Source organism: Typopeltis vanoorti, chromosome 11 (assembly GCF_054136105.1).
Source record: "Typopeltis vanoorti isolate ZY-2024b chromosome 11, IOZ_Tvanoo_1.0, whole genome shotgun sequence".
Taxonomy (NCBI): Eukaryota; Metazoa; Arthropoda; class Arachnida; order Uropygi; family Thelyphonidae; genus Typopeltis; species Typopeltis vanoorti.
In genome coordinates this window covers 36309013-37462445 of record NC_143559.1, presented here as the reverse complement: position 1 = coordinate 37462445, position 1153433 = coordinate 36309013, and the positions used below count along the sequence as shown (strand labels likewise).

General features: G+C 35.6%; 2 protein-coding genes across 6 annotated transcripts; one reads left to right on the top strand and one right to left on the bottom strand.

Moving 5' to 3' along the window:
- The first annotated feature begins 35520 nt into the window (after window positions 1-35520).
- On the top strand, window positions 35521-237244 carry LOC150101446 (mitogen-activated protein kinase kinase kinase 11-like). Of its 2 annotated transcripts, XM_090400188.1 has the most exons (9): window positions 35521-36474; window positions 64208-64388; window positions 84479-84627; window positions 95841-96016; window positions 133583-133826; window positions 168172-168300; window positions 188527-188715; window positions 194444-194710; window positions 235363-237244. In XM_090400188.1, the coding sequence occupies exons 1-9, from the start codon at window positions 35763-35765 to the stop codon at window positions 236646-236648; spliced, it is 3333 nt and encodes a 1110-aa protein (XP_090256314.1). In that variant the 5' UTR covers window positions 35521-35762; the 3' UTR covers window positions 236649-237244. The 2 variants fall into 2 exon arrangements, with proteins under 2 accessions (XP_090256314.1, XP_090256315.1); XM_090400189.1 differs by lacking the exon at window positions 168172-168300.
- A 70741-nt stretch (window positions 237245-307985) lies between these two features.
- Window positions 307986-1151997, bottom strand: shtd (anaphase promoting complex subunit 1). Of its 4 annotated transcripts, XM_090401047.1 has the most exons (51): window positions 1151935-1151997; window positions 1132095-1132314; window positions 1126571-1126720; window positions 1100674-1100746; window positions 1073355-1073384; window positions 1066705-1066799; window positions 1030720-1030799; window positions 1028425-1028653; window positions 1010535-1010794; window positions 1004380-1004562; window positions 967562-967660; window positions 957966-958122; window positions 922135-922290; window positions 914237-914374; window positions 902196-902256; window positions 892546-892811; window positions 871461-871658; window positions 856056-856126; window positions 838421-838512; window positions 821363-821511; window positions 804682-804757; window positions 782420-782527; window positions 771502-771624; window positions 757966-758105; window positions 743018-743124; window positions 730605-730682; window positions 724061-724150; window positions 701509-701620; window positions 676770-676916; window positions 661984-662033; window positions 627778-628054; window positions 611240-611326; window positions 597682-597812; window positions 581682-581760; window positions 569880-569954; window positions 557941-558005; window positions 550462-550552; window positions 540386-540496; window positions 540161-540306; window positions 508890-508976; window positions 493031-493148; window positions 474898-474975; window positions 447408-447475; window positions 422578-422653; window positions 414769-414831; window positions 389358-389444; window positions 374023-374118; window positions 349986-350178; window positions 329985-330116; window positions 311473-311568; window positions 307986-309369 (listed from the first exon to the last, which is right to left on the bottom strand). In XM_090401047.1, exons 2-50 carry the CDS (start codon window positions 1132269-1132271, stop codon window positions 311477-311479), a joined length of 5847 nt encoding a protein of 1948 aa, XP_090257173.1. In that variant the 5' UTR covers window positions 1132272-1132314; window positions 1151935-1151997; the 3' UTR covers window positions 307986-309369; window positions 311473-311476. The 4 variants fall into 4 exon arrangements, with proteins under 4 accessions (XP_090257173.1, XP_090257172.1, XP_090257175.1 ...); XM_090401046.1 differs by having other exon boundaries at window positions 307986-311568; XM_090401049.1 differs by lacking the exon at window positions 676770-676916 and having other exon boundaries at window positions 307986-311568.
- Window positions 1151998-1153433: the final 1436 nt, after the last annotated feature.

Sequence of the window (1153433 nt, the reverse complement as noted above, 5' to 3'; positions counted from 1 at the left end):
ATGTACCAACTATGCTTCCAAGGTTCCCTTGGCATTTTACTAACAAATGTTCCTTAGTGTCTATTAGCTGCAATTAAATCTGTTTCTTTTTCACAACAAATGAATTCTAGCAATTTCATGTACCAACTATGCTTCACAGGTTCCCTTTGCATTTTACTAGAAATTTTCCTTAGTGTCCATTTTTCTCCTTATCTGTTACAGAAATACTGCATTTGCTGGCCCAGTTGGTTGAGTGGTTAATGTACTCACTCTCATATCAATAAGCTACAGGTTCTGAGACCACTATCCTGATTATTGGAGGCTTGAAGTTCCACATTTGAAAGTTTGAAATTTCAGTGGTTTGAAGATACGAAGATATTTGCCAAATTTTAAGTTTAATGACCACATGATGTGAAGAATCATAAAATACTTTATTCTTATTATACTTATATCTCTACTGGCTTTGTGTGCCTACAGGTATGTATGAGTTTACTTTCTTACAAAAGAAAGTTAACTAGAAAAAGGTAAGCATATCACAATCAGTAATGACTATAACAGTTCATCCCTTTGGTTTCCAGAGCAGGATTTCCAGAATATATAGAAAAAATATAAAATTAAAATATATATTATTATCATCATTATTATCTGAGACTTCCAGGGAGTCGAGGATGACTCATCAAGGGAGACCATATATTCACTTAAAAACCAGCTGTCATACCTTCCTTTAAACTCATTCACACTAGATACACTCACGTACTCACTGCAAGAGAAAAATCTAGCTCTCACCCCCTTTCTTTACTTTGCACACAAACAGAAATATATTATATATATATAGAGAGAGAGAGATTAGAACTTTGCATTTGAGAATGACAAAAAATATATATACTGTATATATATATATATATATATATATATATAAAATTAAAAAAAAATTAAATTTGCCTTCCATTGCTTTCCTGCTAAATGATTATTTTGCCTCTGTGTCACTGAACACATTTCCATTTTGACATTTATTGGTAACAGGTAACTAAAATGAAAACAAAAGCAGTCTGGAGGAAAATTTTAAAAACAGTCAATTCATCAAAATACATTGCAGTACATTATGATATTAAAATGTTTATTAACTATTGTAATATTTGTATCAGGTAATATTTTTCAAATCATAATACAAACTTCAAAAAGCAGGTGCAAAATGTTAAATACAAGTATTGCTGCTTTCAATGTTGATATATACTTAGCTAGAGCATTGGACAAAAGTGAAGAGCCTGGCAATCTTCACTCCTCCCCCCGTCCCCAGGGCAAGCTTTGAAACTTCTTGCATCAACTCATTGGATGCTGACCAGCACTGTCTCTTACGTTTACATATTTGAAAGAATGCAAACAAATGGAGTTGTATTCTTTTTTGAATAACATCAAGGAGATGCTATCCATTTTGATCCCACCATGTGGGGAACCTGTTCATGATGGTGGAACTTCCATTTATTTGGCCTATTATATTCCTCTGTTTTGATATTTCCAGTATTTTTTGTGCACTGCTTGGCAAGATGGATGGTACTAGATGATCCAGCCAGGATCAACACGTGGCAAATTTGTAAGAGATATTGATGTTAAATTTAATTCTCCTTTCTCCATTGTTCAGAGACAGGATCTAAGTCCTGTATATCAGTATTCTGTACAGATACCCTTGCATTCTACCTCTCAGCATAGATTCCTGTTATCCAAGCAAGCATGACTATATCTTGAACTCTGCTCTCCTTTGAGCAGTGGCGCACTCAGGATTTAATCTTGGAGGGGGCCGAACGCTCAGGATTTAACCTTTGGGGGGTGCCAAGTTGAGTAGACGTTTTGCGAATACACACTACACATCGCATACGACCTATAACTGAGCATCTGCAGTGATCGCTAATTCATAAGTAGCACACAACATAAATAAAAAAAACGAATTTTAATTAGGAAAAGATTTTTGGAAATTTTTCTAGTGTTTTTTCCTTTTCTTTGGGGGATGCCCCTTGCCCCCCCCCCTCTGGGTGCACCACTGCCTTTGAGTATGAATTCTTCATCCTCAAATTTATATGGTTCCTCACAAGGTCCCAGTTGAATTCACAAACCATTGAAACAATTAACATAGAACACAACAAAAAAAAAAAAAAAAAACAGACTCGCCATCATTTTTAAACATTTATTATACCAATGAACATACAGTTTGTAAAATGGCATTCTTCTTTATCCAGAAGGCTTGGGCAGGGTCTTCAAGAGTGGAGGAAAAATCTTTCAGGAAATATCCTAGAGAAAAATCTAAAACATTTAGAGTAACTTCTTGATACATTATTTTCACAAGCAGTAATCTCAGAATGAGATGTTTTTGATACTTCCAATGTGCTGATTTACTCTGAATTGAAACATTGAGAGGTGACTACCAGAATAATCCTGATATAAAAGAATGTTAATCTTATATACCAAACAGAAATATCAGATTGAATTCCAACATCCATAAAAGCAGGTTATCTAAAGTGCCCTGTAAGGATAAATATTCTTTATCCTTTTTGATGCTTCAAGTGCTGAAAATATGGCCATGCTTAAGCTGCCTGTCATGTCATGCTCTTTAATACTCAGCATGGCAGTAAAGAGCATAAGCCTGTATGCATAAAACATCTAAATGGCAAACATCCAGCATACTCTTCAGCATGTCAGAGGTAGAAGGATGAAAAGGTTTCATAAGATGAACGTTCCTCTTATGAAACTGGAGGTGATGTATACCACAACATGTAGTGGAAAGTTCTCTGTATACTGAGAAAGCAATGATAAAGTGAAGGGACATTTGTATATCTGTCCTACCTTCTCACAATTTGGTTTGCTTCTCAATACAACCTTATTATAGAAAGTCCACCAAAATGATTGCATTTATGATTGAATTACATGAATTTAATATAATTTTTGTTCTGGGTATTTATCAGAATTTTATGAGTGAATATATTTCTCGCGCTAGTGTAGCTCAGTGGATGTGGCGTTTGCACACCACTGCGCTTGGCCGCACGAAGGAAGACTTCGTTTCGAGTATAGTCGGCGACTAGAGGAAATTTTTCTAAGCCTTTTTTCTACCGGTTCCCGAGTTAGTCGATCTCTAGCACGGGCAGGCAGGTTTTTCCTCCCGGAAACTCGGGTTTTTCGTTCTGTAAACTCAAGAAAATCGACCGTAGAACCCACATTATTTCAGACATTAAATATATTGTGTTAGGGTTAGGGACCACGAGATGGCCGCACATTTGAGCCGTCTCTCTTCACTGCGTACCGCTTAATTAGTGATAGCTTTGGGCCATCTGTCTCTGATTGGGTACCAGTGGAGATTGAACTGCCCACTCAGTCTCCAAAAGTTAGATAGGGCTAAATAGCCTCGCCTACTCCGGTATACGGGAATAAAAAGGCGTTAGCTGATTTTTTTTTTTTTTTAACTCTGCTTTGCTTACTTGGGAAAAGGATTAAAACCAGGTATAATATAAAATTTCTTGGTGTCTTTAAAGTATAATACACCCAAGATAAAAAAAAAAAAACTTTCTACATCTTTCTCTCATCCAGAGATTTTTATTAATAAGATCAAACACCTTTTGCCTACTTGTATACAGTGCCATATCGAGGGCGTGGCGAAAGAGGCGCCCGCCGCGGGCGTAACTAGATTTGGGGCCCAAAATGTAAAAAATAAAAATAAATAAATAGATATAAAAGTCTGATAATTTATATTGTATTTTTAAATTTCGGCAATACGTCGCTTTAGACATGTAAATTCTGTGACACAGCGGAATTCCGCTACATTTGGTAACACTGATGAGTTCTAATTCGTCTCGAGTTAGATGGCAAGGACAGCGCCTAATATCATAACTTGAACCGAATTTTTGTCTCAAGTAAATTGTTGCGTCGCACCATTAACTATTAATGAATGTATTTTCCCATTTTATGATTTTGTAAAATGTTGTATCACCAAATTCCCGTCTAATCCTAAACATTTGTATAGATAATCGAATACATTCTTCCGTTATCCTCCTAATGCGTATATCTGCCCATCCCATGTTTATTACCTTCCATATTATAATTTTAATCCCTTTATGACCTTCGATATCATTCCATCTACCTGAATCCCTCGTTTCATGACCCACCCACAAAAATTATTCGACAGACCTTATTTACACCCATCAAACCCAGGATTCGATGAAAATCACGATCTTCCCACCCTCAATATTTCCATTCGTCTCTACTTTTTGCAGATAAAAGAATTTCAAAAATGTAATTATTATTAGTCTTGTTGTAATTCATAAGATCAGTTGTGTTGTTGCTGTGTCGTAATTAGTATTAGATATTTTCGCTCTTTTGTGGAACAAAACATACGGGAAAAGATAGATAATTTTGTTTATATACAACATACTGACATACTGAGTAAGTACTAAATAATTATATTAATAAAAACACAAATTTAAAATAAAAAATAAAACCTTCCGGTGCACAGTTTAAAACACTAAGACAACAGAAGATTGAAAATATAAAGAAAAATATAACTCTAATTGATATTTTTATCAAAAAATCATCTACACCTCTAGTTCATTCATGCTTAACAACTGAATTAAATGTGCCTTCTACAAGTAGCCATGTTTCATGTGAAATTGAAACAGAAGAGAAAAGTACAATTGAACATCAAAACCAGGAAATCGAGAAGCAATGTATTAATGATAATTATATGGTGGATGTTAAATTAGAAAATATTGATAATGCAAAAATAGATTTTAATGATCCACAATATGGCACATAACCAATAGTAACATACAAATATTTGTTCAACATGGACCCGAGTCGTGCAATAATATAAGTGTTTATCCTGATACAGAAAATCGGCATTCTGATAAAAAATGGTTTGTAAAAACCATGTCAAATCAAGCGGAGAACAAGTACTCAGAAATTGGTTGATATATTGCAAGCGAAAAGATGCACTGTTCTGTTTTCCATGTATTCTTTTTGGGAAAAATAATGTATAGACAACCTGCGGGGTTTCGAGACTGGCAGCATTTGAATCGTATGTTACCACATCATGAAATTTCATTATATCATAAAAAAATTACGTCGAATGGATAATTTTCGAATCAAAAATTAAGAAAGGTGGTTTTATTGACGATCAATTACAAAAAGCAATTTTAAAAGAAAAAGAAAAGTGGAGGCATATTTTAAAAGTTATTTTGGATGCCTTCTGCACTGCGTAAAAAATAATGACGCTTTGAGAAGAACTTGTGAAAAAATTGTCATCCCGAATGTGGAAAATTTTTGAACACGATAGAATTAATTAGTCATTACGATCCTATTATTGCGAAACATATTGAAAGTCATTAGAAAAATCAAGTTAATTATTTCTCTCCTAATACAAAATGATATAATTAATATAGTTGCTTCTAAAATTAGACAGCATATTATTTGAAATATTCAAAAAGCAAAATATTTTTCTATTTTGTTTGATAGCACACCTGACACTTCTCACCAGGAACATATAACTCAAATTTTGCGCTATGTTGACATTGATCCTAACATGAATAAATGTAGCTGAAACCTTCATGGATTTTATTGTGACACATGAAAAAACCGGCAAAGCACTTGTGAATGACATCGAAAAAAAGTTAATATCAGACGGATTAAATATTAGAAATATAAGAAGACAGTTATATGATAATGGAGCGAATATGGCAGGTAAATACAAGGGGTACAAGCCAGGATATTACGTTTAAACAATATGGCGAGGTTTGTTCCATGCACTGCTCACAGCCTTAATTTAATAGGCGTTCATGCTGCACAAACATCTGTTCAAATGAAATCATGTTTTGGAACAATTCAACAGTCGTTTAACGTTTTTGAAATTCTACTAGTCGATGGGATCTTTTAAATGAAAAATTATCTGTTCGTCTTAAAGGTTTAAGCGACACGAGGTCAGCGAAAGCTACCGTGGTAAAAGCCTTACGAAATCAAATGCCTTCAATAATACAGCTTCTTAATGAAATGTGTGATGGACAAAGACAAGTTACAGTAGACTCCATAACAAATGCTCGAATGTTGCTAAAATTATTAACAAAATTTAATTTTGTTGCACTATTAATATTTTGGGATACAATATTAGGAAAGATAAAGTAAATTTACTTTTACAAGAAAAAAAAACCACAGTCGAAAATGCTGCGAAAATGATAAAAGCTCTAAAAAAAATGAAATTCAACAGTACCGAAATGATTTTTTTCGATTCGCTTCACAATTCGGCAAAAAGTTGAGCCGAAACAATAAATATTAAAACTTACATTCCAGAAAAGAGACGGCGCAAAATAAAAAATATGCCTGGTGAGAAAGCTACTGATGATTCGTTTGCCATGAATGAAACTGAATTACTGAAAAAAGAAATGTGTGAAGTATTCGATCTAATACTCAAACAACTCAATGATAGATTTACTGCTTTACAAGAGGTCATAAAGGACTTCAGTTTTTTAAATGGACACGATTTAAAAATTATGCAGCTAGATGATCTCAAACGATGCGCAGCTGACCTGGCATTGAAATATAATAGCGACTTAGATGTTCCAGAATTTGTATGTGAAATTGAGAGTTTCAAATATCAAGCCGTGGAAGTTTTTGAAAATTTAGGCGATATGGACGCTTTACAAATCTTGCAAAAAAATTACGAACTCTCATTACAAATCACGTATCCAAATTTAGACATAGCATTAAGGATTTTCATAACAATGCTTGTAACAGCAGCTTCCTGCGAACGTTCGTTTAGCAAATTGAAAATTGTAAAATCGTACCTTCGTTCTTCTATTGGACAAGAGAGATTGACAATCATGTCTATTATATCAATTGAAAAAGATATTGCAAAAACATTAAATTATGACTGTATAATAGATGTGTTTGCAAATGCAAAAGCTAGAAAAATTTCTTTATAAAATATGCTGAACTTATTTATGTTTTCATTATATTATTTTATGTTATACCTATGTCGTGTATCTCTTTAATCTATTTGTCATTGAATATGAATAAAAATTTGTTCTTATTTAATAGATTATTTATTTATACAAATACATAATTGGATTTATAGGCAACTCATTTTGATGGGGTTAATAGTAAGTATTTATTATTACTTATTTATTTATTTATTATATTTTATTAATTTTACTATATGGTAGTAAAATATAACTTGTTACATTTAAATTTTTCAAACTTTTTGTCATTTTTGGGTTAGGTGGCGCAAGTTAGACACTTGCTACAGTCGCTTCATACCCTCGTTACGGCACTGCTTGTATATGAGATATATATATATATATATATATATGACTTCTGCATTACTTCAACCTTGATATCTCTCCAGGGTCTGGCTCCCACTGATGTGCTTTTGTGCAGAAGTGGTCCCTTTCCTTGAGGTATGAGAGGCTCTGCTTGGGATAGGTTTTTGCCTGTCTCTGAGTGGGGTCACCACAGAGATTATGGCTCTGTCTGGTGGTGGAATGAGCCTGCCGCTGGGTAGAGCCCAAGATGAGAAGTTCTTGGTGACGGGGTGGGCCTTTCACTGAGTGGAACAACGTTGAGTTAGACGGTCCTTCGATCACTCATAGAGAGAGTGGTCTGGGGGATCGTCTAATTTTTAGAGAGGTCTTTACTTGAACACACCTCAATAAAGGTCGAAATCGGTCTCGGTAGTGATCCATCCCATTATGCAGTGCATTATTCACGCCCAAAAAGGGGGGGGGGGTGTTTTGCATTATGGGATGCATATTAAGGTAAATGATATGAAGTCATTAGCCTCTATATACAAGTAGCTGAGACATGAATATATTTCACGCGCAAAACTATGTTTTGCTTACTTGGGAAAAGGATTAAAAACCAAGCACAATATAAAATTTCTTGGTATTTTTAACATACACACACACACACACACACACACACACACACACACACGCGCGCGCGAAAACAGATGTTTCCATATATCAGTTCTATTTCCATAAACTAGCAAAAATATTCAAAGAATATAACATCAAAGTTGTATTTACTTCCTTTATCAATATGAGATCACTATTTCGATCCAAAAAACTTCGACATAGCATACTTCAATATCGGAATGTATATTGGCTATGGTGTAATTGCCGGCCATTTGATTATGGAGAGACAGAGAAATAACTTGAACAACGTATTGAAGAACACGTTCGAGATACTGAATACCATAGGAGTGAAGCCTCAGCTTTATCATCACATGTGCTCTCTTCAGCTGACCTGCAAGACTCTTCTCAAATAAGGCATCAAGTGTTCTGAGATCAATCGTAATTATTGCACCTTTGCTAAACTCTGGAAGCCATTCGAAATGGCGTTATATCCTAAACGTCTAAATATTAACCCAAGTATCAACTTGTTTGAATACATCCTAGCATGGGCGGATATCGGACCTACGGCCGGCAGGGCCCCGTGTGCTATGTGGAAAAAGTAAAAGATCTACAAGAACGATATAGATATTTCGCATTTTGAATTGGAACAGTTTCTATGATATTTAAAAGAGACAGTTAATTTAGTAAAATAAAGAGCCAACAGGCTTCAGTTTGGATATGCAAAATTATATATAAGTAAAGTGGATATTAGATCCAGCATTATTTCAAAGCCGAATGTAGAAACAATGAAAGTTTCGTAAGAATAAATTGACCAGAGAGCTTATGGGAATACACTCACCGGCATTCAAGAGTTGCCTTAGCATGGACTACTTAGAAAACATAAACGCTACCCAAGCGTCGCTTTCTGTTAGTCCATTTTGAATCAACCATTTCGAAACAGCTGTCAGAACCTGTGAAACCTTATCAAAATGGACTAATAGAAAGCGAATATATAGACTCTTGGGCAGCGTTTACCTTTTCTAAGTAATCCGTGCTAAGGCAACTCGTAAATGCAGGTGAGTGTATTCCCATAAGCTCTCTGGTGAACTTATTTTTAAGAAACTTTCACGCGCTTACGTGAAGCCTTTTGGCTCGTTATTTTAGTAAATACTTTTCGCACCGACCGAGAGTTCGCTTAAGAAAAATACACCTATCTAAGTTCTTTAGTACTGAGCGAGAGTTTTTGGTCTCTTAAGTTTTCTGCCTGGTCTCTGAGGAGAACCAATCAGTTCGAAACAGATGTCAGCCCGTGAAACCTTATCAAGATGGACTAACAGAAAGCGAATATATAGACGCTTGGACAGTGTTTATGTTTTCTATGTAGTCCTCGCTAAGGTAACTCGTGAATGCCAGTGAGTGTTTTCCCGTAATCTCTCTGGTCAACTTATTTTTACGAAACTTTCATAGTTTCTACATTCGGCTTTGAAATAATGCTGGATCCAATATCCACTTATATAATTTTGCATCGCCAAACTGAAGCGTTTTGATTATTATTTTATTTATTTATTTTTATTTATTTTTTGTTAAATTTATTGCAAGCTTCATGTTCTAGTACCAAATTTTGACAATCACATGTGTAACCTAAGAGCAACAGCTCATCCAGGTTATGATATGCATAAAGTTACAAAACGTAACGGAATGCATTATCATTATATACACATATGTACATTCATATAATATACATATTACAAATTATTATAATATAATAACATAATAAAATCACAGGAAACATGCTAATATGTACAGAGAAAGTTGCATAGCATTAATTAAGAATAAAGTAGTTAAATATCATTTAAATTTTTTATATTTTACACTTGAAACAGTAGCTTTTTGATACCAATATGCAAAACCAATCATTTTGAACAGAGCTTCCTCATTTCTGTGTGAAAATAAATATTCTTTCATTCGCGTTTTGTATTTGTTTGGGTTAGTTTCATTTCTTATTGTTAAAGGTAGTGTGTTGAATATTTTTGGCGCTAAATAAGTATGTTTGTGTATTGCTTCTTTATTTGCTTTGGGAACTGTTTATTAGGCCCTTATGTCTAGTAAGGAAAGTATCTTTTTACGTAATCGCTGTCGTTATGAATACCCTATAGGCATATAAATATCTAAGGGATAGCATGTTTAGTATAGTGTATTTATTACACATTGTGGTATCCTTGTATTTGTTTATTATTATTATTATTACATTTCACCTCCAGGGAGTCCAAAGACTCATCGAGGGAGAGCATCTACTCCACAACTCTCCGTCTTCACCAACTACATTCATCATCTACACTAACGCCATTTACCGCCGACCACCACCAGTATTTTCACAGACAATCACATATATCCATGCCTACGGCGGGATTCGAGCCCGGAACCTTTTCGCTGAAGAGCGGATACGCTGACTACTCGGCCAACCAGGCCGGTTTCTAGTTAAGATTTGAATTACTTTATTGTGAGTCGTCACTAAAGGTTTCAGCGTAGTGCGATAGATTCCTCCTCAACTTAATATACCATATTGTAATGTACTTTGAGTCCAGGCAGAATTTGATATTTTTAGCATATTTAAATTTAAGAATCTATTTAGGTGGTAAGTATGTTTAACATAATCCTTACTTTATTTACGATATCGGTAATATGCAGTTTACAACTTAAATTTCTTTCAATTTTTAATCCCAAGTTATTACATTCACTCTTTCTATTTCCTCACAGTTGCAATTTGAATTTGTTCAGCAATTCCAATCACGCAAAATTAATTGTGCAGTGAAGTTCATTTTGCAAGTTGTATTTCGCAAATTAAAATCTACATATTTAGATTTTGAGACATTCAGACTGAGTTTATTTGACTGGAACCAATTTGTTACTTTTAAAAGATCAGCATTCACTATGGTTTGCATTGGTTCGGCTCTGTCCGTAGAGAAAATTAGTACTGTATCATTTGCAAAAGTATTTATTTTACTGTTTAGTTTAAGATTTCAGAAGTCATTGATATAAATATTAAATAAAATTGGTCCTAAGACAGATTCTAGTGGTACATGGCAGTCTACTGTTGTGGAGCTACTATAGCTGTTGCTTATTTTTACAATTTGTGATCTGGCATTTAAATAATTTCTGAACCAGTTTAGGGCAGTATCTCGTAGTCCTATGGTTTCTAATTTTTTTATTAAAATTTCATGTGATACAGTGTCAAAAGCTTTGTATATATCTAAAAATACTGCTAATGTTAGTTTATGTTCATCTAGGAAGATATAAACAGTGTGAAGTTCAATAACTCATGTTTTGTGCTAAACTTTTGCCTGAACCCAAATTGATTCTTTGAAAAGTTATTTTTGTCCAAAAATTTCATGAGTCTAATTTTTACCAATTTCTCTAATATTTTCGAAACGACCGGTAGGAGGGAGATCAGTCTGTAATTGTTCAAGTTACTTTTGTTTCCATTTTTGTAAATAGATTCAACTACGACTTTCTTAAAATCCAATGGAAACGTGCCTGTCATCAGTGATAAGTAATAAATGTACATTAGGGATTCCATAATGTACATTTGACATTATTTCACAATGCTAGTATTAATACCATCGTGTCCTGAAGTTTTGTTTGTTTTTAGGCTAGCTATACCACTTTTGCTTTTGTTTTTAGAAGTGGGGAAAAGATACATGGAATTATCAATTATTGGAAGTGCAATTCTGAAGGGTGCTTTTAGCATTTTTCAGAATGCTTTCACTGACCGTGGCAAAGTGACTTGAATTTTTGAACTAATCCTATGTCTCCAATTTCTCTATTCCTATCGATTTCTTTGTATGGGGAGGGTTTGTTTGTGTATATCTTTGCCGATTAATTTATTCACAAACTTCCATTGTTTTCTCGGGTTTTCTTGGTATTTTAGGAAGTCATTTCTGTAGTATTGTTTTTATTTTCTTTTAATTTATGGTGTAATAGATTTCTATAGTACTTGAAACTGTGTTCATAATATTGGTTGTGCGGGTATTTTGTAAACTTTTTATACACTTTATCTCTAATTTTTATGTAGCATCCGATTTCCAGGGCTTCTTTCCTTTCATTTTGTCTATTATTTTAATTTTAATTGAGTCTCGTAGTTTATTGTTTAATATCGCAATAAATTTATTATACGAAATATCAATATTTGTTTCCGTCGTTATCTCCTTCCAAGAGACAGTGCTCAAGTTACGCTTCAATACAACGGAGTCAATTGTTGTGAAGAGTATGTTTTCGGTTGTACTATCTCTGTGCTGTACTTGCAAATGCATTTTGATACCAATTGCAAAGTTATCCGCGTGAGGTTGGCGCAGAACTGCTGCTTGGATTTTGTTTCCACTTAAAGTACTCCAATACATGATCTAGGCACGTTTTACCACCATTGAATCTCTTGGGGGACATTAATATATTGTTCGAGTCCATACATGGCAAGTAAATCTAGATAATCTTGAGAGGAGCCGCTGTCCCTCAGCAAGTCAATATTCATATCCCCAATTATGAGAACATTGTCACTACTGATCTCATCTAGACTACACTCGAGTTCTTGTATAAAGTTGGACTGTGTAGCAATGCGACCTATATACAGCCATTATATATATATATATATATATATATAATTAACCGTTTTATTAACAGATATGGAATTTTGAATAAAGATAATTACACCACCAGATTTGTTATAATTTCTACATTGATAATAATTTTTTAAATTCGCTTAAATGGTGCAAATCGATTTCTTCGTCTTTAACCAGGATTTCTGTTAATATCAGAACACCTAGCCGATAGTTTAAATTGTCTAGTAGTAATTCTATGTGTTCTAATTTATCTCGAATACTTCTTATATTTATATGCAAAATATTCAAAGCATTTACAGTGTCTGAGGATAAAAAGTTTCTTAATTCTATTGAAACATGACATATTACACATTTATGAAAAGTGACATCACAGTTGTTTTTGTCATCTGTCGTTCTTCGCGAGTCAGTTATTACTCTCGCTGTTTTCTCGGAGTTCACACAAATCTTCTTCGCATCTGATTCGCCATATTTTACATGTATGATCTCTTATGAAGAGTTTGCCCTGTTTGACCCAGAGATATTTGTAGTGGACTTCTTCACATTTCTTACTTTGCGCCTTATTTTAGTAAATAATTTACGCACCGACCGAGAGTTCGCTTACGAAAAATACACCTCTCCGACATTTCAAGTTCTTTAGTACTGAACGAGAGTTTTTGCTCTCTTAAGATTGCGAGGAGTGAGTGGATAGTTTGGCCCTGAGAGAGTAATTTGAGTCTCTATGGATTAGCATCTTCCGACGTGCCCTCTTTTGGGACCGTGTAGGTGGGTGCTTTTCCCTGGAATATGAGCGGTTCACCTCTGGTAGGGTGAGCCTGTCATTGGAACCACCGCCGAGTTGGACGATCCTTCGGTCACTCGTTGGAAGTGGGCTGGGGGATCGCCTAATTTTTAGAGGTGCATTACTTAAACATTGCCTGGTCTTTAAGGAGAACCAACCAGTTCGAAACAGCTGTCAGGCCAGTGAAACATTATCAAAATAGATTAACAGAAAGCGAATATATATAGATGCTTGGACAGCGTTTATGTTTTCTAAGTAATCCGTGCTAAGGCAACTCGTGAATGCTGAAGAGTGTATTCCCGTAAGCTCAAGCTCTCTGGTCAAGTTATTTTTACGAAACTTTCATATTTCTACATTCGGCTTTAAAATAATGCTGGATCTTATATTCACTTTATTTATATAAAGTCAAGTTCAATACTGCCACACAAGTCTACCAGGCTGCAAGAGAAATGTCATCTTTTTCAAACGTAGAAAAAATATGGGGGCACTGTCCCAAAAATCTTTTATTTTGTCCCTGCATCCTAGCCTTCATTAGCTAAACACACTCACACGAATGCGTAAAAACACACAACACATCAAACAACACAACATGCAATTAGAAATATTTTAAAATAACCAGTGGTGCACCCAGGGGGGGGGGGGCCAAGGGGCCTTGCCCGCCAAAGAAAAAGGAATTTTTTCCCTTTAAAATAACCAGTGGCGCATCCAGGGGGGAGCAAGGGACCCTTCCCCCCAAAGAAAAAGGAAAAAAAAAACTAGTAGAAAATTTTCCAAAAATCTTTTTCTAAATAAAATTTTTTTTTATTTTTTTTATTTATGTTGTATCGTGTCTTTTATTTCTATACTACTTATACATTAGCAGCGATCATTGCAGATACTCAGTCATAGGTCATATGCGATGCGTAGTGCGTATTCTTAAATCGTCTACTCAACTCGCCCCTCTCCCCTCAAGATTAAACCCTGAGTGCGCTACTGAAAATAACAGTCTCTTCTATAACTACATAGTACTGGTCACCTTTGTTAGTCTTTATTATTTTGTTTACTAGTTTGCATGTGTAAACAGGGGCAGCTCGTGCATAGCAATGCGGAACTGCAGCACCCCCAGTTTTTCTCAATATATAAATATATTTATTAATTTATTTATATTTGCTTGTAATATTTAATTTTATCATCAACAATTCTATACAATTCTCTTATTTTGTATAAAAATAATAAAAATCCATCTTGTAGCACTTAGGAGAGCTGAGGACGCTAGCAGCACTGTGTTTACCACAGTGTCATATTGAAAGAGTGCAAATACAACTCAAAAGATAATGGCAATGCTGAAACGAACGTTCACATGTCATGATAAGGGTGTCATTTTGTCTCTTTACAAGACCTTGATAAGACCTCACTTGGACTATTGTACACAGGTCTGGTCTCCTGGTTTCCGTTGTGATTCTGATATATTGGAGAGAGTACAAAGGAGAGTGTTAAAAATGATAACAGAATTGTGGAATACTGATTATGAAGGCAGACTGAGAATTTGTAGACTGCAGACACTAGGAGCAAAAAAGTGACAGAGGGATGGAATGATTGAGACTTACAAACTCCTGAAAGGCTCATACAGGATTTCAATTGATGGAATTTTTCAATTCATGGATGTAGAGAAAGGACAAGAGGGCATCCTTGGAAGCTGAGAATGAAGGCTGCTAAGAAGGGGGGTAGGGTTAGATTTTTCTCTGAGTGGGTGGTGAGTGACTGGAATCGATTGCTATTGGATGTTGGAGTGCAATAAGTGAATGAATTCAAGAATAAATATGATAGCTGGTGTGTTTAGTATGTGGCCTCCCTCGATGAGTCTCTGACTCCCTGGAGGTCTGTCTTAATAATAATAATAATAACCCGCAATACTCCCTTGATTCCAACACTTCTCTTACACCTTGTGCTACTTAGTCGACTAAAGTTCACCTGGGGTTCTACCTTTTACACCATGTGATCACTCTCTAACTTACTTTTTAGGTTGCCTGGACCCATCATTACCTGCATTCCCTCAAAACATTCGAGTTTCCCTGGATTTGCACTTTCGAACTCTCACTGAATACCACTTTTTCAAGGCTCATGACATCAAATCCATTTAAACGTAAGTCATCGACCATATATAACTCTTTTCTTCCATCAAACTTGCTCCACAAATTCCACACCATTACTCCTGCACAATTTGAGCACTGACTCAATCGCGATCATAGCTCTCCGTCTCAGTTCACCTCTATCATACTGTAGTAACAGACTCACAACTTTTACTTTTTCACTCTTCTCTTTCGCATGCACCAACTCTTTCATATCTTCTCGAATACCATACTTGTTACCTGCTAATTCATTTGTACCAGTCAAAATAAACACCGCTTTTACCTTAACTATCTGCATCCTCACAATTTCAATGACATCCTTAATATTATCTTCAAGAAAACACGATTTCGTCACACACTTTCCTCAAGGACTCCTTGTGTTAATGAATTACCATGCACATGAAATAAAGACCATCCGATCTATATTTCATGTTTGCGCTTTTCGATGCTAAGCTTTCTCTCTCCTTTCTTTCATTTCTGTGTTGTCCCATCCGCCAGGCGTTTCTCCAGCCTCTTAATCTCATGTTTCCTATGTCTATGAAAAACCGCACGTAAGTGCGCTATCCTTTCCATTACCATTTGATCGTTATCTTTAATTGTACAGTCGCTCACACCACTTGCAACACTATCTATGCCAATCGCATTATCGTGTATTTCATCTTTCAATTCACTGCTCATTCTTCTTACTTTCTTCACACTCATTCCATTCGCTCACGAAATACTTTCGATTTCCCACTTTCATTCTTTTTCAAAAAAACATTTTGCGAAGGCCACACATTTCACGCAAGACACGTTAAAATCCCGCCATTGTTTTTCGCATAGGCACCAAGACGCATAATACAGTGTATAATAAAATATAAAACTCGTATATCAAACCTTCAAAAATCCTAAAATTACACACACGCACACTATCCTGACAGTTAATCACACAAACACGTATATATATAGTGATGCAAAAATAATGACTTAATTGTCAATAAAAACTTCCAAAAATAACATACATTTCTGTACCAATATTTACAACCTTCACTACCTTCCACCCACTCGCGGTGAAAAATATATTAATAAAAATGAAACTAAAATTATTATAATAAATTATTACAACTACTGTACTGCTATTACAAATACTATTAATGTTGCTGATCGTATGCATATTTATTTATCTAAAATGCATTCTGTACTGCATGTTTGTATTAACATAAAATATAAGATGTGAATTGTATAAATGTAAATAGTCTGTGTGATATCACATTATTGAACTTTTTTAAAAAATGTAAAATGTAACATTTAATGATATTATCTATTTTGTGTAACTGTAAACTATAATAGCACACCATTAATGCTATTGTGTAAATAAATAGGATATTCACTGGAGTCTGAATGAATCACTTTAAGAAATTATAATATTGTTGTCTAAATTTCATAGAGTATGCATGTGCTCTTATTTGCAAGGTAATAAAGTGTGAAAATATGTGGGAATCTCCATGGAGTCAGATGACTCATCTCGGGAGACCCGTTATTCACAGAAAACCTATCATACCTCTGCTTAAGCTTTTTCACTGAGCAAGCACTCAAAAACACCCCTGGCAACTACTCAGTCATTACTGTCCAAGCAAGAAATCCTGTCATAACACCCTTGGAACCACACTCTTACTCAATTTCTTAGGATAACTCCTCGTTCTCTCTCTCTCTTCATGCAATGTACTGAAACAAGTCTTCACTATTAATCTTATGAAACCCATTTAATATTTTATATGCTTTTATCATATCTCGTCTTCTTCACCTATGAGCTCGTGTTTGAACTCCATAGACTTTCATCTTTTCTCATAGGGAGCTTTTTGCTCGTCCCTGGATCTTCTCCTCCACTTCTGCATCACCAAGGAACCAGGGTGTCTAGATTCCTGCGCAATAATCCAGATTTTGTCTTATTAAAGCGTTGTATAGGAGTACAATAACAACTCTATTCCTGCTTTTTATTCTGTTCTTCAACAACTCAATAATCTATATTGCTGTTTTGGCCACCTTTGCTATATACCCGTTTTCTAGCTATATAAATTCCATTTCTTTTTCTCCCTGTGATCATTCCTCCTCTTCCCCAATCTATTTTGCTATAATTCAAATCTAGTATTCAATAGCTGCACAGATATGTTTCCTATATGATTAACAGCTGTTTAGAGTTTGGGAAAAGCTAAGGAGGCATTGCTTGTGATGTGTTTATGCAGGAAGAGGCTTGATGTCAGTGTCAATAAGATGGGATCTCTCTTGCAAGTAGAGAGATCCCATCTTATTTAGAGATTTGTTTGTTTGAGGATAGTTCTGATAGAAAAATTGTCATTTTTTTGTGAAAAGGGAGAAATGGGTTTGGCCAGCATTAATATTGACGATGTAATCTGAATCCCTTTGGAGGATGGCTTGGAGATCAGGATTGAGAAAGGTCAAGGTTGATATTCTGTAACTTGAGGTGATTTTGTGTTGTGTGAGGTTTGTCAAATGGATGAGAGGAGTGCAATGTACTGTCATCTGTGAAACTGTCTATTGGGTTGGTGGGCAAATGAAGGTCGTTGTTATACCGAAGAAAAAGGGTTAGTGAAAGAAGAGAACCTTGGGTAACCTCAGTGTTAATTGAATAGTGAGAGGATAAGGAACCATGCATCATAATCACACATAGCATCTTTCTGACTGGACTCTGTTTGGTCAGATAGATGTTAATCCATTTGCAGAAGTCAACATACTAAATGATGAAATTTGCTTACTAGGTTTTTGTGTTAAACTCAATTGACCACTATCTCTCAGCAGAAAGCCTCAAATGAATTGTTCTCCACATCCCTGTCGTCCAGATTTATATCTACTATTATGTGTTTCAATTTTCCAATCTGGTAAAACTCACCTTTTTTTCTGTCTTCTCTGAAAATACTTTATTCATAGCATGCTATCCCCATGTCTATATGATACGCAGTCAACTGTCTTCCCTAATGCCTATAACCTTTGACCAATTTGAGCTACCTAGTGCCAAAAATATCCTCTGACTTATTCTGAATACCACTGGCATTATCATACATAAACTGCTATACCTTTTTCATCTTATAACCTCATTAACATCTTTCACTGATTAGCACAACAAAGTTAAGCACCCAGAGCGCTACATTTAAGATTATGTGATCACTCTCCATAATAATAACATCTTTGTTGACTTGACCCCCTTTGCTGAATCTGCACTTATAGAACTCTCACTGACCAATGCTTTCCTAAAACACCTAACTGAAATCCATTAAAATGAACCATCCGTATTGTATCAGTACTTCCATCCATCAAACTCACTGCACATTTCACAAACATCACGCCAATATTCTGGCAACTGCATACGGACTTATTTCTAAAATTTCTAAAATTTCCACCGTCTCAGCTCACTTCTATCGTACTGTAGCGAAAGAGTCACAACTTTTATTTTCTTAGTTGTTATTTGCTTGTATTAGAACACTTTTACATCTTCTCGCATGCCACACTTGTTATCTGCTCGCTCTTTCGTACAAATCAGAATAATCATCTACACCGTTCACTCCTTGCATCTTTATGGCATAACCAGGGCCGGAAGTGGGCATGCAGAGCATGCGGGCGCCGCTACGAAGGGGGAGCCGCCACCAGGGAACGGTTCATAAGTTCATTTTTAAGAAACAAAATTTTATCATAAAAACAAAAAATTCTTAGAAGGATCAATATTAAAATAAATAAGGCCGGATACACCGAATAAAAAAAAAATGTGTATTGCTGCCTCTTTGATCAGCCGACGGTTTACAATTTTGCAGCGAGAGCAGGCTAAACTTGCCTGCAGAATGGTGTGTCTACTGCAGTCTATCTAAAGTGAAACGGTGAACGGTTTTTATGCGCAGAAACGAATTTTCGTACAAAATATTTGTTGTTAGCCATTCATATGGTACGCATCTCAGTAAGCTACTGACAGTAGCGCAGTGCGGACTATTATTTCGTCTCTGTGTCGTGTTGTGTAATAATTTCTTGTGGGTATAAAATAGAAATGGAATCAAAAATTAAAAAAAAAGTTATCCGGTGCACAAAATCGTAAGCGTCATGATGCGAAAGAAGCAGTTATTAAGAAACAAACTGGGGCTATTAATAAATGTTTTAAAATATTCTGATGCAGATAACTCGATACATCAGAAATCAGAGTTGAAGAACCGTGCATATCATCCAGTTTTCATGAAAGTACTATTGCAACTATTGAACAAGATAACAAGACGCATGATTTAAGTGAAAAACAGATTTAGTTGTAGTTGACCACGAAACTAGCACATTGTTAATCTCTGTAAATTTAGAAGATCCAGGTGAATGGGGAAATATTGATGAAAAATTACGAGTTGTTTTTATTGAAATGGGGCCTGTTCAAAAGAAAAATATAATATATCCCAGAGATACATATGGTCGTAAATTTGGCGATATTATAATGTTTGACACGTATTATAATAGAAAAATGGAAAACGGTGAGCTCATGCTAAGAACATGGCAACATTTATTCCGAAATTTTAAATTCTGTTTTTTGCTTTTGTTGCAAACTTTTTGCACCTACTGAATCAAGTAGTCTTGTAGAAGGTTATAACGATTGGAGAAATGTAAGTACAACTTTGCATAGACATGAGACTAGTTTAACTCACATGAAAAATTTCTTAAAATGGAAGGAACTTGATAAAAATTTAATAATCAAAACTACTATTGATTGCCAGACTCAAAGCATGTATAAAATGGAAAAGAAACATTGGACGAGTGTTTTAGAACGCTTGATTGAAATTATAAAATTCCTTGGTAGCCAAAATTTAGCTTTTAGCGGATCATCTGATAAATTATATGAAATGAATAAAGGCAATTTTTTAAAAATTAGTCGAACTGTTTGCGAAGTTTGATCCCGTTATGGAAAACTCATGTTGAAAGGGCCCTACATCGAAATAATAGAGTGAACTATTTGAGTAAAGACAGTCAAAATGAAATATTGGAAACTTTGAGTAACGCAATCAGGGATACAATTTTATTATCAATTCGAAAATCTAAATATTATTTCATAATTTTAGACTGCACACCTGATGCAAGTAAAATAGAACAAATGACCATTATTATTCGCTTTATTTCCTGTGACAATGGAATTGTCAAGATCAGGAAAAACGTTTTAGGTTTTGTAGATATATCAGATTCCACAGGACGTGGTTTATGTGCAACAATAATGAAACAACTGGAAAAATGGAACATTCCCATTGAAGACATGCGAGGTCAAGGGTATGACAATGTGGCAAATATGAAAGGGGAAAAAATATGGGCTCTAAAATTTCCTTTTGAACAAAAATCCTCGAGCATTTTACGTGCCATGTGCTGCTCAAACTCTAAATTTAATCATTAATGATGCAGCCAAAGTGAATGCAGATACAATTAGTTTCTTTGCAATTATTCAAGAAATATACAATTTCTTTTCATTCTCTTACAAACGTTGGGCAATCCTTTTAAAGTTCGTAAAAATTTTAACATTGAAACAGCCATCAGAAACACGATGGGAAAGTAAATTAATGCAATCCGCCCTCTACGATATCAGTTAGGAGAAATTTACGATGCACTTTTTGAAATTTTAAATAATGAAAATTTTAATAAAGAAACTCAGCATGAAGCACAAACATTATGTGCTAAAATAAAGGACTACAAATTTATTTGCTCTCTTATAACTGGGCATGATTTACTTAACAGAATAAACCCTGTGAGTAAAATGCTTCAAGACAAAAATATGAACATTACACTTGCTTTATAATCTATCGAAATTTTAAAAATATTCTTACAAGAGTATCGATCAGATACAAATTTTAAAGAAGTTCTAAAAACGGCCGATTTGACTACGCGAATCATGACGAAACGCCACAATCGCCAGAAAATAAATTTAGAGTGAATGTGTTTTATACACTTCTAGACGTTGCAACGTTAATAGAACGGTTTGAACAACTAAAAATATATTATGATAATTTCAATTTCTTGTATAGATTACTACAAATTAATAACGAAAATTTACAAAAAAATTGTGACGATTTAGAGATTCTCTTGAAGGACGGCGACAATAAAGATGTAAATGCAATAGAACTATATGACGAGTTATGTGCTTTCCGGGATATTTTTCGGAAGGATAATTTAAATATTCAAAACCTTTTCGATATTCTTAATTTTATTTTGTCCAATAATTTATCTTTCCCTAACTTTTCAATTGCTTTAAGAATACTATTAACCTTACCTGTTAGTGTAGCGAGCGGTGAAAGTTCCTTTTCCAAGTTGAAATTGATTAAAACCTACTTAAGAACAAGTATGTCACAAAATAGGCATGTTAGTTTGGCGTTAATAGCTATTGAAAATGATATATGTGCGGAATTAGACGTTAAGAACATTATTTCTAATTTTGTGAATATTAAATCAAAAACCCTAAAATTTTAATTAAAAAAAATTTCAAATATATTTATGTGATTTAATTTATTTTCTGTTATTCTCTAAAGATGTAATTTTTTGAATCCTTATGAAATGTTCTAATTATTTCTGAATTCTTTTCTTATTTTCTCATCTATCTTGAGTTTCTTTCATTTTCCTAAAAGATAGTTCCACTTATAAAAATTATTAAAAAATTTTTCAAGTTACTAAGAAATCATTAACTTGTAAAATGAAAGAATTTTTAAACTTTAGTTCAAATAAATTTTAACTTTAATTAAAATTCATTTTAATTTTGTTAGTGATTCGGGTCGGTGAGAAGGCTATAATTCCTGCATCATTATATTCAACGATTAAAGTGAAGTGGCTTTGTCAAAATTTGCTTTAATTTTTAAGAATTTTTTGAATATTCGGGTTTTTAATGATTATCCTGCCTAGTCAACACCCCCGGCTCGTTACATTTAGCGAACCAACGTGTGACTGATCTTTCAAAATTTATTTAAGAAATTTCAAATAATTTTAATTTTTATTATCGTAGAAGAACCACACACGCCCGGATCGTTACAGGGGAGCTTAGATAGAAATTGCATAGGCGACAAAGGCCCTAGCGCCGGTTCTGGGCATAACTACTATCCTTATTCTTGGCTCCAGTAAAACACGATTAGTTACACACTCCCAAACACTCCTATCATTGAATTACCTTGAAATATTTTATCCTTATTCTGCCTTTTACTCTATCATATTCTGTTTTCCCTCTCCGCTTGCATCATCCGTTTCTTTTACTTCGGTCATTACATCCATATGCCCATTCAAAATCGTAGCCATCTGAAATTATAGCAGAACGATGGTTAATCAAGCACTTCCATTTCCCCTGTGTGTGTAACTCATGAAACGGTTTTGCACTATTACAGTGTTAAAGCAGATACTCTCATTACACACAGACAGAGCATGGAAGACTTCCATTTAGCTCTCAGTATTTATTTATTCACTGTACAGAATGCTATAGCAGTATTTCATTTCTCTCTCTCTCTCTCTCTCTCACACACACACGCGCACACACACACACACACACACACACACACACACACACACACACACACACACACACACACACACACACACACACACACACACACACACACACACACACACACACACACACACACACACACACACACACACACACACACACACACACACACACACACACAAACCGGACACTTTTATTCTTTGTTCATAGAAAAGCGCTAACTTACTGCGTCCTAAGAAAAATGCAGAAGTCTTGTACTTGCTATGAGCAAACAGCCACCAGCCACCTCACCTCATCAATTCATTTCATTTGTATAAAGGTAAATGTTCAGAATCTAAAAAAAATTACTTTCATAATTAGAAGTGGCCGTTTTGCAGACATTCTACTTAATAATCAGTTCTGTTGCTACTTGATTTAAGAAAAGTATTTGAACTATTCAGATTTAAAATATTATTGCGTGATATCCCATTATTTTCTTCAAAAATTGATAGATTCATCATGAATTATTCTGTTTGCCTTACTTTTATTTCAAAGATGATATGTTTCCTTACGGCGTATCACTCTTTTAAAATGAAGTAGAAAAAACATTCTAGGTTTCAGGTTTGAGAAAACTGACCATGGAAGTATTTAGTGAATAAGGGATAGAAAAAGAAATGCAAGCTCGAAAAACTCCGTTTTAATTTGGACAGTTTTTCACTATATATGAAGAATCTAATGTTTAAAATTTGACAAGCTGCTTGCATTAAATCTCTTGAAAATGCTTTTCAAACATAATAGGCAACTGACAATACTGAACTCAGAACAGAAGCAAAAGCTGATCGAGATGTACTCCTAATGAGTATAGGCATCGAATTTCTAGTATTTGGCTTGCAAATTATTAGCATAACTATTCATACCATGGTAAACGTCAACATTAAGAACAGTTATAATACGAGGCAGTCTGAAATAACTGAGACCATTGAAGAAGCCGAATGTTCCTTAATACTTTTCAGAGCGCCTAAAAAGAAGAAATAATCATTTTGAATCCTTTAAAGATCCTATAAGAAATAGATACGAATGGTTTCGAAAAACAGCTTGCAAAATTAATTTTTTGGCTGAATAATTGTTTTTAACAACGACACTAAAAATAAATACAACGTAAAGCACAATGAACGGTAAATATATAAGTTCCTCTGCAGCTACCTGTAATATTTCTCTTCTATAATGCTTGACAACCAAAAGACAGAGGTTCAGTTAAGCCTACTAGAGAACCTTTTTTTATGCTTATTTCTAGTTAATCCACTTTTCAAATATGTTGATTTTGAGGGTTGCTTGTAAGAGAAATCCACCAAAGTAGGGTGAGAAAATGGCCTCAGTTGTACACTTGCTCAGAGCCGATGTCTTTCAAATACTCGGTAATCATGAGCCTCAGCTATCGTTGTTGGCTGAGGGATAAATTTCGCTGTATCCTGATTTCAAAAGTTGGAGCGCTAGAAAAGTTCTGCTTGTTCTTCATATCATTGATATTTCCAAGGAGTCCAAGGACTCATCGTAAGGGCACTTTACTCTACTCCACTACGCAATCCCATTGACTCCTCTACTACTATTCATCTGCATCTATACTCAACAATAATACCGACATCTACACAATCTACTCTCCATCACCACCTACAACAGTATATATTGTTAGTAAATTGCGTGTATTTTCTGGGCCGATTTGCCTATATGAGGGATGTAAAACCCCATATTATGGCAGAGCAACCCTGCCACTTCCCTGTGTGATTGGCTAACTCACCTTCAATTGAAAAAGCCCATATAAAGATTTCTCTCGTAGCGACGATAATCGAATTCAGGTCTTTTCCACTCGGATGGCCTAACATTCCGCTGTTCTTCCAATTGCGCTACGTAGGCTTTCATTGTGATGTTCAAATCTTTAAAAGGGACTTAAACAAGATATAAAAAAACTGAAAATGGAAGATCGTCAGAAAATCAAAATTGCAACATGGAATCTGAGAACAATGAATAGATGTGAAAAATTAAAAAATATCAAACGAGAAATCGACAAAGGAAAAATTGATATAGGACTGCATGAGGTTAGATGGGTAGGAATGGGTGATTTTTATAGTGACGAAGTAAGAATAATTTACTCAGGTGGAGATAAAAAAAAGAAAAGAAATTGCAATATTTTTAATAAAAGAACAGCAAAGAGCATAATTAAGCATAATAAAGTGCCCTCACGATGAGCATAATTAGCATAAAATGTCTGAATGACAGGATTATGGTTGTAAAATTGAAGGCTGAAACGGTAGACATAACAATATTGCAGGTATATATATACCAACAAGCGACCATTCAGATGAGGAAGTAGAAGAAGTGCACGAACAAATATGAGAAATAATTAAGGAAGAAAAACGTAAAGACTATGTGCCTGTGTAGCTCACCAGCCTGTGTAGCTCAGTGGATGTGGCGTTTGCACACCACCGCGCTAGGCCGCACGAAGGAAGTCTTGGTTTCGAGTCTAGTCGGCGACTAGAGGAAATTTTCCTAAGCCTTTTTTCGACCGGTTCCCGGGCAAGCAGGTTTTTCCTCCCGGAAACTCGGGTTTTTCGTTCTGTAAACTCAAGAAAATCGACCGTATAACCCACATTATTTCAGACATTAAATATATTGTGTTAGGGTTAGAGACCACGAGATGGCGGCACATTTGAGCCGTCTCTCTTCACTGCGTACCGCTTAATTAGTGATAGCCTTGGGCCATCTGTCTCTGATTGGGTACCAGTGGAGATTGAACTGCCCACTCAGTCTCCAAAAGTTAGATAGGGCTAAATGGCCTCGCCTACTCCCGTATATACGGGAATAAAAAGGCGTTAGCTGATTTTTTTTTTTTTATGTGATTACAATGAGAGACTGGAATGGAGTTGTGGCAGAAGAACAGAAAGGGAATGTAGTGGGAAGACATGGATTAGGAAATAGAAATGAGAGGAGAAAGGTTAGTGGAATTTTGTAAAGAAAATGAGCTAATAATTACGAATACTTGGTTTAAAAAACCTTAGAGAAGACTATATACATGGGAAAAAAACCAGGAGATACAGACAGGTACCAAATTGATTACATTATAGTAAAGCAAAGATATAAGAGTAGTGTAAAAAATGCATGCATGTATCCTGGAGCCGACATTTATTCTGACCATAACCTACTATTTATAGAAATAAATGTGAAACTAAAGAGAATAAAAGAAATCTATGAAAAATAAAAAAAATGTAACTTAGAGAAACTGAAAAAGTCCAAGGAATTTGAAAACAGATAGGAGAAAGAATTAGAGAAAACAGATTGGAGAAGAATTAGAGAAAACAAATAATACTAAGATTTTAGGTCCAGAAAAGAAATGGGAGCAAATCAAAGAGAAAATAAAGAAGATTGCTGAAGAAGAAATTGGATATGTAAAGGCTAAAAGAATAAAAAAAAAAACACGGAGAATTAATGGGATGATTTCTATAATGGAAGAAAGAAGAAAATTGGAAAATAACGACATCCAAGAGAGGAAAATGCAATAGAGAACCTTGAATGACAAATTGAGAAGGGAAGCAAAAAGAAAGGGAAAATTGGCTTAAAAAACAATGTGATGAAATGGAACATCATGACAGAGAGGGAAGATGCGATCTTGTATACGAAAAAGCACGAAGTATGAACCAAAAGAGAATGAGAATTCGAGCTAGAGGTATAGAAAATCAGAATGGAGAAATTATAATGGAAGAAGATAAAATTCTAGGGAGATGGAAATAATACATTGAAGATCTATACGACAAAGAAAATAGACCACATGAGCTGCCTCTAGATATAAAAAAGTAAATGAAGGTAATTTAGGTCCAGAGATTTTCAAGACAGAAGTAGAGATGGTCATAAAAGAACAGAAACGTGGAAAAGGCAGAAGGAATAATGGAATATCTGCAGAATTCCTAAAACGACTTGAAAAGAAAGGAATTGAAGAAACAACTAAATTCATAAATGAAATTTATAACAAAGGAGAATTACAAAAAGATTTTATGACCTTAATTATATCTATACAAAAGAAAAGTAATGCAATGAAATGCAAGGATTTTAGAACAATAAGCCTCATTTCCAATAGGCTCTACCATAGATGGCAACACTCTCGGGAAGATTTTTTTCTAAGTTGGAATATCTGTTTGGTACATCTGTCATAAGCATCCATGTGAAATTACAAGTCATTCTATCAAGTAGTTTTCTTTTTAAAGCTGTCTAAAACAAACGTGTTGTCTGTATTCCTTGAAATGAATAAAATTGAGTATCGTGCGGTTATAAAATTCTTTGTAAATGAAAGTTTAACGCCAAACGAAATTCATTCGAAATTGATAAACGTTTGGGGGAGACACTCCTCCTTCGTTTTCGACAAAAGAGAAATGGACTGCCGAGTTTAAACGTGGCCGTACCAGCAATAAAGATAATCCACGTGAAGGATGCAAAAAAAAGTGTAACACCACCAGAAATCACTGATCAAGTGCACGACGTGGTATTGGATGATCGGCGAGTCAAAGTGTGTGAAATTGCTGAGACCATAGTGATTTCAAAAGAAGGTATAGGATATAATTTGCACAAAGAATTGCAAATGAAAGTTTTGTACAAGATGGGTGTAGCATTTGCTCACAGCAGATCAAAAACGCACCGGCATGAAAATCTCTGAACAGTGATTGGAGCATTTTAACAAGAATAAAACTGATTTTGTGGGCGATTTATTACTATGGATGATACCCGAATTCACCATTACACACCAGAAGCAAAACAACAGTCAAAACAGTGGACTTAAGCTGGTTGTTCAGCGTCAAAGAAGACAAAGTCGGTTCTATCAGCAGGAAAGGTCATGGCATGTGTTTTGGGATGCAAAAAACATTTTGTTTATTAATTATCTTGAAATGGGTAAAAGAATAACCGGGGAATATTATTCCAATCTTTTAACCAGACGATACGAAAAAATTCAGGTGAAAAGACCCGGTTTGCAGAAGAAAAAAGTATCTTTCATCATGACAATGACCTGCCCACAATGGTGTTTTGGCAATGGGAAAATTAAGGGATCTGCCCTATGAATTGTTGGAACATCCACCCTATTCCTCAGATTTGGCTCCCTATGACTTCTATCTCTTACCAAAACTAAAACCCTTTCTAGTTGGTCAGCGTGTTTCTTCGAATCATTAGGTGATTGCTGCTGTAGAGGGGGGGGGGGGTTTGCAGATCTTACTGAGAACCACTATATGGACGGGAAAATGGCGCGAGAGCATAGATAGAATAAATGTATTAGTCTTAAGGAAGATTATGTTGAAAAATAAAAGTAATTTTAAAATTATAAATTCGTTTAAATTTACATTCGTTTTTCAGTCTTAAATTAATTTAAGAATTAAATTTTAAACAGTCAATTCCATCTGCTTTATAGAATCAAAATGGAGAAAAACATACTAATAGAATAAGGATAGAAGAAATTCTACAGAATTTTTAAAAGATCTCTATGCAACTAAGTGCCAAATTTCAGAACCTATAATTCCAAAACCAAGCAATACACCAGATGTACTTCCAGAAGAAACAGAACATGCCCTTAAGAAAATGAGTGAAGGTAAAGCCTCAGGACTTGATCATGTTAAGGCTAAATAAATACAACAAGGAGGATCAATTATTTTCAAAGCCTTGACTGCCAGATTTACGTGGTACTTCAAAGAAAGAAAGATTCCAGAGGAATGGAAGACCTCAAAAACCATACTTCTATTCAAAAAAGGGAACAAGGAAGACAAAAAACTATCGTCCAAACTGTCTACTCTCTCAGATATATAAAATCGTGAACAGAGTAATACTGAACAGAATCCAAAACACTCTAGAAGACAACTCCAGTTGAGAGCAAGCAGGATTCAGAAGTGGCTTCTCCACAATAGACCATATCCAGGTCATTTCACAACTAAGAGAAAAATGCAGAGAATACCGAATCCCTCAATGTTTCCTCTTTATCGATATTAAAAAAGCATTTGATTCCATAGAACGCAATGCAGTCATCAATGCCTTTCTAGAAATAAATGTGGACGTCACTTTCATCCACATGATAAAAGAAATTAACAAAAATCAGACCACACAAATAACCCTATTTGATCAACCTATAAATATAGATATAAAGAGAGGGGCCCACCAAGGCGATGTGATCTCTCCAAATCTGATTACCAGCACTTCAGAATACATTCGAAAAAAATAGACCTAAACGGAGGAATAAGCATAGATGGTGAAAAACTACAAATCCTTATGTTTGCCGATGATACTGATATCCCGACACCCAAAAGACCTAGAAGAAATAGGTGAAAAAATATACACAAACAGCAGTAAGATAGGCATAGAAATGAATCTAGAAAAAACAAATGGATCAAAAACATCTTGACAAGTGTCAGTCTCCTATGTATTGATAACAGCCCTATAGAACAAGTGACTCCTACAATTACTTAGGATAAACAATAAAAATGAATAACGATTTATCTGAAGAACTAGCAAAAAGAAATAAAGCTTCATGGCTATCATTCAATAGACTAAAAGAAACACTTAATGATCCAAATCTTGACATCTCTGCAAAGGCAAAACTATTTAATAGTGACATTCTTCCATCACTCACATATGGATCAGGAACATGGAACACGACAAGAAAAAAAGAAGATACTCTCAAAATAACTCAGCATGCAATAGAACACAGGATTTGTAACATCAGCAAAATGGAACATGTTAGAAACAGGGAACTAAGAAAGAGATCAGGCATCAAAGATGTGGTAACTGCAGTATATGAAAGCAAGATGAGATTGGCAGGTCACATAGCCAGACTCAGGGATAACAGATGGACACATAGAATAATAAATTAGCAAACAAGAATAAAAAGAAAAGCAGGAAGACCACCTACAAGATGGGAAGATCCACTAGTGAAATCTACGGGTATAACATGAAGAGAGAGGCTCAAGGTTGAGATCGTTGGAGGATCTTTGTGACCTGCACTCATGGAGAAATTCCGAGTGAAACACAGGTCTCAAGGTAATCAAGTTAAATCCGGGCAGAATCTTAATACGGAGAATGCCATATAAGATGGAGGAATTTTTTGGAGAAGGTCAGTTTAGTTTCAGGAAGGGTAATGGAACAAGATATGCGATTGGTCTGTTAAGAATAATAAGGGAAAGAAGTTTAGAAGTAAATAAAGAAGTTAATATCTGTTATATAGATTTTGAAAAAGCTTTTGATTTTGTAAAATGGGATAAGATGATGGAAGTAATGGAAAAGGTTGGTATAGATTGGAAAGATAGGACACTAATTATTTCAGTATATATTCAGCCGGCCTGGTTGGACGAGTGGTTAGCATATCCACTCTCAAGCCTAAAGGTTGCGGGTTCGAATCCCTCCATGGATGTTTGTGATTGTCAGTGAAAATAACAGTGGTCAGCAGATGGCGTTATTATTTTCACGTCAAGAAAAATAACAGTGGACAGAAATGAGTCTTAGGACTCCCTGGAGGTGTCAAATAATAATAATAATAATAATAATAATAATAATATATGGGACAAACTGTTATGGTAAGAGATATATATGGTACTACAGAACCAGATACCATTGGACGAGGAGTAAGACAAGGCTGTGCTTTGTCACCAGTTTTGTTCAATATGTATTCCGAAGCAATGTTAAAAGGAGCATTGGAGAATGCAGAAGAAGGAATAAAGATAAGAGGTAGACAGATATTTGAAACAAGATACGCAGATGGCTAGGCATCATTATCAAACACCCAGGAAGGACTACAACATCAGCTGAACAGACTACTGGAATCCTGTATCCATTATGGAACGAAATTTAACATAAGCTAAACAAAAGTAATGAAAATAACAAGGAATGAGACAACTATGGATGCAAGAATTAATGGAGAAAATTGAATCAAGTAAGGACATTTAAATATGACTTTATGTAGTAAGTGTAAAGTTATGCACTTTGGCGTGATTAGAGTTCCAGCGGCATATTATTAGCGGAGTTATGCCACAAGAAACTGAAGAGGCAAGGGATCTTGGTGTATTGGTGAATAAGAATTTAAAGTTCAAAGGTCACATAGCAAAAGTTGCAAATACAATTCAGAGAAGAATTGCTATGTTGAAGCAAACCTTGTCATGTAAGGACAAGGAAGTAATTTTGACTCTTTATAAGGCTCTGATAAGGCCACACTTGGATTACTGTGCGCAGATTCGGTCTCCCGGGTTCCAAGGGGATAAAGAAGCTGTGGAAAGGGTGCAAAGAAGAGTTACAAATATTATATCCGGATTATGAGAATTGGATTATGAGGACAGATTGCGAGTATGTGGATTACAGATTCTGGTTAACAGGAGAAAGAGGGGTGATATGATAGAGGTCTATAAACTTTTGAATGGGTGTTTAGCATTTCAACTGATGAAATTTTTCGTTATATGGAAGGTGGGGAGAGAACACGGGGGGGCATCCATGGAAGTTAAATGTATTTGCAGTCAAGAAAGGGGTAAGAGTTAGATTTTTCTCCCAGCGAGAGCAGTGAGTGATTGGAATAATTTGCCCTTATGGGTAGTGAGTGCATCTAGTGTGAATGAATTCAATGGTAGGTATGATAGCTGGGTTGGGTAATTTACAGCCTCCTTCAATGAGTCCTTGATTCCCTGGAGGTCTCAGATAATAATAATAATAATAATAATAATAATAATAATAATAATAATAATAATAATAATAATAATAATAATAATAATGATAATAATAATAATAAAATAATAATAATAAAAAAATCAGCTAACGCCTTTTCATTCCCGTATACGGGAGTAGGCGAGGCCATTTAGCCCTATCTAACTTTTGGAGACTGAGTGGGCAGTTCAATCTCCACTGGTCCCAATCAGAGATAGATTAAGCGGTACACAGTGAAGAGAGACGGCTCAAATGTGCCGCCATGTCGTGGTCCCTAACCCTAACACAATATATTTAATGTCTGAAATAATGTGGGTTCTACGTTCGATTTTCTTGAGTTTACGGGACGAAAAACCCGAGTTTCCGGGAGGAAAAAACTCGCTTGCCCGTGCCAGAGATCGACTAACTCGGGAACCGGTCAAAAAAAGGCTTAGAAAAATTTCCTCTAGTCGCCGACTAGACTCGAAACCAAGTCTTCCTTCGTGCGGCCAAGCGCCGTGGTGTGCAAACGCCACATCCACTGAGCTACACGGGCTCTCTAATAATAATAATAACAATAAAAAAAAAATAATAATAATATTATTATTATTATTATTATTATTATTGTTATTATTATTAAGAAGAAGAAGGCTTTCATTCTTGTGAAATAAAAGCTGTTAACATAGTTAAAATCATGAAATTTTAATGACTGCATCAATTAACAAGAAATGAGTTATATTCTCGAATACTTGTTCATTCTCTGTTCCCAATGGAAGTAAGCAGTAACCTTTTATTCTAATTTTTGACATTTCACCACAGATAGTCTCAATCTGTGGCAGAGTTCCTGAAGTGAATTATAGAGAGAAAAGTCCCTTATAGTCGAAGTTCTTCTCTCTAAATCTTGGCTTCAAATGAGATGATGAGTTGATAATATTTTTTAATAGTATTTATTTGTATGCTATAATAGGTCATGTTATGTGTTGTTGTTTTTGTTGTTGCTGCTCCCAGACAAAAACATACCCTGTTAGGGTTAGATACCAAGAGATGGCAGCACTTGATTGACCGTCTCTTCATCGGTTATGCCTTATAATGAGCCATAGGCTTGTTCCTGCTATTTTTGATTGGCTACCGGTGGAGAGCGCACTGTTCACTCAATTTCCAAAAGTTAGAAAGAGCTAAAATGGCCTTTCATACTCCCTAAGGGAATAAAAGACTTTAGCTGATTTTTTATTTGTATGTAATAATATAAATTTGGTATTTAATTATGCTTAACTGCATAATTAAATACCAAACTTTCGTTTAAGATAAAGAAAAAAAAAACTCTACTGAACTGCATGAAAGATTGACAGCTCTGAAACTGGCCATAAGAAGAAGAAGAAGAAGAGTGGTAATTGGGGCATAGGAAAAGGTTCTTCCAGTCGGTGACTACAGTCAATTATATAATGGCTTTTCTTTTGTAGACCTAATGTTAGGAGATTTCTGACTCTGTTACCTAGGCTGCTTAACAATTCATAAATAAAATACAACAGGGCCTTGATTAGTATGTTATATTCGACGTTTTGAAGATGCCAGCTTCTGCAAGTGTCAAGGTATGATTATTATTATTATTATTATTATTATTATTATTTGTGACACCTCCAAGGAGTCCGAAGACTCATCGCGGGAGGATACATATCGTACAACTCACCGTCTCCACCACTACACCGAACCTTTACTACCAATCAGCAACATTAGCGCCTTCTACTGGCCGCTACCACCACCACAGATAGTATTTTTTTGTCTCTGTAAATTTGTCTGTAAATAAATGTCTGTGTTCTGGAGGGCCGATTTTTCTGTATACGGGATGAAAAACCCGAGTGTTAGGGATAAAAAAAACCTGCCACCTCCGTAGCAGAGTTTTTTGATCGGCTAACTCACCTTCGATTGAAAACGCCCATATAAAGATTCCTTCCGTCATGACGAGAATCGAACTTAGGCCTTTTTCCAATCGAAAGGCGCATCGTACTGTCGTTCTTCCAATAGCTCTAACGGAGGATTAATTTATTTTATTATACAAAGGATTCAATAAAATTCGATTTTAAAGATGCAGAATTAGTTATGACTCAGAATTCGAGATGCTATCTCTACAGAAAATAGTTACCCGTTCTGATCCGCTTATTATAATACCCTTTTTAAGCTTTATTTATTTATTTAAATAGCACCACTGAGAAATAGTCAATTTTACTAGCCACACATCGTCTCGATTATTAGTGCTATCTATAGATAGCAGATTGCTTCTTAAACGTTTGCAAAATGTTTCACGATTGGCTTAGTTTCGTTTGAAATAGCAGAATAAGTGGAGGTACCAGCGCACAATATTGATAATTCCAATGATATATAATAATAAACACTCTGGCTTATAGAAAGGTTGCGGAGCGTTTGTGTAATTATTATTATTATTATTATTATTATTATTTTAACGGTGTCTCCATGGAGTCAAAAGACTCATCGCGGGAGACCCGACATTGACACACTAACCATTATTTACACAATACCTGTCATACCTCTCCTTAAATTCATTCACAGTTGAAGCATTTACAACCAGTTCTGGCAAAGCATTCCACCCATTCACAACCCTCCAAGTAAAAAATCTAGTCCTAACACCCTTGTTAACCACACTCTTACACAATCTCCAGGGATGGCCCCTCGTTCTCTCACATCCTGCATTGGTCTTAAGAATATCATCAGTATCAATCCTGTAAAATTCCTTTAACAATTTAAATACCTCTATCATATCTCCTCTCCTATGTCTATCAGCTAGTTTTTGGAGCCCACAGATCATCAATCTATCCTCATAGGGAACATCCCACAGACTTGCAACAATCTTTGTAACCCGCCTCTGAATCCTCTCTACCACTTCCGCATCACCAAGAAATCCTGGCGACCAGATCTATTACTATTATTACTATTATTACGGGCAACTCCAGGGAGTCATTGGACTCATCGAGGGAGACCCCAAATCATATTCATCACAACTATTTGACATTCATACAGTATCTATCATACCTCGCCTTAAACTCATTCGCTGTCACAGCATCCACCACAGACTCTGGGAGCGCATTCCACTCATTCACTACTCTAAAAATAAAGAACCCAGCTCTAACACCTTTACTAACCACACTTTTTCCCAGTTTCCATGGATGTCCCCTAGATCTGTGCACAATAGTCCAAATGCGGCCTTATTAATGCCTTATAGAGTGGAATAATAACTTCCCTATCCCTGCTTGTTAGTGTGTTCCTCAACAACCATGTAATTTGATGTGATGTTTTGGCAATCTTAGCAATATGCCCTTTAAACTTAAGTTCTCGGTCCACAATAACTCCCAAGTCTCTTGTCTCATCAACTTCCTGCAGTTCAGTTCCGTTAATATAGTAAACAGCATGCGATGTCATCCTCCCGTTATACTGTTTTGTGTAATATACAAGCTGCCTTGCAGCTTGTTACGGGCTAACTGCCGTAACAAGCTGTATACGGCTAATTGCTTCGAGAATTCGTACAGGATAATTTAGAAAAATAACCAGACAAAACTTAAAGAAATTTAAGTTTTGTACTTTACCATTGTTAATTGATTGTACGTACTTATTATAATAAAATGTGGAATATGTTTCCGTTTCTTTTTAATAATATTATTTTTGTTTTCACGAGAACAGGTGTTTGATTATGCGACATCTTTCGGTCGGAGATAAAAACTGAAAAAAAAAAAAAGTCAGCGTTTGTTGAAATAATATAAACGGTTCTTGAATTAGGTGACACCTGCTATTCCTAAAACAGCCGTCTCTGAGAGATTTGAAATCATGCAATTAAAAATAATTTTTGTTGCGAGTATCGTACCAAAAGTGTAAAGCCCATTTCTGAACCAATCGAAGGTCTCGTCACACCTAAGCAGAAGGTTTGTGCCTAATATGGCGGAGTGTAGTTGTTTAGGGGCTATTTGGGTACTATGTTATGCGTGTGTATGGTGTTTATTGAGGGTGTATATTTGTATATAAGCAACCCAAGCTGCCCCCTTCTGCTCATTCTTTGGTATTTATTGATGTATACTCATTTCTTCGCGATCATTCCTCTATTGTAATGATTTATTGAATATTCGGATAGGTTTAGGCCTAACAGTATGTAAATGAGCTGCATTCATCGAAGTAGCCTCCAGGCTCCTTCAAGAGACTGGTATAGGAGGGCCCCTTACCGGTTCAGAATTAAATACGAGGGGCTTACGTCCTAGCCGAATTTATTGACGGATGCCTAGTATTATTATATTGTCCATGGAACCAATTCAGGTCCCTCTGCGAGGCGAGAATGGCCGTGAAGACAGAAATAGGTTTTGGACAGCTATCTATGACTATGAAGCGGCAGGTGAAGATGAACTGTCATTACGACGTGGTGAACAGGTGGAAGTGCTATCCAAAGACGCAAAAATATCTGGCGATGAGGGCTGGTGGACAGGAAAGATTAACGAGAAAGTTGGAATTTTCCCGAGTAATTTTGTAACACAACAAGATGTTAATAATGTGGAACCGGTAGGAAATGATGGTAGGCCATTTGAAATTAACTTCTGTGAATTAGAACTTGAGGAGGTTATAGGTGTAGGAGGATTTGGAAAAGTATATCGGGGCTTTTGGAGGGAGCAGGAGGTTGCAGTTAAAGCTGCCAGACAAGATCCCGACGAGGACATCAGTGTAACTACGGAGAATGTGAGGCAAGAAGCGAAACTTTTCTGGTTGTTAAATCATCCGAACATTGTTACCTTAAAAGGTGTGTGTTTGGAAGAACCAAATTTGTGCTTAGTAATGGAATACGCGCGTGGAGGACCACTGAATAGGGTTCTGAGTGGTAGAAAAATTTTACCGGATGTACTAGTTGACTGGGCTATCCAGATTGCTCGTGGCATGTTTTACTTACATTCAGAAGCACCAATTTCTTTGATACACAGAGATCTCAAGTCAAGTAATGGTAAGCGTCATTAATCCAAAATAAGATGACTTGGAATTTTATATAAAAATATAATTTTACCATGAATTGGTTATACTTTTTAAACGTATTGTTTCAACGTATTGCTACTTAAACAAACAAAAAAAAAAATAGACATATTTGAGGATTCATATAGTCCTACAGAAATAAATAAATAAACAGTTCATTTGAGTAGAATCAAATTATTTTATCGTGGAATCATATATTATTGTATGAGTTTTGGGTTTTCCAAGCTTATTGATATATCATTACATTATGGTTTCAATATGCTAAAACAGCTTTACTCTTATGGTAATGATAGTCTTTCATTTGTCAATATAAGAACGTCATTGTTCTTATTTCTTAGATGCAAGCATAAAAACAATGAGTTTGTTGTAGATTTTCATCAGTATAGCGAAACAGTAGTAGAAATATAGTGTGTAGAATATGGCAGGTAATTTTAGAATTGTTTATGTAATAGTTTCTAGCCATATAATATTGTAGATGGTTACTGCATTTATTATAATTCTTGCAAAAAATTATTCATCATTGTGCTTATCATAACTGCATATATGTTCATAATAATCAATAGTAACTCTGAACCTTATAAGTATTTACAAGATTTTTGGTATTTTCTTGGCTGACAAGAATTGCATCCTTAATTTATATCAAATGCTGACATCATTCAGAACTAGAGTGCACTGGGAAGGGGAGATGAGGACAGGTGAGTCAATAGGAGCTATATGAGGAATTGAGTAAACTGGATGTGAATAAGGCTGTATGACTTGATATACTACTAGGTGTTTTGAGGGAATGTTCCAGGGAGTTTACAATAGCATTGATGTACCTTTTTAATATGAGTCTTAGATTGGGCCAAGTTCCAAAGAAGTAGACTGGGCTGAATTGTTCCCCCTTCAGTATGGGAGGCTTTAAATTATAGGCCAATCTGTACATCTGGAGTTGTTTTTAAATTGTTAGAGAGGTTAGTTAGGACTAAAATTCAGAATTGGGTTGATAATTGGAACATTCATCTTTGATGGACAGCATGGGTCTGTTAAAGGAAGATTGTGTTTTTGCCATGTACTTATAACAAGATTAAAATGCATTGGACATGAGAGATACATATACAGTGGTATATTTACTTTTTTAAAAGGGGCTTAAATAACTTAAATAGGATAAGCTGGTGATTAAATTGCAATGGATGGAATTGGATTGTAGATTATTGCACTAGATAGGAGATTGGTTGTCTGATAGGTATTGGTATATGTTGTTAATGGGGCATTATATCAAGCAATACTTAGTCTTTATTTGAGTTGTAAGTCAGCAGTTAGAATTGAAAGAAGTACAGGAAGATGGTTTAATGTTAAATCTGGTGTCAGACAAGGATGTACATTATTCCCTCTCTTATTCATTATCTATATGGATCACATTATGAAGGAAAGTGGTATTAAACATGATATTAAAATTGGAGATGTTAATCTCAGCTCTTTGCTTTATGTGGATGATGTTATACTTCTAAATAAATCTGCTACAAGTCTGCAATATTCCCTGACTAAATCGAATAACTGTTGTAATAGATATTTTATGAAGGTCAGCATTAAGAAGACAGACAATGAAAATGGGCAGAAACATTGAAAATATCAACTGCATTGTGAATGGAGAACTAATAGAACAAGTAAAACATTTCAGCTACTTAGGCATGATTTTTAGTGAAGATGGTAAGTTAAATATGGAAATAGACAACAGAATCAACAAAGCTGGTATGGTAGGAAGTCAGCTGAATAAATTTATATGGAATAGAGAGAAATTAGCCAAAACATTAAATTAGCTGTATACAAGGCAGCGCTTAAACCAATTTTAATTTATGAATCTGAGAGCTGGGTTAGAAGTAAAACACTTGACCAAAGACTAGGGACCGCAGATATGAGAGTCCTGAAAAAGATTAGAGGCGTGAACAGATGGCATCAATGGCAATATCATATTAAAAACGAGGATATTAGGAAAGAGCTTGACATTATCAGCATCCAGGAATGTGTTAGCTGAGCTGATCTCACTTAAACAGAATGGGAGAGGGAAGATTAGCAAAACAAGTGTTCTTTGCCAGGTTGGCGGGAAAAAGACCCAGAGGATGACCAAAATATAGGTGGATTGATACAATAAAAAGTGCTTTAGAAGATGGAAGTATAAGATCTGATAATGTTGGAGTCTTGACAGGGCACAGATTGATTTGGAGGAAAATTGTAGATAGGAAGTTAGTAATGATGTAAATTTTTCATGTAGTACTGTCGTATCCGCTCACCAGCCAAAAGGCTGCGTGTTTGAATCCCGCCATGGGCATGGATGTTCGTTTTGTCTGTGGAAATACTAGTGGCTGTCGATAGTGTTGGTGTAGTTGCGGTCAGTTCGTGGATTGAGTGGTTGAGACAGTTGTAGAGTAGGTGCCCTCCCTCGATGAGTCTTTGGACTCCCTGGAGGTGTCAAATAATAATAATTATAATAATAATATCCTGTGTACCCCTTGAGGGTAAATATCAGGAATTTGATGATGACGAAGCGAGAAATTAGCCAAAACACAAAGTAGCAGTATATATGACACTGTTTTAACTAGTTTAAGTTAAGCATTTGAGAGTTGGGTTAGAAACACTTGATCAAAGATTAGAGACCATGAATATGGTCTCTAATCTTTGATCAAGTTTGAGAAAGGTTGGGAAGGGGGATGGGCAGATCGCATCAGTAGCTGAATTATATTAGGAAGGAACTTTATGTTGTTTTTACTTAAGAATGCATGAGCAGGGATAATATAAGGTTGTATAGGCTTTAAACAGAATGGGAGAAGAAAGGTTAATGAAAACAGGTGTTTGATTCTGAGATGGTAGGAAAAAAAGAACCAGAGGGAATAATCAGAATGATCTAGGTGAATTGATCATCAGAAGTGCCTTAGAAGACTGAAATTATATATACAATATGGAATGCTGACAAGTAATAGACTAATTTTGGTTAAATTGTTGATAGATTAGTAATAATATAAATCATATAGTCATAATAGCCTGTACACCTCCTTGAGGGTACATATCAAGAAAATGATGACTTAAGGATGTTAAGCAGCTGCATGATATTCAGTGAGTAACAAGAAAGTTCTACCTAGAGAGCACCAGATATTTTCGTATGATAAAATAGTCAAAATTTTGTATCAGTTTATTTATTTTTTTTTGGGGGGGGGGGAGAGTATATCTTTGAAATTTGGAATAGATATATAGCTCTAAACAAACAATCTTTCTAATCCTATATGAACTTCTTTTCTTATTGATTTCCCTTCTTCCCCACAGTGCTTTATCGATTCAGAGTCAAAATTAGATAAATGGAAAGATACAGACCTGCGCTTAACCCTGTAAGGAACATGGAGAATAGACCATAGATTCTGGCTCAGTGTCTAATTCTCACTTTCATCGATGGACCATGCTATTAGGCGTCCATCTAGAATAAAAAAATGGCAGTGGACTGCCAGTTGTGGTGTTATCTGAATAAATTGCATTCTGTATAGCCTCAAACAAAACAACCCCAAACAAAAATGATGGTACAGTATAATGAAATGTCATGCCAGCTAGTGTGTTGCCTGGTTAAACAAGGTCTCTGCTATTTTTATGAAGGAACTATGATGAAAAGAGAAAAGTGAGTTACTTGATCAAACCAGGCTTCTTCAGAATTGATAATGCCATCAGCATAAGAAATATCAACAAAAAAAGAAGTGGAACTAGCTGAATGAGTGCAGTTATTGTCAATATTTGTTACAGAAATGATAAAGGCTAAAACAGATAAGATACTGATAAATAATAATAAGTATGAGAAGTTATATTTAGTCAGTTTTGTTCAGGAAAAGGATGTAGTAGCTATTATTCAGCACAAAGATAATCATTTTGAATCTGAGACAGTTTAAGCATGATGTGGATAAATTTGAAAATTTGAAGTTGGACATTTAGACTTATTTGTGCCTATGGTCCTAGGAAAGGTTCTAAGTATAGAAGAAATATTAATTTTTTGAGTTGAGAGAGAGACTGGTGTTATAAAAATGTTGGTTCTTGTTAGAGATCTAAACAGCAGAGCAGGAAATGAATTCTAGATAGACATTATTATTATTATTACGGGTATCTCCATGGAGTCAGTAGACTCATCGCGGGAGACCCAAACTATCAAAACCACATCAATCATATCTCTTCTTGGATTCATTTACAGATAAAGAACTCACGATTGAGTCAGGCAATGCATTTCACTCATTCACCACCCTTCAGGTGAAAAACTTCGTTCTCTCACCCTTTTAACCACACTTTTCTTTAATTTCCAGGGATGACCTCTTGTTCTCCCATCACTATCACGCAGCTGAAATATTTTCCTGCATCAATCTTATAAAAACCTTTTAGTAATTTAAATGTTTCTATCATATCCCCCTCTTCTCCACCTATCAACCAACCTCTGCAATCCACAAGCTCTCAATCTATCAATGTAGGGAGCATTTTTTACATCACTCACCAACTTAGTCACTCTCCTCTGAACTCTCCCCCACAACCTCCTCATCTCCAAGGAATCCAGGTGACCAGACCTGAGCACAGTAATCCAAATGTGGAAGTATCAATGCTTTATAAAGGAGAATAATAACCTCTTTATGATATTATGAGAAAATTTTGAATGAAGAACAGAGCTTATAATAACGGTAATGGCCTGAATTTTTGTCAAAGATGTCGCTATAGACACCATATTGTAAATTAAGGTGCAGAAATTCACTTTTCCGTACACAAAATGTTGAAGAATTCTTCAGTTGAGGATGTGAGTTAGTCACTACAAATATGTCATCATTTTCCTTTTAGGCTCACTGGCCTGTCATGGCCAAGTAGCTTAGTTTGCTTAGATACTGCTTATGATAGGGTAGTTAATCCTTTCTGAATGTTGTGGAATATGGCTGTAAATTGCATGTGTTCTTCTGGACAGTTAATCTGTTTTGCAGGACGAAAAACCAGAGTTTCCAGGGGCAAAAACCTTCGACCTCCATATGGTACCATCTAACTCGCTTTCAGTTGAATAGCCCTAAAGTTTCTTTGTGGTAAATTGGATTAGAACTCGGTCACTTTTCAAGAAATGCTTCATCTGTACTGACAGCTACATAGGTTCATCGCACACCATGCTTGAAATAAAAATGTACAGAAATTTACTATAGTAGAAAATTCTACACCTTGTGAGTGTTATATGTGGGGATGTAATGGTTGGGAAAATAGAAATTTGTTGACGTCTGGAAATTATAGTTGTTGAATACCTCATGACAAACACTGTTCCAGAGAAAAGTAGATAAAATGAAAGAGAAGCAGGTTCAGTGTGTTTGCAGTTGGACTGAAAAGAGATATTGGGCAGCTTACTCTTCTCTTAACAGGCCAGAGTAGAGGAATGATGAATGACAGTTCATTGGAGCATTATCCATTGAAGTACTTGAAACAGTGTGCATATGGAATGAAGGAGTGATTATCTATTAAGCAATAATTCTAAATAGAGAATTGCTGTTATCTGCTGTATCCTTCTTAGGAAAAGTTAAAGGAACTTATAAAATATAAGAAATGTCTTATTTACTTTGTTATTGTTGATATTTTCACATTAGTTCAGGATATAGGGCATAGGAAAGGTTATTGTTAAATAGCTTAGAAATGGTAGGAAGAGTACTCTCAGTAGAATCAGAGAAGATAAAGGTGACAAAAAAAAAAGTGAAGTTTAAAGTTATTCTGGATGTGGAGTAAATACTTTGAAAGATGCATTAGAGTGATTGAACAGTAGTCATCAACAACAACCATGGGTCCAATGCCTGTAGGTGTCTGATGCCATCTTGATATGATTCTTCCATTGCATTCTATTTTGTGCAAGATGACTCAGTTTGTGTTTAGAATTTCTGCAGCATTTGACAATGTCATCGCCCCATTCTCTGTTTGGTCTTCCTTTTTTTGTTGTTTCCTTCCATCATCCCAAACAGCAGCATTTTTATTTTCCTCTCATCGTTCATTTTACATATATGGCCAAAGAGACATAGTTTCCTTTTGATTATTTTCTGGATCAGGTTTTCTTTTGGTTGTATTTGTCTGTAGATTTTCTCATTGTTCACTTTCTGAATCCAGCTTATTCTCAAGATCTTTCTATAGCACTTCCTCTCAAATGCAAATATCCTCCTTTCAGATTCTCTCAGGAGTACCCAGGCCTTTCATCCATAGAGAACGCTTTATGCTGTATGGATGCGATATGGATATATCTTTATAGCTCGGCTCTTCCATATTTTATCCATGGCTTTTAAAATAGTTGTTGCTCTGGCTATTCTGATTTTTATCTCTTTTTTTGGGGTCCAAGTTATGCATCATGTGGCATCCAAGATATGTGAAGTTCCACATTTTCCAGTTGAAATCCTATGGTAACTCTGTTCAGTAACTCCTGTTGTCATTGTTTTAGTTTTTTATAAAAGTTGACATTTAGTCCATATCTTTTTCCTTCTGTGTATAGTGTTTGCAATGTCCTTTCCAGCCTTGCTGTATCTTCTTCAATCAGGACGATGTCGTCTGCAAAGCAGAGGTAGTTTATTCTCATGCCATTTATTGAAATGCCTCCACCTTCTTCTTTAATCTTATCTAGTGTTCTTTCTAGATGTGTGATGAAGATGATTGGTGATATTGGGTCCCCTTGTCTTGTGCCTTGACTAGTGACAAACCAATCTCCAGTCGCACCTGCTATCCTAATTTTTGCTTGTGCTTGGCTGTTTATATCTTTCAGCAGGCAGATCAATTTATTGACCACACCATAGGATTCCAAGACAGCCCATCTTATATTTTGGTCAATATTATCAGATGATTTTTGGAAGTCCACGAAACAGCAGTATATCTTTTTTGTTCTTTCTTTGAGCTTTCTCTGCTATTAGTCTTAGTGCAAGTATTTGTTGCATACTTCGATCTTTTTGAAATCTGGCTTGCTCATCAGGAATATGTGCCTCCATATGATCCTTCAGGTGTTCTGTTAGTATTTTCATCAGCACTTTGCCAAGATGACTCATTAATGCAATAGTTCTGTAATTGGTGCATTCTAAAGCACTGCCTTTCTTATGAAGAACAACCAAGACCGATTTTTTCCACTCTTCGGAGGCATACCCTGATCTCCGATCTCCATATTTCATTACATAGCAAATACTTGCATTTTTTTTACAACTGATTCTCCCCCATATTTTAGCATCTCGCCTATTATGTTGTCATCTCCAGGACTCTTATTGTTCTTGATGTTTTATTGTCTTATTCACCTCCTCTTCCAAGGTGTCATTTTCAAAAGATCTCTGCTGGTGGTGCTTTTAGTTCTTGGATTACTTCTGTTGCAGTATTATTCAGTTGATTTTTATATAGTTCGCTGCAATATCTTGTCCATCTGTATATGATTTTGGTCTTGTCCATCAATACTTTACCATCTTCATCTTTGACTGCTACTGATCTTGTTTGCCACTTCCTATTGACATTTCTTATAAGTTTGTAGACCTCTCTAGTTTTGCGTTCTCCATAGCTGTTCAATGTCTTTGCACTGGTCCTCCAACCATTTGGCTTTATCAGATCTTGCTACTTTCCGTACTTCATTGCATTTTTGACACTATAACTCATCTGCTGCCTTTGAATTATCTCTTAAGTTTCAGTTCTCTTGTACCAATTTTAGGGTTTCCTGAGTTATCCATTTCTTGTTAATCTTTTCTCTTTCAGGAATTGCCTTCCTCTACTGCTTTTTTAAGCACTGTAGTCAGTCGTTCTGCTCTTGTATTTATATTTTGTTTTTCATTTGGGGTCTTAAGCTTAGTTTCCAATATGTTCTGATATGCTGTTCTTAGCCTGTCTTCATTTAGTTTTGAGATGTCTCTAGCTTTTTGGAACTTTCCTTTGTACTTCTGTTTCAGTTTTATTCTTATATTCGCAATCGCTAAGCTGTAGTACGAATCAATATCAGCTCCTTGGAGTGATCTGCTGAGTATTAATATCAGGTCAATCATATTCCTGTGTTTGCCATCAAAGGAGTGCCATGTCCATTTACGACAATCTTTTTGTTGAAATTTGGTACTGTAAATCATCAGGTTGTTATTCGTGACAAATTCCAGAAGCATCTCTCCACGTTGATTTCGTTCTCCATATCCAAATTTTTCCATAACCTTTTTCCCATTCTGTGTTATTTTTGCCAATCTTTGCATTCCAGTCTCCTCCAATGACGAGTATATATCCTGTTTTGGCATCTCATCAATTTCTAGTTGTAGATCCCTGTAAAATCTTCCAATGTTTCACTTACACTCTCTGCAGTGGGCGCATGTATTTGAATACTCGTGATATTAAATGGTTGGGCACTGAATCTTGCAACCATTATTCTTTCATTAACTGGTTTGTATCCTATCATTGCCTGACAGGCCTTGTTACTTAGCAGGAAACCTATGCCTGCTTCATGCTTACTTTCATTTCCTGACCAGAGAACTCTTCCACCATTTGATTCTCCTGACAATGTCCATATCATTTCTGAAATACCCAATATATCACATCTGTATTTCTTCTTGAAGCAACTGCAATTTTCCAGTTACCCAGAGTGTACAGACATTCCATGTACCAATTGATAGTTTGAGTTTTTTGTCTTTGTTTTTAGTAACTGATTTTTTGATCCAACCTTGATTACTCAATTGAGGATGTGGACCTTGTTTGACTGGGCAATGTCTGAGCTGGCATGAGTCTTTTCTCTTATTCTTTGGCATCAGATTTCAATCGTGCTTGCTTTTTACTGTCAGCACATCGACACTTATCTGACAAACCCTTAGTCTTCCTTGAAGAGCTTGGGAGAGATGCAAGAAGGAGCATATAGATTTAAGCTTAGGGCAGTCTGAGCTCGCCTTGATGCAGTACCTTCATTGGACTTCTGTGGCATTTTATAGAGTTACTGGGGTTGTCATTAACCCACCACATCCTGTTAGTATTTCAGCTTCTTGCCCGGGACTGCTTATTGGCTATTTGCAGCTGGCCACCATCTCTAGTGGCCATTCCCTGATCCGCAACCTGGGGACCCGTCCGGTAGCATGTAGCTTTGCCTCTGGTGGGGAAAGACCCCAGACCCCAGAACAGTAGTAGTAGTAGAAAAATATTCAAGAGGAATGAAAAACTCTGGACAACATGAAATGTTTTTAGGGAGATTTTAGGTGCACTACCCCAAACATGTGACAGTGTTCTAAGCATGGATGGATGGATTTGGAATTTGTACAGGGTTAGTTGCTGGATGGGTGAAAAAATGCCTAGTTTTTTAGAGGCAGAGGGAGCTGTTGGTGTGATGTGATATGTTTATACCAGAGAGGCAAATGTCAATCCAGAGAAAGATCTGATTCTGTTTGGTGATTTTTGTATTACTGAAAGTAAGAGTAGACAAGCTGTGAGATCCATTTTGTGAGATAAAAAGACAAGACTGCATTTGGAAAGCAATCTGGTTATCTTTCCCCCCATTGAAAGATGATATTTAAGGGTACTGGTTGCAGAACTCTTGAAACTTGATGTTTAAGTTGGGCAAATATCAGTAAAGGTCAATATAGCAGGTTAGTAGAAGAGATATTTGCATTAAGTCATTGTTTATAGCAAACACTTTCTTACCTTATTCTTCTTGGAAAAGTTGAAAGCATATAAAATATAAGAAATGTCTTATTTACTTTGTTATTGTTGATAGTGATATCTTATACTGGTTCAGGATATACAGGGATACTTCTAAAATACAAAGTGATTACCATTTTAAGTAGGTTAAAAATTAGGCAGTGATAGAACAGTAGTAGTAATTGTGGGAAAATATTCAAGAAGAATGGAATTAATTCAGGAACCAGAACCTTCTTAAACAGCCATAAGGCAGTTTCTGCAGGCAGGCTGCTAGATAATACATGGACTGAACCTGATGGTAACACATGTGGAATCTTTTAAATTAACTGACAAATAATCCTGTTAGTCCATTAAGTTGCACTTGGATGGAGTGTGAGTATAGCAGTATATAAGGAGCAATGTTGATGCCACACACACATTGGAGTTGGGTGCATACCCTGTATGGGAGTTAAGAGCACAAGTCCTCCTCAAGCTGCATGTCCCTGTTCTGTAAGTTTCCTGTACCAACCCCATCATGAAAGATAACAAATACTAGTGTCACTGCGGATATAAATAAATCTCTCCAAAAAAAAAATCACAAAAATATGAAGAATAGAACAAAAAGAAGTTACAACCCCCTAACCCCCCCCCCAAAATCTAACACCAGCATTTCAGACAGTAAAAACACTTTTTTGGCACTTAGAGCTCCAGATGTTCACCAGGGGACATTTGGCATTATAAGTGCATGATATTTGCTTAGTTTCTTGCTAACGAGTTGGTAGATATAAGGAAGACTGAAATGGGTTCAAGTAATTTTGATAAGACTGGATTGCTATGGATCTTACTTTACTGGAACATGCATTGTTAGTCGAGCTTTACTGTCAACGATGTGGTAATACTAATGCTGCATTTTGAGAATTCTGGCATTTGAACGATAGGAGAAAAGGTCCAGTGACAATAAATCTTAGAAAAATAATTTTACGATTTGAAAATAACGGATCTTTAGCAGTGAGGCCAGGATGAGGGTGCAAACGGATTATCCTCAACAAATTCACAAAGTTGTATCTGCTGTCATGGAACGAAGAATGAATAAAGCACAAGAGTTCCATGTTCTAGAGTGTACTTGCACCAAGTTTGGTTGAATTTTGTTGGATATGATACTTTTTTTGCTATAGGGCTCTGAACACCTTTAATTGTGGCCACCTTGTATATAAGGACATCTGACAAAAAAAAATATACTGGTGATCAGAATTAAAGTCTCTGTTTCAGGCCTTGTGGAGTAACATCCAGTTATCAAAATTCTGCTAAACTTTCCAGGAATATATTTTGTGTCATGCAGAAGTTATATTTGAGGGGTGCTATATGATGTGCTGCATGTAGATGTAGTAATTTTTCTGTGTAAGTAGGAGAAAAGCTACACAAGTAAATAACATTTTTATTCACTTCTATTATGCATTCATGGGCTGTACTGTTTCATATGTTGTCCTTCCTGATATATCACTAACTGCTTCCTTTGTGTGTTCAGCAGAAGAACACAACTGTCAGGAATGATGTTGTATTATGCTGTCTTTCAGTCCTGGCAAGTTATCGTGTTAATCCTGATAAATCATGTGTTTGAGAAATCCCAGAGCCAAAAGTCACAAAGGGTCAGATCAGATGAAAGAGGGTGCCGTGCATAGGGAAATGCACAGCTGATCACTCTGACTTATGGAAAAATGTTCTCAAAGAACCTCCTCTACAGATTGACTGATATGTGGGGAGTTCCCATTCTGCATGAAAATGACTGAATTCATGCACAGGCTCTTCTGCAGCTGTGGCACAATAAAATTGTTTATCATATCAGGTTACCTCTCAGCAGCAACTGAGCTGGTCACAGGACCTGACTGGTAAATATCTTCAAAGAAAGATGGTCCAGTGATAAATAAAGCTCTAAACCCACATTGGGTGAATGAAGAGAAATTTGTTGGATTGCATGTGTGTTTTGTGTAGCCGGATACCCAGCAATTGTGGGTATTCACAGCTCCATTCAGATAAAATTGAGCCTCATCTCCCTACAAAATCATACACGGCCATACAGCATCCAACTCCACTTGAGCAAGGAATGTTAAAACTAATGTCAGTTGACTTTTAAAGTCCTGTGGGTAACACAGAAGTTATCTTGAATGGGTAGAAATGTAGAATCTTCCATAGAATTTTCCAGACATTGTGTAATGCATATCCATATGTCTTGATACAGCACATGCACTGCAGGTACCAATACTGTTATTCATTGCTTGCTCCACAATGACACTAGCAACTTCATTGACTTGTGAGCTGACTTTGGCATTTGTTAAGGTGACAAAATTTGCAGAGTGGAGGAACAACATTGCAGTTGTTTGGTATAGTACAGCTTCACAACAAAGCACGTCGGGGCAGGGTAAGTGTACCATCACCATAGACAGTAATAACAACCAGAATGAAGGGAAAAATCCTGTCCATCTTTTTAAATACTCTGGTCACCTGCCGAGTTGCATGATTTGCAAATTCCATACATTTGGTGTTTTCATTGACCCTGGTTGTAAAATTTTAACTATTTTTTTCTCAGATATCATTTCTGCATGATGCACAAGTATTCCTGCAAAATTTTGCATAATTTGGATCACTAGATGGCACTTCAAAAGGCCTTAAATAAGACTACTTTAATTTTGATCACTTTGTGTGTGTGTGTGTGTGTGTGTGTGTGTGTGTGTGTGTGTGTGTGTGTGTGTGTAAAGGACATAATTGGCATTACTGAGACAAAGAGGACAAAAAGAGGTGAGAAGATTCAACACTAAACATGAAATTAACTTCTTGATTAAAAAGCAGCTTCAAGTAGTGATGTGGTCTCACTTTAAAATGAGGAAATGGACAACAAAACTTATTTCTGCCTATGGTACCACAGAATGTTCTTCGAAGGAAGAAGTGGAAGAATTTTTCGAGTCACTAGAACAGGCAGGTGACAAAGAAAATGGAAAAATAGTCCTTGTTGGTGATCTAAACAGCAGAAGTGAAAGTGAATGCCATCATGTATATTATTATTATTATTATTATTAAAACAAGACCTCATGGAGTCAAAGACTCATCTAGGAGGTCCTTTTATCTCACACACATCTCATCATACCGGGTCTTAAACACATTCAAACTCCTTGCAGACACCACACTCTCGGGCAAGGCATTCCAATCATTCACAACTCTGCACGAAAAAAAGCTGCCTCTTTATACAGTTTCCAGGTATGACCTCTGGTTCTCCCCTGATTTCCCACTATTCTATGTAGAACTTCTCCACCATTGATCCTATAACAATCCCTCACCAATTTGTAGGTCTCTATCATATCTCCCCTCTTCCTTCTCTCCACTAGACTCTGCAAATTACATCTTTTCAATCTTTCCTCATACTCGACATTCCAGAGGTCAGAAACTACCTTAGTCAGTCGCCTTTGCACCCTTTCCAACATCTCTTCATCCTTCTGAAAACCAGGTGACCAAATCTGGGCACAATAGTCCATGTGTGGCCTAATCAAAGCCTTATACAATGGAACAAGAATCTCCCTACTTCTACACGTCAGTGTCTTCCTCATCATTCCCAGAAGTCTTTGTGTTGTCTTCACAATTTTGGCGATGTGTCCCCTAAATTTTAGATCCTTATCCACTATCACTCCCAGATCTCTTATTTCCTCTACTTCCAACAATATATTCTCACCAAGCATAAATTCTGCATCCCATCTTTGTTTTCCAAATTTTAAAACCTTACATTTTGCAACATTGAACTCGCATCCCCATTTGCTTGCCCAATCACTCAATTTATTCAAGTCTTCTTGCAAGGCCACAACATCTTCACTACTCATTATGGTTCGTCCCAACTTTGCATCATCTGCAAACAACTGAATATCTCCATCCAAATCTTCGCCAATATCATTAATATACAAGTTAAATAGTAATGGCCCTAAAACAGATCCCTGAGGCACTCCACTAGTGACTTTCCTTTTCCTGGATATTGCACCCCCATACACAACTTGTTGATACCTATCAGATAGCCAGTCTCCAATCCAATGCACTAATCTAATATCCAACCCCATCTGCTCTAGTTTGACTGTCAACTTATCATGAGGTACTCTATCAAAAGCTTTTGCAAAATCCAAGTATATTACTGTGTATCCTTCTCCTCTGTCCAAGGAAGCAGTCACTTTATTGTAATGAGTAAGTAGATTACTAAAACACGACCTCCCTTTAGCAAATCCATGCTGTCCATCAAAGATTATACCATTGTTGTCAACCCAACTCTGGATCCTAGTTCTCACAAGCTTCTCCAACAACTTAACCACAACACCTGACACAGAGATAGGCCTATAGTTTGATGCTCGAGTTCGATCACCTCCTTTATGAAGTGGCACAATCTTGCCCTCCTTCCACTCTTTAGGGACTTGACCAAGTGCAAGACTCATATTAAAAAAATATGTCAAGGCAGGTGTCAACACTCTGGCACATTCCTTCAGAATACGCGGTGATATATTATCAAGTCCCACAGCCTTATTTACATCTAGTTTACTCAACTCCCCAAACACCTCTTGCTCACTTACAGTCAGTATCTCCTCCCCATCATCAACTGCTCTTAATCTCTCCATGAAGTCACATTCACAAGATTGAAAGATCTTTATGAACTGCATGGGAACATGTATATGGGAACAATTTTTGGGGAAAAAAAAATTGTAAAGCTAATAATAATGGTAAGTACCTTATTTTGACGTGTTTAAGATACCACCAAATATAAGACTAACCCAAAATTAAGAAATCAATATTTTACACATCTCCACTGTCTAATCATACACTCATATATGATGAGCGTATGATTAGACAGTGGCATCACATTTGGCATCACACGATGCCAAACTGTTTCTCTGAAGTTTTATTTCCATGTTCTTTTGCATAATTGATGACTTTTAACTTGAATTTTGAAGAATATGACAATCATTTTTTTTATATTTGGACATTTTTATGGGCTAGTGCTCAAAATATTGTTAATGCATTAACTTACTCCGCCAATGAGTTACAGACGTATGAATGCTTTCAGAGTTCCGATTGGTTTATTCAGAATCAGTCATTAATGACGTCATTCGACAGCGTTAACAAAGGCTAGTGATTGGCGGAAGCCTGTTCGCAGAGACAAGGTACTGGCAGTTTCGCCATGGCAACTGCGGGTCTCTCAACCGGTTCCCCCCCCTCCTGTGTATAAGACGACCTCCAATTTTTGGTCTAAAAATTTTAGAAAAAAGTATCTTTTTATGCATAGAAAAAGTATGGTATTTGCTGGATTTCTTCTCAGGATATGGGCCAGTCATTACTAACACCATTTTCCTGCAAGATGTGCCCAAGTTCACATGGAGAAGACAGGAAATATGAAAAGCCTTGTTGATTTCATCATTGTTGATAGTAATATCTTCATGCTGTTCAAGATAAAAGTGTTCAGAGGATTTGAAACTGGAAGTGATCATTACTTAGTGCTAAACAGGATAAAAATGGATATTGCATTCAAAAGAATAGTAAGTATGTAAGAAAGTTTTAAAAAGAATTAGTTGAGCAGCTTTTACAGGTAAGCTGTAGACTCAACTATACAAACATCATTGAAAAAAAACTTTTGAAGTAGTGTGAAAACAAGAACCAAACCTTGGAGTCTCAGTAGCAAACTATGAAGAAGACATTGATTCAGCTAGGGAAGTATATGATGAAGTTGTTTCAAAGATAGAAAAATATGAATCCCATGGTAGACACAATAAGTTCACAAACAGTTCTGGAAAAGAAGAAACCACACCAAAAGTTCCTAGCAAATAAGTCATTGGATGCCCTAAAAGAATTCAGAAAAAATGTAAGAGAGCTAATTAACTAAACAAATGTTGAAAAGACTGGTAAGAATATAGAAAATATCATGAAGATGGCAAAATGTTCTGCAGGCTATTTGTAAAAGGAATCAATGATGCTAGAAGTGACAAAAAACTGAAGATAAGGGTATCCTAGATGTCTTTTTTTATTATTATTATATTGATCACGTACATGAGAGGTTGAAGGACCTATAGGCACATCAGTGATGTGTGTCAGGTGCAGATGGGGATTGAGATAGTTTTTTTTTTTTTTTGGAAGAGTTGCAGGTTGTTGTTTTGGGATACTTCTTTAGGAAGTCTATTCCAGAGGACAGGTGGATGGAATGAGAGGTTGAATAAAAGCAGGTTCGGTGTGTTTGCAGTTGCAATGCTTGTATTAACAGGTGCAACATAAAGTGGAGGAATGACGGTTGCTTATTCACTGGACCAGTGACCGTGGAAGTAACTGTAGAATGCAGTACTGAAACACTGCATCTGTGAGAAATGAAGTGAGTCTGCAAGGGATCATCTGTGAGCCTAATTGCACATCTCTGGATGGCATCAAGACATTAAGGGAAGTTTTAGGTGCATCACCCCAAACATGTGAGCAGTATTCTAAACATGGATGGATTTGGGATATGTGTATAATGAATTGCTGGTTGGTGTCAAGTAGGCTTGAACAAGAGAATACTAAGTTTCTTAGATGCTGAGGAGGCTGTTGATGTGATGTATTTAGGCCAGGAAGGACTGGACGTAAATGTTGGTCCAAACAAAGAGATCCGATTTTGTCTAGTGATTTGTGTATTACTGAGGGTAAGGGTAGGTGAGCTGGGATCTCTTTTGCACAAGAAAGTGCAGGACTGTGTTTTGGTGGAATTGGACATATCAAGGATGTCCTCACTTCCATTGGAGAATAGTATGTAGATTAATGTTTAAGGCACTAGTTGTAGATGATCTTGTAGCCTGGGATGTCAGAGTACTGCATGGTGTATCAAATGAGTAGGATGAGTGGAAAGTACTATCATCTGCAAAGCTGTGGATGGGATTAATGGTTAATTTGAGGAGATCATTTATGTACAGGAGAAAGAGAATAGTAAGAGGTCAGAGCCTTGAAGCAGTGGGACCCATGGACTCATGAAGAGTGGGACTCATGACTCATAGACAACTACCAAAGAGAAAGCTGGCTACCCAATCAGAAGATGGTAGGGAGACAGACCAAAGGATGGCAATTTATTTAGTAGCCCTTGATGCCATTGTCAAAAGCTTTGGAAATGTCATGGGTGACAGCAGAAACCTTTCCATGGTATGTGTGTCCAGTTATGAGTGATGTAACCTACAAGGTTGCTGTGAATCTTGAATGGCATAATCTGTACATGTGGTCACTGATTAATTCATGGGCCTATAAGCATTGGTTATTGATAACGTTCTCCATTATTTTGGAGAGGACAGAGGTAATAGCAGTTGGTCTGAAGTCATTACTTTGAAAAACTGTTAAATGAAACAAGTAATGGCAAAATCATACTAGAACATTTTAAAGATGAGTACATATCAATACTCGAGGTAGAAAAAGCCATCAAAACCAAAAAAATGTGGAAAAGCTGCTGGAGTAGATGATATTCAATTAGAAATGCTTAAATGTGGAAGTATAAAAGTTTCGTAGTTGCTACACTGCATAATTTAGATGGCTTAGTCAGAAGGTCAAATTCCTGATGAATGGAGTAGAGCTCTCATAGTATCCATCTATAAAAAAAGGGAATAAAGCTGAATGTGAGAATTACAGAGGAATTTCTCTACTAAGTGTTCCAGGTAAGATTTATTCAAGCATACTTGAAAAGAGGTTGAGAATGATTGTGGAAGACAAGCTTTGAGAACAACAAGGGAGATTCAGGACAAATAGAAGTTGTCAGGATCAGATTTTCACTTCATGATAAATAACTTTAATTATTTTTTATCATTTTTCATCTCTGTAATGAGATTGTTTTACGCTGAGCATTAAGTAATGCGCAAGAGTTCAATTCCAAATTGGTGCAGAAATTTTAACTCTTTCTTTTAGAATCCTGAAATTTATTGACTCAAGTACTAATTAAAAATTATGTACATTTAATGAAACAAAAACATTTATATACATTTTAAATAAAATTACATAAAATAACTACAAAAATAACTGGATTGGAGGGCCTACTGAAATAAGTCTACACTTTAGATATCTCCTTATCTTAAAAGAATACAATCATTCATTCACTCTGACTCTTTCTACAACCGGTTTGTTCAACATATACTTATGTCTACCAGACTAAGCACCTTGTTCACTCAACAACAAAATGTTCATCAGTCAGTTTTCTTGTTAGGCCCTTTCCTGAAAACATAGAACTACCTCTTCACTTCCATGGGATCCTTTTTTTTAAATTTCTTATTTGGCATAAGATGTTTTCAATCATTTCTCCTGTTTTAAAATAATTTTATCTCTCGCAGTTCAATTTGATGCACAAATTATCAATTTTTTCTACCAGAGAAAGTTGGTTTCTTCTACTAATTCATAAACAACATATCTAAGTAGAGCTGTTCATGTTAAGCCACTTTACACTTTCAGATTTTACTAATTCTGATGGTTTTCTAATAGAATAATAAAATAGATCTGGCATCCTTAAGACAGAAGGATGGAAATTTATTCCAGAATAAATAAAAATAAAAAATAAAAAATTAGTTTTCATGGAAAAACAACTTGTGCAATCATTCCTGAAATTGCACTTGTAAGCTGCATTTCAAAATATCAACTAGATGCAATGGGTAACTGTTCATGATGCATTATTATTATTATTTTGCTTCTAGTTTCATTGATAAATTGTAGTTAATTATATGTATAGTAATGAATCAACCTGGATAGTCTATTACAATGGTAAAAAGTACTTTGAATAGCATCAATATTATGTAAAATTGCCAGCAGAGATGATCCATGCACACAGGCTACTGTATAAAGAAGGGGACAGGGAAAAGAAAACACAAAGGGTTCCAAACTGAGTGCACCGCTGCTGGATTTTCATGTTACCATTATACCAGTCCAAATCCCACTAACCAATGTGGATTGAAGTGCCTTCTGCTCTATAGTTTACAGCTATAGTCAGTTTAACAACTAGCTCGCAAAATTCTTGAAAATTTAACATAAGTATGAGTACTCCAGTAGACCACTGGCTCCATCACAACAAACTGAGCTACAAAGGCTCTGATTATGTGTACAGGCATGTTTATGCAATTTTTGAATATTTATTTTATAATATAATCTGTTGGAAGTATCATTTGTTAATTTTTTTTTCTTTCTTTCTGTGAAATGAGGCAAAAATGATTCCAAAGAGCCTGTGCAGGTTTAGAAACATTCCTAGGAACCTGAGCTAATATGCGAAAGAAAAAAAAGGTTCCTTAATGATGTACAAGCATTTTGAGACCATTTTTTGTGAATTTCATTTTTGAAGGTTGCGCATCTGTGATGTAGGTGGGCTGAGGGTTAGATAATCTGGAATCCCTTCTGTAGAGAGTGTCACAGAACTTTTTCCATGAACTTTGTGCCTCTGTGGGTGCAATTAACTGAATGATAGGACATCTTCCTTCTCTCTACCAGACTCTGCAATTTACATCTTCTCAATCTTTCCTCATACTCAACATTCCAGAGGTCAGAAACTACCTTTGGATCCTTTCCAACATCTCTTCATCCTTCTGAAAACCCTGTGACCAAATCTGGGCACAATAGTCCATGTGTGGCATAATCAAAGCCTTATACAGTGGAACAAGAATCTTCCTACTTCTACACGTCAGTGTCCTCTGCATCATTCCCAGAAGTCTTTGTGTTGTCTTCACAATTTTGGCGATGTGTCTCCTAAATTTTAGATCCTTATCCACTATCACCCCCAAATCTCTTATTTTCTTTACCTCCAACAATATATTCTCACCAAGCATAAATTCTGCATCCCATCTTTGTTTTCCAAATTTTAAAACCTTACATTTTGCAACATTGAACTCGCATCCCCATTTGCTTGCCCAATCACTCAATTTATTCAAGTCTTCTGGCAAGGCCACAACATCTTCACTGCTCTTTATGGTTCGTCCCAACTTTGCATCATCTGCAAACAACTGAATATCTCCATCCAAATCTTTGCCAATATCATTAATATACAAGTTAAACAGTAATGGCCCTAAAACAGACCCCTGAGGCACTCCACCAGTGACTTTCCTTTTCCTGGATATTGCACCCCCATACACAACTTGTTGATACCTATAAGATAGCTAGTCTCCAATCCAATGCACTAATCTAATATCCAACCCCATCTGCTCTAGCTTGACTGTCAGCTTATCTGAGGTACTCTATCAAAAGCTTTTGCAAAATCCAAGTATATTATTGTGTATCCTTCTCCTCTGTCCAAGGAAGCAGTCACTTTATTGTAATAAGTAAGTAGATTACTAAAACATGACCTCCCTTTAGCAAATCCATGCTGTCCATTAAAGATTATACCATTGTTGTCAACCCGACTCTGGATTCTAGTTCTCACAAGCTTCTCCAACAACTTAACCACAACACCTGACACAGAGATAGGCCTATAGTTTGATGCTCGAGTTCGATCACCTCCTTTATGAAGTGGCACAATCTTGCCCTCCTTCCACTCTTTAGGAACTTGACCAAGTGCAAGACTCATATTAAAAAAATATGTCAAGGCAGGTGTCAACTCTCTGGCACATTCCTTCAGAATACGCGGTGATATATTATCAAGTCCCACAGCCTTATTTACATCTAGTTTACTCAACTCCCCAAACACCTCTTGTTCACTTACAGTCAGTCTCTCCTCCCCATCATCAACTGCTCTCAATCTCTCCATGAAGTCACATTCACAAGATTGAAAGATCTTTATGAACTGCTCATTAAGTATCTCCACCACACATTCTGCAACAGCTGTCTTTATACCATTTTCTCCAATCAATGTCATCCTTCCATAATCATTCTTTCTTTTGCTAGCTACATATCGAAAGAACTCTTTAGGATTCTTTTTGGCTTCATTAGCTAACTGCTGTTCATACCTCTCTTTAGCTACTCTCACCAACCAAGTAACCATCCTTGCCTGGTCTTTGTAGACCTCATGAAATTGGTTACTTCTACTTCTCTTATGCTGCCTCCACAATGCCCTTTTTCTCTGTATCGCATGCTTAATCTTTTTATTCATCCATCTCACACCTACCTTATTTAACCTTCTCACCCTTGGAATACATTTAGACATTGCATCTACTAAATAGTTTTTGAAAATCCCCCAAGCTGCATTGATCTCTTTTCCAGCTAACTCCTCATTCCATGCTGCACCCACAAGCTGTCTCCTGAGCTCTTCATAATCACCCTCCTTGTAGTTCCACATATACCCTTTTTTCGCAGAGGTCCTTGCACTGCTGGAAACCACCGAGGTAATCACCTCATGGTCACTCTCACCAATTGGTGGATGATTTGACACCTCATTTATAATTACATCCTCTGAGATGACCAAATCCAAGACCCTTAATCCTCGTGTACCCTCTGTTACATACTGTCTGAGGTAGTTATCCCTCAAAAACCCAAGAAACTCATTTTCTTTACTTCCAGTTGCTATCTCTTCATTCCAGTCTATATTGCCATAATTAAAATCACCCATAATGATCACCCTTTTCTTATTTGCTTGGCTTATTTGACTATACATTTCACTATCACCACCATCCACATTACCAGGTCTATAACAACATCCCACCAAGTATTTGATTATATTCACCGCTATCTCATGCCATACTGCCTCAAAACCACTGGCCCTATTTCCCTCTTGCATCTCTACCTTGTATGGACATAACTCTTTCTCTATCATCAATAGCACTTCCCCCTCCCTTTTTACCCTTTCTATCCTCACGAAACATATCATACCTTTCCATCTCTATTCCTGTCAGGATGTCGTCCTCATCTAACCATGTCTCACTTATTCCGACAATCTTTGGGTGAACAGACACAATTAGTGCAACCATTTCATCTGCCTTGTTTCTTATACTTCTAGCATTGGTATACAAAAACAACAGCTTATTTCTGGATCTACGGCTAGTTCCACTGATACCACTCACTCGATGTGATCTTTCCATACTGGACTGGGGCCATTTCCTTTTCTGCTTTTTCATTTTAGAACCCTTTTCAATTCCATCTGTTTCTTCTTGATCCCTGGTCATCTCATTTCTTTCCTGCCTACACATGCTCTCACCTCCTCTTGGAGCATCCACCTTTCTCACGTTGTGTACCCCTGTCCACCCTGAGTCCCCCTGTTTCCCTGCTCCTCTTGCACACCCATTCTCTCATTTTCTATACTCATACCACTCACTTCCCCATTCATATCCACTTCTTCAATCTCTCCTGTCTTACTCTCCTGCTCTTCCACATCACTCCCCTCTCGATTTGATTCGTTCTCTCTATTCACTTCTCTACCTTCCAGCAGCAGTCTCTCCAAGTGACTCACACCATAACCACTCAAATGCAGTCCATCACTCCCATACAGTTCACTTCGTCCCTCAAACTCATTCCGCGCATTAACAAACTGTACTCCTATCTCCTCACACATTTCAGCCAGAATATCATTCATAATCCTTGCTCTCTGCCTCATTTCACCACAATCATACCTAGGCAACACACTGACTACCCTTCCTGTCACACTATTCTCTTTTATCTTTCCAAGCAGCCTCCTGATATTCATTCTGACATGCTCTTTGTTCTCTCAAATCATTTGTACCAATTAATACTATTAACTCTTTTGCTCGCTCCCGCCTCATATTCAATGCCTCAATCACTCTACTCATTTTACCACCTGGAAAACATACCTTGTGCATTTTATCCTCTAGCACACCTTTAATAATGGAGTCGCCATACAATGCTGATTTTCAATATACAATGATTTTCACTTTTAGCATTGTGTAAAGTTTTGGGGAATAATTCAGGTTTATATATATATATATACACCCCCTTATGATCTCCTATAGCTTAGTTACATATTTTCCAAATATTTTATTAATTCTGATTAATGTTATGAATATCTGGTGCTTTGTTAGAAGATAATTAATTTAGCACCTATTCAAATTCATCTTGTAATATAGTTTGGCCAATTTCTTTCTCATTGAGCGTTGTTTTATCTTCTGTGGCCTTGTTGTCTAGATCTTTTATTTTATAGTTCTTCTAAGTACTTCATCCATCTTTCAGAAATTTCTTCCTCATCTATAAACATGCTCCCATGTTTATTTTTGATAATTGTGCTTCTTGTTTTGTTTTGCTTGCTAATTCCTTTTATAATGCTATATGCTTTATTGATTCTCCCAGTCTTGGTTTAATCTTCTAGTTCTTTGCACTTCTCTATATACCTTTTTTTTTTTTTTGTTTTTTACATTTCCGTTTATCTTATTTTTTAGTTGTTTTCCTTACTATATTTTCCTTACTTTCTTCATATGGAGAAGTTTTATATTTTCTTCTTTCATCTTTTAGATTTGGAATATTTTGGATGATTCAAGGCTTTTTTGTTGACTTGTTTTTTTTACTCCTATGCAGTCATTGGCAGCCTTGATTGTATCCTTAAAACAGGTCTACTTTCCTTCTGTGTTTTTCTTTTCACTCTCCAATTTTAATGTTTTTAATGCTTCTGACAGCTTTTTGAATTACAAATTGGATTTCAATAAAAAAACAAAAACAAATTGTAGTCACTGTCTGCATCAGCTCCAAGGAAACTTTGCATGATTTTTAAATTATTTTTCATCATAATATAATCTGTTTGATACCTTCTTCTATCCCCTGGCATTTTCCAAGTATACCTTCTTTGTTTTGATACCTCAAACCAGGTGTTGGTAATTATCGGCTTAAATTGGTCAAAGAATTCAAGAAGCCTATTGCCTCTCTCATTTTAGCATCCATGTTTTTCCACCTCTACTGTGTTTTGCTTCTCTGATGACCACATTCCAGTTGACCATGACAATGAGTTTTATCAAATACTCAATATCTGTATATACTTTTTCAACTTCATCACTGTAGTCATGTACGCTTGTATTATTTGTTAGTTTTTGCTTCATTTTACCATTATGTCTGCTGCTATATTTTTGTGATATAAACAGAGATAAAAGCCCTTATTGCAGATATTTCGACTAGAAATTAATGGGGCATCATCATTTCATCAACATAATTTCATTAACAAAATAGAAACAGTTCAACTATGACTGGAGGTAATTCTTCTTGAAGGCATTTGAAGAGTGTCAGCCAGAGGTACACTGATAAATAAGAACTGGATGTCAAAACTGACCAGGACGTCTGTAGTCTGAAGGGTTAGGTTTTTTTATTTTTGTCAGAAATTCTGATGAATATTATAGAGGCTTGTGTGTGGTCTGTATGGAAGCTTAAAAGATGAGCTAGGAGTTTGGCTAGGTGATAGGTATGTATGTATGTGTTGGGGGGGAGATGTCAATGCAGTCACCTGTGGATGTGAGATGGACTTCTTTATGGATTTTTGGCAGGCCATAGAAATGTGGGGATCTTCCAAAAAGCATCTTCAGTTTTGTGATAGTATCTTCATCCCAACTTATCACTGTGGGTATGGAATTAAGTTAGTTGATTTGACTATTGATAGGGTTCTGAGTAATCTCCTGGTAACTGGTTTGATCTTGTAATAAAACTGAAAATTTTCTGTTGTACTTAGTGGTGTCTATTAATTACTACAGCTTTTTCTTTGTCTGCTTTAGTGATTGTGAGCTGGTTACTTCTCAAGGATTTAAGGCCTTGATTTCAGCTGCAGATAAGTTTGGCTCTGAGTAGTATTGCGTAGCATATACTTGGAGTTTATTAGCATCACTTGAGAGGATGGTCAAGGAACTTAACCACTCTCTCAAGTGATGAGAGGGTGATTAAGTTCCTTGCAAATGTTATGCAGAAAATCCAGGTGTGGAATTTTTTTTAGGCACTGTGGCATAATCATGTCCTTTGGCAAGTACTGGAGTTTTTGCAAGAGTGAGGAATGGCCAGATTATGTGGCCAACCTAACTGTTTGTTGCCAGGTTGACCTTGGTTGGTTTTTGCAATCGAGAGTACATCTGTTTATATTGTAAGATCATTGGAGAGATATGCCTAAAACCAAGCTGAAGAGGGCTGTGTTTAAGATCAAAGATATTTTTTCTTGAAGAAGAGAGAGATGTTGAGTGTGAGATCACATTTGGTGGCTCGTAGTCGATTGTGTACAAATGCACGACTAGAGTTTACGTAAATACGATGAGTACCTAGAGATTTAGTAATTTCTTTAAATTTAGCGAAGTTGGGAATTATCTTTGAGTTGTGGCATTGTTTTAAAAAGGAAATTGTTCATAGCTTATCTTGTTGAACTGAAAGTTTGCTGACATTACTGGTCTTCGTGGTCATTTCTTCCCTGTGAAAGACAATCAAAAGAGTTTTAATGGAACTTTTGACATAGGCACATGTATTTGCAAGAGTAAAGAAGGCACTCTGGCACATGGCTCAGCTCTATAAATAGGATTACTGTTTCTTGTTCTAGCTTCACCTTGTGATTATGCTGATGCACTGATAATGGCCTGTTAATTTCTGGCCAAAATATTTGCAATAATAAAAAAAAATTATTCTTTAACCTTGTGAACACGTCTAATAATCTATACCACATCATACATTCCATTAAAAACTCATGCTGTTATATTTTATTAATATATTGAGGACTATTGCAACTCCTCCTTTTTTTGCTATCCTGAATAAATGATTCTGTAGTCACATTCCAAAAGTCTCCAGTTCCACTCCATCTAAGTCACTAATTCCTAGTATGGCTATTTTTAATATATTCATTTCTGTTTCTAGATTTTTAACTTTCCAATCTGTAAGGTTGTCAAATTATATGTTCTAAATGAGTGCAAGAGGATTTTGCTGGTTTATGACCTGGGAAGCTTTGTTCCTTCTCCTGCTTTTCACAAGTATTAAGTCAATGTGTGATTTATTATCTCTGAGAATTTCCATTCATATTGCTATCTTACCAGGGAAAATTAGAACAAGGTAGTATCCCATTGCCTTCCTTGTCCAGTACTAACTTTCTAAAGAGATTCAGTGTGCTGACTCTTTCTCATTCTTTATGGCTCTGCCTATGATGATATTCTTCACACAGTTGTCACTTACAATCTTCCATTGATCTGGATGAATCTTGTTACTGCTCCAACATCTAGCTGGCTGCATCTTATTTAATGGCAGTTACATCTCACATTCCTATCATTGGAAATATGTGGATTTTTATAGAGATAATCATGCCACTGGATATTATTATTATCTGAGACCTCCAGGGAGTCAAGGACTCGTATCTCACCACTTCCTGTTGTTAGATGCCATTTCATTGTCCATGATTGCTTATTAACAGGTTTTCCTGTTTATTCACAGCTAACCTTTGTATCCAGAGGCCATTCCCTGTAAGCAACATGGGGATGCGCTTGGCAGCATATGACCCAAGTATAACAGACGAAATATTGAAACAATTAAACCCATTGTTTAATTATTTCTCTGTGCTATATTTATTCCATTTAAATTAATTATGACTTTAAAGCACTTGATCAAGTTTGGCATAAAGGTTTATTAAGTACTTGAACCATAATACTACTAGTAATCAGCAGTGATATTAGAAATCTTGATTAGTTACTCTTCGTATGACTAAAACATTTGAACAAGTTTTGCAGAAAATAATTAAGCCATCTTATCATGACTCCCAACTTCTACAAATAGGTTGCCAAGTTACATTCCATGTAAGTTGGCAACATGGAATGTGTACCCAAAAATTACACGTTTCATGGGGAAGTGGATGGATCTTGTCAACAAATTCATTCTTGAGTCGCACAAGTCTGTTGTTTTTTCTACTCTTCATTTTAGGTAGCTAAAATGTTCTCTGTTTGACTGGAAATCAAGTGAACAGTTTTGCTAAAGTATGCTACATTACTTTTTTCTCACATTTGGCAAAATGCAGATAACTGAAATCAGTAAAACTTTCCGAATATCAACTTGTACAACTTATCAGTATTTTATAGGCTTATTGAAATGATAATCTTAAGTTCAGATCTCTTGGATTTATTTCAGTATGCTAGCAAGCATTGTCACTCAAGTTAATTAAGGAAATCTCTTTATTTTATCCGTAGGATTACTTTGTGTAACATTTTTCAGTTTCAAAGTTGTTAAAATAGATTAAATAAATCTACTAGTGCCTTTTTATTTTACCCTCTCTCTCTCTCTCTCTCTCTCTCTCTCTCTCTCTCTGTGTGTGTATCTATGGAATAGATGAGGCTGTTTTAGCCTTACTTTTTAGAGACTGAGGTGGCAATTCAGTAGCCAGTGACAGATAGCTTGACAATGACTGTCACTAATTACAGCATGTGAAAAGATGGCAGACATGTGCCATCATCTTGAGGTCCCCTAACAGAACCCAAGAAAATTGACCATGGAATTTGCACTATTTCAGACTGTTATTGTGTTTGAATATAATCTAAAATTTCCTGGTTCTCCAGGAATATTTCTATAATCCCTTTTGGACTGGATGACTGTATCAGTCAGTTTTCAGTTGTTTGTCGGTATGCAGATGTAAGGAGCTGCATCTATCTTCTCCTTCTGCAGTAGTACATTAAGAAATGGTAGTCATTGTTTTCCATAATTTTAGGATGAATAACATGCTTTTATTGATAAAGATTAAATTAATGTTGGGAGTTTTATGTTCTTGTAAACAACATAAAGTAAGTTCATATTTCAAAGATTAATGAAATAATTTTTTGAAAGTTTATTTTTCACTTGGTTAGAGTATAATAAATTTAGTTTAATCCATTATCCAAGTGTGAGCAAACAAAGTTTGCGCCTGAAAGTATCTTCAGGACTGGGGTAAGGTGGTACAACACACCAGGGCAACTCGTTGCAAAAGTGGAGCAAGCTACCAACACTCCTGTCTCAGTATCTCCTATAATGCAAAACACGTCTCCTTGCAGATATGTCTAATGTTATGCATTAAAGGAAGGGCCACACCCAGACTAGTTTCGACCTTTATTGAGGTCTCTTCAGTGGGAGCCAGGCCCAAGTTGAGATACCAGGCAGAAGCATTAGCAGGTCATCTCTACCTATAGGAGTTGCCAAATGGTGTGCCACCCTTTTTTAATAAATTACTGGATAACTAAATTTGAAATAATTTTTTTTTTTTTTTTCATTTGCAGTTTTACTTAGTGAACCCATAGAAAATGGTGAACTTCAGTACAAAACATTAAAGATAACAGACTTTGGTTTAGCAAGAGAGGTGTATAAAACAACTCGTATGTCAGCAGCTGGAACTTATGCATGGATGGCTCCAGAAGTCATAAAATCTTCAACCTTTTCCAAATCCAGTGATGTATGGAGGTAAGTTTTTATTATATATCTCCAACATTATAAAAATAACAATTTTGAATGTTAGTCTTTTAAATGTTATTTTTAATTGATGTTCTGAAAGCACAAAGAAACCCATTCTCATTTTGGATTTAAAAAAGTGCAAAATTATTCATTCCTTTAAATGTGTATTTCTATCTCTCACAATGGTATGTACAGGATCTTATGATAGTACTACATGAAAAGTTACATCGTTATTAATTTCCTGTCAACAATTTTCCTCCACATTAGCCTGTTATCTGTCAACATTCCAATATTATCAGATCTCATATTTCTGTCTTCTATGGCACTTTTTACTGCATGGATGGCTTTTACTGTATCAGTCCACCTATATCTCTATATTCCTCTGGGTCTTTTTCCTGCCATCCTGGCAATAGCAGTTGTTTAGCTCATCTCTCCTCTCCTATTCTGTTTAAGTGGTCATACCAGATTAGCTCTGCTAACACATTGCTGAATGCTAGCAATGTCAAGTTTTCTTAGCCTTATTTTTGATATGATACTGCCATTGATGCTGCCTGTTCAGTCCCCCTAATCTTTCTCAGGACTCTCATATCTGTGGTCTCCAGTCTGAACAAGAGTTTTATTTCTGACCCAGCTCTCAGATTTGTTAAGTTAAAATTGGTTTGAACACCATCTTGTATACATCTAGTTTAGTATTTTGACTAATCTCTCTTTATTATTTCATATAAATTTCTTTAGTTGACTTCAAACCATACTTTGGAAATAGGCAGCTTTGCTAATTCTGCTGTCTATTTCCAAATTTAATTTGGAAGTTAATTTGTTATATAGGTTCACCATTCAGGATGCAGTTGATGTTCTCAATGTTTCTGCCTGTTTTCATCGTCTTTTTAATGCTGATTTTCAGACCAGACCAGATTTATTACACCTGCAGACTTGTCCTGGATTTATTAGAAGTATAACATCATCTGCATAAAGTAAAGAGCTGAGACCAACATCTTCAATCTTGATATCAATGGCGATAATGTGTACCTTTGTCGCACACCTGATTTACATCAGACCATCTTCCTCTACCTCCTTCATTTTTAACTGTTGATTTACAACTCAAATAGAGACTATATATATTGCTTGATATAATGTCCCATTTACACCATATAACTGGAGTGTTTTGAACAGCTTTACTCTTGGAACTTACAAAACTTAAATACAGATTCTTTTTATATTCCCATGATTTTCTACTATTTATTTGTCTTAAATGAAAATCTGATCCTGATAACCTCTGTTTGGCCTGAATTCAGCTTGTTCTTCTCCAAGCTTCTCCACCACAATTTTTCTTAGCTGTTTCTCAAGAATGCTTGCATAAATCTTACCAGGAACACTCAGTAGAGAAATTCTTTTGTAATTCTCACATTCAGCTTTATTCTCTTTTTTATAGATGGGTTCTATGAGCACACTACTCCAGTCATCTGGAATCTGACCTTTTGACTAGGCCTTCTGACAGTGTATCCACTGTAAAACTTTTTACCTTCATATTTTAGCATTTCTGGTCGAATATCATCTGCTCTACCTTTCTGCATTTCAGGTTTGTGATAGCTTTTTTTTTTTCTATTTCAAGTTCAGATATATATTCCAGATAGCATTCCTTTTGAGTGTCTTCTACCACCATGCTGTCACTGTTTATTTCATTTAGCAATTTTTCAAAGTAATTACTCCATACATCAAGAATATCTTTATCCTCAGTTTTCATGCCCTCTTTATTATCTCTAATTCCTTTTACAGTGCTCTTTCCTCCATTGAATATTTTACAACCTTCCTGATATTTCATCCATGTTCTTACCAAAGTCCTCCCATGACTTTTGTTTAGCCAATTTTACATAATGCTTTACTTCCTTACATTTTTCTCTGTATTCCCTAAGAGCACAAGGTGACTTACTTGCCAGAAACTTTCATTATGCTTTCTTCTTTTCCTTGTCTGCCTCTTTAACTTCCTGAGTCTACCATAGAGCTCTGATTTTTTTCTATCCTTGCAGATTACCTCACCATCACATGCCTCTCTGGCTGAATCAATCAGTTTTTTTTTAGGGTCTGCCACTGAATCTCCAAGGTTTGGTTCTTGTTTTCAAATTCTTTCATTTTTTCTTCAATAATGATTGTGTATTTGAGTCTACAGTTTATCTCGGAAAGCTGCTCAACTTTGATTAGTTCTTTCTTACACTCTTCTTTGCAATATGAAATTGAGTTTTATCCTGCTCAAAACTAAATAGTGATCACCTCTTATTTCAAATTCTCTGTATACTCTTGTGTCTTGAACCAGTGGGGGAAACATCACTGTTGACAATAACATAGTCAGTGAGACTTTTCTTATTACTTACATCTTCTCTCCATGTGAATTTGTGCACATTTTTATGTTGGAACATGGTCCTGAGCAGAAATCTAGCAGGTACTTGCCATTATTATTAGCTTTGCTCTTTTCTCCAAATTTTCCCCAAATATTCTTATATGTCTGGTAATTATTTCCTCCTCTGCTGTTTAGATTTTCAACAAGGATCAACTTTCCCTTTTTTGTTGTGTCAGCTACCTTCTCTAATGTGTTGAAAAATTTTTCCATTTTTTTATTAGAACTTTCTGTTTGACCATAAGCACAAATAAGTCTCATTGTCCAGTTCCTCATTCTGATATTAGCTCACATCACTACTTGATATTGCCTGCCATTCAAGAAGATTATCCTCATATTTAGCGTTTAACATTATAGCTACTCTTCTTTTCCGTGATTGTTATTCCCTGAATATAACATCTTATTTGTTGCTTAGAAAGATTGCACTTGTTTTTGTCTTCTTTGTTTCAGTAACACCTATTATGTCAATCTGGTACTTATTCAATTCTGCTAGTTTCATTTCTTTTCCGTTGATGCTTCGTATGTTGATCTTGATCAACAATCTTGATCTCTGCTGAATTTGAGTTGGAGTTTGGGTTTGTTCCAGTAGCCGACTTTTTGCTGTTTGCCCTGGTTCCCTGACAAAAACAACGGGGGCCTTGTTTAACCAGACGATGCCCCAACTAGCATAAGATTCCATCATGTTGTATCATCATTTTGAGTTATGGTTTACGTCCATAAGAATACAATTTGATCTGCTAAATCCCAAATTTTTAGCCCGTCCTCCTTCCTTCTGTATCCAGGTAGATATCCAACAGGGTACACCACGAGAAGATGAGGATTAGACATCAGGTCAAATGCCCTAGTTGGTTCTCCACATTCTCCAAAAACCTATGTGGAGGTCTCTTCCCAGTTATCGAACCTTGATGCTTAAGCATCCTATCTGAATCCATCTGTCTTAGCATAATATAAAGTCAGTAGCTTGTGTATATAATAAATATTCTCAAGATTACACGTTACTGCACGCATATTGAGATTCCATTGTAATCATGCACCCTAACTGTATGTTATTCCTAGTGTTATTTGAACTACTGTACTGATGACGTCCAAAGATACTTGGGATGAAATATTTATGAATTAAATAGTCATTACTGTGGTTAGTATGTGTGTTTTTTAGTGATATTCTCAAGATATAATGAAGTGGCAGCTGAGTTGGATAAAGGGAATGGCTACACAATAATATTGCTCAAAGGCATTTCACAGAATACCATATTAAACTCAATTATGCAAATTAGAACACCCAGTTATGGATAATACAAAACTGGTTATTTGTGGATACAAGAATGGCTGATAGACAGATACCAAAAAGTAGAATATGGAGGAGCAGAATCCAGAAATAAACAGGTAACTAATAATGTGGAACAAGACTGTGTTAGGACCACTACTGTTTAATTTGCAGAAATATTCAGTTCTTTGCTGAAAAGTTAGGTAGGATAATAGTTAATGAAGGCAATGAGTGAATGCAGAATGATATAGACTTTCAGCATGGGCAAGAGGTAATGAATGTCAATTTAATGTGGAGAAATGTAAAGATGCATTTTGAGATAAATAGGTAACAAGCAGTGTTCCACATTGATGGAGCTGTACTCCTGGAAATAATGAGGCAATGGATTTGGTAGTGGAGAGAGAGAGAGAGAGAGAGGGGGGAAAGTTTAGAGGGCATATTGCTCTCTAAACTCCAAGGTAGCTCATAGGATTACTTGGCTATTGAAGAATACTAAAGCAGATATAAGGACATTATCATTCCTCTTTATAAGGTCTTGATACAAGTATGTCCGGATTACTCTGGTCAGGTCTGTTTACGTGGATTTCTAGGGAATGAAGTGGTGAAGAGGATCCAGAAGTTAGTGGCCTGTGGAATGTTCCCTGTGAGGATAGATTGAGGGTTTGAGTTGTAAAAGTTATGATTAGTAGATGAAAAAGAGGGGATATAATAGAAACATTTAAATTAAAGGATTTTATAGGATTTCTTCTTCTTGAGTATTCTGCAATTGAGTAGGTTCTTCTCTTAGTAGCAAAAACTTTTCTTCCACTCTTCTGTTCTGAGCCTCTCTTTCAAGGTTGTGTACCTGTCTCCATTCAGCATGTCATCTAGCATTATTTTCCATACTCCTCCTCTGGGTCTTTTTTCGTCTATTTTTCCTTCAATGGCATCTCTAATGATTCCATTCCTTCTCAAAATATGTCCGATCTAGTTTCCCTTTCTTCTTCTTATCCTCCTTAACAGACTTCTTTCTTCTTCTACTCTTTTTAAGACCTCTTCATTAGTTATTTTATCTGTCCATTTGATTTTTTCCATCCTTTTCCAAATCCACATCTCAAAGCATAGCTGAAATGTTTTACTTGTTCCACAGGTTCTCCGTTCACAACGCAGTTGACATTTTAAACAATTCTGTCTATTTTCATTGTCTTCGTATTTTTATTGCTGACCTTCATACCATATCTATTACAACAGTTATTCAATTTAGTCAAGGAATCCTGCAGACTTGTAGCGGATTTATTTAGAAGTATAACATCGTCCGCATAAAGCAAACAGCTGACATTAACATCTCCAATTTTGATATCATGTTTAATGCCACTTTCTTTCATAATGTGATCCATAAAGAAAATGAATAACAGAGGGGATAATATACATCCCTGTCTCACACCAGATTTAACATTAAACCATCTTCCTGTACTTCCTTCAATTCTAACTGCTGACTTACAACTCAAATAAAGATTAAGTATTGTTTGATTATAATGCCACATTGACACCACATAACTGTAAAGTATTGAATAGCTTCTCACTTGGCACCTTGTCATATGCCTTTTCCAAATCGACAAAACTTAAATATAGTCTTTGTTATATTCCCATGCTTTCTCAACTATTTGTCGTAAAGTGAAGATCTGATCCTGACAGCCCTCTCTTTGGCCTGAATCCAGCTTGTTCTTCACCAAGCTTTTCTTCCACAATTCTTCTCAACCGTTTCTCAATTATACTTGCATAAAACTTGCCAGGAATACTCAGTAGGGAAACACCTCTGTAATTCTCACATTCAGTTTTATTTCCCTTTTTATATATGGGTACTATGAGAGCTCTACTCCAATCATCGGGAATTCATCCCTCTGTCCTGGCTTTCTGAACTCTGCAGTGCAGCCACTGTAAGACTTTTATACCACCATACTTCAGCATTTCCACATTTCAAGCCTTTGATGGTTGTTTCTACTTCAAGTATGGATATGTATTCCTGACTGTATGGCTGTAGAGTTTTTTTACCACTCTGCTATCACTTTTTGTTTCATTTAGCAATTTTTCGAAGTAATTACTCCATACTTCAAGGATATCTTTTTCTCCCATTTTCATGTCACCTTCATCATCTCTAACTCCTTTTACAGCACTCTTTCCTCCATTTCTAAGCTTCTTCAACAACCTCCAGAATATCTTACCACCTTCTTGATATTTATTTTCTATGTTTTTGCCAAAGTCCTCCCATGACTTTTGTTTAGCTAGTTTTATACAGTGTTTCGCTTTCTTACATTTGTCTCTGTATTCTCTAAGAGCACAAGATGACTTATTTGCCAGGAACATTTGATATGCTTTCTTCATTTCCTTCATTGCCTCTTTAACTTCCTGTGTCCACCATGGAGTTCTGATTTTTCTATCCTTGCAGACAACCTCACCACATGCCTCTCTGGCTGAATCAATCAGGATTTTCTTCTAGGTTTGCCACTGAATCTCCAAGGTTTGGTTCCTGTTCTCAAACTCTTTCATTTTCTCTTCAATAATCTTTGTGTATTTTAGTCTACAGTTCACATCTGAGAGCTGCTCAACTTTTATTCTCTTTAAAATTTTCTTATATGTTATTCTTTTCAATATGAAATTCAATTTTATCCTGCTCAAGACTAAATAGAGATCACTTCCAATTTCAAATCCTCTGTACACGCTGGTGTCCTCCTGCACCAGGGAGAAAACATCACTATCAACAATAACTTAGTCAATGAGACTTTTCTTATTCCTTGCCTCTTCTCTCCATGTGAATGTGTGCACATTTTTATGTTGGAACATGGTGTTAGTAATAACCAGTCTATGTCCTGAGCAGAAATCCAACAGGTATTTGACATTATTATTTGCTTTGTTCTTTTCTCCAAATTTTCCCAAAATATTTTTGTATGTCTGACAATCATTTCCTACTCTGCTATTTAGATCCCCAACAACGACGAACTTTTCGTTTTTCATTGTGTCAGTTGCTTTTTCTAAAGCCTCAAAAAAATCCTCCACTTCCTTAGTAGAACCCTCTGTGGGACCATAGGCACAAATAAGTCTCATTGTCCAGTTCCCCATTCTCATATTTGCCCAAATTACTCTACTTGAGACTGACCGCCATTCAAGAAGATTAGCCTTTATTTTGTGTTGAATACTATGGCTACTTCTTCTTTTCCTTGATTGTCATTGCCTGAATATAACATTTTGTATTTATTGCTCAGAAAGATCTCGCAAGTTTTTGTCTTTTCAGTTTCAATCACCCCTATTATGTTGATCTGGTACTTATCTAATTCCTCAGCTAGCTCCATTTCTTTGCCATTCAGACTTCTTACGTTGATATTACCGATCTTTAACTCTGGTGATGTTGAGTTGGGGTGTGTTTTCAGATTTGTTCCAGTAGCTGACTTTTTGCTGTTCGCCCTGGTTCCCTGGCAAAAACAACGGGGGCCTTGTTTAACTGGGCGACGCCCCAGCCAGCATGAAATTTTGTCATGTTGTACCATCATTTTGTATTTTGGTTTAAGTCAATAAGAATACGGTTTGGTCGGCTAAATCCCAAATGTTATCCATTTTACTTCTGAATAAATTCTTTAGAGAGAGAGAAAAAGTAAATGTTGGGATGCTGTCTTAACTTCATGCACACCATATAATCAGTTCCTCCAAAATGGCTATTTGAAAAAAAAAAAGATACTAAAGAAACTTATTTTTTGATGAACCATCTTGTGATATCCCAGAAATTAATTAAAAAGCACAGTATCTATACTATACATTGGCACTACATCAAGAAAAATAGCCAAAATATTAAAGGCAATCAACATTAGAACAGCTTTCAAACCATTCAACACTTTACGAAGCTTTCTACATTTCCCTTGAAGTCAGTTTCATTTTATAAACATCAGGGTGTGTATACAAGATTCTTTGTTCTTGTGGAGAGATGAATGTAGGTCAGACTGGTAGAAGTTTCAAAATCTGCAACAAAGCATATATAGGTGATGTTGAAAACAAAGGGGGGGGGGGAAGTAGACTCATACTGCACATCCTCAAAGAGCATCACATGGCAAGTTGTTAAGCATCCTGCATGCCCTACTTAGAAGAGAAATAGGCAGGTTGTACAAAGGGTCATTTGCTCAAAAGGCACACTAAATTGAATTCAAGGAATGATCCTTCACTACATTTGGAAGTCATTAATTAATGTGTGTAACATTCAGGACTTTCATATGCCAGCAGTCACATACAGAGTTTACACAACAATGTGGAGATTGCATATAACATGCGTAATGAGACTCATGATTAAATTATCATTCCAGGCTTTTCAATTTATAGATATATGTTGCTTTGGAAAACAGAAAACATTAATTTTTTTTGTCAGTTTTTATTTATGTTAAGCAACCTCCTGAAGACTGTTAGACATATATGTCTAGGAAATATATTTACTATAAATAAAAATGTGTACTAGTTAAAACCTGGTTATTTATTATGCAAGCAAATCTACTCGTAGTGAATTGCATTTTGTAAGTTATGTTAGTAACCACAAAAATTAGAATTGTTAAAGTAGTAGTATTTCCTATGTGGATGTGAAAACTGAGAAGAGCAGAAAGTAAATTGATTCATTTGAATTATGGATGTGGGACACTATTAAGAATCTCATGGACTGCAAGAATCATTGTAAGCAGAAGTTAATGTACTCTGGGTATATTATGTGAGTAGACAAATCTTTGGAAAAGGAATTATATTGGGAAAGATTGAGGACATGAGAAGGAAAGGACACAGCAAAAGAGTTGGATGGACAACATAAAGGAACTTATCAACATTAATTTGTCTGTTGAAAAATGAGGCAAAAGACTGAGTGAGGTAGAGTTCTGTGTTCATAAGATTACAAAAGTTGGAAATGACTAGATGGCACATAATATAATAATAACATATAGTTTGATTCTGTTCTTTGTTGAATTTTTGTGGTTTATTTCCATTTCTTCTCTTGTGAACTGTCGTTTGTGGTAAATTTATGTTATTGAAAGAGCTCTGTTGTTAAATAAAAATCTATTGAATATATCTAAAGTTGTTGCATGTTTGAAGTTTTGACCTATTTTTGACTTTTTTTTAGTCATATAATTTTGTTTTGTCTAAATTTGCCATGACAAGCTTATTTGCTAAGTCAATAAGGAATTAATATTTGATGAAATATTTCATCAATAAATAATGAAAACAAATTATTCTTGTTTTGATTCTTTACTCAAGCATGAGCAAATTCAAGTTTGCATGTGAAGTATCATTGGATCTAGGCTACAGGTGTGTGTGTGTATATATTATTATTATTTCGTGACATCTCCAAGGATCGTCCAAAGACTCATCATCAAGGGAAGGCGCCCTCTACATCTCTCCATGATCTACACCAACACCATCTACTGCTCACCACCATTAGTATTTTTTGTTTGTAAATTGCATGTGTCCTAAAGACCAATTTGTCTGTATGCGGAATGAAAAACCTGAGTTTTTGGGACATAAAAACCCTGCTACCTCCATATGAGATCAGCTAACTTGCCTTCAATTGAAATATTCCATATAAAAATTCTTCTCAGATCAAGTGTTGATCAATTTTATATTTAAAATTGATCAACACTTGATCTGCAACCAAATATTATTATTATTATACTAATTTATGATCAAGAAAATACCTTCATGATGAAAGATTCTTCTCATCATGACGAGAATCGAACTTAGGCCTTTTCCAATCAAAGGGCACAACATACCATCGTTCTTCCAGTTGCACTGTGGAGGCACTTATAGACATTTGATTTCATACTAAATTCTCAGTATCTCATAATGCATGGTATCCTTTTAGATGTGTGTATTGCTATGCAGTATCAGACGGGTTACCATCCAAACCAGTTTCCATCTTCATTTTAGTTCTCATTATTGGAGTAGACTAATAGAGATGTAGAGCTAAATTGATAGTCATATTTCCATATACAAGTAACAAAATGCTTTTTTTTTTTAATTTATTTTTTCCCACCCATAAAAAGTTGTAAACCTATAGTATTTAATGGTATTGTTAGTCGGCTAAGTTTTTTCCCATTTTTGTTGATTTTAATAATTTTGTATTCTTTTTTTTTTTTCCCCCTAGTCTAAACTCATTTTCAGGTTATCTTGGAAGTAAAGAAATATACTACAGGCCATACCGCTTCTGAAGGTAACAGGATATTAGTTCGCTGTTACTATGGCAACAGTGAAGCACGTCGTGTTTGTAACTAAACACATGCATAGAAAATCCCATAATGCCGTCAGTGCCCAAATCACACCGTTCTGTGTATAACATTACATTATGATTGCTAATGTGAAATTGCACGGCCAAGATGATTCCATACGACTGTGTGCATTTTGGATTTTCTGGAATTAACTGATAGGATGTAACAAAGCAGATGTCATAGTTTATTATAAACTGGCTTAAGATAAGCAGTGATTGTTCACGTTATGAAATGAACTTCACTCGTCACAACGCACATTTCATTAATTTAATGAGGAAGCCCCTCAACACTACTCAGGCTGTGGGTAGTATCATCAGATTGTGCATCTTCACTAAATAAAGATTCAGAGCTGTCATCTACCGTGAAACACACACATTTTCCACCACCTCATCTACTATTTCATTAAGTGCCCAGAATTTATCTTCTTCTTTAATAACATGGGTTATGCAACTTTTCCATGTGCACTCAGTAATTTTTTGAAATCCTTCCATGACCAGTCTTTCAACATCTGAAATTTTAAAAGTTGTATTTTTAGCTGCAACATGCCCCTTAATTTGTGCCCAGATGAGTTCTGTGGGGTTCAGTTCATTACAATGGTATGGTGGAAGACGAGTAACTGCATATCCTTTCTGTTCACCAATACTGTCAAAGCGATATTTTTGAAACTAACTCTTGGCATTTGCCACTAAGTTCAATAGTTCTGTTTTTCGCCATGTCATAAGTAAAACTATTCCTTTTTCCTTCAGCCACTTCTGAATGTCCTTTTTCCTTCAGCCACTTCTGATGTCCTTTTTGCTTGTAGCCTGAGATGAAACATTTTCCAGTCAAACAGAATTGTAAGGCACATTGTCCATTAATAATGCTGTTAGGCTCAATGTTTGGCAAAAACATGTTCGTAAACCAATGTTCATAGTGCTTTTCATCCATTTCCTTATGATAATTGCCTTGTGATTTCTGTGTATGTAAAATTTCAAGGGGCCCCCTGGTACAAATCCATCTTTGCTGCCAGCATATGTTATGATTATATGAGACCTCTTTCCACTTGGTGCTTTCAGGCCTGTTGTTAAGCCCAACAAAAATGCTTGACAAGCACTTTTTACTGTCATGTCCTGGAAAACTTTAGTACAGTTTTGACTGGCATTCACCCAAGTTTCGTCTGTATAATAAATTTTTCGTCCCTCGACGATATTTCCAATGCAAATAGTGGTGATGCCATAAAATTATATCTTCCCTTTCAAGTAATGCCGATGATTGCTTTCTTATGGCATAAACAAAACCAAGGTCCTTTAACAACCGTAAGTTGTTGTTAATGAAATATGAGGGAAATCTTTATCATTGTTTGCAGCAGTCATTACTTTATATATCGTAGGAATTTCATTCTTTTGGAAGATATCGTGCACTTTCTGAAGAATTGCTGACAACGTAAAGTCGTCGTTTCACCAAGCGTGTGTGTGTGTGGTCCTACATTGTTAGGCCTCTTCTTCCCTGGCATACACAGTTGTCACGTCATGGTCAGTTCCTTCTTCATGCAGTATACTGCTGTTTGCTTCATGATGTTGCCCACTGTTTCATTAGTATTTCTCATTCATAAACATTTAGTACGATGTGCTTTTCAGAGCTTCTCAGAGATTTACCTTTAGGGTGTCTTACTAATTTAGGACTACTGCTAGTGGAAATACAAGAGCCAACACCACCAGTCATCTCCGCCATGTTTAGGGTAAAGTAGTCAGTTGTCGGAGACCACATGATAATTGCATTTTCCAAAAATAAGTTCCCTGTAACAATTTAATGGTATGAAAATATAATTCTAGCATTGGCAAGTAAGGAAGTAGTAAAATAATTATTTACAAAGTACCACATTATGTGATAACATAAAAAATTTAAGGAACCATTTTATGTAGCATAAGCCTATAGTACGAATTGTAAGAAAAGCTGGAAATGTATTCTGCTTATTCTGCTACTTCCAATATAACCTGAAAAAGAGTATAGAACTCTGCTCTAGAGATTAAACATAGAACTTTTGTTTTTTTGAAAATATAATTCTAGCATTGGCAAGTAAGGAAGTAGTAAAATAATTATTTACAAAGTACCACATTATGTGATAACATAAAAAATTTAAGGAACCATTTTATGTAGCATAAGCCTATAGTATGAATGGTAAGAAAAGCTGGAAATGTATTCTGCTACTTCCAAGATAACCTGAAAAAGAGTATAGAAACTCTGCTCTAGAGATTAAACATGGAACTTTTTTTTTCAAGCCACTTCAGGCCTCCAAATGAACAAAGCAGTGGTCTCATAACAGGCAGTGAAATTCATCTACCACGTAGATGGACATGCACATCCATGCCCACAACAGGATTTGAACCTGCAGCCTGTTAGTTGGAGAGCGTATATGCTAACCACTCAACCAACCAGGCTGGCATATAGCATTACCATATTGTTGAAACTCTGTATGAAAGTTACTTTCTGAAACTGGGAACTTTGACTTTGAACAGATACTAATGATCTTTTTATCATTATTCAATGTCAGAAGGTTGTAGAAATTGAGCAGAAAGCTTAGAAGAACCTTCTGGCATTGAATAATAATGAATAAACTATAGAGATAAAATTGTTTGAAAAATAAGGTATTTATGTGAAAACACTTGTATTTGCGATAAGCATCTCATATCATCTTGAGAGTGAACATACAACAGTCAGACTGTTATATGAACAGTTTTAGATTGTTTCTTCATATAACAGTATAACTGTTATACGAAAGCATACCTTGAAAAGTATGTTCTTTTTACTGCTCTGTGCCCAGTAAAATAATACAAGTAAAACATGAAGGAACAGTTTAAAGGTTCAGGTTAACAAGAATACAACCTTCTGGCATTGAATATTGATAAAAAAGATTATTAGTATCTGTTCAAAGTCATTAGTTCCCAAAATTTTGAGTTGTTTAAATCATCATTGCAGTTCGAATTAGGTTCTCCCTACCTCTAGCTTGTGGATATTCTAGCTGATGGTCCCCAGGACTGGTAGAAGAGAATGGAATGAACTACAAACAAGTGCCTGATCACTGATCCAACTATCAACCCTCCAGGATTCAATCTACCTTGATGCTGCTGTGCCTACTTATTACATCAGTGAGAAATTTCACAATGTCGCCCTTTTATGCAAATGGCACTGTGCCGACTATGCATCATATTACAGCATACACACTCCTTCCTTGGAGGCCTTAGGAATTTGCACTCGTATAGTGCCATCGATTGTAAACTGAATTGTGTGTATATAGTTTTGCTCATTGATTTCTTGTATTTTTTTACCAGTACACTAAATAAACAAAATATTCAGAGATACCTCTTGGAGTTTAATGTTCTGGTTATTAACGCTATTTAATTGTACACCCACTCCTACACTGCTGTAATACTTCTTTTTTTTATAACATTAGGGCACCAAATTAGGATTTCAGATTTTTGTCCATTATAGTTTGAATTGTTTCATTTACTCATTGTAAGCTATAACATGCTGTTTTGTGCTCTGATATGCTGGTTTGAAATCCAGCAAAATATAAGCCAGTTAATATTCATCTTTTCTTATAAAATAATTCATTTGTTGTTGTTAATACTGTTAAAATAAGTTATGATTAGAGATCTTGTTGATTTGGTAGAAGGTAACCTTTAAGTTTTGTTGGTGAAGTGACCTTGCTATTTTATGTGAGAATCACTGCTCTTGGTTATGTGATATGTTGTTGTTGTGTGGGGTTCCCTCCAATTTTCCTCATCCATCCCTTATGACCGGTTGAGAAGTCCCTCATTGCCCTGCAATGAGGGACTTCTAAGTATGCATTTTTGACTGTCGATCAGTGTTTGTTCATGGGGACGGTTTGCCTGTTCTGAGGGACAAAAAACCTGAGTTTCCAAGTGAAAAAAAACCCTCCGTATATGAGACCAACTAAATCACCTTCAGTTGAAAGAGACCAGATAAAAGTTCCTTACATCATAGATGGGAATCGACCCCAGGTCTTTCCAACTAAAGGGCTTTGTCTGTACCAACTGAGCTATGGAGGATATGTGATATGATAATATGATATGATCTGATACAGGTATATGATAGCATTCATAGAGAAGGCCTTTTGAAAGAATTAAATGAACTTGGAATACTTCTTAATAAAATAAATTTTATCAAAATTGCACCACTGACAGCCGAAATATGATAATGACTAATGGAATTAGATCTAAACTGTTTGCTATTAAGATGGGATTGAGGTGAGGAGATGCCCTTTCACCCCTCCTATTTAATTTAGCTTTAGAAAAATGTATTAGAGAACTTGGAAATGATAACATGAGTAGAATAATATTAGGATTATGCAGATGATATCTGTCTTGTTGGAGAAAATGCAGAATACATTAGGTAACATTCAGAAAACTCAAAATTTTTCTCAAAAAATAGGGTAGCAAATCAATCAAGGGAAAATGCCCACTTTACTACCATCTATTCATTAGACATCATCAGATGTTGTATGTCACAGTGACGCATCACACCAGTCCTTGCAAAGTGGTCCTGTTATATGTATCTTCAGCTCTGAAGATCAGACACTCCATCCATCTCATTGAGGGTCTATCCTTTCTCTTTTCCAGGAACTTTACCTTCTGTTTCTGTTTTCAGAAGTCATCCTTCCATCCTGTCAAAGTGTCCAAAGTATTTCAGCTTTTTTTGCTAGTATCCTAAGGAGCATTAAAGTTCTACTGATCCTTTCTAGTATCCATCCATTTGTCTACCTTTCAGTTTGATATCCTGAACAGGCTTCTCTAACACCTCATCTCAAAATTGGCTATCCTTTTCTTATCAGACATCTTTAGATTTCAAGTCTCTATCCATCCATATGTTCACTGGGCATCCACAGATGCCACATGGTCGCTCCGATGCTTGGTGATGTGCCACACCAGGCCTCGCCATATAGTCCTGTTGTATGCTTTTCTGGTGGCTTCAACTCTCTGAAGACTAGTCACTTCACACATGCTATGGTTCTACTAAAGAAGTGGAGTAATGTTTGTGCATTAGAGATGGCAACTGACAAAAAAAAAATAAAGGCAAATATGGTTCTTGTTTGGTGATCTGAACTGCAAAGTGATATGAGCAAACATCAAAATGGGAAAATTGGACAAAGATGTATTTATGTTCTAATTCTATGGTCTGCTTCCTAAGCAGAAGGAAGTTCTACTAAGAAGAATTTTTTTTAGTCATAAAGAAGGCAGCTGACATAAAGAAAGAAAAAAGCTGGTTCTTATTAGAGATCTAAATAGCAGAGTTGGAAATGAATATAGACTAATTGAGACATGTTGGGAAAATCCTAAGTACCAGCTGAATTTTTGTTCAGGCTATGGACTAGTTATCACTGACTTGTTCCACCATAAAGATGTGCACAGATTTACCAAGACAAGTTATAAGGAATGAGAAAAGTCTCATTGGCTGTGTTATTTTGGATAGCAGTATGTTCACAAAATTTCAGATCCTTATCTGCCATCACCCCCCAGATCTTTCATCTCCTCCACCTCCTCTAAAATATTCCCACCAAATATATACTCTGCATCCCATCTTTGCTTCCCAAATTTTAAACCTTATACTTTGCAACATTAAACTGACACCACACTCGCCCATTCAGAGTCTATTCAGGTACTCTTGCAAAGCTACGACATCTGTTCTACTTCTCATATTCTACTGCTGTCCACCCAGTTCTGAATTGTTGTCCTCACTAGCTTCTCCAACACCTTGACCACAATTTCAGACAAGCAGATTGGCCTATAATTCAAAGTCTTAGTTTTATCACAAGGATGGAATACTTTAATGAACTGCTCATTAAACACCTCTACTATATCCTCCTCAGTGTTTATCATTCTCCCATTATCACTGATCAGCATCATCCTCCCATAATCATTCTTCCTTCTACTTGTCACATATTGAATAAACTCCCTAGGATTTCTTTGAGCATCATTAGCTGACTGCTGCACATACTGCACTTTTGCTACCCTTACTAAGTGAGTCACCTTTTTGCTTGCCTTTTGTACCCTTTATGTAACTGATTATCTCCACTTATTTTGTGCTGCCTCCACAGTGCCTTTTTCTTTCAGATTCCATGCTTCACCTCTTCAGTCATCCATTTTACACCTATCTTATTTAATCTCCTGATCTTTGGAATATGCTCAGTCATTGCCTCTGCCAGATACTTCCAGAGTAGAGACCAAGCAGCATTGATTTCCTTCTCATGCAATTCCTCATTCCATGATATCGGTGCAAGCCATCACCTGCCTTATAGTTCCACATTAACTCTTTTTTACAGAAGTCCTGATCACTTCATGGTCACTTTCACCAACTGGAAGAAGATGTGACACTTCATTTAAAATGGTATCTTCTGATGAGATAAAAAGAATAGATGATATTCAGCTAGAAATGCTTAAATATAAAGATAAGGTATAAAAGTTCTACAGTGACTGCACTGTATAATTCAGACAGCATAGTTAGGTCAGTCCAGATGATTGAAGTAGAGTTGTCATATACCCATCTATAAAGAGAGTAATAAAACTGAATGTCAGAATTACAGAGGAATTTCCTAACAGTTCCAGGTAAGGTTTATGCAAGCAAACTTGAAAAGAGACTAAGAAAAACTCTCGAAGAGATGCTCGGAGAAGAACCAACTGGATTCAAGCCAGACAGATTGTCACAATCCAATTTTCATTTTAAGTCAGCTGAGAAATCATTGGAATATAACAAGTATGTGTAATTTTGTAATCTGGAAAAAGATATACAACAAGTTTCCAAGAGAAAAGCTGTTCAGATGTAAGACAAGAGTGTACATTATCTCCACTGATATTCATTACTTATGTGGGTCATGTTATGCAGGAAAGTGGTGTTAAAACTGATATCAAAATTGGAGACATTAATCTTAGCTCTTCAAAATGTTTTTGTCATCTGCATAAAGTAAAATCCAGAAGTTTTCAGGACTCCTGAACTAAATTGACTAACTGCTATAATCAAATATGGCATGAAGATTAGCAATATATTCCCAAATGGAAATAGGTAGTAACAAAGAAAACTTCACCTGCATTCTGATGACCTGTAGCATAATTTTACAAGCATTTTAGCACATAGCTAAATAGTATGGGAGCAAAAACTTTGTTTATACAAGGAATTTAACCAGCTAGCCTTCTTTAAAAGATATAGGGATACTGGAATTATTCCCACTAATTAAGTTTAAAATAAAATTTCACTTATCTAGAGTTCTTTGTATAGATGCACTATCTTTGCTTTAATTCGAGTAAAGATTGCTGGCATGTGTTAAACTATCTGCTATTGTCTCCAAACTGAACTCTTGTCGATTCTCAGTCCTGAACTTTGGAGCATTCTCTAAGATATTTTGGTTCAATCTGCCTCTAAAAAAGTTCTAAAAATAAAGGATAAACATATCAAGAAATATAACTGTCTTCAGAGATGTTTTTCTCAGCTGCAGAGTCAGCCTATTCAAGTTGTTGTGACCCTTTTATTAAAAAGACTCAATGAACAGCTGGCCTCAGCCACAACTTTGCAATAGCACTACATCTAGTTCCATCCTTAAACTTGCAGATGCTGCATATAGAATGCAGCATCTGCAACTTACTTTTTATGTTACTTACTAATGTTCTTAGCAACCTACCATTGCTAAGAACATTAGGTTTGATGTAACATCCTATTACACAAATACAATAGCATAATGCAGTCTATGTGCCAGTAGGCACAGAAAGACTTGATGATGATGACAATAGCATAATGATCACAAGAGCTGAAGGACAATGCTATTGTGGTCATCAATGCCAGTGATTATAATTGGAAACTTAATGTATTGCTCAGTGACTGCATCACTTGTAAACAACTGGATTATGATCCCACCAATTCTCATAAGAAAATATTAAAAAAAAAGAGCTTCTAAAACCGCATCTTCATCTCCTGAAATAGTTTAAAAAAAAAAACTTGCTGTTTATCCCCCCTTCTCCCGATGTACAGCTTGCCTAAAATTCATAAATCTAGTAACTTACCTCTGCCCCATAGTGGATGCAGTTGACTCCCCCTGCTCTCTTGTAAGTTAGCCAAACAATTAACTAAATCTTTAATCATACTTACTAGTCATACTTCATCTTATATTAAAAATCTTGTTGCTTAGGCTTCAGTGGAGATGGGATGGTTTTTGGAACTATTTCTTTCAGTATCATTGGTTGCAATTGTGGTCTCCACTACATAGGACAGACTGGCAGCATATCTTGTGAGATATGCTGATCGCAATACTTCAAGAACGTTGAGAATGAAAGAAAGCACAAATCAAAGCTGGCAGCACATATAACGGAAACAAAAGCACCAAATAGAATGACAGTAAACTGAAATTTACCACATGTAGTGTAGCCGTTTTTACTCAAGAGTTCAAAGAATCAGCTGAAATGATGAAACATCCTATACAGTGTAACAAAAAAGGAAAAGGGATGAGTTTACATCAAGTCTGGTCATACTTAATCCATCATGTTTCTACCAGTAGTATACAGCAATCCACGAACCAGCAGGCTAATGTAATAGCGAATGCACGCTTTCCATTGTTTAAACGTTTTCAAATATTTTTCACTAGAGATGTTAACTGTTAGTACTTGCTTTCTAGTTTTTAGTTTATTCATGTTATTTCCTGATGAAGTGAAACAAAGTATTTCACAAAAAAAGTAGTTCTAAAAATTATTATTTGAGACCTCCATTGAGCTAAGCACTCATCAAAGGAGGCTATAAATCACCCAAGCCATCTGGCTGTCATATCTTCCCTTAAATTCATTCACAATAGATACACTCACTACCACTAAAGGCAAACTATTCCTCTAACTCACTGCTCCTTGAGTTGGGCATTGGGAATGCTATCTCAAAAGAGAAAAATCACTAGTGGTGTGCTGCAGGGGTCAGTTTTGGGACCATTGTTATTTAATTTGCATATTAGTGATATTGGGATAGGTTTAACTGGTGGTATACAACTGTTTTGCATCATCTGCAAACAGTTGTATACCACCAGTTAAACCTATCCCAATATCATTAAAACGCAAATCGAGCAGATTTTGTGGCCTTACAGGAGGACTTGAATAGATTATAAGTGGGCAACAGTATGGAACTGTCAATTCAATGTTGTCAAGTGTAAGGTTCTGAAATTTGGTAGGCAACAACAGGCTGCAAAGTGGCAGGGAAATTTTGGAGAAAGCAGTGAGGAGATGAGAGATCCTGGAGTGGTAGTGTCAAGGATCTGAAGTTCTGAGGTCACACACAAGTTGTGAAGACATAAGATTAGATTATGGCAGTGATGCAGAGGACCTTGACTTGTAGAAATTGTATAAGGCCTCATATGGATTATTGTCACAGATTTGGTCCCCTGATTTTCATGGTTATGGGGATATGTTGGAAAGGGTCCAGACCAAGATCATAACTGGTCTTTGGGATGTAGGATATGAGCAGAGCCGGCGCTAGGGTCTTTGTTGCCCGCATGTTGTAACAGCCGGCTGATCAAAGAGGCTGCAATATACAATTTTTAAAAATTTTTATTCGGTGTATCTGGCCTTATTTATTTTAAGATTGATCATTCTAAGAATTTTTTGTTTTCATGATAAAAATTTTGTTAAAAATGAACTTGTGAATGGTACCCCGGTGGCAGCGTCTCCTTCGTAGCGCCGTCCGCTTCCACTGGCCTTGGATATGAGGACAGATCACTCGAATGCAGTTTGCAATAGGAGGAAGAGAGGGGATATGATTGAGACATTTAAGTTGGTAAAGGGTTGTTACTAGGTTAATGTGGAAGAAATTTTTCGTTGAATGGAGTAGAACAAGGGGACATGCCTGGAAGTTGTATAAGGACTGTGTTAGCAGGAACATAATGAGTAGGTTCTTTGTATGTTGATCAGTGGAATGCATTGCCTGACATTGTATTGAATGCAGATACATTGAATGAGTTTTAAGCATGGTTTGATGGGCTTGGTGAGTAACAGTGTTTGCCTCCCATGAAGAGTCTTTTGACTCCATGAAGGTCTGGTGTTAACAATAATTATAATAAAGAACAATTTGTCCAGTATAAAAGTTTTTATGTAATTATATATTGGTGTGCTACATTATTTGTGTATAATTATTTTATTTATTTATTTTTTAATCTCTTCAATTCAAGCTATGGGGTATTGTTATGGGAGCTGCTAACAGGAGAAACACCATATAAAGGTATTGATGCACTGGCTGTAGCATATGGAGTGGCAGTGAATAAACTTACTCTTCCTATCCCGTCCACTTGTCCTGCACCTTTTTCTTGTTTAATGGAAGGTAAGCAACCTTAATTTGTTTTAGAGATTATCATTAATGTATTTTTCATTTTTCACTCATAGTTGACTCCTATTTTTCAACACTTAAGGATTCTTTGACAGACTTCAGGGTTCTTAGCTCTTATATTTATGGTGCAGTAAACTCTCGATTTAACGGACTATTAGGGACTAAGGGTTGTCTGTAAAATCGAAAGGCCATTAAATAGCAAATCTTAAGAATAGTATTGAAAATAAAACACTTTCAGTGGTACAGGATTAATATATTTTAATGAGAACATTTTTATGTAGATACCATTTTACTGAGGATTGGGCTTGAAAAAAAACATCAAGTTTCAGTTGCTTTCCACTTTTACACTGTTTATTAATAATTAATGATTGAAATTGCCAAAAATGTTCTTAATAAGCAATCGCCTCTGGATCTGAAGATGTGCCTATGAACGAGATGATGTCGTCCATGTGTTCTCTAACCACCGATAGTTTCGTCCAGCTGGAACCGCTTCTTCTTCCTCGTTGTCAATCTCCTGATCGCCCCATAGAACATCTTCAGCAATCTCTTCCTGGCTGAGAATTTGGCAGCCTGGGTTGCCCTTATCAATGTCTAGTCATTCATTCTCACTAACATTATCACAATCTCGCATCAAAGTTTCACGGAAATCAGAGGTTTCAAAAACCTCTGAAATCGTATTCTGGTTCACTCCTGTTCAGTAACTTGGTCCAGCCGTTAGCCAATGTTGTAGTCTATCTCCTTCCAAGTGGCAGCAAAATTAAAGATGGTGGATGTTGTATGTACACAAATTTTGAAGTGTCCTGGCTCCTCTTGTATCTTCTTTGGGATCGTTTTAATACTCCAAGACAACCATAACCTCTTCAAGGAACTTCTTATACAACCTCTTGCAGGCAGCAATGACTCCCTGGTCTATAGGCTGTATTATAAAAGTGGTGTTTGGAGGAAGGAAGATGCATTTTATTCTTCCATTCCTACTAATCAAATTTTCAGCATTAGGATGTCCTGATGCATTATCAAAAATTAAAACAGCTTTTACATCTTCAGGAGAGATTTTCAGGACCTCTTCTTGGTAGTTTCAATCATTTAAGGTATGAAGTGATTGAAAAACCTGTCGGAAAAAATGTCACTTGTAAACCAGGCATTCCTTGAGCTGGAATAGATGACAGACAACTGGAGTTGCTCCAGTCTTGAAAATAGTTCAGACACAAACCTGTTTTCCTACACTTGGATAAAGGATTAAACCAAGTATATAATTCAGTGGTTCTTAACCGGTGTTCCAGAACACTTGTGTTCTGCCGATAAAAGATGTTACGTGACACAGTTCTGAGTGTAATTGGCTGCTCTGAATAAAAATAGAGAGAATTATTTCTGTTATAACAGAACAATTAACTGTAATGGAAGAAAAGATTTCAAGTTACTTTCTTCCTTAAATACACACAATTATGACTGGATACGAAATCCATTTGGCACAGTTAATACATAGAGTTGTGAATTTTTGTTACAAGAAGAAGAACAATTAGTTACCTTGTCAACGGATCGTACTCTAAAAATGAAAATTCTCTGAAATAACTCCTGAGGAATTTTGGATTTTTGTCCAAGCCGAATACTCAGCTCTCTCCACAACAGCAGCGAAAATCTTGTTACAGTTTTTCAACATCATACTTGTGTGAGCTCGGTTTCTCAATATTAACCTATAAAAACTAAAAAGCGTGAAAGAATTGCTAATATAGACAAAGAGATGAGGGTAGCTATATCACACATTAGATCTGATATTGCTGAAATCTGCAAAAGTCAACAATCTCAAGCATTGCATTAAAATAAGTTCCATTTTTATAAAAGGCAAGTCCATGCATATTTTTATTGTTAGTTTTATGACCCTAATGCTTTTGCTGTTCCCCAAATTTTTATTATAATCAAAAGTGTTTGAAAAGGTTAAGAACCACTGATATAATTTCTTGGTATCTTTAATTTATAGTATAACTGAGTGGAAAAACTTCCAACAACTTTCACTAGAAATCCAGAGTATTTTAATAATAAGGTGTGACACCTTTTGGCTACTCGTATATGAAAATATGACTTCTGCTTTACTTCAACCTTAGTATCACCTCTGGGTCTGGTTCCCACTGATGAGGCCTCAATAAAGGTGGAAGCTGGTCTTGGTAGTGACCTCTCCCAAAATGCATAGCATTATTGGATACAAAAGCAAGTGATGTGAATTCTTAGCTTCTTTCTACGAGTTGTCCCAGTCCAGAAAATAGTTCATTTGGCTTCGCTATGTAGATGATGTATTCACTATTTGGCCACATGGCTCTGATGCACTCCTCTCCTTCCTAACACACTGAAACAACCAACACCCCAGAATCAAATTCACCCTGGAAGAAGAAATAAACAACTGCATTCCTTTCTTAGACACACTAGTCGCCCGCCAACCTGATGGAACCTTGGTTTTCTCAGTATATAGAAAACCCACCCATACAGGCAGATACATTCACCAACAATCCCCCCCCCCTCACAAAAATTTGGAGTCATTAAGACACTACACAACAGGGCCAAACTTATCTGCTCTAATGACAATGCCCTAACCACAGAACTAAACCACATTCTCAACACTTTCTCAGCCAATGGCTACCCCCCCCCCCCCCCAAAAAAAAAAAATCCAAAAAATATTGAAACCAGTAAACCACAACAACCCCCCTCCTCCTCACAACAAGGATTACTATAATTCCATCACCATACCCTATATCCGAGGCACCTCGGAAAAAATCACAAAAATTCTAAAAAAACATAACTTAGTTTCTTGTTACAAACCATATAAAAAATTGGCATCCCTTATCTGCTCAACTAAAGACCAACCTCCCCCCCCCCTAGACCTACCTGGTGTATACTAGGTCCCTTGCAGCTGTAAGCTGTCCTACTTTGGCCAAACAGGCAGGACAGCAAATATCAGAATTTCAGAACACAAGGACTACATCCGGTTTCACCATACAGCCACTCTGGTCTTGCTGACCATGCGCTGGATACCTGCCATAGAATACGGTGGAAGAAAGCCAGGATAATACACCGTAGCAAATACAGATATGAAAGACTTTTCCTAGAATCAGCTTCAGCCCTAGGAAACGATCCAAACCTCAACAAATTTGGCTGCATGAGACTTCCTCAAATTTGGGAAACCTACATCAGAAGACCTCCAGCCCAATCGCCCAAGAATACCGACATTGCCCGCTAGAGGGCACCATCAGGACTTTAGGAGAAATAACAGCTTCATACTTCTTCCTCGCTTATTGTGGTGCTGTGCCTACGTGCACGTGTCTTGTACTTAAGTTCTTGAAAATGGCAACGCGACGTTGCCGAAATATAGAAATATATTAAAATTTATTTTAATGTATCTCCTAGTATGTTGTAATTTCCTTAAATAATATAGTGAAAATGCATAACCAACGTCTAAGCCTTTCCACAAGAATTATGATTATCCACGGAGATGTTACCGCACTTAAGCACGCCATTACGGTAAATTGAAGTTGAAGCTATCAAGACAACTGAATCATCTCACATTCCTGAAGCACTGCTGGGATAACCAGGTAATCCCTAACTGTGTGAAATTCAAACACCGTTTCTCTTCGCAAAAGGCACTTCGTATTTACAACCGTGCCAGCCAAGCCTTACTTGGAGAACAAATTGCTGCCACTTGCCGTTTCCTGAATGAAGCTAACTCAGCTATACAGGCACTAGAAGATGCTTTCAAACACCTTAAGCCACGAAATTTGGTCGATTTTATATGACATCTCGTGCACTGCAGCAGAGAAAGAATTCAAAAAAGTACGAGATCGACACATTAAAAAGTTTGAAAAATGAAAAAAGGACACGATCTCGAAACCGCAACTTCCTACCGAAACAGTAGTTAACCTGTCGTCACTTAGTGTGAAACCTGAAGCACTCGACGCGAAGGCCATTGCGCCCAGAAGAATACCTACTGAAGATATCATGATACAGATTGAACGCGGGATTCGACACCTTCCAAGCCACGTCGCCAACGATATTAGACTGGATGTAGCTTGTGTTCTGACCAAAGCTAAACCACCTAAAACCAACATGCCCAGTAAAGAAATTAAATCACTACTAGAATTAAAGAAAAACAAGAAAATAATAATCACCAAAGCTGACAAAGGGATTGCATAGTATTGCTGAACCAAAAAGATTACACAGGTAAGCTGAAATCTCTATTGTTAGATCGGGACACTTACCTCCCTATCGAGTACAACCCCACCAACTCGCAAATTAGAAAACTCCACAGGCTCCTTAAGAAGGTCACTTCTTGGCCTGTGGAAATCACCAACAAATTAAAACCATATAACTCCATACCCTCCCATATTTATGGACTTCCAAAAATTCACAAGGAAAATGTGCCGTTACGTCCCATAGTGGATGGCATTGATTTCCCCCACATACAAACTAGCTAAACATTTGGCCAAATCTCTCTCTCACTATACTGGCAACACACCTTCATACATAAAAAAAACTCAGCCCACTTCAAAGCCAGCATAGAAAACCTTACACTCAAACACACTGACATAATGGTCAGTTTTGATGTCTCCTCCTTATTCACGAATGTCCCACTCAAAGAATCCTTAGAGCTAATCCAAGCTAAATTTCCTCCAGATATCAGCCCTATTTCAGTTCACAATGAACTCAGGCTATTTTGTTTGGCAAGGAAAATTCTACAAACAAATAGAGGGGACAGCCATGGGTTCTCCACTCTCCCCACCCTTGGCCAACTTTTATATGGAGACGTTTGAAGAGAAAGTCTTAACCTCTGCCCCACAAAAACCAATCATTTGGCTTCACTATGTAGGTGATGTATTCGCTATTTGGCCACATGGCTCCGATTCACTCCCCTCCTTCCTAACACACTTAAACAACCAACACCCCAGAATCAAATTCACCCTGGAAGAAGAAAAAAACAACTGCATTCCTTTCTTAGATACACTAGTCACCTGCCAACCTGATGGAACCTTGGTTTTCTCAGTATATAGAAAACCCACCCATACAGGCAGATACATTCACCAACAATCCCCCCCCCCCTCACAACAATTTGGAGTCATTAAGACACTACACAACAGGGCCAAACTTATCTGCTCTAACGACAATGCCCTAACTACAGAACTAAACCACATTCTCAACACTTTCTCAGCCAATGGCTACCCCCCCCCCAAAAAATATTGAAACCAGTAAACCACAACCACCCCCCCTTCCCCTCACAACAAGGATTACTCTAAATCCATCACCATACCCTATATCCGAGGCACCTCGGAAAAAATCACAAAAATCCTAAAAAAACATAACTTCTTGTTACAAACCATATAAAAAATTGGCATCCCTTATCCGCTCTACTAAAGACCCCCCCCCCTTACCTACCTGGTGTATACCAGGTCCCTTGCAGCTGTAAGCTGTCCTACTTTGGCCAAACAGGTAGGACAGCAAATATCAGAATTTCAGAACACAAGGACTACATCCGGTTTCACCAATACAGCTACTCTGGTCTTGCTGACCATGCGCTGGATACCTGCCATAGAATACAGTGGAAGAAAGCCAGGATAATACACCGTAGCAAATACAGATATGAAAGACCTTTCCTAGAATCAGCTTCAGCCCTAAGAAACGATCCAAACCTCAACAAATTTGGCTGCATGAGACTTCCTCAAATTTGGGAAACCTACATCAGAAGACCTCCAGCCCAATCGCCCAAGAATACCAACATTGCCCGCTAGAGGGCACCATCAGGACTTTAGGAGAAATAACAGCTTCATACTTCCTCACTTATTGTGGTGCTGTGCCTACGTGCACGTGTCTTGTACTTAAGTTCTTGAAAATGGCAACGTGACGTTGCCAAAATATAGAAATATATTAAAATTTATTTTAATGTTTATCCTAGTACGTTGTAATTTCCTTAAATAATATAGTGAAAAAAAAATAATAAAAAATCACAAAGCTTTGTGAATATATCAGTTATTGTTTAATTAGTCTTTGTACTGATGATGCCCGTAATACTCAGGAAAAAATTCTACTAATAAAGAATCTTTTACGTGAGTTAATTCCGTTATTATAATAGTAAGTGATGTGTCAACTCACGGTAATTCCTTACTGAAACTTAAATTGATTTGCATTCCTCTTGAAAATATTTTAGTATGGTTCTGTCACTGCTTGTTTCGTTTAACAGTCTTTCAAAGTAATTACTCTTGACATCTAGGATATCTTTATCTTCAGTTTTCATTACCTTTATCATCTTTGATTCCTTTCACATTTCTCTTTCCTTCATTTCTGAGCTTTTTCAATAGCCTGCGAAACATTTTGCCACCTTCCTGATATTTATTCTCTACAGTCTTACCAAAGTCTTCCCATGACTTTTGTTTAGCTACTTCTACACATAGCTTCTCTCCCTGCATTTTTTTGTTCAGCATTCTTTTAGAACATCTGCTGACTTATTTGCTATTTATAGGAACTTTTGGTATGCTATTTTCTTGTCAGGACTGCTTCTTTAACAACTTGTGTTCACTTTGGTGTTTGTATTTTTCTGTCCTTGATCAGTGTCTTCTTCAGAGTTTGCTACTGAGACTTCAATAAAGTTTGTATAGTTGAGTCTACACTTGTTGGAAGTTTTTTTTCTCCACTTGGTTAGACTATAATGAATTTAGTTTAATCCTTTATCCAAGTGTAAGCAAACAAAGTTTGCACCTGAAGTATCTTCAGGACTGCAGAACTCGTATAGGTAAATATGACTTCTCCATTGCTTCTACATTATTATCACCACCTCTGGGTCTGGCTCCCACTGAAAAGACCTCAATAAAGGTCGAAACTGGTTTGTGTAGTGGCCCTTCCCTTAATGCATAGCATTATACATCTCCACAAGGAGATGTGCTTTGCATTATGAGAGATACTAAGAGGAGTGATGAGAGCTTAGTCCACCTTTACCACGAGTTGCCTCAGTCCTAAAGATACTTCAGGTGCAAACTTTGTTTGCTTACACTCGGATAAAGGATTAAATTAAATTGATTATGAGTCTACACTTGCTTATATACTTCAAATGGAGTATGATTAAGTAAAATAGAATATAATTAAATAATTGTGAATTAATTTTCACCAATCAAGATTTATTTACAGATGTAAATTATTTACGATCAAATCGACGATTTTAAGGGAACATGTGCAGGACATATTTAAATTACTTTTCCAGCTTACATGTGTTACAAAAATTACATAGAATTTTATTCAAAAACTTGAATGTATTTCGTCCAACATTACATGGACATCATCGGGAAGGCAGTCAGTTAACTACATTCAAGACATCAATCACAACAGTGAGTCATAAAGTACTATTGTTTATATGGATAGTTCATGGTGTCTAGATTCATTGTTGGAGACCCATACTAACAATTAATACAATACTATCATACATCTCCTTAAACATATTTACTGTTTGCTACTTCTGGCAAACCATTCCACTCATTCACCACTCTCCAACAAGTAAACCTAGTCTGCACACCCTTACTAACCACGGTTAGACAACTTCCAAATGTGACTCCTTTGTTCCCCCCCTTACTCCCCATGTAGTGTCAATATTATGGAATCTTTAGTAACTTATAAGTTTCTATCATATCCCATCACCTCTGCCTGTCAGCTAAACTTGCAACCCACACAACTTCCATCTATCTTCATAGGGAACATTTCACAGACCTGTCACCAGCTTGATCACTTTTCTCTAAATCCTCTCCACCTGATCCCCAAGAAACGCATGTGACCAAATCTGTGCACAGTAGTTAACACGTGGTAGAATCATAGCCTTATAAAGAGGGATAATAACTTCCCTTATCCCTAATATGCTTCAACATCCAAGTAATCCTCTTAGCTATTTTGGCAACTCTTACAATATATATCGTCTAAATTTCAAATCTCTATCCACCATTACCCCCAGATCCCTGTCTTCATCAGTTTCTTGTAAACTAATACCATCAATATGATATGAAGCATGTAATCTTTTCATCCTGAAGTACATCACCTTACGTTTTACAACTGTTATCCTTTGCTCACGCTGCCAATTTATTTCATTTCAGCTGTGCTGTAAGTTATCTGCATCATCAGTAAACAACTGGATACCCCCCCCCCCCAATCAAATCTTCTGCTGTATCATCAGTGTACAAAGAAGACTCCCCCCCCCTGCTGCTATCTATGCCATCAGCCACATATCCATTCCCATTTGCTCCAACATATGTAATAGTTTTCCATGCAGCAGTATTGTCAGATGCCTTTGTATAGTCCAGCAGTATCATAGTGTAGTCATTTTCTTTACCTATTTCTGCTGTCATCATATTATAAAATGTGAATAAATTGCTGGGGTGAGACTTACCTTTTACAAAGTATCATATTCCTATCCACCCAGTCCTGAATTTTACTTTTAAGCAACTTTTCCAGTGCTTTAACCACCACTCCAGATATACTAATTGGTCTGTAATTTGCTACTTCTGTCTTGGAGCCACCTTTATGTAATGGAACTATCTTGCCTCTTTCCACTCCCTTGGAACTGAGACATAGATTAAACAACTTTGTCAGAGGCATAGCCAGTTCACTTACGCATTCTTGTAGCACATGAGCAGACATACCATCTAGGGCCGTTGCTATATTCACATTGATATTTTTCAATATACTGAGTACCTCCAGTTCATCTACTTCAGTTCTCACTGATGTGAGAATTGAAGTAGATGAACTGGAACACATCAACTCCTTGCAAAGTGATCACTTTGACTGAACTATTTCTTCTGCTTCTGTCACTTTCCTACCATAAGCACTGAGTAAAGTAATCGTTCCATTACATAAAGGTATCTCCAAGACAGAAGTAGCAAATTACAGACCAATTTTTGTTACTTGCTGCATAACAAAAAAAACTTTTGGATTTGCTTTGGCCTGCTTGGCTAATTTCCTCTCAAAATCTGATTTAGTTGTCTTTACTATGCTAGTTACCCTTCTTGCTTGTGCAGCTCCTGCTTTGTATTGTTACTCATCCACTTAATCCTTACTTGGTTTATTTGCCTAGGTATGTACTCTGATACTGCCTAACTTAAACAATCCTTGACTCCTTCCTAGGCTCTAATAACATTCATATCATGTAGTTTCTTATGCCAGTCATAGTTTTGTAGTTCCACATAAACCCTTTCTTGACTGAAATTTCTACATGTTGATCAACCTCCTGGAACAAGACTCCATTGTCACTTTCCTTGATTGGAGGAAGGGGTTGCTAATGCAGTTATGGATAAATCATCTGATGCTATTCCCAGATCCAACACTCTGAAATCCTTGGTCCATGCCATCACGTGCTGTTTCAGGTAATTAATTATCCCTTGGTATCTGTATAAATTCCATTTTCATTTTGCCACGTGATCTTTCTTCCTTCTAGTCTATATCCCCATAGTTGAAGTCTTCATGATAATTGCTTGGCTTGCACTCATTGTGCTAATTTGCTGATGCATGTTGTTCACATCTTCTTCTAGACCCCCCCCCCCAGGTTTAGAGTGGCAACCAACAATATATATTTTTCCTGTTGGCCTCTATCTCACACTAGACTTACTTGAACGAACATTTCTCTCAGATCAACAATATTCCTTAACTTCTGTTTTTGCTGGTTGAAATTCTTCAGCTATCATTATTAATACCCCTTCCTCCTGCCCTATTTCCTATCTTAAAATACAATATCTGTATCACTGTAATCACATCATTCACTGACAAGCAGGTTTTGCTGATGCCAATAATTTTGGACCAAGTCGAACTGACTAATGCCAAAATCTCCTCTCCTTCAGAGGAGACATTAGTCATCTTTAGGAGAAGTGCAAAAAAGCATTGAACATCCTCTGTCCTCTGCTGAGTGGGATGCTGATTGATGTTCCTTGCTCTGCATTGGTAACACTTGTATGTTCAAAGACTAATTATGGGTCTGAGGTTTACATTTCTGCAAGGGAGAGCACACTCCAGTGGTTGAACCTGGTCTGTCATCAAGACATCAGATTAGCTACCTGTTCTTTTTTAACATCACCCATTCAAAGCCTTTATGTTGAATCAAATGAACCCTCTCTATCAATTGGACGAAAATGTAATCTCTTAATTATGCCCTAAAAAATGTCCCATCTAGATCACCCTACACAGACTAGTCCCTTTTCTCTACGTTGGAAGTCCTGTGTCACACACACCAGACTGCCATCTGTCCTTGTGGTATGTGCATTTAAAGAGGTTATAGACGTTATTAGCATGAGTGTTGACACCTCCTGCACACAATCTGATACCTGTGTATCAGATTTTGTTTGAATTAACTAGTACACACTGTGCTTTCTCCTGTGGATTCATTGTGACAAAGGGGTGGAATGAAGATCTGAAAAAAAAAAAAATAAAAAAATTGAACTTCAAAACTTGGTATTCAGAAACACTTAATGAGTTTTCCTGTATTATGGGATAACCCCAGTACTTTTACACCACCTGGTTAACTTTTTATTTTGCATAAAAGTTTTAAATATAATTTAAAACTTACTTTAAATTATTTTGTGATACATCCATATGTTGGATAGTGTATTTTTGATTTTGTTGCCTATTGAAATTAAAAAGCTTCTTTCCTGATGGGAAGCTGTACCAGAAACTGCAAAAATTTAAAGGAACAACTAATAAATTGAGTTGAAGTGAAGAAATATCTGCAATTTAAGAAATATTTCTTAAATTGTGGATGAATGAAAAGAATATTAAATAAAAGAATGAAACAAGGGTTAAGTTGTTAATATTTTATATAAATTACAAACTAAATGTAATATTCTAAAATCAAAAGTAAGGGATAGTAAAAAAAGTATTCTGTTGTTTTTATGATAAATATCAGAATAAGTTATGAATTGCATGTTTTTTTTTTAACAATACATTTAATATATATTTTGTGTGTGTGTGTGTTATTTTTGAAATGCTAACATTTTAAGTTAAAATGTTAGCATTGCCAAACTGATTTTGTGTGCATCTTAATTTTCATGTATGTGATAAGAATTTTGCATTTTGTTTCAGTTTCATGTAACAGTGCAGAATATACAGTTAATTATGAGAAAACCAGAATTAATTCTGATACTTATATAATTTGGTTCATAATTCTGAAGTTAGTGCATTAAAAAATAAATTCTCCCTTTATTTATGTTTAGCTTGCTGGAATCCAGATCCTCATGGTCGTCCTAATTTTGTAGATATATTAAAGGAATTAGAAGATATTTCACAATCTCCATTTATGAATACCCCTCAAGAATCATTTCATACCTTGCAGGAAGATTGGAAACATGAAATCGCAGAAATGTTTCATGAATTACGTTGTAAAGAAAAGGTATGTAAAACCTCATAGATGATTCCTCTCTTACAGACTCACTTCAGCCTTTCACAGGTGCAGTGTTTCAGCACTATGTCTATTCTGCTGGTACTTCCATGTTCACTGCTCCAGTGAATTAGCAACCATAATTTTTCCACATTCTGTTGCTCCTGTTACAAGAGCTGCAGCTGCTCAGCACTCCTTTAAAGTGCAACTGCAATCTAGCGAATCTGCTTCTATTCATCCTCTTTTATATCTCCCACCTCTGTTCTGTGCAATAGCTTTCCTCAAGAAGTATTCCCTACAATCTGTAACTCTTCAAAAAAATACATCAATAAATTCTTTCTCAGTCCTCATGTGCACCACACACATCACTGATGTGCCTATAGGTCCCTCAGTTTCTCGTGCATGGGATCTATATATATTGTTACATGTATTTCTTTTGTGTTCTTTGTATTATCTTTTGTACAGTGCATGTGAGGTATCTGAGTTCTTGTTCTGTAATTATCCTTAAATTGTACTTATTTAGTAGTAATGGAAACACTACTTATACCTCTCCTTGTATGCCTATTCAGTGCTTAATCTCCTTTGTGCTCTGTGGCCATCACTTAGATTGATCACTTGTGTGAATTAGATTAACAAGGGGGATTGCCTTTGGCTACAGTCAATTCCCTTGTTACAAATATCTAGAGTTATCTCCTTGTTAGGTTCTGGAAAATTTATTTGTTATTGCTGTGCCATCCAGAACCCTTAGATTAGAAAAACTTCTTAATCAAGGAGTTAACTCTCAGACAGACACACGGTTAATCGTTCTATTAAAATAGAACGATTAACCGTGTGTCGTTCTATTAAAATACTTAGTTCAAATTAGCTGAATTTCCTGTACCAACTCTAGTTTGCAGTCGTGGTCTCCATTAAACAATTAAATTCCATTCAGGTTCTAATTAATAAGTGGTGCATTGGATTAATTTATCAGGCAACTAGTTAGGTAAAATTACAAAGGTTCATTTATTAAATTCATGCAATACATGTTCACCAAATGTACACTCAGCTAAGATAATCACTTTCTTAAGTTACAGAACTTAATATAACAAACTATAATTTATATAGCTGAATCTTGTCATAAGACAATGCTATCAAATCAATTGATTGTCTCTTTTGTATTCTTTGATCTACAATTCCTTCCAGGCATTAATTCAATTAACTTCGCTGTTTGTTGAGTATGTTATAGTATAACTACGATTATACTATAACATACTCAACATGATCGACATTTACAATACATTAGACTATGTTCCTGGAGCTGTAACACTTTGCTATTAGACTAAATGCTAAAGTCCTGCCTCTTACATAATATGAGCTCTAATGAATATTCCTGTTCACTATTATACAATAATTCTATCTCTTCCACAACAAAAGAGACTAAGGTTTGTACATTACCAGATCTTTAAGACTTCTTGAGGTCTGTCCCTCAATCTTCAATTCCCTTTACAGCTTACTTATTCTTTATCCTGACAGTCATCTCACCTGGGCCTGGTTTGGAGCTCGCTATTGTGATTTATCCTCTCTGATTGTGGACGAGAAACAGCTCTGCTTAAGTTGGTCCACATGGTCTAGCATGATGGTCAACTTGCATAGATTTCCTTTGTATGCTGACGCAATGCCCACACCTGGCTCGCTGCTTTGCCACTGCAAAGCACTTATCACCGTTGAGACATCGTTCCATTGGCCAGGTTCACCTACACATCTCTGGGAACAACTCGAGCTGGGGTCCCTTGAGTGACGGGTACCAATGCTGAACAGGAGAGCACGAGGAAGAACTGGAATCCAAGAGAAAAAAGTACCTCGAACTGGGGGAGCCAAGCCTTTTAATATTGCACCTTTAGTGGCACCCCTTCTGCATCACACCTTTTTGCCCATCACCATTCTCCTGCACATGGTTCTGTTCTTCTCTCTTAGCATCTTCCGGGAAGCTCGTGCGCGCGCGTACTGTGCTCCGTGCATACGTGACTGCCGTAGGCTCTGCTTCTAATCAGAGTGTCTCGCTCGCATACCTTGAACTCATAATTTTACATGCTAACATATATTTCACAAATTATTCTTCCCTTATGTGGTATTTTTTTCTTGACTATTATGTATATTAACTATTACACTTTTTTTTATAATGTTAGTCAAGTTGCTTTTAATTTATCGTCCTACATGTTTCGCCAATTTTTCTATCGGCATCTTCAGGGAATACAAAATTAGTAAGCTATATGAAGGTAACAGACTAGGTTATAATTGATGGTTCTAATTCATCCAAAAGTGCGAGGTAACAGCTGTTAACAAGATAGCGTTCAGAAGGAATTGAAAATACAGGCCAGCAGATATTTAGATTCAGAGGAACTTAAGTTTTATTGTGACAGTCGTAGGAAAATTAATAGTATATTCCGAAAAAGGAATCGTTGAATTATTAAGTTTTAATGTGGAATTATTATGTGGATAAATAAAAGGGAAATATTGCTATATGCATTTTAAATGGAGTATTGGAGGAAACACTAATTGAAAGATTTATAGTAGATTCCGAAAAGGAAATCGTAGAACTGCAAGTTTTTTTTATTGGAAGAGTTAAGACTGTCAATAAGCATTTAGTGAATAAAAGAAGAATTTGTTATTTACGTTCAAAAGGAATGTTCGAGAAAACTCTGATTAGGAAGTTTCATCTGTATTAAGGGCGCCGGATCTGACTATTATTTCTACTGAAGAAAAGAGACAGAATTAAGTTCAGAAGAATTAATGTGTGCTACATAAGTGATGAGAAAGAATCCTGTAAAAATGAAGAATAAAGTCATATGTCTTTGGAGAAGGGCCTTGACAGAGAGAGAAACTGGCTATGAACATTTTTTCATTTTGAAAACAAAGTGTTTAGTCTTAAGTGTAAGTTTATTTTAAAAAGGCCTTGGATCCAATTAATTTGTAGTTAGTTATGTAATATTGTTTGAAGTGTATGTATATTGTTTTGTTTTATTAAATGTGTTTATTTTGTATTTGGTCTTGAGTCATTGATTATTTGGATTCTGAAAGAAAGAGTTAAGATCATTGCACCAAATGGAGTGAACCCTTGTGTATATAATAATATATAGGTACACTCGGAAATAAAAAAAATAATTGTTAGAAACAGAGATCATCTCTATGGTGGTAGGATTAATATTAAGATAATATCTATGAATATCCTGGAATATAAAATTCCCCACCGATTATTAACAATGGCTTGTATCGCACAATACTAATTTTTGTATGAATTAGAAATCAGTTATAACCTAGTCTGTTACCTTCATATAGCTTACTAATTGTGTACTCCCTGAAGATGCTGATAGAAAAATTGGCGAAACATGTAGGACGATAAATTAAAAGCAACTTGACTAACATTATAAAAAAAGTGTAATAGTTAATTATTCTTCCCTTGTTAAAACATGCAAAGATAGGTAATATTCCTTTACATAGAATCATTCGATGTCAAGATACAATATCTTTAAGGCTTTCCAGTAATAGGTAATATTCCTTTACATAGAATCATTTAATGTCAAGATACAATATCTTTTAAGGCTTTCCAGTAATTTACAATTCTCCTTATATACAAGTATATCCTTGTTGGTGTGTTAAAGCTTGTTAAATCCCACATGAAATATTTCTTAGTGAAATTGGGATTCAAACCCACAGTCTCCAGCCAAGAGACTGTGGGTTTGAATCCCACGTAGGCATGGATGTTTGTGATTGTCGTTCCACCTTCATACATTCACTCTTCTTCTCTTCTGTTGCATCAGACTTATGACTGGTAGCTCAGCAGCATTTGCTTCCAATCTTTTCTTCTGTTTGCTTTCCTCTTTATTTCATAGTATGTTTTTAGTCCAGTGCTTTGTTTTATTTGATCAAAGTATCTTTTCCTTTGTCTTCCTTTTTTTCTTTTTCCTTTGATTTTGCTTTCCATTATTCTTCTCGTCAGACTTTCATGTAAGATATGTCCAAACCATCTGTCTCTTCTTGTTATTAATGTCTTTATCCGTGTTTTGGGTTCATTTACTTCCTTAAGCACTTCTTCATTAGATTTTTTGTCTGTCCATTTTATCTTTTGCATTCGTCTCCAACACCACATTTCAAATGCCTCCAGTTTTCTAATATCTCCTGTTCTCATTGTCCATGTTTCGCTACCATAAAGTGCTATACCCCATACATAAGTTTTTAGAAGTTCCTTAGTTGTAGATGTAGTTTCCTTTTAATACCTTTTCCATTTTATTGAATTGATGTTTTGGTATGGCTATTCTTTTCTTTGTCTTCTTTTGATCTTCCTTCCTCATTTATTGTACTCCCTAGGTATTTGTAATTCTTTACTTGTTTTTATCTCTTTCCCATTTAATTTAATTTTCTTTATGATCTTTGGTTTCTTGCTTGCCAGTAGGATTTTGGTTTTTTTAACATTTATTTTCATGTGGTATTTGTTAAATATTTCATTTGTTGTTTTGATTAACTTTTTTAATCTTCTGCTGTTTGCTATGAATGCAATATCATCTGCAAATCTGAGGCAAAATATCTCCTCTCCACCAATCTTTATGCCGCTGCTTATCTTTTCTTAAACTTCTCTGATGGCATTTTCAATATATCTGTTGAAGAGCAAGAGTGATAATATGCACCCTTGTCTTCCCCACATCTAATATGTACGGTTTCTTCTTTATTATTTGTTCTTATGTATCCCATTTGTCTTACATATATGTTTGATCACTCTTCTATCATTATGGTCAATGTGACTTTTCTTCATAATATTCCACATCATCTTCCAATTAACTTTGTCAAATGCTTTTTCTAAATCCATGAAGCATATATATGTTTTTTGGTTCAGCTCCATTCTTTTTTCGATAATAGTTTTCAGGCTTAGTATTGCTTCTCTTGTTCCCTTTCTTTTCCTGAGTCCATATCGGTCTTCCTCTAGTTGTGAATTTGTTCTTTTATATATTCGGTTTTGTATTATTTTTAATAGGATTTTACTAATGTGCGTAATTAGGACTATTGTTCCGTGTTGGTTACATTGCAGAGCGTTTGCTTTCTTGGGGATTGGTATTATCAGGGATTTTGTGAAGTCTTCTGGGAGATCTCCATTTTCATATATTTTAGCTATTAGTTCAAATATGTAATTTTTTGTTTCCTCATCCAGATTTTGAAGGGCTTCACTGAGGATGTTATCGATTCCTGAGCTTTTCTTATGGCTTAAATCTTGAAATGCTTTTTCACACTTTTCTTTTATTATTGATAGTCCACTATTGTCTTCAACTTCTGTTATTTTCTTCCTGTTCTCCTTGATACAAATGTTCAAGATATTTTTTCCATTCTTGTAACATTTCTTCAGAATAAATAATTAGTTTGCCATTCTCATCTATTAAGGCATTACTTTGTGTGGCCTTTTTCAGTTTGTTGCTGATTTTTGTTATTTGGTTATAAGCTGTTTCTAGATTTCCTTTATTAAACAGTTCTTCTGTTTTCTTACATTTTTCATGGAGGTATTCTTCTTTTGCTTGCTTACATTTTCTTGTTATCAGATTTTTTAATTTCTTGTATTTTTCTTTGTGTTCTACTTTTTCTATATTCTTGTATAGCCTCCTTTCCTCCATTAAATCTAATATTTCTTCAGTTATCCACGGTTTCTTATATTTTGCTTTTCACTTCCTAGTATTTTGTTACTAGCTTTTAGGATATTATCTTTTATTTGATTCCACTTATCATTATTATTTGTATTTTCCTTTGCATTTCCTTGTGTTATTTTTTTGGTGGTTTCCTGAAATTGTCTTTTGATGTTTTCATTTTTTAGTCTCAATATGTTGATCTTTGTGTGTTGTTGTTTTTTTTGGTTGTTTTTTGAATTTCAATTGTGTTTTCATTAATACAAGGTTGTAGTCACAATCAACATCTGCTCCTGGGAAGGCTTTACTAAATTTGACTTGGTTTTTAATTCTTGCTTTAACCATTATATAATCACTTTGGTATCTATTTGTGTCTCCAGGCACCTTCCAGGTGTATCTTCTTCTTTTGTGTGTTTGGAATATTGCGTTTGTGATTATTAATTCAGTCTGTTTGCAGAAATCTACTAGATGTTGTCCTCTGTCGTTTCTCTGTCCTAAGCCAAATTTTCCTACAGTATTATTCTCCTTTCCTTCTCCTACGATTGCATTCAGTCTCCCATTATTATTGTGTTGTCTCTTTGTTTAAATTGTTCCATATATCTTCAATTTGCTCATACATTTCAGCTATGTATGATATAGGCATATAGACCATTATAATGTTCAGGTTTACTAGGTAAGATTGGATGCTAATTGCCATGATTCTGTCACTGTGTTTGATTGTTATGGTTTTGTTTTTTTTTGCCTAAGTGTTTCTTGAGTATTATTGCTACCCCTGCTTTTCCTCTCTCTTTTCCTAAGAATATTATCCTGTAGTCGTTGCTTCAGAAATCACCTTGATCTTGCCATCTTGTTTCACATATTCCCAGTATGTCTATATTAAGCCTCTTCATTTCCTTTTTAATGTTTTCAAGTTTCCTATTTCCAATAGAGTTTTCACATTATATGTTCCTATGTTTGTATAATTTTTCTGCTGCTTTCTGTCTGTATCAGGGTTTCGCTGGTTTACGATCTGAGAAGCCTGATTTCTTCCCCTGCCGGGCATGACTCCTCTCGCCGATCTCATTTTGATTGTTTCTAGTTTCCATGCTGCTTTTTTGCTTTTTCTAGGGATATTAATGTGGTAGTTTCCCCTTGCTTTCCACATCGCAGTGTTACAACCCTTAGTCCTATAAATTGGTCTGGCTTGTAAGTTTCTGGTTATGAGCCTTTCCAACATTAATTGTTTTCAGCCTCAGGCTAGTACTGGTAGTTACTGCTACCGCCCACTACTAGGGTTTGTATCAGAGTTTCCCTCTCCTAGGTATCTCTCTTAGTCTGGCTCCTACCCCCACGAAGACCTGTCCAGCTTGGGTGGCCCTTCTGGTAGTTGTACTACCGTTGGCATAGCTCTTTGGGTTGTCGAAGCACGCAAGCCTCACCACCACATCAAGGTGGAGATACCTTTGGGGGAATACATTCATTCATACAGGTGAATAAACACTCTCCCAAGATGGACTAGGTCACCATGGGAGAGTAGACCCAACCCTCCTGCAATGGGAGGCCTTTACCCCTGCAGTGATGAAAGTTACAGGCTCTTGAAAATAAAATAAAAAATAAATAAAAATACACACCCAATTCTCCATTTACACAGTAGATTGGTTCCAGAAAACACCTTGTAAATGAAAACCATGTAAAAAAGAATACAGTACATATGAAAAAATAGAAGATTGGTTCCAGATGTGAAAACCCGATATGAATGATATCAAACAAAACATATGAAAATCATTGAATAAAACTCTCTTTACTTTTAATGGAATATTTTTTATTTCATCATCATCAAATTCCTGACATATACCCTCAACGGGTGTAAAGCATATGATAGTACTACATGAAAAACTTACATCATTACTAACTTCCTATCTACAATTTTCCTCCAAATCAGTTTGTTACTTGTCAAGATGCCAACATTATGAGATCTTATATTTCTATCATCTAAGGCAGCGCTTCCCAAACTGTGGGCTGCGGCCCCCAAGGGGGGCAGTTAGTTTTGTTGAGGGGGCCATGAAATAATGAAAACAAATTTAAAATGCTTTAAGACTAAGTGTGCCATGTCAAATGTGTATGTAAGATGCTAAAAATGTAATATTTGCATTTGATTTTTGCGAATATTCGCTGTGTATGTTTTGTATTGAATATAAATACAATAAATATTATAATAATATGTTTGTATTACGATATTTTTTTCGATGGGGGCCATGAAATATTTTAATTTTTCCAAGGGGGGGGGCCTTTACATAAGTTTGGGAAGCACTGATCTAAGGCACTTTGTACCGTATCAATTTACCCATATCTTGGTCTTCCCTGGGTTGTTTTCCTGCCAACCTGGCAGAGAACACTTGTTTTGCTAATCTTTCCTCGCCCATTTTGTTTAAGTGACCATACCACCTGAGATTAGGACTGCTAATGCATTCCTGTATGCTGACAATGTCAAGTTCTTTCCTAATATCCTTGTTTTTAATATGATATTGCCATTGATGCCATCTGTTCATGCCTCTAATCTTTCTCAGGACTCTTATCTGTGGTCTCTAGTCTTTGGTCAAGTGTTTTACTTCTGACCCAGCTCTCAGATCCATAAGTTAAAACTGGTTTGAACACTTTCTTGTATACAGCTAATTTAGTGTTCTGACTAATTTCTCTCTTATTCCATATGAATTTATTCAATTGACTTCCTACCATACCAGCTTTATTGATTCTGTTGTCTATTTCCATATTTAATTTACCATCTTCACTAAAAATCATGCCTAAGCAGCTGAAAAGTTTTACTTGTTCCACAGGTTCTCCGTTCAAAACACAGTTGACATTTTCAACAATTCTACCTATTTTCATTGTCTTTGTCTTTTTATTGCTGACCTTCATATCATATCTATTACAACAGTTATTCAATTTAGTCAAGGAATTCTGCAGGCTTGTAGCAGATTTATTTAGAAGTATAACATCGTCCGCATAAAGCAAAGAGCTGACATTAACATCTCCAATTCTGATATCATGTTTAATACCACTTTCCTTCATAATGTGATCCATATAGATAATGAATAACAGAGGGGATAATGTACATCCCTGTCTCACACCAGATTTAACACTAAACCATCTTCCTGTACTTCCTTCAATTCTAACTGCTGACTTGCAACTCAAATAAAGACAAGGTATTGTTGATATAATGCCCCATTGACACCATTTAACTGTAGCGTATTAAATTGCTTCTCTCTTGGCACCTTGTCATATGCCTTTTCAGATCTACAAAACTTAAATACAGATCTTTGTTATATTCCCATGCTTTCTCAACTATTTGTCGTAAAGTGAAGATCTGATCCTGACAGCCTCTATTTGGCCTGAATCCAGCTTGTTCTTTCACAATTCTTTTTAATTTTAAATACTTATTTAAAGTATATACATATATATCTTTCTTAAATAAAATAGTGTGTCGCTAAAAAAAACAAATTCAAAAAGGCCCAAATACACCTGCACATATGGTTATTAGTTAAATTTTATTCGCTGTCACTTTCTGACAGTAGCTGCATTCTTTTGTGTGAGACTGGAATTAAATCACTTCCATCACTTGAAACACTGTCCTTCCTGTTTATACTGCAATGGTGAAACTTTTTCTTCAATAAAAGGAACTAAATTAGCACTAATTTCCAGTAATCCTGAAGGTTGATTTTTTTTTTTTTTTTTTTATTACCACAAACTCTGTAATTAATCGTTGAGATCCTGTTTTGACTAGATCTTTGTATAATTCTTCATATTACACCATACATGACTTCAGTTCACATTTAAACTGTTCAGCTTGTTCCGTATTTGGATCATGTGTAAGAAAATTACTTTGCCATTTGAAGCCCTTCTTTAATTAATCCTGCAGTGAGTGGAATCTCCATCATCACCACTTTTTTTCTTTTTCATCGAAATTCTCAAGGACATCTTCTATTATTTCCTCATCACTAACAGCCTTGTCAACCATCAATTCTTCAATATCTGCAGAGGAAAAATCATCAAATCCTTCTCCACCAACTGCATGTGCTAATCTGATGATATTGGGATATTTAGTTGTATGCAAAGATACAGGGTTTTTCTTTTTCATACATTCGGCCAAGTAGCTTTCCAGCATGCATTTAAAGTTGATGGTTTCAATTTTGATAACGCCAACTTAGCAAGTTTGATGTAATCTAAAATATAAAATTTCTTCCACACATCAATAACTCTCAGTAAATTATCCTTATCTAGTTTATCAAAAATGTATTGGAATGTTCTTTTCTTATCTTATGTAGTTAGTTTTGAAGGTAGCGATCACACCCTGGCCTAGTGGTTGTATTAAGTGGCAGAAAACAAAATTCCACATTCGGGTTTTCCAAAACAGGATGGCCAGGTGCATTGTCTATAATCAATTAAACTCTAAAGTCCCGATTTTTTTCATCAAATAGCATTTAGCTTCTGGAACAAAATGATGGAACCATTCATTAAAAATTTATTTTTTAACCCAACCTTTTTTGTTTGCACTTCCAGTGCACTGGTAACATGTTAAAATCTGTACCTTTCATTGCCTGCAGTCATAGGGATTGATTAATGAGTAATGGTTTTTATAGATGATCTCCTGAAGCATTGCTACAAAATAATAGTCACATGATCCTTAGCTGCTTAAAAGCCACAACACTTTTTTGTGAATTCGCTATATAAGTTCTACTTTGCATTTTTTTTCCCCAAAAAACGCCAGTCTCATCTAAGTTCCAAACTTGATCAGGAGTGTAGCCACCATGTTCAATAATTTTGGACAGTTTTGAAAGAAATTCCCTAACTGCTGGCTCATCTGCAGATGCGGCTTCTACTTTTTTCACATTAAAACGCAAGCATCTTTTGAGAAATTTTGTAAGCCAACCTCTGCTTTGCAGAAAAATCACAATTGTTGTTTGATTTTTGTGAATTCGCTATATAAGTTCTACTTTGCATTTTTTCTCCCAAAAAATGCCAGTCTCATCTAAGTTCCAAACTTGATAGGAGTGTAGCCACCATGTTCAATAATTTTGGACAGTTTTGAAAGAAATTCCCTAACTGCTGGCTCATCTGCAGATGCGGCTTCTACTTTTTTCACATTAAAACGCAAGCATCTTTTGAGAAATTTTGTAAGCCAACCTCTGCTTTGCAGAAAAATCACAATTGTTGTTTGATGTTGTCGGTTCCTTTTCCTGAATCTGTTTGTACAACCATAATGTTTTCTGTTTGACATTTCCATCTAAAGGTATTCCTTTTTGTGAACAATCTTCTATCCACATCACTAGGGCCTTTTCCATCATCACTTTTATAATGTCTCTCATATACAATGATGACTTTGCACCTAACCATCTGTTCAATGAAAAACAGATTTTCTAATGCCCTCTTCATTTTTCTTCATTATGGTAGCTTCGTTCAATCCAAAATATTTCTCTAAGGATATTGAACCTTCTCCAGCTGCTAAACGATCTGAAATTTGGATCTTACTTTCTAAAGAAATAGCTTTTCTTTTCTTCTGTCTGACTGAATTATCTGACATCATGATTAATGGAATAATGTTACAAAAATATCTGAAAAGAATCAATAATTTATTTTACTAATTTAATACGATGGGTACAAAACTTCAAAATTATACATACCTGTATAACTCTATTGCGCGAACAAAACACAAGACGTGTAAACATTTTGAATTGTAAAAAGAAATTATTGTTTAGCAAACAGCTTAACTCCTTCCAAGCAGCTTTATGTAGGCAGTCCTCCCATAATGGACCAACTTCGAGGAATCAGCATAGCACCCTTCTGCTTCCAGGAACCAACGGCAAGTGAATATAACGGAACATCTGTGGGCTTAACTTTGGGGAATCGTAATTACAAAAATTGATTTTTTCGTTGTCGCTACAATTGTCTACATTCTGTAGCGTAGAGTAATCCCTGATATTTAAAACATTGAGGGGGTTCCCCAAAATTCAAGTACATATGTACTGTTCTAGGAAATTATAATTATAATTATAATTGAAAATACCCTTTTTAACAGAACTGAATTTGAACAAAAATTTTAAAAATAAGTGCCATTTGAAACTGTCTAAAATCAAAATATACCATATAAAAGTAGAATTGCTTCTGTTTTCTAAACCATGTTATTTCAAAATCGTGTAAAAAGAGAATTAGCTGTATATATATTATATAAAATACAGTAATCTATTGTTCTTTTACTCGCATCAGGAAGGCAATTTGCCATTCTGATTGTTGAAGGATTGGATAATTGAAGTACAATTATATGGTGCTATTCCAGAAGTCTGTTGACATGCAGTGGTCAGTTAATTGAAAGATCATTGTTTTAAAAGCCAGATAAATGCTAGATTACTGTAATAATAAAGAAATGAAACAAAATAGTAATTATTCCACTGTAATGAATCTGAGCAGGTTTTATTTATATAGTATAGGAATGTCCATGTTTGTGTTATTTGCAAGATTAAGATAGTGATGAAATATGGTAGCTAAGAACACCATAACCATGTTACTCATCATCATTGACAGCCATTTTCTGTCTACTGCTAGACAAAGGCCTTTCCTAATGTCCTCCATTTTTCTGTATTATCTTGAGTTTTTCTATGCTTTTCTATCTTCAGGGGCTCATTTCTAGTGACCATGGAAGTGGTGAATCCACGGTACTTGATCTGGAATATGCCTTACTTCACATAATGTTCATCTCTCATATTATCTGTAGACTGGGCTCTCCTCTTATTTCTTTCTCCTTTTCTTTTTGTCTTGCTCCTTTGCATCAATGCTGTTAGATCATTCCAGGACTAGGGTATATCTTTCCTGTCTTGCTGAGTCTTCCTGCTCTCCCAGGTATTTGTCTTACCTAAGTAGGCTGCTTTTCTACAAAGCTTTTTCAACAAGGAAGGATTAGACCCCCCCCTCAAGTGATGAATTATAGGCATAGAAAATTAATGTCATTACTCAGTTGAAATCCTGTGGGGAGTATTAATATTGGTAGGGATGTCTGAAATTAATTTTGAGAAAATGGTAATTCTAAAAATGTGTTTTACTGTGGTTAATAGTATTAACCTGTTTTAGAATTGGCACTTTAGAACTATAAACCTCCCCTTTATCTATATTTAATTAGCTGAAATCCAAAACCTAGTATTTGCCCTACTTTGCAGTAATATTTCAGTAATGCTTCTGATAACCATATTCATACATAAAGTGTGTATTTTCCTACATGGTTTTGAAGAATTTATTACTAGGTAATGATTAAAAAAAAAAAAAAAAAAATAGATCTGTTAAACTTGAGGCTAGCATAAATATGGATAATTATTTCTATCATGAACTGCCTTAACCCGAATTAAACTTCCAAGGTATGCATTACCATAATTCTAAGTCCCCTCACATGAGTCCACACAATTCATCAGCAGCAGTTCATTGCTGGAAAAGTCATTGTGGCAAATATTCTTTGCAGGCAAAAATTTTTTTCCAGAAAATTCATTATGGAGAAAATTCTTCACAAGAAAATTGAAATTGTATTGTGATGCTACACATATATGAAAAATGAATGCAAAACAAGAAGTATTTTAGAACATATCGTTTCTGTATTATTTATTTAATTAGATTTCATTTAACCTTTTTATAATATTCTGTATAAAATGAAGTTAATATTTTGTATTTTACTGATCACTGAATTCCCTGATTTCTATTTATTTCTTAAAATATCAGTCATTCTTTTTTTCTGACTTGGTTATTGTAGATAGAATATATTAATATTTTACAAAAGTGTAATAGGGCGGTTAGGGAGTAAGAGCATAAAATTTAAGAATGTTTATTTTTGTAACCTTTCACTATTTTTCTGTGGACTTAAGACACTTTTCCAGATGCGATTTATTATTATTATTTTTTTTTTTTAATTTTATTAATTTTTTTGAGGTGCTTTCAATTATAGGATACTGTTTATTTTGGAACTGACTCCATTTTTTTTTCCTGCATAATAAAGAGATTTTAAAGGCTGTTATTGTTTTACAAAGATATTTTGAGACTGTGCACTTTTGAGTTGACGGTGAAATTACATAAATCTTTTCATGGTGTAAATCACATTAAGTAAAAATTCTCATGAAACACTAATCTTCACCTTATTCTCCAATAGTAGTATTTTATGAAACAAATAAATTTTAAAATTGATATTTGATAATATTTGTCTTCTTAACTGGAAAAAATAAAAAAATTAAAATATATATGCGCTCTGAAAGTGAAATACACCTAAACCTCTTTTTACGCGATAGATACGTTCCTAAAAATTACGCGTAAATAGAATTCATGTAAAAAGAAAACTACTGACTCCATAGAAAAAGTGAAGATTGGTTCCAAACCTGAAATATAAGCGAAATAATGAAAAAAACAAACAAACATTAAATTTGTTAGGATCATAAGATTTTTATTTACATTTCATGGAGAACATTTCATATAATGAATTTTAATAACTTAAAAAAAACATATTCATTTCAATTGTTTGCTAAGGATTCTATAAAAAAATTATGTTATTCGCTATCAGTTTCTGACAATAAACGCGAAAGCTTTTGTTTTCGTGAGATTGTAATATCACTAGAACTACTTGATATGATATTATCGACATCGACTTCCGCATCAACTTGTAGAATTTTTCTTTGAACTCAGTTATTAATTATTTCGTGATATAATTCTCTGTATGAAGACATTATTAACAACTTACGCTCACGTGAAAACTTCCCAGCACGTTCTTCATTTGGATAATGTCGGGCAATATAATTGCATAAATTACTGGCCAGTTTAAGACCTTCTTTAATTATATCAGCAATAAAAGTAGGATTATCTTGATCATTATCATTAACTTCTTCGCTTTCAGGAGTCTCGGAAACAGTCTCCACCATTTCGTCTTCGCTAAGAGATTTAACAATTCTTCGATATCTGCCAACATAAAATCATCGAATCCTTCTCTGCCAATTTCACATGCCAAACTTATTATATTGGGGAATTCTGCAGTATGGTTGAAGGGAACAGGAGCATTCTCTTTAACACATGCATGCCAAATAGCTTTCCAGCATGCTTTCATAGTTTCTGGTCTCAATTCAGATAACGATAACCGAACCTGATCAATACAATCCATAATTGAAAATTTTTTCCACTGACATAACTGACAGTGTTTCATCATCATTTAGCTTGTTCAAAACGTACTGAAATGTTCGTCTGACATAATGTTTTAAAAGTCGCAATTATACGCTGATCTAGAGGTTGTAGCAGTTATATGGTATTGGGTGGCAGAAAAAAAAATTGCACATTTGGGTGTTCTATGGCAAGATGACCAGGTGCATTATCAAGAATCAAAAGCACTTTAAATTCGAGACCCTTGTCATTCAAATAGCGTCTAACTTCTGGCACAAAATGTGTATGGAACCACTCAGTGAAAATATCAAAACACCCAAGCTTTTTTGTTGGCCATCCAATGAACTGGCAATTTTTGAAAATCTACGCCTTTCATTGGCCATGGTCTTAATGATCGATTTATGAGCAGTGGTTTTAACATCCGATCTCCTAAAACGTTCGAACAAAATAGGAATGTTATGCAATCCTTTGCTGCTTTGAACCCACCAACATTTTTTACATTTTTGATAAGTAAGTTATGTTTGGCATTTTTTTTTAGAAAAGGCCGGTTTCATCCATATTCCAAACTTGTTCACGAGTGTAACCTCCATCTTTAATTGTTTTAGCAAGTTTTTGTGGAAATAATTTAGCAACTGTTTCATCAGCAGAAGCCGTTTCACCTTTAATTTTTATATTATGAAGAGCATGTCTTTTAATAAACTTAGCCAGCCAACCATTGCTTGCATGAAATTCATATTTTTTCTTCGATTGAGATGAAGTATCTGGCTGCAGTTTTTTAATCTGTTCATTTTATGAACAGATTAAAAAAGATAATGTACAAAATTTTTTTTTGTACATTATCTTCTATCCACATCACTAAAGCTTTTTTGGCCTTTTCTAGAACAACATCTCTTGTTGATAATTTCGCGCTCGATTTTGTACCAGAACATACCGCTTTTCTAATAGTCTCTCATTTTTCTTTATAGATTTGACAGTTGATTCACGGACTCCAAAATGCTTACCCACAGCCGTTGCACCTTCCCCAGTTTGAAGACGATCTAAAATTTGAATTTTTATATCCAAGGAAACGGCTTTTTTTTGGCAACATCATGTGAGGGCTGGATTAAAATCTTCGGTTAATGAAATGAAAGTTTGAAAATTACATATAGCTTACTATTTATTATTTCTTAATTTTATAACGCGATTAAAAAATGCAAATACAAAAATTGCAGTAACTGTGTTGTCTACTCAAAAACACCAAATTCATACCGCTAAGAACTGCTTTTTTATGCGCAGTCAGTTATGTATTGTAATTCGGGGAATTCCCAATAAATGAAATTCGTAATTCGGCTAAGGCTCCCAAAGTGAAGAATTTCACTTTGGGAGCCTTAGCCATGATTAAAATATTAATATCCCATCTACAGAGTCTAGTGTCTAAATAAGAAGAAAAAAATAATAATATTTTAAGAAATAAACAAAAATTAGGGAACTCTCCAATCAGTAAAACACAAAACATTAATTTCTCTTTATACAAATAAAAATATTATAAAAAAAGTTAATCTAATTAAATAATACAGAAAGAAACTATATTTTCTAAAATATTTCTTCTCTGGCATTCATTTTTCATATGTGTATCATTTAAATGTTATTTCAGTTTTCTCATGAAGAATTTTCACACAATGAAATGTCGGAGAAAAAATTTCCATGAAACCTTGTCACACAACAACCAAAGCTATTCACTAGTATCCACAGCAGAATGTGCCTTCCTCAGACTGTAGGCCTTAAGTCTGATAATTTTCATTCTCTTTTATCAGGGTGCATTTTAGTTTTATGCTAAATCTTTGATGATGTATCTGTGAGAGATGAAATATAATAAACATTAAACTGTTTATATTAATATGCTGTGTTGTGCATCATCAAGTTTCTGATATCCACCCTCAAGGGGTGTTCAAGTTATTATGATAGCACTGCATTATTAAGTTTATATTATTATTAATCTCTTATCAGCAATTTAACTCCAAATTAATATATTACTTATTAGCATTCCGATATTCTCATATCTAACATTTTCATTCTTCTAAGGCATCTCTGATTGAATCAATCCATGTAGACCTTGGTCATCCTCTGGGTCTCTTTTCTGCCATCTTCTCATCAAACACCTGTTTTGCTAACCTTTCTTCACCCATTCTATCATTTTATAGAATCTCATGAAGAGCATCTGTTCTGATCACAAACATACTACCACGTCTGGGGTAGTCAACGTGTGGAGAACTGCAGTCTGGTATCTCGATGCGAAATATGCTACAAAGACACATGCGACCGCATCCGGGGCAGCTGATACGTCGAGAGTTGCAGTCTGGAATCTCAATGAGAAATATGCTACGAGGACTCTCAACATACTTCAGCTAAACATCAATGGCTATCAAAAAAAGATGGAAGAGCTTAAGAACATTTTATACAAAAATAACATCCACATTGCATGCTTACAAGAAATGAAACAAAATCAAAGGCTATTCAACATTAAGGAAAGAACAGATCAGATCATTCTGGCAGAGGTCTACACTGTTATGCTATACTCTTACAGATCAAACACATTATATATAAGGAAATCATATCAACTACAAACAGCAATATAAATAAACGCAGAGGCTCAAGCAGTGAAGATATTGGGTGCTTAAGGGTCAAAGCTGTATAACTGAGAGGAGACCTCCACATAGCCTTTAAAGGAATGTGGAGAACCGACCAGGGCTTCTGACCTAATGTCCAATCCTCACCTTCTCATGGTGCACCCTGTTAGGTATCTACTTGGATACTGAACGAACGAGGATGAGCTTGCAATTTGGGATTTAGCCGACCAAATTGTATTCTTATTGGTTAAACCAAAATAAAAAATGATGGTACAACATGACAAAATTTCATGCCAGCTGGGACGTCGCCCGGTTAAACAAGGCCCCCATTGTTTTCGCCAGGGAACCAGGGCGAACAGCGAAAAGTCAGCTACTGGAACAAATCTGAAAACAAACCCCAACTCAACATCACCAGAGATAAAGATCGGTACTATCAACGTAAGAAGCTTGAATGGCAAAGAAATGGAGCTACCTGAGGAATTAGATAAGTACCAGATCGACATAATAGGGGTGATTGAAACTGAAAAGACAAAAACTTGCGAGATCTTTCTGAGCAATAAATACAAAATGTTATATTCAGGCAATGACAATCAAGGAAAAGAAGAAGTAGCCATAGTATTCAACACAAAATACGAGGCTAATCTTCTTGAATGGCAGTCAGTCTCAAGTAGAGTAATTTGGGAAAATATGAGAATGGGGAACTGGACAATGAGACTTATTTGTGCCTATGGTCCCACAGAGGGTTCTACTAAGGTAGAAGTGGAGGAATTTTTTGAGGCTCTAGAGAAAGCTACTGACACAATGAAAAAGGAAAAGTTGGTCCTTGTTGGGGATCTAAATAGCAGAGTAGGAAGTGATTGTCAGACATACAAAAATATTTTGGGAAAATTTGGAGAAAAGAGCAAAGCTAATAATAATGGCAAATACCTGTTGGTTTTCTGCTCAGGATATGGACTTATTATTATTAACACCATGTTCCAACATAAAAATGTGCACAAATTCACATGGAGAGAAGAGGCAACGAATAAGAAAAGTCTCATTGACTATGTTATTGTTGATAGTGATGTTTTCTCCCTGGTGCAGGACACCAGAGTGTACAGAGGATTTGAAATTGGAAGCGATCACTATTTAGTCTTGAGCAGGATAAAATTGAATTTCATATTGAAAAGAATAAGATGTAAGAAGGTTTTAAAGCGAATAAAAGTTGAGCAGCTCTCAGATGTGAACTGTAGACTAAAATACACAAAGATTATTGAAGAAAAAATGAAAGAGTTTGAGAACAGGAATCAAACCTTGGAGATTCAGTGGCAAACTCTGAAGAAAACATTGATTGATTCTGCCAGAGAGGTATGTGGTGAGGTTGTCTGCAAGGATAAAAAAATCACAACTCCCTGGTGGACACACAGGAAGTTAAAGAGGCAGTGAAGGAAAAGAAGAAAGCATATCAACAGTTCCTGTCAGATAAGTCAGCTTTTGCTCTTAGAGAATATAGAGACAAATGCAAGAATGCTAAACACTGTGTAAAACTAGCTAAACAAAAGTCATGGGAGGACTTTGGCAAGAATATAGAAAATAAATATCAAGAAGGTAGCAAAATATTCTGGAGGTTGTTGAAGAAGCTTAGGAATGGAGGAAAGAGTGCTGTAAAAGGAGTTAGAGATGATAAAGGTGACATGAAAACAGGAGAAAAAGATATCCTTGAAGTATGGAGTAATTACTTTGAAAAACTGCTAAATGAAACAAGCAGTGATTACAGCACAGTGGTAAAAAATACTACCCAGGCATGCAGTCAGGATACATATCCATACTTGAAGTAGAAAAAGCCATCAAAGGCTTGAAATGTGGAAAGGCAGCAGGAGTAGGTGATATTCGACCAGAAATGCTAAAGTATGGTGGTATAACAGTCTTACATTGGCTGCACTGCATAGTTCAGAAAGCCTGGACAGAGGGACGAATTCCCGATGATTGGAGTAGAGCTCTCATAGTACCCATATATAAAAAAGGGAAATAAAACTGAATGTGAGAATTACAGAGGTATTTCCCTACTGAGTGTTCCTGGCAAGATCTATGCAAGTATACTTGAGAAACGGTTGAGAAGAATTGTGGAAGAAAAGCTTGGTGAAGAACAAGCCAGATTCAGGCCAAATAGAGGCTGTCAGGATCAGATCTTCACTTTACGACAAATAGTCGAGAAAGCATGGAATATAACAAACATCTGTATTTAAGTTTTGTCGATTTGGAAAAGGCATACGACAAGGTGCCAAGAGAGAAGCTATTCAATACGCTGCAGTTATATGGTGTGAATGGGGCATTATATCAAGCAGTACTTAGTCTTTATTTGAGTTGTAAGTCAGCAGTTAGAATTGAAGGAAGTACAGGAAGATGGTTTAATGTTAAATCTGGTGTGAGACAATGATGTACATTATCCCCTCTGTTATTCATTATCTTTATGGATCACACATTATGAAGGAAAGTGGTATTAAACATGATATCAAAATTGGAGATGTTAATGTCAGCTCTTTGCTTTAAGCAGATGATGTTATACTTCTAAATAAATCTGCTACAAGTCTGCAAGATTCTCTGACTAAATTGAATAGCTGTTGTAATAGATATGGTATGAAGGTCAGCAATAAAAAGACAAAGACAATGAAAATAGGCAGAATCATTGAAAATGTCAACTGTGTTTTGAATGGAGAACCTGTGGAACATGTAAAACATTTCAGCTACTTAGGCACGATTTTTACTGAAGATGGTAAATTAAATATAGAAATAGACAACAGAATCAGCAAAGCTGGTATGGTGGGAAGTCAATTGAATAAATTCATATGGAATAAGAGAGAAATTAGTCGGAACACTAAATTAGCTGTATGCAAGACAGTGTTCAAACCAGTTTTAACTTATGGATCTGAGAGCTGGGTCAGAAGTAAAACACTTGACCAAAGACTAGAGACCGCAGATATGAGAGTCCTGAGAAAGATTAGAGGCGTGAACAGATGGCATCAATGGCAATATCATATTAAAAACGAGGATATTAGGAAAGAACTTGACATTATCAGTATCCACGAATGCGTTAGCAGAGCTAATCTCAGGTGGTATGGTCACTTGAACAGAATGAGTGAAGAAAGATTAGCAAAACAAATGTTCTCTGCCAGGTTGGCAGCAAAACGACCCAGGGGAAGACCAAGATATAGGTGGATTGATACGGTACAAAGTGCCTTAGACGATAGAAATATAAGATCTGATAATGTTGGAGCCTTGACAAGTAACAGACTGATTTGGAGGAAAATTGTAGATAGGAAGTTAGTAATGATGTAATTTTTTTCATGTAGTACTATCATATCCTGTACGCCCCTTGAGGGTACATGGCTGGAATTTGATGATGATGATGATGAAACACATTATTACAATGGTCAGTGCATATCACCAAGATAACACAGATATAGATACAGAACTACTTAAGCAATTAAGTCAAACAATGTCGGATACAAAGATCCTTTTAAGAGATCTAAATACCAAAAGCCCAACTTGGGGCTCCCCATAACTAGATAGGAAAGGAGTACAAATAGAAGACATAATTGATTATCTAAACCTTGAGGTCTTAAACAACAATCAAAATATATGTCTTTAAAAAACAACAGGCACTGAATCATCATTAGATATCACAGCAGTAGATTATGAAACTGCGAGTCTTACCCAGTGGAAAATACTAAAGACTGCCATCAGTGATCGTAGACCTATTATCACAACCATTAATTTGCAGTTAGACCAAAAACCACAGACAAAGAGATCTTGGAACTTCAGAAAAGCAAATTAGCTTAAATTCACCAACTCTTAGAAACATTGCACTGGCACACCCACTAGTAAAGAACTTGATCAGCAACCACTAGAATTAATTAACAACATACAGAGAGCTGCAAAAAAATTCAATTCCCAGAGGACTCAGGAAAAACGAGTGGGTTCCATTTTGGAAAGATCATAATATCAATGCTATGATCACCGAAAGAGATATCATCAACAAACAGTTAAAATAATACAGAAGACAGCGGAAAGAAGTTAATAGAATTAACTCAAAACATAGAAGATGAAATTTCTAACTGAAAACAAAGAAAGTGGGAAGAATTCTGCAATAGACTAGATCCAAGAAAACTCACAACACTGTAATATCATCAGATTATTAAATAATGCAATACTTCCAGCTACCGATTACTCTTCGAACACAGTCTCCTCAGGAATTAATACAGCAGCAGGAACAAACAAACAGATGGCAAATATACTAGCCAAATATTACTCTAATGTTAGCAACTGCAATACACCAAAGAAGACGACAAATATTCTTGGATCTCACAGCTGCGTTCGATCTCGTTTGGAGACAAAAGTTAATAAAAATTGCATATGATATTGGAATAAGGGGAAATGCATTAATTTGGATTTCAGATTTCATGAAAGGAAGAAAAATGAAAGTAAAAGTTAATGGAATTTATTTCAATGTGCATCGAACTTGGGCTGGAGGCTCACAAGTTTCTGTTTTAAGCCCACTCCTATTTCTCATCTATATGAAAAATATCCATCCTCACATAATAAATGACACAAAAATAGCATGCTATGCAGATGATATAGCAATCTGGCACACAAGCAGTAATCTTCAGCAATCTGAAAAAGTCTTAAATAATTCAATAAAAGGCTTAGAAAGACAGGCAAAGGAACTTAAATTACAGATAAAACCTAGAAAAAACAAAACTTAGCATCTTCCCACTGATAGAAAATATAGACACTACAACCCCCAAAATCAAAATATTTAATACCAAAATAGAAAAAACAGTCTCCAAAATACTTAGGCCTAACCTTTGATACTGAACTAAGATTTACAGCTCATAATACAAATATATCTAATAAAGCTCTTAAAAAGCTTATTCTGTATTTGTGTTTTTTATTTTGTATATACTGGCAGAAACTTAATCTTCCATGCCATAGCATCTTTGATTCGTCAATACAGATATTTTTATCTGGTACGTAGTTTTGGCACATAATATTATTAAAATGATTCAATATTGGTCTTACCCTTGTATAGTCTGTCAGAAGATGGTATTGAGTTATCAGCTAAGTGAAAATGACACAATAACAACTGGAATCTATTTAGACTCATGTGATTGCCAAAACATTATATTATAAAGTGGATTTCTACTCCAGTAATGATGCTCTATTGTTGGAAAAGAACAAGGGCCCATTTGTAATAAAAGTCCAATAAAAACTTTCATTTCTACGATGTTGATGTCCTTCCATTGTGATGCCCTGTGAGATTTTCTTACTCGTGGAAGTTTTGCAATTTGTTGCTCAGCATATAAATTAGTTTGTTCGACCAGTAATACAAGAAACTCTTCTGAAAAAAATATGTCCACCAACATTTGTACTGTAAAATCTGTTGTGTCCAATTTCAAACCAACGTTCTCTTGGAAAATAAATTGTTCAGGATCTTGTTGTATTTCGGTCCACAAATTATCGTTCGTGTTTGATGTTGTTGCTTGGGAAGTATCAGGATTAGCTTCAGGCTCAGAGACGACTTGATCTTTGCTGTCCTCACTTGAATCCTCAGAAGGTTCATAACCGCTACTGTCGTATCCATCCTCGGCAAAAATCTTGTCAAATTCCGACTCACTTAGATTAGCATAGTACTCAAGTTCTTCTTGAGTCGGTGGTATTTTCTTATCCATATTGTGGAGTTATAAATATAATAATAATAATTATAAAACAAAATACTCAAAGAAGTAAATGTAACGTACTCGACTAAGTTTGATTCACTACTGACGAATTTACACACATATCGCTAACTCTGCTTTAGTGAAACAACGACAAGTCGACGCTTGTCTGAGTACAAATTAACTCGTAGTTGGATACTGAGAAGAACTTTCTGTTACACATGCCAACTACAAGATAACTTGTAAGACCTTTTTTCCAAAAAAACACATTCTGTATGTTTTTTTGGTGATTATTATGCATTATAATTAGGATTTTGAATAATATGATATGATTAAATCAAATTGGCTTCTGAGACCCCAATCCTGAAAATTGCCGTGGCAGTCAACGTGCTAAACATTCACATGGGTATTTGTAAATATTTCATCTTGTGTATTGTAAGGTATCATCAGCATTAGTTAAAACTATTTGGCCAAAATGATAAATTAATTATGATACAATTTAACTGTTTCTTGTTGTTTAATTTGTTTGTTTAATGGCTTCTGATTCCTGTTTGAGCAGTCTTTTGGAAGAATAAATCCAGGAGAGGAAGTAGATCTACACAGGACTCCCATACCATACCTTACATCAAAGGCTTCTCTGAACGAGTTGCAAAGATTATAAAAAAAATACCAACTTATCACTACCTTCAAGCCTATTAATCAAATTCATAATCTATTACTCTCCAAAAGACAAATACTCAGCAATGATGTTACCTGAATATACCAAGTCCCATGTTTATGCAATCTATTATATTATGGACAAACAGGAACATCAGGCTACAAACATATTTCTAAACATTAAGACCATATCCGGCTCATCAAATTGCAGAAATCAGGTTTGGCTCTGCATGGAATTAAAAATGCAGATCATAGGATCCATTGGGAAAACACAACTTTTACATATATCTAAGTACAGATATGAAAGGCTATTGAAAGAAAGTACCAAAGCTCTGCTTGATAGACCAAACCTTAATTGTAATGATTGCTTTATGATCCAGAAAGTTTGGGAAATTGTTATACTCAATTGTGTGTAAAATAGATTATATCATAATACTTAATCATTTCAGCCCAATAGTTTTAACAAATGTGGAACTACTTGTACAGAGGGATTCAAATTTGGCACATGCTGTACTGTTTTATTGTTCAAATTACTTACTTGCACTCACTGATATCTTATGATACCTAAGATGAAATATTTGTAAAATAAATATTATATTTTACTGTGCCACACATGTGAATGTTTAATTAATTTACAAAACTAAGATAAAGTTCTAACTGGTTAGTACTACAGTTATCTGTAAATGTGACAATCTAATTGCTGAAATGGAAATCTTTTCATGTGTAGATTGATGACCAAGCTGGTTGTCATTTTTCCTTAAGTGGTCTGGAACCTAATGTGTGTCATGACTGAAGTATGCCTATACTTGACTAGTAGTTTTTATTCTGTGACAAGTATTCTCCTGCCCTGATTGTGCTGGTTTGAAATCTGGTGAAATATCAGCAAATTAATAAACAATAATTTATTTTGTTGTGTGATGTTGATTCTATACTGTGAAAAGTTAAATAATACCAACACTTACATGTCAGTTACTTTATATGGGAAAGGCTATCACATATAAAGCATGTCAAGCTAGATCTCTTTAAAAGATACCAGAATGTTATCATTAATAACTGTGTAAAATTAAAACAATTTTCACCCAGCTAAAACCTATTTGCATATGCACTTCTAACATCTCTTTGTATTTTCGTTTCTTTATTAGAGTACGTATTTAAGTATGATCCAAATTGATCCAGTCTTTTCTATATCCTTCTACCTAAATTTTATCTCTTTCTCCTTAATATATAACCTGGGTTGAAGATACTTGTTGTTGATAGACACTTCTCAAAAAAAAAAGTTTCTGAAGAGGAAATAACTCTAGGGATAGTTCCCCTTCAGAAACTGGCAAATTTATATTTTAACTGCACCAGCCAGCTTCTTATAACAAGAATATAATTCAAGCTCAGGGAAATATTCAGGTTTTAGGCATATACGTTAATCTAGAATTCACACGCGAGTATATAGATCTCAGTACCTTGCAGTCTTGACCTAAGATCTAATCTCTATTATATAATTTTCTAAACTCTTTCCCGCTATTTGGTTCGAATTTTTATAAGTGGTAGGTTGACACCGCGAATTCAGACAAGACTCAGATTCAAATAACAAAACATCTTTATTAATACTAAAAGACAGGTACATTAAATCTTGTATCAAATTATCAAATCTTCTGAGTTTCTAGCTAAGTTAATGTCTTATGCTTATCTATACAAACTGTTCAATACTAATCTGACTTTCTCACATAAACTGACATGCAAAATCATGTAATACAATGGATAATTTAAACAATGTTACACACAAGTCAAGTTCCTTCATTCACATTTACTTTAAATAGATATTTCTGAAATCATTTCTCTCTTAGTTAAGTTTACTCAATTAACAAAGGGTTTTCACTATTTCAATCATATATACGTTAGAGATTTATGATATACAATTCTTTGTCTAATAGAATTGGCTGTATTGATTACTCTATCCTGTCAAAGTTCTCTAAAATGTCCTCAGTCTTGCTTTATCAAGACACAAATTCTCATTCAAACAATCTCAAGATATAAAACAAAAGAATCTCTACTTTACCAAGTCCCTCCGAAGGTCTATTAGCTGCCGCGTGTTGTTCGGGTCATCCTTCGTCTTGTGGCTGAGTTGTTCCGTTCTCTGCTACCGGACACAAATCAAGACATGGCTGTTGCTACAAGCTTTCTTTACGCCCTCTTTTCTGTATTGTTTTTCGTGCAATCCACAGTTTACATCGCCCTTAGGTTGATCCCCTTGCTTTCCCTCCTTGCTATTAGGTGTTGTTTTCGAGGAAAAGTGCTTATGTCAGCCTTCAGCGTTATGACAGGCACTTGCGGCTTAGAAGTGACCATTGATCCTATTAGTCAGTTCTTACCTAGCGACTTAGATTTTATGATAGTTTGATAATACATAAATTAAGCCATTATTCCTTTACATGAAATGCTAATCTGACATTATTCTTGGTTTTTTTTAGCTTTCCGTTTTACAATAAATAAATTCCAATATTTTACACATTCTGATATAAACTTTCACATACAATAATTTAGGTGTTTCTCATCTTCTACTCGTAAGCAGGTATTATGCAAATTTCTTTGTTATTGTATAAAGCTTACATATTAGATCTTGAATGAATAACTTGTCAAGAAGTTCTCCATTCAGTATCTAACAAAAGTCCCCTCTTTAATGAAAAAAAAAATTTTTTTATTAAGAAAATTTTTTTAGAACAGATGTCCCCTTTTCATTTTCTTCGCTTTTCTCAGTTTTCTGGGATTTGACCTTTCCATTCTGCTTGATGTGAGCATAATTAATAAGCAGTATACTCTCACTTGTTACACTTACTTCTCTGTCTGCAATATCTTCATCTGGGTGTCCCTTTTCTTCTGCATGGTCTAATTTGTCAGGGTCTTCTAGAGCCAATGTTGAAGCGGCATTGCTCTGTCCTACAGTTGAGGACTCTGTATGTGCACTGTTTCCCTTGGTTGTTCTGTGCTTTCTCCCTCAGGTGTTTTCCATGCAAGTTATTATCCCCCTTTTTCTGTGTTATCGGTCCCTTTTCAACCTCTATAGTCTTTATTCTACCTTTCAAACAAGCCTCCCTGCTAGCATAATTACAGGAAAAACTGTACTTAGACAGGAAGGCATTTCCAAGGATTAATCCTAAGTATGGTGAGGAACTTTTTGGCAATATTAGAAAGTTGTGCCAGACACATGCCAAATGCTGGTAGATTGATCTTTAGTCTCGCAGACCTCTTAGCTCGGGTGACTGAGGATGATATTCCCAGTAGTTTGATGGGTTTCCTTAAAATTTTTATCCTCTGTTCCATATAAGGTTCTAAGTCCCCAAAGCAAGATCTTGATATGATTGAGGCCTGTGAGCCAGTATCAATTAGTGCTCTAAGTTTTCTTCTGCATACCCTTCAACTGTCATTTCAAGGTTGTCTTTGACTTCTTCTTTCTTTCTCTCCCTCTCTTGCTTACTGCAAAAATGAGATTCAGCTTCAGCGAAGTTTCCATTTGTCTTGCCTTGTCTGCTGAAACAATTTCTGGCAATGTGCCCCAGTTTACTGCATTTGTAACATCTTGGGGGTTCACAAAGATAACCCCTAGCATTCTCTCTGTCCAAGGACATAGGAGGGTTGCTTTTGCACTGGGTAGATAGTTCCGACAGTCTTTCCATTATAGAGTCCAAGCAGTGGTTCTTGCATCTTTTCAAATTCCTTTTTAATCAGGATGGTGGTCCTTTCATCCTGGGAGTGGGAGCTTTCTGTGTTGTTCCCTGACTGTAGTCAGTAAAGAACCATATCGAGGCATTCCATTACTGGCTGTTGCATTCTCTCAACCTCCTGTTTAATCATGGAATGGATTTCGCTTTGATCGGGAATTCCTGTTGTGATCTCACAAACTGACTTACTCTACTCTCCTTACTCTGTTTTTGTGCTTTCTGTTTCTCACTCTTTTCCTTATCTCCCTTTGTAGTGCTTATGTCTCTACCATTATCTTTTTCTTCCTTAATTACCCTGATATGCACAGAAGCAGTTGCGGGACTAATGTCTCCTAGCAACTGTTCTCATTCTGTTATGGCCTTTTAGCATTAAGCTAAATTGGATATGCCTTTTCCAAAGGCTGTTTCTCTCAACTCCTGTCTCAGGCCTATTCGGAAGTGTTGGAAGACTGCCCAGTCTAAGTGGCGTTTATCTTCACTGGGGGACGTCAAAGGTATTTGAGAGAGTGAGTAGTCTATTGTAAAATTCAGATACCTTCTCTCTATTCCCTTGTATCATCTTTTGCAGCTTCCAAAGATTTGGCCCTATGTTTTTCACTCTGGAAAATTGTGAGATTAATATCTCTTTAAATTTCCTGTAGTCACGAGTTTCTTTTAGGATTGGTGATGACTGTGAAGTAAGTCTTGGCCTTCCCTACCAACTTGCTGCGTAATAGCACAAGAAGCTGGAAGTCAGACCATCTGCCCATTCTTCTTAGTTCTTCTACAAAGTCTAGAAACGTTACTACGTTATTAGTCTCTTCCCCTGAGAACTGTGGAATTACTTGCTGGGGATTTATCATTCGGAAGAATTTCGACTCGTCCATTTCAGAACTGGTCGGGTGAGCCATACCTGCTATCTGCTTACAATTTATCAAATTTAACCCTTTTCCAAAATCTTTCAATTCTAACACTTGTCTGATTACCTGATTCAAGTTCAAAACCACTTATGATAATTAAGTATTTATTCAGTTAAATTGGGCCTTAATCGGATCCTGTCGACTTCTGCGCCATTGTAATGTCTCTTTGTATTTTCGTTTCTGTATTAGAGTACCTATTTTAGTATGATCCAAATTGATCCAGTCTTCTCTATATCCTTCTACCTAAATTTTATATCTTTCTCCTTAATATATAACCTGGGTTGACCCCTAGGGATATTTCCTCTTCAGAAACTGGCAAATTTATATTTTAACTGCGCCAGCCAGCTTCCTATAACAAGAATATAATTCAGGCTCAGGGAAATATTCCTAGGTTTTAGGCATATATGTTAATCTAAATTCACACGCGAGTATATAGATCTCGATTCCTTGCAGTTGTGACCTAAGATCTAATCTCTATTATATAATTTTCTAAACTCTTTCCCGCTATTTGGTTCGGATTTTATAAGTGGTAGGTTGACACCTCGAATTCAGGCAAGACTCAGTTTCAAGTAACAAAACATGTTTATTAATGCTAAAAAAAACAGGTACACAAAATCTTGTATTAAATTATCAAAACTTCTGCATTGCTAGCAAAGTGAATGTCTTATGCTTATCTATACAAACTGTTCAATACTAATCTGACCTTCTCATATAAACTGACATGCAAAATCATGTAATACAAATGGATAATTTAAACAATGTTACATTCAAGTTAAGTTTCTTCATTCACATTTTTACTTTAGATAGACACTTCTCAAATCATTTCTCTTAGTTAAGTTTACTTTGTTAACAAAGGGTTTCACTAATCTAATCATATACATGTTAGAGATTTATGATATACAATTCTTTGTCTAATAGAATTGGCTGCATTAGTTACTCTATCCAGTGGACTGGCATGAGTTCTGCGAGACTGTTCAGAGAGTGGCTGAGGATCACTCAAAATTTGCCAAGGTGGTCGCCGATCTCTGATAGGAGATGGTACTCAATAAGAAGAAAAACCCATCTCTCAGATCCATAAGTTGAAATCGGTTTGAACACTGTCTTGTCTGCTGATGGATTTTGGTAGTTTAACTGCTTTTTCTCATTTTCCTTATAAATTGATTCAGCTAATTCTACACAGTACCAGCTTTGCTTATTCTGTTTATTTTCCTACAGAATTTGTCATCTTCACTAACAGTTGTGCATAATAACTGAAAGATTCCAAGGTTCTCTGTTAAAAATACAGTTTGCTTTTCATGTTACTGTTTGTTTGCATAATTTGCGTTTTTAGTTATTTCAATTTTTTTTTTTTTTCATTGTTTTCATTTAACACCTTTTTACATTTATTTTACCATGTGTACTTCTTAAACCATTGTTGGGGCATAAAATAGATCTAGATTTTTATGCCAAATTTGTTACAACAGTTACTCAGTTTAGTTCAATAAAGTGTTGAAAACTTGTACTGGATTAATTTAAGAGTATTATATTGTTTCCATAAAGACTGATTTGAATATCTCTGATTTTTATATCAAGTTTAATGCCACTTCATTATGTGATCCATATAGATGATGAATAACAGTGGAGATAGGGTATACTCTTATCTTACTCCTGATTTTACATTAAACAAACTTCCTATACTTCAATTCTGTCAACCTACAAGTTCTGTGTATAATACAGAACAGTGTACATCATATAATTGCAACATTCTGACAGCATTTTTCTTGGCATCTTATGTGCCTTTTTTCCAGATATACAAGCATAGATCATGTGTATATTCTTATGATTTCTAGACTGTCTCAAAGCAAAAATCTGATCCTGACAACGCTTATTTGGCTGGCATCCTTCTTGTTCTTCTCAGCCTCTTTTCATATATCATTGTATACACCTTAGGTGTAATACTGATTATAGAGATTGATCTGTAATTTCATGTTCAGTTTAATTTTATAGATGGGAACTATGGAAGCTCTGCTCTAGTTATCTAGAATGACTTTCTGAATTATGTAACATAGTATGGCCACTTATATACTGCCATATGTTTAAGTACTGATTGAATATCATCTGCTTTTCCTCACTTCACTTTTCTGATAGTTTTTTCTTCTTTTTCTCAAGTAAAGATTTTTTATTTTTCTATGCTTTTCTTCCCATATTCTTGGCTCTACTTCTCAGAGTATTTTTTTACTGTTCTTAATCATACACTCAACAGATGAACATCCAATTGGAAAAATGTCATCCTTCTTCATGCAGAAATGATTGGAAGGGTTGGCAGGATCTCCAAAATCTGCAAAGAAATTGCCTTCAGGAGATCCTTATTGAAGCAGCTACAGTAGCACAATCAGAAAAAACTACATGCAGCTTCAATTGGGGAATAACAGTTAGTTACCCCTCACAAAAGCTTAAATTTTTCTAGAGGTGTAATATCAGAGTGGGACCTGCTTGATGTCCCCAATAAAGAGATATGTTCTGAACTCAAGGACCAAGGAGTGTCAGCCATAAGAAGAATCCTAATACATAGGGATGTACATGTGGTTCCCACCAGAAGCATTATCCTTACCCTCAGCAAACCACCAACAATATCTGGCAATACTGAATATCTGAATTGTTCCAGTACGGCTCTATATCCTAAACTCCTTATGGCTTTAAATGTCAAAAATATGATCATTCTCAAACTGCCTGTTGTGGCTCTGCCATCTCTGCCCATTGTGGCAGTAAAGAACATGAGAATAAAGACTGTAAGAGCAAAACACCAAAATGCTCCAACCGTGAGAAAGACCACCCTGCTCCTGAATATGCCAAAGGTGGAAGGAAGAAAAGGAGATACAAAAGTTAAAAACAAATATCAGGAGGTGAAGAGGCAGTATACTACAATAGTAGCAACATCTGCTAAACCCTCTTATGCTGAGATGGCTGTAAAGAAAGTGTCAATAGAGATTCAAATCCATATGTCCAACCCACCTTCTCACAACTACAACATCCCTGAAAGATTGCTTGCTATCTCCTTTGAAATGTAAATGAAAGAGAAAAATTATTATGGACTTAATATACGCCCACAGATACGAGACCCTTCGACACTTCTGCGAATGTCAACAGGAGGAGGATCCATTCCGATAATAGGGTAATCAATCTGTATTGTGGGATGAGTTGTTTATTATTACATGTCGGAAAATTAACTTCGCTTTTATGATCATTGTAGTTTTTAAAGTGGTAACTATTTTGCTTGTATGACAGTTGGAAAATTTTACCTATGAAGCACGTGATTTCGCGTGTTGGCGACCAATTTGTACATCCTTCATTTCTTTCTTCCCTTCAGCATGATTCGACTATTCTTGGCACAAAGCCAAGTGAAGCTCTAGCAAGTGTGGGTGTACTATACTCATGAAGACATGCCAGTAATGGTCCTACTACAGGCAAATCCTCTTATTAAAAGAAGTGATGGAACATGCACCACAGAGGATTAAAGACATGCCTCCAGACCCTTTATTCGATAGCATGGATACCTCTGCTTCCCCACTTCAGGAAGATTTACAGTTAATATACTGAGTGCCATAGAGGGAACAGAATTTGACAATGTCAGGGGTATTTTTTTCAGAAAAAGGAATGATGGATATTGACCTTCCACAATTTTCAAAAAAGAAAAAAAAAAAAAATTCAAGACTAATGAAAACATAACCTCTTAACATACGAAACCAGATGATACCACCAAAAAGAAATAATGGTAAGATTCCTACAATGGAATTGCCATAGATTCCCACAAAACATGGACAACATCAAGACTCTCTTGCAGAAGTAGTATTATTATTATTATCAGCAACTCCAAGGAGCCCTTAGACTCATCGAGGGAGGCCCAACATCATGTCAAGAACAACTATTCAACATTCACACAGTATCTATCATACTTCACCTTGAACTCATTTACGGTTATGGTACCCACAACAGACTCTGGCAGCTTATTCCACTCATTCACCACTCTCCAAGTAAAAAACCTAGCTCTAATACCCTTGCTAACCACACTCTTACCAAGCTTCCATGGATGGCTCCTAGTCCTCCCTCTACCAGTCCTATTCTCAAAAATATCTTCTGAATTAATCTTATAGAAACCCTTCAGTAATTTGAATGTCTCGATCATATCGCTCCTTTTCCGCCTATCGACTAATTTCTGCAGCCCACAAATCTTCAACCTGTTCTCATAAGGTTCATTCCATAGTCCTGCTATCATCTTGGTCACTCATCTCTGGATCCTCTCCACCTCCTCCCCATCAAGAAGAAACCCTGGCGCCCATATCTGGGCACAATAGTCTAGATGGGGTCTTATCAAGGCTCGATACAGAGGAACAATAACCTGTTTGTCTCTACTCGTTAAAGTGTTTTTCAGCAACCAAGCGATTAGGTGAACTGATTTTGCTACTTTTGCAATGTGTCCCCTAAACTTCAACTCCCTATCCGCCAACACTCCCAAATCCCTGGCCTTGTCAATCTCCTGGAGTACAGTTCCACCAATGTGATATACTGCTGCTAATCTTTTCACCCCAAAGTGCAAAACCTTACATTTTTCCACATGAAATTGATATTCATTCTCCTTAGCCCAGTCCTCCAAACTATCCAAATCATCCTGTAAAATTTTGACATCCTGAGCATTCACTATTGCTCTACCCAACTTTGCATCATCTGCAAACAAATGCACAGTTCCTCTCAGATCCTTTCCTATATTGTTAATGAACAAATTAAACAGTAGTGGTCCAAGAACAGAACCCTGCGGCACACCACTAGTCACAGGCCGTCTTTTGGACTCTACTCCTGAATAAACCACTCTCTGATATCTCTCCGTCAACCACCCTCCTATCCATTTCACCAACCCTATATTCATTCTCATATGCTGCAGTTTACTGATTAGAATTCCATGTGGTATCCTATCAAAGGCTTTAGCAAGGTCCAGTAGAATCACTGTAAACCCGTTATCCTTATCCAGTTCAGCTGTCACTGTGTGATAGAACGTGAACAAGTTACTGAGGCATGATCTATCCTTCGCAAAACCATGCTGTCCCCCATACAGTATCCCATTTTCATCTATCCAATCTTGTATTTTCCTCTTGACTGTTTATTACATGACCTTGACAACAATTCCTGATATGCTGATCGGCCGGTAATTTACAGCACCAGTCTTGGAACCTCCTTTATGCAGTCTAACTATTTTCCCCTCTTTCCACCCCCTTGGCACTAACCCAGACCCGATACTCAAATTAAACAAAATGGTCAAGGACACAGACAATTCTTTAGCTGCTTCTCGTACAACACGAGCTGGTATACCATCCAATCCCGCAGATGAATTGACATTGAGGTTTTGTAATAGACTATTCACTTCCCCCTTCATTCACCATAATTCCTGTATAAGCTGTTGGTTCTTCCATTTCTGCAATGTCACCACCTGGATGATATACTCTTGCAAAGTGCTCGCTCAGTAATTCTACTATATCAACTGATTTAGTTGCCTCCCTACCATCGGCATTCTTTAAAATATGTCTGCCATATACATTTTTTCTTTTACTTGCAACATATCGAAAAAACTGTTTGGGATTCTCTTTAGCCTGCATAGCTAATGTTCTTTCATAACCTGCATAGCTAATGTTCTTTAGCCTGCATAGCTAATGTTCTTTCATAATAATGTGGTAAGAAAAGCAAAAGCTTGAGCTGCTTTTGCTTTTCTTACCACACTCGTTACCCTTCTGGCCTGGGCTTTATACCGTTCATGTGCCTGCAGGTCACCTTTCTCCTTAAATTCCCCCCACAGTTGTTTCTTTTTTTTTGCAGCTCAAGCTTAATGGTGTTATTCATCCATTTCATCCCTACTTGATTTATTATTCGGACTCTAGTTATACATTCAACCATTGCCTCCTGCAAACACTTCTTAACTGCCTCCCATGTACTATCAACATCCAGCTCTTGCAGTTTTACATGCCATGGCACTGAACCAATCAAACTCCTAAGCTTGTCATACTTACCAGCCCGATAATTCCACATGTACCCTGTCTTAATTGTAAATTCCACACCTTTAGCCACCTTCCAAGTCAAGACTGTGTGATCACTCTCACCAATTGGTGGCAACATGGTCATATTCGTTACAACCAAATTCTCAGATGCAATTACTAGGTCAAGCACTGACCCCTAGTATTTTCCATTACATGCTCTCATAGATAGTCATCCCTTAATAACCACATAAAATCCAATTCCTTCCTCCCATGGGTCCTCCCCTTCCAATCAATGTTACCATAGTTGAAATCTCCCATAATAATTACCCTCTTTCCACTTATTTCTTCTATTTGCTTATGCATACTATCTCCACCATCTATTCATCACCTGGTCTATAGCAGCACCCAATTGTATATTTTGTTCTGCTAACCTCAGTCTCGCACCAAATAGCCTCAAATGTGCTATTTTCTCTATCCCGCAGTTCCACTTGTATTCTCCTTGGCTGTAGCTCATCAGCTATCATCAATAACACTCCTCCTCCCACTAGCTATATCTTCTGTCAGCCATATTTCACTAATGCCAATAACCTGTGGTCTGGAAGTGCCATCCAATGCCAGAAATTCTTCCTTCTTATTCCTAATACTCCTAGTATTAGTATACATGAATTGCAGAAGCCCGTTAGTCCCATCCCTACTTTGATGCCTTACACTAACTATCCCATTCTGATTTGTTGTCCTTCTTACCCGCTCGGGCATATTATACTCATTCATACACTCAACAGCCTCCATAAGGTCTGCATATCTACTCCCTCCCCCCTTTAATAAATCTAGTTTCCCTGATTCTGCACATCCACTTCATTCAACAACACTTTTTCAAGTCTTCTTACACCGAATCCATTCAAGTGCAAACCATCCATCTTATATAAATCTTTTCACCCATTGAACTCGCTCCACACGTCCACAAATTCCACACCACTCATTCTGCATAACATGTGCATAAAGTCATTTGCAATTATTGCCCTCCTTCTAAACTCTTCACTGTCATACCACAGCAACAGACGAACCATCCTAACTCTCTCACTCTTCTCTTTTGCTACCTCAAACAATTCCTTCAGGTCCTCTATCATAGCCATTTTATCTCCTTTCAAATCATTCGTACCTGCCACCACTATCATTTCTTTCACCCTTTGCTTTTTTTCCCTAATTGACTCACTTACGTCCTTAATGGTCGCACCAGGTTGGTACGATTTTGTCAAACTGCCATCTATCACACCTCGTACTAAAGAATCTCCATACAGCACTCGCTCCTTCATTTTGTTTACGTTCACAATCATACTCGTTTTTCTTATAATACTTTTGCCGTTTATTGGCTGGTACACTCGGTAGATATTTGTGCATATGCTCCAGCTGCCGCTTTGCCCTATGTATCGGTCTGGTCTGTTCAATCGTGCAAGCAGAAATATATTGTATAAAACGATATTCTTCTGCTTGCAGGAGGCATACCTGAAGCTGAATGATGCTCTGGCTCTCCATAATGTTATCATTCTTAATGATATAAGACAAAGGCATCTTGACATCTTCAAAGCACAAATTACAACAGTAGTAAAACACAAAGCACTCAATGGTATTGTCATAGAAACAATTGTAGCTAAAAATAGAACTAATGTCCTATAAAGGCATCCTCTAGAGGCTAGAAAAAAATGAAGTTAATTCACTATGATCTTAATTAAATGCGATCTTAGAATGACTTTCTCCTAGTTCTTGCAAATTAATACAGCCATACTTATTTGAGGATAGGAAGTCTTTCATAGCTGATGCTGATCCTAAAAAGTTTCATTAAATTTTTAAATGGACTATTTAAAAATAGTTTGATAGATATTTTAGAATTGGCATCAGCTACAAAATGCTCTGCTAACCTCAGTGGCTGTTGATCTTGGAGACGGTCATTCTAAGACCATGTATATATTTAGGTTGACGTTTCTGAATTAATTTCAAATTTATCATTCCTAAATGTGCCAGGTATTGTTCCTACACCAATCTGATTGAGTGTCGTGGTTATCATTGTAATTTCTGCATCTGAAGAATCTAGTATGAAATCCAGCAAAATATTAGCTTTACTCAATTATTAGATCTTTTTATAAAGTGAAGCTTCTCATTAATTTAGATGTATTAATTTAGACTTAGTTGTTGTGGTTAGTCATAAATGCTTCATGGTTTAAACATCAAATGTTATTTTTTAACATTATATTTTTATTTTGAATACCAGCTACTGAAAGTTTTATCATTATATTGCACCCATCATTCTGGTATAGGAATCAGAATGGTGTGAATACAATATTCATTGGAAGTTCAATATGTTGGCAGGAAAAAAAATTTAAAAAGCAGATTCTTTTACAGCAACAATAACAGAAAAATCACTTACTTGTTGGAACAAAACACCTTGTCCTGTTGTGATGTTCTTCCATGAATTTTTTCTTTTACTTTAAATTCATTTTATTGTTAAATACATTATTATTTATGATATCTGTTTTTGTTAATTACAAAAAATTAAATGTTTTAACAACTGTATAAGATTTCTTATAAAAATTATTAGTATGAAATAACCAAATTATTTGTAGGGGTGAGCACTGAAACTTGAAGTGCGGTTTTCTCAGCGATTGCTACAATCTAGATGTGGTTGCTGTTGCAACAATGCAGAACGTCACACAATTACTATCATAAAGTGATAATTTTTCTCAGTTGGATCAATAGTGAATCACTTATACAGTGATTCTTTTCTCCAGACATCACTTCATTTGATTTGGAAGCATGACGATTCCTCTTTTGTCCCACTGATGGCAGTAAGTCTTAATGGAGTGAAAAAAGGAATCAGCTGATTATTAATTGCATTGATGTGCAGTGAAGAAATTGCTTCCTGTTATGGCAGCATTAGAATAACCAGTGATTCTCATAATGAAATAGCCATGAATAAAACTTTGCAAGTTTTTCTTTAAGGTGCATTTAACTTTTATCTTTCAATTTGTGATAATGTTGTGAAGTATAGTCCCTGTAAAGTGCCTGTATATTAGATTTTCATACCTTGCTATTAGCATTTTTTCCTACTTGCTATTGGCATATGAAAGACTGAAACTCTGATTGGATGATTTAGCATAGTTAATATTGGTTTATTACATTTTTTTAATGACAATTTATTTTTTGCTCATTAAAGCTTTGTTTGATTAGGAATTACGCTGTAGAGAGGAGGAATTAACAAAAGCTCTTCTGCAGCAAAAAATTCAAGAGGAATTTTTAAGAAAGCGAGAGCAAGAACTTGCAGAGCGTGAAATAGATTTGTTAGAGAGAGAACTGAATATTATGATTCTTCAACAGCAACAGGGGCGTCCCACACCTAAGAAACGTAAAGGAAAATTCAAAAAAAGCAGGTTAAAGCTTTTAAAATGCGGTGGACAGATAAGTATGCCCTCAGGTATGATTTTCTTTTATTTCTCTCTTCCTAATTCATAATTAAAAAGTTAGCACTTAAAATGTTCCACTAGAAGAAAATTTTGCAGTTTAAAAAATACATACAAAAAAAAAAAAATAATTGTTTGCAAGATCTTATTTGAAATTTTATAAATGAAGTGAAATTTGAAGTAGATTATTCCAGATACCTATAGAACCTGTCATTCAATTCATTTCTTGCATCTGCTTTTAAATTTGGCTGTAAAATATTTCTTGCCAAATTAGAAATTCTACCTTATTATATGTAGTCCATTACCTTGATGGACCTGTGATTTCAGTCAGGATTTCTCCATGACTGCATGTTGTCAAGAGTCTAGCTATTCCTGTCTTGGGCCTTTCTTCTCCATTTTCTTCCAACTTTCTTAATCATTGGGTCTTTCCACCTTAAGGCTGGTCTTCCAGGTTTCCTTTTTGGTATTTCTCAGATACCAATTTATGTCCTAGGCATAGTTTTGGGGTTTTAAATGATTTCAGTTGCCCACCACTCTATTTTGTGGAGGCCTGAGGTGGTTTGAATGAATAGTCACGTTTGGTCTCTATAGCAGGAATTCCCACTCTTAATCCTGCCCACCGTGCTGATTTTAGTAGTATTAGCAAAAAATGGTATCAAACATGTCTGAATTTAGAAATGGGCAAAATCAGTGCAATTACTGACTAATCCCTAACATAGGAATTAGCCAGTAATTATTGTAATATTAAGTTCAGTGGCTTTGTACTGAATAGATAAATCCTCTGTTTATTTTGTACAAATTTTCGAAGTTATTATGTTATGCCACTTAGTGGCTTGAGTATTTAAAAGATCTGTACCATTCCATTTTTAGAGGTATCCCTCTTTTTTTTTTATATTCAAAAATTTTATGTTTGGGCTTTCAGAATCTGAGTAGCTTTCACTGTAGCACTCTATTTTGTGGATTGCTATAGTGAAATAGTGCATTATGAATTGCTATAGTGAATTTCCTTATGCATAGCATTGTAACTATGTGGCTTTGGTGTTAAGACTTTTCAGTACTTTCTATTAGACAAGCTTAGGTGTTGAACATTATTCATAACTGGTATTACAATATCAAAGCAACTAAATTATTAAAAAGTTGTTTATTAACTGGCTTATATTTCATTGGATTTCAAACTATCATCTTCAAATCACATTACATGTTACAGTTAACACGCTGTAATGAGTAAGTGAAACAATTCAAATTATAAATTATAAAACGGTCACTACACAGACTGGTTTCAACCTTTGAGGTCTCATCAGTGGGGTCTCCAGACTGGGTACTGGTCTGGAGACCCCACTGATGAGCCTCTGCTACTAATGGCTCAGTTAAGTAAGTTTGAGCGCGGTTAGTAGTTGGAAGGGGGCCAATCGTTCGATGCTGTCGGCACACTCTCCCTCGATGAGTCTTTGGACTCCCTGGAGGTGTCAAAATAATAATAATAATAATAATAATAATAATAATTACACACCCCTGAAAGGATGTGCGCTTTACATTATGGGATACTAAGGCAATTGAAGTGAAGTCATTAGCCTCTATATACAAGTAGCCCAGTTGTGAAGGTACTTCACATGCATACTTTGTGTGCTTATATTTGGATAAAGGATGAAACCAAAAATATAATTTCTTGGCATCTTTAATTTATAGTATAACCAAGGGAAAAAACTTTTAACTGTTACAATCCTTATTTGGCCTGAGTTTCTGTTTCATAATTTTTCTTAGCATCTCTTCAACTATGCTTGCATAAATCTTACTGTAACTCACTGGGGAAAATTGTAATTCTCAAATTCAATCTAATTTCCCTTTTTACAAATGGGTTCTACTACTGTGAGAACTTCACTGCAGTTATCCTGAATTTGACCTTCTTACCAAACCTTCCAAATTATGCAGTATAGCCACCATAAAACTTTTATATTTACATCTTTGAGCATTTCTGATTGAACATCATTTATTCATCTGAACTTCATATTTTAGATTCCTGATATGTTTTTCTACCCCAAGTATACATGAGTACTCATGACTGCATTCCTCTTGAATATTTTCTGTTGATGTTCTCTCACTGATATTGCATTCAACAGTCTTCAGACTAATTACTTTAGGCATCCACAATATCCTTACCTTCATTTATATGTTGTCTTTATCATATTCATTTCTTTTATATGCTTTCCTTCATTACTAAGCTTTCTTATAATAACCTTCAGAACATTTTGCCTTACATTTTTTCCTGTCTTCCTCTCCTGACTGTTTAACTACTTTTATGCATAACTTAACTTTCTTATGTTTTTCCCTGGATTCTCAAAGGGTACCTGATGATGATTTGATATGAACTTGCAGTATGAGTTCATTTCAAGATCTGTTGCTTTAACTTTTCAAATCCACAGTTGTGAATTTTCTATCCTGGCAGATTTACTTTTCTGGCTAAAATAGTTCTCTCAGATTTTGAAAATGAGTATTTGGTTTTTGCTTTTGAACTGTCTCACTTGCTTTCCAGTAATATTTGCATATTGCAGTCTACAGTTCACCCCAGAAAGCTGCTAGACTGTTTTTTTTTTTTTTTTTTAAATAATTTTAATCCTTAACAAAACTAAATGCTGATCACTTCTTACATAAAATCCTCTCACTATATTTTTTTATGTGAATCCTTATGTGGGTTGTAATGTACAATACATTATAACCCATATAAGGTTGTAATGTATTGCACATTAGTACCATTGCTGGATAAAGGTTAGCAATCTGGAAAATCCTGCTCTAGAGGCTGCATGCGAACATTTCAAGCTATTTGGAGTTCCAATAAGCAGAGTGCCGACTAGCAGTTAGTCAGCACTAAACTGAGTTTTAATCTTATAGCCTGAAGAGTGGAGATACTGTTCACTCTACCAAGAGTACTCTTTTGTATACACCTCTTGTACTCTTGATAAATCTAAAGATATCACTACCAACAATAATATAATTGATAACAACTGCATAATCAATGACTTTTCTATGTCTCGTTTTTCTCATTTTTTCTCATGTTTGTAAATTGTGACATGGAATTAGTAATGATTAATATATGTCCTTGATAGAAATCTTTACGTATTAGTCAGTATTATTAGCCTTACTCTATTCTTCACATTTTCATAAAATATTTTTATGAATCTATGATTCATTTCTTAATCTGCTATTTAGGTTCAACAAATTAAATTTTTGTTTTTTCTTTATTTCATCAGCTAATGATTCAAATTCATCTACTTCTCTTTTATGAAAATTCTCTGTGGGACCATAGACAAAAACCTCATCTCTTTATCACATTGTCATTAATTTCCTAGTCAAATTTCTCATTTTGAAATTGCCTGCCACTGAAGAATTTTATCATGTTTGGTGATGAACACTAAGCTACTCTATCTTTTTCTTTTAGTATACTTTTTCTTTATTTATTCCCTTTTATTTTTTCTATATATCAGTGGTGTTCACTAATTTTTACCCAAGATTTATTTCTCCAATAAATATCCATCCACGATCGACTTTGTTTACTAAAAAATTATTTATTGGTTTATTTATTTTAATTAGAATTTTTAATTGAGAGGGAGACTGCTAAGAAGTTTAAGAAGTCAAATTACCCTTTAAATAAACAGTTTTTCACAATATTCACATGGCTTGGGTAGGCCAGACTTCTTTATTAACCTAAGTGACGACAATACTTTTATGGTGGTAGTATTAATAATAAAAAGTAATAAACACAAAATCTGTATTGTTTTTAATGGAGTCTTGAAATTTGCATTGCTTGTTCAATACAGCAATTAGTCTGCAGTCTGTTTTATAATTTAGTATGCAGTTACTCAGATCATTTCGTAAACGTGAATCCAAGTGTTTGTCTGTCAAAGTGGTTCGGTACTTTGTCTTAATTATATACATTTGTGAAAATGATTTTTCTCACAAATACGTTGAACCAAAGCAAGCATGCATACAAATTTTCTGCACCTTTTCTTAAATTGGGATACTTGTTTTCTTCTTTATGGTGTGTGTGTGTGTGTGTGTGTGTGTGTGTGTGTGTGTGTAAATTAATTGTTTTATGAACATATAAATTTATTTACATAATAAACATATACTGTACTTTGCTAATAGACAAACGGAAAGCTATGACTACTAGTAACAAATAATTGGTGCATATGCACCTTGTCTTTTTCATAAATGTTGAATAGTTTGAGTGGAATAAGGTATACAACACCTATTATATAGGTACATGAATTATGAATCGATCAAAAATGTATTCATTCAAACAAAATTATTTTTTAGAATTTATGTACTTTTTGGTAACGTTATTAGAATGTGGGCAGCAGCAGCATCTTGCTTTCAATTGTACTACAAATTTTTAACAAAGTGCATCCTTGATGGTTGCTGTCTTGAGAGTAATATATGAATATATTGTTGGCTATTGATTAAAGATCTTTACACAGTCAACATTATACACATCACTGTATATACGAATGTAATGCCATTCAAAGTAAACTGTAATGTCAACTTTCACCTTTGTTTTTCTACTGATGTAAAAACAGACTTAATTTAAAATCCCGTTTTCTTCTTGCATGCAAGTCTAGTCTCAATGATCTGTAAAAAAAGCTTTACACACTTATGCATGTAACCTGCTTATAAATTCTTTGCATATTGAAGAATTACAGGATTTATAGTTTCTCTTCTTGCTATTATTGATTTCTTATGAAATCAGCTTTAAGTGAAAAGCTTAATAAACTTCACTCAGTTTATCTCCACTTTTCTGTGAATCATGATTTCATGTGGAACATTTATATTATTACCCGAGACCTCTAGGGAGTCGAGGGCTCATCAAGGGAGGCCATAGATCACTCGCACCATTATACCTTCTAAATTCGTTCACACCAGGTGCATTCACTCACTGCTCTATGAGAGAAAAATCTAGCTCTTACCCCTTTCTTAACTGTGCACTTCCGTGGATGTTCCCTTTGTTCTCTCTCCACTTTCCATGTAACAAATTTCAGCTGTAAATAAGATCCTTGCAGACGTTTATAGACCTTTATAATCTTTCCTCATACATTTGCACCCTTTCCATAGCTGCTTTAACCCCTCCGAACCTAAGAGACCACCATTTAATCCATCAACTACACAGAACTGCTTCTGCTATCATCTACACACAAAGCCATCTATTTATTGCCCACCATCACCACTAGTATGTTATCCAAGTCAATAGTTTATATTCCAATCGCATATTTTCCAGTTTATACAACAGCCTTTCATATGGTATTCTTTCAAATGCCTTAGCAAATGTCCAAGAGTATTATAGCGTATCCATTCCCTTTATTTAACTCAGCTGTAACTTTATTATGAAATGTGAGTTCTGTTCTATTTTACTATTCTTTGCAAAGTATAGCTTGTCTGTCAATCCATTTCTGTATGCTAGTTCTTACCATTTTCTCTAATATTTTCATCATCACTCTAGAGAGACTCTTGTTGAACTTTTTTGTCACTTGGTTATAAATTAAATTAAAGATGCCAAGAAATTATATTCTTGTTTAATCCTTTATCCAAGTGTAAGCAAACAAAGTTGCATGTGTAATATCTTCACAACTAGGATACTTGTATATAGCTAGTAACTTCTGAATAATATAAGCATGTAAACACAAGAAAGATATTTAATTAACCAAATATGTCACAAGTATTTTTAAAACATCAAGCTAGTAACTTCACATTAATTGCCTTAGTATCCCATAATGTAAAGTACGTCCCTGAAAGGTCATTAAAGAGATTTCACTCTTGTATATGGGAAATATATAACTTCTACATTACTTTCACCTTGGTATCTCTTCTGGGTCTGGCTTCCATTGATGAGACTTCAATAAAGGTCAAGACTGGTCTGGGTAGTGTGCATTATGCATGGGTCACTACCCAGACCAGTCTTGACCTTTATTGAAGTCTCATGAATTGGAGCCTGAAAAAATGTATGCTTTACATTATTATTACGTAACACCTCCAGGGAGTCCAAAGACTCATCGAGGGAGGGCACCTACTCTACAGCTCTGTCTCCACCAACAATGAACGGCAACTACACCACCACCACCAGCCACCGCTAGTATTGTTACAGACAATCACAAACATCCATGCCCACAGCAATTATGGGATACTAAGGCAATTAGAAAAAATTAAAGACAGAAACTTAAACGTATGTGAAATAAATTTATCTGTAAAATTTTTGTTTACTTATTATAGGCCTCCTCAGTACATTGATAATGGAACATAATATAGATAATATATATATATTATATATATATATACATAATAGATAAAATAGAACATAATAACCACTTCCCTGTTTATTAAGGCCTAAAGTGGCTTGAAAAGTTCCATGTTTTTTCTCTAGAGCTGGATTTCCATACTATGTAAAAAAAAAATAAATGAAATACAAATATATAAATGGAAAAAATCTTTAACTTACCCATGGCACAAAATGTACTAAAACTTTGCAGATAACCTTTTGTGAGCAGGAGCAACATTAAAAATAATTTGAAGAAAATGGCAATGCCCTAGCATTTTGTGCCTTCATTTTGGATTTTGGTTTAAGCCAGTAATAATACAATTTGATTGGCTATTTCTCAGATTGCTAACCTATCCTCATTCATTCAGATAGATGCCTACTAATTGGGTGCACCACAAGAAGGTGAGGATTGGGTTAGAAGCCCTGTTATTGATGGTGAAGGTGATGTGGAGGTCACCTCCAAATTATCCAGCTTTGACCTTTAAGCACCCTTAAAATTAAATCTGATATTAAATCTGATATAAAATTAAATTTGATATCAAAATTGGAGATGTTAATGTCAGCTCTTTGCTTTATGCGGATGATGTTATACTTCTAAATAAATCCGCTACAAGTCTGCAAGATTCTCTGACTAAATTGAATAGCTGTTGTAATAGATATGGTATGAAGGTCAGCAATAAAAAGACAAAGACAATGAAAATAGGCAGAATCATTGAAAATGTCAACTGTGTTGTGAATGGAGAACCTGTGGAACAAGTAAAACATTTTAGCTACTTAGGCACAATTTTTACTGAAGATGGTAAACTAAATATAGAAATAGACAACAGAATCAGCAAAGCTGGTATCGTGGGAAGTCAATTGAATAAATTCATATGGAATAAGAAAGAAATTAGTCGGAACACTAAATTAGCTGTATACAAAACTGTGTTCAAACCAATTTTAACTTATGGATCTGAGAGCTGGGTCAGAAGTAAAACACTTGACCAAAGACTAGAGACCGCAGATATGAGAGTCCTGAGAAAGATTAGAGGCGTGAACAGATGGCATCAATGGCAATATCATATTAAAAATGAGGATATTAGGAAAGAACTTGACATTGTCAGCATCCAGGAATGCGTTAGCAGAGCTAATCTCAGATGGTATGGTCACTTAAATAGAATGGGAGAGGAAAGATTAGCAAAACAAGTGTTCTCTGCCAGGTTGGCAGGAAAACGACCCAGAGGAAGACCAAGATATAGGTGGATTGATACGGTACAAAGTGCCTTAGACGATAGAAATATAAGATCTGATAATGTTGGAGTCTTGACAAGTAACAGACTGATTTGGAGGAAAATTGTAGATAGGAAGTTAGTAATGATGTAATTTTTTCATGTAGTACTGTCATATCCTGTACACCCCTTGAGGGTACATGGCAGGAATTTGATGATGATGATGATGATGATAAAATTAAATCTAAACTAAGTAATAGAATGGAAACAGAAATGTTAAGTGCGTTATCTGTAAAATTTGGCTTGATATGTCATAACAAATGCTGCAGTGCTTATAAATTACCAAAAAAAGACTGAAAGCTATTGGAACACTTGCATCTTGTGCAAAAACAATGATGACAGCCAAACCTTAACCATACATACAGAGCCTTGACCTTCATCAGTACATTGTGAATACTAGATAACAAGGTAAGTTTATTTAAAAATCAATTTTTGAAACTATTTTTATAGTTTTAATTTAGACTTGCATATTTCATATGAATATTATATTTATATAACATTATTAATGCTTATTTCTCCTAGCTGTAATTTCAATATTAAAATAACAAAATATAGCTGATTAGAACTTTTAGTTCAAAATAACAAATCTGAGTAGCAACTCTGGTGTTGCCCACTTAATGTTTTTCTTCATCATCATCATCATCATCAAATTCCTGACATGTATCCTCAAGGGGTGTACAGGATATGATAGTACTACATGAAAAATTTACATCATTACTAACTTCCTATCTACAATTTTCCTCCAAATCAGTCTGTTACTTGTCAAGACTCCAACATTACCAGATCTTATGTTTCTATTGTCTAAGGCACTTTGTACGGAACCAATCCACCTATATCTAGGTCTTCCTCTGGGTCATTTTCCTGCCAACCTGGCAGAGAACACTTGCTTTGCTAATCTTTCCTTGCCCATTCTGTTTAAGTGACCATACCACCTGAGATTAGCTCTGCTAACGCATTCCTGGATGCTGACAATGTCAAGTTCTTTCCTAATATCCTCGTTTTTAATATGATATTGCCATTGATGCCATCTGTTCACGTCCCTAATCTTTCTCAGGACTCATATATGCGGTCTCTAGTCTTTGGTCAAGTGTTTTGCTTCTGACCCAGCTCTCAGATCCATAAGTTGAAACTGGTTTGAACACTGTCTTGTATACAGCTAATTTAGTGTTCCGACTAATTTCTCTCTTATTCCATATGAATTTATTCAATTGACTTCCTACCATACCAGCTTTGTTGATTCTGTTGTCTATTTCCATATTTAATTTACCATCTTCACTAAAAATCATGCCTAAGTAGCTGAAATGTTTTACTTGTTCCACAGGTTCTCCATTCACAGTGCAGTTGACATTTTCAACGATTCTGCCTATTTTCATTGTCTTTGTCTTTTTATTGCTGACCTTCATACCATATCTATTACAACAGTTATTCAGTTTAGTCAGAGAATCTTGCAAACTTGTAGCAGATTTATTTAGAAGTATAACATCATCCGCATAAAGCAAAGAGCTGACATTAACATCTCCAATTTTGATATCATGTTTAATACCACTTTCCTTCATAATGTGATCCATATAGATAATGAATAACAGAGGGGATAATGTACATCCTTGTCTCACACCAGATATAGCATTAAACCATCTTCCTGTACTTCCTTCAATTCTAACTGCTGACTTACAAATATAGACTAAGTATTGCTTGATATAATGCCCCATTGACACCATATAACTTTAGCGTATTGAATACCTTCTCTCTTGGCACCTTGTCATATGCCTTTTCTAGATCGACAAAACTTAAATACAGATCTCTGTTATATTCCCATGCATTCTCGACTATTTGTTGTAAAGTGAAGATCTGATCCTGACAGCCTCTATTTGGCCTGAATCTAGCTTGTTCTTCACCAAGCTTTTCTTCCACAATTCTTCTCAACCGTTTCTCAAGTATACTTGCATAGATCTTGCCGGGAACACTCAGTATGGAAATATCTCTGTAATTCTCGCATTCAGTTTTATTTCCCTTTTAATATATGGGTGCTATTAGAGCTCTACTCCAATCATCGGGAATTTGTCCCTCTGTCCAGGCTTTCTGAACTATGCAGTTCAGCCACTGTAAGACTTTTATACCACCATACTTCAGCATTTCTGGTCGAATATCCTCTACTCCTGCTGCCTTTCCACATTTCAAGTCTTTGATGGCTTTTTCTACTTCAAGTATGGATATGTATTTCTGACTGTATGCACAGTGGCAAAAAACACTAGACAAGTGTTTTTTGCCACTGTTCTATCACTGCTTGTTTCATTTAGCAATTTTTCGAAGTAATTACTCCATACTTCAAGGATATCTTTTTCATGTCACCTTTATGATCTCTAACTCCTTTTACGGCACTCTTATCTCCATTTTTAAGCTTCTTCAACAACTTATAGAATATCTTACCACCTTCTTGATATTTATTTTCCAAAGTCCTCCCATGACTTTTGTTTAGCTAGTTTTACACAGTGTTTCGCTTTCTTACATTTCTCTCTGTATTCTCTAAGAGCAAAAGCTGACTTATTTGGCAGGAACTTTTGATATGCTTTCTTCTTTTCCTTCACTGCCTCTTTAACTTCCAGTGTCCACCATGAAGTTCTGATTTTTCTATCCTTGCAGACAACTTCACCATGCCTCTCTGGCTGAATCAATCAGTGTTTTCCTCAAGGCTTGCCACTGAATCCCCAAGGTTTGGTTCCTGTTCTCAAACTATTCCATTTTTTTTCAATAATCTTTGTGTATTTTAGTCTACGGTTCATATCTGAGAGCTGCTCAACTTTTATTCGCTTTAAAACCTTCTTACATCTCATTCTTTTCAATATGAAATTCAATTTTATCCTGCTCAAGACTAAATAGTGATCACTTCCAATTTCAAATCCTCTGAAATCCCAGAGTGTGTCCTGGTGCAGGACACACTCTGGTGTCCTGCACCAGGGAGAAAACATCACTATCAACAATAACATAGTCAATGAGACTTTTCTTATTCCTTGCCTCTTCTCTCCATGTGAATTTGTGTACATTTTTATGTTGGAACATGGTGTTAGTAATAACCAGTCCATGTCCTGAGCAGAAATCCAACAGGTATTTGCCATTATTATTAGCATTGCTCCTTTCTCCAAATTTTCCCAAAATCTTTTTGTATTTCTGACAATCATTTCCTACTCTGCTATTTAGATCCCCAACAAGGACCAACTTTTCCTTTTTCATTGTGTCAGTTGCTTTTTCTAGAGCCTCAAATTCCTCCATGGTGTTAGTAATAACCAGTCCATGTCCTGAGCAGAAATCCAACAGGTATTTGCCATTATTATTAGCATTGCTCCTTTCTCCATATTTTCCCAAAATCTTTTTGTATTTCTGACAATCATTTCCTACTCTGCTATTTAGATCCCCAACAAGGACCAACTTTTCCTTTTTCATTGTGTCAGTTGCTTTTTCTAGAGCCTCAAAAAATTCCTCCACTTCTACCTTAGTAGAACCTTCTGTGGGATCATAGGCACAAATAAGCCGCATTGTCCAGTTCCCCATTCTGATATTTGCCCAAATCACTCTACTTGACACTGCCTACCATTCAAGAAGATGAGCCTCGTATTTTGTGTTGAATACTATGGCTACTCCTTCTTTTCCTTGATTGCATTTCCTGAATCTGAGCAATAAATACAAGATGTTATAAAGATCTCGCAAGTTTTTGTCTTTTCAGTTTCAATCACCCCTATTATGTCGATCTGGTACTTATCTAATTCTTCAGCTAGCTCCATTTCTTTGCCATTCAGGCTTCTTATGTTGATAGTACCAATCTTTAACTCTGTGATGTTGAGTTGGGGTGTGCTTTCAGATTTGTTCCAGTAGTTGACTTTTTGCTGTTCGCCCTGGTTCCCTGCCGAAAACAACGGGGGCCTTGTTTAACTGGGCAATGCCCCAGCCGGCATGAAAGTTTGTCGTGTTGTACCATCATTTTGTATATTAGTTTAAGGCAATAAGAATACAGTTTGGTTAGCTAAATCCCAAATTGACAGCCTCTCCTCGTTCGTTAAGTATCCAGGTAGATATCCAACAGGGTGATATTGAGTTGGGGTGTGTTTTAGGGTTTGTTCTAGTAGCTGACTTTTCGCTGTTCACCCATGTTCCCTGGTGAAAACAACATGGGGCCTTATTTAATCAGGTGACACCCCAGCCTGCATGAAATTTTGTCATGTACCATCCTTTTGTATTTTGGTTTAAGCCAATAAGAATACAATTTGGTCAACTAAATCCCAGATTGCCAGCCCATCATCGTTCGTTCAGTACCCAGGTAGATACCCAACAGGGTGCACCACAAGAAGTTGAGGATTGGACATTAGGTCAGAAGCCCTGGTCGGTTCTCCGCATTCCTTTAAAGGCTATGTGGAGGTCTCCTCTCAGTTATACAGCTTTGACCTATAAGCACCCTAATGTTTTTCTTATATTCAGTTAATAGAACAATTAAACTGCTAATCAGGAAGTAAATACTTAAATATGTTTATTTCATTTGAATTTGCATAGAAATGAAATGTTGCCCATTCTTTATATTTTATAGATTTTTAAATTGAAATGCTTAAAGAATTTTTTTAAATAATAGATCTAATATAAAATAATTATTTATTACCATCTTCTATAATTATTTTTTGACCATTAAAAATATTCTGCAGATTGATGCAATAAAACAATAAATATATTATAAATTTTTTGTGATTTTTCTAAGAAAAATTGTCTGACATTGGTATAAATGAAAAATGGTCACCCTAGTTAAGTTAAAAGTATGATCTTTCTTTACGTCAATCACTTCTAAATGCTCCCTTACACCTGTTAATTTCAGTGCCATTGTTAAATTCTCAATATTTTATTGTTTTATCTATTTAAATCTTGTTAGTCTATGCCTTTGTAAGATTTTACGTTTCTCTTATTGAAACTTATCTTCACTTTTACTATGCTTCTGACTTATCGTCAGTTACATTACCTTTATCTTGTCGCCGCAAATAGTAAGCCTCACATGTGCAAGACGTCAAGAACAAAGAAAGTGCCTTGGGCTGGAGCCAGTGTCTCTTTGTCTGATTTACTGGTGTTTATTCTAAATTAAATTTTGGAAAATTTGTTTGATAGTCAGCTGAGCTACTAAAATTCTAGGATAAGAGGAGTGTCTCTTTCTGATGAATAGAACTCAGTATGACACACAGCTCCTTCCTTTCCAACTTATCTTATGAGTAGTGCATTGGACTTTGAGATCAGGCAATTACTTTGACAAGAAAACAATTTATTCATCACTAAGCAACAAATACACAAATGACACAAATTAATTTGACTAAAATCCAATATGTACGCTATATCTAACAACTCAATATAAGTTTTATGTTCATTTCTCACAATCATCTGAATCTTAGCAGGACTACTTGACTAGAATTTTACCCCCCCCCCTTTTCTTAACTTCACATATAATCAAATCGTCAACATATAAAAATTCAGGTTTAAGGAACGGCTACAACAAAATTCACAAGTAGATCCACTGTATGATTCAACTAGGCTTTCTCAATACAGTAAATTAATTCAGTTGTTTGCTGAAGGCCTAAAGTCCTGCAACTCTGATTTTAAAACAATTCCATCAATTGAAACCACCGTCACAATCTAAGTTTCTCTCTGACTAAATAATGGAAAGTTCTTACTTTTCATGAAGTGTGGTCCTCTATAGCTGATTATCTCTTCTTGTTCCCGTTAGACCTCATCACGGTACCTGAACATCCTTTTCGTAATTTCCAAAATTTCTTCTTGTTATTGGTGACCAATTTAATTCCTATGGCTTGGAAGGTTCGCATCTGGTTCATCCTAATACAATGTGCTTTAGTTGCATCATTCTTCGTGTCCTTGCTTTGTGAATATAGGTCTCAATAGGATAACTATTCATCACCTACGATTCTAGTGAAGCTCAGCTGCCATTAACGAGCATCGTACTTTATTCTATGCTCCTTGGCTTACATCCTTGGTACCGTCATGAGTCCAAACTGTCTTCGAAACTCCACTCTGGAACGTACTCACTCCCAGGAGCAGACTAAACCAAGCAAGCAAGTAAGTAAGTAAGTCCGTCTCGATGCTGCAAACTCCTATTTATATGGTTCCAATGACCTTTGTTTTTCTTACGTCGTAGTTCCCTGGGTACCCTGATGTTCTGCACCCGTCACCTTCATCGATCGGTGCATTTAGATGGGAAACCCCTGTGTAATGTTGACCTTTGCGTTTGCAGTGGCCTCAGGTCATGACTTAATCCCTTAATCTGTCTGGAATTTTAGTTGACTAGAGGTATACTTAGACACAATTTACCTTATATGTAATTTCCTTTGTTCTTACACAAAACTTTTGATATTACAATATTCAATAATTCAAAGAAAATATTATTTCCATTTCAATTAACACCAAGTTTTTCTATTAATACACGTATTTTAGTGGTATTTTAGTATTTTAGTTAATACACGTATATTCTATTAATTAAGTATTTTAGTGGGACTTAGCATAAGCATACTTGTAAAATCTGAATAAAAGGTATTTTATTACAAAAACTCCCTTTATTCAAGATTTTACACACCTGAACTATAAGTTGTGTATAAGGATTCATTACTTTGAACACCTTTTCCTGTTTTTCCTTATATTCTCATGATTTCTCAACTCATTTATAAGGTAAAAACATAATCTTGCCATTTTCCTCCATGACCTAAACTCTACTTGTTCCTCACCGGTTCCCCCCTCAAACAGGAAATCTTTCCTGGAACATTCATTAGAAAATTCTTCCATAATTATCACATTATTTTTATGTCCTTTTTTTTCTTATTTTGTACATTTGAGTTTTTTTTTTTCCCTCCACTTTCTTTGGAATTTGACCAAGCCTTTTAAATAATGCAGTATAGATTGCTTAAAACTTTTTGAGCACCTATTAAAAGGTTGTAAACCATTTATATATTTCAGTACTGCTTGTAAGATATAGTTATATTATCTGGTTCCTCTCTTCTAGAAACCAAACACTTAAAGCCACTTCATTGCTGTAGTCAACAGGATGATAGCATTATACAAGATGATGAAAATCATTTGCCAGAGGTTTAATCTCATCAAGGGCTTTTGTACAATCTTCATAGCTGAAGGTTAGCCAATTTCATGTATGAGATTGGCAGGGTTTTTCATTCTGCAAAAGGAATGCCAGTCAGAACACTCAGTGATAAGGCATGATGTTTGTTATACAACCTTAGTTGCTTTAGCCATAATTCCCAAATCACTGGCAATCATTTATCACCTAATGATATTAACAAATGTTCATGCTTACAGTGTAATGCAAGCCAAAGACTCCATATTAAAATACTTCAGGTTGAATATCATCTGGCTATCTTTCAGGATTCTGATGCTTTTTTCTGTCTCAATTTGAAATCTTCATTCTTCATAAAGATTTTCTTTCGCTGTTCTATTACTTGTTACCACATTTAATGATTTTACAAAGTAACTATCCCAGATGTCCACATTATCCTTATTTTCAGTGTTTATCATACTATATCATTTGATCAGTGTGTGTGTGTATTCTTAACACACATGTTAAGAATATATATATTCTTAACATGTGTGTGTGTGTGTATATATATATATATATGTGTGTGTGTGTGTGTGTGTGTGTGTGTGTGTGTGTGTGTGTGTGTGTGTGTGTGTGTGTGTGTATATATATGTTAAGAATACCAAGCAATTTTTAAACCTGGTTTTACTCCATGGTATAATAAATGTTAAGAATACCAAGCAATTTTTAAACCTGGTTTTACTCCATAAATGATGGAGTAAAACCAGGTTTAAAAATTGCTTGGTATTCTTAACATTTATTATACCCAAGGTAAAATACTTTCTATATATATATATATATCTTTTATGCTCAGAAATGCAGAAAATGGATTATAAAAGGAATTGCCCTTTTATAATCCACTTTCTGCATTTCTGAGCTTTGTAATGTTTTGCAGTCAAAACATTTTGCTACCTTTTGTCAACTTGGTAGAATGTTTCTATATTCTTTCTAAAATTGTGTGATGATGACTTGTTTTAGCTACTTTTGCACAAAACTTATATTTTTTGTCTATTTCCTATAACTATAGCTAACTCACTAGCCAGGAACTTTATACATGATTTCTTTTTTTTTTTTTTTTAATTTGTGTTCACTGTATATTTCTTATAATAAATTTAGTTTAATCCTTTATCCAAGTGTGAGCAAACAAAGTTTGCACCTGAAAATATCTTCATGACTGAGGTAAGGTAGTACAACACTGAGCATCTCGCAGCACAGGTGGATCAAGCTCTTATCTCCCATAATGCACAGCACATCTCCTTTTTATATTTTCATATTTTCAGGACCGAGGTAACTGAAGATATTTTCAGGTACAAACTTTGTGTGCTCACACTTGGATAAAGGATTAAACTAAATTTATTATAGTCTAACCAAGTGAAAAATAAACTTTCAACATCTTTCTCTAAATCCAGAGTAATTTAATAATAAAGAGTCACACCTTTTGGCAACTCCTATAGGTAAGGATGACCTCTTCTGGGCCTGGCTCCCACTGACGAGACTTCAGTAAAGGTCGAAACTGTTATGGGTAGTGTCCCCCTCCCCTTAATGCATAGCAGTATACATCTCCACAAGGAGATGTGCTGTGCATTATGGGAGATACTGAGACTAGGAGTTGAGAGCTTGATCCACCTTTGCTGCGAGTTGCCATGTTGTACTACCTTACCTCGGTCCTGAAGATATTTTCAGGCACAAACTTTGTTTGCACACACTTGGATAAAGGATTAAACTAAATTTATTATAGTCTAACCAAGTGAAAAATAAACTTTCAACATGTATATTTCTTACTTTTGTACACAATATGCTGCCTTGGCCAGAGTCATTAAACCGAAGCACCGAAGGCTGCAGCTTAGAACATTGGAGAAAAAGTTAAGAATTATACATACTTGGGAGAAAATGTTATAGTGAAGATGGAATTGACAGGGATATAATGCAATGATTGAAAAAAGCAAATATTGCTTTCAGAAAATAAAATAATATATGGAAATCATCTACATATAAGAAAAACAAAAAAAAAAAAATTCACTGTGATCAGGGATGTGGAAACTGACCAAAAAAAAAAAAAAAAAATGGGAAGCTAAATTAAATAGTTTTCAAACAAAATATCTTCATAAAACATTAAAAATATTTTGGCCTTAATGTGTAACCAACAATTACTCATATAAACTAACTGATCAAAAAAAAGGTATCACCAGTGAAATAAAAACACAAATAAAATGATGGAAAAGAATAGAGAGTAAAGAGATTCCAAAAATAGCTTTGATATGCATTCTGGAAGTAAAAAGGAAAAGGGGAAGGCCTGTATTATAACTTGGCAGAGAATGACAGAAAAGGAGAGAATAGCTGGTTTCCAGAGAGAAGCAGAATTAGTGGCACAAGGCAGAGGTATCTGGAAGAAATGGATCTCAGCATGTACCATGAGGCATGAAGAGGTAAGTCAGTCACACCATGAAAAGAAAAATCGAAGTCATGGATGTTATCCCTTTTGGCACTTAATGATGCTGAAGGATACAAAATGGCTGGTTGTAAGTTTTTCTGAAGTGCAGGAAACTTGGATGGGATTGTGGGCTGAGTTTCCCAGAAGAGAACTGACATTTGTAGTATATTTGGAGAGGAAGCATATTAGAAAAAAGGTCGAGTGTTGGCAAGACCATATGTGTTGTCTTGTATTCTGTTAGGATGGTGAACTGTGTATGATGAACTCCTTAATATGTAAAAAATATATATATATATAATTATCAAATAAAGAGCCATATGCTTCATTTTGTCAATTAAAATAAATACAAATAGGGAATATTAAAGATCCAATCTTATTTCAAAGCTGAATATATATAGAAACTCTGAAGGTTTCAAAAATTTGACCAGATTTCCAGAATCAAACCACTTAGTGAAATTTTTAAGTAGTGAAAACTAAGGCATTCAAGTTGCCTTAGTTTTCACTACTTAAAAGACCAGGGGTGTGTGTGTATGCACACATACACCCAGGCATCTGTATATTTTGCACTTTTATTAGTGCATTTGGTGAAGGTTTCAGAGGTCCGACAACTGTTTCAAACTGGTTGGTTCTCATCAGAAACCAATTCATTAGAAATAGCTGTCAAGCTGGTGAAATCTATATCAAATGCACTAATAAAAGATGACTGAACAGATGCCTGCACAACACAAGTAGTGCTGAGGATTGTGTTCTCATAAGCTCGTTGGTCAAATTTTTGAAACTTTCGGTTTCTACATATCTTTGAAATGAGGTTGGATCTTTAATATCTCCCTGTTTCTGTTTATAAATTGTTTACAATTTTATTTAGCAAATATCTAGCATTTATTTAGATTATATTTAGGTAATAGAATAAGTAAGACATAAAAATGTGGTAACATTTTAGAAATATTACATCACCAAAATGAAGCTGTATGGCTCTTTCTTTAGTAATAGATAATTCGACTGATCCCAGAGGTAATCCAACCAGGGCAACTTGTTGCAAAGGTGGAGATAGTATGTTGTTATAATTTCTCTATTTTATTATTAGTTATTGTTAATCTCTTACTGTGTCTAATTTATAAATTAAATTTTATCATAGGTATGTATGTATAGGAAAAAACATAGTATATATAGGTTTCGGTACTATCTGTGGTTTAAGGTGTCCGTGGGGTATCTTGGAACGTATCCCCTGCGGATAAGGGGGGACTACTATAGTTTTAACATCATAACAGAGCCAAGCAGGACAGCTTCCAAGACTACTGTGCTTCATTCCCATGATTGGATTATTGTTTTCGGTCTTTCAGTTCAAACATATGTACCGAATGTATCACCAAAGTAATCCTCACTGGCATGGAAACATACATTCTCCACACTTCTCCGAATTACTGCCTCTTATCTAAACCCTGGTTCTCCAAAAGATGTGCCAAGGCTGTACAAGTGAAAAATCAAGCGTACCACAGTTTGGCATTATATGGTTCATATGAAGAACTCCATCCACCTTCAATGCTTATACTGAAGCCTGAAACAGATGCAAGAAAGCTATCAATGCTTTTAAAGCAAGAATTTGAACTGGCAAAAAGCAAGAAACTTGCAGCCTGCCCAAATGGCAGCCATGCCTTTTGGTCTCTTGCTAAAGCAATTGGTCGTAACTTTTACCCTACACTATTCCTACTCTTATCATACCATCTGGCTCTATTGCATCATCACCCACAGAAAAAGCTAATCTTCTGGTTTCATACGTTGCCTCCAATGCACACAACTGACAATGGCAAATGCTCCCTCCCAGTCATTCCAACTGCCCAACATACGAGGGTGGTCTGAAAAGTTCTCGGCCTAACAATGAAAAAAACGAATTTATAATTTCAAAGTTATTTTTATTTTTCAACATAATCTCCCTTAAGACAAAGACATTTATTCCAGCGATGCTCCAGTAACATTATCCCATCCCTGTAGTGGTTCTCAGTAATATCTGCAAAATACCCCTCTACAGCTGCAATCATCTCTTGATTCGAAGAAAAACAGTCACCAGCAAGGAAGAGTTTTAGTTTGGAAGGAGAGAAGTCAGAGGGAGCCAAATCTGGGGAATAGGGTGGATGTTCCAAATTCATAGTGCAGATTCCTTAATATTCCCATTGCCAAAACATCTTTGTGGACAGGTGCATTGTCCTGATGAAAGATGATTTTTTCATTTGCAAACTGGGTCTTTTCTCACGAATTATTTCATCTAGTCTGGTTAAAAGATTGGAATAATATTCTCCGGTTATTGTTTTACCCTTTTCAAGATAATTAATAAACAAAATGCCTTTAGCATCCCAAAACACCGATGCCATAACCTTTAATGCTGATTCGAAGCGACTTTGGCGCTGAACAACCAGCTTCTGTCCACTGTTTTGACTGCTGTTTGGATTCTGGTGTGTAATGGTGAATCCAAGTCTCATCCATAGTAATAAATCAACGCACAAAATCAGTTTTATTCTTGTTAAAACGCTCCAAGCAGTGTTCAAAAATTTTCATGTGAGTGCATTTTTGATCTGCTGTGAGCAACCGTGGCACCCATCTTGTGCAAAGCTTTTTCATTTGCAATTCTTCATGCAAAATATATCCTACACGTTCTTTTGAAATGTCTGTAGTCTTAACAATTTTACACACTTTCACTTGCTGGTCGTCCAATACCATATCGTGCACTTCATCAGTGATTTCTGGTGTTGTTACACTTTTTGGATGGATGTCCTTCACGTGGATCATTTTCAAGGCTAGTACGGCCATGTTTAAACTTGGCAGCCCATTTCTTAATTGTCAAAAATAAAGGAGAAGAGTGCCCATAAACTTTTATGAACTTCGAATGAATTTCTTTTGCTGTTAAATCTTCTTTTACAAAGAATTTTATAACCACACAATCATCATAGTTTATTCACAATGTGATACAATGTGAAAAGGGTAAAGAGATTTATATTAAAAATTAAATATTGCAAATTATTATTTTCCAAGTCTCTCTATCTTGAGCTAACTGGTAGATGTCAGATGGAGTTTTACAGTTCAGCCTACTGATGATTTCACATATATATTGCAAAAATTGTTTGCATGGTGTCTTCCTTTACTGATATTGCCATCTTCTGGTTTGTACAGGATGAGGGATTCCAAAAAGGGTGAGACTTCAAGATGTCTGAGTTGATGCCCAAGCCATCTGAGTTGTAGTTTATTGACTATATTGATAAGTGGTTCTTGCTTAGCCAGATTTAGCACAGCAGAGTTAGTGACACGGTTCCTCTAAGTGTATCCAAGGATCAGTCGGAGACATGTGGTTCCAAAAGAGTTAATTAGATCTGTATTTTTTTGGTGCTTATTGTCTAAGTTTGAGAACCATACAAGAAAATGGATCTGCTTGTTGCATGATATAGTCTTCATTTTGTCTTTAATGATATTAATGATGATTTCCAGATGGGGCAGAGTTTGTTATGGAAGACTAGAGCCAGCTGTTTAGTTTTCTAATATCATTTTCTGTATTGCTAATGTATGATCCAGGGTATTGAAAGTCCTTCACTCTTTCTAAGGGTTTATTTTTGATATGAAGAATAAAGTTTTCACAACCTATTGAGAAAACTTTGGACCAATTTTGAATCTGCAGACCAATAAGTTTAGCCTGTACCTCTAGTAGACTCAGTTTTTGTGCATCTGTTGGTTCTGTATCAGTAAGTACAACATCGTCAGCAAAGCTAAGATCAGTTATTTGCATGGCGTGGGTGGATGTTCTGATGTTAAAACCAAGATCTTCTGTGTTGATGGTCCGGAAGATGTAGTCCAAGCATACTAAAAACAAATAAGGTGCTAGTACATCACCTTGCAGGACTCCTGTTGTCACTGGAAAGGATTCGGATGTTTCTGTTTAAAGATTACTGTAGCATTGTAATCTTTATAAGGCGCTGAGATTGCTTGTATGAACTTTGAGGGTAGACCATAGAAGCTGAGTATTATAAACATTGCTTCTCTATTAATGGAGTCAAAGGCTTTTTTGAAGTCTATCATCATCATCAAATTCCTGATTTATACCCTCAAGGGGTGTACACAATATGATAGTACCACACGAACAATTTACACCATTACTAACTTCCTATCTACAATTTTCCTCCAAATCAGTCTTTTACCTCAAGACTCCTACATTATCAGGTCTTATATTTCTGTCTTCTAAGGCACTTTTTACTGTATCAATCCACCTACATCTTGGTCTTTCTCTGGGTCTTTTTACTGCCAACCTGGTAGAAAACATTTGTTTTGCTAATCTTTCCTCTCCCATTCTGCTTAAGTGACCATACCACCTGAGATTAGCTCTGCTAATGCATTCCTGGATGATGACAATATAAAGTTCATTCCTAATATCCTCATTTTTAATATGATATTGCCATTGATGCCATCTGTTCATGCCTCTAATCTTTCTCAGGACTCTTATCTGTGGTCTCTAGTCTTTGGTCAAATGTTTTACTTCTGACCCAGCTTTCAGATCCATAAGTTAAAACTGGTTTGAACACTTTCTTGTATACAGCTAACTTAGTGTTCTGACTAATTTCTCTCTTATTCTATATGAATTTATTCAATTGACTTCCTACCATACCAGCTTTGTTGATTCTGTTGTCTATTTCCATATTTAATTTACCATCTTCACTAAAAATCGTGCCTAAGTAGCTGAAAAATGATTTACTTGTTCTATAGGTTCTCCATTCACAATGCAGTTGATATTTTCAATGTTTCGGCCTATTTTCATTGTCTTGGTCTTTTTATTGCTGACCTTCATACCATATCTATTGCAACAGTTATTCAATTTAGTCAGGGAATCTTGCAGACTTGTAGTGGATTTTTTAGAAGTACAATATAACATCATCTGCATAAAGCAAAGAGCTGAGATTAACACCACCTCCAACTTTGATATCAGGTTTAATATCACTTTCCTTCATAATGTGATCCATATAGATAATGAATAACAGAGGGGATAATGTACATCCTTGTCTCACACCAGATTTAACATTAAACCATCTTCCTGTACTTCCTTCAATTCTAACTGCTGACTTACAACTCAAATAAAGAGTAAGTATTGCTTGATATAATGTCCCATTAACACCATATAACTGTAGCTTTTTGAATAGCTTCTCTCTTGGCACCTTGTCATATGCTTTTTCGAGATCTACAAGACTTAAATACAGATCTTTGTTATATTCCTATGATTTCTCAACTATCTGTCGTAAAGTGAAGATCTGATACTGGCAGCCTCTATTTGGCCTAAATCCAGCTTGTTCTTCACCATGCTTCTCTTCTTGAATCTTTCTCAACTGTTTCTGAAGTACACTTGCATGTATCTTACCAGGAATATTCAGTAATGAAATACCTCTGTAATTCTCACATTCAGTTTTATTTCCCTTTTTATATACAGGTACTATGAGAGCTCTACTCCAATCATTGGGAATTCGTCCCTCTGTCCAGGCATTCTGAACTATGCAGTGCAGCCACTGTAAGACTTTTATACCACCATACTTGTGAATCTGTGCACATTTTTATGTTGGAACATGGTGTTAGTAATAACAAGTCCATGTCCTTAGCAGAAATCCAACAGGTATTTGCCATTATTATTAGCTTTGCTCTCTTCTCCAAATTTTCCCAAAATATTTTTGTATGCCTGACAATCCCTTCCTACTCTGATATTTAGATCTTCCAACAAGGACCAACTTTTTTCTTTTTCATTGTGTCAGTTGCTTTTTCTAGAGCCTCAAAAAATTCCTCCACTTCTACCTTAGTAAAATCTTCTGTGGGACCATAGGCAGAAATGAGTTTTCATTGTCCATTTCTCCATTCTCATATTTGCCTACTTGAGACTGCCTGCCATTGAAGAAGATTAGCCTCATATTTAGTGTTGAATACTATGGCTCCTCATTCTTTTCCTTGATTGTCATTGCCTGAATATAACATTTTGTATTTACTGCTCAGAAAGATCTCACCGGTTTTTGTCTTTTTTGTTTGTCACCCCTATTATGTCGATCTGGTACTTATCTAATTCCTCAGCTAGCTCCATTTCTTTGCCATTCAGGCTTCTTATAGTACCGATCTTTAACTCTGGTGATGTTGAGTTGGAGTGTGTTTTCAGATTTTTTCCAGTAGCTGACTTTTCGCTGTTCACCCTTTTTCCCTGGCGAAAACAATGGGGGCCTTGTTTAACCGGGCAACTTGCCAGCCGGCATGAAATTTTGTCATGTTGTACCATCATTTGAAAATTTTTGTTTAAACCAATAAGAATACAACTTCGTCGGCTAAATCCCAAATTGCCAGCCCATCCTTGTTCGTTCAGTATCCAGGTAGATACCTAACAGGGTGCACCACAAGAAGGTGAGGATTAGACATTAGGTCGGTCATAAGCTCTGGTCAGTTCTACGCATTCCTTTGAAGGCTATGTGGAGGTCTCCTGTCAGATATAGCTTCAACCCTTTGACATCCCGTTTTTGAAGTCTATAAAGGTTAAAATGAGTAAGTTTTTATCATGTGAACCTTCTATGATTCTTTTGATGCAATGTATCTTTTCTGTTGTACATCGTTTTTTTTAGAAATCAGCTTGGCTTTTTCTTAAAAGTGGTGTTAAGTAAGGTTCTATTTTATTGAATATCATCCTATTGTAGATTTTAACTGTGGTTGATAGCAAAGTAATACCTCTGTAGTTATCCATTCTATTAAGACTGCCCTTTTTAGTTATAGGGACAATAAGGCCTTGTTTTCATTGTTGAGGTATTATTCCAGTGTTTAAAGCTTGATTTATTATGGCAAGGAGATTGGAATATGTATTATACCCAGCATTTTTGAAAGTTTCTGCTCTAATTCCATCAATCCCTGGGGTCTTTCCTGCTTTGGTTTGATCTATTGCTATGTTTAGTTCCTTTTCAGTGAAGTCTTCAAAATTTATTGGTAGAGCAGTGGTTAGATGCAGGTCCACTAGCTGGCTTGAATGTTGGCAATTATCAACACTGAGTAATTCTTGAAAGTAGTTTCTCCATTCTTTCATCAAGTTCAAATTTATTGATAGCTGTCTACCTTTTTTTTCATGTGTGACAATATTTCCACTTCTTTTTGTTTTATGGTGACAGATATAATTTATCATTTGAAAAGTGTTTCTAGTATCCCCAGTTTTAATATAATTTTCAAGTTCCTCTCAGTATTTATTTAATTTTCTTTGTCTCTGATCATTAGTTTATTGACCTTGTTATTTAAAATGTCTAGTTTATCTTTATTTATTTCATTCCTGTTTAAGTAGTAGAATTTCCTTGCTTTATTTCTTTCATCTATATATTTTTCAATTTCTGGGTAATCCATTTTTTTTTTTGGAGTTTTTTTGTTTCTGTTTCCAAGAATTTTGTTGGATGCTGTGTTTATTTCTTCAGTGATACTCTTACACTTTTAATTAACTGAATCTATAAGAATGTTTTTCATATTGTCTTCTAATGTGCTGTGGAAAGATGCTGCAATTTGTGGATTATTTATTGTTGTTTATTTCTTAACGGTATATATTAGAACACAGAAAAATAAGTAAATAATTAATTTATTAACTTATTGCTGATATTTTGCTGGTGATATAACCAGCATCTTCAGAGCACAAAACACAGTTTGTCACAATTTGCGAGACTATAACAATACGGTGTAATCAATGGACTAGTTAAACAAAATTGTAGCAGCAACACAAACCGGTACTAGTTTTTTCTTAAGATGACTATCTCCCAGATTTTAGGCAAATTTATACAGCCGTATTTGTTGAGATTTGGAGTGTTGTGTTTCAGGGCTTCTGTTGCCTCTAAGAACAATCTCTCCAACTTGTAAGAGCTTCTGTGCAGTACTTTTGTGTTCTTCCAGTTGATCCTGTGTGCAGGGGTATCCAGAGCATGCTCTGCTAGGCCCGACTTGCCATAGTGATAATGCCGGACGTATCTTTTGTGCTCGCTGATGCGGATGTTCACAGTTCTTCCTGTTTGACCGTAGTAGGCTTGATTACATGAGCAGGGTACTTTGTAGACTCCTGGATGTGATAAAGAGGGAATGCTGTCCTTGGGTGAGAGGATAAGAGTTGCTAATTTGCCACACGGTCTGAATGTGGTGCGTAGTTCATGTTTATTAAGAATTCTTGCAATCTTTTCGGATGTGCCTTTAATGTATGAGATGGTGACTGTTTTGTTGTAGTTCTCTGTGGTGGATAGTGGGAGGGGTTTCTTAGGGGCATTTAGTATTTTGTTTATCTTATGGGGATTATAGCCATTGGCCAAGAAGGTGTAGCGTAAGTGAGCCAGTTCGGCAGCAAGAGCATTGTCATTGAAACAGATTGCTCTCGCTCTGTGGGTTAGCATTTTTAAAATGCCATATTGTTGAGAAGTGTGATTGTTTGTGTAAATATCTCCCTGTATGTGTGGGTTTTCTAAAAACTGAAAATGATAAGGAACCATCTGGGAAGACGTGTTATTAGCTTCCAGTTCCATTGTAAAGTGGATTTTTGGATGTTGGCTATTTAAATGCGCTAAGAATGTTTCCAGTGTCTCTAGGCCATGTGGACAAATAGCAAGCACATCGTCAACATAGCATAGCCAAAGTGTTGGTTTGAGAGTGGCTGTATTGATTGCTAGTTTTTCTAGGTGTTCTATGTAAAATTTGGCTGGGGGGGGAGGAGCCATGGCTGTCCCATCTATTTGTTTGTATATTTTTCCTTTCCATGTGAAATATCCTGCATGTATTGTGAATTTGAATAGTTCAAATATATCAGGGGGGGAAGTGTGACTTCAATAGATTGAGGGTTTCTATTAGTGGTACATTTGTGAATAGTGAGGTGATATCAAAGCTTACTATTAAGTCTGAGCTTTTTAGGGTATGGTGTTGTAAGATGCTTTTTAGGTGGGCTGAATTTTTGACATGGGAGGGAGAATTGTTTGTGAGAGCGGCTAGTAGCTTAGCTAAATGACTAGCCAGTTTGTATGTGGGACTGTTTATACTGTCCAAAATTGGGCGTAAGGGTGTACCTTGTTTGTGAATTTTTGGTGCTCCATAAATCCTAGGTGTTTTAACATGGAAGGGCCTGAGTTTGTTTACTGTGTCTTTGGGCCAGGAAGTGACTTTTTTCAATAATTTACGTGCCTTATTCTTTTGTGTGTTGGTGGGATTGTGATCTATAATTTTGTATGTTGACTGATCTTGTAACAGAGTGTGCATTTTGTTTTCATATTCTGTTGTGTCCATCACCACGGTTGCATTCCCTTTGTCTGCTTTTGTTATGATAATCTGGCTATTATTCTGTAGCTCTTTTATAGCAGTGATTTCCTTATGCAGGATATTATTTTTGGGAGGCTTAGACTCAATTAGGATGCTGGCCACATCTAAATGTATGTTGTTGGTGGCAGGTCGTATATTCCCCGTTCGATGGACGACATTATTTCGACTTTTGGAACTTGCTTGGGAGTCACGGCAAAATTGTGCCCTCGACTTAAAGCACTAGTGGCTTCTTTGCTTAAGGTGAGTGACGATAAATTCACGACAACGAGGTCTTGTCGTAATTGCGGTCATTGATAGTGTTGCGTTGTTGGAGATTTTCAAACTTATTTTGGGGCTGGTTTTTGACTATGTTGAATTCTTTTTTAGCCGTTGCGTCGGTGATGTTATCCAGGATCTCCCATAGTTCCGTATTCAGAATATTATATAATGATTCATGTAGTGCGTTGATGGTTGAATTTGATTTCGCTAATTCCAGACGAGTAGCGTTAATCTGTTCACGTAATAGTGCTACACTCGCTCGTTTGTAAATGCGTTGGGCTTTAGCCGAGTGGAACTTGTTTTTGATTTTAACAGTTTGGTATTAAATTGGTATCTTGGCATCTCTTTAAGAAGGCTAACCTGTTCAGTTGCCACGCCAATTTTAATATATATATACCGTTAAGAAATAAACAACATGTACGATGAACACTTAAGTCTGTCCATTCGTTGTGGGTTATTTAGTTTGTCCCAGTTGTATTGTTTCTTTTTAGGCCTGTTATTTTTAGAGGCTTTTAGTGAAAGTTTAATGTAGGCACTGATTATTCTGTGGTCAGAGTTTAGTTCAACCATATTATATGCTTGACAGTTCTTGATCGATCTGATCCACTTTCCATTAATTAGGATGTGATCTATTTGGGAATGAGAACCATTTGAATGTTCCCAGGTCCATAGTCTTCCTTTTGGTTGTGTAAATTTGGTTTGGGTGATTACCATGTTATGGCTATTGCAAAAGTTCATAAGAGAATGTCCGTTGTTATTTGTGGTTTCACGATAAGTATATCTACCCACATTTTTAGTAGTACTAGCAATGTCTTTACCAATTTGGGCATTAAAATCACCACCAATGAGTGTGACATTGTGAACTGGGATGTTCATGACAGTTTCAGTAAGATCTTTATAATAGGTGTCTTTGTCTTCTAGTGGAGCACATTCTGTTGGAGCATATACGTGGATATTATTGTCAGTTTTGGGTTGGTACTCATGGTTATGCCCATCCACCACCCTCCAAGTGAAAATGTACTCCTGAACCCTCGCCTCTTGTTATCTCCCTTCTTGCCATGAAATGAAAAAAAAAGTCTTCAGTGTCATTCCTATAAAACTCCTTTAATAACTTATATGCGTCTATCATATGTCCGCCTTTTCACCTATCAGCCAGTATCTGAAGTCCTCAGGCCATCAATCATTTCTCATAGGGCATTCCGTAGTCTTGCCACAATCTTTGTCACTTGCTGTGTATAGTAGTCTGCATCTGGACTACTGTACACAGTAGTCAAATGTGGTCTTATTAAAGCCTTTTATACGGATCCAATAAATCACAAAGGGTGGCTAATGGATACAATGGATTATGCATTAGAGTTCTATGTGCAACTTGTCAAATGCCTTTGGTGATATTGCAAAGTCTAGCAATATCACCAAGTAACCATTTCCATTAGCCAATTCAATTGTCACTTGATTACAAAAAAGTAAAAGCAAATTACTAAAGCAAGCCTACCCTTCACGAAACCATGTTTTCTCTTGGCTATCATATTGGAGTATCATATTCCTATCCACACAGTCCTGAATTCTGCCTTTCACCAATTTCTTCAACACCTTTTTATAGCAATTATAGGCTGATTGGCCTATAATTTGTTATTCCTGTCTTGGAGCCTTCTTTATTTTGCCCTTCTTCCATTCCACTGGTATCTTCCCAGTACTGAGGATTAAATCAAATAGCTTGGTCAGAGGAGCTGAACATTCTCATAATATGTAGGCCAATATGCCATCTAATACCATGGCTGTATTCACACCGAGGTTCTGCAATATTTTAAGCACTCCATTTATTAAACCTCTATTTTCCCATCAGCCAATGTCATATGTGGCATTGCAACATCACCACCTAGATGGTATACCCCTGCAAAATGCTCACCCAATATTCAATTATTTGGTTTGCTTCTGTTACCTTCCTACATCAGCACTTTTTGAAGTCATGCTTCCATAGTCATTCTTCCATTTACTTGCCACACAGCAAAACAACTCTCTATGACTTCTTTCGGCCTCATCTTTTCTTCTTCTTTTTTTTTTTTTTAATGTTGAGCCAATACACGAGAGGTTGGTCAATCAACTTATAGTACATTAGTACCATATATGAGGGTATATGGGTAGTGGGTTGGGAAAGGGGAAACTTGTTTACGTTTATTGAATAATTCATGCTATTTCAAATGAACATTTCCCATGACAAAAACGTCTATGTGAAAGTGAGGGAAGTGGTAAGATTTGGGTCATTTATCAGTCTAATTGCTCTCCTCTGTATTGACAAGCATTTTGAGGGAGCTTTTAGGAGCTCCACTCCAAATGTGAGAGCAGTATTCGATAGCTGGGTGGATTTGTGATTTGTATAAGGTGAACAGCTGCTTAGAGGTGAGGTAACGTCTTGAGTGAAAAAGAAATCCTAGTTTTTTGGAATCTGAGGATGCAATGGTTGTGATGTGTTTATACCAGGAGAGGCCTAATGTCAGGGTAATTTCAAGAAGAGAAATCTCATCTTGTCTAAAAATTCAAGTGTTATCAAAAATAATACCGGGGGAAAATGGTTCTTTTTTGTGAGGAAAAGACAGAAGTGGGTTTTACTAGCATTGAAGTTGACGAGGTTATCTGAGCCCCATTGGAGGATGGCTTGGAGGTCACAATTGAGGGCAGTGGTGGTTGATGTTCTGTAGGTTGAAGTGAGTTGTGTAGAGTAAGGTTGTCAAATGAAAGGGAGAAGTGCAATATACTGTCATCTGCAAAACTGTGTATTGGGTTGGAGATTAACTGAAGTAGGTCATTGATATACAAAAGGAAGCGGGTTGGTGAGAGAACAGAACCTTGTGGAACCCCAGCATTAGTTGGATGGTGAGAGGATAGGGAACCATCTACCATAACACATAGTGTGCATCCAGACAGAAAGCTGGCAATCAAACTGCAAAAGTCCTGAGACAGTCCAAATGATAGGAGTTTGCTTAGTAAGCCTTTGTGTCAGACCCAGTCAAAAGCTTTAGAGATATCATGTGGTATCTTTAGCGATACAACTTGAGATTCACCAAATTTCTCCATGGCATTTGTCCATGAAATCCATACTGGTGGTCACTTAATAGCCAAGTGCCTTCAAAGTAGTGTAGGAGCTGAAAATTGATGGTTTTTTCCACTTTAGGGACTGAGGTGAGTGAGATAGGGTAGTAGTTAGATGGCAGTGATTTGTCACCCTTCTTAGGGATGGGTTGCATATAAACCAATGTCCAGGCTTGGAATGTATACCAGTGGAGTAAGAGTATGTACAGGCAGCATAGGACAGGATGCAGTTCTTGTGCACAGGCCTTCAGGACAATTAGAAGAATGTCATCAGGGCCAGGAGAATTTTTTGTGTCTAATTTAGACAATGGTTTCTGATCTCTTTCTGGCAAGAGGATATATGGGACATTGTGTTGAGGCTGGTCTGAAAAGTTCTTGGCCATAGATGGCAACACTATTGGCAAGATTGTTTTTTTTTTTTTCTAAGTTGGTACATCTGTCATAGGCATCCATGTGAAATTGCAAGTCATTCTATCAAGTAGCTTGTTTTATACAGCTGTCTGAAGCAAAAGTGTTGTCTGCATCTCTTGAAATGGATAAACTTGAGACTCGTGCGGAAATCTAATCTCATCTTCTCAAAAAAATGTTTTGAGCTACTTAGAGCAGAAAAAGTCAACCTAAACATTATATGGATACAAGAACATAGATGGAGAACTGACAATCATGAAATGAATGAAACATCATCAGCTGACAAAAAATGGAGATTTATTTATAACTCAGCAAACAATGATGGTACTGGAGGGGTTGGAATAATGCTCAAGAAGGAACTAGCAGAAAAAGTAACACAAATTGAAAAAGTGTCTGAAAGAATTCCATGGATCTCTCGCGATGAGCTGTCTGAGTCCACGGAGATGCCAGTATAATAATATTATTTTGGGCCCAGATAGGCTGTTGATTTATTTATGTTTAGATTTTAAGATGAGTTTCTGTTGTTGAAGTTAAATTTAGAAAGTATATATTTCTAATTATTTGTATCTTAAAGTTATTAAGCTGTTTATTTTTGCATATGGAAGTGTGAGGATCAGTTTGCATTATTATTGTATAAGTTAAGATTGAATTTTAAAATCAGAAGAGAATTGTAGCAGTATACATATTTAGGATCTCACTTGTATGCCTAGATTTCAGTATAGAAACCTGATACTACTTGCATCATTTTTCTACAGTTGGCACAATTGATTACAGGATTCAATAACTAAACCAAACTTGTTTACAAACTTGCTTTATTGTTCTAGTTGTGTTGTTCATATACTTTCTTTTGATGTATCCTTTTTATCAGATGCACCAAATTCTGCTCAAGCTGATTATTAAGTAAATTTACAGAAGTTCATATCCAAATGGTGCAGTGACTTTTAAATTCAGTTATTTTTTAGAATTCAGGGAGTTATTGACTCAAGGCCAAATTTAAAAAAAAAAAAAACTATTTAATACTATACTAAATGAAGCTATATAGATGGTAAATATAATGAATAACTATAAAAATTATTTGGATCCAAGACTTGACTTTTGAGATCTTTAGCTTTTGAGGATGAATTCTTTCTCTCATTGACTCATTCTGTTACTGGTTTGATTAACATATACTTAATCTGTCTACTAGACCGAACATTTTTTGATTTCCTATGAAATCAATAAATGTTCTTTATCAGTTATTTTCCCAAAATGTAAAACTTTTTTTTTTTGTCTCCTTGACTTCCATGGGACTATGCAGTGTTTCCTTATTTAGCATATATCATTCCATTCATCCTCACTCTCTCACAGAGTATAAATATTGTCTTACCTCAGGCTATTATAAGAAACAAGAATTCATAATAATCGCAAGAATCGCACCGGCCTGGTTGGTCGAGTGGTTTCCTTATCTGCTCTCCAGTCAAAAGGCTGCTGGTTCAAATTCTGCCATGGGCATGGATGTTTGTGATTGTCTGTGAAAGTGGTGGTGGTGGTCATGGTAATGGGTGGTAGATGTCATTGGTGTAGTTGCGGTTCATTGTAGTTCATGGATTGAGTTAGTGGTGAAGACAGAGTTGTAGAGTAGATGCCCTCCCTCGATGAGTCTTTGGACTCCCTAGAGGTGTCATGTAATAATAATAATTCTTTTTCAGATAAAATTTTTTTTTCTACTAATTTATAAAGAAAAGTGTATCAAAGTAGAGCTCTTCATTAATGCCATTTTGCAGTTTCAGATTTCTCAATTCCATCACTTGTTTTGAGAAAATAATTTATCGCTGATGTTCTTGACAGAAAAAAAACTTTTTCCTCATAGTATTTCTTCAAACGTAAATGGAATTATATCTCCTTTTATTACTATTCACTGGTTGACAAGATCAGTTTTTCTTTAACATACAGCAGCAATTGTAAAAAATTCATAATTTTAAATTATGATTATTTCTACAGCATAGTCTAGAGTCTCATAAATACGAAAGTTTTTTGCTAGTACAACCTTTAAAAGAAAGTATTTATACAGTTAAAGATAACCCTTATTCTCAATGGATTATTAGTCATTCTACATTAATAGTGGTTTTATACAATAAATTTTTAACTTAATAATTGTTAATCATCTTACAAAAATAATCGCTCTGATAGGACTCTGAAAAATAAAATAAAAATGATTGTGAATAATGTGAAAAACCTTTATTAGGGCTGTTCAGCTGCAGGTGTATATACAGTAAAAATTAATAGACATAATCTTTATACATAGCTTTACATAATCTTTATATAGCCTGAGTTACTTTGGCTGTAATAAGCTATTCATTTGTGGATTTAAAATGTTTTTTCTTGATTTAAAGAAAAACAAGTATATTTATTGTTCTTGTAGAATAGATGTGAAACATAAGAATTCATGTAGGCAGTTGATCATTATTTTAGTAGGGTGCTTGCTCGAAAGAGTACTCACATTTACTGACAATCAGTAAATTTGGAGGGGAAAGAGAAGGAATGAATAACTAACATACTGCACACTACCTTTTAAATGCTTAAAAGTTCCAGATATATACTTAAGCTCTAATAGCAGCATATTTGGCAACATTACTTAGATTAATCTGCTGTTTGAATATATTGGATATATTCAATATATTCATTCAACAGATATATTGTTTATTGCTGCCACAATAATATGCATATAAGTCAGGATTGGCATTTACACCACCAGTGAAAAGCATAAAGTACTTTGACAACTTACAAAAATGGCTTACATACAATTCACCAACAGTATTCACAGATTTAATGCAAAATGATATTGTTTAACCCAGTGTAATAAAAACCAGGGTCTCATCTTAAACCAGCTTTGTCAGCATATTATCAAAACCCTATGTATGAAAGAAGTTATATTGCATATCACAACGACACATCTGGCATCTTGATATATTCAACATCTGATTTATGTTCATCCAATGTATAACAGTTTTTAATTTAGAAATCTCTCTATACTTTTTTTTAATTTAATCTTTTATTTAATATTTAATCTGAAGATATACATAAAAAGATGTATGAAACTATTAATTAAATAAATATTTATTTTTCTAATAAGTTACATAGTGCTTGCTAGACAAAATAATCAAGTTATGTTATTACTTTTAAGGATCAGTGCTTTGTTAAGATATGATTGTAGCATTCCCGAGGATGACCATTTCTTACTGACTAAAATACCTAATAGTGTAATTAAAGTAAAAGGAAGCTCATGCAACTCTGACAAAAAGGAAACAGACAGTACTTAACTCAGCCTGATTGACTGAATGGGTAGCCTCTCCAACAAGAACCATAAATTCAATCCTTCTGTGAGCAGTGTGAATATTTTCAGGTAGTAGATCAATTCCATTGCTTCCTGTGAGACCATCACAACCCTACTCACTAGGAGGTCTGAAGTAGCTTGAAAGAGTTCCAAATTTGGTTTGCAACTTTATATCAGTGGAATTTGCATAAGAAAGGAGAAGGGACACTTGATGGTGATTTATTTTCTGACTTTGTAAAATATTTTAAATATTGGTTCATTCTGAGAGGAATTATATAATCATATAGCAGTAATTGGAGAACAACATTAACAGTGATGATGTTAGCAAAGAATTGACGTTATCATTATTCAAGAATGTATAAGCAACTAAGATTGGAATGATCAAAATTGAGAAATGAAAGTTTAGCAAAAACAGGCATTCAAAACAAAAATGACAGAAAAAAAGAAGAGGGAATGCTAGGATATAACTGGATTGATGTATTTCAGTGTTTTTAGAGAATAGAAATATAAGAGCTGACTATTTTAGAGACTTAACAAATAAAATTATTGACATGAAACTAATAATGAAATTGTAGTTGTGTTGGACTATTATACTATTCTATATATTCCTTTCAGGGTACATGTCAGGAGGTGAATCAGTAATGATTTGTGTTCTAAGGACAATATGTATAATATTGGTATTTTCAAAAATATTTAGTACTCCTTTAAGAAATTTAATTTTTTTTAAATTTCATACTGTACGTTATTTATAATAATCAAGTGATATAGATTGTCAGTAATTCTTTGTTCAAATAATTGTAATGTTTCTGCTGTATGGGCCTTGATCCCTGAGAAAACAGTCTGATGATTATCTTATGGTTTCATTAGATTTTCGTCACAATATTACAGTCCAATCATCACCCACAATCCGGCCAGAAATCAAGGGTTTGCGTATGCCCTCTAGTCCTGAAAGCCCTCCAGCCTCTCCCAATCTACCTCGCCTCAGAGCCTATGCATGTAAGTAACTTTTTTTTTTTTTTCCACATCTTTTCCCCATCCCATCCAAATTACATGTAGGGCTGGAACGGACTTAACAAGATTTTCTTTTATTTAGCCAAATAATGGCCAATAAACTGCATTTAAAAATATTAAGACATATGGATTAGATCTCTTAAGTAGAAAATCTGTTATATTACATATTAATAAAACTGATTTCTCATCTTAATTTATTCTCACTTAAATTTCTTACATTTTGTGAAGATAAATTTTGGTAGGTATTTGTTAGGTTAACAGATGGAGGATACTGCACATAATTCAAATTAATGGCATGTTTTATTTGAATAAGGTTTTGTATTCTCAATACTAAAATTCACTAGTTTATTGTTATGATATTTAACTTAATGTTGTTTTAAGCAGTTCATTTGAATAGTCATAGAACATTTTTAAAAGAATTTGTTTAGGGTGATCCATTATAGTATACTTAATTTCTAATGATAATGCAAAGTAATCAAACAGCATGGGAGTGAGCAATAAAAATGCATTAAGGAAATAAGTTTTTTTAATTAAATTGCTTTGTTAAAGGTGTAAAATATGTAGATGAGGAGTAACAAAAAAAAAAAAAAAAATCTGTATTATTAAGGAATATATTACAATCTCTGACAGTCATCCCTGTTCCCAGCCATGATGAAGAAAAGCCAATCTCATAATATACTATCATTAATGAAGATAGCTGTACTTTTTTTTTTTTCATGACTACTCTGATTACATATACTATATACTTAAAAGCAAAAGAAACATTTGAAAAGGTATAATTAAAATATATTATTTTTCTAAAGTTAAATATTCAAATGCTTAATAAGCAGGATGGTCATACTCTCAAATCTGAATGTTATATTTAATTACAAACAAACACAGGAATAATCCATATAAAGTAAATAAAAAATAAAGCATTGCATTTGAGGAAGGGGTTTGGAAGTATTTATATCATAATAATTTTGTGATATGTATGATACTATGATACCCTAAGCAAGAACAGGTCTTGTTTTAGCAATCTGCTTGTATTTTATGATAGGATGAAAAATGTGTTGGATGAGGGAGATTCATGTACTGTGATTTTCTTGGACTTTGCTAAGGCATTTATTAGTTTACTATGTGACAAATTGATGTATGAGCTGCAGAAAATGGGATTAAATAATATTCTGGTTAGATGGATTGAAGATTGGCTTTCTGAATGATACCAGCAAGTCATGTATGATTGAGCAGTGTCTCAGAAAAGGAATATGACCAGTGGCATGCCTCAGAGTTCTGTTCTTTCTCTCCCCACCTACTGCTTAACCTATTTGTTAATGATATTTCATATGGATTTAGTGTGTATCTTCAAATGTTTGCTGATGATGCAAAGTTAGATAGAATTATCTGGAGTATTGCTGATGTTAATTCTCTACAGGAAGATTTGAATAGCTTGGAAAAATGAATGAGGTTGTTTTAATACTAATAAATGGGAAAGACATGCTTTAGGAGGATGAGATTCAGGATCTTCAGGTGATAGTAGACAGTGGTTAGATAGTATTAGTTTTAATACTAATAAATGTCAGCGTTGTGCTTCAGGAGTTGAATGAGATTTGGAAACTTCAGGTGATAGTAGACCATGGACTAAAGTTCCAAGGGCATATTGCAAGTGTTGCATTTGCAAAAACTGTACATTGTGTTGCTGCTATGATAAGAAGAACATTGACATCTAGAGAGAGAGAGAGAGATGAATGCAGGGTGCCTCTGTAAGGACATTAATCAGACCATACACAAAATATCGTGTTCAACTTTGACCACTTAGTTTTCATTGTAATGTGGAAACATGGAGAAGATCCAGAACAAATGACTAAAGTGATATTGGGACTCAGGAGGGTTGTGCAGAATTTGGTAGATAGGAGAAAAATAGGTAATATGACAGACCTTCAAGTTAAAGTATTTTATCAGAGTAATACAGAAAGGATTATAAAAAAAGAGTGGAGTATAAGATGAGAAGAATGAGATGCCATCTCTTGAAGTCCTGTTTATAAAGGTGTGAAGAGTAGTTTTTTACACGGAGAGTGGTTAGTGAGTGAAACCCATTACTGAAATGCCTAAATGCAGGATCTGTACCAATAAAGCTTCAATATAAAAATTTATAAATTGTTTTTATAAAATTCATTTAGCTTTGATGGTAACACCCAGCAGTTGGAAAACCTGAATGTATATGAAGAAACTTTATAGATTTTTCTCAACCAAAGATGACACATGTTGAGCAAATCAGGAGGTGCAGGATTCTTTCCTATTGGAAACTTGGATTAGTTTTTCATCCCACAAGACAGAAATTTACCTTTGTTTTCCACTTTTAACTTATTATAAAAATGAGTTAACTTAAGAATTAAAAGAGATTCAGTGAGAGACAAAGTAAATTCCAAATTAATGTTTTTATTTAGAAACAAATATTAGTTTAAATTTAGGTATTGCATGGTTATAACTGTGTATAAAAATGTTTGTTTTGCAAGCACTATATAATTCTGCATTATAACTAAAATTTATATTCTAAAAAGGAAAGTGCCCACAAACTTCATTGGACCTAATCACACAAGATTTCTTATTCTCTTCTCTTAAAGATCAGAGGATTCGACAAAAACACTAATAATGCCAGTTCACTTCAAACATATCAAGGACAGTTTATTCCTCTCTCAACAGTGAGCTATTGAAACATAATTAACTCACCTGTTTTTCTTTGAAAATAAAAAAAATAATTTGTATGCAATTTTTGAATAAAATATTTCTTTTTCATGTCTTCTTGAAATGCGTGTTGGTTTGGGAGAAACTATATAATTCTTATCACTTTTATCTACATCGTAACTTAGTTTCCATTATGACACTTCTATTTTAATTTAAACTTCCTTTCCTTTAAACTACATTTCTTCTCCTAACCTTCCAATTTTCAGAACATACTCTGTTCTAATCAACAGCTGTTCTGTTTGCTCTCTCATTATATCAACTTCCACTTTGGAAATACAAACTTTGTGCAAGTGCACTATTGGTTGATGTAATATATACCAAGACAAAATTAAAATCATTACTTATTGCTGTAAACAAGACTACAGTTAACATGAAAATTTCGTTGGAAAGTTCAGTATTTTCTTCAAGTTTTTTGCATTACATAATTAAAACTAAATTCCAGTTGATACCTTTTTACTAATAAGTATCGCAGTTAAACAGTTTGAGACAGGTCGTAACTATGCAAAAGTTTCTTTTATACAAAATCTTAGTAAAGAAATTTTTATTATAAGTAATGCATTATCATTATACATTTAGGAAATACTTACATATGTAATAAAATTAAATGCTATCCTTTCCTTTTTTGGCCTTTGCTAAAAATTAATAAAAAATAAAAATGCAAGATAATCTGATATTATTAAATAGCAGATAACTTGCAACAGACTAAGGCTACGATTAACTGCCCTATCAGAAAATATGGTTTATATGGAGCAGGTTAATTAGCCCAGACAGACCATTGAGTCTGACACATTAAGGGGATGCTTTAAGACGCATTTGCTATGATTAATAGCAAATGATGTTATGGTCTAACACAATCATATATGTTAGCTGGAGTATCCTCTAGTTATACAATTCCCCATATGGTGAACAGTGAAAAGTAACCTATTATAATTCAACAGAATTGAAAATAGGCATCATCTGCATAAGAATCAAATCAGTGGAAAAAAGGATGATGCTAACAGAGAAATAACAGAAATGCTATATTGACATCGTTGGTGATAATGAGACTAAAATGGTTTCTTTATGGCACTGGAGATCAAGGGAAGGAAGGAGTAGCTTTATTATTTAATACTACCTGGAGCTCACTAGCTAGATAGTGACCAGCAATATGAATTCTGCCATTCTTGATCTGCAGCATATCTCCTAGCCATCATCACCTACCTTTGGATGTAAGCCATGGAAATGTTTTGAGAAACTCATGTAATTACTCACAACATTCCTCATTTGCATAGGGTAGGAGGCCGACCATTGTGTGGTCTGCCTTCTACTCTGTGGAGTAGCTATATTATTTGCTCAGTTGCATAGGGTACAAGGTAAACCACATGATGATCTATCTGCCTTGTACCCTATGCAATTGTATTACCGGAGTCCTTTCTGATTGTTCACTTGTGTTGCAGCAGATAGCTTCTTGTTCTTGGATTTCTCCACCAATGCCATAGTGTCCCATCATTCTGTATTTTCCTTTGATCTCCTCTTCCTATACTTAATGATCTTCTCCTACCAACCTCAAGTTCTATCCTTTCCTCTCCTGTCAAATGGAGTAGTACACTCCTTTCCTCTCCATTTGACATACTTTGTAGTGCACAGTTTCCAGGCTTTAAGATCCTCTAGCCAATAGCTTAAACTCTGATCTCCTTTCCATTCTTTAGTAGGGCAGGGATAATCTCATGAACTTCATTGCTACAAAACAGTCATGTCTTTTCTTGTGCAAGAAAGATCTTACCTCACTTGCCTTACTTTTGATAATACTTCAAACACTGAGCATATTTCTCTTCTAAACTTGATTTCCCTAATCTTTCATGGTGCACATGCATGCATTGTATCTGTAGCCTATTCAGCCTCCAAAATTGTAGGTTACCATTTCTACCCAGGACACTATTTTTCACCTGTATAACTTAACTCTATATAAATTCCAAATCTTCCCAACCTCGAAATTCAACTTTCACATTTGGAGTAGTGGTGTACCAACAACTCCTTGAAACGTCTCCATAGTAGCCAGAAGAGAGCTGTCAGGTTAATCAGTGATCCCTGTTTCTGCTTTGGGCTTCTGTATTCATTTTCATGGGCATCATTTAAGTGAATAGTAAGTGGATGCTGACAAACAGAACCTTATCAACATCAACTTATTATTCATTTTCAAACCTACTGAACGAATTTCTCTTCCTCATCTTTCATTCTATTTACTTTTGTTCTCTGGAACTTCTTCTCTCATGACGTGTTCTCCAAAAGACTACACGGCATCTAGCTATTAGAAATACATCAGCAGATTCCTACTTTCTCTTTAACTTTTTGCTTGCTCATGCACAGTATTAGTATTTAAGTTTAGAAACTTTCTGTGTGTGGGAGCATTGCTCCCACGTGAGATAAGCAAGATAAATTCTAAACTGGAGCCAGTTTTATGTAGAATGATGTCGACAATTGCAGAATGGGAAATTGGACAAAAACTTATTTGTGCCTCTAGTCCCCCAGATGGTTTTAGTTAGGAAGAAAGGAATAGAAGAAGAGAGGAAATCAGGTTTTTTATTGGAGGTACAGTGTGTTAGGAAATGAAGGACAAAGTGATGATAATTTTACATACATGGTGAATTTCTGCTAATTACATTTTCCAGCATAAAAATGTTTATAAATTTCCAGGATGAAAACACAAAATAAAAGGGTGCTTGAAGTTTATTATTGACAGTGGTGACTTCTTTTGTATCTTGGACCTATATGAAGTCATCACTGCCAGTAATAATAATAGCAATAATAATAAATAAGGAAGTAATTAACAAGAATTGAGTAAAATAAATGAGTATCCCACTGAAAAGAAAAATGTGTACTAATTAAATTTTTTTAAGTTTTCAGAAGAATTAAAGTTGAACAACTACACCCTCAAGAGGGTATACCTCTAGTATACCCTGTAAAATTAGTTCTAGACTTCTTTCCATTTCTCATTTTCATTTCAGGTTTGTTCACAACAATTAATTAAGGATAATGTCATCTTCATAAAGTAGTGAGCTATGTGTAATGTCTTGAACAACTACACCCTGTTAAACTTGGGTTCCAATTTTATTTTAATATTTGCATTCATATATATATATATATATATATCTTTATATTTATCTTCTCTTCTGACTTACCCCCTTAAGTAATTTCTTAATCTAACATCAGTGAGTCATGTCTTAACTATCAATCTAGGCCGATGAGCAATTTTACAAGATGTGCATGTGGGCTATGAAGACAAAGGAAATGTCTTTAATTGGTGCCAATTCCTTTGTTTCAATTCTGGTACTGGTTCTTTTTTAATTTTCGGAAAAATTTATATTTATACTGCGCCACCCTAAAATGTATTTGATGAATATATATTCATGGAACCAAAGTCTAGATCAGCATACTGTCTCGTAATTCTTAAACACTTAGCAGAGTATTCTCAATTAATCTCACTGTTAGGATTTATGTCGCAGTCGTAGCCCCCTATTTTATGTTAGTTATTCTTACCTCCCGCCTTGGTTAGAACTTTATATGAACGGTTCAGTAAAATGAAAATCAGGCAAGTCTTCATATTCATTTCAAAAGAAATTAACATTTAATTCACTGAATAGACATAATACATGTTATAAGAAATTTTTGCTGACATAAAATTAATCTTGATAATATTGGGAAGTGAGTAGTTTCACTTATGATTGCTAAATCTCCTTTAACATATTAGATCATAATTTCATACCATTAATTCTAACAAAGATCTAACTCTCATCTATATATGACATCATTAAAGGCTATTCTTTCTATATTTCAGATACATTAACAAATATCTTCACACTATTATTCCAATTAAAATATAGAGTTCCCAAGTTTTATCAGCATAATTCCTAAAGTTCTTTCAATGAGGGCTCATTCCTGAGTTGAAGATTTTACCTATCTCTAATTATTGTCCCCTACACAGTTTTACATAACAAATAAGAGTCTACATTACCAGTAGTTGGGGACACACTAGGTCTTCATGTGTATCCCTACAGCACCTTCAATTTCCAGATTACTTTCCAGATTTACCTCGGCTTTTCTACACATCAGTTGAATTCGGACACGACACATCGCTGACGGGGGAAGCAATTCTGGCTCCCCTCTCGCTCATCAATCAGCTGGGCATGGGTCTTCGATCTCTGGCGTGATCTGGAACTTGACCGTTTTGTGAAGGGTCATTCCATAGCCTAGAACTGTCCATTGATACTGCCGCTTGCTGCGATGACCTCATGATGGACTTCTCCGCCGATGACACACTACCCTTGTACCAGAGGTGTACAAGGGTACACCTCTGGTAATAACAATATTACCAGAGATGTACCCTTGAGGGTGTAGTTGTTAGATACTAATCCAACACAATTAAGACTTTTTCTTATTTCTGATCATCAGATATCTTGCTCATTTGTTATATGTGTCAGGTCTTGGATTCAATCATCTCTCACACTTGAGTACTAACTGCAAGAATGCACCTGCATCTTGTGCTAGAGTCTTCACCCCCCCCCCCCTTAATTAACACTCTATCTCAGTTTTTGATCAACAGTTTCATTTCTAACCTTGATCTGCATGTTAAAATTAGTTTGAACATTATCTTGATGATTTGGCTCTGTTTCCATATAAATTTATTCAGTTGACTTCCCACAATACTAGCCTTATTCTCTTATCAGTTTCCATGTTTAATTCAGTTTCCCTTTTTTTTGTCATCTTCACTAAAAATTTTGCTTTATAACTTAAATGTGAATTTGTTCTAACAGGTTTGCTACTGTCAATACAATAAATAATTTCTGTTTCTTACCTATAACTGTAAAAATAGTTCTAGACTGAATTTCATTTCTCATTTTCATTTTAGGTCTGTCACAACAGTTAATTAAAGATTAATTAAATATTAATTTAATTAAAGTTAATTAAATCTTTATAAAGTAGTAATGTCTATGTGTAATGTCTTCTGTTTCAACATCAGGTTTAATCCCACTTTTCTTAACAACATAGATCACATGCTAATGACCTGGTTGGCTTAGTAGATAGTAGCTCTTCTTTCCAACTAACGTGCCATGTGAGTTCTCCTATAACTTATATCTTGAACATCTTCAGGTGATAGATGATTTCTGTTGTCTGGTTAGAGACCACCTTTATTTTGAAGAATAGACATAGCTTTAAAAAAGTACTGTGTTTGGTCTCTAGAACAAGGTTCATGGATTATTTGATCTTAGTCCATACAAGTCTAAATGCAATAGTTTTACAACTTTTCATAGGTGATAGTCATATTAAACACACAAGCACACACACAAATTATAAATAATTGTGGTGATAACTTATAGCCCTTCCTTACAACTTTAATATCAAACCATCTTACTATATACATCCTTCAGTTCTCACTGATGATTTGTAACTTAAATATAAGTTATATATTGCTCTGTATAATATTTCATTTGTATAATTTGAAAATTTAGTATTTAGTACCTAGGAGAAAATTGGGAAGTTAATTACTAGGTACCTTATATGTATTTTTTACAAAATAAACACAACTGTAATAGATGGAATGAAAATATAGAATCAAAATTGTAAACATTTTTTGGGGTAAAGTTTGAAAACCAGACTGCTTTTCAAATGTTTTTGATTTTGCTACTTAGTCTAAACCAGCGCTTCCCAAACTGTGGGCCGCGGCCCCCTTGGGGGCCGTAGGTTTCATTGAGGGGGGGGGGGGAGCGTGAAATAATGAAAACAAATTTAAAATGTTTTAAGACTAAGTAGATTTTTTTTATTTTAAAAGAAACGTATTTAACTTTTATTATTTATTATTTCTTTTTTGTTATTTTTTATATTTTAATGGAAATATTCACATATTGGTGTTGGTTCACAAACTTTGCTTCCTGCGTATTTTGGTGCTTAATGAATATTAGTAAATATTGCTTATTCATATGTTTCATTTCAAAGCAGTGGTTAATTGTATTTACTTCGAATGCTCTCCAGGGAAGCTCCAAATCTTCCTGTCCCTTTCATCACGCGTTCGTAATCAGGGACTGTTGATATTGACTTTATATACATATCAAAACTTGTTTTATGTTATCACTGTCATCCGAGCTAGTTTTTTGTTACCAATAAAAGTTTCGCATATACTTCACACATGAAAAAAAGCTTAAACAAGTTCATGTGAGGAGATAGTAACTTGCTTGCAGTGGTAAACAACATGCCCTCCCTAACAGCCACTATACTGCAGAGGTAATAAAAACAAGTAATTTTATTATGCCAGTGAATAAGGTATGAGGAGTCTGTGTAATATATTTCTCAACAAATAGTGTAATTAGAGACAACTGGGATAAAAACACACTAATTAACGAATAACATGTCCCCTCATACAGAAACTATGCTGTATAGACTGAAACAAAACCATATGTTGCATGGGCAAACACAATATCTAACTAAAAACTATTGTTATTAATTAGATGTGTGTGAGTTCGATTTCCCAAGGCAGCAATAAAATTCAACCGGACGTGTTAAAATTCGTAAAAGTGTTAAAACTAAGTAATATATATATATATATATATATATATATATATATATATATATATATATAATGAATGTTATGGCAGTTTCACATATGGAATTCGGTTGAAGAGAGTTAGCATTTCAACTCAATTGTCAGCTATGCTTTTATCTTTCAGTTGCACGATCTTTTGTTAATACCGCACCAATCATATGCACGTTTTAATAACCTGCCTTTGCTGTCTGTTTCGCGTTAGACTTAATTACCTTAAAGGGAGAAAAGTCACAAAAGAGAAAAATGTTCCTGGTCCGGGGATTCCCTTATTCAGTAATATTTACTAATTTCATATCAGTCTGTGGTGTGCCAGTATCGGTAAGTGGTGATATTATTTGATCTATTCTACGTTAAAAAATTTAATCCTGAGATGGATAAGTGACTGATAAAAAAATAAAAAAATATAAAAAAATTCCCGCGAACAATCAGAAGAAGCAGAAACAGACTAAAAAAAAAAGGACAGTATTTCATATTTTACCAGAACAGCCCGCATCGTCTTCAGAACCAAACGGTAAGAGGCAAAAAATGTAATATATGCATTTGATTTTTGCAATATTCGCTGTGTATGTTTTGTATCGAATATAAATACAATAAATATCATAATAATATATCTCTCTATTACGATTTTTTTCAAGGGGGGGGGGACTGTGAAATATTTTAATTTTTGCAAAGGGGGCCCTGACATCCAGAAGTTTGGGAAGCACTGGTCTAAACCACCAAAGATAACATTGATATACTCAGCTAGGAAAGATATGGAGTTGTCTGCAAGGATTTAAAAAAAAAAAAAATAATAAATAAATATAAAAACTCCATTGGTGGACATGGAAGTTTAAAGACCAGTCCACAAACAGAAGAAATATGGAATGTTCCACTTGTAAGTCAGTATGCACTCTTAGAGAATCTAAACAAAAAATCTGTATCAAAACTGTTAAAGAAAATCATGGGATGATTTGTGCATCTTATAAAGAAGATAAATGCCATGAGGAGTGTGAAATATTTTGAAAATTAATAAGAAAGCTTAAATATGAAGAGAAAGATGCAGGACAGAAATCCCTGAAGCATATGTCAAAAAAATTAATAAATAAATACATAAATAAAACATGAAACATAAATGGTGGAAGACTTATTCATAGACCAGGATATAAGTGGGTAAATTCAACTAGAAGTACAGTAGCCCCCCCCCGTATCTGCGGTTTCGGTATCCGTGGTTTCACTTATCCACGGTTCTAAAAAAACGTGCGAAATGGGTGAGCGCCACAAGGTTGAAACATGCATATGCGCAGGTTGAAATTGTCGAAACATGCTTGTTTTGCTAGGTGCGTGGACTTAAACGTGTGTTTGTTAATGTTTAGTTTTACTCGAATTGTCGAAGAAAGCAGTCAGTTTTCTGTCATTGCAATTAAAAATTGCATTTAAATTCAGGCAAATAAATTTTGAAAATTTTTCCAAGGCCAAAGAGAAGACATGAAGTGCTCAATCTTCTTCTTCTGCAGCTTCTCCCACTTAAGTGGGGTCACTGTTGATGATGAATCTCCTCCACATCCTCCTGTCTTGGGCTGTCACCACATCCAAGTTCTTCATCCTCAAGTCCTCTTCTACCAGCTCCCTCCATCTCTTCTTTGGCTGCCCACACTTCCTCCTTCCTTGCACATCCATCTGCATGACCCTTCTTCCCACATATTCGTCCTCCCTCCTCATCACATGACCAAATCATCTCAACCTTGCCTCCTGTATCTTCGCTCCTAAGTTTGTAACTTTCACTGTTCCCCCCTCACATAGTCATTTCTCAGACGATCCTTTCTGGTCACACCGCACATCCACCTGAGCATTCTCATCTCTGCTACTTCCATCCCGCTGATGTTATTTTTCCTCAGGGCCACAGTTTCTGTAGCATACGTCATAGCTGGCCTCACTACTGTCCTATAGATTTTGCTTTTCAGCTTGATCGGCACCCTCTTATCGCATAACACTCCAGCCATTTCCCTCCAGTTCCTCCAACCTGCTTGTATCCTGCATCCCACTTCCTTCTCAGCGCCTCCATCTTCTTCCACTGTTGAACCTAAGTATCTAAAGTCCCTCACCTTCCTGATGACATTTCCTTCCAGTTCCAGGTCTGTCTCCTGGCTGCTGCCCACTGTGCAACACATATACTCTGTCTTACTTCTGCTCAGTCTCATACCTCTCTCTTCCAGTACTTTTCTCCATCTTTCCAGTTTAGTTCCCGCTTCTTCTTCTTCTTCAGTAATAGTGAAAAATCAAAGATTACCAATATGATGGAAGTAGGAAAAAAGTCAATTGCAACCGTCGCCAAGATCTATAATAAAGACGAATCTTCGATATGTGAAGTGTTGTAGAACAAAGAAAAAATTCGTGCCAGTCTTCCCATTGCGCCCAAATCTGCAAAAGTTGCGGATACAGTGCATGATAAGGCATTACTCAGGGTAGAGAAAGCTTTGAATTTGTGGGTGGAAGACATGACAATAAAAAGGATTCCTATTGATGGTAACACGTTACAATAAAAAGCATTGATCCTATATGAAGACATGTGGCCGCAAGACGAAACAGAAGAGGAAGAAAAATCATTTACAGCAAGCAAGCAAAGGCTGGTTGCATAGAATCAAAACTAGGTTTAATCTAAAACACATCAAAATTATGGGAGAATCTGCATCGGCAGCTTTCTCATCTGCCGATTGAAAATTATTGCAGAGAAAGGTTATCATCCTAAGCAAGTTTTTAATTGTGATGAAACCGGCCTCGTTTGGAAGAAAATGCCCCAACAGATCTACATCCATAAAATTGTGAAGCACCAGACTTTAAAGCATTTAAGGACAGATTGACACTGGTATTTAGTGGCAACACAGCTGGTCATATAATTAAACCTGGCCTTGTTTACCGAGCACAGAATCCATGTGCAGAAAACAAAAGTTGTCTGCCTGTTTTTTGGCAATCAAATCTGAATGCATGGGCCATGGCCATGTTATTTACGGAATGGTTCCATCGATGTTTTATTCCAGAGGTGAAAAAATACTTGGAGAAGGACGGATCCATTTAAAGTTTTATTGATAATAGTCAACGCTCCTGAGTCACTAGTCACTGAAGATGAAAATGTTCAAGTAGTTTTCTTCCCACCCCTAACACGACCTCATTACTTCAGCTTCTCGATCAAGGCATCATTAGATGCTTCAAAGCCTCATATGCTTTGCAGGTTTTCAATATGATTCGTGCAATGGTTGAGGATTCTGCTGATGTTGGAGTCATGGAATGCTGGAAATCATTCACAATTGCGTCTGCAATTGTATTCATCAAGAGAGCAATGGACGAATTGAAACCAGAAACTGTAACTGCATACTGGAAGAATTTGTGGAGTGATGCCATTCATAATTCCCAAGATGCCCCTGATATTAACTCACAGATAACAATGATAATTAACACAGCACGGAAAAGAGGTGGAGAGGGATTTGACGATATGACAGAAGAAGAATTGAATGATTACATGGATATCGTGAGGTGCTCACTAACGAGGAGTTGAAAGATCTTGCTAAATCTTCTGCAGAAGAAGATAACGATTAGGATGAAAGTGAACAAGATCCATAGTGTGGACACTCGAAAAATTTGCCACGATATTTCGAACGGCTCAAACGTTAAAGGAACAGATAATGGATTATGATTCAATGATGGAGCGCAGCATAAAAGTTACTCGCACAATAACATAAGCTTTGGAACCTTTGTAGAACCTGTTTACTGAATTGAAGAGACAAAAACGGGCAGCTTCCAATAACAATGTTTTTTTAAAAAAGTCGACAAAGCTTCCACATCATTTGCTTAGTAGGCAAACAAGCGGCTGACTGCCAAAGATTCGGAAGATAAATATGTAGCTGAACACAAGGTGTTCTGATCTCAGTTGATTCCTCCTAATAAGAATAAAAATGCTAAGATTTTCTTAACAATTACATTTTCATTAGCATCTTTTCTCATTTCATTCTACATAATTATTATATGGGTTAAATTTTATTTGTCTAAAGACGAAGTTTTATTGAATGAGGCAATTTTTTTGGTTTGCCACTTCACCCGCACTACTCAGGGATGCTTTTTACCGCATTTGGGCATATATTCCATTGCTCCTCATAGATTTTAAAGATGTAAAAATTATTTCATGATAATTTTAAATAAATATATAGTATTATTATCGAGGAGCAATGGAATGTGTGCCCAAATGCAGTAGATAGCATCCCTGGATAGTACGGGTGAAGAAATTACCTCATTTAATAAAAAAAAAACTTATTATTATTTATTTAGCCATACAATTTAGTATATACATTATATATTAAACTACATAACATATTCACTAAAGAACCCTACAGTCCTAGTGCGTGAGACTAAATCAATTTAATAATAATTTCTTGCTTCAATTTTGCTATATATGTGCAAAAATCTGGGGCTCACTCTCACTAGTGGTTTGCTACTTTCCGTGGAAGACAATGTGGCCTACTGTATTTTGTAATACCAAAATTTTTTTACTTATTGCAGCTTACCTTAGTCTAAGCAGCACAAGTAGCCATACATAAACAAATTACTTAAAAACAACTTACTTTCCTTACCTTTCAGAGTTACTTAGTTAAATCATATATGTACAGATTATACAGAACATGATAATATATAAACTGTATCAAAATAATATCTATAAAAGTTTTAGAAACAATCATAGTTGAATAGACTGTGATTCTTTTCAAAACTTTGGAAAAGAAAACTTATGAACTGTAGACTCAAAGAAAAACGAGAATTTGAAAACAACTACGAAACTCTGGAGACTCATTGGAAGACCAAAGACATCATTCAGGAAAGCAAAAGTGAAGTTTCCTGCAACAATAGAAAAATCAGAAATTTATGGGGATTTAGAAAAACTAAAGGAATCAGTTATTAAAAAGAAAGTATATCACAGGTAAGTCAGCATGTACAAATAGTTAAAGAGAAGTGATGGGAAAACATCATCATCAAATTCCTGCTATGTACCCTCAAGGGGTGTACAGGTGTATAGTACTACATGAAAAAAATTACATCATTATTAATTTCCTATCTACAATTTTCCTCCAAATCAGTCTGTTACTTGTCAAGACTCCAACATTATCAGATCTTATATTTCTATCGTCTAAGGCACTTTGTACCGTATCAATCCGCCTATATCTTGGTCTTCCTCTGGGTCGTTTTCCTGCCAACCTGGCAGAGAACACTTGTTTTGCTAATCTTTCCTCGCCCATTCTGTTTAAGTGACCATTCCACCTGATATTAGCTCTGCTAACGCATTCCTGGATGCTGACAATGTCAAGTTCTTTCCTAATATTCTCGTTTTTAATATGATATTACCATTGATGCCATCTGTTCACACCTCTTTCTCAGGACTCTCATATCTAGTCTTTGGTCAAGTGTTTTACTTCTGACCCAGCTCTCAGATCCATAAGTTAAAACTGGTTTGAACACTGTCTTGATATACAGCTAATTTAGTGTTCTGACTAATTTCTCTCTTATTCCATATGAATTTATTCAATTGATTTCCTACCATACCAGCTTTGCTGATTCTGTTGCCTATTTCTATATTTAATTTACCATCTTCAGTAAAAATCGTTCCTAAGTAGCTGAAATGTTTTACTTGTTCCACAGGTTCTCCATTCACAACCCAGTTGACATTTTCAACGATTCTGCCTATTTTCATTGTCTTTGTCTTTCTATTGCTGACCCTCATACCATATCTATTACAACAGTTATTCAATTTAGTCAAGGAATCTTGCAGACCAGTAGTGGATTTATTGATAAGTATAACATCGTCTGCATAAAGCAAAGAGCTGACATTAATATCTCCAATTTTGATATCATGTTTAATACCACTTTCCTTCATAATGTGATCCATATAGATAATGAATAACAGAGGGGATAATGTACATCCTTGTCTCACACCAGATTTAACATTAAACCATCTTCCTGTACTTCCTTCAAATCTAACTGCTGACTTACAACTCAAATAAAGACTAAGTATTGCTTGATATAATTCCCCATTGACACCATATAACTGCAGCGTATTGAATAGCTTCTCTCTTGGCACCTTGTCATATGCCTTTTCCAAATCGACAAAACTTAAATACAGATCTTTGTTATATTCCATGCTTTCTCGACTATTTGTTGTAAAGTGAAGATCTGATCCTGACAACCTCTATTTGGCCTGAATCCAACTTGTTCTTCACCAAGCTTTTCTTCCACAATTCTTCTCAACCGTTTCTCAAGTACTTGCATAGATCTTCCCGGGAATACTCAGTAGGGAAATATCTCTGTAATTCTCGCATGCAGTTTTATTCCCCTTTTTATATATGGGTACTATGAGAGCTCTGCTCCAATCATCGGGAATTCGTCCCTCTGTCCAGGCTTTCTGAACTATGCAGTGTAGCCACTGTAAGACTCTCACACCACCATACTTCAGCATTTCTGGTTGAATATCATCTACTCCTGCCTGCCTTTCCACATTTCAAGCCTTTGATGGCTGTTTCTACTTCAAGTATGAATATGTATTCCTGACTGCATGCCTGGTCAGTGTTTTTTTACCACTATGCTGTCATCACTGCTTGTTTCATTTAGAAGTTTTTCAAAGTAATTACTCCATACTTCAAGGATATCTTTTTCTCCCGTTTTCATGTCACCTTTATCATCTCTAACTCCTTTTACAGCACTCTTTCCTCCATTCCTAAGCTTCTTCAACAACCTCCAGAATATTTTGCCACCTTTATATTTATTTTCTATATTCTTGCCAGAGTCCTCCCATGACTTTTGTTTAGCTAGTTTTACACACTGTTTAGCATTCTTGCATTTGTCTCTATATTCTCTAAGAGCACAAGCTGACTTATCTGACAGGAACTTTTGATATGCTTTTTTCTTTTCCTTCACTGCCTCTTTAACTTCCTGTGTCCATCAGAGAGTTCTGATTTTTTTATCCTTACAGACAACCTCACCACATGCCTCTCTGGCAGAATCAATTAATGTTTTCTTCAGAGTTTGCCACTGAATCTCCAAGGTTTCATTCCTGTTCTCAAACTCTTTCATTTTTTCTTCAATAATCTTTGTGTATTTTAGTCTACATTTCACATCTGAGAGCTGCTTAACTTTTATTCGCTTTAAAACTTTCTTACATGTTATTCTTTTCAATATGAAATTCAATTTTATCTTGCTCAAGACTAGATAGTGATCACTTCCAATTTCAAATCCTCTGTACAATCTGGTGTCCTGCACCAGGGAGAAAACATCACTATCAACAATAACATAGTCAATGAGACTTTTCTTATTCCTAGCCTCTTCTCTCCATGTGAATTTGTGCACATTTTTATGTTGGAACATGGTGTTAGTAATAACCAGTCCATGTCCTGAACAGAAATCCAACAGATATTTGCCATTATTATTAGCTTTGCTCTTTTCTCCAAATTTTCCCAAAATATTTTTGTATGTCTCGCAATCAATTCCTACTCTGCTATTTAGATCCCCAACAAGGACCAATTTTTCATTGTGTCAGTTCCTTTTTCTAAAGCTTCAAAAAATTACTCCACTTCTACCTTAGTAGAACCTTTTGTGGGACCATAGGAACAAATAAGTCTCATTGTCCTGTTCCCCATTCTCATATTTGCCCACATTACTCTACTTGAGACTGACTGCCATTCAAGAAGATTAGCCTCGTATTTTGTGTTGAATACTATGGCTACTCCTTCTTTTCCTAGATTGTCATTGCCTGAATATAACATTTTGTATTTATTGCTCAGAAAGATCTCACCAGTTTTGGTCTTTTTTGTTTCAGTCACCCCTATTATGTCGATCTGGTACTTATCTAATTCCTCAGGTAGCTCCATTTCTTTGCCATTCATGCTTCTTACGTTGATAGTACCGATCTTTAACTCTGGTGATGTTGAGTTGGTGTTTGTTTTCAGATTTGTTCCAGTAGCTGACTTTTCGCTGTTCGCCCGGGTTCCCTGGCGAAAACAACGGGGGCCTTGTTTAACCGGGCGACGCCCCAGCTGTCATGAAATTTTGTCATGGTGTACCATCATTTTTTATTTTGGTTTAACCAATAAGAATACAATTTGGTTGGCTAAATCCCAAATTGCCAGCCCATCCTCGTTCATTCAGTATCCAAGTAGATACCCAACAGGGTGCACCACAAGAAGGTGAGGATTGGACATTAGGTCAGAAGCCCTGGTCGGTTCTCTGCATTCCTTTAAAGGCTATGTGGAGGTCTCCTCTCAGTTATACAGATTTGACCCTTAAGCACCCGATGGGAAAACTTTGGTAAGAATATAGGTTTTTATCAGAAAGGTGGCAAAATGTTCTTGGAAGCTATTGAAAAATATTAGAAATGGGGGGAAAGAACACCATAAAAGGAACCAGTTGATAAAAGGGTGACATGAAAACTGATTTTTTATGGTTCTCTGCTTCTTTAGCTCCATTTCTTGTTGATGTTTCTAATCATCATATACTTCTCTTGTTCTGTATTCATCATAGTATTTATTGGTATCCTTGCACTGTTCCTCTAGCCATTTTGATTTGTATCTTCTAACTGCTTTCTTCACTTCATTGGATTTTGCTCTATACCGTTCCATTTTCACAGAGATCTCTCTCTCTCCTAACCTTTAATGCTCATTTTTTTCTTGAATTATCTTTAATGTCTCCTATGAGATTCACCTCTTCTTTGGTTTTTCTGTCTCTGGGACTGTTTGTTCCACTTCTCCCTTGATTGTAGATATCACTTTGTTGTTTCTATCCTCCAGTTCCTTTTTCCATTGATATTGGAAATCACTAAGCTATGATTCCATTCTATGTCTGCTTCTTGAAATTAATATTGCTGAACTGATGTGGCCCATCTGTTGCTTATGAGTATTATGCCCGGTATATTCTTCATTGTCATCAGGTAACCACCATGTCCACTTCCTGCAACACAGAACTCCAGCAAAAGGAATTTTGCTGGAATTTTGTGTTGCAAATTACCATGTCATGCTTCAAGGCAAATTCTAGCATTCTTTCTCCTCTTGCATTGTTTTCTCCATATCCATATTTGCCCATTATTCTTCCCCACCATTTATTTTCTTTCCTGTCTTTGCAGTCTCCTCCAATTAGTGTATCTTTCTTTGGTATTGATTTCAAGATTATTTCCAGGTTGTTATAGAATAACTGTTTCTTCTTCAGTACTTCCTGTAGTTGGTGAATAAACCTGGATCACTGTGATGTTAAATGGCCTTGTTGCAAATTTTGATATTATTTTTCTTCTTTCATTTAGTGGTTTATATCCTAATAATGCTTCTCGTTCTCTTTTCCTGAGAAGAAATCCAATTCCTGCCTCATGTTTTATACAATTGCCAGACCCGATAATTCTTCCACCTCACATCTTCCCTGAATCTGTTCAGTTCATCTCCAATAATCCAAGGATGTCAGATCAGTATCACTCCATCTCCTTGCAAAGTAAGTGTAGATCCCCAGGAGTCCATAAAATATGGACATTCCATGTTCTTACTGATATCCATACCTAGTTCTATACCTCTTTCAGTAGCCGACTTGTTGATTCAACCTTGATCAGTCAGTTGGATACGCAGACATTGTTTATGTGGGTGATGTCTGAGGCATCATGTTATACTTTTTTGTGCATTTCCATATTGCAATTGCAAAATGCAATTTTCAGTTGCATTTTGTTTTTACAGCCAACCTTAATGGTTCTTTCAGCCACTCCTAACATGGGGAACAGATGTGGTTTGGAGCTGCCCACTGTGGATCAGACACTGCTATTGCCTGTTGGTCCATGGAAGGTATTTCATTTCTCTCCTGCCACTCATATCTGGGAATGTGCTTGCTAGGAATTTCAATAACCCCTAAAGGTGCTTGAGAAGACATATCAGGAATTTGATGATGGTGTATGTATATTCTTACTGTACATATGTTGTATAATTAAACCTGTAGAGCATTCATGACTAAACATACACATGTAACCACAGTAATTTAAAAAAAATCTTATTACTGTGGTTATGTGTGTAAATTTAGTTAGTTACTGTACATAGTGTTAAAGGAAGCAAAGTTCTTGTAACATACAGATCAGTTTCAGATTTTATTTTATTTATTTTTTAATGTTTAGCTGATCTGCTCATTTTTTCCTTTTGTTATTATTAAATGACACCTCCAAGGAGTCCTAAGACTCACCGAGGGAGGTACCTACTCCATCTATGCCTCCACCTCTCAATCCGCAAACCGCATCATCTACACCAATATCATCTACTGCCCACCTCCACTAGTATTTTCACAGACAGTGGTTAGCGTATCTGCTCTCCAGCCAAAAGACTAGAGAGCAACTATGTTAACCACTCGGTCAACCAACACTAACAACTTGGCCTTTTTTGTGATTAACTTTCACTGTTTTTTACTTTAACAATTTGTGGAACTATATATATGAATTCATAGAGACCACATTTGAAATCTGCCTCAGCTGTACATCATATATAGCTTTCTCACACTACCAGAAATCTGGGGGCGTCATTATGAGACTGGCAGACCAACAATTAATATCTCCTTTCTCACATTCAGGTTAACAGTCTGTGCATCCATGTATATCTCAGAGTATTCAATGCACACTAAATGTAGCAGTACAATGCACAACTCAGAAGATAATATGGTTATCAAAAAAACTAGCTATTTCCTTCCACTTCACTTATTGTGACATTATTATATTATCCTTTTTGACTAAATGGTTATCAAAATTGTTATGTATTTTGAGAGATTGATTATTATGTTTGTCTTAGGAAAGGACAGATATCATTTAAAATAAAGCTGAAGAGTATATGCATATAATTTCTAAAATAAATCCAGAATACTAACTAGGTTTATCTTTTCATTGTTCTCCTAAATAGTACCTGTGGATGGTGTTAAAGGTAAGACCTGGGGACCAAGTACAGTACATCAGAAGGAACGAGGCCACTCTAGAAGACTTCTTATTGATGGCAACAAGAGGTGGTCTAAAAGTGCTCCAAATCTCGAAAAACCCCAGAGGGCTTATCCATTTGGGGGAATGTCAAATTTTGGAGCTTTACAAGAATTTGGTAGGTGTTTTTTTGTTAAGTAACTCATCTTCATTCCAACCACTCCTTTAAATTATTTAAAATAATTTGGTTAAATTATTTTAAATAATTTTAAGTTATTTATTAAAAAATTACTTTATTAAAAAAATGCTTTTTTTTTAATAAAGTGAAAAATTTTTTATCTTAAAAAAAGTCTAGTGATTTACGTTTTTAAACATGGTTAGAAATTATCTACCATTAGCAATTAAAATTCTATAATACTAGTGGTGGTTTCTGATCTTGAGAAATGGGGCCAAGGAATGAACATGTGTAACCATTCTAAGTTAACTTCCTTAGTGGTGACTGTCTCAAATCATAGGAGTCACCACTAATTTGATATCTCTAAAGGTGCATTCATGGAAGCAGTGAATTGTAAATCAGAGGAATACAGTGAATTATGGTTCATCTGAAAAGCTTGGGGGAAACTGTATTCTTCAGATAGTTGATACCAGAGGCCTATAGTATGTTGCTTTCCTGCAATTCACAACCACATGCCAAAGTGGTGCCATTGTGTATTGAATATATGAACTTTATTAGTACAAATACTACTGCACTTGGTCAGTTAAAGTATTTTGATAGTAAAAACAAGCAACATAAAAATATATCTATCAGCATAAAGGTAAAAATATAAAAAAAAAAACAATGTTTTTTTAAAACAATGTGGGATTTAATATCCCCTTAATTTAAATAATAAAAAAAAAAAAAAATAATTCACCTCACGATTAAGTAGTTAAATAAATAAATCTAGCATTTGGGGAAAATTATTATTATTATTATTATTTTTTTTTTTCACTAATCTTATATTCAGTGTAGTATGGCTGTGACAAAATATATGATATTTCTCCCATCAGTTTCTGCTAAGCTGACATAAATTAATGTATCATCATAATGTTCGTCTATAGTTAGATTTAAAAAAAAAAATACAAACTGTCATTTTCTAATATTTGATTAAGAAATATATTTAATCTTCTTTTATGAATGCTTGTCAACTCCATAAATTAAGTTTCACAAATACAGCAAAATTTATTCTTATATAATAATGTAACTATGCTCGCTGATGTGAGATGGACATTTAAAAAAAAAAATAGTAAGTACAAGTAGCATGCTGTTTAGCATGCTACTTGTACTTATCCATGGTGGCATTGTTAATTTTTCCATTAAACGTGAAAGAAAGAGAAGAGAATTTCCAAATTGTTTGCATGTTGTTTAATAATATTTCTAAAATAATATATTTTTTTTAAAAAAATGTTCTAAAGCCTTTTAAGGACCTTTATTTAAAAACAAAATAAAATGGCTTCTTGATTATCATAAATATGCATGACCTTACATTTATACAGCAAAAATGATATACAGCAGTCTCCCTCCCTTATCTGCATGGATATTTCAAGACACTCCACGGATACCCGAAACTGAAGATAGTACAAAACCCTATATATACTGTGTTTTTCCTATATAATATACATACCAGTGATAAAGTTTAATTTTTAAAGTAGACACAGTAAGAGATTAACAATGACTAATAATAGAATAATTATAACAACATACTGTAATAAATGTTACCTGAATGGAATCTTAGCAACCTCAGCATATGATTTTTATTATTTATTTATTTTATGAAGTCAAGAACTTTCACCTTTTCATTTAAAAGGAAGCACCTTATGACTTCTCTTTGACATATCCGAATTGCCAGCATCATTACTCTTTCGCTTTGGGGCCATTGTTAAGTAAAATAAGGATCACTTGAACAAAAGCATTGTGATACTGTGACAGTCGATCTGATAACCGAGACCTACTCAGAATGGTGCACAATTTAAAACTTAATTGTTTATTTCTGGAAGTTTCCATTTAATATTTTTGGACTGGGGTTGACCACAATAACTGAAACTGCAGGTGGTGAACCCCGCCTACAATATAAGTTATTTTGTTTTTCTGCAACTGGTTAAAAATTTAATTTTCAATTTCATAGCATTTCTGTTAATTTTCCCAAAATTACAAAGTACTGAAACTATGAAATGTGCTTTAGGATGCCTTTAGTAGTATATTTCACAAAACCATGTTGCTCCTTATAAAGTATCATATTGCTGTCCACCCAGTCCTGAATTATAATTTTTACCAATTTCTCCAAAACCTTAACCACCACTCCAGATATATTGATTGGTCTATAATTTGCAACCTCAGTCTTGGAGCCTCCCTTGTGCAGTGGAATTATTTTCCCCTCTTTCCACTCCATTGGTACCTTACCAGAACTGAGACTTAAATTAAACAGCCTGGTTAGAGGAGGTGCTAATTCTCTTGCACATTCTTGTAACACATGGGCTGATATAGCATCTAACCAGGCAGTGTTAGCATTAAGGTTGTGTAATATATTAAGCACCTCTATTTCGTCTATCTCTAGACTCTCATCAGTCAATGACACATTTGACACTGCACTATCACAACCAAGATGGTACACTTTCGCAAAATGATCACTAAGCAACTCAACTATTTGATTTGTTTCTGTAATTTCCCTACCATCAACACTTTTTAAAGTAATCTTTCCATGGTTATTCTTCCTTTTACTTGCCACACAGCGAAAAAAATCCTTAGGGTTTCTTTTGGATTCATCAGCTAGCTTCCTCTCATAATTAGCTTTGGCTTTCCTTACCATACAGGTTACTCTCTTTGCCTGTACCTTGTACTGCTCATGGGAATGCTCATCACCTATTCTTTATACTTCCTCCACAACCTTTTCTTTATATGCAACTCCTGCTTAATAATATTATTCATCCATCTTACTCCTACTTGATTTCTCCTTCTGACTCTGGGAATACAATCTGATGCAGCTTTCTTTAAGTACTCCTTGACAATCTCCTATGCACCATCAACATCTCTCCCCTTCAAATTCTCATGCCATAGCACTGCTGAAAGCTGACTTCTCAGCTTGTCATAATCACCAGCCTTGTAATTCTACATATACCCCTTCTTAGCAGAATATTCAGCACATCTTACAATCTCCCAGGTTAAGACCACATGATTGCTTTCCCCAAGTGGAGACAGTGTAACTAAATTACTTATTGATATGTTCTCCGATGTTATGACCAGATCTAACACTCTAGAATTTCTTGTCCCTTCCATTATATGCTGTCTCAGGTAGTTATCACTTAACTGTATAAACTCCATTTCCTTTGTTCCTTGTGACCATTCCTTCTCCCAATCTATGTCCCCAAAGTTAGAATCCCCCATAATAATCACTCGACCTTCACTCATCGTGCTAATTTGTCAACACATACTATCTACATTCTCCCTTATACCCCTTGGATTATAGCAACAACCTATTACATATTTCGCCTTGTTGATCTTACACCAAACAGCCTCGAATAAACTGACCTCTACATAGCTGTCACCTTGAGGCACTTCTACCTTTTTTGGATTTAACACTTCGTCTATCATTAGTAAAACCCTTCCCCCATTCTGTCATCTCTGTCCTGCCTGAAAATACTCTACCCCTTACATTCAATCCCTATAACTATATCATTCTTAGTTAACCAAGTCTCACTAATTCCTATAATTTTTGGCCAAGTTGTACTAAGTAATGACAAAAATTCTTCACACTTATTCCGAATACTTCAAGCATTAGTATAATAAACTGCAATACTCCCTCCCATAATATAAATCCTACCAAATAAAAGATTTGAAACAGTATTCTAGGTGTCAAGGTTTCAATCAAGGAACCCTGTTATGGAATTGGGAGAAAAAAAAACATGGTCATTGTAAATTTCAATAACAATGTAGTGCTGGTATACCACATCAGGTAATGAATCAATTACCACCTAGAACATTTCATGAACATCTGTACTACAGTGAGATTTAAATATTCATTTAGTTGTAAACAGTGATATAATTATGAATTGAAGTCAGAGTGGGTAAGCATACAGCAGAAACATTTAAAATCCCCCAAGATACTCCATCCAAAACACCCATTGACAAAGTCACGTATGCTTTTTATCTGCAGAACTTTAAAGATTCTGTGATTTCCATTACTACTATGCTATATAGTTGAATGCCTTCATATAGCCATCAAGAATATATTTTCAAGAAAACTCGTTTGAACACTCCCTCTTTCTTCATTACACCTCCAGTCTCCTCCTTCTACTGAATTTGTTATATTCTCATATCTCTGAAATAGAGGCTTTGAAAGGTTGTGTTACCTATCAGATAATGAATTGGAATGTGTAGTATGCAGTTGGTTAAACAAGCAGCCCAAGGAATTGTTCCAGCAAGTCATCTACAGCTTTGTGAATCAGTGAGATATATTATTATTATTATATGACACCTCCAGGAAGTCCAGACTCATCGAGCAAGGGCACCTACTTTACAACTCTGTCTCCACCACTCAATCCACCTACTACAATGAACCACAACTACCATTATCTACATCAACAGCATCTACTGCCCACTATCCACCACTAGTATTTTCACAGACAATCGCAAACATCCATGCCACGGTGGAATTTGAACCCCCAGCCTTTTGGCTGGAGAGTGGTTATACTAACCAATCAGCCAACTAGGCCGGCTTTGCTCTCAGCTCATACTAATTTTGTGACTAGATTGTGTAAAGCGTCTGTAATAAACAATTCTTTCTTTTAAGGTTACATTGTGGTCATCATTCATAGCGAAGAATTTATGGAGACAGTAACACTTGATGTTTCAACCTCTGTATTGAGGTCATCATCAGGAAAACATACATATGCACAGGACACAAGCTATATGACACTATACAAAAGTAAGATAAAGCTAAATGTTTTATTAATCGTTTACCTCTGGTGAAAAAAAAAAAATTAAATAAAAATATTACTAAATAAAATATTCAAAAATATAAATTAATTCACAAAATAAAATAAACTTTTTATATAAATCAGTATAATTAAGTATTTTCCTGGTGATGACCTCGATACAGAGGTCGAAACATAGTGTTATTTTCTTAATTATAAGTAATTACTCCAACACATGCTTTTGTCTCCATAAATTCTTCACTATAAATCTATTAAACAAGTTTTGTGTAAAATTTGAAGCCAGCTTAAAATGCCTTTGCCAAAACATTTTTTATTTGACATACTATGCTCATTTAAGAATATACAAGTGAAAGATAAATCCTTATTAATTTTATTATTATTGTATTTTCTGGCATGCTGGACATTTGTATGGCATCACTCCTATGCAAATTCATACCACTGAAAAAGAGTGTTTGCATTGTTTTGTGATTTCCAAATGTCATGCTAGGTGGAGAAATGTCACTGAACATTAAACTAAGGTTAGTAGCTCAATGTGTACTAAGAAATTGCATGCAGAAGCATTAAGAAACTAACTTATAACATTAATAATAGGACAAATGTCTTAGCAAGGCAAACCGGCCTTGAGAACTCAACACTACAGGACATAGGATACACTGGGGCGCAGGGCTGACCACCTTATCCTGTGAATGGTTTGAGGTCCGATGATTAATAAATCCTCGACACCGCAAGGTAAAAGAGGGTAAAAAAGATGAGATGTCTTAGCAAGATTGGTGGTTATAGTGGAAAGAACAAAATTTATTTGTTCACAACAACACTGTGTTAAATATACTTTTCTATTTACCCTTGAACATATGTTCCTTTGAAAGAGTTTATGAAAGTATGCTTAAAGCAAATAATGTAAATCTATATATATCAACATGCATATTTTTCAATTTTAGGCTCAGAAGAATGGCAGGAGGGAATTGGTTCACCGCGTCACTGCACTTTATATAATGGCACAGGAACACCCGGAGACTCAGGTAGCTTGAAACGATCCACACCTAGACTTCTGGAAATGGTAGCTTATAATATAGGAGCCATGCTAGCTAGTATTGCTGCAGGTTTTGATATTAGAGTTGCAACACAGTCATTAGTGCATCCCCGTCTTACTTCAGCATGGGCTGAAGAAGAAGAGGAGGAGAGAAAATGGTGGTATCGTGAACCAGGTAATTCATGTTTTCTTCTGTTTGTCTTCTTTCAGAGTTATATTTCTTTATTTTTATTAAGAAATATTATAATGATATAATATATATATATATATATATATATATATATATAATATAAAAATAAAAATAATGCTTATAGTAAAAGCTTAATAACTAATACTACAGTTCTAATTATTACCAAGGATTCAAAAATATAAACTTATTCACTTGGAGTTGAAAAATGTAGCCTTACTAAACTATTAATTCTGATCTCTGAAATTAAACATCTTCACCAGTCCTAGTATGTGAAACTGGATTGTGTTAAATAATTATACATTGATTTTACTGTTTGCTGTTTAGAGTTGAGCTGCCTTGAAGAATCATAATTCAGCATGATACAAAATTGAAATTAATATTTGAATGAATAAATAAAAACATAAAGTAAAAAAACAAAATTGTTTTTTTTGTAATTATGTTTTATATTAATTTTGTTGATTTAAAAAAAAAATTTAAAAAATCACATCTCTCTCTCTCTCTCTCTCTCTCTCTCTCACACACACACACACACACACACACACACACACACACACACACACACACACACACACACACACACACACACACACACACACACACACATTTAAGTCTTATTTACTGGGATTAAGGTGTTTTCTGATAACTGGTAATCAGTGAATTGTGTAAACAAGAAAATCTTAGAAATTTTCTTTCCTGTTTTTAATATATGAGTAATTTTGAGAGTGTCAGGGATTTACGATATGCTAAATGGTTCTAATATTCATTATCTGAACCTTTCCAAATGCCAACATACTAGGAAGAGTCTGAAATTTGTTTGTTTCATTGTTTTAGCCATCAAGCCCATCTAATGTCTGATCATTCAGAAAACTCCTTCTGCATGGAACTAAAATGGTCACATCATTTATATTATTCACAGAACATGTTCTTAAGGTTCTTTTCATCATCTCTTTCTTTCAGCCTGCTGCAAGTTTCTATATAGATCATAATTAATGTGTGTAATTTAAGAGATAAGGAAAAATGGATTCGTTTGGGGAAAGTGAGTCATTTGTGGCTAGAGCAGATTTTCTTCATGGTAAGTGAAAGTGTTATTACTAATGAACAAGTGGAATGCATTTGCTTTTGGTGAATTGGAAAATAGTTATAATAGGCATTATATGAGCTAGAGTATGCCTCCCATGATTATTCTTTTATGATAATAACGGATATTGCTTAATGGATTAACCTAGATAAACTGAAGACCTCTGCATAACCTGTAAAGGATATGTATTCATTTTGATAAAATTTTGGACACTGCTACTGTGTTAAGAATAATTACTTCCTATTAAGGTCATCATTTGGAGTATCCAGACAGCACACATTACGATTCAAACAGTATGCCAAAGTGACACACATTTGATCATCCAAATATTATATTAAGGCTAAGATCCTGAAATACTATAGTTCTAATTATTATTATTATTATAATAACTAAATGGATTAATATCATTACAGTACAGAATAATAAAGCTGCTCTTTTGTGAACAATGAGACAATACTGGCTTTATATACACTGCAATGTCAGAACACAAAATACTAACAGCAAAACACTTATATCACTATGCAGCTATGCTAAAATATTATTTTGATGCCAATTACAGGATAATCAGAAATATATGCCATATAACAAAACCTCAGACAACTAATTATATCACATATAAATACAATAATTACTATGGAAAGGCCACTCGATGCTTCTACATCTCAGATACTAAATAAATTACCTTTTGAATACAGGAACCTTACAGTAGCCTGAAAAGGGATCTAAGGACATACTATGAATGAGAAATATGCACCCTACATGCCGTACAGGCTTAATGAAACACAGTATGTTAATTCAGGCCTTTCCAGTTCAGTGAATCATCATGACATTCCAAATTATCGTGTGTGTGAGAATGAACTTCTTATCCTATGGCTGTGGTGAATATTAGACCTCGCAAGCATCAGCCTACTTCCAATGAAATCAATAAACAATAACTAACCGGTGTCATCCTCAGATAAGCTTAATAAAAACTTCGAGAATGCAAGCAAGTGGAGGCAGAAAATAGAAAAAAAATCTATTTAATACAACTACAGCATTTAAATACATTAAAGCAAAAATTGTAAATTGTAAAAATATATATATATAATTTATTATTATATAATTACTCTAGAGGTGCTTAATGGTCAAAGCTGTATAACTGAGAGGAGACCTCCACGTAGCCTTTAAAGGAATGCAGAGAACTGACCAGGGCTTCTGACCTAATGTCCAATCCTCACCTTCTCATGTTGCATCCTGTTGGGTATCTACCTGGATACAGAATGAACGAGGATGGGCTGGCAATTTGGGATTTAGCCGACCAAATTGTATTCCTATTGGTTAAACCCAAATACAAAATGATGGTACAACATGACAAAATTTCATGCCGGCTGGGGCGTCGCCCAGTTAAACAAGGCCCGCGTTGTTTTTGCCAGGGATCCAGGGTGAACTGCGAAAAGTCAGCTACGGGAACAAATCTGAAAACACACCCCAACTCAACATCACCAGAGTTAAAGATCGGCACTATCTACATTAGAAGCCTGAATAGCAAAGAAATGGAGCTGAGGAATTAGATAAGTACCAGATCGACATAATAGGGGTGACAAACAAAAAAGACAAACTGGTGAGATCTTTCTGAGCAATAAATACAAAATGTTATATTCAGGCAATGACAATCAAGGAAAAGAAGGAGTAGCCATAGTATTCAACACAAAATACGAGGCTCATCTTCTTGAATGGCAGGCAGTGTCAAGTAGAGTGATTTGGGCAAATATCAGAATGGGGAACTGGACAATGAGACTTATTTGTGCCTATGGTCCCACAGAAGGTTCTACTAAGGTAGAAGTGGAGGAATTTTTTGAGGCTCTAGAGGAAGCTACTGACACAATGAAAAAGGAAAAGTTGGTCCTTGTTGGAGATCTAAATAGCAGAGTAGGAAGTGATTGTCAGACATACAAAAATGTTTTGGGAAAATTTGGAGAAAAGAGCAAAGCTAATAATAATGGCAAATACCTGTTGAATTTCTGCTCAGGACATGGACTGATTATTACTAACACCATGTTCCAACATAAAAATGTGCACACATTCACATGGAGAGAAGAGGCAAGGAATAAGAAAAGTCTCATTGACTATGTTATTGTTTATAGTGATGTTTTCTCCCTGGTGCAGGACACCAGAGTGTACAGAGGATTTGAAATTGGAAGTGATCACTGATTAGTCTTGATCAGGATAAAATTGAATTTCATATTGAAAAGAATGACATGTAAGAAAGTTTTAAAGCGAATAAAAGTTGAGCAGCTCTCAGATGTGTGAACTGTAGACTAAAATACACAAAGATTATTGTAGGGAAAATGAAAGATTTTGAGAACAGGAACCAAACCTTGGAGATTCAGTGGCAAGCCTTGAAGAAAACCCTGATTGATTCAGCTAGAGAGACATGTGGTGAAGTTGTCTGCAAGGATAGAAAAATTAGAACTGCATGGTGGACACAGGAAGTTAAAGAGGCAGTGAAGGAAAAGATGAAAGCATATCAAAAGTTCCTAGTAAATAAGTCAGCTTGTGCTCTTAGAGAATACAGAGACAAATGTAAGAAAGTTAAACAGTGTGTAAAACTAGCTAAACAAAAGTCATGGGAGGACTTTGGCAAGAACATAGAAAATAAATATCAAGAAGGTGGCAAAATATTCTGGAGGTTGTTGAATGGAAGAAAGAGTGCTGTAAAAGAAGTTAGAGATGATAAAGGTGAAATGAAAACGGAAGAAAAAGATATCCTTGAAGTATGGAGTAATTACTTTGAAATTTTGCTAAATGAAACAAGCAGTGATGACAGCACAGTGGTAAAAAAAAAAAACACTGACCAGGCATGCAGTCACGAATACATATCCATACTTGAAGTAGAAAAAGCCATCAAAGGCTTGAATTGTGGAAAGGCAGCAGGAGTAGATGATATTCAACCAGAAATGCTGAAGTATGGTGGTATAAAAGTCTTACAGTGGGTGCACTGCATAGTTCAGAATGCCTGGACAGCGGGACGAATTCCCAATGATTGGAGTAGAGCTCTCATAGTACTTGTATATATAAAGGGAAATAAAACTGAATGTGAGAATTACAGAGGTGTGTTCCTGGTAAGATATATGCAAGTATACTTGAGAAACGGTTGAGAAGAATTGTGGAAGAAAAGCTTGGTGAAGAACAAGCTGGATTCAGGTCAAATAGAGGCTGACAGGATCGGATCAGATCTTCACTTTACGACAAATAATGGAGAAATCATGGGAATATAACAAAGATCTGTATTTAAGTTTTGTAGATCTGAAAAGGCATATGACAAGGTGCCAAGAGAGAAGCAATTTAATATGCTACAGTTAAATGGTGTCAATGGGGCATTATATCAAACAATACTTAGTCTATATTTGAGTTGTAAGTCAGCAGTTAGAATTGAAGGAAGTACAGGAAGATGGTTTAATATTAAATCTGGTGTGAGACAAGGATGTACATTATCCCCTCTGTTATTCATTATCTATATGGATCACATTATGAAGGAAAGTGGTATTAAACATGATATCAAAATTGGAGATGTTGATGTCAGCTGTTTGCTTTATGTGGACGATGTTATACTTCTAAATAAATCTGCTACAAGTCTGCAAGATTCTCTGACTAAATTGAATAACTGTTGTAATAGATATGGTATGAAGGTCAGCAATCAAAAGACAAAGACAATGAAAATAGGCAGAATCATTGAAAATGTCAACTGTGTTGTGAATGGAGAACCTGTGGAACAAGTAAAACATTTCAGCTACTTAGGCACGATTTTTAGTGAAGATGGTAAATTAAATATGGAAATAGACAACAGAATCAACATAGCTGGTATGGTAGGAAGTCAATTGAATAAATTCATATGGAATAAGAGAGAAATTAGTCATAACACTAAATTAGCTGTATACAAGACAGTGTTCAAACCAGTTTTAACTTATGGATCTGAGAGCTGGGCCAGAAGTAAAACACTTGACCAAAGACTAGAGACCTCAGATATGAGAGTCCTGAGAAAGAGGTGTGAACAGATGTCATGAATGGCAATATCATATTAAAAACGAGAATATTAGGAAAGAACTTGACATTGTCAGCATCCAGGAATGCATTAGCAGAGCTAATCTCAGGTGGTATGGTCACTTAAACAGAATGGAAAGATTAGCAAAACAAGTGTTCTCTGCCAAGTTGTCAAGAAAACGACCCAGAGGAAGACCAAGATATAGGTCGATTAATATGGTAAAAAGCGCCTTAGACAATAGAAATATAAGATCTGGTAATGTTGGAGTCTTGACCAGTAACAGACTGATTTGGAGGAAAATTGTAGATAGGAAGTTAGCAATGATGTAAATTTTTCATGTAGTACTATCATATCCTGTACACCCCTTGAGGGTACATGGCAGGAATTTGATGATGATGATAATTACTCTAAAATTACTGTTAAAAAAAATTTAAATGGCATTGTGAAAAAGTGAAATGAATGCATTCATCAATCCTATTGTATGTTATCAGAAAATTAACTAATAATGTAAATTGTAAATTAACTGTAAAATAAACTGTAAATTGGACAAAAAAGTATTGTTATTATTATTAAAACTTGATTGATTAATAAAAAAAAAATTAAATAGGCACCTCTTTGGAGTCCTAAGACTAAATATCATGGACAACCCAAACTGTCAATCCAATATCTATGATATCTTTCCTTGAAACCATTAACAGACAAATCACTTACAACTGACCCAGGCAACCTATTCCATTCCTTCTCCATTCTCTAAATCAAGGAGGCAAACAGCAGGCCTGTGGGCTGCATGTGCGGCACGTAACGTGATTATGTGTGGCCCACAACAGGATAAAAACTATATTAAATTATATGTGTATTATCAATTTAGCTATTAGTTTCGACCACAGATTTTCTGATTGATATGTTCATTGTTATATTCACTAGTTATATTCATTATTTCTGATTCGGAAACAATTTATATTTTCAACACAGAATCAAAATTGCTTTAAAATGATTCTCAATTTATAAAATCTACTGCTTCTCTGTGTGAGTTGTAGTAGTGGGAGTGGTAGATTTCTATGTGCTCCAGAGTAACGCATCATTGAAAGTCACTTTATTGTACAATGAAACCTGTGGAGAATTCATGACCAAACAAAGACATGAAATAACCACAGTAATAAGTCTTAATAGGTAAATATTTCATCTTAAGTATCTTAGTACATCGTCAGTTTAGTTAATTCAATACTAGGAATAACATACAGTTAGGGCGCATGATTACAAGTATTGTTATTCCTAGTATTGTTTGAATTAACTGTACTGACGATGTCATAAGATACTTAGGATGAAATATTTAGTTATTAAAACTTATTACGTGTGTTTGTTCAGTCATTGAAAGTCACTTGCTCTGCTCTGATTACAGTGATCAGTTTCGAGACTCAGTTTCGCAGTTAACAGTGTTATTGTTGCAGTTTGTGTACTATGAGTAAGAAACGTAAGATCTCTGAAGAAAACAGGTCATTTGGGCAGCATGACATTATTCAATTGCAGTTGTGTGATCTTCAAAGTGACCCCTTTTTTCAGTCAGGGGTGGAGATAGGCCTTGACTTTTGAAAACTGCTACCAAGGGAAAAATATCCTGCATTGAGTGATTTCAGCTTGAGAATTGCATCTATGTTTGGAAGCACATACATATTTTCTCAACTATGAGGGCAGTTAAATCATCACAAAGAAGCCAACTGACTGATGACCACCTTCAGGATTTGTTACGAATATCGTCATCATCGTTGAAAATAGACTTTGTTGAACTTGTTGCTGCACGTGAACGCTCAGTGTTCTCATTAAGTTGTGTTACATGTAAAAAAAAAAAAAAAAAAAAAAAAAAAAAAAAAAACAGAAATATGTAATTAAATTTAATTTAACAACATATTTAAATCAATCAAGTATTTTATATTGTTCTCCCAGTAGTAAAATTATTTAACAAATATAGTAATTCAATACATATAACTATTGCCTTGAAAAAGTGCAAAGTTAATTTTTATTTAAGTTCTGTCTAAAAGTGTGCAGCCCGTACCCTACTACTCATCATATATTGGCCCTCATATAGAATGAAGTTGGCCACACCTGCTCTAAATGAAAAATCTAGTCCTCGTGCACTTCCTAACCACTCTACCTAACTTCCAGGGTAGTTCTTTGCTCCCTCTAGCCAAGTGCTGAAGCATTTCCCCTGCATCAATCCTATAAAATCCTTTAAGTAACTTAAACGTTTATATCATATCTCTCTTTTTCACCAACCACTTTTGCAATCCACAAACCCTCAATCTATCTTTGCAGGAGCATTCCACAGACCACTCATCATCTTGGTTACTTGCCTATGAATCTTCTCCACTGCTTTCTCATCCCTAAGGAAATCAGGTGACCAGACCTGAGCACAGTAATCTAGATGTGGTCATATCAAGTTATGAAAAGGAATAATAATTTCCTTATCTCTGTTTGTTAGTGTGTTCTTCAATAAGCAAGTAATCCTGTGAGCTATCTTAGCAATGTGCCCTCAACTCTATCAACTACTACCTGCCAAATCCCTGGCTTCTTCAGTTTCCTGGAGTACAGCTCCCTCAATCTGGTACACAGCCTGTAATCTTTGTATCTCAAAATGCATAACATTACACTTTTCCATATTGAATTGACATCCATTTTGTTTGGCCCATACTGTCAGGCTATTCAAATCATCTTACAAGCTCTCTACATCACCTTGATTAACTATTATCCTGCCCAACTTTGTATTGTCAGCAAACTGAATATCACCCTTCAAATTATTTCTTATATCATTTATGTTCAAATTAAACAGCAGCTGTCCAAGCAGATAGCTCTGTGGCACACCATAGTTACCTGCCTTCTCCTAGATTCTTCTCCTTCATATACTACTTTTTGGTATCTGTCCATGACACACTCTTTTATCCATCTCTCCAGTTTCATGTCTATCCTCATTTGTTGCAGTTTGCTTAATAGAGTTCCATGTGGTATCCTGTCAAATGACTTTCCAAAATCCAGCAGTATTCATGTAGTCATTTCCAACTCATCTGTCACCCTATTATAAAAAGTTAATACATTTTAGCATGTTATCTATCCTTCACAATGCCACACTACCCCAGAGTATCATATTCTTATCCATCCATTACTGATTGGTCTATAATGGGTACCACAGACCTAGATCCTCCTTTATGCAAAGAATTATTTTGCCCTCCTTCCACTCTTGTGTTACTTGAATAGAGCTGAGACTTAAATTAAACAGCCTAGTCAAAGCCATCTCCAGTTCCCCTGCACATTCTCTTAAAATGCAAGCCAATATATCATCCAATCTCACAGTTGTATTTGCATTCAGATTCTGCAATATCCTAAGTACCTCTAATTCATCAAACTCTGTTCACCTCTTCCATAGCAATATCTTCACTTAGATGATATACACCTTTGCAAAATGGGCACTCTGTAGCTCAACAATTTCGTCTGCTTCTCTACTAACTAACTCTTAGAAGGTTGAAATTTCAGGAAATTAAAGTAATATTTCGTAACATGGTAGTAGTCTTTATAATTTTGTCAAAATTAATGCTTATCATTGGGTTGCTTAATGGTCAAAGCCAAATAACTGGGTGGAGAACTCCTCATCGACTTTAAGGAATGTTGAGAACTGACTGGGGCTTCTGAACTAATGTCCAGTACTCACCTTCATGTGGTGCACCTGATTAGTAGGCATCCTCTGGGTACTGAATAAACAAGGATGGGCTGACAATGTGGGACTTCTCTGATCAAATTGCATTCTCTACTAGCTTAAACCATAAATACATATGATGGTACAACATGATGAAATTTTATGCCAGCTGGAGCATCGCATGAATAAACAAAGCTTCTGCTGTTTTTGTCAGAGAACCAAGGCGAACAATGAAAAGTCAGCTACTGGAACAAACTTCGACCCAACATCAGAAGAACTGAAGATATGAACCATCAATATAAGCAGTATTGATGAGAAGGAAATCAAACTGGCAGAAAAACTGGAGAAGTACCACATGGACATAATTGACATTACCCAGACAAAGAAGACAAAAACAGGTGAGATTTTACTAAATAATAAATTTAAGATGTTATATTCAGGCAATAACGTTGCTGATTTTAATACCAAGACTCTGTAGATTTATTTGGGAAGATAATATCATCTGCATAAGCTGAGTTTAATATTCATGATGTTGATATCAAGTTGAATGTCACTTTTCTTCATAATGCAATCCATATACAAGATGAATAATGGTTGGGATAGTGTGCACCCTTTTCTTATATCTGATTTTACATCACACCATCTTCTTATCTCTTGGAATTCTAACTGCTGACTTAAAACTTAAGTTTAGACACATTTCTTTATATAGCAACCCGTCTTTCATATACCACTGTGTTTTTATCAGCTTTTCTCTTGATGCTTTGTCATGTGCCTTTTCCAGAACTACAAAACTTAAAAGATTTTTGTTATATGTTCATTATTTCTTGACTGTTTGTCTTAAAGTAAAACTGATTCAATCAGTTCTTATTTGTTCTCTCTCTCTCTCTCAACATTTTTCTTTCATCATTTTTCTCAACCCCTTTTTGTGCTTACTTGCATAAATCTTAGAAGTTTCAGTAGGGAAATTCTTCTTTGTTTTTTACATCCAGTTTAATTTCATCTTTAATGATGGGTACTATAAGAGCTATTAAATTTTTTGCACAATGTCATGTTTATGTAAATGATGTGTTTTTGTATGTGACATATGACAGTAAACATATCAAATGTCATGCTTATGTTCCATCTTCTCTTGATACTTTCTCTCTATTGTCTTGAAACTTTCCTCTTAGCATTGAAATTCTGTTATAACGGGAAATGGCTTTTCAAATTCATACTGCATGAACTCCGAGATCGTTATTGTTGATAATATTTTGTAATTTGTTCCTTTGTTATTTTCAAAAATTGTGAATAACTTCTTTAACCACCAACTTTGAAACAGTGTGATACTAACATAGCTTCAAGGTTAGGAATTACTGCCTTATAAAATGTATAACTTAGTTTTGTTTCTTTAAAAATTACATAATTACAATAATACAAAGTTCAGATCCAGATATGTTTGGAAAATTATTCATACTCTGTACTTAGATTATTGTGACTCTGCACCCAAGAGGTTCAACATTCTTGATACCATAATATTGTCATCTTACATTTCACTTGTGCATAAGCTGCAGTCAGTCATAATTTGCTGAAATTGAGGAATTAGGGTTTACTGCTGAAGGATAAAAAATATTGTTTACACTAAATGGTAAAATATCACTGTGAACTAAAAATCATTATTAAACAAAAAAAAAAAAAAAAAAGTACCTTATCACTTAGCCATACTTTCAGCAGGTTTTCTCTAGGCAGTCATCAACAATAGGCATAACAAAGAATTACATTATTAAAGAACTTAAGCAAAGTGAATTAAATGATATCAAGAATGTTTCATTAAGATTGTATAAATTACATATTATTAATCTAGAATTAAATCTAATCCATGCTGCATATTCAACATCCTTCATTGTCAAAACTGTTCATCCAAAGGTAATTTCTTTATGTAGGGTGTTTTAAATTAAAGTATCTCTATTCAGAGTAATTTGGAGAGAGAGAGAGAGAGAACCAATAGACAAAATATCCTCAAACTTGGTAGGTCTTCTAACCATATCATGGGGAAGAGATTCTGAGAATTAAAAATATATATAAATTGGTATAGTTAAAAATATCGTTAGGGTAAATATGGTGCTTTAAGCAAAAAAAAAAAATAGTGAATTTTGTATCCCACATGAGTCTTCATAAAATATTGCAGTTCTATCCATATAAACTCAGTCACAGCAAGAGTTGCATACAGACGGTGCCAGCATCTGAGAAATGTTTGTGTTGACATTTCTGTCATGCATGGATGTGGACGAGAACGGGCCTTGGAATCACTCCTGTGGAGTGATTAAGGGCATGTTTGTGGAACAGTAAACATTCAAAACTGCTGCATTAGTTTAGAGAAGTCCCATGCATTTCAACAAGTTCCTTTATATTCACTAAAGTCATGGTATGGATAAGATTTATCGCCAAGTTTGTTATGGGGTTGTTTTTCTTTTAAGAAATCTGTTGAACTGGACCTATGGCCTGCATGGTCATAACTGCATATCAGGACATATTGAGCAGTTTCATCACTCCACAAATGCAGCAGGATACCTGAACACAACAGTGTTGATGGAACATCTTCCTAGATGTTCCATCAACATTTCACAGAAGATTGAGTAATCAGTTGATCTTTTTCTATGAAATGGCCACAGCTTATCTAGACTTTTGCCCCCTATGACTTTTGGCTTTGGGATTACTTCAAAGCATGGTGTATCAGAGCAAATTTCTTCACCTGGCAGATTTGAAAGACAAAATCGCACGTCATGTGTGAAACCTTTCGACACATCATTTGCATTCTGCTATAGACAATGCTCTATGGCAGTATCAGCTATTGATCCTGCATGTTGACTCCTAAACTAATTTTTTTTTTTTAATGTCAAAATCTCTTCTCTCCACGAATTGCTCTGAATAGGAAAACAGTAATTTGAAACATCCTGTATCCGCCCCCCCCTCTCGCTCATACCTTACCTTACCTATCCTCTTCGCTCCATGTGGAGCATAGGGCCTCAAAGATTCATAATGCAGTTGATATTTTCAACGATTCTACCTATTTTCATTGTCTTTGTCTTTTTATTGCTGAATTTCATACCATATCTATTACAACAGTTATTCAGTTTAGTCAGAGAATCTTGCAAACTTGTAGCAGATTTATTTAGAAGTATAACATCGTCCGCATAAAGCAAAGAGCTGACATTAACATCTCCAATTCTGATATCATGTTTAATATCACTTTCCTCCATAATGTGATCCATATAGATAATGAATAACAGAGGGGATAATGTACATCCTTGTCTCACACCAGATTTAACATTAAACCATCTTACTGTACTTCCTTCAATTCTAACTGCTGACTTGCAACTCAAATAAAGACTAAGTTTTGCTTTATATAATGACCTATTGACACCATATAACTGTAGCGTATTGAATAGCTTATTAGGACTGGTGTCGAGGCTAGATGGTGAAAGAATGTACTGTCGGAGAGCTCCTGTAAGATTTGTGGTTTTTGTTGAATTATTAATATTTTGTTAGATTTAATTGTGTAATTTTAGTATATTATTGTAGTTTTATTCGTGTAGTTAGTGTACTAAAGTGTTTTATAACATAATCTATGTCGGGAAGTCGCTGCTAGAGGGATTCGTAGTGTGTAGTGTTCGTGAACGCTCCAGATAAGATAAGCGTTATTTTCAGTTATCGTTGATAAATTTACTTTAATATTGCATAGTTTTGTTTGCCTTGCGTATCTTAGTGCGTCTGTTTGTGTGTTTGGTGTTTATAATTTGATAAAATTCGTTACTAGTAAGTATGGCTCCAGTACGAAGAAAAATTGTGGCCAGTAATGATGGTTCGTCATCTTCTTTCAAGAACGGTAATGTAAAGGAGATGATTCAGTGTACTATCTGCGAAACGTATGCTTTGCGGAGTGCGGTCAGAGTGTGGTTAGATGATAATAAAGGAGTGAATGTGTGTAGAAAATGTAGGGAGGATGAGGAATTGAAGTGTATTTCGGATTGTGAGTGTGATATTTTTGTCAAACTTCAGAATGAAGAAAATAGGGATATGACAAGAAACGGCGAGGTTGTACCAGAGAATTGTGAGAGTGTGAATGTAGAAAGTGTCAATGATAGTATTAATGATTTTACAGAGAATAAAAAAGATGAGATAGATGCAACGAGTGAGATCGCATTGTTGAATGGTATGATGCAAAGGGCAAAACAGCAGCTAGAGCGTATGAGCAAAAGTCGACTGAATGAACCAACCAATAATAAAAAGTGCGACAGGAAAAATAGGCGTATGAGTGTGAACATGAACAAAATGAAGGATAGAGTGCTGTATAGAGACTCGTTAGTACGAGGTTTGTTAGTAGAGGATTTGACAAAATCGTACCAACCTGGTGCAACCATAAAGGATGTAACTGAGTCCATTAGAGAGCAAAAGGAAAGGGTGAAAGAAATGATTGTTGTGGCAGGTACGAATGATTTGAAAGGAGATAAAATGGAAATGATAGAAGACCTGAATGAATTGTTTGAGGTGGCAAAAGAAAAGAGTGAGAGTTAGAATGATTAGTCTTTTGCCACGGTATGACAGTGAAGTGTTTAAAAGGAGGGCCATAATTGCGAATGACTTTATGCGTGGGTTATGTATGACGAGTGGTGTGGAATTTGTGGATGTGTGGAGTGAGTTCGATGGGCGAAAGGATCTATATAAGATGGATGGCTTGCACTTGAATGGTTACGGTGTAATGAGACTTGAGAAAGTGTTGCTGAATGTAATGGATATGCAAATTCAGGAAAACTAGATTTATTAAGGGGGGGGGTAGATATACAGTCCTTAGGGAGGCAGTTGAATGTATGAATGAATATAATATGCCCGAGCGAATAAGGACAACAAATCAGAGTGGGATAGTTAATATAAGGCATCAAGGTAGGGTTGGGGCTAATGGGGGTCTTAAATTCATATACACTAATGCTAGGAGTAGTAGGAACAAGAAGGAAGAGTTTTTTGCCATGGTTGGCACTTCCAGACCACAGGTTATTGGTATTGGTGAATCATGGCTGACTGTAGATTATATAGCTAGTGGGATTGAATGTGATGGGTATAATGTGTTCGGGAATGACGGAAAATAAAATGGGGGGGAGGAGTATTGTTGATGATAGCTGATGAGCTACAGCCAAGGAAAATAGAAGTTGAATTGCAGGATAGAGAAAAGAGCACATTTGAGGCCATTTGGTGTGAGATTGTGGCTCGCAGAACTACATATACAATTGGGTGCTGCTATAGACCAGGTGATGGAAAAGATGGTGGTGACAGTATGCACAAGCAAATAGAAGAAATGAGTGGAAGGAGGGTAATTGTTATGGGAGATTTCCACTAGGGTCGCATTGATTGGAGTGAGGAAAGGACACACGGGAGGAAGGAATTGAATTTATGCGGTTATTAAGGGATAACTATCTGCGACAGCATGTAATGGAAAATACTAGGGGTCAGAGAGTGCTTGACCTAGTAATTTCATCTCAGGATTTGGCTGTAACAAATATGACCACATTGCCACCAATTGGTGAGAGTGATCATAGGGTCTTGACTTGGGAGGTGGCTAAAGGTGTGGAATTTTCAATTAAGACAGGGTACATGTGGAATTATCGGGCTGGAAAGTATGACAAGCTTAGGAGTTTGATTGGTTCAGTGCCATGGCATGTACAACTGCAAGGACTAGAAGTTGATAGTGCATGGGAGGCAGTTAAGAAGTGTTTGCATGAAGCATTGGCTGACTGTATACCTAGAGTACGAATAATAAATCAAGTAGGGGTGTTAAATGGATGAATAACACCATTAAGCTTGAGCTGCAAAAAAAGAAATGACTATGGAGGGAATTTAAGGAGAAAGGTGACTGGCAGGCACATGAACGGTATAAAGCGCAGGCCAGAAGGGCCAGAAAGCAAAAAAGATTACGAAAGAACATTAGCCATGCAGGCTAAAGAGAATCCTAAACAGTTTTTTAGATATGTAGCAAGTAAAAGGAAAAATGTACATGGCAGAATGATTTTAAAGAATGCCGATAGTAGGGAGGTAACTGAATCAGTTGATATAGCTGAGTTACTGAGTGAGCACTTTGCAAGCATATATCATCCAGGTGGTGGCATTGCAGAAACGAATAAACCAGTAGATTATACGGGAATTGTGGTGAATGAAGTGGAGGTGAGTAGTCTATTGCATAACCTCAATGTCAGTACATCTGTGGGATTGGATGGTATACCAGCTCGTGTCGTACGAGAAGCAGCTAAAGAATTGTCAGTACCCTAGACCATTTTGTTTAATTTGAGTCTCGGGTCTGGGTTAGTCCCGAGGGGGTGGAAAGAGGGGAAAATAGTTCCACTGCATAAAGGTGGTTCCAAGACTGCTGTTGTAAATTACCGACCGATTAGCATATCAGGAATCATTGTCAAGGTCTTAGAGAAATTAGTCAAGAAAAGAATACAGGATTGGATAAATGAAAATGGGATATTGTATGGGGGACAACATGGTTTTGTGAAGGGTAGATCATGCCTCAATAACTTGCTCAAGTTTTATAACACAGTGACGGCTGAACTGGATAGGGGTAATGGGTTTACAGTGATACTACTGGACCTTGCCAAGGCCTTTGGCAGGATACCACATGGAACCCTAATCAGTAAACTGGAGCAGATGGGGATAGATATAGGGTTGGTGAGATGGAGAGGAGGGTGGTTGAAGGAGAGATACCAGAGAATGGTTTATGCAGGAGTGGAGTCTAAAAGACGGCTTGTGACTAGTGGTGTGCCACAGGGCTCTGTTCTTGGACCACTGCTTTTCAATTTGTTCATCAATGATATAGGAAAGGATTTGAGAGGAAGTGTTCACTTGTTTGCTGATGATGCAAAGTTGGGTAGAGCAATTGTGAGTGCACAGGATGTCAAAATTTTACAGGATGATTTGGATAGTTTGGAGGACTGGGCTAGGAAAAATGGATGTCAATTTAATGTGGCAGTGTAAGGTTATGCACTTTGGGGTGAAAAGAATAGCAGCAGTATATCGCATTGGTGGAACCGTACTCCAGGAGATTGATGAGGCCAGGGATTTGGGAGTGTTGGTGGATAGGGAATTGAAGTTTAGGGGGCACATTGCAAAAGTGACTAAATCAGCTCATCAAATCACTTGGCTTCTGAAAAATACTTTAACATGCAGAGACAAACAAGTTGTTGTTCCTCTGTATCGAGCCTTGATAAGACCCCATCTGGACTACTGTGCCCAGTTATGGGCACCAGGGTTTCTTCGTGATGGGGAGGAAGTGGAGAGGATCCAGAGACGAGTGACCAAGATGATAGAAGGTCTGTGGAATGAACCTTATGAGAATAGGTTGAAGATTTGTGGGTTGCAGAGATTGGACGACAGGTGAAGGAGGGGTGATATGATTGAAACATTCAAATTACTGAAGGGTTTCTATAAGATTGATCCAGAAGATATTTTTGAAAATATGACTGGCGGTGGGAGGACTAGGGGCCAAGCATGGAAGCTGGGCAAGAGCGTGGTTGACAAGGGAGTTAGAGCTAGGTTTTTTACTTGGAGAGTGGTGAATGAGTGGAATAAGCTTCCAGAGTCTGTTGTGAGTGCTACGACTGTGAATGAGTTCAAGGCGGGGGTATGATAGATACTGTGTCAATGTCGAATAGTTGTTCTTGACATGATGTTAGGGCCTCCCTCAATGAGTCTGTCGACTCCTTGGAGTTGCCCGGAACAATAATAATAATAATAAATAATAGCTTATCTCTTGGCACCTTGTCATATGCCTTTTCCAGATCGACAAAACTTGAATACAGAGATTATATTCCCATGCTTTCTCGACTATTTGTCGTAAAGTGAAGATCTGATCCTGACAGCTTGTATTTGCCCTGAATCCAGCTTGTTCTTCACCATGCTTCCCTTTCACAATCCTTCTCAACCGTTTCTCAAGTATACTTGCATATATCTTACCAGGAATATTCAGTAATGAAATACCTCTGTAATTCTCACATTGTTTTATTTCCCTTTTTTATATATGGGTACTATGAGAGCTCTACTCCAATTATCTGGAATTCGTCCCTCTGTCCAAGCCTTCTGAACTATGCATTCCAGCCACTGTAAGACTTTTATACCACCATACTTCAGCATTTCTGGTCGAATATCATCTACTCCTGCTGCCTTTCCAGATTTCAAGCCTTTGATGGCTTTTTCTACTTCAAGTATGGATATGTGTTCCTGACTGTAGGCCTGTTGAGTGTTTTTTACCACTGTGCAATCACTGCTTGTTTCATTTAGCAATTTTTCGAAATAATTACTCCATTCTTCAAGGATATCTTTTTCTCCCTTTTTCATGTCACCTTTATCATCTCTAACTCCTTTTACAGCACTCTTTCCTCCATTTCTAAGCTTCTTCAACTACCTCCAGAATATCTTACCACCTTCTTGATATTTATTTTTTTCTATGTTCTTGCCCAAAAACAAAAACTAGCTAAACAAAAGTCCTCCCATGACTTTTGTTTAGCTTGCTTACATTTGTCTCTGTATTCTCTAAGAGCACAAGCTGATTTATTTGCCTGGAACTTTTGATATGCTTTATTCTTTTCCTTCACTGCTTCTTTAACTTCCTATGTCCACCATGGAGTTCTGATTTTCTATCCTTGCAGATAACCTCACCACATGCCTCTCTAGCTGAATCAATCAGGGTTTTCTTCAAGGTTTGCCACTGAATCTCCAAGGTTTGTTTCTTGTTGTCAAACTCTTTCATTTTTTCTTCAATAATCTTTGTGTATTTTAGCAGTAGCTGGTAAATTCTCGGGATAATGGTTGTTAGCAGCATTCGACATCAGAAGTCTCAAAGGATTGCCTGCTTTCCTGCTTGCTGAAGAAGGTGCATATGCATGTAGCAATGTAATAATAAAATTAGTTTAATCCTTTATCCAAGTGTGAGCAAACAAAGTTTGCACCCAAAAGTATCTTCAGGACTGGGGTAAAGTGGTACAACACCAGGGCAACTCGTTGCAAAGGTGGAGCAAGCTACCAAAACTCCTATCTCAGTATCTCCTATAATGCAAAACACATCTTGCGGATATGTCTAATGTTATGCATTAAGGGAAGGGCCTCTACCCAGACTAGTTTCGACCTTTATTGAGGTCTCTTCAGTGGGAGCCAGGCCCAAGTAGAGCTACCAGGCAGAAGCATTAGCAAGTCATCTCTACCTATAGGTGTTGGTAGCTTGCTCCACCTTTTGCAACGAGTTGCCCTGGTGTTGTACCACTTTACCCCAGTCCTGAAGATACTTTCAGGAGCAAACTTTGTTTGCTCACACTTGGATAAAGGATTAAACTAATTTTATTATACTCTAACCAAGTGAAAAATAAACTTTCAATAAACTTTCAGCATGGAGCAATGCTTTTGTGATTTCTATTCTGTAATCTAGATATGTTATGGTAGACAAACATTTCTTTTTGTGCAGGAGGAAACTGTTCCAAATAACAAAATCCATTATATGTCCAAACACTTTTTTGTAATATTTTTTATGCTGTTTCCTCATTACAGAGTAGAATGATAGCTGCTGATCGCTCCTTTCGACTCCACCCATAGTGTTGTTGTATTCACACACAACATTGGGTTTTTCTTTTGTGAAATGATGCTTCTCCATGGATTTTATTGATGGATTGTGCAGGGAAGACAGCAGAAAAACATCTTTTTTTTGTCTTTCTAATGTAGCGCAAAGACTTTTCTTGCTGATAAGCTTGGATTTCCCCCTTCGATAGTTTTCCTGATGCCAGATCTGGAGGCATATCTTGCCTTTTTTTTGCATTTACAGTACCATAACTATCTGGAAGATGCTGTAAAAGCAAATCAGCAAGTTCAGGACACGTAGTAATTATCCATTGTAATGCAATAACCTTTTCCCAGTAAAGGGTCTAGTAACTGCATTACTCCACACATTGACAAGGGGAGATCCGAATATTTATCATGCTCGATTACAGTCTGCTTTCCCGTATAAAGTTTGAAATCCCAAAGATATCCACTTTCGGATTCACAAAGCATACAGAATTTTAACTTCATAGTTTGCTTTCTTTTGGGGAATATACTGCTTACATTTCAGTCTACCTTTGAATGGCATAAGACTTTCATCGATACTCAAGTCTCTCTCTCAGGAATGTATAGTGATCTACATTTCTGATGGATTTTCATCAGAAATTCATAAATTTTGTTGAGGACTGGGCAAGGATGCGTTGCCTGATCATATTGCTCATTATTCTGAAAATGCAAATACTTCATGATGAGACTGAATTGTTTTTCAGTCATAACATCACAAAACATTGGCGTGTTCAGAATCCAGTCTGTAGACCAATATATTTCGTGTGTGGTCTTTTTCACGATGCCTTTTACAATCAAGAGTGTTATAAATATAAGGAGCATATTGATATCTCTTGGGCTCCAAAGTTTACTGCGAGAATGCGGACTGTATTAAACTTGCTGATGTTGTTGGCAAGCATAAAGGTTAGTCTGTTCCACTATGAAGGAAAGAATATAATCATCTAAAAATAGATGGAACGAGCCTGAAATGTTGCTGGAGTCAAAGTCTTCAGTAATTCCTGGCTTCCCTATGAATGGAAACCATGGACAAGCTGGTGTACATTCAGTGGCGATCACCCATTTTCTGCACGAAGACATATCTAAACTACAGGCAGAATCGCTATCTTCAGAGCTAGAAAGATTTCTCTCATCGGTAGAACAAGAACTGCTCGAAAGGCGAAGGCTCCAACTTTTCTTCATCTCACGAATTTTTCTTTTCTTATCCTGAATGTTACTGCTGCTGCTGCTCTTGCTTGCCATCTCACAAATGAATTGTGTATTGGGTATACTTTCTAATGTTCCTTTCTGCCCAGTAATAAGCTGTAAGCTAACGGAGATTACTGACCCCTTCCCCTACTGGGAACCAGATCAAAAGAATGTGCCCGGCAAGCAGCACGCTAAAGTGCCTCATGCAATAACTGAATATTTTACAGGCAGAAATTCCATGTTTTGTTTTTCTATCTTTCTGATTGATTAGCAGACATTCGAAACATATTCTGATATTGCATTTGTAGGATGACAGTGTTTTTAAATATTAATTTCCACTATTACCCAATATCATATAACTTCCTGATTTATAATAATGAGGAAATGTCTTCTTCTTCCTAACATGGAATTTAGGCCATGTGGCCTGTTCCGGTCTCATGCCATCTCTTTCTTGGTCTTTCGATTCTTCTTTTTCCACTTATTTTGTATCTGTATAATATTTTTGGTAGTCTGCTGTTGTCCATTCGATTTAAATGTTCTAGCCATTTTTGTTTATACTGTCTTATGTAGTAATTAATTGGTTTTATTTTCAGGGATTGTAAGATTTCTTCATTAGTTTTGTGGTCTCAGTTGGTATATCCAGCTGTTTTTCTGTGGAACTTCATTTCTGCTGTTTGAATTCGTTTTTCATCTTTCCTTTTCATGGTCCATGTTTCGCTTCCGTATAGTAGAGTTGGTTTTGACAAGACATTATATAGTCTAATTCTAGTGTGTTTTTGTACCAGGGATGGCTTAAATATATTATTTATTATGCCATTTACTTTGACAAAGTTTGATATTTTAGTGTCTATGTCTTTTCTTCTTCGTATGATAGATCACATCCCAAGTATCTGAAAGTGTTTATTTGTTCTAGTATTTTATTATCTATCACTATTTTACTTCTTATTGGGTTTTCTCCTTTGAATGCCATTATTTTTGTTTTTTCTTTGGATATTGTCATATTATATTGCTTTGAGATATCATTTAATGATTTTAATGATCTTTGTAAGTCATCTTCTGATGTAGCTAATACTATTTGATCATCTGCAAATAGTAGTGTATCTATCTTCATTTGCGGGGTCATTTGTATACCAAATGGGTTATGCTGTTCCTAGATTGTTAATATTTCATTTATACTATATATATTGAAAAGCAGAGGTGAGAGGGTACATCCTTGTTGTACTCCTCTTGATATATCTTTCCATTCTGAGGTGTGTTCTAATTTAACTGCTATTTTATTTCCTGTATATATTTCTTGAATAGATTGTAAAAGTTGGTTTGGTATGTTTAAATCGGTTAATATTATAAACAGTTTTTGTCTACAGAATTTTGTCAAAGGCTTTTTCATAATCAATAAACGCCACGTGTGTTTCTTTTTAAAATTCTCTTCTCTTTTCTATTAATAATTTTAAAGTAAAAATTGGATCTATGCAGGATCGGCCTTTTCGGAAACCATTTTGTTCTTCTAGTAATTTGTTTTTTACAGTGCTGCTTAGTTTATATCCTGTATTCAGCAGGCTAATTCCCCTATAATTATTGCAATTGTCTTTATTTCCTTTTTTATAGATTGGGATAACTAGTGCTTTTTTCCAAGAGTTAGGGGTTTTCCAGACATCCAAACCATATTAAAAAATTTCATAAGTCTTTCATTAAATTTTTCACCTGCATTTCTGTATAGCTCTATATTTATATTGTCTTCTCATGGCGTTTTCCTATTTTTCATCTTCTTTATTATATTTTTCAGTTCTAACATTATGATATTTTCTATTGGGTCATTCTTTGTCTTATAAAATTTTAATTCATTGTTCTCATCTGTCAAGAGATTTTGGAAATAGGTCACCCATTTTTCTAAATCTATTGTTTGTATTTTTATGTTTTCTTTTATTTCTTTATTCATGTATTTTATTACTTTATAGGTTTTGGGTTGTGGCTTAAATAAATCCTTTTCTAGTTCTGTTACGAAATTGTTCCATCTTTCTCTGTTTTTTCCTTACTTCTCGTTTTGCAATTGCACTAGTTCTTTTATACTCTATTTCTGCTTCTATTGTTTTGGAATTTAGCCATTTCTGGTAACTGTCCTTTTTTGGTTTTTATTATATTTTCTATTTCTTTGTTCCAGTCTCGTAGTCCTCTTTTTCTAATCCATTTGTGCTTTATTCCTAAGGTTTCTTGCTGCTTTTGTGAGAATTTGTTTCAAATTTTCCCATTCATCTTCTATGTCACTTGATTCATGTGTGATTTCTGTTTTTAAGTTTGTGCATTTTTGATATTGTAGTCTAACTTGAGGATCCTGTAATGAAGAAATTTTGTAGCTCGGCTGGTAAGAATTTTCAATTCTATGTGTTTTTAGCCACTTTGGTTTAAAACGAATTTTTGCTGATACCATATAATGATCAGAGCTAATTCAAAGCCTCGATATGCTCTTTCTAAAATTAACTCCGCTAATTTAAAATTTGTGATAACGTAGTCAATTACTGATTTGTATCCTCTGGCTGACCAAGTATATTTATGTATTTCCTTGAGTTTAAACATTGAATTCATTATTCTCATGTTATTATAAATGACAAAATCGCGCAATCTGCGACCATTTTGATTACACGTATCTTCACCAAATTTACCAATGTTTGTTTTGTATTTTTTGTTTTCCTATTCTGGCATTTAAGTCTCCTGCTAGCAGTAAATAGTCAGTTTTGTTTGTTTTACCTATGGCATTCTGTAATTCTTTATAAAATATATTACTGTCTTCTTCTTTTCCCTCTTCTTGTGCATATGCACCAATTATTGTTATGTGGCCTCTTAATGTCTTGAGTCTAATTTCTATTAGTCTTTCATTCAAATAGTTGTAATATACAATATTGTTCTTTAGGGATTTATGTACCATAATCATTCTACCTGCTTTTGCTCTTTCTTCTTTTTTTATCCCACTGTAGATTTGTATATAGTTGTTTGTTTCTTTTGTACCTTTTTGTTTTTTCTTTGTTTCTGTTACTATACATATCTTTATGTTAGCTTGGTTGAGTTGTTTATCAAGTTCTTCTTCTTTGTGTGCAATGCTTCTCACATTCCATGTTGCAATCTTCATTATATGTTCCTTTTTCCAATTTCGTTTACCGTTTCCTGGGTTGTGGTCTTTTCCCTGACAGTCCGTCCGGCTTTTCTTTGCATGAAACTTGAAAGTATTTTGAATTTCCCCAGGGCAGGTTACTAACCTGTCGCTGGGTAAGTCCAGTGGTAGGGCTGCTACCTAACATCTCTGGACAGGCAGATCTAACAGCATTTACTCTGTTAGGGTGTTAAGTTTATACCGCCCATATTCGGTCGCCAGTGCCTCGTTTGTACTTTTAGAACAGGATGGACCACGGGAAGGTGAGGTTGACATTTGAGTGGGAGAAGCTATGTATTGCGCTTCACCACCCCTTCCACCCCAAAGTAATATGTATATTTTCTTATTTATAATTTGCTAATTTATAATAATTGAAATGTATTTTCTGTGTCGAAAAATTAAACGCTATGGAAAACTAATGGAAAAATAACGAATTAAATAAAAACTGTACCTATGTTTCATAACAGTTTTCGGGTGTGTGTGGTATTGTTGCAGCGGGAGGTGTGGGTGTAAAACTATCGAAGTCAAAATAAAGTTCAATTCTATTGTGAAAATATGAAATTTCACATTTGATGCATGCACATATACATATTTTGTATCAGAGAATATACGCAAAGGTATCGCTTACTTTAAAATTGGAGCAAAATATATAAACTAGCAGAAAATATATACATACATTTAAATAATAACCATTTTATTTCATTTTGGAAAGACCAATTATACAGAGAAACCAACAAGGTGAAAGTGCAAAAGAAAAGTAGATTACGATATTTTGAAAAAACTTAGTGATATGATTAAAGAATTGCATATTATTCTCTATAAAGCAAAGTTGTTGAAGAATAATAAAATAAGAAGCATATTATTCTCTATAAAGCAAAGTCGTTGAAGAATAATTCACAGATTTCCAGAAAGGAGTCTGTGAATTATTCTTCGAAATATGATTTTGAACAAAGATAACATAATCAAGAATGTCGGCAGCTGGGTTTTTTTTTTTAAATAATATTTCATGTAATTATCTTGAATTTATTTTTTCGAAAACAAAGAAAATGTTCTTTGCTTCAAAGAAAATTAGCATAAAAACATTAAACATTGGTTCTCCAAGGTTATGCAATATTTAAGTGAAGAAAGTATGCAAGGATTTATATTTTGACCTGGAATTATAAATGTACAATAAAAAGAGAAAATAAAAATAATTTCTATATTTTTAGTCTCTCTAATATAACTAAGAGTTCAGTTCCTAGCATAAAACAAGGAACTGCGTTCCTTGTTATAGAGAACTGAGACTCAGCTTCACATGATAATCTGTTTAAGTGTTCTCTACAATGTGAAATATTATCGCACCTTCTAATTTGGCTGTTCAAAGTAGAACAGCCAAATTGCACTTCTTATCCATGTTCTTTCAACAGGTGTATTGAATTGTATCCAGATTTAGCTGGACGTATATATATGTCCTGGCTGGTTGGAGGGTTAATGCATGTAGAGAATCAACTAGAGCTTCTGACTTCTTGGCTGGTACTTGCCTTCTTGTGACACATCCTGTTATTAGTTATTACCCTGTACTGGCTTAAACCAAAAACAAAATATACAGCATGATGATATGTAATGCTGGCTAAGATGCTACTAGATTAAACAAAGTCCTTGCTATGAATGTAAAGTCAGCTACAGGAACAACTCAATATCAGCAGAATTGAAGATGGACACAATCAATGTAAGAAGCATTCGCAAAGAAAAACTAGCAGAGGAAATGGCGAAGTACTGTGTTGACATAATTCATGTTATTGAATTGAAGAAGACCGAAACAGGTGAGATTCTGCTAAATGATACCTATATGACGTTGTATTCAAACAGTAGTGATCAGGGAAACGAAGGAATGCCTATAGCATTAAACATGAAAAAAAAAAAAATATTGAACAGAAGGAAGCTTCAAATAATGTAGTGGACATGTATCAGAATGGAGAGCTGGAAAATTAAATTTATTTGTTCTTATGTCCCACAGATGGTTTGCTAAGGAAGAAATGGAGGAATATTTTGAGTTATTAGAGAAGGCAGCTGAACAGCAAAGTAGGAAACAAATACCAGGCATAGGAAAGGAAAATTTGAAGAAAACAACAAATCTTAACAATAATAATGGGAGGTACTGGATTTCTGTTCCAGATGTGAACTATTCGTTATTAACACCATGTTCCGATATAAAGATTATGGATTTTTAAAGACACGATAAGTATGAATATTCAGTTTTGTGGACTTTATCGTTTATAGTGATATTTTACTTGTTCATGATACGGCAGTATACAGAAGATTTGAAATAGGAAGAGGTCACTTAGTTTTGAGTAGGATAAATACATTGAAAAGAAAACTATGTAAAAAAGTTTTAAAAAGGATCAAAGATCAGCAACTTTTAAGGGCAAACTCAGAGTCAAATATGCAAATGTTATTCAAGAAAAAATGAACAAGTTTGAAAACAAAAACTAAACCTTGAAGCAACATTTTGTATAATCTAGAGAATCGTGTGTGCAATGCATGATATCTTCCGTGAGCAGCATTTGAGTTGACCTGGGCAACCCTTAGCCAGGTGGTACAGTGATTTTCGAAAAAGTGTATAACATACTTTACATTTATAAGCTCCCAGAATTATATAAAAAAAATAAATGAGATTGCACATTTTTATTCATCTCAATAAAATTTCATCTTCAATTAGTCACCAAAATACCTTAAAATTTCTTGCGACTTCACATTTCTTGAGGGGATCGTGATCATCGTGCACTAAACTTTGTAATGTATGCTTTCACATCTTGGTATGGTCAAACTTGAAAATTTTAAAAGTCACCCACTATTAATCTTCTGCTTCATTAATACTATAATAAGAAAATCACATTTTGTTGGTATATCATCTTTAATTGTAAGCGGGGAGACTGATTCTTGTGCACAATAATGCAGTGATTGTGCATTCACATATGACGGTGGTCTGAAAAGTTCTCGGCCTAACAATGAAAAAACAAATTTATAATTTCAAAAATTATTTTTATTTGTCAACATAATCACCCTTAAGACGAATACATTTATTCCAGCAATGCTCCAGCTCCATTATCCCATCCCTGTAGTGGTTCTCAGTAAGATCTGCAAAATATCCCTCTACAGCTACAGTCACCTCTTCATTTGAAGAAAAACGCTGACCAGTGAAGAAGAGTTCTAGTTTTTGGAAGAGATAGAAGTCAGAGAGAGCTAATCTGGGGAATATGGTGGATACTCCAACAATTCATAATGCAGATCCCTTAATTTTCCCATTCCCGAAACAAATTTGTGGGCAGCTGCATTGTCCTGAATGAAAGATGATTTTTTTTTTTCTTCTGCAAACAGAGTCTTTTCTCACGAATTTTTTCGTCTTGTCTGGTTAAAAGATCGGAATAATATTCCCCAGTTATTGTTTAGCCTTTTCAAGATAATTAATAAACAAAATGCTTTTAGCATCCCAAAACACTGATGCCATGACCTTTCCTGCTGATGGAGACAACTGTCTTCTTTGGCGCTGAACAACTAGCATCTGTGCACTGTTTTGACTGCTGTTTGGATTCTGGTGTATAATGGTGAATCCAAGTCTCATCCATAGTAATAAATCGATGCACAATATCAGTTTTATTCTTGTTAAAACATTCCAAGCGCTGTTCAGAGATTTTCATGCGAGGGCGTTTTTAATCTGCTGTGAGCAAGCGCGTCACCCATCTTGCGCATAGCTTTTTCATTTGCAATTCTTCATACAAAATATATCCCACATGTTCTTTGGAAATGCCTATAGTCTCAGCAATTTCACTCACTTTGACTCACCGGTCATCCAATACCATATCATGCATTTGATCAATGATTTCTGGTGTTGTTACACATTTTGGACATCCTTCACATGGATCATCTTCAAGGCTGGTACGGCCACATTTAAACTTGGCAGCCCATTTCTTAATTGTCGAAAACGAAGGAGAAGAGCACCCATAAACTTTTATGAACTTCCAATGAATTTCTTTTGTCGTTAAACCTTCTTTTACAAAGAATTTTATAACCATATGATACTCAATTTTATCCATTTCAAGGGATACGGACAACACTTTGCTTCAGACAGCTGCATAAAACAAACTACTTCATAGAATGACTTGAATTTCGTATGGATGCTTATAACCGATGTACCAACTTAAAAAAAAAAAAAAAATCTCGCGATAGTGTTGCCATCTATGGTCGAGGGCGAGAACTTTTCAGACCACCCTCATAACTTAGAGAGAACATTGCCTGGCAAGCTTAAAGTAAGCACCACAGAAAATGTACATTGCTTTAGTCAGCCATTTAGCACATTATGAAGTTGTTTGTGAGAATAGAAAAAAAAATTCAACTTTCTGGGTGTTCTATTTTTTAAAGTTTAAAGTTACTTAACTGTGTAACATTCTATGTTAAATTTAACAGATACACACAGGAAGAATAAATGAGTTGTTTAACTACTGTACTGGCCATGACATGTTTACAAATCATTAAATACATTGAATGTTTCTATGGCTAATAAACTACCACAAGCTACTACCTTAATATTTCTCTAAACCATTCAATTTGTCACCAAAGTGAAACATTGTTTTAATGATTGTGTGCATAAATAAATACAACTAAATGTTTACATTCAGGCCCACTAGCAGGAAAGTAAACACAGACTGAAAATGAAAAGCAGGATCCTACAATCCTAATGGATAAATTAAAGCTGCCAAGAAATAATATTCTTGGTTTCATCCAAGTGTAAGCAAACAAAGTTTGCATGTGAAGTTACTTCACGGCTGGGCTACTTTTGTATAGATTGCTTTAGTATCCCATAGTGCAAAGCACATATCCTTTAATTTATCCATTAGGATTGTAGGATCCTGCTTTTCATTTTCAGTCTGTGTTTACTTTATTTACAGTTTTGACCTTTATTGAGGTCTTGTCAGTGGGAGACAGACCCAGAGGTAATACTAAGGCAGAAGCAATGGAGAGGTCATATTTACCTATACGAGTTGCCAACCGGTGTACCACCTTATTATTAAATTACTCTGGATTTAGAGAAAGACGTTGGAAGTTTATTTTCCACTTGGTTAGACTATAATAAATTTAGTTTAACCCTTTACTCAAGTGCAAAAGCAGTCAATGGCAGTTCTATCAGTAGACCTTACTCAATCATTTGATAATGTCTGGCATCCCTTTCTGTTCCACGTCCTCCAGCAAATTGGTGTTGGTAAAAAAGCTGCCTATTCAATGGAGCCTATGCCAATTTATCTACTTGCCTCCTAGTTAATGGGTTCTTGTCAGACCTGGTTAAAAATTCATAAAGGAGTCAAGCAAGGTTGCTCTCTTAGTCCACTTCTCTTTGCACTGGTTCTTGAACCTTACTTACAGGAAGTTAACAATATATGTGCTGTGCAAGAAATAAGAGTTCTTTGAAAATACCATATTAGCATATGCTAATACCTTATTTATGATGATGTAGTGGGCACTTTGAAGGATAATGATTCCATATAGATCTTTTTTAGTATTTTGGAAAAATTGAGCAAGATCAGTGGATTAACTACTAATGCAGACAAGACAAAATTAAAAGTTTTTGGAAAGTGGGATCTTGGAAGCATTCCTTTTGGACTAACCCCTAAGAGAGAACTCCCTCATTATACTTGAAATTCCCTTCCCCACTTACCCAATATTACCAGTTCAAGAACTTATATACAAGAACTTTGAAACCTTAGAAGACTGAAAAACAGGGCAACTTTCCTTTTCTTCTAAAGCCATAGTACTCAAAACCATAATCTTTTCAGCTCAGTTGTACATAATAAATATTACAGACATCACAGAAGCTGAAGAAAAGTGATTATATAGTAAACCTGTGGAATTTTTTTTATCCAGCCAATACAAAGAAGTTAAAAAGGAATTTCTTCAACTATCAAGGATGCATGGAGGATTTGGGCTTCCAGTCTTAAAATTCTGCTATTTAAGCAATACAGCTTCAAAAATATATTCAGACTAATCACAAATGTACAGACTTCCTCCTGTCCTACCTGGGTTTTCATCTTCCCCTGTTTGGAGTAAATGATTATAAAGGTCCAAAAGCTGAGATTGTTCCTGAATACTACAACACTCTGAGCTCAATTCAAGACTGCTACAATACTCTGACCTTGGCATTCTTTTCTAAAAAAAAAAAAAAGAGTAAAATTTGGTATAAAGAAATCTTTAATCTCTTTTGGTACAAACTTCCACAGTTGGGTACTGACAACAACAACAGTACTTGGTTTTATAAATTGTTGAAGTTCCAAGGATACCTAACAGGAGGAATCTTGCTTAGAGAATTGCATATGACCACCTTCCAGTCAATACCATCAAATGGAGGTACTTTAACATTGAAGATCCAATATGTGAAATCTGTTACCGATTGGAAACAGTAGAACATGCATTCTACAGCTGCCCTTTGTATTTGGAACAGATTATGTAATGTGTTGGGCATTTCACTATTTACAACAGAACAGGTTCTTTTTTTTTACCCACTGGCAATGGGAAGAGAATTTTGATTTTTATAATTAATGAATTAAAATACTATTTATGGAAGGTGATGAAGTTGAAAGTTTATTTTTCGCTTGGTTAGACTATAATAAATTTAGTTTAATCCTTTATCCAAGTGTGAGCAAACAAAGTTTGCACCTGAAAGTATCTTCAGGACTGGGGTAAGGTAGTGCAACTTGTTGCAAAGGTGGAGCAAGCTTAAATCACTCGTATCTCAGTATCTCCAATAATGCAAAACACATCTCCTTGCGGATATGTATATTGTTATGCATTAAGGGAAGGGCCACTACCCAGACTAGTTTTGACCTTTATTGAGGTCTCTTCAGTGGGAGCCAGGCCTAGATGTGGAGATACCAGGCAGAGCAAACTTTGTTTGCGCACACTTGGATAAAGGATTAAATTAAATTTATTATAGTTTAACCAGTGAAAAATAAACTTTTAACGTCTTTCTCTAAATCCAGAGTAATTAAAAAGGTGGCACACCTTTTGGCAACTCCTATAGGTAGGGATGACCTTGCTATTGCTGTGATGTAAGCTTGCTCCACCTTTGCAACGAGTTTCCCGGTGTTGTACTACCTTACCCCAGTCCTAAAGATACTTTCAGGTGCAAACTTTGTTTGCTCACACTTGGATAAAGGATTAAACTAAATTTATTATATTATATCATTTATGGAAGGTTAGAAAGAAACATGGATTTGAAAATCAGCAATATGCATCCAAATGCTTTGATATTGTATTGTGGAAATTTATTGTCATATGATTTTTGTATTTAGAAGCATTCTAGAAAATATCAAATTTTTGGGTAGGTTGTTTAGGCCACCTACATTATGCAAGATTCACTAGGGGGAGATAAAATTCTGTCTATTTTTATTGAGAGGTTTTTTAAATGGTTCCATCCTCATAGTTCAATGTGGTCTTATGGTTATTAGCAGGGATGACTCTAAACAATCCCAGGCAGAGAAGGCCAACTCTAGGTGATTAACTCATAAGGCTAACCACCTGGTATCAGTCATCTTTGCACTTAAGTTTAAATTGGTCTTTTGGTCGTTCATCTATACGAGATTGGTGAAAAGGAAAACTGATAGCCTTTGGCTATATGATGATATAAAAGAGCTGAGGCCTTTTGTTTCTCTCTCATACTATCTATCTCTGTCATTTCTTTCTCCTAATACTATCAGGTTCACTTGGATCCCTATACTTACTACTCTAGGTCTATGATGAGCACCCCTTTACTTTTTGTCCTCAATAAAGGTCAAAACCTGTCTGGGTAGTGACCCTTTCCATAATACATAGCATTATACATCTTTTAAGGATATGTACTTTGCATTATGGGATACTGTAAAAACTAGTAAAATTTGTTTATATTCAGTCCTTATTAATTAATTAGATTATTAATTAAATTTCTTATTACGATTGTTTTATTTAAATCTCATTAAATCTTATTGCATCTTATTAAATCTCCTTTTAAAATCCTACCGGCTGCGCCATTGTAAAATTTCTGATATTTTTAATTTATTATATTAAATCTTATTAAATCTTTATCAAATTCAGTTCTTATCAAATCCTTAAATCTTGTTGTCTGCTGCGCCTTTGTAAAATTCTACGTTATCTCATTTTAACTTTTATCTTAGGGCCGCAAGTATTATAGATCACGTGTGCAAAAATCTTCAGAACAAAGAAAGTGCCTCGGGCTGAAACCAGTCTCTTTGTCTGATCTACTGGTGTTTTTCTAAACTGAATTTTGGAAAATTTATTTGATTTCTAGCTGCGCCACCAAAATTCGTGGATAGGAGATCAATTTCCCTCCGAAGTAAAACATGCGGAACTTTCCTCTGTTATCTATCACTAAATTTAGCAATGTATACTTTCTTATCTGCAGTCGTGGCAATCTACTTTAGGACACACAGATTCGAATTAATGAGTAGTGCATTGGAAATAGAAATCAGGCAAGTTATTTAAATATGAAAACGATTTATTTATCATCAAAGAATCAAAGAAATGTACAAAAGGTCAATACTAAATTCCAAGTAAATTAGCTTCTATGCTTTAATTAACAACTCATAACTATGTTTACATTTACTCCCTCAATGTAAACAATTCTAGTAAAACCACGTGTCTATATTTTTACCCTTGGTAACACTTAGTTATACTCAGATCATTATCATAAATATTTGCAGGCTTAGATAATAGCTACAATATTAAACACACGATGTTTAAACCTTAGATTTAAACTAGGCTTTCTCTCACATATAACAAAACAATTCAAACATTAGCATATGGCCTAAAGTCCTCGAGTATCATACAATTCCCTTAAATAAAACACCGTCACAATCTTGTCTCTAGCTAAGACAGTGGAAAGCTTACTTTGTACAGATGTCTGGTCTTTTCTGAAGGATCCCTGAAATCGCTTCCTTCTATTAATGTCCGACTTTAGCACTGCACTCGGGTACCTTCTCCGGGATTTGTGAGATCCCCTCGGAACGTCAGGAATTTGGTGGCATGAAAATCTGGTATCTAATTTCTTCTAAGACAACTTAACTTAGTTGTCTCTCTTCTGGCATCTACCGTCTGGAATGCAGGTCTCCAGTGGCGATTACAAATCATCTTCCACAATGCTTAGCAAAACTCCGTTACCATAGCATACATCATGGCTCGACCCTCGCTGACCTCGTCGCCTCTCGCTTGTCCACAAGAACATAACTCCGGAACCGACTCTAGAACACCCCCGTGTCTACGTAGCAACCCTCTATTTATCTGGTTCCGATGACCTTGGGTTCACTTACGTTGTAGTCCCATGGGTATTATGATGTTCTGCACCTGCCACCATTTTCGGTTGTTGCATTAAGGCAGGAAACACCCTTGCAATGTTGACCTTCACGTTTGGAGTGGCCTCAGGTCATGACTTAATCCCTTAATCTGTCTGGAATTTTAGTTGACTAGAGGTATGCTTTGACACAATTTACCTCATATGTAATTTCTTTTTCTCACACAAGATTTTTGATTTCACAATATTCAATAACTTTCAAAAAATTTATTTTTTCCAAGTTAATTATAACATCAAGTTTTCCTATTAATATACAAGTATTTTTAGTGGAACTTCACATACTTGTAAAATTTGTATTAAAGGTATTTTATTACAAAATACCTTTTGTTTAAGATTTTACAATACTAAGGCAAGTGATGTGAAGTCATTATCCTCTATATACGAGTTACCCAGTCCTGAAGTTACTTCAGGTGCAAACTTTGCTTACACTTGGATAAAAGATTAAACAAAAATAAAATTTTTTGGCATCTTTATTTTATGTATTCTACAGTATTCATAACAGTACTTTCCCTTTGCTTTTGTAACATTAAAATGATTGTTTCATCTTAGTGATTGTAGAGCTCTAATTTCTGCTAAAGAAGTGTTTGACTGGAAACACTGCAGCAGCAGCGATAACTCGATGGTCAGCGTTATTTCATTCCTATTTGCAACGATAGGAATATATATATATATATATATATATGTGTGTGTGTGTGTGTGTGTGTGTGTGTGTGTGTGTGAACAATTTTTTCTAGTGTAGAAAAATGGATACATTTTTAATTGGACGTAAGCGGGCATCTGACAACTGTCATGCGTCGACGTCAACAAATTCAGGTTCACAGAATATCACTCCAAAAGTAAAATCAAGGAAGTATGCAGCAGAATATTTAGATTTCAGTTTTACAAAGACTGAAGTAATTGATGAAGAAAGACCACTATGTGTTATTTGTTTGAAAATTTTAGCAGCTGATAGCATGAAACCGAATAAACTTAAAAGACATTCGGAAACACTTCATAAGGAGTATGTTAACAAACCTCGAGAGGTCTTTGCTGCCAAACTGAAATGTTTTGAAAAGCTAAAATCTAGCATTAAAAAAGTTCTGTCTGTAAATGAAAAAGCTTTACTAGCTTTTTACAAAGTTGCATATAAAATAGCTAGGTGAAAAAAGCCCCACACTATTGGAGAAGATCTAATTCTGCCAGCTGAGATTGATATTGTGGAAACTATGCTTGGAGAAAGTTTTATTAAACAACTACAGTGCATTCCTCTGTCAAATGATACCGTTGCTCGATGAATTGGTGATATATGTGAAGATATGCAGCAACAACTTTTGTCAAGTTTTGTGAACAATTATTCTCAATTCAGCTTGATGAGGCAACAGATAGCAACAAGGACTTTTCATTTAATTGCTTATGTTCGTTTTGCGATGGATTATCAGCAATTGAAGAGTTATTGTTTTCTAAGCCAATAGAAGAGCCACCACTGAATTGTTCAAAATATTGAACGATTGGAATTTGTACTGAATTGAAATTTGTACTGATAGTGCTTGAGTTATGTCTGGAACGTTAAAGTTTACAAGCCCTTGTGAGGGAAAATCCCCACAATGTATTTGGACACATTGTATGATTCATAGAAAAACTCTTGCTGCAAAGGAAACGAGTCTTGGTCTAAACATTGTGTTAACAACGGTTATAACCGTGGTGAATTATATGAAAATGAGACCCTTAAAATCAAGACTGTTTTCTGAACTTTTCAAAGACATGGTTGGAGCAAAACATTCAACATTACTATTTTACTGTGAGACAACTTGGTTATTACAGGGAAAATGTTTACAACGTGTTTACGAATTAAGAGACAAAATAGCAATCTTCTTGGAAGAGGAAAATCAGCAAGAAGCAGAGAAGTTTAGAGACCACTTACTTTTGATGAAATTGAGCTACTCGGCAGACATATTCGAGAAACTAAAAATATTAAACTTGCAACTCCAAAAAAGAAATACATATATCTTAGAGATGAGTGATAAAGGTAATACTTTTTTTAAAAAAAAAAAAAAAAAAAAAAAAAAAAAAAACTAGTTATGGTACAAAAAGGTAAAGCAACAAAAAATTAATATTTGCAAATATGGATGAATTTATCAAAACCTACAAAGCAGAAAAGAGCAACACATCAAAGTTTTATTTGCAACTATTGAAAATCGTTTGACATTGTTAACGAAGAATTTTAGAAACTATTTCATAACTGATGACAACATAATGGCAATGTACTAGTGGGTTAGAAACCCATTTCAAATTATCCCTGAAGGTGTCTCAATTGAAGAAGAGGAACAATTTATAGACTTCACATCATGCGCCGAAATCAAAAGACAGTTTGCATCTAAATCACCATTTGAATTTTGGGCTGGTGTTGATGAATTTCCTGCACTAAAGTCAAGAGCTTTTCGTGCACTTTTGCCATTATCAACAACTTATCTTTGTGAAATCGGGTTTTCTGCAGTGGCTGCATACATATTCAAGGCTTACCTTTCCTAATTGGGTTATGGGGGCAACAGCTGCAAGAGGAAACTACCAGGTCATGATCCTCTGCCACCAAGTTCTGGTGGGATTCCCAAACTTGTCCACCCAAGCTTTTGGATATAATCTATCCAGTGAGTCCTTGGCCTCCCAGCCTCTGGCTTGGCAAAGAGGGCCTGCAGAGGGAGCCTCTCTTGTGGCATTCTGACCAGGTGCCCGTACCAATGTAAATGTGATCTCTCAACACGGAGAAGCAGCGGTTGAGTATCAAGGGTTTCCTGAATTGCAGAGCTTCTGAATCTGTTGTTTTGTCAGCCCTGCAACCCCTCAAAGGAACCTCATTTCAGCCGCTTGCATTAGTTTCCGCATTCTTTCGGTCATTACCCAACTCTCATGACCATAGGTGAGGATGGGGACATAGACTGTATTGAAGACAGCCAGCTTTCTTTGCCTTCTAGCTTAACTCCTGCTTCAATACTACCGAACGGCCAAGCTCCCACAATATTGAGCTTGCTAAGCCAATTCGAGTATCTAGCTCTACGTCCCATTTTCCATCATTCGTGAATATGGACCCAAGGTATTTAAACTTCTCCACCTGCCTCATTGGGACTCCACTTACATGTAGAGTGGTGCACTGGGATGGTATGTCTTGAGACCATAAATGTTTCAGTTTTGGCCACACTGATCTTCATTCCGGTGCCTGCACAAACAGCTACAAACCTATCCAGGGTCTGCTGGAGGTCATCTGTGGAAGAGCTAAGCAGAACTAGGTCATCTGCAAAAAGCAGACGTCCAATGCTACATCTTCCAATTCTGACACACTCTGACTTGATTGATAGGCACACAGCCGAGGCAGTGTGCCTATCAATCAAGTCCATAAATATTATGAAAAGGAGGGGTGACAGATCACACCCTTGGCGGAGGCCAACGGAGACTGTGAAAGGTTCAGACTTTGTGCTGTTTACCCTGACACAAAACTCTGGGCTTTCATACAGAGACTTGATGGCAGCTAATAGTTGGCCGTCAACTCCATACCCCTGTACTACTTGCCAAAGCATATCCCGAGGAACCTGGTCATATGCCTTCTCCAAGTCCACAAAACGTGTAGACATTCTTGGCATATTCCCAAGATTTCTCAAAAACTTGCCTTAAAGTGAAGATTTGGTCAGTTGTGCTTCTACCAGGACGAAAGCCACATTGTTCTTCCTGGAACTTTGACTCAACTATGCTCCTGCACCATCTTTTCCAAGCACCTAGCATACACTTTCCCAGGTAGGCTGAGCAGAGAGATGCCATGATAGTTACTGCAATCCTTCTGGTCTCCCTTCTTGAAGACTGGTATTATTATGCCTGTCTGCCATTGCTTTGGTGCTAGCCCAGATATCCAAGCAGCCTGACACACTCAAGTCAGCCAGAGAACACCGTCTCGATTTAAGGCTTTTAGCATTTTGGTCCAAATTTCATCATCGCCAGCAGCCTTGCCCGATTTTAGCGATTTTATTGCTAAATGGACCTCTTCTTCTGTGAGACTAGTCATTGCCCCGATCTGCACCTCTTGGATGTCCACAACTGCTGGGCCACCCGGGTAAAGAAGACTCTCAAAGTATTCCCTCCATCTGTGGAGGATATCCTTCTCGGTTGTTAAAAGTGCACCATCAGAGGCTTAATTGCCTTTGCTGTGCACGATTTCCTCCCTTGAAGGTAGTGGATGGTCTGCCAGAATACTTTGTTTGCATTTGCATAGGATGACTCTAATCTTTCTCCAAAGGATTCCCAAGCCTTCTGCTTTGCTGTCTTTACTGCCTCAGCAGCAGCTTTTTGTGCCTCAGCATACCGCAAACGCATCTCAGGTGACCTGACCCTAAGCCATGTTAGGTAGGACTCCTTTTTTGCCCAGACAGTTTTTTGGACTTCTTGGTTCCACCAAGGTGTCCTTTTCTCACTGCCCGTTGCCATGCCGAGCCGCTTTCTGCCACAGCAGGAGAGTGCAGAGGCAGTGACAGCTGTTCTGAACGGCTTCCACTCCTCCTCAACATCTGCAGTATGCTTGGGAATCTCTTTGAACCCCTGGAGGAAATGTCATCTGCAAAATTCTTCCTCACAGCCTCATTTTCCAATTCCTCCCATTTCACGCGGCATAGCTGCTTAGGCCTACGAGCGTTGAAGGTAGCATATGGTTTCTGAAGCCATAGAGTGCACACAACAAAGTGGTGGTCAGTTGACAGTTCTTCCCCCTCTTCTCACATGGACGTTCAACACTGAGTAAAATAGGTCTGCTGATACTATAAAGAAGTCAATCAGAGACATTTGTTCTAGTGTATCCCTGTACCAGGTATACTTATGGCTTCTCGGTGCTCGAAGAAGGTATTCATTATGGACAAGCTGTTAGTACATTATACAAGTCCCATAATTTCAACCCATTTGCGTTAAGGTCAGGGGCGCCATTCCTCCCATCCACACCCCTCCATGTTTGGTCATCTGTTCCAACATGTACATTGAAGTCACCCATTAGCAGGACTGATTCCATGTCTGCCACTCTGTCAAAAGCAGCATCCACTTCCTCTAGGAAGGCAGAGTATTCTGAATCCAGATTAGGTGCATAGGCCTGCACCACAGCCAAATCATGGTTTTTCATCTGAAGCCGTAACACACATACCCGTCCCCCCAATGGGATCCACTCAGCAACACAGTCTGACAGCTGTGGGCTTGTGAGTATCCCCACACCCACCTGAGCAGACATTGTTGTGCTCACACCAGAGTAGTAGAGCTTCCACCCCTTATCCAGATAGACAGTTCCAGAGCCTCTCCTCTTGGTCGAAGAAAGCCCGGCTAAGTCTAGCCGGTAGCGCTTGGCTTCCTCGACCAGTTCCAACTCCTTTCCAATCAGAGAGATGATGTTCCAGTTGCCTAAAGCCATAGGCTGGTGCCGTTGTCCTTGCCATTTCAGTCCTTTTGCAGAACCATTTCTTTGCGCTGCCCCTAAACACCTCCCCAAATGGGTAGCGGACCCATTGATGGAGTTTCCTCTAGCAGAGTGCTGAGGAGTGGTGTCTAAGGGAAACTGTGACATTTTTCGAACCGGTTCCTCTGCCTAAAACCCGAACGCGTCCCTTGGTAACCCGCGCGACGGACGATGTGGAATGAACATTTTTTTGATGGCCTGATCATGTTACAGTGTTTGATAATGTCCTGTTAGCACAAGACGAAATGACACAGCAAAAAAAGAAAAGATGCCCCTCGAATAATCTAATAGCATTAGTGGAAGGAGCAAGAAGAGAAGAAAGAAAGAAGAAAGGGAGGAAGAGGAGGGACCAGTCTACAGATAATATAACAGATGTATATTACATGAAGTAAGGCATGGTCCAGCATCAGGTACCTCAGGTTTGCCACACCCGTACTCACGGTGTGGCAAACGAGTACGGTGGCTACATTAAAAACAAAATATAGATCTCAGTTAAATATAGAAAGAGAAATAAGAGTGTCAATTTCCAATATATCTCTATCATTTGAAAAGCTTTGCTCTGCAACACAGGCTCAAGGAAGCCATTAATTTATAGATTCATTGTTATGGTTTAGTTTTAATTAGTTGCTCAGTATTATTATTATTACGTGACACCTCCAGGGAATTCAAAGACTCATCGAGGGAGGGCAGCTACTCACAACTCCCTATCTCCAACTACAATAAACCCCAGTTATACCAACACCATCTACCACCACCACTAGTATTTTCATAGACAATCACAAACATCCATGCCCACGGCAGGATTCGAATGCTCAGCCTTTTGGCTGGAGAGCGGACATTTTGCAATATTGACATGTTCCTATAAGTGTAACTAGTTTATTCAACACAGTGGATTTTATATACATTTTATTTTATTTTCAGAGTGTATTTTGTTTTTATTTTTATATTGTTTTTGTGTCAATAAATAGTTTTATTAAATGCTTTTGTTTCAATAAAGTAGTTTTCAGTTTTTTCCTTTGATTTCCACTTTCTTTGTGTCCTCCCCCCTTTAGGTATTTCTTGCACCCCATAGGTTGAGAATCACTGCCATAAGGATATGTGCTTTGCATTATGGGATACTATGGCAATTGATGTGAAGTCATTAGCCTCTACAAGTAGCCCAGCCATTAAGTAACTTCCCGTGCAACCTTTGTTTGCTTACACTTGGATAAAGGGTGAAACCAAGAATATAATTTCTTGGCATCTTTAATTTATGGTGTAACCAAGTGAAAAAACTTTCAGCAGTCCTAATAGATGTAGTGAGGGAATCCTGCTGAAGATCTCCAGATAATGGTCTTCCGGATTTTTGATAATGTGAAGGAGCTGATTTTGTTCAGATTTGGCAAATGTTGTGGCAGATCCTAAAAATAATCTCTGATTTATTTCTGTTCCTATAGAAAAGGGAAGTTTTATTCCATTGGATGTAGTAATTAGTAATAGACAGTTTTTTCAACAGATCATTACATATGGGCTTTGCATTATGGGATACTAAGGCAATTGATCTGAAGTCATTAGCTTCTACATACAATTCTTCCTGTGTGTCCAAAATGCAAAAGTCTGCAGGTACAACAATTCTATAGGCCACAGGATGGTCACTCTCCACTACTAATAATGTAGTGTATCTTTTGGTGAGAAGAAAAAGGTAGCTAATTTTTGGTATGGCTTGAAGAAGGTCTGTATATCATATTTATCATGACTTTTTAGTATAAGTGAAATTTTTTCTGACATGCCCTGGATGTAGGAAATAGCAGTGGATTTTTTGTGTTCTAGATTTTTTTTGGTTGGGGGCAGAGAGAGAGCTTTTGATTTTATGAAAGGTAAAGCCATTGTCTAAAAAAGGTGTCGTGGATTTAATTGAGTTCAGTGGAGACGAGCACGGATAGAACACCTGGTGGTTCTAGCTCGATTTGCTAGAACTGTACGTTCCCTACCTTTCATACTCAGTCTGCCTTTGCCTTCCTGCTAGTGCCTGTGTGCATATGCTTAATTGTGTCCTTGGTGTTCCTTGGTGAAATATTGTCATAGTAATTTATCGGTTAAACAAATTTAATTGTCTCTAGATGTTTGCTTAATTAAATTTCAATGTGAGTGATATTCAGCATCTTGGTATTCATAATTAGTATTCAAAATTTAGGATTGGTAAACTCACTGTATAGATTTACAATTTCCATGAATGTGATTCACATAAGCAAGAAACCAACAACATGCATTAGCAAATCAATAATAACATATGGATTTAGCAGTCAGGGTGCAAATAAAACAGGTAATTGAATCAAACTGCTGATTGAGAGTTCTGGAGGGAAATTACAGTGAAGAGCTTGTATCCAGAAGTGTAATTACTCTCGAGGCAACCCACATAGGACCTGACTGAACCCAAAAGGCAACACAACAAAAAAATTAATAAGTAAATAAAAATAAATGAATTTTAATATAACAGATAAAAATAAGAAAAATAAATTTTAATTAGATATAAAAAACATTTAAATAAAATGTTATATATAATAGCATAAGTGATCAGTGTTTTCATAATACTGATTTAAAACTAACTCCTATTAATTCTTAAATTCTCATTGCAGATTTGAATCATTGCTTACTAAATGCTTGCAGAATTAGGTAGAATATGAATACTGGCAGGCTTTGAAAGGTTTTTACTTGAACTTTGAAAGGAAAATTATATTGTTCCATTTAGCAAATTCACATAATTTGGTAAATGGAATGATTTAGTTGTTTCTTTAAAAGAGAAATATAAACAATGTCAAATTATTAAATAGACCAGTTTGAAAGAATGTTATGTTGTTGTTGTTGACATTCAGTTGGTAACGAAATGCTACATTGAATCATCAGTATTCCTGAAATTGGTATTCAGTATTTAATGCAGAAATTTGTAAAATTCAAACTGTTGCCACTCTAGATGGACTAACGTCTTCTAGTGAAAAGTTGAAATAATAATAAATCAGTATTCATTAATTTTTCAGACGTATATTTTAAGTGTATGATATATGAGTAAATATGTAGAAATCATCACTCATATCTTTCTTTAATTTCTGTTTTAGGTTCACCATTTTGTCTTGGCTCAGACTATGAGTTTTCTTCTGTGTCAGGATATCCTCATAATACTTACCATGGTCAGACAAGGCATTACAGGCCAGGATTAAATTTTGAGTTTGGACCTCCTCTTCGGTTCACTGACTCACCACAGCATAATCCAAGCATAGGTTCTGGAGGGTCATACACACCTCATGCCCAGAGTCCATGTCGTAAGTCATCCAGCACAAGTAATGAGAGTGATCATGGTGTTACCAGCTCAAGCTCAGGGATTGGAACAACAACTACTACTACTGTTGGAATTCCACCTGGAGACAGACTGTCTTTCTTAGAATTTTCTAGACAAGACAGTTATCCTCCTGCTCCTCCTCCTCCACCACCACATTATCCTGAATATGTCCGGCCACCAGAAATGTCGTATCACTATTACCAAGAATATAGGGGTTCTGGAGTTGAGACAATGTACTATATTGAACGAATTTATCAGGACTATGCAAGACCTGATGTATATCATATAGAAAGGATTTATCCCGATTATGTATGCCACCAAGAAGGAGTTCATGCTTATGATAACCCTAGCTCCACAGTGTCATCGACAAATGTTTCTACATTAAGTTCATCTCAGCCACGAACTCCACAGAGAATTGTGTATACCCATCATCGCACCCCTTCCAATGTGTCTAGCAATTCAAATGCATCATCCAGTGTGAATCCCACATTCCACATGGAGGACCATGATCATATTGATCCAGAACGTCTACCTCTTCCTCCTCCACCCCCTCCTCCTCCTCCTCCCCCTCCTCCACCACCACCTATTGCATTAAGCTATCTTCCTGCATATTGCTCTCCTTTATCCACATCATTACCAGGAACTCCACGTAGACAATGCAGTCAAGATTCTACTCCTAATCACTGTGCTTCAGAAGTTAGTAATTATAGATCCCCACTTATTTCAAAGCTGAAAGTAGTGGCAATAGAACAGACTTCTCCAAAAGGACGAGGAGTGCTGTTAAACTCTACTGGTACTTCCACAAATCCTACATCACCTGATAGTATTTCAAATTCCACAGATGAAGATACTTGTGCATCTCATGTGAAATTTAATATATCTGCTAACCATGAAATAGTAGGCACTGTTAACAAAGCTGCAGGTACAGATGATGAAAAAACATTATTAGATATACCAGCAGAGGGCCAGTCGCAAGATGGTACTGTTCCACTGACTGCCATTATGAAACTTAGTATTAGTGACCAGTCAGCAGTTAGAGGTCTAGAAAGAGAATTCCTATCATAGCATTACTAATCTTAATAGGATTTTTAACAATGGATTCTCTTGTTGCATGTGTAATTTAGCCATTGACAGTTGTGGTAGGCACAATTTTGCAAACAACAGATCCTGCTCATCATTACTTGCACTGTATGTGCTTTGGATGGTAGTCTACTTGAATGGTGCACATTGCAGATTACTTACTTAACTGCAAAAAAAAAAAAAAAGAAAAAAAAGAAAAAAAATGAAAAAAAGAAAAGAAGAAAAAAAGGGGAAAAAAAAAGAAAGAAGAAAAACAGTCTATCTTTACCTCAGTTTATCAGTAATAAATACATCATACAACAATGCAAAACCTGCTCTTCTTCATCCTGAGGGGTTTCAAAAAATATCAAAGGTTAGTGAGAGCAGTGTGATGGGGGAGTGTGGTAAAACTTAATGAAAAGAATATTTTTGAATTTTTATTTTATTTTTAGTTTTTTGGTTTATTTTATGAGTAATGCAACGGCAGCTTTTAATCATAACTTGTATCTGTTCAAACAAATTTGGTATAGATTTATGTGCATAAAAATGTTATGTTTGTGGTAATTTTTATTATTTTTATTATTTTTTAATAGTTGACCACTTTATTCTCTTAATGGACTTATACTCTTCTTAAAACTATTTTTTATTTATAGTTGTGCATAATATAACTGCACATATTAATGCAATTTGACTGCACATAAAATTTAATAGAATAAAATTAAAAATATTGAATCAGAAAATTTGGAGAGATTAAACTTACAATATATATATATACACACACACACACATAATATTAAATATTTGGGAGATTAGAAACTCCTTATGCATGAAATTCTCAAAAGTTTCAAAAGTTGGTGAATAGAATCTCAGGCTGCCTAAGTGATATAAGTGCAAATTATTTCTAAAGGGTGTTCTGTGATAATAATGTAGATGAAGATCAAAGTAAAAGTAATTTAGCTTGACCCAGTGAGAAAAATACAAGTTTGCTTGTTCCTATTTTCTACCACTCATCTATCAAAAAAAAATCTTTTCATGTTCATGTGAATTTTAGGTGTATAAGCTTGATATTGGGCCACAGTTCTTATGGAAAACAAAATATCTTAAGGATTTTATTTCATTCATTAAGTTAGAATTTTGGTTTTCAGGCATCTAAACTATATTATGGGTTACTCCATCATCCACAGTATGCTCACCAATAACTTTGTGTTTTGAAGTAGCTTACCTTGTTTGTTGCTGAACTTTATTATTATTAAGAGGGAGTCAGGGACTCATTGAGGGAGACTACATACTACACACCAGCTATCATACTTATTCTTGATTTCATTCACACTGCTTGCACATAACACATCCAATGGCAATCCATTCCAATCATACACCACATATGAGAGAAAAATATAGCCCTCACCCCCTTCTTCATAGAATTCATTCTCAGCTTCCAAGGATACCCTCTTGTCTCCTTTTCCCACCCTCCATAAAATTAAAAATTCCATCTGTTGAAATTCTGTATAACCCTTTCAGAAGTTTGTAAGTCTCAGTCATATAACCCCCTCTTTCTCCTGTTTGCTAGTGTTTACAGCCTGCAAATTCTCAGTCTATCTTCATAATCTGTATTCACAATCCTGATAGCATTTTAACACTCTCCTTTACACGCTCTCTCCACTGTATCAGAATCACAACAGAGACCAGACCTGCACACAGTAGTCCAAGTGAAGTCTTATCAAGACCATATAAAGAGATAAAATGACATCCTTATCTTTACATGTTAAAGTTTGTTTCAGCATTGCAGTTATCTTTTGAGTTGTATTTGCAACTATGGTACATGGCCCATGAACTTCAACTTGCTACCTACCAAAACTCCAAGATGCCCAGCCTGATCAGTTTCTTCTAGCATAATCACATCAAAGTGCATGACTTTAGATTTACTGACATTGAACTGACATCCATTTTCCCATGCCCAATTCCAATTCCAGCCTATTCAAATCATTCTGCAAGTACTGCATCAGCAGCATTCCTGATTATGACAATCCATTTCATTTCTTCTGTTTGTTCTTTATTTTATTTTTATAAGTTTAAATAAAAGTAAATTTGATCATGACAACAGCTTTCTTTAAGTGACAGTACCCAGTTAATTGTGACTTCCCTAGTAGCTTGTTGGGAGGGTATCAATTCACTATGGCTCTAGGTTAGATCATTTGGCTAGCACTGCTCTGGACAACATATAATTACACTTAAGGCATACTGCTTGTTTTTACATGTTAAATATATTTGCCATCCTATACTGTAGCATTATTTGACAATATCAAGGAAATTATCTTTCCCCTGTATTTAAAAATGAGTACCTGTATTAGAGAAGCAGTTTATTTAACTCCACCTCTAATAAGGTGCTTTTTTATGAAGAGTGTGCAGTGCTATATTCAGAATTCTTTCAATTTTCATTAGATAGTTTCATGTAGTTATATTATTGATCATACGACTAAGTAAAATTGGCAGGTGCTAAATCCTGTTCACAAATTTTCCAAAAATAGAAAAATGTTGTTTTCTACTACTTATTTTTAGTTTTTCTTATTGTTAGCTCTCACCTTCTTCATGGTATAAAAGTAAAATGCACAGAATGGGACAATTCCAGAACCATTTGAAATAAAATGTTGGAAATGTTTTTTTCACATTGAAAAGAAATGTTCCCCAAGGCATTGTGGTCATATAAAATATACTGCAAATGCTAAACATTAATTATGCATTTGATTTGGCACTCATCAACTGTTGTTTTTCTTCTCTCTATCTCTTGGTTTTTTAATTATCAGATATTTTGTGACAGACAAATCAGCAAAGATTATAATTATACTCTTTTGCTCTTTTTAATTGCATTTTCATATTTCTTTCATTAAATACAGAAATTGGAATATCTCTCTAATTTTATTAATCTATAACTTGCATATTTATGCATTACTCATACTGTTGCTAAAACAGACTATCAAAAAGTTCCAACAGAAATCCCTTTGAACAATGCTATTTAAAAAAAAAAAAAATCACTAGCATGTAATAAGCTGTTCTTACTGTATTTTCTACAAGTTTGCTAAGCAAGAGTCAACTATATCACATTTGAATTGTATGTATGGACGAGTGATCACAACTTAAATTTTATGAGCTGTGCAGCATAAAATTCTTACCTATAAAATTTGCAATGAACCATCACCCTTATAATTATAAATAAAATAAAATAAAAATTAATTTTGGCATATATATTAATTTTAAATTGTAAGTTTAGTATGTAAGTTTATTATAAATTCTAAAATGGCACATTATCTTGTAGATCTTGTTGATCACATAATGAGTGAGCTTTAATGAGTATTTTGTTTTCTTTAAGAACCAATTCCAAGTGGCTGCAATTGCTGTATTTTTAGTTACCCAGCTTCACAAAAGAATTTAAAAATATTGGAATATTTACCCATTTCGTCTTAAGAATTTTATAATAGATTTCTATGTTTCAGTTGGTCACAAGCTTCATTCTAGTGCTGGCTTATTACCTAAAGATTAGACATTGTTGGATCTGTCCTGCAGTGTTAATTGTTAAAGTGGGATTATTAAATTGTCCCAATATCACTCATGTAAATACATCATTGTTTCTGTATTTGAAGACTTCATCTAAAAATTCTATTTATTACTTTAGCAATTTAATGTAGTGCATCTGAAATGCTGCATCAAGTGCTTTCTGTGTATAATGATACTAAAAGATCACCTTAAACTTCATTTGCTCCATCTGCATTTTCCTAAAATTGAGAAAATAAGAGAAAAGATAAGGTTAGTGAATGAGTGCATTTTTTGTATAAAGGTATTCCAAAATAAAAGTTGTATCTCTGCATGCATAATTACATGCAGACTTAATAGTTAAATTATAAAACATCCCCTTCATGAATTGAGATGCCAGTTTTTAATTTCAGTTAAGTCAGATAAGTATTTATTGTTTTGTTTCAATAAAAATATGTATACAGTAGCTATTTTAATGCTTGGGCTATCTGTTTTTTTCTACTTTTTTGTGAAAGTTCTGATTATCTTTTTTGATTAACTTTACATCATTGGGTGACTTTTTTATACTTATTAAGAATGAATTTCAAAGTTGAATAATAATAAAAAAAAATTTCCATCGAAGTCATATGAATGTAGTAACTGAAGTTAGAATCTTGATAAAATTTGATATAGACAATAATAGACAAAAATCTCTCCATTTTTCTCATCAGTACTGTTGGAACTTTTCTCTCCTTTATTATATAATATAATATATAATAAATGTTGGAAGTATCCATATATACACTCTTAGTGTACATGTCATGGAACTGGTCATTGTATTTATAGCAGCATTCTTATATTGTGTTATGTCAGAATGTAAACAGAAAATATCTGACTGAACTAATGGACATATAGAAAATACTATTACTTTATTATTATTATTTTATTTTTTTATGTGAATTTCATCCATTGAAAGATTAAAAAACATATATTAGTACTACAGGTGGACTAAGGGTTAACTTGGAAACCCTTGCTCTAGAAGCAATATACTATTTTTTTTTTCTCCCTTCAATCCAATCCTCTTTAGTCATCCAGTATAATATGCATGATGACTAAAACAGTGGTATGTGATATTTTAGAGTAACAAACAAAATCAAGAGACAAGAATTATTTGGTTTTGCTACCAAGCATTTATAGCTGTTTCAGTAATTTACACTAGGACTGAAGCTTTGCACCTAACATTTACTGGAATGAGGTTGAGAGGGGAAGGGATGCATTTCTCTTTGGACTCACCAAAACAATCCCCTTCTTACAGAATAAGCATCTGTCATGTTTGCTTATATAAGAAACAACTCAACACTACTTTCAGTAATAACTGAAAGAGATGTTGATTTGGTACATATAGGTTGTGATACATGCTGTATACTATAACTAATATGGTGAGATCTATAATATAATAATATTATCTCTGTAAGAATTAATGTAACAATGAAAGATGGGTGCAGAGCATCAACAAATGCACATGAGTTGGGTTGTTTGGAATTGCAGCTAAAGCTGTGAGGCCAGTGTATGATGTCTGTTAGTTGTGTGTGTGTGTTCTGGCCACTTTTTCTGTTTTGCTGGATGCAAATCCTGAGTTTCTATGAGGAAACACTGTGCCACCTCTATATCAGACTGGCTTCAGTTGAAAATAACAGTACTTCACATTCTAGTTGGGATTACAAACCAAGATGTGTTGTTACTGTTACCAACTGAGCTATATTGACTTTCAATGGTACACAGTTCAAATAAGCAATGATTGTTTATTGCAACCTGATATTATTTATAGCACGGGTGGCCAAACTTTTAGACGTTGGGGGCTACTTACCCAGTGAAAATATCTCTGCGGGCGACTATAGATGCGATCGAAAATTGTGGAATATGTTCAAGATTTTTAAAAGTTTATAAGGCAATAAATATAACAAAAAAAAAATACAAAAAAAAATAAATAAAATTATACAAACAAAATTGAATATTTTAATTACTAATTATATGAAGAACTAAAGGCATCAATTCGGCTACATGAACTTATTTAAGTTGAGAGATATTACATCCCTTCATAGCCGAATAAGAAACTCGAAGAGTTTCATGCCGAATATAGAAACTATATAAAGTTCGGCGAGTCCAAGCGTAAGCAAATACCTGGATAGTGCAACACCTAACCCATTTGGTAGTGCAACACTGAGGCAATTCATAGTAAGGCTTCAAATTGAAGCCTTTGGCTCTTCATATAATTAGTAATTTATTAGGACACCTTCTTGGCAATTCCTATAGTAGGGTATGTAAGTTCTGTTCGCTACAAACTTGGTATTATCTAGGTCTACCTACTCACTGATGAGACCTCAATAAAGGTTGAAACCTGTCTGGGTAGTAGTGACCTTCTCTCATAATGTTTAAAAGTAATACAGCTCCTAGGAGCTGGGTTTCACATTATGGGTAAATACCAAGAATAGTGAACGGAGCTTGCTCCACCCTTACTATGAGTTGCCTTAGTGTTGCACTACCAAATGGGTTAGGTGTTGCATTATCCAGGTATTTGCTTACGCTTGGACTCTCCGAACTTTATATAGTTTCTATATTCGGCATGAAACTCTTTGGGTTTCTTATTTGGCTATGAAACAATATGGGATGTAATATCCCTTAAAAAAAAATTTAATATTTTAATTTAATTGGACGATACCTGACATTGCATAGATGCCGCTAAGCAATCATAATCTGGATCATACGAACTAAAAGAAATTCGTAAACACAATTCCAGATGTTGATCACTTAGTTGCGATCGATGCTTTGTCTTAATAGCATTCATACATGAGAATGCCAATTCGCACAAATAAGTTGATCCAAAAAATGCGTTAAAATAAGCGGCGATTCTCCAAATATTTGGATATTTACTTTTGGGGATCAACTTCCAAAAACTATTATTTTAAGCAATTGATTTGAGGTGGATATTGCATTTCATGTTTATAATTTCTTCTTCCAAATCTACTCTATTTGTGTCGAGAAATTCATTCAATTTTGAAGCTGTATTCTCAACATTAATATTTTCATTGAAGGGATATGATAAAAATGTAGCAATATCATCGAGCTTACTGATTCCTACAAATCTTACTTCAAATTTGCCAAATTTTAAAAATTTGGCCGACCCTTGACTGGTCGGCCAAATTTTTAAAATGTTTCAATTCGCACCGCTTTAATTGTACTTCAAGCATGTTTAATTTTTCCTTGAATGATTTTGAAGAGCTTATTATATCAATGAGTGTTTTATTTTTTTCCTGTAATTCTAAGTTTAGGTTATTTAGTTTTTCTGTAATGTCACAGAAAAAGGTAAGGTCAAGTAGCCATTCTTTATCATTTAATTCTGGATGTGAATCATCTCTGTTTTTCAAAAACGAATTTATTTCTGGAAGAAGTTCTCTGAATCTTGCTTAAAAATGTGGCATAGCTTAACCATCTTACGTCAGTATGTAACAATAATTCACTACGCTCACTCTTGCATTCTTTTAGCAAAGCCCGAAATTGATGACGCAGCAAGCTATTTGATCTTATTGAATTAACAATTTTGAAAGCAACATTCATAACATGATTGAATTTCAGTACTTTTGAACACAAGGCCTGCTGATGGATGATGCAATGATAGTCCACAAAACTTGGTATATCTTCATCGTTTTTACAAAGAGTGACGAAACTGCTTTTATTACCTACCATTACAGGCGCTCTGTCCATAGTTATTGAATTGGAAAACTTGTACGTACAATGTAATTCTTAAATAAATCGTAGATATATTGACCTCTTGTTCATCCTTGAATTGGAATAATGGTTAATAATTCTTCTGTGGTCGACATATCCTCAAAAACTATTCAAATAAAAATACATAATTGTGCAGTACCAGCGTAATCAGTAGATTCGTCAAACTGTAGTGAGAAAAAATTGCACTGGTTTATGTTTTCATGCAGAATCTCTTCAAGGTTCCGTCTGGTTTCTTCTGCTCAACACATGATTGTGTTTCGTGATAATGACATGTTGTTAATAGCAGTTATTTCTGATTTATTCTTAAAATTTTGAAATAATATTTCACCAACTTTGATGAAGGCTCCCTTCCATAATTCTCCATCTTGAAACGGCTTATTATGTTTAATTAAAATTTCAGCAACTTTGAATTACGCAATTATAGCAGCCTTTGCCCCTGTATTGTACTTGACGAAAATATTTTGTTGTGCTGTCAGTAGTGTCTTCATTTGATGCACCTTTGCTTTTCTTAAGGCAGTGCCCTGTGGATCATCTCTTCGTAGTTTTTATGAACAGTTCAATAGTGTCTTTCAACTTTTGCTTTTTTCAGTAAAGCCACATTCGCGTTGCAAATTATACATACGCATTTGTCTTTCATCATAATAAAGAAAAAATCTTCTTCCCATTCTTTATGATAGTGATGAGTTTTTATTTTTTTTTCACACTTGTTCTTAGCTCACTCATTGTTATCCTTAATTGTTTTTTTTATTTTTTAACAATACTAATTGCATTCACTTGCTTAATTTAAAATAATACACACTAAAGATTGATAAACGGAAAATGATTTCATGGGATTACTCGTTACTAAAATACTGGATAATCGGGACACTTTGGCTGCTAGAGTCTTGATCAAGAACAATACACAGATGGACTGTCAACTGCCAGTGTACATGTCATCAAACGTGTTACCATTGGGCACGTTCAGAACCGTCAAGTGAACATTTCTGGATGAAGCGAATCACGTGACTGCTGTAAAACGATGGCTTTGTTGTTAACCGCTAAATTATAAACTTTACATCAGATTAGAAATAAATTAGTTTGACAATTTTTTTTATCAATTAATAATTTTGATTATCATTTATCTATTCATTTTCAATCTATTTATTCGTTTAATTTGCTACATTTGTTAAGAAACGAATAAGTCGCTACATTCAGGTGCCTTGCGGTCGACGTCTTGGCCACCTGATTTATAGGTATATTACAATGACACTACCTTAAACCATTATTTCATAATACATTTTTTTAAATGTATAAAACTAAATTTATTTGTTTTGTAATTTAACAAAGTATTTTTTATAGACATATCATACAGAACACCACAAATCATGATAGTGCAGAAAGAGTAACACGTTAGGAAAAAAAAAGGATGGTTATAGTGTGAAATTAATGAACAAATTCACTACAATTAAAACCATTTAATTTACTGCCAATATTTTGGTCTAGGGTCATTCTCAAGTGACATAGTCTGAAATGAATAAATGACAGTAAATCCTGCATAATGTTATACTTTCAACAGAACATTAATAGTGCCATTAAAATAGCATTAAACTGGATCATTTATTATTGACATAGTACTTGAACTGTAACATTATGTGTATGGCTTATTGTTATTATTATTTCGATAACTTCCATGGAGTCAATAGAATCATCATAGGAGGCCCACTCAACCAGCAGCATGTCTGTCATAATAAACTTTGAATTTATTTACACTTCCTGCATTCACAATACACTCTGGCAATGCATTCACTCACCAACAATTCTCCACATAAAAAAGCTACTCCTCACACCCTTCTTCACTACATCTTTATACAACTTCCAGAGATGGCTTCTCGTTCTTACCATCTTAGCATTCCACTCTTTTTATAATTCCTTCTGTATTAATCTGGTAGAATTTCTTAACTAATTTGAAGGTCTCTATCATATCTCCTCTTTTCCTCCTAACCACCAAACTTTGTAATCCATGTCCCTAAATGCTCTTCGTAACCAAGACTCCAGAGTCCTGATATCACTTCGGTCATTCATCTTTGGACCCTCTATAGTGTTTCCACATCACAATGAAAACCAAGTGAAAAACCAAATCTGAACACAGTAGTCCATGTGTGGTCAGACTAATGGTTATATAGAGACACCACCACCACATTATCCCTACATGCCACTGTACTTTTTATCATAGCAGCAACATGATGTGCAGCCTTTGCAACACTTGCAATGTGCTCTTGGAACTCATGTCCACTGTCTATCATCATCATCCCAAATCTCATCCGCTTCTTGAAGTACAGTTACCAATACAGGATGTAGTCTTATATCTGTACCCCAAAGTGTAACACCTTGCATTTATTAAGATTAAAACTATAACTGTACTCATCTATCCAAGCTCTGGTCTGTTCAAACCTTCCTGTAGAGAATTATATCAGCAATACTCCTGGTAATTCTCCCTAACTTTGCATCATCAGCACATGCATTAGAAGATCCCTAGTCAATCCACATGAAATATCATTAACAAATAAGTTAAGAAGTAGGGATCCAAGAACAGAACCCTAAGGGACATCACTCACCTCCCTTTTCTGAGATATTGTCCCATCATACACAACTTCCTGGTACCTTTCAGATAGCCAATCTTCAATCCATCTAACCAGTCTGTTATCTAATCCCAACTTCAGAAGCTTATACACCAATCTATCAAATACCTTTGCAAAGTCTAAGAAAATCACTGTATATGAATCATCCTTATCCAACACATTCATCAATTTACAAAATGTAAGCAGATTACTGAAGCAAGACCTGCCCTTCACAAACCCATGCTTGCCATCATAGAGAATCTTATGTCCATCAACCCAATCCTGTATCCCATTCCCAATATCTCATGATCATTCTCACCAATGGGTGGCAGCATTAATACCTCATTCACAACCACATCCTGTGAGGATATCACTAAATCTAACACTGATAAACTATCGCACTGCTTTATATAGTTATTCACACAGAAACCCAACAAATTCTATCTTCTTGTTAACATACACTATCCCTTCTTTCTAATCCATATTCCTGTAATTAAAATTTCCCATTAGTATCATCTTCCCTTTACTTGCCCAACTAATTTGTCTAAACAGTTCACAATCAATGCTTTCCACATTCCCTGGCCAATAAAAGCATCCTTTAGATGTACTATTCTATTGATCTGAACTTCACATCAAATGGCTTCACATGTACTACTGTTTTCCCTCTTCCACTCTTGAAGGGCACAGTTCCTCTGCTATCATTAAAAATACTCTTCATCTTCCTATCCTTTTGGAAAAATCTATATCCTACCATTTCTAGTCCTGCCAGTATTATCATCCTCAGTTAACCAAGTTTCATTTATATTAGTTATCATCTTACTTCATTTCAAAACTAATTCTTACCAAGTTGGCTATTAGTTTCCTTGAGAATGATATCAGATACTAGACTGAAATGTTATTAGAAAATTGAAATTTATGTAAAATTTAGTCAGGTAAGATAAAAATCATATATTAATTTCATATTAAGTCTTCTCCTTACATCCCATTGAACCAGTGGAAGCAGACAGGTTTGCATTGCTACATGAAAACTTTTTAATATCCAAAAGTTTTAATTCTGGAAATTAAAGCTACAGTAAAAAAAAAGAATTCTTTTACATTCACTTTCTCAGAATCTATAAGCTAGTCTAATCTGTTTCAAATGTCTTATTATATGTTCTTTATTTTATTTACTGAATTACCTATCATATTATGGATATTAACTGTCTTAATAATACTTCTGTTTTTGTTTCTGTCGAAATTTAGCACTGCACATAAGATGTATCCCAGAAACAATAAAAAAAAGTATGATTGCAAAATTAATTCCCTCATGCAAGATTAAACTTGTATGTATATCTATTAGCATTTGTGCAAACATACTTAAAAAATCAACGATATAGCCTATTTTGAAAGCCAAACGGCTATTTTTCTGGCATCCTTAATAATAATTAAGGGGGTACAAATCCCTTGTTGTTCATCTGCCAGTAAGCAAAACTCTAAGATCGAGAACTACTAATCTATACCGAAAAACTATCGGCGAATCCAAGTGTAAATGACCACTTGGTAGTACAACACCAGTGTGTTTGTATATTATAACATATTATAATATTATATTATATTATATTATAATAACATATTATATTATAACATATTAAAATTTATGTTATAATATACAAACATGCCTTTATGGCATTCGTATTGTAAAGGTATGCAAGTTCTTTTCGCTTAAACCCTTGTGATCTTCCAGGTCTACCTACTCACTGATGAGACCTCAAAAAAAGGTTGAAACCGGTCTGGGTAGTGACCTCTCCTCATAATGTAATTACAGTATTACATCCCTTAGGGGCTGTGTTTTTACATTATGAGAAAATATCAAGGATAGTGAGGGAGCTTGCTCCACCTTTGCTTCGAGTTGCCTTGGTGTTGTACTACCAAGTGGTCATTTACACTTGGATTCGCCGATGGTTTTTCTGTATATATGAAACTCATAGATTCCTAGTTCTCGATCTTAGAGTTTTGCTTACTGGCAGTTGAACAACAAGGGATTTGTACCCCCTTAATTATGATATAGCCTATTTATTTGAATATACTTTATTAGTGGATGGCTCTGAAGAGAGGGATGAACATTGACAGCAAGGATGAAAGGATTCCTAAAATGATATCAAAATGAGGTAATGATGTTGATTAGGGGAAACAGGATGTATACTTGTACTTTATTGCTGGTGAATTTGTGCTTTCACATTTGCACAGTTGGTCATCTCTCTGCCCTTGTAACATCAAAAGCAATTTTAAAATGCTTCAGAAATTTGTCTCAAATTATGGTTTAATACTTGCTGCATAGCACACATAATTCGCTTGGCATTTGATCTGGTAGCTTCAGAAGTATTATTATTTCCACTATTTGGAAACAGTTAGTGATAGATAGGGAAGCTGTAATCTTGCCAAATGGATAAAAATGTTCTGACAGCGCATCAAATAATTGTATCAGCTAAAAGATGTGATGAGCTGGATTTGAATCAGTCCAAATTCAAGTGTGTTAACAGCATTGACTCGGATTAATAATAGCTGATTCATTTATCTCTTTCTGGTTGAGGAACACTTGCTTTTTAAATGATTAACATGATGAAAGCATTTTGTCTTTCGGGTTCAGATTATACCACTTGATGTTCTTTTTTATTTTGACAATGAATGACAAAATTAACATATCTGTAATTTGGGTGTTCTGCCACTTCAGTATGGAAGAAAACAGATTATTGTGAAGTGTTACCCATTTTTATTTTGATACACAGTATGCTTACAATAATTCAATCTATCAAACTTCCATTTTGGAAGATTAATCTCTTAACTAATTAATTTTCTGAGAAGCTGACCAAAAATACTTCATTTTATTTTTATTTTTTTTATTATGTTTTAATGATGCTTATTTCAAAAAACAAATTTCTGTTAGTAAATTATACTCCTTTTTTTTTTTTATATATATTTATAAATGAATAATTTCTTTACAAGAAATTAGTCCCTGTTCCCAGGAATGCAGAAATAACTTCCATTGCATACAAAAATAAAATCAGATTTATTTTTTATTTTAGAAGTAACACTTTCATTATGGATTGTGTGGGGTCATGGTGTCACACACAGAACACAACGTCATGCTTTGGAAGAACCAGCATCTGAAAAATGACAGGACATAAGCCCAAAATAAGTTGCAGACTGGTTTCAGGAAAGATCTATTAGTTCCATTTTAAAATCACTGGGCTTCTTTGATTAGCTTGATTTTCTATGTGGAATGTTTAAATTCCATACATAGCTTCCTCCAAGAGATGGAAAAATATTTTCTTGTAATATTTCACTCCCCTCTCTCTTTTTATTGAATATGTTGATAGTCTTGTCAATATGATTAATCTCCCTCCTCCAATTGTGTCATAATCAGCACGAAAGAGAAAGAATTCTCTTCTTATATTGACAGTCCTTCATTTGTGATGAACTGTTAAAAGTAGTCACATCACATTTATCTTTCTATTTCATTACCTTACCTTGCTGGAATGCTGTTCTTTCACCTCTTTTTAATTTTTTTTTTATTTTTAGCTCTGGGGTCATTTCTTTTCTTGTTTGCTTGATTATACCATATGTGTGTATGATTGATACTCTATCAAGCTAGCTGGGGAGATGTAACAAAATGTCAGTCAAGCAATGTCCCTATCCTAATAAAGGTTTCATCAGTCATGCAATTTGTTGAAGATACAGGAAAGTCCTTATGTTCTTTCTCTAGAGGAGTTTTTTTTTTTTTTTTGCATTTTTTAGTAGACCAAACATACCTGACTTTGATTCATGTAGCATAATAAAACTTTATTCCAAATTTAGCTCTCTTTAATTGCACCTAACCAAAAAAAAAAAAGCATGAGAAATAGATCAATGATCATGATCTAGGTTGTACAGTGATTTGAATTTAGGTGTATATATATATCATCATCATCAGCCATTATCGATCCACTGCTGGATGAAGGCCTTTCCAAGATTACTCCAACACTCTCTGTCCATGTCACTCCTGCATATCTGATGATATCATCAATTCACTGTGATTTCGGTCGGGGTCGTTTTTCCTCTCGTGGAATCCAGTCCAATACTTCTTTTGTTCATCACTGATCTTGTCTTCGGGCAATATGCCAGCCCATTGCCACTTCTGATGTTTCACTCTTCCTATGATGTCAGAGACTTTGGTTTGATTTCTTATCCATGTATTCCTTTTGTGATTTAATCTTGTGATGCCAAGCATACTTCTTTCCATACTAAATTGTGTTGTTCTTAATATTTGAATTTCCTTTGCATTCAGTGTCTATGTTTCACAGCCATATGTCAGTATAGGAAGAATACACTGGTTAAAAACCTTTCTCTTTAGGCACAATGGTAGTTGGCTTTTGAATATTGAATGTAATTTTCCAAATGCTTTCCACCCAAGCATCGTACGCCTTTTAATTTCATCCATGATATTTTGTTCCATTGATATATGTTGTCCTAAGTATATGTAATGATCTACTTGCTTAATTTCCTCATTATTGATTTTTATTATTTCTGGTTGGACATAACTTGGGTCTTCTTTAGGTTTATCTTTATGCCTGCTGTTCTGCTAGCAATTTGGAGCTCATGGATAAGAGTCTGTAATTCATATGCAGTTGAAGTAAAGATAACTGTCATCTGCAAAGCATAAATGGCTTAAATATCTTCCATTTATCTTCAGACCTTTCCCTTCCCAATCAAGAAGTTTGAATATTTCTTCTAGGCACGCTGTGAATAATTTTGGAGATATTGTGTCACTCTGTCTTATACCTTTCTGTATTCCCACAGTAGAGATGTTTCCATTGAAATGAATTGCTGCTGTGGCATTGGTGTATGCTGATTTGATGGTTCTGATATAGGGCTCCTCCACTTGTTGGTTTTGTAATGCTTTAAGTATTGCACAAGTTTTAAGTGAATCAAAGGCTTTCTCATAGTCAATAAAACCAAGACATAGTGGTAATTGATATTCATTACACCATTCAATAATCTGCTGTACAACTTGAATATGGTCCATTGTACTAAAGCCTGCCTGTTCTTTTGGTTGTGCTAGGTCCAGAGTCGCACAAAGTCTATTAGCTAAGACTTTTGTAAACACTTTGTAGACCACTGATAGTAGACTGATAGGTCGGGAGTTCATCAAGTCTTCTATCTTACCTTTTTTATGTATCAGAATTAGGGTAGCCTTCTTCCATATTGTTGGTACATCATTTTTCTTCAGGCATAAAGTAAATAGTTTTACTAAGAGTTCATAGATTATTTCTCCACCTGTTTTTAGAAATTCAGCTATAACTCCATCCTCACCTGTAGCTTTCCCATTTTGGAAGCTTTGGATGCTCTGCATAACTTCTTCTGGTAGAATCTGTGGTACTGGTATAATATTGAGTAGAATTCTTCAATTCTTTTTGCTATTGCGTATCTATCTCTGGTGATGGTCCTGTCTTGTAGTTTGACTGCAACCATCTGTTTGGCTCTTTTGAGACTATGGTTGTTTTCAATTGTTTGTTGTATGAATTTACAATTGAATTTTCTTATTTCTTCTGTGATACATTTTCTGATTGTTTTGCACAATTCTGTGTATTCAATTTTATTCTGTAGGTTAATTGATTGTTTCATTTCTCTTCGTTTCTTCATAAGCTGTTTTGTTTCTTCAGAGATTTTGTCTTGTTTCTGTTCTGTGGTACCAGCTATTTCAAGTGAGCATTGTAGAAGGTTTTGGATTTAATGTCATTACTTTCTGATATATCAGCATTGTCATCTATAATAAGATGTTTAAATCTATTGTTTAGTTCGTGTTGGTATATATCTTTTTTTAATGTTGAGTTTGTGTACATCTATGTTTTGCTTAGATTTTCTAAACATTATTCTTCTTTTTTTCTTTTTGGCAGTTTATTTGAATCTTACTGCATACCATACGATGGTCACTTCCAATGTTGAAGGTGTTTATAACAGAGCAGTCTTGAAAGATGTTTTTCTTATTGCTGAGGATAAAGTCAATTTCACGTTTTTCCATTTGGACTTTTCCATCCACTTTCTATGTGTTTTTTTCTTGAAGAAGGAATTCATGATATACAGGTTTTCTTTTTCTTCAAATTCTATTAACCTTGCTCCTCTGTCATCTCTTATGCTATATCCAAAATTTCCCATTGAGCTTACGTTGGAATGTTGAATACCAATTCTAGCATTAAAGTCTTCCATCACAATTCTGAAATGATGTTTTCCTTTATTGTAATGCTGGGATATATCATGATAGAAGGCATCAATTTCTTCGTCGGTATGACTTATTGTTGGTGCATAGACTTGGACTATCTTAAGAGTGTATCTTTTCAAGATTTCAACAATACTTGCTATTCGATCAGATACATTGTCAAATTCTATTATGTTGTTCTTCAGTTTTTTGTTAATCAAGAATCCAACTCCACCGATTCTTTCTTTATCTTGACCTTTATAATATAATATGTCTCCATTTTTTAGTCGAAGAATTTCTTCACCATTACGCCTGACTTCACACAGTCCAAGAATGTCCCATTTTAGTCACTTTAGCTCTTCACTTAGTTCAGTTAACCATGCTTCAATGTTCAGAGTCATACAGTTTAATGTTCCAAGCTCTAGTTTCCAATGGCAGCATGATCTGGTTACCCGGGGATTCTTAGCATCTCCTTCATGTTTAACTTCCTGCTGCTATAGGTAGTAACAATCTGGCCTCCGGGGAATAAGGGCCATTTTATTTCTGTCGGATTCATCTTAGAAGGTTAGGCCATTAATTCACCATGCTGGCCAAGTGTGGGTTGGTGAATGGCAATATTTTCACATGGGATCGCCAGTCCCAGAACCACTGGTCCATGGCTCTTTATTCAATATATTCAGAGCTGCCCTGATATCCAAGATGGTAGTCAGGGTTTTCCCCCATCCACCACCTAGGGGGGATGCGCTCTGAAAAATGCAAACACCTCTTCAAGAGCCTGAAAAGGTTTAGTGAAGTTCAGTTTCGAAAGAATGAGATATCTATGGGCGGGGATGGTGGTTGGGGGTTTGCATCCAGTAGAGCTAGTAATTAGGTTTGCGTCTTTGGAGCATCGTTATTGCTAATAAAGACCCTACGTTATTGCAAATCAACTGACATCACAAAAATAAATAAATAAATTGAAAAAGTGCAATGAATTTCCATTCAAGATACTAAAAGAGTTCGTGTGGTTTACTACAAAAGGAAATCTTGGAGGGGGGGGGGTGCCTGGGTTTATTACATCATGCCACATGTGGATATAACTTTTTCAGATTCAATTTCTGAAATGCTAGAATCAGAACATTCATCCTCTGAAATGCTCAAATGATAGTCATCTTTAGATAAAAGTTATTCATCACTATCAAAGGTTCAGTTTAGAAAATAACTATCACCATTAACTTTCTCTACACAAATACTGTAGTAGTTTCACACCCGTGCATCATGCCATTTCCCTAGTAAGAATCTAATTTCCATCTTAAGCCATGCTCAGAATGTAGAATAAGTGAATGGGGGGGGGGGGGATGCCATATGAGTATTTTTGTTTAAATTCTTAAAATTAGAATAGATACATGAATAAAGGGGAAAATTTTTTTTTATCTTATGGGCAAACCCAATTATATCTGAGCAAATGTGTTGTTAAGAGGTTAATCCCCCATCTAGCCATGGTCGATACATGAAATGCATTGACCAACTTATACTTTACATCCATATTATTTCAGTAGTATTTCAATAATTAATGTCTTGATGGAAAGACAGTAAGGAAATGATATACATTAAAAGAAATATTCCCTGAAAAAGTTTTGTTATAAAATCTTAAAAATTAAAACTTCTTTTGTCCTGTAAACTATTTCCAAACAAAATATTTCTAGGTACAATGAGTACTTTTTCATTTCCCAAAGGGAATAGATATTATCACTCTTTTAGACCTGACTATTTACATGTTGGTAGGCAATTAGTCTCCGTTTCTTATCAAGGGTACATCTCTAATCCTGAATTAATGGTATTCATTCATATACCTCAAGTAATTTCTACAGTTAATTTTGCAGTTTTAAGAAAATGGAAAATTGTAAGGCATCTTGCAACTGCTGAATGAACTACTAATCAACCAAGGAATCGTCTTTGGTTGGTGGGTTGGTTTGTAGGTAGGTCGGTAGGTAGGTAACGCATCCAGAAAGATTCTGCCTTCCATCAACCAGATACATTGTACACCTTCAGTTTCTTCAAAATAATAAAGTGTGTTATTTTTTCCCCTCAAGTTACTGTCCCGATTTGTAAATGTCTTTATGTCCATCATCAGATAAGAATTTAATTTTTTTTCCATAGTCTTGGAAACCTTGTTCTAGATACCACACATGGAACTTTTTCAAGATACTGCAGGCCTCCAATAAGTGGGACAGTGACTGAAGACAAATCACAAACATCCATGTTCACAGCAGGATTCAAACGTGCGGCCAGTTGGGTGAAGAGTGGATATGCTAACCACTTAGCCAACTAGGTCAGCATGCTTTAATCTGTTTGAAAAAGTTAAATCCAAAATGTACAGTTTTACTTATAATGCTGGCACGACTATAAAAGCAAAAGGAGATAAAAAAGAAGAGAAAGCTTTGATGAAACAAAGTCAGCAGAAGCAGCATACCCAAAATTTCAAGCACTTGTTAACATTGGCAGAAATTAACTGCACAAAATAATTAATGGTAAAGTTATGTTGATGCTGAAAAAAAAAAAAAGCTTCCAGGAGATTGTCTTAGAGGTTTTTATTTTTAGATATAAATCCCATGCATGAAAGATTATAAGCCTATCACATATTATCTATCAATTTTTTACAGTGATTCTAATCTGGAAACTCTGCCTTAGAGGATTTTTTTCAAGCCATTTCATTCTCTCTCTCTCTCTCTCTCTCTCTATATATATATATATATATATTATGAGACACTATTTATGCATATAAATGTAGCTCAGTGGAAGTGCTGTGTGCGGTTCATGACACTAGACCACCTGAATAAAGCAAGTTCTATTCCAGTTGCCAACTAGAGAAACTTTTGCCGGCCTGGTTGGCTGAGTGGTTAGTGTATCCACTCTCTCCAGCTGAAAGGCTGTGGGTTCAAATTCCGCCGTGAGCTTGGATGTTTGTGATTGTCTCTGAAAATACTAGTGGTGGTGGTAGGCAGTAGATGTGGTTCATTGTAGTTGGTGGACTTGAGTTGTGGAGACAGAGAGTTGTAGAGCAAGTGCCCTCCCTCGATGAGTCCATGGAGGTGTCATCTATTAATAATAATAATAATAATAATAAAGATCATTTCCAGCTTTGGTTGGCTGAGTGATAATATCAGTTCTATACTGGCCATGAGTTAAAATCCTACTGTTGCGTGGATGTTTGCCGAAAGTCTTTAAGATAGATTCCTTCTTTTAAGGTTACGTGGTGGTCAGCATTCATAGTGAAGAATTTATGGAGACAACACCTGTTAGAAAAATTACTTTACTTAACATTAAGAAAGTAACATTCAACATTTCGACCTCTGTATTTTGATGTCATCATCAGTAAAAACATACATCTTTATAGGATATAAGCTACATGACAATACACTACACAAAAGTAAGATAAATCTAAATGTTTGTTAATCATTTATCCTAGCTTGATCTCTGGTGGAAAATAATAATAATAAATAATTAATTATATAAAAAAAATAGAACTACATTAAACAATTTCTAAAGTCCTCTCGTATTAAGATTTTCTTCTGTTTGGGGTTGTTCTAGATGTTATACTGGTTGAAGATGGGTCCTCAAAAATTCTTGGAATAAATAATCAATCATTCTTGTTCAGATTTGGATGATGTTTCAGCATTTCACAGGCTTCTTTGAATTTTCTTTCAAACCGGGTTTTGGTGCAGTGTAGGGACTTGGTGCCTTTCCAATAGGATAGATGATTTTCATTGTCTTGTATGAATCTACCACCCTTGCTTATTAGATACTTGATACTTGATCACTCACAATAATAAATGTACAAGAGTAACTTGTTTTTTTATGGGCAAGAGTCACGTTTAAAAAAAAAAAAACTCCCTTTTTTCCCTGCTACATCAGGAACTAATTATGTGAATGATTTGAGTGGTTTGTTTTGAGATTTTTGTTGTTTGTTTTTCCAATTAGTATTTCATACTTTGAGTGTGTTCATCTTCCTGAAAGTTATTTTTGGTGGTTCTGATTTGTAAAATTATAAATGTTCCCAAAGCACTATAAGTTCTGGGAAGCTCAGTTCATTACAATATATTTTTCCCCAAAGAACTGATTTTAGAAATTGTGAGTTCTGTAAATCCTGAAAATGTCAGGCATTTCAGCAGTGTGGTCCTTCCATCAGGAGGGAGTGAGAAATGTCAAATTATGCTTAAATGTTGTTGGTATAGGAGAGAACACTTATCTATTCCAATGACAATGCTCTTACCACTGAACTTACTTGCATCACACTTTCTTAGCCAATGGCTATAATTCCCATAGAATAGAAATAAGAATACTATATGATCCATCCATTGCCTATTAACAAGACTACAGCAAAACCGTCATCATTCCATACATTCAAGACACCTTTGAAAGATATCTGGAGTGCTTAATAAATATCAGCTATGCGCCACATTTAAACTATATGTTAAATTGACAACTCTCATCCATTCACCTAAGGACAAATTCTCTTCTTTATCACATTCAGGAGTATGAAGTGCCCTGTTCTTGTGACCCTGCTTACTATGGATTGACAGGAATAACTAGTTGGCATCCACCTCAGAAGACATAAAAAATACATTTGGCATTATTGTTATGGAAAGTCTGGTCTAGCAGACCATACTTTAAAGCTGCTGTTGATTCCAAAAACACGCTCTCTGACTTATAATAACTACACAGAAGTCATAAGTCAGAGAATGTTTTTTGTATCAGCAGCAGCTTTTAAACATAGTCCAAACCTTAACAGTATGGCTCTGTATCAATTTACCTAAAATATGGGAGATAGTCATTTTAAGATCTAATTAATACTTTTCTCTCTATCCAACAATAGATGGTGCCAATTAAGACTTTAGTTCCTTGTGTTGTCAGTTAGTTTTTTTTAAATATTCCCACTGTTATACTAAATCGTTGTTTCGTGTACCGTGGCAAACTGGTCTTGTGTTCTGAAGATACTGGATGTATGAAGCTGATATTTTGCTGGTATTTCATAATTATCAGCTAATAAGTTAATAAATATTAACTATTTTCTTATGATTCTGTGTTGAATCAATACTGTTCAATTAACTAAAATGCTTTGATTTGTTTTTACATCATTTCAGTTGTGTGTGTGTGTGTCATCTTTGTTTGCTATTATCTTGCCAAGGAATTTGAATGTAACCAATGTTAATCAATGAGACCAGGCATTATTGTTAAAAATGCATGAAAATTGCAAGTTAAAGACAGAACTAAATTTTTTTATCAAAACTTGGTTTTACAGTTACTCTGTTTAGTGGTATTTCAAGCACAGCTTTTGAAAATTTGAAAGTGCTTCAATCTGGTAGTTTCATTTGTTTACACAAAATTTTTCTTTCAGTTAATTTGATTAAAAGAAGAAAAAATGTGTAACTGATGGCATCAGTCACAAATTTTGATTCAGTTCACCTAGCCTTAATGTCTGGGTTCAAAAATGTGTATTTCATTTTATGGATATATAAACTTTTCAGCTGATGAGACTTCAGTTAGTGTTTTATTCTGTTTTTGTATTCCTATTGATATTTTATTGGAAGGTCTCATTGTAATATATATAAATTTTTGTTTCATTTTATACGATTCATGGGTTTTCAGGAAAAGAGGGTTAAACTAATGTGATGGAATTAAATTAAAGCAAATAAATACTCATTAAATATTCAAGAAACATGCAAACCCATTTTAAGTTAGTTGTGAACATCATTATTTAACATCCTTGTTTTAATTTTTTAAGATTAAATTTTAATTTGCTTCTAGTTGATCTAATTTATAGATTTATATAAAAATATTACATGCATATTTCTTCTCTGTTTAGGAAAGCATCCTGAGAAAATATTTAAAAATCCAGTTACAGATTTGGAGCAAATCCATTATTAAAGTTAATAGTTTCAGAATTATTAAAACACTTAAGGAATAGAACAACGTAGTTAAGGATATAAATTAAAGAAAACTTTAATAAATATTTTCCGATATTTCGGCAATGTCACGTTGCCATCTTCTAAAGGAACTTGCAAAAAAAGCATGTGCACGTAGGCACTACAAACACAGTAACTGGGAATGAAGAGATGAAGCTATTGTTCTCCTAAAAGTCCTGATGGTGCCCTCTAGCGGGCTAAGTAGGTGTTCTTGGCCGTTGAGCTGAAGGTCTGCTGATGTAAGCCTCCCAAATTTGGGGCAGTCGCATACAACCAAATTTGTTGAGGTTTGGAGAATTTCTTAGGGCTGAGGCTGATTCCATAAACAGTCTTTCGTATTTATATTTGCTACAGTGTATTACTGTAGCTTTCTTCCACTGTATTCTGTGGCGTGTATTCAGAGCATGGTCCGCAAGACCAGAATGGCTGTGCTTGTGAAACCGGATGTAGTCCTTGTGTTCTGAAATTCTGATATTCGCTGTCCTGCCTGTTTGGCCAAAGTAAGACAGATTACAACTGCAAGGGACCTGGTATACACCAGGTAAGTCTAGGGGAAGTGGTTGGTCTTTAGTGGAGCGGATAAGGGATGCCAATTTTCTGTAAGGTTTGTAACAGGAGGTCAGGTCATGCTTTTTTAAGATTTTGGTAATCTTTTCCGAGGTGCCTCGGACGTAGGGAATGGTGATGGATTTAGAGTAATCCTTGTTGTGTGTGTGTGTGTGGGGGGGGGTCTGTGGTTTGTAGGTTCTAATATTTTTTTGGACTTTTTTGCGGGGGTAGCCATTGGCTGAGAAAGTGTTGAGGATGTGATTTAGTTCAGTGTTTAGGGCCAAGTCGTTTGAACAGATTAGTTTAGCCCTGTTGTATAGTGTTTTCACTACTCCATATTGTTGTGTGTGGGGGGGTGTGGGATTGTTGGTGAATGTATCTGCCTGTATGGGTGGGTTTTCTGTAAACTGAGAAAACCAAGGTTCCATTAGGCTGGCGGGTGACTAGTGTGTCTAGGAAAGGGAGGCTGTTTTTTTCCTCTTTTTCCAGGGTGAATTTGATTCTGGGGTGTTGGTTGTTTAAGTGTGTTAAGAAGGAGAGAAGTTTTTCAGAGCCATGTGGCCAAATAGTGAACGCATCATCAATGTAGCGAAGCCATATGGTTGATTTTTGTGGGGCAGAGGCTAAGGCTTTTTCTTCAAAGGTCTCCATAAAGAAATTGGCCAAGGGTGGGGAGAGTGGTGAACCCATGGCTGTCCCCTCTATTTGTTTGTAGAATTTTCCTTGCCAAACGAAATAGCCTGAGTCTTCTGGTTTTGCAGACCATGCTCTGGATACATGCCACAGAATACGGTGGAAGAAAGCTACAGTAATACACCGTAGCAAATACAAATACGAAAGACTGTTTATGGAATCAGCCTCAGCCCTAAGAAATTCTCCAAACCTCAACAAATTTGGTTGTATGCGACTGCCCCAAATTTGGGAGGCTTACATCAGCAGACCTTCAGCCCAATGGCCAAGAACACCTACTTAGCCAGCTAGAGGGCACCATCAGGACTTTTAGGAGAACAATAGCTTCATCTCTTCATTCCCAGTTACTGTGTTTGTAGTGCCTACGTGCACGTGCTTTTTTTGTAAGTTCCTTTAGAAGATGCCAATGTGACATTGCCGAAATATCGGAAAATATTTATTAAAGTTTTCTTTAATTTATATCCTTAACTACGTTGTTCTATTCCTTAAGTGTTTTAATAATGCATAACCAACGTATAAGCCTGTCTGTGAGTTTCAGAATTACTGGAACTGCTAACTTAAATAATAGATAGTAACTCAACTAATATAATAGCATTTGGGTATTTTATTTTGCATTAAATTATATTAACTTATGTTGGGCCTAATATTAAATATTTTTATGATAATTTTTTTTTTTTTTTTTTTTTTTTGAGTCTCCGTATCTCAGGCGGTATCAACAATGCCCTTTGGTTGCAAAGACATGGGTTAGAATCCTGTTTGGGATACAAGGAACCTTTATCAGTTGTTTTTCAGCTGAAGAGGAATTAGCTGGTCTGATATAGAGGTAATAGGGTTTTTTTTTCATCCCATAAAACTGACAAACTGGCCAGAACACACACAAGTTCCAGACATGCAGATAGGATTAGCAACCTTATAAGTAACATCAGATGTCAAAGAAGCAAAATTATTTGACTATGGCAGGCTACTGAGCCTAACATGAATAATGGAAGATGGGATGGGTTTATTACTTTTCATTTTTTCAATTAATGTTCTTTAATTTTTAACATTTGCTGATTGTTGCCATATGCTAGAAATAATAAACACTGGTACAAAAAAAAATTGTGAAGAACGAATACTTTCATATTTTTGTGTGATAGCTATAATGTGCCAATTCCTTGAAAATCTATATATATATATTATACATGTTATTTATTTATTATTATTATTTAAATGACTGAATTCAGCATTGCACAAATCAGTAAGGTTTTAATATTATTAACTTAATGAAATTAAAACAGAAGACACCACATACAAAATACTATGTATTTTTTATTTTTATTATCATGTTTAGAATGCAGGAAACAACTGCTTTTCATCTGATTCTAAGTTAGCCGGTCTCGTAGATAGGTGGCAGACATTTTCTACTATGACCCTTCAAAGCTCAGGTTCGCAAAATGAGCCTGAGCTTCCAAAGTTCCCTTATCTGATAGGGTTGTGAAAGCCAAGTTTAGTTGGCTGAGATTATAGTCCTTAATCCATAAAAAGAAGCAAAATATAGCTACCTGGCAAAGTTAACTTTCATTATAACAAATCCATAGGAACTATAGCAAGATGCTCTAGTGCATTTCTTTTACCTGAAAGAGTTTGGTCTCAGTTTTTTAATGATTATGATGGTAATGTTATAGCTGCACTTGCTATGGTGAGAGTTGACTACATTACTACTAATAAAAATAATAAGCTATTATTTTGTGGTCTTATCCATTATAATTTCACTATGGTAACTAACTCTCATAGTTCAATTCACTAAAAATAAGAGCAAAAATATATGTGCTTAGAAAAATGCAAATTGGAAAATTACATGGCAGTTGTTTTTATTATTTATTTATTATTATTTTTTTTTTATGAATATTCCATTCACAAAAGGTTTAAACCTGTAGTACAATATCATGGGTGGGCTAAAGACCAAATATAACTTTTTCAAGCCACTTCCAATACATTGGATGGTAGTCTCATTAGCACACCCACTCTCCACTAAAGACACCAAGACTGTCTTTAGTGGAGAGTGGGTGTGCTAATTAGCAAACTACTTGGCCAACTAAGCAAGTTTTTCCCATCTGCATTTTTCTAAGCCCATATAGTTTTGCTCTTACTTTTAGTGAACATTTGCATTTTAATCCCCCCCCCCTCAAATATTAGTTCATTTTCCTTGCTTTGTCAAGCATTATACTAAAAATTTAAAATTTGTTCTTTTATGTGGTGTGCATGGTGACAAAACTGGCTTTCTCTTCTGTTTAATCCTCCCATAAATAGAGAACTTGCTGTCTCTCACATATTCTTAAGATTTGTTAATTTGAAATACATGTCTTCACTAATAATCATTTCTTCAGTTGAAAATATGCTAACCATTTCCAAGAAGCTTTTAAATCCTCTCAGAAGTCACCTTTAAGTCCTGTTATAATCAAATGTAAAAACCCCTAGGTTCTTTTTGTGTTGGGGAAAGCATCATTTCCTAGTTACTTTACTCACCAATCTTCAGCAAAAAGATGTTATGGTATGTATGTTTAATGGAGAAGTGAACCAAGGCAGACAAAGCAATGGTTTTAATATCTAAAGAAAATGTGCTTAAGCTTAAAAGTCTTAAAACATACCACCAAATAATAAAAAGCATGAACTAAAAGACTGAATTTCTAGCTATTTTTTAACTTATGTACTATCATCCAGCTTCAGATAAATGTAGAGTATACTCCATATTCTGTAATTTCAGTGTATATATGTTAGTGTAAATAGTTGCCTACTTGGTGAGAAAGCATGTATATAATTAAGCAAAATAACATGTTTAATAACATAATTTTGAAGCATTTATAGATCACTTAATGAGATTTGCAAATTCACGTTTATTTATTTTTTTAATATTGCTTTCTGACAGTTGTGTATATACATTTTTTTTTTAATGGGAGACACCACCAATGAAGGTTAGCAAACCTATAGTACATTAGTACCATGGAAATGCTAATAATTTTATTTTATTTTTTATATGTTTATTTATTTTTTACATAATCTGTGAACCTGCTCTAGAAACCAAACAGAACTTTTCCAAACCAGTTCAGACCTCCAGTAAGTGAAATAACAGCGAAATTCATATCCCACCAATATATAACTCTAAGTACCACAATAACTTCTATCCTATTTAAAGATCATCACCACAAAATCATGCCCAGAGTATGATTAGACCACAGCCTGTTGGGGGGAGAGTGAGTACATTAACCACTCTGCTAACCCAGGATGACAACTGTAATGCAAGTTGGATGACTGATTTGGAAAGGTCTGCACATCTTAAGTCAAAATAACAAAAGTTATTTTTATTTATTTGTATGAGGTTCCTCCACCAAGACTGGTTTGAACCCTCCTAAAGAGGGATTAATATGTATTTGATGACCGTAGATCCCTTTGCTCATGGGCCAGTTTGCCTGTTCTAAGGGGGATGAAAAACTAAAGTTTCTGAGTGAAAAAAAAATCTTTTGCCTCCATATGAGACTGGCTAACTTACCTTTAGTTGAAAGAGACCAAATAAAGGTTCCTCACGTCATGGATGGGAATCGAACCCAGGTCTTTCTGACTAAAGGGCTTCCTCTTTACTGAATGAGCTATGGAGGCTCTATTACGAAAGTAATATCTTCCATTTAAAAAATAAACAAACATGGAACAACCCCCCCCCCCATAACAATTGGAAGAATGAATGATGTAGTTGTTTTTGTTTATTTTTTAATGTGAATCTCACCCACAAAATGTAGATGAACTAGTTTATTACATTAGTACACTGAGAGTCTTGAATTGTTAGTTTGGGAAAGCCTGAGCTCAAATCTCATCATAATGTGAGGAACATTTAAAAGGGGAAATGTTTGAAATGGGGGAGTTTGCTGGTCTTTTGAGGTACTAAAAGGCTGGTTCTTCATGAAAATTTGGGTTTTCATTCCTGCAAACAAGTCCAAGAACTTGTTTCATATGACCCTGATTAATGTCATGACAAGGTGGTTTATACTATTTGATGCTGTCAAAGCATATATTCATGGGTCAGTTTGTGATAAGTTGAGTTTGCAGGAGGAAAGCCCTATTATTTTATGAGATGAGCTGACTCACCTTCACACGAGAAGCTTTTTAAAGATTGAGTCCTATGGAATTCAAAACCAAGCCTTCTGAATTGCATTGAAAAAAATTGCATAACTGAACTACAGTTCACAATTTTTGATAATCTGTTCTCAGTCATCTGTTTTCAAAAAATTAAAAGTAATATCAGAAAAATGGCTGCAGCTATGGTGTTTCACAAAGCTGGAATTTGCAGTATGATTGCTGTTCTTATTATCCCACCCTCCATGGAGTCTGCAGACTCATCATGGAGAACTTTAAAATCCTTAATACTCCCTGCATTCACAACTTGTTCTGGTAATGTGCTTTATTCACTCACAATGCTCCAAGTAAAAAGTCTACTCATCACACACCCTTCTTCGACACTCTCTTACATAACTTCCAGGGGTGGGTTCTTGTCCCACCTTCTATGTAATCTGAATCTCTCTCTCTTCCTCCTATCCACACTGAACTCTGCAGATTATTTCCTTCAACCTCTCTCCCAACATTCCAGAGGCCGGATATTGTCTTAGTCACTCATCTCTGCAGCATACCCAATGTTTCCGCATCACACTGAAAACTAGATGACCAAATCTGATCATAGTAGTCTAATTGTGGTCTGACCAGTCCTTTGTACAGTTGCGAAGACACCTCCTTAAACTTACATGTCAGAGTGCTTCTTATCATAGCAGCAGTATGATGTACATTCTTTGCAATGTTTGCAATATGCCCTATAAACTTCGGGCCACTGTCTGCTATCACTGCAGATCTTGAATCTCGTCCATACCCTACAGCACAGTTTCATCAATGTAGTGCACAGCCTTATATCTCTGCACTCTAAAATACCACACATTGCACTTAAATGTTAAAACTATAACTGCACTCATTTGCCCAAGCTAAAAGTATATTCAAATCTTCCTGAATAGAGCACTGCTGATAATAAATTATCAGCAGTGCTCCTTATAATTCTTCCTAACTCTGCATCATCAGCAAACACTCGAAGATCTCCATTCAATTCATATGAAATGTCATTAACAAATAAGTTAAACAGCAGAGGCCCAAGAACAGAATTCTGGGACACACCACAGGTGACTATCTTTTTTTTTTCAGACACTGTTCTATCATATACAACTTGTCATGGGGTAATCTAATTATTTTGCAAAGTCCACGAATATCACTGTATATGAATCTCTCTTATCTAACATGGCTATTCTATCATAAAGAAGCCTATGTCCATCAACCCAAACCTGTATTCTACTCCTAACCAATCTCTCTAATACCTTGATTACAACTCTAGATATACAGATTGGTTTATGTTCTGTCCTAGAACAATGCTTGGTGGAGATTTTGTCTTCTTTCCACTCCTTAGACACCTTACCCACTGTAAGACTTTCATTAAATAACCAAGTGAAGGGCTTGGCTAATTGTTGTGCACATTCTTTAAAAATACATGGGGATATGTCATCCATTCCCACAGCCTGATTAACATCTAACCCAATCAACATTTGACATACCTCTGATTCTTTCACTTCCAGTTCTCCTAATACTTCTCTCCCTTCTACTTGGTGTGCAGTATGATGTATACAGATGAAGTGCTTATTAAATAATTCCACTATATCCTTTTAAATGGCCACTCTGCTAATAACTATCTATCAGCAATCTGCCATAATTATTCTTCCTCTTTCCAGACTAGCTAAGGATTAAATTATGAACAAGTTATGATTAACTCATAACTTGTTCATTGCTGCAGTGCATTTTTGCAATCTAGGAGTTTCTGATGAAATATCACATTCTTATCAACTCCCTATAACTTATCTGATCCCATATTGAAATATGCATTAAGAAGAGAATTATCTTGACAATATGGATGCCATGGAAGTAAATGCGTCATTCCTAAAAGAATGGTTAGGCATGCAAACAGAAAGAGTAAGTGAGAGAGATTATTTTTAAAGTTTTTGCATCTAACATAGTCTGGCATAAATATTACATCTAGTCTCCAAAAAAAATGTTCTTTTTTGTTCAAAACATTACTTCTCTCCCGAATTTGGGAGAAGTATATTGTTCTCACATTTGAAGTGGTGCACGTAAACTTCTCTAATCTAAGAATTCTTAATATACAGAAGAGGGTAATCCACTTTGATAGGTGACTGTTTTCTCTCGCATTCCTACTAGTCACTCTCTCTCTCTCACAGATGCTCTTTTCCTGCATTATGTGTTTTTATAGGCATTGTTCCACCAAACTGGCCACTACCATTCCTCTAATCGTGTAAGAATACAAGCAGCCACTGATGAACATTCATACACAGTGCAACTCCAAATATATTAAACCAACTTCTTATTTTCCTTCATTCTGACTACCTCTGTTCTTTAAAAACATCCCTCCCCATACATGTTTTCCCAGTGAATACAACCCCCAGCTTTTCATACTCATTAATAGATCATTTCTTTCTCCTTAACCACATCTTGTGACCTCTGTTCACAAGAGAGGTCATGAGATCTATAACTGCAAAATCTATAAATTACTGAAAGATATTCTTGACTGCATTCCTCCTTGATATCTTCTACTACTATCCTGCTTATTCATGTAATAATTTCAGAAACTTCAGACATATCAGCTTTTTTTTTTATCTCTAAGCTTTTCAAAAGCCTTTTAGAATATTTCAGCACTTTTGTGATATTAATATTCTGTATTCTTACAGAATATTGTCATATGTTTTGTTTATTTACTTTTACACAGTTTCACTTTATTATAATTTTCTCTGTATTTTCTAAGGCCACATGTTGATTTAGTTATCAGAAATGTTTGATATTAGTTCTTTTCGAAGAGTGCTTCTTAACTTCTTGGGTCTAATGGAGTTCTGATTTTTCTATTCTCAATTCTGTTGTGTTTGATATATTATCTCAAGAGATTACTTTTTGCTGTTCACCCTGTTATTTGACTGGGGACTTGTCTGACCATGCAATGTCCCAAATCTTGACATCTGGTTTACCATCGGATTGTGATGTAAGCCTACGCAGAATATGATTTGCTTGGCAAAGTCCTAGAATGCCAGCTCATCCATTCAGGTGGATATGTGATAATGATCCATCACTAGGTGAAGATCAGACAGTAGTCAGAAGCTTTGGTCATTTTTTTGCATTCCATTCTTTACAGGATGTGGAAATCTCTTCTCACTTACTTAACTTGCACTTTTAAGTAATCCTCCTCTAAGTAACCTTTTATATGTAATAGTTAATTTTATCAGTTTAATATCAGTTATTTTTTTATAATTCTCATGAATCATGAAAAGTAGTATTTCTTAATTTTAATATTTTAGTTATCATGCATCATAAGTAAATAATCAAATATATAATCTAATCCAAGTAGAGAATATTGATATATATATTTTTACTGACCACTGTTGATCCCAAGTTAGCATCAAAATTTTACTTGTATTTCAATTAATTGAAAATTTAAGTTGCTGAGAGCTGTTGACAACTTGGAGATGGATCTTTAGCATCTAGAGAATCTCCCTTCCCATCCTCAAGCCTGCTAACGTTTAAATAATCATTCAAACTGCTTTTTTTTTTTAGAAAAGGCTTTATTATTATTATTATCAGACAGATATATATATATATATATATTTTTTTTTTCCTCTATTCTGTCAGTTGTTTATTTTCATAAGCCTCTTTGCAGGAATAAAAAAAACCTCCAGTTTCTGGGAGGAAAAACTATTTATCCATTGAAGACTAGCTAACTTAACTCTGCCGTCAAACCACTTAGCCATAGAAACATCAAAAATAATTAATTAAACATGTATATTATCTAAAAATGTTTTATTGTTAATCTCAACCAAGTGGAAAGATTGGGTTCCCAATACAAGAATTAATGGCATGCATGTTAACATTTAGTTTGCTATTGTCTGCTACATGGAACAAGTGTGTTGTGATGAAATAATGTTACTCTGTTGTCTGCTTCTAATATACTATTAAGAAACAGACAACAGAGTAACATTATTAACATTCTGTAGTACTTACCACATCCAAATTATTGAGAAGAATGCCATGCAATACCACTTGAAATATATATATATATATATATATATATATATATCAAGATTTGCTGTATACTATAAAGCAGGGGTGTCAACTAATGTTTGCATAAGATCTACATTGTCCATACAGATATACCTGCAATCTACCTTTTTCGAAATTGGAGTATAAGATATAAGATTTCTAATTTATGTTTAGACAAAGAAAAAATTATCGTAATATTATTTGTTATTTTTACAATATATTATAATTATTGTAATATTAATTAATTATAATGCTTAAAAGAATATTGCAGTTTTTTAACCACACTGATTAAAATAAACATTTCATTTTGAACTTCTTGATGAACCAGCATTACTTATTCTATACTGCAACGTGTTCACAATTTTTGCGTAATTTGGTGTGTAATTAGTCAATGCATTTCTCAAACATGACTCCAAATGCTCGAATGTTAATGTGGTATGATATTTTGACTTAATAATGTTCATTTGTGAAATGCAGATTTGCACAAGTATGTCGAACCAAAACAAGCATAAATATTCTCTGCACATTTTCTTAAGTTGGGATACTTTCATTCCGGTAAATATTTCCAAAATCTCTCTTCATGTACCCTTGCTTTGACCTAAACATCATTTCTTATTGTTATTATTTCTTCTTCTAGCATAACAATATGCATATCAAAAATAGAGGAAGGTTTTCTGCTATTATTTCTGGCTTTACGTTGGTATCAAATGGGAAAACTCATGAAAATTACATTCTCAAGTTTCTTGAAATCCTGAAAGCAGTCGTCAAATTCTGCAATTACTTTCCGAATTTCACCAATATATTTATTTCCATTGAAATTAGCAAAAGCAGAACTACTTAATTGTGCGGTCATATTCGGAAAATTACATAAATTGTTATTTTCAAGCTTCACTATCAGTTGATTCAATTTTTCTTTAAAAGCATTGATGGAACTAATCATATCAAAAATTGTTTTTCCGGGATCCTTAAGTTCTAGATTTAATTCATTTAATTTACTGGTTATGTCGGTCAAAAAAGCTAAATCCAATAGCCACATATCATCTTTTAACTATTCATATTCGTCGCCCCTATCGGAAGAAATTGTTTAATTTTTTCAATTAAATCCCTAAATCTTTGAAAAAATTTGCCCCTACTTAACTACCTGACATCAGTATGCATAAGCAGCTCAAAAGGTCCATCATTATCACTTTTTTCCATTTGCAACTTAAAAAAAGGCGCCTTTGCAGAGTTTTTGCCCGAATTGAATTGGAAATCTTGGAAGCTATGTTCATAATTTCTTTCATATTTCAAACTTTTGCACACAGCACTTGTTGATGTATAATACAATGATACTATAAGAAATGAGGAAAATCTTCATCATGCCTACATAGTGTGATAAAACTGTTGATTTGGGCGATGTCAACTGCATCAGTAGATTTGCCCAACTGAAAAAGGCCTGACAATCCTTAATATCCTGCATTAGTTGCTCTTTTAGATCCGAATTTATTTCTTCTACTCATTTTACAACTGTATTTCGTTGATAACAGCAACTATTTCTGATTTATTTTCAAAATTACAAAACAATGATTCAGCTGCTACAAGAAATGCTTTATTAAAAATTGCACCATCACTAAAGGGTTTCTTATGTTTGGCAAGAATATGGCTCACTCTTAATGATGCAGTTGTTGCTGTCTCTGAGTTCGATATTATTTTAATGAAACATAACTGTTGTGATGACAAATTTTTCTTGAATTTTGACTTTTCATAAATTACTGTTACGTGGATATGCCATTTCATAACTGCTGTGCACCGATTTAAAGTGTTGTTCCAAGTTCTCTTTTTTCGGCAGAGAAACACTTCCATTGCAAATCAAACAACAACATTTGTCTTTGATCATAATAAAGAAATAATCGCATTCCTACTCTTGATGATAATGATACGTCTTTGCTTTTTTCATAGTAGTCATGATGGTAGAATTTTAAATTGTATTAAAACACTTTAAACTTAAAATTTTAAACTTGTAGTAGAGCACTAGCACTAAACAAACAACCGAGTTTATAATACTGCTATCGTTTATACATAGAGCTTCACATGGTATGTTTGTACAGTGCATAAAAGCGAACAAAAACCCAAAGTGGACGTGTCCATGAGGGCGCATATATTTCCAAGTACACTCTACAACAAAAGTCTTATAGCGGGAAATTTAAATATTTTTAACTAATATTTGTAATTTTTCTATTAAAATATTTGAAATAAAAATCAATTTAATATAATTGAATTATAAACTGGAATTATTGTACAAAAATATTTATTTTAAGTTTTTAATTAACGTAAATTTTAAATAGAACCATAATATATAGATTATTATTTGATAAATAGGTTAACATTATTTATTTGCTTTATCATATTCGGACTCATCTATATATTATTTTGAAAATTGAGACAAAATAAATTTGCGATCTACCCATAGATCGCATTTGACATTATTGACACCCCTGCTATAAAGGAATAAAAAAACTGTCTGGTTCCTATCTGAAGAGCATGTCTAGATAACCTTGTTCTTTTTCTAAAGTACATTGAATTTTTGTTCCAGAAGGGGGGGGGGGGGCATATTACAAATACATCACTTTTGTACCATAAGAAAAGGACATTTGAAAAGAAAAAGACTACCGATCTTTTCTTTCCAGCTCCTCTCTTTACCATTCTGCATATAAACTGTAACACTTAGCTGAAAGCTGTGACATCATAATTTCAAATAGCTGAATTTTTAAAATTCCTAATTGCATGCTCATTTGTAGTGTCACCAGAAGTCTAATATAATATAGTACCTACATTTGCCATACAGATCCACTCATGTAACAGTTAATTTATTTATTTATTCATATGGAGTTTCCTCCCTTTTCTTCCCTATCCCTATTGGGGCAAGTTGATCCCCCTCATGGGGGGTTAAGTATTTATGACTGTAGATCCGTGTGTTCAGAGGCCGGTTTTCCTCTTGCGGGATGAAAAACCCCAGATAAACTGGGGAGAAAACCCTGCTGTCCACGCCCAAGACAGGCTAACTTGGCTATGGCTGAGGAAGATCCTTAAGCTCCTCACGTCGGCAACGGGAATCAAACCCAGGACACTCCTTCCCCAGGCATATGGTTACGAAGCGCATAGCCACTAGGCTAACTGTATGGACTAACAGTTAATAAATTGTTACTTATGAAGAAGTGTTGGGTGTCAACATAAGTGTATTAAATTAGTTCATTTCATGAGTTTTTCTTTCCACATTTTAAAAGTTAGGTGATGTTGACTGTCACTTTAAATATTCAGTGAGTTTTTAAAATATCATGCTCAAAAGGTGGCAAATACCATATTTAACTATAGCATAATTTTTCATCCTGGATGTAAATTAATAATTTTGGTTAATAAATAAGCTGGTCTGGATGACCAAGTGGTTAGCATATCAGCTCTCCAACCAACAGACCGCAGGTTAGGCTCCAGATGTATTTCATTGCCCAGTTTGAAACCACTTTAGGCCGCCAATAATCACTAGGATTATTGGAGGCCTAAAGTGGCTTGAAAAAGTTCAATTTTTGATCTCTAGAGCAGGAGTAGCTGAATTATGTTAAAAATATTAAAAAAAGCCTTCGTCCATCCACATAGGTTTACAACTTTTCATGGATAGGAATTATACAAAAGGATGAATAAAAACAACAGTTCAGTATGTTTAAGAATATAGAATTGGATTAAGGGGTGGGGAGAAATAAAAATATTTAAGTGCTTGAGAATACAAATTTGGATTCAAAGAAATAAGCAACACGTATGTTAAAAGAAATAATCACTTAATTATATATTTATTTCATTCATGGATTTTCTCTTACAATTTTTCTTATTGTCTTATTACTACATGAGTTTAATATGATAGTGTAAGGTGTGTTTAATGAAAAACGGAAATTTAACTGAAGTTATGGTTACTTAAAGCAAATTTTTATAAATAATTATGAAAAATGAAACAATGTTAATTTCCTCTTTGGAATTCAAACAGGGAAGACTTTTGAAAAATATATTTAATTGGATTGTATTAACTTAATAATAGTTAATGTTTTTTTGTAATGAACATGCATTTAAAAGTTTGAATTGAAAATTATCTTGGTTGATTTGGTCCTAGTATTATTTTTAATTATTAATATCACTGTGACATTGTATATATTTATGTTCTTATTGAGAATTATTACTTATATATTTGAATGGTGAAAATGAAATACATGGTTTATAAAAATGCAATAAAAATGAATATAATCATACTCTGGACATTTTATTGTCTGGTGAATATTTAATTTTTAAGTAAATTATTAAAACTGGCATCTCCCAAGATAGGGATGTATAATTTAAATTTAAAAAAAAAATGCCTTTATGCCTTAAAATAGCCATAAATCATTTGTATGCTAATTTCCATAACGGATTTGTTTTCTGTGTTGTAATAAGTACGTAATTGTATTGAGTTTGGATATTTATTCATTTTTACTATTATACCGTTTTTAGGTTTGTTTCTTGCGTACCTTTTAAGTTATTTAGATTTTATAATGGATAGTATATACATATGTATGATTTGTATTATCAAGGCAGGTTTTTGATTTAGTGAATTATGCTGGAGCATACAAAGTTCACTATTTTAATAAAATTAAGTTATAGTTTTTTATATCACATTGTCTTTTGTGGTCCATATTAAAAATGAAGCTTTTGTCTAATGTTTTCCATAAATATATTTATATGTGAATGTTTACCAGCAAGTTTCTGCTTGCATCATCAGAGTTACTCAAATTGTTTTACTATAGACTATAGGATTTCAAAGTGACAGAAGCACAGTAGATATACTTCCATTATGTCAATGAATAAATCACAATCAACCATGCAGGTCATGTTGTTCATAATACTATCATTACTTTTCAAGCAACGATGTGCTGTACAAAAAAAAAAAAAAAAATCAACTATTCATTTATACAAGAAACTGACTTGTAGGATGTGCATTTGTGTTTAATGATTTGGTCCAGACTTAAGTGCACATTATGATTTAGGATTAATCATTGATTAACTTTTTTTAAACAACTTGACATTTATAATGTGTTGTGTGCAGCAAAACAGCAGTATTTTACACCTTCCAGTTTGTCTCAAATTTTAAAAACTTTGTTTATAAAATGTGGATAGTTCCTTGTTCTGTTCTTATATATAGCTGCTACTGCCCATATGCATAATGGCTATTCTTGAAGGTTGTATTATATGATAGCTTGTTTAGTAGAAACATTGTAGTAGTACCAGTTGTGAATACTATTTGAAAAAATGATACGTGTCAAAATCAACATTTATAATGTGATTTTGACACGCATTAATGATGGATTCTGCTTTGGGGTGGTTGTAGTTCAACTTGGTAGGGAAATATCTCTCTGTAGTATGTGCTTTTTATACACAGTGAAGTCTGTTGTTAGTAGCTAACAACAGACAACATTACAACTCCTGGTTCTTCAAGAAGAACCAGGAGTTGTAATCATATTTCTCTTAATTCCATTTTATTTATGGTTGGGTTTTCTTTTGTTAGGAAAGGCCAGGAATTTGGTATGTGCATGTACATGCCTGTCTTGTAGATCTCAAAATTTTCCATAAATAAATTTACCATTACAAAGCCATCAAATTAATCGCAGAAAATGTAAACAAAATAGTTTCCCCATATCTGCAAATTTTGTTAGTATTCATATTTCCTCTTTTCAATGCAGTATGAATATTTTTGCTTAGTCTGTTTGCCAAGATTAGTGATGCTTATCTCAGGAGAAGAAAAAAAAAATGTTTTCAAGATTAGGAAACTTGAACATTTTCATTTAATTTAAAAAAAAAAAAAAAAAACTTCTGCAACACTTAATGTGCGGAAGTGTTTAAGTTTCCCAATCTCATGTCTGATCATTGGTTTGCTTTCCACAACCCTGGTTCTGTAATATACCAGTGTGCTTTATCTTAAATGACAATTCAGTGAATTGCTGACTTTGTAGAAAAAAGTAATGTAATATTTTGATTTGTTTAGAAAATGCAGTGTTCCCAATTACGGTCTGAAGAAACCTGCCACAGTATAAAAGAGATCCTTTGTGCAAGGTGTAATTATATCTAATACTATTTAAATTTATGATTTTTACATATGAATTACAATATTATCCTCAATACTCAACCGCTGCTTCTCCATGTTTGAGAGATCACAGTTACGTTGGTACGGGCACCTGGTCAGAATGCCACAAGAGAGGCTCCCTCAGCAGGCCCTCTCTGCCAAGCCAGAGGGTGGAGGGCCAAGGACTCGCTGGATAGATTATATCCAAAACCTTGGGTGGACACGGTTGGGAATCCCACCAGAACACCTGAGCTTGGTGGCAGAGGATTGTGACCATTGGAAGTTCCTCTTGCAGCTGTTGCCCCCACAACCCAATTAGGAAAGGTGGGCCTTGAAGATGTATGTATTACAATATTACTAAGTAACATATAAATAGACATGAGATATCATTGAATTAATTTTAAAAAATCAGTATGTGTGTGTGTTGAATACCAAAAATAGAACATTACAAGTAGAGTAAATCAGAGAATCTGTATTACATAAAAAATGCTTGAAAACGTTTTTGTTTATATATAGCTAGTAATTTATTTATTTATTTTGTATTGTTTTGTTTGAGAACACTCAGTTTTTAAAAGTTTACTGCAGAAGTTTTACTGTACATTCTGCTACTTACTGTGAAAAAAGGAAGATGAGACATTTTAAATTACATGTGAAAGAATATAAGTGGGACTGCTTGTGCATAAAAATTATTTTATTTCTTTATTATATATATTTTTATTTTTTTGCAGTTACAAAATGAAATTTCCCAATATAAGATTTTCAAAACTGCACTTAAAAGGCAGTATATGAATTTATGTAAGCACACTCAGTTAATTTTTCAAAAAAAAAAAAAAAAATCAAGAGTCAAAGATGCAGTGCGATTTTGCTCTGTAATGGCAGTATTTCTATGCATAACCATTTTCAGTGTTTGAAACGTAATTAACAGATTGAAAATGTCACATTTAGATACCACTATAGCGGAAAATTATTATTGCAATATATAATAGCAGCATTGGTGAACCTGTCAAAATCATTAATATGAATTTTTTTTTTTTTTTTTTTTTTTTTTTCCTGCTTGTAACCTGGAAGGGAATATTTTGGCATGCTAGTATGCTTATAGTTGACAGCATATCAAACAAAACTTTGCAGTGCAAGAATATCAGATTTCTATCAGTAATGCTATTTAGCCAATATGGGAATTTTGGCATCCACTTTGGTTGACTGCCTGTGACTGTCTTTCTCCCTCTGTGCTTGAATCATTAAATGAAAGTCTGTTGTTATCCTCTATCCATCTTTCCCCTAAAAACTTGTTTAAAAAGATTTTGACTGTATTACTTAGCTTTTGTCAAGGATCTTTTTTCTTTATAAAGTAACCCTTTAAAATGCTAATGTATCATTTCATTTTCCTTCAATTCCACGGTATACTTGTGCCATAAGGAATGCTTGGAAGTAGCATTGTGTATTGCTACCTAAGAGCATAACCTGTTGTTATCGAAAGGTATGTCATTAGGTGGTCTCTAACAAAACTTTTCTCTTACATATGTAGAGAGAGAGTGTATGTGCAACTAGCTCTTAGTTGGTGTGGGGAACTGAAATAATTGTAAAGAAATAATAATTCAGAACAGTATACATGGTGTAGTGGCACTCAGCTAATGTTGTTGAGAAGCAGAACTTGTCATAGTAGCTTGTCACATCAAGTTTCATTTAAGAAGTGATCACCCTTTATATAAGAGCGTTTCACTTGACATTGAGTTAAATTGTCTTGTACAGAAATGACAGTTTTTCTCCAAGAACCTGGAGTTTTCATCCTGCACAACAGACAAACCAGAGAGTACACTTAATTAACAGACAATACAATGGCCTTATAGCCTTCATTGCTTCAGCCATAATTCCAATCATCCCTTATCCTTTGAGAGCTCAGTTTTGCTTGTGGTTCATCATCACTGATATAAAACCTAAGCAAAATTATTAGCCAATATAGTAGTTCTTCTTTATCCAAGAAGTTATCAAATTCCTTACTTAAACTGCAGGGGGTGGGAGTGTTTGCAGAAAAAGATGAAAAGCTGCCTATTGAAAATTATGGTATTCATTGTGTTTTATCAAAATAAAACAAGTGGACAAATCAGTTTAATCACTGAAACAAAATGTGGAATATCCAGATGGGGCAAAAGACAGTCTGATGGTACATAGACTTGCACAATATTGAAAAACTGTTTTATCCTCATTGATTTAAATATTATTAAACTATAGATATGATGAATATTGAACAACAGTGATATTTTTATTCAGATATTAGAATATCAACACTTAAGAGACATAAGGTGATATAGAATTAGTAATTAATTACCAGAGCAGTCGACACCACATCATATACATCTTTTACATATTTTTTTTTATCAAAGTTACTAAATGTGAATGGCCTGAAGGGAATTTACAAATATGCTTTTGGGGTCTTTCAAACCCAAGTGATATATTCTCTTATAGACCTTAAGAGGCATTAACTGCACCAGTTGAAAATGCTATTTCAAAAAGTAATTCTTCTGGCAAAATCCAGAATTAATCAGAAAGTGGACTCAAGCATACCAGAATGTTGAATGCAGTGTAAGATTGTTTAATGGCCATTATCGTCCAAGGAAATACAACTGTATATAATATTGCATCATGAACGTATGCTTATTTGCAGAATATTCAGTGAGATAACATTTGGAGTATATCTATTTTACTTTGTCACTTTGAAATTGTGTAGCATGATTATTTATAATCACAGCAACGTAATTCCTGATAAAACAAGCAGCTCAGCTAGTTCAAACATACATTGATATAGGTAATTTGTGAAAAACTCAGAAAAAAAGCTGCATTTTTATATTATCCTCTCCCCATACACACAGCTGAAATGTGTTTCTAAGATTGTCTTGACCATTTTTAATATTATACAATTAGCATTTGGCGAGTTTTATTCTCAGGTGTTTAAAAGTATAACAAAACTAACCTGAATTGTACATTTTCAAAGCAATAACATTCCTACTACATAATGCCTATGGCAGTAGGGAGTACAGTTTTTATGCACATGAATACACACACAAAACACATGGCAGTATTTAGAAACTTTTTTTTTTTTTTTTTTTTTTTTTTGTATGGTATTTTTGTGATATTTTTGAATGTATATTCTATAATTAGTAGTGCTTTCTAAAATTTCCCAAGGAAAAAAGAACATTCCAATGTCTGTGATTTGTTTTAATTTATCTTGAATCTGTTATGAAGGCAGTAACATCTGTCATCTGTGATTTTTATTATTTTTTTTTCTTTAATATGTTACAAAAGCACCTCTTATGTGAATGTACTTAAAAGATTGTGCTTATACTGAGCATGTACCTTTTGACACACTCATGCTTACATACATACATACATACATACATAAATAAATTTATATATATATATCAGCATGCATTTGTATATTTTGACTTTGACTATGCACTTGCCCTTACAGAGCTTGCACTTCCAGCCATTTTATCATTGAGCGTGACTTAATGCTGGGAGAATTTGCAATTTGTAATGGACCAGCTATATATAAAGAATTGCAGTGTATTCGTGTTCAATGTAAATAATCATGTTCAGTCACTGTAATAAATTGTGTAGATCAAGATTGGAGAGATGTTATGCTTTACTTTTCAGATATTATTTTTCACAGCGGGCTAAAGGTTCAGAATGACTTAAGTATTTAAAACTGTGCATTTGGTTGTAAAATAGATGATTGTGATGTAAAATTACAGGTTTTATTTCTGCTTATGAAAGTTATTTTTATTTTTCCATGGTCAGTCTTCCCATGTGGTTTAATTTATATTTTCAGTAATTGCTTTTGTAAACATACATATTGTTAACAGACTAACAAACTTTCACAGTCTAAAAAATATATATATATAAATATATATATATATATAAATTTCTACAGAAATGTTACTTTTATAGCTTTCCAGCAAGCTGTCACTTGTTTAATTTTATTCATAAAATTGCAAGAAAAGAAACATGTAATATATATATAAATGTAATCTATTTCTAAATAAAGTATCCAACTGCTATTCTGTCTACAGTGTTTTAGTGCTTAATGGCAGGTGTTGATTATTTTTATTATTCATTACACTATAATACTATACCATTTTTAAAGATTATTCTGAATTATTTTACTGGTTAGTATTTTAATATTTCTGTATTTTCTAAACTGCTAAAAGAAATACAGTATTTGTCATTAGAGCTACTTGTTTTTTTGTTGATCATGTATCCTCCTCTTTGACAATAAGCTGAACATGCACCCCCTCACCCATCAACATATAGTATCATTAAAACACTAACCAGCAGAGCCTATAACCTTTGTTCCAATGGGGCCCCTCACATCATCATCAAATTCCTGGTATATGCCCTCAAGGGGTGTACAGGATATGATAGTACTACATGAAAAATTTACATCATTACTAACTTCCTATCTACAATTTTCATCAATCATTCTTTTACCTGTAAAGACTCCTCATTATCAGATCTTATATTTCTATCTTCTAAGGCACTTTTTACTCCAGATCAATCCACCAATATCTTGGTCTTCCTCTGAGTCGTTTTCCTGCCAACCTGGCAGAGAACACTTGATTTGCTAATCTTTCCTCTCCCATTCTGTTTTAAGTGTTCATACCACCTGAGATTAGCTTTGCTAATGCATTCCTGGATGCTGACAATGTCAAGTTCTTTGCTAATATCCTCGTTTTTAATATGATATTGCCATTGATGCCATCTATTCATGCTCCTAATCTTTCTCAGGACTCTGTCTGCAGTCTCTAGGCTTTGTTCAAATGTTTTGCTTCTGACTCAGCTCTCATATCCATAAGTTGAAATTGGTTTGAACACTGTCTTGTATACAGCTAATTTAGTGTTTTGGCTAATTTCTCTCTTATTCCATATAAATTTATTCAGTTGACTTCCTACCATACCAGCTTTGTTGATTCTGTTGTCTATTTCCATATTTAATTTACCATCTTCACTAAAAATCGTGCCTAAGTAGCTGAAATGTTTTACTTGTTCTATAGGTTCTCCATTCACAATGCACTTGGTATTTTCAATGTTTCTGCCTATTTAAACTGAATAACTATTACAATAGTTATTCAATTTAGTCAGGAAATCTTGCAGACTTGTAGCAGATTTATTTAGAAGTATAACACATCTGCTTAAAGCAAAGAGCTTAGATTAATATCTCCAATTTTGATATCAAGTTTAATACCACTTTCCTTCATAATGTGATCCATATAGATAATGAATAACAGAAGAGATGATGTACATCCTTGTCTGACACCAGGTTTAACATTAAACCCCACCTTCCTGTACTTTATTTCATTTCTAACTGCTGACTTACAACTCAAATAAAGACTAAGTATTGCTTGTTATAATGCCCCACTGACACCATTTATACACAACTCTTATAACTGTAGCATTTTGAATAGCTTTTCTCTCTTGGCACCTTGTCATATGCCTTTTCCAGATCTACAAAACTTAAATACAGATCTTTGTTATATTCCCATGGTTTCTCAACTATCTGTCCAACAATGGGGCCTCTCTTGCAGTCTTAATCATATACACCCTGCCATCTTATCTAATGGCTATACCCCCAGTATCCAAAAAATAATCTTTCTGTTCCCCAATCCTCTACTTTCTCTTCAGAAAGATTTTAGTCTTTAGTAATTCTATCATCATTCCCCCCCCCCCCTCATATCCAAGGTACTTCAGAAATACAACAGCTTTCAAGGTCCATTTGATACCAACCACCTTTATCCACTCCACTGAGGACCAAATCCTTCCTCTCTGTTTCTGATGTATATAGAGTTGCTTCTTCCTACAAATTGACCCACTATGGACAGACAGGAAGATCGGTCACCATTTGCATGGAAGAATATAAAAAAAATACATTGCAGTCATATGATCATTCCAGCCTTGTGGACCATGCTTTGGATATGGCTCATAGAATCGGTCGAAGAAAGACTGTTTTTAGAATCTATAATTGCTCTCAAAATATGGAGATTCCATCCTAGGTTGTAAACTGGAAACTTGAACCAATATACAAGTCTTATATTGCACTGCCTGATAATGTTTCAGTGGCTGAGATGAAATACTGGAAGAATTTAATATTATTTTTAATCCTTTCTCAATGTTTTTTCACTCTATTAAGATTCTAACAAGAGTTTTTCTCTCAGCCTTAACAAGATACTGCTGACTTTTACATAAAAGTTAGAGCTGCATGAGACAAATACTTATATTTTGTGTAAAGGCTGACAGAAAAATTCATGTTAGACGCTTGAACACTGCAGCTACAAAGGTGGTGGTGTTTTACTCTATAAAAATTCTCCCTTGAATATTTTAGATTAGAACAATGGAAAATACAGCAAGTACATCATCCAGAGTATAATGTAATGGTAGTTTGCATGTACAGTTAAATCAGTGATTCAGAAACAACCAGAGTCATTATCTTGTTACTTATGTGGGGTGTTTGTGTGTATGAAAAAGAAAATTGACTTTGGTTTCATTTTGTACCAGAAATTCCTGTTAACGTATGTGAAACCATCACATTGGAGGAAGTGAGTGAATGTATGTTGGGGTTTTAAGTGATGTTGTTGGACTGACTTAATTGTTATCTTTATTAACTGGTACTGGTTACGGTGTTTCATTAGTAGAACATTGCATATTATGTTACTTTACATATCTAATGTATGTTTACACATAAGTCACATGAAAATTATAAAGACTAGTACAAAAATGTGCAAATAGGAAATAAAGGCTAATGTAGTTATTATTCATTCAACTTCAAATCTCCATGAAGATAGTTTATTTCAAAACACATATAAAAGAAAACATTTGATTAATGATTTAAAAATATTTCCTCCATTGGTATCTAGATCCTAATCGTTTAAAGAAAGCATTCTTGTAGGTGGCTAAGAAGTGTAAGAGCAAACATTCACCACCAATTCCTTGTTCTTATATGCATTTCTCTTTGTTGACTAATTCAGCAAATACATGAAATTTAATGGTGTAGAAGTGTTGTTTAAATGGTTTGGAGTTAGTTTCTTTCCATGGGATTCTACTGATGTGCATATGTTAGGCCAAAATGCAGAAAAAACAATTTGAATAAGTCAGTTGATTTTAGAACATGAACAACACTGAATTTTGCTTCATGACATTTGCTCTTTTTTCTGTTTAAGTAGTAAGTCACATAATCTTCCTAACTTGAGTTTCTCATATATCACATATCACAACATATGCATAAAAAAATAATGTACTTGAATATATTGTGCAGATGGTGGTTTTGCCCATTTGGTTGAGAATTAATTGAACAGAACAAGAATGCTAGTCATGTGTTTCTCAGTGAATTCAAGAAACAGATAGTGGTATGAAATAAAATTGCACTAATTCTCTTTCTAGTTTTCTTTTTAACAAAAATTACATGAGAGGCAGATAGTAGTTGAAAACAATAGATCAGTGAAGTGTGTTGGGTCTGCTCAGTTTCAAATCTATGAGTCTATAAACAAACTTGATACTGCTGTCTGACATTTTGCACCTAACCTTTAAGGGACATGTTTCTGCAATTAAGTAAATTCAACTAATATCGTTTTTGAAATCATCAATTCAAATAATTTATTTCTACTATTATTCAAGGACTCTTCAAGGAAGGCTGTAGGTCATTCACACTGGATGCACTCTCATAGTTCTGTGAGAGAAAAATCTAGCTTATCCTTTTCTTAACTACACACAAACTAACTTCAATTTGTCCTCTCCACTCTCCATATAATGATAGATTTCATCAACTGAGATCCTATAATATCCACTCAGAAGTTTATAGGCCTCTATCACATCACTTCATGTACCAATATCTGTAGCCCACATACTCTATCATCATAATCTCAATATCTTTGTAATTCGTTCTTGCAGCTTTTTTTATCCCCTCAGAAACCAGGACACCAAATCTGCATATCATGTCAGTATTCATTTCCACATCTCAAGTTATCTTCTGAATTGTATTATAATGTGACCCTTGAAGTGCAGTTTTTTCCCTGTCCATCATAACTTTGCACTTACTAACATTGAATTGAAAGCTATTGTCATTTGCCCAACATCCCAGTTTATTCAAATCAATCTGCAAACACTATATATCAGTAGCATTCCTGATTGCCCTGCCTATCTTATCAGCAAACAATCAAACATCTGTAAGGTCTTTCCCAATATCAGTAATGTATAGATTGGACAAAAATAATCCAAGGACTGATTTGTGGGGCACATCACTGGCTGCCGTAAATTTGGTAGATTCACACTCACTTATCATAGTGAATAGTTTATATTCCAGTCCCATGTTTTCCAGTTTATGCAACAGCCTTTCATGTGATATTCTATCAGATGCCTTAAAAAGTCTAACAGTATGGTGGTGTATCCATTCCCTTTATCCAACTCAGTTGTAACATTATAAAATATGAGCAAATTGCTAAAACATGACCTCCCTTTAGAAAGCCCATGCTGTTCTTTGCAAAGCATAACTTGTCTATCAACCCTATATGCTACTTCTTACTGATCTCTCTAAAATCTTCACCACCAGGTATATTGATAGGTTGGTAGACAAATTGGTTTTTGCACCATCCTTGTACAAAAGAACTATCATGGTGATTGATAAATCTTGGAAAGGTGAGTACTCATTATTTGAATATCTGCTTTTGACACTACCTTATCTTGGAAAGGTGAGTACTCATTATTTGAATATCTGCTTTTGACACTACCTTATCTGCATTCACTTAAGTTATTCTTCCACACTCTTTTTCTTTTACTTGCAGCATAGCAATAAATTATTTTGGTTACCTGCACAGCCAATATCTTTCCACACAATGCTCATTACTTTAACTTTTCTAACCTTTGCTTTATATATTTTATGACTCCTCTCACTCTCGTGAGATTCCTTCCCTATCACCTTGGTTGAACATTCATGCTCCCATCCTATTTGAGCTCTAGACTGATTTAAGCACCTTGACAAAACCCATGTATTGCCGATTCAATTGGACTAAACTAGATAATATTCTCCTGAATTTGTTGTAATTTCTAGCTTTGTAGTTCAGCATATAACTTATCCTAATTGGAACATCCATAGAGTTAGTCACTTTCCAGGAGAGTATGGCCTGATCACTGTCACCAACTAGTGGCAAAACATTCATATTCTTAACTGACATCCCTTCTGATGTTATGAGCAAATCTAACACTCTTTGACTGCAGCTCCTTCTTTGTCCTAAATTCTCCTTCATTCTTATCATGATCTTTCTCTTCTACCCCATCAACGTGGACAGTTTATTGCCCACAATGATGCTATTTTATTGTCATTACTATTCCTGCTTTCATGTGTTTCTACTCTAACTGGACACAAATCATCAGTAATCCCCCCCCCCCTTCTATCTCCTGTCATTCCTAAAAATACTATAGCCTTTATACTCAATTCCAGATACTACATCTGACTGATAGCACTGATTCCAATAATCTTAAACAAAACACAATGGCAATGAACTCTACTACTTTGTTTCTGATGCTCCTGGCATTTTCATATACTTCTATGGTTTCTTGGCTCAACTTTCTCTTTTCCATTGACAGATACACTCAAAGAGTCTGAACTCAAAGCATAAATTTCAACCCATTCACATCATTATCATATTTGCATACCATAGCTGAACTTTAATTGTCACTGTTCCACCCATGATGATCTAGTTTCCCTAACTCTCTGCATTAGGTCTTAAACCAATTAATTTCTCCTGGCTCTTGATGCTTCTTCATTCACCTGCAGGTGATTCCTCTTTTCTAACATCAAACTCATTCCATACATCCAAAGTCTCGCATCCATTTCTTCCACTTAGCTTGAGCATGTGTGATTTAGGTCTAACAGAAAGATTGTGTTTGGATTTGAACAGTTTATTTTTTGTGTAATCATATTATGTTGAAAGAAAGCAGAGTAAATAACAAGGAAATTGGCGTATATTGTTGGAATGTGTGCATATGTTCATATATTTCATATGCATATTTTTATATAATATTTAAACAACTTTCTAGAATAATTCATATGCTTGGTTGATGTAGTATATATATTTGGACTCTTAATAATTAAGTATGTGCCTTGTAATCTGTAATAAATAGGTAACAGGTACTCTAGCTTGGGGAGAGAGGGAGATTAATTTGGCTGTTAAAAGGTTATGGAATAGTTATGAGAGTAACTTTAAATGAGTAATTAAAATTGCTTTGCATAAAGGAGTTTAATTCCCTCTTTATTTCTAGATATGATGAAAATGACAAGATGGCTGATAAATGTTACAGTGTGCATTATATTATAAATTTCAAATACTGGCATAGACAAAGTTCAAACAAAATTGCTTTATTCTAAAGCAAAACATGGATTTAATTGCATATACACGATTCCATGTGCATTTGGATGCACTTGCTGGAGTTGAGATGGAATCACTGTGCAGGAATGTCAGTTTTTTCCACATTTTCTTGAAATCATTGCAGTACAACATCTCACAATGAGAGACTCCGATCTCTTCTGTAGTGTTGCATATCCATCAATTTTTCTTTCTGCCAGAGATCCAAGTCCATAGAGGAAAGAGCTCCAGACCATTTTGTCTCAGCCAACATTTTCACAGTTGGAATGATGCACTTGTCATTAGGAACTCCCAAGTGCTGTATCCTAAGTCATAAGCTGCCTTTTGTTCACTTACTCTTCTGTGAAAACAAATACAGTGCAGGTTGATTGATAAATTATTATCTAACACCTCCACGGAGTCTAAAGACTCATCGAGGGAGGACGCCCTATTTCACAGCTCTGTCTCTACCACTCAATCCACCAACTACAACAAACCACAACTACCATCATCATCATCACTAGTATTTTCCAGGCAATCGCAAACATCCATGCCCATGGCGGGCTTCGAACCCGCAGGCTTTTGGCTGGAGAGCAGATATGCTGATCACTCGGCCAATTGGCCAGCGATTTTTATATTATAAATAAGAGTAATATATTTCATCCACCATGATCTTTGTTGATTTTATTTATTTTTATACCGCCCTTTGATTCCTTGCTGCTAACACCTTGATCTTCCTGTTTGCTTTTTAGGCTGAGGTGGCACACTCACATTGCTGCTAGCTGATAAATATCGTCTACAATTGACTTTCAATAGTGATTTTTTTTTTTATCATTAACAGATTAATGTGTTGTACTTGACATTATGTATATCATCATCAACAGCAACCATGGGTCTAATGCCCGTAGGTGTTTGCTGCCATTTTTTGATATGATTCTTCCATTGCATTCTATTTTGTGCAAGATGACTCAGTTTGTGTATAGAGTTTCTGTACCATTTGATGATGTTATCACCCCATTCTCTTTGGTTTTGCTCTTTCCTTCTATTATTCCACACAGCAATGTTTTTAGTTTTCTCTCATCATTCATTCTACATATATGGCCAAATAGATGTAGTTTCCTTTTGATTATTTTCTGGATCAGGTTTTCTTTTGGTTGTAGTCGTCGTAGATTTCCTCATTGTTCATTTTCTGTATCCAGCTTATTCTCAAGATCTTTCTATAGCACATTCTCTCAAATGCCATTATCCTCCTTTCAGATTCTCAGGCCTCGCAATCATAGATCATGCTACTGAAGATACAGGTTTCTACAATGTGCAGTTTAGTTTGCATATTTATAGCTCGGCTCTTCCATATTTTGTCCATGGCTTTTAAAATAGTTGTTGCTCTGGCTATTCTAATTTTTCTCTCTTTTTTGGGGTCCAAGTCATGCATCATGTGGCATCCAAGATATGTGAAGTGTTCCACATTTTCCAGTTGAAATCTGTCAGTAACTCCTGTTGTCCGAATATCATTGTTTTAGTTTTTTCAAAGTTGACATTTAGTCCATATCTTTTTCCTTCTGTGTATAGTGTTTGCAATGTCTTTTCCAGCCTTGCTGCATCTTCTTCAATCAGGACGACGTCATCTGCAAAGCAGAGGTACTTTATTCTCATGCCATTTATTGAAATGCCTCCACCTTCTTTAATCTTATTTTAATAGATATATGTGGATATCTTTATTTTTCAAGAGCATGACATTGCTGATTTGAATAGTTTCCTTATCTCTTTCTCAATTCCCGCCAAAATAAAAATTCGCTCTAGAAGTTGAAAATGAAGTCAAACTACTCTTTCTAATATGTCCTTATCTAAAAAATATCTTAGAATGGTTTCTCATAGTTCAAATACTCACAACGCAAGTTCTCTCCATTATTAATTCCTCACAAAAAAAAATAATAATTACGCTTCTACTCAATAGATATTCAAAGAAATCCATCCAAGAAACATTTCAGCTCTACACCTCGACAATTTCTCTTCGAGCACTGCAAAGGTTGTTTCAATCCCTTACATTAGGTGACAATTTTGATCCAAAGACTAATCTCCTCAACATCATAGTGGCATTCGAAGCTATTCTGACCATATGTAGTTTTTACTTTCCCAAAGACAGTGAGCCCTTCAACCATCCAGGCTTCCAAAGAATTCGTTATTCACGTGGCCTTCCTTACGTATGTCAGACGCGTAGAAGTTTTGAGATTAAAAAAAAAATCAGCTAACGCCTTTTTATTCCCGTATACGGGAGTAGGCGAGGCCATTTAGCCCTATCTAACTTTTGGAGACTGAGTGGGCAGTTCAATCTCTACTGGTACCCAATCAGAGACAGATGGCCCAAAGCTATCACTAATTAAGCGGTACGCAGTGAAGAGAGACGGCTCAAATGTGCCGCCATCTCGTGGTCCCTAACACAATATATTTAATGTCTGAAATAATGTGGGTTCTACGGTCGATTTTCTTGAGTTTACAGGACGAAAAACCCGAGTTTCCGGGAGGAAAAACCTGCTTGCCCGTGCCAGAGATCGACTAACTCGGGAACCGGTCGAAAAAAGGCTTAGAAAAATTTCCTCTAGTCGCCGACTAGACTCGAAACCAAGTCTTCCTTCGTGCGGCCAAGCGCGGCGGTGTGCAAACGCCACATCCGCCGAGCTACACAGGTTTTGAGATTAAAAAAAAATCTTGGCGATGTGGCTCAAAATAAACAAGAATGATAACATTTATCACGCCGTGTATTGGAACAAGACCATTACAAGTGACGGGGAAGAAAAGAATCCACCCGTATTCATTTTTTCACGTTGCTCAAGAAGGCTGATTCTAAGTGATATCTGGAAGTCTAATTAGATCGAATCATATTCATCTCCAAATACTTTTTACAAAAAATTGTCTCCACGTGTTCATTACATTATATCTTGTATTTACCATTCTTTTTTTTTTTAATTTGTGGCAAAACCGGTTACTTTATTCTTACTTTGATGCATTTTAATCATTGCAATTAAATTAACCAATTTTTCGCTATTTAGCACTAATAGTGGCAATCATTGCACCATCTATAGGAACTTTTCCTAGTTTATTGGTTCAAGTAGGCAAATAGTTTTGCTTCATGTTAAGTGTCTTAACTTCATATTTAGGGAGGGTGGTGGTGTGTATATGTTGATGGGGAACAGCCCTCATGAACCACCATTTTTGGTGGAAAACTACTTTTTCTCTACTTCTCTGGAATCTTTTCTTACTGTCCTGTCTTCCAGACTACCCTGCCTCTGTGTATGCCATGCAATGCGACCAATGCTGTGTTAAGATGACAGTCCTAGATGGCCTGGCCAGATCATTTATTGTTGACCTTTGTAAACCTATTGCAGAAAAGCGTCCTACCCATGGTCTGGTTCTCATGGCTTGCGTTGGCTGGTATAATATCCGGGGTAACACCCTGATGTTTCATTTTCGAGATTATTTGTTGCTTTCCGAATAGTATAATGTAATATGGCTCTAACCAAACAAAAAGTCTTTTGATCATGAATCCTTCTTCCCCAAATTTCACAAGATGCTACTTAATTAGATACCATAGGTACATCGTATGACAACAAAATAAGAAACACATCTATGCAGCCTAGAATTTGGTTTTGCATCAACAGAAAAATGGTCCTGTTTGACTAAAGGAACTTTTATTACGTGGTACCTCTAAGGAGTCCAAGAACTCATTTGCAGTCAACTGTTAAACAAGGAGCATGCATGCATTATCCATCCATTGTATAAATTATTTTACAAAGATTTTATTATGCCTTTTCTTGGATGGTTTCCGAATTCGTCGATTTGTAGCGGACAAAACGCGGATAATAAATATATTGTCTGAAATATAGTATGGGTTATACGATCGATTTTATTAAGTTCACGGGACGAAAAAACCGCTTGCCTTTGATTAACTCGGGAACTAGTCGAAGAAAGTATAAAAATGGAATATACTGTTCCTTTACTCTACCTTTGGAACATAATGTGTTGCTTATATTCAAAGCAACTATGTGAAAGCTTTACAACAGCTACCTGTCTCGAATCTTTGATATTGAGGGAACGAAAAGAGAAACAGCAGTTCAGCCTTTCTTTAAATGAACAACACCCATTCAATAAGGAGAAACCAAAATGAGCTCTTTTACTATTCCATTCCATTGCTGTATGGCATAAAGATTTCCATTATGAGATGATAAAATGTCTTTCACGATCTTCAATAAATCTCTTTCTGATTGTACAATAGAATTTACAAGTTTCCGTATTCACGACATGTCAATTATCATTGTTTTCCACAAACCAGGAAAGATCCAATACAAACGACCGATTTCCAATGACTAGATATCTTTATAAGATATTGGAGTAAGTGCCGGACTGCGTTTGTATTTACAAAGCTACGATCTTCTTTCCTACGATCTTTTTTGGTTACTTTAAAAACGTCTAATAGACGCCTTCCTGAAAAAGAAATAAAAAATCTGGTTTCACCGTTCTTTGAGATGGAAATAAGATTATAACAGCCTGGAAATACGGCATGTTAAAAGATCTCAATGATCTACATCTTTTGGGGAATCTTCCTATTTTTATCAAATATTTTCTCTCTATTGAACCTTCCATCCCTGAGAGAAAAATCATATTTCCTAAGAAGAGGATACCCCCAGGCTCTGTCCTATTTCTAGCACTCTGCTGTGAAACTCATTTATCGAAAAACTTCTTCCCACAGTAGACAATGCTTAATAAATGTACATGCCTTCACAATACGTGTTATATGATAATTATTGAAATAAACTTCATACAATAATAATAAATAGGGTATGTGCACACGTCTGCTGAAAATGCACTCTACACCCAGACACATTAACCCATAATACTTTTGTGACCATAGTATATAATATATATGAACAAGTATATTCTGGTAAATTGGTCCACAGCTTGATCAGGGCCAATCTAGAACAATAAAAACAAAGAATGGCATGAGGTCCTGCTGGGGCCGTTCCCCAGGATTACATGGAGAACGGTTCCAGCAAGAAAGCATCGATTCCAACTGTCAAGTTTTGTGGAGGCTTAGTATTGGATGTGGCTTGATCCATTAGTGCACGTACTCAAAACCATGATGTTTGATGGCTATCTGGACAACTTTATGCTTCTAACGCTATGGATGAACTTCGGAAGTGACCCTTGTATGTATCGACCGATGCTCCATACCGTACTGCATTGCGTGTCCGAGACTGGTTTTCACAAAATACCAAAGTGTTGGACTCAGTGGTGTAGCTAGAACTTTTTAGTGTGTATGGAGAGGGGCGGCAAACTCGAGTTTGCCGCCCCTCTCAATACACACTAAAAATACTACAAAAAGTCAAAACGACGTATATAGGGAAATAAATTAATACGCTATATTTATTTTTGAAGCAAAACTTTAATTTCAACATTCTAAAATGTTTCTTCTTTTCTGTTAGCAAAATCATCGATGACATTGGCGAAGTCTATTTCATAGTATATTTAATACTAATGTAGGTAATTCTTAATCAATTTTATTTAGAAAAACTCCTCACAACTAGCAATTGTGAGGAAAATTCGCAGCAGTATTACAATATTTGCAACTAAGTTCTCGAGACGAGACTATTTTAGAATTAACTGTAAAAAGTTCAAAAAGGTTCAAAATGCCGCCTGCCTCCCTCTAGCTACGCCACCGGTTGGACTGGCCGGCACGGAGTTCAGACCTCGACTCCAGCGAACATCTTTGGGACAAATTGGAGCGCCAAATCCAGACCACAGCGGCATTATCAGCGTTCCTTTGCGCGAGGAAAGGAATATCCCTGTTGCGACGTATCAGAAATTGTTTGAAAGCATGTCCCGAAGGATAGTTGCTGTCATTCAGTCAATGGTGGTCCTAATCGGTACTAGAAATGTAATTAAAATTAATTTTTTTGGCAACTACGGTGTCTGTAATGCTTTTGTGAACACAGTATAGTATATATGAAAATATATTCTGGTAAATTGGTCCACGAGTTGATCAGGGCAAATCTAGAATAATAAAAACAAAATGAAAAAAAAAAAAAATATATATATATAGCAATAATTTGCGTCGTTTATTTGGGCAATCAATAACCTCGACCACATGGAGCGTAAGAAAATCATGCTGTCTCCCTTCAAACATTCAGCACTGATGATGCAATGCCGATGAAACGAGGCTAATTCTATCGAAGTCACACTGTATTATAAACAGCATGTTTCTAACATGGCGAACCATCCTCGTTGTTTGGATCAATGAATTGTGTGAGTATTATGCTACCCAGAGCCTCCATAGCTCAATCGTTATGCCCTAGGTTCGATTCCTGTCAGTGATATGCAGTGGCGGCTCGTGGCTTGAAATCGTGGAGATGCTGCAACTTTCGAAGTATACATATTGGGTAATTATGGTAAAATATAAAAAAAAAAATGTGTATACATATTTTGCCATAATTATGATATAAAATATAATTATGGTAAAAATTTTAAAAAAATTCAAAATTATTAAAAATAAAATATATTCTTTTGTTTCATGAAAAAATATTGTTTATTATCGATAAAATTATTATATTTTAGTATAATTCAAAATTACTTTAAAATAATTTACAATTTTTGTACATTACAATTAAATCCTTCAATTGTTTTAAAAGCCAACTACCTTATCATCGACACGGTTGCAAGAATAAGAAACCACGACACTGTAAAAGGTAGAAGAGGAGGATTAAGAAAGAAAAGAAAGTTATGCTACTAAAATGTCAGGTAAACGAAATCCGTTTGTTATTGAGAAAAAAAAAAAAGGCCTCGAGGCTTTAAAGGGAATAGAACGGAGAGTTTACCAGTTAAGTACCATGCTAACTAATATGCGTGAATGCCATCTGAACTGTTTCAAAATTGGTATGTGTTGGGACATAGAATTACAAAATAAATCATTAATTATATACAATTGATAAAGAGTTCAGTGCAAAAGTTAACCATCTGCAAGACATATAGTTTATTATTATTATTCGTGACATCTCCAAGGAGTCCGAAGACGGGAGGACACCTACTGTACAACTCTCCGTCGCCACTACTACACATGTCCAATAGGTGGCGAGGAATAAGCAACGAGAGGATTCAAAATTATTTTCAATGATGGATATGACAGACACGGTTGTAGTAAAAAATGATCTCCCATTCGATGTGAATAACATCCGAAACGAGAAAGTCCGAATCCATTGAGGATAATCTTCAATACTGTAATGAAGCTTGAGACTTTGTAGCAAAACATCAGAACAAGAAATAACTATGACACTACTATGTCACTCATTAAACTAGTGCTTACCCACGACGCAAAAAAAAAATTATTTCTGGATTACAACTCCATTCCATACAGGAAGTGCTATATCTGCACCAAAAACCTGTACTGATTTTGTTCCGTTGCAGTCAATAAAAAACACAACCAGTGTGCTCGTTCAAGTCCTAGAATGTTATTAACTGCTAAGAAATGTATGTGTTTAATATAATACTGATAAAAATTAAATTATTTTTATGGCAGTTTTTTTTTTTTTTTTTTGTACTTTTAAATAAGTCACTTGTTTATAAGTGTAATTTCGCAAATCAGTGGGTTAAAGGGCACCATTATCATTTCTTTGACATGTTCATTGCCAATCACGCGATGCGAGTTCTCACCAAACCGCTGATCACACGTTATCGCGTGGACGTCGCTAACTAAATAAAAAAAATTTGGCCACCACACGAAATTCCAATTTTCAGCTTGGCAATGAACGATACGCGTGATGCGAGCCCTCACCAAACGGCCGATCATGCGTTATCGCGTGGACGTCGCTAACTAAATAAAAAAAATTTGGCCACCACACGAAATTCCAATTTTCAGCTTGGCAATGAAAGTGTTAAAACATACTCCTAAAGCACTTGTTGATATCTAAAATATTTAGTGTTTCAGTGAAGTACGAAGGTGGTCTGAAAAGTTCTCGGCCTAACAATGAAAAAAACCGATTTATAACTTCAAAATTCCTATTTTTCAGCATAAGCTCCCATAGGACTACTACATTTATTCCAGCGCCATTATCCCGCCCCTGTAGTGGTTCTCAGCAGTACCGTCGATAGGGTGTAGCATAGAAGCAGCCTGCCTCACGGCGCGGCTTAATAAGGGCGCTCGATCAGCCATATTGCTGTTTTTCCAAGCTTACACTGATTAAAAATTATTTGCGAACAGCAATGACCCAAGAAAGATTGGTTGGTCTAGCAACTATATCGACAGAGGCGGACATAGCTCATAATTGAAATTCAGAAGAGTTTAAAAACAGTTTTATTGTGCGATATTCACGTACAGCAAACATTTAATTAATATTATCATGTAATCGTTTTGCATTAATGTTTCTCTCGTAATATAAACAAAATAGCATTGGGAGATTTTCTTATAATCCATCAGGGGCGATATTTAACTGTTTGCCTCAGGGCGCGATCTAATCTCGCGACGGCTCTAGTTCTTAGTAAGACCTGCAAAATACCCCTCTACATTTGCAATCACATCTTGATTCGAAGAAAAACGCTGACCTACGAGAAAGAATTTTAGTTTTGGGAAGAGATAGCAGTCAGAGGAAGCCAAATCTAGGGAATAGGGTGGATGTTCCAACAATTCATAGTGCAGATAATTTAATTTTCCCATTGCCAAAACAACTTTGTGGGCAAGTGCATTGCCCTGATGAAAGTTTTTTTTTTTTTTTTCTTCTTCTGTAAACCGGATTCTCACGATTTTTTTTCGTCTAGTCTGGTTAAAAGATCGGAATATTCCCTGGTTATTGTTTTACCCTTTTCAAGATAATTAATAAACAAAATGTCTTTAGCATCCCAAAACACTTATGCCCTGACCTTTCCTGCAAATGGAACCGACTTCTGTCTACCGTTTGGATTCTGGTGTGTAATGGTGAATCCAAGTCTCATCCATAGTAATAAATCGATGCATAAAATCAGTTTTATTCTTGTTAAAAACGCTCCAAGCACTGTTCAGAGATTTTCATGCGAGTGCGTTTTTGATCTGCTGTGAGCAAGCACGGCACCAGCACCATCTTGCGCAAAGATGGTGCTGGTGCCGTGCGTTTTTCATTTGCAATTCTTCATGCACTTGATCAATGATTTCTGGTGTTGTTACACTTTTTTGGACTTCCTTCACCTGGATCATCTTCAAGGCTAGTATGGCCACATTTAAAGTTGGCAGCCCATTTTTTAATTGTCGAAAACGAAGGAGAAGAGTGCCCATAAACTTTTATGAACTTCAAATGAATTTCTTTTGGCGTTAAACCTTCTTCTACAAAGTATTTTATAACTGCACGATACTCAATTTTATCTATTTCAAGGGATACAGACAGCTGTATAAAACAAACTGCTTAATAGAATGACATGCTATTTCACATATACCAACTTAGAAAAAAAAAAATCTTGCTGATAGTGTTGCCACCTATGGTCGAGAACTTTTCAGACCACCGTCAAACTCTGAAGAAGACATTGGTTGATTCAGCTAGGGAGATATGTGGTGAAATTGTCTTCAAGGATAGAAAAATAAGAAAACCATGGTGGATGCAAGAAGTTAAAGAAGCAGTTCTGGAAAAGAAGAAATCATACCAAAAGTTCCTATCAAATAAGTCAGCAGATGCTCTAATATACAGAGAAAAATGTAAAATAGCTAAGCTAAGCTTGTAAAAGTATCTAAACAAGTCTTGGTTGATTACTAATTTTAATATAGAGAAATTTATATTTTTAGACTGCGCCACTCTATAACTAGATTAGTCTATTGGAATATAGTGGAACCAACCAATAACTAATTTTTTTATAGTAACTTTATTTCTTATACAGGCCGAGTTTATCTCTTAATTTTAAGGCTCCTGTTAGGTCCGATAATTTTATGAACGGTGCAATAAACAAGATTCAGGCAAACACAAATTTAAAATCAATAAAACAAAACATTTAATTCAGGGTCATATAATTATCTTAGCATACAGGTCACATCTTATAGATTCAATCTATGATCACTCTGCTGTCAAACTTACAGCTTTCACAACATTGAATTAACTTCTAATAGAGTTCAATATCACAAAACCTGTTGGATTTCTGCTCAGGACATGGACTGGTTATTACTAACACCATGTTCCAACATAAAAATGTGCACAAATTCACATGGAGAGAAGAGACAAGAAGAAAAATCTCATTGACTATGTTATTGTTGATAGTGATGTTTTCTCCCTGGTGCAGGACACCAGATTGTACAGAGGATTTGAAATTGGAAGTGATCACTATTTAGTCTTGAGCAGGATAAAATTGAATTTCATATTGAAAAGAATTGTTCCCAAACTTAAAAATTTGGCTCAGTGGGAAAAAATTTTCTTCAAACGAGGATGTCATCAAGGCTGTCAATGACTATTTTGCACAATTTGACAAATTCTACTTTTTTAGATGGGATGAGAAAATTGGAAACTCACTGGATCTAATGTTTAGACTTCAATGGAGACTATGTTGAGATAGTGTATTTGTCTACAGTATCTCTATCAAGTCTGGCGATCATCTAGCAGAGTTGTTTTTGGAGTTGGCTGGATTGTGATCAAGTTCTTAGTAAGGGGATCTGTTATGCAGCAAAAGGGATATATTCTTTTTGTATTTTGCAGTGCTGTTGGAAGCTTTTCCACTTGGTTATACCATAAATTAAAGATGCCAAGAAATTATATACAGTACTTGGTTTAATCCTGTATTTAAGTGTAAGCAAACAAATTTGCACCTGATGTAACTTCAAGACTGGGTAACTCGTATAAGGTGCAAATGTTGTTTGCTTACACTTGGATAAAGGATTAAACCAAGAATATAATTTCAATACATCTTTAATTTATAGTGGAAAAATTTCCAACATCTCTTCCTAATCGAGAGTATTTTAGTAATAAGGTGTGACACCTTTCTGGTTACTTGTATATGGAAGATGTCTTCTGCATTACTTCAATCCAGGTATCACACTCCTGGCTCTGGCTGCCACTGAAAACCTTAAAACTGTTGGAATTTATAACTCTTGGAACATTAATGGTTTTCCTGTTCATATCCAAGATGGGCTTGACAAACCCATTACAGCATCAGAAGAGTTACCACTACCTATAAAGAATGCCAGACAAGAAAATATCGTGAATTTGTAGACACAATACCATCCTCATTCCAAAACCTAATAGAGATCGCATCTTAATCAGCAGCTGGAGACCTATTTCTCTATCTAATACTGACTACAAGATATTTTTCTGCATTATCAATAACAGGCTCAAAGTGGAAATGAGATACATAATTAAAAGCACAGGTGTATCAAGTTGCAGGCCGAGCAGAAGAATTTAATCTATTTCTGCTCTGTGATCTAAATCACTTAGTTATGTGAAAAAGCAGTCATTGGCAGTGTTATCAGTAGACATTATTCAAGCATTTGATAATTTTCACATCCTCCAGCAAATTGGTGTAGGTAAAAAAGCTGCTATCCATTATCAAAGAAGCCTATGTCAACTACCTGCTTCCTAGTTAATGTGTTCCTGTCAGACCCAATCAAAATTTGAAAAGGAGTCAATCAAGGTTGTAGTTTTAGTCGACTGCTTTTTGCATTGGTTAAGGAACCTTTCTTACAGGAAGTCGACAATAAACATGCTGTGCAAGGAATAACAGTTCCTTCAACTATGAAGGAAAATAAGGTATTAGCATATGCTGATGATGTAGTGAACACTCTGAAGGATAATGATTCCATAAATATCTTCTTTTGGTATTTTGGAAAACTTCAGTAAGATCAGTGTATTAACTACTAATGCAGACAATATAAAATTAAAAATTTTTGGAAAGTGTGATCTTGGAGTAGTGGCACACCCAGAGGGGAGGGGGGAAGGCACCCCCCCTCCTCCTCTCTGGGTGAACCACTATATTCATCTATACGAGATTGGTAAAAAAGGAAAATTGATAGCCTTTGGAACTATAGTAAATTCATGTCTTTTTTGAGTGAACAAGAATTTTACCATCAATTAAGGGGAATCCTGAGATGTTTACTACCAATGGTACGGTATGTAACATATGGTAGTACTGTACCATACGTTATATGGTACAGTAGCTGGACTTTGCTTAGCAACTATAATGCTGAATTTGCAATTTAACCATTCCTTGTGTTTGTTAAATAAACAGCAGAGAGAGAGAGAGAGAGAGAGAGAGAGAGATCACTTGGCAACCATTAAAACTGCATATGATAGTTGAGGATGAGGTAATATTATCTTGATGATTAGGGATGCAACGAATGCTAAATGTAAGTTCGAGTTTGCAGCTCGAAGCTGATTACAGAAGAGTGATAAACGTTCAGATAGATATAGCAGTTTATGTATACTAATTCTAGAAGTATTCAGATTAAGTGCAAGGAATTTTTGACATTAGTTAGTACAGCTTGGCCAAAAATTATTGTAATTAGTGATATGATCATAAGGATAGAATGTAAGGGATACAGTATTTTTAGGAAGGACAGAAAGCACAGAATAGTGGTGGGATTTTGCTGAAGAATTGAAGCAAAACTGAAGTGCCTCAAGAGAACAGGCATGCAGAGGGCAGTTCATTTCAGGCTATTTGGTGTGAGATAGGGCTCAACAGGATGAAATATATACTTGGTTGCTTCTATAACATAGGAGTTATAGCAGCAATCAATTTGCATGAGTGCAGGTTGAGTAATTATTATCAGGAATTCTAACTAGAGGACATAGTCTGGGAGAAGGAATGGACACAAGGAAGGAAGTAAATGGAGTTCATACATTTGTTAATAGATGATTACTGATCTGAGATAGCATGTTATAAAAGGAACAAGAGGATCAAGATCTGGTCATAGCATCGGAGGACATATCAATAACCAATTTAGTCACATTGTCTCTACTCAAAGAAAGCAATCATGTGCATGACTTGTACAAAGAGCAGAATTTTCTGGATATATGTGGAATTACAAAGCTGGTGATTATGACAAGCTGAGAAGTCAGCTTTCAGAAGTTCCATGGTGTGAGAATTTGGAGAGGAAAGATGTCAAGGAGTGTTCGAGGAGAGCAGTATCGGATTGTATAATCAGAGCCAGGAGGATAAATCAGGTAGGAATTGCAGATAAAGAAAAGGTTGTGGAGGGAGTATAAAGAAAAAGGTGAATACCCATGAGCAGTACAAGGTAGGCAAAGAAAGTCAACACTAATTATGAGAGTAGGCTAGCTGATGAGTCTAAAAGAAATCCTAAGTTCCTTCACTATGTGGAATAACTATGAAAGGATAACTTTCAAAAGTGTTGAAGATAGGAAAGTAACAGAAACAAATGAAACAGTTGAATTACTAAGTGATCATTTTGCAAAGGTGTACCATCTTAGTTGTAATATTGCAATGCCAGATGTGTCACTGGCATTGCAATATTACAATGATGAGAGACTAGAGATGGAAGAAATACAGGTGTTTAGTATATTGCAGTCTTAATGCAAACATTGCCATAGGATTAGATGGCATATTGGCCCATGTGTTACGAGAATGTGCAGGAGAATTAATACCTACTCTGATCAAGCAGTTTAATTTAAGCCTCAGTTCTGCTAAGGTTCCAATAGAGCGGAAAATAATCCCACTATATAAAGTAAGCTCCAAGGCAGAAGTGGCAAATTGTAGACCAATTTGCCACTCAGTATATCAAGAGTGGTGGTTAAGGTTTTGGAGAAGTTGATAAATATCAGAATTCAGGCCTGGGTAGAGAGAAATATGATACTGTACAAGAGGCAACATGGTTTTGTGAGGGGGGGGGGTCTTGTCTTAGTAATTTATTTACTTTGTATAATAAAGTAACAATGCAGTTGGATAAAGGAAATGCCTACTTGATGATACTGCTGGACTCTATAAAGGCATTTGACAGGATTCTCACATGGAACTCGGTTGCATAAATTAAAGCAAATGGAAATGGATCTGAAGCTGGTAATTTGGATTAGAGGTTGATGAACCGATATCAAAGAGTAGTTTGATATCGGTTCAACAGAGGACCAAACTGAGGCTCAGTTTGGTCCTCTGTTGTTTAATTTGTACATTAATGATATTGGAAATAATTTGACAGGAAATATTCAATTGTTTTCTGATCATTCAAAACTGGTAAGAGCCATAGTCAATGAAGGTGATCTAGAGATCTTGCAGGATGACTTAAACATGCACTTTGGGAGGATGAGATCACATGCTGTGTACACTATTGATGGAAATGATAAGGCGAGGGACTTGGGGGGTAATTGTGGACAGAGAAATGAAGTTTAGAGAGCATATTACAAGTGGCCAAAACAACACATATCACATGGTTGTTGAAGGACACACTGACAAGAAGGAATAGGGAAGTTACTGTTTCACTTTATAAGGCTTTAATAAGGCCACATCTGGATGATTGCATACAGATTTGGTCATCTGGATTCCTCGGCGATGATCGAGAGGCAAGTGACAAAGATTGTGGCAGTTCTGTGGAATGCTATTATGAGAGCAGATTGAAGGTCTGTGGGCTCCAAAAACTAGCTGATAATATATTATATTATATTAGAAAGTATTGTGGTCTGTCCATCAGTTAAATCATTGATGCTTCAAAACCTACATCCCTATTCTCCTGGCCAACTCCTTTATTTGTGCAATGGTTTTCTTGCACTGTTTGTCTGCAGTGGTTCATAATTTTTTATCCTGGACAGAAGGCATGCACAACCTTGGGCCACAAATTCTTCCAACAAGCATTTCGGACTTCTCTTCCAGCATGTTTTCTTTGGAAGAGATTGTGAAGTCCTTCAAAAATTGAATAATGTCGAGGCTATTGTCTCTGTCCATGGCCTCAAGAATTTGGTCCATACATCTATTATAGGTGGCATTGATTATCACATGGTTAAATTGCCAGACAAAGGAGTTAGTGTTTGGGGAGGGGATAAGAAAGACCACTATGTCTTCTTTTGTATAATTTTGGCATCACTTCCTGGGTGTTGTCCAACATGAGGAAGACTTTAAATTGAAGCCTCTTTTTCTCCAGGTATTCCTTGATTTCAGGGATAAACAGTCATAGAACTAGCTCAGTAAGATTCTTCAGGTTTTGTCAACCTGATCTTGTGCTGTCTTGAATTCAACCTTCTTTTGTTTGATGACTATATGGGTGGGTTGAGGCATCTCTTCCAAAATAACGCCATCTCATCGACATCAAAAACCTTTTCAGGTTTATATCCCTTCTCCTTGATGAGTTTCTTGAGCTGTACAGGGTAGGCTGTAGCAGCTTTGTGATCAGCTGAAACAAACTCATTTGTAATCTTTACATTACAGTGAATAATGGCTCTTAAATTTCTGGAACCAGCCTTTGCTAGCCATGAAAGTAGTTTCTGTAGTACTGCTGGTAAGATTGGGGGGGGGGAGGGTCTGCAGCATAAATCTGTTATAAAGAATGAGCCTTAGCAGAAAAAACACCAATGTTCACAGAATGTTGTTACATTCTAGTGGAATCTGAGCAGATATGCTGTCTCGAAGACAACAAAATATAATACTAGGAGCTCTGATTTTAAACTGTCAGTATAAACAAGCACAAAATCAAATTAGCTGCAAAAAGAGCTACTGATAGGATGTATAAATACCATGGCGGTAAAGCATTTAGTTGTGGTGTCCGTGATATGTTAACTACCTCAATATGGAGCGAGTCCATAGTGATTTTTCTCTTCGATTCAATCTAAGGGAGGATAGCAAGTAAGTCACATATCTTTCAGGGATGTTGCAGTTGTGACCAGGCAGGAATGACATGTGTCAACATTTCTAAAGATACTTTCTTTATAGTTGCCTTCTTTGCATAAGAGGGTTTAGCAGATGTTGTTGCTACTGTTGAGATATAACTGCCTCTTTGCCTCCAGATGGGAGATGCATTGCTCTGTTTTTATTTTTTTGAATCGACTTTTCCACCTTCCACATGCTTGGGAGTACACTAGGTGGTCCACTTGGAGTATTTTGTGTTTTGCTCTTATAGACTTCGTTCTCATGATCTTTACTGCCAACAAGGTACAGATGTAAGAGCCATGACAGGAAGTTTGAGAATGACCATATTTCTGATATTTAAAGCAGCACAAAAAGTTTGGGATATAGAACCTTATTGGACAGCTGAGATATCCTGCTTTGACAGATGTTGGTGGCTTTAGTGTACTGAAGGTAAGGATGATGTTCCTGGCAGGAACTAGGTGCCCACTACTACATATGAGGATTCTTCTTATGAGTGTCACTCCTTGGTCCTTGAGTTCAGAGCAGATCTCCTCATTGAGAAAACCAAGGAGGTCCCACTCTGAAATTATGCCTCTAGCTTAAAGGTTTTGTGAGGGATAATCATAACTGGTATTATCCCAATAAATGTTGCATGAAGTAATTTTTCTGATCGTGCAACTGTTGCCACTTCAATAAGAATATTTCTTGAATGCAATTTCTTTACAGATTTTGGAGATCCTACTAACCCAACCCTTTTGGGTAAAGAAGGGCGACATTTTTCCAAGTGGACATTACCCTGCTGAATGCAAAATTAAAAAAAGTGGTGTGTTTGTTGCAGCATCGGAAGTTTTTTTTTCTTATTTTGATTTTCTGTTAATGTTTCTATGGAGCTGCTTAAAGGCTCCTGATAGACAAGAGGACGAAAAATTATTCATATTTGAAGGGAGTTTAATTCAGCATCAGAGCTCTCCACTCACCAAAGAGCCATGCATGAATAACCATTGTGCTCATGAGTGTAATGCCAGTGTTACTCCAGACACCATACCAGCAGCACAGCAAGTCTTGGGACCTGTCCCCAGATCAGGAAGAAAACTTACTGCAATACTCTTAACCCTTGCAGGAAAGCCTACTTGCTGTCTGATCCTAGATGGGCCATCCATCTTGCCAAAGTAGTGCAAGACCACCAGGATCTCACTTTCTGGGTGTCCACAGTTTTTATTAAATAGCAAACATGGCAATAAGGTATTAGATCCCAGTGATGAGGTTGTCTAGAAAATAAGATAGTAAAAAAAGATTCAGGGTAAGTGAAGTGAAGAATATGGAAAGAAAAGCATGGTAAAAGAACAAGAATAAAAATACCCTGTTAATAATGGAGGAAATCTCCCACTGATGGTATTTCACATGGAGGGGTGAGAAATTCCAAGGCCTATGGCATGATGAATGTCATGTGGGTAAGTGGTTAGAAGAAAGAAAGGAATTTTTTGAAGACATGAATGTTGTAATAATTGGAGCAAAGTGTATGGAGAAGACTATTCCAAAGAACTGAGGTGTAGAAAATGAACGTAGGATAAGAAGTTGTTCTGACGAGTTTGGAGCTGAACTATTGACTGGCATAATTCTTGTGATCAAAAGAAATATAAAAAACGAAGGCAAACTCATGTAGAAAAACTTATTTAAAGGAAACGTTTTGCCTGAGTGTCATAGGCATCGTCAGTACAGGATCACAGAACAGCAATTAATAACAGATAATTTCTGAAAAAGTGCCACCTAAGTAGCTAATGCGAAATAGCTAAATAAGTTCAATAATTTTTTTTTTTAAATTCTGTTTCCTAACTTTACTGTGTGTGTATTATATATATATATATGATGTTATACTCTGACTCTCTCCAGACGCAAGCAGAATTATACACCAGAGAATTGGGAAGCCTCCCAAAGAGTTACAAACTATCTGGCTGGAGTCTATGGAAAAGATATTAAAGGAGTACCATATTTACTCAAATATAACTCGCCCCTGTGTATATCTCGCACTCCTGATTTTACTTTACAAAAAAAAAAAAAAAAAGAAATTAAAGTTTCACATAAAGTTTGCACATGATAAAAGTTTAAAACTTTAAGAAATAGTGAATGTTGTTATGACAATTTTCAGATATTTTGGAATTCAGTTGAAGAGAATGAGCATTTCAACTCAACAATCATCGGCTTGCCTTTGTTGTTGAGTCATGCAATCTTTTATTAACACCGCACCAATCATTATGCATAGAGATGGAAGCAACCAGTAGAGGAAATGTAGAAGTAACAGCATTGACTTCTCGATCTTGGATTGCACAGGGGTGGATTAAGCTTAAGAGACCATCACTATTGTGCAACTGACTTTTGTGAGTTTGAGACATGATTTGGCCAGAAATAATTAAATTACAGAAGCATTGTTGCTAAAAGATTCATTCAAATATATTATGTGATGAAGGTGAGTGGCCATTCGCATAAATAATATTGATAATTAATATTTAATGCATTCATTTTATAAATAATGCAAGCAATTATAAATTATAATGAATACTGAGGATTTAATTATAAACTTCCTTTCCTCCTCTACTTCCTCTAGTACAAATAGTGTGCAGCCTCCCATTGGTGGATCCCAAATTTTAAGTCCTTATTACATTTAGTTGCATTAACCCCCTTATGCATAAGAGCCTCATATGAGGACACACATATTTTCCCTCATAATAATTATTCATTCATAATTTAGTGCTACTGTATGCATGTAGTCCTCATCTGGGGAGACCAAAGTGTTCTTAGAAACCACACCAGATGGCAGGAGTTTCAACAGAGTTACAGGAATATCAATCTCTCTGCAGTGCATGGTGGTATCAAGGAGGAAGTGAAAAGCTGCTGTTTTGTTGATTTGAATTTGGGGATTTTATGAGTCTTCTGGAAAGGTTAGTATGGTTTTATATTGTTATACTTTGTTGATAAAGTGTGAATATTTAATTTGTTCATGTTTATTACCATATTCATAAAACAAACTTGAAAACAACCTGTCCTCACATGAGGACAATATGTTTAGGTTAGAAAGTTCTTGTACAATATTTTTATAATTTTATTTTTGCAACATAAACGAATAGTAAGTGTGTTATTGGCATTATCATCATCTACAGATGGATAACCAAAAGCCAGGTCCATCAGGCATAAAAAAGGTCTATTACCACAAGAGACTTACTGAAGAGGAGATTGAAAAACTGTTGGAGGAATCTCAAGATGGTTTGGAGCTGAGTGATTCTGATGATCCTACATACCAGCAGCCACAAAATGATCCTACAGAGAGTGACAGTTCAAGTGAAGACAGTGATGTTCAGTGTCCTTCCCCTGTTGGTCAGACTCACAACATTCAAAGTCCAGCTAATGTGCAAAATACAGCTGTTGCTGGTCATATGCCATTGCAGAGACAACCAGTGTGGTTTAGTGAGAAAGATAATCTCTTTGCTGGTATTGAACCACAGTTTAGAGGAAAGCACCAAGTAAGTAATCACAGAGAGAGCCCTGTAGATTATTTTTCACAGCTGTTTCTGGATGAAATTGTGAAACAAACTAATCTGTATGCATGTCGTAAAGGAAATGATAATTTAGCACTTACTGTGACTGAATTCAAAATTTACCTTGGAATTGTACTTTTCATGACATACATAAAATACCCACGTGTAAGGCAGTATTGGTGTTCTGAACATGGATGTTATAGCTGATGCTATGTCAGTGAACAGATGGGAGGACATAAGGCAATATTTGCATTTTGTTGATTCAGACACAACACCTACCAACAATAAAGACAAACCAAATGTTTCATGAAAATGAAACATTTGGTTTGTCTTTATTGCTGCAAATGTTTCATGAAACATTCCATGCTGCTGTCAGTCCAGAAGAATTTCAGAGTGTAGATGAGATGGTGATTCCATTCAAGGGGCATTCACAACTCTAACAGTACTTACCCAGGAAACCAAAAAAGTGGGGTTTCAAAATGTGGGTGAGGGCAGGCATTTCAGACTATATATACTGTTTTGATCCTTATGTAGATGCAGATCCTGGAAGACAAAATTCAGACTCATTCAGTGCAAGTGAAAATGTAGTACTTAGGCTTTGTCAAAAACTCTGGTAAAAACTTAAAGGTATATGCAGACAACTCCTAATTAAGAAACTAAAGGAAGATGATATTTATTATGTGAATACATGCAGAAGAAATTGACTTCAAGGTGCTGACAAGAAACCGAAAAGGATTTGCAGAAGATGGAACGAGGAAATATGTCAGTTACTATGTCCTCTGATGGTATTACTTGTATGTCAGGGGTTCAGCCAGAAAGAAAAAGAGTATGTTAAAATTCCACTACCTCGCAGCATAGCTGTTTATAACAAACATATGGGTGGAGTGGACCTTATGGACTCTCTTTTGGCTTTGTATCGAAATGATACTAGGAACAAAAGATGGTATATGAGAATTTTATACCATATGTTGAACGTACTTGTTTGTAATGCACGAATCATTTGGAAATGGGAAGAAAAAGAAAATTGGATTTGTTGGAATTCAAATCAAGAGTGGCAACTGCTTTGATATATCAAAGTTTAGCTCAGCTAGGTCCAAAGAAACGAGGACGCCCTTAAAGTCAGACACCACCAGCACTAAAGAAACACAAAACTCATTCTCTGCCACATCAGAAACATTTTGACGGTGGTGGAAATTTCCCAAAGAAGACAACAGGTGCTAATGCCAATCGTTGCAGAGATGCACACAACAGTAAAACAAGATACATCTGTGGTAGATGTGAGGTTCCAATCTGTCCAGAATGTTTTCAGTTTTTCCATACAAAATGAAGCAAAGAGAATAAGACTGTTCTCAATTTACATGGCTCTACTGCAAATTCTAATTGTTCTACTTTTTTTTGTGTTCTAAGTAATCCAAATTTTGATCATTCATGAAGTGTTTTAGCAAAATATAAATTGTTTATAATCTGTTTTGTCACACTTGTAATTTCTTTCAATGAAAATAAATTCCTTAGTCTAAGTCATTTCCATAGAAATATGTCTGTAGTCTGTTGGTGTTAGTGCATGATGTCCTCAGATGAGGACATCGTTTTTAACATATACAGGACACAAATTTAGCAAAATTAATGAATTCATGGTAATGCTGTAAGATTAAATGGTACTGTATCATGCCATTATATTTTTTTATAAATGAATATAAAATTCATGAATGAGAGAGTTAAACTGATATCCCCATTCAACTAACCATGTGTTCAGCTTATTTACATCCTCCTGAAGAGCTATCACATCAGTACTATTACTAATAACCCTTCCAAGTTACACATTATCTGCAAAGAACTGAATATATCACTGCAATCCAGTGACCATATCATTGACAAAGGTTTAAAAAGCAAAAGTCTCGGTCCCCGTGGAATGCCACTTATGACCTTCCTTGATATAGCTAATCCATACACAATGCTCAGGGAGCAGTTCCAATCCAATTCATTAACCTGATATCTGACCCCACATGTTATGACTTAAATATCAACTAATCAAGTGGCACCTTATCAAATGCTTTTGCAAAATATAAAAAAAAAAAAAATGGCAGTAATATGTCTTTCAACTGTCGTTATCACTTTATTATAAAAGGCAAGCAAATTACTGAAACAAGAGTGCCCTTTAACAAATTCATGCCGACTTTCACAGTTACTCTGTCCAATTTTGTACACAAGTTCTCATTAATTTCTCCAAAATCTTAACAACTACAGAATACACTGGTCTATAGTTTGACAACTTCATTTTACCACCACTATCTTACTCTCCTTCCACTCACTGGACATTTTCTCAGTAGCTAGACTTCCATCCAAGAGCCAAGTCCTTAGCACATTACCTTACATCACACAGCTGATCATTAAATAGCCCCACTATATCATCTGCACAGGTCACTTTATCCCATTTTTTATCTAATAGGGTCATTCAACCACAGTAATTTCTCTTCCTACTGGCCACATTTAGAGGGGAAAAAATAAATTACTCCTCTATTTTCAGTTTTTAGACAACTCTAGTTGTATAAAAAAAAAAGGTCATGATATTTTAAAATTTTTATTTTGTTGTGATATGCCAGAAACAATGTCAATGCTCTCAAACTGTGCCTGATTTCCTATACAGGATTTCTCCCAATCTTTATAATCATCTATTTCCATGTCATTCCATTAGAAAGTACCTAACTCAATATAACATAATTTTAATATGTTGGGATATATATTTTAATCGTAAATCAATAAGAAAATTTCAACATCAGAGAAATCATGGAATTGTTAGTGTGTGGTCATCTGCAACCAAAAAAGAATGATTTGGCTGGCTAAAGTATTTTTCTTCACAGTACAGAACAATTACCAGAAACATCCGATAACTATTTTTTTTTACATCATGCAGCCATAAGGAGGCAAGGAAAGTTATCATGTGACTTACTGCAGTAATTTTAAACAAAATTAATTTTTTTCAATTTTATTTTGTAGACTATCAGCATATGTATACAGATGTTCTATAGTGTTTTTCTTTAATTAAATGAATGTAAACTAAAATTTTCCTCTTTCTAAGCTGGTTTCTTTTGTTAGAGTAAAATATATTGTAAGAAAAGCACATTAAGTTTACATGTAGCAGTAATGTTTAACTAAGTGAATTTAGTAGGGGATTCACCAGGGGCGTGCCAGTAGTGTCCGGCGCCTGTGTGTAAAACTTTAGTTGGCACCCCAATCTCCCCGCCTCCAATAAAAAAATCACTTTAAAAAAAAGATTTTTTTCTTTTAAAGTATTTCCTCCTCTTTGGCATCTTTACTATCCTGGGATTCACTTGATTGTTAGGCATGTCTATCCAAAATAAATATAATAGTTTAATGTTTAGATGGATTCAAAATACATATTTATTTCACTGAAAGTGTGAAATTTTAATCCTTTCAAGTAAAATACAATGAGGAAAACACGTCATGCCAGCTCCATCTCTCACTACATAACTGAAGTGGAAACTGAAAGTATGATTGGAGTATACATGAGTGAAAGAATACTGTAAATTGGAAAACAGCTGGAAGAGATTTATAGAGATCTGGAAGAATTTTTGGAACAAGTCAGTGGAAAGTTCCATTTAATAAAGAAAGAAAGACATTTAAAAGTTTTTAGCTACTATGTTACAAAGGTTACTAGAATAACTTGTATGAAAGAATTAAAGGACCTTTATAACTTGAATGTGTGTGAAGTTTTTCGTATAAGAGGAGGAATATTTATCAGATATTAAATGTTCCATTAGAACAGGAACAATTAAGTGGCTGTTTCCAGAAATTAAATATGGCAAGTTGATTTTTAAAATGAATGATTATTTTTCCTTGGAAATCGTTTATACAGGAGAAGGGAAAAAAAAGTTATGCATCTTGAAAAAGAAAGCAGGAAGAAAGAATTTATGTGACTTTTCTAGAAGGTATTGGAGGAGGAATGCAGAAATACAGACATATCCCACCACACAACACATTAGGTTCCAGGCCACTGTTGTATAGTGATTCATTGTCTACTCCCTACCACCACCCACACAGATGCATGAATAACATGTTTAAGCATACAATATGTGCATAAATAACTGTCATAAATAAATGCTTTATTTACACATCAGTTATGCAAACAAAAAATTTAGAATAATTTTTGCTAAGTAAGAAATGAAAAATTTCAAAACATCGAATAGTAGATTGTCCTTTCTCTACAGATATATTGGTGTAAAATATGCTTCACCACTAAATTTAATAATTTTAATCTTAGTATTCAATGAATCTTCTTTTCAATGGAAACAATAATTTTTAATTTCCATTATTAATAAAATAAAATAATAGTTATAAACAGTTTAAAATTTACAGTGAAACATGGCAACAAATTTTTTAATAATCTGAGTTCATGAAAACTGCACATTAGTTGATTCAGGGCAATGTCATATTGCTAAAACCGCCCTACGAATGAGCACTGGTCATAATCAAAAAATCACTATATGAGCGGAGCGTCGTAAAGAGAGATGTCATAAGGTAGGGCCTTACTGTATTCGAAATTGAGGATTTCATTATCCAAGTCTGAACATTGTATCTCTGACTATGAATAGGAAATGTACAGTTATTATCAAGGTGTAAGACAAAAGTAGTTTTCAGGTGAGAACTTCCAAATATTTAGCAATAGCTATTGGTAACTTTCATTAAAGAAATTAAAATGACTGGTCTCACCTATTTTCACAGTAGTATAAAGAACTGTCTACTTTAGAATGTTATAATTGTTTTCTGAATTAAAGAGATCACTATGGTCAGCTTTTATTAGAAGTAACAAAAAAAAAAAAAAAAAAGCCAATATTTACGATTCAACAAATTTAAAGTTATCACTGGATTAAAAAAGCTAGCACACTTTGTGCTCAGATAAGATGGGCTATTTATTTTTTTAAGGTTATAAGATGAGTTTATGTTGTTATAAATTTAGAATGTTGTATATTTCTTTTTATTTATGTATCTTAAAATTATTAAACTGTTTTCTTTTTTAGTATATAGAAGTGTGAAGACAATTTTTGTAATTGTTGAGCAAGAACAATTGATTTTTACAAATAAGAGAAAAGTATTGTAGCAATATACATATATCTAGTATCAAACGCTAGATTTCAGTACAGAAATTTTGCTACCACTTGCAGCTGATAGAACAACTATCACAGTCAAGAGATAAATACACATATGTGTATATAAATACAAAAGCCTTTGCAATTTCATATCAGCTACAGAGTCTTGTGATAACTTCCATGCTAGATTACTACAATGAACATCATTACAAAGATTGATTGCAGTTAGTGACTAGAAGAACTTTTTCTAGGTCCTTATTCAGCTGGGTTTGTAGGTTAGTCAATCTTTAGCAGAGGTAAGTCAGTTTCCCCAGGAAATTTTTTATTATTATTATTCAGGCCTCCATGGAGTCAAGAGACTCATCGTGGGAGGGCCTTCCTAGGAAACACAAATTTATTTATTTTTTTAACCATGTAACATAAATGGACTGTAGAACACACAATATCAGTTATGTTAAGAACACAAGAAAATGGCAGCTGTCTGTCATACACTTGTCCCTCATTAGTATATAAACTATTGGCAGAAATGAATGAACTACAGAATAATGTGTGAGAGAGTAGTTGCCTATCTATTACAAAAGTTAGTGATTAAAGAGTTTCATCTCCTATCTTTTGGAGGAATGGAACAACATTAGAGGATTTTTTAAAAAATCTTCATCATCATAATCCTCAAATTCCTGACATGTACCCTCAGCTCAAAAGGTATACAAGATATGATAGTACTACATGAAAAACTTACTTCATTACTAACTTCCTATCTATAATTTTCCTCCAAATCAATCTGTTACCTGTCAAAACTCCAACATTATGAGATCTTATATTTCTGTCTTCTAAGATACTCTTTACTGTATCAATCCACTTACATCTTGGTCTTCCTCTGGGTCTTTTTCCTGTCAACCTGGCAGAGAACACTTGTTTTGCTATTCATTCCTCTGTTTAAGTGACCATACCCCCTGAGATTAGTTGCACTTTTATGCTTTTCCCTTTCTGCAAACACATTCCTGGATGCTAACAATGTCAAGTTCTTTCCTAATATCCTCATTCTTAATATGATATTGCCACTGATGCCATCTGTTCGTGCCCCTAATCTTTCTCAGGACTCTCATATCTATGGTCTCTAGTCTTTGGTCAAGTGTTTTATTTCTAACCCAGCTCTAAGATCCATATGTTAAAATGGGTTTGAACACTGTCTTGTATACAGCTGATTTAATGTTTTGACTAATTTCTGTCTTATTCCATATAAATGTATTCAGTTGACTTCCTACCATACTGGCTTTGTTTATTCTATTGTCTATTTCTATATTTAATTTACCATCTTCAGTAAAAATTGTGCCTAAGTAGCTGAAATGTTTTACTTGTTCTATAGGTTCTCCATTCACAATGCAGTTGATATTTTCAATGCTTCTGCCTATTTTCATTGTATTTGTCTTGTTATTGCTGATCTTCATGCCAAATCTATTAAAATTTATTATTATTATTACAATCTATTACAGTTATTCAATTTAATCAGGGAATCTTGCAGATTTGTACTGGATTTATTTAAAAGTACAACATATCTGCATAAAGTAAAGGGTTGAGATTAACATCTCCAATTTTGATATCAGGTTAAATACTACTATCCTTCATAATGTGATCCATATAGATAATGAATAACAGAGGGGGGATAATGTACATCCTTGCCTGACACCATATTCAGCATCAAACCATCTTCCTGTACTTCCTTCAATTCTAATTGCGGAGTTAAAAAAAATCTTATAACCTTTTAATAAGAGAAACATGTTTATGTTTTGGGAATAAGATATAAAAAAAAAATTCTGCATCATTCTATGCTATCACACACCACTATAAGAGGAGTAAATGAAGATTACACACTATTTCAGTTATTTTCTATATCTGCTATCATTTTGAAACAAAATGGCATAATTTCCAATATGACAGTTTTGTTTTAACATCGAAACTAGCTATGCATGAGTAATTAAAGTGTTGCAGTTGCAAAAAGTGTAATGGGATTAACTAATTTATTTTCTAGTCTTATAGAAAATTTTTATTCTGATAGATTCAAACTATATTTTTATAAATAAAGATTGAGGTCCTAATCTCTTAATATAATCCAAAACACTTTTTTCATTTTTAATGGAGATACTATTATAGGTAAGAAGGTAATTATTTACATCATATGTGCATACAAGTTAAAAAAAAATATATCTTTAACTCTTTATAAATCTATTCGTTTGTTATAACAATTTCACATTTTGTTCATTATTGGCACATTTTTAAAAATATTAATCAGACATTTTATACTTCTCATTATCATCAAAAGACAGAAAAATTAAAAAGATTTGAATTAAAGTATTACTGTTTATATGATTTTTAACTAAAATGGCAAAAACTGCTGTTGAAGTTTAAAGTTATAAACAACTTGTAATTACAGAAAATAAGGGACAGGAAGGGGAAGGAGGATGACGACATTATGGAAATTCACCAGATTATGAGAGCGTAGATAAAATAGCCATTAGAGATGACACAGGCATATTCAGGTATCTCAACTGCAGATATAGACTTGGAAGACTAAATGTACCTATACAAATATAAAATTTAATTTTTAAATGTCTACAATTAAATACATTTCAAATATTAACATACAAGTTAGATTCCAAAAGTTTCTGGCTTGACATACAAAATTTGGGCCAATTTTAAAACGGTGTGCATGAAGATAGCACTATTTATGAGAAGGTTAGTGTACCAGTTTCAACTCTCTACATGTGTCATTCAGTTGGAGGCACTTGTTTGACTAACATGTAGTGTGCTATGTGGATGTAATATTAAAAATTGAGTACTGCACTGTGATAAAATTTTTCACACAAGAAAGGCTTTTTCCAAGTGCCATATTCCACTAAGAAGAAATGGGCTAAACAGTTTTGCCTAAGAAGAGAGAGCATCGAAGATGATCCTCGTGATGATTAGCCTGTGAAAGTGATGACTGAGGAAAATGTCTCTCTTGTTGAGGAGGAACTGCTCAATGACAGATGGCTAAAGCTCAAAGAAATCTCAGCAAGTTGGGCATTTTATAACAACCGTCTTTCACATTATTCATGAGAAGCTTCACATGATGAAGGTCAGTGCCCTGACTTCTCTCTTCACTTCCGAAGGAGCATTGTGTGACCTGTTCCTGCAAGATTTTAGAGCTTTGCCAAGAGAATCAGAAAGAAGTGCTAGAATCCATTGTCACTGGGGATGAAACCATGGTCCTTTATTATGATCCTTTTTCCAAAAGGGAATGAAGTGCAAACCAGGCAAAGAACTGCCGAGAAAAGCCAAGGTCACTCAGAAGATTATGGCAACAATCTTTGGGGATTGCCAGGGAATTCTCTTGATTGACTTCAAGGAAATGAATACCAACATGAATGCAGAATATTATGTTTCACTCCTGCACGACACCATAAAGGAGAAGAGATGAGGAATGCTGAGTCATGGTGTTTGCCTGCTTCAACAATGCTCCAGTCCATATAGCTATTGTTGCAAAGGCTGCAGTGAAGGGATGTGGCTTCCAGCAGCAGTCCTCTTCTCGAAACTGAAGTAAACTCTTTCATCAGTTTCTCACTATTTATACCTCTTATCATCGAATCATATAATACTATCTCTTTTCTCCCAGTTTCTTGCACTTTTATGCTTTTCCCTTTCATTCTTCATTTCATTACTTAACATTTCAAGAAATGTTAATTCAAAGATGTGAAAAGTGTGTTGAAGTAAAGGGAGATTATGTTGAAAAGTGACATGGCTGTTTTCTATCACCTGTAAATGTTAGTCAGGCTGAAACTTATGGAACCACTCTCATAAGCTTAATATGTCAATAAACTACAGTTATAAAACAACAGACATTAGGGTCATTCATTTGGAATAATAATATGTGTGTGCTTACCAAACATCTGCAGATATGCTGTAAGTGACCTCCTTAGCTATACTAAGTTTTTCATTTGGTTATAAAGTATATCATATTTGACAATAAATCATTCTTACCCAAGAGTACAACACTTGCATATCAATTGTCTTTGCCTTAGTATCCCATCATGCAAAATGCACTTACTGTTTGCTTACATTTGGATAATTTTTGTGTTCTATATCCATGTTCAAATTTCCATAGATGTTTCTATGATTCATGTTAAACGTTTCTGGAACAAAAAATTATGTAGAAACTGGAATACAAATAAATAATTTACAAACTAATGTTTTTCCAGCTGAAGTTGGCATTATCATAAGCATAAGATAAAGAATAAGATGATCTCAAGAACAAAGATAGGGTACCCTGTTACAGTTGACTGCATTCTGCAGAACTTGAGCCACTTCCAAAAACAGTCTAAAATACCTGAAACGGCCTTCCTCCAAGGCATATTGTGCTAGTCCTATTTTCTGGTTGTCTGTACCAGATGTATTTTTTATGTTTGTTTATTTTTCTGACCAAGGTTATTCCCATCCTGTCTGTCTGAAGTTCCACACTGACCGGATGCTGTTGACACCTGGGAAGGAGAGAACGATCATTCAACAGTTGAAATATTCCTTCCACTCTAGTCACTCTTCATACTGCCAGTGTTTATTAAAGTTATCCTTCTGCTTGCTATATAGTAAAAGAACTCTTTGGAATTCCCTTTGGTCTACTTGGTTGATGTTTACTCAATGATTTTGTTTTCATCACCATGGTAGTAATTTTTCTTGAGTGTGTTCTAAGGTATTCTTCCATAATAATTTATTCCTTTTCTCTCCACACAGCAATTTAAGAATGCTGAGATTTTCTTTGGCTTACTTGGCTTTATTTCTCTCATAAACTGATTTGGCTTTCCTCACCTCACTTTTCTTGCACATACTTTATATTGCTCATAGGCCTGCTTTCTCCTTATATATCCTCAATGATATTTTCTTCTTTTGCAGCTCCTGCTCAATAATACTAGTCATTTAATTCCCACCTCATTTAATCTTCTAACTCTAGGTATGTTATTAGATACTGCTTTCCTTAAATACTCCTAACCCACTTCCCATATATTACTAAAATCCTTCCCTTTTAATTTCTTAAGTTATGGTACTGCTTGAAGCTGCCTCCCAAGATTGCCATAATCATTGGCTGGTAACTCCATATGTAGACTTAGTTGATAATTCCATTGGTCTCACCATTCCTCAGGTCAAGACAACACAGTTACTCTTAGTTTTGAGACAAAGTGGCTATAAACAAATTCTCTGATGCTAGTACTCCCAAATATCTCCCATCACATGCTATTTCAATTAAATCTCTCTCTCTTTCAATAGCCACATAAAATATATTTCCTTCAATAGTTGTGCACATTTTGCTAATGTGGCAACGTATGTTTAGCCAGCAAAGGTTGGTCGATTGGTAGAGCCTCTGCTACTAATAGCTTGGAAAAAGTTAAGCAAGTTTGAGTGCAGTTAGTAGTTGGAAGGAGTTCAATCGTTCAATGCTGTTGGCACACTCTCCCTTGATGAGTCTTTGGACTTCCTGGAGGTGTCATATAATAATAATAATATACTTTTTTGCTCCACCCTCCCACATTTCATTTTGTCCTACTGACTTTTGTCTCACACTTCAAATGTACTGCTTTACTCAAACCTACCTTCTTGCTGCTCCCATCCCCAAGTCCAGTTTTTTCTCTACTTTTGAATCTTCTTGAAGCCTATCTCAATGAGATTTGATACCTGAGAAACTGCATTCAGAATTCTATGATGTTACTATCTCACATTCACCTCAAGAGATCTTGCACACATGCCAACTTACATCCTTCCTAATTTTAATTTCCCTGATTTTTGCACATCCATTCTCACACAAAACAAAATTTTTTCGAGACAGCATTTCTCTAAATTCATTCATATGCAATCTGTCAGGTATATCTTTTGCCCATAAAATTCACTAACATCTAAAAACTTTATGCTATTCTTCTACACTTTCTTCAAATCTAGCAGTATCAGGGTATAGCCATTTCCTTTATCCAATTCTGCTGCCACTTTGTTATAAAATGTGAATAAATTACTACGACAGGACCTACCCATTACAAACCTGCTGCCCACTATACAGGGATCATATCCCTATCCACCCAGTACTGGATTTTACCTTTAACCCACTTTTCCAATACTTTAACAACCGTTCCTGATATATTAATTGGTCTGTAGTTTGCTACCTCTGTCTTGAAGCTGTCTGAACATTTATCCTCTTTGCACTTCCCATGGAACCTTGACAGAGCAAAGACTTAGGTTGACCAACTTCACCATAGGCAATGCCAATTCTCTTGCACATTCACTTAGTACATGGGTTGCCATGCCCATTCAGTCCCACTGCCATATTCACATTGATATTTTTCAATATTCTGAACACCTCCTGTTCATCTACTTCAATTTTGACATGAATCTCTGTCACATCAGCAACTGCAAAATCTTCACTTAGCAACTTAACTATATCTTTTGCCTCTGTCACCTTCCCAAACCACTTGACTCCAAAAACCATTTAAATGTAATGCATCAGGCATATATAAGTCCTTTCATCCATCAAATTCACTCCATACATCTATAAACTGCACACCATTCCTCCTGAACAATCTTCCCACTGACTTATTAACAATCATGGCCCTTCTCAACTCTGTCTTATCATACAAATTTTTTTTACTATTTTTTACCATACCACTTGCCAGCCACTTATCCAAATGCTCTAGCTTAAAATTTGTCATATGCAAGCTGTACATAAGTATGCTACTTCACTCATGAAAGCTACTATGCTATTCTTGTCCCTCTCTCTCTTTTAACTTCCATATCACTTTTCTTTATTCCATCTTTTACTTCTGTCATTGATATTTCATTCAAATTCACTTATTTCTGTATTATTTCTTTGTTCTGCATTTTTGTACTTTTCACAACCATTCATCACACTGTTATCTCCCTTTTCACATGCACACATCTAAAATTCTAATGTAATTTCTCACCATTTGTGCTACTCACCGACAATTCATTCATTTTGATAGAATAGCAAATACATTACCAACTCACACTACATATTTGTTTTGGTGCTAACAGTTTTGCATTATAATAACATACACAAAATAAGCTTATAAATAAATACTGCACACTGAATGAAGCCTATATAAAAAATTAAATTTAATATGAATTATGCAATATCACTAATTTAAAACCAAATTATAACCATTCTTTCTAGAGATACATGGCAAGCCAGCTTTTCTTGATGCAGTACCCTTTTTTTTAAACTTCATTTTAATATATCATGTTAATAGATAACAAAATATTTCAGAGCTTTAAAACTTAAAATACCACTTGGAAAATACAACAATCATGCAACTATTATGCAGTAAAGGAAGATTTTGCACCAATATGAACCATGAATTCTGAGAGCTTATGCATCCAATTAAAATGCATGGTGAAGGAGATCAAGCTCCAGCCAACTGAAAGTTTGTTGTGAGTGAATGCTGAAAAATCATATCTTTCTTCAGTCTCTTCAAGTTTGATATATATATTGCATATCCTCTGTACTTGGTTTTTCTTAAAGACCTCTTTAAAAATTTTAATTTTCTTTTGAGGAACAAGCTTTCCTGAAACCCGCTTGTTCCTCAGGAACAAACAGGTTTCAGGAAAGGTAAGGGTACCAAGGATCAGATCCTTTGCCTTAGACAGATCATAGAAAAGTATAAAAAATTTAGAATCCCTGTAGTAATGCATTTCAAAGACTACTCTAAAGCTTTGTGAGAAATAATGAAAATAATGGGTTTTCCTCAACTTATTATCAGGTTAACAGCTAACTTGTAGAGTGAGCAAGAAGCCAAGGTAAGAACAGGTGTTGAATTAACTGACTGACTTCAAGCTGGAAAGAGATAGGCAAGGATGCCTACTTTCTCACCTGTTTAGTATATATGCTGAGGACAGGTGGTACATTGATAAGTAATCTGAGGTATGCTGATGATACAGTACTCCTTTCTAATGACTTGGAAGAACTAGGACAAATCCTTGACAAAGTTAATGAAATCAGTAAGAACAGAGGACTTTAGCTCAATCCTAGCAAGACAAAGATTATGGGTCTCAAAGGAAATACAAACAGGGAAGCTCCTGAGAAACAAGTGTACCTTAATGGAGAAAGAATTCAAGAAGTCATCAAGTTCAAGTACCTGGGATCGATTATTAATGTGACAAATTCAGGGAGATGTCAGAAAAGAAGATTAGGAATGGCTAAAACAACAGTCAGAGACTTGTTTAAAATCTATAAGGATAGATATATCTCCTCAGGAACAAAGCTGAAGATTCTGGATCCAATCCAGCTGTGTTTCCAACAGGTTCTTATGGATGTGAGACTTGGAACCTAAAGAAGTCTGATAGGAAAAGGATAGCTGCTATTGGGATGAAATGTTACAGAAATCTGTTGAGGACATCATATACTGAAAGGTGGACAAACGGGTGGGTGACAAAGGATTGGTAAAACTTTAAGGCTCCATATTGACAAAAGAAAGTTGAAATACTTTGGACACATTGAAAGGATGGAAGGAGGATTTCTCTGAACAGTAATAGAAGATAAAGTTCCTAGAAAAAGAGGAAGAGGTAGACCATCAATGATATGGATGGTGTGACTGGTCTTCAGCAGTCTGAAGACCAGTCACACCACTTTACACTTCAGTAAAGTGTTGTCCACTTTACTGAAGCCTCCAGTAAAGTAGACAACAGAACCACTGGCACATCACTGAGTGACCATATGGTATCTGCTGATGTCCAATTAACAGATGGATAAACTAAATTTTCAACTGCGAAATACCACAGGTGTTCTAGGTTTTCTAGCCTCTGACTGGCTCTTTTGATCTGACAACTTTTCCTACTAAAGTTGTCAGATCAAAAGAGCCAGTAAGATATACATGGTTATAATCAGAAGATCTTATATTTTAATTAATTCAATATTCCACATACAGCAAGGTGTTGCAAGCTCACTAATTTCAGTTTCTTAGCATAAATATAGTTTGCTTTGCTTGGATATCAGAAATCATAATAATGACTTTCCTGATACGTACTCTCAAGGGGTACTCAGGCTGCTATAACAGCACTAAATGATAAAGTTTACACTATTATTAATCTCCAATCAAACAGTTTCCCTTCAAATTAAGTCTAGTACCTGTCAGCACTCCAATATTGTTATATTTAACATTTTGTTCTTCTAAGGCACTTCAGACTGAATCAATCCACCCACATCTTGGCATCAAACACTTGTTTTACTAACCTTTCTTCTCCCATATTCTGCTCACACATTCCTGAATGTGATTAACATAAAGTTCCTCTAATATTTTCATTTTTAATATGATTCTGCTACTGCTGCCATTTGTTCACTCCTCTAATTATTCTCAGAACTCTCACATCTGTGGCCTCTAATCTTTAATCAAGTGCTTTATTTCTACCTCAACTCATTTATCATTTATTTATTTCATATCGTTTATTTCTATCCACAATTTAAAACTAGTTTGAACACTGTCTTGTATACTACTAGTTTTGCATTTTGGCTAATTTCTCTCTTATTCCATATAAATTTATTTAACTGGCTCCCAACCATACCAGCTTTGCTTATTCTCTTGTCTATTTCCAAATTTAAGTTGCTATCTTCACTAAAAACTGTGCCTAAATAACCAAAATATTTTACTTGTTCTATAGGTTCTTCATTGAGAAGCACCTGCAGTTTCCTATGTTCCTATTCTATTTTCATAGTGTAAAAATAATCATAATTTATAATTATGAATCTTTTTGCAATTGTTTATGTTAGTATATTATTAATTTTGCTTTCATAACATATATGATTGGCATTTGCGATGTGGAGATTATTGATTTGTAAAAATGAAATGTAAAGCTAAGTTTATGTAAAGAAATGTACTTATTAGATTCTGACAATTTGTAATAATTTCAATCTTCTTTATTGAGGTTCACAATTGCCAAGTGTTGAGATAGATATCTTTAGTTCTTTATACAGGCCTTCTCTTTAAACTAACGACGATTAATGGGTGACTGACGGCTGACAGAGAGAGTGTTCGGTATCTGGGAAATGAGGAAAACAAGTAGAGAGAGACAATGAAAACTAGAGAACAGTAATCAGAGAATTTTGTTCTTAGGAAGTTTTTAAGAAAACATGACAGTTAGGAGAATATTAATGAAAGATTCCGAAAAGGAATCGTAGCACTGTGAATCTTTAAACTGGAAGCGTTGAGACTGTCAACAAGTGTTTAGTGAATAAAAGAAGACACTGGAAGTTGACATGTTCTAATTCAATGTTCGAGGAAATGCTGAATGAAAAGTTTTGTCTTCTGTCATAAGGCTGATAAATCTATTCGTTTTTATAGGAAAAAGTGGCACAATGAATGAAATCTGTAACTGTAAAGTGACTTAACATGAAGAACTCTATTTCAGATATGTTATTTATGAAAAGTAGAAGAAACTGGTTTTTCTCTGGTAAAGAATTGGTAATTTTGCATCATACTAAATTGTGAGAGGTAAGAATATTTAGACTTTAGTGAGACAGGAGGAATATTATTGTATGCTATATAAGGAAGATAAAAAAGGATCCCATAGAAAAGAAGAAGAAAATTTTATATTTTTGGAAAGGGTTTTTCCTACCTAACAAAGAAACTAACTCTGATGAACATTTTATTGTTGCGAAAACAAGGTGTTCAGTCTGGTAGACAAGATTAAGTATATGTTAAACAACCCAGTAACAGAATGAGTCAGAGAATAATTGATTTTAATCTTTTTTAGATAAGAAAATCTCTAAAGCGTATACTTATTTTAGAAAGTCTTAGATCCAGTTATTTTTGTAGTTATTTATTTTATTTTATTTAAAATGTATATAATGTTTTAGTTTCATTAAATGTGTGTATTTTTTATTTGGTACTTGAGTCAAAAATTTTCTGGATTCTAAAAAGAAATAAAGTTAAAAGTAATTGCACCAATCGGAATGAGCGCTTGTGTAATTACTTAACATTCGGTGTAAAACAATCTCTTTACAGAGATATGATAGCATAAATAGTGCAGATGAGTAAATGATAAAATAAATAACATCAGCCTTGGTCTTTTTATTGCTAATTTTCATGCCAAATTTGTTACAGCAGTTATTCAATTTAGTTAGAGAATCCTACAAATATGCAATGGATGTGTTTAGGAGTACATCATCATCTCAATAAAACAACGAAATGTATTGCTCTGTATAATGTTCCATTTACTCCACTTTTAAAAACATATGCCTTTTCCAGATCTCCAAAACTTCAGTACAAATCCTTGTACTTAATTTTAAAAATTTGGCCAGAACTCAGCTTGTTTTTGTCCAAGTTTCTCATCTCAAGTGTGCTTATTCAGCTTAATTTCATTTTTTATAGATGGGAACTATGAGAGCTGCACTCCAATCACCTGAAATTTGGCCTTCTGACCAGACACTCTGAATTATACAGTGTAGCCACTGCAAAACTTTTATACCTCCATATTTGGGCATTTTTGATGGAACATCATCTGCTCCAGCTAGCTTCCACATTCCAAGTTTTTTAAGGTTTTTTCTAATCTCAAGTACTGATATATGTAGTCCTGCTTGCATTCCTGTTAAAATTTTTCTACTACTGTTTTCTGTCACTACTTGTTTCTTTTAAGTTTTTTGAAGTAATTACTCCAGATGTCTAGGATATCCTTGTAATTTAAAACATGAAGAAACTCTTTTCTCCATTTGTAAGCTTTTTCAATAGCCTCCAAAACATTTTGCCACATTCCTCATATTTATCTTCTATATTCTTACTGAAGTCTTCTCATGGCTTTTGTTAAGCTACTTTTATACATACCTTAGCTCCGTTACATTTTCCTCTGTATTCTTTTATTGCATCTATTGACATATTTCTTAGGAAATTTCAGTATGCTTTCTTCTTGTCCAGAAATGCTTCTTTAACATTTTATGTCCACCGTGGTATTGTTATTTTTCTATCCTTGCTGACAACTTCTCCACATCCTTCCCTAGATGAATCAATCAATGTTTTCTTCAGTGTTTGCCACTGAGATCCAAAGTTTGGTTCATTATTTATCTCACACCAATCCTAATAGGTTACTCTCACAGTACCACTCTACAGTTTTAATTTTCCTGACTGGCTACACACTGACCTCCTCTCATCCACAATCTTTCCAACCTCACACTGCAGTTCTCACTGAGACCAAATGCAGACATCTGCAGCAAACAGCTTTCTCCTACTTTTTTCACATTTATCTCATATATCCATATACTCAAGTCCTTTCTTTCTGAACATTCTAGCTATGATGCTAGAATGTTCAGATATTAGTGATATTGTTATATATATTTGATGGTATTTTGTTTATTTTTGATTGTGTTGCTACGTGGTATTGTTTAGTCAACTACTGTTAAGTGATATACTTTCTGAAATGTTTTTCGTTATGGCCAATGCATATGAGAAAAATGGCGACCAAGACATCAATGTTGTCTGATATGAATGTGTGGGATTTAGTGCAATGCAGCATGTGCTTAATTTATTCCCCTAAGAGTGAATGGTTTGTGGTATGAGAGTGAGAATGGAGAAAATATTAGTCGCAAATGTTTTGTAAGCAAGAATAAGAAATGCGAGTCATGAAAGAATGAAGTGGTTGATAATAGGGATATAAGATAGGATTATGAAGGTGTTGTGGAGAATGTAGTGGAAGCAGTGAATGATAGTGCACAAAATATGAATGAGAGTTAGAAGGAAATGGTTGAAAATAATGTGGACAATGAGATGCTAGTATGGAAAGAAATTGCATACTTACACGGACTCCTTCACAGGACAAAACGTGAGCTCGAGCGACTGGAGAAACAATTGGTATGTGGTACAGAAGGATGAAGAATGAAAGGGGAAAAGCATAAAGTGCAAGAAACTGGGAGAAAAGAGATAGTATTATATGATTCGATGATAAGAGGTATAAGTAGTAGTTAGCAAGTGATAAAAGCATGTTTTCCAAGTGCGAAGACAAAGGATGTTAGTCATGCTGTAAGTATGCAGAAGAAAGAAGTGAATGAGTTAATTGTTTTGGCTGGCACAAATGATTTGAAAGGTCAAATATATGCAATGAGAGAAGATATGAAAGAGTTGTTATTGGAGGCAAAAATGAAGAGTAAGAAAGTAAAGCTTGTGAGTCTGCTGGTTCGGTATGATAAGACAAAACTGAGAAGGGCAGCTATGATTGCCGAAGAGAAGATTGTGCAGTTTATTGATGTATGGAGTGAATTTGATGGATGAAAGGACTTATATATGCCTGACAGACTACATTTAAATGATTTTGGAGTTAGATGTTTGGAGAAAGCGTTGTTTAGTGAGAGTGTGGTAGTGCAAAACCAGGAAAACTAGAGATATTAGGGAGGATGAAATCAAGCAAGTGTCTGGCCACCCCTGTGATAAACGAGCATGTGTACAGTAATGACTATGCAATGCCAAAAGGGATTTCAGGTTTCCTATTTAAATGGGTTGGTAATGACATTAAACAAAGATAACTATGGGTACAAAAAGATGTTGAAATGCATGTACTGAATGCAAGAAGTATCAGGAATAACGGTGAGAAGTTTTTGGCATTGGTAAGCTCAACTTGGCCAAAAATTATAGGCATCAGTGAGACCAGGTTGACTGAAAATTATACAGTTACAGGGAAAGAAGGAACAGGACTATTGCTGGGTATTCTGATGATAGCTGCGGAATTACAACCAACAAAATTAGAAGTTAAAGAAGATGTTAAGTCTGAGGGAGATGGTTCATTTCAGGGCTGTTCAGTGTGAGAAAGAAGCAAATAGGACAAAATACATTGCTGGGTGCTGCTATAGACCAGAGGGTCCACAGGAAGATGTAGATGCCAGGCATCGGCAAATTAGAACAATGAGTGAATGATAGTGCACAAAATATGAATGAGAGTTAGAAGGAAATGGTTGAACTCAGCCAATGGCTACCCCCCCAAAAAAATCCAAAAAATATTAGAACCTACAAACCACAGATCCCCCCCCCCCACAACAAGGATTACTCTAAATCCAACACCATTCCCTACATCCGAGGCACCTCGGAAAAGATTACCAAAATCTTAAAAAAACATGACCTGACCTCCTGTTACAAACCTTACAGAAAATTGGCATCCCTTATCCGCTCCACTAAAGACCAACCACTTCCCCTAGACCTACCTGGTGTTTACCAGGTCCCTTGCAGTCGTAAACTGTCTTACTTTGGCCAAACAGGCAGGACAGCGAATATCAGAATTTCGGAACACAAGGACTACATCCGTTTTCACAAATACAGTCATTCTGGGCTTGCGGACCATGCTCTGGATACATGCCACAGAATACGGTGGAAGAAAGCTACAGTGATACACCGTAGCAAATACAAATTTGAAAGACTCTTTATGGAATCAGCCTCAGCCCTAAGAAATTCTCCGAACCTCAACAAATTTGGTTGTATGCGACTGCCCCAAATTTGGGAGGCCTACATCTGCAAACCTTCAGCCCAACGGCCAAGAACACCTACTTAGCCCGCTAGAGGGCACCATCAGGACTGTTAGGAGAACAATAGCTTCATCTCTTCATTCCCAATTTCTGTGTTGTAGTGCCTACGTGCACGTAACTTTTTTGTAAGTTCCTTTAGAAAATGGCAATGTGACGTTGCCGAAATATCGGAAAATATTTATTAAAGTTTAATTTAATTTATATCCTTAACTACATTGTTCTATTCCTTAAGTGTTTTAATAATAGAACAATGAGTGTAGGGAGGAAAGGGGACGTGGTAAGATGGAAGTGGAATTTATACAGTTGCTAAGGGATAATTACATGAAACAACATATTATAGAGGGGACAAGGAGTTTGAGGGTGTTGGATCTGATAACAGCATCAGAAGATGTATCCATAACCAAATTAGACTCTATGCATCCAACTAGGGAGAGTGACCATGCAGTCATGTTCTGGGAAGTTACAAAATGGAGTTCTCTGTCAAGAAGGGGTTTATGTTAATAAATCCTTTTTTGTTCATTATTATTGTTTATGTTCATTCTAAGCCTCAACTGTGGCAAGTTTCCAAGGGAGTGGAAAGTGGGTAACATGGTACCATTGCATAAAGGTGGTTCGAAGACTGAGGTAGCAAACTCCACACTAATTAATATACTGCTCAAAACAATTAGGGGATATTTTGGCTTTCTTGTAAATTATAAAGTTATAAAAATAATTTACAAATGTAACACATTTATTTTAAAATATTCCTAATATACAACAGTGTAGAATACTCAACTGCATACAAAATCATGTTAAGACTAGTCAAAACGTGTCTTAGCCGTATTACCATGTCGGGGGTATAAAAGCATGGCTTGTTGTGCTCACTTCCACAGTGCATAATTATCACTTCAATTGTAAACTTGTGTCACCTACCACCCATTATTTTGTTAAAAATGATGCAACAGGATATCCCGGAATCCATGGCTTGGAGAGCCATTGGTCAACTAGAAGCTGGACAAACGCAGCAAGTTGTTGCTCAAGCATGCCGTGTATCTCAAAACATAATTTCACGACTTTGGAATTGCTTCCTGGAGACGGGAAATGTTCGAAATCATCTTCATGCAATAGGTTTATATGCTCGAAGATCAATGGTTTGCATTCCACTTACTGCAAGTCACAAAAGAGCCCGAAGAATTTAGGCACAGGAATGCTGCAATTGGACAAATGAGGATTGGGCTCGTGTACCTTTTAGTGATGAGTCCAGATTCAGTCTGCAACCAGATAACCGACGTATCTTGATATGGCGTGAAAGTGGAACAAGAAATAATCCACAGTTTGTTTGTGAAAGACCCCAACATCAAGGTGGGAGTTTGATGGTATGGGCTGGAATGAGTATAGGTAGTCATACTGATCTCTATTTTATCAGAAGCGGTTCCATAACAGCCCAAAGGTATCGTGATGAGATTTTGGAACCTACAGTTCGTCCATATGCTGCTGGAATTGGCTAAGAATTCATTTTTATGGATGACAATGCTCATCCACACCGTGCAAATTTTGTACAAGAGTGGTTTGAGGAAGAAGGTATTGAACGAATGGATTGGCCTGCCTGTTCACCGGATTGTAATTCAATTGAACATGCCTGGGATGCTTTAGGTAGGTGCGTTTCTGCTTGACTGGTGCCACCGCAATCGCTTCAAGAGCTTGAAATTGCTCTCACAGAAGAGTGGGGAAATATCCCACAACAACAACTGTTTGATCATCTTATCCAGTCCATGCAATCAAGATGTACTGTTGTTTTGGCTGTTAATGGAGACCATACATCCTATTAAAAATTAACAAAAGCGTTTTTGGCTATTCTTGTTAAAATTATTTCAAGCTAAAATGTACAATTTGTTAAATTTGTAATACATATTGATTATTTAAACAGTATCTCATCAATTGCATCCTATCCATAAGTAAGAAATAGTTATTCATGTATAAAGTACTCAACTTATAATTATTTGCAGAAATTTATAATTATCTGACAGAAACTAAAATATCCCTTAATTGTTTTGAGCAGATATCAGGAGTGGTTCTTAAAGTATTGGAAAAGTTGGTAAAAGATAAAATACAACAGTGGGCAGATAGGGATGCGATACTCTATAGTGGGGGGAGCATGGCTTTCTAAAGGGTAGGTTCTGTCTTAGTAACTTATTCACATTTTATAATAATGTGACAGCAAAATTGAATAAAAGTAATGGCTACCCCATGAGACTGCTTGACTTTGCCAAGGCATTTGACAGAATACCACATGGAAAACTATTACAAAAACTGGAGAGAGAATGGAATGGATATGAGACTAGTAGCATGGATAGGGGATGGCTGACAGACAGACACCAGAGAGTAGTATATGGTGGAGCATATAGTGCCAAACCCTGAAGCACTCCACTGATGGTGATCAGTGGAGTGCTTCGGGGTTTGGCACTAGGACCACTACTCTTTAATTTGTATATCAATGAAATAGGTAAAGATTTAAGAGGGGATATTCAGTTGTTTGCTGATGATACAAAACTGGGGAGAGCAATAGTTGAAAAGGTGATGTAGATATCCTGCAGATTGATTTAAATGGATTGGCATTGTGGGCAAAGGATAATAAGGATGCTATTGTGACCTTCTTCGAAAGAGGAAGGTTACTAGTGGTGTATCGCAGGGGGGTCAGTTTTGGGACCATTGTTGTTCAATTTGTATGTTAATGATATTGGAATGAGTTTAACTAGTGATATGCAGCTGTTTGCAGATGATGGAAAATTGGCGAGAGCAATGCAGAGTCAAATAAATGTTATGGCCTTACAGGAGGACTTGAATAAATTGCATGAATGGGCAGGTAAGTGGAACTATCAGTTCAATGTTGCAAAGTACGGTGGACAAAGACCTGAAATTCAGGGGCCACAGTGAACAAGTTGTGATGACGTTACATCAGATAATGGCAATGATACAGAGGACCCTGATATGCAGAAATAGAGGGATTATGTTCCCATTGTATAATGTCATTGTATGATGCCATCTGTCAGGCCTCATAGGGATTATTGTGCACAGATTTGGTTGGCAGGTTTTCATAGTGATGGGGATATGGTTGGAGAGGATCCGGAGATGATTCACAAAGGTGGTCTTTGGAATGAAGACTGATTGAGAGAATGTAAGTTGCAAAGCCTCATGAAGGGGGGGGGGATGTGATTGAGACATATGCTAGTCAGGAGTTGTTATCAAGTTGATATGGAAGAGATTTTTCTTAGAATGGGAGAGGGTAGAACAAGAGGCCATCACTGGAAACTGTATAAGGAGGGTGTAAGGAGAAGGTTCTTTGAATGTAGTGGTCGGTGAGTGGAATGCATTGTTGCCTGAGTTTGTTGTGAATGTAGACACATTGAATCAGTTTAAGGCATGATTGGCTGAGCAATGTGTGCAATAGTAAGTACCTCCCACAATGAGTCTCTGACTCCATGGAGGTCAGATGATAATAATAATAAAATAATAATTGTCAATTTAATGTTGTGTTTTGTCATCCTCTTATGTTTTAAGGTCCTTTCTATCTCTTGTAAGCATAAATTACACATATATCTCTTGTTTCTATCTTTCTCTCAGTAATTCCTACTTATTACTTTCTTATCACCCTTTTAATATCATTTATCTTTTAACTTCTATCTCAATATACTTATTACTTAGGCCGAAATCCCTGACAAGAGTGAAGTTGTTGTTCTGTGAGACAAAGAAATGCAAATGGCGGATGCCTATTTCTTTGTCTCAGCACCGGTTCTATCTCCCTTTTCAAATTCAGAGAAAATTTATTTATTAATGCTGTGCCACCCAGAATCCTAGGATATACTAAACATGTAAGACCAAGGAGTTAGAATCCAGTCAGCATTCACTCTTGTCATTTATAAATTTTAAACTTGCAGTCATAACCTGATAATGTCTAATTTTCCTGCCTTTCGAGGTTCGTTATATTTTATGAGCAAGTGCAGTAGGATCTAAGTACAGGCAAGACAACATTAATATTTAAACAAAACATTTTAATTACAAGTAGAATACATATAATACACTTTGAAGCACTGAGTTAATCATTCAATAAAATTTTGGTACAGCATTAGCACTCTTACATACAGTTATTTATCCTTTCCAATAATTTCTATCTGAGAAACCTAATTAATAACATTTTATCACTCTACTCGATCAAATCTCATTCTTAATATATATCAAATTCCATTCACAATCTTCTCTGACAAATCTTAATCAATTTACATATATCTCAGGCCTAATTAAGAACTCTTGTATATCTCTCTCTCAAGGAACATTCATGAGACAATATTCTATTTCTTTCTTAAATCTATCACTTAACAGTTCAAAGAGTCTCTAGTAGCACTTAAAATAAAATCTTCTTATTCAATTCAAAGTTTTCACCTTACCAATTTGCTGGTATGCTACTTTAACCGCTTCAGTATCTCGTCAGATATCTACCTATGTTGACCGTTTCACCTCACACTTCACTGGATACTCTTTACTAATTTTCTCTATACTTCATATTGGAAGATTTCTGTAGTTTTCCACTATCATGATCTGCTGGGCTTTTGTTTCCGACTGGTAAGTTCCCTTGGTCATTTGGTTGTAACTTCCTCGAACAAAGGAAACCCACGTGGAGGCTCCATACCAGCCGGGCTTCCGAGGCACAAGAATACAGGAGGAAAACATCTAAAAAGCCCTGTGCACAGCATTACCGTTCCTTTTAAACGCCGCGCCACTTTTCTCTTTCGTCATACGTTCTCTATGGCACTAAGCGCCGCTCACAGAATCCTCTCATAACTTTCATAGTGTCATGGTGGAAGGGGGGGGGGCAGCATGCTACATAACAGATGTACCTGTACTCTCACTACGTGTTTCCGAAGTTGGCCATTTCACATTTTGGTTATTATCCCTCACCCAGTAAATGGTTAGTTATTTACATAGTATCTGAGACTAAGCAGCTATACACCAAAATTATAATGAAATTTCACATTACAAAATAAGATAAGATATAAAACTAAAGGTAAAATTTCTATACAAGTGCTTCTACATTTCTGATAAATCATTAATTCTTTTAAGAGAGTGATACGATGTTAAGTCCGAGTGAAACGTAATTTTCTTTAATATTTTGTTTCACTCCGACTTAACAGTTGCAAAGTGTAAGGTTATGTACTTTGGGTTGAAGAGGTTGCATATGGTGTATCATATTGATCGTATTGGAATGCAGGAAATTGATAAGGCTAGTAATTTGGGGATAATGGTGGACAAAGAGTTGAAGTTCAGAGGATATATTGAAAAAGTTGGTAAAATAGTTCAACGGATTACTTGGATGTTGAAAAACATGCCAACAAATAAAGATAAGAAAGTTATTATCCCTCTTTATAAGACTATGATTCAGCCACATCTTAACTACAGTGCATAGATTTGGTCACATGGGTTTCTTGGGGAACCAGTAGGTGGTAGAGAGGATTCAGAGACGAGTGACCAAGATGGTGACAAGTCGGTGGAATAATCCCTACAAGGACAGGTCGAAGGTTTTGTGGGTTACAAAGTTTAGTTGATAGGAGGCAAAGTTGGAACAAGATAGAAACTTTTAAGATATTAAAGGGGTTTTATAAAATTGATGCAAGTGAAATTTTTCAATATATAACAAATAGAGAACTAGTGCAATCTGTAGAAGTTGTGTAAGAGTGTGGTTAGTAGGGGTGTGCAGACAAGATTTTTTGCATGAAGAGTAGTGAATGGAATGGTTTGGATTGCCAGAATTGGTTGTGAGTTCCCTGACAGTGAATGGATTGAAGAAAAGATATCATAGGATTTGTATATATAATGGTTAATTAGGGTCTCCCAAGATGAGACTCTGGACTCCATGGAGATGCCAAAAAAAAAAAAATAATAATAATCATTCACCACATCTGCTATTCCTGACTTTTGTTATGCTTGTATCACTTATGTCATTCCTGCTACCATTTAATATTTCTTTCACAGATCACCTCCCCCCAACTTTTTTCTTTTCCAGTTATGCAATGCACTCAGATTTCCCAGCACTGTTTTTATGTTTAAGTTCTATTTAAAGAATTATAAAATATATAATAAAACTATACTTTAATTAAAACTTTTGTCTTTAATCACTAGCCTATTTCCTTTAATTTAGTAACATAACTGATTCAGTTACTTATTAACAGTTTATCTTTTTCATTCTTTGGACTGATAAAATATTACAGATGTTTTAAGGGAAGATGTATATGGTGAACACTATTATGAATTAAATAATAGTTAGCACATGTGAAAAAAAGATCAGATATTAGTCAATTTTGAATGTTGTCAACCAGTTTTTTCTTCTCTCCCTGATGATGTTCTATAAATTCTATAATTTTTTTGCATGTGCTGATTGTTATTTAATTCATAATGGACAATATGGTAACTCTTAAGTTCAAAATTAAAAAAAGTATATTTACCTTGAGATAAGTTTAATGAAAGTGTACCATGAACTGGAACATCATGATAGACAAGGAAAGGTGCTAGATAAGATGGAGGAAGTTGTGTATCTTGAGAACATTGTAGATATGAAGAAAGTTTGTCTCGATTATCTAAAATTAAAAGATATTATATGATCCAGTTGTGAATATTCTATCACAACATATAAAATGATAACATCATTCACATGATTTGATTACACAGGACATTTCATGATCATCATAGTTAATAAAAATATCAAATTTAACAAGCTCTTGCAACCACTATTAAAAGTAAGAATTAATTAAGCTTAATAGATTGTCAGCATGATCAATTCATAACTCCTTCTAATAAACAATAATAAATAAATTAATAAATTCTATGCAGATTATATCTGGTATTGTAGCAAGTGGCTTAAGTTATGATAAAATGTTACAAGATTTTAACCTCATCCCAAATTAGTTATATTTGATATTCAAGGTTCATTTATAATTCTCATCATCATCATCATCATCAAATTCCTGCCATGTACCCTCAAGGGGTGTACAGGATATGACAGTACTACATGAAAAAATTACATCATTACTAACTTCCTATCTACAATTTTCCTCCAAATCAGTCTGTTACTTGTCAAGACTCCAACATTATCAGATCTTATATTTCTATCGTCTAAGGCACTTTGTACCGTATCAATCCACCTATATCTTGGTCTTCCCCTGGGTCGTTTTGCTGCCAACCTGGCAGAGAACATCTGTTTTGCTAATGTTTCTTCACTCATTCTGTTCAAGTGACCATACCACCTGAGATTAGCTCTGCTAACGCATTCGTGGATACTGATAATGTCAAGTTCTTTCCTAATATCCTCGTTTTTAATATGATATTGCCATTGATGCCATCTGTTCATGCCTCTAATCTTTCTCAGGACTCTCATATCTGCGGTCTCTAGTCTTTGGTCAAGTGTTTTACTTCTGACCCAGCTCTCACATCCATAAGTTAAAACTGGTTTGAACACTGTCTTGTATACAGCTAATTTAGTGTTACGACTAATTTCTCTCTTATTCCATATGAATTTATTCAATTGACTTCCCACCATACCAGCTTTACTGATTCTGTTGTCTATTTCTATATTTAATTTACCATCTTCAGTAAAAATCGTGCATAAGTAGCTGAAATGTTTTACATGTTCCACAGGTTCTCCATTCAAAACACAGTTGACATTTTCAATGATTCTGCCTATTTTCATTGTCTTTGTCTTTTTATTGCTGACCTTCATACCATATCTATTACAACAGCTATTCAATTTAGCCAAAGAATCTTGCAAATTTGTAGCGGATTTATTTAGAAGTATAACATCATCCGCATAAAGCAAAGAGCTGACATTAACATCTCCAATTTTAATATCAGGTTTAATACCACTTTCCTTCATAATGTGATCCATATAGATAATGAATAACAGAGGGGATAATGTACATCCTTGTCTCACACCAGATTTAACATTAAACCATCTTCCTGTACTTCCTTCAATTCTAACTGCTGACTTACAACTCAAATAAAGACTAAGTATTGCTTGATATAATGTCCCATTGACACCATATAACTGCAGCGTATTGAATAGCTTCTCTCTTGGCACCTTGTCATATGCCTTTTCCAGATCGACAAAACTTAAATACAGATCTTTGTTATATTCCCATGCTTTCTCGACTATTTGTCGTAAAGTGAAGATCTGATCCTGAGAGCCTCTATTTGGCCTGAATCCAGCTTGTTCTTCATCAAGCTTTTCTTCCACAATTCTTCTCAACCGTTTCTCAAGTATACTTGCATAGATCTTGCCAGGAACACTCAGTAGGGAAATACCTCTGTAATTCTCACATTCAGTTTTATTTCCCTTTTTATATATGGGTACTATGAGAGCTCTACTCCAATCATCAGGAATTCGTCCCTCTGTCCAGGCTTTCTGAACTATGCAGTGCAGCCACTGCAAGACTTTTATACCACCATACTTCAGCATTTCTGGTCGAATATCATCTACTCCTGCTGCCTTTCCACATTTCAAGCCTTTGATGGCTTTTTCTACTTCAAGTATGGATATGTATTCCTGACTGCATGCCTGGTCAGTGTTTTTTATCACTGTGCTGTCATCACTGCTTGTTTCATTTAGCAGTTTTTCAAAGTAATTACTCCATACTTCAAGGATATCTTTTTCTCCTGTTTTCATGTCACCTTTATCATCTCTAATTCCTTTTACAGCACTCTTTCCTCCATTCCTAAGCTTCTTCAACAACCTCCAGAATATTTTGCCACCTTCTTGATATTTATTTTCTATATTCTTGCCAAAGTCCTCCCATGACTTTTGTTTAGCTAATTTTACACAGTGTTTAGCTTTCTTACATTTGTCTCTGTATTCTGTAAGAGTAAAAGCTGACTTATTTGCCAGGAACTTTTGATATGCTTTCTTCTTTTCCTTCACTGCCTCTTTAACTTCCTGTGTCCACCAGGGAGTTCTGATTTTTTTTATCCTTGCACACAACCTCACCACGTGCCTCTCTGGCAGAATCAATCAATGTTTTCTTCAGAGTTTGCCATTGAATCTCCAAGGTTTGATTCCTGTTCTCAAACTCTTTCATTTTCTTTTCAATAATCTTTGTGTATTTTAGTCTACAGTTCACATCTGAGAGCTGCTCAACTTTTATTCGCTTTAAAACTTTCTTACATGTTATTCTTTTCAATATGAAATTCAATTTTATCCTGCTCAAGACTAAATAGTAATCACTTCCAATTTCAAATTCTGTACACTCTGGTGTCCTGCACCAGAGAGAAAACATCACTATCAACAATAACATAGTCAATGAGACTTTTCTTATTCCTAGCCTCTTCTCTCCATGTGAATTTGTGCACATTTTTATGTTGGAACATGGTGTTAGTAATAACCAGTCCATGTCCTGAGCAGAAATCCAACAGATGTTTGCCATTATTATTAGCTTTGCTCTTTTCTCCAAATTTTCCCAAAATATTTTTGTATGTCTCACAATCATTTCCTACTCTGCTATTTAGATCCCCAACAAGGACCAACTTTTCCTCTTTCATTGTGTCAGTTGCTTTTTCTAAAGCTTCAAAAAATTCCTCCACTTCTACCTTAGTAGAACCTTCTGTGGGACCATAGGCACAAAAAGTCTCATTGTCCAGTTCCCCATTCTCATATTTGCCCACATTACTCTACCTGAGACTGACTGCCATTCAAGAAGATTAGCCTCATATTTTGTGTTGAATACTATGGCCACTCCTTCTTTTCCTTGATTTTCATTGCCTGAATATAATATGTTGTATTTATTGCTCAAAAAGATCTCACCAGTTTTGGTCTTTTTTTTTCAGTCACCCCTATTATGTCAATCTGGTACTTATCTAATTCCTCAGCTAGCTCCATTTCTTTGCCATTCAAGCTTCTAATGTTGATAGTACCGATCTTTAACTCTTGTGATGTTGAGTCGGGATGCATTTTAGGATTTGTTCCAGTAGCTGACTTTTCACTGTTTGCCCTGGTTCCCTGGCAAAAACAATGGTGGTCTTGTTTAACTGGGCGATGCCCCAGCTGGTATGAAAATCTGTCATGTTGTACCATTATTTTTTATTTTGGTTTAACCAATAAGAATACAATTTGGTCGGCTAAATCCCAAATTGCCAGCCCATCCTCGTTCGTTCAGTATCAAAGTAGATACCCAACAGAGTGCACCACGAGAAGATGAGGATTGGACATTAGGTCAGAAGCCCTGGTCGGTTCTCCGCATTCCTTTAAGGCTATGTGGAGGTCTCCTCTCAGTTATACAGCTTTGACCCTTAAGCAGTTAGTTTAATATCTTTTAGATACTGTTGGAATATAAGACACAGCATGTGCAGGATTGATACCTGACTTGAGCAGATTTATGATCACGCATTTCCAGTTTAGATTAACAAAAAATTTATAAAGCAAGCCCTACAGACTGTAGCACTTGTTCAGAATTATGATTATTCCTGCTAATTAAAGTCCTGATTTTAATGGCTAAATGGTTTATTTGTTTCTCCATTTTTATCAATAAGATGACCAATTAGTTTGGTCGATTGATTAGAGTGTTATTGGTGCAAGGACAGCAAAGATCATACTAAGCCAAGTCAAAGGTTACAGCACTAGTCAAATTAATAATAAACAATAATAAAGAGATAAAAACGTATATGTACAAAAAATAATTTTTTTTTGAAAATTAAGTCAATCAAACCAGTATCTACATATAAATAGAATACAATCAAATGTGTTTGTATAAATTAATTCTTTTTATAAAGTTAAAAACACTACATGCAATTTATCTGTGCCTGATAAGATCTGCCTGAGGATATAAGACTCAGAACCAATTGGTAAAAAATTCAGCCCTTTCTCAAGTGAAGTGTTGGCACCACACCAGAAAATGATGAATGGGGAGGTGTGTGTGTGTTGCACTGTTTCCATAGAGGTTTGTCATTAGCCCTCAGCAGATATGAATGTGTAAGATGACTGTGACCTATGTGAAGTATAGCAAGAACAACTTCCTCTCTTCTGTTTCTATGTGCTAGACTGCCAGTGCTCAATTTCAGGCTTAATCTCATGCATTTGTCAGTGCTTCCTACCAATGATGACTACCATTCACTGGGTTATTAGATTTGATCTTATAAACTTTCTGTAACCTGTATACTTGACTGACAAACAGTATGGAGAAAAAATATCAGCTGATCTAGTAAGCTGCAGCCTCATTTCCCTCAATCCCAGTGTGACTGAGGATACAGCATGCTAAATATTAATTTTATAGACTATTAATTTGTACAACAGTTGCAGAAACCACAGAAAGAACTAGATGTGGATTGTACACAAGAGATGAGATGGCCTGTATAGAACTCAATGATATGCATGCACAAGTGCTTTACCAAACCACAAACTTGGAACCAACTTTGAATATATAAATGCACAATACAAATGAAGCAATGAAGATTGATCTGAACACCATTCAGCAGACAACAAATTGCAAACAAGATTCAATGCTCTCTTGCACTTTTCTCTTAGTATATGAATATGAATACATTCAAGGAATGTAATCTTTCTGTCAAATATGAGTTCCTAAGAACTTGGCTTTGGTTGCCTGGAATAGCACTTTGTCCCATTCTTAACTTAAAAACTGGATGAAGAGTGTGTTTTTGACAGAAGAGTACATGGACACTTTTTTCCTGCTGAAAACCAGAACCTATTACCAAGAGCCTGTGGAACCACATAATCAACTGCTTGTTGAAGTTGTCTTTCAATGAGCTTCAGGTTACAAGAGCGATAGTAAATTGTGAAGTCATCATACAGAGAATTACCTACAGTGAGAGGAAGCTGTTCAGTGATTGAGTTAACTTTAACAGCAAAGGGTGTCACATTTAAGAGAGAATTTTGTGGAACACCCTCTTCTTGATTATATGGCCAAGATAGCATACTTCCCACTCAAACTAGGAAGACATGGTTAGACAAAGTTTTTAATAATTACAGGAAGATACTCTCTGAGACCAAGATTAATGAGGTCTTTTAATATGCCATACTTACAGGCTGTCATAAGCTTTTTCCACATCAAAGAAGATTGAAGCCAGATGTTCTCATTTCAAGAAAGTGTATCTTATACATAGTCCAGCCACAATAAATACTGTTACAACTTGAATAGTGCATAAACCTTTAATCTCTCAGTAAATCAGCTTTTTAACAGCTTTCAGCACAAACAAACTACATGTATAATGTGCATATAGCAACTCTCAAATGTTTGTAATGCATCCCTTTTGCCTTCACGCACAACATCCAAAGGAAATTTGGATGATGCTCTCTCCAAATCTACCTTCAGGCAGGCAATGCTAGGGTGTCATTTTTTGCAGGCTAATCTACCAAGCTCTGACCACAATTTGAAGTCCAAGGGATTCAGATTGGGACTTCCAGAGAACTAATCAGATAGTGGTATGTGGTCAGGCACATTCGCTTCCAACCACTGTTGTGTGGTCTTTGCCTTGTGTGCAGGGGCTGAGTCCTGTTAGAAGGTTCACTGCCTATCATGAACAAGGTATTGTTCAGGGACCATACCACAGATACCAGCATAGTCTTGATATACTTTGGTTTTTGATCCCTTTCTCACAGAAATGCAACTTGGATACTCCCTGATATGTCATTCCCACCAAGTAATCAATGACATTGGGTGATGACGTCTCTGAATCCTGGGTAATAGGGTATGTGCTGTGAGGAATCTGGGGCATATATCTGATCATTTTATGACCAGGTATATGCCCCAGACAGCACTCTGGATTCTGCCAAGATTTTGGATAAAGTGGAAATCAAGATGATATTTCTGAAATTGCTGCTGTTGCTGGCTGGACAATACAATTTGTTACATACTTCATAGCTTCGTTGATAGGTGTTTGACTGACTGACTGAGCTATTTTCCACAGGGGCATTCTCATATAGGAGAACATGCTTCCTCTGAAGACATAGTGCAAATAACAGAAAAATGATCACTTCCTTAGATATTCTCTTCACCATCCCACATGAGCAGAGGAAAAATAGCAGGGGAGCATATTGTAAGATCTGTTGCAGAGCCAGCACCTTTCCTCTGCTCATGTGGGATGGTGAAGAGAACATCTAAGGAAGTGATCATTTTTCTGTTATTTGCACTATTTCTTAAGAGGAAGCATGTTCTCCTATATGAATGCCCATGTGGAAAATGGGCATATACAAGAAGATACTGACTGCATTATTAAGAAGGAAGAGGTCACGACTATCAGTTATCTGCTGAATAATACGCCCTTGTCCACTTGTATTTCTACTACCGCACATAGTGTGGTGTCCATTAAAATCACCCATGAGAAGTATGGGCTGAGGAAGTTGCAATATAAGATTATGAAGTTCAGTCTCATTTAATAACCTAATGGTAAATAAGTGGAACATACTGTGATAAAAAAATTCCATGGATAGGCAAATCATTATTGCTTTCAGAGCAGTATTAAGCTGGATATGATAAAAAGGAACACAATTCCCTACTAGGATTCATGACAATTTTTAACAGGATTAACAACACCAAACAAACTATTTTATTAAAAGATGTTTTATTAACTTGCTTATATTTCGCTGAATTTCTAATCAGCATCAGAGCACAACACAGCATGTATATGCAAACAGTGAGTAAGTGAAACAATAAAATTATAATGGACAAAAGATCTCAAGTTCTATTTTGGTGCCCTCTGGTGTTGTAAAAAAATTTACAGCCATGTGGGAGTCACTCTTAAGACAACAGTCTCCCAAATTTTTGGAAAATTAATGTAACCATATTTGCTCAGGTTAGGAGAAAGGTTAGCTCAAAAAATAATCTTTCAGATCTGTAACGACTTCTAAATAGCACACTAGTTTTCTTCCATCTAATTCTGTGTGAAGGGGTATACAAAGTGTGGTCTGGACTCTGACTTGCCATAATAATGGTAGTGAATGTATTTTTTATGTTCTTCCAGCTGAATGTTAATAGATCTTCCTGTCTGCCCATAGTAGGCCAAATCACAGTCACAAGGAACTTCATACACTCCAGGGTGTGCTAGAGGGTGAAGTTTAATCTTAGGCAAGTAGATCAGAGTTGCTAATTTAACATGAGGTTTGAATGTGGTATGAAGGCCATGTTTCATTAGTACTTTGATTAGTCTGATGTACCTCTGACATAGGGAATAGAAATAGTAATGTTGTGTTCTTGTGTATTAGAGGAGGAAGAAATAATGGGACTATGTAGTATTTTATCTATTTTGTAGGAATTGTAGCCGTTGGCCAAGAAAGTATGGAGCAGATATTTGAGTTTTGTAGGCAGAGCTGCATTATTGTTGGAACAAATGGCTCTGTGTGTGAAAACCTTATATTTTTTCCAGAGAGCATGGTCATATTAGTCTAAAATTTCCTTCTATTCTGTTCTTTAGGATTTTACTTTTACTGTTGTTGTTGACTGACAACATAATTTGCATTGTATTTTTACATAAATTACCTAGGTAGTAATTTATGTATTTTGGGTAGTCACATAAAAAATAAAATAAAATAATTTTTTAATCTTAATTTGTTCACCCACATTACTTTTTTGGGTTTCAAAACTAGCCATTTTCAATTTTTTGTAAACTTCGAGGCAACCTTTTTTAACAGAAGAAAGACTTAAATCAAGGTGATTTAGGCATTATAAATTTAATGCATGGTTCTTTTTGGATCAGAGTCTATTACAGTTAAGAAGTTACCAGGCTATTAAAACTCCTTGAGAAAGTTTTCCATTAATGAGATGAAGACATGTTGCAATGAAGACAAAGAGTATTTTAAAATCCAATTTAAATACTGACTGGTCACATGGCATCTCTCAAAGGTTTCTGCAAAACAGAAATATGCAAGTGTATAAGCATTTCCCCTATCTAATACATATGCTATAATATGTAAGTAAAATGTAAAGTCTCCCCTAAAGAAATCTGTTCCGATAGTCATAGAGATTCCTAATTTCATTAAAGTTGTTGTGCTAACATATTTAGCAAAACGCCTTGTAGTTATTTACTGAGCTATTAAATGTATATTGTCACTGTTTATTATTGGTTATTTATTTATATTTTGCAAACAAATCTTTCACTCTCCTCATAAGTTTTTTTTTTAAATCGTCATCATAATTAAATTCCTGATATGTACCCTCAAGGGGTGTACAGGATATGACAGTACATGAAAAACTTATATCATCATTTTTTTCAATCATGCCATTATTATTCCTAGAGTTTATAGGATCGCATGTTTGCTCCACTCAGAAACTTATAGGTGACATATAATATCGCAAATGTTAATTATTAATAATTCGTTTCCAGTAATGAAAGTATTTTTGTTCACACCTTTATATTTGCCATTCTCACATGGTTCATTAATGATGCTTCACATACTTACACCTGTAGTAATTCAAATATTCCACCAAATATAGAATTCTTAATTATTGTTTTCTAATATTATTTTTATTATTATTATTATTTATCGCCTCCAGGGAGTACAAAGACTCATCGAGGGAGGGCATCCACTCTACAACTCTGTCTTCACCACTCACAATCCATCAACTGCGGCAACGCCATCTATCGCCAAACACCACCACTAGTATTTCCACAGACAATCACAAACAACCATGCCCACGGCAGGATTCGAACCTGCAGCCTTTATTTTTTTTTTTTTTGGCTGGGGAGCAGATAGACTAACCACTCAACCAGCTTGAGTTACAATTGGAGAATCATCATAATGTGGTGCATTCCATGATACATAAGGACAAGACTGCTGTCAGGCAGTGTTTTCACTCACTCTGCCAGATGGTTTATGGTGAGAGCAAGGGAGTCCTGTTTGTCCTAATGTGAACTTGTTAAAGAAAGTTAATTGAAAAAATTACCACCTGATATTACCACTACATGTTTACTATCTGACTGCCCAGCCACAATAAATTAGATACATTTTAGCACTAAAGTAGCCAAAATCTTAAAACATTTAATTCAGAAATGGAAAACAACCAATGTTTAAACACCAGATTCCCAGATGGGTATCTCTCTTTCATGCTATACAAAAAACCCACACCTACTAAACAAATACCTGCAGATTAACTTATACTCCCATCCTGCGCAAATATACAACATAAGAAAAACATTAGCACATCAAGCTAGAAACTCTTGTAGATAGGCTTAGTTCATTATAACTGTTAATTTTTCAGGAAATAACTATGTATACAAAAATATTAATCACAAAAGGCTAATTAATACTTTCCAATATTTCGGCAATGTTACATTGCCATCATCAGGACTTACAAAAAAACAATGATGTGTGCACACAAACACTAACACTGGGCAAATGAGGCTGAAGAATGGCAACAGAAGTTGGGCCTAGAATCCTAAATGGTGTCCCCTAGTGGGATAAATTGGGTAGTCTTGGTTGTTGGGCTGACGATCTTAGAATGTATGCACCCCAAATTTGGGACAGTCTCATGCACCCAAATTTGTTGAAGTTTAGAAAGTTTTTCAGCGCTGAGGCAGATTTAAGGAATAGCCTTTCATATCTATATTTGCTGCAGTGTAATAGAGTGGTCTTCTTCCAGTGTATCCTGTGGTGGGTGTCCAAAGTATGGTCAGCAAGTACTGAGCGTCTGTACTGATGGAACTAGATGTAGTTCTTGTGTTTAGATATTCTCATATTGGTTGTCCTGCCTGTTTGGCTGTAGTAGGACAGTTTGCAACTGCAAGAGAACTGGTATACTCCTGGTCAGTCTAGGGTTTTTGGTTGAGTGGATAAGAGATGCCAATTTCTTATGTGGTCTGTAAGTTTTTGTTATGTCATATTTACTTTGGAAAAGGAAAACAACAACAGTCTCCCATTCCCAGACACCCTGATTATACATCAGCCTAATCCCTGGCATTCTTTGTTACACATACAGGTGGATACATTCATCGGCAGTCACCCCCCCGTCCCACTAATATGGGATTATAAAAACCCTATATAACAGGGCAAAATTAATCAGTTTTGATAACAGTACCCTAAATACTGAACTTGACCATATCCTTAATACTTTCTGAACCAATGGCTACAACCTCAAAAAATATTAAACTCTGTAACTGCAATCCCCTCCTCCTTCAGAATAGAAATTACTCAAAATCTATCATCATTCCATATATCCTGAGCACATGTGAAAACTAACAAAAATCCTAAGGAAATATGACCTTACAACCACTTAAGAAATTGGCATCTCAGGCAGGACAGCCAATATCAGAACATCTGAATACAAGGACTACATCCAGTTCCACTCTAATAACTACAGCCACTCGGGACTTGCTGACCATGCTTTGGACACTCACCACATGATACACTGGAAGAAGTCCAATCTATTACACTGCATCAAATATAAATATGAAAGACTATTCCTCAAATCTGTCTCAGCTCTGAATAACTTTCCAAACCTCAACAAATTTGGGTGCATGAAACTACCACAAATCTGGAAAGCATACACTCTAAGATCATCAACCCACCAGCCAAGCTACCCAATTTAACCCACAAGGGGGGGGCACTGCTTAGGACTCTAGGCCCAACTTCTGTTGCCTTCCTTTAGCCTCATTTTCCCAGTGTTAGTGCCTACATGCACATATAATTTTTTGTGTTGCTGAAATATAGGAAAATATTAATTAAAGTCTCTTATAATTAATATTTTAGTATACGTTGTTATTTCCTGAAAAATTAATAGTTAAAAGCTAGAGATATTTTGATCAAATGACAATATATTTCAAAATGAATGAATTCCAATTCATCTTTAATAGTTTTCCTAATAATGGATACAATAGTAAAACATAAAATTTTATTAAACCCTGTGCCTAATAACTGGAAAACTGATAGACAGCAATTTGTTCACTAAAAAACAGTAGTAGTCTCATACAGTGAAGGAGAGTCTCTAAAAAAATGAAAAGAAATACTCCACAAAAAGATAAACTCCACCCAATATGAGTGTCAGGAGTATACATTACAGAAGTAAATTCCTATATTATGAAGATTGTGATAGATTTAGAACTAAATGGAAAGAACACCACCAAAGTTACACAATTATGACCCAGCCAAAGTGGATTAACAGATCATATGCTCAACACCCCACACACAATCAGATGGGGGGGGGGGGAAATGACTCATTCAAAAGTGACAGGCAGAAAAGTGACTCCTAATCTAAATAAATTTGGATGAAAAACTTTGGTGTGGATCATAGAATTAATGATGACTAAGAGGAATGAAAGAGGGGTGCTTAAGGGTCAAAGCTGTATAACTGAGAGGAGACCTCCATATAGCCTTTAAAGGAATGCAGAGAATTCTCACCTTCTTGTGGTGCACCCTATTCAGTATCTACTTGGATACTGAACGAACGAGGATGGGCTGGCAATTTGGGATTTAGCCAACCAAATTGTATTCTTATTGGCTTAAACCAATATACAAAATTGATGGTACAACAACAAAATTTCATGGGCCCGGCTAAACAAGGCTCCCGTTGTTTTCGCCAGGGAACCAGGGCGAACAGCGAAAAGTCAGCTACTGGAACAAATCTGAAAGCACACCCTAATTCAACATCACCAGAGTTAAAGTTCGGTACTATCAACATAAGAAGCCTGAATGGCAAAGAAATGGAGCTAGCTGAGGAATTAGATAAGTACCAGATTGACATAATAGGGGTGACTGAAACAAAAAAACACAAAAACTGGTGAGATCTTTCTGAGCAATAAATACAAAATATTATATTCAGGAAATGACAATCAAGAAAAAGAAGGAGTAGCCATAGTATTCAACACTAAACACGAGGCTAATCTTCTTGAATGGTAGGCAGTCTCAAGTACAGTGATGTGGGCTAATATCAGAATGGGGAATTGGACAATGAGACTTATTTGTGCCTATGGTCCCACAGAAGGTTCTACTAAGGTAGAAGTGGAAGAATTTTTTGATGCTTTAGAAAAAGCAACTGACACAATGAAAAAGGAAAAGTTGGTCCTTGTTGGGGATCTAAATAGCAGAGTAGGAAATGATTATCAGACACAAAAATATTTTGGGAAAATTTGGAGAAAACAGCAAAGCTAATAATAATGGCAAATATCTGTTGGATTTCTGCTCAGGACATGGACTGGTTATTACTAACACCATGTTCCAACATAAAAATGTACACAAATTCACATGGAGAGAAGAGGCAAGGAATAAGAAAAGTCTCATTGACTATGTTATTGTTGATAGTGATGTTTTCTCCTTGGTGCAGGTCAGAGTGTACATTTGAAATTAGAAGTGATCACTATTTAGTCTTGAGCAGGATAACATTGAATTTCATATTGATAAGAAGAACATGTAAGAAAGTTTTAAAGCAAATAAAAGTTGAGCAGCTCTCAGATGTGAACTGTAGACTAAAATACACAAAGATTATTGAAGAAAAAATGGAAGAGTTCGAGAACAGGAACCAAACCTTGGAGATTCAGTGGCAAGCCTTGAGAAAACCCTGATTGATTCTGCCAGAGAGGCATGTGGTGAGGTTGTCTGCAAGGATAGAAAAATCAGAACTCCAAGGATGGACACAAGAAGTTAAAGAGGTAGTGAAGGAAAAGAAGAAAGCATATCAAAAGTTCCTGGCAAATAAGTCAGCTTGTGCTCTTAGAGAATACCGAGACAAATGTAAGAAAGCTAAACACTGTGTAAAACTAGCTAAACAAAAGTCATGGGAGAACTTTGGCAAGAACATAGAAAATAAATATCAAGAAGGTGGCAAAATATTCTGGAGGTTGTTGAAGAAGCTTAGGAATGGAGGAAAGAGTGCTGTAAAAGGAATTAGAGATGATAAAGGTGACATGAAAACAGGAGAAAAAGATATCCTTGAAGTATGGAGTAATTACTTTGAAAAACTGCTAAATGAAACAAGCAGTGATGACAGCACAGTGATAAAAAACACTGACCAGGCATGCAGTCAGGAATACATATCCATACTTGAAGTAGAAAAAGCCATCAAAAGCTTGAAATGTGGAAAGGCAGCAGGAGTAGATAATATTCTACCAGAAATGCTGAAGTATGGTGGTATAAGAGTCTTACAGTGGCTGCACTGCATAGTTCAGAAAGCCTGGTCAGAGGGACGAATTCCCGATGATTGGAGTAGAGCTCTCATAGTACCCATATATAAAAAGGGAAATAAAACTGAATGTGAGAATTACAGAGGTATTTCCCTACTGAGTGTTCCTGGCAAGATCTATGCAAGTATACTTGAGAAACGGTTGAGAAGAATTGTGGAAGAAAAGCTTGGTGAAAAACAAGCTGGATTCAGGCCAAATAGAGGCTGTCAGGATCAGATCTTCACTTTACGACAAATAGTCGAGAAAGCATGGGAATATAACAAAGATCTGTATTTAAGTTTTGTCGATTTGGAAAAGGCATATGACAAAGTGCCAAGAGAGAAGCTATTCAATACGCTGCAGTTATATGGTGTCAATGGGGCATTATATCAAGCAATACTTAGTCTTTATTTGAGTTGTAAGTCAGCAGTTAGAATTGAAGGGAGTACAGGAAGATGGTTTAATGTTAAATCTGGTGTGAGACAAGGATGTACATTATCCCCTCTGTTATTCATTATCTATATGGATCACATTACGAAGGAATGTGGTATTAAACCTGATATCAAAATTGGAGATGTTAATGTCAGCTCTTTGCTTTATGCGGATGATGTTATACTTCTAAATAAATCCGCTACAAGTCTGCAAGATTCTCTGACTAAATTGAATAGCTGTTGTAATAGATATGGTATGAAGGTCAGCAATCAAAAGACAAAGACAATGAAAATAGGCAGAATCATTGAAAATGTCAACTGTGTTGTGAATGGAGAACCTGTGGAACAAGTGATACATTTCAGCTACTTAGGCACGATTTTCAGTGAAGATGGTAAATTTAATATGGAAATAGACAGAGTCAACAGAGCTGGTATTGTAAGAAGTCAATTGAATAAATTTATAAGGAATAACAGAGAAATTAGTCAGAAAACTAAATTAGCTGTATACAAGACAGTGTTCAAACCAGTTTTAACTTATGAATCTGGGAGCTGGGTCAGAAGTAAAACACTTGACCGAAGACTAGAGACCGCAGATATGAGAGTCCTGAGAAAGATTATAGGCATAAACAGATGGCATCAATGGCATTATCATATTAAAAACGAGGATATTAGGAAAGAACTTGACATTGTCAGCATCAAGGAATGCATTATCAGAGCTAATCTCAGGTGGTGTGGTCACTTAAACAGAACGGGAGAAGAAAGATTAGCAAAACAAGTGTTCTCTGCCAGGTTGGCAGGAAAACGACTCAGAATAAGACCAAGATATTGGTGGATTGATACGGTACAAAGTGCCTTAGATGATAGAAATATAAGATCTGATAATGTTGGAGTCTTGACAAGTAACAGACTGATTTGGAGGAAAATTGTAGATAGGAAGTTAGTAATGACGTAAATTTTTCATGTAGTACTATCATATTCTGTACACCCCTTGATATCAGGAATTTGATGATGAGAGGAATGACCAGGGGAACTGAGATGGAAGTATATGATGTTTCTCATGAATGCAGAAAAGGAAGAGGAGTACACTTTGATAGTAGCAGAGGAGGAGTTATGCCCAGTCAAGGTGGAAATGCAAGGAGCAATAGTGGCATTGGTTTTGAGATGACAGATTGTAGGCAGAGGTAGGTGAGAGGATATAGGATAAATATTAAGTTAGGTGTTGATATAGACCTGGTAATGTATAAGGGTGGTCTAAAAAGTTCTCAGCCTTGACCACAGAGGAGTACACTTAGATAGTAGCAGAGGAGGAGTTATGCCCAGTCAAGGTGGAAATGCAAGGAGCAATAGTGGCATTGGTTTTGAGATGACAGATTGTAAGGCAGCAGTAGATGAGAGGATATAGGATAAATATTAAGTTAGGTGTTGATATAGACCTGGTAATGTACAAGGGTGGTCTAAAAAGTTCTCAGCCTTGACCACAGATGGCAACGCTATTGGCAAGATGGTTTTTTTTTTCTAAGTTGGTACATCTGTCATAAGCATCCATGTGAAATTGCAAGTCATTCTATCAAGTAGTTTGTTTTATACAGCTGTCTGAAGCAGAAGTGTTGTCTGTATCCCTTGAAATGAATAAAATTGTGTATCGTGCAGTTATAAAATTCTTTGTAAAAGAAGGTTTAACCAAAAGAAATTCATTCAAATTTCATAAAAGTTTATGGGCACTCTTCTCCTTCGTTTTCGACAATTAAGAAATGGCTGCTGAGTTTAAACATGGCGTACTAGCAATGAAATGAAGATGATCCAAGTGAAGGATGTAAAAAAAAAAGTGGAACAACACCAGAAATCACTGATCAAGTGCACGATATGGTATTGGATGACCGGCGAGTCAAAGTGTGTGAAATTGCTGAGACTATAGTCATTTCAAAAGAATGTGTAGGATATATTTTGCATGAAGAACTGCAAATGAAAAAGCTTTGCGTAAGATGAGTGCCATGCTTGCTCACAGCAGATCAAAAATGCACTCGCATGAAAATCTCTGAATAGTGCTTCGAGCATTTTAACAAGAATAAAACTGATTTTGTGCATTGATTTATTACTATGGATGAGACTTGGATTCACCATTACACACCAGAAGCAAAACAGTGGACAGAAGCTGGTTGTTTAGCCAAAGAAGACAAAGTTGGTTCCATCAGCAAGAAAGATCATGGCATCGGTGTTTTGGGATGCTAAAGGCATTTTGTTTATTATCTTGAAAAGGGTAAAACAATAACTGGAAAATATTATTCTGATCTTTTAACCAGACTAGACGAAAAAAATTCCTGAAAAAAGACCCAGTTTGCAGAAGAAAAAAATATCTTTCATCAGGACAATGCACCTGCCCACAAAGGTGTTTTGGCAATGGAAAAATTAAGGGATCTGACTATGAATTGTTGGAACACCAACCCTATTCCTCAGATTTGGCTCCCTCTGACTTCTATCTCTTCCCAAAACTAAAACCCTTCCTCGCTGGTCAGTGTTTTTCTTTGAATCAAGAGGCGATTGCTGCTGTAGATGGGTGTTTTGTAGATCTTATTGAGAACCACTACAGGGATGAGATAATGGTGCTGGAGCATTGCTGGAATAAATGTATTAGTCTTAAGGGAGATTATTATTATTATTATTATCTGTTGCCACCAATCAAATCCAACAACTGACCCCAACTATACCAATGCCATCTACTGCCGACCACCACCACCACTAGTTTTTCCACAGACAATCACAAACAAACATCCATGCCCACGGTGGGATTTGAACTCGCAGCCTTTGGCTGGAGAGTGGATACGCTAACCACCCAGCCAGCCAGGCCAGTGTTAAGTTGAAAAATAAAATAATTTTGAAATTGTAAATCCATTTTTTCATTGTTAGACCGAGAACTTTTCAGACAACAGCAAACTGATCCTGTGAATGTAAATATCTATAGGCATAATTTGTTGAGATTACTAATTACTGGACTGTACTTAACCTTAGTGGATGGATGTGTTGAAGAATACAAGTAATTGCACTAATGTCAACAACCTAAGATTGTTGACATTAGTGCAATCTGGCTATCAGAATCAGATATGGTAAATGGGATTGAGTGCAATGGGAATACTTTTTTTTAGGAATGACAAGAAATAGGAGAGAAGGAGGAGTACTACCAATGATATCAGACGACTTAAGTCCAGTTAGGTTAGAAATGCAAGAAAACAATGATGGTAACAGTGTCCCAAGTAATAGTGAGTTCAAGGCTATCTGGTGCAAAGGGAAGGCTAACAGAATGAAACATATGGTGGGTGTTGCTACAGACCTGGCGGATCAGTTGCAGGGGACGAAGAAATGCATTGCCAATTTAGCCTTATGGGTACAAAATGAATGATCATTATGAGTGACTTTAATTATCCAAACATTGATTGAATAGAAGAGAATCTCATGATAAGAATGAAGAGGAATTGAATGAATTCTTGTGAGACAACTTTCTCAAGCAGCATGTGAAAGAAGCAACTCGAGGTCAAAGAGTGCTGAATTTGTTCATAGCATCAGAAGGGATCTCTGCTAAGAATATGGCTATTTTACCACCAGTTGGTAACAGTGATCATGCTGTGCTTTCTTGGAAAGTATTTAATTGTATTGATGCTATAATTAGAACAGGTTACATGCTGAACTACAAAGCTGGGAATTATGATCAACTCAGAAGAATACCATCTTTGGTGAAATAGTATTAGTTACTGAATGAGAAAAATGTCAGCAATGCATGCATGGGAATCTTTGAAAAAATGCATAAATGAGGTAGTAATAGGGATATATCCCTAGTGTTCGAAGAATAAAATAGGTGGGCAATGAAATGGATATGCAACCTATATTAAGCAAGAGATCCACAAGAAGAACATGATGTGGAAAGAATATCGTGAGAATAAGAGTGAGAAGAGTTATGAAATATATAAAGCTCGGGCCAGAAAAGTAATGCATATTGTGAGGAAAGTTAAATCAAGTATGAAAAGAAATTGACTATGCAAGCTAAAGGCAATCCAAACAATATCATTATGCCACAAGCAAAAGAAAGAATTAATGTGGAAGAATAACTTTATTGAATGTAGATGGTGCTCTAGTGTCAGAGGCTAATGAGATTGTTCAATTAATGAGTGCTTACTTTGCTAATATATATCAACCAGGTATGTATAACATGGTGCACAGTGCCACTGCTACATTGGATGAAGAGTTAGAGGTGCATGAAAATGAGGATGAAGAGCTATTGCATAACGTGGAGAAGAATTTGTCAATAGGAAGACAGATGGAATATCAGCAAGTTTGCTACAGGAATGTTCAGTCAAACTGGCTAGGTCTTTCAGATGTTTGTATAACTTGAGTCCCAGCTCAGGAATGTATGATGGTTTCATTGTACAAGGGTGGTGCAAAAACTGATGTGTCTAACTACCGACCTATAAGTATCTCTGGTATGGTAGTGAAGATTTTAGAAAAGTTGGTAAGAACTTGCATACAGAAATGGGTAGACAAACAAGCTATATTCTCCAAGGAGCAGCATGGGTTTACTAAAGGAAGGTCATGACATGCTTTAGCAATTTGCCCATATTTTATAATAACAATGTTATGGCTGAGTTGGATAAAGGGAATGGATACAATATGATAACATTGGATTTTGCTAACGCATTTTATAGGATACCACATGAAAGGCTGTTGCATAAACAGGAGAATATGGGATTAAAATATAAACTCGATTTGAATCATTGGATAGTTGACAGACAAATATCAAAAAAGTGGTATATGGTGGGTGTGAATCTGCCAGATTTCAAGTGATCAGTGGTGTAACTCAGGGTTCAATCCTTGGTCATTGTTGTTCATTCTATACATTAATGACATTAGGAAGAATCTAACAGGAGTTATAACATATAACAATAACCCATGGACTGGATGTTACTGATATCCAGCACTTACAAAACGATTTGAATCGGCTGTAAATTTGGGCAAAAGAAAATGCCTATCAGTTTAATGTTGATAAGTATAAAGTTATGCACTTTGGCATAATGAGATTTCTAGTGGCATATTATATATTAGCAGGGTTATGCTACAAGAAACTGATAAGGCTAGGGATCTTGGCATAATGGCGGATAGCAATTTGAAGTTCAAAGGTCACATAGCAAAAGTTACAAAGTTATAAAACTCAAAGAATAATTGCGATGTTGAAGCAAACCTTGACATGTAAGGATAAGGAAATCATTTTGCCTCTTTATAAGGCCACCTGGATTATTTGTGCACAGATTTGGTCTCCTGGGTTCAAAGGTTTTAATTTAATTGGGCCTGTTAAATTAACAAGAGCACCAGAAGCTGCCCAGCATCCCTTTCCAATACATCTACAAACACACTGAACCTGCTTTTCCTTTTAATCTTTTATTTCATCTATCTCTGTCCTCTGGAACAGCCTTTCTTATGAAGTATTCTAAAATAACAGCCTGAAAATATGATACATATACACACACAAATTATAAATACACACATATGAACAGATGATTAGAAATATATAGCACATCAGTATTCTGGGACCAAACATGATATATTTTCTAATAAATGAGGTCTTGGGTTTTGCATGGCATAGTTCTATGACATAGTAGAATACAAAGTTAGGGCTGAATGGAAGCAAAGCAGTTTGTTTCACTTAGTTTTATGTCGTCTTTGTGTGTGCATTACAAGTCTCATATTATACTCCCTGATGATGTCTCAGTGACAGAGATGAAATATTGGAAGAATTAAATAATATTTTAATTCCTTCTCAGTGCTGTTTCCTTCCATTAAGCTTCTAACATCAGTTTATTATCCATTGACAAATAAATTCACAATTAAAAACTTAATACTTACAAATGCTTTTTAAAAATAAGATTAATTAAATTAAAATAAATTTACCTTTAATCATTAGCTGCACAGCTTTTTCAACATCACTTTTGATGGATAATAATAAGTCCCGTGTAAGAATACAAAGCTCTTCCTTCGGTTTCTTGTTGGTGTGCAGCACAGAAAGCCACTGCTGATGGGCTAGCATTAGTTTTAATTGCCAAAGACCCAGGGTTTGATCTTTTTGTTCTAAGGATGCTGCTAACTATTTATTTAAAAAAATAAAAAAAAGCCTTCCATTATGTTCTCTCCCAATTTCTAAGAAACATTTATTATAACACCGATGAGCTGTACATCTCACAATAGTCAGTTTGTGTACTTACAAAATAAACAAATATTTCAGAAAGGAAGAATAAATATTAATATTTTGTAGCTAAGTTCTTTTAATGAATTTATTTTTTTATTTCGGTCTTTATGAAAACAAACTTGGGCAAATTTAGCCTGCTAAGAGATAAATAATCCAGGAAATCAGTTATAGGACCAATCATGGAAGTTTTTCAAGTCATTTCAAGCTTCCAACAAGTGAGGTGGAGGTCTCCCACCAGGCATCATCTCCTACCAGAAGCCTCTTATGAACATCCAAGGCACAGCAGGACTGAAATCCAGTTGTAAACTAATAGCTATCCACCATTCAGGCAACCAGACCAGATCAGCAAAGTGACAGCATTCAAGTGAGAGCAAGTGGGGAAAAAAAAAAGAGTTTATACTATAGAATGGGAAATTTCACCAAATTATAGTTTGCACGTGACAATGATAAGTGAACCAATTCAAATTGTAATGGGCAAAAAATCTAAAATCCTAATTTGGTGTCCTCTAATGCTGTAAAATAAAAGAAAAATATAATGGCAATGTAGGAGTTAATCTAAAGATCAACAGTCTTCCAAATGTTTGGCAAATTAATGCATTATTTGTTCAGGTTTGAAGAATTTTTTATAGACATGGCTAACTCTAAAAATAATCATTCAGTCCTGTAACAACTTCTAAATATAGCACACTGGTTTTCTTCCATGTAATTTGTGTGAAGGGATGTCCAAAGCATAGTTTGTCAGTGATCACTTTGCATAATAATGGGGGGGGGGTGTATTTTTTTATGTTTTACAAGGCAGATGTTAACAGATCTTCCTGTCTGCCCATAGTAGGCCAAATCACAGTCACAAGGAACTTCATACACTCCAGGGTGTTGCTAGAGGGTGAAGTTTATCTTCAGGCAAGTGGATCAGAGTTGCTAATTTAACATGTAACAACTTCTAAATATAGCACACTGGTTTTCTTCCATGTAATCTTGTGTGAAGGGATGTCCAAAGCATAGTTTGTCAGTGATCACTTTGCATAATAATGGGGGGGGGGTATTTTTTATGTTTTACAAGGCAGATGTTAAAAGCTCTTCCTGTTTGCCCATAGTAGGCCAAATCACAGTTGCAAGGGACTTCATACACTCCAGGGTGTTGCTAGAGGGTGAAGTTTATCTTTAGGCAAGTGGATCAGAGTTACTAATTTAACATGTAATTTGAATGTGGTGCGAAGGCCATGTTTTATTAGTACTTTGGCTATCTTTTCTGATGTACCTCAAACATAGGGATTTGGAATAGTGATGTTTTTCCTTTTTCTGTGTTAGAGGAGGGAGAAGTAATGGGCTATGCAGTATTTTATCTATTTTGTAGGAATTGTAGCCATTGGCCAAGAAAGTATAACAGCAGTATTCTTTGTCAGCATGGGTTTGTTAAAGGGGAATAATGTTTTAACAACTTATGAATTATAACAAGACAACAAATGTATTGGACAAGATGCATATACTTAGATTTTGCAAAAGCTTCTGATAGACTACCACATGGCAACCTGTTAAAAAAAATGAAATGGATGGGATTGGATGATGACAGGCTAATGAGTTGGATTGTGACTGGTTGTCAGATAGGTATTACGAAATTGAATATTGTGGTGAAGTATTCCAGAAGATGAAAATCACTAGTGGTGTGCAGCAGTTGTTGTTCAACTTGTATAGCAATGATATTAGGATGGGTTTAAATGGTACAACTGTTTGCAGATGATGCAAAATTGTGGATAAAAATGCAGAGTCAAGAGGATGCGACCTCAGTTCAATGTTGCAAAGTGTAAGATTTTGAAATTTGGTAAACAATGATGAGAAGCAAAGTATATACTTGGTGGGGAAACTTTCAAGAAGATAGAGGAGATGAGAGATATGGGAGTAGTGGTAGACAAGGACCTGTAGATCCTGAAATTCAGGCCCAATTGCAGAAGTAGTCTGTCAACACATTGGATAATGGCAATGATGCAGAGGACTTTAATGTGCAGAAATAAAAGAGTTATGATTCCATTCTATAATGTCTTGATCAGGCCTCATATGGATTACTGTGCAGATTTTATCACCTGGTTTTCATAGTGACGAAAAACACACAAATACACACAGCACACAAAAATTATATGGGGTTTCACCACTAAGTATATCTACAAGTCATGCTAACCATATCATGGACACATGGTACAGGATTCGCTTGGAGGAGAATTCACTTTAGCTCATAGAAGCATATATAAATTTGAAGGATATTTTCATGAAATAGCATCTAATATGAAGAACAACCCCAACTCACACTTGGCATAACAAGCAAGAACACCTAACCATGCCTGCAAGGTAAAATTTTGAGGTATCCTTTAGGACAGCCAATTTCTCTTCTATCTTACTTGCACATATCTGTATATTAGTGTACTATCCTCTATGATGCAAATTTGACTTTTCATAATAATAAAAGTACTGGAAATAGTACTTTTATTATGATGAAAATGGCAAGAAGAAAAAATATAAAATAAAAACTAGAGAAGCTGGAAGAAAGTTGATAACTTAACATGTATAAAACCAACAGTAATAACTTGAGTTGTTATTAAAGGTACAAATATTTCATACTGAAAGTAACAGTACATCATCAGTGTAGAACAAACAGTTAAAGGAATGGAATACAAAGTACAGAACAGTCGGTGGATTACCAATTAAATTGTTGCCACGTGCCAGAAGATTAATATTAATAAAATATTATTAAATAATTCTTAAAAATTACTTCATTGATGATTGCATAAGATAAGAATCTCCCAAACTTTTGGGGGAGAGAGAGAGATAGTCATTTCAATTCAAATTTGGCCGATGTAAAAAGGCTTCACAACTTTCTTTGAAAAGACGTTCATATTTAAACTTGCATCTGTGGGGAAGACAAGCTTTATCCCACTGGATATTATGTTTAGAGTCAATGCTATGTTGTGCTACACCAGACTTATGAGGTTTCATGTATTCGATATAATACTGCTGCTCCTTCATTCTTTTTTTCACAGAACGGCATGTTAGTCCAAAGTATGATAAATTACATTCACACGGTATCTAGTAAACACCAGCTAATGATAGAGGTGCCAGTTTGCCTTTTGTAGATGGCAACAAGTGAGAAATTTTGTTGATAGGAAAATATGTGGGAATAAGATGATACTTCTTCAAAATTCTGCCAATAGGTTCTGAGATGCCTGAAATATAAGGTATTGGAACTCTGCAGTCTGTTGAAGACTCCTGAGGTGTTGGAACATAGGAGTCAATTATCTGCTGGATTTGATTAGGGTTGTAACCATTAGATTCATTAACCTTTTTATAGTGAAAAATTCTTGTTGTAAGCTTAATGGGGAGGAGCATACTCTATGTGCCCTATTAATTAAAGATTTGATAATGTCGATTTTTTGAGAGGTGTGATGAGCAGACTTTTGATGAATGTATCTGACAGTAAAGGTAGGTTTTCGATAGACACTTGTTGACAAAGTACCAGACTTTTCTTTTTACATGGTAAACTGAATGCGTGGGTGAAGGCTATTTATTTGTTGTAGAAATGTGCTAAGTTTCTCTTCAGCATGTGGTCAAATAGCAAAGACATCATCAACATAACAAAACCAAAGAGAGGGTTGGGGATGAATGGATGAAAACTTGTTTGTAGATCTTATTTTTCCAGCTGAAATATCCTGAATGTATAACAAATTCAAAAATCTTTGCAACATCCGGAGGGTAATCATCAAATAGTAAGTTGACAGTGTCAGCTAATGGAATATTGGTAAAAAGGAAAACAATATCAAAACTGAATAACAAGTCAGACTCTTTGATTTGAATATCCTTGATTTGTTCAAGAAAATGTGTCGAATTTTTGATGAATGATCTAGAATGTCGAGTAAGGGAAGTTAATGAATGTGACAAAAATTTAGCAATTCGATAAGTTCAAATCAAAGAATCTGACTTGTTAGTCAGTTTTGATATTGTTTCCCTTTTTACCAATATTCCATTAGCTGACACTGTCAACGTACTATATAATGATTACCCTCCGGATATTACAAACATTTTTGAATCTGTTATACATTCAGGATATTTCAGCTGGAAAAACAAGATCTACAAGTTGAAGGTACTGCCATGGGTAGTCCTCTGTCTCCACCTTTGGCAAACTATTTTTTGAAACATCTGGAAAACACCTCGTTTTTATCCATTCATCCTCAACCCTCTCTTTGGTTTCGTTATGTCAATGATGTCTTTGCTATTTGGCCACATGCTGAAGAGGAACTTACCACATTTCTACAACAGATAAACAGCCTTCACCCACGCATTCAGTTCACCATGGAAAAAGAAAAGTCTGGTAGTTTACCATTCTTGGACATCCTCCTTACATGCACATCCTCTGGTACTTTGTCATCAAGTGTCTATTGAAAACCTACCTTTACTGGCAGATACATTCATCAAAAGTCTGCTCATCACACCTCTCAAAAAATCGGCATTATCAAATCTTTAATTAATAGAGCACATAAAGTGTGCTCCTCCCCGTTAAGCTTACAACAAAAGTTAACAGAATCTAATGGTTACAACTCCTATGTTCCAACACCTCAGGAGTCTTCAACAGACCGCAGAGTTCCAATACCTTATATTTCAGGCATCTCAGAACCTATTGGCAGAATTTTGAAGAAGTATCATCTTATTCCCACATATTTTCCTATCAACAAAATTTCTCACGTTGCCATCTACAAAAGATAAACTGGCACCTCTATCATTATTTCGTGTTTACCAGATACCGTGTGAATGTAATTTACCATACTTTGGATAAACAGGCCGTTCTGTGGAAAAAAGAATGAAGGAACATCAGTATTATATCGAATACATGAAACCTCATAAGTCTGGTCTAGCACAACATAGCATTGACTATAAACATAATATCCAGTGGGTTAAAGCTTGTCTTCTCCACAGGTGCAAGTTTAAATATGAACGTCTTTTCAAAGAAGGTTGCGAAGCTCTTTTACATCGGCTGAATTTGAATCGAAATGACTGTTTGGGAGATTCTTATCTTATGCAACCATTAATGAAATAATTTTTTAAGAATTATTTAATAATATTTTATTAATATTAATCTTCTGGCACGCGGTAACAATTTAATTGGTAATCCACCGACTGTTCTGTACTTTGTATTCCATTCCTTTAACTGTTTGTTCCACATCATCAACTGTTTGTTGATGATGTACTGTTACTTTCAGTACGAAATATTTGTACCTTTAATACGTTAAAGTTATTACTGTTGGTTTTATACATATTAAGTTATTAATTTTACTTATGCAGCAGGTACCTCTAAAGATTGGAAGAAAGTTGAACTTTCCTACTGAAAAGTAGTCATGAAATAATATACTGAAATATACATTACGTATATTTCAGTATATATAATACCTATTATAATACCTATAATAGGTATAATACCTATATAGTGTATAATACCTATAATGCCTCTCCTTTAACTTATTCTGTAAGGGCACCCAAATGATTCTAGTAATCAATTACACTCATTCATCACTGTCCAAGTTTAAAGCCTAGTTCACACACTCTTGCTAACCACACACTTACATAACTTCCAGGGTTGCTCTCCTAATTCTCTCTCTCGTCATATAACAAAAAATTTCTGTTGTGTTAATCTTGTAGAATCCTTTTAGTAACTTTAGTTTCTAAAAGGATCATTGGCCCCTCCTTTCCAACTATCAACTAAACTTTGCACCCACACACCTTCACCCTATCCTAATAGAGAGCATTCCACAAACCTGCCACCAGCTTGGTCACTCATCTTTGAATCCTCTCTACCACCTCCTGATCCCCAAGAAACCCAAATGACCAAATCTGTGATATTAGTCAAGATGCACTGAATCATAGTTATATAAAGAGAGATAACTCCCCTATCTTTACTTGTTAGTGTATATTTCAATATCCAAGCAATCCTTTGAGATATTTTACTTTTGCAATATGACCCATGAACTTCAACTCTCACTCCACTAGTACCTTCAAGTCCCTAGCATCATCAATTTCCTGCATTCAGTACCAATATGATACACAGTATGTAATCTTTTCAACTCAAAGTGCAGAACCTTACATTCTGCAACATTAAACTGATGACCATTATCCTTAGCACACGACGCAAATTTATTTAAATCATCCTGCAAGATATGTATATCATCACTTTATCAACTATTGTTTCCTCCAGTTAATCATATCATCCAACAACTGAATATTATCTTCTAAATCATTCCCTATATCATTAATAAATTAATTAAAAAGTAGTGCTCTCACTAGTACAGAGCCCTGAGGCATGCCACTATAACCTTCATTCACCTAGATTCCACTTCACCATATACTATTCTCTATTGTCTGAATGCCAACATGAATTTCATGTTGCATTACATTTGTAAATCAATTTAGAGAGAAATAGATAAAAACATAAGTTTCTGGTGATGCAATCCAATAGCATGAAAGAGGCTACAAAGTTACAGGAAATCAATGTTGTGTGTAAGCAGGTGGTTAAGAGAAACGTAATCTACTGATATTCTTTTTGAAAAACTGGAGTTTAGTCTTTATGTAATACTTTACAGGAAAGGCTATTCCACAGAAATGAGGTGGATGGAATTAAAAATGAATGCCAGTAGGTAGTGTGGTGAGTCAGCATTTCATCAGTAAAAGGATTTCAGCAATTGCTGCTGTATTACTGTAGGCGAACAGTAATACAACAAACTTTCTCACTTCAAGAAACTGCCGAAAAGTACCAAAAGAGTCTACACGTACGGTACTGTGTTGAAAGAAATTCAATATAGCAAATTATCAACATAATAAACTGTTTCTCTGGTTCCTACAAGTTTGCTATAGTGGGAGTCAACTGTACTAACTGAATAAATCCACATGGACCTCAATCGTCCTTTGGGTCTTTTTCCTATCATTTTTCCATCAAACAATTCCTTTGGAAACTTTTCTTCTCTCATTGTGTTTAAATAACCAGATGGTAATAACCTCACACACTGTTGAATGCATAAAATGTCAAGTTCCTTTCTAATCTTTATTTTACTGATCACCTATTCACTCTCCTAATTTTTCACAAACTCTCATACCAGTCTCTAGTCTTTGATTAACTGTTTACATTCCAGTTATTTTTATATATATACAGGGTGGCCATAAAATAACTTTCCCTCTTTGGAGGCATCTGTAGCTAAAACCAATAAACGGAATGAAATCAAATTTTATATTGAGACTTTTGAAGGCATGGGGAGATGATTTCCACACAAAAAAAAAAGATTTGGTACCTTTTGGTACCAAATCTTTTTTTGTGTGTGGAAATCATCTCCCACACAATTTACACAATTAACTGCCGATAGGGGGAATTTTGGCACTGGTAGAGACGAAAATAAGCAGATAATTACATTAAAGGCAGATAAAATGGAATAACAACATTTCGACGGAAGCGACAGCTGCATCACTCATTCCAGCAGGATATGTGACGCATTACAATGATAATAATAATAATTAAACTAAAACAACTTACGAGAGAGAGACAGAAATTAATGTAGTGATTGAACTCACAGGAAATAATGCTTTATTCATCAGAATTAGGGTCCCCTGGACAACATACACGATTTTCAGTGTGCTGACCTTTCTTGTGTACAACAAATTGCATCTGTTATGGGATTGCACTGTTCAAGGTAAAACAACTTAACAAGTAAAGCACAGCATACTGAGCACAATTCGTCATTCGAATAATTGCGTGAATGTTCCCAATCCCTTTTTAAGTGGAATAGATGGCGCTGCTGTCATGTACACACAGCAGGATTTGCATAATCCTTTTTACCTGTGTTTACTGCAAATATTTAACTGCTTTTGGCTTCACCAGTGCCAAAATTTCCCCTATCGCAACCTTTGGTACTAAATCTTTATTTTGCGGAAATCATTCCTTTTATTGGTTTTAGCTACAGATGCCTCGAAAGAGGGAAAGTTATTTTATGGCCACCCCGTATATCATTGCATCATATATCACTGCACCTGCATATTTATCTATCTTTATATCTTTTATATATATATATATATATAAAAACATCTTTTGTTGCCATGATGAGTTTGAAAGAAAAATTGTGGAGTCCAGAGAAATCATCCTTAATCATGAACATTTAAATAACAATTTAAGCTACAACCTTCCAGATAGCCATTCTGCTGTTTTTCAGTACTGGCGTTCACGAGAGACTGAGCACACACTCACCAAACAATGCCATGATCGAAAGAACAACTTAAATGTAACTACAACGTTTTTTCATGTTAATTATGTACTGCAATTTTTTCCAGTGTTTCTCAGTTTTTTAAACTTCAGTGTTTTTATTGCTGTTTCATATTTTTTAAAAGACACCTGAAGAAGGCTGTCAAAAGCCGAAACTAGTAGTGTGCTATACCATTAAAACCTTACAATTATTCTCGGTTTCAGTCATTAAATTCTCTTTATACAAATGTATCAAAACAACCGAGTCAATGTTCCTCAACACATTTATAGCCTGCATGATGAAGCATCACTAAATAATATCAAAAGAAGCTTTAAAAGAACACTGAAGAAGATAGGACTGAGTATTAACAGGTTAGTCTTCTTAAAACGTTGTAAATTCCATGCAGTCTTTCCCAATTTCATTTCTTTTAAGGAGAATATAAGAACAGTATGTGCTAAAAAATCTATCGAAAGGCTAAGTTAGACCTACTAACTGAAAGAATTTCTGATACGAAACGTACTTTGGCTTTTTTTATTTAACAATAAAAGATCTTTAGCTCAAATACTTGAAGAATCTCTGGATGATAATAGTTGGCATGAGTTTAGTGTGAATAGTGAAGCTCAAGCAACACAAATACAATATGATAACAAGATTAACCTTATCAGAAAATTTGAGACTCTTAAGAGTACAGAATACACTTAATTTTACAAAAGCCAGCATCAATCCTGACAAAGTTGTAATAAACAAGTCTTCTCGCGTTCTTACAGCTGCCAAAAAAAGTATTCTCAGCAAAGGTCTAAATTTTATTCCTAAAGAATCTCACCTTACCAAAATAGAAAAGGCCACTTCATTCCTACGTACTGAAGATGCTAAACTTCTATGCATTGAATCCATATTCATTATTAATAATGCAAAACCTCCAACGGATAACATTTCTTCAGCTGAACAACAGGCTATTAAAAGCCTAAAAAACAACAAAGATATAATAATATTACCAGCAGATAAAGGCAATGCTACAGTTGTCCTCAGTTCTGAAGATTACCATAATAAGATGCTTCAATTGCTTGAAAATAATACCTATTCAATACTTCAGGAAGATCCAACTTGAGAACTACAAAATCGCACCAACAATTTATTAAAAACAACAACTAAACTATCTTGCAACATTCGCCTTTCTCTACACTCTCTTCATCCGCTTATCCCATGTATTTATGGAGTTCCTAAAATCCACAAGGAAAACATCCCTCTTCATCCAATTGTGGAAGGTATTGATTTCTCTCTTATTCCATAAAGATAGTTCTAAGAATAACATATTCATAAAAGAAGAGGGCATAATCGAAGAGAAAAAATTTCAAATATAATTTTAAAAAAGTAGAAATTGCAAACATATTTTTTGCAAATTTTAAAAAGAGTTATATTATTTTATGTTTTGTTCAAACACTGTGTTAGCATACACATTTTATCCCATCAGCACTACGAATTATAATTTATTATAATTATTAAATATAATAAATATTATAATATTAAATATTATAATATAATAAATTAAATATAATATAATTTATAATTTGAATGTGATTACTATAAAAAGCAGAAAGTCTAAGAATATGTTTGTAGAATAAGAAGGGATAGTCAGAGAGTAGAAATTTCAAATATAATTTAAAAATGGAAGCAGGTGGAATCCGAGTTAAGAAAAAATATTCTAAAATAATTTGCTTTAAGTTATTTTATTTTTAGTTTGCCGCACTGATTAGATTAAGATATAAATTTTATCCCATCTGCATGAAGTATTATAAAGTTAATTTTATAAATTTCATCACTTTGTAATAGGTATTTGCAATATGAAGTTCTAAAAAAAAACATATTAGTAGAATAAAAGCTATAGTTGCAGGTTAGCAAAATGACGTATGATTTAAAAATGGGAACAATGGTCATTCTGAGTTAGGAAAGGATATACTAAATATATCCTGATAATTGCAAAAAGATGTAATTCTAAGAAAAATACATTTACAATAAGAGAGTAGAGCCTCCATAGCTCAGTCAGTATAGGCAAAGCCCTTTGGTCGGAAAGACCTTGGTTTGATTCCCGTCAGTGATATGAAGAACCTTTAAAGGTGAGTTAGCTGGTCTCATACAGAGGTAGAGGTTTTTTTTCACCAGGAAACTCTGGTTTATCATCCCCCAGAACAGGCAAACCAGCCCCCCCCCCCCATGAACACACATGGATTACGGTCATGAATACATCCAAGCCATATGCCGGTCCCGAGCCCTGATAAAATTAGGAAGTTGGGGAAAGCAATGGTGAAGTACCCTGTAAAAATCTCACCAGGAATACTTTATGGGCAATGCCTACAAAGCCACCTTATCGTTAGTTTTCATGTCATCTTTATCATCTGATTTCATTTTAGAAACCATATACTTCAGAATGTAGCACTCTACCTCCAAGGGATTTTAGGAATTTGATAGTAATGTATTGAAGTATTCCTCCAGATTTTCCCTTCTCCACAATGTTTAACTTCTATATTTTTCCCGAAGTCATTCTTGGATCTTTTGTTTTGCTACCTTTTCACACAAATTTAATATTCCTACATTTTTCTCTGTATTTTTTCAGGACATGCCAAGAACTTCTTTTCATATGATTTCTTCTTATCTAAGACTGCCTCTGTAAATGCTCGAGTCTCCAATGAAGTTCTGATTTTCCTATTCTTGCAGACAACTTTACCATATTTGACAGGATATGTCATGTATGATTTGACAGGAAATATTCACTTGTTTGTTGATGATGCTAAACTTGGAAGACCAATGGTAAATGAAGGTGATGTAGAGATCCTGCATGATGACTTAAATAGACTAGCAGTTTGAACAAATGACTGCCAGTTTAATGTGACCAAGTGTAAGGTGATGTACTTTGGGAAGAAGAGATCATAAGCTGTGTACTACTACACTGATGGAAATTAACTGCAGGAAACTGATCAGGCCAGGGAGTTGAAATTTAGAGAGCATGCAAAGGTGGATAAAGCACTATATATTACATGAATGTTGAAGAACGTACCAACAAGCCAGGATAGAGAAATTATTGTTGCTCTTTATAAAGCTTTAATAATGCCATATGTGTACTACTGCATCATATCTGAACACCTGGCTTCCATAGTGATGAAGTAGCGATAGAGAAGATCCAGAGGTGAGTGACAAAGATTGTGGCATATCTATGGAATGCTCTTATAAGAATAGATTGATGGTCTGTGGGCATCAAAAATTAACTCATAGGCAAAAAAAATGAGACATGATAGAAGTTTTATAGGATTGACATTGAACACTTTTTTTTTCAGTACATGGCAGGAAGGGAGAGAACCAGATGTCACCCATGGAAATTATGTAAGAACGTGGTAGTAAGGATGTTAGGGGTAGGTTTTTTGTTCGAAGGGCAGTGAGTGAGTGAGTGGAATGGGTTGCCAGAGGTGGTGATAAGTGCTTAATCAATTAATAAGTTTAAGGAGAGGTGTGATAGGTATTGTGTGAATTATGGATCCCCATGATGAGTCTTCTGACTCTGTGGAGATAGTTAAATCTACTAGCCAGATAAAAAGTTTACTTGTCCAAGGTATAAAGTCTCTTTATATAAATATTGTTATAAGTGATGTTAAAAAACAACAACTCATCTTTTTAATTCTCACTATACATCACACATAATTATAGAGAAATAGGCTTTCCTTTAAGCTGGGTTTAAAATGTAAGCCACAACTCAACTCTGTTTTTTCTCTTTCATTCACTGTTCATAATGAAGGGTGAGTTTATATAAGTTATCCACGAACAATAAATTTGCATGAAAGATAAACAATGAAATTCATGAAAACAAGAAAGTAGCACATTAGATGTGGAGCCACACACTTTACACAATGCACTCAGTCACATGATCTAGTCTTTAATTTGTCTTTGCAAAATGATTGTATTTTTTAAATAATAGTATTACAAAGAATTTGCATGACGTAAAATTTTCATGTATTTAATTACACTAAGCTACATGTTGTGAACATATAAATCAGCTTAGGACAATACTATATTGCACATCTACTAAAGAAGGTGTTCAAACAATAAGATATACATATACAGGTATCCCTTAATCAAATATAATAATCAATGGTAAAAATTACAATTCCGCCATGATCAATTACTATATTAATAATTCGTTTATGTGGTACTCTTTTAGGAAAGATAAAAAATGAATGCAAAGTAAATGTTTAATAAATGCTTGTACCTACGTTAGTTACAAGCATTTTTGCAGTACGTTAGTTACTGCAATTTTTTATCAAAAAAAAGTTATCAAGAGTCGTATGAACGGTTTTAGTTTTTTCCTACCACCATAAATTCTATGATAACAAGCAAAATGACTCTCTAGACCTCGGCAAACAAGCATTCTTCAATTAACATCTGTATCTGTATCCATTACTTGCTTCTTAAGCGATATATTCCATCCAGTTCTTTGATTGTTATCTCCTTTGGAACCTCATCTTCACATTCCATTTGTTCGTTGTCTTCATATGCACATTGTTGTTCAATTTCAAGAAGATAGTTGTCACTGAAATCTTTACCAACGATTGCAACGAATTCTTCAAACCATTTTGTTCATACGATTTTGAAAACCACCTAAATCATTAGCACATTCTGGCAAAAGGTTTTTCCAAACAGCTTTCATGCAGTTTGGAAAAACAGCTCTCATGCATTTTCTCCCATTGTTGTTTCTACCCTTTGAGAATGTCTTATTAAGAAAATAGGCTTTGAAACTTATAATGACACTCATGTCCATGGGTTGTAGTAATGATGTTGTATTTGGTAGGAAAAATAAATAAAACTTTCACATTCTCACACAGATCATTAAGAGAATTTTGATGAAATTCTTTTTTGAATGAAAAAAATTACAAAGAACGCAATTTGTAAATACAACAGAACAATTGGAGCTTGTAATACACCCAATCTTAATGCTTAATGGGAGAAATGACATCGTCATGCTCACGACTTTTTTTCTCTCGGCCAGGAAACACTCCTCAAGGCTTGCATGTTTTTTGTGTGGTAAATATAAAGGCACGTTAATTAAAACTCTTGCCATGTATATGAAGGGATTGTCACAATTAATTTTGCTGTGTTAATCAAATCCCGCGTTAAGCAAAACCACAACAAGCAAGGGATACCAGTATATATATAGATGTACTGCAGTATTTAATTCGATTATGCATATTTTAATTTTTGTATTTGTAATCAGTTTATTTTGTGATGAAATTATATTGTAAGAAAAGTAAAATTAATTTTTTAAAGAATAGATTACTTATTACATGTTGTGCATATATGTGTGTAAGTTTCATATTGAACTAAATGACTGCATTGATTTGATTTATATTTGTTGGCAATGATAACTGCAATTTAATTTAAACGAATATATGATATGCAAAACTTACCCATTTTCTTGCACACTTCATGCATGTACGATTTAGTATTTTGAATCCTTTCCTTCATGCTTACATGGTGATCAGAATACATCTTAGAAATTTTGAAAACAACTAACAACTCTAACAAGGTAGTTGTTTCCATAATTTCAACGATGTGTTTAGTGTTTTCAAGTAAAGCAGCATAACTCTAACACATAGTGGTGGCTCACTTTTACTACTTCACACCTGAAGCGTGTCATGTAGTGGAGCATGCATGGAATGAAAAGAACTTTATAATACTACTATGAGGGAAATGAGATTTTTGGAAATTGAAAACAGATATTTATGAAGCCTTTCATATAGAAAAAGTTTAAAAGTTTTGAATTGTTGTATTTATTGTTGTTATTATTATTATTATTATATCACATCTCCAGGGAGTCCAAAGACTCAACGAGGGTGGGCATCAACTCTACAATCTCAATACTCCACTAACCTTCATCATCTAACACCGACTGCTATCACTAGTGCTTTCACAGACAATCACAAACATCCATGCCCAGGGCAGGATTCAAACCCGCGGCCTTTTCACTGGAGAGCAGATACGCTAACCACTCGGCCAACCAGGCTGGCAACATTGTCATTATGTTATGACAATGATGAAATAGCAACTGTTGGTGGAGGGGGGGTTAAGTTATGGCAGGTTCAGTTTTTAATTACTATGAAAAAATGAACAGTCTTCCATATAAAAAGAAAAATAAAGTTCTAAACATTAAAAAATTGACAGCGTACACTAGAAATATAAATTAAATAAACTTTAATATATACTTTCCGATATTTCTGCAACGTCACGTTGCCATCTTCTTGGGAACTTAATACAAAAACAAGTGCATGCAAGTACTACATAACAGCAAAATGAGAATCGAAGCGAGGAAGATATTGTTTTCCTAAAGTCCTGATGGTGCCCCCTGGCGGGCTATATTGGTAGTTCTTGGCCTTTGGGCTGAAGTTCTTCTGATCAATGTTTCCCAAATTTGGGGTAGTCTCATGCATCCAAATTTGTTGAGGTTTGGCATGTTCCTAAGGGCTGAGGCTGATTCCATGAATAGTCTTTCATTGAACTTGTTGCAGTGCATTACTGTGGCTTTCTTCCACCTTATTCTGTGGCGAGTATCCAGAGCGTGATCTGCAAGCCCAGAGTGGCTGTACTGGTGAAATCGGATGCGATCCTTGTGTTCTGAGATTCTGATATTTGCCGTCCTGCCTGTTTGGCCAAAGTAGGACAATTTACAGCTGCAAGGGACCTGGTATACACCAGGTAGGTCTAGGGGAAGTGGTTGGTCTTTAGTGGAGCAGATAAGGGATGCCAATTTTCTATATAGTCTGTAACAAGAGGTCAAGTCATGTTTTTTAGGATTTTGGTAATTTTTTCCGAGGTGCCCCGGATGTAGGGAATGGTGATGGATTTAGAGTAATCTTTTTTATGAAGGGTGGGGGGGGGGGGTTGTGGATAACTGGTTTAAGTATTTTTTGGATTCTTTTTTTTTTGGGGGGGGGGGGGGTAGCCATTGGCTGAGAAAGTGTCAAGGATGTGATTTAGTTCAGTGGCTAGGGCTTGATCATTTGAACGGTATTAGTTTTGCCCTGTTGAATAGTGTCTTAATAACTCCATATTGTTGTGAGGGGGGAGGGGATTGTTGGTGAATGTATCTGCCTGTATGGGTGGGTTTTATATAAACTGAGAAAACCAAGGTTCCGTCAGGTTGGCGGATGACTAGCGTGTCTAGGAAGGGGAGGTTATTGTTTTTCTCTTTTTCCAGGGTGAACTTGATTCTAGGGTGTTGGTTGTTTAAGTGTGTTAGGAAGGAGAGGAGTGAATCCAGGCCATGTGGCCAAATAGCGAACACATCATCAATGTAACGAATCCATATGGTAGGTTTTTGTGGGGGCTGAGTTTAAGGCTTTCTCTTCAAAAGTCTCCATAAAGAAGTTGTGGAGATTGGCCAAGGGTGGGGAGAGTGGTGAACCCATGGCTGTCCCCTCTATCTGTTTGTAGAATTTTTCCTGCCAAACGAAATAGTCTGAGTTCATTGTGAACTGAAATAGGGCTGAGATATCGAGAGGAAATTTAGCTTGGATTAGCTCTAAGGTTTCTTTGAGGGGGGGCATTCATGAAGAAGGAGATGTCAAAACTGACCATTATGTCATTATGTTGTAGTGTAAGGGGTTTTTTTATACTGGCTTTGAAGTGGGCTGAGTTTTTTATGTGTGATGGTGTGTTGCCAGTATAGTGTGAGAGCGTTTTGGCTAAATGCTTAGCTAGTTTGTAAGTGGGGCACATTTTCTTTATGTATTTTTGGGAGCCCATATATGTGTGTGTGTGTGTGTGTGTGTGTGTGTGGGGAGTTATATGGTTTTAGTCTGCTGGTAATCTCCACAGGCGAAGAAGTGACCTTCTTAAGGAGCCTATGGAGTTTTTTAATTTGTGAGTTGGTGGGATCGTATTCAATAGGGAGGTAAGTAGCTCGATCTAATAGTAAAGTCTTAAGCTTACCTGTGTAGTCATTATGATTGACATTATGACACTATGATTCACCATGGAATCAAGTTCACCCTGGAAAAAGAGAAAAACAATAACCTCCCCTTCCTAGACACACTAGTCACCCACCAACCTGATGGAACCTTGGTTTTCTCAGTTTATAGAAAACCCACCTATACAGTCAGACACATTCACCAAGAATCCCATCACCCCCCCCCTCACAACAATATGGAGTTATTAAGACACTATTCAACAGGGCAAAACTAATCTGTTCAAATGATCAAGCCCTAACCACTGAACTAAATCACATCCTTAACACTTACTCAGCCAATGGCTACCCCCCCCCCCAAAAAAAAGATTCCAAAAAATACTTAAACCAGTTATCCACAACCCCCCCCCCCCTTCACAAAAAAGATTCTCTAAATCCATCACCATTCCCTACATCCAAGGCACCTCAGAAAAAATCAACAAAATCCTAAAAAAACATGACTTGACCACTTGTTACAGACCATATAGAAAATTGGCATCCCTTATCCGCTCCACTAAAGACCAACCACTTCCCCTAGACCTACCTGGTGTATACCAGGTCCCTTGCAGCTGTAAAATGTCCTACTTTGGCCAAACAGGCAGGACAGCAAATATCAGAATCTCAGAACACAAGGATTACATCCGATTTCACCAGAACAGCCACTCTGGGCTTGCAGACCACGCTCTAGATACTCGCCACAGAATAAGGTGGAAGAAAGTCACAGTAATACACCCCAGTAAGTTCAAATATGAAAGATTTATTCATGGAATCAGCCTCAGCCCCTTAGGAACATGCCAAACCTCAACAAATTTGGATGCATGAGACTGCCCCGAATTTGGGAAACATTCATCAGAAGAACTTCAGCCCAAAGGCCAAGAACTACCAATATAGCCCACCAGGGGGACACCATCAGGACTTTAGGAAAAGGGTATCTTCCTCGCTTCGTTTCTCATTTTGCTGTTATGTAGTACTTGCATGCACTTGTCTTTGTATTAAGTTCCCAAGAAGATGGCAACGTGACGTTGCCGAAATATCGAAAAGTATATATCAAAGTTTATTTAATTTATATTTCTAGTGTACACTGTCAATTCCTTAATTATTAGTTATCATGTTTAACCAGCGTATAAGCCTCTCTACAAGGACTAAACATTAAAGGTGATAAAAGGAGGGAAGAAAGTGAAGATGACTTACACAAAGATAACCAGCACCTAAAATTGCAAATGTTTTGGCAATTCTTTAAAAGAGGACACTGTAATGTTCAAATTAAGGAGTTCAGATTCAGAATTTTTATTTCCAACTCTCTGGATATAAAACTTCTCTAATGAATTTGTTGGCAGCCACCCATGATCAAATAACTTGACAATGAATGAGATGTTACAAAAAAAAGTAAATTATGCAAATCAATTGGATTTCTGAAGCCCTGGAGATACCTGTATAATAATAATAATAATATATGGTTCCCTTACTGAATGAATGTTTTCTGTAGATTTTTTCCAATTTCTATGGTGTGCTGTTTTAAGACGCTTTCATTTTTATTCCAGACTTGATTCTCCATTTCACTTCTGAAAACTGCTTCTCTTTGATTCATTTTAAAACTTTTGCACTTTTATTTCTTTTTCAATGTGATACTCATTTTCAATCTACTCAAAGGTAAATGGTAATCACTTAAGGAGAGGTGACTATAAATAACACAGTCAATAGTTCTTATCTTATCATTTTGTATTCTTTCCATGAATGTATGAACATCTTTGTGTTAGAATGTGGTGTTAACACTGATTTTCTTATTATTATTTAATTTTTTTTTTAATAAACTGATAGCTGATTTTTCAACATAATCTCCCTTAAGATGAATACATTTATTCCAGCGATGCTCCAGTGCCATTATCCCGTCCCTGTGGTGGTTCTCAATAGATCTTCAAAATACCCCCTATCTACAGCTGCAATCACCTCTTGATTCAAAGAAAAATGCTGACCAGCGAGGAAGTGTTTTAGTTTTGGGAAGAGGTAGAAGTCAGAGGGAGCCAAATCTGGGGAATAGGGTGGATGTTCCAACGATTCATAGTGCAGATCAATTAATTTTCCCATTGCCAAAACACCTTTGTGGGCAAGTGCATTGCCTGATGAAAGATGATTTTTTTCCTTCCACAAACCAGGCCTTTTCTTGTATACAAGAATTTTTTTGTATGGTCTGGCTAAAAGATCGGAATAATATTCCCCACTTATTGTTTTACCCTTTTTAAGATAATTAATAAACAAAATGTCTTTAGCATCCCAAAACACCGATACCATGACCTTTCCTGCTGATGGAACCGACTTTGTCTTCTTTGGCGTTGAGTTGTTCTTAGAAGCAACAGAAGCCTTGAAACATACTCCGAATCTCAACAAATATGGCTGTATAAATTTGCCTAAGATTTGGGAGACAGTCATCTTAAGACATAACTAGTACCTGCTTTCTCACTCTCTATTTTTTGTTTTCCCTAGATAGAGGGCGCCTAATTAGGACTTTAGTCTTTGTGTTGTTGCTACAATTTTTTGTAAACTAGTCCCTTTGTTACACCGTGTTGTTGTAATCTTGCATACTGTGACAAACTATGTTCTTGTGCTCTGAAGATGCTGGTTATAACACCAGCGAAATATCAGCAATAAGTCAATAAATAATTATTTACTTATAATTCTATGTTTTGATATATACCATCAAAATTAAACAACCAGCTTCTGTCCGCTGTTTTGCTTCTGGTGTGTAATGGTGAATCCAAGTCTCGCCCATAGTAATAAATTGATGCATAAAATCAGTTTTACTCTTGTTAAAACGCTCCAAGCAATGTTCAGAGATTTTCATGCGAGTGCATTTTTGATCTGCTGTGAGCAAGCACAGCACTCATCTTATGCAAAGCTTTCTCATTTAAAATTCTGAATGCAAAATATATCCTACACATTCTTTTGAAATGCCTATAGTCTCAGCAATTTCGTGCACTTTGATTTGCCTGTCATTCAATACCATATCATGCACTTGATCAATGATTTCTGGTGTTGTTACACTTTTTGGACGTCCTTCACGTGTATCATCTTCAAGGCTGGTACGGCCATGTTTAAACTCAGCAGCCCATTAATTAATTGTCGAAAATGAAGGAGAAGAGTGCCCATAAACTTTTATGAAATTTGAATGAATTTCTTTTGGTGTTAAACCTTCTTTTGCAAAGAATTTTATAACTGCACGATACTCAATTTTATTCATTTCAAGGGATACAGACAACAATTTTGCTTCAGACAGCTGTATAAAACAAACTACTTGATAGAATGACTTGCAATTTCAATGGATGCTTATGACAGATGTACCAACTTAGAAAAAAAAAATCTTGCCGATAGTGTTGCCATCTATGGTCAAGGCCAAGAACTTTTCAGACTGCCCTCGTATAACCAGACCTCATTTCTCCACACTTGCTCCTGTCTGTTCAACATTACCCCTTTGTTCCCACCTCCCAAACTCAATTACTCCTCATGTATTTCCAGGCTGTTCCATGCCAATGCTGACCATCCCCATACATGCATTCATTACTGCTTACAGAATCCACTTTCCTTACACTGTATCTCCCTGGCCTACTCCATTACACTTCCAACTTCTATTCCTGTTTTAGCTCCATTCACAATCTCATCAGTCTCAAGCAGCTGAGATTGTGAATCCGGAATGAAGCAGCTTTTCCAGATGACTCACTCCAAAACCATTCAGATGCAGTGCATCACTCTTATACAGTTCCATAAATTAAAGATGCCAAGAAATTATATTCTTGGTTTCATCCTTTATCCAAGTGTAAGCAAACAAAGTTTATGTGTGGTCACTTCACGAATGGGCTATTTGTATATAGAGGCTAATGACTTCACATCAATTGGCCTTGGCTTCCATAATGCAATGCACATATCCATATGGACATGTATAATACTATGCATTATGGGAAGTGCCACTACTCAGACCTTGTTTGCAGGATGTAACCAAGTGAAAGAAACTCAACATCTATCTCTAATCCAAAGTATTTTAGTAATAAGGTGTGACACCATTTGGCTTCTTGCATGTGGAAATATGACTTCAGCATTACTTCAACCTTAGTATCACTTCTGGGTCTAGCACCCAGTGATGAGACCTCAATAAAGGTTGAAGCCTGTTTGGGTAGTGGCACCTTTTTCATGATGCACAGCATTATACATGTCCGTAAGGAAATGTGCATTGCATTATTAGATACCAAGGCAATTGATGTGAAATCATTAGCCTCTATATACAAGTAGTCCAGTTGTGAAGTGACTTCACTTGCAAGCTTTGTTTGCTTACACTTGGATAAAGGATAGAATCAAGAATATAATTTCTTGGCATCTTTAATTTATAGTATAACCAAGTAAAAAAACTTTCAATAACTTATGCAGTTCCATTCCCCCCCCCCCCAATAGTCATCCCACACAGATGCACAAACTGAACTCATTTCTGCTAATATTCCATTAATATCTTTGCTCTCTGTACACACAGCTCATCACTGTCACACCTGGACAATACACAAACTACTCTTCCTGCCACACTGTTGTCCAGTGTGGCTTGTACATAAGTAAAGTAAACCCTTGCCGAGCGCGGATTTGCAGAACGCAATTTTGCACATACGCGTTATCTTAATTGTCTCCATTTAATTTGTCCAACGCTAGAATTTCATTCATGCGTGGTATGCTACAGAGCATCGGCTGGCAACCCTGCTTGGCGCTACCCACTAGCTGAGTGACCCAGGCCGAGCAGCGATCATTTCACTCACGTTAGCAGAGCTATAATCATGTATTTATCAGTGTTTATCCTCTTCTCCTTTTGCATTTGTATTTCTTTTAATTTCAAAAATTCAATATGACATCTAAGAGGAAGAATTAAGATGATAAAGCAGCAAAAAGACGCAAAGTTTTGACATTATCTCAGAAAATTGAAATTTTAGATAAGTTGAAAAATAATACACGTGTTTCATCACTTGCAAGAGAACTAGCTATAAATGAATCAAGCATAAGAATGCAACAATACGGGAGAATGAAGAAAAGATTCAGTCTAGTGTCAAAGCATCAGGTGATACTTCGGCAAAGGTTACTCAAGTTTCAAGAAGAATTCCGCAATTGGAAAAGATGGAAAAAATATTAATAGCTTGGATTGACAATCAAGTAAACGAAAAAGGCTCAGTTGTGGATGGTGTTGCTATTCGAAACAAAGCTTTAGATTTGTTTACTTTCGTTTTAAATAAAGATGGCCAATCGTCAGAGAAAATTGACTTTCAAGCAAGCAAAGGTTGGCTTGAAAACTTTAAGCGTTGTTTTAATTTGCACAATGTACAGCTTCAGGGAGAAGCTGGCTCTGCAGATAAAGAAGCAGCAGAGAAATTCAAATCCCAATTTTTGAAATTCATTGAAGAGAGGAGTTACGTTCCACAACAAGTTTTCAATGCGGATGAGACGGGCCTATTTTATAAGCGAATGGGACAACAAACCTACATCACAAAGACACAAAAGGTTGCCCCAGGTTTTAAAGCTTTTAAGGATAAACTCACTTTGCTTTTTTGTGGAAATGCATCAGGCAACTTCAAGTGCAAGCCTCTGCTCGTTTATCGATCTGAAACGCCTCGTGCATTGTAGGGAAAAAATTTTGAGCAATTGCCCGTTGTGTGGAAGTGGAATAGAAAGCTAGGGTAATAAAAACCCTCTTTAATAACTGGTTTGAAAATTCATTCATTAAAGAAGTCAAACATTACTTAGAACAGCAAAACCTGTACTTTAAAGTTCTCCTAATTCTCGATAATGCTCCAGGACACAATGCTGAAGCCCTCACAACATTGCATCCAAATGTAGAGGTTTTATTCCTCCCACCTAACATCACTTCCTTAATCCAACCAATGGATCAAGAGATCATAAAAACAAAGCCTATTATGTCAGGCATGTTTACACTTCTGCAAATCAAGCACTAGACGAAGGAAAGCACGACACGCTAATGGCATTTTGAAAGCGATTCAACATAAGCCCCTGCATAGAAATGATTAAACTCGCATGGGAACAAGTGAATTCATCAACATTGAATGTTTGCTGGCATTAGCTCTGGCCAGAAGTTGTCAACAATTTTAAAGGATTTCCATCGAATGAAAATGAAGCCAAAGAAATCGTACAAATTGCAAAAGCAATTGGCGGCGAAGGATTTTCAGATATGGAAGAAGGAGAAATCAAAGAATTAATCGAGAATGACGATTGAGAAATTACGAATGAAGAATTGGATGATCTTGTAACATCAGCCGACAGTGAAAGCAGCGATAGTGAAGAAGATAGAGCGCCTTTAACTTACAAGAAGTTAAATGAATTGTTAAAAAAGGCACAGGAACTGTCTGATTTTTCAATGGAAATTGATCCAAATGAAGAAAGAAGAGGACACCTTATGAAAGGCATTGAAAAACTTTGCACTCTTCACCGCGAAACTTTTAAAGAGTTGCATCAGTCATTGTCCCAAGCAAAAATCACTAGCTTTTTAAAAAAATAATTGTGTCATGTACCTACTTATTAGCAGTAATAAAAATTCTTTCAATTAATATTTGTTTCATTTTTCCCTTTTAATTACAACATTTAGGTTAGTTTAAATTATACATACATACTTTCTTAATTTGAACTATACTAACACATTTTTTTCCATAGAAAGTTAACTTTGCGGAACGCAATTTTGCCGTGTGCGCAATGCATTAATGATGTAACCCCCACGTTCGGCAAGGGTTTACTATACTGCGACACTGTAGCACCACCAAGGAAAAAAAAAAAAAATTAAATTTTGGTTGTTTATAAATAATAACATGCTTACAACATTATATAAATGCAATACAACATGTTAAAGGTTACAGCTTATGTTTCGACATTGATTGAAAAGTTAATAATTGGAATTGTTATTGTAATTATAAGATATATAATTGATAGCATAGCCAAGTGAAAAAACTTCCACCAACTTATCTCTAATCCAGAGAATTTTGATAAGGTGTGACACCTTTTGGCAACTGGCATATGGAAATATGACTTCTCCATTACTTCCACCTCAGAATCACCACCTCTGGGTCTGGCTCCCACCGATGAGACTTCAATAAAGGTGGAAACCGGTCTGGATAGTGACCCTTCCCTTAATGCATAGCATTATACATGTCCGCAAAGGGGATGTGCTTTGCATTATGGGATACTAAGGCAAGTGATGAGAACTTATACCACCTTTGACATGAGTTGCCAGTCCTGAAAATACTCATGTGCAAACTTTGTTTGCTTACACTTGGATAAAGGATTAAACCAAATATATAACTGTTCTTTTGAATTAGATTAAACAAACTAAATGAAAGGAAGAAAGTTTAATGGAATGAAGAGCAAGTTTTTGATAAAATCTATTGTTTCAAAATAGAATTAATATGCAAGCATGCCACAATAATACTTATCAGTATTTTATTCATTCAAGGTGTATAAAAGCATGAAACTTACCTGAAGAAGTGCAAGACATGGGCAGAGTACTTCTATTTTTTCTTGTGAAGCACATTCAAAAAGTAGATCACACATTTTCTGCTGCCATTCTCTCTCCTGTGGGAAAAAAGTTTTTACTTTTTTTTTCTTCCTAGTTTTACCAAACAATGTCTATTCAACTGGTACTTTTATAGTAATAGTGCTTGTTAAATACAGAATTTTTAGCAGAAAGTGTCCAAATATATAGTGGAAGAGCAGAATTAGCCCTTGTTTCCATGGTCTGCTGTTTCTGTCAATGCTGTAAAGGGATTCGCTATTAAGAGGCGTAATAATTGAGAATTTAACGAAGTCGTACCAGCCGGGTGTGATCATAAAGGACGTCAGCGAATCTATTCGACTGCAAAAACAGAGGGTGAAAGAGATGATAATCGTGGCAGGAACGAATGATTTGAAACAGGACAAAATGGAAATGATAGAGGATGTGAGGGAGTTGTTTGAGGTAGCAAAAGAGAAGAGTGAGAGAGTTAGGATGGTGAGTATCTTACCGCGGTATGACAGTGAAGTGTTTAGAAGGAGGGCCATAATTGCCAATGACTTTATGCGTGGGTTATGCATGGAGAGTGGTGTGGAATTTGTGGATGTGTGGAATGAGTTCGATGGGCGAAAGGACTTATATAAGATGGATGGATTGCATTTGAATGGAGTTGGTGTACGGAGACTTGAAAGAGTGTTGATGAATGAAGTGGAAGTGGATGTACAGACTCAGGGAAACTAGATTTATTAAGAGGGGGGGAGTAGATATGCTGACTTTAGGGGGGCAGTTAAGTGTATGAATGAGTATATTATGCCCGAGCGAGTACGACAGACAACAAATCAGAATGGGATAGTTAGTATAAGGCATCAAAGTAAGGATGGGACAAATGGGCTTCTGCGATTCATGTACACTAATGCCAGGAGTATTAGGAACAAGAAGGAAGAGTTTTTGGCCATGGTTGGCACTTCCAGGCCAGAGGTTGTCGGTATTAGTGAAACATGGCTGACAGAAGATGATAAAGCTAGTGGGATTGAATGCGACGGGTATAGCGTGTTCAGGAGTGACAGGGTGAATAAAAAGGGGGGAGGAGTGTTATTGATGATTGCTGATGATCTTCAGCCAAGGAGTATAGAAGTTGAACTGCATGATGGGGAAAAAAGCGCATTTGAGGCTGTTTGGTGTGAGATACAATCCAGCAGAACAAAATATACAATTGGGTGCTGCTATAGACCGGGAGATGGAGTGGATGGTGGGGATAGTATGCATAAGCAAATAGAAGAAATGAGTACAAGAAGGGTAATTATTATGGGTGATTTCAATTATGGTAACATTGACTGGAAAGAGGAGAGGGCACATGGGAGGAAGGAATTGGATTTTATGCGGTTATTAAGGGACAACTATCTACGGCAACATGTATTGGAAAATACCAGGGGGCAGAGAGTGCTGGACCTAGTAATTGCAACAGAGAATGTGGCTGTAATGAACATGACCATGTTGCCACCAATTGGTGAGAGTGACCATAAAGTCATGACTTGGGAGGTGGCTAAAAGAGTCGAATTTACAATTAAGACAGGGTACATGTGGAATTACCGGGCTGGTAAGTATGACAAGCTTAGGTGTGTGCTTGGCTCAATGCCATGGCATGTAAAACTGCAAGGGCTGGATGTTGATAGTGCATGGGAGGTGGTTAAGAACTGTTTGCAGGAGGCAATGGTTGACTGTATACCAAGAGTCCGAATAATAAATCAATTAGGGGTTAAATGGATGAATAACACTATTAAGCTTGAGCTGCAAAAAAAGAAACAATTGTGGAGGAATTTTAAGGAGAAGGGTGACCATCAGGCGCAGGAACAGTATAAAGCTCAGGCCAGGATGGTAACAAGGGCGGTAAGAAAAGCAAAAGCAGATTACGAAAGGAAATTGGCCACGCAGGCGAAAGAGAATCCCAAACAGTTTTTTCAATATGTTGCAAGTAAAAGGAAAAATGCTCATGGTAGAATGATCTTAAAAAATGCTGAGGGTAGGGAGGTAACTGAATCAGTTGATATTGTGGAATTACTGAGCGAGCACTTTGCAAGAGTATATCACCCAGGTGGTGACTTTGCAGGAATGGAAGAACCAACAGCTTATACTGGAATTGTGATGAATGAAGTAGAGGTAACTAGTCTATTACAGAACCTCAATGTCAATACATCTGTGGGATTGGATGGTATACCAGCTCGTGTCGTACGTGAAGCGGCCAAAGAATTGTCAGTGCCCTTGACCATTTTGTTTAATTTGAGCCTGAGGACTGGGTCAGTCCCAAGGGGGTGGAAAGAGGGGAAAATAGTTCCACTGCACAAAGGTGGTTCCAAGGCTGCTGTTGAAAATTACCGGCCAATCAGCATAACAGGAGTCATTATCAAGGTCTTAGAGAAAATAGTCAAGAGGAAAATACAAGATTGGATAGAAGAAAATGGGATACTGTATCGGGGACAGCATGGTTTTGTGAAGGGTAGGTCATGCCTCAGTAACTTGCTCACGTATTATAACACAGTGACGGCTGAACTGGATAAGGGTAATGGGTTTACGGTGATTCTACTGGACCTTTCCAAGGCCTTTGACAGGATACCACATGGAATTCTAATCAGTAAATTGGGGCATATGGGGATGGACATAGGGTTGGTGAGATGGATAGGAGAGTGGTTGACGGAGAGATATCAGAGAGTGGTTTACTCAGGAGTAGAGTCCACAAGACGGCCTGTGACTAGTGGTGTGCCCCAAGGATCTGTTCTTGGACCACTGCTGTTTAATTTGTTCATAAATGATATAGGAAAAGATCTGAGAGGAACAGTTCATTTGTTTGCGGATGATGCGAAGTTGGGTAGGGCAATAGTGAATACAGATGACGTCAAATTTTTGCAGGATGATTTGGATAGATTGGAGGTCTGGGCTAAGGAGAATGGATGTCAGTTTAATGTGGCAAAATGTAAGGTTATGCATTTTGGGGTGAAAAGATTGGAGGCAGTTTACTGCATTGGTGGAACCGTGCTCCAGGAAATTGATGAGGCACGAGATTTAGGAGTGTTGGTAGATAAGGAATTGAAATTTAGGGGACACATTGCAAAAGTGGCCAAATCAGCTCATCAAATCACTTGGTTGCTGAAGAATACGTTGACAAGCAGGTTATTGTTCCTCTGTATCGAGCCTTGATAAGACCCCATCTAGACCACTGTGCTCAGATTTGGTCACCTAGGTTTCTTCTTGATGGGGAGGAGGTGGAGAGGATCCAGAGGCGAGTGACCAAGATGATAGCAGGTCTGTGGAATGAACCGTATGAGAACAGGTTGAGGATTTGTGGGTTGCAAAAATTGGTTGATAGGCGGAGGAGGGGAGATATGATTGAGACATTCAAATTACTAAAGGGTTTCTATAAAATTAATTCAGAAGATATTTTTGAGAACAGGGCTGGTTGTTGGAGGACTAGGGGACATCCATGGAAACTGGGCAAAAGTGTGGTTAGTAAAGGTGTTAGAGCTGGGTTCTTTACTTTTAGAGTAGTGAATGAGTGGAATGCGCTCCCTGAGTCTGTGGTGGATGCTGTGACAGTGAATGAGTTTAAGGCGAGGTATGATAGGTACTGTATGAATGTCAAATAGTTGTGATGAATATGATTTGGGGCCTCCCTCGATGAGTCTAATGACTCCCTGGAGTTGCCCGTAATAATAGTAATAATAATAATAGATAAGTTTGTCTATTTTCCTGAAGTGGGTAAACCAAAGGCCCAGGAAAAAGAAGAAAAAAAATTCCTTCTACCACCATCAGAGATTTTTGCATTTATCTTCTGGTAAGTACTAATATTTGCATCCAATACAGAATTCAAATTCAAGACTTTCTAAATGAAGGATAATGTGGAAAAACTGCCATTTTTTGGCCGACATGTTGAATGGAGACTTCAGGCATTGACTGGAATACGAATCTGCATAAAAACATTCAGAACAAGGCTCGCAACATAGGTTTTCATGGTAGGACTGCAATATGCAAGCCACACATTACCCAAACCAACATGCAGCATTGTCTTCAGTGATGCAAGCTCTGACAGGAATACAATGCACTTTGCAATTAATATCACTTCTTTGTTCGGACTGGTGGTTTAATTCATGTTTAATTCAGATAAGAAGGTTAGATACTCTTCTTATCTGCTCCATAGCACATAAAATAAATAAGTTATTAATTTCTGCATTGATTCGAGTGACTGATTGTTAATCAATCATTGCCAATCTGAAAACATGAATTAAACCACCAGTCCGAACAAAGAAGTGATATTAATTGCAAATTTCATTATATTCCTATCAGAGCAAAAGCCACACGGCTGAATAAAAAAACCTAATTCAAAAATACCAGTCAGAAACCTATTTTTAAATCCTGTCATTCTCTTGCACATTGACTGAAGTTCACTGGTGGAAAAAAATTTTCACTCAAATTACTTCAGCATACTTTAATGCTTTGTAACAGCATGGCATCATAATGATAAAATCAAATTAGGAGGATCGATAACTAATTTGACACACATTGTGATATAATAAATATTAAAACGCTTATTTTAGAATGCAACACATCTGATATTATATTCTTGTTGTCACATTTAACCCCCTTACTGTTATATACAGCAAAAATAAAAGGGGAGGGGATTACATGTGTGCAAAGAACATTATGACTGGTGGTCTGTAGAGCAGTGGAAGTTTGTGTTACAGATTAGTAACTCACTATTTTTTCATCATATGGGTGAATGGTAGTGTGAAGAATGACTGGGAAACACCTTATGGCAGTGCATTATCCCATCTGTGAAATGTGGTGACAGCTAAGGTATAATGATCTGATCTGGAAGATAGTGCTTTGGAAACAGGCAATTTTCAGTTTGTGGATGCCAATAGTAAGCCTCTGTATCTCAGTTGGTATAGAGGAAGCTCTTTGGTCAGAAAGACCTGGTTTGATTCTCATTCTTGATGTGAGGAACCTTTATCCGGTCTCTTTTGACTAAAGGTGAGTTAGCTGGTCTCATACGGAGGTAGAGGGTTTTTTTTCACCCGGAAACTCTTTTTTTTTGTCCCTCAAAACAGACAAACCGGCCAGTAGAACACATGCAATTTACAGAAAAGAATACTTGGAGGCACAGGGATAATGACCTTATTCTCGTATTACAGCTGAGAAGTCCAAGAATACTTGGGAAGGCCATGGGTGCTCAAATGCCTGTTAAAGCCACAGATGATGATGGATGCCAGTAGTGTATTGAAGGATGGACAGAATGCTAAAGACGTACAAACAGATTTAGCCTTGGGTAGTTTAGAGGACAGAGATGGTTTGTCTGATGATCATGGTTGTGGGTCTGAATGTCACTTGAAAGCAGAATGGGTGAAGACAGAAAATGAACTGCTAAGAAAGAAGACTCAATTCAGGAGGGTGAATGAAGATCTTGGGAGGATAGAGAAGTTGATTAGTGTGGGAGGAATGAGAGTAGGGATCAGAGAGGAAGGTGAGAGCATGAGAGATGCACTGGAATTCTGAAATTCACACCGGAAAAGAGAAAAATGCAGAAAGATAACAGAATGTAGAAGAAATGGAAAGAGAGACAAGATGGAGAGCGAAAGAGAAAGGAAAGACAGATTGGAAGCTGTAAGAGACAGTGAGAATAGGATGAATGAAGGAATCTGTTTAGAGTGTCATGTATGGAGTTTGATGATTCAGGATGAAGAGAAGAGTGTCAGAGGAGTGATTGCCTGGTGGAATGATAGAGTGTGTAGCAATGGATGAAGAGGGGCGAAAGTGTGAAGGAGATGACAATAATGGTTGGTACGAATGACGTGAGAGGTAATGTGAATTGTGTAGTGGGAAATTTGAGGTTGATGATAGACATAATGCAGCAGAAATGTGTCCAAGGAAAGATAGTGAGTGTGTCACCCTGGTATGAATGCAGAGCGGAGGAGAAGAGCAGTGATGATGAACGAGATGATAGTGAGAATGTGCAGGAAAAGAGGTTTGGAATATGTGGATGCATAGAATATATTTGAGGATAGAAGAGAGTTATATGTAAGCAATGGATTACATTTGAATGCAGAAGGATGGGCATTTGGAGAGATCATTGTTTTCTGGGCAAGTAAGTGTGTCAGGATAAAGAAACTAGAAATGCACAGGTGGAATGTTACAGGGATGGGCCCCAATGGGGATAGTGGATTGAGAAATAAGAGGGGGTGGGCACTATATTACAGATGACTATTAAATTATTTAAGGAATTTGCAACGTATACTGGAATATTAATTAAAAGAAACTTTAATGAATATTTTCTATATTTCGGCAATTATGACACGTGCACGCAGGAACTACAAAAAGCAAATGAGTCAGAAGATAAGAAACTACTCTTGTTCCCAAAGTCCTAATGGTGCCCCTAGTGGGCTATATTGGGTTGTCTTGACCATTGGGCTGATGTTCTCATGATGTAAGTCTCCTAATTTTGAGGCAGTCTCATGCACCCAAATTTGTTGAGGTTTGGAATGTTTTTTTAGAGCTGAGGTTGATTCTATGAATAGTCTTTCGTACTTGAACTTGCTGCGGTGTATTACTTTGGCCTTCTTCCAACGTATTCTGTTGCGGGTATCCAGAGCATGGTCTGCAAGCCCAGAGTGGCTGTACTGGTGAAACCGGATGTAGTCCTTGTGTTCTGAAATTCTGATATATTACAGAGCGAGATAAAATGTGAGGGGGAGTAATAATAGCCATCAGAATACTGGCAATATACGGGTTTTTCTGTATATACAAATGCTAGGAGCATTATAAATAAAGGGAAGGAGTTTGTGGCATTGATTGACTCAGTCTCTCCAAAGGTTGTTAGTACCTGTAAAACTTGGTTAACTGAGGAAGATGTTCTAACAGGGATAGAAATCGATAGGTATAGCAGACTTCGGCAGGATAGTGAAGGAAGACATGGTGGTGGAGTGTTACTCATGATAAGAGATGAACTGTGCACTCTCAGGGTGGAGAATCTTAGTGGAATTAACACTAAAGGCTTTGAAAGTATATCATGTGAGATAGATGTTTATAAGACAAGATATTTAGTGGGATGTTGCTACAGAGCAGGAAATATAGATGATGATGAGTAATTATATCACCATATAGGCCAAGGCAATCAGTTTTTCTTTTTCACCAGTTTCCTGCAGAAAAACAACCAAAAGACCAATTGAAACTAAAGTGCAAAGATGACTGATACCCAGGTGGCTAGCCTTATCTGAGTTAACTGCCTTGAGCTGGCCTTCACTACCTGAGATTGCTCTCCAGTTATCCCTGCAAATGACCATAAGACCACACTGAACTAAGAGGATGGAACAATTTAAAAAACCTCTCATAGTAAAAACAGATAGAATTTTATCTCCCCCTGGTGAATGACGCATAATGTGGGTGGTCTATGCCACCAAAAATTTGATATCCCCTAGAATAGAATGCTTCTTTCTAAATACAAAAATACCTGACTGAAGAATAAAATTTCCACAATACAATATTATCAAGCATTTGCATGTCACATTACATAATCTGTTACAAAGAACAAGAGGGCAGCTGTAGAATGCATGTTCTACTGTTTCCAATTGGTAACAGATTGGATCTCCAATGTTCAAGTATCTCCATTTGATGGTATTGACTGGAAGGCAGTCATATGAAATTCTCCAAGCAAGATCCCTCCAGTTAGGGTATCCTTGGAACTTCAATAAGTTATGAAACAGCGTTGTTGTCAGTATCCAACTGTGGAAGTTAACGGCGAAATAAATTAAAGATTTCTTTATACCAAATTTTACTTTTTTTAATGGAAAGAATGTCGATGTCAGAATTTTGTATTGTAGTATTCAGGCACAATCTCAGCTTTTGGACTTTTATAATCATTTACTCCAAATAGTGAAAGATGAAAATCCAAGTAGTACTGGAGAAGGTCTGTACATGTGTGATTGGTCTGCAACATTTTATGGATTTCTGAAGCTGTATTGCTTAAATAGCAGAATTTTAAGACTGGAAGCCCAAATGCTCCATGTTTCTTTGATAGTCGAAGAAATTCCTTTTTAACTTCTTGGTATCAGCTGGAACAAAAAAAAAAAAATTGCACAGGCTTACTATATAATTGCTTTTCTTCAGCTTCTGTGATGTCTGTAATATTTATTATGTACAACTGAGCTGGAAAGATTATGGTTTTGAGTACTATGGCTTTAGAAGAAAAGGAAAGTTGCCCTGTGTTTCAGTCTTCTAAGGTTTCAAAGTTTTTGTATATAAGTTCTTGAACTGGTAATATTGGGTAAGGAGAAGGGAAATCGAAGTATAATGAGGGGTTTTCTCTCTCTTAGACCAAAAGGAATGCCTCCAAGATCACACTTTCCAAAAATTTTTAATTTTGTCTTGTCTGCATTAGTAGTTAATCCACTGATCTTGCTGAAGTTTTCCAAAATACCAAAAAAAAAATATACTTATGGAATCATTATCCTTCAAAGTGGCCACTACATCATCGGCATATGCTAATACCTTATTTTCCTTCATAAGTGAAGGAAGTGACAATACAGCATGTGTATTGTCGACTTCCTGTAACAAAGGTTCAAGAACCAATGCAAAGAGCAATGGACTGAGAGGGCAATCCTGCTTGACTCCTTTGAATTTTGACTGGGTCTGATAGGAACCCATTAACAAGGAGGCAGGTAGTTGAATTGTCTGTATTGGTTTTTAATAACAGATAGCAGTTTTTTACCCACACCAGTTGGCTGCAGGATGTGGAACAGCAAGGGATGCTGCACATTATGAAATGCTATAGTAAAGTCTACTGACAGCAATGCCATTGGCTGCTTTTTCGTATCAACCAAGCACAGTAGATCATGTAGCAGAAACAGATTAAATGTAATTGCTTGGCCTGGAACTTCGTACACCTGTATGCTTATTATGTATCTCAATCGTACTTCGAGCCTGTTATTGATAATGCATAAAAACATCTTGTAGTCAGTATAAGATAGAGAAATAGATAAAGAGTTAGGTATTAGATAGAGAGATAGGTCTCCAGCTGAAGGTGTGATCTCTATTAGGTTTTGGAATAAGAACAGTGTGGCTTACTACAAATTCACTTGGTATGTGTCCTGATGAGAGAAAAGAATTAAACAGTATAACTACAATAGGAAGAATAAAATCCTAGGCCATGCAATACAGTTCTATCGCTAGAATATCAGGTCATGCGGATTTTCTTGTCTGGCATTCTTTATACGCTGTGCTAACTTTGGATGCTGTAATGGGTCTGTCAAACCCATCTTGGATACGAACAGGAAAGCCAGTAATGTTCCAAGGGTTATACTTTCCCATAGTACTATTGTCTTCATCAAAAATCTTCAAACAGATTTTGGTAGTGTTTCTGAAAGTCAAGAATATCTTGGGTGGTGGACATGTCTTCACCATCAACACAAATTTGACTGATAGTCCCTTCTTCACAAAATTTAGTGAATTGTCTACTGGAGAATGCAGCTAAAGGGCTATCTGTTAAGTGCTGCTGTATTCTTATTTTAAAATTTCTTTCTTCTACTTGTTTCTGTCTTTCCACTTCTATCTCTATTTAATGTTTCTAATGATGTTGCTACATTCTATACCATTGTGTTGGTTTACTACAAACCAGCTTCTCTCTTTATACAGGTTTTTCAACCTTTTAACCACATATGCCAGCCTGGTTAGCTGAGTCATTAGAGCATCCGCTCTCTAGCCAAAAGGCTGCTGGTTTGAATTCCGCCATAGATGTTTGTGATTGTCTGTGAAAATATTAGTGATGGTAGTGGGCAGTAGATATCGTTGGTGTAGATGATGTGGTTCACTGTAGGTGGTGAGTGAGTGGTGGAGAAGGAGAGTTGTAGAGTAGGCACCCTCCCTCGATGAGTCCAAAGACTCATCGAGAGAGGGCACTAACAGTTCCAGGTAACATTATTCCAATTTGAACAGAGGGTCTGGAATTTGGTTGAAAAGATCAACGGACAATTTGGTGGAAATCTCCATGGTCCAGAACTGATCGATACTTTTTCCATGCAGTGGAATTTAAATAGAACTGGATTATGATCTGACATGTTGATGACGAGATGTTTTATCTGAGTTATTCTATTTATAAGGGAAGGAGAAGAGATATAAATTCAATTAAGACAGGTACCAATACACCTTGATTCATTTATGTGTAAACCTGGAGATTAGGACTGTGAATCATCCATATCTACTAGTTGAGCATTGCCGAGACATGTTTTTAAATATGCATATCCCACTTTTCACTCCTCTAAGGTTACTATTTTGTTTAATGTCGGATTTTCAACACAATTCCTGTCTCCAGCTGCTATGATGTAGTGGGCACCGTATAAACACAGCTACAATTCTTGGAAGAATTTTTGTGTAACTGTTCTATTCGACGGAGCATAAACATTTATGAATCTTATTACACATCCACAGTATTTCTAGTCTATTGTCAAGATTTTCCCTTCTGAATATTACAGAATGATCTAAGGAGGAGGAGGGTGGTGGGCAAGAATAAGAACTACTCCAGCCCTGTTAAATTTTCCAAAGCTTCAATAACAAAAAAGTGGATATCTGCTAATGTTTTTATACCTTTATATCTGCAAAGTATGTTTCTTGAAGAAACAAAAACCCCTGATATTATGGCATAGCATAAGTTTCCATATAGCTTCTTGTTTAACTTGCCTGTGGAATCCTTATACATTTAATGAGGCAATGCAGAAAGTGGATGCTATGATTAGTGAAATGTCACTGGTAAGTCTTTAACTTCTAGATTTTGGATGAACCTGATGAGTTCATCAATCTGTGAAGGAGCAATTCATCATGTTAGTGATGAATTGTTCCTTCACAGATTGAAGAACTTATTTCATTGTGTAGTCTGCTTCTCGTAAGCTGTTTTCTAGTTGCTTTCCATTATTTCGATTTCATGCCTATTGTTCTTGATTTGGAAGGTGGTTATTTTCTTTTCATGGAGATGATAATTGTACTGAGAAAACTTTGAATCAGTAAGCTTTGTTAATTTTTTTTAAAATACAATTCTTTAATTGTATCTCTTGCATTAGCATGAGATGGTTCTTTCATAAACTCTTCTGAGTCTGAAAGTTTTTATTTTATGATTCACAACCTTCTCCATCTTTAGATTTTTTATTTCCTCTTTTTTTGAATTTAGTTCCTTTTTTTTTAACACATCTTTTTTGTTTATCCTCATTTTTTTATATTAATTCATCTTTTCTTTTTGATGATCTTGTATGTTAAGTTCTTTCAGTTGTCTTACTTGCTTTCTGTTTCTTCTCCAGTTTCTCCTTGTAGAACTGTTTCCTGTGCTTGCATTTCATCTTTCTGTTCAGTTGTTATACTAGGTTCATTATTGGTAATTTCAACTGATGTTGTTTCATCTATATTTGATTGGGAAAGTGACTCCTACAGTTCTGGAATTTTTAGGCTAAATTCTGACTGATTTGATTGCACACATTTTGTGATTTTACTTAGTATAGCTAGTTTAAAAGTGTAGTCTTTACTAGACTGAATTTGAAGATCTGGGAACTCTTCTTTATCCCTCTCTGATATATACACTGTTCTACTCAGTTCTACAGGTGCTCCCACTCTTTCAGTGAGTTTTGAAAGGACAGGTGTTAATGTGGTATTCAAAACTTACCTATTTCCGACAGAGTTTGAGACACTGATTAGCAATATGTCCGATCTCCATGCAGTTGAAACATTTAGATTTGGGGCAGTTGCCACAGAAGTGATCGTATGAACCACAATGCAGTCAACCTTTATTGAGGTCTCATCAGTGGGAGCCAGACGCAGAAGTGATCCCAAGGTTGAAGTAATGCAGAAGTCATATTTCCATATACAAATAGCCAAAATGTGTCACACCTTATTACTAAAATATTCCGGATTAGAAACAGATGTTGAAAGTTTTTCACTTGGTTATACTATAAATTAAAGATTCCAAGAAATCATATTCTTGGTTTTATCCTATAACCAAGTGTAAGCAAACAAAGTTTGTGCATGAAGTCACTTCATGACTTGGCCATTTGTATATAGAGACTAATGACATTACATCAATTGCCTTAGTATGGGAATATAACTTCTGAATTACTTCAACCTTGGTATCACTGCTGGGTCTGGCTCCCAGTGATGAGACCTCAACAAAAGTTGAAACTGGCCTGGGTAGTGGCCCTTTCCATAATACATAGCATTATACATGTCCATAAAGATATGTGCATTGCATTGCATTATGAGATACTAAGGCAATCAATGTGATGTCATTGGCCTCTATATACAAGTAGCCCAGTCGTGAAGTGACTTCACTCTCAAACTTTGTTTGCTTACACTTGGATAAAGAATGAAACCAAGAATATACTTTCTTGGCATCTTTAATTTAAAGTTATAACTCACAAAGACTGATTTAAAAAAATAATAAAATAAATTTAAATTTTGCTAAATTTTTCAAAATGAGGTGATTTTCATGCACTCTAAGGCAATTTCAACCTTGCAAATCTAGACTGCATCACTCAACTTGTGTTTTGATAATATTGAGATTGTTCACAAAATTGCTCAACTGTGCTTGGGTAATCAAATGAGTTGTTCATAAAAAATTACAGGTGAAAATCTGGGTTAGGTTCAAAAGATCATCGCACTATATTTCAAGTTGGTAGAGAGTTATTTTCAACCAAAGTCCATGTGTCAGGTGGTATAGGAACTGGCACTATATTATGATGAAGTATTGGTGTCATGGCTGTGACAGGTTTGGATAGCTTAGATGTTTCAAGTTTGCTGTAGTAAACCATACCAATTGGGACTGCAGATATGCCATGCACATGCAACTCTCTTAAATTAAGAATTACCAACAAGTTAGCACAAGAATATTTTCCAAATATTTCAGTCTGAAATTAACAGACTATCATCAGTGGCTTGATAGGAACAGTTTTTACAAGGTGGAATACAAACAATTGATCATTCAGAAGTAGAACGAACCACGTGATGTTATATTGCTAAGCACTAAAGAGAGGTAAATTTCATCAGATTGATGAATAAATTATAGGTATCAATTCTCAATTTCATACAACAATCTTAATTTATAAGAATGTATAATTGATGCTCTTGTATTCTTTGTTGTATAGAGCATCCAGTTTGTCCAAAGTATGACAGATTGCAGTTACCTTCGGGTATTCTGACAACAGTACGACAGATTGCAGTTACATGGAACTTGATATACACCAGGCATAGTTGAGCACTTATATTTAGAAGAGGGGGGAAGTGGCTGAATATTTTATTAATAGGGATATAAGTGGCTGTTAAATCCTATTTCTTCAGAATTCTTGAAATTGGTTCTGAAATTCTGGAAATATATGGAATTGGATCTTGACACATTGATTCTTTGTTGTTTTGGATTGTAGGAATCGAACAAATGTTGTATAATCTTTTCAGAGAAGCCATTTAATTTCATGTAATTTGATAGTGGAAAGTTCTTTCTGTAATTCTTGGGGAGCTAAGCAATTAGTTCTAGCTTGTAGAATTAAACATTTTATGATTCCTGTTATTTGATAAGGATGATGAGCAGATTGTTGAAAACGTAACATCCAGTAAAAGTTCTGTAAATTCTTGTTGTCAGAAAACTTGAAGGTAACTGCAATCTGTCGTACTTTGGAAAAACTGGACGCTCTATAGAAAAAATAATACAAGAACATCAATTCCACATTCTTCACAATAAATCTGATAAGTCCGGATTGGCGCAACACAGGATAGAGACAAGCCACAACATTCTCTGGTCCAGGACTCATCTTTTACACAGATGTTGCTATAAATTCGAACGCTTATTTCAAAGAGAGTGCTGAGGCCTTACTTCAACACCCTAACTTGAATCGAAATGATTGCCTATCCTTGTCTAAAATATGGGAAAGTTTAATCTGGATAACACACTTAAGTTTTTTTTTTCCCCAATTGAGACCTTTTAATTCTTACATTAGTTAAATGTTATCTTTAACTGAATTTATAAATTAAGATTGTTGTATGAAATTGTGAATTGATACCTATAATTTATTCATCAATCTGATGAAATTTACCTCTCTTTAGTGCTTAGCAATGTAACATCATGTGGCTCGTTCTACTTTTAAATGATCAACTGTTTGTATTCCATCTTGTAAAAACTGTTCCTATCAAGCCACTGATGATAGTCTGTTAATTTCAGACTGAAATATTTGGCAAATATTAAAATATTCTTGTGCTAACGTGTTGATAATTCTTAATTTCATGTCACAGGTATCTCTCAAGAATAGAATTCCCTTAAATGTCATGGACATTTGCTACAACATACAAGGAAAGCCTAGTTTCTACCCTGATCTCCCAAAGTACAACTGATATGTTTTCTTGATCAAAGGAGTAAATTCTTGTTTCACAAGATTTTAATATCACTGCACCATAAACAGTAAAATGAATCTGCAAGATTCATACACTATGGGATATCATTCAATTGCAATTTCCAAAGTGATTAAAATCATAAAATTTGAGCTTTGGGAAACAAGAGAAACTAACCAAAAAACACTTCGCAAAGACATTTGGAAGGCACAACATTCGTTAAGTGGAAGCAAACCAAATCATCTAAGTATATTAAATCAGATATGGCACTTGGTGTGGTAGTGGTACATTGATGAGAGTGATCACCTTTGCTTATGCTGGCAGAAAATGGATGTCATTTTTTTCTTCAGCACATATATTTATGTCAAAATCACACACTTTGCAGAAATATTCTGTATATACATTATTTTAAATCAAATTAAAAAATTACAAGTACATAGGCTGCAATTCCATCTCAGTTATATATGTGACATATAACTGAGATTGAATTTTTATCTTTAGCAATCTCACATATAAGTGTAATTGTTAATGATATAAACAATTTATTTTAGTATAATATATAAATATTTAGTTTGGGATGTTGATAATTCTTAACTTTAAAAAAATGTTCTATTCATCTTTATACAGTTTAAATTCATCTTTAAACAGGCTACCCAGTTTAATTCAAATAAGATGTAATTAACTTAAAAAACAACATTTAAGTTTTGTTACTTATAATGTTTTTTTGATATCAAAATGTCGAAGTTGAAGTAAGATTAATAATTTTAAAAGGATAAAAAAAAATGAAAAAGTCAGAGAGCTCTGAAATCATATTTAAAATCATTTATATTTCAATATAATAAAAATACAAAATGGAAAAAAAAAAGGGAAACCACAACTATTCATCCATGATTAAACAAATACTTATGATTTTTTAAAAAAAAGTTACCTCTTTGCTTTTGGCTCTTGGTTTCAAGAAAAATGTAGCAAAGTTTAATGCTACAGCATCATTTGTAAATTCAGTAACAGCAGTAGGCTGAAAAGACAAAGCAATGATAGAATGAATTTCAAAGACACAGAAGATATTCATGTGATTAACTTTTAAAATACAAGAAGCATTCTGAAGGTGCTGTCATGTGCACAGTGCTTAGGGTATGAGTTGTGCTGAAATGTGACTAGTCTTGTGTTTCTTCATTCCTCCACTGCAGTTTAGCCAGTGATATATAACTGAGGTTGTAAATTTTGTGATACTGTATACACAATGGATCTTTCACAAGTTTATTGAAGCATATAAATCGTTGCACAGGAAAGAAACAAATGTTGTGAAAGTTAGTGCTACTGAAATTCACTGCCAGTTATAAGGATTTTATGGGAAAGCAACTGTAAACATGTTTACTGTACATTGTTAGGCATGAAGTAAGTGAAAGCAGTGATAGCAAAATTCTGTTGCTTTCCATACACCAAAAGCTCAGCTTTCAACATATGGAAAGCAACATTAATCTGATAAAATTGGACAAATAAATCAGAGATCACTAGTACTGAAACTGAACACCGGATTACTGTCAACAAGACATTACAGAAGGAAATGGATTGGAAGTTATAGAACATTCCTCTAACAGTCCAGTTACTCCACAGGACTTCTGGTTATTTTCCGAATTGAAGATACATTTCAAGAACATTCATTCTGAAAATGATGAATTGTCAAACTAGAGGTGGGAAAAATTATTTTGAAAACAACCTGAAGAGTTTTACTATAATGGCCTTGAGAAATCTGTAACATGGTGGAGAACATATTGAAAGAGAAGAGGATTTTGTTAAGAACATATGAAAATAAAGAAGATACTTCAAACTATCTTTTGTTTTTGATTTCACTGGCATCTCCCTTTAAGGTGGGAAACTATCACAATGGAAGCATTACTTTTGGAATGCCTTGTACCAATCACACAATACCAAACCGTATTATAGACAACACAGCAGAATAAAGTATACATGCAGACACTGAAGTGCATAAGAGTTACGTTACACAAACTTTATACAACATGAATTTTATGTCAGTCAGATTAAACTTATCTCACCCATTAATCACACCTTACTGCTTAATGTTTACAGTATGTACAGTAGTACATTAACATGTTTTAAAGGTTATTTTTGTTAGTTTCATTAAAGTATGTACACAAATTATATTTAAATAAGTAATTATTGTAAAGTAATATAATGCATTAGTAATATATTATAAAGAGAATGACAAAATAGCAAAATGAGAGTAATTTGGCTGTTCAACCTTATGAAATTAACAAGATTTGCCTTCTGACAGTGAACCAACCGTTACTTGCCACAAAGGACTGAGAACTATCTGGATATTTTGATTTTGCCTTTCCTTGCCTTTGTCTGAATCATCATTAAGGAGAAAGTGATTTTGGATTTGATCTTAGATTGACACAGTTAACAATTCTTCCATTTCATAAATAGCACCAAACACTTCCCCCCCTCCACCCATTCTTGTTTACTTTAAATAGGCATATTTAAAGAAACATGTGCAAGGCAGTTCCTTGCACATGTTTCTTTATACAAACAGCATCCTTCACAACTGTATTCAATGCTGATGGTGAAGAAACAAATCCCTGCCTAAGTCCAAATTTAACTGCGTCAAATTTCAGTAAGTCAGGATTTGCCTGCATACTTCATAAACGTATAGATGGTGAAATTTTTTGCAAATTGGAAGTTATGTGGAGTAAAATCACTTGTGATGAATCAAAAAATGTACAGCTGATATTGCATCAAACAGGCATTACATTGTTGGCCTGGTTGGCTGAGTGGTTAACATACCCACTCTCCAACCAAAAGGCTGTGGGTTCGAACCCCACAATGGGCATGGATGTTTGTGATTGTCTTTAGGTGGAGGATGAACTTCATTGCCTGGTGTAAGACCACTGCCCAGCTTACTGGAGGCCTGCAGTGCTTGAAAAAGTTCCACGTTTGGTCTCTATAGCAAGTTTCTAGACTATGTAATAAATAAATAAATATAAAATGGATAAAAATGGAAAAGTCCATTTTTAGTACATAGTACAAATGTACTATAGGTTTACTAATAACCTTTCATGGGTAGGAATCACATAAAAAAATAAAATAAAAATAAAAAAAGAAATAAAGAATATGGCTTTCAAAGGCATATTCTTTCTATACATTCAGATTTTATATCAATATTAACAGTTTAATTAAACACAGGGTCAAACATAGTGTAAAACTATCTCAATAAAATTCACTCACTATTAATTAAGCATATTTCTTTAGCATGAAACGTTTGTCAATTGTAGTCAGAAAGGAATGTGTTTTCTGTTTCTGGGTGTGCAAAATACAGGTGAAGTTTTTAAGTGTCTGGAACAGCAGTGATTAGTAGCGTGTGTTTAGTCATTGGATATGGTGTATGAATCAGAAAAATTGTTTACTAAAAAACACTGTTGTCAGTACAGCTGAGTGTAAACAAATGTGTGAAATGCAAGATCATTGTGAAGGGTAACTTATATAATCTGAACAGGTTAAGAGGAATGCATATGTTCTGGAGAAATATTGAAGATGCTTATATTGAATATGGGTAATAAGAGGGATGAGACAGTGTGGGTGTGTAAGAAATATAATATCCTAATGGATTTTGATGTTTTTTTCACTTATTGTAAAAAAATATATAAGTTAGTAAAGAAAGAGAGAATATGAGAAAAGAGAGATATTGGAAGGTTTGGAAAACAGAGGGGGAAAAGGGTGAGCAAGAAAGTGTGAGGTAGGGGCTAGAAAGAGAAAGCAATTAACAGAATTCAACAGTGGAAAGCAGAATGTTGGATGTCTGAAGTCATTACTTCAAACATCCAGCATTCTATGTTAAGCACTCTGCTTAACATAGCATGCTGGATATTAAGCATCCAACAGTTGAGTGCTTTGGAAACAAAGCACACAACTATTTAGTTGTATAAACAATTCAGATTGCAAAAGAAAGGCCTGGTCTTTGACAAATTGATGCAGCCATTTCCTGAGGCCGGAGGAGTGCTTAAGCCAATGATGATTCCAGAGATAGTCTCTCAGACCTAGTGATTTCTAAGTAGCATAAGTATATTCTTCCATTTAATCTTGTGTGAAGGAATATCAAGAACATAGTCTGCTAGTTCCAGCTCGCCATATACAGATGACTACAGATGTAATTTTTGTATTATTCAATGAGGATATTAACAGACCTACCAGTCTATCCAGAGTAGACTAAACTGCAGGCACAAGGAACTGCATATACATTCCAGGGTGTACAGCAGGATGAAGTTCATCCTTATGAGAACAGAGTATAAAGGACTACTAACCCTGCTTCTCCTCAGATCTCTTATCTGGTCTCTAGACTTCAATCAACTTTATTTGCAATCCATAAGATGAAACAAGTGATGCCTGTCTTGTCTGTGTATTAATGCTAGACAGCTAGTCTACTGTTTATGCTAATTCCTGTATTATATTCCACATACATTTATTTTTATTTAACTGACCCCCCACCCAGATCAGAAACTTAGGCTATCTATTTCTTTAGTCTTTTGTCTTTTTATTGATGGCTTTATCAGATTTGAATGTTACATCTCTTAAAGACCAACCAAACTGAATAATAGTTGAAATTTAAGAGATGTAACATTCAAAGGCTACTCTCCCAGTAACAATCTCACTGAAAAGTCCTGACCTAATCAACTATAGATGCAATGCTATTCTAAAGAAAATTCATTACAGAAAACTATACATTATAACAAAATATTCCTAGTGGCACTCTAACGAGTTTGTTATAGGCAGAATTAATTGTATTTAAGACATATCTCACACACACACACACACACATGCGCGCAAAAAAAAAAAAATGGAGCAAATAATATCTCAAATTTTGATATCTTGTTTATTGTCATTTTCCTTCATAAAGTGATCTGTATGGATGTGGAATAACTGGAGATAGTGTGTGAACTTTTTACCCTACACCTGATTTTACATCAAGCCAGCTTTCTGTTTCCATTTCCCATTAGGCTCATTTCCTCGTGAATGCTACATAACTTGGCTATTATATGACAAAAGGCCAGTTAGCTTTTTGAGGGATGAAAAATCAAAAACTATGAGACCAGCTAACTTATCAACTGAAAAGCCTTGATAAAGGTTCTTCACTTCCTACATGGGAATTGAACCCCAATCTTTCTAACCAAAGGGCTAGAAACCAAAACTGACTCAGCTATGAAGGCTGTCAGTATACACCCTCCCTAATTCTAGAGAGAGTCCAAGGCTTGTTGTGGTGCCAATATGGCATCTGGGGGAACCCCTGGCATTCCACTTCCAAGCACAGTCATTGCCTGCTGAATAGCAGGCATCCATATAAGGCCCGGTGATGGCTGGGAAACTCTGGCGCTGAACTCTCATTTTGAGTATGAGTATCATCCTCAACAAGCCTGAACCTACTACAGAAACCATAACACATCAAACAAAACAAAGAATAAAGAACAAAAAATATCTGAAATGACTAAAATTGTATCTTTTTTTTTAATGATACATGAAATAGGTGAACATTAGATTGAGAAAATGCCATCCTTATTTATCCACAAAAGTTTACGAGATTCTGCAGAATCTCCAAAATCTGTTAAGAAACAAACATGTACCTTTTGTAATTATTTGGGGGAATACCTATGGTAACCTTCCACTAAACTAACTTTTCCCAGAGAAGTGATATATTAGAACAGGATATTCTTGATGTTCCTGAGAAGGGAATTTGTTCTAAATTAAATAGTCAAGAAGTGATAGCCATTAAAAATTATCCTATAAAGGAATGGTCATTTGGAGGAAAATTGTAGATAGGAAAGTTAGTATGATGTAAATTTTTCATGTAGTACTATCATATCCTATACACCCCCCTCCCACTTGAGGGTACATGTCAGGAATTTGATGATGAGGTAGAATGGCCACTAAGTAGCAAAAACCATTTAACATCTCAAGATCTCCAACATCACTTAAAGCAGGATATCAACTTCCCTCTCAGGTTCTAGATTGTAAAGCCATAACATGGAGTCTCAGCATGATCATATGTTTGGCACTTGAAGCACCCAAAACTAACCACGCTCAAACTTGCTTAAGCTATTAGTAGCAGAGCCTCTACTAATCGACCAACCTTATCTGATGGTAAATACTATTACACTGAGAAGCTAACAGTAAAAAAAAAATATATATATATAATATATATATATATTATACACACACACACACGTATATGAGACAATAACATGCATATCTCAAAGCTCACAATTATGTCCCCCAAAAGCTATTAAAGTGAACTGACCAGACAATTAATTAACATCTTTGTACAAAATTTATCAAAACATTGATATTAAGAGCCTCTTAGAGAAATATAAGCAAGTGTGCTTGTGCCTGTAATGACCTATTTGAAGCCTGGTGAGGATTTCATAGTACAGTATATATCTCTATCATTTGCAAGCACAAGATAGTGAATGAATGTGCCCATGGAGAAGGGGTCCTCTGCTTGGAGATAACCACACCTCACAACATAAAGCCATCTGATGCTCAGCAGGGTCCCCCTTATTACAATATAATGCATCTATTTGTTACTGGGTGTAGATATATCTAAGGATGACCTTGATGATCTCATACTCATAATGTGGGAAGGGGAGGAGATTTAAATGGCCACAATTTTCTGTGTATGTGTGTGCGCGTGTGTGTGTGTGGGGGGGGGGGTAATGCATAAACTATCGCCACAGGAAAGGTTGTGGAGGACATACTTAACAATAATAATCCTTCTCTCCTAAACCCTAGGAAGAAAATCTCTTACATCTCCATCCAAATATTCCCTGCTCTCTCCTTAACAATTTGTTTGCCACCCCTTTATCTATATAAGTGTGGAGTACAAAACAGAATTCCTGGGATCAATAATTTTTCATGATTCCATTCTCTTGGGCAAATCACATACTCCATCACCAATATCATGATGACAAAAAAAATCAAGCAGGCTTTCATCCTTTATCACAATTTGATTCTGTAATAGTCAACTCCTTTTGTATTAATGAAGTTGAAGTAGTGAATCATATTACAAAGTACACAATAATAGCTACTACTGCAATATCCACATTTCCACCTTTTTTCCAAATATGGTGAAATTCAGAATATACAGAATGCAAAACAAAGATTAGGTTATCTTCTGCAGACACCCATCATCATCATAATTGGCTCGCCAGCCCTACGTGGACCCTGATCTTCTTCAGAAACTTCTGCAAGTCTTCCTTATTCAATGCTAAACTCTTCCAATTTTTGACTCCCAAAACCTTAATATCTTGCATCACGCTATCTTTCCATCTTCTAGCTTAGCATTAAACATCTTAACTATTTTATTACTATCCATGGATATAATGTGTCCAAGCCCAACTTAATGTATTTATGTACTTAATTTAATGTCTGGCTCATTAAATAATCTGTATAGTTCATGGTTATATCTTTTCCTCCACACATCATTCTCTTGTATTGCTCGAAAAATATATCTGAGAACTCTTATTTCAAACAGACCTAGCAATCTTTCATCTGACATTAATAATACCCAGTTTCCAGAGGTATAGGTTAACACTGGTCTTACTAGAACTTTGTACATCATTATCTTTGCTTTTCTTGAAATCACATGTGATTTTAGGTGTTTCCTAAGTCCATGCATCTAAAGCATCTATTTGCAAAAAGAATACATCTCTGAATCTCAGTACTGATATCATTTTTTACAATTAACTTCTGATCCAAAGTATATAAAACTATGTACAATTTCAAATTTATAGGAACCAATTTTGATTTGAGAAGGATTATTATCACAAATCTTTCTAGTTACTGGCCTATACTTTGTTTTTTCTTGGTTAATCTGCAAATTCATCTTCTTTGCTGCCTTTTCTAAACTGAGGAAAGTTTCTTCCATTGTCTTTTGTGTCTTTCCTATAATATCGATATCGTCGGCATATGCCATCAGTTGTAGTGACTTGAAAAAATAGTTCCCCTTGTATTTCAGCATCTCTGAAAACCACCTATAAAAATACAACCTCAAAGCCACTTTTAAATTTCCTGCAAAATTAAAAAGGTTACTCAACTCATCCAAAGACCCACTCCCTCTGCTGGCCCACCCTGGAGTATACTGTATTTATTGCACCTGTAATATACCATATAAAAAATAGTTTCTCTTGTATTTCAGCATCTCTGAAACCTTTTCAAGTGCTATGTTAAACAGTAAGCAAGCTAAGCCACCCCTTAACGAACTTCATTTTTTATATTATTATTACTGGCAACTCCAAGGAGTCGACAGACTCATCGAGGGAGGCCCTAACATCATGTCAAGAACAACTATTCGTCTTTCACAAAGTATCTATCATACCTCGCCTTAAACTTATTCATGGTGATAGCACCCACAACAGACTCTGGCAGCTTATTCCACTCATTTACCACTCTCCAAGTAAAGAACCTAGCTTTAACACCCCTGTTAACCACATTTTTGCCCAGCTTCCATGTATGGCCCCTAGTCCTCCCACCACCAGCCATATTCTCAAAAATATCTTCTGGATTAATCCTATAGAAACCCTTCAGTAATTTGAATGTCTCAATCATATCACCCCTTTTCCACCTATGAACCAATTTTTGCAACCCAAATATCTTCAATCTGTTTCCATAAGGGTCATTCTACAGACCTGCCACCATCTTGGTCACTCGTCTCTGGATCCTCTCCACCTCCTCCCCATCAAGAAGAAACCCTAGTGCCCATATCTGGGCACAGTAGTCCAGATGGGGTCTTATCAGGACTCGACATAGAGGAACAATAACTTGTTTGTCTCTGCTCATTAAAGTATTTTTCAGTAGCCAAGTGATTTGATGAGCTGTTTTAGCCACTTTTGCAATGTGTCCCCTGAACTTCAACTCCCTATCCACCAACACTCCCAAATCCCTGGCCTCATCAATCTCCTGGAGTACAGTTCCACTAATGTGATATACTGCTGCTAATCTTTTCACTCCAAAATGCAACACTTTGCCACATTAAATTGACATCCATTCTCCTTAGCCCAGAACGCCAATCTATCCAAATCGTCCTGCAAGATTTTGACATCTTCTGCATTCACTATTGCCCTACCCAACTTTGCATCATCAGTGAACAAATGAACTGTTCCTCTTAGATCCTTCCCCTATATCGTTAATGAACAAATTAAACAGCAGTAGTCCAAGAACAGAACCCTGTGGTACACCACTAGTCACAAGCCGTCTTTTGGACTCCACTCCTGAATAAACCACTCTGGTATCTTTCCATCAACCACCCTCCTATCCATCTCACCAACCCTATATCCATCCCCATCTGCTCCAGTTTACTGATTAGAGTTCCATGTGGTATCCTATCAAAGGCCTTGGCAAGGTCCAGTAGAATCACTGAAAAACCCATTACCCTTATCCAGTTCAGTCGTTACTGTGTTATAAAACGTGAGCAAATTACTGAGGCATGATCTACCTTCACAAAATCATGTTGTTCCTCATACAGTATCCCATTTTCATCTATCCAATCCTGTATTCTTCTCGACTAGTTTCTCCAAGACCTTGACAACAATTCCTGATATGCTAATCGGTCGGTAATTTACAACAGCAATCTCGGAACCTCCTTTATGCAGTGGAACTATTTTCCCCACTTTCCACCCCCTCGGGACTAACCCAGACCCGAAACTCAGATTAAACAGAATGGTTAAGAGTACTGACAATTCTTTAGCCGCTTCATGTACGACACGAGCTGGTATACCATCCAATCCCACAGATGTATTGACATTGAGGTTTTGTAATAGACTACTCACCTCCACCTCATTCACCACAATTACGTATAAATTTTTGGTTCATTCATTTCTGCAATGTGACCACCTGGATGATATACTCTTGCAAAGTGCTCGCTCAGTAATTCAACTATATCAACTGATTCAGTTACCCCCCCCTACCATTGGCATTCTTTAAAATCATTCTGCCATATACATTTTTTCTTCTACTTGCAACATATCGAAAAACTGTTTAGGACTGTCTTTAGCCTGCATGGCCAATGTTCTTTCGTAATCCTTTTTTGCTTTTCTTACCACACTCAGTATCCTTCTAGCCTGGGCTTTATACTGTTCATGTGACTGCCAGTCACCTTTCTCCTTAAATTCCCTCCATAGTTGTTTTTTTTTTGCAACTCAAGCTTAATGGTGTTATTCATCCATTTAACTCCTACTTGATTTATTATTCGGACTCTAGGTATACAGTCAGCCATTGCTTCATGTAAACACTTCTTAACCGCCTCCCATGCACTGTCAACTTCTAGCCCTTGCAGTTTTACATGCCATGCCACTGTACCAATCAATCTCCTAAGCTTGTCATGCTTACCAGCCCGATAATTCCACATATACCCTGTCTTAATTGTAAATTCCACACCTTTAGCCACCTCCCAAGTCAAGACCTTATGATCGCTCTCACCAATTGGTGGCAATGTGGTCATATTTGTTACAGCCAAATTCTCAGATGCAATTGCTAGGTCAAGCACTCTCTGACCCCTAGTATTTTCCATTACATGCTGTCACAGATAGTTATCCCTTAATAACCGCATAAAATCCAATTCCTTCCTCTCATGTGGAAAAAAAAACAAAATTCTCTCCATCGGATCAGACAATATGTTCTGAATTTTGATCTGACGAATATTTCTCATTGTAGCTTTAACTAAAGCAATATGATTTTGTGGAATCTGTAGTTCCTCCATTGCAATAAATAAGTTAGATCAATCTATGATATCTTATGCAGTTATAAAATCTATGAAAATGTGGTGTCTTTCAATTCCAAATTCATTACATTTTTCAAGTACCGTATTTTCCGGCACATAAGACGCACCCTCTCTTTTGTACACATTTTTTAGGAAAAAAAACCCTTTATCACTGAATATTATAATGCATTTACAGTATTTCAAATATAAAGTAATAAGTAGGTCTACTTTCAACAAATACCTAATCTAACTAGGAAAGAGTATATACCTTTTGATCTTCTTCATCAAAACCCAGAAATTCATCTCAGAGCTAAATGTAGAGACACTTGAAACCTCTTCTAAATCAGAATCTGAGTCCTCATACAACAAATTGTCCTCTGTACCATCCAGTGTATTACTAATGCCACACTTCTTAAATGATTTAACCATTGTCTCAGTTTTCACAGCATCCCATGATGCTTCGACCCACTCACAAACTTGTGAAATGCAAGGCCCTCTTCCTTCTTACTGGTGGCATAACCTCAAAATCTGAAGACTGCATCCAGCTGTTACACTTGTCCTTCATAAATCCCTTAAATTTATTAGTACAGACATCTAAAAGTTGAAGCTGACTAGTTAGACCTCCTGGAATTACAGCTAACTGAGTTTTTAATTCCTTGAGTTGATTTTTAACATCTTCTGTTCTGTGAGTATCTGAATATTGGCGTATAAGACGCACCCTGTTTTTCAGACCTATTTCCAAAGGAAAAAAGTGCGTCTTATAAGCCGGCAAATATGGTAATTGGCATATATTAAAAATCTGATCATTTATAGATTTTCCTTCATGGAATCCACTCTGATAATCGCCAATAACATTCTCTACATAGGGATAAAGTAGAGAATGTTAGAGAAAATAGTAAATTAATTCCTCTATAGTTAGAACATATTACATCACCTTTCTTATGGATGGGACATATGACGCTCAGATTCCATTCGTCCAGAATTGTTTCATTAATCCAGATTTTGTTGATAAGTTGACACAGCTGTTCGAAGTATTCTGTACCTGCACTTTTAATTAATTCTGCTTGTATCCTATCCATTCCTGGGACCTTATTGTTCTTAAGTTTTTTAATAGCTGCCTCCACTTCTGCATCTGTTGGTACTGGTTCAACATCTTCTAGATCTTAACTCTCTTCCACATCATCTAATTGACCAGATATATTTGAATTCAATAGTTCATCGAAATGCTCTGCCCATCTTCTTAGTATCATTTCATTCCAACTCAAAATTATACCCTCCATAATGTTGTTCTAAACTGGAAATCTTTCTGACTACTATTTAACTTTTGACAGAAAGATCTGCTTTCATTCATACTTCTGAGATGTTCCAATTCCTTAAGTTTATCCTCATAGTATATCTTTCTATTCTTATGCACTCTTTTTCTTCTTTTCTAGCCAAACGGTATTGCTCTACAGCTTTAGGAATGCAGTTCCTCTGCTGCATTTGTTTATATGCTTCATTTTTTGATACAGTCACATGTTCACATTCTGCATCAAACCAATGGTCATATTTGACTCTGCTGACTTTTCCTAAGGTGCTTAAGGGTCAAAGCTGTATAACTGAGAGGAGACCTCCACATAGCCTTTAAAGGAATGCGGAGAACCGACCAGGGCTTCTGACCTAATGTCCAATCCTCACCTTCTCGTGGTGCACCCTGTTGGGTATCTACTTTGATACTGAACGAACGAGGATGGGCTGGCAATTTGGGATTTAGCCGACCAAATTGTATTCTTATTGGTTAAACCAAAATAAAAAATGATGGTACAACATGACAAAATTTCATGCCGGCTGGGGCATCGCCCAGTTAAACAAGACCACCATTGTTTTTGCCAGGGAACCAGGGCAAACAGTGAAAAGTCAGCTACTGGAACAAATCTGAAAACAAACCTCAACTCAACATCACCAGAGTTAAAGATCGGTACTATCAACGTAAGAAGCCTGAATGGCAAAGAAATGGAGCAAGCTGATGAATTAGATAAGTACCAGATCGACATAATAGGGGTGACTGAAACAAAAAAGACCAAAACTGGTGAGATCTTTCTGAGCAATAAATACAAAATGTTATATTCAGGCAATAACAATCAAGGAAAAGAAGGAGTAGCCATAGTATTCAACACAAAATACGAGGCTAATCTTCTTGAATGGCAGTCAGTCTCAAGTAGAGTAATGTGGGCAAATATGAGAATGGGGAACTGGACAATGAGACTTATTTGTGCCTATGGTCCCACAGAAGGTTCTACTAAGGTAGAAGTGGAGGAATTTTTTGAGGCTTTAGAAAAAGCAACTGACACAATGAAAAAGGAAAAGTTGGTCCTTGTTGGGGATCTAAATAGTAGAGTAGGAAATGATTGTGAGACATACAAAAATATTTTGGGAAAATTTGGAGAAAAGAGCAAAGCTAATAATAATGGCAAATATCTGTTGGATTTCTGCTCAGGACATGGATTGGTTATTACTAACACCATGTTCCAACATAAAAATGTGCACAAATTCACATGGAAAGAAGAGGCTAGGAATAAGAAAAGTCTCATTGACTATGTTATTGTTGATAGTGATGTTTTCTCCCTGGTGCAGGACACCAGAGTGTACAGAGGATTTGAAATTGGAAGTGATCACGATTTAGTCTTGAGCAGGATAAAATTGAATTTCATATTGAAAAGAATAACATGTAAGAAAGTTTTAAAGCGAATAAAAGTTGAGCAGCTCTCAGATGTCAACTGTAGACTAAAATACAGAAATATTATTGAAAAGAAAATGAAAGAGTTTGAGAACAGGAATCAAACCTTGGAGATTCAGTGGCAAACTCTGAAGGAAACATTGATTGATTCTGCCAGAGAGGCATGTGGTGAGGTTGTGTGCAAAGATAAAAAAATCAGAACTCCCTGGTGGACACAGGAAGTTAAAGAGGCAGTGAAGGAAAAGAAGAAAGCATATCAAAAGTTCCTGGCAAATAAGTCAGCTTTTACTCTTACAGAATACAGAGACAAATGTAAGAAAGCTAATCAGTGTGTAAAACTAGCTAAACAAAAGTCATGGGAGGACTTTGGCAAGAATATAGAAAATAAATATCAAGAAGGTGGCAAAATATTCTGGAGGTTGTTGAAGAAGCTTAGGAATGGAGGAAAGAGTGCTGTAAAAGAAATTAGAGATGATAAAGGTGAAATGAAAACAGGAGAAAAAGATATCCTTGAAGTATGGAGTAATTACTTTGAAAAACTGCTAAATGAAACAAGCAGTGATGACAGCACAGTGATAAAAAAACACTGACCAGGCATGCAGTCAGGAATACATATCCATACTTGAAGTAGAAAAAGTCATCAAAGGCTTGAAATGTGGAAAGGCAGCAGGAGTAGATGATATTCGACCAGAAATGCTGAAGTATGGTGGTATAAGAGTCTTACAGTGGCTGCACTGCATAGTTCAAAAAGCCTGGACAGAGGGACGAATTCCCGATGATTGGAGTAGAGCTCTCATAGTACCCATATATAAAAAGGGAAATAAAACTGAATGTGAGAATTACAGAGGTATTTCCCTACTGAGTGTTCCTGGCAAGATCTATGCAAGTATACTTGAGAAACGGTTGAGAAGAATTGTGGAAGAAAAGCTTGGTGAAGAACAAGCTGGATTCAGGCCAAATAGAGGCTGTCAGGATCAGATCTTCACTTTACGACAAATAGTCGAGAAAGCATGGGAATATAACAAAGATCTGTATTTAAGTTTTGTCGATTTGGAAAAGGCATATCACAAGGTGCCAAGAGAGAAGCTATTCAATACGCTGCAGTTATATGGTGTCAATGGGGCATTATATCAAGCAATACTTAGTCTTTATTTGAGTTGTGAGTCAGCAGTTAGAATTGAAGGAAGTACAGGAAGATGGTTTAATGTTAAATCTGGTGTGAGACAAGGATGTACATTATCCCCTCTGTTATTCATTATCTATATGGATCACATTATGAAGGAATGTGGTATTAAACCTGATATCAAAATTGGAGATGTTAATGTCAGCTCTTTGCTTTATGCGGATGATGTTATACTTCTAAATAAATCCGCTACAAGTCTGCAAGATTCTCTGACTAAATTGAATAGCTGTTGTAATAGATATGGTATGAAGGTCAGCAATAAAAAGACAAAGACAATGAAAATAGGCAGAATCATTGAAAATGTCAACTGTGTTGTGAATGGAGAACCTGTGGAACAAGTAAAACATTTCAGCTACTTAGGCACAATTTTTACTGAAGATGGTAAACTAAATATAGAAATAGACAACAGAATCAGCAAAGCTGGTATCGTGGGAAGTCAATTGAATAAATTCATATGGAATAAGAAAGAAATTAGTCGGAACACTAAATTAGCTGTATACAAGACTGTGTTCAAACCAATTTTAACTTATGGATCTGAGAGCTGGGTCAGAAGTAAAACACTTGACCAAAGACTAGAGAGACAGCAGATATGAGAGTCCTGAGAAAGATTAGAAGCGTGAACAGATGGCATCAATGGCAATATCATATTAAAAATGAGGATATTAGGAAAGAACTTGACATTGTCAGCATCCAGGAATGCGTTAGCAGAGCTAATCTCAGATGGTATGGTCACTTAAATAGAATGGGAGAGGAAAGATTAGCAAAACAAGTGTTCTCTGCCAGGTTGGCAGGAAAACGACTGAGAGGAAGACCAAGATATAGGTGGATTGATACGGTACAAAGTGCCTTAGACGATAGAAATATAAGATCTGATAATGTTGGAGTCTTGACAAGTAACAGACTGATTTGGAGGAAAATTGTAGATAGGAAGTTAGTAATGATATAATTTTTTCATGTAGTACTGTCATATCCTGTACACCCCTTGAGGGTACATGGCAGGAATTTGATGATGATGATGATGATGACTTTTCCTAATACTATGTCACTGTGACATCCCTAAGAACATCCCAAGCTTCATTAACATTCTCACCAATGGTTAGATCAGACAGGTTTTCACTGATTCTCTCACCATATTTGGCTTCTAATTCCTTCAATCTTTCCTTATTAAACTTTCTACCTTCTAATTCCTTCAATCTTTCCTTATTAAACTTTCTAGCGTGGGACCCATATATCTTCCTTTCATTAGAGATTTTGCTTCTAATCTTTGATATAATCAAATAGTGATCAGAATCAATATTTGCTCCTCTGTAGGTTCTGACATCCATTCTATTGGATACATGTCTTGCATTTATTAAAAGATGATTGATTTGGTTAAAGGTTCTCCATCAGGAGATTTCCAGGTCATTTTATGAATACCTTTATGATTAAAAATTACACTACCAATAACCATATTTCTTGAAGAAGCAAAGTTGTGATCAATCTAGTCCCATTACAATTAGTCTTGTTAAGTAAACTATATTTCCCAATGGCTGGCCTGTGTGTATCCTCTTTGCCTATCTTGGCATTTAAATCACCTATAATAATTTTTACATCCCTCTTTGGACATTCTCCATAGATTTTATCTAATTCATTATAAAACAACTCTTTTTCAGCATCATTCTTTTCTTCAGTTGGAGCATGTATGGAGATAAGAAAACTGTCCTATAATTCGTAACCTACACATTCGAGGTGAGTTTGCTTTGCAGTCCATGATAAGATGTTTTGTTTACAATGAAACCTGTTCCAAACAGGTGATCTTTCTTTTGGCAGCTATAAAAACAATACGATTTTTCTTTTCCATCTCATTTCTTGTATAGCAATAACAAGTATCCTGTATTTATCCAATTGCTCTAGCAGCATTTTTAAAGCTCCAGATCAGTAAAGAGAAAGTACGTTTCATGATCCAATTTTCAAATTCTTAAGACATTTGCTATTTTGTCGTCATTTAGTCCATCCAGTAGTTACTTCTTTAGATTTCATAACAAGATGTTTTTTTCCAGGGTGGGGATCATCAGCCCATTGCCCAACCCCCAACTGGAGGATCAAGCATCCGTATTTATGACCCCCAGAGACAGGGTGACCCAGCTATACCACTATGGACTGGGTACCCATTTTAGTCGCCTCATATGACATGCATGGGCTACAGTGGGGGCTCTTCTTATTCCCCAGTGGATATATAATCTCTGTATCACTCATTTCTACTCATCTTGCACATTTGAGAAGTAATGCTTGCCTGTGTATGTGTGTGAGAATTATTCATCAGTTATAATAATTTATCTGTTCATCATCAAATTCCTGTCATGTACCCTCAAAGGGTGTACAGGGTATGATAGTACTACATGAAAAATTGACATTATTACTAACTTCTTATCGACAATTTTCCTCCAAATCAGTCAGTTACTTGTCAAAACTCCAACATTATCAGATCTTATATTTTACTATCGTCTAAGGCACTTTGTACTGTATCAATCCACCTATATCTTGGACTTCCTCTGGTTGGTTTTCCTGCCACTCTGGAAGAGAACACTTGTTTTGCTAATCTTTCTTAGCCCATTTTGTTTAAGTGACCATACCACCTGAGATTAGCTCTGTTAATGCATTCCTGGATGCTGACATTGTCAAGTTCTTTCCTAATATCCTTGTTTTTTAATATGATATTATCAATGATGCCATCTGTTCACGCCTCTAATCTTTCTCAGAACTCTCATATCTGCGGTCTCTAGTCTTTGGTCAAGTGTTTTACGTCTGACCCAGCTCTCAGATCCATAAGTAGAAACTGGTTTGAACACTGTCTTATATACAGCTAATTTAGTGTTCCGACTAATTTCTCTCTTATTCCATATGAATTTATTCAATTGACTTCCTACCATACCAGCTTTGTTGATTGTGTTGTCTATTTCTATATTTAATTTACCATCTTCACTAAAAATCGTGCTTAAGTAGCTGAAATGTTTTACTTGTTCCACAGGTTCACAACGCAGTTGTGAACAACAATATCAACAAAATATCAACAGCTGTTCATCATAACGCAGTTGACATTTTCAACAATTCTGCCCATTTTCATTGTCTTTTTATTGCTGACCTTCATATCATATCTATTGCAACAATTATTCAATTTTTTTAAATTGAATAATTTTTAAATTGGAGATGTTAATCTAACTTTTTAAATTGGAGATGTTAATCTCAGCTCTTTGCATAAAGCAAAGAGCTGAGATTAACATCTCCAATTTTGATAGCATGTTTAATACCACTTTCTTTCATAATGTGATCCATATAGATAATGATTAACAGAGGAAATAATGTACATCCTTGTCTCACGCCAGATTTAACATTAAACCATCTTCCTGTACTTCCTTCAATTCTAACTGCTGACTTACAACTCAAATAAAGACTAAGTATTGCTTGATATAATGCTCCACTAACACCATATAACTGTAGCGTATTGAATAGCTTCTCTCTTGGCACCTTATCATATGCCTTTTCCAGATCTACAAAACTCAAATAGAGTTCTTTTTTATATTCCCATGATTTCTCCACTATTTGTCGTAAAGTGAAGATCTGATCCTGACAGCCTCTATTTGACCTGAATCCAGCTTGTTCTTCACTAAGCTTTTCTTCTACAATTCTTCTCAACCGTTTCTCAAGTATACTTGCATAAATCTTACCAGGAACACTCAGTAGGGAAATACCTCTGTAATTCTCATAATCAATTTTATTTCCCTTTATATATATGAGTACTATGAGAGCTCTACTCCAATCATCGGGAATTCGTTCCTCTGTCCAGGCCTTCTGAACTATGCAATGCATCCACTGCTCTCATTTCTTTAATGAGTGCAGTCATTATCTTACTACTTTTAGTAATCTACCTGAGCCTTGTACAGGCAGATTTTTTCTGATACATCATATTTACCTTATATTTTTAAATTTTTACCTCAAAATTTCAAACAATTAACATAAAATTATTATTAATTTTATACCCACCATAATACTATTCTTTATGCATTTCAATCTTTGATATGATAGATTAGAGCCTCAGATGCTACAAAACGCCATAAAATATTAAAGCAACAACAACAATAACCAACTTTCAACTTTCGAAGTTTTAATAGCTTATTTAATCTATATGAATTATATGTTCTTTGAATTAAAAGACCTGGGACCAAATCCTGTCTGGAACAAAAAGAACGTATAAGTGCTTTTCAAGAACTGGAGTGAGTTAACAGGTCTCATACAGAGATGGCAGACATTTTATTTCACCTCCCTGATGCTCAAGTTCTCCCAGAAGGAAAACAAACAATCCAGAGAATAACATAATAATGGCATTGTTTGTATTCCTAGGCTGGTTTGTTTGTATTTTTTGATTAAAAAAAAAATAAAGAATTAAAGAAAAGTAAAAAAATTTCTCAAAAACACACATTTCTACTGAGAGAGATCCTGCCACCACTCTATCAGACTGGTTAACTTACCATCAGTTCGAAAGTCCCTATAAAGGTTCTTTAAGTGTTAGAATTCAAACCTCCATCCATCCGTTATTTGAATTATAAATTTTACAGTGGCCTTCTGAATTATGCAGAAGGTCACCATACAATGTGTTCTAGTCACATTTTCCAGTTTTTTGCTCACTACTTATCTCATTTAATAATTTCAAAAAACATTACTCCAGACATCCAGAATGTTGTTATTTTTCAGCTTCTGTACAACCTTTACAATCTTCCATTTCTTTTATGGTATGATTTTTTTTTTCTCCATTTCTAAACTGTTTCAATGGTCAGTATCATCTGTATTCTTTCCAAAGTCTTCCTATTATGTTTAGCTGTTGTTAAACACTACTTTGCTTTCTTACATTTATTTGAAGGCATTTGATGCCTAACTTGCCAAAAACTTTTGATACAATTTCTTCTTCTGCAAAATTGTTAGAACATGAATATCTTATGTTCTGTGAAATCTTCTTCAATTACAAAAATTTTAAATTTCCAATACTAGGGATCACAATATGTCCCTTAAAAATAGTGAATCTAAATATGTTAAACTCAAGGAATTCCATGGATTATAAACTAATGCAAATACCAGTTTCAGGTAGGCCAAAGTTTAAAGTTCAGAGATTTAAAAAAGGAAAGTAAAATTTAAAAGTTGTATATATATAATGATATGCTAAAACATTCTTAGAATACTTTACAAACATTACTAAAATGTGTGTTTTTGAGTAAACTAGAGTGTTAACAACTTGCTTCTAAACTTGCCTTGCAACCACATTTCAGTTGTATTATCATTATTAAGAGGAAACCCCCAGGAAGAGAGGAATTCATTGAGGGAGGCCATACTATTCACAGGAGTCATACATGTTCTCGAATTCATTCAAGATAGATACTTGCACACACAACATCCAATGACAATCCATTAAAATCACGTGCCACTCTATGAGAGAAACATCTAGCCCTCGCTCCACCCCTCCTTCTTGATAACATTCATTCTCAACTTCCAAGGATGCCCTCGCGTCCTTTCCTCACCTTACATAAAATGAAAAATTCCATTTACTGAAATTCTATATAACCTTTCAGAAGTTTAACTCCCAATCATATCACCTTCTTTCTCCTGTTTGCTAGTGTCTGCAGTCTACAAATTTTCAATCTGTCTTCATAATCAGTATACCATATCCTGATATCATTTTTGACACTCTCCTTTGCACTCTCTCCAATGTATCACAATCACCAAGGAAACTAGACGTGTGCACAATAGTCCAAGTGAGATCTTATAAAGGCCTTGTAAAGAGGCAAAATGACATTCTTATCTTTACATATCAAGGTTTGTTTCAGCATTGCTATTCTGAGTTGTGTTTACAATTTTTTTTTTTCCCTGTATGATTCTTGAACTTCAACTTTCTGTCTACTAAAACTCCAAGACATTGGTCTTTGCACTCTAGCTTGATCAATTTCTTCTAGCATAATCCCACCAATATAGTACAACATTGGATATCTAAACACAGGTCTGCGCAGTTAGCCTAGTGGCTTTGCGTTTCACAACCATATGCCTGGGGAAGGAGTGTCCTAGGTTCGATTCCCGTCGGAGACATGAGGAGCTGAAAGATCTTCCTCAGCCATAGCCAAGTTAGCCGGTCTTGGGCACAGGCAGTAGGGTTTTTTCCGCCAGTTTATCATTTGGTGTTTTTCATCCCGCAAGCAGGCAAACCGGCCTCGTGAACACACAGGGATACAGCCAAGAATACCTTGAGGCATAGGAGTGACCATTCTATCCTCATATTTCAGTTATGAAATCCAAGCATGCTTGGAAGGTTGTGGGCCTTAAAAGGCCTATTAAAGCCATTGGGATAGATAGATATCTAAACACACCAAAGTGCTTGATTTTACATTTACTGACATCCATTTTCCCATCCCCATAATTCCAGCCTATTCAAATCATTATGCAAGTATTGCATATCAACTACATTCCTCCTGTCTAACTCAGTGGTAACAATATTATAAAATGTGAGCATGACTTTCCCTTAGTAAACCCATGATGCTCATTGCAAAGTAGAGATTCACTTCAATCCGTTTCTTAATGCAAGTCCTAACCAACTCGTTATTAAGAGGAATGATAGATGGGAGTTTAACTAAATCTTACTTACCGGGTGCGAAATTTAAGGATGTAAGTGAGAGTATTAGAGCGCAAAAACAGAGGGTGAAAGAATTGATAGTTGTGGCGGGTACGAATGAATTGAAAGGAGATAAATTTTTTATGAGAGAGGACTTTAAAGTATTGTTAAAGGTAGCGAAAGAAAAGAGTGACAGAGTTAGGATGGTGAGTCTGTTGCCACGGTATGACAGAGAGGAGTTTAGAAGGAGGGCCATAATCGCAAATGACTTTATGCGCAGGTTATGCAGATGGTGTGGAATTCGTGGACGTATGGAATGAGTCTGATGGGCGAAAGGATTTATACAAGATGGATGGCCTGCATTTGGATGGATTTGGTGTGCGGAGACTGGAAAAAGTGTTGCTGAATGAAGTGAAAATGGATGTGCAGAACCAGGTAAACTAGAACTACCAAGGAGGGGGGGGGAGCGGATATGCGGACATCAGTGAAACAATTGAGTGTAAGAATGTATATAATGTACCTGAGCCAGTACTAAGGACAAGTAATCAGAATGGGATAGTTAGAATAACACATCAAGATAGGGGTGGGACAAAGGGACCTCTGGATTTCATGTATACTAATGCCAGGAGTATTAGGAACAAGAAGGAATAATTTTTGGCCTTGGTTGGCTCCTCCTGGCCACAGGTTATTGGCATTAGTGAAACACTGCTGACGGAAGATGATATAGTTAGTGGGATAGAATGTGTAGGTTATAGTGTGTTTAGGAGGGACAGAGAGAATAAAATGGGGGTGGGTGTTATTGATGATAGCTGATGAACTGCAGCCAAGGAGAATTGAAGTTGTATTGCAGGATAGTGAAAAGAGTTCATTTGAAGCTATTTGGTGTGAGATTGAGACTGGCAGAACAAAATATATAGTTGGCTAGTGCTATAGACCAGGTGATGGAATAGATGGTGGAGACAGTATGCATAAACAAATTGATGAAATGAGTGGAAGGAGGGTAATTATTATGGGGGATTTCAAGTATGATACCATTGATTAGAAGGAGAAGAGGACACATGTGAGGAAGGAAATGGATTTTATTCAATTATTAAGGGCTAGCTATCTGAGACAGCATGTAAGTGAAAATACTAGGGGTTTGAGAGTGCTTGACCTGGTAATAGCATGTGAGAATTTGACTGTAATGAATATGATCATGTTGCCACCTATTAGTGAGAGTGATCATAAGGTCTTGATCTAGGAGGTGGCTAAAGGCGTGGAATTTTCGATTAAGACAGGGTATATGTGGAATTACCGTGCTGGCAAGTATGACAAGCTTAGGAGATTGCTTGGATCAGTGCCATGGCATGTAAAACTGCAAGGGCGGGATGTCGATAGAGCATGGGAAGTGGTCAAGGAGCATTTACAGGAGGTTATGGCTGATTGTATACCTAGGGTCCGAACAGTAAAACAAGTAGGGGTTAAATGGATGAATAACACCATTAAGCTTGAGCTGCAAAAAAAAAAAAAGAAACAACTGTGGAGGGAATTTAAAGAGAAAGGTGAGTTCAGGCACACGAACAGTATAAAGCGCAGGCCAGAAGGGTAACGAGTGTGGTAAAAAAAGCAAAAGCGGATTATGAAAGGAAACTAGCTATGCAAGCTAAAGAGAATCTGAAACAGTTCTTTCACTATGCTGCAAGCAAAAATAAAACTGTACACGGCAGAATGATTTTAAGGAACGATGATGGTAAGGAGGTCACTGAATCAGTCGATATAGTGGAATTACTGAGTGAACATTTTACAAGAGTATATCATCCAGATGGTGACATTGAAAAAATGAAGGAACCATTAGTTTATATGGGAATTGTGATGAATGAAGTGGAGGTGAATAGTCTATTACAGAACCTTAATGTGAATACATCTGTGGGATTGGATGGTATACCGGCACGGGTCTTACGTGAAGCAGCTAAAGAATTATCAATGCCCTTGACCATTCTGTTTAATCTGAGTCTTGAGTCTGGTTTAGTCCCGAAGATGTGGAAAGAGGGGAAAATAGTTCCACTGCATAAAGGAGGATCTAAGACTACGATTGCAAATTACCGACCGATCAGCATATCAGGAGTCGTTGTCAAGGTCTTGGAGAAAGTAGTCAAGAAAAAAATACAAGAATGGATTGATGAAAATGAGATACTGTACAGGGGACAGCAATGCTTTGTGAAGGGTAGATCATGCCTCAGTAACTTTCTCAAGTTTTATAACACAGTGACGGCTGAACTGGATAAGGGTAATTAATGGGTTTACAGTGATACTGCTGGACCTGGCTAAGGCATTTGACAGGATACCACATGGAATTCTAATCCATAAACTACAACATATGGGAATGGATATAGGGTTGGTGAGATGGATGGGTGGGTGGTTGATGGAGAGATATCAGAGAGTAGTTTATTCAGGAGTAGAGTCCAAAAGACGACCTGTGACTAGTGGTGTTCCGCAGGGTTCTGTTCTTGGACCAGTGCTGTTTAATTTGTTCATTAATGATATAGGGGAAGGATCTAAGAGGAACAGTTCATTTGTTCGCTGATTATGCAAAGTTGGGTAGGGCAATAGTGAATGCAGAAGATGTCAAAATCTTGCAGGAAGACTTGGATAGATTGGAGTTCTGGGCTAAGGAGAATGGATGTCAATTTAATGTGACAAACTGTAAGGTTATGCATTTTGGAGTGAAAAGATTAGCAGCAGTATATCACATTAGTGGAACTGTACTCCAGGAGATTGATGAGGTCAGGGACTTGGGAGTGTTGGTGGATAGGGAGATGATGTTTAGGGGGCACATTGTAAAATGTGGCTAAATCAGCTCATCAACTCACTTGGTTGTTGAAAAATACTTTGACGAGCAGAGACAAACAAGTTATTGTACCTCTGTACCAAGCCTTGATAACACCTCATCTCGACTACTGTGCCCAGATTTGGTCACCTAGGTTTCTTCTTGATGGGGAGGAAGTGGAGAGGATCCAGAGGTGAGTGACCAAGATGATAGCAGGTCTATGGAATGAACCTTATGAGAACAGGTTGAAGATTTGTGGGTTGCAGAAATTAGTTGATAAGCAGAAAAGGGGAGATATGATTGAGACATTCAAATTGCTAAAGGGTTTCTATAGGATTAATTCAGAGGATATTTTTGAGATCAGGGGCAAGAGTGTGGTTAGCAAGGGTGTTAGAGCTGGGTTCTTTACTTTTAGAGTGGTAAATGAGTGGAATAAGCTGCCAGAGTCTGTTGTGGGTGCTATGACGGTGAATGAGTTCAAGGCAAGGTATGATAGATACTGTGAGAATGTCGAATAGATGTGTGGACATGATGTTTAGGGCCTCCCTCGATGAGTCTAAGCTCTCTCTGGAGTCGCCCGTAATAATTATAATAAAAAAAAACTTTTAGTCGATAGTTGGATACACTAGTCTTTGCACCACATACATGCAATAGGCTTACCATACATTCTTTCTACTCCTACAGACTCTTCCCTGTTCAGTGGCTCAAATTACCGTATTTTTTGATAGATAATGCGCACAGCAACATTTTCATCACTCCTTTTGATGTATAGATAACGTGCATGCACCAACTAGCAGTAGAGTTAGAAAGTACAGACAGAGGGCGGAGGAATTCTTTAAAAGCACGTGCGTTGCTAGTAATCATTCTCTTGTAACTAGTTGCATTGTTATTAGATCTAAATTACCCATGAAGACAGAAGTACTTCTCGGAGAAAATCCTACACAGTGCAGTTCAAGCTTGAAATGGTAAAAGTAGTAAAGGAAAAAGGGAATAGTGAAGTTGGTAGATTGTTCAGTGTTGGAGAAAGTAGTGTTCGTGAATGGCGAAAGGCTGAAACAGTCTTGAAATGTTTACATACGAGGAAACGTACTATGAGGTTTAGAAGGTGCTTGTGGCCAACCATAGAAAACAACTGTTTGATTGGGTTGTAAGTGAAAGAGCTAAAGGTATGAGAATATCTACTGTCTGTGGTGTTGCAAGAATCGAAAAGAATTGCGCAAAATGATAATATAAAGGATTTCAAGGCCTACCAATCTTGGGTTTTTGGATTTATGAAGAGAAACAATTTAAGTGTGCGCTCTTCCACTAGTGCTGGACAAAATTTGCCGTACGACTGGGAAGTGAGAGTAGCTAAATTTCATTTGTTTCTGAGAGAAAACTTGTGTGAGGTCGATGCTTGTCACTTTTTGAATATGGATGAGGTTCCCATAAGTTTTGACATGCCTAGTTCCAGTGACAATGATTATGAAGTTGAAGAAATACCAAACGAAATTTTTAATGCAATTGATTCTTTCAATATTGAGTCTGATGAAGAATTTTTGGATAGTGTAATGTTCAATAAATATTAAGTAGTACTTTTACCTTAGTTTTGTTATTACATTTGATTTACCTCTCATATCTTTCAAATGTATACTGTGTGCGTTATCTATCGAAAAATATGGTATATAGCCTGGTCAAAAGAAAAGCCAGTTCAGCTGAACAATCTTTTTAGCATCCGTGCTGATATCCCATCAGTTCTTATTGCAGAATTCTTATTAAGCAATAAGAACTGATTCTTATTCTTATTAATGAGGAAACTTCACTACATGAGTTTCCTCATGTAGTGAAGAGGTAGTGGTGAGTTCAATGTTGCACAAACCGGGTTGATAGCTTTTAGCAAAATGGCTACTCATTAGTTGGACAATCACTTCTGCATCAGTCACTCGCATGCCATTTGCATTCAGTAGAGTTACTCTTTCAAATTCATTCTTTCTTTTACTTGCAGCATAACAACAGAATTATTTGGGTTGTCATTAACTCATAAAGCTAGTTTATTTTATACATGCATACTCTTTAGTATCATGTAAAGAAATTTTTCATGAAAGTGCCCATGCATAAATTAGTTTATGTACATTATATATAAAAAAGTCTGAGATTTACATGAAAAGATTACAGCATTAAAAAACAAATATATAATAATAAAGAATTAAAATTAATCTTATGCAATGTATGTATAAATTAAATTATCAGAGGTTAAGCAGATACCTTTAGTTTCCAGCCTTGAACATTGTCCTTCATCAAGTTCTGAGCTAAAAGACTTCGAAAACCCTAATATATATAAAAAAAAAGAAATTAAAAAAAAAAAAAAAGAAAACAGACTTATATAATCAAAAAAATATCCAAAGCAGGTAATTCTCATTCTAAGTAAATTCCATTTATAACTACTTTATACAAAGTAACAGGGTTCAGTGTTAAAACTGTTACACACAAGTCTATGATCTGAGACTGTAACATATTTGTTATAATCATTTATATATTATTATTATATAAACAATGGATCTTGAAGAATTTACATTGAAGATTATACAATATGACATAATAACCAGTTAATTTTCAAATATTCTTACTAATGTTATGCTATTTAATCCTTTGAGCAGTGAGTTAAAATATATCACCTTATGCGGTTTATATATATACACGGGAAAAAAAAAATTAGTAAGGTTGCTAAGAGATTGCAGCATCTCCATACAAAAACTCAAATGGCAACATAAAGGACGAGAAAAGATTCAATTTGTCCTTTATTTTCATTTTTCAATTCCTGTGCCTCGTAATGGCAGTGGTGGATTTCTGTGCAGGCATATGCTTTGAACCCCACATATGCAGAGCGCGCGTGTGTGGTGGTGGTGGGGGGGTGAGAGTGAGAGCGATAGCATTAATAATTTTTGAGTGTCCTTTAATCCAGTCATAGAAATCTGGCAACCCTAGGTGATGCATATACAAGGGGATACCCAAAAAAAATCAGGAATATGAACTTGCCATGTACATTTTCTAGTTATGGATGATGCCACTAGGCATTGCGCGCATGTGTGTGTGTGTGTGCAGTTTTCCATCCAAGTCTGGCAAGTGGCGTCATCCTGTGTGAACTGGTTTATTGTTCTTGCTGCTTTTTTGTTAGTGCTTACAAGCAAGTTTGTGATGGCTGGCCACAAGGAACAGAGAGTGCATGTGAAAATTTCTTTTCTTTTGGGGAAAACTGCAGCTGAAACTACTGTTATTGGCAAGCTTTCAAGGAAGATGCTTTAGATAAAATACAGGTCTATGAGTGGTTTTCCCGTTTCAAAAATGGGAACATGTCAGTTGAAGACCAACCACAATCTGGCCAACCTTCGACAAGCAGAATGATGAAAACATCAAAAAGAGTTGGCGGGCAATCAATGAAGATCATCAAAAGACTACTGAGGAAGAGTTTTTGAAGAGAAAAATTTGTCATGCAGTTAATGCTAGCAAATTTTAACAGAAGATTTGCAAATGAAATGTGTGTCTGCTAAATTTGTGCCTCATTTCTCACAGAAGATCAAAGAAAAAAATCGTGATTTGAGGGTGCAAGTTCTTAATGACCTGAACTTTCTTTCAAAAGTTGTGACCAGAGATGATTCTTGGTGCTACAGTTATGATCCAGAAACAAAACCAGCTTCAAGCCAATGAAAACATGCAAATTCACTGAGACCCAAGGAGTGGCAAGTTTGATTAAACGTCAAGACAATGTCGATTTGTTTTTGTTTTTTTTTATGTGAATGGAATTGTACACAAAGAATTTGTTCCTCCTGGACAGAAAGTGAACCAATATTTTTATCTCAACATTTTGAGAAGACTACATGACAGTGTGCAATGGAAACGGCCAGAAGTAGAAGAGATTGGTTGCTGCACCATGACAATGTCCCAGCCCACACTGCCTTGCCTGTCCAACAGTTCTTGGTGAAGAAGAACATGGCAGTTGTTCCCCACCCTCCCTACTTGTCCGATTTCTCTCCACAAATAAAGAAAACCATAAAAAGGCAGCGATTCATTGATGTGGACAAAGTGAACGAAAAGTCGCTGGACACCATAAACAGCATTCCAGTTCCAGCAGCAGAAAAAATGTTGGGTTGGGACAAATGCACTGACTCACATGAAGAGTACTTTGAAGGAGACTAGAATATGGTATTAAAAACTTTAATAAAAATAAAAAAATAAATTCCAGTTATTTTTGGATATCCCCTCATATACTGCTTTACTGCTCAAAGGGTTAATACTAATGTTATACTCTTTCAACCTCACTATGTATAAAAAATGAATTACTATCCTGATTATTATATAAACTACAGATATTCATGAAATATTCAAGATACTGAATATAAAGAAATACGTCTTTAAAAGAAATTAAAAAAAATCCATAAGGATTCACCTTATCTCTACAATTTATATTTCCTTCTACCTGATTAACCCTCCTCACCCTAGGCATACAATTTAATACTGCTTCCTCTAGATGACCCTTAACTATATCTCATGCACTACTAACATCCTTACCTGGCAGTGTTTTATGCCATCTAGAGGAAGCAGTATTAAATCGTACCTAGGGTAAGGAGGATAAATCAAGTAGGAGTTAGATGATTAGTTGGATTGCTAAGCTTGTCATAATCATCTGCCTTGTAGTTCCACATATATCCCTTCTTGACCGAATATTCCTCATGTTGTACAATCTCCAAAGTCAAGACCACATGGTCACTTTCACCAATCAAAGGCAATGTGGTCACCGTGGCTATGGATAGTCCTTCTGATCCTATGACGAGGTTCAATACTCTCATACCTCTAGTCCCCTCCATTACATGCTGCCTCAAGTAATTATCACTTAGTAGGTGTATAAATTCCATTTCCTTCCTTCTAGTCTCTTGTCTCCATAGTTGTAGTTCCCCCCATAATAATCACTTGATGTGTACTCATTGTACTAATTTGCCAATACGTCTTCCAGAGCATCCATGGGATTCCCTGGCCTACAGCAACAACAAGCTGCATATTTTGTCTTACTGGCTTTAATATCACACTAGACTGCTTCAAGTGAACAGCCATCCTCCAGCCTACTTCCTATTCTTTTTGGCTGCAATTCATCTGCTATCATCAGCAGTACCCCTCTCCCATCCTATCATCTCTATCCTCCCTGAAAATACTAAACCCTCCATATTTTATCCCATTAACTACATAATCTGCTGTTAGCCAAGTCTCACTAATGCCTCTTTTGTATCAATTCATTTGTATTCAGTACTATCATCTCCTCCATGTGATGGGCCACTATGAGCCAGTAATGTGCAATATACAGCATCTCTCAGTCAAGTCTACTCTGCCTTCTCGTGGTGTCCTGTTTCTATTAAGCTTTCTATTAAGGAAAGCTCTGGCAAGTATTCCTAGTGAAAAAGGATACCTTCCTGGTCAGAGTAAATGCTAACTAGACTTTGGTGGTAGATGACTCTCATCACCTGTTGGAATATCACCACCTTGCTTATTGCAGACCTGGAATGGTTACCACCATGTTTGGTTCACAGGGCAAGGTTTCCAGTTTCTGTTTACCACCACCCTTTGATCAGTAACTCCCTCATCTTTGAGGATACAGCAGTAAAGCAGTTCTGCAGGCTAGCTGCCAGTTAGTGTAGAGGACCAAACAAGACGGTAATGCATTTTTTACGAGGCTTCCTGATTCTTGACACATAATCTTGCTGCCAACTACACTGTGAAGTTGTGCATGGAGGGAGGCTGTAAGGCCATGTTGTGGTTTGGAGACTAGATGCTCTCTATGTAGAACATGTTCAAGAGTCTGTTTTTCTCTCACTACGTGTTCCCCCTTCTCTTTTTCTCTTCACCTTCTGAAACATCAAATATGAAACTAAGACTGAATAAGTTTAGTGTCACTACAGTTAAATTTAAAAAGCAACCTCTCTCCATAATTACAAAAATCTAATATTCACTTTACCAACATCCATGGCATCAACAATAACTTAAATGACATGCATCATCGCCTTCAGAATCTTCTGTTTTTGACTGAAACTTAAATTTCTGCTAAATCAACCATAGCTCAATCTTAACTACATCCTTGACTCATCCACATTTTGTTTCATTCATCCACTTGACTCTACTGTTCTTCCTATTCTGAAAATTATTCTGAATTCTGATTTTCTATCTTCAAAGCTTGATTTCATTCAGTCAAAATTTCCAAACAGCGACATCATCTTTTTCAGTGATTTCAATGTCCACAAATCTGACTGGCTCCATTTTTTGAATTTCACTGACCAAGCTGGAAGAGAGAGAGAGATTTTTGCTATAAGCAATGACTTAAAACAGATCATTCGCTCTTCCAGAATTCCCAACACTCTGGATCTCTTCTGAACTAGTTCTCCTTCCAGACTGTTCAGGTGACTGCTCCTCTTAATAATTCAGATCATAATCTCATTGAAGTTTCACCTCTGGTGGAATATCCTTCCTTCAGCCATTCACAACTCCATGTACTCTAGTATTACAATAATGCTAAAGGCCAGACTACTGTTTTGATTCTTCTGCTGATCCAGACACTTGTTGTGATCTTGTTACAGAACTAATCGATTTGGAATGGAAGCTTTCATTCCTCACTTTGTTTAAATTTCCCAACCCATATCTAAACCATGGTTGTTCAAGAAGTGTGAAAGGATGATCCAAGAAAAGCAAACAGCCTATCACAAGTGGCTTGAGACCAAAATACTGGCTTCCTTCACAACCTACACAGTTGGCTGCAACATTTGTAATTAAAAAGGCAAAGTTTAAATTCAACAAGGATAAATGTAGAAAACTTGCTGCTTGGGCCACTGTAGTCATGCTGCCTGGTCCCTCGCCAAAGCTGCTGAGCATGACTTTTGTTCATCTGTGCCACCTCCTCTATCTCACCCAAATAATAGCATTGTAACATTGTCTAAAGACAAGGCTGATGACACCATGGCTTCATTCTTCTCTTCCAAATCCTCCACAGATGACCATGGCAAAATTACTTCCTTCTCTGTCTAGAACACTGCACCTCAATGCCTCCTGTGACCTTCTTCCAAAAAGACATCAGAACAATCTTGAATAACCTGGATACCACAAAGGCAGCAGTTCTGATATAATCCCACCCATTGTGTTCAAGAGATATTCTCCTGAAATAACACCTGTTCTTTATAATCTATTTACTAAACTGTAATCAGCTGGCATCCATCTTCAACATACTCAACAGTTACTTACTCTGTATAAATCCCAAATCTCACCAACCTTGGAATGCTGCTCTCAGGTTTGGGGCAGTGCACCTAAGAACTCTCTAAAAATTCTTGATGAAGATCAGAAAAGGACAGTTTGATTGATGTAACATCTCTTACAGATTCTCTTTAACCTCTTTCCCACAGAAGATCAATTTCTGCATTTTGTCTCTTCTACAGATATTTCTAAAGAAATATCTGTAGAAATTGTTCAACAGAACTAGCATCCGTTATGCTTTCCATTTCTGCCAAATTTACACAAACTCAAGCTTCTCAACATCCTATTACAGTCAAACTGCAACTTGACTACACCTTCTACTCCCAGTTGTCTTTCATTCCATCCACCTCAATTTTGTGGAACCGTCCCCGTGAAGCATATTCCAAAGGACTACAACCACCAACAGTTCAAGAAGAATATCAATAGAGTACTCTATACTTGATCCCTGCCAACACATGCCATTTATTTACTATAAGCTTGTCTTCTGTGGGAATAATATATAATCATGTGTGGGAATAATATCAAAAAATGTTCTCATCTCCTTTTAATGCAAAAATTACCTTTAATTTTCCTAGATAAACACCCATCTCACATTCTATCTTTATATACATCAAATTACAGAATTTCTGTAATTTAATGTATGTAAAGGAGAAGTCATTCTTGTTTTCTACTCTCTTATATCTTCCTTACATTTCCATTTGTTCTCTAGCCCTCTTATCTGTTTTGTACTTTTACTCATTCTTTAGCATTCCAACTGTAATCTCCTGTTCACTTCCATTCCTTCCATTGCTCTCTTACCTGCCTAGAACTCTTACTCTCTTACATTTGCATTTGCAGTCATATTAATTAACCTTTTCTCTAACCCTTTTGCCCTCACCAACTCATTCCTGAAGTGCTCCACTTACGTTCTCACTTCTCCCCCCCCCTCTCTCTCTCTGAGCACCTACCATTTTTCACATAAGCATTTGCAGTCAAATCCATTCAGTGTCATTGTTACTTCATTGCATTCTCATTCTCAATTACACAATCAATTATCAAATCTATATTTACATTTATATGGTTAAAAAGAAGTGTCACTTTTCTAGTGAATGTTTTAATTTACAATTTTATTTAAATACCATTATTCAGAAAATTTAATAAAAGCGATTTTAAATGCTGTCAAACATAAAACTAATTCATGTTTTAACAAGCTTCAATTACAGCATGAAGACCTCAGCAAGTCACTTTTTTAACCTAATTCTGACTGAGCTGAACTCCAATTAGTTTCAGGCTGTATGTACTGTTTAAAGAACCTGTCATAGTTATTAATTTTTCTACAGATATAAAATATCAAATGACTAATTTCAATTCTTGTTGCACTTTTTTTTTTCTTTTCTCTAACAGTATTTACTCTAATATAACTCACACTTTTCTCCCCCAAAATTAAAGTTCAAAAATGGCGGTGCGAGATATATGTGAGGATTTTTGGAAACTAAAGCTTTTCAGAACAAAACTAAATCAACGTTCATAATTAAATCCTCAGTATTCATTGCAATTTATAATTGCTCACATTATAAAATGAATGCACCTGAATTTTAATTATCAACTTTATTTAACCGTTATTTAAAGAACCTGAGGTTTGCGGTTTTTAAATACTCTTGGCAATTATTTCTGACGAAATCATGTCTCAGGCTCTCAAAATCCAGTTGCACTACATTATTAATGATGGTCTCTTAATCTTCCCTGCTGGAGTCAGGTTGTAGCCACCAGCTGCCATCCACTCCATGTAGAATTTTTGTATGTCGTTGTTGAATGGTTTGTTGACTAATACATCCATGGGCTGTAGATAAGGAGTAAGACCACCAGGAATAATGGCCACATCGGTCTTCACATCCAAAAGTTGTTTTAATATTTCAGGTCCTAAGCATCCATGGAAACTATCCCACACGAGGAAAGCTGGGCATCCAAATAAGTCATTGGCCATATGTTCCCAACTGTTCTGATCCAATCTTGAACCATTGTAGTGTTCCATCCACCCTTTTTCTTGAACTCCTACATGAATTCTGAATGGAGAAAATTTCCCCTTCAGCATTGTTTTCCTTTTGAATATTATGTAAGGAGGCAATTTTCTTTCATCTGCAGTAATTGCCAGCGTGATTGTGCACTGGGACTTTTCACTTCCAGTTGTGGGCATTGTCACACTTTTTTCATCTTTTTTTTCTTCTCTTTGTTGTTTGGTGCAGCATGTTGAAACTGAGGGGTGTTTGATCGGCATTGCTATTTGTGATAATGTATAGTTATTACTCTTCCTAAGTTGAATCACATAGCAATGACAATCCATCACTTAATCCTCGAAATCTTACAGCCGACGTTTGTTGAGTGGAAATGCTGATTTTCTTCAACCAAATTCCAAATTGCCACAATATTCATTATCTAATTCTTCAAGTTTTAAACTTTTTTCGTGTGTGAGGTATATGCAAAACTTTTTTAATTTCTTTTTTCATAAAGGAAAATTAGAGGTGAAAGATATATGTGCGGGAGAGTTATATTCGAGTAAATACAGTATGTGTAATGTTTTTAGATTTATCATTTAAGATGACAGCAATTAGGACAAATACCAGTTTTATTCCAATATGTACTCTTCTTAATGCAATTAAGCTACAAGATGAAACATGAATCACAGAATGTTTTGTATTAATATCAACTAGGAATAGATAAAGTTCTTCCTGTTCTTAATTCAAACTCAGAGATTTTCTGGTGCGTTCATATCTAAAAGCATCAAGAAACAAAATTTATGTGTTTATGAAATACCTTGGGATCTTCACTATAAGGCAAACATCCAGCTTTTTGCTTAACAAAAAGATCTCCACTGTTTTCAAGTAAGGACCTAGAAAGATGAAAGAAAGCTTTTAGGTATAGTTATTAAAGAATCATTTTGATTTTTGAAATTTCTTAGAGAAATCTAATAGGAATAGAAGCAAACTGCATTATATCCCACTGATAAAATGTAGCTAACAATATTATGTATTTTATTAAATAGAAATTTTATTATATACAAATTTATTTACAGATTTACAATCTGTATAGATAATTATAATAACCAACATTGATATTTTGTGTAAATATATGCTAGCGAAATGAAGGCAACTCCTTCTTTTGAGGAAAGCAAAAGTCAAGAGTTAATTAAAAAGAGTAACCTGAGTAAAAGACAGTAAATGCACATAATGATATAAATTTAACTATAAAGTTTGCTATAACTAACTAAATTTTAATGATAAAAAGATGTGTAGTAGAGGGAGAATGAGCTTGGCAATGAGAATAATAGTGTGAGATGAAGAGAGAATGGGAATGCAGGGGGAACTCAGGTGGACAGGGGGAGAGTGGATGTTGGAAGTAGTATTGAATATGTGCGTGTGTATCATCTTTGTTCAATTATGTTTCACTTATTTCAAAAATTTTTGGGTGAACAAACTCATTCAGCAAAACAATTTCATCCCTCTTATTTCTGATTAGCACAAAAATGGAATATATCGAGATATGAGGGGGATGGTTGAGACCGAGGAGATATATGGAGTAAGTGGTGATAAAGGTGACTGGGCAAGGGCAGGTGACTTGGGTGGCACTGGTTATAGACCAAAAAGTGGCCTGCTGTGTTTATTTACAAAAGGCAGGAGTATCAGAAATAAGGGAGATGAAATTATTTTTCTGAATGAGTCTATTTACCCAAAAAATTGTTGAAATAAGTGAAACAAAGATGGTAATAATATTTTTGGTTTACAGATTAAGTGTTGATCAATTTTATCGTGTGGAACAACAACAAAGATGACCTATATGATTTTCTCAAAAAGATCAACTCCTTTCATCATTCTATTAAATTTACTCTGGAACTTGAAAGAGAAAAACAATTACCCGTTTTTAGACATCTTAATCAAAAAACAAATTGATGGCAGTATAAATCTATCGGTGTACAGAAAACCGACCAATATTTGCAAAAAATGCAGGTCGCTACCTACATTTCAGCTCCTCTCACCACATCTCACATAAACTCAGCATTGTACACATGTTAAAGAAGAGAGCGATTCGCATCACAACAGACAACGAGACCCTTCAAGATGAGTTAACATTAATTTCCAACAATCTGTACTTGAAGAACAGCTATCCAAGAAGACTAGTCAATAAAGTCCTTTTCTCTGAACCACCACAAAGAGAACAAGAAGATATTCAATATAAAAACTATTGCAATTCCATTTGTAAGTGGCATCTCCAACAAGCTCGCCAGCCTCCTCAAACAACACAAAATAAGAGTAACATTTAAACCAATAGAATCTATTCATAAACTACTAAGATCTCCAAAAGACAACCACCCTTTCTATAAATATTGCTGGAGTTTATAATATTCCATGCTCGTGTGGCTCTAGTTACATCGGACAGACTTCGAGAAGCCTTGAAATCAGGCAAAAAGCGCACATTGGCTATGTCATAAACAACAGACAGGACATTTCTGGCCTATCGTCTCATTTCTCTACAACTAACCATGTCATCGAGTGGGACAAAAGTTGTTCCCCTTACTTAGAGGAAGATTACCATTCAAGAATTTTCAAAGAAGCAGCCACAGTCATCCGTTCTACTGTCAACCTTAACAGAAATCAAGGCCTAATACTCCCAGAGATATGGAAAACCCTAATCAAATCTTTAAAAACAAAAGAAATGAACTTTAATACAAACTACAGAAAGTTCCTTAGCAACAGCTAGCTAATCTTGTACACGCGATACGTGTTTCACGCACATTCGATACTATTTTATTTGTAATTATTCTAGTCAGTTTTATAGTTACACATAATTGTGAGATTGTTTCAGCCTATATGTAAGTGCCCTGAAGATGCCAACAGTTAAAGTTTGGCAAAACTAGTTGGTTAAGTTAATAAAATTGATCAACACTTGATCTGTAAACCAAAAATATTATTACTAATTCTCAGGATCAAGAAAATAAACCTTCATTTTAAACAAAGATAATTCCTGACAGGAATAGAAGTGGAAGGGTGGAGTGTAGAGTTTTGTGGGGGGGATAGAGGGGACAAGAGGAAAGGGTATTGCTGCTGATGATGATAGAAGAGATTTATTTCTATATAAGGTAGACACAAAAGAAGGAAATTAGAGGCAATGTGGTGTGAGGTGGAGATTGACTGAGAGAACAGGAATGCGAAAAAAAAGAACAGGGAAATGAAGAAGAGATATTTAGATGCATATTGCTATAGGGTAGAGAATGTGGAGGAATGTAATGAAGAAATGTAAAAGCAACTTGGGGTTAGTGAACAAGAGAAGGACGATTATTATGGGTAATTTTAATTATGGCATATAGAGTGGAATGAAGAGAGCATCTGGGAATAAAGAAAACAAATTTCTTGAGAGACAATTATCTTACGCAGTGTATAAAGGAGTGCAAGTGAGGATCAAAAGTTTCAGATCTGATCATTTCATAAGAGGATGTGATTGTAAGTGTGGTTTCGACTTCCATAAAGTTGGTGAAAGTGATCATGAGGCGATCACTTTCACTATGTGGATTGACATGGCCCATGATCATAACAAGCTAAGGAGACAGCTTGTAGCAATAACATGGAATGAGGAGTTGAGTGGAAAAGAAATAAATACTGATTAGAAAGTGACAAAGAAATACTTAGTAGTGTGTGAATGTGCAAAGCTCACAGACTGAATAAGGTAGGTGTAAAATGGATGAATGATGGGATTAAGTATGAAATCTAGAAGAAGGCCCTATGGAGGCAGCATAAGTTGAATAATGGTAATCATCAGTTGCATGAGGAGTATGAGCAGCAGGCCAGGAGAGTGATTCAGTTAGTAAAGACAGCAAAAGGGCAGTATGAGCAGAAATTGGCAAATCAGGCCAAGAAAAATGATTATGGCAATTGCTGTTAATAGATGAAAATGGGAGATGGGTAACTGCAGCAGAGGACATAGGATGAGGTATTCAGTAAACAGTTCATCACAGTGTTTCATCCTGTGAAATGACAGAAAACTTACTGGTGAGTAAGAGGTATATGAGGAGTTAAGTAAGCTAGATATCAATAAGGCAATAGGACTTGATATATCACAGCATGTCTTAAGGGAATGCTCCATGGAGTTAGCATTGGCCTACCTGTTTAACAAGAATCTTGCAACAGCACAAGTCCCAAAGGAGTGGAAGGAAGACAAAATTGTTCCACTTCACAAAGGTGTTGATAAGGCAATAAATTATAGGCAATCTGTATATCTGGAATTGTAGTTAATTTGAGAGGTTGGTGAGAGCTAAGATACAAATGTGGATTGATAATAGTGGTATTCTTTGTGCTTGTCAGCATGGGTTTGTTAAATTGAGGCTATGTTTTATCATCTTGCTTATGTACTATAACAAGATGATGAATGTGTCAAACAAGGGAAATGCACATCCGGTATACTTAAGAGTTTGCAAAAGCTTTTGATTGATTGCTATGCCACAAGTTGGTAACTTAATTGGAGCAGATGGGACTGGATGACAGATTAGTGAGTTGGATAGGCAACTGGCTCTCAGAGAGAGATATCAACAAGTTGTATATGGGGTGCTGTATTCCAGAAGAGGAAAATTACTAGTGGTGTGCCATAGGGGATTGTTTTGGGACCATTGTTATTTAATTTGTATATTAATGATATTGGAATGAGTTTAACTGATGTTATAACATTGCAGATGATGCAAAGCTAGGGAGAATGATGAGGAATCAAGCAGATGTTGTGGCCTTGTAGGGAGACTGGAATAAAATGTATAAGTGGGCAACAGTATGAAACCATCAGTTCAATGTTTCAAAGTATACGGTTCTGAAATTTGGTAGGCAACATATAAACTTGGAGAAATTTTGGAGCAAGTTCAACAGACAAGAGATCTTGAAGTGATGGTGGACAGGGATCTAAAGTTCAGAGATCACACTGTACAAGTTGTGAAGAAGTCATCAAATTAGATTATGGCAATGATATGAAGCACCTTAATGTGCAGAAATAAAAAGGTTCTTGTTCCACTGATTGAGGGCTTTATCAGATCTCATATGCATTATTGTCACAGACTTGGTCCCCTGGTTTTCATGGTGATGAGGATATAGCGGAAAGGGTCCAGAGATGTGGGATATGAAGACAGATAGAAAGAATGCAGTCTGCAAAGCATCGTGAATAGGAGGAAGAGAAGGAATATGACTGAGACCTATAAGTTAGTTAAGGGTTACCAGGTAATGTGGAGGAAATTTTTCATAGAATGGAAGAAGAGTGCAGAACAAGGGGACATCCCTGGAAGCTGCATAAGGAACAGGTTCTTTGCATGTAGATTGACTTGAATACATTGCCTGACATTGTGGTGAATGTGATACATTGAATGAATTTAAAGCACGGTTTGATGGGCTTTTGTGTGTAACCTTCCACAATGAATCTTTTGACTCCGTGAGAGGTTTGGTGTTAATAATAATAATTTGGAATTCTGAACTTAATGTTCATATAGATCTATGATAATCAAGGTATAATAGGAAAAGAGCTATCCCTGTTACCAATTCCAAGCATTAAATCTACTAGTTAATAAAAGTTTATTTTGGAGGATATATCAATATGAAACAAACATCCTTGAAAGGAAAGATACTGATTTTGTAGAGTCATCTAATTTGATTTCTGAAACAGTTAATTAGGCTAAAATTCAATTTAAAATGAAAGAAAGATATGCAAATGAAGAAGATCCAAAATGCATAAAAATGAGTTAGAAATATGAACCACATATTAAAGAATTAGTAATTGAAAAACCTGTAATATGCATGACAAGCCAGCAGGAAAAATAACAGTGTCTGGAATTGTTCACTGTTTTTAGAAACCATTAACATAGTGATGAGAAATGAGTTGGAAAAATAATGGTGTGATGTTTGCCATGTATACTGCTGCAGGTTTTTATTACTAGTAGTTAATGCATATTTTAATGTTCATTTTAGAAATTATGGACTTTACAACCATGTTATAAATAACTCTTTTAATATCTTGACATTTCGATCTTCATATTAAGATCATCATCTGGAGGATATACAAATATACAAGACAAGCTAAGTTACATTACATACAGTAAGCTAGAGAAACAATGAATTGATCACAAGTTATTCAACTGGCATGACCTCTAGTGAAAAAAAAAAATATATCACAGCGCTTTTTGCACATATATTGCATTCTGGTTATTTTGTATGGCAAAACGCTTTCTACCTACAAAAAAAAAGGCACAGTCATGGGCTCGCCATTATCCCCCCCCCCCATATTGCTAACTTTTATATGGAACGTTTTGAGCAACTTGCTTTAGGTTCCTCTCCTTTAAAACCCAAAGTCTGGCTTAGATACGTTGACGATGTTTTCGTGATCTGTTCCCATAGACACTAGACATATTCCTTAGCCACCTAAACAAACAACATGAACAGTTCACAACTGAGATTGAAAAACAGAACACACTTCCGTTTCTAGATACACTTGTCACACGTCTTCCTTCTGGCAATCTTTTCTTCACTGTTTACCGGAAACCGACACATACTGGCCAATATATACACATAAACTCCTGCCACCACCCAACACAAAAACTAGATGTTAATGATACTTTAAAAAACTGGGCTCTGAAGATCTGCTCCAGTAAACAGGCACTGAAAGACAAATTTAAAGTTATCAGCAATACTTTTCAAAAAAATGGGTACAGCCAAAACACTATTAACAAAATTCTCTACAAGACCTCAATAAAAAACCAAGGCAAACCAGACTACAATAAAACTATAACCATTCCTTAAATTAAAGGGACATCAGATAAAATAAACAGAATACTACAAAAATACAACCACAAAGCCATCATTAAACCTCCTGCAAAATTAAAAAGCTTACCCAATTCGTGGGGGGAAGGGTATGTGTGTTAAGGCTTCAGATAAATAACCATGATTTGGCTGTGGTGCAAGCCTATGCACCTAATCTGGAGTCAGAATACTCAGCCTTCCCAGAGGAAGGGGATGCTGCTTTTGACAGGGTGGTAGACATGGAATCAGTCCTGCTAATGGGTGACTTCAATGCACATGTTGGAAAAGGTGACCAGACATGGAGGGGTGTAGTTAGGAGGAATGGCGTCCCTGACCTTAACCCGAATGGGTTGAAATTATTGGACTTCTATAATGTACTAACAGCTTGTCCATAATGAATACCTTCTTCCAGCACCGAGAAATCCATAAGTATAACCGGTACAGGGATACACTAGAACAAAGTTCTCTGAGTGACTTCTTTAGAGTCTCAGCAGACCTATTTTCCTCAGTGTTGGACGTTCGTGTGAAAAGAGGGGCAAAACTGTCAACTGATCACCACCTTGTTGTATGTGCGCTACAGCTTCAGAAACCAGATGCTACCAGACGCTGGTAGGCCTAAGCAGATATATCGAGTGAAATGGGAGACATTGGAAAATGAGGCTGTGAGGAAGAATTTTACAGATGACATTTCCTCCAGGTTCAAAGAGATTCCCACACATACTGCAGATGTTGAGGAAGAGTGGAACCTGTTCAGAACAGCTGTCACTACCTACCTCTGCACTCTCATGTTGTGGCAGAAAGCACCTCAGCATGGCAACAGGCAGTGAGAAAAGGACACCTTGGTGGATCCAAGAAGTCCAAAAAACTGTCCGGGTAAAAAAAAGGAGTCATACCTAACATGGCTTAGGGTGAGGTCACCTAAGATGCGTTCGCAGTATGCTGAGGCAGTAAAGACAGCAAAGCAGAAGGCTTGGGAATCCTTTGGAGAAAGATTAGACTCATCCTATGCAAATGCAAACAAAGTATTCTGGCAGACCACCCGCCACCTTCAAGGGAGGAAATCGTGCACAGCAAGGGCAATTAAGGATTCTGATTTAACAACCAAGAAGGATATCCACAGATGGAGGGAATACTTTGAGAGCCTTCTTAACCCGAGTGGCCCAGCAGTTGTGGACATCCAAGACGTGCAGATCGGGGCAATGACTAGTCTCACAGCAGAAGAGATCCATTTAGCAACAAAATCGCTAAAATCGGGCAAGGCTGCTGGCGATGATGAAATTCGGCCCAAAATGCTAAAAGCCTTAAATCGAGATGGTGTCTCTGGCTGACTCGAGTGTGTCAGGCTGCTTGGATATTTGGGCGAGCATCAAAGCAATGGCAGACAGGCATAATAATACCAGTCTTCAAGAAGGGAGACCAGAAGGATTGCAGAAACTATCGTGGCATCTCTCTGCTCAAGCCTGCCTGGGAAAGTGTATGCTAAGTGCTTGGAAAAACAGTGCAGGAGCATAGTTGAGTCAAAGTTCCAGGAAGAACAATGTGGCTTTCGTCCTGGTAGAAGCACAACTGACCAAATCTTCACTTTAAGGCAAGTCTTTGAGAAATCTTGGGAATATGCCAAGAATGTCTACACATGTTTTGTGGACTTGGAGAAGGCATATGACCGGGTTCCTCGGGATATGCTTTGGCAAGTAGTACAGGAGTATGGAGTTGATGGCCAACTATTAGCTCCCATCAAGTCTCTGTATGAAAGCCCAGAGTTTTGTGTCAGGGTAAACAGCACAAAATCTGAACCTTTCACAGTCTCTGTTGGCCTCTGCCAAGGGTGTGATTTGTCACCCCTCCTTTTCATAATATTTATAGACTGGATCGATAGGCACACAGCCAAGGCAGTGAGTGTGTCAGAATTGGAAGATGTAGCATTGGACATCTGCTTTTTGCAGATGACCTAGTTCTGCTTAGCTCTTCCACAGATGACCTCCAGCGGACCCTGGATAGGTTTGTAGCTGTTTGTGCAGATGCCAAAATGAAGATCAGTGTGGCAAAAACTGAAACATTTGTGGTTTCAAGACAATCATCCCAGTGCACTCTACACGTAAGTGGAGTCCCAATGAGACAGGTGGAGAAGTTTAAATACCTTGGGTCCATATTCACGAATGATGGAAAATAGGACGTAGAGCTAGATACTCGAATTGGCTTAGCAAGCTCAATATTGTGGGAGCTTGGCCATTCGGTAGTATTGAAGCGGAAGTTAAGCCACAAGGCAAAGCTGGCTGTCTTCAATATAGTCTATGTCCCCATCCTCACCTATGGTCTTGAGAGTTGGGTAATGACCGAAAGAATGCGGACACGAATCCAAGCAGCTGAAATGAGGTTCCTTCGAGGGGTTGCGGGGCTGACAAGACTCGACAGAGTCAGAAGCTCTGCAATTCGGGAAACCCTCAATACTCAACCGCTGTTTCTCTGTGTTGAGAGATCACAGTTACGTTGGTACAGGCACCTGGTCAGAATGCCACAAGAGAGGCTCCCTCAGCAGGCCCTCTTTGCCAAGCCAGAGGGTGGGAGGCCAAGGACTCGCTGGATAGATTATATCCAAAATCTTGGGTGGACACGTTTGGGAATCCCACCAGAACACCTGAGCTTGGTGGCAGAGGATCGTGACCATTGGAGTTTCTCTTGCAGCTGTTGCCTCCACAACCCAATTAGGAAAGGTGGGCCTTGAAGTTGTATGTATGTATGTATGTACCCAATTCATCGAAAGACCCACTCCCCCTGCTGTCCCACCCTGGAATATAAAGTATTTATTGCACCTGTAACATACTGTTAGATTGTGATAGAGTGGAAATTTATGAACTCCTATCTTATCAGAGTCTAACATGCTTTTCCAAACAAACGAATGAGATAAATACAATAAATTGCCTCTAAGTGTAGAATAAGTATTATGTATATATAAATCAGGTGTGTTCTGTTATGAAAAGGTTAAATAAGTATGTATTTTGTGCCATTCACGAATGTGGTTAATTTAATATTGAAAGTGTAAAACATTAGCAGAGCATTATAAAATATGTATAAAAGAATTATAAAATGTAAGCACAAATTCACCAGTTGGGGGGAGTCAAGTCCAAAGGTTACGCGAGGGAGCGGCTTGCCCCAAGTAAACAACGTGACGTCAGCGTATGTGTGATAGCGGGGGAGAGATAATGGATGCCATGACGTAGTAGCACGTGTGAATCAACCGGACATCAAAAAGGGTGAGAATCGCCGAGAAGAATAGGGGGAAATATAACGGTCATGCGACCCTGTAACAAGGCTTTTTCCCTGGATCTCCTGTGGGTTGGTCTCTCATAGTGGCGTAGGGTGCGAGTGCCCTCGATGTCAGACGGTGCCCCGGTATCAGAGAAATCCCGATAGGCAGCTATGGTCTTGGCGGCCGTATTCTCCGCGAGAAGAAACAAATCTGGCTGTCCACAGAAGGCCAGTTTCCTGTGAACCTATGAAGCACTAAAGAACCAAAAGGGAAGATAAGTAAACTTTGTTTGTGTTACACTGATTATGAGTGAAAGATTTGTGTCACGTTAATATGTTATGGAGAAGGAACATTAATGATATAGGATAAGATTGTATTGCTATCAGTTTAGAGGGATATTGAATTTAATCTTACTATCTGTCGTTGTGTTTAAGTTCGCCTTTATATTGAATGAAGTTAAGGATATGTTAGAGTAAAGAATTGGTAAAATAAAATTGGAAATTGGAGATTGTGAAAAATATGAATGTTATCTTGTGTAGTCTGACAGAGCTACGGAGTTTTAGATTGATTGTGATAATAGTACATGATTAATGCATTAGCGAAGGTTAATATAATTCTTACTATAGGAAGCTACTGTATAATATTTTATAAGTGTAATAGTAGTGTTTGAATTTTATATACCTTGTCTGAAACTCCCTTAAGATGGGATTTAATTTAGTGTTATTATGTGCTATCAACTTTTGAATATAATAAACCTTGCTTTTGATTCTAACAAAGACTTTCTGTGATTTCTGGAATCCGATGCACTGCTTATAAAATATTAATGCGAACCTATGCGGGATATTAGAAAAGAGTAAATTTTGGTCGGGGTGCTTAAGGGTCAAAGCTGTATAACTGAGAGGAGACCTCCACATAGCCTTTAAAGGAATGCGGAGAACCGACCAGGGCTTCTGACCTAATGTCCAATCCTCACCTTCTCGTGGTGCACCCTGTTGGGTATCTACTTTGATACTGAACGAACGAGGATGGGCTGGCAATTTGGGATTTAGCCGACCAAATTGTATTCTTATTGGTTAAACCAAAATAAAAAATGATGGTACAACATAACAAAATTTCATGCCGGCTGGGGCGTCGCCCGGTTAAACAAGGCCCCCGTTGTTTTCGCCAGGGAACCAGGGCGAACAGCGAAAAGTCAGCTACTGGAACAAATCTGAAAACAAACCCCAACTCAACATCACCAGAGTTAAAGATCGGTACTATCAACGTAAGAAGCCTGAATGGCAAAGAAATGGAGCTAGCTGAGGAATTAGATAAGTACCAGATCGACATAATAGGGGTGACTGAAACAAAAAAGACAAAAACTGGTGAGATCTTTCTGAGCAATAAATACAAAATGTTATATTCAGGCAATGACAATCAAGGAAAAGAAGGAGTAGCCATAGTATTCAACACAAAATACGAGGCTAATCTTCTTGAATGGCAGTCAGTCTCAAGTAGAGTAATGTGGGCAAATCTGAGAATGGGGAACTGGACAATGAGACTTATTTGTGCCTATGGTCCCACAGAAGGTTCTACTAAGGTAGAAGCGGAGGAATTTTTTGAGGCTTTAGAAAAAGCAACTGACACAATGAAAAATGAAAAATTGGTCCTTGTTGGGGATCTAAATAGCAGAGTAGGAAATGATTGTGAGACATACAAAAATATTTTGGGAAAATTTGGAGAAAAGAGCAAAGCTAATAATAATGGCAAATATCTGTTGGATTTTTGCTCAGGACATGGACTGGTTATTACTAACACCATGTTCCAACATAAAAATGTGCACAAATTCACATGGAGAGAAGAGGCTAGGAATAAGAAAAGTCTCATTGACTATGTTATTGTTGATAGTGATGTTTTCTCGCTGGTGCAGGACACCAGAGTGTACAGAGGATTTGAAATTGGAAGTGATCACTATTTAGTCTTCAGCAGGATAAAATTGAATTTCATATTGAAAAGAATAACATGTAAGAAAGTTTTAAAGCGAATAAAAGTTGAGCAGCTCTCAGATGTGAACTGTAGACTAAAATACAGAAATATTATTGAAAAGAAAATGAAAGAGTTTGAGAACAGGAATCAAACCTTGGAGATTCAGTGGCAAACTCTGAAGGAAACATTGATTGATTCTGCCAGAGAGGCATGTGGTGAGGTTGTGTGCAAGGATAAAAAAATCAGAACTCCCTGGTGGACACAGGAAGTTAAAGAGGCAGTGAAGGAAAAGAAGAAAGCATATCAAAAGTTCCTGGCAAATAAGTCAGCTTTTACTCTTACAGAATACAGAGACAAATGTAAGAAAGCTAATCAGTGTGTAAAACTAGCTAAACAAAAGTCATGGGAGGACTTTGGCAAGAATATAGAAAATAAATATCAAGAAGGTGGCAAAATATTCTGGAGGTTGTTGAAGAAGCTTAGGAATGGAGGAAAGAGTGCTGTAAAAGGAATTAGAGATGATAATGGTGAAATGAAAACAGGAGAAAAAGATATCCTTGAAGTATGGAGTAATTACTTTGAAAAACTGCTAAATGAAACAAGCAGTGACGACAGCACAGTGATAAAAAACACTGACCAGGCATGCAGTCAGGAATACATATCCATACTTGAAGTAGAAAAAGCCATCAAAGGCTTGAAATGTGGAAAAGCAGCAGGAGTAGATGATATTCGACCAGAAATGCTGAAGTATGGTGGTATGAGAGTCTTACAGTGGCTGCACTGCATAGTTCAGAAAGCCTGGACAGAGGGACGAATTCCCGATGATTGGAGTAGAGCTCTCATAGTACCCATATATAAAAAGGGAAATAAAACTGAATGTGAGAATTACAGAGGTATTTCCCTACTGAGTGTTCCTGGCAAGATCTATGCAAGTATACTTGAGAAACGGTTGAGAAGAATTGTGGAAGAAAAGCTTGGTGAAGAACAAGCTGGATTCAGGCCAAATAGAGGCTGTCAGGATCAGATCTTCACTTTACGACAAATAGTCGAGAAAGCATGGGAATATAACAAAGATCTGTATTTAAGTTTTGTCGATTTGGAAAAGGCATATGACAAGGTGCCAAGAGAGAAGCTATTCAATATGCTTCAGTTATATGGTGTCAATGGGGCATTATATCAAGCAATACTTAGTCTTTATTTGAGTTGTGAGTCAGCAGTTAGAATTGAAGGAAGTACAGGAAGATGGTTTAATGTTAAATCTGGTGTGAGACAAGGATGTACATTATCCCCTCTGTTATTCATTATCTATATGGATCACATTATGAAGGAATGTGGTATTAAACCTGATATCAAAATTGGAGATGTTAATGTCAGCTCTTTGCTTTATGCAGACGATGTTATACTTCTAAATAAATCCGCTACAAGTCTGCAAGATTCTCTGACTAAATTGAATAGCTGTTGTAATAGATATGGTATGAAGGTCAGCAATAAAAAGACAAAGACAATGAAAATAGGCAGAATCATTGAAAATGTCAACTGTGTTGTGAATGGAGAACCTGTGGAACAAGTGAAACATTTCAGCTACTTAGGCACAATTTTTACTGAAGATGGTAAACTAAATATAGAAATAGAAAACAGAATCAGCAAAGCTGGTATCGTGGGAAGTCAATTGAATAAATTCATATGGAATAAGAAAGAAATTAGTCGGAACACTAAATTAGCTGTATACAAGACTGTGTTCAAGCCAATTTTAACTTATGGATCTGAGAGTTGGGTCAGAAGTAAAACACTTGACCAAAGACTAGAGACCACAGATATGAGAGTCCTGAGAAAGATTAGAGGTGTGAACAGATGGCATCAATGGCAATATCATATTAAAAATGAGGATGTTAGGAAAGAACTTGACATTGTCAGCATCCAGGAATGCATTAGCAGAGCTAATCTCAGATGGTATGGTCACTTAAATAGAATGGGAGAGGAAAGATTAGCAAAACAAGTGTTCTCTGCCAGGTTGGCAGGAAAACGACCCAGAGGAAGACCAAGATATAGGTGGATTGATACGGTACAAAGTGCCTTAGACGATAGAAATATAAGATCTGATAATGTTGGGGTTTTGACAAGTAACAGACTGATTTGGAGGAAAATTGTAGATAGGAAGTTAGTAATGATGTAATTTTTTCATGTAGTACTGTCATATCCTGTACACCCCTTGAGGGTACATTACAGGAATTTGATGATGATGATGATGATAAATTTTGGTCACGTCTGCAGAGTTGATAGGTATCATTAAGTACTGTCCTGAGATTACCTCTTGGTTGTTAATATTAATAATCTAATAGCGCTAAGTGGCGCAACGAAACAAATAAATTTCTCGGCGTTTTATGAGAGGGAAATCTCAGACACTCTGATACTGCCTCGTTCTCGAGGAAATTCCATTGTCCCTCAAAGGTACCACGTGCTACCCGGTAGAGTGTATTATGGAGATATAGCATAAAAGGTTAAAATAATTGTGATAAGGAAGAAAGTGACACAACATAAATGGCGGTAGGATATTGGTAGAATAAGGTTAACAAAAAAAAAACTACAATTCGATACAACAATACCATATATAGGAGAAACAGGATGCACAATTCCTATCATACAAAAAGAACATAAACATCACATTAAATTTAATAATTATGGTGAAGGTGGCCTTTCTGATCATGCATTGAACACCTTACGTAGAAATGACTGGAAAAGCACTAGTTGTCTACATCACACCAAAACATGGTATGAATGCAAATTTAAGGAAGCCTGTGAGATTATTACCAACCACCCCAATCTGAACAATAATGATGGTCTAAAAATCCCAAACATATGGAAGGCATATATTCGACCCACGGAACCTTCCTCTCTAAGAGCAGCTATAAACAGGGCTGTAGAAAATCCAGGATTCTAAATAAAAAATCCTAATGCTAAAAATAGGACATCATTGTTACTGAAAGAATGTTTATTCATGTTACCATAAATAGAATTTAGCTTGATGTAGTTTATAAATAAGTATTTTTTTTTCACTAGAGGTCATGCCAGTAGAATAACTAGTGATCAATTCATTGTTTCTCTAGCTTACTGTATGTAATGTAACTTAGCTTGTCCTGTATATTTGTATATGATCCAAATGATGATCTTAATACGAAGATCGAAATGTCAGGATATTAAAAGAGTTATTTATAACAAAGTCCATAATTTCTAAAATGAATGCTGATCACCATGTAACACTAAAAGAAAGGAATATTTTAATGTTCCATGTCACTAACTCATTACTACTTCATGCATTTTACATTTTGGATCTTCACTTTTCATAATATCTTTCATTTCAATTCATACTGAATTTTGGCCTACTTATAAGTTTAGTATGTAAAAACCCTTTCAGAAATTAGATAACTCTACAAAATAAATATGCTATAATATACAATGCTTGTACATAGAAAGGAGATGACAACACGATGTAACAACTAAAATAATTTTTATTATTTCTTATAAGTGCATGCATGCAGGCATCACATGTAAAGGACACTGAGTAAGGAAATAGTAAAAAGCCCAAAGTCCTAAATGAGTCGCCTATAGCAAGGTTTTCCCAAACTTTTTTTTCCGTGGTCCAGTTATTTTAATACTTCATCTTCGTGACCCACTAAAATTTTTATGGCCAATAGGTAAAATAAAACAGATTTGAATGTTCATAGAGTTTTCATTTATTATTATTATAATAAAGAAGCATTTACTCTTACAAAAATATAAAGAAATTACACTAAAGCCAAGTAATTTATTAATTACGTCATTAGTTGAGCTACTGTACTGTGAACAAAGAGACTGTGAAATGGCGATGCGGACAGAGTGCGTTTCTTGTCTCTATTAATTAAATTATTTATTCATTAGTCCTGATTAAACGCTATTTACTTGTATTTTAGAGTTTAATGAAAAAAAGAAAACCCAAAAACGAAACACCTAGGTTTTAGAAAGTTTTTTAGGCGACCCGGCATTTAGTTTTCGTGTCCGGTGCCGGGTTGTAACCCACCATTTGGGAAATGCTGGCCTATAGGCAGATTAGAGTTCACAAGTGCAAAAAAGTAGCATTATGCATTGAATTTTTTTTATTTTTTTACAGCACAGAAGCATATACAAGAAAGTCTTTAGTACTTATATTTACTTGAGTGAATTAAAATGGCCTTCTCCAGCCAATTCCTGAAAGACCTCAGATGACTTAGTGGTAGGTACTGAATATAGCTCAGGAATTCTAATGTTTCAAATATGTCTCAGATTATGTGAACAAATACAGAATATCATTTGTACAGTACAGTAAAACTAAATCTGCAGGGCAACGCTCAAAGAATTTCTTCACATGTCATGATACAAAAGTTTGCAAGGGAAGCAAAAGTAGAAAGTCCATGACTGTATACTCTATATTTGTAAAATTTCCCCTGTCAAATGAAAGTGAAAGTCATGATGAATCGAAACAGGACTGGAATACTGGGAGAATATTATGCTTGGAATAAATAAAAAAAAAGTCTTTAAGTTGACCTCTGGTCAAGAAAGGAGGAGACTTCAAAACAGACAATTATGTCAGTACTGTGGAAGATATGTTTTTCTGTACTAGATTAAAAGCAAGCCAAGATCTTGATGTGTGATGAGGTATTAATCATTACTATGAGAAAACACTCTTGGATAAATGTTTAACCATCATATTGTAGGAAGTAGGTGAATTAATGCCAGAACAAATGAGTGTAATGGTACTTTTTTTTTGTTTGTTAATTTGGGGCAACTTGCATGTTTGAAAGCAGGGTAGGATTTAGAATTATATAATTCTTTTAACTTATCTATATCCTTCCCATGACATGAGATTACACTTCTAAGAAGCTTTGAGGTTATTTTTTTTATTATTATTATTTTTATTTATTTATTTTTAACCTGCGTGTTTGTAAGATTAGCATATCTGGACCAATCTTTTAGTAAGGTAATTAGATTATGTGCTGTTATTTTTTAATACAATGTTTTGAGAGGTTGCTTTTTGGAGATCCTACATGGTAGAATGTAAGTGAAATTGATTAACAAAACAGAGAAAAGCTTTACGTCCTAAATAACTTATCTATGAGCATGATTGGGTGTTTTTTTCAGTCTAGGTAGAAGGTGTGAAGGTCAGAGTTCCTGGATATATCAAGCATAACATTAATGGCAATGTGGGTGGGAGAGATGGAGACATCTTGATCATTGTGTATCACAAAGTAAGATTTTTTTTTTTTTTTTTGGTATAGGTTTAACCCTCTATTGCCCATTGTAACTCTGAAGTCACAAACCAGTTATGTCATTATTTTATTGCTATTATGGATGTTATTCCTCTGTAATCAATGTAAGTTCCAGTATGGCCTACTTGGTTGCATGTGTTGGCAATACTAGAAAGTACATATTTATATCACTAGAGGTCTGTATGTACAGGACTGCTGCCACATGTTGTTTCAGTTGTTTAGTCCTTGTTTGTACAAGGACTAAACAACTGAAAACCATTTTACAGCTTTATTTTTCATGTTTGTAACAAATAAAAAGACATAAACTCAAATGTAAGTATAATTCTTCAATATGATATGAATATTATCTTAGGAAAGTTATTATTACTGTTTTTATGAATGAAATTGGGTATCTACTTGGATACTGAACAAACAAAGATGGGCTGGCAATTTGGGATTTAGCCGACCAAATTGTCTTCTTATTGGCTTAAACCAAAATAAAAAAATGATGGTACAACACGACAAAATTTCATGCTGGCTGAGGCGTCGCCCGGTTAAACAAGGCCCCCCCATTGTTTTCGCCAGGGAACCAGGGCGAACAGCGAAAAGTCAGCGACTGGAACAAATCTGAAAACAAACCCCAACTCAACATCACCAGAGTTAAACATCGGTACTATCAACGTAAGAAGCCTGAATGGCAAAGAAATGGAGCTAGCTGAGGAATTAGATAAGTACCAGTTCGACATAATAGGGGTGACTGAAACAAAAAAGACAAAAACTGGCGAGATCTTTCTGAGCAATAAATACACAATGTTATATTCAGGCAATGAAAATCAAGGAAAAGGAGTAGCAGCCATAGTATTCAACACAAAATACGAGGCTAATCTTCTTGAATGGCAGTCAGTCCCAAGTAGAGTAATGTGGGCAAATATGAGAATGGGGAACTGGACAAAGAGACTTATATGTACCTATGGTCCCACAGAAGGTTCTACTAAGGTAGAAGTGGAGGAATTTTTTGAGGCTTTAGAAAAAGGCACTGACACAATGAAAAAGGAAAAGCTGGTCCTTGTTGGGGATCTAAATAACAGAGTAGGAAATGATTGTCAGACACAAAAATATTTTGGGAAAATTTGGAGAAAACAGCAAAGCTAATAATAATGGCAAATATCTGTTGGATTTCTGCTCAGGACATGGACTAGTTATTACTAACACCATGTTCCAACATAAAAATGTGCACAAATTCACATGGAGAGAAGAGGCAAGGAATAAGAAAAGTCTCATTGACTATGTTATAGTTGATAGTGATGTTTTCTCCTTGGTGCAGGACACCAGAGTGTACATTTGAAATTAGAAGTGATCACTATTTAGTCTTGAGCAGGATAACATTGAATTTCATATTGAAAAGAAGAACATGTAAGAAAGTTTTAAAGCAAATAAAAGTTAAGCAGATGTGAACTGTAGACTAAAATACACAAAGATTATTGAAGAAAAAATGAAAGAGTTTGAGAACAGGAATCAGACCTTGGAGATTCAGTGGCAAACCTAGAAGAAAATCCTGATTGATTCAGCCAGAGAGGCATGTGGTGAGGTTGTCTGCAAGGATAGAAAAATCAGAACTCCATGGTGGACACAGGAAGTTAAAGAGGTAGTGAAGGAAAAGAAGAAAGCATATCAAAAGTTCCTGGCAAATAAGTCAGCTTGTGCTCTTAGAGAATACCGAGACAAATGTAAGAAAGCTAAACACTGTGTAAAACTAGCTAAACAAAAGTCATGGGAGGACTTTGGCAAGAACATAGAAAATAAATATGAAGAAGGTGGCAAAATATTCTGGAGGTTGTTGAAGAAGCTTAGGAATGGAGGAAAGAGTGCTGTAAAAGGAGTTAGAGATGATAAAAGTGACATGAAAAGAGGAGAAAAAGATATCCTTGAAGTATGGAGTAATTACTTTGAAAAACTGCTAAATGAAACAAGCAGTGATGACAGCACAGTGATAAAAAAAAAAAAAAAAACATTGACCAGGCATGCAGTCAGGAATACATATCCATACTTGAAGTAGAAAAAGCCATCAAAGGCTTGAAATGTGGAAAGGCAGCAGGAGTAGATGATATTCAACCAGAAATGCTGAAGTATAAGAGTCTTACAGTGGCTGCACTGCATAGTTCAGAAAGCCTGGACAGAGGGACGAATTCCCGATGATTGGAGTAGAGCTCTCATAGTACCCATATATAAAAAGGGAAATAAAACTGAATGTGAGAATTACAGAGGTATTTCCCTACTGAGTGTTCCTGGCAAGATCTATGCAAGTATACTTGAGAAATGGTTGAGAAGAATTGTGAAAGAAAAGCTTGGTGAAGAACAAGCTGGATTCAGGCTAAATAGAGGCTGTCAGGATCAGATCTTCACTTTACGACAAATAGTCGAGAAGGCATGGGAATATACAGAGATCTGTTTTTGAGTTTTGTCGATTTGGAAAAGGCATATGACAAGGTGCCAAGAGAGAAGCTATTCAATACGCTACAGTTATATGGTGTCAATGGGGCATTATATCAAGCTATACTTAGTCTGTATTTGAGTTGTAAGTCAGCAGTTAAAATTGAAGGAAGTACAGGAAGATGGTTTAATGTTAAATCTGGTGTGAGACAAGGATGTACATTATCCCCTCTGTTATTCATTATCTATATGGATCACATTATGAAAGAAAGTGGTATTAAATATGATATCAAAATTGGAGATGTTAATGTCAGCTCTTTGCTTTATATGGATGATGTTATACTTCTAAATAAATCCGCTAGAAGTCTGCAAGATTCTCTGACTAAATTGAATAGCTGTTGTAATAGATATGGTATAAAGGTCAGCAATAAAAATACAAAGACAATGAAAATAGGCAGAATCATTGAAAATGTCAACTGTGTTGTGAATGGAGAACCTGTGGAACAAGTGATACATTTCTGCTACTTAGGCACGATTTTTACTGAAGATGGTAAATTAAATATAGAAATAGACAACAGAATCAGCAAAGTTGGTATGGTAGGAAGTCAATTGAATAAATTCATACGGAATAAGAGAGAAATTAGTCGGAACGCTAATTTAGCTGTATACAAGACAGTGTTCAAACCAGTTTTAACTTATGGATATGAGAGCTGGGGCAGAAGTAAAACACTTGACCAAAGACTAGAGACCGCAGATATGAGATTCCTGAGAAAGATTATACGCGTGAACAGATGGCATCAATGGCAATATCATATTAAAAATGAGGATATTAGGAAAGAACCTGACATTGTCAACATCCAGGAATGCGTTAGCAGAGCTAATCTCTGGTGGCATGGTCACTTAAACAGAATGGACGAGGAAAGATTAGCAAAACAAGTGTTTTCTACCAGGTTGGCAGGAAAACGACCCAGAGAAAGACTAAGATATAGGTGGATTGATATGGTACAAAGTGCCTTAGATGATAGAAATATAAGATCTGATAATGTTGGAGTCTTGACAAGTAACAGACTGATTTGGAGAAAAATTGTAGATAGGAAGTTAGTAATGATGTAATTTTTTTCATGTTGTACTATCATATCCTGTACACCCCTTGAGGGTACATGGCAGGAATTTGATGATGATGATGAATGAAATTAGGTTTGTGACTTTCAAGTATCACTGGGCACTAACAGTACCATAATCATACTTTAGGTTACAGTCATGGATGTAAAAGCATTTTATGGAAGAAGAAAAACGAGCAGGAGCATGTTCGAGTAAGATTAATTTCTGGTTATGAATCTGAAGATTCTGTATTGGCTTCAGACAGTGAGCATGACAAAGTAAGCATTAATATGGGTAAGAATGTTATGCCTATTATTATCTGAGAGCGATGAAAGTGATGAAGATAGTGTTGATAGACAACTCAGTGAAAATGAAGATGACTCTATGGACAGTGAAATGAATTATGTCAGTTCTGACTGGAAGAAAGTTACCTGCCACTCTACTCGGCCCATTCAGCAGTGGAACGGAAGCCTGATTCCTGGACCGGGAACTCTCCATGAACCTGTTAGTTATTTTAGGCACTTATTGGACAATGACATTTTGGAAAATACAGCATACCAAACAAATGTATATGCAATACAAAAAGATGCATCAAAGCCAATCAACACTGATAAGAATGAAATCTAACAATTTTTTGGATGCTGTATATACATGTCAGTTTATGGAATTTCATAAACTGACATATAGTTCTGACTCAGGTCAGAACTGCCCAGTGTGATTTCCAAGTCACAAACCTATTTTGGAAAAATTAAAATTTAGAAATATAAAATTGCACCATATATGTGTTCAGCAGTTCAGTGTTAAACTATCTGTAAGCATATGTAATTTTTTTTAATCACATAATTAATTCGGGCAATAGAGGGTTAATAGCAAAGTTCTGGTGATTCAGAGCACTGATTGCTTCAGGTTTGAGGAAGGTAGAAGAAAGTTTAGCTTCAGTATGTTTGAACTGTAGCCGAGGGTTAGAAGCAGCATTCTTTATGAGGTAGATGACTCTGGTAATATGCCAACTATTTTTTTAAATTGTTTAAAAAAAAAAACAAAAAAAAACAGCCAGTATATCTGTTAATGAGTTAGTGAAACAACCTGTCTGATAGTAAGTATTCAAGGAGTGCCACCAATTTAATCATGTATAAGAGCAGAGAGCAGGATTGCACACATAAATAGAGAATGCTTTGGATTAATGAAAAAAATGTTTCAATTTTACACAACTAGGAATAATGTTATTACTCCTGCAAATTTTAAAAAGGTTAGCCTGCTAATTTGTCTAGAGAACTTCAATCTCAACTGAACAAAAGGTATGAGCCTTGGTTTGCTAATAAATATCTGAATTATCATATATCTAATGATCAAGATTATATGGCAATTATCACTCATAATGACAGTTTTTTTAGAAAGGAAGATACAATAAAATGTAGATGATATAAAAACTAAAACAATTTAATTATTATTTTGCATCTATTTCATCTATTTTTTCCATTTTAATCTGTTCAGTTAACCGAAAGGCTTCAGTTTCAACTTACTGTATTGACAGTCCTTGCATGCTATGGAATCTCCACATTATCTTAAAACTTGATAAAAACAACCTTACAACCACTTACAGACCTTTACTGGCCCATTATCTACTCCACTAAAGACTAGCTCCAGTCTCTAGACCTGCCAGGTTTTTAGCAGGTCGTTTGCAGTTGTAAACTACCCTATGTCCAAACAGGCAGGAGAGCTAAGTCAGTGATAAGGACTATATCTGTTTCCACACTACAGTCACTCAGGACCTGCAACCATGTTTGGATACCCCCAACACAGGATATGATGGCAGACGGTCACTCTACTCCACTGCAGCAAACATAAATAGAAGAGACTATTCATTGAATATACCTCAGCCAAGAAACTATGTAAATCTCAACAGATTTGGTTGTGTGAAACTGCTTCAAATTTGGCAAACTGTCATCTTTCATACTTCAGCCCAAGAGCCAAGAACACCCATTTTAGCCTACTAGAGTGCAATATATATAGGCTCATGAAGTACGAGGTTGACATACTTCAGCCTTGTTACTCAGTCTAGTGAGTGTGTGCACACATTGTATTCTGTTTCCCGATGGCGGCAATTTGATTGCCAAAATACAGAAGATATTAAATTTATTGTAGTTAATATCAGTCTACATTGTAATTTCCTTTTAAAAAATGCAGTTACAAATAATCAATGTATAAGCTTTACTGCCAGACTTATTGAGTTAAAGTTAGTGTTACAAATGAGTATCTCCTAAATTTTTGGTAAATTATATACAGCTCTATTTGTTGATGTTTGGGAAGTGTTTCACTGAAGTCTGAATATCATTTGGTATAATCTGGTGTATGTGTCAAAATGATATTCCAGTTTGGTCCAGATCCAGGTCAATTCATGTAGCAAGAGATGTCCTACTAACTACTGTTAAAATACTGTTAATAAGTATTCCAGAATAAAAAGTCCATGGTCCTATCTCTAATGCTTCTGCAGTCAACTTCTAGAATAAAGACAATAGAGAGACAGTAAATATAAAGACTGATTTATTAGCTTAAAACTCAACTAGGTTTTGTGTATGTTGAAATATACTGCTTCAGGAAAAATTACATATTTCAAAAAGGAGGCATTTACAAAATACAACTCAATGATAAATGTTTAGCTGTTTAATCAATGAAACAGTTGGACAATTAAGCATGAGGTTAAATCAAATTCAAGAGGCATTGTTATGTCTAAGGGTGCAAATTACATGTCAGATGAAATAAGGACCATAATTGATGTAAGATATTTTTTTTTTTTTTTTTTTTTTAATACTGGATGGCAACGTGTAACATTTTGGAAGCTTTTTTGAATTTCCTTATAAAACTGTTGTAGTGAAATATTGGTCCCGCCCCCCCCCCCCTTTTTTAATCTCCACCCATACAAAGTTGTAAACCAATAGTACAACAGGTGAGCTTCCTCGTCCCCGCTTTTTATTATTATTGTTTATTTTTTTTGCTAAAGGACTTGAATAATTTTCATTTGTTGTATGTGTTCTGACATATGAATATCTCCAGATCTTGACAGACCACATGCAGCAAGACGAAAGCAACAGATTTTGCAGTCCTTCCATTCCTTAGAATAGGAGAGGTTTCAGCAGATGTAAATACTGAGATCTTATGAAGAGGAATGAGGATTACTTTTATTTTTTGTAGTCTTAATATCTGTGATATTTTATCTGTCTTGTGTTGGATATAAGGAAGAGATACTACTCTTCAATAGTCCTGGTTCTTCAGGTTATTTAGATATTTTTGTAGGAGGATAATACAAAATGATTTATTTTATTTTTTTTTTACATTCATTTCATGATAATGTCAGAATGAGATGATTAACTTCTTGATTCTAGAATGCTACACTTGTCAGTCTCAAATGGATGAAAAGATGAAAAAAAAGTTAATGGATACTACATATAAAAATGAGACCTTAACACTTTTTTTTGCATCCTCTGATTCAAATTCTATTGTTTTTGCTGCATGGGTGATGCAGATTATACACTATTCGTGTCCACATCTCTCCACTGAACTGTTGGCTGAAACCTCTCTTTTTCACATAGTCTATTCTAAAAAAAAAAATCTAAGGGCCTTTTGAAGTGATAGAAAACTATAACTATACGCATTTTCAATAATCACATTATTATTATTTTATCAAATTATGAAGATCAATACAGATGATATGAGAACATGTAGAAACTGCAACAACTGCCCTAATACTGAACTGACACCCACTCACATTTTTACCTGTCCAGCAATTACAGCAGCCTGCAAGCAATAGACCTTAATCCTGAACAACAGCTCTATACAAACAAAATCATCAACATAGCCAAAGCAGTTTAAGGAGCACATGGAAACATCTAAGACTCTTCAAAGGACAAGACAACAACATTGAATTGTTAGGATGAAATTATGTAATCCTGAAAGAGAAAGAAACAAAAACAGAAATAGTGTTTCAGGCTTGTCAAAAAGCACCTTTATAACAGTGAATGTGATTAATTAAGGACAAAGGAAAGTAGTAGGCCATGTTCCCCTCTCTAAATGGGTATTTATTTGAAAGGAATACTTTCATAACACAAATGAGATAATTAACAGACTTTTTTTTTCTTTTAGAAAGTAAGAAAGAATAGAAACCATCTATCCATAGCTGATGGATGATTTATCCAGTCCTAATGAAATTGCAACGCAGAACCTCATGTGCGATTTTGAAAGCATATTGCAAACAGTCTGTTGCAATCATTCAACCTCACTTTACAGATTCAGAATTGAAGGAATATAAACTGTAAATACATCTTAAATTATTTAAGAAAGATTTGGTTGATTACCTTTTTTAAAAAACTTGGATGATATACTCTGTAATTCCAGATACTAAGACTTTAACAGCATTTCTCCAGAGTGGAATGGCAAGGATGCATTCACTGAGACAGCTAATACATTGTTTCTTTCATTGATGTGTTTATGAGTTCCCAGGAGTATTGTGCGAGAAGAGGGAGGAAGGAGAATTTCATAGAGTAAACCTTTCAACTACTGTCTGGGGTTGGTTAACGTAGCCTCACTTGAAAAGCATTTCTCATTTTTGATACAATTTGAATATGTAAACACATGAACACGTCTGAAAACACCAGCAGCCAGAATATTAGATTTACTAGTGATATGTGAATAGTCTAATCAAATACAAATCTCTCACAGAAAATCAGTTCCATTAAGATGCTTCATTATTTATTTTTTCCCATGAGAAGCCTGTATATTATTCATTGGCAAATTAATTATACAGCAAGTTTGCATTCTAATAAAACTTACTTCAAGGCACTCCAGTTTGTAGTGCAGTCAAATACTATTGGCCAGTATCTAGAATCCTCAACAACAACCTAGAGATTAGGAAGGAAAAAATTAAACCTTTATAAGAACAGCATATAATTATCTCTGAGGAAAACAAAACAAAACAAAACAAAAAAAAAAAACTAAGTAATTATTGAGAGAGAAAGCAAAATTAATACAGTAAATTGCATCCAGCCTCCTATTATCTGTATACTCTGTCAACTTTGGATCATCACTGAGCTTAGTTCTCAAGGTTAGTTGGTCACTAGAGGACAGATCATTATGTGTAAAAAAAAAAAGCTTTTGAACAAATACTAATAGTAACTGAATATATTCCCTCACCTTCTTTTTAACATGATTTGCTGAAGTTGCTTCTAACCCCCCCCCCCACTTCACCAGAAGACTTTATATTCAAGATTTAAAAAATAATTGTTGAGAATGACTTGCAGCAATTCAGAACTTTTGTCCCCATTTGAGTTTGCATGAAAAAATCTAATGGTATGAGTTGGCTTCTGGTAGACAATCTAGCATATGCTACCAATTAAATCTTTATTAAATAAAAGATCTAGAAAAGCAAGTTTGTTGTCCATCTTTATTTTGATGGTGAAATATATTTATGGATGGGGACCATTCAGAAAACATAAAATTTTTAGTTTATCATCTATGTAATTTCACAACACAGCTGACTTCAAACTGGCTTATGATACAGCTGTCTCAAAACATTTCTATTTATAAGTTTGTAAACAGCAGTGATGAAGAGACCAATGTCAGACCTCATTGCATTTGTTCATAGAGCAGAAATAGACTGCAAATAGTAGTATGCAAAATGTTTCACGTATTTACTATCTTCCTTGCACTGTATTCAAAAATAACGGTTTTTGTCAATTTTACAAGGGGGGGGGGGAATCAGATAAGTTCTGAAGACATCTGAAGGCATCTTCTTTATTTTCATTAAAGATATAACCATTATTCATATTTAGTGCTCATGTTATTCCATTTAACTGATACCTGTTTGGTAAATGCGCAGGAACGAAGTTACTAAAAACAAGTAAAAATAACATAACTCAGAAAAAAAAATCGTTATTAACATCTGACCTCCATGGAGTAAGAGCCTCATCATGGGAGGTAACACACACACTATAACACACAAACTTCATCCAATGTTGCCTTAAACTAATTCAATGTCTCTATGTTCACAACACATTCAAGCAATGCATTCCATCACTTTTGATGGAATGCATTGCTTGAATTGATTTATTTATTCGTATGGAGTTTCCTCCCTTTTTCTCCCCCCGTCCCTATTGGGGCGAGTTGAGTCCCCTCATGGAGATTAAGTACTTATGGCTGTAGATCTGTGCGCGTTCACGGGGCTGGTTTGCCTGTTTGCTGGATGAAAAATGCCAGACAAACTGGCAAAAAAAACCCTACTGCCCACGCCCAAGACTGGCTAACTTGGCTATGGCTGAGGAAGATCACCAAATTCCTCACATCTTCGACGGGAATCGAACCTGGGACACACCTTCCCCAGTCATATGGTTGCGAAGTGCACAGCCACTAGGCTAACCGCGCAGACAATTCCATCACTAACCACTCTCCATGCAAAGAACCTTCTTCTTCTCACCACTTTGCTCACACTCTCCTAAACAGATTTAGGGATGGCCTCTTGTTCTACCCCTCTCTCTCTCCCCCCCACTATATGAAAAGCTCATTTCATGTTAATCTGGTAACAATCCCTGACCAACTTATATGTCTCAATCATATCTCTCCTCTTATTCAATCATTCACAAGGTTCTGCAAATTACATTCTTTAAATCTATCTTCATACTTCATATTCCAAAGACCATTTATTACCTTTGTGAATCTTCTCTGGACCTTTTCTAACATATCCTCATCACCACATGAGGCCTCATAAATAAAGAGGTTATGCATCTATTATACAATAGAATCATAACCTCATTATTTGTGCATGTCAAGGTCCTTTGCATCTTTGCCATTATCCAATGTTGTCCCTGAATTCCAGGTCGTTGGCCACCATCACTCCCAGATTTCTCATCTCCCCCTACCTCCTTTTAAAGTTTCCCCACCAAATGTATACTTTGGATCCCATTCAAACTGTACACACCCAAATTTCAAAACTTTACACTTTGCAACACTGAACTGACAGTTCCACTTACCTGTCTATTTATACAATCTATTCAAGTCCCCCTAAAGCCATAACATCTGCTTGACTCTGCATTCTTTTCCCCAATTTTGCATCATCTGCAAATAGTTGCATATCACCAGTTAAACACATCTCAATAACATGAAATTCAAATTGAACAACAATAGTCTGATTAAAGACTACTGCTGCACACCACTAGTGACTTTCCTCTTTCAGGGTACTGCATCCCTCTATACAACTTTCTGATACCTATCTGACAGCCAGTCACTGAACCAACTCAGTAGTTTGTTATCTAATCCCATCTGTTTCAGTTTATTTAGCAGCTTATTGTGCGGCAGTCTATCAAAATCTTTTGTTACCTTGTTATAGTATATAAGTTTGTAAAACATAATTTCCCTTTAACAAACCTATGCTGACAATCACAGAGAATATTGTTGTTATAAATCCATTTCTGTATCCTAGTTTTCAATAATCTCCCCAATACCTTAACCATAACTCCATATATACAGATTGCCCTATAATTTGTAGCCAACAGTCTTATCACTGTCTTTATGCAGTGGAACAATTTTACTTTTTTCCCACTCCACTGAGACCTGTGCTGTTGTAAGATTTATTAAACAGGCATGCCATTGCTAATACCTTAAGACACATGGTGATATTTTATCAAATTCTATTGCCTTATTGATGCCAAGCTTATTTATTTCCTCAAATACTTCCTGCTGACTCACAATTAAGCCATCCTCTTCTATTTCTTCTGCACTTAAATTTCTCACAATTTCATTCTAATGCGGATAAAACACCCTTATAAATGTTGACTAGGACAAAGGAGTGGGGTTGTAGATTTAATAAGTGCAAGGTGTTGCATTTTGGAGTGTAGAAATATAAGGCTGTGTACTATATTGATGGTGCCATACTATAGGAAGTGGACGAGATTCAAAATTTGGGAATCTGAAGTTTAGAGGGCATATTGCTAGTGTTGCAAAGGCTGCACACCATAGTGCTGCTATGATAAGAAGTACTCTAACATGTAAGGATAAGGAAGTGGTTGTGCCACTGTATAAAGCACTGGTCAGACCACACTTGGACTATTGTGCTCAGATCTGGTCACCTAGTTTTCAATGCGACGTGGAGACATTAGAGAGGGTCCAGAGATGAGTGACTAAGACTATAGGAGAACTTTGGAATGCTGGCTATGGAGAAAGGTTGAAGAAATGTGGATCGCAGAGGTTAGTGGATTGGAGGATATGAGTGAGACATTTAAGTTAATGAGAGGATTTTATCAGATTAATCCAGATGAGATTACAAAAAGAGTAGAAGGCGAAGTAAGAGCATGGTGAAGAGGGGGTGTGAGGAGTACAATTTTTACATGGAGAAATGTCAGTGACTGAAACACATTACCAGAATGTGTTGTTAATGCAAAGAGTTTTAAGGATTTTAAAAGTTGGTATGATAAATATGTTGTTAGTTGAATGAACCTCTCACGATGAGTCTGCCAACTCCATGGAGGGTACAATAATAATAGTAAATTATTCACTGAATACTTCAATTATGTTTTCTGCAGCAGTTACTATTCTACCATTAGCATCATCTTAACCTCATTCTTCCTTCTACTCAAAACATATCTGAACAACTTGAGTTCTTTTGGCCTGATTTGATAATTTCTGTTTATGCTATATTCCTGTACTTACCAACTGAGTCGCCTTTCTGGCCTGCCCTTTATACTCTTCATGGAACCGATTGCTACCATTATTCATCTTGTGCTGCCTTCACAATATACTCTTCTTCCAAATTTCATGCTTAATCCTTTCACATTTATCCATTTGACACCTATTTTATTCGGTCTTTTGACTTTTGAAATACATTCGCACATTGACATTGTTGAATATCTTTTGATCAGTTCCCATGCAGCACTTATTTTCACCTATTTAACACCTCATTCCATTCTATTAGTGGCACGCTATTCCCTAAGCTTTTCATAAGTGCCAGCCTTGTAATTCCTCATATATCCTTTCCTCACAGAAGTCTTCATATGGCTAGCCACAACCCAGGTATTCACTTATTGATCACTCTCACCAACTTGTGGGAAGTGCAATACCTCTCTCACAATCACCTCCTTTGATGATATGATCAGATCTCAAGCTCTTGATCCTTGTGTGCCCTCCTTTACATACTGCCTAAGATAGTTCTCTCTCTCTCAGGAACTCAAGAAAATCATTTTCCTTACTCCCAAATGCTTTCTCTTCATACCAAACTATAATTTCATAGTTAAAATCATCCATAATAATCACTCTTCCCTTGTCCACTAACCTTAGTTGCTTATACATTTCTTTATCACTATTCTCAATATTCCGTGGCCTATAGCAGCATCTGACTAAATATCTCTTCTTAACAACCTCCACCTCACACCATACTGAATTAAAATCATTGCCACTCATCTCGCATCTCTACTTTATGCAGACATAATTTGCCTGCTTTCATTAACGGCACTCATCCTCCTACTGCCCTTTTTGTTCTTTCTATCTTCATGAAAAATATCACACCCTTTCATTTCTATTACCATCAAGATATCATCCTTATCCAACCAGGTTTCATATATTCCAATATTTTTGGGTGAATAAATTCAATCAATGAAACTATTTCATCACTCTGATTTCTGATGCTCCTGGCATTTGTAAGTAAACACAGTAATTCACTTTTAGGTCTATAACCAGTACTGTCCATGCCAATTGTAGGTTATGATTTCCCCACATTTAACCTTTCCAACTGCCTTCATCGCCACTTATCCTATCTCTTCAGACTCAACTATACTTCATACATCCCAGACCATCCCATTGTGACCATCCTCATACACGCATTCACTACTACTTCCAACATCCACTTTCCATATACTGTCTCCCTGTCCACCCTGATGCCCCCATTTCCCTGTCTGTCTTGAATTCTTGTTCTATCATTAACATTCACAGTACTATTCTCACTTACATCAGTCCCACCTGCTCCTTTCTCCTGATCTTTTGCTTCACATTTTACTTCTACTCTCTTGCTCATATCATTCATTGCAGCAATAGTCTCTCTAACTGACTCACACCAAATCTATTTAAATGCAATGTGCCACTTTTGTACATTTCCATTCTTACCTTAAATGAATGCCACACATTTACAAACTCCAATCCCTTCTCCTCACACAGCTCTAACAACATACTATTCGTGATCCTTTCACTTTTCTTTATATCTCCTTATGTCTAACCAAATCATTTGTTCCAACAGCCATCACCAACTTGCTTGCTCATCTGCTTCTCATATTTAATGCATCAATTATCTTGCTAATTCTCCCTTCTGGAAAACACATCTTATGGAATTTCTCATTTACCCAGTGCTTTATTTGGGGAGTGTGTGTGTGTGTGGGAGGGGGGGGGGGGAGATGGTAGACATTGGTACAGCACACTGGCACCTTTAATATAGTGACATTTTAGTATATGGGTATTAGGTAAATGTGTAATTTTTTGCACATTTACCAAGTATACCAAAGAAAGAGTACTGGCACCTACTGTTTTACAAAATAAGCACTGCATTTACCACATCTCTAATAATGGAATCACCACACATTGCTATATTCTCAAATCATTTGTCACCTTTTGCACTTGTTCATTATTATCCACCAAACTTCTTATCTCAGTACATATATTTTTCATTTCACTTCTCATTCTGTTCAAATTATTTTTCAAGTCTTGCATCCTGACAATTGCACTCTTTGTTAATCTATCATTAATTTCTTTATTTTGACTTTTCTTCGTTTCCAAAGTAGCACTCACTTTCATTTCTTTAGTTATACTTTCCTCTGCTTCTAGAGTGTCACTCACTTTTGTTTCTTCAACTATACTTTCTTTCTTTTGCTTCCATTCTTTGATTCATATAGTAATTTTCTCCTGCAATTATGCACTCTTTTATTCCATTCTGACTGCCTTTCTAATCATACTGTTATCTTTCACTCTCCTCGACAACCTCCTGATATCCATCCACCACCACCAATTTGCTTGCTTGCTTATTTGCTTCTCATATCTAATATATCAATTATCTTGTTAATTCTCCCTCCTGGAAAACACACATTATGGATTCTCTCATATACCACATTTCTAATAATGGAATCTCCATATATTATTTGGAGATTCCAATGAGTGAAGAAAAAGAGATGAGTTATGTCATCTCTTTTTCTCCACTTTCTATCTTCCCAAGTCAGTATCTGGATGAAATGGCTGTGAGAAGCGAACTGACAGTTTGAAAGAGGTGTTTGGATAAAATGCCATATTGCAGGCTTATCTGTTTGGCAAATTGTTGAGAAATTGGATTAGCCCAGGTCAACAATCAGTGATACCATACTGATATGGAAGTGCAGGTAGTCAACTGCAAGTGCTACCTGCAGTGGACAAGCCACCATACTCATCAAACACGACTACAGGGTGCTACGAAGGATAATATGTAAAAACATCATTTGTTGGCAGAAACACCGAATGCGGATTTCCAGACATCCAGTGCGATTTGAATCTGTACAAAAACATTCAGAACCTAGGTTCACAACATGGGTTTCCATGGTAGGACCACGATATGCAAGCCCCATATTATCTGAACCAACATGCAGTGTCATCTTCAGTGGCGAAAAGAGCATGCACAGTGGGTTGTGGAGGTTTCAAAAGCTGTGTTATGGAGCAATGAATAACTTAACACCCTCTACTGAACAGATGGATGGGGGTGATGGATTTTTGGCAAACGTCTTTTATCAGAGTGCATAACCCCAGCTATGAAATTCAGAGGTGGCGGTGTGATGGTATGGTCCTGTTTTTCCTGGTTTGGTCTTGGAACTGTTTGTGGTGCCATGAACACTGAACTCTGAGAGGTATCTGAACATTCTGATCAATGCAATATTTCCTACTTTGTGGCATTTCTATAGAACTGACCATTGTCTCTTTCAACAAGATAATATGTCATAGGGCAGCTGCTGTAATTGCATTGTCTGTGGACACATGAACATCACAACACCTGACTCCACAAAGCCCTGATCTCAATCCTATTAAACATCAATGGGATGAAATGCAGTATCAAGTAAGGTCAAAGAGCATCTGCCTAACAAGAGCCCAGGACCTCATTACATGCCTATGGGAAGAATGGTCCAAAACTCCACTGATCACAATCACACACTTGTGGAAAGTATGTCCTGTTGGATTGCTGCAGTCATCACAGCAAGAGGAGGTCCTACATCTTATTAAGATAGGTGCCATGGGTGTTTGTTCCTCACGCTATGGTGTCCATTGACTTCTTCCCAAGCAGTGTATTTTAATGCATATTTTTCATCTTGCTTCTCATTGTGATCAACTCATTTTTCAAGTCTTGCATCCTGGCAATTACACTGTCAGTCCATTATTTGTTTCTTTCATTTCCTCATTCCTACTTTCCTTTGCTTCTACAGTGTGACTCATTTTTGTTTCATTAGCTATACTTTTTTTTTTTCACTTCTGTAGTCTCACTCACTTCCATTCTGTGATTCATACAGTCATTTCCTCCTGCAAGTACACTCTTTTTTTACATCAGTCAGTTTCGCATTTACCAATAGATCATAGTCCAACAGCATATCACTGTTGTTATATTCATTCTCTCTCTCTCTCGTCTCCTGTTCAGTCTCTCCACAAACACTCCCCACATTCACAACAACGAACTATTCTTGAAAAGTCCACCTTGTTAATTACATTTGTTTTTTTACAATGCATGCTGATCTCATTCGTACTGCTATCTTTCACTGTTCACTGAAAGCTTCAAAAATAGTTAAAATAAATGTCGGTTTCAAACACACAAAGCTCCACAATCATTCAGTTACACTAAGCTATGACAAATAAAACTGCACCAAAATCACAAATTTAAATTGTTACTTTACTACAAAAATAAAACTTATCTTTTCAACAGTAACTTTCAATGTCCTTTCACTAAGTAGTACTCTAGCCCAAAATTATGCTGGTCTTATGTGAATACCAGGCAATTTAAGTGCAATAAATTATGCATCATCATTACAAGTTAAGAAAGTAATTCTGTTTAATCAAAATTAAATGAATATAGCTAAAAGTTATGCTGTGAAAAGGTATACAATGAAATTAAACTTTATAAAGTTGTTTAAAAACTTGAATAGATACAAACAAAGGCAATTGAATTATTAGTAAATCACAGGTGTACCATATTAAAAACCATTTACTGTACAAATATTTCATCTTATGTATAATAAGACATCAATGTGAGTGAAGAACAACAATGACAAATTTGAACAACAGAAAATATAGAGTGCATGCATTAGATTAAACATATGTTACATGTATACATATATACATCTATATATGTAGCTGCATGCTTGTTAGGTTAAAACACTATCAGGTTGAAAATAATTAAAATAAAACACAACTTATTTAATACAGTTAAGAATCACATTTTCCAAATTTAGAAATGGTAGGGCACTCATTATGATTAAGGTTTGGTCAATGAAGTAAAGATTCAGCAGCTTTGAATAAGCATTTCATATTTATATATAACATCTGTGTAACAGTTTGGCATTTTCCTATTAGATCCCATGACTAGTGTTTTCAATTCCTTATTGTGAAAGGCCAGATTTGCAGGGTTTGATAAGCTGGATTCAAACAGTATGGTCTTGATGTTCAGAAATATATTTATTGACTAACCTTACTGTTTGTCTGTAAGACAATTTTACACAAACATGGTACTTCATATACACCAAATAACATCACTGGTGAAACTTTGTCCTTTTTTGAAGAAGGTGACAGATTGTGAATTTGGTTGATAAATTTGAAAATAGTGATGTATTTGTATTCTTTCATAATCTTTGCCACCAATTCATAGATGTCCTTAATGTAAGGTATAGAGTCCTGCGGACTTCTTCCTTTAGATGCTAGGAATGTTAAATTTTTAAGTTTCCAGTTCTTGTTTGAGCAATTCTTCAGAGGAACAAATTTTGTGTGTTCTAGACACTAAGCATTTTATGTCACCTTACTTTTGAGGTGGGTGCTGAGCTGAATGTATTATGAATACAGCACCTTGTAAACAACTGTTTTTGGTTGACAGAAGTAGAAAGTGATCCATCAGGTTATAGTTTGATATGTACATCCAGGAAATTGCAATTAATTATTTTTCCAATGTAAATTTAATTCTAGGATGTAAACTGCAGATTTTTTTGGCTGATTCCAAACCGTGAAAACATCATCTATGTAGCATAGCCAAATAGTCAGTTTTGGGTCAAGAGCAAATTCTTTCTTCCATGTGTACTAGATAAAAGTTAGTTTAGTCAAGTGATAGTGGCGAGTCCATCATAGTTTCTTCCACTTGTGTATAGTTTATAATTTCACATGAAATTTTTACACACACAAATTATTTGGCATGGGTTCTAATTCCTCCATGTTTCTTTCTCAAGTATTAAATATTTTTATTTTTCAATAAAATAAAAATAAATGTTTGTTTTCATTTATATTTTCAGATTTAACAATGGCTGATCAGAGTAACTATAATATTCAAGAATGTTTTATTGTCAGTTGTTGGATGCATGGCAGATAAACAAATGGACAAGACAATGAAAGCTGATTTTGAGAGGTGATTTCAATCGGATCATCTACCAAAACAAATTAATGCAGTGGAAGAAGAAACTTTTTAGTAATGGAACTGTAAATAACAAACCAAGTGGGAAACAGGTTCAGGAGTTTGTTGTGAGATCAATGAAATCAAAGTGCAAATGCGCATTGGAATTTGAATTGCCCAGTTGACAATTCAGTTAAGATTACTTCAAACGTTTAACACAATTTCAGAGCATCGCAAAGTCACTCACAAAACTGTAGTGATTTAGTTAAAAAAAAAAACCCTCTTTTGTGATGATTTTTAGATGATATTTATTTTATCTATCCACCTCACCCTTTCCTCAATGGTACCTCCATCTTGATGTGGTGGGGAGGGAGCTTGCATCCCCCTACGAATCTGCAAGCTACAATGGTGGTAGCATTGCTACCAGCAAGACCTCCTGTGCTGGAAAGGTCAAAGGTGCAGGGTCAGACAGAGAGAGCCACCCTTGTCCTACAGAATGGGGATGAATTCTGCAATTTGTAAAAGATCTACTGGTCATGAAACAAATATCAAGTAATCTTCATTGGACAGATTTTAATGGATACTGACTCAAGCCTTGATAAAATCAATTTTTCTTTATTAAGAAGTTATAAAAATTCCAAAAGAGTAAGAAAAGCCCTTCTATTGGCAGGATGGATTCCAAATATGATCATGGAACATGAAACGTTTGTACAGAGCTGGTGAATTTCAGGAACTTACCTATGAATGGAAACAGAAGGGAATTAAAAGAATCACTAATCATACTAAAATATATAAAAAGGAAACAAAAGTAAATGTGAAAATTGTAGGGGTATATTGCCTGTGTCCACAGTCTAAAAAATTTTATTTAATATTATATTAAGAAGTATCTTACCATTTGTTTAAGAAGATACAGGTGAATATCAGGCAGGACTCTGAAGAAACAGGTCCACAGATGATCAGATTTTTAAACTAAGACAAATATTAGCAGGGGTAAAATGTGGGAATATAATCAATCTGTCTATATTTTATTTATAGATTTTAGGAAAGCATGACAACATTCACATAGAAGGCCTTTGGGGAGTAATTAAATAAATAAATATGGAATACCTCATAAGATAAATTTAATCAAAATTTGTACCACTGACAGTCAAAGTATGGTAATGGCTATTAGTATTAGATCTAAACCATTTGCTATTAAGACAAGATTGAGGTGAGGAGATGTCTTTCACTCATTTTATTAAAATTAAGCTTCAAAAAATGTATTAGAGAAACTGCAAAAGATAACATAGGTAGAACAGTAATAACAGGATATGCAAACAATATTTGCCTAAATGGATAAATGCTGATGACATCAGAATAACATTCAGAAAACTTTTGAACATTATTCTGATAATTGTTAAACATTGAAAATCAACTGTAATACTGGAAAAATGACAGTTTACTAATGATAACAGAAATTTAAACCTGCCACTTTCTTCAAATATCCTGGAACACTGTTTAATCAAGATAAGAAAATTAGTATGAAAATACAAGCTGGAATGCATTCGATCTTATCATTGCCTACATAATTTATTATCCATCAAAATTCTCTTAAGCCATGTCAAAATAAATATATATATATATATCCCATTTAAGTAAGGTCACTGTTTGTAGTGAGTCTCCTCCACATCCTCCTGTCACATACTTATCCCCCCTCCACATCACATGGCCAAACCATCTCAACCTTGCCTCCTGTATCTTTGCTCCTAAGTTTGTAACTTTCATGGTCCCCCTTACATTGTCATTTCTCAGACGATCCGTTCTGGTCACACCACACATCCACCTAAGCATTCTCATCTCTGCTACCTCCATCCTGCTGATGTTGCTTTTCCTCAGGGCCTCAGTTTTCATAGCATACGTCATAGCTAGTCTCACTACTGTCCTGAAGATTTTGCCTTTTAAATTGATCGGCACTCTCTCTTATCACATAGCACTCCAACCATCTCTCTCTCTCTCTCTCTCTCTCTCTCTCCAGTTCCTCCATCCTGCTGGTATCCTGCATCCCACTTCCTTCTCAGCTTCTCCATTCTCTTTCACTGTTGAACCTAAGTATCTAAAGTCACTGACCTCCCTGATGACATTTCCATCCAGTTCCAGATCTGTCTCCTGGCTGCCATCCACTTTGCAACATATATACTCTGTCTTACTTCTTCTCGGTCTCATACTTCTCTCTTCCAGTACTTTCCTCCAACTTTCCAGTTTAGCTGCCGTCTTGATTCTCTAGACAGCAAGATGTCATCCACATACAACATAGTCCAAGGTGTGTCTTCTCTCGCCTCCTCCATCACAATATTAAACAGGAAAGGACTTAATGCTGACCCATGATGCAAGTCAACTGTCACATGAAAACTTTCTGTCTCTCCCAGGCAGGTCTGAACTCTTGTTTTCACATTTCTGTACATCTCCTGCACCAATCTGACATATTTCTCTGGTACCTTCTTCTCCCTCAGACACCTCCAGACTTCTTGGTTTGGCACTCTGTCATACGCTTTTTCCAGATCAATATACCAAATATAGCTCCAGTTGCTTCTCTTGAAACTTTTCCATCATCTGACGTAAATATAGTCCAAAGATAGCATTTGTCGTTGATCGACCAGGCATGAAACTTTGTCAGTTTCATGTCAAATTGCTCCTTTGCAATCTCCATCTCCTTTCTCAGTCTTCCATCAAGAACCGTTTCTAGGATTTTCATTGTGTGGGACATCAACTTTATTCCTCTGTAATTCTTACAGTCTCGTGCATCTTCTTTACCCCTGTAGATGGGGACAAGAGTACTTTCCCTCAGGTACATTTTCCTGTTGACAAACTTTTATTAACAGGTCCCACAGCAGGTCAATTTCCTCTTCCCTGAGTGCCTTCCATGCCTCCACTGGGATCCTGTCAGGGCCCACCGATTTTCCATTCTTCATCCTCTTTATGGCCTCCTCCACTTTCACTCTACTAATGTTCTGCATCATCCCCTCATAAGGCTGCCCATCTTCTCTGTGAGTCCTCCCATTTTCTTCATTCAAAAGCCCTTCAAAATATGTCTTTTAGAAAGGCTTATACGTTGGCTGCACATGATTATTAAATAACTTAAGGAATTCACAACATATACATCATCATCAAATTCCTGCCATGTACCCTCAAGGGGTGTACAGGATATGACAGTACTACATGAAAAAATTACATCATTACTAACTTCCTATCTACAATTTTCCTCCAAATCAGTCTGTTACTTGTTAAGACTCCAACATTATCAGATCTTATATTTCTATCGTCTAAGGCACTTTGTACTGTATCAATCCACCTATATCTTAGTCTTCCTCTGGGTCATTTTCCTGCCAACCTGGCAGAGAACACTTGTTTTGCTAATCTTTCCTCTACCATTCTATTTAAGTGACCATACCACCTGAGATTAGCTCTGCTAACGCATTCCTGGATGCAGACAATGTCAAGTTCTTTCCTAATATCCTCATTTTAAATATGATATTGCCATTGATGCCATCTGTTCACGCCTCTAATCTTTCTCAGGACTCTCATATCTGCGGTCTCTAGTCTTTGGTCAAGTGTTTTACTTCTAAATAGCTCTCAGATCCATAAGTTAAAACTGGTTTGAACACTGTCTTGTATACAGCTAATTTAGTGTTCCAACTAATTTCTTTCTTATTCCATATGAATTTATTCAATTGACTTCCCACCATACTAGATTTGCTGATTCTGTTGGCTATTTCTATATTTAATTTACCATCTTCAGTAAAAATCGTGCCTAACTAGCTGAAATGTATCACTTGTTCCACAGGTTCTCCATTCACAACACAGTTGACATTTTCAATGATTCTGCCTATTTTCATTGTCTTTGTCTTTTTATTGCTGACCTTCATACCATATCTATTACAACAGCTATTCAATTTAGTCAGAGAATCTTGCAGACTTGTAGCGGATTTATTTAGAAGTATAACATCATCCGCATAAAGCAAAGAGCTGACATTAACATCTCCAATTTTGATATCAGGTTTAATACCACATTCCTTCGTAATGTGATCCATATAGATAATGAATAACAGAGGGGATAATGTACATCCTTGTCTCACACCAGATTTAACATTAAACCATCTTCCTGTACTCCCTTCAATTCTAACTGCTGACTTACAACTCAAATAAAGACTAAGTATTGCTTGATATAATGCCCCATTGACACCATATAACTGCAGCGTATTGAATAGCTTCTCTCTTGGCACTTTGTCATATGCCTTTTCCAAATCGACAAAACTTAAATACAGATCTTTGTTATATTCCCATGCTTTCTCGACTATTTGTCGTAAAGTGAAGATCTGATCCTGACAGCCTCTATTTGGCCTGAATCCAGCTTGTTCTTCACCAAGCTTTTCTTCCACAATTCTTCTCAACCGTTTCTCAAGTACACTTGCATAGATCTTGCCAGGAACACTCAGTAGGGAAATACCTCTGTAATTCTCACATTCAGTTTTATTTCCCTTTTTATATATGGGTACTATGAGAGCTCTACTCCAATCATCGGGAATTCGTCCCTCTGACCAGGCTTTCTGAACTATGCAGTGCAGCCACTGTAAGACTCTTATACCACCATACTTCAGCATTTCTGGTCGAATATTATCTACTCCTGCTGCCTTTCCACATTTCAAGCTTTTGATGGCTTTTTCTACTTCAAGTATGGATATGTATTCCTGACTGCATGCCTGGTCAGTGTTTTTTATCACTGTGCTGTCATCACTGCTTGTTTCATTTAGCAGTTTTTCAAAGTAATTACTCCATACTTCAAGGATATCTTTTTCTCCTGTTTTCATGTCACCTTTATCATCTCTAATTCCTTTTACAGCACTCTTTCCTCCATTCCTAAGCTTCTTCAACAACCTCCAGAATATTTTGCCACCTTCTTGATATTTATTTTCTATATTCTTGCCAAAGTCCTCCCATGACTTTTGTTTAGCTAGTTTTACACACTGATTAGCTTTCTTACATTTGTCTCTGTATTCTGTAAGAGTAAAAGCTGACTTATTTGCCAGGAACTTTTGATATGCTTTCTTCTTTTCCTTCACTGCCTCTTTAACTTCCTGTGTCCACCAGGGAGTTCTGATTTTTTTATCCTTGCACACAATCTCACCACATGCCTCTCTGGCAGAATCAATCAATGTTTTCTTCAGAGTTTGCCACTGAATCTCCAAGGTTTGATTCCTGTTCTCAAACTCTTTCATTTTCTTTTCAATAATCTTTCTGTATTTTAGTCTACAGTTCACATCTGAGAGCTGCTCAACTTTTATTCGCTTTAAAACTTTCTTACATGTTACTCTTTTCAATATGAAATTCAATTTTATCCTGCTCAAGACTAAATAGTGATCACTTCCAATTTCAAATCCTCTGTACACTCTGGTGTCCTGCACCAGGGAGAAAACATCACTATCAACATAACATAGTCAATGAGACTTTTCTTATTCCTAGCCTCTTCTCTCCATGTGAATTTGTGCACATTTTTATGTTGGAACATGGTGTTAGTAATAACTAGTCCATGTCCTGAGCAGAAATCCAACAGATATTTGCCATTATTATTAGCTTTGCTCTTTTCTCCAAATTTTCCCAAAATATTTTTTTATGTCTCACAATCATTTCCTACTCTGCTATTTAGATCCCCAACAAGGACCAACTTTTCCTTTTTCATTGTGTCAGTTGCTTTTTCTAAAGCCTCAAAAAATTCCTCCACTTCTACCTTGGTAGAACCTTCTGTGGGACCATAGGCACAAATAAGTCTCATTGTCCAGTTCCCCATTCTCATATTTGCTCACATTACTCTACTTGAGACTGACTGCCATTCAAGAAGATTAGCCTCGTATTTTGTGTTGAATACTATGGCTACTCCTTCTTTTCCTTGATTGTCATTGCCTGAATATAACATTTTGTATTTATTGCTCAGAAAGATCTCACCAGTTTTGGTCTTTTTTGTTTCAGTCACCCCTATTATGTCGATCTGGTACTTATCTAATTCGTCAACTAGCTCCATTTCTTTGCCATTCAGGTTTCTTACATTGATAGTACCGATCTTTAACTCTGGTGATGTTGAGTGGGGGTTTGTTTTCAGATTTGTTCCAGTAGCTGACTTTTTGGTGTTCGCCCTGGTTCCCTGGCGAAAACAACGGGGGCCTTGTTTAACCGGGCGATGCCCCAGCCGGCATGAAATTTTGTCAAAAATAAAAAATGATGGTACACAACATATACTGGAATATAAATTAAAATAAACTTTAATATATACTTCCTATATTTCAGCAACGTCACATTGCCATCTTCATGGGAACATAAGACTAAGACGTGCACGCAGGCACTAAAACAGCAAATGAGGTAGAAGAGAGAAAACTTGTGCATCTCCTTTACCCTTGTAGATGGGGACAAGAGTACTTTCCCTCCATTCCTCAGGTACATTTTCCTGTTGACAAACTTTTATTAATAGGTCCCACAGCAGGTCAATTCCCTCTTCCCTAAGTGTCTTCCATGTCTCCACTGGGATCATGTCAGGGCCCACCGATTTTTCATTCTTCATCCTCTTTATGGTCTCCACTTCCACTCTACTAATGTTCTGCACCATCTCCTCATAAGGCTGCCCATTTTCTCTGCGATTCCTTGCATTTTCTTCATTCAAAAGCCCTTTAAAGTATTTCTTGTAGAAAGGCTTATACGTTGGCTGCAAATGATTATTAAATAACTTAAGAAATTCACAACACATACTGGAAAATAAATTAAAATAAACTTTAATATATACTTACTATATTTCAGCAACATCACGTTGCCATCTTCATGGGAACATAAGACTAAGACACGTGCACGCAGGCACTAAAACAGCAAATGAGGTCTAAGAGAGAAAACTACTGTTTTTCCTAAAGTCCTGATGGTGCTCCAATAGCAGGCTATATTAGGTATTCTTGGCCATTGGACTGAAGTTCTCATGATGTACATCACCCAAATTTGGTGCAGTCTCATGCATCCAAATTTGTTGAGGTTTGGCATGTTTCTTAGGGCTGAGGCTGATTCCATGAATAGTCTTTCAAATTTAAACTTGCTGCGATGTATTACTGTGGCTTTCTTCCAAGTATTCTGTGGCATGTATTCAGAGCATGGTCTGCAAGCCCAGAGTGGCTGTATTGGTGAAACCAGATGTAGTCCTTGTGTTCTGAAATTCTGATATTAGCTGTGTCCTGCCTGTTTGGCCAAAGTAAGACAGATTACAACTGCAAGGGACCTGGTATACACCAGGTAGGTCTAGGGGAAGTGGTTGGTCTTTAGTGGAGCAGATAAGGGATGCCAATTTTCTATATAGTCTGTAACAAGAGGTCAAGTCATGTTTTTTAGGATTTTGGTAATTTTTTCCGAGGTGCCCCGGATGTAGGGAATGGTGATGGATTTAGAGTAATCTTTGTTGTGAAGGGGGATTGTGGTTTACTGGTTTCAGTATTTTTTGGATTTTTTTTTTTGGGGGGGGGGGGGCATCGGCTGAGAAAGTGTTAAGGATGTGATTTAGTTCAGTGGTTAGGGCATTGTCGTTTGAACAGATTAGTTTAGCCCTGTTATATAGTGTCTTAATAATTCCATATTGTTTTGAGAGGGGGGGGGGGATTGTTGGTGAATGTACCAGCCTGATTGGGTGGGTTTTCTATAAACTGAGAAAACCAAGGTTCCGTCAGACTGGCGAGTGACTGGTGTGTCGAGGAAAGGGAGGCTGTTGTTTTCCTCCTTTTCCAGGGTGAACTTGATTCTGGGGTGTTGGTTGTTTAAGTGTGTTAAGAAGGAGAGGAGTGTATCAGAGCCATGTGGCCAAATAGCGAACATACCATCAACATAGCGAAGCCATATGGTAGGTTTTTGTGGGGCAGAGTTTAAGGCTTTCTCTTCAAAAGTCTCCATAAAGAAGTTGGCCAAGGGTGGGGAGAGTGGTGAACCCATGGCTGTCCCCTCTATCTGTTTGTAGAATTTTTCCTGTCAAATGAAATACCCCGAGTTCATTGTGAACTGAAATAGGGCTGAGATATTGGGAGGAAATTTGGCTTGGATGAGCTCTAAGGTTTCCTTGAGTGGGACATTTGTGAATTGGGAGGAGACGTCAAAATTGACCATTATGTCAGTATGTTGGAGTGTAAGGTTTTCTGCACTGGCTTTGAAGTGGGCTGAGTTTTTTTATGTGTGACAGTGTGTTGCCAGTATAGTGTGTGAGAGCACTTTGGCTAAATGTTTGGCTAATTTGCATGTACGGAATTAATATTAAAAAATACTTACAATCAAAACATCCTTTGATACCAAGAATATATGGTGTTACAAAGATCCATAAGACAGATATACCTTTAAGACCAACAGTAGATGGAAGAGATTCACCGACTTCCAACTTGGCAAAATACCTCACCAACATGATCTCACAACATATAGGACAAACATCTTCCTTCATAAAAAAAATAGTAAACATTTCATCGAAAAAGTGAAAGATACACATATTGGTCCAACAGACATCTTAGCAAGTGTAGACATTATCAGCTTGTTTACAAACGTCCCAAGACAAGAAATTTTGAATCTCCTATAAGAAATCTTCCCTCCGGACATCTTAAATCTTTTTAAACATTGTATAAACAATACTATTTTCACCTATCAAGACAGAATCTGGGAACATAAAGAAGGACTGGTAATGGGTTCATCATTATCACCGGAATAAGCAAACCAATTTATGGAAAAATTTGAAAACAATGCTCTTAAGAATGACCATAAAAAACCAAAAATATGGCTACGATATTTTCATCATATTCAATGGAACAACAGATGAACTTATCAATTTCAAAGATTATCTCAACAATTTGCACAACACCATAAAATTCACTTTAGAACAAGAAGAAAATAAAAAACGTCCTTTTCTGGATATTCTATTAGAAGTTAATGAACTCGCCTTCTCATATAGGAAGCCGACAAACACTGGAAGATTTCTAAATGTAACCTCACACCATCATCCTTCACAAAAAATAAGCTTAATTAAAACTCTTCGAGACAGAGCATACAATATCTCCAGCACACAAGAAAGATGCAATGAAGAACTAAAATACTTAACACAAATCCTCCAACAGAATGGATATGAAACAAAAACCATCAAGAGAATCCTTAAAGTGCCACCACAACTGACAACACAATAAAACAAGATTACAAAAATGCAATCTCGCTTCCTTATATCAAAAATGTTACAGATAAGCTAGCCAAATTAATGAACAAACACAACATAAAAGTAGCCTTCCTTCCTATGGAAAAAATCTCAAGATTCCTACATCCACCAAAACCACCTCATCATCCTCTTAAAAAAACCAGGCGTCTACAAAATCCATTGCTCTTGCGGGATTTGCTACGTAGGACAGACAGGAAGATATGGAGAAATACACATGGCTGAACACCAAAAAGACGCACATTACAAAAGAGAACAAAAAAATGGGTCTTGCTTTCCATACCACTTCTACTAAACACGATGTACTCTGGCAAAATACGACGATGTCATACATAGAAAACAACAGTTATATAAGAAAATTTAAAAAAGCTGCTAATATGCTAAAAAACCCAACCCAATGCAATAAAAATCAAGGTTTAATTCTCCATCAAGTGTGGTCAGCTCTAATATAAAAAATCTACCTCAATCTGAGATCGGACTGTATGAATAAGAACAATAACACATGACATCATCCAGTATTGTTCAACGTCAATAACGTTTTATATCTGCATTCTGTTATTTGAGTTTATGAATAGCCAGACAGTTATGATTTGTATTTATTAATTCTCTTGTTTAAACTTTAAGTTATACTATTTACCCCCTGAAGATGTAAATCCTAAGATTTACGAAACTTGTCGGGAACTATTATTTCAGTATTTTGTATAACTGAATTAATAAAAAATGTGGTGTAATCACCGAAATATAACTTTTGAACCAATTAGCCACAGAAGTCTACACCTGCAATCATGGGAATATAACAAAGATCTGTATTTAAGTTGTGTCAATCTGGAAAAGGCATATGACAAGGTGCCAAGAGAGAAGCTATTCAATACGCTACAGTTATATGATGTCAATGGGGCATTATATCAAGCAAAACTCAGTCTTTATTTGAGTTCTAAATAAGCAGTTGGGATTGAAGGAAGATGGTTTAATTTTAAATCTGGTGTGAGTCAAGGATGTATATTATCCCCTCTTTTATTCATTATCTGTATGGATCATATTATGAAGTAAAGTGTTATTAAACCTGATATCAAAATTGGAGATGATAATGTCAGATCTTTGCTTTATGCAGATGATGTTATACTTCTAAATAAATCTGCTACAAGTCAGCAAGATTCCCTGACTAAATTGAATAACTGTTGTAATAGATATGGTATGAAGGTCAGCAATAAAAAGAGAAAGAAAATGAAAATAGACAGAATCATTGAAAATGACAAGTGCATTGTGAATGGAGAACCTGTGGAACAAGTAAAACATTTCAGCTACTCAGGCATAATTTTTAGTGAAGATGGTAAATTAAATATAGAAATAGACAACAGAATCAACACAGCTGGTATGGTATGGTAGGAAGTCAAATGAATAAATTCATATAGAATATGAGAGAAATTAGTCAGAACACTAAATTACTGTATACAAGACAGTGTTCAAACCAGTTTTAACTTATGGATCTGAGAACTGGATCAGAAGTAAAACATTTGACCAAAGATTACAGACCACAGATATGAGAGTCCTGAGAAAGATTGGAGGCGTGAACAGACATCAATGGCAATATCATATTAAAAACTAGGATATTAAGAAAGAACTTGACATTGACAACATCCAGGAATGCATTAGCAGAGCTAATCTCAGGTGGTATGGTCACTTAAACAGAATGGGCGAGGTAAGATTAGCAAAACAGTGTTCTCCGCCAGGTTGGCAGGAATACGACCCAAAGGAAGACCAAGATATAGATGGGTTGATACAGTACAAAGTGCCTTAGACGATAGAAATATAAGATCTGATTATGTTGGAGTCTTGACAAGTAACAGACTGATTTGGAAGAAAATTGTAGATAGGAAGTTAGTAATGATGTAAATTTTTCATCTGGTGCTATCATATACTGTACACCCCTTGAGGGAACATGGCAGGAATTTGATGATGATGAATAAAACTAAATGTGAGAATTACAGAGGCATTTCTCTACTAAGTATTCCTGGTAAGATTTATTCAAGTATATTTGAGAAACGGTTGAGAAGGATTGTGGAGGGGAGGCTTGGTAAAGAACAAACTGGATTCAGGTCAAATAGACGATGTCAGGATCAAATTTTCATGTTATGACAAATAGTTGAGAAAATGTGGGAATATAACAAAGATCTGTATTTAAATTTTGTAGATCTGGAAAAGGCATATGACAGGATGCCAAGAGAGAAGCTGTTCAAAGTGCTACAGTTATATGGTGTCAATGGAGCATTATATCAAGCAATACTTATTCTTTATTTGAGTTGCAAGTCAGCAGTTAGAATTGAAGGAAGTATAGGAACTTCTCAACAGTTTAGTGTTAAATCTGGTGTCAGACAAGCATGTACATGATCCCCCTCTGTTATTTATTATCTATATGGATCACATTATAAAAGAAAGTGGTACTAAACCTGATATCAAAATTGGAAATGTTAATCTCAGCTCTTTACTCTATGCAGATGATGGTATACTTCTAAATAAAACCGGTGCAAGTCTGCAAGATTCCCTGACTAAATTGAATAACCATTGTAATAGATTTGGTATGAAGGTCAGCAATAAGAAGACAAAGACAATAAAAATAGGGAGAAGCATTGAAAATATCAACTGCATTGTGAATGGAGAACCTATAAAACAAGTAAAACATTTCAGCTACTTAGACAAGATTTTTGGCAAGTAAATTAAATATGGAAATAGATAACAGAATCAACAAAGCTGGTATGGTAGGAAGTCAACTGAATAAATTTATATGGAATAAGAGAGAAATTAGTCAAAACACTAAATTAGCTGTATACAAGACAGTGCTCAAACCAATTTAATTTATGGATCTGAGAGCTGGGTTAGAAATAAAATACTTTACCAAAGACTAGAGACCACAGACATGAGAGTTCTGAGATAGATTAGAGGGGTGAACAGATAGCATCAGTGGCAATGTCATATGAAAAACGAGGATATTAGGAAAGCAATTAATATTGTTAGCATCCAGGAATATATTAGAAGAGCTAATCTCAGGTGGTATGGTCACTTAAACAGAATGGGAAAGGAAAGATTAGCATAACAAGTGTTCTTTGCAAGGTTGGCAAGAAAAAGAACCAGAGGAAGACCAAAATATAGGTGGATTGATACAGTAAAAAGTACCTTAGAAGATAGAAATATAAGATCATATGATGTTGGCATCTTGACAGGTAACAGATTGATCTGGATGAAAATTGTAGATAGAAGTTAGTAATGGTGTAAGTTTTTCATGCTGTACTATCATATCCTGTACACCCCTTGAGGGTACATATTAGGAATTTGATGATGATGATATTGACACACATACACACACACACACAGTATATAAGATAATCAGAGCAGAAACCTAGATCAGATTCAGATCTTTGAAAATAAAACCCCTTAGAAAAGTATTTGATCCTAAGAGAGAAATCACAACAGGTGAATGGAGAAGAAGATATCAAGAACTATACATCTCCCCCCCCCCCCCAATCTAACTAATAAAATCAGAGCTTTCAGATTGAGATGATGGCTGGCTTGGGTATGTGAATGAATGAGTGAGGAGAGAATAGCTAAATAATTATTCAGGATGAAGCTTGATGTAAAGTGACCTAGAAGATGACAATGACTGCATTAGGAGAATAACAACCTAAAAGGTTTAGCTGGGATGGGACTCTAAATTGGGCTGGAGGAGCTCAAGAATGAAAAAAGTGGAAGACGATGGTACTTGCAAAAAATTCTTAGACGTTAAGTAAGCTAGAATAAGAAGCAGAAGATTCTTCTCAAAGTCTTCACATGACTTTTGTTCAGCTACCTGAATGTACAAGCTCAGCTATCTTCTATTTTTTCTTCAAGCAAAGATACAAAAACTAAGAAGTCTTATTGATTATGTTATTGTCGATAATGATATATGCACACTGGTTCAGAGCATGAATTTACATGGGATTTTAAATAGGAAATCATCACCATTTAAACAAAATAAAATTGCTTCCTTAGATAGATAGATAATTTTAATAATCACGTATCGTATAAGAGTTGAATTCTCCGTCTATTGCATGCAAACCTATTGATGGCATTGATAAATTTACAACTCACACTTCACTCAGTGATTCACTAGACATAGAGGGCAAATGAACTAGTTGCTGTTCACAACAGTAATGAATATATTTTTCACAAATCAGAAAAAGATGAACCGAAAACACGAACATGTTTTTTTTTGCTGCAATAGATGAAACATGTTCTATGGTTACCTCACTGAGGGCTGTAATAAAATTTTAAGACAGAAGAAGTGTCCCATGGTCGAGAGTGTAAGGTTTTATATCTCAATCACTTTTACGATTGTAATTTGTGGAATTTTTTACTCGATCCCAGGGGGTGGCAAGTGCTCCATTTGACCCCCCCCTCTGCAGACACCCATGCTTTGTACTATATTGATGGTGCTGTACTGCAGAAAGTGGATGAGATTTGAGATTTGGAAGTGATGATTTGCAGTAAACTGAAGTTTAGAGGGCATATTGCAAGAGTTGCAAAAACTGCACATCTTAGTGCCACTATCATAAGTACTGATTTCAGGTGCAGATGCCACTACATAAAGCACTAGTCAGACCACACGTGGACTATTGTCCATGCAGTTAGCCTAGTGACTATACGCTTTGCAACCATATACCTAGAGGAAGGAATGTCCTAGGTTTGATTCCCGTTGATGACGTGAGTGGCTTAAGGATCTTTCTCAGCCATAGCCGAGTTAGCTAGTCTTGGGCGTGGACAGCAGGGTTCCCCCCCCCCTAGTTTATTGGAGGTTTTTATCCTGTAAGCAGACAAACTAGCCCTGTGAACACACAGGCTACAGTCATAGGATATAGTACTTAATCCCTCATTAGGAAGGCTCAACCAATCCTAAGGGGGGCGGTTCGAGGAATGGTGGGGAACCCCACACGAATAAATAAATAAACTTGGACTATTTGTGCTCAGATTTGGTCACCAAGTTTCAATGTGAAATGGAAACATTAGAGAGGGTTCAGGACAAGTGACTAAGACAATATAAGAACTGGAAGAGAGGTTGAAGAAATGTGGTTTGCAGATTTTGGTGAAGAGGAGGAAAAGAAGTGATATGATATAGATGTTTAAGTTAGTAATGGAATTTTATTGGATTAACACAGAAGGGTTTATAAAAAAAATAGAAGGTGAGAGGGGAAGAACCAGAGGTCATACCTGAAAGTTATGTAAAAGTGTGAAGAAGAGGGGGGGGGGGTATGAGGAGTAGATTTTTTACATGGAGAATTGTGGGGTGGGGGGATGGAATGCATTACCAGAATATGTTGTTAATGCAGGGAGTGTTAAGGATTTTAAGATCTTACCAGGAACACTTAGTAGAGAAATATCTCTGTAATTCTCACATTGTTTTATTTTCCTTTTTATATATGGGTACTATAAGAGTACTACTCCAATCATCTGTACATTAAATTGAACAATTAAACTGTACAATACTCCAATACATTAAATTTAATGTATTTAAATGCAGAATTCTATCACAGGCATCCATGTATACAAAAAATAACAGCATAAAAATTAACAGAAAGATTTTAAAACCACCATGAAAGTTTTAACAAATAGTCATTACATTTGTGGATTTAAAAATAAATAAATAAATAAAGCAGGTAAGATAAGTAGAATGAAGAAATATGATCTCCCATATGAGAAACATGCAAAGGCTATCAGATCCATTCAAGTTAGGATGACATAAGAATGCTTCACAACTTTTTTTACAAAGATGTTTCATCAAGAATCTATGCATAGGACCATATGCTTAGTAGGGATGGCAAGTTTCACAAGGTCAGAATGTTAAGATTTATAATATATGTTGTAAATTTTATGTTTCTTGCAATGAACAGAGGCAGATCTTTCAGACTGTTTAAAATAATCATATTGATAATGTTTTCAGCTGGGATGCTGATTTAAAGAAAAAAAAAAAAAAAAAACTCAAAACTTTTTACATACATCTCTACTAGGTTATATGATGTTCCCAAGATCCACAAGCCTAGTGTTTCCTTAAGACCTGTTCTTAATTGTATTGTTGTCCCAAGTATAAATTTTGTTCTCTGCTTTCACAGGGAAATCCATCTTTCATGTTAAGAGCACAATGAACTTTAAGAACAAAATTTATGTTCTTAGGGTGCATCGATATTATGATAAGTGTGAATGTAGTCTCTCTCTTTAACAATATACCTTTAAAATATACCATTGAATTAGTCTATCAAAATTTCCTTTTGATATTGTTAAAATGTTTGACCATTCTCATGATTGGTCTCACTATAATTGAAGACTGTTTTACAGCATGCAAACGTCTCCTGAGCAATATTTCAATGAAACCAACCTATATTATGATACAGTTATTTTGACAACATCTTTGAAATTTGGAATGATGTTCTTCTTTTGATAAATATATTTATTCATCAGGAGAACTGTGCCCAAGTAAATACAGTACACTTTAGAAAAAAAAAAAAAGGCTGCGTTTATATATATATATATATGGATCTTTGATTTTTGTTAACTGGATGGGAATCTTTTTTTTTTTTTTTTTTTTGTATTCCGGAATAAGACTCCACAGCACGTCACATCCAGCATTGTCTCATCACCATTATCCTAATAAAAAAAATGACTTTTTTTTGAGTTTGCCACCCAAAAAAGTTGTAAGCATATAAGACTCCACAGAATATTACATCCAGTACTGTGTCATTATTATTCAAATTAAAAAAGTTTCATTTTTATTTATTTATTTTTTTTGTGTGTTTCCCGCTGCTTCTCCGTGTTGAGAGATCAGTTACGTTGGTAAGGCACCTGGTCAGAATGCCACAAGAGAAGCCCCCCTCAGCAGGCCCTCTTTGGAAAGCCAGAGGGGGGGGGGGGGCATGTGGAAGGCCAAGGACTCACTGGATAGATTCCAGCGAGTCCTTGCCACCAAGCTCAGAAAACCTGAGCTTGGTGCCTGAGGATCGTGACCGTTGGAAGTTCCTCTTGCAGCTGCTGCCCCCACAACCCAATCAGGAAAGGTGGGCCTTGAAGATGTATGCATGTATGTATGTGTTTCCTACCCACAAAAGTTCCTTTAAGGTAGGATATTAAACTTCTTTTCTTTGCAATCTGATGTGAAAAGGATTTCAATACCCTACCTTAAAAGAGCCTCAGAACAAATGGCAAGAATTCTTCAAAAATTCAATCTATATGCTTTCTTCAAACCAGCTCAGAAACTGTCTTCCTTTCTTCAATCCCAATCCACAGAGGATTCATTACCACCTCTTCCCTTAAGTATCCTGTTCATGCCATCTTTGTTATTATGGACAGACTGGCCATTCTGCTTTGATTAGAAATGAAGAACATCAAGACTATATTAGATTTTTGGAATCTGACAAGTCTGGCCTTGCTTCGCATGCTACTGACACTAGGCACAGAGTTCTTTGGAACAATGCTGAACTTCTTCCTTCCAGTAAATTCAAATTCGATAGTCTTTTTCTAGAAACATGTGCAACTCTATGAAATCATCCAAACATGAACCAATCACTACATGCCAATATCCAAGTTTTGGGAAGTAATCACAATTAAATGTTCACAATTTTTTAAAATCTATACAACTTGTTGCAATTTTTCCTCTGAACTCTAATTGCATAATATCACGTACTTCAGCTGTGACTAAGACATGAGCTAATATGCACATCAATTATGGCTCATTATTATAATTCATGTTTTGAATGTAGAATATTTTGAGTCTGTCTCTCTGATTAAAGTATATATAATGTTGGATGAAATATAGTGGAGTTTTTAAATAAAATTCTATATAATTTAAGTACTTCTTGAATTTGCTAATCTTTCTTAGTTTTTTTTTTTTTTAATGTACTAAGGATGCATGTGATACACAAGCAAAAATTCTACAGTTAAATACTTAATTTAGCTAATGTCTTCCCTTTTTAATTTTGTAAGAGCTAATCTAAGTGTTGCTGTTACCTTAAACAGAAATTGGAGAGGAAAATAATAGATGGAAAAAGACTCAAAGACCAAGATTCAAGTAGACTAATGCAGCTAACAGCATGTCAGAAGACTAAAATGAAGGATCCAGCAATATTGGATACTGGATAACTAACAATTTGAAAGAAAATTGTTGACAGGAAGCTGGTAATAATATTGACTTAAGAAGTATTATTACAGTCCTGAACATGCTATGATGATGATAAACATGTCAGAAATTCTTCTTTCTCATCCATCAGATCACAGGTTGAGCCCCCTATGTGCAAAGGTCGGGAATTATTTATAATTATATCACTGAACGTGTTGATTATATTATTAAGATAAATGGCCATTTATCTTAATTATATATGATAAAACCTTAAAAATTGCATAATTTTAATTGAAAATGTTATAGAATCAGTTATTTTAATGCTCACCTCCTTCAGCAAATGAAGCTCAGGTAGAAGACAAGGAGCTTTTACTGAATATTCCACATTTTTGTACCAAGGAGTATCCTAAAAATATATATTATGACATCTTAATTCATCAGTGAAGTATATATACATGGTTGGTTGGTTGGTTCTCTGCATAAACTAGAAAACCTATGGCTTAAAGCCTCCACTTCAGTATGGATATATAAAAAATAAATAATTTATAAACAACAAACATCAGTATACTAAAGAACAAAAACTGTTGTTATTATAGACTATTTTTTGATTATTTCTGTTCTACCTTATTGGATAAAAAAAAAAATTAAAAATCACACATCATACTTTTGGATGTTTGTACAAGGTGGCGCATAAGTCACGAAGGGGTTTAAAATGTGAATAACTTTGTTGATTATTAATTTTTTCATTATTTTTTTTTCAAGTATTCTAATGAACATTTGGGAAATTAATCACGGAAGAGTTCACAACCCAACAATTAATTAGCCATCACATTCTCCAGATCTGACTGCTCCTGATTTCTTCCAATGGGGTTACTTGAAGGAAAAGGTGTATGTGAAAAAGCCCGAGACAATCCAGCAGCTGTAATGGAACATGCCATAAAAAAGGACTCATTTTTATAAAGCCAAAAATGGAAATCATTTATGTGATGTGGGTATTTATAATAAAAAAAAATCCCCAAGTTCTGAATTTCAATATAACAAAAATATTAAATAAAAAAATAGTAATAATTAATAAATTAAGTCATTAAATGTTTAAATCCCTTCGAGACCTATGGGCCATTCTGTACAATGCATGCCTACTCTTGGAATTAATAAACTACAAATGCAGCATTGGTAAGTATTATTATTATTATAATGTTGCTGTTATTATGCTGCTGATATTATTACAAATTATTAAATAAAATAATTATCTTTATTTAAATTGTGCTGTGAGTTAGAAACATTTATGTAACATTTACAGATAAAAATAATCATCATCAATAATAAAATAATCTGTTTTAAAATTGAAATTTAAAAATTCGAACACTTTGGTACCTTACTGTACCTATTGTGGCTCTATTTAGAATCCTTATGGTATTTATATATGCTTCTGTGCCATTTCTGTCCTGAAAATGTCTTTGATGCTTAGCCAAAAATTTTATTATTAATCATCTAACTGGCCACATGGATCAAAAACATCAAGAACATATGCTTTGTATAATAAATTTAGTTTAATCCTTTATCCAAGTGTGAGCAAACAAAGTTTGCGCCTGAAAGTATTTTCAGGACTGGGGTAAGGTGGTACAACACTGGGCAACTCGTTGCAAAGGTGGAGCAACTAACATCACTCCTATCTCAGTATCTCCCATAATGCAAAACACATCTCCTTGCAGATATGTATAATGTTATGCATTAAGAAAAGGGCCACTACCCAGACTAGTTTCGACCTTTATTGAGGTCTCTTCAGTGGGAGCCAGGCCTAAGTGGAGATAACGGGCAGAAGCATTAGCAAGGTCATCTCTACCTATAGGAGTTGCCAAACGGTGTGCCACCTTTTTATTAAATTACTCTGGATTTAGAGAAAGATGATGAAAGTTTATTTTTCACTTGGTTAGACTATAACGAATTTGCAACGAGTTGCCTGGTGTAGTAACACCTTACCGCAGTCCTGAAGATACTTTCAGGTGCAAACTTTGTTTGCTCACACTTGGATAAAGGATTAAACTAAATTTATTATAGTCTAACCAAGTGAAAAATAAACTTTCAACATCTTTCTCTAAATTCACACTGTTTGGCAAATCCTATAGGCAGAGATGACCTTGCTAATGCTTCTGCCTGGTATCTCCACGTAGGCCTGGCTCCCACTGAAGAGACCTCAAAAAGGTCAAAACTAGTCTGGGTAGTGGCCCTTTTCTTAATGCATAACATTATACATATCTGCAAGGAGATGTGTTTTGCATTATGGGAGATACTGAGATAGGAGTGATGTTAGCTTGCTCCACCTTTGCAACGAGTTGCCCAGTGTTGTACCACCTTACCCCAGTCCTGAAGATACTTTCAGGCGCAAACTTTGTTTGCTCACACTTGGATAAAGGATTAAACTAAATTTATTATAGTCTAACCAAGTGAAAAATAAACTTTCAACATCTTTCTCTAAATCCAGAGTAATTTAATAAAAAGGTGGCACACCGTTTGGCAAATCCTATAGGCAGAGATGACCTTGCTAATGTTTCTGCCTGGTATCTCGACATAGGCCTGGCTCCCACTGAAGAGACCTCAATAAAGGGCCACTACCCAGTCGAAACTAGTCTGGGTAGTGGCCCTTTTCTTAATGCATAACATTATACATATCTGCAAGGAGATGTGTTTTGCATTATGCGAGATACTGAGATAGGAGTGATGTTAACTTGCTCCACCTTTGCAACGAGTTGCCCAGTGTTGTACCACCTTACCCCAGTCCTGAAGATACCTTCAGGTGCAAACTTTGTTTGCTCACACTTGGATAAAGGATTAAACTAAATTTATTAGTGTCTAACCAAGTCAAAAATAAACTTTCAATATGCTTTGTATCTGTATCATTTTTAAATAATATCCAATGGCTATACTGATTTCAATGGACACTTCGCATTCATGCAATTATGAATATACATGTCCAGGCAAAGGTGGTAAAAAATTGGTTATTTAATACGAGTCTTTTATTTCCTTTATTTTTAACAAAATAATTAACTTGCCTAGTCATTTGCTATACTGCATTAAGAGAAATAGAGAAATTGTCACAATTTTGACATTTTTATTTTCCGATTTTTTTTTGATCTGAAATAAATATTGCTTAGAATCAAAAATGAAGCAAAATAAGAAGTTATTAGAAGTTTATTTATCTAGTTTACCCAAAGCTGATGCATATTTTAAATTAAGACAATGTATCAGATTTCACAATAATGAATTCACTAAATGAATATTTTAAAAAAACTAGATCAATAATTTTTGTTATTAATAAAATTCATTAATTATATTTTATCTACTATTAAAAGCAAAAAAAAACTGCATTTTAGTTTTGTTTTCTTGTTTTAACAAAAATGAATGAAAATAATGTCTTTTGTTAAATTATTGGTCTGATATTACTGTTATAATTACCAATGTCAGAAATGCCCCCCCCCCCCCCCCCGTAATGGTTAAAAATGATATATTGTACTATGTATGTAGAATTTCATAAGTCACCTTTGATGGGCATCAAATGCCATTAAACCTAAAATTTACTCAACAAAGGAGACTTAAAAGTTAGCTTAGGGGCCACTATTCATCGGACATCATCAGATGTTGTATGGTCACTCGGATGCTCAGTGATGTGCCATACCAGTCCTCGCCAGATGGTCTTGTTCCAATCTAATTTGGGTTGAGTTTAATCAAAATAATTTCATAAATTATTGCCAATATCAGTTTAGTAATGGATTTGTAGGGAGGAAAATGGAGGCTCTCTACCATTCCTTGCTATAGAGGTCAAACATGGAAATTTTCTATTGCAGATGAATAATTAATGTTTTTTTCATAAATACAAACTCCTCAATTTGGTATCTGAACATGAATAACAAATAAAAAACAAATATACAATATGAACCTTAATTCTGAAAACTTCTGGGACGAGTGTTTGCAGGAGGCAATGGCTGACTGCATACCTATAGTCCGAATAGTAAATCAAGTAGGGGTTAAATGGATGAATAACAGCATTAAGCTTGAGCTGCAAAAAAAGAAACAACCGTGGAGGGAATTTAAGGAGAAAGGTGACTTGCAGGCACATGAAGGGTATAAAGTGCAGGCCAGAAGGGTAACGAGTGTGGTAAGAAAAGCAAAAGCAGATTATGAAAGAAAATTAGCCATGGAAGCTAAAGAGAATCCGAAACAGTTTTTTCGATATGTAGCAAGTAAAAGAAAAAAATGTATATGACAGAATGTTTTAAAGAATGTCGATGGTAGTGAGGTAACCGAATCAATTGATATAGTTGAATTACTGAGCGAGCACTTTGCAAAAGTATATCATCCAGGTGGTAATATTGCAGGAATGAAAGAACCAACAGCTTATATGGGAATTGTGGTGAATGAAGTGGAGGTGAATAGGCTATCACAAAACCTCAATGTGAATACATCTGTGGGATTGGATGGTATACCAGCTCGTGTCGTACGTGAAGCGGCTAAAGAATTGTCAGTCCCCTTGACCATTTTGTTTAATTTGAGTTTCGGGTCTGGGTTAGTCCCGAGGGGGGGTGGAAGGAGGGGGAAATAGTTCTACTGCATAAAGGACATTCCAAGACAGCTGTTGTAAATTACCAACCGATCAGCATATCAGGAGTCGTTGTCAAGGTCTTGGAGAAAGTAGTCAAGAGGAAAATACAGGAATGGATAGATGAAAATGGGATACTGTATGGGGGACAGCATAGTTTTGCGAAGGGTAGATCATGCCTCAGTAACTTGCTCACGTTTTATAACACAGTGACGGCTGAACTAGATAAGGGTAATGTTACAGTGATTATGCTGGACCTTGCTAAGGATTTTGACAGGATACCACACGGAATTCTAATCAGTAAACTGCAGCATATGGGGATGGATATAGGGTTGCTGAGATGGATAGGAGGGTGGTTGATGGAGAGATATCAGAGAGTAGTTTATTCAGGAGTAGAGTCCAAAAGACGACCTGTGACTAGTGGTGTGCCACAGGGTTCTGTTCTTGGACCACTACAGTTTAATTTGTTCATTAACGATATAGAAAAGGATCTGAGAGGAACTGTTCATTTGTTTGCAAAGTTGGGTAGAGCAATAGTAACTGCACAGGATGTCAAAATTTTGCAGGATGATTTGGATAGTTTGGAGGACTGGGCTAAAGAGAATGGATGTCAATTTAATGTGCCAAAATGTAAGGTTATGCATTTTGGGGTATAAAGATTAATAGCAGTATACCACATTGGTAGAACTGTACTCCAGGAGATTGACGAGGCCAGGAATTTGGGAGTGTTGGTGGATAGGGAGTTGAAGTTTAGGGGTCAAATTGTAAAAGTGGCTAAATCAGCTCATCAAATCACTTGGTTACTGAAGAATACTTTGACGAGCAAAGACAAGCAAGTTATTGTTCCTCTGTATCGAGCCTTGATAAAGACCCCATCTAGACTATTGTGCCCAGATTTGGGTGCCAGGGTTTCTTCTTGATGGAGAGGAGGTGGAGAGGATCCAGAGACGAGTGACCAAGATGATAGCAGGTCTATGGAATGAACCTTATGAGAACAGGTTGAAGATTTGTGGGTTGCAGAAATTGGTTGATAGGCAGAAAAGGGGTGATATGATTGAGACATTCAAAATACTGTTTCTATAAGATTAATTGAGAAGATATTTTTGAGAACAGGACTGGTGGTGGGAGGACTAGGGGCTATCCATGGAAACTGGGAAAGAGTGTGGTTAGCAATGGTGTTAGAGCTAGGTTTTTTACTTGGAGAGTGGTAAATGAGTGGAATAAGCTGCCAGAGTCTGTTGTGGGTGCCATGACTGTGAATGAGTTCAAGGCGAAGCATGATAGATACTGTGTGAATGCTGAATAATTGTTCTTGACATGATGTTAGGGCCTCCCTCGACGAGTCTAAGGACTCCTTGGAGTTGCCCATAATAATAATACCACATGCAACTTTGTTACATAAATTGGAGTAAATGGGGATGGATATGAAATTGGAGACATGCATACAGGTGTGGGTTATGGACACATACTAAATAGTATATGGAGGAGCAGAATCCAAGTAAAAGCAGATGACTAGTGTTGAGATGCATGGCTTTTTTCTTAGACCACTGTGACTGAATTTGTACATCAAAAGATGATGTGAGAAATGATCTGGAGGAAATATTCAGTTATTTGCTAATGCTGCAAAATTGGTAGTACTAGTTAATCAAAATAATGCAGAGAGTTTCCAAAATTATTTAAATAAGCTGAAAGTGTGGACAAAAGATAATGTCCATTGTCCAAATTAATGTGCAAAACTGTAAAGTTCAAATTTTGAGATGGAAATATTACAAAACTTTGTACTACAATAACGGTGCTTCACTCCAGGAAGTAGACAAAGTTAGGGATTTGAAGGTGATGGCAGATTGTGAACTGAAGTTCAGAGGGCATATTACAAAAGTGGCCAAGGTTTACTTCACTGAAGAACACTAACAATCAGGATAGGGAAGTCATCATTCTTCATTTTTGTAAGGCTTTGATACTGCTATATCCAGCTTATTATGCATAGCTCTGGTCACCTGGGCTTCTTATGGAAGAGAGAATCCAAAAGCAAGTGAGCAAGATGGCAGATGGTGAGTGGTCTGTGGAATGATTCCTAGGAGAAAAGATTGAAGGGTTGTAGGCTGATGTTTGATAAGTAGAAAAAAGAGGGATAGGATAAAAATATTTAAGTTGCTAAAAGGATTTCATAGGATTAATATACAGGAAAATTTTCAGCACTTGGCCAGAGGAAAGAGAATAAATGGTCATCTCTGGAAATTGACTAAAATTGTGATTAATAAGGGCCACAGGACCAGATTTTTTGCTTGGAAAGTGGTAAATAAGTGGAGTTGATTGCCAGAGTCCATTGTGAGTGCTCTCAGCGAATGCACGAGAAGAAGCAAGAAGAATGACAAGTATTGTGTGGATAGTCTGGACCTCAACAATGCTTCTATAAAAATAATCCTTGTAACAGAGTATAAAAAATTTAACTTATAAAACTAAGTAGCAGAATTCAGCTAGAGTAGCATGTTAGTAATATCTGAAATGAAACCAATCATGCAGCCAGCCTTCATGTAATTAATGACCAAAGTATAAACATTTCAATAATGTTGTGCTATATATGAAATCTGCAACATGATATTAGGAAGTGCAATAACTATATGATCACATTTATATATAAATGTGGTCAACAAAATGAATATTGTTTTTCCAGAGGTAAAAGTAAATAATAAAGAATTTCATATTCTAGCACTATCATCATATGAGCATCTCCACTGAGTCCGAAGTCTCATTGTGGAGGCCAGGTTGCATAAAAAAGACTTCAAGACAGAACTAGCAAATTACAGAGCCAATCCATATCTCAAGATTGGTGATAAAGTTACTCGAGTAATTGGTCAAAGGCAAATTCAAAAATGGATGGATAGGAATGATACTGTATGGAAAATAGAATGGTTTTGTGAAGAGTAATCACTTTTTACAATACAGACAGTTATATAAAACCATAGGGCTATGTCATTATACTGCTGGACTTTGCAAAGACATTTCAAACACGATAGACTGAACTCTATGACTCACATAAGAACAAATGGTTACAAAGCTGGTGATATGAAAAAGACTGTGGCTGATGGAATGATATTACAGTAGTAGAATGAACCCAGGAGATCCTACTACCAGACAAACCTCTCGAGGAGAATCAGGAGAAGGCAGATGACCAACAGAGTACCACAGCGCTGCTGATGCTGTTTAATTTAAGAACTGGCAGATGAAGCTTGTTCTGTGGCAAAAGAGACTTGTATGAGGTTGCGATTTGAGTTGCCAACAGAACTGACATCCACAGTATACTTGGAAGTGGAGCTTGTTGTTAGGAAGAGGTCAAGTGTGTTGGCAAATTGGAGGGGGTTGTCAGTTATTCTGGTGTAGAGATTGATGAAAGGTGATAGGTCACTGCTAATGACAAACACAGCAGCATCCCTGTCTACTTGATCAGTGAAACTGGAAAAGGGAAGCAAATATGAGTTCTGCTAAGGCACAACCAATGACCTCCCTATTTTGGTATTTCGACTGTAGGAAGTATATTCAATTTAGTCAGGGAATCTTAAAGACTTGTAGTGGATTTATTCAGGTGTATAACATCATCTGCATAACGTAAAGAACTAAGTTTAATATTGCCAATTTTGATATCAGATTCAATACCACTTTCCTTCATTATGTGATCTATATAGCTAATGAATAACAATAGAGTGAATAAAATTTCATTTAAATGTGCACCCTTATCACACCTAATTTAACAAATCATCTTCCATTACCTCCTTCAATTCTAACTACTGAATTAGAGCATAAATAGCGACCATGTATTACTTGATATAATGTCCCATTCACACTACAGAACTGTAGCATTCTAAGAAGTTCATCTAGTAACATGTCTTTTCCAGATCTACAAAAAATATATACAAATCCTTATTATATTCCCAAAATTATTCAAATGTTTGTCTTAAAGTAAAAATCTGATCCTGAGAATCTCTATTTGGCCTGAATCCAGCTTGTTCTTCACTTCCCTTCCACAATTCTCCTTAGCTGTTTCTCAAATATACCTGCACAAATCTTACCAGGAATGCTGAGTAAGGAAATACCTCTGTTCTCACATTGTTTTATTACTCTTTTTACAGAGAGGTACGATGAGTGCTCTACTCCAATCATCTGGAATTTGATCCTATGACCAGACTTTCTAAATTATGAAGTGCAACCACTGCAAAACATTTATACCTACATATCTGAGAATGACTGGCAGAATTTCATCACTCCAGCTGCCCTTCCGTATTTCACGTTTTTGATTACGTGAAATATGGAATTGTGGGCATTTTCTACCACACCACTGACTACTTCATTTAGCAATCTTTCAAAATAATTACTCCAGACATCTAGAATATCTTTATCTTTCATATAACCTTTATCATCTCTGATCCTTTTTACAGTACTCTTTCCTCCAATTCTAAACTTTTTCACTAGCCTCCAGAATATTTTGCCACCTTCCTGATATTTAATTTCTATGTTCTACCCATGACACTTCTGTTTAGATTGTTTTATACAGTGCTTCCCGTTCTTAAATTTTTCTCTGTATTCTCTGAAAGCACAAGCTGACTTACTTGCCAGGAACTTTTGATATGTTTCTTCTTTTCCCTTTGCTGCCTCTTTAACTTTCTGAATCCACCATGGAGCCTCTGATTTTTCTATCCTTACAGACAACTGGCCACATGTCTCTCTGGCTGAATCAATCAGTGTTTTCTTCAGGATTTGCCATTGAATCTCCAAGGTTTGGTTCTTGTTTTCAAATTCTTTCATTTTTTTCTTTAATGATGTTTATGTATTTGAGCCAATGTTCACATCTGAAAGCTGCTCAACTTTGATTCATTTTAAAGCTTTCTTACACACTCTTCTTTTCAGTATGAAATTCAGTTTTATCCTGGCATTGGTAATAACTAGTTCATAACCCGAACAAAAATTTCTTTGCTCTTTTCTCCAAATATTTCGAAAACATTTCTATACATCTAGTAATCATTTCCTACTTTGCTGTTTAGATCTCCAAAAATGACCAACTTTTCCACTTTCATTGTGTCAGCTACCTTCTGTAATGCCTGAAAATATTCCACCATTTCTTCCTTAGTAAAAACTTCTGTGGGACCATATGCACAAAAGTTTTACTGCCCAGTTTCCCATTCTACTATTTTTCGTTTTATTTTAATCCTTTTTAATTTTTCCTAGCATGCAATAATTAGTATTTCCGGTGAGCTTGCAGTAAACAAATAATGAGTAATTATTATTATTTTTTTTTTAATCACCAATACTGTAATTGTCTGTTTGGATCACATTATACTATAAAACACTATAATGATGTTAAACAGTGCAGTTTTGCAAAGCACAGAACTTTTTGTTGGCACCAATTAACCATGCTATGCAAAATATTATAATACTACAATTTCTGGATAAAATAAACTCTGTATCCTACAATATCAAGTTTACTACTGAAAAAAGTGTTAAAGCTGTATAACTGAGAGAAGACCTCCACATAACCTTTAAACGATCGCGGAGAACTGACCAGGGCTTCTGATCTAATGTCCAATCCTCATCTTCTCGTGGTGCACCCTGTTGGGTATCTACCTGGATACTGAATGAACAAGGATTGGCTGGCAATTTGGGATTTAACCGACCAAATTGTATTATTATTGGTTTAAACCAATATACAAAAATGATGGTACAACATGACAAAATTTCAAGCCGGCTGGGGCATTGCCCAGTTAAACAAGGCACCCTTAGTTTTCGCCAGGGAACCAGGGCAAACAGCAAAAAGTCAGCTACTGGAACAAATCTGAAAGCACACCCCAACTCAATATCACCAGAGTTAAAGATCGGTACTATCAACATAAGAAGCCTGAATGGCAAAGAAATGGAGCTAGCTGAGGAATTAGATAAGTACCAGACTGACATAACAGGGGTGACTGAAACAAAGAAGACCAAAACTGGTGAGCTCTTTCTGAGCAATAAATACAAAATGTTATATTCAGGCAATGACAATCAAGGAAAAGAAGGAGTAGCTATAGTATTCAACACTAAATATGAGGCTAATCTTCTTGAATAGCAGGCAATTTCAAGTAGAGTGATGTGGGCAAATATCAGAATGGGGAACTGGACAATGAGACTTATTTGTGCCTATGGGCCCGCAGAAGGCTCTACTAAGGTACAAGTGGAGGAATTTTTTGAGGCTCTAGAGAAAGCTACTGACACAATGAAAAAGGAAAAGTTGGTACTTGTTGGGGATCTAAATACCAGAATAGGAAATGATTGTCAGATATTCAAAAATATTTTGGGAAAATTTGGAGAAAAGAGCAAAGCTAATAATAATGGCAAATACCTGTTGGATTTCTGCTCAGGAACATGGATTGGTTATTACTAACACCAAGTTTCACCATAAAAATGTGCACAAATTCACATGGAGAGAAGAGGCAAGGAATAAGAAAAGTCTCACTGACTATGTTATGTTGATAGCGATGTTTTCTCTCTGGTGCAGGACACCAGAGTGTACAGAGGATTTGAAATTGGAAATGATCACTATTTAGTCTTGAGCAGGATAATATTTAATTTCATATTGAAAAGAAGAACATGTAAGAAAGTCTTAATGCGAATAAAAGTAGAGCAGCTCTCAGATATGAACTGTAGACAAAAACACACAAAGATTATTGAAAAAAAAATGAAAGAGTTTGAGAACAAGAACCATAGCTTGGAGATTCAGTGGCAAACCTTGAAGAAATCCCTGATTGATTCAGCCAGAGAGGCATGTGGTGAGGTTGTCTGCAAGGATAGAAAAATCAGAACTCCATGGTGGACACAGGAAGCTAAAGAGGAGGTGAAGGAAAAGAAGAAATCATATCAAAAGTTCCTGGCAAATAAGTCAGCTTGTGCTCTTAGAGAATACAAAGACAAATGTAAGAAAGTGAAACACTATGTAAAACTAGCTAAACAAAAGTGATGGGAGGACTTTGGCAAGAATATAGAAAATAAATAATCAAGAAGTAAGATATTCTGGAGGTTGTTGAAGAAGCTTAGAAATGGAGGAAAGAGTGCTGTAAAAGGAGTTAGAGATGATAAAGGTGACATGAAAACGGGAGAAAAAGATATCCTTGAAGAATGGAGTAATTATTTCGAAAAATTGCTAAATGAAACAAGCAGTGATAGCACAGTGGTAAAAAATACTCAACAGGCCTACAGTCAGGAATACATATCCATACTTCAAGTATAAAAAGCCATCAAAGGCTTGAAATGTGGAAAGGCAGCAGGAGTAGATGATATTCGACCAGAAATGCTGAAGTATGGTGGTTTAAAAGTCTTACAGTGGCTGAACTGCATAGTTCAGAAGGCCTGGACAGAGGGACGAATTCCTGATGATTGGAGTAGAGCTCTAATAGTACCCATATAATAAAAAGGGAAATAGAACTGAAAATGAGAATTACAGAGGTATTTCCCTACTGAGTGTTCCGGGCAAGATTTATGAAAGTTTACTTGAGAAATGGTTGAGAAGAATTGTGGAAAAAAAGCTTGGTGAAGAAAAAGCTGGATTCATGCCAAATAGAGGCTGTCAGGATCAGATCTTCACTTTATGACAAATAGTTGAGAAAGCATGGGAATATAACAAAGATCTGTATTTAAGTTTCGTCGATCTGGAAAAGGCATGAGAAGGTGTCAACAGAGAAGCTATTCAATACGCTACAGTTATATGGTGTCAATGTTTATTCTTTATTTGAGTTGCAAGTCAGCACTTAGAATTGAAGAAAGTACAGGAAGATGGTTTAATATTAAAATCTGGTGTGAGACAAGGATGTACATTATATATATGGATCACATTATGAAGGGAAGTGGTATTAAACATGATATCAGAATTGGAGATGTCAATGTCAGCTCTTAGCTTTATGCAGACGATGTTATACTTCTAAATAAATGCGCCACAAGTTTGCAAGATTCTCTGACTAAATTGAATAAATGTTGTAATAGATATGGTATGAAGGTCAGCAATAAAAAGACAAAGACAATGAAAATAGGTAGGATCGTTGAAAATGTCAACTGTGTTTTGAACGGAGAATCTGTAGAACAAGTAAAACATTTCAGCTACTTAGGCATGATTTTTAGTGAAGATGGTAAGTTAAATATGGAAATAGACAACAGAATCAACAAAGCTGGTATGGTAGGAAGTCAATTGAATAAATTCATATGGAATAAGAGAGAAATTAGTCGGAACACTAAATTACTGTATACATGACAGTGTTGAAACCAGTTTTAACTGATGGATCTGAGAGCTGGATCAGAAGTAAAACATTTTACCAAAGACTAGAGACCGCAGATATGAGAGTCCTGAGAAAGATTAGAAAAGTGAACAGATGGCATCAATGACAATATCATATTAAAAACGAATATATTAGGAAAGAACCTGACATTGTCAGCATCCAGGAATGCGTTAGCAGAGCTAATCTCAGGTGGTATGGTCACTTAAACAGAATGGGCAAAGAACAATTAGCAAAACAAGTGTTCTCTGCCAGGTTGGCAGGAAAAAAACTCAGAAGAAAACCAATATGTAGGTGGATCGATACGGTACAAAGTACCTTAGACGATAGAAATATAAGATCTGATAATGTTGGAGTCTTGACAAGTAACAGACTGATTTGGAGGAAAATTGTAGATAGGAAGTTAGTAATGATGTAAATTTTTCATGTAGTACTATCATATCCTGTACACCCCTTGAGGGCAAAGAAAAAAAATGTCAGGAATTTGATGATGATGATGAAAAATCCAAAAAGTTTTTCCTGTCTGGATACTTTAATAATCCAGACCGGTTTCGACTTTCATTGAGGTCTCATCAGTGGGAGCACATGAAGTTTAATTCACATGCAAACGTTTATTGCTTATACTAGTATAAAGGATTGATTATTATTATTATTATTATTATTATTATTATTATGTAACACCTCCAGGGAGTCCAAAGACTCATCATAGGAGAGCATCTACTCTACAACTCTGTCTCCCCTACTCAATCCACCAACTACAACTAACTGCAACTATACCAATGCCATCTATCACTCAGCAAGAATTATACAAGCATATAATTTCTTAGCATCTTTAATTTAATTTACAATAACAACAACAACTATCAACTACTAGCTCTAATCCAGAGTACTTTAATAATAAGAAGTTACACCTTTTCTATACTTGTATATTGAAAATATATGATTTCTGCATTACTTCAACCTTGGCATCTCTTATGGATAAAGGTTACCCTCATGGTAGTATGTTTTTTTGGGAGACTAGAGCTATTCTACCTGTTAGTGGGTTTTGGCCTGTCACTAAATGAAGCCACCACTGAGTGTCCTGTCCTGAAGTGATCCCCCAGGTAGATTGCATTTAACCTTTCTAAAACCTACAAGAGGTCAAAATTTGTATGTGTACTGGCCCTTTCCATAATGCATTGCATTATGTCTGAATGGGTGTGTGTGCTTTGCATTATGGAAATGTAAGGGAACTGATGCGACATCAGTAGCCTAGTTGTAAAGATACTTCATGTGCAAACTCTGTTTGCTTACACTTAGATAAAGGATTAAACCAAGAATATGATTTCTTGGCATCTTTAATTTACCGTTCTCCTTGACTTGTGTCTATCAGGTACCCTGTTCATGTTGAATTTATTTTGGACAGACAGGACATTCTGCTGATATTAGAATCTATGAACATCACAAATCCATTGAATTTCTTGAACCTGATAAGTATGCCCTTGCCATTAAACACAGAGTTCACTGGAATCAAACCAACATCTCTCGTGACAGTAATCATCTGTTCTCTGAAATTTGTGGGGAAAAAAAAAAATTATATCTGAATCTTAACCATTCTGATTACATGCATACTTGTCTTAAAGTTTTGGGAAGTAAATGATTAAAACTTTTTAATATACATATTGCATATTTCTAAAAATGTTTTGCCATACTCTGGATAATTTCTGATGACAAAAGGTCATATAAATTGGATCAGAAATTCAGCTCATATAGTTAGAAATACAGCCACATTCCGCTGTATGGTGTATTTGTCATCAAGAGCTATTGTATCCTTACAATCCGTAATAATATGTAAAAAAAACACTATGGTTTCTGTCATGGTGTACTTTTTTATACATCTTTTGCAGAATCTCAGTTAACTCCTGATGACATAGTGAACTTTCACAACATACATTCATGGGTCAATGTGAATGAAATCAGGCAGTCCCCTTTGCCAATAGAAATTTCTCTGTGAATTTTTGGATGGTTGTAGTCCCCACCACTGTATATGACCTCATCTATTGTTCTTGTGATGATCAATCGCCGGTGGTATACTAGCACTTCTGGGAGGATTAACTACTTGCATTACTGAAGAATGTATCATTAACGACTTGTCAGCACATGTGGTTCATAAATGGTGCACCAGCACATTTTGGTTGAATTCTTAGGGAACAACAAAAATTTGCTGTCCTTATCCCAGCAATTCGATAGGTAGACATGGGCCAGTTGAATGTCCAATATTTCCCAATCTGAATCCACTGGATTTCTTTCTATGGGGACAGTTGAAGCTACTGCTTATGTATTACACTGGTGCCAACTGAACAGGTTCCTATCAAAGAATCACGGATGGTTCTATAACAATGTGAATAATCTAGGAATTCTTGAATGCGAATGGCAATTGCCCAGTGTTATACCCTGATAAGTTGGAACATAAAATATTTCATCTTATCTTTGTATAACAGAGCGAAAACACAATAAGAAACATTACACCATGCTTGCCTCTGAGTATTAAATTAATACATTGTAAAAATATCAAATATTTCATACTATGAGAAAACAATTAAGTAGGCATTTGTAAAACTCAAAAATTAGATAAGTAATAATGGAAATGTAGACCAGTAGCGAAGTTTAATAGAGCATTGTATACTACGAGATAGAGAATGTTAGCACAAGTTCAAGATTGGGGGGGAGGTGAAGTCCAAAGGTCACAGAGTAGCAACGCGAAGGAGTGGTTCGCCCCTGGCAATCGCGTACTGTCAGCGCACGTGGGATATAGCGGAGAGAGCTGGACGCCGTGATGTGAGCCCACGTGAGTGCGTTGGGTGGACATCGCAGAATGCGAGAATCACCGAGAAAGAAGGGTAAAAATATAAGGGTCTAGCACCCCTGAAAAAAGGCTTTTTTTGTTCCTGGATCTCCTGGTGTTCATCTCACGTTGCCGTGAGCAGGTGAAGAGTGGCAGTGCCTCCATTCCAGAAGGTTTCGACAGAGGCAGCGGCAGAACTAGACGTAGTGTCTCCACGGAAGGAAAAAGCCCGGCCGTCCATAGAAAGCCAGATTGGAGCACCTGGACATTTCGTCTAAGGAGAGGCAGATTCCAGTAGACTTTTGACGCGCCGCAGAACCAAGGATAGATAAATAAACTTTATTTGTATTTTGCTGATTGTGAATGAAAGATTTGTGCCACGTTGTAAAAGCAGAGGAAGGAACATTAATGAAATTAATTAGGACTGAACTACAGTGATCTAGAGAGAGTTACCTTAAAGTTTATTGTCACCTATTTGGATAGAGTTACATAATATGTTCTAGGAGGTTAAGAATATGTTTAAAGTAAGGAATTGCTTTCAATGAAAGGATTGTAAAAGATATAAATGCTATCTTGTGTGGTTTGATTGAGCTACTAAAGAAATTAGAGAGATATTGTGATAATCATGCATGATTAAGGTATTTAAGGGTAAAAATAAGAAATCTTACTTCAGAGATTTACAGTTAATCAGTTTAAGTATACTTATATTATTATAATGTTCTAATTCTATCCTGACTGTCAGGAACTCCCTTAAGGTGGGAATTAAGCTTATTGTATTGTATGTACATATTTATGATATCTAATAAACCTTGCTTTTGTACCCAACTAAGACCACCTGTGATTTCTGGAATCCGATGCACCGCTTATAAAAACATACCACGAACCTAGGCGGGAGACTAGAATAAGAATAGATTTTGGCCACGTCTGAGAAATGACAAGGTATCACTTAAACACTGTCTTGGGATCACCTCTTGATTAATAATATTGTTTAATCTAAAAGCGCTAAGTGGCACAGCGAAATATAAATTTCTAAGTGTTTTACGAGGGGTTGATCTCAGACACTCTGGTATTGGCTCGATCTCAAGGCAATTTCTTTGTCCCCCAGAGGTACCACGTGATACCCGAATGTGAGTAGAAAGTAAGACACAACACCAGCCTATACTCGTGTGGCATATAATGCTGTTCACTGAGCCCATTTCAAATTTCCTATGATGTAGTCACAGGAGTTGCCTCTCCTCTATCATTTCCCATGTCCAAGTTGCACATTGGTTTACAGATCAATTTAAAATAAATTACAATAGAGTAGTTTCCCCCCTTATCTGCAGTTTCAGTTACTCATGGTCAACCCCAGTCTTTATCCTTCAGCAATGCCTGAAAATATTAAATGGAAAATTCCAGAAATAAACAATTCTTAAGTTTTAAATTTGCACCATTCTGAGTAGTTCTCAGTTATCAGATCAACTGTCATGATATTGCAGTGCTTGTGTTCAAGTAATCCTTATTTTACTTAATAATGGCCCCAAAGCACAAGAGTAGTGATGCTGGCAATTTGGACTTGCCAAAGAGAAGCTGTAAAGTGCTTCCTTTAAGAGAAAAAGTGATCAACTTCATAAGGAAAGACAAAAAAATCTTATTCTGAGGTTGCTAAGATTCCATTCACATAACTTTTATTACAGTATATTGTTTTAATTGTACTATTTTATTATTAATTATTGTTGTTAATCTCTTACTGTGTCTAATACTGCATGTATAAGAAAAACATAGTATATAGAAGGTTCGGCACTATCTGTGATTTCAGGTATCCACTAGTGGTCTTGGAATGTATCCCCACAGATAAGGGGGGGGGGGGGGGGGGCTGTTATACTACATTTCATATTCATGATGCTGACTGAGTGGGACTAAAATTTATATGAAAGGTAATGCCCCATGCAGCCTTCAGTGGCTGAAGGCTTCATGGGACAAAATTTTTAATGCAGTATGGGTTAAGTGACTGCAGGTTGGTCCCCAGTTCTAGGTTCATTTGCCAAGGATTTGTCTATTCAAGATTTCAATACTTTATGGTTCATAAATCCAGGTTCCCTATATTTCAGGCTCCTGACATCTCTCAGCTTCAATATCGTGGTCCTACCTTAGGCAACTCCTAGATCCAAGTCCGTGATCGATTAGAAGCACAGTGCACCCAAGCTGTATAAAGGCCCAATGTACACTCTAACTTGACTTAATTGTATTTTTCAGTCTGTTCCAAGGACAGATTTGTCTGTGGATAAAAAAAAAAACCTGAATTATTCAGCAGGGAACCCTGTTACCTCCACATGAGACAAGCTAAAAACATTTTCAACTGAAAAAAATTCCTTATATTTCAAGAAAATTTCCTCATATAAGAATTACACTTGCATTAAGAATTAAACTGATCGCAAGGTACATGTCACATCTTTCCAGCATTGCTACTGAGAAAACTGAATATAGTATGCAGTATTAGATGTTCAGGAGATTTTTCATGGAATGTTTAGGGGGGGGGGGGAACAAGGGGCTTTCTGTAGATGCCGAACAACACACAATGAGCAAGTGGAATGCAATGACACTGAATGAGTTTAAGGAGAATTAATACACTAAATATCAAGATAAGATCTAGGGCTCTTTATATCAGTTAAAGAAGTTACTGTTATTATCGTGATGAAAATGAACAGTAGTACATAATTTCATAGTATTTATTTGTGATCTGCACAGCAAGTATATGATTAGAAATGAACAATACCTTGAATCTTATTCTTAAAGTGGTATAGATAGCTACTCCAGTATCAATATGACGAGGTATTATTAGCCGTGGTTCAGCAGCTAAGACATACAAATGCCGAAAGGCCTGCAGATGATACCTGCAATATAAGAAAAAAAAAATTGAACTACTATAATTACAGCATATTTTACTACATAAACATAAGACAAAAAATTGTCAATATATATATATTACTGCATAATGTGTAGCCCCACGGAAATGGGATGTACTTCCAAAAGTACTAGGCTACCAATGAAAGACTATTAGAAGTTCAATTTTAGATGCTGACTAGAGGGCTTTTTCTCAACTGGTTCCCAAGTTAGTTCATCTCAATTTCCCCCTAATATGGAAATTTGAATTTCTAACACAGCATTTAACTTGTGGAGACACTATGAGCTAAATCAATGACAAATATTCCCATTGATTTAGATATCACTGTCTTCAAGAGTCTAGGGTTTAATTCCCACTAACGAGACCTCAATAAAGACCAAAATTTGTCTGGATAGTGGTTCTGTCCATAATCCACACAAAATATAACGTCCTAAAGGAAGTGTGCTGTGCATTATAGGATAGTAGGCAATGTAATGTGACGTCATCTGCCTATATAGAACATGTAGCCTATTCATGTGCACCAACTTAGGTAAAGGATAAAAACAAGAACATAATTTCTCTTAAGTAGAATTTATAATTTACTTTGTAAGCAAGTGTGGGGAAAAAAACTTGGTACTACTTCTCTCATTCAGAGTATTTTAATCATATAGTGATATATAATTTTCTTAGTTCTCAGTATCTCTACAAGACTGACTCCTGCTGATGAGACCTTAATCAGATTTCCCATGGACCTTTTCTATCAAAATTCAGACCCTCTGCTTCAACTGGAATAATATAACTTGAGAAAGGGAGAATGATCAAAACTGAAGAAGCCGTAAGACAACACAATCAAATGGGGGAAAGGAACATGCTTTCTTCAAAATGAAAAAGTTAAAAGACTTGTATAAAGAGAGAAACTGGTTCATAGTAAACCAGTGCAATGGTATAGATGCAGGACATTAGAAACATCACCACAGAAAAAGAACTGGAAAGACAGAAACAAATTTTAAAATAAGAATACAGCAGTACTTAGTAGATGATCCTTCAGCTGCATTATTCAACACAGAGTTCATACAGTCCACAAAGAAAGGGCTCTCACCTAAATGTGTGGATGGTGAAGACATGTCCACCACACAGCACGTTCATGATCCTTTTCAGAAACACTATGAACAACTGTTTAAAGCCTATAACACTGTAGGAAATTATAACCCTTGGAACAATAATGCTTTTCCTGTTCCCATCCAAGATGAGTCAAAACCAATTACACAGCTGAAATTACTATAGCTGAGGCTTTTAATAATGGCTAGAAGCCTTTTGCTCACCTCTGTGTGCTGGAGGATGTGCAACATCAAGAGATGTCAGATATTGTCAAATTCTTGAGTCAGATCCACTGAGAGTATCACCATTGGACGTTTTTTCATATTAATTAGGTGGAGTAGATCATATGACTGAATCAGATTATACCCTACTGCTTGGCCTGAAACCATACACCTGTTTGCTTTTTGATTATGTATCTCATTCTTGCTTTGTGCATGTCATTGATAATATGAAAAAGATCTCGTAGTCAATACAGGATCGAGAAAGAAGCCCCCTGCTGTTGGTTGAAATATGATCTCTGTTAGGTTTTGGAATGAGGTTCACATGGCTGAGATACAAATTCACTTGCTATGCGACCTGTAAAGAGAAAGGAATAAGATAGTAGAACTAGAATGGGAAGGATCCCAAGTTTTGCAGTAGAATTATATCCCTAGACCAAATTTAACTTCTTCAACTTGTACGTTGAAGAAACATACAAGTTGAAGTGACTTGTATGACATCATGAAGAAAATAAAGGATTAGCAAACACAGATGACATAATAGGCAATTTGAGGGATAATGATCAAGATGCAAATTAAAAATTTCTGTAAGATGGAATCTCAGAAGCATTCTCTTTGGATTAATCCCTAAAAGGGAACTTCTCACATGCTTGCACCTGTCCAATACTATCAAATCAAGAACATATACATAAAAGCATCCTCTTCTTCAACCTGATTCAGTCCACTTCTAGACAAAGGTATGCCTCAATTTTTTTTATTCCATTCTATTTTCAGCTTTTCTCATCCGATACTAACAATTTCATCTTGCCATCTCTTCCCTGGTTTTCCCCTTTTGTCTATTAACATGCATTCATCTCTGTTCTGTCAATTTATTATGTCAGCTCATCTTCATCTTGAATGCATCATGTACAGATGATGATAATGTTCAGTACACCCATCTTTTATCTTATCAAATGACAGGGTATCCTGTCTTTAAGTGTCACGCCAAGCATGTTCCTTCCATTCTTCTGGGCATGACAATGAAACCAGAAATGAAACATGGCAAATGCCATTTCGTGGCATTTGCCATGTTTCATTTCTGGTTTCTATCTTCCCCTTTCTTCTTACATGCAGTGCAAACGAGGGCTTCCCTGTTCATGTTCTCTATACTGTATTTATTTGGCTAGGAAGCCAGTATCACCTCCATTCAAGGGTACAGCAGTAAAGTGGTTTCTACCCACAGCTTGCAGGGAGCAATGGTTGAGGCCACACCTTAAAAAAATCTAAAATATCAGAAATGCACCAAAAAATTTCAAAACGATTTAAAAACATCAGAGGTCTGTGTAATATAAAAAGCTTCTAAACAGACTTCACTAATATCCATGGTCTTAATTCTAATATCAATGAGGTGAACACCTATATGTGCATTTTTTTTTTTTCTGCCGCCCAATACCACATAATTGCTACAACCTCTAGATCAGGGTATAATTGAGACTTTTAAAACATATCATGTCAGACGAACATTTCAGTATGTTTTGAACAAGCTAAATAATGATAAAACATTGTCAGTTATGGATGTGTGGAAAAAATTTTCAATTATGGATTGTATTGATCAGGTTCGATTATCGTTATCTGAATCGAGACCAGAAACTATGAATGCATGCTGGAAAGCTATTTGGCCCATATGTGTTAAACAGAATGCTCCTGTTCCCTTCAATCATACTGCAGAATTCCCCAATATAATAAGTTTGGCATGTGAAATTGGCGGAGAAGGATTCGATGATCTTACGTCGGAAGATATTGAAGAATTGTTAATCGATAAACCTCTTAGCGAAGATGAAATAGTGGAGATTGTTTCTGAGACTCCTGAAAGCAAAGAAGTTAATGATAATGATCAAGATAATCCTACTTTTACTGCTGATATTATCAAAGAAGGTCTTAAACTGGCCAGTAATTTAGGCAATTATTTTGCCTGACATGATCCAAATGAAGAACGTGCTGGGAAGTTCACTGAGCTTAAGTTGTTAATGTCTTCATACAGAGAATTATATCACGACTTATCTAAAGCATCAACACAGCGATTAATAACTGAGTTCATGCCTAAAACTACTGAAACAACCAGTGGTACATTTGTTCAAGACATGACAAGAAGAATTCCACAAGTTGAGGCAGAAGTCGATGAGATAATACTATATCTAGTAGTTCTAGTGATATTACAGTCTCACGAAAACGAAAGCTTTCGCGTTTATTGTCAGAAAATGATAGCGAATAACATAATTTTTTTATAGAATCCTTAGCAAACAACTGAAATGAATATGTTTTTTTTTAAGTTATTAAAATTCATAATATGTACGTGTGTTCTTCATGAAATGTAAATAAAAATCTTATGATCCTAACAAATTTAATGTTTGTTTTTTTCATATTTTGCTTATATTTCAGGTTTGAAACCAATCTTCACTTTTTCTATGGAGTCAGTAGTTCTTTTTACGCGAATTCTATTTATGCGTAATTTTTAGGAACGTATCTATGGCGTAAAAAGAGGTTTAGGTGTATTTATATATCGAGAAAAATTGGGGGATGCTGCAGTTCCACAGTGCCTATGCATTAGTCACCCCCTGCTGATGACCAAATCTGTGCACAGCAGTCAACATGTGGCTGAATCAAAGCCTTATAAAGAGGGATAATAACCTCCCTAACTTTACATGCAACAGATTCTTCAGCATCCAAGAGAAGCTATCTTGCATTATGTCCTCAGAATTTCAAATCTGTATATCTATAATCAACCCCAGATCCCCAGCCTCATCAATTTCCTGTAAATTAGTACCATCAATGATATATGAAGTGATCTTTTCATCCCAAAGTTTATTACCTTACATTTTGCAACATAGAATTGATCCTTTGCCCACACTGCGAATTTATTTAAATCATCCTGTAAGATATCTATATCATCTTTATCAACTACTATCCTTCCTAGTTTTGCATCATCATCTGAATATCCCCTTTCAAATCTTCTACTATATCATTAATGTACAAATTAAAAAGTATAAAAAGTGGTCATAGTACAGAACCCTAGGGCACTCCACTAGTCATTCTCCTTTACCTTGATTATACTCCACTACACCCCACCACTGATGTCTGCTTATCAGCCATCCTCATATCCATGCCAGCAGCCTCATATTCATTCTGATTTGTTCCAACTCGTGTAATATTTTTCTAAGTGGTATTCTGTCAAATGCCTTTGCAAAGTAAAGCAGTATAATGGTGTAGCCATTTCCTTTATGCAATTCTGCTGTCACCTTATTTTTATAAAATGTGAATAAATTACTGAGGCATGACCTACCTTTTGCATATTCCTATCCACACATTACTGAATTTTACTTTTAACCAACTTCTCCAGTATCTTAACCACCACTCCAGAGACACTAATTGGTCTGTAATTTGCTAGTTCTGTCTTGGAGCCACCTTTATGTAATGAAACTATCTTACCCTCATTCCACTTCCTTGAAATCTTGGCAGAGCTGAGACTTAGATTAAATAACTTCGTCGTCAGAGATACTGCCAATTCACTTGCACATTCTCATAGCACACAAGCAGATAATTAGGGCTATCCAGTAGTGCGCTATGGAAATTTTAACAAAAGGCTCACATCGTCGAGCAAAAAAGGCCTAACTTAGTCCTTATAATACTTATATTGAAACTTTGTAGAGCTTCTGACAGATATGATAATTCCTTACTAACTATTATAATAATGGAATTAACTCACGTAAATTATTCTTTATTCATAGAATTTTCACCTGAGTATCACAGGCATCATCAGTACAGGTACAAGGCTAATTAAGCAATAACTGTTATATTCACAAAGCGCCACCTAAGTAGCTAAGGTTAAATTTCCTAAATTTATTTAATTATTTAAATTTAATTATTTAGTTATTTAATTATTTAAATAATAATTTTAAAAAAATTTATTTTTATTTATATATACACACACACACAATTATATGTTAGGAAAGATATGCTGCTTTATAAAGTATATGATAATTCCTGTAGGATATCAATCATTAATGTTAGATCTTTTAAAAATTCCAAATTGAGAAGTCAGTTTAAAAAACCCTTATATTTATCGTTCGATGCAAAATGCTTGATAAAGCTGGGTAATTTCTCAACAAAGCAAGAGCCGTTCGTAAACTGCAAGCTGCCCATCGTGGTCCAAACACATGGCCGATCTTTAAAATTTCAATACCAAGGTCTCTTACAATTGTATTTAATTCTCATTGATTTTTTGGTGATTGATGATAAAAAGCATATAATTTATCCATAAATATTTCAAAATGATTTATTTCTTCAATATTTTTTATCGAATCGTCTAATGTTAAGTGTAAACGATCAGTGCAATGCCAAATCACAACATTGAGAAATTTTTGTAGAAGTTTGATTGCAACACCTGAATTTTTTCCTAACATTACACTAGCTCCATCAGAACAAAATGCAATGAAATGATTTTTTATATAGTTATCAGAAAATCCATATGAATTTAAAGTAGCAATTATAGTAGCATGTATACATTCCACGATGGTATTTTCTAGTTCTACAAGATTATTAAACAAGAACAAGGGACTTGCAAATTTGAGAAAAAAATAACAAAGGGCTTGCGTGAGCCCCTTATAGCTCACCACTGGGGCTATCTATTCCTTCAACTATCGGCCGAAGTGGCACGTTTTGTTTATGTACTTTAGGAACACCATATATTCTGGGAGAATGGGTGTAATGGGATATAAGTTTTTTAACCGTGTCTGACAGCCAAGAAGTGACAGACTTAAGTAATTTCTCAGTTTTTTTCTTTATTCTGTTAGTTGGGTTATAGTTTACAAGATGATAGGTGCTGTTATCGGAGACCAGTTGATTCATCTATGGATGGATGTTGACCTGTCAAAGACGACAGTGGCATTACCTTTATCCGATTTTGTTATAATTAAATCTTGATTAGCTTTCAATGACTTGATTGCTTTCTGTAAGATTGCTATGCAAGGTTTTCTTATTATTCAGAACATTGCTGGTTTTTAATAGAATTTTTTCGGCTATATTAATAGGAAGAGACCTAATGCGTCTTTCTATGTGGTATATAAAATCCAATTTATTAACAGTTTTAGGTGCTATTGCAAAGTTAAGGCCTTTATCCAGTAGTGCAGGTTGGCTTATTTAAGGTGTGGTTTGATAAATTGATCACATGACTCTTGCTGGTAGGTGGTTGGTCGCTCCTTGTCTCACTTGTTTGTTGTTCACTGTTGGAGCTGTTAACCGGAGAGGAGATCTCCTGATTGGTTGGATTCATATGATTGGAAGTCACATTTCGGCATAGTTTCAAAATGTGAAATTTGGCCTTAAGTTTTTCTTTATCATTTTCTAGGATATATTTAGCCAAATTGTTAGTAATTCTTTCAAGCACATGTAGAATATCTGGATTTATATAACTTGATAGTTCAGATTGCAATTTTGAAACCATTTTGAGTTATTGCTAGATTTTTGCAGGCTGTTTGGATTTGCTCTCTAAGTATCGCTTTTTCTGTGCGCACATAGATACAAAGTGCTTTAGCAGATGTAAATTTCTTTTTCAGCTTGATGCAGCTAGGAATAAGATTACTGTCTCTTCATCTCTTTAAAAAGGCCAGCCGATTGATCAAAAGGGAAATACGTATCTTTAGCTTACCATACCGATTGCAACACTTGTGAGTAATCTCCATGGATGATAAAATGGCCTAAAAGAAAGGAAAAGAATTGAATCCAGTTAGATTTGAAACCTAACACTGTAGTACTAGTAACAGTATTTCATGTGCCAGTGACTTTGAATTGATCTTGTGTGAGGTGGAATTTAACAAAATCAAATACAAAGTGGGGTGTTATTACAGACCTGGTGGATCAGTTGCTAGTGATGAAGAAACGTACTACCAAATAGAAAGGATGGGCATGAAAAGAGTAATCATAACGGGAGATTTTAATTACCAAACATTGATTGGGTAGCAGTAAATCTCACGAGAAGAATGAAACCAAATTTAATGAGATGGTGCGAGACAACATCCTCAAGCAGCATGTGACAGAAGGAATTCGAAGTCAAAGAGTGTTAGATTTGATTATAGTGTCAGAGGGTCTTTCAGTTAAAGAGATAACTATTCTTCTTCTGGTTGGTGACAATGATTGTGCAGTATTCACTTGGGAATGGTGCATGCTGAACTACAAAGCAGGAAATTGTGACCAGCTGAGGAGTATACCGAGTTCAGTGCAATGACTTGCTCGAGGGGAAGAATATCGACAGTGCATGGGAAGCATTTTAAAAAAATACTTAAATGATGCAATAACAGAATGTGTTCCGAGAGTTCTGAGAATAAAGAGAATATGAGTCAAATGGATGTGTAATCTTATTAAGCAGGAGATTTTTAAAAAAGGATGATGTAGAAAGAATACCATATGCATAAGGATGTTGTCCTTCATGAAAATTATAAGCAGACCAGAAGACTCACAACTGCTGTACAGAAAGCTAAGTCTGAGTATGAAAAGAAACTGGTTTTAAAAGCTAAAGGCAATCTTCGAGAATTCTATCAATATGCTGAAAGTAAAAGAAAGAATGAACATGAAAGTGATGAATGCAGAAGAGGTTATTCAACTAATGAATACCCATTTTGCTAAAAGCTATCAACCTAGTTCACTGCTACCTCTTCACTGGATGAAAGAACTCAAGTGGATGTAGAGGAGATATTAGAGCTATTGCAAAAACTGAAACAGAATTTAGCAATAGGGCTAATGGGATATCAGCACGGGTGTTAAAAGAGTTTTCAACTGAAATGGCTATTCCTTTGACCAGGCTATATAACTTGAGTCTTAGAACAGAGAAGATTCCACGGGAGTGGAAAGAATGTATGGTAATCACATAACATAAGGTGGTGCAAAGACTGATGTATCCAACTATCGACCAATTAGCATCTCAGGAGTGAAGATTTTGGGAAAATTGGGTTTACTAAGGGAAGATCATATTTTAGCAACTTGCTCATATTCTATAATAATGTTACCATTGAACTAGAAATCATTATACTGTTAGATTTTGCTAAGGCTTTTGACAGAATACAACACTGAAGACTGTTGCATATAGTGGATATGCAACAGTCTTCAATGGGTTTTGGGTTTTGATTATAAAATATTAGCATGGATAAGAGGATGGGCTGACTGATAGATATCAAAAGATGGTACATTCATCCCTTGACTTACATCCATTCGAGTTATGTCAGTTCGAAGATACATCTGTAATCCCATAAGGAATTAAATAACATTTTCAACTATATTTTCAAACAAGACACAAGTGAGCTTAAAGTAAAAAGCTTTCTATTTAGGAACAATGCATTCAGCAGCAAACTCCCTTGCCAGTCGGCACATTTTCAAAAGTTCCTCTTTTGATTTTGTGTTTGAGAAACAGGTTATTTATGTATTTATCGTAAAATATTTTGCGATATTTGGTGCAACATAGCCCCTACACACCCAATCAAAAAACCTAGTGAAGAATCACAGAAAAAGAGGCGAGCAATTGATCTTGAAATGAAGTTGCAAGTTATAACACAACGTGATGCTGGTAAGCCCGTCAGTGTGACTGCACATGACTTCGGATGGTCCCATTCTACAGTGATGACCATTTTGAGAAATAAGGTGGGGGTGGGGGGGGGGGGGGGTGGGGGGGGGGGGGGGTGGGGGGGGGGGGGGGTGGGGGGGGGGGGGGGTGGGGGGGGGGGGGGGTGGGGGGGGGGGGGGGTGGGGGGGGGGGGGGGTGGGGGGGGGGGGGGGTGGGGGGGGGGGGGGGTGGGGGGGGGGGGGGGTGGGGGGGGGGGGGGGTGGGGGGGGGGGGGGGTGGGGGGGGGGGGGGGTGGGGGGGGGGGGGGGTGGGGGGGGGGGGGGGTGGGGGGGGGGGGGGGTGGGGGGGGGGGGGGGTGGGGGGGGGGGGGGGTGGGGGGGGGGGGGGGTGGGGGGGGGGGGGGGTGGGGGGGGGGGGGGGTGGGGGGGGGGGGGGGTGGGGGGGGGGGGGGGTGGGGGGGGGGGGGGGTGGGGGGGGGGGGGGGTGGGGGGGGGGGGGGGTGGGGGGGGGGGGGGGTGGGGGGGGGGGGGGGTGGGGGGGGGGGGGGGTGGGGGGGGGGGGGGGTGGGGGGGGGGGGGATAAATATGAGAATAATCTTCTTGAACGGTAGGCTATATATAGTAGAGTGGTGTGGGTAATATCACAATGGGAAAATGGACAATGAGGCCTATTTGTGCCTATCTATGATCACACAAAATGTTCTACCAAGGAAGACATGGAAGAATTTTTTGAGGTATTAGAGAGGGTAGCTGGCTCAATGAAAAAGGAAAATTTGGTCCTTGTTGGAGATCTAAACAGTTGAGTAGCAAATGATTACCAGACACACAGAAATGTTTTGAAAAAATTTGGAGAAGAATACAAAGCTAATAATAATGGTAAATGCCTGTTGGATTTCTGTTCAGGACATGAATTATTTATTACTAACACCATAAGAGAAAATGTGCACAAATTCCCATGGAGAGAAGATGCAAAAAATAAATGTCTCATTGATTATGTTATAATTGATAGTAATGTTTACCCACAGGTTCAGGACACAAGAGTATACAGAGGATTTGAAATAGGAAGTGATCACTATTCAGTTTTGGCCAGGATAAAACTGAATTTCACACTGAAAAGAAGTGTAAAAAAGCTTTACAATGAATCAAGGTTGAGCAGCTTTCAGAAGTGAACTGTAGTCTCAAATACATAAACATCACTGAAGAAAAAAATGAAAGAATTTGAAAACAAGAACCAAACCTTGGAGATTCAATGGCAAATCCTGAAGAAAACACTGATTCAGTCAGAAAGGCATGTGGTGAGGTTGTCTGTAAGGATTGAAAAATCAGAACTCCATGGTGGATTCAGGAAGTTGAAGTGGCAGTCAAGGAAAAGAAGAAAGCATATCGAAAGTTACTGGCTAGTAAGTCAGTAACTTTCAATATGCTTTTCTCCATATTCTGCTCTTAGAGAAAACAGAGAAAATTTAAGAAAGAAAAGCACTGTATATAAAACTAGCTAACAAAAGTCATGGGAAGACTTTGGTAAGAACACGAAAATAAATATCAGGAAAGTGGCTAAATATTCTGGAGGATAGTGAAAAAAGTTTAGAAATGAAGGAAAGAGTACTGTAAAAAGAATCAGAGATGATAAAGGTGACACGAGAGCTGAAGATAATGTCTGGAGTAATTACTTTGGAAGACTGCTAAATGAAACAAGTAGTGTCAACAGGCGATAGAAAATGCCTAACAGGAATGCAGTCAAGAATTCACATCCATACGTGAAGTAGATGAAATTCAGGCCAGAAATGCTCAAATATGGATGTATAAAAGTTTTGCAGCTGCTGCATAGCATACTTCAGAAGGCCTGGTCAGAGGGTCAAATGTCAGAGAACTGGAGCAGAGCTCTCATAGTATCCATCTATAAAAAGGGAAGGGAAGAAAAATGTGGAAGGGAAGCTTGGTAGAGAACAAGCTGGACTCAGGCCAAATAGAGGTTGTCAGTATCAGCAGCATTCCTGATTACCCTACTTATCTTTGCATCATCAGCAAATAGCTGTATGTCACTTGTCAAATGCTTTCCAATATCATTAACATATAGATTGAATAACAGTGGACCAAGAACTGATCCTTGTGGTTCACCACTGGTTATTTTATTTATTTTAGGAATCTATGCACTGAAATGCAGTGCCTTTGCCCCAATAGGCCAGAAAGGCTAAAGCCAAAATACATGAAGATCTATTCCACTCTGGTACGAAGTATTCTAGAAGTCATTTATTGGTGATGACGCCAAGCCAACAGTGTGCCCTGCAAAGCTGTAAGTGACAAGATTTTAATGTCTGCTGAAGTAATGCCTAAAGAAGTCAAGTCTTTGTAACTCTAACTGTATCATGCACCATGAAGGGAGATGGTAGCACTAGTGAAATGAGGAGCTGCCCCAAACTCCTCTTCAATATGTCGAGCAAGATCTATATCCTGCCCATAATATGAGACTTTGTTCCTATGACTGACACAAAGTGGGCATCCAATACCCACTATCTATGCATCAATAACCCAAACTCTTTCACCCTTCTTTGCAATTAAATCAAGCTCTAAAAAGAGAATCTAAAACCATATTTTGTATTTGGTGCAAGTTTTTCCCACTTGGTTAGACTATAAATTAAAGATGCTAAGAAATTATATTCTTGGATCAATCTTTTATCCAAGTGTAAGCAAACAAAATATGAACATGAAGTATCTTCACAACTGAGTTACTTGTATATAGAGGATAATGACTTCACATCTATTGCCTCAGTATTCCATAATGTAAAGCACAAGCCCTTTATGTGTATATTGTTATGCATTATGGGAAGGTCCACTATCTAGACCTGCATTATTTCAACCTTGGTATCACTTCTGGGGCTGGTTCCCACTAATTAGACCTCAATAAATGTCCTTCCTAAAAAGAAACTACAAAAATCAGTAGACCATCAAAGATGTGGTTATCACCGACAACTAATTGTTGAATATAATTTACAAATTTTATTAAAGAAAGCTAAAACTATGGCATTCTGGGATTTTAGTTAATATTAACTAAATGGTAACTAAAACCAGACCGATAAATAAATAACACGATTTCAATATTTAAAATAAAGCATTTGATACTGATAAAGCTAATAAATTGCATTCCTTCTAAAAAATCTTTGGTAGTACTATAAGATGAAGGACAAGCAGATGAAATGCAGTTTCTTAGAGAAGTAAAAATGCAAGAAAATGGATAGAATAAAATGACAAAATAAAAAATGAATTACAAATACATGCAATAAATATGTCAAAAGATTTGAAGAGAACATATACAACAAATTAAAGATGAAAGAATACTCAAGGAAATAATAAATATAAACCTAAAGGGGGGGGGGGTGACATAGAAAGATATAAAAATAATCAAGGTATAATCCATCAGATGTTGAAACAGTTCAAGTCTATATTTTAAATAAAGAGAACCATGAATAAAGCAGAGGTCACCTAATGAAACTGAATAAAAAAATTATTACATTTTGCAGTACATTAAATTTCATTTATTCTATTTGTACCTTTTGACTTATGATGTATAATCTTAACTTGTTAAAGTCATTAAAATTCATTATTATTAATAAATTTATATCCTGTTTTCTACAACATGTCATGTGAATTACTATGTTTAATTTCTACTATGACTATGCATTCAAACAGATACTACATGGGAAACCTATAATTCAGGGATCTTCAACCTTTTAGACAGAGCGGGCTGCATTAAAAATTTAAATGAAGCCTGCAGGCCACTAGGCTATACTGTGGTATTTAGAATTGTAAGATGCTTTCCAGATTCACAAGGAAAGCTATGCATTTGATACTTTACATAAAATCCTATAAAAATAAACAAACTCAGCTTTAAGAGCGTAGGTAGGAGTTGGGCTCATGATAAGTAAATACAACCAATACTAACATCAAACAGAGTGTGCACCAGTTGATCTTTGGATCGTAGCACGTATTTAGGTCATTCATATGCAACGAGATGTCAGTCTCAAAGGCAAAGTCTGTCATCCACTTCGGATCGTTAAATTTCGTAATCGGATTCCCCTTGGTTTGCATGAACTGCTATACTTCATTAAAAGATGATTTAATGAAGAAAACATTCATTTTTTACAATGTCAATGTTTTTATTCCTTGACCAGCTTGTCGATGTTGGTCCATAATCTGAGTTCTTGTCTTCAACTTCACATGCTTCATTCTGGAGAAGAACTGCTCACATAAGTATGTGCTTCCTAACAAAGCGCACATCTTCAAAGCATGCCGGCAAAGATTAGGGAATGTGTCCTCAGACATATAGTGTTTGTAAAATGTAAGCAAGGGCACATTGAATAATTTTTCTCTCAAAGAAGAGTTTGTTTTGGAGTTCAAGCAGCTCCATTTGTACTGAGCCTAGCATTTCGGCAGAATTGACACTGAATAGCATTGAAAATAAATCTAAAGAAGACTATTGGTTATGAAAATCACTAAATCTCTCTTCGAATTCACTTCGCAACAAGGCTAATTTTATAGTGTATTCATCAAAAGATGAACAGTTGGACTCAGCGAGAAGCTGAAAATGAGTTAAGTCTTTTTTTGCGAGTTGTGCCTCCCAAAGCTTTAATGTGATCAAACAGAGTGTGCACCAGTTGATCTTTGGATCGTAGCACGTATTTAGGTCATTCATATGCAACAAGATGTCGGTCTCAAAGGCAAAGTCTGTCATCCACTTCGGATAGTTAAATTTCGCAATCGGATTCCCCTTGGTTTGCATGAACTGCTATATTTCACTCCTTAAGTCAAAGACTCTTTTAAGAATCTTCCCTCTGCTCGACCAACATACGACTATAATAAACCACATAGCCGTGATCTGCTTCACACGCTTGGAATTGGCGATGATTCAATCCTCTTGCACTAATAATGTTGATGACAGTCACAATAACTTCCATGACATTCTCAAATCCAATAGTTTCACACACAAATTCTCCTGATGGATTAAACAGTGGTAATGGACGAAATCTTTTCCTCCTAGTTCCTGTTCTTTCCATAAAAGTGCAACAACCCCTTCATTCTTTCCCACCATAGCAGGGGCACCATCACCCCTCGAGGTTGGTTAAGCTGAGGTTGAAACGCTGGAGCGTTTTCTTGGCGGCTTCAAGAATATCAGTGTCTTTCGTTGTTCCCTTCATAGGTGCGAGCGCTAACAGTTTTCTTCTGTCACACTGAATTGTTGATCAATGCCATAGACAAAGATAGCCAGCTGTGCTGTATCCTTCACATCTGTGCTCTCATCTAAAGCAAGTGAATATGACATAAATTGGGACGACTGTTTTTTTTTTTAAAGTTTCTTCAATGTTATTGGCAAGTTCTTTGACATGTCGTGCTACAGTTACCCCAGACAAACTCAGTTTTTTAAACATTTCCCTATTTGGACACAGAATATCCCCAGCAGCGATGAGACACTCTTTCACAAACTTGCCGTCCAAGAAGGCTTTTAATTTTTCAGCAATTTTTTCAGCTATTACATAACTTACTTTGACTCAAGATTCGCTCTCTTTCCTCTGCCATTTAAATGTACCCTGCTGGCATTTTAAAATAATTTGGAGACAGTTCACTTTGTCCATACGAAGCCACCCTTGAAGGTGATCGAAACTGGATGCATGCTTTTGTCTCATCAAGTCGTTTTATATTGTATTCTTTTGATACTGACACTGACTCATGACAAATTAAGCACACTGTCTTATCGTCGATCAGCACAAAAAATGTCCACTTTTCATTAAAAACCCCGACAAGAATCACTTAATTTACACTTTTTACTTGTAGATGCCATAGTGATGGAAGGTGAACAAAATGAAAAAAATTATCCAAAATGGTTGTGTAATGGTTATTATCCAAAGAATATGTCTCACACTAATGATAAAAGTCTGGCAATATAAAACCACAATAGGCTATGGCTGACACGATGAACCTGCATGCACTTATACACGAATATCACTGTTCGCGACTGACTGTGGATGAGATCCTCTAGTATTTATATGAAAATAATGAAGTATCGAGAACCTTCGAGATGTATCTGGAAGGCACTAGTTTACCTGCGACGTTAGTAGTAGTACTTAAGTACTGCTTGGCGCTGGTAGATGGCTGAAGAAGCATGTCTATTTAATATTTATTTTTATACGATTTTATGTAAAGTATCAAATGCACAGCGTTTCTTGTGAATCTGACAAGCATCTTACAATTCTAAATACCGTAGTATAGCTTAGTGGCCTGAGGGCATCATTGAAATTATTTTTTATTGAATCGCGTTTTAATGTTAAGTAGTTATTTTTTCAAAATGGTAAAGAGCTCTGTGGGCCACAGGTGGCCCGCTAGCCATGCATTGAAGACCTCACTATATTTATTTAGGATAATCTTTTCTATGGCCTGTAATCACCAATCTCAACAACATAACAAACTCTGCCTTTGAAAGTTCTAAAACACAATCATTACTTTAGTTCCTTGATTTCTCAATCTTTCATTGAGAAAGAAAATAATTCGTCTCTATGATTTTTACACACACACACACACACACACACACACACACACACACACACACACACACACACACACACACACACACAGAGTTAAACATTTTCCAAGGAATATCACATTAAGTTTGTATAAAGATAAGAAATAATATGACCACTAGTTACTGTCGTAATTATAATTAGAGACCTCCACTTCGAGATATTTCTATAGCATGGTCCACTTTAATTATCATCTCTAAATTTCCTTTTAAAGAAACAGGATATAGTTCACTGTGTTTTGTAATTGTAATATCAATATATAACTTTGAAACAACTCACCTGTTATCGTTACTATGAGTAGGAAATTTGGGAAAAAATGCACATATCATAGCACTGACAGCTTCAGGTGAGGTACTTAAGGTAAACCTGTTTTAACAATATGTAATGAATTAAATGATACTTCATATCAATTATATTTTCAGATAAATACCATGTTAGATTATTAATGCTATATGTAAAAAAATTCATGTAAAATAAAACCTGTTCTATGTTATGATTTAAATTTTTTTTCAGAAAAAAATTTAAGATTTGAATAAAAAGAATGTTATGTTAAAAATTATTTTCTATCAGCTGGCCTGGTTGGCAGAGTGGTTAGCGTATCCACTTTCCAGCCAAAAAGCTGCGGGTTCGAATCCCACAGTGGGCATGTATGTTTGTAATTGTCTGAAAAATACCAGTGGGTCAGTAGATGGCATTAATGTAGATGATGCGGTTTTCCCTGGTTGGTGGACTGAGTGTTGAAGGCAAAGAGTTGTAGAGTGGGCGTCTTCCCTTAATGAGTTTTTGAACTCCTTGGAGGTGTCACATAATAATAATTGTTGTACAGGCACCTCCATTGTGTCTGAAAATTCATCATGGTAGATCAAAACTATCGACATGATATCTATCATACCTCTTCTTGAACAACATAACAGACAACCCATTCCATTCATATACCACTCTCCAAATGAAAAATAAATCTAGTCCTCACACACCTACACAAATTCCAAGGATGATACCCTCTAGTCAAGTGCTGAAACACTTCCTCCTGCATCAATCCATCCTATAAAACTCTTAAGTAACTTAAGTGTTTCTATCATATTTCCTTCTTTTTGCCCACTAAAAGACTTTTGCAAGCCACAAATCCTCAATCTATCATCCTAGGGCGAGTTCCACAGATCACTTACCATCTTCGTCCCTCACCTCTGGATCCTCTCCACTACATTTCACACATACTAACTCCCTTTTCAGATAAATTTTCAGCAACTCACTATTCTACAGTCAGAGAAGGGGAAGGGGAGAGAAACAAAGTCTGCATTTCCTTGACAAACTTCTTCTCTTCAAGGATTACACATTTGCTTGTTCTGGCTTCACGGGTCTTTCCATCTTGCAGCTAGTCTTCCTCTTTTTCTTTATCTCTCTCTCCCTCTCTCTCTCTCTTTCCCTTTGGTCTATATCTATCTACCTCTTTTGGTAGCTGATATCTTTCCATCATAAATAGATGTTGTTTTCCATTTCTCTCTCTCTCTCTATTCCTTTTCATTTACATTGTAAATATCTAGTTCTTTTCTGATGTCTTCATTTCTTATATGGTCCAATTTTGTCTTGACAAACTTATCTTAAGTCATTAAAAAAAGTAATTAGCAGAATATTTCCCATTCTGTATATATATAAATTTACCCACCCCACACCATGCAAGTAACCATATTCCACCTACCTTTCAATTCATAAAAATCACCAAAAACCAAGATTACCAAGTCTTAATCTGTTGCCTCCTTCACAAACTACTTTGAAATACACTGCTGTGTTCAAACACATTAGAAACAAACACTGTGATAGGCTACAGTCTGATATCAGTTGGATAGAGGTGGATTCATTGTCTAAAATTTATACCAAACAATTTATTTCTTTGACATGTATGAATCTGCCAAATCTATCAAAAGCTGTTTCTATCTTTAAACTGATTTCTGGTATAACCACAACAAAATCTGTATTATTTTACTAGACTTTTGCCCTTTACAGAGTGGTACAGAAGTAATATGACAGTTGACAGAACAATAGTCACTATAATTTCATAAGTATTTCTTTGTTTGAGGTGTCTAAATATGATGTGTACATGCATCACATATATATACTGGCTTACAAAAGTTAAAGAACAAAAGGAAAATTACGATAACTCAAAAACTGTATGATAAATATTTTTATGAATTTGGAAAGGCAATATGATATGAGATGTCAAAGAAATATCCACAAAAATTTTAAATAGTTTAAATTCAGCAACAAATACATACATGAAGACAAGTCAAACAGAAGAGGTGAAAATGAAATTGTTTAAGTACCTCAATAAAGAATGTGTTCTCACCTAACAGGATGCCTCCCCCAAACCATCCCACTATCTTCATCATAAGTATGCCTTTCACAGATGTTGGAGGGATAATAACATGTCCCTGGTTCTCTCCAGATCAGGGCACACCTGGTATCTCTTTTTATAAAAAATGGAGACTTATCTGTAAATATCAACCCATTGGTCTTGGGTCCAGTTGACTTGGAGCATGGCCCATTTCAAATATTCTCTCCTATGGCATGGGGCTATTGGAAAGCAGACTACCAGTCGCCTAGCATGAAGACTACTTTCGTGAATCTTTCTGCACACTGTGGAGGCAGATACCAATGTTGCTGATGAAAGGTCACATCATAGCTGATTTGGGATAGTACTCCTGTTTCAGCAAGCAGATAATCAGAGATATTGGTCACCTACTGCAGTTATAGTAAATGGACTTCCTTCACTGTATCACTGGAATGCTGTTTCTGCACCACTGGAAATGGTTTGAGAATTAAGGGATGACTCACTTACAACCATCTGGATATCCCCACTTGAACTTTGGCTGGGCTCTATTCTTACGATGAACTCATTGACTAAATGATGTCTTGCAGTCATATCCAAGGATTTTGCTATCACAAAATGTCTTGTTCTCGCTACACAAATGACATAACATGGAAAAACACTCCAAAATGCAAACTTTTATGCTGTGGCTCATTTTGCATGTACATCTGCAGTGCCATTCATTTGTATATATATGACAACCAGACTCAGCATCACTTTTTAATTAATGTACATATGACTTTCATATGTTTTTCCCATTTTCCTCCCAAGTTATTGAAATTTTTCTCTTTGTTTCTTAATTTATGGAAACCACTGTATTAAGTTCTGCTAATAAATTTTTTCTTGACCATAAATTATCTTACTGTCATATTATTTCTGGGCCACCCTGTATGGCATACATCTTCAGGAATAAACCATTAAAAGGGTGTTCAAAACAAAAGCAAAATATACCTTACCTTAACAAAAATGATAAGATGATCTAACAATGGAAGTATAAAATGCCAGGAGTATCCGGAATAAAGGAGAGGAATTGGTGGCACTGATAGCATTAGCCTGACCAAAAATTATTGGAATTACTGAGACCTGGTTGACAGAAGAGGATATAACAACAGAAATAGAAGTAGCAGGGTACAGCATTTTTTGGCAGGATAGGAAGGGAAAGCGTGGTGGTAGAGTACTGTTTATGATAAGTGAAGACTTATGTCATCTAAGAGTGGAGGCTTTGGAAGGCAGTGACACTAATGATTTTGAAAGCATATGGTGTAAGATAGAGATGGGCAAGATAGGATATTTAATGGGGTGTTGCTACAAACCAAGGAACACAGAGGGTGGAGACCAGGATGTTTAGACAGTTGAGCTTGGCAAGTGTAAGAAGAATGATTGTTATGGGAGATTTTAACTACAGCAGTATAAATTGGGGAGAGGAAGATGCATGTAGCAATAAGGGAATGGAATTTCTACAATTCTTGAGGGATAAATGTCTTAGACAACATGTAATAGAGGGAACAAGAGGTTCAAGAGTTTTGGATTTGGTCATAGCATCAGTAGAGGTGATAATAACTGAGATGACATCTCTCCCACCAGTTGGAGAGAGCAACCATGTGGTTTTGACTTGGAAGATGAATAGACATGCAGGAGTATCAAAGAGACAGAAACGTATGTGGAATTATAAGGCAGGTGATTATAACAGTCTTACACATCAACTTGGGGAAGTTTCAGAGGGAGGAATTGGAAGGCCAAGATATCATTAGTGCTTGGGAAATTGTGAAGGAATATTTGTTAGCAGCAATAGCAAGCTGTATTCCACAAGTGAAGAAGAGAACACAATTTGGTGTAAAGTGGATGATAAACAATATTAAACAGGAACTGCATGCGAAAAAAAGGCAATGGAAGAGATATAAGGAGACAAGTGAAGAGCAGATGCATGAAAAATATAAGACAGAGGCCAAGATGACTAGAATGGTAAGGAAGGCGAAACTGAAATATGAGAAGAGATTGGCCCTAAGATCCAAAGAAAATCCTAGGGAATTTTTTAGCTCATGGCCAGTAGGAGGAAAAATGATTGTGGGATAAAAATGGGAATAGAGTGAGTGATGCAGAGGACAGTGGAATTGTTCAATGAACACTTTATCGGTGTATTTCATCCTGGAGGAGTAAATTTTAATACTAGAGGGATAGGGCAGGTTCGAGGTTTAGAGGTGCAAGAGGAGAGTGTGTTCCAAACACTGAGTACCCTGGATGTCAGATTGGTCAACTGGATTCAGGATTGGCTGTCCAATAGATATCAGTGAGTTGTGTATGATGGGACAATTTCAAGGAGGCAGAGGGTTACAAGTGGGGTCCCACAGGGCTAGTACTGGGACTTATATTGTTTAACCTTTATATCAATGACATTGTCAGCGGATTGCAGGGGGGGGGGGGAATATTCAGTTGTTTGCAGATGATGTGAAGCTGGGAAGGGTTATTAGTAATAGTGCAGATGTGGTAGCCCTGCAAGGGGATTTGAATAAGCTAGACAGATGGGCAAATGAATGGGGGAGTCAGTTTAATGCAGCAAAATGTAAGGTCTTGAGGTTTGGGACACATCAATATGGTGCTGCATACTCTATTGAAAGAGCTATACTGGAGGAAGTAGGAGAGATAAGAGATCTGGGGTTGATGATTGATAGAAACCTGAAATTCAGGGGACATATTGCAAAGGTAATGAAGGTAACACAGAGAATTGCTGCAATAATAAGAAGGACGCTGACCTGCAGAGATAAAAGAATTATCATTCCGCTGTATAAGACCCTGATCAGACCACACTAAGGCTATTGTTCTCAGATTTGATCCCCAGGATTTTAAAGGGATAAATTAAGTGTGGAAAGGGTACAAAGGCAGATAACAAAGATGATTTTTTTCAGGACTGTACAATGTTAGTTATGAGGATCGGCTGAGGAAAAGTGGACTGCAGAGTTTGGTGGATAGAAGAAGAAGAGGTGATATGATTGAGACTTTTAAACTGTTGAGAGGTGGTTACAGGGTTGACAACGGGGAGTTCTTTCGCTTGGTTGAACAGCGGGAAGGAGTGATGACAAGGGGCCATCCTTTGAAGTTACGAAAGGAAACTGAGCAAGAGAGTGAGGAGTGGTTTCTTTGCATGGAGGGTGGTTGAACCGTGGAATGCATTGCCTGACAGTGGTGAGAGCAAGAACGGTCAATGAGTTTAAGTAGTGGTATGGTAGACTTCGTGTTTCCTAGGAAGGACCTCCCACGATGAGTCTTGATAGACTTTGTGTTTACTAGGAAGGACCTCCTGAGATGAGTCTTTTGACTCCTCAGAGGCCTAAATAATAATAATAATAATGCTTCAGTGTTTGACTTAAGTATGTATCATTTATTATTAATTCTGTAAAGTTTAGATGTCTTTTAAAAGAGAACAATAATTGGTGGAGAACAAGATCGTGATTCTTATTGCATCATGCTGGACACTGAATCCTTTCTGAGGATTCTTTGATTTCAGTGTATAGCATTTCTATTTGTTGCAAAACCCCTTCATGCCTGGTAATGGTGTGAAGTGATATGGAAGTATTTACCTATATAATTTTTTTTTCTGTAATACCTGTTATACCGATCTGTTCTGATTCAAAACAGATATTATATTCAAGAACAGAAGTGACTTGTTATATTCATTCTCATGAGTTCATTTTGATGTTTAACAAATTCAGACAAGAGGTGAAATCAAAGAACTTCAGTTTCAGTTCAGCTTTACTGTTATATTGATGACACAAATGAAAAAAAATTTAAATATTAAATTTCCAGATTAAAACGAATTATCAGTAAATCAACCTGGGAGTTTCGAGACAGCTGAGAAATGTTTAAAAAAATAAGATAGGAGAAGAAAACAAGAACAATAAGATGCAGGAAATTGCTAAATTTCATAAGTTATCAATGAATATAATAATAACTAGGTAAGTGAATTAGAACACAAAAAAGCAATATGATATGGGGATTCACAATAACTTAATCTGCACTTCACAATGGAGTCACTATATTGAGCAAAATAAAGGATATGCCAAATGTAACAGAGATGGAAGTATTTACCTATATAGTGCTTGTTGAAACTAATGATTTCAATAGTATTTATATATATATATATATATATATATATATATATATATATATAGTTCATCATCATCAAATTCCTGCCATGTACTCTCAAAGGGTGTACAGGATATGATAGTACTACATGAAAAATTTACATCATTACTAACTTCCTATCTACAATTTTCCTCCAAATCAGTCTGTTACTTGTCAAGGCTCCAACATTCAGAGCTTATATTTCTATCGTCTAAGGCACTTTGTACTGTATCAATCCACCTATATCTTGGTCTTCCTCTGGGTCATTTTCCTGCCAACCTCGCAGAGAACACTTGTTTTGCTAATCTTTCTCCGCTCATTCTGTTTAAGTGATCATACCACCTGAGATTAGCTCTGCTAATGCATTCCTGGATGTTGACAATGTCAAGTGCTTTCCTAATATCCTCATTTTTAATATGATATTGCCATTGATGCCATCTGTTCATGCTTCTAATTTTCTCAGGACTCTCATATCTGCAGCCTCTAGTCTTCGGTCAAGTGTTTTACTTCTGACCCAGCTCTCAGACCCATAAGTTAAAACTGGTTTGAACATAGTTATATATATATATATAATATAATATAGTATGAGAGAGGATGTGAAAGGATTGATGGAAGAAGCAAGAAAGAAAAATGAGAAAGTGAAAATTGTTAGTTTCTTACCAACATACAATAGCAATGAGTTAAGAAGGCTATGATATGAAATGAATCAATGTACTCGCAGAGGCTATAGAACAAATGGGTGTGAGTTTTTGGATTGTGGAATGAGTTTAAGACTTGTAATAAGAGGAATAAGTCTGCACTTATTCCTCTTATTCATTCCTATGAGCAGTAAAAGCTCATAGGAATGAAGGAGAATTTATTGAGCTACAAGATAACTTTCTCAAACAACATGTGAAAGAAGCAATTTAAAGCCAAAGAGCATTAGATTTAACCACAGCATCGAAAGGGATATAAGTTAATATTGTCTGTTTGCCATTAGTTGGTGACAATGATCTTGTCATACTGACCAGGAAATCAACTAACTCATTATTCATTCCAATTAGGACAGGTTACATGCTGAACTACAAAGCTGGAAATTATGACAAATTAAGGATAATACTATCTTTGACCTTATAGTATAAGTTAATGAATGGGAAATATATAGTAATGCATGGAAAGTGGTTAAATGAAGGCATATCTAAATGTGTTTACAGACCTCAAAGAACATAGACGGTGTGAGTTAAATGGATGTGCAACCCCAATAAGCAAGAGATCTATAAGAAAATGATGATGTAGAAGTAACATAATGAGAATAAGAGTGGGAGAAATAAATTAAAGTGCAGAACAGAAGTTACGAGTTGTATGGAAAGCAAAGTTGGAGTATGAAAAGAAACTGGCTATGCAGATTAAAGACAATAACAAAAATTCCATCATTATGCAAATTACTGCAAGTAAAAGAAAGAATGAATTTGGAAGAATAACTTTACTGAATGCAGATGGTATCCTTGTGTCAGAAGTAGTTAATATTGTTCAAATAATGAGTGCTCACTTTGCTAAGAAATATCAACCAGGTGTGTATACCATGATGTCCAGTGCTGCTTCTACTATATTGGAACAATATCAACTACTTCTGACACAAGGGCATTCAGTAAAGAATGCAGATGGTATCCTTGAACTTCTAGAACCTCTTTGACTAGAATGAAGTTCTAGAGCTGTTGTATAACCTGAATAATAATTCAGCTATAGGGAGAGATGAGATATTGGCAAATATGCTAAAGAAATTTTCTGCCAAACTGGCTATGCTACTTTAGCATACATCTCAGTTCATTAAAGGCCCCACGGAAAAGAACAGAATGTATGATAATCCCATTGCAAAGGTGATGCAAATGCCTAATCATCACCCTAACAATATGTCTGGAGGGAATGTGAAAATTTTGTAGAAGTTGATAAGAACTCGCAGAAAAATAGGCTATATTTTGAAAAGAAAAGCACAAGCATATTAAAAGAAGGTCATATCTGAGCAATTTGCTCTTATTTTATAATAATGTCATGAAAGAGTTGGATAAAGGCAACAGATATAATGATACTATTAGACTTTGGTAAGGCATTTGATAGGATACCACATAAAAGGCTGTTACATAAAGTGGAGAATATGGGATTGGAATATAAAGTATCTGCTTGGATAATTGGATGGCATATATCAGAAATTGGTATATGGTGGGTGTGAATCTACAAGATTTAAGCTGGTGTTCCCCAGGGATCAGTCCTTAGACCATTGTTGTTCAATCTATACATTAATGATATTGGGAAAGACCAGACAGGAGATGTTCAACTGTTTGTTGATGATACAAAGATAGACAAAGCAATCGAGGATGCTACTAATATGCAACACTTGCAAAATGATTTGAATTACCTGGAACAGTGAGTAAATGATAATGGTTATCAATTCAATGTTAGTAAGTACAGAGTTATGCACATTGGAAATGATGAAATATCCAATGGCATATTATATTGGTGAGATTATACTTGGAGAAACTGACGAGGCTAAAGATCTTGGAGTTGTGGTGAACAGGAAATTGAGGTTCAAAAGTTAGATAGCTACAATTGCAAATACAACTCAGAGGATAATTGTAATATTGAAAAAAATGCTAACATGTAAGGATATAGGGTATGTGGACTGCAGACACTGGTAGACGGGGGAAAGAGGGGTGATACGATAGAAGTCTATAACTTCTGAGAGGGTGTTATAGGATATCAGTTGATGATATTTTGACATGGATGATCATGCCAAAGTTTGTGTGCTGTTAAAAAAGGAGTAAGGGCTAGATTTTTCTCTCAAAGAAACATGAGTGACTTGAAAATTTGTCTGTTGGAGTAGTGAGCACATCTAATATGAAGGATTATTTAAATTAAGGAGATATTAAATCCCACATTGTTTTAAAACCGAATAAGAAACTCAAGGTTCAGAATCAATGAACCTTGAGTTTCATCGATTCTGAATGAGTTTCATGCGAATATAGTGACTATAAACATATTGGCGAGTACTAGCGTAAGCTAAAGCGAGTAGTTCAAGTATGTAGTACAAACTAGGGCAACTCATTGCAAAGGTGGGGAAAGTTCTGATCGCTATTCTTAGTATTTTCCATAATGTAAAACCCATCTCCTAGGAGATGTATGGTGTTATACATTATGGTGGGAGGTCACTATCCAGACCTGTTTAGATCTTTATTGAGATCTCATCAGTGAGTAGCTAGACCAAAATATAATACTAAGAATAGCGATCAAAACTTTCTCCACCTTTGCAAAGAGTTGCCTTAGTTTGTACTATGTACTTGAACTACGTGCTTTAGCTTAAGCTAGTAGTCGCCGATACGTTTATAGTCACTATATTTGGCATGAAACTCTTTGATTCCGAACCTTGAGTTTCTTATTTGGTTTTAAAACAACGTGGGATTTAATATCCCCTTAATTTAAATAATGTTTTACATCGCCGAAATGAAGCCTATTGGCCCGTTATTTTAAATAATTTATGGGTGCACTTTTTTGACAACTCGTATAGAAGAGTATATAAGTTCTTTTCGCTATACCCTTAGTATTATACTTTGGTCTAGCTACTCACTGATGAGATCTCAATAAAGATCGAAACCGGTCTGGGTAATGACCTTCCACCATAATGTATAACATCATATATCTCCTAGGAGATGGGTTTTGCATTATGGAAAATATTAAGAATAGCAATCAGAACTTTCTCCACCTTTGCAACGATAATAAGTTTAGTTTAATCCTTTATCCAAGTGTGAGCAAACAAAGTTTGCGCCTGAAAGTATCTTCAGTACTGGGGTAAGGTAGTGCAACACCAGGCAACTCGTTGCAAACCTTTGCAACGAGTTGCCCTAGTTTGTACTACGTACTTGAACTACGTGCTTTAGCTTACACTAATAGTTGCCGATACGTTTATAGTCACTATATTCGGCATGAAACTTTTTGATTCCGAACCTTGAGTTTCTTATTCAGTTTAAAAACAATGTGGGATTTAATATCCCCTTAATTTAAATAATGTTTTACATCGCAGAAATGAAGCCTATTGGCTCTTTATTTTAAATAATATGAAGGAATTTAAGATAAACAGATAAAGTGTTAGAATTGTAAGAATGTCATCTGTTTTTTAAGATTATTTGGAAGTGATAACATTAAATGCAAGTATGCTGAGAGATCTGATAAGTCTTCTAGACTTCATTTAAGAGGAGTGACCATTCTGTGGAGAGAGTTATAAAAGGATGAAAGCAGCTTCCTTGATGCTGGCTGAATCCAAACTGATAGCATGATTTGTTATAGATGAGTGATTTGGGATGCTTTACCTTCTGTATGCTACACTGTGAAGTTTTTTTTTTTTATTTCAAAATTTCGGCTTATATGACCTATGTAAAGGTAGACAACTAGAACAGGAAATCATAAAAAACCAGAAGGAGGCTATGGACAAGTTTGGATAACGTTGTAAACTATTCTGATTTTCAGTTAGTGTAGTGATCTTCATGAAAACATTTCTAATGTATGGGATAGAAGCAGTGTTTCTGTACTGAATGTTAGGATTTTGCAGAGAGCAGTATCAGAAAACAGCATCCCCTAGATGGTGTTCTTGCAAAATCTGTTATAGACTAACTTGCTGAGAATATACTGAAGTTTCTTTAGAATATCTTCCTCTTTTAAAGCAGAGACTACTCTTTTTTTAAGTGTGGAGTTTTTTTGTTTTTTTTTATGAAGAATGATGGAGACATGAATATAAGGATGAAAACAAATTGAAAGAATGAAGTTATTTAAATACAATACATTATATTTTCAACCATGAAGATGTCAACAATCATCAGACAGCATGTTTTAGGATGGCCTCGAAAAGAATCCCTCCCCCAAAGTTCTCCAATAAGAGATCTGCAGAAGGGAAATAATAATAATAATAAGGGAAAAAATAAGGAGATTCCCATGGCCAGAAAAAAAAAAAGGTTGCTTGTGAAAACAATAATTCCATTTAAAGAAACTGGACTGAAGGCAGTGAGTGGCAAGAAGAGATTGTAAAAATAATCATATTAAAAATTTCTGAATATTTTTACGTATTAATTTTGCTTGTTAGTTTTGTTTTCATACACGCAGTGTCTGCACTTGTGATGTGCTCGTTATGAAAATATTATGTTAGAAGTAATATGTAAAAAAAAGTAAAAATATTGAAGTACTTACTTAATTGATTATTTGTATTATTTATAAGAAAGTTTATTGTGTTTTTAAATGTTGAATTTTGTGTTTATGAAAGACTTTCTTCAGCGCTGGTGGATACAGCGAGTCAGCCATATTTTTACAATGCGTAGTTTCTGACGTTGTTGAAGTGCGCATGCTCCCGGAGTGAACTTGATGTTTGATTGACAGCTGACAAGGAAAGCGTTGCGTATCCAAGTTACAGTGGTAAACAAGAGAGCGTTCGGAAAGTTTTTAGAACACTGGCCGAGGAATATTCAAGTTGGGAGGAACTTGATTTTTTGTGTGCGGCAGTCAAAAGGAAATTTCATATTGTATTCCGAAAAAGGAATAGTGGAAATAATATGTTTCAAGAAGGAACAAGTACAGAAGAAAAAGGAAATCTTGAAACTAAGTTTTTATAAACTGGCCGAGGAATATTCAAGTTGGGAGGAACTTGAATTTTTGTGTGTGGCAGTTTAAAGGAAATTTCATATGTATTCCGAAAAAGGAATAGTGGAAATAATATGTTTCAAGAAGGAATAAGTACAGAAGAAAAAGGAAATCTTGAAACTAAGTTTTTATAAACTGGCCGAGGAATATTCAAGTTGGGAGGAACTTGATTTTTTGTGTGCGGCAGTCAAAAGGAAATTTCATATTGTATTCCGAAAAAGGAATAGTGGAAATAATATGTTTCAAGAAGGAATAAGTAAAGAAAAGGGAAATCTTGAAACTAAGTTTTTATAAACTGGCCAAGATATATTCAAGTAGGAAGGAACTTAATTTTGTTTTATGTGAGGCAGTAAAAAAGGAATTTTAAAGGGATCCTAAAAATTGAAGTACAGAACCTTGTAACTTCTGGAAAGAGCCTTAACAGGAAGAGAATAAGACTATGAACATATTTTTTGTGATTGTAAAAAAAAAGGTGTTTTGTCTTAAGAGTAAGTTTATATTTTTTTAATAAGGCCTTGGATCCATATAATCTGTAATTGTAGTTATGTATTTTACTAGAAGTGTATATATGTTGTTTTAAGTTTTATTAAATGTGTTTATTTTGTACTTGGTGTTGAGTCAATGATTAGTTGGATTCTGAAAGAGTGAGTTAAAGTCATTGCACCAATTGGAGTGAACTCTTTGTGCAAATATAATAACATATAGGGACACTCGGAGTCAAAATAAAAATAATTGTTAGTAAATGAAATATTATTTATAATACACATTATAAATAACTAATGGCGCAGCCTATATAGGATAAATCATTAAATATTAACAATGGCGCAGCCTATATAGGATAAATCATTAAATATTAACAATGGCGCAGCCGAGAGGATAAATTCAAAAATATTAACAATGGCGCAGTCGACGACAGGATAATTGGTTATGACTAAACTATTTTAGAATCCAAAAGGCAAATCTTGACTCAAATAAAAAAAAAAATGGCTACAGAAAATAGTAATATTAGTAGTAAAGTTCCTTCAGTTAATGATGAAGAATTTTTTAGGTTAATAAATCCAACCTTAGTAATACCTACTTTCTCAGGTGATAGTAGTGAAAGCATAGAAACATTTTTAGGTATGCAGAAAAAATTAAAGATTTAGGAAATTGGTCAGATTTTCACTTGTTAATTATACTTCGTAATAAATTGTTGGGAAAAGCCAAAACATTTTTAAATACATCTCCTTTACTAAGAGATAGTGACAATTATGCAACCTTTAAAAGTTTGCTAATATCAGAATTTTCAAATGTAAGAGAATTAGGGCCAAACATTTGGAAGATTCAACAGTGTATCCAAGGTAATAAGGAATCTGTTTCTGAATATTATCATAGATTGTGGACCATTGCTCATGGATTTAATATTTCATCTGAAGAGAAATCATCTTTAGAATGGTTGCTCTTTAATCAATTTAGGCTTGGTCTCAAGGATAATTTAAAAGAAACAGCGTATAAGAAAAAAGTTAGAAATCTTGAACAATGTTTTGAGCTTGTTAAAGAAAAGGAAGAAAGATTAAGAGATATTTTTCATTCCTCAAGCAATAAGCAAGTAAATTCTTTTCAGCATAATCAAACTCATTCTTCTAACATTGTGGGTATTGATAAAATGAGAGAAGAAAAGCTTCAAAAGGGTAAAGCTGCAAATAAAAAGAAAAAGTCTAAGGAAACTTCTGTGAATTTTACTAAAGATATTCCAGAATCTGATTCCAGGGTAAAATTACATGATTTGGAAAAATATGAGGAACTGAAAACATTTCTGAGTGAAGAAATAGAAAGACAACAGAGACCCATAGTACAAGGACAGGAACTTCTATTTAAGATGATGTCGGATTTAACAATATCCAAAAATCTTACAGATAATCAATCTTTTTCTTGTAAATCTGATAGCATTAACAGGAATAAAGCATCTCATAGGAGATACATTCCAAAATGTTTTAGATGCAATAAACAGGGTCATTTTGCTAAAGATTGTTATGTTAGAGATAGATTTTGTTTTCAAAATAAGAAATCAGAGAATAAAAATAAATCTGGAATTAGTTATTATTCCAATATTATACTGGCAAGGACAGAAATGTCAAACTATTCACTAAATATGGGTAAAGCCAAAGACAGCTATAACCATAAAAGAAAGTTTGATGTAGCATTAGCTCCTTATGCTAATGAAAGTAATCCTTTAACAGTATTACAAGGATTTATTGAAGATGTACCTTGTGATATCTTACTTGACACAGGTGCACACATTTCACTCATTTCTTATAGCTTATTTAACAAAATTAAATCTCTAATTCCAAATGATATTTCAGTTTTAAGCAATCCAATTAAGTTAAAAGGAATATTTGAATCTGAAATTTCAGCTTATAAGCAAATTAATGTCTTTATTTCAATTCCTTGTTTTCCATTGAAAGTTTCTCATTCATTAATTGTTCTTCCAGAATCTTCAAATCCAAATGTACAAATAATATTTGGAATTGATTTTCTGAAACGTCATGGGTTTGTGTGTAATTTTGTTGATAATACAGTATCATTGTGTGGAATAGAATGCTGTTTGGATAGGAAATCAGGTGACAGTGGAAAATTAGAGCAGTCTCCTGAAGTTTTTCTAGATACTAGTGAAAATGATCAAGTATTTAATATTGAAACTCTAAAGAATAAGGATCCTAGTATACAAATTTGGGAAAAGGATAAGATTATCCAAGCTCAGAAGGATGATCTCATACTAAAAACTATTTATGAAGCAGTATTGAAAGAGGAAACTCAACTAGATACATTTTTGAATCTGGAAAACTTGTATTTAGATAAAGATGGGTTACTCTTATCTAGACAAATGGAAGATGGAAAGTTGAAGGTGAAAATATTGGCACCAACTGAAATGATTCCTTGGATTATGTATACTTTCCATGATTCTGACTTAGCAGGACACCAAGGGTTTTCTAAAACTTTGGAAAGAATAAAGGATCGTTACATCTGGAAAGGTATGAAGAGTGATATACTCACGTATGTCAAGTCATGCCATAAGTGCCAAATAAGATCCCCTTATAGAGGAAAAGCTCCTTTACAACCATTTCCAATTCCAACTAGACCATTTCAAGCTGTTGCTATTGATGTAGTAGGTCCTCTACCAATTACTAAGAAAGGAAATAGGTATATTCTAGTAGTCATAGACATGCTAACTAGATTTCCTGAAGCAGTATCAATGAAAGACCAATCTGCAAAAACTATTGCAAGAAAGTTTTTGAATATGATAGTTTGTAGATATGGAACTCCTCAGACCTTACTTTCAGATCAAGGAGCAAATTTCACATCTGAACTATTATTACAGTTATGTAAATTGCTTAATGTTAAGAAGATTTTTACAACACCTTATCATCCGCAATGTAATGGTATGTGTGAAAGATTAAATAGAAACATAAAGCAAATACTTTCAAAGTTGGCAAACACCAAAATGAATGATTGGGATACACATATCTCTCAAACATTATTTGCATGTAGGTCTGCTTTTCATTCTGCTATCAAGGAAAAACCATCTTTTGCATTATATGGTTTTGATCCAGTTTTTCCTAATGAACTTGTTTCAGTTATTCCAAATACAGGATACAGTGATATAAATGAATATTTAGAATTAGTAATAGATAAGTTTTCCACTACTCATAGACTAGTAGGTGAGATAAGTAAATTAAGTGCTCAGAAAACTAGACAATATATAAATCGCTTTAGAAAATATAAATCTTTTGTACCAGGTGATTTAGTATTGTTAGATGATAAATCTAGTATTAAAAGAGTTGGGAAATTAGGAAAGAAAGCCTTAGGTCCATTTAGAATTTTAGACAATTTTTCTCCTGTGAATTTTAGAATTCAAGATGTCAATAATCCTAGTAAAATTTTAAATGTACACTCTGATAGATTAAAAAGGTACTTTTTGGGAAATAAAAATTTAGTTACTTTAGGTGATAATATGAATAAAATATTGAAGGATGAATGTAGTTTTCCTAATACTAATTGTGAATCTTATTCAAAGTTAAATGATAGGAAAGGGAATAGATCTAATATTCATAATTCAAATATGCAGCGAAAGAAAAAATTAAATTTTGGTAAAATGAACCAAAATACAAGAAATTTTAGAAATCCTAAGACACACATTTCAGATGATGTACAATGTAGGAATAATGATAATCAAATTGATTCTAATATTGATGAAAGTATAGCGGAATTTCATAGGTTGATAAATATAGGATTAAATAAGAAAAGGGAAGTTAAAGATACCTCAAATTTAGTTAGTAAGGATAAGGAATCCCAGAAACTTTTAGAATCTCAAAAACCTGTAGAAACTGATTCTGATAGTGATGATTCTATAGATTTAGGACATCATTCAAGTAGTTTAAATGAAGCGTTTGAAAGGTATAAAAATGAAATTTTTAAGTATACTAATTTGGAAGAAGAAAGTTCAGAATTATCTCTAGTGTCAGATGATTCTGAAACTAGTGATTCAGAAGATATACATAATGATTAGATAATTAGATTTTAAAATATAACGATTTAGAAATAAATTATTAAAAGTTTGTTTAGATGTAGGTTAAATATTTAAAAAAAAAATTTTTTTTTTTTAAAAAAAATTTTTTTTCACAGAAAAATGAAACTGATGTAAAAATAATCATATTAAAAATTTCTGAATATTTTTACGTATTAATTTTGCTTGTTAGTTTTGTTTTCATACACGCAGTGTCTGCACTTGTGATGTGCTCGTTATGAAAATATTATGTTAGAAGTAATATGTAAAAAAAAGTAAAAATATTGAAGTACTTACTTAATTGATTATTTGTATTATTTATAAGAAAGTTTATTGTGTTTTTAAATGTTGAATTTTGTGTTTATGAAAGACTTTCTTCAGCGCTGGTGGATACAGCGAGTCAGCCATATTTTTACAATGCGTAGTTTCTGACGTTGTTGAAGTGCGCATGCTCCCGGAGTGAACTTGATGTTTGATTGACAGCTGACAAGGAAAGCGTTGCGTATCCAAGTTACAGTGGTAAACAAGAGAGCGTTCGGAAAGTTTTTAGAACACTGGCCGAGGAATATTCAAGTTGGGAGGAACTTGATTTTTTGTGTGCGGCAGTCAAAAGGAAATTTCATATTGTATTCCGAAAAAGGAATAGTGGAAATAATATGTTTCAAGAAGGAATAAGTACAGAAGAAAAAGGAAATCTTGAAACTAAGTTTTTATAAACTGGCCGAGGAATATTCAAGTTGGGAGGAACTTGATTTTTTGTGTGCGGCAGTCAAAAGGAAATTTCATATTGTATTCCGAAAAAGGAATAGTGGAAATAATATGTTTCAAGAAGGAATAAGTAAAGAAAAGGGAAATCTTGAAACTAAGTTTTTATAAACTGGCCAAGATATATTCAAGTAGGAAGGAACTTGATTTTGTTTTATGTGAGGCAGTAAAAAAGGAATTTTAAAGGGATCCTAAAAATTGAAGTACAGAACCTTGTAACTTCTGGAAAGAGCCTTAACAGGAAGAGAATAAGACTATGAACATATTTTTTGTGATTGTAAAAAAAAAGGTGTTTTGTCTTAAGAGTAAGTTTATATTTTTTTAATAAGGCCTTGGATCCATATAATCTGTAATTGTAGTTATGTATTTTACTAGAAGTGTATATATGTTGTTTTAAGTTTTATTAAATGTGTTTATTTTGTACTTGGTGTTGAGTCAATGATTAGTTGGATTCTGAAAGAGTGAGTTAAAGTCATTGCACCAATTGGAGTGAACTCTTTGTGCAAATATAATAACATATAGGGACACTCGGAGTCAAAAATAAAAATAATTGTTAGTAAATGAAATATTATTTATAATACACATTATAAATAACTAATGGCGCAGCCTATATAGGATAAATCATTAAATATTAACAATGGCGCAGCCGAGAGGATAAATTCAAAAATATTAACAAGATCTCTGATAAGATTCAACACTTCACTGAAGGAGAAAATTTTGCAAAGGTAGATTATACAAGTAAACTAAACTTGCAACTCTTAATGTATTTCATGTGGGGTTCCTCCTCCATCCCTTAGGATGAGCTGAGTCCTCCTAATGATGGATTAAGCATGTATTTTTTGACACCTAGATCTGTGTGTGTTCATGGGGCCAGTTTGCCTGTTCTGAGGGATGAAAAACCTGAATTTCCAGGTGAAAAAACCCTCTACCTCCATATAAGACAGGCTAACTCACCTTCAGTCAAAAAAGACAATATAATGGTACCTCATGTCATGGACAGGAATCGTACTTACGTTTTCCGACCAAAAAGCTTCATCTATACTGACTGAGATACTGAAGCTGGCAACTCTTAATGAAAGAATCAGAATGCCTAATTGTACATTTTTAATAAAACTAGCAAGATGCCTCGATAATAAATAAAAAGATGAGCTTATTCCATGAACTATGAGTATCAACAGAATTTCAGCTCTGTGAATCTTGGACAATTCATATCATACAGAAGTTAGAAGGTGACAAGAGGAAGTTTTCATTTCAGGTCTATTGACCAATTAGATATATTTCTTTGTGATATGTAAAATCGGTTTCTTTACAACTCACCCACATAGGATCTGTGTCTAAAGTACAGCAGTTGAATAGTCTGAAAAATGAGAGATTTTTAAATGATAATCATGTTCAAGACAACTGTCACATTGCCTTTGTCTACTTTTGCTTTCAGGATTATGATTTTTTTTTTTTTTTTGTTTGTTTCTTTCTTTTTAAATTATAAAGGCATTTTTTCTAAACTAGTGATACTGCTTTTTGGCATGAAGTTAAGAGAACAGAAGCTTTGAACCTGATATCATTTGCAGAATTTTACTGAATATGAAGACTGGTATTTTCTATTTGCTCTTTAGTCAACATTAATTATAATGGTTAAAGAGCAGCATTAGCTGAAGTATAAAGAATATCTTGAAGTAATTAATCAGATATTTCAATATACTCAAACTTAACTTTTACAATAATCATCTACTAAATCACTTTGACTGTTACTATTCTAATTGTTTATCTGAGTTTGGCTTTAATTTGTAATCATTATTTCTTCTTTAGCTAGTTGAACCTCTAAGGTTCTTAGCTGAATGCACCAACTTCTTGAATTCCTTTCTGTCTTGAGCTTTTTCATTCCAGTTCTGAATTCCCATCTCATCTAATTCTTTTTGGATATTATTCTCCCTAGGCATCTGAACTCTACATCTGAGTAGCTTTCAATCAGGCTTCATCTTGAATGCCTGTTTAGCCATTCTCTCTTCACCCATTCTTTCCACATGTCCAAGCTATATCAATCTGCTTGCTTAAGTCTCATCAACTAGAAGTGGGGATTTATAGAGTTCATACAGTTCTTGGTTATGTCTTCTTCTTTTTCATTCACTTGTTATGTTATCTCTTACAGGTCCATAGACTTCTCTGAGGATTTCATTTTCAAAGATATGCAACACTTTTGCATCTTGGTCTATTATGCTCCATACAAAACAATAGGTCTAATGACTCTTGTACATTTCTGTTTTTACTCTGCTTGATAGAATTTTGGAATATAGTAAATGATGTAGTGAATAATAAGATCTATTGGAGGCATGTATTCTAGCTTTTATTTCTGTACTAATTTTATTATCTTGAGTAATCAATATTCCAAGATATTTGAAGGAGGTGGCACTTTTAAATTTCAGGTTATCAATGGTAAAATGGTCATTTTCCCCCTTGATTGTGATTTCTGCATACACTTAAATATTCAGTTTTATCCTAGCTGATTTGTAATCCTAGCTTTTCAGTAGCAATTTTGAGTTTTCTAAATGTTGTTCTAATGTTTTCAGCATTTTCTCCACCAGGGCATGTATCATCTGCATATCCTAATATCACTGTTCTGTTTATATTATCTTTTACAATTTCTTGAATGCATTTTTCTAATGCTAAATTATAAAGAATGGGTAAAAGGGCATCTTTTTGTTTCAATCCTGTCTTAATTATAACAAAAGGTTCAGATCTAATCAAAATGTGCAGGTTGACAGCTGAAACATGGTATTAGCTAATGGAATTAGATCTGAAGTATTTATTTGCTTTGTTGCTTTCCTAAAGTCTACAAATAAAATATGGATCTGCAGATCATATTCCATTCTTTTTCTAGTATCTATTGATCCTTTTTTGGAATTCTACTTGATATTTACCAATCAGTATAAGATAAGATTCTTTTTAGTATAATATTGGATAAAATTTTGTAGCCTGTTGATAGTAGCGATATTCTCCTGTAATTTTAGCATTCCTATTTGTTTCCCTTTTTATAAACTGGAATGATTAGTGATTCTTCCAATTCTGCAGGTACCTCTTCTTTTTCCCATATTAATTTACCAGTTTATGTATATGAGTGGTTAATTCACTACTCCCATATTTAACGAATTTAGCAATTATTCTATCAGTACCTAGTGCCTTGTTGTTTTTGAGCAGCTTTATACTTCCCTCTATTTCAGCTAGGGAAGATTTAAATATTTCTGGATGACTAGTATGATAAGTATTATGTTTGAAAGACACAGTAGTTTCATCACAATTTAGGAGTTTGTTAAAGTATATTTCCATTATTTGTCCATTGCTATTGATGATTCCTGTATTTTCATATGTGATTTTGTTTTTTGGTTTTTAGTTTCATGGAAAATTTTTCTGGGATTATTTACTGTAAAGTATTTCTGGATTTTTTTCAATCTGTTCACAAAAAAAAAAATTCTGTTGTTTTATTATTTTATTGGCTTACTTACTGCATTATTTGTATCTCAGAGAGGCATGAATATCAGTTGGATTATTAAGCAAAGTGCTTCTATCTTTTTTTTCTTTTTCTTTAAAATTGAACCATTTTTTACTGTATTTTACTTTGAATTCCAAATGAGTTTTCTGCTGCTACTTTTATGCCATCCTTGATATGATTCCAGATGTTTTCAATATTTTCATTCTCCCCTGGATGTATATTTTTCAATTTCTGTTTTAATTCACACTCATAATTTCTTCTGCCTTCTGTTATATCTAGTTTATTAATGTTGTATCTCAGCTGATTTGTATGTGATGAAAAATATTTATTGTTTATTTTAATCTTAAGTACGGCACCAATTAGAAAATGGTCACTATCACACTCAGCTCCTCTGAATGCAATTTCTATGCCTTTTACTGATTATGATATGGTCTATTTGATTGAATGTACACCCATCAGATTTCCATGTTTGTTTATGTATAATCTTCCTCATAAACATAGTGCTGCTTATTATTAAATTTCTAGATAAGGCTAAATTAACTAATCTTTCTCCACTAATACTTGTCTCTTCCTGAAGGCTTTGGTTTCTAATAATTTTTTTATAAATTTCTTCTTTTCCAATTTTTGTATTTAAATCACCTACTAAAATTATTATATGCTACTGGGGAATTTTTTATAAAATTAATTCCAGTTTTTCATAGAATTCATCTTTTATTGCCTCTTGCATTTTATTGCACAACTGAAAGTAGTCGCTTACAGATAACACCTTTAAGCACATATTGAATAATAATGCTAAACTGATTGATGGATGAATTATCTTGTGCTGAATCAACTTGAATAGAATAATATTTTGCTTAAGAAACTTCATGACTAATTCTTTCTTGTATCGTATTCTTCATAATTTGCATTAACATGTTAATAGTTGTTTTACTCAGCTATGTAACAAGTCCACCACGACCTTTCCATTTTGTTCTAATCATCTGATTCTTTGTGTAGACTTGTTTTGTACTGCAGAAATGTGAGCTGCATAATGAGGTCACATTTTGCTATCAACTGCACTGCAGTTAAAAAACTGCCATGATTCAGAACCTCATAATCCAGAGTGTAGGCCGATTCATTTCTGTGACCTCGAAAAGGAATGTCTTGCTTGCCTAACATCTTTATGATGTCTATAATCCTCATGATAATAATCCCCTGCTTCAACACTTCTTTCTTTTTAATTAATGAAGATGCAAAAATAAATCATCTAATGTGCCATCATTAACCACACTGATAAATAGCTGAACATTTCTGACGTGTTGTTGTCGATTCATGTAAAGCTAAGCTTTGGCTAATACGCCTGTAGTCACTAAAGCCACGTTCAAAGGGTGATGGATTACAAGTATTGGGAGACTTAAAGGCCAAGCAGTATGAACAACATAAACACCTATTTTTTTGTGTTATATGTTAGCCATTTTCTTGGAACTGAGTCATTCATAATTTCTCTCATACAAACGAGCATCAAATGGCAGATCATCAAGTAGCTGAAATGGATGTTCAGCAACAAACTGTTTCAGATTTGCTCATGATGGATATTGGAAGATTCCAGCAGTTGATCTTTCATTTTCTTGTGTAGGTTCATTTATAGGTGTGCTTCAGAAACCAAGTAATTTATGCTTGAAGGTAATATCTGATTTCCTGTAACTAGTTGAAGCTATGTGTTCAGATGTTGCAACTACAGGTACTAAAGATACCAAAAAATGAAGCCCAAAAGTAGTACTTAGCCTGGGTTGGTGAGTAAAGGATGCTATTGTATTTGTCTCTACATTCAAAGTAGCTCTTTCCTCTTGTTGTAACTCACAAGTCATTGCATCATCACCATGAGTATTGTTTCTTGCTTCTTGATTATTTGTTGTGGAACTGTACATTGATGTGAATGGTGGTTGGGGTATTATAAAATCTGTAATAGACCTGCATCGCTTGGCTGATTCCTGCCTTTCTGCTTCTCGTTGCTCTTTGTGTTTCAAGTGATCCAGATTTATGCTTTTTCTTTTCCATGCTGGTAGGGGAAGTAATCCTGAAATTAAAACTTAATTAAAAATAATCCATGTTGGGAAAAATGAACACCTACAATTACACCGCAAGAACACATCAAAGGAAATATGCTTTATAGATGCATCTATTATTAACAACAATTTTAACAATCACAGTAATTTTAACTGTAGAATAAATAAAAGGTATCATTATTTATTGAATTTGCATTATGTGTATATATTATTATTTGAGACTGCAGCTTAAATACATTTACTATCAAGTATTTTTATACTCATTTTATACAATGAAAGAAAATACCTTATATTTAAATTTAGGGACATAGGGCCACAGTATACAAAAAATATTAATTAAATACATACCTTTTATAAAACACATAAAACACAGCAAGCACGAGGTGAAGAGCTGATGAAGCACACTCAAACTGAGGCCGACGCAATGAAAAATATTTGCTGTCTTTGCAATGTATGCAATAGCTTGATACAAAGTTGACTCCGGTTGCACGTCACAATCCCAGGCTGGGATTCCCAGCTAAGCTTCGTTGCTTTGCCTTTACAATATGCATCGGCCTCACATAACCAACCCGAATCAGAATTATTTATTATATTCTTAAATATAAGTATCCTCAAAAATTGATTTTATTAAAATTTTTTTATTAAAATAGTAATACAACGTACATTTTAGTTGCCTACAGTAATAATATTGGAATTTCTATTATATTTTCAAGCTACTAAAAGATTATTAACATTTTTAACATAGTCTAATGTTTAAAGAGGGCCACTTGCCATCGGGCTAGCTGACACCCTGGTCAGTTCGCCACTGTGTGTATATAATATATATACTGGGTGATCCAAAAGTAACAGAAAAAATTCAATAATTCGAAAAGTATAGACAGTAGAACAATGCGGTTTTTAGAGAAATGCACTGAAAGGCATGGGATTTCTTATTTAATAACGAAAAACTTTATTATCAGAATAGTTACATTTGCCACGACAGGTGGCACTTCAGTTGTGTCAGTAGTTTGTGCAGTGGCACAGCACAGTTCGCAACAAAGCTAGGATTACAAATGTTCAATGTGACGACCGTCATTCATGAGAATGAACATAGCACGACACCCTGCACAGCATCGAAGAGGGTTTCAGCTGTAATTCCTGTCACATGATGGCGAATAGCTTCTTTCAACATGGCCAATGACGTCGGCCGACCTCTGTACACCTGTGACTTCAAGTAGCCCCATAACCAAAAGTCACAAGGTGTAAGGTCTGGAGATCTTGGTGGCCATTCGTGTGGGAAAGAGCAACTGAGGACACGGTCATCACTAAATGTCGATTGCAGCAGGTGCTGGAGAGGACCTGTGATGTGCAGAGGTGCTCCATCCTGCATGAATGTTACACTATGGAGCGCTTGCCTCTCTTGCACATTCGAAGTTCTGATAATATAGTTTAACTAAAAGTGCTTTATCTCGTAACGATAACATGCCTCACCTTGGCAGAACACTTAACTTCAGTATTATTAAAACACTTAAGGAACAGAACAACGTAGTTAAAGATATAAATTAAATTAAACTTTAATAAATATTTTCCGATATTTCGGCAACGTCACGTTGCCATTACAACACAGAAACTGGGAATGAAGAGATGAAGCTATTGTTCTCCTAACAGTCCTGATGGTGCCTTCTAGCGGGCTAAGTAGGTGTTCTTGGCCGTTGGGCTGAAGGTCTGCTGATGTAGGCCTCCCAAATTTGGGGCAGTCGCATACAACCAAATTTGTTGAGGTTTGGAGAATTTCTTAGGGCTGAGGCTGATTCCATAAAGAGTCTTTCAAATTTGTATTTGCTACGGTGCAAATACAAATTTGAATATGGAATGCAAATACGGTGCAAATACACCGTAGCAAATACAAATTTGAAAGACTCTTTATCTCAGCCCTAAGAAATTCTCCAAACCTCAACAAATTTGGGTGTATGCGACTGCCCCAAATTTGGGAGGCCTACATCTGCAAACCTTCAGCCCAACGGCCAAGAACACCTACTTAGCCCGCTAGAGGGCACCATCAGGACTGTTAGGAGAACAAAGCTTCATCTCTTCATTCCCAATTTCTGTGTTGTAATGCCTACGTGCACGTAACTTTTTTGTAAGTTCCTTTAGAAGATGGCAACGTGACGTTGCCGAAATATCGGAAAATATTTATTAAAGTTTAATTTAATTTAATTTATATCCTTAACTACGTTGTTCTATTCCTTAAGTGTTTTAATAATGCATAACCAATGTATAAGCCTGTCTACGAGAAGCTTAACTTCAGTAATAAACGTTAAATGCTGAAAGTTAAACTTCAGTATTCACTACATCTGAAATTTACGTGGCTCATGGTTTAAAAAGTGACAGGCAGCAGCTCCAGGACCGCTACAGCACCACCTGTCGGTGACAAATGTAACTATTCTAGCATTAAAAGTTTTCATTATTAAAAAAAATCCCATGCCATTCTGTACATTTCTGTGAAAACCGCATCGCACTACTGTCTATACTTTTCAAATGATTGAATTTTTATTTTTTCTGTGACTTTTGGATCACCCGATATATATATATATATATATATATATATATATATTTCAAACCACCTCCACAATTTTCTGTTTATTTTTTGTGATTCACTATTAGGCTCTCATTTCGAAGGGCACTGTGAAAATAGCTCGTCTTTACATTTATCAAAATTAAGTTTTTCGTGTAGTACTATCATATCCTGGTTCACCCCTTGAGGGTGTAAAATCTTAAAGAAAAGGAATTTTGTAATAAAATACCTTTAATACAGATTTTACAAGTATGCTAAGTCCCCCTAAAAATACTTGTGTATTAATAGAAAAACTTAATGTTAATTAACTTGGGAATAATAATTTTTTGAAGTTAATGAATATTGTGAAATCAAAAAGCTTGTAAAAGAACAAAGGAAATTACACATGAGGTAAATTTTGTCTAAGTATACCTCTAGTCAACTAAAATTCCAGACAGATTAAGGGATTGTCATGACCTGAGGCTACTCCAAACATGAAGGTCGACATTACACGGGGTGGGGTTTCCCGCCTGAGTGCACCAATCGATGAGGGTGATGGGTGCAGAACATCATGGGTCCCAGGGGATTACTACATAAGAAAAGACGAAGGTCATCAGAACCAAATAAATAGCAGTGTGCTACGTCGAGACAGGCCCTTTTTATTGGAGTTTGAGTCGATCTGGTGTGCAATTCCCATTTGTGGGTCAGCGTGAAGTTAGGAGGTCACGTGGAGTTCCGACAGGAGAGTTCAAACTCGTGACAACATCAAGCCACTGTAAGCCGAGGAGTTCTACGGAAAGTACAATGTTCGGTAATGGCAACTGAGCTTCATTAGAATCGTGGGTGATGAACCGTTATCTCAATCGGAGACCTTCATTCAAGAAGCAAAGGCCAGGAGAACGATGCAGCTAAAGCAAGTCGTATTAGGAGGAACCAGATGCCGAACATCCAAGCTGTAGGAATTAATTTGTCTGCTGATAACAAGGAAGTAGTCTCGCAATTTTCGAAAGGGATGTCCTAGTGCAGTGATGAGGTCTAACGAGAATAAGAAGAGATAATCGCTCGAATCAACCTGAGAGGACCATACTTCGTGAAAAGTAAGAACTTTCCATTATTTAATCAGAAACCAATTTAGATTGTGACGGTGGTTTGAATTGATGAAACTGATTTAAAGTTAATGTTGCAGGACTTCAGGCCTTGAGCTAATATCTGAATTAATTCTATGTGAGAAAAAGCCTAGCTCGAATTATTGTGAAACTGCTTGAGTTTATTAATGTAGAAATTCCTAAAGCGTGTTTTTATTGTATGTTGATGATCGGAATGTATGTACAATTAAGAGGGGGGAGTAAAATTCTAGACACGTGGTCCTAAATAGAAATGTTCAGATGGTTGTGAGATATGATTGGATAATTTTAGAGAGTTGTTAGTTAGAGCTTACTTATAAAAATTAAGTGAATTTAATATCTGTAAATTGTGTATCTTTACTTAGTGATGAATAAACTGTTTTATTGTAAAAATAACTTGCCTGATCTCTAAGTCCAATGCACTACTCATAAAATCGAACCTATGTGTCTTGAAGTAGATATTGCCACGACTGCAGAGTATAAATTATATACAGGTAATTTGGTATATAGATTAGTTGGAGAGAGAGGAGCTGTGTGTCATACTGGGTGTTCTATTCTACGGAGGGAGATATTTCTCTTATCCTACAATTTTGGTGGTGCAGCTGACTTACAAACAAATTTTCCATAATTTAAAATTAGAATGTAACACCAGTAAATCAGACAAAGTTGTTAGTTAGAGCTTACTTACAAAAATTAAGTGAATTTAATATCTGTAAATTGTGTATCTTTACTTAGTGATGAATAAACTGTTTTATTGTAAAAATAACTTGCCTGATCTCTAAGTCCAATGCACTACTCATAAAATCGAACCTATGTGTCTTGAAGTAGATATTGCCACGACTGCAGAGTATAAATTATATACAGGTAATTTGGTATATAGATTAGTTGGAGAGAGAGGAGCTGTGTGTCATACTGGGTGTTCTATTCTACGGAGGGAGATATTTCTCTTATCCTACAATTTTGGTGGTGCAGCTGACTTACAAACAAATTTTCCATAATTTAAAATTAGAATGTAACACCAGTAAATCAGACAAAGAATTTGGCTCCAGCCCGAAGCACTTTCTTTGTTCTTGACGTCTTGCACACGTGATCCTTACTATTTGCAGCCATAAGATAGAAGTAACTTAGTTTAAGATAAAGCAACAAGGAAGTTCAATTGGCAATCATACAAGACAAATTAAGGTATAGATATAAATAAAATTAAAGTAAGAGAACAAACACACAAAACATAGATTTTAACAAGGGTACATGTCAGGAATTTGATGATGATAAAAAAAAAAAGTAAATGGAATGGGAGTATGGAGAGAGAAAACTGTGTACTTCTCTAATCATACAGAAACCAGTGCCAAGGTCAAGTGAATCAAGTCCAGCATTGGCATGGAATGCAAAAAATTCCAGTGGGACATGTTATATTTATAAAATGCCTTCAGCTGTAGATGAGCTTCATTGATCAGTATGGCATTACCATTTTATTAGAAAAATAAAAAAACTATGTTTTTGCACCAGAGCAAATTTCTCATATAATCTAATCCTTAGCTAATTCATTGTGTTAATGTGTTATAGGTTTCCAACTTTTTGTAGTTTTACTGTTTTTAAAAAACAAAAATATAAATAAGAAACCCAGCTCCCACTAAAGCAGTATGTACTTCAATGCTGTACTACAAACCGGCTGAAATAATTAACATTATTAATATTATTACAGCATTGACATTATTATCTGCACTACATTTATTTTCAAATAACAAAATGAAATAGCCAATCTGAAAGAATGGACTCTAAACAAACAATGAAATGCAAATTATTCAAGTAACCAGTATTATAAGAAATAATAATCCACCATAACGAGACCTCAATAAAGGCTGAAACTAATTTCAGTAGTGGCCATTCCCATAATGCTATGCATTATGGGAATGTTCAAAAGAAAGGGTGATTTACCTTATGAGATACTGAAGCTGAACTGATGTGAAGTCATCGGCATGTATATATATCATCATCATGTGTATCAAGGATTTTGGCCTAGCATGGCCTGTTCTGGCCTTAGAAGTCATTGTTGAATCGTTTAAGAGGATGTCCTGGTTTTCTTTTTCCTAATGGCTTGTACTTTAAGGCTTGTTTTGGTAATCTTTCTGTTTTCATTCTTTGAATGTGTTCCATCCATTTATGTTTATATTCTTTAATTTTTTCTATTACTGGTTCTTGGTTTAATTCTTTCATAATATCTTATCAAAGTATACCCTATTTGATCTCATGATCAAATAGGGTATACTTTGCAGTTTTTCTCATAAACTTCATTTCTGCTGTTGTTAATCTTTGTTTGTCTTTTTGTTTTATTGTCCAGATTTCGCTTCCATACATTAAGACTGGTAGGGCTAATGTATTGTATACTTTTAGCCTGTTTGTTTTTGAACTAGGTTTGGTTTAAATATAGAGTTAATTACACCTGTTATTTTTAAATATTTTGCAATTTTTACGTTTATATCTTTTTCATTTTCATATGTGATCATACAACCTAGGTAGTTAAATGAATTCACCTGTTCTAAGATCTTGTTATCTATTACTATTTTAGTTCTTGCTGGATCTTGTCTTTTAAAGGCCATAGTTTTTGATTTTTCCATTGATATTATCATACCATAATCTTTGGATATCTCATTTAGATCTAAAATAGCTTTCTGTAGGTTATCTTCAGAATATGTAATTATTATTTGGTCGTCGGCAAAGAGGAGGGTGTTTAAGTTCACTGTAGGAGAAAGTTTAATTCCTTCATGTAAATTTTTATTTCATTTTATTATTATTTCATTTAAGTAGATATTAAAAAGAGTTGCTGAGAGGGGACATCCCTGCCAGACCCCTTGGTTTATCTCTCTTGTATATGATAGCTCGTGATTTAATCTTATTTGTATTTGATTATTTTCATATATACTTGTGATAGCTTTTAGGATATTATTTGGTATTTGTCTTTCTTTTAATATGTTAAATAATATGTTTCTTTTAACTTTGTCAAATGCTTTTTCAAAGTCAATAAATGCAATATGTGTTTCTAAATTGTATTCTCTTCTTTTCTCTATTATTAATTTTAGGCAAAAGGCTAGGTCTATACATGATTGTCCTTTTCTAAATCCATTCTGTACTTCTAGAATACAGTTTTCGGAATATTTCATTAGTTTGTTATTTAAGATTCTGCTATATATTTTGTAACAGGAATTTAGTATACTGATACTTCTATAGTTTTTAGGGTCATCTCTATTACCTTTTTTAAAGATAGGAATCACAATTGCTTTTTTCCATTCTATTGGGGGGATACCAGTTCAGTAAATTTTATTTAAAAATAATAAGAGTCTTTCTTTGAATCTTGTTCCTGTGTATTTATATAGTTCTGAATCTAGTTATCTTCTCCAGGTGATTTTCCGTTTCTTGTTTCTTTCAGGCCGATTTCTAATTCTTCTTTAGTTATTTCCTTTTCCGTTAATGGTTTGCCAGTTGTCTTTTTTAAAATATTTGTCTGTCCACAGTTCAGTGTAGTAATTTAGAAATTCTTCTAATTTCAATTCCATGTTTAATTTTATGTTTTCTTTGGTATCTGTATTTAAGTGTTTCAAAATCTTATATGCATTGGGTCTTATTTTATATAAATCCTGTTCTAAATTAGAAACAAATTTATTCCATGATTCTCTATGTCTTTTTCTGACTTCTCTTTTAGCTATGGCTCTTATTCTTTTACAATTCTATTTCATCTTCTATATATAAGTATGTATATAAGGTATCCTAATCATGAAAATACTTCATGCACCAACTTTGTCTGCTTGGACTTAGATAAAGGATAAAACAAGTATATAATTTCGTGGCAAGTTTCATTTGAAATTAAATGAAAAAACTTTCTACAATTATTTTGGTATTCTTTCTTCTTTAACTTCTCGTGTCCACCATAGTGTTCTTAATTTTCTATCCTTGCATATAGTTTCACTGCATGCCTCCCTACCTACCTGAATTCATCAATGCTTTCTTCAGAGTTTGCCACCAAGACTTGATTCTTGTTTTAGAACTGTTTCATTTTTTCTTAAATAATGTTTGTATAGTTGATTCTACACTTTACCTGCAAAAGCTCCCCAACTTTAATGTCCAATGTGATATTCATTTTTATCCTATTTAAAACTATATGATGATCACTTTCAATTTCAAATCCTCTTGTAAATTTAGACAGACTTAATTAAAACAGAAAGGTAGACAGCATTAACAAAGTGGCCAATCAGCATAAAACAACAATGGCATGGAAATACTTTTATTGGGATTATACTGATCAAGTGCATATAATAACTAAGTTATACCAACTAGTTTCACCAACTAAGTCTGTTGGTATCTTCAGGGTACATAACTGATGTATGGCACTAAAAAGTAAAAAACTGTTACAAACTATAATCAACCAATTCCAATTATATTAAACAAAGAACAGAGCGCGTACAATACATTCATAGAGTGTGGATGATATCGCTTGTTGTTATTTAGGAACGTTCTATAGTTGGCACTATAATTCAGTTCTGGCGAGGTGAAGGATCTGATAAGGATCTTCCAGATCACGGGCAAGATTAGTCCTTGGTTCCTGTTAAGGTTTTGTATACAGCGGGCAACTGTTGTGGCCTTCTTAAAAATTCGGGAGTGGAAGTCCTCCTCTATGTAAGGAATTGTGCTTCTATTCCACTCTATGGAATGGTTCATTCTTGAGAAATGAAAAGCTAACCCCGATTTTTCTTCTCTGAAACTAGTTGGTATAACTTAGTTGTTATTAAATGCACTTGATCAATATAATCTCAATAAAAGTATTTCCAGAGCTTTTTGGTCAAGAAAATTAAACGTTTTTTTAACAACAATGGCATGTCAAGGTTCATGCAAAATAATACAAACAAACAAACATGACTATTTACTCACCTTCCTCCACCTAAAAATAAGAGTCCTAGTGCCATATGATTAGCCATATGAGATCCATAGAGCACATAATTGGAAGTAAGACTCACTCGAGATCGCAAATGACGACAAATTCTCAACACTTCTAGATCTCCAGTGCCTGCCATTACCTACAAGTATTAATCTTATTTAAAATAAATTTTAATGTGTCTTAAATTAAGGATACATTCAACTTAAAGCAAATCTTACCATTGCTAGTGATAAAACTGCAACATTGAGGCATGTTTCGATGGTACTTTTCCCAGCTTGATCTGCTACTGGTTTACCAGACAAGCTCAAAAAAGTTTTGGCATAATGTATCTAAAATACAAAAGAAAAATCTTACTAATCCTATAATAAAAACAGTATAAAAATGGTATTAGGAAAATGCAGCAATGCTATCTGGTTTTGTAAGCATAATAAACTTAATAATAATGCCTTTCCACCAATAAAATCAGATTTATTGGTGGAAAGGCAGTAAAGATCATACTGTGCCATTACACAATTCATTCATTACAAACATTATAGAATATATATCCATATATCAAACATTACAAAATTACAGAAAGTATTAATAAATAGTCATAAAGAGCCAAATTGATAAATAATGTTACACACAAAAAAAATTAATTTAAGCTATCTACATATAGATGGAATTTATAACTGAATAATTTATATTAATTCTTTGTAAGATGCTAAAAAAAAAACTTCATGCAATTTTTCCAAGTCTGATGACATCTGATAACATATGGCATGGTCAGATAACTAAAAATTTCATTCCTCTCTTCACATATGAAGTGCTAGCACTCAACCAGAATATGACAACCGGTGACATGAATGCTGTGCACATAGGTAGGTCATTAGCCTTCAATATACAAGAATGTGTAAGATGACGGTGACCAATGCAGCCAATCAAGAACAACTTCCTCTGTTCTATGTTGAGTAGACTGCCAATGCTTAATTTCAAGCTTAATCTCGTGCAATTTGTTTGTCAGTGCTTCCATTGGGTAATTAGATTTGATCTTATAAATTCTCTGTAGTCTGTATATGGGAGTGTCAAACAGTACATCGAAAAAGTATAAGCTGATCTAGCAGATGCATTCCCATTTCCCTTAATTCCTATGTACTTGGGAATTCAGCATATCTGGACATCAAATCAAGGGTCTCCATTTTGTACAACAATTATAAAACCTCCAGAGAACTGGATGTGAATTATACACAGCAGAGGAGATGTCCTGTAAAAAACTCAATGAGTCTGTATAAACTGCACACTTTTGGTAGGCATTTTCTTTTACATGCACAAGCTGAATGGCATGCAGTGCAACTTGTATAATTACTAAAATCAAGTGGAATCTGGTTGGATATAATAATGTCAGGAAACACAGCAGTATAGACAAGAGAGGTGAGGTCACTGATTTCGAACCAACAGTATAGACAGGTAAGAAATCACAGTGGGCTGCTCTGTATGCATTAAACAATTGTAGGTAGAGAAATGATGAACACTATAAGACTTCCGTAGCTGACAAAGTGAGAGGTTGCAAGATGGAGTACAGACCTGTCATGGAGGAATGCTGTTATGTTTAGCGTAGGTGATGTTGTAAACATTCATGCCGATAACTTGTATCTCTTTAACATGCCTACCAAAATGATGGATAGCAGCCTGATGTGCATGATATTGAGCCTCCCAATGTAGAAAAAAGATATTAGTCAGTTCACGTAGGATGCTCTGGAAGAGACTTCATTGTTCAGGCGTAGTTAAGAGATAACTGTTTCATTCTAATGATAGAGTCACTTTGTTTGCTTAAGACTGAGTAAGTGATGTGCAAAGGACAATCAGTAGCTATCTATATATGCTGATGATCAATGGGATCCAACCATTGCATGCTACTCTACCTTGCAGAACCATAGACTTAAGACCCATAATATAGCTTTGAATATATAAGCATATGATAAAGATGAAGCACTGAAGATTGATTCAGTGCTCTCTTGCACTTTTCTCTTAGTTGAAGAATGTGTACAAAGAATATAAGTTTTTTTTTTTTTTTTTTTTTTTTGTCAAAGATGAGTCCCAAGAATTTGGCTTCTGTTGCTACTGGAATAACACTTTGTCACATACTTTAATCAGGATCTGGGTGAAAAGCATGTTTATGGCAGAAGTGTACACAGGCACTTTATGCTGAAAACATGACCCCATTACCAAGAGCATAGAGAGACAAGATCAATTGCTTGCTAAAGTTGTCTTTCAATTACCTTCATGTTACAAGGGTTAGAATAAATTGAACTCATCAACATACAAAGGTGGTCTGAAAGCTCTCTGCCTCGCCCATAGATGGCAACACCAACCGCAAGATTTTTTTTTTTTCTAAGTTGGTACATTTGTCATAAGCAACCATGTGAAATTGCAAGTCATTCTATCAAGTAGCTTGTTTTATACAGCTGTCTGCAGCAAAAGTGTTGTCTGTATAAATTGAAATGGATAAAATTAAGTATCGTGAGGTTATAAAATTCTTTGTAAAAGAAGGTTTAACGCCAAAAGAAATTCATTCGAATTCATGAAAGTTTATGGGCACTCTTCTCCTTCGTTTTCGACAATTAAGAAATGGGCTGCTGAGTTGTTTAAACATGGCCGTACTAGCCTTTAAGATGATCCACGTTAAGGACATCCAAAAAGTGTAACACCAACCAAAAATCATTGATCAAGTGCATAATATAGTATTGGATGACCACCGAGTCAAAGTGAGTGAAATTTCTGAGACTATAGTCATTTCAAAAGAACGTGTAGGATATATTTTGCATTAAGAATTGTAAATGAGAAAACTTTGCGCCCGCGCTTGCTCACAGCACATCAGAAATGCACTTGAATGAAAATCTCTGAATAATGCTTGGAGCATTTTATTAAGAATAAAACTGATTTTACGCATTCTCTTATTACTCTGGATGAGACTTGGATTCACCATTACACACCAGAATCAATGGACAGAAGCTGGTTGTCCAGTGCCAAAGTCAGTTCCATAAGCAGGAAAGGTCATGGCATCGGTGTTTTGGGATGCTAAAGACATTTTGTTTATTAATTATCTTGAAAAGGGTAAAACAATAACCAGGGAATATTATTCCAATCTTTTAACCAGACTAGACGAAGAGAAAAGACCTGATTTACAGAAGAAAAAAATCATCTTTCATCAAGACAATGCACCTTCCTACAAATGTGTTTTGGCAATGGTAAAATTAAGGGATCTGCATGCTCTGCAAAGATTTAATGTAACTAGTGGTATACCACAAGGAATCAATCCTGTTGGAACATCCACCCTATTCCCCAGATTTGGCTCCCTCTGACTTCTATCTCTTCACAGAACTAAAAATCTTTCTCGCTGGTCAGCATTTTTCTTCAACTCAAGAGGTGTAGAGGGGTATTTTGCAGATCTTACTGAGAACCGCTACAGGGACGGGATAACGGCGCTGGAACATCGCTGGAATAAATGTATTAGTTTTAAGGGAGATTACGTTGAAAAATAAAAATAATTTTGAAATTATAAATTCGTTTTTTCATTGTTAGGCCGAGAACTTTTCAGACCACGCTCGTATAATGCATCCCTTACAGTGAGAGGAACCCTGGTCAGTGATTGAGTTAATTTTGACAACAAAAAGTGGCACATGTAAGTCAGAGCTTGGGGAACACACCCTATTCTTGCTTATAAGGCCAAGACAGCATATTTCCCACTTGGACTTAGAAGACAATAATCATCATCATCAAATTCCAGACATTTACCCTCAAGGAGTGTGCATGATATGTTAGTACTACATGAAAAACTTACATCATTACTAACTTCCTACCTACAATTTTCTGCCAAATCAATCTGTTACCAGTCAAAGCTACAATACTGTCAAATCTTATATTTATATACCTATCTTCTAAGGCACTTTTTATTATATCAATCCACCTATATCTTGATCTTTTTCCTGCCAACCTGGCAGAGAACACTTGTTCGGCTAATCATTCTTCACCCATTCTGTTTAAGTGACCACACCACCTGAGATTAGCTCTGCTAATGCATTCCTGGATGCTAACAATGTCAAGTTCTTTCCTAATATACTCATTTTTAATATGATATTGCCATTGATGCCATTTGTTCACGCCCCTAATCTTCCTCAGGACTCTCATATTGCAGCCTCTAGTCTTTGGACAAGTGTTTTACTTCTGACCCAGCTCTCAGATCCATAAGTTAAAATTGGTTGGAACACTGTCTTGTATACAGCTAATTTAGTGTTTTGACTAATTTCTCTCTTATTCCATATAAATTTATTCAGTTGACTTCCTACCATACCAGCTTTTTGATTCTGTTGTCAAATAAAGACTAAGTATTGCTTGATATAATGATCCACTTACACCATACAACTGTAGCGTTTTGAATAGCTTCTCTCTTGGCACCTTCCCTATCCCAATGGCTTTAACAGGCCTTTAAGGCCCACAACCTTCCAAGCATGCTTGGATTTCTTAACCGAAATACGAGGATAGAATGGTCACTCCTATGCCTCAAAGTATTCTTGGCTGTATCCCTGTGTGTTCACGGGGCCGGTTTGCCTGCTTGCGGGATGAAAAACACCAGATAAAATGGCGGAAAAAACCCTACTGCCCGCGCCCAAGACCGGCTAACTTGGCTATGGCTGAGGAAGATCCTTCAGCTCCTCACGTCTCCGACGGGAATCGAACCTAGGACACTTCTTCCCCAGGCATATGGTTGCGAAGCGCAAAGCCACTAGGCTAACCGCGCGGACCTCTTGGCACCTTGTCATATGCTTTTTCCAGATCTACAAAACTTAAATATAGATCTTTGTTATATGCCCATAACTTTTCAACTATTTGTCGTAAAGTGCATATCTGATCCTGACAGCCTCTATATGGCCTGAATCCAGCTAGTTCCTCATCAAGCTTCTCTTCCACAATCCTTCTCAACCGTTTCTCAAGTATACTGGAATAAATCTTACTAGGAACACTCAGTAGAGAAATACCTCTATAATTCTCACAATCAGTTTTATTTCCCTTTTTATATATGGGTACTATGAGAGCTCTACTCCCATCATCTGGAATTTGTCCTTCGGTCCAGGCTCTCTGAACTATGCAGTGTAGCCACTCGAAAACTTTTATATCTCCATACTTGAGCATTTCTGGTCTAATATCATCTACTCCGGTTGCCTTTCCACATTTCAAACTTTTGATGGCTTTTTCTACTTCAAGCATGGATATGTATTCCTGATTGCATGCCTGGAGAGTGTTTTTTTATCACTGTGCTCTCATCACTGCTAGTCTCATTTAGCAATTTTTCAAAGTAATTACTCCATACATCAAGGATATCTTTTTCTCCAGCTTTCATATCATCTTTATCATCTCTAATTCCTTTCACAGCACTCTTTCCTCCATTTCTGAGCTTCTTCAACAACCTCCTGAATATCTTGCCATCTTCTTGATATTTATTTTCTATGTTCTTATCAAAGTCTTCCCATGACTTTTGTTTAGCTAGTTTTACACAGTGTTTAGCTTTCTTACATTTGTCTCTGTATTCTCTAAGAGCACAAGCTGACTTATTTGCCAGGAACTTTTGATACGCTTTCTTCTATTCCTTCACTGCCACCTTAACTTCCTGTGTCCACCAGGGAGTTCTGATTTTTCTATCCTTGCAGATAACCTTCACCACATGCCTCTCTGGCAGAATCAATCAATGTTTCCTTCAGAGCTTGCCACTGAATCTCCAAGGTTTGATTCCTGTTCTCAAACTCTTTCATTTTTTCTTGAATAATGTTTGTATATTTTAGTCTACAGTTCACATCTGAGAGCTGCTCAACTTTTATTCATTTTAAAACTTTCTTACATGTTTTTCTTTTCAATGTGAAATTCAATTTTATCCTGTTTAAGACTAAATGGTGATCACTTCCAATTTCAAATCCTATGTACACTCTAGTGTCCTGCACCAGAGTGAAAACATCAGTATAAACAATAATATAGTCAACGAGACTTTTCTTATTTCTTGCCTCTTCTCTCCATGTGAATTTGTGCACATTTTTATGTTGAAACATGGTGTTAGTAATAAACAGTCCATATCCTGAGCAGAAATCCAACAAGTATTTGCCATTATTATTAGCTTTGTTCTTTTCTCCAAATTTTCCCAAAATATTTTTGTATGTCTGACAATCATTTCTTACTCTGCTATTTAGATCCCCAACAAGGACCAACTTTTCCTTTTTCATTGTGTCAGTTGCTTTTTCTAAAGCCTCAAAAAATTCCTCCACTTCTACCTTGGTAGAACCTTCTGTGGGACCATAGGCACAAATAAGTCTCATTGTCCAGTTCCCCATTCTCATATTTGCTCACATTACTCTACTTGAGACTGACTGCCATTCAAGAAGATTAGCCTCGTATTTTGTGTTGAATACTATGGCTACTCCTTCTTTTCCTTGATTGTCATTGCCTGAATATAACATTTTATTTTTATTGCTCAGAAAGAGCTCACCTGTTTTGTTCTTTTTTGTTCTATTTAGTAGAACCTTCTGTGGGACCATAGGCACAAAAAAGTCTCATTGTCCAGTTCCCCATTCTGATATTAGCGCACATCACTCTAGTTGAGAATGCCTGCCATTTAAGAAGATTAGCCTCATATTTCGTGCTGAATACCATGGCTACTCCTTCTTTTCCTTGAATGTCATTGCCTGAATATAACATTTTATTTTTATTGCTCAGAAAGAGCTCACCTGTTTTGTTCTTTTTTGTTTCAGTCACCCCTACTATGTCAATCTGGTACTTATCTAATTCCTCATCTAGCTCCATTTCTTTGCCATTCAGGCTTCTTATGTTGATAGTACCGATCTTCAATTCTGGTGATATTGGGTTATGGTGTGTTTTACGATTTGTTCCAGTAGCTTACTTTTCGCTGTTCGCCCTGGTTCTCTGGCGAAAACAATGGGGGCCTTGTTTAACCAGGTGACGCCCTAGCCAGCATGAAATTCTATCATGCTGTATAATCATTTAATATTGTGGTTTAAGCCAATAAGAATACAATTTGGTCGGCTAAATCCCAAATTGGCAGCCCATCCTCGCTCGTTCAGTATCCAGGTAGATACCTAACAGGGTGCACCACGAGAAGGTGAGGATTGGACATTAGGTCAGAAGCCCTGGTCGGTTCTCCATATTCCTTTAAAGGCTATGTGGAGGTCTCCTCTCAGTTATACAGCTTTGACCCTTAAGAAGCACCCCCCTTAGAAGATAATGAAAAAAAAAAAAAAAAACAGTGGAAACTGAAATGAAGAGAGGTGGCAACAGAGAAGGGCAAAAGTTACACTCAACAGCCTTGGCATGGGACTAGAAGACCTGACTCTCAGTTGAGCAGGAGGCCAGTTTATTGCATTTGATTCTTATGAAGTCTAGTTTGGTAACGATAACTTTTTAGACATTTCTGGCTGTTGTGTAAGCTGAATGAAATGCTGGAGTTTTTAATTTAAGTCACCTAACATAAGCTGCAGTTTTATCATGGACTGTGGTAGCACAATTTTTTGAGAACCAGGGATTGGATACAGGTTGGGAATTTGCAATGGAGTGGTGAATTAAGGCTCTCATTTCACTGAGGACTACTTTGGTTATTATTTCAGTGCGGATGTTTGGATTGAAAGAGAAAAAGCAGTAATCTCACAGTGGAAATGTGGCATAAAATTTTCTGGAGGTTATCTTAGATGGCACAATTATAGTGCCATAGGGTACAAGGATGAAATTGGATGGGAGGAGAAAAAACTCTAGAGAAAGAGACTTGACAACATTGTGGTCAGAAACGTCAAGAGGACGGCAGACATCCACAGTGTATTTGAAGGGAAAGCTAGTTAAGAAAAGGTCAAGAATGTATGTAGAATGAGGAGAATTATCTGATATTCTGGTTGGTAGACTGACTATTTGTGTTAGGTCATGAGAGATGGCAAATGATTCAGCTTCCCTTCCAGCTTGATCTGTGAAATTGGAGTGAGGGAGCTAGTTTGTGTTATGGACATTAAAGTCCCTAAGGAGGACAATCTCACAATCTGGATAATTAGTTTGTAAGAAATCAATTTTTAGTGAGATAGTCTAAAAGGGCAGCAGGATTGTTAGAGTTAGGCTAACAGTAAAGGCAGCAAATAAAGGTTGTAAAATGAGCTAAGGAAATATTGAACCTGAGCAGATCAAAAAAGTGGGAATTTCATGTTGAATAGCATTTGACAAGGGATATCACATTTCAAAAAAGCACATATTTTTCTATTTTTGTGGAATGCATCATGCAAGATGTAATTGGAACAAGTGAGATGTATTGTGGTCATGGAGAATGCCAATGGAGCTTCTGTTAGGAAAAATAGATCAGGTTATGATGTCTATAAATGGGAGTCTATGTCACTAATGTTTGTATTAATGCCTCGAATGTTGGTGAAATAGATATGGAAGTGTTTATTGTTGAAAAAAGTTTTGGAGTTATTTTGGGTGGGTTGAGGTGTATTTTTATTAATTGTTCAAATTTTTTCTGTTATATTTTTTGTTAGTTTTATGAGGTTTTTTTTTTATATCTGTAGTTAAACGCTATCATTTTTATGATTGATTTTCATGTGGATGATTCAGGAAACAGATTGGTGGCCTGCAGCTGGGATAAGGGACTTATGTAAATAACTCACACATGGAGTATCTAGACTCCAGTCTAAGTGTGGCCTTGGACAGTGTCTCCTGCATACCACTGACAACTCATTTGACAACCCATGCCATGCTCATACATCCCAGGCTTCCATATCATCTTCAACCAGTGCTATAAAGACTGATCTTTATACTTTCCTTGAAATGGACAAGGACAATATGGTCATCTCCAATGCTACCAAAATGCAGTCTCTTGCCTTTCCTGTCACAAAAGGTACCTCAGCTAGAAAATTTTTACCCTCAGTAATAACAAATCAGCAAATAGTATCAGATCTCTCTGCTTGGACTGACATTTACCCCTAGCCTCTTCCTAGTATAAACACCTCACATCAATAGCTTCATCAGTATCAAAAAAAACTAGGAATTCTCTTCTATTCAAGATGCTATTTTGAAAAGGGATGCTACCCAGCATTCGTTTTCAGTGCGACTATTACACATCACAGTTGCTTCTCTTCTTCCTCTTTTATTCCATTAAACGCAGTCCGGAGGAACAGCCTTCCTCATGAAGTACTTCTAATGAACTACAACCTGAAACTCTACAAGAAAGATGTGAATAAATTTTTTCTTTCTCAATCCTTAACTTGCAACTCACACATATACAGTGTGCCTGTTAAGTAATGAAACAACAATTATTATATCAAAACAAAGAACTATATTTGGATTGTCAATTACACAGATTCAAAATAATCTCCCTCTAACTCCACATAATGTTTATATCTGTCGTAGAGGTGTTTGAAGGCTCGATGGAAGTTCTGAACCGCAACCTCCTTCAGTGTCTGAGTTAAACCACATTGGATGTCCTCAATGTCACTGAAGTGCTCCCCTTTCAAGGCACACTTCATCTTTGGGAAGAGGAAAAAATCTGTGAAAGCCAAACCTGGTGAACTGTTCCAATTGTTGTTGTGGAACAGTTCTTACCTGACATGTAGCCACTGACACCAAGCTGTACAGAGAGTAACCTAGTGGTTACTCGCTTGTCATGGACAACAATTTTCTTAGTTTTCACCACATTTTCATTTGTCCATGCAGAAACTGGCTATCCACAGCATGGTTCATCCTCCAGGAATTGTCTCCCTTCTTTAAACGGTGAAAACCAGCGGAAGAATGTGTTATCAGAGAAAATCTTATATGGTATGGTCACTTAAGCAAAAGGAAAGAGGAAAGGTTAGCAAAATGGTGTTTAGTATAAAGATGGCAGGATGAAAACTCAGAAGAAAACCAAGATTTTTAGCGATGCACTCAGCCGTGCCTTAGAATCTTGAAACATAAGATCCAACAATATTGGAGTTCTGATAAAGAGCAAATTAATTTGGAGGAAAAATTGTTGAGAGGAAGATGATAACGATAATGTAAACATATTTTAGTACTCTTATAGTACATATAAGAAAATTGATGATGCTGATAAACTATAATGAATTTGTCAACTTCCTCCTACAAATATTTATCAGTTGTTCTATATTAAATTGTGACTGGGGATTCACACCTCTAGAGGACTGACAGACAATGCTATAGGAAATTAGTGATTTGAAATACTTTTTTTTTCCATAAATATCTATCACAGCTTACATTTAATATTTCTTTTTTTATTTTTTCTTACCAAGGTATCAAAAGCATCTTCATTTGCAGAGCCAGCAAATTTTAGTCCAACACTCATACAAGCACCAGCAATAATATTGCAATATGCTTGGCTGAAAATTAACAAAAAAGATTACTTAAGTTTTTTTTTTTGGATAAATTTCCAAAATTTAGAGTATGATGGGAAATAACTAAGATTAATAAGAATTTAATTTATGATTCTAAATTTAAAGCAGTTAATTTTTTTGATTACAACCATATATTCCGATTAATGTTCGCCATCTTATAAATGTCATGTAAATAAACAAAATGTAATAAGAGAAAGAGAGAAAGTGGAATATATAAAATGTGAAATAACTCATTTAGGGGTATTTAATAACATCATAAATTAAAATAAATCAATATATTATATTAATAAATTATATATGCCACTAAATTGTCACACAGAAGAGAAAATTTTCTGAAATAATAGCTAATATTTTATTATTTTATTTCTGATAATTTCGGTGCTCAAAAAAATTAACATAATTACAATCTCAAACATTGCTATTAATGCTATGGTTCAGTTAACAAGGCTATGTTTTTACAATTACTTTTGTTCTTCTATATATTAATAGCATCCTCTACTTGAATGCAAATCTAGTATACAGTTTGCTGATGATACTATACTCCAATTTCACAGTTAATACTTCTGTGACTCAGATTCACCATCGAATCCCTGATATGTACTCTAAGGGAAAGTACAGGATATTATGATAATATTACATGAAAAAGTTACATCACTGGCTTGTGATTGACAATATTTCTGCAAATTAATCAGTTATCTCTCAGTGACTCTAATATTATCTGATCTTATATTTCTATCTTCTAAAGTGCTGTTTATTGCATTAATCCACCTATCTTGGTCTTTCTATGGGTCTTGGGGCTTTTCCCTGCCAATCATTTCCTGATAATCATTCCACTCCTATTCTGTTTAATTCCACCTGAGATTACCTCTGCTGGCAAATTCCTGGATGCTAACAATGACAAGTTCTTTCCTAATATTACTGTTTTTAATATGATACTAAATGAAGCTATTCGTCACTCCACTAATCTTTCTCAGAACTCCCATATCTATGGTCTCCAGTTTCTGATTAACTGTTTTATTTCTAACCCAATTCTCAGATCCAGAAGTTAAAATTAGTTCAAACACAGTCTTATATGTATACAGCTAGTTTAGTGTTTTTACTAATTTCTCTCTTATTCCATATAAATTTATTCGGTAGACTTACAAAATACTAGCTATGCTAATTCTGTGCATCAATGTTACTAAACTTGATCCTGTCTTATTTCTTATAAAAGAATCCTGTTGTTTCAGTCTTTCCTTTCAGCATGTAAATCTCTACATGAGAGATTTATTTCTCAGGACAATTCTAACCTTCAATCTCTCATAGCATATATAACACATATTGCTTTCTCAGTATTCCAAGAAATAAGGTTTTCCCTGAAGGTATTACTTTACCTATGAACAGTTATTAACTCTACAGAAAGTGAAAATCTGTCCAATCATGAATACTATTCTCACACTTGGGTTGTGTCTTTTGAAGCTCATTGAAGAGACTTGATATAGTATACAGGTGAGCAGTTTAGTTGATTAGCAATTATTCTTTCATAAAATAAAACAGTATTCTTTCATCAACACCCTACATTCTCTTTCACACAGATGTGCACTGTTCCTGCTGGTTGCATGTTCTACAAATATTTCCATGGTCACTGCTCATCAGATCTGACATCAGTAATTCCACCACTCTTCTCTAAATTATTAAAATATGTGTAAGCAGCCATTTGACTGCAAATTATCAGAACTAAATTTTTCCTTTGCATTCATTCCTTCTATTGTTGCTTTTAGAAAAGTCTTCCACTTCCCTAAAGAGTACAACCTACCATTTCGATCATCACTTGACTTCTCCAAACCTTGAGTCCACAGATGGATGACATCAGCAAAGAGATCTGCTGTATTGAGAATGACAGACACTGGTTAATGGCAGGCTATCAGCTGGAAAAGAGTTGACTGTTGATGATTTATTATTATTATCATCTGAGACTTCTGGGGAATCAGAGACTCATCAAGGGAGCTATACATCACACACATTAGCTGTTATACTTTCTCTTAAAATAATTCACACTAGATGTACCCACTACTTCAACAGGCAAATTGTTCCACTCACACGCTGGGCTGCAAGGGAAACTTAGTTCTCATTCCTTTCTTAACTGCTCCCCATGTTCTCTCTCCCACCCAACCTGCCATATAATGAAAATTTTCAAACGATATTATATAAAACCCATTCAGAAGTTCACAGACCTCTATCATATCATTCCTTTTTTTTCCTTTTTAGCATTGTCTGAAGTCCACATACTCTCAATCTATCCTCATTATCTGAATTCCACATAATTCCAGTATAATCTTTGCAACTCTTCTTTGCATCTTTTTGACAGCTTCCTTCTTTATCCACCAGTGAACCCAGGAGACCAAATCTGCACACAGAAGTTCCATGCATTGTCATATCGAGGACTTTTAAAAAGGCAAAATAACTCCCATATCCTATTATGTCAATGTTTCTTTCAATATTGCAATTATAACCCTGAATTGTATTTGCAAGTTTTGCTATGTGACCTATGATCTTCTAATTCCTATCCGCCATAACTTTATAAATTCCGTTGCTCATCAGTTTCTTGTAGCACCAATATAATACGCAATTGAAAATATCATCACACCAAAGTTCATAACTTTACATTTACTAACCATTATCATTTAACTGCTTTTCCAGCCTATTTAAATCACCTGGTAAATGTTATTTATCAGTAGCATCCCTGATTGCCCTGCTTATTTTTGTATAATCATCAAATAATTGAACAACAATGGTTAAAGGCAAACTGATCTCTGTGGTACACTACAGGTCACCTTAAATCAGCATATTATCAGTATATGCACGTTTGCCATATACCACTTGCTGATACCTGTCCATCAACCATCCACTAATCCAAGTTAGGAGTTCATATTCCAGCCCCATGTTCTTTACATGAAATCCTTTCATGTGGAATTCTATCAAATGTCTTAGCAAAGTCCAACAGTGTCATAGTGTATCTATTCTCTTTATCCAATTCAGCCATAAATTTATTATAAAATATGAGCAAATTCCTAAAACATAATCTCCTTCAATAAACCTATGCTATTCTTTGAAAGTTAACACAAAAATGTTTTAATGTTTGCCAAATATTTCAGTCTGAAACTAACAGACTATTCTCAGTGACTTGATAGGAACACTCTTTACAAGGTGGAATACAAACAATTGACCATTCAAAAGTAGAATGAGGCACGTGATGTTACATTGCTAAGCATTAAAGAGAGGTAAATTTCATCAGTGTCAGTGATGAATAAATTATAGGTATCAATTCACAATTTCATATAACAATCTCAATTTATAAATTCAATTAAATATTAGATTAATGTAAGAATTATAGGTCTCAATGAAAAAAAAAAATTTTTAGTGTGTTATCCGGATTAAACTTTTTTTGACAAGGATGTACGATCATTTCGATTCAAATTACGGCACTGAAGTAAGTCCTCAGCACTCTCTTTGGATAGGCATTCAAATTTATAGCGACATCTGTGTAGAAGGCGAGTCTTGGACCAGAGAATGTGTGGCTTGTCTCTATCCTGTGCTGCACCAATCAAGACATTGGATTTGTTGTGAAGACTGTATGAATGTACTTCATGTGATGTTTGATAGTTGAAAGTTCTTTCCATAATTCATGGGGAGTTGAGCAATTAGTTCTAGCTCGTCTAATTAAATATTTTATGATTCCTGTTTTTTGATAAGGATGATGGGCAGATTGTTTGAGAATGTAACGTCCAGTAAAAGGGGGTTTCTGTAAACTGTAGTCAGAATACCTGAAGGTGAGTGGATGAGGATGTCTAAAAAGGATAACTTGTTGTCTTTTTCAATCTCCATGGTATGAGGATGTAAGGAATTGATTTTGGCTAAAAGGAAGGTAAGGTATTCTGATCAACAGTTTACAGAAAACCCACTTTTACTGGATGTTACATTCGCAAACAATCTGCCCATCATCCTTATCAAAAAAACAGGAATCATAAATAAAATGTTTAATTCGATGAGCTAGAACTAATTGCGCAACTCCCCATGAATTAAAGAAAGAGCTTTCAACTATCAAACATCACATGAAATTAAATGGCTTCTCCGAAAAAAACTACACAACATCTGTTCGATTCCCACAATCCAATCCATAACAACAAAGAATCAATACATCGAGTTCTATTTCCATATATATGAAGAAATATGATTTAACAGCCACTCAACTATGTCTCTGCCTGGTGTATATCAAGTTCCTTTTAACTGCAATCTGTTATACTTTGGACAAATCGGATGCTCTATAGTAAAAAGAATTCAAGAACATCAATCCTACATTCTTCACAACAAATCCAATAAGTCTGGATTGGCACAGCTGGGATAGAGACAAGCCACAACATTCTCTGGTTCAAGACTCGCCTTCTACACAGATGTTGCTATAAATTCGAATGCTTATTCAAAGCAAGAGTGCTGAGGCCTTACTTCAATGCCCTAACTTGTATCAAAATGATTCTATATCCTTGTCAAAAATATCATCATCAACATCAAATTCCTGCCATGTACCCTCAAGGGGTGTACAGGATATGATAGTACTACATGAAAAAAATTACATCATTATTAATTTCCTATCTACAATTTTCCTCCAAATCAGTCTGTTACTTGTCAAGACTCCAACATTATCAGATCTTATATTTCTACCATCTAAAGCACTTTGTACCATATCAATCCACCTATATCTTGGTCTTCCTCTTGGTCGTTTTGCTGCCAACCTGGCAGAGAACACTTGTTTTGCTAATCTTTCCTCGCCCATTCTGTTTAAGTGACCATACCACCTGAGATTAGCTCTGCTAACACATTCCTGGATGCTGACAATGCCAAGTTCTTTCCTAATATCCTCGTTTTTAATATGATATTACCATTGATGCCATCTGTTCACGCCTATAATCTTTCTCGGCAATCTCATATCTGTGGTCTCTAGTCTTTGGTCAAGTGTTTTACTTCTAACCCAGCTCTCGGATCCATAAGTTAAAACTGGTTTGAACACTGTCTTGTATACAGCTAATTTAGTGTTCCGACTAATTTCTCTCTTATTCCATATGAATTTATTCAATTGACTTCCCACCATACCAGCTTTGCTGATTCTGTTGTCTATTTCTATATTTAATTTACCATCTTCACTAAAAATCGTGCCTAAATGGCTGAAATGTTTTACTTGTTCCACAGGTTCTCCATTCACAACACAGCTGACATTTTCAATGATTCTGCCAATTTTCATTGTCTTTGTCTTTTTATTGCTGACCTTCATACCATATCTATTACAACAGCTATTCAATTTAGTCAGAGAATCTTGCAGACTTGTAGCAGATTTATTTAGAAGTATAACATCGCCTGCATAAAGCAAAGAGCTGACATTAACATCTCCAATTTTGATATCATGTTTAATACCACTTTCCTTCATAATGTGATCCATATAGATAATGAATAACAGAGGGGATAATGTACATCCTTGTCTCACACCAGATTTAACATTAAACCATCTTCCTGTGCTTCCTTCAATTCTAACTGCTGAATTACAACTCAAATAAAGACTAAGTATTGCTTGATATAATGCCCCGTTGACACCATATAACTGCAGTGTATTGAATAGCTTCTCTCTTGGCACCTTGTCATATGCCTTTTCCAAATCGACAAAACTTAAATACAGATCTTTGTTATATTCCCATGCTTTCTCCACTATTTGTTGTAAAGTGAAGATCTGATCCTGACAGCCTCTATTTGGCCTGAATCCATCTTGTTCTTCACCAAGCTTTTCTTCCACAATTCTTCTCAAGTATACTTGCATAGATCTTGCCAGGAACACTCAGTAGGGAAATACCTCTGTAATTCTCACATGCAGTTTTATTTCCCTTTTTATATATGGGTACCATGAGAGCTCTACTCCAATCATTGGGAAGTCGTCCCTCTGTCCAAGCTTTCTGAACTATGCAGTGCAGCCACTGTAAGACTCTTATACCACCATACTTCAGCATTTCTGGTAGAATATCATCTACTCCTGCTACCTTTCCACATTTCAAGCCTTTGATGGCTTTTTCTACTTCAAGTATGGATATGTATTCCTGACTGAATGCCTGGTCAGTGTTTTTTACTACTGTGCTGTCATCACTGCTTGTTTCATTTAGCAGTTTCCTCCACTCTTTCCTCCATTCTTAAGCTTCTTCAACAACCTCCAGAATATTTTGCCACCTTCTTGATATTTATTTTCTATATTCTTGCCAAAGTCCTCCCATGACTTTTGTTTAGCTGTCAAAAATATGAGAAAGTTTAATCCAGATAACACACTAATTTTTTTTTTATTTTTTAATTGAGACCTTTAATTCTTACATTAGTCTAATATTATCTTTAATTGAATTTATAAATTAAGATTGTTATATGAAATTGCGAATTAATACCTATAATTTGTTCATCACTCTGATGAAATTTACCTCTCTTTAATGCTTAACAATATAACATCACGCAGCTCATTCTACTTTCGAATGATCAATTGTTTGTATTCCACCTTGTAAAAACTGTTCCTAAGAAGCCACTAGGATAGTTTGTTAGATTCAAACTGAAATATTTGGCAAACATTAAAATATTCTTATGTAAACGTGTTAATAATTCTTAATTTAATGTCACAAGTGTCTCTCAAGAATAGAATTTGCAAAGTATAGCTTGTCTGTCAACCCATTTCTGTATGTGAGATCTTACCAACCTTTCTAAAAGCTTCACCGGCACTCCAGAGATACTGTTGCACCACCTTTGTATAATGGAACTATAACACATTCTTTCTATTCCTGTGGATTCTTTCGGAAACTGAGACTCAGGAAAGATATAAGTTATACAAACAATCAAGGGTCAAGCCATTTTGACTGAACATTCCTTTAGCACACAAGCTGATATCCCATCTAGCCCTATTACTGAAATGATATTCAGGTTATCTAACAACTATTGGTATAGCACGATGTACTTGCCTTCGTTTATGTGACCCTTCAATGATACTGCTTTTCCCAATGTAGTCAGATAAATGTTAGATTACTGTACATTTTAAGAACAGTTTCTTATTTGTATATTATGCAAAGAAATTAAATATACCAGTATATTATAAATAACAAATATGTGAATTCTGATATCTTCAAGTTACTGATATGACAGTATGGACATGCAAGTATGGGTTCTGGACATCTTTTGGCATGTCCTTTAATTAAAACTTCCTGGTTTTGGGCTGTTTGTAGGGATAAGGAAACCAGTATTAAAAAGATATACATATCTTTACTCCTAACATGAACGTAAACTTATTTATTTATTTATTTTTTAAATTTATATATATAGTTTACCTCATTGTCTCAAAATCCACATCAGCATTCACTTGTCCCTTTTTAAATGCATGATACGCAACTATCTACAAGACATTATAACACAAAATTTAAACTAGCAATAACAGAACCAAATCAAGAAATAAAATAACAAGCAAGAATATAATCACAGTGTAATTTTGTTATTATTAATTGTAAGATAATTAAATGACTATAAGTGTTAAATTACATAATGAAATAAATAATTTAATATAACCTACTAATATTTCATCATTATATATCATTACATCATCAGACATGAAACTTACAATAGGCTACTTGAGCTACATGAAACAAAAAGAACTAAATAAAAGTTACAAAGTGCTTCTGTTCTGTCACTCTCCTGGCAGTCATATGTACTATTTAGGACTGTAGAAACAGAGAACTCAGTCATCAAGAAATGCAAGCAAACATAGCCGAAAGGCAAAGAAGGAGAGCACAGCTACCTACAAAATGCAAGGTTTATGGTATAGAACAGGCTTAACAATAAAATTATAAAGTTCAAATTTACCAGTAACAAATTAAAATATCTGTATCTAGCAATGTCATATAGAGTCACAAGAAAAATGACTATTAGCTTACATGAATTTGGGAATATTTGACTGTACAATGTCTATGTGTGTGTGCATAGATACATACATACATATATACAAGAAAACCTCGCTTAACACAAATTCGCTATGAGCAATAATCAGTTAACATGATTTTTTTTTTATGTCATGCAAAACTTTATGTTATGCGAAATTTTTTGTCGCCAATCTGCAGCGAGCAGAAAAGCTGGAAGTCATTAAGAGACATGAAAGTAGCACTAGTAATGCAATGATTGTGTGAGACCTGGGATACAGTGAGTCTATGGCTTGGACTATATTAAATAAGAGCAAAGAATACAAAGAACAAGGAAAAGTTGCTACTGCTTCTTTAAGCATGCAGATCACCCAAAATACAAGCCATTTAATGATCGAGATGGAGTGTCTTCTATCACTCTGGATTGAGGATTATAACCAAAAAAGAATACCTCTTAGTACAGGGAATATTCAGGCAAAAGCTCTCTATATTTTTACCTCATTGAAAGAGATCAATTTTCAATGAGGAATGTGAAAGCTTCACTGTGAGTTTAAAATAGTTTGACCATTTTAAAAATCGAACTGGACTGCATAACAATAACTGGAGAATCTGCTAGTGCTGGTAAAGATTCTGCAGTCAAGTTTCATGAAGAATTTCAAAGGATAATTCAGGAGCGTGATTATGATGATTGGCAAATATTCAACGTCAACGAAATTGGTCTCTTTTTGAAGCATATGCCAACAAATCTTTCCTAGCTAAAACTGAAACATCTCAACCAGGATACAAAGCGTGTAAAGATCGTCTTATGCTTTTATTAGGAGGCAATGCAGAAGGCGACTTTGAACTCAAGCCTATGTTAGTTTATTGTGCGCAAAATGCAAGATCTAACATTATTGAAGAAATCAGCACAGTTGGAAAAGAACTTGAATTTAATGAACTGGATAATAAAGATGTGAGAAACTTGTTCGATTCCTATTCAGAATAGTTAAGCAAGAATGATCTCCTTCAACTAGAAGAACAGCATGCATATGAAGATGATAAGAAATGTGAACAAGAAGAGAATGTTACGACTAAGAAGCTAACTGCAAAAGAACTTGAGCTAGTTTTCAATCACATTGAGTATGCTAAGGAAATTTTGTTTGATGCTGATCCTGATATGGAATGAAGCTTTGAAGTCCACCGAAATCTTGATAAAGCGATCTCCACTATCGCAAATTGCATGACAAGATGAGAAAGTCGAGCACTATTCAAACATATTTTTTGTAAAAAGTAGCTCAATCAAATGTTTAGACATTAAATAAAAATTTAAGCAATTGATTTTTATTCATTTTGATGATTTCATTCCCCAATATATCTTATACTGTGATTTTTTTTCTCAAATTTAAGCTAACTGATGGATGAATTATAATTATTCCTATTGTTTATTGCATATGCTTAATGGGATTTCACTTAGTGCGCATTAAATGATGGATTAATTAATCACGGTAAGCGAGGTTTTCCTGTATATATATATATTATTTAAAGGCTTTTTGTGCATGCATGATAGATAAAATTGCACTTCAAAGGTAGGATTATGGGAGAGAGTACAGAGTTACTATTTTCCACAATTTAGAAACTTTTAGCCCATTATTCTGATTAAAATTGGGTTAATTCTGAAGAGCTCAAAAGATTCTTGGAAGAGTCTCTTACATTTTTATAATGTCCAATAAGATCCTGTGGTGGCTAGAAGACACTCCATCTTCTGTAAGACCAGATTTCTCAGCCTGGAGGAAATGATATATAGCATATGTTCTGATCATCCAATGGCTAGAGTAGTCTACCGAAATTTGGAAAACCTGCAGAGACATGGAATCTAACACCATCTGGATAAGCCAAGTGTGCAGAAGTTTGTCTTTTGTGAAAGGTAGGATTGAGGAAATCTTGTTTATTGGTTTGAAGGTTGTCTGAAATTGAAATTTTTTAGACATTTTAAAATGCATTCTAAGATGCCTTTTATGTAAGAAATGTATATTCATAGGGCAGATGACATGTGCCATATACCAATCTTTTGTGTGAAGTTTAGCAATTTTATTGTTAAACTTGTTCTACATCATAAACCTTACATCTTGTAAGTAGCAGTGCTCTCCTTTGCCTTTTGGCTAAATTTGCTTATAAATATTAATGACTAAGTTCTCTGTTTCGATGGTGCATGTGATTGGCAGAACAGAATCGCTTTGTAACTTTTGTTTGGTTCTTTCTTGCTTCAAGTAGCTTTAGTAGCCCATTGTATGTTACACATACTGATTCTGATGATTCATTCTGATGATGTGAGGACAAACTCATCACAAAATATTAGCATGTTATATAGGACAATCCAAAAGTCATGCACATCAAAGTCGAAGCCGAGATGCATTGAAGTGTTTCAAATTCTAATTATTTGTTTTGCCTATAGATGACACCCTAGGACTATCAGCCACTATCATGTAAACTATTCACTACGTGTCAGATATTGGGTGCTCAATGCATAGTTTTGTTTATAAAGAAATGATTACATGAGGAAAGCAAAATGGTACTTTCTGAGGAGCAAGAGTTATTTTGGAATGTTATTTTGCCTGTCGTTCTTACATAAATCCTGTGGAGGAGTTCTGTCAGAAGTATCCCAACTCTTTTGTTCCTCGATATTTGACAATTACAAGATTAATCATATGCTTTTGGGAAATCGAATCAGGTACAGACAAACAGCAGCATGGAAGACCTTCCATTTTGAGGCTAAACTGACAGCAGTACATGATGTATTGCAATGTTCACTTTCAAAGAGTCTTAGAAAACTCTGCCCAGACAGGTATGTCATATGGCAGCAGTTGGAGCCACCAAAGAATTAGCGTCATCCATACTGTGTTCAATCAGTTCAGGAATGTAGCCACTGGATAAATAAAAACCTGTTGCATACAGTAGGTTGTCTGATCATCTGTTGAAGAAAATGGAGTTCATGAGTTGGACAATGTTTTCTTCAGTGACAAAGCATGGTTCCACCTAACTGGATACGTCAATATCTAAAATTACATATGGTCATTGGAAAATCCTCATGATTTCCCATGAAATTTCCTTGCATTCTTTGAAAATCAGAGTGTGGTGTTCAAAATCACAGCATTGCATTGTTGTACCCATTTTCTTTGAGATGACAATTGAACAGTGCACTGTACCAAGATATCATCCCTCAGTTCATGGCTCTCCTTGAGACTGAAGAATGTTATTATTTTCAGCAGGATGGTGCCATTTGCCGTACATGAAATGAAACAATGCAATATTTGCAAGAGTTTTTTTGGTTACAGGCCGATTTCTAAAGGACTATGGCTCCCAAGGTCCCAACATTTGTCACCTCAAGATTTCATCTTAGTTACCTGAAAGATAAGGTGTATACAAATAATTTTCACACAACTGATGAACATCACTGAAGATATCAGAGCAGTCAGTAATTCCATGTGCTTTGAAGAGTTACCTCCAGTTATAAGCTTTGTTTGTATATTTAGTTATATAAAGTTTGTCACCAATATTGAAAAAAAGTTTATTTTATGATGTGTGCGACTTCTGCATCACCTTGTATTAAATTCTTTATTTGTATATTTGCTGAACTACAAAGCAGGAAATTATGACTAACTGAGGAGAATACTGAGTTTAGTGGAATGGGTTTGGTTGCTGGATGGAAAGAATATCAACAGTGCATGCGAAGCATTTAAACAATACTTAAATGATGCGATATCAGAATGTGTTCCGAGAGTTCGAAGAAAAAACAGAGTAGGAGTCAAACGGCTGTGTAATATTATTAACAAAGAAATTCGTAAGAAAAGGACGATGTGGAAGGAATACTGCATGAGGATGATATCCGTTATGAACTTTATAAGCAGCAGGCTAGAATAGTCACAACTGTTGTATGCAAAGCAAAGTCTGAGTATGAAAAGAAACTGGCTGTGCATGCTAAAGACAATCCACAAGAATTTTATTGATATGCTGCAAATAAAAGAAAGAATAACTCTTATAAATCCAGATTGCGTGACAGTTACAGATGCAGAAGAGGTTGTTCAATTAATGAGTGCCCATTTTGTTAAAAGCTCTCAACCTGGTGAACGCAACATTGAGCTCAATGTTACCTCTTCACTAGATGAAGAAATGCAGGTGTGTGAGGCTGAGGTTTTAGAGCTGTTGCAAAAATTGAATCAGAACTCAGCACTAGGGACTGATGGAATATCAGCACACGTATGCTAAAAGTGTGTTCAGTTGAACTGGCCATTCCTTTGTCCAGGCTGTTTAATATGAGTCTCAGAACAGGGATGATTCTGCAGAAATGGAAGGAATGTATGGTAATTTCCATTGCACAAGGGTGGTGCAAAGACCAACGTATCCAACTATCGACCAATTATTATCTCAGGAGTGGTGGTGAAGATTTTGGAAAAATTGGTTATGGCTCACATTCAGAAATGGGTTGACAGTGAATCTCTACTTTGAAATGAACAACATTTACTAATAGGGAAGGTCATGTCTTAGCAACTTGCTCACATTCTATAACAATGTTATCATTGAACTAGACAAGGGGAATGGATAAACCATGAAACTTTTGGATTTTGATGAGGTTTTTGACAGAATACAGCATGGCAGACTGTTACATAAATTGGTGAAAATGGGTTTGGGTTATACAATATTAACATGGATAAGAAGATGGCTGACTGACTGATATCAAAAAAGTGGTATACAGGGGATCTGAGTCCACAAGGTTTAAGGTAATAAGTGGTGTACCACAAGGATCAGTGCTTGGTCTACTGTTACTCAATCTGTACATTAATGATATTGGGAAGGATTTGACATGCAAAATACAACTATTTGCTGATGATGCAAAGACAGGTAGAGTAATCAGGAAAGCTGCTGATATGCAGTCTTAGCAGAATGATTTGAATTGGCTGGAATTGTGGGCATGGGAAAATGAGTGTCAGTTCAATTTGAGTAAATGTAAAGTTATTCACTTCGGCATGATTAGATATCCAATGTCGTATTATATTGGTGAGATTAGGCTAGAAGAAACTGATGAAGCTAGGGGTCTTGGATTTTAGAGGCCACGTGGCAAAGATTGCAAATACAACTCAAAAGATAATTGCAATGATGAAATGAACATTTACATGTAAAGATAAGGATGTTATTTTGCCTCTTTACAAGGCCTTGATAAGACCTCCCTTGGGCTACTGTACGTAGGTCTGGTCTCCTGATTTCCATTGTGATTCTGATATATTGGAGAGAGTACAAAGGAGAGTTTAAAAATGATATCAGGATTGAATACTGATTATGAAGACAGATTGAGAATTTGTAGACTGCAGCCACTAGCAAACAGGAAAAAGAAGGGTAATATGATTGGGACTTACAAACTTCTGAAAGGATCATACAAGATCTCAATTGACGGAATAATTTATGGAGGGTGAGGAAAGAATGAGAGGGTATCCTTGGAAGCTGAGAATGAAGGCCGCCAAGAAAGGTGAGAGGGCTAGATTTTTCTCTCAGAGGGTAGTGCGTGATTAGAATGGATTGCCATTGGATGTTGTGAGTGCAAGCAGTGTGAATGAATTCAAGAATAAGTATGACAGCTAGTGTGTGTGTGTAGTATCTGATCTCCCTCGATGAGTCTCTGACTACTTGAAGGTCTCTCTTAATAATAATAATATTCGGTTTAGTGCATAGTCAGTATAGTCAACATTTAGATCATTTTATTTATTATTAAAATGGTATCAATTTCATCAGGCCAGAGAAAAATAGACAATTATGATAAAATATATATGCACATATAATTAACATTTCATAGTTTTATGAATAAAAATGGAACTATAATTGAAAATCTTGAAACCAGGCATGATTTAGTGACATAGTACTACTGAATCATTTCACATCATTTTGCAAATTAGAAATTGTTGAATTTTAGCAAGTCAAGACAAAACATGATTACCATTTCTAACTAATTTTCAGTGTAGTCTTAAACCTTGGACTAGTTTAACAATGAACACTCTTATCCTATGGTCTATGCATTACAATGAATATCTACTTGTATGGGGTTGGTTCTCTGTAAACAGAGAAAGCCAGGGATCCATCAGGCTGGCATGTAAACAGATTTGTCTAGAAAAGGGAGACTGTTGTTGTTTTCTTTTTCCAAGGTGAACTGGATTCCAGGGAGATGATGGTTTAAGTGTGTTAGAAAGTTGTAGAATGTATCTAAGCCATGTGGTCAAATAGAAAACACATCATCTACATAGCGTAGCCAGGCAGTGGGTTTTTGTGGGGCTGAGTTTAAGGCTTTTTCTTCAAAAGTTTCCATAAAGAAGTTTGCTAGAGGGAGAGAGAGAGTGGAGAGCCCATTGCTATATCCTCTATTTGTTTGGAGAATTTTCCCTGCCAAACAAAAAGCCTGAGTTCATGGTGAACTGAAATAGGGCTGAGATATTGGGAGGAAATTTGGCTTGAATTAGATCTAAGGTATCTGTGAATGGGACATTTGTGAATAAGGAGGAGACATCAAAACTGACTGTTATGTCAGTGATTTGGAGAGAAAGGTTTCTATACTGGCTTTAAAGTGGGCTGAGTTTTTTTATGTGTGATGATGTGTTGCCAGTATAATGTGTGTGAGCACATTGGCTAAATGTTTTCTAATTTGTATGGGGGGGGGGGGATCAGGGACATCCACAATGGGACATAATGGCACATTCTGCTTATGGATTTTTGGTAGTCCATATATATATATATATATATTTTTTTTTTTTTTTTTGAGGGGGGGGGGGGTCCATAGTTGAAAGGTTTAGTCCACTAATCACTTCCATAGGCCAAGAAGTAACCTTCTTAAAGTGTCTTTGGAGTGTTCTGATTTGAGAGCTGGTGGGATCATATTCAATTGGTAGGTAGGTAGAATGATCTAACAGTAAAGTTGAAAGCTTACCTGTGTTAATTACACACACCAGTCTGATGGATTCCTGGCTTTCTCTGAAACCGACCCATACAGATAGATACAATCACCAACAATCACACCACCACCCCTCACAACAATATGGGATTATAAAAACCCTATTTAACAGGGCAAAATTAATCTGTTAACAGATTACTTAACCTAACTACTGACCTTAACCAAATCCTTAACACCTTCTTAGTCAATGGCTACAACCTCCAAAAAATCCAGAAAACATGAAAACCAGTTAACCACAAATCACCACCCCTCGTTTCTTAACAGAGATTACACTAAATCTATCACCATTCCATATCCGGAGCTCATATGAAAAGCTCACAAAAATCCTAAAAAAGTATGATCTGACTACCTGTTACAAACCACATAAGAAATTGGCATCCCTTGTCTGCTCCTCCAAAGATCAGCCACTTCCCCTAGACCTACCTGGAGTATACCAGGTCCCTTGTAGCTGTAAAGTGTCCTACTACACCCAAACAGACATGACAGCTAATATCAGAATTTCCGAACACAAAGACTACATCTGGTTTCACCAATACAGCCACTCAGGACTTGCGGACCATGCACTAGATACCCACCACAGAATACATGTAGAAAGTCACTTTGCTACACCACAGCAATTATAAATATGAAAGACTGTTCTTGGAATCAGCCTCAGCTCTAAAAAAACTTCCCAAATCTCAACAAATTTGGTTCCTTAGAACATCAGGAAAACAGCCAAGACAACCTAATTTAGCCCACTAAGGGGCCTTTAGGACCAACGGCAGTTGCCTTCTTCACCCTCATTTGCTCATTTTTAGTGCCTGCATGCACATATCATAGTTTTTATATTCCTAGAAGATGGCAATGTAACATTACCAAAATATAGGAAGGTATTGATTAAAGTTTTTTAATTAATATTTTAGTATACATTGTTATTTACTGAAAAATTTCAAGTTGTGGAATAGACTGATACCAGTCATGTACATAAGATAATGGAATTTGGGACAATCCTTCCTGCAAAATATGATCAAAGCTTGGAGAACCTATTGGAGACAACGCCTTGTCAGTTTCCAAATGTTGTCATAATCTTCGATACTGTGGCTCGTGATACACCCACGATTTCTGCTGTTATGGTTACAGCAGCTCCTACAAGCGGCACTCCAATGATTGTACCTTTTTTTGGAGGTCACTGAGCCGTAACATTTTGCATACTAACTGCACAACAGCTAATTCATCATCAACTATGTCACTGCACCGTCACATCAGATTGATAATGTGCAGTTAGTGTGCAAAATGTCAGACCTCAGTGACCTCCAAGAAGATATGATCATTAGAGTGCATGTTGCAAGAGTTACTGTAAACAAAACGGCAGAAATTGTAGATGTATCATGAGCCACGTGGGGACATATTTTGCAAGAAGAATGGTCCTAAATTCCGTTATTGTAAATACATCAATCTATCCCACATTGAATTTATGGTGTTACTAATAGTCGATGTGCACCTAGAGCTTATTAATAAAAAATTCTCCAAAAAATTTATAGATATTTCCATTGTTTTGACAACCCCATGTAGGCATGTGCACATGTTTTAAACTGTTCAGATAAAATTGCCAAATTATTTTCATGAGAACTCTCATGATTCATGATTTTACATGAATCAAAGAATTCTAGTGAGTATTAGTACTACTACAAAAATCCAATGCGTGTGTCAAAGTTACGATGCAGTTGATTATACTTCATTCTATTTTTTGCATGAATGACCAAAACACACAGACAAAAATGACTCTTTCGGAGCATATACACCTTTTGTAAAAATGGGTGGGGGGGGGGGGGGGTGGGGGGGGGGGGGGGTGGGGGGGGGGGGGGGTGGGGGGGGGGGGGGGTGGGGGGGGGGGGGGGTGGGGGGGGGGGGGGGTGGGGGGGGGGGGGGGTGGGGGGGGGGGGGGGTGGGGGGGGGGGGGGGTGGGGGGGGGGGGGGGTGGGGGGGGGGGGGGGTGGGGGGGGGGGGGGGTGGGGGGGGGGGGGGGTGGGGGGGGGGGGGGGTGGGGGGGGGGGGGGGTGGGGGGGGGGGGGGGTGGGGGGGGGGGGGGGTGGGGGGGGGGGGGGGTGGGGGGGGGGGGGGGTGGGGGGGGGGGGGGGTGGGGGGGGGGGGGGGTGGGGGGGGGGGGGGGTGGGGGGGGGGGGGGGTGGGGGGGGGGGGGGGTGGGGGGGGGGGGGGGTGGGGGGGGGGGGGGGTGGGGGGGGGGGGGGGTGGGGGGGGGGGGGGGTGGGGGGGGGGGGGGGTGGGGGGGGGGGGGGGTGGGGGGGGGGGGGGGTTGGCTAAATGTTTGCCTAATTTATACGTGGGGGAATATATGCCATCAACAATGGAACACCTTGCTTATGGATTTTTGGTAGTCCATATATCCAAGGGGGGGGGGGAGGTCTACAGTTTAAAGGTTTTAGTCTATTAGTCACTTCCACAGGCCAAGAAATAACCTTCTTAAGGAGCCTATGGACTTCTGATTTGGGTGCTGGTGAGATCATATTCTATAGTACCCTGTGTGCACATATCATTGATTTGTAATCCCTGAAGTGGCAATGTAACATTACCGAAATATACGTAGTTATTAATTAAAGTTTTTATAATTAATAATTTAGTTTACATTGTCATTTCCTAAAAAATTAGAAGTATGTCTAACCAATGTATAATCTTATCTACAAGAATATACAAAATCTTATTAAGAAAACACAGATGCAGCATTATTAATTACTTGATCGAACATCTAGTTTACTGGGACATTTTTCAATATGTCTCTAGAATTTCGGCCACCTTCCTTCTATTTATTTTCTATATTCTTTCCAATGTCTTCCCATGGCTTGTTTCGTTAGTTCTCTGTATTTAAGAGCACAACTGGCTTATCTGTCAGGAGATTTCAACATGCTTTCTTCTTTTTGTTGGCTGCCTCTATCTTCCTGAGTCCACTATGGAGTTCTGACTTTTTCTATCATTCCAGACAACTTCACCATATGCCTTGCTGTCTCTCTCTCTCTCTGGCTGAATCAATCAATGTTTTTTATTCAATCTGCCAGTGAAGCTCTATGGTCTGGTTCTTGTTTTCAGTCTTTCATTTTTTCTTAAATAATATTTGTGTATTTCAGTCTACAGTTCAGAAGTGAACTGTAGACTTCTGACTCAGCCTTCTTAATTTCTGCATCTTCACTCCATGTGAATTTGTGCCCATCTTTATATTGGAACATAGTATTAGTAATGATTAGTCCGGAACAGAAATCCAGTAGGTACTTACCATAAATATTAGCTTTGCCCTATTCTCCAAATTTTCCCCAAACATTTCTATGTCTGATAATCGTTTCCTGCTCTATTGTTTAGATCCACAACAAGGATCAGCTTTTCATTTTTCTTTTTGACTACCTTCTGTAATGTCTCAAAAAATTCTCCTACTTCTTCCTCAGTAGAATCTTCTGTGAGACAATAGGCCCAAATAAGTCTCATTGTTCAGTTCCCCATTTGGGGGCTTTTAACTAATATTATGGTAGTCATAATATTTTGACTGAACGGTGTACACTGTTATGTTCTTCTTTCTTTTCAATGAATGAAATATTAAAACTGAAGGGGGGGGGGTTAGTTTACGAAATGGAACAGAATAGAAAGGTGATTAACAAAAAACATTTGAATTATTATTTATTAATACTGAAAAAATTTAACAAACATCTAATTAAGTACGAGTTAATGTGACTTTTACTGTTGAAGAACAAGTCTCTCTACATCAGTCAAGCATGCCATAATTTTCATCTTTAAACATGCTGAAAGACTTGCATTGTTCAGATGGCTAATAATACCAAAACATTTATTTAAAAAGTCAACTGATTTATAACATGTATTCATGTATATATCACGAGCACTGCATACGGTGGATATCATATGATTCCTGTTTAAACTATTTTATACTCACTCCCCTTGTAACAATTAACCTTTGACACCTCGCAGTAAATGTGCTCAGCTAATGATGCACAGGCAAAGTAAACTGAGAACTGTTTGTGGTGTGCCCTTGTACATGTAGGCTAAAAGTTAAAGAGCTGCTTGCAAGTTGCAAGTTGCCAACCCCTGAATTAAGAAAAGGAATTTTATCAACTAGCAATTCATTATGCCCTTGTACCTGTAGGCTAAAAGTTAAAGAGCTGCTTGCAGCTTGCAAGCTGCAGGTTGCCAACCCCTGAATTAAGAAAAGGAATTTTATCAACTAGCAATTGATTATCCAAGACACTATGAAAGGAGACTATTTTGTTAGATAAAGCTTTCAACGTGATAAAAAAAAGACCTGCTTCTATTCAGTTAATTATTTAAATAAGTAGTTCTATTTAATAATATCCAATCACTTGACATCGGAAAATAATAATATAAAGTTACTCACAGATGGAACATGACCTTCAATCCATGCTTTTGAAGGATATATTTCTTCCCACATGATAAGTCCTTTGCTCAATGTCTAAGGGGGGAAAAAAAATAAAGTAAGAATGCATCCACATAATGCTCCTTATGAAACAAAACAAAAGGAAAAAAACAAAAACAAAACAGAATCATTGCCAAGTTGAAGATTTCTATGAACAAAAAGAAATGCAATATTAAGGAGCTATTACAATTGTTGATCATATATACAAAATAATTTATAACAAACATTTGTAAAATTTGATGCAGCAGGAATTTTTTTTCTTAACTGTGCATCGATTTTAACAGATGTAACAAACATTGTATATAGAAGGACATTGTAATTTTCATGCTGATTGTGGAATTTTGTATATAAGGTTTATATTAACTGTAGTTATAATTTTTTTGTGATTTGAAAAACCATACAAGTATGTATTGAAAAGGTAGGAATGTTAAGCTGTGTATTTCAAGGCCAATGCCTTAGAAAGCAGCCTGCTATTTTAGTGGTTCCAATTTGAAAAAAAGAGCTTAGAAACTTATTTGGAAATTGTAATGTGCCTTCAATTGTTCAAAGCTTAACCTAACGCATGCCCCAAGGACAGTGCAACAACAGGTGGCAAACAACTAAAGGATCTCCCGTGTATAGTGAATAAGATTGTTTTTGTATGTTCTGGGGGAAACAAAAGTAAACAACAACAACTTGAAGGTCACCCCCCCCCTCCTTTTTTCCTGCAGGAATGCTAGGGGTTCTCAACCCTTATTCCAGGGACTGCAAGAGGGAATATAAAAAAAGGACCCAGAAGTATCCAGGGGGCTCTTTATCCAGGTATCCATATGCAGCAGATCGAAAATGTAGCAGGTGGAGGCAGTATGCAGCAGTACGGCAGCTGTATGCTGGTACGCATATGCAGTCTCTTCTCGTAGTGTCACGGAATCTAGCATCGCGAGTCCATTTGGACATCCGAAGAGAAGTAGCGAAATGTCAGAAGAGAAGTGGAACCATAATAATATACGTCAAGCTCCTGGAAATCTTTGAGATGCAACAGCGCTAAAGGAAAGAAGCCCGCACGAATGCTAAAAGCCCAGGACGGAAAAGCAGTATCGGTGAGACATAATCCAATCCCCTGAAAATCTTCTATGATGCGACAGAGCTAACAAAAAGGAAACCAGCACGAATGATGAGGCCCAGGCTGGAAAAGAAGCCAGCAGAACCAGATAAGAGACAAAAGAGCCAGTTCAGATAATTGTGTCATGAGAAGAACTGTGAGTACAACACTGAAGTATTTATATATTTGGCGGAACATATATAAAGTTAACTTGTGATAATTTGTCCCAGACTATGAAGTTACAGAAATACTGGTAGTGATTTAGATATAGCATACTGGTTGTTTGAAGTATATATATTCTGCGGGACATTATTATTATTATTATTCCTGATACCTCCAAGGAGTCTGAAGACTCATCGCGGGAGGACACCTACAACTGTCTCAACCACTACACCGAGCCTCTACTACGAATCATCTCCATCAATGCCATCTACATATATATAAAGGTTAAATTGTGATAATTTGTCCCGGACTATGAGGTTACAGAAATACTGGTAGTGATTTAGATATAGCATACTTGTTGTTTGAAGTATATATATTCAGCAGGACATATATATATATAAAGGTTAAATTGTGATTTGTCCCAGACTAAGAGGCTAAAGGAATAGTTGAGATAATTTAAATATGAGAAACTTGTTGAGTGAAATATATGCATATTGCTTGAACAGTTTAGTTCTAGGATGCGAACATCGATTCTTATATGATAGTATTGCTGCATGTTCATTATGTACGTACAATGTATGAGATTATAATTCTTAGAAGCAGAATGAATGAGATTATAGAGTATTTGATCGTATTGGTGTGCATTTTAATGTGTGTATATTAAATGAGATTATAATTCTTAGCTTTTAATTTTTTGAAGAGCCAATTCATTTAAGAAACTGTATTAATGTATCCTAGTTTAATAAATATGTTTGTTATGCTAAAGAATGTGTATTCACTAATCCTTAATCCAATGCACTGCTCCTAAATAAAATGTGAACCTGTGTGCAAGGTTAAATAAGTGTAGCCATGACTGACAATAAAGCCTAAGATAGATTTAGAGAGATACTGCAGATGATCTTAATTATATTTAATACCCATAAAGGAGAATCTTGGTGGCACAGTCGTAACATTAAATAAATTTTCCAAGATTCTCAAGGTATTAGATAACCTGTGGCAACTTAAGTAAAAGTGTAATGTGTAAGAAACAGAGCAGGAAAAGTAAAGTAAAGAAAGTATAGCATAACGCAAAAGAGAGAAAAAGAAGAAGTAAAAGTAATAGCGTATAAAGATATACGAGGGATAAAAAGAGCCCACATTTTACACATTAATATATAAATAGGTCCACGCGGTTAGCCTAGTGGCTATGCGCCTCGCAACCATATGCCTGGGGAAGGAGTGTCCTAGGTTCGATTCCCGTCGGTGACGTGAGGAGCTGAAGAATATTCCTCAGCCATAGCCAAGTTAGTCAGTCTTGGGCGTGGACAGCAGGGTTTTTTCCCCAGTTTATTCTGGGGTTTTTCATCCCGCAATGCAGGCAAACTGGCCTTGAGAACTCAACACTACAGGCCATTGGATACACCGGGGCATAAGGCTGACCACCTTATCCTGTAAACAGAGTGAGGTCTGATGATCAATGGACCCTCGACACCGCAAGGTAAAAGAGGGTATAAGGAAGATGAAGATGATGAAGATGATATATAAATAGATCTTCTTTACAGCATGCCAAATCTTTTCAAATTAGGTTTATAGCTATAAAATAAAACATGACTCATTACATGAAAAAAAATAGGATTAACTCACAATTCCAGTTCTGCTTTCTCCATTATACAGATGTCTTAAACTGTGAAGATTTTTTTCCTGTTCTGCACAGAACACCAAATGCAGAAATCTGCTTATTCATTCTTCATATCAAGTTAAATTGTACTCAATTTGAAGAACTGGACTGACATTTTTTCAAGGTAAATATGTAATTACATAGTTTTATTGTATTATCAATGTTATCCCATGGTATGGGAAAATCATTCTTGGCCTTATTATTATTATAACTGCACCTGTAAAGAGTCCAAGAACTCACATCCATCTCTCTCTCTCTCTCTCTTTGAATAAGTTTACCAAAGATGCGCTCAAAACAACTAATGGTAGTCCATTTCAAACATTCACCACATGCCATGAGAAAAACATGGATCTCAAAAGCTTCTTAAAAACACCCCTAACAAGCGTCCAGAGATAACACTTAGTTCTAATCTCCACCACCAATAAGCTACAAAATCTCACTTTTTCTATGCTGCAAGATCTTATTAACTAGTATGTTTCTATCATGTTGCCTCTCCCTCTATTCCTTGTTTTATGAACACCACATTTTCTCAATCTGCCCTCATATGCACAATTTTACATGCCAGCTTCTTCAAGATCTTAGTTTCTTGTCATTACACATGTGTCAACTGGGTTCCAGCAAGTAACTAACTGGCCTACGGAATTTTGGCCAGTTACTGTTAAAGAGAATACTAATAGGTTAGTATTCTTATTAATGGTGCTTTTATCCAATGCCATGACTAAACCATCTTAGCAATGTGACTGCTAAGGTTCAACTCACTATATTAACCCACAACCGGCCATGACACCTATAGACATCCAGCTAAATCTGGATACAATTCTGTAACACCCATTGAATAACATGGATAAGAAGTGCAATTTGGTCTCACTATTTCATCCACCTCGGCTGGTAGGAGGGTAATATAATTCTCCATCTGTAATATCCTCCATTCAAAATGCACAACCTATCACATAGAAACAGTGAACTGATATTCATTGTTATTTGCCAATATAATCAATCTGGGATTCTTTGTATCAGCTACATTTCTTATGCCTCTCTCTCTCTCTCTCTCTCTCTAACTTAGCATTATCAGCAAATAACTAGATATCACACTCAGCACCCACTCCAATATCGCTGGTTTACCTGTTAAACAACAATGGCTCACCTTGAGTACACCTGGTCACCCTCCTCCTCCCTATACATAATTTTTTGATACCTGTCAGTCAGTCAGTCAGTCACACATTAGACACAAGTTTGTCTAATCTTTAAAGGTACCTATGGCATGACTATAAATGATAAGTTAACTTATTATTTATAGTCAAGACCAATCAAATTTAGCAATGGCATAAAAGTCTTTCCCATCTGAAAAATCTGTAACATTGAGGAAGCATCACCACTGCATTTACTAAATTGTATGAACATTTCTAAATGTAAACTTTATAACAACCCAGAAAAGGTGCTTTATAAAATATATGAATTTGACCTCTATGATCTGGAGTAATAATACCATGGGATTTAATAAAAATAAAGTAAAATAAAAAATTATATAAGGTGATGCAGTTTCAATTTGAAGAAGATTTGGGGAAAAATTCAATCCTGACTGTCAGGTGGCAACAGCCAAATTCTCAGTCGATCAGTCAGGTGATCTGGGGCTGCATATCATATCACTGAGTTTGTCGCTTGCATTTCACAAAAGTTCAGTGAATGCACAAGTATTAAAGAAGAATTGCTGCCTACTATCAGAGACCACTTTATCATAATGACAAACTGCATCATTCAGGATGATTCTGCCCCTTGTTATAGGGCGAAAATTGCAAGTATTGCTATTATAACCATAAAATGCATCATATGAATTGTGTTTTAATACTTAAAAAAACTTTTGTTGCAGGTAAATAAGCAGCTCAATGAACACTCAATTTAGTGATTACTGTGCCAGGAAACAGCCCAGATCTCAATCCCATTGAGAATTTGTGGTAACAAACGGAGACTGAAAACACAGCCATAAACACTTCGGGAGCTTCACCATTATAAGAGTACTGAACCATGAATGGACAGTTTCATCCATCAGGAAATTGATTTTGTCAATACCCCACTGATGCCAAGATGTAATAAAGGCAAGAGTACCCACAAAGTACTAAACAACAAAAAGTAAATTTTTAACTTTGAATGTAAGTCAAACTGAATTTTGATACTGATATTTGTTTTTCCAGTGAAAATATCACTATCCACTCCATTTTGAAATATTTGAAAATTTTTCAAATTTGATGTCATTTCCTAATTATATCATATCTTGTACTAAAAAGAGTCAAATATTAATCAAAAATAAAAATGTTATATAACTTTCATTATTTGTGATAATTATTGTGTTATTATCCCTTTTCAAATAAGCATTTAAATTTAATTATAAAAAAAAATGGTTACAGCAGGTGATGCAGTTTCTAAGAATATGAGTGTATATAGTATTGGGGGGAAGAACGATAAATTTCTATTTTATTAATGCATTTGAAATAAAAAATAATTATGAAATCATTATACATTTTTTTCAATTCAAATTTTTTCAATATAATTTTGATGAGTGTTAGCCATTAACATTCAACATCAAAAGTTGTGTGTTTAGTTAATCAAGGAAAACAGTTAAGGTAAGCACAAAATTACAACACACACATACGCACAAGTCTGAAAAGATCGACTATAGATGGCAATACTATCAGCAAGATTTTTTTTTTCTAAGTTGGTACATCTGTCATAAGCATCCATGCGAAATTGCAAGACATTCTATCAAGTAGAAGTAATCCTGGTATAACACGGTAATTATACAATGCGGTTTCGATATAACACGGTCTGCAAATTGTAGTTTGTAGATCGTGTTATATCGAATGTTATATTTTTCACTGCGTGACAACAATCAAATTTTATCTTTGTTAAATTTGCATCTGCAAGTATCGCGCATGTAGCTTTAAGTAGTGAATTTATATCAGAGGGGAAATACCCTTTAGCACGCACATGTCCGTCAATTGTTTACCATATAAAGTGTTTATTGTTGAAAATTGTGTTTGTTTTCTGCCAGCAAAGCACATTAAAAATCATAAGTTTGTTAATCTCAAGCTGAATACTTTATTTTCTAGTGAGTTACGTACATAATTAATACATAATGCTTTCTCTATGTAAAAAAAAATTTTTATAGTAATGACCATTAAAACTGCAACGAAAGGGAAAAACCAACAATGAAAAAAAATTCATCTCCCTTGAAGAAAAAAATTAAAATCTTGGATCAGTTGAAAAATGGAGAAAAACCAGGAGTTGGTGCAAGGACTTTGAATTTAAATGAATCAACAATTCGAACAATTCAAACAGAACATAAAATATGAGAAAGTGTCATTTTATTGCTAGGTCAATGGTAAGTGCAACGCGCGTTGCTCGTGTACGTGATATTGTAATGGAAAAAAATGGAGAAATCTCTAATGATTTGGATAGAAGATTCCAAAGAAAATTCCTTTGGATGGAAACCTTATTAACCACGTCGCCGTCAACATGGATAAAATACATCACTCATCTACACTTCGTATCCATCACATATTTCAATGTAATATCAATGGTATTACAATTTTATTATGCACTTTGCATCCGTGGTAACTCGGACGTATACATATATATATATATACGTCCTGGGCGGTTGAGTGGTTAAACAAAAAAGCTCTCCAAGTTTATAAACATTTAAAAGAACTTGATCAAAATTCTACATCCAAATGGCGGGGAAAGTTCTGCCGAAGATGCATTGTGATGAATCCATTAAAAAATTCAGTTTAAAGAAATTAGCAGAAGGATTGGACTTGGTAAGAAAGTTAGGAAGTAATTTTACGAATAATGATCCTTCAATGGAGCGCCCCAGAAAATTTATGAGACAATTGGATATTTGTTTAGCTCCAATATTATGAAGTTAATAAAAAATTGCAGCATAGTGATAAGCAAGGGCTTATTACTGACTTCTTGATAACTAAACCAGCCAATGTATGAAAATGATGTCCAAGAGATTTCAAGTGATGGCGACGTCCGGCCACTCATAAATAAAGAACATCTACAAAATGTTATTTATGAAGACAGTGATGATGATTAAAATATGCAGTTTTATTCTGCCTAAAACATTTATGCATTATGTGCAATGAAGTTTACGTACAATTTTTAATTTTTTTAATTTTATACTGTGTTTGTTTCATAGTTTACATGTTTTCTTAATTTACATGAATTTCCTAAATTAAATAAAAATATTTTTTGTTGGATGTCATTCCTGTTTATATAATTAAAAAAAAAACACAATTTCGGAACATAACCTTACTTTTTCTATGTGATCTGAGTCTCGCATAACGCGATTTATATAACATGCCATTTCTATGGAACCTAACATCTGCATAATACGAGGGTTACCTGTAGTTTGTTTTATACAGCCCTCTGAAGCAAAAGTGTTGCCTGTATCCCGTGAAATGGATAAAATTGAGTATCGTGCAGTTATGAAATTCTTTGTAAAACAAGGTTTAATGCCAAAAGAAATTCATTCAAAGTTCATAAAAGTTTATGGGTGCTCTTCTGCTTCGTTTTCAACAATTAAGAAATGGGCTGCCGAGTTTAAATGTGGCCATACCAGCCTTGAAGATTATCCACGTGAAGGATGTCCAAAAATTGTAACAACACCAGAAATCATTGATCAAGTGCACAGTATGATATTGGATGACTGGCGAGTCAAAGTTCATGAAATTGCTGAGACTATAGGCATTTCAAAAGAACGTGTAGGATATATTTTGCACAAAGAATTGCAAATGAAAAAGCTTTGCACAAGATGGGTCCCACGCTTGCTCACAGAAGATCAAAAACATCCTCCCATGGAAATCTCTGAACAGTGCTTGGAGCATTTTAAGAAGAATAAAACTCATTTTGTGAGTTGATTTATTACTATCCAAACAGCAGTCAAAATAGTAGACAAAAGCCAGTTATTCAGCACCTGAGAAGACAAAGTGAGTTCCATTAACAAGGTCATGGCATCGTTGTTTTGGGATGCGCATTTTGTTTATTAATTATCTTGAAAAGGGTAAAACAATAACCAGGAAATATTATTCCTATCTTTTAACCAGACTAGATGAAAAAATTCGTGAGAAAAGACCCAGATTGCAGAAGAAAAAATCATCTTTCATCAGGACAATGCACCTGCCCACAAAGGTGTTTTGACAATGGGAAAATTAAGGGATCTGCACTATGAATTGTTGAGACATCCACCCTATTCTCCAGATTTGGCTCCCTCTGACTTCTATCTCTTCCCAAAACTAAAACTCTTCCTTGCTGGTCAGCGTTTTTCTTCAAATCAGGAGGTGATTGCAGCTGTAGAGCGGTATTTTGCAGATCTTACTGAGAACCACTACAGAGATGGGATAATGATGCTGAATCATCACTGGAATAAATGTATTACTCTAAGGGAGATTATGTTGAAAAATAAAAATAATTTTGAAATTATAAATTCGTTTTTCGTTGTTAGGCTGAGAACTTATCAGACCACCCTCATATATATGGAAGTATACACTGCAGAGATCTCTCAGCCAATAATTTTAGGTGCTAACACAAATAACACCTAAAAAACATGACAAAAGTGAACTTTATTTTAGCTAATGAACAGATCCTTTCTGAAATCCTTGCTGAAGATTACAGGCCATTTTACTTCTACTGTGTTTGCATGTATACTACCATCTTACACAGTAATCCTGTCTCTGCAACAGAGATGATATATATTAAGAATGCAATTAATGCTTAATTTAATTTCTTAAGTGCTGTGTATAAATTCTGTTAAGTGTACATGATGGATTTTCAAACATGCTACTTTACATGCAACTTGAAACAGCTACATTTAAAACATTACTTTATGATTTTATTTATAAAATTGCACATCATTCTTCAGATAAAATAACACATACTATGCTAGGATACTGAAATTATATAAAACTTGGGTGATTACTGTCAAAGGTGACTCAAGCTCCTGATGAAAACTATTTTATCGATACAAAATAAATAACAGAAAAAACTCACGTAGAAAGATTATTTAATAGTATAATTTTCGCCTGTGTGTCACAGGCATCTTCAGTACATTAAGCTCAAAATTAAACACTAACTGACAATTCCAAAAAGCGCAACATTTCTCCCAGACCTACTCATTGGTTTAGATACGTCGATGACATTTTTGCTGTATGGAATGGCTCTTCTGATAAACTTCTTCTCACTAAGTTAAACGCATTTCATCCTAGGATCAAGTTTACCCTAGAATCAAATAAGCAGTTAGCCTTTTTAGATATTCTAATTCTTCGCCAACCAGATGGTAACCTACATTTCTCAGTTTATAGAAAGAAGACTCATACAGGCCATTATATCCATGCGGAATCTCATCACCATCCCAGTCAAAAGGCAGGAACTATTAAAACACTGGTTCATCAGATGATCTTTTACAGAAAGAACTACAATATATAACTTCTTCCTTTCTATCTAATGGTAATAAGAATTGCTTCATTGAAAGAACTTTGAGTAGTTTTAATATGTCTTCCTCTTCAAACACAGAGGAAATAACGCACATTACTATCCCTTATGTACAAGGCATCAGTGAATGTATAGCAAAAGTTTTAAAACCACTGAATATTTTTGTTGCTTTTCGACCGTTTAGAAAAATCTCCAACTTTCTCACTTCTCCTAAGGACAAGCTTCCACATCATAATCATCCAAGTGTCTACCAGATTCCGTGCTCTTGTGGATTATCTTATTTCGGACAAATGGGAAGATCTGCCTCTATTCGGCTAGAAGAACACCAATCTTATATTGAATACTTTAAACCTGAAAAGTCTGGACTTTCTGAACATGCCATCTTCACTAGACACAGAGTTCATTGGAGAAAGACAAGAGTTCTTCACAAAAGTCAGTTTCTCATGGAACACCTTTATAAAGAAACACGTGAAACTCTACTTCATTCTCCTAACTTAAACAGATCCGACGGCTTACGTCTATCCCCTTTATGGGAGAGAGTACTTTACAAATCAGCTAATCTTTCCTAACTTTTTATTGTATTAATTTTTTTTTTTTTTTTTTAGGAAAGTTATTGACCTTTTTAGTTATCTTACACCAGCTACTTAGGTGGAGCTTTTTGGAATTGTCAGTTAGTGTTTAATTTTGAGCTTAATGTACTGAAGATGCCTGTGACACACAGGCGAAAATTATACTATTAAATAATCTTTCTACGTGAGTTTTTCCGTTATTTATTTTGTATCGATATGTCTACTCACGGTATACCTCTTTTAAAACTGAAAACTATTTTGCTTGGCTTCAAAATTATGGATATTAATCTCAATTCATGACACAAATACATACCTTTTTAAGTAGCCACTATTTGTCCTAACAAATGTAAGTTTCTCAAAGAGAAATTATAAGGTATTGTCTTCACATCTATCCCGAGCTGGTTGCATTGTACTGCCAAAAGATGCAAAGTTTTGAGAATTTTTTTGTTTTCCTAGAAAGATAAAGATTATGGTTCTCAAAGGATATAAAGACAGGGAAGCTCCTGAGAAACAAGTGTACCTCAATGAGAAAGAATTGAGGAAGTCAGCAAGTTCAAGTACCTGGAATCCATTATTAATATGAAGAATTGCTATTCAGGAGACATCAGAAGAAGATTAGGAATGAATAAAACAACAATCAGAGACTTGCCTAAAATCTGGAAGGATGGATCTATTTCTAAAGGAAAAAGGTTTAGGATTTTGAATGCAGCTGTTTTTCCAACAGTGAGTTATGGATGTGAAACTTAGAATCTAAAGAAGTCTGATAGGAACAGGATATCTTCTTCTGAGACGTAGTTTTACAGAGTCTGTTGAGGTTATCATATACTGAAAGGTTGACAAACAGGTGAGTGCTAGAAAGGATTGGTAGAACTTTGTCTCCTTAAAGATATTGACAGAAAAAAAGTTGAAATACTTTGGACACATTGAAAGGGTGGAAGGAGGAATTCTCAAATCAGTAACAGAAGGTAAAGTTCCTGGAAAGGAGGAAGGGGTAGACTGTCAATGAGATGAATAAATGGTGTGTCTGGAGTGACTGATCTTCAGAGGTTGAAGCTCCAGTAAAGCATACAACAAGACCACCTGGCAAGGATGTGGCATATCACTGAGCACCTGAATGACCATATGGCATCTGATGATGTCCAATAAATAAATGGATGGATGGGGTCCCAAGCACATTTTATTGTAGGTATTATATCACTGTGTGAACCTTCTTGGTTTTACAAAAATGTGTTCGTTATAAAGCATTTATATTACACATTCAACCTTTTAAAATACCACTACCACTTTGTGGTATGTCATCTAGAGGATGGATTTGGGAAAATAAAAATATATAATATTTAACTTAACTCATTCATTTCCTTTTTTTTTTTCCCATTTAAAAAAATTATGTAATGTACATAAAATGTAAATAATAAATTTCTATATACTGATATTATTACACACTTATCTTTTCATAGCAACATAACAATTTTTGATTGTCTAAAAACACACTGGTATTTTGTTTTAAATATGATACTCATTTTAAATATTAGGGATGGGGTCAGAACTGACTTTTTCACGCAGTTATTTAATATATAAAAACCAATATAACTCAACTGGTGTTACAGAATTATATCCAGATTTAGATGGACGTCTATAGACGTCATGGCCAGTTGGGGGGGGGGGGGGGGTTAACACATTCACCATGAGAACTTTGTTATCCTGAGAAGAACATTTCATGAGAATGGCAATTTCATTTCGTTCAATGATTATGAAGATAGGCAGAGGTACATAAATTAAAAACATAAATGAGCAAAATATTGCCTTACCCTGAGAAGTAGGAAATCAGGTCGTACCATATCCAGTAAGTATTGTGTATCTGGTGCAACCATCCATTCTGCAATAGCACTTAAAAAAAAAAAAAAATGCTATTTTAAATCATCATTATAAAGTATATATCATCATTTGTAAAAGGAGCTGGCATTGGTTTCTGAATCAAACCATCATAATACACTGCATTCAGACTATCTGCTATCTCACAAACTAATTTCTTTAGTTCACTCATTTCCATGAAAACTGAAATTTTATGTTGTATTCAAATAACAGGTTATCATAATTATAGAATAATTCATATCATACTGAAATAGCTAATAAATTCTATGTTTGGTAAGATTAGTTGAAGATATGAAAAGTTTCTTTTATAAAGTTTTCTGATATATAAAACATTTTACTTATGTAAATATGTTTCTATTTCAATTTTAATGATATGAAAGATGTAGTGGGGTGCTAAAGGGTCAAAGCTGTATAACTGAGAGGAGACCTCCACACAGCCTTTAAAGGAATGCGGAGAACCGACCAGGGCTTCTGACCTAATGTCCAATCCTCACCTTCTTGTGGTGCACCCTATTCAGTATCTACTTGGATACTGAACGAACGAGGATGGGCTGGCAATTTGGGATTTAGCTGACCAAATTGTATTCTTATTGGTTAAACCAAAATAAAAAATGATAGTACGGCACGACAAAATTTCATTCCAGCTGGGGCGTAGCCCGGTTAAACAAGGGCCCCCGTTGTTTTCTCCGGGGAACTAGGGCGAATCAGCTACTGGAACAAATCTGAAAACAAACCCCAACTCAACATCACCAGAGTTAAAGATCAGTACTATCAACATAAAAAGCCTGAATGGCAAAGAAATAAAGCTTATCTAATTCCTCAGCTAGCTCCATTTCTTTGCCATTCAGGCTTTTTATGTTTTTTACCCCCATTATGTTGAAAAACATAATAGGGGTGACTGAAACAAAAGAGAAAAAAATTGATGAGATCTTTCTGAGCAATAAAAGAAGGAGTAGCCATAGTATTCAACACAAAATATGAGGCTAATCTCCTTGAATGGCAGTAAGTCTCAAGTAGAGTAATGTGGGCTAATATGAGAATGGGGAACTGGACAATGAGACTTATTTGTGCCTATGGTCCCACAGAAGGTTCTACTAAGGTAGAAGTGGAGGAATTTTTTGAGGCTTTAGAAAAAGCAACTGACACAATGAAAAAGGAAAACTTGGTCCTTGTTGGGGATCTAAATAGCAGAATAGGAAATGAATGTCAGACACAAAAATATTTTGGGAAAATCTGGAGAAAAGAGCAAAAGCTAATAATAATGGCAAATACCTATTGCATTTCTGCTCAGGACATGGACAGGTTATTACTAACACCATGTTCCAACATAAAAATGTGCACAAATTCACATGGAGAGAAGAGGCTAGGAATAAGAAAAGTCTCATTGACTGTGTTATTGTTGATAGTGATGTTTTTTCCCTGGTGCAGGACACCAGAGTGTACAGAGGATTTGAAATTGGAAGTGATCACTATTTAGTCTTGAGCAGGATAAAATTGAATTTCATATTGAAAAGAATAACATGTAAGAAAGTTTTACATAACATGTAAGAAAGTTTTAAAGCGAATAAAAGTTGAGCAGCTCTCAAATGTGAACTGTAGACTAAAATACAGAAATATTATTGAAAAGAAAATGAAAGAGTTTGAGAACAGGAATCAAACCTTGGAGATTCAGTGGCGAATTCTGAAGAAAACATTGATTGATTCTGCCAGAGAGGCATGTGGTGAGGTTGTCTGCAAGGATAAAAAAATCAGAACTCCCTGGTGGACACAGGAAGTTAAAGAGGCAGTGAAGGAAAAGAAGAAATCATATTAAAAGTTTCTGTCAAATAAGTCAGCTTGTGCTCTTAGAGAATACAGAGACAAATGCAAGAATGCTAAACATTGTGTAAAACTACATAAACAAAAGTTATGGGAGAACTGTGGCAAGAATATAGAAAAAAAATATCAAGAACGTGAGAAAATATTCTGGAGGTTGTTGAAGAAGCTTAGGAATGTAGGAAAGAGTACTGTAAAAGGAGTTAGAGATGATAAAGGTGACATGAAAACAGGAGAAAAAGAAATCCTTGAAGTATGGAGTAATTACTTTGAAAAAACTGCTAAATGAAACAAGCAGTGATGCAGCACAGTGGTAAAACACACTGACCAGGCATGCAGTCAGGAATACATATCCATACTTGAAGTAGAAAAAGCCATCAAAGGATTGAAATGTGGAAAGGCAGCAGGAGTAGATGATATTCGACCAGAAATGCTGAAGTATGGTGGTATAAGAGTCCTACTGTGGTTGCATTGCATAGTTCAAAAAGCCTGGACAGAGGGACAAATTCCCGATGATTGGAGTAGCGCTCTCATAGTACCCATATATAAAAAAGGAAATAAAACTGAATGTGAGAATTACAGAGGTATTTCCCTACTGAGTGTTCCTGGCAAGATCTATGCAAGTATACTTGAGAAACGGTTGAGAAGAATTGTGGAGGAAAAACTTGGTGAAGAACAAGCTGGATTCGGGACAAATAGAGGCTGTCAGGATCAGATTTTCACTTTACGACAAATAGTCGAGAAAGCATGGGAATATAACAAAGATCTGTATTTAAGTTTTGTCGATCTAGAAAAGGCATATGACAAGGTGCCAAGAGAGAAGGTATTCAATACGCTACAGTTATATGGTGTCAATGGGGCATTATATCAAGCAATACTGAGTCTTTGAGTTGTAAGTCAGCAGTTAGAATTGAAGGAAGTACAGGAAGATGGTTTAATGTTAAATCTGGTGTGAGACAAGGATGTACATTATCCCCTCTGTTATTCATTATCTATATGGATCACATTATGAAGAGAAAGTGGTATTAAACATGATGTCAAAATTGGAGATGTTAATGCCAGCGCTCTGCTTTATGCGGATGATGTTATACTTCTAAATAAATCTGCTACAAGTCTGCAAGATTCTCTGACTAAATTGAATAGCTGTTGTAATAAATATGGTATGAAGTCAGCAATAAAAAGACAAAGACAATGAAAATAGGCAGAATCATTGGAAATGTCAACTGTGTTGTGAATGGAGAACTTATGGAACAAGTAAAACATTTCAGCTACTTAGGCACGATTTTTACTGAAGATGGTAAATTAAATATAGAAATAGACAACAGAATCAGGAAAGCTGGTATGGTGGGAAGTCAATTGAATAAATTCATATGGACTAAGAGAGAAATTGGTCGGAACACTAAATTAGCTGTATACAAGACAGTGTTCAAACCAGTTTTAACTTATGGATCTGAGAGCTGGGTCAGAAGTAAAACACTTGACCAAAGACTAGAGACCGCAGATATGAGAGTCTTGAGAAAGATTAGAGGCGTGAACAGATGGCATCAATGGCAATATCATATTAAAAATGAGGATATTAGGAAAGAACTTGACATTGTCAGCATCCAGGAATGCGTTAGCAGAGCTAATCTCAGGTGGTGTGGTCACTTAAACAGAATGGGCGAGGAAAGATTAGCAAAACAAGTGTTCTCTGCCAGGTTGGCAGCAAAACGACCCAGAGGAAGACCAAGATAAAGGTGGATTGATATGGTACAAAGTGCCTTAGACGATAGAAATATAAGATCTGATAATGTGGGAGTCTTGACAAGTAACTGACTGATTTGGAGGAAAATTGTAGATAGGAAGTTAGTAATGATGTAATTTTTTTCATGTAGTACTATCATATCCTGTACACCCCTTGAGGGTGCATGGCAGGAATATGATGATGATGATGAAAGATGTAGTTAATAGATTTTCAATTAATGCCAAGTAGTTCCATGAGCATGATGATAAAGCAATATTTTTTTTGTAAACCCATAGAATATCAATGCAATGCAGGTCAGGGTTGAGAAAGATGAAATTTAGTGACTTTTTTTTGATATGGTGTTTGTTGTCGTTGGAGAACACATCATGAGGAAAGTTGTGTACAGTAAGAGAGGCAGATGGATGAAAGAAAATAATCATATTTAGCATTGCTGCAAATGTACTGAAAAGGGATGCTGAGTAGTAGCTGCTCTTGTTTTAAAAAGGCAACAAAAAGTGGAGGGATAATGGTTACTAGTTCATTTGAAGAATGTCTATAGAAGTAGTAACAGATAAGTCCGAGCTGTCTGTGAGAGAGGTTGAAGAGTTAGCGAAGAAAGTGTCATTGGCCAAATCCTTCACCTTTAAAGGCACTGAGAATTTGTAGTGGTTTTAGATGTATCACCCCCACATGTGAACAGGATAAATGGGTGGGTTTGGAATTTCCATGGAGTTAGTAGCCAGATGAGTTAAAATAGTATCTAGACCTAGTTTCTTAGAGGATGAGGTAGCTATTGATGTGATGTGTTTTTGTCACTAAAAGATGGAAATAAATAACAATGCAATGAAAGGGATCTCATCCAGTCTGGAAGAGATCTCCACCTTTCATATCCCATTCTCTTTCCATGACCATACCCTCATAGATCAGCTCTGCACGTGCGCACACATGCACACGCACACACACATACATTCTTGAATGATAACAATATCAAATTCCTTTGTAAGACCTTCATTTTTAATATAATTCTGCAATTTATTAATGCCATCTGTTCACTTCCTTAATTCTTTCTCACAACTCTCGTATCTTGGTCTCTAATCTTTGATCAAATGCATTATTCTGAGCCAATTCTCAGATTTGCAGATGAAAAACTGGCTTAAACACTATCCTGTATACTGATAGTTTAGTGTTTTGGTTAATTTCACTCTTATTACATATAAATTTATTCAAATTGCTCAACACTATACCAGCTTTGCTTATTCTGTTGTCTGTTTCTAAATTTAATTTGTCAACCCCACTAAAAACTGTGACTAAATGGCTGAAATTGTTCTATAGGTGCTCAATTGAGAATGCAGATGAAGTTTATGTTCTAGCCTATTTTCATAGTTTTGGGTTCTTTATTGCTGATCTGCATGCCAAATTTTTCACAGTTGTTATGCAAATTAGTAAGAGCACTGCAGACTTGCATTAGATGTGTTTAGAAGTACAACATCTGCATAAAATAAAGAGCTAAGTTTGATATCTCTAATTCTAATATCAGGTTTGATGCAACTTACTTTCAAAATGCGATCCATACATCTAATTAATACGAGTGGGGATGGTGTGCATTTTTATTTCACCCCTGATTTTACATCAAACCACCATATGTGTTGCTTTCTATAATGTTCCATTTACTGCATATAACTGTACTGTCTTGAAAACCTTTTCTCTGGGTACCTTGTCATATACCATTTCCAGATCCACACAACTTAAGTACAGATCCTTATTATATTCCCATGATTTCTCAACTACTTGTTGAAAGTAAAAATCTGATCTCGACAACCTCTGCTTGATCAGAATCTAGCTTATTCTTCTCCAAGTTTCTCTTCCACAATTATTCTCCACCTCCTTTCAAGTATGCTTGCATAAATCTTACCTGAATCATTCAGAGCTTCCTCTGTAATTTTCACATTCAGTTTTATTATCTTTTTTTAAAATATGTGAACTATGAGAGTTCTACTCCAACCATCTGGAATTTGACTTTCTGTCCAGGCCTTTTCAATTATGCACTGTAGCTATTGCAAAACTTTTATATCTCAATATTTAAGCATTTCTGGCTGAATATTGTCAACACCAACTGATAAACATTTCCACAACTGATTTCCACATTTCAAGTTTTTAATGGCTTTTTCTGCCTCAAATATTGATATGCACTCCTGTTTGTGTTTTCCTCTTGAAAATTTTCTACTACTGTTCAGTCAACTGCTTGTTTCATTTAACAGTCTTTCAAAATAATTACTCCAAACATCTAGGATATCATCATCTTCAGTTTTCATTTCACTTTTATCATCTTTGATTGCTTTTACAGTACTTTTCATTCATTTGTGAGCTTTTCAAATAGCCTCCAGAACATTTTGTCACTTTCATATTTATTTCCTATATTCTTATTAAAGTCATAACTTGTTTGTTTAGTTACTTTTACACAAAGCTCAGCTTTCTTATGCTGTTACATTTTCTCTGTATTCTTTTTAGGAAATCTGCTAACTTACTTGCTAGGAACTTTTGATAACCTCTCTTCTTGTTCAGTTTCATTAACATCTTGTGTCCATCACATACCTTCCTAGCTGAATGAAACTATGTTTTCTTCACAGTTTACCACTGATACTCTAAGGTTAGGTTCTGGTTATAAGATGTCTTCATTTTTAATTTAATAATATTTCTATGGTTGTCTACAGTTTACCTGCAAAAGATGCTCAACTTTAAATCTTTAAAACTTTCTTATATACTGTTCTTTTCAATGTGATATTCATTTTTATCCTATTTAGAACTACTAGCATATAGAGGAAAACAGTCAAGATTCAAGCATAACCCAATTGGATTTTCTTAGAATCTTCATAATTTTCTCTTAATGCTACAGCTGAAAACATCTGCAAACAAATTATCAACACTTCAAATATATCTTGCTTCAAAGCAAATTGAAGGTAGTCACTCTTTCTGGTCTCTTAGAAAGCTATTGTCTAACTTTGGTCTAAGCCTATATCCACCTTTACTGACTCATGGAGCAAGCCAATACCTCATAAACTTCTACAAATTCTTGCAAAGGTGATCTTGATAAATGTTCTTCCTACCATTCCAAACATACATTCAATACCTGCACTTATATTTTTTGCAAGAAAAAAAAGATTAAAAGGATTTTGTCCAAATTGTAGACCCAAAGTCCACTGGTTCATAGATAATGTCTTTGGTTGTTTGAGGTCTGTGCTACAAAGTTGACTCATATGTCTTTTTATTCTCTTCTTTTTCTCCATCAGTGCCTATCAAACAGATTGAAAATTAGCCAAAATTAGAACAACAAATTTTTATCAAGAAATTACCACCCAGTTTCTCTCATTTTAACATTTTCTTAAGTAATGGAAAATGTTTTAACTATTAAATGATCACAGTATGCATTCCACCACTAACAAGTGACAGCAGATCTTACTTTAATTACTCACCTTTGGACAAATACCATGGAAAAATTTGGAGATACTCTTGGACTTTCTAGAGCATTTGATCAGATTTAGCACAGTCCTATTAAGAGAGCTACTATCATACAATCAATCTTGTCTTCCACAAATGGGCTGGCAATTTTCTCTGTGGCCAATAGCCATTGACAAAAGTAACAATATTCATTTGACTCTAGGCTACATTGTGATCAGTCGGTAAATTTAGCACTCATGTAAAATTGACGATTTTTGTCTGTTTTATTGCGTTTTTCCCTTAGAAAATTAGTGTTTTATAGTATATTAGTGTAAATTTGAGTGTTTTATTGTATTAGTGTAGATTTTATTATGTTTGGTGTGTTATAACATATTTTTGTTAAGATATTTCAATAAGTATAGTTTAAAATGGTGCCAAAAAACACAAGAAATGTAACACTAAGAAGAGCAGCTAAGTCGAGAACGAGAAGGCTTGCAGTACTAAGGAGATTATCAAAGATACTGAGGAAAATGGTGAAAATGAATTAACCTCCAAAATTGCGAAGTTGAAGCAAATTATCATAGAGATGAAGCGAGAATTACAGAAAGTCGAGAAGCATTAAAATAAACACAAGGAGGAAACGAAAATTAAGCAGCAAAATAAGAAACAACAAAGGATGGAATCAGTTAAGTCAGTAAGTAATGAAAATCAGGCAGTAAGTATCGAAAATCAGGTAAGTAACATTTGTAAAAAGAAGTATGCTATTTGGGATGGTGCTGTTGATAAGTGGGTTATAACTTGAAGTTTTCCTAGAACAAAAGTTAAAAATATAACGCAAGCAATTTAAAAACAGAAAAGAAAAGTAAACAAGATCATAATTATAGTAGGTACTAACGACTTAACTAGTGATAAGTTCAGTATGAGAGTGGGCATGAAAGGGTTGTTGGAAGAGGTGAGAGTGAAGAGTGAGAAAGTGAAAATAGTATGTAACCTCGATATGATAAAAATGAATTAAGAAGAAGGGCTATGATGGTAAACGATTTGAATGTATAGGCTGTGTAGAAGGAATGGATGTGAGTTTTCGATGTATGAAGTGAGTTTGAAGGAATATTGGATTTACATAAGAGGGACGGTCTACACCTGAATGTGTTTGGTTTCAGGAGTCTTGAAAAACTAATAACTGGTATGAGAACTAACATAGTCAGGGAAACTAAATTATAATAGCAGGAATGGTGAGAATACGAGTAAGAGCGACAATGTTATATAATTGTGCAATTGACAGGAATGGCATTATCATGGAAATGATTATGAGGAGAGAATGATTTCAATTTTGTGTTCGTCCAGTTTGGACCCATCAAACATGTGCAAAGATGTCTACATGTATAAGGCACTAGAGAGGAATAGAGATCTGCAAGTTGTCCAACTGTGTCATGCAAACTGCAGATAAGGATATACAAAAGAATATGGAGGTAGATTATTATATCTATACATGAATGCTAGGAGTATCAGAAACAAAGGGGTAGAGTTGTTGCCTTGGTCAGTATGTTGTGACCTGACTATCAGAATTAGACATACTAACTGGTATTTAGTGTAAAGGATACAGTATTTTTAGGAAGAATAGACAGGATAGGAGAAGAGGAATGCTGCTAATGATATCAGATGACTTGAAACGAGTTAGTGTTGAGATCTATGATTATAGTACTAGTAACCATATTTTATGTGGCAGTGAGTTTGAAGACATCTGGTGTGAGGTAGAATCTAACAAGATTAATTATATAGTGGGATGTTGTTACAGATCTGGTAGATCGGTTGCTAGTGATAAAAGAAATGTGCCACCAAATAGAATGGATGGGCATGAAAAGAGTAATCATAATGGAGACTTTAATTATCCAAATATTGATTGGTAGCAGTAAAATCTCATGAGAAGAATGAAAATGAATTTATTGAGCTGTTGCAAGACTACATCCTCAAGTAGCATGTGACAGAAGGAAATCGAGGTCAAAGAGTATTAGATTTGATCATAGTGTCAGAGGCCGTTTCAGTTAAAGATACAACTATTCTGCCTCCAGTTGGTGTCAGTGATCTGCATGGTACACACTTCAGAAGTGACAAACATTATGAATGTTTCATTTAGAAAACGTTATATGCTGAGATACAAAGCAGGAAATTATGACCAATAATTTCCTGCTTTGACCAATGAAGTGGTTAGTGCTCGCATTAAGAAATGGGTTGAGAGTGAATCTCTACTTTGAAATGAACTGCATGGATTTACTAAGAGAAGGTTATGTTTTAGCAACTTGCTCCCATTCTACAATAATGTTACCAATGAACTAGACAAGACGAATGGATATACCATGATACTTTTGATTTTGCTAAGGCTTTTGACAGAATACAGCATTATAGACTCTTACATAAACTGGAGAATATGAGTTTGGATTATAAAATATTAGTATGGATAAGAGGATGGCTGACTGACAAATATCAAAAAGTGGTATATATACAGGGGATGTGTGTCTGCAAGATTTAAGGTAACCAGTGGTGTACCACAAGGATCAGTGCTTGGTCCACTGTTATTCAATCAGTACATTAATGATATTGGGAAAGATTTGAAAGGTGACATACAGCTGATGATGATGATGCAAAGATAGGTAGGGTAATCAGGAATGCTCCTGCTGATATGCATTACTTGCAGAATAATTTGAATAGGCTGGGATGGTGGGCATATGAAATTGGATGTCAGTAAATGTAAAATCATGCACTTTGGAGTGATTACATATCCAATGTCATATTATATTGGTGGGATTATGCTAAAAGAAACTGATCAGGTTAGGGATCTTGGAGTGTTAGTAGAAAGAAAGTTCAGGGGTCATGTAGCAAAGATTGCAAATACAACTCAAAAGATAACTGCAATACTGAAATGAACTTTCACATGTAAAGAGAAGAATGTCATTTTGCCTCTTTACAAGGCCTTGATGATACCTCACTTGAACTATTTATTGTGTGCAGGTCTTTTTTCCTGGTTTCTGTTGTGATTCTAATAGAGTGGAGAGAGAGAGATTGTGAAGGAGAGGGTTTAAAATGATATCAGGATTGTAGAATATTCATTATGAAGACAGATTGAGAATTTGTAGACTGCAGACTCTAGAAGTCAGGAGAAAGAGGGGTGATATCACTGAGACTTACAAACTTCTGAAAGGATCACACTTTCCACCTGAAATCACACAGGATTTCAGGTGGAATTTTTCATTTTATGGAGAGTGGTGAAAGGACATGAGAGCATCACTGGAAGCTGAGAATGAATGCTGCTAAGAATAGGTTGATGGCTAGATTTTTCTCTCATAGAGTGGTGCATGATTAGAATGGATTGGTAGTAGATGTTGTCATGTGTGTGTGTGTGTGTGTGTGTGTGTGTGTGTAAGCAGTGTGAATGAATGCAAGAATAATAGCTGGTGCATGTAGTATGTGGCCTCCTTCGATGAGTCTCTGACTTCCTGGAGGTCTCCTTTAATAATAATAATAATAATATTATTATTATTATTATTACATGAGATCATGAACAAATCTTTTATCCTCAATCTTTATTATTAATGGTGGGATTTCATGAGGCTCTGTCTTTTCATTGACTCTCCTATTTATACATGAATGGTATTATCTAGTCAAGCATGAATCTAATACATAATTTTGCTGATGACATAATGCTGCATTCTTCTTTCTCATTTCATAAACCTTAAACTATGCAAATCAAAAAAAATTTTATAATATCAATTTCTACAACCCTGAATTCCAGTTTCCAAATTATTCTGTATTGGGATTCTGATAACCTTGTGAATTTTAGCACTGGTGATCCTCACTCCTGTTATTTTTGTTGCAACCAAGACCCCTTTTCTAACTTCTGAAAACACCAAATCTGTGTACATGACAAGATTTCTCTTGGAATTATTCTAACTTTCTTGGAATAAGCCTCCATGGCATCAATGAAATCAGGTGTTTCTCTTTTGCTCATGGCATTACTTTACTCTGAACATCTATATAAATCACAAATAAATCGGTTAATTCACTGAATTGCTATTCTGACACCTTCAGTGGTGATCCAAACAGCTCCATAAAAATATTGCAAATAATAAATGATCTCTCACCAATTCATTCCACTTTCACAGAGATGCTCAGTTTCTGCTGCTTGTATTCCCTAAAAATTGCCACCTGCTGGTCTAGCTTCTACTGTAATTTAGTAGCAACTCGCTCTCTCTCTCTCTCTCTGGTATTTACTACATGACCCATTGAATATCTTCCTCACTTCCAATTTCCTCACAAATTCAAGAATGCCCTGAAACTAATTTTTATTGCCTACCTTTATGTCTTGTCTCATATGGAGGTGACAAGGTTTTCCCTCTGGTTTTTTTCATCCCACTAAGCATGCACACTAGATGAATACATGGTAAATGTGTTCTTCTTCTTGGCTATGAAGCCAGTGTATTATGCAGTTTACAGACATAAACCAATCTCACAGCCTTAGTGGCTTTTGCCTTAATTCAAAACAACAATGACCATTTTTTCCTCTCTTCTTCTGAACAGTCTTACTCAAAATATGTTCTAAGGACTGCAACTTCCAGCTAATCAAAAAGAACATTAATAGGATCCTTCTCTCTTAACTGTTACTACTCATACCCACCCACACACACATTACACAAATGTGCTAAGATTCTACAGCTTGTGTTGGGAAATATATATAAAAAATGATTTGATTCAGATGTATTCAAATTACCTTCACCTCTTCTTGTCTAATATAATATAATAACCTACAACAAGATGTTTTTTTTTTTTTCAGGTGGGGGGGGTGTACACCTCTACACTTTCCTGACAACAGCACACCCCATGCATAGCCTCCTCACAGCCAACAACTTTTTTTTTTGGCTTCAGAAACTACTTCTGAACTGTAAGGATGCTAATTTAAAAATTTATCATTCATTTCCACAGAAAGCTATATGGGCATTCACAAACTTGGTATCTTGTTGTACTCCATCACAGATGTTATTAAATGTCCTACATACATATTAGCATTAGCCTCTATAGTTCAGTCCGAATAGGCAATACCCTGTGGTTTGAAAAAACCTGAGTTTGAATCATGTCTAGGACAAAAAAAAAAAACTTAAAAAGGCTTGTCAACTGAGGGTGAGTCAGCCAATCTACTAGTTGGTGGTACATTCCCCACCCCTCCCAAAAACTTGGAATTTTCATTCTACAAAAAAATACAAACCAGTCCTGTGAATGCACAGACCTACAGACATAACACACACTGACCATCACTGAATGCAGCAGAGGAATGCAAAGTCAGCTGGATCAAAAATACATTTAATCCCTACAGAGGACACAAGCCATCCTTGATGAAAGAGAAGAAGCAGATAAACTGCCTTAATATTTGATATCTAAAAATTACAAACACATATGCAAATCATCATTTTACATCAAATTCTCCCATTTAAAATGCTATACAGAGCTTCAATTAGAAGGGAATAATCACTCAGTTTCAGCAACATAAAAAAAACTCAAAGGGTCCCTGAACAATTGGTGGGACTCTTTCTGTCATCCCTCTGTTTCATGATTTTACACACATATGAACCTGTTAATGAACAGTGAAACTTCTAATAATTTCCTACAATGCCATTTGAAAGCTTTATCAACCATTGCCTCTAAATGAGTTATTTCAGCTTTGTTTGCAACAGAACTTACAGTCAGACAGCTATCCTACAAGGAATCCTCTGAAACATCCTCTCAAACCCAGTCTAGTAGAGGTATACTGAAGATTACCATTTGGTCAATGACATCCAAATGCCACCCCCACCGCCAAATTTGTCTATTCTAAACAAAGAACTATTTATTATCACAGCTACTTTTATTTCTAAAGTTATAATACAAAAACAATCAATAAGAGAATCAATAATTATGGTCTCTGTCTCAACCCGCCTGAAGAAGGAGTTATCCGAATTTGTATTTCGTACATTAAAGGACTTTTAAAGAAAAAAAAAATAGCAGGATTACTTTGACAGATTGACTCCTTTTTGACAGAAAGTCTCTTTCCATCCAGTTCATAAACATAAAGTGCATATTCTCCTCTTTTTTATCCCGAAGTCTACACAATCCTGTTTTGTGGCTTATGTTATTTTTTTGATATCTATTAATGCAGAGGGAGCTGTTTTCCTGTAGCTGATGGTGCATATAATATCACATGCCTTCAACTGAATCGATGTTCTCTTTTTTTAATTGTTTTTCCTATAATCATATTGAAAATGGCTATGAAACATAGCCAAGAATTCAAAAAAATAAAAAGATTTAGATTAATATAAGTGATTCCATTATGAATTAGTTATAATGAATTCTTCCACTTACATCTCAATTTTTAGATAAATACAACCTCCAATCTTCACCTACATTTTACACATGGCATTAACATGCTACAGATCCTTCTATTTCATATGTGGAATTAACAAAAAAATAAAATAAAAATAAATAAATAAATAAAAGAAGTGTACCAATGCCACCTTTTGGGGGTGGGAGGGAAAGTCAAAAAGTGTAATTGGGAAAAGTTAATTCAGTAGTGAATAAAGAGGGTGAAATTTGAATGACTTACTTTTCCCAACAATCTAGAGTGATTTTGCACTCTAGTGATGGAAATGAACATCAATGAAGTTGAAACTAAGACCACATGTACATGCGTGCATGTGCACACATGCATATATATTTGTAATCTAGAAGGTTTTCAGAGGGTTGCTTTTTTCCCCCCCACATGTAATCATTTCTGTTTCTTTATATAGAGTAATGAATTGTTTATTTAGTCATATGGAGAAATTCACCCCAATTCCTTTGTAACTTATGAACATCAGCACCCCCCCTCCCCTTGCATCAATGATCAGACCTCATCAGAGACCCTGGAATATAATGACAGCAAGATTATCACTAATTGACTTGGCAGTTGGTCTATAGAATAATCATTTTAATACTAAGCCCTCTGCTAATAGGCTATACCGTGAACTCCTGGGAAGAATAAAGGATCCTAGCAGTTCATCTATTTCAAATGGATCAAAACTTTATTTATTGGTTGTAGACTTCCAGTCTTATTAGACTGTTCAAATTTTGTAATGTTTTTAGGTCTCTCCCTTTTAGGTCTCTTTGTGTTATTCGACATAACTCATAAAAATTATGCAAAAAATTTAACTAAGTCTTTGCTCTTGAAGTCAGCAATAAACACAGTGGTGTTATTACTCTGATCAATAAATCTATCCTACACCACCTATCTACCTAACATTAAAAGGTATTAGATACAAATCAATCCACCTTTTAAAACATTTTAAAACATTACAAACATTACTTTAATAAGACTTCCAGTCTTATTAAACTATTATTCAACAGTTTAATAAGACTGGAAGTCTACAACAAGCTACTAACAAGCCCACCAACATAAATGTGCAGGCAGATTTGGTTGCAGGTCAACCATACTACAAAGTTCAGGACATCACATGGGCAGAATATCAGTTTTCCTGTTTCAAATGTCTGAGGTTTAAGCCTATCTCAAGACGGCATGCCATGAATCCTGAATATAAATGAAGGACCTTCTCCATATACCATCTGTCTACCTTACGTTAAAAGGTATTAGATACAAATCAATCCACCTTTCAAAACATTACAAAACTTCAACAGTCTAATAAGACTGGAAGTCTACAACCAATAAATAAAGTTTTGGTCCATTTGAAATAGATTAAAGACTGCTAGGATCCTTTATTCTTCCCAGGAGTTCACAGTATAGCCTATTAGCAGAGGGCTTAGTATTTCAGACAGAGAGGTTGGGTGTGTTAAAAAGCAAAAATAAAATAATTAAAAGCAAAAAATATAAAAAAATATAACCCCACGAATGATTAACTTCATGAAATCAAAAGATAAAAGCAAAGTGGTTATATACTGCATACGTCAAGTTTTAAATCAGTGACTATTCTTAGATAGAGCTCATGTGCTATTAAAAACAGTTTAATCTGAAATGAAATCTAGTGCATTGTCTTAACTTCTCTTCAGTCTGAAGATGAGGAGTGAGGATATTATAAGGTGCAAAAACCCTGTTTATAGAACCAAGATATGACTGTTTCTTAGGTCAATGGAATGTATGTGTGCACTATAAGAACATAGACAATAAGTTAAAAAAAAAAGTGCAATATTAGTTTATAGAGAGCTTTAACTATGTCAATTAAAATAAGTATTGTAATTCCATTCCCTGCAGCATTTTTTTTTCCAGATTAAACTTTAATGTGAATACTTTGTACTAGAGAAATTGAGACATACATCCAATGTGTGTGCACATAATTGATAGTTAATACTAATCATGAGAGCCTCCATAGCACACTGAGTTTCAATGATGCTCCCTGGTTACTAGGTTTTGAATTCTATCTAAGGTGTGAAGAATTTTTTTCGGGGCTTTTTCAATGGAAGATTAGTTAGCCAGTTTTATATGGAGTTGGGAGGGTTTTCCCCATTCATACACTCAAGCATCCCACAACCAGGCAGACTACTCAAAAGGTCAAATGCAATTTTCACATAAAAAAATATATTTAGCCATGAGACTAACCAACTTATTCTTAAAAATTATAGTGGCCAAAACCAAGGATTCCTGATAATTTATTGGCCTTAATAATGAGAAATACAACAATAATAATGAAAAGTGGCAAATATTGAAATCATTCTTTGAAATTCAAAATAAGAAATACAACATTATCAAAACCTGTTTGAGATAGGTATATATTAATGTGTATAACAACTATCAAATAAATTTTTACACTTAAAAAAAAGCAATACAGTGATTAAGTAATATCACTGAAGTGAACTAATTAACACATCTACACACACAAAATATACACAAAAATACAAAACACAACTCTATTAACTATGCAAAAAAAATTTCCATTATACTCCTAATTACTTACTGATAATTTGTATTAAAAAACATCATGCCCAAAGCCAGAGTTGCACCAGGACTAGTGACATCTACATTAACACAATCGCCTTCTCTTATTTGATAGCTGGGAGATTTATGCTTCTCTTTGTGAATGCCAGTCTAGAAATAAAAATGTATTTAAATACAGTACATAACATGTACAGCACATATAATTCATTTTAGGAAACTATTGGCTATTTTCAAATGGCACTAAGTATGATTTTTGGGCCTGACTGAAACAGCTGAAAGAAATGTTTAAAGGCACTGAACTTTCAGAGACCCATAAACAGAGATTAATAACTTAAAGATGCCAAGAAATTATATTCTTTGTTTAATCCTTTATCCAAGTGTTAGCAAAAAAAGTTTGCGCATAAAGTAACTTCAGGAGTGGAAAACTCGTATATAGAGGCGAGATGCCAAGTCCTTAAGTCACTTCAGACACAAACTTTCTTTGCTTACACTCAAATAAAGGATTAAACCAAGAATATAATTTCTTAGCATCTTTAATTTATAGTAAAACTAAGTGGAAAAACTTCCAGAGGTTAATAACATTGGTGAAATATGACTAAATGTCTTATTCACCAGATATGTATTTTGTATTCATGCATATGCCGGTTCTGGAGCCCGGATAAAATTTGGGGGAGACTGAGATGGTGCCATGCCTCCCCATAAAGGGGACTCATGGCCATTGTACATTATACGATAATCAATCAATCAATCAGTATTATTATTGTTGAGAGACCTCCAGAGATGCATTTAATGAGTCATGCCTGCTAAAGTCATTCACACTACTTGCACACAATCCAATGGCAATCTATTCCAATTGCACAGAACTTATTGGAGAAAAATCTAGTTATTACCCCTTCTTGATGGCATTTATTCTCAATTTCCAAGGACATCCACTCATCAATTCTTCACTCTCCACCATTAAATGAAAAATTCCATCCACTGAAATCCTCTACAACTCTTTCAGAAGTTTGCAAGTCTCAATCATGTTGCTCCTCTTTCTGCTGTTTACTAGTGTTTGAAGCCTGCACATTCTCAATTTGACTTAATAATCAGTATATTCCACAATCCTGATATCATTTGTAACTCTCTCCACTTTATCAGAATAACCATGAAAACCAGGAGACCTTTTTCTGCTGTTTACTAGTGTTTGAAGCCTGCACATTCTCAATTTGACTTAATAATCAGTATATTCCACAATCTTGATATCATTTGGAACTCTCTCCACTTTATCAGAATAACCACGAAAACCAGGAGACCAGACCTGTGTACAATAGTCCATGAGAGGTCTTATCAAAGCTTTGTAAAGAGTAGCAAAATGAAGTCCTTAAATAACGTTTGCCATTACATGTCAAGGTTTACTTCAGGACTGCAATAATCCTCTGAGTTATATTTGAAATCTTTGCTGTATGACTATACAGTAAACTTCCTATCTGCTAAAACCCCAAGATCCCTAAGCCTGATCTCTTTCTTCTAAAATAATCCCACAAAATATGATATGACACTGGATATCTCATCACACCAAAGTGCATGCTTTATATTTACTAACACTGAACTGACACCCATTTTCACATGCCCACAATTATTCAAGTTTATTCAAGTCATTCTGCAGATACTGCATATCACCTGCATTCCCGATTACCCTACTTATCTTTGCACCATCAGCAAATAGCTATATGTCACATGTAAAACCCTTTCCAATGTCATTAGTGTACAGATTGAATATCAATGGATCAAGAACTTATCCTATGGTACACCACTGGTTACCTTAAATCTTGCAGACTGTCATCCCTGATATACCATTTCTTGATATGGTACTAAGCCATCCTCTTATCCATGCCAATATTTTATAATCCAACCCCATATTCTCCAATTTATGCAACAGTCTTCCATGCTGTATTTTGTCAAAAGCCTTAGCAAAATCCAAAATTTCATGATTTATCCATTCTCCCCCCCCCCTTGTCTAACTCAATGGTATTATTATAAAATGTGAACAAGTCACACAAACATGACCTTCCTTTAGTAAGCTCATGTTGTTCATTGCAAAGCATAGATTCACTGTCAACCCATTTCTGTATGCAAGCTTTAATCAACTTCTCCAAAATCTTCACAACCACTCCAGAGATAATGATAGGTCAATAGCTGGTACATCAATATTTGCACTACCCTTGTTCAATGAGATTGCCATATATTCTTTCTACTCCTATGAAATCTGCTCTTATCTGAGCCTCAATTTATACAGTATAGCCTCGTCAAAGAAATAGCCAGTTACAATGAAAATGCTTCTAACATCCCATCAGTTCCTACTACCAAATTCTTATTCATTTTGTATAACAGCTCTAGTACCTCCTCCTCCTCATGTACCTGAATTTCTTCATACAGTGAAGGGGTAGCAGTAAGTGCAATGTTGCATAAATCAGGGTGCATAGCTGTTGAAAGTTTATTTTCCACTTGGTTAGACTATAATAAATTTAGTTTAATTCTTTATCCAAGTGTGAACAAACAAAGTTTGCACCTGAAAGTATCTTCAGGACTGGGGGTAAGGTGGTACAACACCGGGCAACTTGTTGCAAAGGTGGAGCAAGCTAACATGACTCCTATCTCAGTATCTCCCATAACGCAAAACTATGGGAGCTTGGGCCTGGCTCCCACTGAAGAGACCTCAATAAAGGTCGAAACTAGTCTGGGTAGTGGCCCTTCCCTTAATGCATAATATTATACATATCTGCAAAGAGATGTGTTTTGCATTATGGGAGATACTGAGATAGGAGTCATGTTAGTTTACTCCACCTCTGCAACGAGTTGCCCGGTGTTGTACCACCTTACCCCAGTCCTGAAGATACTTTCAGGTGCAAACTTTGTTTGCTCACACTTGGATAAAGGATTAAACTAAATTTATTATTAGGGTGCATAGCTTTTAGCCAAATGGCTCATTAGCTGAACAATCTCTTCTATATCTGTCATCCACATACCATCTGCATTAAGTAGTCATTCTTTCTTTTACTTACAGCAATAGAATTATGTTGGGTGGTTGTCTTTAGATTGCGGAACCAGTTTCTTTTCATACTCAGAGTTAGCTTTCCATTCAACAGTTGACTCTTCTGGCCTGTTGCTTATAATTTTCATAACCGATCTTTATGCACACAGTATTCCTTCCACATTTTCAGTTTCTTATGAATCTCTTGCTTAATTCTTCAAACTCTAGGACATTAGTTTAATAATTTTAATTCTTCCCATTTTAGTTAGTGTGCACTAACTAAAAATTAAATTTTAATAATATGTAGATATTTTGTCTTAAAATATCTTAAGACATCATCAGTGCAGTTATTACAAAAAATACTTGGAATTACATTCAAAGGAACAGTTAGTAGTACACATGCTTACATTGGAATCCTTCTATGCATACAATAGCATGTTTGAGGACTAAAATATTCAGTTGTAATTAAATTAAAATATGTGTGATAAATTTATTTTATACAATTGAGGATAATAATTTTCCAGACCATTGGAATAGTGAGACAGTCATTATGGTTAAGATTGATTCTGTGACATAAGCCTTCAGCACTTTCTTTATATAAATGCTCATGTTTATATATGGATCTATGTAGCAGCTTGGTGTTTTTCCATTGGATCCTATTCTTAGGGTTTTCAACTCCATGTTGAGCGAGGCTGGATTTATGCAGTTTGATCAGACAGATGTTGCCTTGGTGTTCAGAGATGCGTTTACTTATAGATCTTTCTGTTTGTCCATAGTATGACATTTTACAAGAACATGGAAGTTCATATATGCCAGGTAGCATTATAGGTGAGAGTTTGTCTTTTGGAGAAGGAAGCATATTGCGGATCTGGTTGATTGGTTTATAGGTAGCAGCGAGTTTGTATTTCTTCATAATGTTTGACAGACATTCACAGATGCTTTTGATATATGGTATAGAAGTTCTACGGACTTCTTCTTGTCTGAGTTGATATGTAGGGAAGTGGCTGATGATTTTTTGAGTTGTTTTTGGGTTGTATCCATTTAATAAGGCTGTATCTTTAATAATTTCCAATTCTTGTTTTAAAGACCCTTCAGAGGAACAAAATTTGTGCGCTCTGGATACCAGAGATTTTATGATGCCATATTTTTGAGCTGGATGATGAGCAGATGAATTGTGGATGTAACGACCTGAAAAAGTTAGTTTTCGATAGAAGTCCTGTCCAACAACTGATACCATGGTGCAGAAGCCAGAATACTCCTCAGTCGGTCATAATTTCCTGCTTTGTAGTTCAGCATGTAACCTTTTCTAAATGGAACATTAATAAACTTAGTCACTTTCCAAATGACTAAGTTTAACTACTCTTTTATTCCTTTGTACATCACAGCATGACCTTTTCTGAATGGAACATTAACAATCTTAGCCACTTCCCAACTAAGTACCACATGATCACTTTTTAGTTCATTTATTTAGTCCATTATTCTGGAACAGTTTTTATGCCTGTATGCAGAAATAGCTTGGATAAGAGTAACTATCCAAGTTAAGGATAGTTACTCTTATCCATTTTTGACTGGATGAAAACTGAATTTGAAATTCATATGTTCCACTACAATAAGAATATAAAAATGTCATTTTACATAAATTATTGAGCTTTATTTTAGCAAGGCTGAATCAGTAAGAATGTTGCACATTCTTACTGATTCAGCTGTAATTAAATTAAAATATATGTGATAAATTTATTTTATACAATTGAGGATAATAATTTCCCAGACCTTTGAGATAGTGAGACAGTCATTATGGTTAAGATTGGTTCTTAGACATTTTTTTAAATCCAACTTTTTATTTTTTTATTTGAATTTTATTTTTGGCACTAATAACGCTACATTATATTTAATAACTTTTATTCATATATGAATAAAACAGGTGGCATCACTTCAGACTTTCTATGGAGATAAGATTTTTAAGACTTCATTTTGAGTGCATGTGAATTCTACAGATAAATGTAAATTTTTTTCATTTATCTGTAAAAAGTCAAGTTGAAACAACAAGTTATACTTCTAAATAAATCCGCTACAAGTCTCCAAAATTCCCTGACTAAAGTGAACAACTGTTGTAATAGATATGGTATGAAGGTCAGCATTAAAAAGACAAAGACAATGAAAATAGACAGAAACATTGAAAATATGAACTACATTGTGAATGGAGAACCTATAGAACAAGTAAAACATGCCAGCTACTTAGGCACGATTTTTAGTGAAGATGGTGAATTAAATATGGAAATAGACAACAGAATCAACAAAGATGGTATGGTAGGAAGTCAACTGAATAAATTTATATGGAATAAGAGAGAAATTAGCCAAAACACTAAATTAGCTGTATACAAGACAGTGTTCAAACCAATTTTAACTTATGGATCTGAGAGCTGGGTCAGAAGTAAAACACTTGACCAAAGACTAGAGGCTGCAGATATGAGAGCTCTGAGAAAGATTAGAGGCATGAACAGATGACATCAATGGCAATATCATATTAAAAACGAGAATATTAGGAAAGAACTTGACATTGTCAGCATCCAGGAATGCATTAGCAGAACTAATGTCGGGTGGTATGGTCACTTAAACAGAATGGGAAGAAAGATTAGCAAAACAAATGTTCTCTGCCAGGTTGGTAGGAAAAATATCCAGAGGAAGACCAAGATATAGGTGAATTGATACAGTAAAAAGTTTCTTAGATGATGGAAATATAAGACCTGATAATGTCAGTCTTGATAGGTAACAGACTGATTTGGGGGAAAATTGTAGATAGGAAGTTAGTAATGATATAATTTTTCATGTAGTTCTATCATATACTTCACACCCCTTGAAGGTATATATCAGAGATTTCATGATGATGATTGCCTTATTATCCCATAATGCAAAACACATCCCCTTGAGTGTGTATAATGCTATGCATTATGGGAAGGGCCACTACCCAGACTAGTTTCAACCTTTACTGAGGTGACAAAGTAAATGGATTTCATCGTAGACCTAGAGTAGTTAGTATAGGGATGCAAGAGAGCCTGATAGTATTAGTAGAAAAAAAAGACAGCTGGATCGCTACGTATGAGATATATATATATATATTAAAAAAAAAAGCCCTCAGCTCTTTTATATCATCATGTAGCCAAAGGCTATCATTTTTTCTTTTCACAGCCTCATGCAGCAGAATAACCTACTAAGGCAATTAATGATGTGAAGTCATTAGCCTCTATAAACCAGCCGTGAAGTGATTTCATGTGTAAACTTTGTTTGCTTACACTTGGATAAAGGATGAAACCAAGAATATAACTTCTTGACATGTTGAATTTATAGTATAACCAGGGATAAAAATAACTAAACAACCAAAAGACCAATTGAAACTGAAGCACAAAGACTGACTGACACCCAGGTGGTTAGGCTTATCTGAGTTAATCACCTTGAGTTGGCCTTCCCTGCTTGGGATTGCTCTCCAGTCGTCCCTGCAATTCACCATACAACTACATTGAACTAAGAGGATGATGGAACCATTTAAAAAACTTCTCATAGTAAAAATAGACAGAATTTTATTTCTTCCTGGCAAATTTGCACTCCAAAACTCTTTTCCCACTGCTGACATTGTGTGTGTGTGTGTGTGTGTGTGTGTGTGTGTGTGTGTGTGTGCGTGCGTGCGTGCGTGTGTGTGTGTGTGTGTGTGTTGGGGGGGAAAGGACTTCAAAAAAAGAATTGGTTCTGTAGTAAGTAATGGAATACACACAGCAAAGGGCAGCTGTAGAATGCATGTCCTACTGTTTCCAACAGTAACAGATGTCACATACTGGATCTCCAATGATAAAGTACCTCCAACATTTGATGGCATTTACTCACAAGTGACCACATGCAATTCACCAAGCAAGATCCTTCCAGTTAGGTATCCTTGGAACATTAATAAGTTATGAAACAAAGTGTTATTGACAGTACCCAACTGTGAAAGTTTGAGGCAATAGAGGTTAAAGATTTCTTTATACCAAGGTTTGCTTTTATTAATGAAAAGAATGTTTTTAGAAATCTTAGAGTTAAGCAGAGAATGTTGTAGTATTCAGGAAAGATATCAGCTTTTGGGAAATTTATAAACATTTACTCCAAATAGGGGGAAATGATAACCCAGGTAGTACTGGAGAAGGTCTGCACACGTGTGATTAGTCTGCAACGTTTTATGGATTTCAAGCTGTATTACTTAAACAGAAGAATTTTAACACTGGAAGCTCAAAACTTACATATTTCTTTGATAGTTAAAGAAATTCCTTTTTAACTTCTTGGTATTGGCTGGACAAAAAAAAAAAAAAAAAATTGCAAAAGAATTGCTTTTTTTAGCTTCTGTAATGCAGTCATATTTATTATGTACAACTGAGAAGGGAATATTATGTTTTTAAGTACTACAGCTTTGGAAGAAAAGGAAAGTGGTCCAATTTTACAATCTTCTAAGATTTAAATATTTCTGTATATTAATTCTTGAACTGGTAATGCTGGGTAAGTAGAGAAAGGAATTCCAAGTATAGTTAGAGATTCTCTCTCTTAGGAGTTAGCCCAAAGGGAAAGCTTCCAAGATCCCACTTCACAAAAACTTTTAATTTTGTCTTGTCAACATTAGCAGTTAATCTGCTGATTTTGCTGAATTTTTCCTAAGTACCAAAAAAGATGTATACAAATCAATATACCACAAAATGTCTATTACGTCATTAGCATATGCTAATATCTTATTTTCCTTCATAGTTGAGGGAAGTGTTATTTCTCGTACAGTGCATGTATTGTCAACTTCAGTAAGAAAGGTTCAAGATCCAATGTAAAGATCAATGGGCTAACAGGGCAAAGTTGCTTGACTCCTTTTTGAATTCTAACAGAAACCCATCAACCAGGAGTTGGGTAGTTGAATTGACATAGTCTCCTTTAATAAGATAGCAGCCTTTTATCTACACCAATTTGCTGGAGGATGTGGAGCAGAACGGGATGCTGGACATTATCAAATGCTATTGTCTACGATATAGTATTATTATCTACAATAAAGTCTACGAATAGCACTGCCATTGGTGGTTTTTTCATATTAACTAGGCAAAGGAGATAACGCAGCTAAAACAGATTAAATTCTACTGCTTGGCCTGGAACTGCACATACACATGTACTTTTAATTATGTATCTCATTCCTACTTTGAGCCTGTTATTGATAATGCAGAAAAATATAGTCAATATTAAATAAAGAAATAGGTCTCCAGCTTTTGATTAAGGTATGATGACTATTAGGGTTCAGAATGGGGGTGGTAGAGCTTGCTTCCAATTCATTTGGTATGTATCCTTTGAGAGAAAAGAATTAAACAGTATAACTAAAATGGGAAGAATTCCATGGTCACAAGGAAAAGTTCTATCCCTCAAGTTTTATCCCATCAGATCCTAGGGATTACCTTATCTGGTATTCTTTATGGGCTGTGGTAACTTCAGATGCTTTAATGGGTTTGCCAAGCCCATCTTGGATATGAACAGGAAAGCCATTAATGTTCCAAGAGTCATAATCTCCCACAGTACTATTGTCTTCAAACAGATTTTTATAGTATTTTTGAAAAGAGTCGAGGATGTCATGAGTGGTGGATATGTCTTCACCATCCATGCAGATTAGGGTGATAATCCTTTCTTCACAGAATTTTGTGAACTACCTATTGAAGAATGCAGCTGAAAGGCTATTTGTTAAATGCTGCTGTATTCTTATTTTAAAATTTCTTTCTTCCACTTCTATCTCTATGTTGATGTTTTTAATGATGTTGCTGCATTGTATATCATTGCAGTGATTTGCTATGAACCAGTTTCTCTCTTTATGTGAGTCTTCCAACTTATTACTTTTGAGGAAAGCCTGTTCCTTTCCTCCATTCAATCATTTTCTGTTTTACTGTTTGCTTGAATTTTAACCACATATCCCAGTTCCAAGTAACATTGTTCCAGTTTGAACAGAGGGTCTGGAGTTTGGTTGAAAAGATTAATGGGAAATTTTGTAGAGATTTCTATGATCCAGAACTGATGTGTACTTGTTCCATGCATTGGAATTTAATATAACTGGATTATGATCTGACATGGTGATGTCAATATGTTTTTATCTGAATTACCCTATTACCCCAAACCTTCATTCATGTACATCTAAACCTACAGATTAGGATTGCAAATCCTCCATATATGCTAGTTGAACATTGTCAAGACTTATTTTTAACTGTGCATATCCCACTTTTCTGCTTCTGGGGTGTTCTCTTATTTTGTCTAATGTAGGGTTTTCAATACAATTCCAATCTCCAGCTGCTTTGATGCAGTCACATCATATAAATATGGCTGCAATTCATGGATTTCATTTAACTGTTCCACTGGATGGAGCATACATAAACATTTATAAACCTTATTAAACATCCACAGTATTTCCAGTCTATTGTCAAGATTCTTCCTTCTGTATCCCTTTGGCTGTAATAGAAACCCAAGAGGAGGGAGGAAGAGAATAAGAACTCCTACTGCAGCCCTGTTAAATCTTCCCAAGCTACAATAAGAAAGAAGTGGATATCTGTTAAAATTTTTATATCTGCAGAAGTATGTTTCTTGGAGAAACAAAAACTTGATTTTATAGCATAGCACCAGTTTCCACGTAGCTTATGTTTAACTGGCCTGTAGAATCCTTGTACATTTAACGAGGCAAAGCAGAATGGAGATGATATGATTAGTGAAGTGTCACTTATAAGTCTTAAACTTCTATATTTCAAATGAAGTCTTCAATCTGTGAAGGAGAAACTGTGTAGCCTGCTTCTTGTAAATTATTTTCTAGTTTTTTACAGTTACTTGCCATTATTTCAATTTCATGGATACCATTCTTGATATGGAAGCTAGTTATCTTCTTTTCATGTAGATGATAATCATACTGAAAAAACTATGCATCAGTAAACTTTATTATTTTTTCTTTAATTGTATCTCTTGCTTTCCCTTTATTAGCATGAGATGGTTCCTCATCGTCCATTAATTTTTATGAGCATGAGGAGTCTTCATTTGATAATCCCCAACCTTCATCTTTAGATCTTTTATCATTTCTTTCCTTTTAGATTTTGTTTCTTCATCTTTTAATTTTTTAAAATTAAAAAAAAATTAATATCAAACTGCAGGTTGCTTAATGGTCAAAGATGAATAACAGGGAGGAGACCTCAATGTAGTCTTTTAAGGACTGTGAAGAACAAACCAGAGCTTCTGATCAAATGTCCAATTCTCTACTTCTTGGCAAACACTGTTACTATCTGGATACAGAACAAATGAGGATGGACTGGCAATTTGGAATTTAGCTGACCAAATTGTATTCTTAATGACTTTAAACCAAAATGAAATGATGGTACAACATGATGGAATTTCATGCTGGCTGGGACATTGCCAAGTTATACAAGGTCCTGCTGTTTTTGTCAGGGCACTAGGGCAACAGTGAAAAGTCACCAAACAAATCCCAACTGAACAACAGCAGAGTTAAAGGTTGGCATCAAACATAGGAAAAGAAATGCAACTAGCAGGAGAAATTAATAAATATCAAATCGACATAATAAGTTAATGAAACAATGAACACAAACACAGGCGAGATTCTTATAAAATTCTTCTAATAAAATGTTATATACAGGCCAAAAAAAAGACCAGGAAAAGAAGGAGTAGCTATTAGTATTCAACACTAAATACAATAATTAAGACTTTTGCAAAACCAGACCAGCTTGATTTATGCTCAGATAAATACCTATAATTATGAATGTGTAGCAAACACTGTAAATCTGCTGAATATACTTTCAATTTTCCTATTATGCTATTATGTGCAGTTTTTTCCAATACTGATGACTTTCCAAATTAACATTATTAGTATAGTTTAAAGGTGATGCTGAAAGTAATAAGCCAGTCTTTTGAATATTCTCATAAGTATTGCATCAAGGAAGTAAGTATAACACTAGATGAACAGCAAAATAATGAACACATATGGTTAAGGTTGAAAAAGTTGTGGAGAAAATTTCTGAAAATATTATTCTATGATCATACACAAAATGAAAACTGTTCTTTCCTTTAATGTTACATGGTGATGAGCATTCATTTCTGTAATTTATGGAGAAAACAAACTATAAACAGCAAATTAAATTTAATAAGTATGGTTAATCTGGCTTTTCTGATCATGCCCTGAGTGCTTAACAGAATTGACTGGAAAGGCACCGTTTTTTACATTACACTGAAATATAGTATGAAGGCAAATTTAAACAGGCTTGTGAAATTCTTATCAACCACCCTAATCTAAAAAATAATGGCAGTCTAAAAACCCCAAGAATATGGATGGCACATATTCTACCCACATAACTTTTTGGTCTAAGAGATAATTATAATTAGGAATGTAGTAATCTAGTATCTTAGCTTTAATATAACAAACACTTATGTTAAATTATTGATTAGGCCATCAATTTTGCTGTATTAACAGTATTAATATGAATTTGTTCTCTGAAGATGTTATAAATATAAATAGAATATAACATTGATCCAGTTTTCTATTTTTACTAGAGGTCAGGCCAGTAGAATAACAGCTGATCAAGTCATTGTCACTTTGGCATACTGTTTGAGATGTAATATAGCTTATCTTTGTGTGTGTGTGTGTGTGTATCTCAGATGACCTTAATATGAAGGTTGAAATGTCAGGAAATTAAAGTAATTATTCTTAACACAGTTGTAGTCTCCATAATTTAATGAAATGAAAACTGTTCTTATGTGCAGTTACATAAAGAAATCTTAAACAATAATAATTCAGTTTTATTTCAAGGCATTAAAAAATCTACAACAAATACTCATAGGAATGATATCAATTCTCATCAACTTAGCATATGTCCTTTTTTTTTACTAAATAATTTAAGGAAATTACAATGTCAACTAGGATATACATTCAAATAAATTTTAATATACTTCAATATGTCGGCAACATCACGTTGCCATTTTCAAGAAATTTAAGAACAAGACACGTGCACGCAGGCACAACAAACAGTAAGTGAGGAAGAAGCAGGCAATGTTGGTATTCTTGGGCGATTGGGCTGAAGGTCTTCTGATGTAGGTTTCCCAAATTTGAGGCAGTCTCATGCAGCCAAATTTGTTGAGGTTTGGATTGTTTCTTAGGGCTGAAGCTGATTCCATGAAAAGCCTTTCATATTTGTATTTACTATGGTGTATTATCGTGGCTTTCTTCCACCGTATTCTATGGCAGGTATCCAGCGCATGGTCAGCAAGACCAGAGTGGCTGTATTGGTGAAACTGGATGTAGTCCTTGTGTTCTGAAATTCTGATATTTGCTGTCCTGCCTGTTTGGCCAAAGTAGGACAGCTTACAGCTGCAAGGGACCTGGTATACACCAGGTAGGTCTAGGGGGGGGGGGGGTCTTTAGTAGAGCGGATAAGTGATGCCAATTTTTTATATGGTCTGTAACAAGAAGTTAAGTCATGTTTTTTTAGGATTTTTGTAATTTTTTCCGAGGTGTCTCGGATATAGGTTATGTTGATGGATTTAGAGTAATCCTTGTTGTGAGGGGGGGTTACTGGTTTCAATATTTTTTGGCTTTTTTTTTGGGGGGGGTAGCCATTGGCTGAGAAAGTGTTGAGAATGTGGTTTAGTTCTGTGGTTACGGCATTGTCATTTGAACAGATAAGTTTAGCCCTGTTGTGTAGTGTCTTAACGACTCCATATCATTGTGAGGAGGGGTGGTGGGATTATTGGTGAATGCATCTGCCTGTATGGATGGGTTTTCTATAGACTGAGAAAACCAAGGTTCCATCAGGCTGGCGGGTGACTAGTGCATCTAAGAAAGGAAAGCAGTTGTTTTTTTCTTCTTCCAGAGTAAATTTGATTCTGGGGTGTTGGTTATTTAAGGGTGTTAGGAAGGAGAGGAGTGCATCGGAGCCATGTGGCCAAATAGCGAACACATCATCAACATAGCAAAGCCAAATGGTTGGTTTTTGTGGGGTAGAGTTTAAGGCTTTCTCTTCAAAAGTCTCCATATAAAAGTTGGCCAAGGGTAGGGAGAGTGGAGAACCCATGGCTGTCCCCCTCTATTTGTTTGTAGAATTTGTAGTAAAAAATGCATAACCAACGTCTAAGCCTTTCCATGAGAATTAGCATATGTCCATTATCATTTGTTGCCCAGTTATGGTGCAAAAGGTATTAACAGTAACTAACACAACTGGAATGTATGATTGAAATAACGTGCACAAAGAAAGTATTCTTCAATTTTGCAAAACAATTATATAACTAACTCATGACATTTATATAAATCATAATACTTGATGTTACATAGCATAACTTCAAACAATAATATGTAACAAACTGTAACTTCAATATAATTTCAATATTATATTTAATGCTGAAGGATTTATGTTCAAAATGACATAATCGAATTTCATAGTTTGAAACATTTAACATGATTTTTATTTAATTTGAATTCATAAATGCTCTATAATGAAACTATAAATCTGTAATTGTTGGAAGGGAAAAAAAGTATCAATGCACTCACCAAAGGTCGTTTATGTCCTCCAACCATGTAATGATATAGCTGATCAGCAATTGGTAAATCTGTTAAACCTGTGACTTCACTTCCTTTCTGTAAAATAAACATGACTGCAAACATAAAGCAAAAAGTACTAAAGAAACCAATAGCATTTATGTATCTGTTAATGGAATGTGCAAAACCATCATGAGCATACAAATGCTTCTACACAGTCTATATCCCCCCCCCCCCCCTCACATTCTCAGAAATTCTGAAAGTAAACTAATTTTCAATGATATCGAGGCTTGTGGCTTTAAAAAAAAAATTTCATGTTTGGTCTCTATAATGCAACTTCTAGATATATAACACAACTTCTAGATAGATACAACGTCTCTTACCCCCCCCCCCCACAACTGTGCTATAGGTTTTCAACCCTCTGTGGGACTGACAGAAAAAAAAAAATCATTAATATTAAACATGCAATTCATTTAATGGGCTACGAGAAGGGCTTATTCCAGATTATAAAGAATTAACATTGAGAAAAAAACACCTTGTTAATGCATGATACCATTTCATGCATTATCAAGGTGTTTGAAGAGAGTTAATGAAAGAAAAGTCAGTTCAGTGCATTTATAGTTTTCTATATTTATCTGAACTTTTAAAACCATATTCTTGAATATTCTGAATTGCAATTAAATATTATTTAATGCATTTATATATGGTTTTTATTATTCAATTCCATCGGGATTAATCAAAAATTTATTAGAGTATAAACTATGATTTTCTATTTCGAAGCGGTCTAAATTTATTACCCAGTTTTATGACCCACAGAGATGTACAGATAAAAGATACCACCACCTTATTCTACACGGGGAGTTTAATGAAGTTTCAACTACTTTTAAAAATATTTTTATCCTCAAAAATCATAATTAAAACTGTATGCTATTGCAACTTGTCTTATTTTGGTCAAACAGGAAACTCAGTTAAAAAAAACTTAATTCATGAAGACATACTAACTTACCAAACTTCATAAATCTGGCATGGATTAGCATGGAATTAACAACACTAGATTTGGTATCAACATCACCAACCTTTTCTGGAAGTAAGTCCCCCAAAGTCCTCCATTCATTCCTATCTTAGGCTTTTCTATACCACTGAGTTCCTGTTATCTCTTTAATCTTATCCTCTCACCATCTCTTTGGTCTTCCTATAGCTCTCTTTCCATCTTTAGAATGCCATTCTGATATCAACTTTATCCATTTTTGAGTGTTTACTTCTTACAATATGACCTACCCATTGCCATTAGCATCTTTTGGTATTCTCTTCAGTCTTAGGCATGACTAAAAAATTGACCAAGTCAAAGTCCATGTTTTGCTTCCAAATGTCATGACCGGAAGTATACAACTGTCAAATATTTTTTCTTTTAAAGCAGATTAAAATGTTTCCTTTGAGTGCTTCACAGTGTTTTCCAAAGGCTATCTAACCATGTTGAATTCTAAGTATAATTTCTTCTTCTTTAGTCACCCTCTAACTGTGATCTTTTGTCCTAGGTAAACATAGGAGGTTACTATATCCAATTCCTGGTGTTCGATCTGTAATGGCTTTATGGTAATGTATTTATTATACATTATTTTTGTTTTGTCTTTTTTTATTTTAATTCTTTATTTTTACTTTCTGCATTCAATTCAGTGATCATTTGTTGAAGTTCTTCTGCAGAGTTCCCTAAAGGAACAATATCATCAGCAAACTAGGTGATTTCTGAATCCTGCTTGTTCAGGAGGTTGGCAAAAAACTAGTCTGTTTTGTATTCTGTCGCTAATGATTTCTATAAAAATTTTGTATGCTGTTGAAAGGCGACTGATAAGACAGTAATTTTTTAATATCTTCTCTGTCTCCCTTTTTAAAAACTATAATAAAGATAGCATTGTTCCAACTCTTTGGTATTCTCTTCTGTCTTAGGCATGATAAATTTTACTTAACATAGTCATGACTAGTACACCACCTGATTTCAGAACTTCTATTGGTAACTCATCTTCACCTGGTGTTTTTCATTATTCGTGTTATCCATTGCATATTGAACTTCTTTTAAAACATCAGGGTATATTTCTTCCAAAGTACAGTTGTACAAAGTTCTGCATGACTGTACTTTGAATATTTATTCAAAGAAAGTGCCAAAGCCTGACTTCACCAGCCTAACTTAAATCATGATGACTGCCTTTGTTTGGGAAATTGTTATCTTTAACTGTTAAATATTTTGAAGTCCTTCCCCCACATATAGAGGATTTCACATCACTTTTTAAGGAATACACAGAACTAACCTGGACTTTTGAACCAAAGTCCAATTCCCCACCTTCTCATGCTGTACCTCTACCTGGATATTTAAAGAATGAGAATGAGCTGGTAATCTGGAATTTGGCCAACTAAATTATTCTCATTGGCTTAAACTAAAACAGGTACAACATAGTGAATTTTCGTGCAGACTGGAGGTCACTCATTAAACAAGCACTCTTTCTTTTCATCTTCTGAATCCCTCTATAGGAGCATAGCAACTAACCACTTTCAAAACTTTAATCATAAACTGTAGGTGATTTCTGAATCCTGCTTGTTCAGAAGGTTGGCAAAAAAATAAAAAATAAAAAAATAAATAAATTTGCCCTTCATTAATACAGTTATATCCAAGAACGTTTCCATTAAATAACAGTTGTGCACATTGCAGATGGCAATTACCTATCTTCCAACTCACTTTAGTTTAAGCCACATAAATCAGTTGTCAATGACACCATTCTTGAAGAGTGGTGATGCTTCCAGAAGCAGTGGAGTTCAGGTACTGGTAATGATCTCTACTCTGAATTAGTCACCAGCTAATATTACGTGTATCAAACCTACCTGAGTTTATAAGCCCAAGCATACGGAGAGACAACATGGCGAACTTCTTTTTCACAAAGATCAATCGATGCAGTAGTGTTTATTCCGGATCCCAATTCAAAACCATAATCAAATCCAGCCAGCTTAAACTGTTAAGTCCAATCTCTGTGAAGTTGACTACTCTTCAGAAGGGTGTCATAATAGTAGACATGTAGCATTTCCTCCTCCTACAGATGTTATGCTTATACAACAGTAATAGTCAGTCACCACAGCCAATTTTCTGAAAAGTGGTTATACCATTATAAGGTGGAGTTAGCAATTGGTCAAGAGAGAGAGAGCCTATATTTTGTGCTTCATTGACTGTTATGGAGAGATATGGAATTTGTGGAATGAGTTAGTGAAGTTTCACTAGATCTTTCATAAAGAAGGAAAAATGTTTAAAAGTTTTCATTTGATGCACTGTAAAGGTAACTAGACTAGCACGTAGAAAAAAAAAATTAAAGGAATTTTGGATATCCACGAGTTTTTTAATACAGAAAAAATGTTTAACAGATATTAATAGTTGAATTAGAACAGTAATGTCTATGTCTTTGGGTCTGTTTTTTAGATAACAGATATGGAAACTATTAAATGCTTATTTATTTATCCTGGGAAATTTTTCTTTTTCAAGATGCACACAAAAGATATGCATCTTAAAAAAAAAAAGCAGAAAGAAGAAGCATTTCTAAAGGCATTAACAAAGGAATGATGTACTTGAAATTGGTGATTTATTATCCAAGTGTGAACTTTCCTATCTCTTATGGTAAACAGAAAATCTACAGTCATCAAGATTTTCCAAGTAAAGAACTATTTCAGCCAAAGAGTTACAGAATTTGCTTTATTTAATTTTGATTTAAGCAGTGAAACAAAAAAGACCAAAACTGGTGAGCTCTTTCTGAGCAATAAATACAAAATGTTATATTCAGACAATGACAATCAAGGAAAAGAATAAGTAGCCATGGTATTCAACACTAAATACGAGGCTAATCTTCCTGAATGGCAGGCAATTTCAAGTAGAGTGATGTGGGCAAATACCAGAATTGGGAACTGGACAATGAGACTTATTTGTGCCTATGGTCCCACAGAATGTTATACTAAGGTAGAAGTGGAGGAATTTTTTTGAGGCTTTAGAAAAAGCAACTGACACAATGAAAAAGGAAAAGTTGGTCCTTGTTGGGGATCTAAATAGCAGAGTAGGAAATGATTGTCAGACATACAAAAATATTTTGGGAAAATTTGGTGAAAAGTGCAAAGCTAATAATAGTGGTAAATATCTGTTGGATTTCTGCACAGGACATGGACTGGTTATTACTAACACCATGTTCCAACATAAAAATGTACACAAATTCACATGGAGAGAAGAGGCAAGGAATAAGAAAAGTCTCATTGACTATGTTATTGTAGACAGTGATGTTTTCTCCCTGGTGCAGGATACCAGAGTGTACAGAGGGTTTGAAATTGGAAGTGATCACTATTCAGTCTTCAGCAGGATAAAATTGAATTTCATATTGAAAAGAATAACATGTAAGAAAGTTTTAAAAGGAATAAAAGTTGAGCAGCTCTCAGATGTGAACTGTAGATTAAAATATACTAACATTATTCAAGAAAAAAAATTAAAGAGTTTGAGAACAGGAATCAAACCTTGGAGATTGAGTGGCAAACTCTGAAGAAAACATTGATTGATTCTGCCAGAGAGGCATGTGGTGAGGTTGTCTGCAAGGATAGAAAAATCAGAACTCCATGGTGGACACAGGAAGTTAAAGAGGCAGTGAACGAAAAGAAGAAAGCATATCAAAAGTTCCTGGCAAATAAGTCAGCTTTTACTCTTACAGAATACAGAGACAAATGTAAGAAAGCTAAACAGTGTGTAAAACTAGCTAAACAAAAGTCATGGGAAGACTTTGGTAAGAACAAAGAAAATAAATATCAAGAGGGTGGCAAGATATTCTGGAGATTGTTGAAGAAGCTCAGAAATGGAAAAAAAAGTGCTGTAAAAGGAATTAGAGATGATAATGTGATATGAAAACTGGAGAAAAAGATATCCTTGAAGTATGGAGTAATTACTTCGAAAATTGCTAAATGAAACTAGCAGTGATGACAGAACAGTGATAAAAAAAACACTGACCAGGCATGCAATCAGGAATACATATCCATACTTGAAGTAGAAAAAGCCATCAAAGGCTTGAAATGTGGAAAGGCAGCAGGAGTAGATGATATTCGACCAGAAATGCTGAAGTATGGTGGTATAAAAGTCTTACAGTGGCTGCACTGCACAGTTCAGAATGCCTGGACAGAGGGACGAATTCCCAATGATTGGAGTAGAGCTCACATAGTACCCATATATAAAAAGGGAAATAAAACTGATTGTGAGAATTATAGAGGTATTTCTCTACTGAGCGTTCCTGGCAAGATTTATGCCAGTATACTTGAGAAATGGTTGAGAAGGATTGTGAAAGAGAAGCTTGGTGAGGAACAAGCTGGATTCAGGCCAAATAGAGGCTGTGAGGATCAGATATTCACTATAGGACAAATAGATGAAAAGTCGTGGGAATATAACTAAGATCTGTATTTAAGTTTTCCAGATCTGGAAAAAGCATATGACCAGGTGCCAAGAGAGAGGCTATTCAAAACGCTACAGTTGTATAGTGTCAGTGGATCATTATATCAAGCAATACTTAGTCTTTATCTGAGTTCTAAGTCAGCAGTTAGAATTGAAGGAAGTACGGGGAGATGGTTTAATGTTAAAACTGGTGTGAGACAAGGATGTACATTATCCCCTCTGTTATTCATTATCTATATGGATCACATTATGAAGGAAAGTGGTATTAAACCTGATATCAAAATTGGAGATCTACAAGATTCCTTGACTAAATTGAATAACTGTTGTGATAGATATGGTATGAAGGTCAGCAATAAAAAGACAAAGATAATGAAAATATGCACAAGCATTGAAAATATCAGCTGCATTGTGAATGGAGAACCTATAAAAAAGTAAAAGATTTCAGCTACTTAGGCACGATTTTTAGTGAAGATGGTAAATTAAATATGGAAATAGACAACAGAATCAACAAAGTTGGTATGGTAGTCAACTGAATAAATTTATATGGAATAAGAGAGAATTTAGTCAATACACTAAATTAGCTGTATACAAGACAATGTTCAAACCAATTTTAACTTATGGATCTGAGAGCTGGGTTAGAAGTAAAACACTTGGTTAAAACGAGGCTGCAGATATGAGAGTCTGGAGAAAGATTAGGGGCATGATCAGATGGCATCAATGGCAATATCATATTGAAACGAGGATATTAGGAAAGAACTTGACATCGTCAGCATCCAGGGAATGCGTGAGCAGAGCTAATCTCAGGTGGTATGGTCACTTAAACAGAATGGGCGAGGAAAGATTAGTAAAACAAGTATTCTCTGCCAAGTTGGTAGGAAAAAGACCCAGAGGAATATATAGGTGGATTGATATGGTAAAAAGTGCCTTAGAAGATAGATATATAAATATAAGATCTGACAATGTTGTAGCTTTGACAGGTAATAGATTGATTTGGCAGAAAATTGTAGATAGGAAGTTAGTAATGATGTAATTTTTCATATAGTACTATCATATCCTGTACACCACTTGAGGGTAAATGTCAGGAATTTGATGATGATGATGAAAAGAGAGAATATGATGGACTTTTAGCTGGTATATTTTGAGCCAAGATAAGATGTGATCTATTTAATTATCTTTTCAAGTTTTAAGATAAGTTTCTGTTATTAAAGTTTACTTCACTATGTTGTGTATTCTTTTCATTTATGTATGTTACAATTATTAACCCCCCCCGAGCACAGGAATACCTTAATTATTGTTGCCACGAAAAATACCACAATAATCAAATCTGCGATAATCGGGATAAATAATGCATGTAAAATGGGTGATCATTGCCAAGGATTTTTCAAATCTATTAATTAAATTTTATATATGAAATTAAAAAGAAATGTGTTAAATGTGTTAAGTTTAACACATTTGTGTTAAATGTGTTAAACTTAACACATTTATTTTTAATTTGGATAAAAAGGAATAAAAATTATTCTTTTTTATCCAAGAAAGAGTAATTGTGTGTACATACAGTACATACAATTATTATTTCTTGGATAAAAATTGGTGTAGAGTTGTCTGGTGGAATTTTTTCTTTCTTTTTCTTTGTATAAAACTCGGTAGCAATGGAATTTTCAATTTCCCGACGAATTTTGATTAATCGCTCGAGATTAGGTAAGCCGTTCAAGATGTTTTAAAATTTTCAGCAATTCTAAACATTTTGTCCATTTCGGTGCCACGTCGATTTGTTCGTCATTATCATCGATTTGAGCATCGTAAGAACGTTCTCTCTCGAGGTTAATTAGGTCTTCATCATCCAGCTCCTTATCATGTGACTGAAGAAGGTCCTGAACATCACCTTTTTCAATTTCTTTTAGTCCTAGATCGAAGCCAAGCTTAGTTATGTCATTGATAACATGGGTTACTTCATTTTTAAATCCTTTAAAATCATTTGCGCAATGAGGAATAATCTTTTGCCACACCACTCTCAGGTTGCTAGACGTTACTTCACTTCATGCTTCCTTGACATTTTCAATGTTTTTTTTTTTTGATATTGAATGCCTTCCAGAATTCTGTCAAAGTCATAGCTTCATCTCCTGTTGCTTTTCTGTTGCTTGTGAAAAAGTTCTTCATAGATGCCTTAAAGGATGTGATTACACCTTGATCCATTGGCTGGATGATGGAAGTGGTATTAGGTGGTAAATAAATAATTTTTACATTTTTGCACAAATCATCAGTGCTGTTGGATGACTAGGTGCATTATCTAATATCAACAAGATTTTAAAATCAAGATTTAATGACTTGCAGTACCTTTCAGCTTCAGGACAAAAACAGTTTTTAAACCAATCCTCAAAAATAGTTTTTGTCATCCAAGCTTTTCTATTGAATCTCCAATGAACAGGGAGATTTTTTAACAAAACTTCTAAGTGGGTGAGGATTTTGTGAACGATAAATAAAGACGGGCTTCATTTTGTAATCTCCAGAAGCATTGCCACATAGTAAGAGTGTCACACGCTCCTTTGAAACCTTGTAGTCAGGCTGTGATTTTTCATTTTTTGCTAAAAATGTTTTAGTGGGCATTTTTTTCCATAATAAGCCTGTTTCATCAGCATTAAATATCAGATCATCGGTATAATTTCCTTCTTCAATGATCTATTGCAATTCACCAGGAAAATTAGCTTTTTCATCGGCACTTGCAATTTCACCTTGTACATGAACACTATGAATGCTCGATCACTTTTTGAACCGATCAAACCACCCTGAACTTGCAGAGAAAGTTTCTTCCACTACTGATGCTGAATCATTTTCGCTTTCTAATTGTTTTCTTTTTCAAGTTTCAAACAAATTCAATGCTTATGTTTTTATAGTCATTTGAATATGAGGAATTCTCTTTTAGTTACAATCTTCTGTCCACACTGACAATAGTATTTCCATTTCAATCATAAGATGGCTTCTGTTTCTCGTGGTTTGAGACCCAGACGAGGTCGATGCACTTTGTCCTAGTTGCTTATAGTTTGCAGCGTGGTCTAAAATATGGCGAACAACTGATTCATTTAGACCATACTCTCTTGCAATTTTGGCTTTGGTTATGCCTGCTTCATACTTATTTATCATATGCAACTTATCTTCTAAGCTGATCACTCTACGTTTCTTCTTGATAGATGTAGACTTGGTATCATACTTGTTTCTTTTAGCATTCATTGCAAGAGTAAATAAGAAGAGAAATAAATATCCTCCTGTACTTCAGGCAAAGGCAGACAGTTACTGGTGAGTAGGCGTTGTCGGATAAAAACAAAGTGCTACAAGAGAGCGATACCTGGAGAGTGGCGGCTCGAACTGTTGCATATGTAGTGGGCTACATCTTGCAGCCGCGATAATTCGAATTTGGAGTGCAATAATTGGAATTTTGGTATCAAATTATAAACCGCGATAAATCGAGAATCGCAATAATCAAGGCATTCCTGTATATGGAAGTGCAAAGACTCAATTTACTTAATTAGTGCAGAAGTTAAGATTGATTTTTAAGAAAAGGAGACAATTATAGCAAAATACATACATCTAAGATGTATGTATTTTGGGCAACTAGATTTCAGTACAGAAATTCAATACCACATGCAGCCAAGAGACAAATATAACTGTATGTATGCATGTAAACATACACAATTTACAATGGCAAAGTATATATAATTAACACATTTTGCACGCAGTCTTTTTAGAGTGTGCGCTAGTCACTGAAAGCATCATATTCACTACACAGAGACCTTTGTTCAGGAGACCAAACATGAAAATGACAGTTCATGTCTCCAACAAACAAAGCAGTGATGTTTTGCCAAGCAATAAAACTCATCTTTGCTTAGGGGTATAGTTGACAGTTCCTTCAACCAGAGAAGGTATGGGTTGCGTAATTTGAAGATCTCTAGCATTGAAGATGACAGTAAATTTAAGAGAAATAAGCATCCATCTCTTAACATATCCAATTTTATGCTTTTATATATAAATGAAGACTTTTCCAAAATTTGCAATATTTATGTACAAAAAAACTTGAATGTGTTTCATAGTAATAAAAAATTTCCAGTAAATCGAAAGTTTATTCAACTGGAATATTATCAACCTTCTGAAATTAAATGATCATTTAAACTTTAACTTCACTAAAAAGTACTAATTATATATATATATATATATATATATATATATATATGTATGTATATGTTAAAGATGCCAAGCTATTTTAAACTTGGTTTTACTCCATTTCCCAAGTAAGCAAACAGACAAATAAGTCAAGTTTGCACCTGCACGTATTGCAAGTCTAGCTGATCCTCAAAGTAGTGCGAGTCAAGGCAACTCATGGTAAAGGTAGAATAAGCTCTGATCACTATTCTTAATATTTACCCTTAATGCACAGCCCATCTCCTTGAAGAGATATATGATGCCATGTATTAAAGGCAAGGGGCCACTACCCAGACTGGTTTCGACCTTTATTGAGGTCTCATCAGTTGTCTCATTACTTGGAAAATGGAGTAAAACCAAGTTTAAAATAGCTTGGCATCTTTAACATTTATTATACCCAAGGTAAAATACTTTCTACATTTATATCTCATCCTGAGATTTTTATTTAATAAGGTTAAAATACCTTATGGTAACTTGTTCTGGTAAAATACTTATAAGCTCTGTATTACTAAAATCTTGGTATTTCCAGCCTGGCTCCCACTGACGAGACCTCAATAAAGGTCGAAACCAGTCTGGGTAGTGGCCCCTTGCCTTTAATACATAGCATCATACATCTCCTCAAGGAGATGGGCTGTGCATTAAGGGTAAATATTACGAATAGTGATCAGAGCTTATTCTACCTTTACCATGAGTTGCCTTGACTTGCACTATTTTGAGGGTCAGCTAGACTTGCAATACGTGCAGGCGCAAACTTGACTTATTTGTCTGTTTGCTTATTTGGAAAATGGAGTAAAGCCAGGTTTAAAATAGCTTGGCATCTTTAACATTTATTATACCCAAGGTAAAATACTTCCTACATATATATATATATATATATATATATATATATGTATGTGATAATCGGCTTTTACTCGGTTGTTGTGATGATACATTTTAAAAACATAGATTTAATGACTAAAAACCGAGATAACTTATAAAGATTTTAATAACAATAATACGACTAGTTTCGGCTTATAACAGTCTTCCTCAGGTATTCTTAAAGGAAAAGAAGAGTAATAAACATTGAAGTGTCTAAACAAATTGGAAATTACAGGTAGAAATTGCCACACATAATTGATACATAAAAAACGTATTTTTTCAAGTTGTTCTAACAGGCGTGCCATTGTTTATTGCAAGTGTGCGTGCAGGCTCACGTGAACGCCAATATTGAATAACTGCAGCATGGCTATCTGGGATGTTATAACTCAAATTGTTGTTTAAGTGGACAGGGTTCAGCAGGATTTCCCTTGATTCTACAATTTTCCTCTCAAACTCATCATCACAGTGAAAGATATTTTCTGATCTATCCTGCAAATGGAGTGGCTTTGTTGATCACCATTAGGATTATTTGAAAAAAGAACATGACTGGACAATGCAGTTGCATGAGATCTTTTGTAAGAGATGTCTCTCTTATGCTCTGCTATACGTTGTTCAATAGATTTGTTAGTTTGTCCAAAATAAGGGATACTGCAATCACACCATAATTTATATACACCTGGATATTTTAGGTTGTGATGAGTAGGTTTTGGATGGCTGATTAGAGAACAGATTTTAGGAAGTGTGGTGAAGAACGTCCTGATATTATATTTTTTAAGAACTTTATTTAATTTTTTAGAGACTGTGCTAATGTATGGAATGGAGATGCTACCTTTAAAATTAATAGTTTCTGTTGTGCACTGCTTAGGAGGATCCAGAAGAAATTTCTTAATCGTTTTTTCAGAGTATCCATTTTGTTTAAAGATAAGAGTGAGGTGATTTATTTCTTTTTGTAGTTCATCTGGTTCATTCAAGAGAGAGCGTGCTCTGTGTCCTAAGGTAGATATAGTTCCAAGTTTTTGTGGTGGAAAATGATGAGAAAGAGTATGCAGATATCTATTAGTATGAGTAGGTTTTCTGTACATAGAGATTTTTAATCTTTCAGAGCATCGTGTAAGCATGACATCCAGGAAAGCTAAGGAGTTATTATTTTCTAGATCAGCAGTAAATTTTATATTAGGATGTTGGATGTTTAGATGATGAAGAAAATCTGTGAGAGATGTGTGCCCGTGATTCCAAATAATGAATATATCATCAGCATATCGTTTCCAAACTTTTGATTTAAATGAGAAGGAAGATATGGCTTTCGTTTCAAAATCTTCAAGGAAGATGTTCGCTAGAACTGGGGACAAAGGATTGCCCATTGCCAGGCCTTGTTTTTGTTGGTAAACGGAGTCCTGATATCTGAAGTAACCAGAATGAATGCAATGTTTTAATAAAGTAAACATTTTTTTGGATAATTTGTCCTTTAGTAATGTAAGTACCTCGTCTGTAGGAATGTTAGTAAATAAAGATATAATGTCAAAACTTGCTAGAATGTCATTTTCATTGATGGGAATATCTTTTATATGCGAAACAAAATCTGTGGTGTTTTTGATGAAAGATGAAGATTTATTGGAGAAACACTTGAGGTACTTCGCTAGATATTTTGAAAGTTTATACGTAGGTGAGTCAATTCCTTCTACAATTGGGCGAAGAGGGATGTTTTCTTTATGTATTTTGGGAACTCCATAGATGCGTGGGATAAGAGGGTGTAGAGAGCGTAAAGAGAGGCGAACATTATGAGGAAGTTCACTCGCAGTCTTTAACAAGTTGTTTGTACGGTTTTGTAATTCTCTTGTAGGATCTTCCTGAAGAATTGAATATGTCGAACTATCTCCAAGTAATTGAAGCATTTTGTTGTGGTAATCTTTGGAGTTGAGGATGACCGTGGAATTGCCTTTATCTGCAGGTAAAATAATAATGTTACTGTTCTGTTTTAGATTTTTTAGGGCTTGTCTTTCAGCCAGAGAAATATTATCTGTTGGAGGTTTAGCATTATTTATAATGAAAATCGATTCAATACGAAGAAGTTTCGCCAAATGATTAGGAATGAGTGAACTTGCCTTTTCTATTTTTGTACGGTGAGATTCTTTAGGGATAAATTTTGGTGAGGGAATGAAATTGAGACCTTTGCTAAGAATATCCGTTTCCGCATCCGTTAAAATATGAGAAGATTTGTTCACTACAACTTTTTCAGGATTAATACGGGCTTCACTATGACCAGATCTGTTTTGTATCCTTTTTAGATTGTTAAATTTCCTGATAAAAGTATATTTATTCTTGTTTGGTATTCCTGTGGCTTGTGCTTCACTGCTAATGATAAAATCATGTAAGTTAACATTATCCATAATTTCTTCAAGTTTTTGAGTTAAGGATCTTTTTGTGCTGAACAAAAAAGCTAAACAACGTTTTGTGTCTGAAATTCTTTCGTTGAGGAGATCCATCTTAGCTTTACGGTAAATTCTTTTCGCGTGTTCCGTTGTTATCTTTTCTTGAAAAGAGATGAAATTGGGAAAAAATGAATGGAACTTACAACGTTTGAGGAACATTAACCTGTTTATTTTCAATCCTATTTTCTTCCATGTTTTTTTAAAATTCCTTTGTATGTTCATTAGAGACGCCTCGTCATTTAGGCTATAGATGTGATAATTGGCTTTTACTCGGTTGTTGTGATACATTTTAAAAACAGAGATTTAATGACTAAAATATATATATATATATGTTTATAATTACTAACTGACTTAAATACTGAGAAAAAAATATGGAAGCGAAATCTGGAAAATAAAACATAAAGACAAAAATTAACAACAGCAGAAATGAAGTTTATGAGAAAAACTGCAAAGTATACCCTACTTAATCACAAAAGAAATGAAGAAATTATGAAAGAATTAATCGAAGAACCAGTAATAGAAAAAATTAAAAAATATAAACATAAATGGATGGAACATGTTCAAAGAATGAAAACAGAAAGATTACCAAAACAAGCCTGAAAGTACAAGCCATTAGGAAAAAGAAAACCAGGATGTCCTCTTAAACGATTCAACGATGACTTCTAAGGCCGGAACAGGCCATGCTAGGCCAAAATCCTTGATACGCATGATGATGATGAAAAAATATAAGAGATTTAATAAGGTTTCACTACTAGTTTCATCAGAAATGCCGATTTCGTCAGGTGATACAATACAGTACCATGAAGAAAACAACATCTTAAAAATATATTGTACTTTAACAAACACAGAGTTTAGAACAAGTAGTAGTTATGTTCGAAATTGAGTCCGAGTGTTAGTTCTGGCTATGCCAGAACTAACACTCGGACTCAATTTCAAATTTCAATAATGTAGCCAGATTTTGGGTTTCAGTGTCACTGAGGAAATGGCCTTTTCCTCAAAATCTTCCAGAAAAACATTGGCCAGCACCGGAGACAATGGGCTACCCATTGCCAAACCGCTGTTCTGTTTGTAAATCTTGTCTTCAAATAAGAAGTAGCCTGAATCCACACAATGCACAAGTAAGGCAAAAATCTTTTTGGATAACTTGATTTTTAAAAGACTAAGGACTTCCTGGTTTGGAATGTTGGTGAATAGTGAGACTATGTCGATGCTTACCATTCTGTCTGCTTCATTAAGTTGGATGTTCTTGAATCTTCGAGACAAAATCAGCCGAGTTGTTGAATATGAAAAGCATTTTCCTGCGAGATGTTTCAAGGAGGAAGCGAGATATTTTGAGAGTTGTATGTAGAGGAGTCAATGCCTTCAACTATTGGTCTAAAACAGTGTTCCCAAAGTTTTCTGGATCATGCCCCACCTCAACGATTTTGACCCCCCCCCACTCCTACCATAATAGGCAGCCAAGTTCTAAAAAAGTATAATATAAATATGTATTTTAAATAAAACAGGAACATAGGTAAAACTGTTTTTAATTTGACTTTCTTCAATGAATATAAATTTTATATTACACTTTGTATATTATAAAACATAAATCGAACTGAACTCAGGAAAATAATATCCAAGTTAATGCGATCCTTGAGCTTGATGTCTGCTGCAAAGAGTTTTTATTTGAGGTACTAATTTAGTCATTTTCAATCTCAAATCCCCATGGTTTGTGATATCCAGATGATTTCTTTTTTTCAGCAGCAAGTCATTTACAGCACTAAAGTCACATTCAATTATGACAACAGGAAGGGCAACAGTATTTTTTTTGCAAAACTAGTTGAATTTCGATATTTCGTTTCTGTCTCATCAGAAAGCCATGCCATTGTTCCTTTATGTTGAATAAATTTGTATTTTCTCATCATTTTGATTTTTTGAGAGTTCTTGATACTGTATTTATGTTGACTGCTGTACTAGTGATGTCAGCTTTTTTCTTGGAAAGTCAGGGTTGCAACATTGACAATTTATCACCAACAATGGTGAGTTTTTTTGAGTATATCGGTGATGAGGTGACAAATGCAACATCATTTTCTAATTGTACTGGCTTTCTAAAGATAGAAATCTTGAGACCATCCGTTGTTCTAGTAAGTTTTATATCCAGAAAAGCTTAGACCAGTGTTTTCTTAGTGGAGCTTCGGAAGATTTTGAAGAAATGGCCATTTTCTCAGCAACACTGAAACCCAAAATCTGGCTGCGTTATATGGACGACATTTTCCTAATTTGGGAGCACAGTCCAGAAAACTTACAAACCTTTCTGAATCATTTAAACAATTTTCATCAAAATATAAACTTCTCATCAGAACCAGAAGTTAACTGTGTTTTAGCTTTACTGGATATAAAACTTACTAGAACAACGGATGGTCTCAAGATTTCTATCTTTAGAAAGCCAACACATTGATAGATACCTACATGTTTTAATTCATCACTATCCCCCTCAGAAATTGGGAATTATTTCCACATTAGCTCATTGGGCGAGATCCTTGTTGTCAGAAGTAGAGGAACTTCAACAAGAACTTAGTTACCTCAAAAGGACTTTCTTAAATAACGGTTACTCTCCTAAAAGTATCTATAATCATCTTAGTGTACATAATCAACATAGTAATGAAGATAACTCAAACCCAACAGCATACATCTCCTTACCGTATATAAGTTCTCTTTCTCCTAAACTGGCAAAAATCCTGAAGAAATTTAATGTTAAAACATATTTCTCCACCTTTCCAAAACTTCGACCTTGCCTCAGTCAACGTAAAGTAAAACACAACCTTCTTCAGTTCCAAAGAGTATACAAAATCATTTGCAGTTGTGGCAAACCATATTATGGCCAGACAGAAAAGTCCATCTCTCTCTGCCTAGAAGAACACCAACGTGACATTCCTTATGACAGAGTACCGTGCTAGTGCCCTATCCAGTCAAGTTTTATTCTCAGCCAATACCAATGTTGAAGGATGACAACATCAAAAAGACTGGAACTTAACTTCAACCATCCACAAATGCTCCGATGAATTAGAAAGACGTATCTTGGAATCCAAAGAAATAGCTCTTGACCCTTCCCATCTAAACAGCAATCTCAGTTACAGCCTGCCCAATTCACAGAGCATTGTAATCCAGTTTTGCCATACTCATGATATCATTCACACACACACACACACACACACACACACACACACACACACACACACACACACACACACACACAGTTTCACACCAGAACTAATGCTCAGACTAAATTTCAAACACAACTACTACTTGTTCTAAACTCTGTGTTTGTTAAAGTACAATATATTTTTAAATGTTGTTTTCTCCATGGTACTGTATTCACCTGACGAAGTCGGCATTTCTGATGAAACTAGTAGTGAAAACATTAAATCTTTTATATTTTTTTCTCAGTATTTAAGTCAGTTAATAATTATAAACATGTCATTTAACCGAGTTAATTACTCTGTTAAATGACATGTTTATATATATGTATGTATGTGTGTGTGTGTGTGTGTGTGTGTGTGTAAAAATTTGAAGAATAATGTAACATTAAAGCAGTAAAATAAAATAAATTAATTTTCTTAATAACTGCTTTGCTCTATACTCACTCCAAGAGTAATTAATCCAAGAGCTAAACCAGCAGCTAAAGCATAGCTCTCACGGTCAACACAATGTTCCATTTCTGGACCAGGTGGCCGACCAATTTCACCTAGTAGTACCTCTGCCATATGATGATGACCAGATCCTTGATAAAGAAGTCCTATGCCTAATACTGCTGCTACCTGTATAATTGGTGAAATATCAAGCTCAGTGGATGTCGGTGGTAACAATGCTTCTACATGAATGCTCATTATTTTAGTTATTGTAAGGTCCATTGAGCACCTCCTGTATTTAAAAAAAAAAAAAAGTTAACTATTGCTCAACGTAAAATATTTCATCATCAAATTTCTGATAATAAAAACTTCTGCTGAATCAACTCAATCAATTAATAATTTCTAATACATATCATAAATCACTGTTAATTTTTCTTTTAATATTTAACATTACACCTCTTTTACCATTTCTGAAAATAACATTTCAACAGACAAACTGTAATAATGTACAAAGCACATCTAGAAAGTAAGGTCTGGTCAAGAATTAAAAACTGGTAAAAATAAAAGTTTCATTATATGCTAAAATATCTATATATATATATTTTTTTTTTAAAAAAAAGAATTGAATGACTAGAACCGAGATTTAGGTAAAAAGGTTTTAATATAAAAACAAGACTAGTTTCGGCTTGTAACAGCCTTCATCAGGTGACATTAGAAAAGAAAGAAAAAAGACAAAACACTAAAACACTGAAGCTTAAATAAACTATAAACTATTTTTTCTTTCTTTTATAATGTCACCTGATGAAGGCTGTTACAAGCCAAAACTAGTCGTGTTTTTATATTAAAACCTTTTTACTTAAATATTGGTTCAGTCATTCAATTCTTTTTAAAAAATATGTATGTTAACCGAGTTAATGATCATTCTTTCATATATATATATATATATATATATATATATATACACACACACACATTTTAAGCTGACAGAAAAAGGTAATTAGAATGAATCTATGGAAAAGACCCTGGAATGGAAAAGGTAAAACAAAAATGGAAATGACAAAATATAATACATATATCAAAATGGAACGTAAGAGAAATTGCATATAAAGAAATAGAATTAGACCAAATATTAAATGAAAGAAATTTTCAAATAGCAGTAATCACTGAAACAAAAAAGAAATTAAAAGGAACCATGAGACCCGAAAATTTTAATATTATATTGTGGAGTTGACAGAGATCAAAGAACACAAGCAGGAGTTATGACTTGGATTCATAACTCTCTTTCAAAACAGTTAAAACATTATAAATTATGTAATGAAAGAAAAATAGAAGCTAGAATAAAAATAGATAGAGGTTATTTAACAATAATCGGTTTATATGCCGCAGAAGAAGGAAGAGAACAGGATAATATTGAATTTTATAATCAGTTACAAAATATATATAATAAAATAAATAAAAATGATTATGTAATATTAGCAGGAGACTTAAATGCAAGAAATGGAAACACGAAAATTAATAATAATATAGGAATATATGGAGAACATAGTCTAAACAGGAATGGGAAAAAATTATCAACTTTGTAGTTTATAATAACCTAAAAATAATGAATTCTTTCTATAAACATAAAGACATAGATAAATATACATGGGCAGCAAGAGGATGGAAATCAATATTAGATTATTTTATCTTAATTATCTTAAAAAAGAAAAGACATCAAAGTTCTCTTTAGATGTTAGAGTTCACAGAGGATATAAAATAAGTAGTGAAGCACTTCGTCGTTCAAATAAAATTAAGATTACCACCTAAAGGCTACAAATAACAAGAAAAGAAAGAAAATTTAAAACATTTGTTTATAAAACTAGATTATTAAATGACACAAATATACAATGGCTATATGAACAAACAATTAACCAATATTTAGATAAAATAAAACAAAATGAAGAAATAGAAATAGAATGGCTTAATATAAAAACGATACTAAATGCAGCAGCAAATGAAAGCTTAGGAAAGACCAAAAAATTCAATAAAAGGAAAAGAAGTCTATCATAAATGGTTAAGCAGTAAAAGATTAGAAGATGAAATAGAATATAAAAGAATAAAAGACCATAGCTAAAAGAGAAGTCAGAAAAAGACAGAGAATCATGGAATAAATTTGTTTCCAATTTAGAACATGATTTATATAAAATAAGACCCAATGTACATAAGATTTTGAAACACTTAAATACAGATATTAAAAAAAAAAACATAGAATTAAACAATGAATTGAAATTAGAAGAATTTCTAAAGTTCTATACAGAATTGTGGACAGATAATTATTTTAAAAAAGATAACTGGCAAACATTTAATGAAAAGGAAATAACAAAAGAAGAATTAGAAATCACCCTGAATGAAACAAAAAAAGGGAAAATCACCTGGAGAAGATAGGTTCAGAACTATATAAATATGCAGGAACAATGTTCAAAGAAAGACTTCTATTATTTTAAAATAAAATCTATTCAACTGGTAACCCCCCCCCAAGAGAATGGAAAAAAGCAATTGTGATTCCTATCGTTCAAAAAGGTAGTAGAGATGACCCAAAAAACTATAGAGGTATAAGTATACTAAATTCCTGTTACAAAATATATAGCAGAATTTTAAATAACAAACTAATAAAATATTCTGAAAACTTTATTCTAGAAGTACAGAATGGATTTAGAAAAGGACGATCATATACAGACCCAGCCTTTTGCCTAAAATTAATCATAGAGAATATAATTTAGAAACACATATTACATTTATTGACTTTGAAAAAGCATTTGACAAAGTTAAAAGAAGCAGTTCATTTAAATTATTAAAAGAAAGACAAATACCAAATAATATCCTAAAAGCTATCATAAGTATATATGAAAATAATCAAATACAAATAAGATTAAATCATGAGCTATCTGATTATATATATGAGAGAGATAAATCAAGTAGTCCGACAGGGATGTCTCCTCTCAGCAACTCTTTTTAATATTTACCTAAATGAAATAATAATAAAATGGAACAAAAACTTCCATCAAGGTATTAAACTTTCTCCTCCTGTGAACTTTTTGCTGATGACCAAATAATAATTACAAATTCTGAAGATAACTTACAGAAAGCTATTTTAAATCTAAATGAGACAGCCAAAGATTATGGTATGATAATATTAACAGAAAAATCAAAAACTATGGCCTTTAAAGGACAAGATCCAGTAAGAACTAAAATAGTAATAGATAACAAGATTTTAGAACAGGTGAATTCATTTAATAACCGGGTTGTATGATTGCATATGAAAATGAAAAAGATATAAGCTTGAAAATTGCAAAATATTTAAAAATAACACGTGTAATTAACTCTATATTTAAACCAAACCTAGTATACAATACATTAGCCCTACCAGTCCTAATGTATGGAAGTGAAATTTGGACAACAAAACAAAAAGACAAAGATTAATAGTAGCTGAAATGAAATTATGAGAAAAACTGCAAAGTATACTCTATTTAATCACAAAAAAAAAAAAAAAATGAAGAAATTATGAAAAAATTAAACCAGGAATCAGTAATAGAAAAAATTAAAAAATATAAATATAAATGGATGGAACATTAAACGTGTGGACAGACTTATGTGTTCGTCGAACATGTTGTTTATTATTTTAACGGTATAATAGAACACAGAAACTAAGTAAATAATTAATTTATTAACTTGATGCTGATATTTAGCTGGTATTATAACCAGCATCTTCATTACAACACCTCACCCTAAAAAGCTCAGACTTAATAGTAAGCTTTGACATCACTTCACTATTCACAAATGTACCACTAATAGAAACCCTCAATCTACTGAAGTCACACTTCCCCCCTGATATATTTGAACTATTCAAATTCACAATACATGCAGGATATTTCACATGGAAAGGGAAAATATACAAACAAATTGATGGGACAGCCATGGGCTCCCCCCTTTCTCCCCCCCTAGCCAACTTTTACATAGAACACCTGGAAAAACAAGCAATCAATACAGCCACTCTCAAACCAACACTTTGGCTACGCTATGTTGATGATGTGCTTGCCATTTGGCCACATGGCCCTGAGACATTGAAAACATTCCTAGCACATTTAAATAGCCAACACCCAAAAATCCACTTTACTATGGAACCGGAAGCCAACAACTGTCTGCCCTTCCTGGATACACTCATTACACGTCTCCCAGATGGTTCCTTATCATTTTCAGTTTTCAGAAAACCCACACATACAGGCAGATACTTACACAAACAATCACACCATCATCCTTCTCAACAATATGGCATTTTAAAAACGCTAACCCATAGAGCGAGAGCAATCTGTTCAAATGACAAGGCTCTTACTGCTGAACTGACTCACTTACGCCACACCTTCTTGGCCAACGGCTACAATCCACAAAAAATAAACAAAATACTAAACACTCCTAAGAAACCCCTCCCACCATCCACCACAGAGAACTACAACAAAACAGTCACCATCCCTTACATTAAAGGCACATCCGAAAAGATCTCAAGAATTCTCATTAAACATAAACTACGCACTACATTCAGACCATGTAGCAAATTAGCCACCCTCATCCGCTCACCCAAGGACAGCATTCCTCCTTTATCACATCCAGGAGTCTACCAAGTACCCTGCTCATGCAATCAAGCCTACTACGGTCAAAGAGGAAGAACTGTGAATATCCGCATCAGCGAACATAAACGATACGTCCGGAAATATCATTATGGGAAGTCGGGCCTAGCAGACCATGCTCTGGATACCCCTGCACACAGGATCAACTGGAAAAACACAAAAGTACTACACAGAAACCCATATAAATCAGAGAGATTGTTCTTAGAGGTGACAGAAGCCCTAAAACACACCCCAAATCTCAACAAATATGGTTGTATTAACTTGCCGAAGATCTGGGAGACAGTCATATTAAGGAAAAACTAGCACTTTTCTAGGACTCTAGCAATATATGATAGCGTTTTTTTTTTTTTTTTTTTTTTTTTTTTTCCAGATAGAGGGCGCCAAAATCAGGACTCTAGTCTTTGTGTTGCTGCTACAATTTTGTTAATGTACATCAACTGGAAAAACACAAAAGTACTACACAGAAACCCATATAAATCAGAGAGATTGTTCTTAGAGGCGACAGAAGCCCTAAAACACACCCCAAATCTCAACAAATATGGTTGTATTAACTTGCCGAAGATCTGGGAGACAGTCATATTAAGGAAAAACTAGCACTTTTCTAGGACTCTAGCAATATATGATAGCGTTTTTTTTTTTTTTTTTTTTTTTTTTTCAGATAGAGGGCGCCAAAATCAGGACTCTAGTCTTTGTGTTGCTGCTACAATTTTGTTAATGTACACCATGTTGTTTTAGTCGCGCGTATTGTGACAAACAGTGTTTTTGTGCTCTGAAGATGCTGGTTATAATACCAGCGAAATATCAGCATCAAGTTAATAAATTAATTATTTACTTAGTTTCTGTGTTCTATTATACCGTTAAAATAATAAACAACATGGATGGAACATGTTGAAAGAATGAAAACAAAGATTACCAAAACAAGCCTCAAAGTACAAGCCATTACTAAAAAAGAAAACCAGGATATCCTCTTAAAAGATTCAACATTGACTTCTAATCCTAGAACAGGCCACTCTAGGCCTAAATCCTTGATAGGCATGATGATTTAATACATACACACACACACACACTTTTTAAAGTATTCTTTATACTGAGTCAAAAGAGTCTACCACCAGTAAGTCACACCGTTCTTCATTTAATCATCTTCTTCAAAGTGCTGAGATGAAGTGACTGCTTCATATGCAGGGACAAGAGGAAGTCAGTGGGCATAATGTCAGGGCTGTAGGGTGGTCAAAAAGTTCTCACCAACTTCTGAATTGGTGAATTGTTCGCCTGAGTTTAAAATCAGCATTTCAATATGCATAATATTAACTGCTGTCCCTTACTTAAAAAAATAGATAAGCAAAATCCCTTTATGATCCCAGAAGACAGTGGCCTCCTTTTTTTTTTACTTAAAATACAACTGAAAATTAAAATAGGCACTTCTGAAAGTGCCTATTTTAATTTTTTTGCTTTCAGAGATGATGAATTGTACCACTGCATTGACTGTTGTTTTGACTTGACGTATGTGCATGAAATCCACATTCCATCAACAGTCACGATATGAGAAAAAAGTTCACCTTCATTTTCATAATGCTCCAAAAATTTATGATTCTTCTCATTGCTGTTTATGAGCACTGATCCCTAAAACCCAAAATTCCAGCATTTATGAGACCCATTTGGCAAACATTTTCTTATACCACAACTTCTTTTCTGTCACAATTTCATGAATGACTGAACATGAAACTTCCGGGTATTTAAAAGAAAGTTCTGTAACTATGAAACAACAATTCTCACGAATTTTTGTGTTCTCTTCCAAACTGTCTGTTTGGAACAAAAGACACCGTTGCCTAACCTTACTGTCACTCATTATGTTAGGCCTGTAAACCTTACATAGTTGTTTCTGGCACTACTGTTTTCTGCTAACAAAAACTGTATCACACCATGACCCTCACAAGTGGCAGGATTTTTATCACAGCACTCAAGATAAATTATTCCTAAAAGACAACAAACAATAACGCAGCGAAAGTAAAATGGTCAACAGCTAGCTAATGAGTCCCTCTATGCTACAACATACGACCACTCTCCAATATCTTATTTGGTGGTAAATTTGAACAGACCCTTACTTTTTGGATGTGCCACTAATATACAATATACAGCCTTGCCCAGTCAAATGTCCATCCTTACCTTATTGTAGTTCAGCCTGTTTCCACAGAACACAAAAGCTCAGGCAAAAACCTGCTGCCAATGAGTACCATCAGAGTAAAGAAAATGCAACTAGACCTAAACTGAGTAGTAGCAGATGACAACTGTGCAATGAAACACTACCACACTGCATAATGGAAGTCTGAAATGATGATGGCATTTGATCTCAAGAGTAAAGGTTTTAACTTCTATTCCCACCATTCTCTTATAAGCAGTGTAAGTAAGTTATACTTTTCAACAGCCTACTAAAATGCCCAAACATACTAGTTTCAGAACTGTCTTTATTGCAGGTTACAGTAAACCTGGTAGGGGTATAGATGATACATCATCATCATCAAATTCCTGCCATGTACCCTCAAGGGGTGACAGGATATGATAGTACTACATGAAAAATTTACATCATTACTAACTTCCTATCTACAATTTTCCTCCAGGTCAGTCTGTTACTTGTCAAGACTCCAATATTATCAGATCTTATATTTCTGTCGTCTAAGGCACTTTGCACCGTATCAATCCACCTATATCTTGGTCTTCCTCTAGGTCGTTTTCCTGCCAACCTGGCAGAGAACACTTGTTTTGCCAATCTTTCCTCACCCATTCTGTTTAAATGACCATACCACCTGAGATTAGCTCCCTTCCAACTACTAACTGCACTCAAACTTGCTTAACTTTTTGAGTGAGCCATTAGTAGCAGAGGCTCTATCAATCGACCAACAAAAGACTCTCTTTATAAAACCCTTCAATTTCTTAAAAGTTTCTATCATGTCTCCTCTTTTCCACCTATCAACTAAACTTTGTATCCCACAAAATTTCAAGCTATCCTTGTAGGGAGTATTCCACAGACCTGTCACTCATCTCTGAATCCTCTCTATCACGTCCTGGTCCCCAAGAAACCCAGGTGACCAAATCTATGCACTATTCTAACTGTAGTCAAGATGTGGCCAAATCATAGCCTTATAAAGAGGAATAATAACTTTATCTTTATTGTTGGCATGTTTTTCAACATCCAAGTAATCCTTTGAACTATTTTAAAGTTCGGAGGCCATATTGCAACTTTTGCAATATGGCCTCTGAACTTCACCTGTATCAATATGATACACCATATGCAACCTATTCAACACGAAGTGCATAACCTTACGCTTCGCAACATTAAATTGACAATTATTATTTTATTATTATCTGACTTCCATGGAGTCAGATACCCATTGTGGGAGGTACATATTATTGCACAAAATGCTCATCCAACCATGCCTTAAACTGATTCAATGTCTACATTCACAACACACTCAGGCAATGCATTCTACTCACCGACCATTGCACATGCAAAGACCCTCCTCCTCACTCCTCTGCTCACACCCTCTTTATACAGTTTCCAGCAATGGCCTCTTGTTCTACCCTCTCTCCCATTCTATAAAAAATCTCTTCCATATCAACTTGATAACAACTCCTGACTAGCTTATATGTTTCAATCATATCCTCCCCCCTCTTCCTACTAATCACGAGCTTTGCAACTTACATTCTCAATATCTGTCCTCATACTCCACTTCCAAAGACCACTAACCACCTTTGTGAATCTTCTCTAGACCCTCTCCAGCATATCCTCATCACCACCATGAAAACCTGGCAATCAAATCTGTGCACAATAATCCATGAGGCATGATCAAGGTCTTATACAATGGCAATATGACCCTTCTATTTCTACATGCAGGGTCCTTTGCATCATTGCAATTATCTGATGAAACGACATCACAACTAATAAATTAATTTTAATGCATTACAAAATAACCAAGGTGTTCCGTGAAAATTTCAGGATTTGTGAAATGTCCCATTGTAGGAAAAATCTGGGAAACACTGCAATACAGGATAGTATGAAGGAGATTCAGTGCTCTCTTGTGTTTTTCTTTTAATTCTATATTTGGATATTTGGTTTAATCCTTTATCCAAGTGTAAGCAAACAAAGTTTGCACCTGAAGCACTTTCAGGACTGGGGCAACTCGTGATAAACGGTGATATAAGTTCTCATCACTTGTCTTAGTATCTCCCATAATGCAAAGCACATCTCCTTGCAGACATGTATAATGCTACGCATTAAGGAAAGGGTCACTACCCAGACTGGTTTCAACCTTTATTGAGATCTCATCAGTGGGAGCCAGACCCAGAGGTGGTAATACTGAGGTGGAAGTAATGGAGAAGTCATATTTACCTATAGGAGTTGACAAAGGGTGCCACACCCTATTATTAAAATTCTCGGGATTAGAAACAAGTTCATGAAAGTTTTTTTCACTTGCCTACGATACTAATTACTTATTTGCATTAATCCTTTATCCAATTGTAAGCAAACAAAGTTTGCTCCTGAAGTACTTTCAGGACTGAGGAAACTTGTGGTAAAGGTGGTATAAGTACCATGAGTTGCCCCAGTCCTCCTTACTTACACTTGGATAAATAAAGGATTAAACAAAATATATAATTTATAGTCTAACCAAGTGGGAAAAAAACTTGCAACATCATTCTCTAATCCAGAGTAATTTAATAATAAGGTGTGACACCATTTGGCAACTCATCATCATCAAATTCCTGACATTTACCCTCAAGGGGTGTACAGGATATGATAGTACTACATGAAAAATTTACATCATTACTAACTTCCTATCTACAATTTTCCTCCAAATCAGTCTGTTACTTGTCAAGACTCCAACATTATCAGATCTTATATTTCTATCGTCTAAGGCACTTTGTACCGTATCAATCCACCTATATCTTGGTCTTCCTCTGGGTCGTTTTCCTGCCAACCTGGCAGAGAATACTTGTTTTGATAATCTTTCCTCGCCCATTCTGTTTAGGTGACTATACCACCTGAGATTAGCTCTGCTAAGCCCTCCTGGATGCTAACAATGTCAAGTTCTTTCCTAATATCCTCGTTTTTAATATGATATTACCACTGATGCCATCTGTTCACGCCTCTAATCTTTCTCAGGACTCTCATATCTGCAATCTCTAGTCTTTGGTCAAGTGTTTAACTTCTGACCCAGTTCTCAGATCAGTAAGTTAAAACTGGTTTGAACACTGTCTTGTATACACCTAATTTAGTGTTCCGACTATTTCTCTCTTATTCCATATGAATTTATTCAATTGACTTCCTACCATACCAGCTTTATTGATTCTGTTTCCATATTTAATTTACCATCTTCACTAAAAATCGTGCCCAAGTAGCTGAAATGTTTCACTTGTACCACAGGTTCTCCGTTCACAACACAGTTTACATTTTCAACACTTGTACCTATTTTCATTGTCTTTGTCTTTTTAATGCTGACCTTCATACCATATCTATTACAACAGTTATTCAATTTAGTCAGGGAATCTTGCAAACTTGTAGCAGATTTATTCAGAAGTATAACATCATCCGCATAAAGCAAAGAGCTGACATTAACACCTCCAATTCTGATATCATGTTTAATACCACTTTCCTTCATAATATGATCCATATAGATAATGAATAACAGAGGGGATAATGTACATTCTTGTCTCGTACATGATTTAACATTAAACCATCTTCCTGTACATCCTTCAATTCTAACTGCCGACTTACAACTCAAATACAGACAAAGTATTGCTTGATATAATGCCCCATTGACACCATATAACTGTAGCGTATTGAATAGCTTCTCTCTTGACACCTTGTCATATGCCTTTTCCAGATCTACAAAACTTAAATACAGATCTTTTTTATATTCCCATGATTTCTCCACTATTTGTCGTAAAGTGAAGATCTGAAAATGAAGTAAAGTGAAGATTGTAAAGTGACAGCCTCTATTTGTCCTGAATCCAGCTTGTTCTTCACCAAGCTTTTCTTCCACAATTCTTCTCAACCGTTTCTTAAGAATACTTGCATAGATCTTGCCAGGAACACTCAGTAGGGAAATACCTCTGTAATTCTCACATTCAGTTTTATTTCCCTTTTTATATATGGGCACTATTAGAGCTCTCCTCCAATCATTGGGAATTTGTTCCTCTGTCCAGGCTTTCTGAACTATGCAGCAGCCACAGTAAGACTTTTATACCACCTTACTTCAGCATTTCTGGTCGAATATCATCTACTCCTGCTGCCTTTCCACATTTCAAGCCTTTGATGGCTTTTTCTACTTCAAGTATGGATATGTATTCCTCACTGAATGCCTGTCGAGTGTTTTTTACCACTGTGCTATCACTGCTTGTTTCATTTAGCAATTTTTCGAAGTAATTACTCCATACTTCAAGGATATCTTTTTCTCCCGTTTTCATGTCACCTTTATCATCTCTAACTCCTTTTACAGCACTGTTTCCTTCATTTCTAAGCTTCTCCAACAACCTCCAGAATATCTTACCACCTCCTTGATATTTATTTTCTATGTTCTTGCCAAAGTCCTCCCATGACTTTTGTTTAGCTAGTTTTACACAGTGTTTAGCTTTCTTACATTTGTCTCTGTATTCTCTAACAGCAAAAGCTGACTTATTTGCCAGGAACTTTTGATATGATTTCTTCTTTTCCTTCACTGCCTCTTTAACATCCTGTGTCCACCCTGGAGTCCTGATTTTTCTATTCTTGCAGACAACCTCATCACATGCCTCTCTGGCTGAATCAATCAGGGTTTTCTTCAACGCTTGCCACTGAATCTCCAAGGTTTGGTTCCTGTTCTCAAACTCTTTCATTTTTTCTTCAATAATCTTTGTGTACTTTAGTCTACAGTTCACATTTAAGAGCTGCTCAACTTTTATTCGGTTTAAAACTTTCTTACATGTTATTCTTTTCAATATGAAATTCAATTTTATCCTGCTCAGGATTAATAGTGATTGCATCCAATTTCAAATCCTCTGTACACTCTGGTGTCCTGCACCAGGGAGAAATCATCACTATCAATAATAACATAGTCAATGAGACTTTTCTTATTCCTTGCCTCTTCTCTCCATGTGAATTTGTGTACATTTTTATGTTGGAACATGGTGTTAGTAATAACCAGTCTATGTCCTGAGCAGAAATCCAACAGGTATTTGCCATTATTATTAGCTTTGCTCTTTTTACCAAATTTTCCCAAAATTTTGTATGTCTGACAATCATTTCCTACTCTGATATTCAGATCCCCAACAAGGACAAACTTTTCCTTTTTCATTGTGTCAGCTGCTTTTTCTAAAGCATCAAAAAATTCCTCCAATTCTAGCCTTAGTATAACATTCTGTGGGACCATAGGCACAAATAAGGGTTATTGTCCAGTTCCCAATTCTGATATTTGCCCACATCACTCTACTTGAAATTGCCAGCTATTCAAGATTAGCCTCATATTTTGTGTTGAATACTATGGCTACTCCTTCTTTTCCTTGATTTTCATTGCCTGAATATAACATTTTGTTTTTATTGCTCAGAAAGATCTCACCAGTTTTGGTCTTTTTTGTTTCAGTCACCCCTATTACGTCGATCTGGTACTTATCTAATTCCTCAGCTAGCTCCATTTCTTTGCCATTCAGGCTTCTTATGTTGATAGTACCAATTTTAACTCTGGGGATGTTGAGTTGGGGTGTGCTTTCAGATTTGTTCTGGTAGCTGACTTTTCGCTGTTCGCCCTGGTTTCCTGGTGAAAACAACGGGGGCCTTGTTTAACCGGGCGACGCCCCAGCCGGCATGAAATTTTGTCATGTTGTAGCATCGTTTTTTATTTTGGTTTAACCAATAAGAAAACAATTTGGTCAGCTAAATCCCAAATTGCCAGCCCATCCTCATTCGTTCAGTATCCAGGTAGATACCCAACAGGGTGCACCACAAGAAGGTGAGGATTGGACATTAGGTCAGAAGCCCTGGTCGGTTCTCCACATTCCTTTAAAGGCTATGTGGAGGTCTCATCTCAGTTATACAGCTTTGACCCTTAAGCAGCCCCCTTTTGGCAACTAGCATATGGAAATATGAGTTCTGCATTGCTTCAACTTTGTTTCACCTCAATAAAGGTCAAACCGGCCTGGGTAGTGACCCTTTCCATAATGCATAGCATTATACATGTCGGCAAGGAGATGTATTTTGCATGGGATACTAAGGAAAGTTATGAGAACTTAGTCCACCTTTGCCACGTGTTGCCCCAGTCCTGAAGATACTTCAATCACAAACTTTGTTTGTCTACACTTGGATAAAGGATCAAACCAAATATATAATTAGTAACATAGCCATGTTTTTCTCTTAGTTGACAAATGTTTTCATCATCATCATCAAATTCCTGCCATGTACCCTCAAGGGGTGTACAGGATATGACAGTACTACATGAAAAAATTACATCATTACTAACTTCCTATCTACAATTTTCCTCCAAATCAGTCTGTTACTTGTCAAGACTCCAACATTATCAGATCTTATATTTCTATCGTCTAAGGCACTTTGTAACGTATCAATCCACCTATATCTTGGTCTTCCTCTGGGTCGTTTTCCTGCCAACCTGGCAGAGAACACTTGTTTTGCTAATCTTTCCTCTCCCATTCTATTTAAGTGACCATACCATCTGAGATTAGCTCTGCTAACGCATTCCTGGATGCTGACAATGTCAAGTTCTTTCCTAATATCCTCATTTTTAATATGATATTGCCATTGATGCCATCTGTTCACGCCTCTAATCTTTCTCAGGACTCTCATATCTGCGGTCTCTAGTCTGTGGTTAAGTGTTTTACTTCTGACCCAGCTCACAGATCCATAAGTTAAAATTGGTTTGAACACAGTCTTGTATACAGCTAATTTAGTGTTCCGACTAATTTCTTTCTTATTCCATATGAATTTATTCAATTGACTATCCACGATACCAGCTTTGCTGATTCTGTTGTCTATTTCTATATTTAGTTTACCATCTTCAGTAAAAATTGTGCCTAAGTAGCTGAAATGTTTTACTTGTTCCACAGGTTCTCCATTCACAACACAGTTGACATTTTCAATGATTCTGAATATTTTCATTGTCTTTGTCTTTTTATTGCTGACCTTCATACCATATCTATTACAACAGCTATTCAATTTATTCAGAGAATCTTGCAGACTTGTAGCGGATTTATTAAGAAGTATAACATCATCCGCATAAAGCAAAGAGCTGACATTAACATCTCCAATTTTGATATCAGGTTTAATACCACATTCCTTCATAATGTGATCCATATAGATAATGAATAACAGAGGGGATAATGTACATCCTTGTCTCACACCAGATTTAACATTAAACCATCTTCCTGTACTTCCTTCAATTCTAACTGCTGACTCACAACTCAAATAAAGACTAAGTATTGCTTGATATAATGCCCCATTGACACCATATAACTGCAGCGTATTGAATAGCTTCTCTCTTGGCACCTTGTCATATGCCTTTTCCAAATCGACAAAACTTAAATACAGATCTTTGTTATATTCCCATGATTTCTCCACTATTTGTCGTAAAGTGAAGATCTGATCCTGACAGCCTCTATTTGGCCTGAATCCAGCTTGTTCTTCACCAAGCTTTTCTTCCACAATTCTTCTCAACCGTTTCTCAATGCATAGATCTTGCCAGGAACACTCAGTAGGGAAATACCTCTGTAATTCTCACATTCAGTTTTATTTCCTTTTTTATATATGGGTACTATGAGAGCTCTACTCCAATCATCGGGAATTCGTCCCTCTGTCCAGGCTTTCTGAACTATGCAGTGCAGCCACTGTAAGACTCTTATACCACCATACTTCAGCATTTCTGGTCGAATATCATCTACTCCTGCTGCCTTTCCACATTTCAAGCCTTTGATGGCTTTTTCTACTTCAAGTATGGATATGTATTCCTGACTGCCTGCCTGGTCAGTGTTTTTTATCACTGTGCTGTCATCACTGCTTGTTTCATTTAGCAGTTTTTCAAAGTAATTACTCCATACTTCAAGGATATCTTTTTCTCCTGTTTTCATGTCACCTTTATCATCTCTAATTCCTTTTACAGCACTCTTTCCTCCATTCCTAAGCTTCTTCAACAACCTCCAGAATATTTTGCCACCTTCTTGATATTTATTTTCTATATTCTTGCCAAAGTCCTCCCATGACTTTTGTTTAGCTAGTTTTACACACTGTTTAGCTTTCTTACATTTGTCTCTGTATTCTGTAAGACTAAAAGCTGACTTATTTGCCAGGAACTTTTGATATGCTTTCTTCTTTTCCTTCACTGCCTCTTTAACTTCCTGTGTCCACCAGGGAGTTCTGATTTTTTTATCTTTGCACACAACCTCACCACATGCCTCTCTGGCTGAATCAATCAATGTTTCCTTCAGAGTTTGCCACTGAATCTCCAAGGTTTGATTCCTGTTCTCAAACTCTTTCATTTTCTTTTCAATAATATTTCTGTATTTTAGTCTACAGTTTACATCTGAGAGCTGCTCAACTTTTATTCGCTTTAAAACTTTCTTACATGTTATTCTTTTCAATATGAAATTCAATTTTATCCTGCTCAAGACTAAATAGTGATCACTTCCAATTTCAAATCCTCTGTACACTCTGGTGTCCTGCACCAGGGAGAAAACATCACTATCAACAATAACATAGTCAATGAGACTTTTCTCATTCCTAGCCTCTTCTCTCCATGTGAATTTGTGCACATTTTTATGTTGGAACATGGTGTTAGTAATAACCAGTCCATGTCCTGAGCAGAAATCCAACAGATATTTGCCATTATTATTAGCTTTGCTCTTTTCTCCAAATTTTCTCAAAATATTTTTGTATGTCTCACAATCATTTCCTACTCTACTATTTAGATCCCCAACAAGGACCAACTTTTCCTTTTTCATTGTGTCAGTTGCTTTTTCTAAAGCCTCAAAAAATTCCTCCACTTCTACCTTAGTAGAACCTTCTGTGGGACCATAGGCACAAATAAGTCTCATTGTCCAGTTCCCCATTCTCATATTTGCCCACATTACTCTACTTGAGACTGACTGCCATTCAAGAAGATTGGCCTCGTATTTTGTGTTGAATACTATGGCTACTCCTTCTTTTCCTTGATTGTTATTGCCTGAATATAACATTTTGTATTTATTGCTCAGAAAGATCTCACCAGTTTTGGTCTTTTTTGTTTCAGTCACCCCTATTATGTCGATCTGGTACTTATCTAATTCCTCAGCTAGCTCCATTTCTTTGCCATTCAGGCTTCTTACGTTGATAGTACCGATCTTTAACTCTGGTGATGTTGAGTTGGGGTTTGTTTTCAGATTTGTTCCAGTAGCTGACTTTTCGCTGTTCGCCCTGGTTCCCTGGCGAAAACAACGGGGGCCTTGTTTAACCGGGCGACGCCCCAGCCGGCATGAAATTTTGTCATGTTGTACCATCATTTTTTATTTGGTTTAACCAATAAGAATACAATTTGGTCGGCTAAATCCCAAATTGCCAGCCCATCCTCGTTCGTTCAGTATCAAAGTAGATACCCAACAGGGTGCACCACGAGAAGGTGAGGATTGGACATTAGGTCAGAAGACCTGGTCGGTTCTCCGCATTCCTTTAAAGGCTATGTGGAGGTCTCCTCTCAGTTATACAGCTTTGACCCTTAAGCACCCCACAAATGTTTTCAAGGAATGTTTTTTTTTTTTTTTTTTTTTTTTTTTTTTTTTTTTTTTTTTTGTCAGAAATGAGTCCCAGTAATAAGATCACAGGGAGAGTCAAAATCAATTGCTTGCTGAAGTCGTCTTTTAGTTATTTTCATGTTACAAGAGTCATAGTAAATTGTGAAGTCGTCAACATATAAAGCATTGCTCTGTATGTTGATTTGAGAGTTAGCTTTTCAGTGATTGAGTTAATTTTGACAGCAAAGAATGCCACACTTAAGACAAGGCCTTGGGGAAATGATTATATGGCACACTTCCCATTCTAACTTGGAAAGTTTTTAATAAACACAAGAAGGTGTCTTGTGTTCTCCAGGCTGTGTCGTAAGATTTTTTCATGTCAAAGAATACTGAAATTACATGTTCTTGTTTCTCCTGAAATGCATTCCTATGCATCACTTATACAACTTTATAAGCTTATAAACTGACTAAATGGTCCAAAGTTGAACAAAGTCTATAAAAGCCACATTGTGTATTGAAGAAAAGATTGTTGCATTTGAAATAACAGAAAAGCCTAGCATTTACTATTTTTTTCAAAATCTTACAATAGCTGGTCAGAGTGACGGGTCAAGAGTGGCTTGGTTGTGTTGCTTCTTTTTCTGGGATGGCAATGACAACTGACTTATGTCACATATCCCAAAACTCTTCCTCTGTAAGTATTCTGGTACATATAAAAGAAAAGGAGATCCATAGACAGAATATGTATCATCTCATATTTGGCCATTAGGTGGCATATTGTATGTGTAGATTGTAGAGTGGTTTTAATGTTCCTGAAGGATAAGTAACGTTTTCGCATTTTAGTTGATAACATTAAGTTCACTTATTGTAGTTTTTGCTTTAAATGAGTGTGTGACTGAATGAGCTATTTAGCTTGAAGTAAACATTGTATTTTTTTATTTAAATACAATATTACAATATATGTTATGGTGCCAATGTGTTGTACAGCAATGGCAGTAAAAACTATGTAGTCGGGTGATTTGAATTTGCAGGATTTTATGCAGTGCAACATGTAAATGTATTCGTCGAGAAAATTAAACGATATATGAAAGAAAATTGAAACTGGCGAAAGAGTGTATGTATTAAATGTTTCAAAAGTGAGTGTCTATTAGGTGACGAGAACATAGCAAATGTTAGTAGAGTGGAGAGTACCAGTGGTAGGATGGAAAATAATGTTAATGTCGAACTTGCGACTATGAAAATAGAGGATAACAAAATGGATATTAATATAGAAATAGCATGCTTGAATGTTATTCTTCACAGGACAAAGCATGACATTGAAAAATTGTAGAAGCGGCAAGAGATTAGCAGGGCTAAAAAGAGAACGGAGCAGGTAATCTGATGAAATAATAGAGGCTGAGTGAACAAACAAGACTCAATGATCAGGGGTAGTACTTTATGAAAGAGTGACAAAATCATGTTTCTCTGGGTGCAAAAATTCACAATATTAGTCCAGCCATCCAGATGCAAAAAGGCAAGTCAAAGGAAATGATTGTCTTGTTTGGCACAAATGATTTGAAGCAAGAAATATTCTATGAGGGAGGATGTAAAGTAGTAGTTAGAAGAGGCAAAACTGAAGAATGAGAAGGTGAATCTTGTCTCCTACCATGCTGTGGTAGAGAGGCAAACTGAGAAGAACATTGATAGCCAAAGAGTCTACATGCAGATTGTGCAAAAGGAATGATGTAGAATTTGTGCATTTGTAGTCTCTGTTGACAGAAAGAAGGATTTGTACAATGCTGATGGACTGCATCTAAATGGTTCTGGTATTATGTGACTAGAGATAACTTTGTTCACTAAGTATGCTGGAGTGTAAATTCAGGAAAACTTAAGCAATTAAGCTGGAAGCAGGTGAGTTTGCATGAAGGCACCCATGAAGTGAGTGAAAGTAAGAATGGCCAAGTGCAGAATCTAGTCTCTCAAGCAAAAATATTGAAGAGGGTAGTCAATTCAAGAAGTAAAAGTGAATGTGGGGCCTAAAAGAATGCTGCAGTTTCTATATACTAATTGCAGAAGTATCAGGAACTAGAGGGAGGATTTTTTGGCAATGGTTAGTGCAATCTCGGCAAACATTATAGGCATTTGAGACTTGACTTGTGAGATTTGGCTAACAGCAGATGATGTAGTTAGAGTTTAGAATGTGAGCCGCTTGGTATTTTCAGGCAAGATAGAGAAGATGGGATGTGGGTGAATTGCAGCCAAAAAGAATAGGAGATAAGCAGCAGGGTGGTTGTTCATTTGAAGCAGTCTGGTGTGAGATTAAGGCCAGTAAGACAAAATATACAATTTATTGTTGCTACAGGCTAGGGAGTTTCACAGATGATCTGTAAGCCATACATCACCAAATTAGTACAATGAGTACAGGTCGAGTGATTATTATGGGGGACATCAACCATGGAGATTTAGACTGGAAGGAAAAAAAAAAAGATCACATGGCAGAAAGGAAATGGAATTTATACACCTGATAAGAGATAATTACTTGAGGCAGCATGGGATGGAGGGGACTAGAAGTGAGAGAGAGCATTGAACCTGTCATAGGATCAGTCTCCATAACCAAGGAGACCACATTGACTCCAAAAAGTGACCATGCAGTCTAGACTTGGGAGATTTCACAACATGAGGAGTATTCTGTTAAGAAGGGGTATTATGTGGTACTACAAGGCCAATGATTATGACAAGCTTAGGAAGAAGCTTAAATCTGTGGTATGCCATAAAACACTGCAGGTTAGTAGTGCAAGAAAGGTGATTAGCATGGAAAGGAAGGAAAATTAAGATTATGAGAAGAATCTAGCCAAGCAGGACAAAGGAAACCCCAGAGAGGTCTTTTGTTATGTGGCAAGCATGGGGAAGAATGACTACGGAAGATTAGCCTTAATGAGTGATGGTCACAAGGTGACAGAGCAGATAAAATAGTTGAGTTACTGAGTGACCACTTTGCAAGGGTATATTATCGTAGTGAAGTTACTGCTTTAGCATATGAGACAGACACTAATGGAGGAACAGAGGTGAATGAAGTAGAGTTTTTAGGATATTGGAGAATCTCAAAAAGAGAATTCAAGAATGCATGAATGAAAATATGATATTGTAAGAGGTGCACAACATGAATTTTGTGAAGAGTCAGTCATGCCTTAGTAATTTAATGTATTTTTTATAATACAGTAACAGCAGAGTTGGATGAAGGAAATGGCTACACAATGATTCTGCAGGATTTTGCAAAAGCATTTAATAGAATACCACGTGGAACTCTGTTATGCAAATTAGAACAAATGGGGATGGATATGACACTGGTTGGGTGGCTGCTGGACAGATACCAAAAAGTAGTATATGGAGGAGCCAGAATCGAGGTGAAACTGGTGAGTAGAGGTTGTGCTGCAAGGTTTGGTGTTGGGATCATTGCTGTTTAATTTGTAAATAAATGATATAGGAAATAACCTGGTTTGCTGATGATGCAAAATTAGATAGAGTAATAGTTAATCAAGATGATTTGGAAAGTTTGCAAGACAATTTAAATAGGCTATCAGTGTGGGCAAAAGATAATTGATGCAGTTTAATGTGGAGAAATGTAAAGTTATGTATTTTGGGATAAACAGATTACAAGTGTGTATCACATTGATGGCACTGTACTCCAGGAAATAGATAAAGTTAGAGATTTAGGGATGGTGGTAGACTGAGCATTAGAGTTTAGAGGACATATTGCTAAGGTTGCTAAGATATCCCCAGATGATTACTTGGCTATTGAAGAACACATTAACAAGTAGAGATAAAGAAGTTGTTATTCCTCTTTCTAAGGCCTTGATAAGTCCACATCTGGAATGCTGTGCTCAAGTCTGGTCGCCTGGGTTTCTTGGGGATGAGGAAGTGGTGGAGAAGATTCGGAGTTCAGTGACCAAGATGGTGAGTGGTCTGTGGAATTTTCCCTATGAAGATAGATTGAGGGTGTGTGGATTGCAGAAATTGGTTGATAGGAGAAAAAGAGGGGATAGAAACATTTAAATTGCTTTAAAGGGTTTTACAGGATTGATGCAGGCGCAATGTTTCAGCACTTGGCTGGTGGGACCAGAAACAGAGGTCATCCCTGGAAGGCTGAATAAAAATGTGGTTAGTAGGGGGGGGGGGGAACACTAGAGTTTTTGCATAGAGTTGTGAATGAGTGGAATGAATTGCCAGAGTCAGTTGTGAGTGCTTTATCTGTTAATAGGTTCAAGGAGATTGTGTGGATAGTTTGGATCTCTCACGACGGGTCTTTGAACTCCATGGAAGTGCCCATACAATAATAGTAATAATAATAATGGATGTCATTAGGACCAACCACAATGGGTAATCTGGTCCTACTACATTGTCTGACTGTTTCTACCAACTGGTAGAAACACTTAGCTGCTGTTTCTCTTCTTGCTTTTTTAATATAAAAATTCAAGACGATATGAAGGCGTTTCTGAGATTGTGGCAATATTTTCTTTGTAGTGTTTGGAATAGCTTTGGTATCAGCAACAAAACATCCATTATGGTCCAAGTTAGACTAACAGTGAGTACTGTATCTTTAATTTTCTAGATCCCCCATCCCACCCCCATACAGTTTTTGCACTTGTTTTTTGATTAATCGATAATGTAAATTGGATCCAATATAGTTTTTGACTCTGAGACATTTCACATGGCATGCTTTGGCGAGAGCACATTTAAAAGTTATTAAACACTATTAAAGTATTTCAGTCTACCTCATTTATTTTCTACATGAGTATGGGGGTAGGAGAACATGGTTCCTGTCAAGACAAAACAAATAACAGGAACATGATTGCTTGCATAAATGCTCCCTCAACATCCAGAGCAGATTAAGATCTATTGCAAAATATGAGCAGGTAGGCATATGGAAGAAAATACTGCATCTATTATTCAAAAGAGAAAGAGAGAGAGGTCATTTTTGTTAATCATTCATTCAATGATACGATCTGGTCTATTTATGCTGGCACGACACCACAGCATGTTGTCCATTAAAATCACCCAAATAACATTATCAAGTTCAATTTCATTTAACTCAGCACCCAATGGTAAATAAACTGTACACACTCAATTAAGTTAGACCTGCTGTAAGGGAGTATGATTGCCCACTAGGATCACTACTCCATCACGAGCACAGTATTTCCAGTCCTGTCATTATGACCAACAGTGAAACTCCTTAGGGTGGAGTTCCTCACTGGGCTTTAAATATATTTCCTGCAGACAGAAACAGATGGTTTGTGTGTCTGCATCAGAATCTTGATGATATTGATATTTTGCTGAAACCCAAGAGCATTCCACTAAAAATTCTCCTACTGTTTTGGCTTTGTAGACGTCTTATTTCCAAGAGGTTAAGGGCTTACCTTTATCAGTTGATTTTGTGAAGTATGGACAACCAGTATCCACCTCTTCCTCTGGGAAAAATATTCAATATATCATATGATATAGATGGATCATCTGGCAAATTTAAATTGACTTACAGTGAAAACTGAAATATGCTTGCTTTTTTTTTTTTCCAGTGGTGGTGTCTGGTCTGGTGAGTTTTCTTTCAGTGATATCCTTGCCATTAATTTTTTTTAACAAGCAAGTTTCTATCGAATGGGAACATTTTGGTGTTCTAGAGTGAGACCATAGTGATGACCTCCAGAGAGAAGAGTCACCATCATAAACTTCAGGTATGGTGAAATTATGAGATAGTAGAACAGACATACAAGTTTGAATTGCTGTTGATATTTTCTGAACTGCCACCTTCCCAGCATAAGAGGATTTCATAACAAATGTGGTCATGGTGGTTAATTTCCTTAGTGCATTCTAATATGACATATTTTGTTCTGTTTTAAGCTTTTTTTTTTCTTTTTCATCTTTCCTTGTGTAGAGGCTTAAGTGCTGTGAGGACATTATGTTGTAGGTTTAATGGATTTTTTACAACACTCAGAAAGAATTAAATTAGAATTTAATACTCCTATATTTCGTCCTAGTCACTAGGACATCTACGGGGATTACAAAAACAATTAATGTAACATGCACACAAAAACTTACAATACTAAGCCCAACCACGTGGGTGACACTAAAGTCCTATCTAGGTGGAGCGCCCTCTATGGGCAGTAGTAGGTGGCCTGGAATGTAAGGTGGGACCTCTGGTGATGAGTGTTTCCCAAATCTTCGGAAGCTTAATGCAACCGTATTTGTTAAGATTTGGTTGGTTTCTGAGAGCTGCTGCTGCTTCTAAGAAAAGTCTCTCTTTCTTGAATTTGCTGTGGTGGAGCATGGTGGTTTTCTTCCATGATACTCTGTGGGTGGTGTCCAAAGCATGGTCAGCCAAGCCTGAATGGCCATAGTTGTGTTTAACGATGTACGACTTGTGTTCCTCCAGGCGGATGGATGCTGATCTGCCTGTCTGTCCAGTACGCAAGCTTACAGGAACAGGGTACTTTGTAAACTCCAAGCAGAGAGAGAGAGAGAGAGAGAGAGAGAGGGGGGGGGGGAGCTGATCTTTCGTAGAATGGATTCCCCCCTCTCTCTCTGCCTGGAGTTTACAAAGTACCCTGTTCCTGTAAGCTTGCGTACTGGACAGACAGGCAGATCAGCATCCATCCGCCTGGAGGAACACAAGTCGTACATCGTTAAACACAACTATGGCCATTCAGGCTTGGCTGACCATGTTTTGGACACCACCCACAGAGTATCATGGAAGAAAACCACCATGCTCCACCACAGCAAATTCAAGAAAGAGAGACTTTTCTTAGAAGCAGCAGCAGCTCTCAGAAACCAACCAAATCTTAACAAATACGGTTGCATTAAGCTTCCGAAGATTTGGGAAACACTCATCACCAGAGGTCCCACCTTACATTCCAGGCCACCTACTACTGCCCATAGAGGGCGCTCCACCTAGATAGGACTTTAGTGTCACCCACGTGGTTGGGTTTAGTATTGTAAGTTTTTGTGTGCATGTTACATTAATTGTTTTTGTAATCCCCGTAGATGTCCTAGTGACTAGGACGAAATATAGGAGTATTAAATTCTAATTTAATTCTTTCTGAGTGTTGTAAAAAATCCATTAAACCTACAACATAATTTTCATCTTTCCACCACTGATATGCATTGGAGTAGGCTGAATGATCTCCCTGATAGTTGACACATTTAACTTTCTTTGCAGAGCAAGATTTGATACCACATCAGGCATGTCCATATTTCTGACATTTGAAGAATCTTAGTGGATTACAAATGTACATTCTAACAGGATAGTTGAGATGCCCTGTTTTTACAGATGGCAGAGGCTTGTTGTTATATACCATCCAGTCATTTTCGATTCTTGGTGATCTTGTGAACAAAGGCTCTCCATCTCACTTTGTGTTATCTTGTCCTTTCTTTCAGCAATTGCAAGTTCAAGTTACTAAAGCTCTTTTATGTGGTCCATGTCTGCACGGTTAGCCTAGTGGCTTTGCACTTCGCAACCATATGCCTGGGGAAGGAGTGTCCTAGGTTCGATTCCCGTCGACGATGCGAGAAACTTAAGGATCTTCCTCAGCCATAGCCAAGTTAGCTGGTCTTGGGCGTGGACAGCAGGATTTTTTCCACCAGTTTATCTAGGGTTTTTCATCCCACAAGCAGGCAAACCGGCCTCGTGAACACACATGGAATATACAGCCAGGAATACTGACCCAGCCATAGGCCTACTTGTCAGCCTGTGCAGGTTCCAGAGCCTGGATAAAAATTTGGGGGGACTAGATGATGCCATATCCCCTCCCTCATAAAAAGGGGGACTCACGGCTACTGTACCATCACATGGTAAGGAAGGATGTGGTCCATCCAACTATTTAGTGGTCTTCTTCTCATTCCATCAATGTTTCCCAATATAACTGTCTTTTCCAATGATTCATCAGCTTGCATAATATGTCCAAAGTACATAAGCTTCTGTTTAGTGATCATCGCCTCCAAAGAGTATTCTGTCTTGATAATCTCTAAAATCTTTTGGTCAGTCTTGCAGTCCATGGGATTCTTAATAGTCCCCTCTACAGCCATAATTCAAATGAATCAATTTGCTTTCTGTCTTTCTTCTTAATAATTCAGCTTTCACATCCATATGTCACTACTCAAAATACCATTGCTTTGACAATTCTAGCTTTTTGGCCTTATTCCCACCTCTATCTTTCATAATTTTCATCAGGTTTAACATAACTTTTTTCCTCATGACTGTCTTTCTTTTAATTTCATCTTCACATTTACCATCATTTTTGATTCTGGATCCCAGTAAATCATAACTTTCATCGATTTCTCTTTTATCTCCCTCTATTATAAATTCATTTAAATTGCCAGAAGCCATCACTTTTTAAATTAGGTCCAGCTTTGTTACTTTCCCTCTTAATCATTAGAATCAACCGTTTCAGATCTTCCTTAGTTTTTGCTATGAATGTTGTATCATCTGCATATCTTAAATTATTTATTTTTCTGCCACCAATCTTATTTCCAGCTGGAGGCTTAGGTGTATCAAAAGTAAGAATGATCAAAAGAAAGGTTGGAACCAAATGACCATCCCTATGGATTAAGATGCACCTCACACCTGTCACTCTCTGATCTTTAAGCTTTGAACATCAGGGAGTGACAGATGTGATCTCCTTGATGGATCTCTTCATCAGGCACATCAAGGAGATCCCATTCTGAGATCACTTCTCTAGAAGAGTAGAGTGTTTTATGATGTACTACTGTAACTAGTATTCCACAAATTGATGTTGCTTTGAGTAGTTTTTAAGAATGTCGCTGAGATGATGTTTCCACAAGGATATCACCAGAATGTAGTTTTATAACTGCTTTGGGAAAACCTACAATCTAATCTAAGCACTTTTGAATAAAGAAGGATGACATTTTCTATATTGGCTTTTCACATATCGCATGGATGATGAGAAAAACTCATACATTTATAATGTTATCACACATATTTTGTTTCTTGCTTCTGTTATCAAATGACATATCTATGTGTCAGTACTTGGTTTGATCCTTGTTATGGCTCCATGAAATATTTCAGGAAGAAGATTCATGCTCAAGGGGTTTTTATGTTCAGCACCAGAGCTCCCCCACCCACCATGCAGATGCCACACATGGATGCCCAATGACTGTGCTTGGAAGTGGAATGCCAGGGCTGCCCTGGATGATATACCAGCACCACAGCAAGTCTTGATCCCTTTTTCCAGACCATGGGATAGGAGATTTACTGTGATGCTGCTGACCCTTGCAGGCTAGCCCACTAGCTGACTGATCCTTGCCAGGCCATCCAGGACTGCCTATCTTGACAAAGCAGGATACAATATAGTGCAAGACTACCAGGATCTCCCTTTCTGGATCTCCATGGGTCACATGGCAACAGCAGACATGGTGGCAGGAAATTCAGTTTCAGCAATTGTGTTCTGGAAGAAAGGATAGTAAAGAAGTATACTATCAGTACTTGGTTTGTTCCTTGTTATGGCTCCCTGAAACATTTGAGGAAAGAATTCATGCTCAAGGGGTTTTTATGTTCAGCACCAGAGCTCCCAACCTGCCATGTAGCCACACATGTGAAGTAGAATGTAATATATCATTTCTTTTCATTTGGAGGGGTCATCTTTCACTGATGACCCATCACTGGGAGGTCCCCTCCAAAACAAACTAATGCCCCACGGTGTGGGGAATGAAGTGGTATGACAATTAGTAATAAAAATACAAAGCCTATGAAAACAGTAGGATTCTCAGTAGTGAATTTTGCATAATTTTCTGTAGTAAAGATAGCAAATTAAATATGTAAATAAATAATAGAACTGGAAAAGCTAGTATGGTGAAGAATGTGATGAATAAATTTATATGGAATACTGTTAGATCCTGAATGAGGACCTTTTTATCAAAAGGGTCATTCAATCAGGATTTAACAAGAAACAAAACTCTGAGCTAGAAATACTTGTACTATTAGTTAAGAAAGCAAAATATAAAAAGAAAACCTGTTAGAATTACCTTAGAAAGAAGTAAACTAGAGGAGAAAATTGTATGTCTAAGTATAATTATATTGTTTAAAGTTATTGATGTCAAAATTATACTCTGTGTAAGAATGCATGTCTAAGTGCAAACAAAGGTCCAAAGGTTGCTAGCTAGCTGCCTACGATGACGTAATGCCTGAAGCGAAAGTGTTCGTGGAAGGCGAGCTGAACTCGCATTCGTCGAAAAGAGTGCTCTTCAAGGAGCAGGTGTGACGCAACCACGTAGGGGTGAATAGGAGAGCACAACGAGAGATCCTCCAATACGAAAAGAGGGTGTTACAAAGAAGAATAAAAGGCAAGTTCACGCAGGTTTTGGGCCCCTTTTTTCTGTTCCTCATGTGGACAAGCAGAGTGCTGACAGATCGACAGCGCCGGAAGTAATCTCCTTCCTGGTTGCTAGCTGAAGGAGTCAGGCATGCTATACGTGAGCTGACGGCAGACATCAACTAGGGCCATCGGTATCAGTTTACTGATGCGAGACAGCAGAAAATCCCCCTCTGAAGGACGGCCTAGATGATGACAGTGATCCGGTAGATGAGCATTTGTACGACAAAGTACAAGAAATGACCATTTGTGTTGATCAGCGTAACCTCCACGTGGATGCGACTCAATAAAACAGAAAGACATATGACTACAAAGGACGGACGAAAGAAGCGCGATATCCTCTCAGGACACTGGTAATGTACAGAAATTTCCTTATTCGTGCAACAATTATTAGTATTGGAGCAAAGAGAGAAGAACGGATTTCTAATTGAAAGGAAACATAACTTTTAAGTGACTTTTGTGCTCAGTAACGTGTTCATCATATTGGACTAGTAGTCTGAAAGCCTGAGAGCATACAACACTCAGTTGAATGTGAATTGATCTTTGTTATCGAGCTTTACTTAGAATTTTGAACTAGTGTTTTATGATGAAAGTGTACTTATTTAACCTAGAGATGTAAATAGTGTAATTGATATTCAGAATGTTCCTTATTGCTTAGCTAGTGAATTAGAATTTTGATATGACATACCTTTGATGTGTGGAAGTTTATTTGTATGCAATTTGATATTTAATAAACATGCTTTTTCTATGTAAGCCTGAGTTTGTCTGAGCATGAGACTGATTTTACCACTCGCTAAAGTTCGAACTCGTGAATCAGGGGAAATTAAAGAAAGTTTAGAAAGTTTGAGGCCAAGACTGCAATGTTGAAATTTCTATAGGTACTTAATACTTTAACAAGATTAGGTAATAACTGAACTCTGGGAAGGTTTCTTTGTACAAGAATTCTTCTGTACTAGGAATCTAGCTGGCGCAGCTATATCAAACAAATTTTGTCAGAGTTCTGAAAGGAGAAGCAGACCCAGAGAGATAGGTTAGAGATTTCAAGCTTGGTAGGTACGGCAGAGATAAGGATAGAGAAATAACGGAAGAAAAAGTAACGACATAACAATACCTGAAAAATTAGCCAAACCACTCAACTAGCTGTATTTAAAACTGCATTCAAACTTCTTTTAACTTGTGGATCTGAAAGCTGTGTTAGAAATAAAATGCTCAATTAAAGACTAGTCCAGATATGGCAGCCAGGGAATAAGAATAGCCCCACTGTAGCCCATGCATATCGTACGAAGCAACTAAAATGGGTACCCAATGTCTGGGAGGTATGGCTAGGTCACCCTGTCTCTGGAGATCATAAATACGGGAGACCTGGTCCTCCAGGTTGGGAGTTGGGCATGGGGCTGACAACCCCACCCTGAAAAAAAAAAAAAGCACAATTTGTCACGAACTCTAAAGAAATAACTGTTGGATGGATTAAATGGCGACAAAATGGCAAATGTCTTAAAGATTCGAAAATTGCATCATAGAATGTACTTTCTCTTTACCGATCTGGAGCTTTAAAAATGCTGTTGGAGCAACTGGATAAATATAGGATACTTGTTACAGCTATACAAAAAATACGATGGACAGGAAAGGAGATTATGGAAAAGAAAAAGCACACGAGGTGTGGCTATTAAATAATGAGACTGGTTGCAAAACGTGGTTTATTATTACAATTTGATTGTTATCCCCTTCAACATACTCCCCTCCTCTATCTATATACTGTTGCATACAAATTTTCCACTGTTTGAAGCAGTGCTGCAAGTCATCAGGTGTTATCTGCTTCATTAGTGCTGCCGTTTTCTCCTTTACCTCATCCACTGACTGAAAATGGGTGCCCTTCAATGCGGATTTCAACTTTGGAAAAAGGTAAGTCGCATAGAGCTAAGTCCAGAAACAAAGAGACAATCAATCAATCAATGCTGTAGAGCAATACCGCTTGGCTAGAAAAGAAGAAAAAAAGAGTGCATAAGAAAAGAAAGATATACTATAAGGATAACTTAAGGAATTGGAACATCTCAGAAGTATGAATGAAAGCAGATCTTTCTATCAAAAGTTAAATAGTAGTCAGAAAGATTTCCAGCCTAGAATAATATGTAGGGATAAGGAATTTTGAATGGGAATGAAATGATAACTAGGAAGATGGACAGAGCATTTCGATGAACTACTGAATTCAAATATATCTCGCCAATCAGATGATATGGAAGAGAGCCAAGATCTAGAAGTAGTTGAACCAGCCAACAGATGCAGAAGTGAAGGCAGATATTAAAAAACTTAAGAACAATAAGGTCCCAGGAATGAATAGCATATAAGCAGAATTAATTAAAAGTGCAGGTACAGAATACTTCAAGCAGCTGTGTCAATTAATCAACAAAATCTGGATTAATGAAACAATTCCTGACAAATGGAATCTGAGCATCATATGCCCCATCCATAAGAAAGGTGATGTAATGATATGTTCTAACTAAAGAGGAATTAATTTACTATGTACAACTTATAAAATTTTCTCTAAAATTCTATGTAAGAGATTTTATCGCTATGTAGAGAATGTTACTGGCGATTATCAGTGTGGATTCCGTCAAGGAAGATCTACAAATGATCAGATCTTAAATATACCAAATTACTTGAAAAATGTAACGAATTTGAAATTGAAACATACAATCTTTTTATAGATTTTAGAGCTGCATATGATGATGCAACTTATTTATTGCAATGGAGGACAGATTCCATGAAAACTTAATGCTTAAGTTAAAGCTATACAATGAGAAATACTCGTTGTCAGATCAAAATTCAGAACATGTCTGATCCAATATATATAAAAAATGGTGTTCAACAAGGGAATGGCTTAGCTTACTGTTTAACATAGCACTCAAACAGGTTTTCAGAGATGCCGGCTTTAATAGAAGGGTACTATTTTCTACAAGTCAGTACAAATTATGGCATATGCAGGCAGTATCGATAATATAGGAAGGAGATGAAAAGCAATGGAAGAACCCTTCATCAGTTTCAGAAAAGGCAGCAAAGAAGATGAATTTGCAGATTAACCAAAAACAAAGTACAGGGGGTCCTCGACCTATGTCGTCTCGACTTTACGGTGGTAATCCCATAAATAATTTAAAAAATAAATTCCGACTTGAAGCAGCATGAAGTAAAATTCAAACGTCGCAGGCGAACTTGTTTGTGAGTGCGGCGGAAGAATACGCCATTACGCGCTGTTTGTTTGGGAGAGGTGACGTCGCTTGGGTCCCAGCATACACTCTTTGGGTACCGCATGCTTTGTTTACATCCACTCTCTCACTTTTGTGTTTGTGTTTTTTTTATGACTTTTTACCCTTCAATATGGCTCCCAAATGTAAGGCAGACTCTTCCGATGGCAGTGTGTCAAAGAAAGGAAAGCCATTACATTAAAAGTGAAATTAGACATTATTAAAAGGGCAAAAAAGGGAGAAATGCCAATGAACATCGGTTGCGTGTTGAACTTAAGTCGTACCACAGTCGGGACTATTATCAAGGATAAAGTTAGCATCCTTGAACACGTGAAAGGATTGGCGCCCATGAAATCGACTGTGATTACGAAAAAACATAGTGGGCACATGATTGAATTGGAAAGGCTTCTTGTTCTTTGGCTGGAAGACCAGGATCAACACCTTATCCCAATTAGCCTCATGTTAATTCAAGAAAAGGCGAAACGATAGTTTTATGTTTGTTTTTTTTATTACAGTTTCATTTCTGTCATTTTTCTGTACTATACAGTAATTATGTTCTCCCTTTCATTTTCCTATGGCCTAGTTCTGTTTCTTGATATATATGTATGACTTTAGGGTGTTTTAGGTTAGGTAAGTAACTTAGGCTATGGTAATTCCGACTTGCATCGAAAATCACCTTACGTCGGTCCGTAGGAACGGATCTCCGACGTAACTCGAGGATCTCCTCTATATGCCAGTAACTAGAAAGATTTGTGATAATAATCCTTCTCAAATTGAAATTGGTTCCTATAAATTTGAAGTTGTACATAGTATTATATACTTTGGATCAGAAGTTAATTGTAAAAATGATATCAGTACTGAGATTCAGAGACGTATTCTTCCCACAAATAGATGCTTTTGTGTACAAACACTTAAAGTCACATCTGACCTCAAGAAAAACAAAGATAATGATGTACAAAGTACTTATAAGACCAGTGTTACCTTATTCCTCTGAAAACTGTATTATTAATTGCAGATGAAAGATTGCTGGGTCTATTTGAAAGAAGAGTTCTCAAATATATTTTTGGAGCAATACAAGAGAATGGCGTGTGTGGAGGGAAAGACATAACCATGAACTATACAGATTATTTAATGAGCCAGACATGATTAAATACATAAAAATAAATAGATTAAGTTGGGCTGGACACATTATATGCATGGATAGTAATAGAATAGTTAAGATGTACTAGGAAGAAGTTTTCTATATGTTTTCTTATGAATGCCACAAACTGTGGTCAAAGAGAATACACTAAAATCCAGTGCAAAATACATATAGGTATGCATGTGAAAGAACACATTTCTTCATCATTTAGACAAAAGTTGCACCATCAGTCATGTTGCTCAGCATATTTTCATTGGCATTTTCATGCCACTACACAGAATATTATGGTTATAATAATTATCATCATCAAATTCTTGACATGTACTCTCAAAGGGGTGTACAGGATATGATAGTACTACATGAAAAATTCTTCCTATCTACAATTTTCCTCCAAATATCAATCTGTTATCTGTCAAGACTCCAACATTATCAGATCTATCTTCTATGGCTTCTTTTATATTTCTATCTTCTAAGGCATCTTTTACTGTATCAATCCACCTATATCTTGGTCTTTCTCAGGGCCTTTTTCCTGCCAGCCTGGCAGAGAACACTTGCTTTGCTAATCTTTCCTCTCCCATTCTGTTTCAATGACCATATCACCTGAGATTATTTCTGCTAATACATTCCTGGATGCTAACAATGTCAAGTTCTTTCCCAATATCCTTGTTTTTAATATGATACTGCCATTGATGCCATATGTTCATGCCTCTAATCTTTTTTGGGCACACTGTAGTCTTTGGTCAAGTGTAAAGTCAAGTGTTTTACTTCTAACCCAGCTCTCAAATCCATTAGTTAAAATTGGGTTGAACACTGTCCTGTATACAGCTAATTTAGTGTTTTGACTAATTTCTCTCTTATTCCATATAAATTTATTCAGATGACTTCCTACCATATCAGCTTTGTTGATTCTGTTGCCTATTTATTAATAAAAACAGTTATTTTTTTTAGTCAGGGAATCTTGCAGACTTGTAGTGGATTTATTTAGAAGTATAACATCATCCACATATAGCAAAGAGCTGAGATTAACATTTCCAATTTTGATATTACTTTTAATACCACTTTCCTTCAAAATATGTCATCCATATAGATAACGAATAACAGGGGGTATAAGTTAGAGATTATTTTAATCTATTCTCAGTTTCATGAGATTTCTCTATAACAATTATTTTTATTTTACGAGCGTACCTATATATTTATTTATTGCACAAGGGTTCACTCCGATTGGTGTAATGACTTCTTTTTTATTATTTGCTTTCAGAATCCAAAAAATCACTGGCTCAAGATCAAAATACAAAATAAACACATTTAATAAAACAAAAACAATATATATATATATATATATATATATATACACACTTCAAACAATATACAAACAATATTCTGTAGTTAGTTATACAAAACTATAACTAACTACAGAATTAATTGGATCCAAGGCCTTTTTAAAATTAAACTTACACTTAAGACTAAACTAAACACTTTGTTTGCATAATGACAAAATGTTCATAGCCAGTTTCTTTCTCTGTCAAGGCCCTTTTCCAAAGATATATGACTTTATATATCTTCTCATCACTCATGTAGCACACATTAATTCTTCCTAACTCAATTCTGTCTCTTTTTAGTAGAAATAATAGTTAGATCCGGCATCCTTAATACAGATGAAACTTCCTAATCAGAGTTTTCTTGAACATTTCTTTAGAACGTAAATAGCAACTTCTTTTATTCACTAATGCTTATTGACAGTCTTAACTCTTCCACTTTAAAAACACACAGTTCTATGATTCCCTTTTCGGAATGTACTACAAATCTTCCAATTAGCATTTCCTCAAATATTCCATTTAAAACGATCTATAGCAATATTTTCTTTTATTTATCAATTCTTATTCCACTTTGAAATTTCATAGTTCCACAATTCATTTTTTTGGAATATACTATTAAATTTCCTCCGACTGTCACATAAAAAAAAACTCAAGTTCCTCTGAATCTAAATATCTGCTGGCCTGTGTTCTAATTTTTTTCTGAACACTTTCTTGTTTACACTCCATTACTTCGATACCGAACACTCACCTTGTCACACATCAAACTTCTCAGCGAGCATGCGCCCTCCATGAAACTGGCAAGCAAGAAGTTAGGTATAATGGCTGACACATACATTACGTTAGTGTAACGAGGATGTCTCTTCAAAACACAAAACTTAATATTTTAAACTAACACAACTATTCAAATCCAGTAAGTACATCAATTTTTTAACTTCTTTACATTTCATTTTGACAAAACAATTTCAATAACGGGCACATCGCAAGTGCAGACAATGCATGTTATGAAACTAAAACTAATAAACATTCTAACATAAACAATACGTAAAAATATTCAGAATTTTAAATTATGATTATTTTTACAGGATAATGTACATCCTTGTCTGACACCAGATTTAACATTACACCATCTTCCTGTACTTCCTTCGATTATAACTGCTGACTTATAACTCAAATAAAGACTACGTATTGCTTGATATAATGCCCCATTGATACATGGTTATTATAATTTCTCATAAAACATTTCTTCATTGTTTAGCCAGCATTCATTACTGTCAAATATCTATTCATCAAGATATTCTTTCTCATTGGTGTTCTAGCCAATATATTACAGGATATTATGGTTATTATAGTCTCCAATAACATGTATGGAGAGCAGGAATTTGCATTATAAGATTATCAATGTAAATTTAAGTCAGAAACTACTGATAACTGCAGGAATCCACCTGTAAGACGAATAGCCTATAAGAAATGGATGCTTTTAGGTACTCTAAAGAAAAACACAAGATTCATAGTAGTCTAGTGGTATTCCACGATTGTTTAGCAAAAAATAATATTTGTTTAGTGTTTTTTATGCCTTGCAAAACAACTATGAAAATTAGAAATCTATCTATTACTCTAAACTGTATTTGAAGTGCTTTATCTAGCTAAGAGACAAGTAGATTGGCTGCAGTACTTAATAAATTACATTTTTAGAATAAGCTTTGTTGGCATTTAGTGCTAAGAATGAAAATAGCACACCTAAACATTTGAATTAAAAGGAATCAAAATAGTACTTACTTTGTGGCTGCTATTCCTAAAAGAACTCCCACACTTGTCATTTCATGCCCCTACCAAGAATTGAAAATTAAAATTGTTAGTTTTCTAAAACAAAAAAAAAAAATCAACTTTAACATTCAGAAAATGCATATTATGATAAACCACTTTTAGAATAACGATAATTTTTTTTGCAAAATTTTCCATCAACTTATGATAGCAAGCTGAAAAGATTTTCTCTCACACAGTTAAACCAACTTGAGATAAAGATGGATGAAATCAAAGATGATCTTAGTAGAATCAGAACTTACTGTATTTTTCGGACCATAAGACACACCTTTTTAAATAGAAAAATCGATTGAAAATTGGGGTGCGTCTTATGGTCCGAAGGTAACACTAAATTACGAATCTTTACACTGTATACCGAAGCTGTTAGTGAAGTTCAATTACTGCCACAATATGTTAATAAATTTAGTTTATTAATATATATGTTAATACGCCACTGAAGGTAGGTACCTAAGTTATCTCGCTGCATGTGGGTGAATCACTAATTTAGAGTGGCAATAGTCATTAGTGTGTAAACATATGTTGCTTTTGTACGGTTCATTTGAATTATTTTTTATAAGTCATTAAAATTTTTATCTTAAAATTAGAAAAAATGAGTGTAAAACAAAAAAGACTTTCATATAACATGAGTTATAAATTAAATGTGATAAATTATGCAAAACAATATGGAAACAGAGCAGCAGAAAGACATTTTGGTCCACCACCAACAGAAAAAAATGGTTTGTGAGTGGAGAAAACAAAAGGAACAATTAAAACTGCTATGTAAACACAAAAAAACATTCACGCACCTAGAAAAATGGCCAGAACTAGAAGTACAAATGAAAAATTGGGTAACAAATCATCGAAACATCGGAATATCTGTTTCTACGAAAATTATAATTTTTGAAGTGAAACAATAGGCAACTGCTAATGGATTTTAAATTTTACTGGATCACTATGTTTTCTTTTCATTATGTCTTGGTGCTTTAGATTTATGAATAGACACAGGTTATGCATGCGTACAAAAACCACTCTAGCCCAAAAAATGCCGGCTGACTATGAAGTTAAATTATAGAATTCCATAGATTTGTCATATCAGCGAGAAGGAAATTTAACTTTGAGCTTAATCAAATTGCGAACATGGATGAAGTGCCTCTAACTTTTGATGTTCCTTCAAATCGGAGAGTAGATTCAAAAGGCACCAAATCAATAGTGATCAAAACAACAGGTCACAAAAAAACTCACTACACTGTAGTTTTAGCTTGTCGCGTAGGCGCAACAAAATTACCCCCATGTTAATCTGCAAGAGAAAAACGTTACCAAGAGATGAAATTCCTCGTGGCATTGTTATCCACATTCAAGATAAAGGCTGGATGGACGAAACAGGAATGAAATTATGGATACAAAAGATATGGGCAAAACGTCCAGGTGCGTTGTTTAAAAAGCCTGCAATGTTAGTGTGGGATCAATTCAGAGCGCATAAAACAGAATCAACCAAGAAGCTTCTAAAAGAAACGAATACAGAATTAGCTGCCATTCCTGGAGGCCTTACAAGTCAATTACAACCCTTGGATGGATCTATTAATAAACCATTCAAAACTTTTATGCGGGAAGAGTGGAACAAATGGATGGCAAAGCCAAATCACGATGTTACAGCAACAGGACATATGAAACAGCCAACAATTTCAGAAGTATATACCTGGGTGAAAAATTTATGGGAGGCTATGAAAGAAGAGACGATTATAAAGTCATTTAAGAAGTGTGGGATAAATAATGCGATAGATGGTACTGAAGATGACGTAGTTTTTGAAGGGAGTAACAACAATAGTTCAGACAAAAGTAATACGAACAGTGACATTAATGAGACGAGTGATAGTACTGAGAGTGAAGATGAACTGAATATTGCTAATACAAATGATTGTAGCAATAAATAAAAATTAAGTAAAAATTTGTATATATCTTTATATAATAAAATATTTTTTTCTAAAAATCGTCTCATAAATTTGGGGTGTGTCTTATCGTCCGAAAAATACGGTAAGTGTTAATCAAATTGACATCACAGTTCTGTTAAGTTTACCAAAAATGTCTTCAAATTTTCTTAATTAGCCATTGTAGATTCCTAACTGTTATGAGTATCTAAACTAGATATTTAACTGCTTTGAAATTCTCTGTATATCTCCAATTAAATACTTCCACAATACAAAATAATTTGTGTTTTCAAAGTTAAAATGCATTAACATGCTGATGCAAGCTCCACAAAACTGTCACAATTCTGGTAGCAGATAACTGTAAACAATGTCAACAGATGACACTTGCATCAGGAACAGATAATAATAAACATATGTCAAACAATATTAAAGAGATTCGGCGTCTTTCGGATTTCATAAATGGTGATAATGTGGGACACCATGAGTAAACAAAGTTTTCCAGGAATCTCCAACCTAAACATAACTCATATTTGACATGCATATCATAACTTGATGTCTAAAGTGCAATGATAGAAATCCAATCGTTTTGCAAAATTAAAACAGGTTAGAGAGAGAAAATTGCAGTTAGCAGACCAGGTTTGATTGCCAATATGCACAAACATTTCAATCAAACCTACAGATACCTGAATTAGCCATAAATTCAGATCTCAAGGGATGAAGGACATAATGATATTATCAAACTTTGAAGGGTTTAGGTTTAGTAGAATTAGCTTACACATTTCCAAACAGAACTTATACCTCCCCTATTTTTTTAAATTAATAATCTGTAAACCTTTAATGTCAACCATCTTCATTTCACATGTAAAGAATTCTATTTCTTTATTTTTGTCCATTAGAATTAGCAGTATGCCATCTGGGGTTATAAGGGTTGATGAAGTGCAAAATAAACCCTCTTTCTTTTGGCCAAATTCTCACAAAATCAGTTATGATGACTAGGCACTGCCAACATCACGCGATATCGCGTGGTTGGCACTGAACGCGTTCATCTTGTGTTGAATAATCTCTTCCCATTTTTTCATGGTGTTACTAGTCAACTTAATTTCTTAGTTACTGTTACAAGCTTTGATGTTTACTTCACCTCTGGAAATTTGAACAAGTAATTTTTACACCATGCACCTATCATTCTTTCATATCACCCCTTTATTTTTTCCCATAAAGTAATTTTAAGACCTGACTGTCTAAGCGTTATTATTTTCCTGACCTCCATGAAGTCACAAGATTTATTGTAGAAGGTCGACAAAGTTTATCACACCACAACTTAAAATCATCCAGTCTGCCCTGTGATGCAATGCATTCCAAGCTCCTACCACTCCCAATGCAAAAAATTTACTTTTTACCCTTTTACTAACCACCTCATTTTGCAATTTCCAGAGATGGCTACTTGTCCGTGCTCCTTTCCCCTCATTCTACCATATGAAGAATCTCCTCGGTGTTAATAATAATAATCCTTCAACAGCTTAAATATCTTGATCATATCCCCCCACCACTGCCATCTATCCACCAAAATCTGCAGTTTGTATGACTTCAGTCTATCCTCATAATCAACATTGTGCAGCCCTGATATCAGTTTTGTTATCCGTCTCTGTACCCTCTCCAAGGTTAGTTCTTCCACTTCAAATCCCAGTGACCAGAACTGAGCACAGAAATCCAGATGTGGGCTGATCAAAGCTTTTGAAAGTTTGTTCACTTGGTTATACTATAAATTAAAGATGCCAAAAAATTATATACTTGGTTTAATCCTTTATCCAAGTGTAAGCAAACAAAGTTTGCACCTGAAGTATTTTCAGGACTAGCAACTTGTATATAGAAGCTAATGACTTCACATCACTTGCCTTATTTTCTCATGATGCAAAGCACATATCCTTATGGGTATGTATAATGCTATGCATTATGGGAAAGGTCACTAGACACCTGGTTTCGACCTTTATTGAGGTCTTTTCAGTGGAAGCCAGGCCCAGAGGTGATATTAAATTACTCTGGATTAGAGAAAGTTGTTGGAAGTTTTTTCACTTGGTTATACTATAAATTAAAGATACCAAGAACTTAGTATCACCCCTGGGTCTGGCAAGTAAATAATTTTTAGGTATCTTTAATTTATGATCAAAGCTTTATATACAAAAGAACCAGCACACTTTTCTCTCTCGTGGTCAATATTCCCCTCAACATTGTCCCAGTTCTCTGAGATGTCTTCACGACCTTTGCAATATGTCCACAGAACTTCAAATCTCAATCTGCAATCACCCCAAAATCCCTTGTTTCCTCCACTTCTTAGAGCATCCCATCTGTGGATCCCAAAATTTAAAACTTTAAATTTAATTGCATTAAACCGATATGCCAATTTATGTGCCCACCCTTCCAGCTTATTCTGATCTTCTTGAAGAGCCAAAACATCCACACTATTACTAATAACCTTCCCAAGCTTCACATAATCTGCAAACTAGTGAACATATCCCTGTAGTCCTGTGACAATATCACTGGCATAAAGATTGAAGAGCAATGGTCCCAGTACTTAACTCACTGATACTGCTTCCCATATACAACCCTCTGATATCTACCAGAGAGATAACAATCCACTAACCCGATATCCAAACCCACATGATGCAACTTAAAAATCAACTTGTCATGTGACACTCTTTCAAATGCCTTACATTTAGTGTACTCAGTATTCGCGTCTAACATCTCACCATGCATTATCTTCTAGGAATAAAGCCTGTTGTACCAGTAACGAACATTTTAATAAAGTGATCATTAAAAAGCTCAATTATGTCATCTGCTTTAGTTACCCGTCCAGCAAGATAATCCATCTACTATCATTTTTTATCCTATTTACCACATAAAAAAAAAATAAATAAATAAAATAAAAAACTCCTTTGGATTCTCCTTGAATTGCAGTTCAATCTCCTCTTATATTCTAATTTTTCTCTTACAGTTTTCCTAGCCTGAGACTTATATCCCTTCTGTTCCCCACCTCTTTCTTTATATGCCTTCCATAATCGCTGTTTTCTTCTGCAATTCCCCTTTTATTCCTTTTGTCATCTATTTGACCCCAAATTGCTTTATCTTCTTCACCTGCATATACAATCTGTCAATGCCATCAACATTTTTTTAAGTATCTCCCATGCACTAATAATATCTCTTTCTTCAAATTCTTTCATCTATTGTGCTGCTGCAAGCTGATTTTTAAGTCTATGATACTTGCATGCCTTATATTCCACATAACTTCCTTTTGTTTTGATACCTGCAGAAGCTTATTCATCCTCCACAAAGTCATAATGCATGATTTGGTTCTGTAAAAGAAAATAACAGAAGAGGATAATTAAAATAAAGAGAGTAATGTTTTCTTACTGTGCTTTACTTGCTAGTAATTAGCTTCACTGGGGAATCCATACAGTCTTACAGAAACTGTTAAATTAAAAACAGAAACATGCAAAATTAGTTCAGGGATACATAGGATGGATGACCAAGTCTGGAATTTTAAGCAAAGATTATGGGCCTTAAAAAAAAAAAAAGCATTAATTGTACACTCCGAGTACAATAAATTTTTTAGTACTTTCAAACAGTCTGTGTCTATGTTAGTCCTACTCTGGTGGTGCTAGTCAAGTACTAGCAAAATATAAGCATTACCTTTTAAGTCTATACTTGCACATCTTCTTCCTTAGAGAAAGAGATAACTTTTGTTTTTCATTTAACCAAAAATGCAACACACTTCTTTCACTGCTATAGGTTATACAATTCATGTGTTTCTTCAGCATTAACTTTTTCTGTGTAGGTTTACGTCTGTTGAGAACTTATAAAAATATCATGTAACACCATTTATTAATACCTTCATCCTAGTTAATAAATTTTGGTTTTCATCCATTATAGATGTTGTTGTTGTTGTATTCATGGTCATTTTTTCTCTCACATGCATTTATTGTAGGCAAGTTTGATGTCTGCTATGCATTTAATAGAATTTCACTGTTTCTTACCTCCCCCCCCCCCCATTTGTACCTCTTTATCCTACCATAATTATTTCTTTGTGAATGGTGTACACTTGGGTTTGACCAAGACTGTTACTAGAATTTTGTATAATACACTTTGACACCTACTTCCATTGCCACTTCAATACATTTATTACTTTCTCTTCAAAGTTATTCACCAATATTCTATCTTAGAATGTTTCCCATTTTTCCTCATCTTATCTCTCAAGTCTCATCCTCATTGACCTGAATTTTGTAGAGTGGGTTGCATAAGCCACACGACAGCAATATACTATTTTCTTTTTATTTGTATATATATACTACAAATACAATGTAGGGCTTATAGACTTCAGTGGCGGCCGGTGAAAATTTTAAGTGGGGGTGCTGCATATACAAAAAAAAACTTTTTTTTCCTAATCAGCAACAAATTCGTTAATAAATAAATTTACATATTAAATATATTTCACCCTCACCATGAATAAACACCAATAATAAAAGTTTCGTATCAATAGAAATGACAAGCGCAAACAAATATCGGCGTTAAATCGCAGTGCAACTGTTTTGCGTAACGATAATTGAAAAAAATATAATTCTTTTCATACATTATGTTTTTACATTACGGAAAATACTAAGAATAGTGATCAGAACTTTACCACCTTTGCTGCGAGTTATCCGAGATTGTACTATGTACTAGGACTACTTGCATTAGCTTTAATATCCCCTTAATTTAAATAATAATTCTTTTCATATTTTCAACAGTGACACTCATCATAATTCAGCCTTGTATCTATAATAAATAAATAATTATATTATATTATTAATTATATTATATATAATTATATCTGTGAGATATATCATATCTCACAGAAATAACAAGTGCAGGCATAAGATAGACTGCCCAAACGGCAGTGTATCTAATGACGTAACATGCAATGACAAGTGTAAACAAATATCGGCATTAGATCGCACTGCATTTGTTTCGTGTAACGATAATTGAAAAAATATAATTCTTTTCATATTTTCAACAGTGACACTCATCATAATTCAGCCTTGTATCTATGATAAATAAATAATTATATGTTATTTTAACAAAACAAAATAAGATTTACAAAAAATAGTTCACCACGCACCAATAATTAACGCTTCATATCTCACAGAAATAAGGCGCGTAAGCATACCAAAGATACACTGCCGTTTGAGCAGTGTGGGAATGACGTAAAGTGCAATGACAAGAGCAAAGGAATATCAGCAGTAGATTGTAGTGCACTTTTTCGTAATCTAAAGCGTTAATCGAACAATTCCAATTATTAACTATTCAATCAATGTCGAAATATAAACTGTAACCTTTAACATGTTGTACTGCATTTATATAATGTTGTAAGCATTGATATTTATAAACACAAACAAAATTTTATTTTTTTATTTTTTTCTTGGGGGTGATACAGTGTCACAGTGCTTATGTACGGGCCGCCACTGCTTTAGTCCTAGAGTTGTTCACCACCATGACTGGTTTCAGTATTATATATAAAATCGTGATACACAGTGCTAGCAAGTTTATTACTTCTGATGTGGTCAGGAAATAAGAAACTTCATTTTACAAGGTTTATACATGAAATTAGTTTATTCGATCATTTCCATAATGTACATGCAATGGTGAATATTGCATTTCTCATGATAGCATAGCAGCACATCCTTAAGTAACATTGTCTGGATACAAATGTCACTAAGATTACACAACTGACAGTCAATACGAAAAAATGTAAAAACATCAATTAAGCAAGACTTCCATAGTCAAAGAGAGAGAAGGAAAAAAAAACTCCTAGTACTACTAAGAGACCCACCAACATGAAATTCAAGGAGATTTGTTTCCAGCAGAATGATTAGATTTCAGTGAAGTGCAGTACACTCATGTTGTGATACTCTAAACATTAGTATATGGCTGAATTTAGAATCAGACATCTGGACAGAATATCACACTGAACTGCAATGACAATAAACAGGTCAGTATCTCTTAAATACCACAAACCCAACTACTTAATTTCCAAATTTATTAAAAATAATTCCAAACTCAAAGAGCTAAGAACCTCTTCGAGAGAGAAATGAACAGGTATATAAAACCAAATTGACTTTACAACAATCAAATTGTTATGTAGTCTCAATATGTGACTCATTCCATCTTGCACACAGGAGTATGGATGGAACCCTTCAAGGGAATACCCAATACAGTGCACGGACTTGTATTGGAAAAATCTCACATAATCATGATTTACTTATGAGAGTTTTTTACATTATTATACAAGGTGTAGAATCCCTGTTTAAAGTCTTGCACTGCACCATCCAGTGATGCAAATAATGCAAAATTTTGCAGGAATATATTGTGCATCATGTGGATGCAATATCTGACATCCCGTCAGATATCGCATCCACATTTGTGTGATGTATCAAATGTATATGTAGTAATTATTGTGTGTGAGTAACAAGGAGAAAAATGGCAAGAAAAGCATAAATAATACATTTGTATTCACTTCCATTCTAAACCAATGTCAACGTGCTGCTCTTTCTGGTATGTCACAAACTGCATCCTTGGCACAGCATGTTGAACGGCTGAACATAGCTGGTCTGAACTGTTGTTGCATATATGCTGCATTATGCTGTCTTTCGGTGCTGGCAAGTTATCAGGATGACCCAATAAATGCTGTCTATGAGAAATCCCCAGAGCCAGAAGTCACAAGGGATCAAGATCAGGTGAACAAGGCAGCCATGCAATGAGAAATGTACAGCTGATCACTCTGGCTTCCATGAAAGGTTCTCAAAGGAGCCTCTTGTATGGATCGACAGATGTGTGAGTGTGTGTGTGGGTGGGTGGGGGGGGGGGGGGCACTCAGTATGAAAATAGCTGAATCCATGCTGAAGTGCTGGTGCTGCTGCTGTAGCACAACAAAATCGTTGTGCCAAATATCAAATTGCGATACCTCTCAGCAGTAACTGAGCAGGTTACAGGCCCCAACTGGTGAATATCATCAAAGAATGGTCAGTGATAAACGAAGCTGTAAACCCAAACTAGATAGTAACTTTGGTTGAATGCAAAGGAATTAGTTGGATTGCATGTCGGTATACAGCTCCATTCAGGTGAAAGTGAGCCTCGTCTCCTCACAAAATGTGGAAAGACAGCAAGAATAGATGATATTCAACCAGAAATGCTGAAGTATGGAGATATAAAAGTCTTACAGTGGCTGCACTGCATAGTTCAGAAGGCTTGGACAGAGGGACAAATTCCCGATGATTGGAGTAGAGCTCTCATAGTACCCATATATAAAAAGGGAAATAAAACTGAATGTGAGAATTATAGAGATATTTCCCTACTGAGTGTTCCTGGTAAGATTTATGCAAGTATACTTGAGAAACGGTTGAGAAGAATTGTGGAAGAAAAGCTTGGTGAAGAAATGGCTGGTTTCAGGCCAAATAGAGGCTGTCAGGATCAGATTTTCACTTTAGGACAAATAGTGAAGAAATCATGGGAATATAACAAAGATCTGTATTTAAGTTTTGTAGATCTGGAAAAGGCATATGACAAAGTGCCAAGAGAGAAGCTATTCAATATGCTACAGTTATATGGTGTCAATGGGGCATTATATCAAGCAATACTTAAGTCTTTATTTGAGTTGTAAGTCAGCAGTTAGAATTGAAGGAAGTACAGGAAGATGGTTTAATGTTAAATGTGGTGCGAGACAAGGATGTACATTAACCCTTCTGTTATTCATTATTCATATCGATCACATTATGAAGGAAATTGGTATTAAACCTGATATCGAAATTGGAGATGTTAATGTCAGCTCTCTGCTTTATGCGGACGATATTATACTTCTAAATAAATCCGCTACAAGTCTGCAAGATTCCCTGACTAAATTGAATAACTGTCGTAATAGATATGGTATGAAGGTCGGCAATAACAAGACAAAAGACAATGAAAATAAGCAGAATCACTGAAAATGTCAACTGCATTGTGAACGGAGAACCTGTGGAACAAGTAAAACATTTCAGCTACTTAGGCAAGGTTTTTAGTGAAGATGGTAAATTAAATATGGAAATAGACAACAGAATCAACAAAGCTGGTGTGGTAGGAAGTCAACTGAATAAATTTATATGGAATAATAGAGAGATTAGCCAAAACACTAAATTAGCTGTATACAAGACATTGTTCAAACCAATTTTAACTTATGGATCTGAGAGCTGGGTCAGAAGCAAAACACTTGACCAAAGACTAGAGACTGCAAATATGAGAGTCCTCCTGCAAAAGATTAGGGGCATGAACAGATGGCATCAATAGCAATATCATATTAAAAATCAGGATACTAAGAAAGAACTTGACATTGACAGCATCCACGAATGTTTTAGCAGAGTTAATCTCAGGTGGTATGGTCACTTAAACAGAATGGGCAAAGAAAGATTAGTAAAACAAGTGTTCTCTGCCAGATTGGCAGGAAAACGACCTAGAGGAAGACCAAGATATACGTGGATTGATACGGTACAAAATGCCTTTGACGATAGAAATATAAGATCAGATAATGCTGGAGTCTTGACATGTAACAGACTGATTTGGAGGAAAATTGTAGATAGGAAGTTAGTAATGATGTAAATTTTTCATGTAGTACTATCATATCCTGTACACCCCTTGAGGGTACATGGCAGGAATTCGATGATGATGACTTTAATATTAACTGAATGTTCGGTTAAGAAGCAATTTTCTGATCATGAACACTACATTTGGCTTAAAGAACCAGATAAATCCAGTCTAGCATTGAACTAATCCTTGTAGATTAATTTTTAATAATACATCAAAGCATCTTTAAATAGGAGTATTTAATAAAAAAGAAAAAAAAAAAACGTTCAAAAACCTATTGGTTCAAAATCAATATCATCGTGATTACAGTTACAGTTTCCTGAGTCTGAGCTATGTATTTGTTCCTGGGTCAAGAGACATATTTTTCTAAGTCAAAGGAATTCCTGGGATTATACAATTTCTTATGAAAATCATTTTTTTAAAAATATTTTCATTATTTATAATATTTTTATAAAATCTACATAAACAACTAAATGAATATCAGTGTAAATTTACAACTGAGATTTCATGTCCAAATTTCTGCATCACCATCATCCCATCTGTCATTATAGCCACAATATATTTTTTCAGATGTATTCCACATTCGTCCACAATATTCTGAATATCAGTTGAACATTTTCTGGATATATGAACTACTCTTAAATTAGAATTTTTTGATCAATACTGAAATAATTTTATTTCCAACACCAGTCCACTCATCCAAAGTAATACTAAACGGTCATCCGATTCTGTTAATTCTTTAATATTTGATATTTGCTCTTGTTTTTTCATGTTCATTGAAGTCCTAAATTAACTTAAGATATCTGACAGGTTCTTTGGCAATACATAATTCTGCTTTGAAATTGATACACATATAAAAGAGCTATTAGTAATTATTTAAATTGAGATTCTGTCTTCTGTAGCCAATTTAAATACAATCTCCCCTAATTAATTTTAAAAAGTTAAAAATTTTACCAATTAGCCTTATTTCTTTTTGAGCTACTTGAAAAAGTTCCATATTTTCCTCAGCCTTTCTTTTAAAATGTGATTCATGCATACATTCTTAATTATCATCAGTCCACCAGAGTTTGATCCCTTATATGAAATCTGCTTTGAACAATGACTATACTGAGTTGCCTTCTCATTTTTACATTTCTTAAAATATTTCCAAATTTCAGATTTATGTATTTTCATTTTGAAGTTAAAGTGAAAAATATTAAAATTATAAAATAATTTTTATCTTACCTATCAAATGTAACTAAAATTTAAAAATAAAAAATAATAACTTCCCTATATATCCCAGTAGGAAGTTCTTTGGTTATTCTTAATAATCTTTTGTTTTAGTATAACTAATTCATATAACTAATGAACCACCTGATAAGAGGGACAGCTCTATGAACAAATCAACTTGGAGCAGCTAAGTGTAATAAGAATGTCTATTAAGTGTGGTTGTTTCATTGCATTTGATTTCTAGTCATATTAGTAACATAGTGATATTACTGTATTATAAGAAACAAACATATTAAAAGAAACAAACTGATGTATAAAACAATGAAAAACATTTATTGCAGTAATTAAAAGTTTCGTAATAAATTTTTAATCATCTGTGATCTATATGATGTAATACTCATTTTACTAAAATTAAACATTATAATAAATTTGACACTTTTCTGTTTCAGATTTGTAAATTTATGATAGGTCTTGAGCTCTTCTTTCCAAGACTCAAAACAAGAAAGATTTGAAAATTTCACAGGAATTTCATCCCAGGAATTCCCAGAACAGAAACTCTAGTCATAACGGTGAAATTTCAGTTTTTTCAAGGTTTAGGTAATTGTAATTTCTTACATTATCAAATATTTTTCATCCCTCTGTTCATAACTGTGTTGTAGTTTAAAGTAAAAATGTCACACATGCCTAAACTCGAAAGTGAACATTTAATGATTACGCAGCTAGAAGCAGTTATGTATGAATATCCCATTGTTTTGTTGAATTACTTATGCACTACTGATGCTTCAAAATACTCTAAGATCAATGGAGTTGGCTCTCACTATAGTAAATGCTGCTAAAGCGCTTGCGCCTCCGTAGCGCAATTGGAAGAACGACGGTACATTGCACCCTTCGATTGAAATAGGCCTAAGTTCGATTCTCGTCGCGACGGGAGGAATCTTTATCTGGTCGATTTCAATCGATAGTGAGTTAGCCGATCTCATACGGAGGTAGCAGGGTTTTTTCTCCGGGAAACTCGGGTTTTTCATCCCGCATACATACAAATCGGCCCTTCAGAACACACGCAATTTACAGACAAAAATTACTAGTTGTGGTGGTGTTGGAGGTGGGCGGTAGATGGCGTTGATTCGTAGTAGAGGTAAGGTGTCCTCCCGCGATGAGTCTTCGGACTCCTTGGAGGTATCAGGAATAATAATAAAGCAAACTCACTCACTATAATGAACTACTGAAAAGTCCTGAGAAAATCACCATAGGTGTAATGCTATGGAGTTTTTTTTTTTTTTTTTTTCATTTGGTATAGTGAGAGATGTTAAATGTATTACTTATGAACTTATCTTAAATAAAATGTATAATTCTTCCACTGCAGTAGAAGTGTAAATATGTTATTTGATATGTTTTCATTTATTTTTATTTATTTACGCATATGGCTTTGTGAAACTGGCATGAAATGTACAATCACAATGTCCAGAAACAAATGATGAAAAACTTAACATGTAAAAGTTCATTACATATGAGGCACAATTACAACTACAGGTCAATGTCCAGTCTGGAAAGTTAATCCAAGGCCTCATCCGTCACCTTGTGGATGTTCTGTAGGCCCACCACCGTGAAATTGGCGCCTTGGGCAGTCATACACAATATGAGTCACGAGGAACAATCACAATAAGGGTGGTCTAACAGCCGCTATTTATGTAGTAGGTAGCCACATCTGCCCTCGTTAGTTCTGATCCTGTTGATTGACGACCAAATATTCCTAGGAAGTGCAAAACCAGGCTGCAGAGCACATGGATCTTCTACCAGGAAGCAGTTTGTTGGGAGATTATTGGACCAGAATTCTCTCCACATGTCAGGTATTGAAGGTAGGGTAGCTGAAGAGAGTTCGTCCATGAACCAGAGAGGCTTTCTAGATTTTAGGCGAATACCTGGTAGATTTATGAGTCTGGTGTAGGGGCAGGAGAGGGTTGCTCATTGCTTTATTAAATTCTTTAATCGAGACTTGCTTTCTCCGTATGTTTGGTGGAGCAATGTTAGATAGGACAGGCAGCCAGGAGTGCATCTCACTGTCCTGCTAATTGTGCGCATGGTAGAGTTTAGCTGGGTGTCTATAATGTTAGTGTGTGCACTTCTTTCCCAGACAGGGGCACAATATTCTGCTGCAGAGAATGCAAGGGCTAATGCAGGCGACCTTAGGACTTCTGTGCCACAACCCAAGGTTGTTGCAGCAAGCCTTGAAATAATATTGTTTCTTGTTTTAATTTTATTGGATAGATTGGTGATGTGCCTTTTATAGGTTAGGCTTCTGCCCAGGCTCACTCCAAGGTATTTCGGGTGAGGCTCGTGTTGTACCATTTTTCCACAGAAAGAAAGGTTGAGGTGTCGATTCGCCTCAGAATTGTTCAGGTGAAATACTGCAGACACAGTTTTTGTTGGATTTGGCTTCAAGTAGCACTGCTTGAAGTACTCTTCCAGGATCTACAGGTCATATGTTTTCAGAAAGCAATGAATGCCATCTAAACTTGAATAGCTACTACTGTTTTCCAACACGAGTTCTGGGAGATATATCTTATGTAAAAGTTTTATGCTCTTCTTATCAGGAGTAGAAAGTGGTGCATTATTTATAGTAGCACGAAGTTATATTATCATGAGTGAGAAAGAAAGAGAGATGCATATTTTATACCTATAGTTTCTTGATTTCCATTTTGTTTTTGCAAATTAAGTGTATTTACCTTCTATCACTGACCATTCCTTTTCCTATTTCTTTGATGTCAATAATGAAAATTCTCAAGAAATTGAATTGATTATAATCTTTAAGCCAACCAGAAATAACAGGCATTATAGTAGCACTTTTCATTATGTAACATATGGTATAGTATGGTAATAGTATTTAAGCTAATTTTATTACAATACTAAAAAAAAAAAAAAAATCAGTGATACATGAATGTGTTACCCATATTTAGTTATTATGCAATAGCAGTAGGCAAGTCTTCCTACCTTACATAAATAATCATGAATACTCATCATACTGAGTTTTGAAAGAAGGCCATTAAGTCCAAGTGCCATAAGGAAACCAGCATGTTCAGTAGGAGTGTCATTACTGCTGCTACGAGGTTTATTGTACACAATCCAAGTAGAATCTACCTATGAAAGAAATATCTCTAATGAAAAACTTATGCTAATGCTGCTACGAGGTTTACTGTGCACAATCCAAGTAGAATCTACCCATGAAAGAAATATCTTTAATGAAAAACTTATACTACATTTAAACTGTCAATATTATATAACAAATGAACTGGACAGACAACAACTGCCAGGAATCTCGGTTTCTTGTGTGGCTGATGAACTGTCTATAGGTTTGTAATCCAGAGTTGACCTTTATTGATGTTATCTATTTAGTTCGTGGCCTTCCTTTTTTTCCCCTTAATCTTGGATGCAGAGCAAGGTTGGCCTTTTTGGTGGCATGCTCTCGACATGTCCATACAATTGAAGTTGTCTTCTTTTGATCTTTTCTATTAATGAATCTGGTTTAGATCTTGTCTTACAGTTTCATTTGTTTTCTTTTCTGTCTGTTTTCTTTTATTTATTTTTCTGAGACATTTCATCTGGAAAGCCTCCAGTTTTCGTATCTCTGTCTTCTTGAGTGTCCAAGTTTCTGAAGCATATAGCACAGTGGGTATTAATTGCATTATATAATTTTATTTTTAGAGGTTTGGAGATTTTATTATTTTTCCAGATTTTACCTAGATTATTAAATGATAACCATGCAATTTATATTCTATGTTTAATAGTGGTCATAGCATCTAAGTGTTCTGTTATTACTGTTCCTAAATAGTTGAATTGTTTTATTTGTTCAATTGTTGATCCATCAAGGAGAAGTTTACTTTTTCTTCATTTTTTCCAATTACCAAGATTTTTGTTTTGTCCATATTTATGGTCATGCTGTATTCTTTAGCCATATTGTTAGTTTGGTTATTCGGTTCCCCATTTTTTTCTTTTATGTCTGCTATCATTACAATGTCATCTGCATATTTTATGTTATTAAGGTTATAACCATTCAGGTTGATCCCTTTATCTCGTTCCCAGGCTTGGTTAACCATGTCCTCTAGGTAGATGTTAAAAAGGTATGGGGAAAAGGGACATCCTTGGACTACTCCTTTACTGACATTTATTTTATCTGTTGTTATACTATTAAATTTAATTATTGCTTCTGTGAGACTATAATATTTTTCTAAGAAGTCAAGGGTATCTTCATTGTCCTTTCTTTTAGTGTTACACGGTGATCAGCATTCATTTTATAAATTAGGGATTTTACAACCATATCATAAATTTGATGTTTTGATCTCATATTAAGATCATCATCTGGAGCATACACAATTATACTATACAAGCTGCGTTACATTACGAACTGTAAGCTAGAGAAACAAAAATTTGATCACGTTATTCTACTGGCATGACGTCTAGTGAAAAAAAATAAAAAAAAATATTTAAAAATATTATATCAAGCTAGAATTTAAATAAACATTCTTTCTTACAGATAGTTTTCTTTCAGTAACAGTGATGTCCTATATTTAGTATTACAAATGTTATTTTTGATTTAAAAAATTTATTTATAAATTACAACATGAATTAACATTCCTTCTAACAGATTTCTTCCTTAACAGTGATGTCCTATTTTTAGTATTACAATTGTTATTTTTGATTTAGGATCCTGAATTTTCTAAGTCCCGTTTATAGTTGTTCTTAGAGAGGAAGGATTCGTGGGACGAATATATGCCTTCCATATGTATGGGATTTTAAGACCATCATTACTGTTCAGATCAGGGTGGTTGATTACGATCTCACAGGCTTCCTTAAATTTGCGTTCATACCATGTTTTGGTGTGATGTAGACAACTAGTGCTTTTCCAGTCAATTCTATGTAGGGTGCTCAGGGCATGATGAGAAAGGCCAGCTTCATCATAATTATTATATTTCATGTGTCATTTATGTTATTTTTGTCTGATGTGAATTGTGCGTCCTGTTTCTCCTATATATGGTATGTTACAGGTGCAGTAGATACGGTATACTCCAGGGTGGGCCAGCAGAGGGAGTGGGTATTTGGATGAGTTGAGTAAGCTTTTTAATTTTGCAGTAGGTTTAAAGGTGGCTTTGAGGTTATATTTTTGTAGTACTCAGTTTATTTTGTCTGATGTCCCTTTAATGTAGGAAATGGTTATAGTTTTATTGTAATCTGGTTTGTCTTTGTTTTTTATTGAGGTCTTGTAGAGAATTTTGTTAATAGTGTTTTGGCTGTACCCATTTTTTTGGAAAGTACTGCTGATCACTTTAAATTCGTCTTTCAGTGCCTGTTCACTGGAGCAAATCTTCATAGCCCTGTTTTTTAGAGTATTGATGATACCTAGTTTTTGTGTTGGGTGATGGTAGGAATTTATATGTATATATTGGTCAGTATGTGTCGGTTTCTGGTAAACAGTGAAGGAAAGATTGCCCGTAGGAAGACGTGTGGCAAGTATATCTAGAAACGGAAGTGTGTTCTGTTTTTCAACCTCAATAGTGAACTGTATGAGTTTGTGTTGTTTGTTTAGGTGGCTATGGAATGTGTCTAGTGTCCATGAGACCAGATAACGAAAACATCGTCAACGTATCTAAGCCGATTTTGGGTTTTAAAGGAGAGGAATTCTAGAGTATGTTGCTCAAAATGTTCCATATAAAAGTTAGCAATGGGGGGGGGGGGATGGCGAGCCCATGGCTGTGCCTTCTTTTTGCTTTTTGTAGGTAGAAAGTGTTTTGCCATACAAAATAACCAGAACGTAATACATGCGCAAAGAGTGCCATGATATCTGGAGGGAATTTGTTCTGTAAAAGAAGGACCGTGTCATTGATTGGGACATTCGTAAAGAGGGCAGAGAAGTCAAAACTGACTATTAAATCATCTTTTTCTAATGTAATATCTTTGATGATGTTTATGAAGTGTTGTGTGTTTTTGATGTAGGAGGAGGAATGACCTACCAACTCCATGAGTGCTGCCACTAATTTTTTGGCTAAGTGATAAGTCGGGCTATCTATCCCTTCAACAATAGGCCTTAGCGGTGTGTTTTCTTTGTGAATTTTCGGTAGATCCTAAATTCTCGGGGAACGAGCGTAGTGCGGAATTAGTTTTTTAAACATATCTTTGGGCCATGTGGTAATTGACTTAAGTAGATTCTCTGTTTTCTTTTTAATTCTATTGGCTGGGTTGTAGTTAACTAATTGGTAAGTGTTATTGTCAGAGCCTAGCAGATTCATTTTTTCCACAAGTGGTTCGGTTTAAAATAACGGTGGCACTTCCCTTATCTGCTTTGGTGATTAAGATGTTCGGATTTGACTTCAGTGATTTTATCGCTGTTATTTCATGTATAGTTAGGTTGCTTGTTATTGTTTTGTTATGATTTAGGCGGTTTCTAAACATATTTTTCTGTTATGTTATTTGGGATGAATCTTAGGCCTCTTTCAATATTACAGATAAATTCAAGTTTATTTATTGATTTAGGTGCTATGGCGAAATTTAAACCTTTGTTAAGTATCGAGATTTTGTTTGTTTAAAGCATGGTTTGATAGGTTAACTATGCTACTGTTACCTGTAGGCGATTGGTGACTCCTGTTGTTTCTTGCTTCTGGTTAGTTGTTATTGTTCACTGTGGAAAAATTTGAATATGGCGGCTGGTTCTGTCGATCTTTTAGTCTTTGGAATTTCGAAATTGTTGTGTCGTTAATTATGCAAATTCACTTAAATCGTATCTATCAAATTTACTATGCAGTTGCTCTAAGTACTGGCCTGTATTTTTGGTCCTATCTCCTTTTTAGGCATAAACACATTTATATTTTTTTAATGACTGCGCCAGTCTATGTCCTATAATTATAAAATGCACTATTCAGGGAGACAATTCCAATAACCCAAATATATAAACACCTGCTAACTCCTTCAGACAGTCGTGGCAAAACCTCTCAACTTAACTTTACCCTCCCGCGACAAGTTCGTAATTTTAGAGTGGTGAGTTGACACTCTTAGTCAGGCAAAACTCAGTTTGGAGTAGAAATACATGTTTATTTTACAACTTTAAATACACTATACAATTATATAAGTTCACTCTTGCTAAGATTACAATCATACATAAAAACTAAGTTACGAAACTTGATTCTTTCCTAATGCATGCAAAATTTTATATCTAGTAAATTGCTAAACTTAATCTTCATTAAACACAATTCACTCATCTAACAACTCCCTCTATAAATCTGGGGACATTAAGTTAAATTATTATTAATTTATGGCTCATAATTCCTCTCTCTACAATTCTGTTAAACTCGTTTAAACAATCTCGATATCTGGTTATAGCCTACTGGAGCAATCACTTAAGAGTTCACTAGTTAATATTTTTCTGACATTTCATACTTCTTGCTTCTAAATCTCTTCATACAAACAGGCTCCCAAAACATAAATAACAAACGTTTACATTACCTTCACTCGATTACGGAATGGGTCTGCTGGTCAATAGTGTTGTGGAAGTACCCGAGGTTCGATTCCTTGTTTGGATCACTCACGACGTTAAATTCCTGCTAAGCGGCTATCCTCTATCCGCTCAATGGCTACCTTTGTCATCTGAGGACTTTACGGGAACATCTACGACATAGCACCCACTTGTAATAAAAGCATTAGCTGTGTCGGGCTGGAAATCCGTCCGTAGTTTCATGGACTGCCCGATTCAAACTTGCCATTGCCACGCATCCTCGCCTGCTGTTCTGCCTGGAAACCGCTACCTCGATTGGACTTTCTCATGACCTCAAATCCCGGAAAACAAAAAGCCTGGCTCCTCCTGCAACCACGTATATTATTCATCACATAACGCCCCCATCTCCTCCTGAAACCCCTGTGCGGCGCTATGCTAGTCTCGATCTCCGATGATGTCAGCACTTTTTCTGTGGTAGGAATCACGGAACTGTCATTACGCACACCTGTTCCTAGTATTACGCAGCCTCAGGTGCTTACACTAACATGTACCAAACCTTTGGACCCACTCTTACACTTTGTTCAGTGGAATATTCAAGTTAATTTCAGCTGCACTGTATCATACTAAATTTTCATTTATAATTCATTAAAAAAAATCTAAATATCACAATATAATTCCAATCTGTTATACTTCTTTACAATTTTATAAACTGATACATTCTTAGTGTTATATTTCATTATCTTATAATTTCATACCTTTGACACAATATTATTTGATTTTGACTAAATGCAAGTACTATCTACTATTAAATATTCAGTTTGCTGAGTTGTGCTTGTTGAAATCTGAATGATTTGCTGATATGAAGTAATAACAAGACCATTCAGAGTTCAACAAAAGTGTGGTTTGATAGGTTAACTATGTTACTGTGACCTGTAGGCGATTGGTGACTCCTGTTGTTTCTTGCTTCTGGTTGGTTGTTATTGTTCACTGTGGAGAAATTTGAATTTGGAGGCACGTTCTGTCGAACTTTTAGTCTTTGGAATTTCGAAATTAGGTTTTCTTTCTTCGTTTGGAGGATGTGGTTTGCTGTGTTGGTAGTAATCTTTTCCAGGATTATTGTGTATGCTCCAGATGATGATCTTGATATGAAGATCAAAACGTCGCGATAATAAAGTTATTTATAACACAGTTGTAAAATCCATAATTTATAAAATGAAGGTATCTTCATTGATTTGTTTCTGTTTTAACATTGTTAATAAAGTTACTCTATTTATTGAGTCGAATGCCTGTTTAAAATCTATAAAACAGTAATAGATATTTTTGTTATGTTCCCAGTATAATTCTGCTAAAAGACTTGTATTATGAAAATCTGATCCAATGTGGAGTGATTCTTTCTGAAGCCTGCCAATTCTTCACTAAGAATGATTTCATATGTGCTCTTCATTCTGTTCTGTAATAGTTGTAAATATTTTGTAAGCATGGCTGAATAATGTGATTGGTCTGTAATTTTTTAAATTTTTCTTATCACCTTTGTTGTAAATTGGTATGATAATTCCAGTTCTCCAATCTTCATTTGGTATTTCTCCTGACTTAATGATTTTGTTGAAATTTGTGGTAAGGAATTTTAAAGTTGTTTGCTTTCCTTCTTTCCAGAGCTCTGATGGAATTTGGTGGAATTTATATAAACTACCACGAGAAAATGGGAATGGCTAAAAATAGTATTCTTGTTTTTAAAAAAATTATCAATTTCCTGATATGGACCCTCAAGAAGTGTTCAGGCTACAATGACAGCACTACATAAAGTTTAGATTATTATTAATCACCTATTAACAATTTTCCTCCAAATTAGTCTATTACTTGTCTGCACTCCAATATTGTTGAATCTACAACTTTATTCTTAGGCACTTCTAACTGAATCAGTCCACCCAGATCTTGGTCTTTCTCTTTCCTGCTAACCTAGCAGCAAAAACTTGTTTTGCTAACCTTGCTAACATTCTTTTCTGTATTATTTTAGGACATCTGCCTACTTATTTGGCAGGAACACTTGGTATGCTTTTTCCTTCTCCTGGGCTGTTTCTTTATCTTACTGTGTCCACCATGGTGTTCTTATTTTTCTATCCTTGCAGACAATTTCACCATATACATCCCTAGCTGAATCAATGTTTTCTTCAGAGTTTGCCACGGAGACTTCAAGTTTTGGTTCTTGTTTTCAAAGTGATTCATTTTTTTTTTCTTTCAATAATGATTGTATAGTACCTGTAAAAGCTGCTCAATTTTAATTCTTTTTAAAACTTTCTCACATACTGGAAGTTTGGAAATTTATTTTTCACTTAGTTAGACTGTAATAAATTTAGTTTAATCCTTTATCCAAGTGTAAGCAAACAAAGTTTACGCCTGAAAATATCTTCAGGAGTGAGGTAAGGTAGTGCAATACCAGGCAACGCCGAGCAAAGGTGGACCAAGCTCTCATCGCTCCTCGTCTCAGTATCTTGGGAGATACTGAGACAAGGAGTGATGAGAGCTTGGTCCACCTTTGCTCGGCGTTGCACTACCTTACCTCAGTCCTGAAGATATTTTCAGGCGCAAAGTTTGTTTGCTTACACTTGGATAAAGGATTAAACTAAATTTATTATTTCTTACATACTGTTCTTTTCAATGTTATTCATTTTTATTCTAGCAAGAAATAAGTAATGGTCAACAAAGGGTGAATTGGAGACATCTGGCCTTGCTTATTCCCCTGTCATTATTGAGAGTTGATACTTCAGATTCCCTCCATGTATGAGCTCTGCCACTATCCTCCATTTTCCTTGGCACATCAGGTATATACTCACTCAAGACTGGGTTTTGTGCACTACGGCTCTCCGTGTCATAGGTTCTTTCACTCAAAGGGTAAACCCTTGTTCCATGACCTACCTTACCGTTGCATTGGAGCCTGAGGTTGTATCTAGATTGTGTCGACACTATCCCCTCATTCTCATTGTGATGGCCCCTCCTTGTGATCTTGGATGGGGTTTGTTCTACCAAACCTTCCCTTTCAGTGCATTTTCTCAGTCTATAATATATGTAGAGGTTTCATCTTTGACTAGACTTTCCCCCATCCTCTCTGATCCTTTCCTCTTCCTTCCTTCCCTTTCTGAGTCTCTGATCTGGCTTCCAATTCTTCTGAGAAGAGCTTCCCATCTTCTCCCACACACTTTCCATAGAGTCAACCTGACAGACTAATCTTTCCGACCTTGTCTTATAGAGTTTCAGTCTGTCGGAGTGAACTACCCAGGTTCTTGCCTTATTTGAAACCTCCTTGATCCTGAAAGTCACTGGAGATAGTTTCTTCTGAACTACAAATGGCCCCCAAGGCACTCTTACCAAATTTCCCCCTTTCCTTCCCACAGAGCCTCGCTCCATAAGGACAAGGTTGCCTGGGTTCAGATCCTTATATGTTCTTACTTTGTTTGGATAATCTCTGGCTTGCTGAGAGTATGACTCACTCGCCCTGGCCACCACATCATATGCAATCTTCTTGTTGTTCACAAGGTCCTTCAAGTATATATCGATGTCAGGAAACCCAGAGTTTACAAGGATGTTCCTGAAATCGCTGGGAAAGGATGGCTCAAAGCTCTATAGTATTACAGCCGGGGCCTCTTTTATGGCTGTATGAAGAGCGGTTCGACATGCGAACAAAGCATGCTCTAGGAGAGCATCCCAGCTTGAGACATGTTCATCGGCTAGCTTGGAAAGGGCAAGCTTTAAAGTCCTATTCAGCCGTTCACACATAACATTTCCTTGAGGGTAGTAAGGTGTGGTGAACAGCTTCCTCACCCTCAACAATTTACATAGTTGTAGCATTACTTCTGCCTTGAAATTAGAGCCTTGATCGGTAAGGAGAGTTTGTGGGGTGCCATATCTAGAGATTATAATCTTAAAAAACTCACAAGCCACAGTTTGGGCTGTTTGATCTTTTATTGCTACAGCTTCTGTATATCGTGAATACATATCCACAATCACCAAAATGTATTTGTTTCCATTCTTTGTGACTGGGAGGGGCCCCACAATATCCATGGTCACTGCTTGAAATGGGCGGCTAGGTGTTGGGGTTGACTGAAGGGGGGCTTTCCATGCACACCAGATTTCTTTTGGCACATGTGACAGGACAGCACATATGCCTCAATGTCCCTCCTCATGCCCTTCCAAATGTAACGACTATGTCCCCTGCTCAAGGTCGCATGTATTCTTTGATGGCCTGCAAGACTAGCATCGTGAAAAGCATAGAGGGTCCAGGGGACCATTTTCTCAGGTGCTACAATTTTATCCTTCCACCATCATACAAGATCTTGCTTGGACAGTAAGAGCCCATCCGGATCAAGGTGTAAGGTGTGAAAGAAGGATTTCTCATCCTGTGTCCTCTTCCCCCCCTTCTTTACCAAATCATGTAATTTTCCCCAAGTGGGATCCCTTCTCTGCTCTTCTATGATATGGGCCATATCCCATGCCTGTTGTTCGAGAGGTCTGCCTTCCTTCTTGCTTACGGTCACTTATGACCACTTTTGTTCCAACATAAAGGTGTGCACTAGTTCATGTGGAGAGAGAAAACACAAGAAATAAGAAAACTGTCATTGACTAAGTCAGTGTTGAAAGTAATATCTTCATGCTAGTTCAGAATAGAAAAGTCTACAGAGAATTTGAAATTAGAAGTGACCATTGATGAAAGAAGTGATGAAAAAATTTCATCAGTTCTTTAAAAAAAAACCTTAAATGGGACCAATGGTACAAATCAGTTTCATTTTCTCTTTCCCAAGTTTGAAGTGTGCCGATATAACTCTACTTAACACTGCCTTCCAATCAAGAGGTTTATCTTCATGTTTGGTGTTGAATATTATTGCTACTCCTTCCTTTCCTTGATAGCTATTGCCTGAATATAACATCACAGACTTATTATTTGGCTCTCACCCATGAAAGGTTTATTTGTAAACCTACAGTACATTTGTACCACTGATGGACTAAAGATGTTTTTTTTTTTTGAATGATTATATATATATTTTTGGTATTTTTATTTTTACCAGGTTCCAAAACCCTGCTCTAGAGACTAACATGGAACTTTTTGAAACCACTTCAGACTTCCAATAGTGGGGAGGTGGTCTCACATAAGACGATGACATTCATATCCCATCTAAAGACGATCACAAACATGCCTGCAGTGGGATTCATACCTGCAGCCTGTTGGTTAGAGAGCAGATATGTTAACCACTTAGACAACCAGGCTTGCATTTAGTAAGATCTCATCTGTTTTTATCTTCTTTGTCTAAGTAATGCCAATTCTGTCCACATTGTACTTTTCCAGTTCTTCTGCAAATTTTATTTACTTTCCATTAATACTTATAACGATGGTTCCTGTCCTCAATTCTTCTGATGTTGGGTTTATTATTCTTTTTCTAGATGTTGAGTTGGAGTTTGTTCTGGTAGCTGACTTTTCACTGTTTTCCCTGGTTCCTTAATGAAAAACACTGGGGACTCTTGTTTAACTGGGAGACACCTCAGCCAATATGAAATCTCATCATTTTGTACCATTATATATATATTTGTGGTTTAAGCCAATAGGCAATACAATTTGGTTGGCTAAATCCAAACTGACAGCCTACCTGTGTTCATTCAGTACCCAATGGATACCAACTAATGAGGCACATGAAGATGAGAAGCCCTAGTTGGTTCCTTTGCATTCCTTAAATTTAATGTGGAGGTCTCTTGCCATTATTTGACTTAGACCTTTAAGTGATAACTAAAATATTATTAAAATTTATTAAATTTAGTGACATTAAAGAGAAAGAATATAGTATTCTAATTCCATTCATAGACATTATAAGTGAATTAAAAACATTCAACTAATAACATACTTATTACAAAATAAAAAATCTGAAGGACTTTTATCATAAAATAATGAATTCATCTGTAGAAGATCTAAAAAACCAAACACATGTTTAAAACTTCAAATGACCATTTTAAATACTGCACCTTGTCATAATCAAATTTCGGTTACACATCCCAAAGGAAGCTACAAGGGCGGTCTGAAAAGTTCTCAGTGTCGACCATAGATGGCAACACTATCGGCAAGATGGTTTTTTTTTTTTCCTGAGTTGGTACAACTGTCATAAGCATCCATGATGCTTACAACATTGCAAGTCATTCTAAATTGAAATTTTAAGTCATTCTATCAAGTGTTTTATACAGCTGTCTGAAGCAAAAGTGTTGTTATCTGTATCCATTGAAATGGATAAAACTGAATATCGTGCAGTTATAAAATTCTTTGTAGAAGAAGATTTAACGAAAGAAATTCATTTGAAGTTCATAAATGTTTATGGGCACTCTTCTCCTTCGTTTTTCACAATTAAGAAATGGGCTGCAGAGTTTAAACGTGGCCGTACCAGCTTTGAAAATGATCCACACGAAGGACGTCCAAAAAGTGTAACACCGCCAGAAATCATTGATCAGGTGCACAATATGGTATTGGATGAGAGGCAAATCAAAGTATGTGAAATTGCTACAGGCATTTTAAAAAAATATGTAGGATATATTTTGCATGAAGAATTGCAAATGAAAAAGTTCTGTGCAACATGGGTGCTGCGCTTACTCATAGCAGATCAAAAACACACTCACATGAAAATCTCTGAACAGTGCTTGGAGCATTTTAACAAGAATAAAACTGATTTTGTGCGTTGATTTATTACTATGGATGAGACATGGATTCACCACTGCACACCAGAATCCAAACAGCAGTCAAAACAGTGAACAGAAGCCAGGTGTTCAGCGCCAAAGAAGACAAAGTTGGTTCCACCAGCAGGAAAGGTCATGGCATCAGTGTTTTGGGATGCTAAAGGCATTTTGTTTATTAATTATCTTGAAAAGGGTATCTTGCACAATAACCCGGAAATATTATTCAATCTAAGGACCAACTTAGATTGAATAACAAAAAAAAGAACCAATATAAAGTAGCTGACATAAAAAAGGAACAACTTTTTTATGTCTGCTACTTTCTCTATGAACTCAAAAAATTCCTCCATTTTTTTGTGTAGTAGAACATTTATTTTGATGTTAATCTTCATCACTCTACTTGAAATAGCATGCCATTCATGAAGACTGTCTTCACGTTTAGTGATTAGTAAAGCTATTCCTTCCTGTTCCTGATCAATATTGCCTGAACATAACGTCTACCTTATTATTTAGAACAGTGTTTCTCAACCTGTGGTCTGCAGGCAGACTTAAATTAATTAAATAAATATATTTTTTAATTATCCAAACAAAAATTAAAATTGAATAAGTAAGTAAAAATTATTGAAATCAAATGGAGACTTAAAAAAATCAACAAATAGCATCAGAATGTTCTAAGGTGGAAGCAATAAATCGATAGTTGTTCACTTCACCACTCTTTTATTATTCGTCATTCTGCAGCTAAATTTGTAGCGGCAGAATGATGAATAATAAAAGTGGGGTGAAGTGAACAACAATATAGTTTTATTGCTTCCACCTTCCCTTGCTGTTTTCTCAGATTTGAAGTGAACATATGTTATCCACATGACCACATTTCAACCAATTGCTGTTGTTTATTGATTTTTATTGTTGAAGGATCTTCAGAAGTGTTAAGTGATACTTGAACAAAGGGTGTCGTAAGTTAACCCCAGTATTTATATATTTTTTGGAAACGTTTTTTAATAATGAAAAAGTGGCTTAGACCTAGGACTTTGAAAAGAAGGGCAAATGAAACAGGTGATGCTAACCTTAATTGTGATACACGTGTTGTAACGGCGAGTAAATCTGATACTATTAAAGTAGAAGAAACAAGCAGTTCAAAGAAAAAATACAGTAGGAAATATAACAGTTCATATTGGAAATTCAAGTTTACCTGGTGCAGAGATGAAAGTGAACAGAAACTTTAATGTGTTTTGTGTTATGAAGTGTTGTCGAACAAGTGCATGAAACCTGCGAAACTCCGATGACATTTAGAAACTAAACATTGTGACGTGAAAAATAAGCCAATTGAATTTTTTCAGCAACTCTTAGGGACATTAAATCATGAGAAAGATATAGTTTCAGCCATGGGTTCCATTAATAGCAAGGCACTGGAAGCATCCTATCTCTTAAGTTTGCACATGGCGAAAACAAGGAATCCTCAATCAATCGGGCAAAATTTGCTACTTCCAGCTATAAAATATGTGGTAAAAACTATGTTTGGCAACGAGTTACTAAAAAACGTTGATTTGATTCCTCTTTCAAATAACACTGTTGGTCGCAGAATTAATGATATGGCAGGTGACGTAAAATCTCAGTTAATCGAAAGAGCTAAGAACAGCCCTTATTAGGGTTCTTCAAATAGACAAGACTAGTGATTTACAAATGATGCGAAGTTAATATGCTACGTAAGATATGTGCATGATAACATTCATGATGATATTCTGTTTTGTAGAACTTTACCATCCAGAACAACTCTTCTTCTTCTCTTCCGTCTAAGACGGGTTGAGTCTTCTCTTGAGCAGGATCTTCCAGTCTTCTCTATTCCTTGCTGTTCGAAACAGTTCCTTATATGTTCTGCATCCCGAGATGTTCTTTATTAATTTCAGCCAGGTAATTCTTGGTCTTCTTTTTTCAGGACTTTAGGAAGTCTGTCTGTGTCCATGCATACAGTGTCTCCAAACCATCTCAGTTGTTGTTTTCTAATTTTTTTCTATTATTGTCTTTTTATACAATAGTTCTTGTCTGACTGTGATGTTTGTTTTCTTTTCTATCCAACTTGTTCTATTTATTTTTCTTAAGCATTTCATTTCAAATGCCAGCAGTTTTTTCTCCTCTTTTTTTTTTTAACAGTTCACGCTTCTGCTCCATAGATGACCGTTGGTATAATTATTGCTTCACATAATTTGATTTTGGCTTGCTTAGATATCTTGTTTGTTTTCCAGATTTTCTGTAATTTTCCCATGGTGGTCCATCCTATCGCTATTCTGTGTTTGATTGTTTTGAGTTCATCTATTGTTTCTGTTAGTTTTGATCCAAGGTATATGAAGTTGTCTACTTGTTCTATTTGTTCTCCATTTAGGGTGGCTGAGATGGTAGTTCTGTTCCTCCCTATTTTCACTTTTGTCTTTTGTATATTTATTGTCATGTCATATGTTTTACAGGTTTCGTTTAGCTTGTTGATCAACTTTTGTAACTCATTGGGGGTTCTTGCAAGAAGGACGAGATCATCTGCATATTTGATATTATTTATGTTTAAACCATTGACATTGATTCCAGGCTCATTGTCTATTGCCTTCTTTACAACTTCTTCTAGATATATGTTGAATAGGCATTGGGATAATGGGCATCCTTGCATTACTCCTTTTTGGATTTCTATGGGTTATGTTGTGAGTGTGTCCTTTTTAATAAAACTTTGATACTATCCAAAATGAAACAAGTGATGCTAACCTTAATTGTGATACACGTGTTGTAACGGTGAGTAAATCTGTTACTATTAAAGTAGAAGAAACAAGCAGTTCAAAGAAAAAATACAGTAGGAAATATAACAGTTCATATTGGAAATTCAAGTTTACCTGGTGCAGAGATGAAAGTGAACAGAAACTTTAATGTGTTTTGTGTTATGAAGTGTTGTCGAACGAGTGCATGAAACCTGCGAAACTCCGATGACATTTAGAAACTAAACATTGTGACGTGAAAAATAAGCCAATTGAATTTTTTCAGCAACTCTTAGGGACATTAAATCATGAGAAAGATATAGTTTCAGCCATGGATTCCATTAATAGCAAGGCAATGGAAGAATCCTATCTCTAAGTTTGTGCATTGCAAAAACAAGGAATCCTCAATCTATCAGGCAAAATTTGCTACTTCCAGCTATAAAAGATGTGGTAAAAACTATGTTTGACAACAAGTTACTAAAAAATGTTGATTTGATTCCTCTTTCAAATAAAACTGTCGGTCACAGAATTAATGATATGGCAGGTGACGTAAAATCTCAATTAATCGAAAGAGCTAAGAACAGCCCTTATTAGGGCTCTTCAAATAGACAACAAATGATGCGAAGTTAATATGCTACATAAGATATGCGCATGATAACATTCATGATGATATTCTGTTTTGTAGAACTTTGCCATCCAGAACAACTGGAGAGGAAATATTTCACACTATCAATAATTACATAATACACAAAGGGATCCAGTGGGAAAAATGTATAGGCTTCTTTTCGGATGGAGTTCACACCCTCAGAAGCAGGCATAGTGAGGTTGTATCTATGGTCAAGGAAGTAGCTCTGGATATGAATTGGGTACGTTGTTTCATACATAGGGAAGCGTTAGCCTCCAAAGGAATGCCACCAGAATTTAAAACTGTGCTATACAACGCTGTAAAGCTAGTTAATTTTATTAAAGCTCGACCAGTAAATAATGGGTTATTTTCAGTACTCTGCAGTGAAATTGGCAGTGAATATATACAACTTTTGCTTCATTCTGAAATTCACTTGCTTTCCAGGGACAAAGTACTAACAAAGTTATTTCAATTAAGACACAAAGTTTTATTACTTGTAAATAAATGTAATTCTGATTTTGCATCACTCCCTGTTGACAAAGCATGGTTATCAACACTATCCTCTCTTTAAGACATTTTTTCGGAATTAAATGATGAACTAAATCTCTCCCTTCAGGGAAATTCTTCAACTGTTCTTGATGCCTACGACAAAATAAAGCCATTCAAGAAAAAAACTGGTTTTATGGATTAATTATGTAAAAGACAGAGAGTTTGCACCTTTCTCAACATTGGAATCCTTTTTAATGGAAAATGATATTTTTGTTGATTCTGAGTTTCTGGAAAGGGTTTGTGACCACCTAAAAAATCTGAAATGGAATTTTGAAACATATTTTCAGAATAACTTTTATAAGAAATTTCTGTGGGTTCGCAATCCATTTCAAGCTTGCCGTCACAAGAACAACCTTTCGTTATCGAAAAAAGAATAGTTAATTGAGCTTTCAAGTTGACAGTGGGCTTAAATGCAATTCTGTGATCTTGTTTGGCTCGATTTTGGATCTCGCCTTCAGTGAGAAGTGAATTTTCCGAATTATCTGAAGCAGCATTGAAAATGGTCATGCAGTTTTCTACAATCCATTTTTGTGAGAAATTCATCGCTCTTTCAAATAAAAACAAAATACAGAAATTTTCTTAGTGTCTGCGTGTGTGTCAATCTTCGACTGAAGTTGACCAATATTGAGCCAGATATCTAGCAACTCTGCAAGGGTCAAGAAGCTCAACCATCTCATTAAAAGTAAGTAGTAACATAATTATATCATATTATTTATTTGTCTAATAAAAATTAAAACTTTGTTCAATGACGATATACTTTAATTGTTTACTTCAAATTTAATTGTGTTTCCATATGTATTCCAACATGCTTTTAGAATTATTATGTTATAAATGGCACAACAAACGAGGATGGGCTGGCAATTTGGGATTTAGCCTACCAAATTGTATTCTCATTGGTTAAACCAAAATGAAAAATGATGGTACGACATGACAAAATTTCATGCCGGCTGGGGCATCGCCCGGTTAAACAAGGCCCCCGTTGTTTTCGCCAGGGAACCAGGGCGAACAGCGAAAAGTCAGCTACTGGAACAAATCTGAAAACAAACCCCAACTCAACATCACCAGAGTTAAAGATCGGTACTATCAACATAAGAAGCCTGAATGGCAAAGAAATGGAGCTAGCTGAGGAATTAGATAAGTACCAGATCGACATAATAGGGCTGACTGAAACAAAAAAGACCAAAACTGGTGAGATCTTTCTGAACAATAAATACAAAATGTTATATTCAGGCAATGACAATCAAGGAAAAGGAGTAGTCATAGTATTCAACACAAAATACGAGGCTAATCTTCTTGAATGGCAGGCAGTGTCAAGTAGAGTGATTTGGGCAGATATCAGAATGGGGAACTGGACAATGAGATTTATTTGTGCCTATGGTCCCACAGAAGGTTCTACTAATGTAGAAGTGGAGGAAATTTTTGAGCCTCTAGAGAAAGCTACTGACACAATGAAAAAGGAAAAGTTGGTCCTTGTTGGGGATCTAAATAGCAGAGTAGGAAGTGATTGTTAGACATACAAAAATGTTTTGGGAAAATTTGGAGAAAAGAGCAAAGCTAATAATAATGGCAAATACCTGTTGGATTTCTGCTCAGGACATGGACTGGTTATTACTAACACCATGTTCCAACATAGAAATGTGCACAAATTCACATGGAGAGAATAGCCAAGGAATAAGAAAAGTCTCATTGACTATGTTACTGTTGATAGCGATGTTTTCTCCCTGGTGCAGGACACCAGAATGTACAGAGGATTTGAAATTGGAAGTGATCACTATTTAGTCTTGAGCAGGATAAAATTGAATTTCATAGTGAAAAGAATGACATGTAAGAAAGTTTTAAAGTGAATAAAAGTTGAGCAGCTCTCAGATGTGAACTGCAGACTAAAATACACAAAGATTATTGAAGGAAAAATGAAAGAGTTTGAGAACAGAAACCAAACCTTGGAGATTCAGTGGCAAGCCTTGAAGAAAACCCCGATTGATTCAGCTAGAGAGGCATGTGGTGAAGTTGTCTGCAAGGATAAAAAAATTAGAACTCCATGGTGGACACAGGAAGTTAAAGAGGAAGTGAAGGAAAAGATGAAAGCATATCAAAAGTTCCTGGCAAATAAGTCAGCTTGTGCTCTCAGAGAATACAGAGACAAATGTAAGAAAGCTAAACACTGTGTAAATCTAGCCCAACAAAAGTCATGGGAGGACTGGCAAGAACAGAAAATAAATATCAAGAAGGTGGTAAGATAATCTGGAGGTTGTTGAAGAAGCTTAAGAATGGAGGAAAGAGTGCTGTAAAAGGAGTTAGAGATGATAAAGGTGAAATGAAAATGGGAGAAAAAGATATCCTTGAAGTATGGAGTAATTACTTTAAAAACTGCTAAATGAAACAAGCAGTGCTGACAGCACAGTGATAAAAACACTGACCAGGCATGCAGTCAGGAATACATATCCATACTTGAAGTAGAAAAAGCCATCAAAGGCTTGAAATGTGGAAATGCAGCAGGAGTAGATGATATTCGACCAGAAATGCTGACGTATGGTGGTATAAAAGTCTTACAGTGGTTGCACTGCATAGTTCAGAATGCCTGGACAGAGGGACGAATTCCCGATGATTGGAGCAGAGCTTTCATAGTACCCATATATAAAAAGTGAAATAAAACTGAATGCGAGAATTACAGAGGTATATCCCTACTGAGTGTTCCTGGAAAGATATATGCAAGTATACTTGAGAAACGGTTGAGAAGAACTGTGGAAGAAAAGCTTGGTGAAGAACAAGCTGGATTCAGGTCAAATAGAGGCTGCCAGGATCAGATCTTCACTTTACGACAAATAGTGGAGAAATCATGGGAATATAACAAAGATCTGTATTTAAGTTTTGTCGATTTGGAAAAGGCATATGACAAGGTGCCAAGAGGGAAGCTATTCAATACACTACAATTATATGGTGTCAATGGGGCATTATATCAAGCAATACTTAGTCTTTATTTGAGTTGTAAGTCAGCAGTTAAAATTGAAGGAAGTACAGGAAGATGGTTTAATGTTAAATCTGGTGTGAGACAAGGATGTACATTATCCCCTCTGTTATTCATTATCTTTATGGATCACATTATGAAGGAAAGTGGTATTAAACATGATATCAAAATTGGAGATGTTAATGTCAGCTCTTTGCTTTCTGCGGACGATGTTATACTTCTAAATAAATCCACTACAAGTCTGCGAGATTCTCTGACTAAATTGAATAACTGTTGTAATAGATATGGTATGAAGGTCAGCAATAAAAAAGACAAAGACAATGAAAATAGGCAGAATCATTGAAAATGTCAACTGTGTTATGAATCTAGAACCTGTGGAGAAAGTGAAACATTTCAGCTGCTTAGGTACGATTTTTAGTGAAGATGGTAAATTAAATATGGAAATAGACAACAGAATCAACAAAGCTGGTATCGTAGGAAGTCAATTGAATAAATTCACATGGAATAAGAGAGAAATTAGTCACAACACTAAATTAGCTGTATACAAGACAGTGTTCAAACCAGTTTTAACTTATGGATTTGAGAGCTGGGTCGGAAGTAAAACACTTGACCAAAGAGTAGAGACCGCAGATATGAGAGTCCTGAGAAAGATTAGATGCATGAACAGATGGCACCAATGGCAATATCATATTAAAAATGAGGATATTAGGAAAGAACTTGACATTGTTAGCATCCAGGAATGCGTTAGCAGAGCTAATCTCAGGTGGTATGGTCACTTAAACAGAATGGGCGAGGAAAGATTAGCAAAACAAGTGTTCTCTGCCAAGTTGGCAGGAAAACGACCCAGAGGAAGACTAAGATATAGGTAGATTGATACGGTAAAGTGCCTTAGAACATAGAAATATCGTCTAAGGCACTTTGACGATATTTCTATTATAAGGCACTTTGACGATCTGGTAATGTTGGAGTCTTGACAAGTAACAGACTGATTTGGAGGAAAATTGTAGATAGGAAGTTAGTAATGATGTAAATTTTTCATGTAGTACTATCACATCCTGTACATCCCTTGAGGGTACATGTCAGGAATTTGATGATGATGATGATAAATGGCACAGTTTTTCCGAAATGTTGGTAATTCCTACATAGGTTTTTTTAAACAAATTACAAAAAGTGCAAACAACTTATAGGGAAATAAATTAAAAACACTGTTTATTTTTGAAGTAAAATTTTAATTCCAACATTCTAAAATGTTATTTTTTTGCTTTTCTGTTCACAAAATCATTGATGACATCATCAAAGTCTATTTCATCACTTAGTTGCTGTTTTATAGACAGTATGGTAAGATTTCTTAAACGCCAAAAAAGTGACGCCCGGGGCGGATCGCCCCCCTCGCCCCCTCCAGCTATGCCTCCATAACTTAGTGGTCCGTAGGATTGTATTAGGAGTTTTACTGGTCCTTGGGCTTAGAAAGGTTGAGAAATGCTGATTTAGAAGACCCACATCTTTTTTGCCTTTGATAAAAATGATGTCTCTGTGAAATTTCTGCAATGTCAGACATTTTGAATGGAAACTGCAGCAATCACCAGTTTAATACTTCTGTTGCCTTTCACCCCTTTCTCACACAGAGACATACATGTTCAGGGTACAATAAAAACCATAAAACACAAACACATAAATCGACAAAGTAAAGAAGAACAAAATTAGAAGTTAGAAGATTTTTTTATTTTTTTTTAATATCTGATCCACACATGAAATGCCACAAGACCTATATGTTACATTAGAACTATGTGTGAGCAAGAGGAAAACGAATCTTTTCACATTTTCTTTGAACAACTGAAGGTTGTATTCTTTGGGGAAAGCAGAATGGTGAAGACTGTTCCAAAGAACTGAAGTTAGATGGAACAAAAGCGGATTTGATGAAGTTGGTTCAGTGAGTTGCAAGATGAACTTGAAAAGGGTGATGGTTGCAACATCTCTTGTTCTAATGATTTTAGAGAAAAGTGGAGGAATTATAGAGGCCAATTTAGCAGAGCACTGTCCATAAAAGTTTCTGTAGAAGAGACAAAGACAGAAACTGAATGTCTGTGAAAGAGGGATTGAAGAGGATATTTGAACATTTACTTAGCCAGATTCAGTTATTGGATAGAATTGAGCAATCTTAGAGAGAATTTTGGTGCACCACCCTAAATATAGTAGCAATATTCCATGGTTGGGTTAATCTGGGATTTGTAATGAGTTAGCAGCTGTAAAGTTGTAAAATGGTGTCTTATGTGAAAAAGTACACCAAGTTTTTTTTGGTTGCTACTGCAGATGATATAGTTGAAATGAGTTTGTGCAGGATAGATCAGAGGTGTAGGTCAGTTCAAAAAAAGGAAATCTAAGTATAATTCAAAGTAAGGAGAAAAATGCAAGCTTTCTCTTGCGAGAGATCAGACAGGACTGAGTTTTGGTGGCACTGAAGTCTACAAGGTTGTCCTTGCCCGAACAGGATATAGCTAGGAGATCAAAGTTCAGACCACTGGCTGTGGCAGATCTTGAGGATTATAATACTTAAACACTAAAAGGTTTGCCAAATGAAAAGGAGGAATGGAATGTACTGTCATTAGCAAAACTATGGATAAGATTGGGCATCTATGAGAACAGGTCATTTATATACAAGAGGAAGAGAGTGGGTGAAAGAAAAAACCCTGTGGTACTCCTGCATTGGTGAGGAAATTTGAGGACAGGTAACTGTCCACGTTGATATGTAGTGAGCGACCAGTGAGAAAGTTGGGAATTCAGTTGCAGATCAAGGAAGGCAGGCCACAGGATGGTAGTTTGCTAAGTAGGCCCTGTGCCAAACCTGACTAAACGCAGATCCAATGAAATGTCAAGGGCAACCATGAGAGTTTCTCCAAATTAATCCATGGCTTGAGTCCAGAAATGGGTGGTAAAAAAAAAGATTTAGCTACAAATCAAGAGTGGAGGAATCGGTACTGCTGGTCACTAATTAGTTAGTAGGTCCCTAGGTGGTTCCAGAGTTCGTTGTTGATGACCTCCATAATTTTAGAGAGAACAGAAATGAGAGCAATTGGAAAGAGCTAGTTGGTTGACTTTTTTTTTCACTGTTTTTTGGGATGGGCTGGATGTGGGACAGTGTCCTTGTTGTAGGGTCATAATGGTATCCCACAATAAGTGGGATACCATTATGACCAGGTGCCTTGTTTGTGTTCAATTATTAAGGATTCTTCAGATTTCTTTCTGGCTGAAGACTATGGATAACATGAAGAGAGCTGTTCTTGGAGGAGTGGAGATAACTTTTAGATCATCAATGCAGGAATTGGAAGAGAAGAGTAAACACTAGTAAGTCTGCCTTATCTTACGTGAAGTAATTAGAGTATCATCTGTACATGAGTGGTGGAAACCTGGGTGAGCAAAAGTTGTGCCCAATGGCCTTGACAAGCGACAAAGAAGGAGCGACTACTATTTGGACAGGAGGAAAGTTTGCAGCATTTAGTTCTTTCAGTCTGATTTGGAATCAACAATGATTATTTTACAACAGTTGCAAGCTGCAATATAGGCAAGGTGAGCAGCTGGACTTTTGGTCTTGAGCCATTCATGTAAACAGAGGTTTTATCTTTTACTGTGTTGGCATGCATTTTTGAGAACCAAGGCTTAGATGGTGGCTGAGAATATGGAATTCCTGAGGATAATTTTTGTTATTCTGTCTGAGCAGGTGTTTGGATCAGAAGAATTGAAGCAGCAGTTGGCCATTGGAAGGAAGAATAGAAGTCTTGGAGGTTGACCCATTTGGCACCCTTGAAGTGCTAAAAGGACATGGAACTGTAAAACTGGTGGGTGACGGTTGTTCTGTGGCAAAAGACACTTGTATGAAGTTGTGATCTGAGTTACCAAGAGGAGAACTGACATCCACAGTATACCTGGAAGGGGAACTTCTTAGAAAGAGGTAAAGTATTCTTTACCTTTTAGTGTGTTGGCAAATTAGAGGGGGATTGTCAAGTGTTCTGGTGGGGAGACTGATCAGTGATACATCACTGCTAATGGCAAACACCTTGGTATTCCTGCCTGATTAGTGAAACTGGAGAAGAGAAGTTAATATTAGTTGTGAAAGTTGAAGTTCTCAAGAAGGATGATCTCACTTAAGAGAGAGATAGTTAAAGAGATCAGACCAGTTAACACAGTTTGGAGAGTGACAGAGAGCATATTAAAGAGCAGATTGATTTGGTTATAAAATTTTGAGCCAAAGCAGATCAAACTGTGGGGAAATCAAGGTTTTGCAATCTCTGTCACGGTATGTTAGTTCTGGTGAATGCGCAAGTGCTACCCTCGTGGTGGAAAGAACTGTGTTATGTCTAGTTGAGGTAGACGGTGGTTGTTGAGGTTGGTAACCTCAACAACCACCATCGCTATCTCTCTTGAGGGTTCAGACAGGAAGAGTAATTCTGGTTCAATTGAATGAATATAGGTGGGGATGCACATTGTTTATATTGCTGTTTAGGCCACGGATGTTGGTGAAGTCGATGTAAATACTTTTTTTTTTTTTTGGTAAAAATCAATGTTGATGGGTTGTATAGTTTTTTTTTATGAATTTTTTTTCTATCTCGCATATAACCTCAATTTGAGGTTATCCAGTGTGAGTATAGGCCAACAGGAAGATGTCGATGCCATGCATTGGCAGATTAGCACAAGGAAGTGCAGATCAATTATCATGAGAAACTTACATTTGGGGGGGGGGGGGAACCACATACATGACATTTTTACACATAGGCATGCAACTGCCAATTTTCTCTTCAATTCCCAGCACATAGTTCAGTGAGATATGAGTTGAAAACAGCCTTCATAAATGCTTCTTTCAATGCTGCACAACATTCTGTTTGAACACAGAAGAATTCTCAAATGACTCTGATCTCATTCGAGACGCTCACTTTTTGAAAAACAGTCAGCTCTGCTGTTTTCAAAACTGTGACTCCAGTCAAACATGCACCTGCAATAATCCCTTTATTGAACTCCAAAAGATTTTGTTTTTCCTATTGTGATCAACACTGCTGAAGAATACTGACCAGTTTGATCACTTGCATTTGGTTGATAGCAGCTTTAGCTTCCCCTAATGGGTACTAACAGGGTGCAGGAACGAGAACCTAGCTGCTGTGCATTCTTAAATAGTTCCCTAGAACACATAGTGATGCACAAGTCTAAGTATTCTGCAGATACACAGCATGATATTTACATACATCTACATAAAGGTTTCTAATTCAGTCCCCAGTATATGTAAGGGAGGAAAGGGGATGGAGTAAGATGGAAGTGGAATTTGTACGGTTGAAACAAATGGGAACAGATATGAAGGTAGCAGCATGGATAGGGGAATGACAGACAGGCAGTACCAGAGAGTAGTATATGGTGAAGTGGAATCTAGGTGAATGAGGGTAACTACTGGAGTACCTCAAGGTTCTGTACTAGGGCCACTCCTCTTTAATTTGTATATCAATAATATAGGAAAGATTTAAAGGGGGGGGGGGAGAGGATATTCAGTTCTCTGCTGATGATGCAAAACTGAAGAGAGCAATTGTTGAAGGTAATGTACATATCCTGCAGGATGATTTAAACAAATTGGAATTATGGGCAAGGGATAATGATTGTCAATTTAATACTGCAAAATGTAAGACTATGCACTTTGGGTTGAAAAGATTGTGTATGGTGTATCATATTGATGGCACTGGACTGCAGGAAATTGATGAGGCTAGGGACTTGGGGATAATGGTGGACAAAGAGTTGAAGTTCAGAGGGCATATTGCAAAAGTTTGTAATATAGTTCCAGTGATTACTTGGATACTGAAAAACAGGCTAACAGGTAAAGATAGAGAAATTATTATCCCTCTTTATAATGCTATGATTTGGCTGCATCTTGACTACTGTGTAGAGATTTGGTCAACCAGGTGTCTTGGGGATCAGGTCTGTGGAATGCCCCCGTGAAATAGGTTGAAGGTTTTTGGGTTACAAAGTTTATTTGATAGGCCAAAAAAGAGGAGACATTATAGAAACATAAGATATTAAAGCGGTTTTAGAAAATTGATGCAAGGAAATTTTTCAATACATGACAAACAGAGAGAGACAGAAATAGGGGGGAATCCATGGAAGTTGTGTAAGCATGCGATTAGTAAGGATGTGCAGACTGGATTTTTTGCACAGAGAGTGATGAATGAGTGCAATGAATTGTCAGAATTAGTTGCACGTGCCCTGACAGTGAACGAGTTTAAGATGGGGTATGATAAGTTTTGTGCGTATAAAAAGTCAGTATGGGTCTTCTATAACGAGTCTCTGGACTCCATGGAGGATATCATATAATAATATTTCTTGATAGCAAAGCAAATACCTGTGGAAGTTGTATTATGTGGTAAGGAGGTGCAGACTAGATTTTTTGCTGAATGAGTGGAATGAGTTGTCAGAATTAGTGTGAGTCTCCCACAAAGTGTCTTCAGAACCCATGAAGATATGATATAATAATAATAATAATATTCCTTGATAACAATGCAAATATAATCACCTAAATTATTTGACTTACAGTTATTATATTCATTAATGTTAGTTTAACTTTAGGCAAAACATATGTAATGATTCGCAATGACTCTTACAAGCAACAAAGTTTTTTTTATCTCTCAGGTATATTAAAACTGACTACAAACCTGATAAGAATTTGGAACAATTCGCAGACCAGCAGCAACACCATTATGAAATAATGGCCACATATTCATATTTGCTGGAACATCAATGTGAGAGAGGTCTACTGTAGTATTTCTGAAAATATAAACATTTACTATAATTTACACCTGATTTCAGAAGTAATTAACATTTTACACAATAATAATTATGTTATTATTAAACACACTCTTCCATGACACTATCTTTGTCAGAAAACATGAATATCTTTGTCAGAAAATATTCAATGAAAATGCACTGACAACATTTAATGGTAGCCAATTCCAAATATTAACCATACACCATTAGAACTACTTGTCTTTCTACATGCTTTCATTTACATAGCTTCCAGGGATGATTCCTGAGCTCCACCCCATCACCCATATTTTTTTATAATGGCCCCAAAATTAAAAAAAAAAAAAACAGTGCTACTATTAATTTTGTAAATTATATATTTTTTATTTATATACTTACATTTATTAATTTTACATACATATATATATATATATATATGAAAGAATGATCATTAACTCGGTTAATATACATATTTTTTAAAAAGAATTGAATGACTAGAACCGAGATTTAAGTAAAAAGGTTTTAATATAAAAACATGACTAGTTTCGGCTTGTAACAGCCTTCATCAGGTGACATTATAAAAGAAAGAAAAAAAGAAAAAAACACTGCAGCTTAAATAAACGACGAACATCATAGAGAGTCTCTATACATAATTGATATTAAATCGTTGTGGTTGTATTTAAAGCTGTTCTTTTGTTTGTTGTATTGTTGGGAAAGTACGTGCTAGTAGCATCTCATGAACGCCAATACATGATTACAGCTGAATGACTATCTGGGAGGTTGTAGCTCAAGTTATTATTTAGATGAACAGGATTGAAGATGATTTCCCTAGATTCTATGATTTTTCTCTCTAGTTCATCATTGCAACGGAAGATGTTAGTAGATTTTTCCCAGCAGACTTTGTGACTTTGGCTTTCATCATTAGGATTAGCCGAGAAAAGGATATGACTTGATAATGCACTGGCTCGTAGCTCTTGTAAGTAATGTCCCTCATGTGTTCTTCCATACGCAATTCGACAGATTTGCCTGTCTGCCCAAAATAATAGAAAATACAATATCAGAACCTTGTTCATTCCACTTCCAAAGATCCGTTTCTTAATAAGCCACCCAAAAGCTTGTCATCATCATCTCAAACACTCTGGTGTATATAAAATATTGTGTGATTGTGATATTCCTTATTTGGAAGGAGATATACTGGCTAAGAGACTGGAAAACATCAGCATCCATCCATCCCATCATAAAAATTCAAATTGCAGAAAATTGCTTTAATTTCATGTTAAACTTTCCCCTCCCCCATTTGGATTACTTTTAACATGTTATGTTATAAGTAATTCAAATAAAATGCTGAAGAGCATAGAAAAGAGAAATGCCAAAACAACAGTTTGGCAGATTTTAGGAAAGGTAGAGGAACCAAAAACTTGACAATGAACATGATAGATTATGGAAAGAACAACAGAATTTCAAAAGCAATTATTCACATGTTTTAATGATTTATAAGAAAGAATTTAACAGTATTAATCATAAAAGCCTGTTGAATATGATGAGACCAATGGGAATATTCATCATTTCATCTGTTCACTGGGCATCCACAGATGCCGTATGGTCACTCCGATGCTTGGTGATGTGCCACACACCAGGCCTCGGCATGTAGTCCTGTTGTATACTTTTCTGAAGGCTTCAACTCTCTGAAGATCAGTCACTCCACACACACACACACACCATCCATCACACTGACAGTCTACCCCTTCCTCTTTTTCCAGGAACTTTACCTTCTGTTACTGTTCTAAGACGTCTTCCTTCTATCCTTTCAATGTGTCCAAAATATTTTAACTTTCTTCTGTCAATATCCTTAAGGGCCTTAAAGGTCTACTGATCTTTTCTAACACCCATTCAATTGTATGCCTTTCATCCTCAACAGCCTTCTGTAACATCATATCTCAAAAGCAGCTATTCTTTTCTTATCTGACTTCTTTAGGTTTCAAATCTCACATCCATAAGTCGCTGTTGGAAACACAGCTGAATTGGATCCAGAATCCTCAACTTTGTTCCTAAGGAGATATATCTATCCTTATAGATTTTAGACAAGTCTCTGACTGTTGTTTTAGCCATTCCTAATCCTAAACAGCCATTCCTAAGAAGATTAGGAATGGTTGTTTTAGCCATTCCTATTCTTCTTCTGACATCGCCTGAATTCGTCTCATTAATAATTGATTCCAGGTACTCAAACTTGCTGACTTCCTCAATTCTTTCTCCCTTAAGGTACACTTGTTTCTCAAGAGCGTCCCTGTTTGTATTTTCTTTGAGAACCATAATCTTTGTCTTGCTAGGATTAAGTTAAAGTCCTTTGTTATTAGTGATCTTGATAACTTTATCAAGAATTTGTCCTAGTTCTTCCTTGTCATTACAGAGGAGTATGGCATCATCAGCATACTTCAGATTAGTGATAATCTACCACCTAACCTAATTCCTGTCTTGAGCTCATCCAATGCTTCACGAATGATGTCCTCAGCATATATACTAAACAAGTCCTTGCCTAACTCCCTTTCCAACCTGAAGTCAATCAGTTAATCCGACACCTGTAGCTTCTTGCTCCCTGTATAAGTTGGCTATCAACCTGATAGTGTGTTAAGGAAAACCCATTCTTTTCATTACTTCCCATAGTTTCACATGCTAAACACAGCCAAAAGCTTTAGAGTAGTCTAAGAAACACATTAACAGAGAGAGTCTAAATTCTTTATATTTTTCTATGATCTGTCTAAGGCAAAAGATCTGATCTCTGGTGCCCTTACATTTCCTAAAACCTGCTTGTTCCTTGGGCATCTCTGCCTTAACTTTGGCCTCAATCAATCCTATTTAGCATGATCTTCAATAAAATTTTGCTTGCATGAGATATTCATTCAAACTAATAGTTCTACAGTTCTTGCAAGCCTGGGAATATTGAGCATTTAATTCCCTTAATTACAGAACTGTGTGACAACAACAACAACAAAAAAAAAAAAAAAGCATCAATAAAAGCAGTCTTTGGAGAAACAGTGTTAGAGTGGAAAAATGGTTTGGCAGGGGTGGTATACTGTTGCCCTATATTTTTAATGTTATAAGTTAATATGATATAATGTTATAAAAATGGCTGACTTAGATGAAGACACAGAAAGAATTAATACTGGTAGAGAAAAATAAATAATGTAAGAGATCTGAAGCTGATTCTATTAATTAAGAGAGAGAGAGGGGGAGAAAAAAGCCAGGATTAATTTAAAAATCATGTAAAAGAAAAGCGATGGCTTCTGGCAATTTGGATGAATTTATGATTGAGGGAGATAAAAAAGCAATGATAAAAAGAAAAAATTATGAAAGAGAGATGTCACTAAGGCTACCAAAGTTACAATTGTTAAAGCAATGGTCTTTACAGAGGAAGGATAAATGTGAATGCCGGATCATTAAGAAGAAAAATATGAAGGTAATTGATTAATTCTGATCACAGATATGAATAAGACTATTAAGACGCCTATGGACTGGAAGAAGGATTAATAAGGTTGTAGAAAGAAAGAAAGAAAAAAAAATATATATATATATATATACATATATATACTAGTCAGTTACATGTTGACCCTCTTTATCAATGACCTCTTGCCATCTGTCCACCAACTTCATTATACCGCATTCATAAAACTCTTAAGGTTTACTGGCGAAAAACTGATCCAGGTGTCTTTTGACAGCCTCCTCATTAGCGAAGGTTTTCCCATTCAGAGAATTCTGTAACGATTGGAATAAGTGGTAATCGGAAGGTGCCAGGTCCGGTGAATACAGAGGATGCAGAAAAACATCCAAGCCAAGACGTAACAATTTACTACGGGTTGTGAACGATGTGTGGGGTCTGGCATTGTCGTGAAAGACAACTCCTTCCCGATTTGCCAATTCAGGACATTTTGTGCTAATTGCATGGGCCAGTCACGCTGTGAGCAATAGACAATTGAATCAGTTGTTCTGCCTGACGATAACACCTCATAGTGGACACCTTCATAATCCCACCACACAGAGAGCATGATCTTCTTTGGGCGCAATCCCACTTTCGTGTTTGCAGCGGTCGCTCTTGTGCCCCCACGATCTTTTACATACCACGTTATCATACACGACCCATTTTTCATCTCCCATAATCATCTGCTTCAAAAATGGGTCATTTTCTTGGCAACATTGCACCAAATCACTGATGGACATGTGAGCAGTCATACTGGCCTCAGTCAATTCATGCAGCACCCAAACATTGAGTTTTGAAACATATCCCAGCTTGTGCAAATGGTTTTCAACGCTTATATGGGATATGTTCAGTACTGCAGCAATCTCCTGCACTGTTTGTGACAGATTTTTGTCGATGATATCCTTCACAACACTCGACTCAACCTCGGCCAGGCGACCAGCGTATCACTGATGTCGAAATCTCCAGAACAGAATTTGGCAAACCACTTTTGGCATACGCATTCTGTTAAGGCACCATCTCCATATGCGCTGGATATTTTTTATGGGCCTCCGCAGCTCATTTGCCTTTTTTGAAATAAAAAAGCAAAATATGCCGGTAATGTAAGTTATTTCCTTCCATGTCTAAAAATATGTTACACACAGGCAACTGAAGTAGGCCAAACGAAAATTCACTGAAAGGTTATGTGATGTGTCACCTTTCAACTGCACAATAGTGTTGCACAGTAGCGCAACAATAGCGACAGGCGAAGCAGTAAACTTGTACTAACGCATAAACCAAACAAACTTGTTTGCCAACCCAATATTCCTTGGAAGCACTGTTTTTTAATATGCTTTTGATGTATTATGCAAATAGATGAATCGTTGGAGAAAGCAATTATGTTAGAGAAGATTGAGAGCATAAGAACGAGAAAAAGCAGACACAGCAAAAGAGTTGAATGTACAATACAGAGCTATATCAACATGACTTGAACTGCTGAAAGAAGAGACTAAGTGAGACAGAGAGCCTATGATCACCACAAAATCTGGACATGATGAGATAGCATATAACAACAATAGAATGTTTCATATTATGACTTCAAAATCAACACACCATAAATTCCAAAGAATGAAGCTCAAGCTATAAAAAAAAATAATAATAATAAAAATATTTACTGTAAACAAATACATATGTAAAATACATGCAATTTTGTATATAAAGTTATTCGCTTTATCTTTCTAAGAAAATCTAAGTCATTTTTTTTCTGTGATTTACAAAGATTATAATATTTATAATAGTAAGTGTTACATGCTTATATGGGCATGTTTTCAAGTCTTCACTGATATATGAAGCCTTGAAAACACTGCATCCTTCTGTCTTTAACATTAATTTCATGGTGATTCCTTGGAGAGTAGATAAAGATCCAGAGAAAATGCTTTCAAAGTTCACAGAATTCAACTCTGCAGTTTTTGTTCTCCCTCAAGCATTCTTGTTTACTGGCAACAGCTGCTCCAAAACTCACAATTTACATACATGCCTACTACTGAGATTCAAAGCAAAACTAAACACTATCCCAAAAGTTACAACATGGCTGCTATTAGTATAGCAATTACATTCAGTTTTCCTTTGTTATCAGATTGTTAAAACGAACAATATTAAAACCAAGGATTTCAAAGTTGAGAAAGGTATAATGCAAGGTTGCCCTCTTTCACCTCAACTCTTTATCATCTTCCTAGAAGAAATCTGTAAAACCATAGTTGATGAAACAGGTGCAAAAATCAATGGCACCAACATAACACTTAGGGGACTCAACATAGCTACAAAAAAACTTGTAGACTATTTGATTTCCAGATATATTAATATGCATTTTCAGTACATCTAAACAGCCAACATTCTAAATATACTTCACAATGGAAAAATAATCAACAAAGGAAAACTGCTATAAACAGAACTTAGTTAATACTAAGGTAAGCAAGTTGACTATTTAAATATATATATATATACTTCCTTTGTTATCACTACTGTTGATCGACATGGAGGTTCCAGTAATGCTAAGGCAACATAACTGCATTAAAAATCGCAAACAAATAAATTAGATAATTATCAGGTAAATTCAATTTGACAGTTTATATCTAAAATTTATATTTAACATTTACAATAGTGTAAAAAACACACATAAGTAAATCACAATTCTTACAGTGTCACGAGCAGGGAAGTGATTAAGGATAAAGAAGCAATCTATTGACAAGTTTCTTGAAAAGCTGGAGAGTTGTATTCATTGGGAAAGATAGTATGAGGAAGGCTGTTCCAAAGAAAGAGGTAGATGAAATGAAGTAAGATGATGAAACATTGATTCAACATGTTTGGAGGTGAACTGTATCAATACTGACCAGTGGCTGGTCTAGGTCTTACATGGTTAGAAGAAAGTAGAAATGGTAGTGAATCCAGTGGATCAATGTGTTCACCTGGCCATTAGGCGTAATGCAGAAACAAAGCACCTAAGGAAAAATGACTGGAGGGAGTTTGTGAGAAAGGGGGGGGGAGCACCTACTGGGCAGTTTGCCTTCTGTATACCATTAAGAATTCTTAGAGAGGAATTTGGGTACACTATCCAAAATTTGAGAACAATATCCTATAGTTGGTCAGATTTATAAAGTGTTGAAAATTGCCACAAAAAAAAAAAAAAAAAAGCCACATTTTTAGAAGCTGAGGTATTTATCAATGCAATATGTTTGTCAGGATGTATTCAAGTTCAATAAGTTGTGTTCACCTGACTTGAGAATAGCAAGATCAGTGTTTAACACACTAGTTATGGCAAATGTTGAAAGATCACTCATTTTAGTAGAACAAGGTTTTTCAAATGAAGAAGAGAAATGGAGGGTGCTGTTAATAGCAAAAGTATGAGTAGGATTGGAAGCCAGAGAGAGGAAAGACTCTGAGTACAGAAGCATGTGGTACTAAAGGGATTAAAAAATAAAAAAAATCTGAGGAGAGGAAGCCATACACCATGACATGCAAAGTATGACCAGAAAGGAAGCTGGCAATTCGATCACAAAGGCTGACAGAAAGAGAGAGAGACCATACAATCAGACATAGTTTAGAAAGCCATAATGCCAGACACAATTAAATACCTTTGAGATATGAATAGCGAACACATGGGTTTCTTCAAATCTTCGTGTGGTTCGTGCATTAAAGTGGGCAAGGTTAGTGAGGAGATCTGCTGTAGAACAAATTACCTAATGGGTCTCCAAGCAGTAGAGAAGCTGTGACTTCATTACTTTTGAGAATGCTGAAGTGAGAGCAATGGGATGATAGTTTGATGGCTGATTTTTTCCTTTTTAGATACAGGCTGGATAAAAGTATGCTTTCATGTTGTTGGATAGATTTCATAAGAATATGACAGACTATGTAAGCAATATGGCATGGGTGTCAATTTTGATACACAATAGGAGGTATAATATCTGGACCAAAACATTTATCGGTATTAAGAATAAAGGATTTTTCTAATATCCTTCCGTTAAAAGATAAGAGGCATGGTGAGCAGTATCTGCTATTAGCAAGAGCCTTGGTCAGAGATTGGAAGAAAAAACTGATGGTAAGCGAGTGTAGCTCATATTTTAATGATGTGACCATCATACCATTGGGATGTGAAAGGTGAAAACAAGGCAGGGAAGAAGTTCAAGGAACCAAAAAGTTTGACTACCAGTTGAGCAGGAGGCAAGCTTATTGCACATAGTCTGCTGGGGATTAGCTAATAATTTTTAAATGCTTGTTTAGGACTATAAGGAAACTGCATTTTTAATATATACTGCAGAGAACCAGGATAAGGATGGAAGCAGAAGTTTAGAGTAGAATGGTGAATAAAGGCCCTCATTCCAGTAATGATCAGGAGAGCAAAAACATCTGACGTCGTGTCATGTCACCATCAATTTTCTGATATGTATCCCCAAGGTGTGTTCAGGTTACTATGACAGCACTACATGATTAAGTTTACATTATTATTAATCTCCTATCCTAAATTTCCCTCCATATTAGTCCATTACTTGTAAGCACTCTCATATGGTCATATCTAACATTGGTCGTCCTCTGAGTCTCTTTCCTGCCATCTTGGCAACAAACACCTGTTTTGCTAACCTTCACTCACCCATTCTATTTAAGTAGCCATCCAACTCCAGATTAGCTCTGCTGACACATTTTGAAATACTAATAATGCCAAGTTTCTTTCTAATATCTTCATTTTTAATATGATTCTGCCATTGATGCCATCGGTTCACTCCAACAACAATGTGGTCTCTAGTCTTTGATTAAGTGCATTATTTGTAATCCAACTCTCAGATCCATAACTTAAAACTGGTTTGAACACAGTCTTGTATATTGCTAGTTTGGTGTTTTGGCTAATTTCTCTCTATTCCATATAAATTTATTAGGTGGGCTACCCATCATACCAGCTTTGCTTATTCTGTTATCTATTTCCAGATTTATCCTGCCATCTTCACTGAAAATTGTGCCTAAATAACAGAAATATTTTACTTGTTCTATAGGATCTCCATTCAGAATGCAACCAAATTTTCTATGCCCTTGCCTATTTTCATAGTTTTAGTCTTTTTTTTATTGCTGATTTTCATGCCAAATTTGTTACAGCTGTTATTCAATTTAGTTAGTGTATCCTTGAGACTTGCACTAGATGTGTGTAGGATTACAACATCATCTGCATAAAGCAAAGAGCTAAGAATTTGACAGCTCAAATTCTAATATCAGGCATCATGCACATTCTTTCATAATGTGATCCATATAAATGAAAAATAAGAGTGGTGATAATGTGCATCCTTGTCATACCTCCTGATTTTACATCAAACCATCTCCCTGTATTTTTCCTTCAATTCTAACTGCTGAATGACAACTTAAATATAGAGTATGGATTGTTCTGTATAATGTTCCATACAGAGCAATCCGTACTCTATATTGTAGTGTTTTGAAAAGCTTTTCTCTGGGCAGCTTGTCGTATGCCTTTTCCAGCTCAACAAAACTTAAGTACATATCCATGTCATATTCCCACAATTTCTCAACTATTTGTCTTAAAGTGAAAATCTGATCTTGACAACCTCTATTTGGCCTGAACCCAGCTTGTTCTTCTCCAAGTTTCTCTTCCACAATTCTTTATTTTTCTATGAGAGCTCTACTCCAGTCATTAGGAATTCAACCTTCTCATAAGGCCTTCCGAATTATGCAGTGCAGCCACTGCAAAACTTTTATACCTCCATACTTAAGCATTTCTGGTCAAATATCTATTCCAGCTTCTTTTCCACATTTCAAGTTTTTGACAGTTTTTTCTAACTCAAGTATTGAGATGTACTCCTCTTTGCATTCCTCTTGAAATTTTACTAGTATGGTTCTGTGAATGCTTAGTTCATTTAACAGTCTTTCAAAGTAATTACTCCAGACATCTACGATATCCTTATCTTCAGTTTTCATGTCGCCATTGTCATCTTTGATTCCTTTTACGGTACTCTTTCCTTCATTTCTAAGTTTCTTCAATAGCCTCTAGAACCTTTTGCTACCTTCCTGATATTTATTTTCTATATTCTTACCAAAGTTTTCCCATAACTTTTGTTCTTCTACTTTTACACACAGCTTAGCTCTATTAAATTTTTTTTTTCTGTATTCTTTTAGGACATCTGCTGACTTATTCTTTCTTTCTTCTTTTCCAGAACTGCTTCTCAACTTCTTGTGTACACTATGGTGTTCTTATTTTTCTATCCTTGCAAGCAACTTCAACACATACCTCCCTAGCTGAATTAATCAATGTCTTCTTCAAAGTTTGCACTGAGACTGCAGGGTTTGGTTCTTGTTTTCAATTTGTTTCCTTTTGTCTTCAATAATGTTTGTATAGTCGAGTCTACAATTTAGTTGTAAAAGCTGCTCAACTTTAACCCTCTATAAAACTTTCTTACATACTGTTCTTTTCAATGTGATATCTATTTTTATCCTGCTTAGTACTAAGTAATAGTCACTTCCAATTTCAAATCCTCTGTCAACTCTTGTATCCTGAACGAGCATGAAGATATCACTATCAACAATGACATAGTCAATGAGGCTTTTATTCTTTGTGTCTTCTCTTCATGTGAACTTGTGCACATCTTTATGTTGAAACATGGTGTTGGTAATGACTAGTCAGTGTCCTGAGCAGAAGTCCAGCAGATGCTTAGCATTATTATTAGCTTTGCTCTTTTCTCCAAAATGTTTCTATATGCCTGGTGCGATTCATTTCCTACTCTGCTGTTCTGGTCTCCAACAAGAACTACTTTTTTCTATTTTCTTTATATCAGCTGCCTGTTCTAATGGTGCAAAAAGTCCTCCTTGGAAAATACTTCCTTGCAAGAACCTTCTGTGAGACCACAGGCACAAATAAGTTTCATTGTCCATGTCCTCATTTTGAAGTTTGCACACATAACTCTACTTGAAACTGCTTTCCAATCAAGAAGTTTATCTTCATGTTCGGTGTTGAATGCTATTGCTACTCCTTCCTTTCCTTGATCATCATTGCCTGAAAATAACATCCTATACTTATTATTTAGTAAGATCTCATCTGACCTCCTGTAAGTCTTCAAAACTGGCACCGATGTAGTGCTATAGGATATGAGGCTGAGATTATCTGGGAGAAGTTTGAGGTGTAGAAAAGAATACATGGATAAGATTATGGTCAGATTTGACAAAAGAAAAGAAGACATATAAGGTGTATTTAGAGATAAGGCTGGTTTAGAAAAGGTTCAGAGTGTTGGAAGAATGAAGAGGATTGTAGTTAGTATAATGGTTAGTAAGTTAACTACTTGCATTAGCTTATGATCAATAGCAAACAAGTCAGCTTCCTAAAGTTTGATATGTGAAGTTAGGCAGACAGTTTGTGTTATGGACATTCAAATCTCCTAAGAAGATAATCTCGCAATTTGCATAATCACACCATGTGAAATCGACTTTCAGAGATTGGTAGTCAAACAGCACAGAAAGGTTGTTTGAATTAGGAGAACAGTAAAGGCAGCTATAAAGTGAAGTAAGGAAATATTGAGCTAGGGCAAGTCAAAAAGTGAAGAATCCCTGTTTGATAGCCTTTGTCAAGCAACGTCTGATTTGACAAACGCACACACACTTTTTTTTTTTTTTTTTTTTTTTTTTTTTTTTTTTTTTTTTTCCCCTCCAGAATACATTATGAAAAATGTCAAATACTGTTCCTCACTGAATGCCAGTTGTGTTCGGTTAGGAAAAGTAGATCAGATATTGATAGTTCTTTCTTTTAGGGTTACACGGTGATCAGCACTCATATTTGTAGATTTAGGGACTCAAAAACACACGTGCTGAACAGATTATTTTATTAATTACAAATAAAATAAAACTTGACGTTTCGACCTCTATATCGAGGTCATCATCGGAAGAATACAACTGTATGCAGAACCAAGCTACATGCTCATGCTTTCTATACCAGTAAACTAAATCTACGTAGTTAATAAATCTTTTTTCTAGCCTGACCTCTAGTGATAGAAAAGAAAAACAAATGAATAAAAAAAAAAATAATAATAATAAATAAATAAAAAATAAATAAAAAATAAAAATAAATATATATAATATAATATATAAAAAAAAAAAATATATATATATATACATTATAAATAGATAAATAAATGTGGGGTTGTATAACAACATAACAAAACGTAACAAAATGTATAACAAAACGTAACAAAAAGAAAACAACTGAATTAATCAAATCCGTCCACACATGGCCCGAAGAAACGACAAAAAAATTAATACCTCAGTATGCCCGTGCGCCCAAAATTTATGGCCTGCCAAAAATACACAAATCAGGCACACCACTTCGCCCAATCGTTGAAGGAATTGACAGCCCAAATTATCACCTAGCAAAAAAATTAGCTGCCACACTCAAGGAATTGGTAGGTCAGTCCCCTTCCTACATAAAAAATACACAACATTTCATCAGTAAAATCAAAAACATTACCCTCACCGACCAAGATTTATTAGTCAGCTTTGACATAACTTCCCTTTTCACCAATGCCCCAATCAATGACACGATCTTGCTCCTACAGAACATATTTCCACATGACATCACGGCCCTTTTTGCCCACGTACTCCGCTCCGGATATTTCGTATGGCAAAACAATTTTTACCTTCAAAAAGAAGGTACAGCCATGGGCTCACCACTTTCTCCCCCAATAGCTAACTTTTATATGGAAGACTTTGAGCAACAGGCTCTAGAGACAGCATGTCTAAAGCCCAAAATCTGGCTCAGATACGTCGATGATATTTTTGCCACTTGGCCCCAAGGCCGCGAAGCTCTAAATACATTCCTTAGCCACCTAAACAAACAACACAAACGTATCCAATTCACCATTGAAATGGAAAAAAACGACTCTCTTCCTTTCCTAGACACACTTGTCACACGTCTTCCCTCTGGCTGTCTCTCCTTCTCAGTTTACCGCAAACCTACACACACAGGCCAATACACACACAAAAATTCTTACCACCACCCAACACAAAAATTAGGTGTCATAAGCACCCTTAAACACAGAGCCCTAACTATCTGTTCAAATGAACAGGCTCTAAACCAAGAATACAAAATCGTCAACCAAACATTTATCAAAAATGGATACAATAAAAAAACTATTCACAAGATCCTCCATAAAGACACCAGTAAGAACAAAAAAGATTTCAAGAATGCTATTGCCATTCCTTATGTTAGAGGCATTTCTGAAAAAATAGACAGAACACTTCGCAAATACAACATTAAAACCACCTTTAAACCCCCAAATAAGCTAAGACACCTACTCAGTTCCTCTAAAGATCCTCTTCCACACCTAGCACACCCAGGGGTATACAAAATACACTGCACATGTAACATACCATACATAGGGGAAAAACAGGGCGAACTATCCCAATCAGACAAGACGAACACAAACGACACATTAAATACCTCCACTTCGGTAAAACAGGCCTTTCTGACCATGCACTCCAAACATACCATAGAATTGACTGGAAAAATACCAAGTCCCTACACCGCACCAAAACCTGGTTTGAGAGAAAATTTAAAGAGTCTTGTGAAATGCTCAAACACAACCCAAATCTCAACAAAAATGATGGCCTCACCATTTCAAGAATGTGGAGGACCCATCTACAACCTGTATAACATCCTAAACTAGCATTAGAAAAATTCCCACTACAAGAAGACAACCTGGTGACTTGGTGAAGTGTTTAGAACATTCAATAGCAACTGAAAGAAATCATTTTGTAACTATCCAGAATATTAATACATGAGGACTCTAACAGTTTATTGTAGTTGCATTTATCTATTTATAATGTATATATATATATATATATATATATATTTTTTTTTTTATTATATTATATTTTTATTTTTTTTATTTTTTATTTTTTTTAATTTTTTATTTTTTTTTTATTCATTTGTTTTTCTTTTCTATCACTAGAGGTCAGGCTAGAAAAAAGATTTATTAACTACGTAGATTTAGTTTACTGGTATAGAAAGCATGAGCATGTAGCTTGGTTCTGCATACAGTTGTATTCTTCCGATGATGACCTCGATATAGAGGTCGAAACGTCAAGTTTTATTTTATTTGTAATTAATAAAATAATCTGTTCAACACGTGTGTTTTTGAGTCCCTAAATCTACAAATATGAGATATTGATAGTTGTGTATATCATTAATGTTTATATTGATGCCCCTAGATAACAATAGAGGTGGATGAAGAAATGTTTTATATTACATGAAATTTTGATGGGTTTTTTTGTGTAAATTTTTTTTTATCAGAAATTATTTCACATCTGTATCGATGCTAGCATACGTTTGGTTATCTTTGATAGTAGAATTTGTATAGGAAAAGTAAGGAATATTGGACATGGAGAGGAAATGAGGGACACACACAAGTACTCCAATCAAAATGTGGGCTTAACAGTGCCACTACATTCTGCTATACTCAAACTCCTCCAGGTATCACCTGGCAGAATAAATAGTAGCAGGATTATTTGCTATCTGATCCAGATGCCCCCATGTGGCACATCCATCAGGTTCAGTCTGATATACTATCTAGCAGACAGCCTGTGAAAACTGCTTTTTGTAACATCAAATGGAGGAAAGGAAATGTACATCTTTTAACTAATGTGTGCATAAACCTCAAGCCAATAGAGCCATTTGCTAGTTGACTATTGCAAAAACAATAGAGATCTGCATGTTAACTTTGGTGTAAAAATGTGTGATCGAAATTTGGAGCAGCATGCTAACATCAAATTTTGTGTGAAAATCGGCAAAACTGCTACTGAAACATTGGAGCTGTTGAAAGTAGATGCTCTGAAAAAGACAAGTGTCTTTGAGTGGCATAAGAGTTTCAAAGGAAGGTGGGTGAGAAGATGTGAACGCAGACCCCAGAAGTGGGCAGCCAAAAACAAAAATGATGGACGCATATGTGAACAGAGTGCAAGATTTGGTATGGTCTGACAGACGATTTAGTGTCTGATTAATGGCTGATCAATTGCAAATGAATCGAGAAAGGAGAAAAAGACCTGAATTGTGGCCTGACAAGATCATCCATTACAACAATGTGCTAAGTCATTTCTGGCCAAAAAATCTATTACTGAATTAGGTCATCCTGCTTATTTACCTGACTTAGCTCCCTGTGATTTCTGGCTGTTTCCAAAATTAAAGACTGTGCTTAAAGGACAAAGATTTTCTGACATTGCTGATATCTAGCATAATGTGATAAAGGAACTCAAGAATATTCTGGAGAAAGAGTTCCAGGCCTGTTTCCAAAAATGGGAACACCATCTAAATCAGTATATAAATGCACAAGGAGAATACTTCGAAGGCGACAGTAGCCAGTAATCTATAATTCCAAATGTAGGTGTTTTACAGGGCATTCTGAGAATTAAATTGTCACAACTCGTACACAGGCAAGATATCTTCTTGACTACCCTGCTACTATATATTCTCTGTCTCCTCATTTTTGCTAATTACCATATATGAGCATAGAATCAAGATGAGGTCTTATTCCCTTGTAAAGTAGAAGAGTATTTTTTTATACACCCTCTGTCCAAAAATAAACCAAACTTTTCAAAAATAGAAAAACTAGAGGTGCCACCTGTTGTATCTTTTTGTTGTCAAAAGCAGCAACTTTCATTAATGTTGTGTCAACTGTTTATGACATTTGTTTCATTAGAAGCCGAGTTATAGTGCCATGAGTGACAGTGTGTTTTGCAGAACGGTCGGAAAATGAGTTTCAAACAGAGAGCAGCGATTGGCTTTGTGTTAAACTTGGTAAAAGTTTTACCGAAATGCATCAAATGCTTCAAAAAGCATACGGTGATGAATGCTTATCCCGTACTCAAGTTTCCGAGTGGTTTAAGCAATTTCAAAGTGGTCGTGAGCTGCTTGAGGACGACGAAAAGCCGGGATGTTCAAAAACTGGACTGAGCAAAGTTAACTTCCAAACAGTGAGGATTTCATCAAAGAAAATCCGAAATCGACAGTGAGATTGATTGAAGATGAATTGGAGATTCCAAAATAAACTGTGCACAACATTTTGACTGAGAGTTTGGGCCTTCGTAAACTAAATTCGCGATTTGTTCCCCACAAGTTGACCAACGACCAAAAAATGTATCGAATGCAAGGACCTCATTAAAACCGCTCGTAAGGATTCAAACTTCATTGAAACGATCGTTACTGGTGGCGAAATGTGGTGTTTTGAGTATGAGCCCAAAGCAATGCGCCAGAGTTCCGAGTGTAGACCGCCAGAAGAAGGGCATCCGAAAAAAGTCACTTGCAGAATTCAAAAGTAAAGACAATGCTGATTTGTTTCTATGATTCCATTATCCACAAAGCATTCGTTCCGCCTTGCCAAACAGTCAATGGTAAGTTTTATCTCGAAGTTTGAAGCGATTGATAGCAAGAATCTGTCGCATAAGGCATGAATATCATGATGTAGGCAGCTGGTCACTTTTGCACGATGATGCACCATCTCATCATTCGAACATTGTGAGACAATTTTTGAGCAAAACCAAGTTTATGTGTTGGACAACTCACCGTATTCACCTGATTTAGCACCCTGTGACTTCTTTCTCTTACCCCCGACTTCATTTGCTGATGAAAGGAAAGCAATACGACACCATTGAAAGCGTTCAAGCAGCAGTCACCACAACTCTCAACAGTATCCCAAAAACCAATATAAAAAACTCATTTAACGAATTAATTAACCATGTCAAACGCTGTATCAAAGCTGAGGGAGAGTATATTGATTGAAATAAATGATTTGAATAATTATAATTGCCTGTATTTATTTTCAATCAAAATTTTGGTTTCTTTTTGGACAGAGGGTGTATATGACTGCCATTCATATAATTCTAAGCCTAGAGTGTGTAAGTTTGGCAAGTAGGATAAGAATTTTTTTTTTGTTCGTTTTATATATATATGTATATATAATATTGTTGGATTCTAAATGAAGAGAAATGAAAATTAATAATACTTCTTTCAGAATCCAACATAATCCTCCATGTCAAAGGCAAGACTTTTAAATATTATTTATTGTTTATCTCTTGCTTATAGTGTATTATTCATATAATTGCCTTGAATTTTGTTTATTATTATTTAGTAATATAATCTTAAGTAATGTAATAGTAATAATAAGGCTCTGTATAAAAATATTATTCTTTTAATTTACTTTATTATATAATAATATTATAAGAAGCTGTGCATATATGTTATAGAATTTGTGTTTATTATGATTGAATGTGATTTATATGAACTATGGATTATTTCTTTATTTGTATTTCTGAAAGAGAATGTACATATGTAAGTTTAATGTACCCTATGTGAACTATGATATTTTTTATTTAACATAACTGAAAGAGAAAGTAATTTTATGTAATTCTTCTGATTGAATTTGATTGGCTATTGTCATGGAAACGGAGTTAATTTTAGATAGCGCATGCATGGAGCATGAGCTATGGTATTCGAAGGGAGAAGGAGTTGATATGAGCTGAATTGGCTAGAACCGGATTTTGGCAGGAAGAATGAAGGCATTTTACTTGGAAAACGAAAGTAAAGAAGGGAAAGCTTATGGACAGCAAGGAGTGAAGTAAGGGGTGGCAGTAAAGTGAATTTGGAAATGCTATAAATAAATTAAGAAGGGACTGGGAAATTAATAAGCAATTAGGAATATTTCTACGGAATTCTAAAATTACGCTGAATTCCAATTGTTTTGAGGAAGAATAGAGCAAAGCTGAAATTAATGCGTAGAAGAAAATAAGGAATAAGTAGATTACCTGAAACGAGTGTGTCAAGACTTGTGAAGCTCTATGTTTAATATTTCAGTTATATAGTGAAGATTCCTTTTGAATAGTGTTACTTCAAAGTGATAGTTAACTTCAGTTTTATGTGTGCCTATAGTGAATCCAATGTGCAAAGGATGTAACCCGGTAAGAGCAGTCCATTTTTTTATATTTCACCGTGAAGAAATAAGAGTTAGCTCCGCCCGATATATCTTAACATTAACTGTGGCGTTCTACTAAAATTAGCCGAAGTATGGAGCTTTAAAGTGTTTCCCCCTTGAAGTGATAACTGCCTCATAATTGTATTAAGTGTTTGTTGACTAAGAGAGAATTAGAGAATTCTACTTTAAGAATATTTACTGTAAGATTCTGTAACATTGAACTGTGTGAACCATTTTTAATTATTCGGAAGAATGTAAAATTGACAGCTGGATGTCTGATGCCTAATGTTTTATGTTTGTTATGAGTATTTGAACTAAGTTGATTTGCATTATCTTGTTTTCAAAGTTATACTTAATGTACATGTTATGTAACCCTGCATTAAATGTTTTGTTTTATTGATTCCAATTTTGCCTGGTTCTCTTTCATTGCACCGCTCATAAAGTTTATTGGACCTTGCGGAAGCCTTAAATGGTAATATTAACCTCGGCCTGTAGAAAAGTAAGATTGCAAAAGTTAGTCGATGATTGATTCCACTATATTATACAGACTAATCTGAATATAGGGTGGTGCAGGATAATATAAATTTCTCTATATTTAGATCAGTAATCAACCAACAATTAGTTAAGAAAAAACGGATAATTTAAATAAGAATAACGTTCCAACAAGATGCCGGATTCAAAGCCAGGATGTACGATCCAACAATATATATATATATATATATATATATATATATTTTTTTTTTTTGCATTTTTATTTATTTTTACATAATCTGTCTGGAGATCCTGCTCTAGAAACCAAACATGGAATGTTTTCAGGCCCAAAAATAAGTGGGGCTGTGGTCTTGTTACAAACCATGAAATTCATCTTTGGCCAAATGAGAATCACAAACATCCAAGCACATGGCACAGTTAGAACGCACACTGCTTGGAGAATGGATATGCTAACCACTCAACCAACAAGACCTTATTCCTACAACTTGAACTTTGAGGATAGATAGGATCCAATAATTGAAAGGTACTGTTCCTTGTAGACATGCAGACTTGTGACTCCAGTGAGGAACACTGACAAACAAACACCTCATTCCATAGAGGACTGAGCAAAAAGAATATTCAATTATTCCTTCCATTTTTCTCTTAGCTGACAAATATGTGCAAGGAATGTAAGTTTTTTTTGTCAAAAAGAGGGTACTAAAACTTCATTCTGTTGTTACTGGGATAAAGGTTTGTCCCATCCTTTACTCTGGGTCTGTTTGTTTGTCAATGAGGTGTGGTGTTTGTGTGGTGGAATGAGGTGTTTGTTTGTCAGTGTTCCTCACTGGAGTGAGGAACACTGACAAACAAACACCTCATTCCATAGAGGACTGAGCAAAAAGAATATTCAATGACTCCTTCCATTTTTCTCTTAGCTGACAAATATGTGCAAGGAATGTAAGTTTTTTTGTCAAAAAGAGGGTACTAAAACTTCATTCTGTTGTTACTGGGATAAAGGTTTGTCCCATCCTTTACTCTGGGTCTGAATAATTAGTGCATTTTTGGCAGAAGTCCAAAGAGACTTTTTTTTTTCCTGCAGAACATCCAAGGAGTGCATAGTGAAAGAACGCATCAAAGATATTTGACTTCTAGAAATTGATGAAGAAAATACACATGAAACACACTGGGAAAAATAATTCAGTATGCAGCCACAAAACATGTTCACACAATGAGAAGACCAAGGTAATTATGGATTTCACAGTTAACTCCAGATCTGATCAAGAGGAGGATGACGAGGTTATGATATTACAATGCAGAGTCTAAGATGAAGAAGCATAACTACAGGAATGTATGGACTAGTTCATGAGCTTAAAAATACAAGTTTATGTCCAAAGTAAATGTTATCGGGAACATAAATGGAGTAATTCTAATGGAAGAGGAGGAGAAAAGCAAATGGAAAGAGACTTACTGTGAGGAACTATATGGTAGAAAGTTGAAGAAACTTAGGAGAGATCCCTCAAGTGGATTCTGAGTTGGGTAGGTGTACTTATGCATGAAATTAAAAGAGCAATAAGGAAAACCTAATAAGGCTCAGCATGAAGAAAATTCAGGCAAAGATAGTTATACAGTTTTAGTTTGTTTGAGACTTCCAAAGGCCAAGAATAACCTTTTTAAGGAGCCAATGGAGTGTTCTGATCTGTGTATTGGTGGATCACAGAAAGTCTATAGAAAGGTAGGTAGAACGATCTTTTAGTAAGGAGGTAAGTTTACCACTGAAATGTAATTGGTTTAAAACCATAATGGCATTTCCCTTATCTGCTTTCGTTATTACTGTTTTGTTGTTGATTTTAATTTCTTGATCCAGTTTATCTTAAAAAAGAACAACAACAGTCTTCCATTCCTAGACACTGATCACACGCCAGTCTGATGTATCCCTGGCATTCTCCATTTACGGGAACCCCCCCCACCACCACCACATACACACCCAACAATATGGGATTATAAAAAAACCTTATATAACAGGGCAAAATTAATCAGGTCTGATAGCACTACTCTAACTACTGAATTTGACCATATTCTCAGCGCTTTCTTAGCTAATGGCTAGAATCCCCCAAAAAAATATAAAAACTATTAATTATATGAGGAGCCAAAGGCTTAAATTTGGCATGAACTTATTTAAGTTAAGGGATATTACGTCCCATATTTTTTCTTAGCTGAATAAGAAACTCAAAGACTTTCATTCCGAATAGAAACTATATAAAGTTCGGCAATTCCAAGCGTAAGCAAATAACCTGGATAGTGCAGCACCTGACTCATTTGATAGTGCAAGCTGAAGCAACTCATAGTAAGGGTGGAGCAAGCTCCGATCACTATTTTTGGTATTTACCCATAATGTGAACTTAGCTCCTAGGAGCTGTATTACTGTTCTACATTATGAGAGAAGTCACTACCCAGACCGGTTTCAACCTTCATTCAGGTCTCATCAGTGAGTAGGTAGACCTAGTTAATACTAAGTTTGTAGCGAACAGAACTTACACCGCTTCTATGAGAATTGCCAAGAAGGTGTCCTAATAAATTACTAATTATATGAAGAGCCAAAGGCTTCAATTCGGCGACATGAACCTATTTAAGTTAATCGGAGCAAGCTCCGATTAACTTAAATAAGGATCGGAGCTTGCTCCACCCTTACTATGAGTTGCCTTAGCTTGCACTACCAAATGGGTCAGATGCTGCACTATCCATGTATTTGCTTACGCTTGGAATCGCCGAACTTTATATAGTTTCTATATTTGGCATGAAACTCTTTGAGTTTCTTATTCAGCTAAGAAACAATATGGGATGTAATACCCCTTAACTTAAATAAGTTAATGTCGCCGAATTGAAGCCTTTGGCTCTTCATATAATTAGTAATTTATTAGGACACCTTATTGGCAATTCTCATAGAAGGGATGTAAGTTCTGTTCACCACAAACTTGGTATTAACAAGGTCTACCTACTCGCTGATGAGACCTCAATGAAGGTTGAAACCGGTCTGGGTAGTGACTTCTCTCATAATGTAGAACAGTAATACAGTTCCTAGGAGCTAAGTTCACATTATGGGTAAATACCAAGAATAGTGATATCAGAGCTTGCTCCACCCTTACTATGAGTTGCCTCAGCTTGCACTACCAAATGGGTCAGGTGCTGCACTATCCAGGTATTTGCTTATGCTTGGAATCGCCGAACTTTATATAGTTCGGCGATTCGGCTAAGAAACAATATGGGATGTAATATCCCTTAACTTAAATAAAAACTATAACTGTAATTCCCCTCCTCTCCCCTTTTCAGAGCAGAGATTACTCAAGATCTATCACCATTCCATAAATCTGGGGCACTTAAGAAAAATTGACAAAAATCTAAAGGAAATGCAACCTTAGAACCACATGAAAAATTGGCATTCTTTATCTGTTTCACCAGACACCAACCACATTACCTATACCTACCAAGTTCCCCTTGCAGTTACAAACTCTACTACTATGGCCAAACAGGCAGGACAGCCTGTATCAGAATTTCTTAGCACAAGGACGACATCCAGTTCCACCATTACAGCTACTCAGGACTTTCTGACATTGCTTTGGACATCCACTACAGAATATGCTTGAAGAAGGCCACTCTATTACGCTGCAGCAAACACAAATATGAGGGGCTATTCCTTGAATCTGCTTCAGTCCTTAAAACTTTCCAAACCTCAACAAATTTGGGTGCATGAGTGCAAACACTCATTCTCGGATCTTCGGCCTGCTGGCCAAGACCCAATCTAGCCCACAAAGCCATTTAAGACTCCAGGCATGATCTTTACTTGCCTTTCTTCAGCCTAATTTGCCCAGCATCTGCATGCACATATCACTGTTTTTGTGATCCCTGATGATGGGTAATATAAACATTGTCCAAATATGGGAAGGTATTGTAATTAATATTTTAGTATATGTTGTTATTTCCTGAAAAATAATAGTTACAGAGGATGGGCATTACTTCAGCCACCTTAAGAGCTGAAAGATGACAGTTAAAGCTTCAAGAAAATCTTGGTACAGGGTCATGAACAAGAATTCCTGTAACATATAAAGTCTGGAGTGACCAAATCAGTATCTGCTGCCAGTTAGTGTAATAATAAAACTGATCTTTGACCTCACAAACTATTACGTTAGGGGGGGGGGGGTGCATTCATTCAATCAAATGTTTGCACAGAATAGTTATCATAATACATGCAACTAAAATCTCTTTCTCAATAAATACAACTAAATACATAAATGCAACTTTCAAAGTACCTACTTTTAAACATAATATGCTATTATGTTTAAAACTGTATATATCACATAACAAATGTTAAGTTCAAGTAAGTGAACTCAATGAAAACACATCTGAAATCAGTTAAAACATACATAATTCTGATTCTAAAGCTGTCACAAACCCTTAACATATCTCTCATATTTGTGTTAAGAAAAATTATGCTTATGCTATGCTATACTATAGAAAAATAACCAAAAAAAAAAAAAAAATCTATAATACCTTGTAGGTGATCTTCCTGTAAGGCACAGTTTTGGAATTGGAAGCGTCTCTGTAACAACAGGCCTACAAGTTCTTAATGTAAACATTCCTCTGTTAAACAAAATCAAAATTTAAACAAAACTGTCAGAATTTACCGAACAATATAACAATTAAGGGCATATTTATATTTAGTTTTGCACTCAGCTTTAAACTAATTATATAATTTTAAAAAAGTGAAATATCGTAAACGTTTAAATAGTAACTGTATATGATAGCCTAGTAACTTGGGTTACCTTTAACACCCCAACCGGCCATGACGTCTATAGACGTCCAGCAAAACCTGGATATGATTCTGTAACACCTATTGAATAACATGGATAAGAAGTGCAACTTAGTTTCACTATTTCATCCACCACGGCCGGTAGACAGGTTAATCAACAATCTGTGAAAAAGATTACAGTACATAATTATGCCAACTCATATAATTATTCCATATCCAATAGTACCTAGGTACCAGTGCAATGAAATCAAGTTCACAGGTTGCAAAATTTGGAAGGATAAGATTGGGGTTATTTCAAATGACAGATGAATCAACTAAGTCTGTGAAGCCAGTGTACTATTATCTCTTTCATCTGAGCATGTTCTAACTAATTTGCTTATTTTTCAAGATGAAAAGCCGAACTCTCCAAGATGGAAAACTTGTCACACCCACTGAAACACCATCAACAGAAAAATTCTATTTTGTCCAGTCTTCAACTGCTCGCTGGCAAAATCTACTCATACAGGTGAGTGTGCATTTGTCATGCCATATATATACGTGTGTGTGTGTGTGTGTGTGTGTGTGTGTGTGTGTGTGTGTGTGTGTGTGTGTGTGTGTGTGTGTGTGTGTGTGTGTGTGTGTGTGTGTGTGTGTGTGTGTGTGTGTGTGTGTACACACACATTAGTTTTCTTTAATGTTACAATTTCAATTTGCAATTTTTGTTTATTCTCAATAATTTTTTAGATATATACAAGGGTGGTCTGCAAGGTTCTTGGCCTAACAACAAAAAAATGAATCTATAATTTCAAAATACATTCCTTCCAGCAATGCTTCAGCACCATTATCCAGTGCCTGTAGTGGTTCTCAGTAAGATCTGCAAAATACCCCTCTACAGCTGCAATCACCTCTTGATTCGAAGAAAAACGCTTACCTGTGAGGAAGAGTTTTAGTTTTGGGAAGAGATAGAAGTCAAATCGAGCAAAATCTGGTGGAGAATAGGGTGGATGTTCCAACAATTCATAGTGCAGATCCCTTAATTTTACCATTGCCAAAACACCTTTGTATGCAGGTGCATTGTCCTGATGAAAGATAATTTATTTCTTCTGCAAACCGGGTCTTTTCTCACTAATTTTTTCATCTAGTCTGGTTAAAAGATCGGAATAATATTCCCCGGTTATTGTTTTACCCTTTTCAAGATAATTGATAAACAAAATGCCTTTAGCATCTCAACACCAATGCCATGACCTTTCCTGCTGATGGAACCGACTTTATTCTTTGGGGCTGAACAACTGGCTTCTGTCCATTGTTTTGACTGCAGTTTGGATTCTGGTGTGTAATGGTGAATCCAAATCTCATCCATAGTAATAAATCGATGCACAACATCAGTTTTATTCTTGTTAACATAATCTAAGCACTGTTCAGAGATTTTCATGCAAGCGCATTTTTAATCTACTGTGAGCAAGCATGGCACTCATCTTGCGCAAAGCTTTTTCGTTTACAATTCTTAATGCAAAATATATCCTACAAATTCTTTTGAAATGCCTATAGTCTCAGCAATTTCATGTGCTTTGACTCACCAGTCATCCAATACCAAATCATGCACTTGCTCAATGATTTCTGGTGTTGTTACACTTTTTGGGCATCCTTCACGTGGATCATCTTCAAGGCTGGTATGGCTATGTTTAAACTATTCAGTCCATTTCTTAATTGTCAAAAATGAAGGAGAAGAGTGCCCATAAACTCTTATGAACTTCAAATGAATTTCTTTTGGCGTTAAACCTTCTTTTACAAAGAATTTTGTAACTGTACGATACTCAATTTTATCCATTTCAATTGATACAGACAACACTTTTGCTTCAGACAGCTGTATAAAACAAACTACTTGATAGAATGACTTGCAATTTCACATGGATGCACCAACTTCGGGAAAAAAAAAAAAAATCTTGCCAATATTGTTCCAGTCCATGGTCAAGGGAAAGAACTTTTCAGACCACTCTCAATTTCCATTCCTGAATGGCAATATGTATCTGAAATGCCATTTACCTGAAATCATCATCGTCAATTTCTTGACATTATCTAGGGTGTACAAAATACTATGATAGTTCTACATGATTATATTTGTATTTTTCTAATCTCCTATCAACAATTTTTCTCCAAATTAGTCTATCACTTGTCAGATCAAATGTTGAATTGTGAATTTCTGTCTTTGACATCACTTCTGACTACATCAATCCCCCTAAATTGTGTCATCCTCTGGGTTGTTTTCATGCCCTCATGGAAAACACTTGTTTTGCAAATTGTTCTTCTTCCATTCTGTCACTTTACACTTTAGATTATTTCTACTCATTCCTGAATATCGTTCCATATTCCTGACGCCTAACTATATCATGTTCCTTTCTTCCTAACATCCTCATTTTTTAAGATGATTCTGCCAATGAAGCCACTTATTCTGTTTTTCTCTCTCTCTGTCCTGATTTTTCTCAGAATTCTTATATCTTCGGTCTCTAATTTTTGATCAACTGCTTTATTTCTAAATCAAATCTCACACCAATAGGTAAAAACCAGTTTGAACAGCATCTTGTATAATTTCTCTTTCATTTCACATAAATTTATTCAATTCGTTCCATGCCAGCTTTGCTTATTCTTGTTTAATTCCACATTTAGTTTGCTATCTTCACTAAAAATTGTGCCTAAATAGCTGAAATATTTTACCTGTTCTATAGGTTTCTCCATTGAAAATGCAGTACCAGCTTTATGTTCCTGCCTATTTTCATAGTTCCGATCTTTTTATGGCTGATTTTCATACAACAAAATTTGTTGCAGCTGTTATTCAGTTTAATTAAAGAATCCTGGAGACTTGCATTGGATTTATTTAGGTACACATTACTGCATAAAGTTTATTATATATTGATTCTTATGTTAGGTTTAATACCACTTTCTTTCATACCGTGAACCATATAGATAACGAATAACAATGTAGACACTGTGCACCATTATCTCATGATTTTAACCATTTATTAAACCATTTTCCTGTACCTCTTTCGATTGTAAGTGGTGACTTACAACTTAAATATAGACTATGTATTGTCCTGTATAATATTACATTTACACATATAACAAAGGCAACTTGTTATATGAATTTTCTAGATCTACACAACTTAAGTACAGATGCTCATCGTGTTTCCATGATTTCTGAACTTCATTTTGTAAAGTGAAAATCTCATCTTGACAACTCATATTTTGCCTTTACCCAACTTGTTCTTCTCCGAGTTTTTTTCCACAATTTTTCTTCCCTTCTTGAAAAGTATGATTATGTAAATTTTATCTGGAAGAATCAGTAGAAAAATGCTTCTGTGATTTTCACATTCAGTTTTATTTCCCTTTCTTACATATGGGTACTATGAGAGCTCTACTTCAATCATGCAGAATTCAATCTTCTGGCCATGCCTTCTGAATTATACATTATAGCCACCATTGGAAGTTTTATACCTCCGACCTGAGTATTTATGGTCAAATATTGTAGGGATGTGCAAAAGCAGGATTTGGTTGAAGCATATGCTGAATTAAATTTTATGAATAAATGTCTTCATAAAAAAATAAACATTAAAAATTGATAAACATTTTCAATAAGTATGTTCCCCCCCCCCCCACAAAAAAAACAAAAAACATTTCTTTATAAAATTAAATTAACTATGCTCCAGACAACCCGTGTGGGGATACCTGTAACCCCCCATCCAGCGTGTCCCCTGGTGGCAGATTGGGGAATGCGCATCATAGTTTACTATGAAGGGTAGGAGGGAAATAAAATACCTCCCACAGACCAACAGGATAGCACTTCCCTCATAGGCCGGTCTGGGGGCCTCGAAGGTGGCAGCCACACCACCAGACTCGGGTGCTGAAGGCTAATCCCCTGCATACCTTAAAATTTCACCCATTAAAAGAAATAACAAAGAGATAGCCGAACTGCCTAAATGGTTAACAACAAAGTGAGGAAAAAGGTACATGAGATACGGAACATGGAACGTTAAAAGTCTACATGGAAAAGAAAACGAATTAATAGATGAATTTAAAAAATCAAGATTGGATCTGCTAGCAGTCACAGAAACAAAAAAGAAAGGTCAAGGTTGCCAGAAAATGAAAGATGGGTATATACTTTTCTATTCAGGGGTAAACCCAAGAGAATGAGGAAAACAAGGGGGTAGCTCGCATAATTAAACCAGATCTCAAAGAATATATTACTAAATGGCAACTAATAAACGAAAGGTTGTTGACAATCACTATAGATTTTAAATCAGACAACCAAATCTTCACTGTAATTGTTGCATATGGCCCAAACGATAATGCTAATAAAGAAATTAAAGATGAATTCTTCGAACTCTTACAAAAAAACAATTGAAGAAGTTCAAGGGCATCTCATACTACTAGGAGACCTTAATGGCCAGGTAGGGAATCAAGTAGATGAAGAAAGGAAACAAGTGTTGGGAACACAAGGAGAAATAACCCGGAATAATAATGGAGAAAGAATAATAAATCTTTGCCTTACAAATAATTTAGTAATAGTGAATACTATGTTCAAGCATAAAGAAATCCATAAGTTTACCAGGGAAGAGCCCAATAGAAACGAAAAATCTATAATCGACTATGCCATCATGAGCAGATTGTACTACTGGAAGTATACAAAAAATGCATGTCTACAGAGGTCATGAAATAGGCAGTGACCACTACTTATTAGTATTGGAAACAATCCATAAAATAAAAGTTGAAAAATGTAGAAAAAGTAGCAAGGAAATAAATGTTAAGATAAAGAACTACAAACTGAAGAAAGAAGAAACAGCCAGAAGTAGAAAAAGAGATATATGAAGACCAAGATATATGAAGACTATGGTACATGTTCAAAACACTTTTTCTAGAAACAAGCAAAGAAATTTGTGGTGTATCATTAAATAATAAACAGACGAAACATAAAACACCCTGGTGGACTGAAGAAATTAAAAAGAAAAAGCAATTATGGAAGAGATATATAACATCAAAGCTGCAGGTTGATAGAGAACTATACAACAACCAAAGAAATAAAGTTAAAGCCTTAGTGAAAGAAGAGAAAAGAAAATGCTGGGAAGACTTCGGACATACTATAGAACAAAATTTTAAAGGAAACCAAAAACTCTTCTATAATGTTTTAAGAAGAATGAGGTCAGAGAAAGAATGCCCCATAAAGTTTATCAAAAATAAGGATGGAAAGTTACTCACAAATTCCAAAGACATCATGGAAAGATGGAAACAGTACTTTCAAGAATTATTGCAAGATGCAAGACATGGAAAAAATAGAACCCTAAGGGCAAGACACACAAACAAAATAGAAGATCAGAGTGAAGAAATTCGTGCAAATGAACTGTTAGCAGCAATAAATAAAATAAAACTGGGCAAATCAGCAGGCCATGACCAAATAACATCAGAAATGGTAAAGAATTTAGGAACGAAAGCCATAAAATTTCTATTACACCTATTCAATATTGTATGGAAAAAGAAGATTATTCCCAAAGACTGGGAAGTAGTTATAATAATCCCTATATTTAAGAAAGGAGACAACCACAAATGTGAAAACCATAGAGGAATTTCGCTTTTAAGCATTCCAGGAAAATTATATGCCATATTTTAGAAGCAAGGCTTAGGAATCAAATAGAGGATACACTGGATGAAATGCAATATGGAAATGCAATAAGTGAGATAGTGTATTGGTCGATTTCATGGATCCATCCATATTTTATAGCCAAATGTAGAAAAAAACTTAAAACTTATAAAAATTTACTGGAGAGTTTCTATGGACATAACCTCATAGGATATCTGCTATATAGAGATATCTGATTATCTTACATTAATTTTTTTAATGTAAAATAATCGAAGCTCAGAGCATTTTTATTAAAAAAAATCTGCTGTTATCATGCCACTGACAACACTAAAAATAGTCTGTTAGTCTATGTTCAAAATATGTCAAACTTTTATTATTTTATATAAAATAATTAATTTTATATTACATACATATATAATTTTATATAAATATAAAATTATATGTGTGTCTAATAGCAACTTTCAGTATGTCAAGAACTTTGAAAATTAAAATGAAAGAAATACTGAGAAGTCATTAATGAGTCTCGGATCGTTTATACTATAATAGATAGTTACTAAGTGAAATATTAATCATCATGCCTATAAAGGAATTTAACTCCGGTTACTATTTTGTGAAGTGCAGAGCTTTTTTTTTTAAGTAATTGTAAATATTCTGAAAAAAAATTAAGAAAATTAACTTACCTTCCAACTGGAAGGGCCATAGTTCGAATACAGAGTGTATATAAATGCCTTTCCTGTTCTTCAATAAATTCATGATCGCTACATCAAAGATTTATCATAATAACTAAAAATTAATTTTGAGAGAACTGATACTAAAATGTAAAGCATACACACAGAGAAAGAGAGAGAGAGAGAGCAAGTAATTATAAACACCATTTACAGTGTAATCTATGCACATTATTTGTTCATTCAAAGCTACAAGTAGAATAAATAACAATGTATGTAAAAAAAATTCAGAAGTTAAAAAATAGCACACTGCAACTATAACACCTGAAATATAAAAACACATCCCAACACAACAGAGTTCAAGATTGATACTTTCAACATAAGAAGCATCAATGGAAAAGAAATGGAAATCGCAGAAGAAATGGATAAGTACATGATTGAGAACAGACATGACTGAAACAAAGAAGACAAAATCAGAAGGGATCTTTTTAAGCGACATATGCAAAATGTTATATTTAGGCAATAATAATCAGAGAAAAGAGCAAGTAGCTATAGTATTCAAAACTAAATATGAGGATAATCTTCTTGAATTCCAGACAATATCAAATAGACTGATGTCGGCAAATATCAGAATGAGAAACCGTACAATGATACTTATGGTCCCACAGGAGATTTTACCAAGAAAGAAATGGAGGAATTTTTTGAGGCATTAGAGAAGGCAGCTGATAAAATGTAAAAGTAAAAGTTGGCCCTTGTTGAAGATCTAAACAGCAGAGTAGGAAATGACTACCAGACATATAGAAATGTTTCAGAAAATTTCAAGAAAGGAGCAAAGCTAATAATAATGATAAATGCCTGCTGGATTTCTGTTCAGAACATGGATTACTAACACTGCATTCCAACATAAAATTGCATACAAATTCACATGGAGAGAAGATGCAAGAAATAAGAAAAGTTTCATTGACTATGTTATAGTTGACCAAAGACTAGAGACCGCAGATATGAGAGTCCTGAGAAAGATTAGAGGCATGAACAGATGGCATCAATGGCAATATCATATTAAAAATGAGGATATTAGGAAAGAACTCGACATTGTCAGCGTCCAGGAATGCGTTAGCAGAGCTAATCTCAGATGGTATGGTCACTTAAATAGAATGGGAGAGGAAAGATTAGCAAAACAAGTGTTCTCTGCCAGGTTGGCAGCAAAACGACCCAGAGGAAGACCAAGATATAGATGGATTGATATGGTACAAAGTGCCTTAGACGATAGAAATATAAGATCTGATAATGTTGGAGTCTTGACAAGTAACAGACTGATTTGGAGGAAAATTGTAGATAGGAAGTTAGTAATGATGTAATTTTTTCATGTAGTACTGTCATATCCTGTACACCCCTTGAGGGTACATGGCAGGAATTTGATGATGATGATGATGATGTTATAGTTGATAGTGATGTTTTCCCAATAGTTCAGGACACAAGAATATACAGAGAATTTGAAACAGGAAGTGAACACTATTCAGTTTTGAGCAGGATAAAATTGAATTTCATATTGAAAAGAAGAGTATGCAAGAAAGTTTTAAAATGAATCAAGGTTGAGCAGCTTTCAAAGGTGAACTGTAGACTCAAATACACAAACATCATTGAACAAAAAATGAAAGAATTTGAAAACAAGAACCAAACCTTGGAGATTGAAGGGCAAATCCTGAAGAAAACACCAATTGATTCAGCCAGAGAGGCATGTAGTGGGGTTGTCTGTAGGGACAGAAAAATCAGAACTCAAGAAGTTAAAGAAAGAAGTATATCAAAAGTTCCTGGCAAGCAAAGCACTGTATAAAACTAGCTACACAAAAGTCATGAGAAAACATTGGTAAGTACATAGCAAATAAATATCAGGAGGCTATTGAAAAGCTTAGAAATGGAGGAAAGAGTACTGTAAAAAGAATCAGAGATGATAAAGGTGACATGAAAACTGAAGATAAAGATATTCTAGATGTCTGGAGTAATTACTTTGAAAGAGTGGTAAATGAAACAAGCAGTATCAGCATGATAGTAGAAAACTCCAAACAGGAATGCAGTCAAGAATACATATGAATACTTGAAGTAGAAAAAGTCATCAAAAACCTAAAATGTGGAAAGGCAGTTGGAGTAGATGAAATTCTGCCAGAAATGCTAAATGGTATAAAAGGTTTACAGTGGCTGCATTGCATAATTCAAAAGGCTTGATCAAAGGGTAGAATTCCAGATAATTGGAACAGAGCTCTCATAGAAACAATCAATAAAAAGGAAATTAAAATTCAATGTGAGAATTACAAAGTTATTTCCCTAATGGGTGTTTCTGGTAAGATTTATGCAAGTATACTTAAGAAACAGCTAAGAAAAATTGTGGAAAGTAAGCTTGGTGAAGAACAAACTGGATTCAGGGAAAATAGAGGTTCTCAGGAACAGATTTTCACATTTTCAGTTTAAGACAAATAGTTGAGAAATCTTAGGAATATAACAAGGATTTGTATTTAAGATTTGGTGATATGGAAAAGGCATATGACAAGGTGGCAAGAGGAAAGATCTTCAAAATGCTACAGTTATATGGTGTAAACAGGACATCGTATCAAGCATCAATATAGTCTCTATTTAGGCAGTAAATAGTTGAAGGAGGTAGAGGAAGATGGTTTGAGGTAAAATCAGGTGTGCGACGTTATCTTCGCTGTTGTTCATTATCTATATGGATAACATTATGAAGGAAAGTCGTGTTAAATCTGCTATCAAAATTGGTGATGTTAATCTTTAACTCTTTATTTTATGCATATGATGTTATACTCCCGAATAAATCTACTACAAGCCTGCAAGATTCACTGACTAAATTGAATAACTGTTGAAATAAATTTGGTATGAAAATCAGCGATAAAAAGACAAATACAATGAAAATAGGCAAAAATATTGAAGGCATCAACTGTATCCTCAATGGGGCACCTATAGATCAAGTACAACATTTCGCTATTTAGGCATAATTTTTAGTGAATATAGTAAATTAAATATTGAAATTGACAACAGAATTAGTAATGCTAAAATGGTAGGATGTTAGCTGAATAAATTTATAGAAATAAAGAAATTAGTCAAAACACTAAATTAACTGTGTACAAGACAGTGTTAAAACCAATTTTAACTTATGGATCTCAGAGCTGGATTAGAAATAAAACCCTTTATCAGAAACAGGAGTCCTCTGGTATGAAAGTTGTGTGTGGAGTGAACAGGTGCATCAATGGCAGTATCACATTAAAAATGAAGATATTAGAAAAGAACTGGCTACTGTTAGCATTCAGGAATGTGTTAGTAGAGCTAATCATAAGTGTTATGGTCAGTGAAACAGAATGGGAAAGGAAAGATTAGCAAAACAAGTGTTCTTTGCCAGATTGGCAGGGAAAAGACATAGAGAAAGTCCAAGACATAGATGGATTGATAAAGTAAAAAGTGCCATAAAAGACAGAAATATAAGAACTGATAATACTGGAATCTTGACAGACAACAGATTAATTTGGAGGAAAATTGTTGATCGGAAGTTAGAAATGGTGCAAGTTTTTCATGTTGCACTATCATAATTATTCTCTACACCTTTAGGGTACCTATCAGGAATTTGATGATGAAGAACAGCTTGTCAAATTTCTCTGATTGGTTTTAGTAGCTTCTAATATAGAGATGGCTTTGCTGGAAGTAAGTCTGTCTACAGTCAGTTCATAATGGCAGGAATCATGATTGCTCCGAACAGAGACCATGTGCAAATGTTTGATTTGAATTACCGTATATTTTCACGTATAATGCGCACTAGAAATTTCGTTTGGAAACTAGCCCTAAGATGCCATGTCCACATATAATGCGATTTGTTAATCTTGTTCCATAACATTATAAATAATAATACAAATTAACGAAAGAAATATTTATTTCAAAACAAAATGTCAAAATCCTTTAAATTCTTCATCTTATGAGTCATCAAACATTTGATTTATAAATTCATCTGTAGGCATTGCATCATCAGTGTAGCAGTTGTCGTCATCGTCACCATGCTCTCCATTTTGTTGTGTGTCATCCTCGCTTTCGTATATGACGTCATCTTCAGATCCATGCATTAAATAACTTAATCCACATTTAAGAAATGAGCGTTGAATCCATTTCAGATGGTATCGAATCCCATACGTCTTTAACCCAGCTGGTGACTAGGGTGATCTCAGACTTCTGAAAATTCCTACCCTTTGTCACCTTCACCAAACCAGATGACATCCATTCTCTCCATTTTTCATGAAAGTGGTCTTCATCATCATCATCAAATTCCTGCCATGTACCCACAAGGAGGTGTACAGGATATGATAGTACTACATGAAAAATTTACATCATTACTAACTTCCTATCTACAATTTTCCTCCAAATCAGTCTGTTACTTGTCAAGACTCCAACATTATCAGAGCTTATATTTCTATCGTCTAAGGCACTTTGTACCATATCAATCCACCTATATCTTGGTCTTCCTCTGGATCGTTTTCCTGCCAACCCGGCAGAGAACACTTGTTTTGCTAATCTTTCCTCACCCATTCTGTTTAAGTGACCATACCACCTGAGATTAGCTCTGCTAACGCATTCCTGGATGCTGACAATGTCAAGTTCTTTCCTAATATCCTCGTTTTTAATATGATATTGCCATTGATGCCATCTGTTCATGCCTATAATCTTTCTCAGGACTCTCATATCTGTGGTCTCTAGTCTTTGGTCAAGTGTTTTACTTCTGACCCAGCTCTCAGATCAATAAGTTAAAACTGGTTTGAACACTGTCTTGTACACAGCTAATTTAGTGTTCCGACTGATTTCTCTCTTATTCCATATGAATTTATTCAATTGACTTCCTACCATACCAGCTTTGTTGATTCTGTTGTCTATTTCCATATTTAATTGACCATCTTCAGTAAAAATCATGCCTAAGTAGCTGAAATGTTTTACTTATTCCACAGGTTCTCCATTCACAACACAGTTGACATTTTCAATGATTCTGCCTATTTTCATTGTCTTTGTCTTTTTATTGCTGACCTTCATACCATATCTATTACAACAGTTATTCAATTTAGTCAGAGAATCTTGCAGACTTGTAGCGGATATTTAGAACTCTAACATCGTCCACATAAAGCAAAGGGCTGACATTAACATCTCCAATTTTGATATCACGTTTAATACCACTTTCCTTCATAATGTGATCCATATAGATAATGAATAACAGAGTGGATAATGTACATCCTTGTCTCACACCAGATTTAACATTAAACCATCTTCCTGTAATTCCTTCAATTCTAACTGCTGACTTACAACTCAAATAAAGACTAAGTATTGCTTGATATAATGCCCCACTGACACCATATAACTGCAGCATATTGAATAGCTTCTCTCATGGCACCTTGTCATATGCCTTTTCCAAATCGACAAAACTTAAATACAGATCTTTGTAATATTCCCATGCTTTCTTGACTATTTGTCGTAAAGTGAAGATCTGATCCTGGCAGCCTCTATTTGGCCTGAATCCAGCTTGTTCTTCACCAAACTTTTCTTCCACAATTCTTCTCAACCGTTTCTCAAGTATACTTGCATAGATCTTCCCAGGAACACTCAGTAGGGAAATACCTCTGTAATTCTCACATTCAGTTTTATTTCCCTTTTTATATATGGGTACTATGAGAGCTCTACTCCAATCATCAGGAATTCGTCCCTCTGTCCAGGCTTTCTGAACTATGCAGTGCAGCCACTGTAAGACTCTTATACCACCATACTTCAGCATTTCTGGTCGAATATCATCTACTCCTGCTGCCTTTCCACATTTCAAGCCTTTGGTGGCTTTTTTTAATTCAAGTATGGATATATATTCCTAACTGCATGCCTGGTCAGTGTTTTTTACCACTGTGCTGTCATTACTGCTTGTTTCATTTAGCAATTTTTTGAACTAATTACTCCATACTTCAAGGATACCTTTTTCTCCTGTTTTCATGTCACCTTTATCATCTCTAACTCCTTTTACAGCACTCTTTCCTCCATTCCTAAGCTTCTTCAACAACCTCCAGAATATTTTGCCACCTTCTTGATATTTATTTTCTATATTCTTGCCAAAGTCCTCCCATGACTTTTGTTTAGCTAGTTTTACACACTGTTTAGCTTTCTTACATTTGTCTCTGTATTCTGTAAGAGTAAAAGCTGACTTATTTGCCAGGAACTTTGATATGCTTTCTTCTTTTCCTTCACTGCCTCTTTAACTTCCTGTGTCCACCAGGGAGTTCTGATTTTTTTATCCTTGCACACAACCTCACCACATGCCTCTCTGGCAGAATCAATCAATGTTTCCTTCAGAGTTTGCCACTAAATCTCCAAGGTTTGATTCCTGTTCTCAAACTCTTTCATTTTTTCTTCAATAATCTTTGTGTATTTTAGTCTACAGTTCACATCTGAGAGCTGCTCAACTTTTATTTGCTTTAAAACTTTCTTACGTGTTATTCGTTTCAATATGAAATTCAATTTTATCTTGCTCAAGACTAGATAGTGATCACTTCCAATTTCAAATCCTCTGTACACTCTGGTGTCCTGCACCAGGGAGAAAACATCACTATCAACAATAACATAGTCAATGAGACTTTTCTTATTCCTAGCCTCTTCTCTCCATGTGAATTTGTGCACATTTTTATGTTGGAACATGGTGTTAGTAATAACCAGTCCATGTCCTGAGCAGAAATCCAACAGATATTTGCCATTATTATTAGCTTTGCTCTTTTCTCCAAATTTTCCCAAAATATTTTAGTATGTCTCACAATCATTTCCCACTCTGCTCTTTAGATCCCCAACAAGGACTAACTTTTCCTTTTTCATTGTGTCAGTTGCATTTTCTAAAGCATCAAAAAATTCCTCCACTTCTACCTTAGTAGAACCTTCTGTGGGACCACAGACACACATGTCTCATTGTCCAGTTCCCCATTCTCATATTTGCCCACATTACTCTACTTGAGACTGACTGCCATTCAAGAAGATTAGCCTTTATTTTGTGTTGAATACTATGGCAACTCCTTCTTTTCCTTGATTGTCATTGCCTGAATATAACATTTTGTATTTATTGCTCAGAAATATCTCACCAGTTTTGGTTCTTTTTTGTTTCAGTCACCCCTATTATGTCAATCTGGTACTTATCTAATTCCTCAGCTAGCTCCATTTCTTTGCCATTCAAGCTTCTAATGTTGATAGTACCGATCTTTAACTCTTGTGATGTTGAGTCGGGATGCATTTTAGGATTTGTTCCAGTAGCTGACTTTTCACTGTTTGCCCTGGTTCCCTGGCAAAAACAATGGTGGTCTTGTTTAACTGGGCGATGCCCCAGCTGGTATGAAAATCTGTCATGTTGTACCATCATTTGAAATTTTGGTTTAACCAATAAGAATACAATTTGGTGGGCTAAATCCCAAATTGCCAGCCTATCCTCGTTCGTTCAGTATCCAAGTAGGTACCCAACAGGGTGCACCACGAGAAAGTTTGGACATTAGGTCAGAAGCTCTGGTCGGTTCTCCGCATTCCTTTAAAGGCTATGTGGAGGTCTCCTCTCAGTTATACAGCTTTGACCCTTAAGCCCCCCCCCCACATAAGTGGTCTTGAAACGGCTTAATCAAGCGGCTGCAAAACAGAAGTTAGACCATCCGGTATGACTGCTAGGTCTGTACATAGCTCACGTGCTTTCGCTTTGCTTGCCTCCGTTAAATGCGCCTGCAACATATCCCAGACTAGCATGCTTTGTTGACGTAACAAGCTGCCTGGATGTATGTTCAAGCAGCTTGTTATGTCATATATATACTTGATCTTATATACATACTTGATATATATACTTCATCCATCCAGCCTTTCTGATTGGCGCAAACAATGACACCTCGTGGAAATTTCATATGCTTCGGAATTGTCTTCCTTTTAAATATCACTGTCGGCTTTAATTTGGTTCCGTCTGCCATGCATGCTAGAACGACAGTAAAATGCGTTTTTTCATGTCCCGTTGTTTTTATGAAGACATCCTTTTCATCAACTGAGTTTACTGTTCGATTCCAAGGCATATCAAAGTACATGGGCGTCTCATCCATATTGCCAATTTGGGAAAGTTTATATCCATGACACTTCCGTAATTTTATGATAAATTCAAGGAAGGACTGAACTTTTTCTTCAAGCTGCTTTGGTAACTTCTGCACAATTTTTGTTCGGTGTCATAATGTTAATGCTTTGCGTTCCGTAAATCTGTTGCACCACCCAGGCAAAGCAAGAAAAGATGAAATACCTGGTGTGTCCTTGAATTTACCATTCTTGAGTTGTAGAGCTTGAAAATGAATTGCATTTCTTGTTACTATAATGCCATCTTGTCACTGTGTCAAAATCCGTTCATTTAGCTCTTCTTTGAGTTCTGGAAAGGATGCTACATCTCCACTACGGGCACGTTTCGTTTTGGGGATTTTTTCAAGACTGTCTTTTTGCTTACGCCAAAGTCTAATATTACTCTCTGCTACACCAAATTCTCTCATAACAACACTGTTATTATGTTCTTCTGAAAATTGCACGACACACAATTTAAATCGTGCTTCAAAAGATGAACGTTTACATTTCTGTTGGCTCATTTTCAGGCTAGGTTTGTTTAACGAATAATATTTAAAATGAACTATGGTTAAACCGATATAACTGTGCTAATATCCTGCCAAGGGGGAGGATATTACATTACTGGTTTTATGCGTAGATACGATGCACGCTCGGTCGCCAAATGCGAGTGGGTCAAGTAGATTTGGTTGCATAGGCATTAGGTAGAAAATATTGTGTGTGCAAGTCTAATAAGATGTTACATTTTTTAAGATCCGCATATAATGCGAACCCCTAACTTTAGACCATAAATTTTTCGCATTATACGCAATAATATAAGGTAACTAATCTGGTGAGTGAAATGCGTTGTCTAAAGTAGTTTTATTAGTTTTAGTTTCTATATTTAGTTTCTGTAGATTATGGACGTATTCTTAGTACGGAATAATATGTTCTTCATCTATAAACAAAATAATTCATCATAAAATATTAATACCAAGTCGGTTTCCATCCAGTTTGTTTGCATACTTAATGCATTCCTTATCTCACCAAACAACAAATATCTTCCTCTATCTTATCCTAGAGTTTACACAATCCCCTGCTCTTGTGGCTTATGGACAAACTGGTCAATCTACACAAATTTGTCTTGAAGAACATCAAAAACACATTTCTCTTAAAGAACCCAACAAATCCAGTTTAGCAAGCCAAGCTTTATCTATAAAACACAGGATTCAGTGGAACTTAACCAAAATGTTACACAAAAGTTACTTTCTTCTAGAAAGACTCTACAAAGAAAGCTGTGAAGCACATATTCACAACTCAAACATGAACAAAAGTGATTGCCTAAAACCGTCTCAATTTTGGGAAGTTATATTAACTAATATTCACCATTCATGTGTTCCTTAATTGTACAGGTATCCCTTGCTTAATGCAGGATTTGATTAACACGGCGAAATTAACTGCGGCAATCCCTTGATGTACGCGGCAAGTGTTTTGATTAACGTGCCTTTAACCCTGCAGAGCTCGCAGCTGATCTGACAGATACTGTACATGCAAAATGTTTAATATAAATATTCTTACAAAATTCAGTGTATAGCTTGGAGGTTATGAGTAGCTGTGCATTCATATGTTATTGAGTGATATTTTGGACTGTTTTTTGCTGTCAGTTTAGTTTAACACATGTCATGTAAAGGTTTGTGTTATTTGACAGCAAATTGTATCTGAGAGACATACTGCAACCTCCGATGTCAGTATAGTATGGTTTAGTTGTTTTTTGTTTTTTTTATTCTTTGTTCAATAATTTCTAGATTGTAACTGAAAATAAATAAACCATCATGTATTATTGAAATAGAGAGCCAAAGGCTTATTTATCATACATGTCCTCTAGGAGATGTGCTTTACATTATGGAAAATATTAAGGAAAATGATTTGGAGCTCACTCCACCTTTACTACGAGTTGCTCATAAGGTTGCTTATGCTTGCATTCTCCGAAACTTTTAGTTTCTATATATTTGGCACAAAACTCTTGTAGTTTCTATGTTCGGCTATGAAATAATGTTGGATTCAATATCCACTTAATTGGTATCATCATGTATTATATTTGCAGTGTTTTTTCTTTATGTTTTATTGCTTGTTTGCTGAGGTCTGGGAAGTCATTTTGCTTGTTATCGTAGGATTTATGCCGATAAGAAAAAAACTAAAACTGTTCAAACGACTCTTGATGACTTCTTTTGATAAAAATATTGCAGTAAATAATGAAGGTACAAGTATTTATTAAACATTTACTTTGCATTCATTTTTTATCTTTCCTAAAAGAGTACCATATAAAACAAATTATTAATACAGTAATTGATCATGGACGAATTGTAATTTTTACCGTTGATTATTAGATTTGATTAATGCAGTAACATCGAGGGATTAATTAACCGCGTTAATCGAGGGATACCTGTAATTAAAATTTGCTCTTATTGAAAAATTAGCAACTAAATTAATGCAGATGGAGCTATTCTACTGCAGCCTACAGTGCACATGATATCACGTGCTTTCAATTAAACTGTTGCACTTTTTAGAGTTTTCCTATAACTGTATTGACAACGGCTATGAAATATAGCCAAAGATTTTACAAATAAAAATATTAAACGTAAGTGATTCTGTTATTAATATTTTTTGAGGAATAATATGTGGTTAAGGTTTAATAAATTAGGTAGAACATAACTGTTTTTTAGTGAAACCTTTTTTTGATGAATAAGCTATTTTTTTTTTTTTTTAACTTCTGATAGTGTAGACTCACCAAAGCATAAAAATAAACTTATTTCAACAATCACATGTATGCACTGAAAGGAATAATGTCCACCATATCCTAAGTTATGTGTGGTTGAGTTTTTTTTTCCATAACAGACCGGATCTGAACAAACAAGTTTCTGCTTTTAATTATGCACAATGTAGGGTATGTAATATTTCAGAAGCTTCTTTAAATCTGCAGATACAATCTCTGAATTTTTGACACCCTTATATCCTGAGCCAAAAAAAAAGATATCACTATCAACAATAAAATAATCAATGAGGCTTTTCTTATTTCTTGTGTCTTCTCTCCACACAAACTTGTATACATGCCAACCTGGTTGGCTGAGTGGTTAGCAAATCTGCTCTTCAGCCAAAAGGCTGCAGGTTCAAGGGTTCAAATCCCACCGTGGGCATGAATGTTTGTGATTGTCTTTGAAAATACTAGTGGTGGTGGTGGACAGCAGATGGCATTGGTGTAGATGATGCAGTTGGTGGATGAGGTTGAGTGGTGGAGACAGTGAATTGTAGAGTAGGTGCTCTCCCTCGATGAGTCTTGGACTCCCTGGAGGTGTCAAATAATAATAATCTTTATGATGGATAACTGAATAACTGGAATACACCTTGCTAGATGAATGCCTATCATTCAACAGCCCACCCAAAATTATAATCAATTATACAAAATTTGATTATCCACCAAGTGTGCCAAATTAGCCCAAGATAAAAATTCGGCATATATTAGATGTTGAAGTCAAAAACTTTAGCTTCACACTCAGTCTATACCAAAATTAATAACTTGTTAAAATAACAATTACATATTCAAATGTGACTCAAGGATCAAATGCAGTCTCTTGCATTTGAATTTGGCCCTTGACCTATGGCCTTTCTTTCTGCACTGCCATCTCCCATCTTTTTCTCTTATATTCAGAAGGTACCATGTAACATATGAGAAGCAAATCCAGAAGTGGCTCTTGGCTCAGATTCTCATGAGTTATGTACACACACATCCTCCTACTTTATAGCATCCAGGTTTCCATTTTTCTTCTCCCATTAGATCCGACCACTGATATACTAGCCCCCAAATTCAAATCTAAGCAACTACCTCACATGCCAAAAGAGATCAGGGTCATCTATCTCTAGAATAACTTTCAATGAACACTTTGTGTTCTGGCCCTGCTGAAGGCCCATCATATATCTTGATGTTTCTTATTTCAACTACATATTCTCAACCAGTTTATCTACTTATGAGATGAAAAAACTACATGTATTCACTTAATTTCATCAAAAAGCTTTTTATTCCAAAGAAACGTTTTCCATGTTGACAAGAAATTACCACAGTTTTTTTTTTCAACTAATAAAAAAGTATATCAATTGATATACTAACTATGAATTGATAATTACTAGGCTGTTCGAGTTTAGCTATTCATCTCTCAATTTGACTAAAATATTCCCAAAGTTCCAAAGTGGGATTTTTCTAATCCTATTGAGACAAATTTAAAATTGAATTAAAATTATAATTAAATTAAAAGTAATTTACTCACCCAACTTCTGGGCGCTGTTGTATTACTATGCGTACTGGTTTAGAAGATTGAAGCATACGATACACTTCATGAAGCCTGTGATCCTGACTGAAGCGCAATCTTATTACCTAAAAAAAAAAAAGTACTTATGTTTTTAAATATTCTGTAATTACAATTAGAAGATGGATATTCTAAAATACAAATTGGAATACATGCAGAAAATTAGTACTGGATTATAACTCTGTATCATACAGGGAGGCAATGTTATATCTGCACTAAAAACCTGCACTGATTTTGTTTAATTGCAATTAATCAAAAAAAAAAAAAAAAAAACAGGACAGGCTAAGCTATATTAATTCTTAAAATGTCATTCACTGCTAAGAACTGCATATGTGTTTAATACGTATATAAATTAAATTATTTTTTATAGCAAACATTTTAATTCAAGTCAATTGTCTACGTTTATCTATAAAGTAATTTGGCCATGCAATAAACAAACAACTTGTATTTTGTCTTATGTAGATATATATCTTTTAAACTCCTGGCATGCAACTTCGATTAACTGTGGCAGCCACTTAATTGGACCAAATTATACTATTTCCAAATATAAAGTAGATTCCAATTAACTGGAATCTACTACAGTGATACCTCGACTAACGAGTGACCCTGCTAATGAATTTTTCTATTAACAAAGATTTTTTCGTTGTTTTTCGGACTTGGCTAATGAATATGGATTCGGCTAATGAATGTTTTAGTGGATGCGCACGCTAACATAAAGCAGCAAACATGAATGGTCGGGCCATTCCACGAGCTTATCTTTTCCACCTGTATGTGTGTGACAAAGAAATGAGCTGATCACATCACATAGGGGAGATCCACTAACCTAACTGGGTTGTTTACGTTCGAGACAGCGAGAAGTGAGACGCCTCATACCAGTGTCAGTATGGTGCACACTCCGTGTGGCTGTGAATGCAAGAGGTGAGTGTGATAGCATTTATTCTTTACTTGGCTAAATTCTACTATGGGGGATTAATTTATAATTAGTAAATTCTATTCTTATCTAATTAAATAAATAATATGCTATATGTCATATTTTATTTATATTTCTCAGAAAAAAATTTTCCTGATAATGGGTCCAAAAAAAGTAAGCGACAAACCCAAGGGAAGCAGAAAGTTGCTCACAACTGAGCAAAAGAAAGAAATAATTTCAGCATATGAAAGAGGAGTCAGGATTGTGGATTTAGCAGTCAAGCATGGCATAGCATCATCGTCAATAGCCACAATTTTGAAGAAGGAGGAGGAGATTAAGGCAGCTTCACTTGCAGCTGGTGTGAAGACCTTGGCCTCTCAATCCCAAAGAAGTTCTGTGAATGAAGAATGGAAAAGCTTCTGATGATCTGGATAAATTAGCACCAAATGGCTGGTGACACTATGACTCAAGAGATGATCTGCAGCAAAGCCAGAATCTTCTTCTTCTTCTGCAGCTTCTCCCACTTAAGTGGGGTCACTGTTGATAATGAGTCTCCTCCACACCTTCCTGTCTTGGGCTGTCACCACATCCAAGTTCTTCATCCTTAAGTCCTCTTCTACCAGCGCCCACCATCTCTTCTTTAGCCGCCCACGCTTCCGCCTTCCTTGCACATCCATCAGCATGACCTTCTTACCACATATTCGTCCTCCCTCCTCATCACATGACCAAACCGTCTCAACCTTGCCTCCTGTATTTTCGCTCCTAAGTTCGTAACTTTCACTGTTCCCCTGACATAGTCACTTCTCAGACGATCCTTTCTGGTCACACTGCACATCCACCTAAGCATTCTCATCTCTGCTACTTCCATCCTGCTGATGTTATTTTTCCTCAGGGCCACAGTTTCTATAGCATATGTCATAGCTAGCCTCACTACTGTCCTATAGATTTTGCCTTTCAGATTGATCGGCACCCTCTTATCGCATAACACTCCAGCCATCTCCCTCCAGTTCCTGCATCCCACTTCCTTCTCAGCTCCTCCATCTTCTTCAACTGTTGAACCTAAGTATCTAAAGTCTCTCGCCTTCCTGATGACATTTCCTTCCAGCTCCAGATCTGTCTCCTGTCCTCCGCCCACTGTGCAACACATATACTCCGTCTTACTTCTGCTCAGTCTCATACCTCTCTCTTCCAGTACTTTTCTCCATCTTTCCAGTTTAGTTCCCGCTTCTTCTCTTGAATCTGCACACAGAAAGAAGTCATCTGCATACAACATTGTCCAAGGCGCATCTTCTCTCAACTCCTCTGTTACCACCTCCATCACAATATTAAACAGAAACGGACTTAATGCTGACCCTTGATGCAAGCCAACTGTTACTTCAAAACTTTCTTTCCCAGACAGGTCCGAACATTTGTCTTCACATTTCTGTACATTTCCTGCAACAACCTGACATATTTCTCCGGCACCTTTTTCTCCCTCAGACACCTCCAGACTTCTTGCCTTGGCACTCTATCGTATGCTTTCTCCAGATCAATAAATGCCAGATGTAGCTCCCTTTGTTTCTCTCGATACTTTTCCATCATCTGCCGTAACCCAAAGATAGCATCTGTTGTTGATCTACCAGGCATGAAGCCAAATTGTTCCTTTGCAATCTCCACCTCCTTCCTCAATCTACCATCAAGAACCCTTTCTAGGATCTTCATTGTGTGGGACATCAACTTTATTCCTCTGTAATTTTTACAGTCTTGTGCATCCCCTTTACCCATGTAGATGGGGACAAGAGTACTCTCCCTCCATTCCTCGGGTATATTTTCCTGTTGGCAAACTTTCACGAGCAGGTCCCACAGCAGGTCAATTCCCTCTTCCCCCAGTGCCTTCCACTGGAATTCTGTCGGAGCCCACCAATTTTCCATTCCTCGTCCTCTTCATGGCCTCCGTCACTTCCACTCTACTGATGTTCTGCACCATCCCCTCAGAAGGCTGCCCATCTCCTCTAAGAGTCCTTGCATTTTCCTCATTCAAAAGTCCCTCAAAGTATATTTTCCATCTGTTTCTTATGTCCACATCCCTCCATAATACTCTTCAGCATCTTTGATCTGCCTCACATGTAAGATGTCCTTTGCTGCTTTATTTCTAGTTGGTAAATTTTTCTCTGTCCATCCTTTGTTTCTAACTGATCATACAGATCTTGATATGCCATGGCCTTCGCCTGTGCCACAACTCTCTTGGCTTCTTGCTTTCTCTCTCTCTGTACACCTCTCTGTCCTCTTCCACTCTTGACTCATCCCACTTCTGCTTTGCCTTCCTCTTAGCTGTCACTGCCACTTGTACATTATTATTCCACCACCAACCCTCCTTCTGCTCTCTAATCTTTCCAGATGTCTCACCAAGCACCTCGATTGCACAGCTCAGGATTACTTTTGAATTATGTTTCCACCAATCTTGTACACTTTCCAGTCCATCCGAAATCCTCTCTAACACCCTCTCCCTAAAACGATTCCTCACACTCTCCTCTTTTAAGCGAAACCACTTAATTGTCTTCATTCCATGGCATCCAGAGGTTCTTATCTTCCATCTTATTTTAAAGCCTGTGCACAGCAGTCAGTGTTGCTGTGCTACTTGACCTGTTGGAATTACTTTACAATTTGTCACAACCTTAAGATGTTTTCTTCTAGTCAAAATGTAGTCAATTTGTGAACTTGTTATCACTCCTAAATGTTATCAAATGTTCTTCCCTCTTGTAGAAAAAACGAGTTCACAATTGCCAGATCAAACGCTACTGCAAAGTCCACAACCCTCTCTCCTTCCTGGTTCATCATTCCCACTCCGTGGCCACCATGCACCCTTTCACAGTCTCTGTTCTGTCTCCCTATGTGTCCGTTCAAGTCTCCTCCAACAATTACCATCTCATTTTCTTCCAGTTCCCTCATTTCTTCATCTAACACGTTCCAGAACTCATCTTTCTCCTCTGCTGTACAACCAACTTGCAGGGCATATACACATAATACGACCACCCGCTCTTCTCCAAGACCCAATTTCATTCGCATGATCCTGTCATTCCTTCTACCCATTTCCAGTACTTCGCCCTTCATTCTGCCACACACCACAATTCCTACACCATTTCTTCCCTCGTTATTCACTTCAGAGTAGAACAATTTATATCCATCCCCCAGTTCCTTTGCCTCTCTTCCCTTCCACGTTATCTCTTGCACACATAAAATGTCCAACTTCCTCTTCCTCATCATGTCTGCCACCTCTCTTCCCCTTCCAGTCATGCTTCCAACATTCAGTGTTCCCACTCGCAACATCCTCTCCACCTGCTGGGCTCACTTCTTTAACCGCACCCGCCCTTGATGCAGTAGCCCTCGTCCACTTCTCGCAGCTGTAGGGTGATGTGGCTGCGCGTCGCTTAAGGGGTACGCCCTAGCCCTTATATCATTTTCTCTTTGACTCATATCATAGTTTGAGCTGGCATTGAAGTTTTATGACCTGATGCTCTTCCTGACATCAACCCTCGCCATTTATCCAGGCTTGGGACCGGCACCTATTGAAGCTAGCTTGCCTCCTTCGGTGCAAAGCCAGAATGATTTATGAAAATTTGAAGAAAAATGTGGCAGGACACAGTACAGCAGAGGAAGAATTCAAAGGAAGCAGAGGATGGTTTGAGAAGTTCCAGAGAAGGTCAGGGATCCATAGTGTAATTAGACATGGAGAAGGAGCCAGTGCAAATAAAGAGGAGGCTGAGAAGTTTGTTTGAGAATTTCAGGAGTGGACCATCATTCATGGATACAAGCCAGAACAAATGTTTAATTGTGACGAAACTGGGTTGTTCTGGAAGCAAATGCCCAAAAGAACTTTCATCACAAAAGAAGAGAAGTGTATGCCAGGGTACAAATCCATGAAAGATAGAATAACTCTTTTATTTTGTGCTAATGAAAATGGTGATCTCAAAATTAAACCAATGTTGGTCTACCACGCTAAGACACCAAGAATTTTCAAGAAGGAGAATGTTTGCAAGCCCATGCTTAGTGTTTATTGGAAGTCAAACACCAAAGCATGGGTAACAAGAAGCATATTCACAAAGTGGATCGTGGAGGTGTTTGGGCCCACGGTGAAAAAGTACCTGAGAGAAGAAAACTTGCCTGAAAAGGCTGTGCTTCTTCTGGACAATGCTCCAGGGCATCCACCTGGCTTGGAAGAAGATTTGAAGGCAGAATTTAACTTCATCAAGATAAAATTTCTTCTTCATCAAGATAAAACTCATGGACCAACAGGTCATATCAAACTTTAAGAAATTGTATACAAAATACATGTTCCAAAGATGTTTTGATGCAACTTCATTTACCAGTCTGACTCTTAGAGAATTCTGGAAGGATTGTTATCATATCCTTCATGCTATTCAAGTCATTGCCATGGCAGGCGATGAAGTGTCAGTTAGGACACTTAATGCTGCCTGGAAAAAGTTATGGCCAGACTGCTGCAAGATAAGACGCGCTGTTTCCAGTGTTCAAGATGCTGAAGATGCTGCTGGGGAACATGCTGACATTGTAGATAAGATAGTCTCTTGGGCAAAGCATTACATTTGGAGGTAAATGAAGAAGATGTAGATGAATTAGTTGAAGAACACTCAAAAGATCTGACAACAGAAGATCTTGAAGAGTTGAAAAAGCAAATGAATTAAGAAAGAGACAAGGAAGATAAAGAGTGCTCATCAGAGGACAGCAATAAAAAGGGAAGAATGCCAACAGGTGACATTAAAAAAATGCTGCACTACTGGAAAGAGTTTCAGTCTTTGGCTACAAAGTGGCATCCCAACAAAGCTGAAATGAACAGACTTTGTGCCTTGGTTAAAGACAAGTGTCTGAATCACTTTAAAAAGATTCTGAAAAAAAAAAGAGAAGTTCAATCAACTTTGGACAGATTTTTGGCTTCTCCTTTAGCAAAGAGACAGAGGCCAGCTACAGAAGAAGAGGAGACTTACCTTGAATAAACTTTGAAAATTTGGAAGAAGAATAGTAAAAACATTGTGTACATATTTTCAGTTTAACAAAGTGTATATAATAGTGTAAAGATCGTCAGTTTTTCATTCTACTTTCCATTCTCCTTCATCTAATTGGGTAGCTGTTCATCTCAGCCTTTGGTGAGTTTTTGTCCTTTTATAGAGTGCTTTTTACTATTTTATAAAACTTATCTTTAAATAGTAGGCAGCATCCAGAACGAATTAAACGATTTTCTATAGAAACCTATGGGAAATCACGTTTCGGCTAACGAATGCGATTCCGGAACGAATTATCTTCGTTAGCCGAGGTATCACTGTATATATATTTTAACAAACAATGGAACATGTAGATGCAAGAGATTTACTAACACTTCATTAAATCAACTGCATCTATAAACAGACAATTCAAAAGGTAGAATAACAATAGGGCATTGCAAGAGATATAGGCTATGTGCAACCATATTACAGTACAGAAGTACATTGCAAGGTGTGATTAAAAAAATTATTGTTTGCAAATAATAAGATTCTTCCTAAATTTATGTAAAGAAAGACAGTCAATGCAGTTTTAACAAATGGCAATGGTATACAAGTGTTAGACTAGATGATTCTGTTTGAGTCAGCTCAATGCTGTGCTACACCATACTTCTCAGTCTTTTTATAGATGATGATGATGATGACCCATGTTCCTGTAGTCTTTTCTCAACAGAGCATCTTGTTGGTTTGAAGTAGGAGAGGATAGAGAATGGATCCAGTCACAAGAGACTTGGTTTTAATGCCTGCATGGGAGTGGAGACCATTTATCCTTTGTGAGAGATAACAAAAAAGAGTTTGTTTACCAACTTCCTCGTGGTTGTGGTTTCTCTTATTAAACAAACAGGATGTGTTCTCTTGAGAAAAGAATACAGGAACATCAATTTTATAATTTATAAAAACCCTGAGAGGTATGTTCTAGCTCAGAAAATGGAGTTGACAGTGGCAACATAATCTTCTGGCCTAAGACTATTCTACTACACTATGGCTATTTTAAAATTGAGCATCTGTTCAAAGAGTGCTAAAGTGCTACTACACTGTACTAACTTAAAAACCATAATGATCTTTCTTTACCTAAAGGAGGGTCTTATCCTTATTGGTTGCAAGCAGTATTTTATTTTATTTTTAATGTTTTGGATCATACCTTACAGTCTACTGTACTATATTATGCTAGTGCATGGCTTGTATCTTTTAGAAATTCATAATTACCATTGTACTGGTTGAAATGTCATCTACTTATTGATGATGATAATGATTTGCTAAACTTAAATCAAAATATCTGATTTAATAAAGTATTATTAAGCCTCTTGAGTCACATGTTTGTGTTTGTTTTACTGTCACAACTGACGTTAACAATGCATGTTAAATAAATTTTAAAGCTTTGCATAAATATATATTGCAAATAAAATTATAAAATCCATTTATTGTCATCACCATTATCAAATGATATATACCCTGCACATATCATGAAATGATTAAGTTCATTCACTGCTTACTTGCAATCAGCAATTTTCTTCCAAATTTACCTATCATTTGGTTGGAGTTCAATGTTGTCTAATCTTATATTCTGGTCTAACATGGATCTTTTTTACTGCCGTCTCAACTGTAAATTAATTGATTTACTAATTTTCTTTTTCTATCTTTTTCTTTTTCTATTTATTCTGTTTAAGCAACCATACCACTTAGATCAGCTGTGATCTCAAAATAACTGTCAATTTCTTCCTAATATTGTTTCTTATTTTCAATTATGACATGATTCTGACAATGATAAAATCTATTTACTCCCCTAATTTTTTAAAGATATGCATCAAATTACATATCTACCCAAAACCAAACTATCTAGTAGACTGCTAATTTAGTATTTGTGGCTAATTTCTCTCTTGATATTTATGCAGCTCACCAACATACCAGCTTCTTGGCTTATTCTATTGTCTATTTGCATATTTAATTTGTGTTTTCAATAACCTGAACCTAAATAGCTGAGGGAATGTTTAACTTCTTCCATATCCACATTCCTATTTTCACAGTTTATGGCATGAAAATCAGTTATAAAAAAAGTAGTTTTGAAGAATTTTTCTCTTGGCACCTTATGGTATTTTGCATTTCCCCAGTCTATCCTATCCTTCTCATCCGTCTAGGATGGGTTGAGTCCCCTGCTAATGAGGGGTTCCTGGCATATTAATGCAGCCAATTCGCCACTCCTCTACTGCATCTCCTAAGGGCGATGTTCATGACTGTATCCGTGTGTGTTCACTGGGCTGGTTTGTCTGCTTGCAGGGTGAAAAACCCCACATAAACTGGGAGTAAAAACCCTGCCATCCACGCCCAAGACCGGCTAACTTGTCTATGGCTGAGGAAGATCCTTAAGCTCCTCACCTCATCGATGGGAATCAAACATAGGACACTCCTTCCCTAGGCATATGGCTGTGAAGTGTATAGCCACTAGGCTAACCATGCAGACTTCCCCAGTCTATGAAAGTTAAATAGATCACTTTGTTATATTTTAATTCTTAAAGTAAAAATATAATTCATATTAACCCATATTTAGCCTGAATCCAATTGTTCTTCCCAGATTTCTCTTCGACTGTTTTTGTAGCCTCTCTGGGGATTTAAAAAAAAAAAAAAAAAATTAAATGTCTCACACCTATGAGACATTTAATTTTTCATAGGTGTGATGATATTTAAATGTCATCAACCTATGAGACATTTAAGACCAATAAACACATCAGCACTGCATATATGGACAAGCAGAAGGAAGAATCTGTTGACAGTGACATGTTTTTTGAATAGCTGAAGGTTAAAGTCTTTGGAGATGACAGAGTGACGGAAGCTGTTTCAAGAACAGAAGTACTTGTAGATGGCCAGTTCAGCAGAATGTTATCCATGAAAATATCTGTGGAATAGGCTTAAGGCAGGAATTAATTATACCTAGCCTAGCCATAAATATTGTTATAACTTGAACAGCACATAGACTTCTAATCTTATTAGTAAATCAATTACAGCTTTCAGCACATACAAACTACATGTATAATGTGCATATAGCAGTACTCAATGTTTAAAATGCCCCCCATTTGCCTTTACCCATGCCCAAAGTCTGTAATGTCACATATCAATGGCAGCACACACAACATCCAGTGGAAACACTGCACATGCTTGTTCCAAATCCACCTTCCAATTAGCAATACTGGGGAGTTGTTTCTTACAAGCTACTCTCTCAAGCTCCAACCACAATTTGCTGGCCTGGTTGGCCAAGTGGTTAGTGTATCCACTCTCCAGCCAAAAGGCTGCAGGTTCGAATCCTGCCATGGGCATGAATGTCTATGATTGTATGTGAAAATACTAGTGGTGCTGGTGGGCAGTAGATGGCATTGGTGTAGTTGCCCTCCCTCAATGAGTCTTTGGACTCCTTGGAGGTGTCACATAATAATATCCAATGGATTCAGATCAGAACTACAAGAAAGCCAATCAAATGGTGATATGTGGTTGGACATATTTAGCTCCAACAAATATTGTGTGGTTCTGCCTCGTATGCAGGTGCTGAGTCAAGTTGGAATCCATTTTTGTTGTTGGGATCCATTGGCTACCATGAAACAAGGTGTTGTTCAGGAGCCACACTACAGGTTCCAGCATGGTGTCGTGAAACACATTGGCATTTTGAACCCTTTCTCACAGAAATGTGACTTGGATACCCTCCCCATTGCATCATCCCCCCACCAAACCATCACGGTTGCGGGATGATGAGCTGTCTGAATCCTGGGTGCTATGTAACCATCCGTGCTGTTGTATGCATATTGCCAGAGAAGTGCCTTTGATTTTAACAGCCTCTGCCGCATAAGCTGTGGTGTTAGGAAGTCTCCAATAGGACAATAATACTTTGATGTTTGAGATGACCTTGAGATGAATGTTTTGCAGAGAACTATTCTCTGCAAAACATTCATCTCTTGCAACATCGCTTGCTGCAATCTCACAGGATTATGGAGGAAAAGTGCCTTCACAAGCTCTTGCATCCTAACACAGTGTGGTCAACCTGTTCTTTGGTGGTCAGAAACATCTTCTGTATCGTTATAACAGTTAATAGTCCAATCCAAAAATATCCTACTGATGCTAAGTGAAGTACTATTACAGCTGAACAGTTTTCATAGCACGTTAACTTGTATAGCTAAACTCTCTCTCGATTGATAAACACGTGAAGGTTGGGTGCATACAGTGCCACTAACAGAACCATTCTGTTAGTGGCACAGAGGAAGCCAGATTGTCTTCCTCTGCATAGCATCAAGCAATCTATGACTATGAGATGATTTTGGATGTATGCAGTGTTGGCAGTTGTAGAAATGAGAGGTAGTGCCTTGAGAGGAAAAGAACACAGGTTTCTTTGGTGGCTTTGGAAACTATGACTGAAATGTTGCAAATGGAGGTGTAATTCACTACAAGAAGAGAGATCTGATCATGTTTGGATATGTGGGTATTATCTAAAATTAGGGAAAGAGATAGGATTTTTTTATTTTTAGAAAAATGACAGGATTGAATAGAATACTGATAGCAATGGAGTTTACAAGTTTGTTCTCATCCTACTAAAGGATAGCAGAGATTACGGTTTAGGACATTGGTTATAGTGGATCTTGAGGCCTCTAATAACTGGGCACCCACTATATGTGTCAAATGAAAAAGGAGAATACAGTGTATTCTCCTTTTTTCATTCTTTGCTTATTACAGTGTACTGTAATAAGCAAAGCTATAGACAGGAGGAAGACAGTGTTTTACTTCTGACCCAGCTCTCAGATCCTTAAGTTAAAACTGGTTTGAACACTGTTTTATATACAGCTAATTTAGTGTTCCGAATAATTTCTCACTTATTCCATATGAATTTATTCAATTGACTTCCTACATTACTTCATACCAGCTTTGTTGATTCTGTTCTCTATTTCCATATTTAATTTATCATCTTCACTAAAAATCGTTCCTAAGTAGCTGAAATGTTTCACTTGTTCCACAGGTTCTCCATTCACAACACAGTTGACATTTTCAATGATTCTGCCTATTTTCATTGTCTTTGTCTTTTTATTGCTGAACTTCATACCATATCTATTACAACAGTTATTCAATTTAGTCAGAGAACCTTGCAGACTTGTAGCGGATTTATTTAGAAGTATAACATCGTTTGCATAAAGCAAAGAGCTGACATTAACATCTCCAATTTTGATATCATGTTTAATACCACTTTCCTTCATAATGTGATCCATATAGATAATGAATAACAGTGTGGATAATGTACATCCTTGTCTCACACCAGATTTAACATTAAACCATCTTCCTGTACTTCCTTCAATTCTAACTGCTGATTTACAACGCAAATAAAGACTAAGTATTGCTTGATATAATGTCCCATTGACACCATATAACTGAAGCGTATTCAATAGCTTCTCTCTTGGCACCTTGTCATATGCCTTTTCCAAATCGACAAAACTTAAATACAGATCTTTGTAATATTCCCATGCTTTCTCGACTATTTGTCGTAAAGTGAAGATCTGATCCTGACAGCCTCTATTTGACCTGAATCCAGCTTGATCTTCACCAAGCTTTTCTTTCACAATTCTTCTCAACCGTTTCTCAAGTACACTTGCATATATCGTGCCAGGAACACTGAATAGGGATATACCTCTGTAATTCTCACATTCAGTTTTATTTCCCTTTTTATATATAGGTACTATGAAAGCTCTACTCCAATCATTGGGAATTCGTTCCTCTGTCCAGGCATTCTGAACTATGCAGTGCAGCCACTGTAAGACTTTTATACCACCATACCTCAGCATTTCTGGTCGAATATCATCTACTCCTGCTGCCTTTCCACATTTCAAGCTTTTGATGGCTTTTTCTACTTCAAGTATGGATATGTATTCCTGACTGCATGCCTAATCAGTGCTTTTTATCATTGTGCTGTCATCACTGCTTGTTTCATTTAGCAAATTTTCAAAGTAATTACTCCATATTTCAAGGATATCTTTTTCTCCCGTTTTCATGTCACCTTTATCATCTCTAACTCCTTTTACAGCACTCTTTCCTCCATTCCTAAGCTTCTTCAACAACCTCCAGAATATTTTGCCACCTTCTTGATATTTATTTTCTATGTTCTTGCAAAGTCCTCCCATGACTTTTGTTTAGCTAGTTTTGCACACTGTTTAGCTTTCTTACATTCGTCTCTTTATTCTCTAAGAACACAAGCTGACTTATTTGCCAGGAACTTTTGATATGCTTTCTTCTTTTCCTTCACTGCCTCTTTAACTTCCTGTGTCCACCATGGAGTTCTAATTTTTCTATCCTTTCAGACACCTTCACCACATGCCTCTCTCGCTGAACCAATCAGGGTTTGCTTCAAGGCTTGCCACGGAATCTCCAAGGTTTGGTTCCTGTTCTCAAACTCTTTCATTTTTTCTTCAATAATCTTTGTGAATTTTAGTCTACAGTTCACATCTGAGAGCTGCTCAACTTTTATTCGCTTTAAAACTTTCTTATATATCATTCTTTTCAATATGAAATTCAATTTTATCCTGCTCAAGACTAAATAGTGATCACTTCCAATTTCAAATCCTCTGTACACTCTGGTGTCCTGCACCAGGGAGAAAACATCCACCTCCGAATCCAGTTTATCTTGGAAAAGAAAAACAGCAATCTCCCATTCCTATATACTCTGATTATATGCCAGCCTGATGGATCCATGGCTTTGTCCATTTACAGAAAACCTACACATACAGGTAGATACATTCACCAGCAGTCACACACTCTCCTCCCAACAATATGGGATTATAAAAACCCTATATAACATGGCAAAATTAATCAGTTCAGATAACAATGCCCTAAATACTGAACTTGACCATATGCTTAACATGTTCTTAGCCATTAGCTAAAAACCGCCCCAAAAAAATATTAAAACCACGTACTCCAACACCCCTTCCCCTTCAAAGCAGAGATTACTCTAAATCTATCACCATTCCATATATCTGGGGAACATCCAAAAAATTATCAAAAATCCTAAAGAAATATGACCTCACAACCAGTTACAAACCACATAAGAAATTGTCATCTCTTATCTACTCCACTAACGACTAGCAACTTCCCCTAGACTTGCCTGGAATATACCAAGTCCCTTGCAGTTGCAAACTATGGCTAAAGAGGCAGGACAGCCAATATCAGGATATCCAAAAACACAAGAAATACATCTGGTTCTATCAATACAGCCACCCAGGACTTACTGGCACCCACTACAGGATACGCTGGCAGAAGGCCACTTTGTTACACTGCAGCAAGTACAAGCATAAAAGATTATTCCTTGAATAGGCCTCAGTTGTGAAGAATTTCCCAAACCTTAACAAATTTGGATGCATGAGACTGCACCAAATTTGGGAAGTATACATTCTAAATGTCAGCTCAATGGCCAAGACAACCCAATTTAGCTAGGGGGCATCTTCCGAACTCCAGGACCGACTTTAGTTGCCTTTCTTCGGCTTCATTTGCTTAGTGTGAGTGCCTGCGTGCACATATCATCGATTTGTGATCCCTGAAGATCGCAATGTGACATTGCCAAAATACAGACAGTCATTAATTAAAGTTTTTATAATTAACAATCTAGTTTACATTCTCATTTCCTAAAAAATTAGAAGTAAATGGACCAGAATAATGAAATCTGAATGTCATGCAACTGAGAAAATGGAAAGGATGCTGGCTATAAAGATCAATCATCAGAACTAGTTGTGGGTCGTTTGACTGCTATAAGAGTTGTTATGCCTTCCACAATCTCAACATGACCGGTGAGACTGAAGCTGCAGATCACATTGCCACTGAAGAATTTCATGAATTTCTCTTCAAAGCAAAGATGTCTTAATCATGAAAATAAAATCCTTTAACAGTCATTTGTTTTATACATTTTGAATATTTTATTTACTACTCTTATGCCTTAATATGTATGAAAAATAGGTGCACATTTTTGATTAAATTCATCTTGAAAGATTAAAATCTCACACGCTTGTGAATGCCACCTCTATTATCCAATGTTATAAGCCTCCTGTTTTATGTGTTTTCGATATAAGCGGTGATTCTTGGAAATGCCACCCCTTGTGTATAATGATAATTACATGTATAATTAAAAAATAGGGTGAAATTAAAGACAATAAGTACAAGTGAAATTTTTGCCAAATGAAATCTATTTATAAATCTATATCATTTTAAAAATAATAAAATTCTTAGTTTATCCAATAACATTTGTAAGTCTTTTGCTTTAACTCACTGTCAACATTTAGGCTGGACTCATCATCACAAACACCAAGTCTGCTAAAACCTAAAGACAACACAGCTCATTGGAAGCCTTAAGTGACATGAAAAAAACTAAGAGAAGAGGTTCTTGATTATCTAATCTCATCCACAGAAGTGACGGACTACAATTACAATTTTTGATTGGTGGTATTTGCATAAAAAATAAAAATAGATTAACATAAATGTAATCAGATTTTTAAGCTATCTGCTGAACATACTGTTAACTTCTAGAATGCAACTAAGGCTTAGATGTTCCATTCTGGTTATCAACTATAGAAAAATTTTCTTAGAAACTGGCTTTGTTTTGAGCAAGCTCCTAAGTTAACCAATCACTAACGCAGGAAAGTACGTCTTCCTTCTCATATAAATGTGAATTTTCAAAACTTTCCTCAGAAAAACTAACCATAAAACAGATGTAATGTACATATACATACAAATAATACTAATTAGGATTAGAAATGTGATTAAAATATTTGTTTGCTGTATTCATGTCATCATTTGTGCAGCATGATATCAGAAATGCACTCAGCTGACATGATGGTGAAGAATGGTACCCTCAATGGTCAAACATTAGGGCTAAATGAGTGCTCTCTCTCTCTCTCCCCCTCCCCCCCCCCAACACACACACATGGGGGAAGAGAGTTAAAAATAAATAAAAATAACTATACCTCATGATCCAAATGATCAAAGCCATCATCATCTTCTTTTGGTATTCCATGTTTACCTGCTTCTCCTGATTTTATCTGAGTAACTTTGCTTGATGCCATCACTTTTGTTTTAGAATGTAAGGCTGCTAGTTCTTGTCTTCCTAATAATTATTTTAAGTGATATTAATAATGAAGTTATTGAATTAAAAATTCTTAATATTATTTTTAGACTCTGGTTAAATGAAATGAATGAGTAAACAGCAAATGTAAGATGCCAAAATTAACATATATAAGATTTAAACACAGATAATTTATAAATAACAAATGTTTCTGAACTTAAGAAAACATTTTCAGCTAAATACCACACATCTTCAGAGCAAATTTAAGTAGTTAACTTAAAAGTGTGCAATGCAACATTCAAAGCTATAATGGGACATTATTAGGATGCAAGAAACAAAACTATTCTTTGGGTACTGTTTCACTTCCACCAACTAGTGAAATTTATTTACCTGTTTCTAACAGAGCACTGTAAAGTGAGATGTTCATCAACAGCTGAATACCTAACATTGTAATGCATGAAATTCATTCTGTTAATATTTTAAAGTTAGCCATCCATTATGTTTCCTCTGAAGATATGTCATGATACTTGATGAAATATGTGATCAAGTTAATAAACTTAATAAATCATTTAAATTTTAAATTTATAATTAATACTTTTGCAATATAAAAATATCTGCATCTGGATGCTTGGGAATCTTGGAAGACTTCAGTTTCTAAATAATATAATATTGGTGTTTAAAATTATTAATAACTTTACATACCAGAGCTAAGGATGAATCAAATCCTTGTGTGTTTGGGTGATGGGAAGGTACAGAATAGAGAAAATAAAACATCGATATACAAGGAAATACTCAAAAATAACCGGAATTATTTTTTAAAATAAGTTATTATTATTAAAGTTTATAATACCATATAATAGCCTCCTTAAAATACTCTCCATGTGAGTCAATGCATTTGTCCCAATATTTTTTCCACTGATGAAAACAGTTCTGGAACTGTTCAACTGGAATACTGTTTGAGGCACAAATTTGGTGGACACACATTTCATTTGCAAATCTTTGTTAAAATTCACTAGCACAAGTGGCATGACAAATTTGTCTCTTCAAAAACTCTTGCTCAGTGGTCTTTTGACTATCTTCATTGATTTCCTGCCAAATCTTTTCGATGTTTTCATCATTTCTGCTTGTCAAAGGTTGGCCAGATTGTTGTTAGTCTTCAACTGACATGTCCCCATTTTTGAAACAGGAAAACCACTCAGACTTGCATTTTACCTACAGTGTCGTCCTTAATGGCTTGCTGAAGCATAACAATAGTTTTGGCTGCAGTTTTACCCAAAGGAAAAGAAACTTTCATGCACAATCTCTGTTCCTTGCGGTCAGCCATCACAAAGTGGCCAAAATTGCTTGTTTGGCCATTTTGTCTATTTCCTTTGATACACTGTATGTTGATAAATTCTTTTTATGTTTTGTTTGCTCTATTCACTCACTTTACACTGGACTTCAACTTCCTTTCCACCATAATTTCAACATCGGTTTCTCAAAGCCAAAGTATAATATTCCATTGGATATCTCATTATGCTGACAGGCATAACTTTACACTTACTGACATTGAATTGATAGGCATAATCATTTACTTGCAGTTTCAGCCTGTTCAATTCATCCTGTAAATACTGTATACCAGACGCATCCCTGATTACCATGCCTATCTTTGCATCATCATCAAACAATAGAATATCTTCTGTCAAGCCCCTCTCAATATCAGCATGCAGATTAAACAACAGAGTGGTCCAAGGACTGATCACTGGAGGCACCACTGATCAACGTAAATGAGTATGATCCACACTCACTTCTTATATACCACTTTATAATACCTGCAAGCAGATAGCTAATGCTCCAATCCCATAATCTCAAGTTTATGGAATAGCTTTTCATGTGATATCCTATTAGATGCCTTAGCAAAGTCCAACAGTATAGTAGTGTATCCATTTCCTTTATCCAATACTGACAGTTGCAACATTATTACAAAATAAGAGCAAATTGCCTAGACTTGACCTCTCCCTTTAGTAATCCCATACTGTTCCTTGCAAAGTATAGCTTGCTTTCAACCCATTTTTGTATTCAGGGTTTTACTAACTTCTCTAAAATCTTCCTAACCACTCCAGACATACCGATAGGTTGATAGTTATCCAGCAGTCTTTGTGATACCCTTGTACAGTGGAATTATTAAACATTCTTTCCATTCCTTTTGGATCTTTCCTGAGCTGAGATTAAAAATACAGAAACATGTCAAGAGCCTAGCATCTATCATCCAAGTTATGCAACAACATTAGAAGCCCCTCCTCATGCATCTCTATCCTTTTATTCAACATAGTGGCATCACTGTGCACTGTTACATACACTTGGTTGATAGATAAAGTTCCACAGTAAACTTCCACACTTGCAGTATAACAAAATTCTTTTGGATCACTTTAGGTTGGGTAGCCAATTTTATTTTCATACTCCAACTTAGCTTTCTATACAATACTTATAACTGTTCTAGCCTGTCATTTATTTATATATTTCATAATTCCTTTCATCCTTAATCTCATGGTATTCATCCCACTTCATATGGATCTCTTCTTTAATAAGGTTTCCCACCCATTTCACTCCCATCCCAGTTGTTTGTCAAATTCCACGTTCACTTTTAGATATCACAATATTATTATTATGGGCAACTCCAAAGAGTCTTTCGACTCATTGAGGGATGCCCTAAACATCAAGTCAAGAACTATCCAACATTTGTGCAGTATCTATCATACTTTGCTTTTAACTCATTCACAGTCATAGCGCACACACACACGCACACGCACACACACACACACACACACACACACACAATAGATTTTGGCAACCTATTCCACTCATTCACTACTCTTCTAGCAAAAATCCTAGTTCTAAAACCCTTGCTAACTATACTCTTACTTAGTTTTCATGGATGACCCCCTAGTTCTCCCACCAACACACCTGTTCTGAAAAATTTTCTCTGAACTAATCTTGTAAAAACTCCTCAGTAATTTGAATATCTCAATCATATCACCTTTTCCGCCTATCAACCAGTTTCTGTAACCCACATATCTACAACCTGTTCTCGTAAAGTTGATTCCATAGACCAGATAACGATCTCGGTCACTTACTTATGGATCCTCTCTACCACCAAGAAACCCTGGCACCCAGATCTGCACACAGTAGTCAAGATGGGGGTCTTATTCAAGGCTCGATAAAGAGGAAGATGAGCAGAGATGAGCAATAACCTGCTTGTCTCTGCTCATCAAAATGTTCTTCAGTAACCAAGTAATCTGATGAGTTGCGTTAGCTTCTTTTGCTATGAGCCCCCTAAACTAAGTTTAGGAGACTCATAAAATTTAACTCCCTATCTACTAACCCTCCCAAGTTCTCTGACTTTGTCAATTTCCTGGAGTACATTTCCACCAATATGGTATACAGATGGTAATCTTTTCATCCCAAAATGCATAACCTTACACTTTGCCACATTAAACTTACATTCATTCTCTTTTGCCCGAGTCTTCCAATCTATCCAAATCATCTACAAAATTTTGATATCTCTATTAACTATTGCTCTACCCAACTTTGCATCATAAGAAAATAACTGAACAGTTCCTCTCAGATCCTTTCCTATATCATTAATGAACAAATTAAATAGCAGTGGTCCAAGAACTGAACCCTGCAACACACAAAGTCACAGGCCTTGTTTTAGACTCTACACCTGAATGAACTAATCTCTGATATCTCTCCATCAACCATCCTCCTATCCATCTCACCAACCCCTATATCCATCTCCATGTGCTACAGTTTACTGATCAGAATTCCATGTGGTATCCTGTCAAAGGCCTTTGCAAAGTCTAACAGTATCACTGTAAACCCATTACCTTTATCCAATTCAGCTGTCACTCACTGTATTATAAAATGTGAGCAAGTTAATGAGGCATGACCTACCCTTCACAAAACAATGCTGCCCCAATACAGTATCCCATTTCCATCTATTCATTCCTGTATTTTGCTCTTGACCAACTTCTCTAAACACTTTGACAAAAACTCCTGATACGTTGATTGGTCGGTAAATTACTACATCAGTCTTGGAGTCTCCTTTATGCAATGGAACTATTTTCCCGCCCCCACCCCCTCGGGAATAACCCAGAGGTGAAACTTAGATTAAACAATATGGTCAAGGGTACTGGTAATTCCCTCACTGCTTCACATAAAACTCAAGCTGGTATACCATCCAATCCCACAGCTGTATTCACATTAAGGTTCTGTAATATGCTATGCACCTCTATTTCATTTACCTCTTCCCGTATAAGCCCTTGGAGCTCTCATTACTGCAAATCATCACCTGGATGATATACTCTTGCAAAGTGTTCACTTAGTAATTCTAGTATTTCAAATGACTCCTCCCTACCTCATCATCGACATTCCTTAAAATCATTCTGCCATATACATTGTGTCTTTTACTTGCATATTGAAATATTTTGCTCTGCTGGCCTCGATCTCATGTCAGATAGCCTCAAATGCGCTATTTTCACTGGCCTGCAGTTGAACTTCTACTTTCTTTGGTTGTAGTTCATTGCCTATCATCAATAACACTCCTTGCCCCATTCTTTTCTCTCTATCCTCTGTGAACACACTTCACATTCTATCCCATTAACTATATCATCTCCTGTTAGCCATGTCTCACTAATGCTAATAACCTTTGGCCAGGATGAGCTAACCAATGCCAAAAATTCCTCCTGCCTGTTCCGATTGCTCCTGGCATTAGTGTACATAAAGTGCAAAAACCTCTTTAGGTCCATCCTAATACTTGATACTAACTATCCCATTCTGGTTTGTTATCAGTGGTACTTAGACTTATTATACACTTTCTTACACTGAACTGCCTCATTGATGCCTGCATACTTTCTCAACAGCTTAACCCACACACACTCTTAAAAGCTCTAGTTTCCTTGATTCTACACATCCACTTTCACTTCATTCAACAACACTTTTTCCAGTTTCCGAACACCAAATCCATTTTCAGATGCAAACCATCCTTCTTGTATAAGTCCTTTTGTCCGTCAAACTCACTCCACCCATCCACAAAGTCCACACCACTCCTCCTGCATAACCTATGCACCAAGTCATTCACTATTTTAGCCCTCCTCCTCAGCTCTACACTGTCATACCGCAGCAACAGATCCACTATCTTAACTCTCTCACTCTTTTCTTTTGCTACTTTCAGTTATTCTTTCAAGTCCTCTCTCATGCCATACTCCTCTTCTTTTAAATCATTTGTTCCAGTCACTACGATAATTTCTTTCACCCTACCTTTTTGTGCTCTAATAGACTCAATAACATCATTAATTTTCACACCAGGAAAGCATGATTTTGTCAAACTCTCATCAATCACACATTTTACGAATGAATCTGTGTATAACACTCGGTCCTTGATTTTTCTTTCTCTCTTGATCGAGCCTTCATTTTTCGTATCTCGCACTTCTTTCTTTGTTATCAGTTGATCCACTCACCAGACATTTCTGCATCTTTCCCAAGCTTCTCATGTGCTGAGGATATTCTTCCCATTCAGTAAATAACACCAGGGTGCTGGGGGAGCATTCTTTCTAGCTTGGTAATTCATCATGTAACCTGTCATAACTAGAACATCTATATACTTAGTCACTTCCTATGATTAAGTACCAGTCTATTTATACAAGGGACATCCAGAAAGTAAGTTCCGATGGGTTGACAGAGAAACAAAAATACACTTACAAAAAAAACTTTATTGGAAATTAAAGTAGACATCTTTCACTACTTTTCTACATAATTTCGTCACTGTTCAGGCACTTATCATAACGGGGCACCAAGATTTGTAGAAGGTTGCCACCTGTGATACAAACCACATATTGAATGCTTCTTTGACCCCGTTGTCATCTTGAAACCACCGGCTACCAAGGAAATATTTCAGATGTTTGAACAGGTGAAAGTTGTTGGGCATGAGGTCAGGACTATATGGGGGGGAGATGGAATTGTTCCCAGCCGAAGGTTGCAAAAAGTTATACCAGCCATGTGTGGGCGGCCGTTAGGGGTTAGTCCAAATTGATGAATTTCAGCTGCTTTAACGTTCCTTGCATTTAAGAAACAGATAACTGCCCTAATTCCACATGCTGTGGGTGATTCGATTTTTCTTAGACATTATAAACACACACCAAGAAGCGTACGCACTGCAAGAATGTCTGAAAATGGCACAACAGCTCGCTAACGAATCAACAAACTCAGCACGCATGCGCATCATTGTGATCATAGTACAGCAGTGAAAATATTTAAAAACGGAACTTGCTTTCTGGACATCCCTCATATCATCCCAGGATAACTACATCAGCTTTATTGACTGCTGCCCCTTCCCAGTTTCACATTGACAAACAACTGAATAACTCTTCTCTCCTTTCTTGAATCATTTCCATACAAGCTAAATAAATGCAGCCTTGGTATAGAGTTGGCACTCAACTGGTCACCCACCTTCTTTTTGATTCGACTCTATTGAGTCGAATCATCAGAGCCAAATTTATGCATTAGCTACAGCTGAGGGTCACATTATAAGGAGTGTCTGTCTCAGTCTGGAAAAGCTATAACTTTTGTGTGTCCTCCTATCTACTGGATTAAATTTTAAATACAGTTCTGTCTACCATATATTACTCTATCTGTTCATCAGCAACCCCTTTGTCTATGTTACTAACTGCATGTCCATCCCCCAATTTCATGGAGACATTTGGTCTCTGCAACTTGTGTATTCTATAAATATTTCCATGGCAAATGTTCATCTGAAATAGCATCAATAATTCCCCCACTAAGCTCATTGGAACACATACAGCTGCTGCCCAACATCCTTTCATAGTACACCTTGAAACCCACAGAACAAGTTTCTTTTCCTTCTCCTTCATCCTTGCTACTGCTGTATTGTGGAACAGTCTTTCCCTTGATGTATTTCCCAAGGAATATACAGGCTTTTAAATCAAATGTAAATAAGTTTCTCCTTTCGCAACCCACCACCCATATACAGGACGACTAATGTACTATAGGTTGACCAACCAACCTCTCATGTATGGGCAAATAGCATTTTGATCCGAAAGATTTCCTCATTTCTTTTATGAGTAAAGATATACGTATATTGAAAGGCTTAGGTGTTGTTGATTATTCATATTTATGCTTTATGGTATAAACAACACCAAGAGATGAAAAAGTAAAGTAATTTATTGAACTTGCTAATATTTCACTGGTTTTCTACCCAGCATCATCAGCACACAAGCACTTCATTAAGATATTATGTGCAATTAATTTGTACCTAAAACAGAACTAATGTCCTGCCAAGGTGCTCTCTATGGGCTGGTTAACCATAAAATTAATATGGAGAAGTCAGGCTATCTGGTCTGATAATGACTGTCTCTCAGATCTTTAGCAAATCAATGCATCTGCACTTGTAGAGATTGGGGGGGTGCTTCACAGCAGATGCTGATAGCAACTTCCATATAAAGCCGATGTCTTCTTCAAAAAACCCTATATGAAGGAGTATCCAGAATATGAGTCTAGTTCAAACTTGCCATAAAGATTATTGCCAATGTAATTTTTGTGCTCTTAGGGAGGTTGTTTACTGATCTAACAGTCTGTCCATAGTAAGCCAAACTGCAGTACAAGAGCTTTATACACTTCAGGATGTGCAAGAAGATGAAGTTGATCTTTAGGAGAGCTGATCTCCATGCCACTTTTAAACCACCTGCATGAGTGGTTTAAAAGTGGCATGGAGATTACATTTGTAAAGAATTTTAGCTATCTTTTCTGATGTGCCCTTAATGTATGGGATTGGAACAGTTTTGCTGTGATCCTGTGTGTTAGTTGTATGAGGGGTGTGGTGCACGTATTATTTTATCTATTTCACACAGGCTGTGTATCCACTGGCTAAGTGGTGTTACAAAGGTCCCTAAGCTCAGTGAGTAAATGTTTTAAGGATGCTATGCTGTTGGGATGGGTGGTGGTATGATTGCTTATGTAAGTACCTTCCTGTATGTGTGGGGTTTTTTTGTAAATGGAAAAGGATAATGAGCTATTAGGAAGTCTTGTCACTAGTGTATCTAGAAACAATTGTTAGTTACTTTCTTTTTCATGGTAAAGTTAGTTTTTGGATGCTGGCTATTGGGATGTGCTAAAAATGTATTCAGTGTGTCTGGCTCATGAGAACAAATGGCAAACACATCATCAACCAGACCACTGGTTTGATGAATCTGTGTTGAGTGCTTGATTTTCAAAATGTTCCATGTAGAAGTTAGCTAGTGTGTGGGGGGAGGGGGGTTAAAGTGAGAGCTCTTGTACAAAGACCTCATACAATCTGCTTTTCTGATTCCATTTTATTAGATGATCTGAATAAAATTAAAAGCAATCTGATACGTAATGGATACAACAAAACTACCATTCAAAAAATTATTGGTAATTATCATCCTTCTACCAGACTACAATCCAATATGAAAAGAATTTCAATATCCTGCTTTAAAAGAACCTCAGAACAAATGGCAAAGATTCTTTGTAATTCAATCTATAAACATGCTTCAAACCATATCAGAAATTGTCTTCCTTCCTACCATATATGAAGGATACATTACTGTGTCTTTACTAACCAGGTGTCAATCGAATGCCCTGCTCATTTCATCTTTGCCACTTTGGGCAGACTAGCCATTCTACCTTGATTAAAACTGAAGAGCATCAATCTGAACTAATCAGGCTGCATGACAATATCCAAGTGATCACAAGAGTTTTTTTTTGTTTTTTTTATCTATGCAAATTTCTACAATTGTTCCTTTGACTCTAATGGTGCAATATCACATACTTCAGCTGCAGCCGAGACACGAGCTAATATACATGACTTAAGACTCATTATTGTGATTCATGTTTTGAATATAGTTAATGGTATCTCTCACTGATGATGTCCATGTAACGTTAAATGAAATATATTGGAATTTTTGAATGACATTCCATATAATTTTTAATACATTTGTAAGTTGCAGTGAAATGTTATTTCAATGTCTAGTGCATATGTCCCATTAATAATTTTATCATTCTATAATATTATATGAATATATTCTTATTATGGTATTATTTAATCTTCACATCCTTCTTTTTTAAAAGACATTCACTATCATCACATACAAAGGACTTGAATTAATAATTTGTTTGGGTACAAAATTCTCTCAGCTTATGTAGCATGTTAGCAAATATTATGATAATGTTAATGTTTACGGCCACTGATGTTGTATACAAGCAAATCAACTCCCAGTTACAAAAATAAGATCGATAAACTTCTGTATTCATACAACTTAAAAATACCAGAAAAAAAAAATTAAATTGAACTACTACTAATTTTCACCTTACTGCTAAATTATACTACTTAATTTATTCATCCTTCTGAAAGAAAATAAAGCAGATAACCCATTTATGCTCATTATCATCTATAAAATTTACTGGCATAATTACTTCTTAGTGAAAGAGTGATCACCAGATTGAAATCTTTCATAGGTAACATTTTCTCTTACATTAAAAAGTTAAGGATTTTACAGAAATATATAATAATACATAACAAATATGGGGTGCTTAAGGGTCAAAGCTGTATAACTGAGAGGAGACCTCCACATAGCCTTTAAAGGAATGCGGAGAACCGACCAGGGCTTCTGACCTAATGACCAATCCTCACCTTCTCGTGGTGCACCCTGTTGGGCATCTACCTGGATAGTGAACGAATGAGGATGGGCTGGCAATTTGGTATTTAGCCGACCAAATTGTATTCCTATTGGTTAAACCAAAATACAAAATGATGGTACAACATGACAAAATTTCATGCCAGCTGGGGCGTTGCCTGGTTAAACAAGGCCCCCGTTGTTTTCGCCAGGGAACCAGGGCGAACAGCGAAAAGTCAGCTACTGGAACAAATCTGAAAACAAACCCCAAATCAACATCACCAGAGTTAAAGATAGGTACTATCAACATAAGAAGCCTGAATGGCAAAGAAATGGAGCTAGCGGAGGAATTAGATAAGTAACAATTCGACATAATATAGGTGACTGAAACAAAAAAGACAAAAACTGGTGAGATCTTTCTCAGCAATAAATACAAAATGTTATATTCAGGCAATGACAATCAAGGAAAAGAAGGGGTTGCCATAGTATTCAACACAAAATATGAGGCTCATCTTCTTGAATGGCAGGCAGTCTCAAGTAGAGTAATGTGGGCAAATATGAGAATGGGGAACTGCACAATGAGACTTATTTGTGCCAATGGTCCCACACAAGGTTCTTCTAAGGTAGAAGTGGAGGAATTTTTTGAGGCTTTAGAAAAAGCAACTGACACAATGAAAAAGGAAAAGTTAGTCCTTGTTGGGGATCTAAAGAGCAGAGTAGGAAATGATTGTGAGACATATTAAAATATTTTGGGAAAATTTGGAGAAAAGAGCAAAGCTAATAATAATGGCAAATACCTGTGGGATTTCTGCTCAGGACATGGACTGGTTATTACTAATACAATGTTCCAACATAACAATGTGCACAAATTCATATTGAGAGGAGGCAAGGAATAAGAAAAGTCTCAATGACCATGGTATTGTGGGTACTGATGTTTTCTCCATGGTGCAGGATACCAGAGTGTACAGAGGATTTGAAATTGGAAGTGATCACTATTTAGTCTTGAGCAGGATAAAACTGAATTTCATATTGAAAAGAATAACATGTAAGAAACTTTTAACGCGAATAAAAGTTGAGCAGCTCTGAAATGTGAACTGTAGACTAAAATATGCAAAGATTATTGAAGGAAAAATGAAAGAGTTTGAGAACAGGAATCAAACCTTGGAGATTCAGCGGCAAGCCTTGAAGAAAACCCCGATTGATTCAGCTAGAGAGGCATGTGGTGAAGTTGTCTGCAAGGATAGAAAAATTAGAACTCCATGGTGGACACAAGAAGTTAAAGAGGCAGTGAAGGAAAAGAAGAAAGCATATCAAAAGTTCCTGTCAAATAAGTCAGCTTGTGCTCTTAGAGAATACAGAGACAAATGTAAGAAAGCCAAACACTGTGTAAAACTAGCTCAACAAAAGTCATGGGAGGACTTTGACAAGAACATAGAAAATAAATATCAAGAAGGTGGTAAGATATTCTGGAGGTTGTTGAAGAAGCTTAGGAATGGAGGAAAGAGTGCTGTAAAAGGAGTTAGAGATGATAAAGGTGAAATGAAAATGGGAGAAAAAGATATCCCTGAATTATGGAGTAATTACTTTGAAAATTTTCTAAATGAAACAAGCAGTGATGACAGCACAGTGGTAAAAAACACTAACCAGGCATGCAGTCAGGAATACATATCCATACTTGAAGTAGAAAAAGCCATCAAAGGCTTGAAATATGGAAAGGCAGCAGGAGTAGATGATATTTGACTAGAAATGCTGAAGTATGGTGGTATAAGAGTCTTAGAGTGGCTGCACTGCATAGTTCAGAAAGCCTGGACAGAGGAACGAATTCCCAATGATTGGAGTAGAGCTCTCATAGTAAATATATATAAAAAGGGAAATAAAACTGAATGTGAGAATTACAGAGGTATATCCCTATTCAGTGTTCCTGGCAAGATATATGCAAGTGTACTTGAGAAACGGTTGAGATGAATTGTGAAAGAAAAGCTTGGTGAAGATCAAGCTGGATTCAGGTCAAATAGAGGCTGTCAGGATCAGATCTTCACTTTACGACAAATAGTAGAGAAAGCATGGGAATATAACAAAGATCTGTATTTAAGTTTTGTCGATTTGGAAAAGGCATATGACAAGGTGCCAAGAGAGAAGCTATTCAATACGCTACAGTTATATGGTGTCAATGGGACATTATATCAAGCAATACTTAGTCTTTATTTGAGTTGTAAGTCAGCAGTTAGAATTGAAGGAAGTATAGGAAGATGGTTCAATGTTAAATCTAGTGTGAGACAAGCATGTACATTATCTCCTCTGTTATTCATTATCTATATGGATCACATTATGAAGGAAAGTGGTATTAAACATGATATCAAAATTGGAGATGTTAATGTCGGCTCTTTGCTTTATGCAGACAATGTTATACTTATCAATAAATCCACTACTGGTCTACAAGATTCCTTGACTAAATTGAATAACTGTTATAACAGATATGGTATGAGGGTCAGCAATAGAAAGACAAAGACAATGAAAATAGGCAGAATCATTGAAAATGTCAACTGTGTTGTGAATGGAGAACCTGTGGAACAAGTAAAACATTTCAGCTATTTAGGCACGATTTTTACTGAAGTTGGTAAATTAAATATGGAAATAGAGAACAGAATCAACAAAGCTGGTATGGTAGAAAGTCAATTGAATAAATTCATATGGAATAAGAGAGAAATTAGTCGGAACACTAAATTAGCTTTATACAAGACAGTGTTCAAACCAGTTTTAACTTAAGGATCTGAGAGCTGGGTCAGAAGTGAAACACTTGACCAAAGACTAGAGACTGCAGATACGAGAGTCCTGAGAAAGATTAGAGGCATGAACAGATGGCATCAATGGCAATATCACATTAAAAACGAGAAATACTAGGAAAGAACTTGACATTGTCAGCATCCAGGAATGCGTTAGCAGAGCTAATCTCAGGTGGTATGGTCACTTAAACAGAATGGGGCGAGGAAAGATTAGCAAAACAAGTGTTCTCTGCCAAGTTGGCAGGAAAACGACCCAGAGGAAGACTAAGATATAGGTGGATTGATAGTACGAAGTGCCTTAGATGATAGAAATATAAGATCTGGTAATGTTGGAGTCTTGACAAGTAACAGACTGATTTGGAGGAAAACTGTAGATAGGAAGTTAGTAATGATGTAAATTTTTCATGTAGTACTATCATATCCTGTACACTCCTTGAGGGTACATGGCAGGAATTTGATGATGATGATGATATAATAAATACCAATAATGCTCCAGTCCAGTCTTTTAGCCAGTTTTAACATTCTGTTCTTTTCACAAACATCCTGACAACAGTCTCTCCCTCTCTCACTCTCTAAAAATACACTTCGCTTTACCCCCCTCCCAAGGTATTAAAACATTTCTCCATGCTTCACATGCAAACTACTTCATCTAGCAAATTAACTTAATGTAAATAAAGTGAGCTAATTCCAGAACCTTCAAAAAATAGCAGCCTAACCGAACTCCAATAATAAGCTTCTTTATAGATGATTTTGAACAAATACCAATAAATTTTTCAAATGGTAGATATGCAGACGAGTTACACATATATATATTATCATAATGATATCTCAGATGTGCTTCATGTTTCCATGACATTATAATGTAAAAGAGCAACCAGAACAAAAAATGAGATACTACAATATGTTTTTTAATCATTATAAATAATAATTTACATTACAATTTTCAGGAATGAAATTTAATATACTTACCAATGAATGCATATGCATATTCTGGCCAATCAGAAGGTGGATTATTGCGGCAGTATAATATAGCATCTTTAATTGGAAGTGCCACTCCTGCAGGCAAATTATCTACATCCTGTAACTTCATACCTTAATATAAATTAAAATTAATTCAGTTATTCTGAAACTGTTATTAAGTACACATGCACACACAATTTAACTATTAGCCAATCTCTCTCAAGTCCTGATAAATGAACCAACAGATCAGATAAAGTGAAAAGCTGGACAACAAAATAATGTCAAAACTGCTATATTATTCAATCATTTAAATTAATCAGCAAGTTTCAATGAATATTTAACATGAAATTTTGGAGCAAATTAAATATTCCTCACATAATTCTTATATGAAGAATATTTCAAAAAAAAAAAAAAAATCTGTACACCTTTTATTCCCTTATGGGGTGTAGGTGAGGCCATTTAGCCCTAGCTAACTTTTGGAGACTGAGTGGGCAGTTCAATCTCCACTGGTAGCCAATCAGAGATAGCTGGCCCAAGGCTATGACTAATTTAAGTGGCCAACAGTGGAGACACAGCTCAACAAATGCCACCATCTCGTGGTCCCTAACACAATATTTTTAATGTCTGATAATAGCCTGTGTAGCTCAGTAGAAGTGGTGTTTGCATTGTACAGCGCCTGACTGCACGAAGAAAAGATTTAGTGGTTCAAATCTAGTCGCCGACTAGAGGAAAATTTTTCTAAGCCTTTTTTCGACCATTTCCCAAGTTAGTCTATCTCTGGCACGGGCTAGCGGGTTTTTTCTCCCGGAAACTCGGGTTTTTCTCCTGTAAACTCAAGAAAATCGACCGTCGAACCCACACTAATTTCAGACATTAAAAATATTGTGTTAGGGACCACGAGATGGCGGCACTATCTTGCCGCCTTCTTCACTGTGTACTGATGAATCAGTGATAGCCTTGGGCCAGCTATCTCTCCGATTGGCTACCAGTGGAGATTGAATTGCCCACTCAGTCTCCAAAAGTTAGATAGGGTAAACGGCCCTGCCTACTCCCTATACACATGATAAGAATTATAGTTAATAATACAATGAGTGTACTGTACTAGGAGTATGTTGCTGGATTACAACTTACTCACATACATACATGCACACAATGTTCATAAATTATGATACCAAGAAATTGATTATCTCAAATTGTGTTAAATTTCCAGCATTTCTGAAACAATGCAACATCAGAAATTCACAGAAATTTTGAGCTGTACATATCTGATATGATATTGTTTCCACAAAGTAATTAACCTCATTTGAGGTGTCAATGTTGAACATCAGTACTAAGCCTGCTGATTTGGTTAATATTAGTTTACACTCACTGTTCAGACTCAAAGTATTGCATCAATAAAAGCAAAACTGAATTTATAAAAAAAAAAGTGGAAACCAATTTAAGAAGGCATACTGGGTCAGAGAAACACATGTTACTATTCTTATGTAACAATCACATAAGAACCACAAAGCATAAGATATAAGCAGGTCATATTCAAGCAGACAGGTGGAATAGAGTCAGGGAAAAGGCAGTGTATGTGTGTGTACACATGAAAATTAAACATGGAATTCAACAAGCGATAAAATATTAATTTTACAAATCTTGGTGAATAGCATTCTAATGACTTGCAAGTCACTTTAGACACAGTTTAACAAGAATCCAATATGCAGTAAAACGCAGACGTTTGTAATACTATTTTAAAACTATTGTTGAAAATGTTTACACTGATTTATAGCCTTATAGCCTAATAAATCAAACTTTAAAATAGTTGGTACAATCACTGAAAACATTTTATTTCAAAAACATTTAGTTTTTTTATTTTAACCTTTACACTCAACTGTGTGGTTATAAGATATTGTATATATGAAATGTGTGCATATGATAAGTCATTTTTGACAAAATAACTGACGAGTGGTGTGACAAAATGGAAAATCTGCTTTGTTTCAAGTTGTAGAAAGTATGTTATACTGATGCCATTTCAATCTTTCTCATATAACTATTAAAAAAATAAAAACTTAATTGCATCTTCGTACGACTTGACAGAAGATGATATAATAACAGGAAGAGAAGCAGCAGGGTACAACATTTTTTTGCAGGGGATAGGAAGGGAAAACACAGTGGTCGAGAACTGCTTATGATAAGTGATGACTTATGTCCTCTAAAAGTGGAGGATTTAGAAGGCAGTGACAATAATGGTTTGGAAAGTATATGGTGTGAGGTAGAGGTGGGAAGGACAGAATATTTAGTGGGGTGCTGCTACAAGCCAAGAAGCACAAAGGGTGGGGGAGCAGGAGATGTTTAGGCAGTTGAGCTTGGCAAGTGCAAGAAGAATGATTGTTATGGGAGATTTTAACTACAGCAGTATAAATTGGGAAGAGGAAAATGCATGTGTTAATAAGGGAATGGAATTTCTAAAATTCTTGAGGGACAAATGTCTTAGGCAACATGTAATAGAGGGAACAAGAGGTTCAAGAGTTTTGGATTTGGTCATAGAATCAGAAGAGCTGATTATAACTGAGATGACATATCTTTCCCTAGTCGGAGAGAGTGACAATGTGGGTTTGACTTGGAAGATGAATAGACATGCAGGAGTATCACAGAGAAGGAACATATGTGGAATTATAAGGCGGGTGATTATAATAATCTTAGATACCAATTTGGGGCAGTTCCATGGAGGATCGAATTGGAAGGCCAAGATATCATTAGTGCTTGGGAAATTGTGAAGGAATATTTGTTAGCAGGCAATAGCAAGCTGTATTCCACCAGTGAAGAAGTGGATACAATTTGGTGTAAAGTGGATGATAAACAATATTAAACGGGAACTGCAGGTGAAAAAGAGGTTATGGAAGAGATATAAGGAGAAGGGTGGAGAGCAGATGCATGAAGAACAGAAGACTCAGGCCAGGAGAGTGACTAGTATGGTAAGGAAGGTGAAACTGGAATATGAGAAGAAACTGGCCCTAAGGTCCAAAGAAAATCCTACAGAATTTTTTTAGCTATGTGGCCAGTAGGAGGAGAAATGATTGTGGAAGAATGATATTGTGGGATAAAAATGGGAATAGTGTGATGATGATAAAGAGGACATAGTGGAATTGTTCAATGAACACTTTATCGGAGTATTCCATCCTGGAGGAGTAAATTCTAATGCTAGAGGGATAGGGCAGGTTCAAGGTGCAGGAGGAGAGTGTGTTCCAAATGCCGAGTACTCTGAATGTCAGTAAAGCTGTGGGACTGGATGGTATTTCACCAGAGTTTTGAGAGAATGTGCTAAAGAACTGACAGTTCCTTTGATCTGGATTTTCAATGAAAGTCTGGCTACATGAAAGGTGCCCAGGAAATGGAAGGAAAGCAAGATAGTGGCATTGCATACGGGCAGTAACAGACTGGAAGTATCTAATTATAGGCCAGTTTGTGTGTCATCAGTAGTTGTTAAGGTCTTCGAGAAATTAGTGAGGGACCATATGCAGCATTGGGCAGACGAGGATAATGTTATCTGTGAGAGTCAACATGGATTTGTTAAGGGGAATCTTGCTTTATTAATATGATTGCCTTTGATAATAAAGTGACAAGAGCAGTTGATGAGGGAAAGGCATATACTGCCTTTTTTTTTTGGATTTTGCAAAGCCATTTTATAGTGCCACATGACAAACTATACATAATAAATAACGGAAAAACTCACGTAGAAATATTATTTAATAGTATAATTTTCGCCTGTGTGTCACAGGCATCTTCAGTACAATTAGGCTCAAAAATTAAACATTAACTGACAATTCCAAAAAGCGCCACCTAAGTAGCTGGTGTAAGATAACTAAAAAGGTCAATAACTTTCCTAAAAAAAAAAAAAAAAAAAAAAAAAAAAAAAAAAAAAAAAAAAAATTTAATACAATAAAAAGTTAGGAAAGATTAGCTGATTTGTAAAGTACTATCTCCCATAAAGGGGATAGACGTAAGCCTTCGGATCTGTTTAAGTTAGGAGAATGAAGTAGAGTTTCACATGCTTCTTTATAAAGGCGTTCCATGAGAAACTGACTTTTGTGAAGAACTCTTGTCTTTCTCCAATGAACTCTGTGTCTAGTGAAGATGGCATGTTCTGCAAGTCCAGACTTTTCAGGTTTAAAGTATTCAATATAAGATTGGTGTTCTTCTAGCCGAATGGAGGCAGATCTTCCCGTTTGTCCGAAATAACATAATCCACAAGAGCACGGAATCTGGTAGACACCTGGATGATTAAGATGTGGAAGCTTGTCCTTTGGAGAAGCGAGAAAGGTGGAGATTTTTCTAAACGGTCGAAAGGCAACAAAAATATTCAGTGGTTTTAAAATTTTTGCTATACGTTCACTGATGCCTTGTATATAAGGGATGGTAATGCGCGTTATTTCCTCTGTGTTTGAAGAGGGAGACATATTAAATCTACTCAAAGTTCTTTTAATGAAGCAATTCTTATAGCCATTAGATAGAAAGGAAGAAGTTATATATCGTATTTCTTTCTGTAAAAGATCGTCTGTAGAACAAAAGGAGTGGGCCCGATGAACCAGTGTTTTAATAGTTCCTGCCTTTTGACTGGGATGGTGATGAGATTCCGCATGGATATAATGGCCTGTATGAGTCTTCTTTCTATAAACTGAGAAATGTAGGTTACCATCTGGTTGGCGAAGAATTAGAAGATCTAAAAAGGCTAACTGCTTATTTGATTCTACTTCTAGGGTAAACTTGATCCTAGGATGAAATGCGTTTAACTTATTGAGAAATTGTTGAAGTTCATCAGAAGAACCATTCCATACAGCAAAAATGTCATCGACATATCTGAACCAATGAGTAGGTCTGGGAGAAATATTATCAAAGATACGTTGTTCAAAATGTTCCATAAAGAAATTGGAGATAGCAGGAGAGAGAGGATTACCCATTGCTGTTCCTTCAATTTGTTGATACAACTTATTTTTAAAAGAAAAATAACCAGAATTTATTACAAAATCAAATAAGTTTACAATGTCTGAAGGAAATTCCTGTTGTAGTAATTCAATACTTTCCAAAAGAGGCACATTTGTAAATAAAGAAACAACATCTAAACTGATCATGATATCAGAAACGTCCAAATGAAGATCTGAAATTTTATTTTTAAAATCCAAAGTATTTTTTATATAAGTATCAGTTCTTCTAGTTGAAGAGGAGAGTAAATTAGATAAAAATTTTGAGATTTTGTAAGTTGGGCAACCTATACAATCTACGACTGGTCTTAACGGAATGCCTGGTTTATGAACTTTTGGAAGACGATACAATCTAGGTGGACAACCGAAGAAGGTTTTAAGTTTTTTCTTTTGATCTTCATTCCATGTAGATACATTATCTATAAGAGAATTAAGTCTCTTCAATTGACTCCGGGTAGGATCCGATGTAAGAGGCCTATAAGTTGAATAGTCGCGAAGTAAAAGAGACATTTTTCTCTCATATTCCTTCCTATCTTGAATCACTACAGCCTTCCCCTTATCAGCTTTCGTAATTATTAAATTATTGTTATTCTTCAGTGATTTCAATGCTTTAAATTCAGAGTAAGAAAGATTAGGACGAGGAGGCTTGGCATGAAAAAGAATTTGTGCACATTCAAAACAGGGGTAACCTACATTTCTCAGTTTATAGAAAGAAGACTCATACAGGCCATTATATCCATGCGGAATCTCATCACCATCCCAGTCATAAGGCAGGAACTATTAAAACACTGGTTCATCGGGCCCACTCCTTTTGTTCTACAGACGATCTTTTACAGAAAGAAATACGATATATAACTTCTTCCTTTCTATCTAATGGCTATAAGAATTGCTTCATTAAAAGAACTTTGAGTAGATTTAATATGTCTCCCTCTTCAAACACAGAGGAAATAACGCGCATTACCATCCCTTATATACAAGGCATCAGTGAACGTATAGCAAAAATTTTAAAACCACTGAATATTTTTGTTGCCTTTCGACCGTTTAGAAAAATCTCCACCTTTCTCGCTTCTCCAAAGGACAAGCTTCCACATCTTAATCATCCAGGTGTCTACCAGATTCCGTGCTCTTGTGGATTATGTTATTTCGGACAAACGGGAAGATCTGCCTCCATTCGGCTAGAAGAACACCAATCTTATATTGAATACTTTAAACCTGAAAAGTCTGGACTTGCAGAACATGCCATCTTCACTAGACACAGAGGTCATTGGAGAAAGACAAGAGTTCTTCACAAAAGTCAGTTTCTCATGGAACGCCTTTATAAAGAAGCATGTGAAACTCTACTTCATTCTCCTAACTTAAACAGATCCGACGGCTTACGTCTATCCCCTTTATGAGAGATAGTACTTTACAAATCAGCTAATCTTTCCTAACTTTTTATTGTATTAATTTTTTTTTTTTTTTTTTTTTTTTTTTTTTTTTTTTTTATTTTTAGGAAAGTTATTGACCTTTTTAGTTATCTTACACCAGCTACTTAGGTGGCGCTTCTTGGAATTGTCAGTTAATGTTTAATTTTTGTGCCTAATTGTACTGAAGATGCCTGTGACACACAGGCGAAAATTATACTATTAAATAATATTTCTACGCGAGTTTTTCCGTTATTTATTATGTATAGTTATGTCTACTCACGGTTTACCTCTTTTAAAACTTATCACATGACAAACTGATATTTAAGTTGCAGCACATGGGTTTAGATGTCCGGTTAGTCAACTGTATTCAGGATTGGCTGTCCGATAGGTATCAGAGAGTTGTGTATGGTAGGGCAATATCAAGGAGGCAGAAGGTTACAATTGGGGTCCCACAGAGCTCAGTACTGGGACCTGTATTGTTTAACCTTTATATCAATGACACTGTCAGTGGATTGCAAGGGAATATTCAGTTGTTGCAGATGATGTGAAGCTGGAAAGGGTTATTAGTAATAGTGCAGTTGTGGCAGCCCTGCAAGAGGATTTGAATAAACTAGACAGATGGGCAAATGAAAGAGGGTGTCGTTTAATGCAGCAAAATGTAAAGTCTTGAAGTTTTGGATACATCGATGGAAGGCTGCATACTCGATTGGAGGAGCTGTACTGGAGGAATGGAGGAAGTAGGGGAGACAAGAGATCTTGGGGTGATGATTGATAGAAACCTAAAATTCAGGGACCATATTGCAAAGGTGGTGAAGATAACCCAGAGGACTGCTGCAATTCTGAAAAGGATGCTGATCTGCAGATAAGAGTTATTGTTCCATTGTATAAGACCCTGATCAGTGATCAGACTATACTTAGATTATTGTTCTCAAATTTGGCCCCCAGGATTTGAAGGGAATAAATTAACTGTGGAAAGGGTACAGAGGCAGATAACAAAGATGATTTCAGGACTGTACAATGTTAGTTATGAGGATTGGCTGAGGGAATGTGGACTGCAGAGTTTGGTGTATAGAAGGAGAGGTGATATGATTGAGACTTTTAAACTGCTGAGAGGTAGTTACAGGGTTGACACTGGGGAGTTCTTTCACTTGGTGGAATAGTGGGAAAGAGCAATGACAAGAGGGTCAGCTCTGAAAGTTACGAAAGTAAGTTGTGAGCAAGAGAGTGAGGAGTGGTTCCTTGCATGGAGGGCAGTTGAACTGTGGAATGCATTATCTGATAGAGTGGTGAGAGCATGAACGGTCAATGAGTTCATGGAGTGGTATGATGGACTTTGTGTTTCTTAGGAAGGACCTCCCACGATGAGTCTTTTGACTCCATGGATGCCTGAATAATAATGATGATGATGATATGACACCGCCATGTACAGGCAACAAAATGTTGTTGCTCTAATGCTGGATCGTATAAAATTCACATACTCCATGGAGTGTTTAACCTGTGATAGGTAGGACCTTTGAATATGAGCAGCATTGCATTTTACTTTTTATATTTTGTGTTTCATTTATGGATATGTTCATAGTCAATCAGGACCCAGATAAAATATTCTTTATCCTAGCAATAAGGATTTTGCCCTATATACAGGAATATACTGCATTTCCATAAAATGAGAATAGTGACTTCTTGTTGATTCATGATACAAGAACACACCATAATTTTATGTTTAATGATGATGTGTGATACATTTCCATAATTGAGGAATGGGAAGAGGACTGAAACGCATGAAAATAACTCGACACTTTTCATTCACAGGATAAAGAGATATAACCCACTCCAGCATTTTGTCTGAGTGTAATACACACTAATAAGAATAGTAATAAAAACATACACAGAGATCATTAGGCATTAATATATTTTCTTTACTTTTATTAAGGGAGTACACTTTATTGGCTCAATTATTATGTAAGCAAGAAAAAAATAAAATGAAAAAATAAAAACTAAATTTCAGATTCGTGATATTCTGTCTATATACATAAGATGGTGGGAGTCAGTTTTCACATGATAATCAAACTTTGTTGGTTTGCTGCTAATTTGTAAAGTAGGTTGTATACTGTTTTACTGCTCATTCAGGAGCTTATTTTTTATTCTGGTGTCAATATAAAAAGGTCAAGTGTACTCTTCTCTCCATGGTGATGATACTCTTGGAGCAGATGGCTTCACAATTTCTGCCCAAAGACTCTGCAGTATATTCCTGTATACTGCATAAATTATTGCATCTTAGAGTGAAGGTTTGATATGATCATGACATATGTATCGAAACAGAAGTGGTATATCACTGCCTATATCACCTTGGTACATCATGATGAAATAGTTGCAGATTTGGTGGTTGATTGACTTGTATGGATAAGGCTAAATATTCATCTTCTGTATGCAAATAGCCACAGATGAGACTTGCAGTTGAATGGGTAATTTTTTTGATAGTGCACTTGAGATAGATATTAAGAGTTCTGTGCCATATCCTCTGCTGTAGCAGGGTAGGCCAAGTAAAACGATGCCAGTTTGGATAATAAACAATTATCTGATGAAATTTTTAATGGAGGATGTCAGAGTCAAATGTTGTAAATGTTATTCACATCAGAAGATGTAGCGCTTGTCCACATTACTGGTTTGTATTGAAAATATCAGCACAAGATCTTCTATCATGGGAGATTAGGAGTGCTTATGTAGATATATCACTATGGATAACTACATGAAATGCATGGACCCTTTGGATTTCTTTGGATGAGACTTGAAAGTATATTGAATTTCCCAGGTTACTAGCCTGTCGCTGGGTTAGTCTAGTAGTAGGGCTGATGCTACCCAGCGCCTCTGGACAGGCAGATCTAACAGCATTTATTCTGTTTGGATGTTAGGGTTATACCACTCATACTTGGTCGCCAGCGCCTCGTGTACTTTTAGAACAGGATGGACCACAAGGAGGTGACGTTGGCATTTGAGTGGGAGAGGCTATGTATTGCAATTCACCACCCCCTCCATCCCATTCCTTTTAATTTACAGTCAAAAATTATTGACTGTAAATTCAGCATTCATGTTGAAGAATCTATGGAGACGCAACAGATGTTAGAATAATTACTTTAATTTCGACCTCTGTATTGAGGCCATAACAGGAAAACATATATATGTACAAGATACAAGCTACATGACAATCAATACACTACACAAAAGTAAGATGAATCTAAATGCTTGTTAAAATTTACCTAGCCTAACCTCTGGCATAAAAATAAAATGGAAAAAAATAATAAATAAAAAATAAAATAAAAATTAGAACTACATTAAACAACTTCTAAAGTCCTCTTGTATTAAGCATTTCTTCTGTTCTGGATGCTATATGGGTTGTAGTTTGGTCTTCCAAATTCTTGGAATAATTAATCCATCATTCTTGTTCTGATTTGGATGATGTTTCAGCATTTCACAGGCTTCTATGAATTTTCTTTCAAACCAGGTTTTGGTGCAGTGTAGGGACTTGGTGCCTTTCCAGTCAATTCTGTGGCATGTTTGGAGTGTGTGATCTGACAAGCCTGTTTTACCACAGTACACATATTTAATGTGGTGTTTGTGTTCATCTTTTCTAATTGGGATGGTGCATCCTGTTTCCTCTATGTAAAGTAGGTTACAGATACACTGAATTTTGTAAATCCCTGGATGGGCAAGGTATGGAAAAGGTTCTTTGGAAGAGCAAAGTAAATTTCTTAATTTTGTAGGGGAATTTAAAGGTTGTCTTAATATTGTATTTAAGTAGTGTTCTATTTTTTCTGAAATGCCCTTAATGTATGGTATGCTTATGGCATTCTTGTAATCTTTTTTGCTTTTAATGGCACATTTTTGGAGGATTTTGTGAACTATTTTTTTCACAAAATGCCATTTTGTGAAAAAATGTAGCCATTTTTATTTATTTATTTAATTTTTTATTATTATTTTTTCCACCAGAGGTCAGGCTAGGGTAAATGATTGCCAAAAATTTAAATTCATCTTACTTTTGAGTAGTGTACTGTCATGCAGCTTGTATCCTGTACATATGTTTTCCTGATGGTGATCTCAATACAGAGGTCAAAACGTCGAATGTTACTTTCTTAATGATAAGTAATTATTCTAACACATGTGTGTGTTTCTCCATAAATTCTTCACCACATAATTTGATTTACCTTGGTTGCACTTCAAGCAATCATTATATGAAAAATAGTGGCTGTGATGAAATGAATGATTAAAATACTCTTATCCCTGCTTAGTGAAATATCCCAATAAAAATATTGCATTTTTGTTTTATTCTATGTGATAAACTCTTTCCACAGTGAAGTGGCTTATGATAAAAAGATTTGGAATAAATGAACTCATGTAAACACCACTGACTGATTTCATTGCAGCAACAATCTCCTGAACTGGCAAATACATATAATCAGTTTATTTTTAAACATTATATTCAACTATTATTCTAATATGGAAGGTATATTCATAATAAATATCAGAAATCAGGAAAATCATTTTCAGGAAACTCATGCTTACCAATTCTAGTTAGAAAAAGTATTAATTCTTCTTTCTGATTAAGTTTTTGAAGCTGCTCTTTATTACCACAAATTAAGCCAATACTTGAATCTTCTGTTATTCGCTGTCCTGAAAATCAGAGAGTAATAAAGCAGAGTACTTAATGAAATAATACTAAACATTTCAGGATTTACAAAAAAGGAATTATTAACTGAACAGCATATCTGCCATTCAAATTTGGCTTAAGACATTATTTTACTTCTTACCCTAAACTCCAAGGAGTTAAAATGTAAAGCAGTATTTAAATTCATGCAACATACAGGATGACCCAGAAGTAAATAAGGAAGTTGCCAAAGATGAGTTCTGTGGCCATACTAAACAATAAATTTCTTACAGCTGTTGCTAAGTGGTTCCAGCATGATTGGACCCCAACCAATTACAATTCACTGCACAAAAATGGTTGAATGAACATTTCATTCAAATAATTACTATATCTTACCACAGATTTTTTTTTCATGTGGGATGCTCTGAAGACACAGTTTAAACTCACACCTAGACAACTTAATCAGAAAATTGTTCATGCTTATGCATAAATTATTGCAAATTTATGTTAGAAGGTGTGCTTTTCTTTGGTGAAGCATTGATAAATGCAATGTAAATAGACACACTAACAACTTTTGTAATAGTGTCGATTTTATTATTGTACAGTATCTCCAAATAGTCTGGAGACTTATGGCAGGAGAACCATACTAATGTTTATACACAAAAAACCTATCATATCTCTCCTTAAACTCATTCAATGTCAGGGCACTCACAAATAATTCTGGCAATCCATTCGCTCACCACTCTCCATGCAAGATATCTAGTATGCACGTCCTTACTAATCACACTCTTACACAACTTCTATGAGTGATCCTTAATTCTCTATTTGTCATATATTGAAAATTTTCCTGAATCAATTTTATAAAACCCCTTTAATATGTTATAAGTTTCTATCATGTTCCCTCTTTTCTGCCTATCTACTAAACTTCGTAACCTTTAGCACACCTTCAACCTATTCTCATAGGAAGCATTCCACACACTTGTTACTTGTCTCTGAATCTTCTCTACTACCACCTCCTGATCCAAAGAAACCCAGGCAACCAAATCTATGCACAGTAGTCAAGATGTGGCTAAATCCTAACCTTATAAAGAGAGATAATTACTTCTCTATCTCTAGCATGTGTTTCAACATCCAAGTAATCCTTTGAGTTATTTTACCAACTTTCTTTCTTTTTGTTTTTTGCTGGATCTAAATTGCGTTCTTTGTTTTGTTTTGTCTAAATATTACGACCTGCACGTGCACTGCATTATGTTCTACAAATAAAATTTTTCTGCTTGAAATTCAGATTCTTTGACTGCCATGTTACTTCTGGGCCACTCTGTATATATCACACATGATCATTTTCAAGTCGGTCGATAGCCTTTGATTCCTTCTTATTATCACTCAGCTAATAGATGACTGAGAGGAGACTTTCAAAATAATATGGAGAATCAGACTAGTATTCCTGATCTTATGTCAGACCACACCATGGCAAAAACAAGAAAGTGGAAACTAAGAAAACAACTTCAACTGAATTAAAGCACATGAATATGAACATGGGGTGCTTAAGGGTCAAAGCTGTATAACTGAGAGGAGATCTCCACATAGCCTTTAAAGGAATGCGGAGAACCGACCAGGGCTTCTGACCTAATGTCCAATCCTCACCTTCTCGTGGTGCACCCTGTTGGGTATCTACTTGGATACTGAACGAACGAGGATGGGCTGGCAATTTGGGATTTAGCCGACCAAATTGTATTCTTATTGGTTAAACCAAAATAAAAAATGATGGTACAACTTGACAAAATTTCATGCCGGCTGGGGCGTCGCCCGATTAAACAAGGCCCCCGTTGTTTTCGCCAGGGAACCAGGGCGAACAGCGAAAAGTCAGCTACTGGAACAAATCTGAAAACAAACCTTAACTCAACATCACCAAAGTTAAAGATCAGTACTATCAACGTAAGAAGACTGAATGGCAAAGAAATGGAGCTAGCTGAGGAATTAGATAAGTACCAGATCGACATAATAGGGGTGACTGAAACAAAAAAGACAAAAACTGGTGAGATCTTTCTGAGCAATAAATACAAAATGCTATATTCAGGCAATGACAATCAAGGAAAAGAAGGAGTAGCCATAGTATTCAACACTAAATACGAGGCTAATCTTCTTGAATGGCAGGCAGTGTCAAGTAGAGGGATTTGGGCAGATGTCAGAATGGGGACTGGACAATGAGACTTATTTGTGCCTATGGTCCCACAGAAGGTTCTACTAAGGTAGAAGTGGAGGAATTTTTTGAGGCTTTAGAAAAAGCAACTGACACAATGAAAAAGGAAAACTTGGTCCTTGTTGGGGATCTAAAGAGCAGAGTAGTAAATGATTGTGAGACATACAAAAATATTTTGGTAAAATTTGGAGAAAAGAGCACAACTAATAATATTGGCAAATATCTGTTGGATTTCTGCTCAGGACGTGGACTGGTTATTACTAACACCATGTTCCAACATAAAAATGTGCACAAATTCACATGGAGAGAAGAGGCAAGGAATAAGAAAAGTCTCATTGACTATGTTATTGTTGATAGTGATGTTTTCTCCCTGGTGCAGGACACCAGAGTGTACAGAGGATTTGAAATTGGAAGCGATCACTATTTAGTCTTGACCAGGATAAAATTGAATTTCATATTGAAAAGAATGACATGTAAGAAAGTTTTAAAACGAATAAAAGTTGAACAGCTCTCAGATGTGAACTGTAGACTAAAATACACAAAGTTTATTAAAGAAAAAATGAAAGAGTTTGAGAACAGGAATCAAACCTTGGAGATTCAGTGGCAAACTCTGAAGAAAACATAGAATGCCAGAGATTTTTTTATCCTTGCAGATTGTCTGCAAGGATAAAAAAATCAGAACTCCCTGGTGGACACAGGAAGTTAAAGAGGCAGTGAAGGAAAAGAAGAAAGCATATCAAAAGTTCCTGTCAAATAAGTCAGCTTGTGCTCTTAGAGAATACAGAGACAAATGCAAGAATGCTAAACACTGTGTAAAACTAGCTGAACAAAAGTCATGGGAGGACTTTGGCAAGAATATAGAAAATAAATATCAAGAAGGTGGTAAGATATTCTGGAGGTTGTTGAAGAAGCTTAGGAATGGAGGAAAGAGTGCTGTAAAAGGAGTTCATCATCATCATCATCATATTCCTGCCATGTACCCTCAAGGAGTGTACAGGATATGATACTACTACATGAAAAAAATTACATCATTATTAATTTCCTATCTACAATTTTCCTCCAAATCAGTCTGTTACTTGTCAAGACTCCAACATCATCAGATCTTATATATTTCTATCGTCTAAAGCATTTTGTACCGTATCAATCCACCTATATCTTGGTCTTCCTCTGGGTCGTTTTGCTGCCAACCTGGCAGAGAACACTTGTTTTGCTAATCTTTCCTCACCCATTCTGTTTAAGTGACCATACCACCTAAGATTAGCTCTGCTAACGCATTCCTGGATGCTGACAATGTCAAGTTCTTTCCTAATATCCTCGTTTTTAATATGATATTGCCATTGATGCCATCTGTTCATGCCTATAATCTTTCTCAGGACTCTCATATCTGTGGTCTCTAGTCTTTGGTCAAGTGTTTTACTTCTGACCCAGCTCTCAGATCCATAAGTTAAAACTGGTTTGAACACTGTCTTGTACACAGCTAATTTAGTGTTCCGACTGATTTCTCTCTTATTCCATATGAATTTATTCAATTGACTTCCCACCATACCAGCTTTGCTGATTCTGTTGTCTATTTCTATATTTAATTTACCATCTTCAGTAAAAATCGTACCTAAATAGCTGAAATGTTTTACTTGTTCCACAGGTTCTCCATTCACAACACAGTTGACATTTTCAATGATTCTACCTATTTTCATTGTCTTTGTCTTTTTATTGCTGACCTTCATACCATATCTATTACAACAGCTATTCAATTTAGTCAGAGAATCTTGCAGACTTGTAGCAGATTTATTCAGAAGTATAACATCATCCGCATAAAGCAAAGAGCTGACATTAACATCTCCAATTTTGATATCATGTTTAATACCACTTTCCTTCATAATATGATCCATATAGATAATGAATAACAGAGGAGATAATGTACATCCTTGTCTCACATCAGATTTAACATTAAACCATCTTCTTGTACTTGCTTCAATTCTAACTGCTGCCTTACAACTCAAATAAAGACTAAGACTAAGTAAAAGGAGTTAGAAATGATAAAGGTGACATGAAAACGGAAGAAAAAGATATTCTTGAAGTATGGAGTAATTACTTTGAAAAACTGCTAAATGAAACAAGCAGTGATGACAGCACAGTGGTAAAAAACACTGACCAGGCATGCAGTCAGGAATCCATATCCATACTTGAAGTAGAAAAAGCCATCAAAGGCTTGAAATGTGGAAAGGCAGCAGGAGTAAATGATATTCGACCAGAAATGCTGAAATATGGTGGTATAAGAGTCTTACAGTGGCTGCACTGCATAGTTCAGAAAGCCTGGACAGAGGGACAAATTCCCGATGATTGGAGTCGAGCTCTCATAGTACCCATATATAAAAAGGGAAATAAAACTGAATGTTAGAATTATAGAGGTATTTCCCTAATGAGTGTTCCTGGCAAGATCTATGCAAGTATACTTGAGAAACGGTCGAGAAGAATTCTGGAAGAAAAACTTGGTGAAGAACAAGCTGGATTCAGGCCAAATAGAGGCCGTCAGGATCAGATTTTCACTTTACGACAAATAGTCGAGAAAGCATGGGAATATAACAGAGATCTGTATTTAAGTTTTGTTGATTTGGAAAAGGCATATGACAAGGTGCTAAGAGAGAAGCTATTCAATACGTTACAGTTATATGGTGTCAATGGGACATATCAAGCTATACTTCGTTTTTATTTGAGTTGTAAGTCAGCAGTTAGAATTGAAGGAAGTACGGAAGATGGTTTAATGTTAAATCATGTGTGAGACAAGAATGCACATTATCCCCTCTGTTATTCATTATCTATATGGTTCATATTATGAAGGAAAGTGGTATTAAACATGATATCAAAATTGGAGATGTTAATGTCAGCTCTTTGCTTTATGCAGATGATGTTATACTTCTAAATAAATCCGCTACAAGTCTGCAAGATTCTCTGACTAAATTGAATAACTGTTGTAATAGATATGGTATGAAGTTCAGCAATAAAAAGACAAAGACAATGAAAATAGGCAGAATCATTGAAAATATCAACAGTGTTGTGAATGGAGAACCTGTGGAACAAGTGAAACATTTCAGCTACTTAGGCACGATTTATACTGAAGATGGTAAATTAAATATAGAAATAGACAACAGAATCAGCAAAGCTGGTATGGTAGGAAGTCAATTGAATAAATTCATATGGAATAAGCGAGAAATTAGTCAGAACACTAAATTAGCTGTATACAAGACTGTGTTCAAACCAGTTTTAACTTATGGATCTGAGAGCTGGGTCAGAAGTAAAACACTTGACCAAAGACTAGAGAACGCAGATATGAGAGTCCTAAGAAAGATTATAGGTGTGAATAGATGGCATCAATGGCAGTATCATATTAAAAATGAGGATATTAGGAAAGAACTTGACATTGTCAACATCCAGGAATGCGTTAGCAGAGCTAATCTCAGGTGGTATGGTCACTTAAACAGAATGGGCGAAGAAAGATTAGCAAAACAAGTGTTCTCTGCCAGGTTGGCAGCAAAACGACCCAGAGGAAGACCAAGATATAGGTGGATTGATGCGGTACAAAGTGCCTTAGATGATAGAAATATAAGATCTGATAATGTTGGAGTCTTGACAAGTAACAGACTGATTTGGAGGAAAATTGTAGATAAAAAGTTAGTAATGATGTAATTTTTTTCATGTAGTACTATCATATCCTGTACACCCCTTGAGGGTACATGGCAGGAATTTGATGATGATGATGAGATGATAAATATGAACACAGAAGATCGTTTTGTCGATTTGGAAAAGGCATATGACAAGGTGCCAAGAGAGAAGCTATTCAATACGCTACAGTTATATGGTGTCAATGGGGCATTATATCAAGCAATACTTAGTCTGTATTTGAGTTGTAAGTCAGCAGTTAGAATTGAAGGAAGTACAAAAAGATAGTTTAATGTTAAATCTGGTGTGAGACAAGGATGTACATTATCCTCTCTGTTATTCATTATCTGTATGGATAACATTATAAAGGAAAGTGATATTAAAAATGATATCAAAATTGGAGATGTTAATGTCAGCTCTTTGCTTTATGCGGATGATGATATACTTCTAAATCAATCCGCTATAAGTCTGCAAGATTCTCTGACTAAATTGAATAACTGTTGTAATAGATATGGTATGAAGGTCAGCAATAAAAAGACAAAGACAATGAAAATAGACAGAATCATTGAAAATGTCAACTGTATTGTGAATGGAGAACCTGTGGAACAAGTGAAACATTTCAGCTACTTAGGCATGATTTTTACTGAAGATGGTAAATTAAATATAGAAATTGACAACAGAATCAGCAAAGCTGGCATGGTGGGAAATCAATTGAATATATTCATATGGAATAAGAGAGAAATTAGTCGGAACACTAAATTAGCTGTATACAAGACAGTGTTCAAACCAGTTTTAACTTATGGATCTGAGAGCTGGGTCAGAAGCAAAACACTTGACCAAAGCCTAGAGACCAAAGACTAGAGACACAGATATGAGAGTCCTGAGAAAGATTAGAGGCGTGAACAGATGGCATCAATGGCAATATCATATTAAAAACGAGGATATTAGGAAAGAACTTGACATTGTCAGCATCCAGGAATGTGTTAGCAGAGCTAATCTCAGGTGGTATGGTCACTTAAACAGAATGGGCGAAGAAAGATTAGCAAAACAAGTGTTCTCTGTCAGGTGGCAGCAAAATGACCCAGCGGAAGACCAAGATATAGTGGATTGATACTATACAAAGTGCCTTAGACGATAGAAATATAAGATCTGATAATGTTGGAGTCTTGACAAGTAACAGACTGGTTTGGAGGAAAATTGTAGATAGGAAGTTAGTAATGATGTTAATTTTTCATGTAGTACTATCATATCCTGTACACCCCTTGAGGGTACATGGCAGGAATTTGATGATGATGATGAATATGAACACTATGAGTGAAAAAAGAAAGATACACTGTAGAAATGCGTTATACGGTTATATGGTTTTTTTCAGAATAACATTATACAATAAAACTAAGTTAATTCTTTATTTTATCATTCATTTAAGGACTGAAGTCTATACTTTAGATAAGTATAGTCTAAGAAAAATTAAATTAACAAACAAATCAGTTTAACTCATATTAAACTACACTAGTTAAAGAAATTTGTTACTGCACTCAAGAACAGTAAATAAATAGCTTATATATTTTAAAAAATTGGAAGTGTAAATTCAAAAGCTGCATATATTCAGTGACTAATTTATAATGGAAACCTACTTTCCCCCACCCACTCTCTCAAATCAGCTTCTACTCATCGGCACAGACTCCAAAGGCCAATTAAATTTCACAGAGATGCTAGCCCATGTTGACTTGACTACACTTATCTCAGATTGGAATATAGAAGATCCTCTGTTCTGGATACCGCATTCTCTCTTATCCAACAATAGCTGACTTGATTAAAATCCAGTGAACAATTAAGTATTGTCCTCACCTGCTCCACAAACCATTCTGAATGAAATAGTCTATAAATTCATTGAGCAGTAAGTTGACATTGTAATAAAAATTAAATATCACACATTACAGCAAAAAAACATTTTCTTTATTCGTCAAAATTTTTCTCATTTAGTTGTGACTGATTTAAATAAGAGAAGCACAGAACAAGCAGAAATCATAATGAATAAAAATGCAACGAATTAAGTGCAGAAAAAGAGAACTAGTAGACCATGTGATTGACGCCCTTCATACAAAGAAAACGATATCTTATGCTGAAAACAAGAAATGCCCATTATAGAAGAATACGTGGTCTCAGTTACAGCAAGTCTGCCATTTTCTTAATGCACTCATATGATATGATGACACTATAAAATTACATGAGTGCTCTGTTACAGTTTTTTATTTTAACAATAAAGTTCCTTGTTTCTGAGTAGTCAGTCTGTCAAAACACACTGCATTATGTAGCGTTACATAAATGAAAGATCACTTTCTTGTGGCCATGATTCTGGTAGTAAGACTTGTACGTTGGATATCCATAACTGTATTTTTTAAGGAAATCACAATGTAGACTAATATATTAACTAAAATTAAGTAATAAATTTAATTAATATTTCCAATATTTTGGTAAAGTCAAATTGCTATCATCAGGAAACAAACACTACTGAGCCTCCATTGCTCAGTTGTTATAGACAAAGCCCTTTGATCAGAAAGCGACCTGGGTTCGATTCCCGTCAGTGATGCCAGGAACCTTCATCTGGTCACTTTCGACAAGAGGCGAGTAAGCCGGTCTCATATGGAGGTAGGGGATTTTTTCACCCGGAAACTCAGGTTTTTCATCCCCAACAACAGGCAAACCAGCCCTGTGAACACACGCATCTAAAGATACAGGACACACCGGGAACCACAGGGCCAACCAGCTTATATTCGCAACGGTTGCAGTTACAAGAATAAGAAACCTCGACACTGTAAAAAGGTAGAAGAGGAGGACTAAGAAAGAAAGGAAACAAAATACAATAAGATATGTGCCGGAAGGCACTTAGTAAAAAGGCTGAAGCATGTTAAAGGGTAAGCTTAAAGTCCTAAACAGCGTCCTCGAGTGCCTTGGCTGTTGTGCTGAAATATGAACTCGAACACTATGAACCTCGACTATTTTGTCCGGCAAAGAAAATTAGAGGATATAGCCATGAGATATCTGCTTTCTTCCCCCCACCACCACCACCACCACCCGGCTAAATACTTCATGAAAACATCTCAAGAGAAAGCTCTAAACTCTGCCTCATACAGAACCATTGTTTGGCTACATTTTGTTGATGTGCTCTCCACTTGGTGCCATGGCCCAGATGCTCTCAACATATTTGTAACACATCTAAACAAGCAACATCCCTGGATGCAGTTCACATTAGAAAAAGGAAATAACAGTCTCTCTGAATGCAAATTTTTGTGTTTTAGTAGTTCTTCAGGTAATTTTCAGTACTGACACGAGATTTGCTTCACATGTAAGAGTTTTAATAAACAATACAACCAAACAAGTTTCATAAGTTTTTGGATTTGCATCATCAGGGATACAAAAACTTATACATAGAAAAGACTAATAAAAATTAATTACTCCTAATAGAGTCCACGTGGTTAGCCTAGTGGCTGTGTGCTTTGCAACCATATACCTGGGGAAGGAGTGTCCTAGGTTCGATTCCCGCTGGAGATGTGGAGACATGAGGAGCTTAAGCGATCTTCCTCAGCCATAACCAAGTTAGCCGGTCTTGGGCGTGGACAGCAGGGTTTTTCCCCCAGTTTATCCTGGGGTTTTCCCTCCTGCAAAGCAGGCAGCCCTGTGAATACATGCTTCGACAAACATGAGATACCACCAGGAATAAGGAGCAATCAACCTATTCTGCAGGAAAATTGGTTACGAAAGCTTACGAAGTAAAATGTGTAGGCCTGCGCAAAAGCTACTTTCGCGCAGGCCTACACAGGAGTCAGCATACGCAGGAATCAGCGTAACATACAATGATTCCTAACAGATATTATCAGAATTTAACAATTAGTATATACAGACAAACGACCAGAAAACCATTGTATTAATTGTTCAATATGCATAGGAACAATGCTAGTTGTTGATGTCACAATCTGTACATGACGTGTGATATTCCAGGTTAGACTTTTCATGACAGTAGATCAAACTTGGAGTAGGAATTAACCTTGTTATTTGTTACTTATTGTGTGGGGATCCGAAGCATGTCTGAGGCTTCTTTGAACTTTCTTGTAAAACAATTATGAACAATATATGGCATTTCTGTTTCCTGCCGAACTACTTGGTAGCTTGTGTTAGACATATGGAAGGCTAATTCTGCTTTGTGCATTCTTCTTTTTACAATGTCTTATTAAGTGATCAGAACATGAATCCCCCCAGATCTTCCTGTCTGGTCTACATAGCAAAATGCCAAAAGAACCATGAATTTCATAAACTCCTGGTTTTTTCATGGGAAGATGTGAAGATTTCAGAGGATGTTAGAACCTTGAGATCTTATATATTGGCCAGAAAGAAACTTTAACTTTGTAATCACAAAGTAAAGTTGTAACTTTGTAACATTCATGATATAAGGTAATGCGACTGCATTCTTGAAATCTTGCTTATGTAAAGGTGGCTGTCAGAGGTGTATTTAGAATTCGGTTAATTGTCTTCAGTTTGTACCCACTGAGGGCGAAAGCATGTCTCAGACAGTGCAGTTCTTCACTCCATTTGTTTTGACATACCGGAACTGTTGTAGGCTGTATCTTGCAATGTTTTAATCATACCTATCCTTTGTAATGGATGGTAGTGTGAAGCAGTACATAAAAACTTGGAGGTGGCGCATAATAATAATAATAATAATAATTAGGGAAATCTGAAACTGTAAAGTTGCTTTAATGAAGAGCTCTACTTTGATACAGTGCTGTTCAAAAAGTAGTAAAAGAAACAAAAGAAACTGTTTTAAGAAACTTCTGAGGAACATTTATACTCCAGCGAACCATAAGGATGAAGGGAAAAATATGCTAAAGAAGAAAACACTGCACAGTCCTGTGCGTTCAAGTCTGGTGGAATGATTAACTACATGGGAAGCAAACCATTAATAGAATGAGTCAGAGAGAGGGGAAAAGAGAGAGAGGGAGAGATTTTATCCTATAAAGATAAAGGAGATCTCTGAAGTATAGTTTCAGTCCAAAAAAAAAGGCCTTGGATCCCAATAGTTATATATATAACATACAATGTATTTTTTTTTTTTTTTCTCGAGTCAATCATTTCTTGGATTCTAAAAATCAGAGTTAAAACTCAGTTGGTTGTACTTAATGACATAGAATATTATCAAAAAATGGATATTATTCTCTGAAATGCACTACCTACATCACACTAGATCATGATCCCACAAAAACACAAGGTAAAACACTTAAAAAAAAAAAAAGTCTTCCTGGATGCCAGACATTACAAAAAAACTCAAGCCCTTCAGTTCTTGTCTCCTTCCCAGGATATATATATATATCATCATCATCATCATCATCATCAAATTCCTGCCATGTACCCTCAAGGGGTGTACAGGATATGACAGTACTACATGAAAAAATTACATCATTACTAACTTCCTATCCACAATTTTCCTCCAAATCAGTCTGTTACTTGTCAAGACTCCAACATTATCAGATCTTATATTTCTATCGTCTAAGGCACTTTGTACCATATCAATCCACCTATATCTTGGTCTTCCTCTGGGTCGTTTTCCTGCCAACCTGGCAGAGAACACTTGTTTTGCTAATCTTTCCTCTCCCATTCTATTTAAGTGACCATACCATCTGAGATTAGCTCTGCTAACGCATTCCCGGATGCTGACAATGTCAAGTTCTTTCCTAATATCCTCATTTTTAATATGATATTATTGTCATTGATGCCATCTGTTCACGCCTCTAATCTTTCTCAGGACTCTCATATCTGCGGTCTCTAGTCTTTGGTCAAGTGTTTTACTTCTGACCCAGCTTTCAGATCCATAAGTTAAAATTGGTTTGAACACAGTCTTGTATACAGCTAATTTAATGTTCCGACTAATTTCTTTCTTATTCCATATGAATTTATTCAATTGACTTCCCACCATACCAGCTTTGCTGATTCTGTTGTCTATTTCTATATTTAGTTTACCATCTTCAGTAAAAATTGTGCCTAAGTAGCTGAAATGTTTTACTTGTTCCACCGGTTCTCCATTCACAACACAGTTGACATTTTCAATGATTCTGCCTATTTTCATTGTCTTTGTCTTTTTATTGCTGACCTTCATACCATATCTATTACAACAGCTATTCAATTTAGTCAGAGAATCTTGCAGACTTGTAGCGGATTTATTTAGAAGTATAACATCATCCGCATAAAGCAAAGAGCTGACATTAACATCTCCAATTTTGATATCAGGTTTAATGCCACATTCCTTCATAATGTGATCCATATATATAATGAATAACAGAGGGGATAACGTACATCCTTGTCTCACACCAGATTTAACATTAAACCATCTTCCTGTACTTCCTTCAATTCTAACTGCTGACTCACAACTCAAATAAAGACTAAGTATTGCTTGATATAATGCCCCATTGACACCATATAACTGCAGTGTATTGAATAGCTTCTCTCTTGGCACCTTGTCATATGCCTTTTCCAAATCGACAAAACTTAAATACAGATCTTTGTTATATTCCCATGCTTTCTCGACTATTTGTCGTAAAGTGAAGATCTGATCCTGACAGCCTCTATTTGGCCTGAATCCAGCTTGTTCTTCACCAAGCTTTTCTTCCACAATTCCTCTCAACCGTTTCTCAAGTATACTTGCATAGATCTTGCCAGGAACACTCAGTAGGGAAATACCTCTGTAATTCTCACATTCAGTTTTATTTCCCTTTTTATATATGGGTACTACGAGAGCTCTACTCCAATCATCGGGAATTCGTCCCTCTGTCCAGGCTTTCTGAACTATGCAGTGCAGCCACTGTAAGACTCTTATACCACCATACTTCAGCATTTCTGGTCGAATATCATCTACTCCTGCTGCCTTTCCACATTTCAAACCTTTGATGGCTTTTTCTACTTCAAGTATGGATATGTATTCCTGACTGCATGCCTGGTCAGTGTTTTTTATCACTGTGCTGTCATCACTGCTTGTTTCATTTAGCAGTTTTTCAAAGTAATTACTCCATACTTCAAGGATATCTTTTTCTCCTGTTTTCATTTCACCTTTATCATCTCTAATTCCTTTTACAGCACTCTTTCCTCCATTCCTAAGCTTCTTCAACAACCTCCAGAATATTTTGCCACCTTCTTGATATTTATTTTCTATATTCTTGCCAAAGTCCTCCCATGACTTTTGTTTAGCTAGTTTTACACACTGTTTAGCTTTCTTACATTTGTCTCTGTATTCTGTAAGAGTAAAAGCTGACTTATTTGCCAGGAACTTTTGATATGCTTTCTTCTTTTCCTTCACTGCCTCTTTAACTTCCTGTGTCCACCAGGGAGTTCTGATTTTTTTATCCTTGCACACAACCTCACCACATGCCTCTCTGGCAGAATCAATCAATGTTTCCTTCAGAGTTTGCCACTGAATCTCCAAGGTTTGATTCCTGTTCTCAAACTCTTTCATTTTCTTTTCAATAATATTTCTGTATTTTAGTCTACAGTTCACATCTGAGAGCTGCTCAACTTTTATTCGCTTTAAAACTTTCTTACATGTTATTCTTTTCAATATGAAATTCAATTTTATCCTGCTCAAGACTAAATAGTGATCACTTCCAATTTCAAATCCTCTGTACACTCTGGTGTCCTGCACCAGGGAGAAAACATCACTATCGACAATAACATAGTCAATGAGACTTTTCTTATTCCTAGCCTCTTCTCTCCATGTGAATTTGTGCACATTTTTATGTTGGAACATGGTGTTAGTAATAACCAGTCCATGTCCTGAGCAGAAATCCAACAGATATTTGCCATTATTATTAGCTTTGCTCTTTTCTCCAAATTTTCCCAAAATATTTTTGTATGTCTCACAATCATTTCCTACTCTACTATTTAGATCCCCAACAAGGACCAACTTTTCATTTTTCATTGTGTCAGTTGCTTTTTCTAAAGCCTCAAAAAATTCCTCCACTTCTACCTTAGTAGAACCTTCTGTGGGACCATAGGCACAAATAGGTCTCATTGTCCAGTTCCCCATTCTCATATTTGCCCACATTACTCTACTTGAGACTGCCTGCCATTCGAGAAGATTAGCCTCGTATTTTGTGTTGAATACTATGGCTACTCCTTCTTTTCCTTGATTGTCATTGCCTGAATATAACATTTTGTATTTATTGCTCAGAAAGATCTCACCAGTTTTGGTCTTTTTTGTTTCAGTCACCCCTATTATGTCGATCTGGTACTTATCTAATTCCTCAGCTAGCTCCATTTCTTTGCCATTCAGGCTTCTTACGTTGATAGTACCGATCTTTAACTCTGGTGATGTTGAGTTGGGGTTTGTTTTCAGATTTGTTCCAGTGGCTGACTTTTCGCTGTTCGCCCTGGTTCCCTGGCGAAAACAACGGGGGCCTTGTTTAACCGGGCGACGCCCCAGCCGGCATGAAATTTTGTCATGTTGTACCATCATTTTTTATTTTGGTTTAACCAATAAGAATACAATTTGGTCGGCTAAATCCCAAATTGCCAGCCCATCCTCGTTCGTTCAGTATCAAAGTAGATACCCAACAGGGTGCACCACGAGAAGGTGAGGATTGGACATTAGGTCAGAAGCCCTGGTCGGTTCTCCGCATTCCTTTAAAGGCTATGTGGAGGTCTCCTCTCAGTTATACAGCTTTGACCCTTAAGCACCCAACATATATATATATATATATATATATATATATATATATGTTGGGCCCATATACGAAAGGTTGGCTGGTCAACCTATAGTACTTTAGTACCGTATATGGGTAGTGGGATGGGAAAGCAGGAACTTGTTAATATTCGATTTGAAAGCCTGTATATTGTATTCCTTGGGAAATACCTCAGGGGGAAGACTGTTCCACAGTACAGCAGTAGCATGGATGAAGGAGGAGGAAAAGAAACTTGTTCTGTGGGTTTCAAGGTGTACTGTAAAGGGATGTTGGGAGGTGGCTGTACATGTTCCAATGGGTTTAGTACAGAGTGGGGGAATTATTGATGTTGTTTCAGATGAGCATTTTCCATGAAAATATTTGTAGAATATACAAATTGCAGAGACTAAACGTCTATGTGAAAGTGGGGGGGGGGGGTCGGTAAGAGATGGATCATTTATCAGTCTAATTGCTCTCCTCTGTACTGAGTCAAGTTTTGAGGGAGATTTTAGGAGCCCCACTCCAAATGTGAGAACAGTATTCGATAGCTGGAAGGATTTGCGATTTGTATAAGGTTAACAGCTGTTTTGAGGTTAAGTAACATCTTGAGCGAAAGAGAAAGCCTAGTTTTTTGGAAGCTGAGGATACAATGGTTATGATGTGTTTATGCCAGGAGAGGCCTGATTTCATGGTAATTCCGAGAAGAGAAATTTCACCTTGTCTGGGAATTTGAGTGTTATCAAAAATAATACTGGGGGAAAATGGTTCTTTTTTGTGGGAAATAAGACAGAACTGGGTTTTACTAGCATTGAAGTTGACGAGGTTATCTGAGCCCCCATCAGAGGATGTTTTGGAGGTCTGCGTTAAGGGAAGTTGTGGTTGATGTTCTGTGGGTTGACGTGAGTTGTGTAGGGTTTATCAAATGAAAGGGAGGAGTGCAATGTGCTGTCATCTGCAAAACTGTGTATTGGGTTGGAGGTCAACTGAAGTAGGTCATTGACATATAGAAGAGGGTCAGCGAGAGAACTGAACCTTGTGAGACCCCAGTATTAGTTGGATAATGGGAGGATAGGGGGCCATCTACCATTACACACAGTGTGCGTCCAGACAGGAAGTTAGCAATCCATCTGCAGAAGTCCTGAGACAGTCCAAATGATGGAAGTTTGCTTAGTAAACTTTTGTGCCAGACTCGGTCAAAGGCTTTAGAGATAGTGAGTGCAACTACTTGGGATTTGCGAAATTTTTCCATGGTATATGTCCAGAGATGGGTGATATATGAGAGCAGGTCCCTGCTGATCGGCATTGGCGGAATCCGTACTGGTGGTTGCTTAATAGCTGGGTACCTTCCAGGTAGGGTAGTAGTTGAGAATTGATGGTTTTCTCCATCACTTTAGATAGGATTGAGGTGAGTGAGATGGCAGCGATTTGTCTCCCTTTTTGGGAATGGGTTGAATATAGGCCAATTTCTAGGCTTTGGTATATATACCAGTGGAGTAAGATAGTGTGTACAGATGGCATAGGATAGAGTCAGTTCTGCTACACAGACCTTCAGGACAATTGGAGGAATGCCATCAGGGCCAGGGGCTTTTTTTGTGTCTAATTTTGACGACAGGTTTATGATCTCTTTCTGGCAAAAGGATACACGGGGGGCATTGTATGTTGGGCAGTTGGAATGAATGGGGGGGGGGGCATTTGCCACTGTCAGTTATGCATGCAATGCAGGCAAAGTGTGAAGCCAGGAGATTAGTTTTTTTTGTGGGTGATGATGTTGCAATTGAGCCATCTGGGTATGATACGGGTGTGAGTAGTGTAGGGAAAAAGTTGTGACCAACTGCTTTGGCAAGAGACCAAAAGGCATGGCTGCCGCTAGGACAGGCTGCAAGTTTCCTGCTTTTTGCCCGTTCAAATTCTGTTTTGGAATCATTGATAATTTTTTTGCATCGGTTTCGGGCTTCAGTATAGGCATTGAAGGAGGATGGAGTTCTTAATTTGAGCCAGTTGTGGTATGCCTGGTTTTTCATTAGTACAGTCTTGGCACATCTTTTGGAGAACCAGGGTTTGGATAGGGGGACGGCAGTTCAGAGTGGTGTGGGGAATGTATGTTATCATGCCAGTGTGGATTACTTTGGTGATGTGTTCGGTGCATATTTTTTGGATTGGAAGACTACAAACAACAGTCCAACCATGGGAATGAAGCATAGCAGTCTCGGAGGCTGTCCCATTTGGCACTGTTATAATGCCAGACTACTCTTGTGCAGGTGTGACTGTGTAAGCGTTGTTGCATGGAGCAGGAGATGAGCATTAGGTTGTGGTCAGAATTACCCAGAGGGGGGGCTCACTACTTTCACTGTATATTTGGAAGTGTTATTGGTAAGGAAGATATCTAGGGTATTTGTGGAGTGATTTGGGTTATCTGGTATTCTGGTCGGCTTGTGAACTATTTGTGTAAGGTCGTTGGTGATGGCAAATATTTCAGCGTCTCTAACTGCAGGATCTGTACAACTGGAAGAGGAAAGCCAGTTGGTGTTATGGACATTAAAATCACCTAGGAAGATGATTTCACTATTAGGATAGTGGGACTGGAGGAAATCAACTTTTGAGGAGAGGGAATTAAAGAGCTTGGAGTGATTGGTGGTATTGGGAGAGTGATAGAGACAGCAGATGAATTTTACTGAGTGTGTGTATGGGGGGGGGGGGGGTATTTTTAGCCAAAGAAGGTCATAGTTGGGCGATTCTAGGTTAGGTGCTCTCTGGCATGGTATGTCAGAGCAGATATATGTGCACACTCCACCCTTGGGTTGAAAAGAGTTAAATAGTGAATAGTCTGGATGGTTGAGATGGATGGTGCCAGGGAAAGGTGAAATTAAATGTATATGATACATCAAATTTGCATACTGGTCTCCTTGGTGGCTACTAGTGGCGTCACTTGGTTTTTGCACTAGTATGGTTTGTTTGTGGTCTATGGTACAGCTGTTGTCTCCATTTTGGTGTTTTTCTTCTAGCTGTCTTTGGAGTTGGCGTCTTTGTTCCCTTAAGTCAGGTTGAGTAAGTACACGTGATTGGGGGCAACTGTCCTTTAGCTTGTTATTTATTGCCGTTATTAATTTGGAAGTGTTTGTAGGTGTATCATGTATCACAGATCACTTTCACGAGACGTGGAAAATTCGTTCCGTCCTTTCTTTTGTTTATGGGACCGAAGCGATGACTGATGATATTCCTGGGATCAAAGTTGTATACACCTGCTAGTTTGTTAACTTCTTCTTTTAAAGATTTACCATTTTCCTCCGGAAAGTTTAGAATAGTAGCGTTCAGTCTCCTGTTTTTGGCCTCGAGCAAGGCGTGTACCGTTGATGCAATTAAATCACGGAGTTCGTTAATGGGTACAGATGCACTTGCGATCGGCCACTGGTCGTCGAGTATCTCGAGCTTTGTTTCCAACTTTTGGATTTTGGACAAGAAAGTATCGATCGTGTTATTAAGGTGTTGTTCGAGATTTTCATCTCGTTTGCCTAGGTTCAGCAGGTGTTTAAAAGAAGGAAGGCATCAAACAGAAAAAAGGCTGGTTCAGTTCGATAAAAAGCTTGAGCGCCGATTCATCTATTTTTGCACAGGAAGTATGGAGCCAGTTGCAACAGAAATCGCACGATATACCTTTTTTCCTTTCGGTAACTTCAGTTTCGCAACTGCGGCACTTCGTATTGTCTTTCTGTTTGTTGACTATCGGCTGTGCTACGCTGACAGGACTAGAAGTAATCTTTCGTTGTTGGCCTTTGTTGCCGCCATCTTTACTTCACATGGTAGGCATATCGGGCACTTTCATGTGGCTGTATGAAGGACTATGGGCACTTATGAGTTGTGTAGAAGTAACTGGCTCCTTAGTACCCTCTGTATTCCGTTTACTGGTTATTTTGCAAAAAAGGTACTTGCAATTACAATAAAATTTGGGAGCACAAGTTTAACAAAACTTATTCACGTGCAACACCCATCAAGCATTCCCCCAGTTTGCCTAAAATCCACAAACATAATCCCCACCCCCAAAACCTATAGCAGAAGCCACTGATGTTGCATGCTAAAAACTGTCAAAACAGCTTGCAAACTCTCTTATCCTCCTCACTGGACTTACATCTTATATAAAAATACTCTACCCATTTTAAAATCTAACTTTAAATAATACAGATATATTGGTAGGCTTTGACATCACCTCACTGTTCACCAATATTCCCTTAAATGACAACTTAACACACTTAAAAAAACGTTTTTCCTTCTGATATCTTAGATCTTTATCTTTTGTCATCAGTTCTGGTTATTTTTCTTGGAAAAACACAAAATTTACAAAATGATAGTCCTCTACTGTTAATTTTTAGATGGAAAATTTTGAAAAACAAGCCACAGACTCGGCCCCTCTCAAACCTTCTATCTGGCTCAGATATGTAGATGTGTTCATTATATGGCCTCATGGCACAGACACGCCTTCCTCAGTCACCTCAATGGTCAACATCCAAGAATCCAGTTTACAATGGAAAAGGAAAATAACAATAGTTTCCTAGTGCTATCTATTCCATTAAACTTCCATGTCCTCCCAGCACTTAAGACTAAACACAGGGAGTAAAGTTATTGAACCAATTGGATTGAATTATTTTATATTTACCTACCACTTGGTATAAAAGCAGTCTCTTTACAGAGATGTAACGTAAATAGTGCAGCTGACAGACAGAGAGAGAGATTGTCAAGGCGCAGCTGAAGAACTAACAAAAATCTTTAAAAAATACAACCTTCCAACCACTTACAGACCATATAAAAATAAGCAGCTCTTATCCACTCCACCAAATGCCAGTAACAGCTGCTAGACCTGCCAAATGTTTATCAGGTGTGTTGTAGTCATAAACTCTCAGTTATATATTTGGTTTAATCCTTTATCCAAGTGTAAACAAACAAAGTCTGCACCTGAAGTATTTTCAGAACTGGGGCAACTCATGGTAAAGGTGGGATAAGTTCTGATCACTTGCCTTAGTATTCCATAATGCAAACCACATCTCCTTGCAGACATGTATATTGCTATGCATAAAGGTCGAAACAGACCAGTTTCGACCTTTATTGAGGTCTCGTCAGTGGGGGCCAGACGCAGAGGTGGTGATACTAAGATGGAAGTATGGGATACTAAAACAAGTGATCAAAACTGATCCCACCTTTACCACGAGTTGCCCCAGTCCTGAAAATACTTTAGGCACAAACTTTGTTTGCTTACACTTGGAGAAAGGATTAAACCAAATGTATAATTGGTAGCATAGCCATGTGAAAAAACTTCCATCAACTATCTCTAATCCAGAGAATTTTAGTAATAAGGTGTTGACACCTTTGGGCAGCTAGTATATGGTGATATGACCTGCATTACTTCCCCCTTAGTATCACCACCTCTGGGTCTGGCTCCCACTGATGAGACTTCAATAAAAGTCTAAACCAGTCTGGATAGTGACCCTTCCCTTAATGCATAGCAGTATACATGTCTGCAAGGAAATGTGCTTTGCATTATGGCATACTAAGACAAGTGATCAGAACTTATACCACCTTTACCACGAGTTGCCCCAATCCCAAAAATACTTCAAGTGTAAACTTTGTTTGCTAATACTTGGATAAAGGATTAAACCAAATATATAATTGGTAGCATAGCAAAGTGAAAAAAATTCCATCAGTCATAAACTATACTATGGCCAAACAGACAAGATGGCCAACATCACAACTGATGATAAGAACTATACCTGTTTCCACCACCACAGCCACTCAGGACTTGCTGACCATTCTTTGGACACTTGCCATAGGATACACTCCATCACAGCCAATATGAATAGAAAATACTTTTCCTTGAATCTACTCTTCTGCCTTAAGAAACTACCTTATCCTAACCTCAACAAATTTGGTTGTAAAAATTGTCCCCAACTTGGCAAACTCTTGTCCTCCATACTCCAGAGGTTGAAGCTAAAATGCTTCAACATCTTATTATATTTTGTTCCCTGATAATAGCAATTTGACTGTGGCAAAATAATAGAAGTATTAAATAAATTTATTTTATTTAATATATTAGTCTACAAATTGCTGAAAGATCATCCAAATCTGAACAATGATGGATTAATCATTCCAAGAATTTGGAGGTCTCATCTTCAAGCCATATAGCATCCAGAATAACCCCAAACAGAAGAAAATCTTAATACAAGAGGACTTTACAAATCGTTTAATGTAGTTTTTTTTCTCCACCAAAGGTCTGGCTAGGGTATATGATTAACCAACATTGATTCATCTTACTTTTGTAGTGTAGTGTAGTGTCATGTATCTTGTATCCTGTACACATGTATGTTTTCCTGATGATGACTACCACAATACAGAGATTGAAACATCAAATATTACTTTCTTAATGATAAGTAAAGTAATTATTCTAACACATGTGTTGTGTCTCCACAAATTTTCTTCCCTATGAATTCCAATGTAAAATGGCAAGCAGAGTTGCACTGTCTATGAGGATCTTGAGGGTTGGAATGTGAGTACTCAAGACTCATCAAACATAGACAACGAATGAAATGCACTGTCATCCATCAAAAAACATGCACATGATCCAATTAGTGACAAGTCATTTGTGTATAGAAGGAAAGGCTCAAATCAAAAAAGCTCAGAGCTGGAAAGACATCAAAATTCATTTAAATTCATTGTTTTTTATTCATCATTTTTCTATGTAAAAATTTTATTATTAGTGGAATTATTAAATTAGGATAAGCAAATAATATATATATATATATATAATACAACAGAGAATATTCCAAGAGAAGGAAACAGCATTCAATATGAATTCCCTATCAAAAACTAGCAAAGCCATTATATAACAACAAGAATGTACTCATTGATATCACTGACTTGTAGGAATTTTTCTGCAAATTAAATTAAAGAGGGACCAAATAAAAAGAGAAGCTTGCTTTATTGACACTGTATACCATACACAAATGCACCTTGCTTGCCATTACTGATCTACTCCGTTTCTGTTGTTTGTGATGCCTTGCCATTGAGACACTATTTGCATAGTCACAGTGGCTAAAAAAGACAGAATATATTATACTGTGATATAGCAAGAATGGTTGATAGACAATTTAAGTATGTTAGAATGCAGGGAAAACACCTTCCTCTTCCTATATGCCACTATTTGGATGTCCACAGAAAGCCAAGCCAGGAAAATGCTGGAATGATTGTCATCCTCTGAATGAGCTACAAACGTTGCATGAAATGCACCAGTGGGGAACTAGGAACAATATATGCTGAGTACAAATGAAATTTCATATTTCATGCATTTTAGTCAACAGTACAGAAAGTAACAATCTTGCACTTAGAAAAGAGTATCGTCTAGCCTTGGGCAGGGAAGAGCCATTTTTCCAAGTAGACTACAGAGATTTGTTCTATTAGGAATTTCATAAATTTAATTTTTAAAACTGAATGATATTTATCTTTGGAAGAGCAACACTGTCAATAATGTAAAATGTAAGAGAACAGAAAAAAATGATAGAATGAACTTCAATATAAAAGATATAAAGTGTATTTGAATATTTTTAAACTTTTATTTCAAATAAAAAAGAAACAGTTATACCTGGAGCTGTAACACGTCTCAAATATTTTTCCATGTGAAGCACACCATTCTCTTTATGAGTAAGATGAGCATAGCACTAAAAAATAAATAAATAAATAATAAGACAAAAATAATAGTAATTTTTTTGTATAACAATTTTCATTATTGTATGAAGGTGAGAGGAGCCTGTGTAGCTCAGTGGAAGTGGTGTTTACACTCCTCTGTGGTAAACTGCCCAAATATAAACTTAAGTTCAAGTCTAGTCACTGACTAGAGAAATTTTTTTCTAAGCCTTTTTTTTCAAATGGTTCCCGACACTTAGGTGATCTCTGGCTTTTCTCCCAGAAACTCAAGAAAATCAATCATAGAACCCACACTATTTCAGACATCAAAAATATTGTGTTAGGGTTAGGGACCATGAGATGGCAGCCAGCAGTAGAGAGACAGTTGTCTCTCCACTGCTGGCTGCTTAAATAAGTGATAGTCTTGGGCCAGCTATCTCTGACTGGCTACCAGTGGAGACTGAATTGCCCACTCGGTCTCAAAAAGTTAGATAGGGCTAAAACAGCCTCATTAACTTACTGCAATGAGCACCATGCAATTATTGGATGCAGCTTTCCTCCTCCTTTTTCCTTTTTTTTTGGGGGGGGGATGCTGTATAAATTGGAGAAATATATACAAACTTAAATATTTATGCTATCATGCCACAAATAAGTCTTATGTCAAAAGCAATAAAGCAAAATGGCCAATGACAGAATAATTGAGCAGAATAGAATAATCGAGTAATTTTACAATATCAGGAGGAAACTGTAGAATTATTTAACTTTGTCATTAATTTTAATTCAGAATACTTCACTTGTCAAAATAAACTGCATAAACAGACAAAAATAACAGCTATAGGATCTCTCATTTCTCCTACTCTAGCCAAGTATTTTACAGAACTTTCAGTACAACATACTCTCAACCTTTTCTCACCTAAACCATCCGCATATGGTACAGATATATTGATGATGTTTTTGCTGTATGGAATTTTTTCTTTGTGATCTCCATGAATTTCTTGAGAAAATTAATTCAGTAAACCCAAAAATTAAATTTACACAGAAGATAACAACTGTTATCCTTTTCTGTACATTCTCATTCTGCATAAACCTAATGGCAGTCTGCAGTTCTCTGTATACAGAAAACCTACTCATACTAGGAAATGCATTAATGCTACTTCACTTCATCATCTCTGTCAGAAATGTGAAATGGTTAAATTTTTGGTTGACAGAACTCATAAAGTTGGTTCACCTGATTCTCTTTTAAATAAAGAAATGTATTATGAAATCTACCTTCATCTCCAATGTTTATAATGCAAAAAACAATCAATAAAATAATAAATAAGAATTATGGTAATCTTAAACCCAGTCGTGCTTAGTGAAAACTTGGCATGTTGGTCCCAAGCCCACATAAATGGGGAAATAGAACTAGCAACCCAGTCTCAGATAAAAAAATATTTTGCTATGTAAACTGAAACCTTCCAAAATGTGATACCAGATTAAGAAAATAGAACATGAACTGCCATGAACATGAGGCACCTCTGTAAAAGCCCTTCTGGGGAAGCCGAGGTGCGGAAGAAAGTGACAGACACCTTACCAAAAGACAAGCTTAGACTGGAATTTTGGAATGTTAAAATCATGTTCAAAACTGGGAAGACATACCAAATCTCGAGAGTTCTAGAAAAATCAAAAAGAGCCTGTGTAGCTCAGTGGATGTGGCATTTGCACACCGGCGCTTGGCCACACGAAGGAAGACTTGGTTTCGAGTCTAGTCGGCGACTAGAGGAAATTTTTCTAAGCCTTTTTTCAACCGGTTCCCGAGTTAGTCGATCTCTGGCACGGGCAAGCAGGTTTTTCCTCCCGGAAACTCGGGTTTTTCATCCCGTAAACTCAAGAAAATCGACCGTAGAACCCACATTATTTCAGACATTAAAATATATTGTGTTAGGGTTAGGGACCGCGAGATGGCGGCACATTTGAGCCGTCTCTCTTCACTGTGTAACGCTTAATTAGTGATAGCCTTGGGCCATCTATCTCTGATTGGTACCAGTGGAGATTGAACTGCCCACTCATTCTCCAAAATGTTAGATAGGTCTAAATGGCCTCGCCTACTCCCCGTATATGGGAATAAAAAGGTGTTAGCTGATTTTTTTTTTCTAGAAAAATACAGAGTAGAAATAATGGGATTAAACGGAAGGAGTTTAATCCCATTATTGGAAGGAGCCTCGTCCAATATAAAAAAATACATAAGTGGACATGGATAGCACCAGATAGAAAGACAAAGAACCAAATAGACCATGTACTTATAACAAGGAATTGGAGGAAATCACTCCTGGATGTCAGAGTTAAAAGAGGAGCTGAGGCATATTCAGATCACTTTCTCCTAACAGCTACCATAAAACTAAAAATATTTAAAAATAAACGAACTGTGCACAACAGGAAGAAGTTTAGAAAAAAATTCAAAAACAAAGAGATTAGAAATAAATTTATAACAACTCTTCAGGATAAATGGGATAAACTCGAAAAAAGAGAAGGAGATAACAGAGAGGGAAAATGGGCTAAGATTAAAGACATACTAATAAGCACATCAGAAAAGATATTGGGGTTTCGAACTAATACAGACAAAGAATGGATGATATCAGAAAACACTAAATTAAAAAGAGAGGAGAGAGATAGAATAAAAGAGAAACTGTTGCAGATTGGCAAAAATGTTGAACAAGAACAAGCAGAAAGATATAGAGCAATTAACAAAGAAATAAAAAGAAGTGCAAGAAATGATAAAAGAAAATACATAGAGAATCTAGCACAAGAGGTAGAGGATGCTGCATATATAAATGATAATAGAAAGTTGTATGATATTACAAGGAAATTAAGTGGAAAAGAAACAAATGGATAGTTCCTATATACAATAAAGAAGGAAAACTATTATTAAATGAAAAAGAACAGATAAATAGAGGGGTGGAATTCTTCTCGGAGTAATTTCAAGAAATGACTGATGGTGACCAGAGACTAGAATTAAATGAACAAAATGAATCATTAGATATAAATTTGAATGAAATAACAAAAATATAAATTACAAAAACAATAACTCAGATCAAAATAGATAAAGCACCAGGAGCAAACAACATACCAGGCGATATACTAAAAGCAAATTCAAAACTTATAGTAGAGATATTATATCCCTTACTAAATGAGATATGGCAGAAAGAAGAGTGGCCTAAGGAATGGAATACTGGTTAAATTACCCAAAAAAGGGAACCTATCTGAATGCAAAAATTGGAGAGGTATAACACTGCTGTCTTATAAGTAAAATACTAGCAAGGATAATACTAGAAAGAATCAAAATAGAAATACAACTAAGACCAGAACAGGCAGGATTTAGAGCCAATAGATCATGTACCGACCATATTGCTACTTTACGAATTATCATAGAACAATCAATGGAATAGCAGGCAAGCTTATATTTAAATTTTATCGATTTTGAACAAGCATTCGACAGTATAAACAGATCTTCCCTATGGAAAGTACTCAGACATTATGAACTCCCAGAAAAATAATAAGGATAATTTAAAAAATGTATGAAGAATTTGAAATTAAAGTAATACATAGAAATATCCTCTCAGAACCATTTAAAACATGTTTTTAAATGTTTTTTAATTGTCATAGAGTGGGTGATGAGAAAAGTATCTCATGGAAATACAGGATTACAATGGTTACTTCAAAACCAACTCCACAATCTAGAATTTGCAGATGATATCTGCTTACTTTCACAGAAACATCAACATATAGAACAAAAAACAACACTTGTAGACATAGCCAAAAAAGTTGGTCTTATGATAAATAAAAATAAAACAATGTTGATGAAAATAAATGCAAAGCAAAATAAACAAACAACAATAGAAAAAACACCACTTAAAGAAGTAGAACAGTTTATATACCTTGGTTCAATAGTATCAATAAAAGGAGGAACTACTGAAAATATAAATAGAAGGAATTGGAGGAAATCACTCCTGGATGTCAGAGTTAAAAGAGGAGCCGGGGCATATTCAGATCACTTTCTCCTAACAGCTACCATAAAAGTAAAAATATTTAAAAATAAACAAACTGTGCACAACAGGAAGAAGTTTAGAAAAAAATTCAAAAACATTTTGATTTATTCAACTTTCAACCAACTTAGAAATATTTTGAAAAAAAAAAAGATGTTTATAAAAACTAAAATGAGAATATTTAACTCAAATGTGAAGGCAATACTAATGTATGGATCAGAAACGTGGATGTTAAACAAAAAGATAGTTAACAATGTCCAGGTCTTCCTAAACAAATGTTTAAGAATGATAGTGGGAATATATTGACCAAAACAAATATCAAACGATGAACTATGGCAGAGAACAAACCAGAAACCCATGTTGCAACAGACATGTGAAAGGAAATGGAGATGGTTGGGACATGTGTTGAGGAAAGAAGATAAAATAATAGTAAAGCAGGATCTAGATTGGAACCCACAGGGTAAAAGAAGACGAGGAAGGCCAAGAGAAACATGGAAAAGAACAATACTGAAAGAAATAACAAATATTAATAAAAACTGGAACCAAATAAAAGCAGAAGCAAAAAACAGAGTCCGGTGGAAAATGGTGGTGGAAGACCTATGCTCCCAAGTGGAGTGTAGAGGATTAAGTAAGTAATGGCCATCTTAATCCTCCTCAAGAAGTTTCTGGAATTTCTGTTCCATATGTTAAAGGACTATCACAGAGAGAGAGAACCTACAATACTTCTTCACCAGATCAACCAAAGGTCTCCTTCCATCTAGTTTGTAAACTAAATACCTTCTTGTCTCTCTAATATCCCCCCCTCCCATCTTATCCCAGAGTGTACAGAATCCCTGGTTCTTGCAGTTTCTGTTATTATGGACAAACTGGTCATTCTGCTCAAATTCGTCTTGAAGAACAACATCAAGAGTATATTTTACTTCAAGAGACCAATAAATCTAGCCACACCTTCTCTACTAACCATAAAATTCACTGGGGTTCTACTGAAGTTCTACACAAAAGTTATAAAAGTTATTTTCTTCTGGAAAGATGTTATCAAAGAATAATAAAACAGTTGAAAGGTTTACTTTGCACTACTGTTGATTCTAATGGATAAAAGAGGATATACTCCTAAAGAGGATAAAGAATTTTTATCCCCTCCAGAACTGGCATCTGTTATCACCCACTGCTGATAAACCAATGAATTGATGTCAATCTACTAAGGGGCTGTTGATGCAAAATATATAGCCTCTCACAGTCAAGTCAACCCCCATCTTAGCAGTGGTAAATGTGGTAAATGTCTTTCATCAGCCAGTGAAATACTGCCATCTTGCTTATTAGAGACCTGAAGTGGCTGCAGCCATGTTTGCTCACTAGAGCAAGGATTCCGGTTTCTGTCTTCCCCCCCACTCTTCCCACATGCTGTCAGAGTGATACCCTCAATGACATACTAATCTCACTGTAGGGTACCTGAACCCTCCCCACTCAAGGGTACAGCAGTAAAAAAGTTCCACAGGCTGGCTGCTGATTAGCACATGAGACCAAACCACACAGTAATGAACCTGGAGATTTCCCAATAAACTAGCAACAAATCCTGCAACTACATATTTTGCCAGTTCATAACTGTAGGGAGATCTACTGTGACGGCAGTGGGGAAATGTTAAGGTCACATATGGACAGGAGACTGACTACCCTCTGTGTGGGCAGTATATTTGAAAGTCTGTCCCTCTCACTGCATGTCCCCACTTCCTTTATCTCTTCCTCACCAAACACAATGAACTAGAACAGAAAGAAATGTGTTTTTACAGTAAATCTCAAAAATTCTCCCACACAAAATACTTAAAACATTAAAAAAACATCAAAAATCAAACCAAAAAAATCATAAAAGACAACAGAAATCCACCCAAACAACCCACCAACACTAATTCTTACCAAAAAAAAAAAAAAAAGTTTCCACATCCATTTCACCAAAATCCGTGACCTAAACAGCAATATACACAATGTACACCACCACAACCTACAGTCATCTAAACCAGAATTACTATTCCTTTCAGAACCCCAACTGACAACCTCAACAGCCATTGTACACATTACATAGCTCTTTCTGCCACAAGGGTAACACTTATGCATTCATCAGAACTAACATGCCAGAGACAGCAAACCCTTGAATCCCCACTTTTGATCTGCTTTGGCTCAAAATTTCCTTTAAAAATTAACCTGCCCTTTTCATATTCCTCTATCACTCTCCAAACTCCGTCAACCACTCTGACCACTTCAACTTTCTGCAGTGTAAATACTCCAAACGTGAGGTCATCCTTCTTGGGGACTTCAACTTTCACAATTCATATTGGCTTCCCTTCTCCAGTCTCACTGATCAAGCAGGCAGGGTTGCTGAGGTGTTCAACATCAGCTATGACCTATCTCAGATCATCAATCTTCCTACCAAAATACCAGACAACACCCTCCAATTTGTCAACACATTAGATCTCTTCCAGGTATACTGTGATGGTCGGTTCTCCTCTTGGAAACTCAGGCAACAACCTCATACAAGGCACGTTTGCCACAGAACAACCTTCATTGAGCAGTTCAGACCTGTGTCATTTGGCATTACAATGGTTTTAAATTTTTTACATTACATTACCATGACTTCTATTCCTCCTTCCATGGTCCAACTATGACTGCTACACTTTGTCTGATCCAAACACCCTCAGACCTAATAACAGAAATCATCCTCACAGGAATGAAGGCTTTCATCCCTTATTCCACTCCAAATTCAACCACTATCTAAGCCTTGGTTCTCAAAAAAGTGTGGCAATGCTATAAAAGAATAAAAAAAAAAAAAAAAAAAACCTCTGTTTACTACAATTGGCTCAAGACAAACTCCAGCTGCCCTCTCTGCTTAAACTGCAACTGTTTGCAACAGTTGCAAATGAGTCATCACCAAGTTCAAGTCAGATTTTTGAAAGTGCCAAATGCTGTAAACTTGCCTCCTGCCCAAATGGGCAGGAGGCAAGTTTGCAGTGGCTCCCTCTGGTCCCTTCTCAAGGCCAACAGACACAACTTATGCCCATTCAGGTTTCCACCACTCTCACATCCAGATGGTTACTGTAGTCACTTCACCAAAAGACAAGGCCAACTGACATGCATCAGTCTTCTCTTCCATTTCCTGCATTGATGACCTGCGCAAAGTTACTCTACTCCACAAAGAATGGCTCTCTTCCTGTTTCCCATAGTCTTCCAACAAAAAGAAATCCAAAGAATCCTTAATAACCTGAATACACAAAAGGCTGGTCCTGATGGTATCCCACCTATTGTGTTAAAAAATTGTGCCCCAGAACTATCACCTATCATGTATTGACGCTACAATCCATCCTATTCAACTGTCAACTACCCTACAACAAGGAAAAGCAGGTTGACATCGAGCCCATCTCAAAGAAAGGTGACAAAAGTCAACTAACTACCATCCAATTGCTCTCACTTCTGTTCTCTCAAAAATTATGAAGAAGATCATCAACAACCAACTCTTGGACATCTAGAGACATACCAACTAATCAGTGACCAGTGGTATGAATTCTGCCACTCAGGATCTACAGCAGATCTTCTGGCTTTCACCACCCACCTATGGACTCAATCCATGGAGAAATGTGAAGAAACTTACGTGGTTGTGCTTGACATTTCAAAGGCATTCGATCAGGTTTGACATAGGGGCCTACTTACCAAACTGCCATCCTATGGTCTGCCTTCTCCACTCTGCAATTGTATTGCTTACTTTCTCACTAGTTGCTCACTACGATTCATGATGGACAGCTTACTCTTCTCAGATTTCCCAACCAATACAGGAGTATTCCAGGTTTCTGTTCTTACACCTATTCTCTTCCTCTTGTATCTAAATGACTTGCTCTCAAAGACTTTCGAATCCCATCCATATCTTTTGCTGACGACAATACACCCCATTCCTCCTTTTCATTTGACAAACCTTGTAGTGCTCAAGTATTAGAATCCTCAAGATCTTCCATGACCAGGGACCTAAATTCAGATCTGCTAGCTGTGGGCAATGACAACCTTGTAAAATTCAATGCTACCAAAACTCAGTTCTGTCTGATCTCTTGCAAGAAAGAGCTCACATCCCTCCCCCTTACCTTCAGTAATACTGAGATATCCAAACACAATCAGATTTCTTTTCTTGGACTGGCTTGCATCTCCCATCTTTCGTGGAACAACCATATTTCAACTATAGCTTCTGCAGCTGCCAAAAAACTTGGTGTACTTTTTTGCACAAGACACTAATTCACACCTTCATAGCTGCTAACTCTATACAAAGCCCAAATCAGCCAAGCCATGGAATATTGCTCCCATATTTGGGGTGGCGCACCAAAATCCTCTCTAAGATTGCTTGATTCTATCCAGAAGAGGACAATTTGGCTAACTAACGATCCCTCTCTCACAAACCCACATTATCCCTCCCTCCCTTGTACAGTTTCTGCCTTGTACCTCTTCTACAGTTACTTTCATGGACAGTACTCTGCTGAAGTTGCCACAATTATTCCTCCAAAATCATTAAAACAAGAGCCACTGCTAACCAGCCCTTTTACAGTCCATCTTGAAACTCACTGAACCAACTTCACTGCCTCCTCTTTCATTCCATCCACTTCTGTCCTTTGGAACAGCCCTCCCCACACATACACACATACTCTGCCTTTCCCTAAGATGGTGTTCAAGCAAAATGTGAACAGACTCCTCTTTCTTCTGCTACTCTTGCCCACACATGGCACTAGTGTACTATCAGTCTTGTGGCCTTTTGTGTGTACATCAGATATAAAAAAAACAAAATAATAATAACCAGTGATTTAATGGAAACATGCATAATAGACAAAATGTTATTTTTAAATAATGGTTTCACACATGTAAAGGGAACTAGAATTTATTAAATACTCCTATACATTTCTCTCAATGTAACATAAGCAACATTCAGGGAGAAAGCAGAAGAACTGGCTACAACATTTAAAATATGAACATAAGAATAAATAATGCTGCGCATGTATTCTTCCATGTGTGTCTCAGTTGCAGCTGATCGAGGAAGGAAAGAACACTAGTATATCAGTTTAGTGTCATCAGTTTAGATGATTTAGAACACTGAACAAGACATTATCAGAAAAGCCTGATTTTCCAAAATTATTAATTATGATGTGTTGTGTTCTTTTTTTTTTTTTTTTTCGGACTGAACTTGTGCACCCTGTTTCTCCTATATATGGCAGATTATAGATGCACTTTATCCACTACACTCCCAGGGTGAGTGATGAGAAGATCCTTGGAGGAGTTAAATAAGTTTGATTTTGCATGTGATTTACAGACAGGATTAAAGCTGTATTTGTCTAGCACTCTAGTTTTAATTTAGTGCACCTTTAACTCTAGTTTTCCAGCTAATGCAATGTTTAAAAGTTGAACATTTGATTTTCTCATAGATTTTATTATTTTTTTTCCACAGGTTGAACAAAAAAAAAAAAAAAAAAAAAGTCATGTTATTTAGTTTTCTTTTAGCATTAAATATACAATGAACCTTATCAAACAGGTTTTTCAGTTTAGTACAGCATGCTTCATACATAGTGCACTGAGCTTAAATAACTGGGCCACTTTAAAAGTAGCTTTACAAGAGGTTTTGGTATTTTTGCTATCTGTGTAATGAGTTCCCAGTCAAGACTGAAATTAATATCCTGTTGATTGCAATACCCTGAAGCTTTAATCTCACAATGAAACCACTATTCTTGGTAGTAGTGAACATGAAACAAGAGATATGAAAGCAAGCTGATGCAAATAATCTAGCTCTAGATGTTGAAAGTTTATTTTTTCACTTGGTTAGAGTATAATAAAATTAGTTTAATCCTTTATCCAAGTGTGAGCAAACAAAGTTTGCGCCTGAAGTATCTTCAGGACTAGGGTAAAGTGATACAACACCAGGGCAACTCGTTGCAAAGGTGGAGAAAGCTACCAACACTCCTAACTCAGTATCTCCTATAATGCAAAACACATCTCCTTGCGGATATGTCTAATGTTATGCATTAAAGGAAGGGCCACTACCCAGACTAGTTTCGACCTTTATTGAGGTCTCTTCAGTGGGAGCCAGGCCCTAGTGGAAATACCAGGCAGAAGCATTAGCAGGTCATCTCTACCTATACTCTAACCAAGTGAAAAAATAAACTTTCAACATCTTTCTCTAAATCCAGAGTAATTTATTAAAAAAGGGTGGCACACCATTTGGCAACTCCTATAGGTAGAGATGACCTGCTAATGCTTCTGCCTGGTATTTCCACTAGAGCCTGGCTCCCACTGAAGAGACCTCAATAAAGGTCGAAACTAGTCTGGGTAGTGGCCCTTCCTTTAATGCATAACATTAGACATATCCGCAAGGAGATGTGTTTTGCATTATAGGAGATACTGAGTTAGGAGTGTTGGTATCTTTCTCCACCTTTGCAACGAGTTGCCCTGGTGTTGTATCACTTTACCCTAGTCCTGAAGATACTTCAGGCGCAAACTTTGTTTGCTCACACTTGGATAAAGGATTAAACTAATTTTATTATAATCTAGCTCTAGTTAACAGCAGAATAGCAAGATGTGTGTCCTCTCCACCAAACATCTTAAAAAAAACTTTTTTTTTTTTTTTTGTAATAGTACTTTATGCTTAATGCATCCTAAACAATGGACTTAAAGCAGATAATTTACAACAATTTCTGGGTCTGTGTTCATCAGGTTATGAGATACAATCCCAGTTAAGATTGAAAACAAAAATCACAGTGGTTGAACTATTACAAATTATGAACAAATAATCTTTCCATTTAGAGTCCTACATGATCATGCATATAGCCATGTTCTATTGCAGTGCTTCCCAAACTTCTGGATGTCAGGGGACCCCTTTGGAAAAATTTAAATATTTAACATCCCCCCCTCGAAAAAAATCTTAATATAGACATATATTATTATAATATTTATTGTATTTATATTGAAGACAAAATATACACAGCAAATATTGCAAAAATCAAATGCAAATATTACATTTTTAGCATCTTACATACACATTTGAAATGGCACATCATCTCAGATTTTTATATAGATAGATATATTGTTATTTTACATTTGCAGTACAAGCACATGAAACGTAAAATGATTAGTAATAAAGAAAGACTTAAAAACATAAAAGAAGTTCAATAACAATTTAATGTGATGGATGTGTTTCAATATTGCTACACAAAAAGTCAATATCAGGTGAAATATTTGAAACTGCAATTCTTAGATTTCTGCTTTGAAATTAAACTTATATAAATAAGCGTATGTTTACTAATATTCATTAAGCACCGAAATACGCAGGGAGCAAAATTTGTGAATCAATGTGTGATTTTTCTATTAAAATATAAAACATAACAAAATAGAAATAATAAATAATAAAAATTAAATACGCTTCTTTCAAGATAAAAAAAATCTACTGTCTTAAAACATTTTAAGTTTGTTTTCATTATTTCACCCCCCCCCCCTCAACAAAACCTACGGCCCACAGTTTGGGAAGTGCTGTTCAATTGTACCTGAAGATGTGTACTGACATGTACAGAATATCCTCAAAAAATGTATAAATAAAAAAAAAAATAAAACTTCTAACACATTTTTTATTCAACAAATGGAGTAAAGCAACAAATGGAGTCAAGTCCTAACATTTGGAAATCAGAACAGCCAATGTCTATTTGTCATTAATACTTGGGCTCATGGCTATCAATGAATTTCAAAACAGAGGAGAGAATAAGGCAGACAATTGCCACCATCTTGTAATCCTAAGTGATACTGTAATACTTTTACTGTCATCTAAGTCATGCAAGTTCTATGGTCAATTCTTATGATGAGAATAAAAAACAAAAACTGAAGTTTCCATGAGGGGGGGGGGGAACTATTTATCTAAGTATACTAAAGAGACTACATCAGGAACCAGATGATAAAATGCCAAGAAAAGTTTCTCTTGCTCTGTAACCACTAGAATCAAACCTTTAATAGTCTCTCTCTCTCCTGGTATTCTAACATTATGGTAAAATAAATATTGCCACACAAGGGTATATAGGCAAGTATACAAAGTTTTATGAATTTCAAATAATCAAATGCCATCACTTTAAAAATCACTTCTTTGTTGAAAATTTCTACTGAATCTAGTGTAGCAAATCTTTAAACAAAACATAAATATTATATTTTGTTTAAAGAGAATTTAGAGAATTTCTGAACACTTTCCAATCAAGAAAGGAAGTTTTAGAAACATTATGCAACTTATTACTATTACTACGGGCAACTCCAGGGAGTCATTAGACTCATCGAGGGAGGCCCCAAATCATATTCATCACAACTATTTGACATTCATACAGTATCTATCATACCTCGCCTTAAACTCATTCACTGTCACAGCATCCACCACAGACTCAGGGAGCGCATTCCACTCATTCACTACTCTAAAAGTAAAGAACCCAGCTCTAACACCTATACTAACCACACTTTTGCCCAGTTTCCATGGATGTCCCATAGTCCTCCCACAACCAGCCCTGTTCTCAAAAATATCTTCTGAATTAATTTTATAGAAACCCTTCAGTAATTTGAATGTCTCAATCATATCTCCCCTCCTCCGCCTATCAACCAATTTTTGCAACCCACAAATCCTCAACCTGTTCTCATACGGTTCATTCCACAGACCTGCTATCATCTTGGTCACTCGCCTCTGGATCCTCTCCACCTCCTCCCCATCAAGAAGAAACCTAGGTGACCAAATCTGAGCACAGTAGTCTAGATGGGGTCTTATCAAGGCTCGATACAGAGGAACAATACCCTGCTTGTCAACGTATTCTTCAGCAACCAAGTGATTTGATGAGCTGTTTTGGTCACTTTTGCAATGTGTCCCCTAAATTTCAATTCCTTATCTACCAACACTCCTAAATCTCGTGCCTCATCAATTTCCTGGAGCTGAGTTCCACCAATGCAGTAAACTGCCGCCAATCTTTTCACCCCAAAATGCATAACCTTACATTTTGCCACATTAAACTGACATCCATTCTCCTTAGCCCAGACCTCCAATCTATCCAAATCATCCTGCAAAATTTTGACGTCATCTGCATTCACTATTGCCCTACCCAACTTCGCATCATCCGCAAACAAATGAACTGTTCCTCTCAGATCATTTCCTATATCATTTATGAACAAATTAAACAGCAGTGGTCCAAGAACAGATCCTTGTGGCACACCACTAGTCACAGGCCGTCTTGTGGACTCTACTCCCGAGTAAACCACTCTCTGATATCTCTCCGTCAACCACCCTCCTATCCATCTCACCAACCCTATGTCCATTCCCATATACTGCAATTTACTGATTAGAATTCCATGTGGAATCCTGTCAAAGGCCTTGGCAAGGTCCAGTAGAATCACCGTAAACCCATTACCCTTATCCAGTTCAGCCGTCACTGTGTTATAATACGTAAGCAAGTTACTGAGGCATGACCTACCCTTCACAAAACCATGCTGTCCCCGATACAGTATCCCATTTTCTTCTATCCAATCTTGTATTTTCCTCTTGACTATTTTCTCTAAGACCTTGACAATGATTCCTGATATGCTAATCGGTCGGTAATTTACAACAGCAGTCTTGGAACCACCTTTGTGCAGTGGAACTATTTTCCCCTCTTTCCACCTGCTCGGGACTAACCCAGACCCGAGACTCAAATTAAACAAAATGGTCAAGGGTACTGACAATTCTTTAGCTGCTTCTCGTACAACACGAGCTGGTATACCATCCAATCCCACAGATGTATTGACATTGAGGTTATGCAATAGACTACTCACCTCCACTTCATTAACCACAATTCCCGTATAATCTACTGGTTTATTCGTTTCTGCAATGTCACCACCTGGATGATATACTTTTGCAAAGTGCTCACTCAGTAACTCAACCATCTCAACTGATTCAGTTACCTCCCTACCATCGGCATTCTTTAAAATCAATCTGCCATGTACATTTTTCCTTTTACTTGCTACATATCTAAAAAACTGTTTAGGATTCTCTTTAGCCTGCATGGCCAATGTTCTTTCGTAATCCTTTTTTGCTTTTCTTACCACACTCGTCACCCTTCTGGCCTGCGCTTTATACCGTTCATGTGCCTGCCGGTCACCCTTCTCCTTAAATTCCCTCCATAGTTGTTTCTTTTTTTGCAACTCAAGCTTAATGGTGTTATTCATCCATTTAACCCCTACTTGATTTATTATTCGGACTCTAGGTATACAGTCAGCCATTGCTTCATGCAAGCACTTCTTAACTACCTCCCATGCACTATCAACTTCTAGTCCTTGCAGTTGTACATGCCATGGCACTGAACCAATCAAACTCCTAAGTTTGTCATACTTTCCAGCCCGATAATTCCACATGTACCCTGTCTTATGAAAATTCTACACCTTTAGCCACCTCCCAAGTTAAGACCCTATGATCACTCTCACCGATTGGTGGCAATGTGGTCATATTTGTTACAGCCAAATCCTCAGATGTAATTACTAGGTCAAGCACTCTCTGACCCCTAGTATTTTCCATTATATGCTGTCGCAGATAGTTATCCCTTAATAACCGCATAAAATCCAGTTCCTTCCTCCCGTGTGTCCTCTCCTCACTCCAATCAATGCTACCATAGTTGAAATCTCCCATAATAATCACCCTCCTTCCACCCATTTCTTCTATTTGCTTGTGCATACTGTCACCACCATCTTTTCCATCACCTGGTCTATAGCAGCACCCAATTGTATATTTAGTTCTGCTAGCCACAATCTCACACCAAATGGCCTCAAATGTGCTCTTTTCTCTATCCTGCAATTCAACTTCTATTCTCCTTGGCTGGAGCTCATCAGCTATCATCAATAATACTCCTCCCCCCATTTTATTCTCTCTGTCATTCCTGAACACACTATACCCATCACATTCAATCCCACTAGTTATATCATCTACAGTCAGCCATGTTTCACTAATACCTATAACCTGTGGTCTGGAAGTGCCAACCATGGCCAAAAACTCTTCCTTCTTGTTCCTAATACTCCTAGTATTAGTGTACATGAATTTAAGACCCCCATTAGCCCCAACCCTACCTTGATGCCTTATATTAACTATCCCACTCAGATTTGTTGTCCTTATTTGCTCTGGCATATTATATTCATTCTTACATTCAACTGCCTCCATAAGGACTGTATCTCTACTCCCCCCCCCCTAACAAATCTAGTTTCCCTGAATTTGCACATCCACTACATTCAGCAACACTTTCTCAAGTCTTCTTACACCGTAACCATTCAAATGCAAGCCATCCATCTTATATAGATCCTTTCGCCCATCAAACTCACTCCACACATCCACAAATTCCACACCACTCGTCATACATAACCCACGCATAAAGTCATTTGCAATTATAGCCCTCCTTTTAAACATTTCACTGTCATGCCGTGGCAAAAGACTAATCATTCTAACTCTCTCACTCTTTTCTTTTGCTACCTCAAACAATTCATTCAGGTCTTCTATCATTTCCATTTTATCTCCTTTCAAATCATTCGTACCTGCCACAACAATCATTTCTTTCACCCTTTCCTTTTGCTCTCTAATAGACGCAGTTACGTCCTTTATGGTCGCACCAGGTTGGTACGATTTTGTCAAATCCTCTACTAACACACCTCGTACTAACGAGTCTCCATACAGCACTCTATCCTTCATTTTGTTCATGTTCACATTCATACGTCTATTTTTCCTGTCATACCTTTTATTATTGGTTGGTTCATTCAGTCTACTTTTGTTCATGCACTCTAGCTGCTGTTTTGCTCTTTCTATCGCACTATTCAACAACGCGATCTCACTCAATGCATCTATCTCATCTTTTTTGTTCTCTGAAAAACCATTTATACTATCATTCACACTTTCTACATTCACACTCTCACAATTTTCATGTACAACCTTGCCGTTTCTTGTCATATCCCTATTTCCTTCATTCTGAAGGTTGACAAAAATATCACACTCCCGATCCGAAATACACTTCAATTCCGCATTCTCTCTACATTTTCTACACACATTCAATCCTTTATTATCATCTAACCACACTCCGACCGCACTCCGCAAAGCGTACATTTCACAGCTAGTACACTGACTCATTTCTTTTATGCTACCGTTCTTTGATAACGATGGCGAACCTTCATTACTGGCCGCCATTTTCCTTCGCACAGGTGCCATACTTATCTGTAATGTGTTTTGTCAAATTATACATTATAACACACCAAAAATAGACGCACTAAAATACGCAAGGCAAACAAAACAAAACTACACAATATTAAGTAATTTGTATCGATACCTGAAAATGATACTTATCCTATCTGGAGCTTGCACTAACACTACACATTACGAATTCATCTAGCGGCGACTTCCCGACATACATTATGTTATAAAACACTTTAGTACACTAACCACGCTAATAAAGCTCCAATAATATACCAAAATTAAACACTTAAGTCCATTAAATTGAATCCAAAACACCAATAAATCAACAAAAAACACAAATCAATGAAAAGTAATAAACGTTTGTATTAAGAAGATAAGAAAATTTAAGAACTTACTAGGATAACATCTCTTATGGATTTAGTAACAATGGGTATGTAAGGAAATGGCAAAGGATTTCTCTGCAACAAACAAGATTGTAGCCATCCAAATATATTTGGTGGAGATTGTGTAAAATAAGGTGGAAATTGAAGACTCTTTATTTCATCTAAATAAAAATGAATATAAGATTTACATTTCTTTAGATAAGTAATAATTAATAAATAAAAACTAATAATAAACAAATCACTATATAAATGCCAAAAATCTTTCTAGCATTCACAACATCTAAAATATGCAGATAACTGTACATATAAAAATATGAGTTATAAGCTATCACCTGTTGGTTCTCATCACAGTCATATTGAATCCATTGACAATCCTATTCATATCAGAATGGGATCATCAAGGAAATCCCATTCTGATAGAGCTCTTCTAGAATAATTGTTTCGTGGGATGTTGTCGCATTTTTTACTCCCCCCCCCTCCATGTCCGTGGATGGTGCCTTAAGTGGTCTAAATATTGCTGACATGATGTATCTATAATGAGACTGTCACTTGAATGTATCTTTTTTATTTATTTATTTTTAAATTTTGCTCTAGTCTATTTAAACATCTTTGAATAAAGAACACTGACACTGTCTCTACTGGACATTCATCAGCAGAGCTCTCCATTTAACTGGCAAGAACGAAATGCCAAGGTGATTCCAGATGCTATACCAACATTGCAAGAAGTATTGACAACTGTCATCAGACTGTGAGAAAACTGCTACAGCACTGCTAACCCTTGCAAGCAAGCCCACTAGACAAATGCTCCTGGCCAGAAGGTATACAAAAGCAGCACATAAAATTAAATTCATCATCATCATCATCATCATCATCAAATTCCTGCCATGTACCCTCAAGGGGTGTACAGGATATGACAGTACTACACGAAAAAATTACATCATTACTAACTTCCTATCTACAATTTCCCTCCAAATCAGTCTGTTACTTGTCAAGACTCCAACATTATCAGATCTTATATTTCTATCGTCTAAGGCACTTTGTACCGTATCAATCCACCTATATCTTCGTCTTCCTCTGGGTCGTTTTCCTGCCAACCTGGCAGAGAACACTTGTTTTGCTAATCTTTCCTCTCCCATTCTATTTAAGTGACCATACCATCTGAGATTAGCTCTGCTAATGCATTCCTGGATGCTGACAATGTCAAGTTCTTTCCTAATATCCTCATTTTTAATATGATATTGCCATTGATGCCATCTGTTCACGCCTCTAATCTTTCTCAGGACTCTCATATCTGCGGTCTCTAGTCTTTGGTCAAGTGTTTTACTTCTGACCCAGCTCTCAGATCCATAAGTAAAAATTGGTTTGAACACAGTCTTGTATACAGCTAATTTAGTGTTCCGACTAATTTCTTTCTTATTCCATATGAATTTATTCAATTGACTTCCCACCATACCAGCTTTGCTGATTCTGTTGTCTATTTCTATATTTAGTTTACCATCTTCAGTAAAAATTGTGCCTAAGTAGCTGAAATGTTTTACTTGTTCCACAGGTTCTCCATTCACAACACAGTTGACATTTTCAATGATTCTGCCTATTTTCATTGTCTTTGTCTTTTTATTGCTGACCTTCATACCATATCTATTACAACAGCTATTCAATTTAGTCAGAGAATCTTGCAGACTTGTAGTGGATTTATTTAGAAGTATAACATCATCCGCATAAAGCAAAGAGCTGACATTAACATCTCCAATTTTGATATCAGGTTTAATACCACATTCCTTCATAATGTGATCCATATAGATAATGAATAACAGAGGGGATAATGTACATCCTTGTCTCACACCAGATTTAACATTAAACCATCTTCCTGTACTTCCTTCAATTCTAACTGCTGACTCACAACTCAAATAAAGACTAAGTATTGCTTGATATAATGCCCCATTGACACCATATAACTGCAGCATATTGAATAGCTTCTCTCTTGGCACCTTGTCATATGCCTTTTCCAAATCGACAAAACTTAAATACAGATCTTTGTTATATTCCCATGCTTTCTCGACTATTTGTCGTAAAGTGAAGATCTGATCCTGACAGCCTCTATTTGGCCTGAATCCAGCTTGTTCTTCACCAAGCTTTTCTTCCACAATTCTTCTCAACCGTTTCTCAAGTATACTTGCATAGATCTTGCCAGGAACACTCAGTAGGGAAATACCTCTGTAATACTCACATTCAGTTTTATTTCCCTTTTTATATATGGGTACTATGAGAGCTCTACTCCAATCATCGGGAATTCGTCCCTCTGTCCAGGCTTTCTGAACTATGTAGTGCAGCCACTGTAAGACTCTTATACCACCATACTTCAGCATTTCTGGTCGAATATCATCTACTCCTGCTGCCTTTCCACATTTCAAGCCTTTGATGGCTTTTTCTACTTCAAGTATGGATATGTATTCCTGACTGCATGCCTGGTCAGTGTTTTTTATCACTGTGCTGTCATCACTGCTTGTTTCATTTAGCAGTTTTTCAAAGTAATTACTCCATACTTCAAGGATATCTTTTTCTCCTGTTTTCATTTCACCTTTATCATCTCTAATTCCTTTTACACCACTCTTTCCTCCATTCCTAAGCTTCTTCAACAACCTCCAGAATATTTTGCCACCTTCTTGATATTTATTTTCTATATTCTTGCCAAAGTCCTCCCATGACTTTTGTTTAGCTAGTTTTACACACTGTTTAGCTTTCTTACATTTGTCTCTGTATTCTGTAAGAGTAAAAGCTGACTTATTTGCCAGGAACTTTTGATATGCTTTCTTCTTTTCCTTCACTGCCTCTTTAACTTCCTGTGTCCACCAGGGAGTTCTGATTTTTTTATCTTTGCACACAACCTCACCACATGCCTCTCTGGCAGAATCAATCAATGTTTCCTTCAGAGTTTGCCACTGAATCTCCAAGGTTTGATTCCTGTTCTCAAACTCTTTCATTTTCTTTTCAATAATATTTCTGTATTTTAGTCTACAGTTCACATCTGAGAGCTGCTCAACTTTTATTCGCTTTAAAACTTTCTTACATGTTATTCTTTTCAATATGAAATTCAATTTTATCCTGCTCAAGACTAAATAGTGATCACTTCCAATTTCAAATCCTCTGTACACTCTGGTGTCCTGCACCAGGGAGAAAACATCACTATCAACAATAACATAGTCAATGAGACTTTTCTTATTCCTAGCCTCTTCTCTCCATGTGAATTTGTGCACATTTTTATGTTGGAACATGGTGTTAGTAATAACCAGTCCATGTCCCGAGCAGAAATCCAACAGATATTTGCCATTATTATTAGCTTTGCTCTTTTCTCCAAATTTTCCCAAAATATTTTTGTATGTCTCACAATCATTTCCTACTCTACTATTTAGATCCCCAACAAGGACCAACTTTTCATTTTTCATTGTGTCAGTTGCTTTTTCTAAAGCCTCAAAAAATTCCTCCACTTCTACCTTAGTAGAACCTTCTGTGGGACCATAGGCACAAATAAGTCTCATTGTCCAGTTCCCCATTCTCATATTTGCCCACATTACTCTACTTGAGACTGACTGCCATTCAAGAAGATTAGCCTCGTATTTTGTGTTGAATACTATGGCTACTCCTTCTTTTCCTTGATTGTTATTGCCTGAATATAACATTTTGTATTTATTGCTCAGAAAGATCTCACCAGTTTTGGTCTTTTTTGTTTCAGTCACCCCTATTATGTCGATCTGGTACTTATCTAATTCCTCAGCTAGCTCCATTTCTTTGCCATTCAGGCTTCTTACGTTGATAGTACCGATCTTTAACTCTGGTGATGTTGAGTTGGGGTTTGTTTTCAGATTTGTTCCAGTAGCTGACTTTTCGCTGTTCGCCCTGGTTCCCTGGCGAAAACAACGGGGACCTTGTTTAACCGGGCGACGCCCCAGCCGGCATGAAATTTTGTCATGTTGTACCATCATTTTTTATTTTGGTTTAACCAATAAGAATACAATTTGGTTGGCTAAATCCCAAATTGCCAGCCCATCCTCGTTCGTTCAGTATCAAAGTAGATACCCAACAGGGTGCACCACGAGAAGGTGAGGATTGGACATTAGGTCAGAAGCCCTGGTCGGTTCTCCGCATTCCTTTAAAGGCTATGTGGAGGTCTCCTCTCAGTTATACAGCTTTGACCCTTAAGCACCCCAATTCAAGAGAACACTTTTCCTGTTCTCTTAATGAAATGAAATAGAGCAAATAACACTGCAAGAAAACAGAAAGAACGAATGGACAACCACCATCATGAGATGTTCCTTCTACCAAAGAAATACTCCATATGAAGGGATAAATTTTTGAAGTTACTTCATAAAGCAAGGTGCATGTTTTTATCTACTGGAGGAAGTAGAAGAATCTTTAGTTTAATAATCAAATGCAGTCTATCTGAATTGTTGAGTTCCATGAAGCTGTATAAATGGTGAAAATTATTTATAAGAACAGATGCCATTTTATGAAAAATAACTTTGGCGATTTAAGAGGACAATTAAGAAGTATTAACAGGAAGTGTATTATCAAGTTTCACAGTTAACTAAAAATTAATGTTTAGTTAGTTCTCTAGGAATGCAGAAATTTAATGATATTTATTAATGCAAATATTTCAATTTGAAACTAACAGCTCATCAGCAGTGAACAAGTAATTCAAAAGGAAGAACAGCAACAAGGTAATTTTTCCGTTTAACCTGGCATTAGTAAGGTGGGGTGCCATAGACCCCAAAGATTTTAAATTGACTATAACTTTCTAACAACTTGTGGAAGTATAGCTTTCCCTCCTGTATCCCACTACTCTAGGCCATAGACGATAGATAGGTTGTTGTGCTCAAGCAAGTTTAGTGTGCAGAGGTGTCAAGTGTGCTGAGGTCCACCAGACCCCACCTTACCAAGTGTGACTATATTTACTTCCGAAACATAAGCTGTTTTCATGTATAGTCTACTAAAATATTATTGTTACCGATGTGTCTTCTATATTTTCACATACCAACTATAAGCAAATACGTTTTCGTAAATATTTAGAGGGTATTTTGAGAATAATATCTTTTCTTTTACCAGATGAGTTATGAGCGGGAAGAACAGAGGTTACGTGAACTTATAGATGACGCTCTGACAAACGAGGAGCCATTTAGCAGAGATGATGATGGTGAAATTGATTTAGAATTAATCAGTAACCATGAGTCTGATACAGAACAAGACTGTGAGGAAGAATCTTCAGAGGAAGAATTAACAGAGAATCCACTAATATTGATTAAAAAGATATGGATTTCTATAATACACTACATTATTTGGGTGGGTCTGTGGGGTCCCACCTTACCACTTTTATTACATTTTCCCACCTCACCAGTGCCGGGTTATTTCAAAAACAGTGAGAAATTCTCGTTAGTCCAGTGCAGGATGATCTCTGTTTAAATAGTCCATGTATATTTTCAATTTTCTAGATCAGTTACACAGAAAAAGTGGATATAAAAGTAATCATCATCATTGGCTTAACAACCCCTTGGGATTCCTAGCCTTCCTCAGAAGCTTCTACCGTTCTTCTCTATTTTTTGCCTTAATCATCTAATTACATTCCCCAATAGTTTTGGCATCTTCTGTCACATTATCCTCCAATCTAGTTCTTGGTCTTCCTCTAGATCAATTACCCATTGTTTGGGAGGAAGACTTTTTTTTACTGGTCTTGGGTCTTCCATTCTTATTAAATGTCCAGCCCATTGCAGGTGACCAATTTTTATGAATATAATATATATCTGGTTCCATAATAAATTTAGTTTAATCCTTTATCCAAGTGTAAGCAAACGAAGTTTGAGCCTGAAGTATCTTCAGAACTGAGGTTGTCTCAGTATCTCCCATAATGCAAAGCACATCTCCATGCAGACATGTATAATGCTATGCATTAAGGGAAGGGCCACTACAAAGACTGGTTTTAACTTTATTGAATGTTTTCAAGTACAGGCAAACTCCAAAAACTCAGCATTGTTCCCCTCAGTAACAGGCTCACTCTGCCGCTGAGAAGAACACTCAGAATCGGTTGGCTCTGCACCACAGCAGCAGGCTCACCCCACCACCAGGCAGAGTCACTCATATGTCATCTGAGGGATAACAGCAACAGCCATGCCTCAGTTAACTTCATGGGCCACAGCATTACCATCATTCTTCTTGAGAGGCTTATACGCTGGTTAGACATAATAACTAATATTTAAGGAATTGACAGCGTATAATGGAAATATAGATTAAATAAACTTTAATATACACTTTCCGATATTTCGGCGAACGTCACGTTGCCATCTTCTTGGGAACTTACTAAAAAGACACGTGCACACAAGTACTAATACAACAAATGAGACTGAGGCTAGGACGCTAGCGTTTTCCTAAAGTCCTGATGGTGCCCCCTGGCAGGCTATATTGGTAGTTCTTGGCCTTTGGGCTGAAGTTCTTTTGATAAAAGTTTCCCAAATTTGGGGCAGTTTCATGCATTCAAATTTGTTGAGGTTTGGCATGTTCCTAAGGGCCGAGGCTGATTCCATGAATAGTCTTTCATACTTGAACTTGCTGCGGTGTATTACTGTGGCTTTCTTCCATCTTATTCTGTGGCGAGTATCCAGAGCGTGGTCTGCAAGCCCAGAGTGGCTGTACTGGTGAAATCGGATGTAATCCTTGTGTTCTGAGATTCTGATATTGTCCTACTTTGGCCAAACAGGCAGGACAGCAAATATCAGAATCTCAAAACACAAGGATTACATCCGATTTCACCAATACAGCCACTCTGGGCTTGCAGACCACGCTCTGGATACTCGCCACAGAATAAGATGGAAGAAAGCCACAGTAATACACCGCAGCAAGTTCAAGTATGAAAGACTATTCATGGAATCAGCCTCGGCCCTTAGGAACATGCCAAACCTCAACAAATTTGGATGCATGAAACTGCCCCAAATTTGGGAAACTTTTATCAAAAGAACTTCAGCCCAAAGGCCAAGAACTACCAATATAGCCAGCCAGGGGGCACCATCAGGACTTTAGGAAAACGCTAGCGTCCTAGCCTCAGTCTCATTTGTTGTATTAGTACTTGTGTGCACGTGTCTTTTTAGTAAGTTCCCAAGAAGATGGCAACGTGACGTTCGCCGAAATATCGGAAAGTGTATATTAAAGTTTATTTAATCTATATTTCCATTATACGCTGTCAATTCCTTAAATATTAGTTAGCATTACCATCATTACCCCCCCCACCCACCCAGGACCTGGGTGACAGCAACAGCCGAGCCTCAGTTAAAACTTCATGGGCCACAGCATTGCCATCATTACCCCCACACACACACCCACCCAGGACCTGGGTGACAGCAACATCCGAGCCTCAGTTAAAACTTCATGGGCTACAGCATTGCCATTTATCACCCAAGCTTCCAACAAATTTCGACCTTTATTGAGGTCTTGTCAGTGGGAGCCAGACCCAGAAGTGGTGATACTAAGGCAGAAGCAATGGAGAAGTCATATTTACCTATACGAGTTGCCAAAAGGTGTATCACCTTATTATTAAATTACTCTGGAGTTAGAGAAAGTTGTTGGAAATATTTTTCCCACTTGGTTAGACTATAATAAATTTAATCCTTTATCCAAGTATAAGCAAACAAAGTTTGCGCCTGAAGTATCTTCAGGACTGAGGCAACTATTGGTAAAGGTGGACCAAGCTTTCAACACTCCTTGTCTCAGTATCTCCCATAATGAAAAGCACATCTCCTTGAGGATGTATAATGCTATGCATTAATGGAAGGGCCACTACCCAGACCAGTTTTTACCTTTATTGAGGTCTCGTCAGTGGGAGCCAGACCCAGAAGTGGTGATAGTGGTGAAAGGAGTAAACTAAATTTATTATAGTCTAACCAAGTGGGAAAAAAACTTCCAACATCTTTCTCTAAATCCACAGTAATTTAATAATAAGGTGGTACACCTTTTGGCAACTTGTATAGGTAAATATGACTTCTCCATTGCTTCTGCCTTAGTATCACCACTTCTGGATCTGGCTTCCTCTGATGAGACCTCAATAAAGGTCGAAACCGATCTGGATAGTGGCCTTTTCCTTAATGCATAGTATTATACATGTCCGCAAGGAGATGTGCTTTGCATTATGGGAGATACTGAGACAAGGAGTGATGAGAGTTTGGTCCACCTTTACCACGAGTTGCCTCAGTCCTGAAGATACTTCAGGTGCAAACGTTTTTGCTTACACTTGGATAAAGGATTAAACTAAATTTATTATAGTCTAACCGAGTGGGAAAAAAAACTTCCAATATCTGGTTCCCTAAAAAAATCATACAGTTCATTATACCTTATTCTCCATTTATTATTCACTTTAACTGGTCCATATATAGTTCGCAGTATTTTTGTTTCAAAAATACTTAATCTTTTTATATCCTGTTTGTTCATGCTCCATGTTTCCGATGTGTATACTAATACAGGTCGAATTAAACTTTTATAAATCCTAATTTTATTATTATTATTCATGACACCTCCAAGGAGTGCGAAGACTCATCACAGGACACCTAATGTACAGCTTACCATCTCCACCACTACACCGAACCTCTACTACCAATCATGTACATCAGCGCCATCTACTGACCCCCCCCCCCAACCACCACTAATATTTTTTGTCTGTAAATTGCACGTCCTGAAGGGCTAATTTGTCTGTGTGCGGGATGAAAAACCCGAGTTTCCAGGAAAAAAAACCCTACTACCTCTGTATGAGATCGGCTAACTCATCTTCGATTGAAAAAGTCCTATGGCGAGAATACAGGTCTAGTAAATAAATTGTTAAATATATACTGAATACAGTTAACCTGTGCTTTTACAACCTAAGTGGTTCCTGAAAAGCTATTGTTAAGCAAGCCATCAAACTATAAGCAAGCAATCAAAGTATTATGAACTGTAGATATACAGTTTTAATTAAATAATACCACACAATAAAGGCTACAAATTAAAGTACAGCACTTAATGAAATGATAAAGAAACACTTATTTAAGAAAAAGTAAAAAATGTTTCAAGATAAGGTAGTTTCTTCTGCACCATGAAGTCTTTTTCTTTTCTTGATAAATGTCTCTGCAGCATAAGACTTTCAAACAAATTCAAAATTTGGATCATCACTTCCCAAAACTTTTAGCCACAGTTAACTTTTTCATGTTTCTCTCTAAATCTATGTTATGTAAATATAGTATCATTTTGATAGGTTCCTCAATGAAGCTCCTTTACAAGTGAGTTTGACAATTCACATACATCTTCAGTAAGACTACAGACAACTAATTTGATATCTTAACAACAGCCCCATCGTCTTCTCTAAAGATATTCAAAATCTTTCAAGTATTCTAACCTGTTCCCAACTCCTCAAATCCATCTCAATTATTCCTCCTATTATTATTATACCCTAATAATCTCAAAATACATAAAAATCTCAAATACACAAAAAAGCAGTAATTTTAAATTACTGCTTTTTTGTGTATTTGAGACTACAACTAATTGATTGATTCTTTTTAAAGCTTACACACTTTCATTTTCATTATGATATTCAATTTTAACCTTCTCAAAACAAAACGGTGATCACTTCGTGTTTCAAATCCTCACTATACTATCGTGTGTTCTGAACGAATGTGAATCAATAATATGGTCAATAAGACTTTCTAATTTCTTGCATCAATTTTGAGGACATTTTCATGTTGGATAGTGTTAGTAATGACCAGTCCATGATCTGAAGAGAAATCCAGCAGGTACTTATTATTATTAGCTTTGCTCTTTTTTTCCCAATCCTCTACAAACATTTCTGTATATCTGGTAATCACTTACTACTTTGATGTTTAGATCCCAACTTTTTTTCTTTATGTCAGTTGCCTTCTTTAATTCCTTGAAAAATTCCTGCACTTCTTCCTTAGTAGAATATTCTGTGGGAACATGGGCACAAATTGTATCATCCAATTCCCCATTCTGATTTTTTTAAGCACCTCCATAGTGCAATTGGAAGAATGATGGTACACTGTAACTTTCAATTGTAAAAGAACAGAGTTTGATTACAAAATTAATGACGGAAAATCTCAAGTAAAAAAGATTTTTTAATAGTATAATTTTTGCCTGTGTGTCACAGGCATCTTCAGTACATGTTAAGCTCAAATTAAACAATAATTGACAATTCCAAAAAGCACCACCTAAGTAGCTAGTGTAAGATAACTAAAAAGGTCAATAAAATTTCCTAAAAACTATATACACCATAAAAGTTAGGAAACATTAGGTGATTTGTAAAGTACTATCTCCCATAAAGGGGATAGACGTAAATCATCAGATCTGTTTAAGTTAGGAGAGTGGAGTAAAGTTTCACATGTTTCTTCACAAAAGTCCGTTCTATAAGGAACCAACTTTTGTGAAGGACTCTTGTCTTTTTCCAATGAACTCTATGTCTGGTTAAGATGGCATGTTCTGCAAGTCCAGACTGTTCAGGTTTAAGGTACTGAATATAAGACTGGTGTTCTTCTAGTCGAATAGAGGTAGATCCTCCTGTTCGTCTGACATAAGATAATCCACAAGAGCAAGGAGACACCTGGTAGACACCTGGTTAATTAAGATGTGGAAGACTGTCCTTAGGAGAAGTGAGAAAGGTGGATATTTTTCTGACTGGTCGAAAGACAAAAAAAATATTCAGTGGTTTTAAAACTTTTGTAAGTTGTATAAACAAACTGAAGGAACAGCAATGGGCAATCCTCTTTTTCCTGCTATCTCCAACTTCTTTATGGAACATTTGAAAAACGTATCTTTGACAACATTTCTCCCAGACCTACTCATCGGTTCAGATATGTCGATGACATTTTTGCTATTTGGAATGGCTCTTCTGATGAACTTCAACAGTTTCTTACTAAGTTAAATGTACTTCATCCAAGAAGCAAGTTTACCCTTGAAATAGAATTGAATAAGCAGTCAGCCTTTTTAGATATTCTTAACATCTAAAAGTATAGAAATATTTTTAGATGTTAAATAAATGTAGGTCTATGAGAAATATAGACCTACATTTCTCAGTCTATAGAAAGAAGACTCATACAGGCCATTATATCCATGCTGAATCTCATCACCATCCCAGTCAAAATGCATGAACTATTAAAACACTGGTTCATTGGGCTAACTCCTTTTGTTCTTCAGACGATCTCTTACAGAAAAAACTGCAATATATTACTTCTTCCTTTCTATCTAATGCAGGGGTTGGCAACCTTTTTGGATTCAGGAGCCATTTTTAAAATTATATCTGTTAAAAAAAAATTTAGGGAGCCGCACGCAGTGATGAGCAACCAATGGTCCACAGGTTGCATGCAGCCTTCTCGGGTTTTTTGTGCAGTCCACAGTGTTCGTTTTGTAGGGCAGAATTAGTATATTTTAATTAAAAATCTATTTTATGAATGTTGATTTTTACATGTGGATTTATTTGTGCAGGTTAAAAAATTAAAATATAGCCAAATAATGGAAAATAAATTAATACTTTCCTATCAAAGAAAAAGAAAATATTCTTTATGTGGATCGAACCGAGTATTTGATCATCATTATCAAATTGCTGCCATGTACCCTCAAGGGGTGGTACAGAATATGACAGTACTACATGAAAAAAATTACATCATTACTAACTTCCTATCTACAATTTCCCTCCAAATCAGTCTGTTACTTGTCAAGACTCCAACATTATGAGATCTTATATTTCTATCGTCTAAGGCACTTTGTACAGTATCAATCCACCTATATCTTGGTATTCCTCTGGGTCGTTTCTGCCAACCTGGCAGAGAACACTTGTTTTGCTAATCTTTCTTTGCCCATTCTGTTTAAGTGACCATATCACCTGAGATTATCTCTGCTAACGCATTCCTGGATTCTGACAATGTCAAGTTCTTTCCTAATATCCTCATTTTTAATATGATATTGCCATTGATGCCATCTATTCATGCCTATAATCTTTCTCAGGACTCTCATATCTGCGGTCTCTAGTCTTTGGTCAAGTGTTTTACTTCTGACCCAGCTCTCAGATCCATAAGTTAAAACTGGTTTGAACACCGTCTTGTATACAGCTAATTTAGTGTTCCGACTAATTTCTCTCTTATTCCATATGAATATATTCAACTGACTTCCCACCATGCCAGCTTTGCTGATTCTGTTATCTATTTCTATATTTAATTTACCATCTTCAGTAAAAATCATGCCTAAGTAGTTGAAATGTTTCACTTGTTCTACAGGTTCTCCATTCACAACACAGTTGACATTTTCAATGATTCTGTCTATTTTCATTGTCTTTGACTTTTTATTGCTGACCTTCATACCATATCTATTACAACAGTTATTCAATTTAGTCAGAGAATCTTGCAGACTTGTAGCGGATTGATTTAGAAGTATATCATCATCCGCATAAAGCAAAGAGCTGACATTAACATCTCCAATTTTGATATCATGTTTAATACCACTTTCCTTTATAATGTGATCCATATAGATAATGAATAACAGAGTGGATAATGTACATCCTTGTCTCACACCAGATTTAACATTGAACTATCTTTTTGTACTTCCTTCAATTCTAACTGCTGACTTACAACTCATATACAGACTAAGTATTGCTTGATATAATGCCTCATTGACACCATATAACTGTAGCGTATTGAATAGCTTCTCTCTTGGCACCTTGTCATATGCCTTTTCCAAATCGACAAAACTTAAATACAGATCTTTGTTATATTCCCATGCTTTCTCGACTATTTGTCGTAAAGCGAAGATCTGATCCTGACAGCCTCTATTTGGCCTGAATCCAGCTTGTTCTTCACCAAACTTTTCTTCCACAATTCTTCTCAACCGTTTCTCAAGTATACTTGCATAGATCTTCCCAGGAACACTCAGTAGGGAAATACCTCTGTAATTCTCACATTCAGTTTTATTTCCCTTTTTATATATGGGTACTATGAGAGCTCTACTCCAATCATCAGGAATTCGTCCCTCTGTCCAGGCTTTCTGAACTATGCAGTGCAGCCACTGTAAGACTCTTATACCACCATACTTCAGCATTTCTGGTCGAATATCATCTACTCCTGCTGCCTTTCCACATTTCAAGCCTTTGATGGCTTTTTCTACTTCTTTTTCTACTTAAGTATGGATATGTATTCCTGACTGCATGCCTGGTTAGTGTTTTTTACCACTGTGCTGTCATCACTGCTTGTTTCATTTAGCAGTTTTTCAAAGTAGTTACTCCATACTTCAAGGATACCTTTTTCTCCTGTTTTCATGTCACCTTTATCATCTCTAACTCCTTTTACAGCACTCTTTCCTCCATTCCTAAGCTTCTTCAACCACCTCCAGAATATTTTGCCATCTTCTTCATATTTATTTTCTATATTCTTGCCAAACTCCTCCCATGACTTTTGTTTAGCTAGTTTTACACAGTGTTTAGCATTCTTGCATTTGTCTCTGTATTCTCTAAGAGCACAAGCTGACTTATTTGACAGGAACTTTTGATATGCTTTCTTCTTTTCCTTCACTGCCTCTTTAACTTCCTGTGTCCGCCAGGGAGCTCTGATTTTTTTATCCTTTAATATAACCCCACCACATGCCTCTCTGGCAGAATCAATCAATGTTTTCTTCAGAGTTTGCTACTGAATCTAAAGATTTGATTCCTGTTCTCAAACTCTTTCATTTTTTCTTCAATAATCTTTGTGTATTTCAGTCTACAGTTCACATCTGAGAGCTGCTCAACTTTTATTCGCTTTAAAACTTTCTTACATGTTATTCTTTTCAATATGAAATTCAATTTTATCCTGCTCAAGACTAAACAGTGATCACTTCCAATTTCAAATCCTCTGTACACTCTGGTGTCCTGCACCAGGGAGAAAACATCACTATCAACAATAACATAGTCAATGAGACCTTTCTTATTCCTAGCCTCTTCTCTCCATGTGAATTTGTGCACATTTTTATGTTGGAACATGGTGTTAGTAATAACCAGTCCATGTCCTGAGCAGAAATCCAACAAGTATTTGCCATTATTATTAGCTTTGCTCTTTTCTCCAAATTTTCCTAAAATATTTTTGTATGTCTGACAATCATTTCCTACTCTGCTATTTAGATCTCCAACAAGGAACAACTTTTCCTTTTTCATTGTGTCAGTTGCTTTTTGTAAAGCCTCAAAAAATTCCTCCACTTCTACCTTAGTAGAACCTTCTGTGGGACCATAGGCACAAATAGGTCTCATTGTCCAGTTCCCCATTCTTATATTTGTCCACATTACTCTACTTGAGACTGGCTGCCATTCAAGAAGTTTAGCCTTGTATTTTGTGTTGAATACTATGGCTACTCCTTTTCCTTGATTGTCATTGACTGAATATAACATTTTGTATTTATTGCTCAGAAAGATCTCACCAGTTTTTGTCTTTTTTGTTTCAGTCAGTCCTATTTTGTCGATCTGGTACTTATCGAATTCCTCAGCTAGCTCCATTTCTTTGCCATTCAGGCTTCTTATGTTGATAGTACCGATCTTTAACGCTGGTGATGTTGAGTTGGGGTTTGTTTTCAGATTTGTTCCAGTAGCTGACTTTTCGCTGTTTGCCCTGGTTCCCTGGCGAAAACAACGGGGGCCTTGTTTAACCAGGCGACGCCCCAGCCGGAATGAAATTTTGTCATGTTGTACCTGATTTACTATTTAATTGCTCATCACTGCTTTAAATTTAGAAATTACATTGAAAAATATTATAATTAAATTATTTATTTTATTTTATTTTATTTTTTTAAAGCAACACGTTATCATACTTGTAAAACACAGGGGTGGCATGTCACACAAAATTATATATTTTTAAATATTAAATAATAAAACAAAGATTTGCTCCACCTTACAAAAACCTATGTATAAATTCCAATAACATACCTATTTCTTTACATTTTTTTTTTAATTTAAAATATCTTCTTAGTGCGACTTTTGCTGTTGAACTTCTTGGGATAGTTTCTCAATATGCGGCGAATACGCTGTAATTTTCATTTTGAACATGACGAAAGACTCATGTTGTTTAGTAGGTTTCTCAACTTACTTTTAATAAAAATCATATTAGAAAATATTTGCTCACAGAAATATGTCGATCCAAAAATCGACAGAAGTCGAAATGCACATGTTTGAAATCACAGAATGTAAGTGTCCGGTAAACAATTCCACGTGTCAAATACAATCTGATCTTGCTTTTTAAGATCTTCTATTTCAGACCATTTTTTTGTACTGCAAAGGTAGATTTTTGTCTATCCAACTCCTCTAGATCAGCTTCAAGATTTCTAAAGTTTGAATTCCACAAATCCTGGGTTTTCAGGTCCTCTAACTGAAGTTGAAATGCAGCCCCATCAATTCCAGCAAAAGGTAAAAAATTTAATTCGGTAGGATTAATTTCAAGTGGTCGCAATAAAAATGACATAGTTGCCTTGTTCTTTCTAAATTCCTCAAATCTCCCATTAAATGCAGATTGCATATTTACCACAATTTCTTTGAAAAAGGTTAAATTTATGGAATTATTATCAGCTTGTTATTATTGATATTTCTTCAACGTAGGAAAATGTAATAATGTGCATTTTTCTAAGTCTGTCGCAAACAAATATAATTTTTGTTCAAAACGAAATCACTTCTAAGAGCAAAACTGCTGTATTTCCCTTTCCCTGTAGTTTCTTATTTAGTGCATTTAAATGGGAAGTCATATCCACCATAAAGTAGAATTTTTGTAAAATGTAAATAGAATGTAAAGAAGGATTATCGCATATGATTTTAAAGATTTCAAACATGAAAGTATTAAATTTTTCAGCATCGCATGTACTATTTTCAATTGTAAAATATCCTTGACTTAATGTAAAATGTCCTTGCTTAAATGTAAAATGTCCTTAATTTATTGCAAATGCTAAATTTAGGGGTTTTAGTTTCTAATTTAATAAATAACATTCATTTTGCATTATTCAAAAATAGATTGTTTAATAACGAAAAGAGCTGCAATTATTCATTCAAAGAGCCGCAGGTTGCCGACCCCTGATCTAATGGATACAAGAATTCCTTCATCAAAAGAGCTTTGAGTAGTTTTGATATGACTTCCTCTTCAAATACAGAAGAAATAATGTGCATTCCTATCCCTTATGTATTCAGTGGTTTTAAAACTAAAAGTTTTAAAACCACTGAATATTTTTGTTGCCTAAGGAGACGAGTCAGAAAAATATCCACCTTTTTCACTTCTCCTAAGGACAAGCTTCCACATCTTAATTATCCAGGTGTCTACCAGATTCCTTGCTCTTGTGGATTATCTTATTTTGGACAAACAGGAAGGTCTGTCTCTATTCGACTAGAAGACCATCAGTCTTATATTCTGTACCTTAAACCTGAACGGTCTGGACTTGCAGAACATGCCATCTTAACCAGACATAGAGTTCATTGGAAAAAGACAAGAGTCCTTCACAAAAGTCAGTTCCTCATAGAACGGCTTTATAAAGAAACATGTGAAACTTTACTTCACTCTCCTAATGATGGTTTACGTCTATTCCCTTTATGGGAGATAGTACTTTACAAATCAGCTAATCTTTTCTAACTTTTTATTGTATACTAGGCCCCTCCCCTGACGCCTACGGCACCCAAGTGCTTACATATCAATTCATTGTAAAAACTGGTTCTGTTGATAATACAGTCAATTCTTACTATAGCAAAGACCATAGGAACAGTTTGTTATAATGGATAGTTGCTTTAGCGAATTTCCTTTACTTAGCATTGTATCTGTGAAGCTTTAGTCGATATGTTTTAGTAGTTTCTTACAGTCAGTGAATTTGTTATGGGATTCATTCCCTATATTCTAAATAGGGAGTGAATTCATTTTAAAGATGTTAATGAATACCTTGTAACTTAATAATATCCAAATAAAATGAACAAAATAAATAATTCAGTTTTTTTTTTTTTTTTTTTTAATATTCAAATCATTCTGCTATAATGGAATTTTAGCAAATAACATATATAAATAAATAAATAAAAATTACCTCTGGACATTTGCATTCTGTTTTTACTGCTGAATGTCAATTCAGGATAGTCTCGCCAATAGAAATCCTCATAAAGTTCAAGTCTTAGATCTCTATATATTTCCACATAATAGAGTTAGCATTAAAAAATCTGAATTTTATGTAATATTTTCATTAATACATATATTTATCTAGATATAAAAGTTCTTACTTATAAAATGTAAGTGTTAAGAAATAATATGAAATTATCAGAAACAGCCAAATAAGTTAGCTTACATACTGTAGAATCCATTATCATTTGAAACAAATGCGGTAATCTATCAAAAGCATTTACAAAGTCTGAGTATACTACTGTGTATCCATCTCCCATGTCCAATGCTGTGGTCACTTTGTAATAAGTAGATTATTAAAGCATGATCTCCCTTTAGCAAATCCATGCTGTGCATCAAAGTTATACCATTGCTGTCAACCCAATCCTGGATCCTGATTCTCGTCAGTCTTTACAACACTAACCACAACAAATGACATACAGATTAGCCTATAATTTGATGCTTGAATTTTGTCACCTCCTTTATAAAGGAGGTGACAAAATTCAAGATTATACTGCTTTATGAAGTGGTACAATCTTGCTTCCTTCCACTCCTCTGGAACTTGACCCAACGTAAGACTCATATTAAAAAAATATGTCAAGGCAGATGTCAACTTGCTGGCACATCCCATATATAGGTTTCAAATTATTATTATTATTATCATCCACTTTCCAACATACAAAACACACAGAACAACAAAACCACTACAATCACTGAGGCTGAAACAATACGATACCTTGGAGTTTACTTCGATGCAGATATGAACTGGAATAGCCACATAAACCATCTACACAACAAACTCCGAACAATAAGTGGCAAACTCTACAGGTTAAAAAACATAGTTCCCATATGCCTAAAAACACTAATATACAAAGCACTATGCCAAAATATACTAAGATACGCTATAACAACGTATGCTTTCTGCGCACCCTACAAATTAAATAGATTAATGTCGCTACAATACAAAATGACAAGACTGATCTTTTGGGAACAAAGAGAAAATCACGACCTTATAAACATTGCAATGTCAGAACACAAAATACTGACAGCAAAACATTTATGTCACTATGCAACTTTGCTAAAACATTATTTCGATGCCAACTACAGGACAGTCAGAAATACTTACCGAATAACAAGACCTCAGACTACTAATTATATCGCATATAAATACAATAATCACTACGGAAAGGCCACGCGAAACTTCTACATCCCAGACATGATAAACAAATTATCTTTTGAATACAGAAAACCTTACAAATTACAATAGCCTGAAAAGAGCTCTAAGTACATATTATGAACGAGAAACACGCACCTAAAATACCATACAAATTTAATGAAACACAATATATTCGTTCAGGCTTCCAGTTCAGTGATGCATCAATGCATTCCAAGTTATTGTGCGTGCGTGCGTGCGTGCATGTGTGAGTGCGCATGCGCGAATTTCTCAATCACAGTTTTCGCAGCTTCCCAACACAGCAAAAAAAAAAGAAAAAAAAAAAAAAAAAAACATAATAACCAACCGGTGTCATCCTCAGATAAGCTTACATATAAGCTTCGAGGATGAAAGCAAAGAAATTAGTTCTCATCCAAGATGTATCATATGTAACCAAATGCATGTAATGTACGTATCACATGAAAACCAATGTATGTAACGTATGTATTATATGTAAACCAATGTACGTAATGTAAGTATCATATGTAATCAAATGTAAGTAATGTATCATATGTAATCAAAAGTATGTAATGTATATAATAACCATAACAAATGTATGCAATGTAATAAAAAAAAAATTTTTTTTTAATTATTATTATTATAACAAAAGACCAACATAAAGTCAGAAACTCATCAAGAGATGTTATACATCACTCACTCACATCAGATCATACCCTCTTGAATTTATTCACATTATCTGCACTCACAACTTCTAAAGGCAAGCCATTCCCAGTCATGCACGCACATTATGAAAGAAAAATCAAGCTCTCATCCCTTTCTTGATTACGTAAATGCTTCAACTTCCATGAATGCCCTCTTGTCCTCTCTCTCCACAACCCCCCATAAGTGAAAAATTCCATCTATTGGTATCCTGTATGACCCGTTCAGAAGTTTGTAGGTGTCGATCATATCATCCCTCTTTTTCCTCTTTGCTTAAGTTGAACCCTGTCCACCTTATCTGCATCACCTCAAAAACCAGTGAGATCTGTGCCCAACAGACCCTCTGAGTTATATTCAGAAATTTTGCTATATGACTTTTGAACTTATCTACTAAAATTCCAAGATCCCAGATTGGTCAGTTTCTTCTAGCATAATCCTACCAAAATAATATACCACTGGATATCTCATTCCACCAACATGCATAACTTTACATTTACTAATACTGAACTGACATTTATTTTCACATGCCTGCAATTCCAACTTATTCAAATCATTCTGCAAGTACTGCATGTCAGCTGAATTCCTGATTACCCTACCTATCTCTGATTAATTAACAAATGGCTGTATGTCGCCTGTTAAATCCTTCCCAATATCATTAATTTAAAGACTGAATAACAATGGACCAGGGAATGATCCATAAGGTAGGGAGCTGAAGTAACTCAAACATGACCTTTCCTTAGTAAACCCATGCTGTTCATTGCAAAGTATAGATTCTCTGTCAACCCATTTCTGTGCATAATCTCTTACCAACTTTTTACAAATCTTCACTAAAACTTTTCAAAATCTTCATCACCAGATAACTGATAGGTCTGTAGTTAGGTGGGTCATTCTTTGCACCGCCCTTTTGCAATCGGGTTATCATACATTTCTTCCTCTTCTGAGACTCAAATTATTCAGCCAGGTCAAATGAACAGCCAATTCAGCTGAACATTCTTTTAAAATCCATGCTTAACATCTCTATTCACACATCAGATTGACAGTTTTAGGGAAAATGGATACTCATTAGTTGAAATAATGGAGCTCTCGATCTACATATTAGAGATGTTCTACAGGATTCAAATCTGCTAGTACATATCCATTGTGGCTGATCAGCTACAGATGGTAGAGGTATCTTATCAGTAGGTTATGTGATGAGCTATTTTATTGGCATTATCTGAGAATTGTATGCCAACTATGAATGATTTGCAGTGACACTGACTTGGAGGTCAGTTTGACAGCCATGTTCCCAAATTTGCCAGATATGCTGACATCTGCAAAGTCTGTTTCACATCTGACCTACCACTCTCTGCAGCAATACGGCACGCCATATTGCTGCAGGCCATTACTGGCTGTAAAGACAATTGTGCCACCTAGGAAAATAATCAACATTAAGGTACCCGATTAGCTGCAATGGATAGGTGCTATTAGCACGGGCACTATCATCTACAAGTACGCTCTGAGAAATTCCCAATAAAGTGATCCCATAATGCTGCCACTTCATGCTAGGCAATGATGTCAGAGTGATTCCTCTCTTGCAATTTGCACCTAACCCTCCACTTACTTATCCACATGGCATAGGTGGAAATGCAATCTTCTGAAAAGGAAGCATTTTTTCACACCTTTCAACAATTCGATGAAATCTCTTGGATGCAAACCATATGTAGTCAATTAAGCATAAGCATGGTATCTTGACAGGACACCTGTTGTGGAGAAGGATATGTTGGATTGTGGCAGGGAAACACAAACAATTCAATAGATTTTGTCTATGGGTTTGCAGAAAGCAGGACAACCTACAATTTTCACAAATATTATTGCATATGGAGAAGCCACCATTTTCCCAGCAACTGCTGTCCTTTTCAATAACTTTACACTCTTGAATCATCTTAACTACATAATCATCTTAGCACTGAATAAGCAGTTTACAATACTGACTGTTTCCTGGATGCTTCCCACCCTTCATCCAGTACTTTAGAATCATGCCTTTTCAGAGTACATTAGATCGTATTACTTGTCTATGTCAATCAGCAACTTTGAAGCAATAGTATATTCTATAGTATAGTCTATAATAAAACATGCTATAGATGACAGAGTTATAACATCGAGTTTTCCTGGAGCAAAAATTAAAAATATAACGCAAGTAATTCAAAAACAGAAAAGAAAAGTAAATGAAATCATAGTTGTAGTAGGTACGAATGATTTAACTGGCGATAAGTTCAGTATGAGAGAGGACATGAAAGGGTTGCTGGAAGAGGCAAGAGTGAAGAGTGAGAAATTGAAAATCGTTAGTATTTTACCTCGCTATGATAAAAATGAATTAAAAAGAAGGGCTATAGCAAACAATTCGATGCATAGGCTATGTAGAAAGAATGGATGTGAGTTTTTGGATGTGTGGAATGAGTTTGAAGGAAGATTGGATTTGTATAAGAGGGATGGCCTACACCTGAATGCATTTGGTATCAGGAGTCTGGAAAAATTAATAACTGGCATGAGACCTAACACAGAGAGTCAGGGAAACTGACTATATATTTACTAATTTTTATATATATATACTAATTTTATATACTAATATATATATATATATATATATATATATATATATACATACACGAATTTTTTTCGAAGATTGCAATTTTTCCCCGAACTATGCAGCAAAATCTGGTGGACCGAAGTCTTAGCGCCCCTAGGCGATTGCCTAGGTTCGCAGTAGAATTCTTCTCATGAGATTCTACTGCTACCAGACCAGGGTAGCAGTAGAATCTCATGAGAAGAATGAAAATGCATTTATTGAGCTGTTGCAGGACAACTTCCTCAAGCAGCATGTGACAGAAGGAACTCCAAGTCAAAGAGTGTTAGATTTGATTATAGTGTCAGAGGGTGTTTCAGTTAAAGACTTAATATTTTGCCTCCAGTCAGTGACAGTGATCATGCAGTACTCACTTGGGAAGAGACTAAGTTTATGAATGTTCCATTTAGAAAATGGTTACATGCTGAACTACAAAGGAAGAAATTATGACCAACTGAGGAGTATACTGAGTTCCGTGGAATGGGATCGGTTGCTGGATGGAAAGAATATCAACAGTGCATGGGAAGCATTTAAACAATACTTAAATGATGAGATATCAGAATGTGTCCCGAGAGTTCAAAGAATAAATAGAGCAGGAGTCAAATGGATGTGTAATCTTATTAAGCAAGAGATTCATAAGAAAAAGACGATGTGTAAACAATACTGTTTGCATAAGGATGACATCCGTTATGAACGTTATAAGCAGCAGGCTAGAATAGTCACAACTGTTGTACAGAAAGCAAAGTCTGATTATGAAAACAAAGTGGTTCTCTGCATGCTAAAGACAACCCACAAGAATTCTATCGATATGCTGCAAGTAAAAGAAAGAATGAATATGAAAGAATAACTCTTCTAAATCCAGATGGCACGAGGGTTACAAATGCAGAAGAGGTTGTTCAGTTAATGAGTGTCCATTTTGTTAAAAGCTATCAACCTGGTGAATGCAACATTGAGCTCACTGTAACCTCTTCACCTAGATGAAGAAATGCAGGTGTGTGAGGCCGAGGTATTAGAGATGTTGCACAAAACTGAATAAAAATTCAGCAATAGGGACTGGTGGAATAGCACGTGTGATAAAAGAGTGTTCAGCTGAAGCCATTCCTTTGACCAGGATGCTTAATACGAGTCTCAGAACAGGGAAGATTCTGCAGGAATGTATGGTAATTCCATTGCACAAAGTGGTGCAAACACTGATGTATCCAACTATCAACCAATTAGTGTCTCAGGAGTGGTGGTGAAGATTTTGGAAAAATTGGTTAGGGCCCACATTCAGAAATGGGTTGACAGTGAATCTCTACTTTGCAATGAACAACATGGGTTTACTAAGGGAAGCATGTTTTAGCAACTTGCTCACATTCTATAACAATGTTACCATTGAACTAGAGAAGGGGAATGGACACACCATGATACTTTTGGATTTTTGACAGAATACAGCATGGAAGATGGCTGCATAAATTGGAGAAAATGGGTTTGGGTTATACAACATTAACATGGATAAGAAGATGGTTGACTGACAGATATCACAAAGTGGTATACAGGGGATATGAGTCTGCAAGGTTTAAGGTAACAAGTGGTGTACCACAAGGATCAGTGCTTGGTCCACTGTTATTCAATCTGTACATTAATGATACTGGGAAGGATTTGACAAGCAGCATACAGTTATTTGCTGATGATGCAAAGATAGGTAGGGTAATCAGGAATGCTGCTGATATGCAGTCTTTGCAGAATGATTTCAATAGGCTGGAATCGTGGGCATGGAAAAATTGGTGTCAGTAAATGTAAAGTCATTCACATCAGCATGATTGATATCCAATGTCGTATGATATTGGTGGGATTAGGCTAGAAGAAACTGATGAGGCTAGGGAACTTGGACTGTAAATAGATAGGGAGTTGAAGTTTAGGGGGCCATGTGGCAAAGATTGCAAATACAACTCAAAAGATAATTGCAATGTCGAAACGAATGTTCACATGTAAAGATAAGGATGTATTTTGTCTCTTTACAAGGTCTTGATAAGACCTCACTTGGACTATTGTGCGCAGGTCTGGTCTGCTGGTTTCCGTTGTGATTCTGATATACTGGAGAGAGTACAAAGGAGAGTGTTAAAAATGATATCAGGATTGTGAATACTGATTAAGAAGACAGATTGAGAATTTGTAGACTGCAGACACTAGCAAACAGGAGAAAAAGGGGTGATGTGATTGAGACTTACAAACTTCTGAAAAGATCATACAGGATTTCAATTGATGGAATTTTTCAATTTATGGAGAGTGGGGAAAGGACGAAAGGGACATCCTTGGAAGCTGAGAATGATGGTCGCCAAGAAGGGTGTGAGGGCTAGATTTTTCTCTCAGAGGGTGGTGCGTGATTGAAATGGATTGCCATTGGATGTTGTGAGCACAAGCAGTGTGAACGAATTCAAGAATAAGTATGACAGCTGGTATGTGTGTGTAGTATGTGGCCTCCCTTGATGAGTCTCTGACTCCCTGGAGTACTCTCTTAATAATAATAATAATAATAAAAATACAAACTTATTTAATACTGACCATTTACAAACAAACTTACATTATAGCCTACCAGTTTCACCAGCAAACTGTCTGGCTTTTTCAAGGTGTTTACGGAAAGACAAAAACTAGTAAATGCAAATTGAAAGGAACAAAAAAACATTGTAAACCAACTAGTAGCTAAGGTTACACGTTTGTGTGACAGAGAGGACTTATTGTTCTTATTCATTATCACGCATGCGTGTTTGTTGTAAACGTGTAATGTGATTACTGGCTAGCTGTAGTTCAGATTGATTTAGAGAGAGCATCAGGTTTTTCCACGAACTGTTTAGGATTGCACCCTGATTTCTGTTGAGGTTTCCGCCGGTTATTAACACTATTGCAGCTTCCTTGAATGAACAGAATCCTATATCTAGAATAGTCAACATTTTGTAAATAAATTCCAAGCCATTAAGATTGCACCAACAGACATGCTAGCCAGTCTAGATGTTGTATCCCTTTTCACCAATGTACTAGTAGAAGAGGTAATAAACATCATCCAAGATCTCTTTCCTCTAGACATCACACAGATGTTTAGACACTGCCTTCAATCTAATTTCTTCAAGGTTAACAACACCATATACCAACAATTAGAAGCCCACTATCACCATCTTGTGCAGACCTTTTCATGGAAAAACTTGAAAAAGAAATTTTCTCCACAATCTCCCCTAGACCATCTACATGGTGGAGATACGCTGACAATATCTTCATTATATGGCAAGACAGCTTAGAAACCTAAAATCGTTTGTGGATAAAATCAACTCAATACATAACAAGATAAAATTCACTCTGGAAATGGAAAACAACAACCAACTTCATTTTTTAGACATCTTGATAAAGAAACAATCAAATAGTGTCAAATTATCTATTTACAGAAAGCCTACAGATACTGGAAGATATCTTCATTATACTACAAACCATCACAAGACACACAAACTGAGCATTATCCACATGTTGAAAAATAGGGCCAGAAAGTTTATATCAGCAGAGGAGGATACACAGACTGAACTCTCACTAATAGCCAACACATTATCACAAAATGGATATCCTCAAAACATCATAAAAAAATATCTATACAGTGACAACCCCAGACAAGAAGAATCATGCTCCCAGCACATTTCTACTGTAGTGATCCCTTTCATCAAGTCAATTTCTTATCAAATAGCCAGAATACTAAGAGCCTACAACATCAGAGTGGTCTTCAAACCAACCACCAGCATCAGACAAGTTTTAGGATCCCCAAAAGATAAGGTGCCATTCTACAAATATCCAGGAGTATATTACATTCCTTGCTCCTGTGGTCTTGCCTACATCGGACAAACTTCACAGAGTTTAGAAATCAGACAAAAAGAACATGTTGGTGATGTAAACCACAACAGAAGTATCTCTTCCGGCTTAGCACATCATTTCTGTACGTCTAACCACACGATAGAGTGGCAAAACAGCTCCATGCCATATCTGGATGACGACTACAGACATTGTTTATTCGAGGAAGCCACAATAGTGTTAATAACTGGCAGAAACCTCAACAGAAATCAGGGTGCAATCCTAAACAGTTCGTGGAAATACCTGATGCTCTCTCTAAATCAATCTGAACTATAGCTAGCCAGTAATCACATTACACGTTTACAACAAACACGCATGCGTGATAATGAATAAGAACAATAAGTCCTCTCTGTCACGCAAACGTGTAACCTTAGCTACTAGTTGGTTTACAATGTTTTTTTGTTCCTTTCAATTTGCATTTACTAGTTTTTATGTCTTTCCGTAAACACCTTGAAAAAGCCAGACAGTTTGCAGGTGATACTGGTAGGCTATAATGTAAGTTTGTTTGTAAATTGTCAGTATTAAATAAGTTTGTATTTTAATTATAAAATTACCAAATATGTTTAGTTTAAACAATTAATACTAATAATAATATTCCACACCTCCAGTATCATCACAGTGCTACCTATCAGGTGGGGAATGGCTGATTATGAAAGAACTGGAGTGGTCATATTTTGAATGGACTATGCACATAGATATTTGAACTAATAAAATAAATCTAAAATTTTGAAGATCATGCTAAAACATTTAAGAATTAACAGGTTTTCTATATTGCCAATTGGAAACATATAAGAAATGCTTTCTGTTCTCACTTATTTTTTATGAATGTCATTTAAAAAGTAAAAAATGAAATTCTACTAGCAAGTGAATACAGTTTAATATAATAAGCCTATATAAAATGCATATCATATAACTTTATACTGTTATTGCATGCCTGTCATAATATTTGAAAATCTCTACCTTTTAAGTGAAAAGAAGGTCCTACACTTTCAAGGTCTTTTCATTTCTCAATTTATGTTAGTTCATAACATAAATTGAGATGTAAAATGTAACATTTTCATGGAGTACTACCATAATATCCTATCAAGAATCCTAGCAGGTACATATCAGGAATTCGATGCTCCCAACTACACCCTTACTTAGTTTCTAGGGATGATTGCACTTGCCACTGGTGGCAAGGTACCCTAATTATTACCCCGAAAGTTATCTTGGTTATGGACAAATTCTCCAAATTTTCTACTCATCATGAGATTCAATACTCTCACCCAAAAGATAGTTCCCATCACATGCTGCTTTAGTTAACAGTCTCTCAGTAGTGTATTAATTCTATTTCCTTTCTATATTCCTTTCCAATCTATGTTCTTATAGTTGAAGTACTCCACAATGATTACTAGCTCTGTGTTCATTGGCAATGCATATCATCCATATTCCTTTGGCCTACAGCAGCAACCAACTATATATTGTCCTATTGGCTTTTATCTTATATCAAATAGCTTCAGGTCAAATTCACTACTTTTCTTTATTGTTTGCAACTTTCTGTTGTCATTAGCAACACAATTCCCTCCACTCCTATTCCCCCCCCCCCCTCTCTCTCTCACTCTTTTCTAGATAGCTAATTCCAAATCCACTTAGTTGCAATCCATCAGGCATATTAAAGTCCTTTTGTTCATCATATTCACTCCAAACATCTGAAAGCTTTAATCATGCGGAGGTTTTTCTGTGGTTAAGAAGTCCAATCGAATTATTTCGGTTTTGTGACCACATTTTTATTAATAAAAGACTTTTTTTTTAAACTAAACAAGTACTAAAAAACAAACCCGACAAGTTTCGTTAGTCATCAGACTAACATCTTCAGAGGTAAAGATAACTAACAGTTTAAAGCACAAACTATAAGAAATTACGAAAAAAAAACAAGTTCATTTGTTGGTATTATGAACATCAAAAAAAGTTCGTTAAAAAACCGAATAACAGATCTATACAACCGTTAATACATGTTAGCTGGAAAAATGCTATTTGATGTCGCGTTCTGTGGTTCATGGTGAACTGGGTAAATTTTTGATAAGGAACAGTAAAAGGAACAGAGTAGCTAACAACTAAATCAAAATTCCAAACTTAGTCCAACAGAGCTGTACTTCACATGACAAAGACACCGAAGCATGGAAAAAGACCAGGCTGTTGACATTGAAACTGATGAGAACTATCTATACAGTCCTCCAATCTTCAGCAAACAAGTAGGTCTGTGGAAATAGCAAATGCTTCTGAATGTGAATCAGTGGCTTTCAAACCATTTAATGAAGTAAGCTGTTGTCTAGGCACTTTGCATTTCAAGCTATTATTAACAACTATGATCCTCTTGTTAATTATTCTGAGTAAAAGAAAGCAAATGATCCTATAATTCAGGGTTTCTCAAACTGTGTTCCGCAGAAGGTAAATAGGTGTTCCGCGAGAAGTTCTGGAATTTGTCATTTTAGTTTTCTAAGCATTTTTCATGAATAAATATTTTATAGTAAAAATATTCTCAGGAGAATAATATTCGTGAATATGTCGAAAAGCTCAGACCCACAACACCTAATAACATCTGTGTATCGTTAATTTTCACACATCGAACCTTCCAACATTTGGGAAAGGGAATGCCGCTGTTTATGACGGGTCATAAAAATTGCCTGCAAGCTCATTACAACAATTGGTGTCATATTCTCCGTTCTCAAAACTGAAGGAAATGACATCTGTGTAGCAAATGTCAGTGACCAGGCAGCATATTTTTAAACATGGACATATTCATGAATTATCGTTAATTTTCACACATTGAATCTTTCAACAATCGGGAAAGAGAATACCGCCGTTTATGACCAATTATAAATATTGCCTGCAAGCCGATTACGACAATGGGCGGCATGTTCTCAAAACTGAACGAAATAACATCTGCATTGCAAATGTTAGTGACTAATCAGCAAGGAAGTATAAAGAAAATTTTTCCACTGAAATTGAAGATCAAGGTAGTCTGTATCTGGTTCTCAAATCTATTACTACTGAATACTTTCTTCGCAAGTTCGTATTGCAGTGTGTAAGTGCTTGTTCTGAAACCGGAGTGCCGTGATTTTTTTTTAAAAGTAATAGGAATACAGAGTTAAAATCTGATATGAATAAGAGACAAGGCACTTTGTTTGATTTTGGTATTAAGAAATCTCTTATTGAAGGTGTTTATGACGGAGCAGATAGCGAGTCATCCACCTCAAGCCCACGAAGATCTCCAGGATGTACAAAAGGAGGGGAAAACTACCAGCACACAGAAGAAAACGTCTGCATTCACTCGTAAGTACTTATAATAATATTATAAATATATTTGGTGATCAGAATGGGATATGTCAATGAAAATCAGCACAAATTAATTTAATGATGTTTGCCCGAAGAAACTATGACATGCCACAAGATTTCATTAGTCTGGTGATTGGTAATTGATTTTAATGTAATTTATATTTGTCAACATGCCACACCCTATACACAAGTGTACTAATACTCTTTATGATTATGCAATAATTAATTATTAATACTTATGTTAATGTATGAACTTGAAAAACTTTTGGAAAGTATTTACGAGTAAATTTGTTTGGACCGGGCCCTTGGAAAAAAAGAAATCAGCTAACACCTTTTTATTCCCGTATATAGAGAGTAGGCGAGGCGGCTCTTAAAAAAGAATTCTAACTCTTTAAACTAATTTTATAATTAATATCTGATTTATTTCGAACTGTTTATTTTTTGTTACTGAACATTTTATCAAATCATTCTTATTACAATTGCTTTTACATTATTTGATACAGTTTAGTACTTTTCTTACAAGTTTACTTTTGAGTGTTGCAGTCTTTTTTTACTATTTTGCATTATTCATTTACTTTTATATTATTCGACATTTCTTATTTATAATCTTATTGTTTTTCATACTAAAGTTACCTTTACAACACAATTCTATTTGTTTTTATTATAGCTCTGACAAATATTGGAATTTGAATATTATTGAAAAAATACCCATGGATCCTTGTTTAAAGACAGGAACTTTAACACAAGGAGGAGCAAGTACTTCTGCTGACACATCTACTCGTATGATTGGAGAAGATATGGAATTGCAAACTGCGGTTTCTTCAAAAGCTAATATTAAAGAACAAGAGTCATCTAAGAACAGACCAAAACGGAAGTACCATGAAAGTTATTTAAATTATGGATTTACATGTATTGGCAATACACATGCTCGTGATGCAATGTGTGTTTTATGTAATAAAATACTAGTAAACAGTTCTTTGGCTCCAGCTAAACTTCGTAGGCACTTCGAAACAAAACACACTGATTACAAAGGAAAAGATATACACTTTTTTAAGAGACGACGTGACTCGCTTGAAAAATCTAAACTTCAAATGGCTACAACTGCTACAACTGAAAATGCAACAGAGGCATCTTTTCACGTGAGTTACCGCATTGCACTTCATGATGAAGCTCATACAATTGGTGAGACGCTAATTAAGCCTTTTGTGAAAGACATTGTATCATGCATGTTAAATGAGCAGGTTACTAAAAAAATAGATGCAGTACAATTATCAAATGATACTGTTTCACGCCGCATCAAATATCTTTCTGCTGACATAGAAAAAGAGCTAATTCGTCGACTTAGACTTTGCAGCGAATATTCATTGCAAATGGATGAATCTACAGATGTTGCAGGACTCGCTGTATTACTAGTGTTTGTTCGTTACATATTTGATAAAAGTATTGAAGAAGATTTACTCATGTGCGAATATCTACAAGAAAAAACTACCGAAGAAGATATATTCAACTGTATTAATAATTATATTACAAAACAGGAAATTGGTTGGGAGAAGCGTATTGATATTTGTACAGATGGTGCTCAAGCAATCGGAAAGATGAAGGGAGTTGTAACACGTATACTGCAAATAGCCACAAGAGCCACCAAAAGTCATTGTGTTTTGCATAGACAAGCACTGGTAACAAAAAGAATTTCTACATATTTAAAAACTATTTTGGATGAAGCCGTAAAAATGATCAACTATGTAAAATCTCGACCACTTCAATCCAGATTATTTAAAATTTTGTGCGATGAAATGGGTAGTGCACATAATGCACTTTTATTACATACCAAAGTGAGATGGCTATCCAGAGGAAAAGCATTACTGAGGCTTTTTGAACTTCGTGGTGAGTTAATGGTCTTCTTGATGTCACATAATTTAGGACAAAATTTTATTGAATTATTAAGAAATTCTTCATGGTTGATGAGTCTTGTATCTGGCAGATATTTTTACAAAGTGCAATGAAATTAACTTATCATTACAAGGAAAGAATATTACAATTTTTAATACAAGAGATAAAATTGCATCTTTTGATAGGAAGTTGCAATTCTGGATTTCTACAGTTGAACAGAATAATTTTGATTGTTTTCCCACCTTGCATGAATTTTTGACTGAAATAAATTCAAAAGTAAATGAAGAAGTATCTAACGTAATTTTAGAACACTTGCATGACTTGCAATCAACCCTTTTGCAATATTTTCCAAAATCTAGTGAGGAAAATTCCTGGGTTCTGAATCCATTTACAGTGACAGCTAAGCCAGCAGGCTTCAGCGCAAGTGACTATGAAAATCTAATTGACTTAATTAGTGACTCTGATTTAAAACAAAAATACAAGAAACTGCCAATAAATGATTTCTGGACAAATTTAACAGAAGAGTACCCCAGCATGTCAAAATTAGCTATTCTTGTTTTACTTCCTTTTACAACGAGATATTTATGTGAGGCAGGATTTTCATATTATGCTGCAACCAAATCAAAGCCCAGGAACAGACTCAACGCTACACCAAATATGAGAATTCAACTTTCTAATATTGTGCCTGATATCAAAAGAATTTGTAATTCAAAAGACCCAAAAACATCGGAGTCATTAAGAACTTAATTTGCAATATATGTTTTACTATTTTTATGTGTTTTGTTTTTATTAATTAATATTTGACAATAAATGATTGTTTTTTCTTAACGCTTAGATTTATTCATTTATTTTATTTATATTTACCTAACCTACAAATCCAGCACACAGGAGAAAAAGTCTGCATTCACACGTAAATACTTATAATAATATTAAAAATTTTTGATGATCAAAATGGGATATGTCAATGAAAATCAGCACAAATTAATTTAATGATGGTTTAATTGATGTTTAATTATTTATCAATCATTAATAATTAATTATCAATTATTAATTAATTGATAATTAATGTATTGTATTAATTGATAATATATGTAATGAATTAATTATTAATTACTACATTACAAAATAACCAAGTGTTCCATGAACATTTCAGGATTTATGAAGTGTTCCGTCGTAAAAAAAGTTTGAGAAGCCCTACTATAGTTAAATAATGTTTCAAGAAGCTGATATTGAGTAACAGTGGAAATTTTGAATGATTTTTTTTCAGAACAGTCATTGTTAACTACACTGATTCAAAAACAATCTGACACATGTTGAGGTACTTTATTTTGCAAAAGCCAAAATTAATAAGCTCCACATGTTAAATTATTACCACAATTTTATGGAGTTAAAATGTAAAAGCACTCCTAGAAAAAAGTTCATAAGAAAACAGTTGAGTAGATAATACACTGTTATCAACATTTATAAATGATGTTTGCATTCATTTGGAAGAGAGATTCCTGGAGAAAGAGGTGGAAGAGTATGTTGTATCTGACTATATAACAATCTCACAGGATCACTTTTACTTCAATTTTGAAAATGAAAAGTTAATTCCCTGTGCCCACGATACATAAACTTTCTTGGTGAGCATGATGTTGTTCTCAGCAAATATAACGATTTCAAGATTGCAGTACAGGAGAAGATTAAATTCAATTTGATTTCAAACTATTCCAGACATGTTTGCACATGGGTGCAAACATGTCTGGAATAGAAAAATGAATATCTTCATCAGTTAGCAATACTTATGGATATTGGAGGAACATTTTAAGCCTCTAGCTCTGATTGTGTTTTAGTTTAATGAGCACACTGAAAACCATCGCAGGAATCACTTGGAAAATTAACATTTGGAACATATTAGAATGCAATCAAGAACTGGCAGCTTGACAGTGGAGTCAATGATTCGGACACAGTGCACACAGCATGAGGATGTGGCAAAGACTACAGGGAGAAACTGTATGCATGTATCCTCTTGATATATTGATCCTGTTCTTCAGAACACAAACTACTTTGCAATTTACTAGAGTGTGAACCACATTAGTAGTAATAAAAAGGAATAGAATTTCCTATTCTAAACCTTGACAATTTGTTTATAAACTACATGCATATTCAGTATTTAAGAAGATGGAGTAAATGTTTGAGTTGCTCTTACAGAAATATTTAACGTGCAATATAAAAGATCTTTTAACAAAGATGTTATCAACTTTAGGCATATCAATTAAGGGTTTCTGGCTTGTGACTCACTATTGTGAACACAAGCGACCACACATATTAAGTCTGAGAATGGGAACTTGGGCACAAAATGATTTTCATGCACACCGGCAGGCAAAAATTAGGGGTCACATTGGTTATGTGTAAGCAAAATCAGGATCTTTCGATAAGGCATTTATATACTCTGCAGTCAGAGGTTATCCAGAAATTTTAATGGTTCTATTGGGGGTCAGTAACAGTTTCTACTGTTGCAGATGCTTATAAAAAAGCATGCAGGAAGATGAACTACTTATTAAAGGCCTGAAGTAGCTTGAAAAATTTCCAATTTAGTATCTGGAGTAGGTTAACCAGTTTTATATAAAAGAAAAAGATAAAAATACAAAGAAAATTTTTAAAATTTAATAAAAATATAAAAATTCCTTAGCTCACTCACCATATTAAAGTACTATAGGTTTACAACCTTTTGTGGATTGGAAAAACACAAAAACTAGATTAAAATTCCCGGTGGGAAGTTTATCTCATACAGTGACAAAAACCCTCTTAGAAGACTCCACAGATATACACTGTACAACCATGAAGAATTCTGGCGATAACGTCCTGAGTAATTCATTAATAGTTGACCATATATTTTTCTATTCATAAAGGCCAGGAATTTTTTGGCTTGGTTGACATAAAAATAAGGACTTGTTAGCTTGTACGAATATGATGGGATTTGAGAACTAAATTAGTACACTCAAATTAGTTTTAACTATTATTACATGGGCACCTCCATGGAGTCCAAAAACTCATCGTGGGAGACTCAATCTATCATACCTCTCCTTGGCCCCACTAACAGACGAGGCACTCGCAACTGACTCTGCCAACCCATTCCACTAATTCACAACTCTCCAAGCAAAAATCTAGTCGTCACACCCCCACTAAGCACACCTTTATTCAACATCTAGGGATTTAGTTCCAGTAATTAATCAATATATTTCTGAACTTTAAGGAGAGCTTATTTCAAAGCAAAAAGCTAAAACTCATTAACCAAATTAGATTCCTGAAGTGGTGTAGAGTGGTCTAGGTAATTCCTATTTGCTATAAGATTAAAGAAACTTTTCTTTACAGCATATACAGTATTTACTTGCTAAAGAATTGCAACCTATAAGATTTATATCATGAAGCGAATGACTAGTAATGTGCACTATTATTAGATTGTTGGTAGCAGCAAATACCAACAGCATGACTGAGTTTGGCATTTTTTGATTAGGCTAATTTTAAATATAATATGCCTTATAGTTAGCTAAAAACTCTGGGTTCCTAGGTTGGATCAGATCGTTATTATTGAACAACATCTCCATGAAGTCCAAGGACAAATTTCAGAGATCACTCTAAATTGTGTAATCACTCTTAATTCACGACATACAAACCAGAGCCTGCTACATATTATTTTGGTCTCTTAACTGTGTGTGCGTGTTCATTTTCTGACTAATGTGCATGCCCTGATGGATGAAAAACCCAAGTTTCTGAGAGGAAAATAATCTCTGTGACCTATGTATGAGATCAGCTAACTCATTTTCAGATCTTTTATATAGCATTACAAAAGTGCAACAATTATGTCTAGGCAATTGTGAAACAAGTTTGTAATTGCATGTTCTACAGTGGTCTAGATATTAGGAAGGATGAAAACCCCTATTACAGAAATCAAATCTAGATGTTTTCAAACAAAGATGTGGGGTGAATGAAAAAAAAACTTCACAGGTGAAACATTACAGAATGTGTAAATGGACTTACCTTGCAATTTCAAACAGCATCCGAGACAGCTGAGATAAACTATTCCACTGCAACATATTTAATTTGCAATCCTGCAAAAAATTTCACTACTGAAATGCTTTAAAAGATAAAAGTTTAAATAAATGATAAGAAAAACACTAATTTTGATAATTCATTATATTTTCTTTTTATTAATAATCATATAAATGTAAAATGATGATATAAAACAGATAATTTATATCATCAGGAAGTATAACAGGTATGAATACAAAGGAACCTCATAATGCTATGTACTACCAAGTTCCTAACATTATAGATTAGCTCTACTGTTAAAGTGCTCATAACATTACAGATTAACATTTTCCCTTGCTTATTATGTTGAATTTTTCCATCATGGCTAATTAGCTTAAATGCTTTAAAATATAATTAAAATCCAATAGGTCAATTAATCCTATCTGCATAATATATTGTGGCTGTGAATTGCACATGTTCTTCTAGCTCTGCCTTGAACAATGAAAAATAAGTCTTTGGAGGATAAACAGTATACCGCTTCCCTGAAATATGTAACTCACCTTCACCTGAAAAGTACTAATAAAATGTTCTTCATATCCTAGATTTAGTTGGTCTTTCCAACCAAAGGATGCTACTGAAACTAACTCAAATGCACAGGCTTATCTAACATAATTGAGATTTTGAAAGTTTTTTCACTTGGTTATATTCTAAATTAAAGATACCACAAAATTATATTCTTGGTTTCATCCTTTATCCAAGTGTAAGCAAACAGTTTGTACGTGAAGTCACTTCACGACTGGACTACTTTTATATAGAGGCTAATGACTTCACATCAGTTGCTTTAGTATCCCATAATGCAACACACATATCCTTATGGATATATATAAGGATACAGATACTAAGGCATTAGTATGAAGTCATTAGCATCTGTATCCAAGTAGCCCAGTTGTGAAGTGACTTCATGTATAAACTTTGTTTGCATACACTTGGATGAAGTATGAAATCAGAAATTTCTTGGCATCTTTAATTTATAATTATGATTTCATAAGTTTCCAATCAATGTCGCCCAAACTGATCTTATTTCTGAGGTCTCCGATTTGATCATCCCTTACATTTCAATCTTCTAAAGAACACTCACACTTGTATCCTCTCATATCTTGGTCTTCCTATGTTTCTTGTCATTTTGATTGAAACAACATCATTATTTCATAAGCTGTACACTCAAGAGGTGTAATGGATACTATGATAGCATTACATAATCAAGTTTAGACTATAATTAGCTATTTACCAACATTTTTCTTCCAAATTAGTATTTAATCTTACTTCTTAACTCTCCAGTATGATCACATTAACATTTCTGTCTCCTAAGCTGCTACTAACAGCACTGATCCACTTAAACCATAGTCTTTCTTTGAGTTTTTTCCTGCCAACTTGGCATCAAACATCTGTTTCACTAACTTTTATATTCAGATTTTCTTTAAATACTGGTGGCCATGCTGCTTTAGACTGGCTTTGCTCTGATACATTCTTAAACATCAGTGATATCAAGTTCCATTCTAGCATCCTCATTTTGAATATGATTCCTCTGAGTGATGTTATGTAAGCAGACGCTGCTCATAGAAATGTTATTCATCATCTGTGTAGTTCACATTACAAAAGGAAGAGGCATTAAACTGTAACAAAATAATAGAAAATACACTAAGTTCTTTACTATACAAGAAAAAACAAGTTCTTTACTTTTACTGATATCATACTTCATGATTCTGACTAAATCGAATAACTCCTATACAAATTTAGTATCACTGGAGGAGTAGCTCTCTCATACCTATAAAAGGGAAATAAACGTGAATGTAAAAATGATAGAGGAATTTGCTTTGCAGAGTGTTCCAGATAAGATTTACACTAGTATTCTTCTAAAGCATACTTCAGAAGGAACAAACAAAAATTGCAGATGAATGAATTGGGGAAAAACATACTAGACCATTACTGGATTCTTAGTTCATGACAAATTGTCAAGAAATCATGGAATTATAACAATAATCCATATTTAAGTTCAGATCTAAAACAATGATTGTTTCCTATTTCAAATTACTTGAATACTTTTGGATTTTGAAAATGTCTGAAGATGTCACTATCAACAATAATATAATAAGATTATCTTATTTATTGTGTATGCTATGTGAATTCATGCATCTTTATGCAGGAACCTGGTGGTAGTACTATTCTATGTCCTCAACAGAAATCCAGTAGGTACTTACCATTATTATTACTTTTGATCTTTTCTCCAAATTCTTCCAAAATCTTTTCTATATCTGGTATTTATTTCCTACCTAACTGTACAGGCCTTCAAAAAGAACTAGCTTCTCTTTAATCACTCAGAAAAATTCCTCTACTTATTATCTATTAGAATCTACACAGTCATGAATAGCAAAACATGTTTCACTGTCCAATTTGCCTTTTATCAATTTTCCTGCATTTTTTACTTAAAACCACCGAGCATTCAAGAAGTCTATGATTTCCATTCCTTGATCGCCATTTGCTGAATATAAAATTGCTAGCTATTATTCAGAATTATTTCAAAGGTTTTTGTCAACTTTGTCTCAGTGGTTTGAATTGTGTAGCATTTCAGTCATTCTTCTGCTATCTGCATCTATTTTCCACTGATGGTTCTTATGCTGATTGCTTATTTTAAAATATGTTAGAGTTCCTGCAATTGTCATGCTCTTCTTACTCTTTCCATTCTGTATAATATCACCTTACATTAGCTCTGATAACAAAAACATCCTTGAAATTAATAATGGTAAAATTCTTTTCTGATATCTTCATATTTAATATGTTGTCCAACTGATGAATTTGTTTACTCCTCTGCCCTTTTATGGAAGAATTTCAATTTCCCTGGAAGAGCTTTCTCCTGTTAAATAGTATCCCTCCTTGAATTTGCTTCTTTCTTGAAATAAAAAAACAGAACTCTATCTGATATATTAATCTAAATCTACAGGTCAAAATCAGGTAAAACATGTTGCAAACAGAAAGAAAACTAATACAAGAAGAATTAGTTTTCTTGATTAGACAAGGGATTAGTGAACCATGTAGGTTTTTTCCTACTATCTAGCCAATACACACTATACATTTGAATCCTACTGTCAGCAAACCGGCCAATTTGTTTGTAATCATCTTTAGGTGGATGTTGATTTCCTTACCCAACACAAGACAGGCCATGCTTACTGAAAACTTGAAGTGATGTAAAAAGTTCCATACTTAGTGTTGAAACCAGGATTGTTATTGGATTATGAAAATAAATAACTAAATAAGAATAAAAATAAATAAAATAACTGCTTAAAAAACACCCTTTGCCACCCAAAGTACTAATGTATTATAGCTATACAATCATTTGTAAGTGGGAGTCGCATCAAAAACACAGAACTTCACAAAACTCAGCTTGGAAATACAGTGACATTTGTACCATAATTGACAGAGCATCAATTGAAGCAGAAAATGAAAAGCCAAGGGATAAAATAATTAAACAATATATTTATTATGAAGAGTTACAATAAAAAAAAAAAAAAAAAGAGTTAAGACATAATTTTAAGAATCCAGTCAGTCAACAACACAGAAACTCAAGTGTTGACAAAAGTGTTGTCACTACCATGTATATATGAAATAATAAAAATAAATAAATAAAACAAAAAAAATGACTGACAGAATAGCTCAGATCTTAAGTACAGGATAACATGTATGCTTTACATCACTCAACTATAATCAGCAACCTCATATCTCATACATTCCTAAAGAAGGCAGTTTTTATAATAATAATAACAATCATTACTTTATATATACAGTTGACCCTTGAAGAGTGCAGGTTTGGACTGCGTAGTTCCACTTATACATGTTCTTTTTGAATAAATATATTGGAAAATTTTTTTACAGATTTGCAACAATTTAAAAAAACAGATGAACCGTATAGCCTAGAAATATCGAAAAAATTAAGAAAATGTTAGGTATGTCATGAATGCATAAAATATATGCAAACACTAGTCTGTTTTATCATTTACTACTATAAAGTATAAACAAATTTATTATAAAAAGTTAAAATTTATCAAAACTTACACACACACACACAAATGCTTATATACCATGCATGGCATCATTTGCAGTTGAGAGAAATGTAAATGAAACATAAAGATGCAGTGTTAAATCATAACTGCATAAAATTAACTGTTATTAATAACTTAAATTAATTAGCATGAAATAAAAATTTTATAACAATTCATTCATTAGTGTATAGGCTAGATTACTGCGAATCAATCATATCGATTGAACTAGGCTACCATAAAGCGATCACATTGCTACTTCTTCGTTATCAAAACATGAATCATTATACCTGTAAATAAATATGAATTCTTTTTCAGATTATCTTTTCATTTTTGATGTCTAGTAATAGTAATATGCATAACATCTAAAGTGTTTTGTGCCTATTAAGACAATATTGATGTAGGTACTAATAGACATATGATTCATCTTGTAAACATCGTAAACTTATGAGTATCAATAAATACAGTACAGTACAGTACTGTAAATGTATTTTCACTTCCTTATGATTTTCTTTAATAACATTTTCTTTTCTCTAGCTTACTTTATTGTAAGAATATTGTATATAATTCATACACACACACACACACAATACATAAATATGTGTTAATCGACTGTTCATGTTATCAGTAAGGCTTGCAGTCAACAGTAGGCTATTAGTAGTTAAGTTTTTGCGGAGTTAAAAGTTATATACACATTTTCGAGCAATGTGGGAAGTCAGTGCCCCTAATGCCTGCATTGTTCAAGGGTCAACTGTGTGTTTCTGTATATATATCAGGAGCAAATATCCCAGGCATGCTAGATGTGCAGTGCTCATCTACGAAATATCAGTATCACCCATATTATATTTTTGCATTTATTCCCGTTAAAGACTCCCCCAATTGTTTGCAGACTTCGCGCAATTCCTAAAATTGAACACAGTATACTGTACTAATGCTTCATTGTCCTCTTCAGGAGGGTAATAAAGCATTATTGCTTCATGAAGAAGTCACTTTTTTTAGCTTTCTAATATTTTTAACCTGCTGAGAAGGCAGGGCCGGGTGAGCTAAAATTTTGAGCTCACTCAGCACCTAGCATCTGTGATTGGTTACTGTGTCAACCAATCCAACTGAACGTTGTCACTTGTCATGAGTTGAGCGATTTTCGTGTCCAACGTATATCACAAACAGTTGTTACGCATGTTTTCTGGAACTGAAAATTTGAAAGTGGATATTAGGAGAAAAATGCCAATTGTTTTTTCTTTTACTTATGCAGTATAGCATCTGTTGAGGTTGTAAAGATTTTTTTAATGGTATATAGAGACATTTTTATTCTACTCTTCGGAAACAACAGACAGTAAAAAATATCTATTCCTGAATAAAAATTAATATTCTGTGTATTATAAGACGTTGTAATTATAAGACAACAAAATACCAGCATATGTGAGATTGATAAGACAGAAGAACCGCTGATACTAATTAAAAAAAAAAAAAAAAAAAAAAAAAAAAAACTAATGAATTTAGGATTCCCAAAAGTGTGGATAATTTCGATAATGATCGGATGTTATGTATACTGAGTCTCAGTAAACAAAATAAATTTCTTGGAAAACGGAGCAAAATATACACAAACCAAAGAAATACACATAACATGTGCAACATATTTTATGAGATGATTTGGTGCTCCATCAACTATATTTATTCCTGCAATACTCCTCTCTCTCTCTCTCTTCGTAAGTTTTTTTTTTAAATTATGCCATCATAAATTCACTTATTCATGTTTAGAATTTATAGGATCATGCTATTCGCTCTACCCAGCAACTTACAGGACATACATATTACAAATAATAATTATTATTAATTATTCTCTAATAAGCAGAGAGGAAGTGTATTGGGCACTGAGAAAAATGAAGAATGGAAAGGCTGTGGAGATGGACCATATATCTGGAGAAGTGTGGAGAAGCTTGGGCAGCGAGGGCATAGACATGTTATGGGATCTGATGAGGAAAATAGCCCAACATGAAAAGATACCAGAGGAATGGAGGAAAAGCATTCTCGTCCCAATCTACAAGGGAAAAGGAGATGTTCAAGATTGTGGCAACTATAGAGGGATCAAACTAATGTCACACACGTTGAAGATATGGGAAAGAGTAATTGAAGGAAGGATACGGCGGGAAACAAAAATTGGTGAGGAGTAGTTTGGATTTATGCCAGGAAGAGGGACAACGGATGCAATATTTGCGCTAAGGCGATTGATGGAGAAATATAGGGAGATGCAGACGGAGCTATATATGGTGTTTATAGACCTGGAAAAGGCATACGACAGAGTGGCCAGGCAGGAGGTATGGAGGTGTATGAGGAAGAAGGGGGTGTTGGAAAAGTACGTGAGGTTGGTGAAGGAGATGTATGAGGGAGCAAAAACTCAGGTCAGGTCTAGTGTTGGTATGACAGAGGGGTTCCCCATTGTTGTAGGGCTCCATCAGGGATCAGCTCTGAACCCCTACCTCTTTGATCTGGTCATGGGTGTATTAGTGGAGGATGTTAAGAAGCAAGTGCCACGGAGCATGATGTTTGCCAATGATATTGTTCTCTGCGAATCATCTCAAGAGACGCTTGAAAAGACCCTGGAAGAGTGGAGAAAGGCATGAAAATTAACCCGGTAAAGACCGAATATATGTCAAAGGGGAGTGACGAGGATATGATCATATGACTCCAGGGTGATAGGTTAACTTCAGGGAAGAAATTCAAGTACCTCGGGTCGGTCCTTGAGAGGAATGGTGACCTGGATGAGGAAATACAGCACCGAATAACATGCAGCTGGATGAACTGGAGGAAGATGAGTGGGGTCCTGTGCGACAAGAGAGAGTGAGTTGTAAGATGAAAGGAAAGCTGTATAAGATGGTGGTGAGGCTGGCGATGCTCCATGGCATGGAGACGTGGCCTATAACAAAGGCACAGGAGAGGAAGATGGAGGTGGTGGAGAAGCGGATGTTGAGATGGATAAATGGTGTGACAAAGGACAGGATAAGGAATGACTACATCAGAGGGACAGTCAAGGTGGGGCCGATCAGTAAGAAGGTACGAGAAATCAGGCTGAGGTGGTTCGGTCATGTAGAGAGGAGTGAGGAGTATGTTGGTAAACGAGTGGAGCGTATGGAAGTGGAGGGAAGGAGAAAAAGAGGCAGGCCCAAACTCAGATGGAGGGATAAGGTGGCAGATGATCTTAGGGAGAAAGGATGGAGTCGGGAAGATGCCCTGGACCGGAGAATCTGGAAGAAGAAGATTAAAGATGGGAACGCCGACCCCGTTTAACACGGGATAAGGCATAGCGAAAGAAGAAGAATTATTCTTTACCATTAATGAAAGTGTTTCTACTCTCACTTATTCTTTCCTATTCTCGTGTCTTATAAATGATGGTTCACATATTTTCATCTTTGAGTATTTCAAATATACCAGCCAAATATAGCATTCTCCTTCATTGTTGTTTTGTAATAAATCCTAAAACAGATTGTTCCCCCACTCTACACAGAAGTATTCAAAGTTATCCTGCAATTAATTGCAATGGACCAATTAAGATGAGCACTGACGCGCTATGCCCTCTCAAAACTTTCACAGATCGATAAAATGCAATCACATGGTCATGGTGTCTGTGGGAGAGCATTCTCCCTGGGATCGATTAAAAAATTCCACAAATTATAATCATAAAATTGATTGAGATATGTAATCTTACACCCTCAACCCTAGGAACACTTTGTCTGTCTTAAACTTTTATTATGGGTTGGCCTGTTTCGGCCCACAGCGGGGTAGCCATAGAACACGTTTTATTGCAGCAATAAAACACATGTTCCTCTTTTTGGTTCATCTTTTTCTGATTTGTGAACAGTGACCACTTAGTTTTCCCCCTGTGTCTAGTGAGTTAATGAGTGAAATGTGAATTGTAAATTTATAGTCAACCAAATTTAAACAGAAAAATACATTTTTAAAAGGTAAGTGTATGTAATTTAATATTATTTTACTTGTTAGTTTTATGATTTTTTTTGCTTTTAAACTGAAATAATTTAATTTAGGATTAATTAATTAGTTGATTTTTTAATAAAATATAGCGGTCAATTTTTTATATATGAAATTGTGCTAAAAACTATTAATTCTGAATACCTTTTTCCCCCCAAGAATAAAGATCATTAAAATCGATGCAAAATGAAAATAATGTATTTATAGTTTACATCGACAAATAATTACATCAAAAAAAAGCTAAAAGATGTTTATTGATGTAATTATTTAATTAAATCAATAATTATAATTTATTGATGTAATTATTTGTCTCCAAGCTTTGCCCTCCCCCCCAAAAAAAAAATTTTTTCTGCAGACGCATGCCCATGCATATGGTCAAATTGACGTGAAATTTGTAGCGCAGGTTGCATAACCCACATGACAACACACACCCAACTGAAATGAGCACGCGATGCCACTGATATATATTATTATTATTATACAGTTGTGCTTCAGTTGGATACGTATCCTTCAGTGGTGTTATTGTTGAAAATTTGCTGTTTATATTGTGTTTTTGCTACTTGTTTGTTTCACTGCTTCAGTGCCTTAAAGATGGAGTCCATAAAGAAACATACGTCAGCAGCACAGAGGACTTCTGCATGCTAGCTCTGCCTTGGATTTTTCGCAGTGGATGCATTGCAGAAACTGCTATATGTATGCACCGAAAAAAGATCTGTGGACCATTTGGGTGAACGAGAAGAATGAAAACGTTAATGTATGTGAAAAGTGTCTCTAGATAGATTAGAGCGTTTAGGAATGGAAGCAAATGTCGGGACCGTAGCAGAAGAGCTTCAGCAACAGTTCGTGAAAATCAAAAGTGACATTCATCTCTTGTAAGAGGAAGTGGAAGTGTTCAGTAGGGGGGGGGGGGGGTTCGGGATATTAAGACTGAGTTAAATGTGTTGAATAGAGAAATTAGACTATGGAGATTACTTTAGCTGAAGTAACTAGAATAGGTTTAAGTAAGGGAGAGACTTAGGTGAATGATGAAGTAATGAACAGTATGGAAGTGATTGGGAGTTATCAGAATGAAAGCACAAGAGGTCTAGTAGAAATGAGATGTTGTGAAAGTGAGGGAGTAAATAAAAGAGTGTTCAGGGAAAGTAATGAAACTGGGAGAGTCATGCTGAATAGTGAAGAAAATGAGGCCATGAGTGATGCTGGTTTGGATTTGAATGAAGTTATGAGTGGTATAATATATGGTGATTCAATGATTGAGGGTATGGAGAGCGTTATGCCTGAGGAGTGCTTGTCTGGTGGAACAATAGAGAGCGACTTTAGCAATAACGAGAGGACATGATGCAGAAAAGATGGTGGTTATGGTAGGTACAAATGACCTGAGTGGTAGTATTAATCAGGTAGCAAAAGATTTAAGAACATTGTTAGATATCGTGAAGAAGAAAGAGCCAGAGGGAGGATAGTATCTGTCCTCGTTTTGACAATTATGAGTCAAGTAGACAAGTAATGATAATGAATGATATGATTGCAAGAATGTGAAAAAAAAAAAAAGAGGTCTCGAATTTGTTGATGTCTGGAGTGTGTTTGAAAGCAAAAGACAGCTGTATGCAAGAGATGGGTTGCATCTGAATATGTTCATAAGAGTTTGAAGAAGTTACTGTTTTCTGAACAAGTTGAAGTAGCCAGGCAGGGAAACTAAAATTGAAAAGGTTGAGTGTAAGAGGGAGAAACTTACACAGTGAATGTATATTTGTTGATACTTTTTCGCGGAATAATTTGAAGAATAGAGTGGATAAAAATCGGCATGGGACTACTGAAATTAGTAGAATGCATATCAGTTCTAAAGCTGGTACAAGAACTAAAGAAAATCTGCAATTTTGTATACTAATGCAAGAAGCATTTGAAATAAGAGGGAAGAATTTTTGGCATTAGTCAGTGCAATCTCACCAAACGTTGTAGGCATTAGTGAGAATTGGCTTTGGATTAATATATCAGAAGATGTGGTTACTGGAATTGAATGTGATGGGTACAGTATTTTCAGGAAGGATAGAGAAGATAGAACGGAGGGGGGGGGGGGAGTACTGTTGATGATAGCTGATGAGTTGCAGCTAAAGAAAGTAGTATATCAAGAGGATAGACGTGTGAATGATAGTTCATTTGAGGGCGGTATGGTAGGAAATAGTAACGAACGCAACCAAATATACAGTTGGTTGCTGCTATAGGTCAGGGGGTACAGAGGGTGATATTGAATTCATACATCAGCAAATTAGTGCAATGAGTGCAGGGTTAGTGATTACTATGGGGTATTTTAATTATGGTGATATTAATTAGGAGGAAATATCACGTGGCAAAAAAGAAATGGAATTCATACACCTTCTAAGAGATAAATACTTGAAACAGCACATAACTGAAGGGACTCATGGTGTGAGTGTTGGATCTTGTCATAGGTTCAGAGGACATATGCATAAGTAAGGTGTCCTCGTTACCTCCAATTGGTGAGAGCGATCATGTGGTATTGACTTGGATATGATAGTACAACATGAAAATGTACTACTACCATATCCTGTACAATGTACAACAAGATGTGTGTGTGTGTATATATATATATATACATAAAAAAATTTTTTAATGTATATATCATTAACTCAGTTAACATACATATTTTTATAAAGAATTGAATGACTAGAACCAAGATTTATGTAAAAAGGTTTTAATATAAAAACACGACTAGTTTCAGCTTGTAACAGCTTTCATCAGGTGACATTATAAAAGAAAGAAAAAAACACTAAACACTGAAGGTTAAAAGACTATGAACAACATAGAGAGTCTCTATACATAATCAGCATGAAAACGTTGTAGTTGTATTTAAAGCTGTTCTTTTGTTTGTTGCATTGTTGGGAGAGTGCGTGCTTGCAGCATCACGTGACCGCCAGTACATGATTACAGTTGAATGACTATCTGGGAGGTTGTAGCTCAAGTTATTATTTAGATGAACAGGATTGAAGATGATTTCCCTAGATTCCATGATTTTTCTCTCTAGTTCATCATTGCAACGGAAGATGTTAGTAAATTTTTCCCAACAGACTTGAGACTTGTTTTCATCATTAGGAATAGCCGAGAAAAGGATATGACTTGATAATGCACTGGCTCGCTGTCTCTTGTAAGTAATGTCCCTCATGTGTTCTTCTATATGCAATTCGACAGATTTGTCTGTCTGCCCAAAATAAGGAATATCACAATCACACAATATTTTATATACACCAGGGTATTTGAGTTGATGATGACAAGGTTTTGGTGGCTTATTAAGAAACAGATCTTTGGAAGTGGAGTGAACAAGGTTGTGATATTGTATTTTCTTAGAACTTTTGCTAATTTATGTGAAACTGTACTTATGTAAGGAATAGATATATTGCCTTTGAATCTATTTGTTTCTTCTGAGTGATGTCTAGGAGGATTAAGAAGGAATTTTTCAATGATTCTCTTGGAATATCCATTAACTTCGAAAGAAGTTTTCAGATGATTTATTTCTGTAAGAAGTACATTTGGGTCATCCAGAAGAGAATGGGCTCTATGTCCCAAAGTGGAAATTATTCCAAGCTTATGAGGAGGGAAGTGATGGGACTGACTATGCAAGTATCTGTTGGTATGTGTGGGCTTTCTATATATCGATATTTTGAGTTTATCAGAAGAGCAATTCAGTTTGACATCAAGAAAAGGAAAGGAATTATCCGTTTCAAGCTCGGCAGTAAACTTAATACTTTGATGTCGGCTATTGAGATGTTCGAGGAAAACCATAAGGGCTCCAAAATAATGAAGACATCATCTACATAGCGTTTCCAAACTTTAGGTGTTAAAATAAAGGAAGAGATAGCTTTGGTTTCAAAATCCTCTAAGTAAATATTTGCGAGTACAGGGGATAAAGGATTACCCATAGCCAGTCCATGATTTATATATTATCTTGAAATTTGAATATATTATCTTGAAATTTGAAGAAACCAGACCTGATGCAATGTGTAAGCAAGGCTAACATTTTTTTATCCTTGAGTAATATTAGGAATTCATCTGTTGGGACATTAGTTAACAAAGAAGTTATGTCCAAGCTAGCCATGATGTCATCTTCATTAACTGTAATATCCTTGATGTATGTAACAAATTCTATAATGTTCTTGATAAAGGATGGTGACTCTCTCGATGGTCTCTCTCTCGAGTATTGAGTAGGTATCATTATGTAGTAATTCAAGCATTTTATTCTGGTAATCTTCGGAATTGAGGATGACTGTTGCATTGCCTTTATCCATTTTTACGTTTTAGGTATTTGGCAAGATATTTTGAAAGATTGTATGTCAGAGAATTGATACCGTCTACAATTGGGCATAATGGGGTGTTCTCTTTATGGATTTTAAGAACACCATATATGCAAGGAATTAACGGATGGAGAGAGCATAGAGATAAGCGAACGTTTCGGGATAATTCAGTTGTTGTTTTTAATAAGTTGTTTGTATGATTTTGAAGTTCAAGAGTTGGATCTCTCTCTCTCTCTCTCTCTCGAGTATTGAATAGGTATCATTATGTAGTAATTCAAGCATTTTATTCTGGTAATCTTCAGAGTTGAGGATGACTGTTGCATTGCCTTTATCCGCAGGAAGGATAATTATATCTCTGTTGTTTTTTAATCTTTTAATAGCTTTGCGTTCTTTTGAAGAAATGTTATCTGCAGGTGGTTTTGCGTTATTGATAATAAAGATTGATTCAATATGTAGACGTTTTGCATCTTGTGGAGAGAGAAAAGAAGTAGCTTTTTCTATTTTTGTAAGTAGTGTCTCCTTTGGTATTAATTTTGGGGAAGAAATAAAGTTTAGACCTTTACTAAGGATGCTTTTTTCTACATCTGAAAGTATATAAGAAGATTTGTTGATAACGACTTTGTCAATATTGATGTGTGGTTTTGAGAAGTTCCTATTATTTTGTATTCTTTTTAATGTTTCAAATTTACTTATAAGATTTACTTTGTTATTATATTGTATTGTGGCTGCTTGCGATTCACAGTATGTATTAAAGGTATGCCAACTTTCATTATCTAGAGATTCTTCCAGTTTCTCCAATACAGTTCCTTTTTTATTCAAAAGAAAAGCGAGAGTTCGTTTAGCATCTGAGATTCTTTCAGACAGTAGGTCTAATTTAGCTTTATGATAGATTCTCCTCGCACGTTCAGTTGTTATGTTTTCTTTAAAGCACATAAATTTAGGAAAGACAGCGTGAAATTTGCAACGTTTCAAGAAGACCAACCTGTTGATGCTTATCATCAACTCAAATACCCTGGTGTATATAAAATATTGTGTGATTGTGATATTCCTTATTTTGGGCAGACAGACAAATCTGTCGAATTGCATATGGAAGAACACATGAGGGACATTACTTACAAGAGACAGCGAGCCAGTGCATTATCAAGTCATATCCTTTTCTCAGCTATTCCTAATGATGAAAACCAAAGTCACAAAGTCTGCTGGGAAAAATTTACTAACATCTTCTGTTGCAATGAACTAGAGAGAAAAATTGTGGAATCTAGGGAAATCATCTTCCATCCTGTTCATCTAAATAATAACTTGATCTACAACCTCCCAGATAGTCATTCAGCTGTAATCATGTACTGCCGTTCATGTGATGCTGCAAGCACGCACTCTCCCAACAATGCAACAAACGAAAGAACAGCTTTAAATACAACTACAACGTTTTCATGCTAATTATGTATAGAGACTCTCTATGTTGTTCATAGTCTTTTTACCTTCAGTGTTTAGTGTTTTTTTTTCTTTCTTTTATAATGTCACCTGATGAAGGCTGTTACAAGCCGAAACTAGTCGTGTTTTTATATTAAAACCTTTTTACTTAAATCTCGGTTCTAGTCATTCAATTCTTTATAAATATATATATATATATATATATAAAATGTAAAATTTACACTTCTTCTACTCCTCTAACCAAACTCCAATCCTGACTTAATCGTATACCTAAATCGAAACACAAAAGCCTAAAACATCCAGAAGTTTATACTTTCTGGTGCAACTGCAATGAGCTCTATTTTGGTCGCACAGAGAAATCCAGTGAGTGCATATGGAAGAACATGCGAGAGACATTACATATGGCAGAACTAGAGCCTGTGCTCTATCTAATCATATTATTAATTCTACTAACCTTGATGATGAAGATTCTATCACTCAGCCAGTGATCTGGAACACATCAGAAAACATTTTTACATTTTTATATGCTATTATAGCTTGAGAAGGATGACTGCATCAACAGAAATTGCATTCTATCCAGTCCACCTTAATACCAACCTCAGTTATAACTTCTCTAATTATCACTCCTCACCTACCCAACTTGGGCATGCATGAGACCATTCCCACATGAACATATTCAACAATATTATGGCATCCAGAACACCTTCAATGCCAGTAGTCCATTTGCTACTTAATTTATAGCTGTTGTTTTCTTGTAATGTTTTTTTTTTCTTGTATTTCTCTTTTTATATTATGCACCTGATGAAATCTTCAAAGAAAGTGAAACCAATGCATTCAAATAATAAATAATTTTTCTATTTTGTTATCTTCTTAAAAAAATACACACACACAATATATATTGCTTGTAGAATTTACACCAAACAGATCGCCCATTGATCAAGAGATATTTATATGAATAAATATCAAAGATATTTATTCATATAAATATCTCTGGTGCAGTTCAACAATTGAAATGTGCTTCGTCAAGATGACTTACATTTTCATAGGTATATCAGCAACCTAACAGAATCTTTTAAAATACCTACAGTACAACAAGAAGAAAGGTTTATTACTTAGTCATATGGAGACTGCCCATTTGAAGTAAACTTAAAAGAGACAGGACATGGTTCATCAAAGCACTAGTAATATAATATTTGAGTCATTAATATGCAAACTGTTGTTATACATTGTAAAAGACGTCCTCTACCTTCTGAATTATTTAAAATCATTCACTATATTTATCTTTTAAGTCTATTATTGTTTTGTTAATTGAATTCTGAAGAAGTCAAAGCATCTGCACCTGCAATACTTGCACATTTAAATAAAAATCAGTCATTGTGGAGATACCAGTCAGTTAAGAAACATGGAATGTGACCTCAAAATCTTACAAATATCTTGATTTTTCACACTGAATGTTTCGTGAAAAGTTTTTTTTCAGATAATCAACACCCTTATCTGAACCTGCAAACAAAGTGACCGAATTGTTAAGTAGAGTTACTATGAGACAAAAATTTCAAATTACTCTTGAAAAAATAAAACAAAACTGATTACTACATTACATTTCATACCTCATACACAAGATGTAATGCACAGAGAACATTAGGTATATATGGATAAAGTGTGGCAGTCCTATTGATAGAGACACTTGATTCCAATTGAAAGTTCAGGGAAGGCTGATTTAATAACCTGTCATACAATCCCAAACAATGAGCTTGCTCTTTCCATACAGTCCAATGATGTACAGATGAGATAAGATGCATCCAGTCCTAGGGAAAATTAGACATTTTACCTCACAAACATCTGCAAGAACAGTTATTGACAAGAATGTTTTTATTGCAAACTAACAAATATATAGATAATAGGCTAACTTATAATCTCAGATTTTGCATGCCATCATTTTCATTTAATGGATACAATTGTAAATATTTCAAAATGTTAGCATCTATCTTCCTTTGACATTTTTTGTATCAACTGCTAGTGCATTTCAAAGCAGAAATAAGTAAAACACACACACACACAAATTAAGCTTAATAAATTAATAATCACTGATATTTCATATCATGTATTCTGGTACATGCTCAGATGGAATTAGCAGTCAATTCAAACCATAGTGAGTAAAGTGATATAACATAACATAAGATCGAATGTTTCAGCCTCTACTTAATGCAATGTGAGTAACATGAACAGGATACATATAAAACAAAGTATAAAATAAAAAATAAACTAACAATTTTTAACATAATTCACATTTAGGATGATCAATTTTCAAAATGTGGATAAGTTTATGCAGTAATTCTGGTTGAGGCTTAGCGTTTTATTTCTGCAATTGATACTAGCAGTTGATACAAAAAATGTCAAAGGAAGATAGATGCTAACATTTTGAAATATTTACAATTGTATCCATTAAATGAAAATTATGGCATGCAAAATCTGAGATTATAAGTTCCAAACCTTCCTTCAGTTCTGAAAGCTTTTGAGTCACTAAAGCTATGACCTGAAAGCTGCGGAGATTTTTGGTTTGTTCTGTGTGTGTTCTATGATGGTGCACATAATACAATGGAATGCTGAGCCTCAATATGTTCCCATTTTTTATGGTATCCCATTTTTCAGAATGGGATACCATACATAATCCAAGTGTTTAGATATTCTTCTCTTGCATCTGTTGGTTTAACAAAAATAAAGGATTAAACAACAAGACATGATCTCTCAAAGAAAGACTGTCCTTGGAAGAATAAATGCTGTAATTTTTTTGTCAACTTGATAATGGCAAAGAAATCAAGTTTCCTGAGAATTATAGCATGTTTAGAAGTGAATTTAATGGATATGATAGTTATATGCAATAGATGTGCACTACAAAAAACCAACAGAAGAGTCCAGACACTTTTATGTTGACTATTAAAACAGAAAAGCTCAAACCTCCACAATAGTGAAATGAATTTCCTAGCAAATGAAATAACAATTCATTTGAAATAAGAATTCAATCCACGAAAGGGCAGAACTGTTCTTTCATCTACATATGATGAAATCAAATCAAAGACCAGAGCCCACAGATATGAGTAAACAGGTGGCATCAATGGCAGAATCACATTAAAAATGAGGATATTAGGAAAGAAATAAATATCATTAACATTTAGGAATGTGGGAGCAGAGCTAATCTCAGATGGTATGGTCATTTAAGCAGAAATGAATAGGAAAGGTTGGCTTTCCCCCCCCCCTCTCCCCAGGATGGCTGGAAAATGATGCTGAGGAAAACCAAGATCTAAGTGGACTGATACAGGAGAAGTGCTTAGAAAAGCAAAATTTAAGATCTGACCTTACTGGAGTCTTCACAGATAACACATTAATTCAGAGGGAAATTGTTGATAGGAAATTAGTAATGATGTGAACTTTTCATGCTCTACTGACATAATATCCTTAGCATTATACGTAACATGTATAATGCTATGCATTAAGGGAAGGGCCACTACCCAGATCAGTTTTGACCTCTATTGAGGTCTCATCAGTGGGAGCAAAACCCAGAAGTGATACCAAGGTTGAAGTAATGCAAATTACTAAGATATTCTGGATTAGAGATAGATGTTAAAAGTTTTTTTTCACTAGGTTATATTATAAATTAACTGGGCTGGGTAGTGGTCCTTCCCATAATGCACAACATTACACATATCCATAAGGATATGTGCAATGCATTATGGGATACTAAGATAATTGATGTGAAGTCATTAGCCTCTATATACAAGTAGCCTAGTTGTGAAGTGACTTTACACACAAACTTTGTTTGCTTGCATTTGGATAAAGGATGAAACCAAGAATATAACTTTTTGCATCTTTAATTTTTAGTATAACCAAGTGAAAAAATTTCAAAAGAATAATATCCAGTACATTCACCTTCTGAGGATACATATCAAGGATTTCACAGCGATGATAGAACAATGTTTAGATATCGTAGGAACTAAACAAACAAATAAAATGGCAAAAAACAGAAGAGGAAATTGAATAAATACTATAAAAGAAAATCAAGAAACAAGAGCAAAGGAAACTGCAAAAAATCAGTGACAACTGATTTGAATGAAAGTTATTAGCAGATGCTGCAGAAAGACAGACTAGCACTATGGACAACTGGCTGCCAGTTCAATGTTACCAAGTGTAAGATGATACACTTTGGGAAGAGACCATAAGTGTGTACTATATTGAACTGAACTGCAGGAAACTGATGAGGCCATGGACTTGAGTATGATTGTGGACAGGGGGTTGAAGTTTACAGAGCATACTGCGAAGATAACCAAAACAGCACATCAGATTACATGATTGTTGAACACCACACTAGTAACCAGGGTCAGAGAGAGGTTATTATTCCCCCATATAAGGCTTTAATAATGCCATATCTGGACTACAGTGCACAGATATGAAATCACAGATTCCATGGAGATGAAGTTGTGGAGAGGATCTAGAGATGAGTGACAAAGATTGTGGTAGGTCTGAGGAATGCTCCCTGTGAGAATAGATTGAACAATAATAATAATCGTATGATGATACACGGCCGTGAGTCCCCTTTACGGGGAGGTATGGCACAATCTCAGTCCCCCAAATTTTATCTGGGCTCCAGAACCGGCATAGCTGACTAATCTGATCTATGGCTGGGTTAGTATTCCTGACTGTAATCCGTGTGTGTTCACTGGACCGGTTTGCCTGCTTGCGGGATGAAAAACCCCAGACAAACTAGTGGAAAAAACCCTGTTTTCCACACCCAAGACTGGCTAACTTGGGTATGGCTGAGGAAGATCCTTAAGCTATCGCATAGTCAACGGGAATCGAACCTAGGACACTCCTTCCCCAGGCATATGAGTGTGAAGCGCATAGCCACTAGGCTAACCACGCAGACATAGATTGAACAAGCAGTAGGCTTTAAAAATTAGCTGATAGGTGAAAAAGAGAAGACATAATAGAAGCATTAAAGTTATTAAAGGAGATTTATAGGATTGATACTGAAGACATTTTCAGTACAAGGCTAGAAGGAATAAAGCAAGGGGTCACAAGTGGAAGTTGTGGAAGAATGTGGTTAGCGGGGGTGTTAAGACTCGATTTTTTCTTGGAGGGTAGTGAATAGATGGAATGGATTGCCAGAGGTGGGTGCTTCATCAGTGAATGAATTTAAGGAGAGGTATGATGGGTATTATGTGAATGATGGTTAGTGTGTGAGTAATGGAGATATCGATATAATTATATGGTTATCTTTATGGAGTCAGATCTAATTACAGGAGATTCACACCCAATACACAAAATATCATACCTTTATACACACAATATCATATCTCACCTTAACTCATTCACTGTCAGGGTAATCAACTACTTCTAGCAATCCAATCCACCACTCATTCACCACTCCAAGCATAAGCCTTCATCTGCACTGTATTAACCACACAACCTCCAGTGGTGACCTTAGTTCTCTCTCTCTCTCGGTGTGTGTGTCAAACATTGAAAAATTTCATTAAAATTTCAATCGTACAAACCTCTTTAGTAACTTGCAGTTTCTATTACGTTCCCTCTTTTCCTCCTATCAGTTAAACTGCAACCCATACACATTCAATCACCATAACAAACCGGTTGATATAAATTATTTTTCTGGTCCTTAGATTTTGAATTATAATGGAAGTCTACCATTTGGTTATTTTTATTTATTCTTTTTCTTTTTTTTTTTTTCTTCTGTGAAGCAACACTGCATTCCCAAATGTTAGAAATATTCTTAATTAGTGATAGTTGTAAAAGGTGTTCTGCTTTGTTACAACATGTATCATTATTATTATATGTGGTTTCCTGTGATGAGTTAAAAAATTCATCACAGGAAACCACAGCAACCATCATTCACATATGTTGACTAATTTTGACAATAATATATCAAGAATATTGAAAGATAAGCAAATAATTATTTATTGACCTATTGCTGATGTTTCGCTGGTGTTATAACCAGCATCTTCAGAGCACAAAGCACAGTTCGTCACAAGACTACAACATGGTGTAATAATGAGACTAGTTTGAAAAATTGTAGCAACAACACAAAAACTAAAGTCCTAATTAGGCACCCCTCTATGTTAAAAAAAATAAATAGAGTAAAATAAAATTTTAAAAAATTTTTCAAATAATAAATCAATTTTAAAAAAAAAGAGAAAGCAGGCACTAGTTATGTCTTAAGATGACTGTCTCTCAAATCTTAGGAAAATTTATACAGCCATATTTGTTAATATTCGGAGTATGTTTCATGGCTTCTGTCGCTTCTAAGAATAATCTCTCTGACTTGTAAAAGTTTCTGTGCAGTACTTTTGTTTTCTTCCAGTTGATTCTGTGTGCAGAGGTATCCAAAGCATGATCTGCTAGGCCCGACTTGCCATAGCGATAGTGCTGGATGTATCTTTTATGTTCAATGATGCGAATGTCCACAGTTTGACCGTAGTAAGCTTGCTCACATATGCAGGGTACTTCATAGACTCCTGGATGTGATAAAAGAGAGATGCTGTCCTTGGGTGAATGGACACATGGGTCTGAATACAGTGTGTAGTTGATGTTTATTGAGAACTCTAGATATCTTTTCTGATGTGCCTTTAATGTATGAGATAGCAACTGTTTTGTTGTAGTTCTCCTGGTGGATAGTGGGGCGGGGGGGTTTCTTGGGAGCATTTAGTATTTTGTCTATTTTGTGGGAATTATAGCCATTGGCTAAGAAGGTATGGCGTAAGTGAGCCAGTTCAGCAGCCAGAGCATTTTCATTGGAACAGATTGCTCTCGCTCTGTGGGTTAGTGTTTTTAAGATACCATACTGTTGAGAACGGTGATGGTGCGATTGTTTGTGAAATATCTCCCTGTGTGTGTGGGTTTTCTCAAAACTGAGAATGATAAGGAACCATCTGGATGACATGTGATTAGTGTATCCAGGAAGGGCAGACAGTTATCAGCTTACAGTTCCATTGTAAAATGGATTTTTGGGTGTTGGCTATTTAAGAAGTTCGCTGCCAACTACGAGTATACTTGTAGTTGGTATATGAGCCTCACAAGCCAACTACGAATATACTCGTATGTCGATTACCAACTTCCTATGCCAAGCACAAGTTAACCCATAATTTGTAAATCAAATTACGAATGGTACACTTTAAAATAATTTTCCATGCACAATGGTGGTTTTTCCTGGCACACAGGACAATAATAACGTGTTTCCCGTCACTGTTTGTTTCATGTACATACTCAGCATGGCTTTGTTGGGAGATTCTTTTTTTCTGTAGGTGGTAAAATTTCCAAATAATGTAGATCCCGAATCCTGCTGATATTCTGCGATGTTGTAAGCTCATCCATTCCAACAAAAACTGAGATAAATTTTATCTTTAAATTTTAGCACAGTCATTGCGTTTCCAGTAACTATATTATAAAATGTATGTGCATTTCGAATGTATGTATCAAAAATGCGTATTGCCAATTTCTTTGGCCATCTAATTATCTTTCGTAAGGCGAAATAGTAAGAAAGCATTTGATCAGAAAGATCGATGCCTGATATACCCAAATTATAGTCCCTAATGATATTTGGTTTTAACTGAATTTTATCATTCCGATTTTTCGCTTCAACCATTTCAAATTTGTGCATATTTGAAATGGAAAGAACTTCCCTCTTATCCTTCCATTTGCTGACTAAAACAGGGACAAATTCCCCCTTCTTTAGTTTCTTCTGTATAACATCTGGTGAATTGTTTTTCCTATTATTTTGCAGCATTCCACACATAAGATTTTCTGTCAATAAGAGATTAAGTCAGAGCTACAGAATTATAAAAATTGTCCATATGCAATACATAACCCTGGTCTAAATATTCTTCCATCAAGTGAAATACAATATCATATGCGTGACCCATTTTCACTAAAGAGGCTTCAGATTTACCTGTATAAATTTTTATTTTTATCACCAATCCATTCGATTTGCATAGTTCATAGAATTATATTTATAACATAACAAAACATACATATTTATGTTTTGTTTTTATGTATTGCCGAATTAATCTACCGCGCCACAACACCATTGACTCATCAATACATAAGTTTCTGTTTGGTGAGTAGCCATTTCACATTACACTATTAAAATGATCTAAGACTAGTCTTAGTTTGTGCAATTTATCATTAGCTGCTTGGGAATTATCTGCAAAATGCAAATAACGCAATAAAATTTGAAATCAATTTTGGCTCATTTTAGAGCACCAAAATGGGAAATTGTAAAGATGATTTGTACTCCAATAATGCTCAACAGATGGTAAATTACAAGGACCCATATGAAGTAAAAGTCCAAGAAATAATTTCATTTCAGGTATGTCTGTTGCTTTCCAGTTTGAAATTCTTTGACTTTTTTTGATCTGTGCTCGCCTTTGCTCAATATTTTGTAAAGTATATAAATTGGTTTGTTCAACTAAAAGTGCGAGAAAATCTTTAGGAAAAAAAAAAGTTCAACCAATTTTTCGATAATGAAATTTGCAGTGTCAATTTTAAAACCAGTACTTTCAACAAAGTCAAATTGTGGGGGTTCTTGTTCTGAATTTTCCCAATTAGTAAATGTTGATGTATTTGGCTGGACGCAAACTTCATCATCAGAGTCACCGTTAGAGTCGTCTGTATGATTATAATCATCTTCGGAACCAAATAATTCTTTCATCTTTCCATTCATTATCACTCATATTAGCGTAAGCTTCTAATTCTTCATCAGTAAGCTTTCTTTTACTGGTCATGGTGTAATTGAAGGTTTTTAGAGACTACATGCAATAAACCTTACTGCACTGAATGCTGAACGTCACTGACTCAAGTTACACAGTTGTCAGCACATGTAACATATAGGTGGGGGTGATACGAGATTATTCATAGTTGGCGTATGAAACAAAATTCTGTCTGATAAGCCAGCTACAAGATTAGTTGTACTGACTATGAAGAAGTGAAAGTGTTTGGCATGCGGTAACAAACTATGCCCAAGGAGCGTGGTAGTGAACGTGTTAAATGCACTAAGAATGTATCCAATGTGCTTGGGCCATGTGGCCAAATAGCAAGTCGTCAACACAGCATAGCGAAAGCATTGGTTTGAGAGTGGCTGTATTGATAGCTAGTTTTTCCAGATGTTCTATATAGAAGTTAGCTAAGGGGGGAGCCCATAGTTGTCCCATCTAATTGCTTGTATATTTTCCCTTTCCATGTGAAATAGCCTGCATGTATTGTGAATTTATATGGTTCAAATATATTGTGAATATAAATAATTCAAATATATCAGGGGGAAAGTGTGACGTCAGCAGATCAAGGGTTTCAATTAATGGTACATTTGTGAATAGTGAGGTGATATCACAACTCACCATTATGTCTGAACTTTTTAAGGTATGGTGTTCTAATACTTTTTGGGTGGGCAGAATTTTTGACAAAGGAGGAAGAATTGTTTGTGAGAGTGGCTAGTAGCTTAGCTAAATGTTTAGCCAGTTTTTATGTGGGACTATTTATATTATCCACAATAGGACATAAGGGTGTATCTTGTTTGTGAATTTTTGGAGCTCCATATATCCTGGGTGTTTTAACGTGGAAGGGCTTGAGTTTGTTTACTGTTTCTTTAGGCCAGGAAGTGACTTTTTTCAGTAATTTATGCACCTTATTCTTTTGTGTGTTGGTGGGATTGCGATCTATAATTCTGTATGTTGAGTGATCTTGTAGAAGTGTGTGCATTTTGTTTTCATATTCTGTTGCATCCATCACCATGGTTGCATTCCTTTTGTCTGCTTTTGTTATGATAATCTGGGTATTTATGTAGCTCTTTTACCACGTGATTTCCTTATGTAGGATATTATTTTAAAGACGTTTAGACTGGATTAGGATGTTGGCCACATCTAAACGTATGTTACTGGCTATTGCTGGAGGCAGGTCATATATTTAAATAGCCAACACCCAAAAATCCACTTTACAATGGAACTGAAAGCTAATAACTGTGTGCCCTTCCTGGATACACTAATCACATGTCTTCCATACGGTTCCTTATCATTCTCAGTTTTTAGAAAACCCACACATACACACACACACAGGGAGGTATTTACACAAACAATCGTACCATCACTTTTCTCAACAGTATGGTATCTTAAAAATGCTAATCCACAGAGGGAGAGCAATCTGTTCCAATGATAATGCTCTTGCAGCTGAACTGGCTCACTTACACCATGCCTTCTTAGCCAATGGCTATAATCCCCACAAAATAGACAAAATACTAAATGCTCCCAAGAAACCCCTCCCACAATCCACCATGGAGAACTACAACAAAACAGTCACTATTCCACACATTAAAGGCACATCAGAAAATATATCTAGAGTTCTCAATAAACATCAACTATGCACTGTATTCAGACTGTGTGTCAAATTAGCAACTCTCATCCATTCACACAAGGACAGCATCTCTCTCTCTTTTATCACATCCAAGAGTCTACGAAGTACCCTGCTTGTGTGATCAAGCTTACTACGGTCAAACAGTAGGAACTGTGGACATCCACATCAGTGAACATAAAAGATACTAGCACTATCGCTATGGCAAGTCGCACCTAGTAGACCATGCTTTGGATACCCTTGCACACAGGATCAACTGGAAGAAAACAAAAGTACTGCACAGAAGCTTTTACAAGTCAGAGAGATTATTCTTAGAAGCAACAGAAGCCATGAAACATACTCCGAATCTTAACAAACATGGCTGTATAAATTTGCCTAAGATTTGAGAGACAGTCATCTTAAGACATAACTAGTACCTGCTTTCTCTTTTTTTATTATTTTTTTTTTATTTTACTCTATTTATTTTTTTTAACATAGAGGGTGCCAAATTAGGACTTTAGTTTTTGTGTTATTGCTACAATTTTTCAAAATAGTCTCATTATTACATCATGTTGTAATAATGAGCATAATGATAATGAGAAATAATGAGATGTAATAATGATAATGTAATAATGAAATAATGTTGTAGTCTCGCGTACTGTGACAAACTGTGTTTTGTGCTCTGAAGATGCTGGTTATAACACCAGTGAAATATCAGCAATAAGTCAATAAATAATTATTTGACTATCTTTCTGTGTTCTGATATATTACCGTCAAAATTAGTCAACATGTGCGACGAACACATAAGCTTTTCTACATATCATTCACATAATACCTATTATACCTCTCCTTAAACTTATTCACAATTAGAACACTCACAAACTACCTGTAGCAATTCATTCCACTCATTCACTACTCTCTAGAAAAGAACATGGTCCACACATCCTTACTAACCACAATCTTACACGACTTCCAAGGTCAATCCTTGTTCTCCACACCCACTCTTCATGCAATGAAAAATTTCTTTTGAGCCAATCTCATAGAATCCCAATAGCAAGTTTCTATCATGTCCCCTCTCCTATGTCTGTCAAATGAACTCTGTAACACATATATCTTCAATCTATCCTCAGGGAGCATTCTACAGACGTATAATCATTTTGGACACTATGTATCTGAATCCTCTCCACTAACTATTGATCCTCAAGAAACCAAAGTTACCAAACCTTCCCATCTTTACCTACGTCTGTATTATTCAGCATTCAAGTAATCCTTTGAGCTATTTTGCTTACATTTGCAATAAGTCCTCTGAACTTCAAATCTATGTCCACAATCATCTCTTGATTCCTAGCATCATAAATTTTCTATAATCAAGTACCATCAATATAATATTAAAAATGTACACTTTTCATCCAAAGTGAATTATCTTACATTTTGCAACATTAAATGGAAAACCACTGTCCCTTGCACACACCACCAAATTATTTAAAATCATACTGCAGGATAGCTACATCGCTTTATCAACCCATCCTTTGCAGTTTTCCATCGTCAGCAAAAGATTCGATTACCTTCCCTCTACTAAATCTTATTAATATACAAATTAAATAGTGGCTTTGGTGATCTCCACTAGTCATCCTCATTCACCTTGATTCTGCTCTACCATATACTACTCTCTGGTATCTGTCTGTCAGCAACCCCTCCCCCCTCAATCTATGCCACCAGCCTCATATCCATTCTCATTTGATCCAACTTATGTAATTTTCAATGCAAATTATGTCAGATACCTTTGCAAAGTTCAGCAGTATCATGGTGTAACCATTTCTTTATTCATTTCCACTGTTATTTATTATAAAATGTGAATAAATTACTAAGGCAGGACATATCTCTTACAAAACAATGCTGTTTGGTATAGTGAATTTTACCTTTACCTAACTTTTCCAAAACTTTAATCACCACTCCAGTGATACTAATTAGATTATAATATATTACTTCTGTCTTGGAGCCACCTTTATGTAATTTATCTTACCCACTTTCCACGCCACTGGAACCATGATAAATCTGAGACCTAGATTAAACAACTTTCTCAGAGGCAATGCCAGTTCTCTTGCACATTTTTGTAGCACACAGGCTAACATATCATCTAGTTCAAATGATATATTCACATTGATATTTTTCAATGTGCTGAGTATCTCTTTTTTGTCTACCTCAATTCTCACATCATGCACTGCAAAGTCTCCAACTGAATGATATACCCTTGCAAAGTTGTCAATTAATAGCTTAACTGTTAATTCTGCTTCTGTCACTTTACTACCATAAGAAATGAGTACAGTTATCCTTCCATAATCATACTTTTCTCTTACTTGCAAAAAAACTCTCCTGGATTTACTTTGGCCTGTGTAGCTAATTTTTTCATATCTGATTTAGCATTCCTTACCAGTGTCACCTTTCTTGCCTGCTCACTGTTGCTCATGAGCAGACTGATCACTTTTTTGACTATATTCCTTCCACGACGCTTTCTTTTTTTTGCAGCTCCTGTTTTTTTTTTTTTTTTGCTACTCATCCACTCAATCCCTGCTCAGTTGACCTCCTGAACCTGGATATACAGTCTGATGCTGCCTCTCTCAAACAATCTCTGACAAGGTCTCATGAACTACTGACATTCATTCCTTGTAGCTTCTTATGTCATGGCACTGATCCAAGCTGCCTAAATTTATCATAATCACTAGCTTATTAGTTCCACATAAACCCTTTCCACATTCTACATCCTGGGCAACCTCCCATAACAAGACTGCATAGTCATCACTTTCCCCAATAGAACAGAGTTATTACTGTAGTTATAGATAGATCTCCTGATGCTATTACCAGATCCTACACCCTCAAAACCCTGGTTCCCTCCTTGACATGCTGTTTAGGGAATTATCCCTTAGTAACTGTATAAATTCCATTTCCATCTTGCCATGAGCCCTTTCCTCATTCCAATCTCTATCCCCATAGCTGAAGACTCCCATGATAATTGCCCAACCTGCACTCATTGTGCTAATCTGCAGATACACTGCATCCACATTTTCCTCTGTACCTTCAATTTCTATAGCAACCAACAGTAGATTTTGTCCTATTGGCATCTATCTCACACCAGACAGCTTCAAATGAACCATCTCCTGAAATTTAAAATTCTCCTTAACTTCTACTTTTACTGAACTTCTACTAACTTCTACTTTGACTGAAGTCATCATCATCATCATCAAATTCCTGCCATATACCCTCAAGAGGTGTACAGGATATGATAGTACTACATGAAAAATTTACATCATTACTAACTTCCTATCTACAATTTTCCTCCAAATCAGTCTGTTACTTGTCAAGACTCCAACAGACTGAAGTTCTTCAGTAATCATTAATAATAAATCCCTCCACATCATGCTCTATTCCCTCTATCTTCTCTGAAAATACAATACCCCTTACATTCTATTTCTAAAACTACATAATTCTCTGTGAACCATGTCTTGCTGATACTTCTAATTTTTGGCCAATCCAGCTGACCAATGCCACAAACTACTGTCCTTTATTTCCTATACTTTTGGCATTATGTAAGTGCATTTCAACATAATCTTGGGCCCACAGTTACCCTTGCATAAGTTCATTACCAGCTCATTCTGATTTGAAACCTTGGGTAACTGCACCTAACTGCTCATGGTCATTTCTATACTTAAACTCATTTATCCCAGGAATGGCTGTTTCTGCACAGACATCCCTGCTCAGACATACACATTGCAGAGGCGACTAGACACATGCTTGATTGCATCCCCTAACTAATATCTCTAGTTTTCCTGATTTTGCATATCCACCCTGTCACTGAACAATTTATCCAAACATCTAATTCCAAAACCATTCAAATGCAGCCCATCAAGCATATACACAAGTCCTTTCATCCATCAAATTCAACCCATATATCTGTTACAGCATAGTGCGAAATTAGGAATTTTATAGAATGCCTAGGCATTCTATAGAATGCCGGAAGTGGGACATCAAAGTATGAAATGCTTAGAATTTCACACATTTCCTAGGCATTCTATAGAATGCCAAAAGGCAAATCGGCAAAAGTATAAAATACTCCTGGCAGTTATGTTTAATGTCGCAAGGCGAGTCACGTGACTATCGACGCTCACCTCAAACAGAGCCAGCGCTGCACAAAAAATGGCTGAGCAAGCTACATTGTCCGAGCAGGAATTACGGCATGTTAACATGCAACAACGATTCTACGAAAAACTAAGGTATCTAAAGTTCGAGCCAATGCTGCTAAAAGCTGCATTTTTTTTAACCGATACTACCTAACAAAAGTTAGTGAACGATGAGAAAATGCTTAGATGGCTTCTAAGAAGATACCACGTGACTTTTGGCTGCTGAATCGCTATGATGTGATGGTCGTAGAAAACAAAAGTAAGTTGATTTATCCTGTTAAAGAAGGTGTCAGTGAAATCCAGTTTTAATTCACTGATTCTGAGTTATTTAATGTACTTCATGAAGCTCATTTGACCATTGGCCATGGAGGATGTGACAGAATGTTGAAAGAAATCTCACAAGTACAAGAACATTACTCAAGATATTGAACTGTACATTCACCTTTGCGAGCCGTGCCAGAAAAAACAAATAGGTGTTAAAAAGGGTGTTGTTGTGAAGTCTATGACTTTTTCCAAGTTCAATTCCCATTGTCAGGACAATCTCATCAATTTTCAGTCACACCCTGACAGGGAATACAAGTTTATAATGGTATACAAAGATCATCTCGCTAAGTATGTGGTTCGCAAGGCTCTGACATCAAAGACAGTGGAAGAAGTGGCATATAACCTTGTGGTCATATTTACGTTGCTTGCAGCACCATCGATTCTACAATCCGACAATGGCAGAGAATTTGCTAATAATGTGGTGAGAAGCATAAAGGAGTACTGGCCGACTTTGAAGATCGTCCATGGCAAGCCTCACCACTCACAAAGCCAAGGAAGTGTCGAAAGAGCTAATCAGGACATTGAAAATATGCTGTGTACGTGGATGCAAGATGAAAAAACTGACCGATGGAGTGAGGAGTCCCTCACTCCATCGGTCACACGTGCAACTTATGAAGAACAGGGCTTTTCATTCTGGGATTAAGAGAGCACCATATGAAGCTCTCTTTGGCTGCAAAGCTAAAGTGGGTCACACAACATCTTCCTTACCCCAAGATGTTTTACAAGACATACAGACTGAGGAGCAACTGGAAAAATGATGGAAAACGTTTAAACAATACAAGAAGAAACAGATCTCCTCCAAGAGAAAGAGTCTATTGCACAAAATACGGTCGAGACTGTAGTCCAAGATAGAAGAAACGAAAGTGGTGATGAATACATGCGTACCGAAGAGGCTTCCGGTTCTGCTACCTGCTGCATCTATTTGAAGGTAACCCATACATGCAGAAACTGTCACTGAAACATTCATGCCGCCTGTGGACATGAGAGTAAAGACGATGTAAGTGAGAAAATAGGTGATGATGTTAATATTTTGTGTACTCTTTGTTACAATATTGAGAATGCTGCCGAAGATAAAATTCGATCTATATTGAATCTGGAAATACAGACCAAAAATATGAAAATGGATTCCGACAAAAAATTTCCTCCTGCACCTTTGAGGGCCACTGTGCGAGTTCCTATTCCAGATGTTGACAAGGGACGGGGTGACTCGTGCAATCTGCTGGCAGTTGTTATGAGTGTGACAGACGATGGTTTTTACCGACTTGGAACTGCTGAAGGAATTTTAAACCAACTCTATGCCAGATCACAATTCACTTTATGTCACAAGGACTTACTGTGAGTTGGAGACGTTCCTAACCAGGAAATAGCTCCGGTCAGTCCATGGGTAGCGGCCAAGAATTCATGAGGCATACTTGCAAGACCAAATGCTGAAATTTGAAGTGCTTTTGTATGAAAAAGGCAGTTAAGTGCAATTCAAAATGCCATTCCAGTCTACCTTGCAGCAACAAGTAATTCAGCACTGGTCTTTTTGTAGAAAAATCCGGCATCTTACATTTTGCAATTCTTACATTTTCACATGCATTTTTTCAATAAAAGCCTTTTTCATACTTTGCCAAAATAGTATTTGTCATTCTATATAATGCCTAGGTATTCTATACAATGCCTAGGGAAAGTATGTAAAATATTAAAAAAAACCAGACATTTCATACTTTGCCTAAAAACGTCAGGCATTCTATATAATATCTGCTTTTCACACTTTGCCGGTAACATATCTGAAACTGCAAACCATTCCTCCTGCACAATCATCTCATTGAATCATTGGCAATCATGACCCTTCTTCTCAATTTAGGCAGACTCACAATCCTTACTTTCTTACTCATCATTTTCACTTCTTTCAACAACTCTTTATTCTCAATATACTTGATGAGAAATTATTCTGGTTTAAATCCTATGCCCAAGAATAAGCATAAGTGAGAAGTGAATTCATAACTGGTCTACTTGTATAAAGAGAGTGTTGACTTCACATCGATTGCCTTAGTATCCTATAATGCAAAAACATTATGGGAAGGGTCATTAGCCATATACATATAACTTTTTATATGCAGAGAGAGAGAGAGAGAGAGAGAGAGAAACAAAAAAAAAAAAAAAAAAAGATCGTTGATATTTTCTCACTAAGGCATGTAGAAAAAGAAAGGGCTTTGTCATATTCCTCTTCTATTGTTAATTTAGCTTTTGGATAGCTGATGCTCAAACTAGTTTAATTTATAGTTACTGAGGTAGGCCAAACACAAAAGATATAATACCAATGTACGATAGCTGTACTGTAAGATGCACCAAAAATAATTTTGTTGTGACAGCAATAGTAGAGCGCCCATCACCATACCCTCGATTTGTCTGTATAAAGTGCTGCTTCAAGTGAAATAACCCAGAATATAGTAAGTCAAAAAGATTTCAGAAACTATTAATGGATTATATCTATCATCAATTAGAGTAAAAGTTAGTAAAATAATTACTAACCCATGAAAAAAAAAGAAGAAAATTCAGATAAGAATTGGCATATATTTTGAGAAAGGGTAAAGGATGATCATCATTTCATTCTCACCTCAGCTGCTTACAAACAGCTCTCACAATGGAGAGAGAGACAAAATGAAGTGCAGCGAGCATAAATTGATATTGTTGTCGCAGAACTGTAAATTCAAAAATAATGCACAATATACAATATTTCTTAAATGCAAAGCTTAAATAAAAACATGGATGTGTTTGGGTAGCAGCACATATTTTTGAAAGACTAACTTGAAGTAATTTTTTATTTTGATTGTAAAAAGTAAATTTGTTTCAGTCTATGCATATTTATAGTAGTTCATTATAAAGATTTCGGGTAAGTGACATTAATTTAAGCTAATGTAGCCTTAAGAATTTTAATCATTAAGTCTAGATTTTCTAATTTCACTTCTAGTACTTTCATAATGGTCTCATATTATTGTGTGTATTTGCAGAATTTTCATGTTGTCATTCAGTGTGCTTTATGTATAGTTTATTCCAATCCTTAGTGTTCTGTCCTCAATGTACAATATTCTGTTTCATTTCACACAATTTTTCTGTTTTATTTCCTGTTATATTTCCTGCAATTTCCTTTTGTCTCCTGATTGGGACATCATTTGCTAGGAAATTCGGTTTTCTATAGTAAAGGTTTTCAGCTTTTATTGTCAGCAACGGTGAGCTTAAAATAGTATTGGTTTGATAGGACTTAGGCCAGGACTTTTCCAAGTTCATTACAGCACATGTGTAGTAGATACCCACTATAGAGAACACTCGTGATTCCTATAGTGGGTATCTACTGCATCTCCAATTCTGATATCAGATTTGATGCCACTTTATTTCATAATGTGATCTATAGATAACAAATGCGAGTGGAAATAGTGTGTATTCTTGACACCAGATTTTACATCAAACTATTTTCCACTGCCTCGATTAATTCTAACTGCTGACCCCTACAATTTAAGTATAGCCTATGTATTGTTCAATATGATGTTCCATTTACACCTATAACTGTAGTTTTTAACAAATTTTTCTCTCTATTATTTATCATAAGCCTTTTCTAGATCTACAAGACTTATTTATTGTCATGATTTCTCAACTGCATGTCTTAGTGAAAATCTGATCAACAACCTTTATTTTTCCTTAAACCAGTCTGCTCTTCTCTAAGTTATTCTACATCTTTTCTTAGCATCTTCTCAAGTATGCTTGTATAAATTTTACTTGGAACACTTAGTAGTGAAATTCCACTGTAATAGAATAAACAAATCTTATTTGTTTATTTTATTATTATTTATTTTATTCTTTTTTTTTTTTGAAAGATGGGCGAGAGTTCTCCATCTTGAATTCTACCCATAGATCATGCCTTGTCAATTATGCAGTACAGATATTAAAAAACTTTTATCTCTTCAAATATATCATCTAATTCAGTTGCTTTTCTACATTTCAGGTATTTGATGACTTTTTCTATCTCATGTACTGAGATATTTTGTTCAAAAACTGGAGAATATGAGATTTTAATATCAACCATTGACTTGGATAAGTGGGTAGCTGACTGAGGTATCAAAAAGTGGTATATGGGGAGCATGAATTACAGTTTTAACTTGACCAGGGCATTCTTCAGAGATGAGTCCTTGGACCATTCATTCTATACATCAGTGATATTGGGAAGGACCTGACAGGAGATGTTCAAATGTTTGCTGATGATGCAAAGATAGATAGCACAATTAGGGATGCTACTATATTCAATATACTTCCAAAATGATTTCAACAGTCTGAAATTATGATGTTTTAAGGATACTTGTGACATAAAGACTAAATAATATATGCACGTAAACAGAAGAAAGATATTTAATTAACCAAATATTTCGATCCGGAAATAGCAGACCATCTTCAGTGGCACTACAAGAAGAGTTTTAAAAAAAATACAAGGTGGAATACTAACAATAGATTATTTAAAAATAGAACAAGCCATGTGATGTTATATCACTAAGTATTAAAGGGAATATTTTTAAGCAGAGACATGATTGAAATAAAGATATTAATTAATAATATTAAATAACATAAAATTAATATGAATTAATGAGTTATCCTGATTAGACTTTCCCAGATTTTTGATATAAATATACAGTCATTCCGATTCAGGTTAGGACGATGGAGTAAGGCCTCTACACTTTCTTTGAATAAGCATTCCAATTTATAAAGGGATCTATGTAAGAGGAGAGTTTTTTTGACCAAAGGATGTTGTGGTCAGTTTCAATCCTGTGCTGAGCCAATCCAGATTTTTCAGGTTTGTTGTGATGAATAGAGGATTGATGTTCTTGAATAGAGGATTCTTTTTTCAAGAGAATGTCCAGTTTGTCCAAAATTGGAGAGATCGCAGTTGCAGGGAATTTGATAAACTCCAGGAAGAGATATAGTTGAGCGTTTGTCTTTAGGAGAAGGAAAATGGGAAGATAATTTGTTAATAGGTGAATACGTAGCTGTTAACTCATATTTCTTCAGAACTCTTGTGATAGGTTCTAAAATCCCGGAGATGTAAGGAATTGGAACTCGACATATTGAATCTTTGTTGTTTTGTGGTGGATTATAAGAATCGAGAAGATGTTGAGTACTCTTTTCAGAAAAGCCATCGAGTTTCATGTGTTGTTGTATAGTAGAAAATTCTTTCTGTAAAAAATTAGAAGTAGAACAATTAGTTTTGGCTCTTCTGATAAGACATTTTATGATTCCTGTAAACTGTAGTTGTAAGAGTATTTGAAGGTGACCGAATGAGGAGAACGTCTAAAATAGATAACTGGTTGTTTTCTTCCATTTCCATAGTAAACTTTATACGATGATGTAAGGAATTGATACTGTTTAAAAAAGAAGGTAAGGAGTCTTTGTTGTGCAGCCATACAGTAAAGATGTCATCTATATATCTTACCCAAAAGGATGGTTCAGGGAAAATAGATGAGAAGAGGACTTTCCATGGCCATTCGTTCTACTTGGTTGTAAAATTTGTTTTGACATAAGAAATATCCAGAGTGTGTTACGAAATTGAATAGTTTTATAATGTCTTCTGGAAAGATGTCAGCAAGTAATTTTAAAGTCTCCTTGAGAGATACATATATACAAATGTATCTCTCCTTGAGAGATACATTTGTATATAAAGATTCTATATCAAAGCTCACCATAAGATCTGTAGGTTGCAATGAGACATTTTACTTTCAGATACTTGGGATGTGATCTATCATATGAAGAAGAAAAAGACATAGACACTAAAATATCAAACTTTGTCAAAGTAAATGGCATAATAAATAATATATTTAAGCTATCCCTAGTACAAAAACACACTAGAATCAGACTTCATATAATGTCCTGTCAAAACCAACTCTATTATACGGAAGTGACACATGGACCATGAAAAGGAAAGATGAAAAACGAATTCAAACAGCAGAAAGGAAGTTCCTCAGAAAAACAGCTCGATATACCAAGTGGATCACAAAACAAATGAAGAAATCTTACAATCCCTGAAAATAAAACCAATTAATTACTACATAAGACAGTATAAACAAAAATGGCTAGAACATTTAAATAGAATGGACAACAGCAGACTACCAAAAATATTATACAGATACAAAATAAGTGGAAAAAGAAGAATCAGAAGACCAAGAAAGAGATGGCATGAGACAGGAACATGCCACTTGGCCTAATATTCCATGTTAGGAAGAAGAATTTTTTAATTTTTCTCACATAGGCAATTCTAGTTCCTTTCTAAAAAACTCCTCAGATTTCTTAGAAAAATTAAAAAATGTCTCATTGCAACCTACAGATCTTATAGTGAGCTTTGATATAGAATCTTTATATACAAATGTACCTCTCAAGGAGACTTTAAAATTACTTGCTGACATCTTTCCAGAAGACATTATAAAACTATTCGATTTCGTAATACACTCTGGATATTTCTTATGTCAAAACAAATTTTACAGCTGCTGTGGGTAATTTACAGCATCTACCAATGAGCCCTGGAATTCCTGGGGTCTTATATAATAATATTATTACTATTAATAATAATTTAACAATCTTTCCAAATAATTAATCCAAGCATCCAGAATATCTTCATTTCCAGTTCTTATCATCTCTGATATCTTTTACAGTACTTGTTTTTTCCATTCTATTTTTCAAGTCTCCAGAACAATGTGCTAACTTCATGATATCTATTATTATATATTATCTTATATATTCTTTCCAAAGTTTTTGCATGACTACTTCTTAGCTCTCTTACATTTTTTTCTGTATTCATTCAGGACTTTAGCTGACTTACTTGATAGAAAATTGCAATATATTTTCTTTATTTTCAGGACGATCTATAACCTCTTCAGTCAATAATGTCAGATTTTTCTATCCCTGCAAACACCCACACAACATGCCTCCCTGTCTAAATGTTTTCTTCATAGATTACCACTGAGATTGGTTCTTGTTTTCTGCACTTGCATTTTTTTCTCCAATAGTACTTGCATATTTGAGTATAAAGCTTACCTCTGAAAGTCTGAAAATCTGCTCAACTTTGATTCTTTATAAAACTTTCTCAGTTTATTATCCTTAACCAGCATGAAGATATCACTATCAACAGCAACACAATCCATAATACTTTTCTTATTTCTTGTGGTTTCTCTCCATGTGAATTTGTGCAGATCTTTATGTTAGAAAATAGTGTCAGTGATGATTAGTGCCTATGCCCTTAACAGAAGTCATGCATCACTTACTATTCGTATTAGCTATGCCATTTTATCGAAATTTTCACAAAACATTGCTATATGTCAATATTCATTTCCTATTCTGCTGTTTAAATCTCCACTAAGGCCCAGTTCTTTATTTTTCTGTCAGTATTCCCTGACTTGAAAAATTCCTTCATTCCTTCTATAAGTAGAACCATCTGTAAGACCACAAGCACAAATAAGTTTCAGTGTCGAATTCACAATTTTGAAATGTCTCACATTATGGGAAACAGTTTGCCAATTAAGAAGTTTAATGTTCATTTAGTGTGCATGCTATAGCTACTCCTCCTATTCTGTGATCAACATTCCCTGAATATATCTTATATTTATTATTTAGCAGAATCCTCAATTATGACTGTTTAAATATTAATTGCATTCAAGAACATCAATTATACTTCACATTCTCCTTAGTAAAGGAATAGATTAGAAAAAACATTAGAAAGCTTATTAAGAGGAGCATGTTACCTTTTAATGACAAAAATAAACATATTTCAAAACTATATGTTTAAAAGAATTACCTCATTTGAACCACAATCTGAGGTTCTTAATTTTTTTACTGCTACTGGGGACAAGGAAAGATCGTGTTCCAGGAAACCACCAAGGTATACTTGTTCTGTATCATACCCCATAATACCCAAAAGGCACAACAAAAATGCATGCAACTCAGATTCACTAGTCAAGTCACTTGGACCAGGGGCATTTCGCACAGCATACCACTTTATATACAGCTGGAGTGCCACATCTCGAGGAAGAACACTTCGGAGTGCATGCAGACATTTCATAACTATTGAAAGAAATTAACATAAATGCAACTTGCAGAAAGGTTAAATTTTAAAGTTTAAAAAGTTAAGTAATTATTAAGAATTAGATTATAAAGTCAATTTGCTAATGCTGAAGATAAATATAAAAAATTTACCAGGTCTATTAACATTATAAAAATAAACAAATTGGGTAGTAAATGTAGTATAAATCTCAGGGATGTCTGGTTGGGTATGTGCAATAAGTGAATGGTCATTTTATTTAATCATCCTGTGAAATTGGTGATTTTTATTGATTTATTGGATTTTTTTTTCAAATAATCAGTTTTTTTATAGCATATCACTGCTGATTTTCATATTTTATAGTATTTGGTATATTTCTTGATATTTTGTTGGAATAGTGTGAGATAGAACTGTACTCCAGGAAATAGATGAAGCTGATTTAGGGGGAGTGGTGATAGACAGAGAGTTAAACTTTAGCAGACATATTGCTAAGGTTGCTAAAGTAACTCATAAGATTACTTGGCTACTGAAGAACATACTAACAAGTAGATAAAGAAAATTGTTATTCCACTTTATAAGGCCTCGATACATCCACATCTGGATTATTGTGCTCAGGTCTGGTCTCCTGGGTTTCTTGGGGATGAGAAAGTGGTAGACAGGATTCAGAGGCAAGCAACCAAGATGGCGAGTGGTCTGTGGAATGTTTCCTATGAGGACAGATTGAGGATGTGTGGATTGTAGAAGTTGGTTGATAGCAGAAAAAGAGGGGATATGATAGAAATATTTAGGTTTAGTTTTTTATAGGATTGATTCAGGGGAAATGCTTCAGCACTTGGCTAGACATACCAGAATACAAGATGTCATCCCTGATTTTTTTTTTTTTTTTGCTTGGAGAGTTGTTAATGGATGGAATGGGTTGCCAGAGCCAGTTGTGAGTGCTTCATCTGTTAATGGGCTCAAAGAGAGGTATGATAGATTGTGGAGATCAGGGGTCGCCAAACTTCTTTGACCGTCGACCCCTTTAAGAGTTTCTTGATGTTTTATCGACCCCCTCTATTTTACTATTACGTAATTATAATAGGACAAGCGAAGAAGACGCTTATGTGAGTTTTTAGATTATTTATTTTATAGTTATATACATACAGTGTTTATTGCATGTATAATATAGTATATATTATTATATTACTACTACTACTACTACTACTATCACTAGTAATATCACTGGTATTACTAGTGGTATTAATAAACTACTGGTATTAATATCACCGGTATTACTACCAACCCTTCTCAATTCTACAACATAGAGAAGTTTAGTTCGTGAATGAATAACGATTGAATTATAATATGTATGTTGATGAATTTTAGAACATTAACGCTCACTTGTATGTCGATGGCAAAAATGAGACTGGGATCGAATACATGTAAGTATAAGTAAATTAGCAACCGCGTAAGTGTTGCCATCTCGCTCCCTCCGCTCCGGCCGGGCGGGAACCACAGACATCTGTTTATTGGTAAATACATCATTTTGGCCTACTTGATTGGGCTCCGTAACTATTTTCATGACCTTGCTCCATCTTACAGGTCCTATTCATGTCACTGTTCCTACGATTCAATCTTAATTGTGTTGTCATTCAGGATGGAGGTAATCCAAGTTAAACGAATTAAATATTACCCGTACAATGATGTCTTATATTTTCCTATCGACCCCCGAGCCCGAATCGACCCCTAACAATGTTATATCGACCCCTGGGGGGGGGGGTCGATATTGACCATTTTGGCGACCACTGGTGTAGATAGTTTGGATCTCCAACAATGAGTCTTGGGACTCCACGGAGGTGCCCATACAACAATAATAACAATAATGTGGTGTAATATGTTGTATAGTTTAGCGATGCTGAAAAATGATTTTTTCAGCTTCATGAAATCATGAAAGAAATTTTTTTTTTCATGATATAGTTATTAATTTTATATTAACTCAGTGTAGTTTTTGATTTATATGGGGGGTATGCATATGACTGGGTTATTTAGTTTTTAAGAACACCTTGTACTTTTGTTTACATTGGATAGTCAGTATAGTACCAATGCATGGTTGAGCAATGTGGGCAAAGAAGCCATTGTCGGGTGAACTGAATTGACGTGATTTTGTACAGCGTGTGTGTGTGTGTGAGAGAGAGACTCATCACGTATGAGTACATCCCATATGACTGAGTAATATATTAAGTGTTTAGAGAGTGAGTGCCAGTTGGATGAAAACAACAAAGCAAGTGTTAGTGGAGTAGACATTATCAATAATAGAATGGAAACTGTTAATATCAGAACTAATGTTGAACATACAATAAAATACAATACAATAAAATGGACTAGATAAAGAAATAGCATGCTTGCATGTCATCCCTCACAGAACAAAGCATAAAATTGAAAAATTGCAGAAACAAGAAGAGGTTTTTGCTCCATCTTGATGGCAAGAATCAGGATCGTGTAAACAAAAGAGAAAAACAAGGTAAGGAGAAAATTATTATGAAGACTATGATTACAAGAGTAGTTAATGAAAGTATAACAAAATCATGTTTTCCTAATGCAAAAATTAATGCCATTGCCTTTCTGCATCTCAATGGCATCAGTCATGCCATTGAGATGCAGAAAGATTTTCTTGGTTGGCACTAACAATCTGTGAAGAGAGAAGTATTCTATGAGGGAGGATGTGAAAGAGTTGTTAGATGAAGCAAATATGAAGAATGAGAAGGAAAAGACCAAATCTCCAACCATGCTATGACAATGACAGAGGCCTCATTTTCTTCTAAAGTAATTGCAAATCTTTGTTTTTTAGATTTATTACCAGCAGTTTCCATTTTAGGGTAAAAACAACGAAACTAGCAGTGGTAACAAGTGATTGAGCTAACTGCGCGAGGCATCTGCTACTGCAATGCAATAAGGCTGTCAAAGCCGCAAACGTGTTCATACGCACTAGTAAATTTATTACATTTATTATGTAACTGCGAATTTACGTAACTCAGGGTGTAACTGTATTGGGAATCTTCAACTGGAACACTTATAACTACCCATCCAAATCGAATAAACTGTTCCAATGGTTGATTTCAATATGATGTCTAATATTCTCTCTCTCTCTCTCTCTCTACGCAACTTTTATTTCTTCTTTGGTACATGGCCTGTTGTATTCTTCTGTGCAGTTCAAAGAAAACTTTTTGGGGGGATAAAATGTTGCCGATATTTTTTGCAAAAATCATCCCAAGTGTATTGGAAATTGCTCTTAGATCAGCAACTGTGCAAATGTTATATTTCATAAGTTAAGCTTTATTGCTCCTTTTATGTTATTCCCCACTATATCCAACCAATATATTTATAATCAGTCCTGAAGTAAGACAACACTATTATAATTTTATTTTAGTTTGTTAGAATGTTTCGGATCCATATCCATGATGGTACACGACTTCAGGGATCGACATGTTATACATTCTAAAGAATGAAGCTCAATTATAAAAACAATATTTACTGTAAACATTAATATATAGAATAGATACAATCTCTGTATATTAAATAATTCAGCTGTTTATCTCTTTAAAGAGATCTGACATTAATTTCTATCATTCTATATAACTAACTCTCTAATACATAATAATAATTAAATAGCCATTCTAGAATTGCTCTATATGAGCTGAATAAAATTCTTTCATACTCTGACTCACAGTTAAATACAATTCTGAGATACATCTGAAACACAATATCAAATCCTTTACAAAATAGATTGAACACAGCATTCAGTTGAAAATTCTGTAGTTTTACTTGGCCATATGAGTACTTCCTTTGTAGTTACAGGTATTTTATTGTTTTTGTTCATGTACCCACTCTGTGTTATTTCTCAAATTCCTTAAAATACACACTTAAAAAGCCTCACTTAAATAATATACTTTCTTACATCTCCTTTCAGTAAGCAAGTTTCCTTCATGCATCTTTTCCTCAATTTTCTGATGAAGGCATGATGAATAATTGCTCAAACAAAGGAATACATTTAATTGAGCAGTTCCAAACACGCTTCCAATTAAAGGAACGTTTCTGCAGATTCCATATTCTCCATGGAATATCACTTGCTTTTTAAGCCCAAAATATTCTCACTAATCTATGAAGGTTTGATAGATTATACTGTCCTTCAATTACTAACTTCAGTCTGTATCCTTGAAGAGTAATTAAAGATGCATATAAAAACTTTCCTGAGATTAGAGAATGTAATTCAGGTCATTATTTATTAGATCTTAACAGCTCTTCTCCCCTGCCTGCCTGCCTACTCGTTTCTTGCTAATATTCCTGTTATCCAGCGACAGCTGTTCTAAACACAACAACTAATGCACGTGCCCATTACCGATATTTAAAGTGAAACTCAAGTGGCAATATGGCACTGTACAACATGATACTGTACAACATGCGAGCACTGTTGTAACTGCCATTACAACAGTGCTCGCATGTTGTACAGTAATAGTGACAACCAACACTACTTGAAACAAACATACAGCATTATTTTCATGTAACTTAGGATTACGATATACAGTAACCAAGATTACTACTTATAACTAAATTTCTTTTATATCGCTACTGCTTAACCACATGGCAGCTCCAGTAATACTATAATGCCTTACTAAATGCAAACACAAAAACACAGTATATATATTTTTAGATTACTTTATCACATAACAAAACATATTTCTTCATTAAATAAAATTTTCATTAAGCATATACATAAAACTGTAAAAAATAAAAAAAAAAATGAACATAACAAGTAAAAAATGCCGGTCTGGTTGGCCGAGTGGTTAGCATATCCGTTCTCCAGCCAAAAGGTTGCGGGTTCAAATCCAGCTGTGGGCATGGATGTTTGTGATTATATGTGAAAATGCTAATTGTGGTGGGTGGTAGATGCTGCCGGTGTAGATGATAATGCCATTGGTAGTTGTTGTTCGTTACGGTTGGGGAATTGAGTGGTGGAGATGGAGAGTTGTAGAGTAGGTACCCTCCCTCGATGAGTCTTCGGACTCCCTAGAGGTGTCACATAACAATAATAATAAGAGATTTTTACACAATCACTGTGCTCAAGAATAGGGAACCAGTGGGTGATATATCAGCCTTTCATTTACCAGATTTTTTTCCATACTTCTTTGATGTTGGTAGATCTTGACATAGAATAAGTATAGTGGATACAGAATTCCTTTTGGCTCTGATGCCTAATGTGTCTTGCTTGGGTTCAAGCTTGATTGAAAGCAATTAAGTTTGTTATTGTGGAGTATCTGTGGACAATACTGCAAGATTTCTCCAGGGCTGATTTGGCTGCTGTGTAATCATCAATCTGCCATAGCTTAAGAAAATGTGGGAACTGACTAGATGCTTCATGAATTGCAGTTGTGGCTGCTCCTATAATATACTGCTACATGCCTCACTAAGAGGAGATGAACAGATGCAGAATCAAATTTAGCTAACGAGGAAAAGATGGTCCAGTCAGTTTGTGCAATTTTCCACTGAGATACGCATGATATAGTTTTCCCCCCATGATATCCTTTTTTTACATTCTTGCCAATGCAGAAAAGAGGATATAAAGGGAAAGTGATAGTTTCCAAATAAGTTTCAAATAAGGAGGATGAGCAGAGAGTTAATTCAATGTAGTGAATGTTCTTGTAGGCATATAAGAGGGAGAGAGAGAGATTGTTGTTGTTGAGCATATGTTCAACATATGCTCTATCCCCAAAGGAAAAAATCTGGTGGTGATAAATTTGGTGATCTTGGAGGCCACAATTCTTTCAAGATGAGACAGTCAGAAAAAAATGTACAGTACTATTTGACATGTGACACATAGCACTGTCTTGATGGAACCAATAATGGCATTCACTGACATTGAGGAGTGCAACGAACTGCTTGATGTCTTGAAAGATGGAACTGTTCACCGTCATCTCAAAGAAAATGGGGTCCAACTATACAAAGGCATGATACCACACATGAAACTTAAATTTTTTGAGAATGCAAAACTTTTTCATGAAAAGTATGTGGATTTTCACATGATCAAATCCTATTGTTTTCACTATTCACATACTGGCTAAGGTGAAACCTGGCCTCATCACTGAAGAAAACTGTATCAAGCATCTTTAAACCACATTCTTCAATGAATGACCTTAATCATCTGCAGATGATTATTCATTTGCCTTTATCTGGGTCCTTCAGTTCATGGACTGAGTGCACACAATATGGATGATGGTGTAACAATCTCTTAAGTTTCTGAGCGCTACCGTATGACATTGTTGATTGCATGACAAGTTTCCTGAGGCTTTAATTGGGGACCACTGCAGTGCTCTCTTTATGTCATCCATTTTATTGTCACTCAAAATGGAGAGTCTTCCAGAGCCATTCCTATCTGCAACAGATCTGATTTCCTGAAAACACCAAAGGGACTGCTGTACTCAGATATTTCTAGTGATATTCTTTGACAACACATGCATAAAAACGATTAGCAAAATAACTTTCAAAAATTAAAACTTGCTACAGTTAGGAAAAAGACATTTTTCTTCCACAATGAACATCATATTATTACAAACTGATAGTTTGTAATAATATGATGGTGACATCAAGTGGCATAAGGAATGATTATAACGATTTTGAAACAATTGGTACAGATTCAAATTTTTGGTTGCACAAATTTACGATCACCCTGTATTTCTAACCCAGAGTTGGATAGTAACTGCTTCTAGAGTGGTGTTAATTTGGATTTGTTGGAAGGGGGGGGGGGGGGGATGTCACCCACATGGATAGTAACTCCTCCTCTGTTCTGTCCTTGGCTTCAGGTATGTTTCCTGTAGGCAAAAGCATATTGGTTTAAACGTCTGCAAGAGAGCCTTGGTGTCATCTATATATTGTTGGAATCCACAATTCCATTGTGGGAATATTTTCATTATTTCTTGTTGGTAGTATTATTTGGCTTCCTATGTTGTAAGGGTTTTTTTCATTAGTCTTTTTTTTTTTTTTTTTTTTTTTTTTTTTTTTTTTTTTTTAAGAATTGCAGAAGGCCAGTAACCATTACTTCTTCTTATGGAAAAATATCCAAGATGTCATCAAATTCCACTCCCTCTAGGGAGCACTTGATATATATTAACTGTTTTATCTTCCTGAGCAAAAGGGGTATCCATGCTATCCTTGATCTTTTGATCAAGGATAACATATCTTTGATCCCATGAGGTGCACATTCTTTTTTTTTTTAATAAGAGAATTTTCATGTAGCGGGACCATTTTTGACATATCTCTTCAGGACTGAGTCCATAACAATTTTTATCTTTCATTTCCTTAAAGGAGATAGTGAACAACTCATATCTTTCATGAATGCTGTGAGCAGATGGGATTGAAATACATGGCAATGTCCTGACCTGACACCTTCTTTATAGTTGTCTTCTTAACATAAGAGAGTTTAGCAGATGTTGTTGCTACTACGGCGGTATACTGTTTCTTTGACTCCTGATTATGTGATATCTTGTTTTTAACTTTTGTATCTCCTTTTCTTCCTTTCACCTTTGGCATGCTTGGGAGTATGCCAGGTAGTCTCCCTCACAGAGCATTCTGATGTTTTGCTCTTATAGTCTTTATTCTCACGTTCTTTACTGTCACACTGGGCACATATGGTAGAGCCAAGACAGGCAGTTTGAGAATGATCATATTTCTGACATTTAAAGTAATATAAGTGGTTTTTGGATATAGAGCTGTACTGGACAGTTGAGATATCCTGCTTTGACAGATGTTGGTTGTTTTGGTATGTTGAGGTTAAGGATGATATTTCTGGTGGGAACCAGAGGGCCCATCCCTACATATTAGGATTCTTCTTATGGCTGTCACTCTCCTGTCCTTGACTTCAGAATATCTCTCTACATCAGGAACATCAAGTAGGTCCCACTCTGATATTACACTTTTAGAGAAGTTTTGTGGTGGGTAACTGAGATTGGTATTCTCTCAATAGATGCTGCATGGAGTAATTTTTCTGACTGTGCTACTGTAGTTGCTTCAATAAACATATCTCCTGAACAGTTTCTTTACTGATTTTGGAGATCCTGCCAACTCTTTCAAACCCTTCTGGACGAAGAAGGGTGGCATTATCCCTATTGGATATTTGCCTGCTGTATTAAGAACATGGTGCATTTATTTCAGCTTCTGATTTCTTTTTGTTTGTTTCTTTTTGTTGATGATATGGTTTCCAGACCTAGTTTGGGTTTGTTGAGTGTGTCTGATAAACAAGAGGATGAAGTGTTCATTCTCAGGAGGGGTTCAGTGCTAAATCTCCCCACTCACCATGGAGTCACAAATGGACACTCATTCTCTGGCAAGCAACTGGCTTGGGAGTGGAATGGATGCTATACAAGCACCACAGCTAGCCTTGAGTCCTGTCTCTTGACCATGGGGTAAGAGACTTACTGTAACATCCTTGACCTTTGTAGGCAAGCCACATAAGCCCACTGATCCTGTCCAGGCCATCCAGGTCAGGATCTCCCATCTTAATCAAGCAGAGGCCGAAGTAGTGCAAGACTACCAGGATTTCCCTTTCCAGGTGTCCACAGGTTGCACCACACAGCATTAGATCCCAGTCCATTAGATGTATATAGCCCTGAGCACACTAAAGTACAAATGTGTCAAGTCTACAAACTTTCATCAGTGGGATTCACATACAAAAAAAAAAAAAATCTATCAAGTCTATATGTGATTTATTTAACACTGGTGCAGAAGCTCAGTGACATCACAAATTTTTTCTTGCCTAAGAATGAGTTTTAACATCATATTTTAACATCTATTCTTTCATATATAATCAACAGTACAGTTTTGCTATGGGCTCATCATTATAGTTGACTATTTCTTTATGGGGAAATAAACTGGAAAGAAATAAAAGCAGTACTTCAAGCCATTCTTAAGAATTACTTCATGTAGCACAATGGAAATGTCTCATAAAGTGGAACTGTACTGATTTTATAGTTTGAAAAGATGATTCAAATAATTTCTTCGACAGAAACCATCAAAAGATGAAAGATAATATTCAGCTGAAGAGTAGCAATACACCACTTTTCTTTGATGTTATAATAAACAAAAATTCAGGAAGTTTCAAAAATTCAGGTCAAAATTTATACTGATAGCTTTCAATATCAATAAGTAAATCCATTTTACTTTATTAAGTCAATTGGTGAGTAAAATATATACTTTAAATGATTTTACAAAGAATGATAACCTTGGATAGATAAAATCAAGTAGGAATCAAAATTCTTTAAAATAAAATATATATAAGTAAACTTTTTTTAAAATTCATCGAGAATTTCATAATTTTAATTTAGCATCTATTATTGAAAGATGATAACTAACAAGTAGATTTTAAAAATGCATATACCTACCAACAGAAGAGTTTGCCATTTTAGGGAGAGATACTCGAAAGAAATTCCCGCTTGTAGTTTCCTAAATCATTAAAATAATAATAAAAATAAAGGAAATAACATAAAAATGAATCATAATAAACAAGCCATAACTGACTTGTAATTGTGTAAAATCAAAATGTGAAACTGATACTTCTGTGACCTAAATATTTGCTTTGGAAGTACAAAGGCAGGGGAACTTTTCCTTTCTTTTTCTTACCTTTTAGACGTACAAAGGGAAAGAAGAATGCATGTGAGCATGGGTCAGGCAACCTAGAGTTTTCTAAGTAGGAGAGTGATCACATGATGCAAAGTGTAGAACACCAAGTTAACTTTAGTTGGCTCAAGGTATAAGTGAAGTTCTGAGATAAAGGAGGTATTGCAGTTTATGTATACTAATACCTCAAGTATTCAAAATAAAGTTGGAGTTTTTGGCATTGGTTAGCATAACTTGGCCAAAAGTTATAGGCAATGCAAGGGATATAGTGTCTTGTTCTTTCTATCTTCAGAGAAGATAGAAAGAACAAGATGGAGGGGGGGGGGGGGAGTTTGCTAATGATTACAGAGGAATTAAATCCAAAAAGAGTAGACGTACACCAGGGGGACCAGGATTCGAAGAGTAGTTCGTTTGAGGTTATCTAGTGTGAGATAGAGGCTGACAGAACTAAACATGTAATTGGCTGTTGCTATAATCCAGTGGAGGGAGAGGTACAGGAGAATGTAAATACCATGCACTTACAAATTAGCATGATGAGTATTATGTAATCACATGATGAAATGCCATACACCACCTTAAAGAAACATCAGATCAAATAGCTTCACAAGTTGAATGTGCTGAAGTTTAGGTCATCATCAGCAAATTCTTGACAGGTACCCTCAAGGGGTGCACAGGATATGATAGTACTACATGAAAAATTTACATCATTACTAACTTCCTATCTACAATTTTCCTCCAAATCAGTCTGTTACTTGTCAAGACTCCAACATTCTGAGCTTATATTTCTATCGTCTAAGGCACTTTGTACTGTATCAATCCACCTATATCTTGGTCTTCCTCTGGGTTCTTTTCTTTCTTCGCCCACTCTGTTTAAGTGACCATACCACCTGAGATTAGCTCTGCTAACGCATTCCTGGATGCTGACAATGTCAAGTTCTTTCCTAATATCCTCATTTTTAATATGATATTGCCATTGATGCCATCTGTTTATGCCTCTAATCTTTCTCATGACTCTCATATCTGCAGTCTCTAGTCTTTGGTCAAGTGTTTCACTTCTGACCCAGCTCTCAGATCCATAAGTTAAAACTGGTTTGAACACTGTCTTGTATACAGCTAATTTAGTGTTCCGACTAATTTCTCTCTTATTCCATATGAATTTATTCAATTGACTTCCTACCATACCATCTTTGATGATTCTGTTATCTATTTCCATATTTAACTTACCATCTTCACTAAACATCGTTTTACTGAATCTTTAAAAATGTTTTACTTGTTCCACTGGTTCTCCGTTCACAACGCAGTTGACATTTTAAACGATTCTACCTAAACCAATATACAAAATGATGGTACAACACGAAGTTTAGGTTCAAATTTTAATTTCAAAGTAAGATTAATTATGCCTAAGTTTAAAATTAAGCATAATTTATTTCAATTTTAAATTAAAAATTTTAATTTAATTTAAAATTAAATTTCTTCTAAAATTAAGTTTAAGTTTATTTTAACTGTGACTATTATTATGATTTGCTATGAAAGCAGTAGTAAATGAATATAAGTAAATGAATATAATTTATGTTTATGAAATTTGGTATTTAAAATCTTACATTAAAATGCTTCACAATTTTTGTGCCATAGAAGTTCTGCGGTTCGGAAGGTAACAATGATGGAATTTGGTTGAATTAGTTTGCATACCATTCTGAAAACAAAGAAATAATTCTTTGCTTTCAGACTAAAATTGTGGGAGGACAAATACAGAAAGGGCACTTAGAGGATTCTTACATTGCATTTTTGGTGACCAGACTAGCTTGCTGTATGAGTTCCTTGGTGGTGGCCATCTTTAACATGTTTTTCACACAGGATCTCTTTATTGAGTTAGCGACTAGAATGTGCAGCAACCTCTAAGATACCAACACAGATTAACCAAAGCCAGAATGCAACTTTGCAAAAACTGTGTCATCTAATATTTGAAAACAATGAGGATGTATTCCGAAATAATAAATAAAAACATTTTTTCCCATCTTGTGAGAGATGACTTGTTGGTGTAGAGGTGAGCATTGTGTCACGACTGGTATCTCAGCAATGATGTGTATCACATGGCTTACCCACCAGTACAACAGCAGGGCAGTTCGATTCATTTCCACATTTACTGTGAGCTGTACCTTGCTTTGCTTCAGGTTCCACAGCCAGAGACCAACAAGGGTACCCATGCATTGCAAATAATGCCTTACGTAGGCCAAGGAATGTTGGCAGTGGACCCTCATTCAGATGGGAGAAGGTCATCTGGAGTGATGACTCTCTTTTCCTGCTGCACCATGCTGATGAACCGGGTATGTGTTTGGCATAAACAGAATAAAGCCCTATCCCCTCCCCCGGTTGCACAGTTCGGGTTCAACAGGCCAGTGGAGTTGGTGTTATAGTCTGGGGGAGCTTATCCCTGGCATGCCCTAGGTCAGTTGGTTATCATCCCACAAACACTGAATGGTGAACGCTACAGGGACCTGTTAGTCGACCATCACCATCCATTTTTTTTTTTTTTTTTAAAATAACGAAACCTGTGATCCGTTCATAATTAGAAGAAACACACATATAAACCACAGTGAAAATTATTTAATTGTAAATATTTCATCCTGAGTATCTTAGGACATCGTCAGTACAGTATTTAAACAAAAATTAGGAATAACATACAGTTAGGGCGCATGAATACAATAGAATCTCATGAAAACGTGCATAACGTGCTAAAGTAGTAAAAAAAAAAAAAAAAAAAAAAAAAATGTTAATTATTTAACACAGTTTTGTATGATAATTTCCCATACTTTAGGAATAGTAAGAACGTCGTTGCGGTTTAGGTTTGGTCTGTGTAGTAGGGCTTCAGAACTTTCTTTGTATAAACGTTAATGTTTAAATAAAGATCTATGTAAAAGTTTAGCCTTTTCCCAATGGATCCTATGGTTTGGATTTTCAATTCCGTGTTGAGAGAGGCCAGATTTCTGCGGTTTAAGAAGACGAATGTGGTCTTGATGTTCCGAGATGCGTTTCTGAACAGACCTACCTGTCTGTCCAAAGTAAGATAATTTGCATGAGCATGGAATCTCATAAACACCAGGTAACATCAAGGGTGAGAATTTGTCCTTAGGAGAAGGTAATAAGTTGTAAATTTGGTTGATAGGTTTGTAAGTAGTGGCAAAATTGTATTTCTTCATAATTTTAGAAAGACGTTCTGAGATGCCTTTAACGTAAGGTATGGGAATCCTATGCACTTCTTCCTGTCTGGTTTGATGTATGCAGAAGTGACGGATGATTTTTTTGAGTTGTTTTGGGATTATATCCATTTAGGATGGCTGTATTTTTGATAACTTCTAATTCCTGGTTTAAAGATTCTTCAGAGGAGCAGAATTTGTGTGCTCTGGAAACTAGTGATTTAATAATGCCAGATCTCTTCGAGATCGTAATACTTACTCCAAATTGGATTTTGATTCTACGAATCGTCAACTCAGAAAAGTAAATAAGCTACTTAATGAAACTTCCTCCTTAGATGAAGAAACAATCAAAAAACTTAAGACATACCATGCAAGACCTCCTAGAATTTATGGCTTACCTAAGCTACACAAAACTAATGTTCCACTTAGACCTGTCGTAGACTGTATCGGCTGTCCAATGTACAAATTATCAAGATTCTTATCTAACCTTCTCCGCCCTCACATAGGCCACTCAGTCTCTTCAATCAAAAATTCTACTGAGTTTCACACAAAAATTAAAGACATTCAACTATCAAAAACTGACTTGTTAATCAGCTTCGACATTGTCTCCCTCTTCACTAACATTCCCCATAAAGAAACAATAGAATTACTAACTCAAAAACTTCCGTCTGATATAGTTGAATTGTTCAAGTTTGTTATTGCATCAGGTTACTTCACCTGGAAAGGTCAAATTTACAAGCAAGAGGAAGGAACAACAATGGGATCTCCTTTATCACCAAACCTAGCAAATTTGTTTCTAGAACACCTTGAGGAAAAAATATTCACTTTTGAACCCAAACCAAAAATTTGGCTAAGATATGTCGATGACATATTTGCAGTATGGAATCATCCCGAACCTGAATTACAACTGTTTCTAGATAAAATTAACCTTCTTCATCATCGCATCAACTTTATGTTAGAAAAAGAATCTCCACCGGGTATCTCTTTTTTGGATATACACATCAAAAGAAAAGCAGACGGTTCCATCGCCACTTCCGTCTTTCGCAAGCCTACATTCTCAGGTCGCTACATTCATAATTCTTCTGCTCATCATCCATCTCAGAAATCTGGCATTATTAAATCACTAGTTTCCAGAGCACACAAATTCTGCTCCTCTGAAGAATCTTTAAACCAGGAATTAGAAGTTATCAAAAATACAGCCATCCTAAATGGATATAATCCCAAAACAACTCAAAAAATCATCAGTCACTTCTGCATACATCAAACCAGACAGGAAGAAGTGCATAGGATTCCCATACCTTACGTTAAAGGCATCTCAGAACGTCTTTCTAAAATTATGAAGAAATACAATTTTGCCACTACTTACAAACCTATCAACCAAATTTACAACTTATTACCTTCTCCTAAGGGCAAATTCTCACCCTTGATGTTACCTGGTGTTTATGAGATTCCATGCTCATGCAAATTATCTTACTTTGGACAGACAGGTAGGTCTGTTCAGAAACGCATCTCGGAACATCAAGACCACATTCGTCTTCTTAAACCGCAGAAATCTGGCCTCTCTCAACAGGGAATTGAAAATCCAAACCATAGGATCCATTGGGAAAAGGCTAAACTTTTACATAGATCTTTATTTAAACATGAACGTTTATACAAAGAAAGTTCTGAAGCCCTACTACACAGACCAAACCTAAACCGCAACGACGTTCTTACTATTCCTAAAGTATGGGAAATTATCATACAAAACTGTGTTAAATAATTAACGTTTTTTTTTTTTTTTTTTTTTTTTTTTTTTTTTTTTTTTACTACTTTAGCACGTTATGCATGTTTTCATGAGACTCTATTGTAATCATGCGCCCTAACTGTATGTTATTCCTAATTTTTGTTTAAATACTGTACTGATGATGTCCTAAGATACTTAGGATGAAATATTTACAATTAAATAATTTTCACTGTGGTTTATACGTGTGTTTCTTCTAATTATCTCCATCTATATCTGCAGGATGTCTACCCTTACCACAGTGCCATCTTTCAACAAGACAATTCACCTTCTCATCGGACTTGTACAGCTACCAAGTGGTTGGAGGAACACAACGAATTTGCCACATTGCCTTTGTCCCTTGAACTCCTCTGACTGTGACTCGATTGAACATGTGTGGGATATGCTAGAACAAAGTGTGAGAACTGCTAATCCTCCTACTCCATGGAATCAACATTAATTAATGGAGTTGATGCAGCAGACATGGGCCGAGGTACGCATGGAGGATGTTCGACACCTTGTGGAATCTGTTCCTGGCCGTCTGCGAGCCATGGTTGCAGAGAGAGGTGGACCACACGTTATTAGGTGGGTGTTCCTAATGCAGAGCTAACTCAATGTAGATATCTTGCAGTATGATTTAAATAAATTGTTAGTGTGGGCAAAGGACAATAGTTGTCAATTTATTGTTGCAAAATCTACACTTCCAGATGAAAAGATTACTGACATGGTATCATATGGATGGTACTGGATGGATTATGTGAAATTGATGACACTATGGATCTGGGGGGGGGGGGGGGTAGCAATTTGAAGTTCAGAGGATATATATTGCAAAAGGATAACTTAGATGTTGAAAATATATAGCCAAGTAAAAAAAGGGGATTTTATCCTTCTAAATTTATAAGGCAATGATTTGGCAGTATCTTGACTACTGTGTATAGATTTGATAACATGAGTTTCTTAAGGATCAGGAGGTTGTGGAGAGGATTCAGAGAAAAATGACCAAGATGGTGACAGATTTGTGGAATGCTGCCTATGAGGAGAGATTGATGGTGAGTTTGAGAATTTAAACAGGCTTCCTACAGATTGTATGATAGAAACCTATAAGTTACTAAAGGGATTCTGTAAGATCGACACAAAAGAAATTTTTAATATTGTGTATGTGTGGGAAGGAGGGGAAACCAAGGAGTAACCCTTGGAAGTTGTGTAAGAGTGTGGTTAGTAAGGGTGTGCAGCTTAAGCTCATAAGTTCATCCCACTGTACACACTCTTTGCACCACTGAAGACAATGCTTCATGATGGTTCGGGTAATGTGGGGCCTACCATGGAAACCTGTGCTGTGAGCCTGAACTCAATGAACGTAACCATAGGGTGTTACAAAGGATAATATGTAAAAACTGCCATTTGTCAGCGACATTGAATGCACAGTGTGTCATCCACTGAGAACAGCACTTGCAGTTGACTTCTTCTGCTTCCATCTCCATATGGCATCACTGATTGTTGACCTGGCTGGCCCAATTTATTAATAATTTGCCAAACAGATAGGCCTGCAACATGGCATCCTATCAAATGTCTCTTTCAAACGCCATCACTTCCCGTCTTGAAGCCATTTCACACAGACACAGTTACATTAACTTGGGAGTATCATATTCCTCCAATTTATACCAGCTACAAATACATGACTCATTACATAGCATAATGCACCTTGTCATTGCCTAAGAGTAAATTGAGGATGTCCATTTACTTCTTTCTAAGCAGTGTGTGTGTGTATTTATTTATTTTATTTTTACAATAGTTAACCATTAATTCATAAGAAAGCAAAGACTATGTTTTGACAGCACTGAGGGTGCTAGGTTATTCTCTCTCAGAAAAAGAATGAATATATGAAGATCACTAGTTAAGGAAATGTTCAAAATGGCAGAGATGCTGTGTTCAAACATCAAGCTCGAAATGTTTGAGTACTGTGCTATATGTCAAAAAAAGTAGGAAGAATAAAGTGTACTATTATCAGCAACATTGTTAATAGTATTATTAGTAAGTAATAAATTCTCCATTCCATGCCAGTGAGTTCCAGCCATCTCTCTGATCCCTGTACACTCTCTCTTTGGTCTTCCTGTAGCTCTTTCCATCTCTGGAATACCATTCCGATATTAACGTCATCTATTCTTCTTGCAACGTGACCTGTCCATTGCCAACTGGATCTTTTAATGGCAGTTTTAATGTCTCTCACCCTAGTCTGAGCTCTGAATGAATAATGATATTTCCATTTTCTTCTGGGTAATTTTCAAATTGTTGATTAATTTTTTAGTCAAAGCCACACTTCACTTCCATATGTCATGGCCAGTATACAATTGTCAAATAACTTTCTTTTAAGGCAGGCTGCGATGTTTCCTTTGGTTGAGGTTTTCACAGTGTTTCCCAAACACTATTTAACCAAGTTGAATTCTACATATAATTTCTTCTTCACAACCACCATCTACTGTTATTTTTTGTCCTAGGCAAACACAGGAAGTTATTATATCAATTTCCTGGTGTTCCATTTGTACTGGCAGTAATGTATTTATTATACATAATTTTTTCGTTGTTTGTTTACATTCAATGCTTTCTTTTTCTTTCTGCATTCAATTCATTGATCATTTGTTGAAATTCTTCTGCAGAGTTTCTTAAAAAAAAAAAAAAAAAATCTCATCAGCAAATCATAGGTGATTTAGTTCTTTCACATTTACTATCATTTTTAGGTGAAATGGCATCTCTCTAATTCCCTTTTTTTAAATAGGAAATTTCATATTTGTTCCTGATTTTATATATGCAGTTGAATTCTTATATATAATGGCCAAAAATATCAATATAAGTTTTTTTTTTTAATGCCTTGATTTTTTTTTTTTTAGATATTCTAATATAGCTAACACTGAGACTGAATCAAATGCCCTTTCAAAAATCAATAAATGCCTTTCAATAAATCAATTAATACAAAAAACCTTAAAGTTTTTGGTATTCGTTTAGCTTTTCAATGGTCTTACACTTGGATAAAGGATTAAATTAAATTTATTATAGTCTTACCAAGTGAAAAATAAACTTTCAACATCTTTCTCTAAATCCAGAGTAATTTAATAAAAAGGTGGCACAGCGTTTGGCAACTCCTATAGGTAAAGATGACCTCCCCATTGCTTCTGCCTGGTATCTCCACTTCTGGGCCTGGCTCCCACTGAAGAGACCTCAATAAAGGTCGAAATTAGTCTGGGTAATAGCCTTTCCCTTAATGCATAACATTATACATATCCGAAAGGAGATGTGCTTTGCATTATGGGAGATACTGAGATAGGAGTGATGTTAGCTTGGTCCACCTTTGCTACGAGTTGCCTGGTGTTGTACTACCTTACCCCAGTCCTGAAGATATTTTCAGGTGGAAACTTTGTTTGCTCACACTTGGATAAAGGATTAAACTAAATTTATTAAATACAAATGTGGAGACAGAACACAAATCAGAAAACTTTCTGTTTATTATTTAAGATATTTCTAATGTCTTTTTTTGCCATAGGAAGCATATGGTGTAGTGTTTCTGGTATGTGTGTACACACACAGGGCCTATATATATATATATATATATACACACACACACACACACACACACACACACACCGTATATTCCGGCATATAAGTCAACTTTTGCATTGAAAAAAAGGACTAAATTAAACTTATATGCCGGGTCAAAAATTGATTGCTTTCCAAGAAAAAAACTAGTACGTATCATACTCTGTTAAATTTATTAACAATATACAAAAAGGGTAAATAAGTAAAAATATTTCAACTTATATCAAATTTATTTACAGAAAAAATTATTTACGTTATATAATTATTTATTTACAAAAGAAAATAGGTACGTAACTGCATCATTAAAATTTAATTTTCACTGTCTGAATGTATGAAAAGTTCATTGTACTCTGGTTCTGTAATTTCTTCCAGTATATCGTCATATAAATTGTATTCGTTTTCTCCATCAGATTTAGCATCAATTTCGTCATCATTGTAAACAAAATCATCTTCCGAGCCATCTAATTTGTTAGATATAGCACATTTTTTAAAAGATGTTATTACTGTATCTGGTTTTATTGCATCCAATTCTTTCGCTACCCATTCACACATAGTTACTAAAGATCCATGTCGCATTTGTCCTCTTTTTGTGTAACTTTTCTCTCCCTGCATCCATGCATTCCACTGTTTCCGTAAACTGTCTTTAATACGTTCATTGCCAAGCTGAAAATTGGAATTTCGTGTGGTGGCCAAATTTTTTTTTTTACTTGACAGCGACGTCCACGCGATAGTGCGTGACCGGCCGAACGGTGAGAACTCGCATCACGGGATATCGCGTGATTGGCAACGGATGTTTTGGCTGGCCTGGTTATACAAACATGCCGATGTTCTCGAACCCCATCCGCAACATTATTTTCCAGAATAGGCCACTTACAAATTCCTTTCCGTAATGTGCACTTTTTTTTTGGCATTTTCATTATTAAAGTTTCATTTTTTCTTCAATAGCGAACTAGTTTTTCGTTTACTCCGAACTGACGTGCAGCAACACAGTATTTTCTTTTGCAAATTTAATCACTTTGCACTTAAAACTCGTGTCATATTTCATTCTTTTAAAAGAAGCCATTGCACTTTAGTTCACTATTGGTCAACTGGTCAATACGAAATAAAATTTCTTTTTTGTCAACTAGGTATTTTATATCTTTTGCTAAAACAAAGAATGGAAGGATAAAAAGGCAGTTATGGTCACAGTGGTTGACACCTGTATAAAAATTTTACTTAAAAACTGTCATAATTTTTATTTTTAAAGAAATTTTATGAGTCGACTTATACGACAAGTATACTATAAAAACTCAAGTAAACTCAAAACATTCAAATATCGACTTATATGCCGGAATATATGGTGTATATATATATATATATATATATATATATATATATATATATATGTGTGTGTGTGTGTGTGTGTGTGTGTGTGATCCACGAGGAATAGAAGAAAGTAGAAATCTGTTCACATTTTGCTTGTTCAACCTTCAGCTGTTCAAACAGATGGAATGAAAGAGGAGGAAGTGAAGTTGATTCGGTGAGACTCAAGATGGACTGTAAAAGGATGTTGGTTAGCAGTGGCTCTTGTTTTTAATGATTTTTGAACAGAGTGGAAGAATAATAGGGCCAATTCAGCGAAGCGCTGTCAATGAAATGAAAATATCTGTAGAAGAGGCACATGGCAGGGGAGGGGTGAAGTGGGCAGGGGAGAGAGAGGGATCGTTAATTAGCTGGATTGCCCTCTTCTGGATAGAATCAAGCAGTCTTTGAGAGGATTTCGGTTCGCCACCCCAAATATGAGAGCAATATTTTATGGGGGGGGGGGGGGGATTTGAGATTTGTATAGAAATAGGCATGCATGGTGTCTTGTAAGAAATTACTTCACATCAATAATTGCCTTAGTATCCCTTAATGCAATCCCTTTCCATAATGCATAGCATTATGCATTTCTGTAAAGATGTGCACTTTTGTTCTGTATGCAACCCATTATCAGCTGACATTCATCTTACTAGAAGAGCTGTTTGGCGATGGTTTGGAATACTCAGAGGATTCCTTACGAAACTCAATACTAGGCAATGAAAGAATTCCAGACAAATAATCACAGGAATATGCCAAGACAAAAATCCTTCACCTCAAATAATATGAAATATGTTACTAGATATGCATTGAGAGACCAATAATTCATGTGTCAGAGTAGCGAAAAATAAAGAAATTATTTCTACAAATGCTCTAAATAGCAAGTAAGTCTTGATCAAAAATATCTCTCAGAATGACTTACACAACTACATAGCTAACTGATGCAAGTCTTTCTGTAACTCATCTTTCAAGAGTAAAAAAGAATTGCCAAGGTGACTATTGAAGCATTAGCACCAGTACATGGAATTCCAGCAAACTCTGCATTAATAAAATCTGATAATTCTCTATCAATTGCATCTAGAACATTCAATTAAAATATTCTAGAATATTTTAACAACATTTGGTACAACTGGTTACAATACAATATTCATGAATTGTGAATAGTTGCCTCTACCTGTACAATACGTGTTGTGTTAATGAATATATTATTGATAAGTGTTTGGCTGAAAGTACAGATTAATTCTCCAAATTGAAAATGTATTCCAGTCAGCCTGGTCAATTTTCTACAGTTGCAACTGAGAGTGAGAACATTTTCAGGTGATATACTAGAAAGCATAGGAACATTATTTCTAGTAGCATTACAATAAATTCCTACATTTCTAGTATACTTTACAACTTCCCGTTGCAGAGTATACTAGAGTATAAGGAAGCACAGTGCAAATCCTTAAGAGATATTGATGTTGTATGTAACCTACTTGTGAAACTATTCACACACAAAAGTGTATTGTGAAAAATATAAGTTCATGTCAAGTATAACATACTTGGCAACATAGAAATTTATTATACGTTGCCAAGTACAAAATATCAAAAATAAGAAACTATATGAGAGATATAGTTTCAACATTAGAAATGAATTCTTTCATTTCAAATGAAAGAATTCATTAGAAATAAACATTTACTTATACCGAATGACAAACTTCAAGCATTACATTCAAAGAATTATAGTATTTTCTAGTTTTAAGTACATAAATGCATTTCTAAACACAAAAGAAGCTTTTGTTTGGACAATTGCTGCTGGCAATGAAGTTAACTGTAATATCCAATTTGTTTAAAAAAAATAAATCAATAAACAGTATTAAGTGAAACTAAGTTTCATTTAATACTAAGGTGATAAGTGCTAATTTGACTATTAAATAATTATAATTACCAATGTGATTCTTTTCTCTACAGGATCTCTAACCCCAACAATAGTTCCCACAGCTGGAAGATTACTGTCATCTGCTACAGATCCTTCCATATGACAAGAATCATCATAATTGGCAGGTACAGGAGAAAGAAGTTTTACCTATAAAATACAATATTGGATATACAGATTTTGCAAGATGGAAAACCCTGCCATCTGAGCATGATTTATCTTCATAAAAATAATTAAAAGTATCCCATTTTCTGCGTGCGTGCGTGCGTGCATGTGTTAGGCTCAATAGTCATCACTGCCAAGTAACACAGCTTTATTACACATAGTGTAATAACTTAACATAGTGCACAAGGCAGAAATCTGCTGGGAGGAAATCAATCTGCAGAAAAGATGTGAATAATGGGGGTTGAAGGTTAATAATGGGGTTCATGGTTGAAGAGGAAAGCAAACATCTACAGTATCTGGAAGGAGGGCTGATTACAAAAGTTCAGAGTGTTGAACGAATGATAAGAATTATCTGGTATTCTGGTGGGATGTTTAACAATATGCATTGGCAAATTAATTCAGCTTCCCTTTGGACTTAACATGTGAATTAGAAAATAGGAGCCACTTTGCATTAGGAACATTAAAGCCTTCTACGAGGGTGTGCTGAAAAGTTGTGATAATCACCATGAAGGAACTGATGTAGAACCATATAACTTGCACATTATTCTACACATTCCCCATGAAGTGTTATACTTGTTACAATGCTGCTACAGCATTTCCAATTCTCTGAAAAAAAAGTCTTTACCTTGTTGCGCAAATTAGTCTATTTCTATTCTAGGTGTTTATCAGAACTTTTCACCCCCCCCCCCAATCATATGAGGATAGCCTCACTCTTTAGGTGATTAGACTGTATGAAATTAAAATTTTAGAGATAAGCATTGAAAAGTGTTAATTGTGACATCAGTAAGCAGGAAATTAAAGATATAAAGAGAAGTAATGAAATCTTTAGTCAAGCAGATCATAAAGCAGGGATTCCAAGCTTGGCAAGGAATGTAAGATTTTGAACATATCTCACAATATCTAATGAAAGCATAGCTGCAATGGCTCAGATGGATAGTAATTGTGAAAGATATCACAAATGGGATTTGGTTAGGAATAGCATTTGAATTTTGATGACTGAGTGGTGGCATACATCACTAAGGTTTGTACAGAAGCCACAAATGTTTGCAGAAGTGAAAACTGGTTATTTGCTATTTTTTGCAATTTGTTGTTGCATTTTTTTTTTTCAATGTTGATAGGAATTTTTTTTATATCCAAAGTGACTAGTACTAATTCGTAGTTGAGTTAGTGTAAGAAACTTATAGAGCAGGGGCATGTTAGAAGTGAGTGACACAACAGTGTCCCGTGTGCATTGTTATACTTCTGCTATGACTAAATAACTGGAATGAGGACTTTCATTCCCCAGCAAACAGAGTAAAAATCAGACAATTATTTACCATGTGATCAGGAAGCCTGTAGATTTGCTATCAGTAATGATGAAATCCCAACTGTTTACCAAGTAGAATCAAATGGAGAGAGTAAACAACATCAGATTACACTGGAGATATTTGTACTTCTCTCAGCAAATATAACCACAAGCTTAGCCACGACTCCTTTTCTACATATCAATCTCCTCCCAAACAATCTCAACCGCATAAACATGGCATTACTGCAACAGCACCAAGTGGGATGAACCTCTGACATTTCTACACTTCTTTACCATGGTGTGATTCTTTAAGCTTTTCCAATCTAAACCTGCTCTGACTAAATAACTGAAATAATCCTTACTGAAATGAGGACTTTCATTCCCCAGATTTCTACAAAAGACCTATACTACGGCCTGAACAAGTGCAATAACATCATTAAAAAAAAATCCAACACAGACTTCCTAAGGACCAAGTGCAATCAACATGCTTCTTACTTGCCTGAATCAAGCCTTCTGGTTTCTCACTAAGGCTGTTTGATGCAACTTCTACTCCCTTGTTTTCACCTCTCTCACAATGTGATGGTACCAAAATAAAATCCTGATGGTATATGGTAAAATCATACAAAAATAACAGTAGATTAAATATCCTTTTTTTCATCCTGAAATTCTTCTATAGATGACCAAGACATATCACTCCAATGCCACAAAGTGCTCACAATATGCCTGTCTCCTCTGTTCTTTCACCAGAAGGTCATCAGAAAATTCCTCATTCATTCATCCATACTGGATTCTCTGGTCCAGGTGATATCTCTAATTATGCTTAAAACTCCTTTGCCCAGCCTGTCTCTAAAATATGTGCTTCATGAATTTATCATCCCAGGGTCCTCATCTCAATGGAAAAATTCATCAAGAATCAGTTTCTATTTAGAGACCCTTCAGTTAGTGATCATAAATACGTATTCTTCCATTCTCATTCTACAGTGGACCACCTAATTAAACTTACCCACCCAAAGGACAAAGAAAGAAACTCATGCAGCCATTCTTGATTTTTCCAAGGCATTTGATTATATCTGGCATCAAAGTCCTCTAAACAAGATGCCATCTTATGTTACTAGTAGTCAAATAACAAACATGCATGTTCACATAATGTAATTTTTAAATAAAGGCTTCACACATGTAAGAGAAAACTAAATATAATTTATTTAGGCATCGAAGTCCTCTAAACAAGCTGCCATCTTATGTTACTAGAAGTCAAATAACAAACATGCATGTTACACATAATATAATTTTTAAATAAAGGCTGCACACATGTAAGAGAAAACTAAATATAATTTATTACTCCTATATATTTTGCTCAATATGTCACGAGCTTCTTTCAGGAAAAAAGGGAAGAAGAACTGGTAACAACATTTAAATTCTGAATACAAGAACGAGTCATACAACATGCATATAATATTGCATGTCTCAGTGAGAGCTCTATAGTAAGAGGAAAGAGTTCAGAGATATGGGAATAGATGTATAATTAATTAATTTTTTAAAAATGATAAACAATTAATATTGTTTCCTCCTACTGTACAGCTGTGAGCAAGACACATTATATTATATGCATGCTGTATGACTCATTCTTGTATTCAGAATTTAAATGTTTTACCAGTTCTGCCTTCTCTCTGAAAGAAACTAAGCCACTAAAACTTTTATACTGATATTTCAGCATTTCTGGATGAATATCACCTATACAAGTTGACTTCCAACATACTAGCCAAGTTTCTGATGGCTTTTTTCAACCTCAAATAATGATATGTCCTTCAAGCATTCCTCTTAAATACTCTCTAATGCTCATTATGGTAAAAATTATGGAGACTACTACCATGATGGAGCTAAGAGAGAAATTAGTCGGAACACTAAATTAGCTGTATACAAGACAGTGTTCAAACTAGTTTTAACTTATGGATCTGAGAGCTGGGTCAGAAGTAAAACACTTGACCAAAGACTAGAGACTGCAGATATGAGAGTCCTGAGAAAGATTAGAAGCGTGAACAGATGGTCAATGGCAATATCATATTAAAAAGGAGGATATTAGGAAAGAACTTGACATTGTCAGCATCCAGGAATGCGTTAGCAGAGCTAATCTCAGGTGGTATGGTCACTTAAACAGAGTGGGCGAAGAAAGATTAGCAAAACAAGTGTTCTCTGCCAGGTTGGCAGCAAAACGACCCAGAGGAAGACCAAGATATAGGTGGATTGATGCGGTACAAAGTGCCTTAGACGATAGATCTGATAATGTTGGAGTCTTGACAAGTAACAGACTGATTTGGAGGAAAATTGTAGATAGGAAGTAAGTAATGATGTAATTTTTTTTTATGTAGTACTATCATATCCTGTACACCCCTTGAGGGTACATGGCAGGAATTTGATGATGATATTTCAACCTTCATATTAAGGTCATCAGCTGAGGTATACACATAGGTACACAGGGAAACAAGCTACATTACAATTCAAACAGTATGCCAAATATTACTAATTTAGTAATATTACTAGCCTAATTTCTTGTGAAAAACTACATCAAAACTATAGTCTAGTATTTATGGCCAGAGATGATATTCAATCATGCTGTGCTTTAAACAAAATTAATGTTAAATACTACAGCCTAACAACAAAACAACTAAGGTTTGTTATTGCCAAATTAATGCTTTGAGTAATAAATAGTAAATGGAGTACAGGATTTCTGGAGACCTGCAGTTCTGATTATTATGACCTACTGAATGGCTTCAATCCAAACAAAGATCAAGCATAAGCCTCTTAAGGCTTACATGTTTGTCCTCCCTATGAACTCCAGCCCTGTACAAGTCCTATCTTTCATCATTGGAATCTCTAAATAAATTGCAAAAATCCTAAAAAATCATAATCTGGAGCCTACTTTCTTTCAAGCCAATACTGCCCACTGCTAGCTCTCCTCCCCTCCATGTTACCTTCCACCAAAGATAGTTTCCTCTCTACTACCCAGGTTTTGCCAGACTTTGTGACTATTTTAACATTGTGTTGAGAAGTGCAGAATAACATTTTTACATCCTCTGCTTAAAAAACCCCATCAGTCTGGTCTAGCTCTCAGCATAGATTAAACACAGACCAAAGAATCTTCTTGTCTATGACCTGTCTTTTACATAGATGTTGACTCAAATGTAAAATGCTTATTTAAGGAGTGCTGAATTACTTCAACATTCCCTGCAATGTGAATAATAATAACTGGTTCCCTATAGAATGCCTTACCCTTATTAGCTGCACATGATAAACATTTTATTTAGTCAGTTTTTTTTAATACATATCAAGTTCTTATCTAGTGTACTGTGACCAAGCTAGCACATGGTTTTCTCGCTTATGAAATTATTCTTATTCTACCTTTTTTTATAATTAATATTAATGTAATTCTATTACATTAATATTAATGTATTAATTAATGGAATTAGTAATGATTGACTTGCTATCCATGTAAATTATGTAAACAAAAATAATGCAATTAATAAAAAAAAACAATTATACTTCACAATCAGCACCTCATTACATCATCAGAGTACACACATATACAAAAAGAAATCCAGAGTTATATGAAAAGAGATTGGAATGACAAACATTTACAGTAATGTCTTTCTACTGCTTTCTGATATCACATAAGACTATTAGAAACCCAGGAAAACAGTAAATAGAGTAATTAACACAGCTACAAACAAACTTGGCCAAAAGGCACCTGAAAGGCAAGGCTAATTAAGGATGTAAATAATGGTGTAGAGAAAGTTTAGAAGAAAAAATTTTTTACTAAATTAGAAATAATGTAGTAATTAACTAAGTAAATAAGTCTTTGAGTTGTAAGTCAGCAGTTAGAATTGAAGTACAGGAAGATGGTTTGATGTTAAATCTGGTATCAGAGAAGGACGTACATTATCCCCTCTATCATTCATTATCTTTGTGGATCATATTATGAAGGAAAGCAGTATTAAACCAGATATCAAAATTGAATGTTAATCTCAGCTCTTTACTTTATGCAGATGATGTAATACCTTTAAATAAATCCAGTAGAAGTCTGCAAGCCTCCCTGACTAAACTGAATAACTTGTAATAAATTTGGTATGAAAATCAGCAATAACAAGACAAACACAATGAAAATAGACAAAAACATTAAAAATATCAACTGCATCGTGAAGGGAGAACCTACAGAATAAGTAAAACATTTTAGCTACTTAGACACAATTTTTAGAGAAAGATGGTAAATTAAATATGGAAACAGACTACAGAATTAACAAAGCTGGTATAATAGGAAGTCAAATGAATAAATTTATAACGAATAAGAGAGAAATTAGTCAAAACACTAAATTAGCTATATATAAGGTATGTTCAAACCAATTTTAACTTGTGGAACAGAGCTGGGTTACTTGAGCAAAGTCTAGAGACCACAGATATGAGTCCTGAAAAAGATTACGGATGTGAAGAGATGGCATGAATGGCAATATCATATTAAAAACGAGGATATTAGGAAAGAACTTGACATTGTTAGCATCCAGAAATGTGTTAGCAGAGCTAATCTCAGATGGTATGGTCACTTAAACAAAATGGGAGAGGAAAGATTAGCAAAACAAGTGTTCTCTGCCAGGTTGGCAGGAAAACGACCCAGAGGAAGACCAAGATATAGGTGGGCTGATACAATAAAAAGTGCCTTAAAAGAGAGAAATGTAAGATTTGATAATGTTGGAGTCTTGACAGATAATATATTGATTTGAAGGAAAAGTGTTGATAGGAAGTCAGTAATGATGTAAGTTCTTCATGTAGTACTATCATAATATCATATACATCCCTTGAGGGTACATGTCAGGAATTTGATGATGATGAACAGTAATTAATCTGTAATATTTGCATAAAAAACTGCACATAGAATACATATACAATTAATAAAGTATTTGTGTAATGTGAATATAAAAATGTATATGAAAAAAGAATGAATAACTTAATCAACCTATGAATATGTGTATGTATGTGTACATCCAGTTGGGTATCCATATTTACAGGGGGTGAAGTGTCAACACATACTGCAAAAACATGATATTTCATTAAAATTTCTACACTCATCCAAATAGCCCCAGATGTTTTCTGTGTGCCTAATCATGACTTAAGTTTTTAACAGTATTACCACCACCAAACAATTTAATCAAAAGATGTTTAATTAACTGCTTATATTTTGCTGAATTTCAAATCAGCATCATCAGAGCACAACACACTTGTACATGCGACAGTGAGTAAGTAAAATAATAAAATTGCAGTGTAAAAAAGATCTAAAGTCCTATTTATGGTACCTCTAATGTTGAAAAAAAAAATCATTACAGCTATGTGGGAGTTGCTCTTAGGATGACAGGTTCCCAAATTTTTGGCAAATTAATGCAGCCATACTTGTTCAGGTTAGGAGAATTCTTCAAAGCCATTGCTGACTCAAAAAATAATCTTTCTGATCAGTAACAAATCCTAAATAGCACATTTGTTTTCTTCCATCTAATCCAGTGTGAAGGAGTATCCAAAGCGTGGTCTGCCAGTCCTGACTTGCCATAGTTATATAGTAGCGAATGTATTTTTTATGTTCTTCCAGGTGTTAACTGATCTTCCTGTTTGTCCATAGTAGGAAAAGTCACAGGGAACTTCATACACTCCTGGGTGTGCTGAAGGGTGAAGTTTATCCTTAGGTGAGCGGATAAGAGTTGCTAGTTTTACATGCGGTTTGAAAGTGGTGCGAAGGCCATGTTTCATCAGTACTTTGGCTTTCTTTTCTGATGTACCTCTGACATAGGGAATAGAGATGGTCATGTTGTGTTCTTCTGTATTAGAGGAGGGGAGGAGTAATGGGGCTGTGTAGTATTTTATCTATTTTGTAGTGATTGTAGCCGTTGGCTAAGAATGTATGACACAGATATTTGAGTTCTGTAGTCAGGGCTGTATTGTTAGAACAAATGGCTCTGTATGTGAGTGTTTTTAAAATGCCATACTGTTGGACTGGATATGTAAGTATCTTCCTGTGTGTTGGCTTTCTGTAAATGGAAAAAGATAGTGATCCATTTAAAAGGTGGATTACTAATGTGTCAAGAAATGGTAAACAGTTATTAGATTCTTTTTCTACTGTGAAGTGGATTTTGGGGTGTTGACTGTTTAGGTAGGTGACAAATGCATCCAAAGTATCTTATCCATGGGACCAAATGGCAAACACATCATCTACATAGTGTAACCAAATTAGTAGTTGTATGTAGCTGTGGTAAGTACTTTGTTTTCAAAGTGTTCCATGTAAAAGTTTGCTAATTAATAAATTTAAATAAATTTAATTTTTATTTTTATATTATTATTAAATTTAAAGAAATTTAATTTTTATACTGACACCAATAATCATTTTAAAACCTAATCAAAATATGAATATCAAAGAAATTAAATATACTTCTTCATCAAATTTGGCATCCATGGCACTGGATGGTCGGCTAGAAGCAACAAGACTGCTACGGCGAGGAGTATCTACAAGAGAACTGCAACAATTTCCAAATCCTGCTACAACTCCAAAGGCACAACCAGTGTTTGGGATATGAACTTTGCAAATCTTAAAATAAAAGACAAATCATTATCATCATGTAATTAACACATCACTATAACTGCACAAGCAATGAAATAATTGGCGACTATCATTAAAATGCTGCTTACTTAATTCTGCTACCAAAAATTATCTAAATGAAACCAAAACTGAAATGAGGAAATTGTTTGTTGAGATTCTAAATAAAAAAAATTTCATTAAATCTATCAGTCAACACAGAAATATCATCTGTTCAACTTATTTAGCAAATTTGGCCAATAAAAATTGTTCAATTCTAACAAAAGTGAATAGACTACATGCGAGCATACATTCTAAATACCAAATCTCCTTTATTTCAGGCTTGTTAGTGCATAGGTTACTGCTTTATGTAACCTTATAATGTTCTGCCAAACTATGAATATATATGCTCAAATTCTTGAACAGCTGATCTTGGTCTACCAACCATTCCAAACATTCAACACTAGCCCCCCCCCCCCCCCCCCCCCTTGATCTTCAACCAGTAAGAAATCAGAAGTTTGTCCAAATTAGAGAATAAATAGTCTCTGATCTTGATGGCACTTCTCCAGTTGTTCTAAAGGTTTGTATTCCTGAGTTGACTCCTATGCTATATCATATGCTTATGCTCTTATTTCAATAGTATCTAGCTTGCATATTACCAAAAAAGATGACAAATCTCTATAATCAAAATTATAGACCAATTTTTCTTATCTCAATACTTATCTATTCCACCTTGAAAATTGTCAATTAATAAACAATGGCCAATATACATTCCACCAGTTCATTCAAGAAGGGGAATCTGCTCTTGCTTATCTCACCCATCTTTTGAGAAATACCATGGGAAAGTTTGACAAAACTCAAGCGGGTTGTTCTGGACATCTCCATGGCTTTTGAAACAGTTTGGCACAGAGATATATTCAGTAAACTCTCGTCACTGGTCTATCACCTGACTTCTGCCACCAGGTTAGCAACTTTCTGAAGGGACATGCAATATGCATGATGGTGAATCATTCCTTAAGTTTTAACTATGTTCGGCAGGGCTCCATTCTCTTAGAAACCTCTCTCTTCTTATATATCAGTGATCTCCAGTTGATTGCCAATCCAATATACAATAAATTATACTTGCCAAGAAACTTTATTCTTGTATAATCCTTTACCCAAGTATAAGCAAACAAAGTTTGCACATGCAATATCTTTCTGACTAGGCTGCTTGTATATAGAAGCTGTTGAGTTCACATAACTTGTCTTATTCCATAATGTAGAGTACACTTCCTTTCTTTCCAATTGCAGCAAGCTGCCCTCCTCCTCCTCATTTGAACCTTTCTATACACAAATCACCACATACTGCAGATTATGAACTCAAAATTCTGATCTCCATACCATTCTTCAATGAAAATAATCATGTCAATTTAACACTCATGAAGCACAATTCTGCCTTATTTCCTTTAAAAAAAAAAAAAACTTACTTCCATTTATGTTACTTTTGACAACACCCAAATCTCTAGAGATGAGATTTTGTTTCTTGGAATTACTCGAATCTCTCTCTTGGCATAAACATATTACAATTACTGCCTTCACAGAATCCAAAAAAATTAAAATTTCCCTTTTGCTCAAGACAAACTGGTCCAGCTGCAGAATGTTACTGTGCAGAACAGTATTATGGAGGGGGCAAGAAGCCTCTTTTTGTTTGATTTCAATAGCTGTGGATTGTATTTCTTGGGAAACATATGATGATGGGAGACTTCCAGCAGTCAGCAGTATAAGGGAAGAATGAAAAGGGGAAATTTCTTTTGTAGGTTTAACCATATTAATTCTATATAAATCACTAATCCATACAAATGCTGAATACTGTTCTCAAGTTTTGGGTGATGTCCCTAAGAGCTTCCTAAAAATACTTGGCTCAGTATGAAAGAGAGCAATTAAGTCAATTAGTGACCCATCTCTCACCACTACAATAAATCTACACTAACTTTCATACAAGCATTCAGTTTCTGTTGCTTGCATCCTATACAAATACTTCCATGGCTAGTGTTCATCTGAAATGGCATCAATAATTTCTCCCAATCCTCAGTTAAATCCCTGAAACACAAGCAGTAGCTATTCAATACTCCAAAGTTCAATTTCAAATCCTTGAAACAAAGTTCTCCTTTTCATTCATCCATTCCCCTGTTGCCCTCTGGAGCAGTCTCCCATCTCGTGTTTCCCAAGAAACATAATCCACTGCTCTTGAAATCAAATATGAGATTCCTCCTTGTCCATTCACATCCTACAGACTGACAAACCTCTCTTCATGGGATTATCAAAGAAACTGAGTTTGGTAAACAAATCTTTGTGCATATCCTAAAGAAAATAATGGAATTTGTTTCAATTCCATTAGCCAAATCAAAACTTTTTTATATAAAATTTCAAAATATTTAACCAAATTTTCATGTGCAAATGGTCAGGTGAAAACTGAGATGACTATACATAACAAGGTAACATATAAAACTGGGTTTTTAATTGGTCGGAGATTTGTACAGAGATGTAGCCTACTAGTTTTGCCAACTTCACTGGTGGCTTCATCTGGGCACACAAAAAATAACAAAACAGCTTAAAACAGAACAGAAAAAGTATCAGGTTAAAACATAACCAAATTCTAAATAAATATTATAATATTGATAATATTTGGATAATATGGAAATATTATATTGTGTCAGGTTAAAACATAACCAAATTCTAAATAAATATTATAATATTGATAATATTTGGATAATATGGAAATATTATAATATTGATAATATTTAGCATTTGGTTATGTTTTAACCTGATACTTTAGCTTGTTTCTGTTCTGTTTTAAGCTGTTTTGTTGTTTTTTGTGTGCCCAGACGAAGCCAACAGTCAAGTTGGCGAAACTAGTAGGCTACATTTCTGTACAAATCTCCAACCAATTAAAAACCCAGTTTTATATGTTTCCCTGTTAATATTCAATAATCGAAAATAACATTATCATGACTATACATATTTTAGTAATTAGTCCAAAAAGTCAACTCATTGCTCACAGAAAGAACTACAGTTTGTTATAGTGAATTTCTTTTAATATAGCAATGAAACTGAGGAGGAGGCCTCTGACTGGGAACTCACAGCCACCTGCTATAGTTAACGATTTTGTGACAATGGTGTTTGCTATACTGTGATTGTATTCATCAGTATGATCTGTCCAGCAAGAGCCAAGGAATAACACATGGGGAAAAAAAATTTAACATAACAAACTAGAGTTGCTTTGGTTATGTGCAAGTCAAGTTGTTTTGTCTAATTTTGGTCACTAAAAATCGTTAAGCTGAAAAATCCAAAAAAAAATCCAAATAACTTGGTTCTGAAGGGACATGCAATATGCATGATGGTGAATCATTCCTTAAGTTTTAACTATGTTCGGCAGGGCTCCATTCTCTTAGAAACCTCTCTCTTCTTATATATCAGTGATCTCCAGTTGATTGCCAATCCAATATACAATAAATTATACTTGCCAAGAAACTTTATTCTTGTATAATCCTTTACCCAAGTATAAGCAAACAAAGTTTGCACATGCAATATCTTTCTGACTAGGCTGCTTGTATATAGAAGCTGTTGAGTTCACATAACTTGTCTTATTCCATAATGTAGAGTACACTTCCTTTCTTTCCAATTGCAGCAAGCTGCCCTCCTCCTCCTCCTCCTCATTTGAACCTTTCTATACACAAATCACCACATACTGCAGATTATGAACTCAAAATTCTGATCTCCATACCATTCTTCAATGAAAATAATCATGTCAATTTAACACTCATGAAGCACAATTCTGCCTTATTTCCTTAAAAAAAAAAAAAACTTACTTCCATTTATGTTACTTTTGACAACACCCAAATCTCTAGAGATGAGATTTTGTTTCTTGGAATTACTCGAATCTCTCTCTTGGCATAAACATATTACAATTACTGCCTTCACAGAATCCAAAAAAATTAAAATTTCCCTTTTGCTCAAGACAAACTGGTCCAGCTGCAGAATGTTACTGTGCAGAACAGTATTATGGAGGGGGCAAGAAGCCTCTTTTTGTTTGATTTCAATAGCTGTGGATTGTATTTCTTGGGAAACATATGATGATGGGAGACTTCCAGCAGTCAGCAGTATAAGGGAAGAATGAAAAGGGGAAATTTCTTTTGTAGGTTTAACCATATTAATTCTATATAAATCACTAATCCATACAAATGCTAAATACTGTTCTCAAGTTTTGGGTGATGTCCCTAAGAGCTTCCTAAAAATACTTGGCTCAGTATGAAAGAGAGCAATTAAGTCAATTAGTGACCCATCTCTCACCACTACAATAAATCTACACTAACTTTCATACAAGCATTCAGTTTCTGTTGCTTGCATCCTATACAAATACTTCCATGGCTAGTGTTCATCTGAAATGGCATCAATAATTTCTCCCAATCCTCAGTTAAATAACTGAAACACAAGCAGTAGCTATTCAATACTCCAAAGTTCAATTTCAAATCCTTGAAACAAAGTTCTCCTTTTCATTCATCCATTCCCCTGTTGCCCTCTGGAGCAGTCTCCCATCTCGTGTTTCCCAAGAAACATAATCCACTGCTCTTGAAATCAAATATGAGATTCCTCCTTGTCCATTCACATCCTACAGACTGACAAACCTCTCTTCATGGGATTATCAAAGAAACTGAGTTTGGTAAACAAATCTTTGTGCATATCCTAAAGAAAATAATGGAATTTGTTTTAATTCCATTAGCCAAATCAAAACTTTTTTATATAAAATTTCAAAATATTTAACCAAATTTTCATGTGCAAATGGTCAGGTGAAAACTGAGATGACTATACATAACAAGGTAACATATAAAACTGGGTTTTTAATTGGTCGGAGATTTGTACAGAGATGTAGCCTACTAGTTTTGCCAACTTCACTGGTGGCTTCATCTGGGCACACAAAAAATAACAAAACAGCTTAAAACAGAACAGAAAAAGTATCAGGTTAAAACATAACCAAATTCTAAATAAATATTATAATATTGATAATATTTGGATAATATGGAAATATTATATTGTGTCAGGTTAAAACATAACCAAATTCTAAATAAATATTATAATATTGATAATATTTGGATAATATGGAAATATTATAATATTGATAATATTTAGCATTTGGTTATGTTTTAACCTGATACTTTGGCTTGTTTCTGTTCTGTTTTAAGCTGTTTTGTTGTTTTTTGTGTGCCCAGATGAAGCCAACAGTCAAGTTGGCGAAACTAGTAGGCTACATTTCTGTACAAATCTCCAACCAATTAAAAACCCAGTTTTATATGTTTCCCTGTTAATATTCAATAATCGAAAATAACATTATCATGACTATACATATTTTAGTAATTAGTCCAAAAAGTCAACTCATTACTCACAGAAAGAACTACAGTTTGTTATAGTGAATTTCTTTTAATATAGCAATGAAACTGAGGAGGAGGCCTCTGACTGGGAACTCACAGCCACCTCCTATAGTTAACGATTTTGTGACAATGGTGTTTGCTATACTGTGATTGTATTCATCAGTATGATCTGTCCAGCAAGAGCCAAGGAATAACACATGGGGAAAAAAAATTTAACATAACAAACTAGAGTTGCTTTGGTTATGTGCAAGTCAAGTTGTTTTGTCTAATTTTGGTCACTAAAAATCGTTAAGCTGAAAAATCCAAAAAAAATCCAAATAACTTGGTAAACTTCGCTGAGATTCTAAATACTGAATTTCATTAAATTCTAGCTAGTAGAGCAGAATTATTATTTTTAACTGAATATAAACAACAGTGAGTTGAGTGGACACATGCACATCCAAAACACCAAATTTCACAGCTATTTATTTGCATAATTCCAAAACATTTTGCCAAATTTTTCACATGACAAAAAGAAGATAGCTCAACAAAAAAAATTTTTTTTGATAGTAACAAAACAATGAAGCAACTGGACAGAAGTACATCTTAAATACCAAATTTCATAAGGTTACTTGTTTATACAATTTCAAAACATTTTCGAAATATTTCATATGAACAAAAACGGACATGGTGAACATAGAAGTGGACAAGCAAAATCAATTTAACAGAATAAAATCTGTACATTCTGCAAAATGTTCTTTTAATTCAAATAATTTACCTTTATGAATAATATCATCAGAAATACTCATGTAAAAAAAAAAATTCTGAAAAACCAATTTGATTTGCTTAAATGCAACCTTTGATATTATTTTTCTGACAAAATAATTAACCCGGCATTAGTAAGGTGTCACAGATCCCAAAGATTTTAAATTGACTATAACTTTTTAACAATCGTGGCAGTGAGTCAAGCCTCAGTATAGCTTTCCCACCCGTAGCCTGCTACTCGACACAATAGACGATAGGCTGTTGCACACAAGCAAGTTTAGTGCGCAGAGGTGTAAAGTGTGCTGGGGTGCACCAGGCCCCACCTTACCAAAAGTGTGACTATATTTACTTCAGAAACATAAGTTGTTTTCATGTATAGTCTACTAAAATATTATCGTTACTGCTGTGTCTTCTATATTTTTACATACCAACTATAAGCAAATATGTTTTCGTAAATATTTAGAGGGTATTTTGAGAATAATTTCTTTTTTTTTTTTTTTTTACCAGATGTGTTATGAAGCAGGAAGAATAGAGGTTACGTCAACTTAAACATGATGCTAAAAGTTGTTAAATAAAGACGTTCAATTAGGTAAGTATTTTTGGGTAATAAAAATTTAATTTTGTGGATCTGTGTTTTTATTCTGCAAAATTACAGGACACTTTAACAATATGTAATCGAATATTGATTAAAAAGATATGGATTTCTATAATACACTACATTATTCAGGTGGGTCTGTGGAACACCACCTTAACACTTTTGTTACATTTTCCCACCTCACCAGTGCCAGGTTAAACAGATATGAACCATACACCAAAGCAACACCATAAGCTATGTTTGTTGAAATAGTAAAAAAATAATAATAATAAAAAAAATAAAACACACACACACACAAATTCATTGTTGTTACTCAACCTGTCGAATTGCTTGATTACTGATGTATTGGATTCAGATTCCTTTAGAATGTAAACAGAAACTTCTTCTTTTATTCACTAATGTGAATAAAAGAAGATTCCGAAGTTCCACAGTTCTACGATTCCGAAAAGGGAATCATAAAACTGTGAACTTTTAAAAAATTCACAGGTCTACAATTCCCTTTTCGGAATCTACTATAAATCTTCCAATTAGCGTTTCCTCGAATATTCCTTTTAAAACGATCTATAGCAATAGTTTCTTTTATTTATCAATACTTATTCCACTTTGAAACTTCACAGTTCTACGATTCCTTTTTCGGAATATACTATTAATTTTCCTCCGACTGTCACATAAAAAAAAACTCAATTTCCTCCGAATCTCAATGTCTGCCCGCCTGTGATCTTATTTCCTTTAGAACACTCTCTTGTTTACTCCCGTTACTTCGATACCAAATGCTCTCCTTGTCCGCTGTCAATCACACATCAAACTTCTTGGCGAGCATGCACACTCCATGAAACTGGCAAGCAAGAAGTTAGGTATAATGGCTGACACTTAGATTACATTAATGTAACGAGGATGTCTCTTCAAAAATACACAACTTAATATTTTAAGTTGTGTTTTAAACAAATTAAACTACGATAAAAATTGCTTAAAGTACACAACTATTCAAATCCTGTAAGTACATTTTTTTTTTTAACTTCTTTACATTTAATTTTGACAAAACAATTTAAATAACAGGCACATCGCAAGTGACGGCAATGTGTGCTATGAAACTAAAATTAATAAATATACTAACATAAACAATACGTAAAAATATTCAGAATTTTAAATTATGATTATTTTTACATCAGTTTCATCTTTCGATAAAAAAATTTTTTTTTTTAAATTTTAAATATTTAGCCTATATTTAACAAATCTTTAATGCTTATTCCTATATCTAAAATAAAACTATAAATCTTCCAATTAGCGTTTCCTCGAATATTCCTTTTAAAACGATCTATAGCAATAGTTTCTTTTATTTATCAATACTTATTCCACTTTGAAACTTCACAGTTCTACGATTCCTTTTTCGGAATATACTATTAATTTTCCTCCGACTGTCACATAAAAAAAAACTCAATTTCCTCCGAATCTCAATGTCTGCCCGCCTGTGATCTTATTTCCTTTAGAACACTCTCTTGTTTACTCCCGTTACTTCGATACCAAATGCTCTCCTTGTCCGCTGTCAATCACACATCAAACTTCTTGGCGAGCATGCACACTCCATGAAACTGGCAAGCAAGAAGTTAGGTATAATGGCTGACACTTAGATTACATTAATGTAACGAGGATGTCTCTTCAAAAATACACAACTTAATATTTTAAGTTGTGTTTTAAACAAATTAAACTACGATAAAAATTGCTTAAAGTACACAACTATTCAAATCCTGTAAGTACATTTTTTTTTTTAACTTCTTTACATTTAATTTTGACAAAACAATTTAAATAACAGGCACATCGCAAGTGACGGCAATGTGTGCTATGAAACTAAAATTAATAAATATACTAACATAAACAATACGTAAAAATATTCAGAATTTTAAATTATGATTATTTTTACATCAGTTTCATCTTTCGATAAAAAAAATTTTTTTTTTAAATTTTAAATATTTAGCCTATATTTAACAAATCTTTAATGCTTATTCCTATATCTAAAATAATAATGTGATTCTTGCTGACCATTATTTACACTCTTGGAATCACTAGTTTCAGAATCATCTGATGCTAGAGATAATTCAGAATATTCTTTTTCCAATTTACTATACTTACAAATCTCATTTTTATACTTTTCAAATATTTCATTTAAACTGTTTGAATTATGCCCTAAATCTACAGAATCATCACTATCAGAATCAAATTCTACAGGTGTCTGAGATTCTTTATCCTTATTAACTAAATTAGAGGTATTTTCATATTCCTCTGGTTTATTTAACTGTAAGTTAACTAACCTATGATATTCTGCTATAATTTCATCAATGTTAGAGTCAGTTTGATTATCATCACTTTTACACTGTACATTATCTGAATTATGTACCTTGGGATTTCTAAAATTTCCTGCACTAGGTTTTGTTTTACCAAAATGGTGAGTTAGCCGATCTCATACGGGGGTAGCAGGGTTTTTTCTCCCGGAAACTCGGGTTTTTCATCCAGCATACATACAAATCGGCCCTTCAGAACACACGCAATTTACAGACAAAAATTACTAGTTGTGGTGGTGTTGGAGGTGGGCGGTAGATGGCGTTGATTCGTAGTAGAGGTAAGGTGTAGAGACAGTTGAAGATGTCCTCCCGCGATGAGTCTTCGGACTCCTTGGAGGTATCAGGAATAATAATAATAATAATAAAATTTCTTAAATTCCCTTTCCTACTATTTGATTGTGATTGAGATGCACAAATAGTATCAGGAAAACAACTCTCATCTTTCAATATCCTATTCATATTGCCTCCTAATATGACTAAATTTCTACTCCCTAAAAAATACTTTTTTTTTTAACCTATTAGAGTATACATTTATAATTTTACTAGGATTTTTGACATCTTGAATCCTAAAATTCAAAGGAGAAAATTTATCTTAAATTCTATATGGACCTAAAGCTTTCCTTCCTAATTTTCCAACTCTTTTTATACTAGATTTGTCATCTAACAATACTAAATCTCCTGGTGCAAATGACTTATACTTTCTAAAACGATTTATATACTATCTAGTTTTCTGAGAACTTAAATTACTTATTTCACCTACTAATCTATGAGTAGTGGAAAATTTATCTATTACTGTTTCCAGATACTCATTTATGTCATTGTATCTCCTGTATTAGGAATGACTGAAACAAGTTCATTAGGAAAGAATGAATCAAAGCCATATAAAGCAAAAGATGGTTTTTCTTTGATAGCAGAATGAAAAGCAGTTCCACATGCAAATAATGCTTGAGAAAGATATGTGTCCCAATCATTCGTTTTAGTGTTTGCCAGATTGGAGAGTGTTTGATTTATGTTTTTATTCAGCCTTTCACGCATGCCATTACACTGTGGGTGGTAAGGTGTAGTAAAAATCTTCTGACGTTGAGTAATTTACATAACTGTAACAACGGTTCAGATGTGAAATTTGCTCCTTGATCTGAAAGTAAGGTCTGAGGAGTTCCATATCTACAAATTATCATATTCAAGAACTTTCTTGCAATAGTCTTTGCAGTTTGATCCTTCATTGAGACTGCTTCAGGAAATCTAGTTAGCATATCTATGGCTACTAGAATGTACCTATTGCCTTTTTTAGTAATTGGCAGTGGACCTACCACATCAATAGTTGGGATTGGAAATGGTTGTAGTGAAGCTTTTCCTCTGAAAGGGGATCTTATTTGGAACTTATGGCATGATTTGACATATGTGAGTATGTCACTCTTCATACCTTTCCAGATGTAACGATCCTTTATTCTTTCCCAAGTTCTAGAAAATCCTTGGTGTCCTGCCAAGTCAGAATCATGGAAAGTGTACATAATCCAAGGAATCATTTTAGTTGGTGTCAATATTTTCACTTTCAACCTTCCTTCTTCCACTTGTCTAGATAAGAGTAATCCATCTTTATCTAAATATAAGTTTTTGAGATTTAAAAATGTATCCAGTTAAGTTTCACCCTTCAATACTGCTTCATAAATAGTTTTAAGTACAGAATCATTTTTCTGAGCTCGGACAATCTCATCCTTTTCCCAAATTTGTGAACTAAGTTCTTTATTCATTAGAGTCTCAATATTAAACACTTGATCATTATCATCAGGGTGTTTAAAAACTTCAGGAGATTGCTCTAATATTTCATTGTCACCTGATGTCCTGTCTAAACAGCATTCTAGTCGACCCAAGGACACTGTACCATCAAAAAAATTACATGCAAAAGCATGACATTTCAGAAAATCAATTCCCAATATTACTTGTACATTTGGATTAGAGGATTCTGGAAGAACTATTAATGGATGACAAACTTTCAATGGAAAACAAGGAATTGAGATAAAAGCATCTATTTGCTTATCAGCTGAAATTTCTGATTCAAATATACCCTTTAATTGGATAGCTTAAAACGGAAATGTCATTTGGAATTAGAGATTTAATTCTGTAAAACAAACTATAAGAAATGAGTGAGTGAGATATGTGCACCTGTGTGAAGCAAGATTTCACAAGGCACGTCTTCAATAAATGCTTATAGAACTGTCAAAGGATTACCTCCATTAGCATAAGGAGCTAATGATACATCACACTCTCTTTTAGGGTTGGAGCTGTCTTTAGCTTTACCCAAGTCTAATGAGTAGTTTGACATTTCTGTCCTTGCCAGTATAATATTGGAATAATAATTATTCCCAGATTTTTCTTTATTCTCTGATTTCTTATGTTGAAAACAAGATTTATCCCTAACATAACAGTCTTTAGCAAAATGACCCGGTTTACTGCATCTAAAGCATTTTGGAACATATCCCCTTTGAGATGTTTTTTTCCTGTGAATACCATTAGATTCACAAGAGAAAGATTGATTATCTGTAAAATTCTTGGATATTGTTAAATTAGATATCATCTTAAACAGAAGTTCCTGTCCTTTTACTAGTGGTTTCTGTTGTCTTTCTATTTGTTCACTAAGAAATGTTTTCAGTTCCTCTAATTTTCCCAAATCATGTAATTGTATCTTCGAATCAGATTCTGGAATATCTTTAGTGAAATTCACAGAAGTTTCCTTAGACTATTTCTTTTTCTTAGCACCTTTTAATTTTTAAAGCTTTCCTTCTCCCACTTTATCTGTAGCCACAATGTCAGGAGAATGAGTTTCATTATACTGAAAAGAGTTTACCTGTTTATTATTTGAGGAATGAAACATATCTCTAAGTCTCTCTTCCTTTTCCTTAACAAGTTGAAAACACTGGTCAAGATTTTTAACCTTTTTCTTGTATGCTGTTTCTTTCAAATTCACTTTAAGGCCATGCCTAAATTGATTAAACAGCAACCATTCTAAAGAGGATTTCTCTTCAGATGAAAGATTAAATTTATGAGCAATGCTCCAAAGTCTATGATAATATTCTGAAACAGCTTCATTACTACCTTGAATACACTGAGGAATTTTCCAAATGTTAGGCCCTAATTCTCTTACACTTGAAAATTCTGATATTAGCAGACTTTTAAATGTTGCATAACTGTCAGTGTCTCTCAGTAAAGGAGATGTTTTTAAGAATGTTTTGGCTTTGCTCAATAATTTATTATGAAGTATAATCAACAAATGAAAATCCGACCATTTTCCTAAATCTCTAATTTTTTCAGCATATTTAAAAAATGTTTCTATGCTTTCACTACTATCTCCTGAGAAAGAAGGTATTACTAAAGGTGGATTAACAATCTGAAAAAATTCCTCATCTTTAATTGAAGAAACTTCACTACCAGAATTACTATCTCCTGTAGCCATTTTACTTGAGTCAAGATTTACTTTCTGGATTCTAAAATAATTAAGTCATAACCAATCCTCTAAGTCGACTGCATCATTGTTTATAGAAAGAGATTTTTAATCATTTTTATTTAATATTCTGTCAACTGTGCCATCTGTTTATAGAGGAGATTTTTATTAATTATTCTCTTTAGTTCTAACAATTATTTTTAATTTCCGAGTGCTTTTATTATATTTATTTCACAAGGGTTCACTCCAATTGGTGCAATGACCTCTTTTTTACTATTGCTTTCAGAATCCAAAAAATCACTGACTCAAGACTAAAATACAAAATAAACACATTTTATAAAACAAAACAATATATATACACTTCAAACAAATTTAGAAAACTATAACTAACTACAGAATTAATTGGATCCAAGGCCTTTTAAAAATAAACTTACACTTAGGTTTTAAAGAAAGACTAGACTAAACATTTTGTTTGTATAATGACAAAATGTTCATAGCCAGTTTCTCTCTCTCTGTGTCAAGGCCCTTTTCTGAAGATGTATGACTTTATTCTTCATTTTCATAAGATCCTTTCTCATCACTCATGTAGCACATATTAATTCTTCCTGACTCAATTCTGTCTCCTTTCCAACAGAAATCATAGATCAGGCATCCTTAAGACAGATGAAACTTCCTAATCAGAGTTTTCTCGAACATTCCCTTAGAACGTAAATAGCAACGTCTTCTTTTATTCACTAATGCTTATTGATAGTCGTAACTCCCATTTTAAAAAAATTCCCAGTTCTACAATTCCCTTTTCGGAATCTACTATAAATCTTCCAATTAGCGTTTCCTTGAATATTTCTTTTAAAACGATCTATAGCAATAGTTTCTTTTATTTATCAATACTTATTCCACTTTGAAACTTCATAGTTCCATGATTTCTTTTTCGGAATATACTATTAATTTCCTCTGACTGTCACAAAAAAACTCAATTTCCTCCGAATCTAAAATATCTGCCTGCCTATGTTCTTATTTCCTTTCGAATGCTCTCTTGTTTATTCCCATTACTTTGATACCAAATGCTCTCCTTGTCAGCATGTCAATCACACATCAAACTTCTCAGCGAGCATGCATATTCCATGAAACTGGCAAGCAATAAGTTAGGTATAATGGCTGACACATAAATTACGTTAGCGTAACGAGGATGTATCTTCAAAAAAACACAACTTAATATTTTAAACTGCAATAAAATTGTTTATAGTAACACAACTATTCAAATCCTGTAACTGTAAGTACATCAATTTTTTAACTTCTTTACATTTCATTTTGACAAAACAATTTCAATAATGGGTACATCACAAGTGCCGACAATGTGTGTTTATGAAACTAAAAATAATAAACATATTAACATAAACAATATGTAAAAATATTCAGAATTTTAAATTATGATTTTTACACCACTCCTCGATGCTATAGACAACAAATCATACAGTTCATTAGTTGTTGCGCGCAAGCAAGTTTAGCGTGCAGAGGTGTAAAGTGTGCTGGGTTCCACCAGACCCCACCTTAAAAAAGTGCGACTATATTTACTTCCGAAACACAAGTTGTTTTCATGTATATTCTACTAAAATATTATTGTTACTGCTGTGTCTTCTATATTTTTACATACCAACTGTAAGCAAATACGTTTTCATAAAAAAGGTATTTTGAGAGCAATATCTTTTTCTTTACCAGATGAGTTACAAGCAGAAAGAACAGAGGTTACGTCAACTTATAGATGATGCTTTGAGATGAAGAGCCTTTTAGCGAAGATGATGATAGTGAAATTGATTTAGAATTAATCAGTAACCATGAGTCTGATACAGAACAAGACTGTGAGGAAGAATCTTCAGAGGAAAAATCCACTAATATTGATTAAAAAGATATGGATTTCTATAATATTTGGGTGGGAACTGTGGGACTCCACTTTACCACTTTTGTTACATTTTCCCACTTCACCAGCACCAGGTTATTCCAAAAACAGTGAGAAATCCTTGTTAGTCCAGTGTAGGATCTGTGTTTAAATAGTCCATGTATACTTTCAATTATCTAGATCAGTTACACAGAAAAAGTGGATATTAAAGTTATCATCATCATCGGCTTAACAACCCTTTGAGATCCCTAGTCTTCCTCAGAAGCTTCTACTGTTCTTCTCAATTTTTTGCCTAAGTCATCCAGTCATTCCCAATAGTTTTGGCATCTTCTGTCACATTATCCTCTCATCTAGTTCTTGGTCTTCCTCTAGATCAATTACCCATGGTTTGGAAGGAAGACTTTTTTTACTGGTCTTAGGTCTTCCATTCTTATTAAATGTCCAGCCCATTGCAGGTGATCAATTTTTATGAATATAATAATATCTGGTTCCCTAAACAAATCATATAGTTCATTATTATACCTTATTCTCCATTTATTATTCACTTTAACTGGTCCATATATAGTTTATAGTATTTTTTTTTTCAAAAATACTTAATCTTTTTATATCCTGTTTGTTCATGCTCCATGTTTCCGATGTGTACACTTGTACAGGTCAAATTAAACTTTTATAAATCCTAATTTTATTATTATTATTCGTGACACCTCCAATGAGTCTGAAGACTCATTGCGGGAGGACACCTATTGTACAACTCTCCATCTCCACCACTACACCGGACCTCTACTACCAATCATCTACATCACCGCCATCTACTGCCTACCACCACCACCACTAGTATTTTTTTTGTCTGTAAATTGCGCGTGTTCTGAAGGGTCAATTTGTCTGTATGCAGGATGAAAAACCCTGCTACCACTGTACGAGATTGGCTAACTCGCCTTCGATTGAAAAGGTCCATATAAAGATTCCTCCCATCATGACGAGACTTGAGCTTAGGCCTTTTACAATTGAAGGGCGCACCGTACCTTCAATTTTTCAATTGTAAAAAACAATTGCACCATCTCCATAGCTCAATTGTTTTTGCAATTGAGCTATGGAGACATTTTACTTTGGAGAGTTAACAGTCTTGATTTTATATGTCTTAAAAATTCATGATAACATTTATTTGCTACAGATATTCTTTTTCTAATCTCAAGGCTTGTATCATTATCATGACTGATCATGGAAGATGAATACATAAAGTTTTTCATATGTTTTGATTTATTATAAATTGCATTTGTTCTCTGTATTACAGAGTCCCTTAAATCCATCTCTAACACTATTTTAAACAATAGGCCTTAGACCATCTGTTGTTTCAAATTCTTCTGACAAATCAGATTGAATTTTAATGACATCAAGTGGATTTAACTGTCATCTTGAATAATCGAATTAGTTTACTTGGAATGTTCAATTCCCATCATTGCCAAAAATATCTGTTGCCTGTCAACAATGTCATATGCATAGTTAAAGTCTATAAATAAATTATGAGTAATTATATCATATTCACTTGTTATTTGTCATAGTGTGAATATCTGCTCTGTTGTTGACCTGTTTGGCCATAATTCACATTGATAGCTTCCCATTTCTTTTAAGTATATTTGGAAAATCTATTCTATGAGGGTAGTCTGAAGAGTTCTCAGCCTAAGAATGAAAAAAACGAATTTATAATTTAAAAATTATTTTTCTTTTTCAACATAATCTCCCTTAAGACTAACATTGGAATGATCTCCCTTAAGACTAACATTTCATCGATACTCCAGCACCATTATCCCATCCCTGTAGTGGTTCTCAGTAAGATCTGCAAAATACCCCTCTACAGCTGCAATCATGATTCGAAGAAAAATACTGATCAGCAAGGAAGAGTTTTAGTTTTAAAAAGAAATAGAAGTCAGAGGGAGCCAAATCTGGGGAATAGCGTGGATGTTCAACAATTCATAGTGAAGATCACTTAATTTTCCCATTGCCAAAACACCTTTGTGGGCAGGTGCATTGTCCTGATGAAAGACGATTTTTTCTTATGCAAACCTGGTCTTTTCTCACGAATTTTTTCGTCTAATCTGGTTAAAAGATCGGAATATTCCCCAGTTATTGTTCCCTGGCCTTTTCAAGATAATTAATAAACAAAATGCTTTAGCATTTTGTTTATTAATTATCTTGAAAAGATAATTAATTAATTATATATTCCCCTGGCCTTTTCAAGATAATTAATAAACAAAATGCTTTAGCATCACAAAACATTGATGCCATGACCTTTCCTGCGGAACCGACTTTGTCTTCTTTGGCGCTGAACAACCGGCTTCTATCCACTGTTTTGACTGCTGTTTGGATTCTGGTGTGTAATGATGAATTCAAATCTCATCCATAGTAATAAATGGACACACAAAATCAGTTTTATTCTTGTTCAGAGATTTTCATGCGAGTGCGTTTTTTGATCTGCTGTGAGCAAGCGTAGAACCAATCTTGCGCAAAGCTTTCTCATTTACAATTCTTAATGCAAAATATATCCTACATGTTCTTTTGAAATGCCTATAGTCTCAGCAATTTCATACACTTTGACTCGCCGGTCATCCAATACCATATCGTACACTTGATCAATGATTTCTGGTGTTATTACACATTTTGGACGTCTTTCACATGGATCACTTTCAAGGCTGGTACGGCCACGTTTAAACTCGGCAGCCTATTTCTTAATTGTCAAAAATGAAGAAGAGTGCCCATAAACTTTTATGAACTTCGAATGAATTTCTTTTGGCTTTAAACCTTCTTTTACAAAGAATTTTATAACCACACGATACTATTGAAAAGGATTCCTTGAAAGGGATAATTTTATCCCTTTTAAGGGAGATACACACAACACTTTTGCTTCAGACAGCTGTATAAAACAAACTACTTGATAGAATTTGACTTGCAATTTCACATGGATGCTTATGACAGATGTACCAACTTAGGAAAAAAAAAATCTTGCCATCTATGGTTGAGATCAAGAACTTTTCAAACAACCCTTTTATAAGATATTAGAGAAGATGTTATATATTGTATTTAAAAGGCTAATCCCTCTATAATTAGCACATTCTAATGGGTCTCCATTTTTTAACATTGGACATATGACACTGGTAGGCCAATCTTTTGGGAGAATTTCATTCAGCCACATATGAGCCATTAATTCGTGAATTTGTTTGAGACATTCTCTTCCTCCTTGTTTCAACAGTTCTGCCTGCAGATTATTGGATCCAGGAGCTTTACAATTCTTTAATTTAAACACTTCTACTTGTACTTCTTCCAGGGGGGGGGGGGGCTGTTCCTCTATGCAGTTACTATTGTGGTTATAATAGTGATATTCACTGCTACTATTATCTAAGACTGTTTCTTTAGATAAAAGATTTTGAAAATGTCTCTGCCATTTCAGCAATATATTTTCTTTATCATTTGAAGGGTGCAGGGGAAAAACAACTTCAGTCCATGATATTGACTTCCGAAAAAAACGTAATTAAATTTTCCTTGTTGTCAAAATGCAAGTAAACATAGCATAACAAAATAAAAAAATAATAGATATGGTACATTCATGTATATTAAGCATAATTAATTTGAATAGTACTTAAAAATTAAAAAAACAAATGGCAAATAATGGCCTTTTTGTTGAAATGGCCAGACTGAAGTGGTTTTTCCCTGGTAAATCCTATATAAAAAAATGGTTGTTATGCACATTTTTTTATTAATCAGATTGATAATATCTGATTTTTTAATTAATTAATTATTTAATTTATAAATAATGATCAGATCGCATCCCTTGTTTTAAAGATAATAGGTACTAAGGGAATTTGTTGTTTTAAGGATACTTGCGACATAAGACTGAATGATATAATCATGTAATCACAAGAAAGATATTTATTTAACCAAATATTTCGGTCTGGAAATAGCAGACCATCGTCGGTGGTATTATATCATATAATACATAAGACTGAATGATTATATCATTCAGTCTTATGTCGCAAGTATCCTTAAAACAACAAATTCTTATCCTTCACGGGGAAAATGCTACCAAAATAACTGGTAAATTAGGAAAACTTTCAGTTATACAAGGTAGGTTACGAGCAAAGATTAATTTCTTAAAAAAGTGCCGCGACAACAAGATTATTCCCAATTTCGCTAAGATTAAAGAAACAATAAAATCTCCTGCAGCTCATAATATTTACCGGAACACAAGTTTATCTCTAATCCGTAATCAACTTAAAGCTGCTAAACGTGATCTTGCTATTCACAGTCATCAGACTTCTGATTTACGCACCTATATATCCACAAATTTGGATCCACATCTTTCTCACATAGTTCTAAATGTAGCTAAACGTTCTACTCAACGTGCTTATAATAAACTAAGTCAACATCTTAACCGTAAATATGAGGCTCTTTCGTCTAAACAATCCAAGCCATTCATAACTCCAGATAATTGGATTGTAAATATATCCGGACGTCCTTTGACTAAAAGCGAAACCCTCATCCTTTCAAAAGGACATGATTTTTCTATTGTTCCAAATAAAATACCATATCTAGATTTCCTAGTTAACATTGAAAGGAATCTTAATCATCTAACCAGCGATAAAGCTAATGCTCTTCGCCTAGAAGTCGCTTCTTCTCTACTTAAGGCTAAACTTCCTCCTTCTAACATATCTCCTTCTGAAATGAAATCTTTACAGTCCTTGAGAAAAAATAATCACCTCATTATCACTAAAGCTGACAAGGGAAAAGCAACAGTAGTTATGGACTCAGTAAATTACAGAAGAAAACTTTCTCTTTTGCTTCGAGATCGCTCCACATATCAAGAAATTGATTATAATCCAACCAACAGACAACTAAAGAAATTAAATTCTCTCCTTGATGAAGTCATCAGTTTGGATAAAGACACAATTGAAAGACTTAAAACTCATTTTGCAAGACCTCCTAGATTTTATGGCCTTCCAAAAATCCATAAGATTGACTATCCTCTTCGTCCAATAGTAGATTGCATTGATTCTCCTACTTACCGTATAGCCAAATATCTAGCTAAATTACTGAAATCTTACATTGGCAACTCGAGTTCTTTTTTAAAAAACTCCTCAGATTTCTTAGAAAAATTAAAAGATGTCTCATTACAACCTACAGATCTTATGGTTAGTTTTGATATAGAATCTTTATACACCAATGTACCTCTTAAGGAAACTTTAAAACTACTTGCTGACATCTTTCCTCAAGATATTATAAAACTATTCGATTTCGTTATACATTCTGGTTATTTCATATGTCAAAACAAATTTTATAGCCAAGTAGAAGGAACAGCCATGGGAAGTCCTCTTTCTCCAGCTTTAGCCAACTTTTATTTGGAACATTTAGAAAAAGTCCTCTTCACATCTAGTTTCCCTCTACCATCTTTTTGGGTAAGATATATAGATGACATATTTGCTATTTGGCCTCACAGTAAAAACACTTTATCTTCCTTTTTAAACAGTATTAATTCCTTACATCATCGCATAAAGTTTACTATGGAATTAGAAGAAAACAACCAGTTATCTTTTTTAGACGTTCTCCTCATCCGATCATCTTCAAATATTCTTACAACTACAGTATACAGGAAACCAACATTCACAGGTCGTTATATTCTGAAAGAATCAGCCCATCATCCATGTCATAAAACAGGAATTATAAAATGTCTCATCAAAAGAGCCAAAACTAATTGTTCTACTTTTGATTATCTACAGAAAGAACTTTCTACTATCCAGCAACACATGAAACTCAATGGCTTTTCTGAAAAAAGTATTCAACGTCTTCTTACATCTTATAATCCTCCACAAAACAACAAAGATTCAATACGTCGAGTACCTATTCCTTATATCTCCGGTATTTCAGAACCTATCGCAAGAATTTTGAAGAAATATGATTTAACAGCTACGTATTCTCCTATTAACAAATTGTCTTCTCAATTTCCTTCTCCTAAAGACAAACGCTCAACTTTATCTCTTCCTGGAGTTTATCAAATTCCTTGCAACTGTGATCTCTCTTACTTTGGACAGACTGGACGTTCTCTTGAAAAAAGAATCCAAGAACATCAATCATCCATTCTTCACAATAAACCTGAAAAGTCTGGTTTGGCTCAACACGGGATTGAAACTGACCACAGCATCCTTTGGTCCAAAACGCGCCTCTTACATAGATCCCGTTATAGGTTCGAACGTTTGTTCAAGGAAAGCGTGGAGGCCTTGCTCCATCATCCCAACCTGAATCGTAATGACTGCATATCCATATCAAAAATCTGGGAAAGCCTAATCAAGATTACCCATTAATTTTTTTTTTTTTTTTTTTTTTTTTTTTTTTTTTTTTTTTAAATAGCAAATTCAATCATGTTTCTACTTCCTTCAAAATATTTCGTTTCATACTTAGTGATATAACATCACGCGGCATGTTCTAATTTCAACGATCTATTGTTAGTATTCTAGCTTGTATATTTTTTAAACTGTTCTTGTAATACCACCGACGATGGTCTGCTATTTCCAGACCGAAATATTTGGTTAAATAAATATCTTTCTTGTGATTACGTGATTATATCATTCAGGTACTAAGGGAATTATTATACTAACAAAGGTTGGTAAGTGCTTCTTTATTAAGTAAGCAATAATACACAAAAAATGAAATATGGTAAAAAGTAATAAAAATTTAAGTAGTAAAAATATTGTAGTTTTAAAATAATCATCTATTTCAATCATCTATTGGATGGTCATCGACGTTGTCGTCATCGCTTTTAATAAAACTTTTAACTTTGTTCTTAGTCCCTTCTGAAATTTTGTGGGGTCTGTTTAGGTGTTTACCACGCCCATCTTTAGGTGACTGACCAGTATTTATCAAACAGTTTTTAATCCTTTTCACTCGTTCTTCAGATATACCATGCAAAGAAATAAATGCTTTATGGCAAATTCTGACATCTTCGCTATTCCCCTCATCGCCACCTTGCAGTAATCTGACACGAAAAGCAAATGAAGCCATGTTCACCCTCGCATCAACTCCTTTTTTAGGACGCTTTCTCATTACAGGAAGGATTGTAATTAGTCCACTTAAATAAGAGTTTTGGTCATTATAGTTCCCTAATAAGTTAAAATCACGAATAATTCTTTTTCGTTCGGCATCAGGAATAGTTTCGAAACAACGATACCTTTTGCATAAACAGTCAGGACCAACTTCGTGTTGTTGCGCAAAGAATTTTCATTACATCTCTAGTCCTACCTGTCTTTTTTCCTTTCTTTGTGAGTTTTTCTTTAGTATCAGCTTCACTTTCATTAGAACTATTAAAATAATCACTTATCATTTTCACACTACTTTTTATTATTAAAAAACAATTAAAATACTCGTAAAACCAAAACAGTAAAACTATAATCAAAACTAGCAGTGATTCAACAAACCACTGATAACAAAATAATGGCTGATGAAATAGTGATAATAGTTTATGTGATTGGACCGAAGTTGTTTTTCCCATACAACCACTCGGACTGAGGGGGTGTTCTTCCCAAGTTTAAGAAATATTCTCCGTTCATTTGTCTGCACTGAGGTTGTTTATGCAGAAAGTCGTATTTATGAGATGAAACCTTCCTTTAATCCCCAACAGATGGCAGCATTAGGTTGAATTCACAAAAATTGGACTGAAATTGTTTTTCTCCTGTACCCTTCATTTATTTTATCACCATTTTCATTCCTGTATATTGTTAGTCTAGGCTTAAATTATTTTCTAGCTTTATTTATCTCTCTATAAAACATCTGGACTTCATTCTTAGTTCTTAAGTGCTCCAACTCGTCCATCTTATGATTTACGTAATTCCTCTTTTTAATTCAATGTACCTTTTTTCCCTTTTTCCTTGTTTCACAATACTCGTCAAGAGCAGCTCTTGTAAAATTCTTCTGATGCATCCTGATATAACATTTATTCTTTTCTTTTGTAACTACTTTACATTCCGCATCATACCAGTTATCTACTTCCTTTTCATTTTCTTTTATAACTCTCTTTAATGGTTGACTGTTCATTTAAATCAGAATTCTTCAAATATTCATGTACTTATTTGCATATTCAGATGCAATTTTAGACTCCTTAAATTTGTCACAGTCAAATTTTTGTACTTTAGTGCCTTGAACTATTCTAGCATTAGAAATCCTGGCTCATATTCGAGATAATACTAAATAATGATCTGAGTCAATGTTAGGACCTCTATATTCTTATGTCCATCAGGTCGGAGAAATGATTTGTCAATTAGGACATGGTCTATCTGGTTAAAGTTCTTCGGACTCCTTGGAGGTATCAGGAATAATAATAATAATAATAATAATAATAAGCTCCAGGTAGCTAGATGAATATCTTTATGTTTTTAACATAAAGATATTCATCGTTATGTTAAAAATCACCATATTTAAGAGGCAGCAAAAGTTAATGTCATTCTTTATTATTATTAGTTATATTATGTAGTCCATTCTTACCTATAATAGGATAGTATTCATTTTCTTTTCCTATTTGTGCATTTGCATCTCCAGTTATGATTTTTATATCAGGTCTTGGCCAGAGCATCATAAAAACTATCTTTTTCATTTTCATCTTTTTCTTCAGTAGGTGCGAGTATATTAATGATACTTAGTTAAAAAATTTTCCTCTTATTCTAAACCAGCAGTCTTTCACTTATTGCTTCGAAGCTTAAAACGAAGAAACCCTCTTGTTAACAATAAAGCCTACTCCTAACTTATGCTCCTTTTTTTTGGCAACTATAAAATTTTGTACACTCCTTTTTTTCAATAACACTTTCCCTTTTCCATCTTATTTCCTGTAAACAAATGATGTCTATATTGACGAACAAATTGACTTGATACCGAAGGAATTTACCCTCAAAGAAATGGACGAAATGTGTAGAATTGCTGAAAATTTTAAAGAAACAATCTTGAACGGCGATCCTAATCTCGAGCGATCACTGAAAGTTCGTCAGGAAATTGAAAATTCCATCCGTTGCTACCAAGTTTTATACGAAGAAAAAAGAAAGAAAAAATTCCACTGACAACTCTACACCAATTAATATCCAAGAAAGAATAATTGTATGTACTGTATGTATACTTCTTATATATAAATAAAGATTAAAGAATAATCTTGTTTTTCTTAATGAACCTTCATTTTTTACTTAACACGTTTAACACATTTCTTTTTTACTTGATATATAAAATTTAATTAATAGATTTGAAAAATCCTTGCTATTGATCACCCATTTTACACGTATTATTTATCCAGATTATCGCAGATTCGATTATTGCGGTATTTTTCGTGGCAACAATAACCGCGATAATCGAGGTATTCCTGTACTACTAAAGTCCGTGCGGTTAGCCTAGTGGCTGTGTGCTTCGCAACCATATGTCTGGGGAAGGAGCGTCCTAGGTTTGATTCCCATCAGAGATGTGAGGAGCTGAAGGATCTTCCTCAGCCAGAGCCAAGTTAGCCGGTCTTGGGTGTAGACAGTAGGGTTTTTTCCCCCAATTTATCCTGGGGTTTTTCATTCCACAAAGCAGGCAAACTGGCCTTGAGAACTCAACACTACGGACATAGGATACACAGGGGTGTAGGGCTGACCACCTTATCGTGTGAACGGTTTGAGGTCTGATGATTAATAAACCCCCGACACCGCAAGGTAAAAGAAGGGAAAAAAAAAGGAAGATGAGATAATAAATAAAATACGAAGGAAAAAGAAACTATACATAAGTTATATACAATAATTATGGTCAAATGTTCCTCCAGAATCTTGCACAATCAACTGCTCTTTCTGTGCAGGATATAAGGTCCTTTTCGTGCAAGTTAATTGAAGGAGAGCAAGAAAGAAAGTGTTCCATGGACTGGGTTGTCCCACACTCACAATTATCTGATCCAGTGAGGTAGCCCCATTTGATGAGATTTTGTTTGCAGCATCCTGTCGTTTGTAGTCTGTTTAGACTTTTCCAAGTATTCAAGTCCAAGTGGGCACCACGTGGAACATGTTCAGCTGTTGGAATACCAGTATTATTCTCAAGGTATAATGCAAGCCATTGTTGAAGTCTTGTCTGTGGAGGGTTTTTAGATGGTTCAACAGTTGCTAGGAAGCTATGTCAGGATCATAGTCTTTGGGGCACTGTGGTCTGGCCAAATAGCAGGTGGCATTCATCATTCTTTTGTCTGCTTCTTTCGTCAGCTGAGAATGCAGATCTTTGAACTGAAGGGGGTGCAATACCAGCCAAAGTAAACAGGTCTCTTAGTGGTGTTGGTTACAAGCATCCTATAATTAAGAAGCAGCTTTTATTCAATGCTGGGTAAAGTTTTTCAGCATAGCAGGATCTGGACCATACAGGGCAGGCATATTCAGAAGCAATGCCCTACTGGTTGATGTTATTTACACACTGCAAAGAAAAGCAAACAAAATCTTAGCATTTAAGTATGCCACAGTTGTGTGATGAAGAGACAATCATATAAGTTTGCCTTTCTTTTCTTATTTTTTATACTATCATACTAACACCTTCTCAAGTATAAGAGGACATTCACATTACATGTGGTTGTCAATTTCTCTTTGCCTCCTGACTTGAGATGTTCATTCTCTCTCTCTCTCGATTTTCTGTATCTCTTTTTTCCTTTACCACGCCTTTCAGATGCTCAAGAGAATGTTGGATATTCTCCCTTGCAAATTTATGCATTTAAGCTTTTTAGTAGAATAGGATTTGTTATGATGGTCTGTAGTGTTTACTGGACATGCCCATATTACTAACATTTACAGCTTAGATGTGGATTAAAGCTGTAGAGCCTCACAGGTAAGTGAGATAGCTTACTTTTATAGATGTTGAGTATTTAGATGTGTGAAAAGTATGATATTCCTTTCTTTTAGTGTTACATGGTGATCAGCATTCATTTTAGAAATTATGGACTTTACAACCGTGTTATAAATAACTATTTTAATTTCCCGACATTTCGACCTTTATATTAAGGTGACCAATCGTCCTCCTTTAGGGAGGACAGTCCTTCTTTTGTAGGTTCTGTCCTTTCTCGAAAAGTGTCCTCCTACCTGTCTTCCTTTTCGATATTTTAAAACTAATCTGTTAATCTCTGTATTCAGAGATGCCGCGCCAAACTGTTACGCATCATGTGACGGTACAGTTCGGAAAGACACGATTATGAAACGCATGCGCAGGGCATAGGAGAACTTCACGTGTCTCACCCTTGTCTCCAACCATTGCGCACTTCACTTTGTTTACTTTATCTCTATATTATACTTCGTGTTTATTTCTAACGGAAATACGAAATTATTTCTTTCTCAGTGAATATTATACTCAGGTAAGTACACTTCACGTTTTATTAATTCATTAATTCAATTTTATACAATCCTGTTTTCAACACAAGTGTAAAATAATTTAAATATAGATTTAGTAAAGTTTTATCGCTTTTGTTATTAAAGTTTTAGTTTTAATTATTAATTTCATTTATTCATAATATGCTAGCATCATTCGTGTGGCTCTATATTTTATTTTTAATTTTTAATTTCATTTAAGGGATGGAAAAATCAAGAAAGAGGAAATGCCATTTCAACAATCAATTGAAAAAGGAATTTCCACTCCTCATATCAAAGAGAGACAACATTGTTTTCTGCAATATTTGCAGAGGAGAATTTTGTATTGCGGTTGGAGGCAGAGCAGCTATAACGAAACACTTGAACACCAACAAACATAAGCAATCATTAGATGCATCAGCTTCCAGTAGTAAAGTAACCTATTTTTTTAAAACTTCTAATTATTCTGAAGATGAAAAACAGTTAGCTGTAATGGAGGGAACATTTGCATTTCATACCATAATTCACAATCAAAGTTTTCGTAGTATGGATTGTAGAACTAAATTATTGAAAAACTTTCACAATGCTAAATTTTCATGTGCCAGGACAAAATGTGAGGCTATTATTAAATCAGTATTTAAAAATTACTGTGATAAAATACTTGCAGAAGACTTGAAAAATGCAGCATTTGTAACGGTTTTATCTGATGCATCAAATCATAATGAAACCAAATTGTATCCAATACTAGTAAAGTATTATAATGTTACCAAGGGCATTCAAGTAAAAATTTTAAATTTAGAATCCATTGAGGGCGAAAACTGCTGAAATTTTGTCAAACCACCTATGCAGAGTAATAAATGAAAACAATTTGAAATCTAAAGTTGTTGCACTAACAGCTGATAATACAAACACAAATTTTGGTGGGCGAAGACGCAAAGGAGTGAATAATGTCTATGTAAAATTACAAGATTTACTCCAAAAGAAAATATTAGGAAAATACTAGGAATAGATTGTAATGCACATATTTTGTCAAACAATCAACACAGCATCATGTGCCATGCCAATTGATGTAGAAATAATAATAACGACAATTTATTTGTATTTTAGTCATTTTACTGTTCATGTGGCTACTTTAAAACAATTTTGTGAAGATGTAAATGTTGAATACAAAAAACTTTTAGGATATTCAAAAGTTAGATGGCTCGCTCTAACACCTGCTATAGAGCATGTTTTACAATTATTTGAGCCTCTCTATTCATATTTTTTAAGTTTAGACAAATGTCCAAAAATTCTGGAATTTTTTTTCAATTATGAATTATCGGAGATATTAATGTATTTTGTACATAATCAGGCATCTATTTTCCACAAAACGATTCAAAAGATTGAAGGTGAACATATTTCAGCTACAGAAGTTAGTCTTATTTTGAACGATTTTGTCCTTCAATATAAATCACGATTTGAAGAAAAATTTATTCCTTCAATAATAAAAAGAAAATTGTCAAACTTAGAGGAATCAAATACGGGCATAACAGAAAAGTTTACCAAAGAAGTGCAGAATTTTTACCAAACATGTTTCCAATATGTCGAAGAATGGTCTGAAACAAATATCACAGGAAATAACAGTTTTCAATGGTGTTTTTTGACTTCATCGCAAGTAAATTGGGCAGATATTGAAAATTGTGTTGAGTTTTTATCGAAAGAAATGCCTCATATTAAAATCGATGACAATTGTCTGTTTGAAGAAATTAGAAGACTGAATGTATATTTAAATTCTGATAAATTAGAACAATGGGAAAATCAACATGTTGAAATTGATAAAAGATGGGTGGAAATATTTAACCATTTCAAAAATGAACACATTCCATATGAAAATTTAGTTATTCTTGTTGAATTTACGTTGTGCTGCCCTGGAACAAATGCAGCAGTTGAAAGAGTTTTTTGAATAGGTAATGATTTTTGGACAAGTGAGAAATCAAGATTGAATGTTGATACTCTAGCTGCAGCACTTACCGTAAAATTCAATATGAAGGATATTTCTTGCTCCGAAATTTCCAATATATTGTTAGAAAATGATATATTGACAAAAAATATTCATTCAATGGAAAAATACTCGTTTAATTAAATAATTAAAAGGGATGTAAGCATAATTAGTATATTTTTGTTTAAATTAATAAAATGTTTCATTTATTTACATTGTACTTTTTTCTTAAATTTTTCGTCTTCCTTTTCATTGTAAAAAAATTGGTCACGTTATTTATATGAAAGTCATCAACTGGAGTATACACAAATATACAAGGACAAGCAGAGTTACATTTCACACAGTATGCTAAAGAGACAATGATCTGATCAATGGTTAATCTACTGGCATGACCTCTAGTGAAAACATAATGTATAAATATACATATATATCATCATCATCAAATTCCTGCCATGTACCCTCAAGGGGTGTACAGGATATGATAGTACTACATGAAAAATTTACATCATTATTTACTTCCTATCTACAATTTTCCTCGAAATCAGTCTGTTGCTTGTCAAGACTACAACATTACCAGATCATATATTTCTATCATCTAAGGCACTTTGTACCGTATCAATCAACCTATATCTTGGTGTTCCTCTGGGTTGTTTTCCTGCCAACTTGGCAGAGAACACTTGTTTTGCTAATCTTTCCTCTCCCATTCCGTTTAAGTGACCATAACACCTGAGATTAGCTCTGCTAACGCATTCCATATCATTGATGCTGACAATGTCAAGTTCTTTCCGAATATTCGCGTTTTTAATATGATATTGACATTGATGCCATCTGTTCATGCTTCTAATCTTTCTCAGGACTCTCATATCTGTAGTCTCTAGTCTTTGGTCAAGTGTTTCACTTCTGACCCAGCTCTCAGATCCATAGGTTAAAACTGGTTTGAATACTGACTTGTAATTTAGTGTTCCGACTAATTTCTCTCTTATTCCATATGAATTTATTCAATTGACTTCCTACCATACCAGCTTTGTTGATTCTGTTGTCTATTTCCATATTTAATTTACCATCTTCACTAAAAATCGTGCCTAAGTAGCTAAAATGTTTTACTTGTTCCATAGGTTCTCCGTTCACAACACAGTTGACATTTTCAATGATTCTGCCTATTTCATTGTCTTTGTCTTTTTAATGCTGATCTTCATGCCATATCTATTACAACAATTACTCAATTTAGTCAGAGAATCTTGCAGACTTGTAGCGGATTTATTTAGAAGTATAACATCGTCCGCATAAAGCAAAGAGCTGACATTAACATCTCCAATTTTGATATCAGGTTTAATACCACTTTCCTTCATAATGTGATCCATATAGATAATGAAAAACAGAGGGGATAATGTACATCCTTGTCTCACACCAGTTTTAACATTAAACCATCTTCCTGTACTTCCTTCAATTCTAACTGCTGACTTACAACTCAAATAAAAACGAAGTATTGCTTGATATAATGCCCCATTGTATAACTGTAGTGTATTGAATAGCTTCTCTCTTGGCACCTTGTCATATGCCTTTTCCAAATCGACAAAACTTAAATACAGATCTTTGTTATATTCCCATGATTTCTCCACTATTTGTCGTAAAGTGAAGATCTAATCCTGACAGCCTCTATTTGACCTGAATCCAGCTTGTTCTTCACCAAGCTTTTCTTCCACAATTCTTCTCAACCGTTTCTCAAGTATACTTGCATAGATCTTGCCAGGAACACTCAGTAGGGAAATACCTCTGTATTCTCACATTCAGTTTTATTTCCATTTTTATATATGGGTACTATGAGGGTGTAGTGTTCGTTGAGAGCTCCTGATAAGATAAGTGTTATTTTCAGTTATCATTGATAAATTTACTTGAATATTACGTAGTTTTGTTTGCCTTGCGTATCTTAGTGTGTCTGTTTGTGTGTTTTTGGTGTTTCATTTTATAATTTGATAAAATACGTTACAAGTAAGTATGGCTCCTGTACGAAGGAAAATGGGGGCCAGTAATGATGGTTTGCCATCTTTATTCAAGAACGGTAATGTAAAGGAGATGATTCAGTGTACTCTCTGCGAAATGTACGCTTTGCGGAGTGCGGTTGGAGTGTGGTTAGATAATAATAAAGGAGTGAATGTGTGTAGAAAATGTAGGGAGAATGAGGAATTAAAGTGTATTTCGGGTCGTAAGTGTGATATTTTTGTCAAACTTCAGAATGAAGAAAATAGTGATATGACAAGAAACGGCGAGGTTGTACCAGAGAACTGTGAGAGTGTGAATGTAGAAAGTGTGAATGATAGTATTAATTCAGAGCATATTAATGGTTTTACAGGGAATAAAAAGGATGAGATAGATGCAATGAGTGGGATCAGGCAAAACAGCAGCTAGAGCGTATGAGCAAAAGTCGACTGAATGAACCAGCCAATAATAAAAAGTATGATAGGAAAAATAGGCGTATGAGTGTGAACATGAACAAAATGAAGGAAAGATTGCTGTATGGAGACTCGTTAGTACAAGGTGTGTGTTAGTAGAGGATTTGACAAAACCATACCAACCTGGTGCGACCATAAAGGATGTAACTGTTATTAGAGAGCAAAAGGAAAAGGTGAAACAAATGATTGTTGTGGCAGGTACGAATGATTTGAAAGGAGATAAAATGGAAATGATGGAGGACCTGAATGAATTGTTTGAGGTAGCAAAAGAAAAGAGTGAGAGAGTAGAATGATTAGTATTTTGCCACGGTATGACAGTAAAATGTTTAAAAGGAGGGCCATAATTGCAAATGATTTTATGCGTGGGTTATGTATGACGAGTGGTGTGGAATTTGTGGACGTGTGGAGTGAGTTCGATGGGCAAAAGGATCTATATAAGATGGATGTGCATTCAAATGGATGGCTTGCATTTGAATGGTTACGGTGTAAGGAGACTTGAGAATGTGATGCTGAATGTAGTGGATGTGCAAAATCAGGGAAACTAGATGTATTAAAGGGGGGGGGAGTAGATATACAGTCCTTAGAGAGGCAGTTGAATGTATGAATGAATATAATATGCCCGAGCGAATAAGGACAACAAATCAGAATGGGATAGTTAATATAAGGCATCAAGGTAGGGTTGGGGCTAATGGGGGTCTTAAATTCATGTACACTAATACTAGGAGTATTAGGAACAAGAAGGAAGAGTTTTTAATGTGGCAAAGTGCAAGGTTATGTACTTTGGGGTGAAAAGAATAGCAGCAGTATATCACATTGGTGGAACCGTACTCCAGGAGATTGATGAGGCCAGGGATTTGGGAGTGTTGGTGGATAAGGAGTTGAAGTTTAGGAGGCACATTGCAAAAGCGGCTAAATGAGCTCATCAAATCACTTGGCTTCTGAAAAATACTTTAACATGCAGAGACAAACAAGTTGTTGTTCCTCTGTATCGAGCCTTGATAAGACCCCATCTGGACTACCGTGCCCAGTTATGGGCACCAGGGTTTCTTCGTGATGGGGAGGAAGTGGAGAGGGTCCAGAGACGAGTGACCAAGATGATAGCAGGTCTGTGGAATGAACCTTATGAGAATAGGTTGAAGATTTGTGGGTTGTAGAAATTGGTCAACAGGCGGAGGAGGGGTGATATGATTGAAACATTCAAATTACTGAAGGATTTCTATAAGACTGATCCAGAAGATATTTTTGAAAATAGGACTGGTGGTGGGAGGACTAGAAGCCATGCATGGAAGCTGGGCAAGAGTGTGGTTGACAAGAGTGTTAGAGCTAGGTTTTTTACTTGGAGTGTGAAGGAGTGGAATAAGCTTCCAGAGTCTGTTGTGGGTGCTACGACCGTGAATGAGTTCAAGGCAAGGTTTATAAACTGTGTGAATGTCGAATAGTTGTTCTTGACATGATGTTAGGGCCTCCCTCGATGAGTTTGTCGACTCCTTGGAGTTGCCCGGAATAATAATAATAATAAAAATAAATAAATAAAAAAAATGAGAGCTCTACTCCAATCGTCTGGAATTCGTCCCTCTGTCCAGGAATTCTGAACTATGCAGTGCAGCCACTGTAAGACTTTTATACCACCATACTTCAGCATTTCTGGTCGAATACTACTCCTCCTGCTTTTCCACATTTCCACTTGAAGTAGAAAAAGCCTTTGATGGCTTTTTCTACTTCAAGTATGCATATGTATTCCTGACTGCATGCCTGGTCAGTGTTTTTTATCACTGTGCTGTCATCACTGCTTGTTTCATTTAGAAATTTCCAAAGTAATTACTCCATACTTCAAGGATTTCATGTCACCTTTATCATCTCTATCTCCTTTTACAGCACTCTTTCCTCCATTCCTAAGCTTCTTCAACAACCTTCAGAATATCTTACCACCTTCTTGATATTTATTTTTTATGTTCTTGCCAAAGTCCTCCCATGACTTTTGTTCAGCTAGTTTTACACACTGTTTAGCTTTCTTACATTTGTCTCTGTTCTCTAAGAAAACAAGCTGACTTATTTGCCAGGAACTTTTGATATGCTTTCATCTTTTCATTCACTGCCTCTTTAACTTCCTGTTTACGCCATGGAGTTCTGATTTTTCTATCCTTGCAGACAACTTCACCACATGCCTCTCTAGCTGAATCAATCAGGGTTTTCTTCAAGGCTTGCCACTGAATCTCCAAGGTTTGATTCCTGTTCTCAAACTCTTTCATTTTTCCTTCAATAATCTTTGCGTATTTTAGTCTACAGTTCACATCTGAGAGCTGTTCAACTTTTATTCGCTTTAAAACTTTCTTACATGTCATTCTTTTCAATATAAAATTCAATTTTATCCTGCTCATAACTAAATAGTGATCACTTCCAATTTCAAATCCTCTGTACACTCTGGTGTCCTGCACCAGGGAGAAAACATCACTATCAACAATAACATAGTCAATGAGACTTTTCTTATTCTTTGCCTCTTCTCTACATGTGAATTTGTGCACACTTTTATGTTGGAACATGGTGTTAGTAATAACCAGTCCATATCCTGAGCAGAAATCCAACAGGTATTTGACATCATTATTAGCTTTGCTCTTTTCTCCAAATTTTCCCAAAACATTTTTGTATGCCTGACAATCACTTCCTACTCGGCTATTTAGATCCCCAACAAGGACCAACTTTTCCTTTTTCATTGTGTCAGTAGCTTTCTCTAGAGCCTCAAAAATTTCCTCCACTTCTACCTTAGTAGAACCTTCTGTGGGACCATAGGCACAAATAAGTCTCATTGTCCAGTTCCCCATCCTCATATTTGCCCACATCACTCTACTTGAGACTGTTTGCCATTCAAGAGGATTAGCCTCGTATTTTGTGTTGAATACTATGGCTACCCCTTCTTTTCCTTGATTGTCATTGCCTGAATATAACATTTTGTATTTATTGCTCAAAAAGATCTCACCAGTTTTTGTCTTTTTTTGTTTCAGTCACCCCTATTATGTCGATCTGGTACTTATCTAATTCCTTAGCTAGCTCCATTTCTTTGCCATTCAGGCTTCTTATGTTGATAGTACTGATCTTTAACTCTGGTGATATTGAGTTGGGGTGTGTTTTCAGATTTGTTCCAGTAGCTGACTTTTCGCTGTTCACCCTGGTTCCCTGGCGAAAACAACAGGGGCCTTGTTTAACCGGGCGACGCCCCAGCCGGCATGAAATTTTGTCATGTTGTACCATCATTTTGTATTTTGGTTTAACCAATAGGAATACAATTTGGTCGGCTAAATTACATCGAAGCTATATTCTATTTAAGATAACATCAGAGAAACATTCTTTCATATATAGTTTTCTTACAGTAACAATGATGTCCTAATTTAACATGACAATTGTTATATTAGATTTAAGATTCTGGATTATCTACAGGATTATTGTTAAGATTAGGGTGGTTGATAAGAATCTCACAGTTTTCCTAAAATTTACGTTCATATCATGTTTTGGTGTGATGTAAACAACTGGTGCTTTTCCAGTCAATTCTATGTAAAGTTTTCAAGGCATGATCAAAAGGCCAGCTTCACCATAGTTATTATATTTAATGTGTCATTTATGTTCCTTTTGTGTGATAGGATTTGTGCATCCTATTTCCCCTATATATGGTAAATTACAGGTGCAATAAATACGGTATGCTCCAGGGTGGGTCAGCAGAGGGAGTGGGTCTTTAGATGAGTTGAGTAAGCTTTTTAATTTTGCAAGAGGTTTAAAGGTGGCTTTAAGGTTCTATTTCTGTACTATTCTGTTTATTTTATCTGATGTCCCTTTAATGTAAGGAATGGTTTCTGTTTTATTATAGTCTAGTTTATCTTTGGTTTTTAGTGATGTCTTGTAGAGAATTTGGTTGATAGTGTTTTGGCTGTAGCCATTTTTTTGGAAAGTATTGCTGATAACTTTAAATTCGTCTTTAAACGCTTGTTCATTGGAGGAAATCTTCAAAGCCCTGTTTTTTAGAGTATTAATGACACCTAGTTTTTGTGTTGGGTGGTAGGAGTTTATGTGTATATATTGGCCAGTATGTGTCAGTTTCCGGTAAACAGTGAAGGAAAGACTGCCTGAAGGAAGATGTGTGACAAGTGTATCTAGAAATAGAAGTGTGTTCTGCTTTTCAATCTCAACTGTAAACTGTATGAGTTTGTGTTGTTTGTTTAGGTGGCTGAGGAAAGTGTCTAATGTTTGGCAGCCATGGGGCCCAGATAGCAAAACATCGTAAACATATCTAAGCCAGACTTGGGAGTTTAAAGGAGAAGAATCTAGAGCATGTTTCTCAAAATATTCCATATAAAAGTTAGCAATGGGGGGGGATGGTGAGCTCATGGCTGTGCTTTCTTTTTGTAGGTAGAAATCGTTTTGCCACACAAAATAACCCGAACTTAGACTCCGCACCATGCTTAGTCTCCGAGAACTTACGCTCTACCAAATATGCACAAATAAAACACACCACTCCGGCCAATAGTCAAAGGTATAGGCAGCCGAAATTATCACCTAGCCAAGAAATTAGTGTCAGCACTCAAGGATTTGGTAGGTCATTCCCCCCTCCTATATCAGAAACACATGACACTTTATAAACATAATCAAAGACATTACATTAAAAAAAGATGATTTATTAGTCAGTTTTGACATCTCTGCCCTCTTTACGAATGTCCCAATCGATGACACAATACTTCTTTTACAGAACAAATTTCCTCCAGATATCACGGCGCTCTTTGTGCATGTATTACGTTCTGGGTATTTTATGTGACAAAACACTTTCTACCTACAAAAAGAAGGCATAGCCATGGGCTTGCCATTACCCCCCCCCCCCCCAATTGCTAACTTTTATACGGAATATTTTGAGCAACGTGCTCTAGATTCCTCTCCTTTATTCAATTGATTATATAATACCAACTTTCTTAAACCTGACTGCTGCTATCCAGAAGAGAGCAAGGTAGTTATGTGAGCTCCTTCTATTGCAGAAGCACTCTAATTACTTTCTCTGATACAGTTTCTAATTCTGCCATTTCATGGCCAATATTCTGCTGAACCTACAACAATCATTGCTTCCCTTTCTTGAAGGCAGTAAGAATATGGACAGCTTCTGATCTATTTACATCCACTTAGTACTGAGTTTCAGATGTACTGAACCAACTTCATCTCCTCTTTCTTCTGTAACTCTGTTCTTTGGAATGGCCTCCTTCTTCCAGATTTTCAGGAAACAGGTCAACAGATTCATACTTTCCCTTTAATACATTACATGTGCACTATAGGTTTTGCAACCTTTCATGTTTGCATTGATAGTAAAAAAGAAATCTTTTTAAATTATTAAAAACTGAAATTATCTTTCAGTCATACCAGATAAATGCTTAAATTTTACTCTTCTCATAAAACATTTACAAAATAATCACCCCTAAGTATGAATATGTTAATTATTAAATGTTAGCATTTACCTTTGTGGAACCAGTATAAAGGGTAAGACCATAACCTATATCCAAAGTGAGAACCATATTAAGTGAAACAAGAGACTCAGCATCCCTTGCTGGAACAGTCTGTGATGCTCCAAATATAAGATGTGATTTATCATTGCTCTCTTCAAACTTCAGAAATCTAAACAAATAAGCAAAATGCATTTATGTACACTAATGATTTAATTATTAACAAAATGTGAAAAAAATAAAAACAAAAATTGAAAAATTACACATTCAAAAGACAAGTAAAATTATCTATTTAACATTTACCATATTATATTTTTTTAAAAGAAAGATTACTTACTGCCTTGAATCTTACATATTTTAAAGTTTTCTGCAGAAAGAACTACCTTTGTGACAAATCTACCAGGAAACGGCATGATTAGTGAAAAGAGAAATGTAACTTTAGGTTACTGCTTGCCCAATATTTCTTTTTCCGGTGGTGCAATCCCAAATAGTTCATGTTTCAGCAGTATACATACCAGAATTACAGAGGAATCAGCTTTATTTTATTATATAAATAACTATTCAAGAAAAATCCAAAGGGTGCAAAAGAGGATTTGTATGTATATATTTATAAACCTGAGGATTGATTGGAGATGAATGTATCTGGCTTACACTGAGTATAATACAAAATGGAATAAACCTGCTTTTTCAGGAGATGAATGAAAGTAAGAAAATTAGATCTCAGATGGTTCCACCATTGCACTATTAACTATAGAAAAAATTCCACCTCTTGACTTCTTCCTTTTCCTCAAATATTTGCACAGTGATTCTTGGTAAATGTCCTCTTCCATTCCAAATATGAATTATTCAGAGTCCCTTCTGATTTTTCACCAGAGAGAGAGCCAAAAGACCTTATCCTAACTGGGTAAAAAACAGGCTTCTCATCCTACCGGCATTTCTCTGATTATTCTGCTGGTTTGTGCTCCACAGTTGACTGCTGCTGTTAGTTGCTTTTAATTCTCTACTATTCCAGTTAGGTCTGTCCTGCAGCCTGTAAATTAGCACATATTCAACCCCATCTCTAAAAAAAAAACAAAAAATTAACATCATGTTATATAATTTTGTTTGAGTTCTTTCAAATATAATGGAAAAAATCATTTACACAGAGCATTTATGTTACCATGACATATTTATCTAATAATGATTGCCGATATGAATTCCACTTGTAGAATCAACTTGTAGTTCAACAATGTAGAATCAACACATTGTTGAACATATAAAAGAAAAATCACAAATTAACTGTAATTTTTCTTTTATATAGTTGCATCCTGTTTTAAATATTGTGAATGCAGTAGGAGATTCACTCAGTTAGAAGTCAGTGTATTCCAAAATAAAGATTATATTTTTAATGTTTAGATGTGTCCAAAATACTAAAGTTAAAAATCTTCCTTATTTTACTGAAAGTGTGAAATTTGACTCCTTTCAAGTGAAGCGCCACAAGGATAACAGATAATGGTGTCTCCTCACTTCATGATTGAAGTGAAAAGAATGTAGTAACTAGGAAAAACAGCTGGGAGAGATATAGATATGATATGCAGAAGAATTTCTGGAACAAGATAGTGGAAAAGTTCCATTCATAAAGAGAGAGAAAAAAAAAAGACATTTTAAAGTTTTAAGCTGTTATGTTACAAAAGTAAGTAAATAACAGGTATGAAAGAAACTAAAGGAACTTTAGAACGCATATATGGCATTTTTCATATTAAGAGATATATTTAGATATTAAATGTTCTATTAGAACAGCAATGACTTAATGGCTGTTTTTGGAAAATACATATGGCAAGTTGACTTTTAATGTTGTCCATTCTACTTAGAAATCTTTCATAGAGGAAAGGAAAAAAGTTGTGAATCTCAAAAGAGAAAATAGGAAGAAATGGTTTATGTGACTTTTGAGAAAACTGTAATTAAAAATTAAAATTTTTTAACTATTGTTTTTGTGTCTTTTAAAGAACACAGGAGTATTTGAAACTGAGGATTTTATTATCCAAGTCTGAAATTATTTATCTCTAATTATAAAAAAAGAAGAAATCTCGGTTATTACTGAGATTTCTGTAAGAGAGACTAAGCTTTCAGGTATGAGTGCATGCAAATTTTAGTGACAGCTGTTGATACATTTCCTTAAAGAAAAAACAGTTGACTTTACCCTCCTCACAGAAGGAAGAAGAACCATTTCGACCTCAGAGAATATAGTACCTGTTTCCCATGTTAAAGAGTACTTCATCCAACTTTAATTAGAAGTGCTAACACAGTTCAAAGAGATCGATGCCCATTTTTATGATTAAGCCAACTCAGTTTAAATTTTAATCATTGGATTAAAAAAACTATCATTTTCTATGCTCAGATGCGATTTACTGAATTATCTTTTAGATCTTAAGAAGTAATCTCCCATCATCTGATCTGTCTTCTATAACAGAGTTTACCACCTTATTTAGATACAATGCAATATGGTAAATGAACCTTTATCTTCAAACTTTATAACTAATGCTAGTTATTCTACAAAGGTCTGATTTTATGCTACTTGCTTTCTTCTAAATATCAACGACCATCTCCCCTTAACTGGGAATGTATATTCCAATACACAGTTTTGATAATGAGAATACACCCCACCTCCCCTCCCATTTCCTTTACAAACCTTTCAACAACTCAGAATATCAACTTTCACAATTCTGAATGCTTTATCTCCAAACCATTCTTTAGTGGGCTGCTGATGTCCTTTTCATTTCATTTCTTTTGCAAACCTTTCAACAACTCAGAATATCAACTTTCGCAATTCTAAATTCTTTATCTCCAAACCATTCTTCAGTCGGCTGTTAATGTCCTTTTCATTTCAATGCAAGTAAAAATAAATCCTATTTCTTGGATAAAAGAACCTCTTTTTTTCATCTTATTTCTGATAACAGACAAATTTCTGCACAGTTGAGATTTTTCTTCTTGGGCTTACTCTAACCTCTCATCTTTCTTGGATAGCAATATTATAAATATCTCTTCAGCATCCAAAAAATTAGGTTCTCTTTCATGCAGAGTGAAGCAATTTCACCAATCAACAGCTGGTAACTCATACAAATCACAAATCTAACCAGTGAATAATGTTTTTATATTTGTAATGGTGCCCTTAGAAGCACTCTAAAAATACCTGAATCAGTACAGAAGAGAACAAACAATTAATGACCCACCTCAGATATACCAGATGACTTTAGAATATCTAGTCATCTCATAGCCTCAACAACCTCAGAGCTTTCTCTTCCTTTCCATAAAAGTATCACAAATTCCTCGAAATGTATATCACAGTGTTTTTTTAGTTGTGTTGTTAAGCATTTTTTATATTCATATTTATTCCAAAATTATGTTTATTTTTGCTATTTTCATGTTTCTGTGCACATTTCTTGGTTCTTCACTGTCAAAATTATTTGGAATCATATACTATTTCAGCCCCATTATAAGTTCAGCGCTAAACAAAAAATAATAAAATTCTCTAACTAAATTTGAAATTTTACACCATATTCCTTTCAAGAGTATTCAGGTATACTTTCTAATCAGTATTTTTTTTAAATAAATTTTATCAGTAATTTTTACTAATTTGATCCATTAGACTTGCAAGTTGAACTGAGAAAACTCTACTTTCACTAGGCTTAGCTATTAATTTATATCTGTTGCAAAACAATAGCATTTAATTCAGCCCACTTTCAGCTAATGTACTCCACACAATTATATTTTGCCTAATTCTACCACTATATATTATCTAAATGAAACCAAAATTAAAATGATTCGACAAATTCTAAAAGAGATCTTAAATAACGAATTCCATTAAATTCCATTCAAGTCAGTGGAAAATTATAAATATCAATTAAAACCATTTTGTAAATAAAAATGTGCAAACTGAAACCAAATTTGAAATGCATCCACATTTTATGTATTCTAAATCCCAAATGTCATTAAATTCTATCCATCCAGGGTGGAGTTATGACAATATAGATAAATTGACATAATTTGCGCCTTTTATGCCCTTGCAAACCAAAAACTGGAATAGAACAAAAAAACATTTTGAGTAAACTTTGTCATGTCAGAGTTACAGAATAGCTTGTGTACAGAATGAATAGAGAATGTAACTCATAGATGTGTATGCATTTTGCAAAATTTGCCTAATTTTGAATAAAATTCACCTAACAATTCAATATCCATCTCAAGGATATCAAGCTGAAATGGAATTTATTTACAAAAGCATTTCTTGTAACTCTAAAATAGAGAGCTTGATCTAGAGAAGTTTGAGTTTTTAAAACTACATCATTTCATCAATGCCTAAGACATTTTCCCTGCTTTTGAATGGTTTCTGCAAGTGTGTCAGTTCTACTCTGATGATGCTAATTAAAATTACTAGCAAATTATTAATCATGCAAGGCTACTTTTCATTTAAAAATGCATCTTAATCTAGTAAATTTGTGAATTAACACGTGTAGTCATAACAATAGAAAAAGACCTTTTGAATGCATGCTTATATTACAAGCCAATCATTATCGATATTGTATCGCATCTTTACCTCTATTATGCGGTTAATGGATATTCTGTAATAAACTATAATATATGTCAACTAAAAGTGAGTGAATGCCATGTTAATGTATATGGAGGAAATGAAAGGATGAAGGGCTTTGGCTTTTGTCACAGCATCAGAAGATATGATTGAGGCCAAGATGTCATACTTGCTCCCAGCTGATGAGAGCAACCATGTAATCCTGACTTGTAGGATGAAAAGGCATGTGGTGGTATCAAAGCAGAAGGAAATTTAAGTGGAATTATAAAATGTGCAACTATTATAGACTTAGACACCAGCTTGCAGCAGTACAATGGATGAAAGAATTTGAAGGAAGAGATGTTAGTAGTGCACGGAAGACACTTAACAAAAAATTGCTGACAGCAATGGTAGACTGTATACCTCGAGTGAAGAACAAAGCAATTTGGAGTTAAATGGATGACAAGAGAAAGAAAAGCGGAATTGCAAGAGATTATGGAAGACATATAAAGAGAGATGGAGAATAGTTACATGAGAAATATAAGGCTCAGGCTAAGAACATGAATACTCTAAGGAGAGAAAAATCAGAATACAATAGGAGATTAGTACTGCAATCCAAGGAGATTTTTCGCTATGTGATAAGTAGGAGGAAAAATGATGGAGATGACAACTGAGGTGAACAATGCATGTGACATAGTTGAGCTAATTTAGTGATCACTTTATTAGTGTGTTCCATTCTAGTACAGCAGACTTTATTCCTAGAAGGATAATGAGTAATAAAGTGTCAGAAGTGAATGAAGAGGAAGTATTCCGAATACTGAGTAAGCTAACTGTCAGTAAGGCAGGGGAACTACATGGAATTTCACCACCTGTTTTAAAGAAATGTGCTATGGAACTGACCATTCCATTAACTTGGCTGTTTAATGAAAATCCTGCAATGGGACAGGTCCCTGGAGAATGGAAGAAGGATAAGATAGTGCCATTGTATAAGGTGGTGGTAGAATGGAGGTATCAACCTACAAGCTTGTTTGTACTTCTTCTGTAGTTAAGATTTTGGAGAAATTTGGTAAGAACTCATACAGAAGTGGGTAAAGGACAGCAATATTATTATGCAGGCCAGCATGAATTTGCTAAAGGGTGCTCTCGTTTTAATAATCTGATTACCTTTTATAATAGAGTTAACAAGAGTAGTGGTGAGGTTAAGGCATACACTGTCTTTTTTTTTTTTTTTAAGTTGAAATCTTCCGAAAAAAACTTTCAGTTAACAAAAACTTCAGTTAGAGTTAATAAGAGTAGTGGTGAGGTTAAGGCATACACTGTCTTTTTTTTTTTTTTTAAGTTGAAATCTTCCGAAAAAAACTTTCACATTTTTAATGAAGGTTAAGTTGAAACATAATTTGAATATCAGGTCAGTGGATTGGATTGATGACTGGCTTTCTGACGGATATCAGAGAATTGTATATGGGAGAGCAGAATCAGGTTTAGTAAGGTTACAAGTTTCACAGGGTTCAGTACTTAGACCATTACGGTTTTATCCTTATGTCAATGCAATGCAATGATAATGTCATGGGATTACAGGAAGATGTTCAGTTATTTGTAGATGATGATGTGAGGCTTGGGAAGGTTATTAGTAATAGTGATGTTTTAGCTCTTCAAGAGGATATAAATAAGCTGAGAAGGTGAGCAAATGAATCATGCAGATAAATGTAAGGAATTGAAATTTGGGATCTGCAGGTGGGATGCTTCATACTCACTTGATGGAGTTATACTGTTAAGTGAAAGAAGCCAAGGGATCTTAAAGTGATTGTAAATAGAAATTTGAAGTTCAAAGGACATATTGTGGAGGTGTAAAGACATTCCAGAGAATTGCTGCAATATTGAGTAGGACACTGACTATGAGAGCTAAAAGTGTGGTGGACCCATTGTATAAAGCTTTTATCAGACCACATGTCTATGCTTAGATATGGTCACCAGGATTTGGAGGAGAATGAAATAACCTTGGAGAGGATGCAGATAACAAAAATGATATCAGGAATGTACAATGTTGATTATGAGGATTGGCTGAGGGCATGCAGACTGCAGAGTTTAGTGGATAGAAATGTGTGTGTGGGGGGGGGGATAATTGAAACTATTGTTTCAATCATATACCCATATCAACATAAGCTTCAACACACTTATGTTGATATGGGGATATTGGGGGGGAGTATGACAACCCTTCAACAGCTTATGTTTCATCCTTCAATCATAAGCTGTTGAAGGGTATTATTGTATTAACACTGAGGAGATTTTTCATATGGTTAAACGAGGGGAAGGAACAATGACAAGGGATCATCCCTGGAAATTACAAAAGGAAGTAGGTAAAAGAGTAAGAAATAAGTTTTTGCATGGAGAGTGGTAGGAACACGGAATCCATTGCCTCAATAGATATAAAGACAAGGATTGAAGTTGCACGGCAGTCCTTCATGAAAATGAGAACACTATTCCGCAATAAAGACCTAAACATGGAAGTCAGATGCCGAATGCTGAAATGCTACGTGTGGTCTATTCTGCTTTATGGAGTTGAAACATGGACATTGAAGGCGACAACCATCAAGAAAATCGAAGCCTTTGAGAAGTGGCTATACAGAAGAATGCTAAAGATATCATGGACAGAAAAAATTACCAATGAAGATGTCTTAAAATCCATTGGCAAAGCTAAACATCTTGTACAAATAATCAAGAAACGAAAAACATCATATCTTGGACACATCATGAGAAACAGCAAATACCAACTTCTACAAACTATTTTGGTAGGAAGAATTGATGGCAAAGGAACTAGAGGAAGAAAAAGAATATCATGGTTTGACAACATCAAGACGTGGACAGGAAAGAGCAGGGCACAACTGCTCAGATTAGCACAAGAGCGCAGTTTGTTTGCCAAGATGGTCGCTGACCTTCGATAGAAGATAGCACAATAAGATGATGATAGATGGATGAGATGAGACTCCTGTGACAGGTCTTGTGACTCTATGGAGGTCAAGAAAATAATATTTCTTCAGAATCTTCTTGCTATTAATATGTAACCAATAATTCTGCATCACATTGTTCCATTTGTCCAATTTCTTCTGTAGATCTTCTGAATGTGGCCAAAATCACATCATCTGAAAACATGGCTATTTCTTTTTTCTGGTCATTAACTATCTCTAGCAAACTATTCATTACCATAATGAAAAGTAATGGAGATAAGATGCTTCCATGTTGCAGTCCATTATTATGTGTAAACTGCTTTGAATTACCAAATGTAGCCTTCACACAGCTATTAGACTTAACATGCATATTCTTTATAATAACTCTTTCTTCTTTATGGATGTATTTTCAGAATTTTCCCAGACTTTTTCCCACTGAATACAATCAAAAGCTTTTATCAAATAGAGAAATGCCAAAAGAAGATAATTTCCAAATTTCCAGTGTCTTTCCATCATTTTACTTACATCAAAAATCAAATCAACAATTGACTGTCGTTTTCTAAACCAAACTGCTCTTCTCTTGGATTTGTGTCTATTTTATTTCTTAGTCTTATTGCCATCATCCTTTCATAAATCTTCGCACAGTGACGCAATGATATTCCTCTATAGTTAGTACACTCTTTTCTTGAGCCTCCTTTATATATTGGAACACTAATCTCCTTGGACCATAAATCTTCTGATGGGTATCAGAAGATTTATGGTCCAATTGCACCTGGATGCAATTCCTATGACACAGGAATTGCATCCAGGTGCAATTCCTATTTACTGGAGAAATGTTTGATTATTTTGAATGTATCTGGTAACTTAACAAGCAGTACTTTTTCCATTAATATGTGTTTCTTTGTGAAAGGTTTTTGGATTCATGATTCAAATAGTGGATACTGAATAACATCTTTCCAAACCATTCTTATGATACAGATACATAGCTGATATCTTTGCAGTTTGGCATGGTTCATTCCCTTACAAATACACAAAGAGTTTGTCATTAACATCAACAGTTTTCACCCTTGAAGTAGAAGAGGATAACTGGATTGCCTTTTCAGATCCCCTTCTACTTTGTCAACCAGATGGTAGCTTTCACTTCTCAGTTTTAGGAAGAAAATTCATACCAGTGTTAAAACACATTTATGCTCTTTCACACCATGCTTGTCAAAAATATGGCACATTGAGTTCACTCTCTTGCTCTAGTGAAATGCTGCTTGTTCAGGAAGTAAATCACATCAAGTCCACCTTCATTGCTATTGATTTATCTTACGTCAACAAAATCCTAGACAGTTATAGAGTTTCCTTGCCATCTTCCTCTTTTCATGGTGGTGACACAGAGGTAGACAACCATGTTACCATTCCATATGTTAAAGGTGTCTCTGAAGGTATAGCCAAACACTTAGATCTGCAGGCGTCCTTTTATCCTATTCACAAGATTTCTACTTTTCTAGGCTCAGCAAAAGATAAACTTCTGCCTTTGGCCCATCCTCGAGTTTAACAAATTCCTTGCCAGCATGTGTTATCGTATTTTGGCTGAACAGGTAGATCAATAGTCATGTGTGAGGATGAACATTTAGACTGCATTAAATTCAGAGAGCCTGAACACTTGGAGAATATGTTATCTTCCCAAATGTCAAATCCTTTGGAAAATGATTAAGTTTCTCCATAAAAGTAATTATCTCATGGAACACCTATATAAAGAAATTTTGCTAGATTGTCTGAATCTGAACAAATGAGATGGACTGAAGTTTTCCCTTTTATGGGGAATAGTACTTCTCCACAAATTCTGAAATTACTTAAGTTTAATTATCATGGCTTACATTCCAATTCATCAAGTTAATATTACTAGCACTGTGTATCTACTAGTACATATTTTTCATGGTTATACTAACATGTGAGGGATAAGATTTCTCCTTTCTTTTTTTAATCATGAATTAGGACCAGTTATTCTACAAATTTGGCAAATATATATATACACTATATATAAACAGGAAAATAAACATACATACAAAATAATCTGAGAATTACATATCACTTAAAGGGGAGAAGAAATACTGGAAATCTCTTCGATACACTCTTACCTTAGCTGTTTCTTTTCGACAAAATGAAAGCAAAGGAACTGTTGCCCAGTAACATCAGTAGTAAGAAACACTTTTGATGCCTTTTCAGCAGGAAACTGACTAAATGCAAAACATAAAAAGAACTGTGAAACTTGTTTCATCACTCCATATTGTTTCAAAAATGCCAGTGTACCATATCAAATATGAAATGTTTAGGTCAAAATGAAATTAAATTTTTTTTAAATATTTCATCATCATCATCATCAAATTCCTGCCATGTACCCTCAAGGGGTGTTCAGGATATGACAGTACTACATGAAAAAATTACATCATTACTAACTTCCTATCTACAATTTTCCTCCAAATCAGTCTGTTACTTGTCAAGACTCCAACATTATCAGATCTTATATTTCTATCGTCTAAGGCACTTTGTACTGTATCAATCCACCTATATCTTGGTCTTCCTCTGGGTCGTTTTCCTGCCAACCTGGCAGAGAACACTTGTTTTGCTAATCTTTCCTCTCCCATTCTATTTAAGTGACCATACCATCTGAGATTAGCTCTGCTAACGCATTCCTGGATGCTGACAATGTCAAGTTCTTTCCTAATATCCTCATTTTTAATATGATATTGCCATTGATGCCATCTGTTCACGCCTCTAATCTTTCTCAGGACTCTCATATCTGCGGTCTCTAGTCTTTGGTCAAGTGTTTTACTTCTGACCCAGCTCTCAGATCCATAAGTTAAAATTGGTTTGAACACAGTCTTGTATACAGCTAATTTAGTGTTCCGACTAATTTCTTTCTTATTCCATATGAATTTATTCAATTGACTTCCCACGATACCAGCTTTGCTGATTCTGTTGTCTATTTCTATATTTAGTTTACCATCTTCAGTAAAAATTGTGCCTAAGTAGCTGAAATGTTTTACTTGTTCCACAGGTTCTCCATTCACAACACAGTTGACATTTTCAATGATTCTGTCTATTTTCATTGTCTTTGACTTTTTATTGCTGACCTTCATACCATATCTATTACAACAGCTATTCAATTTAGTCAGAGAATCTTGCAGACTTGTAGCGGATTTATTTAGAAGTATAACATCCTCCGCATAAAGCAAAGAGCTGACATTAACATCTCCAATTTTGATATCAGGTTTAATACCACTTTCCTTCATAATGTGATCCATATAGATAACGAATAACAGAGGGGATAATGTACATCCTTGTCTCACACCAGATTTAACATTAAACCATCTTCCTGTACTTCCTTCAATTCTAACTGCTGACTCACATCTCAAATAAAGACTAAGTATTGCTTGATATAATGCCCCATTGACACCATATAACTGCAGCGTATTGAATAGCTTCTCTCTTGGCACCTTGTCATATGCCTTTTCCAAATCGACAAAACTTAAATACAGATCTTTGTTATATTCCCATGCTTTCTCGACTATTTGTCGTAAAGTGAAGATCTGATCCTGACAGCCTCTATTTGGCCTGAATCCAGCTTGTTCTTCACCAAGCTTTTCTTCCACAATTCTTCTCAACCGTTTCTCAAGTATACTTGCATAGATCTTGCCAGGAACACTCAGTAGGGAAATACCTCTGTAATTCTCACATTCAGTTTTATTTCCCTTTTTATATATGGGTACTATGAGAGCTCTACTCCAATCATCGGGAATTCGTCCCTCTGTCCAGGCTTTCTGAACTATGCAGTGCAGCCACTGTAAGACTCTTATACCACCATACTTCAGCATTTCTGGTCGAATATCATCTACTCCTGCTGCCTTTCCACATTTCAAGCCTTTGATGGCTTTTTCTACTTGTATGGATATGTATTCCTGACTGCATGCCTGGTCAGTGTTTTTTATCACTGTGCTGTCATCACTGCTTGTTTCCTTTAGCAGTTTTTCGAAGTAATTACTCCATACTTCAAGGATATCTTTTTCTCCTGTTTTCATGTCACCTTTATCATCTCTAATTCCTTTTACACCACTCTTTCCTCCATTCCTAAGCTTCTTCAACAACCTCCAGAATATTTTGCCACCTTCTTGATATTTATTTTCTATATTCTTGCCAAAATCCTCCCATGACTTTTGTTTAGCTAGTTTTACACACTGTTTAGCTTTCTTACATTTGTCTCTGTATTCTGTAAGAGTAAAAGCTGACTTATTTGCCAGGAACTTTTGATATGCTTTCTTCTTTTCCTTCACTGCCTCTTTAACTTCCTGTGTCCACCAGGGAGTTCTGATTTTTTTATCCTTGCACACAACCTCACCACATGCCTCTCTGGCAGAATCAATCAATGTTTCCTTCAGAGTTTGCCACTGAATCTCCAAGGTTTGATTCCTGTTCTCAAACTCTTTCATTTTCTTTTCAATAATATTTCTGTATTTTAGTCTACAGTTCGCATCTGAGAGCTGCTCAACTTTTATTCGCTTTAAAACTTTCTTACATGTTATTCTTTTCAATATGAAATTCAATTTTATCCTGCTCAAGACTAAATAGTGATCACTTCCAATTTCAAATCCTCTGTACACTCTGGTGTCCTGCACCAGGGAGAAAACATCACTATCAACAATAACATAGTCAATGAGACTTTTCTTATTCCTAGCCTCTTCTCTCCATGTGAATTTGTGCACATTTTTATGTTGGAACATGGTGTTAGTAATAACCAGTCCATGTCCTGAGCAGAAATCCAACAGATATTTGCCATTATTATTAGCTTTGCTCTTTTCTCCAAATTTTCCCAAAATATTTTTGTATGTCTCACAATCATTTCCTACTCTGCTATTTAGATCCCCAACAAGGACCAACTTTTCCATTTTCATTGTGTCAGTTGCTTTTTCTAAAGCCTCAAAAAATTCCTCTACTTCTACCTTAGTAGAACCTTCTGTGGGACCATAGGCACAAATAAGTCTCATTGTCCAGTTCCCCATTCTCATATTTGCCCACATTACTCTACTTGAGACTGACTGCCATTCAAGAAGATTAGCCTCGTATTTTGTGTTGAATACTATGGCTACTCCTTCTTTTCCTTGATTGTCATTACCTGAATATAACATTTTGTATTTACTGCTCAGAAAGATCTCACCAGTTTTGGTCTTTTTTGTTTCAGTCACCCCTATTATGTCGATCTGGTACTTATCTAATTCCTCAGCTAGCTCCATTTCTTTGCCATTCAGGCTTCTTACGTTGATAGTACCGATCTTTAACTCTGGTGATGTTGAGTTGGCGGTTTGTTTTCAGATTTTAAATATTTAGAATTCATAATTTAAAAATATATGAAGAAATCTGCTAATCTAATGAAATAATAATGTTAACAAAGATCTGCAAACATATGTTCACATGATAACAAATGTTCTCAGATTAAGCATCTTCTGGATTATTCTACTCTTTATCCTCCAGCAAGAATCATTTCCTGAACTTGCATTCAAAGGTCATACGATAGCTGCATTATTTTCCATTAAAATTCTCTTTAATAATAATAAAAAAAAATTAAACTGTATTTGCAATTTACTTTCAAAATGTAATGATTTATTTGCATAAGCATTTGAATGCACTGTTTATAATCAGGGATTCCCAAATTTTTTGCCATCCCTCCCTTTAGTGAAATCTTAATGCACACACCTCCCCCAAAAATCCAAACACAAATTAACGATGAAAATACAATAAACTTTATTTTTAATAAAGATATAAAAAATAAAAATGTTCAAATGAAACAAAAATAATTATTTATCCTAAACGATTATAAAATAATTACAGAATTCTGTAAATTATATAAAACCATGTCACTCACTTGAAACTAGTATTTTGTGAAAGGTGAATTTACTGTAACAATGTACAACTAAAATGTTCTTCACATCTCCCTTGGACCTTGTCTGTACTTTCCCAAGGCAGGTACAACTCACGGTTTGGGAAATCCTGCTATAGATGAACAGGAGAATGGCCATAATCATCCATACATACTACTTTACTTTCCTTGGAGTGGAGGAAACAATCTAGTAGTGAACTGATATAGGTAGGCATAGTGCTGTGGCATCCACATCCCTCAAAGGAAAAGCTAAATTCCTGTAGTACCAGGCTCCACTAACTAATACACTACTTTCATTGTCTCAATCTAATGTTACCACTTTGCTAAATGGAAGCTTCAAGTGAAGCTTCCATTTAGCAAAGTCTTCTGATGTCCAAAATGGCTTTTGGACATCAGACCAAAAACCCAGTTTAATTTTTCCTCATTTCTTCCAACATGCTGATTTCTATACCAATTTCCAATGTGAAGAGGATAACCTGGTTACCTTCATAACATAATGCAGTCTTCCTTCTTTCTTCCTAAAAGATCTCTTCAGTAATACACAATTCGGTTTACAAACACTTATCTATAATTGCTCCTAGGATAAACACATAATCTTAATAGTCTTTCCTCAGGTACTAAGAAATGGGATTCTCAATAGTGATCCCTCCCTCACTTCAGCCCTACTCTGATCCAGAGTGAGTGAGTGAGTGAGTGAGTGAGTGAGTGTGTGTGTGTGTGTGTGTGTGTGTGTGTGTGTGTGTGTGTTGTCTTTTGAGTTCACTCTCTTGCGGAAGTAAATCACACCAAGTCCACCTTCATTGCTATTGATTTATCTTACGTCAATAAAATCCTGATAGTTATAGAGTTTCGTTGCCATCTTCCTCTCTTCATGGTGGTGACACAGAGGTGGAAAACCATGTTACCATTCCTTATGTTAAAGGTGTTTCTGAAGGTATAGCCAAAACAATTAGATCTGCTGGCCTACAGGTGTCCTTTTATCCTATTCACAAGATTTCTACTTTTCACTGGGGCTTCCACAGACAGTGCTCCATCAAACTGCCATTCATCATTCCTCTGCTTTCTGGTAGGAAGGCCTGTTAAAATATGAGTGGGAGTTGCCCAACATTTCTTTACATTCCATCTACCTGCAAATGCATTGAACCAACATCTCTTCTTTCTCTATGCATTCCATCTGCCTCTGCTCTCTGGAACAGATTTCATCCCAAAGTGTTCACCAAATGTAATCTCCAGCTTTTCTAGAAAAATGTCAATGTTCCTTCTTTCCTCTTCATCTGAAGCTATGATGGTGAGCTTCAGGTGAAGTGATGTTTCAGTCTTTCATCAGGAATGAAAAGAACAATATTTCATCTTTTCCAAGATATATCATTAAAATAGTTGTTTTCAGATTACTGTTTGATGGTAGACTGCACTGAACCCAATGGTAATGCTTCACAAGGTTACCAAGATTACTTAGTAAATAACCAGAAAAATTATAGAACAGAAGCTTGATGAAGAAAGAGCTTAGCCAAACAGAGGCTTCCAGGATCAGATTTTCAATTTAAGACATACAGTTCAGAAACCATGGGAATATAACAAGGATCACATTATGAAAGAATTGGAATTAAACCTGATATCAATATTGGAGATATTAATCTCAGCTCTTTACTTTCAGATGATGTTATACTTCCAAATAAATCCAATACAAATCTGTACTATTATCTGACTAAATTGAAGTTTTTTTTTTCTTCTAAGACTACACGGTGGTCAACATTCATTGTGAAGGATTTAGGCAGACAAAAAGCACAAGTGTTGGAGTAATTACTTTATTTCTGATTAGCATCATCAGGAAAACATACATATGCACATGACACTACACAAAAGTAAGATAAATCTATATATTGGTTAATCGTTTACCCTAGCCTGACATCTGGTGAAAAAAATATAAATAATAAATTATACACCAATTAAATTAACAAAATAAAATAATTTTTTATGAAAATAAGTATAATAATATATAGATGATAAAAAAAACTAAATAAATAAAAATAAAAGTTTTATAGTGGAACTACATTAACACATCTCTACAGTCTTCTCATATTGGTTTTCTTGTATTGGGATTACAAGAAAATGGCTCCAAGAAAAAAAACAGTTCAAAGATGTTCAACAATAATACCATTAAAAGCAAAAAAATAAATAAAATAAAATACAAGAATGCCATAGCCATACCATGCATTATCAAAAAAAATAGAACACTACATAAATAACAAAATTAAGGCAACCTTCAAACTTCCTGCAAAATTAAAAAGTGTACTCAGCTCATCCAAAGATCCTCTTCCTTATCTTGCCCACCCAAGAGTTTACAAAATTTAGTGCACTTGCAACCTACCCCTACATACCAGAAACAGGGAACATCATCCCAATAAGAAAAGATGAACATAAATGCCACATAAATTCTTCCACTATGGTAAAACAGGCCTATAAGATTGTGAAAGATAACTGAACTGTTTTTTTTTTAATTTATTATTTTTTTTTAGCCAATTTTTTTTTTATACATTTTTGGCTAATAATTTCATATTCCTTCTTCAGCACCTGCTCACTGGAGCTAATGGTTAGGGCTCTGTTTGAGGGTGCTAATGATCCCAAGTTTTTGTGTTGGATGGTAGTATGAATCTGTGTGTATATATTGGCCTCTGTGTGTGTGTGTGTGTGTGTGTGTGTAGGTTTGTGGTGATGGACACGAGCTGAGTACACTTTTTTAATTTTGCAGGAGGTTTGAAGGTTGTCCTAATGTTGTTATTTATGTAGTGTTCTATTTTTTGATGAATCTGTGTGTGTAGGTTTGTGGTGGTCTATAAATGAAAGGAAACTGAGGAGAGACGTGTAAGTGTGTCTAGAAATGGAAGAAAGTTATCATTTTCAATCTTGATGGTAAATTTGATACATTTGTGTTGTTTGTTCAGGTGGCTTAGGAATGTATTTAATGTTTCATGACTGTGGGGGCCAAATGGCAAAAATACCATCAATATATCTAAGCCATACTTTGGGCTTTAAGGCTATAAAAACAGTTCACAAGATCCTCCATAATAATACCATTAAAAGCATGAAATATTACAAGGATGCTATAGCAATACCATACATTAGGGAAGTATCAGGAAAAATAGAAAGCTACACACACATACAACATTAAGGCATCCTTCAAACTTCCTGCAAAATTAAAAACTATGCTCAGCTCATCCAAAGATCCCATTCCCTACCTTGCCCACTGGGCAAGGTTGCAGGCTGCCTGGCAACCTAAAATCTACCATACATAGGAGAAACAGTGCACATCATCCCAATAAGAAAAGACAACCGTAAAGGCCACATTAAATTCCTCCACTATGGTAAAACAGGCTTGTCTGACTATGCACTTGAAACACATCACAGAATCAACTGGAAAGGCTCCAGTTGATTCTGTGATGAAATCATCAACTTGAAACACATCACAGAATCAACTGGAAAGGCTCCAATCCCCACATCACACCGAAACCTGGTTTGAATGAAAGTTCAAGGAAGATTTTGAGATGCTGAAATATCATCCGAATCTCAACAAAATCATGGATTAGTAATTCCAAGAATCTTGAGGACCCACATCTGCAACCTACATAGAACTGAGAATATCATGGCAGAACTGCAACACAAGAAAACCTTAATATAAGACAACTGTACAGATGTGCTTAACCTAGTTCCACTATAAAACTTTTTTTTATTTTTATACTTATGTATAAAAAATTTATTTTATTTTGCTAATTAATTAACAAAATTTGTGTATAATTTTTTATTTATTATTATTGTTATTTTATTTTATTTTTTTCACCTGAGGTCAGGCTAGGGTAAACAATTAACAAATCATTTAGATTTATCTTACGTAGCATCATATAGCTTGTGTCCTGTGCATATGTGTGCTTTCCTAATGATAATCTCAATACATTTATTGTTTTAAGGATACTTGCGACATAAGACTGAATGATATAATCACGTAATCACAATCTTTCTCCAGCTTTAGCCAACTTTTATTTAGAACATTTAGAAAAAGTCCTCTTCACATCTAGTTTCCCTCTACCATCTTTTTGGGTAAGATATATAGATGACATATTTGCTATTTGGCCTCACAGTAAAAACACTTTATCTTCCTTTTTAAACAGTATTAATTCCTTACATCATCGCATAAAGTTTACTATGGAATTAGAAGAAAACAACCAGTTATCTTTTTTAGACGTTCTCCTCATCCGATCATCTTCAAATATTCTTACAACTACAGTATACAGGAAACCAACATTCACAGGTCGTTATATTCTGAAAGAATCAGCCCATCATCCATGTCAAAAAACAGGAATTATAAAATGTCTCATCAAAAGAGCCAAAACTAATTGTTCTACTTTTGATTATCTACAGAAAGAACTTTCTACTATCCAGCAACACATGAAACTCAATGGCTTTTCTGAAAAAAGTATTCAACGTCTTCTTACATCTTATAATCCTCCACAAAACAACAAAGATTCAATACGTCGAGTACCTATTCCTTATATCTCCGGTATTTCAGAACCTATCGCAAGAATTTTGAAGAAATATGATTTAACAGCTACGTATTCTCCTATTAACAAATTGTCTTCTCATTTTCCTTCTCCTAAAGACAAACGCTCAACTTTATCTCTTCCTGGAGTTTATCAAATTCCTTGCAACTGTGATCTCTCTTACTTTGGACAGACTGGACGTTCTCTTGAAAAAAGAATCCAAGAACATCAATCATCCATTCTTCACAATAAACCTGAAAAGTCTGGTTTGGCTCAACACGGGATTGAAACTGACCACAGCATCCTTTGGTCCAAAACTCGCCTCTTACATAGATCCCGTTATAGGTTCGAACGTTTGTTCAAGGAAAGCGTGGAGGCCTTGCTCCATCATCCCAACCTGAATCGTAATGACTGCATATCTATATCAAAAATCTGGGAAAGCCTAATCAAGATTACTCATTAATTTTTTTTTTTTTTTTTTTTTTTTTTTTTTTTTTTTTTTTTTTTTTTAATAGCAAATTCAATCATGTTTCTACTTCAAAATATTTCGTTTCATACTTAGTGATATAACATCACGCGACATGTTCTAATTTCAACGATCTATTGTTAGTATTCTAGCTTGTATATTTTTTTTAAACTGTTCTTGTAATACCACCGACGATGGTCTGCTATTTCCAGACCGAAATATTTGGTTAAATAAATATCTTTCTTGTGATTACGTGATTATATCATTCAATACATTTATTTTCATAATTAGAAGTAATTACTCTGGCATGTGGTTTTGTCTACATAATTCTTCACAGTAAATTGAAGTTTTATAAATATGGTAAAGGCATATAACAAGGTGTCAAGAGAAAAGCTGTTCAAAACACTACTTATATGGTGTAAATGGGATATTATATTGAAAAATACACAGTTGATATTTGAGTTACAGAAAGATGGTTTGATGTTAAATCATTTATGAGACAAGGGTGCACATTATCTCCACTGTTATTCATCATCTTTATTATTATAGTTGTTATCATTATTAAGGGATACCTCTAAAGAGTCGGGACTCATCAAGGGAGGCCACATACTACACACACCAGCTATCATACTTATTCTTGAATTCATTCACACTGTCTGCACTCACAACAACCAATGGCAATCCGTTCCAATCATGCACTACCCTGTGAGAGAAAAATATAACCCCCCACTCCCTTCCTAGTGACATCCATTCTCAGCTTCCAAGGATGCTCTCTTGTCCTTTCCCCACCCTCCATAAAATGAAAAATTCCATCTACTGAAATCCTGTATGATTCTTTCAGAAGTTTCTAAGTCTTCTCAATCATATCACCTCTCATTCTCTTGTTTGCTAGTATCTGCAGTCTACAAATTCTCAATCTGTCTTCATAATCAGTATTCCACAATTCTGATATTATTTTTAACAATCTCTCCACTTTACAGAATCACAACAGAAACCAGGGGAGGAGACATGAGCACAATAGTCCAAGTGAGGTCTTATGAAGGCCTTGTAAAGAGGCAAAATGACATCCTTATCTATACAAGTTCATTTCGGCATTGCAATTATCTTTTGAGTTATATTTGCAATCTTTGTTACATGGCCTCTGAACTTCAACTTGCTATCTACCACTCCAAGATCCCTAGCCTGATCAGTTTCTTCTAGCATAATTGCACCAATATAATATGACACTGGATATCTAACCATCTCGAAGTGCATGAATTTGCATTAACTGACACTGAACTGAAATCTATTTTCCAATGCCCACAATTCCAGTCTATTCAAATCATTCTGCAAGTATTGCATATCAGCAGCATTCCTGATTACCCAATCCTATCTTTGCATCATCATTTCTGATTACCCAATCTTTGACAGGTGATATTGCTGTGACAGTCGCCTGTCAAATCCTTCCCACTATCATCAATGTACAGATTGAATAACAGCAGACCAAGGATTGACCCTTGATTTTGTCTGGCACGAATGATTTGAAAAGTGAAAAATATGTAATGAGAGAAGATAAGAAACAGTTGATGATAGAAGTAAAAGAGAAGAAAGAGAAAGTAAAGACTAAATCATCTCATTTGGTATGAAAGGACTGAACTGAGAAGAGGGTTCATAATTGCAAATGAGAGTCAATGAGAAGATTATACAGGAGGAATGGTGTGCAGTTTATAGATGCATGAAGTGAATTTCATGGACAAAAAGGCAAAAGGACATCTATATGGCTGATGGACTGAATTTGAATGGCTGAAGTTAGATGATTGGAGAGAGCATTGTCCAGTGAAAGGTCAGAAGTACAAACTTCTTCCTAATACTTCTAGTTTCAAGGAAACTAGAAGTATTAGGAAGGAAGCAGTCAAGTGTGGGATTCAGATGCCCTGAGACAGATGAATGTGTGTACAGAAATGATTATGCAAAGTTGAATGCAGTTTTCACACATTTCAAATGCAAATGAACTGGTAATAGCATTACACAAGGGCAACTGTAGATCCAAGGGGATGTTGAAATGCAAGTACGTGAATGCCAGAAGTATCACAAATAAAGAGGAGGAATTTTTGGCATTAGTCAGCTCAACTTGGCCCTTATATTATTTTAGAGGACAGGAAGTGCGGTATTGCTGATGATAGCTGAATAACTTCAGAAAAATCAGCAGTTAAAGAGGATTTTAGGAGTGGAGGTGGTAGTTTATTTCAGACTACCTAGTGTGAGATAAAGGGCAACAAATCAAAATATGTTTGGTTGTTGCTATAGACCAGTGAGTGCACAGAAAGATGTGGATTGAGGCAGGCCTACCTTTTACAATGACATGCTGTTCCTATCAAGTATCACATTCCTATCAACCCACTGCTGAATTTTACTTTTAACCAACTTCTCCAATACTTTAACCACCACTCCAGATATACTAATTAGTCTGTAATTTGCTACTTCTGTTATGGAGCCACCTTTATGTAATTGGACTATCTTACCCTCTTTCTGCTCCCTTTCCACTTTTTTAATAATAAATGCTGATTATCCTGAAAGGATTCCATCAAGAAATACTTAGAAGCATAGCAAAAACCATAAACTACATAAGGATTCTGAAATAATTTTCCAATGGATTCCATCCCATGTGGGATTAAAGGGAAATGAAACTCCAGACGAAGTAGCAAAAATGGCTACAACATCAAGTAATACCATAGATTTTGATCTTTTTAAAACTACTCAAAAAGAAAACTTAAAAAGGAATGATTCTCCAGGACATGACTCACCACTGGTGTTCAGCAGAAAAACCACGAGCTACCATCAACTCTAAGTTTAATCGCTGTGCCACTACCATGATCTCTCACCTCATGGTAGTGGCACACAAGACCAATCAAGATTGGTCTTGTGTGCCAAAATCTATAAGATCAGGAAGCATCACCACTAACTTGTAAGAATATTTCTAAATGTGAACTTTATAACCCAGAAAAGGTGCTTTATAAAATACAGGCAGCTCTCAGTTTACGATGGTTCAATTTACACCGATTCACAATAATGCTGGATGCCTGCACATGCTTTCTTACTGTAGTGTGGTCTGACTGAGAAACGATGCTAGCAGGCACTCTAGTGTTTGAGTGTTTACCAAGCCACTACGACGTATATGTATCAAACCTAGTTTTACTGTTGAATCTACCTACTTGTTCTATTTAATTTTTTTTACATACATACCTATTTAAATTGATGAAGTACGTAATTACATACCATGTCTGATAAAAGAAGTGCAGAAAAGTTAGCAGAACTTGGTGTTAAGAAGGCGCGGAAATCAATCACACTTGAAAAGAAGATGGAGGTGATTCGAAGAATGGAAGATGGGCAGACACGTGCCAACGTCTGTAGAAGTATGAACTTACCTCCATCGACTGTTACTACAATTATGAAAAATGCAGATAGAATAAAACAGTCTGCACAACTATCTACAGCAGTAAACTAAATGCAAAACGTGTAAGTTATAGCATGGGTAAACTTCATGAAAAAATGGAAAAATTATTATCATTATGGGTGGATGACTTGAATCAGAAAAACATTCCTCTGACACAGGCTGTTATAACTGAGAAAGCAAAAACAACTTTTGAGGATCTTAAAAAGACAGATGGAGGTGAAGAAACAATTTTAGGAAGCAAAGGTTGATTCATGAAATTTAAGTCTCGAAGTAAGTGCCATAGTGTCAAATTATGTGGTGAGGTGGCAAGTGCAGATGTTGCAGCGGCTGTTTTTCCTAAAGAATTCCAAGACTGTGTAGAACAACGAAGTTATCTTCCTGATCTCATTTTTAATGTTGATGAGACTGGGCTCTACTGGAAAAAATTGCCATCACACACCTTCATTTCCTGTGAAAAATGTTCCCCTCCAGGTTTTAAAGCTGCAAAATATAGACTCACGCTTTGGGTGGGTGCAAATGTCTCCAGATCTTTGAAGCTTAAACCAATTGTCAGTGTACTATTCACAGACACCATGCGACATGGCCTTGCTGCCAGTCTATTGGAAATGGAACAAGAAAGCATGGGTTACACAAGACGTTTTTATAGATTGGAACACAAATTATTTTTGTCCTACCGTGCTTCGCTTCTGTAAAGAAAATGATTTGCCAGCCAAGGCATTGCTTCTCTTGGATAATGCCCCAGGACATCCTCAAACCCTTGCTGAAGTAAGAACACCATTGGATATCAAGATTGTTTATATGCCCCAAACACAACATCGCTTCTGCAGCTGATGGATTAGGGGATTATATCAATCTTCAAAGCCTATTACCTCCATATAACATTTATGGAAATGGTAAGGATCATGGACACTTCAGGAAAAACTATTAAAGACTATTGGTAGTCATTCGATATTTTGAAGGGCATTAACAACATCAAGGTAGCTTGGAACGAAGTGTCAGCGAAGTGTTTAAAAGGAGCATGGCAAAAACTTCTTACAGCCTTTATGCATGACTTTGAGGTATTAGAGCAAGAGGAGAATGTTATTGAAGGCGTTACCGAGCTTGCGCAAGGGGTGGGATTGGACGATATTACAGCTGAAGATGTGTCAGAAGTCTTAAAGAGCCATGATAAACCACTTTCCAATGAAGGTTTAAAAGAATTAGCTGAACAATTAAGTCAACATCCAAAGGAGGAGAAAGAAAATGAAGTTCCTCTGAGAGAAACAAAAACAGCCGATTTACAGCATATAATTGCAAGCATAGAGACATTGACTGACGAACTCTGCAAAATAAACCACGATTAAGAATGGAGGACGAACGTAAAAAGGAGTGTAAATGCATCGATTCGCCCTTACAGTGAACTCCCTAAAGAAAGAAAAAGAAAATCTAGGCAGTTAACACTGGATAATTTTTTCAAAAAAAATGCAGGTGATCCAAAACTGGGAACCTCAACATAGAAATATGTAATATCTTTTCGAAGTTTCATATTTTTTGTATATAGCTTTGTTTTGTTTTCATTATTAATATTTTTATTTTAACAAATATATGTATTTATTATCAAAGCTTTCATCAAATTCCTACATTTACCCTCAAGGGGTGTACAGGATATGATAGTACTACATGAAAAATTTACATCCTTACTAACTTCCTACCTACAATTTTCCTCCAAATCAGTCTGTTTGTCAAGACTCCAACATTATCAGATCTTATATTTCTATCGTCTAAGGCACTTTGTACCGTATCAATCCACCTATATCTTGGTCTTCCTCAGGGTCGTTTTGCTGCCAACCTTGCAGAGAACACTTGTTTTGCTAATCTTTCTTCGCCCATTCTGTTTAAGTGACCACACCACCTGAGATTAGCTCTGCTAACGTATTCCTGGATGCTGACAATGTCAAGTTCTTTCCTAATATCCTCATTTTTAATATGATATTGCCATTGATGCCATCTGTTCACGCCTCTAATCTTTCTCATGACTCTCATATCTGCAGTCTCTAGTCTTTGGTCAAATGTTTTACTTCTGACCCAGCTCTCAGATCCATAAGTTAAAACTGGTTTGAACACTGTCTTGTATACAGTTAATTTAGTGTTCCAACTAATTTCTCTCTTATTCCATATGAATTTATTCAAATGACTTCCTACCAACCAGCTTTGTTGATTCTGTTGTCTATTTCTATATTTAATTTACCATCTTCACTAAAAATCGCCCCTAAGTAGCTGAAATGTCTTGACTTGGGAGGTGGCTAAAGGTGTAGAATTTTCAATTAAGACAGGGTACATGTGGAATTATCGGGCTGGAAAGTATGACAAGCTTAGGAATTTGATTGGCTCAGCGCCATGCCATGTACAACTGCAAGGACTAGAAGTTGATAGTGCATGGGAGGTAGTTAAGAAGTGCTTGCATGAAGCAATGGCTGACTGTATACCTAGAGTCCGAATAATAAATCAAGTAGGGGTTAAATGGATGAATAACACCATTAAGCTTGAGCTGCAAAAAAAGAAACAACTATGGAGGGAATTTAAGGAGAAAGGTGACCGGCAGGCACATGAACGGTATAAAGCGCAGGCCAGAAGGGTGACGAGTGAGGTAAGAAAAGCAAAAAAGGATTACGAAAGAACACTGGCCATGCAGGCTAAAGAGAATCCTAAACAGTTTTTTAGATATGTAGCAAGTAAAAGGAAAAATGTACATGGCAGAATGATTTTAAAGAATGCCGATGGTAGGGAGGTAACTGAATCAGTTGAGATAGTTGAGTTACTGAGTGAGCACTTTGCAAGAGTATATCATCCAGGTGGTGACATTGCAGAAACGAATAAACCAGTAGATTATACGGGAATAGTGGTGAATGAAGTGCAGGTGAGTAGGCTATTACAAAACCTCAATGTCAATACATCTGTGGGATTGGATGGTATACCAGCTGATGCCATACGTGAAGCGGCTAAAGAATTGTCAGTACCCTTGACCATTTTGTTTAATTTGAGTCTCGGGTCTGGGTTAGTCCCGAGCGGGTGGAAGGAGGGGAAAATAGTTCCACTGCATAAAGGTGGTTCCAAGACTGCTGTTGTAAATTACCGACCGATTAGCATATCAGGAATCATTGTCAAGGGCTTAGAGAAATTAGTCAAGAAAAGAATACAGGATTGGATAGATGAAAATGGGATATTGTATGGGGGACAACATGGTTTTGTGAAGGGTAGATCATGCCTCAGTAACTTGCTCACATTTTATAACACAGTGACGGCTGAACTGGATAGGGGTAGTAGGTTTACAGTGATACTACTGGACCTTGCCAAGGCTTTTGATAGGATACCACATGGAGCCCTAATCAGTAAACTGGAGCAGATGGGGATGGATATTGGTTTGGTGAGATGGATAGGAGGGTAGTTGAAGGAGAGATACCAGAGAGTGGTTTATTCAGGAGTGGAGTCACAAAGACGTCTCGTGACTAGTGGAGTGCCGCAGGGCTCTGTTCTTGGACCACTGCTTTTCAATTTGTTCATCAATGACATTGGAAAGGATTTGAGAGGAAGTGTTCACTTGTTTGCTGATGATGCAAAGTTGGGTAGAGCAATTGTGAGTGCACAGGATGTCAAAATTTTACAGGATGATTTGGATAGTTTGGAAGACTGGGCTAGGAAAAATGGATGTCAGTTTAATGTGGCAAAGTGTAAGGTTATGCACTGCTGCTATTCTTTTCAAGGGTGAAAAGAATAGCAGCAGTATATCGCATTGGTGGAGTCGTACTCCAGGAGATTAATGAGGCCAGGGATTTGGGAGTGTTGGTGGATAGGGAGTTGAAGTTTAGGGGGCACATTGCAAAAGTGACTAAAACAGCTCACCAAATCACTTGGCTTCTGAAAAATACTTTAACATGCAGAGACAAACAAGTTGTTGTTCCTCTGTATCGAGCCTTGATAAGACCCCATCTGGACTTCTGTGGCCAGTTATGGGCACCAGGGTTTCTTCGTGATGGGGAGGAAGTGGAGAGGGTCCAGAGACGAGTGACCAAGATGATAGCCGGTCTGTGGAATGAACCTTATGAGAATAGGTTGAAGATTTGTGGGTTGCAGAAATTGGACGATAGGCGAAGGAGGGGTGATATGATTGAGACATTCAAATTACTGAAGGGTTTTTATAAGATTGATCCAGAAGATATTTTTGAAAATATGACTGGTGGTGGGAGGACTAGGGGCCATGCATGGAAACTGGGCAAGAACGTGGTTGACAAGGGGGTTAGAGCTAGGTTTTTTACTTGGAGAGTGGTGAATGAGTGGAATAAGCTTCCAGAGTCTCTTGTGGGTGCTACGACCATGAATGAGTTCAAGGCAAGATATGATAGATACTGTGTGAATGTTGAATAGTTGTTCCAGACATGATGTTAGGGCCTTCCTCAATGAGTCTGTCGACTCCTTGGAGTTTCCCGGAACAATAATAATAATAATAATAATGTTTTATTTGTTCCACAGATTCTCCATTCACAACACAATTGACATTTTCAATGATTCTGTCTATTTTCATTGTCTTTGACATTTTATTGCTGACCTTCATACCATATCTATTACAACAGTTATTCAATTTAGTCAGAGAATCTTGCAGACTTGTAGTAGATTTATTTAGAAGTATAACATCGTCCGCATAAAGCAAAGAGCTGACATTAACATCTCCAATTTTGGTATCGTGTTTAATACCACTTTCCTTCATAATGTGATCCATATAGATAATGAAAGATAGAGAGGTTAATGTAAGTCTTTGTCTGACACCAGATTTAACATCAAACCATCTTCCTGTACTTCAATTCCAAATGCTGACTTACAACTCAAATAAAGACTAAGAATTACTTGATATAATGCCCCATTGACACCATATAACTGTAGCGTGTTGAATAGCTTCTCTCTTGGCACCTTGTCATATGCCTTTTCCAAATCGACAAAACTTAAATACAGATCTTTGTTATATTCCCATGATTTCTCCACTATTTGTCGTAAAGTGAAGATCTGATCCTGACAGCCTCTATTTGAACTGAATCCAGCTTGTTCTTCACCAAGCTTTTCTTCCACAATTCTTCTCAACGATTTCTCAAGTATACTTGCATAGATCCTGCCAGGAACACTCAGTAGGGGATATACCTCTGTAATTCTCACATTAAGTTTTATTTCCCTTTTTATATATGGGTACTATGAGAGCTCTACTCCAATCATTGGGAATTCGTTCCTCTGTCCAGGCATTCTGAACTATGCAGTGCAGCCACTGTAAGACATTTATACCACCATACTTCAGCATTTCTGAAGTAATTATGGTATAAATATCATCTACTCCTGCTGCCTTTCCACATTTCAAGCCTTTGATGGCTTTTTCTACTTCATGTATGGATATGTATTCCTGACTGCATGTCTGGTCAGTAATTTTTTTTTTTTTTTTTATCACTGCTTGTTTCATTTAGCAGTTTTTCAAAGTAATTACTCCAAACTTCAAGGATATCTTTTTCTCCAGTTTTCATGTCACCTTTATCATCTGTAACTCCTTTTATAGCACTCTTTCCTCCATTCCTAAGCTTCTTCAACAACCTCCAGAATGTTTTGCCACCTTCTTGATATTTATTTTCTATGTTCTTGCCAAAGTCCTCCCATGACTTTTGTTCAGCTAGTTTTACACACTGTTTAGCTTTCTTACATCTGTCTCTGTTCTCGAAGAAAACAAGCTGACTTATTTGCCATGAACTTTTGATATGCTTTCATCTTTTCATTCACTGCCGCTCTAACTTCCTGTTTATGCCATGGAGTTCTGATTTTTTAATCCTTGCAGACAACTTCACCACATGCCTCTCTAGCTGAATCAATCAGGGTTTTCTTCAAGGCTTGCCACTGAGTCTCCAAGCTATGGTTCATCATCATCAAATTCCTGCTATGTACCCTCAAGGGGTGTACAGGATATGATAGTACTACATGAAAAATTTACATCATTATTAATTTTCTATCTACAATTTTCTTCCAAATCAGTCTGTTACTTGTCAAGACTCCAACATTATCAGATCTTATATTTCTATCATCTAAGGCACTTTGGACCGTATCAATCCACCTATATCTTGGTCTTCCTCTGGGTCGTTTTCCTACCAACCTGGTTCAGCTATGGTTCTTGTTCTCAAACTCTTTCATTTTTTCTTCAATAATCTTTGTGTATTTTAGTCTACAGTTCACATCTGAGAGCTGCTCAACTTTTATTCGCTTTAAAACTTTCTTACATGATATTCTTTTCAATATGAAATTTAATTTTTTCCTGCTCATGACTAAATAGTGATCTTCCAATTTCAAATCCTCTGTACACTCTGGTGTCCTGCACCATGGAGAAAACATCACTATCAACAATAACATTGTCAATGAGACTTTTCTTATTCCTTGCCTCTTTTCTCCATGTGAATTTGTGCACATTTTTATGTTGGAACATGGTGTTAGTAATAACAAATCTGTCCTGAGCAGAAATCCTACAGATATTTGCGATTATTATTAGCTTTGCTCTTTTCTCCAAATTTTCCCAAAATATTTTTGTACATCTGACAATCATTTCCTGCTTTGCTATTTAGATCCCCAACATGGACCAACTTTTTCTTTTTCATTGTGTCAGTTGCTTTTTCTAAAGCATCAAAAAATTTCTCCACTTCTACCTTAGTAGAACCTTCTGTGGGACCATATATAAGTCAAATAAGTCTCATTGTCCAGTTCCCCATTCTCATATTTGCCCACATTACTCTACTTGAGACTGCCTGCCATTCAAGAAGATTAGCCTCATATTTTGTGTTGAATACTATGGCTACTGCTTCTTTTCCTTGATTGTCATTGCCTGAATATAACATTTTGTATTTATTGCTCAGAAAGATCTCACCAGTTATTGTCTTTTTTGTTTCAGTCACCCCTATTATGCCGATCTGGTACTTATCTAATTCCTTAGCTAGCTCCATTTCTTTGCCATTCAGGCTTCTTATGTTGATAGTACCGATCTTTAACTCTGGTGATGTTGAGTTGGGGTGTGTTTTCAGATTTGTTCCAGTAGCTGACTTTTCGCTGTTCGCCCTGGTTCCCTGGCGAAAACAACGGGGGCCTTGTTTAACCGGGCGACGCCCAGCCCTCATGAAATTTTGTCATGTTGTACCATCATTTTGTATTTTGGTTTAACCAATAAGAATACAATTTGGTTGGCTAAATCCGAAATTGCCAGCCCATCCTCGTTCGTTCATTCAGTATCCAGGTAGATACCCAACAGGGTACACCACGAGAAGGTGAGGATTGGCATTAGGTCAGAAGCCTCGGTTCTCTGCATTCCTTTAAAGGCTATGTGGAGGTGTCCTCTCAATTATACAGCTTTGACCCTTAAGCACCCCTTATCAAAGCTTGAAATATAATAATGTTACACATACTTCATGTGCATATTTTTTTGACTGCGCAACTTTGTATCTCTCATTAAAATTGGGTTCGTTTTAGGCTGATTCGATTTACACCTGTTTTTTCAAGAATGGAAGTGAGGCGTAAACCGAGGGCTGCCTGTACATGAATTTGAACTCTATGATCTAGTGTAATAATACCATGGGATAATAAAAATAAATTTAATATTTTTACATAGTACTCAGTGTGTGTGTGTGTACACTGAGTGAAAATTTCATTAATGAGAAATACATTTTGTTATATGACAAATAATCTAAGATAAGCAAACAAGTATGTGTTTGCTTCATATTTAGTAATGCAGGCATATGGTTAGTATTATAGGAGCTGCCACGAATTATGTTAATTTGTAACATAGTGAAAAGTAGAATTAAATTAAGTAATAAACTGGCTTACCATATATTCTAATTCTTAGGAAATGACACGGAAATATTATATGTATATAATAAATTAATTTATGTTGTTTACCTTAGTATTTCTATTTTTATATAATGAAACTTGTGGTGAATTCATCAAAAAAACACACGTACTAACCACACTGATAAGTTACCTGGCATTTATGAGATCCCATGCTCCTGCAATTTGTCTTACTCTGGACAGATAGGTAGATCTGTTCAGAAACACATCTCAGAACATCAAGACCGCATTCGTCTTTTCAAACGGCAGAAATCTGGTCTCTCTCAACACAGAGTTGAAAACCCAAACCATAGGATCCATTGGGAAAAGTCGAAACTTTTACATAAATCTTTATATAAACATGAACATTTATATAAAGGAAGTGTTGAATCCCTACTACACAGACCAAATTTAAACTGCAACGACGTTCTTACTGTTCCTCAAGTATGGGAAATTGTCATACAAAATTGTGCAAAATAGTCTCTTTATATATGTTTTTTTTTTTTTTTTTTTTTGTTCAGTTATATTTTAATTTACTTCTTTAACATATTACTGCACGCATATTGAGATTCCATTGTAATCATGCGCCCTAACTGTATGTTATTCCTAGTATTATTTGAATTACTGTACTGAGGATGTCCCAAGATACTTGGGATGAAATATTTATGTATTAAAACTTATCGCTGTGGTTAGTACGTGTGTTTTTTAGTGATGAATTCAACACATGTTTCATTATATAAAAACATCTTATTCTTCATGGGGAAACTGACAGCACAGAAGACCGACTTACTAGGCAAACTTCGATTAAAACAGGGTAAGCTACGTGCTAGAATCTCTTTTTTAAAAAAGTGCAGAAGCGATAAACTCATTCCAACTTTTGAAAAGAAGTCATCAAATCTCCAGGTGCCCATAAAATCTATCAGAAAGCTAGCCATTCCTTACTACTTAATCAGTTATGAGTTGCTAAGCATGAATTGGCAACAAATAATTTAAAAATTATGGAACTAGAAGCAGAATTATCAAATACGTTAGATCAAGATCTGCTACAATTGATTATAAGTGTCTCAAAAAATTCGGGGGTAAAAGCAATATTAATCTACATAATAAATACCTTAACTTGCTAAATCGATCTAAGATGATCATTAACAAATTGCCAACGGAAAAATGTGTAGTCAACTTATCTAACCATCCACTAACAACAGACGAATTAAATGTTCTAGCAAGAAACATCAGCATTCTTTCCAGTACTGAAGCCAAGAGACTTCGTTTCGAGGTAGCGAAAATAATCTATGATGCCAAACCTTCGGACTTAAATATCCCACCATCAGAATTGAAAGCTCTTACCTCCTTAAAACGTAATAAAAACATAATCATTACAAGAGCTGACAAAGAAAATACCACTGTGGTTCTTGATACCAATTCATAGGATTGAAAAATGAATTTACTACTCCAAGATCGTAATACTTACACCAAACTGGATTATGATCCTACAAAACATCAACTCAGGAAATTAAATATGTTACTTGATGAAACCTCCTCCTTAGATGAAGAAACAATTAAAAAACTCAAGACATACCGTGCTAAAACCTCCTAGAATTTATGGCTTACCTAAGCTTCACAAGGTTAATGTTCCACTCAGACCCGTTGTAGATTCTATTAGCAGTCCGACTTACAAGTTATCAAGATTCTTATCTAACCTTCTCCATCCTCACATAGGCCACTCAGCCTCTTCAATCAAAAATTCCATAGTTTCACGCAAAATTAAAGACATTCAACTGTTAAAAACTGACTTGTTAATTAGCTTCGACATTGTCTCCCCCTTCACTAACATTCCCTATAAAGAAACAGTAGAATTATTAATGATATAGTTGAATTATTCAAATTTGTTATTACATCCGGTTACTTCACTTGGAAAGGTAAAATTTACAAGCAAGAAGGAACAGCAATGGGGTCTCCTTTATCACCAAACTTAGCAAACCTGTTTCTAGAACACCTGGAAGAAAAAATTTTTGCTTTTGAACCCAAACCAAAAATTTGGCTACGATATGTCAACATCTTTGCAGTCTGGGATCATCCCGAATATGAATTACACCTGTTTCTAGATAAAATAAACCTTCTTCACCCTCACATCAACTTTATGCTAGAAAAAGAATCCCCACAGGGTATCAAAGAAAAGAAGACAGTTCCATCGCCACATCTGTCTATCGCAAGCCTACATTTTCAGGTTGCTATATTCACAATTCTTCCGCTCATCATCCATCTCATAAATTTGGGATCATTAAATCACTAGTTACCAGAGCACACAAATTCGGCTCCTCAGAAGAAACTCTAAACCAAGAACTAGAAATAATAAAAAATACAGCCATACTAAATGGATATAATCTTAAAACAACTCAAAAATTCATCAGTCACTTCCCTAGACATCAACCTAGACAAGAAGAAGCCCATAGGATTCCCATACCCTATGTCAAAGGCATCTCCAAACATCTTTCAAAAATTATGAAGAAATACAATTTTGCCACTACTTACAAACCCATCAACCAGATCTATAACTTGTTACCTTCTCCTAAGGACAAACTCTCACCTCTAATGTTACCTGGTGTTTATGAGATCCCATGCTCCTGCAATTTGTCTTACTTTCGACAGACAAGTAGATCTGTTCAGAAACGCATCTTGGAACATCAAGACCACATTCGTCTTTTCAAACGGCAGAAATCTGGTCTCTCTCAACACAGAGTTGAAAACCCAAACCATAGGATCCATTGGGAAAAGTCGAAACTTTTACATAGATCTTTATATAAACATGAACATTTATATAAAGAAAGTGCTGAAGCCCTACTACACAGACCAAATTTAAACCACAACGACGTTCTTACTATTCCTGAAGTATGGGAAATTGTGATACAAAATTGTGTAAAATAGTCTCTTTATATATGATTTTTTATTTTTTTCAGTTATATTTTAATTTACTTCTATAACATGTTACTGCATGCATAGTGAGATTCCATCGTAATCATGTACCCTAACTGTATGTCATTCCTAGTATTGTTTGAATTACTGTACTGTGGATGTCCCAAGATACTTGGGATGAAATATTTACGCATTAAAACTTATCACTGTGATTAGTACGTGTGTTTTTTAGTGATATTCTATGCCAAACGCTTGTGACAATCGCTGTATTAACAGCAGCCATTTTGTCACTTGAGTTTCATTTTGAATCTTGTAACAGACATGTGCATTAGTTGTTTTTAGAACAGCTGTCGCTGGGCAACAGGAACACTAGGAAGCAAAGAGTAGGTAAGCAAGGAAGGATAGAGCCAGAAGGGTCTAATAAATTACCAAGTTCTCTAATCTCCAGAAAGTTTTATTTGCATCTTTAATTACTCCCTAAGGATACAGAATTCTGAATTAAATAACTGAAAGATAGTAAAATGTATGAGCATGCTCACAGATTAATGAGAATATTTTGTGCTTAATGAAAAGTGATATTTCAAGTATTAATAAGGAATCTGCAGAAAAGTTTCTTTTATGAGAAGTGTATTTGGAACTGCTCAATTAAATGTATTCCTATTGTTTGAGCGATTATTCGTCATGCCTACTTCAGAAAAATGAGGAAAAGATGCATTAAGAAAACTTGCTTACAGAAATATGCAAGCATATTAGGTGAGGCTTCAACTTTGTATTCAAAGAAAAATGAGCGATAAAGCAGAGTGAATGAATGAGCAAAATCAATAAAATAAGTGCTACCAAGGAAATTCTCATACGGCTAAGAAAAACTACAGAATTTTCATCTGAATGATGTGCTTAATCTGTTATCTATAGTGCTTAATATTATTTCTCAGTAATGAATTTAACTGAGAGATTATGAGAAATCATTGAGCTCATGCTGAGTAATTCTTAGAATCACCATTTAATTATTTGTATGTCTTAGAGAAGTGAGAAATTAATTTAGTACTTTTAATTCTATAAGGAATGTTCAATCTCCTTAGAAAAATATAGTGAAGTACTAAAAATTTGTATCTATTATATATATTTATATTTTTACAGTAAATATTTTATTTTATTTTGTTTTATACTAGAGCTTCATTCTTTGAATACACACATGTTGATCCCTGAAGACAACATCAAGCATCCACATCGCGAATACAAATCTAAAACATTCTAACCTACTAAAATAAATTATATTATTATTATTATTATTGTTGTTGTTGTTCCGGGAAACTCCAAGGAGTCGACAGACTCATCGAGGGAGGCCCTAACATCATGTCAAGAACAACTATTCAACATTCACACAGTATCTATCATACCTTGCCTTGAACTCATTCACAGTCGTAGCACCCACAACAGACTCTGGAAGCTTATTCCACTCATTTACCACTCTCCAAGTAAAGAACCTAGCTCTAACACCCTTGTCAACCACGCTCTTGCCCAGCTTCCATGCATGGCCCCTAGTCCTCCCACCACCAGTCATATTTTCAAAAATATCTTCTGGATCAATCTTATAAAAACCTGTCAGTAATTTGAATGTCTCAATCATATCACCCCTCCTTCGCCTATCGTCCAATTTCTGCAACCCACAAATCTTCAACCTATTCTCATAAGGTTCATTCCACAGACCTGCTATCATCTTGGTCACTCGTCTCTGGACCCTCTCCACTTCCTCCCCATCACGAAGAAACCCTGGTGCCCATAGCTGGGCACAGAAGTCCAGATGGGGTCTTATCAAGGCTCGATACAGAGGAACAACAACTTGTTCGTCTCTGCATGTTAAAGTATTTTTCAGAAGCCAAGTGATTTGGTGAGCTGTTTTAGTTACTTTTGCAATGTGTCCCCTAAACTTTAACTCCCTATCCACCAACACTCCCAAATCCCTGGCCTCATCAAATATTGTTATTTATACTCCACAACTCACCATCAATATACACACACACACACACACACACACACACACACACACACACACAGGAATACTCGATTATTGTTGCCACAAAAAAATATCGCAATAATCGAATCGTGATAATCGGGATAAATAATGCATGTAAAATGGTTGATCACTGCCAAGGATTTTTCAAATCTATTAAATAAATTTTATATATGAAGTAATGAAGTAAAAAAGAAATGTGTTAAACGTGTTAAGTAAAAAATGAAGGTTCATTTAGAAAAACAAAATTATTCTTTAATCTTTATTTATATATAAGGAGCACATACACTACATACAATTATTCTTTCTTGGATAAAAATTGGTGTAGAGTTGTCTGGTGGAATTTTTTCTTTCTTTTTTCTTCGTATAAAACTCAGTAGCAACGGATGGAATTTTCAATTTCCTGATGAACTTTCATTGATCGCTTGAGATTAGGATCGCCGTGCAAGATTTTTTCTTTAAAAGTTTCAGCAATTCTACACATTTCGTCCATTTCTTTGAGGGTAAATTCCTTCGGTGCCACGTCAATTTGTTCGTCATTATCATCTATTTGAGCATCATAAGCACGTTCTCTCTTGAGGTTAAGTCTTCATCATCAAGCTCCTTATCATGTGACTGAAGCAGGTCCTGAACATCACCTTTTTCAATTTCTGTTAGTCCTAGATCGAAGCCAAGCTTAGTTATGTCATTGATAATATGGGTTACTTCATTTTCAAATCCTTTAAAATCATTTGCACAATGAGGAATAATCCTTTGCCACGTCGCTCTCAGGTTGCTAGACGTTACTTCACTACATGCTTCCTTGACATTCTCAATGCAATTTTTGATGTTGAATGCCTTCCAGAATTCTGTCAAAGTCATAGCTTCAACTTCAACATTGTTAAGTTCTGAATGAAACTAAAATTGGATTAATTTACGTTTCATTCAGACTTAACATGAGGTTACATTTTGAATCAATTATTGATATATCAGAATATACTAAACTCTTGTAAATTACTAAAATATTACTAAACTGAGAATCTTTCATTTATTTTGTTATAACGTAAAGTATTATCATCATCATCATCAAATTTCTGACATATACCCTTAAGGGGTGTACAGAATATGATAGTACTACATGAAAAACTTACATCATTACTAACTCCCTATCTACAATTTTCCTCCAAGTCAATCTGTTACCTGTCAAGACTCCAACATTATCATATTTTATATTTCTATCTACTAAGGCTTTTTACTGTATCAATCCACCTATATCATAGTCTTCCTCAGTCATTTTCATGCCAAACTGGCAGAGAACACGTGTTTTGCTAATCTTTCCTTGCGCATTCTGTTTAAGTGACATACCAACTGAGATTAGCTCTGCTAATATGCGTGGATAGGCTTATGTGTTCATCAGACATGTTGTAATAGATTTAACGGTATTGACATACCGTAAAGTATTATGAATTGCTAAATTGCTTAAATCTTATTGCTTAAGTGTAAGTACTTATAAATTGCTGGGAGAAAGAGAACACATGCAACAAAGAGTACAGAGTGCACCCTTTTCGTAAGCAAGTAGTCCCCCCCCACACACACACTCATGCATTCTGAGAATCACGCTAAGGATTCCGTGTGTGGCGCTCAGTACTGGATGACGTGAAGTGATGCTGAAAAAATGGGAGGAGAAATCTATGACGTAGTGTTAACGTGTGGTGTGCAATTTAAAAAGTCGCGCAGTGCCAGAAAAAAATTTTTTCTTACTCTTAGGCTTATGCTCTCTTACCTCCAGGTCTCGTGTGGTCTTGCTATTGTGTGTGGAGCCTCCTCATGGCATCCCCTCGTTCCCCGTGGATTCGAGATAATGACTAAGGAACTTTGCCGCGGATTTCCCAAAAATTTACCAATCGGCAACCAGCCTAGCAGAAGATATTCACCGATGCTTACAGAGATTTCGTTACGATGTTGAGCCAGTTCACCAAAGAATAACGTATACTTATTTTTGGAGGCAGAAGCATGTGGAGATCGAACCCTTGAAGAATGCCTCAGAAAAAGCAGAAGGAACGTGGAGTCGAAAGTATTTGTCCTGATGAGATATGTGAGGTGGCCAAATAGTTTCCCCAGCAACTGGTAACGTACTGTCTAGTTTTTTATGTAAATGTGTACTAGAAGGATATCTGTAAATTTCAGGAAGGACTCTAGGAATTGTGTCTTTTAATGATAGAATAAGTTATGAGAATTTTGTGAGAGAAATTGTATGAGAGCACATGAAGCTACATTAGTAATTCAGTTAACAAATGTCTTTAATATTGATGAATAAGTGTGATCTTTCAAATATAAGTCGTAAATCATAAATGAAGTTCTTTGTCATACATGCTAAGATCATGGTATGATCTTAGAGATATAGAGAATCTGAGATATTAGTGCTCATTCCTTAGCAATTGCAGATTACTTAATCAGAGTGTATTCATAATGTGTAATATGTGTCAATTGAATTAAATGTTTTGTTCTTTTTGTTTAACTGATGACTTGCCTGATTTTCTTCTCTGTTGCACTTGCTCATAAAATATGGACCACAGTGGGAGATTAATTTATGGTGAGGCTACGACTGCAAACGTAACCTATAGTAATATAAGATTGTAAGCTAAACTGTTTCTGGTTCACTGATTCTACATTCTTTGTTAATCTAGGATTCGGGGTGGCACAGTGAAAAATAAAGTTTCCCTGAATCCGAAAAAGGAATTAGAACCAGTGTAGAGACAAGGGAGTTGGCATTGACCATTAATATTCCATTTGTTCCCCAAACCACTAACATCATTCTTATATGTAAAGATCGGCCAAGAGAAATATAGACGTTAAGAGAATAAAGTCTTACTAGAGAACGATTTTACTAAGGGCACAGATACAAGTGCAATATAAGTGTAATTAAGATTTAAAGAGAACAATACGTAAGATAAATAAAGGAAAAATTAAATTTTACAATGGCGACATAGAAAAAGGACAAGACAATAGAAATAAACACAAAAGGAAATTAAAATTTTACAATATGCCTTAAAGGATGCGATTACACCTTGATCCATTGGCTGGATGATGGAAGTGGTATCAGGTGGTAAATAAATAACTTTTACATTTTTGCACAAATCATTCAGTGCTGCTGGATGACTAGGTGCATTATCTAATATCAACAAGATTTTAAAATCAAGATTTAATGACTTGCAGTACCTTTCTGCTTCAGGACAAAAACAGTTTTTAAACCAATCCTCAAAAATAGTTTTTGTCATCCAAGCTTTTCTATTGAATCTCAAATGAACAGGGAGAAAATTATTATCTAAACTTCTAAGCGGGTGAGGATTTTGTGAACGATAAATAAAGAGAGGCTTCATCTTGTAATCTCCAGAAGCATTGCCACATAGTAAAAATGTTACACGCTCCTTCGAAACCTTGTAGCCAGGCTGTGATTTTTCATTTTTCGCTAAAAATATTTTAGTGGGCATTTTTTTTCCATAATAAGCCTGTTTCGTCAGCATTAAATATCTGAACATCGGTATAATTTCCTTCTTCAATGATCTGTTGCAATTCACCAGGAAAACTAGCTGCTGCTTTTTCATCGGCACTTGCAATTTCACCTTGTACACGAATACTATGAATGCTCAATCGCTTTTTGAATCGATCAAACCACCCTGAACTTGCAGATAAAGTTTCTTCCACTACTGACGCGAATCATTTTTGCTTTCTAATTGTTTTCTTTTTAAAGTTTCAAACATATTCAATACTTTTGTTTTTATAGTCATTTGACTAAGAGGAATTCTCTTTTGGTTACAATCTCCTATCCACACTGACAATAGCATTTCCATTTCAATCATAAGATGGCTTCTGTTTCTCATGGTTTGGGACGCAGACAAGGTCGATGCATTTTGTCCTAGTTGCTTATAGTTTGCAGTGTGGGCTAAAATATGGTGAACAGTTGATTCATTTAGACCGAACTCTCTTGCAATTTTGGCTTTGGTTATGCCTGCTTCATACTTATTTATCATATGCAACTTATCTTCTAAGCTGATCACTCTGCATTTCTTCTTGATAGCTGTAGACTTGATATCATCCTTGTTTCTTTTAGCATTCATTGTAGGGATAAATAAGAAGAGAAATAAATATCCACATGTACTTCAGGCAAAGGCGGACAGTTACTGGTGAGTGGTGAGCAGCGCCGTCAGATAAAAACGAAACGCTACAAGAGAGCGATACCTGGAGAGTGGCGACTCGAACTGGTTGCATATGTAGTGGGCTACATCTCGCAGCCGCGATAATTCGAATTTGGAATGCAATAATTGGAATTTTGGTATCAAATTACAAACCGCGATAAATCGAGAATCGTGATAATCGAGGTATTCCTGTATAAATATGTGTGTGTGTGTGTGTGTGTGTGTTGGATATAAGTGGGAAATAATATACATGGAACATTCAAGCACTCTCTTTCAAATATAACAAATATAGGTCTTATTGCTGATCTCCAGAATTTCATTACCTCAACTGTAGACAGATTCTCAACTTTCGAATATAGTTCTCACTGTGACTAAACGTTCTCTGTGCTGTTCTTTAATAATCACAACCAACATTTATGATTGAAAATTCAATTCTCTTGTCTCAAAGCAAAGTGCACCTTATACTGCTCCAAAATAACTGGGTAGTAAACTTCTCAGGGTGCCTGTTAAGTCAAAAGTGAAACCTATATGAAAATTATGTTCTTTCAAAAGAATATAATTTCAACATAGTTCCTAAAAGGATACATTACTTAGATTTCCTCTTCAACATTGAATGGAACTTATTCACTCTATCTAGTGAGGATACTAATAAACTTCATCTGGAAATTTCATCTGTTCCTAGTTGAAATGAAAGCATTACAATCCTTAAGACGCAACATTCATCTCATTAAAACTGAACTCTTTACTAGATGAAGTTGTAAGTCTCAATGGAGATACCATAGAAAAGCTTAGAAGTTATTTTTCTAGAATCCCTAGGTTCTATGGTTTACCCATGATACATACAAGAAAGACATTCCTCTTTGTCCAATTATTGACTGCACAGATTCCTCTACTTACTGAATAGCCAAATTTTTAGCCAATATACTGGAAGCTCAGGTTGGCAACTCCTGCTCATTTATAAAAAATACTTCCAATTTTCTAGATAAAGTAAAAAAGTTTCTACAATCCACTGATATAATCATACTTAGAATACAGTATGTGAAGAGAGAGAGATATACAATCTCTCACATAATCTCTTCACATAGAACCTCTCTTCACAAACATTCCTCTTGAGAATACACTACCTCTACTTTCAGAAGCATTTCAACAGGATAAATTGAAATTGTTTGACTTAATGCACTCCAGATATTTTATTTGTATGAATAAGTTTTACAGTCAGTTAAAGGAACCGCAATAGGAAGTCCACTCTACCTTACACTTGCTAACTTTTATTTAGAATTTGGAAGACATTCTTTTCTTATCTCCATACATCCTCAGCCCTCATTTTGGGTTCATTATATAATGATATTTTTGCTATCTAGCCCCCAGAATGAAGACACGTTACCAACTTTTTTTTTAAAAGAATATAAATACTCTACATCCACAAATTAAATTTACTGTTAGATCTGAAATAGGCGACTTCAAATTTTACATGACGTCACCATTCCAGAATCTAACAATTAACATAAAATATATATGCATACTTATCTTTTAGTGCAGTGTAACTATGTTTTTTTTTTGTAACAACATCTTGTATGATAAACTGTGAATTATGTGAATTTAAATTAATGTATCTATATGTCTAGCATGAATGTAAGTCAGCAAAAGGGGCAGATATGAGAGAAATCATTAGTGAAATATTATAAATGAAAGAATGCGTATTATTCAGCAACATAGGGCAAAGATCGCCCTAATGCTATAAGAGCAGCGTAAGCACCCGCGGGCATCACATCTGAGAAGACATCATGACGCATAGTTCCCGGAAACAATAAGTCCCGTATGTTGATCGGTGAAGTCACCCAGCCTGAGACTAATGGGTGAGATGATAAGAGAAATTCAAACTCAGAAAGGTGGCACTCTAGGGGAGCGAATAAAACCCGCGACACGGACATAAATCACCCCCGTTTTTTCTTGTTACTGGATTTCTCTTCGCGTGCTCCAAGAGTTCATCGCAGTTCAGCTTTCATTTTTGAGGGCTGACTTACGATAGGATCCAGCATGACACCGCAGCAGATTTCAGCAAGATCGACCGTGGGTCATAATGAGAAGGTCATCGACGTAAAACCTTAGCAGAGAGACAGCGCCCAGCTCAGGCAAGTACGTGTAACCCACGTGGTGATAAGATCGAGACAACCAGAATCGAAACAAAGAAGGAAGGATGGAAGAAAACCGAAAAAGAATAGATAAGTACTCTCACTTGTTCTAGTCCCCTTTTGAGAATTGACTAACAGTGTTAAGAGAATGCAACCTAAAATTTGTAAAATGGAAGAAAGAATGAAAAACTAAAATTTATGTAAATGACTATGCTTTTGAAATGAACTTTAAGAACTTTCAGTTAAATAGAGATTCTGTCGTAATTAATCCGAGAAAGATTATAAATGTGCTAAAATGCCTTAATGTCCAATCGAGCTGTAATTAAGAATGTATTATATGTTGAGTTATTGAATTTGCTAACATTTTGAAGTCAATGCATAATGGTTTTAAGAGTGAGAGAGTGAATGAATGGTAGAAGTTTAAAATTAGATTTGATAACCACTTTAACTTGTATGGCATTATATAATGAGTTTAATATATATTTTGATTCCTTACTTACATGTGTTTCTGATCATGATGACTGACCCTGACCCTTCATAAAATTTCGAACCTGTGATTGTGTGTGTGTGTGCGGGAATACCCCAATTGAAAATAGTAGGGCATGACTGCAAATAAATTAAAATAAGCCAGAGAACCCAAAGCTTTCTAAGAATTCAATTAGCATTATTAGTGGCACCTGATATTCTATGATTACCCTAAAGGCTGAGTTTATCTCTAACCTTAAGGTCCAGGCTGACGCAGAAAAAAAAAAAAATTTTTTTTTTCTCGTAGAATTCAGGGAACAGGTAATTTCTGGTGGCCCTTAAAAGGTTAAATTACGTAAAAAAAGGTATAAGAGAAGCGAGACATAACATTAAGATTAATATTAATGAAGATCACATAACAATGGTGCAACCAAAGAGGTACATGAGATAGAATTTGATATAGCGGCTGAAGTAGGAAAGGATAAAGTCAAATATATTGCCTCGATATATCAATATCAGAGATATACAAACGTAACATTACTATGGAAACGGAAAGAGACAACAAGTTGTCCTTTTTAGATATTCTACTCCTTTGTTCACCATCAGATGAATTAATTACTTCCATCTATCAAAAGTCTACTTTCACTGGACACAACATTCAACAGCAATCAGCTTACCATCCATCACAGAAGATTGGAATTATAAAATCTGTATCGCAATGTGCTCATACTATTTCTTCTATGCCTCAACTATTACAGCAGGACCTGTTAAACATCAAATGATATGAAATTCAATGGCCTCTCAGAAAGGACCATGCATCAACTTTTTAATTCCTATAATCCTAGCTTAAATAACATCGGGAACAGTACACCGAGTTCCAATTCCTTGCATTTCTGGCATCTCAAAACCCATTTCCAGAATTCTTAACAAATACAATTTAGTGGCCACTTTTCTTCCTATCAACAAATTATTGGCATGGTTTCCATCTTCAAAAAATAAACAGCTTCCTCTAGCTATTTGTTTTTCAATAATGAAAAGACACAAGCTGCCATATTGAAAAGAATTATAAAACTGGAGGAAAACTCACAAACTTTATTAGCATAGAATTTTCACCTAAATATCACATGCATCATCAGCACAAGATCACAAAAAAAAAAAACAATTAAACATTAAATTTTAAAAAAGTTCCACTTAAGTAGCTGATGTAAGATAACTAAAAAAGATCAATAATTTTCTAACTTATTTTTTTTTTAAAAAGTATATATATTTAAACGAAATAAAGTTAGGAAAGATTAGCTGGCTTAAAAAGTACTATCTTCCACAAAGGGAATAGACAGAGACCATCGGATCTGTTTTAGTTAGGAGACAGTGAAGTAAAGTTACTTGCTGCTTCAACTAGAACTGCTACTTATATAAAAAAAAACACTTGGGATTTTAAAAAAATTTCTGATCTTCATTTGGATGCTTCAGAGATGATTAGTTTAGATGTTGTATTCTTGTTGACTTATGTACCTTTATCTGATACCACTGAATTACTTCAACAAGAATTTCCTTCAGATATTGATAAACTATTTCATTACCTGTTAAACTCTTTTGTAATACATTCTGGTTATTTCTCCTTTAAAAACAAATTATATCAACAAATCGAAGGAACAGCCATGGACATTTCTCCTAATACTGCCAACTTTTTCATGGAACACTTTGAGCAACATATTTTTATATGTTGCTCAGATATGTGGATGATATTTTTGTAATTTGGAATGGCTCTTCCTCAGAGTTACAGCAGTTTCTTTCTCAATTAAATACACTTCATTCCAGGATCCAATCTGCCTTAGAAAAAGAAGAATGAAATAAGCAATTTGCCTTTTTAGATCTTTTAATTCTTTATCAACCAGATGGTTGCCTACATTTTAATTATACAGACTGTTACATCCATGCTGAATCTCATCATCATCATCCTAGTCAAGAGGCTGGAACTATTAAAACATTAGCATTTCATGCTCATTCTTTATGTTCTTCAGTTGAACTGTTACAGAAAGAATTACAACATATTAATTCCATCTTTTTATCTAATGGTTTTAGCAATTTTTTTATCAAGAGAGCTTTTAAGAATGTCTCCCCTGACCATACTTCTGACAATGCCTATGATACTTAGGCAAAAATTCTACACTCAAGTTTTTTACATGAGTTTTCCTCCAGTTTTATAATTCTTTTCTCCTCTAGCTCTTCCTGGTGTCTACCAAGTTCCTTGTAACTGTCATCATTCTCATTCTGAACAAACTGAACACTGTAGAAAAGAGAATGCTAATCTTACATTACAACAGTAAATTTGAAAAATTTGGCTTGGCATAGCACAGAACAGATACAGACCACAACATCCTATGGTTGAAACATGCTTACTTCATCGATGTAAGTATGCATTTGAATAGTGCTAAGTCCTTACTCCACCAACCAAACTTAAATTGGATCAATTCTCTCTCTCTCTAAGATATGGGAGTCTTATTTTAATCACACATCAGCAATTTTTATTTTTTTAAATAGCTAAAGAATTATCAATATCCTCAGTTATACCATTACACTGTTTTATGTATAACATCATGCGCCTCTTATTTTTCAAGATCAATCCATTGTTTGCATTCTACTTTGTTAATTAACTACTGTCACTACTGATGGCTGCTAATATTCAGCCTGATTATTAATATATAGGTGTTAAATAAATAACATTATTTATTTAATATTCAATTAATATTCCATACTACTCAATAAATAATATTATCTCTTGTTTTTTGTGTTAATTGAAGAAATCTCTCATGCCACAAGTACCTCTTAAACAACACTGCATGATCACCGTCACAATCAGGTTGTTTTGCTCTTAGTCTTTGTTCTTGTGAACTTTACTGCTACATCGGACACAGATGGAATAGCCATGACAGGAAGCTCAAGAATGACCATACTTCTGACAATGCAAAGGGTTCACAGGATGTAGACCTTAATTGGACAGTTTACATTTTTTTTTAGAGATACCTGTGGCATAGTATAATTATTAAAAGAACACATAAGACCACAGTAATAACTTTTTTTATTAAAGGTACAATGTGTACCTTCAATAAAAAGTTATTACTGTGGTCTTATGTGTTCTTTTAATAATTAATGGACAGTTTATATATAATGCTTTCCCAGAAGTTGGTAGTTTAGGTGTGTTGAAAGTAAGGATGATATTCCTGGTGGGAACCAGGTGACTATCCCTACACGTATGCATTCACCTCGTGGCTCTCACTCCTTGGTCTGTCATTTCTAAGCAAATCTCTTTGTCAGGAACATCAAGGAGATCCCACTCTGATATTACTCTTCAAGAATATTTCATTATATTAATGCTCACAAAACTGATAGATGTTGCAAAAAGGAGTTTCTCTTATTGTGTCCGAGTTGTTTCTACAAGAATGTCCCCTGAATGGAGTTTATTCACTGACTTTGGTGATCCTACCATCCTTATCAAACTCTTCGGGATGAAGAAGGGTGACATTTTCCCAAGTGAATGTTCTTCAGTTCAGCGTGATATTAAAAAGGCTGGTATGTTTATTGCTGTCTCTGATACTTTTTTGTTTCTTCATTTTGCTTTCAGTTGATGTTACAGTGATTTCTGGATATGGTTGGGACTTGTTGAAGACTCCTGAGGATGAAAATTTACTGATTCTCAAAGGGAATTGTTTCAGTAATGATAGAGCTCCCTACCCACCATGGAGCCAAACATGAACACTGTAATCCAGCAAGTAATGATTCTGCTGAGGAGTGGAACAGCACGGCTACCCTGGATGCCATACCAGCACTACAGCTTGCGACTTCAATCCCATTTCCTGACCACTGAGAAGGAGACTTACTCCATCACCAATGACCCTTGCAGCCATGCTTGCATGCTAACCAAGCAATTCTGGTATGGCTATCCATGACCACCTTTCTTGCCAAAGTAGTGCAAGACTAACAGGATTTCCCCCTTTCTGGATATCCATGGCTCACACCACATGGCAAACACAGCAGCAGATATTGGATCCTAGTGATAGTGGCATAGAAGATAGGATAGTAATATAGACTTGGGAGATATACAGCAAGAATATGGGAAGAAAAGCATAGAGAAAGAATAAGAATGAAAAGGCCAGTACCATTATGAGGTAATCCCCTCCACCATGAACAGGAGTCTCACATGGAGGGGCTCCTTGACATACCTGTTTATCAAGTTTCATGTTCATGTAATTACATACTTTGATAAAACAGGAAGACAGGTTGAGAAACATATTTCAGAACATCAGAGTCAATATTCAGCATATTAATCCATATATATATATATATATATATATATATATATATCTGTTCTGGCTCAGGATGGAATGACATTTGCCACAGGATTCTTTCAAACAATACCAAATTATTACATAATAGTATTTAAAAATATGAACACTTAAAGTTCTGAAGCACCATTACATCAGCCAAACTTAAATCATAATGGCCACCTTTCGATTCTAAAAGTGTGAGAAATTGTGATCCTCAACGTTGAAATAATCCTACCCCATTTCTTGCAATGTATTTCTTTTAGAACAGCATTGCAATCTATGGAGTTTTGTTGGAACTTTTTTTTTTTTTTGGTAGTTTGTTGTAGTGATAGTTAGCATTCACTATAATGAGAGGTTACTGCAATAATGCACAATTAAGATATCTTGTGCTGAAAGTAGACTAACTTGCAAGCCAACACATATTATCACATTTTCAAAGGTTTGGTTTAACAAAAATGAAATAACTACCTCGATGGTTTAACCAGGGTTTACAAAAATACAAATCACTTATTTGATTTACAATATGCTATAACTATCCTTAGTGCTATATACTACACAAATTTCTGGGCCAAATGGTAGACAGCCGCAGAAGCATGCAATCAATACAAAACTGGAAAATATATCTTCAACAGAGTATACAACTCATCCAATTATCAAATTAATAAATTCAAACATATTACTGGTAAAAATTAATTTTTAAGTAATTTACCTTTGTGGTTCTGTCCATTCATGATCTAAACAGAAATCAGGAGCTAATGGATCAATTAGATCAAAGGCAAAGTAATTCTGCATTGGAGAATGAGGAGTGGCAGGTGTCCACGTTTGTGCGGATGGGGGTGTGAAAGATAACCGATGATTAGTGGTGCTCGTTGTTAAAGGTGACTGTGAACGACTGGGGAAGAAAAAAAGATCACTTAACAATGAAAAGTTGTAAATCATAAAATAATTTGTAATCTCAAGAAAGGTGCATTATTGAGTGAATGCTGCTTATATAGTCTTAATTATCTTGAAAATATTAAATCATTTAACGTGAAAAGCCAAACTTAAAAAATCTAGATGAAACACATTTATGATGTTTTATTTATAACCATTAAAGAATTTTGAAAATATTCCTGGATAACAAACAGGAAGCTGGCTCTGATGGAATTCCATCTACTACGCTCAAGAGATGCATACCTGTTATGACCCTTCAAGAGGACTACACACATATCACAGTAGTGAGCCAAAATGAAAGGAAACACACAGGGTTCACAATCAGATTATGTAAGAAAGGTTCACTCCTTTTGTGAGATTTTCAAAGTGAGAACAATCTTGTAACAATAAAGACCATAACCGTCTAGGTTAGACTACTATACATACAATTTATATATAATTGATGCATTACATATTCAACATATTCTTCTTCTTCAAATATTTTTCTCTTACTTATTTACAATAAGCAGGAATTTAAAGTTTTTCTTCAGCTAACTCCAGAAAACAAAGAAAAAATTGTTCACAAAGGCACTTCCTTCCTTCATTCCTGCTCTGTTATAGTTTTGTGTGCTATAAACAATAAATTGCACAATAATCACAGTAATTAACTTTAATAAAATGAAAGTACAGATATTTCATACTGAAAATAATAGTACATCATCATGTGCAGAAACAAGCAAATCAAAGGAACCAGAATACAAAGTACACATACAGCAGTCGGTGGTTTACCAATTAAAAACTGTTACCGTGTGCTAGAAATTAATATTAATAAATATTAGTAAAATATTATTAAAAATTATTTTTGATTGTTACATAAAATTAGAATCTCCCAAACTTTTGGGGGAGAGAGAGAGATAATCGTTCCGATTCAGATTTGGCCAATGACAAAGGGCTTTGCAACTTTCTTTGATTTTTTTTTTTTAAATTCTTTTTTCCACAGAACGGCCTGTCTGCCCAAAGTATGTTAGATTACATTCACAAGGTACTGGTAAATGCCAGCTAATGATAGAGGTGACAGCTAGTCTTTTATAGATGGCAACAAATGAGAAATTTTATGCCATTCTTACATATTGATAGGAAAATATGTAAGAATGAGATGATACTCTTTCAAAATTCTACCAATCAGTTCAGAGATTGGAACCCTGCAGTCTGTTGAAGAATCCTGAAGTACTGGAACATAGGAGTCAATTATCTGCTGGATTTGATTAGGGTTGAAACCATTCAATTCCATTAACGTTGACATCCTTCTTACGTGCACAGCCTCCGGTAATTCATCAACAAGTGTTTATCAGAAACCTATCTTTACTGGCAGATACTATGATCAAAAGTCTGCTCATCACACCTCTCAAAAAATTGGTGTTATCAAATCTTTAATTAACAGAGCACATAAAGTGTGCTCCTCTCCCGCAAGCTTACAACAACATCTTTCTCACTATCAAAATGTTAATGGAATTTAATGGTTACAACCCCAATCAAATCCAGCAGATAATTGACTCCTATGTTCCAACACCTCAGGATTCTTCAACAGACTGCAAGGTTCCAATCCCTTATATTTCTGGTATCTCTTAACCGATTGGTAGAATTTTGAAGTAGTATCATCTCATTCCCACATATTTTCCTATCAACAAAATTTCTCATCTTGCCATCTACAAAAGACAAACTGTCACCTCTATCATTAACTGGCATTTACCAGGGCAAGACAGGCCATTCTGTGTGAAAAAAAAATAATTAATGAACATCAATATTATATCAAATACATGAAACCTCAAAAGTCTTCTGGTACAACATAGTATTGACACTAGACACTAAACAGTGGGATGAAGATAGTCTTCTCCATAGAAGCAGGTTTAAATATGAATGCCTTTTCAAAGAAAGTTGTGAAACCCATTTACATCAGCCAAATCTGAATTGGAACGATTGTTTCTCTCTCCCAAAAGTTTGGGAGATTCTAATCTTAACCATCAAAAATAGTTTTTAATAATATTTTAATAATATTATTTATTAATATTAATTTCTAGCATGCGGCAACAGTTTTTAATCGGTAAACCACCGACTGCTGTATGTACTTTGTACTCCGATTCCTTTGATTTGCTTTGATTCTACACGCTGATGATGTACTGTTATTTTCAGTACAAAATATCTGTACTTTCATTTCATTAAAGTTAATTACCATAGTTATCATGTAATTTATTGTTTATAGTCATACCAGAGGTACCTTTAAAGATTAAAGATTAGTTTTGTGTGTTGTCTTCATATACACAACCTTCCTTAATCACATCATCACATGCTTCTTAATGCAGTCTTCCATGCATTATAACAATACACCATTTCAGATTTACGTACACTGTATGATTCAAAAATCTCACTGTGTGAGAAGTCAGTCATCTTATGTATGAATAGACCATCACCTATCAGTCATGAGTCAGTAACAGTTGCAGAGTCCATTGCCCCTAAATGGCTACCAAAATCATGAAGCAGATGTTCTTACTTCTCATTTTTATTCTCTTTTTCTAGCACTCAGAGGACTCGAATATGATTATGTCATAAATTTTGGTAGAACTCAATCATATGAGGATTCAGTTCCTATGATTGGGTCTTAACAGTACCTCAACTAACATGTGTTGTTCATCATTTATACACTATTAATAACTTAACACGTATAAAACCAAGAGTAATAACTAAAATGGTTTTATAAATGTTAAGTTATCAATTTTAATTATGCCACAGGTACCTCTAAAGATTAATCTTATATACTATATTATACTCAGCTGGCATCAACCCCACAGCATGGAAGCAAGCCCATATACTGTACAGCCAATTCCTAAAAAAATGGTGATCCGCAGATCCACACATCTGGGTGCCATGGAAAGGTTTGGAGAAACTTGTGCTGTTGAACCTTAAGGCATTTCATAAGGTCTGTCATGAAGATGAAGGGTCTCTCAACAACTTACCATCATACGAAATGCCTTCCTCCCTTTGTAATTGGATTGCCAATTTTCTCTCAAATGCAGGTATCCTTCAGGGCTCTGTCATCACACCTACCCTCTTTCTGATTTATATAAAGTGCATCCAGAAAGTAAAGTCCGTTCAGAATTTATCGCCAAATAAGATATGGGAGATGGGTTACGCATGCATGGTAGAATAGAGTGATTGATTAGCTAGCTGTTGGCAATTTTACTTTCATTCCATTATTGTTTATTGTCTTCTACAAATAATTTATAATAAGTACTATGAGGTTTGTGGTGTGATAATTTTTGTTGGTGAAAAAGAAAAAATAATAGTGCAGTAATTCACCACTGACTGTATAATGTTTACAGGCTGTAATGAATAACAATAAGGTTAAGCAATGGTGTCGTTTCCCCAAATCGTCTGTCACCACATTTGGTGAGCCACTGCACTTTTCATCGTGAACACATTGCGTCGTTCTATGCTACCACATATTCAGAACCCCACTCCCATAACTTATTTGGCAGTAAATTCTGAATGAACCTTACTTTCTGGATGCAGCTCATAAATCACTTGATCTCATTGACTATATAGACAGCATGGTGTAGAGACATAAATTCAAAGTTATGGAATAATGTGGATCCAGAATTTCCATAAATATAAAGAATAAAATGGAAGTTTTATTTAACAAGTGCACAGATATATAGTCTGTTAATGGCAACTTATATAATGCTCATATTTAATAGATATTTCTTACAAGAATCTATTCAATCGAACGTAAAGAAAGTTCCTACCATTAGTGGTGAAAAGAACAGAAAACACTGATATATGTATTTCCATTATGTTATGCAAGAATTCTTGTTCTTCATTTGAAATAGAAGCAATGTTTGTTTGAATATTATCTCAATTACTGGAAAGTAGGACTATTTTCTTCAGTAGAATTCTCCTGCCTCGTGTTGAAAGTGGGATGAATGGCTACTAAAAATTAAATTACTTTTGGACACATTTGGTATAATTGACTTCAGCAATTTATTTATTTATACATAATAAATAACGAAAAAACTCACGTAGAAATATTATTTAATAGTATAATTTTCGCCTGTGTGTCACAGGCATCTTCAGTACAATAATTGGCACAAAAAATTAAACACTAACTGACAATTCCAAAAAGCGCCACCTAAGTAGCTGGTGTAAGATAACTAAAAAGGTCAATAACTTTCCTAAAAAAAAAAAAAAAAAAAAAAAAAAAAATTTAATACAATAAAAAGTTAGGAAAGATTAGCTGATTTGTAAAGTACTATCTCCCATAAAGGGGATAGACGTAAGCCGTCGGATCTGTTTAAGTTAGGAGAATGAAGTAGAGTTTCACGTGTTTCTTTATAAAGGTGTTCCATGAGAAACTGACTTTTGTGAAGAACTCTTGTCTTTCTCCAATGAACTCTGTGTCTAGTGAAGATGGCATGTTCAGAAAGTCCAGACTTTTCAGGTTTAAAGTATTCAATATAAGATTGGTGTTCTTCTAGCCGAATAGAGGCAGATCTTCCCATTTGTCCGAAATAAGATAATCCACAAGAGCACGGAATCTGGTAGACACTTGGATGATTATGATGTGGAAGCTTGTCCTTAGGAGAAGTGAGAAAGTTGGAGATTTTTCTAAACGGTCGAAAAGCAACAAAAATATTCAGTGGTTTTAAAACTTTTGCTATACATTCACTGATGCCTTGTACATAAGGGATAGTAATGTGCGTTATTTCCTCTGTGTTTGAAGAGGAAGACATATTAAAACTACTCAAAGTTCTTTCAATGAAGCAATTCTTATTACCATTAGATAGAAAGGAAGAAGTTATATATTGTAGTTCTTTCTGTAAAAGATCATCTGATGAACCAGTGTTTTAATAGTTCCTGCCTTTTGACTGGGATGGTGATGAGATTCCGCATGGATATAATGGCCTGTATGAGTCTTCTTTCTATAAACTGAGAAATGTAGGTTACCATCTGGTTGGCGAAGAATTAGAAGATCTAAAAAGGCTAACTGCTGATTTGATTCTACTTCTAGGGTAAACTTGATCCTAGGATGAAATGCGTTTAACTTATTGAGAAATTGTTGAAGTTCATCAGAAGAGCCATTCCATACAGCAAAAATGTCATTTTTGGTGTATGGAATGGCTCTTCTGATGGAATGCCCCCCCCCCCCGTTTTCCGGACTGGTAGATCAGTTCTCCTTTAATTCTGATGACTCGAATTTTGAAGACTCAAAAGGGGGGTTCCGCTTCTCCTTGCACCCCACCCTGAGACCAGTTCTCCTTGAATTCTGATTACTCGAATTTTGAAGACTTGAAAGGGGGGTTCTGTCCCTCCTCCTTTCAAATATGCCTTCAAATATGCCTTCTGCAAACCAAAAGGTCACAGAATCAGAGGCAGGCTGATGAAACACTGGGCCGAAACAGGCTACCTAGACTAGATTCATGATAGGGTGAAGAAGAAAACTACATGTAAAATCTGATAACACAAACCTAACAAATAAGATTTGGAAAAAACCTGTTCACAAGATGCTGGTAATGATGTACACTTAATCTTGTAGTACTGTAAATGTTATGTATACTGCTGAAGGTTACTACATATCAGGAAATGAGAATGATTATAAATAAAATTAATAATAGCATTTGATATCTCCAGTTGTCCTCTGTTGAACTCCAGATTTTTAGTGCAGAAGATACTCAAGATATTAGATTTTTCTCTTTATGTCACTATTAACAACACTGATATTTCAATTTTTCAATTTCAAAGAGTTTTTTTTCTATATCAAACCTTCAGGCCAATGGCAGTATTTTTTAATTCAAGTGGTTGTCCTTTTAGATGCCATTGCAATGACTGATATGTGCCATTAAATTGTCCAATACTAATTTAAGCAACATCAACACATTACTACAAACTTTAATTTCTTACCTGAGTGTTGCCATGTGAGTAAGATTTGAAACAGAAGGACTTTGAGACCTTGAATAAACAGGTGAAGATGCGCGACTTGCTGGATGGCTTCTAAATGGTGAACTAGTACTGTAACTACAAGTAGGAGAATGACTTGATAATGAAGTAATCCGTGAATGACTATTGCTACGAGGTAATACAGCTGTGCCATGAGTTAAAGGAGTATCTGTTACCCAAGAATTGCCCATATCTCCATTTTTTAGGTATGAAAGATTAGATTCCTAAAATTCATCAGTAAAAAATCAGAATATTACATAAAATCCAATGTGCTCTTACATATTATAATATTTTCAAAGTTCAATATAAAAAAAGCTTTCGAGACCAAGACAAAATATTGGCTAATAACTACAACAAAAAAGTTAATTAATATAGGTATTATTTCTGGAAAAATTTCGATGTTACTCCTCTACATAAATATTAATTTTTATGGCTATTGCTGTTTAGGAATACCCCTTTTGTATAATGTCATTGGTTTTTTATTCAATTTTTAGGGCATCACTCCTACACAAAATTAGCCATAAAAATTAATAATGTTAATTAATATTCTTAGATGTCTGCTTTTGGATCTAAGCTAAAGCATGATGAACACACGAAAAATTAACCAATTTAAGATTATGCAGATTGGGTGCTTAAGGGTCAAGGCTGTATAACTGAGAGGAGACCTCCACATAGCCTTTCAAGGAATGCGGAGAACCGACCAGGGCTTCTGACCTAATGACCAATCCTCACCTTCTCGTGGTGCACCCTGTTGGGCATCTACCTGGATAGTGAACGAATGAGGATGGGCTGGCAATTTGGTATTTAGCCGACCAAATTGTATTCCTATTGGTTAAACCAAAATACAAAATGATGGTACAACATGACAAAATTTCATGCCAGCTGGGGCGTTGCCTGGTTAAACAAGGCCCCCGTTGTTTTCGCCAGGTAACCAGTACAAACAGCGAAAAGTCAGCTACTGGAACAAATCTGAAAACACACCCCAACCCAACCCAACACCACCAGAGTTAAAGATTGGTACTATCAACATAAGAAGCCTGAATGGCAAAGAAATGGAAATAGCGGAGGAATCAGATAAGTACTAGATGGACATAATAGGGGTGACTGAAACAAAAAAGACAAAAACTGGTGAGATCTTTCTGAGCAATAAATACAAAATGTTATATTCAGGCAATGACAATCAAGGAAAAGAAGGAGTAGCCATAGTATTCAACACAAAATACGAGGCTAATCTTCTTGAATGGCAGTCAGTCTCAAGTAGAGTAATGTGGGCAAATATGAGAATGGGGAACTGGACAATAAGACTTATTTGTGCCTTTGGTCCAACAGAAGTTCTACTAAGGTAGAAGTGGAGGAATTATTTGAGGCTCTAGAGAAAGCTACTGACACAATGAAAAAGGAAAAGTTAGTTCTGGTTGGGGATCTAAATAGCAGAGTAGGAAGTGATTGTCAGACATACAAAAATGTTTTGGGAAAATTTGGAGAAAAGAGCAAAGCTAATAATAATGGCAAACACCTGTTGGATTTCTGCTCAGGACACGGACTGGTTATTACTAACACCATGTTCCAACATACAAATGTGCACAAATTCACAAGGAGAGAAGAGGCAACGAATAAGAAAAGTCTCATTGACTATGTTATTGTTGATAGTGATGTTTTCTCCCTGGTGCAGGACACCAGAGTGTACAGAGGATTTGAAATTGGAAGTGATCAATATTTGATCTTGAGCAGGATAAAATTGAATTTTGTATTGAAAAGAATAACATCTAAGAAAGTTTTAAAGCGAATAAAAGTTGAGCAGCTCTCAGATGTGAACTGTAGACTAAAATACGCAAAGATTATTGAAGGAAAAATGAAAGAGTTTGAGAACAGGAACCAAACCTTGGAGATTCAGTGGCAAGCCTTGAAGAAAACCTTGACTGATGAAGCTAGAGAGGCATTTGGTGAAGTTGTCTGCAAGGATAGAAAAATTAGAACTCCATGGTGGACACAGGAAGTTAAAGAGGCAGTGAAGGAAACGAAGAAAGCATATCAAAAGTTCCTGGCAAATAAGTCAGCATGTGCTCTTAGAGAATACAGAGACAAATGTAAGAAAGCGAAGCAGTGTGTAAAACCAGCTAAACAAAAGTCATGGAAGGACTTTGACAAGAACATAGAAAATATATATCAAGAAGGTGGCAAAATATTCTGGAGGTTGTTGAAGAAGCTTAGGAATGGAGGTAAAAGGAGTTAGAGATGATAAAGGTGAAATGAAAACGGGAGAAAAAGATATCCTTGAAGTATGGAGTAATTAATTTGAAAATTTGCTAAATGAAACAAGCAGTGATGACAGCATAGTGATAAAAAACACTGACCAGGCATACAGTCAGGATTACATATCCATACTTGAAGTAGAAAAAGCCATCAAAGGCTTGAAATGTGAAAAGGCAGCAGGAGTAGATGATAATCGACCAGAAATGCTGAAGTATGGTGATATAAAAGTCTTACAGTGGCTGCACTGCAAAGTTCAGAATGCCGAGACAGAGAGACGAATTAACAATGATTGGAGTAGAGCTCTCATAGTACCTATATATAAAAAGGGAAATAAAACTAAATGTGAGAATTACAGAGGTATCCCTATTGAGTGTTCCTGGAAGGATATATGCAAGTATACTTGAGAAACGGTTGAGAAGAATTGTGGAAGAAAAGCTTGGTGAAGAACAAGCTGGATTCAGGTCAAATAGAGGCTGTCAGGATCAGATCTTCACTTTACGATAAATAGTGGAGAAATCATTGGAATTTAACAAAGATCTGTATTTAAGTTTTGTCGATTTGGAAAAGGCATATAACAAGGTGCCAAGAGAGAAGCTATTCAATACGCTACAGTTATATGGTGTCAATGGGGCATTATATCAAGCAATACTTAGTCTTTATTTGAGTTGTAAGTCAGCAGTTAGAATTGAAGGAAGTACAGGAAGATGGTTTAATGTTAAATCTGGTGTGAAACAAGGATGCACATTATCCCCTCTGTTATTCATTATCTATATGGATCACATTATGAAGGAAAGTGGTATTAAACATGATATCAAAATTGGAGATGTTAATGTCAGCTCTTTGCTTTATGCGGAAAATGTTATACTTCTAAATAAATCTACTATAAGTCTGCAAGATTCTCTGACTAAATTGAATAACTGTTGTAATAGATATGGTATAAAGGTCAGCAATAAAAAGACAAAAAAAAAGAAAATAGGCAGAATCACTGAAAATGTCAACTGTGTTGTGAAAGGAGAACCTGTGGAACAGGTAAAACATTTCAGCTACTTAGGCACGATTTTTAGTGAAGATGGTAAATTAAATATGGAAATAGACAACAGAATCAACAAAGCTGGTATGGTAGGAAGTCAATTGAATAAATTCATATGGAATAAGAGAGAAATTAGTCGGAACACTAAATTAGCTGTATACAAGACAGTGTTTAAACCAGTTTTAACTTATGGATCTGAGTGCTGGGTCAGAAGTAAAACACTTGACCAAAGACTAGAGACTGCAGATATGAGAGTTCTGAGAAAGATTAGGGGCATGAACAGATGGCATCAATGGCAATATCATATTAAAAACGAGAATACTAGGAAAGAACTTGACATTATCAGCATCCAGGAATGCATTAGCAGAGCTAATCTCAGGTGATATGGTCACTTAAACAGAATGGGCGAGGAAAGATTAGCAAATCAAGTGTTCTCTGCCAATTTTGCAGGAAAAAGACCTAGAGGAAGACCAAGATATAGGTGGATTGATACAGTAAAAAGTGCCTTAGAAGACAAAAATATAAGACCTGATAATATTGGAGTCTTGTAATTTAGCAGACTGATTTTGAGGAAAATTGTAGATAGGAAGTTAGTAATGATGTAAATTTTTCATGTAGTACTATCATATCCTGTACACCCCTTGAGGGTACATGGCAGGAATTTGATTATGATGAGATTTGCAGATGATATTGTATTAATTTCAGAATCAGCACAAAACCTACAGGAAAAAAACATGAGTGATATCAGTATCTGAATATCCCTATCAGGTTAGCATTCTTCTCATCATCTTTCATTCCATCTACCTCTGTTCTTTGGAAAAGACTTCAATACATTTTCGTATATATATTTTTTTTCTGTCCACTTCTGGAGGAAGGCTTCCTCCAGTTCAAAAAAAATATATATAATATATATAAAATAAAAAATATTAATTGTTATAAAAATTATCCAGCCAGAGGACAAAAGTAATTTACAGGTGTAAAATCAACTTTGGATTCTACACCTGCAAGTTATCCAATAGTTAGGTGCCATCCAATAGGTACATATATATTTTGCAAAATATACCTTAAAAAGCTAAGTACTTGTCAGAGACCTAAATAGCAGAGCATAATATGAGTTCTGACATCCAGAAATGATATCATCATTACATCTCCCATGAGTCCAAGAATTAATCACAGGAGGACACAACCAGTGGTGTGCTATAAGGGGCTCGCGCGAGCCCTTTGTTCATTTTTTCTCAAAAATCTGCAAGCCCCTTGTTCTTCTTTTTCTTTACTTTTTATTTAAAAAAAATATATATATATAATTTTTTGAAATATATGAAGCCACAAACTTGTTTGGTAACCTAACAAAAATTAGTCTATTCGGCAGTGTATAGATTATTTGGAATTATTGTTTCAACTCCTCTATAACGAAAGTTTGAAAATATATATGCAATCGTATGGCAAAACCACTAGACAATCAGATATTTGTAAAACTGTCATCAGCGGGTTGTTCCACTGGACATTAGTTCTGTGTTTCAGCACACTGATGTATAACAATTGTTTGTGTTTAAAATTTAAAAATAGCAATAAATTTAAAAACTGTAGATTCAGCAAATTTTATTTTTATAATTGTAAAAGTATTTTTACCCGTGAAACATGAAAAGACTGAAATTTATTATATTAAATTTTTTGGGGGGAAAAAAAATAATGAAAAGTGATTCTGCTGATTCTACTGCTGTTGAAAATGAAGTCGAAGATGAAGTCTGAAGATAATACGCACATTGATTCAATGAATATGCAACAAGTTAGAGGAGAAAGTGAAAATAATTTACCTGATTGCTAAAATGAGAAGCAAGCATCATATTTCAAAACGCAGTATAAGTGGTTAGAAGTTAAAAATGGTAAATTAGGATGTCATGTTTGCTCAAAATATAAAAACTTAAGTATTGAAGGAGAAAAAAGTTGTTTTATCATCAAATGAATGGGTAGAAATCAAAATGAAACCGAATGGAAACACAACAGACTCAAGAACCGCATGTGTGTGTAAAAAGTTATCCAAACATAATGTATCATTTGCTCATAATAAAATCATAAAAATAAACGAAGAAATCTCTTCAAATATCTTCAAAAAATAGGACCTGACTTCTTGTTATAGACCATATAAAAGGTTGGCATCCCTTATCTGCTCTACCAAAGACCAACCACTTTCCCTAGACCTACCTAGTGTATACCAGGTCCCTTGCAGCTGCAAATTGTCTTACTTTGGCCAAACAGGCAGGACAGCAAATATCAGGATCAGAACACAAAGACTACATCCGGTTTCACCAGTACAGCCACTCTGGGCTGACAGACCATGCCTTAGATACCCACCATAGAATTTGTTGGAAGAAAACTAAAATAATACACCGCAGCAAGTTTAAGTACAAAAGATTATTCAAGGAATCATCAGCAGCTCTAAAAAATGTTCCAAACCTCAACAAATTTGGGACATGAAACTACCCCAAATTGGGGAGACTTACATTATGAGAACTTAAGCCCAACGGCCAAGACAACCAAATTAGCCCGACAGAGGGCACCATTAGGACTTTAGGAACAATATTAGTTTCTTGCCTTCTTCCTCATTTGCTTTTGTTAGTGCCTGTGTGCACATACCATATTTTTATGTTCCTGAAGATGGCAACGTGACGTTGCCGAAATATTTAAGTTATTAATTAAAGTTGCCTTTAATTAATATCCTTTTTATGCATTGTTAATTCCGTAAGCTAATTGCCAGTTATGTATGACCAACGTATAAGCCTTGCTACTAGAATTACAATCATCCACGGAGATTCCATTGCACGAAAGGCCCGTCAATACGGCAAAATGAGGTTGAAGATATCGAGACAATTAAATCATCTGACCTTCCTAAAACGCTGCCGGAATAACAAGGTAATCCCTAATTGTGTTAAATTTAAGCACCGTTTTACTTCACAGAAAGCTCTCTGTATTTATAATCATGCTAGCTTCGTCCTATTAAGAGAACAAATTACCGCGACGCGTGTTCTCCTTGCCGACGAAAACAAAACCTTACGAGCGCCAGAGTAAGAGCTTTCAGACACGCTCAGCCATGATCTTTGGACGATTCTTTATGATGTCTCATGCGCTTCGGCAAGAAAAGAATTCGAAAAAATACGTGGTCGACATTTGAAAAAATATGAAAACCTGATAAAGAATTCTACTTCTTTACCACAGCCACCACTCAACAGTGTAGTCAACCTCTTGTCCATAGTTTTAAAGACTGAAGCACTCACCACACTTTCACGTGGCCACAATTTCGCCCTAGCTCCTAAAGGAATACCTGCCAAGGAAATCGTGATCCAAATAGAACGTGGGATTCGCAACCTTCCTAACCATATCGCCAACAACGTCAGACTGGATGTAGCCAGTGTTCTCACCAAAGCAAAACCTCCAAAAACCAACTTATCCAAAGACAAATATGCAGCTCTACTAGAAATGAAGAAAAACAAAAAAATAGTAATCACCAAAGCGGATAAGGGAAATGCCACTGTGGTGCTCAATCAAAAGGATTACAAAAGTAAGCTTAATGCTTTAGTACTAGACCGTACTACCTACCTCCCTATTGAATATAATCCTACCAGCTCTCAGATTAGAACTATCCACAGACTCCTTAAGAAAGTCACTTCTTGACCTGTGGAAGTCACTAACAAACTAAAACCTTATAACTCTAGACCCCCCCCCGATTATATGGACTCCCAAAAATACATAAACAAAATGTGCCATTATGTCTCATAGTGGATGGCATTGATTCCTCCACATATAAATTAGCCAAACATTTAGCCAAAAAGCTCACACACTATACTGGCAACACACCATCACACATAAAAAACTCAGCCCACTTTAAAGCCAGTATAGAAAACCTCTCACTCCAACACACTGACATAATGGTCAGTTTTGACGTCGCCTCTCTATTCACTAATGTCCCACTCAAAGAAACCCTAGAGCTCATCCAAGCCAAGTTTCCTCCCGATATCTCAGCCCTATTTCAGTTCACAATAAACTCAGGCTATTTCGTTTGGCAAGGAAAATTCTACAAACAGATAGCGTGGACATCCATGGGTTCAACACTTTCCCCACCCTTAGCCAATTTCTTTATGGACCTTTGAAGAGAAAGCCTTAAACTCCGCCCCACAAATACCCACTATTTGGCTTCGATACGTGGATGATGTGTTTGCTATTTGGCCACATGGCTCAGATATACTCCACTCCTTCCTAACACACTTAAACAACCAACACCCCAGAGTCCAGTTCACCTTAGAAAAAGAGGAAAACAACACCCTCTCCTTCCTAGACACTTTAATCACTTGCCAGCTTGATGGATCTTTGGTTTTCTCTGTTTACAGAAAACCCACCCATACAGGCAGATACAATCACCAGCAATCCCACCCTCACAACAATATGGGGTTATAAAAACACTATATAACAGGGCAAAATTAATCTGCTCAGATGACGATGCCCTAACCACTGAACTAAACCACATCCTCAACATTTTCTTAGCCAATGGCTATAACCCCCAAAAAATACTAAAACCAGCAAACCACAACCCCCCCCCCCCCAACAATAAAGATTACACAAAATCTATCACCATCTCCTACATCCAGGGCACCTCTGAGATGTAGGGGATGGTGATAGATTGTTCCTAAAGTCCTAATGGTGCCCTCTGGCAGGCTAATTTGGTTGTCTTGACCGTTGGGCTGAAGTTCTCATAATGTAAGGCTCCCAAATGTGGGGTAGTTTCTTGTTATAGACCATATAAAAAGTTGGCATCCCTTATCCACTCTAACAAAGACCAACCACTTCCCCTAGACCTACTGGTGTATACCAGGTCCCTTGCAGCTGCAAATTGTCTTACTTTGGCCAAACCGGCAGGACAGCAAATATCAGGATTTTAGAACACAAAGACTACATCCGGTTTCACCAGTAAAGCCACTCTGGGTTAGTAGACCATGCCTTAGATACCCACCATAGAATTCGTTGGAAGAAAACTAAAATAATACACCGCAGCAAGTTTAAGTACAAAAGATTATTCAAGGAATCATCAGCAGCTCTAAAAAACGTTCCAAACCTCAACAAATTTGGGTGCACGAAACTACCCCAAATTTGGGAGACTTACATTATGAGAACTTCAGCCCAACGGCCAAGACAACCAAATTAGCCCGCCCAGAGGGCACACCATTAGGACTTTATGAACAATATTAGTTTCTTGCCTTCTTCCTCATTTGCTTTTGTTAGTGCCTGCCTGCACATGCAAATATTTTTATGTTCCTGAAGATGGCAAAGTGACATTGCCGAAATATTGAAGTTATTCATTAAAGTTGCCTTTAATTAATATCCTTTTTATGCGTTGTTAATTCCGTAAGCTAATTACCAGTTAGGTACTGATCTAGGATTATCATTGAATTCTAGATTCTCATGAATTAGAATAGTTGAACACATTTCTAAACAAATAAAATTAGAAATATTCTCCAAAATAATAGAAAAAAAATGTAAAATTTCTATAATAGCAGACGAATCGATACTGTTGTCAATTCGTCTACTATTATAGAAAAAAAGTGGTTTAGTTATTCACATACAAGTTGAGCTGACTGAACCATGTATGATTTTTGTAGATCTTGCAGAACTAGAAAATACCACCACTGAATGTATACATGCTACTTTAAATTCATATGGATTTCCTGATAACAATTTAAAAAATCATCTTATTGCATTTTGTTCTGTTGGAGCTAGTGTAATGCCAAGAAACAAATCAGGTGTTGCAATCAAACTTCTAGAAAAATTTCCCAACATAATGATTTGGCATTGAGTAGCTTATCGTTTACAATTAGCATTAGACGATTCAATAAAAAACATTAAAGAAATAAATCATTTTGAAATATTTATAGATAAATTATATGCTTTTCATCATCAATCACCAAAACATCATTGAGAATTAAATACGATTGCAAAAGACCTTGGTATCAAAATTTTAAAGATCGGCTGTGTGTTTGGACCACGATGGGCAGCTTGCAGTTTACGAATGGCTCTTGCTGTGTGGAGAAATTATCCAGCTTTATGCAAGCATTTTGCATTGAACGATAAATATAAGGGCTTTTTAAACCGACTTCTCAATTTGAATTTTTAAAAGATCTATCATTAATGATTGATATTCTACAGGAATTACCATATCTGTCAGAAGCTCTACAAAGTCGCAATGTAAGTATTATAAGGGCTAACTCCTTAATCATGCAAACAATTAATGCAATTAATGATTTTAAAACTTCTGTAGGTTCTTGTGAATCTAAAATTGATACAATGTTAAAATCAAAACAATTTGAAGGAATAGCAATTGAAAGCAAAATCAGATTTCACAAACTACCGCGAAAAATATTACTAAACTCTCTTATGTCTTTAAAGGATAGATTAATGCAGCAAAGAAATTTTAAACTTAAAAATGAAAATTATGAGGATTTGGAAGATGAAGAACTCAGAAACATTTTAAATGTATGTTATCCTGAAACATGGAGTATGGAAAAAGTTACATGTCCATGGTTAGAAGGGAAAAAAAAAAGGATAAGATCTTTAAATGTTATTTTGAAATATGAAATTAAAATTAATGATTTTAGAGATTTAGTGGAAACGGCTTTGACTGGAAAGTTGCAAAGCAAAATTCCCAGCATGGCGAAAAAAGCCAAAGCGACAATTGCAGTTTGCAGCGCTGAAGCCGAACGAGCTTTTAGTGTGATGAATAATATCGTAATGATGAAGAGATCTTCTCTCACTATAACATATTTCTGATTTAATGACAATATGTATAAATGGGAAACCCTTGATTGAATTTAATCCAAATCCCTATGTCAAATATTTTCTAGAAAATTATTGCTCAGCTACAGATCTTCCTAGAAGAACACAAGACGTGAAGGAGGAAGGAAATAAGGTGTGCCAGCTGTTGTCATAAGTATTTCCTTAAAGTAATTGCTTGTAAATGTTAACCTCTAAAAGGAGAGAGTTTTTTTTTTTCATGTAAAATCGTCTCATAGTTTCAAAAGCGATTTTATTAAATAAAATATTATAGTTACTGTTACTACATTTTACAAATAAGAATTCACTTTTGGTAGTCTCATATAAATAAATAGGCCTATAAAATAACGCACCTTGATTGGTACCGTTGATTATCACTTGACGTATAAAAACAAAAGAGAAATATAACATACTTCAATATTATTGTGTTTAGATAATATTTATGTATTATTTATAGATTGTTTGTCATAAAAACTTCTATCGCAAACAAAACAAATTTATTTTGTTTATAAACATCCCGCGAACATCCATTAGTGTTCACAAACATCCCGCTGTGGGAATGGAAGTTTGTGATTGTCTCTGGAAATACTAGTGGTGGCGGTTGGCAATAGATGGCGTTGGTGTAGTTTTGTTTGCTCAATGATGCAAGCCCTTTGTTAAAATTTCCATAGCTCACCACTGGGCATAACCCACCCTTGCACTACTCAATCATCCATCTGTACACTATGCCACTATCTACAAACACACACTAGTGCATGTATAATGCTCTGCATTATACATGTCCATAAGGCAGTGTTTCTCAGCCCTCTTTCATGTGTGTCTCATTTTTTAATATTAGTTTCTGCCCCCCCCCCCCCCCCAACTTGCAATTCTTGTGTTGAGACACTGACAAAACCCATAAAATATAGCAAAAAAAAAAAAAAAAAAAAACTAGGAATTAATTAAAATTTATCATCATCATCAATACATCATCAAATCTTTTGAAAAACTGTATAGATCTGGCATCACTGCACAGACCGTTGAGTTGTATCGGCCTTTCGGAAACATTTGCAACTTCGTCATGGGAAGTCTCAAATGTTTCTGCTAGTATAAATAAGGCTTGAAATGGCAAGACAACAGTAACACTGCAACAGTGACCAACAGTGAGAAGTCGATAGTTGGCGTTATTTTACTCGTATTCACAATGACTGTGATACATAGTATAAAAACAATCTTGTGGAGCGCTGACGTCAACAAATTCAGGTTCACAGAATATCACTCCGAAAGTAAAATCAAGAAAGTATGCAGCAGAATATTTAGATCGGTTTTACAAAGACTGAAGTAAATGACAAAGAAAGACTACTGTGTGTTACTTGTTCGAAAATTTTGACAGCTGATAGCATGAAACCGAATAAACTTAAAAGACATTTAGAAACACTTCATAAGGAGTATGTTAACAAACCAAGAGATCTTTGGTGCCAAACTAAAATGTTTTGAAAAGCAAAAATCTAGCATTAAAAAAAGCTTTGTCTGTAAATGAAAAGCATTACTAGCTTCTTACAAATTTGCATAAAAAACAGCTAGGTGCAAAAGCCCCCCACACTATCGGAGAAGCCCTAGTTCTGCCAGCTGTGATAGATATTGTGGAAACTATGCTTGGAGAAAATTTTACTAATTACAGTGCATACCTCTATCAAATGATACTGCTGTTCAGCATTGGTGATATATGTGAAGATATGCAGCAACAACTTTTGTCAAAGCTTTGTAAACAATTATTCTCAATTCAGCTTGACAAGGCAACAGATAACAAGGATTGTCATTTAATTGCTTATGTTCAATTTTGCGATGGATTATCAGCAGTTGAAGAGTTATTGTTTTCTAACCCAATAGAAAGAAGAGCCATAGCACCTGAATTGTTCAAAATATTGATATTGGACGATTTTATATGCAAGGCAAACATACAGTGGAAACATTGTGTTGGAATTTGCACTGATGGTGCTGGAGTTATACCTGGAAGGTTTAAAAGTTTACAAGCCCTTGTGATGAAAAAATCCCCACAATGTATTTGGACACATTGCATGATTCATTGAGAAGCTCTTCCTGCAAAGGAAATGAGTCCTGGTCTAAACACTGTGTTAACAACAGTTATAACCATGGTGAATTAACTAGACTGAACTTTCAAAGAAATGGCCAGAGCAGAACATTCAGTGTTATTATTTTACTGTGAGACAAAACGATTATCACAGGGAAAATGTTTACAGCATGTTGACGAATTAAGAGATGAAATAGCAATCTTCTTGGAAGAGGAAAATCACGAAGAAGCAGAGAAGTTTAGAGACTACTTATTTATGATGAAATTGAGCTACTTAGTGGACATATTTGAGAACCTAAATATATTAAACCTGCAACTCCAAGGAAAAATACACATATCTTAGAGATGGTTGACAAAGTTAATGCTTTTTGTAAAAAACTAGAGTTATGGAACAAAAAAGTAAAGCAACAAAAATTAGAAATGTTTCCAAATGTGGATGAATTTATCAAAACCAACAAGGCAACAATCTTAGGGCTGCTTAAGGGTCAAAGTTGTATAACTGAGAGGAGACCTCCACATAGCCTTTAAAGGAATGCGGAGAACCGACCAGGGCTTCTGACCTAATGTTCAATCCTCACCTTCTCGTGGTGCACCCTGTTGGGTATCTACTTTGATACTGAACGAACGAGGATGGGCTGGCAATTTGGGATTTAGCCGACCAAATTGTATTCTTATTGGTTAAACCAAAATAAAAAATGATGGTACAACTTGACAAAATTTCATGCCGGCTGGGGCATCGCTCGATTAAACAAGGCCCCCGTTGTTTTCGCCAGGGAACCAGGGCGAACAGCGAAAAGTCAGCTACTGGAACAAATCTGAAAACAAACCTTAACTCAACATCACCAAAGTTAAAGATCAGTACTATCAACGTAAGAAGACTGAATGGCAAAGAAATGGAGCTAGCTGAGGAATTAGATAAGTACCAGATCGACATAATAGGGGTGACTGAAACAAAAAAGGGCAAAACTGGTGGGATCTTTCTGAGCAATAAATACAAAATGTTATATTCAGGCAATGACAATCAAGGAAAAGAAGGAGTAGCCATAGTATTCAACACAAAATACGAGGCTAATCTTCTTGAATGGCAGTCAGTCTCAAGTAGAGTAATGTGGGCAAATATGAGAATGGGGAACTGGACAATGAGACTTATTTATGCCTATGGTCCCACAGAAGGTTCTACTAAGGTAGAAGTGGAAGAATTTTTTGAGGCTTTAGAAAAAGCAACTGACACAATGAAAAAGGAAAACTTGGTCCTTGTTGGGGATCTAAATAGCAAAGTAGGAAATGATTGTGAGACATACAAAAATATTTTGGGAATATTTGGAGAAAAGAGCAAAGCTATTAATAATGGCAAATGTCTGTTGGATTTCTGCTCAGGACATGGACTGGTTATTACTAACACCATGTTCCAACATAAAAATGTGCACAAATTCACATGGAGAGAAGAGGCTAGGAATAAGAAAAGTCTCATTGACTATGTTATTGTTGATAGTGATGTTTTCTCCCTGGTGCAGGACACCAGAGTGTACAGAGGATTTGAAATTGGAAGTGATCACTATTTAATCTTGAGCAGGATAAAATTGAATTTCATATTGAAAAGAATAACATGTAAGAAAGTTTTAAAGCGAATAAAAGTTGAGCAGCTCTCAGATGTGAACTGTAGACTAAAATACAGAAATATTATTGAAAAGAAAATGAAAGAGTTTGAGAACAGGAATCAAACTTTGGAGATTCAGTGGCAAACTCTGAAGGAAACATTGACTGATTCTGCCAGAGAGGCATGTGGTGAGGTTGTGTGCAAGGATAAAAAAATCAGAACTCCTTGGTGGACACAGGAAGTTAAAGAGGCAGTGAAGGAAAAGAAGAAAGCATATCAAAAGTTCCTGGCAAATAAGTCAGCTTTTACTCTTACAGAATACAGATACAAATGTAAGAAAGCTAAACAGTGTGTAAAACTAGCTAAACAAAAGTCATGGGAGGACTTTGGCAAGAATATAGAAAATAAATATCAAGAAGGTGGCAAAATATTCTGGAGGTTGTTGAAGAAGCTTAGGAATGGAGGAAAGAGTGCTGTAAAAGGAATTAGAGATGATAAAGGTGAAATGAAAACAGGAGAAAAAGATATCCTTGAAGTATGGAGTAATTACTTTGAAAAACTGCTAAATGAAACAAGCAGTGATGACAGCACAGTGATAAAAAACACTAACCAGGCATGCAGTCAGGAATACATATCCATACTTGAAGTAGAAAAAGCCATCAAAGGCTTGAAATGTGGAAAGGCAGCAGGAGTAGATGATATTCGACCAGAAATGCTGAAGTATGAGTCTTACAGTGGCTGCACTGCATAGTTCAGAAAGCCTGGGAAGAGGGACGAATTCCCAATGATTGGAGTAGAGCTCTCATAGTACCCATATATAAAAAGGGAAATAAAACTGAATGTGAGAATTACAGAGGTATTTCCCTACTGAGTGTTCCTGGCAAGATCTATGCATGTATACTTGAGAAACGGTTGAGAAGAATTGTGGAAGAAAAGCTTGGTGAAGAACAAGCTGGATTCAGGCCAAAAGAGGCTGTCAGGATCAGATCTTCACTTTACGACAAATAGTCAAGAAAGCATGGGAATATAACAAAGATCTGTATTTAAGTTTTGTCGATTTGGAAAAGGCATATGACAAGGTGCCAAGAGAGAAGCTATTCAATGCGCTGCAGTTATATGGTGTCAATGGGGCATTATATCAAGCAATACTTAGTCTTTTTTGAATTGTGAGTCAGCAGTTAGAATTGAAGGAAGTACAGGAAGATGGTTTAATGTTAAATCTGGTGTGAGACAAGGATGTACATTATCCCCTCTGTTATTCATTATCTATATGGATCACATTATGAAGGAATGTGGTATTAAACCTGATATCAAAATTGGAGATGTTAATGTCAGCTCTTTGCTTTATGCGGATGATGTTATACTTCTAAATAAATCCGCTACAAGTCTGCAAGATTCTCTGACTAAATTGAATAGCTGTTGTAATAGATATGGTATGAAGGTCAGCAATAAAAAGACAAAGACAATGAAAATAGGCAGAATCATTGAAAATGTCAACTGTGTTGTGAATGGAGAACCTGTGGAACAAGTAAAACATTTCAGCTACTTAGGCACAATTTTTACTGAAGATGGTAAACTAAATATAGAAATAGACAACAGAATCAGCAAAGCTGGTATCGTGGGAAGTCAATTGAATAAATTCATATGGAATAAGAAAGAAATTAGTCAGAACACTAAATTAGCTGTATACCAGTGTTCAAACCAATTTTAACTTATGGATCTGAGAGCTGGGTCAGAAGTAAAACACTTGACCAAAGACTAGAGACCGCAGATATGAGAATCCTGAGAAAGATTAGAGGCGTGAACAGATGGCATCAATGGCAATATCATATTAAAAACGAGGATATTAGGAAAGAACTTGACATTGTCAGCATCCAGGAATGCGTTAGCAGAGCTAATCTCAGATGGTATGGTCACTTAAATAGAATGGGAGAGGAAAGATTAGCAAAACAAGTGTTCTCTGCCAGGTTGGCAGGAAAACGACCCAGAGGAAGACCAAGATATAGGTGGATTGATACGGTACAGACGATAGAAATATAAGATCTGATAATATTGGAGTCTTGACAAGTAACAGACTGATTTGGAGGAAAATTGCAGATAGGAAGTTAGTAATTATGTAATTTTTTCATGTTGTACTGTCATATCCTGTACACCCCTTGAGGGTACATGGCAGGAATTTGATGATGATGATGATGATGACAAGGCAACACGTCAAAGTTTTATTTGCAACTATTGAAAATCATTTAACAATGTTGACAAGAATTTTAGAAACTATTTTATAACCAACGACAACATGATGGCAATGTACAAGTGGGTTAGAAACCCATTTCAAATTATCCCTGAAGATTTCTCACTTGAAGAGGAACAACAATTTATAGACTTCACATCAAGAGGCAAAATCTAAGAACAATTTGCATCTAAGTCGCTGTTTGAATTTTGGGCTTGATGGCCAATTTTCTGCACTAAAGTCAAGAGCTTTTTGTGTACTTTTGCCATTTCTATCATCTTATTACTGTGAAATCAGGTTTTCTGCAGTAGCTGCCTTAAAAACAAAATACAGATCTCAGTTAAATACAGAAAGAAAACTGTTAGTTTGACAGTCTGTTAGTTGGTGATTGACAGTGTTAATGTCAATTAACAGTGTCAATCACCATCATATGAAAAGCTTTGCTCTGCAACACAGGCCCAAGGAAGCCATTAATTTTTAGATTCATTGTTATTGTTTAGTTTTAATTAGTTGCTTGATATATTTTGCAATATCGATGTTTATGTAAGTGTATTCAATATAGTGGATTTTATACATTTTATTATTTTATTTTCTGAGTGTATTTATGTGTTTGTTTATATGTTGTTCTTGTGTCAATAAATAGTTTCATTAAATGATTTGTTTCAATAAAATAGTTTTTCCTTTGATTTCCACTTTCCCCCCCTTTAGGTATTTCACAACCACCTACCACATAGGTTGAGAATCACTGCCATAAGGATATGTGCAATGCATTATAGGATACTAAGGCAAGTGATGTGAAGCCATTAGCCTGATTATAGGTTGCCTACTCATGAAGTTACTTCATGTGCAAACTTTGTTTGCTTACACTTAGATAAAGGATGAAACCAAGAATATAATTTCTTGGCATCATTAATTTATAAAGTTTACATCTTAAATAACTAGGCTACTTGTATAAATGAGCAATTTGAAAAAATTAAGTGAAAAAACTTTCAATAACTATCTCTTTTCAAATATTTTAATAATATGGTGATAAACCATTCTCCTTAATTCCTTCTGAATCATCAGTGGAAGCTAATTCCTTTTGAATTAACTTCCTGATGAGACCTCAATAAAAGTCAAAACTAGTCTGGTTAATGACCCATCCCATATTGCATAGCAATATACATCTGAGAGGAAGTGCGATTTGCATTATGGAATATCATCGTATCACATCAGTAACTTCATCTGAGAGGAAGTGCGATTTGCATTATGGAATATCATCGTATCACATTAGTAACTTCATCATCTCTACAAAAATGAAGCATTTTCTTCTAGACACTACATCCATCCAGCTAGAAACACTACAAATCTCAAATCCTCCAAACCTTACAATACTATTTATATAAACATTTTACATGTGCTGTCCAGAGTAGAGCAGAATGGCTAATAGATGATCCATAAGTCATTCACTTCAACCAGTATCTCATAGACAGTCTGAGTTCTTTGTCACTTCTATCATATCCAGAGATGATGCTCCTCTATTCTGGTATCCATTATTCCATCGCTTTTCAGTTGGCATATTAAATCACGAGGAGGAGCAGATACTAACATTGCTTTAAAATCCAACTGCAAATGCACCAAATCTGCTTCTCCTCTTCCTCTTGCATTTGTCTACATTCTCTGGAAAACAGTCTTTCTTGTCCTCTTTCATTCCATTTGCATCCATTCTCTGGAACAGACCTTCTAGCAGCATTGCTCAATGAATACAACTTAGTCTACATTTAGCATTTTAACAAATTAATGTATAGATTCTGCTGCCTCTCGCGCGCGCGCATGCGTGTGTGTGTGTGTGTGTGTAAATTTCGCTGTCAAACCAAATACCTCGAAAGTTGTTCTTCTCAATTTCCAAACACTATGTACACCTTCACCTCTGTGATAAATAATGATCAGCGAAGGATCTTTATTGGTACACACAATTTCTTCTGTTGCATCACTACAATAACTGTATCTTCCAGGACAGGATGGGCCTCCTGTTCGTTTGATCAGTGGGACAATTTCATCTAATGGATGAAGCATGCTGAACATTAATGGGAGTTGCTCAACACTATCCCTAAAATAAAAATAAATAAATATAGAAGAAATAAATATTTCCTTCATACTCTCAAATTTATAAGGTATATGCATCATATCATAAATAAATATTACAGCCAAAAAAAAAAAAGTAAATATTACAATCAATTTTCTGAAAATATTTTGAATATTTTGCCTTTCATTCAGGCTGAGGCATACAATTAAACAAGGACTGAGCAGGTTTCTGTCAGGGAACCACAGCAAACAGTGAAAGGTCAGCTACTAAAATAAACTAAAATTCTTTCTTTTAAGGTTTTACAAGGTGGTCAAGTTACAAGCATTCACAGTGAAGAATTTATGCAGAAGAATTTATAAAAAAACACACATTGAAATAATTACTTTACTAATAATAAAGAAAATAATATTCAATGTTTCGACGTCTGTATTGAGGCCATCATTAGGAAAACATTCTTCAATAAACTATTCAATTGATTTTTCTGTCTGTCCATAATAAGATGACAAGCAATCGCACCACAGCTGATAAACACCCAGATATCAAAGTAGGCAATGCCAAGGTTTTGTGGATCTCATCTTGATGAAGGGGATTAATACTACTTTGATTTTATATTCTTTAATGTTTTTGCCAGTTTTATAGAAATAGAGCTAATATATGGAAGCAAGATGAAGCCTCTGTTTTCTTCATTAGAAATTTCTCTGGTTTCATGTCAGTCGAGTTAGTCTGGAGATGATGTAGTCATTATAGTCATTTTGAAGGAAAGTGTTTCTCAAATGCTGAAGTTCATTAGTTAGTTCATCCTTATATTGAATACTGTAGATGTGAAGCCTCAGCTTTGTCATCACATGTGCTCTCTTCAGCTGACCCACAGGATGCTTTGCAAATGAGATAATAAGTACAGATAATAAGCCGAAAGGCTATTTTACCAGCGAATTTGTTAATTAAGAGGGGAGATGTTAAATCCCATTTTATTTTATAGCCGGGTACGAAACTCGGGTCAAAATCCATCGACATGCATAGAGTTTCAATGCCGAAAAAACCATCGGCGGAACCAAGTGTAAATGATCACTTGGATAGTACAACACCAGGGCAACTCCATGCAAAGGTGGAGCAAGCTCCCTCACTAACTTGAATATTCTTTCATAATGTAAACCCAGCTCCTAAGAGATGTATATATATAGTTTTACATTATGAGAAGAGGTCACTACCCAGACCGGTTTCCACTTGGTTCCGCCGATAGTTTTTTCGGCATTGAAACTCTATGCATGTCGATGGATTTCGACCCAAGTTTCATACCCGGCTATAAAATAAAACGGGATTTAACATCTCCCTCTTAATGAGACATCAAGTGTTATGTGATAAATCAGAACTATTACACTGTTGCTATGATGCAACAGAAAGAAAAATTTTGTAGTCTTTGGAAATGACATTAGATCCTAAACATCTAAATATTAGCCCAAGTATCAACTTGTCTGAATACACCTTAGCCATCATTAGCCAAACACGTGCACACGAATGTGTAAACATGCACACAATGTACTAAACAATGCAGCATACAATTAGAAATATTTTAAAATAGCATCCGTCTCTTCTATTACTACATAATGGTTGTCACCTTTGGTAGTCTTTACTAAAAGATGTAGTATACTAGTTTATATGGTTACACCTAAAGAAATCCTGTGCAATTGTGAAGAAGCACCGTGTTGTTAATTAAAATAAATGTAATCATGTTCCACCTTATAAACTCTTAGTTACATCATACTCATGAACTAGCAAAGTCTACAAGCTTTTGGGTGTGTGTGCGTGTGTGTGTGCGCGCGCGCGTATTGTACATCAAGTGAATGATTAGATTCAGTAAATAATGAAGCCTTAATTATGGGGGTGGAGGATAAATAACCATAAGCATTCACTAACTACTATTTCATTGATCCTAATACATTTAGAAAAGATTTGCAACATAATTAACTCTGATTAAACTACTAAATACCAAAAATCTCGGAAACCACACAGGCTTCATAATAGTATGAAGCCTGTGAGGTTTCTGATTACTATAAATATCCCATTTATAGCAATCAGAATTATTTTTTTACCTTTCAGTCATGCTTGATTCCAAATCGCAAAGAGTTCTTTCGAGTAAAAGTCCATATCTGGTGACCCAGATTTCAGAAACCTATAAGTATAAAAGCACTATCAGAGCTTTCTATAATATATATGAATTAAATATAGTGAACTATTATTTAACTACCCAAATGACTAACATATTACAATATAGAAAGTACTTCAACCTATCTGAGTCCTTTTGTGATATTATTATTTAAATAATACCACAGGGCATTTATAGTAATTGATGTTATTTCTTTTTAAACAAATCAACATGCTTGACCACCTCTTAAAACCAAGAGCATTTTTTTTTCCATTGTAATAACATGTAACAAATTAAAGAAAAAAATTTAAAAAAAAATTAAAGGTACAAAAAATACCAAACAAAAGCAGTGATTACAAGGACAGTGATGATTGGGGATCACTGAAATCCAAAATAATCAGTATCTATCTAAATGTTTTGCAAAAAAAAAGATCTTCACTTCTATTAAAGGTATTCATGCAAGCAGATAAATTCAATGGAGTTTCTAAAATGATCTACCATCAATTTTCTGCTAGGGTTTTGACATACTTTTTTAGAGTGGGCAAAGCTTTGGCCAGTTTAACCCATGCAGGAAAGATCACATGGATTTATTACACAAAAAAAGAAAAATCATGTCTGCATGTCCATCACAATCACCTTTGACAGCTAAACAGGACATTTTTGGTAAGAAGTCGTAGTCCATAGCCATCAAAGGTAATGTGTACAAGAAGACATGATTTTTCTTTTCTTGTGAAATAAATCTCTGTGATCTTTCCTGCATAGGTTACACCAGCCAAAACTTTGGTCAGTCTAACCTATGTAAGTACAATGAATTTCAAAATGTCTGGATAATTTTGGAAAGAATTGGTATGGAAATTAAGAAAGTTCTTAACCTTAGAACTAACAAAAATTGGATTTAATCCTCCTCTCCAATCCAACTCTCATTTCTAGGTGGTGAACCCCAAAACCTGAACAACAAAACAGAAGACTGAGTACCAAATCCAGTGGTAAGATTAGTCAGACACAGATGAGAAAAGGGAGACTTTATAGGGCATGTTTGGTGGACTTAAAGCGGTTATCTCCTCCTTTCTCTTAGTGTTGCACGGTGATCAGCATTCATTTTGGAAATTATGGACTTTACAACTGTGTAATAAATAACTATTTCTAATTTCCCGACGTTTTGACCTTCATATCAAGGTCATCATCTGGAGTATATACAAGGACAAGCTGAGCTACATTTCACAGAGTAGGCTAAAGAAACAATGATTTGACAACTGGTTATTCTACTGGCATGACCTCTAGTGAAAAAAAAAAGATACAGATAAAATTAATTAAATATTTAGAAACTACATCAAATCTAAATTCTATTTAAGATAACATGGGAGAAACATTCTTTCATATTGATAGTTTTCTTACAGTAACAGTGATGTCTTTCCTGCATAATCTGGATTTTTAAGATGACAGTTGTTATATTAGATTTAAGGTTCTGGATTATCTACAGTTCTGTTTATAGGACTTCCTTAGGAAGGAAGGTTCTGTTTGTAGAATATGTGCCTTCCATATGCTTGGGATTTTTAGACCATCATTATTGTTCAGATTGGGGTGGTTGATAAGAATCTCACAGGCTTCCTTAAATTTGCGTGCATACCATGGTTTGGTGTGATGTAAACAACTGATGCTTTTCCTGTCAATTCTATGTAAAGTGTTCAGGGCATGATCAGAAAGGCCAGCTTCACCACAGTTATTATATACCATACTTCACCATAGTTATCAGAAACACACAATACTTCACAAACATAATCAAAGACATTACATTAGAAAAAGATGATTTATTAATCAGTTTTGACATCTCTGCCCTCTTTACGAATGTCCCAATCAAAAGCACAATCCTCCTTTTACAGAACAAATTCTCTCCAGATATCACGGCGCTCTTTGCGAATGTATTGCGCTCTGTTATTTTGTATGGAAAAACGCTTTCTACCCACAAAAAGAAGGCACAGCCATGGGCTCGCCATTATCCCCCTATTGCTAACTTTTATATGGAACATTTTGAGCAACATGCTCTAGATTCCTCTCCTTTAAAACCCAAAGTCTGGCTTAGATATGTTTACGATCTGGCACCATGGCTGCCAGACACTAGACACTTTCCTCAGCCACCTAAACAAACAACACAAACGCATACACTTCACAACTGAGATTGAAAAACAGAACACGCTTCCATTTCTAGATACACTTGTCACACATCTTCCTTCTGGCAGTCTTTCCTTCACTATTTACCAGAAACCGACATATCCTAGACAATATATACACATAAACTCCGACGACCCACCACCACTCAACACAAAAACTAGGTGTCATTAATACTCTAAAAAACAGGGTACAATGAACAAGCAATGAAAGACAAATTTAAAGTTATCAGTACTTTTCTAAAAAATGGTTACAGCCAAAACACCATTAACAAAATTCTCTACAAGACCTCAATAAAAAACAAAGAAAAACCAGACTACAATAAAACTATAACCATTCCTTACATTAAAGGGACATCAGATAAAATAAACAGAATACTATACTACAGAAATACAACCACAAAGCCACCTTTAAACCTCCTGCAAAATTAAAAAGCTTACTTAACTCATCCAAAGACCCACTCCCTCTGCTGACCCACGCTGGAGTATACCGTATTTATCGCACCTATAATCTACAATACATAGCAGAAACAGGTGTGCACAATTCCTATCAGACAAAAGGAACATAAACGACACATTAAATATAATAACTATGGTGAAGCTGGTCTTTCTGATCATGCCCTGAACACTTTACAAAGAACAGACTGGAAAAGCACCAGTTGTTTACATCACACCAAAACATGGTATGCATGCAAATTTAAGGAAGACTGTGAGATTCTTATCAACCACCCCAATCTGAACAATAATGATGGACTAAAAATCCCAAGCATATGGAAGGCACATATTCTACAAACAGAACCTTCCTTCCTAAGGAAGTCCTATAAACAGGACTGCAGATAATCCAGAATCTTAAATATAATATAACAACTGTCATGTTAAAGATAGGATATCATTGTTACAGTAAGAAAACTACCAATATGAAAGAATGTTTCTCCCATGTTATCTTAAATAGAATTTAGCTTTGATGTAGTTTCATCTTCATCATCATCATCGTCAATTTCTGATATATATCCTCAACGGGTGTACAGGATATAATAGTACTACATGAAAAATTTACATCATTACTAACTTCCTATCTACAATTTTCCTCCAAATCAGTCTGCTACATGACAAGACTCCAATATTATCAGGTCTTATATTTCTGTCTTCTAAGGCACTTTTTACTGTATCAATCCACCTATATCTTGGTCTTCCTCTGGGTCTTTTTCCTGCCAACCTAGCAGAGAACACTTGTTTTATTAATCTTTCCTCTCCCATTCTGCTTAAGTGGCCATACCACCTCAGATTAGTTCTGCTAATGCATTCCTGGATGCTTTCAATATCAAGTTCTTTCCTAATATCCTCGTTTTTAATATGATATTGCCATTGATGACATCTGTTCACACCCCTAATCTTTCTCAGGAATCTCATATCTGCAGTCTCTAGTCTTTGGTCAAGTGTTTTACTTCTAACCCAGCTCTCAGATCCACAAGTTAAAATTGGTTTAAACACTGTCTTGTATACAGCTAATTTATTGTTTTGGCTAATTTCTCTCTTATTCCATATAAATTTATTCAGTTGACTTCCTACCATACCAGCTTTGTTGATTCTGTTGTATATTTCTATATTTAACTTACCATCTTCACTAAAAATCGTGCCTAAGTAGCTGAAATGTTTTACTTGTTCTATAAATCCACAATGCCGTTGATATTCTCAATGTTTCTGCCTATTTTCATTGTTCTGTTTAATGCTGACCTTCATACCATATCTATTACAACAGTTATTCAATTTCGTCAGGGAATCTTGAAGATTTGCAGCGGATTTATTTAGAAGTATAACATCATCCTCATAAAGCAAAGAGCTGAGATTAACACCTCCAATTTTGATATCATGTTTAATACCATTTTCCTTCATAATGTGATCCATATAGATAATGAATAAGAGAGGGGATAAAGTTCATCCTTGTCTGACACCATATTTAACATTAAACCGTCTTCCTGTACTTCCTTCCAATCTAGCTGCTGACTTGCAACTCAAATAAAGACTAAGTTATTGCTTGATATAATGCCCCATTAACACTATATAACTGTAGCATTTGGAATAGCTTCTCTCTTGGCACCTTGTCATATGCATTTTCCAGATCAACAAAACTTAAATACAGATCTTTATTATGTTACCATGATTTTTCAACTATCTGTCGTAAAGTGAAAATCTGATCCTGACAGCCTCTATTTGGCCTGAATCCAGCTTGTTCTTCACCATTAACACCATATAACTAGCATTTGGAATAGCTTTTCTCTTGGCACCTTGTTATATGCATTTTCCAAATCGACAAAACTTAAATACAGATCTTTATTACGTTACCATGATTTCTCAACTATCTGTCGTAAAGTGAAAATCTGATCCTGACAGCCTCTATTTGGCCTGAATCCAGCTTGTTCTTCACCAAGCTTCTCTTCCACAATCTTCTCAACTGTTTCTCAAGTATAATTGCATATATCTTACCAGGAACACTCAGTAATGAAATGCCTCTGTAATTCTCACATTCAGTTTTATTTCCCTTTTTATATATGGATACTATGAGAGCTCTACTCCAATCACCTGGAATTCGTCCCTCTGTACGACTTTTATACCTCCATACTTGAGCATTTCTGGTCGAATATCATCTACTCCTGTTGCCTTTCCACATTTCAGGCTTTTGATGGCTTTTTCTACTTCAATTATGGATATGTATTCCTGACTGCATGCCTGGTCAGTGTCTTTTACCACTGTGCTCCCATCACTGCTTGTTTCATTTAGCAGTTTTTCAAAGTAATTACTCCATACTTCAAGGATATCTTTTTCACCTGTTTCATGTCACCTTTATCATCTCTAATTCATTTTACAGCACTCTTTCCTCCATTTCTGAGCTTCTTCAACAACCTCCAGAATATCTTGCTACCTTCTTGATATTTAATTTCTATGTTCTTGCAAAATTCCTTCCATGACTTTTGTTTAGCCAGTTTTACACAGTGTTTAGCTTTCTACAGTTGTCTCTGTATTTTCTAAGAGCACAAGCTGACTTATTTGCCAAGAACTTTTATGTGCTTTCTTCTTTTCCTTCACTGCCTCTTTAACTTCCTGTGTCCACCATGGAGTTCTGATTTTTCTATCCTTGCACACAACCTCACCACATGCCTCTCTGGCTGAATCAATCAGTGTTTTCTTCAGGGATTGCCACTGAATCTCCAAGGTTTTGTTCCTGCTCTGAACCTCTTTCATTTTTTCATGAATAATAGTTGTGTATTTTAGTCAGTTCACATCTGAGAGCTGCTCAACTTTTATTCGCTTCAAAACTTACTTATGTTCTTTTCAATATGAAATTCAAATTTTATCCTGCTCAAGACTAAATGGTGATTCCTTCCAATTTCAAATCCTCTGTACACTCTGGTGTCCTGCACCAGGGAGAAAACATCACTATCAACAATAAAATAGTCAATGAGACTTTTCTTATTTCTTGCATCTTCTCTCCATGTGTCGAAAGCATATTTTAGACTTGGTTAGACTATAATAAATTCAGTTTAATCCTTTATCAAAGTGTGAGCAAACAAAGTTTGCACCTGAAAATATCTTCAGGACTGAATATGGTGTTGTACTACCTACCGGCGTAGGTAGTAGAACACCGGGCAACTCGTAGTAAAGGTGGAGCAAGCTACCAACACTCCTATCCTAGTATTTCCCATTATGCAAAACACATCTCCTTGCAGATATGTATAATGTTATGCATTAAGGGATTGGCTACTACCCAGACTAGTTTTGACCTTTATTGAGGTCTCTTCAGTGGGAGCCTGGCCCAGAGGTGGAGATACCCGGCAGAAGCAATAGCAAGGTCATCCCTACCTATAGGAGTTGCCAAAAGGTGTGCCACCTTTTTTTTATTAAATTGCTCTGGATTTAGAGAAAGATGTTGAAAGTTTATTTTTCACTTGGTTATAGACTATAATAAATTTAGTTTAATCCTTTATCCAAGTGTGAGCAAACAAAGTTTGCGCTTGAAAATATCTTCAGGACTGAATTTGGTGTTGTAGTACCTACCGGGGTAGGTAGCACAACACCGGGCAACTCGTAGCAAAGGTGGAGCAAGCTACCAACACTCTTATTCTAGTATCTCCAATAATGCAAAACACATCTCCTTGCGGATATGTATAACGTTATGCATTAAGGGATTGGCCACTACCCAGACTAGTTTTGACCTTTATTGAGGTCACTTCAGTGGGAGCCAGGCCCAGAGTTGGAGATACCAGGCAGAAGCAATAGCGAGGTCATTCCTACCTATAGGAGTTGCCAAAAGGTATGCCACCTTTTTTTTATTACATTACTCTGGATTTAGAGAAAGATGTTGAAAGTTTAAGTAGGGATGACCTCACTATTACTTCTGTCTGCTATCTCCAACTCTGAACCTGGCTCCCACTGAAGAGACCTCAATAAAGGTCAAAACAAGTCTGGGTAGTGGCCAATCCCTTAATGCATAACATTATATATATCCGCAAGGAGATGTGTTTTGCATTATGGGAGATATTAGAATAAGAGTGTTGGTAGCTTGCTCCACCTTTGCTATGAGTTTCCCGGTGTTGTACTACCTAACCCGGTAGGTAGTACAACACCATATTCAGTCCTGAAGATATTTGCAGGCGCAAACTTCGTTTGCTCATACTTGGATAAAGGATTAAACTAAATTTATTATCATCTCTCCATGTGAATTTGTGCACATTTTTATGTTGGAACATTGTGTTAGTAATAACCAGTTGATGTCCTGAGCAGAAATCCAACAGGTATGTTTCAGTCAGCCCTATTATGTCGATCTGGTAGTTATCCAATTCCTCAGCAAGCTTCATTTCTTTGCCATTCAAGCTTCTAATGTTGATAGTACCGATCTTTAACTCTGGTGATGTTGAGTTGGGATGCATTTTAGGATTTGTTCCAGTAGCTGACTTTTCACTGTTTGCCCTGGTTCCCTGGCAAAAACAACGGTGGCCTTGTTTAACTGGGCGACGCCCCAGCCGGCATGAAATTTTTTCATGTTGTACCATTATTTTGTATTGTGGTTTAACCAATAGGAATACAATTTACTCGGCTAATTCCCAAATTGCCAGCCCATCCTCGTTCGTTCAGTATCCAGGTAGATACCCAACAGGGTGCACCACGAGAAGGTGAGGATTGGACATTAAGTCAGAAGCGCTGGTCAGTTCTCTGCATTCCTTTGAAGGCTATGTGGTGGTCTCCTCTCAGTTATATAGCTTTGACCCTTAAGCACCCCCCTTCAGATGGTGCCTGATGTAGTTTCTAAATATTTAATTAATTTTTAATTTTATCTGTATCTTTTTTTTCACTAGAGGTCATGCTAGTAGAATAACCAGTGATCAAATCATTTTCTTTAGCTTACTGTGTGAAATGTAACTCAGCTTGTCCTTGTATATACTCCAGATGATGACCTTGTTATGAAGGTCGAAATGTCAGGAAATTAAAAATAGTTATTTATAACATGGTTGTGTTATAAATAACTATTATAAAGTACATAATTTCCAAAATGAATGGTTATCTCCTCATAAAACTAGTATGTAGATGTCTACTAACCAACCCTGCTGAATATTTTTCTTTTTCATAAGTCTCAGGATCAGTGAAATTGAACAGTCACTCCAGGAAATAACTGACAGGTAAGCAGCTATGAACAGAATAAGGGGGGGGGGGGGAGAGGTGATTAAGACAACAAGAATATGTAGAATTCTGCTGCTTGGATCTAGACAAAATCTTAATAGAAATACACTACCTGATCAAAAATATCCGGACACCTACTCGAAACTGTAATCAGACTTTTCCTGTGACACACTTTCCAGTAGTGGAACACTAATACAGGATGGGTCTAGTCTTTGCTTCTATGACAGCTCTAACTCTGCCAGGGAGACTTTCTACCAGTCAGCATTCTAATTCATCCCAAAGATATTCTATAGGATTCAGGTCAGGACTCTGGACCGGCCAGTCCATTTCTGGAATGTTATTGTCCACAAATCATTCCTTCACAGACCTTGTTTTATGGCAGGTAGCATTGTCATGCTGATACAGACAATAGTCATCACCAAATTGATCTTCTACCGTAGACAATACGCAATGGGTCAAAATGTCCTTGTACCCTACTGCATTTAGATTTCCTTGTGGTGTTACGAGGGCCAAGTCCATTCCATGAAAAACACCCTCCCACACACTATAACGCCACCTCCTCCAAATTTCACTGTCGGCACTACACACAACTGCAGGAATCGTTCTCCTGGCATTCGCTACACCAAGACCCTCCCATCGGACTGCCACATGGTAAAGCGTGATTCATCACTCCAAATCATTCACAGTTGTCCACTGTCCATGGAATCCCATTCCTCTTAACTCTTGGCGCATAGTCACGGTGCTGGCTGGACAGTTAGTAACACTGCAGAACTCCCAGATGATTGTTTCACTCTATGTCTGGCAATTTCCATGAACTACCTTCTTCGACACTCGACGGTCCCTGTCTGTAATTAAGCGCAGCCTACCTGACCGTGGTTTTGTTGTGCCTTCACGTTTCCACTTCACAATCGTGTCACCAACTGTTGACTTGGGCAACTTGAGGACTGTTGAAATGTCTCTGACAGATTTCTCACTGATGTGGCAACCAATAACTAATCCACATTCGAAGTCACTAAGCTTCCTTGACCTACCCATTCTGCTCGTACTTCTTATCACTGAACAACACATATACCAGTAAGTGAGGTCATAGTGACATCTAGACATCGGTTTATGAATTACAGAGGGATGTCCAGATACTTTTGATCAGATAGCATATCAAATTATCAGTAATAAAAAAATAAAAATAAAAATGAAATAAAAAATTTTGACGAAACAGATGATAACGTTCATATTTATAGCGGAGTTTAAAAAAAAGAAAGAAGAAGAAAGCAGGAGTAATGATTTTTTTATGAATATCACACATAAAAGTAGCCCAAAGGTGTCACCTTATTACTAAAAGTACTCTGGATTAGAGATAGATGTTGGAAGTTTTTCCATTTGGTTATACTCTAAATTAAACCAGTCTGGGTATTGACCATTCCCATAATGCATAGCATTACACATGTCCATAAGGATGTGCTTTGCAGCATGGGATACTAAGACAAGTGAAGTCATTAGCCTCCATATACGAGTTGCCCAGTCCTGAAGTTACTTCAGGTGCAAACTTTGTTTGCTTACACTTGGATAAAGGATTAAACCAAGAATATAATTTCTTGGCATCTTTAATTTATAGTATAACCAAGTGGAAAAACTACAAACATGAATATCATACATTATAAGCAGTTGGGAGAGAATTCTAGAACTAAGATTATAAATAAGTCATGGCTTCCTGACTATAATTGGTATTTGTACTTCAGAAAAAAGGAAGCACAGAAGGCAATAATGCCTTCTATTCAAATTTACAAAAACAAAAGTCATTTGGTTAATCTTTTATTGTTAATAATGGGAGATTTCAATGATACAGCAGGGAACATTCTTCTTGATACAAACACAGAAACCAATGGTGAACGGACACGAAAAAGAAATGGATGCAGACAGATTTCTCAATGCACAGTCTGCCATAAATTCACTTGGGAAACAAGAAACCTAAAAAAGTATAATAGACTATGAATAAATTACTGGAAAACAGTTAACATGATAGTAGATAGGGTATTCAGAGGAGTAGAAATATAATTGATCAGTATCTGTTACACAGAAAACTGAAAATGCCACCAAAGATGATTTAAAATTAACCAAATCAAAGCAAAGAAAAATCCACAGAAATATTTTAGAGTTCAACTTTGGGATGACAAAAGTACAACATCTATTTACAAAAAATAAATGAAAAACTAAAACAAATTAAAGTAATAATACAGAAATAGAATTGAATTATTTAAAACCATATTAATAATTGCAGCAACAGAATGGCTTGAAACAAAAAGCAAATGGAAGAGAAAAAAATGAATAAAAAAAAACAGAATATCAAAATAATAAAGATAAGAAAGAAGCATATAGACAAGGGATAAATGCGGAATCATTAGAAGCAGTAATTAATTATAAATACAACAAAAAGCAATAACAAAAATGCTTGTAGGAGAAAAAAAGAAACACAGCTTTACTTCATAGAAAAACTGTAAATAGATCTTACAGTGAAGAGACCAAATAAATACCAAATTCGGGAATTATGAATAAAAAGATAAAAGAAAATTTCAATCTTTAGATAATTAAAGGGAAGACATGGCCTTCACACTATTTTACTATTTAACTCTTGGTTCTTTTTTGTTCCTTACCTAAATGATTTGAACTAACCACTATTTAAAATTCAGTTAAGATAAATATTTTAAAACGTTAACATTTTAAAATATTAAATTTCGGTATTTTATAACTTTTTTTTTTGTAAATGAATTATAACAGAGAATTTTCATATTAATTAAAAAAGAAAATAAAAAAAGCCGTATTAATTTATCTATTAATTTAACCTGAAAGACAATTTTATTTTGTTTAATGTCAATTAGAAACATTTTAGTTTATGAAATAAGGGGCACACTTGTGAAATGGGGGGGGGGCACAAAATAACCTGGCACCGACAGTGGTCATAGCCAAGTAAGTTTGCTTATTTGGATGGGATATTTGGGTTGCAATACACATCTGATAGATGTTTAACTTTGAATTACAAAGCTTTCTTATATATTTTATGTTTCTGTGACACATTTTTTACTGCTCAAAACTAAATGGTGAATACTTCATATCCTATGTATTAATGTATCCTGACCCACTTTGAAGATATCACTGAGACAATTATATAGTCAATAAGCATTACTTATTGTGTCTTCTCTTCATGAGAATTTAAGCTCATTTTCATGTTAGAACATGGTGGAATAAGTAGCAACTAATTCTGTGAGAAAATTCAACATGTACTTACCATTGTTGTCAGCTTTGCTCTTTTCTCCAAATTTTCCCAAAATATATCTATATATGTGATATTCATATTCTACTCTGTTGTTTTGATATCAAAAAATAACCATCTTTTTTCCTACAGCTGCCCTCTCTAATTACTCAAAAAAATTTATTTACTTCCTTAGTAGAAATGTCTGCAATATCACAACAAAAAATAAGTCGTACTATCCAATGTCCCATTTTGAAATCTGGCTACTCGAAACTGCTTTCCATTCAAGAAATCGATCTCTTCAATATTTAGCATTTAATAGTATTACTACTCCTTTAATCTGATATCACTGGTGCTCAAATATAACATCTTATGATTATTTAGGAGCACTCCGTTTCTGTCTTTATATCAGTAAGATCAATTATGTCAACATTTTACTTCTCTAATTCTTCTGATGGATTTTTTTCCACTGTTTTTTTTAATGTGACTCACAGTCATAAAAGGTTGTAAGCCTATAGCACAGTAGTGAGCTAAGGATCCCTCCCCCCACCACTTTTTATTAATTACACACACACACACACACTATATATATATATATATATATATATATATATATATATATATATATATATATATATATACCAATAATCGTCTGGACACTCCTGTTATTTGAAGTTATGGAACATTCCAGGTTTGTTAATAACATAAAAACCGGTGTACAGTTAGTAGGAAGCAATATTTCATCATAGCAATTGAATACAGGTGATATGGCAACGTGACATGAACTAAGTGACTTTGAGAGAGGTGTCATCATGGGCTGTAAGATTGGTGGCATGTCCATACATGCTATTGCTGCTCAACTGGAGCATCCAAAATCAACAGTTGATGTGATCAACAAATGGAGACGTTCTAGCAACTCTAGTGCAGGAAAACACCTAGGGCAGCTGCCAAAAATGACTGACAAAGACAGGAGGGTGTTAAAACAAGTGGCACACAAAAACGGGCTACAATCAGCACAGAACCATCCATGATGAGTTCCGGAGTGCCAATAACACCATGGTGAGAACTAATACTGTATACAAAAAGAACTCTATTTACTGGGTTTCCATGGAAGAGCAGCAGCACACAAGCCAAGCATTACAATGACAAGGCAGCTCGCCTGGCTTGGTGCAAAGCGCATGTGAACTGGACAATTGACCAGTGGAAAACTGTACTCTGGAGCAATGAATCAAAGTTCACCTGTTTCCAGTTTATTAACAGGGTGTAGGTGCAGAGGTAGCCCTGGTGAACGCTTGTTACCACAGTGTGTTGTACCCACAGTAAAGTTTGGTTGTGGAGGAGTATTGGTGTGGGTGCATTCAGCTGGTTTGGAGTAGGACCACTGGTTGTAGTCTGTGGTTCCATGAAGTACCTTGATATTCTGGATAATCAGGTGCTACCTAGACTGTGGAGTTTTTATGGAAAGACCTGTGTTACTATCAAGACAACAATGCCTCATGCCACAAAGATATAGCTGTTATGGAATAATATGAGGAGACAGGTGTTAAACGACTGCCCTGGTCTGCATAGAGTCCTGACCTCAATCCCATCAAACACCTGTATGACAAATTGAAGTGGCAACTGAGATACAGAGCAGTACATCCTTGATCTGTCGCTGAACTCAGTGCTGCTTTGATGGAAGAATGGAGACAAATTCCACCTGATGTCTGCCACGCATTGATGGAAAGCCTCCCTCAAAGGGTGCAGAAGGTGATCAAAGTCAAAGGTAACCATACCCAATATTAGGGTTTGCCAACTGGTATCAGTTGTTATTAATAAATTTAGTTTAATCCTTTATCCAAGTGTAAGAAAACAAAGTTTGCACCTGAAGTATCTTCAGGACTGAGGCAACTCATGGTAAAGGTGGACCAAGCTCTCATCACTCCTTGCCTTAGTATTTCCCATTATGCAAAGCACATCTCTTTGCAGACATGTATAATGCTATGCATTAAGGGAAGGGCCACTACCCAGACCGGTTTCAATCTTTATTGAGGTCTTGTCAGTGAGAGCCAGACCCAGAAGTGGTAATACTAAGGCAGAAGCAATGGAGAAGTCATATTTACCTATACGAGTTGCCAAAAGTTGTACCACCTTATTATTAAATTACTCTGGATTTAGGGAAAGATGGAAGTTTTTCCCACTTGGTTAGACTATAATAAATTTAGTTTAATACTTTATCCAAGTGTAAGCAAACAAAGTTTGCGCCTGAAGTATCTTCAGGACTGAGGCAACTCGTGATAAAGGTGGACCAAGGTATCAGTTGTAAAGTGCTAGTGTCCAGACAATTATTAGTAGGTGTGTGTGTGTGTTTATTTTTTATTTTTTTTTATTTTTTTTTTAGTCTGGAACCCTGCTCTAGAGAACAAGCGTGAAACTTTCTTCAAGCCACTTCACACCTCACACCAGACAATGAAATTTATCTACCACCTAGAAAAAGGAAAATCACAAACACCTATACCAGCAGTTGGATTTGAAACTTCAGCCTGTTGGTTGGGGAGCAGTTCAGACTGGCAAATCTAATAATTATGGCTATTTTTAATTCTCCTGAGGCTGAATTTGTGCCAGAAGCTAACTTTTATTTGCTCTGGTTCTATTATAATGAAAGGCATTGTTTAATGAGAAAATACCTCACCCAGCACTAAACTAAATACCACAAGAGAGTAAGGACCTGGGCTGAGTCACAAGCCATTGTGAATTCTCTGCATTTTTTCATCATTACAAATAAATGATAAAATATAAACTGAAAAAGAGCTATCTACTTTTCTAAGATAAATTAACATTGAACGTTGAAAGCCGAAGTTTTCTATTTTCTTACTTATTTTTATAGTTTTCATCTTTCTAATGCAGATTTTTATATCGTATTTGTTACAGCAGTTATTTACTTTTCGTTAAGGAACCCTGCAAACTTCTATTGGATTTATTTAGAAATACAGTAAAATCCCGTTTTTATGTTCCTGCAATTTACGTTTTCCTGCCATTTATGTCATTTTCCGTTGATCCCGGCTTAAGGCCTATTCTTACGATATAGTTTTCCCGCCATTAACAACTTGATGTGGACGTTATTTCCCATGATTTGCATTTTTTTCTCGGGTGACAATACTGATTTTCGAATCGATTTCTGCAGAAGTCTGCACATTTTTTTTGGCTGTAGTTTCGCTTCCACCATCACTGTGGCCTACACACTTGCAGCAGCAACGTAGTGATGAGCGATAACGTGATTTTTCAATCACAGTACGAACTGATATCGTAGAATTTCTCCTACGTAATTTAGCGTGTGAAAGTTGCTTTCAAGTTGCGGTGGTGGATTATCCATGTTAGTAACATGGAGAAAAAAGACAGAAAATGTATTTAGGTAGAAGAAAAGATGGCAATTCTGCGACGTGCAGATTTGCATGCCGGAACCCGTGTGCATTTAGCAAAAGATCTTGGACTCTCTGTGTCCGCTTTGAACACTAGTAAAAAACAGGTCAAGCATTGAACTCAATGCAAAGCAATCTGGCGCTGTCAAAAAAAATGAAAAGCAAAAACAATCAACAATTAAAGATTTTTTTTTTAAATAGATAAATGTAAGTAATTGTAAATTCATTTATTTTCAGTTATTAAATTTTGTAATTGAGTATGTAGACTCACATACTAGCAGTAAGTCATCTTTTAGCCTTTTTTAAAATGTTTTTTTACACTTTCCTGCTATTTACACTTTTTTCCATCAGTCCCCTGAAAATCACAGCATAAAGCAAAAGGCTGAGCAAAACACCTCCAATTTTGATATCAGGTTTGATGACACTGTTCTTAATAATATAATCCATACAGATGATAAATAACAGTGGAGATAATGTGCACCCTTGATTCATACCTGATTTTACATCAAATCATCTTCAAGTACCACCTTCAATTCTAACTACTGACTTACAACTTAAATATACTGTATATTGCTCAGTATAATGTCCCATTTGTAGTCCTGAATAGCTTTTTTCTTGGAATCTTGTCATATGCTATTTCCAGATCTACAAAATTTAAATGTAGATCCCCATTATATTCCCACAATTTCTCAACTACCTCTCTCTCTTAAAGTGAAAATATGATCCTGATAATACCAGTTTGGCTTGGACCCAACTTCTTGTTCTCCATGTGTCCTTTCAACAATTTTTCTTGGCTTCTTTTCCAGTATGCATGCATAAATTTTACTGGAACGCACAGAGAAATTTCTCTGCAGGTCTCATATTCAGTTTTATTTCCCTTTTCATAGATGGTACTATGAGATTGCCAATCATCTGACCATGAGCTCTGGATTATTCAGTGCAACAACAATGAAACTTTTATACCTTCATATTTGAGCATCTCTGGTCAAATATCAATATCTACTCCATTTGCTTTCCCACATTTCAGGTTTTTCGTGTCTTTCTCTACTTCAGGTATTGATATGTACTTGTAATTACATTCACCTTGAATATTTTACACCACGATTCTGTCACTTCTTGTAACGATCTTTCAAAATCATTACATATATATATGTATATATATTTATATATATGTATGTAAGTTTATCTTATATTTTCATGTTACGTTTATCATCCCAGATTCCTTTTACAGAATACTTTCCTCCATTTTGATGGGTATTCAATAGCCTTCAGAACATTCTGATGCCTTACTGAACATAGCTAAACAAGTTCTCTCATGACTTGTGTTCAGATGCATTCACACACCGCTTTGCTTTCCATTTTTTTTACATTTTCTTAAAGCATTTGCCTACTTAGTTGCTGGGAACTTTCGATATGACTTCTTCTCATCCTTGACTGCTACTTTCAAATTTTGATTCCACCAAGGAGTTCTCATTTTTTTTTATCCTTGCAGACAACTTTACCAACATAACCTCTCTGGCTTAATTCTTTCTATGGTCTACTACTAAAGCATCACAAAAATTTGATTATTGTTTTCAAACTCCTTCCAGTGATATTTGCATACTTGTCTCTACAAGTTCACCTTTAAAGTTGCTCAAACCGATTCTTTTTAAAACTTTCTTACACATTTTTCTTTTCAACTGGATATTAAATTTTATTCTGCTCAAAATTAAATGGTGATCAATCACTTCTTATTTTAAATCCCCCTGTACACTTGTATCCTAAACCAGTGTTGTTATGTCCCCTTTTCATTAATTACTTTGTTAATTATGCTCTCTACGTTATGTTCGCCCTATGGTGTCACATGGTACTGTCTAGGTACAAAGGAATTGCCTCGGGGTTGAGCCAAATCCATCTGCAACAAAGCTTCTGAGGTTCTTCTCTTAAGGTCCTAAGACATTTATTTGTTAGCGCTGCACCACTTAAGACAATTAGTTTAAAGGAGGAAATCTTAAACAAGAAGAGGATACTCAGATATACCTCAATGACTAACAACTTTGCAATCGTGACCATAAATTCACTACTTAATTCTCCCGCCTAGGTTCATATATTTAACAAGCGGTGCATTGGATAGTACATACAGACAACTGAATTAGAAGAAGCAAAAGGTTTATTCAACATACTAATATTTATGCAGTGCATGGAAATTTGGTAAAATTCAATTCAATATTACAAAATATTGTGTAAATATTATCAGCAAATGTGAGCGTTAAATCGTGTAACTCATATAGGGTTGACAATTGTGCTGCTCCAAACTATATCACACACAAATTCTTCAAATTCCTCCCTAATAAAATCTAGTTAACATGCATTAGCTTCTTATAGACACACACATCCTTAGTATGACACTCTTAAATTTACACTCATTTCCTTTCACAGTTTATAATATGCTACAGTCCTATTCTATTTCTTTTAAGTCCTCAGATCTCGAATTACATATCATTCATTCACATTAATTAACAAGGAAATTTCACGATACCATTTTACAGTGGGTTCCTGCACTTGTTCCTTGCTTTACTCGTCTCTGGATTCTCGAAATGATTTCTTCTTGCTGGGGGAAAAGTATCTGGGATTGCTCGATCATGTACAGGCCTACTCGTTTCCAGTAGGTCATGCCTTTTTTTTCAGGGAGATACTTGGTGTAAAGTAACTCCTTCGACGTGAAGCGTTCTACATAGACTCTGAGCTTTTCCGCAGACTACCTTGTCTTTTCCGGAATAATGTTAATTTCCTCGGGTTTGTGATACATAACCCTTCCTATAGATACATGGCACTTTCCGTTCTCTTCTGCTGGGAATTGGAGCAAAAATTCCCCTCCTGTTCTGGAACCGTACCTCTACTCACGAAGTTCACACATTGAAGAAAGGAACTCCAAAAAAGGGGGGGGGGGGGCCCTAACCCTTTTATCACCTCACCCTATCGGCACCTCCCGTAACCCCCCCCCTCCACGATGCATAGCCAGCGCTCAAAGTGGTGTCTTTTGGTGGTGGTTTTCTCCCTTTTTTGCTTATTCATCATGTGCCGTGTGCACACGATATGCTTGCGGCAACTTCTTTTAATCCTGTGCTTTGGCCTTAGATTAAGCCCTTGTTCTCCCTAACAAAATGTGAGTCATTTAGCCATGCTTTGTCTATCTAAATTTTAGGAACATTATACTATTTCAATTATATATATATTAATGTTCTTTTCCTAGAAAATTCACAGCCAATTCAATCAGCTCAAGTATTCTATTTATATAATGGGATAACAATTTTTTCTTATACATTTTCACAAATATTTTCTCTTTGCTTACAATATCCTAATTTTGTTCACATATATAATTTACACTTTGATGCAAGCAACTTTCTTTTATAGGGTCATTGCTTGTTAAATTATGAAGGAATAAATTCTCTTAAGAACTTTATTAATCACAATTTAACAGTGGTTCTCAAAATGTGGTCTGTGGCCCAAGAGCAGACAGCATGATTTTCCTAGTGGGATGCAAGATAATTTTATTAGTAAATAAATATTTTTGTTTATTGTAGTTTGTAAATTTTCAGATGCAGTTTAGAATTTGATATGATATATTAAAAATCCTATTTATTAAAAAAGTTCTTATGCATAATATTATATTGAAATTAAATAATCTAAAACATTTTACCATGCATAGAAATCCAATTGTAATTTTCCTCTGACATAATTTCCCACTGAAAAATATTACTATTACTATTATTACGGGCAACTCCAGGGAGTCATTAGACTCATCGAGGGAGGCCCCAAATCATATTCATCACAACTATTTGACATTCATACAGTATCTATCATACCTCGCCTTAAACTCATTCACTGTCACAGCATCCACTACAGACTCAGGGAGCGCATTCCACTCATTCACTACTCTAAAAGTAAAGAACCCAGCTCTAACACCTTTACTAACCACACTTTTGCCCAGTTTCCATGGATGTCCCCTAGTCCTCCCACAACCAGCCCTGTTCTCAAAAATATCTTCTGAATTAATTTTATAGAAACCCTTTAGTAATTTGAATGTCTCAATCATATCTCCCCTCCTCCACCTATCAACCAATTTTTGCAACCCACAAATCCTCAACCTGTTCTCATACGGTTCATTCCACAGACCTGCTATCATCTTGGTCACTCGCCTCTGGATCCTCTCCACCTCCTCCCCATCAAGAAGAAACCTAGGTGACCAAATCTGAGCACAGTAGTCTAGATGGGGTCTTATCAAGGCTCGATAGAGAGGAACAATAACCTGCTTGTCTCTGCTTGTCAACGTATTCTTCAGCAACCAAGTGATTTGATGAGCTGTTTTGGTCACTTTTGCAATGTGTCCCCTAAATTTCAATTCCTTATCTACCAACACTCCTAAATCTCGTGCCTCATCAATTTCCTGGAGCAGGGTTCCACCAATGCAGTAAACTGCCGCCAATCTTTTCACTCCAAAATGTATAACCTTACATTTTGCCACATTAAACTGACATCCATTCTCCTTAGCCCAGACCTCCAATCTATCCAAATCATCCTGCAAAATTTTGACGTCATCTGCATTCACTATTGCCCTACCCAACTTCGCATCATCCGCAAACAAATGAACTGTTCCTCTCAGATCATTTCCTATATCATTTATGAACAAATTAAACAGCAGTGGTCCAAGAACAGATCCTTGTGGCACACCACTAGTCACAGGCCGTCTTGTGGACTCTACTCCCGAGTAAACCACTCTCTGATATCTCTCCGTCAACCACCCTCCTATCCATCTCACCAACCCTATGTCCATTCCCATATGCTGCAATTTACTGATTAGAATTCCATGTGGAATCCAGTCAAAGGCCTTGGCAAGGTCCAGTAGAATCACCGTAAACCCATTACCCTTATCCAGTTCAGCCGTCACTGTGTTATAATACGTGAGCAAGTTACTGAGGCATGACCTACCCTTCACAAAACCATGCTTTCCCTGATACAGTATCCCATTTTATTCTATCCAATCTTGTATTTTCCTCTTGACTATTTTCTCTAAGACCTTGACAATGATTCCTGATATGCTAATCGGTCGGTAATTTACAACAGCAGTCTTGGAACCACCTTTATGCAGTGGAACTATTTTCCCCTCTTTCCACCCGCTCGGGATTAACCCATACCCGAGACTCAAATTAAACAAAATGGTCAAGGGTACTGACAATTCTTTAGCTGCTTCTCGTACAACACGAGCTGGTATACCATCCAATCCCACAGATGTATTGACATTGAGGTTATGCAATAGACTACTCACCTCCACTTCATTAACCACAATTCCCGTATAATCTACTGGTTTATTCGTTTCTGCAATGTCACCACCTGGATGATATATTCTTGCAAAGTGCTCACTCAGTAACTCAACTATCTCAACTGATTCAGTTACCTCCCTATCATCGGCATTCTTTAAAATCAATCTGCCATGTACATTTTTCCTTTTACTTGCTACATATCTAAAAAACTGTTTAGGATTCTCTTTAGCCTGCATGGCCAATGTTCTTTCGTAATCCTTTGTTGTTTTAAGGATACTTGCGACATAAGACTGAATGATATAATCACGTAATCACAAGAAAGATATTTATTTAACCAAATATTTCGGTCTGGAAATAGCAGACCATCGTCGGTGGTATTACAAGAACAGTTTAAAAAATATACAAGCTAGAATACTAACAATAGATCGTTGAAATTAGAACATGCCGCGTGATGTTATATCACTAAGTATGAAACGAAATATTTCTGGAAATAGCAGACGATGGTCTGCTATTTCCAGACCGAAATATTTGGTTAAATAAATATCTTTCTTGTGATTACGTGATTATATCATTCAGTCTTATGTCGCAAGTATCCTTAAAACAACAACTTCTTATCCTTCACGGGGAAAATGCTACCAAAATAACTGGTAAATTAGGAAAACTTTCAGTTATACAAGGTAGGTTACGAGCAAAGATTAATTTCTTAAAAAAGTGCCGCGACAACAAGATTATTCCCAATTTCGCTAAGATTAAAGAAACAATAAAATCTCCTGGAGCTCATAATATTTACCGGAATACAAGTTTATCTCTAATCCGTAATCAACTTAAAGCTGCTAAACGTGATCTTGCTATTCACAGTCATCAGACTTCTGATTTACGCACCTATATATCCACAAATTTGGATCCACATCTTTCTCACATAGTTCTAAATGTAGCTAAACGTTCTACTCAACGTGCTTATAATAAACTAAGTCAACATCTTAACCGTAAATATGAGGCTCTTTCGTCTAAACAATCCAAGCCATTCATAACTCCAGATAATTGGATTGTAAATATATCCGGACGTCCTTTGACTAAAAGCGAAACCCTCATCCTTTCAAAAGGACATGATTTTTCTATTGTTCCAAATAAAATATCATATCTAGATTTCCTAGTTAACATTGAAAGGAATCTTAATCATCTAACCAGCGATAAAGCTAATGCTCTTCGCCTAGAAGTCGCTTCTTCTCTACTTAAGGCTAAACTTCCTCCTTCTAACATATCTCCTTCTGAAATGAAATCTTTACAGTCCTTGAGAAAAAATAATCACCTCATTATCACTAAAGCTGACAAGGGAAAAGCAACAGTAGTTATGGACTCAGTAAATTACAGAAGAAAACTTTCTCTTTTGCTTCGAGATCGCTCCACATATCAAGAAATTGATTATAATCCAACCAACAGACAACTAAAGAAATTAAATTCTCTCCTTGATGAAGTCATCAGTTTAGATAAAGACACAATTGAAAGACTTAAAACTCATTTTGCAAGACCTCTTAGATTTTATGGCCTTCAAAAAATCCATAAGATTGACTATCCTCTTCGTCCAATAGTAGATTGCATTGATTCTCCTACTTACCGTATAGCCAAATTACTGAAATCTTACATTGGCAACTCGAGTTCTTTTTTAAAAAACTCCTCAGATTTCTTAGAAAAATTAAAAGATGTCTCATTACAACCTACAGATCTTATGGTTAGTTTTGATATAGAATCTTTATACACCAATGTACCTCTTAAGGAAACTTTAAAACTACTTGCTGACATCTTTCCTCAAGATATTATAAAACTATTCGATTTCGTTATACATTCTGGTTATTTCATATGTCAAAACAAATTTTATAGCCAAGTAGAAGGAACAGCCATGGGAAGTCCTCTTTCTCCAGCTTTAGCCAACTTTTATTTAGAACATTTAGAAAAATGTCCTCTTCACATCTAGTTTCCCTCTACCATCTTTTTGGGTAAGATATATAGATGACATATTTGCTATTTGGCCTCACAGTAAAAACACTTTATCTTCCTTTTTAAACAGTATTAATTCCTTACATCATCGCATAAAGTTTACTATGGAATTAGAAGAAAACAACCAGTTATCTTTTTTAGACGTTCTCCTCATCCGATCATCTTCAAATATTCTTACAACTACAGTATACAGGAAACCAACATTCACAGGTCGTTATATTCTGAAAGAATCAGCCCATCATCCATGTCATAAAACAGGAATTATAAAATGTCTCATCAAAAGAGCCAAAACTAATTGTTCTACTTTTGATTATCTACAGAAAGAACTTTCTACTATCCAGCAACACATGAAACTCAATGGCTTTTCTGAAAAAAGTATTCAACGTCTTCTTACATCTTATAATCCTCCACAAAACAACAAAGATTCAATACGTCGAGTACCTATTCCTTATATCTCCGGTATTTTTTATTATTATTATTATTATTATTATTCCTGATACCTCCAAGGAGTCCGAAGACTCATCGTGGGAGGACATCTACAACTGTCTCTGCACCTAACCTCTACTACGAATCATCATCTCTATCAACGCCATCTGCCGCCCACCTCCAACACCACCACAACTAGTAATTTTTGTCTGTAAATTGCGTGTGTTCTGAAGGGCCGATTTGTATGTATGCGGGATGAAAAACCCGAGTTTCCGGGAGAAAAAACCCTGCTACCTCCGTATGAGATCGGCTAACTCACCTTCGATTGAAATCGACCAGATAAAGATTCCTCCCGTCGCGACGAGAATCGAACTTAGGCCTATTCCAATCGAAGGGCGCAATGTACCGTCGTTCTTCCAATTGCGCTACGGAGGCGCTTTTTCAGAACCTATCGCAAGAATTTTGAAGAAATATGATTTAACAGCTACGTATTCTCCTATTAACAAATTGTCTTCTCATTTTCCTTCTCCTAAAGACAAACGCTCAACTTTATCTCTTCCTGGAGTTTATCAAATTCCTTGCAACTGTGATCTCTCTTACTTTGGACAGACTGGACGTTCTCTTGAAAAAAGAATCCAAGAACATCAATCATCCATTCTTCACAATAAACCTGAAAAGTCTGGTTTGGCTCAACACGGGATTGAAACTGACCACAGCATCCTTTGGTCCAAGACGCGCCTCTTACATAGATCCCGTTACAGGTTCAAACGTTTGTTCAAGGAAAGCGTGGAGGCCTTGCTCCATCATCCCAACCTGAATCGTAATGACTGCATATCTATATCAAAAATCTGGGAAAGCCTAATTTTTTTTTTTTTTAAATAGCAAATTCAATCATGTTTCTACTTCAAAATATTTCGTTTCATACTTAGTGATATAACATCACGCGGCATGTTCTAATTTCAACGATCTATTGTTAGTATTCTAGCTTGTATATTTTTTAAACTGTTCTTGTAATACCACCGACGATGGTCTGCTATTTCCAGACCGAAATATTTGGTTAAATAAATATCTTTCTTGTGATTACGTGATTATATCATTCGTAATCCTTTTTTGCTTTTCTTACCACACTTGTCACCCTTCTGGCCTGCACTTTATACCGTTCATGTGCCTGCTGGTCACCCTTCTCCTTAAATTCCCTCCATAGTTGTTTCTTTTTTTGCAACTCAAGCTTAATGGTGTTATTCATCCATTTAACCCCTACTTGATTTATTATTCGGACTCTAGGTATACAGTCAGCCATTGCTTCATGCAAGCACTTCTTAACTACCTCCCATGCACTATCAACTTCTAGTCCTTGCAGTTGTACATGCCATGGCACTGAACCAATCAAACTCCTAAGCTTGTCATACTTTCCCGCCCGATAATTCCACATTTACCCTGTCTTAATTGAAAATTCTACACCTTTAGCCACCTCCCAAGTTAAGACCCTATGATCACTCTCACCGATTGGTGGGAATGTGGTCATATTTGTTACAGCCAAATCCTCAGATGTAATTACTAGGTCAAGCACTCTCTGACCCCTAGTATTTTCCATTACATGCTGTCGCAGATAGTTATCCCTTAATAACCGCATAAAATCCAGTTCCTTCCTCCCGTGTGTCCTCTCCTCACTCCAATCAATGCGACCATAGTTGAAATCTCCCATAATAATCACCCTCCTTCCACCCATTTCTTCTATTTGCTTGTGCATACTGTCACCACCATCTTTTCCATCACCTGGTCTATAGCAGCACCCAATTGTATATTTAGTTCTGCTAGCCACAATCTCACACCAAATGGCCTCAAATGTGCTCTTTTCTCTATCCTGCAATTCAACTTCTATTCTCCTTGGCTGGAGCTCATCAGCTATCATCAACAATACTCCTCCCCCCATTTTATTCTCTCTGTCATTCCTGAACACACTATACCCATCACATTCAATCCCACTAGTTATATCATCTACAGTCAGCCATGTTCCACTAATACCTATAACCTGTGGTCTGGAAGTGCCAACCATGGCCAAAAACTCTTACTTCTTGTTCCTAATACTCCTAGTATTAGTATACATGAATTTAAGACCCCCATTAGCCCCAACCCTACCTTGATGTCTTATATTAACTCTCCCACTCTGATTTGTTGTCCTTATTTGCTCTGGCATATTATATTCATTCTGACATTCGACTGCCTCCATAAGGCCTGTATCTCTACCCCCACCCCCTAACAAATCTAGTTTCCCTGAGTTTGCATATCCACTACATTCAGCAACACTTTCTCAAGTCTTCTTACACCGTAACCATTCAAATGCAAGCCATCCATCTTATATAGATCCTTTCGTCCATCAAACTCACTCCACACATCCACAAATTCCACACCACTCGTCATACATAACCCACGCATAAAGTCATTTGCAATTATAGCCCTCCTTTTAAACATTTCACTGTCATACCGTGGCAAAAGACTAATCATTCTAACTCTCTCACTCTTTTCTTTTGCTACCTCAAACAATTCATTCAGGTCTTCTATCATTTCCATTTTATCTCCTTTCAAATCATTCGTACCTGCCACAACAATCATTTCTTTCACCTTTTCCTTTTGCTCTCTAATAGACGCAGTTACGTCCTTTATGGTCGCACCAGGTTGGTACGATTTTGTCAAATCCTCTGCTAACACACCTCGTACTAACGAGTCTCCATACAGCACTCTATCCTTCATTTTGTTCATGTTCACATTCATACGTCTATTTTTCCTGTCATACCTTTTATTATTGGTTGGTTCATTCAGTCTACTTTTGTTCATGCACTCTAGCTGCTGTTTTGCTCTTTCTATCGCACTATTCAACAACGCGATCTCACTCAATGCATCTATCTCATCTTTTTTGTTCTCTGAGAAACCATTTATACTATCATTCACACTTTCTACATTCACACTCTCACAATTTTCATGTACAACCTTGCCGTTTCTTGTCATATCCCTATTTCCTTCATTCTGAAGATTGACAAAAATACCACACTCACGATCCGAAATACACTTCAATTCCGCATTCTCCCTACATTTTCTACACACATTCAATCCTTTATCATCATCTAACCACACTCCGACCGCACTCCGCAAAGCGTACATTTCACAGCTAGTACACTGACTCATTTCTTTTATGCTACCATTCTTTGATAACGATGGCGAACCTTCATTACTGGCCGCCATTTTCCTACGCACAGGTGCCATATTTATCTGTAACGTGTTTTGTCAAATTAAACGTTATAACACACCAAAAATAGACGCACTAAAATACGCAAGGCAAACAAAACAAAACTACACAATATTAAGTAATTTGTATCGATAACTGAAAATGATACTTATCTTATCTGGAGCTTGCACGAACACTACTCATTACGAATTCATCTAGCGGCGACTTCCCGACATAGATTATGTTATAAAACACTTTAGTACACTAACCACATTAATAAAGCACTAATAATATACCAAAATTAAACACTTAAGTCCATTAAATTGAATCCAAAACACCAATAAATCAACAAAAAACACAAATCTCTCAGGAGCTCTCCGATAGCACGTCCGTTCACCAGCTAGCCTCGACACCAATCCTATTAATATTAAGGTTGGTTATGTTATAACTATCCTAGTATCTTGCACTTATGGGCAGCATGTGAAGGTTCACCTCTGACAGTGGGAAATATCTTTTGTCCAAGTGGGTTGTGGGCAGTAAAGTAAATTTGAGAAACACTGGTCCTAAACCAGTGTGAAGATATAACTACCCACAGTAACAATCAATGAGACTTTTCTTAATCCATGTTTCTTCTCTCCATGTGAATTGTGCACACATTATGTTGGAACATAGAATCAGTAATAACTAGTCCATGTTCTGAACACATGGTTCAGAATCATGGATGGTATATACCATTATTATTATTAGCTTTTCTCCAAATTTTCCAACACATTTCTACATGTCAGGTATTAATTTTCTACTCTGCTGCTAAGAACTCCAACAATGACCAATTTTTCTTTTTTTTTCCTTTATATCACCTGCTTTCAATATTTCCTCTAATTTTTGTCAGCCCATGTGAGCATGAAAAACATTTTGTGTGCAAGTTTCCAGTCTCAATGTGAGCAGTAGCCTATGCTCACAACAGCAAAAGTCACAAGCCACAAACTCTTAATTTGATACACCAAAAATTGGTGACTTTGTTAACAGATTTTGTGTGTTGCATGCCAAATATCTCTATAAGAGCAACCTAAATGCTTGATCCTTTTTAAATGCTTACAATCTGTTGCATATGCATGCAACAAATTGTCACATTTTGTCTATCCAATCAAATTTAAATGAATTTGCAGTTCTTTCTGCTTTCATTTTGACAGTGACATTTTATTAGTATTTAACACACCTAAACTGCTAATGTAATATTTCTCATGTTGTCCTTTTTTCATCTAGTATAACCTGAAAAATTGCAAGCACTAAATTAATTTGCTTAAATCACATAGCTACAATAATTCATCAATGTTTGCATGAGTTCCAGTTGCTGTACTATCTAGACAGTAGACACTCTAAACCCATATGCCTCTGCAATTTGCAGACATGAGCATCAGTTTGCCCACACAGCACAGGCTAAAAGTATCTACCATATTTGCACGTATAAGACACAGCCCCTTTTCTGTACACATTTTTTAGGAAAAAAACTTTATCACTGAATATGATAATGAATTTACAGTATTTCAAATATAAAGTAATAAGTAGGTCTACTTTCAACAAATACCTAATCTAATTAGGAAAGAGTACCCACCTTTTAATGGTCGAAACCCAGAAATTCATCTCCAGAGCTAAATGAAAAGACACTTGAAACCTCTTCTAAATCAGAATCTGAGTCCTGTTACAACAAAATGTCCTCTGTACCATCCAGTGCATTACTAATTCCACACTTCTTAAATGATTTAACCACTTTCTCAGTTTTCACAGCATCCCATGAAGCTTTGACCCACTTACAAACTTGCGAAATGCTAGGCATTTCGCAAGTTCTTTCCTTCTTCCTGATGGCGTAACCTAAAAATCTGAAGACTACATCCAGCTGTTCCACTTCTCCTTCATAAATCCCTTTAATGGTTTATTAACACAGACATCTAAAGGTTGAAGCTGACTAGTTAGACCTCCTGGAATTACAGCTAACTGAGTTTTCAATTCCTCGAGTTTATTTGTAAAATCGTCTGTTCTGTGAGAACGAAACTGATCCCATACTAGCATGGCAGGCTTCTTCAACAGTCCACCAGGGCGCCTAGATCAAATTTCATCTATCAATAAATTCATTCCTCCTCCATCCATCCAGCCTTCTGCGTGAACATATACAAACACTCCTTTAAGCAGTTTTTCTTTGTGTAGCGTCTTCCTTTTAAAAATCAATAGTAGCGGCAATTTTGTCCCATCAGCACAACAGCATAAAACAACCGTGTAGTGAGTTTTTTCGTGCCCCGAAGTTTTAATAGTAACACTTTTAGTGCCCTTGGAATCTACAATTATGTTTGAAGGCACATCAAAAATCAGCGGAAACCTCGTCCATGTGTCCTATTTGCACAAGTTCAAAATTTTCTCGTTTTCTTGCGTTAATGACGAATCGATAAAATTCGATCGTTTTTTCTTCTTATTCAGCTGCCATCTTTTGTGATATTTTTGTTTTAGTCTGCATACATAGCTGGTTTCTCTTCATGAATCTTGAACACCATGATGTTGAACCAGAAATGTTGGTGATCCCTCTGTTGACTATCGCTTTCGCTTGATGAATAATCATTTTTGTAGACATCATGAAAAGTGCTGCTTTTCTCATCATCATCATCATCAAATTCCTGCCGTGTACCCTCAAGAGGTGTACAGGATATGATAGTACTACATGAAAAAAATCACATCATTACTAACTTCCTATCTACAATTTTCCTCCAAATCAGTCTGTTACTTGTCAAGACTCCAACATTATCAGATATTATATTTCTATTATCTAAGGCACATTGTACTGTATCAATCCTCCTATATCTTGGTCTTCCTCTGGGTCGTTTGGCTGCCAACTTGGCAGCGAACACTTGTTTTGCTATTCTTTCCTCGCCCATTCTGTTTAAGTGACCATACCACCTGAGATTAGCCCTGCTAACGCATTCCTGGATGCTGACAATTTCAAGTTCTTTCCTAATATCCTCATTTTTAATATGATATTGCCATTGATGCCATCTGTTCACGCCTATAATCTTTCTCAGGACTCTCATATCTGCGGTCTCTAGTCTTTGATCAAGTGTTTTACTTCTGACCCAGCTCTCAGATACATAAGCTAAAACTGGTTTGAATACTGTCTTGTATACAGCTAATTTAGTGTTCCGACTAATTTCTCTCTTATTCCATATGAATTTATTCAATTGACTTCCCACCATACCAGCTTTGCTGAATCCGTTGTCAACTTCTATATTTAATTTCCCATCTTTGGTCAAAATCGTGCCTAAGTAGCTGAAATGTTTTACTTGTTCCACAGGTTCTCCATTCACAACACAGTTGACATTTTCAATGATTCTGCCTATTTTCATTGATTTGTCTTTTTATTGCTGACCTTCATACCATATCTATTACAACAGCTATTCAATTTAACGAGAGAATCTTGCAGACTTGTAGCGGATTTATTTAGAAGTATAACATCATCCGCATAAAGAAAAGAGCTGACATTAACATCTCCAATTTTGATATCATGTTTAATACCACTTTCCTTCATAATGTGATCCATATAGATAATGAATAACAGGGGGGATAATGTACATCCTTGTCTCACACCAGATTTAACATTAAACTATCTTCCTCTACTTCCTTCAATTCTAACTGCTGACCTACTACTCAATTAAAGACTAAGTATTGCTTGATATAAGGCTCCATTGACACCATATAACTGCAGCATATTGAATAGCTTCTCTCTTGGCACCTTGTCATATGCTTTTTCCAAAATCGACAAAACTTAAATACAGATCTCTGTTATATTCCCATGCTTTCTCGACTATTTGTTGTTAAGTGAAGATCTGATCCTGACAGCCTCTATTTGGCCTGAATCCAGCTTGTTCTTCACCAAGCTTTTCTTCCACAATTCTTCTCAACCGTTTCTCAAGTACACTTACATAGATCTTGCCAGGAACACTAAGTAGGGAAATACCTCTGTAATTCTCACATTCAGTTTTATTTCCCTTTTTATATATGGGTACTATGAGAGCTCTACTCCAATCATCGGGAATTCGTCCCTCTGTCCAGACTTTCTGAACTATGCAGTGCAGCCACTGTAAGACTCTTATACCATCATACTTCAGCATTTCTGGTCGAATATCATCTACTCCTGCTGCCTTTGCACATTTCAAGCCTTTGATCTCTTTTTCTACTTCAAGTATGAATATGAATTCCTGACTGTATGCCTGTTGAGTGTTTTTTACCATTGTGCTATCACTGCTTGTTTCATTTAGCAATTTTTCGAAGTAATTACTCCATATTTCAAGGATACCTTTTTCTCCTGTTTTCATGTCACCTTTATCATCTCTAACTCCTTTTACAGCACTCTTTCCTTCATTTCTACACTTCTTCAACAACCTCAGAATATCTTACCACCTTCTTGATATTTATTTTCTATGTTCTTGCCAATTTTCTATGTTCTTGGGGTGCTTAAGGGTCAAAGCTGTATAACTGAGAGGAGACCTCCACATAGCCTTTAAACGAATGCGGAGAACCGACCATGGCTTCTGACCTAATGTCCAATCCTCACCTTCTCGTGGTGCACCCTGTTGGGTATCAACTCGGATACTGAATGAACGAGGATGGGCTGGCAATTTGGGATTTAGCCGACCAAATTGTATTTTTATTGGTTAAACCAAAATTAAAAATGATGGTACGACATGACAAAATTTCATGCCGGCTGGGGCGTCGCCCATTTAAACAAGGCCCCCGTTGTTTTCGCCAGGGAACCAGGGCGAACAGCGAAAAGTCAGCTACTGGAACAAATCTGAAAACAAACCCCAACTCAACATCACTAGAGTTAAAGATCAGTACTATCAACGTAAGAAGACTGAATGGCAAAGAAATGGAGCTAGCTGAGGAATTAGATAACTACCAGATCGACATAATAGGGGTGACTGAAACAAAAAAGACAAAATCTGGTGAGATCTTTCTGAGCAATAAATACAAAATGCTATATTCAGGCAATGACAATCAAGGAAAAGAAAGAGTAGCCATAGTATTCAACACTAAATACGAGGCTAATCTTCTTGAATGGCAGTCAGTCTCAAGTAGAGTAATGTGGTCAAATATGAGAATGGGGAACTAGACAATGAGACTTATTTGTGCCTATGGTCCCACAGAAGGTTCTACTAAGGTAGAAATGGAGGAATTTTTTGAGGCTTTAGAAAAAGCCACTGACACAATGAAAATGAAAAGTTGGTCCTTGTTGGGGATCTAAATAGCAGAGTAGGAAATGATTGTGAGACATACAAAAATATTTTGGGAAAATTTGGAGAAAAGAGCAAAGCTAATAATAATGGCAAATATCTGTTGGATTTCTGCTCAGCACATGGACTGGTTATTACTAACACCATGTTCCAACATAAAAATGTGCACAAATTCACATGGAGAGAAGAGGCTAGGAATAAGAAAAGTCTCATTGACTGTGTTATTGTTGATAGTGATGTTTTCCCCTTGGTGCAGGACACCAGAGTGTACAGAGGATTTGAAATTGGAAGTGATCACTATCTAGTCTTGAGCAAGATAAAATTGAATTTCATATTGAAACGAATAACACGTAAGAAAGTTTTAAAGCAAATAAAAGTTGAGCAGCTCTCAGATGTGAACTGTAGACTAAAATACACAAAGATTATTGAAGAAAAAATGAAAGAGTTTGAGAACAGGAATCAAACCTTGGAGATTTAGTGGCAAACTCTGAAGAAAACATTGATTGATTCTGCCAGAGAGGCATGTGGTGAGGTTGTCTGTAAGGATAAAAAAATCAGAACTCCCTGGTGGACACAGAAAGTTAAAGAGGCAGTGAAGGAAAAGAAGAAAGCATATCAAAAGTTCCTGTCAAATAAGTCAGCTTGTGCTCTTAGAGAATATAGAGACAAATACAAGAATGCTAAACACTGTGTAAAACTAACTAAACAAATGTCATGGGAGGACTTTGGCAAGAATATAGAAAATAAATATCAAGAAGGTGGCAAAATATTCTGGAGGTTGTTGAGGAATAAGCTCCTAAGGAGCTTAGGAATGGAGGAAAGTGTGCTGTAAAAGGAGTTAGAGATGATAAAGGTGACATGAAAACGAGAGAAAAAGATATCCTTGAAGTATGGAGTAATTACTTTGAAAAACTTCTAAATGAAACAAGCAGTGATGACAGCACAGTGCTAAAAAACACTGACCAGGCATGCAGTCAGGAATACATATCCATACTTGAAGTAGAAAAAGCCATCAAAGGCTTGAAATGTGGAAAGGCAGCAGGAGTAGATGATATTCGATCAGTAATGCTTAAGTATGGTGGTATAAGAGTCTTACAGTGGCTCCACTGCATAGTTCAGAAGGCCGGGACAGAGGGACGAATTCCCAATGATAGGAGTAGAGCTCTCGTAGTACCCATATATAAAAAGGGAAATAAAACTGCATGTGAGAATTACAGAGGTATTACCCTACTGAGTGTTCCTGGCAAGATCTATGCAAGTATACTTGAGAAACGGTTCAGAAGAATTGTGGAAGAAAAGCTTGGTGAAGAACAAGCTGGATTCAGGCCAAATAGAGGCTGTCTGGATCAGATCTTCACATTACGACAAATAGTCGAGAAAGCATGGGAATATAACAAAGATCTGCGTTTAAGTTTTGTCGATTTGGAAAAGGCATATGACAAGGTGCCAAGAGAGAAGCTATTCAATACACTGCAGTTATATGGTGTCAATGGGGCATTATATCAAGCAATACTTAGTCTTTATTTGAGTTGTAAGTCAGCAGTTAGAATTGAAGGAAGTAAAGGAAGATGGTTTAATGTTAAATCTGGTGTGAGACAAGGATGTACATTATCCCCTCTGTTATTCATTATCTATATGGATCACATTATGAAGGAAAGTGGTATTAAACATGATATCAAAATTGGAGATGTTAATGTCAGCTCTTTGCTTTATGCAGATGATGTTATACGTCTAAATAAATCCGCTACAAGTCTGCAAAATTCTCTGACTAAATTGAATAGCTGTTGTAATATATATGGTATGAAGGTCAGCAATACAAAGACAAAGACAATGAAAATAGGCAGAATCATTGAAAATGTCAACTGTGGTGTGAATGGAGAACCTGTGGAACAAGTAAAACATTTCAGCTACTTAGGCACGATTTTTACTGAAGATGCTAAATTAAATATAGAAATAGACAACAGAATCAGCAAAGCTGGTATGGTGGGAAGTCAATTGAATAAATTCATATGGAATAAGAGAGAAATTAGTCGGAAAACTAAATTAGCTATATACAAGACAGTGTTCAAACCAGTTTTAACTTATGGATCTGAGAGCTGGGTCAGAAGTAAAACACTTGACCAAAGACTAGAGACTGCAGATATGAGAGTCCTGAGAAAGATTATAGGCATGAATAGATGGCATCAATGGCAATATCATATTAAAAACGTGGATATTAGGAAAGAACTTGATATAGAAAGCATCCAGGAATGCATTAGCAGAGCTAATCTGAGGTGGTATGGCCACTTAAGCATAATGGGAGAGGAAAGATTAGTAAAACAAGTGTTCTCTGCCAGGTTGGCAGGAAAAAGACCCAGAGGAAGACCAAGATATAGGTGGATTGATACGGTACAAAGTGCCTTAGATGATAGAAATATAAGATCTGATAATGTTGGAGTCTTGACAAGTAACACTGATTTGGAAGAAAATTGCAGATAGGAAGTTAGTAATGATGTAATTTTTTTCATGTAGTACTATCATATCCTGTACAACCCTTGAGGATACATGGTAGGAATTTCATGATGATGATGATGACTATAGGTGACATGGAGGGAGCCATTCTTGGTAGTGCGGAGGGTACTTTACACGGGTCATTAATGCAGGAATTTGAAGAGAAGAGTGATGTAAGTAAGTTGTCTTGTCTTTAGGTGAGGTAACTCCAGTTCCATACAGTTGTGAGAGTGGTGGAAACCTGGGTGGCTTCTGGCAGTCTCAACTTCTGGTTGAAACTGCCATCCATTGGGGCAGGAGCAAGCTTGCAGCATTTGACCTTTTCAAAGTCAGACTTGGACTTGGTGATGATTCTTTTACAATGGTTGAGAGCTGCAGTATAGGCAGAGCGGGTAGCTAGAGTTTAGGTCCTGGTAAGTAGAGGTTTTTTTTTTTTATTTCACAGCATTCGCACATTTTTTTAGAACCAAGAATTGGATGGTGGCTGAGAATTTGAAGTGAAATATGGGATGAAAGCCTTCATTCCTGTGAGGATGATTTCCGCTATTCGGTCTGAGCAGGTGTGTGGATCAGAAGAACTAAAGCAGGAGTCATACCATGGGAAGAAGGAATAGAAGTCGCAGAGGTCCTCTCATTTGGCACCCTAGTGGTGCCAAAGGACACGAGACAGCAAACTGGTGGGTGAAGTTTGTTCTGTGATGAAAGAGACTTGTATGAAGTTGCAGTCTGAGTTGCCAAGAGGAGAACCAACAACCACAGCATACCTGGAAGGAGAGCTTGTTAGGTCAAGTGTGTTGGCAAATTGGAGGGAATTGTCAGGTATTCTGATAGGAAGATTGATGATCTGAGATAGGTCATTGCTAATGGAAAACACCTCAGCATCCCTGCCTTCTTGATCAGTGAAACTGGAGAAAGGGAGCCAATGAGTTGTGGACAGTAACGTCCCCAAGGATGATCACACTATTGGGTTATTTTGACTGCAGAAAGTTGAGCTTTAGAGAGAGAGAGAGATGTTGGAGAGCAATAGAGAGAAAAGGGCAGATTGGTTAGGTTGAGAAATTTTGAGCCAAAGCAGATCAAACAGTGGGGTTTCGAGGATTTAGCAGTCACTGGCATGATATGTCAGCTCTGATGAATGCATAAGTGCTGCCCTTGTTGAGGAAAGGACTGTGTAATTTGTAGTTTGGGCAGTTGAGTGGACAGTGGCTATTGAGGTTGTCAGTTGGGGGGGGGGGTCTGATAGGAATAGTACTTCTGGTTTAGATGACTATAGGTGGTGATGCACATTGTTTATGCTGCTGTTTAGACCATGAATATTGGTGAAGTGGATTTCAAAATTTCATTTTTGGTAAGAATTGATGCTAGTGAGATGTTTGATTGGATTTTTGATGTTTTTTGTAGGAGGATTTTTTTTAATGAGTTTTTTTTTACCTATTTTTTGACCACACAAATATCCTCATTTTGTGGGAAAATTTTAGAGATCTGCAGTAAACTTACGTTTCTTTGGGTTGTGGTTCATTGTATTTGGTAAGGAAGAGATAAAAAGAGGAAGTGGGGCATGCAGTGAGAGGAAGCAGACTGCAAATATACTGCTCACACAGAAAAAATTCAGTTTCCTCTGTGTGGGCGGTATATTCCTGTCCATACATGGCCTCGACAATTCCTCCTGCAGTCATAGTATTTGGTCTCCCTCCAGTCACGAACTGGCAAAATACGTGGCTGCAGTATTTGACACTTGCTGATTGGGAAGCCTCCAGATTCATTACTAGCTGGTTCAGTCCCGTGTACTGCCCAGCAGACCTGCGGAACCATTTTACTGCTGCACCTTCGAATGGGGGGGGGGGGGTCTTGGCACCATACAGCAGTGAAATTGATATATCACTGAGAGCGTCACTCTCACTGCATGTGGGATAAGTGGGAGGGGAGGATAGAAACTGTAACCCTTGCTCTAGCAACCAAACATGGCTGCAGCCACTTCAGGTCTCTAATAAGCAAGGTGGTGGTATTTCACCGAGTGATAAAACACATCTACCACCTAGAAGTCTAGTTGATTTTCCTCCAACTAGGGAAGATATACTTCTGCAGCAGAAATGCTCGCCAGAGCCCCATTTGCGGAAACAGGATATACCATTTCAGTGTGGGGATGGATGACTTGAGTGCGAGAGGCTATATATTGTGCATTGACAGCCTTTTAGTAGCCCCAATGTGTGTGTGTGTGTGTGTGTGTGTGTATACACAAACCTTTTACCCAATTCATACTAAGGTCATCACAAATATTTGTGAGTTGTAAATTTAAATTCTCTGCATTCCATAAAAGACTATGTAGAAGTTTCCATTGAGTTATCTGGCTCTGACCCTTAAACAACACCAGGGATAAAATCTAAGTTAGAAACATGAATATTAGCAAGACTAGGACAAAAAAAAAACAACTAATATTTTAATATACAAGACAAGTCAGAAATCAAAAACCCAAATTTCAGCTTAAAAGGAGCAACATGAAGTTTCCTACATCAGAAATCATAAATTAATAGTTTTTCCTTCTTTTATCTTTTTTTAACTCAAGGAAATGCTTTCAAATATTGGACTAAATTTAATTGAAAAGAGAAAAAATAAAAAAGTAATACTTACACATATTTTTGAGAATACAGCACAAATTTAAAATAAAAATGTAATTAACATTTCAAGGAGTTTTCTCAATTACAACTGTCAAAACTCTATAAAATAAATGAGAATTAACAAAGTTACCTGAAAAGGAACTGAAGTGACATAATCTTTTCCATCTTTAGAAAATACATTCAGGCTTGTTGAGTCCAAAATGCAAATGCTTGGAAGCAATTCCACTAAATTTAAAAAGTATTGTGACTACAAAATCATAAATAACCAAATATTAAGTCATCTAAATATAAAAAAAAGAACATGAGAACTTTTGAGTTATGAGTCACAGCATAAATCGAGACTGGTTAAAATGAGTATTTTTAACATCTTAATATATCTTTAGCCTATCTAAACTAGTATTTGCCTGTCACACTGTAAGAAGGCACTAAATGTTAAACTCTAAACAGATTATGCAATATAGGTCAAATACAAAACAAAATAAGCCCCATGGCAAAAATTATACTCATGTATACCCCCCAATAAAGGATACATATAACAGAAAATTGAATATGTTAATTTTTTCATGTACTAGCACAACATCACACAACAACAGAGCATCTTTATCAAATTCCTGACATATATTCATAGGGGATAAACAGGATATTATGCTAATACTACATGCAAAAATGTTGCATGCTTATTAACTTCCAATTAATAATTTTTCTCCAAATTACTCTGTTATTTGTCAAGACTCCAATATTATCAGATATTATATTTCTATCATCTAAGGCACTTTTTACTGGATCAATCCATCTAGATCTTGACCTTCCTCTCGGTCTGTTTTCAGTAAATCTGGCAAAGGACACTTCATTTTTGCTAATCTTTCCTCTCTCATTCCATTGAAGCAACCATACCATACCATGTGAGATTAGTTCTGTTTACACATTCCTGAATGTTAACAAATGGCAAGTTCTTTCCTAATATCCTCATTTTGTACTGTTAGAAATAAAACACTTTGATGAACTGTTTTATTTCTAACCCAACTCTCAGATCCATAAGTTAAAATTGGTTTTGACAATGTTATATACAGCTAGTTAAGTGTTTTGACAAATTCTCTTATTCCACATAAATTTATTCAGTTGACTTCCTACTATACCAGCTCATAGTCTGTCTTTTTATGTTGATTTTCACACCAAATTTATTACAGCAGTTATTCCATTTAGTTTGGGAATCCTTCAAAATTGTATTGAAATTATTTAGAAGTATAACATCATCTGTATAAAGTAAAGATCTAAGATTAATGTCTTCAGTTTTGATGTCAGGTTTAATACCACTTTCCTTCATAATGTAATCCATATAGATCACGAATAACAGTGGAGATAATGTACATTCTTGTCTCACTCCTAATTTAACATAAAACCATCTTCCTGTATCTCCTTCTATTCTAAATTCTGGGTTACAACTCAAAGAAGTATTGCTTGATATAATGCATCTTGATATACAATTCTTTCTTTTAAGGTTACATGGTGGTCAGCATGCATTGTGAAAAATTTATGGAGACAAAAACACATGTATTGGAGCAATTATTTATAATTATGAAAATAACAGTCGACGTTTGAACCTCTGTATCAAGGTCATCATCATTGAGAAAACATACACATGCACTCACGACACAAGTTACATGACACTACACAAAAGTAAGATAAATCTAAATGCTTTATCGTACTTTTGTGTACTGTGCATATGTATGTTTTCCTGTTGTTTCAACCTCAATACATAAGTTGAAACATCGAGTGTTATTTTCATAATTATAAGTAATTATTCTAAACGTGTTTTTGTCTCCATAAATTCTTCACAATGAAATATCTTGATATCATGACTAGGCTGCTTGTATAAAGAGGCTAATGACTTCAACATTATTGAAAAAGAAAAGGTGGGAGTAACATATTTGATGGCAGGAAAAAGACCCAGAAGTAGACCAAGATTGGTGCACTGTTTCAGTTAAAATTGACTTAGAAGACATAATTTCTGATGATATTGGAGGAGATCTGACAATTAAGACTAATTTGGATGGAAACTATTGATAAGAAGAAGCTAGTAATAATGTAAATGTGGTCATGTAGTAGTCAAACTTTTTTTTTAATTTCTTTTTTTTTTTATGTTGAGCCCATACACAGGAGGGTGGTTAGTCAACCTATAGTACATTAGTACTGTGTATGGGTGGTAGGTTGGGAAAGGAAGAATTCATTTACATTTGATTTGAATGACTTTAAATTGTATTCTTTGGGAAACACAGCAGGTGGGAGACTGTTCCACATTGCAGCAGTTGCAGGGATGAAGGAAGAAGAAAAGTAACTTGTTCTGTTTGTTTCTGGGTGAACAGTGAAGGGATGTTGTGCAGCAGCCGTACGTGTTCCAATGAGTTTAGTACTGAGCGGAGGAATTATTGATGATATTTCTGATGAGCATTTCCCATGGAAATATTTGTAGAATATACATACTGCAGAGACCATACGTTTGTGTGAAAGAGGGGGGGGGGAGAAGGAGTTGGTAAGGGATGGATCATTGATAAGTCTAATTGCTCTCCTCTGTATTGAGTCGAGCATTTTGAGAGAGCTTTTTGGGGCCCCATCCCATATCTGAGAGCAGTATTCAATAGTTGGGCAGATTTGTGACTTGTATAATGTTAATAGCTATTCAAGGATGGGGGTAAAGTAACGTCTTGAGCGAAAGAGAAATCCTAGTTTTTTTTGAGGCTGAGGATGCAATGTTTGAGATACGTTTATGCCAGGAGAGGTTTGATGTGAGGGTGATTCCAAGGAGTGAGATCTCAAACTGTCTGGAGATTTGGGTATCATTAAAAAGGATATTAAGAAAAAATTGTTCTTTTTTATGGGAAATAGCACAGAACTGGGTTTTATTGGCATTGAAATTTATGAGGGTATCTGAACCCCATTGGAGGATGGCTTGGAGATTGGAGTTGAGGGTCGCAGTGGTTGATGTTCGGTAGGTTGAGGTGAGTTGTGTAGGGTAAGGCTTATCAAAAGCAAGTGAAGAGTGTAGTGTGCTGTCGTCTGCAAAACTGTGTATTGGGTTGGAGGTCAATTGCAGTAGGTCATTGATATATATAGCAGGAAGAGGGTTGGTGAGAGGACAGAACCTTGTGGGACCCCCAGCATTAATTGAATGGCAAGAGGATAGGGAGCTGTCCACCATCACACAGAGTGTGCATCCAGACAGAAAACTGGAGATCCACCTATAGAAGCCCTGGGTCAGACCGAATGATGGTAGTTTGCCTAGTAGGCCTTCATGCCAGACCCAGTCAAAGGCTTTGGAGATATCTAGTGCAACCACTTGAGATTCGCCAAACCTCTCCATATACTTCGTCCACAGATGGGTGTATGATGTGAGTAGATCTCCTGTTGATCGGCATTGGTGGAATCCATACTGGCTGTCATTTATTTGGCGATTGTCTTTAAGATAGGTAGGAGTTGGGAATTGATGAATTTTTCCATTACTTTTGACAGGACTGAGGTAAGCGAGATAGGAGGGTAATTGGATGCCAGTAACTTGTCACCCTTCTTGGGGATGAGCTGAATATAGGCCAATTTCCAGTGGAGTAGAAGAGTATATGTTGGTGACATAGGATAGGGGTCAGTTCTGGAGCACAAACTTTCAGAACAATTGGGGGAATGCCATCAGGGCCAGGAGACTTTTTTGTGTCTAATTTGAACAGTATTTTTCGGATCTCATCCTGGCAAAAGGATATGGGGGGGGGGGGTTGTATATTGGGTGTCTGGAATGGTTGGGGGACATTTACCATTGTCAGTTCTGCATGCATTTGAAGCAAAGTATGAGGCTAGAAGATTGGCTTTTTCTGTGGGTGATGATGCAGTGGAGCCATCGGGGTGTGATAGGGGTGGGAATATTGTTGGGCAGAAATTACGGCCAATTGCTTTGGCGAGAAACCAAAAGGCTTGGCTGCCATTCGGACAGGCTGCTTGTTGCTCTTTCAAACTCTGTTTTGAAAGTGTTGATTGTTTTTTTGCATTTATTACAGGCTTCGGTGTAAGCTTTGAAGGATAATGTGGTTCTTGATTTCAGCCAGTTGTAATATGTCTGGTGTTTCATCTCTACAGCCTTGGCACATCCTTTGGAGAACCAGGGTTTTCTTAGGGAATGGCAGTTCAGGGTGCTGTGGGGAATGTATGTATTCATGCCAGTGAGAATTACTTTGGTAATAAGCTCTGTGCATATGTTTGGGATGGAAGGCTGGAAGCAATAGTCCAACCATGGGAATGTGACATAAAAGTTGTGGAGGCTGTCCCACTTGCCACTGTTACAGTGCCAAACTATTCTGTGTGGGAGTGTCTGTATAAACGTTGTTGCATGGGGGAGGAGATGAGCACTAGTTTGTGGTCAGAATTGCCCAGGGGGCTCAATGCTTTCACTGTATTTGGAGAGGGGTCATTGGTGAGGAAGAGATCTAGGGTGTTTGGGGACTAGTTTGGGTTATCTGGTATTCTGGTTGGCAACTGGACTAGTTGTGTAAGGTCATTAGTGATGGCAAATGTTTCGGCATCTCTGCCTGCAAGATCTGTACAGCTGGAGGAGAAAAGCCAGCTAGTATTGTGGATGTTAAAATCTCATAGGAGGATGATTTCGCTGTTGGGAAAGTGGGATTGGGGAAAGTTGATTTTTAAGGAGAGGAAATTAAAGAACTCAGGATGGTTGATTGTGTTGGGGAGAGCTATAGAGACAGCAGATGAATTGGACTGAGTGGGGGAAGGGATATTTTCAACCAAACGAGGTCAAAGTTGGGTGATTCTAGGTCGGGTGCTCTCTGGCAAGGTATGTCAGAGCAGATGTATGCGTAGACACTACGCTTGGGATGAAAGTTGTTGAAGAGTGAGTAGTTTGGAAGGTTGAGATAAGTGGTGTTGCTGGGAGGTGAGATTTGTGTTTCTGCCAGGAAGAGTAGATGGGGTTTGGTAGACTGTAGGTGATAGTGGACACTATTCAGGTTGGAGTTTAGGCCATGGATATTGGTGAAGTGGATGTGTTGGGTTTTGTGTGTCGTATGTTGGACCACATGGGTCTTGTACATTTCCTATGCGGTGCCTGTATGCTGGTCTCCTTGGTGGTGCTAATGGCATCACTTGATTTTTTCACCAGTTTATCTTGTCTGTAGTCGATGGTCCAGTTGTTGTCACCGTTTTGACATATTTCTTCGAGCTGTCTTCGAAGCTGGGTTCTTTGTTCCCTTTGTGCAAGTGATAGGTCTGGTTGTGCACGTATGTGCGATTGGGGGCAGGCGTCTTTGAACTTGTTGATTGCTGTTATTATTTTTGATGAGTTTGTCAGCGTATCGCAAGTCACTTTTACTAGGCGCGGGAAGTGCGTACCATCCTTCCTTTTATTTATAGACCAGAAACAGAAGCACCTGATGATATTCTCAGGATCAATGTCGCATTCTTCAGTGAGTTTGTTGATGTCCTCTTGTAATGATTTTCCGTTTTCCGTCAGGAAATTGAAAACGGCGTTGAGTTTTTTTTTTTGTTTAGCCTCCATCAAGTCGTTTACCGTTGCTACGATTAGATCGCAAAGTTCTTTCGCTGGTGGAGTGGAGCTTGCATTGTGTTGGTTTTCAATTTGTTCTAGCTTAGTTTTGACTGCTCGTATTTTGGTGGTAAAGGTTTCATTTAAAGCATTGATGTTCTATTCGAGGTTTTCGACACGTTTACCTATGTTCAGTAGTTGTTTTACCGAAGGAAGGACCACTGCCCAGACTGGTTTCGACCTTTATTGAGGTCCCATCAGTGGCAGTAAGACCCAGAAGAGATGCCAAGGTTGAAATAATGCGTAAGTCATATTTCCCATATAGAAGTAGTGAAAAGGTGTAATACTTTATCATTGATATATTCTGGATTAGAGCTAGTTGTTGAAAGTTTTTCACTTGGTCATAAATTAAAGATGCCAAGAAATTATATTCTTGTTTAATCCTTTATCCAAATGTAAGCAAACAAAATTTATGTGTGAAGTATCTTTACAACTAGGCTAATTGTATATAGAGGCCAATGACTTCACAACTCTTATCTAGAGTCTGTAGTTTTTAACTAGTTTATTACTAAACCAACTCACAAACCCACAAGTTAAAAATTCATCATAATCTTACATACTCTGTAATGTAAGATTATGATGAACACTACTAGTTTAGTGTTTTGACAAATTTTTCTTCTATATAAATTTATTCATTTGGCTACCCACCATATCAATTTCACATATTCTATTATTATCAATTTCAAAATTAATTTGCCATTTTTATTATAAACTGTAATTAAATAACTAATATTTTATTTGCTTTATAGGTTTGCCATTGAGAATGCAGTGATGTTTTCCACATTTCTGCACATTTCAGAGCTTTTGTCTTTTAATTGCTGATTTTCATGCGAAATCTGGGGCAGCAGTTATTCAATTTAGTTAAAAAGTCCTGAAGACATGTAGTAGATTTTAGAAAAATAACATCACTTGCATCAATTATCAAGCCAAGTAGAATATCTCTAAGTTTGATATCAGATGATGAACAAAAGTGCATATAATGTGCATCCTTGTCTTATATCTGATTTTACATCAACCTATTTTCCTATACCTCCTTCAGTTCTAACTACTGAATTATAATTCCAATACAGAATATGTATTACTTGTAGATAAACTTATACATTGGTTACACGACTTTAAATTTTTCAGGAAATAACAACGTATACTAAAATATTAATTAAAAAACTTTAATCAATACTTACTATATTTCAGCAATGTTACACTGCCGTCTTCTGGGAACATAAAAATATATGTACACAGGTACTAACAATGAACAAATAAGCTTATTACCGAATAAGGATGGTATGAGTTAAAATGGAGATAGTTTCCAATTTTAACTCATACCATCCTTATTCGATTAAAAAATCAGTCATCCCAACACAATTCATAACCGTAATTATCTCAACACAGAAATAAAGAAGTTAACACAAATTTTTCAAAATCAGAATTACCCAACACAACTAATAAATTACGCCAACAAAACAGCAAAAACCAGGCAAAACAACCCAACAACCAAAACAAACTTCCCAACAAAAAAATTATCAAAGTGCCATACATCCAGAACACATACAAAGCCTACAAATACATTTTCAAACACACTGACTATAAGCTGGTGTTCCCCATGAACCAAAAATTGGCAACACTTTTAAAACCTACAAAATCCCACACACACAAAGAAATATTAGAACACCACAACATAGGTTACAAATTTCCTTGCCAAAAAGACTGATGTAACTTACACAGGTTCTACTATCAGGTCTTTATGGGCAAGACTACAAGAACATTTCTGTGACTGTAACATCCCTATTCCAGAACATTTAAACAATAAAAAATGCAACAACAAAAAGAAAAACAGAATACAAAGGTATAGAAAAAACTGAAATAGCAGTTCATGCCCTTGAACAGAAACATACCTCGCAAATCGACAAGGCCATAATATTAGACATACAAGATAACAAAACAATGCTTAGAATATCGGAAATGATAGCCGTAAAATGTGACGAAAACTCAATAAACGTCCACCGACCCTACATAATCTCTGAGAGTTGGAAGCTCCATAACATAAAAATTAGGTCATAGCTCTGACCACTAGGAGATAACACAAACACACAAAAGACAGAAACACCAAGCCGACATGACATAGCCTCCACTCCCCCCCGAGTTTCAAAGACGACACACACACACACCCCATTACTCCCACCCCTAGACTTTTCCCATCAATCCTTCCTCTTTCCCAAAAATAGTTTCTATTTTCAGATTTCTTGCCCCTCCCCCTCCCAAAAGCGCTCCCTACCCACTCTTAATAATAATAATATTATACATATAAAAAACCCGAGTTTTTTCAAATAATTCCTCCACATTGTTTTACACCCACTTTTCACAAACTCACTTCCTTTAAACAGCTTAACAGCAGATGAATGCATACTGCCAGGATAAGGAGACAGCACTTATATCCAAAAAGGTATGTCTGAATTTTCCTCCTATATTATTCTTCATATATTGGTTTTTATAACACATCAGTAATGCCCTAATATTTGAGTAAAAAAGCCAATGACATTGTAAAAAAAGGGCACTCCTAAACAAAAGTAGGCTATATAGCCATAAAAAATAATAGTTTATTTAGAGGAGTAACATGGGAATTTTCCCAGAAATAATACCTGAAAATATATTTAAATTTTAATTATAAACGTTTTTTACGTGATCAGTGGCTCACCTTCATCACGAGATATTATCTTTAGCGACAATGCTTCTGTAATTAAACTAAAACAAACAATCATCTATCCAAATAGTGTCATCTTCACTCCCATCCAGGACATTAGAGATGTTGGTTTTTAAAATACATTTGGCAATTATTTCTGACAAAATCATGTCCCAAGCTCGCAAAATCCAGTTGCACAACAGTTCTAATGATGGTCTCTTAATCTTCCCTGCCGAAGTCAGGTCGTAGCCACCAGCTGCCATCCACTTCATGTAGAACCTAAACCTCACCTCATTCACTGCTCCACCCCCCGCTTTTCCCCCATGCAATCCAAATTTGAGTAGAAGTCAATGCTCTCACTCTCACATCTCTTCTACTGGTTGCTTCCATCTCTACTCATATAACTGGTGTGGTATCAACAAGAGATCATGCAACTCAACAAAGGCAAGCCAACAATTGTTGAGTTGAAATACTGATTCTCTTCATCCGAATTCCAAAATATTTGAAATTGCCATAACAACATTCATTATCTATTTCTTAAAGTTTTAAACTTTTTTCATATGCAAGGTATATGTGAAACTTTAATTTCTTTTTTCATAAAATAAAATTGGGTGGGGGGGGAGATATACACAAGGACAAGTTTTATTCGAGTAAATACGGTAATGTAGGCAGGAGTAGTGATAACTATATACTTCAAAAGAAAGCCAAATGTTTTCAATGGTCAATGTAATATTCCCTATTTGCCTGCTGGAAGCTTCAAGTAATCATTCAGTCACTCTGGAAAACAAGTAGCTAAAAAAAACTGTCTCTGGAAGCAAAGACCCAGTTTACATTTACTCTATTTTTTCCACCAAGCATAGGAATAATATTTTCAGGACTGGATCACACATCTTGAAGAGACCATAAAGTTATTTTTAACTTGAACCAATCCTAACGATGATGCTTTAAAAGGCTTCCATACCTTGCTGTCGTTATTCTGCCAAGTGTGCCTGAAAGGAGTGGGATACTGTGATGAGGTCACAATCTGCAGATGAAGCATTAAAAATTCTTCATGGACATAACTTAGTAAATAATCCACTACTGTATACCTCGTGCCACTCCCAATTTCAACTCATCTTAACCAGGAAGTATGTAAATTCAAACAAAGACAAATAGATAATATACAAAAACAGAACGTTTAAAAACCTTCCAGATTCATTTCACAAACAAGTATGGGTCTTAATTCCAACATCAACAATAAAAGTATTCACTTTCATCTTTCACCTATAAAACCACACATTCTTTCCTAACAGAAACTAAAATTTTTGCTTCTTCAAGCATTACTTATTTCAGTTTTCCTGATTACACACATTGACTCTTTTCATCTGAAAGGCGGCATTTCAGAATACGTTCACAGTGTTATGCTATATCAGAGACCATCTGACTTGGTACCTCCTCAGTTAAAAATCTCTATGCCCCATTCTAAGAAATCAAAATTATTTGCTCTTTATCATGCTCCAAATGCCACCAATCCCTCTTAATTTTTGATTTCCTTTTTTTTAAATGCTAATTTTTTTCCCATCGAATTTTCATAATAGACATTATGAAAATTGGATATGAAAAATGAGATGATCTTCATGAATTAGAAGCCTCATTTCCTTGGTTGGATTATTATTTTCAATCTTTGCATTTACACTTTTAGGGCTATGAAATAATTAATTAATCCCACTTTAAGTTCTCATTTCCCATCTGTACCAAATAAGGCTGTACAAGACAGAAACAAGTAAAACCACAAGCTTTCACTTAAATCCAATTAACTTTCTGTTTACACTAAAATTCATAATCTGAAAGGACGAAAAAACAAGACACTTGCAATTTTTTCTCTCTCTCCAATGCTAGGATTAGGAGGGTAAATGAGCAATAAATGAATCTAATAAAAAGTAAAGAGATTTTTAGCCAAAGATCAAAAACAAAACTTTGTAAGTAAACATTATCTGACACAGGATATAAAAACAAGTATATGCACAAATGAAAACATTTCATGCTTATCATAGTTTCTGACCAATACAAGATGAATAAATACAAGGGTCACTCACATATAGTGCATTTATTTTAGGATTAGTTTAAATAACTACAAGCTAGAAGTTGGTATATAATATCATATACTTTCATGCTTGCATTCTCTGAGTTAAAGTTTCATTAAATTTTCAGATATCGTTGGAATACTCAGGTTTCAAAATGTATTCAGAGTAGCTAATTCAAAAACAAAAAGTTTTGGAAAAGTTACAGTGAAGTAATAAAAAATGTTGAAACAGCTCGACATAAGACAAAGCATGTGAGATCTGAAAAAAACTAAATGTGACTTAAGATCGCATGCAGACAACATCAGGATCAATGTACATTCAGAAAGTTATCATGACTTGAAACTGGAATTGCAAATAAGAAATTTACGAACTGGGTTAATTCACAACGAACATGTTCAATGATGTTTCATGACAACCAATATATTTTTCATAAAATACTATATTAATAAATAATCACAGCATTTACACACTTACTTCCCTCATCTTACTTAATGTAAACTCCTAAACATAAATCATATCTGGTCAGAGGTTATTTTGAGTATCAACTGCTATTTGAAGCTCTTGTAATATAGGCATGTATTTTTAATATATTATTGTGGTTTTTATTTGATTTATAATATTTAGTGCATTTACTGATATACACTAGTGGCCAAAATTGTGGTAACCTTTTGGAAAAAGTGCATTTTTGAGGTTTGATGGGTCATAACACCACTTTTTTTTGGTCTAATACCATAAAATTATAAATCAATGGAAAGAAAATTTAATCAAGAATGTAATGCAATAGCTTTTATGAAGGATTTTTTTATTAGAACAGGTTATAAAGAAGAAAAGTGAAACACGTAGAAAAAATGAGATATACAAAAATTCTCACAATATGAGTTAATACTTAATTGGGTAACCTTTAGCATTAAATACAGCCTTACAACGCCTTCCCATGGAGTGAACCAAGTTTTTTAGTTCTGCAGCTGTTATAATGTGAAACCAAGACTGAATTATTGCTTCTATCAATTGGTATTGGTGGGTTGCTTCTGACTAACAAGTTTCTTTAGTCAGCTCCATAGATTTTCGATTGGGTTAAGGTCTGGGCTATTTCCAGGCCATTCCAGCGGTGGAATATGATCATCTTGAAACCACTTTTTGCACATAGCAGCAACATGACACTGAGCTGAATCCTGTTGAAATATAAATGCTTCATTATCTTGGAGAAGATCACGTGCAGAAGGCTTCAGTTTGGGCTCAAGTATTTCATTTATGTATTTTTGGGCATTTATATTCCCATTAATCACTCAAATTCCGCCACACCTTTTGATGTCATACAAACCCAGATCATAACACTAAGTGGGTGTTTCAAGGTAGGTATAAATGCAATCAGGATGCAAATCTTCTCTGATTCTTCTCCTTACGTATTTTATGCCATCACTACCAAACAGGAAGATTTTGGTCACTCCCAATAACACTGTCCCATTGTTCTGCTGTCCAGTTAACATGGATTTTAGCCCAGTTTAATCTTTTCAACCTTTGTTTGAGAGATAAAAATGGCTTTTTTCGTGGAATTCTAGCATTTAGACCAAATTCCTGCAATCTGTGCCAGACAGTCCTCGCACTCAACTTCACATTGTATTGTGCCATTTCATCTTGTATACACCCAGATAATTTTCTTCTGTCACGTAGGCACAGTCTCTCAATTCTTCTATCATCACTTGCTGTTGTGCACCTTTTCCTGTCTTTACCAGTCTGGTTTTGTAGTGACTGAGTCTCCTTATACCTCTTCAAAAATTTAGAAATGCCACCATTGGTTGAAGTTTTCACCAATTTTTCTTCTAACTTCTTCATAACTGTAGCCTTGTTCACTTAATAGTACTATTTTACATCACTTTCTGGGTGACCAGTCAACTCTTGGGGCCATTTCTTTAATTTTATTATGTTTTACAAGCTCACTAAATGAAAGAGCACAAAAAAAAAAAACCAACCAACTTGATAGCAATCATATAACACACTGACAAATGTCCTCCTCTCAGCTGCAATACATGACATCAATAGCTGAATCCTGTGACCTTATTGGCTCATTGCCAATACAAGATGACACCTGATTGGCTCTCTAAACACTCATGCTCATTGGCTACATTCAAATGAAGGAAAGCTACTTCATATCAACCTAAGCAAGTTGTGCTTCATTTTTCTGGTTATTTGGCTATAACTTTTCATAGAATACAGATAATCGAATAAACTTTACTGCATTACATTCTCGATTAAATTATCTTTCCATTGATATATAATTTTTTATTGGTATTACACCAAAAAAAAGTGGTGTTATGAACCAAACCTCAAAAACATACTGTTTCCATTCCACAAAGTTTCCACAATTTTGGCCACTAGTGTACTGTAGATACACTGTTAAATTAGTGCCAAAACTAGTGCCAAAAACCTGATAGAAACAGCATCTAAACCAAAGCATTACATTTCAAAGATTTCATAAGATTTCAGAGGAAGAAAGTGTGAAGTCACCATGTTTGCTCATAGTGACTGTGAAGTCACTATGAGCAAACTATCCTAGAGCAAAAATAAAGCATATGCCAATTAAACAAAAACATTATAGTGATAATACAAATGAAGAAAAATTGACTGATGAAATTTCCAGATTCTTATCTGGAAATCATGTAGAGGGAATTCAGGAATTCTTGGAAGAAATTGTTAGACAACTGACTTTGACATCAATTGTTAATTCTTAGACGTGAATTCTTAGAACATTTACTAAAACTAAAACTCTCATTTTTCTTAGACATTCTAAGAAAAATGAGAACAGTAAGAGACAAGAAAATGTGTTAGTGGGTATCAATGAATAAAATGGTAAGTCAATTAGAATTTAAGAAAAAAAAAAAATGATAACAATAATATGGGGTGATTTGTTAATAAAATATGTACTTCACAGTCACTATGAGCAAACTATCCTAGAGCAAAAATAAAGCATATGCCAAATACAATAGGGAATGAGGAAAGAAAACAGATGGGTAATGCTTGTCGACAAAAATAATTTAAGTAGTGATAAATGTAATATATTCTATATATTTTTCTACTATTTGATTAACTTTGTGGAGATGGTCTATGTAGAATTTTTTTTTCCCTGAAACCTGCTTGTTCATAGTCCAGATGGTTACGAATTCTTTTGAGGATTATTCTTGTAAAAATGTTATAGTTGTGTGATAGTAAACTTATAGGCCTGCAGTTGTTTATAAGTGATTTTTATATTTGATTCCATAGAACATTACCCTCTTTAGTGTGCTCTGAAAGACATGAGAATTGAAGAAAAATACATCTGGCTACTTCAAACCATTTTTAAAAATAGTGAGGCATCTATCAAGGTTGGAGGAAAGCGGCAGCTTCTTTGGGATGGAGAGAGACATCAAACAAAGTGATCACATTGCTGCCGAACGTTTTACAGCAGCCCTTGAAGTCATTTTCAGGGATCTGGATTGGGATGATTATAGTATTAATATTCAGTGGAAGATGTTAAACAATCTACATTTTGCAGATGATGTTCTGTTTGCTAAAGATGGCTCCCAACTTAATCTGATGATTAATGAATTAAGCATAAAAAACAAGTAACTAAGTTTAACAATAAACTACCATAACACAAAAATTTTGACAATCCACGAACAGATTCCCATATTGAAAATACTGTAATAGAATTTGTAGAGAACTACAAATACTTAGGACAAATGACCTCCGTGTCAAATCACTTTGATCTTGAAATCCAATGCAGAATCAACAGTGCTTGGAAGAGTTACTGGGAAATGAAGCATTGGATGAAAGGGGATCTCCCCATTTGTCTAAAAAAGAAAATTATTAGATATGATTGTCCTACCAACTTTAACTTATGGTTCCCAGATTTGGCAGCACTAACCACCACACAGACAAAAAAGATTTAAGTTTGCCAGATTTTAAGAGCAAGGAAGGAGTTTACTCAGAGTATCCAGATTAGATAGAATTAGCAACAAAGACTTGAGAGATCTAACAAAAATAAAAGATGTCATTTAGAGAGCAAGGAAATCAAAATGGGATTGGCAGGCCACTTGGCAAGATATCAAGATGATAGATGGTCAAAGAGAGTAACAGAGTGGCTGCCCAGAGGAGTCAGAAAAATTGGAAGGCAGAGAAAAAGATCAAGAAATGATATCGAAAAATGACTAGGTGTCACATGGACAAGAGAACAAAAACAACAAAAAATGTAGTATAAGGGATATAAAAGAACTGCTGGAGAAGAAAAAAAGAAAAGCGAGTAAAATTGTTAGTTTACCACTGAGACATGATAGTACCGAGTTAAGGAGGGCTATGATAGCAAGTGATTCAATGTGCACACTATGCAGAAAGAAAGGGTGAGAGATTCTGGATATGTAAAATGAGTGTGATGGTAGAAAAGACTTGTATAAGAGGAATGGCCTAACTTCAATGGATTGCATTATGAGCCCACAGGAAATTATTTTTTATTAGGATGAGACCTAATGCAGAGTCACAGAAACTACATCCTGAGAGGTATGCCAAGATTTTGTGTTTAGCTCAGCTAAGGTATGCAGATGTGATAATACCAATTTCAATGACCATAGTTATGAATCTAGTGAAGGGATAGAGTTGCATGCTTTGGGTTTGGACTTGGAGTGTGTCTGGGGACAGGGAGGTTAGGGACCTTGGAGTTATAGTGGATAGGAAATGGAAGTTCGGATAAATGTACTATTGAAACGAACACTGACATGTAAGAATAAAGTACTTCTGCCTCTTTACAAGGACTTGATAAAACTTCACCTAGATTTCTGTGTACAAATTTCAGTCTTTGGATTCTGAAGAGATAAAGGAACTGTGGAAATGCTGCAAAGAAAAGTTACAAAGTTATCAAGATTAAGAAACGCAGATCATGAGGAAAGACTGAGAATATGTGGACTGCAGACACCAGTCGACAGGAGAAATATAAATGATATAAAAGAAGTCTATAAACCTCTGAAGGAGTGTTAGGATATTAGTTGATGAAATTTTTCTTTATACTCATATAATAATGCTTAACAGGATAAACAGCACCAAGAGGAAAAAATACATTCATTAAACTAACTAAAATTTTGCTGGTTTTCTATCCAACATCATCAGAGCACAAAAATAACTGTTACAGGTGCGCGCGCACACACGCACACACACCAAACTAAGTAATTGTAGAAATAATTTAAATTGTAACTGACACTAATGTTCTGAAAAGGTACCCTCTGTGGGTTGGATAACTACAAACTTAATTTAGACAAGTCTGGCAATTAGATCTTAAAATGATAGTCTCGCAAATTTTTTGTAAATTAATGCAACCAGGAAGAGTTATGGTTTTCTCCATCTGATCCTTTGTGAAGGAGTATCCAGAGCATGGTCTGCCAATCCTGACTTCCCATACAGATGATCTCAGATGAAATTTTTGTGTTCCTCTGGGCAGATGTTAAGTGATCCACCAATCTATCCAAAGTAGGCTAAACTGCAGGCACAAGGAACTTTATACATTCCAGGTTGTTCAAAAGGATGTAGTCAATCTTTAGTTGGAGGTATGAAAGCAGCTAGCTGAACGAAAGGTTTGAAAGTAATATCATCATCATCATCATCATCATCAAATTCCTGCCATGTACCCTCAAGGGGGGTACAGGATATGACAGTACTACATGAAAAAATTACATCATTACTAACTTCCTATCTACAATTTTCCTCCAAATTAGTCTGTTACTTGTCAAGACTCCAACATTATCAGATCTTATATTTCTATCGTCTGTACCGTATCAATCCACCTATATCTTGGTCTTCCTCTGGGTCGTTTTCCTGCCAACCTGGCAGAGAACACTTGTTTTGCTAATCTTTCCTCTCCCATTCTATTTAAGTGACCATACCATCTGAGATTAGCTCTGCTAACGCATTCCTGGATGATGACAATGTCAAGTTCTTTCCTAATATCCTCATTTTTAATATGATATTGCCATTGATGCCATCTGTTCACGCCTCTAATCTTTCTCAGGACTCTCATATCTGCGGTCTCTAGTCTTTGGTCAAGTGTTTTACTTCTGACCCAGCTCTCAGATCCATAAGTTAAAATTGGTTTGAACACAGTCTTGTATACAGCTAATTTAGTGTTCCGACTAATTTCTTTCTTATTCCATATGAATTTATTCAATTGACTTCCCACGATACCAGCTTTGCTGATTCTGTTGTCTATTTCTATATTTAGTTTACCATCTTCAGTAAAAATTGTGCCTAAGTAGCAGAAATGTTTTACTTGTTCCACAGGATCTCCATTCACAACACAGTTGACATTTTCAATGATTCTGCCTATTTTCATTGTCTTTGAATTTTTTATTGCTGACCTTCATACCATATCTATTACAACAGCTATTCAATTTAGTCAGAGAATCTTGCAGACTTGTAGCGGATTTATTTAGAAGTATAACATCATCCGCATAAAGCAAAGAGCTGACATTAACATCTCCAATTTTGATATCAGGTTTAATACCACATTCCTTCATAATGTGATCCATATAGATAATGAATAACAGAGGGGATAATGTACATCCTTGTCTCACACCAGATTTAACATTAAACCATCTTCCTGTACTTCCTTCAATTCTAACTGCTGACTCACAACTCAAATAAAGACTAAGTATTACATGATATAATGCCCCATTGACACCATATAACTGCAGCGTATTGAATAGCTTCTCTCTTGGCACCTTGTCATATGCCTTTTCCAAATCGACAAAACTTAAATACAGATCTTTGTTATATTCCCATGCTTTCTCGACTATTTGTCGTAAAGTGAAGATCTGATCCTGACAGCCTCTATTTGGCCTGAATCCAGCTTGTTCTTCACCAAGCTTTTCTTCCACAATTCTTCTCAACCGTTTCTCAAGTATACTTGCATAGATCTTGCCAGGAACACTCAGTAGGGAAATACCTCTGTAATTCTCACATTCAGTTTTAATTCCCTTTTTATATATGGGTACTATGAGAGCTCTACTCCAATCATCGGGAATTCGTCCCTCTGTCCAGCCTTTCTGAACTATGCAGTGCAGCCACTGTAAGACTCTTATACCACCATACTTCAGCATTTCTGGTCGAATATCATCTACTCCTGCTGCCTTTCCACATTTCAAGCCTTTGATGGCTTTTTCTACTTCAAGTATGGATATATATTCCTGACTGCATGCCTGTTGAGTGTTTTTTACCATTGTGCTGTTATCACTGCTTGTTTCATTTAGCAGTTTTTCAAAGTAATTACTCCATACTTCAAGGATATCTGTTTCTCCTGTTTTCATTTCACCTTTATCATCTCTAATTCCTTTTACAGCACTCTTTCCTCCATTCCTAAGCTTCTTCAACAACCTCCAGAATATTTTGCCACCTTCTTGATATTTATTTTCTATATTCTTGCCAAAGTCCTCCCATGACTTTTGTTTAGCTAGTTTTACACACTGTTTAGCTAGTTTTACATTTGTCTCTGTATTCTGTAAGAGTAAAAGCTGACTTATTTGCCAGGAACTTTTGATATGCTTTCTTCTTTTCGTTCACTGCCTCTTTAACTTCCTGTGTCCACCAGGGAGTTCTGATTTTTTTATCCTTGCACACAACCTCACCACATGCCTCTCTGGCAGAATCAATCAATGTTTCCTTCAGAGTTTGCCACTAAATCTCCAAGGTTTGATTCCTGTTCTCAAACTCTTTCATTTTTTCTTCAATAATCTTTGTGTATTTTAGTCTACAGTTCACATCTGAGAGCTGCTCAACTTTTATTTGCTTTAAAACTTTCTTACGTGTTATTCGTTTCAATATGAAATTCAATTTTATCTTGCTCAAGACTAGATAGTGATCACTTCCAATTTCAAATCCTCTGTACACTCTGGTGTCCTGCACCAGGGAGAAAACATCACTATCAACAATAACATAGTCAATGAGACTTTTCTTATTCCTAGCCTCTTCTCTCCATGTGAATTTGTGCACATTTTTATGTTGGAACATGGTGTTAGTAATAACCAGTCCATGTCCTGAGCAGAAATCCAACAGATATTTGCCATTATTATTAGCTTTGCTCTTTTCTCCAAATTTTCCCAAAATATTTTTGTATGTCTCACAATCATTTCCTACTCTACTATTTAGATCCCCAACAAGGACCAACTTTTCCTTTTTCATTGTGTCAGTTGCTTTTTCTAAAGCCTCAAAAAATTCCTCCACTTCTACCTTAGTAGACCCTTCTGTGGGACCATAGGCACAAACAAAGCTCATTGTCCAGTTCCCCATTCTCATATTTGCCCACATTACTCTACTACAGACTGACTGCCATTCAAGAAGATTAGCCTCGTATTTTGTGTTGAATACTATGGCTACTCCTTCTTTTCCTTGATTGTCATTGCCTGAATATAACATTTTGTATTTATTGCTCAGAAAGATCTCACCAGTTTTGGTCTTTTTTGTTTCAGTCACCTCTATTATGTCGATCTGGTACTTATCTAATTCCTCAGCTAGCTCCATTTCTTTGCCATTCAGGCTTCTTACGTTGATAGTACCGATCTTTAACTCTGGTGATGTTGAGTTGGGGTTTGTTTTCAGATTTGTTCCAGTAGCTGACTTTTCGCTGTTTGCCCTGGTTCCCTGGCGAAAACAACGGGGTTTAACCGGGCGACGCCCCAGCCGGCATGAAATTTTGTCATGTTGTACCATCATTTTTTTATTTTGGTTTAACCAATAAGAATACAATTTGGTCGGCTAAATCCCAAATTGCCAGCCCATCCTCGTTCGTTCAGTATCAAAGTAGATACCCAACAGGTTGCACCACGAGAAGGTGAGGATTGGACATTAGGTCAGAAGCCCTGGTCGGTTCTCCGCATTCCTTTAAAGGCTATGTGGAGGTCTCCTCTCAGTTATACAGCTTTGACCCTTAAGCACCCCTTGAAAGTAGTATGGAAATCATATTTGTTTTAGCTGTGTTTTCTTATGTACCCTTAACATATGGGATGGGAATAGTTTTGCTATCATCCTGTCTTGAGTGTAGGAGGAATGGGAGAGGGTGCATGTAATATTTTATCTATTTTACATGGGCTGTAGCCATTGGCTAAAAAGGCGTTGCAAAATTCCCTGGGCTCAGTTTCAAGGGCTGTGTCATTTCAACAAATAGCCTTGGCTTGGCGAGTAAGTGTTTTAAGGATGCCATACTGGTGGGAAGGGTAGGGGTGGTGTGACTGTTTATGTAAATACCTTCCAGTGCGAGTGGTTTTCTGTAGATGAAACAGGATAATGAGCCATTAGGAAGGCATGGCACTAGCGTATCTAAAAAAAAAAGAGGAGACTATTACCATTATTACTTTATTTTTCTATGGTAAAGTTTATTTTAGGATGGTAGCTGTTGAGATGCACCAAAAATGTATCTAACATGCCTAGACCATGAGGCTGTGTGTGTCTTCATTCTGGTTTTCATTATATCCCAGAGTATCAGAATGGTTCATTAACTTTTTGGTTAACATCGCAGATTCAGATGCAAGATATTATTATTATATAATAAGTTAACTTTAGAGACTGAGTAAGAAACAAAGAACATACAAAAATAATATCTTTATTTACAAATCATTAATATTAGTGTAAATTTATGGTATTGCTTTAACAGTGTGTATAAAATGTTTGTCTTGCAAGTGGTTATATACAAATTTGCATTATAACTAAACTTTATCTCCTAGAGAAAAAAGGGTTCACAAACTTAACATCAGACTTAGAGAACATAAACATCGCACAAAATTTCTTGTCTTCCCTTCAAAATCAGGATCTGATGAGAATTCACAGACAAAAACAGTTAACTTCAAACTTATAAAACACGGTTTCTTCTTCTCTCAATAATGGCCATTACAATATAATTACTTACCTCGTACTGGTGTTTAGGCTTATACGTTGATTCTCCAGCATCGTATATTGTTTAATAAAATTAACAATGTAGACTTGATAATAACTAAAAATAATTATTACTTCCTATATTTCTCTGAAGTTAAATCGGCTTCTTCGAGGTTTATTGTACGTATTACACACATGTACATAGGCACACTTCAGTAACAAAGAAAGAAACAGGAAGACCTCAAGTCCTATAATTATGCCACCTAGTGGCTTTGGTTGGGTGTTCTTGGTCATTTGCTGACTGTCTGCCGATGAGGGTTTCCCATATGAGGGATAGTTTGATACAACCATATTTGTTTAGGTTCGGATAGTTGGTAAGAGCTGAAGCAGATTCGAGGAAAAGCCTCTTGAACTTAAATTTGCTTCAGTGGAGTAAGGCGGCTTTTCCCCCACTGGATCCTGTCCAAGTATCTAGGGCATGCTCTGCTAATCCTGAGTGGCCATAGTGGTGGAATCTGATATAATCCTTGTGCTCTGATATACGGATGTTGGCTGTCCTACCTGTTTTGTCCGTAATACGAGAGGTTGTAGCTGCAGGATACCTGGTACACTCCAGGTAAATTCAGAAGTTGTACATGGTCTTTGGAGGAGCAGATAAGAGCTGCTAACTTTTTGTGTGGTTTATAAGTGGTTACAAGATTGTGCTTTTTTAATATCTTGTCCCCCTTTCTGAAACAACTCGGATATAGGGGATAGTGATAGATTTACTGTAATCTAAGTTTGGAAGGGTGTGTGTGGGTGGGGGGGGGGTATGTGGTGCTAAATTCTTTATTTGGTGGAAGGTGTAGCCATTGGCTAAAAAAAAAAAAGTGTTTCTTAATTCTGCATGGTGGCCTAAGATTTTTATAGTTTCAAATTGTTTGGAGGGGAGGAATGCGACTGTTGATGGATGTATAATAAATTTAGTTTAATCCTTTATCCAAGTGTGAGCAAACAAAGTTTGCACCTGAAAGTATCTTCAGGACTGGGGTAAGGTGGTACACACCAGGGCAACTCGTTGCAAAGGTGGAGCAAGCTACCAATACTCCTGTCTCAGTATCTCCTATAATGCAAAACACATCTCCTTACGGATATGTCTAATGTTCTGCATTAAGGGAAGGGCCACTACCCAGACTAGTTTCGACCTTTATTGAGGTCTCTTCAGTGGGAGCCAAGCCCAAGCTGAGATACCAGGCAGAAGCATTCACAGGTCATCTCTACCTATATAGGTAGAGATGACCTGTGACCTATTATAGGAGATATTGAGACAGGAGTATTGGTAGCTTGCACCACCTTTGCAACGAGTTGCCCTGGTGTGTACCACCTTACCCCAGTCCTGAAGATACTTTCAGGTGCAAACTTTGTTTGCTCACACTTGGATAAAGGATTAAACTAAATTTATTATACTCTAACCAAGTGAAAAATAAACTTTCAACATGTTGATGGATGTATCTACCTGGGTGTTGTCTTTTAACTAGGGCATCTAGAAGGGCAGACTGTTGTTACTTCTATTTCTGTTGTGAAATGGATCCTTGGTTGTTGGCTGTTCAAATGGGATAAGAAAGTGTGTAAGGTGTTCCAACCATGTGGCCATGCAAACACATCATCCACATAATGTAGACAAATATTGAGGAGGGAGAAGGAATTTAGGGCATGGTATTCTTTTCAAATGTCTCCATGAAAACGTTAGCCTGGGGAATGAGGGGGGTGGCATGCCTGTACCCTCAATTTGTTTATAGAATTGTCATTTTAAGCCATACAGATTATATTTAAAAAATGACCACCCTTCTTAACAACTGATCCATGTACTGCCTATTAAATTATGACCCCACCTACACATAGACTACAACTATCCATAGACTGCTAAAAAATGTTACTCCCTGGCTAGCAGATGTGACCAACAAACTAAAACCCTATAATTCCAGACCTCCCCCCAAGTATTTATGGACTTCCAAAAATCAATAAAGAGGATGTACCTCTATGCCCAATTGTAGATGGTATAGACTCACCTACCTACAATCGCCAAAGTGCTTTTCTGTGCTACTGGCAATACCTCATTATATATCAAACACTTAGCCCATTTTAAGCCAATACATGACACCCGACACTCCACCACACTGACTTAATGGTCAGTTTCGATGTCTCCTCCTCATTCACAAATGCCCCATTAAGGGACACCTTGGCACTTATCAAAGCAGAATTTCCTCCTGTTTTCTATGAACTTAGGCTATTTTGTTTGTCAAGAAAAATTCTACAAACAAATCAAGGGTACAGCCATGGGCTTCCTTCCTTGGCTAAATGTTTCATGGGGACATTTGAAAAGAATGTCCTAAATTACTTCCCCCTTAAACCCACTATTTGGCTATGTGGATGATTTGTTTGTAATTTGGCCACATGGCCGAGACACTTTACACACTTTCCTATCCCATTCAAATAGCAAACATCCAAGGATCCAATTCACAATAGAAATAGAAAGTAACAACAATCTGCCTTTCCTAGACACCCCTGTAACAAGAAAACTAAATGAATCTCTGGCTTTCATAGTCTACAGAAAAGCCCATATGCAGAGGTAGATACATCCATCAACAGTCACATCACCCTTCCCCTCTGAACAATTTAAAACTATAAAAACCTTAGTCCACCAGACAAAATTAATTTGCTCAGAAAACAGTTATTAAAGTTTACATTGTTAATTTACTTAAACAATATACAATGTCAGTGCATACCTGTTTTGTGCACAACTTTTCTTAAGAGAGAGAGAACGAATCTTTTTTTTTCTTATCTTCTCTACAATATCAATTCTTTTTTATTTCCTTGAAATATGAAGATAATTTTAAAGTTCTCTTTTTCCTTTTCCTTGTGGAAACTTTTCTTATCCTTGAACATAAAAAAGAATCCATCACTTTTACAGCACTTAACAAGAATATATTGGTGCATTAAGTATCAAAAGGAACTGTCCATTGCTTTGGGAGCACTTTTATCTATGCCACAACTTAGATTCATTTAAAATAAATTTATCTGTTAATTTGGGATAAGTGTTTGTTTTCCTCGTAATGCTCTTTTCTACCTTTTTGGCCTAAGAATTCCTTTTAACTCTATTTCTCCCTTAAACTTCAAACTTTTTAGAATGTCATATCTGTTCTAATCCATGCAAAAGCCCTTCTACACTACTATGTTACTAATTCAACTTCCTCTTCGGAAGTAAAAAATTCATGCAAGTGCACTATTGCCTAACATGGTATGCAACATGAAGGTGAGATGAAAGTCAGTTGTTGTTAAAGATTAGAGTACTTTAATAGTGTGAAATCAATGTCAGAAAGTTCAATATTTTCTTCTCTCAAAGTTATGTTACAGAAATAATAAACTACATCAGAGGTGAGACATTTTTTCAAATAAATATTGCAATCAAATAGTTTGTGATAGGCCACAACTATACAAAGATTTCTCTAATATGTAACATTACTAAACAAATTTCCACTTACAAGAATAATGCATTTTTGTTATACATTTAGGAAATAAACTAATTATTTAAATTAAGGGGATATTAAATCCCACATTATTTCAAAGCCAAATATGAAACTCAAAAATCGGAATCAAAGAGTTTCATGCCAAATATAGTAAACTATAAAAGTTTCGGTGGATTGTAGCATAAGCTAAAGCACGTAGTTCAACACTAGGGCAACTCGTTGTGAAGGTGGGTAAAGTTCTGCTCACTATTCTTAGTATTACCTATAATGTAAAACACATCATACATCTCCTAGGAGATGTATGATGTTATACATTATGGTGGAAGGTCACTACCCAGACCGGTTTCAAACTTTATTGAGGTCTCATCAGTGAGTAGGTAGTAGACCAGGTAATACTGATGTTATAGTGAAAAGAACTTATGTACTTTGCTATACAAGTTGTCAAAAAGGTGCACCTATAAATTACTTAAATAAAAGAGCCAATAGGCTTCACTTCAGCGATGTAACATTATTTAAATTAAGGGGATATTAAATCCCACATTATTTCAAAGCTGAATAAGAAACTCCAAGATCGGAATCAAAGAGTTTCATGCAGAATAGAGTAAACTATAAAAGTTTCGGCAGATTGTAGCATATATCTGCCAAAACTTTTATAGTTTACTATATTTGGCATGAAACTCTTCGATTCTGATCTTTGAGTTTCTTGTTCGGCTTAGAAATAACGTGGGACTTAATATCCCCTTAATTTAAATAATGTTAAATCGTCGAAGTGAAGCCTATTGGCTCTTTTATTTAAGTAAATAAAACTAAGTTATCCTTTCCTTTATTTATTTATTCATTCAAATTCAATCACTGTTAAAAATAAAAAAAAATGTAGGATAATCTGATATCACCAGCTGAATGGAAAGTTGGAAAGTACTATGGAGATTATATTTGCAGGCTATTTTTTCTGATATACACCTTTAACATGAGAGGAATAGTTTTGCTGTGAGTGTAGGAGGACTGGGGGAGAGGGGTGCATGTAATATTTTATCTATTTTGCATGGTCTATAGCCACTGGCTAAAAGCATAGCAGTCCAATCTAGCTGCTTGTATATTTTTTCCTTCCCTTAGGAAATAAAATGCATATATGGTGAATCTGAAAAATTCAATTATGTCAGTGGGAAAATGTGACTTAATAAGGTCAATGGTCTCTATCAAAGGTTTCTATCTCTGCATTTTAGATACACTAGCGATATGACTTCCTAATAGCTCATTATACTTCTCCATCTACAGAAAACCCACTCACACTGGAAGGTATTTACATAAACAATTACACCACCACCCTTCCCACCAGTATGGCATCCTCAAAACACTTACTCGCCAAGCCAAGGTATTTGTTCAAATGACACAGCCCTTGAAACACTACAGCCCATGTAAAATAGATAAAATACTAGATGCACCCTCCCCCATCCCTCCTACACTCAAGACACAGGATCACAGCAAAACTATTCCCATTCCATATGTTAAGGCTACATCAGAAAACACAGCTAACGTTCTCTGCAAATATGATCTCCATACTACTTTCAAACCTTTTGTTCAGCTAGCTGCTTTCATACCTCCTCCTAAAGATCGACTACATCCTTTTGAACAACCTGCAATGTATAAAGTTCCTTGTGCCTGCAGTTTAGCCTACTTTGGACAGATCGGTATATCACTTAACATCTGCCCTGAGGAACATAAAAATTATATGAGATCATCTGTATGGCAAGTCAGGATTGCCAGACCATTCTCTGGCAATCCTGAGACAACCCTATAATACTCCTTCACATATGATGAGATGGAGAAAAACATCAAATATTACATAGAAGACATTATCTTCTCGGACATTACAGATCTGAGAGGCTATTCTTAGAATCTCTCCCAGTCTCAACAAGTATGGTTGCATTAATTTTCCAAAGATCTGGGAGACTATCATTTTAAGACCTAATAGCCAGACTTCTCTAAATTAAGTTTATAATTATCCAACACATAGAGGCACCACGTAAGGATATTAAGTGTCAGTCACAATTTAAACTGTTTCTACAATTACTCTGTTTAGTTCTGTGTGCCTGTCACAGTTGTAATTGTGCTCAGATGATGCTAAGCACAATATTAATAAAATATTAGCAGAGAATATTTAATAGTGTGGAAAGGTTTATGTGTTTGTCACACATGTTGAATTGGATTTTAACGATATTGATGCGAATACAGATTGATAAGAAAATAAATATTTATTAACTTAAAAGCTAATATTTCGCTGGTATATTATATCCAGAATCTTTAGAGCACACAAACAAAGTTTGTTACAGTAGCGAGACAACCACAATCCGGTGTAACAGTGGGTGGGAGTAGTATAAGTAATTGCAGCGTGCAACACAAGACTAAAGTCCTAATTAGGTGCCATCTAAGTTTTAAAAAAAAATTAAAAATATATATAAATAAATAAAACAGTAATCCAAAGTTTTGAAAAAAAAAAACAGATATATTAATTTGGTCTTAGGATGGCTGTCTCCCAAATCTTTGGTAGATTTTTACAGCCATACTTGTTGAGGTTTGGAGTATGTTTTAAGGCTTCTGTTGATTCCAGGAACAACCTCTCTGACTTGTAGAAGTTTCTGTGCTTTTGTTTTTTTTTTCCAATTGATCCTGTGTGCTGGAGTATCCAAAGCATGGTCTGCCAGACCAAACTTGCCATGGTGAAAGTGCCAAGGGGAAAAAAATATATACAGGGTGTTCGGGATAAATTTGACAGTTTCGTAAGGAAAAAGAAAATCTTCTTTGTATCTATTAAATTTAATGAATTGACAAAAAACATTACAGGCAGAGTTAATTACAATACTATCAACAAGATTTACTCAAAATAACCACCATTAGCATCGATCACAGCTTCAATTCTGCTTCGGAACCTCGAACAAGCTGATGCTACAGTCTCCCTGGGAAGGGCCGCAAAAACTGTTTTAATTTTATCCATTAACTGGGCTTTTGTATTACTGGAAGTGCGATTGGTGTCTTTTTCAACTGCGCCCCATACAAAATAATCCATGGGGTTAAGGTCTGGGGAGTTTGGAGGCCAAACATTTGGACTGGTGAAGTCGTAGAAATTTTCAGACAACCATTTTTGACTTTTCCCAGAGGTGTGGCAAGGGGCCGAATCCTGCTGCCATACATACGGCCTACCATTGGCTACCCTTGTTATCCAGGGCTTGACTACAGTTAGCAACTCCACGAACAAAGCCCGAATTCCAATGCCAGGGTTCTTCAACACCTGTTCCTGCAGATTTGCGAGGAATTCTGCTGTACGAACGCAATCAGATCGTCTGCTAGGGATCTTTCTTCTTGCTACATCCTCGTAGTCACCATTGCAAGTCTCTAGTTCATGCCTGATTGTTTTTACTGTATTCAGGGAGCATTGGGCAGCAGTCGTAATATCCTTATTTTGATGGCGGGCACGAATCATCATGATACAAGTTATTCTCTTCCATGATTCAGGTGGGTTCCAGCTATCCATCCTTTCTGACATCTTGTATATGAATGAAGAAGGGTCCAAACTTTTAAATGAAGAGAAGTGTGTGTTAATACATGTAACTTACGGAAAAATATAATTAATTATAAATATGTCAAATTTATCCCGAACACCCTGTATATATCTACTCTGTAATATAAAATAAGCCTTTTTTGTAACGTTTTCATGTCACGTTTTTGGTCAAGTTATTTGAAACGTTTTGAAACTCAGGGGCTAGCCTGAGTGTCGAGTCTTCAAAATTCGAGTCATCAGAATTCAAGGAGAACCAGCCTACCAGTCCGAAACTCAGGGGGTTGGGCACCGTAGGACTGACCCCCCCTTCTTCCGAGTTTTCAAAATTCGAGTCATCAGAATTCAAGGAAAACCGGCTTACCAGTCCGGAACTTGGGGGATGGGTGCCAGGGGGGTGTTGGTGCCGTAGGTGTCAGAGCCCCCCTCACCAGTATATATATATATATCCGGCACTTTTGCTATGGCAAGTCGGAGTCTGGCAGACCATGCTTTGGATACCCCGGCACACAGGATCAATTGGAAAAAAAAAAAAAAAAAACAGTACTGCATAGAAGCCTCTACAAGTCAGAGAGGTTGTTCCTGAAATCAACAGAAGCCTTAAAACATACTCCAAACCTCAACAAGTATGGCTGTAAAAATCTACCAAAGATTTGGGAGACAGTCATCCTAAGACCAAATTAATATATCTATTTTTTTTTTTTTTTTTCAAAACTTTGGACTAATGTTTTGTTTTTTAAACTTAGATGGTGCCTAATTAGGACTTTAGTCTTGTGTTGCACGGGTACAATTACTTATACTAGTCCCACTGTTACACCGGATTGTGGTTGTCTCGCTATTGTAACAAACTCTGTTCGTGTGCTCTGAAGATGCTGGATATAATACCAGTGAAATATTAGCTTTTAAGTTAATAAATAGTTATTTTCTTGTCAATCTGTGTTCGCATCGATACCTTTAAAATCCAATTTAAAATATTAGTGGGTTTAATAAATATATTTTTTTTCTCTTGGTGTTGTTTATACTGTTAAACATTATTATGAATAATGAACAACACCTAAATCTTTCTTTGTATATTTTACCTTTTCATAGGAAGTAACTTGCATATATGGTGAATCTGAATAATTCATTTATGTCAGGGAGGAAATGTGGCTTAATGTGGAAATATGAAGGTGGGGACACGACAAGGGGACATCCATGGAAATTTGGCATATTTTAGTTAAGAATGGGTGAGCTACATTTTTCTCTGACAACAGAGATGTTTATACAGTTTGCATAGTCAAGTCTGTTCTTTTCAATGTGATATTCATTTTTATCCTACTTAGAGCTAAGTAATGGTCACTTCCAATTTCAAATCCTTAGGAGACTCTTGCATTCTGAACTGGCATGACGATATTACTATCAACATTGACTTATTAGTCAATGAGGATTTTCTTATTTCTTGTGCCTTCACTCCATGTGAACTCGCACACATCTTTATGTTGAAACATGGTGTTAGCAATGCCTATTATGTGTCCTGAGCAGAAATCCAGCATATACTTACCATTATTATTAGCTTTACCCTTTTCTCCAAATTTTCCTATATGCTTGGCAGGATTCATTTCCTACTCTGCTGTTTAGTTCTCCAACAGGACCACTTTTTCCATTTTCTTTGTCAGCTGCCTATTCTAATGACTCAAGACATTCTTCCACTTCTTCCTTAGAACCATTGGCACAAATAAATTTCACTGTCCATTTTCCAATTTTTGAGTGTACCCACATCACTCTACTTGAAACTGCCTTCCAATCAAGAAGTTTATCTTCGTGTTTGGGATTGAATGCTATCACTACTCCTTCCTTTCTTTGATCATTATTACCAGAAGATAACATTCTATACTTATTATTTAGTAAGATCAAACCTGTTTTTGTCTTCTTTGTCTCAGTAATGTCAATTATGTCCACATGGTACTTTTCCAATTCTTCTGCAAGTTTGATTTCCTTTCCATTAATACTTCTTATATTGATAGTTCCTATCTCCAGTTCTTCTGACATTGAGGTTTATTCTTCTTCTATATGTCAAGTTGGAGCGTGTTCCAGTAGCTGACTTTTCACTGTTCCGACAAAAACAGCAGGGATCTTGTTTAACCAGGTGATGTCCTAGCTGGCATGAAATCTCATCATGTTTTACCATCATGTAAAGCAAGGCTTAAATCACAAACTGTACTTTCTATTGGCAAACCTTGCCAATAGAAAGTACAGTTTGTTTGGCTTAATCTCCCAATTGCCAACCTGTCTTCATTCAGTACCCAGTAGATACCTACTAATGGGGTGTGCACCAGGTGAAGGTAAGGATGGGCCATTAGGTCAGAAGACCCAGTCGATTCTCCACATTCCTGAAAGACAATATGGAGGTCTCTTCTCGGTTATTTGGCTTTGACCATTAAGTGACCCCTATAGCTTGAATAATTTTAAGTACTTCAGATATATTATCAGAAAGATGACATGCCAGTCATTCTGGATAAATATGGTAAACAAAAATTAAAATTATATAGAAACAATCTTATACAATAACTTTAAGAAGATAATACTGGAAATCAAGTAACACCTAAGAAACTTCAGGATCTTAGGTGTTGGCTTAAGCTTTGAATGTCGGTCTGTGTGTCAATTTTGGAGAAAAAAAAAATTAACATATTTTGGATATTTTAACTTTCTGCTGTTTCAAAGTACAGGAATACCTTGTATAGTGCAGTTAATTGGTTTAAGAAGCGTCTGCGCTATGCAAAACCGCATTGTTCGAGGTCTAAAGGTTTTCAATTTAATTTGTTTATTACAAAAATTTAGGATAATAAAAATGTTTAAAATGAAAAAAAAATTGTTATTTTTATTAACTAAATAACAAATAAAATCCTTTTAAACTGATATAAAAGTTGTAGAAAACTAAACAAATATTGCTTCAATTTTAGCATACAGTAATTTACTTTTTACTAAAGTAGTCTTTTAGTGTTCGTTGAACCATCCTTGTCTTCTTTGTCTCTTCAAGTACTAGATCTCTGTAGCATTTGATGGCATTATTGAGACTTTGTCTCACTTTGATGCTTCTTTCCAAATTCAGGTCAGCATTTATGAGAAAGTCGGAAGCTTAATCGATTTTTCTCACAAAAGTTGAAACGTCAGCAAAGAAAAATTCTTCAACCATGACATCAGTGGGGTCATCTTCTTCTGCTTCATAGGCTCATTGTTGTTCCAACTCCAAAAGGATTTCATCATACAGATCATTTGAATGAGAATCAATACATTCATTCACAATGTTATAATCTAAACTTGTAAAAACCAAGATCTTTGCCCATCTGCACAATTTCTGTTGATATTTCCTCTTTCTGTGTTGCAAAGGCAACAAAGTCCTTTGAACAATGCGGCAAGATATTATGCCATATGGCTCTCATGTTGCTTTGAGTCACCTCTTGCCAAGATTCATAAATATTTTGAATGGCAATAGAGTTGAATGGCCTGGCGTATTGTCTAATAAAAGAAAAATTTTGATTACAATAGCTTTTAACTTCAGGGCAAAATCAAGTTTTAAACCAGTCTTTGAAAATTGAACGAGTCACCCACGCTTTTTTATTCGAACGCCAATGAACAGGTAATTGTTCTTTGTAAAGCCCTTAAGAGCTCTTGGGTTTTCTGCTCTGTACACTAACAGTGGCTTCAATTTTAAATCACCTGATGCATTACCTCCTAGTAAAAGTGTCAATCGGTCTTTTCACACTTTATACCCAGCTTGTGTTTTTTCCTTCTCTGCTAGAAATGTGCGCGATGCATTCTTTTCCAGAACAAGCCAGTCTTGTCAGCGTTAAAAATTCAATCATCTGTGTAGCCTTCCTTCTCAATAAGCTCCTTCACAATTCATTGGGAAATAATTCTGCAGTTTTAGTGTCAGCACTTGCGCTTTCACCTTGAATTCTTACGTTATGGAGTCCATACACTTTTTGAAATTGTAGAACCACCCGCGACTTGCTATAAAAGTTTCACTGGTTGTACCTCCTTCATTTTCACTTTCATTTTCTTTTATTTTGTCATATAGACGTTGCTTTTGCCTGGATTATCATTTGACTCAAAAGAATCTTTTTTTGATTACAATATTCAATCCAGATCATTAGAAGGCATTCCATATTTTCCATTGTAGAAGATCGATTTCTCATGATCACTTTTGACATATAAGAAGCGGTGCTCATTCCATGTTGTTTAATCTTTTCTTTGCTCTGAATAATTTTTCGTACAGATGACTCATTCATTGAATTCTCACGTGCTATTTTAGCAAAGGGAGCTCCATTCTTGTGACATTTTATAATTTCAAGTTTCTTCTCTAATGTCAACCACTTGCATTTTTTTTGTTACTCCAACAGTGTCTTCTTTGTTTTGTCTCTTTTCACTCATACTTAAATAATAAAAAAATATTAAATACTAATATTAAAGTAAATAATAAAATGCCGTGGGGAAAGAAGGTGTCTACTTCAGAGCCAGTAGAATAACTACTGCATAAACGTGGCTCTCGACTATCACTTGCGCTGTCTGGGAGTCGCCGGTCAGTGTTGACAATGTTAGTGTAATAATGAGAAGTGTAATAATAAAAACCGCGTTAGACAAAAACCTGCGTTGTTCAAAACAATGCTATACAAGGTATTCCTGTATATATAAAGTTACTTGATTTCAGTCTCTAATAAAGTTTTTTGCTGAAATATTATTTAACCTTACACTACAGTTTGTTATTTTTAATTTCCAGATTGTCTTACAAGCATCAGAGATGCATTTACAAAGGAATGTATGCCATCAGTTAAAGTATTAATCACAGAAATAACAGCAAACTTTTTTTCAAACAACTGATTTTCAGTATTGTCTTGTAAAAGTACCCAATAAGCTAACCTCCAATTCAAGGCAAAGAGACTTTTCATGCACATGCACAACAGTCATACAAGAGAAAAGAGCATGACATAGCAATGCCCTTTTCTCTTGTATGACTGTTGTGCTGGTTAAATTAAATGGCTCTGCATTCTGCTAGTAACTTAAGTTTATGTTAATGAATTTTAAAACTAGGAATCACTACAGTGCGAGTTTATTGTATTTGGTATAATGAGATAAAGATATATTTTTTCATGTATACATACATACATAGCTAGCTCATGGCAAAAACATGATGTTAAAAAAGAGAATCATGATGTTATTATATATTAACAGGATTAAAGAGTTTAAAATATTTTAAGTTAACACTTTGAAGGAAAACATAATCCAAGGGATTGAAAAAATTAAAATAAAAATAAAATAAATAAAAGTTAAAATAAAAGTCTTAATATGTTATAAAAAAACAATAACAACATATATATCGTTATAAATTCAGATCTAAATTTGTAATCCAAGTCACAGCTTCAGGAGCTACTTGTAAAAAGTCATTCTAGTCATTCTGATAAGCACAAAAGGTGCATTCTTTTACAATATGTTGCATAGTCTGTCATGGAGCACCAGTCACATATTGGATATGATTATCTGTTCCATTTATAGAGAGTATCTCCACATAGCCCATGGTTTGTCCGAATCTTATTTAGTATTGTCCAGGTTTTGCAAGGCAGATCCGATCCTGTAATGATTTGATCACCTTTAAAGATGTTATGCAAATGGTTTTTCGTATTTTCCTTCCATGTTTCTTCCCACTTTGATAAAGGATTAAAATTATTTAGAACTAGTTCTTCTGCTGCTCGTAGTGATGGATGGCAAGATTTCAATCTATTGATGTTAAGAGTTGGAATATCCTGATGAATAGGTAGGTTTGAATTACTAGCAATTTTTTGAAATTCACGGACTAAAGAATTCAATCTACGGAGGAATAATGCCTGCTACAAGAGGTAACCAATAAGTTGGAGTCGATCTAATAGAGCTTGTAATTAATCTTAAGGTATTATTCAATTGAGAATTGATAATCCTTGTGTGAGGGCTATTTAGCCACACAGGAGCACAATATTCAGCACTTTGAGAATACTGGAGCAAGGGCTGTTGTCTGAAGGGTAGAGGCTCTTGAACCCTAAGTAGTGCCACAGTATAATATAGCACACCATAATACAGGCACACCAAATAATAACATAATAATATATTCATGTATAATATAGCATGGCACACTGAAAGAAATGCACCTCCATATGATATCCATAAATTATTCAATATGCTTTGCACATTTGATGCTGTAACATTATTACTATTATTAACATCAGATCTTCATTAATGGAGTCAGACTCGTTGCAGGTGGTACATGCTATCACACACAAAGCTCATCAAACCTTGCCCTAAACTAATTCAATGTATTTTCATTCACTGCATCACCAACCACACTCTGTGAAAAGCATCTACTTTTCACTCCTTTGCTCAAACCATCCTTATAGTTTTCAGGGATAACCCCTTGTTCTATATCCCCCCTCCCTCTGCCCACTCTATGAAAAATTTCTTCCATGTTAACTTCATAACAACCCCTAACTTATATGTCTCTCTCTCTCCTCCTATCCGTGAGGCATTGCAAATTACATTCCCTCAATCTGTCTTCATATCCCCCATATTCCAAAAACCAATTACCATCTTTGTGATTGTGGGCAAAAAAATTCAAACATATGAGGGGGAAGACTTAAAAGTGAACATAATAACAGCGATATAACTACTATTTTAAAACACATAAAATCATCCATAAAGTCACTTATGGTGTATGACAAAGTATATTTTAAAAGATAACTGCTGCTTCACAGTGTCTTTACACATAGAATGTTAAGCAAATAAAGAGAGCCATATTTTGAACAATTCTCCCTCCTTTACCTTGATCCTCTTTGAAATCGTCATGCTGTATTCTTGGTTTCCAACTATTAACAATAAAATTACACCACGCCACCTATTAAAATTAAAAAACCAGATGTTATAATTTATGTGGACAGAAAATTTAATTAAAATCTAATTTAAACACAGTGACAATACATAAATATAAATTAAAGTCATAAGGTGAAGAGTATTCATTTGTGCAACTTATACAAATAACTGTCAATGTACCAACATCATGGCCATTATCAAAAAAAAAAAAAAAAAAAAAAAAAAAAAAAAAAAAAAAAAAAATACAATGCCAAGATTACTGCAACAGTTTAAAACATGCTTATCCTTGAATTCAAGTCATAGTAATGCAACTATTAATGTTGGTACCTCTGTTGGTAATTAGGCAGTAATGTTCAAACAGAGGAGGATCAAGTTGTGGCCTGGTGGCCACCAGTGGCTGCGTGCTATGTGAAAAAAGTAAGAGAGATCTATAAGAATGATGTACTGCAGATATCATGCATTTTGATCATGAATTGAAACAGTTTCTGCTATTTTTAAAAGATAAAGCCAATTTCAATACTGCTGTAAAAATAATCATATTAAAAATTCTGAATATTTTTACGTATTAATTATGCTTGTTAGTTTTGTTTTCATACACACAGTGTCTGCACTTGTGATGTGCTCGTTATGAAAATGTTATATTAGAAGTAACATGTAAAGAAGTAAAAAAAAAATTTTTGATGGACTTACTAAACTGAATATTTGTGTTACTTATAAGAAAGTTTGTTGTGGTTTAAAAATGTTGAATTCTGTGTTTTGTGAAAGACTTTCTCTTAGCGCTAATGGATACTGCGAGTCAGCCATTTTATTGCAGTGCGTAGTTTCTGACTTTTGTGGAGTGCGCATGCTCCGGGAGAGGATTTGATGTGTGATTGACAGCTGACAAGGAAAGCGTTGCGTATCCAAGTAACGGTTAAAAACAAGAGAGCGTTCGGAAGTTTTTAGAACACTGGCCGGTAAATATTTAAGTTGGAAGGAACTTGATTTTTTTTTGTGTGTGGCAGTCAGAAGAAATTTTATAGTGTATTCCGAAAAAGGAATAGTGGAAATAATAGGTTTCAAGGAGGAATAAGTAATGAATAAAAGGAAATCTTGAAACTGTAAGTTTTTTTAAAGTGGAAAAAGTTAAGACTATCATTTAGTATTGTGAATGAAAGAAGACCTTGTTGCTTACATTCTAAAGTGAATGTTTTTCTTAGAGAAAATATTGATAAGGAAGTTCTATAAGTATTAAGGATGCCTGAAAGTAAATATTTAGAAAACATATTGATTAAGAAGATTTATAGGTATTAAGGATGCCTGATCTGATGAGTATTGCTACTAAAAGGAAACAAGATTTAGTCAAGAAGACTTTTATGTGTGTTACATTGATTGATGAAAAGGATCCTGAAAATGAAGTACAGAGCCGTATAACTAATGGAAAAGAGCCTTAACAGAAAGAGAAAAGGACTACGAACATTTTTTTGTGATTGTGAAAGAAAAAGTGTTTAGTCTTAAGAGCAAGTTTATATTTTTAAATAAGGCCTTGGATCCATATAATCTGTAGTTATAGTTATGTATTACTGCTAGAAGTGTATATATATTGTTTTAGTTTTATTAAATGTGTTTATTTTGTACTTGGTTTTGAGTCAATGATTAGTTGGATTCTGAAAGAGATAGTTAAAGTCATTGCACTAATTGGAGTGAACTTTTGTACAATACAATAACATATAGGGACACTCGGAGTCAAAATAAAAATTATTGTTAGTAAAAGAGATTTATATAATAAATCACCTCATAAGTATATAGTATAATTATTAACAAAGGCACAGCCAGTAGACTAAATAGTTAATATAATATATATATAAAAAAAAAGAGGGAATATAAAATATAAAAAATAACACTGCCACACAAGTATAGTAGGCTGCAAGAGAAATGTCAACTTCTCCAAATGTGAAAAATTTTAGGGATGCTGTAAATTTTACTACAAAGGGCCCCCCAACCAATTTAATCCACCCATGTTCAAATGAAGACATTTCACACTGATTTACCATCACTGCATCAATACAGCTGACTCTCACTATAGCAAACTTAGAGATAATAAAACTTAAGCACTATAACTGATTAGTCCTGAATAATGCCCCACATATACAATGCTATGTTAAAAGAAATTCACTACAGCAAACCATCCATTTGTTATACAAACTGTTCATGTGGTCCTTGATTCATAAAGTGAGTCAACTATATGCTGATTAATTTCTACATTAAAAGAGATTCCAGAATTTCAGGTCAATCTTAAAGAGAATGGGGAAAATTGTTACTAATAACATGCGAAAACACCTCAGTCAAGGCTAAACTTCATAGCCAAGTCATCATTTATCTATTTCATAATCCATGCTGGTGTGTAGAATAGGCACATGTCAGGGCTCTCTCAGTCTAACAAATCATTGAAAAATTAAGTTATTCTTAAAACTTGGGTTCATACTTGAGGGATTAACTCCTGAAATTGCTGCCTAATTGTGACAATGAATAAGAAGTGAAATCACTATTCTAGTAAATTAAAAACAATAAATATAAAATTGAAAATTATAAAATTAAAAATTTATATAATTACCTGTACACTCCTGGAGGATGCATGGCAGGAATTTGATGATGATATATAACAATTAAGTAATTAGCATTGCTGAACATGTTGATATTGTTTATAATATATTCATATTCCTGTTATCTCGAGGAATGTACAGAATACTATAGTAGTTCTAGATTATTAATTTTGCATTATTGCTACTTTTTTTTTAAAAATCAATTTTTTTTCCAAATTTTTTCCCTCTTTACAGTTATTGTCAGATCTCATATTTGGTCTTCAAAGGCCCTACTAACTGCACAGTGTTATGTCCCTATTCTATCTTACGATTTTTGTTTGTCTTACAAATCGCCTTCGTCTATATTCTTCTAACTTCTACTTTCAAGACATCACCAAAATTCCTACTAACATCTGAGTTATTGTTCCCCGTAGTATCCCTAGTATTTGTATTTTAACTGCGCACTTTGGGACATCTAGTTTAAGATATTTTATACATAAACAGAGAAAAGGAACTCAAATATCTGAAAGTGTAACTATTGCAGTCGTGACACTATTTCTTGTTACTCAACATTAATTCCTTAAACTTCCTGTTTCTTAACATTAATTCCCCGCGTGATTAGGCTCGAATGTTTCTAAGCGGTGCATTGGATTAGCAATATCAGACAACTTTTTTTTTTCATTAAGCAAAAGGTTTATTATTTGTCTAAACATGGTACATATCAAAATACTCAACTAAATTACTTACACACCAAAATTAGCTTAATACAAGTAGTTGGGCTATGATTCGACAAAAGTTACTACGATCATGCCGCCACAAAATTTCACACAAAACATGAATTCACATAACATGGACAAATTAGATTACCACACACTATTAGATTATTCAACTTCAAGTACACTAACAAAATCATTAACTACTCTAGCACATACTTGTGACAATTCCGATTCTCTACACATCACACTAGGCATTCAAATTCCTCAGGCTACTTGATTACTCAATTCCCACTAATCAAACTCAATATTAACAAAACCATTTACTTCATTAACACACAACTATGTCATTAACTTTCCTTTTACAATATATTAGGCACTCAAGATTCTTAGGACAATTAATTATTCACAAATTACCAACACTAGCTAGCTTACTTTTAACACTCTCTATCAAATTCTAAAGTCCTATTATAATTTCTCCCTAATCACTTTAACAGTTCCGTATTATGACAATGGTATCAATCACAAACAACTTCTAGTTAACATAAGACAAAATTCACAATAGCTTTCTTTAGCTTCACTTACGGCCTTTACCTTCTACTGAACGAACGTGCATGCATAACTTCTTGCAATTCAGGGCTATATAAACATCTGCGCGGTCGGCTGTACTATCCGAAATGAGGACATCGACATCTTCACAGTTTCCTATGACTCCATGGCATATTTCGCTTTCTACATAGGAATACGGGAATAGCTTTCCCGCTCACCTTCGATTCCTTGTTGTGGCATGAGGATATAAGCCATATCTCTCCACTCAGGAACACCGTGAAATCCACTCGAAAACCAAACTAAAACCACCGCGACTATCCAAACGTTTCTTCTCCTCTGGCAAAAAGGCCTCAAGCCTCCTTGACTATCTAAACGTCTTCTCCTAAACCCAAAAGAGCCTACTCCTTCGAACAGCCACGAGGGGGGGGGGGGGGGTACCAACCCTTTTATAGCTGCTCCCCTAACGGCGCCCTTTCTTACTTCTTTTCCCTGCCTCCTACTTGTTTTCCGTCTGTCTACCAATTGGGTAGCATTTTGCCGCCATTCGTCATTTTGATCGGCAACTCGTAACGAAGTTTCTATCCGGGTATAGGCCCTAAGAGATATTCCGTTATTTCTCTTGTTAGCCTCTGTCTTAACCCCCTTTTAAACCTTTTCTCAGAATTCTACTTAATGCTTAATCTGTAGCCTCTTACATAGCGTATTTCATGACTCATTCTTTTATACTTATGTACTTAACTCTTTCATTCTTAATCGCATTACTATATTAATGTTTAGTTAGCTACTTATTTAATACAAATTCCTTGTTTAGTCATAATACATCTTAATACATTCTTTTCTTTTGTTATCTTAACTAAACAATAGACCTTTACATTTTACTCAATTTATACTGGATGCAAGAATATTTTATTAATTAAATTATTCCTTTTATGCAGGGGTTTTTATTTATGCTATTTATTTTTTTTTTTTTATGTTATACCATGATAACTTAGGATATTATATTCTCGAGATATCAGGTGTAACAACAGTTTATCTAGATCTTGGTCTTCCACTGCAATCAAATACCTGGTTTTGCTAACCTTTCCTCTCCCATTTATTCCTGCATATAGCCTATAATTAAGATGTACAGTAATCAGCAGTTAAAATTTAACAGGTTCCAGGAAATACGGTTTGCTGTAAAAATCAGAAATTAGAGAAGAATGCATACTATCCCCACTGTTATCATCTGTGAGGATCACATTATGAAAGGAAGTGGCTTAAACCTGATCTCAAAACTGAAGATATTTAACACAGCTTGTTACTTTATGTAGATATTATATTACTAAAGTCTTCAGAACTCTTTCAAATTAATCTTTTATTTGGCAGGAAACTACCAGTATTCAGATAATCTTGCATTCTGGTCATCAAAAGTGCTACTAATTGCATCAATTTACCTAGTTCTTGGTCTTTCACTGAGTACTTATTACAATTAAGCATCAGTTTTGCTAACCTTCCCTCTCATGCTGTAAGTGATATTCCCTCAATTTAGCTCATCGCACATTTTTGAATGATAAAAATGTGAAGTTTCCTTTCTAATTTTTTTTCATTTTTTGCATGATTCTACTATGATACAGTATTGTCACACTCCTAATTTTTCTCAGAAAAATTAGTGTCCCACGCATACCACTATACTCAGATTCTTTCTAGGCATGTTCTGGCAGAGCAAGCAGCAAGAGGATTCATTAACTGCTCAGAAAGACTCCTAATTCATTACCATCAGGTTGTTCAAGTGCTGCTTTATGGGGGCCAGCTTGCAGAACCATTAGACTACTATATTCTTGCAATGGATGAAGGTTTTGAACCTATAGTATGTTTAGCATGCCCTCAAGGGCTGTCACCGGTATACCTCACATGAGATGGCAACATCCTTCAAGCCAAAAGTAAGCAGATTGTAATGGTATTTCACAAGACAGTCTGCTACCTGGAAATGGTGAATTTCTTATGAAATAATTTTTAAGTGTTCTAAAAGCATGCAGGCCTGGTTGGTCACGTGGTTAGAATATCTGCTCTGAAACCACTAGGTTGTGGGTCAAATCTCACCATAGGCATGGATGTTTGTGATGTGATCATCTTTACGTGGGAGATGAATTTCATCACTAAGTGTGAAGACAACTGCCCCTGTTACTGTAAGTCTGAAGTGGCTTGAAAAAGTACCATGTGTGGTCTCTAGACAAGGTTTCTGGACTATGTAAAAAGATTTTTAAAAAACATAATGAGTGAAATAAATAAAAATAGAAAATAAAATCTTTAGCCCATACACAGTATACACCATAGGGTTAAAAAAACCTTATGCAAGTGACAACTACATAAAAAAATACAATAAAAATAGTCCTTTTGAATACTGTCGTTAATTTGCACTAAACAAATGAAAGTAAACTCCATCATCATCATCATCAAATTCCTGCCATGTACCCACAAGGGGTGTACAGGATATGATAGTACTACATGAAAAAATTATATCATTACTAACTTCCCATCTACAATTTTCCTCCAAATCAGTCTGTTACTTGTCAAGACTCCAACATTATCAGATCTTATATTTCTATCATCTACGGCATTTTGTACCATATCAATCCACCTATATCTTGGTCTTCCTCTGGGTCGTTTTGCTGCCAACCTGGCAGAGAACACTTGTTTCGCTAATCTTTCCTCGCCCATTCTGTTTAGGTGACCATACCACCTGAGATTAGCTCTGCTAACACATTCCTGGATGCTGACGATGTCAAGTTCTTTCCTAATATCCTCGTTTTTAATATGATATTGCCATTGATGCCATCTGTTCATGCCTATAATCTTTCTCAGGACTCTCATATCTGCGGCCTCTAGTCTTTGGTCAAGTGTTTTATTTCTGACCCAGCTCTCAGATCCATAAGTTAAAACTGGTTTGAAAACTGTCTTGTATACAGCTAATTTAGTGTTCTGACTAATTTCTCTCTTATTCCATATGAATTTATTCAATTGACTTCCTACAATACCAGCTTTGTTGATTCTGTTGTCTATTTCCATATTTAATTTACCATCTTCAGTAAAAATCATGCCTAAGTAGCTGAAATGTTTTACTTGTTACACAGGTTCCCCGTTCACAACACAATTGACATTTTCAACAATTCTGCCTATTTTCATTGTCTTTGTCTTTTTATTGCTGACCTTCATACCATATCTATTACAACAGCTATTCAATTTAGTCAGAAAATCTTGCAGCGGATGTATTTAGAAGTATAACATCATCCACATAAAGCAAAGAGCTGACATTGACATCTCCAATTTTGATATCATGTTTAATACCACTTTCTTCATAATGTGATCCATATAGATAATGAATAACAGAGGGGATAATGTGCATCCTTGTCTGACACCAGATTTAACATTAAACCATCTTCCTGTACTTCCTTCAATTCTAACTGCTGACTTACAACTCAGATAGAGACTAAGTATTGCTTGATATAATGCTCCATTGACACCATATAACTACAGCGTATTGAATAGCTTCTCTCTTGGCACCTTGTCATATGCCTTTTCCAAATCGACAAAACTTAAATACAGATCTTTGTTATATTCCCATGCTTTCTCGACTATTTGTCATAAATTGAAGATCTGATCCTGACAGCCCCTGTTTGGCCTGAATCCAGCTTGTTCTTCACCAAGCTTTTCTTCCACAATTCTTCTCAATGTTTCTCAAGTATACTTGCATAGATCTTGCCAGGAACACTCAGTAGGGAAATACCTCTGTAATTCTCACATTTAGTTTTATTTCCCTTTTTATATATGGGTACTATGAGAGCTCGACTCCAATCATCGGGAATTCGCCCCTCTGTCCAGGCTTTCTGAACTATGCAGTGCAGCCACTGTAAGCTTTTATACCACCATACATCAGCATTTCTGGTCGAATATCATCTACTCCTGCTGCCTTCCACATTTCAAGCCTTTGATGGCTTTTTCTACTTCAAGTATTGATATGTATTCCTGCCTGCATGCCTGGTCAGTGTTTTTTACCACTGTGCTGTCATCACTGCTTGTTTCATTTAGCAGTTTTCCAAAGTAATTACTCCATACTTCAAGGATATCTTTTTCTCCAGTTTTCATGTCACCTTTATCATCTCTAACTCCTTTTATAGTACTCTTTCCTCCATTCCTAAGCTTCAACAACCTCCAGAATAATTTGCCACCTTCTTGATATTTATTTTCTATATTCTTGCCAAAGTCCTCCCATGACATTTGTTTAGCTAGTTTTACACAGTGTTTAGCATTCTTGCATTTGTCTCTATATTCTCTAAGAGCACAAGCTAACTTATTTGACAGGAACGTTTGATATGCTGTCTTCTTTTCCTTCACTGCCTCTTTAACTTCCTGTGTCCACAGGGAGTTCTGATTTTTTCCTTGCAGACAACCTCACCACATGCCTCTCTGGCAGAATCGATCAATGTTGTCTTCAGAGTTTGTCACTGAATCTCCAAGGTTTGATTCCTGTTCTCAAACTCTTTCATTTTTTCTTCAATAATCTTTGTGTATTTTAGTCTACAGTTCACATCTGAGAGCTGCTCAACTTTTATTCACTTTAAAACTTTCTTACATGTTATTCTTTTCAATATCAAATTCAATTTTATCCTGCTCAAGACTTAATAGTGATCACTTCCAATTTCAAATCCTCTGTACACTCTGGTGTCCTGCACCAGGGAGAAAACATCACTATCAACAATAACATAGTCAATGAGACTTTTCTTATTCCTAGCCTCTTCTCTCCATGTGAATTTGTGCACATTTTTATGTTGGAACATGATGTTAGTAATAACCAGTCCATGTCCTGAGCAGAAATCCAACAGATATTTGCCATTATTATTAGCTTTGCTCTTTTCTCAAAATTTTTGCAAAAATATTTTTGTATGTCTGACAATCATTTCCTACTCTGCTATTTAGATCCCCAACAAGGACCAACTTTTCCTTTTTCATTGTGTGTCAGTTGCTTTTTCTAAAGCATCAAAAAATTCCTCCACTTCTACCTTAGTAGAACCTTCTGTGGGACCATAGGCACAAATAAGTCTCATTGTCCAGTTCCCCATTCTCATATTTGCCCACATCACTCTACTTGAGAATGACTGCCATTCAAGATTAGCCTCATATTTTGTGTTGAATACTATGGCTACTCCTTCTTTTCCTTGATTGTCATTGCCTGAGTATAACATTTTGTATTTATTGCTCAGAAAGATCTCACTAGTTTTGGTCTTTTTTGTTTCAGTCACCCCTATTATGTCGATCTGGTACTTATCTGATTCCTCAGCTAGCTCCATTTCTTTGCCATTCAGTCTTACATTGATAGTACCGATCTTTAACTCTGGTGATGTTGAGTTGGGGTTTGTTTTCAGATTTGTTCCAGTAGCTGACTTTTCGCTGTTCGCCCTTCCCTGGTGAAAACAACGGGGGCCTTGTTTAACCGGGCGACGCCCCAGCCGGCATGAAATTTTGTCATGTTGTACCATCATTTTTTTATATTGGTTTAACCAATAAGAATACAATTTGGTCGGCTAAATCCCAAATTGCCAGCCCATCCTCGTTCGTTCAGTATCCAAATAGATACCCAACAGGGTGCACCACGAGAAGGTGAGGATTGGACATTAGGTCAGAAGCCCTGGTCGGTTCTACACATTCCTTTAAAGGCTATGTGGAGGGCTCCTCTCAGTTATACAAAGTAAACCCGAAAATAAACTCCTTATGATGGAAACCTAAATCTTTTGAATTTCATGGAAGAAACTAAAACCACAGGATCGTAACATGGAAAAGAAACTTCTTTATCATCTAGCATTTGCAATAAAACTGAAGTAACTGAGATCGTGAAACTATGATATGCATACAATTTTACAATTAGCACAAGAGTAAAATACCTTTATGTAACTTAAATATAAAGAGCTAATAAGCTTCATTTCGATATAAACATTATTTAAATTAAGGGGATATTAAATCCCACATTGGTTGGCTAAATCCCAAATTGCCAGCCCATCCTCGTTCGTTCAGTATCCAAGTAGATACCCAACAGGGTGCACCACAAGAAGGTGAGGATTGGACATTAGGTCAGAAGCCCTGGTCGGTTCTCCGCATTCCTTTAAAGGCTATGTGGAGGTCTCCTCTCAGTTATACATAGTACATGGTATTGTACTACGTACTAGGATCACTTGCATTAGCACACGCTAGTGGTTGCCGATACTTTATAGTTTACTATATTCGGCAAGAAACTCTCTGATTCCAATCTTTGAGTTTCTTATTCGGTTTTAAAACAATGTGGGATTTAATATCCCCTTAATTTAAATACCTTTATGTAATATACAAAATATTTGTAAAGTTGACTTAATTGTATATACACCTGGTCATCGACTTACGACCTATGCGACTTACGATCGTCTGCACTTACGACCACAAAAAAAAATAATAATAAATTAATGAATAAATTAATAATAAATCAGGCAGCTGCACATATGATAATTATGGGATACGATAGTTAACCCACGTACGATAACTATCTCTCACATACACTCAGTCGCTTTGAAGCATCTGTTGTGTGCGTGTATTAATTAAAATTCTACTGAAATACTACCCATAAAATGTCTAGTAAAGAAAAATGCCTTCATCTACAGATACACCAGCTAAGAAGTCAAAGAAAACTACTGATTTAGAGTGTAAAATGAAAGTTATCCCGAAGTATGAAGGCAGAAAGAAAGCGAATACGATAGCACGACTTGAAGTTATCACATTCCACGGTATAGACGATACTTAATGACAAAGAAAGAATTCGGAAAGTTGTGAAAGGTTCTGCACCTATGAAGTCTACAATTTTAACCAAACAACAATAGGGACCCATCCATGAAATGGAGAAATTGTTGTTTATGTAGATAGAAGATTTAATACAGATAAATTCACCCATGAGCCTTTGCACGGTGCAAGCAAAGGCTAAAAGTCTGTTTCAGAGTTTAAAATCATGTGCCGGAGACGATTACGCAGAAGATTTTCAGGCTAGTACTGAATGGTTTAAGCATTTTAAAAAAAGATTTGCTTTGCATAATGTATGTGTCACAGGAGAAGCAGGAAGTGCAGATGAAGATGAAGCCCAAAAATTTGTTGATAGTTTCGATCTTTATTAATTTTAGATTGTATTTTTGTGTTTACAGTATAGTATGTACAGTATTTTTTTTCACAATATGTACAATATACATAATTATAAATTTAAAAGATTATAAAAATAAATTATAAAGATGATAAAAAGATTAGAAATTTTAAAGAATACTGTTAATAAATATATGGCCAACATATGACCAGATCGACTTACTACCTGTCAGCCAGAACAGAAGTCGGTCATAAGTCGACGACCAAGTGTACTTAATCTAAACTGCATAAACATTACATTGTCACCCTTCAGATTCAATGAATCTGAAGTAACTATGATATGCATATAATTTTACAATTAGCACCAGAGTAAAATACCTTTATGTAATATACAAAATATTTGTAAAGTTGACTTAATTGTATATACTTAATCTAAACTGCATAAACATTACATTGTCTTCCCTCTAAATAATCCCTCAACAAAAAGTTTTGCTCGTATGTTGAGGAAAACAAGATTGCAAAGCACACATATGCTACAATGAAATACTCATTTATTAATCACATTAAGAAATATTTCATTTTACATTAAAAACATCAGTAGGTTGAAGAAGAAATCTGAATAAAAGAACAACACAACACATACATTACAAAAAGAAAAAACGTTTCAGACATGTAGTCACATGGTGACTAGAATAAATGACTATTGGGTATATATATATATATTCCCTTGAAAAATGCAGGTTTGAACTGGACGGGTCACACGGTTTTTTTTTAATAAATATATTGGAATTTTTTAGAGATTTCACCATTTTGAAAAAATTCACAGACAAACCACGTAACTTAGAAATATTGAAAAAATTAAGAAAACATTACATATGTCATGAATGCATAAACTATATGTAGACACTAATGTATTTTATCATTTACTACCATAAAATATCATCATCAAATTCCTGATATGTATCCTCAAGGGATGCATGATAGTACTACATGAAAAACTTACATCATTACTAACTTCGTATCAACAATTTTCCTCCAAATCAATCTGTAATCTGTCAAGACTCCAACATTATCATATCTTATATTTCTGCCATCTAAAGTAGCACTTTTTACTATATCAATCTACTAACATCTTGGTAGTAGATCGATCTAGTCAATCTACTACCGTAGTCTAGTCAATTAGGGGCGCCTACCCCCCACACATTGGTGGGGGGGTCGGCACCCCTAACCCCCTGCGTTATTCAAAGGTCAACTCTATGATTATTAAATAACTTAAGGAATTCACAACATATACTAGAATATAAATTAAATTAAACTTTAATATATATTTCCAATATTTCGGCAATGTCATGTTGCCGTCTTCATGGGAACTTAAAATAAAGACACGTGCATGCAGGCACTACACACAGCAAATGAGGATGATGTGAGGAAGCTACTGTTTTTCCTAAAGTCGTGATGGTGCCCCTAGTGGGCTATATTAGGTATTCTTGGCCATTGGGCTGAAGTTCTCCTGATGTATGTTTCCCAAATATGGGGCAGTCTCATGCATCCAAATTTGTTGAGGTTTGGCATTCCTTAGGGCTGAGGCTGATTCCATGAATAGTCTTTCAAATTTGAACTTGCTGTTTGTGTATTACTGTGGCTTTCTTCCAACGTATTCTGTGACATGTATCCAGAGCATGGTCTGCAAGCCCAGAGTGGCTGTACTGGCAAAACCGGATGTAGTCCTTGTGTTCTGAAATTCTGATATTCGCTGTCCTGTCTGTTTGGCCAAAGTAGGACACTTTACAGCTGCAAGGGACCTGGTATACACCAGGTAGGTCTAGGGGAAGTGGTTGGTCTTTAGTGGAGCGGATAAGTGATGCCAATTTTCTATATAGTCTGTAACAAGAGGTCAAGTCATGTTTTTTTAGGATTTTGGTAATTTTTTCTGAGATGCCCCAGATGTAGGGAATGGTGATGGATTTAGAGTAATCTTTGTTGTGGTTTACTGGTTTTAGTATTTTTGGGATTTTTTTGGAGGGGTAGCCATTGGCTTGTTAAGGATGTGATTTAGTTCAGTGGTTAGGGCTTTGTCATTTGAACAGATTAGTTTAGCCCTGTTGTATAGTGCCTTAATAACTCCATATTGTTGTGTGTGGGGGGGGGAAGATTGTTGGTGAATGTATCTGCCTGTATGGGCGTGTTTTTTATAAACTGAGAAAACCAAGGTTCCATCAGGTTGGTGGGTGACTAGTGTGTCTAGGAAAGGGAGGCTATTGTTTTCCTCTTTTTCCAGGGTGAACCTGATTCTGGGGTGTTGGTTGTTTAAGTGTGTTAAGAAGGAGAGGAGTGTATCTGAGCCATGTGGCCAAATAGCGAACACATCATCAACGTAGCGAAGCCATATGGTAGGTTTTTGTGAGGCAGAGTTTAAGGCTTTCTCTTCAAAAGTCTCCATAAAGAAGTTGGCTAAGGGTTCACCACTTTCCCCACCCTTAGCCAACTTCTTTATGGAGACTTTTGTTTGTAGAATTTTCCCTGCCAAATGAAATAGCCTGAGTTAATTGTAAACTGAAATAGGGTTGAGATATCGGGAGGAAATTTAGCTTGGATTAGCTCTAAGGTTTCCTTGAGTGGGACATTTGTGAATAAGGAGGAGATGTCAAAACTGACCATTATGTCAGTATGTTGGAGTGTAAGGTTTTCTACACTGGCTTTGAAGTGGGCTGAGTTTTTTATGTCTGATGGTGTTATTAAATGCTTTGGCTAAATGTTTAGCTAATTTGTACATGGGGGAATCAATGCCATCCACTATGGGACGTAATGGCACATTTTGTTTATGTATTTTTGGGAGCCCATATATAAGGGGGGGGGGAGGAGTCTAGAGTTAAACGATTTTAGTTTGTTAGCAACTTCAACTAGCCAAGAAGTGACCTTCTTAAGGAGCCTATGGAGTTTTCTAATTTGCGAGTTGGTGGGATTGTATTCAATATGGAGGTAAGTAGCCCGATCTAATAGTAAAGCATTAAGCTTACCTGTGTAGTCGGTAAGGTTGAGTACCACGGTGGCGTTCCCCTTATCTGCTTCGGTGATTACTATTTCTTTGTTTTTCTGTAGAGCCTTATATTCGCTATTGGATATGTTGGCTTTTGGTGGTCATGCTTTGGTGAGAACACAGGCTACATCCAGTCTAATATTGTTGGCAATGTGGTTTGGAAGGTGGCAAATCCCACATTCAATCTGGATCATTAATTCCTCGGCCAGTATTTTTCTAGGAGCAATGGCAAAATTGTGGCCACATGAAAGAGCATTGAGTGCTTCAGGCTTCAATATAACTGAAGAAAGGTTGACTACAGTGTTGGTTGGTAGTTCTGGTTCAGAAGTCGAGTTCTTTTTTAATTTATCAAACTTTTTGATATGTTGTCTCCATATTTTCTCGAATTCTTTATTTTCCGCAGTGCAAGAGACGTCATGTAGAATTGACCAAAGTTCGTGATTTAGCATATTAGAAAGCTCTTCCTCTGGCGTCAGAATAGCTTTGTTTGCGTCAGCTAGAAGAACACGCGTGGTTCTTAAATTTGTTCTCATAGCAAGGCACAGCTCGCACAGTTATAGATTCGGAGAGCCTTCTGTGAAAAGAAACGGTACTTAAATTTCACACGATTTGGGATTACCTGATTATTGAAATACTGGAAATATATATTAAAGTTTAATTTATATTCTAGTATACGTTATTAATTCCTTAAGTTTAATAATCATGTATAACCAACGTATAAGCCTTTCTACAAGAAATATGGTCAACAATATATTAAAAAAATATTTAACACAACTGAGGATAACAATTTCCCCAACTTTTGGAATAGAAAGACAATCATATGATTGAGGTTAGGCCAATATATTAAGATGTCAGTACTTTCTTGGAATAAATGTTCAAATTTATAATCACAGTTAGCCAAGAATTTGGTATCGTCCTACTGGATCCTGTGGCTAGTGTTCTCTCCGTAGTGAGCCAGATTAGATTTACGAAATGTGATGAGTGAATAGGGTTCTAAATGTACTGAAATATATTTTTTAAACTGATCTTCCCATTTGTTCAAAATAAGGCAAGTTGCTGGTGGGCCCAAAGAAGGCTTTGGGGTGAAGGAGTGGTGACTATATCTTGTCTAAATGTTCCATATAGCAGGTGGCTAAGATAGGAAAGATGGGCAACACTGCTGCAGTTTACCCTATCTTAACTTACAATTGGAAAATAAATTTACTGCATTCCTATTTCATGCGCAACATTTTAAAAATACTGAATTATAAAATCCTTCATATTTTTAGCAAATAAAATCTGTTTCTCTAAAATATCTCTTTTGACAGGAATTGGCAACTATCAAGCAAACAGCTCTTAAATGGTTATAACCCAAAACAAAAGAAGAAGTCTATAGAACTTATTTCTTAAATAAAAGACATTCTGAGCATATAACAAAGATTATGAAGAAATTCAAACTCACTGGTCAAACCCAATCTTTTATTTTCTCCAAAATTGTCATCTTTATTCCTGCTATCAATACCAAATTCCATATTCCTATAACTTATTTTGATCAAATGGGAAAATCAATTTAAACATATTTCAGAACATTAAAGATTTATTCAACTTATTAAACCTGATAAATATGGTCTGGCTCCACATCAAACTGACAACACTAGCTACATGATCCAATGGGATAATATCATACTGCATAACTGTAATTATAAATTTGAAAGTCTATTCCAAGAAAGTGCTGAATTCCTTTTACATCAGTCTAAAGTAAATTGTAATCATTGCCTTTCTATTCCTCAAGTTGGAGAAACTTATTCTCAAATGTATTAAATAATTTTTAATATTATTATTATTATCTGAGACCTCCAGGGAGTCAAGGACTCATCGAGGGAGGCTGTAAATTACCCAACCCAGCTATCATACCTACCCTTGAATTCATTCACACTGGATGCATTCACTACCCATAAGGGCAAATTATTCCACTCACTCACTGCTCTCTGGGAGAAAAACCTAGCTCTTACCCCTTTCTTGACTGAGAACAACCTTAACTTCCATGGATGACCCCGTGTTCTCTCCCTGCCTTCCATATAACAAAAAATTTCATCATTTAAAATGTTATACACCCATTCAAAAGTTTATAGACCTCTATCATATCACCCCTCTTTCTCCTGTTAACCAGAGTCTGCAATCCACATACCATCTGTCCTATAATCTGGATATAATCTTTGTAACTCTTCTTTGCACCCTTTCCACAGCTTCTTTATCCCCTTAGAACCTGGGAGGCAAATCTGCACACAGTAATCCAAGTGTGGTCTTATCAGAGCCTTATAAAGATGCAAAATTACTTATCCTTACATGTCAAGGTTCGCTTCAACACAGCAACTATCCTCTGAGTTATATTTGCAACTTTTGCTATGTGACCTTTGAACTTTAAATTCATATCCACCAATACACCAAGATCCCTTGCCTCTTCAGTTTCTTGTGGCATAACTCCACTAATATAATATGCCGCTGGAACTCTAATCACACCAAAGTGCATAACTTTACACTTACTAACATTAAACCGTCAGCCATTTTCGTTTGCCCAGACAATGGATAGGATGAATAGGTGAAGTTGAGTCTCCCCCACATTCTCTTGATTTATCACCCTTGGACTTCTATCTATGGGGGAATCTAAAGGATGTAATGTATCACAGAAAAACAGCTGCACTGGTGGCCTTTCAGAAAGAAATTAAAATGGCATGCGCAGCAATCCCACTGGACACTTCAGTCAACATTGCCCAAGCAGTAGTTCGCCATAATAATAAGTGTCTGGACACTGATGGTAACCACTTTGAGCACCTTCTGTAATTGTAGAAGTCAAAGGTAACTTGTATTCATGCCTTGATGTCTGTATAAATTTAGTATTACAATTTTTATACAGGTTTCTCTTTTGCTGAAGTGTGTATACATTTTTTTGACGGACTCTGTATACATATCTCAATAATGTTTTATCGTAGCCACTATGACTGAATGTCCTGCACTCTTATGAGGCATAAAATTTGTTAATTTGATTAATGAAGTAGTATTTCATTGCAACATGTGTAATGTGCAATAAAGGCAAGTGTATGTCTTAATGGCAACAGCTTCTGCTTTGAGCAAAATGCAGCAATGCAGCAAGTGTAAGTTTCATTATCAATAGACGAAATAACAGCTCTGACTGCTTGTTGTTTATAACCAAATAAGCATCAATGGCTATTATGTACCATATCAATTAAAATATATCAGTAAATGCATAAATATACTGTGAAAGACACAGAGACTGAAGCTTCTGAAGCTACTACTTCAGGTAGTTCATTTTATATGATCTACAGGTATCATATAAAATTCTGAAGTATGAAGAATAAAATGTACATACTGATTTAAACCAGAGGTTCTTAAACTTCTTTATTTTAATCTGTGACTCCATTTCATAAACAAAACTATGAAATGGTTATATTTAGCATTATAAAATTAAACTTTTACTCGTGTTTATCAATGTTTGCTGCAACTATCCAGAATCTTTTCCACAAACTCCACCAAGGGATCGCAACCCACAGTTTAAGAACTAAACTACTTATATTTACAATATAAACTGTATATTGTAAAATAATTTAATACATTATATATATCTGATGTGTGTGAATGCATGAGGCTTTTGGTAGATTGGTAAAGCATGAAAACAAAGAGTGCCATTAGAGAAACTGGTAGTCTACTCTAATACAATGAACTCTTAAAGCTTATGAACAGTATTCACATACAGGTATATCATTAATCCTCAGGGAAAGAGGTTGCGAAATAAGAACAACTTATGTAGAGTTGAGCAAAGAACCTCCTCTTCACAAACCCTGTGAATAATGGACTGCCACAATTACAGGCTTCATCTGATAGTTTATGATTGGTTTCTCATTTGATGTTGGCCAATGTTAATCTTATTTTATTTTTATCTTATAATCTGCCTATAAACAGTGTTTACAGCCTTGTTACTGTGTTGGAATCCAACACAGGTGATCAAGTGAAGTGAAGCCTGCAGATTTTATGTAAGAGATGCTGGTCCAGGTGAGCATTGCATGTGAATGGTAAAATAAACTGCTAAATGGCTATAAGCAACTTAATGAATTGCTTGTAAATAATGCATCATTGGTAGTGTTATCTTTACATTATTATTATGATGATAATTCAGGCCTTCATGGAGTCACAAGACTCATCGTGGAATGGCCATCCTAGAAGACACAAAATCATATGACTCGAACTCACTGACTGTTCACGTTCTCACCACTCAATCAGGCAATGCATTCCATGGTTCAACCACCCTCCATACAAAGAATCCACTCTTCAACCTCTTGCTCACAGCTTCCTTTAGTAACTTCCAAGGATGGACCCTTGTATTTGCTCCTTCCTCCTGTTCCATCAAACAAAAGAACTTACCAGTGTCAACCCTGTAACTACCTCTCAACAACTTAAAAGTCTTAATCACATCACCTACCCTTCTATCTAACAAACTCTAGCCCACATTCCCTCAACCTATCTTCATAACTAACATTGTACAGTCCTGATACCATCTTTGTTATCTACCCCTACACTCTTTAGATGATTAATTTATCTCCTTCAAATCCTGGTGACCAAATTTGAGAACAATAGTTCAAGTGTGGTCTGATCAGGACGTTATACAATGGAATGACAACTGTTATCTGCAAGTCAGCATCCTTCTCAGTACTGCAGCAATCATCTGGGTTACCGTCTGGTGAAGGTAACCCAGAGGATTACCAGAGGAACTTTGCAATGTTCCCTGAATTTCAGGGTTTCTATCAATCATCACCCTTCCACGAGATCCCCTGCTTCCCCTACTTCCTCCAACAGAGTATGCAACCACCCATTGATATATCCCGAACTTCAAGACTTTACGAGGGCTGTTTGATAAGTCCGTGCAAAGTCTAAGAGACGGCACCACCAGTAAGTATTGAGGTTATTTTTAGTTGCAGGCAACTGTTGGAGGATCACACACTAAGTTTCAGTCAGATAGATCTATTACTCTGTGTCTGCCGTTCATTTGAATCGATCAAGTACCGTGATTTGTGAAAAATGGATGAGAAAGAATTTCGTGTAGTGATTAAACTTTACTTTTTGAAAGGCAAAACGGCTCAGGAAACCAAAGCTAAGCTTGATAAACATTATTGTTGGAAGTCTTTTCCCCACTTGGTTAGACTATAATAAATTTAGTTTAATCCTTTATCCAAGTATATAAGCAAACAAAGTTTGCACCTGAAGTATCTTCAGGTCTAAGGCAACTTGTGGTAGAGGTGGACCAAGCACTCATCACTCCTTGTCTTTCAGGTTTCAGAAAAGACTCACTCAAAGAAATAAAATACTTTAACAATAGAAGTTACCTATGCAAAATTAATAAAAAAAAAAAAAAAAAAATTACGTATACACTGTAGAAACTATACAGAAATCAAATCTTTAAACAATAAATTACACGATAACCACAGTAATTAACTTTAATGAACAGTAAAGAAAGTACAGATGTTTCATACTGAAAATAACAGTACATCATCAGTGTGTGTAGAAACAAGCAAATCAAAGGAACAGGAATATAAAGTACATACAGCAGTCAGTGGTTTACCAATTAAAAACTGTTGCCACATGCTAAAAATTATTAATAAATAATTAAAATATTTAAATTGTACATATTTGGTCTGAAGTATTAAAATAAAGCACTTTTATTGTTAAAAGACCAGAAGATAAATGATAAAATATACAAAAAGCCAACAAGTTTCACTAGCCACTGTCTAGCATTTTCAAGGCTGAACTGGTGTGAAAACAAATGCATTAAGTTACATGTAAAACATACACTTTAGTAACTGTTAGGCCGTTACATTTGATCATTCGTGTTTGATGGCATGCATGTGTTCGAATGCTTCAGTCAGAATCCGGTACAACCACGTGTTGTGTAGTTTTTTGCATATTGTAGTTCTGTTGAACTGAGAGAGATAATGAGATTTTTCCATATGTCTTTAAGAATAATACCTTGATTTCTATTTAAATTATTGCCTGTGCGTAGTACCACAGCTGCTTCTTTTAAAGTTCTGTGTCTGTAGTCATTCTCGATGTAAGGCATAGAACTGTTTTTCCGATCTATAACGTGATTTGATGTTGAGAAATGATGAGCTAAACCAGATGTGATGATTCTATTATGATTGACATCCCCCACATGTTCCTTCTGTCTTATTTCAAAACTTCTAGAAGTCTGATCAATGTAAGAAAGGCCACACGTGCATGGAATATCATATACTCCAGGACATTTGAAGAAAGGTACCTCATCTTTGGGTGATCTTAAGACTTGTCTGATCATGGTAGCTGGTTTAAAAATCACTCTGATGTTATGAGCTTTTAACATTCTCGCCAATTTTGTGGAAACTGAATTAATATATGGAATGACATCTGTGGACATATATTGGGGCACCGTAACCTGTTGTCTTTAAATAGCAATTTGTTTAAAATGTTAGAAGGGTATCCATTCAGAGATAGAGTGTTAGCTATTAGTGACAGTTCTCTCTGTACATCTACTTCTTCTGAAATAGACCTTAAGGCTCTATTACAGAGCATGTGAATGATGCTGTGTTTTTGTGATCTATGATGGTTGGACGAATAATGTAGATATCTACCTGTATCTGTGGGTTTCTTGTAAATGGAGAGTTGGAAATTGTTATCTTCTTTCTTCACGAGGATGTCAAGAAAAGGAAGTTCTTTGTTCTTCTCTAGTTCTATAGTGAATTTGATCTTATTGTGTAGTGAGTTGATTTTGTTCAGAAACACGAGAAGGTTTTCCATGGTGTCTTTCCAGATGATGAACACGTCATCGACATATCTCCGCCAAATTGATGGTTTTGGTAAAATGGTGGAAAGAATATCCTTTTCAAGTTTTTCCATAAAAAGGTCTGCACATGGTGGTGACAGGGGGCTACCCATGGCTAGACCTTCTGATTGTTTGTATACAGTGTTGTTAAATTTGAAGAAATTTGATTTCAGGCAATGATGAAACAACTGCGTGATGTCTTGAGGGAAAAGATCTTTCAGAATGTTGACTACCTCTACGATCGGTACATTAGTGAATAAGGACACTACATCAAGATTAATAATAAAATTTCAATAATTAAAATATTATTAAAAACAATTTTTGATGGTTGCATAAAATAAGAATCTACCAAACTTTTGGGAGAGAGAGACAAGCGTTGCAATTCAGATTTGGCCGATGTAAAAGGGCTTCACAACTTTCTTTGAAAAGGCGTCTGCCAATTACATTCCTCAGAATATGGAGCATATTTCAGCAAATTACTCAGTGAGCCTTCTAGCTTGCTTTGTCTCCAAATTCAAATCAGTGACTGGCATAAATAACAAACCTTTTAACATAAAAATTCACCAACTGTTCCAAGTTTTTGCATATTTAATTATCCTGCTGGTAAATTTGCCTCATTTCCTGCTGGTAGTGAATGAAAAAAAACTCCAGTCCACAAAAATTGCTTCATCGTTAAAATACTTCATGTGCATCTTTCATTGTTCACCACTGCTATCTACTTTCTCTCTTTTTCCCAAATTAATAAAATGTTTTGCCTCTTTACTTTAAAATCAAAAGAACACACACCCATCCAAACTGATTTTAAATTTCTCTGTATTTTTGCATTTTACATACTATGAGTGCTCCCTTAATATGTTACTATAAACAGAAATGACATCCAGAATATGTTCCATAAGTCCATAATGTAATGTCATTATTTTCCTAACTTAAATGTTCAGCCACGCTTATGCTTTTGCCCTAGGAACACTAGATTTTGCTTTCTTTTTTGTTGTGCCTACAACTTGATTTCTCCACACAGGGCTTAAAAAAAGCCCTGCTTCTCTAACAAAAACATTGCTCATTTTTTTCTCCACTGCAGTCTATTTTTACTTTCTGTTCAAGTTCTATTCTGCCCCCCCGCCCCCTCTGGTTGCTTCTAGCAACTAGTGTTTTTTTAAATATCTGCACCCAGCTGTTTACATCTGGCATCTTTGCAAGATTTGGAGAGATCAATTAATGAGACAGAATATTCAAGAATGTTCAGAACAACTCCTAGGCACTATTTCAGTTCGGTGGTTAAAGAATACAACACTGTGTTCAGAATATAGCTTTTTTTTTTTTTTAAGCAAACAATGAATCATTAAACTGATGTTGATTTCTCCAAAATTGTCAGTAAAAAAAAATTCACATTTGATGTCTGTATAGTCACTCCCATACCTCATCGGGTTTTAGGAGTGATGCCTTCTGCTAGAAGTGGCAGGGTCGCAGATGCCCTTTCCACACAAAGTAAGACAATCAAACATTCATGCCCATGGCAGGATTTGAACCTGCAGCCTTTTGACTGGAGAGAAGATACGCTAACCACTGAGCCAACCAGGTCGGCCAAAAAAGAATTGTCAGTACTGTTCAAAATTATGAATAAGGTAATTTGAATTTAATTAATTTGTCAATGTTTATATTTTCAGCTTAAACTACACTTATAAAGCTATGATATCATATAGAACATCATGGTCTACTAAAGAGAGGTCACATCTTAGCAATATGCTCATTATTATGGCTAAGTTGGATAAAGGGAATGGATACAGTATGATAAGGTTGGATTTTGCTAAGGCATTTGATAGGATACTACATGAAAGACTAAGTTGCATAAACTAGAGAATGTGGGATTGGAATATACTTACTGTTATATTCCAATTCCAATTATATATATATTTCACTTATATTCCAATATACGATGAATATAACAATAAGTGGATAAACAAATGGCTGACAGATAGATATCAGAAAGTGGTATACATGGAGGGACATAAGAATCTACCAGATTTAAGGTGACTATTGATGTATCTCAGGGATCGGTCCTGACAGCGATCCCTGTTGTTCAATCTATACATCAATGATATCGGGAAAGACCCACTAGGAGATGTTCAATTGTTCATAGATGATGCACAGATCAAATCATTCTTATATAGCATTTAAGAATGATTTGAACTGGAACACTAAGCAAATGATAATGCCTATCAGTTCAATGTTAGTAATTGTAAAGTTATGCTTTTCGTCTTGATGAGATATCTCATCATCAAATTCCTGACACGTACCCTCAAGGGGTGTACAGGATATGATAGTACTACATGAAAAATTTACATCATTACTAACTTCCTATCTACAATTTTCCTCCAAATCAGTCTGTTACTTGTCAAGACTCCAATATTATCATTATCAGATCTTATATTTCTATCATCTAAGGCACATTGTACCGTATCAATCCACTTATATCTTGGTCTTCCTCTGAGTCATTTTCCTGCCAACCTGGCAGAGAACACTTGTTTTGCTAATCTTTCCTCGCCCATTCTGTTTAAGTGACCATACACCTCAGATTAGCTCTGCTAATGCATTCCTGGATGACGACAATGTCAAGTTCTTCCCTAATATCCTCGTTTATAATATGGTATTGCCATTTATGCCATCTGTTCATGCCTCTAATCTTTCTCATATCTGTGGTCTCTAGTCTTTGGTCAAGTGTTTTACTTCTGACCCAGCTCTCAGATCCATAAGTTAAAACTGGTTTGAACACTGTCTTGTATACAGTTAATTTAGTCTTCCGACTAATTTCTCTCTTATTCCATATGAATTTATTCAATTGACTTCCTACCATACCAGCTTTGTTGATTCTGTTGCCTATTTCCATATTTAATTTACCATCTTCAGTAAAAATCGTGCCTAAGTAGCTGAAATGTTTTCCTTGTTCCAGAGGTTCCCCGTTCACAACACAATTGACATTTTCAACAATTCTACCTATTTTCATTGTCTTTGTCTTTTTAATGCTGACCTTCATACCTTATCTATTACAACAGTTATTCAATTTAGTCAGGGACTCTTGCAAACTTGTAGCGGATTTATTTAGAAGTATAACATCGTCCGCATAAAACAAAGAGCTGACACTAACATCTCCAATTCTGATATCATGTTTAATACCACTTTCCTTCATAATGTGACCCATATAGATAATAACAGAGGGGATAATGTACATCCTTGCCTCACACCAGATTTAACATTAAACCATCTTCATATACTTCCTTCAATTCTAACTGCTGACTTACAATTCAAATAAAGACTAAGTATTGCTTGATATAATGCCCCATTGACACCATATAGCAGCGTATTGAATAGCTTCTCTCTTGGCACCTTGTCATATGCCTTTTCCAAATCGACAAAACTTAAATACAGATCTTTGTTATATTCCCATGCTTTCTCAACTATTTGTCGTAAAGTGAAGATCTGATCCTGACAGCCTCTATTTGGCCTGAATCCAACTTGTTCTTCACCAAGCTTTTCTTCCACAATTCTTCTCAACCGTTTCTCAAGTATACTTGCATAGATCTTGCCAGGTAGGGAAAACACTCAGTAGGGAAAAGTAGGGAAATACCTCTGTAATTCTCACATTCAGTTTTATTTCCCTTTTTATATATGGGTACTATGAGAGCTCTACTCCAATCATCAGGAATCTATCCCTTTGTCCAAGCCTTCTGAATTATGCAGTGCAGCCATTGCAAGACTTTTATACCACCATACTTCAGTATTTCTGGTCAAATATCATCTACTCCTGCTGCCTTTCCACCTTTTAAGCCTTTGATGGCTGTTTCTACTTCAAGTATGGATATGTATTCCTGACTGCATGCCTGGTCAGTGTTTTTTACCACTGTGCTGTCATCACTGCTTGTTTCATTTAGCAGTGTTTCAAAGTAATTACTCCATACTTCAAGGATATCTTTTTCTCCCACTTTCATGTCACCTTTATCATCTCTAACTCCTTTTACAGCACTCTTTCCTCCATTCCTAAGCTTCTTCAACAACCTCCAGAATATTTTGCCACCTTCTTGATATTTATTTTCTATATTCTTGCCAAAGTCTTCCCATGACTTTTGTTTAGCTAGTTTTATGTTTAGCATTCTTGCATTTGTCTCTATATTCTCTAAGAGCACAAGCTGACTTATTTGACAGGAACGTTTGATATGATTTTGATAATTTTTCAATATATGACAAATAGAGAACTAGGGTTCATCTGTGGAAATTGTGTAAGAGTGTGGTTAGTAGGGTGTGTGCAGACTAGATTTTGCAAGGAGAGTAGTGAACGAGTGGAATGGATTGTCAGAATTAATTGCAAGTTCCCTGTAAAGGATACAAAGTGTATGACAGGTTTTTGTGTGTAAAGTATTTAGTTCTTCCACAATGAGTTTCTGGACTCCATGGAGATACAGTATAATAATAATGTAGTAATCTTTCTCTATTCTTTTAGGGCATCTGCTGACAGCAATTTCAATATGCATTCTTCTTTTTCAGGAATGCTTCTTTAGCTTCTTTTTGTTCACCATAGTGTTCTTATTTTTCTCTTCTTGCAGGCATGTCACCACATACCTTCCTAGCTAAATCAATAGATGTTTCCTTCAGAGTTTGCCACCGAGACTCCAATATTTGGTTCATTATCAAACTGTTTCATTTTTTCTTGGGTAATGTTTATCTAGCTTCGTCTACAGTTCAGTACAAATAGAATTAAGTAGTATTGTTACACTATAACTTATGGTTCTTTATGTGCATTGTTGATCCATGTACATATGGACTTTTTTTTTGTTGTCTTTGGTTTTTCTGTCTTTTGTTAAACATGCTGAGTGAAAAATTCTATAAATAAAGAAATGTTTTTACTACGTACAGAGGAAGAAGAAGAAGAATCCATATTTATTGATTCTCAAAATATCAACTTACATCTCAAAACAGAAATAGAATATTAGATCTTGAAATAATATACAAATTAAACAGAACTTACTCGTTCAATAGGGTTTTCTAAAGTAATGGTTTTAAGCAACTTTTTGGATCCCTGTCCACTGCTATTGCTCCAAACTACAGTTTTACCAGATACATAAAGCTCTTCTTCACCATCATCATTACTATCTTCTCTTAATTTCCAAATTTCTTTCTACAAAATCAAGAAAACAAGTTTTTACATGATGGATTTTCAAATTTATCTTCAGCCTACAAATATCAAAATCATATAAGCAGTTTTTAAGATTATACCATCTTTGCATGCTTTCGTGGTATCTGATCTTGAAATAAACAGCACTGATTTACAAGTTAGTCAAGGTCAAATGTTACGAAAGGACAAAGATTATATAACATTTTAAATTTTGAATTTCAAAATTTATGTTTTTCCAGTTTAAGAGGAGAATAAAGGGATAGCAATGTAAACCCACTAGTTTACTCTTATTCAAATTCAAATACCATAAATAGATCATATATATATATATGTGTGTGTGTATATATATATGATCTGTCACTGTTTTTGTTATATTCATTGGCCAGCAATTTCTGACCAAAATACTGACTAAAAACATCTTACAATGGTACAATCTTTTTAATCTTACAAAAATCAAAAGATTAAGTCATGGCATGCTAGAATAATATGTATATCAGACATATGCAAAAAAAAAATTAAATAATACTAGTCTATAATGAAGATCCTACCACTGGACTTAGTTTCTTCAAATAGCCAGCACCGCAAAGACATTAGATGCAAGTCTCTACGCACAAGGACACCACACTGTGAATTTAAACTTATCAAATTGGATTTGCATTAAAATAACTTACTAACTTAAATCTGCTATGCTGAAGTCAAAAATAGTGTCTAGTGTTGGAGGAAAAAAAAGGAATCTTATACTGAGAAAAATACATCAAAGTGAGAAGAAAATTCAGTAATGTTTGTCATTACTTTTTTTTTTTTTTAAACTAAGAAATTACTTTGGATATGAAATATCTGGGCTATGAAAAAATACAACTGAAAATTAAACAAAAATAAAACAATGCACTCAAACATGGAACTTTCCTAGTTACTGTTATTATTTATATGGGCACTCTGTGGAATTACAAGACTCATTGCGACTCTATCCATTAACACAATACCTATCATATATCTACTTAAACCTATTCACTGTTGGAGTACTCACATCTGCTTCTAACAGCCCATTCTGCTCATTCACCACTCTCCAAGAAAAGAACCTAGTCTGCACACCCTTCCTAACCAGCATTATACAACATTACGCTTACTAACATAGCATTATACATGTTCATAAGGATATGTGCTTTGCATTATAAGATACTAAGCCAATTGATGTGAAGTCATTAGCCTCTATATACAAGTAGCCCAGTCCTGAAGTTACTTCACATGCAAACTTTGTTTGCTTACACTTGGAGGATGAAACCAAGAATATAATTTCTTGCCATCTTTAATTTATAGAATAACCAAGTGAAAAAAAACTTTTAACATCTCCAATCCAGAGTATTTTAGTAATAAGGTGTAACACCTTTTGACTACTTGTATATGGAAAGATGACTTCTGCATTACTTGATATCACTTTTGGGTCTGGCTCCCACTGATGAGATCTCAATAAAGGTCGAAACCAGTCTGGGTTTCAACATTATGGGTCCCTTCCATAATGCATAATATTATACATGTCCATAAGAATATGTACTTTGATTATGGGATATTAAAGCAACTGATGTGAAGTAATTAACCTCTATATACAAGAAGCCCAGTTGCAAAGTTACTTCAAGCACAAACTTTGTTTGCTTACACTTGGATAAAGTATGAAACCAAGAATATAATTTCTTGGCATCTTTAATTTAACCTATTCCACTCTCTCTCCCCCCGAAAAGAACCTAGTCCACACACCCTTACTAATCACACTTTTAGACAGCTTATGGGTGTGACCTCTTGTTTTCCCCTTACTCCCCATATATTGAAAAATTTCTTCTGTGTTAATCTCATAGTATCCCTTTAGTAACTTTATCAACTCAACTCTGCAACTCACACACACACTCAATCTATCCTCATAGGGAACATTCCACAAACCTCTCACCAGCTTGGTCACTCATTTCTGAATCCTCTCCACCACCTCCAGATCCACAATAAATGCAGGTGACCAAATCTGTGAAGTACCAATGCTTAATTTCAGAATTAATATCATGTAATTTGTCAGTGCTTCGTGCCATTATGACTGCCACTGGAACATTAACTTGGATTTTATGAAATGTCTGTAGTCTGCATAACATATGATGTACTGTCAAACAGTACATCAAAAAAAAGTATGAACTGATCTAGCAGTTGCATCTGCACTCTCATTTTCCTTAATTTCAATGTGGCTGGAAATCCAGCCCAATCAAATATCAAAATTAAGGGTTTTCATTTTTTTCGATTTGTACTACCAGTTGTAACACCTCCAAGCACTGGATGTAGATTATACATAGGAGATCAGATAGCCTGTAAAGAACTCAAAAGAATCTGTATAAATTACTTTTGGTAGTAGTTTTCTTTTATACGCACAAGTGCAACCTGAATGGCATGCAACTCTGCAATATAATTACTGCAATTAAGAGGAGTCTGGTTGCAGATAGCAAAATCAGGAAACATAACACACAGGCATTCGTTTTAGAAATTATGGCCTTTACAACCATGTTATAAATAACTCTTTTAATTTCCCGACGTTTCGATCTTCATATTAAGATCATCATCTGGAGTATATACAAATATACAAGGACAAGATGAGTTACATTACACACAGTAAGCTAGAGAAACAATGATTTGATCACTGGTTATTCTACTGGCATGACCCTCTAGTGGGGAAAAAAAATTACAAATTAATTATTTAGAAACTACATCAAAGCTAAATTCTATTTAAGGTAACATGAGAAAAAAATTCTTTCTTAGATAGTCTTCTTTCAGTAACAATGATGTCCTATTTTTAACATTCCAATTGTTATTTTAGATTTAGGATTCTGGATTACCTACAGTCCTGATTATAGTTAACTCTTAGAGAGAATATGTGTCTTCCATATGCTTGGGATTTTTAGACCATCATTGTTGTTCAGATTGGGGTGGTTGATAAGAATCTCACAGGCTTCCTTAAATTTGTGTTCATATCATGTTTCGGTGTGATGTAAACAACTGGTGTTTTTCCAGTTAATTCTATGTAGTGTTCAGGGCATGATCCGAAAGGCCAGCTTCACCATAGTTATTATATTTAATGTGTCGTTTATGTTCTTTTTGTCTGATAGGAATTGTGCATCCTGTTTCCCCAATATATGGTATATACTATAGGTGCAATAAATACAGTATGCTTCAGGGTGGGCCAGCACAGGAGGTTTAAAATGGCTTTGAGGTTGCATTTTTATAGTATTCTGTTTATTTTATCTGATGTCTCTTTAATGTAAGGAATGGTTATTGTTTTATTGTAGTCTGGTTTATCTTTGTTTTTTTATTGAGGTCTTGTAGAGAATTTTGTTAATAGTGTTTTGGCTGCAACCATTTTTTAGAAAAGTATTGTTGATAACTTTAAATTCTTCTTTCACAGCTTGCTCACTGGAGCTGATCTTCAAAGCCCTGTTTTTTAGAGTATTAATGACGCCCAGTTTTTGTGTTGGGTGGTGGTAGGAGTTTATGTGTATATATTGGCCAGTATGTGTCGGCTTCTGGTACACAGTGAAGGAAACACTGCCAGAAGGAAGATGTGTGACAACTGTATCTAGAAACGGAAGTGTGTTCTGTTTTTCAATCTCAATTGTGAACTGTATGCATTTGTGTTGTTTCTTTAGGTGGCTGTCTAGAAAGTGTCTGGCAGCCATGAGACCACACGAAAACATCGTCAAAGTATCTAAGCCAGACTTTGGGTTTTAAAGGTGAGGAATTCTAGAGTATGTTGTTCAAAATGTTCCATATAAAATTTAGCAATGGGGTGGGGGGGGATAATGGTGAGCCCATGGCTGTGCCTTCTTTTTGTAGGTAGAAAGAGTTTTGCCAAACAAAATAACCAGAACGTAATATATGCACAAAGAGTGCCATGATATCTGGAAATTTGTTCTGTAAAAGAAGTATTGTGTCATTGATTAGGACATTCGTAAAGAGGGCAGAGATGTCAAAACTGACATAAATCATCTTTTTCTAATGTAATGTCTTTGATTATGTTTATGAAGTGTTGTGTGTTTCTGACATAGGAGGGGGGGGAAGGACCTACCAACTCCTTGAGTGTTGCCATTAATTTCTGGCTAGGTGATAATTCGGACAATCTATCGGCCGGAGTGGTGTGTTTTCTTTGTGTATTTTTGGTAGACCGTAAATTCTCGGGGAACGAGCGTAGTGCGGAAGTAGTTTTTTGACTGCATCTCTTCCGGCCATGTAGTAATAGATTTAAGTAGTTTCTCTGTTTTCTTTTCTATTCTGTTGGTTGGGTCGTAGTTAACATGTTGGTGTGTACTATTGTCTGAGATTAGCAGATTCGTTTTTTTTCTAAATAAGTAGTTCGGTTTAGAATAACGGTTGCACTTCCTTTATCGGCTCTAGTTATTACAATGTTCGGATTTGATTTTAATGATTTCACCGCCATTAATTCGTGTTTTGTTAAGTTACTTGTTATATTTCAAATGTTGGCAGTTTCTAAACATATTTTGTCTGCTATGTTATTTGGGATGAATCTTAAGCCTCTTTCATACACACAGGGATCAGAGATCTCTGATCTTCATGCTAATAGCTTCAATAATCTCTTTAACATGCATACCGAAAGCACATATGGCAGTCTGACACGTGATACAGAGCCTTCCAAAGTAGAGAAAAGAGACTAGTCCATATAGAATACTCTGGGAGAGACTATTTTCAAGGCATTGTTAAGAGACAACTATTCCACCTAAGTGATAGAGCTGGTTCAATTTTGCTTCAACATAAAGACTTGGAATGGGCAATGTGCAAACGGCACCAGATGCTATCCGTATACCCTGATGATGGATGTGTCAGCCATCGCAGATAAATCTGCCTAGAAGAACCATAGACTTGAGACCCATAATCCAGCTTTGAACATATAATCACATGATAAAGCTGAAGCAATAAAGATCGATCAGCACCCCATTCTGCAGAGGATAGAGTGCAAAGGAGATTAAATGCTCTCTTGCATTCTTTCTACTGTTGTCCTCTAGAATTATCTCCAACACTTATGCATATACTAAAGAATACAACATTCAAGTCTTCAAATTGAACATGAACTTTTTCTTTCTCTCTCAGTACTAAATTACTATGGTTGTCCAACCAACCTGTCATGTATCAACAAAAAAGCTTGTAATACCACTAATTAATTATCCAATGATCATATCAACTAATTAGAGCAGATAAAACAGAATACTATATCTGTGTTATGTAACCAGACTTAGCCTTCCAGGAAGAAGTAGTGGAGAAGATATTAGCCAGGTATTAAAATTAACGCTTATATTTATAATTTCATACTTTAAAACAAGAATTTTAATATCATAATTACCTCACAGTTATCTTGAAGTGATACTCCTCTTAAAGCTTTAAGTAGATCCTTATTAGTATCAGTCTTAGCAGCATCTCCTGCATTCATATGTACAGGGAGGTATACATCCCCAGGGTGATGACATAGATGTTCACGCCCATAGGGTGTGAACTCCTGGGGCTCCCCTGCTGATATCATTGCCTCTTTGCCATCCAGATTTACTGCTGTATAACTAATTTATCTAAATAACACAAAGATTTAAAGGTTAAAGAAATAAAAACCTAGCTTACAAAAAATGGAATAAGTACTATATTCAAGTATAAGTTTGCTCTATTTTAAAAATGCATGTCTAACACATTAAAGCAACTAAAATGTGCTAGTTTATCAAAAATATTCACTTTACAAATTTTTATAGTACTATTCTTGAGTAAATTCTTGAGTAAATCTCCTGATCTGAATATGTGAAAACTTTCCAAATCAAGTAACAAAGAACATACCAATGATATAAAGAAGAAAGGATTTATACCTATATGCCATATAATGTACTATTATGATGACAGCAGTTGGTTACACATTAGTAACTAGTTCAAAAATTTAATTTATAAAATTTGCAAATGTTTTCACATCAAATTATAATTAGTTTTCACAAGTACTTCATTAGTAAAAGTCAACTAACAGAGCAGGAGATGGGGCAGTTTCATGCACAGGCAGGACAGCCAACATCAGGATATCTGAACACAAGGACTACATCCGGTCCTATATTTCACCAATACAGCCACTCAGGACTTGCTGATCATGCATTGGACACCCACCACAGAATACTCTGGAAGAAGGCTACTTTATTACACCGCAGCAAGTAAAGATATGAAAGATTATTCCGTGAATCAGCCTCAGCTTTGATAAACTTTCCAAATCTCAATTTGGGTGCAATAGACTGCCCCAAATTTGGCTTGCATTCTAAGAACATCAGTCCAATGGCCAAGACAACCCAATTTAGCCTGCTTAGGGCCAGCTTTAGGAAACTCTAGGACTGACTTCAGTTGCCTTTCTTGAGCCTCATTTGCTTAGAGTTAGTGCCTGCATGCACATATCATTGTTTTGTGATTCCTGAAGATGTCAATGTAACATTGTCAAAATATAGGAAGATATTGATTCAAGTTTTTAGTTAATAACTAGTATACATTGTCATTTCCTGAAAAATTAAAGGCTAATGAGTTTAAACCAGCACATAACTCTAAATACTTGAACATTCTAAATAACAACCATAAGATGTTATATTCAAGCAATAATGACCAGTGACAGGAAAGAGTACCTATAGCATTCAACAGTAACCATAAAGAAAATCTTCGAAAGACATGGAATATCAAGTATAGTGATGGGCATACATCAAAATGATGAATTGGACAATGAGCCTTATTTGTGCCAACGGTCACTAGAGATGGAAGCTGACATAAAGAAAAAAAGAAACATTGGACCTTGTTGGAAATCTGACTGAAAAGTAGGAAATGTATACCACCAGACAAATGTTTTTGAAAATTTGAAGAAAAGATGAAAGGTAATAATAATGGTAATTACCTGTTGGATTTCTGTTAAGTACGTGGACTACTTAATAATAATTATCATTATTATTCAGGCCTCCATTGAATCAAAAGACTCACCATGGAAGGTCCTTCCTAGAAAACACAATGGTTCAACCACTCTCCATGCAAAGAAACCACTCCTCATCCTCTTGCTCACAGCTTCCTTGCGTGACTTCAGGGATGGCCCCTTATCCTCGCTCCTTCCCCATGTTCCATCAAGCAAAAGAACTCCCCCCAGTATCAACTCTGTAACTACCTCTCAACAGTTTAAAGTCTCAATCATATCACTTCTTCTATCTACCAAACTCTGCAGTCCACTTCCGCTCAGCCAATCCTGTTTTCGATAAGTCCTGAAACCATCTTTGTTATCCACCTCTGTCCCTTTCCACGTTTAATTTATTCCCTTTGAATACTGCATAATAATGCAGTATTAAAACATTTTAAAAAGGGATTTTAAACAGAAAGATATCATAGTTTTGAGCATGACAAAATTGAATATCACAGCAATAAAGTCGTAAAAAAAATCATTTTGATTTTGTAACTTGTTTCTAGCCGTTCATTTCTAACTACTACCCCAGTATGCGCATTTACCCAGCAGAACTTGATATCCCTCCCTCTAGAGCAAGATTCTGAACCAGATTTCTTGTCTGTTCTATTAAAGCTATAAGGTTGTTCTGGTTTTTTATGCTGTCTATAGTGCTTTTACTATCACTGTAAATTGTTGCTGTGTATGTTCTCTTTGTTGGGTGAGGCCACATACTGTAGTGAAGCAGGCGTTTGTAGCAATTTGGATCGATGTTGTAACTTTCATTATCTTCTGGAAGTGACATCATATACAAGAGATAATCCTTGTATTTTCAGGCAGATCGGTGTTAGAGCTGCAATAACGCAAACTGCCTTGAAGGATATTGTCCTCTATCCTTTAATTATACATATGGCTATAAGGCGTTGAACTTTGTTTAGTTTTTGTCGGTTTATCTTTGATTTTAGCGTATGTTTCCAGGCAGGTGCAGCATAAGATATCAGTGGTAGTATAACTCCGGTATATATTGTTTTCAGCGCTCAATGGCCTAATACCCACTTAATCCATGCTGACTTAGCTAGGAAGTTTACTACTTGTAAGCTTTTTTTCGGCAACATATGAGATGTGCTTACTGACTGTAAATTTTTCATCTATTATCACTCCTAGGTATTTTAACTCACTAGCTACCTCGAGAACTTCTCTGTTTAGGAAGACTGTTACAGGTTGTTTTGATTTTTTGCGTGAGATGTAGAGCACTTCAGACTTGGTGCTATTGAAGGTAACTTTCTTCTTGAGTGTCCACTCTGCAATTTTAAAGAGTTCTTCGTTGGCCATTACTTCCAAATGTAAGCCCCCCCCCCCCCGAATCATTATCATCGCATTATCGACAAAAGCTATGAATTTTGTTTCAATAGTGAAAGGAAGTCATAATAGAGAGTCGTACTGGATGTTCCAGAAACCTGGCGCCACAGCAGGAACCTTGCAGGCAGCCTCATTTGACTTCTTTCGCTACAGTTGTGGTTTTTAATGTCATGGTTGCACTTCTGTCTGTAAAATAAGTTTTTTGAGCACTTCAAATCTATTAATTGATTGATTATGGCTGGCCACCATGCAGCATCGAAGGCTCCTTGTACATTGAGTGAGATCCTTGTACATTGAGTGATCATTGGTTAAAGAGTTCACAGAAGTTTCATCTTCTGTGAACTCTTTAACCTCCATAGTTGTGTCATCTACTGTGCTGGACTGAGGTCTAAATGCATATTGATTGCTGCTTAATAGGTTTCTTGAGTAGACATAGTGCATTATTCAGTTTATTAGAAATTTTTCTAGTACCTTACCAGCAACGTTTATGAGACTGATTGGTCTGTATTTGTTAATTTCATCAGATGTTTCTTTTCCTGGTTTGATTATGGGTATAATTTTTGAGCATTTCCATATTGAATGAAATTGTCCTCTTTTTAGGCATTAGTTGTAAACTGTTGTCATGAATTCGGGGAATTCGAGAAACGCTCTTAGAAATATATCGGTGGTTATTCTATCTTCTCCAGGAGTTTTTCTTGGATCCATTAATCTGAATACTGACTCGATTTCATTAGATGTAAATAAGTCATCATCAGGAGTGTCTATGTCCGTTTTATATCTTTGTAATAGCTGTAATTTGATAATATAGGTGTTGTCTTATTCTTGCTTGCTGCTAATTTATATATGCAATTCCAAGGATTCGATAGTTGAAACTGTACAGAATTTTTTTCCATGATTCTGTTTTCGCGTTTGTAATTTTGGTCTGATAGCTGTATTCGGCTTTATAGTAGTTCTGTCTTCTACTCTCTCAAATCTTGCTTATTGTATGTTCTTTGGTATAGTCATCGGAGTGAGTTAACATGTTTTCTTAGAACTGTTAGTTCGTCGTTCCACCAGGGTATTGATTTTCTTCCATCGATGTTTAGCTTCTTGGTTGTTCGCTGGATTTTATCAGACTTGATGAAAGCGCAGAAGCAAGGAAGTTTATATCGGCTTGTACTGAAGCCCAGATGGCTAGGTTTTTGTCTAAGCTGAGCTGTTGTTCGCTGTTCGCATTAAAGTGATGTTCTGAGATTTGGAATGAAAGTTCTCTTTTTAATGCTTTTATAATTTTCTCTAAGTTGGTTTTATTGGTGAAGTACTTGGTGTTAATTCGATGGTTTATGTTGTGTATTTCGTTTAAATTTTTGTTACTGATAATGAAACTTAATATGCGATGATCAGAACAGCTTTCCTCTTCTTTGCATTTCCATTCAGAAACCTAGGGTAAAATAGCATTGTTTGCTATTGTCAGATCAATGAAGCCACTTCCTCTGGTATTTTCAAATGATGGACTGTTACAGTCATCATTTAGTATGTGTAGTGAATTTGATGGTATGAACTCTTCCAAATTTTTTCTTCTATTGTTTGTGTTTTCATTACCGAATGGGCGTTGCTATCTGTTCCTAGAATTAGGCCATGGTTGATGGTAAAATCCACGATTTCGCCCATTTTTTCCTAGGTAGTATATGTCAGCGCGATAGTTTAGATACATACTTGCAGCAAAAGTTTTAATTCCTCTGTATGTAATTTCGATAAGTACAGCATCCTCGTTGCTGTGCTGAGAAATTAATATTGCCTCGACTTCAGGGTTGATCACGAGTATCGCAGCTCTTTCTTTCTGATCCTTTTGAAAATATTTTACAATTACTTGGAAAGCCGCATATTTTGTTGTTGATGTTGTAGGATTCTTGTATTAATGCTAATCCTATATTTTTTCTATTAATGAGTTCTATTAAGCTATTTACAGCCTTTATAGAGTGTTGAAGATTTATTTGAAGGCATCCCAGGTTTATTATTGCTTTCCATAATCTATGTATTGAATTTTGAGCTGTCTATAGTAGTTGTATGTCAGGGAGTCTTTGCTTAGTGCCACATGTTTGCAGTGTTTTTGGTTTAGGCATGCCTGCTGTGATTTTGGCAATTTATGCAGTTCATCTCAGACTTATTTCGTGGCATAAGTCTGAGATGAACTTATTTCATATAAATTTAGAGCAGAATGGACAGATGGTTTTACCCCTGCAGTCTCATGTGTGATGGTGGAATTTATTGCAGTTAAAGCACCTCAGAATGTTTACACAGTCTGCACAATGATAAATTCTCCACAGCATTTCGACACCAGTTTTTAGAAATTTGGTCCTCACCGTTGGATCGACTTCAATAACTAAATTTCTCTTGTTCGTTTTTTTTTTTTATTTGTCATGATGAATTTCTGTCTCGGATTTGTATCAGTACTGAAAAGTTCTTCATTTTGCATGCGGATTGAGTCGATTGCATTGTTCGTATCAATTTCACTGGGAATATCATATATAATTAGTCATCATCAAATTCCTGACATGTACCCTCAAGGGGTATACAGGATATCATAGCATTAAATGAAAAATTTACATCTTTATTAACTTCCTATCTACAATTTTCCTCCAAATCAGTCTATTACTTGTCAAGACTCCAATATTATCATTATCAGGTCTTACATTTCTATCATCTAAGGCACATTGTACCGTATCAATCCTCCTATATCTTGGTCTTCCTCTGGGTCGTTTTCCTGCCAACCTGGCAGAGAACACTTGTTTTGCTAATCTTTCCTCGCCCATTCTGTTTAAGTGAACATACCACCTGAGATTAGCTCTGCTAATGCATTCCTGGATGCTGACAATGTCAAGTTCTTTCATAATATCCTCATTTTTAATATGATATTGACATTGATGTCATCTGTTCATGCCTCTAATCTTTCTCAGGACTCTCATATCTGTGGTCTCTAGTCTTTGGTCAAGTGTTTTACTTCTGACCAGGTCTCAGATCCATAAGTTAAAACTGGTTTGAACACTGTCTTGTATACAGCTGATTTAGTGTTCCAACTAATTTCTCTCTTATTCCATATGAATTTATTCAATTGACTTCCTACCATACCAGCTTTGTTGATTCTGTTGCCTATTTCCATATTTAATTTACCATCTTCACTAAAAATCGTGCCTAAGTAGCGGAAATGTTTTACTTGTTCAACAGGTTTGCCCTTCACTATACAGTTGATATTTTCAACAATTCTACCTATTTTCATTGTCTTTGTCTTTTTAATGCTGAACTTCATACCATATCTATTACAACAGTTATTCAATTTAGTCAGGGAATCTTGCAAACTTGCAGCAGATTTATTCAGAAGTATAACATCGTCCGTATAAAGCAAAGAGCTAGCATTAACATCTCCAATTCCGATATCATGTTTAATACCACTTTCTTTCATAATGTGATCCATATAGATAATGACTAACAGAGGGGATAATGTACATCCTTGTCTCACACCAGATTTAACATTAAACCATCTTCCAGTACATCCTTCAATTCTAACTGCCGACTTACAACTCAAATACAGACTAAGTATTGCTTGATATAATGCCCCATTGACACCATATAACTGTAGCGTATTGAATAACTTCTCTCTTGGCACCTTGTCATATGCCTTTTCCAGATCGACAAAACTTAAATACAGATCTTTGTTATATTCCCATGCTTTCTCGACTATTTGTTGTCAAGTGAAGTTCTGATCCTGACAGCCTCTATTTGGCCTGAATCCAGCTTGATACAAAATTAATAACAGAAAAAACTCACATACAAAGATTATTTAATAGTATAATTTTCGCCTGTGTGTCACAGGCATCTTCAGTACATTAAGCTCAAATTAAACAATAACTGACAATTCCAAAAAGCGCCACCTAAGTAGCTGGTGTAAGATAACTAAAAAGGTCAAAAATAAGTTGTATCAACAAATTGAAGGAACAGCAATGGGTAATCCTCTTTCTCCTACTATCTCCAATTTCTTTATGGAACATTTTGAACAAAGTATCATAAAAACATTTCTCCAAGACCTACTCATCGGTTCAGATATGTCGATGACATTTTTGCTGTATGGAAAGGCTCTACGGATGAACTTCAATAATTTCTCACTACGGTAAACGTATTTCATCCTAGGATCAAGTTTACCTTAGAAGTAGAATCAAATAAGCAGTTAGCCTTTTTAGATATTCTAATTCTTCGCCAACCTGATGGTAACCTACATTTCTCAGTTTATAGAAAGAAGACTCATACAGGCCATTATATCCATGCGGAATCTCATCACCATCCCAGTCAAAAGGCAGGAACTATTAAAACGCTGGTTCATCGGACCCACTCCTTTTGTTCTTCAGACGATCTTTTACAGAAAGAACTACAATATATAGCTTCTTCCTTTCTATCTAATGGTTATAAGAATTACTTCATTAAAAGAACTTTGAGTAGTTTTAATGTCTTCCTCTTCAAACACAGAAGAAATAGCATGCATTACTATCCCTTATGTACAAGGCATCAGTGAACGTATAGCAAAAGTTTTAAAACCACTGAATAATTTTGTTGCCTTTTGACCGTTTAGAAAAATCTCCACCTTTCTCACTTCTCCTAAGGACAAGCTTCCACATCTTAATCATCCAGGTGTCTACCAGATTCCGTGCTCTTGTGGATTATCTTATTTCGGACAAACGGGAAGATCTGCCTCTATTCGGCTAGAAGAACACCAATCTTATATTGAATACTTTAAACCTGAAAAGTTTGGACTTGCAGAACATGCCATCTTCACTAGACACAGAGTTCATTGGAGAAAGACAAGAGTTCTTCACAAAAGTCAGTTTCTCATGGAACGCCTTTATAAAGAAGCATGTGAAACTCTCCTTCATTCTCCTAACTTAAACAGATCCGACGGCTTACATCTATCCCCTTTATGGGAGATAGTACTTTACAAATCAGCAAATCTTTCATAACTTTTTATTGTATTGATTTTTTTTTTTTTTATTATTATTATTTTTAAATTTTTTTTATTTTATTAATTTTTATTTTTTATTTTTAGGAAAGTTATTGACCTTTTTAGTTATCTTACACCAGCTACTTAAGTGGCGCTGTTTGAAATTGTCAGTTATTGTTTAATTTGAGCTTAATGTACTGAAGATGCCTGTGACACACAGGTGAAAATTATACTATTAAATAATCTTTGTACGTGAGTTTTTTCCATTATTAATTTTGTATCGATATGTCTACTCAAGGTATACCTCTTTTAAAACTTACTGAATCCAGCTTGTTCTTCACCAACCTTTTCTTCCACAATTCTTCTCAACCGTTTATCAAGTATACTTGCATAGATCTTGCCAGGAACACTCAGTAGGGAAAAACCTCTGTAATTCTCACATTCAGTTTTATTTCCCTTTTTATATATGGACACTATTAGAGCTCTACTCCAATCATCAGGAATTCGTCCCTCTGTCCAGGCTTTCTGATCTATGCAGTGCAGCCACTGTAAGACTTTCATACCACCATACTTCAGCATTTCTGGTCGAATATCATCTACTCCTGCTGCCTTTCCACATTTCAAGCCTTTGATGGCTTTTTCTACTTCAAGCATGGATATGTATTCCTGATTGCATGCCTGGTCAGTGTTTTATTTTTATCACTGTGCTGTCATCACTGTTTGTTTCATTTAGCAAATTTTCAAAGTAATTACTCCATACTTCAAGGATATCTTTTTCTCCAGTTTTCATGTCACCTTTATCATCTCTAACTCCTTTTACGGCACTCTTTCCTCCATTTCTAAGCTTCGTCAACAACCTCCAGAATATCTTACCACCTTCTTGATATTTATTTTCTATGTTCTTGCCAAAGTCCTCCCATGACTTTTGTTTAGCTAGTTTTACACACTGTTTAGCTTTCTTACATTTGTCTCTGTATTCTCTAAGAGCACAAGCTGACACTATTTGCCAGGAACTTTTGATATGCTTTCTTCTTTTCCTTCACTGCCTCTTTAACTTCCTGTGTCCACCATGGAGTTCTAATATTTCTATCCTTGCAGACAACTTCACCAGATGCCTCTCTAGCTGAATCAAACAGGGTTTTCTTGAAGGCTTGCCAGTGAATCTCCAAGGTTTGGTTCCTGTTCTCAAACCATTTCATTTTTCCTTTAATAATCTTTGTGTATTTTAGTCTACAGTTCACATCTGAGAGCTGCTCAACTTTTATTCGCTCTAAAACTTTCTTACACGTTATTCTTTTCAATACGAAATTCAATTTTATCCTGCTCAAGACTAAATATTGATCACTTCCAATTTCAAATCCTCTGTACACTCTGGTGTCCTGCACCAGGGAGAAAACATCACTATCAACAATAACATGGTCAATGAGACTTTTCTTATTCCTTTTCTCTTCTCTCCTTGTGAATTTGTGCACAATTTTATGTTGGAACATGGTGTTAGTAATAACCCGTCCGTGTCCTGAGCAGAAATCCAACAGGTATTTGCCATTATTATTAACTTTGCTCTTTTCTCCAAATTTTCCCAAAACATTTTTGTATGTCTGACAATCACTTCCTACTCTGCTATTTAGATCCCCAACAAGGACCAACTTTTCCTTTTTCATTGTGTGTAGGTTGCTTTTTTCTAAAGCATCAAAAAATTCCTCCACTTCTACCTTGGTAGAACCTTCTGTGGGACCATAGGCACAAATAAGTCTCATTGTCCAGTTTCCCATTCTCATATTTGTCCATATCACTCTAATTGAGACTGCCTGCCATTCAAGATTAGCCTCCTATTTTGCGTTGAATACTATGGCTACTCCTTCTTTTCCTTGATTGTCATTGCCTGAATATAACATTTTGTATTTATTGCTCAGAAAGATCTCACCAGATTTTGTCTTTTTTTGTTTCAGTCACCCCTATTATGTCAATCTGGTACTTATCCAATTCCTCAGCTAGCTCCATTTCTTTGCCATTCAAGCTTCTAATGTTGATAGTATCGATCTTGGTAGTACAACTATGGTGATGTTGAGTTGGGATAAATTTTAGGATTTGTTCCAGTAGCTGACTTTTCACTGTTTGTCCTGGATCCCTGGCAAAAACAATGGTAGCCTTGTTTAACTGGGCGATGCCCCAGCTGGCATGAAAATCTGTCATGTTGTACCATCATTTGAAATTTTGGTTTAACCAATAAGAATACAATTTGGTCGGCTAAATCCCAAATTGCCAGCCCATCCTCGTTCGTTCAACATCCAGGTAGATACTCAACAGGGTGCACCACGAAGGTGAGGATTGGACACTAGGTCAGAAACCCTGGTTGGTTCTCCGCATTCCTTTAAAGCTATGTGGAAGTCTCCTCTCAGTTATATATCTTTGAATTAGTCTTGGAAGATATTTCTTACTGGGATTTGCTATTAACGTGTCCTTGCATTCCTTCATAATTTTGTTATGTAGCAAGTCTATATCGGTCTTTTCTTTGATATCAATTTAAGACTCCTCTGTTATTAATACTTTTCATTTCTGTGATTCCGATTTTGATTTTCCTCGGATCTATTTTTTCTTTGATGATATTTTTAGTTTCCTCGCTATTTAGTTGAGCTATCGGTTTCACTATTAGTTTATAAAATGGATTGTTTTCAGATTCATCTTTTTTTTAGCATTATTTTTAATGCCTAGCGAGTATAACTGAGTAGGCTGAGCTAGTTAACCTGTTCCTGGTTGTTTGTAGCAGTCTGTAGTTGTATTGATACTCTAGTTTCATTTTTCATTTTATTGAAAACTTTCGTTAGTTGGTTCAATGCAATCAGTATGTCTTTTTTAAATCATTTCTTAAATTACCGCTTACTTTGACAACACAGCAAATCTAGGGCTTTTTCGAACTCTAATTCGTCCTGTGTTGCCATCTTAATGTTACTTAAAGTTGTGGTGTTATAGCTTATTGAATTGCTACGTTTTCTAAAGGTACAAAATTTAAGATAGTGTACTTACAGTTTTCCTGCTTGTTCCTAGAAGTGACGCTTCCAATGAATTGGGTTTCAGAGGGTTGTTTCTTGTGACCTTTGTACCTACAAGTGGCAGCAGTTTGGGGGGGGGGGTTAGCCCTTGCTGTAGCAGCTAATCCTATTATGACCAGGGCCTTTTCTTTGAGGTAACTGATCAATAGATAGTCTGACCAGCAATATTTAGTCCATAAAGATAGAATAAAATTATACACGCTTAGAACTATGAACTATAGAGTAAATTACTCACTGTTAGATAGAGCCCTGTACAAGCTATCAGTCGATACTAGATACATCCAGTTTTTCTGTTTGGTACTGCACAAGACTGTCAGTATTATTATTATAATTAACATCTGACCTCCATGGAGTCAGAGACTCATTGTGGGAGGTACACACTATTGCACACAATATGCATCCAACCGTGCTTTAAACTGATTCAATGTGTCTACATAAACAATACCTCAGGCAATGCCTTATACTTACCAACCACTTTCCATGCAAAGAAAACCTGCTCCTTTACTCACATTCTCCTTTAAAAGTTTCCAGCAATAGCCTCTTGTTCTACCCTCCTCTCCCATTCTATGAAAAATCTCTTCCATGTCAGCTTGATAACAACCCCTGATATGTATATATATATATGTGTGTATGTATGTGTGTGTGCTCGCGTGCGTGCGTGCGTATATTCATGGATTATATTTTAATGGAGTATATTTAAAAGCTTGAAATGAGGAAAGGTAGTTTGGATGGATGATATCAGACTAGAAATCCTTAAATCATGCTATCAGCATATTGCATCCAACTCTGGATAAAGAACTCGCACAAATTTCTCAACTCTTCCTTCTCATAGATTGTAGAGTTTTCCTGATACATCTCCACCATATTCTCCCTATGGAGAGATGTTAATTTGAGCCATTTACTTTACAAAGATATTATACTCTTAAATAAATCCATTACAAATCTGCAGGATTCTTTAAATTTAATTGCTGTAACAAATCTGATGTGAAAATCAGTAATAATAAGACAAACACTGAGGCAGGACAAGAAAAGATCAAACATCTTGAATGAGAAACCTACAAAATAAATAAAATATTTCAGCTCTTTTAAGCAAAACTTTTAGCAAAGATGGAAATTTAAATATTATAATTATACAGAGGTTTGTGCGGTTAGCCTAGTGGCTGTGTGCTTAGCAACCATATGCCTGGGGAAGAAGTGTCCTAGGTTCAAGGAGCAGAAGGATCTTCCTCAGCCATAGCCAAGTTAGCTGGTCTTGGGCGTGGACAGTAGGGTTTTTTCCCCCAGTTTATCCTGGGGTTTTCATCCCGCAAAGCAGGCAAACTGGCCTCGAGAACTCAAGACTACAAGACATAGGATACACCAGGGCATAGGGTTGACCACCTTATCCTGTGAACGGTTTGAGGTCCGATGATTAATAAACCCTCAACACCGCAAGGTAAAAGAGGGCAAAAAATAAAAAAAAAAGATGAGATGAGATAATTATACAGATATCTATCTCTATGGAATCAGAAGACTCATTTGAGGAGATGTGTTATGAACACACTATCATAACTCTTCTAGAACTCATTCATAAACAAAGCAATCATAAAACCTCAGGCAAATCCATTCACCACCCTCCATGCAAAAAGTCTAATTCTAACACCACCTTTTCTTAAACAATCTACAGGGGTTTCTTGTTCTATCTCTTTCTGCCGTGTACTAAAAAAAATTTTCAGTGCCAGTCTTATAAAATTCTTTTAATAACTTATCTGCTTCTATCATTTCTACACACTTTTTGCCTATCAACTAGTTTTTGAAGTCTTTGTCACTTGCTTCTGAATCCTCTCCATCACTTGATCCCCACAGAATCCAGATCGAATGCCGAGATCGAATCACAGTATTCTAAATTTGGCCTCATATCTCTATACATACTTTTCCGTGTGTTCTTCAATAACAACACAATCCAATATGTTATTTTGGCTACTTCTATAATACACTCTCTAAACTCTAACTCTGTTCCATAATTATCCATAATCCCTAGTCTCATCAATTTCAACATAATACATAGCTTGTGATCTCTTCTTCCCAAACATCACCTTACACTTGGTAGCTTGCAGCCAAGAAGTGCATGAAGCTTACAGCCATTCAGGATCCAGACTATTCACAAACGTGGTCAGTGGTCTTTGGAATGGGTACAAGGACAGATTGACAGAATGCAAGTTGCAAAGCCTCGTGAATAGGAGGAAGGGGGAGGGGGGATATGATTGAGACATATAAGCTAGTCAGGGGTTGTTATCAAGGCTGACAGGGAAGAGATTTTTCATAGAAGAGGAGAGGAGGGTAGAACATGAGGCTATTACTGGAAACTGTATAAGGAGAATGTGAGTAGAGGAGTGAGGAGCAGATTCTTTGCATGGAAAGTGGTTGGCGAGTAAAAGGCATTGCCTGAGGTGTTGTGAATGTAGACACATTGAATCAGTTTAAAGCATGGTTGGATGCACATTGTGTACAACAGTGTGTGCCTCCAACAATGAGGTCTGACTCCATGCAGGTCAGATGTTAATTATAATGATAATAATACTGAAAGTCTATTTAAGTCATCCTACAACAGGAGTGGTAAACCTATGGCACATGTCCAAAGCAGTATGCACATAATTTTTTTTGGGCATACAGAATTCAGAACATACAAAAAAAAAATTTTAAACTTCAAAACAACATCACTCCAGGAAGACACCTTCAGTCATGACCTGTGTACCCATGATCTTTCTGCCAGGCATGTAATGATGTCACCCATTCAGTAAACAGCTGTATTCACAAAGTGAATTCCTCGAAGTTGAAATAATGAGATGTACTGACAAAACTGTGATAAAATTATGAGATTAAATGGGTGATAATACTTTTATCATAAGCATGAGCCCCCATAGCTCAGTCCATATAGACAAAGCTCTGGTGGGAAAGATCTGAGTTAAATTCCCATCCATGACATGAGGAACCTTTATCTGATTTCTTTTCACTAAAGATGAGTTAGTCGGCCTCATATGGAGGTAGGGTTTTTTTTTTCATCTGGAAACTCAGGTTTTTCATCTCCCAGAACAGGCAAACTGGCCCTGTGAACATACATGGATTTACAGCCATGAATACTTATGACAATATATGGAAGAGACAAGGTCCTCACCATGTCGTAATGCCCATAGTTAACATTGAGTTACATCATGGTAGTAAACCTCCTAGATGGGAATGACACCTGAATGGGGGGGATTGAAAGTATCTTTGAAATGTCTTTCATTTTTTTTTTTTGTTACACTTTTGTCAGTAAAACATGTATGAAACAAATAATGACATACTGTGCAAAATTCGAGAGGCACGTGACAGTAGTTTTTTTAAAAGATTCAACCAATTTTGGTATGACTCTTAAAAAAAAAAAGGTTTGCTACACTGTTTTTCCAAATCTCTACGTCGTTTTCATAGATTATTGCTCTTCTCAGCTTTGCATCATCAGTAAACAAATGAATATGATTTCCCTTCAAATCATTTTCTATATAAGTGATGTATTAAAAAGCAGATGACCAAGTACTGATCCCTGCAGCACAGCACTGCTCGTACCTGCCTTTTCCTGAATCAAATGCTTCATAAACCACTTTTTTTTATATGTTCATCAACTACCTTTCTAGTCCAAATCACCAGCTTCATATTCTTCACCACCAATTTTAATTCATGCAACATGTGGAATCCTATCAAATACCTTTGCAAAGTCCAGAAATATCACTGAGAAGCCATTTGCTATATCCAACTCAGTTTTTAGGATTCCATATGGAACATCATATAAACTGGAACAAGTGGTAATGGTTTTGAAGCTGGTGATTTGAATTAGAGGGTGGCTGGTGACTTATCAAAGAGTAGTTTATGAAGGATTTGAGTTGAGGAGATGGCAGGTGACTAATGGTGTACTGCAGATCTCAGTACTTGGTCATCTGCTGTTTAATTTCTACATTACTGATATAGAAAATGATATGAAGAGAAATATTTAATTGTTTGCTGATGACAGAAGGCTGAAAAAAAGCAATGGTCTATGAAAATTATGTAAAAATCCTGTCTTTGTATTTCTGTCTTCACAATCTTGAATTCTTTTATCAGCTTTGCCAATATCTTAACCACCACCACTCATGAGATATTGATTAGCCTATAATTTGCTACTTTTGTCCTGGGGCCTCTAATGCAGTAGAACTATTTTGTCCTCTTTCCACTCCATTCACACCTTTGCAAAATTGAAGTTCAAATTAAATGGACTGGTTGGAGGTGGTGCTAATTCCGTTCAACATTTTCATCGTGACCGCACAGTTCTGTGAGAATTCATTGCCAACAGTTCATTGGGAAAAATTTCTTTGGAAAATTCTTTGCAGAAAATATTCTTTGGAAGGGAAAATTCATCGCTACGCCAATCATTCCAGAGAAAATTCGTCGCAAGAAGTTTCATCGCTAGGCAATTCTTCGCATGGAAAATTCATCACCAGAAAATTATATAATAATAATCAAATTAAATTATAATTATATTTTTATTCTCAAAAATTGAAATTAATATTTTGATATCACTGATCAGAGATTTCCCTAATTTGTTTCTTTCTTAAAATATTAATCTTTTATTCTTCTTACTTAGACAGTACAGACTCTATACACAGAAAATGTGATAAGGTGTTTAGGGAGTAAGAACACCAAACTGATGGAAGCCTTTCACTATTATTCTATGCACTTAAGACTCATCCAGACTTGATTTTTTTTTTTTCATTGAAATAATTCAGAAGATGAGGTGCTTTCATAGGACACCTGTGTATTTTCAAACTGATTTCCCATTTCCTGAATAGTGAAGAGATTCTGAAAGCAATCATTGTTTTACAGATACTGTAAGACTTCTTGATCTACAGTGTGAACCTCTGAGTAAAAAGAAAGTGATAATGAAATTACCTAAATTCTTTCATGCTGCGGCTAATCACTTAGTTGACAATAATTATCTTGATCTCGAAAATCTTGATTCAAGTTTTTCAAGATCAAGATAATTATTTTTGTCAAACAATAGGGAAATACATCTCCAGATCTGGCCTCAGGAAAGCTATCAAAAATGATATGCTAGATTATCAGCAAGGGAAAGTCTTTGCACTATGATGAAAATACAAAAATGATGTTTTTCCACTGTCTTCCTTGTATAATCCATCAATGGAATCTGTGGAGAAGCATGGTTTCAAGAAATACAAATCCATTGTTGAATATGCGTACAACAACACTATGGGTGAAGTCAACAGGTGTGATCAACAGCTATCATTTTACTCTGCAAAGGACACACAAAACTTTACAAAAAGGTGTTTGGACATATATTGGATTTTATCATTTGGAGCAAATTCCTCCTGACAGACAAAAATGTAAGTCTACCGTAAAATATCTAGATTACAGAGTAGAAATCGAAAAAGCATTGCTACGAGCTTATGCGCCATCTTCTGCAAACAGGAAAACAGGCAGTTATTCCAAACTTCTGATGTTGAGTTCTGGTAACTTGCCATTTTGTCAAACCTTTACCACCCACAGCTATAAAAAAAAAAAAAATAAATAAATAAATAAAAAGCATGCAAATATTATTTCTGCTCTAATTTAAAAAAAAAAAAATAGTGACAACAATCTGGTGTCCTGAATGTAAAACTGCTTCATTTCTTTACAGTGTTTTAGGGTGTTTCACCCCATTCAAGATACAGTATGAAATCAAAAACATTCCTTTTCAGGCTCACAGATAGTGATACAGAGATACCTGGTTCCATTTCCTCTTGAAGACAAATTTTTTTTAAAGTTGTTTTAATAACAAACAGAATAATACAATACTCCTTCCTCCATTTTTGAAGGAATAAAATGAAAATAAGAAGACCCATCAGGACACTTATTACCTTCTGGGTGCAAACACTTGTTTTTTCTTCTTTTCACCCATAACCACAGAAGTTTAGAAATCTATATGTTAATACTATATGAGGTAATTAACATTGACTTAACAATCAATGTTTATTCCATCCTCCAATAAACTGGATGGTCTTGCACTATGCTATTTAAAGACCCAAATTCATTTACCACCTAAATATTTTCATACGGATGTGGATTCTAATCCACAGCTGCTTAGTAAAATAGCGGTGACGCTCTCCAGTTAGCTATCCAAGCCTAATTAGTCATCTCAAACTGAAAAATGATCGAAACCTGAAATCCCAGTTTTTATCAGATGAAAACTAAGGTTGTCATTTTGTTTTTGATTGGAATTATGTCAAAAGCAACTATAAGGCAAGTATATAGTGTCTGATATTTTCCAGCTGCTTTGCTTGTTTAACATGGTGAAAAATGCAACTTCCTGGCAAGGAAAATCCATCATCTCAGTATGAGATGGGCTAACTTCAGTTGAAAATCCCTGATGAAGGTTCTCATAATACTAGGTTGGTTATAAAGCCCTGGGTTCAAAACAGAAGAAAACTGTCACACTCTCCTCACATCTGCATTAGAATGTGAAATTTAATTCTGCTAGGAGGAGGATGAATGAGTTGTACAGATTTACAGAGGTGGTTGACAGTGAATCAGTTTAAGGGAAGGCATGTATTTTTTTTATGATCAATGGTTATGTGGGCTACCCACATCAGTTCTTTGAATTTCATGGAGATGTCTGGAATGATAATAATAATCTATTCTGGAACTTACATTTGAATGCCTGAATGGCATAGTTGGTCTGCACTTAAATGCCAAGTATGGTACAAGGTAAAAAATTGAAAAGAGATATACATTAAGATTTCATATTATACACACACATACACACACAGTCAGTCACAAAAGCCAACATACAACTTTCAAAATGTAACCATTTTGAAAGTTGTATGTTTAACAAATTACCATTTACAAATTACAAATTACCATAATGTTTAACAAATGGTAATAATTTCAGTATTAAGAAATTATTACCATTTGGGAAACCTCTCGTTTAAATCTGGTGGATCTGATGGTCGTGGAAAGATTTGACAATAAAAAATAATGAAGAAATGAAACACAAAAATTTGGTTCCCACAGTCAAGTACGGTGGAGATGATATAATGGTTCGGGGACCTATGGCAACAGCTGGGGTTGGGAAATTAGTTTTCATCGAGGGCACAATGGGCAGCCTAATACTTGAAGATATTGCAAGCCAATTTATAGACATCTGTCAACAGCTTAGGACTTGAAAACCGATGGATCTTTCAGCAGGATAATGATCCTAACCACACAGCCAAGATTATCACAAAGTGGCTGCTTTTTAAGGTACCTGAACAGCTTCATTCACCTCCCCCAGTCACCAGACTTGAGACTTTAATCCAATTAAACACCTATGGGATGAACTTGAAAGAAGAGTCCAAAAACACACTATCTCTAATTGGGAATCCTTAAAGGAAGTATTATCGTAAGCATGATCTGAAATTACACTGGATACCACAAAATCTTTAGTGATGTCGATGCCCAAGAGATTACAGTAGTGATTGATTCCAAAGAATGGCCTACACAATATTAATTTATTTTCCAGAGGTATTATTATTATTATAACGGTGTCTCCATGTAGTCAAATGACTCATCGCAGTAGACCCCACATTGACACACTAACCATTATTTACACAATACCTATCAAACTTCTCCTTAAATTCATTCACAAACGAAGCATTCACAACTACCTCTGGCAACGCATTCCACCCCTTTACAACCCTCCAAGTAAAAAATCTAGTCCTAACACCCTTGTTAACCACACTCTTACATTATCTCCAGGGATGGCCCCTCATCCTCTCCCTTCCTGCACTGGTCTTAAAAATGTCATCAGTATCAATTCTGTAAAATCCCTTCAATAATTTATATGCTTCTGTCATATCTCCTCTCCTACATCTATCAGCTAGTTTTTGGAGCCCACCACAGATCTTCAATCTATCCTCGTAGGGAACATCTCACAGACCTGCAACAATCTTTGTAACTCGCCTCTGAATCCTGTTTACAATATCTTCAAATATTATGCTGCCCATTGTGCCCTAGATGAAAACTAATTTCCCAACCCCAGCTGTTGCCATAGGTCCGAGAACCATTACATCATCTCCACCATACTTGACTGTGGGAACCAAATTTTTGGGTTTCATTTCTTCATTTTTTTTTATTGTCAAATCTTTCCATGACCATCAGATCCAAAAATATTATATTTGCTTTCGTCAGTAAATAGACTGTTTTCTGAAAATCAAAGTTTTTATTGATATACTCTTTGGCAAAGTTAAGTCTTTTTTGCCTGATGACTAGGGAGGTGAATGAAGCTGTTCAGGTACCTTAAAAAGCAGCTACTCCGTGATAATCTTGGCTGTGTGCTTAGGATCATTATCCTGCTGAAAGATCCACTGGCTTCCAAGTCCTAAGCTGTTAACAGATGTCTGTAAATAGTCACAAGTATGAATCATGCACATTTCTAATTATCTTTCCTTTGTATGCAGACTTTTGTGACAAACATATTTTCATTAAAAATATATTTTTTTATTAGCTTGATATTTTATCCTTTTCTTCTTAGACAAACACAAATGTATATAATTGATCTTTTACTATAACAAATGTATCATTTCTCGTATTCTTATAATTTTTCTAATAATGCTGTTATCGACTTTGGGATATTGTCCCACTAGATATACGAATAAACATATCTGACATCTAAAAAAGACTGATTTAGCCACTGTCCCTCGTTTTGTACTTCACAAAATGTAAGTATTTTTATTTCCAACTTATCCTTAATTTAAAATGGACATCAATTATAGACAATTCTTCTGTACATTTCTGTAATAACAAAGCTTAGGAATATATTTAAAATCCTTCAAAAATAATAAAAAATCTAAACACTTACTTTATAATACGCGCTTCAAACCATGCCACCACAAAATAAACGCTGCAATTAGCGAGCTTCGTCAAACATACCGCTAGCAGATATTAGAAACAAACATTTCTACAGATGTCGCTACCAGTCATTCTTCTTCATTATTTCATCTATTCAAGAAAGTTATCTATATGATACAATTAGTTATCGATATATTAAGAGGAAGAGCATGTCATGTGTGGAATGTTGCCCTCTATGCAGCTGAAACTTGGACATTGAAGAAAGAAGAAATTAAGATTTTGGAAAGCTTTGAGATGTGGATTTGGAGAAGGATGAAAAAAATCAAATTGACAGAGTAGAAGAAGAAGAAAGAAGTCTGTTAAGGAGGATAAAAAGAAGCAAGGGAAACTGGATCGCACATATTCTGAGATGGAATGGATTCATCAGAGATACCATCGAAGGAAAAATAGACGGAATAAGACCAATAGGAAGAGTAAGGAAAGCAATACTAGATGACATGCGGAATGGAGACAGGTACACAATCTTAAAAGAGAAGGCTCAGAACAGAAGAGAGTGGAAGGAAAGTTTCTGCTACTAAAAGAAGAACCTGCTCAATTGCAGAATACTCAAGAAGAAGAGGAAGAGCGATTTTTCGCTGCAACTAATATTATAATATTTCTTTCTTTTCAATCTAAAACGTAGACCATATGAAGTCTCTGACTATGTAGATTTGAGGAAAAATACTCTGCTCTCAAATGAGCTTTAGGAGACCTCGTTAAGTTTAGAAGGAATGGCTGGCTGTAGCTATCATTTAAATGGTATCGGAAAGTCCTTGATTCCCTTACATTCTTCCATAACACGCTAACCACTCGGCCAGCCAGGCTGGGGAGGGAGGATATGTCGTAGGCTGGGGGCTCGAATCCCGCCGTGGGTATGAATGTTTGCGATTGTCTGTGGAAATACTACTGTTGGTGGTCGGCGATAGATGGCGTTGGTGTGGTTGCGGACAGTTGGTGGATTGAGAATGGTGGAGACAGTTGTAGAGGGGATACCCTCCCCCAATGAATCTTGGACTCCATGGAGGTGACAAATAATAATAATAATAATAATAATAATGGGGATGCACTCACGTCTCTTTATGACAATACATTTATATCTTTAAAGTTTCTTCTGATGTTAGGTTTGCAACAACAGTAGTGGAAAATACAGAAATATTGAGAACCAAGGGGTTTTATGTGCTTATACCCCCCCCGATCCATCACCTCACCCTACGTTGGCAACTTATAAATGCATTTTAAAAATTGTGAAAAAAAATTTATAGCGTAGTAATATGTAACAATTTCAAATTATATTTTCGAAATATTTTGAATTTTATATATTATTACTTTTGAAATTTAGCTATTAAAGCCGGACAATGCGCTCTAGGCAGAAAAATAAACCTACCAGAGCTTAGATACCTCTGGTTTAAACAGAAATTATGCACAGGATAAGAGCACTTACACAGTTCTAGCATTCAGTTATAATAGAAT

What these genes read in the sequence shown, in the direction of transcription:
- LOC150101446 (XM_090400188.1), top strand. Translation starts at nt 35,763, where the DNA reads ATGCCTAGTATTATTATATTGTCCATGGAACCAATTCAGGTCCCTCTG. An exon ending in AAATCCAGTGATGTATGGAG is followed by an intron (nt 64,389 to 84,478) that starts GTAAGTTTTTAT and finishes CTTCAATTCAAG; the next exon opens with CTATGGGGTATTGTTATGGG. An exon ending in TTTTTCTTGTTTAATGGAAG is followed by an intron (nt 84,628 to 95,840) that starts GTAAGCAACCTT and finishes ATTTATGTTTAG; the next exon opens with CTTGCTGGAATCCAGATCCT.
- shtd (XM_090401046.1), bottom strand. Translation starts at nt 1,132,271, where the DNA reads ATGATATCAGCAGGGGAGCCCCAGGAGTTCACACCCTATGGGCGTGAA. An exon ending in ACTCACATGGCAACACTCAG is followed by an intron (nt 1,004,563 to 1,010,534) that starts GTAAGAAATTAA and finishes TTTCTTCCCCAG; the next exon opens with TCGTTCACAGTCACCTTTAA. An exon ending in CAACAGCGCCCAGAAGTTGG is followed by an intron (nt 730,683 to 743,017) that starts GTGAGTAAATTA and finishes TCTTTGATGTAG; the next exon opens with CGATCATGAATTTATTGAAG.